Source organism: Andrena cerasifolii, chromosome 4 (genome assembly GCF_050908995.1).
Source record: "Andrena cerasifolii isolate SP2316 chromosome 4, iyAndCera1_principal, whole genome shotgun sequence".
In the NCBI taxonomy this organism is placed as follows: domain Eukaryota; kingdom Metazoa; phylum Arthropoda; class Insecta; order Hymenoptera; family Andrenidae; genus Andrena; species Andrena cerasifolii.
In genome coordinates this window covers 5,657,601-6,592,964 of record NC_135121.1, presented here as the reverse complement: position 1 = coordinate 6,592,964, position 935,364 = coordinate 5,657,601, and the positions used below count along the sequence as shown (strand labels likewise).

General features: G+C 36.6%; 29 protein-coding genes, 10 long non-coding RNA genes and 2 other non-coding genes across 67 annotated transcripts in view; 20 read left to right on the top strand and 21 right to left on the bottom strand.

Annotated features, from left to right (window-relative positions):
• Positions 1–136,485: 136,485 nt before the first annotated feature.
• On the top strand, positions 136,486–178,724 carry LOC143367722 (uncharacterized). The gene is made up of 7 exons (XM_076809839.1): positions 136,486–136,713; positions 168,691–168,830; positions 170,092–170,299; positions 171,848–172,175; positions 173,619–173,913; positions 174,740–175,280; positions 178,507–178,724. Exons 2-7 carry the CDS (start codon positions 168,717–168,719, stop codon positions 178,626–178,628), a joined length of 1,608 nt encoding a protein of 535 aa, XP_076665954.1. The 5' UTR covers positions 136,486–136,713; positions 168,691–168,716; the 3' UTR covers positions 178,629–178,724.
• Positions 178,725–200,246: 21,522 nt separating this feature from the next.
• LOC143367724 (venom acid phosphatase Acph-1-like) lies at positions 200,247–241,783 on the top strand. Of its 2 annotated transcripts, XM_076809842.1 has the most exons (9): positions 200,247–200,415; positions 201,804–201,906; positions 204,121–204,268; positions 207,246–207,370; positions 236,337–236,441; positions 237,686–237,948; positions 238,430–238,592; positions 239,381–239,710; positions 240,893–241,783. In XM_076809842.1, the coding sequence occupies exons 1-9, from the start codon at positions 200,321–200,323 to the stop codon at positions 241,079–241,081; spliced, it is 1,521 nt and encodes a 506-aa protein (XP_076665957.1). In that variant the 5' UTR covers positions 200,247–200,320; the 3' UTR covers positions 241,082–241,783. The 2 variants fall into 2 exon arrangements, with proteins under 2 accessions (XP_076665957.1, XP_076665959.1); XM_076809844.1 differs by lacking the exon at positions 236,337–236,441 and having other exon boundaries at positions 200,248–200,415.
• Positions 220,540–223,941, bottom strand: LOC143367952 (uncharacterized). The gene is made up of 2 exons (XM_076810227.1): positions 223,741–223,941; positions 220,540–220,806 (listed from the first exon to the last, which is right to left on the bottom strand). Exons 1-2 carry the CDS (start codon positions 223,834–223,836, stop codon positions 220,540–220,542), a joined length of 363 nt encoding a protein of 120 aa, XP_076666342.1. The 5' UTR covers positions 223,837–223,941.
• Positions 241,784–242,851: 1,068 nt separating the features above from the next.
• LOC143367733 (L-allo-threonine aldolase) lies at positions 242,852–249,524 on the bottom strand. The gene is made up of 5 exons (XM_076809864.1): positions 249,030–249,524; positions 248,838–248,955; positions 248,264–248,347; positions 243,689–244,093; positions 242,852–243,504 (listed from the first exon to the last, which is right to left on the bottom strand). Exons 1-5 carry the CDS (start codon positions 249,078–249,080, stop codon positions 243,035–243,037), a joined length of 1,128 nt encoding a protein of 375 aa, XP_076665979.1. The 5' UTR covers positions 249,081–249,524; the 3' UTR covers positions 242,852–243,034.
• A 2,597-nt stretch (positions 249,525–252,121) lies between these two features.
• On the top strand, positions 252,122–299,211 carry Zip (myosin heavy chain 10). Of its 2 annotated transcripts, XM_076809796.1 has the most exons (14): positions 252,122–252,778; positions 274,946–275,102; positions 276,324–276,442; positions 283,429–283,452; positions 285,773–285,865; positions 286,043–286,205; positions 288,357–289,046; positions 290,207–290,853; positions 291,312–292,292; positions 292,409–293,272; positions 294,026–294,295; positions 295,231–296,651; positions 298,272–298,378; positions 298,438–299,211. In XM_076809796.1, exons 1-14 carry the CDS (start codon positions 252,422–252,424, stop codon positions 298,446–298,448), a joined length of 5,904 nt encoding a protein of 1,967 aa, XP_076665911.1. In that variant the 5' UTR covers positions 252,122–252,421; the 3' UTR covers positions 298,449–299,211. The 2 variants fall into 2 exon arrangements, with proteins under 2 accessions (XP_076665911.1, XP_076665910.1); XM_076809795.1 differs by having other exon boundaries at positions 298,272–299,211.
• Positions 299,212–302,473: 3,262 nt separating this feature from the next.
• LOC143367728 (uncharacterized) lies at positions 302,474–307,113 on the bottom strand. 2 transcript variants are annotated; one of them, XM_076809857.1, is made up of 5 exons: positions 305,604–305,754; positions 304,704–304,897; positions 304,537–304,635; positions 303,336–303,624; positions 302,474–302,870 (listed from the first exon to the last, which is right to left on the bottom strand). In XM_076809857.1, the coding sequence occupies exons 2-5, from the start codon at positions 304,803–304,805 to the stop codon at positions 302,680–302,682; spliced, it is 681 nt and encodes a 226-aa protein (XP_076665972.1). In that variant the 5' UTR covers positions 304,806–304,897; positions 305,604–305,754; the 3' UTR covers positions 302,474–302,679. The 2 variants fall into 2 exon arrangements, with proteins under 2 accessions (XP_076665972.1, XP_076665971.1); XM_076809856.1 differs by lacking the exons at positions 302,474–302,870; positions 303,336–303,624; positions 304,537–304,635 and having other exon boundaries at positions 304,757–304,897; positions 305,604–307,113.
• An 865-nt stretch (positions 307,114–307,978) lies between these two features.
• LOC143367755 (uncharacterized) lies at positions 307,979–315,152 on the top strand. 2 transcript variants are annotated; one of them, XR_013085086.1, is made up of 4 exons: positions 307,979–308,264; positions 308,795–308,945; positions 312,423–312,556; positions 313,275–315,152. XR_013085086.1 is itself a non-coding variant. In XM_076809910.1 (2 exons), the coding sequence occupies exons 1-2, from the start codon at positions 312,222–312,224 to the stop codon at positions 313,369–313,371; spliced, it is 432 nt and encodes a 143-aa protein (XP_076666025.1). In that variant the 3' UTR covers positions 313,372–315,152. The 2 variants fall into 2 exon arrangements, 1 of the variants encoding a protein (XP_076666025.1); XM_076809910.1 differs by lacking the exons at positions 307,979–308,264; positions 308,795–308,945 and having other exon boundaries at positions 312,222–312,556.
• On the bottom strand, positions 308,243–310,266 carry LOC143367756 (uncharacterized). 2 transcript variants are annotated; one of them, XM_076809912.1, is made up of 5 exons: positions 310,128–310,266; positions 309,208–310,047; positions 308,999–309,146; positions 308,789–308,920; positions 308,243–308,685 (listed from the first exon to the last, which is right to left on the bottom strand). In XM_076809912.1, the coding sequence occupies exons 2-5, from the start codon at positions 309,222–309,224 to the stop codon at positions 308,671–308,673; spliced, it is 312 nt and encodes a 103-aa protein (XP_076666027.1). In that variant the 5' UTR covers positions 309,225–310,047; positions 310,128–310,266; the 3' UTR covers positions 308,243–308,670. The 2 variants fall into 2 exon arrangements, with proteins under 2 accessions (XP_076666027.1, XP_076666026.1); XM_076809911.1 differs by having other exon boundaries at positions 308,999–309,497; positions 309,611–310,047.
• Positions 310,300–312,153, top strand: LOC143367729 (uncharacterized). The gene has a single exon (XM_076809858.1). The coding sequence runs from the start codon at positions 310,300–310,302 to the stop codon at positions 311,656–311,658; it is 1,359 nt and encodes a 452-aa protein (XP_076665973.1). The 3' UTR covers positions 311,659–312,153.
• A 5,972-nt stretch (positions 315,153–321,124) lies between the features above and the next one.
• Positions 321,125–324,777, top strand: LOC143367687 (uncharacterized). Its single transcript, XR_013085078.1, has 3 exons — positions 321,125–322,538; positions 322,884–323,221; positions 324,201–324,777. It is a non-coding gene; the product is annotated as an uncharacterized LOC143367687 (long non-coding RNA).
• Positions 324,778–325,834: 1,057 nt separating this feature from the next.
• Positions 325,835–329,223, top strand: Phf5a (PHD finger protein 5a). Its single transcript, XM_076809757.1, has 3 exons — positions 325,835–326,027; positions 327,097–327,287; positions 328,850–329,223. The coding sequence occupies exons 1-3, from the start codon at positions 325,976–325,978 to the stop codon at positions 328,937–328,939; spliced, it is 333 nt and encodes a 110-aa protein (XP_076665872.1). The 5' UTR covers positions 325,835–325,975; the 3' UTR covers positions 328,940–329,223.
• Positions 329,224–329,560: 337 nt separating this feature from the next.
• On the bottom strand, positions 329,561–383,207 carry LOC143367760 (dynein beta chain, ciliary-like). Its single transcript, XM_076809914.1, has 53 exons — positions 383,108–383,207; positions 382,950–383,025; positions 382,239–382,391; positions 381,722–381,817; positions 381,055–381,401; positions 378,597–378,753; positions 378,045–378,277; positions 377,413–377,702; positions 375,182–375,330; positions 373,246–373,491; positions 371,831–372,055; positions 369,897–370,098; positions 369,454–369,620; positions 367,683–368,095; positions 366,062–366,332; positions 365,469–365,731; positions 364,646–364,956; positions 363,583–363,698; positions 363,025–363,236; positions 362,194–362,397; positions 360,917–360,988; positions 359,746–359,961; positions 359,381–359,618; positions 357,957–358,149; positions 357,242–357,419; positions 357,023–357,151; positions 356,090–356,309; positions 355,133–355,294; positions 353,697–353,843; positions 352,231–352,392; positions 350,983–351,219; positions 349,920–350,141; positions 349,291–349,542; positions 348,059–348,185; positions 347,679–347,812; positions 347,034–347,271; positions 345,402–345,589; positions 343,899–344,068; positions 343,524–343,744; positions 342,255–342,531; positions 340,974–341,249; positions 340,253–340,658; positions 338,998–339,314; positions 337,497–337,629; positions 335,709–335,990; positions 335,364–335,570; positions 334,944–335,145; positions 332,977–333,108; positions 332,617–332,792; positions 331,934–332,044; positions 331,560–331,733; positions 330,550–330,698; positions 329,561–329,980 (listed from the first exon to the last, which is right to left on the bottom strand). Exons 3-53 carry the CDS (start codon positions 382,305–382,307, stop codon positions 329,686–329,688), a joined length of 10,614 nt encoding a protein of 3,537 aa, XP_076666029.1. The 5' UTR covers positions 382,308–382,391; positions 382,950–383,025; positions 383,108–383,207; the 3' UTR covers positions 329,561–329,685.
• A 9,191-nt stretch (positions 383,208–392,398) lies between these two features.
• LOC143367769 (uncharacterized) lies at positions 392,399–623,647 on the top strand. The gene is made up of 2 exons (XR_013085097.1): positions 392,399–392,502; positions 623,601–623,647. It is a non-coding gene; the product is annotated as an uncharacterized LOC143367769 (long non-coding RNA).
• LOC143367951 (dynein axonemal heavy chain 17-like) lies at positions 394,482–395,566 on the bottom strand. Its single transcript, XM_076810226.1, has 2 exons — positions 395,435–395,566; positions 394,482–394,890 (listed from the first exon to the last, which is right to left on the bottom strand). The coding sequence occupies exons 1-2, from the start codon at positions 395,564–395,566 to the stop codon at positions 394,630–394,632; spliced, it is 393 nt and encodes a 130-aa protein (XP_076666341.1). The 3' UTR covers positions 394,482–394,629.
• LOC143368348 (uncharacterized) lies at positions 396,164–397,608 on the bottom strand. The gene is made up of 3 exons (XR_013085220.1): positions 397,334–397,608; positions 397,110–397,256; positions 396,164–396,589 (listed from the first exon to the last, which is right to left on the bottom strand). It is a non-coding gene; the product is annotated as an uncharacterized LOC143368348 (long non-coding RNA).
• LOC143368641 (U5 spliceosomal RNA) lies at positions 399,714–399,834 on the bottom strand. The gene has a single exon (XR_013085273.1). It is a non-coding gene; the product is annotated as a U5 spliceosomal RNA (small nuclear RNA).
• LOC143367751 (uncharacterized) lies at positions 400,613–415,855 on the top strand. Of its 2 annotated transcripts, none has more exons than XM_076809905.1 (5): positions 400,613–401,749; positions 402,243–402,311; positions 404,571–404,936; positions 413,074–413,547; positions 415,156–415,855. In XM_076809905.1, the coding sequence occupies exons 3-5, from the start codon at positions 404,922–404,924 to the stop codon at positions 415,252–415,254; spliced, it is 588 nt and encodes a 195-aa protein (XP_076666020.1). In that variant the 5' UTR covers positions 400,613–401,749; positions 402,243–402,311; positions 404,571–404,921; the 3' UTR covers positions 415,255–415,855. The 2 variants fall into 2 exon arrangements, with proteins under 2 accessions (XP_076666020.1, XP_076666021.1); XM_076809906.1 differs by having other exon boundaries at positions 400,613–401,791.
• Positions 410,719–413,161, bottom strand: LOC143367767 (uncharacterized). The gene is made up of 3 exons (XR_013085095.1): positions 412,993–413,161; positions 412,460–412,587; positions 410,719–412,205 (listed from the first exon to the last, which is right to left on the bottom strand). It is a non-coding gene; the product is annotated as an uncharacterized LOC143367767 (long non-coding RNA).
• On the bottom strand, positions 416,104–429,175 carry Nes (lysophosphatidylcholine acyltransferase 3 protein nessy). 2 transcript variants are annotated; one of them, XM_076809840.1, is made up of 9 exons: positions 429,084–429,175; positions 427,081–427,247; positions 425,801–425,908; positions 424,070–424,192; positions 421,624–421,739; positions 420,950–421,108; positions 420,035–420,277; positions 418,792–419,100; positions 416,104–417,845 (listed from the first exon to the last, which is right to left on the bottom strand). In XM_076809840.1, the coding sequence occupies exons 1-9, from the start codon at positions 429,158–429,160 to the stop codon at positions 417,570–417,572; spliced, it is 1,578 nt and encodes a 525-aa protein (XP_076665955.1). In that variant the 5' UTR covers positions 429,161–429,175; the 3' UTR covers positions 416,104–417,569. The 2 variants fall into 2 exon arrangements, with proteins under 2 accessions (XP_076665955.1, XP_076665956.1); XM_076809841.1 differs by having other exon boundaries at positions 429,054–429,112.
• Positions 430,850–453,017, bottom strand: LOC143367721 (uncharacterized). Its single transcript, XM_076809838.1, has 2 exons — positions 452,675–453,017; positions 430,850–435,322 (listed from the first exon to the last, which is right to left on the bottom strand). Exon 2 carries the CDS (start codon positions 435,278–435,280, stop codon positions 433,559–433,561), a length of 1,722 nt encoding a protein of 573 aa, XP_076665953.1. The 5' UTR covers positions 435,281–435,322; positions 452,675–453,017; the 3' UTR covers positions 430,850–433,558.
• On the top strand, positions 456,639–494,954 carry LOC143367759 (uncharacterized). Its single transcript, XR_013085089.1, has 5 exons — positions 456,639–457,261; positions 457,517–457,613; positions 457,738–457,850; positions 458,573–458,661; positions 494,727–494,954. It is a non-coding gene; the product is annotated as an uncharacterized LOC143367759 (long non-coding RNA).
• On the bottom strand, positions 469,985–492,275 carry LOC143367732 (G-protein coupled receptor dmsr-1). 2 transcript variants are annotated; one of them, XM_076809863.1, is made up of 5 exons: positions 490,866–492,275; positions 489,120–489,366; positions 482,890–483,282; positions 470,888–471,087; positions 469,985–470,616 (listed from the first exon to the last, which is right to left on the bottom strand). In XM_076809863.1, the coding sequence occupies exons 1-5, from the start codon at positions 491,187–491,189 to the stop codon at positions 470,593–470,595; spliced, it is 1,188 nt and encodes a 395-aa protein (XP_076665978.1). In that variant the 5' UTR covers positions 491,190–492,275; the 3' UTR covers positions 469,985–470,592. The 2 variants fall into 2 exon arrangements, 1 of the variants encoding a protein (XP_076665978.1); XR_013085083.1 differs by having other exon boundaries at positions 469,986–470,616; positions 470,742–471,087; positions 490,866–492,274.
• LOC143367807 (uncharacterized) lies at positions 546,613–551,841 on the bottom strand. The gene is made up of 2 exons (XR_013085106.1): positions 547,505–551,841; positions 546,613–547,258 (listed from the first exon to the last, which is right to left on the bottom strand). It is a non-coding gene; the product is annotated as an uncharacterized LOC143367807 (long non-coding RNA).
• LOC143367726 (uncharacterized) lies at positions 567,322–625,527 on the bottom strand. Of its 5 annotated transcripts, XM_076809849.1 has the most exons (10): positions 625,365–625,527; positions 618,744–619,291; positions 616,539–616,733; positions 613,682–613,936; positions 612,828–612,963; positions 612,520–612,627; positions 592,518–592,696; positions 589,265–589,484; positions 578,414–578,528; positions 567,322–569,383 (listed from the first exon to the last, which is right to left on the bottom strand). In XM_076809849.1, exons 2-10 carry the CDS (start codon positions 618,930–618,932, stop codon positions 569,332–569,334), a joined length of 1,449 nt encoding a protein of 482 aa, XP_076665964.1. In that variant the 5' UTR covers positions 618,933–619,291; positions 625,365–625,527; the 3' UTR covers positions 567,322–569,331. The 5 variants fall into 5 exon arrangements, with proteins under 5 accessions (XP_076665964.1, XP_076665966.1, XP_076665965.1 ...); XM_076809851.1 differs by lacking the exon at positions 625,365–625,527 and having other exon boundaries at positions 567,322–569,448; positions 618,744–619,329; XM_076809850.1 differs by lacking the exon at positions 625,365–625,527 and having other exon boundaries at positions 612,520–612,615; positions 618,744–619,329.
• On the bottom strand, positions 617,328–617,603 carry LOC143367770 (uncharacterized). The gene is made up of 2 exons (XR_013085098.1): positions 617,484–617,603; positions 617,328–617,413 (listed from the first exon to the last, which is right to left on the bottom strand). It is a non-coding gene; the product is annotated as an uncharacterized LOC143367770 (long non-coding RNA).
• Positions 625,528–626,973: 1,446 nt separating the features above from the next.
• Positions 626,974–724,826, top strand: Milt (trafficking kinesin-binding protein milt). 5 transcript variants are annotated; one of them, XM_076809806.1, is made up of 13 exons: positions 626,974–627,313; positions 635,627–635,846; positions 646,774–646,878; positions 650,762–650,866; positions 710,777–710,853; positions 711,976–712,351; positions 718,144–718,379; positions 719,605–719,795; positions 719,917–720,156; positions 720,809–721,146; positions 722,463–722,810; positions 723,224–723,426; positions 724,108–724,826. In XM_076809806.1, exons 1-13 carry the CDS (start codon positions 627,128–627,130, stop codon positions 724,588–724,590), a joined length of 3,108 nt encoding a protein of 1,035 aa, XP_076665921.1. In that variant the 5' UTR covers positions 626,974–627,127; the 3' UTR covers positions 724,591–724,826. The 5 variants fall into 5 exon arrangements, with proteins under 5 accessions (XP_076665921.1, XP_076665922.1, XP_076665920.1 ...); XM_076809807.1 differs by lacking the exons at positions 626,974–627,313; positions 635,627–635,846 and adding an exon at positions 641,418–641,439; XM_076809805.1 differs by lacking the exons at positions 626,974–627,313; positions 635,627–635,846; positions 646,774–646,878; positions 650,762–650,866 and adding exons at positions 656,822–657,056; positions 665,231–666,288.
• Positions 639,810–736,368, top strand: LOC143367742 (alpha-ketoglutarate-dependent dioxygenase alkB homolog 4). Its single transcript, XM_076809885.1, has 6 exons — positions 639,810–639,820; positions 731,142–731,304; positions 733,012–733,137; positions 734,165–734,257; positions 734,449–734,879; positions 736,137–736,368. Exons 2-6 carry the CDS (start codon positions 731,203–731,205, stop codon positions 736,285–736,287), a joined length of 903 nt encoding a protein of 300 aa, XP_076666000.1. The 5' UTR covers positions 639,810–639,820; positions 731,142–731,202; the 3' UTR covers positions 736,288–736,368.
• Positions 736,333–770,524, bottom strand: LOC143367761 (uncharacterized). The gene is made up of 8 exons (XM_076809915.1): positions 770,276–770,524; positions 764,734–764,922; positions 758,568–758,738; positions 756,370–756,597; positions 740,305–740,493; positions 739,871–740,041; positions 738,594–738,836; positions 736,333–737,575 (listed from the first exon to the last, which is right to left on the bottom strand). The coding sequence occupies exons 1-8, from the start codon at positions 770,351–770,353 to the stop codon at positions 737,393–737,395; spliced, it is 1,452 nt and encodes a 483-aa protein (XP_076666030.1). The 5' UTR covers positions 770,354–770,524; the 3' UTR covers positions 736,333–737,392.
• Positions 746,695–763,291, top strand: LOC143367763 (uncharacterized). The gene is made up of 3 exons (XR_013085091.1): positions 746,695–747,956; positions 748,064–749,283; positions 762,675–763,291. It is a non-coding gene; the product is annotated as an uncharacterized LOC143367763 (long non-coding RNA).
• LOC143367771 (uncharacterized) lies at positions 752,661–755,518 on the top strand. The gene is made up of 2 exons (XR_013085099.1): positions 752,661–753,338; positions 753,629–755,518. It is a non-coding gene; the product is annotated as an uncharacterized LOC143367771 (long non-coding RNA).
• On the top strand, positions 768,921–769,002 carry Trnas-uga (transfer RNA serine (anticodon UGA)). Its single transcript has one exon. It is a non-coding gene; the product is annotated as a tRNA-Ser (tRNA).
• An 8,984-nt stretch (positions 770,525–779,508) lies between the features above and the next one.
• On the top strand, positions 779,509–792,135 carry LOC143367745 (CD63 antigen). Of its 2 annotated transcripts, none has more exons than XM_076809893.1 (6): positions 779,509–779,770; positions 781,123–781,311; positions 781,532–781,702; positions 784,023–784,244; positions 784,858–784,919; positions 788,277–792,135. In XM_076809893.1, the coding sequence occupies exons 1-6, from the start codon at positions 779,708–779,710 to the stop codon at positions 788,293–788,295; spliced, it is 726 nt and encodes a 241-aa protein (XP_076666008.1). In that variant the 5' UTR covers positions 779,509–779,707; the 3' UTR covers positions 788,296–792,135. The 2 variants fall into 2 exon arrangements, 1 of the variants encoding a protein (XP_076666008.1); XR_013085085.1 differs by lacking the exon at positions 788,277–792,135 and adding an exon at positions 785,886–787,975 and having other exon boundaries at positions 779,513–779,770; positions 784,858–785,162.
• An 803-nt stretch (positions 792,136–792,938) lies between these two features.
• On the bottom strand, positions 792,939–804,360 carry Ubc2 (ubiquitin conjugating enzyme 2). Of its 2 annotated transcripts, XM_076809908.1 has the most exons (7): positions 804,086–804,359; positions 802,876–802,996; positions 802,635–802,769; positions 802,514–802,564; positions 798,608–798,740; positions 796,866–797,013; positions 792,939–796,045 (listed from the first exon to the last, which is right to left on the bottom strand). In XM_076809908.1, the coding sequence occupies exons 3-7, from the start codon at positions 802,763–802,765 to the stop codon at positions 795,948–795,950; spliced, it is 561 nt and encodes a 186-aa protein (XP_076666023.1). In that variant the 5' UTR covers positions 802,766–802,769; positions 802,876–802,996; positions 804,086–804,359; the 3' UTR covers positions 792,939–795,947. The 2 variants fall into 2 exon arrangements, with proteins under 2 accessions (XP_076666023.1, XP_076666024.1); XM_076809909.1 differs by lacking the exon at positions 802,876–802,996 and having other exon boundaries at positions 804,086–804,360.
• A 17,512-nt stretch (positions 804,361–821,872) lies between these two features.
• On the top strand, positions 821,873–824,637 carry Pgrp-s3 (peptidoglycan recognition protein S3). Of its 2 annotated transcripts, XM_076809936.1 has the most exons (5): positions 821,873–822,083; positions 822,913–822,951; positions 823,117–823,324; positions 823,617–823,735; positions 824,225–824,637. In XM_076809936.1, exons 1-5 carry the CDS (start codon positions 822,029–822,031, stop codon positions 824,407–824,409), a joined length of 606 nt encoding a protein of 201 aa, XP_076666051.1. In that variant the 5' UTR covers positions 821,873–822,028; the 3' UTR covers positions 824,410–824,637. The 2 variants fall into 2 exon arrangements, with proteins under 2 accessions (XP_076666051.1, XP_076666052.1); XM_076809937.1 differs by lacking the exon at positions 822,913–822,951.
• Positions 824,638–829,563: 4,926 nt separating this feature from the next.
• Positions 829,564–831,690, top strand: LOC143367758 (uncharacterized). Its single transcript, XR_013085088.1, has 3 exons — positions 829,564–829,670; positions 830,031–830,155; positions 830,682–831,690. It is a non-coding gene; the product is annotated as an uncharacterized LOC143367758 (long non-coding RNA).
• Positions 831,691–835,260: 3,570 nt separating this feature from the next.
• On the bottom strand, positions 835,261–843,186 carry Rcd5 (microspherule protein Rcd5). Its single transcript, XM_076809855.1, has 6 exons — positions 842,841–843,186; positions 838,073–838,445; positions 837,750–837,950; positions 836,004–836,423; positions 835,591–835,806; positions 835,261–835,498 (listed from the first exon to the last, which is right to left on the bottom strand). The coding sequence occupies exons 1-6, from the start codon at positions 842,954–842,956 to the stop codon at positions 835,409–835,411; spliced, it is 1,416 nt and encodes a 471-aa protein (XP_076665970.1). The 5' UTR covers positions 842,957–843,186; the 3' UTR covers positions 835,261–835,408.
• A 1,271-nt stretch (positions 843,187–844,457) lies between these two features.
• On the top strand, positions 844,458–846,182 carry LOC143367606 (uncharacterized). Its single transcript, XM_076809586.1, has 3 exons — positions 844,458–844,712; positions 845,143–845,320; positions 845,411–846,182. Exons 1-3 carry the CDS (start codon positions 844,560–844,562, stop codon positions 845,776–845,778), a joined length of 699 nt encoding a protein of 232 aa, XP_076665701.1. The 5' UTR covers positions 844,458–844,559; the 3' UTR covers positions 845,779–846,182.
• A 1,100-nt stretch (positions 846,183–847,282) lies between these two features.
• Positions 847,283–847,972, bottom strand: LOC143367985 (uncharacterized). The gene is made up of 2 exons (XM_076810277.1): positions 847,737–847,972; positions 847,283–847,652 (listed from the first exon to the last, which is right to left on the bottom strand). Exons 1-2 carry the CDS (start codon positions 847,894–847,896, stop codon positions 847,390–847,392), a joined length of 423 nt encoding a protein of 140 aa, XP_076666392.1. The 5' UTR covers positions 847,897–847,972; the 3' UTR covers positions 847,283–847,389.
• Positions 847,973–848,654: 682 nt separating this feature from the next.
• On the top strand, positions 848,655–869,080 carry Med14 (mediator complex subunit 14). Of its 4 annotated transcripts, XR_013085081.1 has the most exons (20): positions 848,655–848,793; positions 849,099–849,280; positions 851,474–851,606; positions 851,724–851,897; positions 851,980–852,285; positions 852,383–853,041; positions 854,786–855,153; positions 855,253–855,675; positions 855,747–855,890; positions 855,973–856,116; positions 856,193–856,365; positions 857,336–857,530; positions 858,101–858,364; positions 858,470–858,716; positions 859,695–860,062; positions 861,099–861,257; positions 861,336–861,605; positions 864,160–864,423; positions 864,763–864,879; positions 865,805–865,938. XR_013085081.1 is itself a non-coding variant. In XM_076809798.1 (19 exons), the coding sequence occupies exons 2-19, from the start codon at positions 849,132–849,134 to the stop codon at positions 865,829–865,831; spliced, it is 4,467 nt and encodes a 1,488-aa protein (XP_076665913.1). In that variant the 5' UTR covers positions 848,655–848,793; positions 849,099–849,131; the 3' UTR covers positions 865,832–869,080. The 4 variants fall into 4 exon arrangements, 3 of the variants coding, with proteins under 3 accessions (XP_076665913.1, XP_076665912.1, XP_076665915.1); XM_076809798.1 differs by lacking the exon at positions 864,763–864,879 and having other exon boundaries at positions 865,805–869,080; XM_076809797.1 differs by lacking the exon at positions 864,763–864,879 and having other exon boundaries at positions 865,801–869,080.
• On the bottom strand, positions 868,933–924,861 carry Tsp66e (Tetraspanin 66E). Of its 3 annotated transcripts, XM_076809891.1 has the most exons (10): positions 924,622–924,861; positions 890,496–890,587; positions 884,694–884,792; positions 876,908–877,036; positions 876,758–876,832; positions 876,553–876,660; positions 874,818–874,982; positions 870,356–870,497; positions 870,099–870,175; positions 868,933–869,537 (listed from the first exon to the last, which is right to left on the bottom strand). In XM_076809891.1, the coding sequence occupies exons 2-9, from the start codon at positions 890,553–890,555 to the stop codon at positions 870,141–870,143; spliced, it is 813 nt and encodes a 270-aa protein (XP_076666006.1). In that variant the 5' UTR covers positions 890,556–890,587; positions 924,622–924,861; the 3' UTR covers positions 868,933–869,537; positions 870,099–870,140. The 3 variants fall into 3 exon arrangements, with proteins under 3 accessions (XP_076666006.1, XP_076666005.1, XP_076666007.1); XM_076809890.1 differs by having other exon boundaries at positions 868,933–870,175; XM_076809892.1 differs by lacking the exon at positions 870,099–870,175.
• A 2,846-nt stretch (positions 924,862–927,707) lies between these two features.
• Positions 927,708–935,364, bottom strand: part of LOC143367710 (zinc finger protein 800) — an 11,150-nt gene continuing 3,493 nt past the window's right edge. For all 3 annotated transcript variants that reach the window (XM_076809822.1, XM_076809820.1, XM_076809821.1), the window contains exons 3-8: positions 933,577–933,858; positions 933,336–933,498; positions 933,092–933,232; positions 932,743–932,894; positions 929,778–930,318; positions 927,708–928,872 (exon numbers count right to left, since the gene is read on the bottom strand). In XM_076809822.1, the coding sequence (XP_076665937.1) occupies positions 927,773–928,872; positions 929,778–930,318; positions 932,743–932,894; positions 933,092–933,232; positions 933,336–933,498; positions 933,577–933,858 (2,379 nt within the window). In that variant the 3' untranslated portion in view covers positions 927,708–927,772. The remainder of the gene's footprint in view (positions 928,873–929,777; positions 930,319–932,742; positions 932,895–933,091; positions 933,233–933,335; positions 933,499–933,576; positions 933,859–935,364) is intronic.

The following is a 935,364-nucleotide window of genomic DNA, read 5'->3' as shown; positions in this document are numbered from 1 at the left end:
TTAAATTTTCGCCTATAAAGTATCACTCCACCCTACTGCTGATGTTTATACACGTAAAATATGCAAAAAGCATATGCAAATAAATATGCACGTAAAATATGCCACGTATATTTTTATCAAATATGTTAAGGGTAGTATTTCCAAATGTCGCTTAAGGGTGTTACGCCACCCTGAGACGCTGGAAATTTGACGATTTTTTTTGCAGCTACTATGAGGTTGAAAATTATTTATTTACTTCTCGTGTGTAGAGCATGTATTATACTAATAGTACTAATGATATCAACATTAGCACTTATCACTAATGTCACATAACAGCTCAATAATTCATCTATGATCGCAACCAAATACAGTGACATAGATATAAAAGAAATATGTAACATATGTGCATATACCTTTTAATAAATCATATACAATATGCAAAATAATTTTTGCATATCAGTATATGCATCTGCATAAACATCCACCGTCTAATTATAAGTATCATGTGCATTTTCGAGTTTAACAGTTTTTCCTTCAAATAGATAACTATTTAATTACAATTCTGTTGTTATAAAGCAGGGTTGACTAACTGGTGGCTCGCGAGCCACCGGGGGCACCCCCGCCTTGCTGCCACGCAGAACGGCCCCCTCCATACCTCCCAGACTCTGACGATCGCAGTCAAAAGAGAAGGAAAGAAGGAGAAATCCACTGCGATCGTCAGAGTTTGGTCGGTATGGAGGGGGGCCGTTCAGCGTGGCAGCAAGGCGGGGGTGCCCCCGGCGGCTCGCGAGTTAGTCAACCCTGTTATAAAGCTTCTGCTATATTTTACATGAAATTTGATTTCAAAGGATGATGAACATCTAATTCGCGCGACGTCAAATTAACAACCCCCGTTTTCCTTGCTGCTTTATAATTTTATTTATATGACGTGCAGAGAAGAGCATCCATGTACAGGGTTTCTATTCAGAAAGTTGTGCAGATGAATCCCAGGTGATGATAAAACTGAAGAAAAGTGTGATGGGCAAGGCAATGTATCTTTAAGTTTTGTAAACTTAAAGTTGCAATCAATTCTATTTAAGCATATGAAAACTTAATTGTTGCGGCAATTTGCGTGTGTATGTGCATTGTACAGTGTATATGCGAAACTCCTACTCTTGTGCGCACTTGTTATCCCTTCGCTGACAAATTAATGGCGGGTGAAGTACTAGAGTGGAGAGGAAATGGAATTATCAAACTTCCCGCAGTTCCCTTTCTCTGCATTTATAATAATGTATTACCGGAGATATGAATAAGTTTACTTCTGCGATGCGAACAATATTAATTCATATCACTGGGGAATTATAAATAATGGTATGGACTACTACTATAGCTGGCATGTGCCACAGAGTTGTTTAAACTACAAATCGATTTGGAGCTCGATTGATTTTCCGTGTACAGACTTCACATTTATGTTTACTTGAGGTGAGGCGAGTTAAGTTTGTTATTCTGTTTTGTTCAGTGAGGTTCGTTTACAATTTAGGTACATAGATAACTGCCTGTCTGGGTCATCTATTTTTCCTTGGAAATACATTTGGCTATATTCCAATCGAAGACGCGCAAAAATACTTACCGACGAAAATTTTGGAGAAATGGAATCGAGAGTGGATGCAAAGCAAGCAAATTGAACTCCACGAAATAAGAGAAAATATCTTCACTACAATCTAGGGTTTGTCAGTTTTAAAAAGCGGGTTTAAAAACCGTTTTTTTTTCATAAATTTGTAAAATTCGAAAACTGGTTTTTAATTTTGAAAAAGGGGTTTATATACTAGACTTAATGTGTAAAAATGAATTAATTATTTGATTAAAAACGTTAACATTTTGACTTGAAATCGCCTCGGACACAAGCATATTGTAGTAGGTAACAGTTTATTGTAAAACTAATCTTCATGAGTTCATATTTTCAGAAGAAGAATACTAACTGAAATAAAGATGTGTAATTTATATTTTGTACGGATTTTAGTTATTTTAGTTTTTTTCCCATTTGGTTTTGAATGCTGTGTATTTTATTGTGTTATTTTTTGTAGAGCCACAAATATTAAATGAACTAAAAAATTGTACGGATTTTAGTTATTTTAATTTTTTTATTTAATTGGTTTTGTATACGTAGAGTATATTTTATTTTGTTATATTTTTGTAATTCCATAAGTATCAAACAAACTAAAATTTATATATATATATATATATATATATATATATATATATATATTCATATAATCTGAATGCATATAAAATGTATTTCTACCAATACTTATTAATTATTACTTACATTTAGCAATAACAATTTTAAGGATCTAAGAAATTTGATTAAAAAAGAATAAATAATCTGTCTATCCTTGAGACTTTATGCTACAGAAGTTAACGATAATATAATGCAGAAACAAATCCTAAGTTGAAAGATTTTACTTTATTTGTTTAAATTAATAATGCATGCCGGAATATCAATCAAATCGATCCAGAGGAAGTTTTCATATGAGCACCACTATATGCAAGCAGGAATGAATATTCATTGGAATAAAGGAAACTTATCGCCGCGTGGAATTTGGAAATTATTGATTTAGCTTTGCTTATTCATTATTTGTGACGTATGTAAAATTAATGATAAATGTAGTATACAATTTTGCAACATCAATAGAATTTTTACAATTCACATTTCTTTTAAACATCTTCTGCTACAAATTATTAAATAACTTTATTGCACCATTACAATTAAATTTTAAAATTCAAATTAAAATTACAAAAGCGAGTAGGCGAGGTTCAGCATTAACTGTTGCTCTACAACCAAACCTAAACAAATGTAAAATTAGAGGAAAATCTTCTATCACTTTTGCTTGAGCGTTCGTTTTTATGAAATACACTGTATAGAATAAATAAAACCTCTTTTATAATCAATGTAAATTTTATAATAAAAAAATGAACCAATTGATGAAATTGCCCAACAAAATTTGACAAAAGCGTAAGATTTATAAAAAAAAGTGCATACATGTATATATCTAATCATGTATTAACAACCAACTACCAATGTTTATTTTAGAAATTTCAATGCAAAGTGGAAAAAGAATGCAAGTGAAATGCTTTTTCAATTTTCTATATGTACTTTCTACTGTTCTGTGTCTATTGTATATTCACCTCACTTATTCAAATATATTTCAATGCAGCTTTCTTCATTATCATGTTCGAAATATAATTTTCATTCTTCTATCTTTTACAATGTACTATATATTACGTGTTTTATACAAGATTTCTGCATTTTCATATTTTCTTTGATTCTAATGGAACGCATTAATTTCAGCTGTTGCTTTATATTTTATTTCTTTGAATTTTCTATTTCATAAAAAAACGTATTGTAGTTAAATAGTATTCTAAAAATGAATTGATCTGATGCTGAAGGAGGTGAGAAATATTAAACTGCAAATTTGCAAATTTTATAAATGAACGATTCTTAACGTGATACATTTTTCAGAGATATAACTCCATATATTAATCCTCCATTCACAATTTTCAAAATTTTGCTTCTTTTTGGCTATTTGAATCAATATCGAGACAAATAAAATTTCACATTAATTGCAAAAGTATCGTATTTGTGTATTACATTTTACAAATAAAAATAGAGAGGCAAGTAATGTATCGATTTTAAGTGTGAACATATATATCAATACTGCTGCAGTATTCATTACAGTTACATTAAATAGAAGGGAGAAAGAAGAAGAAACAAAATTTTTTCAAGAAGAAACAGAAATCTTAAAAACTCACCTAATTTTATTACATTTTTAAAATCCTTCAAATAATCGAAACTCAAATAAACAAAAGGAGTTAATTTTGGGAGGTGCCGAGTTGATCGAATAAAAATATTTTTAATGCAAATTCAATAAAATTCGTTAGGTGATTATCCAAAGTGATTTAAACACTAAAATCCAGTTTTCCTTTCTTTTTACAAAGCCTCTTTCTCTGAGTGCGCCACTGTTATTACTTATTTCTGTAATAACAAAAAAAATCTGGTGTACAAACATTGTAGGTGTCACCTTGTAAAATTTAAGAGCAGCGTTAATAACGAGAAACTTCAAAGTAGCAATGTTTTCCTTTCAGCAGGAAAAATTAAAGCAGGAAACGTTTTTTCCGGGATACGAGTAGAACGTCAACAGAAGCTTTCCGCGAACCACGGGCCAAGAAACACAGATTAACTGTACAATTCCATGACACTTTGATCGATTCCGCAAACCGAGGGTATCGCTCACGACCCTTTTTCGATTCTTCTTAGCCTCAGGTGCTGCGTCATTCCAGCACGATCCTGGGGTGGGCGCAAATCGGTTTGGTCTAGTCCAGAGCATCCGAAAAGTATTAAAGCCACGTTCTCGGACAGTTGCCTCTGTTTTGTACACGGTCCAAGCGAACTCATTTTTTTGTTGTTTATTATTCGTTTAAGGTGGCATCAACTTCGTAGGTTATTAGCGATCATATTTGGATTACATGATATTCATTCACATTTCTATTATATATCACTAGCTTTACTATTCGGCTTCGCCCGAAATTTAGATTCTGATCTTACAAATTTTTTTTTTGTAAAAATAGCTGGGGCACAATTTGTGATCCCAGAGTTTACCGTTCGAAAGTTTTTAATCGACAGGCAAACACACAAACACTTTCTGGTTTATATATGCCCCTCACGGTCAGTTTTTCGTTTCAGGGGTGGGTCGTTGAGGGGTTAATCAGACCTGCCTTACGATTCTACTTGCACTATATTGTTAACAATAAATATAACAGATTATTAATATCACAGTTATGTTGCTGTCTGCTGCTTCGTATGTGAATATGAAATAATAATAATACAGTAATTATAATTTTTCTATGTGACTAATATACAGTAAAATTTTTTAAATGTATAAAAACTGAGATTATATACATGTAAATTTAAAATCTTAATTTTTAAAAAAAAATTATTGCAGATGATAAAGACTTGTCAATAACTTATCAGCAGTGCTTTTCGCCCTGTTCGCGTTGACGATTGAAAATTTCACACCGTTTTATATAATAAAAGGTGACTTGACCCGAAATTAACAAGCGTCGCTGACACGTATCTACTTGATTAAGAGGCGCGGCTATTCAAATGTCACAGAGTGCGCGGACCACTGTGCCCAAGTTTCTATAATCTGCTTTTATCGTAAATTGTGTCGTCCTCCCTGACACAGAACAATTAAAAGAAGATCTGTTTTATAAGGTGACAATATCATCAATAGCAATATCAAATAATAATGATTTTTTACAAATTTGATAGCCTATTCTAGTGCGCCTTCTGGCTAAATTATTAGTCCTAAGATAATGACGCATAAGACCTTTGTATTGCTTTCACCAAGATTTGTACTGTAAAAGAAGAATAAATTCAATCCAACGACTTCAAAATTTTATTGTTTAATGCCATTTTGTATAAAAATGATTTTTAAAAATCGCTTGTCCCAGTTTCTGCTCATATCCCCATTTCTGCTCATTTCGTATTTTTCTTATTATTATATGCGTTACGTTTGTACTATAGTTGCGAGAAAATAATTCTAAATTATTTAAACACTTACGCGAATGTTGCACGAGCTTGGGGCAATACATACATCTCTATTTTTCATGAGCAGAAATACGGACATTTAGAGCATTATATATTTAATTACAAATTACTAATAGTTAAACATCTTGAAATATCTTTCTTAAATAGTTTTTCAATTGGTTGATTTATTATTAAATAATTAATCAATTACTCTGCAAGTTTTCATCGCAAACATATTTTTTACACCTTCTTTATGACGAGTTACCTCTTAAATCAGCAGAAATTGGGACATTCACCTTACTTTGTCAGCACCCAGTAAATGCTTTCTGCAGTTTGGACACATTCTATGATTTAAAATCAATTTTGAAACTTATGATTATACAGTTTCTTCTGCATGGATTTTATTCCTGACTACGAGTCTACTCATTCGTGATATTGTCGAGTGGATGTGGATAGTTACCTACGAGTTATTCTACTTGCGACCTACGTCTGGTCATATATTGGTCTATTTCACTTGCAGTGCGTACCAACGAGTAGATCGATTAAAAGCCGCGGCCAAGGAGTGATTCTTTACTTTCGAACTTAATCGTATCCCTGTTTTGTATTCTTTGTTTAATCTCCCATTTAATAATTCAAGGTTTATATTGGAAAAGTACATACAGAGAACGGGCGTTTTCCAATCAAGGAATTCTAATTTAAAAAGAACTTGAGGGAACATATTAAACTGCGCGAAAAATAGTTCTTCATCAAGCGCACATTGCCCCCCAGGAAATTAAGCACTCTGTGGTGTTTGTACACTTACAAATAGTTAAATCTATAATAAAGGTATCGTAATTAATTTTTTGTAATAAATTTTCACCTGCCTTCTATACTTGGCGAGTTAATCACTAGTTTAAAAAAAATTCATGCAAGTAATGCAATATAAATTTTCTTTTCATTCTTGCAGATTCAGTTAAACGTCAAAATTCAATAAAATGTCTCCTCGTTTATTTCAATACCTACATAAATTCAGTTCCCTTCTGATTCGTGCACGTGAATAAAAGTAGACAATTTTTAATCCAGTTATTACTGTCTTGGAAACAAGGAATAATTTATCGAAACATGTTGAAGGAACTGGGCATACTTATTACAAATTCGAAAGCATATCAATTTTAAAGATAATGTTAAGGGGTCATGCACAGTCAGGAGGCCGAAAAAAGGGTGGTCTTTGGACATTTTTTACTCGAAAGCTATAACAGATTTCTCAAAAAATCTTGTTTCCTTATAAGGATTGCATCTAGTACCGTGCATCGTAAATTTTTTATTTAAAAATATTTATAAATAACTAAGTTATCGTCCATCACTCGAAGGTTCTCTAAAAAAAAGGCTTCTGCGGTGACCACTGCTGCTCGAAAGTCGATCATCTAAAATAAAAAATTCAAAAGAATTTACTTATTATATTATATTATCTAGTATTTGAACGAAGGATTTTTTTATCCCATGCTTAGTTTTCTTTTAATTGACAAAAATCAGACACGATTTATATAAAATTTTAAACTTTTACTTTAAACATCAGCCATTTTTTCCCAAATCAATATTTCGAAAAATCCTTCGTTCAAATACTAGATAATATAATATAATAAGTAAATTCTTTTGAATTTTTTATTTTAGATGCTTGACTTTCGAGCAGCAGTGGTCACCGCAGAAGCCCTTTTTTTTAGAGAACCTTCGAGTCATGGACAATAACTTAGTAATTGATAAATATTTTTAAATGAAAAAATTACGATGCACGGTACTAGATGCAATCCTTAAAAGGAAAAAAGATTTTTTGATAAATGTGTTATAGCTTTTTAGTAAAAAATTTCCAAAGACCACCCTTTTTTCGGCCTCCTGACTGATCATGACCCCTTAAAAATACTTCGAATTGGCCGCTATAACTTTGTGAATACATTCTTGGATAGTTTATCTATCGATTTAGGCAATAAAAAAATCGATTTTTTGGACCTTATAAAGCAGGACACTCCCTTAAATTCCCTGGGCATGAAAACACGAAATTTTTTACTCAAAAGCTATAACACATTTCTCAAAAAATCTTTTTTTCTTCTGAGTAAAAAATTTCTAAAGACCACCCTTTTTCGGCCTCCTGACTGAGCATGACCCCTTAATATTTCCGGAGAAGCAAAACTTCGGGAAATAGATTGTATCCAAGCTGATCTTTCGATTCGTCGAAAATGAAATATTTACTTGAGTAGGTAAGAAGAGGTAAAAGTGTTTGGACCCAACGTCCGACATGATGAATAATGGAAAGTCAAACGAAAAAGGTCTGTGTTATTTAAAAGGGATCGACGCGTTAAACTTCAATTTGCAGAGAAACACGGGGCGGAACTTGACTGGGCAGAAATACAGCGATGTAAAGTTGTACTTCTCGACGAAGGCAAATTTAATCTGTGTGGATTAGATGGTGAAAGGTACGTGAGAAACCGTGTGCGTGAATATCATCAGAAGTGTATTAAACTGACTATCGAAAGTGGAGGTGGATAAGTTCTCCTTTGAGAATGTACGTGCCTTGGCGTCATTTATCATACTGAAGAAGCTATGGGTCGTTCCACGCACTGAAGCGTCATGGAAGAGGTTGTTCTCTCATCTACTTGTTTCGTCTTTGGACATATCAGACATATCAGCGACTCAAAACAGACACCACGTATTGTAATCAAAATTTTACGTGAAATAAAAAGCAGTATTATGAGATCACCTACCCAGTCTCTTATAGAATAAAATTAAATATGCCGCAGGATATTAAGGGGACTTTCCGATATAAAAGTCGACTTTTTTATTTCATTTTTCGAATGTTTAACCTTTTAGGAATAAGTGTTTAAAAGGATTTGTTGAAATTCGTAAAATTCCCGAAGTTATAGGTATTTGAGTAGCGGCAAATGCATGGGCAACAACCTGCCACTCGGCGCTCACGTAAAACTTTAAACGCGTTTTTCTCGAAACAGAGTTCTCAAAACGGTGGGACCTGTATATCCAGAAGTTATTATCCGATTCGACTGAACCTTTTTTTAGTTTGAAGAATATACTTCTGGCTCTGGCGAAAACCAGTAAAAATTAAAAAAATGAAAATTTATAATTTTTAAAGACGTTGACAGGACGAATAATATAGAGAAGAAGTGATTACAAATTTCAAGTGCCGTTATTTTCTAAAAAAATTTAATTTTTGTAATTTTTTCTGGTTTCCCCCCTAGCCAGAAGTATATTCTTTAAAATAAAAAAGTTTCAGTCGAATCGGATAATAACTTTTGGAGATACAGGTCCCACCGATTTGGATGAATTTTTTGACGCCTTGACTTTAACGACTCCTCAGTGCCGTCTGAAATGATTAATTATAAATAAAAAAATTTATTTCTATAATTTAAAACATACTTAATACAATGCAAAAAATCCCATTAAATTATATATAATAGTTTTCCTTTAATTAATTCCTAAAGATCACTTATTTTTTGGGGCTCTAGACTGAAGGGGGGGGGGGGGCACAGAAAATTCTAAAGTCGAAAATAAGAGCGACCCTAATTTACATTTAGACGTATTTGTTTAATGGTAAGTAAAACATTTCCAACCCCATGATATAGGTACCATACTCTTTCAAACAAAAAGCCTTGATAAATTAAATTATTGCTTAGAAATCTGTACACGATCACAAATCCCGAAAATAGAAGTTGCGTATTGCATAAATTCGTATAAAATTCTCTATTATTTATAACCCTGCTGGTTTTCAACGTTAAAATATAGGCAGCTGTTGATACACTGCATAATTGAAAATTTCAAACGTTTACACAACACTCTCTTAGCTATAATAATACTAATCAAGTAGAGGGGAAGGGTGCGCATAAATTCTCATTATTCATCATTCGTGTGAAACGTAAACAAACCGAAGAGGATGAAAATTAATCTTCGCATGGTACGACCTTTACTAAACATGCACTGATCCATCATCTTTTCAGGAATATCTTTAGTTTCCACTGCGATGCTATAAGAACTCCTGCCGACTTTTATGCACCATGATTCATTAGTACTTCTGATCCTTTAGTACTCATCGTATGCATTTGATAGTAATTGGCTTCTGCTTCGTTAATTCAATATTTTCCCTGTCCTGAAATATCATTAAATAAAAATTCCTTTCTTTTGAAGGTTCATAAAAATTCGTATATAGCAATTTCGTGAAATTCATAAAATTATAAGGCCGAATGAAACGGTGCATGTGTAAACTCGGAGTTACAGTGACTCGCATTAATATTCGGACACTTTTTAAAATCGCATAACTTTTTTAGAATTGGTCCAAACAACTTGAGTTTTTTTGAGAAGCTAGAAGGATTAGTTTGCTAAATGACGTATTTGGTCGTTTTGAAAAAAAAAACGTATTTGGTCGGAATAGCGAAAAGAATAGTAAAGGTCGATTTTTAAACTTTTTTTTGTGAGCTTGTAATGAAAAATAAAAAAAATCTGTTTGTAGAGGTTTCTCTCCGAGCTACAAACGCTTAAAGATCGCAGAATAAGGTGGAGAATCGCGAAAATTCCCGAAATCAGCGATTGGTCAGTCGTTTGGACCAATTCTAAAAATGTTATGCGATTTTAAAAAGTGTCCGAATATTAATGCGAGTCACTGTATGTATTATCTATTGTTAAATAGAACGATGTCTTGAAGAGAAGGAATATTAGGGTGAATCTGGCATTGTGTACGAAAGGGTACCTACAAAGTGGCCGAGAATTGTGCAGACTTTAAAGATTTGTAAAGATTCAATTCTGCTTCACGATAACGGAAGATTACACGCGACAGTACAGATCGCTGAAAAACTGCAGCAATTGGGTTACCCAGTTTCCCCTCGTTCACTTTGCTCCCCGCACGCCCCCTCCACAGATTACCATCTGTTTAACAGTCCGGAAAAGTCTTTCAGTGAAAAGTGACTGGTTAACCAAGACAGCGCTGAGAACGCACATAAAGAATCTACTAAGTCTGGACAACATTGTTTAAATCTGGGCTTAAGGAATATATTATCGATTTCCAGAAACACATAGGTACCGTGTTAATTCGAAAGGGTGTATCTAGTCAAACGGTGGTACTGAGATAAATGAGTTTTAGCATTTTGTGTTATGCCATCTGTATTTTATATAAATTGGTATGAATAAAAAGCTATATATAATTTGTGTGACATAAACGTAGAAAAAAAAAACACTGAAACTTTAACTGTAGTTACGCCCTTTTTTTACTAATATTTTGCCGTTACTGCTGTTTCATTTAACAAGCGGCTATCGATTTCACATACGTTCAAAATATAAACTGTTATATCTTCAGTTTCGATTCAGATTCGGCTTTCTTATTTAAGGGGTCATTTCGGTTAGGTGGGTTGAAAAAATTGATTTCGTACTGTTAAATGTTCATGGAATAATGCCAATTATATTAGCTTCTGCAGACTCCCCTATATTACACCCTCAAATTATATTAATTGAAAACTTTATGCATATATTTGTACATATTTAAGCAACATTTGAAAAAAATGTCATTAAAAAATAACAGTACCTAAAACTTTAAACGCGTCTTTCTCAAAACGATGTTTCCCGGATTAGTTTCCACGATATCTCAAAAATGAATCACTCGATTTACTCAAAACTTGGCATATATCTTCAGTAGATGTCTCATTCTCGTTGGTACTAAAACCAAGTCGGTTTTCGCAAAATTAGACTTTTGCGACTTAAAAAAGCAGCGAATATCTTGTAGAAATCGATGTCTGTTTTAGACGCTGCCATTTTTTTTAAATTTTTTATATTTTTCATTTAATCTAGTTCAGGCGATAGCCACACTCATGCAGACAACAGAAATCTTTACATTTTCTATTTCAGACAACTACAACGTCTGATTTTATGCTAGCAATGCGCGTACGATTTTTGTAAGGCCCTCTATTTGAAGCGCTATAACTCCGGAAATAACCACTATTTTTGCATACAATTTTTTTTTCATATTCTCTAAAGATTGACAAATGAAGCCACAAATTTGGAAGTAAATACATTTAATGGATTTGCTTTAAAAAATTCCCAAAGTTCGCATCATTTTTCGTCCGTCAAGGTGGGGAGAGAACTTAACCTCAAAATGCAGAAGTGCTACAAACCTCACGCTCCATCTACATATCTAAATAAATCCACATCATCCTAGTAACAAAAAATACGCAGAGAAAAACCTATTCTTCCAACTCAAACAGACCTAGGGTAAATGTCCCAATTACTGCCAGCGTCCCTATTACTGCCACTTAATTTATTTTACTTAAAAAAAATGCAACGTATAAAGAATGGTGTAAAAAAGAATTTATCATAAAATTGGGACTGTTCTTCTTCTTATTATAGTACATTCTTTATACCTTACGCTTTTTTTTTAAGTGAAATAAATAAAGTGGCAATAATAGGGACACTGCCAGTAAACGGGACATCTACCCTACTTTGCAAATAATTTTCCATTGGACCCTTAAACAAAAAAAATTGATTTCCACTCGTTCGAAAGAATTCATTTCCAAGAGTCACGGCTGCTATCACGAGGCCGTTCTTTTCGCCATCGACAAGGCAAGCTCGAAATAATCAGGACCCAGCTGCCGCGGCTGATGGAGGTCGGTCCGGCTCCAGTGGCGACGAAACGGCAGAAGAAAATACCGCGGGGAGAAGTTTGCGCAAGCGGCGCGGTCTAAATGAATCAAGGCTCGGCTAACGAACATTTTGTTTTTGCCGTTTGTTCAAGCGATATTTAACCCGCGCCCCGTGCGCTCGCATATCTTGCCCCGAGCGCGCCGAGGTGCATCAAGGTTATTTGGAGAACTCCGGAGGAGAATTCGCGGGCGGGAACAGAAATGCCGAGCATTAATTCGAGCCACGGACGAATACGGCGAAAGGCAAATGAAACGTCGGGCAGAAAAATGTCCCTCGCGGTGGATTCTCAGGTGCGCAGGATAAGGGAAATAATTAAGAATGTCACCAATGACTTCCCATTCGGCGGCGGGGGCGGGAGCGTCCCTGCCCGTTCTTCGAGTAACCGAGCGCAAGGAAACGTGTATACAGGGTGTAACTGAAGTACGCGGTTGGTTTTTAGGAGAGCATTCTACACTAGGGTGGAATTAGGTACTAGGGGTAGAATTTTTTTCTGTAATTCATAACTTCTAATAGTTGGCAAAAGTTGCCTTTTTTTAGTGGAATTTAAGCTATCAAAATGTAAACGTGACGAACAAATTGTTTGAGAAAATTGAAGCATTTTATCATACGGTAATATTTTCTTCTAAAAGAAACTTACTCCTTAGACTTCTCGGCTTGTAGCTGACGGATTTTCAACAACTGAAGGAAGCAGCTGCGATGGAGTTAGGATGCATTGTATATACAAGTGGAGAAGCGAATGTTTGTTGGACGCACGAGAGATACAAAAATTAGCAAATGCAAAATTTTTAAAATAAATTTAAAATGACAAAAAATTAAAACATTATTAAAAAAAAACTAAACTAATTAAAAATTAAAACAAAGCCCCTGCGGAACCTCAGAATTTGGTTTGACAGAAACTAGAGTTTGCAGGTTTAATCTGAAAGAGTAAAGGTAAGTTTATTTTATTATGCACCTATTAGAAAACAGTTGCCTAATTTTGATATTTTTGTTCCACCCTATTCTACGCACCTGAAGCATCGTAAAGGCGCATAACGCTGCTTGGCATTGACAGTGACGTCACTGAGAGAATGGCAATTTTGATTCCTTTTGGATAAATAGACAGTAGACTACACAGGTTCAGTATTTCTAACAGATGAGTCGTTATCAAGTTGACCACGTCTCTTGAATAAGACTGACTAATTTTCAGCTGTTTCCAGGGTTGCCACCTTATCACCATATAAATCCCGGAGCGCAACACATTCCAACCCTGAGATCCGAATATAAACCCGGAGATGGAAAAAGCAAAAAAGATTTGTTCTCGAATATCCGGAAAACAAATGTGCAAATCTTTTAAACTCGAACAATTCAGAATTTAGAAGTATCTGTTTTTTTTAATTAATAACTATTATTGTATATAAAATTGCAGGCATTGTATAATATCACAATTTCTTATTATCTCTTTTTTTCTACAACCCGGAGATTTTTCCAGTAAAACCGGAGCCCGGAGATCAGCTTCAAAACCCGGAGTCTCCGGGCGAAAACCGGAGAGGTGGCAACCCTGGTTGTTTCATGCAGTTGTAAGTGAGAGGTTATGTTCTCTGGAATAGTGGCACAAGTATTCATTGTTTGTCGCATGCATTCATTGTCTTCGATAATATTGTAATTTATGAGGCTTTCTATTAACTTTTTAACAATAAAAAAATTTGTTGCAAAAATTGTGTTTTATTTTATTTCTACGCGAGGCCTATCTTAGATCCAGTCTTAGGGTTCTTAGGACTTATGCTGATTAAGCAATTTTTTACTCCTCTTCGTGAGATGCAGTCGCGCATCCAGAGGGGGAGGGGGTGGAGCAAGGGGTCCTGGCACCCTCCAAAGAGAAGGGGAAAAACGCGATTAATGTAACCACGACTGAAGTAATTTAAGAGCTTTGTGAAAAGAAAAGAGAAGCGAATTTTATTCTTTATATAACTTTTATAATCACCTAATGAGTTTTATTAAATTTGAATTAAAAATATTTTTATCCGTTCAACTCGGCTCCCCCGAAGTTAAATCCTCAGTGCGGCACTGGTGAGATGTATAAGCCACCAAAGTCTTGGACTCCTCTTTTTAACACCCTGTGTATCGCAAACACGTTGCCTTGGTTATTTGCGAATGCATGGCGGAAACGAGGACGCTCCCGCGAATTACACTATGGCCCGAAAGTCCAGAGTCACTGACCTTTCCTCCCCCCCGTAATCCACGGCGACAACATTAGAGCGTGGATCACTTAGTTTTCGTTTATCGGAGTGTTTCACTGAGTAGGTAAATGAGTATGTATTGTTACAAGGCGACAGTGGTTAATGTATGTCTGGAAAGTTGTGACAAATTAAATTTTAAGGGTAGTTTCTTGAAAATTAGGGACCTTTAGGGTTGAAAATAAAAAACACACATTTCTTCGCCTTCATAAATAAAAAGTGTTCTTGAAGAATTTAAACTTTCAAAATTTGAAAAATAAAAATGTTGTTTTTTAGTTTTTCGCACTTTTTTCGAAAACTGTCTGTCGCACGACAAAAAGTAGCAAAACATAAAAGATGCTCCGTGTCTGGATCTACAACTTTTGTTTGACATATTTTTTTATGTAATCAATAACTTGGAGGATATTATATAAGATCGACTTTGTGAGCTGTTAAATAATTATTTAAATGTTCAAGGACCCAAGAGCACCTTTTCCCTTTATCCGATCGTGCTCAAACTTTACACAGATTTTTTTGTATTATTTGGAACTATTCGGGGGTGGAGGAGTGCCGCGAAGAAAATCTTGAAAAAAAAATTTCACCAAGTGTAAATAAGAGCCACCCTAAGTAGTCACTAAATATGTAATAATGAGAATAAAATTTTCCTGTCAATAATCATTCAACGATATATTTTCCCTCGTACTGTAACAATCCTTTCACAATCTGTCACTATATGATAAGGGATGCTCGACAACTCGAAAATTAAAAAATAAATCGAAACTTTGCAGAAATGTAATTCAAGTAATGCTCATAACCTAACCATTTTTTGTTTCGACAACGAAACAGTCCTAGGAGTAAAATTATCCCCTCCAAGAAATTCTGAACCACCACGTTATCGTGAATATCTTCGAAACCAAAAATATATGAAAAAAAGTAACAAAGAACAGGCATTATTAAATCAACGTTACTGTATTATATTTTATTGTTACGTTGTATTTTTAGTGTTCAATAAAAGATACCACAGAATAAAAAAAAAAGCGAACAAGGTTTCGACCCCCCTCCCCATCAGCAACAAAACAACACATCAAAGGGAACGAACTGATGACAAGTAAAAGGGAATTACGAGGTGAAACACGGAATGGAGCGAAATTGGTGAGCATTGGGCGAAAAATTGGCACGATAAATGGAAAGGAAGAGAATCAGGAATCCGCTACGTTCACAAACTAAACTTATTAATTTTGCGCTCCATCCCCGTCCCCCGGCCGCCCCTTCTCAGGAATAGCTGAGGATACGGATCGAATTAGATGTACAAAACGTACTTGGATTTCTTTACGAAAATGAAGAATGTTACATAAAAGATCGGTGGAATTGAAATCTCATTGTCCCTGACTGCCAGGCGATTAAGATTGACAATCGGTCCCCCCCTATTTCGCTTCCCCTGGACTTTTCTGCCGGTCGGGACGACAAATCGAAAAATCGTTTCAATGTCTCCACAGAATCGCAGAAACGTTCGCAGCAGCAATAGCTTCCTAATTGCGCGATAAAGTTTTGCAACGCGGGAGACGAACTTTTCCGCGTTTCCCTTCAGCTCTGCAGTAGAGAAAGTTAAAATTTCCTCAATTAAGGAAAATCTTGCGGGTTTTTCTCGAATCACAGCATGTGTGTTCGTTGTTTACTTTGTCGCGTGCTCTAACTGCAATTTCATTCCGATTTTGGAAATTTCCTTTTGCGTTAGTTAATTACTTCAAATGGCGAACGCCTTAATTACGGATATCCGTCGCAAGTTTTGTCAACCTCAACGAGCAATTTCGTGTTCGTTACAGGACTTTATTAATATTGGTGGTTCCATATGGTTCGCCAGAAATGTTTTAATATAAATTAAAGGCAACGAGGAAGGTGAACCTTTGTAATTCTATTAATAAACATGTTTATTTGTTTATTTGTATTTTTTTGTATTTGTACTTTGTTTTTCCTGTGTTATTTACACAGGATAGTGTTTCAAGCATTTTGCTTATATTTTGCCAACGAACATTATTGTTTTAGTCATTTAATTTTTCCCTCCTCTCTCCTTTGGGTCCCAGCAGCAGCAGCGCACCGGGAGAAAGAAGGTTTTGGTGTTGCGGTCACCCATCTTTCCCCAGTACACTGCCCCGCGACGCTTTACTTCGGTGATCTAACGAGAACCGGTGTATTCGTCACGGCTACGGCCGCTGGTTTTATGTGTTTATTAAGTATATGATTGTTGTTACAGCTTAAGGATAAGACAGCTGCCGTGTGTACATTAGCAAACCAACTCATGCTTCTAACTAAATAAACATGTGGTATGTTTAAACATAATGTTAAACTACGCGTTACGTCTTCAAACAATAACCACTGTACTGAAAATTGGTGTAATGTCAAAATTCATCGATAGTCGAGCAAACTCGCTAAACACACACAGATTATTGGTTCGCGCTGTCACATTATTGGCTTTGGAAGCAATCTTCGTTTACACACCAATGGAATAAACACCAGGTTCAATCACGTTATCAGATTATTCCAAGCAATGGAAGTCTAAGAATTGATAAACATTTGCAAGTGTAAGTGCAGCACTCATTTCGTTCTTGTCATTATAATGTGTCAAAGGGCTATTACCCGTAATAAATAAATAAATAAATAAGTAAATCTTGAACATTTCTTAATATCAGGGTTAATTTAAAACTAACCATGTTTCCCTGTTGCCTCGAAATCCCTTATGGAGCATGCTTTCCATCATATTTTCTGAACTACGAAAAATCTGAAAAGTGATTCGAATAAATTTTATGAAGCTTCATTGAACTGTAAAAAATTGTGTGCCATTTGAATTTTAAAAAACGAGGGGTCATGTCAACCTGGGACATGTTCCCGTGAATCACTACTTAAATATTATAGTGGAATTTTGCCGCTATTTAACCGACAGCCGAAAAATGTATCTGAGTACAGTTATTAATTCTATAATCGATAATGTATTAAAAGCTATTGGAATTGTACAAATTTCCCCGCACCGTTTATTTTCGTTATCAATTTTTACATAGTTAAATACCTTCGTTTCGTTCCACCGGATGCGAAATATCTGTGCACAATGTCACTTTTCCTATTTAAATGCCTGCGTAGTTAAAAGTTCATTCAACTTGTCCTGCATAATACCCTGCCGTCATATAATTATCTACTATCCGCAATCAGAGCATTCGATTTCGTAAATTACATTTATCGAGCCCGCTCCATTCAACTTGAAACGTTATACGGATCTTGCTATTTACACCGAAATCACGGCATGCACCACAAGGAGGCTAATTAACGCTCAATATCCCTAGCAATTACAGTCACTCGAAAATTTAAGAACTAATACAACCACCCGTTTCAGTACACAAAAAAAATTGGATTTCAGCAATGCAATCGTATAATTTACAGAAGATTAAACACTTAGGAACCCCGAAACACCCTCCACCAAAAGAACTTGGTTAAACTCCCAGCAGTAGAATTACAAACAAATCAGGTCTGGCATTAATTTAAATTATTCCATCCCATTCACGGGGTTATCAAGAAACTGGGTTCAAGTATTTGAAGCCGGCAATTCAGATCCTCTGAATCTTGCTTCCCTCTGGAAGTATTTACTGACATCACTTTCATAGGAACAACGTCGCTGATCGAACTGACAATATCCTGCACCCATTTCTCGCAAAGCGAAGGAAAAACGAGCAGGCGATTCCAGCTCGGTGACAGAGCGGTCTAGAAGGAGAGAAAGTGTTTGAGGGAAAGGCGAGGGAGAATTAATTTAATTCAGCCTATGAAACGTAGAAGCAGCGGGGATCATCAACAGGTTCTACGAGTCAGCCGGAAGTCATTGGCAGTTCTCCAAAGGAGAGTTCACGAGAGACGCCGGTCCACAGGTGCTCGGAGCGAGTATAGTGGCTCGGGAAAGAGCGCTACATATACGTCTCCGCTGAATGAATTGGCAAAGGGTGCCACGGAACAAAAGAAGTCTACGGCATTCGTACATATAAAGTCCTTGCGTTCACTTAGAAGACCTCTGCAGCCACCATTTAAAGGAACTTCCTTCCTCTCTCGCCCACCTCACCACCCCCACTTAGATTTTCCGCATTTTTCCGCGAATAATTAGTCCTAAAAACGCGGCGACGCGTAGATATTTCATTTGGGCGCGACCAGTTCGCTTTGAACGTTGCAAAGGGAATGTGTGCTTTGATATCACGAACGAAATGATGCTTGCTTTTGTGTTTGCTTTAAAATATCGTTTGAGTTCCCCAAGCGCTTAACGTTTATTTAAGCTCACTTCTTTCGCGGATCGATACCGGAACAATCTTCTGTGGATTTCAAAAGGATACGTATGAGTTTTATGGCGACACAGATTCATTTGATATTACGTTTGAGATGAAGCTTTTAAGGGAACAGTGGTGAAAGAAGAAACGAAGCTACCGATGAAAGAAGCACCGCGTTAACTGATAGAAAAATGCAGCAGGATGAAGACTTATGACGTGCGAAGTTTGGATTTTCATTTGACAGGACTTTCGCGCGGCGTTCTTTGTCGCAAAGGGACTTTGAAGCGTGTTGTGATCGATATTAGCGAGACGGACAAGCCATTCTTATTAAGTTCGTGTAACTGGGAGGATCTTCAACAGGTCCCCGACTTTATTACACAGCGATGTGGTACGTAAAACCATAACGCTTAGGGATCCTCAACAAAAAGTCCTTTCCTTGATAGTCCTTGAAGCCAGCCTTCAACGGAAGTTTAATGACTCCTAAGTTCGGCGTAGCCCGCGTACGTGAATGACGGACACTAAAACACCTTCGGCTAATTAATGGCTTTAACACTCGAATTAACTGTTGCCATCGGGTGGTCCCTTCGCCGCGTAACTGATAGCTTTTCCTCTGAAAGGATTCACAGCATCACTAGTCACTAAATCCTTTCACGGCTACCGGACCTCGAATTGATCGTCATCAAAAGAGATCATTGAGTTCACTGGTGCCGTCGACGTTTCAGGAAGAAAGCTACCTTGCCCTGGGAAACTGGCAGAACTGACTGACGACTGGGACATTAATAAATCCCTGAAAATACTGATTGATCACGTGAAGAACACTGCGAAGAGAGCATCCCAGGTGGCGAGAAGCAAACTCGGCAGGAGCGGCGGAGCACCGTTTTCCTTTGGTCACTGATTAAAACGCACTGTCTCATACACGTTCTGTCGCACGCCGAGAGCTAGCCGAAGCCCCGGAAACTGACGTCGGCGGATCGGAAGGAATTGCGGTCACCCCCTGGCTCGCAGAGATCATCAACAGGTCTCCGAAGACTTTCCGTGGTAATCGTGATACAGTGTTCATTTCTGGCCCGAGTGAAGCCTCGGCGGGTGGCACGGCGGGATGACGTTGCCGGGTACCAGAAGGAAAGACCGCGGTTTCGGTAGGCAAGGTCCAGGTGCGACGATGGGATCACTTACCGGATTAAAAGCTGCTCGGCAAGACGTTCGGCAAATCGGTCGATGGGATGAGCCCGCGTTCGAGACACGAGAAAAACGACGGCAACTGGGAGAGCCTTGATCGTAGCCTTAAAAGCATAGCACTGTTAGCGGGGGCCCACTTCGTGTGCACGGCCGAGGGGGCAGATTGCCACGCGCGCGGTTTCACTCGTGGGGGTGTCGCGGTGCGACTGTAGCACAATCGCTACCCTCTCACGCTCTCACGGTCTCCATCCCTCCGCTCTTTACCCTTCCGCCACTTTACCACCCTCTCTATCCTACTCTCTCTCTCTCTCTCTCTGTCTCTCTCTCTTCCCCTATCCCTGCCGCCGTCTCTGTTCCTTTCGCCGTTTGTTCTCTCTTCGTTCAACGAGAGCAACCCCGTCTCCGCCCCGCCGCCGCCGTCAGCGTCTCGCTCGGTTCCTCTGTTTCTCTCTGTCTTCCCTCTTTCGCGAGCACCCCCTCGGCCACCCTCCCCACGCACCTCGCCCTCGCCGCTGCTCAGTACACCCCCGTGGAGCTGTCTCTATCTGGCGCCTTCACCCCCCCCCCTCCCTCGGCCCCTTCTAGCTCTGTTTCCTTCTGTAACCGTGCAGTATCCCCACTACCGAAAGCAGCAAGCCACTCCTGCAGCAGCGGCGTGCCTTTCCGAAAAGCCCCACTCACGGCTCTTACGTGATAGCCGAGGTGGCTGGCTGACGGGATGGCTGACTGACTGACTCGCTCGGATCGCTCTGCACCCTCCCGAAAGCCGCGCAGGATCGTCTAATCGGCCCGCGCACGTCTTCGCGCTATCAAATTCAATGCGCACCGCGATCTGCCTCGTGGACGAGTGCCCGCGAGTTAGATCCGCGTTAGCCGATACCTGCCTCCTTGCGAGGAGCGCTGCGCTCGGGTCTCCCTTGCGCGAAGGCTGTCGTGCGGGAGCTTCCTTCCCTTTGCGCTGTTGCTTTCACCTGATCTGTCGCCAGGCGGCGATGACGCAGTGTAGCTGTACTAGAGCAACAATTATACTGCGCTTCGTAACTGTAGAGTCGTTCTAAAATTGGGGGCGTCCAGTGGGAAATAGGCACATACCACCGTTTTATGATTTTGTAGGAAAGTAAATTGAAGGGGAAATTAGTTTTAGAAGGAATTATAATTATTTTGAACGGTATATGACTGCTATTATCAATTTTAGCTGGAGAATTAATTTTATTAAGTCACGTGTCCCAAGGAGCCGAGTGGCGTGGGCCATTTTTCCACTAGGTGTTTGTTTTTTCTTAGAATGAAGACAATTTAAGGAGTCTCCCTACCTTGACGGACGAAAAATGATGCGAACTTTGGGAATTTTTTAAAACGAAACCATTAAATATATTTACTTACAGCTTTGTGGCTTTATTTGTTAATCTTTAGAGAATATGGGGGAAAAATTTTATGCAAAAATAGGGGTTATACCCGGAGGTATAGTGCTCCAAATAGAGCACCTTATTAAAATTATATTCGCATGGTTAACATGAAATCAGCCGCTGTAGTTGTCTGAAATGGAAAATTTAAAAATTTGTGAATTCTTAAAACAGACATCGATTTCTACAAAAAAATCGCTGTTTTTTTAAATCGCAAGTCTAATTTTGCAAAAACTGACTTAGTTTTAGTAACAACGAGAATGGGGCATCTACTGAAAATATATACCAAGTCTGGTAATCGTTTTGACAAAAACGCTTTTAAAGTTTTGGGTACTTTTTTTTAATCATTTTTTTTTAAATGTTGCTTAAATATGTACAAATATAGGCGTAAAGTTTTCAATTAATATAATAATTCGAGGGTTTCTCTTAAATCGAATCCCAAATATCGCGCTCCGTTTCAGGCCAAGTAGGGAGACCCCTTAATATGATTCTGCTCGATGAAACGTGCATGCTATTATATTGGGAGTTGGTGGGGTTATACTACATTGCAGGAACGAATTAATGGTACAGAGAAACGAAAATTTATACATATACGGCGTGTGCCCGTTTTCCACTGAGCCCCTCAATTTCCGACTCTTGTACATGGCTCTTAAGATGAAGTCGAACCAAGTACTTATACCATGTGTAACCTTATATCGAGAAACAATGTTTTACTAAAAAAAGCTTGCATTATGTTTCCTGGCATATGAAAACCAAAGAAGGAAACTGATTCGCTGCTGTATTTCATCAGTTTCGTTTGGGTCAAGGTACGATAATTACAACAGAATTTCTTATTACACTGGATGAATAGCGGAGAGAATATCGGCATATTAGTAATTAGAAGTTTACTTATATTTATAAGGGAAAACGCAGAAATGAAGTTGAGGTTCCAGCAAGACAATGCTGCCATTCATACTAAATTCGAATGAATCATTGATACATGAAATTCAATTATTTTCAAAAGGAATCGAGGAATCGATGGAAAGAATGATCAAAACTCTGATCGTGAAAATGATAAAAATTAAAATCAATTTAATGTGAGATAAATAGAATTTTTATTGAATCATTATATGGGAAAATATAATATATAATATATACTCTTTACTCTAAGTACCTATGTATTTATTTATTTATTTATTTATTTATTTCAACGGGTAAAGACCCTTTAGTTTACAATTAACAAATAAACAATGTAAAAGAAGAGAAAACAAAAGAAAAGCCAGTACATACATAAACAAACCATGATACAATAAAATAATGGAACTAATGAACTAATACAATTAACGTTAGAATTTAAATATAAAATCTTAGTATTATAAAAAGTATTATAAAATCTTTTTAAATGGTTCTAGTGTATACCTATGCATATCCATGAAACTCATACACACAACTTCGTGTTTTATATACAGTCGTAGTTTATTTAATTAGGTCATCTGAATTCCATTTTCATTTTTAGAGACTGAAAAATAAAAGATTATAATGATATAATTCTTTAAAATACAAAACTTACTAATGGAGTTATCGATTCTTAGAATAATCAATAAAATAATATATTCTTAGAATAATCGATAAAATAACCGATTCTTCGAAAAAAAATATCGAGTAGAATCGCTCAATCCTAGTCCGTGCAACTGTAGCATGGCTTCGAGATCAAGAAATTGATGTTTTAAAGTGGCCAGCATGTGCTCCCCACCAAAATCCGATGGAAAACACGTGGTGCATCGTCGCCCGCAAAGTTTCTGTTGGACGAAAACAATATCAGAACGTAACCGAACTAGAGACTGCAATTACAACAGCGTGAAACGAGGTACAAGAATCTACACGAGAAAATCTGGTTGGAAGTATGCAAAATGGAATATTCGAACTTGTTCAGAATGGGGGAGGAGTCTTTTGAGTTTAGTTCCTTTGTTAATACAATGTCTTATAATACTGGTTTCGTATTTACGAAATACGGTAAAAACAGAGTTTTTTTTATTTGTCCTTACATACAAATATGCATATTATTCGTTTTGGTCCTGGAACAGAATTTTTCTGTGTGGCATTTCGTGTTGTAATTTTGCTTTCATTCGAATTTATTTCTAACATATCCTAAGACTTAATTTCAAGATGCTTTTACAGTTACATGACACACAAACCTCAACGCAATGTGTTCAATAAATAGTGGCACCAGTTTCATTTCTTATCTCATTATTTTATTTAATTTCCTTTTTTTTCACGCAAAGTTTCATTTAAAAAAAAAAACGACTTTCAAGTTTCATCGATTTTGTTAGCAATGGCATATCTCGTTCCTGTATATCATGTTTTAACTTCTCACGTGAGTGTGGCTTTTCGGTATGTAAGCACATTAAGTAAAACAGTCTCTGTTAATGACCAATCAAGGGTGTATTTTCCCTCATTTTGTGCAATCCTGTCTTATCTTTCTGCTATTTTTTCGTCTCCCTTTCTACAGAATTCCTTCCATTTTGCTTGATAAAATTGTTCCATTTTTTTATTTCACTAACATCAGCATGGTAGATTTATTTTTGAAACATTGACACTATAGCTAACAATCCTTTTTCTCGACTTTCGTTCGAAGAATCTCAAAAATCGCCATCGACGAGGAAAGCAGCTGCTTGGAACTGTGTTCGCATATTGGCCTGCAACAATTCATTCACTACAAATATATACCATGTTGACAAACGTCAGGTGTCAGCCATAGAGGAATAAATGCAACAGCACGTGCATTCGAATCTTAATATATAAAGCAGAAAGTGTTGTGTGCTTGTCTGTCGCCTAAAAACTTTCGAACGACAAACTCTGGGGTCACGGAATGTGCCCCAGCTCATTATGCCTAGTTAATCCAGATGAATGTGATCATTTTTACAAAAAAAATAAAAAAAAAATTTTTTTATAATATCAGAATCTAAATTGTGGGCGAAGCCGAGTAGTAAAGCTAGTTGATATATAAAATTACTGTGCCATTTTCCCCATATCCCTAACCAATATTCAGCATTTATAAGTATTGTACAAATTGTGAAACAATTTTGCTGTTCGACCGAGTATTTGAAACAACCACTTCCCATTATTGTGTGGGAATGCATGAAGGGTATATATATATATACCTATGTATATGTATCTATCGATTATACTGATGTACCTATAATTTTACAATTTCTCCGTTTTATTGGATGTCACTCTGCAATAGCCGTCCTGACTCATATCCTGAATGATTATTTTATCAATAGGCTTCCATCCGAAGGAAATGGGAACGAAACATTTCAACTGACAATGAGTAAGCTATAATCACGATTACATTTTTGAATTTTTGCCCATATTTACCCACAGCCTTGCCATCATTTCTGGGGCGCATAATTATTGTTTTCTGATTACTTAAAATATAGGGAATCATGTTGTGGAAGAATCTTTCTATTCCGATCGCTTCCAAGAATTACTATTTTCTAGCATTATCCTAAGGGACTCAAAGTTTGACATCTTATTTATAAATCTTCACAACTAGATATACTACTCTACCAATTTTAAAATTAATCGCTGTAGATGATCCTTCGATTTCAGAACTTTCACAAAGGAACAACTAAATTACACACACGATTATAAAGAAACATGATTGACTATAGATTTTACGAAGTTTTACCCAAGAATTAATAGATATGTTATACAATCAGTAAGATACTGTATTAATTATACAGTAATTAAGTTAAATAATTCACCTAAGAAGAACCAAAAATCTCGAACTAGTATTTTTATAAAATTTCTTATCTCCATCGAGCATCACTGTGCATCGTTTGTTAGGAGTCAAGGGGAAGGTTTGAAACAAAAGGAATCCGTGGTGTCTGTGATTCCCAGTTACACAATAGGTACACCTTTACACTTCTATTTCGTTTGTTCTGCCAAACCTCAAATATGTAGTCATTGCTATCCCCCACAAATACAGGGTATGGAACTTTTTCCTGTCTAGTCTTGCGCATATGAAGCCATCATTACTGCTCAGCACACCTATACCCCAATTTTTTAAACTATTAAAGAGTCGCTGGATAAAAGGGCGAATCGAAAATGAATGTGACACACAATGAATGAGATTGTTTTGACTTTGACAGTCATTTCAAAGCAGATTAGAAATTTTAAGAGCCATATCTACAGAAAAACTTCGTACGTACTTTGCATAACTTTAAGATGGATTTAAACAATTTATTTGATATAAGAGTGGTAAAGTTTTACCCTTTTTTATATTGTTTCATAAAAATGAACTAAAAATACAGTATTTCCTTAGAAAGAATTTTAAAATGATCATGAGAAGGCTGCGAAAGCCTAAAAAGTTTTTTAATACCACCAGGTGCTGTCTAGTTTATACACACCCTGTATAGAAACAGCCGAGTATTGTTGAAAATACCATACATTACCTTTTTTATTGGTCTCTGTTCGTTATGGAACAAACAAGCTGTTCTGTAGTTGAACTACATATTTCTCCAATAAATGGTGTAAAACGTTTTAGTCTTCTGTGTATTGCGGTTGACTAGGTGGACCGTGAAATGCTGTGTCGCGCCGTAATTACTTTTCTATTATTCAACTTCCCTTTAAAGAAGGGAATGTTTTCCCTCCTATTTTTACGACTCCCTTCTGATCTGCATCGATTTTCATCTTCATTCTTCCCACTCAGCACTTGAACCCATTAACTGATAGGGTTTATTATAATCGTCCTGTACTATTGGCATTCCTTTTAATTAGAAAGTGTAAACAAGCTGTTTGCTTGAAACAGTGCTTCAAAATATTATTCATTCGAAGTATTTGTTACTATAAATCGCGATATCAGGTTCAAAGAGATAATCAATGAGATGGTCAATTAATATCCAAAATACAAGAATTTCTGATTTCAACTTAACTCTTGATAATTTATTTCGAACTCTTTTAAACAATGTTGCACGTATAACAAAACTTGAGTGCTTCCGTTAAATGAAGACACATTTTTACATAAATACATAGGTATAACAAAACTGTACAACATATAGAAAAATTAAGTAGAATAATTTCGTATGCATTGAAAATTTTCTTTTCAACAACAAAATGATGCAACTTTTTAAAAAGGTTTAAAGAAAGTGGAGGCTCCTATGATCTACTTACAATTAGTAATAAAACTATTCTGGCCCGGCCCCGATGCAAGAAATATTTTGGGGCCCCAAACTATTTCTGAAAAGCATAAAATATTTTCATAAAAAAAGGATAATAATGCAATTAATAAAGAAAATAAAAAACTAAATGAACTAAGTAAAAAGTAGAATGTTAAAATATTAACATATTTAAATATATGATTTTTTATTGTCATATCTGTATAACATTAGATTATTAGATGTTCTAATTTCTGTGTTGACCAGTGGTGTGGCCGTAGTATTGCAAGTTCCGTGTTTAGATCGTGAAATTCAAGTCGGTTCATATAATGAAATTAATTTTAATCAAATAAAAATTTCTCCCTCCCATTTTTGTATTTTTTTATTTTTCCTTTTTCTGGGGCCCCTGTACAGACTGGGTCCCGGGCCTTGCGCCCGCTGCCCCCCTGTGGCCGGCCCTGAAAATAATTAATGTGCATACTCTATTAGATTTTCAAGAAAGTAGTAGCAAAGAATTCATAGGATTCTCCTGATGAAAATAAGTCCAAATTCGACCTCATTCAGGTTATTTTTAATCTCACATAATGCATAATTTAGTTTACGGAATTCTGACGTTATTTGAATATTACATATAGCTAACAGTCGCCTGGATGAGGTCGCGTTGGGTTGCATTTTCTTTGGAACAATCTCGCCCATCCATTAGTAATACCCCCTCAAAGATTTAATAGAGAATATAGAATTTTCTTTAGTAGAGTCGACATGTATACAAACGCGGGGAGAGCAGGACAAAACTTTCTCGGCAGAAGCGATCCCTTGAAAATCTCTGATCCACTTCAAGAGACATTTTTCAAAACCTTACATCACTCAAAGTGTTAATGTTAGTAATGTTACAAATTATGATCTTCTACATCGTTGGCAATTGATTTGTTGCCTGAGAAACGTTTCAACCCCCAAAGACAGCAATCGTATTTCAGAAATAAAATCACTATAATTATCAAGTGTCAATTATTCAATTATACAGTGAAAGATAGTGGAAATAAAAGAACTATTGGTCAACTTAGAAACCGTGAAAATGAACCAACGCGGTCGAATCTGCTGCGTGCGTGGGTCTGCATCTACGCGTGCCGTGTAGGCACGCGCCCGGGGTCCCTGCTCAGCGCTCAGCTGTTCCGGCTTTAAACTGCGCGTCCCGGAACTTGGACCGTTAATATTCAAGTGTTAATATCTCGAGAACGAAGCCTCGGATCCCAAAACGCTAAAGGACTTTTCGATGCTTTATTGCTTCAGGATATTGCAGGTCTAGGATTATCCCTCAAATTTTGGACACCCTGTATACAAGTCCCACGATATAAATTTGCTTCTTGCCGCCCGTTATAACACTGCATGTGGACCATCCCCACCACTTTTTGCTTATCCTATACCCAAATATTTTCAGTTTTTAAGCGACCAAATTATTCCACAAATTGCTGTAATAAGCACGCATATAAGATACATTTACTAACTCCTTGCCTGTATTTTATGGGAAATATTGAGAACTGAATATCAAATTATATTAAAAACGTCATAACTTTAAAGAAATAAATCGTAAGTTTGTATATTTGTGAGTTTTGCAATACTTACTACATTCTAGAATAATTGATAAATAATTAATGCAAGATACTAGTCACATTAATAACTAACAATTAACCGTAGCTTTTATTTATAGTTTTATAGCATCTTTGGCATCAAGCTTGAGTAAAGTGAAGTAATAACGCGAACCATCACAAAAGCAGATCCATTGTTTAAATTAATTTATACGAGGAATACCTGCGATGAAAACGAAAGAAGCCTTGGGAGCAGGTTTGATTGCTTTCGAATCTGTGTATTTTAAAAAATTCTGCACAGTTTAGTGCGAACAGGTGACTATGTATTTACAAATGGATGGAAAAAAGCCGTTTAATCAATATACCGGAGGCCACAACTGAAAAGTCGGACAAATAAATTTCATCGCCACACGGGCGCTTTGAAGGTGTGATATTTAAAATCAAAATGCGTTTGCTTTTCCAAACAGCTGCGCCGGAAGCAGAGATACAACAAGAAAAATTGTATCTGTAACGTTATAAAAATGAAAAACGAGTGCAGATAAAAGTATAAATACCTATTTGCTGTAGACTGAAAAAAAGTACAACAATAATGGATCAGTGGAAGACAAATGGATCGCGGGAATCAAATTTAACATCGTTATAGAGTGTCATTGCGACAGCGAAAACATTAATATTTTTTATAAAACACTTACTGCCGTTAAAAAATGTTGGCTTCTCGGTAATTTAAACTTTACGGAAATACTAATGTGCAAGTCGGATGTGCGAAGCAATCAATGAGTGAAATATCATTGTAATCTAATTTCTGTTTAATTAGCGGATGCATTAATTTCGATCCAAACATGGTAGAAAGGGAAGGTATTATGGGGTGAGAGCAAATTATGGTTAACATTATTCCAAATTAGCGGTGTGCTGAATTAATCAAAATCGTTCTAAAAATTACTATATTTCTGAACTGGAAATTTGACTTTTTACTATGTGATGAATTAGTTATTAATACAAAGAAAACATCATTTCTTTTTCTGGCCGTTGACCGGGCGCTTCTTATACCAAAGTGATTTTTGAATGGATATTCTTGAAAGCTAAAGTGTTTAACATATTTTCATAATACATATAGAGTCCCATTAAATTTCCTCGACAGATTTTGTTAATGCTTCATAAGGAAATAGCTTATATTTATATCTCCCCAGATTGGATTAATTCGTCTGTATAATATATATTTTGCAAACTCCTCGCGTTAAGACAGATTCGTTAAAAATCACAGAAGACAATCAAACCAGATAAATTTTTCATAAGTCTGTGCATTGCATTTTTCGAAACAAACCTTACAAATGATTATAATTTTTTTTTAAAAAATTAGTGAAATCATGAGGCAATGTTTTGGAACATTACCTAATTCTACAACACACAGTTAAACAATTGCAATAATGGGGAATTTTAATAGAAGAATGTTATAAATATTTTTGAAAACGCTGCTTAGATTATTATAGAACACAGTGGACACTCCAGGATTTCTTGTTTGTTAAAAGATTGTTGCTGTATGGTGAAATATATGCAGAAATTAATGCCCAACACTCTGACTGGCGTCGACGTGTTTTAACGCCGAGGGATTTCCCTTCTGTACATGGTTTTGGTGTTTTCACGTCAACATGTTCTAAAAGCACCGAGTTAAGCAAAACTTTCCCGACGGAAACGGTCGCTGGGAAAGGTCTAACCGACTTGAAGGAGCGTTTCTCTCAAGCTTGCGCCACTGAAAGCGTTAACTAAATCGAAGAAATTAACGAACAGGAAACAATACCACGCGATACAACGGAAACTGTTGCTATGTTGCACAGAGTACTCGGATTTGGAGAATGCTATGATAAGGGCGTAATAGAGTTCCTACAAGCCAGACAAAACAGAAGCTCAATTTCAACTGACAACAATATTATCATCTATATCATTATATAAAAATATAAAAAAGTTCCTGCCATGTACCTATGCATGTTTGAAAGCGCAAAGCTTTAAAACTACTGAACCGATTTCGATGAACCATATACCAGAAGAATCTTTGTTTTAATGGGACTGTTATAGGCTGTATAATAAACGCAAGGACCCAAAATTACAATATTTTAAATATTTAAATTTAATGTTTTAAATTCTCCAGCTGAAATAGTAGGAAAATCCAATAAAAGTTCCCAGAGAAGATGCATCTTCTCAATCTGAAGCACTTATGCATAGCATTAGAAAAGGGATTTAGGTTGAGGCACAAACAGAATGTAATTTCAAACGAAGCACATTGAGAGACATGTGCAATTTAGTAGCTGAAAATATATGTGAATAACAAGTTGTTAAGACAAGGGTACATTCACATTACTTTTTATTTTTAACATCGTAACTTGTATTATGTTTTCTAAGCTCTTGTCTGGCGGATGCAGGGTCAATTTGGACCCATCCTAAATATCAAACCACGTGTGTTACTTGTTATTAGTATTAGGTACTTCGTGCAAAATATGAGAAGCTCAGATGCCAAGAAGATGGAAACCTAAAAAAGCTTGGCTTGAGGTGTGTATCAATGAAAATTTGATATTACAAGTACTAATGGATATGCATAATTACCATACATGGAAAAAATCATAGTACACTTTTGATTCGACCACTTGATTTTCAGAACGATTTTTCTGAAAGGGGGAGCTTTTCACAGCAAACAGTTATTCTATTATTTCATGTGTGTATATCATCTATATTGGTGTTTTTTCTATAGGTAAATGTAGACACACCTTTTTGCACTGTAGACGCGTGCCGCAGCACGTATCTTTTCGTTTGATCGCTCGATAACGCTACCATACTACGCGCGTTACACGTGACTAATTTGGGGCGAATATCATCAGTATCACGGTATCATTACTCATGCACGAAAGCAACTTGTAATTTGAGATAAACGTAGCACGTTATGAGGAGTTGCTTCGACTTTACAGAAGCCTGATCAATATGTGCAGTGTAAGGTGAGTTCTTGTAATAAGGCCCACCGGAGGTTCTATAATTTTTTTAAAAAAAACTTGTGCATATTTTTGAAAACTTTTTTTTTATAGAAATCTATGGACATTAAACTGTACACTGTAATATTTGTAACGATATATGAACGCAACAAATACGGAAATTAATAGGATTTTGAAAACCTTGTAAACGGGCCCTATTTCCTGTATTGCAGGTAATAAGGCCCAACTATTTAATATGTACAATTCAAACAAAGGCATCATCGACCTCAAGTGTGAGCCCAAAGCATTCCTCGTGTATCCAAGTGAGACTATGCCATAACAGTGATTGTTATAATAAATAATACTTCTTAAATATACGACAATTTTTGAAAATTATGTGTAGTGAAATATTCTTCTGTTTTATACGATTTTTTAAAGAATGTCATAAAGCCTGCGACACGTTGTAGAGTATATATTCAAGTACCATTAAATTCTATTAGGGTAGGTGTACCATTTGTGGCCATTGCACTGTTTTTGGCCATGTGCATAATTATCTTATTTTTAAACTGCTTGCAGATCATTATTGTGTGGAGAAAATTTCACATAAAAAATATTTTGTTTAGTATCCGCCAGAAATATAAGGTTGCATTTATTGCTTACACGAAAAATATTATATTTTTTTAAGAAGTGGCCAGAACTGGTACAATACCTAAAAATAGCCACAAATGGTGCATCTACCCTATTATCTCCAATAGAACCATTATATTTATTTATTGAAATGATGATGCAAATGGAAAGCTCACAGTGCTATATTTAATGTGCGTCCCCATTATTTTCAGTAGACGAGCAGAATACATGGTTCTATGTTTAAAAAAAAAATTACGGCGCAAAATAGTGAGAAAGAAAATTTGTGAATATAAATAGATTCATTTGCAACTCAAACGGTGTAGTAAACTATTTATTGCCGTGAATTTCTCGCGCGATATTTGCATACGATGCAGTACTCACAAGTTACATTGCTATATACATCATAGTTGGGTTTCATTTAAATAATTCTGAATAAGTAGTTACCCACGACAAGATAATGCTTATTTATTAGTTATCCTTAATGAATTGGTTTGCATGAAATTCTCTTGCGTGAAAGAATCACATACGACACATGTAAAATCCGCATGTAAGTATGTTCAACAATTAATTTTGAAAATTTCATAACGCGTGGCAACATTTTGTTAAACCTCAAATACCACACTATATTCTCCTAACGCCTCCACCACACTGGGTCCGCGCGACCCAGATTTTTCTTTCCTCTATATATCAGGCTTTGCTGCACGAATTTAAACAATTTTTTTTTTAATCAATTCGTCAGGCAATAAGGAAGTGGAATATATCGGTAGTTTAGTGAAAAATCTTTGAATGCTCAAGATATTTTGGAAAAAAGACATTCGTGTTCTGAAACTTCGGTTTTTTCTTCTTTTAATCGCAGCTTTTTCTAAAAAAAAGTACGGGGATTTTATTATACATCAATCGAAAGGTTTGGAGTCATACTTCAAGGAAATATATATGTCATTGTAATTGGCTCCAAAAAATATAATTATTTCAAGAGGTGAAGTCGAGTGATTTTTTACTTCTTCGGAACGAACGTTCTCTGTGAAATTATACAATGAAATGGTTGGAATAATAATTTATTTTATAAAAACAGTATAAATCACTATGAAATCATTCGTTTGCACGAAGAGCAGTCGCAACAAATATTTTCGCCACATATTCCCTACACATCGGCCGATCGCATTTTAAACCCTTTCTATCGATTGAAAAGTATGTGTTCTACTTTAAACAGCGTAGAAATATTGCCGGAACACCAAATCACTGCACAAACAATAATGTTCTGTAGCAACTGTTACCTCCACTTTTCGGAAAACACTGGCGTGGACACCACACTGGGTCTGAGTGACCCATAAACTACCCTTTCCACGATGTCACTCGGCTTCTTCAGGTAAATTAGGGGTCTCATGGTGGGGAATGCGTAGTAGGGGTCCCAGAGTTTTTTCCCCCACCACAACCGCTCCCCACCATTTACCGTTTAGTAGTGGCCCCGAATCTTCCAAACGGGCTGGGACTCGGGGACCCAGTGTGGTGTTTCAGGGTTAATATAGACTTCTGTTCTATTCAGAAGATATGATTTCGGCGCACTGGTTCGGTCTCTTAAATAATTAAATAAAAGCTATTTTGCAATTTTGAGAATTTTTACCAAATTCCAAGGAAAGTTAGATAAAAGGAAAAAAATACTGCGTATGCTTTTATACAAAAAAAATGTTTCTTTTCTTACTTCTATTCTATCCTTTGAAAATCTTGATGCAGCTTTTAAAAATCAAAATACGCAAACTGAAAGAGCGAAACCAAATAGGATTTATAATAGTTCTTGCATAACTAATACTGAAAATTTGAAATCAATGAAGGAATATTAAAACAGTCATCTCTTTAAATTCTGATAATACGTAAACACCATTTACATTGTCGAGCAGTTGCAGATTGTATTTAGAACTCGAATACGAAAAAATAGAAAAAAACAGTTTTTAAGGACATGATAATTGTCATTATAAACACAGCTGATTCAGACACGAAGAGTAATTTAGTCGAACAGTGAGTAATTCAGTACTTTTTCGTATGTGAACACTAAAATTTAATAATTTAGTAAAACAATGGTGAATTACTAAGTTACTCGCTACTCGACTAAATTACTCGACGAGTCTGTTCCAGCCTTTAGTCTTCTATCACTAAAGCTTTGACTGATAAGTTGTATAAAAGCTATTTTCACGGCATGTTGTTCATCATGAAATAACATTTCAGATAAATAAATAAGATAATATTTTCATCCTGTAACTACAAATGCTACTATTTACTAATAATAATAATAATAATAATATACTATAATATATTAATATATAATATAAGAATGTTATTACTATTAATAATATCATATTATTATTACAATAAAAAAATGAGATTTTCTGGTTAATAATGTACGAAGTAACATATTCTTAAGGAGGTTCGATACCTCACTTGCGGGGCAGGCGGCGAGAGGGGTAAGCCTAGGCTTATACATGGGAGCTCTGCAGTGATACCAATCTTAGATAAAAAAAAATGATGTTGACAAAAATGTTGTTTACATGTCTATTCCTAATAAAATTATTACAACATATTTTGTTTTGGAATTCAATTAAACAAAAAGTATGTTCAATGCAGTTAGAAATATAATACTTTCATTAAAAGTAGCGTAAAATATGCGAGCGAAATGCGGCAACGTCGCTTTGCGTCCATCTTTTTTTCTCTTTCCACTTTACACTTGTGGCGTCGCAACAAATTACTAAATACATGTTTACAGCTTGGTAGTGTTTTTACAAATTTTTACTGTATCCTTTGTACAAGTATCCACTGTATAGATGACTACCTGGCGCACACCGTTGCCACGTTTCAAACAGTTCCTTCAGGCAGTTCCAAAAATACGAGCACATTGCTGTCTATTTATTCAATTATCTAATAAACCGTACGGTAAATGTCCAATTTTTTTTTTAGAATTTCATAGGAATACTTAAGCTTTTCATTGCAACATTTTTAGGACTTTCTCACTATTTTTAAGGACTCTGTGTAACATTTTATAGAAATTTTATCGCTTCTCCCATGACAGCCTGTGTATAAGAGCGCAACTTTGATTTCAATTTTTTCATAAACCGTGCTGTCAATCGACTTGAAATTTTAACACAATGCGGACTACACTTTGGGCATTAGATCAAAACACTTCTCAAAGGTTTCCCATTATTTTTGCTCCGGTATCGAACCTCCTTAATCGGTTTCGTTCCTATGTACAGCATTCGATCATGACAATGTCTCTCGTCAGAGGAACTTAAGAATCTTTTGTTTCGGCGTACTACACGCAGGGTTGTAAGAGGGGTTAAATGTGATGCTCCTCCGCTCTCCCCCGGCGCCGCTTTTCATTTATCTTTCTCTTGCTTTTGCTCCTCCTGTTCCCCTCTTTGCGATGTCACTGCAACATTCTTTTTCAAGGGACGTCGGTTCGATATTAGGAAATACCTTCTGCCAATTCCCCGTTACATAAGGTGAGCGTGTTCCTACAAAAACCATGGGGTTTCCTGGCACACTCCCCCGAATTGGTTTTAGATTAAGAATTTTTATACGGCCAGGTAAGGAGGGTTGGGAGCAACGATGGCATTCGAAGCTCTCCGATTATTTGCTTACTCGTGACATCTATGATAGGCATTATTTTCCGAGCAAAATGAATCTGCGCGTGAGTTTGCATTTACTAAATAGTGAAACAAGATAATTTATTTATTTATTACAACCCTTTGGTACATCGTAATAACATGAAAATATATGAATAGAGAACGGGCACGTAAGAAGAAATTAAAATTAAAATTAAAATACCAAAGGAAACAACCGAAAGAGAGAAAATAAGATTAACAGATATTACAGCATCGATATTGCAAATTAATCGTCCACTATGCACAAAACTGTGCCTCTAAATGTAGATAAGAAAATAGCGAAGGTAATATAATAATAGTATAACAATATTCCTAATATTAAAGATGTGGAAACAAAGATTAAAAGATTTAACAGCTTCTCATTTGCAAGCGTTATTGTCAACCGCGGCACTGCTCTCGAAAATTGATTTGGTGACAGAGAAAGAGTCGCAATCCCATCAACTAGTTATCCCCAGTCCCGATCAAATTATTCAAGGAACTTGCTCTGCGATCTGGGATTTCAGTAATGCGGGAATTAAAATGCAAGATGCTAACGAATGACACGAGCTCTGGTGCGTCCTCCACAGAAGTGAGTTCTTCGAGCATCATGCAGAGGTTTTTGAAAAGGCATCCCCTCTTACTTTGGCGCCTAAAGCAGGGACAGTGCAGGAACATCTTAGAAAACATATCTGTTCTTCCAACATGGGTGACAAAACGAAAATGAGAACAGTAGGTGCAAAAGATAATGCTCGATGGTAATAATTATATTTCCCACACTTTAAGAAACTCTTCTTTAAAATATCGCTTGGAACCACTTCCATAGACTTGTTCAATGAAAAGAAAAAAAAATTACATTAATAGGGAATTGAGAATTATCAGAGAAAAGACTCACAGTTGACGGCCACACGTAGCCCGTAAAGAAATGCAGAAATAAATTCCTAAATATCCTGCAGTTTGCAGGAATCAAAATGTTCTGACCTCGCTTAGCCGAAAAAAAATTATCCGAAGGAATTTGGTTGCAAATTTGTACACGAGCTCGGAGCACTTTTTGAGCTCCGGAGAAAGGTGCATCCGAAGGGGAGGAACGAAAGCAGCGCGGAAGGGGTTCGGAATGCTACACGGGTACATGGCTCCGTATAAAATAAAGGATGGCGTCGGTTCGCCTCGGGTAAGCCCCTGCTCGTCTATCGGCCGGCAATATCAGCGAGAATTGAAATAGTCGTGATATTTCTTTGAAAGGCGGGAGCGAAACAGCCGTGGCCGAGGCGGCGCGGCGCGCGAGTCGGCGGAATAAGAAATAATAAAAAGGGAGAAATAGATTTTTGCGGGATACAGGCGATGCCGCAGGAAAAATGGAAGCGTTAGCTCGGTCGTCCTTTACAATCAGATTTCTTAGCGGGCCGCTCCATCAGTGGGCCGATACTCCAACTCTTTTGTCGCTATCGGCCGGTGCCACGCTATTGGACGACAATGACGAGGGGGAAACAAAGGAAACGAAAGCGCAGATGAAGGAAGGGACGAATACACGATCGAATTGCCGTACTCTCGAAGATATTAAACGTGACCGAGGCTATTATTTCCAGGTGACCGCTACGTACACTAGAGGGCGTCTACTCTTGCTTTCCAACGCGAAATAATTATTAAACGACTCTAGAATAGTCTAATCGATTACGGTCATTTTAAGTGGTAGGACATTAGAAAGACAAAATGACAAGAAACACAGATTTATATTATTGTTTATTTACAGAAGAAAACCAATTTCTCTGTTGATGTGTTAAAATTTTAATTTTGTTATAAGCGGATATATTATACATTTTATAATAAGTATTTTATAGTATAACCCAAAAAGAGCATATCGGGTGTAAGCAGTGTTATTTTTGATTATTCGCTATTTTTTTTATAAATTTGACTAATGTTGCTGCAACAAAGTGCTTTATATTTTATATGAAACGGAGGCTCCTTCCTTTTCAAATTCTTGCACGCATACCATTGAGAGAATAAGTCCAAATGGTTCACACTATGAACTGTCCCTACAAGGAGATTATTGACTCAAATAATCGCAGAGATATACAAATTAATTTTACGTCACTAATTTCTCGATGATCTGTCTTGTACATATATTATAGGAGAATCAATACTTGCAAACAACTGCATTTTGTTCTACACTTTGACCAACTTGGGTTCTCCGGTAGTGAAAGATGTGAAAAGAATTTCAAGAAAAACTTCGATTTCGTAACTTACACTGTTAAAGACTGATGGCAACTGATGAGTACACGTAGCTAATGTTGCGTGTGTACGATAATATACACGGAGCCCCAAAAATCAGGGACTTCACGGAACATTCAATATCCTCATGCAAAAATACATCGAAAAGTCCTTTAGCGTTTTGGGATCCGAGGCTTCGTTCTCGAGATATTAACACTTGAATATTAACGGTCCATGTTCCGGAGCGCGCAGTTTAAAGCCGAAACAGCTGAGCGCGGAGCAGGGACCCCGGGCACGCACACGCGGGAGGCACGCGCGCAGTAGAGCCAACCGCGCTGGTTCGAACCGTGAAAATGGGTTGGCGCGGACGGCTCTACTATGTGTGTGAACCTGTATCTACGCATGCCTTCTGCGCCCGCGTGCGAGCGACCGCTACCGCGCCCTCAGCTGACCCAGCTTTAAACTGCGCGGCCCGGAACTAATTCAACTCTTAATATCTCGGGAATGAAGCCTCGGATCCTAAAACGGTAAAGGAGTTTTCGATGCCTTTTTGCATGCCCCAAGAAGTCGCTGAAATTTGGGACACCCTGTATGTACTTGTATTCCAGGTTTTTCTCGATAGCCATATTTTTAAATGGTTTATGGTTTCCAGTACCCTAAAGTCTTTATAACCCTAATAAATACCCCAAAGTAATATACGAAGACATTTCCTTTTAGGACTCCTTTCGCATCAGAGGCGTAATCTAAAATTCTAAAGTGTCGAAACCACTATGAAACGGATCGAAAAACTCTTAGTAAATCTGATTGGAACTACATTGGCGTCTGTATATGCAACTGTAAATCCAAGTTAACCAAATAAGTAGCCCACAAATTATTGCAAGGCATAATGTAATGCTGATGGAGTCTGTGAAAAATATTTAAGGAATTATCTAACGAGTGATTTAATCACTCGGTGGATTATCTAATATTATAACACCTCTGTTTAACCATTTTACGGAAGTTCCACACGTATGCATGGCTATGAAATTTGTAAATGCTTAATGTCGATTTTTTTTGTGATAAATTATCAGTGTACATAGGAATGTAAGTTGCTCGAATGTGAATTTGACTAATAGATGATTTTTTAAAGAAAAATGAAGCTGACAGTCGACTGACAGAATGTTGAAGTTATTATAACTTAATATTATGAATCAAATAGTAGGTACATGCTTAAGCTGATATTATAAGTCGATATATCTACTTAGGTATTAACTCATGAATACTTAATAAGTCTCTTTCCGTCCTGGTTGCTGTCCCCCTAAAAATAGTGCTCCAAATTTGACGCAGAGACTCGAAACATTTCTTTTAATATCATCATCTTTAGAAGCTGCAGTTTAATTTCTGTAAAACATCTTTTTATGTACTAGTATCTATTTACGTAGCTTAAATTATATATTTTGTGTTTTTGTGTATTAAAAAATTCTAAAAGTATGATAAATTAAAATTTTCCATATTTTTGACATAAGCCACTTTCGTAAGTACTTACAAGGCCATATTACATTAATCAGCAGCAAATCTCGGCAATTTGATTGAGAGCAGGGTTACCCTTCAATAGGGGCTCATCATTGAATTACATGCCCTGTCTAAGGGTATGCATTACCTTCTATTAATTAATTCGATATACATTTTTTTTCTCTTAAACCGTCGTGTGCTATTTACGATATTCAATAGCAATTCTTAAGATTCATTTTCCTGGTCTCTGACGTATTCGTTAATTTCTTCTTTAAACCAGTATGCCAGGAATTGGTCTGAGCGCTTTATTTTGGAAATATACTGTATTATTTTAACGCTGGATTTACTCGTGCAGTCCCAAAGCTGGATTCCATACCTGTATGTTAACTCCGAGAGTAATATTGCCACTTTCTTGTCTTCACATGTATTTCTCATTTATGTGTGAAGTCTGATAACAAGTGCACGATGCTTGGAGGAATAAATTAAAACTCCCCAGGTACCATATAAATTTAACGCTGAAAAATATAATTATTCTTACACAAAATCCCTTGTATTTCTGATGCGTTAAGAAAAATGCAAAATTTTATTTAATATTTCTGATATGTGCATACTATACCTGGCAATGAGTGTGAAAAAATGGAGTTGGAATCGACGTGGTTACTGAAAAATATGATTACGAAATGTAGTATTAAATTACAACAAAATAAACACGAAACTGAGGAAGACACGTAACTTAACCAAATTTATTTCACTCTGTATTCATGAAGAAGAATTTAATATTTTCTTGCAGTGGATTCTGCGGATGTAAATTTTTTTTCCTAAATTATCAAAGACCTTAATTGGCTCCAATTATTTTGAATGATACGTTTGTTTAAAATTTAGGTATCAGAACTGATTAGTGATAGCCAAACCGGGAAAGTGGTAAAATACCAAGTGGATATTGCCTGTAGTTGTATATACTCGCGTTAGTCGTTCACTTGGAGTGCAATGGATCGATTAATCCTACAGAACTGTGAAGCAGTACCTCAAAGTTCAAATTTACAATAATCAAGTCCACTCAAATCGGTTCATAAGTTGACACTGAATGGTTGAAGTGAACCTCGGACAGCTCATGAATGCAAAACTATTATTGGATCGAAATGATTACTATATTATGCAAGTCGCTTTTTCGTTATTTGTCTGGTGGCAGCAAAAACTATTTTTGTGAAGTTTGATTGGAGACATGTTTAGACGCCAGGGAAAGAAAAACAGAATGCAATAAAAATCTTGACCCGATTTGCATTTGTCGATCATCTCTGAATCGCCAAGAGTTTTTCCAGATTAAATAGCCTCCCAATTCAGTGAAAAAATGTATAACATATATGTTAAATTCAGAATAACTCATTATAATTGACATTAGTATAAACCTTCATTAATATACATTTATAGTTAGTATATCATCTACCGCAGGAATAGTTAAACAAATTTTGCCAGAAGAATAAATCTAGAAAAGCCCGAGTTTCACAGAAAATTAGTTGAATCTATGCATAATAGATTAAAGCACATAATAAAATCGCAGGGACATTAGAGGAGTATTAACTTATCGTAATTGCATTTGTACAAATTAAATATTGAATTCGGGGGAATATTTTTTTACACAATCTTTGCTACTTCCACTGATAATAATACTCTTTTAAATAAACTGTGCAGAATCTTTCAATTGAATACACTCAAAGGAAAAGTATATTAATCAACGTTTATATTAATGTGAATTAGAATTGCGAATTCTTACTTTGAAGTAGAGCTATTCTTTTGGCCCGGGTACCTGGGACCTGATAAGACCCACGGGTAGACAAAATTACCCGGGTATCCGGGTACCCGATGGGACCCACGGGTGGACAAAATTACCCGGGTATTCGGGTACCCGATGAGACCCACGGGTAGACAAAAATTACCCGACTACCCGGGTAGACAAAAATTACCCGACTACTCGGGTAGAGTAGCACAATGAGTGTGCTCGAGGTCGAGGGAGCTCTCCGCCTTAATTGTCTTCCTATAATGCCCGGCCAACACTCGGAACTGCATGCGGATTTTGTCACCAAAACTTTTCCTGACCTGGCCATTCGTTACGCACGTACCACACATTTCAAGCGGATCAAGACACTGAAATTGCTCTACGTCGCACTTGTTCGACCACAGGTAGAGTATGCATCGGTAATCTGGAGCCCGAGGCATATGGCATATAGGAGCTTACTCGAAAGGGTCCAGCATAAGTTCTGTAGGCTAGCTACGAGAGCAACTGGTAGTCCTATGCGGTCCTTCGATCATGACTACGGTCCGGCCTTACGGAAGCTAGGGCTCTCCACCCTTAGTGACCGACGAGTCTGTTCTGACCTCTTGTTTCTTTACAAATTAATTCGCGGTCAGACGAACTGTCAGGAGTTATTGTCGCTGATATGTTTTTATGTCCCACAACGGTTACTGCGTCAGGGGCCACTTTTCGAAACGAGGGTTCCGGACTACAGTCATTGCACTGTTGATCCTTTAAACCGTGCTATGTATGAGGTTAACCGTTACATAGCCGATTTTGACTTGTTCTCGATCGCGTTCGACTCGTTCCGAAGACAATTGTTTAATCGATTCCTTGTTTAATTTAGTGTTTTTTTTTATGTCCGTTGATGCTGCGAATTCTTATCGTTCTTTGCTGACCGTTTTGTTTTGTTTGTTCTGTTTGATATGGTTTCTGTTCTTTTTTGTATTTTTATTATTTTAGGTACTGCACTTATCTTATATATTTTTTTTCTGTATCCTAAAGGGTTTTCCCGTAGATAATAATAATAATAATAATAATAACACGGGTAATTTTTGTCTACCCGGGTATAGTGCCTCTACGAGCTATAGTGACTTAGGTGTGAGGTCACTCAGTGGGGTCTTAATCGATACCCTGCTGGGTACGGGCCGCCAAACGTGCCCCCTACTCCCTCTTGCAGGACTGTGTTTAGGGAAGACCAGGACAAAACCGGGGTCCTAATGGGTAAAATCTCCAAAATTACCTGAAGCATGCAGTGATTTTAATTTAAAATAAGTTGTTAATATAAAATAATTTATATTACAACTGTTCTAATGTTGTACATATACATTACTACAATGGATTTGTATTTAATATGTGCTGACAATGAGACAATTTTTAATAGCCAGTAGCAAAGCTTAATTGATGTCTTTTAATAATGACAATCAATTTCTTCTTTATTTTATTAAAATCGAAATTGTAACACTTAATCTTTAGGGCCCCGGTTTTGTCCTGGTCTTCCCTGAACACAGTCCTGCAAGAGGTCACGTTTAGCGGCCCATACCCAGCAGGATATCGGTTAAGACCCCGCGGAGTGGCCTCACACCTAAGTCACTATAGCTCGTAGAGGCACTATACCCGGGTAGCCGGGTAATTTTTGTCTACCCGGGTATCTGACGGGTAATTTTTGTCTACCCGGGTATTTCAGCGGGTACCCGGGTACCCGGCGGGTCGGGTAGTAACAGCTCTACTTTGAAGTCCATTTAATACGTAAAACATTTTACATTCGGGGTGGACTGATACTTTTGCGAGTAACTCTATATCTCCATATTTAAGAAATCAATTTACTGGTTTAAAATAACACATCCTACGCAGTTTATAATTCATCAGTTTATAAAACATTGAACATATAAAGGAAAATGACCGTCATTTACGATATACTTGCTGCCCGCTGAAAAATAAATTTCCAAATTGAAACTCCAATGGCGTAACGAAAGCGCGAGCTTCCGGGATAAATAAATTGACATCAGAAAAAAAATTTTAAACCGCAAGATCTTCAAGTAATTGCTTTTACGTTGGGAACCGTTCGTTCGCTAATATTCGAGATAATATTGCACGCTCGAGTACCAAGGAAGTGGCTAATTAACCTGCAATACTTATTCGAAAATCTTTATGAGCCCCTGCAATATAAGGGCGTATCCAGGCAACTAAATGAAAATCCATCGTTTGAGGGTCCTCTAAATGTGCAGCGATAACCAAGTCTCCTCAAGTTCCACCTTAAGTCCTCTAATTATGTGACGTTCGTAAAACAGATACGAAGCGGAACGAAGCTGCTGCGTTGTCTCTGGTGCGGATTTAACTCTGTTTTGTCATTAGTATTACTGAACAGCTTCAAAATAAATATACGAAGTTGACCACTGTTACGTATAGAGTAGTCTAAGGGTTCGATAGGCTGCAGTATATTTAATTCTCAGGATCTTCAGGAAATATTTGCAATCAATCGATCAAAATAGAAATTTTTTCAAATGCTTTATTCCATCAAGAATGCTCTAGTGCTTTGGCAAGTAAAGGATAGCTGGAATATAGAAGCTAGAATTTTTTAATGAACACCCAATTCTGTGGTACGAGTAATTAGAGGAAGACTGAACTGATGTGTCTTTAAAATGAAGCTGTCTGTTTATTTTAGTGTGAGTTGTCTCGCGAAACAGGCGGATTGGTTAATTTTAAACGTTTTCCGTTTAGAAAATACTGTGTTCCGTGTGGTTTGTTGATGAGTCATATTTGGTTTAAAACAGAAAAGTTCTTGTCTAACAGATCACCCTCAAAATTGGAGGGTGATTAAAGTGGTCATTTTGTGTATCACTGGGAAAAGAAAAATTCTTTTAGAACCCTAAGAGTACGTCTTAAGGAATCAGGAATGTATAATCATTTATACAATATGTGATTAGAATGTTTTAAAAAAACGTGTGCAAATTTGAAAAAATAATACTGATTGAACATTACTGTCTTCGGATAATGATCTCGTTTGAAGACAATTATTAGGGTTTATGCAAAAACCGACTTTTGAAATAACCGGTTTTCAAATTCCACTATTCCCAAAAAACTGATTTTCGAATTTTCACAAAAAAATATCATTAAAATAGAAAATAAATATCAATACATATTTAAACAAATTTCAGTTTGTTTAACACTTATGGAATTATAAAAAAACATAACAAAAATAAGTATACTCTATCTATACAAAATCAAATAAATAAAAAAATTAAAATACACATCTTCTTCAGATTATTCTACTATGAATTCCCAGCAGCGATATGAATGTCCTTTGCACGTACATTGATAAAATCCCGTTGCCTGCGAGCTGAACGCATAATTCTGTTGCAATCAAACACTGTCGATTCGAAGATTAATGTTTTAACATAATCAAGCGCTAGTTTTCTCTAAGAAACGCGCAAACAGGTATTCATCACTGCTAGAACGGTTAGTTGCTAAAGCACAACGAGACTTAGCGAACTGACACAGTTGCAAAGAGACATCAATATTCGGCAAGTTTAATACCACTGTCAGAACATTGCCTGACCCCCGAGGGTATCCCGCGGTCTGACACAGGAACTCCTCTCACGGATTCCAACTTTCGGCCCAGATGACGAACATATGTACGTAAAAGCTGGTATGTCAGGTACTCGATAACTGTGCAAGGTGACTGCGAATAATGCGATACACGAAATTACAAGCGGGCCTGGCGAGGATGTTTAATTCCTCAAAAAATCAATAGGGCGCAGTGACATGGTATTCCCAGTAAAGAACGTAACGCGAAGCCTACGTCGGCCACTAAAGCTGTGTAATAAATAAAGTTATACAAAGCAAAGGTTATACGCAAATATTATTTAAAAATGCGATTCGCAATTTACAACATTGCGAAGTAACTGATTTCTTAATTTAGCATTTTATATTACATCATTTAGCGATGAAAGGGTTTAATGTTGTCTAAATTTATACCGAATGAATGATATTCCTCTCAAAATGTTTTACACGTTCAAAGATGGCACTTTGAAATTATTTCAGATGATGGTAAGTGAGTAATAATTATGAAAAGTTTTATGTAATTTTGTTATTAAATTTCGTCGTATAAAGGGAACCTTTTTCTGAAATGAATGGGATACAATTAATTATTAAATGGAATTACTATTATTTTATGCATGTTTTTAAAGTTTGTAGAAATCTGAATAGCGTCTCTCCAACACAAGTTTTAAGAGAATACGTTGATCCTGACTGTTGTTATAGGACATGACTGTGATCCTGTAAACCAGGAGTGTCGAACTTCCCCACTCCGAGAGCCGCACGAGTCGGGCCCCCGGTCAGCCGGTTCCCCCACTTATTTTTCTCCGGGCGTTGCGCGGGACCCGGCAGGGAGGGAGTGCGGCACCCGGAGGAGAAATTCATCAGACTAAAGTAGGTGTGGAGGGGGCCGTTCTCCTACGGAGCAGGCGAAGAGGAGAAGGAGCCACCGCGGCTCGCGAGCCGCTAGTTCGACACCCCTGCTGTAAACACGTGTACCGTAAGTCTGATTTAAAAATTATACATTTTTTTTAAAATTTTATTTTGTGTACAAATTAAAAACCTGTATTTACAAGAATGCAGGCGAATATGCTATATTATCTATTGCTTCTGCTGGGTAGGCTTAAGCCCGTACTCAGGGATTGTAACCCGCTCGGAGCCGGTTACTAGTAACATAAGACAGTCTAGTCCAGACAGCCACTTAAGGGGACCTTCCAGTCTAGAGCCCCCCAAAATAGGTGATCTTTAGGAATTAATTAAAGGAAAACTACTATATATAATTTAATGGGACCTTTTGCATTGTATTAAGGATGTCTTATATTATAGAAATATATTTATTGGTTTATTATTAATCATTGCAGACGGCACTGGGGAGTCGTTAAAGTCAAGGCGTCAAAAAATTGATCCAAATCGGTGGGACCTGTATCTCCAAAAGTTATTATCCGATTCGACTGAAACTTTTCTTATTTTGAAGAATATACTTCTGGTTAGGGGGGAAACCAGAAGAAATTACAAATATGACATTTTTTTAGGAAACAACGACACTTGGAGTTTGAAATCACTTTTTCCCTATATTTTTCATTCTTTCAACGCCTTATAAAATTATAAATTTTCAATTTTTTATTTTTTTCTGGTTTCCCACCTGGCCAGAAGCATATTCTTCAAAATAAAAAAAGTTTCAATCGATTCGGATAATAACTTTTGGACAAAAACCGAAAACCTGAAAAAACCGTTTATAATCGCTGATTTCGGGAATTTTCGCGATTCTCGACCTTATTCAGCGATCTTTAAACGTTTGTAGCTCGGAGCAACGTTAACCGATTTTGATGAAATTTTAGGCACGTATACAACTTACTGCAAACTACAAATGGTTTTTTTAAATTTTCATTACAAGCTCACAAAAAAAAGTTTAAAAATCGACCTTTACTATTCTTTTCGCTAATCCAACCAAATACATTTTTTTTTCAAAACGACGAAACGCGTCAGTTAGCAAACTAATCCTTCTAGCTTCTAAAAAAAACTCAAGTTGTTTGGACCAATTCTAAAAAAGTTATGCGATTTTAAAAAGTGTCCGAATATTAATAGTCACTGTAGTTGGTTGGTCACGAGGGTGCAGTTATGGCACGGAGATTTCTATGCAGAATTTGAGCTATTATCTCGCAGGAAGAAACACAGATGGTGGAATGGAAGAATGTGAACGAAAGTTTGTGAATTCCAGGGAGCCGTACAAGGTAGTAAAGAACAGGCACAGTTACAACATGCTTTCGCTTGCTCTGTTTACAGTGTTGCTTTGTTTACGTACACCCTTCAAGATTTTAAACCTCGACGGGATTACGATGCAGGTGTGCCCGCCACCTGGGGAAAATAATAATAATGATAAAGATGTAGTATCGTATTTTGCATTAAATAGTTTAGAATATGGATCTAGGGAGAAGGATTTCAAACTACCCTAGAAGTATGTTTTATAAAAAATGAATACAGTTTCGATCTTTCTGTACCATTCATCTCTTTCTAGCACATAGGTATGCCATTTTTTTTAATAAGGAATTTACGAAGGCTTTTATAAAGTGTTGGTAATAAAATCAATTAAAAGTAAACATAGGTAACTTAAGTGCCTACACTGTGTAAAATTTTTTTTGGTACATCTATTTTTCATTTCGTTTCTACTTTGCTTCGTATACTATATAGACAATTTCATACTCGAAGGCAATTGTAATTTTATTTTAAATATTAAAAAGTATCAATTACATCAAGATCCACCATTAAAAAGTGTCAATAGTAAAAAACAAAGGAAATTGTTCCTAAAAAATCAAGATTGAACGTCTGATTTTACATCCTGTATAAAATAAACATACATACCATTTTAATCCTGCCATATCAACACTGAGTGGCGCAAGATTTGGAGAAATACAGTTTCAAGTCAGTCAGGCCTTTCTGAGGGAACGCTTCTGAAAACTTTTGTTCGGTTTGCAAAACGTTTTGAATATAATGTCGACGTTAATGAAAATATAGATTTCTGTTTTCTATTAGATATTCATGCGGGAACTATCCATGGATGGTCGAGATTTTCCCAGTGAATATGGTTCCAAATGCTGACCTGATTCGGGTCTTTTTTAACTGAGGCAGTGAGAGCAGCAACGGACTTCCCACATTTTCTTTCGAAATTGAGTTAGTAGTAATAATGTATTCCAATAGGCTCTACTAATCATATAAAATAGGAAAACAAAATTTTGTCAATGTGGGTTATTCAGTTGTTGCTCTCACTGTCTCAATTATTATATATATTTCAAATCCCTTCCGAATTCCGCAGAACCATTGTACCCAGACCTATATTATGTATAATGAAAAGTAGTTCGAATGTTGTCGAGTTTGGATTCATTTTCATCAGACGAATCTTGCCAATTTATTAGTGATACCTACTTTTGTAGAGATCTAAGAGAAAATGTTTATACCAGGTAACCAGAAAGGGACATTTTTTTTAATTGAAGACTATAAAATTTATAAAGCATACTACGGCGGATGGAAAACCCTCTAGGTTATAAACGTAGTTCGTTTCCTTTATGTCAAGGAATGCGTAGAATTTGATGGAATAATCGGAGGAAGTGAAGCTTAAATATTGAAATCAAGGATCAAGTACCTACTCAGAACGTGAAGAAAATGGGCAAGCATATATGACACCCGAGAAAAATGGGAGTTTCAACCTGAGGTAGGTTGATTTTAAAATTTTACTTACTTTTAATCGGTTTCCTTAATCAAGGTAACGACTAGCTTCGAAGGCATTCATTTTAATGGAGATTATATTTTTGCATAAACTTTATTAGTCATTTGCATGTGACGAGAATACTCTTCTCTGCTTTCATATTATAGGAAAAATTGTGTGTATCACTTGTAAATATTATACATTGATTCAGAATTGTACAGTAGAGCGGATCGATACTATATAGGCGAAAATTTAAATTTGAAACAATTTGGAAAAATATTCCTTTTTCCCCTAAAAATGAGTATACGATTATATGATTAAATGACCTATTTTCAGGAGAAAAAGGAACCTGCAGACATGAATATTTTTCCAAAATTTTTTTACAGTTGTGTTTGGTTAATCAAAAGACAACTATCCCGCATCCACGCCAACTGAAAATTCAAATTTAAATTTTCCGCTCCGCCCTATCGTACAGTTTTACCTTACCATTAATTAATACGCACAAAATTTCATATAGGACTCGTTTCATTTCATTTCACTTGATGTCAGGGATTTTGAAAAAATTGAAATGTGATATATTCCACGTGAAGTTATCAGGAGTTATTATTCTGCTGGTTCGGAATTTATTTAAAAAGTACAGGCCATACAAGTTAAAAATTTTCATTTATTTTAGTAATCAAAAATTAAAACCGACTCCAAAAATAAAAGTAAAAAATAATATAATCCATTATTTAATCTACAACTCGCATATTTTTTAAGTTGGCGTCTCATCATTTACACTGTGTAAATCTGGCACCGACTTAAAAAAATATGGGAGTTGTAGGTTAAATAAGGGTTTAAATTATTTTTTACTTTTATTTTTGAAGTCGGTTTTAATTTTTTTTTAATTTCTAATTTTTTGTCTTTTTAGTTTTATATACATATATTGACACAACATGTTTAGGAGATATGCGTGTACGTATATAACATAATAATATTTAGATGACAATAGTCTTTCTTATTAACCAGAACTGGCAAAATATTGGGCCAATATTGATGGAGTGTAGAACGGGACCACCCTCTTTCGAATAAAAGAAAAGATCATCAAAATGGGTCCATATGCTGAGGAGTTATGCGGGGACAAACAAAAAAAAAATTAAAAATAAAAAATAAAAAAAATACATACGGGTCGAATCTATAACCTCCTCCTTTTTGAAGTCGGTTAGAAAGCTCTATGAATAAAGTGTATTACGTAAGATAATTGAAAGTTGTTAATTCAGCAATTTATATAAAAATTCCTATTTTCTACGTCACCTTATTACCAATCTTTTAATGGCAATTGACAGTTACGAAACTTTAACCGTAATACACTATTTATTTCCTTGTATTTATTTTCATTTCTTTTTATATACAATTTGTTAACCAACCGTATTGAGAAAATAAGTCAGAGAATTCTGTGATAGGTATTTGTTGTACATTCTGTTCGATTTACAGTCATTATTTTAAACCACCTTCCTTTATTAATATATCATTGGAATAATATTTTTTCATTAATAAAGTGCACGGACAAAGTGGTTTTTAGTTTTCGTTTAAACTGCATTGGCAACGAAAATTCACCAGGGACAACAGCGGAATCTGCGTTTTGCGAAAATATTGTTTTCCCAAAAGTGTGGAAGCAATGTTATTCGTTCAGAACGTGGCCAGCCATACGTGCTGTTTTGTTGATGGAGGAAATGAAAATATGAATATGTGTATTTATCAAACGTATAGGTACAGCATTCAAATTAGAATGGACAACAGTATAAAGTAGTTTTAATATCGTCTCTGTTACTTAAAATAGAAACGAAGTTACTTTGCACATATACTTTTTCCTGCTATTACCGTGAAATATTTTTGACGGAATGAACGTAAAATCCTTTTACCAAATTCCTCTTCGAAACATGTTTACAGTAGAATGTTGATTACATGACGGCTATTATCGGAAAGATGATTCATGTATGTATTTAATAATGGTTCTTATTTTTAACCGACTTCAAGAAGGAGGAGGTTATAGATTCGACCCGTATGTATTTTTTATATTTTTTTTTATATTTTTTTTATGTTTGTTCCCGCGTAACTTATCAGCATACGGACCGATTTTGATGATTTTTTTTTTAATTCGAAAGAGGGCGATGCCTCGGTGGTCCCGTTCCACACTGCATCAATATTGGCCCAATACTTTACTAGTACTGGTTAATTCCGTAAAAATTCGAGATTTTAATAAAAAAAATTAAGAAGTCACCGGATTTTTTTATGAAAATCTCGACTTTTTACGGACCCTATAAGAGGTTTGCCCCGAAATGGTACGTTTTTTTCATATGTAATTTTTTCAAGTCGATCTGAACCTCAATTCGTTCGCCATCATAAAAAAAATGAAGAGAAAAAAAAATATATTCGAGAAAAACGCGTTTAAAGTTTCTGGGCAAAGGTGGCGCTGTAGGTTGCCGCTTGACGTTTTTAGCATTCCCCCATTTTTCTCCTTTCCCCGGTTCCACCTTTGTCGATTTTTCAAGGTCAGGCCAGCTTCTGGTAGCATCTGCAGTTTACATTTTTGCGCCCTTCGTGCCAATATACTTTCGATCTATATAAAAAAAATCTGCGCCATTCCATCATCGATTGAACGGTGCTCCTTGTAAGTCGAATCGAAGAAGTATAGTGTAGTATCGAGTCCCATCGTAGACGGTGATTAAGTTCCCCTCTATCGTAAAAAGTGCAGCCGTATTTTCCACGTGTAAATAACGTGGACGGTGTCTTTCGTTAAGGGTGTGGGGAGGGGCGGTAGGGGAGGAGAGAGGGGAGGAGGGGGTGCTTTCCCTATCAATTACAGGAACGTACCGACAGGAAGCGCAACGCGTCGCCGATCTCCCCGGTGACTCGTCACCGTTACGAAAATAGAAATAGAAGGGCAAGCGAGTAGCTGGTTCTGAAATAAAAAGCGCAAGGCTTTCAATCAATAGGAGTTTATCGGACAGCGTTTGCTTCAAAGAGTCCCATTGGCCAGGAAGGACGGGCGGGGGTGGGAGGGGGTGGCCGGATAGCGGGCGAAGATACAGTAGAGGGAAGGAAGATGCATGCACGCGTATGTACATATGTATTGACTTGTTTACGGTACGCTGAGCGAATATGCAACCGAGTGGAGGACTGCAGTCGGTATCAGAGAAGCTACTGCTGAAACGAAAAGAAGCACATAGTTGAAGCGCGCTATGCGCCGTACGCGAGCCGTCGCCGCTCGATTTCCACCGTCCCTTTCACCGGATATCTCGGACTCAGACGTCGAAGACAAAATTCCCGATGCTACGCTTCACACTTTCGAACCCACCTGCGATATACACCCTCCGCCTCTCTACAGAACTCATGGGCGCGGAAATTCCTTCGAGTTATTGCTCACGGGGTAGTTGCTCCTGGACGGTCAGCGCGCCGCGCGTATCGTCGCGCCCCCTTCTGATGATCGAGGCCCTTGCAGCAGCTACGGCGCAGCTCCGGATGTATTAACTTGTGGGAAGCTAAGAGAAACAGTGTTACGAAAATTATTTTGGACGTCTGTTAAAAGTATTTTATCTACTTACAAGGAATAGGCAGTCGAAAGGTTGATTTTTTTTTATTGCATTTTCCGAAAGTAGTATCTTTTCTGAATAAAATGCCGGTTGGTTTATAGTAAAATTCGCAAGATTGTTGATTTGGCAGTTAAAAAGGTCAAGCGGCAACCTACAGCGCCACCTATGCCCAGAAACTTTAAAGTACGTACGTGTGCGAAGTTTCAAGCCGATCGGATATGTTGAAGTGGGTCAAATTAACTTACAAGGTTTCACCCTGCAAACTAACGAACACATAACTGAAACTAAGTAAAATCTTGTGAAAAATGAACCTAAAGAACTTGATTTATAATTCACACGATACTATTCGAATAGTCGAATAGTATTCGAGTACTGAAATATTCGAATGGTGTTCGAATACTGAAATATTCGAATGGTGTTCGAATACTGAAATATTCGAATAGCGTTCGAATACTGAAATATTCGAATAGCGTTCGAATACTGAAATATTCGAATAGTATTCGAATACTGAAATATTCGAATAGTATTCGACTACTGAAATATTCGTATAGTGTTCGAATACTGAAATATTCGAATAGTATTCGACTACTCAAATATTCGAATAGTGTTCGAATACTGAAATATTCGAATACTGAAATATTCGAATAGTGTTCGAATACTGAAATATTCGAATAGTATTCGACTACTCAAATATTCGAATAGTGTTCGAATACTGAAATATTCGAATAGTATTCGACTACTCAAATATTCGAAGTTTATTCGTAGCAATCGAATACTTGTAAAATATTCAAATATTAAATTATTCGAATAGTCCCACCCCTAATACGTACCCAATTCTTTATCGAAAACACAATCAGTCGTATGTTTACTGAACACATGAATTTAAAGAAATTTTTATAACAAGCCTTGCTTCGATTTTAATTTAAATCGACGAAGACTATTTAGCCTTAAACCGAGTGAACTTTTCGGATTATATCCTCCTTCGAAAAGGAATAGCTTGATAAGTAAAACATTAATACAGTAGTTGCATAAAGAAGCAAGTGGCACAAGAAGGTTGCATTACAAATACTTTTCTCCACTGATTCTATTCTTCAGGGCCCGTAATTAAAGGACTTCGACACTAAAGGAAAATGTCTCCCTGAGAAAATCAAGTTTCGTATTTTCAGTAAGTAGAGCTTCAATATTTTTGTATTCTATTCTGAAAGTCTTTACTAAACAAACTAAACCTACACTGAAAGAACGTACGACGCCAGAGAAAGCAATTTTTGTCTTACATTTTTATAAGATGACAACGAATTACCATAATTCTTAATCACGTATGTGTTTTCCCTAAATTTGTACAGATTTTTTTTTCACTTTATAACAATATATATTTAATGTTTTATTCTCGCATACTCAAAAGCAAAGGTTCCTTCTACAGCTGTAAATTTTCGAATACGAATACTTTCTCCGAATAATTCGAATAATTTCGAATACGAATACTTTCTCCGAATAATTCGAATAATTTCGAATACGAATACTTTCTTCGAATAATTCGAATAATTTCGAATACGAATACTTTCTCCGAATAATTCGACTATTCGAATACTGTGGAAATTAGAATTCTGTGGTATACATCCCTAGTTTCCCCCCTTTCACTCTTGTAAATGAGTTTTTCTGATCAAGAACGCCACGAACAAGTTTGTTCCGTCAGCTTATATAAATTATTCAGAGATCTTCGCGTAGCGTTCCATTGCTAATGAACCAAGGTGCAGCTATTAATGCTTTAACGGTTCCGCTTTGAAACATTTGTATTACATTACTATTTAATTTCCTGGCACATCACCGCAATTGAATTCTGTCCATGAAAATAGGAATGAGCGTTACTTTGTATAATAATACACACGCTTTTATGCAGGGATCGTCAGGATTCATATCCGAGTTCCTAATTTCTGTTTTTATAAAAATCCTCATCCCTTTGTTAGAAGATGTTGCGAAGAATAATTCTGACGCTTGATTTTCCAATCTTTTCATGGATATGATATATCGCAGGCTGTTGAAGAGGTGGTATTCCGTTGGCAGAATATCAGGAGAGTAGGCTGGATGAACAATCCTTTTCGAACAGAGTCCCCCCTCCGGTTTCTACAATGCATGCTTTGCTATATGTGGTCACGCGTTGTCCTTAGGGGAGAGAACTCCCCTGTTGAGTAAAGCTGGCCGTTTTGTTTCCAATGCTGATTTCGATCGGTCCAGTTGTTCACAATGGGCTTCTGCAGTTATCACGAGGTTGTGTTCCAGTAGGTCAAAGTGTATAACTCTTTACATCTCCTAGCAAGTGCTCAGTAAGTTCTTCTATGGCTGATAACTTTATTCTGCTTCACACGTGAAAGCTTCTCCTGGATTTGGCTGATCTCGCACGTTCAATGATACAGCATAGCAGTACCATTTTTTTATCATCTGTGGAAAGCCTAGAAACTCCCTCGGGACTTGGGCAAAACAGTAGGAAAGATACACTAATTGTTCGGTGAAGATATATCTTTAGAAAATTCGCGTGGTACACATCTAATTTCCCAGTTCACTATTTTCCAAGGTTCTTTAATTTCTGGACAGTGGATGTGTTCACAGTTGGCTGTGTAGGATCCAGTTTGGCCTCCAGCTTCTATGTTAAGGAGGAACTTTCAGTACACGGTCAATTATTATCCAAACGTTGTACCACTTGAATGCTCTATTATCCGAACAATATGTTTCTTGAAAAGTTGTTGGGAAAAGAGGGTAGAGGAAGTTATGTTGCACACGATACCCAGATTTGTAAGGGCTTAAGACGTAGAGGGGCTTCAACCTAACCAAAACAGAAGCTCAGCTTTAACTGGCAAGGGTGTTGTCAACAATATCTTAAATTCTCCTGGCGAAATATGAGAAGGACCCAATGACAGTGACAGTGAACATGTTTCTTCTCAAGCATTTACAGCATTAGAAAAATAATTTTGGTGGTTCGAAGCACAAACAGAATTTAATCCAACGCAGCTTAACATGTCAAGAAATTTGTGCAATTTAGCAGCAGAGAAGAGCTGGGTACTACAAATTCTATGAGCTTAGTACTTACAGTTACATTGCTTTCCATTGCTGGCCTTGTTTCTTGTATTATTCTTCCTCAAACACAGAAATATAATCATGAGGGAAGCAAACGCTTCCACTATTCCACTATTCGAAAAATCCTTTATGCAAACGTTCCCCTATTAATTCGGATAGTAGAGGTTCTACTGTATATTTTGTGATCGTTGCGATTTAAAAATCGTATTTTCTTAAAGCAGGGATGATAACCATAAATGACTTAAACGATTTAATTCGGGTGGATGAAGCGTGGGGGCAACTGATAGGTTGGAGAACGAGAATAAATAACGAAATAAATATTTCGATTCGTGGGATTAAGTACTAAGGAATGATAAAATAATTTAAATGTCCTTTTTCGAATAATTCCTGAAATATAATACAGTAACGCGTCGATTATCAAAACACCGATCAACGGTGCATTCAATTATAGGGACACCGATTAACCGAATGTTCGGCCATCCGAATTCCGAGCAGCGTTTTCTGAGGAACGAAATTAAATGCATACGGTATTTTCATTTCGCTGAATTTGTCGCTTTATTCAAATCGCCATTATTCATTATTATTCTTTATTACCACGTGCCTTTAGCTTACCAATTAGCACTCACGGTACGAAGCTTCGTTAACGAAACGCGTAGGTTTTACATTAAAATGTTAGTAAAATGAAACCGAGCAGTATTATCCCCACTCTTATACAACAACAGGCGCACAGGGAAAGATGAAAAAGAAGGGGATTCTAGATAAAGTTTCAGTAATACTCCCTCTACACATTTTGAAGCACTCGCTCCTCTGGAAACAGTTTTAAAATCGTATGAAGCCTAAACAGAAAATTCGACCACCGAAATTTTGTCGTTTTGTCATTGTTAACAAATTCGGGGAGTAAGGCTGGAAATATTCGTTTAAAGCTCTCTATTTTTGTGGGGTGTCGAAATGCAGCAAAATGAAAAGTCTTTTTTTTACAGAAAAACGTAGATATTCGATTATCCGAAAACTCTTCCACGATTGATTGGGATAATTTTCTACTGTGCCTCATTTTCTTTAGCAGTACGTGGATTAATAAATTCCACGTAATTCTTTGTGTGATTTTAAACAACACTGATATAACAGAAATTTATATAAATATGTACGTAAAAGATACTTGTAAATCTGTAACGAAGAATTACATATAAGGTACGATATGTGCCTTGAAATTGTGGGAAGGGAGAAGTCCCTTCTTGCAAAGCAACTGGGATGTTTTTTATGAGATTGAGGCTAAGTTCGCCCGGCAAAGGAAGAGAGTTGCGGAAACGTAGTCGTTCGGGAAAATAAACTTTAAGATAATAAATTTGCAGTACCTAATCTGTTGTAAGAAAAGCCAGTTATAGTGCAGGTGGTGTTGTCGGTGGCCTTTTGCTTTCTTAATCGAATTAAATCATAAATTTGATAATCTAGCACCACTAGAAACTTCTCCAACTCGTCTGGAAATAAGAAGGGGCAAAAAATGTCTTTACACAATTTGAACGTCACTGAACTTCAATGCGGTCTTGTACAGTTATCCGGAACATAAAATAAACTTTCTTATAATAACTATGGATCGCTAATTATTTAATTTGTGTTTTAATAAATCATTTGATATCCCTTTTAAATTTAATACTATACTTGTGTACTTCTAATTATACATCTGTAATTTTTTAATTTATATTTCCTATTAATATCTAATCATAAAGTTATCAAAGATTAAAGAGTAATTCAGCATAAAAATTACAGCATATTTAATTGTTTCAAATATAACAGTTTATCTATTATATATTATATAAAAAAATTAGATAATAATTTATTTAGCAATTATTAATATTTAAAAATCTCACTTTCGAATCTCGAAACATTAAAATCCAATTAGAGTCACTGGAAAGTTTCACCTGTACAAAACCACTTGTCACATTATTTCCTCATTGGAGAATATATTGTGGTGTCTTAAAATTTTAGTATGATTATATATTATACTATAAACTAAATAAATCTAGAAAACAAGTTTCATATAACTATGGCCGAACAATGATTAAACGCTTCAAATTTGGCACAAAAAATTTATTTACGAAAAAAAGATTATCTATCCATAAACTTATATGAAATGACTGAAATTTTAATATAGTTCGTAAGATTTTTAATCAACGCGCGTGTGTAACTACTGGTGCTCACTTATTGAGAATTAAATTCGCTGAGTGATCTGAAAAAAAAATTAATTTCACTCGCGTATCTCTGACTAAATATTTTCAGGATTTCCACGAAGTTGATTAATGGCATCCGCTGTTGTTTCTTCACTGCTGCCAGCACTGTCTCTATAGTCTACATATTACTCATTCGGCATAATGAAGTTTCATGAAGAAATAATGCAACAGAAACGAGTAAGCTGAAATTAGACACACAACGTTTCGCGAGTTTAAGAAATGATTAATTCACATTCAAGAAAGGTAATTTGAATTTCCCAGACAATGCTGGGAGCGCTAGTGAGTGATCTCACAGCCTTCTGTTAAAATCTGCGCCATTATGATGTCCAAATTAGGACCAAGTTCGATTTTCATCTCATTGAGTGATTAACGACTAAGAATCATTACATCCGCACTAAACGAGAATCCTATTTCCAGGAGATTCAGTTCCCATCATCGAATATCCAGCCCCATAGTACAGTGCGCTTAATCGATATGCGCCAACTCTCAATTCACCTTAACAGTTCCCACTGCTACCCATAGTGCACTACGAAACTGTCAAAGAAATATGTTGCATCGTTAAGATAAAATATTTCCCGCTCAGATCCCAACACTAGAGCATTGAATTTTAAAGTGGCACTTTGGAACACAAGAGAGGGGCCAAGTTGAAATCATAACACTGAAGGATTAGCTATAAAACGCCATAGAAAGTTTAAATAAAATACAAATAGTTTATGGAGAAAAATTTATTATTTGGGATATGGTCACACATTAGGTGACACGTAAAGTGGTGCGAAGGTATTTCCTTCCGAAACCAATTACTTCTCGATGAAATAAGAAAAAATTTTCAAAACAGAAGCATCTAAGACTTTCTAGTCTATTTTTCTAAATAGACGATGATATATTGCAGTAAAAATTTAGTTGTAGAACTATTTTGGTATGGAACTGGGATTGCATAAAATTGTTGGAGGGCGAGGGTGAAAATAAGCAGGGGGAGGGAAGGGGTGGAGCTAAGGAATGAAGGAGAACAGATAAGGGGAGAATAGAATAAGCGAAAAAGGCTGGACTTAACAGGAACTTGAGATAAGAGAGAAGAAAAGAGGAGCTTAGAGTTAGTTTTTGAAGTACGTCAGAATAGGAAATTATAATAGCTGATGTAAGTTTACCAGGTAACAAAAGTTTATATATTTTGTGTAGGTAATCTGTAAAAGTAGCATAAAAAGGTATTTATACAGGGAGTTTCAAGGAGTGGAGGCATAAAATAATAAGAGAAGTTCTTATAAACATTTGTCCTATTTTACCTTGGTTCCGAATTGCAAGAAGTTTTGTGTTCCAATAATTCTTGCTACAAACTGAGCTGGCGTGACATAAAAATATTATTTTATGATCTGACATGATACATAGAAGTTGCACTTGCTCAGTTTGCAACGAAAATTATTTAAATACGTACACAACTATCTGTAATTAAAAAACGAGGTTAAATAAACATATATTTATATTTTCTTCAGTACTCTATGCCACAGTTTGCAATCTGAAATTATGCCCTCCTGCTTGAAACACCCTGTACATATAAGCTACTTATTCAGCTGAAAATGCTTTCATCATTCCGGCATACAAATACAAAATCCTGGGATTACGTATGAATACGTTCATACGAATTCTTTGAAATAACCTTGCAAACTCTGTTTTTACAATGTCGTTAATTCCTCCAATGCTATTGCATAACCTCTCATGCCAGATTTGAATGTTTCCCTGCAAATTGCAGAGAGGCGATCCGGTAAGCCCAAAACTGCAGCGCGAATTTTATTGAACGGAACAGTAGAAACAGCCAGAAGATTACTTCTTAGTTGGTTGGTAGTCGCTGGAACTTCCAAAAAGTGGTTAACTAAGTTCTCCAGAAATGAATTCCGCACGGTTATATGTATATAGTAGGGGAGGCCGGGGCAAAGTGGGGCGGAAAAAGTTTCAAGTCGAATAAAATTTTTCCCTTTCAATAAAAATGTTTGGAAACAGATTTATAATATAATTAAAACATTGCTATTGATAAATGACGAATAGCAATACTTAAAATAAACTTAAAGTATATTAAAATTCAACTTGAAAAGAAAATGGTAAAATGACTACTATCTGGGGTAAAGTGAGGTGCAACAAAATAAGAACTTTAATTAAGGATATAGGTAAATATTAACCCCTTGCGCTGGAATGACGTGTGTAGCACGGCAGCTTCTGGTTTTTTTTTGCACCGTGGTTGTCGAAGACTGGGGCAGATTTTTCATTTTTTTGAGGTTAGTTTCTGTTCCACCACGCCGCGTGGTTTTCTAGCCAGCTGATAGGTTAATATATTACGCACCTCACTTGCGCATCTTTTATTTGCAGCTCAGTTTACCCCGGTCACTATACCCCGAATATGTACTCAGTGGAAAATTAATTAATTAATAATGTTAGGATTAATGTTTTCTCAAACGCGAGTACACGTATGCTTATAAGCTTGTTATAAACACGCAGAAAAAAATTGGAGTTAAAATAACACATTTAAGACTCATTTATCCAAGAAGCTAAATTGAAAAGAAAACCAATTGGAAGTCTCTAAAAATTAATTTTTAATTTTTTGAACGAATATCCATTTTTCGATATCTGAGGGTGCATAATTATCATTGTGGTATTACACGCATTTATTACGTCGCCAAAATTTGTAAATATATTTTATTGTTAAAGAATAAATTGAGAAAGCTCATTTTACCCCGAGGTTCACTTTGCCCCGGTCTCCCCTACGTAGGTCTGTGCGCATACTAGTGGGCATTGATACTCCGAGGAGCAGAAACGCGAAGAAAGTGGCAAGTTATGGAAACTAATCCCTCCCAAAGCAACGCAGCATTTCATTGGGTTGTAAAAAAAAAAAGTTTGAAAAGAGATTGGACATTCCTGCGCGATTGATTGTACGCGCATACCGAAACACGTCACGCACGCACACAGAAGGGCAGAAACGCAGAAAGTGATTTCTCAGAAGGTTTCAGTCAAATTCAGTCGGTAATGAGAATCGCGCCTAGGATTCGTAACCGTGGCGTTTAACAATGAAAAGTAATCAACAGCCCGAATGGAACGAAGTCTGTCCGTTTCGTGGCGCATTGAAACCTCATCCGTTGGGTTCCCGACGAAGAAAAAGAAAGCGTAATTTCGGCTGCGTCGATGCGAAAGAAAGGATGAATTTTCAAGAATGTATTCGGAAGTTCTTCTCGCAGCGGCCCCTCCGCAGAAATGAGGGATACAGAAATTTCCCTGGAGGTGTCTCGTGACATAGAATCCACGAAATGCCAGTAGAATTGTTTCGTCGATTGATCGTATACGCTCCAACGATATTCGCGCCTCTTATTCGGCGCTATAAATTAATATGGGCTGATCGAGTGAAAAAAAAAATTTGTTCGGAATGGCTTCGTTACCGAGACAAGCGATTTCGACAATGCGTTCAGTACCTGCGTGCACTGGACTCGAAATTGGTGCCACCTTCAAAATCGATTTTATGAAGAACAAAACCTTGTTCGCAAAAAAAAACTGTTACGGTACAATTTCAACTTATGTTTGCGTAAGCATTCGGGCCACCCGCAATTGAATTATATGTATTTCTTACTTAGTTTACAAAATTAATTTTTTCATAAACGAAACTTCGTATGAAGACATTTTAGTAGAGTGCAAGGAATTACATCCTGAACCACCCTGTATGTAGCGCAATACTGTCTTTCTAATTTATTCTGTCAAGTGTTATCATACATTGTCTGTTCCATTAAGAAAAAGACAGTCAATCTGAAATTTCTTGTATCCTTCTGCATATAATGAAACTATTGCAGGGAACACTGTACCTATGTTTAACCCTCGTCAAACGGCATAGGTACAATTGTAACTTTTACGTTTTTAAATTGCGATAACATTTTTTCGAGAAGCTGGAGAGGGCTGAAGTTTCGTGACATCTCTAAATTTTTGGTCTAGATTATATAGACCAAATTTCAGAGAAATATCTCAACCACCTTCCGAGATAGGGGGTCGAGTCGAGGGTTGCATCCATAACAGCGGCATAGGCACAGTGGCGCCCCCATATATTTTGTATGAATATAATGTTATTTTATTATAAAAAAGTAAAAAAATAGATAATTTACATTATAAAAGAAAATTTGGGATTTTTTTTATCAATTTTCATTGAGTCTAAATGTTGTCAATTTATCGTACAAATTATACCGACAGTGAGAATATGCATATAAAATATGTAAAATTGTGCCGTCTGACGAGGGTTAATGTTTCCCTACTGTTCAGTACAATCTGTATTGGCCTATTTCCCACCCATAAGAAATTACGACACAGTAATTGTAAATAATAAGAAAAATTCCGAACGAAATCCTGAGTAATAAAGAGGATTAATAATAAGAGAAAAATCGAAGTTTAATAAGATATGAATTTCCCCTACCCCCGCAACGAAAGAATTTCGGTCGTTCGACGCTTTTCAAAAGAGCTAGAAAATTGGGCGAATTGTTCCAGACAGCGCGGAATCTCAATCTTAACCTTTCTGCTCACGAAGTTGGATTTCCGCTCGTCTTCCGCTCTGACCTCTTCTTCTGAGAAACAAGACGTTGAAAGTGATTTTCGTTTTCGCTCGGGGATTATTGTACGTGCTCTGTCCACTGTGAAGGCTACTTTCTTGGCAATCTAAGTTGTGGAGTGTAAATTGTGAATCACTTAAGTCGAGAAAAAGTAAACACTGAAAATGTTTGCTTTTAAATGTTTACTTTTACTCTATGTAGTTTGATATATTTCAATAGTCTGTGAAAGATTTCACTTCTCAAAGTTCGGTTAGAGCTGATGGGAGAAAATACAGCAGAACCTCTATCCGAAATAACAGGGAGAGACTTGTTCAGATATGGGAATTTTTTGGCTGCTGGAACCCTCACTTTCCTCATGTTGATTATCTTATATTCCAAAACGGAAGTCTTTTTGCTGATAGAATAAATCATAAATGTTTCGAAGTCAGAGGAAACACCTTAAATGTCATTTTCATTGTCCCCGTTTGGTGCATCGGCACAAGAATTTAAAATATTTTAAACAATAGCTGAAGCATCACTATCACGTCATACCAGTTTGAAAGGAAATATATTGTTGAGATAATAAGTGTTCAGATACTAGAAGGTCTACGATACAAGGGGTCCCCAAATAATGGGACAACCCGAAACATGCAAATTCTTTGCGCAAAAATACATCGAAAAGTTCTTTACAGTTTTGAGATCCGAGGCTTCGTTCTCGAGATATTAACAGTTGAATATTAGCGGTGGAATTTCCGGGCCGCGCAGTTTAAAGCCGAGACGCACGCACAGTAGGCACGCAGACCCAAACACACTACTGATCCGCTTGCGCATGTTCAAACCGTGAAAATGGGTTAGCGCGGTCGGGTCTCTCGCGCTGCGTGCTAGCGGTCGGTGCTCCGCGCTCAGCTGTTTCGGCTTTAAACCGCGCGGCCCGGAATTTCAACCGCAAATATTCAACTGTTAATATCTCGAGAACGAAGCCTCGGATTCCAAAACGGTAAAGGACTTTTCGATGTCTTTTTGCACCAAGATAATGCTTGTTCCGGACTGTCCCGCAATTTTGGGACACCCTGTATACGAATCAAATAGACTTACATGAATCCTAGGTATGTATTAAGAAAGAGTTATAAGTTTTTATTTTTGAGTGTAGAGTGTGTTGTAAGAGAAATATTGTTTTCTAATATAAAATGAATATTTCCAGTATATTTGGAAAAAAATATTTGCTTCTTAATGTAGAATAAATACTGTATGTATATTTCAATATTAGAAAGCTATTGAACCTCTTTTTAATATTGGATGTATGTGTATTCAATATTTTGTGCTACTAGGGTATATTGTCTCGTGTCTGAAAAATATCCAGCCAGTTTCTATCCCATTTGTCGAGACAACAAAAGTATTCTAGGTGAACAGAGTTATTGTTCCACTATTATTCAATTTACAGAGGAGAATTGTTTCTCCGCGGCACTGATTGGTATCAGATGTAACTACACCCTAGTAAATTACTAAAGTAAGCCATGAAGTGGCGACAACCCATGAATAGAAACGAGAGAAACAGAGCGGGGAAAACTCGGGGCATTACGTTGGCCAAAGTTGTGGAGGATGAAACGTAGATATAAAGAACGTACGAAGGCGAAGCGAGGCAAAAAGGAAGAAAACGATAGCATGACGCGAAGGGACAGCGAGAGCGGCAACGGAGGATTATATTGGGTGGAGGAATTCGTAGTGCAATCGAAAATGGGGTAACACTTCGTTTAAAAATAAAACAAAAATTTTGAATAAATTTTTTTGGTACCAGATCTTGTTTTCGAAAAATTGATTTCGAATATTCGTGTCACACATTTGCAATTATATACATGCCTAAATTATTTGTACATAACCCATTATTTCTATTTGTACGTTAGTATTAAATTTGTAAACACGATAATGGTAAAGTTCGAATACCACTGTAATTTTTGCAATTTGCTTTTTATCATCCTAAAAATTGCTAAAATTACTATCGCCATTGCTGTTGGCAGTTTCTCTCAGCGAATTAAAGAGACATGGATAAAAAATAATGTATTTCCATTTCCCCGATTTTGCAAAATTATTACATTTTTTTGTTGCGTAGTTGTAAATATTGCCAGAATTTACAATCACAATTTTTATCGTGCTAATTGCAAGGAATAAGCAAGCTATAAAGACTTGCTTTATCATTCGAACGCCACAGTCAATTTTATCATCGAATTTTCGAAATCGTTAAGTTCAAAAACGAGACCTCGCCGTCAAATAAGTATTTTACATTTTCGTCCTATTTTTCTACGAAGAATAACTCCCTTATTAAGATTACAACGAATTGCAGCCCACTTTGTACAATCCCCGTTCGGTAACCGATTCAGGAAATTAAAGAATCACAACGAAATTGCGCTGATTTCGATACCGGCGACTGGGCAGCTCGAGAAAATACTCTGCCCTACGTGAAATCGAGTGAAACCTCCATTACGGAGACAGTGACGGGGGGATATATCTCTGTGGTGCGCAACTACGAGATTCCTGGCCGCTGTTTGTAGTTTCGTTGTCAAAGGGACGAAACGTAGAACGTGGCTCTGGATAACGTTTGCACAAACAGCTGCGAGCTAACAGCTTATATTGGTCTCTTTCTCGTTGACTATCGTCCTCTGCCACTCCGTCACGCTATTCATCCGCCTCCCTCTCATAGATTTTCATTCGATCCCCCACTCTTCCTTCTCCTGCCCCCCCCCCCCCCTTTAACGCATGCTGTTTTGGCGGTCCTTTGAGTCTTTTCGAGATTCCTTTACCTCGCCCTTGTCTCGTTCCCCTGACCGATCAGACTTCCCCCTTTTCGATTTCCCGCGCTATACTCCATCTCTCTTACAATGGCCCCCCCGACTGCCCAAATCTCTTTCCAACGTTACACTTACATACGCATGTGCGAGTGACACTCCCGGGGTGGTCGCAGCTACGATTAAGCGGACCAGAAAATTACTGGACCGGGCTAAAACCTTCGTTCCGTACGCCAATCTATACACGCGCGTCACTTTTGTAACGAATTGTCCCATTTAGGGGTGAAATTGCTTAACCGTTTTTTGGAATTTCCACCGAGAGTTCGGTGAACTCACTCTTCTACGTATCTCCCGTCATGGACGGAAGAAGGTAGAGCAGGTAGGTACCTGCGTAATTGCCGCCGTGGTTGTAGGTGCATCATTTTAACAACCCCTTAACTATTTCAGGGTCTACGTAATATGGTTCTGATTGGTTTCATTGTTCGAACACAGTGCAAATTAAAATGTTCATTTCATATGGAATTTTTTTAATTGTGACCATGTGATATAAAGTTTCCTAAAAGGATGCCTATGTGATAAGGATCGAAACAAAATTCGCTCTTATTTTTTTCGATTGTTCCTTCGAATAAAAAAAAATTAAAAAAAAAAATAAAATCGACTTCTAAAAAATAAAAATGCACTAAAAAGTAAGAAATAATTTAATCCCTCATTTAACCTACGACTCTCATATTTTTTAATTCGCGCCAGATTTACACAGTGCAAATGATGAGACGCCAACTTAAAAAATGTGAGAGTCGTAGGTTAAATAAGGGATTAAATTATTTTTTACTTTTTAGTGCATTTTTATTTTTTTGAAGTCAGTTTTAATTTTTCTTTTTGTCTTTTTAGTTTTATATATATTGACACAGCATGCTTCGGAGAGATTCTTTTCTTCTCCTTTTTTCCAGAACCATACGCATCCACTCCGCTCCTTCTGCATCTCCCTTTAGTATTCCTCTGATCGTTGCATTTTCTCTTTTCAACTCCTTACAGTCTTGTAACATGTGACCCAGCGTCTCTCTAGCCCCATTACATAGTCTGCATACTGTCTCTTTTTCTTCCTTCCAGTACTGGCTTCCCCGCTCCTCGTTCCCACATCTGAACCTTGCGACCATGCTTTGGTCTCTGCCTCTGTACTTTCCGTCTAGGTAATTTGCTCTTTGGTTATCTCTGATTTCTGTGTAATGTGCGTTGTATCTGCCTCCTAGTATTCTGTCGTATTGCCATTGCACCTGCTCTGCCCTGTCTCTGTGCGCTAGTTCCTCCGCAAACTCTCTTCCTCTCCTTCTTTCTATTTCCATTTCTTGCACATCCATCATTTCTTGTCTGTAGTATGCGTCTCTCATTTCCTCCCATTTCGACTTTCTCTCTGCTTGCTTCTCGTCTATTTCCCTCCAGCACTGTAGTACTATTTTATTCTTATTCATCCGTTTCGCCTTCTCCTCATATTTTATTGCTCTTTTCCCCGATTCTATCCTTACTTTGTCCGTTTTTGTTTCCTCCAAAATTAGATGCGCTGGTGTATTGAAGTCCAAACCTAACGTCCACCTTATGTATTGCTCCTGTATTTTCTCTATCTTTTCTACTTCCATCCATCCCCAAATTTCTGACGCCTCTGAACGAGTATATGCCTGAAACTGGAACATCGTGGCGGCGTAGTTACTAGTTATTATAAACACAGGAATATAATTATTCAAGACCCACTACATGTTAAGACTTTTTGTAAAAATATATACATCAAACATAATTATGACATTTTACGAGCAATTTAATAACAACAAGGGAGCATTGGGAAACTCTCGAAACATATTCTAATAGGCAGATGCGAGAAGGAAATGAATTTTCTGCTTGTTTAGCAAATGTTTATTAAACCAAATTTAAGTTGCTTATTATATTATAATAGTGCAATATCTGGTACACAAGTTTGGCAAGTACTACATCTATTTACGGTAATCGTAGAATGGCACTAGAACGTATCTGAACTTAGAATAATGAATGGTAAGAATTGGAAGTGCACTATGTATAGTACTAGAATCACTCTGGCTTGACCTTCAAGTAGTAATGAACTGGAAATGGGGAAATGAAATGGGCTTTAAGGGCTTTGAAAGTAGGAAGGGGGATGATAGATTAGGGCAAGGTTTAGGAAGTTTTGGCAGGGGTGTGCAGTGACTAGGATCACTCAGAAAGTGGACAGTTTCATTTCACGAAGACACGGATTGAGATTTCTTAGTGCACAAGTAAAAAAATAGATAGGAGTGCACAACGAAGTGTCGAAGTTAGGAAGGCATCAGTCATCCGTGCTAAAAAATGTTAATTAGAGAAATTGCAAAATATTAAAAATTACCATGGTTTGGGAATGCATTGCAAATTCAAAAGAATGATCATGTAATGATTAATCAAAATCCAAGTTCAAAACTTACACTTTCATGTGCATACGAGTAATTCCAAATCGATCATTTTTTTACGTGGTGCTGGGGATTTTCACGAAATTGAAATATGACGTGGTCCACGTGAAATTTGAATGGGTTTAAGTTTCAAATTTGTTCAATAAATACAGGCATCGAAGTTTGTAATTCCCGCCTGCATTCACGAAAGCAAAAAAAGCAAACAAATTTTATTCTTTCTACTGTACGAAGTTCGTTCTTCTGCTATTTTAATCGGGAAGGATTGGCTCTTCTTAATAAACTTTTACCATTAGACGAAAACGTCGTTTTTGCCACATGGAAAGTAGAACGATTTTATAACCTCAATAATCCGACAATGAGACGTCGACTTTAATATATAGGTAAGTAATTTCAATTTTTGGTTTCGTTTTCCAGCACGTATCCTGTAAATTTCAGTCAGTTGAATGCGCAGATACACATACATATGCACGAAAAATACAAATAAATGCGCGTTCAGTGATGTTCGCATATGTATATGTATATGTACGTCCTACCATTGTTACTAAGCGTTCTCCTGCATGTTCGAGGTATTAATGCATATTGTCACAGGCTTTAGCAATGTTTCGCGTACCACAGCTAAATACTCCCTTTACTTTTATCATTCCAAACACACTTATTATGCAAACAGATAAAACGTATACTCAGCCATAGCAGAAACAAATTTTTGCTTTGCATAAGTTTACATGAGAAGGATACCATGGGTAGTATATTTTCGATTTTCCATATATGTATACAGATACACAGCGGTTTGGATATGCTTTTTTATCTATGGGGAAGGAACATACGTTTGTTAAACTTCTACGATTTATTCAACCACCAGTTTCCAGATTTGCGATCGCATATGAAAATGATAAGTTTCTGACTTTCGTGGGAGCAATATTTTTGACTCTGCAACAATCTACGAAATGTATAGAAATAATCTACTCATCCTAATTTACGCGTGGCTCCTCATCTTAGGAAATACATATTTTTCATTTTGATAAATTTCCCCCCACTCACAATTAATGCATCAAAAGTAACGATAAACACTAACCTCTGTGTCGCCCTTCCCAAAGTCATGCCAAGCGCACCGTATATGGCCTCCTGAGCGTGTTAAGGCGGCCGAACGTGATCCACATGTGGAGCACGGACAGCGAAGCAGTAAATTAAAAATAATGTCTGGTAAGTTAATGTGTTTCAAGTGTATTCAGTAACGTCCATTACAGCAGTGGTAACGCAGTGTTGGCCGAGATTAAGGCCCGTTAATGCGGGTCCGCACATATTAGTTCTGTGACGGTCAGCGCCATCTGTGTCTCTTTGTTTCAGTTGACTCGGCGGCAGAGTTGCCACACGTAGGGAATTAATGGCGGCGTAGGGAAGACGTGACGTATTACGTACTATTGCGAGATGAGAAGAAACAAGACTACCACCAAGCTGAAATATCACAGGGGCAAGGGGAATCGCCCGCTAGCATCAACGTATCCCCTCCAACATAGTTCGTCCCGTGACGAAGAACGCGAACGAAACCAATCGCAACAATCTGCGGATATGAACAGCCGCTAAGAACCGAAAAGTAGGACTTCTTGGAGGGGATAAGGTAGAGCGAGCGGACGATTCCCCTTGCCCCTGCGACATTTCAGCTTGTGGGTAGTATTGTTTCTTCTCATCTCGCAATAGTAGTAGTAGAAGAACACCTACAGCAATTGCAATTTTGAAACACAAGATCTTAATCATACACTTTGGCAGTGTCCAGTATGGAAGCAAATTTAAAGACGTATTCACGTGTAAAATGAAGAAAGCGCAGCCTATTTCCACCACTAAATATCAGATCCTTGCCTTACAACCCGAATATTGTAGCGTATTCTCTTGTACATAAATTTCTCAGAAAATGCTACCTAAAAATATAGAGTTTCATGTATCTTACTATAGTGTACTATAACTGGATAATTGTAAAACACTATGTAAACCGCATGCACAGCTCTATAACTCTCTTCAGAGAGGTCAATTTGAGCTTAACTAATAAAAACAAATAAAAACCTTTAGCAAAAACGGTATATTTGTGTCGGTGACGCGATGAGGTGCCACAATTCGTCGCATGGCGTGCACAAGTCGTGTTACTGTATATAGGTTATGTGACATCACGTCTTCGCTACGCGTAGGGAATTAGCTGGCAACTCTGACTCAGAGGGTCTGATTGACAATCAGACAGAGAGACCATTGACACGGATGACACTGAAGTCTGAACTGTCACGGGATGTTACGAGTGGATCCGCTTTTACGTTCACAGGTACGCGGCTTAAGGAGGGGGAGAACGTTATTTCGATCGCAGTTGATCAACAACAGAGGAACGCAAGGTGAGACTTCGTCAGGGTTGTCGGGCGTCGAACGAATTAGATCGGGCCGAGATTGAATTACCTGCGCGTGTTTGCCCTCCATTGTATGCTCTATGCCCATAATCAATATGCCGACATTGAACTTTCAATTAGTGTCACTTAACTCTGTAAACACAGCCGCTCCTGTTCCGGCGTGTCCTGTCGCCGAGCGCTTTCTTCACTTTTCTCGCATCACGTCATCCGCGAATAGCCTCTTTCTCTGTTTAACTTTCGTTATCGAACACGCAAACAACCCTGAAACAGGAAACTGTGCCGTTGCTCCTTCCGCGAGCACGTCGTCGCGGCCGTCCTCACAAAATTGTTCGACAAAGCACGTCGAATCGTTTACGTGTTTCGCATAGTTACTCCGCTGAGTGGCAATTTATCGATCCGGTGATCAAGTCAAAAGTTGATGTTTTAATCAAACTTTTTCCCAGTCGCACCTACGAAACGTGTAGACTGCTCCCAGATTTGAGTAAATCTTCGGTGGGAGTGTAGAAGGACCTCGTTCCCTGTACCTTATTCGCGAACCCTTTATAGAAATATCTGATGATGTATTTCGTAAAATAAATAAATTTTAATACTGAAGTAATTTAATACTGAAAGAATTTTAATACGTGAAGTACCATAAGATTTTACGAGAAGAAAGTCTGCAAATTCAATGAAAAGTTAGTTTTTATTGGCTTGATTAGTTTATATCTGTTTATACGTGGACGCTGTGCGATCCATATTAAACTGCCAACTTCTTTCTTCATTTTCAAACATCTAAGAACTGTTTTATGCCCTTTGTAATGTTTTGAAATTTTTACAAAACTCCTTCGTTGTAATTGCACCTCGCGTTGTCTGTTTATGCCACGTTTGCCATTTTCTTTGAGGACTTGGAACACGAGGAGCCGTGATATTTCAAAAGAGAATTTTAGATACATTGTAATTTGTACTAACAAGCCAAGAATGGATAGTTATTACGACCCCCGGAGTCATATTACATTAACCTAGGTATAATGAGCCACGATGAGTGTAACGTATCTTTTTCAAAATAACCGATGCATCAAATTATTATAAAAATCTTGGTAAACAGAATGCTGTGTTTATACTGATATACTAAGAACTAGAATTTATTAATAATTATAATTAACAGCGGAACAATATATACAGAAACTTACAGAACAATTACAGTTTTGCCTCGTTATAAGTTCGAGCTTCAGAGGACACGCCGAACCTCTAACGAAACGGTATGTTATGCGACTGACCTTATTTTTTCCGTCTTGTTTCAGGAAAGGCGGATACTGAATATATTTTGACCGAAATTTATGGCTTCTCGCTGTCGCGTGCTCTCTTGGTGATTCTCGGTCTCTGAAACTAGTCACAGCGAGTAAAAAAAAAGTAGTGGGGATAGAAATGTACTTCTAACGAAACAGAGAACCGGGACTTATAACGGGACAGCGCTGTAGATCGAATTCTTGACATATTGAAGGTCTTGCACACCATGCTAGGGGCAGACTGACCCAATTATTTCGACCAACTATACAACATTTCATTTTCATGTTCTTTATAAATGGAATTCGTTAGGCAAAAAATACAGGAATTGGTCGATTAGACTTTCATTTATATTAAATATTGCTTAAAAATTATGTTGGACGAATTCCATTTATATTAAGTATTGCTTGAAAATTATATTATGCAGCATAAATATCTTCATACAATAAAACTGTGTTGAAAATTGTATTGTCGAACATGAGCCATAAATATGCGATATTTATTTATACGGATTTCTTAGATAATTTATATATTTTTGGACGATATTACTCTTAGGATATGTAAATTCCAATTTCACCTTGTATCTTTTTACTGACAGATATAAACAGTCGTCATTAATGAATAAAAATCGGGTAGGTTGTGTCGGGGACACAAATTGCAGTTTTTTACGTGAATACTCGGATATTGAAGAAGTAAGTTTGATGTTAATATTCAAGGATAATTTAGATCTACTTCCGAATGGCCCCAGTGGCCGATCGACACGAGGTTTGAGGAGAGGGGTGGGGAGTGTTGAGGAGGGGGTGTAGACCCTAAATCTAAAATGGTAGTTTCGGGTATTTATTAGTTTCCGAAATATTAATAAAAAATTATTGTTAATTTTTTACAAACTATTTTTTTGCTTCGTGTCGACTCTTTCCACTCCTCCCGCTCGTTCTCGGGTTCTCTCACTCGCGACCGAAGATTCCAAGAAATGGTGGGGACAGTCACCGGGCACACATCGCATACTTAGACAAAACGGGTTTATAACGAGTGTCTACTGTATTTGTTTGTCACCACAGAAGCAAAACCAGGATTTAGGTTCAAAGTTCATTACACTCCTGCGGTGTATTATCAGCTATTTTAAATTTTAGACAGGATTTTAATAGTAACCTACTGTACCTAATTAATTTTAACTAATTATTTTTCGAATTATTCCAAATCAATTTTGTATCTGAAAGTAACTCTTTACATAAGCGATGACCATCTTATTCTAACTAAACCTAATATTATTGTTCACTCAAAAGTGCAGCCCTGGCATCTGTCTAAATAAAAAAAACTTTGCACAGTTACAATTCAATACTCAGCCCGATCATGCGTTGCTATTTCAAGGGTAAGAGAGCAAATTGCATTTCAATTATTCAAGAGCTGCTTAGCAAGTTGCACTTTAACTAACAATAAGTCGTTCACATTCTGAATATCAACAAAACCTTTATAAAAATCGACGTGGGTACATCTATTTTGAACTGTAAATTGCTCTTGTGGATACACGATTGTTATTACAGCAAGCTTATTAATATTCATTCGGAACAGTGACAATATTAAGCTGCTGTGCGATGGGGAGAAACGGGAAATTCTTTCTAAGATGTAAATCATACAGGAGGTATACGACGTTGGCGTAAAGGAGAATAGATGGAATGCGAACTGTATGGTGAATGCGTAATGCATTTTAATGGAATGAAGCTTCAGTATTCGCGCACCTGGAAATTGCAAGGCGAGGTCGTGAGAAGGTGGAACATACTAACATACTTTACATTTACGATACGTATACTTATTTTAATCTTAATACCAAACAGACAAAAACTACGTTTCATTCTACATTAAAATTACGAAATGCTAATACGTACTACTAGATTATGAAATACAACAGTGCATTAAAAATGAGAAATATAATAAGCGAGACAGTGAAGTTGATTTAATCTTTAGTTCGAGGCTAAACTGTCAGAGGGCGTGGAATGCCTTAAAATTGTAAGGCCGTTTCCACGAAACACTGTAGAAATGTTTGTGGCGAGCTGAATCACGCAAAGTCGAGTCGAGGTCGGGTCGAGAAACAAAGACGCGACGTTTCTGTTTACTTCCCGGAGAGGCCTCCCTCCCCTCCGAGCGAAGGACATTCGTCACTCGGCGTTCGACGCTGACAAACGAACTCTCGCGAATGGACGTACGAGGCGTCACGGTGAATCGGCCACGTGCGCCGTCGCAAAGTATCGCGAGCTATCTTTCTACCTTCTTGTACATTCCTTATCTGCACAGTTTATTAAATGCTATTTGTTACCTAATAGTGATAAGTTCAGTGTTCAACAATTTGTTCTACAAACGCCAATCGTTCACGAAGAAAAAGGCCAACCGTGTGAAGTGAACTGATCGAAGACACAATCGAACCTCGTAATCGAGGATCCACTCGCCTGCAATTTAGTAAACAGCAATCGAGACTGTTTACGTGTATCTTGACTTCTGCCCCCTGTCTTGCACGCGGATCACGCTCGCACTGGTTTAAACTTGGACAAACGGCCGTCGTAGCAACTAATTCCGAAATATCCCCGAAACTAGTTATCGGGATCAGATCGGATGATAAATGGACGTTCGTATAAATTGCTACGAGCAAATCCGTGGTGCCGAATGTGCAAGTCATAGCCATGCACAAGCTGCACGCCGATCGTAAATAAAAAATAAAAAAAAAAGAGGGCGATGAGAATTCCTGCACGCTCTTCATCGTTCATCCTTCACGTGTTTCGTGGAAAGGTCTGTCAACGGATTAGGCATGATGATTGACACTGAGCGGCTCAGATTTATTTCTACCACAATATATTGTATGGTAGAAATTTGCTCGTGTTCTCTAATGAATAGAGCCGTCTGCATACCGCGCACCGAACGACCCTGAAAAGAAAGTTTCACCGAAACAGGTGCATAATACATATTATTATGTTGTTTAAACTTTTCAGCGCTCTGGGCGCATATACCGCGTGTCCCAAAACTATTCGAACTTTGTTTATAGTAAAAATACTAGAAACGGCATTAGTGGCGCTAACTGTACAAACAAGGTATCATTTTTTCCGCTGAAGCCTCTTTTATGACTAGGCTATTTTTATAACGCCATAATTACCAGTACCTTTTAGACACGCGTCAGGAAATCAAAATGGAACAAACGGCTAATGAATTTTGGGTGAAACTCATTCACAGAGACGATTCGTTGCAAAAAGGTTTTGGGCAACAAACATTATCGCGTACAACAACATACGAGTGGTATAGTCCTGTTAGATACCTAGCTTCGCGACTTTCTCTTTTAAGCACATCTGGTCATTGTCACTCTCTTAAGACCCTTAGTCCGTTTCGAGCGTCCGTAACTTAACGGTAAACAGGCGGAATAGGCCGTAGGCCCCAAGGCCCTTCTTTTTCAAACCGTTACAACCGAACTTTCTCCAGACTACCACTTCTACCCTTACCAGTTCCATTTCCCACACCCTCGCAATAGAACAACCAATAGGATTCTCCAACTTGTCGACGTTCATCCCTGAGTACGTCTCTAGGTTTAGAAAGCTTTGACTCTTGGTACTGTGAAGTCATACTCCAACATACTGTATAATAAAGACGTGTTTCGTTTTATGCAAGTATTCGAATTTGTTCTACCCCGGGTTCATGACAGTCCCTTACCGAGATATAACGACTTCGTAAAAGCAGCAGGGGTCAGATCTAGCTTTTGAGTTTTTCCGTGACAAGTGAAACGCTCAGGGACGTTTCCAATGTACTTTTGGGTATTACATAGTTGTTTGAGGTCCTAGAGATACCAAAGCAGATAAATGCAATTTCTTATATTTTCAAATAGTTTCTTAACATTGGAAGATCTACGATAGTGCATTTTTTTTTCATTTTTTATACCGTTACTTGCATTATTCGTTCTGAACTATATAAGATAACAGCGCCAAGTTAAATTCACTAACACTGTGTACGTATTAGAACAGCGCACAGTGTGGAGATTTCGCGATTTTATGGCCAAAACCGACGAAGTAAGTTTTTGAATTTGACAAAAGAAACGCAAATGTTCATGGAAGGATTAATTTATGCATCAAATGCTGTCAAATTTAATCTTAAATGTTTTAAACCTTTCCGGTCATACTTCTGTAAAGTTACGCGGTGTCACACTGGGCCCAATGGTCCCGGCCGATTTTTAAACAGTTACCGTGCGAACTATATCAGCCCAATGGAGTCCCAATAATTATAATACACACTTTGAACATTGTAGAATATGGAATAGTCGCGTTTTAGTAAGAAATGAAATGACAACATATATACAAAAAATCGGAAAGGTGTAAAATCCTGAAAAACGTTTTTTTTACTAAACCTTCTTTATTTTACAACTAATTTTCATACAGATTGTGGCTGATACTAATAAGATATAGTCCTTTCAGATATATACTGTTTAATATATACTGTTGAATAAAAAAGTTAGGCATTTTATTATAAGATTTTAAGATAACTTCGTATCGCGGAACAACGCTGTATTAAATCACAAAATCTGGTCAACTATTTTAGCGTGTAAAATATTGCATTCAAGCGGAAGTGTCAATATGTTTTTAGCAGATTCTTCGAAAAGTGAATTTCCCTCCTAGCAGATTCAAAATGGTATCAGCTAAATGTGAACAAATTTTGAATACGACTATGTACTTGCAAGTGTTCATCGAGGTGCGAGTAATGTAACGCTATCCATCAAATTGTTTCTTTATATGCCTTTGTCTAGTATGAATGCTTAGGCTGTTGAAGCGAAAAACTACAAGGAAACTTAGGGACCTAACAGAGACAAGTAAAAATTACATACATACATTCTATTAATTTGAACGTATGGTGGCAGTAATTGCAGGCAATCTGAAGTCGATTCAAAGTGTAGGGAAGGAAAGTGCTTAACAATGAAGGGAACATAAAACTCGTGCAAGAACTCGTGAACAAACGTTCAGCTAACGCTGTGCAAATTCTAAGCGTAAAGCTCCGTTTTTATTACCAAGGGCAGGAAGCGCGACAAAGTTTCACTGTTTTTCCGATAGTTAAAATTTCCAGAAATTGTGGAAGTTGAATTTCCAGCAAGTCGAAGCTATGGCCCAGTGCTCATTAAAACCTGATACTTCGCTAAGTCAATAAAAGTAAGGCCGGTGGCCAGCATAAATATCCGATTAAATAATTTGCAGTTTAATACCCGGAGCATAGTTCTCGTTCCCTTATGATTTAACCCACAGAGGTTTATCATGTCTCCAGTTATTTAATACGGCCCTATTTACAATGCCAGTTTCAATGAAACTTGTGCAGCGCTCTTAAGTACTCAAATTAATAGTCGCATGCGTCCCAGACCATACTTTCTGGTATTCCCTAGAGGAGCTTTCAGTATGTTTATTTCACTAAAGGGACGCCATTTAAAAGAAAAGAAAAACATTATCTTGCAAATAAGTGTTTAAAACATTTTGCATTTGATAGATGTATGAACAAAACAAATTAAAATGAGGTAGATCATTTCACGCTGTATTTAAAATAAAAGTGCCTAGATTAAAAAGTATCGTTAATAAAGCTCGCTGTGAATCGTTAATAAATATGTGCGGAACACTTTAATTTGACAGGAAAGTGGAGATTTGATTTCAGCTATATAGAATGTTTTATAAATTATAAGTTACAAATATTTGTTTACGATGTATTATTATTATGTAAAACATAAATTATAATTATTCAACTTACATTAAGTAGATTGTTATTATGTTTACAATATTATGTCAATATTACATAATGTAACGATCGCAGAAATAAAACACAAGTTATCACATTGGTAAATTGTCATATGTATATGTTTGATTTTATTTCACTCGTGTTCAAATACCAAACTACAGAATATTATAATACTAATACGTACTACTCGAAAATACGTTACACTTCCCGGAAGAATTTTTTAATATTTTTGTGACTTGAAAACTTAGCTTTTTCCTAATATAAAAATACTAAAAATACCTTACGATTGTATGACACGTTAAAATTTATAAAACCTAGTACAATTCGTATCGAGTTGAGTCCTCACAAAAATGACAGTAACGATCAAAATTAATGTACCCTTTTAAGGTTGTACTTCCGAATGGCCCCAGTGGCCGATTGACACGAGGTTTGAGGGGAGTAATGGGGAGGGCGGGGGTGTGGACTCTAAATCTAAAATTGTTGCTTCGGGAATTTATTAGTTTCCGAGATATTAATAAAAAACTTTTAGTATTTCTGTTTATTCCTTTTACCCCGTTTACTACTGGCTCATTAAAAAGTGAAGGAGAACTTGAGGAGCTTTCATCGTCTGTTTTGTGCTTCAGTTGTATTTAAATCATTACCTGCAAGGATTCGGCGTAAGTTGTAATCGATGTTGTTTATAAAAATCGTTACAAAAATATTTATTTATTTATTCGACATTAACGGTCGAAACCATTTCATATTACAACATATTCAACACAATGGTGTAAAGTAGAGACAACAGTGATACAGCACATTAAGATAGCAAGTTAAAAACAGAAGAAAAAAACGGGAAAAAGGAGCGAAATGAGAATAACTAGGTACGGTGCAAGAGTTCCCGGTATGCACTAGCCCTAAACCCGCAAGTGGATCCCGAGAAAAAGTCCAGGCTTCTACAGAATGAGTTGCCTAGGACGCAGATCCTGTGGAGCGGGTCACTCGCGCGAAATCTCGAGGTGTACTGATGCGGGTTAAAGAAAAGTGGACACCTGGTGGGGTAGCCTGGCGCATTAAATTGAATTAGACTAGTAATGGGCGGGTTCTCCACTTTACCATTAATTATCTTAAATCAAAATTAAAATATACTATATTGTTAATATAATAATTAGACCATCACATGTCATGCCCATGGACCCAAAGCTTTTAATAACATCTTGTGCTGTGAGTCCCAAATCTGAAGGAAAATACCATTTTCCTAATCAAAAGTGTGTAAAGCAGAAGTTTGCAAACGTTTAAGTGGAGCATTACACTTTAGCAATACAATACTAAATACACAACGTTCAGTGACTACACAAGATGAAATTTACATTCTCTACAAATGGTGATAACTAACCTTTGTGATAAGAATTTCTGCAAATTACCTAATTAGACCCAACCGGCGCCCCAAGAGAAGCGGGAATTAGAACGTAAGAGGTTAATCGCGATCTCATGAAGGAATAGTGAAACTAGAATTAAAAGTCCAATAAACTCGCAAACCTCGAAAAAGCGCTCGAGCAAGGACTTTAGGCAGTTCAAAGAGTGCTAAATTGTTTCACCTGGTTATAATTAGAGGGAGCACTTTGGTCACCGTTTTCTGGTGATTCACGATTAAGCTTCTCAATCTATGAAGATGACAAAAAAGGGGAAACGAATACGTTGTGGAGCGAGGAGGAAAAGGTTTGATGAGTTGGCGAGTGAAACGTGAAAAGTGACGAACGGTAGATAAGGTTGTTCAAGTATTCACCAAGTTGAGGCAGTTGCCAAAGCCGTATAGGGCATTTATCGAGAGACGTCTTAACCACGGAGTGGATGGTTTACATAGTTAAGTTGCCAGAGGCGGCAGGGGACTCAAGTGGCACGTCTTCATTAACCGCGACCAACGACGAGTCGTTAACTTTGACGAGTTTCTTTGACCCGTTCACGCGAGAATGAATACAATAGCGTATTGTCGCGACGTTTCAGCTCCTTTGGGGGTGAATTCTAAAAAGCCTCTCGCAGAATAATATGATTATTTGCAAGCGCGAAAAGAACTAAGGATATCGTCTCCGAAGGGAGGCAGGGACAAAGAGAAGTCATCGCGTCTAATGGAACTTCACCATCAGCTAAAGCTACGTTTCATTAATACCAATGATAATAAGTGGGTTATAATGATAAGTAAAGATTAAAGTATTATTTAGATATAAGATAAGAAAGATTGTGAACAATAAAATTGCTAAAGTAAGACATTAGGGTGACCATTATTTTCAACCTGTCATTTCTTTTGCTCTCACCCCCTAATATGGTTCCATTTCATAAAGAAATAGTCCTTGAAAAAGACTATTGCAATCGGACAACAGAAAAGGGTGCCGACCTAAACTTTAGAATTCATTAATGCTTTGAATTTGAAGAATTTTTCAAAAATGGTAAGCCCTATCGAAATTTCGTTCAAATAATATTAAAAGAGCATTCAATTTTCTACAATTACTATATATATAATTTTTTTCATAGTACGTCACGCCGTACAGGTGGGACTGGCGAAGTGCGGACCTCTCTATATTCAAACGCTATTATCTAAAAAATGGTTGGAAGCAGAGGAAAATTATATACATAGTAATTGTAGAAAATTGAATGCTCTTGTAATATAATAATATTACGTATAAATCACATACCTACCAATTGCGTTGCCGAACAGCAAAATTGAAGACTTTGCAGTAAGCAGGGGGCAGCTTAACTTTTGGAAAAGTACTAAAAACAGTGTTAAGAAACTATTTATCGTGAAATATGTTTACTGAATCGTGAAACAGTCTCAGTGTTCACCCGCTTAATCCTCGCCATCAGCATCAGAATCTACCGAATGATTTTCACCTTCGGTTAACTCACACTTGATTTATTCTTACATGCAATGCTACCCATAGCTCGATTCCAGCAAATTACGGAGCTGTCTCCTTTTCGCAGTGACGTCTTCAGTTGTCGCAATTACCAGAATATCGTAATCGAGACAATAGGCCCCAAGTTTCCATCCTAAATTCCATAAGCCTCAGCACCGTGTGACATTATTAAGCTTGCGCGAGACACAGTTGGAAAGTGACAATAATTCAGATAACCCGTAATAACGATCCTCGAACTATGACGGGCGAGCGATTCAGCGTTGGTCCCTAGTCCGTGGCAAGATCGACGATCAACGGAAGGATTAAACACGAAACCGCAAGAGTGGAATTAACTTGGAATCGAAGAAGGCCCCGGCGATAATGATAGAGCATAATGAAAGAGGATAATATACGTTAACGATCGGCCAGTGATTAACCGCATACGCTCGGTCGATAATCTCCGCAGTTCACCCCGGCGTATATGCGTGGAACCGTCAAGATCCACCGTCAGAAGTGCCAACCGCAGTGGTCCCTGTCGCCTTGGTAATTAGTGGAATAGCATTCGAGTGCAAGTTACGACTCGTGGAGGGTGTTGTGGACTAACCGTGCGGCGGGGGCTAATCGATATCCGATCACTCGAGCAATACGTCAAGTACATCCCACGCGCGCACCTCCACGCTACGTAACCGCGATCGCTTCCATACGGCCTGTCCGCAATTTCATTTGATACGCTTGCATTTTTCATTGGAAATCTCATTTCACGAAGGAGAACGAAGCTTTTTTTTTAACACAAACGACAGGACTTAGTTCATCTATGGGGCCTAACTACCCCCAAGTTACGGGGCATGTTTCACGTAAAAATTCAGGAATTGGACTTAGAGAAATGTTATATATATTATATAAAAATTATGAAATTTTGAAAAATTGTTCACGCAAGTGTGCAGAGAATAAGTTGAATGAAAGATTTTTATAATAGTTCGTAATGACGTAACTGTATTTATATAAATCCTGTAATAAGTTTTTGATCTTGTGATAATCTAGAATTTTACATTTTTTTTTTTTAAAAGTGGCACTAATAAGTGAGAGTATGAATTGTAACTAAATCAATAGTTTCTATATTTTTGCGAAAAAAATCATGGCTCAATTTCGAAGTCTCTAGAATGTATTCCAATAGATTTTTTATTGAAATTTTATCACAGTTCTTGTAAAAAAATTCTAGATTACCAGATGTGGAGAAAAAGCGATGGAAGTCTTCAAAAAATTGTAACTTTTACAAATTTCAATATTATAAGCTAAAAATCTACACAGTTGTTGTTCGGATATAATACTTTGAGAGAAAAAATAGTGTGTAAGTCGGCTTTGGAAAAAACTATTTATTTTGCATATAGAAGGTACAGAGCGTCAATATCAGCTTATGGGTGGCTCACACCCAGAGTGTCAACGAAGGGTTAAGAATATCCGTTACTATTTGCGCACATATTGCTTTGTGGAACAAATTTCGTGTTTGGAGGGACATGGAGGTTCAAAAATTATTTTTAAACCTCCTTAACTATTTTAACAATAAACCTCAATAACTATTTTATAAATTTATCTTCTTGAGCTGTCGTACACAACGTTCACCCAGAAGAAACCATTGCTCCCTCCTTACTGTTATTTTCATAGACAATGTGCAGGATCTCAAAAAAATATACATATACACGTATATATATATTAATGAGATTTTTTTTTATTTTTATTATTTATTTGTTTAAGGACGCATCAGCATCATAGCTTATTAGCGACCGCATTTGCGTTACATGAGGTGAATTATATATGCCGATGATTATGCAAATGGCGCAAGTCAGAAAACCAACAAAATTGAGATTTTTTTATTTTATGTTATATTGATTTATATTTGAATATTATGAAATAATTACTGTAAAATAGCCACCAAGTAAGCAGTGGCATGATAAGTGGTGACATTTGTTCTGTGTAAGTAATTTGTGAGATAGGAAATAATCACATATTTTTGCATTATATATTAACTTTAGATGTGGAGCAAGACGAGAAAAAAGAAATAAAACGCGAAATATACTTAACTGTGCTGAAATAGTGGACTGAATAGTGCCAGTTAGTGGCAAAGTATTTGAAAATAAAAATTACTTTTGTTCGAAAAGAACGTGTCAATTTATTAAGTTTTGAAAATCGAAAAACTACGTTTGAGCACTTCTGGAATTTGGGAGAGATTCAAAGGATTAAAAAGCACATTTTCGTACAAGTTACTCATAATATTATACAATGATAGATAAGTTCGACATTAGAAGAGCATATATGTTGTGGAACATTTTGTTCAGTAATGGAAAAATATTTTTCAATGCGTCCAAACGCAACAGTCTAAATATCTCGAAACAAAAAATACGTGACTTACACGTTTCATTGTCAGCCTTTGAAATTTTGTTCACCGAACACGGTCAGCACCTGGAAATTTGACTACCAAACAGTACTCACGCAACAACTCACTAGTACACGCTCAGTTACACACAAGTCAACCGTAAAAAAACACCCCTACCGCGATCGTTTTTAGTCACTCGACGATAAAGTTCATTTTGTATAGTATTTACGGTTACCATTGTACTCTTCTAGTCTACTATTATACGTGGAAAAAAGATTGGGAGTATCTGCGTTGAACTTAACGCGAACTCAACAATTGTAAATAACTTCGTTCGTTGTGTATTTTAACGCAGTTCTATTTAAAATTCTGTAGAGTACTATAATATTGTAAATTGTATGCAAATGTATAGAATGAAAAATATTTTAATTCAATTCTGCAGACAAAATGATTATTGTAATGAGACATTCCACGCGAAATCGGACACTTTTTGGAGTATCATTTCGGATGTGGCTGAAATTCGAATATGTTGTAGTCTTTAGGGATATATAAACATATCTCGAAGGATTTTTGACAATTTTGAAAAATGTCGATTTTACAGATGTTTGAAGGTAAGTGCTAACTTTTTTTCAATAAATTATAATTGTGAAAGTAGTAAAGGGATGGAGATGAGTTTTACGGCGATTTGTAGAAAAGACATTGAAGTTTTAAGAAAAAATTATTTCAGTTTTAGAAACAAATTTTTTTAACCATTTTTGTGGAATTATTTTAAACAAATGCAGTTTTTTAACAACGAGCGCGATTTTAAAAATCTGAAAAAAAAAACAAAATATAGTTCTATCCTTCCCCTTCATGGTGTAATTGTCAAAAATATGGGCATTTTAAAATTGGCCTTGCAAAAATTGTCGAAATTTGACGCCGCGTTGCCACATCCGAAATGTTGTTCCAAAAAGTGTCCGATTTCTCGTGGAATGTCCCAATACGCTTTTAAAGGTTGGGACAAGTAGAACTTTGCATAGAGATACAAAATATCTCACCTGTAACAGATCACCTAATTAATTCTTTAGCTTCGACAACATGCAAAATGTTTCATGCATAATTTGAATGGTTTCGAAATACGAATATGTTGTACGAAAAATTGTCTGCCCAGCGTCGTTTTTATACATACATCCAGCCACTAATAAATAATATGACCCTTGGCACTAGAACCGCCACCGCACTGTTTTTAGTTTTTGTGTCTTCGTAATTTTCTTATTTTTGCAACTACTTAAACATATGTGCGTCTGTGACTTTTCTTTAAAGTGGTTAATCTTTCGTACTGTAAAAAAAATGTCTACTGCAATGAATGTGCTGTATAGCTATGTTAATATGCTACAATGCTGCTTTATATTAATAAATTTAAGCAAATATATTCTTGCATTACTTGTACGTGAAATTATTGAAATAAATAGTAGAAATTGATATTATGTATTTTGCAATTAGTGCTGGTCAAAATGAACGGTGGTGGTGGTACTTTTGCTGTACAAAAGCAAAGAAAATTACTTCACTATCTTCCAGCTTCAGTGTTTAGGTATGCATTATAATTTAGAAACTATCCCATACCCCTGAATTTCCATTCATTGTTATACTGTTGCACGCATTCATATATAGGTGCGCAAACAAAAGCAAATAGCGCGCGAGTGGAAAATGCGATGCGAGCTCAGAGAGGGAGGAGATGCAGTAATTAAGTTTACCATTAATCGTCGGGGGTCAGCTGGTCTCACACGAGCCGCAGGCACGTCCACCTTGACGAGGTGTTTGGTCCAACCCTCCAGACACCGAAATCAAGGCCTATGGCCCGATTGTCGAATCCTCTGCGCTGCTAATTGCTCCGGCTGGATTAATCGCTCGAACCTTATAATACGCGCGAATGAAGATTAGGACAGAAGTGACGGATGTACGTTTGGCAGAAGTTATGACGCGCGTACGTGTATTAGCACGGGGTGCTGAAAATGAGAAACGGTTCAGAAGCTGGCATGTCAGTTAATCAGAGGGCAAGAACGTGATAAGAGATGTTACGACGCAACAAAGTTATGATAAGGCTCCTCGTGGACACCTTTCTAGATTTTCTGCTGGCAAGGCAAGTGCAACGGTGTATTGTTAAAAAACGTGACTACGAGTTTATGGTTTTTGAGCGAAAGGGCTTATAAAGTTCTATCAAATCATGAACGCTACCGTAAAGCTTTTGTTACCCAGTTGGAAAAGTATTGATTAACTGCCCTCCATCTTTGACCTTCACAAACTAGAGCCATTGGTGCTACAGATATATCGAATATAAAGCTGAGTGATTGTCGCCCCAAAGGGTGCAGCCGGATAAGCATAGTGAAAAGTGCCCCCAAACTAAATTGAACTTTGTTTGCGGCAATCGATAGGTTCCTCTAAGAAAACTATTTCTGCCAAGTTTCAACCCGATACCCCTACTACTAGGGTAGTTACAGGGTGAAACGTTATTTACAGTTCAAGCTCCATTACTTTTGTTCTATTGAATAGAAATTTATATAAAAAATCAGAGGCCTTCTGCCCATTCATACACGTGTCTGTGAATTTTTTCAGAATTTTCAGTGGCAAAACCGAATTTTAAAAAATTCGAAAATATTAAAAATGATGATTTCAAAGTAAAATTGTCAAATTACAACTTTTATATTTTTACAGTTTTGGCGGCTTTGTGTGGTCATTGATGTCTAATTTTTTCAGATTATTCGAAAGGGTGTAACGCAGGCGTAAAAATCAAAAACTGATATTTAGTACCTTCCCGTACGCAAAGTTGTGGCATACTCGTACGACGAATATATTTTTTTCATTAAACGGGTGTTATATGTAATTCTAAATAAAAAATTGGTTACTATATATATCCTTTAATTTTGAATTTTCCTCTTGCAACAAATTTGATTTACGATACATCCAATTATCTTTACTAATAAATCAACTCTCCGGTGTATTTTGACTTTTAATTTTATAAATTTTGTTGATTAAATATTCATGTGTGCAAATTTATGAATTGGAGCCTTCACTGTAACTGCACAGGTAACGATGCCAACTAAAGCAAAGATGAGTCAGCACGTAATTATTATTTTTAGTATCTTTAAATAACATCAGAATACAGTTTTGAAGGACCGTCTTCCACTGAAATTTTCAATGGACAATCAACGCGTGTCCCAATTGGCAATAATTAAAGAAGCCTGAAGTAGATTTTGCTGATTTTCATAGTGTGTTGTGACACGAGACTGCTAAGCTAAACCACGACAAAATCAATTGACCGTTGTGTCAAACTGTTTCTCCATTCGAGAGAACATATTAATGTTTCAGAGCTGCTATTTCATTTTTATCTAAAACCTTGCTTGCCTAACAAATAAGGAAGCACAACTAGGGGAAATGTGTCTAAAACGAACCCCCTTAAAACGTAATTCATATAAAAAATACAAACGCACATTATTTAAATAAAAGTTAATGTAATGCAAGTTAATTTATCTAGCTTATTATCGGTTTAGATCAAATTTAGCTACCTGATCAATTACATTTTTTACTCGCATTTTTGCGAACGCATACTAAATGATCATTTTGTACACCTACATGTATAAAATGATCCCTACGAGGGATGCTTAGGAAAATAAACCCTAGGATCATTTTATATCTACTGATAACGAATAAGACGAACATTAAAAAACATTGATTTGTTTAAATAAAAACAGAAATTGAACTGAGTCACAAAATATGCGACCATAATAAATTAAAACAATTTTTAAAAATAATCAAATCTTAGATACTTTTGGTATATAATCAATGAGTAGAAGTACTTAAAATCAAGTAAGAAACAAAAGAAAATGAGATCAGCTTCACAGACCCAAATTTTTTCGCGTACCTCCTGGGGCTCCTGGGATCACGTTACCCTACTAGAGAGGGATCATATGACCCCAAACCGCCCAAACATCCAACTCACATTCAGTGGTCGAATATAACGTTAAATTATTACATTCGGTAACGAAACATATATATTAAATTATTGTTGAATTGTTAATAAAACCGGGGAAAAAACAGCTGTCACACTAACAAGGGAACACCCGAAACCCGGAAATTTAAAAAATTCTGAAACTTCGTGAACATGTAGGGAATTATCTCCCGATTATCACGCAATTTTTGTTTGCTGCCCAAATTCATTTTAAAGGGGTGTATTTGACCCCTGAAAATCCGGTTATTTTCCGAATTTGTGCTATAACTCGCGAACTGTAAAATAATTTTTTTGTCAAATAATAGATCTAATTAAAAGAAGTAACTTCTGTCTTGAAACTTTTTTTCTATCTCTTACACTTCGGGAGTTGTAACACAAAATCGGAAAACAGCCGAATTTTCAGGGGTTAATTTCACCCCTTCTAGTGAATTTGGGCAGCAAACAAAAATTGCGTTGTAATCAGGAGTAAATCCCCTAAATTTTCACAAAGTTTCAGAATTTTTTGAATTTTCGGCTTCGGAATCTTGTAAGCCGTTCATGAAAAAGTTATACAACATTGAAAAAGAACATACCTTAGATAAAAGGCAGTAATTCTGATTTTTTTTTGTTTACAACACACACAGCACTGGTATTTACATGGCACTTCGTGCGACACTTAACGTCATAGGGGCTGAACTTCTGACCATCGATATTAAGAAATAGCACCACTAATAGCCGCAGAACAGCCAGGGATCATTTCACCCTGAGGGGTGGATGCCATGAGGAATATTAACGTCAGAAAATCATACCTATGTTTCAATTAACATTACAAAACACAATTATTGTCTCCTTAGTCTTTTTACAAGCACTGTTAAATTTTCACTACCGTATCTTATCACAGAAATAACTTAAGCAGCATCAGGAGAAGAGGAGGCCAACTAAAAAACACGTTGCTCGCGAGTAGACACTTCTCCACAACTTGTTCAGACTGTGAAAGAAGATTTTCGAATCATCATGCGTAGAAGATTCTCGTGCCTTGGTTATCAATCTCATGGGGACTGCCCTTAGACGTTCCTGCAGTTTTCCTGGAAGGAGGTTAATTCCTCCTTAAGAAATAAGTTAGCCGGTGGGATGCGAGGAAAGTGCTTATATCATTCCCCATCGGTCGAGAAGTGAACTGAAGCGGGAGGTTTGGGAAGTTAAAAATTGTCTTCCTCCCTGTGAACGAAGTCAAGGTGGGAGCTGAAGTTTCGGGTGTGGGTCGGTGTGTTAAAGGCGCCCTGTAAATTGGATCTATCAGCGCGTTCGGATGGTGCTATATCATGCTGGAAGCAGCTGCCAGAGAGAAGGAGCACCACCATCTTTCAACGTCAGCACAGCCTAGTCTCAACCATTCTGTTGCCCTTCTCTTCAGCTCCATGTAACTAAGGCCTGCACGCGGAACAACATACTGAAACATTGAAAACCAGGCTTAGCTGACCCTCCAGTACCGCTACTGGGGATAACCAATACATGCTTTTTATGATCCGCCAAGCCATTTACTAGCGTCCACTCATTAGATACAGCATGCCCAAATCTGATTAATCGATCCCGGTGACCATTAAACCGAGAAGGTTTTCTCAGGGAATTCGTGAACAATTTTAGATCCTTTTAACGGGCACCCCACCCTGAGACCACTAACAAAAGACAAAGCAAGGGATTTTTTTGTTCGTGTGAATACAAACATAGGGCTTGGATTTTTTAAACAGTTTTAAAGCAATCTTTATTTTGCTAGAATTTTTTTTTTTTTTTTGAAAAATTGTACTAGATGGCGGTGAACAAAATGGCTTCCCGGAGCACTGCAAAACACTGGCCCACACCCCCGGGAATGGCTGGATCATCTGAGATGGAAATACAAAAAAGTATATAAACTGGAATATATTATCATCCAGGTAGCGTAGGATTTTCTTTATATTTCAATTATGCGATTTCAGTGCAAATTTTTATTTAAAAAATTAAAGTCAATTCTTCAAGCTGCTATAATTCCCAGAATAATTCGAATTCGGTGAAAATCCTACGCTATACGGAAGATAACTCGCAAGGTAGTTCGCTTTTATTATCTAAAGTGTATCATTTGAATCACTATGATATTGATTTACTGTTACATTTCCTTCGTAAGCACATCTCTTGAACATAAGAATATTTAATATAAGAAATTATGAGCAAGTAGAAATAACCCACACATTCAAATTATGTTGACTCTTCGATGAAATAAAGCAGAGGTTATCGCATGAAAAAAGTTAATTACGCAAAGAGAATTGTGTGTAACAAGAAAGGTAGGGCAGATCATCAAACATAAATCTAAATATTTATGAAAACATAAAAATATAGATACCACTCTGAAAACGTTGCCAATTCTTCTGCACAACTCTTCCACCATTCGTATGATCAAAATTCCCAAGCTACAATAGTCAGAAAGTTTCCAAACTGACTGTCTCCGGTACATCTGCAAACTATTGTTCGAGCTCGGTACACCGTACAGAGTCTCCTCAAGAAGCATGTGATCCCATTCATCAGAGGCAACAGTTCCTCTGAAATCCGGAACTCTGATGTGGTCGGGGTACGTAACAGTATCAGAGTGGCCTACGTAGAACGAAACCTACAGCGAAGCTCCAGATAGCAACACGCAGTTCGCGCAAGAGCGGAGAGCAATGGACTAATCCGCAAAAGAAACGCACCAGGAGACAGGGAGTAGACTAAAAACAAGAGAAAAAGTAACATAGTGGCAAGGATGTTAAGTCTGCAAGGCGATTACTGACCTACGAATGTGCAGCGATTGCTAAACACCCTTGGAAAGATCTCACCAAGACGGATCAATCATTTTCAACTTCAGAATCAAATGGGATCACCTCGAAAAATGGCCTCAAGGTCTGAGATTTTTGCCTTTCGAACAAAAGGAACCGATAATGAAATCCCATCTGGCCCGGGAGACCTCGGGTAAGCGATACTCCAGCATAGGCCAAGGCCGGATAAAGGGGGGGTGCAGCCGGGGGTCTATGGGGCCCCATTCTATGCCATCCATTTATATGGAAAAATAATTGAATGAAATTTAGTTTACTCCTTCCCTTTTGAAACAATTAGAAATCGCACTAAATGTTTATTTTAAAATATTTCTTCGATGTTTGTCTTTTAATATTATTTATTTGTAAATCATTATTTTTCATCATTTACGTATTTTATTGTGTTTTATTACAAAAAATTGTTACATTTCCACCGCTTTTCAACCAATAGGGCCCTGAAAGGTTTGATGGCCCCGGGCCCCGAAAATCTTAATTCGGCCCTGGCACAGGCTTGACCAGCTCGTGGCTCTAGGAGGCGCTTTTTGGGGAGGTCGGAGTTGCACAGCTATCGGGAGCCACAGACCACGCCTCCGTGAGCCGCGGTCCGTAGTGGGGCAATGCGAATATTTAGACTTTTCTTTTTTTTGTGTTTAAGCTCATAGAATAACGATTAAAACTAGAGAAAAACGTTCTCTCCACTGTTATTTATCACTTTACAAATTGCGTTTGAAAAAGGCCTTTTTTAGGGTTATCGAGGGTAACTTACCCCCTTAAATAGAAGGGTCGAATGGAAAATCAGGGAAATATCTTGGATTCATTTCACGAATATTTTGAAGAAATTTTAATCGAAACTTCAAATATTCGTAAAATTGATTGAAACTTTCCCGCGATTACGCAAAAATACTGCTAATTTCGCAATTTATGAATTATTTCTGTACCACATGCTCTGTAATTTCTTAGCATTCATTTTATTTGTTTATAAACAAAAAGTATTTGGAGATCTCGTTACTTACACCAATGCATATAATTTTGTAAAGAACAAAATGATTTAAATAAAAATTTATGCAAAGTGAGAAACACAGAACCTACACACGGAAAAATTAAAATTCAAATAAATAAGTAAATGTAACTAAAAAAGTTGAATATGAAACAAACTATTTTAGTGGCAAACACTGGAGCCCAAAGAGTGCCAGTTATCTAAACCTATGAGTACGAGCCTACACGCACAGTACTACAATTTCCCCACCCGGAAAGGTTCACCTGCGATTTGGGAGCCGCAAGGAGCAGCGCTCCAGCTCTCAAATCGACCAGTTGGCCGGGCCTGCTCTAACAGCAGCGCCAACTGTGCCTCATGGCCAGTGGCGCATTTAAGGAAAAAGTCCCAGGTGGCAAACGTTCTGGGACAGCCCGTATACATAAAAGATGTACAAATAAAACGTGCGTGTGGTATGACATTATGAGAATCCCAAAATATATAGTGTTTGGCTAAAATCATGTTTTTTGGAGGGGCGGGGGCCTGAGGGGCCTTATGAGCAGGTTTCCAGGCGACAACTGCTCATCGATTGCCTGTTGAGTCGGGCACTGCTCATGGTCTTCATTCCAGGGCCGCATTGAGCCTGAAATTCGCGAAAGGTGAGCAAACTTGCGTGGGTCGTCGAAGGAGGAAAGACGGCATCAGCGCGAGAACGAGAAAGCAGAAGGCGGGATATTCGAAGGAGCGATCGATGGAAGTGCTTCTGCATGGAAAAGGTCAGAGGAGAGAGGAAGTTAAAGTTTGCGCCCGTTGGTTAAGGGAGGTAAGCGACCACGAGGCAGGCCAGTAAGACCTGCTCTTGGGCCTGCTAATCCTACATTGGCAAGACAATTAACCCCGTGCAGGGCTAGAGATCCTGTTTGGCTGTCTCTGCTCGGCTAGCCCGACCCTACCAGCGTCTCGTCCCTCTCCGTATGCCAACGTGACCGTGTAATATTGCGAGACATCGGCCTGCGCAAAGGGCTGGCCAGCCAGCGGCTGTTTCACCGCACGGATCACAATATCCTTCTCAGCCGCTCCAGAAATATCCGGCCGACGCCACTTTGCCTTCTGCTAGCGACCGGAAAGATAATCAAACTTCTTACCAGCGATTCGCGGTCATTTGTGGTCGTGTATGCATACGTGCCTGTAATTCTCTGTGGAGGTAAACCGATCTCAGGGGCTGCCACTTTTCCTGGCTTCCGAGGATTCCGCCCTGATTTTCCTCTTTCTATCGTTCCATCTACGCCCCCTCCGCCACCCCCCCTGTCCCGCGCCCCTTTCCTTCATCTCCTTACCTATTTTCTTCCAGCTGTATCTTCAGCTCCTCCGGATTCCGACTTAGTTATCTGTAACTAAGCTAATCTCGGCAAAGGAGTCGGACCATCCCGCAACCAGAGCCACTTGAACACGAGTCCGACCGATCTACCAAAGCTTCCAGACCTCTTCTAATCCACTGCCACCCGGTTATATTACACTCGGATACTTACTGCGACTCCCTCCTCGGGTGTAACTTCCATTTCGGTCGGTTGAAAGATCAGAAAGGGCAAAGTCCACCATCCTCCCGGTCGAGTTAATGGAAGGCCACCTTTATTGCCCGATTTTCTCGTTCTGATTTGTCTGCGACAACACACTGGTCGGCTGATTTCCCTTGAACAACGGCGGTAGGATGAACGATGGTGTTTGGCGGTAGCCTGGTAGACGTTCTGACGCTGTCGCGAATACTTTTCTATAATATTATGGAGGCGTAGTAAATTTAGTTTTGTTTTATTTATTATTTAGTCTTTATTACGGCAATTTGGTACGTGGGATGGTGAAGGCGAGGCCCAGCTGTAGCTGCTGTTATGCCTAAGCTCGGTGTAAAGTGCCAGAGCGTGACATTAGGAAAGGAAAGGTAAGAGGAAAGCAAGCTAAGACTAAACTCAAGCTAAACTAAGCTAAAATAGACTAACAAGGAGAGTATTTTAGGTGTCCGCCTCCGATCATTTTGATTTTTGGATATGTTATAGAGGACCGAAAAATAAGAAATACGTGTTTTTTTATTTTTTCCCGTTTTCATATTTGGGGGGTGAAAACTGCGTTCATAGTTAGGGTTGAAAAATCATTTCTGTGGATTTTTGAAAATCTGGTGAGTCAGTCATATTTCGCATTCAAAGACACAAAATTCGTCCATTGACACTATTCCCCTATGTCTAATAGTTCTCGAGATATCCCACAAAAATGATTTTTCAACCCTAACTTTGAACGCAGTTTTCACCCCCCAAATATGAAAACGGGATAAAAATACGTATTTCTTATTTTTCGGTCCTCTATAACATATCTAAAAATCAAAATGATCGGAGGCGGACACCTAAAATACTCTCCTTGTAAGAGGAGCGATAAATGGAGAGTATTCGGGTTTTCAAGACCACTGATCGCTTTTAATTGAAAATTTTATAATACGTGTTTACGAGTCTCTCATTTTCATTCATTTAGTTTCATTTAGTTCATGAAGCACGGTTTGTCCGACCATCCTGTCGCGAAAAATTCAACATTGTTTTCTTATAAATTGCATTTGGAATCGGTATAGAAGCAGCATTCTCAGGATGTGTTTAAGATGGAAGAAAGAAATACTGGAAAAAATTCTTTACATCTACATTTTGTTAGCTAGCATTGCTACCATGCGCATAAAACTGTTTATGAAGTACTTTTTGAAGCATTGTGAAGTACTTTTCTGCTTTTACGATGTAAAAATTGGAAAAAAGGAAGGGGGTCAAGTTTATAAAGAAAATCCGTAGGAAAGAGTTAGGTGTAAAACGTGTATTTACATATTTATGCGTACAACAGCTGAACTACATATTATACTAGCAATAAGATAATGCCCCCCCCCCCCACATAATGTAAGCAGTGTATAATAGAAAATTCACACGAAGAAAAATGGATTTGTAATAAATGGAAGCTCTTGTTTAAACAGTGTGCTATGAGAAACATGTTTCAGAAATTCATCGCGCTCAAACTTCTCTCTGCAGGAACATGAAAACCTAATTCCAAGAATAAGGTCTGGGTTATGTAAAGGTTCAAAAAATGAGCTCAAGTCTTTTTAGTTGTGTGATATTCACTGGAAAATATGGATGGAAAAAAAAATATCTTAAATTTGCTTCTGAGAATTATCCTTTTAAAAGTAACAAACACATGTGCACATTTTTCATTTTAATTTCATTAAATTTTATTTCTCAATGGCTCCCCGTCGTATTTACATATGCATATTAACTTTGCAATGCAGATTAAAGTTCATCTTTGATTATTACTGCTTATATTCAAAATAATTACAATTTCTTGTATAAACTGTAGGTCAGCATTTCTCAGCTTCAAAATGAGTATACATTTACATAAGATACTGCCTGAAAGCAGAGATGAAATATCGAAATAAAAATAGTAACATGAAAACTATTTTGCTGGATTTTTTAAAACTGACATTTAGTAACTTGAAAACTGTTTCAGCTAGCAGGCTATTAATTCGAATGAATTAATTAGTCGTGATTACTGAAAAATACTGCAAGTTTGAAAAAACTCGGCGTCTATGGTGTGAAATGTGGTATTTCATTAGAATGACTCGAAGACAAATTTCAAGTTAGGCATGTCAACATTTAAATGGGTGGCTTATTTCAACCCCAGATTAATTTCGACGAATTGTATCCACCTCCCTCTTGCGAAATATGCTGCAGTCTTGTCTTTGTCTTTTCTAAACTTCGTGACCAAACGTTATCTTTTCGAACTATAATCCCTATTTGTATATCGGGAGATGTGTTCCAAGTGAGATCCTTGTGGAGAAAGTTATTTGATACGCTTGATACCACATCGATCATATGTTCTTCCATAACAGGTATTTGAAAAACCCCAACTCGACAATCATTAACAGTAGTACCTGAAGACGATTTGTTTCCTGCGAAAATTTTACGAATTTTTACAAATGATTTTTGATTAAAGAATATCAGTATGAAAATGTATGTTATAAAAGGTGTTTGTTAAGTTTTATAGACTATATCTGTTGTTTCAATTGAAAGGGGGTGCTAGTGACTCTTGAGATGTTTAGAAATCGTTGAAGGGTCGTCAGAAACCTATAACACGACTTTTGTCACGTAGATTTAGAGATCTGAAAAGATCGGGGGTTGAGGACTGTTCTTCTCAGCTGGAAAAGAAACAGTATGTTTATATTTATATTTATATTTATAGAATATTTAAAGAGTTAATATATATAATATATATATTTATATATATTTTAACTCTTTCGAGGTCTATGACACTAAATTAACATACTGTTTCTTTTCCAGCTGAGAAGAACAGTCCTCAATCCCCGATTTTTTCAGATCCCTAAATCTGTGTAACAAAAGTCGTGTTATAGTTTTCTGACGACCCTTCGACGTATATATATGACACTAAATTGACATACTGTTTCTTTTCCAGCTGAAAAGAACAGTCTTCGACCCCCGATCTTTTCAGATATATATACAAAAATATATATCGAACATACATGTATAAAGTACAGGTATGCCAAATTCATCCTTAAAATTATGTCCACATGTTTTGATACACCTTGCACATTGTAAAATCATTTCAACCCTTAACTGTGCCGGCGATTATGAAAGTGGTGTAAGTAGTGTTGTAAAAAGAAATATTCAAACATTTCTTCGAACAAAAGCAATTGTTATTTCCAAATACATTGCCACTAATAACTTCACCAATTTTGTCAATGTATTCTTTACCACAATTTTTCTCATTTCTTTTTCTTTTAATTGCCCCACATCTATGATACAATAATAAGTAATTATTTTCTTTCTTACAAATCACTTACACCACTATCGAAATGAACGTGAAACTATTACGGTTCGTTATGAAAGCGACACTAGCATGTCGTTGCTAACAAAGTTTCCACCTCGCCAGTTAAGGGTTTACAATGAACTAAATACTGAGCTTAGTGTTCTCTGAATAATTTTCAATTAAATACCTACAAACCTAGAATCTTTGTCTTTTAAATTCCCCATATTCTCCACTTATCCATAGTAAATACTAAATAAAAAATTTCTTAACTTTACATCAGACATCTTCACCTCTAAAGATTAACATTTCACCTTTCTGGGGCCAGAAAAGGAAGGGCAGTAACGTCGATTCTAAGAACAGAGGAATTTTATAAACGTTGCCCATAGTGTCGTAGTTCCCTTCGGCAGCATTAGTGCGAGGACACTTGCTGGAATGGACGTGAAAGATGACATCTCGGAATAAATGCAAATCGAAGGAAGAATGGGTTACCTGAAGGTAAATCAGAGAAAGCGCCGTGTTCGGGAAGGGACACACGCGGGTAGAAAAGAAAGGGGGAGGGAAGACAAGAGTACTTCGATTGAATCGTCGTGGATTGAAAGAACTTGATTGGCGATACGGATCGCTACCTTGCAAAATAGAATCTCCGTGAAATCACAGATTCTCTTGCATGCAGGCTGCGTTCTTGTACTGATTGTGAGTTCGCTTTCGGCCGGCTTCTGCACAGAACGGCAGATTTTAGATCCTGTATCTCCGCCACCTCTACACCACTATCCTATTTCTACCTCCTTTCGCAAAGTACGTGTCGAATAATCATCGAAATAATCGTTCGACACGCGTACGGCAAGTGGATTACCTAATAATGTTGATGGTATCACAGCCACGTCGGATGCTGCGCATTTGGTGCTGCTGCCAGCTGCCCGCGTATCATAGATGATACTAATAGTTCCGAACGGAATGACCCACCAAAATAGGTTATTTCAATTAAATTATATTAATGCATAAAGCTGCGCGGTTTATGCAGGTTGATTTCAAATTGGTGGTGGAGAGTCTAAATTTCCACACCACTAGTCGCCGACATAGGAGAACCAAATAAATTTAACTCTTTGCGGTCTCTAATTGTTTTCAAAGTGTATTTAAACAGCTACGAATTAAATTCAGAGGAATTGATTGCTTTCCTTTTAATCAGAACATTAGAAAATTCAGCAAATATGAAGGAATAAGAAAATATGATATAACACTAACGCGATTTTAATTTCGAATTTAATTTTTGAGAATAATAAATGCCACTTTTTCACTACATTGTGTGTTCCCAGACATATAATCACTAACCGTGTAAACAACAACAGTACATAGATACACTTGAGCTACAAATCTATCCACTTTTCAAAGGGGAATCTTATTCTTTGGGCTAAAAGCATAGCAAAATTAGGGATTTTTTTTTTAAGAAACCTGCGTTTCGATTCGTCTGAAATTTGGACCATGGTTTGATGCATCTTTAAAGAAGCTGTGGGTTTTTTTGTATTAATTTTTAACCATAAATATAGTAGTTATGCATGATCGAACGTGACGCCGCACGAAATTCGTCGTCCGTTGGTGGGCATGATATTTATCTACCAGGTAATCTGAAACAGAAAAATGAAACGGCGTTTTATTTTATACATATGTAGCTTGAAACTGGTGAGCCAGAAAAAAAATAAAAAAATTTATTGAGCAGCGTGGAGAGTTTTCAAACTGAAAGGTGTGAACCTTTACTTTTTGATATCCAATTGTGCGCCAGTTTTCTTACGTAACAAAAGAAGTACAGAACTTAGCGGTATTCTGGTTCATCAAATTCAAGCTGCATATGTACAAAGTAAAACACTGTTTCATTTTTCTGTTTCAGATTACCTGGAAAGTAAATATTATGCACACCAGCGGACGACGAGTTCTTCGCGGAGTGACGCATAACTCCTACATTTATTATTAAAAATGAATAAAAAAAAAAATGTAACTTCTTCAAGGATGCATAAAAACATGGTCCAAATTTCAGACGAACCGAAATGCTAGGTACTTAAAAAAAATTCCTAAATTTCGCTATGCTTTTAGCCCATAAAATAGCATTCCCCCCTTAAGCATCCTCCAAAAATCTTCAATTTTTTTCTGAAGTCCCTGTATACATATTTCACTGAATGAAGATACATTTTGCATAAATGAAGTAATAAAAACACGTTTAATTTTTCCAACCAATATCTGATTCAGTAATCAATATTCATCTGGATCACTTTAGTCAGACAAAAATTTTCAATAACTCAGGTCCATTCAGGGATCGATGAAGAACGGACGGATAATAATGCAGAGGCTACAGAAGTAGCATATTACTCTTATCCATAATAGTTCGGAATTGGTAATACCGTTCAGCAGTTTAAGAATCATTACTAGAGCGCACTTGTCTCTTCAGCATGCATTCCCATGATGGATCTCGCGAGAGAAACGCCGTACCACGTGACTGCATCGATCCCACGTGACATCCCCTTTCCTTGCCTTGCCGTGGGAAAGTCATTACACTCGATTCCAGGCAGATTAAGCGCGGAATCTCTTTCGAATATGACGACTATCTCCAGATGCAGACACTCGTCGTGACCCAATTACTATCGGATCACTTTTTAACGCTATGCATGTCCGGGAAACTTTCGTTGCCGGGAACAATGCCTCTAAATGCAGGTCCATACATTTCGAAGCATTATGTGGCAGAGCAGAGAGCAAGATTTCCTTGGGATTTAAATCCGAAAAGAATCCAGATGGCTCATACCTCTGTACCAGGGATGAAAATTAAAATACAGAGGTCCAGAACCTTTAAGTAGTTATTCTACTTTGATCGGCCGAAAGATTAAGCTATTTTTAAAGATTTTTTTTTAATAAATGCAACATATGATGAAATGCATCTTTTTGGTATTTATTAAGTTACTTTTATGTTATACAAAATAACTTTAAACAGATCTTTTTTAATTTGTTTTAAATTTGTAGTCATTTGTTTTTAGTTTCTTAGGAACCGCATGTCGATAACCATTTCGCGCGACTTTCCCTTCAACAATACGATCATTCAACCTACGCATACCGCGTAATTTGTAAAAAATAGTTATACGTTTTTACGCTCAATTTTGCGTCAGCAAAATACCTGTATTTTTACGTTTTCAGTTATATATACACAAATACTGTTTTTTTTTTAAACAAAATTCATTCGATCGTTCACTAAACCATAGAAATAAATATATATTGCGTTTTTTACACTCAGATATGTACGTTTTTATTCATTCTCCCGCTATTTTTCACTACCAACATAGGTGTACGCTCAATTTTGAGAGTAACTGTACTTATGAACCGCTGTGTATGTATCCTTTTCGTTTTTTGACATTATGTTAAATGTGCAGCTGAACTGAAGGTGGTAGCAGAGTTCAGCGCCTTACAACGGAATTAAGCTAGACGAAATTAAAAGCTGAGGTGAAGTTATATTTGTCTTCTGGATCTTATAAAATTATCTTCGCATTTTTGATATTAATGAGACGTTTGCCTTCTATTTCAGGGCTGGGTTTCGTACATTTTGGTTATGTGCGTCATTATGGGATCGGAACAACGTGTATCGTCGCTGATTGGTTGCCGCGATTTGGGGCAAAAGCGGAAGTAGACAGAGAAAGGAACTGTAGAAAAATAAAGAGACAGAAATACTGATAAAAAGAGACAGAGACAGAGACAGAGACAGAGACAAAGACAAAGACAAAGACAGAGACAGAGACAGAGACAGAGACAGAGACAGAGACAGAGACAGAGACAGAGACAGAGACAGAGACAGAGACAGAGACAGAGACAGAGACAGAGACAGAGACAGAGACAGAGACAGAGACAGAGACAGAGACAGAGACAGAGACAGAGACAGAGACAGAGACAGAGAGAGAGAGAGAGAGAGAGGGGGAGACAGAGAGAGAGAGAGAGAGAGAGGGGGAGACAGAGAGAGAGAGACAGAGATAGAGACAGAGACAGAGACAGAGACAGAGACAGAGACAGAGACAGAGACAGAGAGAGAGACAGAGAGAGAGACAGAGAGAGAGACAGAGACAGAGACAGAGACAGAGACAGAGACAGAGACAGAGACAGAGACAGAGACAGAGAGAGAGAGAGAGAGAGAGAGAAATACTGATAGAAAGAGATAGATAAACGTTTAGGTTATGTTTTTTCCGGTTTTGCCCCAAAATGGCTGCGGTTATACCGATCACTCCCTAGAGGATCACTGGTTAAATGTATCGTGAATGGTGCCTAAAAGCTCGTGTCATTTATAAAATATAGCACTACAGACGTCGGATAGATATTAAATGTATGCATCGCTTAGAGGTCGTTAATACTTTACCGGTACTGGGGGTAACAGAACATTGTAAATTGAATTGCAACTTATTTGAAGCTGAGACCGCAAATTTAGTCGCAAACCGTGAACCTCAAGTATCATAAGCTACGATATATTACATAACTTCTAACAATATAAGTACGGTATGCAGTTCATGAAGTTATACTTGTTATTAATTTACAAAGTCAACTATGCAAACTTTGAATTAGATAGACTCGTGTAGAGGTGCTGCACGGTTTATACGAGGTCTAACTAAATTAGCAGTTACAACTGACTGAAATTCGTGTTACGCGTTAATTTCGTTCGGTAAAAATAGCTTTGTATTTTACAGCAATTAATTCTGCACGTGTTACAAAAATAGAATTTTTGTAAGTCGTGTGCATAAGTGATGGTATAATCTTTTAAGGTAACATTTTATCAGCCGACAACAAAAAGTTATTTTTCTTTCAATTCGTAGACGTTGATTCGAATTTGCTAACTTCGGGTTACGTCAAGCATTAAGTCAAATTGAATAGAATGAAACTAAAACTGAATGATCTATAGTACTGTGTTAAAGATAGGAGAAATAGGAGACATCGAACATTTGTAACACTGAAGACATATTCGATTTAGTCGAATACATTTTTCAGAGTAAAGTAACAACAAGTATGTTATTACAAAAATTATTACTTGTTCGTACTTTGTATTGAAATTGTATTAGATTCAGATTAAGAATTCTCTTTGATTTTTATAAGGACAATTACTGTATATATAATTTTTTTCGTGCTTCCAACCAGTTATTAGATAATAGCGTTTGAACACAGAGAGGTCGGCGCTTCGCGCGTCCCACCCGTACCCGCGTGGCGCCGACCTCTCTATATTCAAACGCTATTATCTAAAAACTGGTTGGAAGCCTGAAAAAATTGTATCTACAATAATTGTAGAAAATTGAATGCTCTTTCAATATTATTTGAACAAAATTTCGATAGGGCTTACCATTTTTTAGATATTCTGCAAATTCAACACATTGATGAATTCTAAACTTGACCTGGTCGTCGGCACCCTTTCCTGCTGTCCGATTGCAACAATCTTTTCTCAGGGAATATTTTTCTATGAAATGGAACCATATTAGGGGGTGAGAGTAAAAGAATTCGCAGATTGAAAATAAGGGCCACCTTAATAAGCACACCAACATTAACGCGGTCCGCGTGATTACTGGGCCTCTGTTTCTGCACGCATACACGTACACCTCAAACGGGGCTGTAATTCTTTCGACGCCGGCACTCATGGAGGTCGCAGTTGTACTGTAAATCTCGAAGTTTGTCGCCGGTGCTAATTCGAAGTTTGGCGCAGTTGCTGCAGAGCTCCTCTATAGCCCCGCGAACGTATACAGACGCCCGGCCTCTCTTACACGCGGCCACGCAACACACAGAAACGGAACTACGAGCCGTGCATCGCACGTACAAACCCTGTGTTATCCATGGAAGCCCGCTGGAAGTAAAGAGAGCCCTAGGAGGGGGGTCAGGGTTTCGTGTCTTTGAGCGGAGTTCGGCGGAGATCGGTGTACGCGTTTCCCTTCGGCTGCGAATAATTGCCCGGAATGATGGCGACGAAGGGGTGGTAGTGATATTGAGAGGGTGGGTCCAACGACAAACACGGCTAAACTCCACGGTGACGTTGGATTTTGTGACCTGGGGGCAACGATAAAGCACCCTCCTTATTATTTATTTATTTATTGCTTTAAACCAGATGTGGTTTATTTAGCGAATACACAGTATAGGTACGTGTAATTTGTACAGCATACAATTTACAAATCAGAAGCTAACAGTTTACAATTGTAGCATTTACAGCAGCGATTCCCAAACTGTAGGTCGTAAAGTATTTTCTGCGGAGTCGCCACAGTTAATTTTAGTTGTCGATTTTTAGCACTTATTTATTTTAATTATTAAGTTAGAATTATATTCTGAAATACCAATTTTTAATGTTTTTTTTTACCTTATTAAATTTATCTTATTTTATACAGGGGTAGGGGTTGCAGGTTATTTGAGTTATTATTCGAAGGGGCTCGCAAGTCAAAAAAATTTGAGAAACACTAATTTACAGTATTTACTATATTTGTATCTTACTCGGTAGTAGTTATTCAGATTCATGCATCACATTTCTTAAGAATATTAATGTAGATAAATTAAAGCCTTCGGTATCAGGTTCATGTACATAGAGAAGAACTAACACAAAGTGCTTGAGAAGCAGTTTTAACAAAATTATTAGAGCTGTTTGAGTACTCGGAAAAAACGAGACGAGTCTGACTCGGCTGGAAGAACCGAACCGAGCCGAGTACTCGAATAAAGCGAGCGGCTCGAAAGAACCGAGTAGCTCGAAGAAAAGGGAGAGATCTCGAATTTTTTCGAGCAGCTTCAATAGAACCGAGAACTTGAATAGAACCGAGAACTCGAATTTTTTCGAGCAGGCCGAAAGTACCGAACAGTCCGGTGTGTCGAGTATTATTATTATGATTTCGACTTTATTACTCGTTAAAACAGAATATATAGTACATAAGGAGAAAGTAAGATACGAGTAAAGGCGAGGTCGCAGTAATAATGTGAGTAATTAAAATGTAAACTGCAAATGAAAGTATTCTCTAACTATTGAAAATAAATAAAGTCGAAATAATAATAATAATAATTACAAACCATTATCCAGTATATAAACATATTCTAAAATATTCGAAACATTTAAGCTTCAAACTACTCGACACACCGCACTGTTCGGTACTTTCGGCCCGCTCGAAAAAATTCGAGTTCTCAGTTGTATTCAGGCCGCTCGAAAAGTCGAGTTCTCGATTCTATTCGAGCCACTCGAAAAGTCGAGTTCTCGGTTCTATTCGAGCCGCTCGAAAAGTCGAGTTATTGGTTCTATTCGAGCCGCTCGAAAAGTCGAGTTCTCGGTTCTATTCAAAGCTACTCGGTACTATTCGAGCCGCTCGCTTCTTTCGAGTACTCGGCTCGGCTCGGAAACCGAGTCTCGGTTCGGTCCGAATTTCAAGCTACTCGAATATTCGAGTACTCGAACAGCCCTTAAAATTATACGTCCTTCCTCATACTCTGGGCATTGCCAGATGACAAGGTTTATTTAAGTCTTGAGATTTTGCTCCGCAGTGACAAGCATTACTCGGAATGAAATTAACTCTGGCTAGGGAACCCTCCTTATTATTTCATCGACCAAGGTGACGATCGTTATTTTCTATCACCCACTTCTCGATCGTCCTACGAATGAGGCATCTGCAATGGAATTTGACTGCCTGATAATTACGAACAGCGTTTAATGTTCGGTAGATAATTACGATATTCAAGAAAGAAATTCTGTTATTTCAGAGTTTTTATGAAATTAATTGTTGATTTAGCTGCGTTCAATGTTTCTGTACGGTAGTGTTTTTTCACAAAGATTATGGCTCTGGGATTATAGCAATCTAGTATAAATCAAATTTTGGTAAAAACGGGATAAGTGTGTTAACATCTTCTACATTGGTGGCCTTTGCTTATGGGTCCAGTAGTATCAATCAATATTAATTCTTCGCCCCCTTTTTAACCAGAGATCGTAATAATAAAAAATACAGTATAATGCCGGGAAAAACGGGATGAACACGACGAAGAAAATAATATCTCCCCCCAAGCTAAACAGTTTCTTCTTTGTTCTATTTTGTGAATCGAAGTTACCTAAATATAAAAATTTTTTGTCCGATTTTTAATTTTTTTCGAGTTTGAAGTATATTGTGCAAGTCCAATGGGACGAGACATAGGTATGTTGCCAACTTTCACGTCCAAAATTTAACACCTGATCATACATAGCACTTTAAATATCCCAAGTGTCTTCCTGCAAAACAAAGGATTCTGACTTATTACTCGTTTGCCCGCCCACCAGAGATACAGCCCTGTGATATTAGGAATTGTAACCGGCAGTTTCAGAACCATGGAGAACCGTTTAGTTCAGGGTCCCTCAGGGTGTTTTCAGGCAAGACGCTTCTGAGGCTCACGACTGCTACTTGGGTATTTCGGATATATTTATTTGGCAGGGTCAGTGTTAAATAAAACAGATAGAAATTATGCGAATATATCTGAAATACTACCAGCTGTGAGCCACAAAATTGGCTCGTATAACGAGACCCGCAGTCTCGAATAATTTTATTTTACATCAAAGGAACTACCGCTCTATTAATTGAAAGACCAACCATTACTTTAGCTCGTATTATTTTAGGTACTTATATAAACGCGAAATATTATATCGCAATCTCATGATTCAGAGTGAATATACATACGTGACTCGATGTGTGCATGATTTATTTGGGTAATATGATTCCGGCGATAACGTGCAGCTGTAATTCCAATTTCAAGCATATAAGTGTCTGAAACGGGGTACTTAAAAGTATATAGACGTAGAACATATACTCTTACAATACATAGTCTTCGCGTGTAATTTAGAGCAAATTGACGGTAGGGGGATGTTTAAAAGCAGAAACACGATAATCCAAAGATTTATTTTATTCAAGGTCATCTATATTTCTTCTTAAAGTGGAAAAGCGTATTCCTCTAATATTAAGGTGATGGAAAAATTAAATACATAGCTAATAATAAAAATGTGTTTCTTAAGGGGTTAGCCGCAGTCAGGAGGTAGAAAAAAGAAGGATTCTTTGGAAATTTATTTCAGAAAGTGTACATGCATATTTTCATGCAAAAGTTATTTTGTTTCGACTTTTCTATTTTTTTTTGCTACACCGACCAAGTGCATTTTTTTCAAAACGACGAATCACGTCACTTAGCAAACTAATCCTTCTAGCTTCTCAAAAAAACTCAAGTCGTTTGAATTAATTTTAAAAAAGTTATGCGATTTTAAAGGGTGGCCGAAAACTTTTGCACGCCACTGTGGGTTGCCACCCCCCAAAATTAGCGGCCATAGGCTGCGGCCTACTTAGCCTATATACAAATTCGCCCCCGTGTATCATATGATTTATGATACCTATGCGAATAACGGGCGTCTAATTATAAGACAACGTAAAACACTTTTTACATCCCTGAATTGTATTCTAATTAAAATCACTTGTTTGTCACCTAGCGCAAATGTGTCGATGAACCACCTTATATGTTTGAGTAAAAAGCACAAGATTTTCCTTCCTTCTAAACCACCCATTTACACCAGGCGCTAAAAATACGGAGCAACAAACAGCAAACAGAGCGATTATTATAAAACACCAACGCTTGCTACTTGATTTCGAATAGAAACTCGGATTGACCTTGAGCTGCTCGGCGGGACAGCGATACGTCATTCGAAGCTGCCCGAAACAAGGGCGCGAAATACATACAGCGCGGGCAGCGAGGTGCGGCGGAAAGTTGGGGAGGAAAGCAACAACAGTAACGGAAAACGAAAGCCCGAAAAAGAGGAGGAACTTTCTTGCAAGACACTCTGTAGATGGCCGGGGTTAACAGCGGGACGGGAAGGGGGCGAGGGGGATAATTGAATACAACTTGATCGAGCCGCGCGTTTCCACCCCATTAAATCGGGCTTAAGTTCGTAAGAGAGAGAAAAGGAGTTAGGGGCGGGAATTGAGTGGGAAGCAAGAGGTCAGAGAAGGACGAGAGGGGAGCGAGCGCGAGCGATTGAATGGGGAAGCGAAGAAGATGGGGGGAAGAAAGGCGAGAAGGAAAGAGAGAGAGAGAGGGAGCAGGGGGTGGCTTTCAGTTGCTCGACGGGAAGGCGAGAGAATGTTTACTACTACCCCAGATGGGGGCCAATCAGTATAGCCCCTTACACCCTTCCACGAAGCCTCTTAACCCTTGCTCCCCCCGTCCCACCCGCCCTACACCCCCGTCGCTGCAGCCTTCCAGGGCGCTGTGCAGTCGTACAATAGAAACGCGCCGGCAATAGTTAAGCCGATGTCGTTATACAGGCGGATTATTCCTCAGCCCAGTAGAGCCCCGTTAGGGCGATAATCAAATTAACTCGCTTCGAATTTTAAAGACTCCGTCGCCGCCTCCTTGCCGGTAGACCCTCTGCCAATTTGGCGCAGCTGGCCCCCCCTCTCGCCCCGCCGGATTACTCGGTCACCCAGTCACTGATAACGTCTTCGTCTCTCAGTCCTGCTGACAACGTCCCATAAATTCAGACAAGCTAAAGCCTGGAAAGACATCGATCATTTCCAGAAAGATGGAACAGGGAACGCGTACTCGTATTGACGTGTCATCTAGATGGTACATTCAGGTTTATCAGCCGCCTTTCGCGTGGCTCTGTTTTACTTTGCCTGCGAACGCTCAAACTACAAGGAGCGGTGAGTTAGGCTGTGTCGATGGGGGCGATAGAATTGTATCGAAGGGAGAAAATGCTATCTAGAATTGATTTCTTTGGTTAGTTTGTTAATGTGCCTGATTTGCAATCTTTTCCTGGCATGCATGGTACATGACACGAGATTTTTTGGCGCGTAAAAGGTTGGGTGTGAGTGACTTATTTAGCTTGCAAGGGAACACCGCGAACTTTGTGGGTTTTTAGAGGGACTCAAAGGAACAACGGTGTGTTTCATTTGGCAACTATCGCACTTTAAGGGGGTGAAAACTAACCTCAAAGTCAAATTGGTACTTCCACTTTTTCCTGTATAACTCTCAAAGTACAACAGACAGAAAAAAATGTTTCAAACAAAAGTTTAATGGTGCAATAAGCGCTACAAACTTCCGTTAACAAAATTTTGAAAAGAGTTTTTTTGTCAGTTATACATTTTTTTTAAAATTCTTTTCAAAATTTTGTTAACGGAAGTTTGTAGAGCTTGTTGCACCATTAAACTTTTGTTTGAAACATTTTTTTCTGTCTGTTGTACTTTAAGAGTTATATGCGAAAAAGTGGAAGTGCCCATTTGACTTTGAGGTTAGTTTTCACCACCTTAAAGGGCGATACACAAAGTTGCGATCCAATCGGTGAGTCCGGGTTCGCGGTGTTCCCTTGTTAGACGACGAAACCGATGATTCATCTTTGGAAACTAGTGAAATAGTAATTATTACGAATTATTACGAGTAATTGTTATTAAAAGTAATTTTTACGAATGTTAGAATTATAGGATAGAAGTATTTATAGGATGAATTGTATTCAAGAAGAAGAATTTTTCAGAACAGTATGGAGGGTGTTGAAATTATACAAGTTCTGTTATATTAATTTCACCTAGGATAAAACTTTTTATTCAGCTTAATCAGTTCAATCTGCTGTGGAAGTCTTGAAATCTATTTATGATATCCCAGATTTTTTAAAAGTATCTATAAAATGTATATAGAAGTTTATCTGAAAAATTTTGATACACATTTCTTCATTTATCTGGTTAGAATGGTCACAGCCTCTGAAACTGATTAGGGGAGACCAGGGATAGTTGATACAGTAGAATTATCTCGACACCGTATATGTGTAGCTCCATTTGAGCGAGATATGTGAAGTTTCTTGTTCAATTCTTTACTACGATCCAACGTATGTCTGTATACCTTGATGTTAACAATCGTTTTTAACTGTTTTCGTTTATACAGAGAAAAAGTAAATAGTTTTGATACATCCAAATTGATCATTCAAATAACAATTTTTTTTATTCATTTTCTACGTATTTTCTCAAGCTTTCGCTTACTATATATTAAAGAGGAAGGACCAAACTATATTTTGGCGTGTTTGTTTTTAAGTAATTAATTCAAATAAAAAATGAAAAAAATTGAAATCAGAATAACGTATCAACTAGCCTCGCAGTGGGGTAAATTGATACATTTTTCCTTCGTCCAAATAACATTTTTTCATTCATTTTATATGTATTTTCTCAAGTTTTCGCTTACTATATATTAAAGAGGAAGGACCAAAGTATATTTAGGCATATTTATTGTTAAGTAATTATTTCAAATAAAAATGAAAAAATTGAAAACAGAATAACGTATCAACTAGCCTCGCAGTGGGGTAAATTGATACATTTTTCCTTCGTCCAAATAACATTTTTTCATTCATTTTGTACGTATTTTCTCAAGTTTTCGCTTACTATATATGAAAGAGGAAGGACCAAAGTATATTTAGGCATATTTATTGTTAAGTAATTATTTCAAATAAAAATGAAAAAAAAATGAAAGCTGAATAATGTATCAATTTACTTAAGAGTTGACACAAGACTAAGCAATTAATAAATCGAAGAGAGAAGTACAGGGGAATAAGGATTATTCACGCGTACTGGATGAAAGCACTACGAGCCTTTCCACACGAGACACTTCTGCAAGAGAAAAGATATGAGGTAAAGGAGAAAAAAGAGAGAAAAGGGAAAAGATAGGAAAAGGGAGAGAACATGTGTGAATATATCTAACATACCATTCGCCACCCACAAAAGTGTCCCGCGTGAAGAAGCCCTATCTCTCTTTTTACTCCTGTAAGCCCTCGTGTAACAAAGCACGGTTTACTGTTTACAGAACCTCAATTTCATGGAGGCGAAGAAACTTTCTGGAGCACCCTTACTAGAGAGAAAAATACATGGTATTCGGTAACCAGAAGTTACACGAAACTTATCCTCATAAAGAATAAAAAATTATTAACTTATTGTCTTTGTTACTATTGGCATGTAAAAGGATCGATATTAAATGCAAATTATATTTATACTTAAATTATAATCTTATTGTTAGCATGTTAATTAATGTAAAATTTGATGATAAAATTCATCTGAGTATACGTTACCACGTAGTAACGACATCTATTGAAAAAATATAGTCCTCTGAATATTCAGGGAAATATAGCGAAAGGATATTTAGAGCGTATTAATTTCTTCTGACAATCAGTAAGTATATCGTATTAAAAGTTCTTAGCTGGTTACGACACGCAAAGTTATTTAGAACCGGGGAAGGGAAAAAGTGCCAAATATACGTGAAATATGGTAAACCATATTTTCAAAGGGAGAATGCTTTATTATCTTCTTCACTTTAAACTTTTTACTTTATCACTCATATTTTCATTACGTGAGCGGGGCAAACACTTAACTCTTTAAGCTTTCAGACCGAACAACTAAATGAACTGTTTCGCAACCCAATTTCATCGCAATTTTTCACCTTCCCTGTATTTTCTGCAGCTAATAAGAATCATAATTATTTTACTGCAATTATAGTATAATTATATAAATATAACGTATAATTAATTATATACACTATAATTTGTACAATATTAGTTCTACAGGGTGTCCCACTAAGGAGTGGACAGCGCGATATCTCTTAAAGTATTGTCGATAAAAATATAAAAAAAATAGGGAATTGCATGGTTCGAGGGGGCCCATTTATTAGCGCGAACGAATTTTGTTTCCGATTATTATTTTAAAAGATACGATGGTCAAGTTCGGTTTTTCAAATGGAACTATTTTTTTTGAAGACCTGAGTTGATAGTGCGTTCCAAGACAAATTCAATAAGCTTTAATGTATACACTTTATTTCCACTGGTTTTTAAGATATTGCGCTTGCAAATTTACTGATTTTCACTGCAAGAAACCCCTCTGAAATGGCAAAAACCGGGGGCGGTCTTACTGACGCCACGGGTGGCACTGCCTGTTGAAATGGATACTTACCTGCCAAAGGTCTACGCCAGAAATGGCAGGCCCAAAGGCTGGACAATTCTTTTCCGTCAGAAATGCTACTTAGGTAGGTACATCTGCGGTATCGAGAAGCGCATCGTTACTTTTATTTCGCACTTGCTTCTACGCTCGGATGGCCGGTTCTTTTGGGAGGGATGCAAGTTGGATTGGTTAGGAGGAGTGAAAGTTGCTAGACTAAATTTCAACCATAGGGAGCAGATTGTATCAGAACCAATCCAACTTGCATCCCTCCCAAAAGAACCGGCCATCCGAGCGTAGAAGCAAGTGCGAAATAAAAGTAACGATGCGCTTCTCGATACCGCAGATGTACCTACCTAAGTAGCATTTCTGACGGAAAAGAATTGTCCAGCTTTTGGGCCTGCGAACCCTGTCGTAGACCTTTGGCAGGTAGGTATCAGTTTCAACAGGCAATGCCACCCGTAGCGCCAGTAAGACCGACCCCGGTCCTTCCTATTCCAGAGGGTTTTCTTCCAGTGAAAATCAGTAATTTTGCAAGCGCAATATCTTAAAAACCAGTGGAAATAAAGTGTATACATTAAAGCTTATTGAATTTGTCTTGGAACGCACTATCAACTCAGGTCTTCAAAAAAAATAGTTCCATTTGAAAAACCGAACTTTACTATCGTATCTTTTAAAATAATAATCGGAAACAAAATTCGTTCGCGCTAATAAATGGGCCCCCTCGAACCATGCAATTCCCTATTTTTTTTATATTTTTATCGACAATACTTTAAGAGATATCGCGCTGTCCACTCCTTAGTGGGACACCCTGTAGAAGAACCTACGGTTTTGTTTTCCATTTCTAATGGCTAAGATAATAGATTTACGTTTATGGTTAAACTAACGAGAAGCCTTCAGAAATAAGTGGTTGGTTAATAATAAAAGTAAAATCACAATCGAGGTTCTACTGTAATTTAAGTAGGTTACCATCAGCAGCCCAAAATCAGGCCCTTCTTCAAACGCATATTCTGAAATAATAAATGAATATAGAGATATTTTTTTTTTTAATTCTTAAGCGTCATTTCGTTGAGATTAATGTGCAAAAAGAAATTTTTAAATATATTTATAGGGGAAAAAGTTATAAATATAAATGTGAGAGCGTGTACGCCGGGGCTCTCCAGCGTAGGGGCCCCTCACGCGCCTGCTTCCCCTTCCAATCTTCCTCTGACGCAGCGAGTCTTCCGTTGTCAAGGAGACTAGCCGGGCTAGCGTCTTCGCGGTTAGCGTCGCGCGGTATCCCTGACAACGCGGACGGGAGTGGGAGAACCCTAAGCTCCCGCGGGAGCGACCTTGGAGAGCCCTGGTGTACGCGATGCACCGTTTGATAGTGAACACGATTCCGGACAGGTGAATCACCTGAAACACAAAGTAAAGGCAGTTTTATAATCTGTAAGACAGTCTCCATCTTGTGCAGGAAGCAAAATTTTGATAAACAAATTAGTACGATTTTTATGTTGATGTTTCTGATTTTATCCTTTTTTGTAGGAAAAATATTTTTTATTTTTTTTTAAAGAATTTATATTGAAAATTTGCTCCCAATACATGGAGGGGGATAGTTTCCTGCAGCTCCCTGTAAATTTTCATTCAAATCGTTGGAGCGGTTTTTGAGATTTTATGTCCACATTTTTGGAAAACGTAGTTTTTAAGGGGGGATTGCCTTTTGTTGGGCCGCAAAATGTTAAGATTCTTCATGAATTTTTTGTACAAAAACGGTTCGACAAATTAATTTGAGGTTTGGCAGGCTGATTTATTGTATCTTGAACTATTGTTCTGAATTTTGGTGTGGCAGTGAAAGAAATCATGGCAGATACAGAGTTGAAAAATAATCGGGTGGCCCTGGCGTTGACGAAAAGTACTGTAAGTGTTATCCGACAACACAAAAAGGAAAAGACATTCTTAAACTAGATGAATGTGACTATGGGTGCTGGTAGAATTATTGCCGCATCGATTACTGTTCCTTTTTTATTTAAAGTAGTATTCCCGATTTTCGGGCAAAACTTTTTTTTTATTTTTCTTAATGCATCTACTACGATCCATAGCCACAATCATATAGTTTAAGAAACTCTTTTCCTTTTCGTGTTTTCGGATAACCCTTACAGTAGGTACTTTTCGTCAACGCCAGGGCCACCCGATTATTTTCCAATTCTGTATCTGCCATGCTTTTTTTATCTGTCACACAAAAATTCAGAACAATAGTTCAAGATACAAGAAAACAACCTGCCAAACGTCAAATTAATTTGTCGAACCGTTTTTGTACCAAAAATTCACAAAGAATTACCTATTTTCCGGCCGAACAAAGCGCAATCCCCCCATAAAGTTGGACTTCGTTATCCGATCTCGTGTGCAGGCTCGTACATTTTTTACTCTAATTCCTTCAATTTTTGGAATTTCGGAGTCCGGCTGCGCTTAAAATACGTAGAAAAGATGTAGCTAGCAGAATGTACAAACATCCTACAAACCAATTTTGAAAATTTTGAGGGTAACCTACCTCTTTAACTAGGATCAACCTAATGTCTATCAGGGACATTTCCTGAATTGAGTACTGTACACATACATAATTGGATAGTTTTTATAATTACACATTATGAGCAGATATCATACTAGTAACAGTTGACCTCATCGAAGGTATCCAACCTTTTCTCTAACAGTTTTTTTATTTAGAGAACCGTTGAAATGTGTCTACGCTCGAAGAAAAGTGTTCTACGCACAGGGCTGACGGCACAAGGCTGCTCGGTGTCGGCCATAAAAGGCAAATTAAACTTGGAATAACGATCACAACTTAAGCGATGGAGAAAGCCAGTTAAATAGGCTGGAAAGGGAAACAGAGCCGAGGTTAGGAACTTCGCAGGTTTGGGTTATCGGCAAGGATTATCTAACAATGAATTCACTTTACCATGCATCTTCATTAGGTATACAGGGTGTGGCGTTGCGAGTGCTACTGCAACCAAAGTTGGGCATTAACTAAATAAAAAAACAATTTAAATAACGTATCAAATAAAAGTTACTTTAACTTAAATTATTTGACGAATAAACTTAATTTTTTACTCGCATATAAATTTTAAGAACACAAAATAAAAATTTTGCCTTTGAAAATGAAATTTTTGCCTGCAAAGTTTTGTTTCGGGACCATTCCCTGCCAAACTCCATCAGTTTTGTACCTCGATTCGAGGGATTTCGATGATATTAAAATATATTGCAGTCCATATGAAATTAGAGGAAGTTTAAGTCATCGTTTTTCTAGTCTCGAAATTGTTTAAAAATATTTTTATTATTTCCGTGTTGTAAAAACGGTAGCATCGCGTGGGATGTTGAAGTGACAGCGGAATAATCGCTGTGTAATTACAACTAAGTCACCATTTTTAAGAAATGTTTCTACCGCAAATGCACGGTGTACACCAGTGTTTCTCAAAGTGGACGGACCGGGTCCCCTGGGGGTGGTTAAATAATCTAGGGGGGCATTAGGCATTAAGAGGGCGGTGGCGTCAGACAAAGGGGTGTGGAAATGGGGACGATTAGGGTCTTAATAACACGAAGTTGCACATGATTACCCAATAAAGTTCATTAAGTGTGGAAAATTGTAAATACACACGCAAATTCTCTTATATCAATAAAATATTTTTTATATCAATTATTCGACGGACTGCAGCCTCAGAATGCTCGGGGTAGTCGCAACTGTCGTAACGCACAATGTGGCGCTGCGGCGACGCGATCCTAAACGTTAGTTAGGAGATGCCTGCGTGGAAAGATTAAAATGGGACATCGTGTATACGATAGGGGGCGGTTGGAATAATTTTACAGATCTAAGGGGGCAGTGCCCACACTGTATTACCTTGAAATAGCCCAGAACGAGGAAATTTTAAATCAAACGATGGAAGCTTCGAGGTGCAAATTTAGCAAATGATGGCAAAGAAGGAAAGAAAGGTGATAAAATATCCAAATCTATTCTTCCCTGTTATATTTGCGACCGAAATTGAAATTTGTTTGTCCAAGGTGATGTGAAGGTTACCATGGCATACGTGGGTGAATTTGGCTTCTTGTTAGCTACAAGAATCCTATATAATAATTATTTTGCAATTACTGTTCTCTTTTCAATGTTAAGGGGTTAAACCTAGTCAGATGGCCGAAAAGAGGCGAATGTTTGTGAATTTTTTTTGAAAAAATGAAAGCATATATTTATACAGAACTTTTTGTGCTTAAAAGAGCAATATTTAAAGAACATTTGGTAATTTTTTCGTACAAAAATATTTACGTTTATAATAAAGTAACAACCCGCATACAAGAAGCCTTTTTATAAAATTGGTTTTGCGGTGAGCACTGCCATTCCGAAACAGATTACCTAAAATAAAAAGACCAAAAATATTTCGTTAGTATATTAATGTGTCCTTCGATTAACGAAGGGAATTTCCGAAATATTAATTTAAAACAAAATGACGGCTATTTAAAGTTGAAATCCTGATTTTTTCGTGCAAAAATCACGCGAAAAAATCAGGACTTGGGGTTGAGGTATCTGTTCATTTTTTAGCAAAAGTTTCCTAGGCACCCAAAGATGCCGTAAAAATTCCAAAACCTGCAAATTGGAAAATGGATAGTGCCTTTGGCCTAAATCAGGTACTATGGACCCTATCTTGTGGACCTTAAGGGTTTTAAGCACTGCTGAATACTAATAAGTTTTGGTAAACCTCTTTTTCTTTCTTCGCAAATAACATGGCATGACACCAGACGAGACAGGTACCTACTGCAGGTACTAGAAAAGTACCTGAAAGTTGGAAAATCGGTGTTTCCTTTCTAAGGAGCTTGAAATGCCACCGGGCACGTATGTGACTTAGGCTCCCCGAAGTACCTTTCAGGTGACCAATTAAACAGGTACCCGTCTGGCACCCAAAAGTTGTAAAATTTCGTATATCGCAGAGGAAATTGTTTCTAGAGGAGTTTTCTACAAAAATTGTGCTCACCTTAAGGCTTAAGGCTTATGCGTCTTATTATACAGAGTTACATTTAAAAACCGGTTTTCGAATTTTACAAATTTATAAAATAAAATATTGAATTTTTATTATTAATATCCAAAAGTGGTAACTTTTGTTGCCTTTAAAAGTGTGTTGTCTTGTTTAATGTTATTTGGGTTTTTGTTTGTTAGTTAAATAAATTCAACTACACCAGGGTTTTATACAGCTTTTAATTCTCTTTCAGAATATGTGTATTAGGCACCTAGTGCAGTTTTGAGTTGATATTGAAAAGTAATAGATTTATTTTCCTTTTATTTTCCTATTTTATTAGGCCGATTTTCCAACTTAGGGTGATTCGAAAAAGTGGTAACTTTTTTGTCCGCTACTGTAGTTCCGAAATGTAACTTCATTGCCAGAACATATCGTGTGGTTACTTTCGAATCCCCAGGATCCATCATTCCCATTTTTGCAATTAAAACACACTTCGCAGTGTGAGCGCAAGATAGGGGTGACTCCATGCGAGTACACATTGCGAAGTGGATTCATTTGGATAAAGCAGAATATTCATTACACCGTATCTGCGTCGCATAATTTTACTTTCATTTAAAGGACGATTCGTTACTGTCAATAAGCGTGATGAGAAGTGAATTTCTATAATAAATGGATTTTATGCGTGGATTTAATTTGTAAACGTGTTCGGAGACTTATCACGTAATTAACGCTTAATGCAATATTTGCCGTGTCCATAATAACATCAATCGAGGACTTCTTTAATCTAGGCCATTGCTGGGATGGATGTTGAAAAGGGCAAATAACTTGATTATGTTGCAAATAAATATTCGGTATGCAAAGAAACGCAACTGAATGAAAATTTATTTATTTTAGTAATTGTAGTAATGAAACTAGTGTAAGATATGCAACTATATAAAATATTTGAATACGATCGTGCTCCTCAGGTGAAATTAATTACACAGTTCGACAAAAATTAACTTTTTTCAGACTTGCAACACACAATAGTCGTTTCTTATAGGTTTTCGAGTGCTGAAAGGGAATCCGCAAACCGTTTGTCGCCACCGCCCTCAGTTTTTGAGAAATTCGAATTTGAAACAAAAATGCAAATTTTCAACTTTGAACATCCTTTGTGTCAAAACAGTAATAGTTATTAGATTGCTTGTTGCGTCAAATTATCCTATGAACCCTCCCGAATACAACGATATAAGTCATTATTGCATTATGAACATTTAAATATGTTTAAACATCGATCCAAGGGAAAAGGATACCCGAAATACACCCATGTACACCGACTGAGTAAGGAAAAGAGCTGTGGGAAACAGATAATGGCTTATACTTGCTTGGTTAGCATGTTGCGTTGCAAAACGTCTTAAAAGAGCGAACGAACGAATCTGAAAGATTTTACTGGTATGTTTGTTTTATTTTTTTAACAATAATCTGGTGAACTAAAAGTTAATTAGCTGTGAGCACTATATTGTTGACATTGTAAGCTCGTTTCCGCATAATTGTTTGCAATGAACAGCATCGCGTAGTACTGACTTTCACCGCTCTAAGCGCCCATTAGCAAGTGGTCTAAATACAGGCTACCAAGCTGAAGAAGACTTCAACAACGTTGAAACTCATCAGACTCTGCACCCAGGTGATGAGGATGCGAGTTGCATGTTTTGGAGAAGACTTTTCTCTAAAGACACAGAGGGAGAACGTTTGGTGAAGTGTTTTCAGTGTTATATGTGGGCACACCATGCCTGTGCAGGTGTTGAAAAGGACATGTACATCTGTGACTACTGTAAATAGACCATCAGCATCTAAGTTTATTTTTATTAGCATTTTGGACATGTTTTAAAAAAAATCAGTCTGAAAATATGCAGTTTCCACTGTTCTTTTAGATTATTTTATTAGTAGCCCATATTTAGACCCCACTTTCAAATTTGTACTGTTATTTTAAATACAGAATTTGTAACAAACATTAGTTTTTTTCACCTTATTTCAACTCAGTATCAAAAAGTAAACCTATTGAACATATAGATTCAAGTCTCGGGTTATAAAAATCTTCAACTGGTGTGGCAAAAATCCTGAAATAAAAGTGGTAGCCCATATTTAGACCACTTACTCTGCAAGTCTAGATGGCTGACGAACTGTGTTAGTGCTGAGGAATGCCCAACTCGAAGCCAGCTGTATTGAATTTATTACAAATATTTGGTTTATTTACAGCGCCGTAACTGTTTTTATTTAAGAAGTTGCCTGCATATTTTCAGATGCGTGGGTTGTAATTTCATAAAGCTGATGCTTCAGGAAAATGTACGGATGATGTTAAAATATTGTTACTTAATGGGGGCTAAAACACGAATCCCTGCATCCTCTGTGAATTCGCTTTACAAATTTATTATTACGAGGCAGCAAATTCTAAAAAATGCATTGTTGTAATTAATGAACGAACGAACCACGGATTCATAAACTATACGATACGCTGCCGCTCTTCCAACACGGATTCCAATACACAGGGTGGGGCAGAATTCGTGGCACAAACGAAACAGATGATTCTGCATCCAGAAGCGAGTAAAAAATATAGTGTAAACTTATTTTACACGTGGTTTCGGTTTTGAAATAAAATTTCGAAGATTCATCGACACGTGTTTCGGATCAATGGAATTTTACTACATATTATTCGTACTTCTGTTTGTATATTTATATTTGCAAACATTGTTGATGATATGATTCAAAGGAAACGCATTATTGGATTTGTACAGACATTAATTTCTTTACAATGTTGAAAAGTGTTAAAAATATTGCCGCTTTTATGTTTAGCGAATTTTTTAATTTTTCAGATTATTCTTTAATTTTCAGCTCGTCTTTGTGGAGTTTATCTTTGGCATTTGTAATAATAATATTTAAAATCTGCGATACCTGACGATGTTAGAATTTAGAAGCCAAGCTATTATACCTCTGCGATCACTCCAGCCACAATTTTTAATATAATAAAAACTAATAATCTGTGAAAGTTTGTTGCATTATTTAAACCAAACCACCGCCAATGTTGACGAATACTAGCACACAAGTGAAAGTAGCGAGTAATAGACAGACAAAGAAACAAAATTGTTTCGCAGTCGTACTTGATGAATCTTTAAAAAATTGATCGTTTCAAAAACGAAGCTTCGGACCAAGAAATTTTATTCCACATCTTTATCTTATTTCTGCACGTACAATCAATCCTTTGTCAATTATACCACGAATTACGCCCTATTCTTTATATAAAGTCCAGGCAACGAAGAAATGCCTTCAGTTTACTAAAACATTTAAATATGTATTAACAAATAACACGCATTCGTGAAAGAGGCTCATATGTATCTTCATATCGTTCTAGAGTCTAGAGTAAGCAGAATAAAATTTGGTGACTTCTTATAAGCTCCAAATCTTGTAAAAGAAATGCTGTTTCAAGTGATAGATTCAAGAATTAGGGTTAGCAGTGCGATTTTAGATCCTTGAAGCTCGCCCTTCACACACTGCTATTGTAGGGGAAGTTAGGACAAAACCGAGACCTGCTATTATTTTTAAAACGGCCTTAAATTTTCCCGCGTCGTTGCAGGGACATATTGTCACGATGCGCATTGTTTCATCAACAATTATATTGTCTTATATCGTCTTGTGTGTTTTTGAAAACTCTGATCTAATTTTCGATAGTTAAGAAACTAAGTACTTTTTTGTGCGAATTATGTTAATCGTTGCATATTGAAGTGTGAATAACTAAGACAGTCTGTTTGCACTTTGTAATATTTACAAAATTGTATGCTGGGGTAAAACCGTACGGCATGCCTGCCCCTTACGGTGCAAATACCTCCTGAAGTTCTGGGAGCCGGGCAACAGCCGGGCGCGTAACTGTTCCAATGCTACCCGCTGCGAGAGCTGTGAGAGAACTGCATGTGTGTGCGTCCATGCACGAGCCTGCGCGGAGGGCCGCACACTCATGCAGTTCTCCCGCAGCCCATGCTGTGGTTAGCAACGTAACAGTCCCGCGCTCGGCTGTTGCCTTGGTCCCAGAACTTCAGGAGGTATTTGCACTGTATAGTGCCTATCCGAGTTATAGCACAGACGAGGTATAGAATAGACCTATCAAGCGATGTATTTTTCTGTCGCCGGTTTAGGGGGTCCTAGGACCCCCTTGCCATTTTAGTGTCGCATGCAACGTTACCGGTGAAGTCTCAAAACAGATTGTAACGCTACGCGTGGTAGGAACTAGAATTAAGCACGAGTAAAACTAGTTTATGTTTTGAGAGCCAATGCCCGCGATTTACAAATGTTTCTGTTAGAGTAACAATTTAAAAATCGTCTTATGAACATATTTCGTTGAACGGAAAAGAACGGAGGAAGAAAATAAAACGATATCACATTCGTCTTTTAACCTTGCTGTCCTATTCCGGTTTATTTAACGCAAAACAAATTTATTTAACATACAAATTTATATAAACAACAACATTATTTGTGGAAGACATGCTTTCATGATGTAACGTGGAATACCTCGCAAAGGAATTGTAACTTTGTATATTTCAATAAAATGCTGAAGCAGAGAGGACTTTAAAAATTGTGAAAAACTCAACAGTTCCAGTATCTCGCTGAAATATTCCAACTTGCACTTATTCTTCCATCTTAACACTGTATTCGTATTCTGGGGTTCGGTAGGAGCAATCGAACAACATTTTAAGTTACATATTTTATTCTTACATTCTACCATAGTATTGCAAGTTAAAGAAATTCTTATATACGACTAGAATATTTGACAATCGCAGCCATCGGCTCGGTTCTCACCGATTACCAGGTCTCACCGCGAGGAGGTTGCTGCGCTTGGAGACCCGTAGAGAGATAGATGGAATCAAAGTTCCATCGATCTCCCTGTACATGAAGCCTACTAAACCAAAGAGATGGATGGAAACAAAGTTCCATCGATCCCTTCGGTTTAGATATAGAATCTAGGGAACTGCCAAGCAATCACTCGATTAAAAGAAATTCAGGAAAGAAGGAAAGGCGAAGGGTAAGCGTGAAACAAGTATTGGAAGGCGCAGTTCCTACCACCCTGCTGTCCAAGTCGAAAGGGAAAAGCGCTCGGCGCCTCCCAGACGATTCCTGTTGCTCCGATGCGACTCGTCAGGAGCAAACACTTGACCTGACTCAAGCCGTCTAACACGGAGATTGGGTAATCGAACCGGGTGACTTACGCAGGCAGTGTACCAAAAGATGCACCCCCTACGCCCGAAACTTTTCCCTTTGGACAAGAACACCAAGGGATGAAACTGATCCACCCATACCGATTCCATGCTCAGTCACTTGCTTCCGCAAACGGAAGCAGCGGTAACCTCCTCATCACAGATGAGGAGCCAATAAACGAACAACAAAGTTAATGATTTAGTGACTGCTTGGCAATTTTACATGGTACCTTAAATACTTCATACTATAATAAATTAGCCTAGGCTTCCTTAGATGTCTTCTTTCACTGTCACTTTGCACGATCACTTTTCACTATCACTTTTCACTAGTTTCTTTTTAAATATATCGTGTTATTAACTCCATTCCCCGAGTAACGGTGAACCTGAAAAGCTGAAACAATCAACTACTATATGTTAGTAACGGTGTGGTCGGCCTGGAAAGAAATTAAGGAAAAGCTTATTGAGTTGGAGACGATCGAGATAATTTCGACCAACAGCAGAGCACGCACGAGCATGCAAAACCACCGCAGAGATAAGTACTTGAAGGAAAGAGCAGAGAATGTAGACCCATCGATGAGATGCATGACAGAGTGACAGATGTCACAAAAAACCATCGAAGACATAGACGAGATGAAATGAATCAGGGAAAACCATCGAAGACATCGACGAGATGATATGAATCAGGGAAAACCATCGAAGACATCGACGAGATGAAATGAATCAGAGAAAACCATCGAAGAAATTCACGAAAATGAAATAAATCATTTAAACCCATCGAAGAAATGCATGAAATAAAATAAATCATGCAAACCCATCGAAGAAATACACAAAATAGAACGACTCGCGCAAAATTCTCGAAAGTATGCATGGAAATAGGACCGATGATGGAAAACGACCGAAGAAATCAGATTTGACATTCGCAAAACAATAAAATTTTAAATGACTTACCGAACCCCAAAATTTCATCAGCACCAAGCGAATAAACGAACCCAGGCCAGAGGGGCGAGAGGCTGGCGAAAGAACCAGGGTTGAAATCCTGACCAGGTCCCCAGCAAGTTCGGCAGCTCCGGGGGGAGGGGGAGGAAGAACCAGGTCCCCAGGAAGTCCAGTGGGTCCAGGTGGCTCGGCAGCTCCAGGGGGGAGGGGGAGGAAGAACCAGGTCCCCAGGAAGTCCAGTAGATCCAGGTGGCTCGGCAGGTCCAGGGTTCCCGGAGGTCCTTCAAGTCCGGAGGACCGACGACGACTGAGTACATGAAGATCTGTGAGCTCCTTATGTAGACTTCGAGGAATGATGTCCCCCGATCAAAACAAGGTCGACGGTTAGTTACAATTGCGAAATCCAGCGAATTCTTCGGCAAAAATGGATTTTCGGCTAAAATATCCATTCCAGTGGCTATTGCTGTGACAAATAATGTTAACAACATTTACACTAACCGCCCAGTATAAATTATTATTAACTATAATCGATAGAACTTGAGATATCAAGCAATTTGTAACATTTGGCCTAGGATTTGCAAATGATTTTCTGCGCCGACTGAATTCTCTTTTATTCTCAATGTTTAATCTTTCGATACATTAATGTTAATGCTTATACATATCACGTAGTATTATTTATAATGTATAAATACGTTTTAGTTGAACTTAGTGTAAGTGAATAGTTGCAGGAATATTTGGAGAAATATGAGTGAGATACTTGTTTCTCCCCCTTAGTTACTAACATCGGCGAAGTATAGGAATGTACGTCCCTCCGTTAGTGCATCAGGAATGTACGTCCCTCCGTTTCTTATATTTCCCCCAATTCGGATGAAAGCCGAGTTGCTGGACGGTGCACCATCCCGAAACAGTTGCGGCCTGCGATCCAAGCGAATGGATTCAAAGTCACTTATTCGTAGAGTGGTTGCACCATTTTATTGAGTCGGTTAAACCCACAAAAAATGCCCGGTTCTACTTCTCCTCGATGGCCACACAACGCACGCCAAGGATTTGCCTCTAATTGAAAAGGCAAGAAATAATGGTGTAATTACTCTTAGTTTTCCACCATATTGCGCGCTTAGATTGCAACCTCTTGACGTAAGTTTGGTGGGTCCTTTGAATACGTATCACAGCCAAGAGGTAATGACGTGGCTCCGTAATAATCCTGGGCGTAAAGTTAGTTCCAAGTATCTAAATTGTTTGGAGCTGCATACTGCAAAGCAGCAACTGCACAAAATGCTCTGGCAGGTTTAAAAAGAAACAGGAATTTGTCCAACTAATCCTAAGATCTTTGCGGATATGGATTTTGCTGCTGCTACTACCACCGACAGAGATCTGGTAGAAGAAGGAGGTGGTTCTTACAACAATAGCATACCATCAACGGTTGAACAGACAACTGTAAAAGAAAGATCTGTAATAGCAACAATAGTTGTTATACCAACAAAACCGTCTTCTTCAGCGCTCATCGTATCACCTACGGATATTTTTCCAGTCCCACATATGACTCGTAACATTCAAACGAATTAGTATTACCTCAATTCCTTATAAACAGGATCTTGAGGAGCGCAAAGGAAATAACAAAGAACCGATGAAGAGGGAGTTATCAAAATTAAAACTAAATTTTGGTAAAGGACCACATCTAAAAAAAAGACAACCACACAATTAAACAGAAGACTGAAGGATAATGATAGCAGTAGTGATGAAAACAATGATAACAGGAGCAACGAAGACATTTGCAATTATTGTAAAGAATCCTATGGTTCATCCAAATTGAATGGAGGTTGGGTGCAGTGCACAGCTTGTTGTAAGTGGGCTCAGGAAGGCTGCAGTGGTTGGGGGACTGAAGAATTGGACGAATTCCGCTGTTATAGGCTCTAGGGCCAGTTTCTATACTCGTTTCATCCTAAGAAAAATCCTATGCCCCGACCGTTTTGTGGCCGTTCTGCGCAGCCCCCACTACCGCCTACGGGCCCGACGCAGGCTATTGCTCGCAGCACTTTACCTGCCGACTTCCCTGCCCCTCCGAGGGCGTGACATGACCGATGTCAATGTCAACACTGCAGGTTGCGGAACGGCTGACAGAAAGGTAACAGGTGGTAGGACGGAGAAAAACGTAGGCGGTTAAGTGGGGAGTCGGACCAACCAGCGCCTCCTCAGAACATCCCTGCGCGAACGGGATTTTTCTTAGGATGAAACGAGTATAGTATGGTACCCGGTTTTACTCAGGCTATGTGGTAAAACCGTAAAAACGGACCATTTTTTAAATCGTAATTATTTTGTATTTATTATTGTATTAAAAGAATGGATATATACTATTATTTAATAAAGAGTTTATTCCAATGACTTCTAATTTCAATTTCTGTTTTACATTAATAATGTCAAAGTTCTGAGCTTTTATCCTCAACGTCCCGGGTTTGCCCCTACTTCCCTTATATAAAATTTACTTTTAACATTTTTTGTATTTTCCTCCTTTTCATTATAAGTTTATCGAAGTCCTCAACTATTTTCCATTCTTCATACTAACAACCGTTTGAACCTTTTGCTCTTAATTTTTCCAATCATTAAATTAAAATTAGTTAACGAGAACTGTTTTCTTCGCTTATAATTTTGAATCTCAACAGTCGAGTCTATTTAATTAAATATAAATTAATTGATTTACTACGCGGCAACGGATATGGAAAATTTATATTTAAATGAAATTTCGAATAAAGCCGGGAATCCACCGGGAAGCTAAGCTAAGCTATGTGATGCTACGCTATGCTACATTTAAAAAAAAATAGCTTCAATACATTCTTATGGAACCGTTTCCACCAAAAGCTACGTTACCTAAAACATAGCATCGTATAGCATAGCTTAGCTTAGCTTCCCGGTGGATTCCCGGCTTTACGAATAAAAGTTAAGCAAATGATTCATCATGTGTCGAGTAAAGTTCAGTCGGGTTAACGAACGGAAGACGAATGATTTATTTTAACTTTTATTCGTTATTCGAAATTTTATTTAAATAACAATTTTGCCCATCTTTCCTACGCAGTATATTTGGACGAGCTATCAGTATCAAAGAATCTTTTATAAATCAACTACGAAAACATTATCTGCTATATAATAATGCAAGCATTCGGTACCCAATAAGTATTCCCATGAAAACGGCAACGATCGTTTTGATCTCTTGATTTCTACGTTCAGACATTCCGTTCAGTCCTGCCCATCTAATTGCATGCCATTATAAAAATATTAGATCGCGAGGGTGGAATTGCTCGGGGAAGCTTCTAACGTGCATCGTCGATTCTTCATCACCCTGAAGATTTTCAAACTCGTCGGCCATCGAGCTAAGCTCGGCCGGAACTGGGAATGTGCTCTTCCTGCGTACCCCGACTAGTGTGCAAGTACTCCATGCCAAGAGTATTTGAAATACTCCGCGGTCCATGATGAAGTATGCCACGGTATCAGAGGTTTGTGGGCTATAACAAAGCAGGCCCTCCGGGCACCGAGTGTACATACAGTCCTGGCATTTACCGCCAAACGACGAGAGAGGACTCCTGAAAACTTCCGCATAAACGGCTATTTGCGTTCGAGGAATTGGGACACGAGCACCATGAAATTTTATTTCTCCTCAGACGAGGTGGTAATTCTCTATCTACGGAATGTTATTTGTACAGAGGGATCACGATTTTATTTACACGCGCGAAACAGTTTACCGAATCTGACGGTAAGTATGCACCTCTCCCCTCGCTATGTAAAATGTCAATAGATTGCGATGTGACTTTAATTTCGAAAAAGATTGCGATAAGAGATGGTAATTGACATACCTAAATAGGTACTGGTTCCAATCTGTTCGAAGCCACGTTGACATTGTACATTAACACTGAACTTATCAAATTTTGAACTCAAGTTTTTTTTTATTCGAGCTCAAACAAACTTGCAATAGAAAGTTGCAGGGTAAAGTAGCCGAATATGAGACCCAATTCTTAAAAGCATCATAACTCTTGACTGAGAACACTTTTACTAAAATTCGCTACGCGTTTTAAGAGTAGAATATGTATTCTTTAGCAACCTACTGGGAAGTACTAGTCATTCAAATAGGCAGATGAAAAAAATGGGTTGCTAAGATGAGACCCAGTTTGTTTTTTCCTGAAACTTACTTTTTCTTCCTTATTTTATAAATTCCTTTTCTCTACGCTCCCACTCTCTCTCGGGCTAGGCCCCGTCGTCGCGCAGTGGGGATTCGGTGCCCGTGAGGTACGTGACACGCAGCGAATCATCCCCACCACTTTCTCGTTTCTTTCTTGCTCTCGTTCCACCTCGCTCTCGCCTTCGCAGAACAAGAGCGAGTCAGAAGTGGTGGGGATAGCGCCAAGCTCTTAACGTGTAGACCAAACCGAGTTCTTAGCGTAGAAATACTCACATCAGAATAGGTGTGCGTTAGCTCCGAAAAAATGCAGGAGCTTTATTGGTTATAACATTGATTCTTTCTCGATAGTTTCATCTCGTTTTGGTTTACGCATAGCTTCGTAACGCACGCACCTACTACGCTATGAATGAACAACAGCCACACGGCTTCGTTCAGGCGGAGTCGAGCACCGTTCCCGTTACCCCACCACACCTTTCGGGGGCCCAGCAAGTTCAACTGCCAATCCACGATCGTCAGGTGGTGGTGGCTGATTTCTCCTCGCGCGCTGCTCGCGAAACCGAACTCACCGGCTAATATATCTGAACACGACCTTAGGCTGTGGCGGACAAGAGCAGTTCCCCCAGCTCTCTCGGCCAGCAGAACATATTGAATCGAAATTGGGTGAAATGCAACGAGTCATTGAGACGTCGACAGCTAACTTTCTTTTTGAAAAGTATTGTAATTTTTAGATATCTTACCGCTACAAAAAAAAACAGCAGCATTTTGTCGCATTTATATATATATATATATAATATGGATTAGGGATTACAATACCGACGTGACTTTTCACGTTTTTCGTGAACTGCCGTTCGTAAAGTGTGCAACTCATCGTTTCTAAATTAGCCTGTTATAAAAGGAAAAACATTTAACTTATTGCTGAAATTCCCAGTATGGTATATGTTTATTATATAAAATTAATACCCCTATGTACTCCTTTCTTTAAAAAAATATTGTCAAATAATAATTCTATACGTGGTGTATGTCAATATTTTTTAAACCTGTATCAGTGGCTCTGTAAATATATTGAGGAAGTTAAAAAACGTTCAGGGAAGAGCAAAACAAATTTCTGTACGCATACAGTTTCTCGCTACACATCATACATCTGAGCAAAGCTGGTTGCTAGCTTAATGGGCCTCAGACTCCTCACTCACGAACACTCCCCACCACGGCACTGTTGCTCATGAAGGCGTGGTTTAGCGCTTACGACGCTCTTTCCCCACCGCTCTCGAAAATGTTTGCCCGGTGGGCATTCAGCCGTTCAGGACTGATCTAGTGGTAGACGCAGTTTACATTTATTTAATTTCTTAATTAATCCAATTGTTTGAATATCGAGCAGGGGTACTACCAAACTATATGTTTTAAATTCTGCTTTTTTACTATTACAATTGCGTTAATTTGAAAGGACATATCTGCAACTTTCGCTTAAATTGAATTATTGCTGCCGGGTAGCACAAAAATGGTTTATCTATATGCATATTAAATAAGAAAGCTGCGTCTGCATTAAAACTGAAGATATAACAGTTTATATTTCGGACTTATGTGAAGTCGATGCCTGATTTTTGGCGTATGTACCAAATTCTCGTTTGGAGTTTATGAAATATTTTACGGCTTTTTGTCCAAATTTAATATTTAAATACATATGATGATATGACACGAAATACTAAAAGTCATTTATCTCAGAACGGCAGTATACGTGCGCATTGCAATGACGAGACGAGATTATAGTGATCTAATCTTTCAATTCAAGTTCAATCGATATCAATTATTTTTTATGTGGTCACGAATATACAGCAAAACCTCGATTTTATCAGAACACTGATTAATCGGATATTCGATTAAATCAACATTGAACAACAACAATCAGTATTTCACGGCAGCAGTATATTTCGTTTTCTCATATTTTTAACCGAGTTCAAAAAGGAGGAGGTTATAGATTCGACCTGTATGTATTTTTTTTTTAATGTTTGTCCCTGCATAATGGAAAACAAATATTTTTTACTTATTAGTGCAGTTTTATTTTCTTGAAGTCGGTTTCAATTTTGTTCAAATTATTTTATAGCTTCTTACCGTCAAGGACCCAGTTCCTGACCACTTAAGAGTGCCGTTATAAATAGCAATATATAAATCATTTAAATCGCAAATGTGTTACTAAATATGGAACAGTTTAGACCGAACCTCCACATGGGTACAATTGTTCAAGATAGAATTATTTCCATAGTCCAGTAAATCTCTTATTCTTATGACATTCCCTTAAACAAACTCTAGGAAGCGTAGCTTCTGAAAGTTGGAGCGTTGCATTTTCCACCGAAAGTTACACGGGAACGTTGCGATAAAAATGAAATTTCCACGTGGCTCGTTAAAAATAGTGAGACAAGAATGGTAATAGTTGGAAACTTGACAACTTCCTTGACTTTTCTATTACACGGCACGCTTTAAAATTGTGAAACTAAGTAGGAAACCGGGTTTCCGTTGAGACGCAGCCCTGCATTTCCAATACGTGCTACTCCGAGAACTTCGCGGCTTTATGTATGAACCTTACCTCCTCTTCTTTGTTTCATGCACATGCCGGAAATTCTTATGACCGCAGACGGTTCATGTTATCCTACTATATTTCCCCCATAACGCATAGTTATGGAAAGTTACATAAATGGCGGAAATGCCGCAAATCTTTGGATAACGAAAGGGCCGAAGACTCGAGGAAATTATGTGAGAAGGGAAACACTTCTGTTCCATAATAACGTAGCAGTGTACTCTTTGTTTTTAGCTATTTTTCTTTAGTTATTTTTTTAAGGGGATCTTCCAGTTTAGAGCCACAAAAAATAGGTGATCTTTAGGAATTAATTAAAGGAAAACTACTATATATAATTTAATGGGATTTTTTGCATTGTATTAAGGATGTCTTAAGTTATAGAAATATATTTTTTGTTTTATAATTAATCATTGCAGACGGCACTGAGGAGTTGTTAAACTCAAGGCGTCAAAAAATTGATCCAAATCGGTGGAACCTGTATCTCCAAAAGTTATTATCCGATTTGGCTGAAACTTGTCTTATTTCGAAGAATATACTTCTGGCTAGGTGGGAAACCAGAAAAAAATACAATTTTTTTTTAGAAAATAACGACACTTGAAGTTTGTAATCACTTTTTCCCTATAGTTTTCATCCTTTCAACGCCTTAGAAAATTATAAATTTTCAATTTTTTTAATTTTTACTGGTTTCCCACCTAGCCAGAAGTATATTCTTCAAACTAAAAAAAGTTTTAGTCGAATCGGATAATAACTTTTGGAGATACAGGTCCCACCGTTTTGAGAACACTGTTTCGAGAAAAACGTGTTTAAAGTTTTAGGTGAGTGTCGAGTGGCCGAGTGTTACCCATGCATTTGCCGCTACTCAAATGCCTATAACTTCGGGAATTTTACGAATTTCAACAAATTCTTTTAAACACGTATTCCTAAAAGGTTGAACATTCCAGAAATGAATTTAAAAAAAATCAACTTTTAGACTGGAAGGTCTCCTTAAGTTTATAAAAATATTTATATACAGGTACTTTGTTCTATTGAAAGATCTTCTCTTCTATAACTATGTACTTAGGTATGCAGGGGAGAGGTGCTATAAAAGGAGCAGGTTTTAAATGGGACAAATCGTATTGCCAAAATTCTAAACAAGTTATTTTCCTGTTTATGGCAACCCTAGTGCCTAGTAGGGTGGCCCTTATTTATACGTGCCGAATTTTTTTTTTATGTATTTTTTGGCTCTCACCCCCTAGAACGGTGCCATTTGATAAAAAGATAGTTCCTGAAAAAGTTTATTACAATCGGATAACAGGAAAGGTTGCCGACCAGGGCTTAACGTTTAGAATTCATCAATAGTTAGGATTTAAAGAATTTCTCAAAAATGGTAAGCCCTATCGAAATTTTGTTCAAATAATATTAAAAGAGCATTCAATTTTCTACAATTACTGTATATATAATTCTTTCGTGCATCCAATCACTTCGTAGATAATAACGTTCGAATATAGTGAGGTTCGCGCTACGCGCGTATCAACAAACGGTGGTCGCGTCTCGAAGCTGTTTCCCCTTCTCCCTCTACCCATAGGCCAGGGCTCTCCAAGGTCGCTCCCGCGGGAGCTTGGGGTTCTCCCACTCTCGTCCGCGTTGTCAGGGATACCGCGCGACGCTAACCGCGAGGACGCTAGCCCGGCTAGCCCGTCATGGCAGCCTTCGTAGCGTCGCGCGGTCTCCTTGACAACGGAGGGCACACTGCGCCAGAAGAAAACTGGAAGGGGAAGCAGGCGCGTGAGGGGTCCCTACGCTAGAAAGCCCTGCCATAGGCACACTGAGCGACCATGTCTCTATACAGGAATGCTAGCGAAATGCGTACGACCCCACAGCCATTTTGACCTTATTATCTTATCTTAGACATAGTTCCGGTGTTTTAACATGATCAAGCGAATAATTATTTTTTTTTTTCGAACCCATTTGTCGTTTTTTATAAAAGAATTATTCTGAATTAATAGTTATCAAAATGATACTTCTTTCAGTCAGAGTTTTCGTGACATCACGTTTTACTTCTACACTTGACGCCAGTGTTGTGACCCAACCGACACTCAAGCGTAACGACACCGCGTGCATTCCGATTGCACAATCGAACGGCCGAAATCCGGCACAACCGCGTAAGGCAGGGCTGGGCAACCCGCGGCCCGTTCCCCGACTTGCCCACTCTGCTGGGCCGTAGGAGAACGACCCCCACCATACTCTTTTAACTCCTACAGTGTACACCGTACCTATATATGACCGCACTCGTAGGAGTAAAAGAATGGGACATGGAGTGGCGGCTAATCTGCTGATAGTGGGAGAACCGTCAGCATATGGTGAAACACCCAAAAGCGGGCCAAAGATGGAGACGCCGATGGTCCTCGCTTCACCCCAATTAAAGTATAAGAACCATGTACTATTGCGAGATAAGAAGAAGACCGACTACCCACAAGCTGAATTGTCACAGAGGCAAGGGGAATCGCCCGTTCGCTCCCCCCAATCACCTCCAAGGAGTCCTACCTTTCGGTTCTTAGCGGTTGTCCCTATCCGCGGATTGTCGTGATTTGTTCCGTTCGCGTTCCGCGTTACGCGGCGGACTTTGTTGCAAGGAATTGGGTGGAGCGAGCGGGCGATTCCCCTTGCCCCTGTGTCATTTCAGCTTGCGGGTAGTCGGTCTTCTTCTCATCTCGCAATAGTACGAACAACGACAACTCAGACTCTATACGAGACTCACGCGTGATTGTCACAGTGTCCGTGTAACCCAGATCGGGACAGAATAAACCTTGTTTAACCCTACGGTGAGTCCTAACTCTTTAACCGGCCGAGAATCCTACTACCCTCGGCTCCCAACCAAGTATACCCGTCCCGGCACCTTCACCCGAGTATTCGGAGCCCGTCGGACGACAACAGCGAAGGACGACAAAGGAACACCGCGAGATTCCCAGGGAGAATCTCGATCCAGGCACCTTCCACAACGAACCTTTTCCCAGAAATTTATAATGTCACTCCCCTGCCCTACCCCCCTCAAGTACATGAAAAATTCGAGGACCAAAAAGAGTATTATCTGTACTTCTACGTTAGATTTAACTGTTTGTAAGAGAAAAAAGTGATGAAATCCCCCCTGTAAACATAACTCATGCATGAAAGAAGTTAATTCCCTTTAATTCTCGAAAAAAATTAAAAGAAGTTCAGATGCAAAGATTGTGAAATCAACTTTGCTAATTCCAATTGTATACAAATCAATTCAGTGCGCAGATTGATTTTCAGCCTCGGTTTTAAGTAATTAGCCGGCCGTTGTATAAGAAAAAAATCCGCATCTCTCTTAATCCACTACTGACTATGATTCGTTTAAATTAGTCTCTACCAAGTTTTTATTATCTTCGATCGTAAAATGATCTTCATACGGCCCGCTAATTACTTAAAGCCGAAGCTGAAAATCTCAGCACTGAATTGATTTGTATACAATTTTTAAATACATACAGTTTTTTTTAAATACCTATAATGATATTGTCAGAAATAGACACTAAACAGAAGTGTCCCTTTTATAGCACCACTCCCCTATCTTCGCTGCAGACTTTATTGCGCGACACAGAGGTGACGTTGCAACGCGTCACATAGTCCGGCCTCCCCACCTTTGTAAAAACTTTATCAAACGGATCACCATACAACGCTGTGACGGATATTCTTACGTGCTGCGTCGCTTTTATACTGACTCTCGCTCAGTACGGACGGGCCATCGAGTGGGGCACAGCATTTCGGACGTTTTGGAATCCACCTGTGGGACAGTGTTCATATTTGACAATTATACTTAATATCTAGTAGTAAGTACGGACGTAGAGACATCCGCATCCAACGAAGGAAAGACACACACACTGAACATTCAACTTTTTTGCAAATAACAACTTTTGTCTTATTCATTACACAGACAGGTAAAACTATAATTATTATCGACTTTGTACGATTATCTTACCACCTTATATTTTATTTTCTATCTCATTTACATAATGGTCTTTTATTTCATGAATTATCTAATAAGTTTTACTATTTACTATAACCGATTAACTGAATTATCCTTAATTCTGTCAGGTGATAAGACTGATCATGGCTGTTGATGATGAACCTTTGTAATTTATAATATTAAAAATTATCTGAAGTCATTCCCTATGCAAATTATCTTTGAAAAAAGACGAGAGATCCCCATGAAAAACATAAAAAAAAATAAAAAAATATGTTGTCAAGGTCATCATTCTGAACGATGCCCTTTAAACTTTTTGGCGGTCGACTTTAGTTTACGAGATATTCGCAGAAAACTGTAGTTAACACTAAAACTACCGAATTTAACATACTCAAATCGGTTCGCTACCATGCTTTACGCTCGCCCCGCCCTAATCTAGCCCCAAACAATACTAATAGCGTCGGCTGTGAAACAGTCGACGGCGACTAGAAGATGGTTGTGTTAGTAACGTCTGTAAAGGCAGATTTCTATGTACAATTATGCGAGGTTTTTTGCGAATATCTGGTAAATCAAAGCCGAACGCCAAAAAGTTTAGAGGTAAATGTTGTTCGGAGTGATAACCTTGACAAGATACGTGAAGCTGAAAGTCAACGGAGAATCCTCCCCTAATGTAAACATTTACCAGAAAATGATATTACAATATAAAAAAAGTTGCGAAATCAAAATGAGCTGCAAGTACTATTGCAAGATGAGAAGAAGACCGACTAGCCGCAAGCTGAAATGTAACGGGGGCAAGGGGAATCGCCCGCTCGCTCCACCCAATTCCTAGCACCACAGTCCGCCGCCTAAAGGTCGATTTACACTACACAGCACGGACCGACACGCACCGGCAACAGCGCGGTCCGTCACCGGCACGTAATGCTATGCATGCGTCTACACTGTTCCAACAACAGTCCGGCAGTTCACGTTTAGTAGTCGAAATGAGCGGATCAGATAGTCACGAGGAATTGATTCTTCTAGCCTTACTTTTAGGCGAATAGGATGCCGCAGCTAAAAGAGCAAAAAGCGAGATAGAATTTGGGTACATCCAATATTAAAAAAGAGAAAAGTCGAAGGGGAGTATTGGACGTTATTCACAGAGTTACTATAATACGACGATAAGTTTTACAAATACTTTAGAATGCCGCAATGCAAATTTTTTGATTTGCTAGAACCGATTGAATAACTTAACTAGCTCTATCAATTTTTCGGAATTCATCCTCTGCTGCATGCGGTCTCTGCCGTTTACTGATTCACAAAACGTTCTTCGCGACCATGCCGACCGGCGTCGGTTCGTGCCATAGACGGAACGTTGCAGGTCGGTACCGGATAGTGTAAACAGTCCCATTTAAAACGCATGTTACAATAGTTTGTCGCGCCGGTGACGGACCGCGCTGTTGCCGGTACGTGTCGGTCCGTGCTGTATAGTGTAAATCGACCTTCACGCAGAACGCGAACGAAACAAATGGACAGACATAGTTGTGTCATCTGAAGCGCAGTTGGAAAGCACCGAATCTTACATTCCCTTACACAGTGTCGCCTTCGCACGCTGTTGGAAAGCACCTTTATGTAAGTACTGGCAGCTCATTTTGATTTCACATATTTCTTTATATTGTAATTATTATTTTCTTCTGTTTTTTTTTGTGATATTACTTTCTCCTAATTTTTTGTGATTCAAATTCTTATTTCTTATATTTATATTATTTTTTTCTATGTTTCTCTGGCTTATTCGATAATACTCTCTTTCGTCCTGGACTTTTTCATGCACTTGGCGTAATTTTTTACTTTTTTGAAGTTTTTTATGGGTGAGTTTTACTATTTACTATAACCGATTAAGTGAAAGCAATCCCTGCAGACTCCTTCAACTCTGAACCCGGCGATCCAGAGGAGGACACTCATGGTCAGTTGGGTAAACCTCATTTTGTTACTGTATATGCACTGGAACCTGGTAGCGATCCTACACGATGAGACTTTGACGCATGCCTCGAGACGAGGTCTCATGTCACGTGCTGGTGGCAGGGTGGAGAGTAGGAGAGAGGGACACCTGCCTCGCTCGAGACATGCCTCGAGGTAAGTCTCGTCGTATAGGGCAGGCTTAAGGCGCGCGGATTGTTTTCGTCAGATGTGAGCCAAAAGTAAACTGATTTGAATTCGCTCGATCATCGACCGACGCGATGTACTCGGCTGTAATCAGCCGATCAGATCGGTTGCGCTCATACATAACCAGCCACGTACTTGACCCTCACTGTCTGAATCGTCCGCTGATCGATGTCGATATCACTGTTACTAACTGTAGACCGATCAAATCGGTCGACGTCTGACAAAATCAATGCGACGACCGATGTCGGTGCGACTGTGACAGATCCTGATTTAGCTCTTCCCCCGCTGTGGGAAAAAAGATATAATAAATAATTATGGTAATTATTTAGAAGTTTTCCGTCCTCGCCGATTTCAATGATTTTTGGATATGTTGTCGGAGACACGATTCTGAACAACTTTTTCCTATACGTGTTACCGCCGCTCGACCTTCGTTTCCGAGATATTCGCGAAAAACTGCTGCTACTACACAATGGGCCTGATGAATAAAAACTAAGCAATTCCTTATTAGCAAAATCAATTGCTTAAACAAAAAAGGAATTGCTTATTTTCATATGAATAAAAATCATAAGGAATTACTGGCTTTGCTAGACCGTATAAGTAAATGGTAGCTGTGACTGCCAGTAACGTTCTCACTTTCCCTCTGGCTTCCCCTGCTCACTCGCGTTCAGTGCTCCTGACCGCTCTCGCCTTTGCAGAACAGGGTTGAGCAGGGTTGCCATGAAACATTTTGATGGATAAGACGTCCAGGGCCTCATCACGCACACATTACCACCACTGCTGTAGGTGATTTAAAAACAATTTACAAACTTGATACTAAATTCAAACATGTATTACCTACGTTTTTACCGCCTTCTCAAAAAGTTTTATCTTTTTTATTGATTTTAATTTTCTCATTCTACCACTTTTTCTGCCCCCAAAATTGCTGCTCTGGGTGGTTGCCCTGCTTGCGCCCCCTAGGTATCGGACCCTACACTGTGATCGCAGCGTAACATCCCTAATCAGTATGTCTAAACCAGAATGTTCCGTTTGATAACTGTTTTTTAAGAAACCCGAATATACAAAACTCCGTTTTTTATTTTTTCATTACGCCCATTAGCAATTAATAGGCTGTGGTTATTCATTTTGCGTTATCCAAAAAATGATTGTTCAGTTCATGGCAAACTCTCCTAATCTAATATTAGAAATTGGCTGCCACCTATGTATTAGTTCGTATCATACATAGGTAGACTCGATTATGGACTTCCCAATCGACGAGAGAAAACACGAAAAATAACACAGTAAATGGAGCAATAAAAAAAATCAAAATGTTTGAAAAACCCTCACCGAAACATGAGCCAATTGGTAACCTACAGTTTTAATAAATATTAGGTACAAATATTGCGTATTTTTTTATCGACCGACATTTTTTTTCGAAGGGGGAAAACTGTCCTCAAACGCGGAATGGGGAACATATTTGATTGAATTGGTCGGAAATTACTGCAAACAGGAAGAAATGTTGCGTGCTAAAAATGCTTGATGATGAATAACATGACTTCACCAAAAATATTATCAAGTCTAACTAAACTAATAATTGCGTTTTAAAGTCTCCAGCCTAGATCCACAACTATCGTGAACAATTTTGTGTTAGGCAGATACGAAAGAGGAAATCAAGAGCAGAGTACAGAAGCAGGTTCTTTAACGCAAATCACACATATACCTGTGTGTAAAGAATTTCCCAACGAGGATTGGATTCATTGCCAGATTGCGTTCATTCCGCTTTCCAGTTCGAATAGCTGTGTCTATTCTATAAAGCCAGCACAACGCCCAAGCAATCCCTTTAACATCACAGAAGCGTTTGAGCGCATTTTTAACTCCCGCAGTTGCGCTGCAATTGCTGGTTAACCCAAATGGAACCGAGGTTTGAGGTAATAAAACCTGCCAGCGCGGTAGCAGCCGCTATTTTTCCGTTGATTCAGAACACTGGTTTCTTGCGTGAAGGGCAATATTCAAAATTGCCGAGCTGTCTGTGAAATTGTATTTTAAAACCGCAATACGGAGAGTGTATTTCAGTTATTCGTTCCTCTGGCACTTCTCTTCCCATATTGGTAGCGTGAAGGTAGCTAAGGACTAACAGTGATTGAAAGAGAGGTACATGCGTATATGCGTTGTCAAGAGACACAGTAGTGTCTCGCGCCAAGTGCATACGCAGCGCGAGACGACCATGCCTATATTACGCTGAGTAATTTTTGGAGAAACCCTTCGATTATCGAATCTCAATAATGGTTGATCCGATTAAGTTTTGAACGGTCTTAATGGATGGCTTGGGTTTGATTTACATAACAAAAGTGTCTTCGTTTGGTTCCTTCCTGCCTTATGAGCTGAGATATTTCGATGTAAAGTTGAGATATTTCGATGTAAATTTGGCGAATTTTATGTTAAAATATTTTCTCCATCGTCAAGTGTGGGCAAGAAGGGAAGGTGAAAGGGTGAGGGAATGTCTCTCAGGCACGGCGTTCGTTCGATGAAGGTTTCGCGTAACAAATTGTTGTCACGTGACAGCCAGACAGAGAGCACATCTGTCAAGGTAAACATAACCTAGCTAGTGTCAAGCAATCATAACCTGCCAAGTGTCAAATAAGGTAAGTTGTCAAAATTTTTGACATGTCACGAGTCTTTACACCACATGGGACACTGAATTATTGTTTCAATTGCATTGTTTGAATGTTGAGACCTCTGGTGGCGATGTCGAGCACTAACTAACAGTCGCGATCCCATTAAGAAAAAGGCGGATTATTGCCATCAAAGCTGCGTAGGTAATAAAATCGGCCACTACGATGCACACTCATTTTGTTCTGCACCGATTGCAAACTATGGGTTGATTGGGGCGAATTTTGAAGCTTCCCTTGACAGCATTTTCTCTTCTTAAAAGTCTATTTCCCTTAATAGGCTTTCACAATTCATATTAGTTGTATGTGAGTTCAAGTCGTATACAGTTCTTCTTCTTCTGTCGTACCCGCTGCATCTTCTTCACAGTCATCCATCCCAGCACCCGTTGGATCGGCTTCAATTGGATCGTGCAATTAAATCAGGTTTATTACCCGGACTAGGCAATCTCAATGAAACACGCTTCTGCTTCAACTGAACAAGCTTGAAGCTCTGTGGACTCTTCATCACTTCTCTTTTCTTTTTTTTATTTATAAAAAAAAAACACTTAACAGCCTTCGACATACAATACAACTTTTCGCACTTAATGAGGTATACGGAAGTCCTCCAAACCGCAAATACTTAAATGACAAAATTATTCTGCCGCGTAACTGAATACAGCAGAAATTCCGTATCCCGGATTCCAGACTCCACTTCTGAATTTGTTCCTAAGCAATAATCATGCACCGGTTTCGACGTTCAGGCGGTGATTGCCGCGGAAGCGCGAAGAACAAAGGAAATCGGCACACGTCGAACGCCGCGGCGCAGCGCATTTTCGTAAGTAGTTGCCGGCGTTTCGGAATATATCGGGCGGCGACGAGACTTTACACATCATATATGTCACTTGATGCGTATTTTGATGTGTATCGAAAAAAAAACAGATTTCGCGAGTCACCCAGTGTGTTCTTTTAGGAGACACCATCTTTTCATACAATTAGTTTAATATGGTATACAGACGTACGTACAGTGGGCCGCGAAAGTATTCCGTAAAACTCAAAAGGTGAATATTATAATACTATATTATACAAAAATACTTCATAAAATAATAATTCAAAGTGTGAAACGGAGGGAATTGTAAGTACTAATTCTCAGTAGTTTGGCAAGTTGTCGAATGAAATTGAATAAAATTCGTTCAATGAAGTGTATCTCTAATGTTGAAGGCAGTCAATTTAGTGATACATAACTTTTTACACAATTGCCTTTACTTCAATATTTATTGCCAGTCATCGTGGCAAAGGTACGACTTAATTCCATGTTTATTATCTAGACGTATCTTAATTTATGTATATTTTGTTACATATGTATTTTACGACCTGTTCCACGAGTAGATAGGTATTTCATTACGTGTACCTATGAATAAATAGTAAACCGAACGAGCGTAATATATGAAAAGTAAGTAAAAAATTTACTGTTACGGTTCTCTAACACAGAGGTGCCGGAGAACTCTGCGATTCTAGGCGCCAGCTGAAGGCATCTTGTACCTATGTGGACCTTTAGAGCAGGGTTGCCAGGGTATTCGGTAGGCATACAGATAACATGACGTCACATAGAGGTCAGACACATGGTCTGTACACCGCCATTTAATCTGTACATATAGCAACCCTGTTTTGGAGCCGAATGTGAACTGTTACCTTGCTAACCACAGCATGGGTGACGGGAACTGCAGTAGTTTGCCTGGTACGAGCCAGTATGCACACACAATACCACATTTTTCCACACCCATATTGAAATTAGGGAGGTGCATCTGCTCTAACCCAGAGGTGCACAAAAATCTGAATTGAGAGCCGGGGGATTCTGCGATTCTGGGCGCGCGTCAGACCCGAGCGTGGGGCTGGAAACGTGAACTCCCACAGCGCGTGGCTCGGCGCGTTTCGCGGCCGTGGGGATTCACCTTAAGAGTTCCGCGCTCGGTTCTGACCTCTGTTCTGACCCGGGTTCAGGGTTGCCAGAAGAGGGCAAACATAGCCGCGGCGAGAGCTTTGTGACGTAGTAGGGAGTAGTAGAAGGGGAACAACTATTCGAAGTGTTGCAACTCAGTGACGTAGAGGGGGGACGCTCGCATGGTGTGACAAGTCGTATAAGCGTACATAGGTCTATGTGACGTCACCTGGTCCCGCCGAGAGGGAATTCTTCCGGCAACCCTGCCCGGATCCAAGAACCTAAGGAGGCCTACGGCTACCCGATTGAGCAACTGTGATTTAGTGCATGTTGGAAGCTTGCTGCGCACGTGCACAAAGTCTCCGTTTGAAAAGTGTCAGTGTCTGCCGCGAAGTTGACAAGAAGAACCGTGTGTGAATTGTACGCGGTGGAAGAAGAATTTGGGAAAACAAGTAACGGGACTCAAAATTGTAGAATCTCAAAGAATTTTTGGTAATTAGAAATTCTAATACAATCACACTATTTACACATTACGTGAAATTGCACGTGTTAGTTAATTTCTTTATTACTCAAGTTTAATTCAAGGAATATTACAGTCAGTACTTATACCTCAACAATTAGCAATACATTCCACAGTGTAGGAAATTGTTAATAGACAAATGATTAAGACGGGAATTCACCGGGAAGCTAAGCTAAGCTAAGCTATGCGATGCTACGTTTTAACGTAGCTTTTGGTGGAAACGGTTCCATAAGAATGTATTGAAGCTAATTTTTTTGAAACGCAGCATGGCATAGCATAGCATAGATCAGCATCGCAAAGCATAGCTTAGCTTCCCGGTGGATTCCCGGCTCGAGAGTCTCGTCGTACGAGACAATTCTGTAGTTTACAAATTTTGAATATACTCATATGTTAGAGATTGGAGGCAGTGCTGATTTAAAAAGGAGAATACAAAAGTAAGAATATATTGAAATACTAGTCGGGAATCATAGAAGTGGTTCGCGTGAAAATACCCTTACAAAACTATAGGCTCATTCTATACCTAATCCATCACTTTTTGTGCTTCATGTCAGTTATGGAAATAAAAATTCTCTTATAGAACCAGTTTCTTTGAAATTGGGCGAAGACTGCGAACTTGGGTTAGCCTGTATTTGTAAATTTGTAACCATCAAACTGATGACTTAATCCCCCCAATTGCATGTGAACTGTATCATATTTCTATATCATCAACCGATGTCAAGTGCCAAAAGTGTTAGATTTGGCAGGAAATGCCTAATCTATAACTCTTACTTTAATATTTACAGAATGTGTTCCAGTTGTAAATGTCCACATTCAATTTTACCCCACACTATACAAGTTGACATGCCAAATGTGCCAGCTAAATTACTTGTAAACTTTGTTATATGAAATAATGGTTGAAACAAAAATTGTATGGTATCAAGGGGAGCACACAGTGTAATAATTAATTGTTCGCTATTTTGCTCTTTGTAGAGATAAAAAGATCACCTCGACTTTTTTAATTGTAATGGGTACAATTTGACCCTGCAACTGGAAAGAGTGTTGAACGCTGGGTAATAATGTATAGAGTGTACGGGTCCAGAAACTAATAATTACTGAGGTATTCTTTAAATGAGAAGTTACGTGTCACTGTCAACGCCAGCTTTTAATGTTTGACTGCTGTGAACATATGCGAGTTGACGTATGTACTACGTGTCATTTATTTCGCTTGGACAGCTTAGCTGTCTTAGCTATCTTTCAAGAGCAAACAATTTTAGTAGCGTTGAGCTGTAAAATATTCGTAAACATTTAACACCGTTCCAAAAGCATTAAGGCTCCCCCAATCCAACGCGAATTTCGCCGCGCGGAGCGGATCCGCCGCGGATCAGATAAAGGCTCCCCCAAACCAACGCGAATTTCGCCGCGCGGAGCGGATCAGATAACACTGCCAATAAGCCACCACGTATAAAAAAACTGCTGCCTTATCTGATCCGCGGCGCGGAGCGGATATTCGCGTTGGTTTGGGGGAGCCTTTATGCGTGTAAAATGTGGTGCTATCTTTATACAAAAAAACCTTTGTTGAAGCTCTCCATGGCCAATAGACTGCAGGGTTAGAAAATAGAGTAATTATTTAGAAGTTTTCCATCCTCACCGATTTCAATGATTTTTGGATATGTTATCAAGATGAAGATTCTGAACAACTTTTTCCTATACATGTTACCGCCGCTCGATCTTCGTTTCCGAGATATTTGCGAAAAACTTCTTTTGACTTATTCCGACGCAACGCATTCCACTTTCCAACTTGTCCCGGGTATTAGTATTGGGCTAGATTAGTGCGGGGGGCGCGTAAAGCATGATAGCGAACTGATGTGAGTTTAGAGACTTGAACCAGAAACTTGCGGATGCCCGTCAACACCCCGACTCATATCGGCTCGCTACCATGCTTTACGCGCCCGCGAGCGGGACAAGTTGGAAAGTGAAATGCGTTGCGTCGGAATAAGTCAAAAGAAGTTTTGCGCAAATATCTCGGAAACGAAGGTCCGCGTCGTCATTTGTTTTGTCCCATGCTGGCGCATGCGCTGCCACGGACGCGTACTGTAGGTAGGTATATGTATGGCAGAATACATTGTGTAGTAGCAGTAGTTTTTCTCGAATATCTCGGAAACGAAGGTCGAGCGGCGGTAACAAGTAGAGGACAAAGTTGTTCAGAATCGTGTCGCCGACATCATATCCAAAAATCATTGAAATCGGTGAGGATGGAAAACTTCTAAATAATTATCGAAAATAGAATAGGGACCTATTTCGCCCTTAAGGAATGAAAGAAATGTACTTTTCATTCTACAAATCCCGCATGTGCAGCACATGTTTTACATACTTTGCGTATGTATGTATGTTCTGTATGCGCTTTATATAATTTTCATATATTTTACATATTTAAGTTAATTGCGGTATGTGTGAGCATATTTTATACTTCATAGGTACCTACACACCTCAGCGACGGATATTGACTTTCTTTCTTTCTATCCACCGTATCGAGAGTAATCCTACAAGTAATTCCGTGCGAGTTACTTCTCTGAAATCTTGACAGTCTTTTGCGGGGAAACGATACGTTCCGCGACACGCGGCTCCTTTTCAACTGTTCCCCTCTTACCGAGTAAAATACGTCGAAATTGAAAGAGTGATTCTGAAATTCTGAATAGCCAGATAAGGACGCCGGCTGCGACAGGGTTTTCAAGCAAGTCAGTATCTTCCAACCACTGACACTATTCATCCAGGGCTGAGGGACCTTTCTCTTCTAGTATCGGCCATTCCGCCAACTCGGTCACTTTTGTACTTCGATGTCACGGATTTGGAAGATATTGAAATATTTTCTACACCACGTGAAATTAGGGGGGGTTTAAGTCATCATTTTTTTAGTTTCGAAATTTTTTAAAAAATACAAGAGTTTACAGTTTTATCCGAATTCTACGGAAACTGCCTTCACAGATGAATTTTTATCTCCGCAACTGTTAAATGTACGAATTTCATTCTACATTTGCTTTAATCAACCTCCTCCTTGATGTTTTGAAGTGAAACTTCCTTACGCACGGTACAGTGAATTGGATTCGTGCAGCTCGTGGAGAATCAAAGGTTTCAAAAGGAATCGAGACTTCTTTGATACTTACATATGCGAATGTATCGATAACTGTTTGATTAAAGCCCTCAAGCCTCAAGCCTGTTTAATCAGCCCCCCAAATTATCGCTTTTTTTCTTTCTTTTTTTAATATAACTCTGTGCCAGTGCCAAATAGAACAAAACTTTAATTACCTGCAAGATTTGCTCAGTTTTATATACTCTATCACAGTAGCAAAAGAAAATTAAAGTTCTACTAAAAGAGCGAAAACGAAAGACTCGTTAGGAAGCATGCAGTGATATCATTTTTAATTACTACATGAGGTAAGTGTCGCTGAAAATGGTGGTTGGGTTCTTTAAATAACGCGACACACATGTTTACCATAGAAATATAATGAATATAATTAAAGAAAAATATTAATAAATTCAATGCACGCTTTCAGTACTCTGTCTCTCATACTCTATATATCTCTCGACAAACTACGACGCGCTTTCGACCACGGGTAAGTCCCCAATACCCTTTTTCACCAGTCATACCAACCCTAGTACTAAACCTAAGTATCACTAATATGGGCAACTCTATACTATAATAAAAATAACCCCACAGTAATTTCGAACTATCGAGCAGAAAAAACAAGTAGCAATTCGAGTGGTGTAAGCGATACCTTAAGGCGGGGTCCCATTGGTGCAATAGGGTGCAGTAGTATTTCTTAGCTCTCACCCCCTAGAACGGTTCCATTCGATAGAAAATAGTCCCTGAAAAAGATTATTTCAATCGGACAACAGGAAAGGGTGCCGACCGCGTGTAGACAATACCTCACCCCGCGCCGTACCCACAGGTGGGACCCGCATAGTGCGGACCTCTCTATATTCAAACGTTATTATCTAAAAAATGGTTGAAAGCACGAAAAACTTATATATACAGTAATTGTAGAAAATTCAACGCTCTTCTAATATTATTTGAACGAAATTTCAACAGGGCTTACCCTTTTTCTTCAAATTCAAACCATTGATGAATTCTAAACTTTAATGCCTGGTGGGCACCCTTTCTTGTTGTCCGATTGCAACAATCGTTTTCAGGGACTATTTTTGTTATGAATTGGAACCCTATTAGGGGGTGAGAGCAAAAGGAATCGTAGGTTGAAATTAAGGGCCACCCTATTGGTGCAACCGCGCACCGCGGACGGCCTTTTCTTGCACTGAAAAAGGTCGATTTTATGAGGCCGCCAAACGTCTTTTTCACTCCTCCTTTCTTGACCGGATTAAGCTACGACCTCATTCCATGTCAAGTGATGTGTAAAGTGATACCCTGCAGGGTGCAAGCCACCCAAACGTGTTCGTTGTCACTCAATACAGCCCTGCACTTGCTTAGTCACATTCCCGTACAGCAGAAGGCTTCGAGGTACCTATATACTAATGTCCAAAAAGCATGTTGAATGCATACATCCCTGTGCGCTTGGCTTGTTACCGAGGTACTCGGTAGCGCTACCAACTCCACCTCCTGCTGCTTTTACAACATCACTATACCCCAGCAAGGGACTATACGAACGATAAGATCCAGCCGTGCGATGTTTACTAAGGTCCCATCACCACCCTGCACTGGGGGCGCAGAAACACATTTGCCTCCTTGACCTGTAGGGGTATTGCTTACCCAACACCACTCGAGTTTTCCACAAGGGTCTACCTCAGGACACTCCAAGCAGATACGAATTCGCTACGGACTTTCTCTTTCGTTCGAAAGAAATCACGAGATTCAGGGTAACCCGGACCTTCTGATTTTGAAGTGAAAAAGTGGTATCGCTCGATTTGACCTGGCGCGAACTTTCCAACAGAGTATGGAAACTGCAGCGCGTTCTCACGTCATAAGTCTCTGTACAGACTTAGCATTGCCCTTTTTAATCAAATCGTTAGCAATTATCTACACATGTGAAGCGTTTATTAATGAGAATATTTTTTATTCCATGTATCCTAAAGATTTTTATGAAATACAATATAGTACACCCCAAATTTGGGGAGGTTAACATATCACTTTGGTGGTTTCCCATTTGTTTAAAAAAATACTGATCCATCAAAGTTTGCAATGCATGCCCAATTTTGGGAAAATAGACTCCATAAATGAATTTTTATCTCCGGAACTGTCAAGTTCGCTGACATTGAGTTCGTCGAATTGATCTTTTCGAATCAAGTTCTGTTCGGAGCTCGGAAAGCCACTTTTACAACGTAAAATTATATTCAATAGCAGGGTGTATTGCAATGGTAGTGCTCGTTGCTCCGATTCTTTCTTATATTTCGTTAGCAAGCTTTTGTCAATGTCTGGACCCCCAGAATGGCATGTCAGAGTAGTATGCCATCGTCTATGATGTTGTCTATCAATTCTTTCCTCGGCATAGGCGCACGGTTGCTAGGATTATCTTTTCATCGCAGTACCTACTCGTTAAAAGCTTTTCCCCGTTTCCACACGCGCTCCTCAAATTGTGTTTACTTCTCATTGCTTTATCGGGACGAGGATAAACATGGTTTGCATTTCAGTGAGGAATTCAATGCAAGGCATTCGTGCACGTCCTTTTTACGAAACGGCCAAAGATTTTCTCTGGGACTACGATTCTTATGTTAGTCTTCGTTTAGGTTACATGCGTATTATTCGAAACAGAAAATGTTACTTTTCTAGCCTTTCAAAGGAAGCTACTGTCCAACAGTCAAGCGCAACAATCGAGTTGTCTCAAAATTCGGCATAGCAATTGGTTTAGAAAAATCTTAATTCTGCTCATATTTATGATTGCTATTATGAAATTGTACCTCTGGCCTTCCAAATTTATTTTAAGGCGCAGAATGATTAAAAACAGCGTTCCAAAAATTCTCGATTACCAAAATTGTTGAAGCGAAACTTCCTCACGCTAGGGCTGGGACTATTTGTCGAATTTTTCGGTATTCGATTATTCGAATACTTCAGTTGTTCAATTATTTGGCGAATATAATTCGAATATCCAAGTATTTGAATATTTAAATATTCGAATACTGACGTATTCGAATAGTATGGTGTGAATTATAAATCAAGTTCTTTAGGTTCATTTGTCAGGGTGAAATCTTGTAAGCTAACTTTGACCCACTACACACCATACTATTCGAATACATCAGTATTCGAATAATAACATTCGAATACATCAGTATTCGAATAATAACATTCGAATACATAAGTATTCGAATAATAACATTCGAATACATCAGTATTCGAATAATAACATTCGAATACTCAAATATTAGAATAATAACATGCGAATACTTAAATATTCGAAGTTTATTCGTAGCATTCGAATACTTGTAAAATATTCGAATATTAAATTATTCGAATAGTCCCAGCCCTAATCTAGATCATATAATTCGAATATCCACGTATCCAAATACTATTCGAATATTTAAGCATTCGTATACTATTCGAATACATCAGTATTCGAATAATAACATTCGAATACATCAGTATTCGAATAATAACATTCGAATACATAAGTATTCGAATAATAACTTTCGAATACATCAGTATTCGAATAATAACATTCGAATACTCAAATATTCGAATAATAACTTTCGAATACATCAGTATTCGAATAATAACATTCGAATACTCAAATATTCGAATAATAACATGCGAATACTTAAATATTCGAAGTTTCTTCGTAGCATTCGAATACTTGTAAAATACTCGAATATTAAATTATTCGAATAGTCTGAGCCCTACCTCACGCTCGGTATAGTGAATTGGATTATTTTGGATTCATGCAGCTGAACATGTAATGAAACGCTCCACTACCCACTCCTTTGTTTTAAATCCAATAACATCAGTCGGTTGGCAGTACCTATTGCACGACGAACGGCAAGCAACTTTAAATAACATCAATAACATCAAAACCATCGTAGCTAAACGAAATCACTTTCCTTTAATATCAGTCTGCCCGATCACCATTCATAAATCTCAAGGAGGCACATTTGATGAAATCGTTTATGAATATGATCGAAGACACTCACCACAAAAGTTGTCACGTTATCACGCCTGACAAGCTTAAACGGTTTGTAGGGTTACTGCAACTGATAATAAAAATCGTTGCCAGATTAAAAAGGCACTTTCCGGACACTAACTTCCGGAGAAATTTGTACTGCTCAGTGCGTCCTAGATAATGGCAAGATGATTGTTATGATTGCTATATGTGTATATAGCAATATCTCCTAAACAAGCTATGTCTAAAATGATGCAGTTCGTTTATCAGTCATTAATCTTGTACTGTAATGATGTCACCGATAATGAATTTGTTGATAAAGATCTCTCTGAATTGCCTATCATTTTGAGTGGCGATTTTAATATAGATTTTGCTTCAAAGGGGATATAACTTTTGATTGATTTTTTAGTACGTAAATTTAATTTGGAAACGATTAGGTAATAGATAAGCCAATTGTCTCTTTTCTAGAATACGGATCTAGGGAAACTTCGTAATAATAAATCAATATATTCAATAAATTATATACCTAGGCTTATTGACAATTACCATACATACCGTGCCTATTTCTTACCCAGTGTGTATGTAGATTTTGCGTAAGTGGGTTTCAGTTCTGTAATGCATAGTATAATACACAGTGTTTTTTTTTAAATTTTCTTAGACTTGAGTACAATATTAAAAAAGCGCATGAAAGTCATTTGAATTAAGAATATAGGATGTTTACTTTGACAGCCCACACGATTATTTTGCCATTTGCGATAAGGTGACTGTATTAAGTGGGCAACTAAAAGTGATAACAATCAATTCAATAACACTTTTTGTTCATAACAAACTCAAGGTCCCATTGGGTTTTTCAAATGGGACCATATAATTTATTTTATAATACTGTACATTGTTTGAGAAATGCAACGAGTTTCGTAATGTACCACTTTTATTCATAATAATATTGAAACTGCAATAGTGAAGCTGGCAATAATTAACGTGACTGTAAAAAATTGAAGACGCAAGAATACTTACCGAATTCAGATATTCGACCAAATAATGGCAGCTCATTAATATTATTAATAATCACACTAGGAAGTATAAACTAATTAGTCATCCAGTAGCATATCGTAATGTTATTGCAAATTAATCAACAAAAAAGTGAACGCATAAAGTGTCTACGTGTTACGCAATAAAAATACCATAGATACTTCTTACATTTAGAAAGATGTTCACTCAAAATAAAAATACTTTCACAGACTTGACAGAAAGAAATGATACAAGAGATGACAAGAAAAATTTCCAGAAAGTGTACAGAAAATGTTTCTTATTTCATCAGGGAACGTTTGAGCACCTTTTATGATGTACGTAATTGAAGAATTTGAAATATTTTACAAAGCATTCATGTTTCGAACACCCCCCAACACTCTCACGTGCGAGATGTTTAGAAGAACCAATTTATGCGGGAAAACCGCATGGTATGAATTTAAAAACGGACGCCTTTGCATTTTCCCAGCCATGCGCTGAAGAAAAAAGTGAGGTCATGAATGTGTACTGCATTTTTTTTTATCGTCAACCGTATAAGAAGTGTTACTCGTGCGGATTGCGTCACTAGCTTTATATATTTTAATAAAATTAATTTTTTTTCCACCACCAGGACGTAAAGGCAGCTACGTTTTTCTCAGTAAATGTATTTTTTGCTCACAGAAATAAGTGAAGATATTGCATACGCCGTTATTTTTAATACAAAGACTAGTCCACTGGTAGTAATAAAAATATAACAAATTCCTTCAGTTAAATATACAAATTTACTGATCCATATTAATTAGAGAAGAACGAGTGACGATTTAAAAATATGAAAACGTAGCACAAAACCAATTGGTAAGTGCTTACTCGTCAGAAGAAATTGTTTAGTGTTTATACTATTTATCGACGCTGTTACGTAAGTTACTTTCTCCTGAATAAAAACGCGTGGTAACTGAAATAGTTGAGGCAAGAAATATTGAAGATATCTGTCTCGACCGACTTTAATGGCCTCCGTATCGGGTTCATTGGAACAGCAAATCCTGCAAATGTTTGGCGGAAAAGAAGCTCGCGAAGGAACAGGTGGAATTCGTTCAACTTAAAGAGTGGAAACTGACGTCAATGAGGGAAAGGACCAATTCTGCGGAATGTCGCGACGATTATCATAAAAGAGACCATTACGGTACTCGGTTGTTAAAATTCTACTCAACCATGTCGGCGTCTGCGATACGCCTCTGTAACCGATTTTCCATTCGGATGAACATAGAGGATTTCTCGCATTATTTTGCCGCGCGACAACCGCTAAAACGTATAACCCCGGTAACGTTAGCATTCTGCGGGACGCGAAGAAATTGTTCAATTTTCAAAGGAATCTCCCGGGTCGGATAAAACTCGCGTCGACTGCCCCAATTTGCCTAACGACCGAAGCTACAAAGGAGAGACGCGAGTAATCAAATTATGATGTTCCTCGAGGAATTCTGGAATTGTATATTTTAAAAATTCACGCGGCTTCTCGGCGTTTATTTAACGCTCCTCCATCGGAATTTGCATACACCTTTGCTTGGCACTGATAGTGGCATACCTCAAATAATGCAGGTGCATTTTGATTATTTTTTGCACAAATAAGATCCATGGGTATTAGGGCGGAGCGATACTGTATAGGGTAAATGTCCCAATTACTGCCACTTCATTTGTTTTACTTAATAACCACGCAATGTATAGTGAATAGTTTAAAAAATAATTTATCGTAAAATTGAGACAGTTCTTCTTATTATTATAGTACATTCTTTATATTTCTATTCGTTATACATTACGTTTTTTTTTAAGTGAAATAAATAAAGTGGCAGTAATAGGGAGAGTGACAGTAAGTGGGACATGTATCCTAGGCGAAAATTTAAATTTGAATTTTCAGTTGGCCTGGGGCGGGATAGTTGTCTTTTGATTATCCAAACACAACTGTCAAAAATTTTGGAAAATATTCATGTTTTCTCTGAAAGATGCAAAAATTCACGATGTGAATCTTATTTTTTGTAAAAATTCACAATGCGAATCTTATTTTTCGTAAAAATTCACAATGTGAATCTTATTTTTCGTAAAAATTCACAATGTGAATCTTATTTCTTGTAAAAAGTCACAATTTGAATCTTATTTTTTTTTTAAATTCACAATGTGAATCTTATTTCTTGTAAAAAGTCACAATGTGACTCTTATTTTTTGTAAAAATTCGCAATGTGAATCTTATTTGTCGTAAAAATTCACAATGTGAATCTTAGTTTTTGTAAAAATTCACAATGTGAATCTTATTTTTCGTAAAAATTCACAATGCGAATCTTATTTTTCGTAAAAATTCACAATGTGAATCTTATTTCTTGTAAAAATTCACAATGTGAATCTTATTTCTTGTAAAAAGTCACAATTTGAATCTTATTTTTTTTTTAAATTCACAATGTGAATCTTATTTCTTGTAAAAAGTCACAATGTGACTCTTATTTTTTGTAAAAATTCACAATGTGAATCTTATTTTTCGTAAAAATTCACAATGTGAATCTTAGTTTTTGTAAAAATTCACAATGTGAATCTTATTTTTCGTAAAAATTCACAATGTGAATCTTAGTTTTCGTAAAAATCTCCACTTTCGTAAAAATCCACTATCAATGCCGAGCAGCGACACGTACTTTCATATGGTGTGGTGAACTTGCCAAGTTCTTAAATGAGATCATAGAATGAAGCAGATAACGCGAGTAAACAAAATAGCATAGTTAAAATGGTAATTTATTTAATATGGTACCGTTTTTGCTGGTTGAAACATATTAAACACCAAAGTCGCAAGGTTAAATAGCCGGGAAATTTTTTATACGTTGCTAGAAAATGACACGCAACATTAATATTTATTACGCGTCAAAGAAACACTATTTGGTGCAAAGAATATTCAATACAGTAACTGTTATAGTCTGATTTTCGAGAGTTGACACCTGAAGCGGGTCCCTCGTGGTTTAAGGGGGAACCAATGGTACGCTACGGATTGCGTGCGGCGTTGCCACGTTTTGCGGCAGATCGGCTGTCTTTCTCTATCTTCAAGCGTAACTGCGTTTCTCCCACCTTGGCGGGAACTACCCTTCCGTTCCCTTTAGTTTTAGCTTTTAAAATTCGTCGACTTTCAGTAGTATTACTTGAAGAATATGCCTTCATATGACAATACATGTTGTGCTACTTTGTGCGTAAAAAATTAAATTCCTATAGTTGTATGTGGCACTTATTTGAGCAGTACACAATGATTATCGAGTCAGGCATAATAACACCGATGCTGAGCCTCGCCCTTTCTGTACTTTGCGTTTTCTAACTCCACGACGCTGTATTGATTATTTTATAAAGAATAAAGACGATTTATTATTATTATTAAATAGTAAGTGAACTATGTGAAGCCCTATGATTAATCGACGGTTGCAGAAATCTTTATACCTGCAACAATGTCGACCTGTCGCTATCTGAGGGGTTCTCTTCATTTTATTTAATATAAGAACGTAATGTACACTGGTAATGGTTGTTTATTATTTGGGTTTAACCTTTGTACTAGAGCTGCTGCTTTTTGACCCGTCGGGTACCCGGCTACCCGGAACAACTTCAAGCCATTGAATGTGGTACTGTTCGATCATTTTTGGCTAACATCAAACAATACCACAGACAATAAAACATTCAATTGCTTGAAGTTGTTTCGGGTAGCCGGGTACCCCACGGGTAAAAAATTAACAGCTCCACTTTGTACACTATTTAAATAACTGTTAACATTCCAGTATTTATAATACATTTATTTTTATCGCATGAACTTCGCCTAACTTTGTCACCTGAAATATATCTGCTGTATTGAAAATTTTACAAAAATGTTACCTACAAAAGTTACATAGTTTTGTGGGGACCGGGGTACAGTAACAATAGTTCTATTCTGTTGGGAGGAGTTAATAAATTCGCTTTTTGAAAGTTTCGTAAAACATCTTTAATGATCTTCTTGTTGCAGGTCGTTGAATTCATATTAAAATTGGCCTCCGTATCTCATTAATCCCTCCCAACAGAATAAAACTATTGCTACTATGCGCCAGCTCCCACAAAACTGTGTAACTTTCGTAGGAATCATTTTAATGGAGTATTCAATATAGCAGAAATATTTCAGGTGATAAAGTTAGGTGAAAGTTGCCCGCCAATCATTCTCTGTGACGCGTACCCTTCGCATTCTCCAATAAGATGCGGCACAGGTATCTGTCACCATGGAAACGTTGGTTGGGCCCACTCGAAAAGGATAGCGATAGATGCCCGACAAAGCAAACCACAGGTGAGCTCTGGTAATGACCAGCAAGGACTCACGACCAAGCAGTCGAAAGCTATTGGTCAAGACGCAGGGAGCAGGGTGAACACCGCTGCAGTAGAGACCCTTAACGGGCCTGGATAAGCGGCAACATCGCAAATAATCCAGCTCCGCCCGAGGTCTGAGCTCTCGAAAATCAAACTATAATTGTGTTGGAAAAATACAGCAAGGAATGATTAACCATACTCAATTACCCCGCGTCACATCGGGTATAGTAGCATTAAGCCACCAGACAGACTTGATTGCACTGACCACCGAATCCGTCCGCCAGATCTCCGGACTGGAATTCCCTTATCTGCGAAGATCCAGCGGTGCTGTTCGAAAAAAGAAACCGGCTCAACATCACAGTGTAACACGCTGCCGTTTCCCCGGGGCTGCTAGCGTTATTTATTGTTCGGCTCGATGAATGTCATTTAAAATTTCGATATAAATTAATTTAAGGGGTTAAAGGAGTTTCCAGAGTAGCGCAGTGGGACGGGGTGTAATGGCTCGGAAAATGAAGTTCTTGTAGCCCGGCTAAGAGAGAATCTCACCCCCTCTATTTCACTCTTCCGCTCTTACCATCAGCCTGTTTCGCCGCTACGGCCAGCCAACCCTCCGGGCAAACCGTTCGTTCCCTCTTCTCTTCGGGGCTCCCTTCTTCGGCCCAGTTCGGCTTCCTCTTCTATCGCCACTCTAGCGACCCCCCCGTCCTATTCCCCTCCTTGCCATTCGACTCGCTGCGTTCTTTCCTCATTTCTCTTCGCTTCTCCACCCCAAACCCACCCACCCCCGCCCACCCCGTCGCCCCCCTTGCCGGCTACCAAGGAGACTCAACACTTCCTGCTGAAATATCCCTTCGCCTTTGCCTCCCCCCCCCCCCACACTCAGCCCTCCCCCTCTCCAACCCCCACGCTCATCCAGCCACTACGCTTTACTATTATCTTAAGTAAACAGGCTACCTGCGCGCCCGGAAATTCCAGATAAAGTCACATGTTATCAAAATCCCGAGACTGGCTCGGAGCGGGCCGTTGCGTTTGCATCGCGGAGACAACGCCACCCCACCCCCCATCCCCCGGCCGTTCAGGAGGGGTGCCTCGTTAATTCCGTTACGTCGCGGCCTTGCGTTAATGCGAACCGGAAGACAGCACAATCGGGCTCGATTAAGAGAAACGTCCTGAAATCGGCGGCGATTTTTCATTCGGTGGAACGCATTGTTCGCGGAGATAACGCCAGTAAGTATAACGGCGTAGTTTTTTAAACGCGGATTGAAGGGGATAATAAGGGCAATTTCGCGCGGGATTGTCCCGTGTATGAACCACTCTTCGCAGCGTCAAATTCCCTGCAACGCGGCGCATTTGTACCGGGTAGTCGAGTCGTTTTGGGCGAAAGACAGGCGTGCTTCTTATCGCCGGACTCGGCTGTATGCGGAGCTAATTAGTCACGCGATAAGGAAGATTAATAGATTTTAATCAATTTATAGGCACTGACGTAATGTGTGAAGTCAACAGTGGAATTAGTGGGTTACCTATGTCATATCGTCGTAATTCAAATTTGATAAGAAGATCTCCGCGATATCAGATTTCGGAGTTGCGTCATTTTTCAAGAAAATAAACGCTCTAGTGGACGTACAATAAGTAACATAAAAATACTCACATTTTTCTAAAAATACGTGTGTGCTGACAGTTGAAGTAAATTAATTTCGAATAATATTTATTGATTTTACTGGCACAATAGAATTTAGTTTGTTATAATAACGATGTTGATTGCGTTTCAGAAATTAGAATGCAAAATTCAAGCAAAACGTACTTTTTGTATTTCGATACTTTTATCGAGGTCAGCTTAATTATTTAGGATTATACTGCTCCTTAGTGAGGAATTAATTTATATGTAATAGACTGGATAATGCAACAAACTGAAACTGTTGTCAACCTGCTGTTAAATGAGGCAGTGAGATCAACAGCGGACTAACTCACATTTTTTTCGAAATTCAATTAGTAATAATAATGTATTCCAATAAGCTCTACTAATCATTAGAAATAGGGAAAAAAAATTTCAATCTGGGTTAGTCCGTTGTTGCCCTCACTGCCTCAAATGTACTGTTGGGTGCAAAAAGGGCCTCAAGACACTCAGGCCCTTTTTGTATAAAACGCATAATTAGTATTAAAATTGACAGAGCTATGCTAAATTTTGTGAATCGATGTTGACCAACTGACCCAAACTCAACAAACATATATCAACCTGAACGTGACACGATCTATGACTATTTTTATGAATATATTTTTTCCAATATTCTATATTTTTTCAAATATGCAAATATTAAATAATAATAAAAGAAACTGTTAAAAAACAACATTTTTTCTATATTTCTCCATTTTATGCAAGATGGGCCTGACAGGGTTGAAATATAATTGAAATTAATTTCACTGATTAATTTATTACATAATTCTAGTTTTTACAGCAACTTATAATGTTTACAGATACTTTTCTCGAAACTGACTTTTGGGACTGAGGCCCTTCTTTTTTACTTATCAGGAATAACGGTAGAATTATTTTTCATAGTTCAGAGATATTAACAAATGCTATTTATAAATGCAGAAATTTCAAAAGTTCAATTTTGTAATTCGATATAAGATTTTGTTAATTTTGTTTACTCATAGAATAGAACTTTACGGTTTCAGTTTGTCGGCATTCTTGTACCAGGATTATGCTTTAAACGAGACAGGGTATATTTATTATCTCGGTTAACAGATAGGAAGCTGATGTCATCAGTGTAATTTAAAAATGTTTAACTGACTATTTATTATTCAGCTATTTGACTAGTGTTTTAACGAAGAGCCATACAGAATACGAATGGAAAACCGTTTCGTTAAAACGCAAAGAATTCGATTTATATTTGCACTATCTTTGTCATCTCTTTTATTTGTAGATAAACCTGTCGAAACAAATAAAATGACTGTTCCGACCAATCACGTGTTGCACCCTTCCTTGTTTAGGTACGAATAACCGAAAAGTTTTATGCATTACATTTTTATATCCTTGTTTATTACACGGATACATCACAGATGCTTTAATTCCTCATTTTTCAAGCTGAACCTAGCGATTTAATGGGCGTGCTAATTTACAAGGGAACGACTCGCGGTGTATCCGCAATGTGCCATAATAGTTGGGGTACAAAATTTGCCAACAACGTGCCGCGTAAATCCGTTCCCTCTTGGCTCTCGTGGATTCGTCAAGTGCAAGCTAAATACCACTATTTCTGGGAATGAAATTTCGCGTCAGAGAATGCCAGATATCATTACGTATTCTAATTCCCTCGCAACCCTCTTGAAAGCTCTCTTTGAGGGAAGACGTGACCCTTGATTAATTTCGTTAGCACGCAAAGGGGAAGACGCGAAATCACTTGAGGGAAAACAGTTGAGGGAACACACGTACGAAAGGCGAGTCGTTAGCTTTTATCAGTGCGACTTTGAGGGAGCATCAAGCACGGAGAACATTATATAATCGGGAATTACAAATCTTGCGGGATAATTCAAATTCCATTAGAGAGAATCGCGGGTAATTTGTGCATATTGACAGTGTAAGGGTATCGTGTGACATAAAAGCAGGCAACTCGTGCAAGAATAAATCGAAAGCGCGGTGTAATAATTGTTTTATGTTATTTTTCTTTTCATAAATATGGTTGTGCTCGCTTAACTGTCGCAGGCAGAGAGCCGCGACAATTAAACGGCGACATACTGTGGCGAGCATATAAATAGGGAAATATTTATTTCTGAATTCCACTAATTATATTGCCATCAATTGCGTTTTTATTTATTTATTTAATATACCATTTGAAATGACACTTATCATGAGTAATTAACGTTTGTTAACCTTTATTTTCAATAGCTATATGTATGTACAGTAATCGTTCGTTGTAAGTCCGTTTGTTCCACCCGTTGAGAGTCCGGCGACTATCCCCACCATTTCTTTGAAGCCTGCGGACGAGAGTGGGAGAACCGGACAACGAGCGAGAGGACACGAAAGCGTCGGCACGAAGTTGCCGTCGGCTACGAAAGAGACAAAGTATCATGCTTTCTCTCTTTCGTACCGTTCCATGCGTGTTGAATGATTTTGTGTAACTTTGTTTACATGACAGGTATTGATAGAAATATTAAATTAATTCACAATCCCACGGGCCGTTGGAATTCTGATTCCGTAATTGCTGAATTTCTCGTGGCATTTCTGGCGTAATGCGCTTCCTACGACCCACCACTAAACACACTTTCTTAACACTGTTATAACAAAGCTTGCAGTAAAATACGCGAGTACAGATTAACTGCGAAAACCTTCGAGAAATATCGATATCTGCAGCACCAAACATTACGAACAACTGACCATAAAAATAGATCCACATTTAAAATTTAAATACCCGGGGGGGGGGGGAGCATCTGACGCGCAATATTAGCTGGGTAATAGTTGAATTCACAATACTAAATCCACGAACTTGCTTACACGGTCTACCAACAGAGTGTTAAAACAAAAATCATTTCCTGAAAATATGAGGTGTCCAGAATACGTATGGGAAGTTTTCCTGACAAATTCGTAAAATTGATGAAGTTAGGTGTAAGGCTTTGAATGATATGGTGTACGATCAAAAAATCGATTCGCTTGAGATGCAGGGGTAGGCAAGCAAATAATTCATCTTTTTGAGGTGAATATATATGGTGGTAACCCTTTTATAAACACTTGAGGATCCGTGACATAAGCGTCTACAGCAGGAGGGGGGGGGGGAGGGGGAGGAGGGTCAGTTGCCCCTCCGACTTGAGAAAAATACTTATTTTCATAAACTAATTTTTATTAAGTGTATACTAATATTTTTATATTTCAATTTTTAGTTTTAATTAGATTGGCTTTAAGAAAATCAGTTCAAACAAGCAACCAATCGTCGCCTGTCTACTTGACCCTTCCTCAAAGTTGCCGCTGCGGGTTCGATGACACAAATAATGACGCACTGCTATAGTTTCATAAGAATTTATTATGGATTATATTTAAGATATTAGTGATACAAAATGATGACGTAACCTCCTTTCTGATACAATGGCTTACATCTTACCGCCTCGTGCTTCCCCATTAGGGATGGAGTGCAAAATCACTAACAGTTCGCGAGTTATAACACAAAATCGGAAAATAGCTGAAACTTAGGGGGTCAATTTTACCCCCTTAAAACTGCGTTGTAATCAGGAGGAAATCCCCTACATATTCACACAGTTTCAGATTTTTTTGAATTTCCGAGTTCGGGATCTTTCCTTATCAGCGGCAATTAAGCGGGCAATAATTAGAAGGGCACTGTTGTACTGCAATGAATTTTTAAATTCGTTAAATACGGTTGCTCTCGTATTTAAAAAGGGTTTGGTTAATGATGCGTGACAAATTATACTATAATTAGTGTTCAGGAGACTGTATAAAAAAAGCTGAAAGGATAAGCTTTAATAGGGTGCACCAAAGTCTTATTTCTTCCTCTAGCTTTTATCTATCTCGATCTAGCTTCTAACTTCGTTGCAGCACACACTGTAACGACTCACTACTTCATATTTTCCGAAGCTATGGATCTTCCCTGATACACAATATTTTTTACTGTTCTCAAATGAAAAAGCCAGGCCGTATTAGGTCCGGCAAACGAAGTGGCCACGAAGTTATAGCAGGTCCAAATTCAATTTGACGCTAAAGGCCACTTCCCCGACTGTGAATTATAGCAGACACGATTCTCATCTTTACTCCACCCCGCCTTATCGCCCAGTTTCGAAGATAGAACATGCATGCGTAGAAAGCTTTGTCGTACAGTTCTGTTTATTGTATTTGTTCGATGTAGCTTCTGTTACGCTTTAAACACTTCATTGCCTATATAAAATCATTCACTCAAAGTTTTCCCTATTTTTCTGCTGAGAAATTAGCTAGTTTCTGTCAGCAAGACGTTCCTTTTTTAATTAGTTAGTGATATGTGGAAATAATCTGACGTCGCCAATAGTAAAGTTTGAAATATTTTTGAACGATATGTTTCTCGTAATTAAACATTTCTCAGGTGAAAATCTTTGACAAATAAAAATTTGCGTTCCTCTTTTGGAATAGATACGTGAGTCGATACTGTGCTCAAATATCGATGTCGGTTAAGACTAGGGCTGTAAGTATTTGAATATTCGAAAACTCCGAATTATTTGAAGTTTCGAATATTCAAATACTCCGAATTATTTGAATATTCGAATATTCAAATACTCCGAATTATTTGAATATTCGAATATTCAAATACTCCGAATTATTTGAATATTCAAATATTCGGAGACTCGAATACTCCGAATTATTTGAATATTCGAATATTCGGAGATTCAAATACTCCAGATTATTTGAATATTCAAATATTCGGAGACTCGAATACTCCGAATTATTTGAATATTCGAATATTCGGAGACTCGAATACTCGAATACTCCGATTTACTTGATTATTCGAATATTCGGAGATTCGAATACTCCAGATTATTTGAAAATTCGAATATTCGGAGACTCGAATACTCGAATACTCCGAATTATTTGAATATTCGAATATTCGGAGACTCGAATACTCCAAATTATTTGAAAATTCGAATATTCGGAGAGTCGAATACTCGAATACTCCGAATTATTTGAATATTCGGAGAGTCGAATACTCGAATACTCCGAATTATTTGAATATTCGGAGAGTCGAATACTCGAATACTCCGAATTATTTGAATATTCGAATATTCGGAGACTTGAATACTCCGAATTATTTGAATATTCGAATATTCAGAGACTTAAATACTCGAATACTTAGAGTTAATTAAAACCGATTTATCCATGAAAAGAAGCGAAAACTTTTTGCACGCGATCTATTGGAATTTTCGAACCCACTCTAACAGGTTGAGAAAGTAGGTACTTTTTGTTGCTTGAATTAATTCACTCGAGCGGTGCGATACTGCCCCAGATTTTGAAAACCTGGTACCGAGTAAAAATCCCGAAATGAATTTTTAAAAATGAAATTGAATTTGTCTGCTATAATGCAGACGCAGCCCATTTTCCTTGGTGGTAATATCTCGATGGATAACTAGATGAATTGTGAAAATTACTGAGAAAAACGTGAAAATTGCTGTTCATACAATAATTATCACTTTTAAGATTCACAATAAATAACAACTGTACCACTTTTCTTTTTTCTTGACATCATTCTACAAAAATAACTGATCTAATAGAACTAGGCTTGGTTGTCGAAAATTCAATTCAAAGGTGGAACTATCCTTCCAATTAGTCAGGTGCCTCATTCGAAAAGAAAGTTATTCTGCAATTAACTGATAAATTCTTAAAGCTATAAAATGAATTTTCTTAAAAAGGAAGCTTCTCATAAACAAATTTAATTCCATATTCCCTACTCACTTTATCATGTAGAGTCACTACCCTTCCGATTGTACCGCCCGTCACGAAACACCCTGCACAACGTAATGCAATTATACAACCCAGTCGAATAAATTATACCCGCGGTGCAATAAGTAAAATATCGTTGGAAGAGTTCCCTTTTACAAGAACCTTCCTCTTCAGCTTCTGTTTTTCCCTGTTTCTTCCGCGGAGGGAGGGTTAATCCCCTAATATCCTGGGTCTGTCCGACATTACACGTGAACACTTTTTTAGAACAGCGTCGCCCTTAGCGGCAGTGGGAGCCTTACGCTTCAGCAAGTCGTGAGTATTCCCAGGGTGTCTAGGCACGCCGTAGGAAACCAAGAATCGTCGGTATGTGGCCCGTGTGTCCCAGTATGGCTGCTACAATCAGAGTGGCACGCGCCCTCATACTCCTGCCCATCTACCCCTAGCACCGAATCTACGTTGGAACTAACCCCGAACACCGACCCCCAGCCAGGCACTTCAGTGATTTCCGAGAACGCATTTCCGCCTCTTCCACTGGCCCCTGTTACTGCGCGTGAATATCTGAAACAATACCATACAGCTAGGGGGGGGAGGCTACCTACGTAAGTGACCAACTCGATGGGGTGCACTCCCTTATTCTCATATTGCCATTTAAGTGCTGACACAGGCGTGCATAGGTACGCCTGGACACAGTAAGAGAAATGAGTTTCTGGGGTCTTTCCTTTTTTATTCTCTTTTCGTTCCATGCCCTTGCAATATGTTCTCAAAATATTAGGGTACAATCTAGATACCTAATCCAGGAAGTTATGGAGTTTAACCTTCATTGGTCCTTCAGTTTCAAATTGACGGAATGGTAAAAAAATGAATATAATGAAAAGGTAAATAGTTGACCATGCACATTCTTTTATTCAAAATAAAAAAATGAAATTTCTGTGTATTCAGGGATACAATTGTTCACATCGTTCACAAATTATTATTTAGCGTTGCGCAGTGCATACTGCGTTCTTAGCTTTATCGCATCGTGCACGGTGTAGGTGCATTTGCGTTTGTGTCAAATTGACACAAGGGACGGATGAGGGTTAAAGGGAACCAACTTCTGAGTGAGTGTAATAGTAAATAGTGTTGACAGAATTTCGAGTTAAATTATGTTCTCTAGATAGACCCTTCTCTCCTTTGCTGATGCGTTAGGTTGTAACGTATGAGATACCCACAAGGGACATGGCTTCAGTGTCACCACGCCGAATTTCATGAAATTTATGGAGGAAGTAGGACGTAGTTGCCGAAGAAATATTTGACACGTATTTTTTTATCGGCAATTATCCGTACCTAACGGTTGAGATCAGCCCTCAAATTTGGGGGTATGAAACACGAGTGTTACAATATCTCAGAAACTGTGCGGGGTGGGAAAGAAGATTTCAAATTTTAAACTACTAAATGCGACTTAAAAAAGTGTTGTTTATGATGTGTTTGTATATATATATATATCATTTTTTATGAGACAGACTTCATATTCATTATAGAAAAATCCTATCTGTAAAAGCTGAAGTGGCGGGAATACAGGGAAAGCATAGAATTATTTTACATATATATATGTAAAATAATTCTATATGTAAAATTATATATATATATATATATATATATATGTAAAATAATTCTATGCTTTCCCTGTATTCCCGCCACTTCAGCTTTTACAGATAGGATTTTTCTATAATGAATATGAAGTCTGTCTCATAAAAAATGAGCTCCACATAAATTTTATTTCACTTTATTTTATTTTATTGTTTTACATTTTATTTTATGTTATTTTATGTTTTTGTTATATTTACTTTACCTTTGTACTAATTTGCTCTATACTTTGTATCTAAAGGGTTCTCCCGTTAATTTAATAATAATAATAATAATAATAATAATAATAATAATACGTGTAGAAAAATGCTTTTAGTTATAATTTAAATTTAATGGAAGTTCTCAGGTCAAAATTATATTTCTTATCCACCCCCAAGTTGATGACCGGTTGGGTCTTGGGAGACCCTGTATAATCGATTTGTTTGAAGAATATATTCCACTGACAATGAGTCTGCATTTATATGCCGTTTTCTCAAAACCACGGTTTTCATCTGGATGGATATTATATTTCGAGAAATATGTGACGGATGTATCCGAAATTTTCCGAGAATATTCTGTGAAACTATTCGGATTTAACTACTATCGAATTTTTTTATCAGCACCTCGACCTTTTTCGGTATCGGTAACCGCCCGGAAATATGTAAAAATCGATATTTACGAATTCAACGATTTTATTTTAATTACGAAATGTACACTTTCTCGCGCGTAGCTAACTAAATAACTGCACCGTTATGTTGTACTTTAAAAATTCGTTTGGACTTCTTTGTTCCCACCGCAGTATATAAATAAAATAAACTTGTCCGGCAGTAATGTCTATATCTGTGAGCTTCTTTAAATTTTTGGATAAAATTTTATTCGAAAATACCCCGATACGTGTAGATACGTTTGAACGAGCACAAGTTTAATCAATAACAGTTCAGAGTAAACAGCTAAAAAAAATAAATATCGAATATTGAATTTGAGCATTTAATTCGTATGATTAATTTCTTTTTTATTTTATTAAAATCGAAATTGTAACACTTAATCTTTAGGGCCCCGATTTTGTCCTGGTCTTCCCTAAACACAGTCCTGCAAGAGGTCACGTATAGAGGCCCATACCCAGCAGGATACCGGTTAAGACCCCGCGGAGTGGCCTCACACCTAAGTCACTATAGCTCGTAGAGGCACTATACTATCCCCTGCCCCGGTTTATCGAGAATTCCCCGGTCCCAAATCTTTCTCGATGATCCGGGGAAGACTGTACATATATCCAGTTCTCTCTTGTTATACACACAGTATTACTTTTCCTTTTGTGTCCACGCATTTTTATGCGCAATAAAGTTTGCTAAAGATTTCTTTATCAACCGTAAGTGTCCACTTCGTTGCAGTCCTTCCAGGAGCAAACTGGATTGAATCTGGTTGCTCAGAAAATATAAATCCCAACACTTCTCGCCACCCTTTTTTTCCCCAATTTATATTTACCTTTTAACCAATCACATCAAATAAATATGAGTTCCACTTAATCACGCCTACGCCAATTCCATCTTATCAACAGGGCCGTTCGTGACGGGGGTGCAGCAGGTGCCCCCGCACCTGGGCGGCCGAACTTAAGGGCGGCCGCAGGCCCTTTATTATATATAAAGTTGTGTTACTAATAACAATAATAACCGAAACTCTTTTGCACGGTAACTGTTTAAAATTATGTATATATAGATACAAAAGTAAACACTGCATATCAAATTCTAAATTAGAAAATATTAAGTTAATAAGGGCGGCAATATTGTTTTTGCACCTGGGCGGCCAGAACCCAGGAACGGCCCTGGTTATCAACATTTATTATCGGATTTTCATATACGAATACTATTCTCCGATAAGCCAGCTTATACAGAAATTGTATCGATGTCTTATGACACATATTATTGTTATATATCACTATATTCTATTACGATATTGTTATAGATGTTACACATTTCGATTGTTTGTAATTGTTGCGAAATTCACGTAACATTAAGCAGTTGCCGGCAATGAAGTTCTCAAATGATCAAGTTTGAATTTGCCCATTCACTCTGGTAATACATACATATACGGTTTCGCGCCGAACAATTTAAACGCTGACCTGACCACAGCGTTTGCGGTACGCGTTCCCTATACATCCTGCACAGATTTCCAATCCAATCTCATATCTACGTCAAGACAGAACCCGAACAGCGATTTCTCAACATTCCGACTTCCAAGAACGGATTCCTACTTCGTTTCGCTATCTCGCTGTCCTGTAGGAATATTTGAAGGATTTCCGATAGGATTTGAAAGAGGAATACAGCAACGCTGTACACGCTGTAAAGAAATATTAATACATTCGATAAATGTGGAACGAACAATACACGGTTGATATTAACATTGAAGTAATGATACTGACAATAAAAAAAAATCTCCCCACACCTTCTCGCGCACAGTGCTACATAATTATGAATAATAAGTAAATAAATAAATGGCTTTAGATTATTTTGGTTGCAAATGCGTGGCATTGCTTAGATCACGTGCAGTTAAATAATGCTTATTATTTAACGAAGTAGCTCTGTACACTGCACACTGTACATACACCGACGTAATAAAATTAGTGTAAGAAAATGTTTTCCCTCTGATATGCAACAAAATATGCGCTATATTATGGTTCACAAAAGGAAGACGAATTGTACAAAAAGGACGCGGAGGGCTTCTGACGCAGCGACCAGTATGTCCTAAAGACCGTACAAGAGCGGCCGCGTCCTGGCGGCCAAGGCATAGCGTCCTTCCCGCGCTACTTTCTTTGGGCCTGTTTGGGCCTCCGGGCGGCAGGCCGCGGTTCCGAGGCGCCATCTATCGGATTTTCTTACATTAGGTGATGGCTCCGTACAAAACAATTCGTTTTTCGAATGGAAAATTTTTAAACGTTTCAAATTAAAATACTACTACTACTAGAGTTAAAAGTGGTCGTTACTTTCATTGGGGTAATGTTGATGGTACTTATGACTTTCAACAGTCCCACCAAGTAATAAATGCGGATTTAGAAATAAGAAAAATAAGTGGTCTAATTAAATGATGTGACTTCGTGGTCACACCTTCTTATAGCATTCATACTGCTTAGTGGGCAACATTGTATGGTCCCGCATTTGACGACTGTAGCTGAAGAATGACTCTGTACATTAAGGGGAGGTTCCGGTCTAGAGCCCCCCAAAATAGGTGATCTTTAGGAATTAATTAAAGGAAAACTAATACATATAATTTAATGGGACTTTTTGCATTATATTCAGGATGTCTTAAGTTATAGATATATATTTTTTGTTTTATAATTAACCATTACAGACGGCACTGGGGAGTCGTTAAAGTCAAGGCGTCAAAAAATTGATCAAAATTGGTGGGACCTGTATCTTCAAAAGTTATTATCCGATTCGACTGAAACTTTTTTTATTTTGAAGAATATATTTCTGGCTAGGGGGGGGGGGACCATAAAAAATAGAAAATTATTTTTTTTAGAAAACAACGACACTTGAAGTTTGAAATCACTTTTCCCTATAGTTTTCATCCTTTCAACGCCTTAGAAAATTATAAATTTTCAATTTTTTTATTTTTTTTTTATTTCCCACCTAGCCAGAAGTATATTCTTCAAAATAAAAAAGTCGAATCGGATAATAACTTTTGGAGATACAGCCCCCACCGTTTATTTTACGAATTTCAACAAATCCTTTTAAACACGCATTCCTAAAAGGTTGAACATTCGAAAAAAAAAATAAAAAAATCGACTTTTAGACCGGAACTTCCCCTTGAAGAGGCATCCAGACGCTGATACATGTTGCAGTGAAACATGGCTGGTGAGCAAGATGCCAGTTTCATGAAACCTGCATCATGAAGCATGTATCAATAATTCACTGCAACATGTATCGGCATCTGGAGGCCCCTTTAGAGACGTCTTCATAAAAAAATTAAATTAATCTTTTTAATCCAACATTTTAGGCATATGGAAATATTACCAACACATATTTTCATTGCTGATTTTTACCCAATGCCATAAAACACTCGACCGTATAAAGCGGGACGCTTACAGAACGAACAACTCAAGCATTTTCTTACATGTCGCTAGTACAAGATTTACATTCTTAAAAAAAACGGATTTAATTGAATTACTTTTTAAGTTGTACTATAATGAAAAATTTTAAATCGATTTTCATGAAATGGCATTTTGGGGTAGGTGCCATTTTCCCATCAAATGCCTCAATTACAATCCCTCGAACTACTAGGATCAGTCAATCACGATTAAAGCATTGAAGAAGAAACTTAAACCGTCCATCTATGACAAATCGGGAGTAGTCGAAAGCTCGAATAAAAAAAAAACGAAAAACCATTAATCGTGATCCTTAATCGTCTTTGTAATTAAGTTGCTTGCTAGTTCGCCTGTCGCGGCGAATTGCTGCGCGTCAAAATAAAATGGTGTCGTTCTATTTCGACGGCGTGAAAACGAAAATATTTTCCCGCTCTCTCGTTCGTGTTCCCTGTGGCCCGGGAACTCGATACCGAAGGAAAACAATTTGTCAACGAGACGTTTCCGCCGTGATATCGAGCTTTCCTTCCGACTTTTCCAACTTCTCGCCACTGCCCCGAGCACGCGATAATTTAATATTATGAGTGCCACAACCTCGTGTTTTATTCCTGGCTAAACGGGTCTCGATCACGTGATAAACACTCTCGCCACTGCTCTGGGACCGATATTTACAGCGACTGACCCGCTTAATGATACTGGCTTATAAATTATCGCTGCAACCACGTTCCTGACCCTGCCAGCCATCTTTCCTCGCTAACCCCTTTCATTTCCGGCTTTCTTTTTCAACAATTTGTCGACGTGCTTCTGAGCGAGGCATTGTTCACACTGAAATTATGTAACTTTCAATTAACCCTCTAGTGCATAGATTTTTAACTCAGTTGGAAAAGTTAGACTAGTCTAATTTGGGGGTGGAAAACCCGAAACCGATGTCTGTTTTCAATTTGGAGGACGTCTGGGCTACGCAGGGCAGCTTTCTGGGTCACCGCCTTAAGGCGGGATCATGTAGCGAGAACAAAAAATGTAGTGATATTTTTTATAAAATAAATACTTCATTTTTAATGAAAAACTATGAAAAACGTTTTAAAAAAATATAAATTTGTGATATAATAGAGAATTATTCATTATTGTGCATTGTGAAATTTAACAAAGCACACAAGAAGCGAGAGAAGCGCTTGGCCCGGTTGCCACCTGGCGGTGGCGTCGCGTACTATTCATCGCGAGCTGGACGAGTCATGACTTCTTTATGTGCGTACCATTTTTTATACAGATTAATTATATTTTACGTCATAAAATATAGCCTATATCTCTCCCTGTTGTTCAAGGATACTGTAGTTAAAATTTCGTAAAGATTTGTTCAATACTTTGCGAGATTTTTGTGAGCATACAAACAAATGCTGTAACTTTATTATAATAGTATGATATGATATAATGTATGCATATAGGTACCAAATTTCATAAACAAAGAGCTAAAAAGGTGCACAAGTAAAATTTTCACGGTGATAAACTAACACCCTAGCTAACTTAGGATGATCTACTAACATGACACCGCCTTAAGGCGGCTGCCGGCCAAGCCTCACTAGGTGTAAATTATTTTTTGTTTTTAAATTTATCCCATTCAATAGATCACTGCACAAATTACTTACCAATAAATTTATTTTAGCTGCACGATGTCCGGAAGTATTTTATTTGATTTTTTTAGTTTCACAAATAATTCTCGCAGCGTGCTTAGCTCAAAAATACACTCCAAAGTAGATTTCTGTCAAATCGAAACGTTAGATTGACGTTTCTTAGGCCAATATGTGCGGCGTGGCAATACTTTTAAGGCTGGCAAATGAAAATTCTGAAAAAAAATTATAGGGGCCCAACTCCTAAATTAAACAGGTGCCCGCCTTAAGGCAGGCGTATGCACTAGAGGGTTAATAGTAACGTCTACGAACACTTCATATAGTTTTTTTTACCTTTTTTTTGTCACAAAAAGAGTGTGTTTACTATACTGAAGTGTCTCCTATTTATTAATAGGTATTTTAAGACTACAAAAAAAATTTCATACTTTTTTAATGCTGGCTTTCGCCAAAATAGGTGGCTTTAGTATCCTGTTATAGATTTTGGAGGAACCATGTATCTGGGGCAGGGGAATCAGGGAGGTTTGTAATCAGTATTACTGTGGCTATGGTTCGAACTACATTCACACATTTTCGTTATTTTTTCCTCATCTTTTGCGTCGCAAAATGATTAAAAAATTTTAGCTAACTTCGATATGTCAACTGTGGCCGTCCGCCATTTTGTTAATTCTTCACCAATTCAATCAAATCTAGTTGGGGATATAGCGACAATCATGCTGATTCCAAACCTTTTTGGCTTTTTGTTTTAAATACATAGTTCCTCCAAAATCGACCGCACAATCGGGGCCTCTTTTTTACAGGGCATATTACACCCACCTATTTTGGCGAAAACAAGCATTAAAAATGTGAAAAAAAAATTTGTTGTATTCTCAAAATACGCATTAATAAATAGAAAAAACTTAAATTCAGTAAACTCATTATAACAAAAAAAAAGTTCCAAACAAAAGTAATTTTTTAGGTTGTTACAGTGGAAACATCCCTGAAGACGAAAGTTTCGAATAAAATTATTTTCATTACTGTGACAGAGCAACCTCTGACTGTAATCTTTAATTGCTAATCTAGACACTTTGCTAATCTATTTAATTACGTGCACATATACTTCGCATAATTTGTACAAACCCTAAATATATTCTTCACATAATTGAACTGTATTTTTAATTATTACGATGATGTTGTTGTGCCGCCGTTGTGGCGAGATATGCTATTTAATAAAGTACAGAGAAATTGAAGTAAATGCACATAATATACATAAACATTTGCGTTAATATTATCTCATTATTACGATATTAAATGTATGCCGTTTATCCTTTGGAAGGTTTTGCAAATAATACCCCCAATGTAACAATTAAATCCATTGCACTGACAACAGTTGTGACTATTACAATTAAATATTGTCATAGGATTAAATAAACAGTGACGATTGATTTCAGACAGTTAAAACAACTAATCGTGCCGCAGTACCAGTTACATTATTACAATAATTATCAGTTTCCACTCGGATCAACTTTCCCGTTGGGAACACTGTTTACAGGGCAACGGTCATTGATGCTTCTTTCAAATGTCGATTAAAAGTTCTATCAGAGTAGTGAGTTTGATTGGATGAAGGACGAATTACATTCACACAGGTGAACCTATCAGGATCTTCGGCGAACAATCTATTTCAGCAAATACCACTGGCAGAATCCAAAGTCCACATATCGTTCCACGGTTGAATACACACCGCGTCCTATCGTACTATCGTGCCATCAGCGGTAGAAGTTCAAGCTAATACCACTGCCGAACCAATCAACCACGCTGGCAAATCTCTCTGTCTTCGTTGACGGAGGCGTTTGTGATCATTCAGACTGCCTATAAAGATATACAGAGATGGCTATGCCACGATGATTTTTACCATACAGAGTGGACCAATAAGAATTACCGCCTCGAGTACCAATCTCCGAAATCATGGCGGTAAAACAAAAATCACAAAAATTGTACGACCATATGATAGGGTTTGTCGGTTTTTAAAGCCCGGGTTTTAAAAACCGATTTTTATTTGTAAATTTGTAAAATTCTAAAACCGGTTTTTAAATTTTAAAAACCGGGTTTATATACTAGAATTAATATGCAGAGATGAATTAATTGTTTAATTAAAAACGTTAACATTTGGACTTGAAATCGCATCGGGCACAAGCATATTGTAGTAGGTGACAGTTTACTGTAAAACTAATCTTCATGAGTTCATATTTTCTGAAGAAAAATGGATACTAAATGGAATAAAAATTTATAATTTGGTATCACTGTAAAAGATTTATATTTTTTGCAGATTTTAGTTTTTTTTTATTTGGTTTTGTATGCGGTCTATTTTATTGTTATATTTCTGTAGATCCATAAATATTAATGAACTCAAAAATTGTACGGATTTTTACGGATTTTAGTTTATTTAATTTTTTTTTATTTATTTGGTTTTGTATAGATAGAGTACCTATATTTTATTTTTGAAATTCCATAAATATTAAGGAAACTGAAAATTTAAAAAATGAGTACAAATATTTATTTACTAGTTTTTGTATAAAGCCTATCATGACCGCTCTCATGCCAAATAACTTTTATTGGAAAATCTTTTCTCTTACTTCCTTGGTTCCGGAAATATTCGAGGTGATAATTCTTATTGATCCACCCTGTACACTATGCGTTTGAAATGAACACCGAAGGATCGATTTTTGGACGCTAGAATTTTTTCCGTAAATATACAGGGTATTCAGCAAAGCATAATACAACTGAACAATCCTTATGAAAACGCAAATAATATTGTATGAATTTAAAAAAAAAAATTATTAAAATGTACTAAAAAGGAAAAAAATAATTTTTTTACCGGCCTAAATGACTGCCTTAGAAGCAAAAACAATTCTGGATCTCTTATTTTTAAAAAAAATTCTGTTAGAACTAATATATTCTTCGTTTAACAAAATATCTGTTTCTGTGGAATTTTTATTGAAATGTCACCCTTAGTAACTTCTTGAGCAAAGTGTTCTCATGGAAGACATATTTTAGAACCTATATAATAAAAGTTCCATGGAAACAGTTATATTAGAACATTTATTAAAAAAGTTTCCATAAGATAAAGAAAAGTACTAAACTATTAGCTACTACTATTATTTAACAATATAACATCGTATTCTTCGTGTCCTAAATTCAAAGTCTGTTGAGATCTAACCAGATCAAAAGTCAAGACAAAACCCTGCCGTTCAGCAATTAGTTTTTGCATAACTTTTAATAATCAATATTTACACTCCTCGTTTTTATTTTTAGTTAAATGAAGGAATTCTTTTAAGGCAATCATTTATGCAAGTATCAGAATTATGTTTTACGTTTTTAGTGCATTTTAATAAAAGCTTATTTTAAAAAAAAACTTACTATAAATTATTTTATCCTTTTTAGTGAAAATACTGTATTGTCCTCGAAACTACGTATATGTGCAAAGTTTCAATCCGATTGGACGTGTGGAAGTGGCTCAAAATTAGCTTACTAAATTTCACCCTATCAAACTAACTAACGAACTCACAAGTGAAGCTAAATAAAAGCTTGTAACATGGGTATAGACGTAGACTGTACATCTAAGTAACAAGGAACATCACCCAACTGTTGTACGCCAACTTATTACACGCGTATTTTTTTTGTAGCAGCGAAAATTCACTAAGGTTGGGGGCGGGAAAAATATTCGGTCGAATAAATCGAAAATGACTAAGGGTCAAAGAAAATGATAAGCAAGACAGTTGCTTGGTCTTTGCGAAGAATAAAGCAGTAACTAAGAAAGTATTTTTTTTTCATAAATTTTTGTATATTATATAGAATCTTTATCCTAGAAATACGCCAAGATTGAAAAAGGCCGATTGTTTTAATTATAATGGCGCTATCTATGATTTTCTAGAAGTTTTGCTTATGTCATGTCATTCTTCATGAAAAACCAAGAAACTTTCTTGCGTATCATTTTTCCCTAACCCTAGTAGTTTTCGAGTTATTCGATTAAATAATTTTGCAACCCTAACTTCGAAGGATGATACCCCTAAACACAAATTTTCGTCACTAGAAAAAATGTCGTCTGCAATATTTTTTAGTGTTCTAACATTTTACCAAGTATCGCCAAAATCGGCGCGTAACAGTTGGGCAATGCTCCTTGTAAGTTGATGTTGACTGTAGGTTCTGAGAGAAATGATATCGAACACGAAACTAAGATACTATGGGTCAGTTTAGTAGAGTTCATAATAGGTAACCTAGATAAACCTTTACTTTACGAAACTACAATGCTACGATACAGTATAGTTCGTAATAGTATTACATGTTTCAAAAGTTATTATTTGCTAAATCTGTGGACAGTGTCGTCCATGTTATAAGCGAACGGATAGAAATAGATTCGCTGACGCTACATTAGACGCATTGTGCTATTTAAAAATAAACTTTAAAACCAAAAAGTAATGATTTGTACAAATTTTTTATTAAATAATTAAATTTACCAATTATATTTAATACCTATTTTTTTCATTTACATAAGTTTTGTATAAATTAGACAGGAATAATCATTTAGTTAAAGCTCTCTTGTGTTTTTGATAAATATTATCAACATTATTCCAAAAATATAATTTTAGCAATATTTTTCTCAATTTCTCGAGAATTCTCAAGAAATATGATCTAATTTCTGATTTCTCGAGAAACAAAAAATATGGAGAAAACAGGAACACTATCTGTGAGTCTTTATGTGGCGAGTTAAACTGCAAATCTAACTGGCATACATATTTTTATTACTACCAAATACAACAGTGTTTTTAATGCAACGTGTATTGTTTCAGGCGAAGGCTTCTGCGGTTAAACAAAAATGAATGTAAAGGATAATATTGTTTATGGGCCGCCGGGAGAAGCTCTACCAAATATTTCGATAGGGCAATATTGTATCAACGGGCTTCGTGAACATCCATATCACGTTGTTCAAGTGAGTCCAGAATTTTGTTTCAAATTGTCTGTCCTAAATATCAACAGCACTTATTCAAACAATTCTACTGCATTTTACTTGACATTAAACACTTATTATTAGCAATTATCATACAGTTTTAGTTCAAGGTAACGTCCTATTTAATTATTTAGTCCAATTAATGAGGATTACAATATTGTTAATTGTTACGTTTATAGTTGAAATGCTGAAGAACTGTTAATAAAAGTCAGTACTGTTCTTTTAATCTGACCGAAAAACATGTATAAGTTTGCAACGAAAGGTTCGTATCTTCTAATTTATTGTTCCTCTCAAATTTTACTATGCCAAAAAGAATTCGTAGTTGAGCAGTAATGGATTATTTTCTGTTACTACTAAACAACACCGAACGAATGCAATGTAATAATAAAATCTATTATTAATTCAATTTTTGAATACTTTACTTCAAGCTCCGATTTATCGAGAACTTCTATTTCCTAAAATCTTTGTACCGATTAGGTGAAATTGCAGTTGCATAATTTTACCATTGAAATTTTTCATAATAACTGATACGTAATTCGGATGTTTTTAAATAAAAAGTAAATACCTGCTGGTACTTCGTGCTGGTACCAACCAAACTACCGTAATATGGGGGAACACTGGCATTGCGGGGTAAAGTTGGCAGGCGCCAAAATATGTTCCTGGGAATGGGAATCGTACAAAGGACCTGACTGGATGCAGTGCGCAACGTGTCGTTATTGAGTCTGCGGAACTTGCAATAGTGGAGATAAAGTTTGTTATGAAATAAATGAAAGTAAATGAAAAAATTAATGAATTAAAAATAAAGACACGAACTTATGTGCCAATGTAACTCCAGGTTAGTACAATTTTGGCTGTTAATGCATCCTATACGTTAATTCCCTAATATTTATTTCACTAGATTATTTATTAGGTATTTCGGCAGTTATTGCTCTTTAAATAATATTTATTGTAACGTGGAGTTACATTGTCACATAAATTTGTGTTTTTTTATTACATCAAAATGGAGAAGGACAGAAATTTTATGCACTTTTATACTCGTAGTAAAATAATAGGATATTTAGAAGAAATATAAATATCTCGAGTTTTGTGTTACCTGCACGGCGAGATGTTATGGCAACCTGACAGTGTTCCCCATATTACGGTATGCGAGTTGGGAAGAATGGAAGAACGAGAAAACTATTTTCCTAAAATCTGTAGGTTTTAAAGCGTCCCCGATTTTAATGTTACAATACCGATGTTGTAGATAGATCTCGAGAGCGGTAAAGCGTACACCAGCAAAGAAATACTTGATAACAGCGTAAAACTGGCTAGTATTTTACAAAGTTTCGGAGTGAAAACGGGCGATAGAGTTTCTGTTGCAACCGAGAATCATCCAAATTACTACGTATCGATATGTGGGATCTTTTGTGCCGGAGCTGTATTTTCGCCATTGAATCCATCATACACGGAAAGTGAGTCAAAGGTCACTAAAATAATTATTTATTTATTTACTTACCATAATTCACAGTGGGCCATTTTTATCGCCGGTAACGGTATCGGATGGTAGCTGAAGCGTAATCATGAATTATGCGCAATTTAGTGATAGGGGATTACTCTGTAAGCTACCTGTTTAAAGGTCGGTTTATACAGCCACCGAGCCGGGCCGAGCCGAGCCTCTACGCTAAGCTTATGGGCAGCGAGTAGCCGCCGAGCTCAGTGGAAACTCGGCGGCTCCCCGTTGCCCGTCCGGCCCGTGCGTCGTCTCAACGAGCAGCCACCGAGCCCGGGCCCAACGGGCAACGAGGAGCCGCCGAGTTTCCACCGAGCTCGGCGGCACCTCGCTGTCCATAAGCTTAGCATAGAGGCTCGGCACGGCACGGACGGCCCGGCTCGGTGGATGCACAATAAGCCGACCTTAAAACTGGCAACCGATCCAGAGAAGAGTTGATGTCAGCACAGTGTAAACACGCCTGAGAATAACTCTAGCAAGTTCTGATTACTTGCTACAGTTGGTCTCAGCAAGTGAATTCTGTGATAGTGTAGACACCCGATTCACGCGCCGTCTGATTCCACCGTAAAGCATGGTAGCGAACCGATGTAAGTCGGGGTGTTGACCGAAGTTCCCGCACACCCAACAGGTGCTCTCGCAGGCAGCCTCTTCCTAGCAAAAATATTGTGTTTTAGAACCAGAGTTCCCACACACCCAACAGGTGCTCTCGTAAGATTGCTCATAGCTCGCCGACTCGCCGGACCTGGGCGAGCTGAGCAAGCTCGCCGATCCAGGCGCAGTCTGATCGGTCATGGATCGCCGAGTGGTGCTCGCCAAGCCCGATCGTCGAACCTCGGCGAACCGAGCAAGCTCGCCCATACACGCGCTGTGTGATCGGTTATTTCGTGCAGATATTTTTTTCTTTAACGAAGACAGATTTTTATGCAAATAGAACAAGATGGCAAACAATTCTTTGAGCAGGGCAAAAATTTGGGTAACAAAAGTTATGTACGGTACAGAAGCTATTGTTTTTCTAACAAATGCAGACATCTTTATTTTCTTAAATGGAAACTTTTCTTTTATTTTTTGATCGAAAGACAGCTGCATCCGAAATTATTTACGAGGTTATCTCAGAAGATGCTTATTGAAATATGTATAAAACCGAGTAAAAAATAATTTGTTTAGTAACCCAGTAAAGAAATAATTCACGTAGGAAGATCATTTGCTAGTTCAAATGAAATAACTTACGAGTGTTTAAAAATAACTTTCAGTTAAATAGGACAATATATTATTTGAATAATTATTTTTAACGTATTTTATTCAAATACTGCCCAAAGTTCCTGTGCACTAATTAAGAATGTGATCACTTAATTGTTCTAAGCAATATAAGAATCCATTCTCCAAGCACATTAAAATAAGAAGTTTCTTTGTTAACATTTTTTTTTGTCCCGTTCGTGCACCAGTATTAGCAATTCCGTTATGTAATATTAAACCATAACGATTAATATTTGAAATAACATGTTTGTCGTAGGGGAATACAGGCATATGTTGGAAATTTTTAAACCACGGCTCATGTTTGTATCTCATCGTACCGAGATCATGATGTCAGAAATCGCACCAACTTTGAGTTGGACGATGAAATTAATCGAGTTTGAGGATACGGCCCTCACAGACAATGTTCCAACGTTAAAGGAACTCCTGGAGAAAGATACGACTACCGCGGATACGTTTGTAGCACCATCAGTCGCCGATATCAGTAAAGAACTAATAGCCATTATGTGTTCCAGTGGAACAACAGGTGTTCCAAAAGGTGTAGCATTATCTCATCGAAGCCTACTATATATGATACTGAATTCAAGGTAAATAAAACGAAGGGAATATGTCAGGATTGAGCAGAAATACCTGACAGTTTTCAAGATGAAATAGGAAGGCATCACTTTGTACTAATGAGCCTATGATGGTATACTATAATAAGCTGTAAAGAAAGGAGATTTATCTTGATTAGAAAATTAGTAGGCGTTACAACTTTATGCCTACTTAAAAATTATATCTTTCAAATGATCTGGGGGATACTTTCAATCTCTTGCGTTATGCAGAACTTTATGTTATACAGAGCCTTCTTCTCGAAACTCTGACACCCACATAAGAATAGTGTTGCGAGATGATGCATCGCGTCGATTGAACTGCCTACGAATTTCTCGCTGAGAAGCCGTTGCAGGCTTTGCTACAATAAGTCGCAAACTAAACACCAAGATGAAGACTATCATATGGCACCATGCGGGGCACTGTGCGAACCTGCAGCGCCAGAAATCCCCCTTTGAAAATAGTCAGGTGTTTCTGCTCATTCCTGTATATACAATTACCTACGAATTGGTCAGAATACACTTTATTGATAAATTAAAATTAATACAGCAAAAGCACGAATCCTGGTCACACAGTTTGTTATTAATTAACGTATGAACGTATATTGTTAATTAACAATGCCGATACAAGGTAAAATTAAAAAATACAATTTCTGTTGCTATTGAATTTAAGGTTTGTCGGTTTTTAAAAACCAGGTTTAAAAGTCGTATTTTTTTATAAATTTGTTTTCAGATACTAGAATTACTATGTAAAAATGAATGAATTATTTAATTAAAATCGTTAATATTCTGACTTTGAATCGCCTCGGTCACAAGCATATTATAGTAAAAGTTTACTGTAAAACTAATCTTCACGAGTTCATATTTCTAGAAGAAAAACACTAAATAAAGTATAGGTTTATAATTTTGTACGGATTTTAGTTTTTTTTTAATTGGATTTATATGGAGTGTATTTTATTTTGTTATATTTTTGCAGTTCCATAAATATTAAATAGACTGAAAAATGTAAAAATATTATTTTACTGTTTTAATTATTTTTATTTTGTAAAAATTCGAAAACCGTTTTTTTCAGAAGTCGGTTTTTGTATAAACCCTTTTGAATTAAAAACCTTTTGCAGTTAAAGCGTGATGATATTACAGTAAATCCCCGTTGTGAGCCCGACGAACGGGGCTGGCGATGGGCTCACGGTGGGTTACGGACATGATTCTCTCTTCCGTACCCGAAGGCAACTTCGTGCCTGACTCTTTCTCTCACTCTCGACCGCAGGCTTCCAAGAAATGGTGGGGATAGTCGTCGGGCTGTCAACGGGAGGTAAAAACGGACTCATAACGGGGATTTACTGTACTATCGTTTCTCAAAATTATTCCAAACTACGTAGCTTCAATTAATGTTCATTGTGCTGAGGATTCTCTTAATATTTCTCTCGCTATTAATTACAGAAAATATGACTACTTCGACATTCGACGGGATGATCGATTGCTACTCTTCTTGCCACTGTTTCATAGCTATGCATTCTGCATGCTGATGTCTGCCTTAAGTGCCAATTCAACCATATACGTTATGAGAACGTTTAAATTGGATACCCTTATGAAAGTAATTGACAACTGCAAAATAACACATGCACCGATGGTACCACCAGTTCTGTTAGCCCTGGCGAAAAGTCCGAATCTGTCTAACTATGACTTCAGCAGCGTGAGAGAATTAATATGCGGCGCGGCGCCACTTCCGAGAGACGTAAGTTTTCCGTCAAAGTTTGTTAAAATTTAAAACCCACCAAGTTGTCGCACGAACTGGGAGTGTGAAACTATGATGGCAAAGTGCAGAAGCAAATCTCTTTCTTTCATCTTTTTTTGCTGTGCCGATTCGTTCACGAAAATCTCCGAACTTTGCAGATAATATAAAAACGGTATGTACATAAATTGTCGCAGAAAAGTAGGAAAAATCCGGACACCAAAATTCTTCACGCAAAGGGGAATAGAGGAACTCGTCGTTCCATCAGGTCAGCCCATAAGTAATGTCGGTAACGCGTGAACAAATATTTCATGTTCAGATACTTATCCGGTAAAATCCAAAATTCGATCACTCTGAATATTCGAATACTCCTGATTATTCGAAGATCCGAAGAAATTATTCTTATTCGAAATTATTCGAATTATTCGAATATTCGAATAATTACAGCTCTGCTTCAAACACTCACTGTAGACTATAGAGAGAGAACCTTTTCAAATGCATAATTTTGTTATGCTTTGTTTAAAGTAAGATTAGAAACGACGTTACTTACGGGATGACCTGATAGAGAAATAAGGATCATAATAAGGAAAACAAATACGCTTTTGATTCGTAAACGGCAATGTGTAAATTACGACGACACTTGTAATGTTAAAGTTTGTAATGGAAACTATTATTTCATACGTGTTTCAAAGTGTGCGCAATAAAGCGCTTTTAAGCTCACGGAATGTTTGTAATAACCTGATGGTACAGATAAGCAGAACATTGGGTCCCATAGATAAATTGATCTCTTTGATGACATGTTTCCTTCAGTTCTGTTAATGTTTTGCAGGTGGGAGAAGAGGTGAAGAAGCGTACAAAAGTGAAATATATCCGAAACGGTTATGGTATGACGGAACTGGCAGTAACGGCAACTGTGAGTGACAGAGTACTGGACGACGACAACATAGGCGTTTTACTGCCCGACCTCATTGGCAAAGTCGTGGACCCGTCTACGGGCGTGGTGCTCGGTCCGGGGCAAGTCGGTGAAATCTGCTTCAAAGGCAAACAAATCATGATGGGCTATTACGGCAACCCGGAGGCCACTGCGGAAATAATCGACCAGGAAAACTGGTTGCACACCGGTGATCTGGGATGCTACAATAAGACCGGGATATTTTACATAACAGGGCGACTTAAAGAGCTAATTAAATACAAAGGCTTCCAAGTCTCGCCATCCGAGATCGAGATGATAATACAGTCGCATCCGGGTGTCAAAGATGCAGCAGTTATAGGCAAGCCTCACGAGATAAACGGGGAGGTGCCAGTAGCTTTTGTGGTGAAACAGCCGGGTAGCACTGTGACCGTGACAGATATTTTGGATTTCACTAAGAGTAAGCTTCTTTCCTTTATATCCATGATCAAAGTGGCAGCTGATTAGATGCACGTATATGTTACTGTAAAAGTTCGAAGACCGGTGAATTCTAGCATTTACTGTTGTGGGGCGGTGAAAGTCCTTATGAGAAAATCTTATATTATTTTGGGCCAAGTTATGCAGAAACCTACTGTAGGAATAGGTTTCGAAATTCCTGTATGTTCGGGAGCCACGAAAAAAGAGGGCCTCAGGCGATGGGACTCGAACCGTTGTCGCCAAAGCCGACCCTCCGAGATCTCTTATGCCGGGCTCCTGATCCCACACTACCAACCCTCAAAATGACAAAAAATTAGTTAAACACAGTACAGAATCCATAAGGGCAATGTTAAGTCGCAGAGGGGCTTAGTGATACGATTTTTAACTTCGAAATCAGATGGGATCACCTCGAAAAATGGCCTCGAAGTTCGAGATTTTGCGGTTTTCAACAAAAGAAGCTGGTAGTAAAATCCCATTCGGCCCGACGGACCTCAGGTAGGCACCTGAGGAAAAACCGAGGGATGTAAGCGATACTCTAGCAGGCTGGGCGGCAACTGTGCCTCATGAGCTTAATTTCAGGGCCGTGTTGGGCCTGCGTTTGCCCTATGGGCCCCTTTCCTATGATGCCCAGTACGAAATCGCCAATGGATTAGTGGCCCATAGGGTAAACGCAGGCCCAACACGGACCTGAAATTAGGGTCATGCGGCATATTTGCCGTCCAGCCTGCTAGAGTATCGCTTACATCGCTCGGTTTTTCCTCAGGTGCCTACCCGAGGTCCCTCGGGCCGGATGGGATTTTACTACCGGTTTCTTTTCTTCAAAACCGCAAAATCTCGAACTTTGAGGCCATTTCTCGACGTGATCCCATCCGATTTCGAAGTTAAAAATCGTATCAATTGATTCGTCTTGGCCAGATCTTCCCAACGGTGTATAGCATACGCTGTAGGCTCGTACGTCACTAATCCTCTCTGCGACTTAACATTGTCCTTTGTGATCTTTATTTTGCAAAAAATTACCAACCCATAGCACAACCCTTATATTATACAATTGTTAAAACTTAAAATTTAAAATAATATTGATTATACTAGTCACTATTAAATAACCCATTAAAAAACACTGTAAATCAATAACAAGAAATGAAGTATACCCAGTAGAAATAAAGCTACTTTTCTTTCACAATTAAAATCTTCCAACCAGATTTACTCAATTTCAGATCATGGAGGGTTGGTAACTCTCTACATCACTTGGCCCGTTTGAACTTGCCGCGTTTACCAACAGGGCTGATCGGTATATTCTGCTATTTACCAGGATCTATTGGCGAAAGCCCGAGGTTTGAATGCTTTGTGGGATATTTCTGATCTTTACGGTAAATTCTAAGATGCGTCTTTGAACTTTTACAATAACATATTGTACACTGTTTATTGGGATCAGCTGAACTAAAACTTTGAAAACCTTGATAATTTGTTTATATTTTCTTGAAGTTATAAACATTATTAATATTACGTGGATTAAAGTGCAGGTGAGAATCGTAAGGTCTGTTGTAAAGTTTGATCCAGCCGTTACTTAAATAATACTATTTATTTACAAAAACTTAATTGGTAAAGAATTAATTCACACGCTTAGAATCATTAATTTTTCAATTCCATGGAGTCTTCTGTATTGCGCAGAAAAAAGGAATACAAATAACAGTTTATTTAGTTTCTTCAATTTTATTGGCGGTAATATAAAACTAAAAAAAAACACGTATTACAAAAAGACATACATATTATTAATGCAAAACACATGGAGGGAAGTTAAAAATGCACAAATACGTATTTACCTGTTGCTCTGTGGATAAAATTTATTGGATGCACTTTTCCAATATTTCCTGTTTTTAGTACACTACGGGTCACGTGAAATTTAAGTTATTAGTTCCAAGTCCAACATACAGAGAAAATATAACATTTCTGGAAAATACTAGGATATTTATTCTTCTGGTGATCGCTACTGCTAGACTGTAGATCCTATCCAGACGACCCTTAACAGTTTCATTGACCGTATCTACAGACTTCTCATAGAATAACTGTATTTTTTGGATTCTTTAATACCGTGAGTGGCGTCGGCGTATTTCGACGCCGAAGGATTTCCATATCGTGCACGATTTTCGCGTCTTTTAACGTCGATATTTTCTGGAAAGCATCGAAAGTATTGCTCTAGAACCCCGAATGTTTGCTTCTAAAACAAACCAGGCTTGGAGTTCACTTTGCACTTCACCACCACAGCGATCCTTCATTCGCGCATCAGCCGAGTCTTCGATGAGTCATCCAGCAATGAAAATTCTCTGTGATGTAAATCTTCGTGAAAGTAGATTGGCGAGATTCTTCTAATGAAAATAAGTCTAAACTCGACTTTATTCGGGCTATTTTTAATCATAAATACTGTACAATTATGTAATCTACGAAATTCAGAAGTGATTCGAATTAAATTGTAATAAAAGCAGCCCGAATAAAGTTGTATTTGAACCCAAGGGTCGTCCTTAAATTACGTAAAGCTTTGAGGGGGTATTGCGAATTTCTTACGTTTTCTTACAAGCGAGAGAGGGAGTCCAGTAGCGTCTGACATAATATTTTTTTAACCTAATTTTCAATATGAGTAGCCTAAAAAAATGTATTTCTACGCACACGCGAAACCAAGTGAAACAGAGTGAAGGGCCGGTTGAGTCGGTGAAACTCAAGTTCGATTCGGGGACTCCCAGACAATACTCTCGACAGTGGCGGATTTAACAGGGCGGCCGATTAGTAGTTGCCACCTGGGCCTCTGCTCAGAAAGCCCCCCAGGCCCCCACTCTTAAAAAAATTATGATTTTATCCAAACTATGATCCAAACTATGAAAATATGATCGTGGAAACACGCCCAAGCCATGTACACGATGGAAGTCCCTCGGCGTTAAAACACGCCGACGCCATTCGAAGTGTTAATTTAAAAATAACAGAGATTATAAATGATCTTGCTACTTAAAATTATATTTCGGAATATCAACCACAGTAAAATAGTAAAACAGTAAAACATTCATTAATTTTCGGATGTAAACCACGTTTATAAGTATTTATAACGGTACTATAGAATCGTCCTATGTAAGAAAAGTTGCCATAAGACATGCATTGTAAATACATATAATAATGATGTATTCCTTATGAAAATTAATACTGTTTGTATATAAAACTTACAGAAAGCTTGTCACCGCAAAAGTGGCTGAGAGGAGGTGTGCATTTTGTTGACAGTATACCTAAAACTCCATCGGGGAAAATTCTACGGATGAAACTACAATTGTCTACAATGTCCAAACACTAAAGTAGTAATTTATTTCTAATTAATTTAATTGTTATACCTGCAGGATCTTTGTTCATGTATTATAGTATGTGTTAACAATAAACAGCGTTTTAAAAACTTGTCGTTCCTTTTCCATTGTTACTGTATAAATTCACAGGGTGTCCCATTTGAAGTGAACCACGCAATTATCTCCTAAACTATACGTTACTGAAAACATGTTTCAAGTAAAACTTATTTTCTTTCGGCGAGGGGGACATCTCGTGATGTAACGTACCTTCAACATTTCAAGGTGACCTTTGTTTTTTTAAATGGGTATGCTATTATTCAGAGGGACGTGTAGCCCGTTCCGTGGCGAATTCATTGACCCATAATATGTTGGTGTTTCAAGGTCATTTATTGCCGTTCAAATCTCACGTGGTTCACTTCAAATGGAACACCCTGTATATAACTTGCAAATTGAGTTTAAACGAATTTTTCACTGTTAATTACAAATATTAAAAAAAAACCTATTTATACCTAAGTCATATCGTAAAACACATTCAACAGTGTAAACGGAAATAGAGTTCCTTCGTTTTTATTACATAACACAGAGTATATTGACTAACTGTTTCGTTACCACCTATTTCAATTTCAACAGTATAATTCCAATAGTTGCACTATATTGTCATATAGGGATGAACTGATCCAAGTAAATACGAGTAAATACTCGATACTTTCGTTTCGATACCGAGTAATTTTAGCATCGATACCTACGGCTGCGATATGTACTTGGTATCGGAAAAAGGTACTCGTATCAGAACATATATTTTTTTTATAAATTTATATGTTAAATAAATGTTTGTTAATAAAATACTATTTTTCCTTTCATTTGTGACCGTCTCCGGTGCCGACACAGTCGGTATGTCCGGGTTCGGCGAATGATGAGGCGTGCATTTAAACAAATAACAGTTGTTTATTGGTCTGTCTTTAGTACAGGTGCGAGGTATGTGTCCGGTCGCGCGCGGTGAGTCTCGTGCGGTAACTCCGGTACGGTTAGTCGCGACGGAGCGTTTTACACGGCAGCGGCGAGCTTGGGAAGTGGGATGCGGAGTTTGTTGCACGTTCTACCCTGGAGGGCATATAAGGCGCGTTCGCGCGGGAGTCGCATAATAGGGGTTCAGAGTGCAATGGGGTACTGGCCTAATCGGCGCGGAGACATCTCTCTGACATAGGTAGGGCGCAAGATTTTTCTCGGCCTACTTCGAATAGAAGGTGGTAATGGCACGGTATGGCGATGGCCGAAAACTCGCACACCTCGGGAATTCCAAAAATCGTGCGCTGGATTTACTGCTTGAAGCGGTATAGCCATCATGCACCAGTGCTCCTGATTTCGCTCGCCGGGGCTTTATGACGTGAGGCCGTACAACTTCGCATGCGAGAGCAGTCGCAGGGCCGCGGCCGCCTGGCGGTCGCGGCACGAACTAGCTCTGTTGTCTCGGCGCTGTACGCTCGCGCGACGCGTGACGTGACTTCGTCACACACTTTTCTGCATTCTTTTGGTGTGATAAACATCTGTATATATCATTTTATCAATTATGTATTTATCTTATTATATGTTCCACTTCTCTTGTTTCCATGCCGCGAAACGACTGTATATTTCTTTTTCTCTTCCGTTATATAGATTAATTATTATAGACTGCTTCGTACTTACTTACTTATATACTTCGTTGTAACTAAAGGCTACTCCTCGTTAAATAATAGTAAAATAAAATACGTCTTCGTTAATAAAATATATTAATAAACAAAAATCTGTACTAATTTTCGTTCGATATAAGTAGGATACTTTTCATTCGATACTGAATAGATATCGATACTTTCTTTCGATACAAGTTATGAGTAAAAGTTTCGATACCTTGACGGTATCGGTTCATCCCTATTGATATACAATAATGAAGGGATATTGTACGGGTAAATCAATGCTATGCTTGGTGGTAAATAATATAATTGTTTAGTGAAAGCTCGTTGTGGTCCGTCGCTTGCTCTCGCGAGATTAACTGCCTGGGCCACGCTTAGCTTCTCCACGTCGGGCTCGAAAGGCTCGTCGCTAGGGCGAGGAAAGGTCGCGCTCCGCGACCGTTTGTTTTGACGCGCTACGTTTCCCAGAACTTGCTGCGACGCGTTCCGCTCGCCACAAATACAGGCTCCCCCAAACCAACGCGAATAAGGTGAATGCCCCAATTTCTGCTCATGTCCCCATTTCTGATCATTTCGTATTTTTCTTATTATTATATGCGTTACGTTTGTAATATAGTTGCAACAAAATAATTCTAAATTATTTAAACATTTACGCGAGTGTTGCACGAGCTTGTAGAGCATTATATATTTAATTAAAAATTACTAATAGTTAAACATCTTGAAATATCTGTTTTAAATAGTTTTTGAATTGGTTGATTTATTATTAAAGAATTAATCAAAATTAATTACTCTGCAAATTTTGATCACAAAAAATTTTTTACACCTTCTTTATGACGAGTTACCTCTTAAATGAGCAGAAATTGGGACATTCATCTTATCTGATCCTCGGCGCGGAGCGAATATTCGCGTTGGTTTGGGGGCCCCTTTAAAACGCTTCTGACGCGAGGGACTTAGACTACTGTCGGCGCGCGTCAACCAGGCAAGGCACGGCTAGGGCAATGCCGTTGCTATCTACATAGAAAAAGTTTGCCTTTTTGCGCTTCACATCCAGTGAGAACTTCTTAAACCTCAATACGCAAAGGTAGGTAAACGTTTTGGGCCAGTAGATCCTTTTCATACATAACCAAAAACACATTAATATTTGATAAAGAAAATACCACTCTACACATCACGTTGCCAACTGTTGCACATTGAGATCTACACGAAAATATATACAAATTTCTGCCAAAAACTTGTATAATAACCATATATAAACAGCAATCGCTTTCATCATAAATTTCAAATAAAATCTTCTAAGGGGTAGTTTAGATTCTGGTAACAGAGTTATAAATATGCTCAGAGAGGCTTATCATTCCTCGTCGAACTCGACGATCTAGAATAGCTAAAGAGAATTAAACGATTAACGTGACGTGGGAATTGTCATCAATAAGTAGACCGATAATTGCTCGTTCTCTTAGCGGAACAGTCAGAACGATCGTGTTATCTTCGTTAACGAGAAAGTGGGATAGGAATTTCTAGCAGTTTTACCGGATCAACGGAGCTAGAGGTAGGTATCCAGTATCGGAAAAATTTAAATTCACGCCACCGATTCTACTGTGAGACCAACCACCTACATGTGTTACGTGTATGACTGTACAGGGTGACCCATGAATCTTTGCTGACCCACTTAAACGGCTTGACACTCCTACGAACTTGTGATATTTGAAATAAAATTTTCAATTTATCATTCGAATTAATCTAGCAATAATTGTGACATTTTATATAGTTACTACTTAAAACTAATATTTTCCCAAGTACTTGACAAAATTAAAGAAAAATTTAAGAATCACTACACATTTAGCTTTTATTATTGCTTATGAGCTACTTTTAATTTTATTATATATTGGCACTAAGGAAAGTAGTATATTTCTTTGTGTCAGAACTATGTATCCAATTTTAAGTACAAGATAATACGAAAACCTATTATTTTGCAGATAGATTTGGAATGCAATAACAAGAAGGCAAACGAAAGTGTATATCTTTTTCAGAAATAAAGAAAATTTAAATATTTTTGGGAAATGTGGATAAACCATAATTGCATTCAGTTACCTCTTACACATACATTTGTTATGTCTAAACGACAATTGAGTTATCTTCGAAAGCATCGTGATGAAGGACATGCAAAAATGACCAAAGACTAAAATAATATACTTATAAACAAAATTAAAAGTGTAGTAACAAATACGAATTGAATTCTGTGTACACACATTTCTTGATATTCGCATAAATACTGCAAATATCCCCGCTATTTTGAATAAACGTTTAGAAAATTCTACAAATAATTATACACTTATATAAAAAAGGCATTTGCGCCTAATTTTTAAAGAATACATTCACGACAAAAATATGATAAGATTTGTACAAAGAATCAAATTGTGTAAAAAATGAAAGATGATTGTCCACGAGACTTCCTGAAAACACATTTCAAAGAAATTGCCTCTTTGAAAAAAGTAGGATTTGAATCAATATGAAGAAAAAAAATGATAAATGCATATATTTTAGAAAATCATCTTTTTCGAAGTTTCGCGTAATTTTTCCTTTTTTGGCAAGCAAATCGAGTTCGGTGACAGTTGATTCGCGATACACCTTGTACATGAAACAGTTCTGTGAACGTATACACATCTATCATCGGTTATATACGTATGTATGTATGTACGTGTCTATCGCTAGTGTTCCTGTTAATTTCATTACAACGATCACCCTGACAAATCTAATTGACGTGCATCAATTATTTGCTGGACGAAGGCCGCTTAACTCCCTTTCCAGTTCCCAGCCAACATGGTTCCCGGATAATTTCATTTTTCACAATACCTTCTACCGATGAAATTTCACTGACCATCATGGAGTTATGTCGGCCTTCCTTTCTAATTCCCAGAAGGATCAATTGATCACATGGAACTACGATATAAGTACGTTACGTAATTTAGCATGTCAACGAATTTCAGAAATCAAGTATTTGAGCAATCAAGAGTTTCATTACGAGTATAGTTTCGTCGGATTTCTGGCGCCGTTACTGAAAAAAAACTTCATTTCTGAAGATTCTTTGGAAGGGGTGTGAAACAGTTGAAAGCTACGGCAGAAGGAGCGAAAAGGAAGGGTTGCGGTTTCGTCCTGGAGCTGCTGGTGGACTCGTCGGTAAAGCTTAAGCCTCGTTCACATTAGTCAAGTTGTATTTCAAGAATTGTCTTCTTATATAGCCTTCTGTAAGCGATTTTTGTAAACTGTACCAGAGACAAAATAAACCTAACCTAACCTACCGTCAAGGACCCAGTTCCTGATCAGAACCCAATTCCTGATCAGTTAGGAAAATAAATAAAATAATAAGCTTATTAAGATACAAATTTATTCTAACAAATTACTAAATAATTATGAAGTATTTTGAAATTTATACGCAAAATTTGATAGCTCATAGTAAAACGTGTGAAGGTGATCAGAAACTGCTCCCTTTGCATTTTTCACTTTCAAAGTTAAATTATAAAATAATTATTATTATGTGTGCACGTTTTTAATACCAAATTAAAGATAAAACATAGATTTACTGATATAACAAAAAATCTTTTAAATTTGGTTAAGTTTTCCCTTTACACGGTTAAAAACCCGCTGTAGTTAATCTTAAAGTGATCAGGAACTGGGTCCTTGACGGTATTTCAAGGCAATTAAAAGTTGAAAGAATTTCTACTTCGGTTGAAACTTGAAAGAAACCTGAAAGGATATTTCAATTCAAGTAAATAACAGGTTCACATTGGTAAAGTAGTTTTAAGTTACTTGAATTCAAGAAGCGAGTCAAGTAACTCGATTAATGTGAACAGGGCCTTACCTAGCTGACCCTGCCTTCGACGCGGAGATGTTAGGACGTAGGACGAAACAGATACATATAGGAATCGGTAGTTGAGGGAGCACTTGCGAGAGAGCGGGATCTGTCGGAATGCCCTCTTGCGGCGAAGTCGGAGGTATCGCTACAATTTGACTAGAGCACACGCGTCAGATTATTTTAAACATATTGATGTCAAAGACTTACGTATCTTCTACGTTTCGTAATCTTCTGTATAATCTTAAATCCTAATTTCGTATTATGGTGGAAGCAATAGAGGTTTGGTAATTTCTTACTACAATATACAGTACTGTCTCCATAAGTGATACATTTTGTGATTCCATGAGTGGTAATCCGCCATCCCCACTACTTATTTTGTAGTTGTCGCGGCACCGTAATTTATAGCTTGTTGCTGTCGCGCGCCCTCTCTGACGTTATCAGTCCCCATCACACGCCGCGGCAAAGAATAAAGGCAGGCCGAATGAATTACCCGATTCGAAAGTTGAAACTGACCCGCCCGCGCAACCGCCACGAGCCAATTTCACTTTTGGAGACAGTACGTAACTGAGTTAGTAGAGGGATACCATAAAACTACGCATATGTAAATGGGATTAGAATTGTTATTAAAATTAGTACTGTGTTCTATGTTTTATGAGGATATTAATAGTTCCATTAACAATACTCGTGCTTTGAAGAATATTGGTCTGAATAAATAAATATAAAGTAGAACTTTACACTTTCAAAGCAAAACAAAAAATTTTGGTAAGGTACTCTCCTGAAAGATTGACAAATTTAAGACAGTTCCTTCAAGATTAAATAGAGTAACTGTGGTTTCTCTAAAATAATCGCGCTTTCTGGGAGAAAGGTTTCCTAAGATGAATTATTTAAACACGTGCAATGAAAAACTCTTTATAACCAGTAAAGTTTAAAATACTTTATACATGTGTACACATTAACTATTTGAACACATGTATGCAAGAACATAAATAATTCAGAGCCAATTGTTTGACTTAATACAGGAATAATTCACTGATTTTTATTTGAATATAATTCATTTGCTCCCACAACTATAAATACATGAAAGTCAATTGTTTATACGTATACGTATATTAATTTATACATGGAACAGAATATATTGGCTGCTCACCACTTTTTTGATAGGAGGTAACACCAGAAACGATCTTCACTTTACGTCGCATTAGTTTGTCTCCTTATTCGAGAAACATGGAACGAGAAACAGAATCGAATCAGTAAGACGAGAAATGGAGTGGGAGATAACCTTAAGCAGCTAATATCTCTTGTATCGAGTACAGTATATTGCCAGGCATAAGTGTGGGTGCTTTAATTTATAACAGGAGTCAGAGCTAGACAAAATTTGTTCTAAATCAAAATAATGACAAGGTAGAAAATCTTAGTCTTCAACAGTGACATGGTCGATCAAAACAAGGAAAGAGCAAAACAATTTATAATAAATTCGCGACTCTGACGTCGAAGATACATTTCCCCCGTTATATGAACATGCCTCGAATCACGAGCCATTCAAGTGTCCCATTTGAAAAGTCCCCAACGAGCAACGACACGTTATGCGCCGCTATACATAACCTTAAATCATGCTCCTTGTCAATGTGAAGCTCGCATTGTTTACAGGCTGTCGTCGCAGAAAGAAACAACCAAGAAGGGGGTGCAGGAAAGCTGGGGACGAGCGAGGGGAAAGGCTGGCGGGTGAAAGAGGTGGGGGGAGAATTCTCTAAAATAGTTTCATCGGGAGGAATTGAAATGGATAGTGGCGATCGATTCGTTCGGTGAATCCGCGCGGGTACCAAAACTCGGTGGGTCGTAGAGCGTGCGGGACAGATGGCGTAGCTAGCACCGGAAGAGCACGAAACGGGCAGAAACGATGCAGTTGGCCGCAATGGCGATAGAATAGTGAGCCACCAGCATAACGCGCATAATAACGTGCGCTCGAGGCCTTCGCAAAATGAGATACGACGGTAGGCAACGACGCGGAGGAAGGTGGCGGCGCAAGCCCGCGAAGAGAAGGGAGACAGAGCCGGCCAGATAGACAGGAACAGATAGACACGGGATACGGAGGGAGGGGTTGCCTATCACTCGGGGAGATCCAATACAATGCGAACTATTGTACCCACGTTCGCCATCCACTCCAATTCCTAGGGTGGAGATATGCAGCCTAGCTCGATCCTGCACTTGCCGCGCACCCTGCATACATGTGTTGGAACGTTGCACACGTAGCCACGGGCGTGTCTCTACGTCGCCAGCCTCGTAAGGAAGGGAACAAGTTCAAAGACAAGCGGAGGAGGAGACCGTTTGACACTGTGCGTTGACAAATGAGTTATTTCGGGATTCGATCTCTTCGCGCGCAAGCAACGAGCATGCAATGATGAGATTATACATGGGTTGCTGGGAGATACCTACTTGTCACACAATTATTATTAATATATTTTTTCAAACTCTTTTCTGCTACATTCTGTATAAGTGCTTTATGCATCAGAAAGGATATGAAGCGGGTGATTCTTAACTATTAGGTTTAAGGTTATATTATGAACTTGCCTTGATGCAGGCTACGAAATGTAAATGATAGAAACAACCATTCAAATTTTAATGTAAGTGTATATTATTTTGTATCCTCGAATCCGAAAAAGATATTCAGGTGTTATCGACTTACTCACTCACCCCACAGTTGGACATCTTGATATATAAAGCAGAAAGTGTTTGTGTGTTTGTCTGCCGCCTAAAAACTTTTTAACAGTAAACACTGGGGTCACGAAATATGGTCTAGCTAATTATTCCTAGCTGATCCAGATGAATGGGATTATTTTCACAAAATAAATAAATAAATAAATTTTTTTTTTTATTAAATCAGAATTTAAATTGCGGGCGAAGCCGAGTAGTAAAGCTAATGTAAATATAAGCGTATGTACAGTAGATCCGCCATTATCCGAATTAATAGGAGAACATAGCGGTTCGGATAAGGGAATGTTTCAATGGTGGAATATATATAGACTTCTTCTGATGTTCATTATTGTATAGTATAAGAAAAATTACACAAATGTGAAGGACTGGAATGCAAAATAGTGTAAAAGTACTAACAACTGGATCACACAAGATTTTTCATATTTGACTTTTCTAATATTAGGAATACTTAAAAATTTCTAAATAATTCTGATTACACAAGACTTTTCATATTTGACTTTGTTAATATCAGGAGTACTTAAAAATTTCTAAATAATTCTGGCACTTTTGCTGGTTTACTAAATTGTTAATAGTCGACTGTGCCTACAACCTATTGAAATAATTATTGTTCGGCAGACACAAATAAAAAATTCAAAATAAATATTCAGAAAAGATTGAGATAAACAGACCAACCTAACAGCATCTCCCATCGATTTCCAGATTGCAATTGTGGAGAATAATTTAAGTATGTAATCCTCTTATAATCGAAAATATGATTCCAAATTACGCACGACAAATGTTAATTATTGTTAATGATAACGACACTGTACAAAGTTAATCTTTTAGTCTCTTACGTAAACTTGTTTTAATGAACGCACCCCATTAAAAATATTAGCGTATCCGTCGTTTTATGTAAAAGCTGGTTTGTATAAAATGTTTTTAAGATATATGTACATAAAAATTTCAGAATTATAGGGAAGAAATAATGCCGAAATTCAATATTTTTCGATATTATCCAATATTTATTCTGCAGTGGTTATTCAAAATCAGCATCCATTTGTTTCTCTCAAAATTAATCCACGCGTATCAAATAGCGAGCGGAACGAATAATAATTATAAAAATAATTTTAATAGCACACGTACCTAATACATCTTCCATTTTCTTATCGTATTTCTATATTATATTTTACTGTATCCGATATGTTCCATCAACTCTAAGTATTACAAAAAGTTGAACTTCGTCTGGGGTGAAACAAAGATTCATGTTCGTCTTAAGGGGAAAATGGAGGCGTATCATAATTTTAAGTAGAATTATCACTATATATATACAAAGTTTTATGTTTCTTGTTAATTTCGAGGCTTTATAGTCGACTTGTAACCTCTTACTTGTAAACAAACAAAAGTTACATGGTATCAAGGTGAGCACACAGTGTAATAATTAAATAAGTTTTTTCTATTTTGCTTTTTTATCGAGATGTGAAGGTCAGCTTGACTTTTTTAATTGCAATGGATAAAATTTAGCCCTGCAAGTGGAAAGAGTGTTGAACGCTGAGTAAAAATCTATTACGGTATATGGGTCCAGAAATTAATAATTACTGACATATTCGTTAAATGATTTTTAACGCAGGTAATGTTCAAACGTTTGTCCATTACAATCAATATAAGTACGTAGTCGATTATTAAGTGCAAATGAGTAATTATTACATAAAAGTTAACAAGTAATTTATGTGGCATACTTAGGTGAATCCCCTTGCATATGTATGTACATATAATACATATTGGTTACAGGCATGTCTGACCATAGATAATCCATTTCCACTTAACCTCTTCCATTTGTTTCAATTTCACGCTATAGTCATTCAGATCAACTCCCGTTTCCTATGGTTTGCAAAATCACTGTAAATATTTATTATTTGGTGAATTATTTTCAGTAATACTTGCTCAGATTAACAGAGATTGGTAGGATTTTCACAACTACACCTATACAAATTTACTAACAATTCTATTTAAGATTCTCAAAGTACATCATCAATTACACTGTTAAGAATATTAAAAACTTTTCTCGTCGATCAAAACGAATAAAATGCCCTTCATATGGTGAAACTTAATGAAAACGAATCATTTTATGGGCAAATATAGTTTCGTGAAAACTCCTTCAAACGAAGATAGTATGACACCCTTTGTATGTAAATACAGTAAATCCTCGTTATATCCCCGATTTCACCATGCCCGGTGACTACCCCCACCATTTCTTGGAATCCTTCGGTCGACAGTGAGAGAACCCGAGAACGAACGAGAGCGAACGAAAGAGTCGACGACAACTTCGTGTCAACTGTTTCGCTCCCTTTCGCTAGCTCTTGGGTTTTCTTACTCGTGGCATTGGCCGCACGAAATAGTGTCCGCAACGCGTCGTACGCCCGCCGCCAGCGCCGTTCGTCGGGTTTAATACGAATGTTTAAGGAAGAATCATTCTGGTACGTACTAATTTTACTAAAAAGGAATTATCCTGATTAACATTTTTACTTGGTAATGTACTGTTAGTTCTAAGTTCGAAGACTTCAGAATTAAGCACGGTAAGATAATTGTGAAAATTCTCGTAATCATGCAGGAAATAAGAGAAAACTGCAAACTGAAAATACGAGGTGATTCAGCACGAACGGTACAACCACTCACGTGGTGAATGTTTGTGCATAAATAAATCGAAAATGTGGAATAAATTTGTTGGCATAAGCCCTCATTTTGGAAGAAACTTAAGTTTGAAATTTCATGGAGTCTACGTATACTAAGTACAGGTACTTGATTAAAAATTCAACTTCAAAATCGATTATGTTTCAAATCAGATTTTTGTGGCGCGAAACTGAAACGATATTAAGCCGAGTATGACTCGGAACAACCAAACCGTACCTAAATGGACCATCCCGAGTCAGACTCGGGGTAGCGTTTTCCTTCATAATTTAAGGGGAGGTTCCGGTCTAAAAATCGAGTTCTTTTATTTCATTTTTCGAATGTTCAACCTTCTAGGAATACGTGTTTAGAAGGATTTTTTTGAAATTCGTAAAATTCCCGCAGTTATATGCATTTGAGAAGCGGAAAATGCATGGGTAACACCCGGCCACTCGGCACTCACGTAAAACTTTAAACGCATTTTTCCAGCAACAGTGTTCTTAAAATCGGTGGAACCTGGACCTCGGAAAGTTATTATCCGATTGGACTAAAACTTTTTTATTTTGAAGAATATACTTCTGGCTCGTGGAGAAGCCAGTCATATTTAAAAAATTGAAATTTTTCAATTTTTAAAGGCGTTGAAAGGACGAAAAATATGGGGAAAAAGTGCATTTAAAAAATAGCATTTTTTGTATTTTTTACTGCTTAGTCCACGAGCGGGTTTAATGCTCTTTAATAATCTGGCATTGTTTTTTTATTTTAGACCAATAGTTTAGGTGCTACAGGTTCCACCGATTTGGATGAATTTTTTGACGCCTCGACTTTAACGATTCTCCAGTGCCGTCTGCAATGATTAATTATAAAACAAAAAATATATTTCTATACTTTAAGACATCCTTAATACAATGCAAAAAGTTGCATTAAATTATATATAGTAGTTTTCGTTTAATTAATTTCTAAAAATCACCTATTTTTATGGACTCTAGACATAGTATTAACATGAGCGAAAGTGGAAATTAAAGCTAAATAATTATACACTTCAGTAACATAAACCACACTAATGGAAAGTTTTCTTTTGCAAAGTTACGTTCTTCTAAATCTTGTAAAAGAAAGAGATGATTTGAAACCTACAAATAATGCAAAAAACAGTCACTAGTTACGTCTAACAGATTAAAAGTAAAAATGACATTTCAGGAGTTCTTGTGGGTGCTGATGTGAAAATTGCGGCTGTTGTAGCAAAATTCTAAATGGCGTAAATCTCGAAAATGTTGGGTTTACAGGAATGAAACTCAGTTTCTATTTTTGCAACAATGACTACAAAATTTAAAATCACCATTATATACCTGCAAATAAATGTTGTAAGATTTGCATAATAGATGGCGCGTGTAATGCGGAAATCAGTTACGAGGTGCGCCCATCTAGAGGCTTCGACATAAGCGGGGCGAGAGAGAGCGTCTCGACTCGCGGCGTTGATTCGTGCATTCGGCATTAGTCATGCGAGCATTCGTCTTTCGACTTTCGTCTTTCGAGCGTTGAGCGAGGAACCACGTGCGAGAATTATTACCAATTGTGAGATGTAGTGAGAGTGACTTTATTTCGTCTAAAGCGAATGGTTATCGAGATTCCGTTAATCTTCCGCATAATCCTTTTCTGTCTTTTGCGAATCGAGGCATCATAAATTACGACGTACGGGTCAATTTATGTACACGGAGCACGTGCTCAAGCGTATTCCAATCGCCGATTATTTGAAGGCGTACAGGTTATCCGCAATTTGTGTTCAATATTCTGCTATGTGTCTCGCGACGACACAATCTTTAATAAAAACCTTGAAGTGCTCAACCTAAACATCCTGACAAAATACTTTAATACCTTACAATGTTTTCCTCCGCGGAAAAAAATTAGTCCGGTTAATAACTATTTGCCTTAATAACTTCCACATTCATAAGAATCATAAGAGTACCTATGTACAGTCACAGAAACGATGGTGCCATGATTTCCACCATTTTGTAAAATTGCACTGAACATTTAAGCCTGCGAATCTACTTTTTCATTCATTTACGTTAAATCTGTCGCAAGCATCCTCCGCGAAAACCCCAAGAAAAAGTCATAAGAGGTACGTTGGCTCTAGTTTTTATTTAGACAAACCGATTTGATTTCGCATCGGTAGATCGCCGTTAGCGATGGCTCCCCTGCTGTCTGCTTATTATGATAAACGATTTGCGTGACGCGTATATCTGTCGGTGATTGCTTGGGCAAGCTTGAACAGCGAGAGAAACAGAAGGGACGGGGCAGAGACTGAGGAATAATGGCTGTAAGGGAAAGGGACAGCGTTAGGCGGGCGAACCTGGAAGGACGCTTCAGGGAAGTAGAGGGAAAGACACATAATAAACGACGAAGATAGGGGCAGGAGGCGAGAAATAGGGGAAATAGGAAGATAAATCTAGAAATCAAAAGAGCTGGAGACTGTAAAGTTAGAGCGGGGGGCAAGGTCTCGATTAGGGATCTAGCAAATGGGATGGGGGATTGAAGAGGTATACGCGACGCAAAGACGGGGAACGAACTAGAGAGGGGCATGAACGCTAAAGCGAGACAGAGAGGCGGCGGTGAAGGAGGAGAAAAGGGGAGGGGTAGTGGGAAGGGAGCGGGCGTTTACGTGCGGCAGACATCCGATGATGCATAGTTGCTGTTGACATGCTGGAACGTCAGGCTCACATGACCTCTCGAGCACAGCCATTATCCGCAAAGCGACCCCCGAATTGGGACAATAACCGCTTCGTGGAGTCGTGTAATAATTATTGGCCGGTTTTCGGGCCCAGCCGTCGTCTGCCCCTCCTGGTTATATAATCGCGAGCATTTTGCCGCGTTAACCCCCTAATAATAGATAGCGGGACGGCGCGCACAGTCGAGCCCTCGCGCTGCACCGGAACGGAAAGAGTTAGCGCGCACGCAAAGTAGCCACCGATCAATGGGACGAGTGGAGGTCGGCTACTTCAGCCCCGTGTTTTATGCGGATCGCAGTGTTTTGACAACGTCCACGCGCCACTATGCTGCAATGGAATGAAGTGAAGCGCCCCGAGGATTGCGCGATCTTGAAACATTTACAGTGAAATTCGAATGTGTCGCTGCTTGGCATTGATAGCGGCATAACTCAAAAGATGTACATTTCACGGGAACAGTGGTATCAAATTTGCTTTTCAGTGATAATTGAATACTGGTCGTATACTTTGCTTAAATTCAGTGGGCTTTCGCATCTGTCCAGATTAAGAATCGCGGATGGGATATTCACTAAGGAATTCGACAGAATATCGAATCAACCCTGTATTTTACATCTTCTTTTAATGTTTTTTTCAGTTTTGTCGTTGTTCGAGAAAATGTAATTCTAGCTTCTTAAGTTATAACCCATGTTGCAATGAAATAAAGCATACCATTTATTTGCAACAAAATATTGTATTGTAAAAAGATAATAGAAAATCTCATAAATGACATTATTGAGGACAATGAATGTATAAAACAAAAAATGAATACTTTTCGCTACTATTCAAGAAAACAGTATAACCTTCACTTGCAGCTGCATGGAACAACTGAAAATGAGTTGTGAGAACATTTTCTAGCCGAACTTTGGGCTAGTGCAGGGGTCGGCAACTATGACTCTGTAGGTATTTAAATATGGCCCTTTTGATACTTGGAGAAATGAAAAAATTTGCAAAGTTTCCGCCAGCTAATATGAATTAATATGCTGTAAATTCATTATCACAATGACTTTGGCGTACCGCATACTTGCTGTCTTCATCTCCACCAAAGAGATGATATATATTTTTGTGTTATTCAATTTCTATGGGTCTATTAAAAGTAAAGAATGTGTATTTTACGACTTTTTGACCCGTCTTAAGTCCCCAGTTGCCGAACCCTGGACAAGTGGAACTTATTTCGTCGGCAATAGTTGTAATAAGTAAAACAACTGCGTTAAGAAGTGCTGCGAAATATTGCTTCAGTAATCCTAAGCTAGATAATAAATTGTTAATTATTCATAACTCATTCCAAGTGTGATAAGTCTACTATTAGGAACCTTATGTGCCTAATGAGTGAATATTATTTGATTTTAACCCTTTGCGCTCCAATTTATTCGATCGTCGGTTGACCAGAGTACTTAACGCTTCGCTTATTAAAATACAGAACTGTGGAGTACGGAATAAAATAGCAGAGTAATTTCAAAACCTTCGTTTAATCATAGGAATTACAAATTCTACCATTGTTATAGAGTTTAACGAAATGAGGATATAACATTGATTTAAACATTAGTGTTTATTGGGGGAGACATTTTTGGGAGAGCAAAGAGCTATTTGAAATTTCCCGGCCCGGGTTGAAGAATTTGGGGCCTTTTTCTTATAACTTTTGAACTATAAAAGATATCGGAATGGAATTTACGCTGAAAAATGAGGAAAAATTATTCCCTCTTAACGATGGATAATTTAAAATATTTTACGTTTACTTAATTTTTCTTTTATCATTTTTCGGCGTAAAATTGCATTCCAATATCTTTTATAGTTCAAAAGTTATACGAAAAAGGCCCCAAATTCTTCAACCCGGGCTGGGAAATTTCAAGTAGCTCTTTGCGACGTTAATTTGAAAGAGACCACCCTAAAATTTTCGAAGCTCGGTCATCACTGGTGTCCAGCGGTCGCTGGCAGCCCTCCGAACGCAGGGCCAGTGAATGGTTGTAGTGGAACGCGTCCGCGAGGCGGTGTTGCCATTTTCGTCCGTTGGCGCGCGCGTGGGTTGCAGTTTTAATGGATGACCCTGTACACCTACATATATCCAATAACACTTAATCATTCACTTGTCTTTTACGCTACTTTGTGTTTTCCGAAATACCCTACAACATTGTGTATCAATTAGTCTGATATAACAAAACATAATACCCTCACCTATAAAGATAATAAAACATTTAAAGATATAATTGAAAATATTAAATATTAATAATTCAATGATATTAAAAACTTATGTGTATATGGGTGATGTAAGTCATGTTACAGTTCTGTAATTAATTCCCCTTATATTTTGAAAATTGCTGATAACTAAAGAACAAGCGATTATCAACTGCATATATGTATGTAATTTTTTTCATTATTTTGACACGTAGAATTGATCCTGAAAAGAATTCCCAGATTTTGTTAACACACTGTACATTAATCCTGCACTTCTGTAATCTTCTGCTGTTGATATGCGATTATACAGATAGACGTAAATCTTCACCAGAAGCAATCCTTCTTACTCAAACAAGATCATTATTCACAATGCTTCATTATTAGTCACGGAGACGTTATCAGCTTGCCAACGACTCGGGGCAAACAATACCCCCCTCATCAACTATTCTTCGCTAAGCACGAACACTTTCGTTATTTCACAAGCTTATAGAACTCCGAAAACTTATTAAATTCGAAATTACCCACCTGCTCGCGTATATACTTCAAATAGTACTTGATATACCAGGAAATACGCTTGTGAAATTATAATGAAAACTAGAAAATTTGTCATAAAATAAGATTGCAGAATTATTTAGTAAGCTATAATTAAAATGAGAAAGTAAAATCGCTTTTTTGTTTAATTATTTCAACGAAAACTCGAAATTTCTGGAGAGTACGTGGAACAGAATCAAGATCGCGCAAGACACCAGCAGACACGTTCCCATTTATTATTTATTTATTTAATGCTGACATATGTACATGTGTATAATGGAGTATATATGAGTCAAAATGTATTATTAATAAAGAAGTGATATAAACTAAACGAAAATTAAAAAAATTTTAATAATAGGATAATGATCCCCAAGTTTCAGAAATTTACTAATAAGATTTGAAGAAATATTAACGATATATACACTAAGTAGTTGTGAAGTATATTTTGTAAATATAAACTGTCTCTAAAATTGAAAATATAATCTGCTTATAAATATGACGACGTTTTCGAGATTTGCAAATTGTCATATTTTTTAATAGGAATATATATTTTCTTACATAACAATATAATTATTCAAGATCATTTTGCAAGGTTGAAGCATGTGCAAAACTGATATACAGGTTGATTCAACAATGCATGTCAATATTTCAGGAGATAAATCACAGTTCAAACATTTTCTTTAATCATCCATAACTCGAAAACTACGATATACATTATAAGGGTTAAGAGAATTTTCACTGACTTGTATTTATTTATAAAAATTGTAAAGAATTCCAAATTTGACCTGTACAAAGAAGTATCTATGAATACGCAACGCCTGAGAAATGTACACACTATGAGAATTTATCTCGTCTCCATTATTATCAGCACAGAAAATTATAAATTTTATTTCCCATATTCCAGAACAAAATTGTAAAACTTAATAGGTAGATACTATCGCGGATACCATACTCAAAACTGACATAGACAGCATCAAGTTAGTGACGATAACAATACTGTCAACATCTATAAATACAAATAGCAATTTAACATGTAAGTTACAAAATTTCATTACAGATACTCCACTTCCAAGGCGAAACGAATTTTTGCAAATTCACTAATTATTCTGTAAATCATGATATAATACAGTAGACACTGGTTATTCTAATTCCCCTCTCCATTCATCCACTCCCCCACCCACTTTACATTATACAAGGTGTTAAAAAAGAACATTCTAAGACTGTAAAGCTGGGATTTCCAATGCGCGGCTTGCCGCGGCGGCCGGCGGCGGAGCCACTAGTACACGCGAGAAACAGATGCATACTTCTCCCTTGCACTAGTGGGACCGCCAGCCGCCGCGCATTGGAAATCCCAGCTTAAGATCTTATGTTTCTCACTGACAAGGGGAGGACACCATGCAGTAGACACCGATTTTGATGAGCCTTGGCACGATGGATCTATGTCGAACATAAGTAAATATGGCGTTTCAGCCAATAGGCCTTAATAATAGAGATATTTACATGTAAATTATTAAAAATTTCATAGTGGCCGTGGAGTTTTAATCAGCAAAAATCCCACAGTACCCTGGCGCCCCCGGGGGATTCCCCTCTGAAGGAGTCGGGGTGCCTTTTGAAGATGTCTCCACGTTAAAAAAAATTTATAAATTTTTGGGGAAACCTTCAAAAGGCATTTAACCAATCTTCAGCAAACACTCTACAATTTGGTGAAGTCGTTGATATTCTCCATTTAAATTCTCTACTGCATGATTACATAGCGTGTAATAATTTTAAAAAGGAGACACTTCCCAGTGTGTGAATTACAAAATTTAGTCAACGTAGTGACGTTCACTAAGAATGCACCGAATCTCTCCATATTTGAACTCGTTTTCATTGGGAAATCCTAAGAAATCCGTTAGTAATACTTTCATGAACATTTATCAAAACCATGAACATTTTATTCTTCTCTACTGGGTATTTTACCTGACCCAACGGTTTTATTGCTCTCGGCAGTCAACGGGCGGTCTACCCGGGACCGAAGGCCCTCGCTCGCACGGAGGAAGCAAAACTGTGGGGTGGGTAGGCCCTTCCCGATGATCCGGAGAAAAAAGCATGTCAATAATCTGGGGACCACTGTATATAGCTGGGTCCAAGTCATACCGAACGCACGTACACTACTGCCGTTCGCCTCACCGATTCTAACCTTAGCAAACGGGACAGGCGGGTTGCTCGCAGCTAGGCGCTAAAAACCGCTCCCTGTGCACCCCTGGTGTAATGGTTTGAAGGCTGATCACGGGACAATAGCAATTCGAATGTATTCTATAAGTTTGGCGAAATCGATACCAGCCAAACCTCGAGCTAAAGTACATCATTCTCGACAAGCGTACAAATCGCGCGATACGGCCGTTTTCCAATCAGTAAGCTCCCGCATTGACGGTCTAATTAAACCTCCTCCCCCTCCCCCGTATATCGAAATTCCCGGCGTTCCACGTGTAATCGGTTTAATCATTCACGTGCCGCCCTACACGCTGCTTAATTCTAAGCGAATCCTTGAAGTTGTGTGTACGCGTTCTGCGCGTCCCTTGAATATAAATCTCTTACGGTTATTTATGTATTTCATGAATAATGCATTTCTTTCAGGACGGACTAATGAACCGAGGCGATCTGCGAGTCCGCGCTGCGGGATTTAAACAGTTCTGACGTTAAATAATTGAAACAAAAAGATGTATTAAATGGCCGACGCGCAATCCCTGTTGCCAGATAATTACCGCGCGTTTCCAAGTTGGTAAATTCTCAGGTTCCACTTGTTACGTTTCGCTCGAGACACTTCGAAGCTTGCATTCTTTAGGCACGTTTGGTAGGGTAGATGCTGTTGAGCTGTTCGGTTTTATTAAATTTTGATATTGTAACAATCAGTAGGCGAGACCGGGGCTGGTTATCCCAAGAAAGAAGTCACTTCTACTATGACATGCGTTTATGTCCGACCCCGCGATCGTAGGGGAGAGCGGGGACCAACGTAACGGCGTCATGAAAGTAACACACCTTCTCCCGCCTTCCACAAAAGTTCCCAAAACGTTTGCCTTACATAGTTACGCGTGTTTAGTGTTTCTTTGTTTTCTCTGTTTCGCCAAAAAATGCATTACCAGTACCTGCTACAAAATAAAGTGTCAGGTGGTTTGTTTTAGGCAATGTAACATTGGTAAAGTTGATTTGGGTGTGGAAAGAGAGTATCTTAAGAATTTTTCCAGCTGCAGTGTATATAAAGAGCTCATTAATTTCATACGAAGATTCGACGATAAAAATTTTCAGACAGTTAAATTTTTAGCTCTCCTTTTTATGGTGGAAACAACACGAATTTTAAATATATTATTAAAATATGACCAGAAGGGAAAACAAGAGTACGATCAAGAGATATTATCTTTGTTAATAAAGATATTTAAAAATTTAAATATATTATTGTTATCTGTATAACTTCCAAACAGCATTTTAGTCTCATAAGCACATTATTTTTAGGTACCTCTTCGATTAGCTGGTCCAGATTAAGCTCACTTTAAAATTCAATACCTGAATAATTAATTTTCATTTGAGTATATAGATGTATCTTCATACTAAACATTTTAACTTGTGCCTACTACAAATTAATACAAGAAAAATTACAAAAATTAAAAAACCCGACTGCTTAAAAAAACATTTAAAAAAATTAATTTTTAATTTAATTTTCTTATTAATTTAATTTTTTTAATGTTATTTTTATTAATTTAATTCTTTAATGTTTTTTAAGCAGTCGGGTTTTTTAATTTTTTTAATTTATATTTATTTTTTTAATGGTTTTTTATTTTTTTTATATCCTATAACATTCGGAACGTCAAGACAATTCTAAAGACACCTCATTTGTCCTAATCGGTGTATCCGTACAGACTCTAGAGCGTAACATCGACATACATACATAGCCTGATAAACACAATACCCTCCTTTGCGTGCCGCAGTCGGGTAAAAAGGATGTGAAAGCAGTTCACTGCAATGGTTACTTGAAATATTTTACGTTCATTATTGATAATTACACTTGAACTGATTTCAATCGGTGTATTATATCACGATCTTTTTGACATACCTAATCTGGCAGGGTTTTATCTTAAGCACACTCGTGAAAGCAGTTTTTCTTAATCGGTGCCATAATCGCGCTGCGGAGTCAGGAGTGCGTATTAGGTACATATATTTGGGCATGAGACTGATTTATTCTACGAAGTTTGATCTGAAATATTTCGCTCTCTCTCCAAAAGATATTATTTTATACTCAGAAGTTTATATTTAAATATTTAGATTTCTATTTTTATCGTAAATTTAGTTTTGTTCAAAAACGTGCATTGTAAGAGTTCCAAACCGTGAACCTGAATTCACGAATTTAAATATTTTAAGAATATTTGTTAAAACTTTCATGAAAACTAATTTATTTAAAAGCAGAGGAAGATCTTTATTAAATTTGTAATTTAGTTCCAGTAAGTTTTGACTGCGACAGCAGCGCCCACGACGCTAGCGACATCTTTCGTGTCCGATATTAATCTTTATCGATCTGTATGCTTTTATTTTTCTTCCGCTGTAATCAACTGAGATAAACATTTTTATATGAATATATCATTGTTACAACATTTACATTTGCATAAAGACGAACATCACTGTACTAATTAGAAATTAAAATTGAAAAAAAACATAAAAGTTTCATACGTATGTTTTAGTTATAACATAAGCATAGTATTCTTTTCTAAATCATTATAAAAACAACAATTATGTAGAATACTATATCCTCTATACGCAGCACTGTTCATAATATTGATTTGCAAGAGTTTGTTACCAAGTTAAAAAGACTCCTCGTATGTTTCATGAAAATTTAAAGATAATTTTTATTTATAAAATTAAAGCCTTTAATATATTTAACTGAAGTTCCATACACATACACACGCATGAAATCTCATATTGAAAAATCGAAAAGATTTCTTCCTAAACCCAGGGAAGGATTCTTATAAACCAAAGTAAATAAAAATATATCTTCGTTTCAACCTAGCTTTAATTTTATTCTAATTCTATTTTCCATGTTATCCAAAGCTTATTTTAGTTTCAGCTGTCCGTTATCAAGGTTCGTCTTATCGTCGTAAAAGCCAGACTGTTCGAAAACCTTTGTTACTAGTACACATGCATTTTATTGTATTGCAGCATATGACACGAGTGACGTTTATCAGTAATTGGAATTTAATTGTAAATAGTGCACGTAGCATTTCTCGAGAAGCCCTTTCAAACAGATAACACGTTATCAGAACATCGATACCTGAGCATTATGCGCACCAACGTCGGTAGTGCGCTGTTTCGTTCATTCAAAGTCATCCGCATGTGCACAATTGTGCATCATTATGGGGAATTTATTTTCGGGTGACCATGTTATCGACGAGCAGGCCGTTGCTACTTATACGGAATTAACCTACTTGAGAAAAAGTGAAATACGCCAGTGAGTAATAAAAGTTTTCATGAGATGTAAGATTTTACACAAGTTTTTAACCCTTCGTTGACACTCTGGGTGTGAGCCACCCATAAGCTGATTTTGACGCTCTGTACCTTCTATTTGCAAAATAAATACCTTTCCTCCAAAGCTGAGTCACAGACTATTTTTTCTCTGAAAATATGATGCCCCAGCAACAACTCTGTAGATTTTTAGCTTCTAATATTGAAATTTGTAAAAGTTACAATTTTTTGAAGATTTTCTTCGTTTTTTCTCGACATGTGGTAATCTAGAATTTTTTTACAAAAACTGTGATTAAATTTTAATAGAAAAAACTATTGGCATATATTCTAGAGACCTTAAAACTGATCCATGATTTTTTTTATGACGATTGGATTTTTTATATGATAATGGCAGTTGTTCAAAAATTGCTCTGGGTGTGGGCCACCCAGGTATGTCAAAGTTGATAGAAAAAGGAGGTGTGTCAACGAAGGGTTAAAATGATTGCATAGTATTTATTGTTAGTGGTCTGGTAAATAAAAATATAAAAAGGAGAAACTATTAAAATGTAGTATTATACGCGAGTACTAGAGTAATATTAGTGATTGCTAAATAATCTACAGTTTTCTCGAACCTAGAATTTTTGCAGTTATAATTTCGAAAATTCCCTGCTTCTGGTACATTTCATCTTCTTTAAAAAAAATAGAGAACAATACTACAAAAATAGAGTTTTCAAATTGTTTTACTATTTGTCTTTATAGATTAACCCTCGATTGTCACACTGGGTGAAATTGACCCTGCAATTTTTTAAGCAAAAAACTTTTTGTCGGAACTCTGATTGCTTCAAATTTTTTTTTAAGCATGATGACACTTTAAATGTCAACTTTCAACGATGGGTATATATTCTACAATGTTGAAACTTTATCTCAGAATTTTCGAGACTTAATTTAACAAATAGTTTTTAAATAACAACTGATTGAAAACTGGCAGGGTCAAATTCACCCAGTGTGACAACGACGTTCGAAAAAGTAGGTTAATAGCGATTAAAATATAAGTTGATGCTGCTGTTTTATGTTACAGAATTTATTACGAATAATAAGCGATTAAATGAACCAAATCAATTTTTTGAAAATTTCCAAGAATTCTGTTGCTGAGGATATTTACAGTTAAAAGTCAATTTTTTAATTATATTTCAAAGTTCCGTTAATGAAGTTACTTTACTAGTTCGTTGTACAATACTCATTACAATCATCATAAAAATAAGTAAACAGTTTATAATCTCCATTAGACGCTTAAATATTCACGCCGTAAAATTAGGCGTAGGTAATGGAAACGAAAGTATACAATACCGTTTAACTAATTACCATTTGTTTATAACTCTAAATACATTTTTTTAGCATTGCCACGCTCCTTGACGAAGTAGATCCAGGGAAACTTCGTGGGGATCTACAGCATCGTTTCACTCTAGAACAAATCGACAAAATATTCCCAGAAATTCACGTAAGTTAATTATTCTTTTGTAAGAGAATTCTGGATCAACGATGGCAAATAAACAGTATGTTGCAAACAAATTAAGAAACTCAGCACAACTGAAAATCAGCGAAACTGAGCGCATAACAACTTTTCATGTGCTATTTATAAAAAAATATGTCAGCCAACAAAGAACGTAACTTTTATAATTCTCTAATGAGAATTAGATTAACACAGTTGAAGTGGTTGGTAAAAACAATTTACGCCTTTCTAAAATCATTTAAAGAATTTTCTTTGGCAAAATTCATGTTTACGTGATATTCATTGAAAAAAGTTATAATAAGTTTTACAAACATCCTAAGATAAGCAGTGTCCTAAGAACTATAATAACAAATAGTAATCTGAATAGGTAGTAATCTAAGAATGTTTACGTATAATGTTTATATAGAAATATTCAAACATACACATTTTTGTAATTGTCACGAATAACCCTCGCACACCGAATGCGGGGTCATTTTGACCCGGCCCGTAGCCCGCCTGCTGCAACAGCCGACGATCGTCTTTTCGCTTAAAATAAACAATGAATCAACATTGTCGCGCAGTGGATACACAACGAACATAGCGTCTCAGTATTCAGTGTAGCATTAGCAAAGAAAGTGTGCCTAAAATGCAGTACATAATGAGTCATACATTTATGGAAGTTATAGAAAATACAAACGAGCATAACAATGAAGTAGTATCATCAGATGATGAAAGTAGTACTTAGTTGCACTAGTGATGTTCATCCAGAACTTCAGAGTTCGGAAGAAAAAATTTAAAATGATACATGATATACATATGCAGATACATGTGTATATGCATATTATACAGGGTGTCCGCGGTAAGACTGAACAGCTGGATATCTCCTAATGTATTGGAGATAAAAAAATTAAAAAAATATGGCTTTACATGGTTCGAGGGGGCGAATTTATTAGCGAAGACGAATTTTTTTTTCGATTATTATTTTAAAAGATACGACGGTCAAGTTCGGTTTTTTAAATGGGGCTATTTTTTTTGAAGAGGAGAGTTGATAGCGCGTTCCAAGACGAATTCGATAAGTGTTAATGTGTACATTTGATTTCCACTGGTTTTTGAGATATTGCGCTTGCAAATTTACTGATTTTCACTGGAAGAAAGCCCGCTGCAATAGCAAGGACCGGGGAGGAGGTATTGCTGTGAAGAGGGTCTCTTCAAGGGAGCAACCGTTTGGGAGGGATGCAAATCCGATTGGTCCTAGAACAATCTGCTCCCTACAGTTTAGAAATTTGGTCTAGCAACTTTCACACCTCCTAACCTAACCAATCGAACTTGCATCCCTCCCAAAAGAACCGGTCATAGAAATAAAAGACTATTGACGTTGAAAATTGAGTCTGAATGAGGAAATTGAGTAAATATTACGACGTTTTGAAACATTAACATTAGTAAGTAGCATTTCCGACGGAAAATAATTGTCCAGCCTTTGGGCCTGCCATTTCTAACCCGGACCTTTGGCATGTAGGTATCCATTTCAACAGGCAGTGCCACCGGTGGCGCCAGCAAGACCGTCCCCGGTCCTTGCTACTTCAGCGGGTTTGCTTCCAGTGAAAATCAGTAAATTTGCAAGCGCAATATCTCAAAAACCAGTGGAAATCAAGTGCATACATTAATGCTTATTGAATTCGTCTTGGAACGCACTATCAACTCACCCCTTCAAAAAAAATAGTTCCATTTAAAAAACCGAACTTGACCATCGTATCTTTTAAAATAATAATCGAGAAAAAAAATCGTCTTCGCTAATAAATTGCCCCTCTCGAACCATGTAAAGCCATATTTTTTTTATTTTTTTATCTCCAATACATTAGGAGATATCCAGCTGTTCAGTCTTCCTGCGGACACCCTTTATACAGTTTTTTCTAGTTTTGTTGAATAAGATATTAAAAAATAATACTGTAACGGTAAAAAATAATGACAACAAAATTTATTACAAAACCTCCCTTTAAAACGTACAAATATGTCTGAAGTTTCAGTATGAGTCAAAGTCACCCCGCGCTCTGCTGAAGCATCCGGTGTCCGAGGGATAAGATATATCTATGCAAATATTGCGAATATGACATACTTTATTTCAAATTTATTAGTATCTCACCGCATTCAGTTATTATATTGTGTTTTAATAATATGTATTACTTCTCAACTGTATCGAAATAATATGCTACTAAATCATTTTAGTGTAGCCCATTTCGCGATTCTATATATCGAGTATTCTCCTCAAAAAAAGATGGACATTTAAGCCTCGAGGACGTCTTGGACTTGTGCTCGGCTTTCTCCGAAAATAGTTTTGAAAATGCTCGAGCTGCCTGGGCATTTTACATTTTCGGTAAGAAATTAGCTATAATTTAAAACTGAGATTTAAACTTTTTCAACAAACAAATTATACACTGAATTTTGCTCACTTCAAATTCGAGATTTTCCAGTTTTTACGCGCGCGTAAATTTACCTTGGAAACCGCGTAAATTTACCTTGGAAATTTACCGCGGTACCAATTTCAATTTACGTACAATTGTATACGCATTTCCTATTTTTTTCAACTTGAGAATAGTTTCATATTGTTACGGTGGCATTCGCTGGAGCAGAGCTGAAGAAGATTTAAATCGATGAGAAGTTGAACATAAATAATAAAGACATGTAGTATTTATTAAAACCCATTTTGCATCTTATTGTGAATGAATACTGAAATTTAAAGAATCCAACATTATTTTGCTCCTGCGATTGTTCCTGTATTCTCTGACTACTTTATCCACTTATAATTTTTAATATAGAAATCAATCAAATCAGTCGCGTTCCTAATATAATACAATTAAACAGCCCGAATATATTTACATTCATATCTTATTAGTCACGATCGCTTATCAAGCTTAGCCTTAAATATAAAATTAACATGACATCTTATAACATATTTCTAAAATAAGCGACCCCTATATATTTATTACAAACCCCTATAAAACACGGAACTGCAAAAATATTTGCACATAAAAAAATTAATCTGACAGACGGAACAATAGGAGAAACACATCGAACAACAATTTAAAAAAAAAAGTTACAATTCACATTTATCTGCACAGTAGCACTCAATTTTAAAACACACTTCTTCCAAACGAATTACAGCAGAAATGATGAAAAACGTGCAACGATGAATTTATAATGACAGAAAACCCTTCTCGTGAAATTATCCCTAATTATAAATTAATACCCTTCTACTTACACGCGATTAATTCGTTTACAATGTCTACGTCCCTCACAATGCTGCGAAACAACACAAGAAAATTGTCTCAGACCGCAACGGATTAACAAGAGTTTAAACAAAGGGTAAACAAGAACAGTTACAACCTTTTCTGGCCGCGGAAGCCTATCCGATATTACTGACACACGGGGACCTCGCTCGATTTCGTTAATCGGGATCGTTTAATTTCACGGTACACACGATGTCACATCAATGCCTGCGGAAGCAGAGAAACAGCAGGGATGAGGGAGGGCGGTACACGTGCCTGGGGAAGAGGGATATGAGCGTTGGATAGAGGGAACAGAGGCAGGGGGTTGCGCAACCATTTAGAGACGAGGGAAGATAGAAAATAAAGACGAAAGACCAGAGAAACAATAGAGACTGCATAGAGTGGGAGCGTAGAAACTGTAAGAGATAAGGTAGAGGAGAAACAGCAAACGTTGAATATAGGGAGATATCGAGAATGTTTTGTACCTATGTGTATTTATGAAGAAAACATGAAACAATAAGGTTTCGCTACGATTCTGGTACTTCCTAGAGTTACAAACTCAGTCGTTCAGGATGTTTTATTAACCCCGTTGTAAAGAGTTCCGCGAGATTATATCAGTGTTATCTACATAATTCTGTGATTGAGCTTCGCGCTATGAAGAAGCCATTTTACATAGAAGAGAAGACTTTATGCTCCTCTTAAAGAGTCCTCCCTTTAACTGGCGAAACTGTAAAGTAACTGACAAAGAAACGTTCGCAACCAGAAAACGAAATGTAGAGCATATTGGAGTATGCATGGCGCAAATTCCTTCTGCGGATATTCATTTTGAAGGGGTGAAATCAGCCCTTAAGGGGTTACGTACCCTTGACAGGTTGGAAAATAGGGTTATATTTAGGATTTTTTTAAATCGGCGCCGATTTTGAAAAATGGCAATTACTCAATTTTTTTTTAATAAAAAAACATATAAAGCGCCAATTGCAAAATTATTTCGACAAGTAGTAGATTACAGTCTTAAGAATATTCGTGGGAAATTTTATTCAAATCAGTCCGCTAATCTCTGAGATATTTTCGGTACCGCAAATGATGTAACTATGAAGAGGTCTTGGGAGAAGGGACTATCGCACCATTTCTTAAGGGGGTACTCTAGTAGGGTGTGTCAATTTTTTTAATGCTTCAATTTTAAAAACGACTAGTGGAAAACAGTAAAATTCCAGGTTTAGAATTAAGCACTACCTTTAAATTTTGTGTAATACATTATTTACCTAGTTGGAATTTTACTTGAAATTATAGAAAAATACGAAAATTATTAAAAAAAATAATAATTATTAAGCTTATGAACCGCAAAAGAAGCAACCACGATTTCGTTTGTTTGGTGGACTTTGTTAAATAGCATTAAATTTACTACATAGATGACACATGGCTAGATCTGTTGCTAAAGTTACATATCTATATCTTTATATCGATCCGAGATAGAACAGAACTTTCAATGTAAAATTCGTTAATTTTTCAATGCCCTATCACACTACCAAAAGAAAAATAAAGTTACATCTAAAAAAAACGAACAAAAGTCCAAAAATATTGCTATGACAATTAACAATAATTCTTCAATGAAAATTCAACCGATCATTTCTTAAATGTAACTTAACCACAAATAATAATAATAATAATATAATCTTCCCAGCAAATGGGAAGTAAATATATTTTTCTAGATTCCTAGTAAATTCGATACCTAATAAGAAATAGAAGTACATATAAGAAGAAACCCAATTCACTTGAAGTTGTTAAAAAACGAGCAGAGGGCGCAGATGTCCTGCGCCCGGGGTCCCCCTAAAATGTCTGGGCGGGTGTTCAGGTTTAAAAGAGTAGAACAAAAGAAAGTACGGGTGGAAAGAAAATTTGGTTGATCTAATCAGCACGGGGCGGTGTAATGATCGCGTGGTTCAGATAAATTCAGCGCGCTTCCGTTTCAGAAGCGTCTCCGGCGCGTGCACATGCGGCAGCTTGCTGGACTGGCCGCGTGATGCGTAGAATAGGGTCCAGATAATCCTCTACAAACAACGACACCGTTAATACCTTCATTTCCAGATTTCGACGGCGACAATCAAATATCGCTCAACGATTTGATCGAGGCCGTGCAGATGCTGACACGGAACGAGCAGACCGAGTGTGGCAGCATTGGCAGGGCAGAGGCGGAACACGTCGCCCGAATGGTAAGGTTCGATAATATTCACTGCCACAAGTTGCTGGCCAAGAATAACGGGCACGACATAGGAAGCGCTCCAGGCGTGATTGACTATAATAGAAACGCTAGGATCTATTACGTATTTGGAATAATCAGATGTAAACTGGGGTACTCACTTAACCGTTCCAGTGGGTAACGCACTGAGCGCTGATTGTCTGCGATGATGACATACAATATGTATATTGGGATGCCCCGTAAGTCTTTGCTTTCTTGTCGATTTCTGTTCAGACGTTTATTGCGAGCAACTGGACGTATTACAGTAAAGCTTCATTTATTGTAGGGTTTCCCAGCCTCTTTTGAGCCGCGATCCTCTTTTATAATATTCAAATAACCTGCGACCCTCCCCCCTACATATAGGGCAGGCCTGCCCTTTGGGGTGCAAATTCACCTCCTCAAGTTATGGGACCCAGGCAACAGCCGAGCGCGGAACTGTTACGTTGCTAACCACAGCTAGGACTGAGGAAGAACTGCAAGACTGTGCGCTTTATAGCTGGGCCTCACGCGTATGGGCGCGCACACACACACTCTTGCAGTTCTCCCAAAATCCACGCAACGGGGAAGCTGGGTTTACACCTGACGAGTGACTCGGCCGAATCACTTGGTCTGCTACTCAGCCGAGTGAAAATCTTCCCCGCTGGATCACTCGGCCGAGTACTAGAATATGCGATCAGACTGGGCGGGTGCTCGGCCTAGTGGGCTCACTCGGCCGAGCACTCGTCAGGTGTGAACTAAGCGTTAACAAGGTAACAGTTCAGTTCTATTTGCACCCTAAAGGGCAGGCCTGATGTAGGGTAAGGTAAGTTTAATTAGTTAAAGAAAACAGGTTAAAAATAGGTATTTCAGAATAAAATTCTAATTTAATAGAGGAAGTGCAGTATATTTGGAATACCAGTTTGTTTAAGATGAATAAAAAATTACTCAAGGGCGTAACTAATGTTATGACAATCAATATTTTTGAAATGTTCGAGGGGGTGACAAAAGCACATTTAATCCCAGAACCAAATAAAAACACAGTTTTGGTAATATAGGGTTGGTTCAGAGCGTTTTGAACTTTAAAATTGTTCCCCTATGAAAAACGGACAATGTAACTTATGTTTTTTCCCTGCGGTCTTCATTTGTATAATTCTTCAGATAAAATGTTAAAGATAAAATTTCAGACTTGGATAACTTCTTGGACTTTAGAAGATAACCTTCCACCGACAATGCTAGCAATACTCGTGGTATTATACATATTTTCAGCTCATAGTGGCACGTTTACTTCCTATAATCTTTAAAAACTCACTCAAATAATGATTGAGGTTACTTTTCATAGGAACGCATGATATATACTTACTATCCCCTGTTCTCTAAATGGGCAAGACTAAATTACAAAATTTATGATCCAGAAATTCCATCTGTACCCGCAATTTAACCATCCCAGGACTAAAGCTACAGTAAAAGTCGACACGTGGCTATTAGGGGCGACGGTTACTCTCTTCGTATACCGAAAGCATCACGCACTCGCAAAAAGATAAAAAAATTCAGATATCATTTTTTATATTTTAGTACGCCCACGCAAACCAGTTTCTTTTCCAAGCGTTCCACTTTTTTCCACCTGAGTGCATATACATATATCTATTATCGATTAATTTTTATCCCTTTGTGCATTTTAGTTGATCCGTTTGTTAAAGCACGAAAATGTCTGTTACTAAGATTCTGTTGAATTTATCCATACTACAAGATTGTAAGAACTTTTTAACTATTTCTAAACACTGCACGTATTCATTAGCGAAGTCGCTCATTTAGTTTCTACTCAATACTATATAATACAAACTATCTTATCTAAAATCTAAAACATCAACATTCGTAGAAATGTGAAAATCAAACGATAACGATACATTATTTTAAAATCAACTGGCGCCTTCATTAATTATTATTATTATTATTAAATTAACGGGAGAACCCTTTAGATACAAAGTATAGAGCAAATTAGTACAAAGATAAAGTAAATATAACAAAAACATAAAATAACATAAAATAAAATGTAAAACAATAAAATAAAAATAAAAATAAATATAAAATAAATAATTAATTATTAAGCAATGCTTACTTATGCATAATAAAGCGAATATAGGCTACAATCAAACCTGGACACCCCGCCACCTCCCCCTGATTTCATCCCCTTGACACTTTGTGATAATTTAGGTTTGGCGCATTACTATGTAGGTACACAATCGGCATTCTCAGCATTTCTTTAGCGCTTCTTTTTGTCACAGCTTCAATTTTCGATTTAAAAATTTGAAATGATTCCCTAATGTGTGCCCCGGTAACAGAAATGCCTCTGATCTTATTCAAAAAATTTCATGCACTAGTATAGGAGAATTTCGGCAAAAATCTGATTGTCTATTTTTGCCCTTTACTACCCCCCGAATCGAGATATAAAGTTGGAACTTGCCACAAATGATTCTTTTTTTATGAGCTTTCGAATGACTCAGCGCGAGTCGAAGTCTGTTCAGGAGCACAGTTGACCATCTCAACCGGCTATACCCAGATCGGTCAGAGGGTGCAGGAGTTAATAGGGAACGCAAACAGACTTCTGTTTTATATACCTACCTAATATAGAAGATAGATTTTATTTTGTGTAATTACAACGTGCTATATCGATCTGGGTAGCTCTGTCTGCACCTACTATTGCATATGTAGTCACAGTTTTATAGAAGCAAGGGACGCAAAAAATTTAATTGAAAGAACGCGTTGCACGAGCGAACTGTATTTATACGCTAGAAAATGCTGAGTCCTACTGCTCTGTTAGACTGCCTATTTAGCGTCTGTGACAGAACCAATCGCCTTGGACTTTTAGCTAAATGAGGGCTTAAGGCTCCAGAAATTGATTTATTAGCAAGGAACTTTTATACTTTTAGAGTTTTATTTCTTCAGCGTCAATACTGGCTGAGGCGCCATAAAATTATGGCACACGCAATCGATGACCCTAACGCAAGAATTACAAATGTTTAAGTTCCATCTTTCCGTATAATATATTATCTATGTACTTGTAATTTATATTTGGCAGTGCTAAAAGCTATCCAAAAGGGCCAACAGCTTGATCAAAGATTTTTTAATTATTTTGTAACATTCGTTTGAAAATTCCTATTAAACGATTTTGAGATTTGCTCTGTGTTAATCTCTATCTCTACCTTCATGTTTAAGTAAAAAGTAGACCACTTCAATTTTGCAAACAATATTAGCTGTATAATAACAATAATAATACAATATTAATTGTATAATAAACACTGTCTTTAGTACAGGTGCGAATGTGTCCGGTCGCGGTGAGTCTCGTGCGGTAACTCCGGAACGGTTAGTCGCGACGGAGCGTTTTTTCGCGGCAGCGGCGAGCTTGGGAAGTGGGATGCGGAGTTTGTTGCACCTTTCTACCCTGGAGGGCATATAAGGCGCGTCCGCGCGGGAGTCGTATAATAGAGGTTCAGAGTGCAATGGGGTACTGGCCTAATCGGCGCGGAGACACCTCTCTGACGTAGGTAGGGCGCAAGATTGTTCTCGGCCTATTTCGAATAGAAGCTGGTAATGACACAGTATGGCGATGGCCGAAACTGGCACACCTCGTGAGTTCCAAAAATCGAGCGCTGGATTTACTGCTTGAAGCGGTATAGCTATCATGCACCAGTGGTCCTGAGTTCGCTCGCCGGGGCTTTATGACGTGAAGCCGTACAACTTCGCATGCGAGAGCAGTCGCGGGGCCGCGGCCGCCTGGCGGTCGCGGCACGAACTAGATCTGTTGTCTCGGCGCTGTACGCTCGCGCGGCGCGTGACGTGACTTCGTCACACACTTTTCTGCATTCTTTTGATGTGATAAACATCTGTATATATCATTTTATCAATTATGTATTTATCTTATTATATGTTCCACTTCTCTTGTTTCCATGCCGCGAAACGACTGTATATTTTGTTTTCTCTTCCGTTATATAGATTAATTATTATAGACTGCTTCGTACTTACTTACTTATATACTTCGTTGTAACTAAAGGCTACTCCTCGTTAAATAATAGTAAAATAAAATACGTCTTCGTTAATAAAATATATTAATAAACAAAAATCTGTACTAATTTTCGTTCGATATAAGTAGGTATCGATACTTTTGATTCGATACTGAATAGATATCGATACTTTCTTTCGATACAAGTTATGAGTACAGTATTGTCTCGTTAGCGACTCGCTGGTCGGGACCGGCGTTGAGTCGGTATCGTGAACAGAACCCTAATTCCGAGTGTTCGTTTCTCGCTTCTTTCTGGCCGGAGGGGGGAGCGAGATGGAACATCAACGCGTCGTCGGTCTCGTACCGTCCTCGCTCGCTTTCAGTGCCTCTCGCTCGCTCTCGTTCCATCTCGCTCTAGCTTTCGCCGGGCAAGAGTGAGACAAAAGTGGTGGGGATAGCGAAGAGTCGGTATCGTGTACACAAAATCGAGTCGCTAACGAGACAATACTGTAAAAGTTTCGATACCCTGACGGTATCGGTTCATCCCTAGGTTCATCCCTACACATAAAACTGCAACAGCAATTTATAACCGTACGATCATTCTAACATATATGTCCGCGGTAATCCACTTCTCTAGCGAGAAAGCGCGCGTAAAGCTTTGCCATCTGGTGGTGAGATCACGGTACTGCTGCGGGCGAGGTATCGCGCGGGCCGAATATGCGCATGCGCGCGCGAAGTAGACTGTCGTACACACGGGTCACATGGCCTACAAAACAGCCGTACAAATGAAATGTTTACACATAAATTACATGTTAATAACACGTTTCTGAGACATGTTACATAGCCTATGTCCATCCAAGAGTATGCAGAAATAACGTGTTACAATTTGAAGAAGATCAGTTCAATAGGTCTTGAGTTTTGCGCGAACATAAAAATCGGCTCTCTATATAATAGTATAGATACCTATCTTTAAAATAAGTAGTCACATCGTAAGTACAATTCCTTCTCACTTTCTATAGGTTAACAATAACTAATAATAGTAAAAAAAATGGTTAATTTTTCATACGTAGGTACATGTAACGTTGTTTAAAAGATTTAGAAGCATTATTTCTAGCTCCCAATATGTTCGTTTTGTTACGTTTTACCACTTTTTAACAGCTTTCTAATGAAATATATTTTTCATCATATTTCTATAATTATTAATTACGCAAATTGTAAAAAAATGTTTCAAATAAAAAATGCTTGCTTTTACTAGAAGTCTTATTCAATACAGCGTTGCATTAACAAAAGCAAGAGTTTAAATTCGTCTTCTCTATGACAGTTATTTAACAATGGTACATACATGCTATACATACTACATAAAATGATCACACGTATAATGAATACGAGAAAAGAATGTTATCGTTGTCCGTAGGTGTAGTAGCTTTCGAGAGTACGGTTTATAACTTTTGCAACTTGCTGCGTTCTTATCCAGTTACTTTATTATTTTCATGTATCCCTTTCACCAATACTTATTGAATCCCATTTGCTTCATCCTACTTTACCATTAGGATCCTCCTATCTCGTTCAGAACGTTGTTAAGTCTTTTACTGCTTTCAAAAGCTTAATACTCCTGAATCTTTCTTAACTTTCATATCCTTCAAGACCATCAAGGTTCTTAAGGCTTTATTGATTTTCAAAACGTTTCAAACTATAAAGCTCCTGAGTGTGCAACGAAAATATTCAATTCTATTCAATATTTAAATCGCACGTACCTGCGGGTAGTTATAAATTTCTTCGATAGGACGAAGACAATTTATGTAAAGGAAAAACACAAACAGAATGGTGTTAAAGAAATCATACACAGGAAATGTCCGCGAGGATCTTCAAGGAACGGACCTATTATTCTGAATTCTTCAAAAGTTTATTTTAAGAGTTAAGAGTTAGTGTGTATAGCGTTTAAAAAACTATTTTCTGACCCAACCTTACACTCCAATCTGACCTCTGTTTATTCAAGTTAGCTTCAGCACAATTCGTGGAATCAAAAATATAGGAAAGAACAGGGCCGTTCCTGGCGGGGGTGCAGAAGGTGCCCCTGGGCGGCCAAACTTAAGGGCGGCCGCAGGCCGTTTATTATGTGCAAAGTTTTGACTAATAAGAATAATAATCGAAACTTTTTTGCACGATAACTGTTTAAAATTATGTATATATAGATATAAAAGTAAACACTGCATATCAAATTCTTAATTAAAAAATATTAAATTAATATGGGCTGCAATATTGTTTTTGCACCTGGGCGGCCAAAACCCAGGAACGGATCTGGGAAAGAAAATTACATTATTGAAGAGATATCAAAGTCTATATTGCAACATAAGAAACAAATGATATTTTACATATGTACTAACAATGTCTAAAGTCCAACATATAGGCTGTCCCAAAATAATGGGACAATCCGGAACATGTAAATTGTCCATGCAAAAAAAATCGAAAAGTCCTTGTCAGTTTTAGGATCCGAGGCTCCGTTCTTAAGATATGAACAGTTGAATATTAGCGGTGGACCTTCCCAGCCGCGCAGTTTAAAGCCGAAACAACTGACGGCGGAGCAGTAACCCCTGGCACGCACGCGCAGAACGCGCGCGTAGATACAGACCCACACACACAATAGAACCGACCGTGCTGGTTTAAACCATGAAAATGGGTTGGCGCGGTCGATTCTACTGTGTGCGTGGGTCTATTTCTACGCGCGCCTCCTGCGTGTGCGTGCAAGCGGTTACTGCTCTGCGCTCAGCTGTTTCGGCTTTAAACTGCGCGGTCCGGAAGTTCCACCGTTAATATTCAACTGTTAATATCTCGAAAACGAAGCCTCGGATTCCAAAACGGTAAAGGACTTTTTGATGTCGTTTTGCATCAGCATATTGCACGTTTAGGGAGGCCCCTGAATTTCGAGACACCCTGTAGAATACATATGGAAGTTCGAAATTCGAACAAAGCAAAGGTACAGTTTTTATTCAAAGTGTAAGAATATTTGAAGCTTCAGGGTTCGAAGTATTCTGATTTTCATAACACTGTTTATTCTTGAAACAAATAATAACATCTCAAGTTTTAAATAGTATGTATACGATATAAACATTTCTAATTTCGGACAGCCTATCTACAATTCTCGAATCAAAGTTATCATGGATTTGTAATACGTCAATTATTGTTAATAGTCATTAAAGAATGTACCTTTATGTGAATCATACGTCAAATTGCTCTTAAGATTACTAATTAAATGCTGTCGTTGATACTTTTAAAATATTCCAAGGATTTAAAACAAGGCGAAGGTGAGTGCAGCAGGCAACGTTAATGTGACAATTTATGATCGACACTGAAAACCGATCGCGCATGATATTAATCGCGCAATTAAAATAAATGCCGTTTATTTCAGTTGTTACAGCTATCCAATACGTATAGGTAGTGCGTACTGCAATTTCAATCATGAGCTCAAAATTTATTTCATTCCGGCATGTTTACAGGAACCGTAATAATACCGAACAATCGAACTTAATCACGCGAATAATTAACATTTATACATCACTGCCAATATTGTAGCGCGTCAGTACGTGAAAATATTAATAGACATACTTAATTACACAGTCATATTCAAATGCCGATAGTGTCATGATATGGCATATTTTAGATCCTTTACGACTCTCCATTCGCCCGAATGACTATAATTATCATTAAAATACAGAAATTTAGTTTGAAATACAGTTCGAAAATTAATGTAACCTTTAAATAGATTAAAGAGTTAATTGTCCATACGGTGTTCTTTTGAAATGATAAAATGAGCCCATATAATCTTTTCTACCTTGCTGTGAAACCGCAGCACAATCATTTGTACAATCATTACAATTTGTTGCCTACCTGGTCTACATTTCGACAAAACTTTCGAGCCATAATATTTATATCACATAACTGTTTACTACTCATTTCTATCACTTGCTTATTAATCGTCATTTTATTTTTATTTTATTATTCCACAATTTATTTAAACGAAACTGTTCACTATTTGCACTAGAATATGTATGAGCAAATATTACTCACAAATTATAAAATTATTTTTGACATTCGTATAATTATAATACAAACATTCACGTGAAAAAATTTATTCTACATTTTCGATTTATTTTTGCACAAGAAATTGCGGTTGCTTGATTGTACTGCCTGTTTTTGACCCACCCTGTATATAGACACATTCTTTTAACGTCACGAATACATGATGAGTCAATTAAACAATTTTTACAAAGAGATATGTTACAACCTGTTGTGAATTATATATACTTAATTATAACATTACTGCCATCGCTGTTGGGAAGCGCAAAAAGGAGAAGTAATACCATATAAAACGTTAAAAAAAAATGCTATGACGCTTCAAAGTTATATAGTACACCTCTGTAAAGAAAACTACTGCGTTCCTGAAGTATGTATTACAAGTAGCTGCAATAAAATGTACAAAATTATCAAGTTTTCCACTTTACGATGCTTCTTCTCGCTACGTCTTACTGAAAAGCAGTTTTAACAAGATCATTGCATGTGTTGAAAGCAAATACGTGGTACAAATATAATAATTGATCGAATCTTCCAGAAATGGTATTCTAAAATGAAAGATTTCACTAAAATTACTCTAGACTCTCGCTTGAGATAATTCTTTTCACGTTTATCTTATACATAATATGACGAAAACCATCGATCATTTGAAACTGCAGGTTAATACTATTTTTCGTAGTTTCCTTATTTTCAGTCTGGCGAAATTGTGTATTGGTAAATTTTAATAAAAAAGAAAGCAGGGAGAATTTAGTAGACTTCCTCTCAATCAACGCCACGAACGTTTAAAATCAATCTTTATCAATCTGACAGATTGATAGAGGCCTGTGGAGGTTCTAAGAGACACTAAGGCTGGTTTTTAAATTAAAAACATATAAATGTACATATGCGCATGAAAATTGAACAAACTTTAATGAACAAATGCATATTTTACGAAATATTTTGGAAAGATTTAATTAGAATTTGTAGTGAAAATTTAATAATTATCAAAGAGCAGTTACAAGCAAAGAACATTTATAGATCTATGTTTACACGATGTTTGTTTATCAGTATGATTGCTAATTACAACTAGTAAATGACAACCTCCTTACGTAAATACTTTGCCTAGAAAAACATTCTCAAGTGGAGGTCCTGGTTTTTGGTGAATTTTTTTCAAGAAATGAAAAGAAATATTAATATGCGGGTTTCGCATCGCATTTATTAACATTTACAATTTCGAATTCTATTTCTGTTTATGAAAAATAGCAATATCCACCGTCTAGGCGAATTCTAATCGGCCCGGATGTATGTTGCACCTTAAATTGGCGGGAAAAATATCTTTTAAAAAAGCAGATCGATCAGCTCGAGCTTTTTATTTTTAAAAAGTAGATAGTTATAGTGGGAGGATGAACCTAGCCGGTTCCAGTGCTCTTTTTCACTGCGTGGTGCCAGAAAATATTAATTTTTGAAATGTTAAGAGTTTTAAGGGTGGGGAGGATACTATTTTATGAGCTACAAACACAGCAAAACGAAGGGAATTTCGTTTTAAGAACCGAGCATTTCGATTCATCTGAAATTTAGAGCATGTTTTTATGCGTCCTTGAAGAAGTTGCAGATTTTTTTTTATTCATTTTTAATAATAAATATAGGAGTTCTTCCAGGTAATCTGAAATAGAAAAATGAAACAGCGTTTTACTTTGTGCATACGTAGCTTGAAGTTGATGAACGAGAATACTGCTAAGTTCTGTACTTCTTTTGTTACGTAAGAATATTGGCGCAAAATTGGATAGCAGAAATTAAAGGTTCAGACCTCTCAGTTTGAAAACTCTCCACACTGCTCAATAATTTTTTTTGTTTTTTGCTGGTTCATTAATTTCAAGCTACATATGTATAAAATAATACGCCGTTTTATTTTGCTGTTTCAGATTACCTGGTAGTTAAATATTGCGCTGTGTGATGGTCTATCATGCATAACTACAATATTTACGGTTAAAAATTAATAAAAAAAAACCAACAGCTTCTTTAAAGGTGCATCAAAACATGGTCCAAATTTCAGACGAATCAAAACGCTAGTTTCTTAAAAAAAAATTCCAAATTTTGCTATATTTTTAGCCTAAAGAAAAGGATTCCCCCCTTAAGGATCCAATACACGTTTAAATCTGCATATCGATACATGTTGCAAGTATCAGTATCGCGATACAAATCTCAATGTGTATTTAACTGTCTCGGTATCGATGTATCAGTATCAGCTGGTACCTATGTATCAATGTCTGAAACGTCAATACCCCAACCGTGCGGCTCATACCAATATCTGCATGTTTCAGCGTAGGTATATGTTGTCTCTTATATCGCGCTACCAAGATTTACTTTCTTTTCACAGACAAACACTTTTAGATGTTTTAGACAAAAACAACTGAGAAATAAGTTTAACACTTATGAATGTTACCAGGAAAGTCCATGTAACCGCGTTTTGAACAGAACTGTTGATACTTGACACAAACCTCAGATTTATGTGTCGATACGGATCTCATAATAGATCGAAAGATTTGCTCGCTTGTGAAATAGCACCGCGGCGGGAATAAGTGGCCGAGGGCTCTCGAGTTTACAGATTGCAGATTACAGATTATGATTCAGTCACGCTGATATTTCGGGCGAAGCCGAGGCGGGAAGGCAGTTACAATATAAAGAAACGTGTGAAATCAAAATAAGCTGCAAGTACATAAAGGTGCTTTCCAGCAGCGTGCAAAGGCGCACTGTGTAACACAATGTAAGATTCGGTCAAATACTTCACGGATACGTGACAGCGGCCGTCAAAATGTTAACTTGTGATACGTGGGATAAATCAACTTATCAGATCGTAATACAAAACTAAAAATGTATTAACGTGTTATAATTTATCTATACTATTATATAAAGAGAGAGCCGATGTTTATGTTCGCGCAAAACTCAAGACCTATTGAACCGATCTTCCTCAAATTTTAACACGTTATTTCTGCATACTCTAGGATGGACATAGGCTGTGTAGCATGTCTCAGAAACGCGTTATTAACATGTAATTTATGCGTAAACATTTCATGTGTACGGCTGTTTTGCAGGCCACATGACCCGTGTATATGACAGTCTACTTCGCGCGCCCATGCACATATTCGGCCCGCGCGATACCTCGCCCGCAGTAGTACCGTGATGTCACCACCAGATGGCAACGCTTTTCGCGCGCTTTCTCGCTAGAGAAGTGGATTACCGCGGACATATATGTTAGAATGATCGTACGGTTACAAATTGCTGTTGCAGTTTTATGTGTATCCCGTGTGGATGTTACTATGCCCCGGGTGCGATCAAATTTTTCAAGAATATCCATTCCTGCTCGGCGTATGCAATACTAGCTTTTGCTACTCAGCTTCACCCGAAATTTAGATTCTAATTTTATACAAAAAATTGTTTTTTATTTATTTATCTTTTTTGTGAAGTACGCCACGTTTATCTGGATTAGGTGGGTATAATGAGCTGGGACAAATTTCGTGACCCCCTGAGGTTTACCGTTCGAATGTTTTTAGGCGACAAACAAACAGCACACTAACACTTTTCTGCTTTATATATTAAGATATACACTGGTAAATCCTGGACTTATAAGAGTGTGAATGTTATCGGAAGGTTTGCATTGAATCATGATCCAGGAATTAACTAGGTATGTTAACTTAGGAGAAGTTCAAATAGGAGCGATGGATAATATTTGCCATCATTGCTCCGGTAGGTGATGCGCAACAACAATTCATCCTAAAGTCAGAAAATCATTATACCAAGAATGTTATCTTCTCCGAAATATTACAAAGAAATCAAGCTTTTTTCCATATTATATAATTTCCTTAAAAGATATTAATAAACATGAATTAGTCACGCTAATATCTCGGTCGAAGCCGAGATGGGGGACGCTAGTAATACATATTTCCGTATCAAAAGCACCACCTATTTTGGTTTAGCTTTGTATAATAATATACTGGTGCATAGATTTAATATCATTAATTTATCGACTTTTATGACATTTTCCTATCCATTTGTACGTTGTAATTAATATTTCCTACTCTACTTTTTAACCATAGGTACTCCAGGAAATGGTGTTCAGTCGAACGGGAGAGATTTCGTCCGAGGAATTCATACGTTTCGTGTCAAGGATTTCAGAATTTTCACAGACGTTTCGTCTTAGATTCTAATTATGCTGATGATCGTATCAATGGAACGGCAATGAGTGCTTTAACTTTTATTAATATAACGTTACCTTGTATCTTGTTGCCTTATATCATATGCACGCGCATAATGGGGAAGATGACGCAGCTCGACGCAGAGGGCGCCACTAGCGCATGAACTGCGGTTTTGCATGAGTGCGCATGTGTGAATGGTTTGCGCGGGAATTTTTCATTTGTGGAATGTATGAAGTGGGTAGTTACATATTGTTTTACACGTGTGCTGGTGGCGTCACGTGTGGGAAAAAATTGCAGTTATTCTTACTCAATGAAATACATTATGTATTAAATTATTTATATTTTATTTTACGTTTAGAGGACAGCTGCGTAATAAGTCTTTGTAAGCTCATAATAATCCTGAGAATTAGTTTTATGTAAAAAGAAAAATACGTAATATTACATTTTTGTAAATATAGCCTTAAGTTATTATTTAAAAAGCCGTAATAATTTCCAAGAATTTCTGAAATATTTTGTATATTTTAAGTACAAGCATTTTCAAACAAACACCATTAGTCACTACTTGTTGATGCACATACTTGTATACAAAAACACTGTAAAAATGTATGACATAGTAAACAAATAAAATAATAAAAAATGATATGCGAGAATACCGTTGTTTTAATGCATGGTAAAACCACGTAAAACCAATTTCGCCAAATCTATATTTCACATAGGTATGTGTATAAATTTGCCATTTACAAATAGTAAAAATGTGCGTCGCATATATTTACAGAAGGATCACACAGATTCTTTCACAAACATAAATATTTTCTACACAGACTTACAGAGGAACACTTGAAGAAGCGTTCAATTCTTTGGAAGCCCGCCTCGAATAACATTTCCTTCCGTAATTTTAAATTCGTAATGCAGTTTTCACAGTTGTGGTTACCGTTTGTAAGCGACACAACCCGATTGATTATAAATCCCAAACAGAGACAGCTGAGGTATGTAAGGCGTTTGCTTTTGCCTTTCATACGTAAGAGGTAAAACCGCTGGTATTTTGTATTCTACGAAATTCTGCGGATATTTAGTGAAATATGAAGCAGTCATCCCTGGTGCACATTGGTACTTGTACTCATCAGGTTTGAAGAACGCCAGGGGATGAAGAGTGCCGGTACGATCCTTATACTGAATGCGCTGAACTTGCGCTGCCTATAACAGAACTCGTTTGTATCGTAACGAACCTAGAATCAGTGGCGGACTGGCCAGGGTGTCAGCTTGCTCGATGGCAAGTGATGAAGCGAGCCCCCTTAAACATCAGACAATATGTTAAAAATGTTACTGACCTTTTAGTAGCTTGAAAATATAATACAAGTTGCAATATTATTACTGTAGGTATGCAACTAAAATCCTATTACTATTTTAATAAAAAAAAAATGTAATAAAATCATTTTCCGAGAATACATTTATTACACAAAAGTTTAATTGTACTTTTTTGCCATTTGTGTAATTTTATAAATTTTATTTAATCTTAATAAAAATTAAATGGTAGCTTTATAGATGTCGGTGGGCCCCCTTCGTCCCCTGGCAATAAATATTCTTAGACCCAGTCCGCTACTGCCTAGAATTGAATTATTTCACGCAGCCAACAACTTCAATTAATTTATATAATCATAGCACTCGAACAAAATTGCTTGCACTCGATCTATTCAAATGGAAGGACAATGTTAAAACTGTAGAGCGATCTGCGACTGGAGACCGTTGGAAAGGACTCGTCCAGACGAATCGACCGATACCAGTTTTAAATAATTTTACTTAGATTCGATCCTCTGTATGTGTGTTGTCTGTTTGGGGTATGTTTGGTTCAAGTCTGGCAACTCAATTATCACCCACTTCCACCAATCCAATTGTTTTGAAACTTTGCACTTTTTAAAAACAGTAAAAATACACTTTTTTAAAAACAGTAAAAATAAAGAAATATGAAAAGAAATGTATAAAATATCTACAAACACTAAAAACTAGAAAATATATAAAAAAAAATATACAAAAGAATAAAAAATCCACAAACGCTAAAAACTATAAAATAAAAATATATATAAAAAAAATTTGTTAAACAATTTGACTAAAAATGCACTAAAAACTAAAAAATAATTATTTTCTTGTACTACAATTTCGATGGTGTTTTCTCACTTTAAATAAAATCGTGGTGCTGCATTAAATTGATTCATATTCTGTTATGAAATATCCCACGCCACGATTTTATTTAAAGTGAAAAAACACCATCGATATTGTAGTACAAGAAAATAATTCTTTTTTTTTTAGTTTTTAGTGTATTTTTATGAAAATCATTTACTTAATTTTTTTTATATATATTTTTTAACTTCGACATCAGATAACATCAAAAAAGGTCATCTTGAAAAATGACCTTGAACATCGAGATTTCGAGTTTTAGGGCAGAAGAAACAGGTAGCAAGATTGTGTATGATTGGAGGAGCCTCGGCTAGGTACTTGGAGGAAATCCGAGTGGTTAAGCGATGTTCTACAGGTTAAGAAGTCAAATGCCTCTTTCGTCCCCACTTTTAGGGTGGTTTTGGCCTGTGACCTTTACTTGCCCTAGCACGCTCGTGCCCTTTTACCGAGGTCCAGAAACACGATTTTTACTAAGGTCCCAACATCACCCTGCAATGAGAGCTGAGAGACAGAATTGGCTTATTGACCTTTGGGGGTATCGCTTACACCACTTGGGCTTGCCACAAGTGTCTGCTCGAGGACCTTCCAACCTGATGCGAATTTGCTACTGATTTCTTATGTTCGGAAAGCGAAAATCACGACCTTTCAAGCACTTCTTTACCGTGCTCTCAGCTGATGTTCAAGCTGAAAATGCAGCGTTGGATTGGGGTTGATGAGACCTTTCCAACGGTGTATAAAAATCGTGACATATTCCCCAGTCAAATGCCACTCTACAGTTTTCATATTATATTTTCTTCTCAATTATTTGTAATTAATATTGACTTACACTTATTGTTGGATTACTATAATTAGTAAAAGGCAAAAATGATTCAACATTGAGAGAAACCTGAATATAGTAAAAGATAATGATACGTGTGTGATAAAACAGTCCGTTGTTAGAGAAGAGCTCACTTCTGCTCGGTATACTGTCATAGAAAGACATTCTTTCCTAGCCGTTGAATAAAATTAAAATATATAACTAAAAGGCTCATTTATTTAATAACCAATTTCCAATACTTATTACAATATTATACTCCTACTTCAAACTCGTTCTCTACCTCACCCTCCCCTCATTTTCTTTCTAATTGTCCATTTTCCCCCTATTAATTATATAATATATTATCACCAAGCTAATTGCATTTCGTGTTGGTGTTTTTCGAAGAATTCGACAAAATCCAGTTTGTTAATTAGATTTAGCGTAAACAGATCAATAAAATAGTCAACATTTTCAGATTGTCCGAATAGATCGAATGATTTCTAATTTCTTCGAGAAATATTAGTGAAAAAATTGCTTACATTTCTATCAGTCCTCGTAACATTGCAATAACGATGTATATTTAATACAGACTTTGGAATTTCTGTTAAGTTCTGGTATATAGCTGCTGGGTATTTCATAATAGGCGATAGAAACGGAAAGCGATTCTATATGAAAAAGTAAATAGGAAACGCAGAATACACACAGCTTTTCAATACGAAACTTGGTTTCCTATCAAATCAATATTGAAAATCCGTCGAATATGTGTGCACATGACTGTGAAATAGATTCTATCTTTAAAATCGATTTTTATGAAAACACAAATTCGCTCGCAAAAATGTTATTCCACACTTTCGATCTATTCTTCCCCATGGTTTTAGTGAATCCGCAGTTGTACCATATTCTCTGCTACATTTTGCCAACTCTTGTTAGTCAAAATTACTCATCCCCAGCGAATTATAAAAATCGATTTTTTTCGGAAACGAAGACTCGTTTAAAAAACCTTCCGCGTATATATTTCCTATTTATTTTTATACGAAGGCTCCCTATTTTTTCGGTTGTACCACCTTTTACGGAGCACCCTGTATAATTAAAATAAACACAGCTTATCGTGAAGCGTTTATTTGAGAGCTGAATCGTAGAGAAAGTAAAATCCTTATTACTTTAAATAGATCGTCGACTTCCTTCATGCGCTGAATATCAATTGTTGAAATGTCATTCGAGGGCACAGTCAGGTTATGATTAAGGCTACGAAGCATTTTAGTTGCGACGACATCAGGCCTTGGAGCATACGGTATACTCCTCCTCCCCCATTTGTAAGGCGGGATCTTCAAAGGTGTACAGCAGGAAAAGGAAACAATTAAACATTTCATATTTTAGTACGCCAGTAGGGTAGGTGGGGGTATTACTGCGGACTTTTAAGGTAGGTTAACTTTAAAACCCTCGATATGGCGTTCGAAAGAATGAAAGTTCCTCCTTCTTTTTTTAAAAGAAAGGTGGAACCTTAATAATTCCATAAAAAAATATGAGGGCAGGGTGATAAGCACAGTTAATTAAAAACACAGAGGTTTGTCGATCAATGTCATTGCAGGAGTTACTGCGGACATGCATGCATTACCGACGTCAGGCGAAACATAACGTTAGTACAAATATCACGTCAGTGAATACGGTCGGAAGAAAGGTTAGATGGCGCTGTCGTCGGTCCGCAATAATGCATGCACATGGTGTAAAGTACTGCACCTAATACTGCGTTGAGAAATAAAAATTAAAACTAAAATGCAGGTGACTGATTTACTGTTTTTCTGAAAAATAACTCTTACTCTATCGAGTAATAAAGCTGTGAAGCAAAATAATGGTAATGATATGGGGTTTGAGTTAAAGGGTGGTTATACCTTAACAACGTTTTAAACATTAGTGCTGTGCCCTGCAGGGATATAGTGACTAAGGGACCCACCTCAAGTGTCGTGTAAAACGATATGCCTGATAGTCCAATCAATGGGCCAATTGAAATTTGACGTCAAAATTCGTAGGGTTGTATAGTCGACAGGTATAAAATTCGATCTATTCGTACCTACAGCAATTAAACTTTAAACGCGTTTTTTCTCAAAACAGGTTTTCTCGAAACTGCGAAAGTCCTAACAAAAAAAAAATAATCGACCGATTTCAAAAATTCCTGCGGGATTTTGTTCATTACTAAATTCTCCGTGGAATCGCCTATGATGGTAAGTATGTGACGAATTTTTTTCTTTTTTATAAACATTTTCGTGTGTAAAATTACCCATTTTTCGATGTTTGTGGTTCAAACGTCTGCCAACACATGGGATTACAATATTTTGCTATACGCGTAGCTGATTCCACGAACAATCTTATAAACTTTAAGAATTTTCGTGGTTTTTTGATTTCAGATAATTCTACGAGGCGTTAATACTTTCGCAGATGAGGAACTTTTTTTTCATTACTCGGACAATTAGGACCACCAACAGACAGGAGCATTAGATAAAATTCCCAAATATTATTTTTTATTATCTTTGAAGATGTAAGAATACAGCCCAAAAAGTTTTTCGACTCTACGACGTTTACATTTTTTTAAATAAAATCCTAAAGATGACCTACTTCTGGAGTAATTTCATGAGAGAGTACCCCTAAAATAATTACAATTCCGTGCCGCATTTCCTATGAAAACAATTTTTCTTTCAACTTGCTTTTCTCTAGAATCATAAAGCGGTGGCATGTGCCTGTTTTCCACTGGGCCCCTCAATTTGCGGTTAGGTGTGCGTTACTCGGTCAGCAAACATTCTTTTAATATTTAAATTTTATTACACGATAACTTTTCACGAAACCCTGGGGTTCCATTTGGGAAATGCTGCACGAGAGCCTTAAAGTACCTATTATATAATGTCTGTAAACTGTGCTGAATACATGCCGGGCTTCTAGACTCGAGGGGAAACACAAGGACGCTACCGAATTTGCCCCCTACTGCTATTACGATATCACTATATCTGTGCAACGCACTATACTGTAGTAGCTGAGGTTTTAAATCAAGGAAACAATGGCAGAATGGACATGTTGTCAGACTTTCTAATCTATGAAGCGGAACACAAACTTACTGAGAATTTCGATAATGTTTCGTCTCTGTAATTTTGGAAATAGGTACTGCTCCCGCCCTCGTGCAAGGCACGATCCAACTTCGTCTGAGGCGGAGGACCCATGTAGGATAGCATCAATGTGGTTGGACAAGCAGCAGCCTGCGTTCCCGACGGATTCCCGTTACCAACACCCATTTTTCAACTTCTTACTTTTCACTTACGCCAGGGGAAATTTTTATTTCGCATGCTAGGGCATGTTTTTTTAATTTAATAGGTTATCAACCGTATTGCATTTTCCACAAATAGACAAATGAATGTGGGCTTTACTTCTTTTGTATCCTCGAATAAGCGCAGGCCATGGGTTGATTGAAATCCAGTAAAGAGAAGAAGTTTAATGGCGAAATATGTAACTAATAAAATTTACAAATTCTTCTTTCCGCGAAACGTTACCTGATATTGAATATAACTCACTTAAACGCAAAGAGTACAATTTATTGAGAAGATATTTAAAATATACTTTATTACATTTACATATTATAATTAAACTTTAATTTCTTGTACTTGCTTAGTACTGAATTTGTAGAGATTACTATATAAGTATACCTTTTTGTAAGCAAACTTAAGAGTTAAACATAGTTACTTCAATTTTAGTCAATATCTAGTAATATAGCGAATATTTGTATTTGTATTTTTTTTCCTGTGTTTTTTTTAACACAGGATGGCGCGGCGTTTCAAGCATTTTGCTTATATTGCCCAACGAACATTATAGTCATTCCATTATTCCTCTCCTCCTCTCTCCTTCGGGTCGCTGCAGCAGCGCCGCACCGGGAGAAAAGGTAAGTGTGGGGGTCGTCACCCATCTTTCCCCAGTACACCGCCCCGTGATGCTTAACTTCGGTGATCTAACGAGAATCGGTGTATTCATCACGGCTACGGCCGCTGGTATATAGCGAATATATATATAAACTATTTTACTATGTCATTAGATAAACTTAGAAATAAGACCTTTTGTATTTTTACTTCAATTTTTCAAATATATATATATATATATATATATATATACATATATATATATTAGAATACTCGTAATAAGATGTTAGGTTTGCGATACAGTCATTTTAACATCCAGATTTAATATTATCGCTTGTAATCGAATACAATAAGGCAATTCATCTAAGCCGTCATTTTTGGTTTTAATTTTCATGTTTGTCGAATTCGTCAACTTTATGAGTTTATGACTTGCGAGCGTGTTGCGGGAAGCCGGCTCATTTCTTGCCCGTGTCACTAGAAGATTTTGTCCTGTATCCGTGGTGAATCGCGCAGCCGTTTTTGTCTTTTCAACTGATTGCGAGTACACTCATCTCCCGATTTATACGGTACACTTTATACGCGGCAAATAAGCCCTTCGTTTACGCAATGTGTATTGTACTCTTTATACGCGGTCTGTTTTACGCGACCTCATTTTACGCATTCAGAAAATATATCTTTCTATCCGAAAATCATCCCAAAAGAGACACTCCGATAATTAAACGTAAGATAATTAAGTGGAAACGTCAAATATTTCTAGTGATGATTAAATTTAAATTTCTTTTTCTGAACTTTCATTATTATTGCTTTCGCACAAATCTGTGAAATAAATAATTTTACAACTTACACGGGCATTTCTCTTACGTATTTTTTAAAAAAAATTTATACTATTTAATACTGTTTAAAAATTTTATACTCTCCAAACTAATTGTAAGACAGGATACAAAGGTAATTAATCAGTGTGCTCCACACCTGCAGCATACCCATCTTTAAGGGCTCGTAGAATTTGTTTACAAAGCTGAGAGATCAGTTACAGCATGTAACTGGACATGTTTACTAGGGTGTCCCTTTTTTATACGTGTCGAAATTTCTATTTTGTATTTCTTTGCTCTCAACCCCTAGAACGATGCCATTAGATAAAAAAATTATCCCTGAAAAAGTTTATTGCAATCGGATAACAGGAAAGGGTGCCGACCAGGCCATAACCCTTTCGTTACGGCAGTCCGCTCCGCTGCAGTGACACCACTGACCGGGGCACCGCGCCGCAAAGTGTGCACGTCGGTAATCTTCGGTGCTCGCAGGTCGTCGCATATAGTCGGCACCCGCAAGGAAAGGGTTAAGGTACGTGTCCACTTGAGAGTAAAACTCGCGCGAGAAGCTCTCGAGAGTATTTCTCGCAAGTGGACATACGTCCGAGAGTGACTGTCGGAGAGCGACGTTCAACTCTTAGACAACGGACGCATTGCAACTTGCTCTCGGGTGGATGCATAATAATATTACTATCCGACAGTTGCTTCCGAAATACGAACCAGGTTCGTATTCTGCGGGTGCTGTCGCGAGAGAAGGTCTTCTGGGTTATGTAGTAGGCTCGCGTCGCGGCAGACACGGTGTTGCCAGATAAGTGTTGCGAGGCACGGCGTTGCCAGAGAAGTGTTGCTAGGCGGTTAGCCGGGAGAATTGCGCGGCCGAGGCAGTCTGCGTCGAGTCAAGCGGCGAGACACATTTTATGTACGCCATTTATCGCAACCAACTCAAAATATATAACTATTTCATTTCATCCACCCAGCAATTTCTCTTTCTACGTTGCTTCTTTCTCTTTTTTAAAATATTATAAGCAATAATCAAAGCACTAAGTTTTTGCACATCCATAATCACGGCCTCACTTCGTTCGTAGCTTGAAAGGAACTGAGAGAAACTGCAGAGCGTAGGCGCAGACCAATTTCTAGTGGACACGGTTCTAAGAGTTCTATCCGATAGTAAGCTCTCGGCGAGTTTTCTATCGCCTACCTGAGAGTAAAAATTTTCGGAATTGCTCTCAAGTGGACACACAATTTGAGAGTAACTATTGAGAGTAACTTGCGCGAGTTCTCTCAAGAGGACACGTACCTTTAAAGTTTAGAATTCGTCAATAGTATGGATTTAAAGAATTTCTAAAAAAATGGTACGCCCTATCGAAATTTTGTTTAAATAATATTAAAAAAGCATTCAATTTTCTACAATTACTGTGTATATAATTTTATCGTGCTTCCAACCATTTTTTAGATAATAGCGTTTGAATGTAGAGAGGTCCGCACTTGATTTGTTGCACCGAATTAAACAATTTTTTTTTTAATCAGTTCGTCAAACAATAAGGAAATGGAGTATATCGATAGTTTGGTCAAAAATCTTTTGATGCTCAGCGAACACTTGCTGTACTATAATATACAACTTTTTTCACATCTTATATTTTCCAAGATATCAAGTGTTTTTTAAACAGCGCTGCATGTTTGTTTAGTGCTGTATCTTGCTTTAATCTTGCTTTATAACAAAGCAAGGCCCGACCCAGACGAATCGATTTATCGTCAGATATCAAAATCTAACGACATATCTGACGTGTCTGTAGAAGTCGTCAATGCTTTTTCTGGTTGCATGATCGATCAGAGATCTAAAGGAATTCTGAGCAGATATCACTGAAAATCGAACAATGGCGATCAACGGAGATTGTAACGGATAATGGAGATCGTCCGATTTCTTTATTCTTCCTCGAACGCTGATTAGAAAAGACGCGATAACACAGGATAGTCTAGTATACATAATATACTATACAGTATTTCCTCGTTAACGGCTCGCTGGTCGGGACCGGCGTTGAGCCCTTATCGTGAACAGAGCCATAATTCCGAGTGTTCGTTACTCGCTTCTTTCTGGCCGAAGGGGGGAGCGAGATGGAACACTGCGTGCGCGGCGAGCGTGCGCGATGGTCGCAAGCGCTTACCGTGAGCACGAAAACCGCTTCGCAAAATCTTGACGCACGCCCGATTCACGATAAGCGCTTGCGACCGTCGCGCACGCAAAGGACAGAGTGTCAGGCGTCCGAAAGACGGAGCGAGACAAAACATCAACGCGTCGTCTGTCTCGTACCGTCTTCGCTCGCTTTCAGTGCCTCTCGCTCGCTCTCGTTCCATCTCGCTCTCGCCTTCGCCGGACGGATTGAGGCAGAAGTGGTGGGGATAGCGAAAACTCCGTATCGTGTACACCAAACCGAGCCCATAACGAAGAATTACTGTATCTAAGTATCTAATATACGGGGTGTCCCGTAATATGTGGGATCCACTTTGCGGATAGACTCTGCATACTTTATGCACACACATGTTTAGCGTTCTGTCAATTGGTATCTGATTACCTACATCAAATGCATGTTGGTCAACTTTGAATTAGAAGAGCTCGCCATTATCTCTGCTCTAAACACAGCGTAGTGCAGAATTCGTGACACGTAGCGCTCTTATCGAAAGAACGAGCTGAAATGGCTCATAGAGCGTTATGATAGCGTTTACGATTTACAACATAGCCAAATAGTCGTGTGCAAAACATGAAACATTATTTGCAAAAAATGAAGCGGAAACAGTAATACCAACCAGCTTCGCTTATCGGAAAAATTACTACAACGCAAAACTCGTACTAGGTGTGTAAACAAAGTCAAACAGTGCATAATGTTTATATGCACTTTTTTTATTGTTTTCAAGTGAAGAATGTATCCGTAAAACTGTACTTCGGTGCACGCGTACTCGGCTAAAATTCAAAGTCAATTTTCTCAAAAACGAAGCGCGATATTACAAAATATTATTCTATATTTTCGTCTTATTTTGGCCTGTACAATCAACCCGTGGCAGATTTACCATCTGCGGTGACACGGACTGTATACTTATTAGCACTTCGAGTGGCTTCGGCATGTGTTCACGCTTTGGGATTTGCATCTTAGGCACGATTTAATATAAAAAATTGCCACTTCTATATTCTCTACTAGCAAAATACCGTTTATTATATTATAAATAATATAATGTACAGAATGCAGCAGTAGAATACTACCACAAAAAAAATGTTTTATATAAATACTTAATAAAAAGGTGTGATTATTTTCTTTTTTTCGCGACAAAAAAAATATTTTTTTTTTTACATTCCGTGATGCTGTAAGGTAGAATCTTTCTACGAGTACACGACCGTACTTGCGGCCGAAATTAGTTCCGGCCGGAATTTTTTAAATTCTGGACCGCTTATGGCTTATGCTATTAAAGGAACACAGATCGTGAATGCAATATGTAATACAGCCATTGAGTATTTCTAGTCTTCTGAAGAAGTGGAAATATAATTTTTAAATATCACTTCATTTATGTTTAATTACAATGTTTTGTCTTTTTTATTTTGTAATATTATGTATATAGTGCAATATTATTTTATGCTATTTACACATTAAAAGCTTTTATGTTGCTCTGCAGTATTTGGAAATTTTGTTACTTTCCCTTTTTTAATAATTATAATATAAATAAAATATTAACTCGATTTGGGCTACCGTCCGTTTCTGATAATGAGTAACAGCGAACATTGGGTGCACAGCGGGTAAGAACGCGTATAGCGTACCGCGGGTATTAGTGGGTATAGCGTAGCGCGGGTATAGCGCGGGTATAGCGCGGATACGGGCGGGTCGGATAAAAGTTGCGTCACCTTCGGGCGGGTATGGGCGGGTAGAAATCGACGCTGACCCGCTAACCCGCCGGCGGGTCCGGGCGGGTCGGGTGAATCGAAAGACGGACGGGTAACGGGCGGGTAGACCCGCGATATGTCCGCCCGTTGCAGACCTGTTTCATACTAGCACAATACAGTACTGGAGTGCGCGTATTTCTATTTTAGTCTTCCCATTAATCACTTTTATCATTTTCCATAGCCTTGAACCAAAAATAGATTTATTGTACACACTTTTACATTTAAAACTGTTATAAAACTTCGATACTATGCGTTCATACAATTGGAAATACGAAGCTTCCCGTCCAATATCAAATTAACACTAAGTGGATCTACCAAGGGGGTCAAAAGGACTTGTTTTGTCATTTCTAATAATCATTACTCATTTTCAGTATATCTTATTTTTTCAAATTGTTTGGGACTTTTAATGAAATCTATAAATGATTAATTCTGTAAAATAGTTTTCTTCTGTGCTTGTTATTCCAAAAAATTGATATGTACCTTGGTACATATACCGAGATGGGTCATTTTGACCTATCACTGAACGCAGGTAAACTCTTGTTCAAATACTATTTTAGAAAACTAAATACACTTCAGTACATATACGCTGTACAAAAAATGCCAAACAATACTTGTGTGTTATGTTTGCTCAATTCTTGCATTTATTTTTTTTTCATTTTTCATGTATTTCGATTGGTCATAAAAGAGGATCGGAAAAATTAAAAATCGGACTTCTATTTTTTTATCGTGATGTACCAAAAAAATTATGAAGTATGAAATTACTGAAAAAATAATAATTTATACGAAAAATGTGACACTGACTGCGATGAAAGTGATTCATTAGACCGTGGAAAAGAATTTCCACAATCCGACAACGGAAGCAAAAATGAGTCAACAGATATTGACAGTGAAGATAAAGCTTTCGTCATTTACATAAAAAAAAAAACAAGGAAAAGAGTGCAAGTTAAATAGAGCAGAAAAATCTATAAAAAATGCATGTCTTTCCTTAAATGACTTGTTCTTTTCAAAACACAAGTCATTTCGATCCTTCGGGTAGAAGTAGGTATGAGTACTTCAGTCGTCGGGTGGTAATAAGGAGTTGCTCCGGTTTGTAAAGTTCACTCGTCGATCGATGTTTAAGTTACAAGTGTTTGTTGTTGATACGTAAAGTACATGTATACATAATACCTACTACATATACTTATAGTGTCACATTTTATCAGTGTCTCTAATGCAATTGTACGTTCAACTTCTTCTTCAGACACGAGAATTAATTACATTTTTGTTTGGGGACGATAACGGTATATTTAATTAGTGAAATACATATATTCAGTTTGGAAAAGGGAAATGACCGCTTCCATCAACGAGTCACTTGCAATACATATACAAAACGAAAGTTCGGGTTGATGCGCACCGAAATTCCGCGTGCCACTGGCTCCAGTTCCTCTAGTAACTACTAACCTCGAGCCTGACCCTTGGTGTTTACGTTTCGCCCGATCGACGTACCACGAGTCTCGCTCGTGTTTTCCGTCTTTGGCCCAATCGAGAGACCACGAGTCTGACTCGATGTTGTAGGCCAAGGGGTTAACAACATGAATAGTGCTCGACAAGACAAATCTAACACTGAAAGAATGACTCGGCTACCTCAATCCGTTCCGGACTTATATGAAGAAGAAGTTTCGCTGCTGCGTAGAGTTTTCAATTTCTTCGTGTAACTCCCGAACGCATTGAGGTAGCGGAGTCATTCTTTCAGTACTAGATTTGTCTTGTCGAGCACTATTCGTGTTGTTAATTTCATCAGTATCCTTTTCACTGAACTCGAGATTTCTAACTATTTTGGCTTGTAACCTGCGAAGAAAATGTTTATTTGTTAGAATTTCACCATGTGTGTTTATTATTTATGATCGTTGGCTATTGTATTAGTTAGTCCGTTTGTTTGCGCACAAATTGACACCAGAATCGCTCCGATCAGATGAGCCGTACGCTCGCTACAGCGTTCAAAATCAGAGTTTCAGGGCTCGGCTCCTCCCGCAGTCTGATGACGCCAGTGCGATAAGATTATGTGTGAAGTATGAAGCCTAAGGACCTGCTTATGCAATCGTACGTTTATGTTAAACGTACTGCTTATTCTTGAACAGTAATTGCCGGGACCCGAGAGCAAAATTTCGTGACGTTCACTTTCTGAAACTGACGGGCTGACGAGGGAAGATCCCGAACCCGGAAATTCAAATAATTCTGAAACTTTGTGAATATGTAGGGGATTCCCTCCTGATTACAACGCAATTTTTCTTTGCTGCCCAAATTCACTGGAAGGGGGTGAAATTAACCCCGGAAAATTCGGCTATTTTCCGATTTTGTGTTATAACTCGCAAACTGTAAGAGTTAGAAAAAAAGTTCCAAGACAAAAGATACTTCTTTTAATTAGATCTATCATTTGGCAAAAAAAAATTATTTTATTATTCACGAGTTATAACACAAAATCGTAAAATAACCGGATTTTCAGGGGTCAATTACAACCCCCTTAGAGTGAATTTGGGCAGCAAACAAAAATTTCGTTATAATCAGGAAGAAATTCCCTACATATTCACAAAGTTTCAGAATTTTCTGAATTTCCGGGTTCGGGATGATCCCTTCTGAGTCGTAAGACGTTGTCACGTCAGAAATGCTGTATTTGAAAGTTGAAATACCTATATCCTTGACCTGTATCTCTTACGTGTACCCCGTACCTGTATCCCTTAGGCCCGGTGCACACGAGCGACTTGCGCCATTTTGCAGCCGCGTCATTATGTGTTCTAACATACATGTCATAGAGAGATATATAAAATATATGTATATTTTGCGGCAGTATTGTCGTATTAACGCGACTGCAAAATGACGCTTCGTGTCAGTGGCGGATTCAGGAGCCTTTCTTGGAGGGGCGAAATATGTATAAGTACATAAGTACATTTTTTAATCTTCCTTTACAAGATTTAAAAGTTCCTTGTAATTTATATTTTAATATCTCTATCTGATACTATAACCTAAATAATTACATTCACATTAATTATTTATACAGAATAGTACACAGTGTCGTAATATTTTTCTTTTATAACTCTTGGGGAGGGGGGGCGATCGCCCCTATCGCCCCCCTCTGGATCCGCACTTGCTTCGTGTGCACGGGGCCTTAGCTTTACGAATTTATTGCTCCGCCTTAATAGACACTTGCCTCGAAGTGAACCACAATTTTCGAACATTACAGCTGTTTCTGATAAACATTTACGATAAAGTTATCGATCGAGGGATTAATCACGAAAAACCCGGATTATGCAAATTTAAGATATTACCAGTGAAATGCACGTGCTACCTAAATACGGTGCGCAAACATAATACGTAGTGTGCGAAATATAATTTCACATTTATTATACATGCCAGCAATTAGTAAAATGGTGCAAGTTAACAATTCGAAGGAATTGAATTCGTCGCTTTTCTGTTCTTGTAATATACAGAAATGCAAAGGTGAAAAAAATCTCGAAACGAAAAATATGGTATGACTTGCAACATTTTTACAATCCTGTATTAATACGTAAGGTTTAATCGTAAGTAGCCTACCCGACGTAGGTATCGTCCTTCAGCCAAATAAAAAGTGCTTGTCAGTACAGTATAAATACAAATTGCGCGAACAATTAAATTTCACATACTAACAAAGAACCATAAAGGACTCATTGGTATCTCACAACGTTGATAACGAATACATTAATTCCGAGGCTTACGATTATTTAGATACGTGAGCAGAATTTTGAAATCGAAATTCCGTTTATTCAAACAGATATGCTGTTAGCGGTTTATCAAAATTTATCTCCACAACCTTCGTCGCTCCTACTTTTCTGGATTAATTTTAACAAATTACTGTAATATGTTATAAGTACTCCCACTCGTGGCAATCACGCAGATTCTATCTTGCAAGGCAGCAATCCATGTTCCCCAATTTGGCCACTTTTTTTTTTAAATCTCATCATGTCAGTAGTTGGTAGTGTACCTTGCTCGGAGTCGCATATGTCTCGCGCAGAACTGTATTTTAAAATATCTCTGTTCCTGGTGTCATGTCTGCACGTAACAACAGCAGAATACAAGGTGGAGTTAGTTCAACTGGTGAGCAGCTTAATAATTGGTTAATTTAAATTTTTTGAAGTTTTTATTTGTGGCCAGTTTGTATTCGACAAACACGAACGGTGTCCAGAGGCACCCGGCTTGTATATATGTAAACAAATCGATGGCTCAGTGTAAAAATATTGTATGTCCACTTTTTGTGAAATATGAACTTTTATATGCGACAAATAGTTCTTGACTGTTTCATTATGCTGTATAAAAGCCGCATTTATATCTACTTCATAAATTTGTCAAAATTAATATAGTACCATTGCACATTGTTTTTCTCGAAAACGCTAAAAGTGGACATTTTTTCATGCTTCTGAATCGAATCTTTATTATTAATGTTCTGTCTTTAACGAAGTATTACATTAAGGGAGTAATACCTATATTAGAACATGATTTTGATTGAAACCACTGCTCAGTACAATATACAAGGTGCCCAGTAATTGTAATATATCTGGGAATGGGCTAATTTTTCAGGCAAAAACGAATGCAAAATATAGAATAAAATTATTTTGTACGAAAATTATTTTGTTACAGAGAAAATCAATTATAAAATCCTGTAAGGTGTGCACTCGATTTTTTTATCAGAATCAGGACCTACTCGATTGTACTACGATTACTGGGACACCCTGTATATGGGTTGAGACTAATTAAATAGTACACTTTAAACCGTTCCTTTGTATCCCCTCGTAACAAGATATAATTATAACTTAATCATAAACATTCTGTTAATGAAAATCAAACTTCGCTCTATTTTATTCTGTTTAATGATATCTTCTTCTACTTATGCTCTGCTAAACCAAAATTCAATTAGAGGGCAGGATATCCCAGAAAAGAAATTGTTTAATGTTCTTCACCAATGAAGTCACACGTATAAAATCTCTTTCATTTATTTTATTCTATAAATCTACAAATTTCCTAGTTGTGTCACAACTAGTGAATTTGTTGCTGTTGTTTAGTATAAACGTCTGTGAAATATATGGTAAATATATTTTTCAGTAATTTTCTTCGTGTATTCGTAGGTGTTCAGGCATGGCGACCGTACCCCAGAAAAATCAGAAATATACCCCAAATTATCCTACAACGCCACCCTTTACGAGTACATTGGTTACGGTCAATTGACTGAAGTAAGTACATACTTTGTATTTAACACAGAAATCAATGTCAAGTTTTCGCCAAAACTGTTTTTTTCCAAAACATACCCAAACAAATATTTCATTCGTTTAATTTAATTTAAAGATATGTCTTTATGAAATACGAAGAACGTGAGTCTTTTCTCTTACAATAAACATAGCTTTTTGAACCAGTACTTTAATTAACTGGCTGTTTTTGATCAGTTTTAATGGCTACATTAGGAATTTATAAAAATTCAGGATTTTTGAGTTCTTCGTTTCGTCATTAAAAATTTATAAAAAACTTTAGTAGTATTGCATGCCAATTTGAAAACAATTTATGCACTGAACATAAGCATATGCGTGTATAGTTTGAACCTACAATAACTATTTGAACCTACAATAAATTGTCATTAATCGCGTTTAATCAATTTGCTCCAAGTTAAAAGTAAAATAATAATGTATATTGCCCATCTTACTTCACTGTTACGTCCGAAACTGAGAAGGTGATTTTTTGTTGGGTTGGTGTAATTTTGATTCCGGAACGTAAAGAGGGATTATTATTTATTATTTCTTTTTTCTTGCCCCGTGGCCTCCGGAGGCGTAACCGTAAATTTATCTCCCTCGGGCCGGTCACGCTTTTTGGAGTACTGTGCGGGCAGGTGGATTGGATTGGCTTTAAAAATATCGAGGAAGGAAAAAAAGATATCGGATATGTGTGGTGGGGTTTGGGACCGTCAACAGCCAGAAAAACTTCATCTATCTCTCAGTGTAGAGCTATAGCTGACGGCCCCTGCCCTAGACAGACGGGGACTAACACGAAATTAACTTGGAACTTGTATATATATGAACGAGAGTGGACGATAGTACTTGCGAGAAGAGTAGACCTCTAGCGGCGCCGGCGGAGACTAACCGGCGTGACCCATGTCGGGGGGGGGGGGGGCCGGGACGTCACACTCACAAAGATACCATTACTATATTTCGGAAACAAAGCGCTCCCAAGCGTCTAATTGCATAAACCTTCCTTTTTATTTTTGGTGGCCGTTTACGCCCCCAAATATTGTATGTTAAAACTTGAAACGTCCTCGAAATCAGTGTCTCTTTGTTATTCTACTACAAAAATGAACCCATTTTTACGATTTTAGTTATGATGAGGAACTAGTCTAAAAAAAAAGTAGAAATTTAAAAGGAAGTTTTTTTTAAATATTCTCGTTACGAGAATTAAAAATCAAAACATGATAAATCTTTCGTTTCTTCAGGTGGGACAGAAGAGGGAGTATCGTATCGGAACATTATTACAAAAATTGTATGGTAAATTTATGGGTGATACCTACCTCCATGATGATCTTCGTGCTACCAGTACAGACGTTGATCGAACAAAAGTGTCTCTGGAACTAGTTTTAACGGCGCTGTATCAGGAAAAAAGGAGCGAACAGTGTAAACACCCCAAATATCTGACGATACCAATGTTGTACAAACCAACCATTGTGGACGACGTACTGATGCCATTTCTTTGCCCCTTGTCAGTATATTAAATGTACATATACTATCGCGGAACGACATTCCTTTATTTTGTTAACGCTGAATAGCGAATAGTTTTGAGAAACGACCCTTCAAGTTTGTCAGGCTTTTCCGGGCAATCGCTTCTGACGAGAATGTGTTGCTTAACTCTACCTACCTGGAATCCACAGTCAATTTTCTCGAAAACGAAACAAGTTGCGACAAAATTTTATTTTCAAATTCTTTACTTACTATTTCGTGTAGAATTAGTACATACCCTTCTGCTTGTAACAAGCAAAATTTGCAAAATATTAGACACAGATAGGGGACGCGTACTTCTGAACTGCGGTTATTTAAGTTTTACGCGCTCGTTGCGGAGGACGCATATACTATCATGGAAATGAATCCTTTAATGCTTTACCTACCCTCTAATACTACTTTGAAAACTAAAATTGGCAACTAGAGTTATAGATACGATAAAAAATATGATGATATTTTCGCAGGTACATAGAGGAATTGGAGAGAGTACTGAACTTGACTATAGTTCGTAAGAAAATATCGCAGTACAATGATCTTTACCAGGTTGTAAGTGAGAACACAGGTTTTAATGCGACATCGTACCCACTTACATCGGTTTCCAAGGTGTACCAATTAGTGATGTCAGAGGTACTACAATCAGTCGTGTTTTGTTGTTTTTTTTTTTTGTTGTAAGCTAAAATAAGTGATAGGGGAGCAAAGGGAATTATATTATCTATGATCAAACGCATTGTGTGTGCTAATATTATAGAAGTTATATATATATTTTTTACAGTTTTTCATGCGCATATCTTCTTCGAAAGTGTTTCGAATAAAAAACACTCATAATATGGCTAACAAAAGCTTTAGGAGCATGCATAGATTTACTACCAATTGCATTTAAGAATCTCAAGTTCTACTTCCTTTTGCCCTTTTAAAAGGAATATCAAAGCATCTGTCCTGTGCAGCACAACAAGCTTTCTCATATCATGGAGTTAATCGAATTATACAGGTATCATTAATGCATACTCAGTGTGTTAATGGATTAACATTCGCTAAGCTAACGTGATTCATCCTGCATGTATGAAGTAAAACCATAACGATTTAACATTTTCAGTGGCGCAATATTTAGCGAAATACAATTAAATTAGATCAATAGGATGAAAATTTAAAAAAAAAATGGCTCATATAATTATTTATCGAACCTATTTTTTTACAGTTTCAAAATATTCTAAGAATGTAGTGTTCCACTTACGAAGTATACACCGCTCTTGGTGGCATTTTAAATAAAAGAAAGAAACATTTCTCTTTAATTATATTAGATACGTTTCGTCTTATCACTTATCATTTAGCGTGTAATGTTACAGAGAAAGTTAGATTTTAAGGGATTCATGTTAACTACTTCTCCATAATCCGTTTGCACCCTATTAATGTTACAGAGAAGCATGAAAATTGCCACACCAAAATGGATCACACACCGTATATTCAAACAAATAGAAGAAGTCGTTATGCTAGGTAACGAAATTGGAGCCTACACAACGAAACTAAAGCGGCTGTTTGGCGGTACGCTTATAAAGCAATTCATACAAAACATGAATCTTACTGAAGAAAGTACAGAAAAACCAAAGATGTACTTGTACAGTGCACACGACATAAACATTGGGGCTTTCTCCAAAGCACATGGTTTTAAGAAACCAGAGATACCACTTTATGGATCTACAATCATAGTTGAAAAATTACGAGACCATGCTGGCAGTGTATTCGTTCGAGTAAGTTGTTATTAACTGAATTGTCAAATATTAATACGTCAATCTGTCACCTCAAAGTTCAATAATACTGACAAAAAGACGTCGAAAAGTCCTTTACCGTTTTCAGATCCGATGCTTCGTTCTCCGAATATTAGCAGTTGAATATTACTGGTCGAACTTCCGGGCCGCGCAGTTTAAAGCAGAGACAGCTGACCCCTATTACGCTCACGCAGGAGGCACGCGTGGATACAGACCCACACACACAGTAGAGCCGACCGACGCTGGTTCAAACCATGAAAATGAACCAGCTCTGTCGGCTGGATCTATACGCACCCCCTGTGTATGCGTGCGAGCGTACGTTACCGCGCGCTCAGCTGCCTCGGCTTTAAACTGCGCAGCCCGGAAGTTTGACCGCTAATATTCAACTGTTAATATCTCGAGAACAAAGCCTTGGATCCCAAAACGGTAAAGGACTTTTCAATATCTTTCTGCATCAGGATGTTGCATGTTCCGCGAAATCCCTGAATTTCGGGACACCCTGTATATTGATCTTCTGAGAGCCCCTTAAAAGATAAGCTGCTAATCATGCGTCTTTATTTCTTGACAGCGACTGTCTGTGGCTTTCCGAACCAACATTTTAAACAATAATAACTAAAAAACAAAGCCTGCACCGCAATTTCGTTACTCTTGATTTTCATATTATTTGGTCACATAGAATCACCCTTAGAAGTTCACTTTCTACCAACTGTTACCGAACACTCTGTATTCGTCGCCATAAATCTTTATTACATGCTCTTTACTCTTAAATACATATCTTGCAAACTAGTGCGAAATCATAAATATCGAAAAACTGTTTAATTCAAAGTTTTATAGTTTTTAATATCCCACTATATGGTGATGAAGCATTTTTTAAAAAACTAATTGTTTTTAAAAATGCTACATTACCACCCTTCTTTCGAAAAATTTTTATCACCATATTATAGGACATCAAAAACCATAAAACTTTGAATTAAATTTTTTCTCGATATCGTTTACGGTTTACAAGAGAATGATTACGTTATTAGCATCATTTGAACTACATTTCTGCAGTTACAAATTTTTTTTTAATTTTCGAGTTCTCGAACATCTTTTCTAAGTCATAGCGCTACGCAAAAAAGAAAATCCTACATGTATGACATCTAATATAATTAAATTCGTGAATAGATGATGCTCTGGACTGGGGTTACGGAAGAGTTGATCACTTACACTATTCCTGGATGTGGCAAAATTTGTCCGATTAATAAGTATCTGAACTTCGTGCGGGATATTATCCCTACGGATGAAGAATCAAACTGTTTATGGAATGTGGTAACGAAGGATGAATTACGTCAATATTATGAGTACTTTGACTAACGTCAATAAACGAATTGAATTTCATAGTGCAGTGTCAAGGAACCTCCTAAAAGGCACTAAATATATATAATTTAATAAACACAAATTGGACAATGTAAAAAAATATCACCCTACATATTTGACAATCATCATCTACTGTAAATAATGAAGTAATATCATCAACACTATTGAATATGAAACAATTGCAAACAAGGCATTTCGATCATTTCGTCAGTAGTGTAGACTGCGCCACTATTTGATCATACCAAGATGGCTGAAAGTTACTTATTGTTAGAAGTTAATTCACCTTGTGCCTTGCGACTCAACTCCCCACAACTATGTACCATCCTTTAGGTTCATGTATCGAGCAGTGTGTAACAAACTCAAGTTAACCGCTACTTGTCTTTTTTTCCCCTCTTCATTTCCTCCCCTCTTACATACTTTATTATAATCACTCTTGCTATACGTATCATAATTATTATTATTATTATTATTATTGTATTAATATTAAGTTGGCGCACTGCGCAAGCGCGCGCATATGCGAACACCGTGCGATCTACCGATGAGCGCAAGAATCAAGTGTTTCACGTGCGCATGCTCAATCTTCGGTCGATCGGACGAACAATCCGAGTGTAGAACGCGTGCGCAAGCGTAAAGAGTATGAACGATCAAAAGTGAACGAAACGCGAGAGTCCTCTGATTGATGCGGGTTAAGGTATAACTTCTGATTAGTGCGTGCTAAGGTGCGATTTCTGATTGGCGCGCGATGCGACTGTAAATAAGTATAAATACAGTCACACCGACCGATAGCAGTTTCACAGCTAACAGGTTTTTGAAAGTGTTATCCTGTATTATTAAGCAATTGCTTTAACACTATCTGTACTTCGGTGCACTACCCCCAGGGTATCGCAAAAGCCACACAAAGTAATTAAGTTAAAAAAAAAAATAGCATTTTAGTAGAGTTCCATTCTGCATTGAACTCTCGGTGCGAACGAACGTCTGTTCTTGCCGCTCCTCACGCTACGATCTTTGTTGTCCAATTGCACCACGCCACGCCGCGCTGCTTGCCGATGTAGTTAACCTCCAAATCCTGCCTCTGATCTCCGATCTCTAATCTCTGATCCCTACCTATCCTTGCGCGGCCACTGGGGGTTCTTCGTGGGATCTTCGCGGGATCCATGCTTCGAGCCACCTGAGTCTAACCTTCAAATGCACGTGGAGAAAGCTAAGTTGTCCTTCGAAAATAACTTCAAAATCCGGCGACAGTCGCATAGGCGTGTAGTCTTCAAGGATTCGCCCGTTTCTGGGCTGGTTCCGGCCATCTGATCAGCAGGTGAGCTGAAGGAGTTTGCCTTCGCACACGAGCACTCCTTGCTTCTTACTTCTCATAGCGATCACCGCTGTTTCCGAAAATGGAAGCAAGTGACTCAGCATGGAATCAGTATGGGTGGACCAGTTTCGTCCCCTGGTACTGTTGTCCAAAGGTATACTGCCTGCGTATGTGACCTGGGCCGGTTACCTAATTTCCAGCTGTGTGAGCTGTTTCCGGCTTCGCGTTGTTAGTTAAGAATTAGAGGTTTGACTTCCAGGGCGTGCTATTTAAAGAACTAAAGAACGCAGCTGCATATAAGGCACACACACGTAGATGCACATAAACACACTCTGCACTCTTGATTACACTGCACCATTTTTGCAGTGGCTCCAGTAAATCTTCAGATACCAGAGTTACGCACTCGTTCTATTTACATGATTTTGAATGGATTAATTAAATGATCATTTAAAACTTTCAACTGTATCAGAACAAACTTTTTATTGTATGTAAGTTTACATTAAATGAGACACTATTACTGGCATCATACTAAACTTATAATGTGTACACTCAGTAGGTAGTATATGAACATTTTTCTTCGCTTTTACTTTAATAGAATCTAACTCAAGCTGTGATTTTGAAGAATCGTAAAGGGACGATAGGAATCACAAGCTGGGATTTAATTTATTAATAACATGTCTAATCTTTCGAACAGTCAACAGTAATTGGCTATCAGTAATTTCATGATAGAATACAAACCTGACAAATGAATCGTTCAGGGCTAAACACTTCACAATAACTTGGTTTTCCTCATCATCATTGATTTCTCTTAAGAGACGAGCAAACTTTGGTGCGGAAAGAACGTTGGTATCTACCTTTACAAAAACCATGTTCGTTTGCACAGTACTTAAATCGACCGACAATACGGGAGATTGAATTTCTTCTATTGCAGAAGCTAAGAGAGAAGCCCTTTTATGATCGTTATGTAAAATCGGAATGATATCTTCCAGAGCTACAAGTCCTGCTGCAGCTAGAATCCCGATTTGTCTCATACCACCGCCCAATACTTTCCTTACTCTTCGTGCATTAATAATGAACTGCTTACTTCCACAGAGAAGAGAACCTACAGGAGCACCTGAATTAAAAAATAATTTTCTCTTAAGAAAAAGCAATTAATACAAATGTAAGTAATATTAAAAACTAAAGGGCCATGCTAATTGTGTAATTTGGTTAAATAAATGTCACATCGTTAAAAATTCAAGAAATATTTAACGAGTTACTCTACAAAAGAAAAATAAAATTTCTCAGGAAAACAGTACCTAAACCTTTGCTGAGGCAAAAAGTCACAGAGTCAAAGCCCGAAACAATTTCTTTCGCGGATCTTCCAGATCCTACGGATGCATTCCACAATCTGGCTCCATCCATGTGCAATTTCAAGTTATGTTCCTTGCAAAAGGTTACTAATTCGTCGATCCAGTCTTGTGGAACAATTTTTCCATCTATTGTATTCTCCACAAGTACCAGTTTTGAGATCGGTTCGTGATCTCTGTCCTTACGAAGTTTAGATTGAAGTTCCGAAATGTCGAACGTACCATCAGGATTATTTCTTAATGGTTGAAGGTTTACTCCTGCGATCTGGGAAGCACCACACTGTTCGTGTTGCAAGCAATGAGCAGAATCGCCGCAATACGCCTCACTGCCTCGTACGTCGCAATGATTCATTACTATAATTTTATCAAATTGTTTTCTTCAAACAAATTAATTCGAAGTTTTCTTTATTCTTAATAAGTACGTGAAAAGTTAAATGAAAACATAAATGAATTTTACTTATTGTCACTCGCAACGACAAACACTTATAAAAAGTGGGTCTGAAACCCTGAAGTATCTCTCTCACAATTCTGGGATATGCATGATTAAATTCACATGCTCTCTTTATGTACTGCAAGTATCCCTTTTGAACCTCGATGACGTACACTCTGATACAAGCGGCACTACGCATGCATTACCTCAATGTTATCGATGTTTTTTACGTTATATGACCTACTTTTGGGTGGTTATAGATATAATTTTGTATTATAACACTATATTACAGAAAAAATAAGAAATATGATATGAAAAACATCGACCATTGAAAAAGAAGAAGAAAGATGGAAAAGATGTTCCACCAATTATACACGGTGTGTCCCAAAAGTTTCCGAATCAAAATACATTCCTTCTGAAGAAATACACTGTTTACAACGAGTGTACAAGCTCTGGAAGCATCTTTGATACTCCTCCTACGAGATGGTGAAAATAGCGGCGGTCGAAGCCTTTTGAACGTCTTAAATCGTATCGAATTTCTTTGCTTTCAACTTTAATATTCGCGCTAGGGAGCAGGCTAAAGTAATGTGGTGAGAATTTAGAAGTTGCTGTGCTTGAATGGATTTGTATGGAAGTATGGATACTTAGTATGCATGATGGATCCGAAGTGCGCAGTCGGAAAATGGAACCCAACTTTGTGATCTCTGTACACAGAAGAAGAGAATAAAAACGAATTCTGTTTGCTGTTTCACTAATTCTCGGACATGTAATTTTATTTGAATTAAAATAAGCGTTTTGCCAGTAAATCGGACTTTCTGACACCACCAGGTGTCTCGAAACAAGGTTCCTCGTTAACTTTTTCGCAGGTTTTACCTAGGGCTCTTTTTTAGGTAGGGTGTTATTGCGTTGTGCCTTTCGATTCTGGCTTTATGGGTTCTGTGGCACTGCTGAAGCACGTGGTTGATCGTATCCACGGCATTACATACAGCTCTGCAAACGCAGTTGTATTCCCAACCGCGCGTCGAAGCTTCATAGCATTGATACAATCTCTTCCATTTTAGAAGCGGTTCTCTTCGATAACCCACTTATGTTGTTGCGGGACCTTCCTCGATTCTCTTAAGCCTCTACCGTCAAAAGACGTATGTAAGAGGCCTGTCTATCTTTTATCGACTTTGCCCAAAGAGTTGATGTCAAATCGGTACTCTGCCAGGCGTCTTATTGCACGTTGTATTTCTGGAGAGTTACGGGTCGGTTGGCTGGCCTTCCCGCACCAATTTTTGTAGTCTCTTTCCCTTGTGAAGCGGCATGAGCCACCTCATCGACGGTATCGACAGACCTCTGTCCTTGACGTTAATCACATCACGCAGGCGGCTAAGCCACTTCCTCACCGCTACACGCGTCACTGTATCGACCTTGTTAGTGCCACCCAGGGTAAGTAGATGCTACAACCCTAGTAGCACCATTACCCTTAGAGCAAAGAGCCGCTGCTAAGGTTTTAATATCACGTTGGTCAATTTCTCCAACGCTTCCTTCAGCTGGACATCTGGTTGCGCAATAGTTCGCCTCTCTAGTGTAAATAGGACGCCTAGATATTTCCATTCGTCCTTTCTCTTCAGTGCTGGTAGTTACCGCCCAAGGCTTTTGCCGTCCATCACCAACTTCTTCACATGCGGCACGTTGCGTATGGCAACGATGAAAGATCCACACTTCGACAGGAAATCTGACATGGTATTAATGGTGAGCGCATTAGGTGTTGTCGCCACAAAGATCAAGTCATATGCGAACGCTAGTGCGTTGTAGTGACCCTCTCCAATACACACCCCGACCTCGTGTGGTATAAGTCGCAGGAGTCTGTGTATCACCATGTTGAATATTATAGCCGACAGGGGATTACCCTGCTTGACTCCATACGTAAGTAGTATCTCATCTGATTCCCAGTCGCCACACGTTAGGATGGTCAAACTTCTCTGGTGCGTGTCCATTATATAGCTTACCATTGGACACGGAAGACCCATAATGTGTAGTGTGTCTCTGATGATGTTATGCGAGACAGAGTCAAACGCTTTGGTTTAAAGTACTGCCGGTGATACTCGAGGATCATGTCTAGACTGAAGATGTTCTCGGCACACCCATCTTTGAGCAGATTGAGGAATCTGATCCAGGCCGACCTTATGAATAAGGCACCTAGACAGTATTTTGTGGAAGGTCATAGTTATAAAAGATTGGACCAAAATGGGCCTATACTCTGTCTTGAGTCCAGCCTCATTTTTAGGAATTAGTTTAATCCTTACATTGAGGTGGTGCTTTGGCAACTTCCCACACAGAATAAATAGATTGAATATTCTGATTAGAATTTGCAGTGGACATATTGCTTTTTTACAGATGGCGCTTCTATATAATACCGTGTAGTGATCTTCCAGGCAAAACTGGAAATAAACATAACCTAAACGTTTATCTATCTCTTTCTATCAGTATTTCTCTCTATCTCTTTCTATCAGTATTTCTCTCTATCTCTTTCTATCAGTATTTCTCTCTCTCTCTTTTTCTGTCAGTATTTCTGTCTCTTTCTTCTTTACAGTTTCTTTCTCTGTCTACTTCCGCTTTTGCCCCAAATCGCGGCAACCAGCGACGATACACGTTGTTACGATCACTGCCTAGACTGCCTAGAGGATCACTAATACCGTGTGGCAGTAGGGTGTGTCAATTTTTCAATGTTTCAATTTTAAAAACGACTAGTGGAAAGACGGTACAATTCCAGGTTTAAAATTAACCCAGACCTTTAAATTTTGTGCAATACATTATTTACCTAGTGGGAATTTCACTTGAAATTATAGAAAAATACGAAAATTACTAAAATTATTAAAAAAAAATTTAATTATTGAGCTTATGAACCGCAAAAGGAACAAACAAGATATCGCTTGTTTGGTGGACTTTGTTAAATAGCGTTAAATTTACTACATAGATGACATATGGCTCGATGAGTTGCTAAAGTTACATATATTTCCATTTTGTAATAAATACACATTTCCATACATTTTCACGTGAATGTAATAAATATTAATTCCCATATATTTTTATTTTAATTTTCATGCTTTTATGTAAGCAAGACACACTTTAAGCAGTATATTAATATTTAGTTTGTAGTTAAATCTTACGTAATTTTCACTTTTTTCAACTGTGATTTGAAGTAGCTAAACTTCATTCAAATCAATTTCTGAAGATAACTTCAGATTCAAGATTAAAAACAGCATTACTTTGTCACTAGTCATTTTTAAATTTTCAAAAGTTTAAAATTTGCCCATAAAATTAACACACTCTAGTGTGGCAGTCTGACTACCACCACGCCTCTACAGGTCAGAGGACCAATCACCCTAGGGACTTCAGCGTCACCAACCACGAGAAAGGAGAGAAAAGACGCGACAGCTGTAACAGACTGACACGATCCTTTCTTCTTCCCTGTAACAACCGTAATAACCTAGCACGTGCAGATATACCTTTTTTAGTCTTCTTATATCAGACTTGTATGTACCTGAAGTACATATTTGTTACCTAAAGTATTTATCTGCATTTCATATTTCATTGGTGGGATTTAAAGAACCCACAACCGTTTGTACACACAAAGTTCGGATACTTTTGGGACACACTATGTGTATGCTCTTTCAATCTGAATAATCCTACATTAAGTCTATTTGCTCTATTCCTAAACATAACAAAGCTATTTTAGATGGTAAAGATAAACCTACTACCCTGTATAGAATGTCTGTAAAATATAGATACTAATAATATTTGTTATTATCATTTTACAATATATTGATTAATCCTACAGATGAAATAAATTCTGATTATGTTTATGAAACATGTGTGTTTGTAATTTCATTTTTATTGAAATTATAAATATAAGAAGCAACAAATTGTGCACACTGATTTACTCTAAACACTTTTAAAATAATTTTACATTTCTTCAAACAATATTAGTAAACATAAAGCAAAACTCCATGCAGTCAGTTTAAACTACAAAAAGACTTTATAAAACATATATGCTTTATGTAACATTAATTGCAGTACTTGCTTAATTTCTAATAAATTATACTTACTAGCGATCAAATTTCCCATAGTCCCAGATGATACAAATATTGCAGCCTCCATTCCAACAATTTCAGCTGCCCTTTCTTCTAATTCTACAAATTAACAATTTCTATAGAAATTGTACATACCATATTCATGTATATATACATATTACGCAAGAATTGGAATATGATAAATGTAGTAGTTCAAAAATATTTAAACATGATAGCAACAAGTTGGAGCGCATAAAATGTTTTCATTAAATCACCAAAAGCATAAATTAATTAACAAAATTTCGGTTTGATCACAATCAGGAGCCCAACTATTATTGCTTCTATTTATATTCTTCTTGGCTTCATTAATTTTTTTATAAGAATCCCCAGCTCTCACTACTAACAACCCCGGTGTCCTATGGACCGCCAGTTAGTCAACCATACACTAAAATATAATTTCAGTTCAAACAAATTCAAATATTAGAAAAAGTTTTAAGGACGAATGTAATATCATTGCCAATTTATATGTTATAAAATTCAGTTTAAATATTAATTACAACCAATCGTGCATTCGCATTAATTACATTATGGAACAATTATATTTTCATACTTTTCACTGTTGGATCTTCCGCATAAACATCATCACCTACTTCAGCACTAAACATTGCTTCCTTCATCCCATTAGTTGGTTTTGTTAAAGTGTCACTTCGAAGATCCACAATTACTGCCTATAAAAAATTTCTCTATATGTATTTGGAGTTTGTTAAATGATCATAGAATAACATTGTATACCTGTATTTACATTTTTGTTGTTAATGGTCAAGTTTCCGGAACTGCACTCTTCGTAATACATGTTTCAGTCACAAAATTAGTTAACTTTTACAAATAGTTATTATCTGACACACAATTTATTAAAATAATGATAATTAAATGTAGGTATCAATATAAAAAAAAACTTTATAACAAAGATTATAAGATAGAGAAGAGACACATCAACGTTAGCTCTTATTGTCAACTATAGAACTATATACGAACTGAAAGATGAATGTTTAACCTTGATTGCTCAATTATGCTTGAATACGTCACTCAAGATAAGCTAGGCTGATTGTAAGCATGAGCGTATCAGAAATGTGCTAAGGAGATGGTATCTTTCCCACACATTTCTAGTAGTGCCATTAGAATCAGATTAGCCAGTATCAGGCGCTATACAGGGTGTAAAATTTAATATTACAAACTGTATATGAAACCTGAGCAGAATATGAAGGTTGTGCTTTTGAAGACAGTATGGAAGACAGTTGATTGCGTTTTAAATAGGATCAATTGTAGACAATGACAAATATAAACAAATGTTGGAATACTAACTGCTAATAGTCAGCCACCTTTTGGAAAATAATTTTAAACATTTACAAAAATCAAGATGTTCTCTTATTCAGTAAGTTAGAAAAATCAAATTTATTTCCCTTTTGCATCTTTCACAGTAGGGAATATTAAAAACATTCCTGAAAAGAAATTTTGAAATTCAAACGTGTATTGTGGATATGCTTAGACACTTCAATAAACCAATGCCAATTTCCAACACGTAACTCCAAAATGTAATTTTTAGCATTTATGAAGACATTGCTTTCGATGATTTATTGAAATGATGCTTTAGGGGACATCCTCAGAGCAACAACAGAAATTACAGTACAAGTAATTTCTGCAGTAGCAGTTTTTGCAGTGTGAAAATGATGCAAATTATAATTTTTTTGGTTGCATGAATGCTCAACATTGGACACAATTTTGTCTTTTTTTGTCTCCGTGACTGAGACAGGTGGGTTTTGGAATAGTAATGCTCTTGGATAAGGGGATGCGATGAGGTTTTAAAGGTTTCGGAATGTAAGAGAGGGGATGATGGGATAGGGCAGAAATGCAGGATTTTGGATAGGTGACGCATTAGATAAGACAACGATGAATAGCAGGGATGACTCAATATTTACATTTACGCAGCATTTGGGTAGTTGGTCTGATTCATGCTTGCAGAGATAGTCAGAGGAAAACTATAAGTAAAGGGTCAGTACATTACACGGGTATCAAAACTTAGAAGCAAGGGAAAGAGGTAAAAACAGAAACAAAACTTGAGGAACATGTGACAGACGAGTTCTCTGCAGAAGCATTTGTTACATTTCCTCGAAATTATTCTCAATTTATTAAACAAATATGCTCCAAACTTTGAACAAGATTTTCTATTAAAAGTGGTTTTCAAACAACAATTAAGATATTCACTAGACAATAGTTTATGACACACTTTCTTCTAAGTCTAGTATTGGAATTAAATAGAAGTATGAAATACTTTGTTAATTAACAAAAATTGTACCAATTTCTTATACTACAATTCAGTTTCCCATGTTCCAAAGGACATCGTTTTGAAAATTTTCAATTTACAATGTATATTCTAACATTATATCGCATTATACTTTTATTATGTGAGAAATTATTCAAAATATTTTTACATGAATTACAGGTGAGATTTTCATTCCACTATTGCCTATTTATACTATACATACCGTCACGCGGGGTGTATCGCACCCCAAGAGCATTTCTCGAGTTCAAATGTCGCGCCTTTACGACTTCCAAAGGGGATTTATCGCGAAAAAAAGAAGAAAAAAATATCGCTTTTTTCCGCCACTGTCGAAAAACGCTCTTCTTGAATTGCAAATTTTAACATTTCAAAATTTACATTTCTAGGAAAAGACTATTATATACTATTCCATATAAGAGTAGACTTACGCCCCCACCGATTAAAAACCGATCTGCGCAGCTTCCACTACTGCCTGCGCGCGTTTTCTCTGCCGGTTTCCTACCAATCAACAGCCTCCTCGGAGTCATCGTTGCGCGGAAGGAGTCTACTCTTATGTGGAATTGAGTATAGATCATGATTGTATGAATATTATTGCGAATGTACAATTATCACTCAAAGGTTAAAAGATTAAAAAATACGAAAATGATAACTCAAAAATGACGCTGAGGTGCAGTGAACCCCATGTGACCAATTTGTGATTATAAGAAATGTGACCACGGAGAGATACTAATCAAGATCTATTTTCCATCGCCGGGAAATAGATTGTTGACGCTGGTTGGCCGTGGGGCCACCAGGGGGGCCAAGCTTCCCTCTTACGAAAGTTGAAGCAGAGTTTGTAGCGCCTCCTACCAATGAGGTACGTACTAAACTGTGAATGTGTGAATTGGTGTGAATCGGGACGTATGTGTATGTGTATACGTGTAATGCACCGTTTACTTTAAAACCCGTCCACGGATCGTCGCGCCAGCGACACGTATGCAGCAGATAGAAGGATAAACATTGAAATTGAATATTTCTTCTTTTCTTAGGAAAAGAAAATATATTCAATTTCTTTGTATATCCTTCTATCTGCTGCATACGCGTCACTGACGCGACAATCCATGGTCAGACGGCCTTAGAAAGGATAAACCAGGGAAAGTGAGGACACTTCCTCGTGTCTGCGCCAAACATTTCTAAATGACGACGGTCGTCATGGTAACATTTCACCAACGTCGAAAGGTTGTGTGTCGTGCTCACTGATACACGTAGGTATGTGTGTGTGATGTACCTAGCGCCTCCTACCAATGCGGTGCTAACTAAACGGGAAAACTTCAGCCAAACAAAGACGGCTTGGTTCCCCTGTTCAAACCATAGTATAGATAACATGTAGCGAGACTACATTACTTACAAATCAAGAGTGTCACACGCTCCGCATAACGTGCAACATCTCTTCTATTAACTGATTGGTCAGCAAGTACAGGTCCTGACCAATAAAATCTGTTTGAGAACACGTCATATAGCGACATGAGCGCTGCTATGCAGCATACCTTCGAATTACGTCCCCACCATTATTCTTGGCATAAGGAAGAAAGAAGATGGCCGCGAGGAGCGAGAAAGAAAACAATCTCGAAGAGCGTTAAAGGTGGTAGAAGAACACGGTGCCTCGAAGGAGAACGAACCACGAATCGTCTATATCTCTCCAACCTCAAGTTATTTCAACCACCACCGTACAACGAACACTCGAAAACGACGGGAAAACGGGTGTGGAATAGTTACATGTGTGTCCTCGTTACGAAGAGGTCAGTCTCGCGAGGATCGCCCTTGGAATCGCTCGTCCCTGAAACCGGCTCGAGGAGCTAGTGATCTCGAAAACAGAAATGGCGGACGTCGACTCGAGGGTGGATCATTCAGACCCCGAATTGCGGTTCCTTTCCGTTGACAGGAACAATTTCAATGACCCTGCAACTCAGGCGGAATGGACGCAGAAAAAGCTGGTTTGGGTGCCGCACGAAACCCAGGGTTTCGTTGCAGCCGGGGTGAAGGGTGAACGGGGTGACGAGGTCGAGGTAGAGATCGCCGAAACTGGAAAACGGGTCCTTGTGGCGAAAGATGATATTCAGAAGATGAATCCACCGAAATTCGACAAAGTCGAGGACATGGCTGAGTTAACGTGCCTAAACGAAGCTTCCGTGCTGCATAACCTCAAAGACAGATACTACTCCGGCCTCATTTACGTGAGTTTGACAGATTTTATCATTTTCCTCTAACGGGACTGTCGAAAGAATTTTCACGATATCTTGCCCACCGAAATTATCATCCCTTTAATTTCGGCAGTAAGGAAACGAACGACTCTTCACGGGGCCGTAAAGCTGACTGAAACGTTATTTTATTCTTTCTCTTTTTTTTACTAATTAATCCTCTCTCTTTCTTCCAAAATGGAAATAATCGACGTTAACTGCAATATGTTCAGTGACAGAATTATTTGTTAAATTGATCTCCTTAGGGTGAATAATAAAATGTTATCAATTTAACCCTTTGTGGTCACAGGGTGTATTGTACCCCAAGAATAATTTTCGAGTTAAAATTTCGTGTATTTACGACTTCCAAAGGGGATTTATTGCAAGAAAAAATATAAAAAAAATAATAATTAAAAAATCACTTTTTTCCCACAACCGTGGAAAATCGCTCATTTTCAACTACAAATTTTATCATATTAAAATTTACATTTCTAGAAAAAGACTATTAGACCATCACTGTATAAGTATTACTAACGTACAATTATCACTGAAAAGTTAAGATTCAAAATTACGAAAATGGTAACTCAAAAAATGATGCTGGGGTACAGTGAACCCTGTGTGACCTACTTGTGATTATAAGAAGGTGTGACCACGAAGGGTTAATGTTCATTTTGTTTCCGAATAAAGCAATAATGACATCCTTCAATAGCGTGCGTACGCTTGGAATTAAACTTCATTGTTTCTAGAGTCAAGCATGCAAGAAACACAATATCATGATCATGTGAATGTCTAAAAGAGTTTGTTCTATACTTATGTAATTCACGAGTGAACTTTAGTATTATTCTTAACTTTATGTTTATTCCATTTAAAGATAAAGTATGAGGATAAAGACGGTTATTATCGATTCAAGTTTAAGATAATATTGCACATGGTAGCAACTATTCTCATCTTCGTTAATCTTTCTATAAGAGTCACACTGAGTAATTTGTTTGTTAGCTTTGTAACAATGAAACAGGAAAAGAAATTAATGATAGTAGATAATAAATGGCTATCGTTATCTCATGTGCATAGAAATGTTGATAGGTATTTTTAAAAAAATATACATGTCCCATCTGTATTACAGACACTAAAACGAAGGAAAGAAAGATTAAGGGGACCTCCTGGTCTAGAGCCCCAAAAATAGGTGATCTTTAGGAATTAATTAAAGGAAAACTAGTATATATAATTTAATGGAACTTTTTGCATTGTATTAAGGATGTCTTAAGTTATGGAAATATATTTTTTGTTTTATAATTAATCATTGCAGACGGCACTGGGGAGTCCTTAAAGTCAAGGGGTTAAAAAATTCATCCAAATCGGTGGCACCTAAGTAGTATCCCTGAAGACCTGTTATCTCCAAAAGTTATCATCTGATTCGACTGAAACTTTTTTATTTTGAAGAATATACTTCTGGCTAGGGGAGAAACCACAAAAAATTACAAAAATTACATTTTTTTTTTAGAAAATAACAACACTTGAAGTTTGAAATCACTTTTTCCGTATATTTTTCATCCTTTTAATGCCTTTGAAAATTATAAATTTTCAATTTTTTTAAATTTTTACTGGTTTCTCCACTAACCAGAAGTATATTCTTCAAAACAAAAAAAGTTTCACTCGAATCGGATAATAACTTTTGGAAATACAGGTCCCACCGTTTTGAGAACACTGTTTCAAGAAAAGCGCGTTTAACTCTTACATGGAAAGCTCCCGAACCCGGAAATTCAAAAAATTCTGAGACTTTGTGAATATGTAGGGGATTCTCGCCTGATTACAACGCAATTTATGTTTGCTGCTCAAATTCACTCTGAGAGGGTGTAATTGACCTCTGAAAATTCGGTTATTTTTCCAATTTTGTGTGATAACTCGGGAACTGTAAAACAATTTTTTTTACCAAATGATAGATCTAATTAAAATAAGTAACTTTTGTCTTGAAACTTTTTTTCCCATCTCTTACAGATTGCGAGTTACAAAATAAAATCGGAAAATAGCCGAATTTTCAGGGGTTAATTTCAACCCCTTCGAGTGAATTTGGGCAGCAAACAAAAATTGCCTTGTAATCACGAGGAAATCCCCTACATATTCACTGAGTTTCAAATTTTTTTGAATTTTCGGGTTCGGGATCTCCCCTTGTTAGTATCATAGCATAACACCCGGTGTTATACGAATTGAAAAAAATTGTGCGCGCCACTTGGGAGCTTTTTCACGAACTTTAAAGCGTTACTTTACTATTACCATATGTAACAAGTGTTACACTAGTGTCACATACATTATTATGTCCGACATCAAATTTATTCAAAAAGGAAAATCGAAATAATTGAGAGGAAAAAAATAGCATTTTACCTGCTACTTTCAGTGGCCCTGGCCACTGAATCGTAATCAACAATACGATACAGTGTATCACAGTAGAATTTCTACGAATATATTTCTGACCTAAGGACAATTGTTACATATGGTAATAGTAAAGTAACGCTTTAAAGTTCATGAAAAAGCTCCCAAATGGCGCGCACAATTCTTTCAATTCGTGTAACACCGGTGTTACGCTATCATACTAAGGGTTAAAGTTTTACGTGGGCGCCGAGTGGCCGGTTGTGACCCATGCATTTGCCGCTACTCAAATGCCTGTAACTTCGGCAATTTTACGAATTTCAACAAATCCTTTAAAACACGCATTCCTAAAAGGTTGAACATTCGAAAAATGAAATAAAAAAAGAAATCGACTTTTATACCGGATGGTACCCTTAACTGTAATAATTCCAGTTCAGTAATTGATTTTAAAGTGCGTATTACTTTAGTACTCTGATAACGTGAATGCTTTTACTTGAAAGCCTACGTTGTGACATTCAGTAAAACTGAAATATGTGAACGTACATTTTGTTTTGTCATGATGCATATGATTAGATATATTTTAAAATAACTATGCTTGTATATGTGCTCCTGTTCTGTTGCTGTAGAAATATTAACATTGATCTTGGTCACTCTGCATTTGTGTAAAAGAATTATATGCGCAGCTGACTGTCTGCTATGGAATAGCCAATTGTAAATCGTATTAATATCAATCGTGTTTCAGGAACTTGATATCTCGAATGATTAAAAAACAATTCATGCACTGATATCGTGTTGAAGCTTTCACCAAGCAGAGATTGTAAAATTAAGCGTGCGCTTCGTGGAAATTACGTTGTTCCATGCTTTAAGTAATAATTTTAAACAGCACTAATCCTGCATATAAAATCAATCTACATTTTTGAAAACTATGAAGAAGGTATAAATTTAAATTATTTTAGTTGCCAGAATAGCAGCTTTCATAACAATCAAGTAACAGATCTTTCTTTCTACACAATTGGGGCTGTTGAAAAAAACTCAGCCAGGCAAGATATTCGTTTAACCCTTTGTAGTCGCACGGGGTGTATCGCACCCCAAGAGCAATTTTCGAGTTGAAATGTCACACCTCTACGTCTTCCAAAGGGGATTTATCTAAAAAAAAAAATTCAAAAATCGTTTTTTTTCCCACAACCGTGAAAAATTTTCAACTACAAATTTGATCCTATCAAAATTTACATTTCTAGAATAAGACTATTAGACCATCACTGTATAAGTATTACGAATGTACAATTATCACTGAAAAGTTAAAAGATAAAAAAATACGAAAATGGCAACTCAAAAAATGACGCTGGGGTACAGTGAAACCCCTGTGACTAATTTGTGATTTCAAGAAGGTGTGACCACGAAGGGTTAAACATCCAGATGGTGAAAGAAAGGATTAATCACTACCTACTCTGAACTTTTAAGATTGCATTCAAGAAACAGTAGCTAGTTTTTCTATGATATTGCGAGTAAAACGCGCAGCAAGAATCAAAGGCGTTTGTAAACATAGCACTGACCTAAGCCAAGCCTCCGTCTGAATCTGATTATCTCACGGTATTATGATCAATCTTTTTCCCTCTGCATCAGCTGAGAATGATCTATTTCTGGCGTTTCCCTTGTTAGAGAACAGCATTATTATATCTTTCCAACCTCGTATCGACTGACCGTGATGTATTGCTCGCTACTATTTTCGTCCCTCGAAATTTTGTAACCAACATAAAAGAATTTAAACAATTTGTCACTACTGCTGTGTTGGTCTTTTTATCATTCGCTTCTGCAACGCGCCTAATTTGGTAAATAAGCCATTCAACGGCGTTGAACTTTTCCGACCGAGTATTCCGAAATCGCTCGGGGAGCAAGTCCTACAACGGTCCTTCGTAGAAGGAACTCGACTAATTATTTAGAAGCTAAAAATGATTTTCAGACTTCTTCGATACAGAGATAGCTTCTTATCGTTTGACTGCCCTTCCTATTATCAATCATTCGAGCCGTATAATATACTATATATATATATATGCAATAAATTTCCTTAGAATAAGTTATAAAAAAAATCATATATATATATTTTTTATAACTTATTCTAAGGAAATTTATTGCATATATATATTTATTAAATATATATATAGGGATTTTTAAATATATAATTTTATATATTACCATTTTTATATATTATATATATTTATTTAAAAATAAAAATATATTTTTATATATTGTATATTATTAAATATATATATACATATATGTATATATATATTTAATATTATATAATATATAAAAATATACCACTCGTCGCGGTAATAAATTTCCTTAGAATAATTTATAAAAAAAACTCAAACGCATTTATAAAGTCGATGAGTGATTTGGGCAATAATTTTCTCACTGCTAGTAGCGACACCTTTGCCACGAATTGTTACCATTTGTTGAATATTATAAGGAAAAAACATAACACTACTACTATAATTCAATGCATGCTTTCGGTGCTATACTATAACGTTATAATCCTGCAGAGTTATAAAATGAAAAATTTAAGGAACTTAGGAGATAATTAATTAACATATAAAATTACTTTAACCCGGCGGGAGGCGCACCCCACATTGCAACACAGTTTGTCGCTACCGGGTGAAAAATACCGAAAATTGAAACGTAAAAAACCACGGTTTCAGAATATTTATTTTAACTTTGTAATTTTTAAAAGTTGTGAAAGTACAGTGTTTTAAGAATCAAACAAAATTTATGAAACATCTTAAAATCTTTGTTAAAGTTCTTTAAAAAATTGTAACAAAAACCCAGTCTTCATATTTTCGCAACTAATAATAATTAATATTAATAATAACTAGCGTCTTTGTGGTAAATTCTACCCAGTAGCGCCTCCTGCCGAGTTAATAAATTTGTTACGAAAGTACCACGTTAAGGAACGAACTGAAAAGTACACTTGAATCGGTAACAACTAAAAACGCCAAAGAAGACCCGAGTATTCAATGTCAATGGGTAGGTCTACTGCGGTTCCAGTTCTTGGCTCTTATCAAAGACTGATAACGGTCGTACCTCGTTTCTACGTAGCATTGACTCATCGTAACTTTTAACGCTCCTTCCGAAGAGTGCATTGCAGATCGACGATTTTACCGTGCCTACGAGATAAAGGCTACAACAATCGATATTCGATAAACCTTCAATGGAATAACCTCTTATCTGTATAATGTTCGCAGTGCCGTGTTTTATAACGTGAAGCTTCACGATGCCCCGCTATTGACGTTAGTCACTTAAGAATTTCAGAAACATTCATAACGAAACGGTGAATCAGGCAAAGCGAAGACGTTTCTTCGATTAGCACTTCTATTTTTATAAAAGCTTTGATAGAGGGATTTCAAAAGGTGTTTTTTTTTTGTAGATAGCACAGAAGTAAAGCGATCTAAAAACCATGGATACTTTTCATTGTGTTTTTTTTTTTCTGTTTTTTTTTTGTAATAATTCGTCGAATCCCTCGGTGGAACCTTGAGACGAGATCGCGCAGGCCTCTGTCATTTGGTATTAATTACAAGAATCGCAGTTTTTATTGGGCCTTACGATATAGAAATATCTGCTTACGTATGGCAAGCATTCTAGGACACGAGAGAGTGACGTCATGCATGTGCCTCGTACGTGCTGATTTTTCTTCTTTCGATCCGCGATATATCGCATTCCTCGCGACCACCCGAAAATCTTGCGAATCTTTAAAATCACGAGCGATCCAAAGGATTTATAGATTTCCCAAAGAGACGACTAGATTTAAGGGGTTGTGCTTAGTCAGGCGGCCGAAAAGAGGCGAGTATTTGTGAATTTTTTTTGAAGAAGCGGAAGCGTATATTTTTGCAAGACTTTTTGCGCTTAAAGGAGCAACATTTAAAGAACATTTGGTAATTTTTTCGAGGAAAAATATTTACGTTTATAATACAGTAACAACCGACATACAAGAAGTATTTTTAAAAATTTGAGGCCAAATTATTTGAACATTAAAAACATTCGGAGCCAGATTATCTAAAATCAAAAAACAAAAAAGTTTTCGCTAGTATATTAATGTATCCTCGGGTTGGCGGAGAGAATTTTCCGAAGTATTAATTTAAAACAAAATGGGGGCTATTTAAAGTTCAAGTCTTGATTTTTAAATCAATTTTTTTTTGCGCAAAAATCAGGACTTCAACTGTAAATAACCATTTTGTTTTAAATTAATATTTAGGTAATTCCCTCCGTGAATCAGAGGATACATTAATATAGGTAGGCACTAACGAAATCTTTTTCGCTTCTTGCTCGTCGTGCTCACCCCAAAAAAAAACGTTTTAAAAAGGCTTCTTGAATGTCGGTTGTAATTTTATTACAAACTTAAATATTTTTCTTCAAAAAAATTACCATGTCTTCTTTAAATGTTGCTCTTTTAAGTGCAAAAAATTCTGTAAAAATATACGCTCCCGCTTGTTCAAAAAAAATTCACAAATATTCGCCTCTTTTCGGCCGCTACTCACAAAAGTATCCATCCACCCTATACGTATAACATATTTAATTTAGATTCAGAATTACCCATTATAAATTACATTAGCGTAAACTTTGATTAATATATTTTTAGTTAGTACCATCTATCAAAGAAATGCCCAAAGAAATTTTCCTAGAAGAATGGAACAAGAGAAGCCCGAATTTCACAGAAAATTAATTCAATCAATTGAAAGCTTATAAAATCGCAGGAATATCAAAGTAATATTAACTTAGTGTAATTAGGTTTGTATAAATTGAATTTGGCCGAATATTTTCTTTGCTCGACCTTTGCTACTTCCGCGGATAATAATATTTTTTTTAAACATTCTATACAATTTTTTAATCGAATGCACTCAAAACAAAAGTATATTAATGTGAATTAGAATTGCGAATTCTTACTTTGAAAACGAACATAGTCGATATCAGTGTTTTCGTCTGAAATTAAAGTAATTGCAACATTCGTTTCCCCTAGCGTTTGCAGTTTCTGCTACGTTTCTTAAATTCCCATCGCTCGTCTCTGCTTCTAGTCATGAAATTTGTCCAGCTGCATTGTTTACGCCATTGTTTATTAATCGCATTACTCGTCGAGCCGATTGAAACGGAACGGAAGGCCAGCGAGGCGTCGACGTTAGCAGATTAATTGGGAGTTACCTAATTGATCCGATGCAGAAGAAATGCCGCGAGAAACTTTCGCGTTCCGATCTGCGAAATTTAGGAGAGGAGAGAAGAGAATGGGAACGATCAAGGAGGAGTCCTTATAAGGACGAGTGTCCTTAACCCGCTTCCTCGCGGCACCATAAGCGCTGCCCCGATGTAATACACCGTTGACAAGTAAAAGAGGAAAAGAGAAAGAGGCGGGTTTCGTCGGAGACTTCTCGTGCCTTTTATAGTCAACTCGCAGTTTCGGTCTTCTTAGGAAAGAAACCGAACTCTGACGAAACCGCACAGATTCCGGGATAGATTGACTGGACACGTCACTCCGCCACGCACGCCCTTATACACCGCATGCTCCACCCCCCCCCCCCACCCCCCACCCCCGCGCCCCTTCTCCGTCCGAATATTAGTCGAAAAATCACGCGCCAGTGCTTGCCTTCGTATACAAGGTGTTGAAGAAAAAGGGGTTCAGGGCTTGGGATATTCGGTGCTCGTTAAACTGTGTCAAGAACGGGCCAGTCGACGTGCGTGTCAATAAATAAACCATATCAGTGTCAGAAGCGTTTTTTTTTTCATTATTGATGACGCTATTTATATGTTTGCTTGTTTAATGGTGAGAATAATATTAGAATACATTACTCGAAGAAATAAACAATAAGCAGTTCTAGCTGCAACTAATAGGTACTTTTTAACGAGCACGCGATTTGGGTCGTGATGTTAAGTACAATTTGTATGTAACAATGTTAGAATATGATTGATGCAATTATTAGTGTATACACTTTTCAAGTTCTGGGCTGATTTTTTTAACATTCTGAATATTAAATTCAAGCAGTCTGAGGATACTGTGGACTAATGTGGATCGATTCATTCCCATAAGTAAAAATTTTCTTTGAACGAACATGACTGCCATTTTTATTCCTCGATAACCTGTACAGTAGGGTGCAACGAAATATAGGGGCAAAATATTTTTTTTTATTATTTATGACTTCTAATAGTGGGCAAAAGTTGCCTTTTATAAAGCTATTTAAGTTTGGAAGTTTGATCTTGATCGACAAATTTTTTTAGGTGCCGCAAGCCATGCAAAAATTCATGTTTAATGATTGTGTGACTTTTTAATGGCTTGCGGCACCTCAAAAAATTTTATCAAGATCAAACTTTCACAGCTTAAGTCTATACCATTTTATAAAATTGAAGTTGCTTACTTTGAAATGTGGTTTCTCAGTAAATATGAACTGTAGCCATAAGTGTGTTGCATTGCTTTGTTCGTCTTGACGAGATGAAGGTTCTAACGTTTTTATTTTTTTTTTTAACTAATGATTTTTAAGTAACAGTATTTCGCGACGCGACCGCCAGGCGGCGACCGGGCGAGCGTTTCTCGCTTGCGAAATAGCACCGCGGCGGGAATAAGTGGCCGAGGGCTCGATCCGTAAAGGCACCCACTAAAGAAGGGTTTTTGGAAATTCCATCCCGAAGGGGGTGAAAAGGGGTAAAACGTATTTTGTCAGACCCCCTATTCCCTAATATCTCTTACAAGGGAATACCGCGAACCCGGACTCACCGATTGGAACGCAACTTTTTGGATTTTTTGGAGTGATTCAAAACAAAAACAACGGTGTCTTTCATTTGGACTCTATCGCCCTTTAAGGGGGTGAAAACTAACCTCAAAGTCAAATTGGCACTCCACTTTTTCGCGAATAACTCTCAAAGTATAACAGATAGAAAAAAATGTTTCAAACAAAAGTTTAATGGTTCAATAAACGCTACAAAGTTCCGTTAACAAAATTTTGAAAACATTTTTTTTCGTCAGTTATATATATTTTTTTAACTGTTTTCAAAATTTTTGTTAACGCAATTTTGTAGCGCTTAATACACCATTAAACTTTTGTTTGAAATATTTTTTTCTGTCTGTTGTACTTTGAGAGTTATACGCGAAAAAATGGAAGTGCCAATTTGACTTTGAGGTTAGTTTTCACCCCACTTAAAGGGCGATAGGGTAGATGTACCGTTTGTGGCCATTGCATTCTTTTGAGCCATGTGCTTAATTATCTCATTTTTAAATTGCTTGCGGATCATTATTATGTGGAGAATTTCGCATCATAAATATTTTGTTTAGTATACCACCAGAAATATAAGGTTACATTTATTGCTTACACGGAAAAATATTATAATTTTTAAGAAGTGGCCAAAACTGGTACGATATCTTAAAGTAGCCACAAATGATGCATCCACCCTAGGGCCCAAATGAAGCACACCGTTGTTTTTGTTTTGAGTCACTCTAAAAACCCACAAAGTTGCGTTCCAATCGATGAGTCCGGTTAAATATCAAATTGGGGTTCTTACTCACAAAGATTACCCACATAAAATCTCCAAAAAACCAATTTCAGAATTTTGCCTTAATCAACCCCCACAAGGGGGGGGGGGGTGAAATGGGGTGGAATGTGTTTTCATGGAGTCCTCAATATCTCTTAGACCCGAAGCGAAACGCGGGGTTAATTTGCTAGTATCTTTATAAAAGGCAACTTTTGCCCACTATTAGAAGTCGTGAATAATAAAAATATATTTTGCCCCTATATTTCGTTCCACCCTACTGTACAGTTGTATGTACAGTGACTTCGATCGCTCGTGCAACTGACAGAAGCAAATTACACCGATCCGTATCCCGGAGTTTGATATTAATTCTTAAGAGCAGAATGCTTGGAAGACGAGTCATTTTAAGTCAGGCTTCTCGTGACGTCTGGAAGTTTTGTAAGCTAGAAAGTAAGCGGCATGTGGCTTTCCTGGTAAATGTGACGCATAATCATGGAAACATAATAAAACGCGGATACTCTCTCGACTTCTCTTCCTGGAGCATTCCATGTGCGTGCATAATAGCATGTATCGTGATCCGATGCGTGCGTCTAAAAGCCATGATAAATTGTGCAGAAAACGGTGCAGCGTAATATGGTACAATTACTGTAAGGATCTCCGTACGCGCAACCGACTTTAACGGTCAATAACTTGAAACGTCGACGACCAGCTATTACAAAAGGCAAACAATTATCTTACTCCTTTTTGATTTGTTTTATTTATGTGCTCCCGAATACAAAGCTCCAGTCGCTCAAATTAAGAATCAGCAAGTAATCTTAAGGGGGTCAGTCCACTGTGAAGTCGCGAAAAATTGTCAATTATTAGGATTTATTTTTTAGCAAACGGAATGTGCAACTTAAATAATGTTTTGTCCACTTATTAATACACTTATTGACAGTATAACAAAAATCTATTTTAAATTTTTAACAGTTTTTTTTAATTATATATCGCACTGATGTGAGCGCCTTGAGAAAGCGATGCAGTGCTGGTGCGGGTGATTCCGGGAGAACGACGAATTTGAAATAAAAAATTCAAAGTGTGTTGTAATCATTATGAGTGTGGTTATCGCCGGAACCAGGATTATTTTTACTGATAAAGAATTAACAAAATGGCGGAGGTTTGAAGTTTAAGCGTCGAAATACGGTGATTCTTTCAATCATTTTGCCTTGTAAAAATTATGAAATGGTTAATCCAAAAATGTTTCCGTAGTCCCGGTCATAGCCACTGATGTTCTGAATAACGTGTAAAAATTTCAGACTGATCGGTCTAATAGTTTTTTTGCAATCACCCGCAACAGTTGACAAAATGTTGTTTTGAGGTAATTGCGTTTTAAGTTTTAAAAGAAATTAAAAAAATTCTTTTAAAATTTTTCTAGTATAATATAAGAGTAGCTTAATAACTACCAAAAAGATTTATTGCATTATGTGCTGTATCTACGGAGAAAAAAATCTTTAAAAAAATTTCAAACCGTCACAGTGGACTGACCCCTTAACTCACGTGTCGATTACACATAAATTATACTATATATAAAAATATACCGCGTCTAGAAACATTCTGTCTTTATCATTACATAACATAACGTGAAAGTGTGGAGTTTTATGGAACAATAACAAAAGCACAACGGTTGCAAATATGTAACAGCAGTCGGTCTATTTAAGCAACAATTCGAATTGCAATTTGCAGATGGAATATAATTACACATATAACTTAACACTTTGTACGACTTCAAGTACTCTGTACTTTCTGTTCTTCGAAACTTATTCTTGATTGATCTTATTTCGTTTAAAATGCCCCCGTTAATTTTAAGAAGCTAATTGTGCTACGATATCTCTTTATCACTTTCATCGTTCTACCGTCGAGATTCTATTTGATTGTAACGAATAACCTCCGTTCCTGATTTTAAGTGTGACTCATTGTAGATACAAACGACGCGAATGTTTGTTCTACTTCGCATCGCGTGAATTTTAAGCGAGAAAAATTTCCAAAAAAAATTCGACGCAAATTACGCTGATGAAAAATCACGCGCAACGTAATGCAAAACGCTATCGTGGAATAGACATCACTGATTAATTAGTACTAAATAATAATATTCATCTTTAATAATTTAAGCGAAGCTGCTCGTGAAATTTAAATAAAAAATATACACGAACGCTGAAAAACAAAAATTTTTCTACTTCGTTAATTTTCATTTTTAATATTTGCAGCATTTCTTTCGTTGAAATTCTCACGTGCAAATACAAAGGGGCAGTCAAACTTTAAACTAAATAGTTGACGCGGTATTCAGGGGGGATTGGTAAATTGGCATTAAAAGTGACGTTACTTTCTTTTCAATTTTCCTTAAGAGGGAGTTAGAGCCGGTGGCTGTTAGTCAGCTATAACCAGGAATGTTAGGCAGGTCGACGACACGACACTCTCTGAGACCGGTTTTGGAGACCTTCGAGGAGAGAGTTCTGTTTAAAAAAAAAGAAGAAAGGGAACAAAACAGCGGTGGATCCCTACTTTGCATTGAGACTTTGTCCGACCTCGGTTAGGTTTATCTAGTTAAAAAGAGGAAAAAAAAGTCTCGACACAGTACTCTTTCTTCGTATCAGAAGTCAGGAACGGTGTAATGTGTGAACTTCAGCATTCACCGAGTGACTGGAAGGAATTCAGTTACCAAACAAAAAATTGTACTATTTGGAGCAACGCGTTTACTTAAAATAAAAAACGAATTTATTAAGGGGATTAGGCAGTCGAAAAATCGATTTTTTATTGCATCTTCCGGAAGGCCTATCTTTTCCGAATAAATTGCCGCTTGGTTTGTAGTAAAATTCGCAAAATTGTAGATTCGGCAGATAAAAACGTCGCCTTTGCCCAGAAACTTTAAACGCGTTTTTCTCGAATCTTTTTTTCTCTTGGTTTCGTTCCTGATTGCGAGCGAATGGACGTTCAGATCGACTTGAAAAAATTACAGGGTGTGTAAAACATGTGCCATTCCACGTGCAACCTCTGATATAGTCCATAGAAATTCGAGATTTTGATAAAAAAATTAAAGTCACCGGTTTTAGTAGCGCGCGAACAAGAACGAATTTTTCTCGAAAAAATCGCCGTTTTTCAGTCACCAATCGCATTGTTTTGATTTAATTTTTGCTTTTATAGGTCCCACTGGAAACTTTTAAGACCGATATTAAGACGAAACTACAGAAAAACGTTAAAATGTTTACCAGTCTGCAGCGCCATTTTTAAAGCACATATATATTTCATACCAATTATTTTTCAATCTGTATGGTAGTAATAAACATTGGGTAAAAGGATACATCTGGTAATGGATGGATTTGCTTTCATTTTTACAAATAAATAAATGACAGAGTCTCTTTCTCACGAAAAACGAATATCTAGTCCCCTTAAGAATTCCCTGGAAAAATACAACTGGTTCTGTATTACTGAAAGGTGGGAAACATTTCGGTGGCAATCATGTTTAATAAAAATCACAAGGCGCTAGTGGAAAATATTTTCAAATATTAGTAGCGACTTATCAGAAAAGTTATTGCAAAATGCGTGTTATTAATTAGCTGCTAAAATTCATAGCGACGTATTCAAGACTCTTGGAAACAATTAGCAGTGAAAAGGCAGTGCCTGGCTTTTCAGAATACATATGTATATCAGTACACAGCAGTTTTAGGTGTTTGCAGCTGTTTCGTTATACAAATTGGCATCTAAAGTCAGAAGAAGACGAGTTTAAAAACGGAGACTTTTTAAATTTGTATTTTAGTGTTAAAAAAAGATGAATATGAATATCATTAATATGTGGATATTGTTTTATACAGAATGCGCAATAATATCAGGTACAGTGCAAAATTTTGTATGCAAAAATCAATCGAAATTCGAGGCTTCGTTTACGAGAAAATTTATTTTGAATATACACGTGACATGCCACAGTTTCAATTAAAATTCTGCTTGATAAATTTCCTTGAAGAGGTGTATAATATTTTTTTTATGGTTTTTAAAGTAACGAAGAACGAACAAAATATTCAATCGTCGTCGATAATGTCGTACATATTAAGTAGAAACGAAACTTACGAAATTGAGACTTCTTATTACGCGTGTAGTCAATCACAAGAATATCTACGTCTGTTTTTTTTTTTTTTTTAAATTATCGCTTTATTTTTGGACTTCGAATCGACCTCGTTTCGTACGTATGATGTATTGCGGGATTTGTGGGGCATCCCGTTTATTAATAAACGATTGTCACATTATTGAAATTTATGAACGAATTTCGTAAAAATTAGAAGCATCGTTAGCGCGGTGTAAAATAATTCTCAAACTCTATCGCCGTTTTTAAATATTTCTCTCATAATATTTTTGAAACGTGAAAATTAAGTCCCATGTTATTCGAAGTTATATTTTAAAATAAAATACCGCACCCGAAAGGAACTTGTTTATGGTTATATAAAACAGGATAAATGAATTAATAAAATGCAAACGTGCTCATCCATTAAATCTGCATAATTGGTTGATATATAAAATAATAACGAGAAGAGAAAAATTGCAACACTCGAATACCAATGACATTTATTTATATCTACAATCTCGAATAAATTTTTGTATTTTTCTGGTAAGAAAGTTAAATATTCTAATTTATCACGTACCTTGTATTATTACAAAAAAAATCGTAATTATTTCGCAGAATAAAATGCAACTTTTTATAACCGCTTAAAAATAGAATACACTATAATTAGAATTTCTGTCTAAAATTAGATATTAACAAAAGGTTAAGAAATTTGTAAAGTCGACACTAGAGCAACCGCTATGAATATTTTCTTCTTATTTAATGTAGAATATAATAGAAGCGTAGAAAGTGAAACTATTATTATAAAATTAATTAGAAATTCAGTTTACCAACTTAGACAACCGAAAATTGTACATCGAACTTTGGGTGCTTGGGGTCACGAGCGACCCCAGGGTACCAGTTAAGGGTTAAGAATGCAGAATGACAATTACGTTCGAGATAAAATTGTTTAAATTCAACGAAGACACACAACGGTTCGAATTGCGATTTGTTTTGATGAAACACCGTGGAGTCTGCCTCCAGATTAGAATATTAATTAATATGCGTATTTATAATCCACGCAAAAATTGTTTTAATGGTCAGAGTAAGAAAGTCCGTAGCTTAGGCTGCATTTCCGTGGAAATCAGTGATCCCGTGATCCGTTGTTATCAGCCAGCAATTTGAGGACGTCGCGATACACGTATTATATCGTTCCTGTAGAAGGACCACGTTGTACGACAATAAGATGCTTTGTGCCGATTGTAATTGAGTCATCGTTTCACTATTTCAGTGAACACGCTGCCAACCTACCGCTATCCCCTTATCAGCGGCTGAAACGGGGCAGAGTTATTTAACCTCTTATCGAGCAACTACCGGTACCATTGTTATCGTACAATGAATTCTTGCAACAATTTTGTTCGCAGTAAAAGCAGCTGCTTCTAAACAACTTTTCCTCTGTCCTACGTATCGGACACTTTTAGCATTGTTCTCTTCACGTTTGCGTCGCAGTAGAATGAACAGAGCGATGAAGTTCTAAAACACGAAGACTCGTAAGCTAGACGAACTTATTAAGAAAAATTTCTTCCCAATGTTGACCGCATTTGGGGTGATAGTACTTCTAAAAAAAAATGGAATTCTTTAATATTAGGTTGGCAAGGATTAAATTTGTAGTTAAGAATATTGCTAACTTTAACAGCTTATTATTTGACATTAATATTAATAATATTAATATCAAATTAATTTTACTCAACTTAATATTTTACCGTTCTGCTTTTTGGTTAGAAAGTTACATATCTCGCCTGTTTAAAGAAATCATTGTAAGCACTATAAAATATTAAAAACTTTTTTTTTAAATTAATTTTGTTGAAAATGGAACGGTCGGAAATTCGCACTGTTATGGAGTTCTTACGTGGAGCTAAGGCATCGCAGACCGCGTGAAACATTAATAGTGTATTTGGCTCTCGTGTTACTGCACAGCAGACAGTGTCAAATTGGTTCGCCAAAGGGTTTATCAGGGTAAGCATGGGCAAACGGCCCTCATGCCGATTCTTGGAGTTGTTATTTTTTAAACAATGCTCCATGCCTGAAACACCATTATGTAAAGTTTTAGATCGCTACCCCCCTGTTTAAGGATAATACGGGGGTAAACGCCCTTAGCGTTATTATTTTTTTTCTCGGTTGCTACTTAAGATATTTAAATGAAAAAAAAAACGAGAAATAGCTACATACTAACTGCATCTCATATATTTTTCTGAAATTTATAAATCAATTATTAAGGGTAGAAAAAAATAATTAATTTTTTGGGGGTGGTTTATGGAAACAACCCTTTGAGTGACCACCTCCAAAAAAATTAAGAATAATGCTCTATTATCGAGTTATTATATATAAAAATCTGAAGATAGTCGAGATGGTGGAACATAGTTAAATAATTTAATGAAGATCAATATATTATAAATAGGTGGGGTTTTGTGACGAGAAAGAGTATTTGTCGCGAGCCTGAGGATATTCGATCAGCTACAGGTACATTATGTGGGTAATACCTGAGCAAAAGGATTTTTTCCAATTCGTATTATTTTCAGAGCTACAGGGTGTCACTGACAAGGGATGATCCCGAACCGGAAAATTCCAAAAATTCTGAAACTATGTCAATATGTAGGGGATTTCCTCGTGATTACAAGGCAATTTTTGTTTGCTACTCAAATTCACCCGAAGGGGGTGAAATTCACCCCTGATAATTCGGCTATTTTCCGATTTTGTGTTATAACTCGCGAACTGTAAGAGATAGAAAAAAGGTTTCAAGACAAAAGTTACTTCTTTTAATTAGATCTATCATTTGGTAAAAAAATTATTTTACAGTTCCCGAGTTATCACACAAAATTGGAAAAATAACCGAATTTTCAGAGGTCAATTACACCCTCTTAGAGTGAATTTGGGCAGCAAACATAAATTGCGTCGTAATCAGGAGGAATTTTCCTAGTTCGGGATGTTCTCTTATGAGCGGGACGAGCGACGCATAACAGTTTTATTCCTGCAAGTGTATTTCGGCAAATTTCGGCGGATTGTTCTTTCTGGGGGTGGCGGTGGTGGTGAGGGGAGGGTGCCTTTCTGTTTTTTTTTTAAACACAAAAATCAACCATTTGGTTACAAAGAGACCGTTACTCTCCTAGGTCACCTTTCTGTCTGAATTATCCGCAAAACTTTAAACGCGTTTTTCTCGAAAGCATGTTTTTCGAAACGGTGACCATGATATTTCAAGATCGGCTGGACCAACTCTGTCCAAGTTTTGCATATATTATCAGCACACGTGTGGCTATCGTCCATACCAGAATTATGATAAAATATTTTGTTTCCAAACTTTCACAGACCTTTAAAGTTGAAAAGCTGTGCGAAAATCGAAACTGAATTTTCAAACCGCCGCCATTTGCTTAATTTTCAATATTTTTCTATCATTCTGGTAGGAACGATAGCCACAGGCATACAGTTAAAGAACCTCTTTTCATTTTTCGTTATAGATCACTAGAACGAGCCCAATCATGGTCACCGTGGCACCATGTTTTTTCCCCCCACCATTACTTTAAAGCAGTCAACTGCGTTTGATTTTAATTTTTTTCTATTGACAAAATTTGTAAAAATACCTGAAACATCAATAAACATATAGCAATAAACTAGATAATAATAAAATCGACGGGTTCTTTGTGAAAAAAATTCCGAAACAACGCGACGAAAACGCCCTTAATTAAAATCTAAAACACGCAAAGAAAAAATTGTAGGAATTCCCCTTGGTGATTTCCTCCTCGACATTCTCTCGCGGTTACACACGGGCATGAACTTGTGTAAAGTGTAAACCGATCCGCTTGCTCATCTTTCCGTAATGGTGACGCATGCCGTCGTCTTTTCGTTCCGTTTAACTCGTAAGTTATTCATCCAGGCGAGAAAAAAACCTTTGGATAAAACCCGGCGCGCCTTGCGGAATATGATTCGCCACGGGCAAATGTCCCGCCAGGGTGGGTACGGTTTTCGCGGGGAATAGGGAAATATTGTGCTCGGAGCGAGGGGACCGCGTTACGCGAGGCGTGGATCTGAGAGAAAAAGAAAAAATAAAACCAATGCCCCCGCTGCTCTCGCATTCATTCGTTTACGCTACGAAGCGTGGTCGTTTATCAATTTATGGAGTTATTGATGGTTAAAGTGCAGCGCGTGCGTAGCAAATCACTTGAAATGCGTGCGCCTAGCAGCTCGAGCAATAAGTGCTTCGCGCGCAATTTGTGCGCGCTGTAATTGGAGAAGGACGAAGTGAAGTAAAAGTCAACCGACGAGCAGCCACGAAACGAATGAAAATACGAAATTCCAAGCTTCCGCGAGAATTGGGTGGACAGCGCAGCGTCTCGTATGATTGTTGTGCTCGGGTAATTGATGTTATCAGCGTCTGTTAATTAACTTTTTATGTATCAGTGGTCAATCGATAATCGAATGCAAACAGACCTCAATAGGATAGTATTCTTGTTAAACCAGTTGCGGCTAGTTGTCTCTCTCCGTTCCCTGCTCAACGTTACTTTATTTAGGCGTTTTATCCTTGAATGCTGTTTTGTTTGGCCTGGCGCAGATATCGTTCGTCTCGTTTAATTGATTCGATAAGGTATAGGAAAATTGTATTTTTTTTTTTAGTGGATCTTATTTATCCCATGTGGAGCAACAACATTTAATATAATACTTTTGTCGTTGTTTGATAGATTATCACATTATTGACCCAGTGGATTGATTCTCTTGCGTTCGATTAAGGGGACCTAGCGGTCTAGAGCCCCCAAAATAGGTGATCTTTAGGAATTAATTAAAGGAAAACTAGTATATATAATTTAAGGGGACTTTTTGCATTGTATTAAGGATGTCTTAAGTTATGGAAATATATTTTTTGTTTTGTAATTAATCATTGCAGACGGCACTGGGGAGTCGTTAAAGTCGAGGGGTTAAAAAATTCATCCAAATCGGTGGCACCTAAGTAGTATCCCTGAAGACCTGTTATCTCCGAAAGTTATCATCTGATTCGACTGAAACTTTTTTATTTTGAAGAATATACTTCTGGCTAGGGAGGATACCAGAAAAAATGCAAAAAATTGAAAATTTATAATTTTCAAAGGCGTTGAAAGGATGAAAACTATAGGGAAAAAGTGATTTCAAAATTCAAGCGTCGTTATTTTCTAAAAAAAAAATATTATTTCTGTAATTTCTTCTGGTTTCCCCCTAGCCAGAAGTATATTCTTCAAAATAAAAAAAGTTTTAGTCGAATCGGATAATAACTTTTGGAAATACAGGTCCCACCGTTTTCAGAACACTGTTTCGAGAAAAACGCGTTTAAAGTTTTACGTGAGTGCCGAGTGGCCGGGTTTTACCCATGCATTTGTCGCTACTCAAATGCCTATAACTTCGGGAATTTACAAATTTCAAAAAATCCTTTTAATCACGTATTCCTAAAAGGTTGAACATTCGAAAAAATGAAATAAAAAGAAATCGACTTTTACACCGAAAAGTCCCCTTAACCAATTTATCCTTGGTTACAAATCTGTGGACAGCTTTTTTCTTAGCGGGAGTATTTTCTTTCTAAATTCCTTTAAAAACAGAATGAGACTTTTAAGAGAGTATTAAGATTCTGTATAAAAAATGATAACGAAACGTCTTTTTACATTTCTTTATATTTTCTATCATTGGGAAATTAATTGCCGTCTGGTTTAATATCATTTTGTTTGTCATTTATTTTAAAGTAGAACCAATATATTTTTCCAATAACTATGAGAATTTTATTTGAATAAAATAATGAAAGTGAATGTACAATTGTGTCCAAGTATTAAAAAGAATTTTTCATTTTATTTTATCTAGAAAGGACACTGAAATATTTGATTTATCTTGCAGTTTAGAAAACACTTCAAAGTCTTTACTTTTGATCGTTAACACTGTCACAATTTTAATTGATATATACTTGGCTCGTTAACCATTGATCCGTTATCTAGCCAGCTATAACGATTGAAATATTTGCTTAGTGTTATTTGTCGTTATGGAGGTCAGTTATTAAATTGCAATATCGTCTGAGAATTTACCAAGAAACTGAATAAACTTTATATTTCATGCGGAGCATTGCAAATAAAGTGTGGAGAGCTGTTATCCCATAATTTGATTAATTAAGAAATTCCTTTTAATGGTTTCCCTCTTTGATAAAGAAAATTGTTATAGAAGATATATGGTAACAGATTTCGCAACTACTATTTACGAAACTTGTTTAACCGTCGATGCAAGTTCTTGTGTTTCGATTTAAAATCACAGTTAACAAAAAATTCTGCAACTGGAATGTACTCAATATTTAGATATGAAATTATAATAATTGAAGACATATGTATCACGTGTCAAGCTCTGATTATGTTAAATTCTAATATTTGTTCTATTTTCACTAGTAAAAGTATACAAAAAAACGCGTGACTTTACATAACAGACGCAAAACGTGTTAATATCCAGTTAATTAATACGTACTTCATTCATCAATAGATGTTAACTTTACAAAATCAGTTATTTTCAATTATCTTTCATATTATGAGTGAAACAAGTGGTAATAACCACTTTATTGTGTTAAGTGCGTAATTATTTTTCAAAGGAATAACAGTATCCAGTACACTTGCTACTAGAAGTAGCGAAATTTGGAATTATTCGCCTGTTAACTGGTCCATTCTCATTTTCAAAAATGATATTCTAAAATTTAAAGTTGGGATCATAAATGGTCCTTTGATTAGATCTTTACTAACAAATCAGTAGCAACTATCTTCAAAGTATAGCAGATCCATAAAAAACTTCAGAAAAGTAAAAAAATTACACCAAGTACATGAAATCAAATAAATCACAAAAAATAGAAGATAATAATAATTATAAAATAAAAAAAGATGTAAAATCAAAATGAGCTGCACGTACATAAAGGTAATGATAAATACAATTAAATATTTTAATACGAATAAACATTTGAGTATTCGAATGTTATTATTCGAATATATAAGTATTTGAATACTATTCTGGTGTATTCGAATTATAACATTCGAATACTCAAATATTCGAATAGTATTCGGACACTTAAATATTCGAATAGTATTCGAATACTTAAATATTCGAATAGTGTTTAGATACTTGGATATTCGAATTATATGATCTAGATTAGGGCTGGGACTATTCGAATAATTTAATATTCGAATATTTTACAAGTATTCGAATGCTACAAATAAACTTCGAATATTTGAGTATTCGAATGCTACGAATAAACTTCGAATATTGGAGTATTCGAATGCTACGAATAAACTTCGAATATTTCAGTTGAATTCGAATGTTATTATTCGAATATTGATGTATTCGAATAGTATGGTGTGAAGTGGGTCAAAATTAGCTTACAGGATTTCACCCTGACAAATGAACCTAAAGAACCTGATTTATAATTCACACCATACTATTCGAATACTTACATATTCGAATAGTATTCGAATTATATTCGCCAAACAATTGAGCAACTGAAGTATTCGAATACCGAAAATTTCGACAAATAGTCCCAGCCCTACTACGAACTATATGTTACTATATCGCAGTATTGTTATTTTCTGATACAAATGCATATTTAACCCGGCGGGAGGCGCACCCCATATTGTAATACAGGTTGTCGCTACCGGGTGAAAAATACCCCAAATTGAAACGTAAAAAAAGCACGGTTTCAGAATATATATTTTTTTTAACTTTGTAATTTTTATATTAAAGTACAGTGTTTTAAGAATCAAACAAAATTGATGAAATATCTTAAAATCTTTATTAAAGTTCTTTAATAAATTGTAACAAAAACTCAAACAGTGTTACTACAATCAACAACAAATAAAAAATAAATAAAAATACTTAAATTACTTATATTTTTTTATACGCAGATCTACGTACCTACAGAATCGGCTAATGCCAAACATTCGACTCGATTTTCTCGCACCAACAATTATAAATATATTATTACACGCGACCTTTACTAACTATATGTAAACAAAAATTAAACCAAATCAATGACTCGAGCTTTCTGCACTACCCCTGTTTGATTAAACACGATTGATAAATTTCTCGTCCGCCAAGATCGTTAAGGATGCTGCGAGGGGAGGGGAGTCAGAGCAAAGAACTTGCAATCATCGACTTTTATGTTCGATTTGATATGTCCAGCGGGTGCGCTTATGTGATTGCAGACGTACTCAGGGCTGTTCTGCGTGGTGGTAAATCCATACAAGAGGCTGTCAATTTACACGGAAAAGATAATGGAGAGGTATAAGGGTATCAAGAGACACGAGGTTCCACCCCATGTTTTTGCCATCACGGACACTGCATATCGTTCCATGCTTCAAGGTAATTGGCCCGTCTGTTTGTTCATTCATTTACTCCTTTATGCAGTCATGGTGATATTCGACTCGTTTGGCGTTTCAATTAATTCGTCCATTCGTTCGTTTAGCCCCCATTCCATCTATTGATTCATCCAATTTCGTTTGTCATTCGTATAGACTTACCTATCAACTTATCATGTTTATTTAGTTGCGTTCAACAAAGTAAATTTTGACTCGTGGGCGGCTGATTTTGTGGTTTTATAAGGGCAAAGTATTTTCTCAAGTTTTAACTAAAAAATTTGCAATTGTCTTCGAAGTATACAGTATACGTAGTAATTAGGTCATCCACGGAGGTTAATAATCAATTGTTCCACGCACGGACCGATTTGCAGCTAAAATGTTTTATCACGCGACATCAAATGTATCTGGATGACCGCGAAAGTCTGACGTGCAGCATTAGGGTTTCTAGGTTTTTAAAAATCGGGTTTAAAAACCAGTTTTTATTTATGAATTTGTAAAATTGGAAAACCGGGTTTTGAATTTAAAAAAAAAAAACGGTTTTATATATTAGAATTAATATGCAGAAATGAATTAATTATTTAATTAGAAACGTTAACATTTTTACTTGAAACTCGCCTCGGACACAAGCATATTGTAGTATGTAACAGTCTACTCATTACTGTAAAACTGTATTCGTGAGTTCATATTTTCTGAAGAAAAATACTAAATGGAATAAAGATTTATAATTTGCTACCACTGTAAAAAATTTATAGTTTGTTCGAATTTTATTTTTTTTTTTCATTTGGTTTTGTACGCAGTCTATTTTATTCTGTTATATTTTTGTAGATCCCTAAATATTAAATGAACTCATAAATTGCACGGATTTTAGTTAATTTAATTTTTACTTATTTATTTGGTTTTGTATAGATACAGTATATTTTATTCTGTTATATTTTTTGTAATTCCATAAATATTAAGGAAACTGAACATTTTTAAAATAAGTACAAATATTTATTTACTATTTTAATTATATATTTTTTTTGACAATTCGAAAACCGTTTTTTTTTTTCAAAATTCGTTTTTTGTACAAACCCTATGCGGCATATTAAATTGCCAGAAAATGAAGCACACGCAGGGTTTAATGTATTTAATTGTTCATACAATTAATAATACCACCTATAAGTAGTTTATATAATTTTTCTCTTTTTTTAACCTCGACATATTTCTCGTAATATTCTGTTTATAGACCGCGAGGACCAGTCGATTTTATGCACCGGTGAATCTGGCGCAGGTAAAACTGAAAACACGAAGAAAGTGATCCAATATTTGGCGTACGTCGCCGCTTCGAAACCAAAATCTAACGCGGTAAGTTAATAACTGAATGCCTCTATTTCCCTCTCTTTTTTCTTTTTCATTTTTTTTTTTAGAAGATATAAATTTCATTGCAAGTTTGGGGTTTATCGTGGTGAGAGTCTCTTTTTTTCATAGAGTTGAATTTATCATTGTGATGGAAAAATAAGAATACCATTTGTACAATAAGACGAGGACTGTTCTAGCTTTACTGAATTGTATATACTTTCTCTCATAGTGGAAGACACGTTTGCACATTTTTAAAAATATTTCTCTTTGCACTGGTCCTCTTTCCTATGTATGCAAAATAGTCTGAATCCACGCGTTTGCCAATCAATCGATAGATGAACATATTCACGTAAAGATAGAATTTCCTTCCCTGAGATGTCTCTTCCATAAGTTAGAATTTAAAAGAATATTTGTTTTCTCTGCTATATCTACGTTCGTCGTAAACAAAACGAAGAATTGATTTGAGAAACATTTATGCAATAATCCATCGCATAAATATTGAAAAGAAAGACACTCGAAGGTATTTGTAATAATTAAACTTATTAATAAAAGAAAGAGATGTTATATATTTTCCTAAAACTATGCTGTTAAAAATATATATATATTTCTGTGCAGGACCAGCAAATTAATTAATCAAATAATAACCATTTTCGTTCTAGTATTTAATTATTGAGTTATTGAAGTTATATTTTTTGTGCTGGAAATTAAAAATGCAAGCTAAAGATCATTTCTACGTTCTTTTTCAGTTGCTTATTATTAAACCAAAATCTTAGCTATTACACACAGAAATTATTCTAAATAAATATTTTCTATTTTATATCTTCTCTGTTTTACAAAACATGTTTTTCGAAACGTTGAACCAATAAAAATACAATCTCCATCGCCATATGATGATTTCGCAAAGAAACTATTTATTTTAACAATTACTTCACCACCTCATCAAAAGTTAAAACACATAATTAATTATTATGTTGCAAAATCCTCAAGAACTCTTGTAAAAATCCAGTAACGTAGCTTTTCGAATTGTTAAATGAAACATATAGGGTGTCCAGTAATTGATTTCAGTTTGATCTTCAGATTGATTTTCACAAAAATTTGTCGCAACAAGAGGCTTCGTTTTCGAGACAAATAATTTCCTGAATATTTATCGAGTAGGTACACGCGTACTTCACTTCGATATCTGCCAGTATTAAGACTTGTTTTGGTTTAGCACTGCTGGCTTACTTCCAGGCATTATCATTTAATCGGTATGATAGAATTATCAGTATGTTAGAGGATATCATGTAATAGATGACATACTGATATAATTCTCACATTAGAATCTCACGTTTCTTGCAGTTTTTAAGCTAAAATATTAAGCTTAACAAAAATATCTGATTCCTTAAGTAATTTTTAAATTAAAATTTGTGATCATTGAACACATAAATATGAGCACACACGAGTAATTTATAGAGAAGAAATATTCAAAGTCATACTCCTCGATAACGGGACCTTCTATAAAAAAGATTTTTTTTCTACATTTGCCATTTGTTTTTTTCATATAGAATTATCAGTTTCTCGATTTTATCGACAGTTACATGACGCTGGACACAGACTGCACTGGTAAAAACTTTGGTTCGTCCAACTTAAACATTATTTAATATAAGGACATTGACTATCACTAAATAACAAACTTGTTTTCTGAATTTATTTTTTATACTGTATAATATATTCCAAATTATGTAGCAGTCCAGTAACGAAGCAAAAATTTACCCTAATGTTGCTCGAATTACGAGCGAAGTAGTTACTCTGACCAATCATTATAAAAATTGAAATTAAAACAGAAGTTTGATTATAAAGTAGATCATAATGATCTTTGTAAATTTGATCCAGTGCATGAATGTTTCTGTACATACTCTTCCTTTTCTTTTTTCCGTGCATGATGCTTCATCGATTTCGTAAAATTATAGGTAAATTTAAGTAGATCAAAGTAAACAGAAATACGTGATGCGAAAGGAAAATATTAGGCGTGAAGCATATTAAATAAGAAGCAAATGACACGAAATCAAATTTGCGAATGTGATAGAATTTTAAGAAATTGTTCGAAAGGCTGCGTCTTACTATTAAACGAACCAAGTTACATTCACACTTTACGATGGTAATTTTTATTCCAATTAACCTTGAGGGATCGAATACCTAAATATCTTTATTCTGTATAGATAGATGAAAACACTCTTTAAGACAGTGTTAAATTGTTCGAACAAAAAAACAAAATGATAAAAAGGAAAATCGTTTTTTAATTACATTTTTTGCAAGATATGAAGGTCATCGAAGTTTCTCTTACAGAGAAACATATATTTTTTTCCTATACTCTTATAGGGAATAATAAGACAAAGAATAAATACTTTATTCGCAGCCATTGTAATTTGAAAGTCACCAAACTTTATTTTGTAATTAGATTTTCATTTGAAGGTAAATTAAATTCATCTGTTAATTTCTAAACAACTCGCATTGTTTATCAACATCCTACTGTGTACCTATATACATATATTTCTAAAAATAAAATGGATTATGGAGGGTTAAAATAAAATAACTTGAATCATTTAAACTGAAACTGAATTTTGATAACATCCCTAGTAGCACAAAATATTGAATACACATACATCCAATATTAAAAAGAGGTTCAATCTCTTTTTGATAATTAAATATACACACAATATTTATTCTAGATTAAGAAGCAAATATTTTTTCCAAATGTACTGGAAATATACATTTTATATTAGAAAACAATATTTTTGTCCAAATATAAATAAAATATTGATTTAATATTAGAAACAATATATTTTTCCCGAATGTTTGGGAAATATTCATTTTATATTATAAAAAATATATTTTTTCAAATATAAACTAAATATTTACTTTAAATTTGTTAAATATTAATTTTACATTTTCCGAATATTTCTTTTATATTCCACGAATATTTAGTTGACATTTTCAAAACATTTATTTCATATTTTCAGTATTTGCATATAATATTGGGAATCAACATTTTTGTCATATTAAAAAGTGTGGTCAAAAAAATATTTCTTTAATATTTGGAAAAAATATTTAACCAATATTTTGTGCTACTAAGGATATATTTCCTGTCGGTCGTTAACATCAGAATTTGCCACAATAATCATGATAATCTTCAGAGTTTTGTGCAAGAGGTTGCACCTATACTATCGTTAAACGATAACGAATGACGGGCTTCCGTCCTCTATTTCCGCGTTTAGATAAAATTGGCGGGGAACAATGGAGATAAATATACAAACGTTCTGAAAGAGAAAACGAAGACATTACCCTCATTAGCAAGACGGAATGATGTGAATAGCTTCGACAGTCTTAAGATTTTATCTCAACTCAGGTAGTCGAACAAATCCTAAGTAGTAACCAAAATTCAACAACTCTCACCATAATGAAAGTACAAACAAAACCATTACCATAATTATCTCGTCAAACTATACAATTTTTACAGAGTTTCAAAAGATATTCCAACGAACCAATTCAATTTATTTGATTCATAAAGGCTTGCAGCTCCAGAGGAAAAAGTTAGCATTGCATTGCAAGAGTTATTTCGCGTGAATGAAATATGCAACGCTGGTTACGTATTGAGTTACTCGTTAAGGGGTCTAGGCAGTCAGATCGCTCGAAAATCAAGTATTTTTTGCGAATTAATTACAACGAGATGAATACAAATTGTGACTAGTACTTTTGGGTAATGTTTGTTAATACTATAAACAGTAAAAAAAAAATTATTTGAATAATAAATACGTATGTATGGCAGCGCTACAGTTGCCTGATATATAGCTGTTTTTTCTGGAGCCACTGTAATTTTGCAGTGATTCTGGCCGTAAGAAATTGAATTGTGAAATTTCCTCTGAAATTGATACTTTGCCATGGCCCCCATTCTGCCCTGAACCTATTAAAAAAGAAAAAGAAATCAAAATTATAAGAAATTTTTAAAAAATGTGATTTTTCGCCAGGGAAGAAGAGCCATTTTATTTATTATTTTTTTTTTTATTAAAATAGGAGTTTTCACAGACTTATGCTTAGGTCCAGGTTGTAACTAGACATGTTTCACAGATGTGAATTTTTTTTTTAATAGATTTGTACGTCCGTTTTTTTTGCAATCACTGCAAATCGAAGAAGGAATATGATTCCAAGACAAAAGCGTTTAAAGTTTCGGAAGAGGAATTAGTATACTTCAAATTTTAACATAAACCACACGGCATTTTACTTGAGAAGGGTGTTAGGGTAAACCAACCAGTGAATGACCGAATTGTTGGATCTATGGACCTTTGAAATTAATACTTGAATATATTTACGTATAACAACAAAACAGCTGTTGAAATTGCATTTAAATTTATTTTTCTTGAAATTTCTATAAAAATGAATACTTCCCTAGTAGCACAAAATATTGGTTAAATATCTTTTCCAAATATTATAAAAATATTTCTTTGGCCACACTTTTTAATATGACAAAAATATTGATTACAAATATTATATACACATACTGAAAATGTGAAATAAATGTTTTGAAAATATGAACTAAATATTCGTGGAATATAAAAGAAATATTCAGAAAGTGTAAAGCAAATATTCTGAAAATGTGAAAATAATATTCAGAGTTCCGATATAAATATTCTGGAAATGTAAAATATATATTTAAAAAATGTAAAGTAAATATTCAGAAAATGTGAAATAAGTATTCATGAAATATTAAATTAATATTTAAAAAATGTAAAGTAAATATTTACTTTATATTTGAAAAAAATTATTTTTTTTTTATAATTTTGTTTCTACCATTAAATAAATATTTACTTTATATTTGAAATATATGTATTTTTCATAATATAAAATGAATATTTCCCGAATATTCGGGAAAAAATATTTTGTTTCTAATATTAAATAAATATTTTACTCATATTTGGACAAAAATATTTTGTTTCTAATATTAAATTAATATTTTATTTATATTTGGACAAAAATATTGTTTTCTAATATAAAATGAATATTTCCAGTACATTTGGAAAAAAATATTTGCTTCTTAATCTAGAATAAATATTGTATGTATATTTAAATATTAGAAACCTATTGAACCTCGTTTCAATATTGGATATATGTGTATTCAATATTTTGTGCTACTAGAGTCATTCTTATCATAATTAAAAAAAAAAACAATTATAAAATGCAAAACGTGTAGAAGCCCAGTAAATGACCGCATACTTTTAATAAGAACTGTACTTATTAATGTTTGCTAAATACACGTAACTAAAAACATAGGATATTAAAAGTGCAACTAGACTCCATTTATAAACATATAATAATATTTAAATTTATAATTGACATTTCTTTGCCTAATGGTCATTCACTGGCATGCGTTCAATTACTAGTTGCTTCACCTACTTTCGAAAAATGCAACAAACAAAAAATCGAGTTTCTGACTGCCTATTTAGTCGCCTTGAGGAGATTAACGCGTTAATTTCTTGTCAACTCCGACGACTGTTTTATTAACTAGGTAGCTTGCGAGCGTACGTGATTATGACAAAATGAACGCGCAACAAGTGCGTGAATCGTTGGTGAAATCGATCGGCACTGGAACACTGTGCTCCGGTCGCGATAGATCACGATAGGCCATCGTAGATCGCTGGCTCTCGAAGGATCTTTCCTTTTTCAGTGAAACGATCCACTTATCGGCCTAACTGGGCTTTGAGTCACTCTCGTCGGACTGTTCTGACTCACCGTTTGCTTCGAAACTTGTGCTCTTATACAGGAAAATATTAACGACGCTCCCTTTTCGCGTCCATTTCATAATTCGATATTAACGACTGCGCGTGGATCGTTTACGAGGCGAGATTCTTTGGAATGAAAGCCGCGGCAGCCTTTGCGACACCCGAACTGCAAGAAACTTGAAATCCACCAATGCAATTACACGCTCACTGAAATTAATTCGCTTTATCAATCCTCCTACCAGAACTAGGGTGTGTCAATTTTTTCAATGTTTCAATTTTAAAAACAAACAGTGGAAAGACAGTACAATTCCTGGTTTAAAATTAAGCACTGCCTTTAAATATTGTGTAATACGTTATTTACCTAGTTGCAATTTCACTTGAAATTATAGAAAAATACGAAAATTACTAAAATTACTAAAATTATTAAAAAAACAAATTTAATTATTAAGCTTATGAACAGCAAAAGAAGCAAACAAGATATCGCTTCTTTGGTGGACTTTGTTAAATAGCATTGAATTTACTAGATAGATGACATATAGCTAGATCTGTTGCTAAAGATCTGTTACATATATTCCCATTTTGTAATAAATACACATTTCCATACATTCTCACGTGAATGTAATAAACACTACTTCCCACATATTTTTATTCTTATTTTCATGCTTTTATGCAAGCAAGACTCTAAGCAGTATTAATATATTGTTTCTAGTTAAATCTTACTTAATCTTCACTTTCTTCAACCGTGATTTGAAGTAGCTAAACCTCGCTCAAAAAATCAATTTCTGAAGATAGTTTCAGATTCAAGATTAAAAACACCATTACTTTGTGACTTTAAAATTTTCAAAAATTGTGCCCATAAAATCGACACGCCCTACCACCAGAGTGCGATGTTTCAGAATTAATTTTCCATTTAATATCAAACTGTATTCATCGTCTCTGATGTAATGAACCACTAATTCGTTACGATAGGAGACAGAATTAATTTACGCACCCTGGAAATTTTACTCGACGTTTCCATCGCGCCATTTGTTGATTGTTAATTCTGCATGGAAACGTTGAATTAAAACTCGACAGACTTTGTCGACCGATGTGAAAGGAAAGAGAAAAGGTCTCACCGAAAACGAACGTGGGAGACAAGCTCGATTGAAAATTGGACTCGTCGACACCGAGGCTCGTGAATTTAATTTTGCAAATTCTTTTATTCCCGGTGCTGACTTTCGGCGGCCACGACACACCTAGACACCGAGTCCGGCGTTAATCATAGTAAGTCAATAATAAAATGATCAACACACTCCACTCGCGCGATGTACACGCTGCTATCTGCCTCTCCTTTGTGTATCTCTTTTCCGTCTCGTCTTGTTTATTTTATATAAATTTTCTGTCGCCCTTTCCCCCCCTCTTTCTCTCCACCGCTTGGCCCACTAACCGCCTCCACTTTCGGGCTTTGGAAATCTTTTTCGATAGCCTCGTTAACTTTTCTCGAGCATTGCGTGCACTTTACGTAATTGCGTCTCGTTAATTGTGCACAGCCCTCTCATTAACCATATTTAGCTCCCTCATTTCTCGCTGAAAGGAAAAACAATGGAGGAAGAATTTGTCACGTCTCTCCCATCCCGAGCCATGTTTATTTCACAGGTGGGGGACTGTTTGTCGAATTCTTCACTATCCGAATAACCGCGGCCTGAGGATTCAAATTAGCATAAAATTCGAATTATGGCTGCAAAGTGAATGTCCCAATTTCTGCTCGTGTCCCCATTTCTGGTCATTTCGAATTTTTCTTATTATCATAAGCGTTACGTTTGTACCATAGTTGCAAGGAAATAATTCTAAATTATTTAAACAATAGTTACTAATAGTTAAACATCTTGAAACACGTTTCTTAAATAGTTGTTGAGTTGCTTGATTTATTATTAAAGAATTAATCAATTACTCTGCAAGTTTTCATCGCAAACATATTTTTTACACCTTCTTTATAACGAGTTACATCTTAAATCAGCAGAAATTGGGACATTCACCTTAGCCCAGTGTTTTAATACTCCAATTACTGAATTTGATTCGGAGATTCAAGTCATTCAGTGTTACATTCGAGCTATTTACATTCGGTTAGTTTTCTATTCCGAAGGAAACATTCCGCGAGGGAAATTTTATTTTTAATCAAGCAGGAATAAATTTATAGAACTCCAGAAAAATGTAGTTGAATCGGAAATTGTTTGGACAAAAGTTACTCAGTTTTCGACGCAGAATTGCGCGAAGAAAAATTGGAGTATTTGGAGATTCGAATGTAGTATCTGAGACTGCAATATTCCAGGAATATTTGTAACATTCGAGTACTCAATGGATATTCGAATGTTGAATTATTCAAATAGTCCCGAGCCTGGTTCATTTCCCACACTAACTGTCCAGCGTTAATTAGGGGAAAAAAGTTTTTAACATTATAGTTGACTGCTTGTTGATTCGATAAACAAATTATCCCGGTTATTCTAACAAATCCCCCATGTTTCCCCCGCTGCTCGTTGGATAGCAGGGTTCCGGAACTGTTTCGGATAAATTTGCGGTAATTAACGTGAGAGTCGACCAATTAAATTACTCATTAATGTGTTCTATGTCTCGTGTTTGTGTATGCTTAACATATGCGTGTGTGTGCGTGGGCGTAACATGCTTCTTACGTATTTTCTCCATTTTGGCGCTTCTTTTACTTAACGTTCTGTGCAAGGCCGAGGTTCGTTTGAAATATAATCAGGTTTGCTCGGCGTGTCTCTGTGTTAACGATGATAACAGTTGAAGATGGTTTCCTGCTCATCTTAAAATCAATGTATTATTTATAGCTTGTTTAACAGAATTGCAATTCACCACATTGGATGGCATTCCCAAGTTTAAGCTTAAAACGCAATCGCCTTCCTTTCGCTTATTGTGTTTCACGTTAACTTATATATATAAGCGCTGTTACATTTCAATGGTTTCGCTGATGTTATATATAATTCGTAAGAAATAACACAGTTGTCCTTAATCTTGTTAACGTAACTAAATTTTGCAAGAATTATTGTTTATAATTATTAGAATAAATGGACACGAATAGTACCTAGTTATAATTGTAAAGTAAAAATGAACGATACTGTAATTGATAACTTTCGTTACATCACAGGGTACAGTAATTACGTTTTCAAAAAGATGATTAACTTTCGGTCTTGTTTCCATTATTAATTTCTTATTCATCGCGAAGAAAATTATTCCAAAAATTACAAAGTTACTGAATTGGAAAGATTATAAGCAATTTGATATGATGAAAGTATTTTTTATCGCAATAAAAGATTATCTCTATTTTCACGTACTCCATAAATTCTCTCAGCCTTGTTCGTGTAAATTACAGCAATTTAGAGCACGATTCTTTATCGATTATATTTATAAAAGTATCGTTTAAAGGTGTCGTGAGTTTTCAAGTAATTGAAACATATTTTCAAATATTTTTTCTCAAGTATACATAATTAGAGGCTCAGGAGGTACTTTGATAGAGATGGCTGCCATAAATTTTGTGTTTTCAAATAAGTTCTAATCCTCCACTTAACATACTGATTCTTGATGATAGGGTGAATTGGAACAACAACTCCTGCAGGCGAATCCGATCCTAGAAGCCTTCGGGAACGCCAAGACAGTGAAAAACGACAACTCTTCTCGATTTGTAAGTTTAAACATTTAATTCAAAGTCCCTTTGCAACAATCTTTCTTATAATATATCAAAACACATAGAAAAATGTATACCTGCCAGACTAACCCACGCTTTACTGTTATAACATACAATAAATTAAAAAAAAAAACAATCATTTCTTTCATTAATAGCCAAATATTTTTTAAACAGGGTAAATTCATCCGGATAAACTTCGACGCTTCCGGGTACATTGCCGGTGCGAACATAGAAACTTATCTGCTAGAAAAGTCGAGGGCAATTCGACAAGCAAAAGATGAAAGAACCTTCCACATATTTTATCAACTGCTCGCCGGTGCTTCGCCAGAGCAGAAAAGTAAGTACATGTGAATTGAGTATGAATGAACTTTGAGAAAAAGAGAAGAATAAATTCTTTTCATATTTGTAAAACAACTAGGGTAAAGGTACCAGTAGTTGACCATGTATCATTAGTTGACAACTTTTCAGAGAAACGTGAAAAATAAGGTTTTTGCATTTCTAGAAACCTTATTTTTCACGTTTTTCTGAGAAAGTTATCAACTAATGATACATGGTCAACTCAACTGGTACCTTTACCCTACTTTTATTAATGCGTGGCTCAATTCATTTACCAACCAATGTTTTCTCAGTTCTCAATTTGAATAATGGAATTACATTAAATGGGGCTTGTTTTATTCATAGTCTAAGCCTAGCCTACACTTATTCCAAGCGAAGCGTGCTTCTGTTCCATCTTTTTAATTACCGGGTAACTCCAAATGGTCTTTGAGCACGTGAAAGATACCACGGTACATATTTCATTCACGCTGTCATTTCTTGTTACATGAATTTGATTTGAAAGTATATCGCTAGAAAGAGTTTTCTTTATACAATAGTATAACACCACTAGAATTAATATTCCAGTAGCGATTTTGGGTTCAGTCTGTTGAAGTCGTGATGCGTGTTTACAGAGAGATTAGTCGAAGGAGCTTTCAATAGACCTATCGCGTTGTGTGAAATATTATTGAGTTAGGCCAAGCCCAAATCTGATTAGAACGCGTACATAATTGTTACTATTCGAGGGGGGGAGTGAATCGATATTCCCAATTCAAGACACTCAGCGTTTCCACCCGTTACGTGTTGTACTTGTCAGGTGACATTCTCATCCATACTCGAATCACCGTTCCTCGATTAGCCCTGTCCTTTCGGGATAGAAACGATTTTAAACTACCTCCTTCATAGATGACTCAGCCGTGCTACCTGACTTGAAGGTAAATGGAGACGTGGAATGTTAGGCAGCGTATCATTTCAAGCACCGATTCTTGAGTGCCCACTGCACCAATTTTTCTATACGAAATGGGCACCAAAAATTGATTATTAGTCTCGCCAATCAAATTTCAATTAAGCTTAGATATAAAAAGCTAGACAGCTGTGTGATTTTCTGAAACTAGTTAAGAAAGAGGATAGAAGAAGTTTAAACAAGAATTAGATCCTACCTTTTATAGAAATTAAGGCACAATGGAGAGTTAGTTGTTCAAGCTAGAGAATTCATGTAAATTAGTCAGAAATAGTAATAGTAGGGTAGACCGGGGGCGGTAGTAACAGTTTCACTTTGGAATAGGATTACTCGAAAACTATTGCAGTTACAACAGTTTTTTTTTTACGAAAATGTTGCTAACTTGTCTGACTTTATTTGAGCCACAACAGTTTCGCTGTATGTCAAGTGATATTCCGGTTATTAATATAAAATGAGAAGCGGAGAAAGTGTTACAATCGTCCCTGACCCCGGGTCGCTTGTAACACTGCATGGAGTCGATAGTAGCACAGATTTAACTTTACAAAATTAAAATATTCATTGATTTTAATTATAATAATAAATTAAAAAATGTAAAATTTATAACCAATTATGTGGTGTTGCCATTGTAACAGAAATAGAAAACGTTTTGGCTGGTGCAATCCTTCATGTGATCAACCCTTACACTCAGTACATTGCACCCATTTTTTATTTCGTTTGCTTGTGCTGTGCTATAGGATTCCATGCAAACAAGACCATATTATTAATCTGCCTATGTTACAATCGCCCCCCGACCAGGTTTTTAAACTTAAATTATAAATTTTTAGTAACGAGACACTTGAAAGTGATAAGTAACGATCAGTATTACTTTAAAAATGGCCAGATTAAATATTAAAAAATAGAGAAAACACGTACTTGCAAAGGGAGTATTTATATTACAATTTTAAATCAGTAAGGGAAAGTTACTTTAGGGTATAGAAAAGTTATTTTCTTCACTATGCATGTCTATTGTGTATCTATACTGATAGGATATTCGAAATGTCATTCTTCATGATATATCCAAAATTTGTGTTAATATCTATCAAATGTTTTGAGGTATTTAACGTGTTACAATCGCCCCCGGTCTACCCTATTATTCCAAGCTTTCTAACACTGTCTACATTTTGTTTTTAACCATGCGAAGGAATATAGGAATTGAGCATTTTTTTAAATTTTCAGAGGAATTCATCCTGGAGGACCCGAAACACTATCCATTCCTCTCAAACGGCGCATTACCAGTTCCGGGAGTGGACGATTCTGCCGAGTTCTTCTCAACCGTAACGTCCATGCACATCATGGGCATGACGAACGAAGACTTCTCTTCGATCTTCCGTATAGTCTCCGCGGTAATGCTTTTCGGCTCGATGCAGTTCCGGCAAGAAAGGAATTCCGATCAAGCTACGCTGCCGGATAACACGGTCGCCCAAAAGATTTCACATCTGCTGGGCTTAAGCGTCACGGAAATGACAAAGGCATTTTTGAAGCCGAGAATCAAAGTGGGCAGAGATTTCGTAACGAAAGCACAGACAAAGGAGCAAGTTGAGTTTGCGGTAGAAGCAATATCGAAGGCCTGTTACGAGAGAATGTTCAGATGGCTTGTGAACCGAATCAACAGGTCGTTGGATCGGACAAAAAGGCAGGGAGCAAGTTTCATCGGTATTCTGGATATGGCTGGCTTCGAGATATTCGAGCTGAACAGTTTCGAACAGCTTTGCATCAATTACACGAACGAGAAGCTACAACAGTTATTCAACCATACCATGTTTATTCTGGAGCAAGAAGAATATCAAAGAGAGGGGATTGAGTGGAAATTCATCGATTTTGGGTTAGACTTGCAGCCAACCATTGATTTGATTGACAAACCTATGGGTACGTTAAAAATCTTAGTTTAATTGATCTACTAGTAATACACAACCAAATACTATTAACGTAGAGAAAGATTCTCTCGAAACATATTGATAGTATCTTTTATTCACATTGTCACGCAATGGAATTTTATCGTCTTTTCCGATTTTCGCTGATTTCGTTTTAAAACTCTTACAGATGTTACTTGATCTGAAACTGAGTTGTTTATCTTTGTTCGTAAAATGTATTGTGCTAATTTAAAGTAGCTTACATCAGTTCGATTCTTCGAATGTGTATATTTTAATTTAAGAGGGGTTTGCGCCTTGTTGGGCCGAAAAATATGTAATTCTTTGTGAATTTTTTCTACAAAAACGGTTCTACAAATTAATTTGAGGTTTGGCAGGCTGTTTTATTGTATCTTGAACTATTGTTCTGAATTTTTGTGTGACAGTGAAAAGGAAAACATGGCAGATACAAAGAGAGCGTTGAAAAATAATCGGGTGGTGCTGGCGTTGACGAAAAGTACTGTAAGGTTTATCCGAAAGACAGAAAAGAAAAGAGATTCTTAATCTATATGAATGTGGCTATCGGTGGTAGTAGATTTATTAATAAATATAAAAAAATGTTAAAATGGTAGCCTTTTGAAGAAGGCGAAGCGTCCTGATTTGAGTCTGAAACAGGTTTTGCCGCAAAATCGGGAAAGTTTCTTTAAATAAAAAAGGAACGGTAACAGATACGGCAATAAATCTACTACCACCGATAGCTACATTCATATAGATTAAGAATCTCTTTTCTTTTTTGTGTTTCGGAGAAACCTTACAGTACTTTTCGTCAACGCCAGGACCACCCGTTTATTTTTCAACGCTCTCTTTGTATCTGCCATGTTTTCTTTTTCACTGTCACACAAAAATTCAGAACAATAGTTCAAGATTCAATAAAACAGCCTGCCAAACCTCAAATTAATTTGTCGAACCGTTTTTGTAGAAAAAATTCACAAAGAATTACCTTTTTTTCGGCCCAACAAGGCGCAAACCCCCTTAAGGAAGCGTACTGTATTCTTTTTTTGTCACGTATAATGTCCTTTTGAAACAATTTTTACAATGTACAATTAATTCTTTGGGTAATAACTTGACGTAATTATTTTAGAAAATACTAAAGAGAAACATATCTTACTTTCGAAACAGGTATCATGGCACTGCTAGACGAAGAATGTTGGTTCCCCAAAGCTACGGATAAAACGTTTGTTGAAAAGCTAGTAGGTGCTCACAGCGTTCACCCGAAGTTTATGAAAACAGACTTCAGAGGTGTCGCGGATTTCGCTATCATACATTACGCCGGGAAAGTTGATTACTCGGCCGCTAAATGGCTAATGAAGAATATGGATCCTCTGAACGAGAATGTTGTCAGTCTTCTACAAAACTCGCAGGATCCATTCGTCTGTCACATTTGGAAGGATGCAGAAATCGTGGGGATGGCCCAGCAAGCGTTAACCGACACACAGTTTGGCGCAAGGACAAGGAAGGGGATGTTCAGAACAGTTTCTCAATTGTACAAGGAACAGTTGGCGAAGCTAATGGTCACCCTTAGAAATACCAATCCTAATTTTGTGAGATGTATCATACCGAATCACGAGAAGAGGGCTGGAAAGATCGATGCACCGTTGGTACTCGATCAACTGAGGTGCAACGGAGTTCTGGAAGGCATTAGGATTTGCCGTCAAGGATTTCCGAATAGGATACCATTCCAGGAGTTCAGACAAAGATACGAACTTTTAACACCGAATGCTATTCCAAAAGGATTCATGGATGGAAAGAAGGCGTGCGAAAAGATGGTAAGTATATTCTTTCGTCGAAGTATTTCATTCTAATAAATTTTATTAATGCTAGCCAGGGCCGGCTTTGGAGCGGGGGGGGGGGGGCAGGTAGGGCAATCGCCCGGGGCGCTAAATCTGTAGGGGCGCCGCTGTATACGTTTATTTATTTATATACGTTCTGCTAATTGATTTTCGTGCCCTTGAAGGGGCGCCATGATAATCTTGCCCGGGGTGCCAAGTATGCTAAAGCCGCCCCTGATGCCAGCGATGAGAATTGTGGCAGAATTGATGTTTATGTATCAATCGGTGATCTAATTAAGAACAGTCTCACAAAAGAATTTGTATTCAAAGATTAACTCGGTGATTTCAGATTTTTAAGGAATGTTATTATAAATCAGAATTCAACTGTGCCATTGATTCTGAATCTCTTCCAAACTTGAAGATTTATTAAAAGCGTCTAAACATCTGCATTTCAGATTCAAGCCCTTGAACTCGATCCTAATCTCTATCGTGTCGGTCAGTCAAAAATCTTCTTCCGTGCTGGAGTTTTGGCTCATCTTGAAGAAGAACGTGATTACAAGATCACTGATATAATTGTCAATTTCCAAGCGTTCTGCCGCGGCTTCCTTGCCCGCAGGAACTATCAGAAACGTCTGCAACAGTTGAACGCCATCAGAATTATTCAAAGAAATTGCGCAGCATATTTAAAGCTTCGGAATTGGCAGTGGTGGCGTTTGTATACTAAAGTAAAGCCACTTCTCGAGGTAACTAAACAGGAAGAGAAATTGACTCAGAAGGAAGATGAATTAAAGCAAGTGCGCGACAAGTTAGAGCTGCAGTTGCATTCTGCGCAAGAGTACGAACGAAAGTATCAGCAAGCCATGGAGGAGAAAACTATGCTGGCGGAGCAATTGCAGGCTGAAGTTGAGTTATGCGCGGAAGCAGAAGAGATGCGAGCAAGACTGGCTGCAAGGAAGCAAGAACTAGAAGAGATACTTCATGATCTGGAGGCGAGAATCGAGGAGGAAGAAGAGAGAAGTGCCGCGTTGACACAAGAAAAGAAGAAATTGCAATTAAACATAAGCGACCTCGAGGAACAACTGGAAGAGGAGGAGGCTGCCAGGCAAAAGTTGCAATTAGAAAAAGTACAGTGCGACGCGAAAATAAAGAAACTTGAGGAAGACCTTGCGCTTTCTGACGATACAAATCAAAAGTTATTGAAGGAGAAGAAAATTCTTGAAGAAAGGGCAAATGATTTATCGCAGACACTTGCCGAGGAGGAAGAAAAGGCGAAGCATTTATCAAAATTGAAAGCTAAACACGAAGCGACAATTGCAGATCTCGAAGAAAGATTATTGAAAGATCATCAACAAAGACAAGAAGTAGATAGATCAAAGAGAAAGATAGAAACTGAGGTGTCAGATTTGAAAGAGCAACTTACGGAAAGAAAGACGCAGGTAACGTAACTTTAAAAAGTAATATAACTTTCTTTCCGTTGACGGTTTTAATGAGTTTAACAGGAATAAAGGAATCAATAGCGTACAAAATAGTAATTTTAATAAATCTCTTCCAGGTAGAGGAACTTCAGCTGCAACTCGGAAAACGCGAAGAGGAATTGAATCAAGTGATGGCAAAGATGGACGAAGAAGGGGCTGCAAAGGCTCAAGCTCAAAAGGCTCTTCGTGAATTAGAGTCTCAGTTAGCTGAGCTTCAGGAAGATCTGGAAGCTGAAAAAGCTGCCAGAAGCAAGGCAGAGAAATTAAAACGGGATCTAAATGAGGAATTAGAAGCATTGAAGAACGAGCTATTAGATTCTTTAGATACGACGGCTGCGCAACAGGAATTGAGAAGTAAACGAGAACAGGAATTGGCAACATTAAAGAAGAACCTGGAAGAAGAGACATCGATGCATGAAGCAACGTTGGCGGATATGCGTCATAAGCATACACAAGAGTTGACAGCTTTGAACGAACAGATGGATGCGTTGAAAAAGACTAAAGCTGTTCTGGAAAAGGCAAAGGCAACGTTAGAGGCCGAAAACGCTGATTTAGCAACGGAGCTCAGATCCGTTAGCGCCAGCAGGCAAGAGTCGGACAGAAGGAGAAAGCAGGCGGAACAACAGCTTGCTGAGGTGAATGCAAAACTCGCTGAAGTCGAAAGGAACAGGCAAGAATTAGTAGAAAGGGTGACGAAATTGCAACAAGAATCTGAAAGCATCATGCAGCAATTAGAAGCTGCAGAGTTGAAGGCTTCAGCGGCCTTAAAGGCTTCAGCAACATGCGAGTCTCAATTTACAGAACTCCAACAGCAACTTGAAGAGGAAACTAGACAAAAATTAGCTCTAAGCTCGAAATTAAGAGCACTAGAGAGTGAAAAGGAAAGTCTACATGACCAATTAGAAGAGGAGGAGGAAGCAAAGAGAGCCTTAGATAAACAGGTAAAATTACTAGTGAAAGGTAAAATAAATTATTCCGTCTATTTTTAGTTAATAATACAATCAGTGCGTTCTGACACACTCTGTGTCCTGCATACATACTCTAGGGTGGATCTTATTTACTCTTGGTAAATTTTTTTTTCAAGATTTTCTTCGGGGCACGCTCCAGAATAGTTGGAAATAATTAACAAAAAATGCGTGTAAAGTTTGAGCTCGATCGGATAACGGGAAAGGGTGCCCCTGGGCCCTTAAACATTTAAATCATTATTTAACAGCTCGCGAAGTCGATTTTATATAATATCCTCCAAGTTATTGATTAAATAAAAAAATATGTCAAACAAAAGTTGTAGATTCGGACAAGAAGCATCTTTTATGTTGTATTACTTTTTCTCGTGCGACAAACGGTTTTCGAAAAAAGTCCGAGAAACTAAAAAAAAAACTTTTTTCCTCAAATTTTGAAAGTTTAAATCCTTCCAGAACACTTTTAAATAATGTCTTAAATGTTTAAGGGCCCAGGAGCACTCTTTCCTGTTATCCGATCGAGCTCAAACTTTACACGGATTTTTTTTTAATTATTTGAAACTATTCTGGAGAGTGCCCCGAAGAAAATTCAGGAGTCGAAAATAAGAACCACCCTAATACATACATTTCGATACGCATAACACCGGAATATTTATTACAGGACTTAAGCAGTCCCATAATATTTATGCAAAATCATATGAAAATAACTATTTTAACTGTTTGGCCTTTCTGTAGGTTCTTGGCTTAAATGTACAATTAGCTGAAGCGAAGAAAAGAGCTGAAGAAGAATCTGAAGCTGCTGCAGCTTTAGAAGAAGCTAGAAAGAGGTGTATGAAGGATATTGAAGCCCTTCAAAGACAGGTTGAAGAACTGCAAGCTGCCAATGATAAACTAGATAAATCGAAGAAGAAAATTCAAGCGGAATTGGAGGATAGTATTATTGAGCTCGAAGCGCAAAGAGCTAAGGTGCTGGAGTTGGAGAAGAAACAGAAGAATTTCGACAAGGTAATTATATTTGTATGTCCTAATCTAATTGATTTCACATGTTTGGTGGTAAAATTACAATATCCAAATTGTAATGTGAAATTGCAAATAACTTCTTTTGAATGTTTTTACTTTTTATTTGAAATTTTAGATTTTCTCTCTTCCACAATATTGTATTCTAAATGTTTATTGAACTTTGTGTTCATATTTCTTAACTTCAATTTTACAGTTGTTCAAACTTACATATATAGACGATTTTTAAATATTTTTACTGTTTAAATGACATGAACCACTTATTTTTATTAATACTATGGACTTTATTCAATTATAATCGAATAATTACTATTATTTCGAAACTATAATAATTTGAGATTAATAGAATTGTTACCCTTTTTTTATTATTAACAATAGTTTGAGGAACTTTCTGTGAGTTTTTAATATTATTATCATTATTCATTATTTTGAAAGTTCATGTAGATAATTTGGTGGTTACTAACGACGATAACAGATGTTGTTTAGTTAATATTCAACACTTTACAGACCATTTCTGCACCAATGTAAATTCAAATTCTGGAGTACATCCCTGCTTTAGTCTGTTAACCTTCAGAGGGCCGGGATTTTTTCATTGAAATTGTAAATTTTATTTACTTAAAATTTATTCATATGTACCACCAACATGTTCGGCAAAGTATCCAAATATTTACGTGGCCACTATAGCGGCCAGCCCAGCCCTCTAAAGGTTAACTATATTTTTATTATATTGAAATCATTCATGTATAATTACACGCCCATTATAAATCACATTAAAATCACAAGTATAGTTCTTAGCGCGTACTTCACACGCCGATTACGGTCCGTAAGGTGTTCATTCTCAATAAAGATTCCTCTCCATTTCATAACTATTCTTTTGAAATTCTTTATCCGTAATATTTATCATTATTATCATCCATTGAAAGGTGCTGGCCGAAGAAAAAGCGGTCTCCGAACAATATGCAGAACAACGGGATGCTGCCGAACGCGAGGCTCGCGAAAAGGAAACTCGTGTCCTATCCTTGACCCGTGAGCTTGACGAGATGAACGAGAAGGTGGAAGAACTCGAACGAGTCCGTCGTGGTCTCCAATCGGAGCTCGACGAACTTGTAAATAACCAAGGAACAGCGGACAAGAATGTCCACGAACTCGAGAAAGCAAAGCGTGCCCTCGAATCTCAATTGGCAGAACAACGCTCTCAAGTGGAGGAGCTTGAAGATGAATTACAGTTCACAGAAGACGCGAAGTTGCGTCTGGAAGTGAACATGCAAGCTCTAAGGGCTCAGTTCGAGCGAGATTTGCAAGCGAAAGAAGAGCAGGCTGAGGAAAAACGAAGAGGGTTAGTGAAACAGTTACGCGACCTCGAAGCGGAACTAGAGGATGAGAGGAAGCAAAGGGCTGCCGCTATTGCGCAACGTAAGAAAATGGAGGCAGATTATAAAGATATTGAACAGCAGCTGGAGATGCACAATAAAGTAAAAGAGGATGCGTTGAAACAACTGAAGAAACTTCAGACACAAATAAAGGATTGCACCAGAGAAACCGAGGAAGCCAGAGCTGCCAGGGACGAGCTTGCTGCCAGTGCTAAAGAGACTGAAAGGAAAGTAAAGAGTTTAGAGGCAGATTTGATGCAGTTGACGGAAGACTTTGCTAGCAGCGAGCGAGCTAGAAGAGCTGCGGAGAATGAAAGAGACGAGCTACAAGAGGAGCTGAACAACAATGCTAACAAGGGCACGCTGATGCTGGATGAAAAACGAAGACTGGAAGCTAGAATTGCAACATTGGAAGAAGAACTGGAGGAAGAGCAGTCCAACGCTGAATTACTAATGGACAGAGCTAGAAAGGCCCAGATAACTATTGAACAACTAACAAACGATCTAACCACTGAAAGATCGACCACGCAGAAGTTGGAATCGCACAAACTGCTATTGGAAAGGCAAAATAAGGAATTGAAAGCGAAATTAACGGAATTGGAGACTGCTCAAAGGGCAAAGACCAAAGCTACCATCCAACAATTAGAATCGAAGATTAATAACCTTGACGAACAATTGGAAACTGAAGCAAAGGAAAGATTTGCTCAGCAAAAGATAAACAGAAAGTTAGAGAAGAAATTAAAGGAATTGAGCCTACAGTTGGAAGATGAGAGAAGAAACTCGGACCAATATAAAGAGCAAGCAGAGAAAGTAAATGCGAGAATGAAGGCTTTGAAGAGACAGCTTGACGAAGCAGAAGAAGAAATTAGCAGGCATAAAGCGATGAAGAGGAAAGCACAGAGGGAAATAGACGATATGCTAGAATCTCAGGAAGAGTTGACCAGAGAAGTGGCAAACCTTAAAAACAAATTGAGGTGAGTCAGTTTTATTTGATATATACCTACCTGCTTTACGAGGTGAAAATTCATTTACTGCTACGTTTCAATCCAAAGAAAGTGCACAATTACAGTGGCGTGCAAAAGTATTCGGCCACCCTTTAAAATCGCATAACTTTTTTTAAAATTAATCCAAACGACTTGAATTTTTTTTTAGAAGATAAGAAGGATTAGTTTTCTAAGTGGCGTGATTTGTTGTTTTGAAAAAAATGCACTTGGTCGGAATAGCAAAAAAAAAATAATAGAAAAGGTCGTTTTTTAAACTTTTTTTATGAGCCTGTAACGAAAATTAAAAAAAAAACGTAGATTTAAGTAAGTTATGTACGTGCCTAAAATTTTATCAAAATCGGTTAACGTTGCTCCGAGTTAGAAACGCTTAAATATCGCAGAATAAGGTCGAAAATCGCGAAATTCCCGAAATTATAGGAATAATTTTATTTTCAATTCTTTGTAGCCATTTTTATTATCGAAAATTCATTTGAGAGTAAGAAATTACTGTACTGTATTAAAATATCTAGGCGTCGAGGAAAAAAGAACAGTTCATACCCTACATGAAACGCATGGTACAAATGAAAATTCTTCAGATTTCAAGAATACCCTGAGTTTTGGTTAGTTTACGAATTAAATTATTATTACTCTCCTAAATTACGCTATTCACAATTTATATCATAGTTAAAGGGTTCTTGTCGTTTCCTATTCGCAGTTACGACTTCCTACATTATCAATATTCATTATCATTCCAAATTTGGAAAAATCTAATTAATAACTATACCTTTTAGTACAAAAAGTGGAATGATTTCCACCTCTACGTTTTAAAAAAAGAATCTTAATTTTTTCTATTTTTCTGGGACCCTAGGTAGATGTAACCCGTTATTTACAGTCGACATTTCCTTCTTATTTTTTAACTTCTAAAGTATGCGTTGTATGAAATTTTTTGTATACAACTCAGAATTCAATAGTATTTGATATTTTGGCATAAAAAATATAGCATTCCATTTAAAATAACAAAGTTGGTGTGCAAGTTGCATGGACCGCTCTGTATAATTTCTCTTCCGTAGTATCTATTCAGACCTAACTCAAACCTTAAACCCGAACTGTTGCTCAAACTCTTTCCTACACTTATCATTTAAACGATTCAAAACATTCGCCGATACTCCAATGTTTATTATAAAGTTAGTGCGTTAGTACTTTTGTAGTTTCGTATAGTTTACGCGTACTTTCTGTCATTTTTCACCTTTAAATAGAAATTTTCAATTGCAAATGGTTGAGAAGGTATATTAAAAAGTCATTCTTGATGGAAACTACTTATACACCCTGTCATTTAAGAAGGAACCTGCCGACCGACGAGTTTAAACCGGTTCTGCGCAGGTTGACGCTCATTGGTGCCGGGAGAAGCCACTATTGGCTGTACCCCCACCAACGCTTTTTCGGAGCCAATGAGCTCATTCTGCATGCGCGAAACGGGTTCCTTCTTAAATGACTTCTGGTGTAGTAGTGTCGATTTCAAGAGTTTCAAAATCGTTTTGTTTCTTATGAAATCCCCTCGCGTTCTTCCGAGGTACCATATAATGTAAGTAAAACTGATGAACTTCTTCGCAGACGAGGTGGGCCTCCAATCAGTCTTAGTTCGACGCGTCTGAAACGCGGCGCCGTTCAAACTGGTGGTTCTGGCGACGATTCGACGACGCAGGACGAAAGCATCGATGGTGAGGAAACTGTCAACTGAACGAAAGAATACACCACTTATTGAACCCTCACAACGCAGGAAACCCATAAAAAATACCCAGGTCCAAGAGGTGCGCGCAAGATCTGCTACGAAAAGAATAGAGTTCCAAACAGAGGACTCGTGACCCCCGAGTTCGGGAGTTGATTCCTATGCACCCAACGATGCCATTAGATGAGGGCGGCTTTCTTCTGTACATAAAGAGACCCGGCAGGGCCATACCGAGTAGTATTTTACCCCCCTTCTTCCGGAATTCCGCAAAAAATTACGAACCTTCTCTGGAAAACATTTTCCTTGCCCGTTTCTCAACAAGCTTATCAATGACTCGCGTCGTCGATGATTTACAGTGAAAGATGTTCACAGGTAAATTCGCACCGGATTCCTTTCCAACGAATTCAGCGCGCAAGGTACTCGTAGACTAGGATTTGTACGTTAATATGCCATTATGCATTAGCAGTGCTGGAATGCCATACTTTGTACAAGCTTTATCTTAAACACTTTCTGAATGACAAATATTCCCTTTCGAATACCTTCGTCATTTTTTGCGGAAAATGCTACTACTTCGTCGGGTAAGATTAAGACTAGAAATATATTATTGGGGCTGCATAATCGATAACGAAGTAACACCGCATTTAGGCAGCATTAATATCTATTATAGTTATATTATTATTAATTAATTATTATTATCTCAGTTTTTATTTTTATCGCGAAAAAAAAATTGTAATATGTTATTTGTAATTATTTTTAATAATCGAGCCAATCATGGACGATTTGGGCATCGTTCCGAGAGGTTAGCGACCATAAAATTTCCAAAAAGCGGGGTATACTGTTTGTCAAATCAAGGTGTTAAAAAAAAAAAAATAATAGTTTTTACACAAGACTGACAATATAGAAATATGTGGTAAAGGTTCGCAAAATTTTGAGGTGAAGAATTCGATAGTGTGAAGTATTTCAGAGATGCATTTAGAAAACTAGAACACTTTGAAACAATCAAAAGTTATTCCACGAAAAGTATGAACTCTCTTACATGTAAGTATACTTTGTATGCGAAAGAGGTTTTGATTTAGAAACCGTATTTTGAAAAAAAAAGTATTATTATTTTTAAGAGATATACTCTTTACGTTTCATTCGAGTTTATCAGTTTTGTTCTTCTTGATTTCTGCTTTAAATAACATTCTTTTTTTTTTGTTTTCGATTGAATTGACTTGCCTGTCGGAACGAACCGGAGATCGGTGATCGAGATTTATCAATTGGTACTTAGGGCCGATCGTAGATCGAAAGCTTTTTGGTTTCGTGCCATTCGGTTTCAAATGCATTGAGAAATTAGTGAAAGGTTCTTGAAACGGTTATTCCTAGCATGCATGAGCTTATAAGTGTATGGCAGTAACAAGATCAATTTTCCTAACATAGTTTATACGTTGACGGGCTATTACGCTTTTGAGAAACGTCTCCATAATTCCATCACTTGTGTTTTAATCGAGGAAGTAACGTTCTAACGGATTTCTCGATGCGTTTGAGGTTGAATCCTTCGAACACCGTAAAATGAAATTGAGGAAGAAAACGGGAGTACGGAACAGCAATGTTTTTATACATGCATTTTTTTACAGCTTGTGCATTTCTCATGCATTCAAAGATGACGCATTTTTAACCTCTTTTTGCCAGAACATAACAAATGGAAATACTAAACTTTAAAGTAAGAGAACCGATTTATAGGGGAAAGAAAAGGTATTATTTTTCGTAGGTGAAATAAATAAGTGGCAAATGTGAGCGTTATTCATTGAAGGAAACCTGCAATTAAATCAAAACGTACAAAATAAATGATGAGATGCACTTTTGCAGTTATCGTCTTGAAATTTTAATCATTGTTTAGTCGAGTAGCTATTGTAAAGAGTGTTCCCAACTTGGAACTCGAGACAAAAAGAGGTTAACGGCCGATTATACACATTACGCGTATACATGTATGTACACATATACAGAGTGTCCTATAAAGTATGGCGCATCCGGAAAGCAACGTTTACGCTGTAAGTAGCGTTCTTAATGATTTCGTCTGGTCAGTCTTTTTGTTTTTAATTAGCAAGCATCGAGATTAAATGAAGTCGCGGAATATCTTGTAGGCATCTTTTCCGCTGAATGTGCCTAAATATATAACACGTGCAACCCAACTCGATGTTTAGAAACTTCAAAAGTTTACAGTAAACGATTACGCGGGAACATTAAGGATTCGTATTTTATTCTGCAAAAATATTGTTTGCTGGATGCAACACGCCTTATCGGAGACTCTATATACATCAGGGTTATAATATTTTTTGATACGGTTAAGCAATTGTATATGAACGAAACCGGCCTGTTTTTTACACTAAACAGCTTTCTAGTGATTTTTTAGGCGGGCTTTTCAAATTTGCAACTGAACTGCCACTTAATGCATCGTGGACCATTATTTTTTCTCCACGTAACACGGTTATAATTAAATCTGAAAATCTTTTGAATAAATTTAATAAACGTTATATACATTTTCGACAGATTTACTTAATAAGAAATAAATTATAATTTCACAAATAAAGAGAGATACTGTAATGAATTGTGTCTGTCGAGAGGGAAACGTAAATGCCGACGATGCGTTCGTACGGTGAAATTTATACTACCAGGAGCTTTTACTCGGACCCCTTTTGGGTTAAAGAACATATAGAGAAGATACAAACCTCAGGATCTCTTATATGGAAAACTTGAAACACCACCGATATGTCGACAACCTTTTTCATAGGTGGTATTTCTTTTCCTTTAGAAATTTGGATGATTGTAAAAAAATATATTTCATTAACTGTGCTAAATCGTGCTATAATAATAATCATTACTTTTATTACAAACTAATGTGCTAAACAAAATTTTGGAGAGCGTAAATACCATGCTAAAGTGAGCAAGCCTCGTGTATATTTATAGCTGGGATCTCTTTCACGTTCCCTCCAATTTGTTCTCTTGGAAATAATTATCTATTGAAAATAATTTATATCGATAGCAATAAAGTATTTTCGCATACTTCTAGAATGCTCCAATTGTATTTCTACGTTACGTTTCCTAATTAATTTAAAGCATTTAGGGAAATTAATCTAAGCTTCGATTTCATTTTAATCACACCAGATTTTAGTTCGAAATTTCCAGAAAAATTAAAGTAGCATGTACTTCTTTACGTGGAATATTGTCGCGATATTGTATTCGTAACAAAAGAAGCTTAAAACACTCAGTTATATAGTGACATCTATCAAAATTGATCATTACGATGAGAATGACTCTGACTCGGAATGAAATATTTTTTATGATCCATCTAAAATATCTCTAAACGAAAACGAAATCCAGATCACCTTATGTTAGCCGCAAATCATTGCGAATTTGTGTAAATAAGCGCAGAAGATATTGCCCCTCAGCTTTGGTGCGTTTTGTTTAAGAAATTTATTTCGGATGCTGATGCGATCATCGCTTTTCTTAGGAATACGAATTCCAACGGAGTTGGAACAGATAACCATGAGAAAAAAGTAAACTGGGCAGATGGAAAAAAAGAGCGATATAAAGGTGAATAAAATTCGACCAGCGGGAATAATAAACTTTTTGATACATTTTATATAAATATAGATCAAACATTAATGACAATGAAGTATGTTAAGAAAGCATAGTAAATGCTGAGAACTGAACGATAGAGGAATCGTTACTCGGTCAGTGATTTTCAATCGATTATTTATTTACTACTCGATGGATTATTATTGTAGTACCGCTCGTCGCAATAATTTTAACATTATACAAGCTACTAGACCTTTTTTCGTAGAATCTTTTTCCCTTACATCCTTTATACGGAAAGAAACGCAATATACAAAAATTTGTCAATATCGGAACAGATTATTTATTATTCTGTCGCTATATGTAAGTACAACAGACGTATAAATGTTATAATGTGATTTAATGAAAAAAAAAAGAAAAAGATAGAGATTTATAGCTGGCGTTTGGCTGTTGATACATTCAACTTTTGTATATTTTCAAGTATTTGTATATTATTTGCCGTGCTATTGATCTCGTCGCCGACTTAACCATATACATACTAAAACTATTTACCTCTGACTTTATTTAATAAAAGCAATGATACAATAAAAATTTGTTATATTCATGTAAATAATTCACACAATGGAAATAATTTTCACGATACGAAAAGTTCAAATAATTTTGCCTTTAATATAAGAAAGAGGCAAATGATTGAACACCACTGAGCCAATGACATTAGTATATTTTTTTTGTTATCATTTACGATGTATTTTCCTTGATTTCTTTCAGTTGTCGCACCAATCCTGGACTCGCAAGATCCAAAGGAGTCTTTTCCTCTTTGTTCTTCATTAATACATTAGCGCCATTCGTAACCAACTGCTTGGCTTCGTCTACACGATTTTCTTCGCACGCCAAATGGAGAGCAGTATTGCCTTCAGTATCTTTGCTGTCTGAAATTTTGTAGATCAAAATATCGGAATCACGAACGTAATATTGGCGAAGGCAAATCTTTGTTTTAAAAATTCTGCAGTTAGGTATAAATATATTATAAAAATAAGTAATACAACAAAAGAAATCGATAAGCTAACATATTTCAAATTGCACATATCTAACTTTGTTGATTTTAATGATTCTTATTGTTAATGTATGAACTTGTCGAATTGTTAGCTCCAAAAATTATAGCTTTCATACTTTACATTTTAATTCAAGTACGTAGAAATAATATTTCTTTTAAATTTTTTTTGCCAAGAACACGAATATAATGGATTCTTTAAAATTAACAAACCGAAATAATATTAATCTAAATGCATTTTTTTTATACGAAAAAATTTATCAAAGAATTTATTATGGATGCGTAGTTGTATTTCGAACATTTTTTCGGGAAATGAAAAAATTGAATTTCGTGTAATATCTACCTATATTCAACTTCTTCCCACACCCCACGAGAAGTTTCACAACAGCAATATTGCCTTTCGACGCGGCTCTATGCAGTGGCGTCGCGCCGCGTTTATCAGTTATATTGACATCTGCATCTTTTTCTAGCAAAGCAGTGCAAATAGATTTCCAATTCTTCGATGCCGCATATTGCAACGCCGAATGACCTTCTTGTGTTGTAGCATTAACGTTTGCACCCTCCGTCAATAGAGTATTAACAACTTTTTCCCGGCCGGCTGACGCTGCCAAAATTAACGGCGTCATGTCTGTCTGAACATTCAAATTGATGTATTTCGTTAATCTTCAATCATAAAAAAGCATATTGGGTATAACAATAGTAATTAGATGAAAGGATTTTATGTAGGATCAGCTATGGTACAGGGTGAAAAAGGAAAAGCAGATTTCACCCCATCAGAGTGAATTTCCACAAGAAAAAGAAAATTGCTCCTTGCGCAGTCTAATATGCTCTACATTCACACAGTTTCGTTAAAATTAGAATTTTCGGATTGGGAACGTTTCCTTGTTAGTCAACATAGGAATCTTCAGGGAAGTTAAGAAGAGAACTTACAAGGAAAGGTTCCGAACCCGAAAATTCAAAAAATTCTGAAACTTTGTGAATGAGTAGGGGATTTCCTCCTGATTACAATGAAATTTTGGTTTGCTGCCCAAACTCACTCGAACGGGGTGAAATTAACCCCTGAAAATTCGGCTATTTCCTGATTTTGTCTTATAACTCGCGAACTGTAAGAGATAGAATAAAAGTTTCAAGTCAAAAGTTACTTCTTTTAATCAGATCTACCATTTGGTGAAAAAATTATTTTACAGTTCACGAGTTATAACAGAAAATCGGAAAATAACCGGATTTTCAGGGGTCAATTACACCCCTTTTAGAGTGCATTTAGACAGCAAATAAAAATTGCGTTGTAATCGGGAGGAAATTCCCTACATATTCACAAAGTTTCAGAATTTTTTGAATTTCCGGGTTCGGGATGTTCCCTTGTTAGATCTTTAGTTTCATGCATTGCTTTCAAATAATATACCCATCGTATATGTGCATGTTGGCGACACTGGCAAAGAACTGACAATCACGGAAACATGCTACGTAATTTATTATGCAACTATGTCGCGGTCAATTGCGGGTGGATTGTTTTGTTGTCGCGAAAATAAACACGATATACTTACATCGTCAGTAGGGTCTACAGGTGCATCGAGAGATAATAAAAATCGAACCAACTCATCATGGCCTCCCAGTGCTGCCCAATGAATTAACATTCGTCCATTCTGAAGAAAGAAATTTCTTAAGGTGACAATATAACCTCAAAAAGTATTTCGGACAAATAAGTACCCACGTTGTCTTTGGATGTTTTTAAGCTTTCATCTTCACTCAGAAGACGCTTAATATCTGAGGTTTTACCGTGATAAGCCATATCGTGAATCGATTGGTCGGACATTTTTGTAGTTTCTTGAAGTATTTACAAATTACAATATCGTAAGTCGGCAACGATAGTGACGGTTTCAATGTTTGATTATTTACAAGCGCCATCTATAACAGAAAACTAGAAAGGTTAGGATTTAAAACAAAAATATAACAAATAAACAATTGATAGGGCACATAACGCGTTTTATTGCCTTTGTACGGAAAATAAATACTAATTTCATGTTATTATGTATATATGTAGAGTCGATGTCCCTATTACTGTTTTTATATAAATAAGCTGTACGAGAGAATTCGTAGAAATGAATAAAGAAATTTTTTTAATTAAGTTAAACTATTAATGTATGTGTTACAAACGAGAAAATTGCATTTTTAAACAATTAAGGAGGGATAACAGGGTAATTACCCGAAAATGATAGGTCTCTTTGGAAATTTATAAAGAATAATTTATAAATTTATATTTCAATGCCATTGAGCGACCTTTAATCCTTAATATATTTTACAAAAATTTTAGACGAAATTTTTTAAACTATTTGGAAACTTCAGAGAGGGTCAGAAGAAAATTTTAAAAACTTTGATTTTTTTACCATACATATAAGGACCACCCTACTACACATAAGAGGAAAAGAAATAATTTTCAACCTCATAGTATCAGTAAAAAAAATCGTCTAGTTTAGTCCTGTTTCAAGCACCTCAGGGTGGCGCAACCCCTTAAAAATAGTTCGACTGGGGTAATATTTTGCCTCTTTGTATCAGGATAAACTACCCATAATTATAATCTTCAAAAGCAAGTATAATTTTCATGCTTTCTTACCCTATAAATCATCTGAGGAGGCGCTATCGTCTGAATCGTCTGAATCATCTGAATCGTCAGACTCGCTGCTTTCTAATGCCAGCGTTAAGTTTTCCATGAAATCTTCTAATAAGCCATCCTTTTTCCAATATTCTTCTTCAATTTTCTCGACGTGTACGCAGAAATTTTCCCACCCAACTGGTGTAACTTCTTGTATAGCTTGTTGAATAAATATTTCTAAATCGTTGCTTGAAAGAGTGAAAGTATTATTTTTCTCTCGAATCTTTCGTTTCACTTCTACCCAGGCCAATTCAATTGGATTTAATTCGCACATGTACGGTGGCAGTCTCAGTACATCGTGTCCGTGCACTTTGATTATTTCGTCTACTTTATATATTTTCCCAGATCTTTTATGCTGTTGTACAAGTTTCGATAATTCATGCTTCCTCATAGTTTCTGCATATGGAATGTTATTTTCTGTTAACCATTCTATCATCTCCTTCCTCATACTATATTTTGACGGCGGCTTATTTAATTGCACACCATGATAAGGGGTGTTCTCCATTACTATTACTGAACTCGGCGGAATATTTGGCAATAATTTTTCTGTTATCCATTTCTCAAAATTAAGAGCATTCATTTGCCCGTGGTAGTCTCCACTTGTTGTCTGCGTTTTGAATATAAGAACCGCGCCATTTATGAATCCGTTTCTCCCACCGGCGTGAACAATTACTAGCCGGTGGGAAGAACTTTTATTTTGTAACATTTCTAATAAGTCTTCGTTCTGCCAGCCTTTGCTGAAACACAAGCTACCATCGGCCCACATTTCACCTATGTAAATAATGTTCTTCTTTTGTGCTCTGTAATATTGCACAGCTTTTAAGTATTTCGATCTCAAACGAACAATATTCGGTTTTTCGATTAGAATTTTCTTAACACTGTTACTTTTCATATATGTGAATCCCATACTTTTCAACAGCCTGTAGAGAGTGTGTCTTGTCCATGGGAAATCTATTCTCTCTCGTATCGCATCTAACAATTTCGCAGCCGGCGGTACAATTTTGTTTTCTATATAGAATTCATAAATGATGTTCCTTATAATTGTTCTATTCTCCTCGGAACAATGGAATTTCTTCCCGATGCGTCGCGGACGTTTCTTCCCTGGCGAAGATAACTGCTTTTCTCCAGATTCTGTGGTTTCTTTCCGAATTCTGCTGATCGTCCTCACTGATACGCCAGCGTAATCGGCCGCGCGGATATTCGCTTGCTGTAGTAAGTGAAGCAGCTGACCGTTCTTAGCTTCTTCGTCACATTTTTTAATAATTCTGCTCACCATATTTCGTGCCTCGCTATGAATCGTTTTTCCTTGTTTGCGTGAATCCATAATGTTTGTAGGTAATGTACTTAATTTAAGAAAATTATCACTAAACTTTAACGCAATGCTTAGCGTTATATACCTACTTACGTAGGAACACGATGAACAAAAGTACACGTGACCTTAGACACTAGTCGCACCATGGACCTAAAGGACGGTGCATAGTTGCGGGGGGGTTGAAGATCTTCGCGGGGAGGGAAGGAATAATTTCAGCCATCTTGTACCGGTTAGTGATCCTCTAGGTAGTAATCGGAAAATGTGTCCACCAATTTGTCCTATAGCGGAAGTCACAAATCGGCGGGCACATTTTAAAAGAATACTGCCTTCCCTAGGTCAAAGATCACACGCCTCAGTATTGAATGAAGTTTGCTGCTGATCCCACTTTTCGCTCAATGTTGTGGAATCCAATTGGTGGATCTTATTTACTCGCTCTCTCTCTATTTCCGGTTTCGGAGACACATTTTCCGATCACTACCTAGGACAGTGTTCTCAGGCCGGTATTCATAGTCGCTACTTATTCTTAAGCAAATGCTTAAGCATTCGGCATCCTTTACTAGGTAATAGGTTAGTAGAGGATGCCGAATGCTTAAGCATTTGCTTAAGAATAAGTAGCGACTGAGAATACCGCCCCTAGAGGATCACTAGTGTCGGTGTTGCGATCCTCGCCCTAGCGGCGTTTAGCGCAAGTTCTTAAAGCGCGAAGTTCGAACTTTAAAGAGTTAAGGATGAAGTTTATTACATTTGAAATTTGTCTTCACCTCCTTCCTTATCGCTCGAAAACAATGTACTAATTTTAAAAAAAAAAAAAGGAACGAACGTACGAAGAAGCCTGTTTCTTCGCTTCGCAATTCATCACCGACGTTGTAAAAGCACGGACGTGTTATAATAAAGCCCAACCTTTGATCAATCTTTAAATATCTTTGTTCGTTTCTTAATAGTTCTGGTTAATATTCAATAATTAAATTTAGTTTAGTTCAATAATCTTTATTTCGTTCAAAGTTATTAGTTACAAATTGTCTTATTCAACCAGCTTCACACGTTTCGCGAGCAGAACCCTTTTGGGCTCCACGGACACCGGACCACATTGAAATTCCCTCAAATCCCCACGTCACATGGCCGCCCCTACCCGTGACGTCACACGGACCTGGCTACGCACCAAAACATCTGTACCTACAGGTGTATCCCCACCCTTTCTACTGCGCGTAGAGAATTTGTAAGCAGCAGTTTTGGAGCAGCTCCTGAGGTTCTGCTCGCAGGTTATGTGAGCCGCAGTTTATTAAATGAGTTTTCTATTTATATTTCTAAAGGTATGTATTTTGCCTTTAATATTTACAATTACAACGTGCACATATATTAACATTTAATATTTACAATTAGAAATGGTGATTCTAAATGCAAACATAAGACAATTTTCTCGAGTACGAAGGGCGATATCAGAAACTTTTATTCTATATTTTCGACTTATGTTTTTACGTAGAATCACCATATCCCCGCTTGTGTTGACTCTGTAAAGAAGTAAAATATTAGTATAAAATTGAAATGATACTGGGAAAGTACCGATCAATGAGTATTTTATTAAACGGGCGCTGAAAAGTGCCGATTGTTGTTCCTTGTGAACTTTGAGAGGTAGTTCCCATTGTATTCAATTAAAATAGGCACTGAAAAGTACCGTTTGGTCTCTTCGCCACTGTAAAAGGAGACACGTCTCTACTTTTAATGAGCATATTTCTGAAAAATAAAATATATACCGCAGTTAAGAGTCGTTTTCACGTGACAGTAAATCGTGACTTTTACGGTCGTGACACTAAATGTCGTAATTTTTAAAACGAACCTTCAGAGGTCGTTGTCCTGTTCGGCCGAACCACGTGAAGGATGTTGTCACGTCGTCAATGAGAGCCTCCTTCATACAAAAATCGACCGCAGCCTTCAGGTTGAACCCACCAACGTATTTGAAGTATTGAACCTAAACAAAGTAAATAAATATTGATGTAAGTATGTATTATATAAAAGTAAATAAAAGCATAATTTCGTTTTCACTTACAACTTCGGAATACAATTCGTCATCGACGATCTCGAAACACTTCACCTCCTCTGGTGACGATAGAGGAATGATGGTTGGTTTGCGTGGTAGACCGTTGGGGGTGGGTTGGACACGTTGCAGAACACTCTCCAACAGAGTATTCATTCTTCTGCAAGCAGAACGGATGGAGACGTAACGTATTAATAAACACGATAACATGCGATACTTACGTCAGCTCCACCTCCATGGATCCAATACGATTATGCAGGCTTCTGCGAACTATGCCGCCAAAACGTTACCTCGTGGAACCCTTTGTTCGACGTGGTACCATTTGTGCTTGCAATCGAACGCTCGGATTGGCTGCGCCGCCTTGCGGACATTCGTGATTGGTCGAGGCTCTACTTGCCACTTCGCGTTTGTTTCAAATTCTCGTTCATTCCGAGGTGACAGCCATCAACAGCGGTACGGAGGAATTTTCAGAGAGAGCTTTACGAAAATCTTCCAAAGACATGCACAGAACCTAAGTAATTATGGAATTTAATAAATTCAAATTATCTTCATCGCGGAAATCGGGACACGCACTATCAGGGAGGCAAAGAAGCAGGGTTATGCGCGAAGTGCGAAGCAACTTACGCTTGCGATACCGTGCTGCACTTAACACCGTCAGTGGATTCGCGGATAATACTTTTAACGTGCAAGATGCTGCTAGCACACCTGCAGGTTGTAGTTCGTCCATTCCTGTTAATTTAATCCTCGATAGATTCAGTGCTAGGCGCGATATAAATGTAGAAGACGCCGGTCCTTCTACTTCCACCTCACGTGTTTCTAACATCCATGATACACTTTCATTGCCCTGTGTTACTTCCTCCGAGGCATCTTTTCGTCAACGGTTAGCGTCTTGTTTCGTAGACAACAATTTGACACACGTTCACGGAAATAATATATTATCTCTCCTTCGAACACATTCCTGTTTCTCCAAGTTGCCTCAGGATGTTAGAACACTTGTATCTACGCCACGTAATCCTGCTGCCACATTCGTCGTGCCACCAGGAGAATACATTCATTTTGATCTAGAAGCAGAAATTATTAGAAGTCTCCCTAACACTTTGTCGGTATCATTTGTTAGACAGTTAGAATTAGATTTTCATACCGATGGATATAGTTTGGACAAATCAAGTTCCATTCATATCTGGCCCGTTCAATGTAGGATTTCAAATATTCCTCAGATAAAGCCGATAGTGGTAGGCATCTATAAAGGTCCCCAAAAACCACACGACCCCAATATTTTCTTTGAGAAATTTATTGCAGACGTCAGGGCGATCATGTCCAACGGAGGCATAAATTTTCATTCCATTAAGTTGCCCGTACGACTGAGATGTTTCATAGCCGATGCCCCAGCTCGAGCATTTGTATTAAATCATCGTGGGCATATGTCTTTCCATCCCTGTTCCAAATGTACGGTTTCTGGTACCCTGAACGGTAGGCATTACGCTTTCAATGGGATACATCATTCTCCTCGAACCGATGAGGATTACATTAGGCAGTTAGAAACATCACAAGAAACATCACAGAAACATCAGAAGCTAGGTACAAGCCCATTGTCATTGCTACAGATAGGAATGGTTTCGCAAGTTCCATTCGAGTACATGCATCTTGTATGTTTGGGCGTAGTAAAAAAACTGTTGTCTGCGTGGGTACATGGAGAATATTCCCCTTTCTCAAAATTGCGCCGCCGACACATTTCTATACTGTCTACGAGACTGAAGAGTCTTAACAGATATTGCCCCTCAGACTTTGCCAGACGTCCCAGAGCTATTGAACTATGCTCTAAATATAAAGCGACCGAATTTCGTCAGTTCCTTCTGTATACAGGGCCAGTTATACTGAATGGTGTACTGGAGGAAACCGTATACAAGCATTTCTTATTCTTACATGCAGCCATACGGGTTTTAGTTTCAGAATCTCCATCCAGCCTACACTTGAGATTCGCAGAGTCAGCTCTGGAGAAATTTGTTCTTCGTAACGAAGAACTTTATGGCCCAACTTTTAATAGTTATAACGTCCATGGTCTTCTTCACCTAACCAACGATGTCAGATGTCTTGGTAATTTAGATTCATGTTCTGCTTTTCCATATGAAAACAACATGTCCATTTTTAAAAAGTATCTGCGAAAGCCAAGTCTTCCTCTCCAACAATTTTCCAATAGGATGAGGGAGATACAATTTCATGGCACAAACATTCATTATAATGTTGATTTTTCTATTCACGTATCTAGACCACTTAGTAACGACCCCAATTGTTCTCAGTACCACAAGATAGAGTACAATAACATATCTCTGGGCATCAATGTACGCGATAATTGTTGCATCTCAGTCGACGGCTCGATCTGCTTAATTTTCAATATTAGCATGAACTCCGATAACTCCTATCATTTAGGTGTTAAAAAATTTCTAGAGGTCGATGATTTTTATGATGTCGGCATAAAGTCTTCCGTTCTTGGTGTATATAAATGCGCCAGATTGAGCCCTGAAATTCTAAACATCTCCCCCAATCAGGTTCGCGCTAAATGTTATAGAATTCCTTTTTACGGTAGTACGCCCATTGGCAATAACGGCGACCCCATCCCCTTAGGAACCCGTAGTTATGTCGTTGCCGTTATTACACACAGCGAGAAGTCGTAGTATTCAAATTCTTCAATATTTATTTTCGTTAGAAGTATCTCGCGGTCAGTCCCTCTCCCTTGTGTAAGCCTATCGCGTCAGGCAGTCACCATGGCGGTTTTAGTGGGTGCAAGCCCCACATAATCTCACCCCTCCCACGGGGGTGAGATATTCGTTAGGGATTTCCACCATGTTAAACAAAAATAAAAGAATCGTTTTCCCTATTTAGTTTCGTCTCCTGTTTTTGGTAAGTTACGACTATTTTCTGATGAGTGACGTGCTATAATATTTACATTTTCTTCATTTGTACTGCTTTTCACAAGTAAAACCATATTACACGTATCCTTGTTAATCTCTGGTGATGAGTTATTTTATCGTTTGGTTCGAATGTTTCTGCAAGGGTCATTTTCACGTTTTCTACTGTTGTAGCCTTTGTCGAGTTACACACCACTTATTGAGTAGCACGTTATATAGGTTCGTCTTGAATAGGTGGTGCATAAAATATTGCATGTAAAATGTAAGAAACAGCTAACACGCCTTTGTTAAGTATTGTAACATGTACTTTTTTTTACTTGCAAACCGACATGAGCCAACGAGAGAAACGTGTGGTCACGAAACCCACACGTTATCAAACTACTTCGGAGGAGGAAACGGAAAGGACGTCGACCGCGCCGAGACCACCGATCGATCAGGACATCCATGATTTGAGGATGGTCCTGCAGGAACAAAGTTCAACATCGTCACACGGTGTTCCTAGTGTTAACCCCAATATTTCTGTGTTTCAGAATACTTATGCGGTCAGTGTTCCTGTCCTCGAAGGATTCGCAGATCCAGGGACATCGTCGTCTGCACGCGCCACTGTGATCCACAGTGAGCCGTTGCAGCAGAATACAGCGCCGACCCAACCTCCTGATAATGGGTAAATTTACATGTTTCTTTTTTTAAAATGTAAATTTACATGTTTCTTTTTTCTGAAGAAGAATAGTCCTTTTTGCTGGAGTAATGAAGTTCAGCAGCTTTTGAAAAGCTGAGGGATTTGTTTGGAGCCATTGTTGCAGTTCCCAAATTTCTCACAACCATTTCTGGTTACCATCGATGCCTCCGGTTACGCTGTAGGAGCCGTTTTAAGTCAGGGACCTATTAGAAAAGACCTCCCAATAGCTTATGCTTTTCGGACTTTAAAGAATGCTGAGACCAACTATTCCACAATAGAAAAGGAACTATTAGCTGTTTTGTTTGCTGTGCAATATTTTCGACCTTACTTGTATGGACAGCAGTTCGCCTTAGTTGCAGACCATCGTCCTTTAGTTTGGCTAAATAACGCAAAGGATCCCACTTCTAAAATTATGAGATGGAGAATTAAACCAAACGAGTACGATTACAATATTGTGTACAAGCCTGGTAGAGTAAACTCCAATGCAGATGCACTATCATGCAATTCAATTATACCCAGTCATGCTCCCGATTCCCAAACGAACGTTTCATGGACAGATAAAATTCCTAATTCTTATTCGAGGCATCTGGAAAAGGTACTCGCCTGCGTAAACGAGTCATCCATTGCAGATTCCAAAGTGAACAAGAAGGATGACAGATTTCATCAGTACAATAACGAAGTAATGGTGGTTTCTGTTTTCCAGACGCGTGGGAAGGCAGAGGTTAGGCAGAATGAGGTCACAGGCGTATTGGGAAATGCCCGCGGGAGGGCCCATTTATGGACCTGGAATAGCTGACTAGTGATAATTTTCAAATATTTAAATTTTATCAGTGAAAAAACTTTGCATCACCCTGCCTAGTTCCTTTGCAATAATGACAATAAATGTTTAATACCAGTGAGTTCCTCACTAGAGAAGATAAGCGGCCGCGATATATAGGAGCCCGAAGCAGGTCAGAACCGACAGCTCGCTGAGACGATTATGTCTATTGGCCGAAACCTCCGGTACGACACTCTCTTTTTATACGACACTCCTGTCTTATAAGCGACTTCCTCCGAGGGAACCGCACCATTAGAGATACGCTTGTCCGTTAGTGAGTATCCACCAAGGCTGCATCAGTAAAGGGCAACCTCCGTCTGGGCCATCCGGCTTATTCCGGTGCTCTCCATTTCTGCCAATTACCCGCCGAACCATTCGATATACCGACCAGTTCGGACCGCCGGACCATCGAACCGCACCGTGAGCCAGTTAGGAATAATAACATAGCGTTAAGATAGGATAAGCCGGTGTACACAGTAGAAATAATAAACCAGTAAATTCACGCATATCGCCTCGTTCACTCGCTGAACTCCGGGCGATCGACTGAGTCGGCAATCACCCTATTTCCGCTCCAACAGACCGCCCGAAATGCGGTCACAAAGCTTTTTATGACTGGGAACATCCTTACAAAGATTACTGTTACGGCGCAACAGTATATATTTATGAAGTTGAGGAATGTAGTTATTCGTGATTAAGAAATTAAAATTTCCATTACAATTCATTGCATTAGTAATTTTTAGCTAATTTGTTTATGTTTACCAAATCCATGCATTTCATGAAATTCTAATCGATTTTGGACATATGACGTCTTCGGTGTCAGTCGTTTGTGGATCGTAAGAGGCCCCGTGTAGCCGGCTCAGGTCGGTAGGTCAGAGCCGTCCGTTGTATGAACAACACTTGTAGTTGACTGGGTAATAAACGATGGTTTGTTCAATACGTACAATAATTCCCGGCCAGGTCTTGCTGGCTTACAGTTTCTCTCGACCTCAATACCATCGCTTATACTAGATTTAGAACTACTTTTTTCACGACGACTTCTACTTAAGCCTACGATGTAACCGCGGCACGAGGATCGCGGACAAAACGGGTATCGACCTCCCGTCCTCTGGAGCCCGTGGATGGGTAACTGTCACAAAGTGTGTAAAGCAACAAAACTCGGTGATGCGGAAGGATCATGAAAAAGGTCCGACCTGTATCGCTTAAGGCCGTCTGTCCGGCTTTGGCCGTCGCGGGGCCATGTGGCCGCTGCGCGCACGAATGATAGAGGGCGAGTGTCGCAGTCCTGCCGCGTCAACGACATACATCCGCCTATTTCTTCGGGGGACGCGATCTTTCACTCGCTCTGTCTCTCGGGTTTTATATATAGATGCTTACTGACTAATATATACAGTACTTATATCCTAGGATGAACTGTGGTTGACTTGCGACTATTTTCGATGTGCATAAATACTACCCATAACCCCGGTAATTTATAAACTAGACTTTACGTACCATAGCTTAAACTCAAATAGCTTCAAAGCCCGGCTCATGGTCGTGGCTCGTGATCCCGCGTTGGGGTGGAACCGTATGCGGAGCTGTTGCTTCCTCAGCAATTTCACTTCTCGGCCCCCACCCGGAGCCTGGATGCTGTACCTCCACGCTGTTCGGAGGGTGGGGAACTCCAGTCGGACCCGCCAATGTTGGTGTGACTGATGTTGGTGGCGCAGACTAGCTGCGACTGTTGCGGCCATGCCGTCTGTGGCTGCGATTGCTATGGTGTTGGCTACGGCTTGCGGTGGCCATGTTGTCGGTAGAGCTGCAGCAGTGGTTGTGGCTATGGTTGCTGTGGCCACGTTATCGGCGGCGGCGGTGGTAATGGCTGAGACTGTTGGGGCCAACAACGCGGTTTGCTGGTTGGTGGGTGGCTGTGGATGCAACGGCCACGTTGTCGGTGGCTGGGTCGGCTGCAGCTGTACTTGTAACACAGGTTGGGTTACTTCCCGGACCACGGAAGGGCATCTATGAAGTCGGCTGTGACCACATCCCAGAGGTTGGTCCCTAGTGTTGTGTACATTTCTTCGGCGGGTGCATGTTGGAGGACGTTGTACGCTTCCTGTATCATGCGGCGCCAGAAGTAGCGCTGTGACAGGCACGTCGCTATCTTGCTTATTCCGAGGTGCCCCATTGTGGGTGTATCGAGGATTTCTTGCAGTATGACTGCGCGCAGTGGCTGGGACACGCACTACTTCCAGTTGAGTTCCGGTCGCAGGCCAGTGATGTCCTGGATCCCGTAGTCATAGAAGCACCTCCTTGAGGTTGGCCAAATGCACCCTGAATGGTCTCCCTATTACAATAATATGATCCAGGTAGGAAAACGCTCAAATCTCTAAGCGCAGGCCGATGACGTGATCCGAGAGGCGTTGGAAGGTAGCTGGTGCGGAGTGCAGTTACTCTAACTGCCGCTTTCATCGTATGTGGCTGTGGCGGCGCTGATGGATGGCTACCTCAAAATCGTACTGCCGTCACCGCAGCAAATTTTTTTTAAAGACCTGGAGGAACGCGCCCCACATCTTCAGGTTTTCCGTCTGCTTGCTACAGGTACCACTCCAGGATCTAGCGGCAGATTTGGACCGGGGTTATTTCGTAGCTTTCCTGCAGGTCCTCCAAGCGGTGGAGGAACTCCTCCGCTCCTCGCCAGCATACTCGCTTCTGTCACACTATGGGTCGATGATGCGGTGGGGTCGCTGTTATTCCCATGTCCTCCTTGGTCAGGACTGAGGCCGTGGCTGTATTCTCGTTGGACATGGCTGTTATAGCCGGTCCCGCAAAGTGTCGAGAGTCCCCGTGCTTTTGGGCTACCTTCTCGAGGAATGGTTTTCTAAGTTTATACACCCAAGCAACTCGAGTGTCCATTCAATCGTCCTCCCTTAACCCTTCGTGGTCATACCTTCTTATAATCACAAATTGGTGGGATTCACTGCACCACCCCAACGTTATTTTGCAGTTACCAGTTTCGTATTATGGAAACTTTTAACTTTTGAGTGATGACTGTTCATTCATAATACTTATACAATCATGCTCTAATGGTCTTTTTTTAGAAATATAAATTTTTTTAGTTGAAAAAATAGTTGTGGGGAAAAAACGAGTTTTAAAAATTTGCAGAAATATTAGCAAAGATATCCCCTGCTGTGTGACCACGAAGGGTTACGAAGTCCTTGTTGGGGCACCAATTTCTGACCGTCTTCAGTGGGGGGTCGCTTGTGAGACGTGAACAAGACTCGCAATTGACTGGGTAATAAACTATGGTTTGTTTAATATGTACAATAATTCCCGGCCAGGTCTTGCTGGCTTACAGTTTCTCTCGGCCTTAATACTATCACTTATACTGCTGGACACTATTTTCTGCCGATCGGTCACACGAAAAGTTAAACGAAATTCACGTAAAGTAAATAGTGTATCATCTAATACCTAGATGACATTGTTTTAAATTATCAATTATTAGAAGAAGATGACGTCTTGTTTCAATTTTATGAATTAGTAAACAAGTGACTATTCAAAGCGACAAACTTTATCGTCAAAAAATTTCTATATACCATCATTCCATATAAGAGTATACCTACGCCCCCACCGATTTGAAGTCGATCTGCGGGAGTCCCACTACTGCCTGCGCACGCGATTGGTTGTATCGCTTTCTCTGTCAGTTTCCTACCAATCAACAGCGTGCTCAGAATCATTGTTGTGCGGAACAAGTCTACTCCTAAGTGAAATTCAGTATAAAGGTACATGTCAATTTCCTGCATTCAAATTGTTTTCTCCTTCTTATTTACTTACATGATTTTTAAGAAAATGATATATGCCTTTTCTTGGGCATTTATATTTCAATTAATGTATACGAAATCATATATTCGACAAAAATAGTGTCGAGCAGTATATACTAGTCTTAGAACTACGCTTATCACAACGACTTATACTTACGGCTTATGCTAGACTTAAGCCGCGACGCGAGGATTGCGGTTACGGAGTGCGTCGCGTATGACGAACGGCAGCGAGTAATTAGGAGAGGAAAAGACCGGTTAGCCGTTCGATGCCCAGGCGGAGTATCCTACCAATGGACGCAGATCAGAAAGCCTTTCGTCCTTTCCCTGGCCTCGACAGTGGACAGAGCCCCATTTACCACAAGGTGCAGAAAGGTGATATATTGTAAAAAAATTCATATACGTGAACGTATCATCAACGAGGCAAAAAACTATTGGGGTAATAGCTACTAACCGTAGAAATAGACTTGTTCTTTTGGGGCCTCATACTGATGTTGCACCTAGGACCTCCAACAGTATAAACGCGGCCTTGATAGTGGGTATCGACGTCTCGTCCAGAGGATGATCAACTCCCGTCCTCCAGGAGACGTGGATAGGGAAGTTTCAAAAAGTGCGCAAAAAACAACTCGGTGATGCGAGAGTATCGTCTTTAGAAGAGTTCCAACCAATAGCTTGTATTGCTGGAGGCCATCTCCCTCGTTTGGGCCGTCGCGGGGCCTTATAAACGGTGCAGCGCTAACTTTGCCCGCGCGAATTCCTGCGGGGCGTAGCTGTGGCCGTATTGCCACGCGCGTGAGTAGTGGGGCCAAGATCGCGGTCCTGCTGCGTCAACGCGTTACAGTAGGCCTGCCCAACTTCGGCTCTCCAACAAGAAATCGGTACATTATTGCCACCGTGCAATTACATAGTACCTCAGGCCTTTCCAATTTCCACCAATTAGGTTAGGTATACCTAACCCAATTATAATATAGACTGCGGAAGTTTATGTAAATGCATGTTTTTACAGGAATGACTTAAAGAAGCGGGACTTTGACAGAACTATGATTCATCATTAAGATGTTAAAAATATATTTTTGATTTTACACAATTTGCATATTCTGGATATACGTTGCACATTCTGCATATTTTTCATATTTTTTGCATGTACGGAATTTGTTTACAAATTAGCTTGCTGAACCTCGCCTTTAAGATTTAATAGTTTTATATGTTAAACAGTTTAATAGTGCAATAGTTACATATATATTTAAAAGATTAATAATTTAATAGTAGGTGCCAGCTTGATACGTATACCACATAATTATTTCTTAAAATAGTTTGTATAATGCACATATCATGTGAATGTGTAGATAAATATATTGATGAAACAAAATTATATGAATTTTCTCATCCCTTCGGAAGTTCTTATATTTACTGTATTGATTCTGCATATACATCGCATACATTTTGTTGATTTATTGACATTCGATTTGTTGGGGCTAAACAAGTAAAGAACACATCCAACAAAAAGTGAACTACAAACGTAAACAAAATAATATAAATAAACAAAAACTTTAATATTTGTAATGTACATAAAATGAAATAGCTTTATAGTTAATAAAATCACACTGGAATTTGATTTTTTTTAATTAATTACAATCTACGACTTTTCAGCTTTCGAATATGTTATTTAATATCTTTTAAAATCATTGAAATTTGTTAATATGCTTGAAACAAAGAAGTAAATGTCTATATATATTAACTCAAATAGCAACTAATTTTGTACAAACTTAGAGATATGGACACTTCAACATTTTTTGCTTATGTTAATTGCATTGACGCAACATTATATTCATACACATACAAATTTAGATAGTAATTATATATATTATATTATTCATTTTTGCTTGTAACGTTTCATAAATGGGGACATTGTCTCATAATAGGGCCTTTTACCTTAGAGATCAACTCGTTACCCTAATATTAGTTACCACCAATGAATAATATTTTCACATAAGTAAACAATGCTCAATATTTTCAGTAAACTCAGGTTACAATGACAGCGAATTCGGTATCTTTGCACTGACTCTGTGCTGGTGCCAGAAATTATCATACATGACTTTCATTGCTTGATTCTTATACAGCCATCTTCGTGTCTATAAGAAACAACCAAAGTCATGTAGGATAATTTCTGGCACCAGCACAGTCAGTACAAGGATACCGAATTCGCTATAAGAAAAATTAAGTTTATATAATCATCATAAAAATATCTTTGTTTTACTGACACCAGGGACTTCAAACCAGTATAATTTTCATACCGGTATTACGTCAACAAAGCTATACAAAAACCGATATTGTACCAAAACAGATAAGTACAGAAATCATTATAAAACCGAAATAGGTGAATACCAAAATCATTAAAGTATAGAAACCAAAATAAATACCTGTATTTTCCCAGTTCTTCTTTCGTTGACATGGTAGATTAAAGTAATATTTTTATAACCCTTATTAATTTGAGCTGTAAAACTGACGAAGTAATATCTGGTTCATAAAAATACCAATACAGTAATATACATTTACCAATAATTTTTTTTAATTCCGTAACCCATTATTTAAAGCTTTTAAGATATTTTTAGTTATATTTTCACGATATTTCTAAGATATTTTTGTTCATATATATTCATCAAAACAATTTTGATAGAAATTTGAAAAAAGTGTAGGATATATGAAAATGAGAATACGTTTCCCTTCCGAATTCCGACAGTCACATTATCAGTTTCTTCTTCACTTACGAACATATTATACATGTTATTTTATAATTAGCTTCAGTATTACAGCAACATCAATATCACGTACAATCGGTTTCGTTATGCCGGTTTTGATCCTTGTTTAATAATATTTTGAAAACTGTAATACAATCCGAGAACCGAAAAAATTACCGGTATTTGCGTTTTTAGTTTCTATAAAGGTTTTGAAGATGGAACCGAAAAATACCGTTATGATACCGGTATTTTCAGTTTCGGTAGAAGTGCCTGACTGAGACGTACAAAATTAGTAGCTCTATATACGTTTTGTTCTCTGGCTCTGACAATATGAATCGTAGCGCTCTAAAGAGCATAAGCCACGTTACGCACTTGCGACAAGTTGCCGGCAACCAGGTGGCCGACGACCATGAGGTACACGGGGATATATAACAAAGGTTTCTGGTCTTTTGCGACCAAGTTGCCGGTAACTTGTTGCAAGTGCGTAACGGGGCTAAGCCGGTAAGATTCATTAAAAAGAACATGAAACATATGATTTATTCTTCTATTATATCTGTGTAAAATTTAAGTTAGATTAACGAATAGAGAAATTAAAAGTTACCTTTAGACACGTGAACTTGGTCGAAATTTACTCAATTATAGCATAGTTTTGCAGTATTGTCTTCACGCATCGAGTGCAGAGATTGTAGCCCCATACTCATGAAAACGTTTCTGATGCGCTGATATGTTTGTTGTGAAATGAAAATGTATGCCACCACGAGGCCACACCAGTGTCGAGCAGAAACAAGGAACGGCGGAAATCCCGTACGCCCGTACCTCAATTAACGGTGGGGGAACGCTACGCATGCGCGCGATGGCGCCGCGACGTCAACCAATCAACGCCAAGGTGGGAAACGGAACGGCGCCACCGTCAAGCCAAGTCGCGTGAGGCTGCAGCCAACCAGCGTCGACAACATATTTCCCGGCGACGCTGATTAGTCTTGGCGTCAGTTCGTCTCCAATGATCTCTAATCCGGGAAATAGATTGACGACGCTGGTTGGCCGTGGTTGGCTTCGCGTTGAGGCCACTTGGCTGGCTTGGCGCTGACGTCAGTTCACGCAACAATACCATCACTCCTGTAGGTGTTTCCCCTTCCGTCACAGCAGATTATTCTTGTGCAGGGAAAAAGATCTGCACCGGGGCTGACTGAGAAGATGGCGGAGATGGAAAATGGTGAAAATTCTCGATCGGAATTAAATAGTGGATTTATCAAATAATAGAGAGAGCGAGGGATTGGAGGAACGGTGAGGATGGAAAGAGAGGGAGAGTAGAATCGGAAAAAAGAATTAATACATAGGAGAATAAAGAAACAAAAAATAACTGGGGGAAAAGCGAAGATAACCTCTTCGGAGGGGCTTAGGTAAAGAATGGAGGAGGGAATATGCCCGCGGAGCGGGAGACAAAATACGAGATCTAAAAATCAGGACTCAGGAAGAGGATAAAGAGAGATTTAGAAGAGATAAGAGTCAGAGAGAAGAAAAAACAAGAATGGGAAAAGAAGATGTGACTTTATTACCAGGACACGTAAGCACGTAGAGCGCGTTGTGCTTCTCAAAGGTTTTTCCATGCCAGTTTTTCGAACGTGCTCATACAATATTAGTAGGATACCTGAACTCAGAAGACGTACGAGAACCTGGGATAGCATTCAGTAATTTTCAAAACTACAGTGAGGCCAAGCGAGGATAATAAATAGCTTAACTTTTGGACATCGAACTTGTTAGCAGAACAGTCAACCTCTGGCCATTTATTAAAAATCAAACATAGAATTTATCCAAAAGAGTTTCACTTTATTTCCATTCCATCGTTAAAATTCCCGCGCAACTCGTGAGCTGAGTGCTTCAGCGCTCCACGGGCACGGACCCGCCGTCTATTTAGAAATCTCCACGGAACCGCGCAACAGTAGAGAGAACAAGTGGCGACACCGGAAGAAACGGAAGGAACGGCAATCAAAGTGAATGCGCAGTAGAGATACGAAACCATAAAGAAAGCGACAAAGTGAATACGAAAATAAGCCAAGAAGTAAATAAAAGTACAAAGAGAAAATTGGAAATTAGTAAAGAAGAAAATAGGGAAAAAAGGTAGAGAAGAAAGGGAGCAGGAAGAAAGTCTAAGAAGGGAGAAGAAGGAGATCTGGAGGGTACGGTAAGGGAAAAAGTGAAGACGTGGGGACCTAAAGGGAAAAATAATAAAGTAGAGGTAGAGGACATACATAAATGGGAATCCAACAGGGAAGAATATTTAATTACGATAGTGCTAGATAAAAAAAAGTCATCATCAACGAAAAAAGGTAACTTAATTAAAATCTATAATATTCTGGTGAATACAGAAGTGAGGTTTGAAGGTCTGAAGATGGTGGGATATAGTAGAGCGGAAGTAGAGTATAAGAACAGCCAAGATGCCAACAGGGTTTTAACAGAATTCAGATTCAAACCAGCAGGATATACAACATATATCCTTCTGAGATGGAAGATGAGGAAAGGCGTGATCCACTTTCCATTGAACCACTGGAAAAACAGTTAACACCGGATGAAGGAGAGTTTACTTTCGAGAGGTTAAAGAAAAGAAAAATGAAGGAAAGGTAAGGCTATTCTGATAAAGGTGAGGGAAGATTCCTTACCAACCAGAATATTGATAGGTTATGGTCATGTCTGGTTGAGAGTTGAACAGTTTGAGGCAGTGAGGCAGTGCTTCAGATGCTTGTGCTTTAGACATATGCAAGCAACTTGTGGGGCTATTAAATTTAGAGAAAGCAATAATAGAGGCAACAAAATATGGCGATATTAATATTGACACATTATTTGAAATAATGGGATTAATTGATGATGAAAAAATCCTGTAATTCTAATCGGCTGTGAAGAACATAATTACGAATTTACGAAAAATAACATCCGTCTTTATTTAGTAACATGTATGTTCTTTCTAGTCAAGCAAGCAAACAAAAATGATGACAGTGAATGAGAAAAAACAAAAGAAAAAGTTCAAAATTAGTTGCACTAAATGAGCTACATACTACAAATGTGAATCCTCAAGTTTAAGAAACAAATGCAGTTGAAGCTGTAATACAAATGAAACCAAAGAGAAAAAGGCTAACGACTAAAAACTCTAAAAAGACTAAAAATAAGTTTTTATATTTTGTTATAGTTATTAAAAATGTTCATTTTACAAAATAAAAAATATATAATTTTACCATCTTTTAATTTTATCGTCTTCATTTCAATTTCTGCCTTTATATAATAATACAATAATTCATATAGGGGAAAGGTGGGATAGATGATCAGTGGGGATACATGATCACATCAGCTCTTTAATTAATATATTGGCAATTTGTGCCTGCTGTCACACTATTGTGGTAATGTTTGCATTATCGCAACACTTAACGTTGCAATTTTCTTTTGGGAGCATAGAATAATGTTGTTAGAAGCTTCGTTCTTATTTGCAGCCAAAAAGTAAATATTTCGGTCTGCTTGTTTTTCCTCCTTTTCGAGTAAATGTGGCATTTTCAACGATTTGAAATATATTAAGTAAAAGCAGCAATTTCTGGTCTATTAATGCTATTTATTGATTGATCTAAATATTTAAGGTAAGTTTAATTTCTCATCTTTTTCAAATTGCCTGCATTGAGGGATACTTGATCAGTGTGTGAGGTGGGATACTTGAACAGCTGAAAATGATCCAAAAAGAACCATAGAACGGCTAATGAAATAGAAAAATACGGCAAAGAAAATGAGAAGCAAAATCTTTTCTTCATCATCATCTTAATCAGATGATATTTAAGTGAAATGTCTTAAGAATGCATTTATGCAGTTTTATGTCATAGAGTTTAATTCTTCGGTGTTATTTGTTCAGTAATTCTTTCAAGTTTGTTATAGTTTACTTTCTTTTTATGATATTCCATTTATTTCATGTTATTGACGAAGATAATAAATATTTTTTAGAAATTTAATGTGTTATTTACTCTTAAAGTTCACAGATCAAGTCTCCCTAACCTTTTGATCAAGTCTCCCCTTCAGTGGGGGATACTTGTGCATAACATCACTGCCAGAAAATGTTGAGTTCAATCATTAAAATTAGTTTTCAGCTCTCAAATTTGTACAAGTATATTGAGAATACTCTAAGAATCAAAACTTACATAATTAAATATAAACAAGGCAAACCATTATCATTATTTTAATAAAAAAGCAAAACTGTGATCAACTATTCCACCTTTCCCCAACTGCATCCAAATAAAGGGCGTACGTAGACTTTTTTCCAGGAGGGGGCAACTTTGGGGTGATGGTGATGAAAAATATATTAATGAAAATACGAATAGCCCGCTTGCTTTTTTGAACTCAATTTAATTAAAAATTAAAATCAGAAATTTAAAAATATTCACTTTTTTATATGAATTATTGAAATATCTATTACATATTACAAATTTAAACTGTTCTCGCTTAATAAATATCTCATGATTTTTAGAATCCATCAACAATTTTTAAAAATTCATTTAATTCCTCGATATTAACGATTACAAGAAATTTTGAAAGAGAATGAATTTTATCATCTATATAAATATTAACCTGTCCATTTTGCAAAAAAGCAATTCTTTTTCTTACGCTACAATCACTTTCTACTTTTTGGAAACCAAAAAACATTTCATTTCCTTTTGCATAACTCCAATCGGCAGAAGGAAGTGTACACGACTCTAAATTATCTTGCAAGTATTTAAAATTATTGCGTCCCATAATTTTTAGTTAAACAGATCTTTTGGGGGGTTTCTTATATCTTTTGTAATTCTTTGTATCGCATAAATAAATATCATATATTATTATACCTTTCAATATTGTTACTTCCTTTTTTCTGCAACAATGTATATATTCATTTCAATTTTAATTTTGTTGAATATTGATTATATACCTCTGTAGATATGTTTTCAAAAATATTCTTGTCCAGTGTTCTTCTCTCTGTAATATATTTAATTATAGTAACTTTAATTAATGTAAACATAGTTGTTACTATACAATTTATTTCTTATAAATTTAATTTATATACATATATACGTTTTCTTTTACTTATATAATGAGTATTTTACTCACACTGTAGGTTATGAATATTTTTCTTTTAAAAAATTATTACATTATTTTCCTTTCAATTTTTCATATTCACACGTCCTACTATAAACACGTAATAGTATTTATAACACCATCCGTACATTATTTTATGTTTTTCGGATATGTGTTTTTTGGCGGTATAAGTTGTTGCGCCAAACGCGGATTGGCTTGGCAGTGCCCTCACCATTTTCATGAAATACTGTAGAATGTTAGCGATGAAAAAAAGCCAACCCTAGTAAGCTCGAATACAATCCAATCTCGATCGGACACAATCGTTTGAGCCGAGTGTACATTACATGTTTAACTTATAATTAATATAATAATAAAACAAAACAATCACATTCTCCTTTAGGATATCGTATTTTTCTTTTATCCTCGACTCGCACTTACATACTAATTATTACTTTGCTTATAATTTATTCTCACTACTTCATTCTTATACTATACTTAGGTTTACTAATTTATTTCCTAGTGTCCCATCCCTTGAAACCACTGTTACTCTATTCTTACTCTATTCTTACTCTCGTTTTTTAACTCTTTTTGTCATTTGCTTAAGAATAAGTAGCGACTGAGAATACTGCCCTAAGCATATATATATTATTCTAAGCAAACGCCTAAGATCATCTTAAGCAACGTCTATGAATTCCTGATGTCTTAAGTGAAATAGGATCGTCTTCTAGATGACCTTAAGCATTTGCTTAAGAAACGTTTGTAAATACCGCCCTAAAATGGAACGGTTGTCAGTGCACTTCATGCGCAGTATGCGTGAATCGGAACGCACTCAGTGCCAGTCATATAGTTAATGAACTCAGAACGGAAATAAACTCGGCGTATTTTCAAATGTGTTGACTCGTAATGTGCATCATCTAAAACTTTGTACAGTTATTCATGATTTGCATTATTCAAAGTGTTTTAATAATTTTGTGAGATGGCGAAGCATCATCCGGATTTGATTTTCTGTAGAAAACAACCTGGAGTTGGTAAGGACTATATGTGCATTTGGTTATGTTCGAAAATATGAGGTTAGAGTTATTCACAAGTTTGTTGATATTTGAATATTATTTTATTATTCATGAAATTTCCGTTTAATGTGTAAGCCATCGTATAATTATAATTTTTTGTATATTACTGCGTTGTTTTTTTATTAATTTTGTGAAACTACCCATCTTGTTTTCTATATTATCTGTATACTAAATCAATTTAATTGCATGAATATCGTTCGTTAAAACACAAAACAAGAAAGCCAATATAACGAACATCAAATATTTTATTGCAAACCTACATAAAGTGAAAGTTTGGAAACAGAGTTTTGAAGATTGTAGTAAAGTACAAACTACATAAGACTGTACATAGAAATTATCAGGGGTTGAAATGGTTCCGAAAATAACTGTTTCGAACTATTATATACCGGTTCTGAGCAAAACAGTTCTGAAGAACAGATATTCTGAATAACTGTTACAATGAATTAAAATTTCTGACTATATTGATTTCGGTTATAATTCTGCAGATATTCCGCTTCTGTAAAACCGAAACCAATGTAAACCAGAAGCTTTTGCACTTGTAATGTTGTATTCCGTAATTATAATATTTCCATTTATTTTATATAATAATATAAAAATACAATTTACGGAAACTTAGACGAAATACAGCTTAATAGATTTTAGAGCTAGACTATGATGTCGAGAATGTTCGGAACAAGAGTAAAGAGTAAGTTGAAAGAGGTACAAGGATGAGTAATAAGGGACGGATGAAATCACAGGAAAAGGAATTTAGGATATTTGCTATTGCTATCTGTAGAGAGATTTACTATCTGTAAACGAATGACTAAAACTATAGAAAAATAAATTAAGTGGCGTTAGTATACAACAGTAACTGTTTCAAGATTATTTTGGTTCTTATAATTGTTTCAAGAACCGATACTGATATCATAACCGCTTTCAACCCTTGAAGATTATATATGAATGTTAATACCGAACATAATTTATTGTGGATGTTACCGAATACGTAATTTCATGTTTCGTTGGAATAAAGGAAAATTTAAAATTTCAGCCATTGGAAGATTATGTGAGAAGTGTGATGGTAAATGTGTGATTTGCGATTCCTATGTAAGACCATGTACTCTCGTCAGAATCTGTGATGAATGCAATTATGGATCTTATCAGGGTCGATGCGTTATCTGTGGTGGACCAGGTGTTTCTGATGCATACTATTGCAAAGAATGTACAATTCAAGAAAAAGATGTGAGTCTTGGTTTAAAAAAAATAGAAATATTCTTTTGGTAATTTATAACATTGTTTATGAATATATTGTATGTACAAGATATTTATGCGAATGCTGCCGTGAAATTTGAAAAGATTGTTTTGCACGTGCAAAGAATTGTTTAGATAAATATTTGCACATTGGAAAATAAGCATTTTATTCGGAACAATTTTTTGATCACGCGTAAGTATTGGCTTAAATGTTATTAAATTACATATTCACCAAAGAATGGGCATCTTTAACATGCTCAACTGATAATTTGCATTTTAATTCATTTGAAAAACCATTTTTGTTTTACAACTTAATCTTACATTTTTGTTCAATTATTTACTTCATTCGCACAAGAAAATTGTGGTGCTGTTTGAGTTGACTTACCTATACGATAAATCGTATCCTGCTACGGGCAGTTCTTTTAATCCTTCGTTGACACTCTGGGTGTGAGCCACCCATAAGCTGATTTGGTAATTATTTAGAAGTTTTCCATCCTCACCGATCTCAATGATTTTTGGATATGTTATCAAGATGAAGATTCTGAACAACCTTTTTCCTATACATATTACCGCCGCACGAACTTCGTTTTCGAGATATTTACGAAAAACTTCTGTTGATTTATTCCGACGCCACGCATTTCACTTTCCAACTTGTCCCGGGTATATTAGCATTGGTTGGAGCTACATTAGTGCGGGGGGCGCGTAAAGCATGATAGCGAACTGATGTGAGTTTAGAGATTTGAACCAGAAACTTGCGGATGCCCGTCAACACCCCGACTCATATCGGTTCGCTACCATGCTTTACACGAATGATAAACTTCTATACAGGGTGATTCTCATACCAAGGACAAGTTACTAGTTACTTTGTAACTATATAGAAAGAGAACACGCGACTTGACCTTAATTTCCTATGGATTTATTCTTGCAGAAGATACATTGGTACTTTATAATATAAATGGTATTTTTTTAATGCATTTGCGTTTCGTTCACGTTCCATTAGATTGATTTTTCTCATTATTTGGTGTTTGAAAGTTCCGCAAAATAATTACTTCACAAACATTTTTGTCTTTGCTATTCGAAAATATGGAGTAATTATCTACTAACAATTCCGAGAAAAAATTGACTTGGGAGCCCTACCATCAATCGTTTTAATCAGGAGTACTCATCTTCCACTCACCTGCTTGCCTGATGCCTTAGGTGCTTATTGTCAAAGTTGTAGTAATAGGATTAAGTATGTCGCAATAGATCCATTAATCTTGCACCACAAAAATCCACAATAATAATTCAGTAAACTCGATTAAACAAATTTTTGAAACTTCTCGAAAATATTGCAAATCACATGCGGGAACATTTAAAAAGAGTTAATTTGTCAACAACAGTTTGTTCCGATGAACATATTTTGTGGATTTATTGTCATTAACAGCACGAAAAGGATAAATATAGATTTACTAATGTTTTGCGTGCCACAACAAATTTGTTCCCCTAACTTTTATTTCAGCGACGTTACAGTTATAATAAGAAACAAAAATAATATTTTTGTAAATTGTTTGCAGAGAGACGGTTGTCCGAAAATTGTAAACCTCGGAAGCTCGAAAACGGATCTATTTTATGAAAGGAAGAAATACGGGTTTAAGAGAAGATAAGATTCGGTAGTAACAAATTTTAATTTGTATAATAAAATTTCTTTTAAGTTTAAATTAAATAATTTTCTCCGTGGTCACAAACAGTTTTCTATCGCTACATGTTGTTTAGCATTCCCATAGAAGTGACTGCTGAAACTTTTCCGTCGTGCAGTGTGTACACACCGATTTATATTTCTTTGTTATAAAGAAATTCACAATAAATTTAACAGACTTCTGAATTATGTATGGATTATATTCCCTTTTTGATAAATAAAATGAATTATCTATACTATTATACAAAGAAAGAGCCGATTTTTATGTTCGCGCAAAACTCATGACCTACTGAATCGATCATTCTCAAATTTTAACACGTTATTCCTGGATACTCTAGGTCGAACATAGGCTATGTATCATGTCTAAAAAACGCGTTATTAACATGGAACGAAGAAGCGTCTGGTATATGCTGCGCTGGAGGGAAAGTTAATCTCCCAAAGTAGAGAACGTTATCTTTTCCGAAATATTATGAAGAAATTAACCTTTTTTCAAAATACTTAATTTCCTTAAAAAATATTAATTCTAATAAACGTGAAGCAGTCACGCTAATATCGCGGGCGAAGCCGACACGGGGGACGCTAGTACAATATACGTCTATAGGCCCATACGAAACACCTACAACCAGATTAAGTTAATTTTAAATATTTATTTCAATGAAACATTTATGTTGATGCCTTGAACAGCATTCAGCACAGAATATGTATGTAACATTATTAGATTTGCAACAAAATGGCCACTCCAGCAAGGACCCATTTGCTGGCCTTCTCTTTCGTTTTCAAATTGAACGTCCATACATAAGTGGGGCCTCGTGTTCGTGTCTTATATACAGGACATTCGTACACATTTTTAAGGTCCTGCTTATCCTGTGTAATAGCTCGAATGTACATTACTGGCATTAGCGGATATAATTCTTTGAAACGCGAGTCCATGATGCATCCTGCTTGCATGTCCCATCGGGCCCCTTCCATGTACAACCCGTTTATGTATGCACCTTCTCTTGGCGGTGATCTGTAACAATTTCATTAAAAGAACTATTATTTACAATTTGGTTAAATATGAGGTTTATTGAAATGAACCATGCTGTGTACAGCTTTGGCATGCTTTCATGTTGATATTTTTTGGAAAATATCGAAGGTATTGGGCGTTTTCAGAATTGCTGGCGGTTGAAATTTCGGACGACTGGATCATCGGAAATAAAAACTCCCATTTTAATAATTTTGGTTCAAAATTGTTCTTTCTTGGAATATTGGTGAAATGTATTTACTGTCGGGGCTATCCAACAGTAAATACCAACCACATCGTCTTGTGAATATATGTATGCATTGTCCTTTGCCTCGCAGAGTTGCTTATCATGAACATCAAATTTTAAATTTATTTACGCGTTACACGGAACTGATTTACGGCGTTATACAAAGGTCTACTCTATTTTGAAGTTTGGCAGATAATTATTGGTTGTTAGTGCATTACAAGATGAAAGCGCAAATTGATAAATTTATGCAGAGTATTGGAGATGAATAGTTACAGAGATATTAAAAAGTATGGGTAAAATGAGAAAGTAGATTTTTCTTAATAATTACGATATTTCTTCTTTGTATTTTCTTATGACTTCGCAATTTAAGCACATCTTGTCCAGGGGCCATTCATTTTTCCGTGCGGTTTGTTGCATAATTGCAGTCAGAAACGATTGAGGATTGAAAAAACCGCCTAACCACACTGACGAAGGTAACTGCAAATTATAATTTTCTCTTACAAGGGAAGGAAGATCCGGAACCCGGAAACTCAAAAAATTCTGAAACTTTGTGAATATGTAGGGAATTTCCTCCTGATTACAACGCAAATTTTATTTGCTGCCCAAATTCACTCTAAGTGGGTGAAATTAACCCCTGAAAAATCGGCTATTTTCCGATTTGCTGTTATAACTCGGGAACTGTAAGAGATGGAAAAAAAGTTTCAAGACAAAAGTTACTTCTTTTAGTTAGATCTAACATTTGGTAAAAAAATTATTTTACAGCACGAAATCGGGAAATAACCAGATTTTCAGGGGTCAATTACACCCCCTTAGAGTGAATTTGGGCAGCAAACCAAAATTGCATTGTAATCAGGAGAAAATTCTCTACACACTCACAAAGTTTCAGAATTTTTTGAATTTTCGGGTTCGGGATCTTCCCTTGTTAGTTGCTGTAATTAAATTGAATACAAAATTAATGTGAGAATAAAGCAGATGATGACGCATTTGAAATTATCATCTAAATTTTTCACCCTAAAATTATTTAAATTCTCGTTTCAATATCTCAAGTTGAACAAATAAATACTGTACATTTTTATTAGTATACTTATTGAGTATACTATAAATCAGGCCTGGCTAACCCAAATAGTTTCACGGGCCACTTTGATGACGCGTAACGTCGCACACGCAAATTTTCATTTATTTAATATTTTTTGTATACATACAACGAAAAACAAAAGTTTCAATAGAAATATAAAATCGCCCGGCGGGCCCCGTGTTGGCCAGGCCTGCTATAAATAGTACACTACAAATACTTATAGTCATTTGTGTTACAAGAATTGCTTTTGAACAGAAGTTTACACTAAAATCCGCTGTCCAACTGGCCAATTCATTTATCCTGTTCAACATATCGGAAAACCAGCTGTTTAATCCTAAATTTGAAGGGTAAGCTCTTCGTGTCCAAGATGGTGGAACAGCATCTATCAATATGTAATTTTGCAAATCTTCCATTTCAGCGTTAATCGTTAGTTCCCCCTGTCGTGAAATGATATTAGCCACTTCAGGTTATTTTAATCATACTGTAATTGTTTAGTTTAAATTTAGATTTCTATGCACATTACTGCACGACAACTTTTGCATTACAATAGTCTATTTTTCATTCGACTTTTCTTTAATTAATACTTAATAGTATGTATTTTCTTTTATCATGTAACAGTGCCAAGATTTTTCATTACCTTCAAACCCAAATCCAATTCTTGAAGGGATCTTTTAAGTTCGTTGCACAGAAGATTCATTCGTTCGCATTCCTGCAGTGCCACCGTAACGTAAGGCGTGCGTTCCTCAATCTAAGATTTTTTATCAGAAATTTAAAATATGTCGTCTGAAGTGTTCGATTATGTACATCGATATTTCTTAAATAAATTAAGAGTCGTAAGCATTGGTAAATTGAAAATACAATACTAAACCCCTAGTTCTTTTGTTTCGATGACTATTTAATTACAGAAATTTAAGTCTAGCAAAATGATTGGAACTGCAATGAATCGTTCTGTTTAAGCTATTCTGAATTAGGAAACTGGAGAATGTTCGTCCCTCAGTCCTTACGCGATTTTGTAAAATTAATAATAATTAATAATTTTCATTTGTAATCTCCCCTTATTTTAAATCTTGTTTCGGCTTTATCTGCGAGGTATTTCGCGTTTATGTAACTCATTGCGAAATGTACCTCGTACTTTGTCGAATGATAATAATTTTCGATTTTCGTGGGGAAAGACTGTTTCTGTTTCAGTTCATTTCGCTCGATAAATTCGACATTGAGCTCGGACAAGAAGTGTACGTTTCTTAAATTGCAGAAGAAAAATCACCGGAATATTTGTAACGTTAAACGTTTGTAAGGGTAAGATAAGAAGAACTTTGTGACCTTGGAATAAAGTTCTTGCATACTAAATTCTTCTGGCAATTTGTCCATGAAATCTTCTATAAGTCCTTTTATTTTGTCTTCCCTCGACATATCTCCAGCTGCTGCATCGCTCGCAGTTGTTGCTAGCATCCCCAGTAACGTTTTAAACAAACTTTCCGCAGTTTGTGTTAGAAATCCTAAACGAAAAATGATTTACGGACTTTTAATGTGTCGACCTATTTTCAGCTTTTACGAATAGCGAATTCTTTGGATTATTGAACCGAACTATTTATAATACGTTCAATTTTAGAAAATATTGGAAATTCCAGTGGTGTGTATATAGTTCTTTCTAACTTTTCACTAAAAATGTTTTTTAGTTACCAATTTCGGCGTTCGGATGAAGTCCATAAAGAACAGGGCTCTCACCGGGCAAGTAATCATCAACATATTGATGATACGCGGCATAATCGCTGTTAGGCGGTACCAAAAAATCAGGAGCCAGATATGATTCACCTGAATATGAAAAAAGCATATCGATGGTGTCTAGGAATATCCATAAATAATGTTGCTTTCTGAATAGGCATTACAAGAAATTCTGATTATAAGATAAGATCGCCAGATTCTGTTCGTTGTATGATCATCTCTATCCCCACCAACTGGGGATCCGCCTCGGAACTAGTCAGGCGTGAAACTCGGCATCAGTCGGTACAAGGCAACTGCTCGACGGTATCGCATAAATAAACACGCATTGTCGTGTGAAAGAGCTCTAAATGGGGTGCCAATCGCTTGCCCCCTGTTCACGATGTACATATGATGTAAGCCTCTGCCCGGTCCCGAGTGGTGATTTTACAACGAGAGATTACTGCAATTTCATTTTATTAATATCTGCTATTATTGACTACGTCTTGTATTATCCATTTGCCTCTATCGCAAGCACAGTGTTGCACTAAATGTTTCGCGAGATTAACAGCCCCCGCGAAGTTTGCGGGAAATAAGGAATTAAGGGCTTATAGAAGTACATGTGCTAAAATTGGACAACGTTAATATTCATTTAAGAAGTTAATGAAAAGTGACGGCTGTACTTCCGAATGGCCCCAGTGGCCGATGGACACGAGGTTTGAGGGAAGGGGTGGGGAGGGTGTATGGACCCTAAATCTAAAATTGTTGCTTCGGGAATTTATTAGTTTCCAAGATATTAATAAAAAACTTTTAGTATTTCTGTCCACTTATTCCGACATAACGCATTCCACTTTCCACCTTGTCCCGGGTATTAGTATTAGCTGGGGTTACATTAGCACCGGGGGGTGCGCGCCCGCTTGCGCCCGCAAGCGGGCGCGTAAAGCATGGTAGCGAACCGATGTGAGTTTGGAGATTTGAACCAGCAACTTGCGAATGTCACCCATTCTACTATATAGGGTGTTATTCTACTGATAGTCAATATTCCAAAGGGTGATTCTACAGGCCAAAATAAGACGAAAATATAGAATACAATTTTTTAATATCGCGCTTCGTTTTCGAGAAAATTGACCTTGTTAAATACGCGTGCCTTTCCGGCGCCTGAGGAGCACGTGGAGGTAAGGGAAACGCGTCCAGCAGTTCGTAAAACAGTTTGGGGGGGGCGGGAGGGGTGCCTGCACCTACGTTAAAAATTTTTTTTAAAAAAAAGTAACAATAATTTTTTATTAATATTTTGGAAACTAATAAATACCCGAAGCTGCAATTTTAGATTTAGCACACCCCCTCCCCACTCCTCCCTCCAAACCTCATCTCGATTGGCCACTGGGGCCATTCGGAAGAATATCCAAAGTGACTTTTAATCCTCTAAACTCCAACTCGGAGATAATAGTTTATTCAGCTCGAGGCAGAGGACCGAGATAATGGAGTTACATTAGATCTGAATAGAGGAATTGGAAATTTAATTATGTATAAACTTTAAAGCACTATGGCCAACTGCTCAGAATACTTTATATGAGATAATGAAAGCGAATAGAAAATAGAAATTGGGGTAAACAACATATTTCGTTTCAGAGCCAGTTATTTTTTACAAAAAGAGAAAATGATACAATTAGGTAATATTATTCAGAAAATCAGAACTTTCTTGTTGTTCGATTCGAAAAGTGCTACCACGTTTTGAAGAGAACGAAGTTACCCTTGAAAATTTCTGGTAGTTGGAGGGATGAAAGCGAATAGAATAGAATATATAAACTTTTATGAAAAATTTTCCTTGTACCTATATTAGTTTAAATTGAAAGGTGAATCATTAATTAAATTGTGCCACGTGACTACGTAAATGCATAACAATATACACTGATATAAAGATTAATGTTTTCTTTGTAAAAATTTGTTACCTTCAACCAATTCAGGTTTCAAATATTCTATTAAATATGTTCTACATAGTCTTCTGTCCCAATCATCCGTTATATGGCCTCCGTACATTATTTCCCCAAATAAATATCGCAGATCTTCCCAAGGTACTTTGACACTGTTTTCCAAATAATTAAAGAGCACAGATACGCTGATTGTTAGGTCGCCAAAATTAAATGGATACGACTGTCAGGAAGAAAGAATTATTATTTCAGACGAAAAAGTACATATACATATGTCACATGCATAAATCTTTACTTTTACAATATCAGTAAAAATTATAATATAATTGTTATGCAAAAAATATCTCGAAATTTTTTTAAAGTAAAACTAAGTATGTAGTTGTGGTAGATAAATTAGGTGATGCATCCTCTATAAATAAATGTGTAGCAATGAATATTTACCCCGTTCCACCCCTGTGCTCCGAATTTCCGGCGTTCTGCAACGACTGCGTGATAATAACAGAGTGCAAACAATATGGCTTTGAATTCAGTTTCCTTGCTGCAGGATTCCAGAGTTTCTTGGATAAAATTGTCTAAAGCTTTATGAATATTCGCTTGAACCCCCGACGGTGGTTCATTTGTGATCTTTATGGCTGATTCTAATATACCCTGCATATAATTTACTCAATTTAATTAAATTTATTCAGTTTAATTAAATTTATTCAATTAATTAAAACTTTGCGATTGTAGACTGGGGTGTGTTTAAATGGATTTTTTTTAAATTTAAATATCTTCTATGTTAACTACCTGCGGTATGACAGATGCGTGGGGATCGGCACTGGGTTCAGCACTAACGAACAACCGATAATCGTTGTGTGGATTTTCAGAAAGTTGTTCCATTTTCTTTTCTAGCGTTGGCAACCATCTCGTGACCAAATGGATATTTTGCAAAATCACCCAGTGTCCTTCGTTCGCTGAAATTTCCATCGCTTGCTCCGCTATAATTTCCTGACCCTGACCCAGTGAAACGTTATGGAAATTTCTTGCTTCGGAAGTGAAGCCTAATTGCTTACCAAGCTTCTCCACATCCTGAATGTTCGTTGCTTCTATTATTACTATTATCAACTACGATTTTACTGAATTTTCATTATTATTTGTACAATTGATTATATACTGATCATGATGATTTAAGTGATTTAATTATTAATGTAAAATACTTGGAACCCACATTTTTTCAAGTACCAGGTACCAGTAGAGTAGTTTTCAAAAATATCTAATAAAAATAATAGTTGGGTAATAAATTACACGCATGCAATTGATGGCTACTACATACATATATGATTGTAACAAAGCGCGCTGTTACTGTAAACGTAGGTAATTACGGTGTTTTTCTTAGGTACGGGAGAACATCGATGCTCTAGGAAAAGTAAAAACTTTGTACCCCATTTTTCACGAAATTTTTAGGGGTCTGTATAATGGCTGCATCATGCACAGTGTATAGTTAATTTTCTACCAACACTTACAATTATATAGTTCACGTCGCGTCACCTCGACTTGGCCTAATAAATAACTCTAGCTTTAATCCATACTAACAAGGGGAGGACAGGGTGTGGTAGACATCGATTTTGATGCGCCTTGGTACGATGGATCTATGTCGATAATAAGTAAAGAGGTGTCCGAGCCTTTAAGCCAATAGGCCTTAATAATAAAGATATTTACATGTAAATTATTAAATATTTCATGGTGGTCGTGGGGATTTAGTAGGTAAAACTCGCACACTACCTTGCTGCCCTGGGAGGATTCCCCTTCGGATGAGTCAAATTATTTTTTATAAATTTTTTTCTTAACTTGGGGAAATCTTCAAAAGGCACCCTGACGCCTCCAGAGAGGAATCCTCCGAGGGCAGCAGGGTAGTGTGGGAGTTTTACCTACTAAAACTCCACGGCCACCATGAAATATTTAATAATTTACATGTAAATATCTTTATTATTAAGGCGTATCGGCGTAAACGCTCGGACACCTATTTACTTATTTTCGACATAGATTCATCATACCAAGGTTCATCAAAATCGATGTCTACCACACCGTGTCCTCCTCTTGTAAGTAAATAAAAAAAACTTTCACCAAAATGTATTATACAGGGTGTCTCGCCTAAAAAAGGCCACCTAAATATCTCCTTCATTTGCACTGATACAAAAAATACTTCGTATGCCATTTGAATGGTATTAAAGGATGAATACGCTGCAAAGAATATTTTTGTTCCAAGGTCATCCATGTTTTTTTGCACATGAGTACATATCTTTTTCTTTTGCATATTGTAGCTGACATTAAACTGCGTTCAGAGATGTAAAATAATATGATCTTGAAATGACCTTTGCCACCCAAAAGTAAAGTTTGTATTGTTAACAGGCGTCGAATGAAACTTGCATGCGGTCATAAAGTAGCATTCGCATTCGGATGAGCCCCGATATACCGAAAAGGTCAACAAACACGGAAGCGATTGACAAATTAATTGTGATTTAAACGTTTGAAGGAGTTCAAAGATTTTTACATACACACATACTTAAAGAGTCCTTCTTTCGAAGAGCATATTACCTTCAAGGGATCAACACCCGGCGATAGGATAAAGAATACAGGTGTAATAGAGCTGGTTTCCTCGAAGGACTTATGAAAAGGTGGAGACCTGGATTCTACATATTTCGAGCCCAGTTTTTCCTCTACGAAACTCCTAGATGGACCAATAGAATATTGTTCGTTAAAAAATGACAGTATGAAGGAAACGGTTCAATTGTGTATTCGTAAAAAGTTACTTCGCCATAATTATTATTATTATTACTATTATTATTATTATTATTATTATTATTATTATTATTATTATTTATTTCAACGGGTAAAGACTCTTTAGTTTACAATTAACAAATAAACAATGTAAAAGAAAAGAAAACAGAAGAAAAGCCAGTACATACATAAACAAACCATGATACAATAAAATAATGGAACTAATGAACTAATACAATTAACGTTAGAATTTAATTTAACGGGCGTGTACAAAGACGTTCCTGCGAGCCAAATCCCGCAAACGATGTTTAAAGGTGGCCAATGTACCGTTAAAAAAATCAACATGCCCGCTGTAATGATTCGCTAATTTACATATTCTATTAATGGAGTTATTCATCCCAAACGACGTGCCGTGTCCTTATAAGTAAAAAAGAGAAGTCGATCTCCGACGTGAGAAGACCGCTGACTTCCAGAATAGAACTATATTCATGACATAGTCGGGACATCGGAGTACCGAGCTTAAAAGCCAGCAGTCGTTAGAATTTATGCTAAACGTGTTCCAATAATGTAATATACTTTTCCTCACAGGGATTCCACGCAGGAGACGCGTACAGTAAATGGGGAACGACTAATGCGTTGTACAGAGTGATTAAGGCACCGGGATTAACGAAATCTACCGATGCACGCATAATGAAGCCAAGCATTCTAGCCGCTTGATTTCTAATATTATAGTAGTGCTGAGAAAACGATAACGAAGAATTGAAGGTAACTCCGAGGTCGCGAATACTATCAATAGACTATAATACAAATCGCCGTTCCAGTGCAATAATAATGTAACTGCAAATTTGCAAATTTTTAGATAAATGGGTTGCTAGTCTCAGATCTAGTCTTTCCACTGTCTTCGCCTTCTGAAAAATCACATTTTTGCAGTTGCGCCATTATTGCACTAAAGTGGTAATATAGCGAAATAAGTTTGAAGTCATAAAAAAACACGAAAATGTAGTAAGTGAAACGCTATCTCTATTGTTAAGTATCTCCTAAACAATTAAGTGTCTATACGAAAAACGAAGCACAAGTGAAATATTTTTTGCTCCTCCATCGGTTTACAAAGTTAAATTCAAATCGGTACGTAACATTTCGTGTGGTCCGCTCTCAGCTTTACAGAGTTCTTTGATCGTTTCTCAATATTTTATTGAACATTTTAATATACCAATGTAGAACAGACGTTAGCAATTGCTCCGATATTAAACGATTGAATGTTTTGTGGATTTACCATTTGATCAGAAGCACGAAAGAAATTAATTTGAAGCTTACAAACCTAAGCGCGTTTGTCATTCGATCGAGCCTCAGACACCTCATGATGCACAGCCGTTGTAAAGCAGTTTTATTCTTCCAGTCCTGAGGGAAACTTTCTCGTTCCGGCGTTTCCGACTCTACGAATGTTTTCCATCGTTTCGCGGCACCCTCGATATCCTTCTCCAAATTACGGAAATCATCCATTCGACACAAATGCATAATTCCACCCCAACCAACGTTCGTTAGAAAGTCCACGGGGCTGGTTACGTCAGGCATGTACGGGAATCGTAGCAGAAAATCGAGTTCCGCTTGTGTGATTTCTTTCGCCTCCATGAAAATCTGAAAGAGATCAAAATATCTAATGTAATCCTGGATAAAATAAAATGTCAATTAAGATTATTATTTTAATATATATATATAAATATATTCTGTATTCTATATTTAGAGTATTATACACTGTTTTCACTTGTTCCATTTAATGAAAACATTTTTTAGCGAATTGTAATTGTTTTCCGTTTAAATTGGTATATAATGATTTAGAAAACCTTAATGCTTTTTAATAATTTTACATAAAAAATGTTGCGTGAGTGTAGAGACAATTTTCAGTGCGTAACAAAATATGGGCAATTTAAATGTTGAAATTTTCATATTGTGATAAACCATCGAGAATTATAGTCGAATTATTTAAAGAAGGCGCCCGCAATAGCCAATAAGATTCGACAGTCTGTCAAATCTCTGTGGGAAGGACGTTGGGTTCGTCCTCTGGAAGATGATAGCAATATACACCCGACAAAGGCAACGATTACTCTAGGCCCACAGCTAGGGCCGTCGAAAACCATTGACCAATGGCCCGGTCCCAAGGCGCCTTCGGACGGAGCGTGGTCCGAGGGACCCGCCTCAGGTCTCAACTCTCAAAAATCAGACTATAGTAACTTCGACTATAGACGTGTGTTAATATAACGTTTCTAATTTAACATTATTTTTAGAATCTCTACGAAAGTATCATATTTATATTTCCTTTTAAAATAGACTGTAGTCTATATAATCAGTCAACTACTCATTCATTATTCAAGCAATTTTTAGCAAGTAAATATTAGACTGAACTAGATGAAGCATAGGCATTGGTCATAGTGAAAATTCTAATTATTTTATAGAAATAGTACTTAACAAATTTTGTAACCATTGCGAAATGCTGCATTTTTATATGGTTTACAGGTGAACACTGCAATAATTATTAGTATAAATTTGAGTGATTTTAATGAGCTCGGGGTATTTACTTGAATGGTCATTTGGCAAAGGAAAGTCAGCTTGTCGGTTTCAAATAATCCTCTGCTGGTGTAAATGAAAACCAAATACGTGATACTGTCGATTAGAAGAGCAACACGTTTATTCAAGGCGTCCGATTCTTCAGCAAATTTGATTGCATTTTGGAAAACGACGCTGAATGCTTTTAAAGAGAATTGGTAAAGCATGTTTATTTTGCAGAGGTCGTTCAGAACGAAGTACAATAGACTGGCTCTGCCCGCGACAGGGCGATAGATTTCTCGAGCTTCGTCTATCTTTATGGACGTCACTCTAGCTTCTACCACCTTTATTTCTATTTCTGCAGCAGTCTTCTTAGTAGTCTCCAGATTTATTACTAGATCGACGTCGCTTAAAATATCTGGCCCAGCCGTTGATAATCTTTAAAAGAAAAACGTATTTTATTGAGTGTTGGATTCATGTAACTTTCATTTCACTTATTTTTCTAAAAAAAAATACAATAATATAATAGTGTACCTATTATTAATTGGGATAAGTAGAAACTGGGATTTATAATTGTTATCGATTATCTTAGAAAATGTTATATCATCTAAATATGCAGTAGAGTAGAGCAATGAAATATTCAATAAGGACCATTGCGAGTATATATTCCCCCTGTGTTATAATATTACTCATATCTAATTCTGACAAAACTAATTTTTCAAACAAAATACAGCGATTTAGAAAGTTACGTACCTGTGTAAAAGATCGTCCTCTAATGCTTTCAAAGTAATTTTAAAAGTGTTTTGCTGAGTTGTCAGCTCAGCCTTTTTGGACTCTAAGTCCGGCCGTTCTGCTTTCACGACATCTCCAAGCAGTTGTTCTTCCAAACCATCTTTCGTCACAGTAAAATTGATAAGAGTCGTCTGGGCTTGTATTTCAGGCTTGTAATGAGGATTAGCTAGTTTCGTCTGCAGGATCAGACGGAAACGTGGATCGTAATCTACTTCCTTGTCCCAAATTTTGATTGCCCTTCAATGAAAATATCAAATTTAGAGAAGTTTCTATATTTAAGAGAGGATTCTCGTGTAACAGCCCCCGAAATTTATGTTTTTTTTTATAAAAAACTATTGTTAATATTGCATTAAGCTTTTTTGGGATATAAGGAGGCAACTTTAAACTTGCAAAAAATATTTTTTTTTGTGTCGAGCCTTCTTATTATTTATCAATTATTCTGGAATTGTTTTCACCTCTTTGACGATGTTGGCGTCAGGTGTAGCACTTGCCACAGTCATCTGATTGCAAAAAGAAGAAAATTTTCTTAAAGTTAAATAATTTACGCTAGTACTGGGTCTAAAATTTTAATTTTAGTTTTTATTTGTAATACTTTTTTCGTCGGTATAAAGAATAATATGAAAAAATTGTCTAAGGAAAGAACTTACTTTTTCTTTCAAACGCTATAACCCTTTCAATTTTTCATTCTTTTTTTCATTAAGGTGGACCAATCCCAGCGTAAGCTATCTAACTTTAAGAAACTTCTATTTTTTGCAATCAGATGACTGTGATAGGTGCTATACATCCCGCCAACAGGAGTTAAATCGTCGAAGAGGTGGACAAGATTCCACAATAATTAATAAATAATAGAAAGAATCGACATAAAAAAATATTTTCTGCAAGATTAAAGATGCCTCCTTAAGTCCTAAAAGAGTTTAATCCAATATGACTAAATGTTTTTTCAGCAAAAAAATCTTAAATATCAGTTACTTTCGGGACTGTTAGACGAGAATCCACCCTTAAGTAATTAGATGTTTGCTGTGCCACGCGAGGTTGTCTCGGTGTAAGCTAATTTTAAAATTGTTGCTTGAGAAACTATCTATAACAAATTTACTTATTTCGCTCAAAGTGTTACTAAATTAGTCATTTAAATTTAATTGATTATCGCTAAATATTCATGTTATTTTATTTTCCCGAATACTATATAACAAATTACACTGTTTCATGAAATTGACACCCTGCATAATAGTAAAGGAAGTATACCTTCCTTTCCTTATCAAATCCCTCTTAATTACAGGATCTAATACGGGATCGATCGATTCCATGATGTTTTCAATCAAAACAATTCCACCATTCGCAATTGAGACTTCAATTAGTGACAAATAATTCGGCTGAGTAAGCCTGAGCACTTGTAACTCTTCTCCATATCGATTTTTTATCCATTTTAATCCTTGCAACTGTGGATCTATCATTAGGGGCCACCTCGTTGAATTCATCAGGATTGTTGCATTTTCGGCAGACATAGTATCGGTTGGTAAACCTTGAAAAATATATTTGGTATATTCATAACCCAGCTTATAAAGTAAAAGTTTGAGATTCTTTAAATAGAGTATTTCTAATTTTGTTCCGACAAGGCCAATGTGCTCTACTAATCATATAGATTATAGATAATAATTCTGTTTCGAGTTGTGAATTTTTATCTTTATTTTAGGATGTTAGAGGAAATAAGAGAACAACAATCAAATAAACTACTTTGAATAAAAACGTTGAATAAACGTAGAAAACTTTGAATAAATCTTCAACCCTTTCGGTAGTGATAATTTGAACGTTTAGCGTAGGCCACGTGTGGGACTACTTTGAACACATCTCAGTTAATTATACTCACAAGGGAACATCCCGAACCCGGAAATTTAAAAAATTCTGAAACTTTGCGAATATGTAGGGAAGTTTCTCCCGATTATCACGCAATTTCTGTTTGCTGCCCAAATTCACTCTAAAAGGGTGCAATTGACCCCTGAAAATCCGGTTATTTCCCGAACTCCCGAACTGTAAAATAATTTTCTTACCAAATGATAGATCTAATTAAAAGAAGTATCTTTTGTCTTGGAACTTTTTTTCTATCTCTTATAGTTCGGGAGTTATAACACAAAATCGGAAAATAGCCGAATTTTCGGCTGATGAGCAGTTGCCGCTTGAGCCCCTGCCGAGAAGGCCCCACAGGGCCCCATCTCCAAAAAAAATTATGATTAGATACAGGTATCCAAACACTACATTTTTTTCGTAGTACTGCACTTGGCCCATTTTCAGTAAACTACCTCTTCATTTTTCCGGAAAATGGGCCCCTCAGAGCTTTTGTCACCTGGGCCTTTTTTCTTAAATCCGCCACTGTCCCCGACAATTGCGATTGGGCATAAATAAAAATACGTATCTGCTACATTTGAATGTTTAACAACATATCCCAAGGACAAAAAAAAATCCTTTGTTACTTTGGTATGAAGAATGTACAATTCAAAAACGTTAACACATTTTTACCTTCATTGTTCCATTGGGCAATCACTGCATCGTCAGATAGCAAGCCTAGAATGTCCAAATCAGCCGTCCTTGGTATTTTTACTTCCAACTTTTCCAAAAACGGCAACCAGTTTTCATTTATTAAATCGGACCTATACTTTCGAGTAAAGCATCCCATGTAGGAAAGAAACGCGGTCACAAGCAGGACATCGCCTGGTATTGTGATTGCTGAAGTTTTCAACCTAAGTGCGATAAAAAATCAATTTTTTTATATTGAATTTTCGAAAAAATTGATTCCATTTAAGAACAACAGTTTTTTAATGTCTATTTGGTAATAAATAATGCGAATAATTCAGCATATAAGAATTATAGGGAAAATGAATAATTATAGCTAACGTTGCTACAGTTTCGGTCCATCGAATCTTCTCGGACGCTAAACCATTCACCAGTCTATTTGCAAGGTCGATCGTTAACGCTGTGGCGTCAGCTTCGTCCTGACACTTTTGTTTCTCCGCCAAGGCTGCATTCATTCTGTCCCCCAGAACGTCGAGCACTTTCTGCAATTCCTACAAGTCGATTAAAACGAATTAGAATCATTCTACCTATTTCTGCACAAATAATGATACAGTGCAATCTCGATAATGCTAATACCATTTAACCGGATGTTCGATTATCCTAATAACATCATATCAGGTGGGAGTATAGTATAGTTTTTATGAATTCTAATTAATATTGTCTTGAAAGTAGAAATAAAGCTTTAAATAATAAATACTTGTACACTGCGTTCCACATTAGAGCATACTCGTTTCACGCAGGGATACACTGCCGATTGGTAGTAAACCGGCAGGGAAAGTGCTACGACCAATCGCGAAAGTGCTACGACCAATCGCGCGTGCCAGATCCGTGGGAGCTGCGCAGATTGGTCGCAAATCGGAAGAGGCGTTGGTACACTCTTATATGGAACGCAGTGTAATTTGAAACAGTAAATGAATAATGAATAATAATTTGAGTGCAAAATGATGGAGTCAACATTTAGAAGATATGAAAATGACGACGATAAAGAAGATTTTAGATTATACTTCCAAAAATAATATTCTCACACGTTCTAAAGTGTAAACAATGTATGTGTTATGTATTCACATATTATGTATGTTTATGTCAATTTTTTTTCGTAAATGCTAATAAATGTAATATTATCTAGGAGGTGATCATTTACTGTTTTCAAATCTGATAATTTGAAAACATTTATTATTCGAAAATTAAGACTTTTCGGATAATTGAGACTCTACTGCCCTTAGTCTCTACAAACATAAAGTTTTTATTATCAACAATGAAGTGTAGAATCTCTGTATCATAATGAAGGGAATTATAATAAATTTTATAACAAAATCTGCCACGTACGTACAATAAAAATAAAAAATACATTTTTGACATAACATTTTCGACTACATACAGCGTGTTTGGCAACAGATAGCAGAAAATAAAATGGCAGATGATTCTACGTGATAAAATAAGACGAAAATCAAGAGTAAAGAAATTGCCGTGGAGGCTTGGTTTGTTTAAATATTAACGTTTAAAAATTCGGGTCAGAAACGCCTGAAATACGGCAATTCAGTGATCAGCAGCTTGCGTTGCATACAGTCACCGTAAAAAAAGAAACATACATTTATCACTACTTCTTCCAGGTAATTTGCTATAAATTTCAAGGTAATTTGCAAGAAATTTCTATCACGAATTTTTAAATTAATAAACTAATAATAACTAAAAGACGAAGCCTTTACCGCAAATTCGTTACTCTTGACTTTCGTTTTATTACTCATTTCATTTTCTACTATTTGTTACCGAACACCCTGTATGCGTACATCGCGATGCAAATGATAAATGTTGATAAAAATTTACCGCTAATCGTGCTTGTAAGGCATGCAAGTGGTCCATAGCAGCTTTCAGCTCCGCATTAGCTTGTGCAAGTGCAGCTCTTAACGGCTTCACAGTTTCATTAATGTAATGGAAAACCATTATATTTCTCACCCAACTGCAGAGACCTGCGGCCGCCTGAGATTTTGAGTAAATAATCTCTGGCTCGAACTCTAGAAATTGTTTAACAGAATAATTTTTAAAAAAAAAAACATGATAATTTTCATACATTCGCTTTTTACTTTGTGCATATATTATTTCCAGCCTTACTGAAATTATTTTAGGAAACTGTTTTATTTGCGCTTTCGAAATTAAGGGGTGATTTCTGTAATAAAGCCGCAAAATTCGGCAACATTCAGGGTTTTTTTCTCAGTGAATACAATGAATAACAATGTCAAACTTTTTTTCATTTATTAATCTACTTATTATGTATACGGAACAATTTTTTAAATACACTTTTAATTGCGTTTTTTCAATGTTATCTGGAGTATATATATATACAGATATTAATTCTTCTAAGAGTAGAGAATGCACAGAAATAATTTTGCATTTTGAAATAAATAAAAAAGTACACTAGAACGAAAATGCAACAGTAAAAAATAAAAGTAAAAGTTGGAAAATAAAAAGTCTTCATTTCTTAAAATTAACATTAAGATGTGGAGAATGTAACGTCATATACGAAACCGACTTCAGGGATGGATTCAGTACGTAAAAGCAATAATATAAAATAAAGGTCGCGACGGCTACATCGAGGAAAGTAAAATTTGATTGTATGCTAACTGATGTTTCTATCGTGAAGGGCCTCATATACGTTGAAATCTTTATCAATACATGTATAGGTCGTATTTTTTCCGACTTTTAAAATCGTGACCTTGAACCGAAATTTACAAAACAAGATTTTGTTGACAATTTTCACTGCTATAAAAATGGATGTATCTGGTTTAAAATAAATCGGGAATTAACTAAATCCGACAAATTCACAAGTACAACCTATTTTCACGAAAATAGGCAAACATCGGAAAATTCAAGGCCCTGTATTTTCTAAATAAATTCAAAATGATGACTTAACCCTCCCCCCTAATTTCACAAGGACTACGACATATTCTAGTTTGAATATTCATACGACATATTCTGATTTGGCGTGGAATGACCAGTGGCGGATTTAAGAAAAATGGCCCAGGTGGCAAACTTTCTGAAGGGCCCATTTTTCAGGAAAATGAAGAGGTAGTTTACTAAAAAGGGGCAAATCTATAGACAAGTACAGAAAAAATATAGCGCTTAGATAAAATCATAACTTTTTTTTTGAAGATAGGGCCCTGGGGGGCTTTCTGAGCAGGGGCCCATTTTTCGGGAAAGTAAAGAGGTAGGTTAGTAAACACGGCCTCAGGGTAATAGTAGAGAGAAACATATAGTTAGACTAAACTCATATTTTTTTTAAGAATAGGGCCCTGGGGTGGGGCCTTCTGGGCAGGGGCCCAGGCGGCAACTGCTCATCGGCCGCCCTGTTAAATCCGCCACTAGGAAAGACTCCGGTGACTTATGCACGGTAGTACCTGTATGCACAAAATGAATAACTCTTGTGATGAACAAGTATATAAGTTACTAATTCGTGTCTACCTGACTCCTGCAGATAAGGTTGAATAGCTCTGACCACTTCAGGTTGAATATTTTCTTTATCGTAATTTCGAAGCGCGGCAAGGAACCCGTCGACGTGTCCCATCATTACCTTACACGCTTTCCAACTCCTGTCCTTTGGAATTTTCCCTTTGGGAGAAAATAGAACCAAAACTGCTGCGCATACCATCGCTACTTGGTCCGGAGGCGTCCCAAAGGATTTCAGTTCGGTCAGGTTGCTCTATAAATTGGATGGTTTGAATTTTTAGTTAAATTCACAAGTGAGTAAATTTTTGTCACGAGCAAAACAATTAATAATTTTGCTGTTGCAAATACTGCACTGTATACAAAACACACAGCTACATATGCTATGGCTCATAATTATTTACCTGTTGTACACACATAGTTCATCATTATGACAAAAACAACGCAAAGCGTGCCTGGTCAGTTATTTAATAATAACTTAAAATTTTTATAACTACAAGTATAATTTTTTCAAAATTGATGTTCATCATTTTTCTGGCGTTTTCTTCTTTTGAACTGTTGAACTTTTTTTAAATAGTTAAGAATGATGAAAGAACTCGAAGATGACGTAAGATGACATTTTTTATGTATGTACGTGCACTATGATTTAAAAAAATGTGTTACCTTGTTTAATGTGTCAAGAGCAGCTTCAGCTTGCCGAACAGCGGGTTCTGCTTTTACCAAGTCCTCATCGCAACGTTTTTGCCGTTCTGCCACTGTTTCCTTTATTTCCGCTACTTTTGTTTCCTCCTCGGACACTAAATATTAATACTCATATATAAATATTATACAGCGTTTGTAGTGGAAAAAATGATTAATAGAACATTTGCTGAATAACATGATTACAAATAAAACTTTTCTGTGGTGCAAATGTGATGGTCACGATACTAGACATTTCATAAGATACTTTCTAATATTGAAAGCTTCAATAAATGGGTATAATTATAACTGATGAATTTCGCTTCGTGATTTGTATACAAATAAGTTAATATCTGGGACTATACCCATGGCCTTCTCAGTTTCGGCTTTAGCGTTCTCAGCTCGAACCTCAGTAAGGATTTTATCTGCAATTTCGTTCTTCTTTTTCAACTCGATTTCTTGGGCTGCTAATACAACTCTTAAATCGCTTACCTATCATTTCAAGTTGAAAAGCTCTGTTAATCTACTAAAATAATTATTCAACAAAGTATGGATATTTATAAATACTAATCTTTCAATGGCAAGAGTCCCAAATAAGAAGCAACAAATGTTAAATAATTTTTCATTATTATCCAAATAATATTCAAGTCAGTAATCATTGAAATAAAAAAGTGCGTGAAAAAATTCCCGTGTCGCGGTAAACAATGAAAAGGTCTGTGTTCATTGTTTTGGTCAACCCTACTGTAAGTATAATTTCATCGAACAATAATGGAGTTCATAATGCGCGTGCCCAAACAGAACACGAAGAGGTAATTGGGGAACATTACCGCCACCACTCTACAATGGGCACTCTGTGGGAACAACGATTACTACATTCGAGGTTTACAAGACGATCTAGTTTCGAGGCATCAGCACTGGCAATTAGGGTTTTGTCGGTTTTTGAAAACCGGATTTGAAAACCGGTTTTTATTTATGAATTTGTAAAATTCGTAAACCGGTTTTTAAATTAATACTAGAATTAATATGTAGAAATTAATTAATTATTTAATTTAAAACATTAACATTTTGACTTGAAATTGCCTCGGACACAAGCATATTGTAGTAGGTAACAGTTTGCTGTAAAGCTAATCTTCATGAGTTCATATTTTTTTAAGAAAAATACTAAATGAAATAAAGATTTATAATTTATTTTTTGTATTTTAGTTATTTTAGTTTTTTTTTCATTCGGTTTTGTATGCAGTCTATTTTATTTTTTAGTTATTTTAGTTTTTTTTATTTATTTGGTTTTGTATAGATAGAGTATATTTTATTTTGTTATATTTTTGTAATTCCATAAAAAAACTATTAAAGAAACTGAAATTTTTAAAAATAAGTATATATATTTATTTACTATTTTAATTATATTTATTTTGTGAACATTCAAAAACCGGCGTAACTGTTTTTTTTTAGGGGAATAGTGGAAATCGAAAACCGATTTTTTCAAAAGTCAAAGGCCTCAAAGGCCTTCACCAACTTTGCTGTGTTTTCCAACAGCTCCTCCTACAAACTCCACTATTGCTCGTTGCATTTGTATAAACATTATCAGTGAAATAATTACTTGAGCAGCGCAGGATTCTAGTTTCTCCAAACCATTTTTCAATCTCTCTTGCATAGCCTTTACATCGTAGGTTCTCTCCACGAGTAACTTCGAATATAAATAAATCTGTTCTAAGAACGACTTCGGAGTGGTGTAATTGTATCTTCTCTCGTTTTGGAAATAAAGGGCCGAAATATCGTTGACACTTGTGTGTGCGAATGACATAAACAAAGAGGCCGACGCCTTGTACGGTTGTGGAAGGTCCTCTAACTCCTGCAATCAATAAAGGGTAAATTAAAATTATATTCACAACGAATAACGTGTTTAAATAACTGGACTTATTGATCATTAACGAAGTACATAGAATTAATTTATTAGTCAATTAGATGTACGTATTAGATGGCCACTTGCTTTCCAAAAGAAAGTGTTAGTACACTCCATTCCATATAAGAGCAGACCCACTACCGATTTACGACCGATCTGCGCAGCTACCACGGATCTGACACACGCGATTGGTGGTAGCACTGTTGCGATTGGTCGTAGCACTTTCCCCGCCGGTTTCCCACCAATCAACAGTACATCCCTGCGCGGAACGAGTCCACTCTAAAGTGGAATGCAGTGCAGAAGCTTTCTTATAAACATATTCTTACTCCTAAAAATCTAGTGGAAACCGATCTCAAAGCTTCTTGCGGCCAAGTTTGAAACCAATTGATGGAAGTGTTGTTTACGATAGCTGGGAACTGTCTGGCTCTGTTCCGCAGTGTCGGACCAACGGGAGAAAAGCAGAGGACGCATTTCAATCGATTTCGAACTCGATCGATGAAAAACTTCCAACAATTTTCGTTGGTGTCCATCATACCTGTTTGTTTCACCTGAAAATCATTGGCGCGTAAAGAGGACGCTAATAAGAAATACAGAAATAAAGTGTCAATTAGATTCAAACATTTGATTAATTATTTCAATTTGAAGTTCATTAAAAATATATTTTTTTAATAGTTTCGTTTAATTTCTAGCAGATTAATTGTTTATTTAATCTTTATACTTAAATGAACGTTGTACAATCAGTTTTACTATTCGTGGCGTGCAACAACTTGTACCCAAGATATGTATTAGGGAGGAGCGATACTATATAGGCGAAAATTTAAATTTCAATTTTCAGTTGGCCTGGGTGCGGGGTAGTATCATATAATATGATCATTTTTAGGAGAAAAAGGAACCTGAAGACATGAATATTTTTCCAAATTTTTTTTACAGTTGTGTTTGATTAATCAAAAGACAACTGAATATTTTTCCAAAATTTGTTTACAGTTGTGTCGGGTTAATCAAAACACAACTAATCCCGCACCCAGGCCAACTGAAAATTCAAATTTAAATTTTCCGCCATCCATTTTAAAAAAATGAATGAGAAATATTTGTATTAATGGCAATGCTTTTTCATTAGTAAAATTGTTACATATAGTATGCAATTTGTATTGTATGTCACATATTCATTTATTTACAAGGGAATTGGAGAAAAATTGCAGGTTTGTAGAGAACTTCATTAGAAGTATCCAGCAATTTTTTTTATGCTACTTTTTGATTTTTCAGGGTGAAAGCATCCCTTAAAGGTTAATGTGTGCTGGAGATGGAGAGAATTGAATAAATTAAAATAATTTACAAAAATATAAATTAATGCTGTTATTGGAATACCTAATATAAATAATCTAACATTACCTCGTTCCTGACGGAATTCACGATATTATCGATTTCCTCGTCGGCGAATAATTCCGAAATTTCACCAAAGGCAAGCATATCGTTTATGAGAACTAAAAATCCTTCATCAGCAACGTGGGAATCGGTCATCACGAATGTAATCCCTATTGATTTAAGGCCAGCCTTTAAATATAAACCTGCCAGATCGGTTCGTAAGTCAGTCACCGAATATCCCGTTTTCAATTGTAATTGGAAAATCTTTAAACAGAAATAAAGAGACACATTAAATAACTCTAAAAATTATGGAAACTCAGGAACCTAAATCATTGAGAATTTCGGATTTTTTTTAGAATGTCCACTTATACGTTCCATGTCCATCGTAGCGTCAATGTTTGAGCTGTGAAAGTTTGCCAGTTAATTTTGGTCTTATAAAACAGTTACGTCGTTCCAAATATCGCAGTCATTATTTATGCTGAATACACAAGTTTATGGTAAATTCGTTTTACATTCCTTAAATGTTTGAAATACTTCTTCCGAATTTCACTTTGCGAGCATCAGGCAGTAAAAGAATTTCGAATTAGCTCATACGGTGTTATTAAATTTTACTTAAAAATTAATAACACTGAACACGGCGAGAATGTTTAAATAAAATTATTGAAATTTAAAAAGGATTAATTTCGAATAAAGAATATATTAATTCAAAGATTTTGGCTTTAAAATCTCGCCGTTTTCAGTGTTATTAAATTTTATTTAAAAGTTTATTTAATTTTTTTTAAATGTATATAAAATTTTTTAAAAATTATATAAAAATTTAAAAAATTTATATAAAAATTAAAAAAAATTATATAAAAATGTGAAAAATTTATTTAACAATTTTAAAAATTTTAAAAAATTTATATAAATTTAAAAAATTTATATAAAATTTTAAAAATTTATATAAAATTTAAAAAATTTATATAAAATTTAAAAAATTTATATAAAATTTTAAAAATTTATTTAAAATTTAAAAAAATTGTTTAAAAATTAATAACACTGAAAACGGCGAGAATTTTTAAATAAAATTTAATAACACTGAAAACGGCGAGATTTTAATGCCAACATCTTCGAATTAATATATTCTTTATTCGAAATTAATACTTTTTAAATTTCACTTCGCCAATAATAATATCAATGATACTGCTATTTCGTTTTGGTGCGATGTAACATAACTTTATATCGATTAGAGAAGTATACGATCGAGGGTCTCGGAAAGAGTCTCTGCAAAAGTACCTCTAAACCGGAAATGAAGCCAGCAAGGAACGAAAGAGATTGCTTTCCAGTTCCACCAACGCCCACCAGTAGCGCGTTTCCTCTTGGTGATTCCAAAATACGATTTATTTGGCACACGTGGTGCATTGCGTCGTCGAATAAAACCAAATTCATCGCTCCTACCTAGTTAAGATCATAAAGCACTGAAACTTGAGTAGAAAACGCTGAAATTATAGAACAATGTAATTATAAAGAAAATAAAGGATAAGGGGTACAGAGCTCGCCCCATATAGAACACCAGCGGCGCTAGTGTAGCGCTCACGCAAGATGCGATGGAGACTGTATAACTTTCTCCAAATAAGGAATATGGAGTTTACGTGTTGCGAAAAATATTCACGACTTTGGAGGCATTAAACGAATATTTTATATTGTTGGCCAGCGGTTTAAATTGCCGTGGAGCATATTTTAACGAAACACATCAAACCTAAATAGTAGTAACCTCCAGTAAATTAAGGGCTGTAAGGACCGAGCTTGAACTCTGTGAGGTTCAAACTTTGAAAACCTTTTTCAATAAAGTTGAAATATAAATTAATTTTTCCAGGTTTGTGGGGTTATACATAGTCAGGCGGCCGAAAAGAGGTGAATGTTTCTGATTTTTTTTTTTAAAGCGGAGGCATATATTTTTATAGAACTTTTTGCATTTAAAAGAGCAACATTTAAAGAACATTTGGTAATTTTTTCGTAGAAAAATATTTTCGTTTATAATAAAATAACAACCGACATTCTAGAAGCCATTTTAAAAATTTGGTTTTTCGGTGAGCACTGCCATTCGGAACCGGTTTATCTAAAATCAGAAAACAAAACAGATTTCGTTAGTATATTAATGTATCCTCTGATTACCGGAGGGAATTTCCGAAATATTAATTTAAAACAAAATGGCGGCTATTCAAAGTTGAAGTCCTAATTTCTTTCGCGTGATTTTTGCACGAAAAAGTCAAAATTTCAACTTTAACTAGCCGCCATTTTGTTTTAAATTAATATTTCGTAAAATTCTCTCCGTCAACCTGAGGATACATTAATATACTAACGAAATCTTTTTTGTTTCTTGATTTTAGATAATCTGGTTCCGAATGGCAGTGGTCACCGCAAAAGCAAATTTTTAAAAATGCTTCTTGGATGTCGGCTGTTACTTTATTATAAACTTAAATATTTTTCTACGAAAAAATTACCAAATGTTCTTTAAATGTTGCTCTTTTAAGCGCAAAAAGTTTTGTAAAAATATACGCTTCCGCTTCTTCAAAAAAAATTCACAAATATTCGCCTCTTTTCGGCCGCCTGACTAGGTATAACCCCTTAAAGAATTTACTGTTCAACACTGAACTCTAATTTGTCATGTGTGTTTGTATTTCACCTATTCCATTCATTTTAATGTTTTTCTAGCTGTTAAATCCTGAGGATCGATAATGCATACTTAAAGATTTCATTACCAATTCATTATAATTCAGCAAAGCTTCCTCCAACAATTTTGTCAATTGCGGCCAATCTTGTATTGGCATGTATTTCGGTTCACCAATGCCGTCCGCGAAATGACAGTATATCATTGGCTCAGAATATATAATATTCTCGTCCATTTCCTACGATGAACATATGTATACATATACATATACAGTATTACATATATAGCATTCAGTATACAGTCAAACCTCCTATAACGTAAGGCTGTCCGAGTACTCGAATATTCGAGTAGCTTGAAGTTCGGACCGAGCCGAGACTCGGTTTCCGAGTCGAGCCGAGTACCCGTAAAAACCGAGTAGCTCGAAAGTACCGATAGGGTCGATAAAACCGAGTAGCTCGAATTTTTTCGAGCGACTCAAATTTTTTCGAGCGACTTAAATTTTTTCGAGCGGCTCGAAAGAACCAACAGACAGGAATTTTTTTTCGAGCGGCTCGAATATACTTGGAGCAGATCGAAATTTTCGTGTAGACCAACTGTGTCGAGTAGCTTGAAGCTTGAACATTTCGGGCACTACGAATGTTTCGAATATTTTAGGTTACGAAGAAAAAAAGAAGAAGAAAAGAAAGATAACATAAAGAGATACCTATGTACGAATACGTTCATAAATACACAAAAAAAGAAGAAAAAAAGATAATTTGAATTTAGTATTTTCAAAAGTTATAGAATATTTCCATTCACAGCTTACATTTTAATTATTCACATTACTTATTGAGAACCATTATTTACATTCCCGTGGATAAACTTAACCTAAAATATTCTAAACATTCGTATTGCCCGAAATATTCAAGCTTGAAGCTTCAAGCTACTCGACACAATCGGTCTGCTCGAAAATTTCGAACTGCTCCATGTATATTGTCGGATTTAAGTCATTGTATTCTCTATTTTGTATTTCTATGGTTTTCCTGTTTATAAATAAATGATGAATGATGAATGATGAATGATGAATGATGAATGATGAATGATGAATGATGAATGATAAATAATGGTAAATGGTAAATAATAAATAAATAATAATAAATAATAAATATTCGAGCCCCTCCAAAAAATTCAAGCTTCTCGATTCTTTCGGGCCGCTCGGTTTTTACGAGTACTCGGCTCGGCTCGGCTCGGCTCGCTTTTTCCGAGTACTCGAACAGCCTTACTATAACGCGATTAATTCGAACAGCCTTACTATAATGCGATTAATTCGTACCGCGTTATGTGGAAACCGCGTTGTAAGAAATTCAGAATTACATTGTTACAAATCATATTAATTCGAACCGTGTTATATCGAACCCGCGTGATTAGAGTACCGCGTAATAGGTAGGAGGTCTGTCGCAATTTTTGCTCCGCGTTATGAGAATACCGCGTTATAGGAGGGTTTACTATATTCAGAAATGGGTGATATTTAAATTACGCGAGACTTACAGCTATATTTTTACGAAGTGACTCCCTTAACAATTGCTGAAGTAGTTTTTTATCTTCAGAATCTACTAATTTGTCAGAATATACTCTGGTTGCTTCGTGAACATACAATTTTATTAAATGATTAGCTGTTGGCACAGTCTCGCCATTGGCAAAAAGTATACCCTAGAAAGAACAATAGAGAATAACAGTAAGCACACTAATACTAATACAAACACTACACAATTTATAAATTAGAAACATATTATTTTCTACTTTTTCTTGTATTTATAGTTAATAAAAACATGAATAAAAAGCATTCAGATCATTCAGACTAAAAGATTGTTGCACTCTCTTATGCAAATGAAATATGCAAATATAGTAGATCCTCGATTATCAAAATTGAGCTAATCGGTTTTTTCGAATAATTAAAGGAGCCCATATCTGTCGTGTTAATTCGAAAGGGCGTATCTGGTCGAAGGGTGGTTTTGAGATAAATGAAGATATGTATACTGTGCCATCGGTATGCTATATAAATCGGATTGGGTTAAATATTAAATCTGGATAAAAAGGTATCTAAATATTTGTGACAAACCCGTAAAATATTTCATGAACTCCAAAGGAAACTTTGATGGATACGCCCAAAATCAGGCACCAATTTCAAATACGTCCGAAATATAAACTGTTATATCTTCAGTTTTAATACAGATATGTCAACTTTTTTGTTACGTGTTCGATTAACCCTTTCGAATATTTGTTACGACTATTTTATGCTTACTCCTATTGTTAGAACGATGCCTGTAAGGGCAATTATTTTACCAAAGACTGCTTTTTGAATAATCAATTATTCGAAAAAACGTCATTCTGGTAATTGAATGTTTAATTAAACATGTGTAAGTTTTGAGAATTGAAGGTATAGAGAATGCAAATACTGTTATGGATGAACTTAAGCCTGTTAGTCAATTTTTGAGTAATTCTTACCTGAAAAATATTTGAAAGGTCACGCAAATTGAATAGATAATGAAATTTCAGTGCAGTTGGAAGGAAAGTGGTTGAAACTTTTCCGTGACAATATAATACCGCTGCCAATAAAGGCTCCGTAATTTTCAATAACAAAGTGTTAAATTTATGGATAGGACTCGTCAGATGCTGTTCTAGCATTTGACTGTAGATCATTATTAAATTCGTCTCAGATGGAAAGCTGTAATACAAGATTAAATTTTTAACTTGTACAACTGAAAAAAAAACATGCATGTATATTCAAAGCTCAAACATAAACATATACATTTCCAACTACTTTAACGTGTCCAGAATTATTATTTATAAACAGCGAATAGTTAAATTAAATTTTTTTCTTTATTTATTAGCTTATCCATAAACAATATCTAATGAAAATAATCTAACTCTCTTTCTAAAAATTTTTTGCAAATATTTATCTATTCCATCACAGTATAGTGCAGTGTTTCCCAACCTTTTTTGAGTCGCAATCCGGTAAGGTAAAGTAAATTTAATAAGGTAAAGAGACCACATTAAAAATAGTTATTTCAGAATATAATTCTAACTCTATAATTAAAATAAATAAGTGTTAAAAAGCGCCAACTAATAAGAACCGAGACGACTTCCCAGAACACTTTGCGACCCACAAGTTGGGAATCACTGGTGTGGTGAGAAACATTGACTAAATTACTGATGTATTTTTCCTGTTTTTTTTTTCTAAAAAAAAAAACTGATTAGTGAGCATATAAGTGATCAACAATTCTAAAAACGGTATTGAGTGAGTGCTGATACAAATTACGTTTACAAGATTAATTTCTCTTGTTATAGAAAATTCTTTTTATAGAATCTAAAGTACTGTTAAAGAAATTTAAATAATTATAGCCCCTCGTTTTAGTTTCTGCATGGTATATAACTTACTTAACAGCAAAAACAGCAAAATGCCTCTGCAAGCGGGGATTAATAACGAAGCTTCCTGCTGTAGGATTCATGCACGACACATATTGCGTGTTGTGAATTTCTTTTAAACTCAGTTTCGTTCTATCGTACCTAAGATCATTGAAATAGCTGAATTATTATTGCATTGCCAACGAAAGATGAGACAGAAATCGAAGCACAATCTTTGAACGAATCATGTACCAATGATTATAATCGATGTGTTGCCTGATAAGTGTATGCGGCTGCACAGTGCCGTAAGTATCGACCTCAGGCATATTCATGTCGTCGATGAAGTATATTAACTTTTTCATTCCTGGTGGGCCATAATTTCTGCCAGTCTTTTTCTCCAAGTGTTTCTCCATAGTCCTTTGCAACATTTCTTAAATAAGTTATACCCAATTATTCTCTTATTTTGTGTAACAATTAAGAACAATAAAATAGCAAACGAATACATAAGGGTTGGGGTTCGTTTTTTATTCATAAAAAAACTTCATATATAAATAAAAGCACATTTATTTTTTATGTGCTTATAAAATTAAGCGGAGATTAAGTGGACGTTGTTGAGAAAATGGAAAGCATAGGTAGGTATTTGACATTACACTGCGTTCCATATAAGAGCGGACCTGCGCCCCTACCGATTTGCGACCGATCTGCGCAGCTTCCACGGATCTGACACACGCGATTGGTCGTAGCAGTTTCGCGATTGGTCGTAGCACTTTCCCTGCCGGTTTCCTACCAATCGACAGTACATCCCTGCGCGGAACGAGTCCGCTCTAAAGTGGAACGCAGTGCAGTGTCGATATGAGCTGCGAAAGTATAAAAATAATCGAAATTGAATCAGTTATTTCAACACGTTGTTTATAAGAAACATTAAGATTTTTTTAAAACAATGTTAATGAATATCAGTGTTAATTACCAGAAGTAGTATAATAATTAAGGGGGACGTTGGCAATGTTGTAATCGTCCGAAAGTAATGCTAATTTCTCAGCAATGATTACGCTCTTCCCTGAACCTGCAGCGCCTATTAACATCATCGGCACTTTTTTCTTGATGAAAACATCCAGGAAGAAATGCAAACATGCCGTTTCACCGGTAGACACTAGAGTCGACTATGAAATGGAATTGTTTTAAAGGATTAAGGAGTTAGTTGGAAAATTCATTAGATAATATAAAGACTGAAGGATGAAAGGTGTCGAGGTATTGATGAGCTCATTACGTGACACACCCATCTTACAAAGGTACACCCACTTACATATATACGAATATTAATACTAAATGAGGTGGAAGTTAATACTCGCTAAATATGCGAGTGATGTAATAGGGTGGCCCTTACTTTTAACCTGCAAATTCATTTGCTCCCACACCCTAATATGCTTCTATTTCATAAAAAATAGTCCCTGAGACAGATTATTGCAATCAGACCACAGTAAAGGGTGCCGACCAGGCCTTGAAGTTTAGAATTCATCAATAGTTTAGTGAAAATTAACCCATCCCTTTCCTTAAATTCTACATTTGCTATTTTTATTGCCCGTTCTATTGCAATTGCCTCTGCTGTGAAAATAGCCGCCCTGTTACTAACGCTCAGGTCTCTTTCCTGCCAGGTATTATCGTTACTATTCTTTATTACTATGCCTATGCCAGCGAAGTCCAGGTGGGCGGTCCGAGGACGCTAGTAATGTAAAATTGTACATAACTTTAAAAGGTTTTAAAAAAAATCGGTACGTACTTCGATGGAGGATGTAGTTTAGCAGCTACTGTAAAAATTTCAAGCGAATGGAATCAAATTTGTTCAAATGATGCTGCTGGCTAATTTAAAAAATGTGGTTTAAAAAAAATGCGTTTAAAATGCCACTTTGAAAAAAAGAGAAGAAAAAAATAGCTTGAAACTACTTGAGATGTGTATAATAGAGGCGTTTAAACAGATTTTCCACTTATTTCTTTGATTACCCACAAACAATTGTTAAAGGTACAGTACGTTTTTGTTACCCCTTAATGTTTAGAATTTGAAGAATTTCTCAAAACTGGTAAGCCCTATTGAAATTTTGTTCAAACAATATTAAAAGAGCATTGAGTTTTCTACAATTACTGTATACATAAGTTTTTCGTGCTTCCAACCATTCTTTAGATAATAGCGTTTGAATATAGAGAGGCCCCGCACTTCGCACGTCCCACCTGCACAGCGTGACGTATTGTCTATAGTTGCCTATAATCACTGTTGTACATATTAAATGTGTCGTTTAATTTTAATGTAATGAAAATATGAAATGTAAAGAAATAAATTAGATTCTTTCAATTTGCCCCGAAATTATTAGATGCGAGGGAAAAATTGTTTAAACTAACTTGCAGAGGTAAATCAGGATCCAATTCGAAGAGTGTCACTTTCTCTGTCCATGGGACCAACTTTTTCGTTTCATTTTCAATAAAAAAGTTGAACACACTTTCGCCGGGAGGAAATTTGATTGTTTTGAATTCATGTTGCCACCATTTATTGAACTCGTTTCTCCAATCAATCAGCTGGTCTTGGAAAGTCGCTGATCCAAACGCCCAAATGCAAGCAAAACCAAAATACAGTTCGTGCCTTTTTTTTTAGGTGGAGAAGGTACAATTAATGAAACAAACCACGAATTAGATTGCGGTAGAATTTTAAGTATGTATTGCAATTCTTATTTGAATATTGGGTCGTTGGAACTTATTTTCATTTATACCATTCTTTCGGACAGTCAGGAGGTACATTTTCCGGGGTCAAGAAGTAGTCCAACAAGTTGCAAAGCATTTCCAGATGACAGATTTCTGGCAACGGAGTAATTTTTTTAAACTTGTGTTTCATCACTTCTAAGATGGGTGGAACATATTTGTCGAACAAAATAGTTAAATTCGCCCTTTCAGGCGGGTCTCGTGTTTCTATCCAGCTAATTGCGAATCTAGATTAGTTATGGAAATAATTCTTCTAATTTATTATGCGACAGGAACGCTACTTACATTTAATTTAAAACAAAAATATAAATCGTTAAACGTGTTGGAGATCCGACACGTTTTCATTGATTTCGTAATTGGGTAGGTTGGTACACGAATTCATTAACTATCCATAAAGAAAATACTGTTATATTTTCGATCCAATATAAGTGACAGATATTTCAAGTTAATTAATTATTTGAAAGTAAATCTGGATTATGATTATTATTTCCTCTGATTAAACGCGTTCCGGTTATCAAAGCAGGTGTAATATTTTTATATATATATAAATTTATTTTATGAAATGGTAAAAAATCTTATTCTAATATATGCATCCCTTATATTAAGGGGTTACTACTGTAAAACAGTCGAGAAATCGTAATTTTTTCCGGTTAAATATTAGTTTGAAATCTCTAGAACAACTTTTTCCCATACATATAACACATTTGAAACTGAAACATTGAAACACATTTTTTTCCCTTAAATCTCTCGCGGAGAGCCGCTAAAAAATCTGGCACCAACCATCTATCGACGAGAGAGAAAATAGGAAACACAATGAAGCGTCAATAACTTAGTTTTAATAAACAACGAGTATAAGTATAAGTGACCTTGACAACATTTTTCGAATTTTATTGACCAGTATTAAGTTTCAGTTGGATTAGTAAGCAGAAACATTTCCGTCGTTACATTAAAAAACGTAACTCGTAACCAGCTTGACTAAAGTTTTGCGAACATCTCAGAAACTAAGCCGCGGTTACATGTGGATATAGGAAAAAGTTACTCAGAATAATAACCCTGACAACATATTTCAAGGTCATTGAAATCGGCGAGGAAAGCGGACTTCTAAATAATTACGGCAACTTTTAGCTACAGCAATAATTGCACATTTATATTTATCGAAATAGTAAATAAACATTTACTCACGGATACCATCCAATATCCCCTGGATTTATATACAGAATTCCAGCTCTGGAAACGGTAGCTGGTGTCGCTGTCCTGAAATTTAATTTTGTGTGTAGTTATGAGTTTAATGACGAAACAATACGAATATACCGAAATATGTACTTATGATTAATACATATAAAATATCAAGTCGATGGGCCTGGGTTGGATATTTGTTCCCGCGGAATATTATATTGTTGGCTAATAAGCACAATTGAAGGGTAAGGGGGAAAAACGAGGAATGTCAATTTTTTGTGATTTTGCGATTTATAGCATACTAGCTTTACTACTCGGCTTCGCCCGAAATTTAGATTCTGATTTTTACAAAAAAAAATATTTTTTAATTTTGTTTTTGTAAAAATAGTCACATTCAACCGGATTAGCTAAGTATAATGAGCTGGGACACATTTCGTGACCCCAGAGTTTACCCTTCGAAATTTTTTAGGCAACAGAGAGACGTCCGCAGTTGCCCCCCACCCCTGGCTTTTGAGAAAAAATCGCTCATTTTTCAAAACTGATCTTTATTAAGTTTATACTAAAAAAGGGAATTTTTTAAATATCGGTTTTAAATCTTTAATTAAATTGGCACTATAAATTGGGTTTAAAAAAGCAAGAGGGGTATATTTTGCTTTACCATCATCTCAAAGTTGCCCCCCACCCCCGCGAAACAAGTCTTCGGACGCCCCTGTAGAGAAACACGCAAACACTTTCTGCTTCATATATTAAGATTTTGTTGGTGGCAACTGAGACTACAGAACTGTCGAATCAGAAAGAATTATAAATTCAAATCCTTCCGTAAAATAACCTAAAGCTTTAATGTACTGGTTAAAAACAGGTAATGCCCACTCTGCACTGGAATAAAACACGGAATGTCCCCACTAAGCATAAGCTTCTGTCGAAATACGAATATTGCGTGATATTGCACATTTGTGGCATCCCCCCCCCCTCCCCTCCCCCTTACCATTCATTTGTAAACGTACATTAAAATAAAAAATCCGATTTCCACTCCTTTCTAGGAAACTTGATACATTTTATTTCAGGCGTGTCTTACAAAGAAGAGTCCCGAATTGGAAAATTCAGAAAATTATGAAACTTCCGGAATACGTGGAGGGTATTTTCGTAAATAATAATTTGCCCTACCAGAGTTCATTTTAGGGGGTGAAATCAACCGTAGGAAATTCAACTGCTTTTCCTTTTCTTTCGTATTTGCGTTTAATGTACACATTGTTTATTCATTCGTGCAAACAAAGTATCATTACCTAAGGTTGGATATCTCGAAGAGGAGTCTCATTTGTTGCGTCAATGCGATTCGTTCGTTACTAGCCAACGTTAGCACCTTATTATCGTCCATAACAGTGTTCAACGATTCGATCCACATTGGATCGATATCACCGTCGAAGACGATCCATTTGGGGTCGTTTCCTGACATGTTTGCTTGGTCTCTCATTATCATCGAGAACAATCTGATTAAACATTAATTATTTCACTTCCTTGGGCAATTTCTTTGAACTTATGGAAAGATAGTAGAAGCGTAGAAAAGTTTCTCGCAATTGATAGGAATATGTAGGTATCAACTTTGTATCAATGTCTATCCAGGGTCAATACTCTAGGGGGTGATTATACAGGCAAAAATAAGTCGAAAATCAGGAGTGACGAAATTGCGGTAAAGGCTTCGTTTTCGAGAAAATTGACTTTGAATTCACCTAAATACGCGTCCATCGCTGGCGCTTGAGGGGCACGCAGAGGTGAACGGGACGCGTCAGCTGCCCGTAGGACGTCCACCTCCGCGTGCCCCTCAAGCGCCTGCGATGGACGCGTATTTAGGTGAATTCAAAGTCAATTTTCTCGAAAACGAAGCCTTTACCGCAATTTCGTCACTCCTGATTTTCGTCTTATTTTTGTCTGTATAATCACCCCCTAGAGTTTTGGCCGCAGGTAGAGGAACACCCTCTATATGTATGGGAAGCTAAAAGAGAAAGTGCACTTTTTAAGCGCTGAATTCATCCCTAATGTGGACCCCATATACATATGTGTTACAGGACAGCCTCTATATCGGAAATTGTCTTAAAGTATAACGAGAAGATTCAAACCCGTCTTTCCACTCTCGAGTTGCAGGATTAATGACTCCAAATAGTTCATCATTCGTCACAGCTTTCGGGTTCAAGTCGTTATAATGGGGTTTTAGCTTCTGCTTGGAGTACGTTCGATTGAGTGTCTTCCAAACCTGAGACTTCCCTGTTCCAGCAAAACCGACGATAAAAACCGAATGGCGAACATGAAGCAATTCTTCTAGTTGCACAACCTGAACAGTTTAATTTAATTTTTGAACGATTTGTAATGCAAACAAATTATTTGAAATTTTGCATACCTAATAAGGTGGCAAATTAGTTATTAAGTTACTCGTCTGCAGGAAATAAAGTACAGTTGATAATGCAAAAGATTGCATTATTTTCTCTAACGATGAGTTCACTTAGCATGAGGGAAATATTTGATAACCTTACAAGGGGATATTGTAAGCCAAGGGGTTAAATATCATTATAATGCGATTTGGCATGAAACAGAATTTTCGTTGAAATCTGCGACCCCGCATTGTGGCCTCGAGTGGTCAATCGAATGCTTGCTCGATAAATAAATTCCTTCACCCTTACTTTTAATATGAAACCATCCTCAGGTTGTAACGTTAAGTCAACAGCAGCCTCTTTGACTATTAATTCAAACTCCAGATCCCTTTTTCGCGGCACATCCAAAGCAGGAAATAGATCACCTAGGGAGATTCATAAACACGAATTAGTGTCACTATATAGCTACAGTACAAAATTAAATTGTATAATTTTCATTTATATTTCTGTTAAACACAGGGTGTTCAACTACAGGTGGGCATCCTTTTAGTAGCTGATTCTACGGGCCAAATAAGACTAAAATCAAGAATGCCGAAATTGCGTTTGTGGCTTCGTTTCCAAGATGTACGAGGATGCTCGGAGTGCTTTGTCGTTCGAATGTCAAGAAAACGGCGCTCGATAGTGAAAGTTCATCAATATCCGATGGAACAACGTGAGAACCGCTGAAAAACGCGAGTCTAGAAACCGTGAAACCGCGGCTTAAAAGCGAGTAATAATACAAAGTCGAACAAATTTCAGGGGTCAATAATTGCACCCCCTTGGAGTGAATTTGGGCAGCAAATAAAATTGCGTTGTATTCAGGAGAACGTCCCCAACATATTCACAAAGTTTCATGATTTTTGGAATTTCCGGGTTCGGGATCTTCCCTTGTCAAAAGTATGAGGGTTGAAACTTGGTAACTCGTTATGCATGAAAATGGTTACTCCTACGAAAAAACTCATAAAACCTTTTTTGTAGAGAATTTCCTAAGCTATGAATTTCATAATAACTACTATTGTCGTAAAATTGTTGGATAACGAGATATTCGCGATAAACAGTTGTTTTTTCAACCCTCTGTAACATTTTTAGCGGATGTTGGATCGATGGGGACTTTTGACATATTGTTTAAAGCGACGAAATAAAGGCCCATGCCAAAATGTAGCTTGCTGGGAATGATTCCATAGATTGGCCATATTTCCATCTAATTTTACTGGACTTGTAAATTCGCATTAATACAGGGTAATTTGAAAGATACTTTATAACGCAATTGCAACATGAGAAATTTAGACATTTTTACTTAAATTCGGCAAAAATACATGTACGTTAAACTTACCAATGAGCCCCATAAAGACAGGCACATCATCCGTCACAATTTTCGGGATATTGAAGTCCCTGAGAGCTCTCATTAATACCTGATCCTCGGGCCTCTGAGGATCATCCCTCTTTAATTGGCCAGCAACAACCAAAACCGATTTAATCGCTCTCAAACCCCAGTCGTAGTGATCTTGTTTCGATAAAAGCTCTCGACACAGCTGATAAAGTGTTATGAACTTTCTAGCCAATAATCTAGCCTCTTGAAAACCTTCTGCGACCAGCATTATTTCGCAGATCAAGTCGAAATCTGGCACCACCATCGCGCAAGGCCTTCAATGTTAATTAAATTCTACATAATTACTGCACAACAAAATAAGAGGAAATAACGACGTACACATGATGAAGTTTAAAAGAGGACATCATTCGAACATCGTGCACGAAAAGAGAATGAATGCTAATGATCCGACACTACTGTTCAGATCTAGCAATGTTAATCAAGTCTAGGAATATGAAGTATGACTTGTTTGCATTAAAAAAAAATTGAAAAAATATGTTTATATTCTCAAAGCACGTATTAATAAATAGAAAAAGCTTCAATTTAGTAAACACATTTTTTTGTGACAAAACAAAGTTCCAAACAGCGGTACATTATCAGGGCGTCACAGTGGAAAGGCCACTTAAATGCTAAGCAACAGCATCACTTCTCGGTCGATAATAATTGGAATCCTCACTTTAGTGATTTGCAATCCATTTAAATGGGTTCTGAGCATTCAATAATTTTACGTCAGTAATTACTGTCTTACTCTAAGAATAAGTAAATGTTTATATACGTTTTTATTTACCGAAACAAAGTTTTCAAATTTTCCGGTAATTCCGTTCTGCCGGCGTATCCAGGGTTCATAGTGATGAATATCCCAACAGTGGGCACAAGATTGATTTCTTCTCCGAAGAACTGAAACGTCGATTTACGACTCTTTATCCCATCTAAAACTGACTTCACTTGCACAGCAACGACAGACAGCACTTCCACGGAAATGCGGTTAAATTCATCGAAGCAACCCCACGCTCCCACTTGGGCAAGCCCTTTGTAAATATTCCCACAAGACTGGAAAATAAAGTAAAATACAACACAATTTAATTTTGAACTTATAAATCAAATGTTTTAATAACATTCGAAACTATAAATTTTCTGTGTTTTCAAATTAAAATTACCTTTTGAACTTCTAATTTTAAAAGGATGATTTTTTTTTATTGTTTTTTATTAATTTCTTTGGTTCACCGATTTTTTCTATTATTTTGGTTTTAATTAATATATTCTTTGCAAAGAGCAGAAGTGTAGGTACGTGAAGATCCATATTCTACTTCCACTTCTGCTCTCCAACATCATACTGTCAGATTCGATTTCTCTGAATCTGTGAGAAACTCCTAATTATACCTTATAGTCCATTTGCTCTGAACAATTGAACACGTAAACCATTTGACCCAATGCTCTTCCCAGGTCTTTTGTCGTTTCCGTTTTGCCCGTTCCAGCTGGTCCAGCGGGTGCTCCTCCCATAATAAGATGCAAGGATTGCGTTAGCGTGATATAACATCTGTCAGTTAACGGTGTTATCACCAGCCGCGGAACATTTCCCAAATATTCATAATCGTATTTGAAGTACGCGTCGCAAATATCGGCGAAGCAGTCGCGACTCTTATCGTCCCATCTATAAATTATTTTACCAACGAATTTAGCGATGATAGCTTTGACATTCATATACTCTTACTTTGTCCATGCTCATGCTTCTAAATGCATGTACAGTGGTGCCCGGTTAAATTTGAACGAACCATCCCTACCACTTCTTTTAGCGCGATCGTATTCACCTTCAACCTTCATCACTTCAAGCCCCAGTGAAAAAAAAACAAACGGGCAAGGAATGTGAAGAGATATATAAAAATTGAACTTTCCATCAATATCATCCTATCTTTATGAAAATGGTACGAAGAGATTGGTAAGGTTCTCCCGATGAAAATGAGTACAAACACGACATAAATCGGAATATTTTTAAGATTATTGATACTTAATGTGAATGTACTCTATCGCCGTACACAATCATAAAAATATTCCGATTTATGTCATGTTTGGACTCATTTTCATCGGGAGAACCTCACCAATCAATTCGTACTATTTTCATAAAGGTAGGATGAGAATGATGGAAAATGAAATTTTTGTCATTGCCTGATTAGACATTGTAACGCGCGCGAGACTCATAGTATGTATGTACAGTTGATGGAGGAAATACATACATACTTAGGTATCTGTTTACTTCATTCATTGTCAATCTGTTATGAGCCGATTTCTGGAATCAAAACGCTACCCTGCTCGCGAGGATTTGAATACGCGGACCCGACTGATCCAAATTTAACCGGGCACTACTGTATAACACTCGAAGCTGAAATTTTGTAATAAACGTGATTTAAATAAACTATTATGGAGGCAGATGAAAATGTATGTATATCACAATCAAAATACACGTAATACCGAATAAATAAGTAAATTCGAAATAACAGCACAATATGAAACAGTCAGTAGGTTCTAAACACTGACGTTTATTTCGAAAGTAATCACTTGAATTTAATAAAATTCACTCCAGCACATGTTTCATGTCATCAAAATATCTATAAATCAATCACTCCATTCTACAAGGTGGTCCACAAATTTATGATGTAAGCTTTGCAAGCGTATAGTCTTCGCCAAAAGAAGTAAGAAAGGTGTTCTATAAGACGCAACAGTTTTGAAGCTGTGAATAATTAATTCAACGATATTACATTCTCAACATCGCTTCACATTTCAGAGGAGTTCAGAGAAAACGTTCTAGATTGTTACGAATCATAACTTATGATACACGTTAAATAGTACGCATTCAAGTAGGATGAGAACTTGTCGGACACCTATTGTGACGAGTAAAAACATTGTCATTTTATAAGTCAGAACCAGTTAGCTTCTGAGCGTTCAAATACGTTTCTATTTATTTTTATGAACACAAGCTAGACGCAGGGTTTATCCACGCTCTTACCTATGTCTGAGCTGCGACTGCCATTGAAAGCTGGCAGAGTTCTCTGCCTTCATTGCTATCATTTTCGCAACAACATCCCTGGCGTGCACGTCGATCGTACATATGGTCATGATCTTCATCCTTTCACTGCCACTCAACTCCCCGCATAAAATTAAGATCAGAGCGGTAAGCTGATTGATTTGTTTCCTCTGGTAATCTTTAAACGCGTTCTCGAACCCCTCCTCGAGCCTCATGAAGGCCATGTTCACTTCAGTGGTCCACCAAATTTGGCTCCCACAGAGGGCTGGTTGGGCTTGGTGATCGAAGATCCACTGTTCTCTTGGCTTCTCATCGTAAGTAGCTACTGCTTGGGATATATGAAAACGCACTGTTCTTTTCATTGCATCCGTCACATTATTCAACCAAACTTCTACCTGTTGGAATAAGTAACGTTTCAAAGGAACATTCTTTCAGATCCTGCACGGGGTGATTCATAAATGCACATCAGTACTTCGGAGAGTGGTTCTACATGGTAAAATAAGTAAAAAATATTGTGCGAACACGTCGCACATACAATACTTTCTGAGTTATGAAGGAATAAGAAATATTCGACATGTTGAATTTTGGATTCTTGGATATATACATTAAAAATGTATTCTGCACGCTACATAAATTAATGGCGTTAATCAACTGCGATACAACTGACAAGGAATATCATCTAAACATCTGCGCTCTCACCGGTTTAAAAAAAAGATTTTTAACATAACAAATTTGTTTTCATATCTTGAAATGTTAAATATAAAGCCATAAAAAGGTTCACAATGATTTGCTTCATAATTTCTCCAGAAAAAATTCCTCAAAATTGGCATGTTTTAGCGTTGCGTATAGTCCCCCCTTAAGTGCATCATGAACGAAGTGATGAATGAAATGCAAGAGCTACTAGATTCTATAAACTCTAATAAAAATAACGTGGGTAACATGTGAATGCAGGCACAGTTACTCGGCCAATCTTAAAAGATAATAAAACTTCGTAGAAGGCTAATGGCTAAGAGCATATGAGGCAGTGAGAGCAACAACGGACTAACCCACATTGAAAAAAATTTTTTCCCCCTATTTTATATGATTAGTAGAGCCTATTGGAATACATTATTACTAGTAACTCAATTTCGAAAAAAATGTGGGTTAATTCGTTGTTGCTCTCACTGACTCATATGTAAATTAAGGTTCCTGTTTTTATTAAATATTAACGCCATTCTAACATCTGTTCTCCTCTGTTGACCATGTAAGTTAACTGATGACAAATGATAACGAACTGTATAAACACTTGAACCCAACCCATTACTTTATAAAAAACCTATCGAAAATGTTTACCTCTAATAAAATCATTGATAAACATTGATATTTCACTACCTTGCCTTAATTTTCTATTTTACTTAATCGTTTTTTTTTTGGTTGTCCACACATTTTCTTTTCATAAAATATACAGTTTTATATTACACCGTCCACTATACTGTGAGAAGTAAAATAAGAATATATAGTTTCACATACATTTGCTTCAATGAATAATGTGCAGTTATAAATAAAATATCAGGCCACATATGTCCCGTACCGAAGAATTAAGTAAAGCAACAAAAAAATAGTTTAAGAATTGATTAAAAACATGAAAAATGTTGTTGAAGTTACATCTATCCTAATAATACATTAAACCATAGACATTAATATTTAATATTCTTTCTTTGTAGCTACGACAGTTATATTAGAAAATGCATTTATATATATTAAATGCAAATACCTGGCCACTGCAATCGCATGTCCCGTGTAGAGACATTTCTTCGCCATCTTTAGCAACCATAACAATCGCGAACTTCGTTGCTTTCTCACCATTCATTTTCCATTGTAATTTCGCAATAGAATCGTACAGTTTCCCCAAGTGTCTGCACACCATTTCAGGATTATTTCCTGTATGAAAACGTTCACCGATTAATTGCGAATATTTCCTTTGTGTTCAACAAAAATTGTAAAACGAATTCTTTCAAATAAAGATAAAATTTACAATCATCTTTCTTTCTTGTAGGCAGCAAACTACCGCATGGAAAATTTCATTTCGATAAAGAAATTATCGAAATACATACAAACAATATGAATATTGAAAAGTAAAAGTCGTTAAAAGAATTTTTTTAGATAAATTATTAAAAATGGATGAAAAATGTTGAGTCGAAATTAATGCTTTCTAACCATTGCTCAATATGTCTAGAAGATCAGCTGCGGAAATGAAATAGAATCTCGGATATATTAATCTTTTCGTTTCTAAATAATCTGCCAAAGCTTTCTCGCAAATATTCAATTGTTCTTGCAACTCTTCTAATTTTTCTAACAGTTTTGGACGATTGGTGGCTTTCACAATATTTAGGTTGCTGAGCATGTCCCTCAATAAATCCTTAAAAGACATGTTAATTGTTTACGTAATATTTTCGGGGACTTACTTTTAAAAAATTATAATTGAAATGAAAAAGAACTTTTCAAAGAGAAGTTTCACTTGAAACGTGACAAGATTAGAAAACTGTAAACATTTCTAAAAAGTACGGTCGGGCTTTAAATTCGGTTGGCATAAACTATTTCAAGAGAACTTATTTTCTTTGTAACATTGACAAGTACTAAATTCTACAAATTTCAACACTTTTCTAAAGGTACGTATACATGACGACACTTTTGTGTCTAGATCAGGTGCCTTTTGTGTCTAGCTAGAGCTAATTGCAGTGTCTTCAGTCTAGTTCTAGCTGCAACTCCCGCGACGATATGTCAAATTCAGTGTCGCGGACTGCTCTAGGCAGTTTCCAATCTCCTGAAAATTTTTTTGAGTGTCGCAGACTGCTCTAGGCAGTTTTCAATCTTCCGGAATTTTTTTTGTCAAGTGTATACAGGGTGATTCTCTCGGTGCGCCTATCAAAGAGATGCCGCCTGGTACCCCGTGGCGAGGTCAACCCCCCGCGGGGCCTCACCAAATTTTATGGTTTTCGACCCTCGAAGGGGTTGGAGTGCCTATTAAGAAGTGAGAAATCTTCCGGATTTCTCATCAGATCTTTACGAAAACCACGCCAATCGATTCCTTATGTTTCGCCGATGAAACTGACACCAAGAACGACGCAATTCGGACGATAATGAAGGAAATCACATGAAAAAATGATTTGCATAATTTCAAGCTAACTTCGTTGAAAATAGTCCGATTTACATGACATTTGGTATGGTTTTCATCGGAAAAAGAAAAGGAATCCATCGGTGTCACTTCCATATCGGTACGATGGAGAATAAAGAATTATTTTATTTTGAAGAAGGTATGAATCCTCGGCCGACCGCAGCAAACTGAGGTCGGCGCCCCGCAGTGCAGGGTGAAAATGTGAAATATTCATTTCAGCGTATTAAGAAATTCTTTATTCTTTATTGTATCGATATGGAAGTGACACCGATGGATTCCTTTTCTTTTTCCGATGAAAACCATACCAAATGTCAGGTAAATCGGACTATTTTCAACGAAGTTAGCTTGAAATTATGCAAATCATTTTTTCATGTGATTTCCTTCAGTATCGTCCGAATTGCGTCGTTCTTGGTGTCAGTTTCATCGGCGAAACATAAGGAATTGATTGGCGTGGTTTTCGTAAAGATCTGATGAGAAATCCGGAAGATTTCTCACTTCTTAATAGGCACTCCAACCCCTTCGGGGGTCGAAAGCCATGAAATTTGGTGAAGCCCCGCGGGGGGTTGACCTCGCCACGGGGTACCAGGCGGCATCTCTTTGACAGGCGCACCGAGAGAATCACCCTGTACTTGATCTAGCCACAAAAGTGTCGTCGTGTAGACGTACCTTTAGACCTCGGAGTGAAATTGAAAACTTTGACACATAACACTTTGTTCAACAAAATTGGTGGAATTGTTATAGAAAAAGATGAAAACACAGCAGAGTCATACAATTTGGTCAGATTATATTTCTTTTGCGCTTAACAATAAGGAAAACTAAAACATTTATAAGCAAATTTCTAAATTGAAACTTTAAATTATTAAATTATGTATCTTTTTTCTACTATTCTCTTCCATTGCCAAGTCTAAGATAAATATGATCTGATTAAATTTCGTGACGCAAGGCTGTGTAATTCGAAGCAGTTGGAAAAAAGTACTTTAAAGTCTCTGTGAATTTTTTCAAATCGTCTTGACTCCTCCGGAAGTTGGCTTCTAATATCCTCGGAGCCAATGAAAATACTCTCGAGATGCATCCACGCTCGTTGAACTTCGAACCAGGCGGAAATCACAGAGTCCGCGTTACTTAACTTTGTTTGCCAATCATGAATTTCGTCGAAAAAGTATCCCACGAATTTTGAACCTAACATGTTCTGCAGTTGCACCTATTGCAAATCGATTATAATGCGTGTATAACGAGTAACACCTATTGTTAGTACATACATAAAAGGTTCGTAGGTATAAAATGGGAATTTTGATAAAGTAGGTAGAAAGAAGTACGATGGAACCACAGACGAGGTAGGTATAGGATAGACCTATCACCTTATGGATGTTCGTGACGCCACCCAAACTGTGTTACCGACCCATAATTTGAGGTCTGAATGTAGTGGCATCTGCTCATGAACAGCGGCCAACTCCGCAACTACTCCGAAATGTGTTGAAATGCTGAAAGGTGTGTGCGTGCTTGTTTGACGTAAGGGTAGGCTTTTGCTACGCTATGCTTTGGCTCGGTTTGTCAACGACTCACGCGGATTTCTCTCCGAAAATACATTTCGGGGATCAAGACACTGTGGCGCTCAAAAATGGTATTTCATTGTTTAATAGTACTTTGCGTGTAGTGGAACCCTTTCACGTATCGTACGCCGAAAAGTATTAAATATTCACGCTGTTACTGACATTCCCGCAATTTTCTAAAGCACTGTTTAATCATTCTACTGAAGTAATAATAATTGGAAGCTATTTGCCCCGAGTATTAGCTTACCGCTAACACTGAAATTTACAGTAAAATCAAATTCTTAAAAGCCTCGCCGAAAGTTGCACGATGCATGAGTGTCGTGGTGTGCATGGATGCAACTGCAAGTCGAGTTACTTTTGAAACCCGCAATGTGAAATAAAATTTTGTCTAAACCTGAGAAATTCATCGGTTCAGTGAAGTGTGTGTAGTCAGAGTGCATATTATCTCGTGATTTCTTAATTCGCGCATCAATTTCTTGGATTACTGGAGCATGTGGGAGGCCTTTTAACAGGATACCACTGTTTTTCAGAAACTGAAGGACGTTTAAAAACAGGAAGTGCTTTTGTAATCGTGTGCAATGCGATTGTAGAGCCAGTGCCTGCGCCTGCCAAAAAGTGTTTCATAGAGTACCGTGGCTCTATCCTATACTTAGTCGATGTTAGTAACTAAGGGGGAGAAACAAGTATGTCACTCAAATTTCTCCAAATATTCCTGCAACTATTCATTTACACCAAGCTCAACTAAAATGTATTTATACATTATAAATAATACTATATGATATGTATAAGCATTAACATTAATGTATCGAACAATTAAACATTGAGAATAAAAGAGAATTACCTGATTGTCTTCGAGAGTTTCAATAGTTTCTTCATCTATTTTAAGAACATATAATTTCGTACGTTCGTGAAGCTCTTTGCCAAATTCAAGACTACTCCAGGTGTCCTGAAGCTCCTTCAACACTTTTTCCATTGCCATCTCTTTCACAGATTTAGCGACGATATTTTTTACCTCCTCCTCAAATTTGTGCAATTTCAGTTTCAACAAATCTTCCAACGTGGTGTTATCGGTCATACTAAACGCTACCTGTTATAAAATACAATTTAAATTTCAGTCATGTCACGATATCAAGAATATATCATAACTCTATATTTTATAACTTCATGAATAATTTGTGCGTGGCACATTTTTAAATTCTGCTTTATTTGCATATCCTTCACACAAATTGTAAGTGTGTTAGGCAGAAGTTTCTATCTCGCTTATATAATTAGCTGAAGCATACCTTGTACTTTGAAACTTAAAGAAATATTATAAAAAATTAAGGGGGTAGGGTTACCCTTGATAGCCCTAAAAGAGGCCTTTCTTCAAACGCAAATTGTAAAGTGATAAATAACAGTAGAGAGAACGTTTTGATCTAGTTTTAATTGTTATTCTATGAGCTTTAACACTAAAAAGGAAAAGTCTAAATATCTCTATGTACATGAAAGTTGTGTGTAAAAACGTAAAGGCGTGTTCGCGGTGCACCGTTTGATGGTTATCATAAAATCTCGAAAACCGCTACAACGTTTTGGATGAAAATTTAATGAGAGATGCAGAAAACTATTCCCTACGATGTGTCGGGAGCAGATTTTCGAGATAAATTCTTTAAAAAAAGATAAACATATTTTTCATACTAGAAATCGATAAAATCGTATTTTTCAACATAAAAATTGTATTATTTTTGTTTTCGAAAATCTGCTCCCGACACATCGTCGGGAATGGTTTTCTGCATCTCTCATTAAATTTTCATCCGAATCGTTTGAGCGGTTTTCGAGATTTTATGTTCGCCATCAAACGATGCACCGGGTACACGCCGTTACGTTTTTACTCACAACTTTTATGTATACAGAGATATTTAGACTTTTCCTCTTTGGCGTTAAAGCTCATAGAATAAGGATTAAAACTAGGCAAAAACATTCTCTCTACTGTTATTTATTACTTTACAATTTGCCTTTGAAAAAAGGCCTTTTTTAGGGCTATCGAGGGTAAACTACCCCTTAATAAAAGTCATTGCGTTTTGTAGAGACTATCATAGGGCTAATATCGAACAGACATTCCTTAAACACTGTGAAATCTTCCCCTTTTTGTCATACATGGTGACAGAATGTTGGACAATATTTAAGAGAACTATAAATAATTAAGTTGAATGTCAAACCATTCATCAAATGAGGGAATATTACTTTCAATGACATTTTCGATGACAACCATCGCCGAAAACAAATAAATTTCCATTGAAAAAACAGTAAATGACGTCTCACACAATATTCATATACATATTTATAATAGCTATACAATATTTAATTGTCCAATCTAGTAGAACAAAAGGACCCACGATTTGTTACAAATCATGGTCGCATCCACTACGGTAATTATTTTTTATTCCACTGCTTGCTTATAATTTTAATACTTTCCATCAAATTTATGCATGCTAATTAGCCTTTTTCTGCTCGCGCCAGATATGAAAAGTTACCAGGACGTTGAGTAGTAAAGATTGCACAGCTTTCACCGAGCTGTGAGGCTTGTAATTAGAATGAAGTCCTGACCGAGAGCTGTCCCATTAAATGAAGATCTAGTACAGTTTTAAAATTGACGAGGTCTGTGTTAATGAAATTCGGCTGAGTGGGATAATTAACGCGCAGCAATTAACGCGAAGTTCACTTGTTTAGGGAACAACGGGTACGCATTTAATCATTTTTCATGGTAGAGCGAAGCCAGGGCTAATTGCGCAATTAATTACCCGCGTTTCAGCCATCAATTCTCTCCAATGCCGGTCCCTAATTGCTGGATTCTGCAATTCTGAGACCGCTCTCAACGACGCCATCATGTTTCTCACTTCCGCCTCAATGTTGTTATACAATTCCCAAGAGCGCACGTCTCTGTCCAGTTCTACAAAGGAAAACGTTCGTGGAACTTAGCCAAGCGAATTCCGCGAAGACGTTGTTTGCGTTGCATTAATATGGACTTTGTGATTGGATCAGTTTATCTTTCAGCCAAACGCTTTGCTTATGCCAACTCCATCTCCGATGTAACATCAGGATTTCAGATGGGGTGCTAAATTACGCGATTACGTGAAAGAAGCTATAATTTTGTTTTCAGCAGGATTTGATAGATTAGCTAATAAAGTTATGAGCTAGAAAGTTGGTACTTTTAAATTATGTATAGGTATTGCAGTATCATTTTGTTTGAAACTCAAGAAATTCTGGGGCAAATGACTACTTTAAGTCCATCTAGTGTTACCTTTTTTCGTTTATTTTTTTATTCTACTGTTACCTATTTTTTTCAATATTTTTTTTTTAAATGACAGAAGTTGTCATTTATAGTGAAATATTAATATTTTGGAAATGTAATGTTGCATACAGATTTACTAGGAAATATTAAGTTTTCATCCCTTTACGTAAGTACTTGAGGGGGTCCCCCACCCAGAAGCCACTAAAAAGTTTGGGATTTTTTTGTTCGTATAAATAAAAATATTGGGCTTGGATTTTTTACATAGTGTTAAAGCAATGTTTATTTTGATAGAAAATTTTTTTTTTGTGCAAAATTGTACAAAATGGCGGCAAACAAAATGGCTTCCCAGAGCACTGCAAAAAAAACTGGCCCACACTCCCGGGAATGACTGGATCATGTGAGAAGGAAATGCAACAAAGATATATAAACAGGAACATATTCGCTACAACCTAGCGTAGGATTTTATTGATATTTCAATTATTCGATTTTTTACAAGCATTTTAGTGGAAACTTTTATGTAAAAAATTAAAGCCAATTCTTTAAACTGCTACAATTTCCAAAATAATTCGAATTTTGAGAAAATTCTACACTAGGTTGTAGAGAATGTATTCCTGCTTATATATATTTGTTGTATTTCCTTCTCAGATGATCCAGTCATTCCCGGGAGTGTGGGCCAGTTTTTTTGCAGTGCTCCGGGAAGCCATTTTGTTCGCCGCCATTTTGTACAATTTTCCATAAAAAAAATTTTTTTCTATCAAAATAAAGATTACTTTAACACTATGTAAAAAATCCAAACCCAATATTTTTATTTATACGAACAAAAAAATCCCAAACTTTTTAGTGGCTTCTGGGTGGGGTGGAGTCCCCCCTTAAGGGGAAGTTCCGGTTAAAAATCGAATTTTTATTTCATTTTCATGTTCAACCTTTTAAGAATACGTGTTTAAAAGGATTTTTTGAAATTCGTAAAATCCCCGCAGTTATAGCCATTTGAGTCGCGGCAAATACATGGGTAACCCCCGGCCACTCAGCGGTCACGTAAAACTTTAAACACGTTTTTCTCGAAACAGTGTTCTTAAAACAAAAAATGTATTTCTGTAGCTTAAGACATCCTTAATACAATGCAAAAAGTCTCATTAAGTTATGTGTAGTAGTTTTCCTTTAATTAATTCCTAAAGATCACCTATTTTCATGAGCTCTAGACCGGAACATCCCCTTAATTAAAACGAAGGGAAGAAACGGGATTGGAAGTCCACAGAATGTTATAGAAGAAATTGTACTGTGCACCTATTTCTCAAAGTTTCGTTAAAACGTGAAGTAGTTTTAATAGAGATTTTCATAAGTTACTGTCTCTCTTCGAAATAAATTTTCACCTTCAAAAACACAAGCAACTATGAATCGTCAAAACATTATTTGTAACGAACCCTTATTAATTGTATAGCAACTTAAAAAATAGTTGTTGAACAACTTTTGGAATTTTTGGTTTCATCCATTCCTCCCAAAAATTCAGATAATAAAAATGCTATCAATTTTACTTACAGAATTACTTAACCATATACATATGTACTCTCAAAGTTTGTGTCACAGAAAGTTGGTACTGCGAGGCAAACATTTTAAAACCAGATAACATTGTTCCAGAGGCAACTTATTTCGAAAAAGGAGACGCAACAGAATTTGTTAAAAATTTACGTTAATACGTGAAATCAGAAACTTAATTTACCAAATGAAACGAAGATATCTTACGTCTCAGTTCTCTGACGATTTTTTTGCATTCTTGATCCATCCATTCGACATCGAGCTTTTTCCAAGTGGTCTTCTTCCACTCGTTCAAATTGGTAGTGATCACGTTCACGTAATCCCATACAGTTTTCAAAAGCTGCATCTCTTTTCTTGCTTGCTTGTTCACCTTAAACTGGGGCATTTCGTGCTCAAAGATTACAGTCTGGTCATGTAGAGCTTTCTCTTCAATTTGGAACTCCAAAACTTGCTCGTGTATTTTATTTAACTTTTCATAATGATCTTCGCAATCGGAACTGGAAATAATTTACATAATCGCCTTCAATCGAAGCAGGAAATTCTTCAAAATTCTAATATGAAAATGAGAGGTTCTATTCGAATTTTCTTCGAAGAGGAAACTCTGCAATGAGTCTTTCCTTATTACGAAATTTAAAATTCGTGAAAAGGATTGCATACTCCCAAAAAGTCAAAAAAAAAATTTAGAATGATTATTACTGTTTAATGAACTTTATCCACATTTTTTTTTAATGTAACACTCATAAGTTTACTGTTGAAAAATAATTGTTAAACAAGATACGACATCAAGTGGTATGAAAGAAATTGAAATTAAAATTCTATCATGAGTGTAATATTGTTACTTGAAAATGTCTTGTGCGTGAAATTCATCCAAGAATCGTTGCTGTTTGAAATCATAGTAACTCAGTCGCTTCTTCAGAAGTTCGATTTGACGAGTCATTAGAGGCTGAACGACTTGCTTCACTTGAGCACCTAATTTTTTCAATGCTTCCCACCGAAGGGGTAACTCTGTTAGCCAATTGAAAATCTTCTCATCCACAATTACTTGATACTGTTGCAAAAGTTCAATCGTTTTCTGCAACACGATTCGACAAATAAAACATAATAAATTATACAATGTTGAACTGTTTAGCTGCTAATTTTATGAAATGATTCTCACTTCTTCATTTAAAAATATACAAGGGAAAACAATTATAAGTGTTAAAAATATATAAGTGTTATTCGAAACACTTCTACTTGCTTTTCCAAATCCCTTTTTCCAAATAAAATCACACAATTCTCATCCACTCTTCTACTTTTCTAGTCTTTTTCATTGATCATTTATTTCATTAATATAACCACTATTATAAATCAGTGTTCTATTAGTCTAACTTTGTACTTATTAATTATTGTACCTTGATGGGGTCGAACATGTCTTCAATTTCAAAGTGCCGATCTCTGATTTCTTTCAAATAATAGATCGTCACTAAAAGAGCATCGTAGTCGTCTTCAAGAACAGGTTGTGAAAAATTTTCCATTGCTGCTGTAAGGAATTCAGACAAAGTCTCCAGTCTAAAACAAATTGAAGTTAATTATTTCATAGAACATCAAGTTGATTCAACCAACAAATTCGACTTGTTGGAAATAAATAATTTTGGTGCAAGGACACATTTGGTTTCTGTCAGATGCAACTGTATTCGAGGGTAGTTTAAAAACCTTCCACATTGTTTGCAAAATAGGTGATGGTAGTCTTGTAGTTTGATGAAACAGTGACTCGCAGTCGAATAGCTGGTTTACGATTGGATTGTGCAATTATTTAAAGGAATGGTGCCAACAGTGATCGTTTCGATAGCGATTTCAGAGAAATCGCCTCTATTTGCGGTTGAAGTTCAAAATGTGACTTGCATTCAGAAAGCACTTAAATTATTTCGTTCCACTCATTGGTGTGCGCTCTGAATAAAATATCTCAAGCTATCACTTTCAATCTAAATTTCAAATGGAAGAAATATTTAAGAAAAACTATTAAGGCAACAGCTTGTGAATATTATGTAGTACATTAATATTAGCAAGTGGAACGTTAATACATATAAGAAAGTGAAATAAACGACTTTACATGCCAGGGGAATATAATGGGAGTGAAATTATTTTTTTTTCATTTTAAATTAGACATCTTATTCCTTTCAAGAGAAATTTAAATATTTCTTCCAAATGGTTTTTGCATAATTAGCTCTAAACTCCTTGTGGAATTTAAATAGGTACGTTCTAGGGAAGGTTGCTCTGCTTTGAATATAAATTTGTATCGGAATAGATAATTTTCATTTTTAAACGTTTCAAAAGGTGGGACTGAAAATATTCAATCTTTAAATGCATGTATATGTATAAGTTTTAGACAATGGGGAAATTATTTGGAACACTCTGTACACTTGGGAATTCGTTTGAATTGTAATATAAATTAGCTTAAATAATATAATTTTAATTTCGACCGTAAAAATTGTTTTAATTAGAGGTGATGATTTCGGCGCACTGGTTCGGTCTATTGAATAATTAAATAAAAGCTAATTATTCAATATTTTTCATAGAAAATATTCCATTCCTCAATATGCAATGACTTGAATTACTGAGCAAGATAATTTATTTAATTAGAAGAGATGATTTCGGCGCACTGGTTCGGTTTATTGAATAATTAAATAAAAGCTATTTTGCAATTTTGAGAATTTTTATAAATTTTCAAGGTTTCGGTTAATAAAAGCTATTTTGCAATTTTGAAATTTTTTATAAATTTCTAACGTTTCGGTTAATAAAAACTACTTTGCAATTTTGAGAATTTTTATCAATTTCCAAGGTTTCGGTTAATAAAAGCTTCTAATTAGATAAATTATCTTACTCAGTAATTCAAGTCATTGCATATTGAACAATGGAATCTTTTCTATGAAAAATATTTAATAATTAGCTTCAAGTATGTAGAAATACTTAATACCCACTCATGCACTTCTTCTTAAGGGGGTGGCCTACCTAGAACGGTCAAAACAATATGCTTCTTTGGGAATTTTTTCTAGACAAACCGATAAACTTTCATTATTAAAAATTAGTCTATTGGAAAGAGTACATCTTACGGATATTTCAGTATCTTTTTTGGTAAAAAGTATTGAAAGGTTTGTGAGTTATAGTCGATGCCCGAGATGTCCTTTTGTTAAGCACTTTGCGGTGACAACTGTAGCTCGGTGCAGGATCATCCAAAATTGAAAATTCGATTTTTTGTTTTGATAATATATGAAATTATCTAGGCGCTATCGGGCCCAGTTTTGGAAAAGTTATTTTGAGACAAAATGGCAGCTACGCAAAGTTGAAGCATCGATATTTGACAAAAAATCGCTCGCTTTTCGACTGCACCAAAAAAATTTAGGCAAAAAAAGGAAAAGCTCCCGTTAGCACTTAGATTTTTAACCCTAAAATAAGCCTGCAAAGACTCGAGTAAATCGGTTCATTATTTTTAGTTATGTGTGTCACTGTCCTTGAAATCATGATTTTGAGGAAAACGCGATTAAAGTTTTGAGGGTGAGTGCTACATCGAGGAACACTTCCCTACTTACACCCGCATAACTTTGTCAATTTTGGTTGGATTAACTTGCCACTTTCAGGGAATATTTTCAAGATGCTGTACTACTTCAAGAAAATATAAAAATCGAAAAATCGATTTTTCGAAAATTTCTAAGTAGGCCTCCCCCTTAATAAAACTTTGCCCAATACTAATATAACAGGGGAAGTTGCGACAATTCTTTAAGAAGTGTTAAAAATTTAATTCTTCTATTCCGATGTGAGTTTGCAGTTAAAACTAACAATAACTTAGAAACAAAGACTATATAATTGAATTACTGGTTAGTGATGTCATTAACCAAATGCTCCTTCAACACGTTCGCCCATTTGCAAATTATGTTCAAAAGGGTTTGCTTGAAGGGTGTCACGTCGAGCCTCATCCAGCGGCAAAAGACGTGTTCGTTTGGTATGTCGTCGCATTTTTCATAGAGATCCATGAAATAATCAAGCTCCTCTTTGAAGTCAGCTAAGTCTGGCTTCTTTGGTTTAAAATTCTCCGGAATATAATCCGGATTTTCTTCGAGAATCTCTCTTTCTTCCGGCTTTATGTACTGAGAAAATTGAAGAAAGTACTTCAGATATGCCTGCTTATCGTCCACCCACAACCATGAAAAGTTTTCGTAAATCTGAAAATAATTTTCAGTTTAAGTTAAATTTTGAGTTTAATTTAATTAACCATTAACATATCGCTTTCCCTAAAGAACCCAGGATAACTTTTAAAACTCCGAATTCAAATTACTTATTAAATTATGACAACAGGGAGACAAATACAAACTCCCCGCTTGTATGCGCGCTTATCACAACCGACCGTTCGCATACAACCGGGGAAGAGGCAGTGGCGGATTTAGGGAAACAGGCCCAGGTGGCAAACTATTCTAAGGGGGCCATTTTTAGGGAAACTGAACTTCTTAATCTTTTTCAACAAAAATTGCAACTGTTTACTCACCTGAGAATGCTCTTTAATTTCTGCCAAGGCATGTTTTACTCTGTTGCATGTTTCTTCTACCATAAACAGGATACCCGCCTCTTCGGCCACGTCATCCTTTAAAAACGAAGAATAAATAACAGTATTTTCATTGTTTAAATAAAAAATATTCTAATTAATATTTTTGGGACATGTTACAAGTGTATCGTGTTAGGGTTACATTTTGAATTAATCATTTTCAAAGTAGCTGAGGGAGGTGGGATGAATAATTATCAATTATCTGAAAGAAAAATGGCTTCCTATGTTTATTCGGATTCGGTCATGTCGAATATTCATTTTATATATGAATGTGTAAAAGACACCCCTAGATTGGCAACCCTATCTTACCACGAAGATTTAAAAACTTTTTCACTAAAGGATCGAATATTTAAAGAATGATTAGGCCGCTGACCTACGTGTATTAAAACATCTTCCGTTCTTTTTATAAATTTTGCTATTAAATTAAATTTCTTTAATGTAATGTTTCATATAAACATACCACATAATGTTCTTTTTCTTCAATGATCTGTTGATTCACGCGCGGAATATAGGTGCTCATCTTTATCATCTCTAGCAATAAAGCTTCGAAGAAACTGTAGAATCCTTCAGGATCATTTATGTCCACTGATGGCCGAAACTTGATACTAGGATTCTTTCAGTATGTAAAAGAATCAAACAAGTACTTTCAGAATTATGACAGGAAACATGACAAGAATGATAAATTCTTTAACACGTTAATTGCTAGAAGTATTTTGTTATTCTTTCCATAGCGTAATTTATAAGGCAGATATGATACAGAATATAGCCAGGGGCGAATTTGGGTATAGGCTAATTGTAAGTAGGCTGCAGTCTAGAGCGATAAATTTTGGGGAGTGACCATTTTTAGGGGAGTGGCATATTTTGAAGACTTAAATTATGGGGAGCGCCAAATTTTGGCGAGCGACAAATTTTGGAGAGCATTAAATTTTGGGGAAGCGACAAATTTTGGAGGGAGACAAATTTTGGGGAGTATCAAATTTTGGCGATCGGTAAATTATAGGGAGCGACAAATTTTGGGGATCGGTAAATTATTGGGAGCGACAAATTTTGGTGTGCGTTAACAGTCACAGTGAAGATATAAATAAATATCTCTAGAAACTTTGTGAATGTTAGGAGTCCTATATTTTAGATTTCTGAGAAGTTCAAATATATATACATGTACGTCATTTACCTCCAAACAGAGTTGTATGTCAAATAAGGGTTGCACGTCGCCTTCAGGGTCGGTTTCATCCAATATGTAGCAAATACTGCGAAAATAATGGAAAATATATGTTCGTCAAAATTCAGTTCTCGTATTAACTAAAATTCATGACAAATTAATTATTTCACCTCGTGGAGACTGCTTGAATGAGACCTGTAGAAATTAAGTCATCAACGTAGGCAAGATAAGGCTGCCATTTTTCACGTCGTATTGCCAACGTTTCTTCATCTACATCTTCTTCTTCTTCCACCATTTCTTCTTCTTCCTCTGGCGACTCCATTTCTTCAGTCTCATCGTCCAATCTAATCACCCATTAATACAATAGAATTAAGGAGTAAAACTTGTAATCAATTGTTTACTTAAAAAAAAACATTAGACATACGTCAAGTATAACGTTTTCTATTTTTCTAATTTTTAGTAACTTTTAAAGCAATTCTAATATTAAGTGCCACGAAGGAAATAATCTTTTGTTATCTTGTATTTGATTTGCTATTGTTTCAATTTTTTTTACTTTGCAAATTTTAAAAATGCTTCTGACTATGATATCTACTGAATAGTGATAATTACTTACGATTAACTGTCTTAGTTTAAGTAATTTTAATCGATTTTCTAGTAACAGTTATAATAATTGTACAACAGCTTCAAGAGATTTCCTTCTACTTCACCTCGAAGATTCATCCTCCACGTCTTCAGGCGACACCCCTTCTGCCTCCTCCTCGAATTTTTCTTCCGTTTCATCTGTATCGTGAAACAACAGATTCAAAGACTGTAGCAAAATAATTTCTTGAACATTAGCTCATATCAACCAAAAACTCGCCATCCAGCAATTCTGCCTCGTCTTTCTCGTAAGCATTATCCGGGAGCAAGTCAAAGAATAATTTATAATTTTCTCGCAAAATCCGTTCGAGTTCCGTGGCGGTTTCTTCAATTTCCGCAAACCTTTCTTTAAATCTCTCCTCTTTCTCCACGATCGCCAATAAATTTTCATCTCTCGCCTCTTTGCGATAAAGTACTGGCAGCATCGCCCAAGAATACATTCTGTCCATTATATTTTTGATATTGTCTTGCGCTCGAAACACTCTCGAGTGCAATTTCCCAGTAACCTTCAGCAGGTTAGCAATGTACTCTGCAACCTCTGAAAACAAATTTTAGTGTTTAAGCGAAAAAATAAAATAATTATTTAATTCGTACTCCATTGGCTACAGACTTTGGAAACTTACAACAGTACAGAAATTTGTGTAAACTTTTGTGCATTGGATTCGATAAAAATTAGAAAATTTAAAAATAGGAGGGGTAGAAATGCAGCCCCCAATTACTCGTTACAGTGAACAATTAATTTATAATGTAGCACAAAAGGAGATTGTGAAAGGAAAGCTTGAATGTTGTTGAAAGCTGAAATGATATTTTATATTACATATAACAAATAGGTTTATCGTTTTAGGTATGCCACAGTTAGGTTGAGAATAATCTAAAGAGTATTTACATTGTTATGTTTAAGAACGTGTTGCAATTTTGTCGCGGTGTAAAAATAATATCGCAATTAATTAAAAATAAAGAAACATATTATTTGTCATTATATCTGGTACGATTAATTAACATTAGACATTAGACGGGTACAAGAACCATCGGCGAATCTAATTTACAAGAGTTTGAAATACCTACATACATTTTAATCGTTTCTAACTTCATTAAAATATCAGCTACTCAAAATCAACAAAAGTGATTGTTAAAATTACTAAATGATCTCCTAATGACCTAGGCCACATAATTAATTACTGTAAATCAATCATTCTTTACCTGGGGAATTCCAATTATACGTTTCTTGCCCGTAATCAATTAATTTATCAATATCTTCAACCTCATCTTCTATTATTTTAAATTCGACAGGAGAACATTGGTTTCGTATTCTGTTGTACCTGAAACACATTTTTTTTTTATATGACGAATATTATTGAAATAATTAATTTCAGATGTTAACACTTTGACTGGCGGCGGCGTGTTTTAACGCCTTGGAATTCACATCATGTGCATGGCTTTGGATACTTTCAGGGGAGCATCGAAAGTGGTATCATTGAGCACCGAATGTTTACTTTGAAAATAAATCGAGCTGGGTCTTCGTTTTGCACAATGCTTTCATGGCAGAAGTAATCGCTTCCAAAGATCTGATTAACTTAAAAAGGGGCACTTTGAAAAAACATACGCCACTCAAAGTGTTAACAATAATACTTGCCTTCGCTTTACATTTGCATAGATATACCGAGCAGTAGCAAGGTCTTCAAATACGCATGCCCAAACAAAAGGGAGCTCACCCCAAACGAAAGAATCTTTTTTAAAATGCCTCTTTAATGGTTCATGTGTAGCGTCATCTATATTGCATATTTTTGGCAGAACAAACATGTTTTTCTAAAGCTTATAATGTTAATAAGCATTGTGTCAAAGAACAAGTCTCAGCTTCAATTTATTTCTTTGTAATTAATTGAATAAGAAATGCTTCATTTTCGAAAAAAAGACTGCCTAGTACTCTTAACAACCAATCCAGTTTTAATGGATTTGTATTAGGTGTCTGATAATCATAATCCTTCTACGGATTTCTTTGCTTCCCATTTCTATTTTTAACTCTTTCAAACACATCACTATTGCTTGGTATATCTATATTTTATTTTATTGTTACAATACTAATAATCATAATTATCTATATTTTATGATATCCGTATATATATACAGTGTGGCTCAAAATTCAGAGTTCCCGAAATATGTTATATCCTCGTGCAAAAAGAAATCGAAAAGTCTTCTACCGTTTTGGGATTCGGGGCTTCGTTTTCGAAATATTAACAGTTGAATGTTAGGGACCAAAGTTCCGGGCCGCGCAATTTAAAGGCGAGTCAGCTGAGCGCGCGGTAGCGTGCGCTGGTACGCACACGCAGGAGGCACGCGTAGATACAGCCACGCACACACGCACAGAAGAGCCGACCCCGCTGTGTCATGGTTTTACGCGTGCCTCCTGCGTGCACGTGTGAGGGGTCACTGCTCCGCGCTCAGCTGTTGCGGCTTTAAACTGCGCGACCCGGAAGTTCCACTGCTAATGTTCAACTGTTAATATCTCGAGAACGAAGCCTTCGATCTCAAAACGGTAAAGGACTTTTCGATTTCTGTTTGCACGAGGATATAACATATTCCGGGAAATCCCTGAATTTTGCGACTCCCTGTATGTCCAATAGAGAGAAAGATCTTTTTATTATCCATGGAGTATGATACTAAATGTATGAAACAAACAGGTGGAAATAATTTAACGTAATTTAAACCTTTCTTTAATCATTCGATCTTACGCCATTCTTATTCTCAAATTTTCGGATGGTAACTCTTAAATGTTTATTAATGGACTATAGTACAATAAATGGTAAATTTTTACATTTAAATCTAGTTTTTTTGTTGATTCAGAAAATAAATGTTTCGTATCAATAATGTCAATAATGTTTCATGTTAATAATGTTAATATCAATAATTTAATAACGGGATGTCAGTTTGTATGCTCATAAATTTCAATAAATTTGGTTAGGAAACGAAACGAACATGTTGCTCACCACTTTACAATTAAATTCAGATTATAGGTGCTTCTGAAAAAGAACTGTGATCTGTTATAAAATTCTATAGCTTCCTCAGACAGATCGGTCCTCTTCATGATTATCATGTAGCGAATTTCTCTTAACAAAGTTTTCAATTCAGGGTCAAAGTTTGTTTCCAGCAGCCTGTCCTCACTAACTTGTAGCAACGTTTTTGACAAATTAGTTTCGCGGATTTCTGGCACCGTTTCTGCCCAAGCGGTGAAGATTTCCTGCTCCTTCTCATCAATAAGCATCTTGAAGAAACAAAATCTATTTATGCATTTGTCACCTTCAATAATCTACGATGAATATTCGTAAAAAAGTGTTGTGGAAAATTCAATATTTTAAAATACTTTCTACTCTTACGTCCCAATTTTGTTTCTTTTAGATAAGTCACAAATTGTTACAGAATTAATAGGAATATTTTTAAAATGGGTGTATGAGCGGGGAAGAATATTTAAAGGGGTGTTTCCATTCAACCGGTCCAAAAAAAAACAATTTCTTCTTTATTACATTATCTTAAAGCTCATACTTTTAAGAATATTTTCATGAAAAACTAGCCTGGAATCTCAACATACTTGAGCTAGAGAACAAAGCGCCCGCCATGCAAATAGCTAATTGTGAGCCCGAACTTTAACCGTGTGATTCTTGAAACTACATTTTCATAAGCGGTTCATATGCCTAAAAATCGTATTTTTTTCCTACAAAATGGCGGTGGTAGAACCGTGATACGCAAGGTCTTGAGGAGCGACGTTTTCCACGGTGTCCAATCTCACGGCTATACCGTTTGACTTAGAACAAAAAACCAAAAAGTTTTATTTTCTACATACCTAAAACTAGAGAAGTTCATATGGGTTTTGCGATATCTTCAACATATTCTTTGCAATTGTCACTTTTATAAAAAAAAAATGCACTTTTTCTCCGCATGTCCACCGTTTCGAGACAAATGAATGTTTATGGATTTCCATATGTACTTCTCTAGTTTTAGGCAAATAGAAAATAAAACATTTTGGTTTTTTGTTCCAATTTCAACACCGTAGATAAAGTCGCTCCTCAAGGCCTTGCGTACCACGGCTCTACCGCCGCCATTTTGTAGGAGAAAAAATACGATTTTTCCCGGCGAGAGTTGTACAATAACAGGCTTCATATTGAATGTTCTGTTTATTTCATTATCTTCCTAAAAAAATGCCGAAAATGACTGCAAATTTGCTCCGTCCAAGGTGGCCTAACCCCTTAAGGCAGGCGCGGCCAACTCGTGGCTCCCGGAGTCCCTCTTCTGGGAGCTCAGCAAGGTTGCCGGAAAATGGCCGCATATGATGTAGTAGGGAGCAGAGAGGGGGGACAGCTATTGGAAGTACGAACACAGTGACGAAAGTAAGGAGTAGTTGAGGGGGAATCATCGCATGTATACAACTATATGTACTAACACGACTTGTGCACACCAAGCAAGGATACATTCCATCCTTTACTACTCCCTACTAGGTCATACCTATGAGTCGGATTTCTGGCAACCCTGGAGCGCAGAGTCGCATAGCTATCGGGAGCCAGAAACTACGCCTCCAAGAGCCGCGATCCGCGGTGCGGCAATCCGCGAGTATAGAGACCTCTAGTCCTTTACAGATAGCAAGCAAAAGGCTGCAAAATGACATACAGAGGGCGAGAAAATTTTGCTCCCTGGGGCCCTCAAGAGTGCCAGTTATTTAAGCCCCTGAGTACGAGACTCCATGCTTATTATATCCTACAGTTTTCCCCACCCGGTGTATACCCACGGTATCATCGGCTCCCGCGCGGCTCCGGGAGCCACAAGGAGCGCGCCGGCGCGGCTCCCAAGTCGACCAGTTGACCACGCCTGCTTTAAGAGGTAGTTTCACCCTGAAGAACCAAAAAGTAGAAGAAAAAAATTGTCTGATACTTCTCTTGAGGTCTCTTACACACTTGCAGAGTTTAAAAAAAAAAAATTTTCGGATTACTGAAGTTCGCTTGCCAGACGATACTTTAGACGCTTTGCAGTAAATATCGATGTGAAAACACGCCAACGCAATGCAGGGTATGGAATTCCCTCGATGTGCAAACGCCGGCCGACGCCAATCAAATTGTTAATATGTTATTATAGATTATTAATTCATTTGCCGTTTCACTGATAATTACCTGGAGTGTCTCGTATTTGCTTTTAAGGTCACTTTCTATTTTGGCCGTAAGTAAAGGATGATCGACGAATTTTGCGCATTTAACTGGAAAATAAGTTCTTTGTCGTAGTTTCATTAGCAAACATAAGGCTGCAGCTACTGGTGGTAAGTATACATTCACCATGGAACGCGATCGTTCCCGTTCCGATTTAAAACTTTCGTCGAACATCACCTATGAAATGAAATATATTTGCCATTAGACAAATTGCATTTTTTATTTATTTTGACAGATTATCCTTAATAAAATAATGTAACGAAAGCTGCTACCTTCTTTCATTCAAACTATACCCAAACGATTTTACCATCGCGTAATTTTATTACGAAAAAGTGTGAAATTTCAGATTACTACAGTTAATATTTATAATTTGTTTCTTATTTTCCTGTTACAGTGTAAACATTGAAATAATAACATTTCGTTGTTATGTATTACAAGTAAAAATATATGAATTTTATAGGTGAATATAAGCTTCTGATATGTTTTCAATTTTTGTTGCTTTGAAGAAGAAATGAAACATCTGATGTTGCTAAATAATAAGAAAATTGTACATTTGTAATTTATTTATAAAATGTTTTATTTTCTATTCTTGTTAGAGACTCGACGTAGCAGCTTTAAATCTTACAAATTCGACATAACTTGAAACAGAGAGAATCTTTTGCTTGCACATGGAGTTGCACTGTACATTGCATTTGGATTTACCTTTACGTCAGCGAAGTGTTTATCAATTCTTTGAACTAAATGTTCAAAATTATGCCACAATTGAGCCATGATTAAAGGCCTATTGCCGATTGAACCAATTAGCCAAATAAATTTAAACAGCGATTCGATGCTGTGACACTCTGCGAATACTTGGTCAAAAATGCTTGCCAATCGTCGATCCAATTGTTCCACCTTTGTTTAATGAATGGTTTAGTTAATTAAAAGCAGTACTATAGTAGGTACATAGAGTTAAGGATCAAGGAGGCTTTGAATACTGTTTAACGTGTACGAAAATTAATTGATAAATCAAAAAAAAATTCTTTTGCATATAAATTACGTTTTATTATGTACTTACATGTTTATCGCTTGTATTTTTGTTTAATAAAATTAATTACTTTTTCGAATAATGCCTGTAAATCTTCGGTAAACTGTGTTTCTTCGGGCAGCAAAACATCGTAGGGCACTTCGGAGAAGTGATTATATATTTGCACGAACTCTTCGAAAATCTCATTCGTCATTAAAAGCATCGATTTTGCTTTCAAACCAGTCATTTCTATTCTTTCAAGTTTCATGTAATCTTCTACTACATCATACAACGACTGCAACCAAAGGAACGATAATTATGAGCCTACACTGCCAAAACAAAGTAACTTAAACGTTTTGTTAACAGATTCAATTTATATCTATTGGAGCGTGTAAAACACTGTCGAGTGTTACATGCATCCTCCATTAAATAGGTGAAAGCAAGCATTAATAAAAAAAATTTAAAAAAAAATTAAAACCGACTTCAAAAAATATAAAAGCGCTAAAAAGTAAAAAATAATTTTTTTCCTTATTTAATCTACGACTCTCAATATTTTTTATTTTTTTTTAAGTCGGTTTTATATTTTTTTTAATTATTTAAGTTATATAACTACATTTGTTTAAATAATATAATATATATATGTATATATATTATAATATAAATATAAATATAACATGATATACAATATTATATTATAATATAATAAATATAATATAATATTATAACGTAGAGGGGACACAATTCCCAGCGATCGTTTTCGCTCCTTTCTTGTCGATGGCGAGAGCAAATCAGAGGGACTGAAACCGAGCAAGAAACGGTACGAGACAGACGACGCGTTGATATTTTGTCTCGCTCTGTTTTTCGATCGCCTGATACTCCATCCCTTGCCTGTCCGCGCATACAATGTACAGTAGATCCTCGTTATGAGCCCGACGAACAGCGCTGGCTTAAATTAAAAAAGGATAGAGCCATCTGCACTTTTTTTACCAAACCTGGATCTCTTTAAGTCTCTTCTGAAACAGGTCGATCCTTTCGAAAACTAACTTCTCGTGAAATGTCCAAGGCACAGGCTCAGTCGGGGACTTGAAGTAGCCATCGATTCTGTCCTTGAACAATCGAAATGTCTCTTGATAATACTCAAGAAGGGGCGAAACTTCTGTTATCTTCTGTCGGGGCTCCTCGATGTCCCCTTCGAATATACTGGACGGATTTATGTACTTCGTTGCCTGCAAAAAATATTGTAAATCCCATCGTTTCACGGACCAATAAATACATCAGGTCTATCCATCTATCTATCAGAGAATTCAAACTGTATTATTTTGCTAAGGAAATAGTGACTCAGCGTGCGCCACGTGCGGGACTCCTCTAGTCGTATCTCTTAACCATGGTCGCTGAACGCCCATGGGCGTTCTCCGCACACACACACTGTATGCACCGAAGGAACACATACGCGCTCTTATAACTTACGCTTGTTAAATGGTTAACATTAGGACGCCGTGACGCTAACGATTTGTAAGCTATTATTCCGTAGATTAATTTATTTACTGTGCGCCGAAATCATATGTTTTAAAATTTTTTAAAAAAATTTACGGTCGAAATTCCAACTTCATTAATTAATTTATTATGTATAGCGTTAACGAATTCATTAGTTTGGAAAAACTTGAACATAATATGTGCTTGCTCAAATTACGTGTCTTATCTTGTACCGTGATGGTGTAATACCTGAGCAATGATCAAGTTTGAAATTTCACGTAGCAGGGCTATGATTCTTTCCATAGAGTAATATTTCGAGTTTGCCCACATTAGGCAGACGCAGTGCATTAAACTTCTCAGCTTCGAGGCAATGTCCTTGAATTCTGAATTTTCGATTTCTGCGAAATAAGATTCTAGGGGCTTTAAATAAAGACCGATGTCCCTTGTCTCCAGTAAAGCTGAAATCGAAATAAGAATGATTTGAAAATTAGCGTGAAAAATTCAAGCAGTTCATGTCTTTCTTCCTTTTTAATTAGAAGCTTTAGTTAAAAGAAAAGGAATCGATTCCAGCAGTGCAAGACTTATATTTCTTGTTTCATTTGAAAGAAAGAGATTTAATAAATAAATGTGTGTGTAAATAATTATAACGTAAAAATAGGAGACCTATGGAAACTTTAACCCGTGAAAACTTGCAGAGTAAAGAGGAAAGATATCAAGTACATGTAAATAATAAAAGATACTGCCTTAATCTAAGACTCGATCTAACTTTCTCGAAATTGCTACATACTTGCAGCTACATTCCTGACTAAATTCTTGAAGTATGCTGAATAGGGACTGTGCAGTTCTTCTAGTAACTTGTCCATGTGTATTACTCGCTGATCTTTCAGTTGAAGATAAAGTGATTCCATATTTTTCAGCCGCAAGTGCCAATACTCTAACTCTATAAAGGCAGATGCATTAAAAGGATAATAATAATGGTAAGCAATTCGATAAAGTAACAACGTCGAAGTACAGTCTTCCCCGGATTATCGAGAAAGATTTGGGACCGGGGAATTCTCGTTAAACCGGGGCAGGCGGAGTAGTTAGCACCTAACAAACTGACCCTTGTTAGGGCCCTGGCCCCAACCGTCTAACAAGGAGACTGATCGACGTACAGTGGCTCACAGCCATAATCGTACACTCTTTAAAATCGCATAACATTTTTAAAATTGGTCCGAACGACTTGAGTTTTTTTGAGAAGCTAGAAGGATTAGTTTGCTAAGTGACACGTTTCATGGTTTTGAAAAAAATGCAATTGGCCGGAGTGGCAAAAAAAATAATAGTAAAGGTCGTTTTTTCAACTTTTTTTTGTGAGCTTGTAATGAAAATTAAAAAAAATCGTTTGTAGATTGCAGTAAGTTGTAAACGTGCCTAAAATTTCATCAAAATCGGTTAACGTTACTCCGAGCTAAAAACGTTTAAAGATCGCAGAATAAAGCCGAGAATCGCTGATTTCGGGAATTTTCGCGATTCTTTTGTCTCATGCTGGCGCATATGTACTCTGCCGCGGACGCGTACTGTAGGCGCGTATACGGCCAGAGTTGGGCAAAATGTAATCTAATTACAACTTACAAATTAGGATTAAAATGTAATTGTGTAGTTGAGTACACATTATTTTCTGTAATCGTTAATTTATGTAGTTGACCATTTGATTTCGTCAACTACCTAAACGAACGATTACAGAAAATAATGTGTAATCAACTACACAATTACATTTTAATCGCAATTTGTAAGGTGTAATTAGATTACATTTCGCCCAACTCTGTATACGGCAGATTACATTGTAGTATAGTAGCGGCAGTTTTTCGCGAATATCTCGGAAACGAAGGTCGAGCGGCGGTAACATGTGTAGGGAAAATATGTTCAGAATCATGTTCCCGACAACATATTCCAAGGTCGTGAAAATCGGTGAGGAAACACCTGTTCTGCGTAATTACCATTATAATTAATGATTGTTAAGAAAGAAACATTGTCAAATTGAAAGAGCGTTTAGTTTTTAGAAGCAAGTCGAAAATCCAAACGGAACGAAGTCACTGAAATTACCAGACGTAGATATCTGTGCCCCGTCCTTCGAAAATGGAGAAAACACCACGTTAAGGATCTCGTTAATTTGGGTCGCCCATTTTATTACAATTTCCTCGATGTTGTTTTTCAGTTCAATCTTTTTGGAAGGTTCTGTGTGGGAATCAAATTGTTCGTGAAGAAGTTCCTCGATGCCCATCGGCATTGGTAGCAATGTTTGTCCCGTTATTTTTCCCTTCACCTGATCAATTTTTTGTACACGTTATTTCCTCTTTATGGATTAGCATTCGAATTGAATTTGAAAAGTACACGATCGATCCAAATCTATTTAATCACAACGATGGAATTTCAAAATGTTTTTTTTTTCTAGTAAGAATATTTATAAATAATGCTTTACAAAAATAGCCTTTTGTTAAATAAATAATAAATATTAAAGGTAGCTGTTAAATAAAGAATTTTGTTGAATCGATATTCTTTTCTGGATTAACTTTAATTCGTATTCTTTTACCTGCCATATTAGGCTTCGAAGTTCGTAAACTTGTTTCTTCACATCTTTACGAACGATTTCCGGCCAACCAATGTGATTTTTGGGATTAGACAAAATAGGTACGTATGCCTGAAAGAATGGTAAACACCATAGGATAATAAATATTTTTCAACTCACTTTGACTTAATGTGTAAATGATTTTCAAAATTAATGTGAAAAGAATCTAAACACTGGAAACAATTGCCTACAGAAACATACTTTTTCTCTCTTAATTTTTTAAATTTCGAAATGTATAGTCGATAGTGTAATAATGGTAACTTTAACATCAAATGTGATTGTTCCCAGTCAAAGTATGCTCAAAATATATAAATTATATAAAATAATAAATATATTAATAAATATATTAATTATATATAATAATAAATATATTAATTAAATATAATAATAAATATATTAATAAATATAATAATAAATATATTAATAAATATAATAATAAATATATTAATAAATATATATTTATTATTTTATATATATATATATATAAAATATAAAATATAAAATATATATATATATATTATTTTATATAATTTATATATTTTGAGCATGCTTTGACTAGGAACAATCACATTTGATGTTAAAGTTACCATTATTACACTATCGACTATACATATATAAACTAAAAAAATAATAAATATAAACAAAATATATAAACATAACTTGACAGTAAATCTTGTAAATGAAAAAAAAAACCTAAAATGCAAGATAAATGTTTTCTTGAGTTTCCGAATTGAGAATTCGCTCTAAATCCCATTGTATTTTAGGACACCCTGTGCATTCCTTTTAACCGGTCTGCGAAGCTTCAGAACTAACGTCTTCGACAAGAACGGCTAATTCCTCGATCGGGTTCGGTGCCATGTCCCCCGGTATCAGCAAGTCCTTGTAATTGCCCTCGGTGATTAGTTCGGGGCTCCTCTTCAAGAAGTACGTCAGCTTTCGCTTGGATTGCGTTATCCCGAGGTAGGGTACCAAGAGGCCGGCAGCTGTCAGTTGCAACACAAGGATCATCTCCGACGCCGTGCCGAAGAACTTTGTAATTACCTCCTAAACGTGAAAGTCGAGCACCGTGATCGTTATTGAATTTAACGAAAACTTCATTTCTAATTATCTGCTCGTCTGACTACTTTTGGGCAAATGTTTAAAGAACCTCTGGCAAACATTGTAGTTTTTGCGAGTAGGTACTTATTTTCACGGGCATTTGTTAACAATCATGACATATCTTACAATTGTTTTACCCGTGTTGAATTCTAATTCCTACCGCGCGGAGCGGTACAATCTGTTTCGAGACTTCACCGGTAACGATGCATGTGACGCTAAAATGGTAATGGAGTCTAAAATTTATAGACATTCGGGCTTTTACAGTAACATGACACGAACGAGACTGGGACTTAGGACATGCGAGAAAGAGTTTGAAAGATTAGACCCCTGGTGGCGCTGACAAGTACTATTACTAGGGACGGTCGCGCGAGGAAAATGACGTCACAGGAAATTAGACTTTGCTTGGCAAGGTTTTTGAATTTACAACTTTATTTTAGCTTACAAGATCCGTCTAAAGTACTCTACTTAGTTACCTTAAACATTAACGTACCTTGAAGTCAGCGTTTGACATCATTTTCGTCCATCTGTCAGGCTTTATCTTTCTTGACCAACTAAGATAATTATACACGTATTCGAATCGTGCATCTTCCTCCTTTTTATCATCCTCCCTCTTATCACCCATTTTTATTTTGTATTACTATCCGTTTATTATTTGAAACTTCATGTATCAACTTTAAATTAATCTACATCATTAATCGATCATTATTAATATACTTTTCGGTACGTTAACAAAAACAGATGACGATATGTAACAGAGAAATGTAGATAGGTTCAGATTTCTCACTACTGTCGCCCGAGTTCACAATGTAAATCGTGTTTCTCTGGTTTCAGCACTATTAATATTGAAAATAAAACTAATTAATCAAATTAAAAATAATGATTTCGTAATTTCGTTGTTGTTAAATACCGGTCTTAATTACTGAATAAAATTTATTCGGTCATCACGATCTCAGTGGTTTCCTGACCTTCCGTGTCTGTAAATTCAATTTCCAACTGAAAAGCTTTTCCAATTTTTATGTTTATGCCTGATTTTATACTTCGATACAGTACCGCAATGTAGCTGCAACGTTGCTCTAACGTTCCTGCAACGAACTGTGCTGTATGGGTAATTTCATGATCGCATTTTCGTTTAAATCTTAACAAATGACTTTATAGATTTCTGACTTCCAAATTCAATGAAAGTATTTATAATTTCATTTACTAAAAAATCGGTTAACAGTTTCATTGAATAATATTGTAAGGTTATTGAACATTGACGAATAAAGTTATTTGTATATTACTTAGGTACAGCGATAAATAAAATATTTTTAATCATACACTTAAATTGTTTCACTAAATACATTTACGTGTTTCTTATTTTAGTGAAAAAATGAAAGCAATTTGATTATAAGGAAGATGGAGTTGGTGATGCGGATATTTGCCTTACGTATTTTACATAAGTTATTTATTTCTAGCATTTTTATTATGCTACACTAGCATAACATTACATAATTGGAATCCCCTTTCGTTCAGCAATAAGGAAACATGGCTCAGGTTAAACAAGCTGAACCCCTTGTGGATCAATGATTACACAACCGATTGCGTTGGGAACTTTTGATAGATAGGCAGACACAGCTCTTTAGAATCTGCTATCCATGTTAAATACCTGCAGTCAAATAGTGTTTACACCTCTGTGTATTTACCTTGCAATGTCGATTTCAGATGTGTTAAGAGAATAGTGAATCATAAATTTATTCTGGTAGCACCCTAGTTTCGCAATATGTCTTACAGATTCAAATAAACAAATACTGCACAGGAAAGCGATATATCAATCTAATCAAAATACTTTTTGCATTCAAGAAAATTTAGTCTCCCTTAAACAAACAATAATGTAATGTAATTAATAACCAAAATGATGATAGCTTTTAGTTGTACTTACAAAGAAAATGAAACTGTAAATGAAAAATTTAAAATATCAGCTAGGTTGAGAATTGTGATACGCTGGATTTTTTATATTTTCTATTATTTTTAAATTACGAGGGAAAAATATATTACACTGTTTTAATGGATCTTTTTGAGTGAAGGTAAGTGATTTTATCTGTAGAAAGTATCTTTGTATTTTAAACATGATGAGAATTTAACACCAGCTGTTAAATTCTTGATTAATAAACTCCTTAAGTCCTTACCTACAATTGAACAAGTACCTGCTCTTCATCCAGCGAGCAAGTCATTATGTAAAAATGCTCCAATTAAGTGACACTCCATTAAGGAGCAGATAAACAGGTTGTCTCCCCACCTCCATCCCAGAGGACGCCTCGACAACGACTCCATTCCTTTCACATAAGGAAGATTACATGGTAAACCCTGACATACAGAAACGCGATTTTATCCCAATAATTACGAATCTCACAGAAAAATACTCGCAGTGCTTTACGTGGAACGACCTGTATGTATTTGCGTGAATAAATCACGATCGCATGCTAACAAGTTGAATAATCGAAAATTACGTAATCATCGCTCTCCAACGCACTGTGAATGGCGCTAAAATGCTTGGCATAGTCAGCATACCCTACCGGTACTTTCCCCTCTGTCGCGAAGCTGTTCAACTACATAGCTAAGCGTTTGCAGTTGCGCATCCAGAAGGGGGGCGCTCTTACTCTTTTTGTAAGAAGAAGAGAAAATTGGATTTTATTGTTTAAATAGATTTTTATAATCACCTAATGAATTTTACCGAATTGGCATTAAAAATATTTTTAGCCGTTCAACTCGGCTCCCCCCCAAGATTAAGTTCAGAGTGCGCCACTGAGCGTTTGTTTGTGTTGCGCAGTGATGACGATCACTTTCTTGCAAGCACAGTAAGTCGATGCAATAAAATACGCAGTAAAGGAACTGGTATTAAATAACAGAACTGATGCAACAATTAGGTTACTTGTCTTTTACATACACACAATATCCAGATACTGGTTTTTGGGGCTCACCCTATATAGAGTTCTAAACTATTTGTTATTGAAACAAATGTTTCAAGTGAACTCACTTTCTTTCGAGGGGAGCATCTTGTGATGGTCACAAATCTTATCTATGGGTGAACGTGCCTTCGACTTTTGTTTTTTTAAATGGAAGTACATATGAGCCATTTATTTTAAAAGTGGCCTAAGTCCATGTGTCAATTGTTTTTAGTTGATTGTAGTAATGTGTACAACTTGAAGTTAGTATTACAAATTTATATATAAAATTTTTTTAAACATAAATGGATGTCACTTTCAAAATAAACAGCTCATATATGTTTTTATTCAGATGGTCGTGTAGCCCGTTCCGTGACGAATTCGTCGACCTGAATATGCTGGCTTACAAGGTCATTCAAGGTCATCCATTGCCGTTCAAAACTTGCCTTCGTTGAACGCTCAGAAATTGTTCCTTATCTTCGGTATTCGAAATAACGATAGGAAGAGGAAGCAGGATCCCTAGTAGCATTTCTGGTTGGCCCACAGTATCCCCAAGTTGGAAATTAGTTGGCCATCAAAATGCCAACAATAAATGCTGCCAGGGATACCATTCCCACCAAGATCTCCGGATTTGACACCTGTAGACTTTTTCTTCTGGGGTTTCGTAAAAGATCAAATTTATCGGGAAGAACCCACTACCTCTGATAATGTGAAAAATCGTATCAGGGATGCCTGCCAACAGTGGCGGATTTAAGGGAAAAGGCCCACAAAATATCAAAATATTTTTCATCGCTTATTTCGATGGTTGTAAGATTTAGTAAAAGCCCCCAACCAACCTAACTTTTGTCATGTTACAATGGTGGCGAAAAAAAATAAAATTCGTTTACTGATATCTCTATATTTAATATATAATTATTTCTAAAGAACACTACTGTACACACAAACATACTCCTCAGCTTGGCGCTGAAGCGAAACAGCTGCAGAATAAGATGAACCTGAAGAATTTAGCACAACCGCCACTTTCCAATAAGCTGCTACCCACAACCTGCGATCCTGAATGGCATTGAACGGGTTACAATGATCTTCGTGCAGGAGTTCAATAACCATTGTACCTTAGCGACATTTCTGTAACGCGAATAAACGTTTCAACAATTAAATGCAACGTTATGCATATGTAGATTCTTCCCTGGTCTCGACTATGAATGCTTCTGGTTATACGGCCGTCAGATATGAGCAAAAGTTTTTTTAAATAAAAATTTCGAATAACGAATAATAGTTAAAAAAATATTCGTCATGTGTCGAATAAAGTTACACCGGGTTAACTTGGTGGTGCGAACACGCGCTAGAAAATTATCCGACGTCGATATACAGTTAAAGTTAAAGTTAAAACATTTATTCAGCGCTGAAGTTGAAACACTCGAAGAATAAAAAAATTAACTTTACTCGATCCATAATTTAAATATTTTTTTTTGTAATGCCGAATTCTGACGTCGGATAATTGCAAGTCATCGAATCAGGGTCCGGAACTGTAACCTACTTTTTCCTACTGGTGGCTGCTCTAGCAAAGTTTTAAAGACCTCCTACTATTTGGTGTGTCGCTTTTTGGATGATCATTAGGATTTAATATAGAAAAGGTTACAATACTAAAACTAAGAGGAGCTTGAACTTTCTCACATATTTGTTCATGTTCCAAACTTAAAACAAAAATTTTTCCGGTTATGAAATGTGTGTGTGTCTTCATTGGTTTGGTCTCCAAGAAAATCTTATTTTATATAAGCGTGTGACTGTCATCCAAAGCGTCAAAATTGCTTATAAGCGCACCTAGAAATTCTGCTTGAAATATTTAACGACCCAACTTTTGTTGGGTACAGAAAAAATTGTCTTATAGACTCATCAATTGCTCCCCTCCACGGAAATCTTTAGTAAAAGGCGAAAGATTTATGCGTGAGTTGAAGGGAAACCAGAGTACCCATTACACCGTTACACTGGTAGTTATTATACCTGGGGCTCGCTTTTAACAGCGAGAAACTTCTCCCTCTAGTGAGAGCCTGGCGCATTAACAGACTACCCGAAGTAGTTTCATGGGCCTAGACAAATCGATTTTTTTCTGCATTTTCTTATAGTTGTTGATCCACAAAATGTATTTCCACAGTACTGCAGCGAAATTCGTAAAATTGCGAGAATTATAAAGGTCGCGTCTCCAATACGGCACTATTATCTGTAAAAACTAAAGGCGTTTTTCTCAAAAGGATATTTCTTAAATCGGGCGCAATGATTTATCAGGATCTACGGGACGAATGCGGTAGCGGTTTCACGTACGTGTTCAGCATGACTGGCTATGATCGGTGCCTGCAGCTTTGTTTTTGTTAAAAATTAAAAATGGTTTCAGGCCAAATGAGTCAAAATTTTTCTGTAAAAACCACTCTCTTTTCTTTAAATTTTTAAAAACACTTTGCCACACTGGAACATAAAGTGTTACTATAGCATAGAATTACAGACGAACTGTTAATAAACTTAAATACTTTATATTTTCACAAGAGCTGATTCTAGTAAAAGTAGTCCTACTATATATTCCACTTCAACATATTCTAAAAGAAAATAATGGCTTAACGGATATTGAAATTTGAAAATACATAACACAGAACGAAAACAAAATTAAAAAAGAAAATTTTATTTATAGCTACTATTATTGACTGTTCATTTTATAAATCATTCATTGCTTGACTGCATCATTTGAAGTAATACACTGAATTGAATTTACAATTGAATTGACCATAAACTAAATATGTAATTTTTTAGGGCGTTATACTGGAAGGACCCCTTAACCGAGTCAACCGATGAACGTCAGCTGGAAATCGACTGGATATTTTGGGCCGCCCGAATGGGCGCACATACCGCGATAAAAACACGGTGCACTGACCAGCAGATGGCAGGTACATGGCGAAAGATATACGGGTGGACGGATTAGTTCGGGGCGAGGGCTCATCAGTCCGACACTGTCGGGAAATGCGAGCGGCGAGTACGAGACGGTACTCTCTTCGGCAGTGGAAAGCGGCCGGTGTTCCGGGTTAATATTCGTAGCGAAGAGGATTGTTTTGCAACGCTAACTCTCCGGGCAGCTTACGTGCCCATGCCCGTCTCGTAATTAGTTTGACTTTCACCGTGAGGGCCACCTTACCGGGGCACACTTTCGCTCGTCTTCATTTTGCCCGTCTCTCGGCTGCCCGCCTCTGGAATTACGTTACGGAGAAAATGCCTGAATGCGCCCGAAAGAATCCAGGCCGATATCAAGGACGTCCTCTCGTAACCTCACCAGATTCGGGGCCGTTGTTTCGGACGGCACGGATCACGGGGAGCACGTGACTCGTGATGTCACGCCTGACGAAATCATAGCGAAGATCCCTGACCGACCGACGCGCTTCCGCGCGCCACGCTTGCCCAATGGGCTTTGACGTAATCAAGGATTTCGTGTAATATCGGGACGATTCGTTGCCATACGAAATGCGTACGGTTTCTTCTGGACGTAATGCTGCCTCGATAGAGCCTCCCCCGGCTTCGCCTCTGCACCAACTTTCCTATTGCATTTAAATCCCGAAATTATGTCCGACAGTTTTACGCTTCCAAGCTTTCGTGTCCATCGGACGTTCCGCTCCGATCACGCCACTTGGAACCCGATGATTTGTGCTCGGAACGATTTTAATCGGAATTTTAATTTAAGTGTCGACACTGAAATTCCGCGCCACGGCGTGTCGCGTCGAATGCGGAGAGACGCCTGTTACACCAACACCGCATTTATCACTGACGTTTAAGAGAGATGCTAATTTACGTCTATTACAGAACGAGCGACTTGGAATCAATGATGCACACCTTAAATCGTTATTACGGTATAATTTATATCAACGACTCAGTCCGCGACAAATATCAAGGTTTTACCACATTTTTTTCTTCAAATTAACATATATATGCAAGTGAGCAATATTCATTTCATAGTATATATTCAAGATAAAATATATATATATATATATATATATATATATATATATATATATATATATAAATTCATTACATAAAAATACAGTATGTGTATGTGTGTGTATATATATATATATATACACACACAAACATATATACACATACTGTATTTATATATATATATATATTTATATATATATATATTTATATATATATATATTTATATATATATATATATATATTTCGCCCCCTCCAAAAAAGACTCCTTCTATATATATATGTAAAAGTACATAAGTACATTTTTTAATCTTCTTTTACAAGAGTTAAAATTTCCTTGTAGTTTATATTTTAATGTCTTTATCTGATACTATAACCTAAATAATTACATTCACATTAATTATTTAGATCGCCCCTATCGCCCCCCTCTGGATCCGCCCTTGGTATATAAAGCCGATACACAATACCTACCTTAATGTAAGTAGTTTAAATATAAATTTAAACTTGTTCCTTTAATTATTATTATTAATTTCCATTTTAAGTTCTTATCGTGCTAGATTATGCCAACAGTGGAAAAAAATTATAACACTGGTACAGAAAGGTTAAGGGAATATACCTACACACGTACAAAAAATCCTATCCCAAACTGAAAGTAGTCAACCGAATTTCATTGATTGTTTTTAATTGCTATAATTAAAAAAGCCTCTTTCTTTGCAGCACTTCAATAAATATCCAGCAATTAGAATAAAGACTTATTCTAATTAATAAGAAAATTAGACAGCTTCGTGCAAAAGAAGACACAGTTTTGTTAAGATAACGTCAGAAACGATTATTTTTAAAGAAAATTTAAACGACCCACGTCTGCTCAAACTCACGTACAGTGGCTCTCAGCCATAATCGTACACTCTTTAAAATCTCATAACATTTTTAAAATTGGTCCAAACGACTTGAGTTTTTTTGAGCAGCTAGAAGGATTAGTTTACTAGGTGACATGTTTCATCCTTTTGAAAAAAATACAATTGGTCGGAGTAGCAAAAAAAAAATAGTAAAGGTCGCTTTTCAACTTTTTTTCGTGAGCCTGTAACAAAATTTCAAAAAACCCGTTTGTAGGTTTAAGTAAGTTGTATACGCGTCTAAAATTTCATGAAAATCGGTTAACGTTGCTCTGAGCTATAAACGCTGAAAGATCGCAGAATAAGGTCGAGAATCGCGGAAATTTCCAAAATCAGCGATTTTAGGCACGTATATAACTTAAATCTACAAACAGGTTTTTTGAATTTTCGTTACAGCCTCATAAAAAAAAGTTTAAAAAACTTTTCTATTTTTTTTTGCTATTCCGACCAAGTGCTTTTGTTTTCAAAACGACGAATCTCGTGACTTAGCAAACTAATCCTTCTGGCTTCTAAAAAAGACTCAAGTCGTTTGGATTAATTTTAAAAAAGTTATGCGATTTTAAATGTTGTAAACTTTCTTTCGTCTGCCACTGTATAAATATAAAAGTAAACACTGCATATGAAATTCTTAATTAAAAAATATTAAATTAATAAGGGCGGCAATATTGTTTTTGCACCTGGGCGGCCAAAACCCAGGAACGGCCCTGTATCCTTACTAATATATAAAAGTGAAACGTTGTCTGTTTGTTTGTCCTTCTTTCACGCCTAAACGGTTGGACGAATTTCAATGAAATTTTGAATATCCATTAAATACGTCCTAGATTAGATTATAGACTATTTATAAATATGCTATCTAAAATAATAAATAATAATAATAATACCCGGGTGAAACCGGATAACGGGTCAGCTAGTATTCTATAAGCTCGGTTCTTACAATTGTTTGAGTTACAATTCTTTTCTATTTTTTCTTGCTATTCCGACCAAGTACTTTTGTTTTCAAAACGACGAATCACGTCACTTATCAAACTCACCCTTCTGGCTTCTAAAAAAGACTCAAGTCGTTTGGATTAATTTTAAAAAAGTTATGCGATTTTAAAGAGTGCACGATTATGGCTGTGAGCCACTGTATGTGTAAAATCTGATATACTACGAACTTTTCTATAGTGTTCAAATTAATTACAATAAAAAATTACGTGCACAAAGAATTCACGAAATCCCACAAGTTTACACACAGCTATTTTAAACAAATAAACAAAAAGAATTAATTCACACTTGTTAAATAAAATTCGTACACTTTGCAGAAAGTTCCCAGGTCGATAAAATTGAAATACATCATCGATCGGATAATTGTTAAAAACTTAGGCACACAAGGAATTAATAAAACCTCCCTTCCTAATGTATCTATACATATTAATCTACTATAAACAGCTGAATAAAGGAGAATTCATATAGTACATGCTCGTTAACCCTTAACTGGTATACTGTTTTTGGCAAACGTGACTGGTATACTGGGGTCGTGGCAGACCCCAAATAAAAAAGGACACAGAAATTTGTAAAGTCGACACTAGAGCAACCACTATGAATATTTTCATCTTAGGTAATGTATAAAATAATAGAAGCGTAGAAAGTTAAACTATTATTATAAAATTAATTAGAAATTCAGTTTACCAACTTAGACAACCGAAAATTGTACATCGAACTTTGGGTGCTTGGGGTCACGAGCGACCCCAGGATACCAGTTAAGGGTTAAGTAAAATCCGCGAACATTTCACGGAGAAAATGTGAATGGACCAACCGAATAATCGGAATACACTAAACGATAAATCAACACCCTTTGTTCTAGGCTCCAAGCATGGTCGCTTGAATGGCGCAAGGCTTCCCGGGCTCACCGCGTGAATTTCGCCTCCAGGATCCGTTCTGCGCGAAGTGGAAAAAAGCTGGGGGCGCCGCTGATCGTAATAAGATCAGGGTTACGTAGTCCCGCGAACAACGATCGACCGATCGATGACTGAACAGGCGAAGAAAGAGGATCGAGGATGTTCCTTTTCCCCTCTTCCAGCCCGTATAAAAGTCCGAAAGTGACGACCCGGCCGGCACAACTGTGAAAGATCGCCCAGTGAAAGACGTTCTCTGTGCGACGTCCACCTTTCGGCTACGTTACCCTCCCAGTCGCCGCGAAATTCAACGAAAGAGCATGTTGGTCCACCTGGTGAGTGTTCTTCGACACCCCTCATTGTGACTACGATCGCAAACTCGGTGCCCTCTATTCCGAGTCCATGTGACTCTGAGCACCCTTTGCTCGGGGCCATTTAGCGGGCAGAAGTGCGCACTTGTTTATCTTCTGGACTTCTTCATGTAGCACTTGACTGTCTTTGCATACTCTATTAGTCTGCAGGGAATCCTGATTGAAAATTTCCTTCCTCAAAAAAGGACCGTGGTTTTCGGTTGAAGACTTGCTCGGGGTGGGTCCGAGAAATGGTCCAATAAGAATGAAAACGCAGGGACGTTCGCCGACTATATTGGATACAGTGAAAGTACAGGTCGAAATTCGTGCAGTTTTACCTCTTTTTATCGCTTGTTTTGCAACGTGCGGTCAAACCAGTATTTTTCGGGGCACCTTACCATTTTTTGCCACCGATTCCTCCGGAACCTGTACAGTGAGGATGGCAGGCTTTCGTGGCTTCAAATTCTCCGTGTGCCTTGTTAAGGTGGCCCTTCGTTATACGTCTCGAAATTTTTTTGTACCTTTCGCTCTCACCCTCTAGAATGGTTCCATTTTTCAAAGAAAATAATCCCTGAGAAAGTTTATTGCAGGAGGATGACAGGAAAAGTGCCGACCAGGCCTTGAAGTTTTGAATTCATCACTAATTTGGATTTAAAGAATTTCTCAAAAATGGTAACCCCTATCGAAATTTAGGTCAAATAATAGTAAAAGAGCATTCAATTTTCTACAATTACGGTATATGTAAAGTTTCGTGCTTCCAACCATTCTTTAGATAATAGCGCTTGAATATAGAGAGGTCTGTATAAAAAGTGGTTCGAAGTATGAACAAATTATGTATATACAGTAAGTGTAGAAAATTTAATGCTCTTTTAATATTATTTGGACCAAATTTCGATAGGTCTTACCATTTTTGAGAAATTCTTTAAATCCACAGCATTGAATTTTAAACAAGGATTATTTTTTTTATGAAATGGAGCCACACTAGGGGGTGAGAGCAAAAAATCGGATGTTGGAAAATTAGGGCCACCCTACGAGTGCCTCACGTGCGCTGTATCTACCCTTATTTACCTTTTGCAAGTTTTTGATTTAAAAGATTCGCGATTTCAATTTAGTATTCCGATGTCGCAATTTCTGTTACTAGAACTCAACTCGCGCAAATCAAAAGTACTTGGAATTTAATATCCAGTAACCTTAGGATAATAAAACGCCAAGCATGAGGCTTTTCAAAAATAATTCAATCAAGATCAGGATCGTGATTTTTTTAACTTGACTGAAATGTTTACTGTCATCGTAATTCCTGATCTTGATTGAATTATTTTTTATAAAATACTTCAATATAGCTTGTGTTACAGTATACGGATAGATGAAAATATCTGCCAAGTTTCAATCGTTTTCACTACACCGTTTTGAAGAAATAAATTATAACTTGAGAAATACTGTTGAACATATTACGTCGGAAAAGACTAAAACCTCGTTAACACTAATATCAGCGTGCGAGAATGTCTCGGCAGTCGAAAATGTTCCTTCGTGGGTGTCGACGCGTCACCGTCTTATGATTTCTCTTGATCCTCGTGGAAAGATGAGCGAAACCTTGTTCAATTTGCGTGGTATCGTCGTAGTTTTAACTCTTCTTATTTTCACTATACTTTCAAATTCGTACAGCAATCGTATTCCGATAGAATTTATCGCGATTAAATACAGAATGCCCCGTAATTCCAGTCAATCCATAAAAACCATGTCTCTTCGTCACAAAACAGATCGAAATATATTTATCGGGGTAGTACGATGTACTTCCAAGCGCTAGTAACTTTGTTAATTAACATACCATTGAAAGTAGTATAGTAAAGAGAGTTCTAACCCAAATTTGAGTTTTGTGTTCAATACACGTTCAGAGTGCTACGATAGACGTTCAATACACGTTCAAAGTGGTACGATAGACGTTCGATACACGTTCAAAGTGGTACGATAGACGTTCAATACACGTTCAGAGTGATACGATAGACGTTCGACACACGTTCAAAGTGGTATGATATACGTTCAATACAGTTCAAAGTGGTACGCTAGACGTTCAATACACGTTCAAAGTGGTATGATATACGTTCAATACAGTTCAAAGCGGTACGATAGACGTTCAATACACGTTCAAAGTGGTATGATATACGTTCAATACAGTTCAAAGCGGTACGATAGACGTTCAATACACGTTCAAAGTGGTACGATAGAAGTTCAATACAGTTCAGAGTGATACGATAGACGTTCAATACATGTTCAGTGTGGTATGATAGACGTTCAATACATGTTCAGAGTGGTACGATAGACGTTCAATACATGTTCAGAGTGGTACTGGCGCCATAGGTGTATTGAACGTCTATCGTACCACTCTGAACGTGTATTGAATGCAAAACTGAATCAAAACTAATCAGCTTTACGAGGGTATTGGTTTCTTTGCCGGTACTCCTTCTAGCTTCAGGACTAGTGCTCGGAGAGTTCTTATTGCGGAAGGCATTTCTTGAATTCGTAGTTTATTCCCCATCTACCTACCTGGAAATCTATGTTCATGACTAGTGCTTCTTTTCTCAATTTTTGTTTTATTATTCTGTAACTTACTGTAATTATCTTTTACTATAAGCATTCTTGTTCTTAATGGGCTTGTCCTGTGAATAAATTAAATTAAAATTAAATTAAAACTCAGATTTGCGTTAGAACTCTCTTTACTATACTACTATTGAAAATTTCTGTTTGCTTCAAGAGTAGAAAATAGAATTGTGTAAACATTAAGGCTGTCCGAGTACTCGAATATTCGAGTAGCTTGAACCGAACGGTTCGGACCGAGCTGAGCCGAGTACCCGTAAATACTTGGAGCAAATCGAAATTTTCGAGCAGACCGACTGTGTCGAGTAGCTTGAAGCCAATCTAGCGCTCGCCAGAAGAACTATTCTACCTGTCTATTATATGGCGATCTGGTATGGGGTATTCAGTGTATTGTTCACTATTTTTTTCGACATAAAATAAATGTCCTCTAGGGTAAAGGACCCAATTACTGCCATCTACTCAATTACTGTCACTCTAAGCTGTTTTACTTAAAATAACGATTAAATTTGTGAAATGACACACAAAAAATTAGCATACAATTAAAACTGTTATTTATACGATACAGAAAAAAGCCCTTAATTTTTTCTTCGTTAATTTCAATAAAATGATAAAAAATTTGAAGCGGATATTAAGAGGGTGAAAACGATGACTTCCTTACTAGCGAACGAGAAAACAAGGCGTTAAAGAAAATGCTGTAATTGTAATATTTAAGCTATTAATTAAGTCTTTTTACTTATTAATTCGGTGACAGTGATTGGCACAAGCGTTTCAAGCATTTTTGTATTACTGTCGTAGCAGTAGTTGAGATTAGCTGGCAGTAATTGAGGTGTCAGTAATTCAGTCAAATACATTTTAAGGGTGTCAGTAATAGATCCCGAAATATATTTTAGAAATTGATGAATTTACATTTAAAAATTGAAGTTTTAAGATCCACCAAATGTTTTTCATCGTGAAAACGTATTAAACAATAATAAATAACAAGAACAACATGTACTTGTAGTCTATAACAGGGCTGCACAGGGAGCCGTTTTTAGCGCCTAAGGTGCCGTGAGGCGAACTACAGTAGTGTACGTGTATTTGGTATGACTTGAACCCAGCTATATATACTTACGCTACGAGGCTACACTACTGCAGTTCTCCTCACCGATTCTAACCTTAGCAATGGGACAGGCGGGTTGCTCGCAGCTAGGCGCTAAAACGGCTCCCTGTCCACCCCTGGTCTATAAGTACAAATAACTATAAGATAATGTCAGAGTCAACGCTTAAGTAATTAGTGTCAGTAAGTGGTAGTGTAATTGGGTCAGTAATTGGGTCCTTTACCCTATAAAGATATAATACACACAGACATATACTGTGTGAATACGTCCTTCGGTGGTGAAACTAATATCCGGATAACGAGTTGATCTGTAATCAGTATATTAACATTTTATTATTTAATAGCGTCACACTCAGCGCTGGTGATAGAATTTTCTAAATGCCAGTCGCAGAAAGATGGAAAATCGAAAATCGTGCAAAACTCCTTGCCGTTTTTGTTAATAAAAGAAAAAATATTCCATATCTTTAGTTGATCTAGGGAACATTTATTTTATGTCGAAAAAACACTGAACGATACACTGGACACCCCACAACGACATACCAAAAGACTGTTCCAATTGAACTCATACTTTTCTACAGAAAAATTCCTAAAATACACTATTTTTCAGACCTGCGAATGAGAACGAAAAGTAGAGGAAGCTACAGGCTTTACATATATACAAATACGAAGCCAAGATTCAATTTTTTTCTTCAAATGATCATGGGATGAAAACAGCACAAACTTCTTGGAGAAAATGCAATTTGCATAATAAGTAACCAGTTAATCGATTCGTGCAGTTAACAGAACGGCGCTAGGGGGGGGGGGGGGAGAATTGGTTGATTTATGCGGAGCACGCCTGAAATAAAGCGGTCCAGATAATTTCGCCGTTCGAAAGTAACCGAATTGTTTTCCCGAAGAAAGTTAATCGGATATTCCGCGTGCACGCGACCGGGTAGTCACGTAGTATGTACCAGAACCGCAACGACGGAACGCTGGCGATCGTTTCGCAATCGATTTTCTACCACGTTTAAATTGTAACGCTTACGCAACAATTCCCCCATGCTTCTACCCCCGTTAGACGAAACGAAATTTAACGCAGCCGCGCGAACCGCTGCCGACAACCGATCTTGATGAATCTTTAAGTGGTTGCACACCTTTGAGGAAATCTCGCTGTTCAACGTGGCTGGTGCTCAACGACCGTTTCATTATCCTTCCCGAGCAGTCGATTACTCTCGTTATTACTTCCTGCAAAAACGCATCCAAACCGGCGCTTTAACCGCAGGAGCTTGCCCTCGCCTAATCGTACCCATTCGCACTCCCGGATTCCGGCTGCGAAATATAGGCTGAGAAGTTAAGGATCCATTCTACTTTTCTGGTCGAACGAGAGGCCTATTTTCATGATTTTTTTTCTTTTTAACTATTGTACGGATTTTTATGTTTTTTTTTCTTAAATGTTTATTATTCCTTGCTGTATAGAATTGTATTTTTCATACTTCCTGATATAATTACGAATGTGTGGATTTAAGTCGCAATGTTTGCGCTTCAAGAATAGGATATAATTATTGATTAATTAACAGTGGTTACAGAATAGTGGCCTTGTAAAGAAGAAGTTCTGAATTTTTTGCCAATTTTTAGATGCATTTTGTGGATGGAACAAAAACTATTTTTGATACCTGGATGGTTTACCTTTAAAAAATCCTTCAATTTGTAGGAAGGTCATTTTTTGGAGAGCGGCAAATTTTGGGGAGTAACAAATTTTAGGAAGCATCAAATTTCGGGGAGCGATTAATATTGGGGGGTGACAAATTTTGGGAAGCGTCATATTTTGGAGAGCAGCAAATTTTTGGGAGCAGCAAATTTTTTTTGGGGGGGGGGGGGGGGCGATAAATTTTGGGAAGAGAAAAATGTTGAGGAGCGGAATATTTTAGGATACAATAAATTTTTGGGTAGCGACAAACTTTGGGGAGTAGTAAATTTTGGAGGGTGACAAATTTGGAGCAAAAAAAATGAAACTTTAAAAACAATTCACTTTCTTTTCATGTAGCGAAGAAGCAATGCCTCAGATGTGAGTTACTCTACTGAATTAATTTTGAAATTGTCTCGATAATTGTAAATTAAAATATTTGATGATATTTCGCGGAAAGGGCGGCAGACGCTTGTTAGCCTGGGGGAGCCAAATCTAAAAACCTCCCCTGCTTACAGGTCATGTATTAAAAGTCGAGAGTAACATTTTGCCTTAACTCTTATCTCTGATTTTTGTGTACAAATTAATATCGAAAAAAGTAATATTCTTAACCTTTTTTAACCTACCCTTAATAATCCTCCAATTAAATACCTACGTTAGTTTAGATATATATCACAATTTACAAAAGCAGTTGATTGAATTGAATTATTTAAAACATTTCTTTGTTTACAAATCCTGATAAAGTATACAATCCTCTTGCAAGAACATGTATTTTCCCTTTCATTTTACTCAAGTATTGGAATAACGAATAGTAGTATAAATTAAGTATAATGAAAGAAATAGCAAGTTAATTAAGAGGTGTTATTTAAAATGCGTGCTCTAATGTATTTCCACGGCATTCGCACTCATTGACATCCCCGTTGGAGCGCGGCATAAATATTCATTTTAATTCATAAAAAGATTCCATTGAAAATTTGAATTTCATGAGAGCTCTTCTTAATTAAGAACGTTATCCAATCAATGCCGTAATTAACCGGTAAGCAGATAATAAGGCAACGTTACAAATTACGCGGTCTAGACAAGAAAATACAGAGCGAAGAAACTCGAAAGGGGAAAGCCAGGTCCCGAAAGTAAAAGTAAAAGCAGTCAGCTATTTTTTCACATCTATCCGCTGGAAATAATTACTGCGACGCCTAATTGCTCTGCCTTTGTCCGCAGTCATTCCGTTTTCTCTCCTTTTCTTTGAAGTAGTAGGAGCATCTTCGAAAAGAGAAGTTATAAATTCTGCCTTTCAACAGCTGAAACGTCTTGAGTAGTGCTTGACCGTGAATCGCAGAATTATTCGGTCTTCGTGCTGAATTTATTTCCATTCATTAGATTCCAACGTGCACGATAATCCGTGAATAATTGCGTTTTAGTATTCGGAAGACATAAATCAAATTCTCGCGCGACTATTATTGTACAATAAACTGAAACGCCTCTGCGATAAATAATATCCGATATTTGTCACCCGGTGCTCAACCACTATTGAAATTAATGCAGAATCCGAATCAGAAGATTAATTTCAAAAGAAATTCACTTGCTTCTGGATCATAACTGTCCAAGTAATAGCTCTGTCTGACTAATTTTTACGACCAATCGAGCATGCAAATCAGTTGCTTTACAGAAACCGCAAATCGCTTCCACCTTCGTCCGAGTTCGTCTACCGAACTACGGTATCGAATACTCGCAAGGGACACTGCCAAGGTGTCCGGCGCCGATTTGTCTCTCCTTGAAAAATGTTGCCGAGCACCAACATCCAAGAGACGCGTATTTTTTTATTTTTCTCCAAACTCAATTTTAGGGGATGAAATGGCTCCTCGAAGTTCGAAAATCGGCATTCCCCGAATAAAGCATCCTGCCACTGTAAACATGAAATGTCCATCAATTACTTGTATTTTAGACGAAATACATACTATTATCAAGTGACCTGTGTGTTAACAAGGGACTAGAGAAAGCTGAGAGCGTAAAGGAAGTGGACGCGGTACATTTTCACATTTTTTTCCTGAATAAAAAGAAGCGGATAAGTAATACATGGTGTGATCTAATTATAGCTGTTCTTTACGCAATTTTCATTTGCCAAAGTGTTAATTATATAAGTTTTATATAACAACATACCGCAACCTGCAAGAGGACATAATGTCTTTAATAATTGTCCACCTTCTTTACGCTTTCAGGCTTCTCTAGCTTCCCACTTTTCCGGTTGCAATTCTGCAAATGTTGAGGGGTCTCTCTGGTCTCACGCTCTGAAAAGCAAGCAAATTTGGGGGAATTTTTAAAAAGAAAAGTGTCGAGTATTATAATTCCAAAATTTGTACGTTTATTAATTGGCGTTCAAAGAATGTGCTCGTTCTCTTTTATGCAGTAATAATAAGTTCGTTCAAAGTTACAGTGGTAGTACTAAGTGGTGTTTGAAGAAAAAGTTTATTACTACTGGCGAACATGACTCTGGCTGTCGTAGGCATGTGAAACAAAAGGCGGAAGATTTTTCTGAATCTAAATGAGTGTGGTTATCGTATGAGCTAGAATGAAATCATTGTTTGAAAAATTCGAATTTTGCAACACAGAAAACTAACAAATTCTTTTCTGAAAAATGAAAACTTTCACCTGAAATACGCGGCGGTTCGGATCCCTGTATTCTGCTACTTTACCTTAATATCTATCCCATCACTAGCGATCCCTTCGTTACGTCCTCGAGCAATCTAACTAGAGATTAACTGATTCATTTCCAGACCACGCTACTGCTAGTAGCTTGCGCGACAGTCTACTCGAAGCCAGCTCCGGAAGCACCCTTGAGCTCGTACTACCCCCCATCCAGTAGTAGCAGTGGTATCTCAAGCGCATCTGGCAGTTACGGTCCACCTTCGTATCCGGACCGCTATGGACCGCCCCAGCAGGAGTCGGTTGTCCACAAACACGTCTACGTTCACGTACCACCTCCGGAGGCGCCGGAATACAAGTCACCCAAATACATACCTCCTGTGGCGCCACCGCAGAAACATTACAAGATCGTGTTCATAAAAGCACCAACGCCACCTACACCGACGGCCCCAGTTCTGCCGCCATTGCCTCCGCAAGACGAGGAGAAGACGCTGATCTACGTGCTCGTGAAGAAACCGGAAGAAGCGCCGGAGGTGGTGCTGCCGACGCAGGCCCCGACGCAACCTAGCAAACCAGAAGTCTACTTCATTCGATACAAGACACAGGTAAGAGATACTCGAACACAAGATCTTTTGAAATACGTGACACAGTGCGAACTAAGGGTTTCCAAAGGGTTCTACTAAGGGTAGAAATGTTTCAGACGCATTTAAATTTTAAAAATCTAAAAATAATTCACTATTTCCAGTTTTTTTTTATTTTTTGGAAAATTTTTTTTTAGGTTTTCGGACTTTTTTCGAAAACCATTTATCGTACGGGAAAAAGTAATAGCATATAAAAGGTGCTCCTTGTCTGTATCTACAACTTTTGTTTGACATATTTTTTATGTAAATCAATAACTTAGAGGATAGTTAAATAAAATCGACTGTATATGCGTTTTTAATTAGTTAAATATTCAGGGGCTCCCTTTCCCCTTATCCAAGTAGGGGCTCAAAGTGTACACAGATTTTTTTATTCATTCGAACTATTCTAGGAGGTGTCGCGAAAAAATTCGAACGTCGAAAATAAGATTTCGACGAAGCATTTCACCCAAATTGTCGAATTGCATAGATACATGTACACTCATAATCCCAGATAGCACACGACGTCTTAAAGACGTCCATTTTACGTCTGTTTTTGGCCTGAACGTCTGACGACCTTATTAAGACGTCTTTAAGAAGTCGGTGTCGAGACGTTTCTAAGATGTCTGTCTTAGGCGTCTTTAAGTCGTCTTCGAGACGTTTGTGGCAAGACGTCTTTTAAACGACTGTGTTGAGACGTGTTTAAGACGTCTGTGTGGAGAGGTCTGTTAGAGGACTGTGTTAAGACGCCTTTAAGATGTCTGTCCTGAGATGTTTCTGAGACGTCTGTCCGAGTAAGTGTTTAGGACGTCTCTAAGACGTCCATGCCAAGACGTTTTTTAAACGACTGTGTTTAGATGTCTTAAAGACGCATATATACATAAACAAGTCATGACTAGGCCGGCTCGCGATGAATAGTACGCTACCGCCAGGTGGCGACCGGGCCCAGCGCTTCTCGCAGGTGGGATACAGCAGTCATGCCTATAAGAGAACCGAGCAGGTCATATACCGTTATTCTCGAGTACCGGCGTTTTTTGACGAAGGAAATTTATATTTTCGACTTGAACTTGAATATGCCAAGAAATGTCTCGATCATTCGTTATTGCGAGACGTTCTTCTTTTTTTATGAAGAAACGAAAATATTGATCAGCATAAAAATAGACTTTCTCAAATGAGAACAAGAACAGCTACTCGACGGGCTTCTTTTGTCAAAATACTTAAATTCATTAAAATATATTAATTCTACTAAACACAAATCAAGTTTTTTTATCTTTAAAAAGCTGCAGTAGGTCCAATAAAGACATCTTTGAGGCGTCGTGAAAGTCTGAAATGGACGTCTTTAAGACGTCTTCACGACCACTTAAAGATGTCTATAAGACGTCTTATACACGTCTACAAGCCTTTCAAAAGACGTCTTAAAGCCGCGTTTCCTGACAAACGACGTAAAAAAACGTCTATAGACGTCTTTAAGACGTCTTGAAAGTCTGAAACAGACGTCTTTAGGACGTCTTTTAGATGTCTGTGTGCTATCTGGGAATGTAACGGTTAAAGGGAAGAAAGTATCTAATCTTGCCTATCGCTTTATTTGTTTTACAGAAAGAAGTACAGAGTGCAGAATACGGACCTCCGCCACAATCACCACCTCCGGATAGCTATGGTCCTCCGCTATCAAATTCTGGGGTCCTTATTAAATAATTTCGTTGCGCGTAAAAATGTTTCCTGGGAACGCAATACTCGGAACAACTGGATCTCTAGGGATTTTGCTCGGGATAGTTGCTCATCGTTCGTGAAATTTCCAAAACACCTATCTACGTTGCACGTGATGTAGATTACTGCTATCGATCTATGTAGATTCCGCGACTAGCATAAGACACTATATTTAGCCTTCTAATTCCTCCTAGATTTCTGACTGAAAATTCATTTCCATATTAATCACCCACACTTGCAAGGTGAAGTTAAAATTACACATTGGATCACAAAATTCACTTTACACTACTTGCATCATTACTTCTCCTAATGCTCTTATTGGACGTGTAAAACACTATAAATGAATTCAAACTTCTTTTTAATATTTTAATGTTTGTGATCAAATAGGATCATATACAAATAATCACCAGGAACTGTAGCAAAGTGATGTTTCCCGTATCCTAATCGACGCAAGTGAATATAATTGTAACAAATGTGTGTATATTTTAATAAAAGTATTTGTACTTTTGTAAAATTTTCTTGTTTCCTGTATTCTGCAGCACGTAACAATCGCATCTGGTTGGGCAGATCTCACAATCAGATAGACGCTTGAAGGGGACCTTCCTTAATAAATATACCAATGCCTAACAGCAATGGTACCCGATCTTCCTAAGCGTCTGTCTTCTAAACGGATTAAACTCCATAGAAGTGACACCAGAAAGGGTCAAAGTGTCAACACACAAACTCCGAACAAAACAGTTGTGTATTCCTCATAATTTGCACTCATAATTAAGTTTACATAAATCACTGAAGAGAAAGGTTTTGAATGATGTCATCATATTTGAAATAAGAAAACAATCCAATTTCATATTAGCTGTATTATAAACGATTTTACAAGAATAGATACGTTTGAAGGATGCAGTATGCAAAAATAGGGATACATCTTAAATATATGATCAATCTTGATCGAACAATTTGTACGATGGTGTTATTACAAACATACGCAAATTTTATTATTACTTAATAGAAATGAAAGACTTATTTCGCAAATTTAAGTACAATTTTTCAGTTCTCACGATCATGCTGATTATAACTAGTTTGCACAGCCGCTATCGCACCTTTTCGAGCTTCTGCCCAGTTTTCAATTTTCTACACTTTCTACCTCTTGAACTATAACTACAGATAAGACATATTACACTTTTCTCATAGAAAAATATATTCCTCCAGAGCTTTTTCCGAATGGAAAATATCTGGGAATTCTGTTGGTTGTCCTGGAAGCATTATAACAGTTAGGTTTCTTTCTTAACTGTATTAAGTAACATCTTCCTTAAATTTAAACAATAAAGGTATCGTTGAACATATCATAAAGGATTAAACGTTTTTGTTGATACCATGAACACTTAGGATAAAATTTGTTTCACTAATCGATCAACTACGAGGAAAACATATCAGTTTCCATTTCCGTGTGTAAGAGCTGACAACGATGGGATTCCACGAATCCCATCAGCAACGCGGCAACGTCGCGAGGCGTACGCCGCGACAACCCTGAAGACCGCCTGGTAACGGAATTCCGGGAGAGACGGCACGACTCGTCACTCGTCGCCTGGCTGCTGTGGTGTGACCAGCAGAACGGTTTATTCTTTTCAAATATACGTATATACATATATATATTTGAAAAGAAAGAACCGTTACATCCATGCCAAAAGTGTAGTCATGTAGTGACCAGTAGAAACAACATTCTACACGTGCAAGTCGTAATAGATGCCCTCTTTGTTTAACAATTTTAAATTTGTACAATATTAAATCACTAATATACTCTAAAAATGAAACATTGTGGTAATTAAATAATTAGGGCCTCTTCGAGCAATGCCATTTCACTATTCTGAAATGAATATTTCCACAAATAATATTTACTCCGCTCCAATGCGGCGCTTATACCTTCGAATATGTGTCATGTAAAAAATGATTGTGCTATAAACGATACCCAAAAACAGGTAATCCGAAGAGTATTTACTCTTCTTCGAAAACCAGTTAAAGAATAAACCAGAAGAATTGAGCAAAAAGTTTCTTCTAACTGTACAAAGATAACAAGCGTTTGTCACTCTCAGCCACCTTAAAATATAATTCTTTTTCTCAAACACACGCAGTTTATAAGAACATCTGCCCAATTTATTCGCGGTTCTGGTATTTGAAAAGTTAAACCAATACCGTTTTTGAATCTTGCATCCCCCCCAAGGATCCTCCCAAATTCATCCCCTAAAACGATTAAAGATAGAAATGTTACATATCATCGCTTAAAAAAATATTAACACCGACAAGTTCGTTTATCTATTTAAATTTCGTGGCCGCCTTTCATTAAGATGCCTCTTGATTAGTATAGAAGCAAGAGGGTAAGATAAATAAATCACGTGGCCACAATAGTAAACGGATGAATAAACGTGATGGTAACGGGGATACGATAACAAAATAAAAGGGACGAGGCAATACCCCATGAAAACAAATGTGTAGACTTTCGCAATGATCCTGGAGAGTATCTGAAGTTCGAAACGAGCTTGTATTAAGTTCCGCAATTTTTTGTGTCGCTCAAGCATTTCAATTATCTGAAAAAGGAGAATAAGTCGATTTCTTTGACATCGTTGCTAATTGCTTTGGCGAAATAGACTATGCATTTGCAGAACAAAGAAACTCATTATTAATATGATTTAGGGAGTAACAGTTGATGTGTCCACTGATTTAAATAATTATTCGATTAGTTGATTACTTATTCAAAATGAATGCGCACAAAGCCGCGTATTCACCTGTGCTTTCGCCCCGAATGTGCACTTGGCGCGCACCGATTTTTTGCTCGTTCGGGCCGATCCGCTTGCTGACGGTCCATCAAAACGTGCATTAGGGTCCGAACAATACCATGAAATGGACGCCGCAAATTTCACTCAACCCCGAACGCGCGCTCAGCTTCGGGGCGAATGCATAGGTGAATACGCGGCTTAATATGTTTGGTAAAGAGCTGACAAGGGAAGATCCCGAATCCGAAAATTCAAAAAATTCTGAAACTTTGTGAATATGTAGGGGATTTCCTCCTGATTAAAACACAATTTTTGTTTGCTGCCCAAATTCACCCGAAGAGAGTGAAATTTACCCCTAAAAAATCGGCTATTTTTCGATTTTGTGTTATAACTCGCGAACTGTAAGAGGTAGAAAAAAAGTTTCAAGACAAAAGTTACTTTCTTTAATTAGATCTGTCATTGGTAAAAAAATTATTTTACAGTTCACGAGTTATAACACAAAATCAGAAAATATCCGGATTTTCAGGGGTCAATTACACCCCCCTGAAAGTGAATTTGGGCAGCAAACAAAAATTGTGCTGTAATCGGGAGTTTCAAAAAAAGTTTCAGAATTTTTTGAATTTAAGGGTTCGGGATCTTCCCTTGTGAGCTAATAGTCAGTCTATTGGTTCCATTACTTACCTCATTAAATTTTCGATTAGTTTATTCGTTAATATTTTGACACAATGTGAGATGAATGTACAAATAAAGTAAAACTTACATCTTTCTCAGCGTACATGATGATAAACTCGAGGAAGAAGCATACGTAATATCCCGAATGGAATCCATGCCACACTGCTAGGAAAAGCAATGTCCCGAACTGGCTATAGATTTTTGATCCCAAAAATCTTAATCTTTTGTAAATGTTTTCAGCACACCACTGATTGGTATTTATGTTAAATGACAGAATGTAATCATTAAATTGACTCGCCGCTTCAAATGTTAACAGCTGTACGTTCTCACAACCATCCCAAAGGGACCGACCTTTCTCATCTTTACCAGTGTAACTCAAACCGAAACTCGTGCAGACCTAAAATAAAATCGCCTGCTATGTTATCAAATAAAGAATCCAGACATCAATTACAAATACAGAACAATATTAGAGTCGAGTAAAATTTTAAAACTTAATTACCTAATTAAATCGAAAAAATATGTACAGCATTATTTATTTAACATTGCGATCTTAAACAACTCGTAAAATACAGTAAGAAACAAAATTCTGTTTCTGGTATACCGTATTGGCGCGACGCAAGTTTTATTTTGTTTAAATAAAACAAAATAAATTGTTTGTTTGCGTTATTTAAAACGTGGACCTGAAGGACAGTGCATAAGCTAGGCTTATGGACGCGGGGGTTGGAGTGAATGACCTCTTCCAGCTGCTTTTTTTTTGGGGGGGGGGCGACTACTGGTGGCGCCATCTGTGCCATACCGTGGAAATTTTTTCTGGCAAAACATTTTAAATTTGATTATTCGTGCGTTGAATGCCGTGGAAGTCACTGGTGACAGGCAGTGTTCTTCAAAATGCAGAACATTTCGGGGTCGATTACCACCCAAATACTAATAATTTATTTACTTTTCAATACTAATTTTTAACCTTCAAAAACAATACTTTTACTATTTTACTAGAAAAGTTAATATTACTTACGTAATTTCGAAAGTATCCCAAATAATAAGACAATTATATAAATACACTATATACACGCATGCGAGTTACTTTGCATTGCTTTTACACTATTTCGCACCGTTTTCAACCGTTTTGCACAATGGCGTCACAAGGATATACCAATAAAGGACCCTATTTCTAAAACTTATACTCGGCTGTAGAGGGCACCACCAATCGTCCCTCGCATCACAGCTCCTTCCGTCTTTCGCTGTAACCCCCCGGAACTAGGCAATGTCCTTCAGTTCCATGATTTAAAACCATCAAATCAAGTGAACCACATTGTAGAATATTCTCTTCTTACCCCTTCAGTCAGAAGCCAGCAACAAATGTATTTGTAAAGATTTACATGACCCCAGAAGCCAATCACAACAAGACGCATTAAGAGAGTCTGTTTCTGGAAATCTAAACTGAACAGATATTGGTCTGTGAAGTAGTGAGTTCCTAGTTTAAAGAATAGCATATATAGAAATCCAAGACACATTCGAGAGATACCAGGAACGAGGCAATCTGGCAATTCAACGTTGCCCGCACCTCTCTCAGACTTCTGAAAATGTGAAAGAAAGATTAATCATATTTCTCGTCGGATTACATTTCAACCGCACAGAGCATCGTTGATGCGGTACTGCAGAGATGGGCAACATTTTTATTTAACTAAAAGTTTCGAATAACGAATAAGAGTTAAAAAAAAAAATATTTGTCATGTGTCGAATAATCTAAAGTTAAAGTAATTTTATATAAATAATTTTTTATTTAATTAATGACCAATAGGGCGAAGCGATACTATATAGGCGAAATTTAAATTTGAATTTTCAGTTGGCCTGGGTGCGGGATAGTTGTCCTTTGATTAACCAAACACAACTGTAACAATTTTTTGGAAAAATATTCATGTGTTCCTTTTTCTCCTAAAAATGATTATAGGTAGGATTATATGATTATATGATCATTTTTAGGAGAAAAAGGAACCTGAGACATGAATATTTTTCCAAAAATTTTTTACAGTTGTGTTTGCTTAATCAAAAGACAACTATCCCGCACCCAGGCCAACTGAAAGTTCAAATTTAAACTTTCCGCTCCGCCCTAACGTCCAACTCCGTGCAGTAGTAGTCACTTTTACCAATATTCAATCAACTCCAGACTAAAAGTTACGTCTCGTATTTGTAGATTTACTTTTTACCATTTTCTTAAATCACTCTATTAATACGTTAATACAACTTACGTCATTCATAAGCTGTCCATTTATGTAGTCTAAGTACCTTTTCATACTAAACTGTGGGCCAACAAGAAATGATCCTGGAAAATACATAAATGCCGCAATCTCCAAAAATGTTGGTTTCTGTTTCAAGGCCAGTTGCTTCTGCGTTGCGGACAATTGTGCCTGGAACAACAGTGTCGCTACTCAATTCCCTCCCTTTTCTATTCATCTTTTTTAGGTATTAGTGGTACCTCGGTTTATATTCTATTTCATAAGTATTATACAGGCTGTCTCTAGAAAAATGGCACACCAAATAATTGGCAAACAATATGAAATACCAGAAAATGCAAGAAGACTTTTCTTCATCACTTTTTATGTGAAATCTGATAGTAAAAAAAATCCCCTTCTAACTCCATGAAGGTCATCTGAGGGTCACTTTACATTTTTAAATAAAGTGTTAGTCCTCTTTTAGTGCAATGAGAATATTAAAAATGAAATAATGAAATAAATCGAGTACATCCATTTGCGCCAACTCGTTCCAAGCCACATAAATAATGATGAACGGAACTCTTCTCAGATTTTCTTGTATCCCCTACCGTTTAGAGATACCCTGTATATTTCGCTTTGCGGCCTTTTGCTCGTGTATGTGTTGAATTAGTAGTTACTTTCATATATAATACTCCTTTTACTTCACATACTTCACTCTTCTTGCCATCCAATACATTGAACGCGAGGCCAATTAATCGCATAGTTAGCACACATTGCGGCATAGTCCATTTTATATCGTAATCCGTCGTACCTGTCGTGTAATATCCTGCCAGCAATAAAAACAAGCATTAGTACGCAATTAAATATATCTTTGTCGTTATTCACTTCTATTACACTTTACATAAAATCTGCACACGCATCACAGAATTGTAGGGCTCCCGCTCGCTCTATCTGTATTACCACACATAAACGTTGTAATAGCATCGTTTCTGCGTAATGATTGGGTATATACTCAATATAAGTGAACCGCAAACACGCTCCAGCGCTTAAGGGGACTAGGCAGTCAGAAACAGAATTTTTTGTTATATTTTTCGAAAGTACCACCCTTCCCGAGTAAAATACCGTTTGGTTTATGTTCAAATTCGCAAAATTACGGATTTTACAGCCGAAAAGGTCCAGCGCGGCATAAACCGTTTCTGCGGTGACTAATTCCTCTTTCGAAACTTTAAACGCGTTTATCTCGGAATCATATTTCCTCTTAGTTTTGCAGTGGTTGCGAAAAAAGGGAGGTACAAGTCGATTTAAAAAAAAAATCAGCATATGTGAAACTAGAGCTGGGACTATTTGAATAATTTAATATTCGAATATTTTACAAGTATTCGAATGCTACGAACAAACTTCGAATATTTGAGTATTCGAATAGTATGGCCTGAAGTGGGTCAAAATTAGCTTACAAGATTTCACCCTGATAAATGAACCTAAAGAACTTGATTTATAAGTCACACCACTATTCGAATACATCAGTATTCGAATACTTAAATATTCGAATAGTATTCGAATAAATGCTTAAATATTCGAATAGTATTCGAATAAATACTTAAATATTCGAATAGTATTCGAATACTTGGATATTTGAATACTTAAATATTCGATTACTTGGATATTCGAATACTTAAATATTCGATTACTTGGATATTCGAATACATCAATTTTCGAATACCTAAATATTCGAATAGTATTCGAATAAATACTTAAATATTGGAATAGTATTCGAATACTTGGATATTCGAATACTTAAATATTCGATTACTTGGATACTCGAATACTTAAATATTCGATTACTTGGATACTCGAATACTTAAATATTCGAATAGTATTCGAATACTTAAATATTCGAATAGTATTCGAATACTTGGATATTCGAATTATATTCGCCAAATAATTGAGCAACTGAAGTATTCGAATATTCGAATACCGAAAAATTCGACAAATAGTCCCAGTCCTATGTGAAGCATGTCTATTTACGACCTGTACCTATGCGTAAGTCTGTGAAAACTTCTGTTTTGACAAAAAAAAATAATAAAGTGGCTCTTTTCCCTGGCGAAAATCGCGTTTCTTTAAAAATTTTCCGTTTTACAGCCGCCATTTTTATAATTTTGATTTTTTTCTTTTTCAATAGGTTCAGGGCAGAATGGGGGTCAGGCCAAAGTATCAATTTCTAAAGGTATTTCACAATTCAATTTCTTACGGCCAGTATCACTGCAAAATTACAGCGGCTCCAGAAAAAAACGCCTACATATCAGACGACTGTAGCGCTGTCATACTTATGTATATATTATTCAAATAATTTTTTTACTGTTTATAGTATTAGTTCTTAGGCCCACCGTTTAGCCGTTTAAAATCGAGAGACTTTCGGATATCTATGCATAACTTCCGAAAAACAATAGTTTTTTAACTGAAACTTTTTTTATAAGTAGTTCATAATACTATGTAAAGATAGTTTAAAAAAACGGGAATTCTTCATCAAGCCGTTGACTTGTAAAAAAATCCACAAAATGTACACATTTTCCGAGGGTTCAAACGGGTATATACCCCCTTAAGCGAAAACTAAAGAGATGGCAGCTTTAATATCATCCACAATGTACAGTATACACTCATCCCTCGATTTACGCACACTTTTTATATGTGGTTCTTTTTTTTTACGCGATAAATAATCCCTCCGTTTACGCGGCACTTTGCGTAAACGATCCCAGTTTTACGCGATCTCATTTCACGCGGTCGGAAAATAAGTATAGCTTCCTATCCGAACCCTCAATGTCGCAGGGCGAAATCAAATTTTGAAAAGGAATAATCCAAAAAGAGACCCTTTGATAATGAAACTGAAGTAGAAGTGCCAAATATTTCCAGTGATGAGGATGATAACTTCGAACCAATTAAAAAGAAAATGTTGACTCCTTCGGAGTACAGTACATGCAGCAATGATAAATAAATTTATTTTTCTGAACTTTCATTATTAATTGTTCTTCGCAAATATGTGAACAACGAATGTGCCTCCTTTTGTAAAATAAAATCGTAAAAAAAAATTACGTGAAACGAGTTCACCGCGTAAATCGGGCGACGAGTGTGTTACAATCTGCGTTACAAATTTGCTCATACCGTACAGAAGATAGGACATAGTGAAGATAAAAGTGGCAGCAACCGACAAAGCTGTACCGCCAAGAAGCCTCAAGATCAAATACGTGATACATAGTGTTGCTGTTGAGTGTAGCGTATTGAGTCCTGTAAATATTATTAATATTATTTACGTGATTAGATTAACAAATTCTAATTGTAAATTAATCAAGATTTTTTTATAAAAAAATAATTCCCGAAACGATGTATTAATTTCTTTATTTCGATTGAAATCGCGAATCAAATAAAAGAATTAATTTACTCGATAGATCCATCGTACTATGTGATCCCGTGTACAAATATTAAGTCGGAAGTCGTAACATATCAAATGGATAATACCATTTGCAAAAAATATTGTAGATTTTACAAAATCTGAAAACGCATTTACTGCTACCTCTAATTGTAAGTTTGCAAATGTTTTATCCCTTAAGAAGTTTTCCAATTGTCGAATCAATTGGAATGTAATGGACGGCGTAAAACTTCGTATTTTTCATGTATTATCCATACATCTTTTTTAATATTATTCGCGGAACATGTATTTACCATTATCGAATTTATTTTCAATTTCTGAAAGAATACTTCCAATTGCTCAAAGTAGGATAAAAAAATAAAGGAAACAAATAAAGAATTGAATAATTCAAATAATAAAATTTAGAAACCCAATGACGGGTATTACGTTCCTTAACTGCCGCAGAATGGCCAAGTTTGCCGTCATACAGAAGAATGACCTTTTCATTGCACCGTTGTGAAGACAATACTGAAGAACTTTCATTACTATTTCAAGCAAAAGATACGCGAAAAAAGAGCATAGATCGACATTCAATTTTATGTAAACTGCAGGCAAACAATATAGTTCTTGATATGATCTGGATTAGGGCTGGGACTATTCGAATAATTTAATATTCGAATACTCAAATATTCGAATAGTATTCGGATTCTTTAATATTCGAATAGTATTCGGATACTTAAATATTCGAATAGTATTCGAATAAATACTTAAATATTCGAATAGTATTCGAATAAATACTTAAATATTCGAATAGTATTCGAATAAATACTTAAATATTCGAATAGTATTCGAATAAATACTTAAATATTCGAATAGTATTCGAATAAATACTTAAATATTCGAATAGTATTCGAATAAATACTTAAATATTCGAATAGTATTCGAATAAATACTTAAATATTCGAATAGTATTCGAATAAATACTTAAATATTCGAATAGTATTCGAATAAATACTTAAATATTCGAATAGTATTCGAATAAATACTTAAATATTCGAATAGTATTCGAATACTTGGATATTCGAATACTTAAATATTCGAATAGTATTCGAATACTTGGATATTCGAATAGTATTCGAATACTTGGATATTCGAATAGTATTCGAATACTTGGATATTCGAATACTTAAATATTCGATTACTTGGATACTCGAATTATATTCGCCAAATAATTGAGCAACTGAAGTATTCGCATATTCGAGTACCAAAAAAATTCGACAAATAGTCCCAGCCCTAATCTAGATAAAGAATCTAAAGCGTTGAAGTGGACATTTCATATGTTACGACCTAATATTATTCTTTCTAAATATGTCGGTACATTATTTTCTATGAAATAGCGCGCTGTTGCTTTAACAATGCCGTAAATGAAATACGAAACTTACGAAAGCTATTCGGAAAGTAACCAATTCTGAACACGAAATAATTACCGTAATTCCAATAGCAGATTAAAAGGCCGCAGGTTGTGAAAAATAAATGCTGACGAACTGGACTTTTTCCATATAGTGTATATCTGTGAAGAAGGGCGATGGGTAATCCTGAAAGTTCAATTATATTTATGTTAGCTATATATTTCATCAAAGCGTGTTACATACATGTAAATAGCAGTGAAAAACGTTTCACGCGGAGATAGTCTCTTATCAGAGACTTCGTTTCATATTTATGCACTTTGTACGATAAGCATTCAGGTTACTTAACTTCTTTACTATCTCTTTACTTTGGCATTGATGCTTTTTGTGCCTTGAAATGCTTTATCACAACAACGAATAATGGAACTTCAAAAACATTAAGAATAAAATTTATGACGATTAATATTTACAGACGAAATTTGCAAACGAATACAAATAGGTTTGCATGTGTATGTAACGTAAGTTGGTGATACACAAACGCAAACGTCATCTAAAAAAACAAATAAAGCCTGGGTCATAGGTGGATAAGAATTGAAGACCTAATCGTCATCATTATTAAAATGCTTATCATCTCCACCACGCTCCCAACAAAGCGAAAGCCAGAACAAAGACAATTCTGTTACTGATATCATTATTATTTCTTACAATCGTGAATGTTATAACTAACCCACAAAAAAGTTGTAATATAATCATCACAGGGTGAGGGAAAGAATGAAAATGAGAGAGAAAATAAATAAATGTGCAATATTTGTATTCGTATAATAATTTGTGTTATTTATCATCTATGTTATTTATATCTTTAGTTAGTTATTTTGGAAAATGTTACGCTTATTCGTACAGCTCTACAACGAACCAACGTTTATAAATATTTATTCAACATTTCCGTTTCGGTAATTACTACAATTTGTTCAACGATTTAAATGGCATGCCAATATGCATTCCCATTACCATTGCCAACATTATTATTCTACGATTTACAAGGAGGGATTAAAGTTTCCTGTACGCATGTGCAATGGTTAACCTTTCCCCAAACATTTCAAAGCCATAACTACAAGTTCTGTTCACGGCTTTGAAATTTTTGAATTAGGCGAACCTTAAGAGCGGAAGATACGAGAACAATAGGTATGTAGGTAACGAATGCGTCGAAAAGAACACTGATTATGCAATCGATGATTAAGCAAAGCAAATGGATCGAGGTTATAGGTTAATGTATACAGAACATTAATTCTTTTAATACAATGCAAGTTGTGGGAATGATGAGGCGAAGAAATGAACGATGCCTTTTAAAATATTTTAATTACCAAGTAAAATGGATATAATAAGTCGAAGTGCATCCTCGCGAGTGTTTACTAGTTCCGACAAATTCGATAATATGTTGAACATTGTTGATCCTTTTTGAATTTCGTCCCCTATTCTGATAATTTCGCTCGTTGAATCAACCTTATAACGTTGCCATTGAATTTCCTTTCTGTGGAATAAGTTTTATGACAGATATTTGAGTATGTTTGGCGTCATACCGTCGTCCGTCATCGCCGAGGTTATCGGAGATGCTACTGAAGGAGCCATGAGAAACGAAATGAGAATTTTGCGTAACGATGTGGAATGGTGGAATGTGTTCCGAAACGCACTCAAATTAAAGTCGATAGAAACAAGAACACACGTATCTTAAAACAATTGTAAGGGAATAATCGTACTTTGTCATAATATATATTCACCCTTAAGGCTGATTCAGACACGTTCCAGTAATTTAGTCGAGTGGCGAGTAATTTAGTAATTTATAATTATTTTTCTCAACTACTGGACTACTTTTACTAATTGCAGAGACAATTACTATTTAGATAGGACTATGGTTCGTTGGGCAATATAAGTGAATAAGCTTGAAACGCCATCCTGTTTGAATACAAGAGAAAACACTAAATAAAAAAAATAATAATAATTATTTAGCTTGCTGCTTTTAAATTCGGAAGATTCGAAGCGATCGAAATTTCAGTGCGTTTAAGAACACTTGAACCAATTCAAACGTGCAAAGATATGCCACGGACACTGCGAGCGTAATTTCTATTTACTTGAACATCAGGGCCGGCCTACACTATAAATGAGCCCCGGTGCAACAGATATTTTGGAGCCCCAAACAATCTCGCAACGGTAAAAAAGGATAATGATAACACTATTAAAGAAAATAAAATAAAAAATGGAATAAACAAATAAATTTAAAATATTTAAATATATAACTTTCGACTGGGCATGTCATTAATAATATTAAAATATTATATTATTAAATTAGAAATTATATTCTAATATCTTTTTTGACAATCCTCGGCTACCAGTTTTACAACCACAACTGTGGTGTGCTCGTAGTATTGCCAGTTCTGTGTTTAGAGCGTGAAATTCAAGTTGGTTTAAAAAATTAAATTAATTTTAATGAAATAAGTTTTCGTTCTCATTTTTTTTTATTTTCCCTTTTCTTCATTTGTCCTTTTTTAGGGGCCCCTATACTGCCCAGGTGCCACACACCCGCTGCACCTCTCTGTGGCCGGCCCTGTAGAAAGTAAATTATAATACAAACGGAAATACAATTTCATAGCTTTCTACTCCTACTTTTTAGAACGAAATATAACGAAAGTTGCTACAGATTGAGGTCATTGTCGTCTTTTCGGTTTTTCTGCGTGAAATCGCTGCTTCGCATTGACAGTGACTTACCTCAAAGAATTAAAATTATACAGGAAAAGCAGTTTAAAATTCGCAATTGTTTAATATTTGAATATTGATCATATAGTTTGTTTAAATTGACTCTACTTTTGCATCTACCCAGATTAAGGATCATAGATAGCATATTCGCCAAGGAATTGAACACTACAACAAATGAACCCTAGCCAACCCTATAGTTTGCACCCTCTTTTGAGTAGTGCCGTTGTTCGAAAAAATGTATTGTGCTCGGATAGAAAGAAGTCGGTCGAGAAACTTTGGGGTCCAAATAGTATATCCCTATTGGCTGGCGCGACAACGTCGACGAATACAAAGTAAGCAAACGGGACACGGGCGGCAGGAGCCAATGCGAGCGAAGGACCCCTCTTGCCTCTGTGACATTTCAACCGACTTCTTTCCATCCAGGCACAGTAATTCTAACTTTTCACGTGTTAACCCATGTTGAAATAATATATATAAAACACAATTTATTTGCAACAGAATATAGAATTTGCAATGAAAATAATAGAACATTTCACAAGTTACAATATTATTGTAAACAATGAATGTATGCAAATAAAATTAATACTTATGCCACTATTCGAGAAAACAGCATAGCCTTCCACTTACAGCTGCAGGAAACAACTGCAAATGAGTTAGTGTTGAAACTATCTGGCCAACTTGATAGCGACACATCTGCTCCCTAGTGTGAGACTAATGAAGCTAGAAATGTGCAGTTGTACATACATGGTAAAAACAATTTGAAAATATTAAAACGGACTTAAAAAAAAATAAAAATGCCCTGAAAAGTAGAAAATAAGTTTTTTCTTATTTAATTTATTACTCTCACTTTTTTATGTGCGCAGAGTTTAATGTGTGAGAGTCATAGATGAAATGAAAAAAATTATTTTTTACTTTTCAGCTCATTTTTATTTTTTTGAAGTCGGTTTTAATTTTTTTTTACATTCTTCAATGTGGGCAGGCCTACAAAAGGAGCTGCTTGTAGAACAAAGAACTGTTTGAAGATTCCAATAATAATAATGAAACAGATTTCTTATTTTTGGTGCAACTTAAACACTACTTAGCCGATTTTAAGCATTCTTTCTCCATGACATAAGTTGATTGAAGCTAAACTAAATGCAATAAATTTCACGAAAATCGGTCCACTACAAACAGAATACATTAAGTCGGTTAAAAACACTACCTATGGAGTTTATTTGTGCCAAAAAAGAATATCAAATTTGACATTTCTTGAGTTATGCCTTCATTAATGCCAAGCAGCGATATTGAATTGGTATTGTTTTTACGTCAATTAATGTTTTTAGATACTTCAAAATTCATGTTTTAAAATGTTCAAGTCTACACGATGCCCACTTTATTACTCCGCACCCGACATTTATTACTCCGATCCCAAAAAAATTGATAGTTTTGACTATTTTTCACAATATTGAGGAAACGGTGCGTTTGCGACATATGGTCCCCCTTTAGACTTTTTCTCCTTTCAGTGAGCAGAATATGTTGTTGTATAAAAAATTAACATCAATTTTCAATGTTATAAACAATATTACTGCATTTTTTTTACAAATCTGCACTGATCCAAAGGTGCAGATTCACCCCTGAAAGGAGTAACCAGCACTTTTTTAACACCCTGTGCATATGATTTCATAAGAACTTAGCGTTAAACGGGTTTGGAGTAGGGCTGGGACTATTTGTCGATTTTTTCAGTATTCGAATATTCGAATATATCAGTTGCTCAATTATTTGACGAATATAATTCGAATATAATTCGAATATCCAAGTATTCGAATATCCACGTATTCGAATATCCAAGTATTCGAATATCCAAGTATTCGAATATCCAAGTATTCGAATATCCAAGTATTCGAATATCCAAGTATTCGAATATCCAAGTATTCGAATATCCAAGTATTCGAATATCCAAGTATTCGAATATCCAAGTATTCGAATATCCAAGTATTCGAATATCCAAGTATTCGAATATCCAAGTATTCGAATATCCAAGTATTCAAATACTATTCGAATATCCAAGTATTCAAATACTATTCGAATATTTATGTATTCGAATAGTATGGTGTGAATTATAAATCAAGTTCTTTATGTTAATTTGTCAGGGTGAAATCTTGTAAGCTATTTTTGACCGATTTCACACCATACTATTCGAATGTATCAGTATTCGAATAATAACATTCGAATGATATTCGAATAACATTCGAATACATCAGTATCATAATATTTGAATACATCAGTATCATAATATTCGAAGTTTATTCGTAGCACTCGAATACTTGTAAAATATTCGAATATTAAATTATTCGAGTAGTCCCAGCCCTACACTTTAGAGTGGGAATAAAACTTAATCCACGGTTCCTGGTAATAAATAATTATTTAATAACTTAACTCTTGTCACACTATACATCGTTATAATCATCGCAATACAAAACATAAAATCGTAGGATTCACTGAGCGGCAGTTTTGAACGACAAACATACGCCTTTGATTCGACTTCTAGACCTGGGTAAATAAAAATCAACTAACCCTTCGCGATGTAACATAAAAGTTTATAACATCTATTCGTCAATCGTCAAATATTAATAATTGATACTTGATAAATACTACAGGTTCCCACACACCATTGCAGACAACAGAGTCCACGCGGCGTCGTATTAATGTTTGAGGTCGCCTGTGTAAGATAACGCTTGAGCGATAATAAACCATTTTAAGGCCCGATCATTTTTTTTTCTTTAGACGATGTCGTTAAATTTGTCCATTCGTATTTTATGGTTATACATTTCGTGTTACGAGCTATAGCTTTATCAAGTATTCAGTTGCGATACAGCCTACAATCCTCGTGTCTCTTATTGGTATGCGGACGACTCAAGAATTAAAAGTTTCCTACGAATCAATTTTAAATTACGTATGTAATTGCAAATGAACTTGTCATTGTCTTTCAAAATTTTACTAGGTGCGAAACTAAGTATGAACGATAATTACTACAAAAGGTAATCCTCTCGTGTTAAGTATTCTCGTCTAGAAGTCGTCTACGAAGGGTAGGTACAGCGACAGTTTAAAAAGGTCATCTCTAATATAGAGACAATGAACAATCCTACATTAATTTATACGGGGTGTCTCCGTCAGAAAGCAATTAATTAATCCTACAGGAAAATGCAGCATCGCGATACAGGAAAAATTTCAAATGATGCAATCCCGTTGAATAATTTTCTATCTAGAGGCACAGTCCTTGAAACACCCTGTATATAATATTTCCTATTAGAAAAATCGAGTTTGCTTTGAAAAGGCCGCCGGTACTTGCTTAGAAAAATATATCAATCGTGGTTTTGCGCAATGATCGACATCTCGATCGCATTTCTTACTTCTATGTATACGCATACAAACGTCCCCTTTACACGCAGCACACATTTGAAGAAACTCACTGATAAACACAACAATTAAATTAATTTAGCGTTTAATTCTTCTGCAAGGTTTAACTCTTCATTTCGAACGTCGTCAGTTTATTTCATATGACATTATGTACACCAAAATCTTCATCAATACGATACAATCGTGAAACCTTTGTTTCCGTATCTAATCAAGTATTACTAAATATTAATAAGTTTACATTACTTTACATAATTTCTAATATACATTTAGCATTTCTTCCGTATTAAATGTTTCCAACGAATCGGACTTTCAGTTATTAGATACAGAAAACGCTTTGTAAATCGCAAATTATCTAAGTGTATCGTCAGGAATTATACAAACTTTCACTCAGAAGTTTTTCACCCTCGAGCGGTTATTACGTAAGTTATACGCGTTTATTTTTAAAAGGCTATTTGCTTCACAACGCTCATCTCACTTTTATTGGGAAACGAAGAGTTAAAACGACGCTTTAAATTCTAATACTGCCTCATTCCTTCATTGAAGCCGATTTAATATCATTCTTACTGTTACTAAACAGTTTCAGTTTGGAGCAATGATTCGCAACTTTGAGCGTAACGTTGCTAATCATTGCTCGAAAAAAATATCAGAAACGACCGAGTTCTATGAAAAGATATTCATTTTTACTAATCAATTCGGCGTTATTTGAGACATTCGTAATGCACCCTTAAGCCGGGAAGCCACCGGGAAGCTAAGCTATGCTTTGCGATGCTATGCTATGCCATGACGTGTTTTAAAAAAATTAGCTTCAATACATTCTTATGGAACCGTTTCCACCAAAAGCTTCGCTTAGCTTAGCTTCCCGGCTTTAATGTTTTTAAATTCTTACGTTACGAATATCGCGTTGAACGTATCTGTTTCATTTGTTCTCTAAATATTTCTAAAATTGGAAATTTCGATTTTAAGTTTACGGTAAAAATATTTATACAACCGAAGAGACTAAAACGATTAAGATCGAGGAATATTTTAAACATAATGAAAATTTTGAACCGGGCATTTCCGATGATCGTTAGTAAAAATCGTCTAAGAGATTAATTGGTCCGAGCAGGATATGTAAATGGTACCCTGGCTCTTCAACAAAAATTTCAAGTGACAAAGAAACTCGGTCGAATAGTCAATCTTTTAATATTATGCTTTGCTGACTACGAAAAGATTACGCGCTTCCGGCCATCTTTTGAAATCGCCGCTTCTGCCGACAATCGAATGTTGGATACCTTTTTAACGAAATATCGCGAACCGTTCTCAATTGTTCACGAAACCTACGAAAGTGTAGCTTCAGAAAAATTCGCTAGCTACATTTGTGTATTTCACAGTAACTGCGAATACAGATTCTGATACAGGTTATTCTGGAACGTATAAAAATAAAGATATTCTTGGACATTTCTGATTTCTAGAGTCAAAACAGCAGAGCCAACGCAACCCCGTTACATTACAATATAGTTTGGAAATTTCTACTAATTAAAAACAAAACTATAATAGTAGTTGTACTTTTGGGTACCTAAACTATTGAGTGTTTATGAATCATGTCCCTACACGTAAATTATAAATAAATTCATTCGTTGATGAAATTTTAAAGCTTTCTAAAAGCCGACAGGAAGGACCCCAGAAATCAGAAGCGCGACGTTAAATATCATTTCTTTAAAGAGCGTATGGGTATTCCGCAAGGTATTTTTTAATTAACGGTGGCAAGTGTTCAGTGGGTAGTTTGCGCCTGTTTACAACGAGCCGGGCCAAATGACTAAGAGATCTAACTTCCTTAACTAACGGTTTCGTCAAATAAATTTCGCTATAAAGTTGCCCGCTATAATCCACCCAAACCTCCTTCCTATGCTCGTCAACGCTTTTCGAATATTCTACGTAGTACTCTAGCATCTTAATCGGGCAATCAAATAGTGGAATCGCAAACGCAAGTCTGGGCTCAGCATCGAATCGAAACTGCCCTACGAAATAGTGAACTCTGACAGAGGTAGGTCCCCTGGCAGTTTGCACGGACACAGCGAAGGTGTATCTGCTATCTGAGCTGTCCCTCATCAACCACCGTCCAACCGCGGCGTTTTTCAATAAATTTTCACTTTGCTGCCAGCTAAGCCCTTCGTGGTACCAACCACAAGTCTGCAGAAGCCTTTTAACTTCGCAGAGCCTGGCTGCATCCCTATCTATCATGTAGTTGTCGAAACTCCAGGGGCAAGGCATTAGCCACGAGACTGGCGTAGTTGGGGTCCTGTCTCTTCTCTCATCGAAGTTCTCTTCATTGTTCTGGGCCTCATTTTCCTGCACCAGACCGCCGCCGTTAAAATTGTTTCTAGTTCTAGAAGTTGTGCCCGCTGAGGAGTTCGGGGGGTTTGTAGTCGCAGTTATATTCACTGTACACTGCCCTAAGCTCGCAGGAAGTTGTACAGTCGCGTTTACTTGAATCTGAACTCCTGGATTGGGATCTAAAATCGTGGAATTACGATTCTCAGAAACTGGGGGGCTATTCGACTTGACTTGGTATAGGTTCTGGACATGGCCGCAAGAGCAACTGAAGTCTCTTCCTTGCTTCGATTCTTGCTCGAGCTTCTGGGAACTTTTGTCTGGTTGGAATTGCACCACTGGCACGCTATTCACCTGGAAACTTGAGAGAACTGACTTCTCCTCGCAGTTACCCCCTGTAACGTTCTCCACTGAAGTCTTCCCATCTGCCTTCTGCAGTAAAATATTTCTACGAGTCCCTGGTAGTTCTTGGCACCCACTTGGAGGTAGCGAGAACATTCTTCCTGTGTGATCCACGGGCTCTTGTCGATTCTTCGATTCTGAAACCAGGATCGAAGCTTCTTGGCTCTCAGTAGATAATGGCTTTTGCATAAAGCACCCTCCGCCAGAGAGTTTTGGACGGACTTCCATGTGCGGTGTCTGCATGAGGACCCCGGAATCTGCACTTTGAATTAAACAGCCTCCGGATTGTATGCTTGGTGTTGTTATTGTTACGCTTCCTCCAGTTAAATCGCAGCGCGTTGTAATTTGACAGCCGGAACTTTGATTCTTCTCGATTCCCTCGTTGATTATCGGAAATCCAAGTATTTGTGCATCTTTCTCAGATCTTTGTAGGAAGCTTTCCTTTCGCTTATCAATTCTTGGCTTCTCCAAATCAAGGGCCGTCGGTGGATAGTTGAAAGAATTGATAATAGGTTGGCTATGAATAATAGTTGGAGCATTTATAAAACAGCCACCACCACTAGTATATCCTTTAGGAACCAGAAGGCCACCGTAGTAACAGTTTTTCGGATGAAGTAATGTGTTATCCTTTTCCATGTTCTGGGACTCGCAACAACCTGGAGCTGGAAACCGGTGGCGACAGTTCGGACACATCACTGTCAACATTTTGTGTGGTTATTTTATTTCCAGCATAACAACAGTCTGGATCTGCAACAAGAAAGCATACACGGTTAATTAATATACAAGTTCTTGAAAAATAAAAAATAACGTATTCAGTTATGCATAAGATTGCTTTTATAAAATACTAGCGTCCCCGCCTCGGCTTCGCCCGAAATATTAGCGTGACTGATTCATAATCTGTAAACTCAAGAGAGCCCTCGACAGCAAGCGAGAAAGCAACGCTCGCCCGGTCGCCACCTGGCGGTCGCCTCGCGAACTACTATTATTTAAAAATCATTATTTTTAAAAGATAAAAACGTTAGAACCTTCCTCTCGCCAAGACGAACAAAGTGATGTAACACACTTGTGGGTACAGTTCATATTTACTGAGAGACCGCAGTTCAAAGTATGCAACTTCAATTTTATAGAATAGCATAGATTTCACTGGGGTTCGAATTCTAATATTTAAGAAATATGTCTTTGGTATATCCATACATTTATTGCTAACAATTTCGACTATTTGTATTTTTTTATATCTTCAGAATAGACATCAAATCTTAATATTCCTTTTTACAAAAAAAAAAAAAATAACAGACTTTTACGACGTTTATTGGTGTTGTTCTTAGAATTAACATGAAGCAAGAACTATTGAATATTATATAGTACATATTCTTTCACTTTATTAGCATACAAAAAACTATTCTCATAACAAATACATCATGATACCAAAACAGCCTCTGTTTGGAAATGGATATTACTAGCTTTACTACTCGGCGTCGCCCGGAATTTAGATTCTGATTTTATAAACAATTTTTTTTTATTTTTGTATGAAAATAGTCGCATTCATCTGGATTAGTCAAACGTGATTCGTGACATTATATTTACAAAACAGAATCAGCGCTTCAAGTTTCGATAGTTTTGAATTTTTAAAGTTTCGAAGTCTTGCAAAAAGTTTCGGATTCGAGTTCCTAGAATTTAAAAATTAGGCCCGTACCCATTCCTACTTATAACCAATAAGCTTTCCTAAATTCCTTTCAACACGAATGCACAGAAATCAAGAAAACATAGTTGTTGTGCAAGTATTTCAATTTAAGAAATAAGCGCGGTAAGAACATTAACTCTGTCGACTTGTAAAATAACTCATTACTAGATTCGACAATTATAATTAAATAAATGAAAATAATAGTAACAGCAACGATAAATTACATTTATTAAAATATCCATTAATCAATTTTCTAGAACCAAAAAAAAAACAAAAAAATAAGATTTAAACAAATCCCTTTCACTTCTGGAATATATCTTTTCTGAAGATAATTAATCTGTTTATGTAATCTCCTGAATTGATATACGTAAAATTATAATTTAACAGACTAAAATGCTGAAAATGAATTATTAAGCGATAATCCTATTGGAGGAAGAAAACCAAATTTAACTTGCAATAAAAGTTTACAATGCGTGGCAGTAAAAACTAGAATAGATGTGCTAATCAAGCAACTAAAACATATTGAATGATTAGTGGGTAGACTTGCCTGATGTAGTATATTCTAATGAAATGCACCAACATATGTCTCATACTAATTTATTACTGCACATGTCAGGTAGACATAGCTAATAGACATGATTAACGATACAATTAGTAATACACCGAGGTAAACTTAATATTAATTGAATAATATTTCAGAGAAAAATTATAATAAATTATATTGGATTATTATACATTTCCTTTTTTTCAGTGGCAGATTTAGGGAGGGGGGCATGCCCCTCCTTCAAGAGAAAAATACTTATTTTAATTTGCAAAATACTTATTTTAACTTAGCAATATAAGGGAAAATATGAAAATTGATACTAAAAAAGACTTTTTCATTTAGCAGAAAAATATCGGAAAGGTCCCTGGTTTATTTCTTAGACCTACGCCCCCCCTCCCACCCTCAAGAAAATCTTGATTCGCCTCTGCGCCCCCCCCCCACCCCTCCCGAAAATCCCAAATACGCCCCTGCTTTTTTATGAAATTGACTTCGACATACTCCTTATTCCAGTCACGTATCATGCGAGATTATTTATAAATGACTGGTATAATTTACGTAATTGACCGCATTACGCAAGCCATTTTCCATGAAAAACCGTTTCAACTAAAAATACGATCACGAGTGCGTAATATTGTATTCGTTGCAATTGTAATTCGGCCAGCAATTTTTCCTCAAATTCGAAAACTTTTTGGAACTATTTCCCGTTGATTTATTCGACTGTCAATGTTTCCATTTCCACAATCCAAGATCAACAGTATAATAAGTAGAATAAAATTCACAAACAATTTCAAAATCTAATTACTCAAAGATTTTACTAAAAAGTAAAAAATAATATTTCCCATTATTTAATCTACAACTCTCATATTTTTAATTCCACGCCAGATTTACACAGTGCAAATGATGAAGCGCCGACTTAAAAAATATGAGAATCGTAGATTAAATAAGGGAAAAAAAAAATTTTTTTACTTTTTAGTGCATGTTTATTATTTTGAAGTCGGTTTTAATTTTTTTTAATTTTTTTTATTTTTAATTTTTTAGTTTTATATATATTAGCACCACATGCTGAGAAGATATGCGCGTATGTATGTAAAATAATAATAATTAGGTGGCAATAGTCTTTATTATTAACCAGAACTGGCAAAATATTGGGCCAATACTGATGCAGTGTAGGACCACCGGGGCACCACCCTCTTTCGAATAAAAAAAAGATCATCAAAATCGGCCCATATGCTCAGTAGTTACGGGGGGACAAACATAAAAAAAAAATACATACGGGTCGAATCTATAACCTCCTCCATTTTGAAATCGGTTAAAAAGCCACTACATATTTTTCTCAATTTATTCTCTCCTCGGTATTACGTTGCGCTCGAATTTAAAAAGTAATTATGGGCTTTATTCATCTCCGGCTTCTTATTCCAAGAATAAAGTATGTCGCGCAACGATCCCTGTTATGACAAGAGGCTCGTCACAGGCGTAGAAAACAACGAACAATTGTGCGTCGCATTGTAAGTAAAAGACTTCCAGTGAAAATTAATTATATCCATTCTCCTTAAAACACTTCCCATTCGTACAGCAATTTACAGAAGTCATTCCAGTAAAAGGTAATTGCCTGCTGGTTGCACAACATACGGCCGACAATTTTTTATTAATCGCACCAACGTATTTCTATCCTGTGCGTAAAAAATCCAAGAAACATCTGCAATCGTGTTCTCGCTAAACTGTAATCGCCGTCCCACTCAACCGTCGTTAACGGATTAACGCGTTCGTAAAATCGATACCACGAAACTGCGGTATAAAAAAATAAAAAATAAAAAATTAAAACCGACTTCAAAATAATAAAAATGCACTAAAAAGAAAAAAAAAATTTTCCCTTATTTGATCTACGACTCATATTTTTTAAGTCTACGCCATATTTACACAGTGCGAATGATGAGGCGCCAAAAAATATGAGAGTCTTAGATTAAATAATGGAAAAAATTTTAACCTTTTTTAAAAAATTTTATTTTTAACTTCTTAGTTCTATATATATTGACACAACATATTGAGAAGATATGCGCGTACGTACACAAAATAATAATTAGGTGACAATAGTCTATATTATTAACCAGAACTGGCAAAATATTGAGCCAATACTGCTGCAGTGTAGGACCACCCTCTTTCGAATAAAAAAAAGATCATCAAAATCGGCCCATATGCTGAGGAGTTACGCGGGGACAAACATAAAAAAACAAAATACATACGGGTCGAATCTATAACCTCCTTTTTGAAGTCGGTGAAAATTGCAACGAGTACGCTCGCGACGGGGCAAAGGGAAGGACAAAAATTCGTCTAACGAAGGATGGAATCGATTTCTCATGAATAATATCTCAGGATCGGCGAGTCACTCACTCGTTGACATAAGAGTCCGTTAACCTTGCCAGTGTCTCGTCGGGTTATTTAAATAATCGACCAAACGCTCGCCAGCCGTGGTACGCGCAACTTCCACGTCCGACTTCGCGCGATTCATAGTTTATGGCCAGGTGTCGCATTCTCCCGTGATCTGGACGGAAATAGAGACGCATCTCTTTCGACACATTGCGCGCACGGGCACACTCCGCAGCTGCCTGCCTTCTTTTCTCATTGTGTGTTTTAATGGGCCACGTGGCATCGGGATGCTCGAGTGTTAGTAAAGCGGCACGGAGCCGCTTTTCCACGAACGTTTCGCAACGCTAGAAGGCCAAGCCCCCATTTAGAAGTTGTTCTTGGCCTCTCCAACTCCCCACCGCCGCGCCGCGCGCTTAGCCCCTCCGCTCGACTGTCAGCCGCTGCTTCCCCACCACATCCCCCGTCCATTCCCCGCGCCAACCACTACTGGTCTTTCCCTCTATCAATCGGGCCATGTTCCTCGGAGCTTTTTCCAAATATTTGTCCACTTCGTTGCGAGATATGGCTGCTCGTGTAAGTACGCGATTTAAAACGAGCACGGGATGGATAACGAAAATACACATTCCGTTACTTACCGACTATCAAACAGCGAAAGATTCAGTCCATCGACGAAGCAGCGAAATAATCCGAACCAACGAAATTTCATCGACACGTTCGGACGCGAAAGTTCTGTATGCATATATATGTCTCTTCACTCGCAACCTGTTATTTGTTTTGACGGGCGCGCTACGGGCAAGAGGAACGATTTATCGGTAATTCGATAATGCCGGGGGAACGGAAACAATGCAATTTAATATAGCGCTATTGCCGGGCAACAATAGGCATCTTTATTCATGAAGCAAGAATTCTCTGCAATGCAAATACTTCATTGTAATATTGTAACGCTTTAAAATGTAAATTACGCCAGCGACTTCCGTTCTTCTGACACTGACAAGAATTTCTGACACACTATTTTTCACAGGGAATTATAAATTCTGACCCGTACTTCCGTCTTCTTATATCGTTATTCTGGTACGGCTTAATTCTCCAACGGCTCGACAAAAACGAATGCAAATAATACAGCGTCGATGAAGCTTCTTGTAGAATGCTGCCCCGCGCGAGCATTGAAGAAGGAGAACGAATGTTTTTCTTGTAACGCAATATTCCAGTGAATGCAACACTTTCGCCAGAATTATCCTGTCACGATTCGCAGTCGGCAGTTCCGCGATAAATATTCATCGTTTCGAATAAAAGGAGCGAGTCTGCTGGTACCGATTTCGAGAAACGATTTCGCGTCGCGTCATCGACGAATCGGTATTACATTCGGAACGCACACGAACGCCCCCCCCCCCCCTCTTCCCGGCCCGAAAAATCGCCGACATGCTTTTATTTTTAATTCTACTTAGCGATGTAAAATATACTGTATCAGGATCTCAGACGACAGCCATCGCGATAACATTTCCCAGGAATATTTAATCCTCCCGAACGCAGAATCGATGGAACTCAATCCGTAAAACTTAATTGATTTGATAAGGTGGAAAAAATAAGATATGAAAAAAAAAGGTAGAACTACAAGTATATATGTAAAAAGAATTCCACTGAACTTTTATATCAGTCGAAGACATGAATAACTATAAAGTATCTTGTAATTTTATTTTTTTTTTGCGGTAGTAAAAGTAACTTGAAAATAGAAATGTTTGATTTTTTCTCGGCAGAATTATGTTTAAGAAATACAGGTTCATTTTAAAGTGACTTAAGTCACATTGAAATATTAAAATTTGCAATCCTGTGAAAAAGAAATTATCTTTATATCAGATCATTTAGGTACCTGCTTTCCTGGCGAGTATTTAGACTACAGTTTTAAGAACCTTAAAATACTAGGGCTGAAATTATATAAAGATAACCTCCAAACGTCTAAATAACCTCAGACTTATAAAGGGCAAAGATGTCCGCTTTCCGAGAAACACGTTGGATTTGGCTCTGTTTCGACGAAACTGGGCATCGTGACGTAAACGAATAAGGTTAATGCGTCAATAATAGGACTATTGCTGCACTACGCGTCTCGACACAAATGAAGATCTTTATGGGTACAACGTTAATACAGAAGTGGAAAAATGTGGATAGTAATTGGTTTCGTCGTTGAACAATTAGAAGAATATACTTTTTATTTAGCACCTCTTGTATAATTCGTACGTTTTCCATAATTTTGCTTCAAAACATACGCAACAGTACATTTCACAGCCCATATACAGGGTCAGCATTTTATCTTGCAACCCGCGCTCGCGCGAACACGTAAAATGGCAACAGCGCCTCACGGACGCACTCCACTACTACAACCATGCACCGTCCGGCGTTCGGAGAACTGCCAGCGACCGCTGGACAGCAGTGATGCCCGGGCTTCGAAAATTTTAAGATAGCCTTTTTCAAATTAAAGAATTTGGGGCCTTTTTCGTATAACTTTTGAACTATAAAAGATATCGGGATGCAATTTGCGCCGAAAAAATGGGGGGAAATTACTCCCTCTTAATGATGGATAATTTAACATATTTTACGTTTACTTAATTTTTCTGTTATCAATTTTTTAACCATAATTATTGTGAAAAGCTTTTGCAAACTGTTTATTTGATACTGTATTTAATGCTCTTTTTAAAATTAATGGTGTTGATAAACAATAAGCTAGTTGTTTCAGTATCATTACTTTCATAAATAGAGAAATTAAATTTTTATTGAATTATGTGCTAGTTTTTCAGACCTCGGAGTCTATTGTTCTGGTTTTCTTTTTTATAAATTTATTCTTAACGCAGTGCGTGCATAGATCGGACGTAAGGGGTAACTAATGGGCCGCGTCTTTGATTGTAGCGATGTTTGAATTTTTTCTAGAATTTTTGTGTATGAATGTTTTAACATTTTAGATGCGCCATTATTGTGTTTTTTACACGCAGGTGCCAAAAAATCTCTCGCTGCAGCGGTATAGCGCCGCGGTCAACCCTGTCGTAGCTAAAATTTTTTAAATTGAAACTGGTACGAGACCAGTCGACATTGTTTTTTTTTTAAACCTCATTACAGTAATCTGGAAGAGACCATCCTAAAATTCTCGAAGCTCGGGCATCACCGCTGTCCAGAGGTCGCTAGCAGCGCTCCGAACGCCGGGCCGGTGCGTGGTTGCAGTCGAATGCGTCCGTGAGGCGCTGTTGCCATTCTACCTGTTCGCGCGAGCGCGGGTTGCAAGATAAAATGCTGACCCCGTATGTGCATTTATCTCATTCGTTTCGTAGAATCGGCGCTGTTTGTTAAGTTGCCGGACATCTTCTCCCTGATAAATTTCATTAATGCAAAATTCATTTTAAGAACGATATCACTGGCAAGAACGATAACGTACACAAGTATTGCACACATTTTAATTACTCGATAGTGCCTGCGTAAGGCACTGATACAATTAGATACAGCGAACTGCCCGCAGCATTAAGATAGTACCGAAATAAAACATATCAGAGGTTCATTCTTAAATTACTTCATTAAAGCGAAGAAAATGCGCAGGACAATATGATGAATGAAATAGAATTGCAATTAGCACAGTAAATACTATTGAACGTAACGGCGAAGTTTAAAAAATAATGTAATAGCAGACTGTACGAAATCCAGAAGAGGAGGAAACCAAAACAAAGAAAATGAATTTTACATGGAAACGTGGGAACGATGGCGGCTATGTATTAATCTGGTTTAGCGAAGTATTGACAAAGAAATATGACGATGATTTCTCAGGAAATCTATAATTAGACTACCCCTTATGAACTGCCGCGTAAAAGAAAGAACTTTTTATCTGGATTACTGCTACGATCTAGAAATTCACAATATTTGTGTGGAAAGTGGGAAACTGAGTGCTAATCAACTACAAACGCCTAATTTATTTACTAGCTTCGAGGAATTAAAATAAATTATCCAACTATTTTTCACTCTTTGAAGCGGTGAGACAAATGTCACAAAGAGAGAGTAGTGTTGTTACGTAGCACGCGTAATTGCATACAGGATAAAAGGTGCCAAAAAAATTGCAGTGTTTACCCAAACAAATACATACGTCTACCAGGAGCAACTGACGAATTGCTCAGGGCCGCAAAAACGTGTTTTCATATTCGCGACTAAGTTATGCGACGTATGTATAGTAGGGTGGCTCTTATTTTCGACTTTTGAATTTTCTTCGGGGCACCGTCCAGAATAGTTCCAAATAATTAAAAAAAAAATCCGTGTAAAGTGGGCCCTTAAACATTTAAATCATTATTTAACAGCTCGCGAAGTCGATTTTATTAAATATCCTCCAAGTTATTGATTAAATAAAAAAATATGTCAAACAAAAGTTGTAGATCCGGACATGGAGCATCTTCTATGTTCTATTACTTTTTCTTGTGCGACAAACGGTTTTCGAAAAAAGTCCGAAAAACTAAAAAAAAAAATTTCCTTCAAATTTTGAAAGTTTAAATGCTTCTAGAACACTTTTTATTTATGAAGGCGCACAAAAAATGCAAAATTAACAGAATAGTGATTAAATCTGTGCAGAATATCCATCAGTGATGATCAAGTGGCCCAATATCTTTGTTCACTGAAATTCACTCTGAAATTTTTCCAGTTGGTATGAAAAAATCCAGAGACGGTTGGAATGCTGTTAATTGTTCTACGCTAGTAGCGATGGGTATCGAAGAAAATGAAAAATGAAATGAAAGGTTATTAATTTTGAGAGGTGGGATTGTTGAAAACTCAAACGACAAGGCAAACTACTAGAACAAACTGAAGTATGCTAGCATCACATTCTGCAACGTCAAACGCACTTGTTCCCTGTTTATAAAGTAACTTTGAAGAACGAGCGATAGCTACTGCAGGGAAACCACATAGTATGATGCAAGTTACATTTTAATTCTAACACCCGAATGATAAAAATTTCATCATTTCATCATAGCACACTTCAAGAATACTTTGTGCATATTACACGTGTTTCTTACATCTTATATGTGACATATTTAATTTCCATATTTTGATATATTTTAGTTTTCCCAATATCTGCAATCTAATTATTCTAACAAGTCTAAGCAAAACTCGTTCAATTTGGAGAAATAACATTTTTAAAGGTCATCAATAATTTCAATATTGGCGTATAATATTGCACTTGGAAGTATTTAAAAGGAATTAAAAACTCGGCCAGAATTGTCCCTAGTAGCACACAATATTGAATACATCTACATCCAATATTCAAAAGAGGTTCAATCTCTTTTTGATATTTAAATATACATACAATATTTATTCTAGATTAAGAAGCAAATATTTTTCTTCCAAATATACTAGAAATATTCATTTTATATTATGAAAAAAATATTTTTCAAATATAAAGTAAATATTTATTTAATGGTAGAAACAAAATATTTTTTCTGAATGTTCGGGAAATATTCATTTTATATTAGGAAAAAATATTTTTTTCAAATATAAAGTAAATATTTATTTAATAGTAGAAAAAAATTCCGAATGTTCGGGAAATATTCATTTTATATTAGGAAAAAATATTTTTTTCAAATATAAATAAGATATTTATTTAATATTAGAAACAAAATATTTTTTTCAAATATAAAGTAAATATTTATTTAATGGTAGAAAAAAAATTCCGAATGTTCGGGAAATATTCATTTTATATTAGGAAAAAATATTTTTTTCAAATATAAATAAGATATTTATTTAATATTAGAAACAAAATATTTTTTTCAAATATAAAGTAAATATTTATTTAATGGTAGAAAAAAAATTCCGAATGTTCGGGAAATATTCATTTTATATTAGGAAAAAATATTTTTTTCAAATATAAATAAAATATTTATTTAATATTAGAAACAAAATATTTTTTTCAAATATAAAGTAAATATTTATTTAATGGTAGAAAAAAAATCCGAATGTTCGGGAAATATTCATATTATATTATGAAAAAATATATTTTTCAAATATAAATAAAATATTTATTTAATATTAGAAACAAAATATTTTTCTTCTGAATGTTCAGGAAATATTCATTTTATATTATGAAAAAAATATTTTTTCAAATATAAAGTAAATATTTATTTAATAGTAGAAATAAATCATTATACGTATAATACTTAAACGGTGTGTCCTGCGACACCATGCAAGGCTAAAAACAGTTATCTGTCTTATCGCGGTCAGCCACTAAATTCGTAGAAATCAAATGTTTTCCGCAGTTATAAACCATACCACGAGTATCGTCAAATATTATTTCACGGAAGCGTGCGGGACATATTTCGATTCATGACGCCAACCGACTTTGTTATCGAGCCTTCTTTGAAATACTTAATGGTCGTTAATCGATGACTGGTACGCGTTATCGAAATTCAACAGTGCGTGTACAGTTGCTTTCAATAATGTACTGACATCAAGGGGCTACTTCGTATGTTTCATAAAACATAATGTAGTATAAACCCTACATACAATACGGTTTAAATAAATAATATACAATTATTTCTCGAACTAATAAATACACCAAAAGGTCACATACATAAAATTTGTTTTAATTTCGAGAGACAAACACAATATGGCCCATGAATTTTCTGTAACATTTCTCTCTTCAATTTCAATTTAATCTTCTTTTTACGCAGTAATACACATTTATTATTTCCGTTTTAAATTAAATTGAACGTTCTCTATTTCATTAAATACGTCTCCAAACTCACCTGGAATGTAATAAAACAAATTCCAGGAGAGAAAATATAAAAATGACAATTAAGCTCCTTTTAACAATTTAGAAAAAAAATATTATAACGCATTAAATTATTTTACTATACCAAATTAAACTTTCTTCCAAATGAAGCAACCTATATTAAAAAGAGCTTCAAATTACGATATAATTTGCAGGCTACAAAATTACCAGAACATTTTATAACAATTAGAATTTCTCCATTTTTTGTAATTCGAAATACATTTCTACACTCTATTTGAGGCAGTGAGAGTAACAACAGACTAACCCGCATTGAAAACATTTTTTTTCCTTATTTTATATTCAGTAGAGCCTATTTGAATACATTATTACTACTAATTAAATTTTAAAAAAAATGTGGATTAGTCCGTTATTGCTCTCACTGCCTCATTTGTCTTTGTTACACATTTTTCTTTGCATAAAAAGTATGTCTCCGTTAGCTTGAGGCGGATTTGAATATACTGATATGGAATATGCAATATTCCAATTAGAAGACAGTTGTGCATGCCTTTAATTACTGGCACGGCTTTGTACACGTTTACTAACGACGCAGAAGGTGCAAGAAACGAGCTAAAAAATAATCACGAAACCTAATTTAACAAAATAAAAAAACGTATATTTCAGTGGTGCGTCTTTTGATATGTTCATTAATTTTTCATCCTTTTATGTACCAGAGCCTGCGTCTTTATTATTTCTCGGCCATCTGTTCTGTTCTGTCGGTGGAATGCTAGGGGGAGTAGGAACGGCAGAAGGAGAGGAGGAAGGGAGAAAAATCTTGAGACGAGGAGGACTTCGCGGAATTGGACGTGGTAGTTTTATTTGAGGAAACAGAACGAGACCCTGGCGAAGGACCACGAAATTAGAAGAAATCCCGGGGTACGCACGTTTCTTTCCTTGTAATTCAATGGATTCGCGAAGAAGTCATTACACGCGCGTGCATTCGAACGAGAAGTGAGCACACACTCGAAACTTGTGTACCAGGATGCGGAAGATTTATGAATTCCGAAGAATACTAAGAAACCGAGCAAGATTATTTGCAAAATGTGCGGACGGAGTAATTAATCGGCAGGTATTTAAAAGAAACGGCAAGTGAATTGGCAAGAATTTGTATCGCCAGCAAATAAATTAATACTTGAACGTCGTCCCAGTTTATCACCCAATTATTAAATACCGAAGTCATCAGAACACGTCTCGATAGAAATACAACTACCGCTCAGAAGCAGTCGAACGCCTCTTACATGTGCGTGCGGTAAAAAAGAAGATAAAACATCTTCCTCGTCGTAATCGCTTCATTACATTTCGCTATCTTGAAACTGATTTTGCAATTGCAAGTCCAACCACTTTGTGGCAATTTTAATTTATTTGCAATCATTATGATCGACATATTAAGGGGATTTTTTTTTTATTTTGTTCTTTGAATGTTCAACCTTTCAGGAATAGCTGTTTAAAAGGATTTGTTGAAATTCGTAAAATTTCTGAAGTTACAGGCATTTTGGTAACACCCAGCTCACGTAAAACTTTAAACGCGTTTTTCTCGAAACAGTGTGCTCAGAACGGTGGGACCTGTATCTCCAAAAGTTATTATCCGATTCGACTGAAACTTTTTTTAGTTTGAAGAATATACTTCTGGCTAGGGGTTGTACCAGAAAAATATACGAAAAATTGAAAATTTATAATTTTCAAAGGCGTTGGAAGGATGAAAAGTATTGGGAAAAAGTGATTTCAAAATTCAAGTGTCGTTATCTTCTAAAAAAAATGTAATTTTTGTAATTTTTTTTGGTTCACCCCCTAGCCAGAAGTATATTCTTCAAAAGAAAAAAAGTTTCAGTCGAATCGGATGATAACTTTTGGAGATACAGCGCCCACCGATTTGGATCAATTTTTTAACGCCTTGACTTTAACGACTCCCCAGTGCCGTCTGCAATGATTAATTATAAAACAAAAAATATATTTCTATAATTTAAGACATCCTTAATACAATGCAAAAAATCGCATTAAATTATATATAGTAGTTTTCCTGTAATTAATTCCTAAAGATCACCTATTTTTTGGGGCTCTAGACTGGAAGATCCCCTTAACGCAAAGTTACAACAAATCCTCTTTTTCCACCATTTCTTAGGTAATAACTGAATGACTTACACTCGAAATATAACAGCATAAACGGTAACAATAGTATTATCAATGGATTAAAATGGAAAGATTACAGATATGATAGGAGAGAAACGACTGTGCTACATTTTATTCTATTTTCTCTTTTATCAAGCGTGATGATAAAATCTTCTGAATGATAGTTACTATACGTATTACCTCCGACAATTGCCAGAAGAATAAATTCTTTAGGTAACAAGGGAATAAGGAAACAGGTTAATGCTAATAAACGATTATTCTGTGGGAATATTTATACCGATAACGGTGGGTCGCTGTTCAAGGAGGAGTGCATAAATTCGGCGAAGAAAAAGCAACGAACGAGTTTTACGATGCACGGCCCCCGATGTTACAAGGTGGTTCGAAAGCATCATAAATCGAGGGAAGGGTTGGGGGCCTACCCTGGCTTCGAGGGGTCTGGCTAGAAATTCGTCTTCTTGGAAAACGACGAACTGGGCTGATGACCTGTACGCCAGCGAAATACAGTTCGCCGTAGCGAATGCTAATTTTACTGGTCAACTTCATCGATGTCTCTCCTCTACGGTGCTGCTCAAGCTACAGTTCTGTCCAACAACGATGGTCGCAGAGAATTAAACGACATAACTAGTTTTTCGCGTAAATTAAAATTTTTATTTGTTGACTGGGTATTAGGGTAAAGTGATCAGACGTCCCGCATTTAAGCCCTTTGTTCCTCATTGAAAAGTGCCCCGCAAAGTGTCCCGGATTCAGAGATGGGAAGAATTTTTATTTAAATAAAATTTTGAATAACGACTAAAAGTTAAAAAAAATATTATCATCCGTTAACTCTAGTTAACTTTATTCCACACATGACGAATAATTTTTTTTCACTTTTATTCGTTGTTTGAAATTTTATTTAAATAAAAATTCTGCCCATCTTTGCCCGGATTGGACTTTTACATTTTCGCAGTGGCATAAAGTCCCGCAAAGTGTCCCGGATTCAGAGATGGGCAGAATTTTTATTTAAATAAAATTTTGAATAACGACTAAAAGTTAAAAAAAAAAATTCTCATGCGTTAACTCTAGTTAACTTTATTCCACACATGACGAATAATTTTTTTTCACTTTTATTCGTTGTTCGAAATTTTATTTAAATAAAAATTCTGCCCATCTCTGCCCGGATTGGACATGTAACCTTTTACATTCTCGCAGTGGCATAAAGTTACTGTTTCCTTTACTTTTTTTTGTTGTGAAAAAAAAATTTTTAATTTCGTTTCAATGTGTCACTTTATAATCACAAGTATGTATTTTTAAATATATTGTAAATGCTTTAATAAACTACGGAAAAGATCTCCTCACGGATCTGTGAACCCCCTTTTCTTTTGCTTGGCCCGCATTGTAACAGAAAATATCTGGTCACTTTATATTAGAGACACACACTAAATTTGAGATACGATTTTTTATTTCTGAGGTGCGTCGAAAAAATTAATTTAAAGTGATTTTACAGAGAAATATATTATATTAGAAAAAGTGTCCACTCGCTGGAAACAAAATATTGAATGCAACAATTTCTTAAAATGCGAAGCTTATTAAATTCGAGGAAATATGTAACAAGTAGAATTTTTCAGAACCGTTTAATCGTTTATTAATCACAATTCTTATTATCAGTGTCATTATCTGTTGAAGAAGTGGAAGTGAACATAGTTGCGCATCGAAACCGATAATTCTCCATTAATCTCTGATTTCTACTTATTAACAATTACTAAGAGTAAACGGTAGTAATAATTTTACAAGAAATTTTAATGGAAATTTTTCTTGGCAGTTGAGGAAAAATAACTGTGCATTTAGAAATGTATGGAAAGAGGCGTGGATTGGATTTTCAGATGAAATTGGACGCAGCTGTACCGCGACTGATGTGGATAAATGGGGTTTACGTGAACCGCGGCTAATTGAACAGTCACCACTCTTGAATGGCGCTGTAGCTGGCCTCGTTATCGGCAAGATTTCCAGCGAGTATAAATGAGAAGAGGTTCCCCGAATGAGTGGTAACACGGATTTTATCTCTTACAGATAAGCGTAAATTTTATTTTACAAGGCTTCGGGGAAACAAACCTGCTTCCGTGAACGATCCTCTTTTGTTATTACGAGTATTTAGAACGCTAGCACCCCCGGGCTCTGATGAAATGTCAACAGTTTATTCCTCCTATCTTTTTTTATGGCGTAGCAAATTTAGATTGCTGTGTGAATATAATATAAATCGTTCCAAATCGTTTGTTTGTCAGAACGGGTAGAAGAAAAAATGCTTATTAAATCTTTAAGGGTCCTTTTGACTTAAACCAGTGACTTATCGAGGATTTCACCAATTTAAATTATAATTGATAATAAGTACATTAACAGAACAGGACAAAGAATTTTGAGACAAATAATGCATATATATATATATATAAATTGGACGTTCTTGTAAATTTTTGCAAGTTACATTATTTGTCCCAAAATTCTTTGTCCTGTTCTGTTAATGTACTTATTATTAATTATAATTTAAATTATATATATATATATATATATATATATATATATATATTTGCAAGTTGCATATATATACAAAATTTAATTTGTTATACAGTACTACATTTTTTATATTTAGCAAGCCTCGTCATGGGCGTCCGCAGGGGGGGCAAAGGATCAGTCCCCCCCCCAGCTTTTAAGAAAAAATCGCTTATTTCCCAAAACTGAACTTAATTTAGTTTATACTAAGAAAGGGAATATTTTTAAATTTCGGTTTTAAATTTTTAATTAAATTGGCACTATTAAAATAGGTTAAAAAAGCAAGAGGGGTATATTTAATTCTTTACCATCATGCCAAAGTTACCCCCCTCTGAAAAAAAGTCTGTGGACGCCCCTGAGCCTCGTTAAAGACAGCAAAAAGTATAGGGCAAAACATGAAAAAAAAAACAAGATTTACTTTAGATTTGTCCGCCAGGATCGCTTTTATCCGAATTACTTCCTCCTCTCTGCAGTTCTCAGAGCAATGAACTATTTAGGTCATTTTCTCAGTAGGAAAAATTGTTCGAGCCTAATGGATAATTGCACACTCTTTGCCACTCATTTGCTGGGTTGCTGTTGTTAAGGTGGCTACAGAAAGTGTTGCGATGCCATAAATGACTCCAACGGACGGTTGGTTCTCAGTTTAAATCATTTTAACTTCAAGCGAAGTGTTATTGAGAATTTACAAGGGGTAACAGTTTATGATGTGCAAACATAAAGTTTCCTACTAATTTTATTATTCCCGATTATTTATTACCAACGCTTTCTGGTATAAGTTTCTTTGGGAACCAAAGAAACTGCGGATAAGTAAAAATGAGGAAATAATTATATGTTATTGATGCACATGAATATTGCCTTTTTACTGAAATTCCAGAAACTCATTTCCATGCGTTACACGTGACAGAAAAAAATGCACTGCATCCATGTCCGCAGAAAATTATGCTTTTTTTCAGAATCTAAAATTATTAATATTTATGTTTTACGAAGTAGCTCGTCGTTAATTATAAATGACGTAATAATGAATTTTACCACGACTATCCACACAAATTGAAAATAAAATATATGCAACTCGTGCATACAAGTTGTAACAACAATTTGCTTCAGATTTTTAAATAATTTAAATGTACGGTTTACGTCATCATTCAGGTATTAAAGTTCTAATATTAAAACAATGACGTATTAATTAAAACTGTGAATAATTAAAATGATCTACAATTGATAATTCTAATATCAAATTTTGTAAATTTGGCTGAACATATTAGAAAAATGAAATAACACAGGCTCAAGACGCCAAATAGAATGATGATTACAGTTAAATGCTTAAACCCAATCAGGATGAAATCACGTCGCAATTCAAGTAATTGAATAATAGCTCATTAGTTATTACAAACTGCAAATCGCCTCAATTAAAAATTCTGTCGGATAAAAGTAGCAAGTGCTTCGCAGCTGATTATTACTTGCAATGTTTACATTAAATTCTACATTCTTTGCGAACAGTTCCACCGTAATATTTCACAGAAATTTATAGCTCACACCTTTTTTTGAAAAAAGAAAAAAAAAAATATTACGAGGCATTAACTGCCGCGAGAGTAGAACGCCGCAGTGTTTCGACAAATTGTAGGCTTCTTTTATTTTCGTGAGCGTATTTCTTTCGATGGCTTAGTTAGAAATGCTCGTTCTAGGAAGCAGGTCAGAAGAAACAAAAAAAAAAAAAAAGAACGAGACAAAGTGACTCACGCCTGCCTTCGTGCGTATGCGAAATGTCGAAGGCTTTCGAACGTTAAAGATACGATCAACTTGGAATGGCAATACATTTTCTCGTTAAAGCTATTGATTTCGTATAATGCGAACACGAAGTTTACAACGCGTTCCGAGAACGATGACCTCTAAAACAATCACTGAATCGTAAAGTGCGGATAATCGCGGGAGCGCATTAAAATTCATAGGCCGGCCGTCGAAACGAATGCAAATTTATAGGGTACAATGGTCGAGGCGGAAAAATTTGCCACGCAATACCAAATTCTCGTGAAGCTAGTAAAAAAAAAGTGACTCGAGGAATTGTTGAGAGAAAAAAAACTCCCTTACCGGGTTATATTTTTGTGAATCGGCGAGGACAGCCGGGAAGAAGAGATCCCCCCGCGAAACTTTCTCCGAAAAGACACTTCCACTTTCACCTCGTGTCTCCAAAATAGCTCGAACCACTGCCAAATATAATTCTCGCTCGGCGCACAATAGAAATTCCCGATTGTCCGGGTCTTTTTAGATTTCTTGGGCGCGACGAGAGGAGAAGTCTCGCGTAACAAATTGGTCCAATTTCCACGCAACTGCACAAAATTTATTTATCAACGTTTATCAAGGGAGATGAAACGAACAGACAAAAATATAAAACACTCCCCTCGAGGCGAGAGCTGGGACAGTACTGGCGCTGCTACCATTGAATGAATCTATAATTGCTTTTGTAGGGGACGAAGTGGGGGCGAGCACGTGATCCCACTGCGGGTGGTGAGGGAAATCGTGGAAGACTCGTCGAGGGAGCATTAAGAACTCTATTCTAGCGATGGGTAGAATCTGCAAATGAACAAATTCACGTACAGTGAATAGAGAAAGTATTTGGACGGATTTTAAAATCGCATAACTTTCTTAGAATTCGTCCAAACGACGTGAGTTTTTTTTAGATGCTAGAAGGATTAGTCTGCTAAGAGACGTGTTTCGTCGTTTTGAAAAAAATGCATTTGGTCAGAATTGCAAAAAAAATATTAAAGATCGTTTTTTAATTTTTTTTTCTAAGAAAGTTTAAATTCCCGAAATCAACGATTTTCAACCTTATTCTGAGATCTTTAAGCGTTTCTAGCTCAGAGCAACGTTAACCGATTTTTATGAATTTTTGGGCATGTATGTAATTTACTTAAAAAAAAGTTTAAGAAACGACCTTTACTATTTTTTTTGCTATTCTGACCAAATGCATTTTTTTCAAAACGTCGAACGCGTCACTTAGCAAACTAATCCTTCTGCTCTGAGCTATAACCGTTTAAAGATCGCAGAATAAGGTCGAAAATCACGAAATTTCCGAAATTCGTGAAATTCCCGAAATCAGCGATTTTCGACCTTATTCTGCGATCTTTAAGCGTTTCTAGCTCAGAGCAACGTTAACCGATTTTGATGAATTTTTAGGCATGTATGTAACTTACTTAAAAAAAAAATGTTTTAAAAAACGACCTTTACTATTTTTTTTTGCTATTCTGACCGAATGCATTTTTTTCAAAACGACGAAACACGTCACTTAGCAAACTAATCCTTCTAGCTTCTAAAAAAAAACATATCGTTTGGACCAATTCTAAGAAAGTTATGCGATTTTAAAAAGCGTCCAAATACTTTTTTTATTCACTGCACGTATCTAGTCGGTTATATCACAGCAACATTGAAACAAAAAAAGGGAGAAATAATTATAAACAATTACGTAAGCAGAAATCACATTTCACTTAAACGTCACAGATATTTTTGCACGTACAAATTAGGTGTTAATAAAAAAAATGTTCAGGGACATGTCACGTTAATTAAAAATCAATGCATATGTTACGCTGAATACTAGAACGTAATCGATATATAGGGTGTTCCACTTAACTTCATCATCTGAAATATTTCTGCTATATTTGAAAAGTCACAAAAATGTTTCCTACAAAAGTTGCATAGTTTTGTATGTGGGGGTCAAATTGTTTTTTTTTTTAAATGGAATCTGAGTTTCATTTCATTAACTCCACCCAACAGAATAAAACTGTCGTTACTATACGCTGACCCGCACAAAAGTGTGCAACTTTTGTAGGAAAAATTTAATGAAATTTTAAATAAAAAAAAAAATTTCAGGTGATACAGTTAGGTGGAACACCCTGTACACACTCACGACTAAGTTTGTACTCTTGCATACTGTCCCCGTTTAAAACAAGTACATGAATAGATAGAATTAAAGAACTAAAAATTTCACTGACAGATAGCAGTTTAACTATTCTGATTGAATACGTCACGATATGACGCGTCATATCATTTGACGCAAGGCGCAACCTCAAAGATAAGATGCAAGATTTCTGATCCCGTGTCAGCTAATTGTAAGTCTGGATTAGATCCTGGTAACTACATTTCAAGTAAATGGAAGCGTCCACTTTTTCATAAAATTCCGTGTAATCGTTATGAAATTTATAAACTGTTATGAAACTACGTATCTATTAATATGATTTTACTAAAGCGTGCCAATAAATGTATACGTTCCCCGGTATGTACGTGCATTCATTTATTTCAATTTACGCTTTTTTTTTCGCGAGACATATACGAGAACACTATTGTATTCATTACAAATCCATGCATTATTCATTAATGTACTTATTTATACTGTATTTGAAATATGCATACGGCGAGGCGGCGAAAATTGACACTTCACGGTTGAATTTCTGCGAACTAATTCTATATACATAGCTGCATAAATGCAAGTGTTAAATGACTTCATAAAAAAAAAGTATGTAAACGGTGTAAAATTTGTTAGAGAATATAAGTCAATATTTAAGAGAAAAAGTGAAAGTAGTACAAGACAAAATTTAATATGTAGGGGAGACCGGGGTAAAGTGAGCTTTTTTATTTTATTTTTTAAAAATAGAATATATTTACAAATTTTGGCGACGTAATAAATGTATGTAATATAACAATGATAATTATGCACAGATATCGAAAAATGTAAATTCATTTAAAACCTTAAAAATTATTTTTTAGAGACTTTCGACTGTTTTTTTTTCAATTTAGCTTTTTGGATAAATGAGTCATAAATGTGTTATTTTAACTAAAAAATTTTTATACGTGTTTAAAACAACCTTATAAACATACATGTACACGCGCTTAAGAGGACATTAATCCCAACATTATTAAATAATTAATTTTCTACTTAGTACAAATTCGGGGTAAAGTGGCCGGGGTAAACTGAGCTGCAAAGAACAGATGCGCAAGTGGGGTGCGCAATATTCTAACCCGTCAGCTGGCTTGAAAACCACGCGGCGTGATGGAACAGAAACTAACCTCAAAAAAAAAAAAAATGAAAAATCTGCCACAGTTTTTGACAATCACGGTGCAAAAAAAACAGAAGCTGACGTGCTACACACGTCAATTCAGCGCAAGGGGTTAATAATCTTATACTATAAAGCAGAATGTGACTATTTTCTCAAAAAACTAAAAAAAAAAATTTATTTTATAAAATCAGAATCTAAATTTCGAGCAAAGCCGAGTAATAAAGCTAGTTACCTATATCCTTAATTAAAGTTCTTATTCTATTTCAGCTCACTTTACTTGGGGTAAAGTGGTCGTTTTAACTTTTTCTTTTCAAGTTGAATTTTAATAGACTTTAAGTTTATTTTAAGTATTGCTATTCGTCATTTATCAATAGTAATATTTAAATTATATTATAAATCTATTTCCACACATTTTTATTGAAAGAGAAAAATTTTATTTGCCTTCAAACTTTTTTCGTCTGACATCACCCCGGTCTCCCCTACAGGATGTAAAAACGGTTGTGGTCACGAATTGCATTTATAATATTCCATTAATCTGGATAGGTGGAGATTTGTTACATAAATCCGCAGCAAAATTCACCTTGGCCCCATAATAATTGAAGATTAAATTTTCATATTTACAGCTATTCTCAAGAAAAAGATGCGCATATTAAAAGCACTGATGTGCCACAGCTGAACCATTTTGGATTAAATGTCATTAACCTTTCAGCCAATTAAGTCGCGTATGTATATTACGTCTGGGGGCGAAGAGCTTCCCCCACCATGTGTCTCATTACGGCGTGTAGTGGGGAATGAAAAGGGTTGTGGGGATTAGAATTCACCAAAACTATAACAGTCTTTTCTGAGAAAATGCTTCATTATTTGTGACATACGTTTTCCTCAAATTATTATATCCTCTACTCGAGAGGACCCAGAAGAAATAAACCAAAATTTTTATCACGAATCTCTGCAGTTCCGGATGCGAAAATTTATTTATGCAAGCTCCGCGCGTTATTTTCACGACAGCCGGTATACTGAAACTTTACACGCGTAACGCGCAATAAATTGTAATCGAATACAGTCGCCGCAGTGATATTCACACCTGTTAGAAAGTAACTGCGACCGTGTAGGGCAGTTGTGCAATGAAAATCATTCAAATGAATTACAAGAAGAATATATATTGGCGCGCATGAATCATTGAACACGTATGGGCGGAACGAAACGTCCACGATTAACGTTTATAGCCATCGCTGACGCGTGTGCTCTGTCGCGCATACCTCGCGGAAAAATGGATTCCTTTTAACTGGTTTACGTGCGATCTCGTCCCGCGCTATCGCGTCATCGTTCCCGCATACGAGCTCGTATTTCCGTGGGCCACTCGTCGAACGTCACGAATTCCGACGATTTGACGCCGTACACTTACGATCTTGGCTGCCAATCGATCGTCGCTTCTCCTGCCAGACCGACTCCCTCCCCTCCCCGACACTCTGGATGCCCGCCCCACTACGCTGGCGAAACGTTTCACGAACTGTTTATTCGGGAAGCGGTTCGTTTCATTGTACCAACAAAAGCAATTCGGAAACCGACGATTTATCCCGAAAATTCCAACATAATCGAAACGTTTTCTTTCAGCAACGTGGAGAGAAGAGTTTAACACCTATTCCTACCACGACCGGGCAAATGACCGTTTTTAAAATTTCCATTAGAATTTCCTATGTACAACGAATCACATGTACAATTGAATCGCCTTTAAACTTCACGATTTTTCCTCAAATATACGTGTGTAACGTGATATACTTCTGAATAAAAGAAACGATATTTTTTTTTTCATTCTGTATTAAAAAATATATGTTGTGCTAAAGACCGGTAGCAATAGGTATACGTGAAGTGTCGGTAGGAATAGTGTTAAAGGAAGAAGATAGGAGTAGCTGAAAATTTAACAATACACAAGATACCGTAGAGACAGTTTTTGAAATAAATAGAAGCTCTCAACGAACTATGTACATATTCATACAAAACAGTTGCATGCTCTTTTCTTCCTCGATAATTGCAATTCTACGGAATCATCGATATTAATCCAATTTTTTTTTCCGTCGTTTTCTAAGTTCGATTTTTTATTGACAGATCCGAGGATACTCGGAAACATCCAGAGAGAGAAAGGACGGCGATAGCCGTATCTGACGATTAATGGAGAGCTCTGGCAGTGGCGGAGACGAAAAAAGGGAGGAGAGAAAGAGGTAGACGGGAGTCAGAGAGACGGGAAGGGGAGGGAGAAGGAGGGACAAAGGAGGGAGAGAGAGAGTCGCGTACCTAAGACACGTTATTCTCGTTCATTTCCAAGAATAAATCGGTAAGAATCCAGCTGGTCGTACAATACGAGTTTCTCTTAACAAAATACGCTACTCCCTCCTGTCCCTCCGCTCTTCGAGCATGCCACGAAACTCCCCCAATCCACTAAATCCAATATGCTTTGCTTTCATTTGCTTTTTAGACTATTTTCGCTGGAAATACTGAATCTTATCCGAAGACTTTATCTAAACTTTACGAATTTTCTGATATTTATCGCGAAGATCTTTTTCAGTATTCTCTGCACGGGTACACATTCGCAAATATAAAACTCGTGAACACTCGGTTCAGATAATATTTGACCGACAAAATTGTATCAGAAGAGCCACAATTTCGTTGATATGCCCTTACAGAGGATTTTTATTCTTCTTCCCGACTTTAATCAATTCATTTTTTTTTAATTTATGTGAAATGTAAATGTACAATTTATGCAAGTAATGCTCGAAGAAATATTTTTCATTTATAAGAACAATAACTATATTTATTATGGAAGTTTACTGTAATGATTTGAATAGTGAAAATTCTTCCTTTTATTTGGAAATGGAATTCTTCTATATTCGGTGGTACGGTTAACGGAGAAATGTATGACAGATGGCCGAATTTTGGCCGATAGGTCCTGTGAATCTGTTGGAAACCATCGAACATCGGGAAAACGGTCCCTACTGATGATCGACGGGGGTGCGATGGAGGAACACCTGGCTAGTGAGTCACGACTTTGAAATATGTATCCTAGCAGACTGTGTGACGTTTCTTTTACGTAGGCATTCGTGTCCCCTGGTGAAGGAACACTTTTTGAACGCATTGCAGTATTATTAATCATTTAACGTTTAATGCCTAGTTCTAGGTAACAAAAACATTCAGACTCGTCAAGAATGACGACACTGAAATATTTTCAAGCGTTCAGGGCAATTTCAATTTGCAAGCCTTGCAGCTGTACCTTAGGAACATTTTCGCGCGACTGTTTATTAACTCCTGTTAAACAGGAGTAAATGTTGATAGCAAAAATAATTTTTAGGATTCAGTAGATTATTGTATACTTTCTCCCTTTATTTGTTGGATTATGTACACAGCTGACAACAATATGAAGTTGTCTCTCAAATTTTTTTTAATGCTTACTTTTATAGTAAATATATTGAACACCTGCAGAAAATAAAGTTTCACAAATATGGGCGTAAAATTTGATACTAATCTAATTTCTTTCGGTGATAATATCTGGTATAAGAAGAATAGTTTTCTTTAATCAAACACATTTTGCTCAAATATATGAATAGTTTTGTTTAAATAAAATAGGAAAAATTCATTGCACTTGAAAGTGCACTAGGGTAGATGTTCCAGTTACTGGCAGTGTCCCTATTACTACCATTTTATTTATTTTGCATAATAAAAACGTGACGTATAAAGAAGAGTTAATAAATAATAATAAGAACAGTCCCAATTTAATAATAATTTTTTTTAACAGTATTCTTAAACGTCACGTTTTTATCAAGTACAATAAATAAAGTGGTAGTAATAGGGACAGTGGAAGTAATTGGGACATCTACTTTATATTCGTGAGCGCAAAGTATTTTTCGGAAAATGTTCAACGCGTGTTCAACTTTTCAGAAAACCAGAATCCGAAAATATCTGCAACTTGTGCAATATTGTAGTTAATTTACATACCATCGCTTATTTCATTGAAAATGTTAATTACAATGAAAATCGTAGAGACCTACTTAAAGTTAAGAAGTAGCTACGTACTTCGTTCGTCCATGCAGATTATTTTAATTAGTAGATAAAAATTCAAAGCATAAATCCACCTTTTTTTTAAAGATTCTTAAATATATTTTAGGGGTGGAGGAGCCTTCTGGTTCGATCTACAGTTCCAAAGTTAATGATATATTACATCATTCGTTTGAATGACGTAATACTATTACCCTAAAGAATTTAAAAGACTTTTGTCAAGACCACACTAAATAGAACAGTTTCGTCGTAAGTCCTACTATATCCCCGTTTCTACAGAATGCACTTAAATACAATTACAGCCATTAACGTTCGAACGTCACCGTACTTCTACATTCTCTGCATCGTTAATTCCTATGTAATTATTTAATTGTAAGTTATATTCTTGCTGGTGAAACCACGTGCAACTTTCCTTTAATTGCAGCACTTTGTTTGAAAACACGGTAAATTATCGTCCCCGTCCTTAGTCACGTAAGAAAAAAGTAAATACATTCAAACATTTCTAAAGTACAAAAATATAAATATATATATTACGGTGCCACTTATTAACTTAGAAAAAAATTCAAATTTTCCGTCGGTCCCCCTCTAATTTTGTTTCATTTGATCGAATATAGTGATGTGTAAAGATTATTCGGATAACATTAAACCGTGGCGATTTGAACTTTAACTTTAAAAAAATTACAAAGAAATCTTACGAGCAACGAAAATTAGGGATTGCAATAGTTACCCCCACTATTCCATTTTACTTTTATTGTTTCGTAGAATTGTCGTTACCTGTAACGGTTATGTAAATCGCCGCGTATCAAATCAGTTATAAACGCAGCATAATAAAACAGTAAAACTGTATACTTGACTTTGATTTGTTACGAAATTGTGATTGGTTTGTTCTTTTATTAAATTTTGTTTGTGTATCAAATCATTATGTACGCATTGTTTTGTTTCTTATTAAGTCACAAGACAAATTCTTCGATAAAAATTTGAAAAGATAATTTTTTGTTAATTTCCACGTGTTGTCGCCACGGGAATTATCCCGATGAAAAAAGTTTAATAATTTCATATGAGAATGTATATTTTTGTTTATAACATCTTATGCAACTTTACTCGAAACCTAATATGTGTTATTTTCAAAACAGATTTAAAATAAAGATATATATGTATATACATTAGGGTGCTAGTTATTTTCCGACTTTTGATTTTTAAAGGAAACCTCCCCTAGTTTTGTTCCTTTTGATTTAATAATAATTAATAATATTATTGATTTAATAATAATTGATAATTAATATTATTGATTTAATAATAATTGATAATTAATATTATTGATTTAATAATAATTGATAATTAATATTATTGATTTAATAATAATTAATAATTAATATTACTGATTTAATAATAATTAATAATTAATATTACTGATTTAATAATAATTAATAATTAATATTATTATTAAATCAAAACGAACAAAACTAGGGGAGGTTTCCTTTAAAAATCAAAAGTCGGAAAATAACTAGCACCCTAATATATATACATATATATCTTTATTTTAAATCTTAAATATTAATTATTATTAAATCAAAAGGAACAAAACTAGGGGAGGTTACCTTTAAAAATCAAAAGTCGGAAAATAACTAGCACCCTAATATATATACATATATATCTTTATTTTAAATCTTAAATATTAATTATTATTAAATCAAAAAGAACAAAACTAGGGGAGGTTACCTTTAAAAATCAAAAGTCGGAAAATAACTAGCACCCTAATATATCTACATATATATCTTTATTTTAAATCTGTTTTGAAAATAACACATATTAGGTTTTGAGGAAAGTTGCATAAGATGTTATAAACAAAAATATATATTCTCATATAAAATTATTAAACTACGGTTCCGATAATATGGCAATATGTAGAGGACCGAAAATTGGGGTCGTGATGTACGAATACTAATGGGCGTAACTATAATAAAATAACGTGACTCGAGCAGTCTGCAGGCGTACGAAACGTGTCTTCATGGATCGTACTATTTCCAGAAAGCTTTTATGCTTTCCGAACAATGGGCGGCGGCCGATTCCGTTATTAGGGACACAATGAGGCCCATTGTGCATTTATGGGGCCCTGGTGGGGGAGATTTCGTGGTAACACGCCCGGCTTTTGCAGAAATCGTTCTTTTCGAGGCTACACGGCCCCAGCAGCAACTTCCTCGAATAAGTCGGCACGAAATTTAGATTCGAGGATCCTTCGAGGAATAATTTTTTACATGAACGTTTATTTTAGTCGGTGTCGTAAACCTTTCTTCAAATATAATTTGTATTAACTAATATTCTCCTCCTGAACGCATTAACGCTAACAACGCTTGTGTTCCTCGGCGCCAATTAGCTGGAACTTCTTAAAGAAACCTGCTGTTTCTACGAATATCGGGGCAAGGAGTAAAAGGAACGATCCCAGCAACGTTATGGACAGATAACAGTTCTCACTGAATGAGCTACTGCAACAATCCAGTACTCATAATTGCTATCCGAATGCATCCTTTATACATAATGCATAGCATGATTAACGACAGAATAGAGCACTTATACCTGCAGTGGTATAGTCCAATAGCGACACTTGCAAAATAGTGCAATTACTGCGATAACGATAAGAGGCATTTCGAATATCATTTCTGGCGATAAATTATGACCTTCATCTAATTAGTCTTGATTTTCGCTAACGACCAGAAGATATATAATGCGTTCGAAAAATACAGGAACACTCGAAAAGAATTTAGCAGCACGAATGTTTACAACTTAGAAACGAAATTGTACGTAGGGAAAAGGACCCAATTACTGACACCTAACCAATTACTGTCACCTTAAGCTATTTTACTTAAAATAGCGAATAAATAAACGTTGTAAAACCATATACAAAAAGAATTATGTAATTCAACCTATAATCTATACTATAGATTATATACTATAGTTTATTTATTCGTTATTTTAAGTAAAATAGCTTAAGGTGACAGTAATTGGGTCCTTTACCCTATCTTTGACCTACACACTACTCGAATACAGGGTCAGTTGTATCCTGCAACCCGCGCTCGCGCGAACTTGTAAAATGGCAACAGCGCCTCACGGACGCATTCCACTACAACCATGCACCGGCCCAGCGGAGAGCTGCCAGCGACCGCTGGACAACAGTGTTGCCCGAGCTCCGAGAATTTTAGGATGGTCTCTTCCAGATTACCGTAATGAGGTTTGAGCAAACAATGTCCACTGGTCTCGTACCCGTCTGAATTTAAAAAATTTTAGCTACGACAGGGTTGACCGCGGCGCTCCACCCTTGTACGGAGAGATTTTTCGCCACCTGCGTGTAAAAGCCACAACAATGGCGCATCGTTCCAAAAAATGACAACGGAAGCCAGCAATTGGCGTGGCGTTCAGTAGCTGAAACATTCAGACACAAAAATTCTAGAAAAAAAATTCAAACACCGCTACAATCAAAGACACGTCCCATTAGCTACCCCTTACGTCTGATCTAGGTATGCACTGCATTAAGGATAAAATCATAAAAAAGAAAACCAGAACAATAGATCCTGAGATTAGCAGAACTAACACATAATTGAATAAAAATTTAATTTCTCAATTTTTTAAAGTAATGATACAGAAACAACTAGCCTATTGTTTATCAACACCACGAATTTCAGAAACAGCATTAAACACAGTATCGAATAAACAGTTTGCGAAAACCTTTTTACAACAATGTATGGTTAAAAAATTGCTAGAAAAAAATTAAGCAAATGTAAAATATGTTAAATTATCCATCATTAAGGGGACATAATTGTTTCTCATTTCTCGGCGCAAATTGCATTCCAATATCTTTTATGGTTCAAAAGTTATACGAAAAAGGCCCCAAATTCTTCAACCCGGGCCGGGAAATTCCAAATAGCTCTTTGCGACGTTAATTTGAAAAAGACCATCCTAAAATTCTCGAAGCTCGGGCATCACCGCTGTCCAGGGGTCGCTGGCAGCTCTCCGAACGCCGGGACGATGCATGGTTGTAGTGGAATGCGCCCGCGAGGCGCTGTTGCCATTCTACCTGTGCGCGCGAGCGCGGGTTGCAGGATAAAATGCTGACCCTGTATATACTCGGTTCAGACCAAAACAAATAAGTCTCTACTACTCGACTCGAATATCCAGTGTCTCAAATATTTCGATCGTCTCGAGAACTCCTAAATCTACCTTCGGTATATCATTCCCGTGTAACTCGCCGAAGAAGTTCGCGATAATTGTTTTCCACGGAGCGCAAACGATTTTATAATGTCACACTACAGCCGCGCAGGTAAATTAGAAAGCCTCCCGAAGCGTAGGAATTATAGGCTGGAAGCATAAAGGTTACTAGAAACGAGCGGGTCGTTCATCGGTGGATCGAGGACTATTTCAGAGAGGATTCCAGGAACGTTTCGAACGGAGAAATCGAGAGACACGCTATGCTCCCATTTCAGCTGGTTGTCGCATACATGGGCCTCATAGAGCCTGTTATCGTATCTGTTACCTTGTGGTAGAGCCAGGCATCTTATCAAAAACAAACAAACTCCTTTATGACGATTATACCCAGTTCTCCCGAATCGACCTTTCCTCGAACTGGTCGTCCAAGGGCGCGCCTTCCGATTAAAGCCGACGGCGATTGTCCGAAATACTTCCAGACGCTTGTATCGCTCTGCATATTGTTCTTCACTACTTGCCTTCGTGCGGCATGTTAGATATCAATGTACGCAGTGTAGACGCTAGCAATTTACGCGCGTGAATGAAACTCTCGGAGGATCATGGAATTCGTGAACAATTATTGTTTATTTTTATGCACTCTTGTCAAGAGGAAGAAAATACAACGATTAAAGGACAGTTTTCTCACGAAAAGTAGTTCAAATTTGTAGTTAAAGTTGTACATGTCCCCACTCCCGCGCATCGTACTGAGGAACAGTGAAGGAGGAGGAACAGCCCGCCCCTCAGAAGCGATCTACGCGATTTAATTGGCCCAAACTGTAACGGCGTTTTACGAGAAACGGTTACTTAGGAATACTTAGTTCTTTTTTATCCCTAGATCGCCTGATTAAGAGGAGTAACTGGAAATAACAAAATGAACTTTGTGTCTCAAGATTTTGGCAGCTGATTTTTTTAATGATTCTTCACTACTTCAGCTGCGTAGATTTATGACGCTTGTTTTTTTCACTGCCCGTATGTACGCTCGCTTGCTGTTTACATTATTGAAGGTAATAGGCAGTTGCTTCGGTGAAAGTTTAGTTTGCAGAGGGAATTTCATTTTGATTTTAACACAGCGCTGTGGATAATTGTAACAGCGGGTGCTAAGGGTTCGATTTAGCATAAAAAATTTATGAAACCCAGGCACCTTGACACCACTGAATTTTTCTAGTTTTCGATTGCAGCACGGTAATAACGCAGTATCATTGAAACTGTGCCAATTACTGTGAGTGGGAAGAGTGTAGTTGGATTTCTAGTCACGAGAAATAAAGTATACCTAAGCGTTTTTTTTTTTTAAAGAGAATTGATATAATTTTAAATGTACAAGAATTATTCAATGCGAAGTGGGATGATAATATCAAAGAGGAGATAATGCAACGCGCGCAAAATTATGAATTGGTTTGGAAAAATACATTGCACAATTACACGGTACTTTACTCAATAAATATATTCATATTTATGGTAGTTATACATATAGGTAGAAGTGAAAGTTACCATTATAAGAATTTATAAATGAGGTCTGGTTGTTTTTTTTTCGTAGTTACTGGATTTTCAGTGTAGCAAAAAAATCTGTTTGCATGACGCCAGACTTTATACTTAATTTATAATTCATTTAAATATCATGTTACATTATTTGCTGTAAATTATATAATTGTACGCAGCTTTCTTTTAATTGAAATAATTTATATTAAAATACGTTCCAGGGAAAGTTGGAAATATTTTCATATTATAGAAAAATGTGTAAAAGAATTGTCTTTCAAACGGTTTTTATTATAGTTTGGAACGATGCAATAAATATCACTTGTGCAAAATATACGAACATTTTAGTTGTGAGAAAAGTATTTCTACCTTTCTGTAAAACGTCTTTAAAATAAACTCTGCGTATTGAAAGAACATTTTTTATCATAATATATAAAGCAGAAAGTGTTTGTGTCGGTCTGTCGCCTAAAAACTTTCGAACGGTAAACTCCGGGGTCACGAAATGTGTTCCAGCTTATTATGCCTAACTAATCCAGACGAATGTGACGACTATTTTCACAAAAAAGTAAATAATTTTTTTTTTATAAAATCTGAATCTAAATTTCGGGCGAAACCGAGTAGTAAAACTATTAGTTTTATAAACTGGAGTAAATAATGTAACATAAGGTAACAGAATTAATATATGTGATTTTCATCTGTCGTTCTAAAGAACAATGCGAGTTGCAAATTTTTACCAGTGCCTACTAATAAATACCAAGATATTTTATATCGAAAGCGGTAGCGATACTGTGGTCAATGTCAACGCTGCATTATCTGCATTAGCCACAACGCCTACCGCGCTTAAAGCCACGTTCCCACATGTGTAGGACACATTTGAGGCAAGCGTTTTTTGGGCAATATAAGAAATATCTTGAAACGCCATCTTTGGGAATATATGGGAGATACATGTGAACCAAAGTAAAGAAAAAAAAAATAAACCTAACCTAACATTTGAGGCAAATGAAAGAAGGATTGCCTTTTACAAACAAGGGACACTGAAGACTTTATTCTGGTCTGGATTAAAGGGGGGGGGGCTGCGGCCCGGGCCCCACTTTCCGTAGGGGGGCGGGGCGGGGGCCGTTCTAAGCGATTAGCTCACTCTGTCTTCATTGGAAATGTTGTATCAAATAAATTGTCTGACTTCCACAACTTCCAATTATATGTTTTTATTTTAAATTTTCATTGTTTATACCACCTTTATGATATCTATTTAAATTTTTATATTTCTTGAGAATTATATAGTATTTTTAAACATATACAAGGTATCCCATTTGAAATTCCGCACGCAATTACATATCTCCTATAATATTCGTTATTGAAAAAAATGCTTCTAGTATAACTTACATTTTAACTAAAAGTTAATTGCACAATATCTTTGTTTACCCCCCCCCCCCCCGCTGTTCAACCACGGGGGGCCCTAGAAGGTTCGATAGCCCCGGGCCCCAAAAGTCTTAACCCGGGCCTGACTTTATTGCATATGCAGGGATGAAATTTAATGAATAACAGGTGTGAGTAACATTAATTGTTGTATCATATAAAAATTTGATTTAATCCTAATACCATTTACTACATTTAATTTAATCCGAATAATACTGTAAGATGAATTTAATGAAAATTCATAACACTAGTTGAAAACATGCATTACCGTAATTACAAAAAATCTTGAACTTATTAGCAGAAAAACAGGATATATTTAATTCACTGTTAAGTTTTTTTCTGAAAAAGCAAGCCACTTGCGTAATCATTATGTACCTACCATGTAAGTACGTGTTATTTAAGAAAGAATTTAGCGTGTGCATTTAAAATGAACACACTTGTGTACTATATAACGGAGCACGGTATTAATAAGCGGGAGAGTAAAATTTAGGTTGTCAAACACAGCATCTGCAAATTTGCACTCGGATCTTTAAAACGAGAACGTGATAAATCAGAAGCAAAATAACTCCGCGGAATGTCTTTTCTTAGAAAGTCTCCCGCATTTTAAAATACTCGCTATTCCGGATGAAATACGTCACAGATAAACTCTGCGCTCTCTCGATATCTGCGACGAATTCTCGAAAGAATAAAAACAGACGTAATGCCTATCGACATTCCGTGGCAAAACATAGAGGCGGATTCAGGAGCCTTTCTTGAAGGGGGTGAAATATGTAAAAATAGATAAGCACGTTTTTGAACCGTCTTTTATAAGATTTAAAATTTGTTTGCAATTTATATTTTAATATCTCTATCTGATACTATAGTCTAACTAATTAAATTCACATTAATTATTTATAGAGGATAATCAAGCACTGAAAATAAGTTTTTTTTCTCTTTTTCGCTTATTTCGGTATATGCTCCCCTTAAATGTTTAAAAAATAGTCCTCGAAAATAAAAATTCCATTTTTTTTGTTCGCCTTCATAAATGAGAAGTGTTCTAGAAGCATTTAAAACTTTCAAAATTTGAGGGAAAAATAGTTTTTTTTTAGTTTCTCGGACTTTTTTCGAAAACCGTTTGTCGCACGAGAAAAAGTGATAAAACATAAAAGATGCTCCTTGTCCGGATCTACAACTTTTGTTTGACATATTTTTTTATTTAATCAATAACTTGGAGGATATTATATAAAATCGACTTCGCGAGCTGTTAAATAATGATTTAAATGTTTAAGGGCCCACTTTACACGTTTTTTTTTTAATTATTTGGAACTATTCTGGAGGGTGCCCCAAAGAAAATTCAAAAGTCGAAAATAAGAGCCACCGTAATACACACAGAGGCGTATCTAGGGTGGGGCAAGTAGGGCCCATGCCCTGGGCGCCAATGCGGGGGGGGGGGGGGGAGGTGGTCGGTAAAGCCGAAAGAAATAGTGTTTCTTGAATAAATTTATTTAAATGGTTAATGGTAGTAGTTTAGCTTGTTATTTGTGTGCTTCACATGCCTCTTTAGGGAAGCTTCGAAAAAAACTTGTTGCACATTTCGGCTTCATTTGCCTCCAACTTTCGTCTCTTCCGCCATTCAGCTTCACTTTGTTTAAAAAGATTATCTAAATTCTAAATAAAATGTTTTGTGTGATGAACACTTTTAACGACGAAGTAGAACAGAAAAGGTGGAATTGGAATGATATGCATGGGGGGAAGGGGGGAGGGTGCAAATTCTACGCTTGCCCTAGGCACTGTTTACACTAAATGCGCCACTGAATACGAAATGTCATATTTTTAAATTTTATTACTCTTGGGGGAGGGGGGGCGATCGCCCCTATCGCCCCCCTCTGGATCCGCCCCTGGCGAAACAGTTCCCGTACACCAGCCACGAAATATATCTTGCTGGAAATTTGGAAAAATATCAACCGCGGTTATATGCAAAAATTCCTAAAATTATCTGATCAAATGCGAACTCGTATGATCCACCAAAAATGAAAAGGGCGGTTTAACATATTTCAAAAACTATTATCATCGCGAATATTTGGTTTAGAAATATACGCGAAACAATAGAATCGAAGGTATCAATAGGTGATAAAAGGGAAACTTGACAAACACGAATGCCAATATAACGAATTTTCATTGTATCAAAATATGCAAGTCGAACGCGAAAATAAAGATCACTATCTGCTAGTCATATTAATGTTTTATCGTATTTAGATAATATTTTTAATGTCGTGAATTATTAGGTAAAATACAAAATAAGATCGTTTATACACACTCGTTTCAGAAAAATCACGTGTAATTACGTGTGAATGCGTTATACATACTGCAATCGAATGATAACATGCTCGCGTGAGCACGTAACCTATACGCTACGCGAAATTAATTACACTATCATTATGAGATGAAAAACGAATAAGCTGTTTTTTCCTCAGCTTTTAAAATACTTGATATACATGTTTTTGTCGATTCAAATTAATTACAGGAACACGTTCAATTAGTAGATAATTTTACGTTTACCTCACGCCGCGGCAACGAATAGTAAAAAATTGTTTTAAATGATACAAGATGTCACGCTGCTAGCAAGAATGACAAAGCTTCCCCGCAACTCGTTTTCCAATTAGCCCCGATATATTTATCGAAAAATCAATTGAAAAAAGAAGCATAACGCCATTTTCCGACGGATCCATTTTTACTGGAAGTTCAGTTTACCCCAGCAAATATTCTGTTAAGTAAGGTACACGTCCCAAACAAGAACAAAGCAAACGTAGCAGGAAATAGGAAATTTAAATACAAAAATAAACATTTAAAAGGATAAAGGTGAACGCACCTTCTTATGCCCGTTCTCGTAGCGTCTCCTCAGTGCACACACAGTTACAGCCACATAATGCAGGCTTAAAGCTCGAACAACTTCACGAATTTTTTCTATGAATCTTTAAGGTTATCACGAATTAATCTCACTTGCAATTACATTTGTAATGGAACTTATGCAGAAATCCGGATCTCAGGCGTACGTGTATCTTACAAGCTAGCGTCTCGAACAAGCTTGCTCCGCCATTGGCGTTGTTAGTTCACAGAATTAACGCTAGGAGGTGCTTGAGCTAGAATAAACGGAGCTGTACTTATTTCGAATTTTTAAAACTCGATGGAAACCGCACACAGCAGGAGGAACGGACAGAAAAAATAACGACACTTTATAACTGGGATCACATTAAGAATATATAATTTATAGCACTACGGCGTTTGTTACTACAAGTTACAGACGTTTATCGATAGATACGTTCCCATAAAAATATCAATATTTACAATTTGTACAGCACTTAAAACTAAGACTTCGTCACTACTTATAGTATTAATATCAGTAACGAACATCAGTAACTACAGTAACGTGTATGCGATAACAAAGTTTTTCAATTAAACTTCTCCTAGAAACAGATGCATACCTAAATCTGTTTCACATACATTCATTTCTTTATTCTTGCTCCACTCCATTCTTACCGGTCGTTCGGAAAGCGATTAAATCCTGTGTACACAAATTTTGATGCATTTAGGAATATGTACTTGGTAACGGTTTTCTTCTTTTTTATTTATCTTGAATTGAACATCACTGCACGATGTAAGACAACATTTCTGGTCAGTGTCATTTGGCAGTGGCTTTTTGATAATGGAACTCCTGGATTTATTAAGATTTCCGTTGATTATTATCGAGTAGTTTCCGAGAGATCTGCAACGCCATCTACTGGTGTAACACATACAATTCTACGGAGGATGTTATACGCGTTTCACAGGATAACACTGGAATCACAAGTTAAATTCGTTTTAAGATTTATTGACGAGGAAGTATTGTAAAAGAATATATTTAATTATTAGCTTAATCTATAAATTATTTAACTTATTTTGTACAAATAAGATTTACTCACGGTTTTATCTTACTTGGCTGTACGGGAAACCCTTGGTTAATTAATAACGGTAATATTATTTGGGTTAGAGATCAGAATCATTAGGTTGATTTGGTGGACGAAAAGATCGCGAGAATGGGAGTCCACCATTTTCTTTCTAACTACACCTGCGTTACTTGCGTCACCGTGTGATTTGTGCCCATATTTCCGTTGTTTTCCATAAGTATCTGTTTTCCAATGGTCTTGGGGATTGTCCAGCTTTTGCAGAAAAGCTCGTTAAACGTTTTTCTGAATTGCCTGCTCATTGTGCAGTATAGAATGAAATTTATGGCGGAATTCACAAGGGTCAACATATCGATAACGTCACCTGAAAAGTAATAAACGGTTATCAGTTTTTAATTAGATTCGTGAGTGATGAAGCACCAATAAATCAATCTTTTCTCGGATATCGGAATTCTTTTCCCAAAGAATTTCATTTATTTTAAATACGTAAATTTACATTACAATTGTGATATACCCTAAACGAATTTCATTTCATTAACATTCTTTGTATAATTAAAACGTTAAATAATTGTTGACATCAATGTTATATAAAATGTTCTAATTTTAAATATTTTGATATTCGTAAATAAATTAAAGTAATCTATATATACATTTTTCTGAAATATTTCGTAATATATATATATAATATTTTGATATTCGTAAATAAAATAAAGTAATCTATATATACATTTTTCTGAAATATTTCGTAATATATATATATATATATATATATATATATATATATATATATATATATATAGTCAGTCAGGACTTCTTATTTTATATATATCAACGCCTAGCTCGAACCGTTTAACTTAGGAACGTGAAATTTGGAAGGTGCATTGTTTTCGTGACGTAGATGCCCACTAAGGAAGGACTTTTAGAAATTCCGTCCCCAGGGGGGTGAAAAGGGGTAAAATGTATTTTCTCGGATTCCTTACTATCTTTTAGGCCCGATTAGATATAAACTTGGTTCTTACTCACAAAGATTGCCCACACAAACGCCTAAAAAACAATTTCAGGATTTTGCGCTAATCAACCCGTAAGGGGATCAAAAGGGATAAACTGCTTTTTCACAGACTTCTCAATATCTCTTCGACCCGATTAGATATCAACTTGGTTTCTACTTACAAAGCTTACCTACACAAATCCATAAAACCCAATTCCTGGATTTCACCCTAATCAACCCCTAAGGGAATAGAAAGGGGTAAAATGTGTTTTCATGGACTTCTCAATATCTCTTAGGCCCGATTAGATATCAACTTGGTTTTTACATACAAAGGTTTCCCACAGAAATCCCTAAAAATCAATTTCAGGATTTGCGCTAATCAACCCCTAAGGGGGTGGAAAGGGGTAAACTGTGTTTTCATGGAGTCCTTAATATCTCTAAGGCCCGAAGCGAAGCGTGGAGTATTTTGCTAGTACGTAATATGAATCTTGTTACCAGTCAAAATATAAATCTATGACTATTAAAATGCTATCAAATACCATACTGTACTACACAGTACGTTTCACAACACGTACACATAAATTGGGAGATGACTTTGCTGCAAGAAGTTAATTTAATAAATTGCAAACCGGGGTCCTATTTCTTTGTGTTTGATCTTGTCCCTGAGTTACGAACATTTCTTCTGTTTCTATAATTCTCGTTTCAAACTGTGCTAGCGTAACTAATTCGACAGCTAACTAATTAACCACTAATGGACTGGACTTGTATTGAAACGCAAGGTGGTATATACCTCCTTTGAACACTTCCTTTGAGAATAGATTTCTATGAGAACGCTACCTACGCTAGTGTCCTTTATAACCAGAATTGCTGAAGCAGAAAACCGCCTGTAATACGAGAACACAGCCAGATAGAACAAACATTTGAATAAATTTTTTTCATTATTCCTGTCCATTTAAATCGTTGCCAAAGTTATGCCGTATGTTAGGAAACACCCTTTATAATTGTTAGGAAAAGTAAATATAAGTGCATCGAGAAATGCTATCATATTCTTGAAGGCTAAATAATTAGTGTACCTTGAAAATGGTTACTGCTAAGCACATTTCTGTATTGCCTTTGCTTTCAATTTTCCTCCTGACTGCAATGGGCTTTTAGCTGTGATACAATAGTCTATACAGCTTTTGTATTAAAGTGTCGATAACTCTACTCTATAAAAGCGGAAAATCAATTGTCGCGAAAAATTTCGTCCCCATACAGAGCGTACGTTATTTTCCTCTTTTTCGATTGAGTTTCGGGCCCACGAGGTAACTGAAGCGACAGAAATGCAAGCTATAGTTACAATCGTATAATTTATTGAGGAATATTGCAGTCTTTCTTTCCAATTTGACATGTAATCGATTTTAATTGAACGTGAATGGGATCGTTGAGAAACGCAAACTGAAGTACAAAGAACCGTACGAGTAAATTAGTCTATTTAATATTTATTCATTCATCAAATCGTACATACCAACACGATATCTTTTATACAGTAACTGAAAATTCAGAAATTGTTTTCAGTGTTCCAACCTTTGTTTACTGTCCAGCAAGCAGATTTTTAATTAAATTCGCAGAAGTATTGTGACAATTTTTTCGATTAGAAATGGCCGATAAATAGGAGCAAAAGTCATGGCGCAAAATTGATGTATGTACAGGGGTGGATTTGGGCAGAGGCTAATTGTAAGTAGGCTGCTGTCTAGGGCGTCAAATTTGGGAGAGCGGTTAATTTTGGGGAGTGATAAATTTTGGGAAACGGCAAATTTTGGGCAGTGGCGAATTTGGGGGGGGGGGGCGACAAATTTTGGAGAGCATCAGATTTTGAGAAGCGCCGAGGGGCGCCACAGTTTGAGAGACGGCAAACTTGGGGGAGCGACAAATTTTGGGGAGTGGCGAATTTTGGAAAGCGGCGAGGGACGTCAAATTTTGAGGAGCGACAAATTTTGGAGAGCATCAGATGTTGACAAGCGGCGAGGGGCGCCACAGTTTGAGAGGCGGCAAACTTGGGGGAGTGAAAAATTTTGTGGAGTGGCGAACTTTGGAGAGCGACAAATTTTGGGGAGCATCAAATTTTGGAAAGCGGCGAGAGACGTCAAATTTTGAGGAGCGACAAATTTTGGGGAGCATCCAATTTTCAGAAGCGGCGAGAGGCGCCACATTTTGAGGAGCGACAAACTTGGGGGAGCACAAATTTTGGGGAGCATCAAATTTAGGGGACCGGCAAATTTTTGGGATCATCAAATTTTGGAGAGCGACAAATTTTGAGAGGCGACAATTTTTGGGGAACAATAAACGTTGGGGAGCGAAAATTTTGGGAAGCGGCAAATTTTGGGCAGTGGCGAATTTTGGGGAGTGGCGAATCTGGGGGAGCGACAAATTTTGGAGAGCATCCAACTTTGAGCGAAATAAATTGGAAAAGGTTTAAACACGGAGGCTTGATACAGCTTTAACAAAAATTCACCTTTTTTCATGTAGCGAATTAGTAATGACTCAGATGTGAGTTACCATATTGAATTAATTTTGAAATTGTCTCGACTGTGTCAAATTAAAATATTTGATGATATTTCACGGAAAGGGCGGCAGACGCTTGTTAGCATAGTCTCGCCAAATCTTCAAATCCACCCCTGGGTATGTACATACATATAATGGACGCATGAAGAAAACTAATATATAGGTAATACAATAAAAATAAATTTTAATATGGACCATATATAATTATCTAGAAATATTAAGAAATAATTAGATTAGAACAAATATTTACATTTACATGAAACGCAAGTCAATTATTTCGATATGTAATCCGCTTATTTATGAATGAAATTAATTTTCGCAAATAACGATGGATATAGATAATGCGACATGATTTCCCAGATGTTGTTAAAGCAACATAAACCGAAATATGTGTCCGAAATTGGACTGTCCAAGACCGACAGAATATTTTGAGTAAAATGTGATCGTAATTAGTGAAGTTTAGAATCTTTTTGGACTCATTAAAAATTGTCACTGTATTAAATAGCCCCTAAGATTAATTGTTAATGTTAATCTTAATCGACCCAATTGTATGCTGACTGCTAATAAAAATAATCTAGTGGATTTCAATATTAAAATCTACCTTATGTTCAAAATTTTCATTCCGTTGGTATCTCTTTACAGATGGTATGGTTGTTTCCGTACACCATGTTTATATTTATGTTTACACTTTGAGTGCCAAAGCAAGGTTTGCCGAAGTACCGTTTCGAGTCTATTAAGTATGCCTTTTCGAGTGGTTGCTCCTGCCAGGAAATATTTGTCTAGCTCACCCCGCGCTTTGAACATGAAAATTAAGCTTCTACATTTCCTATTAGATCTTCGCGGGAGTAGGTACTACCGTTAAGCAACTGAGCTTTCTCTAATAAAAATGTGTCCAAACAGGATATTATTCGAACTAATTTTAATATAAGGGAGAATAGGGGAATTGTGAAGGCGGAGTAAACCCGAACACCGCGATATTTGCTGTTTTCGCTTGTCCTGTCCTCCTGTGATATTATTACATGATGTAATTAGCTATGTTTACCTAGTACCAAGGAAACTGCCACAACGGAAAGCTGTGCGCAACATCGAAGATAAGGGTCTTCAAATGTTTTCGTAGCCTTTCCTATAATTTGACGCTCGAGTATTTTGAGTCTATAGTGCATTAAAACTATACTACCCAACAAAGTATAATTTTTTCGTAGTTCAGTTACTTAATTCTAAATAAAATCGCGGCATCACTTTGTATATATACATGTTCGTATTTGTTATATTTGAAATTTCTTAACTTCTGTCCATTTAGGGTAATTACGAACAGCGTGTACAGGGTCAGCATTTTATCTTGCAACCCGCGCTCGCGCGAACAGTGTAATGTGGCAACAGCGCCTCACGGACGCATTCCACTACAACCACGCACCGGCCCGGCGTTCGGAGCGCTGCTAGCGACCGCTGGACAGCGGTGATGCCCGAGCTTCGAGAATTTTAGGATCGTCTCTTCCAGATTATTGTAATGAGGTTTAAAAAAAAACAATGTCGACTGGTCTCGTACCAGTTTGAATTTAAAAAATTTTAGCTACCACAGGGTTGACCGCGGCGCTATACACCTGCAGCGAGAGATTTTTTGGCACCTGCGTGTAAAAGCCACAATAATGGCGCATCTAAAATGTTAAAACTGTTACGTGCGTAACGAATGGCCAGATCAGGGAAAGTTTTAGTAAGCAAACCCAGATGTAGTTCCGAATGTTGGCCGTGCATTTTGGCAAACAACTAAGGCGGAGACCTCCCTTGAGCTCGACGCGCTCATCTGGCGAGGGACTAGGCAGTAACCCTTGGGCACAAGAGCAGTCCTCGAAATCGTGAAGCCCAAGGATTTTCAAGGTCTACGCTGTAATGTCTTTCCGCCGATGCCAATGTCTGGACTTCGTCAGCAATGCACTTTGGATCGTGTGTATATTTGGGCTTTCCCTCCATCTTGGCCATTCGAGGGTAGAGGGTGAAAACCTCTCTACCCAGCATTTTAAAAGGAAGAGTTTTTCGGCGCGGAGCGTCAGTTGATAGTCTGGTCTCAAACAAGAAAGTTCACACGTATAATCTAATTATTCGTGCTACCGAAGTCCCTATCCCAGTGGTAAATGACTTAATTGTCTTGACACAAAAAGAGCGACACCATTTTATTAATAAATAATTTTATAAACAGAATCTAACTGTTGTAATTCGTAACAAAACATTCATACACAAAAATTCTAGAAAAAATTCAAACATCGCTGCAATCAAAGACGCGTCCCATTAGCTACCCCTTACGTCCGATCTATGCATGCACTGCGTTAAGAATAAATTTATAAAAAAGAAAACCGGAACATTAGACTCCGAGGTCTGAAAAACTAGCAAATAATTCGATAAAAATTTAATTTCTCAATTTATGAAAGTAATGATACAGAAACAACTAGCCTATTGTTTATCAACACCATGCATTTTAAAAAGAGCATTAAATACAGTATCAAATAAACAGTTTCCAAAAGCTTTTCACAATAATTATGGTTAAAAAATTGATAAAAGAAAAATTAAGTAAACGTAAAATATGTTAAATTATCCATCATTAAGAGGCAGTAATTTTTCCCCAATTTTCGGCGCAAATTGCATTCCGATATCTTTTATAATTCAAAAGTTATACGAAAAAGGCCCCAAATTCTTCAACCCGGGCCGGAAAATTCCCAATAGCTCTTTGCGACGTTAATTTGAAAAAGCCAAGGCATCACTGCTGTCCAGCGGTCGGTGGCAGCTCGCCGAACGCCGGGCCGGTGCATAGTTGTAGTGGAATGCGTCCGTGAGGCGCTGTTGCCATTTCACGTGTTCGCGCGAGCGCGGGTTGCAAGATAAAGTGCTGACCCTCTATGAGGTTATTACGGAGGATGGCCTTTACCCTCTTCTCTTAACATTTCGAAGTTTTTAATGTGTCCAGTACCTCGGAATTATATTAGGAAGAATATACGTACATATTCGTTGAAAGATCTTGAGGTACCCGTGAAAGAGGTTAGAGATAAAAGACTTTCAATTCGTCAGGCAGCAAATAAATATTCAATGCCACGAGCAACCAAACTTCGATCGAACAAGAAGAAAGACTGTGCCAGACCCACAGCGTGGAAGAAAACCAGTGTTTAGTAAAGATCAAGAGATCTTTAAGCAACCGTTCGCATTTACCCCACTAGCTACGGGTAATTGCGAACAGAAAGAGTTTTGTTTTCCTTTCAAAAATTGATTCGTTTATTAAAGTACATATAATTCTGTGTGTTGCCTTTGTAGATAATTAACCAACGTTCATTTATTTATAAAGTAAATCTGATTAGAGTCAATACAGTTGTTTCAATTTAACTTTTCCCTCAAGTGTTCGTAATTCCCCTATCCTCCCCTACATTAACAACTAGTTTGTTCGTTATGTGTGATTAAGAATAGCCTCAGTGACGTCGACTTTAGACTCATTTTCATCAGGAAAAGCTCGCCAAACCAGCAGTGACACCCTCGCGGAAATCTAATGGAGAATATGGAAATTTAAATTTTCATTAGTAGACGACTTCGCCCCACCCTCGGTTACCGGGTGAGTGTATGACAGGGTCGCTGAAGCATACGAGGGACAAAGAGCGACATACGAGCTCCCGTTGTTTTCAAAGCAAAAATTCGGGGACTCTCGGACAGTATCAATGCTTTGTAGAATATATCGGTGTAAAAACACGCGGAAGCCAAGCGACGGTTGGAAAATTCTCTTGAAAGCACGTTGTTGTCACTCAGTGTCATTTTGACACAAGTCTGAACGTTCGCCTTGCGAAGTCCCCTGTATCGTAAGCCAAAAGTCAACTCGGCCTGCCTGAAAGGATTAATATTACGCATTCATAACGGCGAGGAAACAAAGGGCGTCGCGCTCCTAAGTATGACATTGCTTGCGATGCAACATGTCTCTATTCTTATGTAAATTGCAACAATTGCGCGGCATTGTTTACTTCGAATCGTTCAGTGCACAACGTTCGCCGTTCCGGCGATTTTATTTAAGGAGTTATTTCCACAGCATAAGATGTCCTTAAATTGTGGTGCAACCAGGAAAAAATCTGTTTTAATAATCTGTTTTAATAGTCTTAATTTAAAATTTGTTTATGCAAAACTTAGCCACCGCGAAACTTAGCTTGGAAAGTTGATCGATCAAATAGGGTGAAGGACCCAATTACTGACACCTAACCAATTACTGTCACCTTAAGCTATTTTACTTAAAATAACGAATAAATAAACGTTGTAAAGTCATACGCAAAAAGAATTCTGTAACTCAACCTATAATCTATACTATAGATTATATAATATAGTTTATTTATTCGTTATTTTAAGTAAAATAGCTTAAGGAGGTTCGATACCTCACTTGCGGGGCAGGCAGCGACAGGGGTAAGCCTGTGCTTATACGTGGGAGCTCTGCAGTGATACCAATCTTAGATAAAAAAAAATTATGTAGACACAAATGTTGTTTACATGTCTATTCCTAATACAATTATTACTACATATTTTGTTTTCGAATTCAATTAAACAAAAAGTATGTTTAATGCAGTTAGAAATATAATATTTTCATTAAAAGTAGCGTAAAATATGCGAGCGAAATGCGGCAACGTCGCTTTGCGTCCATCTTTTTTTCTCCTTCCACTTTACACTTGTGGCGTCCCTTTGCGCGTTCGTACTGGTTCGCAACAAATTACTAAGTACATGTTTACAGCTTGGTAGTGTTTTTACAAATTTTTACTGTATCCTTTGTACAAGTATACACTGTATAGATGACTACCTGGCGTACAGCGTTGCCACGTTTCAAACAGTTCCTTCAGGCAGTTCCAAAAATACGAGCACATTGCTGTCTATTTATTCAATTATCTAATAAACCGTACGGTAAATGTCCAATTTTTTTTTTTTTAGAATTTCATAGGAATACTTAAGCTTTTCATTGCAACATTTTTTAGGACTTTCTCACTATTTTTAAGGACTCTGTGTAACATTTTATAGAAATTTTATCGCTTCTCCCATAACAGCCTGTGTATAAGAGCGCAACTTTGATTTCAATTTTTTCATAAACCGTGCAGTCAATCGACTTGAAATTTTAACACAATGCGGCCTACACTTTGGACATTAGATCAAAAAAAATTTCAAAGATTTCTCATTATTTTTGCTCCGGTATCGAACCTCCTTAAGGCGACAGTAATTGGTTAGGTGTCAGTAATTGGGCCCTTTACCCTATGGACCCCCATTAACATTCGAACATCGTAATAAGTTCACCTCTACAATCTACAACTATTCCGTTGTATGTAATTGAACTAATAAAAACAACAGTGTAAATCTTTTGTACTACATTCAATTTCTTTCAAGTGTAGTATGCTGTTTTATAACAGATCTCATTGTCAAACGAAATCAAATGTAATTTTATATTACCAAACTGTTTGGATAGTTCGTAAAAATTAATGGCTTCTACACTTTTTTTACATTAAAGGCAGTTTTATACCTTTTGTACTAAGCGAGCGTTTCAAAGGCGCAGGTGCAAAGAGAGGGAGAAAAAAGGAGTGAAAGAGGGAGAAAGGGGATAGAGAGGGGGAGAGTGGTGACCAGCGAGACGGCAGAGTGGGGTGGATAAGTACAGCCAGATGAGACAGACGGCTCGCGATAATAAAAGCGGTAAATCCTTAATCGCAGTTATACTATTGCTAAGCCCTCTGGTCTTCCTTCGATTGCTACACTTAGTAGGGGAGAGGTGCTATAAAAGGGACAGGCTTTAAATGGGATAAATCAAACTGCCAAAATTCTACACGCATTAGATACACATACAAGTTTTTTTTTCGTATTTGAGGCAACACTATTTAGTGCCTGTTCATTTTACGTAAACTTCACGGCTATCTCACTCGCAACAGGTCAGTAATCCGCGGCTGATGCTTTTTTGATATAAAAGGAAAAGTTTCTTTAGTTTTCTGAGCGGTTTGTGAGATAAAGTTATGCATATGCTAACAAGGAGGGTATCCCATATGATTTGGAGGACCGAAAAATAAGAAACAGGTGTTTTTTTATTTTGGCCTGTTTGCGTGTTTAGGGGGTGGAACTACCCCTCAAAGTTAAATGAGTTTCAGGTGTTCGTCTCTGATTGCTTTGGTTTTTGAATATGTTTCAGAGGACAGACAAATAAGAAAGAGGTGTTTTTTTATTTTGGCCCGTTTGCATGTTTGGGGGGTGGAACCACCCCTCAAAGTTATAAGATTTTTAGTTGTTTGTCTCCGATTGCGTTGGCCAAAAACCAAAGCAATCGGAGGATGGCACCACGTATTCTCATGTAATTTGAGGGGTGGTTTCACCCCCTAAACATGCAAACAGACCAAAATAAAAAGACACGTGTTTCTTATATTTCGGTCCTCTAAAACATATCCAAAAATCAAAGCATTCGGAGACTGACTCCTGAAAATCTTATAACTTTGGGGGTGGTTTCACCCCCTAAATATGAAAACGGGCCGCTGTAAAAAAACAAGTATATCTTACTTTTCGGTTCTCTAAGGGGCGGTCCTTAAATTACGTAAGGGTAATTTTGGCGAATTCTTACCCCCTCCCTCCCCCAGTATAAGAATTCGTAAGATTTGATATTCCAACCCCCTGCTTACGTAATATTTTTTACATTTAACTTTTTCAGTTATGAAAATCCTTTTAAAGGTTTATATAATTCGTTTAATTCGGTTTCGGGAAATTTAAACTAAAACTACTTTTCTGGAACATCAATGATAGAATTTGTATTTATTGAAAATTACGTTAAAAAATATTACGTAAGATGCTACCTGACTCCCCTCTCCCTTGTAAGGAAACGTCAGAAACGTCAGAAATTCAATGTATATGTTACTGTAAAAGCTCGGATATCTTAAGATTTACCAACAAACGTTGGTAAAAGCTCGAAATAATGTTTCCCAGTGGAGAGTGTGGCACACCGTTGGAAAGCTTATGAGTAGGGAAGTCCAATAAGGGTGGTCACGGCTACCGTAATCGTCCCATTTAGAAATTATAGATTAAAAAATGTAGACCCGGCATTGACACGATCAGAGTTTTTTGTTATTAAATATTTAAGAAACAACGAACGATGGTTAACACCTTTCGAGAGTTACCTAGGATGATTACCTTGACTACACCAACATCAACTGATAAGAGCCCGAAGAAAAATGTTTTCCTTGAAATTCTAAATTTCACCATAAACTATTTGTACCTAAATCTTAGGTTTTAATTTCCCAGTCGGAACATTATTTTGGAGTTTTACCAACTTTGATTGATGAACCTTAGGTTTTACATTCGGGCTTTTACGGTAACATCTATACTATTATATAAAATTGAAGTTGCATACTTTGAAATGCGGTTTCTCAGTAAATATAAACTCTACGCACAATTGTGTTACCTCACTTTGTTCGTCTTGGCGAGAGGAAGGTTCTAACGTTTTTGTTTTTTTAAAATACTGATTTTTAAATAACAGTAGTTCGGGACGCGACCGCCAGGTGGCGACCGGGCGAGCGTTTCTCGCTTGCGAAATAGCACCGCGGCGGGAATAAGTGGCCGAGGGCTCTCGAGTTTACATATTGCAGATTGCAGTTCATGAATTAGTCGCGCTAATATTTTGGGCGAAGCCGAGAAGCGGGATGCTAGTATACATATAAATACCTCTATTTACATGGCATTATCAAATCACTTTGGATAGTTTTCTGACAGTACCATCATTTTTGTATGAAATTAACTCCACTTGTACTACGATTAATATAAAAAAGTCTTTTTATTAAATTGTTTAATATCCAGTCCCTTTTATTTACACTAAACAGTAGACACATCTTGTTTATATTAGGGATGCATATACAGGGTGTCCTAAAACTCACTGCATTTTGGTGAAATGGAAATATATAACTTAATATCGTAAGGGAACACAGTGCATAGTTGTTCTGGAATTTAAAAAAATAGTCTATGGGGTTAATTAGTTCTGGAAGCTGCAGAAGCTTTAACAATTTCTCTCGACATCACTGTATCCTTTTGAACACCACTTGAACCAACAATCTCCTCGATACTGCAGTCATTCAGCAAATTCCAATTATTCGCGAGCACCTCTACATTTAACCTCACGTGATTTCATCATCAATCGGATTTTGTGAAATCAGAGTCGTACGGCAGTAGTATTTAGAATGCATCAGATTCTTGAAATCGCATTAGGGAGGCACTTCAGAAAATAATTCCTGAAATTCCTGCTTTGCTTCACGATTCAGTTGAATAGCAACATTAGCAATTGGAAAGGCATAGTAGATACTGCGAATTCAAAGTTTCGAAGCATATGTAAATGCCTCCCGATATAATACTCGTGTTTTGCATAGCCACACTAATAAAACAGTATTTAAAGTTACCCTGTTTCCCCAAAACACGTGGCGACTTCTGTACGCCCACTCCATATCGAACAGTGCATAAAGAAATATAAACAAAAATTTGATTCGTCCAATGTCAATTTCCCAATTCGAAACTGTCTTGAATTACTACCAGCTGGGCATCTATCGCTTTTAGTCTATAGAATGGCCGGCAAGAAATTGATTGATTGAATATTCGAAAGCTCGCAGGTTTTGTCATACTGACCTAACATCACGTAACAAGTCTGGAAGAACCCTTGTCCCAGGAGGACGCTGAGAAGTCCTAGGACTCCTTGCGGCAATTCGGTCAGTAGAAAAAGCAGCAAGACCGCCAGCAACATCATTGTGGTTCGATCGGTTTGCCTCTCCTTGTCCGCCCTTCTAGAGCCCTTCTTCCTCTCGACATTCTCCTCGCGGGCATTCGTCAACTTCTGTCGTCGCCGTTTTGCCTCTAACAGGACTTGAAGCAACTTTAAGCTGACGATCGTCAAGACCACGCAGGGGAGAAGCTTTATGACGACACTGTAGATCCAGAAATTTAGCTCGTTCAGAATGCTGTGATTCTCCGTCAACCGGACGAAGTAGAGGGTCGTGTTTACCGTCTTTCCGAACGACGAATCTAAGAACAGGCGATTTTCACCGACCGATTAAACTGGGGCCACAGAACACATTTAATTAGAACGAACGACCTCATTAGGGGTCGTCCTTAAATTACGTAAGGCTTTTTCAGGGGAGAGGGGGCTCTCGAATTTCTTACGCTATCTTACAAAGGGAGTCAGGTAGTGTCTTACGTAATATTTTTTAACCTAATTTTCCATATGCTTAGTGTAATAAACGATGCTTCATCGCGCACACGAAACTAAGTTAAATGAATTTTAATATATACACCTTTAGAAGGATTTTAATAACTGAAAAAATATTATGTAAGAAAGGGAGGGAGGGGGTTGAAATATAAAATCTTACAAATTCTTATACTGAGGTAGGCAAGGCGTAAGCAATCGCCAAATTACCTTCACGCAATTTAAGAACGGCCTCTTACTGAATCTGTAACAGTGTGGTCGATTTGAAATTAATATACGGGGTGGCTCGTTATTGGTGGTTAGCATAAAATGAGATGATACAAATGTGGCTTCGTTTTTGGCAACAATTTAATTGGATGTTCGTTAAGTACGTATGCATCTGACAATTTAATTGTAAGAGTTGGAAAAACGCAAAAGCAAGTATAGTAGTATAGTGCGTCTGCGCGCTATAGTGACTTAGGTGTGAGGTCACTCAGCGGGGTCTTAACCGAAACCCAGTTGGGTACGGGCCGCTAAACATGCCCCCCCCTACTACCTCTTGCAGGACTGTGTTTAGGGAAGACCAGGACAAAACCGGGGCCCTATTGTGCTCCCGGGGCTATTGTCATCACATATTAAATACAAATACAGTAGTAAAGCTAGTTGACGTCTTTTAATAATGATAAACCGTATCTGCAATTTCTTTTTTATTTTATTAAAATCGAAGTTGTAACACTTAATCTTTAAGGCCCCGTGTTTGCCCTGGTCTTCCCTAAATACAGTCCTGCAAGAGGTAGTAGGGGGGCATGTTTAGCGGCCCCGGTTAGGACCCCGCTCAGTGACCTCACACCTAAGTCACTATAGCTCGTAGAGGCACTATGCAGGGTGAGCGTTTTATCTCGCAACCCGCGCGCGCGCGAACAGGTAAAATGGCAACAGCGCCTCACGGACGCATTCCACTACAATCATGCACCAGCCCGGCGTTCGGAGAGCTGCTAGCGACCGCTGGACAGCGGTGATGCCCGAGCTTCGAGAATTTTAGGATGGTCTCTTCCAAATTAACATCGCAAAGAGCTATTGGGAATTTCCCGGCCCAGGTAATCGAGCCGCGCGCTCCGCTTTTATGATCGGTTTACCCCTCGCACCCCAGATTATTGTAACGAGGTTTGAAAATAATTTCGACTGATCTCGTACCCGTCTCAATTTAAAAAATTTTAGCTACGACAGGGTTGACCGCGGCGCTATACCCCTGCACGGAGTATACTGATCTGCTGATTGGTTGCCGCGATTTGGAGCAAAAGCGGAAGTAAACAGAGAAAGAAACTGTAAAAAGGAAGGTGACAGAAATACTGATAGAAAGAGACAGAAATACTAACAGAAAAAGAGAGAGAAATACTGATAGAAAGAGGATAGATAAACGTTTAGGTTATGTTATTTCCGGTTTCGCTCCAAAATGGCGGCGGTTATACCGATCACTCCCTAGAAGATCACTAGTGCGGAGAGATTTGTTGCCACCTGCGTGTAAAAGCCACAACAATGGCGCATCGTTCCAAAAAATGACATTATCGGAAGCCGGTATTGGCGTGGCGTTGAGTAGCTTAAATATTCAGACATAAAAATTTTACAAAAAAAATTAAAACACCGCTACAATCAAAGACACGTCCCATTAGCTACCCCTTACTTCTGATCTAGGTATGCACTGTATTAAGGATAAAATCATAAAAAAGAAAACCAGAACAATAGATACTGAGGTCTGCGGAACTAACACATAATTGAATAAAAATTTAATTTCTCAATTTCTGAAAGTGTTGATACAGAAACAACTAGCCTATTTTTTATCAACACCGCGAATTTTAAAAACAGTATTAAATACAGTATCACATAAACAGTTTGCAAAAGCTTCTTACAACAGTTATGGTTAAAAAATTGATAGAAAAAATTAGGTAAATGTAAAATATGTTAAATTATCCATCATTAAGGGGGAGTAATTTTTTCTCTTCTTGCGGCGCAAATTGCATTCCAATATCTTTTATGGTTCAAAAGTTATACGAAAAAGGCCCCAAATTTTTCAACCCGGGCCGGGAAATTCCTAATAGCTCTTTGCGACGTTAATTTGAAAGAGATCATCCCAAAATTCTCGAAGCTCGGGCATCTCTGCTGTCCAGGGGTCGCTGGCACCTCTCCGAACGCCGGGTCGGTGCGCGGTTGTAGTGGAATGCGTCCGTGAGGCGCTGTTGCCATTTTACGTGTTCGCGCGAGCGCGGGTTGCAAGATAAAACGCTGACCCTGTATGTCGATCAGTCTCCTTGTCATCAGGTGCTAACTACTTCTCCTGCCCCGGTTTGTCGAGAATCCCAAATCTTTCTCGATAATCCGGGGAAGACTGTATAGGATTCTCCTGCAAAGATAAGCCGAAATTGTGGGGTGACATTTTTTCCTAGATCTGATCCTGATGTAATTTCAAGCACGTCTACTCGACAGATTTTCAAACTCAATTTTCTCGAAATTAAAGCCCCGCCCGAAAAAAGATACTCTGCAATTTCGACTCGTATTTGCATCAGGATTTATCTCATTCCCAGCCGTACCATGCTTATTGCCGCAATCTGTCAATTCTCGTGGCTAGGTGCACGTATGAATAATTAATAATGGATACTCATTTTTCATAGTAGTTTTTTCTGGAAACGTAACTCTAAAGCAAAAAAGGTTACTTTACATATTTCATTTGTTCTTTCAAGTTGAACCATCTCATTAATAACGAATCACCCGGTATATTATAGATATATTAAAGGTCCTATTATTTTTTTAGTAAGGGCCAATTCTAAGTGCATCGCGAACGTTTGCAAAGAAATTGCACTGAAAATGCATAACAGTTCGGCAAAGCTGGAACTAACAAAAATTATTTAATTGGCACAGTTAACTGTAATAGAATGCCAATTATTGAAACACCGTTTAACCGAATGTGTGATCATCCACAAGATGAGAAATTAATTTTCAATACGCCGAATTCAAATTAATTATATTATTATTGTTTCATATAAACTGGAAGCAGCTGACTGCATAATGTCGAGAAGTTAATATATTATTTTTTTATTATTCTAGTTACTTAATTAATTCTCCTGCTTTTCTCGTTATTCATTTATTCATTGAAGAAACAAGCAGAAGGAAGTAAATGATCACCTTGATGTTTACAATTAGATATTTCTCTGAGTTTAATTATAAAAACGAGAACAAAATACATTCTATTCATTATTTTTATTATTATTCTATTTATATTTTCCTAAAATCCTCTTCCTATGAATTAGCATTCTTATTGTTAGTTATACAGGGGAATTTAACTTTTCTCATTATTTATCGATAGATTTGTATTTTATCTCAAGGTTAGTAAACTAAATTTTCCAATTAAATTGATAAATAAAATTTTCCAATTGCTTGATTGCCGTTTTCTGTAATTAGTTCGGAGAATTGGAGTTCCAGAAGTTTTCTTCCTATGAATTAGCATTCTTATTGTTACTTATACAGGAGAATTTAACTTTTCTCAATATTTATCGATAGATTTGTATTTTATCTCGAGGTTAGTAAACTAAATTTTCAAATTAAATTAAAAAATAAATTTTCCAATTGCTTGATTGCCGTTTTCTGTAATTAGTTCGGAGAATCGGAGTTCCAGAAATTTTCTTCCTACGAATTAGCATTCTTATTATTAGTTATACAGGAGAATTGAACTTTCCTCAATATTTATCGATAGATTTGTATTTTGTCTCAAGGTTAGTAAACTAAATTTTCCAATTAAATTGATAAATCAATTTTCCAATTGCCTGATTGCCGTTTTCTGTAATTAGTTCGGAGAATCGGAGTTCCAGAAGTTTTCGCCGCGCGGATCGGGGAACTCGTACCTAAGTTGCGAGTCGTAACTGTATAGCAGATGAATCAATTAATACTACGCGTAATATTTCCACGCACAAAGTTTGCAGGATCTCAAAGTTCTCTCGGCATTAAAAGATGTTAGAACTAAGAGATGAAAAGATAATCACAGAGATCTTACTGTATCACGAGTTCCAGAAGTTTGTTAATTAAAACTTTTAAAACGTTTCCAACGCTAGAAAATTTCAGCCGTCGCGATAGAAGCGTACGAATATTTTAAATTATTTCCAATTATCATAATGCAACTTCGAAACATCCCGCGCATTAATAATCTCACTGATATGCGGAGAGGCGAGCTGCGTCAGCAATTAGTAAAACAGTTCTGACAACTACCGCAATTAAATGTTTATAAAACAAAATTGTTCCGTTAGCCGGCTGATACTAACAATTAAAAATTTGCAATTCGTATTGCCGTTCGGAATTTTTGCATCGCTAAGGGGCCTCTGCGTCGCGCGAAACTATTCCGATCGCCATAAACTGTTTCTTATTAGTTTCATTATTAAACAGACCGCCCCACAGTGGTCTGGAATTAAGAATTTGGTGGCATTTGTCTATAGCTTTTAACCTATATAAATTATCGAAACGAAATTTGCGCCAAAAAATAGGAAAAAATCGTCCCGTTCTAATGATGCGTAACTTAATAATTTTTACATTTATTTATTTATTCTTTTTTCAATTTTTTTAAGTTTAATTGTTATAAAAAAATTTAATAGCTGTTTAATTGGTACTTTATTTAATACTGTTTTCAGTGGTTTAAGTCGCATGTTGAGAAAACTTTTCGTTTCCAAGTTATAAGGAAAGTCAAATAGTGGAGGAAAGTAGTGAAAATTGCTTGTTTTTAAATTAAAGAGCAGTGCGATGAAATGGCATGTTTTATTAGTAATTAATGTAAATAATCCGTTAAAAACATAATGCAGAATGCAGTATGGTAAATTTTCGAGATTTTTTACTTTAAGGGAGGATATCATTAAAGTCCCAAAAAGGCCCAGATTCTACCAAATTGAAATACTTTCAGCATATCTTCCTCATTTCCAACTTCGTCCAACTTTTCAAATGATTACAGTTTAAAGCCGTGCAGAAATTATAGAACACGGATTACCTCCAATTGGACAACTCTCTGAAGAGGCACAGGAAACACGTCACAAAGATTTTTAAAAAATGTAGAAATAGGAATACGAGAAAAATGTCAAGAAAATCAACGAATGAAGATATACGTCACAAACTTCTGTCAACATCCGAACCATATATATCAGCAATCCGAATAAAATCATTTAATAAAAAGAAAAAAAAATCTAGATCCTAAAACTGACGAATTAATATGTAAATAACAGGAAAGATAAATGGTATTCGACAAATGCATGAATTGTCACTAAATTTTTCGACCTGGACCTCTTTGTTCTCCCAACTACTTTCCTTATATCTTGGAAACGAAAAGTTTTCTCAACATGCGACTTAAACCACTGAAAAGAGTATTAAAAAAAATACTAATTAAACAGCTATTAAATTTTTTTATAACAATTAACTTAAAAAAATTGAAAAAAGAATAAATAAATAAATGTAAAAATTATTAACTTATACATCATTAGATTTTTTCCTATTTTTTGGCGCAAACTTCGTATCGATAATTTACATAGGTTAAAAGCTATACACAAATGCCACGAAATTCTTGATTCCAGACCACTGTGCGCCCGCAGCGTTGTAACATATAACAGTAACGATACGAAGAGGTCTGCAACGCGAATAAACGATTACTTACCGATGGACCTTTCGTTTCGATCGTGCACGCTCATCCCATTGGAATCCAGCAACTCTACTTCTTCTTTCACTTCCGTGGTGATGTACAATGGTACGCAGAGCACGGGACAGGCAACGTACGCAATAACAATCGCAAAAATAGTCCTTCTGTAACTGCACCACTCTCTGTTTTTCTGCGGCCTCGCCACAGCCACGTACCTCCACACGGCAAGTATCAAAGTCAAGCAAATGGAAATAGTGTGGCAAACCTGTGTGACAAACGACGGGAATCCCATGAATCTCGTTTTGCACATCTCTGCTGCTACCTCCTCTTCGGCTAGCCGGGAAATCTCTGCCGAAGCTTGCTTGTTTGTATCTTCGTTTGCTTTTTTATTCTCTTCACTGCGAAACATCGTGAGATGTTCGACAGTGAGTTAACAGCGCTGGCGAACGAGCGCACGCCGCGCGCGCTCCTCTTTTTCTTTTCCTTTTTTATTTCACCCAAATTGCTCTGTAACCGCGCAGAGCTTTACGAGCCTCGTACAAATTTAGCTACTTTTGTCGGAGCAAATTGGCCCGGGTGTTTTTGCTCGCGCGAAAAGAAAACAGAATTACAGGGGAATCGGGGTGGGCTGAAATCCATTTCTTACGTTAGTTGAACGCCATTTAGCCTTTAATTAAAGAAGAAGAGTGATCCAGTATGTTGGATTGATTGCTTTCCAAACATCTGGGTCAATCCTCGTCAAACAAAAGAAGGAAACGAGGGCCCGCGAAGAATGCAATGACACGTAAATACCAAACCCATTTCGTAGGTCAAGAACACAGCCGTTCTTCTTCTTTTTTTTAATTTATCATATCCTTGGGTATTTGAAAAAAAAATTATATAGATGTATAGCTGAATCGTAGAATGATATTACTTAATTTTTTCAACAGTTTCTTCTTTTAATTCGGTCGTTAGATTGCACTGAAAAAACATCTCCACCGTTCCTAACTTTGAGCTGTTTAGCTAGGGGGGTCACATTTTTTTTTTAAGAAACTAGCGTTTCGAATAATCTGAAATTTGGACCATGTTCTTATACGTCTTTGAGGAAGTTGTAGTTTTTTTTATATTAAATTCTAACCGTAAATATAGGAGTTATGCATGATGGACCATCGCGCCGCTGTTGTCCGCTGGTGTGCACGATATTTCTGTAACCACTGAACCGATCACCTTCAAATTTTGCCTGTCCTTCCAACAAACATTACTTTATCCTTTGACGAACCAGGGTACCGATAAGTTATATACTTCCTTGATTACATAAGAAAATTCGCGCGAAATTGTATAGCAAAAGTTACAGTTTCACACCTTTCAATTCGAAAACGTTCCACACTCCTAAAAAAATTGCTGTATTTTCTTCTGGCTAACCAAATTGTAGCTGCATATGTGTACAGTGAAACGCCGTTTGATTTTTCTGTTTTCGATTACCAGGAAGATAAATATCATGCGCACCAGCGGGCGACGAATTTTGCGCGGCGCGTTGGTCGATCACGTATAACTCCTATATTTGTGGTTCAAAATTCATTAAAAAAAAACTATTACCTCCTCAAAGATGCATCAAAGTATGGTCCAAATTTCAGACGAATCAAAGCGCTGGTTTCTTAAAAAAAAAATCCCCAATTTCGCTACGCTTTTAGCCCAAGGAGTAGGATGCACCCCTTAATAGAATCCTCAAAGCGGGGCGGAATAAATCGCCGTTGACTCTCGAGATAAGTGAAGGACACACGTTACCTGTGCGAAGATCGAATGGGAGAGGACGAATATTGCCCATCCGTAAGTGAAGGTGTCTCTCCTGGATCGGCTGTACAGGTACATGTGAAACGAATAAGGAATGTAATCGATCATCACGAGTAAATCTGCGACGGCCAACCCCGTTAAAATTATATTCGTCGGTGATCGCATCTCCCGCCGGGTCAGCACAAGGATGTTCAAAATGTTCGCGATCGAGCCGAAGATGCAAACGAACAGGGAGATCCAGCCGTGCAGTTTCAAGAAATGCGAGTGGAAAGTCGATAGATCGCAGACAGAGTTGTTCGATGAAACGTTAGACTCCATGGCTGCGTTTCGAATCTGCTTCTTCCTTTTGCTTTCCCTCCTCTTGATATTATTCGATCTCCCGACTAAAATTTGTTTATCAAATATTTCAGCGCGAATCCATGACTTCCAAGCGAACGTTTCCCGTGGTTAAATGAAGGAACCCAAAATCTGCACCCTCTAAACAGATTTTTCGAAATCTTTCCAATTTTCTTGGCGGAGCGAAATGTTTCCTCAGTAAACAAGCCTTGCTCGCTGGCCCCGAGCCGCTGCTTCTTGACGTTGTCTTGACGTTTTAAATAAAACTCTGCTGGAAATTATTAAACAATGCTCGTTCGATCAGGAAGATCGTCTTCTTCGACTACTCCCTCAGTCCGGGAAAATTCATCGCACGTTCGTCTTGAATTTTGCTGGAGGAAATTCTTCTTACTCTGTTGTCGATTCCTCGAAAGCACGTCGTTCTAAATGAGTTACTTCAGCCCATAGAACCTCGTAAGGAGTAGGTAATTCCTTATTCCAGGCGATGTGTTGCGGAGCAGGGCAAAGATGAGATTCTGAAGGTTCGTCGATCTCATCGGGAATGATTCTTTTCAATTTACTCGAGGCGTCCGAAGAACGCCACCTATTCGCGCGATATCAATTTGTTTTACAAGGAGTCCTTAACGTCTTATTTATGTTAATAATTTTTTCCTTTATCAATACAAATTACCGTTACGAATTTTAATTGAACGACAGCTTGATTTCTTTTGTTATGTAAAATAGTTATCCTGTGGTTCACATGTATTACTGCATCGTTGGTAAGAGTTAGGCAGTTTTTAATTAGTCCTTTGTTTCTAATAGCAAATTCGAAGTAATGGGTGCCGGGAATCGAATGGCGGACACTGTAATTAATTTAATTTGGTTTATATAGTTGATTATTACTTCGCAATCGATTAGATGTTTAAAGGTGCTCGAACTCGGCGATAGCCACACTACGAAACGCAACAAGCGTACAGGAGGATGAAGAGACGGCGCCTAGCGCCACAAGAACGACGTCCGAGTGCTGCGACATCCGCCGAGCTTATGCCGCCGCGACGCGACGCGACGCTATCCGTGTGCAGCCGCCCCGAAATTTAACGCAGACGCAGATCATTCCGCTCCACCCCCACACCCTTACGCTTACTCACTGTTTCTCTCTGATCTCCCGTTTATCGTTTTATTCATCTATATAATAATTTATTCATTGATGTTCCATTTGAGTTTAGTGTTCCTACTAACTCGGTACTCATTTCACTGCTTATACAGGCCGCTTCAAAACTGCAGGCAGAAGCTTCGGTGATTAGCAGAACTCGCGGGGGAATATTGAATGTGGCCTAGTCAACCTGGAATCACAAAGTGATCATTTTTTTAAGAACATGGGTTTTGGAGAATGATTGATATTTTGACAATTTTAGCGCGTCGACAGATGATGATCGCGGAATGAATATGTCGCGCCGGCGAGGACCCAGTTCGTGATCAGTTTAGGAAAATAAACTAAATTGTAAGCTTATTATGATGCAGATTTATTCTAACAAATTACTAAATAATTATGAAGTATTTTGAAATTTATGCGCAAAATTTGATAGCTTATGGTAAAACGTGCGAAGGTGATCGGAAACTGCTCCCTTTGCATTTTTCACTTTCAAAGTTACATTATAAAATAATTATTATTATGTGTGCACTTTAAAAAAAAAAATTAAAGATAAAACATAGATTCACTGAAATAAAAAAAAATTTAAATTTGGTTGTTTTCCCTTTACACGTTTAAAAACCCGCGGTAGTTACGTGATCAGGAACTGGGTCCTTGACGGTATATTGTTTAGAGATTCGAATCATGTACAATGGAATTTTTTTAAATTAATATAAATCTGTACTAGGGCCGTTGCGAATATTCGAGTATTCTAAGTATTCGAATAAATAGGAGTATTCGAATTTGAGGTTCAAATATTCGAATACCAGAGAATTCGAATTTGAGGTTCAAATATTCGAATACCAGAGAATTCGAATTTGAGGTTCAAATATTCGAATACCAGAGAATTCGAATTTGAGATTTGAAAATTTGAATAACAGAGAATTCGAAAGTTTGAGTGTCAAACAATTCGAATTTAAGATTCGAATATTCGAATAATTAGGAGTATTCCAATATTGGGGGTGATCAGATTTCTGATTGAATTATTTGTTTTTAAAACGGTGAATTTGAAATTTTAATGATCTTCGTTAAATTTATAAATTTTTAAACGAAAACAACCATCAGTTATTATTATTAGTATTATTATTCTAATTATTTTACAATAGTTATTCGAACCAATTATTGAAACATTTAAATATTCGAATATTCGAATATTCGAAGACATTATTCGAATATTCGAAGACATTATTCGAATATTCGAAGACATTATTCGAATATTCGAATATTCGAAGACATTATTCGTATTCGAATTATTCGACCTTATTCGAATCTCCGAATATTCGAAGACATTATTCGTATTCGAATTATTCGACATTATTTGAATCTCCGAATATTCGAAGACATTATTCGTATGCGAATTATTCGACATTATTCGTATTCGAATTATTCGACATTATTCCTATTCGAATTATTCGACATTATTCGAATCCCCGAATATTCAAAGACATTATTCGTATTCGAATGATTCGAATATCCGAATATTCAAAGACATTATTCGTTTTCGAATTATTCGAATATCCGAATATTCGAAGACATTATTCGTATTCGAAGAATACTCAATGACATTATTGGTATTTGAATTATTCGATTACCACAAACTGTGGGAACATTGGCATGTGTTTGGAACAGTTTGCTATATAATATAAAAATTGACATCTCTACAATTGCTTTCAGAATCCTATCATAACATTGCATCTTTTGTGAATGTACTACCAGTGTGAAAATACGTAAAATTCTTTTCCTTTTCCTTTTTAATAGATATTAAGTATATGCCAATTTTACCCCACCCTGCCAATGTTCCCCCAGTTTACGGTACTAGAATATTTTCAGGTCTAATCTGTACTTATTGTTGCTCTTACCTGCAGACTCTTCCTGGGTTTTTCCTTTTTTTTTGCATTAGCATAAAAGCGCTTCTTGTGCTTATTCGAATGCAAACACGAGGAATATTCAGATTATACAGGGTGTCCCATTTATAATGGCCATGTAAATTATTTTCGCTGCTATTGAAAATAAGAAAAAATTATTATAAGAGTGATATCGGTAGCTCGATGGAACCGAATATCTCAACACTTGTAGAATGGAAATACAAAAGGGGCTAATAAGAAGGGTGTCATAAGCCATAAGCGTCGGATTCCCAATTTGGTTCAAATTTTAGCGTACGACACATATAATTTAATAATCTGTTTAACGCGCAAGGCGGACTACTTAGAAACTTCTGACAAAATCGAGTTCAGTGCTTCGATTTTTCCAGATCTTGATAATTCTAGGTTCCGGAGATTATCTTTTATTCGGAGTGGTAGGCAAATGTCACACCACCGATTTCACGCTTCACTGAATTTTATGTGTTTCAGCGCTCGAGGATAGGGGGCCGGGAATACAACGTAGCAGTGGCCATTAAGAAGTGAAAAATGTCAAGTTCCGCATTTCTCATCGGATTTTCACGGACACCAATCGGTTCCTTGTGCTTTCCTGATGGACATCATACCAAACCCGACATAATTTGGGCTATAATTAACAAAATTACATACAGCCGACTTCGTTAAAAATATTTTGATAGTACCCTAACCTATAAACCTATGAAAAAAAATTCAGAGTTTTTGAAATGGCCGAGGAGACCTAATCCCTAAAAGTCTGCAGTTTTTATTTTATTGCAAGTAGAATAAGTTTAAAATTGTATAATACTTTCTTAGCTCTCAATTTGTTTATAGTTTATAGAATTTGTTGCCTTGAAAACAGCCAGCATAAAAAGCAAAATTTTTCAGCAATGAGACTACAAACTTTCTCCTCATTTTTTATACAGTATTATAGTTATTAATTAACTAATGGTAAGAAAGCGAAGAAAATTCACGAAGAACCTTATTGAACCCGAAAGTGTGGAAGAATTTCCATAGCAAGAGGATAGTCTTAATCAACAAAATGGTAAATTAAGGAATAGCTGTGTATATTATAATACCTGAATTGTAATAACTCTACCAATTAGCGTATGCAGCACACAGGTGCATAAAATAAAAAGCAATTAGGTATTATGAGAATAAAAATGAATACTCATAAATTTTCAAATTAAACATTTTTCGTTATATTTCTTCTTGTCTTAAACCCCACACCAATATCAACTGTAATTTAATTTAGGTAGGTTAATCAAGAGTACCTTTTAGCAAAGTAATCATAACAAGGGTTACCCCTTGCCGTGATAGGGGCTCTCTATTAAACTGCATTCCTTCGGCCAGAGAAATTCTTATGCATTATTTAAAACTCCATACTTTAAAGTGTTTTCTTGTTCCAAGCCTTTCTCAATTTCTTCTTGAATGCCCTAAATGCTAAAGCTCTGGAGGATGAAATTGTAAAGGTGAATTCCCCACAGCGCGTGACACGATTGTGTCACGGTATGCAGCTTCGTCCATAATGTATTGTATTTTTTTGTTTTTCCTGTTAAACGGGATGGGGCGTTTCAAAGCCTATCCGCTTTATATTGCCCAACGAACTTATTTTAGTCCTTTTATCTTCTTTTTCCTCCTCTCACTTCCTTCGGGTCCCAGCAGCAGCGCCGCACCGGGAGAAAAGGTAACTAATGGTGGTGGTCACCCATCTTTGCACAGTACTCGCCCCGTGATACTTAACTTCGGTGATCTAACGAAAACCGGTGTCTCCATCACGGCTACGGCTGCTGACGTCCATAATGTATTGCTTTATTTTAGAAATCGTTCGAATACCTTAAGGCTGCCGCCTCATTTTTGTTATGGTCCGAATCGATCGAAGCGCCCCCAGTAAACAAACTGACCCTAATGAAACTACTGCGGTCGATAAAAAGAACTTGTACAGAGATGATATCTCCAGGTACTCTGGGTAGACGAATTTTTTACGCATAGTTGCCACATGTTCTGTTCTCTCTTTCTCTGCCGCGCTGCTGCCACAGAGTTCTATCTTGGATTTATTCGAGCATCCCCAAAAATGGCCCATAAAGGTGCAGTGTATTCTGCACATACAATTTCGATTATTTCCTTATCGATCAGTGAATTTGTCTGCGCGTAATATTTAGTAATCTTTCGTGGCTTTTCACATATATTTGTGATTCATGTTTCAAGTTTAAATGTATACCAAGAGATTTAGAGCGCCCTTATCGAGTGGTGTATTATCTTGATTCAATCTTATGGGATAATATTCTTCTTTCTGGTGTAGGTGTTAAAGTGAGATGTTATTATTTCATTGAAACTGATTTTTACTGTATATATAAAATAAAAAAGAAGTATTTGTTTCCTCTCTCAATTTTATACAAGGACTAGCATTCCCCGCTTCGACCAAAATATTAGCGTGACTGATGCATAATCTGTAGTCTGCAATCTGTAAACTCGAGAGCCCTCGGCCACTTATTCCCGCCGCGGTGCTACTTCGCAAGCGAGAAGCGCTCGCCCGGTCGCCACCTGGCGGTCGCGTCCCGAACTACTATTATTTAAAAATCAGTATTTTAAAAAAATAAAAACGTTAGAACCTTCCTCTCGCCAAGACGAACAAAGTGATGTAACACACTTGTGCGTACAGTTCTTATTTACAGAGAAATCGCATTTCAAAGTATGCCTTCTAACAACCAGTGCAATTTTTTTACATCAACAAACATTCCAGCGAAATTTTACAAATGTTTGCAAAACGTTAAATAAAACCCAGTAATTTCGTAAATAGTTCTCAAATTCAACCCAACCTTTGCGTGGATGTACTTTTTGAAAGAAATAAAAAAAGTGGGTGAACGTTGGTTTTAAATCAGCTGTCTTCGAGTTTCGCAGTGGCGATCTGAAGAAAATTTAAAGGGCGAATAGCAGAAGAAAATGCAACGATTTGACTGGATAAAAATGCACCCTAGCTTTACTATGTTGGGTCAGGGGACTTTCCAGAGTAAATCAGTCATACTATATAACGTGACAGGTTCCACCCCCACAGTGCAACAAAATGCTTTTATCCGTCATAGGGTGTGCTCGTCCATTTAAATGCATAACTCGATACGTATCCGCAGCGAGACCCGCAGAGGCTCAGAAGTAGTATCGGATTTTTCCTTCATTTCCTAACAGGAATCCTGTATTCACAGTCTCCATTCGCCTAATGCATGAACTAACATCGACTATGCTGTATCTAATAGATAGGTATGGCACAAAGAATACCCCTGGAAGTATAATAGTACACAAATCCCAAAGTACAACTGATTACAAAAATAAAATTTTGGTGTAGTCTCGGTTGGACCGAAAACTGTGAGCTGGCTGATAATTGTGCAGATTTTTGTGATCCTTTGGGGGTAGAAATGCAGGTAGAAGTTTGGGGTGGAACTTTAAAAGTTTGCTCAGTGATACAAGGAATTCAAAGAGCAGGAGTAGGATGGTGCGCTGTTCAGACGACACAGAGCGTTAGTGCCGTGAAGCGTTTAAGTTTCAACGATGCAGAATTCGGTGAGTCTAGGGGAAGTTTCGTGAAACGTCTGTTTCATAGGGATAAGGTAATTCGGGGGAACATGCCTAAGGTTTCTTATTATAAAACATGTAATGTATACATCTCTATCAAATCGACAAACTTTATTTGTTATCTAAATCATACCTACTATAAAACGAACACTACTACATTAACAAAAACTAAATGTTAACCGATAAAAACAACAATTTTTCTCATACGCAATTTGGCATCTTACCCCATTTTTTGGTGCTAATACAGCAGATCGAAGATGATCGTCTGTCTATTGTCCTTTGTTCGATTTTCTCTACGTTCGCATTGTTTACTATAAATAAGAAAAATACCTTCTTTCCAGCTAACAACCCGCCACTGTTGATAACAATTTTTTTTTTATTCCAACGCAAAATGTCAACCGACAGTTAAAATTTTTCTGGACGCTGCAGCATACTTAAGGGGGTAGCTAACCCCCAAATTTTTTGAAAATTCGATTTTGGGATTTTTGCACATTTCGTTAGCTACACCCTTTCTACGTATTTTAAGCGCAACCGGGCCCCGAAATTCCAGAAATTGAAGGAAGTACAGCCAACAATGTACGAGCCTCCATATGAGATCGCATAACGACAAAACTGCCTGTCCAACTTTAAACGCGATTCTCCAGAAGCTACGTTTTCCAAAATGGTGAACACAAAATCTTGAAAACTGCTTCAAAGAAAACTATTCCACACAATGTGTCGGGAGCACATTTTCAATATAATTCTTTAAAAAAAGATAAACAATATTTTTGCCACAAAAAAAGATAAAATCATATATATCAACATAAAAATTGTATTAATTTGTTTATCAGAATTTTGCTTTCGACACAAGATGGCGACTGTCTTACAGATTATAAAAATGCCTTTACTTTGTGTTTTAGGTAATTCACCTGTCCGGAATCGTGTTCACCATCAGACGGTGCATCGCGCACCCGCTCTCACATTTATATTTATAACTTTTTCCCCTGTAAATATATTTAAAATTTTCTTTTTGTGCTTTAAACTCAACGAAATGACGATTAAAAATTAAAACAAAAATTAACTCTATATTCATTTATTACTTCAGAATATGGGTTTGCAGAAGGGCCTGATTTGGGGCAGTTGAGGGTTACCTACCCCCTTAACCTTCTTTAAAACATTTATTATGTTCTGTGTGAAAACATGCCAAGTGATCTCCTTTAGCAACAGACACAACAAAAGCACTCGGAGATACGATTTTGCTAACATCTACTGGATAAACTCCGAGTTTTGGTTCCCTGGAATCTTTCCCCTAATTACCTTAAATACTTACAAGGGGAGGTTTTCAGGTGTTCGTCTCCGATTGTTTTGGTTCTCGGATATGTTTTAGAGGACCGAAAAGTACCAAATATGTTTTTTTTATTTTGGCTCCTTTACATATTTAGGAGCTTAAACCACCCCTCAAAATTCCTATTGTTAGTTTAAAGAATATTATAAGATTGTGTACATCTAGTTTTATTCAACACAATGTTATAACATTCTTTAAACAAACAATAGGGACTTTCGTGCCTCTTCTTATGAATTTGGAGGGGTGCTTCCACCCCCCAAATACGCAAACGAGCCAAAATAAAAAAAAACAGGTATTCGTTATTTTTCGGCTCTCTAAAATATATCCGAAAACCAAAGCAATCGGAGGCGGACACCTAAAAAGCTCTCCCTGTTAGTCTAGAAGGGTGGGTACACTACAGAGGCAGTAATCTAACGGATTTAAATTCGGCGAGCGAGTTTACGCGACGGGTACGTCGCGTTCAATACATTTCTCGCGAACTCTATACGTGTATTCTCAAACTGCTTCAAATTCTGACGAAACACCAACATTTACAAATCAGATTTGTCGTACACGTTAAAGATGCGCGCGCCCTAAAAATTCTTGTGATGCACGCGCCAGGAAATGAAGGTACGCTCCAGCGGCCGATTTGATTGGCAGAAAATGCCACCCCATCAGACAGACTCTCGGGGATTTTGTCCAAACACTGGCAGGGAAGGCTGCTGACGATGCAGGCGTGACATGAGAATCGTTTTCTCCTCAAACGTGAACGCCATAAAATTTGTACACATCGTCGCGTGCGAATGTCACCTTATCAATAAATAGGGCACGGCGCACGAGTTACAGATTTCAGAATCTAAATTCAGAAACTGATATGGACAGTGAAATAATCGATTATTAGCATAGACACCAACTCAGACGATTCTAAATTTGTACGTAATTGGAGTGATTATTTATTTCGCTGAGTGTTAGACTCATCCGAAGCTGATAGCACCATGAGTTTATGAGCAGCTCGTAAGTACATACGAGCATATAGTGAATTTTAAAAGGAGAGGCGACATAACGGTGTATGCGCGCACTTTCAACTTTATGAAGTAATTTTATCGAGAATATGAACGTGAGGTGAATTTTAAATTCTATTGCACATCGCTCGATATAACTTTGGAGTAATACTTCGTACGTTTATATCTGCTTAAGGGAACTAGGCAGCCGAAAAATTGGTTTTTTATTGCGTCCTCCGAAAGTACTATCTTTTCCGGATAAAATGCCGTTTGGTTTATATTAAAATTCGAAAAATTGTTGATTCGGCAGCTGAAAAGGTCAAGCGGTAACTTATAGCGTAGCCTTTGCGCAGAAACTTTCAACGAGTTTTTTTTCGATTTTTCTCTCTCTTGGTTCTGCCGCGTTTGCGGTTGAACGGAGGCTCAGATCGACTTGAAAAAATTACAGGATGTATAAAACATGTGCCATTTCCAGCGCAACCTATTGGATGGTCCGTAAAAATTTGAGATTTACATGAAAAAATTAAAAGTTCGCGAATTTTTAGGTTATGTTTGTGCACTACTAACAATTCGCGAACTTTTAATTTTTTGATGAAAATGTCAAATTTTTACGGATCATATCATAGGTTCAGCTGGAAATGGCGCATGTTTTATACATCCTGTAAATTTTTCAAGTCGATCTGAACCTCCGTTTATTCGCAAATACGGCAAAACCAAGAGAGAAAAAAATCGAAAAAACGCGTTTAAAGTTTCTGCGCAAAGATGGCGCTATAAGTTATCGCTTGACCTTTTCAGCTGCCGAATCAACAATTTTTCGAATTTTAATAAAAACCAAACCCTTCACGGAAAACACTATACCTCCGTAAATTTTGCGGAGTTCTTCATAAAATTTGGAGAGAGCATTTTCGAAACGTACGTCATTCAGAAAATGTGAAAAACAACAAGGGAAGATCCCGAACCCGAAAATTCAAAAAATTATGAAACTTTGTGAATATGTAGGGGATTTCCTCCTGATTAAAACGCAATTTTTGTTTGCTGCCCAAATTCACTCGAAGGGGGTGAAATTAACGCATTTTTGCTCACATATGTTGCCTTTTTCAGGTTAAAACAAGTTACATTTTTATGGAGATGTTTTATATCGCAACAGTAAAGCATAAAATAACGATAAACAAAAAATAAACTGCCCTCGAATAGAAATAGAGGTTAGAGCATATATTGAATAGTGAGGTTATGTAACTAAAATTTTGGTGAGTAGAAATGCGGACATGACGGTGATTCACTTGACCCTAAACCTAATCACCAGTTTTCTACTTAAAAAAAAATTAAAAATAGTAAAAAAATCTACATCCACAGCACAATGCGGTATCTGTTTAGGTTATTAAATAAGAATTTTTACTGAAAAAAAACTATTCTCCGCCCAATTATCGAATACCAATAGTGACGCTGTTCCTTAGCACAACCAGCTAGAACACGGTCGAAAAATCATGAGTCTCTCATTTTAAAAGTTTTTCGTTGCTTATGCTGCACTTTGATTAGCCCCAAGCTCGTGCAACACCCGCGCAAATGTTTAAATAGTTTAGAATTATTTTGCTGCAACTATAGTACAAACGTAACGCTTATAATAATAAGAAAAATACGAAATGAGTAGAAATGGGGACATGAGTAGAATTTGGTGCATTCACCTTATGTGTTTACATTCCCTATAGAAAGGAACAAAACGCGTATGTTAGGCAGAGAGTTAATTACAGTTATCGCGCGCCTCGCCAACCTCGCGCCGGTACATAGCAGAGATGAAATGTTCATCTCGGGAACGTATTTGTCTTACTTAGGTGTGTATCGCTGAAACACAGCTGCCCCGCAAACTGCGCATCGATTTAATCCGTTTACCGCGACGTCTCAGTAGGGTAAAGTAGCCGAATATGAGACCCATTTCTTAAAAACATCATAACTCTTGGCTGAGAACACTTTTATTAAAATTCGATACACGTTTTAAAAGTAGAATATGTGTTCTTTAGCAACCTACTGGACAGTACTGTTACAAAAATTCGGTTTCTTCATAATAAAATAAAAACGAAAGTCATTCAAATGCGCAGATAAAAAATGTGGGTGCCTAATATGAGGCCCAGTTTGTTTTCTCCTGAAACTTATTTTTTCTTTCTTTTTTTATAAAGTTGGCATGTGAAATCTATTTTTTAACTACCGCAGTCTTCGTGGGCCCAACACCGAAGTCTTCATGGGCCCAACACCGAAGTCTTCATGGGCCCAACACCGAAGTCTTCATGGGCCCAACACCGAAGTCTTCATGGGCCCAACACCGAAGTCTTCATGGGTCCAACACCGAAGTCTTCATGGGCCCAACACCGAAGTCTTCATGGGCCCAACACCGAAGTCTTCATGGGCCCACCCCGCCCAGCGTAACACTTTATACGTACACTTAACCCATTGTTCACCTAGCGCATCTGAAGAATAAAGACCTGTGCAAAACAAGCATTCTGTATCAAAAATTTTTTTCTTAATCACTTTCATCATTCAGAAGGATTTCTTCTTCACTCTCATCAGTAGAACTTTCACGGGTCCCATATTCGGAAACAATAACATCCCTGATAGCCAGATCGGGACAGCAGAATCTGACATCAGAACCGTAGTCGCCTGTGTCCGCAGATAGCTGCGTTCTGAGGCAGAGCCTGATGTCAGTGCCTGATGTCAGATCGGCAGCAGACCCGCAGCAGATTCTGCCGTCTGCTACGGTTCTGACGTCAGACTCTGCGCTCTCATGCCAGAGCCAGAGCCTGCTACCAATCTGATGTCAGACTGGAGACAGATGGTTATCAGGGATGATAACTACTAAGCAGCTTCGAAGTTAAGTCTTCATCATTTAATGATACCTATGCAACTAGTAAGTCTGAAACTCCATTGCAAGCACTGTACAACAGTATTTGTGAAAATCATTATACACTTACCACTTTAGAGGTATTTGTAAGTTAATCGAACCACTTCGAAAACTTTCTGCAACGTATTTCAGAAATATGTGCTTGTTGAAGATGATCAATTGATTACAATGCCACTTTGCGGACAAAACAACTAATACACGGTTAGTTAGTAAAGAAATAGCATCGTTATGACATTCAAGAGTTCTGTAGCGGAGATAAGTTGGAGTCTTATATTAGGAGGGACTCACCATATTCGGCTACTTTGCCCTATTAATCTGCATTAAGAACCATATTTTGTATATTAGTTCCATGGTTACCGTATTGACAAACATACACGAGTTTCACGATCACAGTGGTTTTGAATGTGTGTTCTATCTAACAAGGGGAGGACATGAGCCTTGGCACGATGGATCTATGTCGAAAATAAGTAAATATGGGCCTTAATAATAGAGATATTTACATGGAACTTATTAAAAATTTCATAATAGCCGTGGGGTTTTAATGGGTAAATATCCCACACTACTCTGGCGCCCCCGGGGGATTCCTCTCTGAAGGAGTCGGGATGCCTTTTGGAGATTTCCCCAAGTAAAAAAGAAAAATTATAAATAAAATAATTTATAAAAAAAATTTATAAAGTTATTTTTTAACATGCACATCTTCAAGAGGCACCCCGATGCCTCGAGAAGGGAATCTCCCGCGGGCGCCAGTGTAGTGTGGAATTTTTACCCACTAAAACCCCACAGCCACTATGAAATTTTTAATAATTTACATGTAAATATCTCTATTATTAAGGCCCATTGGCTGAAACGCTCGGACACCTATTTACTTATTTTCGACATGGATCCATCGTGACAAGGCTCATAAAAATCGGTGTCTACCACATGGTGTCCTCCACTTGTAAGCAAAATTATGTTTGTCATTATTTTTTCCTGTACGTATATATACTATACAAGTATTTATTTATTTATTATTTTGAATGTTATTTCTACTTAATCATGATTATTGTTTTCATTGTTTTTGCGTGTAAGAAAAAATACAGCTGTTCTCGATAAAAGTTAATTCCCCAAGTGGGTCACAAAGTGTTTTTTTTTAAACATTATTAAGTTAGAAGTACCTATATTCTGAAATTCCCATTTTTAATGTGTTTTCTTTACCTTGTTAAATTTACGTTTTCTTATATGGGGAGGGTTGCAAGTTAGTTGAATATTATAAAATGTGATCGCGACTCAAAAAAGGTTGGGAAACCCTGTTCTATGTACTAGGGTTTGTCGGTTTCTAAAAACCGTGTTTAAAAGCCGGTTTTTTTTTACAAATTTGTAAAATTCGAAAACCGGTTTTAGATTTAAAACTACCGGTTTTTAAATTAAAAAAAAAACGGTTTTTAAATTTTTAAAAACCCGATTTTATGTACTTGCATTAATATGTAAAAATGAATTAATTATTTAATTAAGAACGTTAACATTTTGACTTGAAATCGCCTCGGATACAAGCATATTGTAGTAGGCAACAGTTTACTGTAAAACTAATCTTCATGAGTTCATATTTTCGGAAGAAAAATATTAAATGAAGTAAAGATTTATAATTTATATTTTGTACGGATTTTAGTCATTTTAGTATTTTTTATTTATTTGGTTTTGTATAGATAGAGTATATTTTATTTTGATATATTTTTCTAATTCCATAAATATTAAAAAAAAATTGAACATTTTTAAAATAAGTACAAATATTTATTTTCTATTTTAATTATATTTTTTGTGAAAATTCGAAAACCGGTTTAACTGGTTTTTGAGGGATAGTGGAATTCGAAAACCGGTTTTTGTATAAACTCTAATCCGTACTGTATTTAACAATTTTTTTGCTATTTTGAGCTAAGCTACCAATAAAAACTTAGTAGAATAATTTTTTTTGTTACTCTCGCATAACTTCATTTTATTCGAAGATCATAACTTAAGTCCAATTACGGCCGATTTCTTCACCGTCAATAATCTTCCAGTTAGAGTTACGTTCCACGTAACTGCCACATGATATCATCCAACTGGTCGACGAGTGCCACATGATAGCATCCAATTGGTCGTTTACTAACCGGGACTTTAATCGGAGGCGACGAAATCGGGCATTAATAGAGCTTAAAATTATTACTAACATGGTTTATACACTGTGCAACATAAACTATCAAATTCCCAGAATACCGAGCTCGCATAATTCTTTCGAAATTTTCTGAACCCGCGAATACACGTACTTTCTTTTATTATTTAAAGCATCCTTTACGAGAAATATATACTGCTTGGCGTTTTATCGTTCTCGTTAATAAGACTTAAGTATAAAGAAGTTTTTACCATTTACCTTTTTAAAAAAATTTACGCTTGGGTTACAGAGTGGGGGTGCGACAACCGTTCCGCTTTAAGGCGCGTTTCGACGTGACACTGAAGTCATGACATTCGCTGTCGTGACACTGTATTACAGCGCGAATCAAATGCCACAACATCGTGACACCTAGAAACCGCGACGGTGTTGTAACATTTGATTCACGCTGTAATCACGGCCGGCTCTAATACAGGCCACCACCTTGCCAAAATGGCAACGCTGTCATCAGTCCTATTTGAGTTTTTCTGAATCTTTTCGCGCTGTGTGTCACTGCCAGTCACTGCCGTCGTGGTTATGTATTACTAATATGTTATTTTAATTTAATATTGATTTAGTGAATTTACAGAAGTGTAATTTGTGTGTAGACAAAAAGTGTTGTAAATAATATATTACTGAGGTGTAAGAATTGCAAAAATAAAACAATACAGTCTGTAATAAAGATCATAACCTCAATTTCTGTTGACTTTGTTTTGTATTTGTACCAATAAATATGTTTTTGATGCTGTGTTACAGTTGCCAGAGAAGTGTTGCATTCCAAACTGCAATAGTAATTATGCAAGTTGTTTTGTAAAATATACCCCTGTTTTTCGGTTTCCTCGTGATTAAAAATTTAAAGAAAAAGTGGATCCAAAGTATACCACGGAAAGATTGGAAACGCACTAAATGGTCCGTTTGTGCAAAACATTTTGCAAAAGATATGATTTTATCTGAAGAAATGGTAAAAGATATTAATGGTTCTATGAAAAAAGTATTTAAAAAGAAGTTTAAAGCAGATGCTGTGCCTCATATATTTCCTGGGTTTACACCGTATTTATATAGAGTATACTGAAGTGGAAGGATGCAGGAATCCTGAATTTCACGAAGCAAAGGTTTTAGATTTACAAGGACCACGAATGAACGATTAATTGCAAAATAATTTAATAACTGATTTCATAGAATTATGAAACTGTTATATTTTAACCTACTAAATACAGTGCATAATTACAAAATATGTCTACTCAATGAATGTTGAATAGGTAAATATCGATATGTTTATAAAACTGGTTCGGTTCACCCAATAACATATGCAGTATGTCTCATGCACTAGTTTGATTGGACCACGGCACGGCCACGGCTGTCTGGTACCGGTCTGAACATAGTCATCGGACTGACGGCTGCTCGAAATGCGGTGTTGCAACATCGTAGGTGGTGGCCTGTATTACAGTATTGTCTCGTTAGCGACTCGCTGGTCGGGACCGGCGTTGAGTCGGTATCGTGAACAGAACCCTAATTCCGAGTGTTCGTTTCTCGCTTCTTTCTGGCCGGAGGGGGGAGCGAGATGGAACACTGCGTGCGCGGCGAGCGTGCGCGATGGTCGCAAGCGCAAAGGACAGAATGTCAGGCGTCCGAAAGACGGAGCGAGACAAAACATCAACGCGTCGTCGGTCTCGTACCGTCCTCGCTCGCTTTCAGTGCCTCTTGCTCGCTTTCGTTTCATCTCGCTCCAGCTTTCGCCGGGCAAGAGTGAGACAAAAGTGGTGGGGATAGCGAAGAGTCGCTATCGTGTACACAAAATCGAGTCGCTAACGAGGAAATACTGTATAGAGGTGTGCGGGTACCCGACTTTTCGGGCTCGGGTCGGTTCGGGTAAAGTCGGGCGAGCTCGGGCGGGGGCCCGGGACCATGGACATAGAAATATAGGGACGGAGGAATCGTGCGACTTTAGGAGAGGGGAGTCCATGTACACCAGGCGTCAAAACCGGTTTCCCTTCGGAAAGTTGGCACCATTGCATGTCACTAGAACCGCTGAGTTATGCCTAGTGACATGCAACGTTGCCAAATTTCCGAAGGGAAGCCGTTTTGACGCCCAGTGTACTTGGTTCTCATTTATGCGCGTAGAATGTAAATCACTTGTTTATATATTTGCCTCTACTTTAACGAGTCTATTAATTGAGCCATCTGTTTGTTTCTTCTTTGTTCGCAGCTTCTCTTTGTCTACTTTATCTAGTTATTTATTTGTGTGCACGCGCTGTGCCATCTACAGGGTGTCCAGAGGGCTCGAAAACATTTTTTTTTTAAATTGAGGTTGTACGTTGGAGAAGTGTTGAAAGACTTTACCAGCAAAAAACCTTTCGGTCGCAAGTCACAATGAATTATTCTCTTTTTAGTAGTAATTAAGATTTTCGTTGAAATATTCTACAATTTTTGCGGAGGTGCGTCCTCTTATAAATCATCATTATACGCGGTTTAAGCGAAAGTATTCGCATTGTAATTGCATATAAATAATAATACATATCTTAATATATAAAGCAGAAAGTTTATATCTTTGTGAGTTTGTCTGTCGCCTAAAAACTTCCAACGGTAAACTCTTGCATCACGAAATGTGCCTCAGCTCATTATGCCTGGCTAATCCAGACGAATATGACTTTTTTCACCCCCAAAAAAAGTACAAAATTTTTTTTTTTAAATGAAAATCTAAATTCCGGGCGAAGCCGAGCAGTAAAGCTAGTACAATATAAGACGAACAATAAAATACAAATAAACTTAAATTCCATGTAAAGGTAAGCAAGTATGTTTTATTTGTAAGGTAACTTTTTTTATTTTACTTTTAATTCGAATTATTTTTAATATGTATAGTTATGATAAAACAATGGTTTGCATGCATTATACACCTTGTTTTTGTCCTTATATAAAAACATGCACACTTAGAAAACATTTCAGCCAGTAGTACCTGTAAGTAATTGCACCTAAATGCAATGAAAACTTATTTAGCTAACCTAATAAAAAGACATAAAGGATCAGGGGTGATTGCGGAATAAATAATCCACCCAGCAATCAACTGCAGCGCACTCCTACCATTATCCTTGATAAAAGGTCCGTTGTGAAATTATGGCCCGTCTCTGATTAATTTCTTCGTCCTGTACTTATTTTGAAGAAGAAGAGTTAGGTTGGATTTCTCAGGGCGAGGGTTAGAGTAGTGGGTCGTATATCCTGGATAGCGCACATAAAAACGTTTCTCGTGCGAACTTTCAAAGCAAATTTTCATCAGAGACAGCGTATCTTGGGACACGAGTCCGTAAAACTTTTGTAACTTCGTTCGTGATCTTGACGTGTAAAATAGGTTTTGGCGATATGACGATGCTTACTAAAACTTCTCACGGAACACCTGTGATCGGGTTAGCTCAAACTCATTCCCATGGAGAACTACCTAACAGCTGGCATCGTGTTTTCTAGTTTTCTACATCATATTTTGTTAATTAATTGTCTAACTGTGTCTAATTTTACTATACGCAGGTAGGTAGTACTTTATTTTCTTTCACAGAAAAAGGTACGCAATCGATGTAAAATGATCCCAAATTATTTTCTGTATGCAGGGGCGGATTTGAGGATTTAGCGCCCCTAGGGAAACAGGCGTCTACCGTCCTTTCCGTGAAATATCACCAAATATTTTAATTTAAGGTAGTCGTGACAATTTCAAAATTAATTGAATATGGCGACTCACATCTGAGTCATTGGTAATTCGTTACGTGAAAAAAGAAGTTAATTGTTTTTAAAGTTCTCTAGCCTCTTTGTTTAAAACTTTACTCAATTCCTTTCGCTCAAAATTTCCAGCTCCCCAAAATTTTCTGCTCTCCAAAAATTTCCGTCTTCCAAAATTTGTCGCCCCAAAATTTGCCGCTCCCCAAAATTGTATGGCCCCAAAATTTGCCGCTTTCCAAAAATGTATGGTCCCCAAAATATTCCGCTTCCCAAAATTTTCCGCTCCCTAAAAATTTCCGCCTCCCAAAATTTGTCGCTCCCTAAAATTTGCCGTTCCGCAAAATTGTATGGTCCCCAAAATTTGCTGCTCCCAAAAAAATGAATGGCTCCCAAAATTTTTCCCTCTCCAAAATTTCCAGCTCCCCAAAATGTTCTGCTCTCCAAAAATTACCGTCTTCCAAAATTTGTCGCCCCAAAATTTGCCGCTCCCCAAAATTGTATGGCCCCAAAATTTGCCGCTTTCAAAAAATGTATGGTCCCCATAATTTTCCGCTCCCTAAAAATTTCCGCCTCCCAAAATTTGTCGCTCCCTAAAATTTGCCGCTCCCCAAAATTGTATGGCCCAAAAATTTGGTGCTTCCAAAAAAGGTATGTCCCTCAAAATTTTCCGCTCTCCAAAATTTCTAGCTCCCTAACATTTTCTGCTCCCCAAAAATTTTCGTCTTCCAAAATTTGTCGCTCCCTAAAATTTGCCGCTCCCCAAAATTTGATGTTCTCGGAAAGTTGTCACCCCACTTAGCCTATACCCAAATCCGCCTTTGTGTGTATGATAAAATATCAAGTTCAAGTGATGATTAAGGTAAGTGATATAGAAAGCAATTTTTTCACTTCTTGAATTTGACTTTAAATTGGTACATAATTTTAAAGCGCCGTTGAAAGTTTGTAAAAGTACTGCTTTAAATTCAGTTCGTGATATATTTTTTTACGCAACCAAACTCAATAAATATGCTTCCTCAAACGGCAACTTGGTTTTCAGACTTCTTTGTGATATTATACAGTTTCCCAGCCATTTCGGTCGCGACTGTCGTACATGGGATACCTGGTACTCACCTTTGTCATCTTCCTTTGATTTTCTGTTTATTCACGTCTTTACATACAATCGAATTTTGCGTCATAGAATAAATCCTCTCCTTCCACATTCTTATTCCTCACTCGCTTCGTTCCCCCTGGTCGATCGAAAGCAATTTATTTTCCTCCTTTTCATTCTGCTCGTGTTACTCCGACGGCATCGCATTTTGCAGGCAACATCAAAAACTCTTACAGTGTAACTCTTCCCGTCGGTGTAGTATTTCCTATCTGTGACTTCTACTATTTTACTACAAAAATACCCTTCCAATCGCTAAAGTGGGGGCCATATCTAAACGATGGGAAGTAAAATTCACGACGCAATTCAATATGTAAAGCAGAGACGGGAAATTTTTTTCTTGAAATAAAAACTTCGAATAACAAATAAAAATTAAGAAAATGATTCGTCATGTATCGAATACAGTTGACCCGAATACAAAAATTAGCTTCAATCGTCGAATAAATTCTCGTCGATTAAAAAAATTAATTTTATTCGTCGAAGAATCTAAAGTTAAAAAGCAACTTTTATTCGATCCGCTATTTAAATAATTTTTTATTTAGGTAGTGCCCAACTCTGATGTAAAGTAGGTACATTTTCGTTAGAATCCAATAGAACATACACATAATATTAAAAGTTGAGACTATTCGAATAATTCAACACCTATATTCGAATAATTCGTAAGTACTCAAATATTACGAATATTCTGCGAGTATTACAGTATTCAAATATGTATGTACAGTAACCTGTCGCTATAGTCTCGCCTTAACCCCTCCGTTAAGCCCCGTCGCTATCACCACCACTTTTTGGAATTATTCGGCGGAGAGTGAGTGAATCCGAGAGCGAGCGAGACGGGAGGAAAGAGTCGATGCGACGTTACCGTCTGCTACGAAAGAGAGAGTATAATCGCAGATGGGAAAATATAGGATCACTGTAAGAAGATATAGAATACAACTTTTTAATTTCGCGCTACGTATTCGAGAAAATTGATTTTGAATTTTAGCCGAGTTCGCGTACACCGAAGTACAGTTATCGGCAACTGAGAGGCACGCGATGGTAAGGGGACCGCGTCAGGCTGTCCGCACTGCGTAGAGCGTAGGCTATAAAACTGTACTTCGAATTTAAAATTAATTTGGTCGTAATCGAAGCGCGATATTAAAAAATTGTATTCTATATTTTCGTCTTATTGTGGCCTCTAGAGTCACCCCCTAATAGGTTTACCACCTGTAGCAAAACACCCTGTTGTACATTCCTTTATGAATTAAAACTAGCGGTGTGCGGGTACCCGAATTTACGGGACCCGAGTTGCGATCGGGAACCGATTTTCTTGGTTAAAGTTTTTATATCTGATCACGCTGCATGATCTTTATTTAAATGTTTTCGAGGCTCGGATACCTGCACACTCCTAATTGAAACTAAGGAATTGGGCTCAAGAAAAGATCGAAGAAAGAACGTCAAATTTTTTATACAGCTTTCAATGCCAACCAGGTGATTTCAAAGGTCTTTGCGTATTTCGTAGGACGCAGTTGTGACGTTCTACGCGTTCGTTTTCCGCTTCAGTGGTTCCAACGTTTGCCTTCTTTTTTAACCCCCCACGCAAGGATGGGTGTTATTGAACATCACTTCGGTATCATATCAATATTCAATCAACAAAGGGAATTTAGAGCGCCTAGCCGCACATTTTAGTCTGAATAATGTATGCTTAATGAATATGACAAAGCCGCAAATGTTACACAGGTTACTGTGAATATTAGTAATCTGCATTTCGATGTTAGTGCACACATATTGTATGTCCACTTTTAGCGTGTTTGAGAAAAACAGGTTGAAACATTTAATGGTACTTTATAATTAAATAAATACTTTTTGCATTATTGTATTATCATATATATATATGTAATATAGGTATCACTGAAAATATGTAATTAGTAGTATAAGTTAGAATCTGCAAAGTTATAATAATAATTCGATAATAATACTTCGAAGATGGACATGCTATATGTAAGCAAGTACAAAGGAGGACATACTATACTGAATGATATTGTATAAAAATTAATGAAAGGAATACTAACTGGAAATAATCTCACTTAAACCAATATTATATTTATTTTGAAAGTAACAGAAATAAAAAAGTAATTATTCGTTTTCATTTTCGCAGTTGTCATTTTCGTAGTTTTCATTTTTTTCAATGTCCATGGGAATCGGAATTACATCACGTTGTGATTTTGCTGATGGTATTATATATTGATAAATGCCTTGTAGTATTCAGGAATAATTCCGTTGTTTAAAATATACCGAAAATCTATTTTCTACGCGATAGATATAGGAAGTTATTTTCAAATTTTTTATTTATCGTCACATTTTTCCAAAATTATTTTCTTCCAGGTTTTGAAGATTGTGCAATAATAAATTGCTGCAAGTCTTCATCCAAAATGTTGTATTTATATTGGACAATTAATGGTTTACATTTTTCAAACCGCGTCCACTTGATTTTTAGTTATTCGACTTTTTTCTTTAGTTTGATTTATTGTAGTACACAGCATAATTCGTTGCGCCATATCATGGAAATCAAGAAAGTCACTATGCACAAGTATTGTTCGTCCTCTGCCATGGACATACAACATTCGTGCACCAATAGATTCAGGGACATACAATAAACAAACATATTATTTTTGACAACACTGTTACGTCCGAAACCGAGATGGTGATTGGTGATTGTTGACTCTGGAACGTAAAGCGGGAGAGAGAGATGATGATCTTTTGCCTCGTCGCCTCCGGCTTAACCCCGTAATCTCCCTCGGGGGCCGGTCACGCTTTTTGGAGTACTGTGCGGAGCAGGTGGATTGGCATTAAAGATCGAGGAGGGAAAAGAAGATTTTTTGTGGCGTGTTTTTGTTTTTCGTCTTGGGACCGTCAAAAAATCCAGGACTCTCTCAATATCTCAGTAGAGCTATAGCTAACGGCCCCTGCCCTAGACACACGGGGACTAACAGTAAATAAACTTGGAGCTTGTATATATACGAACGAGAGTGGACGATAGTACTTGCGAGAAGAGTAGACCTCTAGCGGCGCCGGCGGAGACTAACCGGCGCGACCCATGTGGTGCGGCCGGGCCGTCACAGACACATTTATAAAAAAGATACAAATGTGATTTTTAAACAGCATAAAGAAACAGTCTGGAACTATTTGTTGCATATAAAAACTCAAATTTCATAAAAAGTGGACATACAATATGTGTGCACTAAACCATCGATTTATTTGATTCATTCATACTTATTTAATATACAGTACGTGTGGTCTGTTCGTATACACGCTATTATTTTTCTAACTATTAAAAAAGCGAAAAAATGTTTCATACGAAAGTTGTTTGATTTGGTGGGGGAAACTTAATAGAATATTAGGATTTGCGTTTAAGTTGTTATTTACAGAAATTTCAATATTAATCTAATTTTTTTAAATGCAACTACATATTTTTATTATTGCGACTTTATTATGTATTTCAAGGCGCGTTCAACGATGCGTATGCACCGTATGTTTGAAAAATAATTTACCGGATACCTTTATGACTATTCGTGGTAGGTCGGTAGTCATGCGTTCTGAGTAAAAGACACTAATCGGACTCGAAATTTGCCACGAATATTTATACAGATATCCGGTAAATTATTATTAAAACATTCGCTTCAAACACATCGATAAACGCATCTCGAAATGCATAATAATGTGGCAATAATAAAAATGTAGATGTAGTTCCATTTAAAAAAATTACATTGCTATTGAAATCCTTTCTTTTGAAATTCTTTTTCAATTAATTACAAAAAATAAATTGAAGCTGAGACTTGTTCTGTGACACAATGTTTATTAACATTATAAGATTTAAAAAAACACGTATCTTACGCCAAAAATATGCATTATGGATATCGCTGCAGATAGAAAAAAGTTTCTTTTGTTTTTAATTTTTTTTAACGGGGCTCAGACTAGTTAGTCACACGATGGAAAAATGTCATTGAAAAAGAGGAAAGTCACATTAGTGATTAAATTTAGTTTCTTGTATATTTTCCTTCGCAACAAAGTTCAAACAAAACTGCACAAAGGCTTTTGAAATAACCTGACGTTTTCCTGGCTAATAGCCACGTCACATTTGACTTTTTATTTCCACGTTCATTCTCAGTTTATAAATAACATTCAATCTATCTTACCATTTTACATTCTTGCGTCGTCTACATTGTTTTATATAATATATTTTTCAATGATTAATTTACCACTATCATAAAATATAGTTACTTTATTATTATCATTATTATCATTCACCCACAAATCTTTCCTTTGCTGACCACTATATTTGAAGGGTAAGTGGAAAACTGGGAATATCCATTTTTCGAGATTCTGCGATTTATAGCAGGGTTCGAAAGAGTTCTGGAATTTTTCTATAGGTTCCATTTGAAACCTGGACTGTGGAATTTTTTTTTAAAAATGTTCTCACATTATAAGCTTCCATAAGAACTGATCAAGTAAAAGTTCTTGAAAATAAAAGTTCTAGTTGGAATGGCATTTATAAAAGATTAAAATAAAAATTTCTCTATAACAGGAATAGATAATTTGTTCATCAGTATTAAAAAAGTTCTCAATCCTTGTAACAAGTACTGAATAGTACTACTACAATAATAAATAATTATTACAGTTAAATTGATGTTCTGAATGTGTTATTTATTTGTAATATTTACCTACGTAGATATTTTCTAAGAGGATATTATAATTTTTTTGTGTATTTTGGTTCACGTAAGTTATAAAAAAAAATGTTATTTAGGTATTATTCCTGACAAATTCTCTTTTCTGTTCAATACTTCTTATGAAACTATTAATTACTTATGTTATGATTTTCATACCTTTTATTAAATAAACACGAAGAATATGATATTATATTGTTAAATAAAGCTAGTACTAAAAATAGTTTAGTACTTTTCTTTATCTTATGAAACTTTTTTTAATAAATGTTCTATTAGAACTGTTTCCATGGAACTTTTATTATACCTATAGGTTCTAAAATATCTGTTCCATGAGAACACTTTCTAAAGAAGTTCCTAAGGGTAACATTTCTTTAAATAAAAATTCCACAGGAACAGGTGCTTTCTTAAACAGAGCATACAAGTTCTACCAGAATTTTTTTAAAAATAAGAATTCCAGAACTTGTTCGATCCCTGATTTATGCCAATATTTTGTTGGTGGCAACTGGGACTATCGAACTATCGACTCACAAAGGGTTGTAAAGTTCAAATACCCCCGTAGGAAATGTCCACTCTGCACTGGAAAAGAATACGAAATGTCCCCACTTTTTGCCTAAGCATAAGCTCCTGCCATTATGGTAAAACAAGAAATTATTTAAGAAGAAAATTGTATAATAAAATTAGATTCATTGAATCTTATTTCTTTACTGGTGGACTAAAGTATTAAAATTTATTTAAAGTATTTAAATTAAATTAAATTATTAAAATTTACATTCCCTGTTTCCCCCCTACCCTTCATTTGTTAGTAGGCACTTACTGCTTTTGTTCTTCGAATTACTCATGTGGAATTTAAACAAATTCAATATAATATATAAAAAAAACAAGATAGAGATTTTGACGCAATATAGCCTCCCCCTCTCCGTTCCTCTTTCAAAATCAGATTAAATTCAATTTATTCCGTTAACGATTCTCAAACAGTACGAATGGAATTGTGTATAACGTATATGCATAATCGGCGCACATACAGTGCTAGACAAAAGTATTGGGTCAACGTTTAAAACAGAATATTTTTTTAATAATTGGTCCAAACGACTTGAGTTTTTTTAGAAACTAGAAGGATTAGTTTACTAGGTGACGTGTTTCGTCGTTTTGAAAAAAATGCTGAAAATGTCATCAAAATCGGTTAACGTAGCTATGAGCTACTTCCAATTAAAAGTGGAAATCGCAGTTTTCAGCCTTCGATAAAATTTTCAGCATGTATGCAACTTATTTAAATCTACCAAACGGGATTTTTAAATTTTCATTACATATTCAGATAAAAAAGTTGAAAAAGCGAGCTTCACTAATTTCTTCGCTACTCCGACCAATTGCAATTTTTAGTAAACTAATTCTTCTAGATTTTAAAAAAAAGTCGTTTCGACCAATTTCAAAAAAGTTTTTTATTTCTTTCCGGGCCTGTACCTGCGTAATACAAATTTTTAATGACTGAAAAAAAGTTTACCCTTCGAAATTCACGCACAGCGAAGCACCTGTCGATTGAAGTACGATAATTTGTTGAAAAATAAAGTTACGGAAATTTGAACCCAGTCCTGCGTGAAATGACGCATGCATGTCGCAGTGAAATTTCCAATAATTGTTCCAAAACATGAGAATTTTGAATTTACGAATCGGTAGAAAATGAACAGGGTACTTACAAACTTGTTACTTCTCCTGGCCTTGCAAGCACCCTTAAGGTGTTATACCTAGTCAGGAGGCTGAAAACAGGCGAATGTTCGTGAATTTTTTTTGAAAAAACGGAAGCATATATTTTTACAGAACTTTTTGCACTTAAAAGAGCAACATTTAAAGAAGATTTGGTAATTTTTTTGTAGAAAAATATTTGCGTTTATAATAAAAATGCGACATCCAAGAAGCCTTTTTAAAAACTGTGCTGTTCCTCCCTTACAGTAGTCATTTCTTCACAGATGATGAAGCGAGCAATGGCAATGTCGGATCAAAGTGTAACCGTCGAAAGTATTTGCTGATGGAGTACAATGACTTGTTTCCTCTCGGGAGAAATGTATCGAATTACAGCATAAAAGTGTCAAACGTTCTGTAGGCAACGAATCTTGAATTTTATTCCTTTACTGGTGCTTTAAAGTACATTTTTCGTTCCTATGACACTTGATCGTTTGCCTTCCTCTTCAGTCTACCCTCGTACTTGCTATATATTATACTTGGTTCCATTACTAGCGATTTCGTTTAACTGAACTGTCCGCCATCGGGGGTGGGGCAATTTTTGTCGCGTATTCCGTCTTCGTTAGTGACGACTCATAGGATCTGACGAATATTTACAATGTACATATTATACCTGCACATTCCATCCACTCGTTATGTCAAATATGTTACGCGTAAATTTAGCCACACAAAACGTAGCATAGCTGAATTTATATTAGGTATATATTTTTTACACACAAGTGCTATAATTTTCTGATTAAATTCTACAGTTTTACTTTGTGTGTTAAGATGAAAGTTTGAGAGAGTCCATTGTCTAGACTCTAGATAAACAAATTTTACCGTGGGTCAGACTCTCGCGTTAAAATAATTGTGATATAAGAATGATTCATAAAAGTTCCCTGCTGTTATTTTAATATTAGTCATTTTAATATTTCTTTATTTAGCATCATCATATCATTTACCCAGAAAATATTAATTTCTGAAAATATTAAGCTCTTGTTTCTGACAACGAGAGGCAAAACTGACAAGGTAAACAAAACAAGAACAATGGTGTCTTTCATTTGGGCCCTATCGCGCTTTAAGCGGGTGAAAACTAACCTCAAAGTCGAATTGGCACTTCCACTTTTTCGCGTATAACTCTGAAAGTACAACAGACAGAAAAAAATGTTTCAAACAAAAGTTCAATGGCGCAATAAGCGCTACAAACTTCCATTAACAAAATTTTGAAAAGAGTTTTTTTCGTCAGTGATGTATTTTTTTTTAACTCTTTTCAAAATTTTGTTAATGGAAGTTTGTAGCACTTGTTGCGCCATTAAACTTTTGTTTGAAACATTTTTTTCTATTTGTTATACTTTGAGAGTTACACGCGAAAAAGTGGAAGTGCCAATTCGACTTTGAGGTTAGTTTTCACCTCCTTAAAGCGCCATAGGGCCCAAATGAAAGACACCGTTGTTCTTGTTTTGAATCACTCTAAAAACCCACAAAGTTGCGGTGTTCCCTTGTGAGTAGATAGATTTCTCGACCTGGTATATTGTTATAATTTTTGTGAATACGTAATATACAAGCAAGCATCAATTTGATGAAGTGTATTTATAATACATATACGTCCTCTTGAAATTCAAAACCAAAGAACGCAACGGTTACGTGGCAAAATTTATTTACACAAGTCAGGAATATTAAGTTAAGAAATTATATTCAGACATTATAATTGTTTTCGCAGTTGTATGGATATCAGAGCTTGATTGAAATACTACCACTGAGGAATTCTATGATTTCATCGAGTTGAATTAACAGAGTGTAATCGACGTTACAATTACCAGGAAAATAAAATAATAACAAACACGAGCGGAGGGACGCTATTATTGCCACGGAATGTAATTAGTTGCGAGGATCATTTAAAGGGGAGGGTGGCCCTTGAGGTTGGCAAAAAATAAGTTTCGACGGTTTAATTTATGATCTTTACGGAAACGATTGGTTCTCCCGGCTCGTCCTCTCAGGGCTGTCGACCCCTCCTGCGAATTAAAATGTCCGAACGGCGACAGGACCTTCGATTTATTTGACGTAAAAGTGGAAAATCGATATCTGCAAAATTACTTCCATATATTTCCCTTGCCCTCTTGGGCTGGTTATTTTTTTTTTTTTTATTTCTATACGTACTCCCTTCTCGCTTTACACCGTGCGCGGGGAATTCCTCCACCGAGCTACGTTCTTTTTTCTCTCCCATTTTTAACTGTTTCCTATGTTTGCCGCAAGTGCAACGATATTTCATTTAATTTCACTATCCTCACCCCCCCCCCCCCCCTCCTCCACCTTCAATTCCATTATATTTCCTCCATTCTGCTACGTTCGCACGTTCCGGTCCTTCCTTTTCCTTTCCTTCCAGTTTCATATTTGTACGCTATCCAATTCAACTTTTACGTTTATCGCTTCCCCTATAAGAGCATTGCTCGTTTCCCTGATAGCCTTGTCATTAACTCTTTTAATCTGTCAGATTTGCATACCGTGCAATAACCATCTTCTGCGCCGTGTCCTCTCGCAGTTGTTCGGTTAATATGCTTTTTTATTTGAATCTCCACGGCTTCGAGGCGAATATTAACATTTCCTCCCTTTTCCCCGTTTCGCCTTGGGGGCGCGTTAGCCGATCCGGCTCCGCTTTCGCGGGAGGTGTAGGTATACGTAATTACTGATTTTCAGTTGTTTCTGTTAGTCACGTCGTATCGTGCATTTTTGCCCTCTCGCCTCGTCGCACAGTGTGATAAGTACATAAGGGAAAAAATCAATTTCCCATTGAGTTATACAGTTATTTACATGTAATTGATAATGTTAATCATATTTGTACACGAAAAAATAATTTCTAACGTAAAATAATTATTCTCATTAAAATATATAATTTTTATTAGCTAATCGTATCGTGCATAATTTTGTGAAACAAATAATATATATTTTTTTAAATACATTTAAACACAAATTAATAGCAAACATATGACACAATTGTAAGAAATAAAATTAATTTTTTAAATAATTCGTATTGATAATAAATTTTAAATTATTCATTCTTATTATACATCTTCATCGCTGTCAGTTGAGTCTGGCGGAATTCAAAGCTAAGTGTCTTTTAAAAATAAATATTCTAGCACAGATTTGTCTAATTTTTAGATTTATTATCTGTATTTCTTCTTATGTGGGAGCACTCGGGAGCAGATAAAATTCACACCAAATTAAAGGGCATAAAAATAACTAATTCTAGTCAAAAAATGAAAGAACTGATACGTTTAATTTTTTTTCATTCTCTCTAGAATTTAGAAGATGTGACAATAAAAAGTAATAATTTGAGCCATCCAAATCTTTAAATGCAAGAATTTTTAATTAACAAAACGAAAGAGGGATATATTTCGCTTATTTTCAAAAAAGAAAGAAAGAAATGGACTTATAAATACAACAAAAATGCAGTGGGGTAAATATATTTCCTACGTATAATTTTTAAAGTCTGTGGCAATTTGTTTATTCGACTTTGAATGTAAATTTTTTCACTGACTTTTAATCCTTTTCATTCATGTTACTAAAGTATGACATGTTCTTCTTTCTTTATGTCGGAGGGCTGTTTTACTACTGTTACGTCTAAAACCGAGATGGTGATTTTGGTGATTGATTTTGGAACGTAAAGAGGGAAAGTGATGATGGTGGGGGGTGGATATATATATATATATCTTGCCCCGTCTCGTCGCCTGGTAATATCATCATCCCTCGAGGGGCCACCACAGTTGTTCACGCTTTTTGGAGTACTGTGCGGGACAGGTGGATTGGCATTAAAGATCGAAGAGATAAAGCAGAGAGGAGGAGGAGGAGGAGGAAATGTGGGGATTGGATTGTGCGTGTGTTTCGTCGTCTTGGGACCGTCGTCAGCCAGACTCATCATCAGTAGAGGGCTGTAGCTGACATCCCCCTTTTTTTTAAAACAGATGTTCGAGAAATTATGTTACCAGCAGTTACTGTGATATTTAAAATCAATTCATGCAATTCCACCTTTACAGTCCGGATTCAGACGTGGCTATAGAACGACCACTGCCCTCCTCTATATTACGAGTACTATTCTGCGGGCTATTGATTGGCGGAGGGTAGCTTTAATTACGTCCCTTGATTTTTCTAAAGCGTTTGATACCAGCGACCACGACTTGTTGGTTGCTAAGTTGAAATCGCCAGGTTTCTCCCCAATGGCTCTATCATGGTTTCGGTCATACCTTAAGGGACGTACACAGCAAGTTATGCTAAACTGTGATGAGCCGAAATTTTCCTCTTCGCGTTTTGTTAAGTGTATCGGTGGGCTCAAGCCACCAGTATTTTTTAAAATAAAATTAATTCCGAAGATAGATCCTAATTTTACTGGACTATGTGTACTTTTGTGTATCGCTGCTTGGCATTGATACTTGTCACTTCATACGAATTTTTTTTCAAAATACTAAACTTGAAAAATGAATATTTCAGCTGGGTATAAATACTAAATAACAAATTATTTAAAGAACGGGTCAAATAAAAGTTACTGTAACTTTAGCTTATTTGACGAATACTTTTTCTAACTGTTATTCGTTATTCGAAATTTTATTTAATTACAAATTTTACCCATCTCCGTTTCCAGCCCACTGTGTACCCATTTTTTGTTTGTGCAATGATCGTCTTCAATAATTCTCTCGTATTGTGAGACTTTATATGATCTTTTCCTCAATACAATATTTTGCTGCAAATAAATTGTATATTTTATTTTATTTTAATATGCGTTACAACTTGAAAAGTTAGAATTACGTTTCCTCGAACAACGGCACAACTCAAAAGAGGGTGTAAAATAGATTTAATTTGATATTCTGTTGCGTTTCTTGGTGAATATGCTCCATCTGTGATAGCAGTCCTTAATCCAGATAGATGTTAAATTCGAGTCAATTTAAACAAGTTATACGATCAGTATTCAGCTATTAGTCAAAATCAAATTTTAAACTGCGTTTCCTGTAAAACTTGCATTTTTTATTTATTGCACTATTTGTGTTTATACTATCACGTTGCTATTACTGATTTTCTCTGCGAATCCACCGACTGCGTGTGGCACAAACAGAGGTGCAATTCTTTCCTGTCAAGCTGTAGTATTTTTGTTCCTGTTCACCTTTGAAACTTTCTTTCGACGACCAATGTATAACGTCACGTCGCAAATGCACTTTGTCAGGAGACTTCACCACATTGAATTCCGCAAACCAATGTACCGTTCCTCAAGGACTGCCACTATGGTGTACCTTTATCTCTTTCTAGTTCACCGAGTGACATAGTTCCCACAATTTTTTCACCTGCCTGGTTTATTAAGAGCTAAACTTCTTGTGTTGCAACTTGCGTCTGGTGCGCCACCTACATTGTATGTGTACATTTTATACAGGGTGCCCAGCATTGATGGTACAACCGAGGAGGGGGTGATTCTACGTGAAAAAAATGAATTCGAAAATATAGAAAAAATTTTCATTCGAGGCGTTGCTTTCGAGAAACCGACTTTGAATATTCTTCGAGTACCTACGTGCGCACTTAACGTGTAGTTTACAAATAGCATTAACTAGCTTAAAGTAGGTTACCCAGGTAAAACTTCGATTATTCCTGTTCCTGTTTACTCCACTCACCCTGCTGCTTGATTTAGTTGTACTTCCGAAAGGCACCGGTGGCCGGTGGATATGAAACTTGGTGCGTATTACGAGGGTTGTGGACAGACCCCCAAATATCAAATTTTAGCTCCGGGTATTTATTAGTTTCTGAGATATTAATAATGAAAATATTAATGATAAAAAAAACTTTCGGTACTTCTGTTGACTTATCCCAACACAACGCATTTCACTTTGCAACGTGTCCCGGATATTAGTTGGTTAGAGCTGGGTTAGTGCGGGGGGTGCGCGCCCACTACTGGTAGTAAACCGATGTGAGTTTGGAAATTTGAACCAGCAACTTGTAAATGCGACCCATTCTATTATACAGCATGGTATTCTACTGACAGTCAATATTCTAGGGGGTGGTTCTATAAGTCAAAATAAGACGAAATTATAGAATACAATTTTTTAATATCGCGCTTCGTTTTCGAAAAAATTGACTTTGAACTTCAGCAAAATAGTGCCTTTCGGGCGCCTGAGGGGCACGCGGAGGTAAGTGAAACGTATCAAGCTGTCCGTAAAACAGTTTGGGGGAACAGGAGAATCCCTGGATAAAGGGGCTCGCACTTACCTCCAAAAATCTTTCAAAAAAAAAATTAACAATAATTTTGTATTAATATTTTGGAAACTACTTAATAAATACCCGAAGCTACAATTTTAGATTTAAGGTCCACACCCCCTCCCCATCCGTCCGCTTAAACTTCATCTCGATCGACCACTGGTGCCTTTCGGAATAAAATCCGTTGATTCTAATGGTGGAACTTCGCATAGATAACTAAAATAAATCCTCATTTTTCGATTTTTTTTAAAGATCTTATTTATTGTACCTTGTTGAAACTTTCAGGATGACTAAATACTTATTTAAAAAAGTAGGATGTGACGTCCCGGCCGCACCACATGGGTCACGCCCGTTAGTCTCCGCCGGCGCCGCTAGAGGGCTACTCTTCTCGCAAGTACTATCGCCCATTCTCGTCCATATATACACAAGTTCCAAGTATATTTTCTCGTAGTCCCCGTGTGTCTAGAGCAGGGTTCGTCAACTATAGCCCTACTGAGATAGTCTGGCTGACTTTCCCAAGACGATACACGGCACATACATCTTCTTTTTTCCTCCTCGAACTTAATGCCAGTCAACCTGCCCCGCGCAGTACTCCAAAAAGCGTGACCGGCCCGAGGGATTACGGTTACGCCGGAGGCGACGGGGCAAGATCCCTCTTTACGTTCCGGAATCAATTAATCACCAATCACCACCTCGATTTCGGAACTAACTAGGAAAAAAAAATTCCATAATAAAAATAGTAAATATTTGTTGATTCATGGAAGTAATTCCCAGCGGCCACGGCCGCGGTGTCAAAGGTAGGTAGGTAGGTATATAATAGAGTGGCATGCAGCGCGTACAGCGTACCAATCCCATCCATTGTAGGTCGCCTAAATCAAAAGCACAGAATTTTGTTTTTTAAATCAGAATACGCCTATGAACCTACTTTAATAATAAAAAGTGCTTTATTAAAAAATGATAGGACTTAAAACTAAAAGATTGCGATTCTTACGAAAACCTTCGGTCTTCACTGTGCAATAGATATTATATAATTTAATAATATAGTTAAACTTATAGGGTCATCTAGAGGAGAATTTATTTTCCTGCATCTGTGCACTGGGAAAAGTCGGTGGGTCAAATATTTTTCAGTTATTCAATTCTTACTGCAGGGAACAGCTTCCACGAATCGACATATATAGGTACGTATATTGATATTTTTTTATAAAACGCATAAAAAAGAGACAAGTTCAGGAATTTTTTCCGAAAATCCAGCGCAACGAATCATTCTCAAAATTTCGGGATACGTTTGTGTAAATGCGGCTAATAAACAAAATTCGTTATGCCACAAAATAGCCGCTGGTTATGGAGTAATTAGCAGACTCCACCGTGGTCTCATCGCCAGACTTGCAAATCGGTGTAGGTTCTGGCGTCCGTTGCACTCAACTACAACGAAAACCAAGTAGTTTCTTGTTGCATATGAAATCACGCTGCTGATGTACCTACGGGAGACAAAAGAAGTGCAAAATTGAGTAAATGAGCTTCTAACACGTTGACTGCCGCGCGCGTTTACAGTGAAATCTCCTTCAGGCCACGAGTACTTCTGTACGAAGCGTATTCTGCTGGGTATTCCCAGCGATATTTAAAAATGCGAATCGCTGATTGTCGCAAGAACAACCTCCCGCCCCGATTGTTTCCATGGTATCATTCTCGGTCATTTATTTTCGTTACTTCGCATTTGTTTCTCATCTCGCCACTGTACAGGATCAGTTTGACTGTTTGCCGAGTAACGAGCGGTATAACTTAAAATCTCTACCCTGTCTCTATCTCTATTATAAATTTAAGTTATATTAATAAATCTAGTTTATATTAATTAATATTCAATAGTTCTGTTACTTCCTCTGCGAAATATCTTTTCAAACACATACGAATGTTCTGCGCAAGTAGTCAAATAAGCGTCACCCCAATACGTTAAAAGGTGGTGCGCAGGAAATCGCGTATTTCAGAACATTTTCTCGTTCAGTTCATGGAAGAATCTTCAAGGAAGTGGGGAAACGATTTTTTTTCGTAGGTTCATCGACAAGCGGATGCAATGATCTATATGTGTGCACAAGCGCGACTGAATTGGTTGCATGGTTTCTGAACTAACGTGTACACCGTATTTTGTAAATGTGCAAAAAATATTTCCGAGAAAAACGTGTCCAAAGTTTTCGCTTTTGCCGCGAGCACGTACAGCTTGCGCGCACAAAAAACACGGACCTCCAGAGTTTGAATTTCGGCCGGACGCTTTATGAATGTGCTTTCCACGTGACATACTATCGAGTAAACCCTCCTACCCTCAAAACGTCAATTTTTTGGGCTGCAATCGGATATCTAGATTTTCATGGGTGGAGGCGTAAGGGAAATGTGAAAGTCAACTTCGTTTTTTTTTTTAGTAGAATATATTTTTCATTTATGCAATTTCTGACAAACAACTTTAATATGCGCGCAACAATCAACGGTTGAAATTTAAAAACAAAAATGTTATAAAAAGTCGTGATTTCGACAAAAATAGCTGTAATATTTTTCATTCTTTTTTACCCATTTCGCCCGTTACGCATACGCGTGACCGCCATGTTACGCGGTTGGTATCATTAACCCTCCGTGGTCACAGTTTCTTATCATCACACACAGGTCACATGAGGTTCACTGTACCCCAGCGTCATTTTTGAGTTACGTTTTTCGTATTTTTTAATCCCTTAACTTTTGAGAGCTAATTGTACCTACATTCGCAATACTCATACAACCATGCTCTAATATTGTTATGATAACATTTGTAGTTCAAGAAGATCGATTTTCCACGGTTGTGGGACAAAACGATATTTCTATATTTTTTAAAAAAAATTTTCCCGATATTTCTGTATTTTTTTTTAATAAATCCCCTTTGGAAGTCATAAGTTCATGATATTTGAACCCGGAAATTGCTCTTGGGGTGCGGTACACCCCGTGTGACCACGAAGGGTTGACTATATCGATTTAAGGGGGAGCCTGGAGTAGCGAGGCGAAGAAATCTTTTTTTTTTTGCATAAATCAATAGTTGAGCATGACGTTAATATGTTCACAAAGCCGCAAAATGAAATTCGAAAAATTAGAGCGGATATAGCCGGTTTTGCTACGAAGCACCAGGTTACCAGCAAACTTTAAATGCGTTTTTCTCGAAACGACAGTTTTACAATTGGCGGGCAATGTAACTCCAAAAATATTCATCCAATCGACTTGACCTTGTGCACGGATATTTGTGAACATTTTCTTCACAGAGCTTAGCTATTGGTATAATGATATTGTTTAAATAAATAACTTTTTTTACACATTTAAGGCAAAATTTCGTTGGAAAAACTGAACGTTTTTTCAAGAGGTCGCCATTTGTTCAATTTTGCATCTTTTAAGTTATGAATTTATACGATTTGTGCGTGCACTCATAAACTAGACAAAAATTGTTCGATTTTTGGTTTCAGATGAATACAGTAGACGCTACGTTGTCCGCAGTGGAACAATTGCGTCGCCAACGGACTGGACATAAGCCCGTATAACTCTGTTATTTGCCGCTCTTTTTTAATACATTTTTTTTTCTTATCTACCTTTATCTAATAATACAATATCCTGAAAGTTTCAAAAAGATCGATTAAAGAATTTCTTTAAAAAAAAATCGCGAAAAATGCCTCGATTTTCAGCTAGCTCCGCCAGACTCCCCCCTTAAGGGGACTAGGCAGTCGAAAACTCGATTTTTTTATTGCATTTTCCGAAAGTGCTATCTTTTCTCAATAAAATGCCGCTTGATTTATAGTAAAATTCGCAAAATTGTAGATTTGACAGCTAAAAACGTCAGGCGGCAACATATAGCGTCGCTTTAGCCCAGAAACTTTAAACGCGTTTTTCTCGAATATTTTTTTCTCTTTATTTTTTTCGTGATTGCGAACGAATTGAGGTTCAGATCGACTTGGAAAAAATTACAGGATGTGTAGAACATGTGCCATTTCGGCGCGAACCTCTGATATGGTCTGTAAAAATTCGAGACTTTCATAAAAAAAATTAAGAAGTCACCGGATTTTGGTAGCACACAAACAATGATGGTACGCTACCAGAATCCGGTGACTTCTTAATTTTTTTAAGAAAATCTCGAATTTTTACAGACCATATCAGAGGTTTGCGCCGAAATGGCACATGTTCTACACATCCTGTAATTTTTTCCAAGTCGATTTGAACCTCAATTCGCTCGCAATCAGGAACAAAACCAAGAGAAAAAAATATTCGAGAAAAACGCATTTAAGTTTCTGGGCAAAAGCGACGCTATATGTTGCCGCTTGACGTTTTTAGCTGACAAATCTACAATTTTGCGAATTTTACTATAAACCAAGCGGCATTTTATTGAGAAAAGATAGTACTTTCGGAAAATGCAATAAAAAATCGATTTTTCGACTGCCTAGTCCCCTAATGATGCAAGCAGAGAATTCATATTATATAGTAAAACTGAATCACTTGAGTTAATGCAAAAGTCATAATATCGATAGCATCTACCTGTAAACACGAACACGAACAAAGATGATCCAAAGTCAAGGCTCTAGAGCAAACTCCGTTAAACTGAGACGCAGGCAACTGTTTAAAACAGAAAGTTTCGTATAAAAATAAATGTAAAAAAAGTTTTATTCTATATTTTCAACTTACTTTCGCGTGCAGAATCAACTTCTTAATTGTACCACCAGTAATGACACACCCTGTAATTGAGGGACGCGGAGTAGTAGGTCAGTGATATAAATGTGCAAGATTTGTAAGAGGATAATAATTATTGTGCCTCGCATGTTTGCTCTTTTGATCATTGTCACTACTAAATTATACTTTAGACACTGTCCACGTGATTCTAAAGATGAAATCCCACGGCGCCAGGCCCAGCGAGTTTCGCGTCGTGGGATTTCACCTTAAGGGGTAACACCGCTGTAACGGCACAAAATGTGTCGTTTTTCTTTTCTTGAACTACGTTTTTCAAATTGGCCAGCGGCACCAATTGAACAAGTTTTATTCGAGTCACTTGAAATTGTTACAGTAGCTCCTAAACTACATTCTCCATCAAGTGCGTACCGATATTGTAGAATATTGGATTTCTTAGAATTGGTAAGCATTTGAACATAAAGTTCACTCACTAGATCATTCATCCACGTCCAGCACCATTTTAAAAAATTGTACATAACTTTAAAAGTTCTTAATAAATCGTAACGTTGGTACGTACTTCGATGGAGAATGTAGTTTAGAAACTACTGTAAAAATTTCAGGTGAATCGAATAAAATTTGTTCAAATGGTGGTTCCGAGAAAAATGCGTTTTGAAAAAAGAAAAGAAAAAAAAATAGGTTGAAAGTACTTAAGATGTGGATGATAAAGGCGTTTAAACAGATTTTCCCCTTATTTCTTTGTTTACCCACAAACAATTGTCAAAGGTACGATACGTTTTTGCGCCGCTATACAAGCTCAGCATTTTATCTTGCAACCCGCGCTCGCGCGAACAGGTGACGTGGCAACAGCGCATCACGGACGCATTCCACTGCAACCATGCACCGGCCCCGCGTTCGGCGAGCTGCCAGCGACCGCTGGATAGCAGTGGTGCTCGAGTTTCGAAAATTTTAGGATGGTCTTTTTCAAATTAACGTCGCAAAGAGCTATTGGAAATTTCACGGCTCGGGTTGAAGAATTTGGGGCCTTTTTCGTTTAATTAAATTTATTTTTACTTTGTGTGTATTATCCTCGGAAAACGGGAGTGTTCTAGGCGAACTTTCGCGAAATGTTGTAGAAATGTTGGGGAAGAAAAAGGCCATCACCGAAGTGCATACGTGTTATTATACGCGGCCACGATAAAAATTTTAAATAAGTCTGTGAGCAGGTATACCGATTAATAGTAAAGTATTTAATACGCGCGTTCCAGCGAAAAATGGAAAAGAATTATGTGGGGATAGGCGACAAGTTTCGAGGTTTGACACCGATCTAGTATCGAAGCATTATTGTTGAGTGAATGGCAACTATATAAATACTTCCCACGGACTCTTTTATCTCCCATCTCCTTTGTAACTACTCCTTCAAATAAGCCGCTATACAGGGTCAGCATTTTATCTTGCAACCCGCGCTCGCGCGAACACGTAGAATGGCAACTGCGCCTCACGGACGCAAAAAGATATCGGAATGCAACTTGAGCCGAAAATTGGGGGAAAATTACTTCCTCTTAAGGATGGATAATTTAACATATTTTACGTTTACTTAATTTTTCTTTTGTCAATTTTTTAACCATAATTGTTGTGAAAAGCTTTTGCAAACTGTTTATTTGACACTGTATTTAATGCTCTTTTCAAAATTCGTGGTGTTGATAAACAATAGGCTAGTTGTTTCTGTATCATTACTTTCATAAATTGAGAAATTAAATTTTTATTGAATTATGCGTTAATTTTTTAGACCGCAGAGTCACGCAAAAATCACGCGAGGAAAATCAGGATTTCAACTTTAAATATCCGCCACTTTGTTTAAAATTAATATTTCGGAAAATCCTCTCCGCCAACCTGAGGATACATTAATATACTAACGAAATGTTTTTTATTTTTTGATTTTAGATAATCTGGTTCCGAATGGCAGTGCTCACCACAAAAGCAAATTTTTAAAGATGCTTCTTGGATGTCGGTTGTTATTTTATTATAAACGTGAATATTTTTCTACGAAAAAATTACCAAATGTTCTTTAAATGTTGCTCTTTTAATCGGAAAAAGTTGTGTATAAATATACGCTTCCACTCCTTCAAAAAAAAATCACAAATATTCGCCTCTTTTCGGCCGCCTGACTAGGTATAACCCCTTAACACCGACTACCCCTCTCATCTTTCATTCCTACCTACCCTCCAGTTTTTGTGCATTCAGAATTTCGAGACAGGAATTAATTAATATCCGCCTGGATTTAACATCAGCCTCGAGCAGCCAGTGTTATTTCGGCAGACAAAGCCAAAATAATTGTCTCAATTAGTGAATACTTCACGCGATTCATTGCTGCCTCATGGGGGCGACCGTTTCAGTGCACTGTGATAGTAAACTCAAATTTGTTGGCATTAACGTTGTCCATGGTGCGGTAAAAAATCTGGAAATCTGTGACTAAATAAACTGAACAAATTATTATCTAAATTTACGCGTTCTAGTGTATATTTAATTTTGCAAGGATGAAGGGAAATTACTTTACAAGGATGAAGTGACAATTTGTTGAGACCGTAGTGGAAGCTTTTTCTTTATATGACTTTACATGAAATAAAAACGGGTTTTCTGTTATCGTTGATCGTGCGTGTATTTTATGTGACTGTATTATAATTAATCTAGTAAAGTCGTACGAATAAAATGAATGTCCAACTGCGGTGCGTGATACGTATCGAGAGAAATGAAAGTATGTGTTAGAGATATCCATAACCTACTAAACCACGCACTGTTCGCGATACCATGTATACTTCAAACTATACACAGGGTGTCCAGCAAGCTGGTGGTATAATTCGTAAGGGTGCGATTGTAAATGAATATAAAAATCGAAAATACAGAAAACAATTTGTATGATTTGAAACTTCGTTTTCAAGGAAACTAACTTTAAATATTTGTTAATTACACATACAGCTGACTAAGAATCGGCAGAATGCAACAGTGAAAAATAATTGCAAATTGTTGATTAGTTTGATTTTGAGAAAATTGTTTTCGAGAAAATCGATTCTAATTCTTTTGCTAATAAGTACCTGAACATTCACTTCTAGTGAATGTAATTTCCCGATTTGGAATACGTGCTTTGAAAGTAATCATAGTAGCTAAGAAATCCTGAAAATTATATCTGCAACGGACTTATTTTACTCGTGTTATTAAGGCGTAAGTGAAAAACAGCAAAATCCTCTTAGTTAAGAAAAATTGGCTAAAGCCTGGCATCTGTATGTTTTCTGGGGTGCTGAATCCAAAATATGATGTTATTTTTTGTGTAAAAAAATTTCCTAAGGTAGTTACTCTTAATAAAAAATCGGTTTTTGGAGATAACTCAAAAAGGAAAGGCGGGAGAATTTTTTAAATAGACGACTTCAAAGTTAACTTGGGGAAACACGACGAAATCCCTTACAATTTTATTCGAACAGGGTGGAGCTGTCAATGTGAAGATCCTCGAGCAATGCATGACTCATACATACATACTCATCTCGCAGTAGTGTTATTTGCGCCTCCATGTTAACTTCGAAGTCGTCTATTTAATAAAAAAAATAAAAAAAAAATTTTTAAAATATTAAAATGCACTAAAAAGTAAAAAATAATTTTCTCTCTTATTTAATCTACGACCCTCATATTTTTTAAGTCGCCGCCAGATTTACACAGTGACTTAAAAAATTATATAAAATCGACTTCGCGAGCTGTTAAATAATTATTTAAATGTTTAAGAGCCCAGGGGCACCCTTTCTCGTTTTCCGATCGAGCTCAAACTTTACACGGATTTTTTCAAAATTATTTGCAACTATTCTGGAGGGTGCCCCGAAGAAAATCTTGAAAAAAAATTTACCAAGAGTTAATAAGAGCCACCCTAATATTTATTCTTTTACATATTCGCGCGTAGCAAGCGAAATCTTTCAGAGCAGATTTTCTCAAAAACGAAGTCTCGTAGAAAAGATGTTATTCAATATAATATTCTACTTCTGTCTTCATACAGAATCATCCCCTTTCGTATTTTACGACCAGTTCGGTGACACCCTGCATATCTCTGCGTTTCTGAATTTCACGTCGCGACTCGAAAACTGTAATTACTTGTGTCTTGAGAATGAAGCTTCAGGTTGCAATATATGGCAAGGACTTTTTGACTTTTTTTTTACACGAGGAATGAGCTTCGCTGCGTTCTAAAAACTGGGAGATCAGATCTGTTATCTAATATTTTTAATCACTTTTCAGAAAACAGCTTCTGATACTTTACGCGACGCACCCTGTATGTGGAATGCAAAGTATTTGCATCGTATTTCAAAATAAATTACATATAAATACTCGCCGGTTCGTGCAATTAATTAAATGTAAAACGCGTGAAATATCTGGTTTCCTTCTGCGCGCAACAAATTATAGAATTACAGTTACTAAATCGGACTTTGGACGAAAATATCCGAGCATCGACGAATCGAGTAGGGATTTTAATGGCAACTAAGGTTTCCGTGGATTATTTCATTTCCAAATGTTACGAGGACTTTTAATCCAGTTTCTACTATTCCAACAGCTATCATAACATTGTTTTTTTTTTCGTTTTCAGCATTTTAAATTCTAATGTCACATTTTGGAAGAAATTACTTCAGCCTTAAGGATGAATTTCAGTGACAATCTCACCCAATAGCTAATCAATTTCCAAGATATTAATGAAGCTTTTTCCTGTGATGAGAACTAGTCAGAAATGGCAATGGTTTATTTTTATCGCACACTCAGTTGAATTCGCTCTTACTGTTTATTTTATTTTCTCATTTCATTGAATATTTGGTCTTTTATGATAATTATATTTCTTTGAATATTTGGTGTTTTATGATAATTATATTTCTTTGAATATTTGGTGTTTTATGATAATTATATTTCTTTGAATATTTGGTGTTTTATGATAATTTATTTTCTTTCATTTAAAAAAAAAACTATCGACTGAATTGTTCGGTATTTTTGTGACAATTTTGCTCAGTGTTCGATCATTCTGCCCACAAGATTTCAAACACTTGGGCCTATTATTTCGCTTTTAATATTGCAGCTATATTTCTCGATATTGCATTTCCCCACAAGTTAAACAATTTAAAAAACTACCGAATCAATTTTTCTGAAATTTTGCAGGGGGCTTTACTGTTGCACAAAGATTCGTTCCTCCAATTTTCAAAGATTTTCGCATATTTTCAATGTTACCGAAATTCATTCTTAAAAATCCGCAAGTATTGCGTAGCCGTTTTCGAATCCTATTGCAGACAAAATTGAAGCAAATGAACTGGCACGAATCGCAATTTCCGTGAAACAACAATGCCTCCTTTTAATGATTAAAATATAATTTCGATTCAACCATGGCCTAGTGGCTGCTTTATTCCATTGTTATCTTGATATTTTCTGCAGACTTTTCTTGTCAGAAAGCAATCTACGTATTTGAATTCTGCGGACATTAACAAAGATTCGCATCGCTATTATTTTTTCACTAGTCGCTGCCATTTCACTCAGATCTCCGTCGTGTAATTTAATTTATCGCGTGTGAATGCGCAAGATGGATAATTGCCTTCGCGAGCAGCTGTGTAATTAAGAAAATGCTTCAAGCTGCAGCAGATCAATAAAATATCGTACACACTCGGCTTATCTAAGAAGGGATAAAGGGCATGCACGTTATCAATCAAACGTCTCGGTACACCACTTCGTATATAGTTTACGGATTAACGTGAGATTCGATCGTTCTGTAATTTTTAAGTATATGTACAAAGGAAGATAACAGAGGAGGGCTTGGAAATTATATTTCTCCTGAAATTTAATACATTTTGAATTGTTTTTCTTAAAAAATAAGTTACACTGTGGATATTAATTAAAATCGTACGATTAATTGCAGAACAGATTTTAGTTATGAAATGTTTTAATTAACCATTTAAGATAAAACGAGGGCAGAAGAGGGCAACATGTGAATCCTTGTGCGAACATAAATAAAAAATGTAGAATGAAACCTTTTTTATTCGAGGTTTCGTTTTATTACCTGAATGTTTAAACAGGAACGTCTACTTTAGAACTTTTATTTAACAAACTATAAATTTTTATATTGCAATTTATCTTCTTAGAAAAGTATCCACCCACCTCATAACATATTTTACATACTTTAAATCCACAATTACCCATTATAATTACATGTAATTACATACAAACCTTGATTAATATATTTTTACTTATAATTAGTTCCATTTACCAAACGTTCAAAGAAATTTCCCTAGAGTTTCACAGAAAATTAGTTGCATAAAATTTAGTATAATAAAATCGCAGGAATATTAGCAGAATATTAACTTATTTTAATTAGGTGTGTATAAATTAAATATTGAACGTGGTTAACGGATAACAATATTTTTTAGGTAAACTGCCTACAGCTTTCCAATTGAGTGCATCCAAAACAAAAGTACCTATATTAACCAAAGTATGTTAATATTAATGTGAATTAGAATTGCTAATTCGTACTTTGAAGTCGATTTAATATGCAAAATATGTTACATACAGGGTGGGCGGATATTTATGTGAGTAGCTGCACGTCTTCGGTAGTGTTTCTCGTTGGACGTGATGCATCCGTACAATTTACCAAACATAAACAAAAGCGGAGAATTTTTTTTTAAACCGTATAACAGCAGGATTGGTTAGCTCCATCGATACAAGTTAAAATGTTTCAGCTTCGATAAAACAGCGGTCTTCGAAATCGTAAATATCGATGTTTCCATATACACTATCCTTGTTGGGTTTCCGATCGAAGAACGAAAATGAAGGGGCTGATAAAAAAAAACTGGAATGTAGTTAACCCTGTGCAGAATATTCCCAGAATATTTCAATTAATCTGTCAAAATCTGGATGAGCGTCGCACAGTGGGAAGTTTGCACTAAAGCCTGGCCAAAGGACCAGATGCAAAGATTTTAATTTGCCAAATCTAATTAGTGCCATTCGTTTACGACCTACCTGTGCGTAATTTCCTGTTAATTTACAAAATTTAATCCGCAGTCCTTTTGACTCTCCGAAAGCTTCTATATATGAGTCCTGAAATTAATTTACATTTTTTGCCTATTGTTAAGCAAAAAGTTGAGAATAAAGCGAGACAAACCAGCGTTTTTGTTTTAAATTGAAGCTCAAGGTGTGCATAATAAGGCGTCGTTGCAGTATTTTCCCACTTTTTGCAATTTTGGCAAATATCATCATAATTGACGAGCAGTTCAGTCCTTGCATAGCCGCGAGTGTTTCATGCGGAGGAAAACATTTGAGGCGTTTGATGGGGAAAGTCCTATGTGCCCTTTGTCCTTAAATCGTTTAAATCGACTCACAAGGGAAGATCTCGATGCAGAAAATTCAAAAAATTCTGAAACTTCGTGAATATGTAGGGAATTCCCCCCTGATTACAACGCAATTTTTGTTTGCTCCCAAAATTCACTCTAAGGGGGTGTAATTGAACCTCCGAAAATCCGGTTATTTTCTGATTTTCTGTTATAACTCGTGAAATGTAAAATAATTTTTTAGCAAATGCTAGATCTAATTAAAAGAAGTAACTTTTGTCTTGAAACTTTTTTTCTATCTCTTACATTTGGCGAGTTATAACACAAAATTGGAAAATAGCCGAATCTTCGGGGGTTAATTTCACCCCCTTCGAGTGGATTTGGGCAGCAAAGAAAAATTGCGTTGTAATCAGGAAGAAATTGTGTCCAGATTGGAAAAACTTATAAATAAAGACACATTATATCATTTTCAAATCATGACTTCTGCTTTCAGAACGTTTGAAGGACACGGTACTACATCCTTAAAAAAATTGGATTTAATTGAAATTACTTTTTATTAAGTTATACTATAACGAAAACTTTTAAATCGATTTTTTTTAAATATGGCAGTTTGGTGAATGGCATTTCCATCAAATGCCTCATTTACTTCCAGTTTATATAATCATTTTTAAGGATGCTGATTTCAAATTTGTGTTGATTGTTGCAAAAACAGAAACTGAGTTTCACGCAAGTAAATCCAATATTTCGAAATTTAAAACATTATCTTTACTTTTACTCTACGTAACTACTTAGTGACTGTTTTTTTTTTGCGTTCTTTATAGTTTTCAAAACGTCACTTCTTTTTTCACAATATTTAGACGAACGCAAAAAAGAATTTTTCCTTGGCATACTAAATTTTACTGAAAAGTACACTTAGCTTTAATTTCCACTGTGGCTCATGTTAATACGATGACTGGTTCTTAAGTTAAGCAGGGAAACGCTTACCTCGAGTCAGTCTCGGGTTAATCCGGAAGCCGGTTAAGAATTCTACTTCTAAATAGGACAACAAATTAAATAATTAATGTTAAAAAATTACATTTTTATCTCCTTAGAGTCATACTACAATAAAAACCTTCAACAATTTACCTTGCAATTCAAAATATTACTTTTGACGTTTTTGAGGAAAATTCGCCACTGCGCGTTGTTTTGGAAAAAATTGTGTGCACAAATTCAATAGAAGATACTTCTAAAACAAGGCACATAATAATCTGTTTTGCCTTAGATTCCTGAGATCAGTGGTTCTTAATCAAGCGCGGGTATACAGAGACTGTAATAGAATTTGAAATCTTGTCGGGACCATTGGCTATAATGGCTATTGACCTGTGGGGTATTGTAAGCTCGTGCACTTGGTAATTGGTTTGCTCCAAACTCTGTAACTTCGTTGATTATGTAGATTTCAGCGTGATATTTTGGAAACGCGTCTAAAACTTTCCTGCTTTAAGGAAATGCAAAAAGCAAGGATCGATATCTTCAAGATGTTCAACTGTATACGGGGTGGTCCACGCAACTGTGCCAAGTCATATCTGTCTCCTAGTTACGATTTAAATAGAATGTTGGAACAACAAGTTAAGTAGCAGCTGTCTGCAAATTTACCGTCCACATTTTCTCTGCAGATGGACGGCATGGGTTCTTATTCGCACAGTCTTGTCTTTTTTCTTCAGGTTGAAGTGGTACGTGCTTTGGAGCTCTTCTCAATATCGGTCCTGCTTTGGAAGAGGTCTCTGCTTACTTGCGGAGCCTTAATATTTTGGTGGGCCTTATTATCTGCTTTATCACTTCCTCATTGCCGAGGTTATATGTTAAACGTGCACTTTACAAAATCATCAATTTTTTGGAAATATGTTGCCAACATATATATTTATACATTAGGGCGGAGCGATACTATAGGCGAAAATTTAAATTTGAATTTTCATTTGGCCTGGGTGCGGGATAGTCGTCTTTTCATTAACCAAACACAACTGTAAAAAAATTTTGGAAAAATATTCATGTCTGCAGGTTCCTCTTTCTCCTAAAAATGATCATATAATCATGTAAACATATAATCATATAATCATATAATCATATAATCATATAATCATATAATCATATAATCATATAATCATATAATCATATAATCATATAATCATATAATCATATAATCATATAATCATATAATCATATAATCATATAATCATATAATCATATAATCATATAATCATATAATCATATAATCATATAATCATATAATCATATAATCATATAATCATATAATCATATAATCATATAATCATATAATCATATAATCATATAATCATATAATCATTTTTAGAAGAAAAAGGAACCTGCAGACATGAATATTTTCTCAAAATTTGTTTACATTTGTGTTTGGTTAATCAAAAGACAACTATCCCGCACCCAGGCCAACTGAAAATTCAAATGTAAATTATCCTCTCCGCCCTAGTATCTATGTATTGACTGCTCAGTCCACTAGCCGAAACAGGGGTTTCAAATGTCATACCACTTGATCCCCCCATAGGTCCTTGCTTCAATCATCCAACAAAGGGAGTGAGCGAAACAAACCGAGAGTCAGTGAAATTGCGTAACAGCGAGAGACCCTTTATCAACGCTCAGCAGCCGAGAGCGTTCAGCCACGCGCGGCGTTTAAAATTTTCAAATTTTTCATTACACATTCGTGAGAATATTATCGCTGGATTGCTGACATTTTGTCGATAAAAACGTTTCCAAACACGAAGCAATTCGGACTATTTTTTTTTTAAACAATTTTATTTAGCTTTACTCTGCCCGTTTGTTTGATTCAAATCTTGTAACTCAATTTTAACCCGCTTCCACAAATTCAATAGACTTGAAACTTTGCAGGCATACGTAGTTGCGATGACAATACAAAATATTAAAAACAAAAAATACCCCCGAGCTAGGGTGTCCCTCATAATGATTTCTTTCTTTAAATTTAAGAATTCGGTTCGAGGCACCCCAGATTTATTTTACCCTTTGGTGTGGTAAATATGTGTGCAAAATTTCGGCTCAATCAAACCACTCTGAACCCTGCCTCAGGAGGCTCAAAGTTTCGGACGAAACTGCGCTCTTGCAAACAGCTGTTTTTTTAATATGCAACCCTGTATGTAAGTAGACGTGTGATGGGTCTAGAGTGGGGTCTATAGATTATCGATATCTCATCGATAACTTATTAATTCTTAACGCTATATCGATAATATCGTTAAGATATTGTTAAGTGGGGGAAGAACGAAGGTGGCACAAATTTCCATTTTTACAGTTTTCGGACTATGACGTTAAATATTTATGCATTTCTGTACCTCTGCTCCACGTGAACGATTATTTTCTAAAAGTGGACAAAAAAAAATAAAAAAAAGTTTAGAGTATAGGTATCGTAACTTTAAGCTTTTTGAGCCAGGGTTCAGAATAATCCGACTGTGCCGAAATTTGGCATACTTACTTAGGCACACCAAAAGGAATAAAATTAGCGGGCGTCCCAACATTTTATCGCACCTTCAATTCTAAGGGACACCCCACCCCGAGCGGGTGAAAAAATTGCATCCCCTACGTCCCCTACCATTTTAACCCTCAACCAAAAATCCAAACGATTTGAAATCAGCCTCGCGTTCTTCCCAAAAACGGCGAAAAGTCGATTCGATGCGAAAATTATTATTTTCTTATCTATACTTATATAGGGTAGACCGGGGCGAATCGGATCACTTTGTGTTTGGCGGTAAAAAAATAATAGACAAACATTAAAAAAACTAATTTTTTATTATATATTCGTGACCAGTATACGTTTGGCTTTAAGATTAATAATAGAAAATAAAAACAAACTTAAAAATGTTTCTTCTGCAAACAAAAAACTTTAAAAAATTTTAAAAATTGTTCCGTATACACTACAAGTAGCTTAATAAATGAAAAAAAAAGTTTGACATTGTTATTCATTGTATTCACTGAGAAAAAAAAGCCTGAATGTTGCCGAATTTTGCGGCGTGATTACCAGAATAACCCCTTAAGGACAGTGAAGTCAAGTGACACTACTTAGCACACAGATGGGAAGGATTTTGCCATTTTTTGCCGCCTCTATCAGCACAATTCTCGTGGCATCACTCTTCTCAGATAATCTTCTGAAAGTGGACGAATTAACTTTTCACCAGAGTAAATACAATGCCATCTTCTTAAGACCGTTAATTTATTTATTTTTGTTGTCATTTCTTTAGATTTAATTTTTATCAGATATTCCTTTATTTATTTGGGGACACCATGATCCCTGATTGGTCTTTTTTATGTACGTTCGAACCATCTGTATATAAACAATTATCATATTTATAAAAATACTCAAATGAAAATTAAAAGTGATTCTATTCGCCCCAAATAACGTGATCCGATTAGCACCATATATAACTATTTCAATGGGCGTAGATTACACAAACATATTATGATATAATAGTCTAAAATACCTGAAATACTAAACTCGGACACCGCGCAAACTAATACGAATAAACACATTTAAATTTCCAAACTTACATTTTTTTTTAATACGAAATTGGAGATTACGTAAGTTAGATTCGGACCAAAATTGTAACGTTCGCACGCGTCCATGTGACTGGAAACGTATGCCAGCTCTAAACAATGCCTTAAAACAGCTGTCCAGCGTAGGGGCCCCTCACGCGCCTGCTTCCCCTTCCAACCTTTGTCAAGAAAACCTCGCGACGCTAAAAAGGAGACCGTGACAGTTGCGTAGAAAGGAAGGTCAGACGCCACGCACGACGTCGACATACAGCATGGACCAACACGTACCGGCAACGGCGCAGTCTTTCACCGGCACGACAAAATATTGTAACATACGTTCTAAATGGGCCTGTTTACACCAGGGTTGACTAACTGGTGGCTCGCGGGCCACCGGGGGCACCTCCGCTTTACTACTACGCTGAACGGCCCCCTCCATACCTCCCAGACTCTGACGATCGCAGTCGAAATGAGAAGGAAATAAGGAGAAATCCGCTGCGATCGTCAGAGTCTGGTAAGTATGGAGGGGGCCGTTCAGCGTAGCAGCAAAGAGGAGGGCTCCCCGGTGGCTCGCGAGCCACCAGTTAATCAAACCTGGTTTACACCAGGAGCGCTGTGATGCCAGATCGGGAACGGGTTCCCTCGAGAATTTCCCCCACCTCGCGCATACTACGCCGGAACAGCGTGTCCGTGAGCTCGGCGCTTCGGAGTCCAACTCACGGACACGGAGCTCCGGCGTAGTGTGCGCGAGGTGGGGGAAAATGTCGAGGGAACCCGTCCCCGATCTGGCATCACGGCAGGAGTGTCGAACTTCCCCACTCCGAGAGCCGCGCGAGTCGGGCCCCGGGCCAGCCGGTTCCCCCACTTATTTTTCTCTATGCGTTGCACGAGTCGGGCCCCGGGTCAGCCGGTTCCCCCACTTATTTTTCTCTATGAGTTGCACGAATCGGGCCCCGGGTCAGCCGGTTCCCCCACTTATTTTTCTCTATGCATTGCACGAGTCGGGCCCCGGGTCAGCCGGTTCCCCCACTTATTTTTCTCTATGCGTTGCACGAGTCGGGCCCCGGGTCAGCCGGTTCCCCCACTTATTTTTCTCTAGGCGTTGCACGAGTCAGGCCCCGGGTCAGCCGGTTCCCCCACTTATTTTTCTCCAGGCGTTGCACGAGACCCGGCAGGGAGGGAGTGCGGCACCCGGAGGAGAAATTCATCAGAGTGAAGTAGGTGTGGAGGGGGCCGTTCTCCTACGGCTCTACGGAGCAGGCGAAGAGGAGAAGGAGCCACTGCGGCTCGCGAGCCGCTAGTTCGACACCCTTGGTTTAAGGTCGGTTTATACAGCCACCGAGCCGGGCCATCCGTGCCGTGCCGAGCCTCTATGATAGCGATCGGACACGCCGTACAATCAAGTCGGTTTTCCGACTCATACCGGCTTCGCGAGAAAAGGTGTTATTCTCTATCTTTCTGGGAATACTGCCAAGGGAAACGGCGTGCGTAGATGGAAGGCACGCGACTTGGAAAAACCCTGCCCTCGCCCTGCCGGTCTTCGGACAAATTGGATCTACCCCTGGGGGGAAGCGGCTCGTTCAGTCGGAGCGCTGTCCAGTGGGGACCACGAGGAGGTAGAGCCGCCAGCGGATGCTCGATCCCAGCAGAATGGCTTACAGCCGTTTACCTGCACCACCACAGCTCGCATTACTGCTCACTGCCTGCAGAGGCGGTCGCAGGTTATATTACCCTTCTTTTTGTTCGGTCCACGTACGCGGATTCTTGTAGTCCTTTCCCTTCGTGGTTGGTCCTGGTTTTGGCTCCGTTGTCCATGTCCATGTCGTTGTCACGTCTGTCAGCGTGGTCGTCTTGTCTTTGTTTTTGTCGGTGCCTCGGTGGTCCTCTTCTTCTTTCTTCTCATCCTGCAACTGTACATGTAAAGTTCCTTCCCTGTTAATACATGTGCCTTTTGTTCTCCTGGTTCCTCTTCTTTATCCCGGTCGCCCTTGGTGTCCTTGCTGCTGTGGGTGATCTTCGTCCTCTAAGCTTATGGACAGCGAGGAGCCGCCGAGCACGGTGGAAACTCGGGGGCTCCTTGTTACCCGTTGGGCCCGGGCTCGGTGGCCGCTCGTTGAGACGATGCACGGGCCGGATGGGCAACGAGGAGCCGCCAAGTTTCCACCGAGCTCGGCGGCTACTCGCTATCCATAAGGTTAGCATAGACGTTCGGTATGGCACGGACGGCCCGGCTCGGTGGCTGTATAAAGGTCTGCGCACACATATCCGTTCCGTGTCAGTTCCGTATCCGTCGTGTCAGTGGTAAGAAGAAGAGGGGTGTCGAGTGTCTCTTCTTCTTCTTCTTACCACTGACGAGACAGAGGGGTGTCGAGTGTCTCGTCAGTGGTAAGAAGAAGAAGAAGAGACACTCGACACCCCTCTTCTTCTTACCACTGACACGACGGATATGGAACTGACACGCAACAGATATGTGTGCGCAGGCCTTAAACCGACCTTTACACTATCCGGCACCGACCTGCAACGTTCCGTCTACGGCACGAACCGACGCCGGTCGACATGGTCGCGAAGAACGTTTTGCCGGTTCGTGACGGTCCGTGTCGAGACGCGTCGTCGCTGGTCTGCCAGTGTGAATCAGTAAACGGCAGAGACCGCATGCAGCAGATGATGAGTAAATAAATGCCTCAAAACCAATTTCAGGATTTTGCTCTAATCAACCCCTAAGGGAGTGAAAGGGGGTGAAATGTGCTTCCACGGAGATCTTAAAATCTCTTCAACCCAATTAGATATCAACTTGGTTTTTACTTCAAAAGGTGACCCACATAAATGCCTAAAAACGAATTTCAGGATTTTGCCCTAATCAACCCCTAAGGGAGTGAAAAGGGATAAAATGTGCTTCCACGGAGTTCTTAAAATCTCTTCGAGCCAATTAGATATCAACTTGGTTTTTACTTCAAAAGGTTACCCACATAAATGCCTAAAAACCAATTTCAGGATTTTGCCCTAATCAACCCCTAAGGGAATGAAAAGGGGTGAAATGTGCTTCCACGGATTTCTTAAAATCTCTTGAACCCAATTAGATATCAACTTGGTTTTCACTTCAAAAGGTTACCCACATAAATGCCTAAAAACGAATTTCAAGATTTTGCCCTAATCAACCCCTAAGGGAGTGAAAAGGGATGAAATGTGCTTCCACGGATTTCTTAAAATCTCTTCAACCCAATTAGATATCAACTTGGTTTTTACTTCAAAAGATTACCCACATAAATGCCCAAAAATGAATTTCAGGATTTTGCCCTAATCAACCCCTAAGGGAGTGAAAAGGGATAAAATGTGCTTCCACGGAGTTTTTAAAATCTCTTCAACCCGATTAGATATCAACTTCGTTTTTACTTCAAAAGGTTACCCACATAAATGCCTAAAAACGAATTTCAGGATTTTGCCCTAATCAACCCCTAGGGGGTGGTGAAAAGGAGTGAAATATGGTTTCACGGAGTTCTTAATATCTCTTAGGCTCGCATCGAAGCGCGGTGGTAGTTTGTTAGTACTACAATAAAATTACGATGGTGAAATGTCACTTTAAACTTTAAAGGCCGTCGCGCATTTTAGGGAAGCTTTGAGAACCGAAGAAATTAATAATACTTAATTAATTGTCGCGAACGGCTAAAATGCGCGACGGCCTTAAGGCTGACAGGGTATAAATCAATTCAATACAAAATCAAGCGTCGAAATGAGCGATAAAGAGCGACGAAATATTTACTTTTAAATTCACTTACATTTACTTTTTAATTATGAAAATACGATTGGACTTGAAAAACGAATAATTACATTTGTTTTAACACACTCGTCAATGTTGCACACGTATCATTAGCACACACGTATCCCATTTGATGCTTTCGACGATGCGTGCAAGCATTCGTGTGCTTGACTTGACGTTGCACGAGGCGGTTCGCTGTTCGTTGACCCATTACGATCGACCCTTTACGACCGCTTCAAGGGTGTGCTGCAACGCGCGTGGCACATGTTTAAACGTGCCTCTACATTCCAAACAATTTCTACTAAAAAAAAAAAATAAGAAAAAACAAGAATTCCATATCACTCTTATTTTTAGAGACATTGGCCAGTGTTATTAATTTTACGTTTTATAAAGAAGAATGTGTAATTAGATGCGTGGAATGCGTTATAATTAAAACGTTTCATGAAGATAAAAAGTGATGAGCGAGTAGTAGAGGGAAATATTAAACGAGTAATTAAAAATAAATATGGACCCCAATTAAATTACGTTTCGTACTAAAATTCATGTAAAATATATTGCTTTCAAGAAACTTTCACGTGCCGACAGTAATAATAACGAATTCCTCCTATTGTTACGAGTTACCGTGGGGTGTGATTCTCCGGGAAAATTCCATCGTATAAGGTGAATGTCCCAATTTCTGCTCATTTCGTATTTTTCTTATTATTGTAAGCGTTACGTTTGAATTATAGTACTATAGTTGCAACAAAATAATTCATGATTTTTTGACCGTGTTCTAGCTGATTGTGCTAAGGAACAGCGTCGCTATTGGTATTCGATAATTGGGCAGAAAATAGCGTTTTCAGTAAAAATTCTTATTTAATAACAAAAACAGATACTATATTGTGCTCTGGATGTAGATTTTTTTACTATTTTTAATTTTTTTTTTAAGTAGAAAACTGGTGATTAGGTTTAGGGTCAAGTGAATCACCGCCATGTCCGCATTTCTACTCACCAAAATTTTAGTAACATAACCTCACTATTCAATACATGCTGTAACCTCTATTTCTATTCGAAGGCATTTTATTTTTTGTTTATCATTGTTTTATGCTTTACTGTTGTGTTATAAAACATCTCCATATAAGATGTAACTTATTCTAACCTGAAAAGGGAACGTATTATGTAAGCAGAAATTGGTACAAATGGTGAGTAGAAATGCGAACATCGCTATTTTTTATGAGCAGAAATGGGGACATTTAGAGCATTATATTTAATTACAAATTACTAATAGTTAATCGTCTTGAAATATGTTTCTTAAATAGTTTCCGGCTGGTTCATTTATTATTAAAGAATTAATTAATTATTCTGCAAATTTTGATCACAAACAAATTTTTTACACCTTCTTTATGACGAGTAACGGGCATTTTTGTAATATTCTATTGAAATAATAATTCAAGTCAAAATGTAGATTATTATAGGTTTCATGAATTACATTAAATTCAATTTTTGGATAAACTATTTTAATATAGTTTTGAAATTGGATTTAAAAGTAAATTTATTAAATTAATTTTATTGAAGATAATTTTATTTAGTGTACAAATTGCCCGTTACTCTTAAGGGTCCACTGTGAAGTCGTGAAAAATTGTCATTTTTTGGGATTTATTTTTTAGTAAACGGAATGTCAAACGTAAATAATTTTTTGTCTACATATTAATACACTTATTGACAGTATAAAAAAATCTATTTTAATTTTTTAACAGTTTTTTTTTAAAATATATATTGCACTGAAGTAAACGCCTTGAGAAAGCGATGGAATGCTGGTGCAGTTGATTCCGGGAGAACGACGCATTTGAAACAGAAAATTCAAAGTGTGTTGTAATCATTATGAGTGTGGTTATCGCCGGAACCAGGATTATTTTTACTGATAAAAAATTAACAAAATGGCGGAGGTTTGAAATTTAAGTGTCGAAATACGGTGAATTTTTCAATCACTTCGCCTTGTAAAAAGTAGGAAGTGGTTAATTAAAAAAGGTTTCCGTGGTCCCGGCTATAGCCACTGATGTGCTGAATAACGAGTAAAAATTGCAGACTGATTGGTCAAATAGTTCTTTTGCAATCACCTGTACCAGTTGAAAAAATGTCGTTTTGAGATAATTGCGTTTAAAGTTTTAAAACAAATTAAAAAAAATTCTTTTAAATTTTTTTGTATAATATAAGAGTAGCTTAATGAATACCAAAAATAATTATTGCATTATATGTTGTATCTACGGAGAAAAAAATCTTTAAAAGAGCTTAATTTTTCAAACCGTCACAGTGGACTTGAACCCTTAAAAGCGCAGAAATTGGGACATTCACCTACCGTGGGTTATCCTCTGCGAAGTCGTCCGCCAGGCTACGGTAGTTTGGATGATGGTGCCAGGAACGGGATAGGTAAGTGGGAACAGAACGTAGTTGGATCCTTGGCTGGTTAAAGAGTTGGAACTCACCGTAGATTTAAATGAAAATTTTATTTAAGCTTAAACCGATTCTGGCTTGATCGCTAATCGGCTCAAATACGAGAGAAAGCTCGCCGTATCGGTTTTTATATGGTGTTAGGATCGATGTAGAAGCCTCCTAGTCGCTGTCTTCGGTCCTCGATTCCGCATTGCACGCGGATTCCTTTGCCGCATGATTGGGAGTCGAACTTACAAGGGAAGATCCCCAACCCGGGAAATTAAAAAAATTATGAAACTTTGGGGATATGTAAAGATATGGGGGTGAAGACACGCATTTCTTATTTTTAGGTCCTCTAAAACATATCCAAAAATCAAAGCAATCGGAGATGAACACCTGAAAATTTTATAATTTGGGGGGTTGGTTTCACCCTCTAAATCTGAAAACGGGCCGCTATAAAAAATACGTGTATCTTATTTTTCGATCCTCTAAAACATATAAAAAATTCAAAGCAATCGGAGGCGGGCACCAACTATTCTTATGATCTTTAGGGGTGGTTTCACCCCTTAAACATTCAAGCAGGCCAAAATAAAAAGACACGTATTTCTTATTTTTCGATCCACCAAAACGTATCCAAAAACCAAAGCAATCGGAGATGGACACCTGGAAGTCTTATAACTTAGAGGGATGGTTTCACCCCCTAAATATGAAAACAGGCCGCTTTAAAGAAACACGTATATCTTATTTTTCAGTCCTCTAAAACATATAAAAAATTCAAAACAATCGGAGGCGGGCACGAACTATTCTTATGATCTTTGGGGGGGTGGTTTCACCCTTTAAACATTCAAGCAGGCCAAAATAAAAAGACACGTATTTCTTATTTTTCGATTCACCAAAACATATCCAAAAACCAAAGCAAACGGAGATGAACACCTGAAAATCTTATAACTTTGGGGGGTGGTTTCACCCCTTAAACATTCAAGCAGGCCGCTATAAAAAAACACGTATATCTTATTTTTCGGTCCTCTAAAACATATAAAAGATTCAAAGCAATCGGAGGCGGACACCTGGGAACCTCTCCTTGTCAGTACAATAAAAGAAACACTATACACATGTGACTGCGTAAAGTAAACGTTTCGGAAATGTTTATGGGAAGGTGGGAGAAGGCGAGTTACTTTCATGACGCCGTTACGTTTGTCCCCGCTCCCCCCTGCTCCGAGGTATGAAATAATATACAGGAGAACTCTCATATGGTGTAAACAACGTACATATATGTATTTTATTTCAACATTGAACATTCACTAATGTGTATACAATATAATATATTTGTATGTATAATATATAATGATAGTAATAATAATGGTATTATTATTATTATTATTTATGTATACAAGAACATCGTTTACGTTGCTGTTATTAATGTATACACGCACATGTATGCATTTAATTAATCGATCAGTATAATAGAGTTACTCTAATGTTTAATTAATCGTTCGTATTGTATACCTTCCTATCGTTCCCTAATTGTGTGCCGATTAATACAGCCCTTAATTAATTACCTTAATCACCTCGCGCCTGCATCGTGGATAAAATCTCGCCCCGCTTAATTCTATACGTACACGCGCACAGCTAATTGTTATTTTTCTTTTCGTTTTCTCGTGTTTTTCTTCCTCCGTCCCCGTGTGCACGCGCGCCTCTGTATAGGTATTCCCTGTATCTTATTTCCATGATCATCTAAAAAAATTACCTACCCCTATGTGGTTTGTTAGCTTTACTACTTAATTGGTAATCTTCGTCTTCCGTCGACGTTAACGGTTTCCCCATCTCGTATCACAATCACGTGGTATTATCGCGTCGAACGATTACATCTCGAGCTTCGCAAATTGTTGTTCTTCTTTGTTTTTAACGTACCTCCCCCCCCCTCCCCACCCTTAGATCATATATACTACTGGAAGTCCCCTTATGTCTCCTGTCCTCGAAACTGTCGCCAACATCGCGCGAGGGAAAAAAACATGCGCCAGGTGGCGCGAGTGAGAGGCGTACACCGGCGCATGCGCATTGCGAGCGAATGGGAGTCCCTCGTTCCACCTCTCTCGCGCGATGTTGGCGACAGTTTCGGGCTCTCAGTGAGACCTCCATGTCTATATGCTCTAAGACACCCCCGGGTCTGTCGTCGGGATGGAAACGGAAGGCGGCCAATGTCGCGCTGATATCAAATGTTATAAGGCCGTGAAGTTGCATTACCGCTTGGCGCGCAACTCTCCTAAAATTGCCCCTCGGAGGACTCGATCCGGAAAGTGGAATTTACGACGCACGGCGCTTAATCGTTTAGGAAACAGAGAGGGTGAACGTGAACGGTAGTCTCCCTTACCTAAAAACCGTAGAAGAACTACAATTTTAGAAAAACGAACGAGAGAAGGAAATTCACGAAGCGAATCGCAGAAATCGATGCTCGTATGCGAATCGCGGCTAGTGAATTTGAATTTAAAAAAAAAAACATATCGTTTTGTTAATTCAAGGGTGCGTAAATAATTTTCCTTTCAAATTAAGCTGCAAGTCGGTTGACGTTCATTGGTTCGCTTCGTTCATTTCGGTTTTAGTTTTTCACAGCTCGATCGATTAACTATACTTAATTATCATTAACAATATTGAGTAGTGATCGTTTAAGAATCATCTTTATTGCTGCTGTTTCGTGCATTGACTCGGGATGCTGTGAGAAATGGCGCTGAATAAGGTAACGGTACAAAGTTTTTCTATTGATAACAGGAATAATGTTGAACAATATTAAGTACGATAGTATGAAATAGGGGACACATTTTTGAACCTAAGGGGTGCATGTTAATGGCTTGAAAATACACCGCAATGATAATTATGTGCACCCTAAATTCTCGGGTAATATGTTTTCAGACAGATAACAAAACGACGAAACACGCGAAACAAAACGTAAACATTCATATAGTATAATTAGAAGTGATGATAAAGAGTTGGATAATACTTACTAAAAATGAAGAAAAATTGTATGTGGCTGGAGAAAGTATTTGACTGTCACACCTGATACTGTTCGAAAAGACTCATACTTGTAGTAGCAGCAAACCAATTTTTTAAAATCCACACGTGACAGAAATGGGCCAAAATTGTATTTAAATAAAAATTACGTATAGCGAATAAAAGTTAAAAAAAATTATTCGTCATGTGTTGAATAAAGTTACACCGGGTTAAACTTGTTTGGCGAATAAAGTTAATTTTTTTATTCGACGAGAATTTATTCGTCGAATAAAGTTAATTTTTTTATTCGACGAGAATTTATTCGGCAAATAAATTTAATTTTTTTATTTGTCGATCGTTTCAACTTCAGCGTCGAATAAATCTTTCAACTTTAACTTTATCTGTAACTTCAACTTTATCTTTAATTTTATTCGACGTCGAATAATTTGAAAAGTTAAAAGATTAACTTTATTCGTCGAATAAATAATTTAAAGTTAAAGTAACTTTTATTCGACCCGTTATTTAAATAATATTTTATTTAGTTAATGCCCAACTCTTACACACGGAGAGAAAATAAAGATATTATTTCAAAATCATACTCGTGATTTGAAATCTACTTGTTATTAGAGAATTACAATCATCAACACATATTTAAAATTTATCCAATTTTAATAAATGATCCAATCCGGTACTATGCGATCATATATAATATTACATTGTGTAATTGAAACAGTGTGTATAACTACAATAAAAATTTCACTGGCAATAAAAGTCATAATAAAAATTGAAAGTATCTTCGAAGCCTGCAAGGAATCAGGTACTCAATGCGAACATAGGTTTCCGCTGACTCAATCCTGAGCTTGTAACATTTGTTGAATGAGTGGCGCGTAAAAATGATTTAAATCAATCACACATTTAGACGTAAATAAACTATACCAGTATTTGTGGTCCTCAGAACTGATTAAAAATAAATAAAACAGATTTAATAAACAGGAATTTCAGATATTAATAACCTAAGAAATAATCAGCTTAACTTAGAATTTATAAACATTTGTGGCACATTGAAAATTCGGATGGTTATTAGGAAGTAAAAATAATGGAAAGCCTCATTCACACAACGTACCCAATCTTATGTACAAGTAAATCACTATTTAAAGTTCCTTTTACAAAAAAAAACGTATTTTGCGGTTCACAGGGTGTCCCATCATTAAAACCAGATTTATTTACAAACTGCCAACCGAATGTACCTGAAATAATAAACTTCCAAGTACAAAGGACAATTTATGTACTATGTAAATATTATTTTTTTACACCCTACGCGCGAGGTATGGCTATTTAAAAAACAGATTGCACTTTCTGTAACCGTCGCTGGTGCCATAGCTAACAAAACGGTGGAAATTGTAGCTTTGGTCGTAAAATATGAAACGCCTGTTTTCTTTGGTTAAAATAAATATGCTTTTACTTTTCGACACACTTTTGTAAAAACAAATATCGTTGTTGCGGATTTTATACAACCAGAGAACGGGTTTTCTACTTGTTCTGTATTTGAAAATGTTTTGTCATTTAAATAGCTATCCGGATGTACAAAAAATTTGATAACCAGTTGGGGAGAGATGGGGTGAATATGGTGGATGGCGTAAAACTTCGTATTTTAATTCGCGCAACTGTTTTAACGACACTCGCGAAACATGTGAGAGCCAGCGCGTTATCATGAAGGCAGTGTTGCCACCTCTGCGGATTTTTCCGTAGATCTAGGGAATTTTTTGTATTGCCTAGGGATTTACGGATTCCAAACCGAAATCTACGTGTTCCTAGTATTTTTTTTTTGGTCCCCTTTTTTCCTTTTTTTGTTCGTAATATGACCAACGAATGAATCAATTTATTGTAGTGAACATTTGTCACTACTACTAGTCTCCCGGTTCCGATCCAGTTTGCGGCACCGACACGTGGCACGTGTATTCATGTATGTACAGCCATTATTAAAATTGTTGTATTTTGGTTTTCCTGTGTGTTTTTCTAACACAGGATGACGTTTCAATAGTCGTCCTCAATTTTTCCTGTTTTCCCTCCTCTCTCCTTCGGGGTCCCAGCAGCAGCGACGCACCGGGGAGACAGGTTGGTCGTCGGTCACCCATCTTTCCCCAGTACGCCGCCCGTGATGTTTAACGTCGCTGATCATACGGGAACCGGTGTTTCATCACGGCCATGGACGCTGGTCATTATTAAAATAGAACGAGGAATTCAGCACTCTGCTTAAGAATTTTTAAACGGCATTTTAAAAACAAATCTGATGCAGATGACGAAATAAGTGATGAATAAGTTATGTACATGCATATTATATATATTTATTAACCCGGCGGGAGGCGCACCCCATATTGCAACACAGGTTGTCGTTACCGGGTGAAAAATACCCAAAATTGAAACGTAAAAAATCACGGTTTCAGAATATTTTTTTTTAACTTTGTAATTTTTATGTTAAAGTACAGTGTTTTAAGAATCGAACAAAATTTATGAAATATCTTAAAATCTTTATTAAAGTTCTTTAAAAAATTGTAACAAAAACTCAGTCTTCATATTTTCGCAACTAGCGCCTCTGTGGTAAATTTTACCCAGTAGCGCCTCTCGCAGAGTTAAAAACAGTTTTTTAAAAACTTATAAATAAATCAATAATTTTAATACCTCATTATAAGGATTATATCAATAAAATATACCTAATACCAATATGTTTGTTTCACAGATATAAACTGTACTGCTAACTTTAAGGCATTATTATTGCAAAATGAACACTTTGATCTCTACCACCCTCAAAATTTGACTCCTCATTGTACTGTTTACGCCCTGTATATATACACCTAACTTGACATAATTTTATACATCTGTAAGAACTGTAATGAACAGTTTTTTGCCTTGTGATTTACATTCATAAAAACATCCGCAGATCTACAGATCTTCCACGAGAGCATCTACGGAATTCTACAGAATTTTCAGTTCTTCCCTACGGGCATTCAAAAATCTAGGGTGGCAACACTGCGTGAAGGGAACATTGAGGCCTCGCTTGTTTACCATTATCGCATGTTGTTTATTCAATTTTTGATGGAATACTTCCAATTGTTGTCAGTACGATAAAATAAAATAATAAAAAAAAAACAGATAAAGAATAAAATAATTTAAATAACAAAATTTGGAAAACCAAGGACGAATATTTATATGGCACGTTCATTAGCACTACCCTCCCCAAAAGCTGTGCATATGAATATTACGCACGGTTTCGGCCGCAGAATGACCCAGTTAAACTCATAAAGGAAAATCACTTGCATCTCCTGGCTATTTATTGTGCCGTTGCAAAGAGAATTCTGAAGAATTTTCAACACTATTTCAGACAAAAATCGACAAACCATTTTATTAAAAGCATATTCCGGAAAAACGATATATTTTTTTATCTAGATTCTAGATAAATAATCTGAAGCGGTCAAACGGACATTTCATATGTTACGACTTAATAGATTAAAGGGGCAACATACACCTGGGACTAGAAAAACCAGGGTGAGCTTTGACAATTTTTTTTTCATTAAAAATATTTTCTAACTTAAGGTAGTTCCTAACCAACTATGTTAGTAAAATTAGAGTTGGGTAATAAACGATAAATATAAAGTAGTATGATACTATAGAAATAATATTAATTTTTAACATCATGTATATATATTTTAAAAAGTTCAATGTTAATATAAATAATTGTAACACGGAAATAGAATATTAAATTGGTTAGCGTAGTGAATTGGGGCAGCAGATCTGGCAACGTCGCATACATTCGGAGCGTCTTTTATAACCTAAATGTCAGAAAAAAATGTTCATATGAATTTGAATCGTCGTTCGCTATTTAAATGTCTGAACATGTCGATTGTGCGACGTTGCCACGTTGACTGCTCTACGTATATATAGTTTCTAAAATATTTGCACGCAAACCTATTTTTAATGGGCATTTACGAAGAAACCATGCGGTCAGTTTCGCAGAAATTAATTAATTCATTTCGTGACATTTCGGTGAACTTTTGTGCCAATTTTGGTACACTTCTTGAATATAGTTTTCCTGTTTCAGAAGAAAAACTGAAACTATAACCTCCTTTTTCCAACATCATATGCCACTGTGTTAAAATGCGTCAACTTTAATTAACAAATTCTCGATAACTATGTGGTAAATCGATTTTAAACTTTGTACAAGGGTTTCTTGTATTCGAAATTAGTTTTAGACGAAATTTAAAAGAATTCTTGAACTTAGTAAAATATTCAGGAACTACCTTAAGAATCCTTTTATGCGTCTTAAAATACATACTCTAATTTTAATGTAACGACTGTGTAAAGTTTAGTCGAAAACTATGGAGATTGAATATATTATAGCACTTTATTTTAGGCAATTTTTTCAGAACAGCTTCCGCGGTAACCAAAAAATCTCCAACAATTAATATTTGGAAGAAAAAAAATTATCTTAAACTGCATGACAGAATCTAGTTTTTGTTGTAGCCGATTTTAAAGATACCAATTTTTTGGCGATATTGCAGTAATAAATCATCCTTTTTAACCCTCGTTTGTCACACTGGGTAAAACTAACCCTGTAATTTTTTTAAGCAGAAAACACAGACACTTTAAATGTCAACTTTCTACGATGTGCATATTTTCTACAATGTTAAAACTTTATCTCAGAATTTTTTAGACTTAATTTAAGGAATAGTTTTTATATAACAACCGGTTGAAAATTGGCAGGGTTAATTTCAAAAAATGAACTACGGCGTTTAAAAAAAAAATCCTATGACAAACACTAAAGAATTCTATCAAAAATCTCTGTTCCAAATTCCAACTGAATCGCTCCACTCGTTCCCGAGAAATTTTGGTTATCGTTTGTTAAAATATCATTTTGAGAAAATCCAAATTACATAATAAAATCTTAGAAAATTCTCGCATTAAAGTACGTTTAAATTAAACAATAACAAGAGAAAAAAAAATTTAATTCACCCTTGAAATCTTCCAACCCCCAACTATGAAGGGTAATTTCACCCCCAAATTTCTACCGTTAAAACAAAATATATGTCCAATATTTTAATGTACTCTACCTGCATGCCGAGTCTCACCAAATTCGGCGTGTAACAGTTGGGTGATGTTCCTTGTACGTTTTTTGAAAGATCGTGGAAGGAAAGGCCGCACTTGTGGAGGAATGGCGGTTGGTTTCTCCACGTAATGTCTGCGCCAAGTAATTTTTAGAGAATAACTGCGTTCCAATACTAGAGCACCCATTATATTCCCTGGATCTGACCGGAAGTGCATTATGGGGGATCCATTTTCACAGCGTGGAAGTGTTAAAAATGAAAACGGAAAACCTTTTAAAAACCCTGTTAGCCGACGAGCTCCAGCACTGCTTTGAACAGTGGAAAATTCGTATGCAGCGGTGTGTAAATAGGGAGGGGAATACATCGAAGGGGATTAAATCGTAAGACTTTTAAACAAGTCGAATATACACCGGCCGTCCGATTTTTAAATAGCCACGCCTCTTATTAACGTGCATCGATCACGTAAGAATATGGATTTCGTAAATTTGGCTTAACTGCTGGTCACATAAAAAAATTAAAAAAAAAATTAAAACCGACTTCAAAAAAATAAAAAAGTACTAAAAAGTAAAAAATGTTTTTTCCCCATATTCAATCTACGACTCTGATATTTTTTAAGTCGGCGCCAGATTTTCACAGCGCAATTGATGAAGCGCGGACTTAAAAAAATATGAGTCGTAGGTTAAATAAGGGAAAAAATATTTTTGACTTTTTAGTGCATTTTTATTTTTTTTGAGGTCGGTTTTCATTTTTATTTTTTTTTTATTTATGACTCTTTAGTTTTATATATATTAACACAACATGCTGAGGGGATATGCGCGTACGTACAAAAAAAAATAATAATTATGTAACAAGAGTCTCTTTATTATTAACCAGAACTGGCAAAATATTTGGCCAATACTGATGCAGTGTAGGATGGGACCACCGGGGCATCGCCCTTTTTCGAATAAAAAAAAGATTATCAAAATCGGTCCATATGTTAAGGAGTTATACGGGGGTTACATAACCTCAATTTTGAAGTCGGTTAATAAAAACAAACTTACACGTCAGACTATATTTCGAACACAGCTCTAAGAGTGTGTATTTAGGTAAGAAAGAAGAACGACTTTAGAAGCGCCGAGAAAACAAAGAAACGAATAAATAAAATTCTAAATCGATTTCGAAGAATTTAGAAAACGTCGACATGTTTTCTGAACGTTCTTTGATAAATAGCAATGGCAAATGTGGCCACGTTGGTAACTCGCGAGAAATGTAGAATTTTGCAGCGATACCAATCTGCGCGTTTTAAACAATTCTAAATAAAACAGTTATTTATTAGTAATAAATAGATATTATTTTATAGACTATGGCTATACGGTGACAGAAATACATTGTCCATACAGGTCGACCTATTTCTTTCAACCAACAATAATTATAAAAAAGAAATCTGTAACTTTTAGAGCATAATGCGGTATATTGGGGGATAATGGGGATTTAATGGGGAAATTGTTTAGCGGTTTCTGTAAATAATTACAAAGTAAACAGTAGAATTGGGGGAAATCAGTTTTTGAGTTCATCACTTACTAATTCTGATATTATCCACTGACGCCATTTAGTAATATACTAAAATGCATATAAAAATATATAAACGATAATAAGAATAATACAATTATTAATAGGATTTGTACAATTAATAATACGATATGTGGACACATGCTAATGTACTACATAATTCTTAATTCATGCTTTTATATAAAAAGTTATTGTTGATTGAAGTCGAGGTCTAAGAAGGGGAGGACACCATGAGGTAGACACCGATTTTGATGAGCCTTGGCACGATGAATCTATGTTGAAAATAAGTATATAGTAATAATATAGGTATTTAAATGTAAATTATTAAAAATTTCATAGTGGACGTGGAGTTTTAATGGGTAAAAATCCCACACTACCCTGGCGTCCCCGGGGGATTCCCCTCTGAAGGAGTTGAGGTGCCTTTTGAAGATTTCCTCAAGTTAAAAAAAATAATTTATAAATTTAAAAAATTTATTAAAAAATTTGTAAATTTTTTTTAACCTGGAGACATCTTCAAAAGGCACCTCGGCGCCTCCAGAAGGGAATCTCCCGCGGACGCCAGGGTAGTGTGGGATTTCTACCCACTAAAACCCCCCGGCCACTATGAAATTTTTAATAATTTCCATGTAAATATCTCTATTATTAAGGCCCATTGGCAGAAACGCTCGGACACCTATTTACTTATTTTCGACACAGATTCATCGTGCCAAGGCTCATAAAAATCGGTGTCTACCTCTTGGTGTCCTCCCCTTGTAAGTGTATGTATACTTTTATCTATCATCGTATAATGCCCATAGTGGTTACATTGCATCCTTAATTTTAACAAAGTGTAGTGACTTTGCAAACACTGGGAAAAGGGAGAAATACAAGTCGTCCAGACGTCACGAGCATTGCACTGAAATATTTGAGGCTTTCAAGAGTGGGGCTCTTACCTCTCCAATTGTATGAGAGTTTCGGATATAAACCGCGTCCTTTCAGCAATATACTTGGACGTTACATCAAGGCCCATTGCGTCATTAAATTTCTGACGCCCTTATGTGGGAATAGTTGGTGGAATGGTGGATATAGCGATGACGTAAAAACAGCAAAGGGTGAGAGCAATAGCACAGTGAAGTGTTAGAAGGTTGTATCGGATGTACAATATTAATCAAAAGTATATGAAATTTGAAATACTTGAATATCTACATCTTACACATAGTCAATCTAGATGTAAGGAACTCGAATGACAGTTGGAGTATTTTTCACTTTACTTTACTTTGCAAGCAGGGTTACCACCACCCCGGTTTTAGCCCGGAGACTCCGTGTTTTGAAGCAAATCTCCAGGCTCCAGTTTTACTGGAAATATCTCCCGGTCGTAGAAAAAAAATGCGATAATAAGAAACTGTGGTATTATACAATGGTATCAATTTTATATACAATAAAATTTATTAATTAAAAAAACATACTTTTAAATTCTGAATTGTTTCAGCTTAAAAGAGTTGTACCTGTGTTTTTCGGATATTCGAAAACAAAACTGTTTTTTATTTTTGCTTTTTCATCTCCGGGTTGGAATGTGTTGCACTCCAGGATTTACATGGCAACCCTGGTTGCTAGACAAAATGCTGACCCTGTATCTATTCCACCAACTGCAGATAAATAGGAATACATTTTTCGAAAAACCCAATTTACGTCCGAAAATCTCGAACAATAGTAGCTTTGAGTTCATTGGTTGAACTATAAGTTTCTGAATAGTAAGCCTTTGAATATTGTGCTGTTTAAAAAAGAAATGAAATTAGTTACACATTTTTTAAATAGAGATTCACTAAACAGAAATATGTTTTAGCTTTGCGTGAGTGAATGACGTCTACTAACTTGATTCTACGTGAAACAGTAGACTGGACTTAACATTCGTGCGTTTGAAGGCAGACTACGCAGAAATGGATGACTTCAACTTTTATTAACGCCATAAATAATACGAACTATAAAACAATTCGAGTATTTAAACGAAGAGAAATATTTTTCGTAACTCTGTATATGAAGTTCGGGATGCAAAAAGGGATAAACAGGGGTAAATAAATAAAACAGACATTTAAACAAAATAATCCGTGAATTTATTAAAAATAACACAGGAAAGAATAAAAGAAATGACAAACAACAAATCAGGACAATGAAGCCGCACTAACCGGTTAGGACGATCATCTAATTAATTAATTAGTGAACCAACTAATCGTAACTTAACTAATAGCTTATCACAACCGTTGGCCCTTCTCTCGATACTTTTACCTTTTTCAACTCTCGAAAGAAGACCATCGGTAATGTTGACCATCACTTTGAGTTTATCGTTTCCTCACATGGGTCCATTGGAAAAATGACACTTTCTTTCTTCGAATTTTCCATTTTAACAATATTTTCAAAGGACTTCTCCTCGTAGCAGAACAATTCTCTTTCTTTCAATCAATCTCTCATCGATTCAACGGTAAAGAAAAGACATTCAAGGCAACATTCATTGTCGCAATTGCAAAATATTAATTAAAATCTTAAGTAAAATGTTTGTTTACTTTGTCGTAACGGTTAGAGATATTTTACAGTCACAAAATTTAAAAAAAAATTCGTAATGCTTTTCTAAATGCTCTTTCAGGCGAGTCTTTTACAGATCCTTTTTTTTTGTCCGTAGCTTACCCTTTAACAGCGTTTCAATCTTGCCTATTGGAAGAGAATACCCACTTGCCAATATCTGATCCACTAGGATCGAACAAAATTACTTACATAAAACTCAAATTCAACTGAGCCCCTATTTTATAGTCCAGCCACGTGCTGCAGCTTCTTTCGAATATTTGGGTGGGTACCTCTGAATTCTTATCAATTTCATCAATTCAATTTGGTCTCTGGTAAATTTCTAATCAATTCAGTCATGTTTCAAACCACCTCGAATTTAATTCAAACCTTCTAAAAGCCTGGCCAGGTCTTGCAATTTTTTCACCATTCAATTTTCTTATGCACAAATAGATTTCTCAATACAATACTGGTAAACAATTATACAGCTACCGAGGGTTGAAGAGACTTGTTTTCTATCAGATTGGTCCAAAATTTCTTAAAACCTTCAAAAACTGTTCATCCAATTTCTTTAATTCAAATCGACCCAAAGTGTTTTGAAGAACGTGTCGCCAATCGAATAAACAATGAGGCACACTAACCAGATTTTTATATCTTATTAAATTCCAAAATAAAAATATATACACAACAGAAGTCAAATATTTAAGTCGAAATTAAAAGTAAATATACTTTGTGTATATTAATTGAAACCAAAATAGAGGTAAATTATTCTTAATAATTTCAATGATCAAAAATCCAATTAAACAGAAATAAAATATAGAACTTCTAATTCTAACCAAAATGTTTAATCATTTATATTTCTAATTTATATAGTTAAAAAACACATTATATTTTCAGTATAAAATTAATTAAAATTTTTTCAGCAGGTACTAGTTGAATTTGAGCTTACAGTAGTCGTTCAAAGCCACGTTGTTTGAATATCCCACCACTGGTAACATCTCCCCTGAAAGTGCACTAATAAAAAACCATTAAACATCAACAATTTATGCAACTTCTACCGTTGATTCGTTACAATTTTTCCGTTTATAATTGCCAAACTGGGCTACACGACACTGAATCAGAATCAACGCCAAAGTGCCACTGGTTAATAAAACAGAAATTTAAAACGATGTCAACTTCTCTGCCAATTTCCCCATGTGACAAAAATTCGTTCGACTCTTTCTTTCTGCTTCGTGGAATCCACTACCTTCGTGAGATTTTATTTAAATAAACTGAGTGGTCTGAATGGTTCTGTTTATTTTCAAACGTTATTCCCAGGCAATTGTATTCAACAAAATTTCAACTTCTCACTTGGGAATAGCTGTTGCGTAATGTTTCTTAGCGTGCAACGAAAAACCTCGAAAGAGTCGAATCGCGTGTTTCCCAACCCGCGAAAATGGTAGAAAAGAGGGTACGTTTCTACGCGTTGCCAAACAAGATGAGACGGTAATCGGGTGATAAATTAAAATTCTCGCGTTCAATCAGGGAATTAATCTCGTTGCAAGGTTGAGAAGCACAGGTTTACATAATCAACAGACATGGACCTACATGCGAATGAACACCCATTTCCAGAATGTCTACGTATTGTTTACTTAATTAAACTATCTTTAATTATATAGGCGAACCGTGGTTCTTCGATTTATTTGTTTAATAACAACTGAATTGCGTTTCACTTTTGAAGGGGTGATTTTTTTAAAAAAAAAATTTAAGGGCGCTGCAATGAGTAATTACTTTGCGATATTTAAATAATTATCCACTGCTAGGCACCTCGTTCGATCAGCAGGATCTACCAATCAATTGTTCCTTCGCAATTTCTTACTAAATTTGAAGTTCTTCCTTTTTCCTCTTTAGTGACTTATTTTACTTTAATCACATGTTTAGACTATTAATTACAAATTAAGTGTTTACCGGAACGATATTATATCATTAATAAAGAAATAAATTAACGAATAAAGAATCCTTTGTTTAAATATATCCTTCGTATAAATAAACGGTGTTGCGGTAAATAAATATTTATTATTTATATCTGCTTTATCACACGGTAACTATGTAGAAATCTTTCTTTGGGGAAATAAATCATTCAGCATTGAATAACAGAAACGTTCGACACATATTATTAGGCAACGTTGAAATCGTCGTTAAATAATTATAGGCGTTTCGAAGTTCACTCGATGTTTAAAGTATTAATAATTATATCACCATCGGAGCAATTTATTTACTTAACAAATTTATTAACCTTTATTGCCACGGCGTACTCGATTTATCGTACCTTCAGGTGTTTGGACAGTCCCCGATTTAAAGGGACGAGAAAGCGTTTTTAACGAAAGATGAGTTGAATGGCGCGGAAGAGAAAGCGCCGAAATTTAACCGAAGCGTTTCGCAGAAATTATTCCTTCCGCTTTCGAAAGTTCAGCTGTTAAAAGTAAGCTCTCCTCGAGCGATCGTCCGGATTCACAAAAGTTTCAGCCTGCGAACTCCTGCAGCGATTTATTTCATTAATCAGCGCCACTTTCCACTCTAATCAGGGGTATAAGTTGATCGAAAAAAAAGGCAGGATCAACGACGAATTCCCTCGCCCGTTTCCTGATCCGTTCGGCCACTTTCCATCCACGATTTCCCTCGGTAACAATTCGAGTCTAAATGTATACAAATTTTCTTCCCGCTATCGTGCATTTATTCGTGAGAAACCGTCGATGGAAATACAATATTCGAACGACTGTACAGTTTTGCAAGCAAGCTCCCCTTCGCAGGAAGGAGTACTGTTGATTTCTGGACGCTTAAAAATAATCTAGAAATTTAACCAATCACGCGCTAATAAAAATTTGTGCCTTCAACTTTCAATTTCGACGAAACAAAATCTGCTTCGCGTATTCCAAGGGTGCAAAGTTTCAGAGAACTCCGAGGCTTCTTTCATCTTTGAAAAAAAAAATAATCTGCGTTACTCTACGAATTATTCTTCGATCTTTCGATTCGTCGTTGATCACCTCTCTTAATTGATTTCAATCCATACAACTAATTAGATACATCTACTTAGGCTTAGATAATTCTATGTAAGGCATGGAGTATGTCACCTCGTTATCTGGTATCTAGATTACTCGTATATGCTTATAAATTTCCTTCTGCTACTTTCACGCACGCAGTCACGCCCCTTTCCCGCTTATTCCCGCCGGCTGCGCGATCGATTTCTCGCGGGAATCCTTGTTTAACAAGAGGCCTCCCCCTGGATCGCGAAGCCGTGCCGCTCTTTCCTCGCGGCGGGTTACTTTAAAAATCGATTTGTAAATTTCTACCTATTTGAACATTTTCATTTACTTTCAATTACATTCAATCACGTCTCAACTCACGCTCGACTGTTTCACCCGACAGAGTGACTTAAGGGGTTGCTGCACCGCGAGCGGTCGAGAAATCAAGCTATTTTTGAAGATTTTTTTTCTCAGTAAATACAACGTATAATGAAATGAATCTTTTTTATGTTTATTAAGCTACTCTTATATTGTACCAAAATAATTAAGGAGAATATTTTAAATTTGTTTTATTTGATTTTTGCAATAAGTCAATTTGGCACATAAACAACAGTAGTATGTTCGTGGTGCAGGTGATTTTCTGGCTTAGGGTTATTTGAAACAATAAATTCGAAAGGGTTCTTAATCTGTACGAGTGTCGCTATCGCCCCTAGCTTAGTTAACAATTTTTGTTGAGGAATAACAAAACGGCGCCGGGTTGGAAGAAAACATCCCCAAAATCGACTTTCCTCGAATGTTCCCCGAGAAAACTCTCGGTTGTTTCTCGACAAAAATTGTTAATTCAGCTACGGGCGATAGCGAGACTCGTACGGATTGACTCGGCGGCAGGCGCTACTGGGTAAAATTTACCACAGAGGCGCTAGTTGCGAAAATCTGAAGACTGTTTGAATTTTTGTCAGAATTTTTTAAAGAACTTTAATAAAGATTTTAAGATATTTCATAAATTTTATTTGGTTCTTAAAACACTGTACTATAACATAAAAATCACAAAGTTAAAAAAAAAATATTCTGAAACTGTGATTTTTTACGTTTCAATTTTGGGTATTTTTCACCCGGTAGCGACAACCTGTGTTAGAACATGGGGTGCGCCTCCCGCGGGGTTAAGAATCGTTTCGAATTTTTTGTTTGAGATAAGCCTGAGCCGGGAAATCACCTGCACCACGAACGTACCGCTTTTGTTTAGGTGCCAAACTGACGCTTTAAAAAAAAAATTAAAACAATTTGCAAAAATTCTTTTTAATTTTTTTTGTATAATATAAGAGTAGCTTAATAAATACCAAAAAGATTTATTTCATTATATGTTGTATTCACCGAGAAAAAAAATCTTGAAAAAATAGCCTGACCCCTAAACCGTTCACAGTGGAATACCCCCTTAAGTTCCGCGTCGCCCGCTCGAGTCCTCAGTTTCTCCCCTTAACCCCTCAACGACCACCTCAGTATCTCATACAGACCCTAAGTTCTCCACTGGTCGCCGCCTGCGCATCTCGTACGGACCTCAAAGCCGCATTTCCTATAGTTGCTCCATCCTAAGAAAAACCCGGTTCGCGCAGCGATGACTCTGAGGAGGCGCTGATTGGTCCGACCCCCACTTAGCCGCCTACGTTTTTCTCCGTCTTACCACCTGTTACCTCCCTGTCAGCCGTTGCGCAACCTGCAGTGTTGACATTGACATCGATCACACCCGCCCTTGGAGAAGCAGGGAACCCGGCAAGTAAAGCGCTACGAACAATCGCCTGCGTCGGGCCGTAAGCAGTAGTGGGGGTCTGCGCAGATCGCTCACAGAACGGTATGGACGTTAGGGTTCTTCTTAGGATGGATTCGGTATATACCGCCCAGGAAGACAGTGGAGGTTTTCGTTCTGAAGGCCCGGGCCTCACGGTCAGTTTTCCGGCTCAGGGGCCGGTCGCTGAGGGGTTAATTCTAGGGGGAAAGCTTCAAAGATCCGCGCGCGTATGAACATAGTGTATCAGCCCCGTGACGGTTCAGTGGCAGCGGTGTCAATGGTCCGTTTGCTTCGGCGTCAGCGAGTGACGCGGGCAAGCGTGAACCGCCCCATTACAGAGCAGGGAAACGGTATCTTTCACCGGTGACGCTGACGGCCCGGAACCGTCACGGGACTGACAAGCGCGCGTAGATCTTTGCTCCCCGTGGCTAGTCGGAGATGAGCGCGCATCTCTCTTCAGAGCGGGCGTCCTCGGTAGTCGTTCGAGCCGCTCGCGCGGTCGTCTCGCGGCCCTCGATGAGAATCACAAGGGAAGGAAACATCCGACGACACAATTAACACGCATCCGCGACTCCTATTCTTTTCACCCCCACATTTTTTTTTTCCTTTTTTTACCTAGAGTAAAAGTCTCCCGAATTCTCTGTCCTAAGTAAATTAGCTCGTTGATCAATGACTAATTCGTCGGTTACTTGACGATCAACAATCAACGATAATCGATGTTCACCGGAGCCGTCCATGAATTATCCGTTAATCGTTGATTGCCAAACGTAACCGCCCATCACAAAAGTCTCCGTCTTTCGTTACCACTAATCAGTATCGTTATTAATTAATATTATTATTGTTATTTACATGTTATTTAGTCTTATAAAAAATAACTGGTGAGAATTCTAGTAACGAATTCTAAATCGTGAAAAATCATCGCTTCTACGGATAATGCTTCGCCTCCGCGACGAGGTCCGCGATTAATTTCGAAGGGAATTCCGCCCGGATGCTGCGAACGATTTTTGGAGAAATTTTAACGCGCCGCGCAACCACCGAACAGTCAGAAATGGGAGTGCGATTTTATACGCGAATAAGCCGGCTCTTTGTACTGACAAGTAGAGTTACTCGCGAGCTCTCGAAGAACATTCGCGAAACCGATCGCTGGAAGCAACTTTGCGACCCGCTTCGCAAGAAGTGTAGAAAGTATAATTCACACGCGACCTGATAATCAGCTGTTCCTCGTTATTCCAGTTCCGAGGGAAGAGACATAATGTTACCGCAGTAAAAAAAAAAAATTAATAACGTTCAGGGAACGTTAATAAATGTTAGGGAAAAAACGATCGAATGTTAAGTGCTCCCCCGGTAGATTTTAATCGCTATCTAGTAATTTAGAAAATTTATTGCTACGTTCGTTCTCTTACGTGTAAAATTTCTGTCCAAATCCCTTAACGTCGGTATTGCTTTCGTCTTGCAACAAGATCGGCCGATTTCTCTTGGCTCCGTGTAAAATAATCGATCGTCGATTAGAAAGCAATCAAAAGGTTTCGTGGTAATTCGTATCTACATTCAAACGCCCCACGCCGATGAAAATATATAACATTTAAACAAATCACGAAGTTTCATCTACGCACAATCGATAAAATACTAAGACTATCAACAAAAAAAAAAAACAACTACGTATCACCATTAAAATATTCATCGTTCTCGATGGCAAAAAAAATTAATAAACTTGTTAAACCATGTATTGCATGTAGTACCGTTTCTAAAAGTAGTGCCAGTCTCGATAAACCGAGTTTCGTTTAATCCGAAGCCTGCATAAATCGATGTCTACTTAATTCGAAGTTGTATTCTGAAGAAATAAGCGTCGTTCTGCTGGAACAAATTATGTATAAATCAGAAAACCTATTTCGTAGATAGATTTTTCATTTTGGCAAGCGTTTCCTCTCGCGTGGAGTTCTCCGCAGGCATCAAGTGTGTGTGTGTCTTTGTTTGTTTCGTTTAATCCGATTTCCCCACAATTCGAATCGGTTTCGGTTATGATTTTCTCGGATTATCGAGACTCCATTGTACAGTGCTAGCATTTGCAGGAAATACTTTTAAAATACCTCGGTTTTAGAAAAGATTTACTGAGATCGATCCATGTTTTAAACGAATCCCTCAAGCCACGTTCTCATGCATTCAACGCGCGACATCGAACACATTTGATAGAGCCTTTAAACTATTTGAGTAATTCAGATATCGGCTATGTATTTAAATTTTACAGAATGGCAATAGTATCTGTTTAAATCAGGGCTGGGCAACCCGCGGCCCATGGGCCGCATGCGGCCCGTTCCCCGAATTGCCTACTCTGCTGGGCCGCAGGAGAACGATCCCCACCATACTCTTTTAACTCCTACAGTGTACGCCGTATATATGACCGCACGCGTAGGAGTAAAAGGAAGGGGCATGGAGTGGCGGCTAATCTGCTGATGGTGGGGGGAACCGGCTGACTGGTAGTGGGGACTGTGCGGCCCACGGCGGCGAACAAGTTGCTCAGTCCTGGCTTAAATCGCACGCTCGGCTGAATGGCGCCTAAAGATCGGTTTATACAGCCACCCAATGATGCCAGAATCGTGGGACGCGGGACCAAATGCTTACCCCCACTATGCCCTACCGTCGTCCCCCACTTTCTTCCCATCGCACTGCACACAAGCATATCCCTACCCCTGTACGTGTGCGTTGCCTGTTGGGCTGTCGAGTACACGGACAGGGGTAGGGATACGCTTGCGTGCAGTGCGATGGGAAGAAAGTGGGGGACGACGGTAGGGCATAGTGGGGGTAAGCATTCGGTCCCGCGAGTTCGGGCCGTGACGGGCCGAGCCTCTATGGCAGGGATGTCGAACGTCCCCACTTCGAGAGCCGCACGAGTCGGGCCCCCGGTCAGCCGATTCCTCCACTTCTTTTTCTCCAGGCGTTGCACGTGACCCGGCAGGGAGGAGTGCGGCATCCGGAGGAGAAATTCATCAAAGTGAAGTAGATGTGGAGGGGGGCCGTTCTCCTACGGCTCTGCGGAGCAGGCGAAGAGGAGAAGGAGCCGCCGAGCTCGGTGGAAACTCAGCGGCTCCTCGGTCCCCGCCGGCCCCGGGCTCGGTGGCGCCTCGTTGAGACGATGGGCCGGACGGGCCGAGTCCGTACCATGTCGAAGTGCAACGTTGCTGGATTTTATGATCCCAACACGTAGGGTAAATTCGGGAGACGCGGTCGACCTAATACAAAATGGCTATTGAAACTAATATAGATATTACTTATTTTATCAAGACAAACCTATAAGTTCAGAATTTTATGCTGATTCAGAAAAACTGGTAGATATTTGCTTTAAGACAATATTTACTGTAAATCGAGTTGAAAACTGAAGTCATGACATCTGACTCGCTGATTGAGTCTCCAGTTGATCCCGCGAGATCGGTGTTGCTGATAGGGAAAGCTGACAAGGGAAACGGCCCATTACCCGTGCAAACGCTCGATAGGACGTGTGTTGGACCCTACCGCGAATTAGACGAACGGCACGTCCTCCATGACAAGCGACCCCGCGGGTCAGATTCCTTCGTTGGCATGTGACCACTAGGTGGTCTTTTAGGCCCGGGGCCTAAAAAAGCCAACGCAACGTCAGACCGCGGGGAAATCGCCCCATCGGGTTAAAGAGGTGCCCTCGGGTAAAGCTAGTCCGTCAGGACCTGTCCCTCCCTTTGGGGTCTCTGCCGATTGTCACGCCACCCCGATAGGCTCTTAATCAATCAATCAATCATAACATCTGACCACCTCTCCCGAGGTGCCGAGGCGGATGCGCCACAACAGGTTGCATCTCGGGCCCGGAGCTCGACTCGTTCCGGCCCGTCACGGCACGGACTCGGTGGCTGTATAAACCGCCCTTAAAATGGTGGAATTTAAACGAGGATAAGTTACGTAGGGAAACTAGCTAAATGCCTTTTAAGTATTCCATCTACCCTTATTAAAAAAAAAAATTCCTACGCCTGCGAACGTAATTAATGTTTCAGGAAGCTATTTATCATTGAAAAATGTCCGCGACAGATTTCCTCTCGCATCAAAATTGTAATAGTGCTTTGCAAACTTCTTAAAGTATATTAAGAGTTACATGAAGTCTCCAGACCCGTTGATACTACTCTACAGAATAGTGCATAAAAATATATTGTGTGCAAAGGACGCGTAGTAAATAAATTATTTACGGGTTTAATTACACGACGGTATTTTTTCCGTAAAATGTTTTCGTTCGTGGAATTTCCCCCACCAGCAGGTCAACATTTTTCTTCGCCCTGCCTATAGAAGTGATTACTTCTCAAAGGCAGCGCCTCTGGATTGGATGCACGAGAATGCGATTTGGAGCGATAGGTAATTAAGAATTACTGAAACCGAATGCTAAAATTTTTCAGCACGTTAATAATAACATCCTAGAACTTAAATTTATTCCTATCGATATTTTAGCATTTTTATCTATTGCACTTGGTTTGACGTAAACAATTATTCGCTCGCAATAAAACCGTCGTAATTAATGTCAAGTATTAAGGTAGGATGGCTTTATGCTGTGGTGAAAATTAAACGAAAGGATCGATCTCAGTAAAAGAGTGACAAGGTAAATAACACGACGAACCCTAATTCGATTTTCTCATCGAACACGAAAAGAACATTTAAGTCGCGAAAGAGCGGACGAAAACAGAAAAGTGAAACGGACGAAAATTGAATAATCGATTATTTCCCCGTCGAAATACCATGTTTTGTTTATTTAAACCCTTCATAGGCCTTGTAAAAATTATTTAGCTATTTATGTATATATATATATATTTATCTATATTATATATATTATCACCAAATCAACAAATAAATATCCTAAATATATTAAATATCGTATAATATATGCTCTCCCAACAAATAATATATATAAGTTCTATTCTCGTTAATAATAATTCAATATAATTATACGTATGCATACGTATCTGTGCGTGTGTACACGCCTACACACACATATGCATATATAAATTCATTTATTTATATATATTTATATATATATATATATTTATATTTTTCTTCATTTCTTTAATTCTTCGGTTCATTTCTCTATTTATTTGTTTAAACCTTAGGCGTTTACCTATACGAAATAAACTACCCTTGTACCCGGTAGCTTTGCGTTTATTCTTCTTCTCGCGTTAATCGCTTTGCAGAGACGTAAAACTGTTATAACAAAAGATCGAAACGAAAATAACAATCGACTCTCCGATATTACCGTTCAACGAGTAACGAAGAAACGGAAACCCAACGGGAACTTCGATCACCGTCCTCGTTGCGCTTCCGCCGAAAATTAGCAATTGACAAATTTTTCTTTCCCAAATCGAAAGTCTCTAACGACAAGGAGGCTAATTTCGTTCGAACCGATCGAGCGACTAACAAATGTCCACGTCGAACTCTCCCGGCTCAGTAAAAACTGTTTCCTTCTAAAGCGTATCAAGATCCCTCCGAATCGCGGCGTTCGGTTAAAACACCAAAGAATTAAAACTGGAAAAATTCAATCGCCACGCCGCCGGCGCTTTCACAGCAGAATGTAAATAAAGCATGAATCTGTAAACGTTTAACGAACCGAATCGGTCCGTTTCAAACGTATTAAATAATTTCCATTTCATCCCCGTCTTCCTACCACCCTCGGGCCGATTAATGTTCGCCCACGTCGATCCCGTATTCAAGCTACGTTTCCTCAATGTTTCGTTAAAAAAAAAAGAAAAGAAAAAATAGATTGTATTAGTTTTCCCTAGGAATAAAGTTAATTAAGAATTAATGAGGCATAACTTCAATCCGTTTCATTGTTACTCTAATATACTCGTTTAATGCCTTCCTAAAGGGGTCGCTACTGCTACGTCTGCTTACACGTTATTATTAACAAAATTTCGCCCCGCCAGCAACGAGCCACCACGGTCCGTCGCCAACGAAATTTCCTCCCTCTCCTTCTTTGCCTAATCCTTCCAGAAATTCTGCGGACACTCGAGATCAGATGCTTTTGATCTCCGTCGGGGATGGTTTCTCAGGTAACGTTCATTTATCTCTTGCTTATTGCTGCTGTTCGCGCTTAAATTAGACGCATTTATTAATCACCGCTTTAATTTCGCGACGCTGGTCGTTACGTTGTTTATTTATGCATTGCCCGTTTCGCCGCGTTTATTGTAGCCTGTATTTAGCATAACCGGATCGAATTGTTTAATCGCCAATTTTAAAGCCTCGCCACGCTCGGACAGCGAGATCCCTTTAAGGGTCGTTTGACTCTGTCCGCTTCGATGCGCGCTTTTCCAAACGACTTCTACCGCGGCCGATCGGTGCGAATTGTCCGCGACTACTTCGCAGGCCCACTGAAATCTCCGAAAACAAGAGACTGGTCCACCATGTAACTATTGCTACCCAAAAATACCTCTGAGACAATGGGAGTCCGTGGAACGTGTTCCTAAGGAAGAGTTCCACGGTTCGGAACCGCCCCTAAAGTTTAGTGTCTAAACCCCCGCACTTTAAGCCTACAAAATAACTTGGGACCTTCGACAGAAAGTATTTCCATTTCCCCCTATCGTGTCGGAGGCATTTCGATGGAACTAGTTATCGTACCAGCCGGCATAACGCGAGCCGGAGCGAAGGCTCCCAGGCTCGGAGTAATTAACGAATTAATCCTACAACGGACTTCAGTTCTGCAACCTGGGCCGGGCGTCGTTCCGACAAACGGGGAATCAATCCTCGCAGCAACGAAACCCGCCCGGCGATTCGGTGTGATTTTTGAAGCCACCAGACAGCAACCCCGTCGTCTAGTAAGATCCTCGGGGCTGCCGGGTATATAAAGCATGGCTGGATTAAGCCGCGGGCCAACTTAATCGAAGAAAGCAATTTGAACGTGTCGGATGCCAAGAGCCGTAACAGCCGAGAAAGGGTGAAGCTGGAGGGTTAGTTGCAAGAAGCCCTTAGAGTCAAATGAACGCCCCGAAGTTCCTCGATCATGGTGGTTGCACGTTCAACGCAGCCCTACACCACCTCTCACTTATCCTCCGGATTTGCTCTCGGCGATCTTTCTGTTTCCTGTCTCTCGCTGCGAACAGACATCAACCCTTCCAGACTTCCTCCTTTTTTCGCTTTCTTTACAGCGTGTTTTTGCTGTAACGTAACGATTATTTACTCGTGGTAAATACACTCATCGATATCCTGACACTCGAGCTTCTCACCGGCCAGGTTCTTGCAGTCAAAACTGTCAGGCGCTCAGTTTCCATTTAGATTTCGAAGGAAGCTGCCACCGGTGCCCGGTTGAATTTTAACGGAACATCCCCACAACCAGAGCTGGGCATTAACTGAATAAACAATTGTTTATATGATGAACCGAATAAAAGTTATTTCAAATTTAGAGTAATCGACGAATGAAGTTAATTTTTTTAGTCGTAGGGCGTTTCAATTTCAGGGTTGAATCAATTTTTCAATTTTAACTTTAATGGTTACTGTAGCTTTAACTTTATTCGACACATGACAAATATTTTTTTTTCTTTTATTCGTTAGAGCAAGTTTTTATTTAAATAAAATTATTGCCCATCTCTGTTTGCACCCTCATTCTTCGTCACCCCGAGCTCAGCGAAACGAAACTGATGAACAAGGAAAGCGAAGGGATGCGTGTATAAAAATTTCACTTTCCATCATTCTTATCCTTTCTTTATGAAAATTTTAGGAATTGATTGTTAAGGTTCTCCCGGTGAAAATGAATCCAAACAGGACATACATCGGACTATTTTTTAGAGTATTGATAGTTAAATTGAAATGTACCTCCTAAAAATGTCCTAAAATAAAAATAGGTATTAAATACGTAAATATCAATTCGTATTATTTTCATATATTCTCTCTGTCATTTAAGAAAGAACCTGCCGACCGACGAGTTTAGACCGGTTCTGCGCAGGTTGACGCTCACTGGTGCTGGGAGAAGCCAGTATTGGGAGTAGGGCTGCTCGAGTACTCGAATATTCGAGTAGCTTGAAATTCGGACCGAGCCGAGACTCGGTTTACGAATCGAGCCGAGTACTCGAATATTCGAGTAGCTTGAAATTCGGACCGAGCCGAGACTCGGTTTACGAATCGAGCCGAGTACTCGAATATTCGAGTAGCTTGAAATTCGGACCGAGCCGAGACTCGGTTTACGAATCGAGCCGAGTACTCGAATATTCGAGTAGCTTGAAATTCGGACCGAGCCGAGACTCGGTTTACGAATCGAGCCGAGTACTCGAATATTCGAGTAGCTTGAAATTCGGACCGAGCCGAGACTCGGTTTACGAATCGAGCCGAGACTCGGTTTACGAATCGAGCCGAGTACTCGAAAAAATCGAGCGGCTCGAATAGAACCGAGAACCCGAATTTTTTCGAGCGGCTCGAAGAGAACCGAGCAGTCCGAGTATGTCAAGTAGTTTGAAGCTTGAATGTTTCGAATATTTTAGAATACATATGTTTATCTACTGGATAATGGTTCGTAATAATATGAGTAATTAAAATGTAAATTGCAAATGAAAATATTCTCTAACTATTGAAAATAATTTTTCGCGTATGTATGATTTAATAATATTTCTTAAGAAATATATAGTTCATGGTTACCCAGTAGAGAAACATTCAAGCTTCAAACTATTCGACATACCCCGACTGCTCGGTTCTTTCGGCCCGCTCGAAAAAATTCGAGTTCTCAGTTCTATTCGAGTTCTCGATTCTTTCGAGCCGCTCGCTTTTTTCGAGTACTCGGCTCAGTTCGGTTCTTCGAGCCGAGTCAGACTCGAACAGCTCTAATTGGGAGTAGAACAATAGTATGCGACACTAGCGGTCGGTACGCGAACTAATAGCAATGGCCGACGCAAGTATACAATTTATAGCGGTCTACCAATTTTCACAGTATCGACGAACTGTCTACAGAAATAAATGTTGTGTAACAAATTGTAACGCTACAATGAACAATGATCTCAGTTTAAGTTTTCATAAAAGTACCAAAAAGTGGAGCAACTAAAATTGTTCACATTCCATACTTTTACATATTCCAAAATTGTGTCTAAATATATTGTCAACATTTTTACTGTAAGAAATAACTTTGAAATAAATTTGTATACTACTGGATCCATATAAAAATATACACTGCGTTCCATATAAGAGCGTACCAACTCCCCTACCGATTTGCGACTGATCTGCGCAGCTCCCACGGATCTGACACACGCGATTGGTCGTAGCACTTTCGCGATTGGTCGTAGCACTTTCCCTGCCGGTTTACTACCAATCAACAGTTTATCCATGCGCGAAACGAGTACGCTCTAATGTGGAACGCAGTGTAGTAAAAGATATACTTGCGTCGTCCATATTTGTTATGTTACACTAGCGCCACCGTTCCCGCGGTGGTAGATTCCTTTACCAATTGGCTGTACCCCCACCAACGCTTTTTCGGAGCCAATGAGCTCATTGCACATGCGCGAAACGGGTTCCTTCTTAAATGACACGGAGAATAGATAGGATGAAAATTATGGTAAATTCAATTTTTGTCACGGATGTCGCTGATTGTTGACTGTTCTTTCAACCGGGCACTACTTTACTTGCAATTATGGGTACGTCTCCCAAGCAAAAGGCTCTAACAGTTTTCACTGCAATTACGTCAAACTACACTCCGCGTCAAAATTAAGGGAATACTATAACTTCCCAAAATTTTTGGTCATTTTCAAATTGCTGTATCTCCGCGAAAAATGGTCGCAAAAAATATTTAAAAAACGCAAATTAAAGCTTGAAGTTTCTAGTTTTCGAATCAAGAACTCAATTTTTGTTTTCATCCATAATGATACTGTTTTATCAAGATGAAGCGCAGGCAACGAAGTTTCAGAGTTTTTGCCTACTTTGAACGTATGCATAGGACAAACAAATTTTTTTCTGGTAAATCCAATGAAGAGCTCCTATAGAGCAAACATTTCTGTTTAATTTCGTTTTTTTTTTACTTTGTTGTATGATTTTTATTCACCGAGTTATTCGCGGTCAAAGCAAAAAAGGTACTTCTCACTTTCGGATCAAAATCGGATATCAGCTCTTGGCCACCCTGCAGTGAGCCCAGATCTGAATTCCATTGATCATGCTTGGGACATTCTTGGGCGGCGTTTGCGACAACAGCACCTACCCGAACCTGGCGAATTTGGGACAGTTAGCACAGGCCCTCCGCCACATTTGGCACAGAATTCGCCGACGGAAAATTCGGAAGTGCATTAACATGCGCAACCAAGTGAGGGAAGTTGTGGTGCAGAAAGGTGGCAACACCCATTATTAGACCACACACAAATACACACACACAATGCGCGCGCGCGGCCTCATACACACATGCATCGAAGAGTGAGTTTGGAGACAGAAAATACTGCGGGAGTGACGAACCAGAGGGTCTCATCTCTCCATGCTGACGCACACACAATGAAGTGTGAGTCCGATCGCGCATGCGCCAACTCGTGGCGCGCTTTGGGTGGTGCTAATGACTTATTGAAGTACAGTTTTCGCCATTGCGAAGAGTTTGGATAGAAATGTTTTTCTTAAATTTCTTAAATCTTTGACCATCGAGGACATACGGAAAAGAAAATCTGATCGGTCCGGCCTTTTGCACAGTGTTTAAGGGGTAGTTTTACATCACAAAAACGTGGACACTTGAATGATTCCATGATTTTCCTTCAAGTGACATCATGTTTTGGAAAAAATGGTAAGTCTGCAATTTTTGGGATCATTTTAAAATGGATTTAATAAGATTTTTGAAAAATCTCAGTGAAGTGGCAGCTAAAAGTTCTCAAAGAAAACTTTCTTAGCTTTCCAAAACACTCATGAAAATTTATCTACGATCATGAGTTCGCAAGTTACAGGTGTTCAAAGTGAAAACTAGCTTTCTTGCTTTGATCTTGCATAACTCGGTCAATAAAAATCATACGACAAAGCCAAAAGCACGAAATTAAACGGAAATGTTTGCTCTATAGGAGCTCTTCATTGCATTTACCAGAAAAAAATTTGCTTGTCCCGTGCATACGTTCAAAGTAGGCAAAAATTTCTGAAACTTCGTTTCCTGCGCTTCATCTTGATAAAACAGTATCATAATGGATGAAAACAAAAATCGAGTTCTTGATTCGAAAACTAGAAACTTCAAGCTTTAATTTGCGTTTTTTAAATATTTTTTGCGACTATTTTTCGCAGAGATACAGGTATTTGAAAATGACAAAATTTTGGGGGAAATTATAGTGTTCCTTTAATTTTGACGCGGAGTGCATTTGCCGCGATAACCGTGGAGCTTAAAATGTTTTTGCAAATTTTTGCTGATATTTAAAAAAGAGTGGAAAAATAGGTGTGGAGTAAAGGCTAAAAAAATTTATCAAAGGAAATTCCGATGATAGACCTTTTGTAGTTGGAAAATGCTGTAAATAGGTAATGAAAATAAAATTACAGTTTCAGGCAAAGAAGAAAACCCTGCGATACTCGACTATCAACTATTAATAGGGTAAAGGCAAGTATTTTTGTGGAATTATTTAGAGGAAGCGAGAAAAGTAAGGAACTACGTAATTAATTGAATGTCTGCTTGAAATAAGAATTTGAATTTTTTTCTTTTGTAGCGATCCTATATATGTAGTGTACACATATCATTATTACCCAATATTTCTCAGCTTGGAGTTTGTAAGAAGAATTTTATGTATATTATAAATCGATCCAATTGATTATCCAATTAAGTATTATTTAATTTCCATCACACCACACATGAGGTGGAAAAAAGAGTATTTGTCACGATTAAAAATCAAGATAAACTATTGCAATCAACTATGAATTAAATCTACTATTGTCACAAACGAACTGATTAAAAAAATTAACGAAGTTTTGAACAATTAGATTATGTAAGTTATTCCTGGCAGCGAAGAATTTTTCCTATAGTATGAAGTACCTAAAAGAATTCTCGCTGTCACTTGCGATAAGTAAACCCGAATATAAGTACTTACTAAAAGTGTTATAAATGAAACCTCGTCTGTTTAAAACGAGTAAGAGACTGCAGTAGTGAAAAATTCCAAACCATTCATTTTCGTTGGAAAATTATGGTTACCTCGAGTTTTTCCTGATGACATTAAATATGACAGGAATTTTCTTAGTGCTTTCGAAATCTTCAGTATGCAACAATTTCTATCATTAATGTAGCCCCAGAAATCTATCCATTCGTATTGGTTTCCTTCACATTCCTGTTCACAAGGATATTTACAAGTCGTTATGTAACAAAGAGAATTTTGGATATTAAATATTTTAGAGAAAAAATTATTATAGCCTGTGGAAAAATAAATCCAAACAGTCTGATAATTTATAAAAATAGATTGTTTTACAATTTATTTTCATTCTAATTCCTTGATGGCTTAGAACAATTATTCTACTTTGTAACTCCTTGTTATATTTATTAATTTAGAAACATGGTCAGACGGCTGTACTCGAGGTAAATTTAAACAGCAACTTTAAAAAACAAATTGGAACTGTCATATTAGCTGAAATAAATTATTCACCTTTTTCCATTTCGTTTCTCCCTCGTCACATTAATTTGCATGGAAAATACTAGGCAATAATCACATGTGTATTATGATTGAATAATAACTTGGGGTTCTTTTTCAGAAATTCGTAAATAGTTTTAAAGTCGATACAAAGATCGGTTAGCGACTGCATACACCGTAATTGTCTCTGAGACTTCTCCAGTAGTAGTTTCAAACCGAAAATCGATTACGGGGAACAAAGAGAGGGACCTGGTACTTTGTCCACCTGAAACAGTGTTCTAAATTCTTGCCTTTACCCATTAAGAGGACTTCTTGGTCCCTCGATAGTCCAATTTAACATTCAAAGCAGCCGTACAGGGTTAAACAAAAGCAGAGTTTCATGCAAAACGCGAAGGGGCTGTCGTTTAAAGAAGCAGGCAAAATCTCCATCCGCGGCAGCGTCAAACGCGGCAAATAATATAGAAATCGCTTTCAAATGCAAACTCACGCCGCGACTCGACTCGTTATTAGCTCCCCGTTGCGAGGAATCAGTGCGCATTTAATTAGTATGGCAATTACTTGGGGAGCACCGGGGGTGAATTAAAATCCCCTTTTCCAGGGTCGCCGCTGCCGCGTGTGCAGAAGTTTTGAAAAAAAAAAAAAATTTCAGTGGTGAAACGTAAAAAGCGAAGTTACGCGAAACTCGTTAACATGATGTACAGGGAAAAGACTTGTAGCATCAACCCTGGGAGGACTTCTCGAGTTCCGACCGAACACAGGCACTTTTACATTAGCTACTTGTTACCATTTTTTAAATTACCATTTTGCCAGCATAGAAATTATTGCGTTGAAAATAAGAACATAGGGAATTCGAGTATTATCGTGTACCACCTAACGAATCGAAGACTTTGCTGGAAAGGCAGCCTGAGTTATAGGTAGCGTTGGAAGTAAATTTTTTTTTTGAATAGATTGGTACAAGAAAGAGGCAGATTTGATAACCCAGTCTCAAGTGTTGGTACCTGCACCCTATATGGATTTGGTGAAAGAAAGGAGCATATTTCATAATAATATTTCTAAAATTCTGTAGATTGATGTTTCCTGAGATTTTCGTCTACTAATTTTTAAGCTCGGTGGTACTGGACAGTCGTTTTTGTCGAAAATGAAGTATTTCTTTTACAATTAATTAGAAAGAAATAAATTAATTCTGAGACTTATTCTTTGACATCGCAATAGTGGCGGATTTAACAAAAAAGGCCCAGGTGGCAAACGTGGAGGGGCCCATTTTTTTCGGAAAAAAGATGAAGTAGTTTACTAAAAGGGGGTACGTACATGTACAGAAAAGTATAGAAAAAAGCGCTTGGATAAAATCATAATTTATTTTTGAAGACAGGGCCCTATGGGGGGCCCTCTGAGCAGAGGCTCATTTTTCGGTAAACTACAGCGGTAGTTTACTGAAAGCGGGCTGAGTGTAATAATGCAGAGAAAAAATATAGTTTGGATAAAATTTTAATATATTTTTGTAGACAGGGCCCTATGGGGCGCCCTCTGGCCAGATGCCCCTTTTTTGGTAAACTACAGCGGTAATTTACTGAAAGCGGGCTCAGTGTAATAATAGAGAAAAAAAATATAGTTTGAATAAAATCTTAATTTATTTTTTTAAGACAAGGCCCTATGGGGGGCCCTCTGAGCAGAGGCCCATTATTCGGTAAACTACAGCGGTAATTTACTGAAAGCGGGCTCAGTGTAATAATACAGAAAAAAATATAGTTTGGGTAAAATCATAATTTATTTTTTAAGACAAGGCCCTATGGGGGGCCCTCTGAGCAGAGGCCCATAATTCGGTAAACTACAGCGGTAGTTTACTGAAAGCGGGCTCAGTGTAATAAAACAGAAAAATATAGTTTGGATAAAATATTTTTTTTTAAGACTGGGGCCTTGGTGGGACCTTTCGAGCAGGGGCCCAGGTGGCAACTGCTCACAGGCCGCCCTGTTAAATTCGTCACTGCATCGTAAGGTTCAAAAAACATGTTTGTTTAGTAAAAAATATGCATTATATATGAAACTACTGATGCGTCATCTAAAATGCATATTTTTGCCGAGACAAGCATGCTTTTTTAAAGCTTTTGATGTTAATAAACATTGTGTCAAAGAACAAGTCTCAGCCGCAATTTATTTCTTTGTAATTAATTGAAAAATAAATTCTTCATTTGCGACAAAAACGACTGCCTAGTATCCTGAATATAATTATTTCACCCGAGGCAAGTGGATTTTATACAATTTGGTGGAAAAAAGGGGGCAGCTCCAAATTTTGAAAATTCACCCAGCCATAGAGAAAACATATTAGTACTTAGTAATAGTGCAAAATGTTTTGTTAATATGTAGATTTTAAGTGAGCAAAATACTTTGAACATACGTCCAGAAATATTCTGTTAACAATGTTTTTATTAGTTTTTCAGAAGTTACGACACTTGGAGCTGCTGCCTTGCTGCAAAGTCTTCAATTTGCACTAGTAGGTGATAAATGCACACAGAATGCAATATAACAATACTGTGGAATACCGTAACACAAAATAAATCTCCAAATTAATTTCACTGCTGCTGGAACAACTTTTGAAAAAAAAAACGTTTAGTTACATTTATGTAGCGTTGATTAAATAATTTCTCTTGTGGCATCTTTAAACTAGAACTATTAAGACTGTGCAAATCCTCAAGATTGTTAAAACGGATACAGTTACCGAATCACCTTTAACGATCTTAAGTGTACCTTTAGTCGAACTACAAACAGAGATGGGCAAAATTTTAATTTAAATAAAATTTCGAATAACGAATGGAAGTTAAAAAAGTTATAAAATTAACACGGTAATAAATTCTCGTCGAGTAAAAAAATTAACTTCATTCGTCGAATAATCTAAATTTAACGTAACTTTTATTCGATCCGCAATTTAAATAATTTTTATTAAAGCCCAACTCTGATTACAAACTACAATTGGGCCGGTTGGCTCCTCAGTGGTGTAAATTATTTAAGACCTCACAAGAAACGTATGATTTATCTGATACTCATTAGCTTTTGAAATAAATGTATTTGCTGCAAAATTAATAAAAGCGAATGCAAAGCCTCTCATTTTCGAAAGTTAGTAAAGTGAACTTACACCAATTGAGAACCAAGCAGTCCAATTCCTATTTCCACGTTAATTTTTGCACATCAATTTTAGCAAGTCAGCCACATAATGATAAATGAATCATTTACACAAAAGTGTCCCTTTGCAGCTAATGAGTTTCATTGAGTGTTCACAGTTTGTACTTCCACTCAGCAGAAGCAAGAAATTACCAATATTTTCCACAAGCTTCGTACTACAAATTCGCTCAACTCGAGCCTGATAGAGTTTAAAATCAAAAGGGATCACACTAACGGTCCCCGGAAATGAAACTCGACAGAAGTCATCCTAGGATTAATCCACGAATAATAGATCAGGGTTGGGTGCATTGCTGTTGGAGAAGCGCGATAGATTTTGTTAACGGTGATACTAAAAGTCTGAATCTACGGCTCCATTTACGAGGGAAACATAAAATCGGGGATGGATAAATCGGAAATTGAATTCGACTCACCAAATGTATCTAATAGATTTCATCTTGAGTGCCGTGGAGTTCTCTTTGCACTTGTAAGCCAACACTTGCTTCACGCTGCTCACGTCGACAGTGGGAAACCTCGATGTCACGTAGGCTTTAAAATTTCAATGAAAAATGTATTTGGAAGGTGACGCGGGGAAAATTCGTGCACGCCGATAGTTTTCACGTTCCATGCGTCCAATAAGTACGCATGGCAGGGCACAATTTCCAGCAATAATACTTGATTAATTTGTCTACTGCTTTCCTTTCGTACCTTTCGCACAAAGGAATTCCAATTTGCTGGGAACTTAAGGTCCTATTGACACACGGTTCTCATTATTCAATTAAACTGGCAGTCTCGTAACAGTTACGTGTTTTCGTGTGAGAGAAAATTTAACAAGGCCAGGCAGGCTATTTGCATTTTTCATTCTTTCTGCGGGATTTGCAAATTCACAACTCTTTAAGTACACGACAGTCCTTACTCCGCGCTGAATACCTGCATGGAACTAGGGTTCATACAAAAACCGACTTCTGAAAAAACCGGTTTTCGAATTCCACTATTCCACAAAAACCGGTTAAACCGGTTTTCGAATTAAACTATTCCCCCAAAACCGGTTAAACCGGTTTTCGAATTTTCACAAAAAATATAATTAAAATAGAAAATAAATATTTCTACTTATTTTAAAAATGTTCAGCTTTTTTTTAATATTTATGGAATTATAAAAATATATCAAAATAAAATATACTCTAACTATACAAAACCAAATAAATAAATAAATAACTGAAATAACTTAAATCCGTACAAAATATAAATTATAAATCTTTATTTCATTTTGTATTCTTCTTCCGAAAATATGAACTCATGAAGATCAGTTTTACTGTAAACTGTTGCCTACTATAATATGCTTGTGTCCGAGGCGATTTTAAGTCAAATTGTTAACATTCTTAATTAAATAATTAATTCAAGTATATAAAACCAGTTTTTAAAATTTAAAAATCCGGTTTTCGAATTTTACAAATTTATACAATAAAACCGGTTTTTAGACACGGTTTTTACAAACCGACAAACCCCACATGGAACCAACAACGCATGAGGAGAACAGAAAATATAATGTGTGCTTGAATTTTGTAAAATATTTAGTGGTAACTGTTGCAATAATGTAATTCTGTTAGTGGTGTTGTTTCCATGCAAAGCTTATCTCATCAAGCGACGATTAAGTTTTAGAATTAGATCTAACTTGTTCGAATATATCGTACATTTCTGAAGGAAATACTATGCCAGTTGCTTGTTACATAAAATATGGCTCCCAGAGCAGTTTTGCATTGAATTAAAAAATCTTCCCTTTCTAAGTAGGTACTTATTTGTAGTGATGGGATGAAGTATATTGGACGTAGAATTATAAATCAAGTTCTTTAGTTTCATTTGTCAGGATGAAATCTTGTAAGCTAATTTTGACCCACTTCACACCACACTATTCGAATACATCAGTATTCGAGTAATAACATTCGAATTCATCAGTATTCGAATAACATTCGAATTCATCAGTATTCGAATAATAACATTCGAATTCATCAGTATTCGAATAATAACATTCGAATACATCAGTATTCGAATAATAACATTCGAATACTCAAATATTCGAAGTTTATTCGTAGCATTCGAATACTTGTAAAATATTCGAATATTAAATTATTAGAATAGTCCCAGCCCTATTCGAAACCAACTTGTATAACCCAGGTACTTCCGAAGTACATAGAATGAAACGTCAACTCTTATGAGTAGTATTCGAAACCCATGAAGTGAAACTTTTGTATTGGACATGACTCAGATTCGTAAGTACATATTAAACTTGATCCCATCCCTACTTATTTGTACGTACATGTATCGAATATTTAAGACACTGGAAAACAAATCAAACAGGCTTCTTTTCCTATTTAGATGTGTAATTAACTATCAACTAAACCAGCCATTCTCCATTTTCGTTAATATAAGCATATTACAACAGTTCTCTTGATCACTTATATTTTTCTAGGTTTCAATAGTTGCCAGTAGTTTTTTAAGTGAACATTTAAAGCATTTAACATTCATATTGTGCCAATATATTGTATGACTGGAAATAAGAAAAAAATGTCATAGAAATGCAGGTCTAAAAAAGCTTTCTCGAAATGGTGTAACGAAAATATGATTTGCGAAAGAAACAACAATGGGTTTTCATTGGCTTTTTACAAATAAAGAATTTTTAAAGAAAAATGGGAATGTCAATACGCAATACGAATTGATTGAAGATTGAACGCCATATTCGCTTAAGCGAAGCACAATCGACAAGGAATTCCTACGATAATAAATTCAGTTTTCTAACGGGGTCAGTATTGCATTGACAATGACGATCGACATTTTGAAATGGAATAAGTGTACTTATACATGGAGACTAGGGCGGAGCGGTACTATATAGGCGAAAATTTAAATTTGAATTTTCATTTGGCCTGGGTGCGGGATAGTTGTCTTTTGATTAACCAAACACAACTGTAAAAAATATTGGAAAAATATTCATGTCTGCAGGTTCCTTTTTCTTCTAAAAATGATTATATGATTTTATGATTATTTAGGAGAAAAAGGAACCTGCAGACATGAATATTTTCCAATTTTTTTTTACAGTTGTGTTTGGTTAATCAAAAGACAACTATCCCGCACCCAGGCCAACTGAAAATTCAATTTTAAATTTTCCGCTCCGCCCTAATGGAGACTAGGGCTGGGACTATTCGAATAATTTAATATGCGAATATTTTACAAGTATTCGAATGCTACGAATAAACTTCGAAAATTTAAGTATTCGAATGTTATTATTCGAATACTATTCAACTACTGATGTATTCGAATACTGATGTATTCGAACAGTATGGTGTGAAGTGGGTTAAAATTAGCTTACAAGATTTCACCCTGACAAATGAACCTAATGAACGATTTATGATTTACATTTTACACCATACTGTTCGAATACATCAGTACTCGAATACTTAAATATTCGAATACATCAGTACTCGAATACTTACATATTCGAATACATCAGTACTCGAATACTTAAATATTCAAATACATCAGTACTCGAATACTTAAATATTCGAATAGTATTCGAATACTCGAATATTCGAATAGTATTCGAATACTCGGATATTCAAATGGTATTCGAATACTCGGATATTCGAATAGTATTCGAATACTTGGGTATTCGAATTGTATTCGCCAAATAATTGAGCAACTGATGTATTCGAATATTGGAATACCGAAAAATTCGACAAATAGTCCCAGCCCTAATGGAAACCCTTGTTTCGATCTACTCTTATACATTTCTAATGTACAATTTTTAGACCTACAGTTAGTGACAAAAGCACCTGTCCACCCTGTTTGTAACATATTGCATTCGACTCAAAAATTGTAGTTTATTTAAAAAAAATATTGCTATCCGTGGAAGTAGCAAAGTTCGTGGAAACAAAATGTTTGCCCACATTCGTTATTTAATTTATACAAACATAGTTAGAATATTCTTCTAATATTCCTGCGATTTTATTATGAGCTTTAATCCATTATGCATAGATTCGACTAATTTTCTGTGAAAGTTGGGGCTATCTTGTTGCAATCTTCTAGGAAAATTGCTTTGAGCATTTCTTTGGTAGATGGTACTAACTAAAATTATATTAATCAACATTTATACTTATAAAAATTATAATGCGCAATTGTGTATTTAATATTACTTAATTAAGTAAAATATGTTATACGAAGGGAGTGGGGGATACTTTTGTGAGTAACTGTATGTTTATATATTTTCTTATCCTTAAAAGGATACAATTAAACTGACATAGTACGGTTGTTAAAGCTTGATAGACTGCATTTGAAATTTCCACTTAACGAAGTAACGGTAGTCGAGAAATCTCGAAAGGTAAAAATTATAAAATAAACATCACAGTACATCATCTTAATATGCATATAAAGCAGAAAGTGTTTGTGTGTTTGTCTGTCGCCTAAAAACTTTCGAACGGTAAACTGCGGGGTCACGAAATATGTCCCAGCTAAACCAGAGGACTGTGACTATTTTCAACAACAAAAAATAATATATAAATAAACGAAATTTTTTTTTATAAAATCAGAATCGAAATTTCGGACGAAGCCGAGTAGTAAAGCACCTGAACCACCGTTTGTAAAATGAATGTACAGGGTGATCCAAAAAGAAATAAAAATACATTGCTGATCGATTCTAGAATTCTGAAAATCGTATCCTCACTTAACCCTTCGTGGACACACCTCTTTTTTCGATCAACTTTGACATGCTTGGGTGACTCACACCCAAAACAATTTTTGAACGACTGCCATTCTTATCTGAAGAATCCAATCGTTATGAAAAAAATCATGGGTCAATTTTACGGTCAGTAGATTGTATTCCAATTGTATTTTGATTGGAATTTTATCACAGTTTTTGTAAAAAAAATCTAGATTACCACGTGTCGAAAAAACGAAAAAAATCTTTAAAAAATTGTAACTTTTACAAATTTCAATATTAGAAGCTAAAAATCTATAGAGTTGTTGTCGAGATATAATACTTTGAGAGAAAAAATAGTTTATACGTCGGCTTTCGAAAAAAACTATTTATTTTGCATATCGAAGGTACAGAGCGTCAAAATCAGCTTATGGGTGGCTCACACCCAGAGTGTCAACGAAGGGTTAATACTTTCTTTATGCCTAATAGTTAGCCCAGCATTACTCTGTCAGGGGTGGCAATAACGCCAGGAGGTCGTACCACAGAAGAATATCAAAATACCAGATTCTGGCTAACAACAATAAATTACATACGTAGCTATTAGATCTATTCATGATGCATAAAAACAGGGTTACGTGTTCTTTTCCTCCAAGAAATGAGTATCGACCCTCTGTCGGCAGTGCCTGGGTCTTTTAGGATGTGGTTGTCGAGTGTGATAGTAAACAGTAATAAAAAAAATCTCAGAAATTGAAAAAATGATTTGCTCCAGCACGAGAGTTAATTAATTTTAATAATACATATATATATATATTTTAAATAATGTTACTAACAGGGAATACTTTCCACTCCATGTAACTTATGATTATTGCGACATTTGTAAGTTGATAATACGAACTTCTATTAATATCATTATTGGAAGCCACACCTTTTCTAAAAATAGGTGAAATATTACTTAAACTCCAGGTTTCCTCCTCTGAAGTTACTTTAAAAAAGTGTGACAGGCATTCAAGTAGAAGAGAATTTTTAATTTTCTAAATAAGAAAAGTCGATAGATATATATACATATAGTAGATGAAATCACAAGTGTTGAACTAAGTGGTCATACTTTTAGATACACTTTACCACAAGTTATACACATTTAATTCGATTATTAATAATTAAATGGTTATTTGATATCTGCTGTCCACTATTTACGAATCTAAGAGTTCATACCTCGGTACTCGTTTCAAAATCACTTCTACAATCCTCTGTGATAGTACTCCTTTCTCGACCCGGATCACCCTGTATATAGAGTTATTGAATGAGACCCAGTTACGTGCTTCGCCATGTAATATCACCTGGATGTAGGCGAAGCACTCAATATTTTCTCCACTTCTTTGTGTCGCGAGCCAAATCTCGAGGATATTTATACAAATTGGACAGCAAATTGTCATAAATCTACACTTTGAAAAGAATGAAGATTGTATACCACAAAGCATTTTATAGTATTTCTAATAGACGTAGTATAACATTCTCATAGTATTTTTATGTGTCTTTGTTTATAATATTTATAGCAGCTCCGATATACCTTAAGAACAACAGAATATTATTCTCAGAATGCCCTATTCATTTCGATAATATCTCGTTTTATAGGGTGATACAGGTTGAGTTTAAGTATTTTTTTGATGACAGAAAAGATACTACGAACAAATGAACAGAGTTTCCTTGCGGACTACTTAAATGAAAATTTAATAAATCTGATAATGATATTACTAGCGACAAAGTTTTATAAAAAGTGTGGAAATAACAAAATACCTCTGTTAATGAACGTTAGAGTATTTTTACAAATCTTTGAAGAAAATGGTCATTGTCTTAAACATTTTGACACCTAACAAGTTATTTTTACCCGACTGCGGCACGCAAAGGAGGGTATTGTGTTTATCAGGCTATGTATGTATGTCCATGTTACGCTCTAGAGTCTGTACGGATACACCGATTTGGACAAATGAGATGTCTTTAGAATTGTCTTGACGTTGCGAATGTTATAGGATATAAAAAAAATAAAAAAAACATTAAAAAAAAAAATTTTTTAAAATTAAAAAACCCGACTGCTTAAAAAAACATTTAAAAAATTAAATTGATAAAAAAATTAAGTTAAAAATTAATTTTTTTAATGTTTTTTTAAGCAGTCGGGTTTTTTAATTTTTTTAATTTTTCTTGTTATCTCTTTCTGTAATGGTCAAGCCATTCGATGCGACTGTTTATTTAATTCCATATCCCAAATATTCCAATTAAGTATACTGATTCATAAGATACACGTTTCAATAATATTACCATCACGTCGTAGTAGAAACACGTTTCAGGTGATTAAAAACGAATACAAACTATTCTTGAAAAATTTGAGGAAATGCTTCCGAAATAAATTTAAGATAGTTTGGAGACAAGCTCTTCCATTTATGTATAATATTAGAGCTTATACAAGAACCGAATTTTGAAGAAAACTATTTTCAAACTTCAATGTTACAAATAAGCCAGTTTTAGATTTTTTACAAAAAATATAGATAATTAAAAAAGTAACAAAATATTTATACGTGTTTAAAAAACATCAGTTTTTTTAATATTTCTGCAATTATAAATACATATATAGCAAAATAAAAAAATACTCTATGAATACAAAACTAGATTAAATAAAAACTAAAACAACTGAAATCCGTACAAAATATAAATTAAAGATAAATCCTTATTGCATTTAGTGTTTTTCTTTCTATATGCTTTCAGTGTTTCTGTTTTACAAATTTAAAAACCGGCCCTCGAATTTTGTCACACCCTAATAATACAAGTCTTAGTCTCGAAGTTCTTACTCAACCAAAACTAGAATTAATACCCTACCACGTTTGCTACTACAATTCCTTTTTGAACGCAGTGAGCTAATCCCCTTTCGAAACGACTAAAAAATAATTCGCTCGATTTTTCCACTAATACCCCACTTCTTAGCAGAAAAATACATTCTACTTTGCACTTGGCAAGAACCGTTTAAAGCCCCTCTACAAGCGAGCCATTTATGAAAATTCAAAGAAAAATACATAGAAGGAAAAGTTGCGGTGCAGTTCGTAGACGTTGAACGCGTTTAACACATCCCACACAATTCTGTTTGTTTCCCTCGGATATATGCACGGGAAGAGGATTCAATGACCGGAAAGAACTAGATTCCGCGGGGAGAAAAGAAAGCGATTTTTAAAAAACTGAAATTCCGATTCCTCGACGACCTATTTTCGTTTCGAGTAAATGTTTAGACACCGCCGAGAGTAGTCGCCGCTTTATTCTCGGACATCCTGTGTTTGCCGTGCTCCTTGATAGGCACGCGCACTTTGCGTTCCTTTCTAACGTTTCGTTTAATTTTACTGGATCGATTGTTCCGAGAAATTCGCTGGATATTCGCAGTAATTCTTTTTGTTATTCGCGCCGCACAGGCGCGCGAATAATTTATTTAAAAGCCTCATTTAGAATACTACGAAACTGATAAATTACGTCACGGATATTTCTGAACACGCGAGTTTCTCAGATCATCGCGTCTTAACGTTCGTCGACGAATTTTTTTTTTGGCAAAAACAAGCACTAAATTCGGAAGAAATTTCGCTACTCGGAAAACCGCTGGGTTTTATATAGGTGAGTTTAATTCGGATTATGGAAGTTGCAGGGCGAGTGATAAAAAAGGGGGATGGATTTCAAGAATTAAAATGAAGATTTAAATTCGTATTATTGAATATCCATTTGGAATAACTCGCCTTGAGAATGCGCAACTCTCGAAGGATTCACCCTCAGAATCCCAATACTTGTATGCATAATAAAATTTGATAGGCGCGCTATGTCCCATAGCTGAGGGATCGATGCACAGGGTGGCTCTAAAACTCAAATTTTCGTGCCAAATAATTCTCAAGCTAGAGATGTTATATCTTCTTCCTTAAAATATTTTTTTATATACCTGTAATTTATATTTTATACGCCGTGGACCGTAAATCGTGGTAAAAGTGAGACGGGGGATGTTTTCAAAAAATGTAGAAATGATATCCTACGAGATGTTAGATAGTTTTAAAAATTAAAAAATATTTTACTAAAAATGCACTAAAAATTAAAATATAATTTTTTTATGTACCACAATTTCGATGGTGACATGTGACGTTAAGAAAATCATACAAACTGTGATTATCCCTTTCCTTTACAATTGATTTGAACAGTTCTACAGGATAATCGCAGAGTTTTTATGATTTTATTTAAAGTCATGTATCACCATCGAAATTGTAGCACGAGAAAATTATTTTTTAGAGCATTTTTAGTAAAATCGTTTAACATAAATTGTTTTTATCTAGTTTTTTATTTTCTTGTTTTTAGTGTTTGTGAATTTTTTATTTCACGAGCTTTAAAATATCGATAACCCGATAGTAGTAGACGGAGGATGCGTAGAATAAAAATAGAGGTTATTTTAAGGATGTTACTTTGAAATAAATTTCATTATTCAATATTCTAATTTACCCCTAAATTCAAAAGCAACTAAATCAATTGAAAATGCCTTTGCCAGATTACGTAACTGTTTTATGACTGAAGCCAAAAGTTAACTTCACGTTGCAGTATCCTTTGCTTTAATCCACTTAGAGTGATATTTTTTATAAATATGGCGGATTTCGACGTTTTTAATTTATATATCATCCCTTGTTTTTTGTTGAAAACGTCAATTACAAAGGTGACAATAAAGGAATATCGAGAAATCTGTTTTAACGCGACTAACAACATATTTAAAAAATTTAAAAAAAAACACATACATACTTCTGATTTATAGAAAAAAAAATTGAAACAACAAACCTCCATTTTTTCAAATTTGTAAATGTGCAGTTCTGGGATAAAATTCTATTAAATCTATGAAGTTAAAGAGACGTAACTGTTGGAAGCCAGCTTTTAAATAAACATAGGTATGAACATATTTACTTGCACACCCTTACACCTGGAGTTACGTTCTAAATCGAACAAGTTCTACCTGCCTGAGTGATTCCAGCGGTTTAGAAATATTTTTTAGCCCCTCCGAATGCCGCGAGATAAACATTAAGCTTGCTAAAAATTAGAGACCATGGTATGGTACGTGTAGTAAAAAGACACGTGTATTACATATATCCGTACCTCGATCCGTGTAGCTTTTAGTACACAGGTACCCGTGCACTATTTCACGTGTATTTAAATACACGTGTATCAACGTATTTGTGTATTTTCATCAGAATTGGTCATTAACTGCGGGAGAATGGGCAATGGCGGTCACTTAAGGGGAGGTTCTGGTCTAAATGTCGATTTTTCTTTTATTTCATTTTTCGAATGTTCAACCTTTTAGGAAAACGGGTTTGAAAGGATTTGTTGAAATTCGTAAAATTCCCGAAGTTATAGGCATTTGAGTCGCGGCAAATACATGGGTCACAACCGGCTACTCGGCGCTCACGTAAAACTTCAAATGCGTTTTTCTCGAAACAGTGTTCTCAAAACGGTGGGACCTGTATCTTCAAAAGTTATTATCCGATTCGACTGAAACTTGTTTTATTTTGAAGATTATTCTTTTGGCTAGGGGGGGAACTAAAAAAATTACAAAAAGTTGAAAATTTATAATTTTTAAAGGCGTTGAAAGGACGAAAAATACAGGGAAAAGTGATTTCAAACGTGAAGTGTCGTTATTTTTAAAAAAAAATGTAATTTTTGTAATTTTTTTAGTCCCCCCCCCCTAGAAAAAAGAATAATCTTCAAAATAAAAAAGGTTTCAGTCGAATCGGATAATAACTTTTAGAGATACAGGTCCCACCGATTTGGATCAATTTTTTGACGCCTTAACTTTAACGACTCCCCAGGGCTGTTTGCACTGATTAATTATAAAACAAAAAATATATTTCTATAACATAAGACATCCTTAATACAATGCAACAAGTCCCATTAAATTATATATAGTAGTTTTCCTTTAATTAATTCCTAAATATCACCTATTTTTTGGGGCTCTAGACCAGAACCTCCCCTTAAGCAATAAGTGTAATAAAACCGAGTGATGTTTCTCAATTTCAAGGATTATCGTTGCGTCTAAAAAGAAGCTCGCTTATCACCAGTAATGCCTTAATTTTTTGTATCAAAATAGGTAATCGATTAAACAAATCTTGTTAATTTTATAATTGTGTTATTAGTTACACTCTGAAAATTTGTAAAACCATACTTTCCGCATATTATTCTAGTAAATATATTTAAATACATTAATTCTTTTATGAATTTCGCGATCCCCCAGAGTTCTGGGATATCTATAGATATTAAAAATCAGACGAATCAAAGTACGGATACGTTAATATACGTGTATTTATAAATACACGAGTATCTAAATTCACGTGTATTTAAATACACGTGAAATTGGGATCTCTACTAAAAATCGAGGATCAAACCTTCGTTTGTAATAAATTATGCGCGATGGCAATCGCTCCTCAAATATAAGTGGAATTTTGTTGTCAAGCTACTTGGACGTTTCGCGCGTGTTCGAGCAGCCGTAGCGCGGGAACGACTCCTCAAAGCAAAAAAACCCTGCTAGGCAGAAATATTTAAAAAAAATACTCACATATGATGGCCTGCACTTTGGCCTTATCTAGCGCAGGTTTCACTGGTCTTTCAGTGGCAGTTCCAGCTCGGCTCCATCGTTGCCCCGTAACCGAGCAGGTGGCCAACTCGGTCGGGCTGAACAAAATTGCAGCCAAACCACGAGTCAATTTTCTGTAATCACTCCATTTCACAGCCCTTAGTTGTTCCTCGCAAACCGCTATTCCCTCTCCCAGGTGCACCTACCAAGGAAAGCACGCGTTTAAGGCTCTGGGATGCTCGCGTTCCAGGCTCCTAGTCTACCAATGAGAACAGTATTGAACGCTGCTTCGCGGAATTTAACACGTAGCTGCAAAATTCGCGTTGAATTTCGATTTAATGTTCACGTATTTCGCAATCTACCTGCTCAACAAGGTATGCATTGTTGACGGGGCAGACGTAGCAAAGGATAGTACTTGGGGCACACTCGAGTAGTGTATAAAGTATACTACAGCGATAGCCTTGAAGACACAAGGCACCGAATGTGTTTTTCGTTATTTACTACACCCCACAGAGTTAGAAGGTCTAACCCAGCTTGGTGTGCTCAAGGCTTTCACATGGTAATTCCCAAAAGGCTAATGAATGCGCCACTGGATTGTTGACGCCTACAGGTACAGCACTCAACAGGACTAACCATCAGCAAGCCAATATGTAAGAGGAAATGTGTACTGACAAGGGAAGATCCTGAACTCGAAAATTCAAAAAATTATGAAACTTTGTGAATATGTAGGGCATTTCCTCCTCATTGCAACGCAATTTTTGTTCGCTGCCCAAATTCGCCAGAAGGGGTGAAATTAACCCAGTAAAATTAGGCTGTTTTCGGATTTTGTGTTATAATTCGCGAACTGTAAGAGGTAGAAAAAAAGTTTCAAGACAAAATTTACTTGTTTTAATTAGATCTAGCATTTGGCGAATAAATTGTTTTACAGTTCACGAGTGGTAACCTCAAAATTGGAAAATAACCGGATTTTCGGGGGTAAATTACACCCCCTTTAGAGTGAATTTGGGCGGCAAAGAAAAATTGCGTCATAAACGGGAGAAAATTCTCTACATGTTCACAAAGTTTCAGAATTTTTTACAGTTCCGAGTTCGAGATGTTCCATTGTGAGAATAGCTGATTTAAAAGAAAACAAAACGTGCGCGGGAAAATGGGAAGTAAACTTAATAAAACACAATAAATTTTATGAATATCAAAGTAAAAACAATTGGTGTCACTTTCGTGGAGATACGATAAGAAATGCGAAGCTTGGCAGGTCTGTTTTTAAAAGATAGTGCTATCCTTGCCTTTTAGGGGATGATTAAAATATCGAAAAAATTAAGGACTTTTTGGCATAAATAGTTTAGTACTTTTTATCGGGAATGATGAGCTGCGTGGATTGATGCATTAAAAAATATATGGTCGCATTTAAAAAATAAAGTTGACCTTCATATGTCCTCTACGCGTCCATTTACAGAAGAACTACTGATGCCAAATCATGCATCCCTCGAAACTATTTAACTTTTGTTTGAAACATTTCCCGGTAGCATCGATAGTTTCGGAGATTCTCGCGAGGACCGATTTAAATGGATCACCCTGTATATTCAAAGCGAGGCGAGCAGGGCAAAACTTCCCCGGCAGAAGTGACCGCACAGTGGAGCCTGACTGAATCGAGGTGGTAATTCGCTAAATCTTGCGACGCTGAAAGTTTTAAAATGAAAAGTTTCTACAAACAATCGTGGCAGAAAGTTGAACCAAACGTACGATGATTACTTGAAATACTAAGGTGAATGCAAAAATTAAGTAAATCGCCAAGCAGCTGAACGAAAATGCGAGGGGGTCAGGCTGAAGTGTGGATGTAACTTAAAATGAGGAAAGACGAGAAACAAAAGTAGAATAGAGGAGCAAAACTTCTGACATCATACTGAAAGATAAAGAAGTCATCAGCTAACTCAAGAACTCTACAGAGACGGATGGTACGGAAATGAGAGCGAGTCAAAGGCGGTGGGCATCAGCGAAAATAAAGAAAATAGGGACAGCGTTGGAATTAAGGTCTCGTAGAACTGTATGAAATAAAATAAGCTCAAGAAACGTGAGGCACAAAGAAGACTGGCGGGAGTGAAGTAAGTTACCGCATTAACACCCTGCGATCGACGTATTGATTACAGCTGATCAAAGACTACTTTATTAATACATCCAGTTTCTATTGTAATAACACACTTGTCTTTACAGATCCCTTATGGGGATATAATTCTAATATATAATTTGCAGTTTTTACCCACTTCTTAATTAAATGTACAATTTTCTACAGCGCATAATTGCACGAGTTATTATCTCAATTCACTTAAATCTCCTTCCGACTTAAGTAATTACTCGGCTAAACGTCTTCAATGAACTACTACTGGAACATTGTAATGTAACAATGAACTACTGCTCAACATTGCAATGTCAGAAATAAAGTAGTATAATCGTAACTGGTTTGGAACAAATAATAAAAACATGTTTCGCCACTGAAGTATTCAGATAACTGTTTTAGTAAATAATTGATATGGTCGTAAAGCCACGTGAACGCAGTAAAAACTCGCGGAACTAGCAAATACGAAATTCAGAGGGCGAAATGCAATGCGTTAGTAAAAGAAAATTGCTGTGTTGTAAATTCACCGTTGAGTGCCTGCATTTAGTAGTTGTTAAATATGTGCGCTTATGTTATCGACGTAAAATCTTTTCCTATGCAGGGTGTCCCAAAATTCGAGGACTTCCCGGAACATGCGCTATCCTGATGCAAAAGGAAATCGAAAAGTCCTTTACCGTTTTGGAATCCGAGGCTTCGTTCTCGAGATATTAACAGTCAAACTTCCGGGCCGCGCAGTTTAAAGCCGAGTCAGCTGAGCGCGGAGCAGTGACCCCTATCACGCACGCGCAGGAGGCACGCGTAGATACAGACCCACGCGCACAGTAGAGTCGACCGCGCTGGTTCAAACCGTGAACATCTGCGCGCGCCTCCTGCGTGTGCCTGCGAGCGATCAGCTGACTCGGCTTTAAACCGCGCGGCTCGGAAGTTGCACCACTAATATTCAACTGTTAATATCTCGCGAACGAAGCCGCGGATCCGAAAACGGTAAAGGACTTTTCGATGTCTTTTTGCATCAGGATGCATGTCCCGGATTGTCACCCAATTCTGGGACACCCTGTATGTTCAAACTCGCATTGAAGATATGGTATGAGAAACGGTCGGATATAAGAGGGATGAAAAACTTACCACGCCATCGGAAGAGGATTCCTCGAATCCACGGAAAGCAGGCATCGCAGCGGGAGGTGTGGTCCTCATATCCAAGGGTAGCCATTCACTCCTCGAGGGCGAGTTACCCTGCACAGATGGGGATCCGTGCTTTCCACCCCTCGTTCCAAGTCGCGGCCTGCCGCGACGTACCCTTCGACCTAAATAAGTATTTCCATACTACATACGTTGCTACAGATTTATGGATTCAATTTTCATGAACGTTTTAACATATTACTTATAGATACAAAGTGATTCATAAATGCCTGCCAATACAAACTCAACGTTTTGAATAGAAAATATTACACGAAACGTAGATCGTACATGTCACAGTTCTCGAGTAATAAACGACTGAAGGAAATGATCGAGGTGATAGTCGAATTTTTATTTTTGATGGCATTTTAAATCTATTATATACGCTACTCAAATTAATGACTCATAGAATCATTAATAATGAAGATAATGAAATGAGAAAAAATACAAAACGGATTAGTAATTATTTCATTTCATGTCATTTTCAGTGTTTCATTTAATCCTTTAGAATTCAGAAACTGTGGTATGATTTATGTTTATGTAGTATTATTTATTTATTTTAGTGTGTAGATTCATCTCCTGAAGGTTAATATGAGTTTATGAATCGCCCTGTACATATCTAGACGTCGATCCCTTCCTTGCATGTACAATAAAAGCTGACCAATTTTCTGATCCGACCATTCTTATTTCAATAAAAATTCAGTAGTTTACTTAACCCTACGACTATACCGCTAGAGTCACTTTTATACGAGATATTTTTCACCCTTCGTAATTTATTAGGGCGATAAACTATTGACCCCTATGGCGTAGCAGGAACTACTTGGTACTCTGATACTCATTTCCTACACTGCTGATATTCAAATAGCTTAAACAAATATTGTAACACCTCTGGTGTCTGGAATGTACAATTCTCATTTGAACATTTATAAATATATAAATTCAAAACATTTCCCCTATTATTGCACACGTACTGACTAAAAATGACATATTATAAAATATAGATATAAAATTCGATATTAATATGGTCTGATGAAGTTCTTCTGAGAAATTAGTAGATTAATAATCAGTCAAAATAAAGTAATAATAACATGCTTTTTTACTGAAACAAATTTTCTCAATACATAATGCACATAGTCCTTCCGCATTGAAAGTTCGATAACTCGTTTCCTACCATAATCGATATAAATAATATCATATAATCAAGTGTACAAATAATTATACTTTTTACAGAATTATCAATATTTGTATCTTGGTAAGTTGCTTGTATATTATCCTTTTATTTACTGAATATGTTAATTACGAATGAAATAATAAATGCACAACAGCTCGATATTGTAGTGATTACACATAATCATACAAAAATGTTTACGTAATTTTTTTTACTTAAAATATTCATTTTATTCATTGCACTCAGCAGAAGAAATATAGAATATAGAACTCAAGGTTTTTTTATATTGATCAATGGATTGTAAATTCTGACGCGTTATAGATTCTTAAGTCATAAATAATTTTAATATACACCTAATCTTGTAGACCCAATAATATAAAATTCTGCAGTTAAAGAATACGCAAATTATATTATTATAATCAAATTTAAGATAAATCATATCTAAAATATGAAATGCTAAATATTTGTGGCAATAATTCAATAAATAGAAATGTAACTATTAAGCATATTTTATGCAATATTTCACTGAATAATCGACGTGATATATTCCTCTACTTGTACGGCGTTAAGAAAAATTACAGAAACCAACAATTTTCGGCTTTTAAGGGGAGGTTCGGGTCTAAAGCTCATAAAAATACATGATCTTTAGGAATTAATTAATGGAAAACTACTGTGTATAATTTAATGGGACTTTTTGCATTGTATTAAGGATGTCTTAAATTATAGAAATATATTTTTTTGTTTTGTAATTAATCATTGCAGACGACACTGGGGAGTCGTTAAATTCAAGGCGTCAAGAAATTCATCCAAATCGGTGGGACCTGTATCTTCAAAAGTTATTATCCGATTCGACTGAAACTTTTTTATTTTGAAGAACATACTTCTGGCTAGGGGGTGAACCAGAAAAAAATTACAAAAATTACTTTTTTTTAGAAAATAACGACACTTGAATTTTGAAATCACTTTTTCCATATATTTTTTGCCCTTTCAACGCCTTTAAAAATGATAAATTTTCTAGTTTTGTAAATTTTACTGGTTCTCGCCCTAGCCAGAAGTATATTCTTCAAAATAAAAAAAGTTTCATTCGAAACGGATAGTAACTTTAGGAGATACAGGTCCCACCGTTTTTGAGAACACTAAATGCCTATAAATTCGTGAATTTTATGAATTTCACCAAATCCTTTTAAACACGTATTCCTAAAAGGTTGAACATTCGAAAAATGAAATAAAAAAAAAAAAATTTTTAGACCAGAAGCTCCCCTTAAGTGGCACGTAACAATCGGCTTCTCAATGCTAATCACTTTCTAAGTACCATAAGTAAATCTATTTCAATTTTTCGCGGAGCATTTTATTGACTTGAAATAAAAACACAAATACGTTTACCTCAAACACACAAAAATTGTAGGAAGATTTTAATTGCAAAAAGGAGAATGATTCAAACGTTTGATTAAAGCGAAGTTCCTGCTTGTTGATTAAAGAGTGAATAGAAAGTGATAGAGAGGACAAGAGTGGAAAAAGCTTGCTCTGTGATTGCGATTTTAAAAATACTGCCTGCAGCTTGCAATCGCAAATTCTGTGGGGTTTCGCGTTGAATCGAATAATCGATTATGTCCTGCAAATTACAGATCTCTTGTCAATGCTGAATCTATCTCCTGCCATGCATCGTGAATATCAGTTTTCACTTTATTCGAAACGAAAATGATAAAAGTAAGTTTTAGCTGATATTATTCTACGCAAATTTACTGGTATTACATTTTTTAATAAAATAGATATTTCCTCGCACACTTGCTGAAAAATCTGTTGGCCATAAAGAGATATGAAACTTTAATATAAATTTAAACTTAGAATTTTAGGACGCAAAAATAGTAGATTGTACATTAATAAAAAATTAGTGGACTTTGCTCAGTCCTCAGTTGATATAAAACACTATAATATACATGGAATATGGTATTTTTTAATCTACACTCTGATACTATAGTTCTGCTCTAAACAATGCAAGAATTAAAATTACTAAACATTCTACAAAAAAACGAAATAATTTTCGCCTTGTGGTAAAATTTGTTTCAGCACAATCTACTTACAACTAAAATATTTTGAGTAATTATTTCTTTGCATAGGTAAATGTTAATTTCGTCGCTTATACGAGATTTCTATTTTAAGACGAGATCTGAAAATAAAAGAATTTAGTTAACCAAAAAATCGTTAATAATAACCTTTTGCTAATTTAATGCTATTTGAAAATGTTTGTACAAAAATAAGAAGTCTGGTTTCTATTACAAGAAAAAAATATGTAGAATTCTGAAATGAGAAAATTTCGTCAAACAAGCGTTCATTAATTTTCAACTTCATTTGCCTAAATTTATTTATTTTAAGCAATGGGAATATTTTTATGATCCCCAAAGTGAAAATATAATTTTGTGGACACTTCGAGAGAATCCTAATCGATAGTCGAACTTCTGTTAGAAATATAACTGATCAACTAATCCACAAATTTCACATAAACTTAAGGATGTACAGGACCTATCTTCAAAATGGTACTATGTTGATGCAAATTTGTGAGATGGTTCTTTTTTATCTTCCTGATGTGCTCAAAAAATTTTAAACAAATTCACTAAACGGTTGCTGATTTATAACGATTTTAATTTTCACTGATTTTACACGTGCTCTTATGGAAAGCGACGATCTTGACAGATAAAACCGCTGAAAAAATGTTGAAGAAATAGGGTAAAGCAACCAGTAATTGGCCGCATAGCAGTGAATGACCATTAGGCAAAGAAATGTCTATTATTAATTTACACATTATTATATGTTTATAAATGTAGGGTAGTTGCACTTTTAATATCCTATAATTCTAGTTACGCGCATTAAGCAAACATTAATAAGTACAATTCTTATTAAAAGTATGCGGGCATTTACTGGGCTTCTACAGGTTTTGCATTTTATAATTTTTTTTTTTAATTACGATAAGAATAAGTAATTATTTTTATAGAAATTTCAAATTTAAAAAAATCGATTTTTAGACCGGAACCTCCGGTTAAAATCGATTGTTTTATTTCATTTTTCGAATATTCAACCTTTTAGGAATACGTGTTTAAAGGAATTTGTTGAAATTCGTAAAATTCCCGTAGTTATAGGCATTTACGCGTTTTTCTCGAAACAGAGTTCTCCAAACGGTGGGACCTGTATTTCCAAAAGTTGTTATCCGATTCGACTGAAACTTTTTTTATTTTGAAGAACATACTTCTGGCAAGGGCGGAAACCAGTAAAATATTTAAAAAATAGAGAATTTATAATTTTTAAAGGCGTTGAAAGGGCGAAAAATATAGGGAAAAAGTGATTTCAAATTTCAAGTGTCGTTATTTTCTAAAAAGAATGTCATTTTTGTAATTTTTTCTGGTTCACCCCCTAGCCAGAAGTATGTTCTTCAAAATAAAAAAGTTTCAGTTGAATCGGATAATAACTTTTGGAGATACAGGTCCCACCGTTTTGAATCAATTTCTTGACGCCTTGACTTTAACGACTCCCCAGTGCCGTCTGCAATGATTAATTATAAAACAAAAAATATATTTCTATAACTTAAGACATCCTTAATCCAATGCAAAAAGTCCCATTAATTTATACATAGTAGTTTTCCATTAATTAATTCCTAAAGATCACCTATTTTGGGGGGGCTCTAGACCGGAAGGTCCCCTTAATCTCAAAGGTCCATAGACTCAACAATTCGGTCATTCACTGGTTGGTTTACCCTACCAAAGTTTTCAATTTTTTTGTGCATATAGTACATGGATAGATTAAAATATCTGCCGAGTTTCAATTGTTTTCGCTACACCGTTTTAAAGAAATAAATTATAACTTGAGAAAATTGTGAATTCAGGGCATTTTCACTGCCAAAAGTTCAACTAATAATTTTTGAAAAAGCATTTGTAAAGTGAAAAATCCCTCTCTACAAGTAAAAATAAGACTCCACCTATCGTTCGAGTTCCTTACATCTAGATTTACTAAGAGACGTAGATATTCAAGTGTTTCAAATTTCAAACACTTTTGATTAATATTGTACGTCCGATACATCCTTAAATGTAATCCATGAGAAATTATGCAATTAGCGAAGTTAGAGTCAGAGCATGCCCACTTGCTCACCACAGAAATTCGTATCTAATTTCATCCCCGAACAAACTTCTTTTCGACGAATGAATAAAAGTCGATTGCACCATAAAATAAGTATATCGAGGCTGACGTACAAATTTGAATATCTTTATTCACTGATATCTTCGCGTTGACAATTAAAAGGTCGCATACAATTAACGCCAACCAGAACATTGATACAGATACCACAGTCTGAAAACCATGGAAAAACTGTTGTAAAGAACCTTCGCGCGTTTCCCCCGTGTACTCGTATCAATGTTCTAATCTCGACAGTTATCTATATTAAATACCTATTGTTCATTCCCTGAACCAAGCTTTTCCTCGCCAAGAAAAGTGTTTATCCAACTCTTGTTTACGTGTATATTTCGAAGGGGAGCCTGAACCGGTAGAAAATCGAAACGGAGGTAGTAGAAACACAGGCTACATCGGACTTACACGTGGGAATTAACTGACAAATTCACTAGCAGGTGCTAAGTACACGTTTCAATTAAATAAAATAAAATCAATGGCAAGTGTTTGATCTTTAAAGTATCTTCTGGACATTCGAAAATTAAAATTGAAACTTTTCTGCGTTCAGATTTTGATACAGATAAAATTTATTTCAAACGGATTGCACACTGTTGGTTAACTTTGGTGCTGGACCCTCTGCAGACTATAATGATCTAGTATCGAAGCAATAACATCTTATTCCTTCCTTTCAAACGCTTGGACTTATAAGAGTCGCGAGTTTGTGAAGGATCATGACACATATTACGGAGTGCAACAGAAGCACCTAATGTTTAAAAAATAAATTTTATCGGAAAAAATTAATATTTATTGTTTCGTTTGTAATAATTTCGTCGGTAGAGAGTCGAACGGATAGCACTTTAATTATTCGCAAAGCAAAACCAACTGGTCCAAACAGTCAGCCAATTGATTTTGTTCAGACTATAGCGACAATAACCGCAATATTATAAAATAAAAGAATGCTTTGAGAATTCTTATCGAGGCCGATGTAAAATGTATTTCCAAAACATATTCTGTTACGGGCTTCACTGTATAAATATGAGTATCCTCGATCTCATTTAAGAAGGAACCTGCCGGCCGACGAGTTTAGAACCGGTTCTGCGCAGCTGGACGCTCATTGGTGCCGGGAGGAGCCACTATTGGCTGCTCCCCCACCAACGCTCTTTCGGAGCCAATCAGCTCATTTTCTACATGCGCGAAACGGGTTCCTTTTTAAATGAATGGGAGAATCAAGTGAATTAGGGAAATTCATTTAGCTCGAGGGAGTTGCTAGGAATTCATCGAAATGGTAGCTACTTGCTGTCTGCTTTTTTTTCTTATAAAAGAAAAAAAGGTGAATTCTCAGAATTTCGCAGTAATTGCACCGCCAATTAAAGAGTTTCGATTTTCTCTTAATATCTAGACTCGTTCGATACTTGCAACAACCTGTACGGGCATCACGAACAAGAGATTTAAAAAATGTCACAAATCGCATAACAAAACGCGGTCTCTATTTTTTTTTTAATTTCTGCTTTAAACAATAGCTCGCAGAATTCGAATAAAATAGGAACCTAAAGTAACGTAAAATAGGTGTTCGAATCCTCACTAGCGCGAGAGATAATTCGGCTAAACGATCGTTTAAGTATCACGGCGATACTTTCCCTTAATTAGCGAGTCGACCGAGCGATTAATCGGTGGCTCTGCGAATTAATGACGGTGAAACAAAAAAAAAAGGAACAACTCTACTGAAATACTTCTCAATCATTTGCAGTCTTAAAGTTTAAAATTTCACACGTACGGTTGAAAGTTCACATGCCTTTATTTCAACAATAAATAATTAACGCCTGCGAAACAAGGAAATGAGTTACGTAGTAATTTGGCGATTTTTAATACACTTCTTTCCTGCGTGATTTGTAATTGCGATGCAATCATTGTTCAATTATTTATTGTTTACAATTCTGTAATGCTTGAAAACTGCTTGTTCATCGGCGCTTCGTCGAAACTCTTTGGACTGTTTGAATGTTGTCCGTTTCAATTTCTCGGTGCAAGTTGTACAGAAAATTATACAAAAAAACTATGATTACAACTATTCGAGCCGATGTAAGAAAACGTTTTACAAGCTACTGAAAAAAAAGGTGTACAATGTTGTCCTCCCTGTTTTTATTGCAAAGTTCGGTCTGCACAGATAATTGCACATTTCAGTGGTTTAACCACGCAACAATTAATTAAAGCTCCACAATTACAAGAAATTTATCCAAACTCCACTTTCCAGTTGTAATGAAAGTAATGACCAATGGGTTTCTTTCTCATATAAAAATATACTCACCCGTTTCTTTTACAACATATCATATGCAAATGAACAGCCAGGCATTCGCCAAAGCTTCAATGGAAATATAAATAAAAGCAATTTATATATTGCTGTCAAATCTATCTACAATAACGATAACTGAATGTGTGATAAACCAATTGATCACTAATAAAAAAAAAACACTGTAACAAAATGCAATGCTCATTTAAGTAAGGGAAAATCGCAATTATCTGCCCAGAAATTCGCCTAATTGTAAGTACAAAATCTTATTTCCCTTTCTTACTTTTGACATCAACATTCTTTCGCATAACAAAAGGATAGAAGAAAGCGGTTATTCAGTCGTTTGTATGAATAATTATGAATTATTATTTTGTATATATATGCTATGTCGCACGGGACAGTTTATAATAATATGTCCTAATAAATAAATTCACCTCGTTTAGGAGGTGAGAAAAATTTCTACGCCAGAAGCGAGAAAATTCGAAGGAAATACACTTGCAGTGCTTTCCTCCAATGCAGATGCAATGTTTCGTTCTCAATGAGAAAATACCTCGAAAATTTTCAATTCCAATACCCTCCCCTCTTTTCCTGCCAACGTTATTCGTTCATCGTAGAAATTTTACAAACAATTTTAATAAAACTTCGAACGCCTAATTTATGGACACTTCTTATTTCGCATAACTACTGGAAAACCGACTTCCTAGATTTTTCGCAAAATTCTTTCAAGGGTCCTGGCAAATTGGTTGCTCTTCGTACAATTCATTCCAATCCCTCGCAAACCGAAATTCTGTGCAATTTTTCGCAAGGATACTGCGAACTTTTAATTATTATTTATTTCGCAAGAAATCTAGGAGTCTGTTTCATCTTCGAATTCTCAGTAAAAATTCTACGATCTAAATTTTACTTTTTTGTAAAAATTTTTCGAATCTAATATTTGTAATCTATTGCAAAAATCTTGAAGTATGATATTTGCGATAACTCTCCTGAAAAATCTGCCAGAGGCTTGAGATTTAATGCTAAACGCTCTTCTTCGAACATTTTGTTTGCAAGAGAAAATCGGAATCCTAATCTTCTTCAGATTTTCTGCAAAATTATTAAAAAAACGATATCTTGAATGTTACACTGCTCTCATTTTACTAAAATTTTTAATACATTCAAATGTATATTTTCGCAAAAAATTTTGACGTTATTAACAACTTGTTTAAATTAAAAAATTATTACTGTTACAAAAGTTGAACTTCCAAATTTTCATTTCTCTCTTAACACATTCTCAAGATCAAGGTTTTTTTATTGCTTGGAAATATAATCTCTGATTTTTGCAAGGACACGAAAGATCAGAATGTTCGGTTCTTCAATTTCCCTCTAATTTCTTTCCCCTTTGCAAACAATTCTGAAGAACAGTAGTCCCGATTTGTCGAGAACATCTCTGGCTTCAATGTTCGCGTGACTATTCTAAACAAAGTTTTGAGGAGATCTATCCGCCTTTTTATAAGGATAGTAAAGTACAGTTATCTCGTAGCCTTGCAACAACAAAAATTTAAAGCAGAATGTTCTCTATCATTTTCCCTTGTGTCATATAGTGTACATTTTAAATCGTTTAATTTGCCAACGAGAGCTCTGAAATGTTTTGAATCCTTTGCGAAGACTGCTGAAGTATAACGGTGTATCCATTTTTTTTTTTGCAAAAATCCAAACATCCAATATTTTTTTTTTTGTTTATATAAAAGATTCGACAATCAATCTTCCATCGCGTTCCTCGCGCATGTGCTGAAATCTGAATCTTCCCGTTACATTAACTTGAATTTCACACCGTATCCGTTTTTGCAAAAAAAAAAAGAAGGATTTCCCAACATAGATGCGTAAAAAGTGTTGCATTTTATCACTTTGGATTCTCGTTCGGTGAACGTTTTTCTCACTGAAATTTGCAACCGGGGGTCTTATATAATGCGGAAAGCAATAATTTACAGCTCGACGACACTATTGCCCAGATATAATTTACGATATCTTTAGATAAATATTAATAGATAGTTAGATCTTATCTAGTAGTGCTTACTTCGTAGTAAAATGGTTTTTATATTGATTCCTTAAACGATCCGTGAACCGAACATTCGTTTAAATAAATAAGACCAAGGTACGCCAAGCAGTGGACACATTAGTAACATTTGCCTGTTTACCCCGAAGTTATTTAGAAGATTTATGGAAATTTCTATTTCGAAATCAACAGGGAACTAACGACTGCTGTTAACAGCAATATTCAGCTAGATATTTAATAGAAATTTAGTTAATGTATTGGTCTCGCAATTCAAGCAGTTATTTAATGCGCAAAGCGATGAGACAATTGCTAGAATCACTGAAAAAAAGCATTATAATTGCGGACTCGATGAATGAATGAAAGCGAAATTCTTGAATGGGGAAGAATTCTATTATAGTTCTTCGTCGCTTATCAATTTAACACTGATTGCGAATAATTGGAACGATTCATCAGCTCCTCAAGAATATGGCGATGCAAACATAGGACGTCGACTACACTGAAGTACATTTGACGAATATTTTAAATATTCCAACCCTTCGTGGTCACACGGGGTGTATTGTACCCCAAGAATAATTTTCGAGCTAAAATGTCGGGGCTTTACGACTTTCAAAGGGGATTTGTCACAAGAAAAAAATATAAAAAAAAATTTAAAAATCGTTTTTTCCCACAAACGTGGAAAATCGCTTGTTTTCAACTACAAATTTTGTCATATCAAAATTTACATTTCTAGAAAAAGACTATTAAACCAGTGGCGGATACAGGGGGGGGGGCTGAAGGGAGAAATACTAATTTTAATTTGCAAAATACTTATTTTAACTTAGCAATATGATGGAAAATATGATAGATTGATACTCCAAAAAAAAAAACAGTTTTTCATTTAGCAGGAAAATATCAGAAAGATCCTTGGTTCATTTGTCAGACCTACCCCCCCCCCAAGGGAGAAATACTTATTTTAACTTGCAAAATAATTATTTTAACTTAGCAATATGAGGGAAAATATGATAGATTGATACTCCAAAAAAAAAAACACTTTTTCATTTAGCAGGAAAATATCATAAAGGTCCCTGGTTCATTTGTCAGACCTACCCCCCTCCCCTCCCCAAGGGAGAAATACTTATTTTAACTTGCAAAATAATTATTTTAACTTAGCAATATGAGGGAAAATATGATAGATTGATACTCCAAAAAAAAAAACACTTTTTCATTTAGCAGGAAAATATCATAAAGGTCCCTGGTTCATTTGTCAGACCTACCCCCCTCCCCTCCCCAAGGGAGAAATACTTATTTTAACTTGCAAAATAATTATTTTAACTTAGCAATATGAGGGAAAATATGATAGATTGATACCCAAAAAAAAAAAAACACTTTTTCATTTAGCAGGAAAATATCAGAAAGATCCCTGGTTCATTTGTCAGACCTACCCCCCCCCCCCCCCCCCAAGGGAGAAATACTTATTTTAACTTGCAACATAATTATTTTAACTTAGCAATATGAGGGAAAATATGATAAATTGATACCAAAAAAACACTTTTTCATTTAGCAGGAAAATATCAAAAAGGTCCCTAGTAATCTTGGATTCGGCTCTGCCCCCCCCCCTACCCGAAAATCCCAAATCCTTCCCCGCATTAAACCATGATTGTATAAGTATTACGAACGTACAATTATCACAGAAAAAGTTAAAAGATTGAAAAATACGAAAATGGTAACTGAAAGAAATCACGCTGGGGTAAAGTGAACCCCGTGTGACCAGCTTGTGATTATAAGAAGGTGTGACCACGAAGGGTTAAATCCAGTGGTTACAACCGAAATCATTTCATAATTCAATCTAAAGCAATTTAGACGAAAACATCACACCGAAAATATATCGCGGTAAAATTACAACCATTGCCATTCAATTATTGATTCATCAATTAAAGCGACCGTGGCGCGCTGATATCTTTAAGCATATCAATACTAAGAAACCAACGGATAACGATAGATTTACACTTCAACGGTTCGGCAATTGTCTCAGCTGTAAAGTCGCCATACAAATTGTATAAAGTTAATAGCGCGAGCTTGACGTGCGACCAGAAATGAAAGAGAAACAAAATGCACCACGTTTTTGATGAAATATTTTACAGAAAAAATACTGAACGTGCCCGTCGAAAGTCTATCTACAATAAATACTTGTTAATCGTTTGATTCGTGACGACTGCTTTAAGCAAACTACTATTCATATGCGAGGTGCGAATAAAGAAGAAGAGAAAGAAAAATTGGAAAATTTCACGAAACAATGCGTTAACAAATCTCGCGTACAACTTGCAAACTAAGAGAAGTACGTGATTACAAAAGATTGCATATACCCTAGGACTTTTTTAATACTGATGAACTAACTACTTTTACGCTTGAGAGATTTCACTATCGATTACTGCGCCTTTACAGTTATAAAAATCGCTATTAAAAAATATAGTGAAATACTGGTCGTTTGAGTACGCTATCGAGTAGAAAATCCCTTATATTAGACATAAGAATCATAGACATAGACGTGACAATGGAGAGAGAGAGAGAGAGAGAGAGAGAGAGAGAGAGAGAACTAAGAAACGTGAGGTTAATTTGTGATACAATTAGCGAATGCTTCGGTCGCAAATTCAGTGAAGTAGATTTCAGCAATACACTTTTCGTATTATATGCAAAATTCGTTTTCACCTTGGGCAAACTCGTCCTTTTAATTACTACCGCTTAATCCGAAAGGTATTTAACTAGATTCTTGTTATAGAAGGTGTCAGAAAACGAAATTGAAGCACACAGTTGAATATTAACTTTTTCCTTTTTCTTCCCCCTGTCGAAGCAAGGAAGAACTTCTCGGTAGCAAGATCAATCTGCACTTTTTGCTCAATGTAATAATCTCTTTCACGTAGAAAAGAAATTTAATAAGTCACCCGAAGATGATTATTATTGCTTCTTGGCGTTGAAAGAATTTGTCGTGCACTAATATTCAGAGATTATTAAATGCAACCTGCTTATATCTGTATTGTTGCTTTCCATTCCGTTTTTCGACACCCCGCAGACATTCATTACACTTATAAAACTGTTTTGAGAAACTTCGATTTGACTAGATTTCATTCTTATCAGTAATTATAAAATCTAGTTTCCACTTCCTTCGGAAATGGAAGAACTAAAATGTTCCGAACGAGAAACCAATCTCCGCTTTCGATTAACCCTAATTCTAACCCTACAGTTAATTACTAGCTCTTGAGTACACGCATCGCTGTTTTTTTACAATATATACAACAAATAAACAAATGCACTTCCTTCGAAAAAGAAAGAAAGTAGGAGAAACAAGGGGAACCCTATAATTTAGAGGGTAGTCGAGAGTCGGTTTAAATGCCTCGAGGGTAGCTCGAGTCGTTTCGAATAAATAGTACAAATAAATAATAGCTAAAACGATTCCATCGATTAATAAACGGGAATGTTAATATCCGCGGCTACTCGTCGAATCTTTTTTCTTCGTATTCTTTTGTTCTTCTCTGACTGATAAAAAAATAGAGAGAGAGAGAGAAAAAAATCAGTTGAATCGAAAATTAGAAAGTTTATGGCTTTCGAAATCGAAATCCTTCCAATTTTCGATATTTTAAAAGTACCCTAACTCGACACTTTCTTTCTTTCTTTCCCGATACAATTTTTTAACGCCTCCAAGTCCGCAAGTTGCCCGACTTGTACACTTGAAATCCGGAACTCTTTGATTTCCAAATTTCACTCTCAAAAAAGAAAAAACGCCTTTAATTTCTAATTAAAGCTTCCCAATTTTGGAAATCCGCAATCACTTCTTAAACTCGAAGAAGCGTTATAACTTTCCAATTTTCAAATCGCCCACCGCTTGAAGAACAGTGTTCTCGAAGGGGAGAAAAGGAAAGACGAAAGACGGAAGTTGATAAACTGCCGCGAGAAGGTGCTTTCCCCTGGCTCAGACGTTTCCTAGACATTGAATTTTCGAACTTCTACTCTTTGCTGTTAATCAGTTGATTATTCGGCGGTTTCGGGTGGAAAAATGGAAAAACTGCATTTCTCGGTTGGAATGTATCAATGAATTAATCAATCAACTAATCGGCTGATCGGTATTATCACTTTTAATGCCCAGCGAAAGATTGCGTGTTAGAAAAATGATTTCCCTGTTACTCTGTCTGTTTCTGTTTCGTTTTCATCTGTTTTAAGTCCCTGTTCATGCGTTTCATTGCTTTGTCCATTCTATTTCTCTATCTTTGCTGCTCGCTGCTTGATTCTGTTTGTGTGTGATATATGTATATGTATAGGAATCTCGATCTGCGGGTCCAATCCATCGATTGCGTGGGAATTAAATAATGTGTTATAAAAAAAAATCACACCAAAATTAATCAATAGAGTCGATAAAATTAAAAATTCCATAGCATACTGTGAAGCTTAAATTAAAATATTTTAAATAGTAGTTTGTTGAAAAATTAGTAACAAATTAATTATTTTAAAAAAAAAATATTACTACAATAATATCACTGTTCATTTAATTTTCTATTCGCGAAATTTATGGAATTTAAATTCTCTTATGAGTTTTTATAGTGAAATATACAAATTTTTTAAGAGAATTAAGTCAGAATATAAAAAATTTAAAAATATTCATGGGACGCGAATATCGACCTTATTTTAAACAAAGGAAAATGTGAACAAGTGACGAGTTGCAAAAAAGTAGAGCGCGTAACGATCGAAGAAGGATCCGCAGATCGAGGTTTGCAACAGGCTGCCTGTACAACAATCTTAATAACATGATATGCAACATTTATATTCTAATCTTAGAGTCAGTAAAAACTATGCGCTGGGCACGAAGCTCTCTCTGTTTCACGCGTTGCGAAAAGTAACCGAAAGATCGCCGGGAAAAGTGCGTAACAACGGGAAAGAAAAGACCCGCCCACGTACAAGACGAAAAAATTGGAACTATCTCTCTTTTTTTCCGATCTCTTTCGTGGTTAATGCGTCTAGCGTTTCTGTCTTTCATTTCTTTTTCTTTTTTTTTCTTCCTTTAATCTGATCAGTCGCAGTCGTTGCGACTCCGGCACTATTGTAAAACGGTATGTAAATATACTTATTATAATAATATATAGCTGCATCTGTGATTTGATTGTAAATCGTGAGGTAAGGAGCCTGTGTGAACGGCGCGATCAACTCGAGAAACATTTCTAATTGCCCCGAATATCGAGAGTCTATGTAAAAATTTTCAATAATTTTAGAATCATTCGGACGATGATTTGCCATACGAATAATAATAATACTACGAGTAACAATAATTAATAATTAACGAACGAAGGCGGCAGGTGTTTCGAATATGACGATCAACAATTAAATAAACGAACGAATAAACAGCACAATTAACCGATCGCGGCAATTCAATTAACCGAGGCGTAACGAGCGAGACGAAATTGTGAACGATCACTTGGACAGTAACTGAAAGCATTATTGAGAGCAGTGCCGCTGATGAATAATTATTAAATTATCGAAAATCATAGACTCTGATGTACAGTAGGTATATCGCGAAAAATTTGTCGAGCACATCGCGCTCACGGAACTATTGTCATCTGTAAAATATAATATAAAAGATCCTGAGTTGTACTGTGTGGTACTATGGCTATGGAGTTCGGCGATGTCGGAGATGGCTTTATCCTTTCCCTTCGTCCATTTAAATAAACGTGTATATACAAATTACTTCAAGTATTCCGTAACGAATCAATACCACGCGATAACTGACGCCGAGCGTCGGATAGTCGCTGGCGTTCCATAAAACTTTTAAGATACTGATGAACAGAGTTTAATCGGCGTATAAAAATTTATGCGGTGTTAACCAGTACCTTAAAACATTAATAATCAGTGTACACAGAAAGTACCTGCGGAAACCATAACGCACTTTTGGGCATGGAAATCCGCCGATTTGTTTTTTGAAAATAAACCTACGAAATAAGATAATAATAATACTGTTTACAGCGAACATTTACCAACTAAAGCCTTAGAAAGTACTCGGAAATCAACATCGCGTTACAAACTTTACTTTTTGCCGTTGTTGAAGTAGAAACTTAGCAGTGAGAGGAATAGAAAGCAGATTTAATACTGTACAATTAACGGTGAACTGTGAAAAGCTTGTGTAAGCAAATAATTCTAATTGAAGTCTGGTTTAATGAGAGAATGAACGTATGAATTTAGCTCTGGAATATCACATTAGAGCGTGTAAAAGAGTTCGCAAGAAAAGCCACCTCGGACACAGGCCTCTTATAATATATTAAATTTAATCTGCTGCATCACGGTGGTTTCCCATCGATAACTGTCAATAATAAATCCTCTGTAAATCTGCTTGAGCTGTAAAATCGGTAGGCTGTCTATCGCACCGTTAAACTGCTACGCGGTGAAAAATATATTATAATATGTTCGTACGCCATCCTGGGAGTTTCTGTGCGTGTCACCCAGTCGTGTGACGCAATCAATAAAGTAAATATAATCCTCTGTAAGAATATAATATCGTTGTAAATATCTGTAGTTTGTATAACACTGTATAGCATCAAATAAAACAACAAGTTATCCTGGCTCGCGGAATAATCAGTACGAGGTGGGATGGCTGCTCCACTTGTGGCAATTGTTTGCGGTTTCTTTCATGGTTTCTTTAAGGAATATTCTCTCGCTTTTCCTTACGACGAATAGGCACGGGACCCTTTACGAGCTTGTCCTTCAAAGACTTCTATTTCATCAGTTACTGTAAGATGCTGCGAAGAGATTGTTCTACCGAGCGCAGTGCTGCGTGGATCTTCTAATGAAATATCAACGTCGCTTCATCCGATGGTCTTTAGAGTACATTTCCTGCCTGCGTTTCAGTCTGCGCTACGGATGAAATATTAAAATCAGTTCTCTATGAACGTTAAGAACGCGACAGCATTTTGTAACTAAAGATGGAGTCGAAAACACAATTTTCTTTGGAAAACTCAAGGGCATAGAAGCAGAATTGCCACGTAGCCGTGGCTACGTAGTAAAGATGCTCTAAGAATAAATAACACTGTGCTGAAAAGTATTGAAAAAGTAGGCAAGATCGGGTGTAAAATTAAACCTTTCTCTGCACTCTAAAGACTCGATTGTAAGTTAATTGCTTGTGACTATATAACATAAAAGCAAGTTCCACGCCACACATCATTATCTTCTGTAAACAAAAGAGTCGTACAAACAGAGAAGTATGCGTGCAAGTAATTAGCATTATCCTAAGCGTTGTCGCGTAAAGAATTTTCTAAAGCTCTGGATATTTTCCATCGCAGCACAAACTCCCAATCTCTTAGCCGCACCTCGGCCTTCGTTTTGAAAGACCACAGACAAAAACTCCGCGCGGAGTTTGTAACCGCCAGAGACTGTGCTGGCATTATTAATCCTACTCAACCAAAGAACTATCACAAATGGGCCGAAAGAACTAAGGCGCATTAGTGGTATGCTGCATCAAACGGCATCATGCTGCTCTGAAAGTGCTTCGACTCGGCACTGGTCTGGTTGACCTCGTAAGCACCGTCTTGGAATGCTCTTGACTTGTTCTCCAGAGTCACCGCAGCCGCGCCCTCCTCCGTAGGAACTCTAGGCGCGGGGAACGGCTTGACAGCGTCTGTTTGCTGGGCCTGGATCTGTAGATGAGTTTGCGCTCCGGTCTGCTGCTGTGCTTTCGGCTGCTGTTGTTGGTAGATTTCTTCCTGACGGTGTCTGTCCGCGACGCTGAGCTCGTGGAAGCTGACCAGGTGGCGCTTCAGATATAGCTTGGTCTTGAATGGCTTGTTACAGAGAGGGCATGTGACACTCTGAGGGTTGTGGATCAGGCGCATGTGCTGACGCAGGTTCGACAAGTTACTGTACATGCGGTTGCAGACAGGACAGGGGCGTGGGTCCAGCGAGTGCAGTTTGCGTAGGTCAGCTGCAACACACACACAACTTGCTCTAACCCGGTAGAGGCAGCACGGAGAAGGGAGTTAACTTTTTCTTTACTTTGTTTTATTGACTGTATATGTGGGTGGGGTCTCCGATTTGCCAGCCACCACCGGACAGCAACAACCAGCTGAGAAACCCTAGCTGCACGATTGTCGTACGCTCTATCTAGTTTAGCAATGGGATCACTCTTGAAATATTAAACAGCCAACTTAATTTTCTACGTGACTCGACCCGCGCAATCTTTTTTCACTTATTCTTATAAGATACTCATTGTGATTCATTAATGCCAATACATTATACTGTATAAAAATCGTTTGTTTTATAGAAATTTCTTTCAGAAAAGTATATTACAACATGTTGCGTCACGTTGGATCTAAAATTTTACTTAATATTAGTTCAGTCTGATATGTTGTAGTTCAAGACACTTCATACTTTTAGTCTGAAGATACTAAACACTGAATTTCCAATAAAAATATTTCAGTCATCATTATTATATGATTGCTTCTGTTTTTTTTTTTTTTTAAATCATTTTCTATGCAATAAATTATTTTCCAAGTAAACGTGGAAGATAAAAACGTTTGCAAAAATTCAAGAATAATATTGGCGAATCCCATTGCTACCTATTATGCGGAGCACGATATCGCGCGTTACCAACGCACACACATCGGAGACAAATGGTAAGCGTGTTGTTATTGGGTACGTGAGGCGTGAGAGTTCGCGCTGCATCTTCCGAGATTACTCTATGATCGTTTCTCGACAATAACACCCTTTGCATTTATAAATTTTCGCTTGACACTTACAAGTTTATTTTGTTTGAAATTTTTTACAATAATCACTTTTGCTATTGTTGAGATAACAATAAAAAATTATTACAATTAGGCAGTTTCATTTTAATGTAACTATTTCCTTCTGTTTATTCAGCAGTTCGTTAATGAAAATCATAGTTCAGCTTTCTTTACTAAAAGTAGTACAATAATACTCGAAAATTTATATATCACTTAAATTAATTATAAGTGCACAATTGAAAGTAGGATGTAATCAAAATGTTATACTCCGAGTAAGTATTTAGAAAGTAACATTTTTACGTAACGAGGACTCAAACCAAAGTATCGCGTTGAAGGCAGTTCATTTTTCTGAATTTAATTACTATTAAATATTTGATGTATAATATTTTATAATTCAGTACATGATTAGTGAAGCCAAGGATATTAATTTTTTTTAAATACAACACCATAATTAAACACTGACCGTAACCAAAAAGCTTACAATGAAATTTAGCATCAAGCAATTGCATTGCTATGTATGCCAAAGTAGGGTGTTCTGCCGTGAAATATACATGGATACATAGAAAAAACGACGCCAATTAGACGAAATACGATATTTTTGAAACGTTGAGAATGAAATTGAACGAAACAATTTTATGTGTGTGTGTTAAAAATGAGAGAATTGATCGAAAGTTTGAACAGCGAAATCATGGAAATTAATATGAATAACGATAGTTTTACGTGACATCGGACAAATTTGAATTCGTACAAATTAAAAATCAGAATCTCGCTTTCCAATTGGCGTGGTTTCTGAAGGACAAAAAACGGAAAACATGGAAGCAACGGGCAGGCAATTTTACCAGACGGAGGGATTTATTTCTCTATAATTCAAAGATCGTGTAGAACGTTTCCTTCATTTTCTCAAAATATTATCCTGTGTGAAGTGTTCAATAACCAGCTTTAAATTTTCCTTCAACCCACAGAATCTTTTAATCCGGATAAATTAAGCGCATAAACAATATTTACTTTAAGAGCAAATCCCAAAGAAATCCGAATTATGCAAAACATCTTCGCAATTACTAGTTCATGCAAGTATTTTGTTAACTCAACTAACTGTTACTAAAAGATTTATTGTAACTTTTCAACATCGCCTCCAACTCTGGCAAAGAAAATGGACAGGTAGAACCCGAGTATGTACACGCAGCTGACTTTTTCACACAAACAGCCGCAAACTGCACTCCGCCTGGATGAAATCATCAAAAGATCGCCTCCGAGTGTCAAATGTCTCTCTCTTTTCTTTTCTCCACTCTCGTTCTCTCTCTCTCTCTCTTTCTCTCTCTCTCTTTCTCTCTCCCTCTCTCTCTCTCTCCCTCTCTCTCTTTCTCTCTCTCTCTCTCTCGCTCTCTTTCACACTTTCTCTCTCCTACCGCCTAGCAAGAGCTACCGAGCTACACGAGCTTACCATTTCAAACCGAGGCTCCCCTTCTCCTTCCGTGTTTATACTCGCATCCAAAAAATTCTCTTCGACATGATCGGCTAGGTTGTTGCTGTTTGTAATGGTGCTCGCAACTACCAAAGAATTAGGGTTGGGATGGGTGGCCACTTACCTTGCTGCTCTTGATTTAGCTCCGTACTGCTGGCATGAGACGGTCCCGGCATCCCACCCTCCAATGGTCCACCACCGCCGCCGCCACCTCCTCCCCCTGCTCCTCCGCCTAGAAGAATAATTGACAATTAAAACTTTATTTTCTGACGTTTAATACGAAGTTCAATATCAAGTTTACACCAGTAAGCATTTCATTCAACCGACTTAATGCTATAAAGAATTATTCGGAACTACAGAAACCATCTGCTTCAAACTATGAAATGCCCGAGAGTTACTTTTAGCATGCTACGGAGAGCTGTTTCTGTTTACCTTGGTAAGAAGGTGGATAAGATGGTAAAACTTCCATGCCACCGTCAAGGCTAAGAAAACCACTTGGCAGTGTGTTGACCTCCTGCTTCGGAGAACAATCGTCGTCGCTTCCATACTCTGGTAATTCTATTTTTGGCTGAAGCATAAAAATCACAATAACTCTATTTCTCTTCCTTAAATATCACTTGCATACAAGTTAGAAAAAATTAGCATATTATTCCGAAAGGGACCGGTGGCCGAGCGAGATGAGGTCTGGGGGAGGGGTGGGGAGGGGGTGTGGACCCTAAATCTAAAATTGTAGCTTCGGGTATTTATTAGTTTCCGAAATATTAATAAAAAACATTATTAATTTTTTGGGGGAATTTTTTTAACATTAGTGCAGGCCCCCCTACCCGGGAACCCTCTCACCCCCCATTTTTTAATTTTGAAATTTTGTAGCCACAGTCTCATTTTTAGCATCGCCAAACTCCGCACTAATCTAGTCCCAACCAATACTAATACCCGGGACAATTTGGAAAGTGGAATGCGTTGTGTCGGTATAAGTCAACAGAAATATTGTTAAGAGGGTGGGACCGTGGTAAAGAGATTTAAAAAAATCGGTAAGGTCTACCCTTTTATGCACAATTACCCCTGTATCTTTTGAACGCATTAATTTCCGAAGCTGAAATTTTATATTTGGGGTCTTTCCAGGCCCCTCCTAATACCCACCAAGTTTCATCTCGATCGGCCACCGGTCCCTTTCGCAAGTACAGCCAAAAATTACTAAAAAGTTCTTAATGATTCTTTCTGTAACTCATCGAAAGCTCTACTGTATGTGGAATAATACGCGCAAACCCATAAAGGGTGAAACTCACCTCAACAATATCGAGATCTTTGTAGCAGTCAAGTTGAACCTGTGGCTCGATTAATGGCCGTGTGCGAGGCGTCCCAGTTGCACAGGCCGCAGCAGCTGGTACTGGACTAGATATCTGAGGCGAATCACTTCGTTTGCACAGCCTTTTCAAAGGTGGAGGACTCGAGGGTGGTGGAGTTTTGCTATGGTCCTCCTCCAAACTTGGCGAGATCAGCCCACGGCCGTTTGATGCATGTATGTTGTTTGTTTTCAAATGCTATAACCGGGCAATTAAAATGATATTAACAAGTTATCTATATACACTTCTGTAATGCACATTCAATTAGATTACTACAAATACACTAATCCACGCTCAGTCATGACCATTTGTATCTTATATTTACAAGACACAACACTTATTTAAGAGAAACTTTTAGAACAGACGAAGTACCTACTATGAAAGTAGTAAAAAATTTGACCACAAATATATTTATTTAAAATAGGAATCGCAGCGCAAAATCAGATGGAACTTCTAGCAAATATTAACGAACAATAACATAATGAACAGACTGAATCTTCTTTACATATTACGTTACGTTAATGCGCCTTGGGCCTGCCCATTAGGGTGCAAATACCTCCTCAAGTTCTGGGACCCGGGCAACAGCTGAGGGCTGAACTGTTACCTTGTTAACCGCTGCGTAGGTTCTGGGAGTACTGCAAGTGTGTGTGCGCCCATACGCGTGAGGCCCAGCTCTTCATTGGTTCTATTCATCTAAGTGATCTGTGCGCCAAATTTTAGACAAATTTAATAATATTTGGGGGTTGCACAGTTTTATCACTAGAGTAAGCCTGTGGCGGTAGTAACACTTTGACTTGGGAGTACGATTACGCAGGAACTATTACATTTACGATAAAAACTCTTATACGCAAATGTTACTTACTTATCTGACATTATTAAGTCACAACAGTTTCACTGGATGTCAAGTAATATCCAAGTTATTGATAAAAAATGAGAAGCGGAGTGTTATAGCCCTAACGTTGCAGTGTAAAGTGTTACAACCGTCTCTTACCCCGGGTCGGTTGTAACACTGCATGGATTCTATGCAAACAAGACAATATTATTCGCCTTCTTTGATACTATACGGTTGCAATCGCCCCCGACCATGCTTTTGATCTTCAATTGTAAATTGTGACTAACAAGACACTTCAAAGTGCTAAGTAATGATCAGTATCACTTTAAAAGAGGTCAAATTACAGATTTGAAAAAAAACACGTACTTGCAAAGGGAGTGTTTACATTACAATTATAAGTCAGTATAAAAAAGTTACTTTAGAGTATCGAAAAGTTATTTTCTTTACTATCCATGTCTATTGCGAATCTATACTGCTAGGACATGGACGTGTGTATTCCAAATGTCATTGTTTATCATATGTATATCTAAATTGGTGTCAACCCTTTCGTTACGGCATACATTTCCGCGAAAGTGCTTTTTCTAATTTTTTTTTTTAAACTACCAGAGATAGAGGTGCTGACTAAAGTCGACAGGTCATCAGATGAATGCCGGATATATCCGGTGCACGTAGCGAAAGGGTTAATATCCATTATATGTTTTGAGATATTAACGTGTTACATTCGCCCCCCTGTTACTACCGTCCCCGGTCTACCCTACATATTTTCGCTTTTTCAGGTTTTAAAAATGTGGTTAAAATAATAAGGTACAGAATTTCTATAGGTGTGAACAATAATAATAATAATAAAATGTAAAGTTATCTAACAAAGGTAGGACACCAGGTGGTAGACACCGATTTTTTGATGAGCCTTGGAACGATGGATCTGTGTCGAAAATAAGTAACTAGGTGTCCGAGCGTTTCAGCCAATAGGCCTTAATAATAGAGATATTTACAAGTAAATTATTAAAAATTTCATAGTGGCTGTGGGGTTTTAGTGGGTAATAATCCCATACTACCCTGGCGCCCGCGGGAGATTCCCTTCTGGAGGCGTCGGGATGCCTTTTGAAGATGTCTCCACGTTAAAAAAAAAACTTTATACATTTTTTTCTATAAATTATTTTTTTTAACTTGAGGAAATCTTCAAAACGCACCCCAACTCCTTCAGAGGGGAATCCCCCGGGGGCGCCAGGGTAGTGTGCGATTTTTACCCATTAAAACCCCACAGCCACTATGAAATTTTTAATAATTTACATGTAAATACCTCTATTATTACTATATACTTATTTTCGACATAGATCCATCGTGCCAAGGCTCATCAAAATCGTTGTCGACCACATGGTGTCCTCCCCTTGTAAGTCTAAGTCATCTTTGAAGTTTAGTTTCTTTTTTAACCTTTAGAGGGCCGGGATTCTTTCACTGAAACTGTAAATTTTATTTACTTAAAATTTATGCATATATACCACCAAAATGGCCGGCAAAGTATCCAAATTTTTACGTGGCCTCTATAGTGGCCAGCCCGGCCCTCTAAAGGTTAAGAACTTGAGAATAAATTCCATAGCCTACTACATATTATTCACTGTGCAAAGTGTGCAACCCCTAAATATTACTCAATCTTCCTAAAATTTCACACATATTCTTTTTATATTAATAGGAATCAGGGCACGAGCAGAGTAAAAAAAATGTAATATTTTAATTTTAACCCTATAACATGAAACACCCTAACGGATGCACGCACAGTCTTGCAGTTCTCCCGCAGCCCATGCTGTGGTTAGCAACGTAACAGTTCCGCGCTTGGCTGTTGCCCGGGTCCCACAACTCGAGGAGGTGTTTGCACCCTAAAGGGCAGGCCTGCGTTAATGCTCAACATATGCCTTCAGTTTCAGAAGCCTAAATTACATAAATTACTAATAACATGCTTGAAGCACAAACCTTTTCGTTGTTGTGCTGATTATTTTGAGAGTCGGTGAGGCCACGGATTTGCAGAGACTCAGCAGTTCGTAAAAATGTAGGCAATTCTGCTTGAGATATGTTAACCTCTCCGGCGTACATGAACTCCAAAAGTGACTGTAGATGTTCGAACTCCACATCACGCATAAATATTATCGGATGCTTGCACGGATTTGTCTATAAGCATACATTTATGTAATTTTTATTACATAATTCCATTTCTCTATTAGTAGACACAAAGGGCGGACTATTCCTTTACGTTTTTTATGCCATCTTTTGGCTGTTACGTAATTATTAGAGGTCTGTACAATTCTGTACCAAAGTGATAAAACTAACACTATCGCCTGGCATTAGTGTTAATTTCATGGGATTGAATAATTATAATACAACGAGGAATTTTTATTAAGGGGGTCTTCTAGCGTAACGAAGCATTTTCTTTGCGTTTTTTCGGAATTTTTTATGAGGAGCTTGTAAAAGTTATTACTACCCGGTTTATTTCTACATACTTATCTATATTTCGTTTACGTTTTCAATTTTTTTTAGCACGAAAAGATTAAAATTGACTCAAGTGGACCACTTTGTAGTTGCTTCTGAAAAAGAGCGGTGCGCATACGGTGTCCACTATTGGACGGTTTCTGATCATCTGAAACAAGAAATTCGAAAGGATTCCTTATTTGTGTGTCCTTGGCTATGGCCGGTACCAGAATGAAAGAAAGATATTGAAAATTTAAAAAGTGACGGCACTTTGAAGACTGAGTTTCGATTTTCAAAAAAAATTAAATAATTCTCAATATCTTTCTTTCATTCTGGTACCGGCTATAGCCAAGGACATACAAATAAGGAATCCTTTTGGATTTCTTGTTTCAGATGATCAGAAACCGTCCAATAGTGGATACCGTGTGGCCACCGCTTTTTTTCAGAAGCAACTACAAAGTGGTCTACTTGAGTTAATTTTCATCTTTTCGTGCTAAAAAAAATTGAACACGTAATCGAAGTATAGATAAGTATGTAGAAATAAACCGGGTAGCAATAACTTTTAGAGGATCCTCAAAAAAAATTCCGAAAAAACGCAAAGAAAATGCTTCGTTACGCCAGAAGACCCCCTTTACATAAAATGCATAGAAATAAACAAAACGTTATTATTTACATGAACGAACAAAGAAAAACTCTTATACTCTGCGCATCTCACACTTTATTAGATAAGCAAACACATAAGGAGTACAACACAAAAAATGAAAAGTACAGTTCAGAAACATACATCGCCATACGCTTATTACATAAAATTGTTAGATAATGAGGGTACACTCATCTACGCATACTTGCAACAATAAAAACATTCGTAACATAATAGCTTCGATTTTTCTACTTTTGCATTATCTTCGTTTAATGAATTAAAATGGAATATTACATATTTATTTCCAGCTCTGCTAGTTACATAGACTAATTCTATCCCAAACTTGAATGTTGTCGAGTTTCCTAAGCTTCTTTCTGAATTTAGATATCTGAAGCCTAAGGCAGTAAGCTTAATCCCAGGATTAAAATCTAAAATAATCTTCGGAAAAGCACGAAAATTAAAATAACAATTATAAACATTTATCGTTGCCCTCTACTTAAATACGAATATTTTAACAAAAAAAGTTACTGCATGATTTCGGAAAAACTACATATACACAGTCCACCAGCGAGAAGTGAACATTAATAAAAACGAATTACAATACTATCCGGATGCCAATTTTACGAGCTTGTTCCATATCAACATGGTCCGAGGCAAATAAATCTGTTAGAGGTATTTCATGGTTAAAGTGTTTAATCGTGCGATTTCGCGTAAATACAGGCACGCAGAGTCGTCTACATTAAAGCCAGCCGAAATCATCGATAACTATCGATAGACAAGCAAATGATGTGCAAAAGCAAATATTACTATGCAAAACATGAGACTGCACAGGAAGATCGCAACATACCACGTATGTATATAGAATCACGTATGGATGCACGCGCGCTCGCACACGCGCGCGCGCACACATTCATATGAGAATTTTGGGCATGTTAAAATTCGTTCGCAACGGGATCAAAACATGATTCTCAAAGAAGGTAAGAATACACGGCCAGAGTGGCGGGGAGGGGGGGAGGGGTGGCATCAAGCAACTGGCACTGAAGGGAGAAGTAAGGCGGGGAAGGTTTTCTAACCTTGAACAACTCCTTGAAGTAAGGGCTGCACGCGGAGAGGACAACCTTGTGCGCCTGGAGACGCCTGCCGTCGCAGGCGAAGGTGACATCGACGAAGTCCTCGTCATCCCTGAGGGCCTCGAATTGGCTGGTGATATTAGCTTGAAAGTTGTTCCAACGCAAGCAAAACTGCTGCTGGCTATCCGTCATTCTCCTCGCTCGACTCCCTTCGACCTCCTCTCTCTCCCTCTCTCTGAAACCAAGAGCCCCCCCACCGCCCACCCTCTGTCCGTCTCTCTCTCACTTTCGCCTTCTTCTATCGTTATCCTTCCCCTTCTGTTTCTCTCTTACTGACGGCAGCGCTGCTCTTTTCCTCGTCGCGCACTCTGCTTCTCCACCGTCTCTTTCTCTGTCTTTTCTCTCTTGCAGGAGACACTTTAAGAATTTTCGAAAAATATTGGTTGTGGAAGATTCATCGAGACGAAGAGGGTGAGGGTGGCTTCGTAGGTTAGGGTAGCCTGTTTTAATGCACCCTCGTGCCAGTGGTTTCAGATGAGGCTCCCATTACTCTGGAAAAAAAATGGCAGGTGCAAAAAGTGCAATCGATGACTGAAGAGGAGGTGTGTGCGTGGGGAGAATCGATAGACGGCCTACCAACGTCTCGGCAAGAAATGAAACAAGTGTTTAGTGTTTAGTACTTTTTGCCGATCTCGTAACTGCATTATATTAGGTTACCTCGATTGGATAAACGTAAGCAGCATTATCATTCTTGTAACTGCATTAAGTATGGCATGGTAAAAAATACCTACGGCCTCTTACCCCCAAAAAATGTGTAATCCTATTAAGTTACTAGGGCTTCTACCTAGAGATTTTGTGTTTCTTTTCGATGATCATTTTCTTTTTATTGAACATGATATTCGAAACATCGACGAAGTTAATAAAAAGATCATGCGTTTTTTAATCCTCTTGTACTATTACATAATAGCTGTTTACAGTAATATTGCTTTTAAGTGATAAAACAATAAAGAAACGGGCAATAAATGATAGAATTTTCATGTAAAATCACTTTAAATCATTATCTAGTACTTTTTACGCTAAAAGCAAACATTTCTAATATTGAGAAATGTTTATTGTAGAATTTTCGTACTTTTTCAGTGAAGCTTAATTCTCGTCGGACTACTGATACATTATCGTAACTTTATTTAAATAAATGTATACATTTTATTACACAGATTTTAGTGAAATGAAAAAAAAGTTTGTAAAATAAAATGTTCCTAACTATGAGTAAAAGTTAGAACCATTAGAACAGTCATGTCATGACAAAAGTAATATTAAGAAAAAAAGGGTTCATAAATAAATGTGCTGTTGGAGTACATTATGAATGATTCATTAAAATTTGATGATATCATTTAAGTGCTTCAAGTGGAAAGCACATACATTGTTAATACATTGTTATACACTTCTTTAATTTCTTGTTTTTTTTTTGTTTTTCATAAAAAAATCTGTTATGATTTTATGTAATACTTCGTGTGCAAATAATTACTACCTATAAAAACATGTGATTTAAATTTAAATTATTTTTAATTTAAATTAAAACAGTATTGTCCAATGAACTGTCGTTCGAATTCGAATTTTAATAACTTAGAAATACTGTCACACTTTACATTTGATTATTTTATTAGTTTTACAAATATATTACGATTTAAAAGTTTACTATTTAATATTAGTAGTTTAGAAAATAATTTTTATAAACTTATAGAATATTTTATCTAATTATATGGAAAATATTAAATTGCACTATTCTAATAATACCATCAGGTAAATAAATAAGCATATTTTTTATAATTATTACGTTCTTTCTCAAACAGTAATTGTAATTTCACATTTTCGTTTAAATAAGTGGAACTAAATTCAAATTCATTTATAAGCAAAAATACGTATAATCAACAAACGAAAGATGAATTCCTCATTTTCTATTTATTTATTGAATTAGTTTCGTGACGCACAAAGGAGTAAAAGTAAAAGTCCATACCTATCCAGTAAAAAGTAAAATAAATAACTGTATGAAATGAACTGTTGTGTCACGAATAATGAAAGAAAAAGGAAATTATATTGTTTAAAAGATCTGAATACCAAAGGAGATAGGTTGTAATTATCCCCTCTTGTGTGATCTCTCAGTAAAAAGAAACATCAAGCATGTATCGTAACCAGTAGTAAGAAGCAAATGAGTAGAAAATCATTCCGTGATCACAGGCACGCTCTCCACTTCCGGTCGTAAGTTTCAAGCAAACCTTACTGGAAAATTTTCATCACCCGGTATATGATCGTCTCCGTAGCTTCGGACAGCTTCGGGCCGTCATGGACGCCCGAATTTTCTTCGCAAAATAGTCCTTTACGATCATTCCCCGTTTATTCTGCCGTGACAAATGTGAGCAATATTCCACGAAAACGTACGAAAATTTCGGGGAACTGACAGTTATGTGACACAAGCAGAAAATGTCGAAAAGACAGGTGAGTCAGAACCATTCTGTTTGCAACTCTAGTTCCTTGTCCCCCCTAGCGTGTTTTTCTTTCTCTTTTCAAAGATTTTCTCAATGAAAATTCGCGAAAGGCAAGCGGGGAGCGTTGCGAAACAAAAATCAATCGAAAGATTATGATCGTTGTTTTTAACCTCGTTTCGAAAGGTTACTGCGGACGACTCAATCGATACATTGTCCTCGAATTTCGTTTTCTTGAGTAATAACGGATGTCATTAGTGTTCCTCTTAATTATCACATCTCGCTACCGTTTCTTTCACATTCCGATACAAGCCAAAGGCGTTTTAATTCTCACATTTAACTAGTATATGTGATAGATCGAAAGATAATTGTAACCTTCATTGGGTTAACCTTTCTTTCCAATGCATACCGCGTTAGATTCCCTTCGATTTAAATCCAGCTCAACTTTAACTTTGCATTATCATTATTTTACTTTCGTTAGACGTCAGCAAATCGATTTTGCACAAAACACGTTTTTAGTTCCCCAATTTGCTGTCTTCCATTCGAGCTTTGAAGGAGAGGACACCATGTGGTAGACACCGATTTTGATGAGCCTTGGCACGATGGATCTATGTCGCAAATAAGTAAATAGATGTCCGAACGTTTCTGCTAAGGGACCGTAATAATAGAGGTATTTACTTCGAAATTATTAAAAATTTCATAGTGGCCATGGGATTTTAATGGGTAGAAATCCCCCACTACCCTGGCGCCCTCCGGGGGATTCCCCTCTGAAGTAGTCGAGGTGCCTTTTGAAGATTTCCCCAACTAAAAAAAAAATTATAAAAAAATAATTAATAAAAAAAAATTTATACATTTTTTTTTAACTTGGAGACATCTTCAAAAGGTACCTCGGCGCCTCCAGAAGGGAATTCCCCACAGGCGCTAGGGTAGTGTGGGATTTTTACCCACTAAAACCCTAATGGTTACTATGAAATTTTTAATAATTTCCATGTAAATATCTCTGTTATTTAGGCCCATTGGCTGAAACGCTCGGACACCCATTTACTTATTTTCGACATAGATCCATCGTGCCAAGGGTCATCAAAATCGGTGTCTACCACATGATGTCTTCCCCTTGTTAGTTTGTATTGCTTGCTCAGCTTTCAAAGTGTGGCTGTTCAAAGATTAATAAAAAATAATTAAAATAGTAGTAGAATAATCTTCCTTGTAGTATTATGCAATTTAAGGTGCAAAGCATTAAACGTTACATTAACTTAGATAGTATGTAACTAAACCAAGCGATACAAGCTAGTTGAATCTTAAATCTTTACCTAAATTCTAACAATAAATTTGTAGCGAATAATTTTATGACCAAAAACAGTTACAAGCATCAGACGTTCTTCGATTGTAAATGAATGTAAAAGTACGTAGAAGTTTTAAAAGCAACAGTAAAAATTTAATATTTTCATTTTTATCAGCATAATTCTGTTCTTCGTAAGATTCCTGCTGTTGCTTTTTAGCATGAATCTCATTTGAAATTAGCTAGGGTAGATGTCATTTACTGTCGGTGTCCCTATTACTGCCATTTTATTTATTTAACTTAAAAAAAACGTAACGTATAAAGAACGCGTTATAATAATAAGAAGAACAGTCCCAATTTTATGATAAATTATTTTTTACACTCTTCTTTATACGTTGCGTGTTTATCAAGTAAAATAAATGAAGTGGCTGTAATAGGGACGCTGGCAGTAATTGGGACATTTACCCTACAGTCGAACTTGTTAATTTAATTCTTAACTTCTTAGATTAAAATGCTATGTTTTATAAACTTTGTCATTTAGTGGAGACCTATCTGCGTCTGAAGATAATGTTTCTGATAATGAGATAGGGATCTATCAGATGTTTTCATTGCATTTCGTATTTAAGCACTCTATGTGCACCTTATACGTGGTTAATATAATTATCTAATAATTTATTCCTCTTTGTTTTTCGAAACACTTGTAAAATTTCTTGTTTAAAATAATTATACGAGTTTCCTTATGTTTGCAGAATTTCTACAGTGTCTTCTCTTGGTGATCGTTGTGGTTTCCCTAGTGGAAACCAAAAACTGTGTACTACGTCACGGTGAGTTTATAATTGATCCTTAACTTACCATCCAACGTTAATCTGTTTAATAAATTTAATTCTGCACATTTCATGTTTCTAATGCATTAACATTTCAAGTGGCTTCTTTCTTTAGTCTCCAGATTATTTCGTTTTCGATACTACTGTGCGTTACGGTGTGTTAAACTACAGTCGCATCGGAAAGTAAGTTGACTGTCTTTAAAACCGCATAACTTTTTTAAAATTGGTCCAAACGACTTGAGTTTTCTTTCAGAAGCTAGAGGAATTAGTTTTCTAGGTGACGTGTTTCGTCGTTTTGAAAAAAATTGCAACTGGTCGGAATAGTGATGAAAATAGTGAAGGTCGTTTTTTCGAAAATTTTTTTCTGAGCCTGTAATGAAAATTCAAAAAACCCGTTTGTAGTTTGAAGTAAGTTGTATGCATGCTGAAAGTTTCATCTAAATCGGTTAACGTTGCTCTGAGCTTAAGGGGACCTTCCAGCCTAGAACCCCCCAAAATAGGTGATCTTTAGGAATTAATTAAAGGAAAACTACTATATATAATTTAATGGGACTTTTTGCATTGTATTAAGGATGTCTTAAATTATAGAAATATATTTTTTGTTTTATAATTAATCATTGCAGACGGCACTGGGGAGTCGTTAAAGTCAAGGCGTAAAAAAATTGATCCAAATCGGTGGGACCTGTATCTTCAAAAGTTATTATCCAATTCGACTGAAAGTTTTTTATTTTGAAGAACATACTTCTGGCTAGGGGGTGAACCAGAACAAATTACAAAAATTACATTTTTTTTAGAAAATAACGACACTTGAATTTTGAAATCACTTTTTCCCTATATTTTCATCCTTTCAACGCCTTTAAAAATTATAAATTTTTTAGTTTTTAAAAAGTTTACTGGTTTCCGCCCTAGCCAGAAGTATGTTCTTCAAAATAAAAAAAGTTTCAGTCGAATCGGATAATAACTTTTGGAAATACAGGTCCCACCATTTTGAGAACACTGTTTCGAGAAAAACGCGTTTAAAGTTTTACGTGGGCGCCGAGTGGCTGGTTGTTGTCCATGAATTTGCCGCTACTCAAATGCCTATAACTTCGGGAATTTCAACAAATCCTTTTAAACACGCATTCCTAAAAGTTTGAACATTCGAAAAATGAAATAAAAAAAAATCGACTTTTAGACCGTAAGGTCCCCTTATGATCTTTAAACGTGTGTAGCTCAGAGCAACGTTAACGGATTTAGATGAAACTTTCAGCATGTATACAACTTACTTCAATCTACAAACGGGTTTTTTGAATTTTCATTACAGGCTCAGAAAAAAATTTTCGAAAAAACGACCTTCACTATTTTCATCGCTATTCCGACCAGTTGCAATTTTTTCCAAAACAACAAAACACGTCACCTAGAAAACTAATTCCTCTAGCTTCTAAAAAAAACCTCAAGTCATTCGGACCAATTTTAAAAAAGTTATGCGATTTTAAAGAGTGTCAACTTATTTTCCGATGCGACTGTGTGTCATCTAATAATTGGTTGCAGGGTAAATGCATGTAATAATTGCATAATTCGTTTGTACTGTTTACAGAGGCGTATCTAGGGTGGGGCAAGTGGGGCTCGTACCCTCGGCGCCAATGCCGGGGGGCGCAAAAAAAAACTGAAAGAAATAGTGTTTCTTGAATAAATTTATTTGGATGTTTAATGTTAGTAGTTTACGTTTGTTAATTGTGTGCTTCGCATGGCTCTTTAGAGAACCTTTGAAAAAAAACTTGCTGCACTCTTCGGCTTCATTTGCCTCCAACTTTCCTCTTTTTCTCCCTTCAGCTCCACTTTCTTTAAAAGAATTATCTAAATTCTATATAAAGTGTTTTGTGTGATGAACACTTTTAACGACGAAGTAGAACAGAAAAAATGGAATTGGAATGATATGCATGAGGGTGGGGGGAGGTGCAAATTTTACACTTGCCCTAGGCACTGTTTACACTAAATAAGCCACTGACTGTTTAACAAATAATAGAATCTTGGTAGTAATTGTAAAATATAAATTTCATACCTTTTGGTAAGTGAAAGAACTCCTGTTGTATTAATCCTGCGGCACATTGTAACATATGAACGAAGTGAAGGTAGCATTGACTACGGTAAGATCAATTAGACTGTCGTACCATATCGGGCAACTGTTAATTTAATCTTGATATAGATACTTGTCTCGCAATTACAATAGTACAGTCTCTGAAAAAGAGGAAGAATTAAAGGTATCAGTTGTGTGCTTCTTGAGATTGCTTTTTAATATCCTTTGTTACCCTTTACATAATATATTTGCAAATATATGTTACAATTCATTCTATTGTCCTTAAGAAACTGTTTTATAGAATATTTTGTAAATTAATCTTTTTCCATGAATGCTGGTATAATTAATTGATTAATAATTTTTTGAATCAGGTCTTAAATTCATTTTCTATTCTATTGTCCTTGTGAAAGAGTTTTATAGAATATTTTGTAAATTAACATTTTTCGTGAATGCTGGTATAATTAATTAATCATTTTTTAAATCACATTTCAATTTTTTTTTAATTCCCACCTTGCCATTTCAAATTACTTTGCAATATTTTTCATCGTTTTTCTCTTTATTAAAGCACATTTATTCGTTGACACTCTGGGTGTGAGCCACCCATAAGCTGACTTTGACGATCCGTACCTTCTATGTGCAAAATAAATGTCTTTTTTCCAAAGCTGACTTACAGACTATTTTTTGTCTGAAAATATTGTATCTGAACAACAACTCTGTAGATTTTTAGCTTCTGCTATTGAAATTTGTAAAAGTTACAATTTTTTCAAGACTTCCTTCGCTTTTTCTCCACATCTGGTAATCTAGAATTTTTTTACAAAAACTGTGATAAAATTTCAATGAAAATACAATTGGAATACATTCCAGAGACCTTGAAATTGACCCATGATTTGTTTCATAACGATTGTCCCACAAATATATTTATCATTTATAGACATCGTTTGACACATTTATTTAAAGAGACTCAACATCAGAATTCCACATTCAAATTATTATAATAATTCTAAGCATTCTTATATTATATTTTCACAAGTTAAAACTCAAACACATTTATTCCTGATAATTAATAAAAAAAAAAATGTGTAGAAATTGTAAATATTTTTGAACACGATTGTACGCAATTCCTATCAGCTTATAATAATTGATAACGCCGAGGAGAAAAGATAGGCTCGCTCGTAGGGATCGATAAGTTATTCAGAAGTTAACCAGTTGTTCGTTCAAAGGTTTCGGAATATCTGCGTTCGTTTTTCATTGCGATAAAAATGAATGATTGGAAGCAGTAAAAGGATACATACATGTGAATTAAAGTGACATTCAAGTGAAAGTTAAAAACTTCTAGCCAGGCTGTAATTGACTAATTTTTAACTCGTTTCGAGTATCGAAGGAAAATTTATATAAGCAATTAAAAAACTTAATTTCCAAATAATACTTTATTAACTTGCACGCTAATTAATCGCATCAAGCATCGCAAGCAGTCCCAGCATTTGATTAGAAAAAAAGAGTAGTGACGTTCTAGTTAAAAAATACTCGCACCCTTGAAATAAGACGTCGTTTCTTTTTTTAAAGCGTCTTCTAAAATTCGCACCCTTTTCACGCCGCTATTAAAAATTAAAATCCCCATTCATCCGGCGGATAAAGGCGAAACCATACCGACGAATCGGCGACGGGAACTTGCTTTTATGTCGGTAGACAGACACTTTTATAGTGGAAAATATTCTTGGAGGTGATAGTTCGCGGTCGTTTTGAATTCAATGTTACTGAGGGGGATCGCATTCGCGGAGGCAAGGCGGAGTTCCACCAGGCGCATTCTGAAGCCTCAGAATTCTGGTTGCGAGAAAGATAACGCCGAGTTGACTTACGATGGTGTCTTTCAGCGCAATTTGGCGTCGAAGGCGACTACGTTTCCGCAGTCATCTGGCGAAACTTCCCTTAACTTTGTAAGTCCTCCCAGTTAAGGGTCGTTCTTAAATTACGTAAGGATTTTTTTTGGGGTGGGGGGTGGTACATTTCTTAAGTTTTCTTACAAGGGAGTGGGGGGAGAGTCAGGTAGCGTCTTATGTAATATTTTTTAACCTAATTTTCAATAATTAAAAATTCCATTATATTAAGGTTCGAGTAGGGTGTGTCAATTTTTTCAGTGTTTCAATTTTAAAAGCGACTAGTGGAAACACGGTGCAATTACAGGTTTAAAATTAACCACTGCCTTTAAATTTTGTGTAATGCGTTGTTTAACTAGTTGGAATTTCATTTGAAGTTGTAGAAAAATAAGAAAATTACTGAAATTATTTTAAAAAATTTATTCATTGAGCTTATGAATCGCAATAGAAGCAAACAGGGTGTCGCTTCTTTGGTGGACTTTGTTGAATAGCATTAAATTTATTAGGTAGATGATATGTAGCTAGATCTGTTGGTAAAGTTGCATATATTTTTATTTTGTAATAAATACTAATTTCCACATATTTTTATTTTCATTTTCATGCTTTTATGTAAGCAAGTCTTAGTTCAACCCTCGACAGACGGCACAATTTTACAACGTTAACAGGCGGCAGAGGCACAATTGCACCCTCACATATTTTACATAAATATTCGATAAATTGATAACACTTAGACTCAATGAAAATCAATAAAAAAAATTAACAAATTTTCTTTTATAATGTAAATTATCTGTTTTTTATTTTTTTATAATAAAATAACATTATCATTAAAAAAAATTGCATTCTTTTTTTTCTTGCATTATCTTCATACAAAATATATGGGGGCGCCATTGTTATGGATGCAACCCTCGACTCGACCCCCTATCTCGAAAGGGGGTTGAGATATTTCTCTGAAATTTGGTCTATATAATCTAGATAAAAAATTTAGAGATGTCACGAAACTTCAGCCCTCCCCGACTTCTCGAAAAAATGTTATCGCAATTTAAAAACGCAAAAGTTACAATTGTACCTGTGCCGTCTGACGAGGGTCTTACTTAATTTTCACATTTTTCAACTGTGATTTGAAGTAGCTAAACCTTACTCAAATCAATTTCTGAAGATAATTTCAGATCCAGGAATAAAAACAGCATTACTTTGTCACTGGTCATTTTAAAATTACAACATTTTTAAATTTACCCATAAAATTGACACACCCTAATGTTCGAGCAAAGTAGTTTTAGTTTAAATTTCCCGAAACCGAGGGAAATTAAATGAATGATATAAACATTTAAAAGAATTTTAATAACCGAAAAGATTCAATGTAAAAAATATTATGTAAAAAGGGGGTTGCAATATCAAATCTTACGAATTCTTATACTGGGGGAGGGAGGGGGTAAGAAATCGCCAAAATTACCCTTACATAGTTTACTAAAAGGGCGCATTACTGACACATTTTTTAATTTAAATATCTCATTCTTACAATTTTTAATAGATAAATAATCGGAAATGTATAAAATTTAGCCCTAATTTTGTGTTTCTAAACATCTGCTTATATTATTCAGGGGTGAGATTGAATTTAGAATTATAAAGTTAATTATAAAATATTATAAAGCTTCGCTTATTTTCAAGTCCTGTTTCTACCCTTTCGCCACCATTTCACGAAGATTTATCCTTGAGAAAATTATTCTATCGGTACGTCCGTATACGTCACGGATGATTCAATATATGTACTGACGCAGTAACGTCGCTGTATTACAAAAATTCAAGCGGATATTTGTTCATCCCATCCTTATCGCAGTACGATAACGGGCAGACGATAAAGACTTTAGGAAAATTTTGAGTCAGCGTTTTGCACGTGAATAAATTATTTTTTCAAAATTGCGATCAACGCAACGATTTCCTTACAACGAAATGACAAATAGGGTAAAGCAACCAGTAATTGACCGCATACCAGTGAATGACCATTACGAAGAGAAATGTCAATTGTAAATTTAAACATTATTATATGTTTATAAACGGAGTGTAGTTGCACTTTTAATATCCTATATTTTTTGTTACGCGTATTAAGCAAACATTAATAAGTACAATTCTTATTAAAAGTATGCGAGCATTTACTGGGCTTCTACACATTTTGCATTTTATAATTCTTTTTTTTTAAATTACGATAAGAATAAGTAATTATTTTTATAGAAATTTCAAGAAAAATAAATTTAAATTCAATTTCAACAGTTGTTTTGTTGTTATACATAAATATATTCAAGTATTAATCTCAAAGGTTTATAGATTCAACAATTCGGTCATTCACTGGTTGGTTTACAATAGTAATTGTTAAACAGAGTTGAAACACGATCTCGATGCTAACATAATGTGAAAAGGTTAATTAACAGGATTAATAGTATTTCTTATTTAACGTGTTGTAGGTGAAAAATCCCAACTATAATTTGTTACCACCAGTTAGAGTTGTGCAGAATTAGAATTGAATTACTCCACGAATTATAATTACAAAATAATTCAATTACATCGTATTCAATTACATTGTAGTTTGTAATTCAGATCTCGCATTCAATTAAAATACATCGCAATTCGTAATTGCAATGTATTTGCAATTGTGATTGCATAGTACAATGTAATTGAATTATAATTACGAATTAAGAGGTAACGGAATTGAGAGGTAATAAGAGGTGGGAAAGAAATATGTAGGTAAAGGTTTCGAGCAGAAAAAAATTATTATGAGTGCTGAATATGGTATTATTCATAAATTTATAACATATGAAGAGAAATAAACACCTTTGTTACATTTTTTCCACTTCTTTTCTCACTTCAGAGTGTTGAGCTGTAATTTAATTACATTGTATTTCAATTACACGCACAATTACAGTAATTAGGAATTTAATTAATTGAACGGTTTGAATTATTATGTAATTGAGTTACAACGTAATTGAATTACTATGTAATTGAAATACAATGTAATTAAATTGCGTATTTAAATTACATTGTAATTCAATTAGCACAACTGTGGGTAAAGGTTTCGAACAGAAAAAAATTATTATGAGTGCTGAATATGGTATTATTCATAAATGTATAATATATAAAGAGAAATAAACTCCGTTGTTACATTTTTCCCACTTTTTTCTCACTTCAGAGTTTTGAGCTATAATTTAATTACATTGTAATTAATTACACGCACAATTACAGTAATTAGGAATTGAATTAATTTAACAGTTTGAATTATGTAATTGAGTTACAACGCAATTGAATTACTATGTAATTGAAATACAATGTAATTAAATTACGTAATTCAATTAGCACAACTGTGGGTAAAGGTTTCGAACAGAAAAATATTATTATGTGTGTTGAATATTATTATTCATAAATTTATAATATATAAAGAGAAATAAACACTTCTTCAGAGTGTTGAGCTGTAATTTAATTACATTGTATTTCAATTACATTGTAATTCAATTACATTGTAATTAATTACACGCACAATTACAGTAATTAGGAATTTAATTAATTGAACAGTTCGAATTATGTAATTGAGTTACAGCGCAATTGAATTACTATGTCATTGAAATACAATGTAATTAAATTGCGTAATTAAATTACATTGTAATTCAATTAGCACAAGTGTGCCACCAGCGGGCAACTGTCGTCTGAATTATAGTCACAGTTCACTAATATCACAAATTCATTAAAACGAAATTATTTCTACGTTACCACGAGTACGTTAAAATAACAATAAAGTGTAATAAAATATTCTACAAGTACAAATATTCTAGAAGAAAACACTCGAAGGGCTAATATGAATATTTAAATGCACCCCAGAACGTTACATGCAATATTTATTTGGTCAAAGTGTTTGGATCTAATTCAAAACAATTCATCGTGGCTGAGATCTTTAATTATATCTTTTGTCACTGTCCCTAATGCTCAGTGCATTTCGAATCGTCCGCCACGCTCGAGCATCTTGTAGTTTCGTTCTTTGAAGAAGTCAAAGAACACGTGAACTTGGTAACTGAGTACGATTCGCCGAAAACGGCTGCATATGTACTTTTCTGTATTAATAGCCACCAGTTTGCTCTTTTGTACATTCCAGCAACGTTTCGTCCTTGCATGAAATTAACTCACAGCTGCTAGCATTACTTTCCGAGCAGAAACTGTCACGAAGCAGAACCTTAGTACCGTAGAAGCTTGCCTAGCATTATACGTATTTAAAGATCTTTATAAGCTCCTCCTTTCTAAAGGTATTTAACAATTCATTCGATCTATCTAGCGCATTTCATTCCACTTCGTGCGTGCTGATTTTCTAAGACGATTTTTCTTGTTGAACAAATACCTCGTTGCTCCATTGCGTCCCGCTATTATTTCGTTATCACATTTTTTAAGAATACCTCTTGCAAGCCTTCCACTTTTAAACGCCATTTTTATAAGATAATGATATTAATGACATACCTGGAATCAGATAAGTAGTTGCACTTTTGCAAAAACAACGGGATGAAATAAAGGGATTAAGATCGAGGGAAAATTAATCCACTTGGGTGATTTTAAGGGCTTTCTCGCTGAAAAAAATGTCTTCGAGTGAAACAGAATAGACAGTGACTAAAAAAAGTATTTGGACGCTTTTTAAAATCGCATAACTTTCTTAGAATTGGTCCAAACGACACGAGTTTATTTTTTTTAGAAGCTAGAAGGGTTAGTTTGCTAAGTGACGTGTTTCGTCGTTTTGAAAAAAAAATGCATCGGTTGGTTGTTAAGTCAAATTATTCTGTGAACCCTCGCGAACACAACGATATAAGTTATTATTGAATTATAAGCATTTAAATATGTTTAAACAGAGATCAAAGGGAAAAGGACACCCGAAATGCACCAATTTTTGCAGATATTTTTCAGTTTATTTCCAAAACTAAGGGTCTAGGAGAAAATCTGACTAGTCCACGAGATGCAGCAGACATTTTTCCATCGGAAAGCGTCAACAGAAGTGGTAAGTCACGTTTCGTTTTCAATACAGAAGCGAAATAGTTTGGCAGAACGTGCGGCGTCGACAGTGGTTGTCACTTAACGCGCGTGACAACCACTGTCGACGGCGCACGTTTTGCCAAACTATTTCGTTTCTGTATTGAAAACGAAACGTGACTTAGCACTTCTGTTAGTGGTTTCCGAAAGGAAATTTTCTGCCGCATCGCGTGGAGTAGTCAAATTTTCTCCAGGACCCTTAGTTTTTAAAATATTTAGCAACATATCTGCAAAAATTGGTGCATTTCGGGGGTACTTTTTCCTTTGATCGTTATTTAAACATATTTAACTGTTCATAATTCAATAATAAATTATATCGTTGTATTCGGGGGGTTCATAAAGATGTTCAAAGGTGAAAATTTGCATTTTTTTTTCAAAATCGAATTTCTCAAAAACTGAGGGTGGTGGCGAGAAATGGTTTTCGGATTCGTGTTCAGGGCGAAAGACTGTAGGTACAGGAATCACCCAGTGGATATTGCGGAACAAAAATCGTGGTGGACAGTGTTATCTAAGATATACTGCCGTTTCTCAGCTTGCAAACTCTAATAATACTAAGCTAGGCTGAAAAGAATACTTATATACTCTGTTAATTAAGTTAATTCAGTAGCTTTTATTATTTGAATTAAGCAGCAGGAAACATGTTGTTTTACAAATCTAGTCTGAAGTAAATTGTTAAATTATAAAATTAATTATAAAAAAAATATATTTCTAATAATAGTATTTTTGACAATCTTAGGCATTCGCATCTTCAAACACAATCTCAAGCTGACACGAAATAGTAAAAGTAAACACACCCATGGAATACCTAAGTGCTTCTCAAATTTCTATTATTTAAAATAAATTCATAGTTTCTTTAATTCCAAATGCTGTTATCGCAAACAATTTTAATTTCGTATTTTCATCTATCTTAATATACAAAGCAGAAAGCTTCTATATGTTTGTGTGTTTGTCTGTCGCCTAAAAACTTTCGAACGATAAACTCTGGGATCACGAATGGTGCCTCAGCTCATTATGCCTGACTAATCTAGATGAATGTGACCATTTGCACGAAAAAAACTAAAAAAAAAAAAAATATTTTTACATAAAATCAGAATCTAAATTTCGGGCGAAGCCGAGCAGTACAGCTAGTTTTAAATAAAACCTACTGCAGTTGATCCATAAAAGCAATATCCGATTTGTTAGCCTAGAGGGATTTGCAAATTAAAAATATAAAAGAGGCATTTATTCCAGGGATCGAAAAAGTTATCGAATCCTCATTTTTAAAAAAAATTCTGTTAGAACTTATACGTTTCGTTTAAGAAAATATCTTTTCCTGTATAATTTTTATTGAAAAAAATGTTTTAAAAAATGTGTTCTCATGGAACAGATATTTTAGAACCTATATAATAAAAGTTCCATGGAAACAAGTTACATTGGAAAATTTATTTAAAAAGTTTGCATAAGATAAAGAAAAGTACTAAACTATTTATTTAACAATGTAATATATTCTTCATATGTTTATTTAATAAAAGGTATGAAAATCATAACATAAGTATTATTTATCTTGCAAAAACTGTTTTAATAAACGTTCTAATATAACTTGTTCCCATGGAACTTTTATTATACAGAATCTAAATTATCTACGTAGGTATTACAAATGAATAACACATTCAGAATATCAATTTAACTGTAATAATTGAGCCGTTTATTTTGAAAGTGGCGTAAGTCCATTTATGTTCGAATCGAGATATCGAAGGGTTTGCGTTGGATTAAATTTAAGAATATGAGTAACAGATAACATAGTAGTATAATGTTTTTGGGTTTCCAAGGGTGTTACATTCATCATCCCAATTAGCATAATTGACATTATTTAAGAAATAATATGTGTTTGATGGCTACGAATGGACTTACGCCACTTTCAAAATCAATGAAATCACTTTTTTAATTCTTAAGAAAGCACAAGTCCGTAAGAAAAGTAGATTTCCCTTGAAATAAAAATAAATGTATACACTTTTATGTTAAAAAATCAAAAAAAAAATATTTAACTGTCATTCTTTGTTAAGTAATTTTTACATTAAAATTAATATTGCTTTATTAATTATTATTCAGTCTTCTCCAGTTTTTGTATGCGGGAGTGATTTAAAATAATTATGGTGTGCAGGTGGTGTATAATATAATAAATTCATTAAGTCCTTATATTTTAGATTGTGATTGGTTTTTTTTTATCCAAGTCGCGGATTCCAATACATTTTTCGTGCACTTTAGCTGTTTGCTGTGGTTTCAGCTGTGACTGCTTTATGTCCCGCAGACATTTACTTTGTAATATGCAATTGATTTGTTACAAACAAATTATTAACAAATTGCTGGAAATTACAAGAGCATATCCGGAGACATAAATTGTTCATAACAAATTCATTGCGCATTGATAATTAAACTGCTACCTTGACAATTAAACATAAAGCTATGATCTCAAAAAAATTTATTGCATAATATTTTCCATATCCATTTGAAACTCTCGCAATGGGACTTCCGCCTCTTTCAAAATAAACTTTCCCATCGCTTCATTAACCAGCAAATTTTCGTTTAAAAAAATTTGACTGATTTTAAATATATTAGTAACAATTTGCTTCAGAATAAAAAGATCCTGTAAAAATGTAACTATTGAAGATAGCTAACTGCATTTTTTTGGAAAATGGACTTACGCCACTTTCAAAATAAACGGCTCAATTATTTAATATTGCTGTAATTCTATCCATCGAATAGTATTCACTATTTCTTACAACGATTGCGAACTTTTTAATATTGGTGAACAAAATATCTGTTCCTGTTATAAAAAAATTTTATTTTTATATTTTATAAGTTCCATTCCAACTAGAACCTTTATTTAATCGCTTCCCCTGGGAACTTATAACGTGAGAATATTTTTAAAAAAACTTCCCCGGTCCATGTTTTAAATGAAACCCACTGAAAAATTTCCAGAACCATTTCGATCCCTGATTTATTCACTTTCTTCCTAATTCCTGTTACATAAATACAATTTTATAGGTGTAGTAAATTTTTTCGCGTTGAAATGAAATTCCTCTGATATTGAAATTAACGTTCTACTGTATCTCGCTTCTGCGTTTCATCGAAAGCCCTCATCAGCAATCATATCTCCTTCGTAATGATTATTTACAACTCGTGTAAGTCCTGCAAAGAGTTGCACTGGCACTGGGAGTACAACATAATGCCTGGTTTAAACATTAAACGTTATCGTGCAACTGTGCGAGTTAGAATTTTCAAAAGACACCGACGAAGGGAATAACGCTTATTTCGTTTGTTTTGCATGTTCGATTGTCTATGAAGGAAGGCGAAGCGATATCCTTCGTCGCCACAGCGTCCAAGCTGGCCGCCGTGGAGGATGCAGCTCCGAAGGGGCCCGAGGCTTCGATTCGATCGAAAGCCACCGCTCTTAAAGTGTCGCCTACAGCAAGGGCCACCCTTCAGGCCCTCAGATCACCCAGGAACAGAATACCAGGCCCCCTTGCTTCCCCGACAACCACCAGGGATGCCGAGACCATCACCGGTGAGTTACTCTAATTATTGTAATCCCGCTTTGTTTGCTTCCTAAATCACCTTATTATCCATTGAAAAACAGTAATCTTTGGTAATTTCAGTCGCTTTTATTTTTTATATAAACACAGCTCTGTTGACAGTGTTATACCATCAACGATAAGTTTAACCATCGTGTATTTATTCGCGGTATTAAATTCCACGTTGCTTCTTTTCCACAGAATATTCTTCATTCGTTGCTGAGTTGAATAAGAATATTTTTAATTCACTGGAATATTTTTAATGAGGCGAGTGTTGCTTTTTTGGAAACGTTTAATTCGCAAGCTTCTATAATTTTGTTTTTATATGTTTGGATCTGTATAAAATAAGGGGGGTGATGAAAGTGTTCCACAGAAATTTTTGGGTCAATTTTAGAAAGACTGAATTTGTTAGTTTTAAACAGTTACTAGCGCTGTAATTTTTTAATTAACTGGGAAAATTTTTTAAATGTCGCTATTCGACATATTCAACTTCCAAATGTACAATGTTAAATACACTTAATTCTGTTTACACGATTTTTATTTAACAGGGGGTAGAAAAAATTGAATTCTCTTTCTGCAGTATTTGTTTTGATTTAAGATGCTCCGATAAATTTGCCTTTTTAAAAATCGTCGCTTAATTTTAATTCTGAGACAGACTCGACTCTCAATTAATCCTAATTGGTTTATAGCAGAGTTGGGCAAAGTGTAATCTAATTACGAATTACGATTAAACTGTAATTGTGTGATTAATTACACATTGTTTTCTGTAATTGTTAATTTAGGTAGCTGACCATTTGCTTTTGTCAACTATCTAAACGAACGATTACTGAAAATAATGTGTGATCAACTACACAATTACAGTTTAATCGTAATTTATAATTTGCAATTAGATTACATTTTGCCCAAATCTGGTTTATAGTACTATTTTTATTATTTTTCATGGTCTGAATATAATGTTCTATTTTCCATAGGAGAAAAATGTAAATTATGATGCACTAACCTGTTGATTTATTAGTGCATTCAAAAGTTCACCTTAGAGGTATAGAATTTCCAAAGAGAGTAAGTTCAAACTTCAGAGTTTATTTAAACTTGAAAAAATATTTCTGGCGACTCACCCGTTTCTCAGTGTGCAAATAGATGAAGAATCACACGGAAGGATAAAACACCCCCTCTAATCGCACGAATTCATTAATCCTCCCTTAATCAAGTCGTTGACGATTTCATACTTCGCGAGTCACACTTCTAGCACTTGACGAGATCACTAAACGATTCTTGTTTACGAGACGATAATTTTCTATTGGATTGAGAATTTTTGACAACTGTGATGCCCAACGCTGAAGAGGTGCTCTAGTCTTACTGAAGCCAAGGGAGGAACTATCTTCTCCGTTCCCGAGGACGAGTATTTTATGGTGATCCGTGAACGTCCATGGCAAACGACATTCCCCACTGACAAATGATGATTACTTTCCTCGATCATTACCATCATCATCATTATCGTTAGGATGACCATCGTCGTCATCATCATCTTTATCATCATCATCATCATCGTTGTTGTAGTCCTCGTCATGATCAAGCCGAGGTGATCTAACAACCTTTTTCTCGTTAGGGGAAAGGTGAAAAAATTACGCTTCGATATTTCTTTTAGATAGATATCTCTTTACTGGGGCATAGTTTTATAAAAGCGTTCGGTGCTCGCCGGTTAAAGTGAAGCGAACTGTAATTTGAACATAATTGTAAAGTTCAGAATTATTCAGTCACAGTTATGCTCATTCTGATTAATGAAAATACATTTAATTAAGAAGGGACAGTAGTGTCGGAAAATATAAACCACTCTCTCCAAAATAGATTTTTCTTTCTGCGGCGCTTACAGTTAGGTGTAGGAAAGAACTGGTATTGTCATTGGATGGAGGAGACAAAAATAGTGGAGACAGCATAGTGTCAATAATTTTATTAATGACCTGTTTTCTCAATAAATCATGCTTCTACGAAAAGCTTCTGTTTTTTAGAGCTATTAAATTGCTATTAACCCTTCGTTGACACACCCCTTCTTTCGAACAACTTTGACATACCTGGGTGGCTCACATTCAGAGCAATTTTCAAACGACTGCCATTCCCATCTGAAGAATCCAATCGTTATGGAAAAAATCATGGGTCATTTTCAAAGTCTCTACAATTGTATTCCAATAGTTGTTTTATTGAAATTGTATCGCAGTTTTTGTGGAAAAAATTCTAGATTACCATATGTCGAGAAAAATCGAAGATTATCTTCAAAAAATTGCAACTTTTACAAATTTCAATATTAGAAGCTACAAATCTACAGAGTTGTTGTTGGGATATAATACTTTGAGAGAAAAAATAGTCTGTAAATCAATTTTGGAAAAAAAGATATTTATTTTGCATATAGAAGGTTACAAAATCAGCTTATGGGTGGCTCACACCCAGAGCAATTTTCAAACGACTGCCATTTCCATCTAAAGAATCCAATCGTTATGGAAAAAATCATGGGTCATTCTCAAAGTCTCTACAATGTACTCCAATAGTTGTTTCATTGAAATTTTATCGCAGTTTTTGTGGAAAAATTCTAGATTACCATATGTCTAGAAAAAACGAAGAAAATCTTCAAAAAATTGTAGCTTTTACAAATTTCAATATTAGAAGCTACAAATCTACAGAGTTGTCGTTCAGATATAATCTTTTGAGAAAAAAAATAGTCTGTAAGTCAACTTTGGAAAAAAGATATTTATTTTGCATGTAGAATGTACACAGCTTACAAAATCAGCTTATGGGTGGCTCACACCCAGAGCAATTTTCAAACGACTGCCATTCCCATCTAAAGAATCCAATCGTTATGGAAAAAATCATGGGTCATTTTCAAAGTCTCTACAATGTACACCAATAATTGTTTCATTGAAATTTTATCGCAGTTTTTGTGGAAAAATTCTAGATTACCATATGTCGAGAAAAAACGAAGAAAATCTTCAAAAAATTGTAACTTTTACAAATTTCAATATTACCATCTACAAATCTACAGAGTTGTTGTTCAGATATAATATTTTCAGAAAAAAAATAGTCTGTAAGTCAACTTTGAAAAAAAGATATTTATTTTGCATATAGAATGTACACAGCTTACAAAATCAACTTATGGGTGGCTCACACCCAGAGTGTCAACGAATAATTAATAAACCTAATGCACTTTTCTTAACAAAATCCGTGGAATACAATGCAATTTCTAAAATAGTCTTACTAGTCATACTAAAACCACGTTATCGTCCCTGAATCAGGTTTAAATACTTCTTTGAGGTGTAAAGTTTCTCTTCATTAACAGGAATTACAACTGCAATACCTCTTAGGATTGAACGCACTGTATTACTAAACAAAGTATTTTATTCTCGCAGGTGTTCCCGTTCGTTTGGAAATTTTTCGCCTAATTTATTCACAGATAAAATTTTGGTTTTCCTAACGTGCCGATCAGGAAGCTACTGTAACTACTCTACAGGATTCAGATCTGTTGATCTCGATAGCCACATCTGCTACCACAATGTGATTCTTCTCGAATTCAATCCTGCGACTAACAAATCAATTCCATGTCATATTTATACTCAAAACTACACCCTTCAAAGATTTACCCCTTATTTACAACCTGTCGCTTTCGTGGTTTCCAAAAACCAACGCACAGTTGGAACAACTCGAGAAAGCTTGACAGTGACCGCAGCTTTGCTGCAAAAGGCGCGACCGTCAAAGTGTTAATAATCCGGATTATCGAATGTTCGGTTAAACGATAACTGGCCAACCAAACATTTGGCTAGGTGTTATTCACATAATCGACGTTCTGCTAGGATTATCCCCTGCCGTACTAGCCGAGACAGTCTTTCAAGCATTAAAGGTACACACACTGTTTCGAATCAGCTGACGAGATAATTTTACGATTCTGACGGTGGCGCAGAAATAGCTAAACGCACTTTGTTGCGTGGCTCTTAAAATAACCGACCTATAAAGGGTCGGTCATTTCGTGCTCCCCTAACGCAGTGCCCATTTGTCCACTACCAAATCAATTCGCTATCATTTAAATCGCCTAGAAACTTCTCCCAACCCCCGACGTTTTCTCGTTAAAATTCAGACACCCTGAAAAATCAACAAACCTTTAAAAAAAAATTTACAATACAATCCCCCTTCGTTATAGTCTTGTCCCAAAATTTTACTATTTTTCTTCTCACAGATATTCAAAATTCCAACGCTTCGAGTATCACAAGTATAAATTTTCCCAAATCGAATTACAGGGGGTACAAAATCGAGGCTTATAAAAACTTTTTTGAAATATTGATTTCAGAGGAATTTCCACTTCTAAATGCTAAATAGCCTGCGACTTGCTTCGACGTTTTTCATGTTGTAATATTCGATTGAAAGAAATGAGAAGTGGTAAGAAATTTCTGTACTATTTTTCGAACTCAGCATCCAAAAATGTATGAAAGTTACACGAATTTTTTTTTTCTTTCATCGCAGGTGTCCGTGGTGTCGTTCGCATTCGAAAGCAGAGATTTAAGAGCATGCTTGTCAGTTTCTGGGTCATCAGTGCTCGAATGCGTCCAGGCGTTCGTTCGCACTTCGCGGCTCCCTTCGGTTTGGAGCGCAGGCTAAAATTCGAGCGCCCTTTAAATTGGGTTAACGTTGGAGAACCGAGCGAACGGGTAGCCGCAAGTGAAATTCGTAGAAATCGATCTTTTTGCGATCGATCTATTCAGGGTCCGGTAAAGAAACGAGATTGGCCGAAGCCCAATAGATCCGTTCTATTTTCTTCTGTCTCTCCGCGCGCTAAGTTCTGACTCGACCCGTGAATCTGCACGATCGGTTTCCTTGACTCTCCAAAATTTTGCGAGTTTTATTTCGTCCAGAAACGACTAATCAGTGGTGTACAAATCCGTCCTAAAGCTGACCCCAGTAGACGTCAACGTGCGATTACAAAAAGTGTTCCGTGAAGGTTTAACCAGTCAGTTCTTTCCAACGTGAACCAAAGATCGTGCGATCACCCCGTCGCTAAATACGACGCGAACTTTATCGCCTAAAATTCCTTAATATCTCGTTAATTATATGAAAAAAAAATTATGTTAGCGTCACACTTGTTGCTTCAATTCAATTCCCCTTTCTTCAAGGAAAAGGCAGAATTGTAGTGGGCGATTATAGAATCCTGCATTTTATTAACAATTAGATACGCCACCTTTAACGAGCAGTTTTGTATTTCATTTGCAAATTTTTATATGAAAGTAGGCGACCAGCAAGCGACAAATTGCCTTTTGTTCAGGTCGAACAGATTTTTTGGTATGCTTGGGAGTATGAAGAATTGCTATCGTTGGGATTAAATTGTAAACGTAATATATGCGCGTTAACGGGTGTATAAAATAATTGAATTCTCAAGTGGCTGTGTGCGAAGAGTTGTTTACAAAAGGCGGGGCAAAGATGAATAGAGACTATTAGCGAGGAAGAAAGGGATTATGCACCTCGGTAGTGGTGCAGCAAATCGGCCAGCTGGCCCTGCGAGGCTTAAAAAGATTCTTGAGAAAAGGGAGAGCATTCTTAGCAAGTGGAGAGATGGTACGATTTGTTTTGCAACATATTTATGTAAACGTATGTTCGTTGACTGTTTCATCTTGTAAGAATCGCGGTGTCCTTTCCACCAGTGTTTCCCAGACTTTTTTCGCCACTTCTATTGCGTTGCATTGTATTGTAATTAAATCACTATCTTGCAGCCTTGAACCCTGCAATTTATTGCATTATACAATGAATCGTAGCCTGAAGCTACTTTGCATAAAGCTTATTTTATTGAAGCCGGTAAAGCGAAAGTAGAATTGTACTTGGAGTAACCTTTCATGTAATAGCAACCACCTCGATGTTCTTTAATGCTGAGGGACATCGTCACATATGTTGCTATATTTAAAGTCGAAAGACTGATCTATAATTTATATTCGCAACCCGCGGTGGGTGCACAGTTTGGGAAATCCTGCTTTATCGAATGCAGTTTTATTACCGGCTGAGGTACTAGCTTCTTATTTGACGCGACACCCGCCGTGTGGCAGCACCTGTAACGCTGATCAATATATGTACAGGGTGGTCCATTTAGAGTGTCCTAATTTGTTTACCTGGAAAGCAGATGTAACGGCAAAACATTTTCCAAATTTTTTTAAGTTCAATGACACTCTTTATGTAACAGACGGTATTTTTCATCTTTTTAAATGGAATGCCATGTCATATTTTTTTAACCCTTCGTTGACACTCTGGGTGTGAGCCACCCATAAGCTAATTTTGAAGCTCTGTGCATTTTGATTACGCAGAATCTCCTGGATATTCGTGGAATATCTTTGTTTTTTTAATTACCGAAATAACCTACCTGCTATGTGCAAAATGAATTTTGCATTTGCTTTTTTTTCCAAAGCCGACGTACGAACTATTTTTTTTTTTCTGAAAATATTACATGTGAAAAACAACTCTGCAGATTTTCAGCGTCTAGTATTGAAATTTGTGAAATTTTTTGTATTTTCTCGACATATGGTAATGTAGATTTTTTTTACGTAAACTGTGATAAAATTTCAATTGGAAAACTATTGGAATACATTCTGGAGACCTTAAAATTGACCCATGATTTTTTTCATAACGATTGGATTCTTTAGATGAGAATGACAATCGTTCAAAAATTGCCTTGGGTGTGAGTAGGGAATTCAATCCCGGGATCCCGGCTGTCTTTTGTGTTCTAAAACTCCCGGGATTTGATATATCAAGTTAAAACTTATCCCGAGAATTTCGAGAATTTTTAAAAACGTAAATTACTTTATGAACAACTGAAAAATGTAAAAATGGAATCCAAAAAACAGCCCGGATCCCGGGATTGAATTCCCTAGGTGTGAGCCACCCAGTATGTCAAAGTTGATAAAAAAAAGCTGTGTCGACGAAGGGTTAATAATTCTTTTAAAAGCAGGGATGTAATATAATTCAAGAAATGCAACAAGAATAAAAACATGCATTTGTTCAACGTCGGTATAAAGAACCCCAATAACGTCACCCTATGTTACATTTTGGCAAATTTTAAGTATTTTATAAAATGATTTTTAATTTGTACTAAACTAGTGTTCACAGTGACCTGTGTTCTTTTTCATATTCACATTTTACCTTGAATTGCGCGAAATATAAGAATAATTTTGTTAAATATTAATAAATACTGTTCTGAAAATTAGTATTCACAAAAGTTTACATATGCTTTTCCATAAAAAAAGAGATGTAATTACCTCTTCCCCCCCCCCTCCTATTCATCTTATGTTTATCGTACATAGAATATCTCTGAATCCTAAACTACTAAACAGAAAATATTTGTTGAAGAATTATTTATATAAGCATGTGTAAAAATATTTTGATTTATTTATGTTTACATTTCGAGTGTCATCTGCTGCTAAAATCTATGTCGAAAATAAGTAAATAGGTGTCCGAGCGTTTCTGCCAATGGACCTTAATAATAGAGATATTTACATGGAAATTATTAAAAATTTCATAGTGGCTGTGGGGTTTTAGTGGGTAAAAATCTCACAACTACCCTGGCGCCCCCAGGGGATTCCCCTTTGGAGTCGTGGTGGCTTTTGAAGATTTCCCGAAGTTAAAAAAAAATTATAAAAAAAATAATTTATAAAGCTTTTTTTAACGTGGAGACATCTTCAAAAGGCACCCCGACGCCTCCAGATGGGAAACTCCCGCGGGCGCCAGGGTAGTGTGGGATTATTATCCACTAACACCCCACGGCCACTATGAAATTTTTAATAATTTCCATGTAAATATCTCTATTACTAAGGCCCATTGGCAGAAACGCTCGAACACCTATTTACTTATTTTCGATATAGATCCATTGTGCCAAGGCTCATAAAAATCGGTGTCTACCACATGGTGTCCTCCCCTTGTTAGAGAAAAAGTAAATAATTTTGATACATCCAAATTGATCGTCCAAATAACATTTTTTCATTTATTTTGTATGTATTTTCTCAAGTTTCCGCTTACTATGTATTAAAGAGGAAGGACCAAAGTATATTTTGGCATATTTGTTATTAAGTAATTAATTCAAATACAAAATGAAAAAAATTGAAAACAGAATAACGTATCAAAAAAGAATAACTAGCCCCGCAGTGGGGTAAATTGATACATGTTACCTTAGTCCAAATAACATTTTTTCATTCATTTACAACATATTAAAGAGGGAGGAGCAAAGTATATTTTAGCATATTTGTTATTAAGTAATTAATTCAAGTACAAAATGAAAAAAATTGAAAAGAGAATAACGTATCAACTATCCCCGGTCTCCCCTACGTACAAAACCTCCACGCGCCGGATAAAATAAAATACCCTAAATTATAGTCAATGTATCACGTTTCCACAAAATATTCATGAAAAAACATCAAGCAATACTTAGTGTACAAAAATTCATAAATAGTCGAAACAGAAATATTTACTTCCCGCCGACCTTTTTAGATTCTTCATTCTCACAATGACACCTTAAATAGCAAGCTGGTCATTCATCTGCTTCAATATCGCGAATCGCAGCATAATTTATAACACAAATTAAACAATTACAGGGAATTAGTCAACTAACCTCGTTAGTCAACTAGCCCCGGTCTCCCCTATTATCTGCCCAAGAAAATGTTGAATAACCGTATGCACCCCTCCATCGAAACCAAAACAGAAATTTCGAATTCTTCACCAATTTGATAACAACAAAAATCAATAAATTTCAATAAAATCCACTAAAACTTAACTCCTCCAATCTAGTAAAAGTTGACATTTGAATTGTGCGAAATAATTGAACAAAAAATTGTTCCTTTACATGATCGATTGAATCATAGTACACTTGTGTCGTTTATGTTTAAATTTCTGAGCTATTTTCGAAAACAAATTTTCTGAAAAATAAGTCACGATTGCCTCTTTAAATTACCGATTATATAATGCTTAGCAAAAATCGCTTGGCATTTGTATGATAAAAGGGAGTTAAATAAATTGCGCCCTCGATTAATTAGGTGTATCATTGTCGGCGGACATAGCTGCCGATCAGATTGAGCGTCGGAGCAAGTGGCTTCGTGTTTCCAGTTAATTTAGCTTGACAGCGTGCAGTAAAATCGATTACACCAGTGCCTCTCGCAAACACAGTTCACCCACCGGGAATGAAAGTCCCCCTAATGGGTCGTGAATTCTCTTATCAAATTTAAAAAAAAAAAAGATCGTGCTATAACGAAGGTGTTCACCTCTGATTGTCCATTGCCCGTTGGATCCCTGCTTTACTGACAATCCTCTACACCGTTATCCAAACGATCTGCTGCAGGAGGAAGAATTTGAGAAACACTCCCTAGTAGCACAAAATATTGGTTAAATATTTTTTCCAAATATTAAAATAATATTTTTTTAGCCACACTTTTTAATATGAAAAAAATGTTGATTCCAAATAATATATACGCATACTGAAAATGTGAAATAAATGTTTAGAAAATATGAACTAAATATTCGTGGAATATAAAAGAAATATTCAGAAAAATTAAAGCAAATATTCTGGAAATGTGAAAATAATATTCACAATTCCAAAATAAATATTCAGGAAATGTAAAATATGTATTTAAAAAATATAAAGTAAATATTCAGAATATATAAAAGAAATATTCAGAAAATATAAAGCAAATATTCTGGAAATGTGAAAATAATATTCACAATTCCAAAATAAATATTCAGGAAATCTAAAATATATATTTAAAAAATATAAAGTAAATATTCACAATTCCAAAATAAATATTCAGGAAATGTAAAATATATATTTAAAAAATATAAAGTAAATATTCAGAATATATGAAATAAATATTTCGGAAATGTAAAATATATATTTAAAAAATATAAAGTAAATATTCAGAATATATGAAATAAATATCTCGGAAATGTAAAATTAATATTTAAAAAATGAAAAATAAATATTCAGAATATATGAAATAAATATCTCGGAAATGTAAAATTAATATTTAAAAAATGAAAAATAAATATTCAGAAAATGTGAAATAAATGTTCATATTTGAAAAAAGAAATTTCATAATATAAAACGAATATTTCCCGAACATTCGGAAAAAATATTCTGTTTCTAATATTAAATAAATATTTTATTTATATTTGGACAAAAATATTTGTTTCTAATATAAAATGAATATTTCCAGTATATTTGGGGGAAAAAATATTTGCTTCTTAATTTGGAATAAATATTCTATGTATATTTAAATATTAAAAAGAAATTGAAACTCGTTTCAATATTAGATATATGTGTATTGAATATTTTGTGCTACTAGGGCTATTTCACACGTCACACATAATAGATCTAGCCCCTGCAAGCATGTGCATCACGGTTCGGTGACCGTAGTATGAGAAATCGAGTGCTCGTATAGAAAATAGTCACTTTCCAGCTGCATAATCGCGGCATTATCGAAGGGAAACGATGTTGAAGATTATTTTATAAACGGTGTCATAACAACATAACGATTCTCTGAAACGTAGATTTCCGGGTGAGCGTGTTATGTTAACGATTAGAAATATTTATTAACCCCGAGGAAAATTGTATTTATCCAGAAACCTGTGCCGATTCCGGTGAATGAAGCAAGTTACATTATGCAGAATGATGCATGATCTCTCATTATGCATTGTAATTTTTATGCGCCAGTGAAAGCTTAGCTTGGAGCAAGCGCGTTAAAAAATAGCATCGAGGGGGGAAATATTTAACGTTAAGGATGTACCGAGGGATTGTTTATTGCAACTGAACGTGGGGAAATATTCTTAATAGGATATTTGTAGAATAAAATATTCGCTGGACAAATTTGTAATTTCGATGAAGTGCTGAAATGAAAATGTATAAACGACACTAATTTATTGTAGAGGTCTGCAGCGGAGGTGAACTCCCGGAAGTCGAGATCATCAGTCTGTTAGAGGAACAAATACCTAGGTACCGTCTGCGAGCTGATACTCTCACCGAATTCCAAGGTAAATGCACGCTTAAAAAGTCACTGACCACGCTCATAATACATAGAATTTTTATTTTATGTTTAAGGGGAGACACCGCTGTAGTGGCCTGAAAGGTAAAGCTATCTTTGGAAATTTATTAAAAGCAAACCAGGTAATGAATCTTTCTGAAACTTTCAGGACTTTTTACTGGATATTTAAGTTACACGAATATATTTTTTTAAATTTATTTAAAGCAGGTTTAGAAGCTGTGCAGGACCAGTAAGTTTGCGCTGCAAAAAATCTGGTTGACTGTTTCCTGGCGAAACGGTGCTTCTAAAATCAACAACGCAAAATGTTTTAGAAACTATATGCGGGTGGCTAAGGCACGCCGGGAGATTTTTTTGATCGGTTGTTTACTTCTATTTTTTTTTTAACAAAAGAGGTTAATTTATTAAAATCAAATTTCATAACTTTTTTCAGAGGCTCGCCATTTTGTCTTTTTTCAAAATTTCTGAAATCGAAGCCGTCGTACCATAACCATGCGAATATAGTTTCTAAAACTTGTTGGTTTTTTGATTTCTGGAGGAACATTTCGTCGGGAAACTGTCAACCGTGTCAGCGAAATTTTTTTACAGCCTTAAGTTACTGATTTTGTACAGTTTATAAATCTGCTTTAAATAAATTTAAAAAATAATATTCGTGTAACTTAAATATCCAGTAAAAAGTGCTGAAAGTTTAAAAAAGATTCATCGCGTAGTTTGCTTTGAATAAATTTCCAAAGATACCTTTACTTTTGGGGCATTACCGTGGTGCCCCGCCTTAAACTACTGCCTGCCTCGTTTGCCTCTGTTACAATAACATTGGCGTTGCTTTTGGAGGTACCGAAAAATGACTGAGAAAGCTATTTGTTCTGATTAAGATCCATTACACCAGGTTGAAAGTTTCCAGAAATCGAGAAACAGGTTTCCCCATAAATCGCTAGATTGAAATCTTACAAACAGCGAACGATTAGTTCCACGTTGATGTCATCAATCCTAAGCGCGCGCCGAGTATTAACGCGCGACGACTGTATGTATCGTGGTTTGGCAGTGATCGCGGCGTAACTCAAAAGCTGCAAATTTTACAGGAAAAGCAGTTTAAAATTTGCATTTGGCTAATTAGTTGAATACTAATCATGCGGTTTGCCTGTTCTCTGGTGTGAAACTAATGATGTTAGAAATGTGCCGTTTTACATAATGAAAATACTGTGCCTATGGAGTCTATTAAAAAATCAAAATTCACATTGTTTAAGAAGCGATATTGTCCTGTGAAAATAGAAATGCTTCGGACGTGTGCAAAAATGTAGGAGTGCAAAACTTTGACAAGTGAAGAAATATATTAAAGGGGAACACCACTGTGATGGCCGGAAAAGTAAGCCATTTTTAAGAATTTTTTTCAGGAATAATTTACAGTTTTCATAGAAAATTTTTATTACCTACCTTTAGTACGCTGTCTTAAGAGATTATACAAAAATAAATAAATAGAAAAACATTCATAAATTTTAATATATTAATTAATCTTCTACACCCCCCACGCGAGCTGGCCGAAGGTGTAACTATGGAACTGCAGGTCCGAAATTAAATTTCATTTTTTTTTTACAAAGTATATGAGTGTAGTTTGCGTTGTACGTGCAGATTTCTTACAGAAATTATTTTTGTAGAAATGGTGCGCTTTAGAAGAAAAGTTTCGAAAATCCGCGAATAAGGTGGACAGTTTTTCGAACGTATTTCAAAAAATTTGTTTTCAATCAAAGAATCCGTATGTACAACGGAAACTACACTCGTATAGTTTATAACAAAAAAATTAAATTTGATTTCGGACCTGCTGTTCCATAGTTACAGCTTCCACTAGCTCGCATGTGGGGGGTTGTAGAAGATTAATTAATATATTAAAATTTATGGATATTTTTCTTTCTTTTTTTTGTATAGTCTCTTAAGACAGCGTACTAAAGGTAGGTAATACAGATTTTCTATGAAAACTGTAAATCATTCCTGAAAAAAATTCTTTTTCTAGAAAAATTTTATATATTAAGAATCGTTCTCGAAAATTCAATTTCGTATTTGTGGAGCACAGAACTCATCGAAAACATCAATCTATATGTACCTGCCATCTCGAAAAGAATTCAACTTTTTGTAGAGAATACAAATATTGATATACTCTAAGAACAGTGTACATTTATGTAATAAAAGGAAGTACTGCGTAAATGTAGTCCCACTTGCAATAACTTATCAAAGAGCCATAAATATTTTACGTCTCCAACCTGGTGTAACTTCGCAATCATAAATAATATGATAATTAACCTTTCTTCTCAAGGCTTCTTCTTTTCAGATTCCAAGGTTTAAAATTTATGCACTTCCGTGTTAAATGTTTATTTGAGAACTCCTCTAAATTGTCTTCATTAATTTCGATCCGCTCTCAGATACGGTGAGAGAATGATTTCTTTGCCTTTCCAATTATCTCTGGCGGTTGCAGTAGATGCACAGAAAACTTTTCCTTGACCACTTCTAATGATACGAGGGTAACATTGTACGTCGGATTTCTTCTGTGTCCCCGTATGAAGGAATCTGAAAACGCGGCGTGTGATCTGATCCACTTTTTTTTAAACAATCATTTTATATGGAGATGTATACACTTTGAATTTTTCTAATTTATCTCAAACTATCGTGGTTCTTTAATTAATCAGGATCATCTGAAAGTCAGTACGCCATTCACAGGAAGCTAATAATAACGGCGATGGTGTTCGACGTTTCAAGAAAGAAATTGAAGAAATAGACCTTGAGAACAATTATTCGTCGATCAGAATATTTATTCTCGCGAAACAAATAACTTATTTCTTGCATCTTTTTGTGTACATTTAAAGGCAATGGAAATTCTACGGATGTAATTAATGTGCGCGAAACATCTTATATAATTTTATGATAAAGAACGAGAGAATTAAATTTTCTTTATTTTTCGTGTAAAATAACATCAATACTTTGATTACGTAATGACTAAAAACAACACGTTGTTCACGAGGCATGCAAATCACAGAGGCTTACATAAACGTCGTTGATAAAAGTAGAATTGATTAATATGATATACAGTTACTCACAAAAGTATCCGCCCACCCCATCCATGTAACATATTTTACTTATTTAAATAATGTTGAATTCTGAATTACCCAATATAAGTACCATCTATCAAAGAAACCCTGAAATTTTTTTTTAAAAGAATAGAACAAGATAAGCCCAATTTTTGCTGAATATTAGTGGAATCTAGGGTAGATGTCCCATTTACTGTGAGTGTCCCTATTACTGCCACTTTATTTATTTCACTTTAAAAAAATACTATAATAATAAGAAGAACAGTCCCAATTTTAAGATAAATTCTTTTTTACACTATTCTTTATACGTTGCGTGTTTATTAAGTAAAATAAATGAAGTGGCAGTAATAGGGACACTGGGAGTAATTGGGACATTTACTCTATGCATAATAGATTAAATCTGATAATAAAATCACATATTATAATCACGTTTATATGAATTAAATATTCAATTTGGGTGAATACTTTGTTTGCTCAATCTTTGCTATTTCTACAGATAATACTTTTTTTAAATAAAGTGTACAATTTTTCAATTGAATGCACACAGACAAAAGTATATTAATTAAGGTTTATATTAACGTGAATTAAAATTACGAATTCTTACTTTGAAGTTGATTTAAGGCGTAAAATAAACTTTGTGAGTAACTGTATGATGCAGAATGAAAATCTTCTGAAACGAAATATAAATTATCCTCATCCTCTTGTTTATTACAGTTGTCCTCCGTGTATAATTATGCTACACTTCACTTTTTAGAGATACATACTAATAGTTGAGTAACATGTATTGTTTGTTGGATTTAGGATACGAGAACTCCGATTGGTTTATTCCGTCACCGGCACTAAAATCAGTTGACGTTGACTTGAAATTGTCACCGGACCAGATCCGGGAGACTCTTAACTACTTTAGTAAGTAACTGTCTGTATTTGTTTTTGTTATTGTTTGTTTCCTCTAATATCTATGCATATACATGAAATTACATTGGCTGTAAATAATCTATAGGTACAGACTTTATGGATTGATAAAACTCATTTGAATGGGTTAATAAAGTTTTTAATAGACGTGTGTTTGGAGACTACTGGTTTTGTAGATATGCAGTTTCCTCCCTTCTTGCTTTTAGATCAAACAATACTTTCGATTAGAGGGCAAAGTTTTTTGTGCTTTCTCAATAAAGTTCAGACGTGTACAAAAATGGGGTTTCTTTACCTGCCAGCAAGCATGTTTGATATATTTTTGAGCTGCTTAATATTACTGATTTAAGGGGTAATGAGAAGATGAGATTTTGAGAATTTTTTATGCGAGTATAGTGAATGGAATACAAAATTTGCTCGAAGGCCTTTATTGTACACACCTTGAAGTATGATCACAATTTTTAAAAAAAAAATTTAATACCAAATAACGGCGCCACAGCTCAATAAAATAAGCTTCTTCTGAAAAACAGTGGTCCGCGGCCGGAGAGATTTCTCCTTCAATTTTTGACCCAGAACAAAAAACCGAAAATTGTTGAGTTCTATATAAGATTCTCTCGGGAAGTACACGAGGAAATGAAAAAATTCTGATTTTTGTAAGAATGGTGCGTGATTGAACAAACACGGAACTGCCACAGCCTTGAAACTGTTGAACGTTTTGTTCAATCACGCACCATTCTTACAAAAAGCAGTATTTTTTAGTTTCCTCGTGTACTTCCCGAGATAGTCTTATATAGAACTTAAGCATTTTTGGTTTTTTGTTCTAGGTCAAGAATTGAAGGAGAAATCCTTCCGGCCGCGGAACACTGTTTTTCAGAAGGAGCTTCTTTTGTTGAGCTGTGACACCGCCATTTTGTATTGAAAAATTAATTAAAAAAATTATGATCATACTTCAAGATATGGCCAATAAAGGGCTGCAAACAGATTTTGTATTCCATTCACTATACTCGCTTAAAAAATTCTCAAAATCAGGCTGCCTCTCCGGGCTCCAGAGTGGCATTACCCCTCAATACATCAGATATAAGAGCAATAAACTTGCCAAATATTAGTGCCTAACTATACGTTTTATAAGATTTTATTTGCCCTTTCAACGGATTCTATCTATATGGAATTTGTACCTATATTTTATTTGCCAGCTGTATGTACATATGTGCCATTCGATTTAGGTAAGTATTGCTCATTTAATCCTGCTGTCGAATCCACGCAGATTACATGTTCTCTCTACAGTCTTTAATACCTTAATACTGTGCTCCAAATTCTGTGAACGTCAATGGTGAAAGAGGTTACCAATTTAGTGAGGAAGATTTTAAGTTGGGAACGTGATTGTGTTTATGTAAGGTTTTAACAATTTTAAAGTTACGTCGTTTGCATGTAACATTAACTCTTGGAATATTTTCAAACCTGATTTACTTCAGTGCTATTTTCCCAATTACCTCATATCCATAAAGATAAATGTATGACTAAGAAACTATTGTTTAGTATTAAGTTGCGAGCATTTCGTCTTAAAACCTCGGAGGGAAACTACAAATTTCGTTTATCTTGATCATAAATCATGTTTGCAGATCTTATAGCCAATCTATTTTCTTCAACTGACAAAGAGGTATTTGCGACGATAAATGTCTGCATTTATCGTTCACCTGTTATCGTAAATTCGCGATAATATTCCCCGAAGTAAGGCGTTCAATTGTTTCCCGGAATACTGTTTCATAAAGTTTTGTTCATTGTCGCAAAATTTTCACCTTGTATGTTGAATCTTTTGTATATATTATTTTTCTGACAATTACTAATATGCTTAAACCATTTAAAGAAGATTTAAAAATTAAATTCAAACGAAACTTCCTTTAAAAGCCTGTATATTTTTCTGTATTTCTAAATGTAACAAAGATATGCAGTTGCTTTTTCTCTTGTGACTAATTCGGTTTGTGTATGCATTTCTGTTAGTGAAAGTGACAAAAGGTATGTTTCTTGCACGGACCATATCTTGTCACTAGTTTTGAAATTCAGAATCTGCGTGTGGCTTAACTGAATTATATAGTTAATACGGTATACACATATTCACTAAAGGGGCCTCCAGACGCTGATGCATGTTGCAGTGAACCATTGATGCTCTCGCCCTCGCAGGACAGGAGTGAGCCAGATGTGGTGGGCATAGCCCCGAGCTCTTAACGCGTAGGCTTAATCGAGTTCTCAAGGGGCCTCCAGACGCTGATACATGCTTCACTGCAACATGTATAATCGTCTGGAGGTCCCTTGAGAATTCGATTAGGCCTACGCGTTAAGAGCTCGGGGCTATGGCCACCACTTCTGGCTCACTCCTGTCCTGCGATGGCGAGAGCATGTATCAATGGTTCACTGCAACATGTATCAGAGTCTGGAGGCCCCTTGAGAATTCGATTAGGCCTACGCGTTAAGAGCTCGGGGCTATGCCCACGACTTCTGGCTCACTCCTGTCCTGTGATGGCGAGAGTATGTATCAATGGTTCACTGCAACATATATCAGAGTCTGGAGGCCCCTTGGGACTTCCATTAGGCCTACGCGTTAAGAGCTCGGGGCTATGCCCACGACTTCTGGCTCACTCCTGTCCTGCGATGGCGAGAGCATGTCTCAATGGTTCACTGCAACATGTATCAGAGTCTGGAGGCCCCTTGAGAATTCGATTAGGCCTACGCGTTAAGAGCTCGGGGCTATGGCCACCACATCTGGTTCACTCCTGTCCTGCGATGGCGAGAGCATGTTTCAATGGTTCACTGCAACATGTATCAGAGTCTGGAGGCCCCTTGGGAATTCCATTAGGCCTACGCGTTAAGAGCTCGGGGCTATGCCCACCACATCTGGCTCACTCCTGTCCTGCGATGGCGAGAGCATGTATCAATGGTTCACTGCAACATGTATCAGAGTCTGGCGGCCCCTTGGGAATTCCATTAGGCCTACGCGTTAAGAGCTCGGGGCTATGCCCACGACTTCTGGCTCACTCCTGTCCTGCGAAGGCGAGAGCGAGTTTGAATAACGTGTTTATGAATATATCGACGATCCTCAGGCGCCGCTACGACGCCCATGGACGTAGCCAAGGTGGGGCAGGGGTGGCCCCCGCCCCTGGCAAAGGAAAAAAATAATAATTTACTCGTTCGTCCAAAATTAAATTAATTTAGTACAAAATAAAAATAAATTAAATTGTCAAGTAATTCCATAATACACGACCCCCATTATATTGTACCCTAGCTACGTATATAAATTCAAAATTCGGTTTCACTACTTATTACCCCTTCCTGAATAAAATCCTGGCTACGCCCCTGTCACCGCCGGTTCCGAGCCGCGAGCTCTTAGCGAATAATACATCCTGTAAATGAATATCTAAAACCAATGAAACTCCAAATTTTAGTCCCTTAATTAGCACAAAATTAACCCCTCGGTGACGACTTTCGTACGTAACAGACACGGTGATCTGATGTCAATGTTATCACCGTGAAGGTAGTGACTCCTCATAAAGAAATTGAGTAGAAAGAGCAAACTAATGTTTCTACAAATGAAGTATCATGTTTGAGAGAAACGACTTCGAAACTCCATCAGATCAACTTTGGAAGAAACTGCTTGGAATCAGGCGTTTTGTATGTTGCTGCATGCACAACTTTGCTTTGTGAAATAAATTACGACAGTCACTATACAATACAATTTTAATACGGAAAATGTACTGATTGGAAATAAAATTCAGGTTATTCATATTATTTGTAAATGCAAATTTTCGATCCCTAGCAAGATTTGCTACATTTAATTTTTCGCCCAGTACATACATACATCTCATGAATTTTCGGAGCAATTTTCTTTTCAAAAGTAGGTTTTCTTGAATGAACTTCATAGTTTTCCTGTTGGACCACCAACAACAGACTATATTCTAAAATTTAAGATACTGTTCTTTACATGGATAATTATAAGTATACAGACTAGAGTGTCCATTTATGGCACACATATAATAATTAAAAAAATACTTTTATTCATTCGGTACGTCTTGTTCTCGTTTCAATACATGAAGTAAAGCAAGTTTCTTAATTCATGATGGCACAGACTCAGAAACACAAGGCTGTCCATTTATTTTTGGACAATATTACTCAATTTATTGTACGAATTCATTTTGAATATAATGTTAACACAGAATAGAAAAAGAAATGTTTTATAGTTGTTCTCACAGTTATTAATGTTCTCATATTTACTTATATAAATACCACACACGTACAAAGTTTATACCACGTATTTGTGAACACCCTTTAGATGGGTGGTTTAAAACTGCACAACTCTAACAAAAGATCACGAGTGACTCATAAAATCAGACTTTGATGATATATGTTATGCCTGCTAAATGTTTTAATATTTTGGCCTCAAAAAGGGTTTTTGAGATGGATCACTCTAAATTGGATTAAATTCTTCAAATCGCATAAGTATCTCACTGACTATAAGAAACTAGCTTTACTACTCAGCTTCGCCCGAAATTTAGATTCTGATTTTATAAAAAAAAAAAATCATTTTTTTTTTATAAAAATAGTCGCATTCGCCTGGATTAGTAAGACATAATGACCTGAGGCTCATTTCGTGATCCCAGAATTTATCGTTCAAAAGTTTTTAGGCGACAGACAAACACAAACATATAAAAACCTTCTGCTTTATATATTAAGGTATTGAAAGAGTTTAAATAAATATTTTCTCTGCTTAACAAATATTATATAAATATTCAGCCATATTTTCGAAGAGTCCACCTAATTCTATCCCAATTTATTTAATTTTTCTAAATTACCTATCAACACAAGGGAATGTACAGGAAATTAATTCCTTTTAATTCAATAATGCCTATAGAACTCTATTATTATTTTCAAAAACAGAACATTTCTTTGAAATACAGTTTGCTTGTTATTACAATAGTTATCAAGTAGAAAAAATTTCTTATTAAACTATCGCAAATTTAGCACAGTATTTTATTCTGAAAAATACTTTTTATTTAGAAGAAAAAATTATTTTGCGTATATACCATATTATTTCCAAATAATAATATGATTTTCTTGTAATCAGACAAATATGTAGGTGTGCTAATTAAAAAAACCTGTAAAAGTCTTGATTCACACTCCTGTATTTACCTCTCCGAGAATACTTTTTGGAAATCCGAATTCTTCGTTCAGTGACGCTCTTATAATATTCAAAAAATTTTTAAACTTCAAACTTTTCGCGCGCTCCGTAACGCTATGCATCATTTAAAGTGAATTAGACATAGTACAAACACTAATTTCATTCGCTATATACTCTGCTCCACGAACTTTGCAGGAACTAACGATTTCCTTATACAAGCGAATTGGTCTATTTAGTAATTCGTACGTGAAAACATTTTCCAGGTATCCTCATTTTCCATGTATCCTGCTAAAGTGATTACAATCATAAACACGTTGAGAATCACTGACCTACCCGCGAGAAAATTTCTTTTTCAACATGTATAATTTTATTGACAAATTCGTGTGTACATTTCTCATATTTACACCTTGAAATAATTTCCATCCGCATTAACGGACGCTAATTACTATGAAATAATTTACGAGCCAATTCCAAGTAGTTTCTGTCGCACTCACATTTGTTTATGTTAATACCTTATCTCATTAACGGGCCACGGTAATTGATTTTCTTGAGAAAAGAAAAGGGGAGAGAAAAAAAAAACATTTTGCCGCAACAGTGTTTATGAACCATTTGCGGCAAGCACTCGTTCCTTATTTAAAGTAACATTTCACGCGTCATTGATAACAAGTCGCGTCTAATTAGGCGCGTTTTTGTTGACCGCCCAATCATAGCCGTTGCCCGGAAGAGCCTCTGACCAATCAGAGCGCTCGACCCGGCACTGCTTCTGGAGCTTCCATCGTGCAGTTCAGTCGCCGCTCGTCCTTCACGGTGGTAGGACGTTACGCGGCTATTTCTATCGTTACAGCATAAAGGAGCTCTTTAATCCTTTCGCATGGAGATCAACGAACTTTCTCGAAGTGTTGTGTTTATTAAAGGAAATCGTCGTTTTGTGAATTAACCACCGTGAAATGACAGATAAAAGTGAATCGATGGTTCCGTGCGCTTTCATTTCGGGCACGTTTCTGTTAATGACATCTATCGGTAATTTTGTATAAGCGTAATCCGTTTCACGATCACGCCGGAGCGTTTGCAGTATTCCAAATACGTCGATGTAATTCGAAGCGGGTCAGCGATATCTCTCTCGCGAATTAACAGCGTAACAGATATCCCAAAACGTTAGCCCGTCTGGTACGTGAATTAGGAACTGGAAGTTAAAACTTCCTTGACACTTCGTCGTAGATAATGTCACAGCGAATGTGCAACGCAGGGATTCCCATTGACGACTACGATTAATGCCTCCAAAACTGGAAGTGCCAGGGTCGTTCTGCTAAGTTTGTACTAAAGTCTTCGCGGCGCAAAATTATCTGTACAGGAATCCCGATTTAAAGCCTCTAGCTTGGTATTTCTTTCTTCGCCTCAAGAAGAAAGGCACAACATCCACCAAATCCGAAAACATCGAGTTATTTTGAAAACCTGACGTCTTTATGTAGGTTAGGTTAGGGTGACTTTCTAAATAACGTTTTTTTTTTTCGTTATTCAACTGAAGTGAATTGTATCTCTTTTACATCAATTAATTACCGCTGCTATATTAAAATATACTGCTTTCTAAATTACGTTGAACAGTGGTCGAAGGCATTTAAAATATTATACGTTTCGAAGGCACGCGTGCATAAGTTAGGTTAGGTTCGGGAGAATGCGACATTTCTCGAATCTTTTGAATAAAACGTTACGAATTCTATGCGCGCGATCGTGCCGAGGTTTTAGTGTTACCGCTGTTAGTAATAATTACAATAAACTGGCGATTATTTTGACAAACAATCGCGATTGTTTAAACTGTCGCGTAAAGTAGACACTTCAATTTCTTTTCATTCCGATTGTGTCGGATTACGATTGAAGTAGGTCGTTGGATTTTTCAAGCAAATTTTATTTAATTCTTTGAAAATTCTGGAGGTTTTCGCGAGTCTTATGTAAGTTTTTCGTCGCGTCTCTTGAGATAAACCTTCGTAAACAAGTGACTGATAAGAGGCTGGCGAATTGCAACCTTGTTCTGTTTTGGGCACGATACGAAATCGTGTCAGAGTTGTTTGATTGCAATCTAGAATCTCTCGATAGAATTTCTATGTATATAAAACTCAATGGAAAAATTGAACAGCTTCGATTTATTTATAAAGATATCTTACAAGGGAAGATCTCGAACCCGAAAGTTCAAAAAAATTTGAATCTTTGTGAATATGTAGGGGATTTCCTCCTGAGTACAACGCAATTTTTGTTTGCTGTCCAAATTCACTCGAAGGGGGTGAAATGAACCCCTGAATATTTTCCGATTATGCGTTATAATTCGCGAACTGTAAGAGATAGAAAAAAAGTTTCAAGACAAAAGTTACTTCTTTTAATTAGACCTATCATTTGGTAAAAAAATATTTTACAGTTCACGAGTTATGACACAAAATAGGAAAATAACCGGATATTCAAGGGTCAGTTACACCCCCTTAGAGTGAATTTGGACGGCAAACAAAAATTGCCTTGTAATCAGGAGGAAATTCCCTACATATTCACAAAGTTTTAGAATTTTTTCAATTTGTTAGACGTAATTAATAGTGTAATTTTTACGTTAGCGATTTTTAGTAAATTCGTTATTTTCCACTACCGTGGGCCGTTTTTTTTTTAAATTTCTATTTCTGAATTTATTTTATTTCGACTATAACGTTTTGCGTTTTTCGTCGTAATTGGGGAAATAAATTGCTGACTTCTCGGCGGGTGCATCGAGCGAATCTGTTCTTAATAAGTCCTTAATAATTATGCAATTTGTTTGGATGGTTCGCGACTATGGAGGTCGTTTTCGTGATTCAAGAGCATCAGTAGAAACACAAGACGCTCTAACTGGCGTTAATCGACGGATATTCCTGCGCTCCGATTATTTTATGCATTACCGTACGGTTTTTTTGTGAACACTCCTATGCAGTTTAACGACGAAGATCTCGCAATACAAAATAATATCCGCCTTGTTTCTAAATATCATTACGTTCTAATAATTTAAATTGAGAAGTCTAAAAATTATTGAGTTAATAAAAAAGTTATATTAACAAAACGACAATATAGTAAAGATTAGAGAAAAAAAATTAATTCCCTTACATGGCCTTATATAGTCTTATCAGACATCGGAGTAAAAGTTCGAGAAGCATTTAGAACTGAACGGCAGTCCCTTTTCTTTCCCAACCATTCAGAACCAAGGCAACATTCACATGGAACATTCTTCACATGCCTCTCGGCTCGATCCACCGCACAGTGTTTCGCGTATACTTACGGGCTTTCGGGACAAAACTCATAGCTTCTGAACTAATCAGTTCTCGACCTAAGTACCCTAATACTTTTTTAAAGAGAATATAAATATGTATCGATAGGTGTATAAAAAATATGTAGTTCCATTTAAAAAAATGAGGTGATCTTGATTTTTTATTGAATAAAAAGTTTGTTATTAATTTTTATTTTTGCAATTTTTTGTCAACTGAATACTGACTCACTTTTCTTGGAAATTTTTTTTCATCAGTTTCGCAGAGATATTTGAAAACCTTTGCGGTCGTTTTACATATATGGATTCGGGAGACAAATATAACTTCGTACACATTCAAAATTTTTCTTGTATTTGGTTTGTAATTTTCATTACGCAGTACGTAAAACATAGAAAATAATATAAAAATGAAAACATTAATAAAGAAATTAAATAACAATGTAAATAATAATAAAGTGGAAAAAATTGTTTGTTATATTAAATCGGAATTGGAGTCGGAACATGTGTCTGGGTTTGTATTTGACGCTTCGCAATAATTTGAATCATCTACTGTCGAGTATTTTATACGTTAAGCCCCGGGCGTAGCACGTGCCTGAGCGGTGAACGTCTTAATGATTTCGGCTATTTTCGGGCAGTTGAAATTGACGTTAATATAAAGTTTAATGTTCCCTCAATCTATACTATTATATAAAATGGAAGTCGCATACTTTGAAATGCGGTTTCTCAGTAACATCATTTTGTTCGTCTCCTCCTTCTAACGTTTTTATTTTTTTTAAACACTGATTTTTAAATGATAGTAGATCGGGACGCGACCGCCAGGTGGCGACCGGGCGAGCGCTTTTCTCGCTCGCAAAACAGCACCGCGGCGGGAATAAGTGGCCGAGGGCTGTCGAGTTTACACATTACAGATTAATGTTGGGTTTTTTGAAATTTTTCCCCAAACTTTAAAATTATGTGGACTTAAGTCCTCTTCTACCTCACGCAGATAATTCCCCCTGAGGTATTTTCTTTGTGCTCTTGGTGAGAGGCCCCACGCTCGCGGGTACAACATGAACTCATGAAACACACACAAAAAAAAGAGTTTACTACAATTGCAGATTATGAATCAGTCACGCTAATATTTTAGGCGAATCCGTGATGTTAGTTAATATACAAAAAATCACGGATGTACTTTTTGGTCCTTTTTTTTTAAACTCAAGTCAAAGATGATAAAAAATTAACATAAAAAATTGGAATATATTGTTGATATAGCAAAAAAAAAATTGGCAGCCGGGGAAGGTCATATATAATACTAAACATAACTTATAAAAATCAGATTAAATAAGATAAACATTCGGCAAATAGCACGTGTTTAAAGAAACGCACCGAAAATTCGAATAAATTTCAAGCATCATTTTGGACAAAACAGATCGGTAAATTCAGCAAAACATCATGGGTAACATTAAAACCTACGTTCCTTTATTAACATTTTAACATTCTTGACTTTTGAGCATTACGCGAAACACTGTGCACCGGCCGGAATGAGGCACACGCTGCTCAGGCTCTGCCTGCTCAGTGCTCCTAAGGTTTCCTCGAAGACTTACGTAATAATCGTTAGGTGATCAATTAAGCCACCCTCGTTAAAGAAAAACCGTGTAATTCTTTAGACGCGTTTCCTCTCAGGCGGTTCAGCGCTTTCTCATAGAAGGTAATCTAGGAATTAAAAGGTGCCCGGGAGAAAATGCCAGGTATAATGACTTATTGTTTTCGAAACTCCATTCGAACTCTTTCACAGCAATTTATTTGCCTCCCCCTCTTCTAAGGCGATTAATGCATATAATTAATTGGAAGGCATGAAAATGCAACGACATACACTCGATTTTCACTTGTTCAGAGAGAGAGGATTACAATGCTTCAGTTCGACGTTGAACGTACCTTTAGAAAGTTTGCATTTCGGAAACTGTCGGTCGGAATACTTGCGTTTCCGATACAAGAACACTTTCCTTATTCTTGCGTTCTTTGGTTAGTTTAATTCGGTTTTAATTACTAGGTAGCAGGCAAATAATTATTTCATGAATACGTAATTGGCAGGCCGAGATTCATTGTGGTGTAAGTCACTCGTATTTTCGCGTTTACTGTTATAAAAAAAAATTCTACGTATATATTGCTGGAACACATCTGAAGGCTTAAAATACTACCATCATCAATATGTATAAACGTAAAAATAAGTACACTGGGTGGCCAAATTGTTATAATGAAACAAAAAGGGTGGAGATTTTGTAAGTTTAAGCGATGTAAAAAATGGTCGCAAAAAATATTTAAAAAACGCATTTTAAAGCTTGAAGTTTCTAGTTTTTGAATCAAGGACTCAATTTTATTTTCATCCATTACGATACTGTTTTAAGAAGTTGAAACGCAGGAAACGAAGTTTCAGAATTTTTTGCCTAGTTTGAACGAATGCACGGGCCAAGAAAAATTTTTCTCGGTAAAACCAACAAAGAGCTCTTATAGAGCAGACATTTCTCTTTAATTTCGATTTTTTTGGTTTTGTTGTATGATTTTTATTGGCCGAGTTATTCGTGATCGAAGCAAAAATGGTACTTTTCACTTTGAACACCTATAACTTGCGAACTCATGATCGGTGACAAATTTTCGTGAGTGTTTCGGAGAGCTAAGAAAGTTTCTCTTCAGAACCTTTAGTTGCAAATTTAAGATTTTTTTTAATCGTATTAAATCCATTTTAAAATGACCCCAAAAATTGACGAAAATGTTTTGAATATTATAATCTGGCCACCCTCTGTACAAAACAATAGGAACTTTTGTGCCTCTTCTTATGAACATTGAACGGTGATTTTTACCCCCTTAGGGGCCGTCCTTAAATTACGTAAGGGAAATTTTTACGAATTCTTACCCCCTCCCTGCCCCAGTATAAGAATTTGTAAGATTTTATATTCCAACCCCTTCCTTACGTAATATATTTTACATTTTATTTTTTCAATTATTAAAATTCTTTTAAAGGTTTACATAATTCATTTAACTCGGTTCCGGGAAATTTAAACTGAAACTACTTTTCTGGAATATAAATGATAGAATTTGTATTTATTTAAAATTAGGTTAAACAATATTACGTAAGACGCTACCTGACTAAGAAAACCTACCCCTTGTACGAAAACGTAAGAAATTCGCACCCCCCCAAAAAAAAGCCTGACGTAATTTAAGGATGACCCCTAAACGTGCAAATGAGCAAAAATTAAAAGACATTTTTTATTTTTCGATTCTCCAAAACATAAAAAAAAACAAAGAAATTTGGAGGGGGATACCAAAAAATCTTATAACTTTAAGGGGTGGTTTAATCCCCTAAATATGAAAATGGGCCAATATAAAAAAACACGTATATCTTATTTTTCACAGTATCGTTCGAAACGCTCTGCTCTTGTTACTTAAGTCCTAAGAGAAATATTCTTATTTCTAAGTCAAGAATGTAGTTAGGGGTCGTCCTTAAATTACGTAAGGGTAATTTTGGCGATTTCTTACCCCCTCCCTGCCCCAGTATAAGAATTCGTAAGATTTTATATTCCAACCCCCTTCTTACGTAATATATTTTACACTTAATTTTTTTAGTTATTAAAATTCTTTTAAAGGTTCATATAATTCCTTTAACTCGGTTCCGGGAAATTTAAATCGAAACTACTTTTCTGGAACATTAATGATAGAATTTGTATTTATTAAAAATTAGGTTAAAAAATATTACGTAAGACGCTACCTGACTTCCCTCCTTCCTTTTAAAAAAACCTAAGAAATTCGCGACACCCCTCCAACTCCTCCCCCCAAAGCCTTACGTAATTTAAAGACGCCCCTTATAACTTAAGTTACTATAAAAGTAATCGGATGTAGCCTTCAAGATCTTAAAAACTGTTACTATTTCAAATCATCAAAATTTGGACTTACACCACTGCGACTCTCAGCCCCCAAATTTGGGTCTGTAAAAACCTTCGCACGAGATGAGTCAAGCCAAATATCAGCGCGTCATAAAATCTGATAGAAAGTATTAATATATGTGCATATGTTATTATTGCATTCACCGAGATGGAGCAAGATCAACAAAGAATTCCTAGATTAAAGATACAGAAGTATTCCGTTTGAAAGAATAGAGAATGTTGAATACCACCGCTCCATTCTTCTACTCTAAACCCTAAAGCCACGTTCCCACATGCATAACGCCCGTACTATAATAAGAAATATGCTTTATCTAAAATCTAAATGAACATGTGAGACGACGAATAACATATTTAATCACACATACGATCAACTGTAATTGATAGGGAAACCTGATCCCCTGATTGCTTCGAGTGGCTAAATTGTAAAGGCGGTACAGTTATTGAAAAGCAAGCACTTGACGACATATTTAAGAATAACAATAATGTTGACAACTTGGTATTTCTTCCGTGGCGCAATTGCGAGCCAGGCGTTTGTAGGCATCAGATACAGATAGGCAGAATTTTTATTTAAATAAAATTTCGAATAACCAATAAAAGTTGAAAATATTCGTCATTTGTCGAATTCATTTCTTTTTAAACTTCTATTCATTATTTGAAATTTTATTTAACCCTTCGTTAACACTCTGGGTGTGCGCCACCCATAAGCTGATTTTCACGCTCTGTACCTTCTATATGCAAAATAAATAGTTTTTTTCGAAAGCCGACGTACAAACTATTTTTTCTCTCAAAGTATTATATCCCAACAACAACTCTGTAGATTTTCAGCTTCTAATATTGAAATTAGTAAAAGTTACAATTTTTAAAAGATTTTCCTCCTTTCTTTCGATATATAGTAATCTAGATTTTTTTTACAAAAACTGCTATAAAATTTCAGTCAAAAAACTATTTTAATGCATTCTAGAGACCTTGAAGTTGATCCACGATTTTTTCCATAACAATTGGATTCTTTATATGAAAATAGCAGTCGTTCAAAAATTTCTCTGGGTGTGAGCCACCCAGGTATGTGAAAAAAATTGATCTAAAAATGAGGCGTGTCAACGAAGGGTTAATTCTAAGCAAAATTAAAAGGCATTGTGTACGTCCTCCAGGCTCGTCACTGCATGCGTTGGTAAAATAAATTCTAGCGAAGTTAATCCCCTCCTAACATTCAATTTCTTCGTCCAACACTTTTCTATCCGCAGTCGCAGAGGGCATTTAAATTACCAAGTTGCGCGGCTCACCTTCTGCAGTACAGATTGATTGCTCTATCCGGAGCCACCCTGCAGAACCACTTCGCCGAAGAGCTTTAGCCGGAAGAAGTATCAAGTTGAAGCTACCGCATCTCAGAATAATTAGCGCCTTTTCAATTTCACTGTCCTTCAGTTAGCAATTGTTTTTAGGCGAGATTTTATTATGTCACAGGCATGTTCCGCGCCAGCTATTGTCTTAACTCCCGCGCAGGAATTGCGGCTACATATTCGCAATATCGAAACGAAATAGGTACGTGATCCGATAGCACAGGCAAGCAGCTTATCGTCATTAACGATTCGTTACTTGCAAGTCCTTATCGATTCATTGATCGCGCGTATTTAATACTTTGATCGATTGTTTTGTTATCAGTGTTATTGCGCATTCTTTGCCGCAGAAATCCAAGCGACTCCTTCAAACGGCACGCCGCTACACTCGCAAGTGTTCGCGGGTATTTTTAACCACGATAAAGGCATATATAAACGGGCGTTCTTTTGTCAATCGTCGATAGAGAGATTGCGAAGTACATTTCCAACCGGGGCAGTTTTACAAGCATAAACTAAAACTAAAAAACCCCCCAAAGCTACCCGCGCGATTAATTCGCGGGGGGGATCGTTGACCCGTTTAATCGTCGTTTAGAGACACTCTGCACTTGATGGTAATTAGCAAAAAGGCAGGGAATAGTAAGAAACCAGCGTCGAAAGCGCGTGTCGATTTGAAAGAACCTTTGCAGCGTCTTTGCGGGCCTGAGCGTTGAGGATCTCGATCGCCTGAAGATCGAGAGATGGTTATGGTGACATGAGCAACGACCATGGTTCAAGAGAGTCCTCCCGGAAACTGAGCGCTAGGGCGGAGGAGGCTCCACAGACTGGGGCAGAATGGAGAGGGCGAGGGAGCCAGGATCGTTCCTCGAGAAGGCCTGAGGATCTTGGAAATGTCGCGCGGCAGAGCGTGGAAAGTTGCTCGAAACGGTTCGAGGGAGGAAGCGTCCTGGACTCGGCGAAACTTCTCCACGGAACGGCGGATAGTTCCCAGGGAGATTCATCTTGGAGAACAATCGAGCATTCTCAGGTTAATACCGTTTCGAGAACGAGCGAAAGTCTTTGGGGAAACACCGCCGCTGAGCCAGGAAGCTCTTTATGGAGGAAGAGCGAGAATTTCGCGGGACGTAGCTGTCCCGAAGCAGCCTCAGCGTCGGCTAAAGCCTCCCCGGCGCCGCTCTGGTTCGACCTCGGCGTGGGAACTCGCGATAGGCCATCGGAATATTCCGCGGACAAATACCTTTGGGGGCCGGAAGAGACCGCGAGCGGCGCTCGTGGAATGTGGTATGAAAGCGGCTTGGAACCGGCGAAGGAACGGCCAGCAGGGTCTAGAGGATTAGCGGCGCCCTGGCAGTCGAGAGCTTACGGGAACCTTCCGTTCAGATTGGAGGCCATCTCACCGCGGACCCCGCCGACGTTCAACAGCTTGGCTCTGGACGTCTCTTACGCCGGCCTGGACACTTCCGGCCTCCTGGACCGGGACCCGGCGAGGAAGCCGCGCGAGGAGCAGCCGCCGCAGTTCTGGGAAGATTTCAGCGTGGTGGAGTGTCTGGAGAGAAGGCTGGCGTCCAACGACGAGAGCACGCCGGAAGAGAGGGTCGAGACTCTGAAGGAAGTTCTGGCGGAAACCGATATCCACGAGGGGGACGGAGCCGTGTCGGACTTTCTGTTCCACGTCGCCAAGACGAAATACGGGAAGATTTATATCAGGGTTATTAGAACGATGCTCCTCAACCGAGGTAGGACATGTACGATCGGAGGTTACCGGTTGCTTTTGTTACTGCGTCTGCGAAACTGAGGGAATCCAGGGTTGTCTTGAAATAAGGTGACGGTCGGGACTGGAGTCTTTTCGGCTTGGCCTCCATTGCGCTTAGTCGCGTAGAATGAGGTAGAGACCCTGGTCTGATTCGTCGCGGCAAGAACAGAGATGCAGGGGACAGCGATCACCTTATTTCGAGGCAGGAATACTGTCCCCTTGAGACACTACTGTACTGTTTTAGTAAAAGAGAAGTTATTCGAGTAAGGGAATGAAGTTGTTGGTATTAATGGTCGGACATCAGAGTATCCCTGTGGTCTTTTATGTAGAATGTTATTGTTGGGTTGCACGGAAAGATTTTGTCGTTTACTGCAGGTACTGTTATGTAAGGTTTTATTGTACGTAGATAATTCTTTACGGGGGTGCACCGCTAACGCGCACTCACCGATTGGAGCGCAACTTTGTGGGTTTATAGAGTGACGCAGGATAAGAACAACGGTATGTTTCGTTCGGGCTCAATCGCCCTTTTAGGGGGTAGTGGGCTATTGGGTATGTAAAATCGTGTTTCTTTGACGGTAAATTACTTTGATACCAAACAATCGTTATAGTCGTGCTTTTGACAATCTATTGTGGGCAGGATTGCGAGTATTTGCGACAAAAAAAATCGTGGGGATGTATAAAATTGTCGAAGTTATTAATCGTTGAAGATAGTCCTGTACGGCGCGCCGCTGCAGGTGGTGTACGTCGATTCAGGTGAACCAATCGTCTGACAGCAAAATGCTTTGAGGTGATTATTCTATACATAAATATATACAGTGTGGGAAATTGCCGATGAATTTGAACAAAAATTGTGGAAGTTACACACTAATCAATTTTCTTTCCACATTTTTACGGGGAAGAATCGTCTTTAATCGGTTATAAAATGTTTTACACAATCCAATATCGACGCGGAATTTCTACGCGATAGAGAATGGAATTATACAACTCCATTTAAAATTTTAAGTGAAAATATTCGTTCGTTCAAGAGTTATGATGTACACCGTTTCTGAAAATGGTGTCTCGGGAAAACCGGCTTCACTGTGTTACGTTCGCTGTTATAACTTCGACAATTATTTGAATTTTTTCATGAACATTTGTTTAAAATGTTCGTAAAGGATTAGACTTTCAGAAGCAGTAAAATAAAAAATGATTTTGTTAAGCTGAAATAGTCCACTACTCCCTTAAGGGGTTGTTATACCTAGTCAGGCGGCCGAAAAGAGGCGAATATTTGTGAATTTTTTTTTGAAGAAGCGGAATCGTATATTTTTACAAAACGTTTTACGCTTAAAAGAGCAACATTTAAAGAACATTTGGTAATTTTTTCGTAGAAAAATATTTACGTTTATTATAAAGTAACAACCGACATCCAAGAAGCATTTTTAAAAATTTGGTTTTGCGGTGAGCACTGCCATTCGGGACCAGATTATCTAAAATCAAGAAACAAAAAAGACTTCGTTAGTATATTAATGTATCTTCGGGTTGGCGGAGAGAATTTTCCGAAATATTAATTTAAAACAAAATGGCGGCTATTTAAAGTCGAAATCCTGATTTTTGCACGAAAATATACATATATATATATATATATATATATATTTCGGGTTCCTAGTAGAGCTGAGACTATTTGTCGAATTTGTCGGTATTCGAATATTCAAATACTTCAGTTGCTCAATTATTTGGTGAATATAATTCGAATATCCAAGTATCCAAATATTATTCCAATACAATTCGAATATTTGTGTATCCGAATACTATTCGAATATTTGAGTATCCGAATACTAGTCGAATATTTGAGTTTTCGAATACTATTTGAGTATTCGAATATTTGAATATTCGAATACTATTCGCATATTTGAGTTTTCGAATACTATTCGAATATCTGAGTATCCGAATACTATTCGAATATTTGAGTCTTCGAATACTATTTGAGTATTCGAATATTTGAGTATTGGAATGTTTGAGTATTGGAATGTTTGAGTATTGGAATATTTGAGTATTGGAATATTTGAGTAATCAAATATTTAAGTATCCGAATACTATTCAAATATTTAAGTATTTGAATACTATTCGAATATTTGAGTATTCGAATATTTGAGTATTGGAATGTTTGAGTATTGGAATGTTTGAGTATTCAAATATTTAAGTATCCGAATATTATTCAAATATTTAAGTATCCGAATACTATTCGAATATCCAAGTATTCGTATACTATTCGAATATTTGAGTATTCGAATGTTACTATTCGAATACACCAGAATAGTATTCGAATACTCAAATATTCCAAGTTTATTCGTAGCATTCGAATACTTGTAAAATATTCGAATATTAAATTATTGTGTCTCAAACGTGTATTTTTGGAACACTCTATAAGACTAATGCAGTGATATCTAATTAAAGAAACACACAAAAACTTTCCGCTCAACCCAATAGATAACAAACTGTTTCTCGATTTTGTAGTGAATTTCAGCAGGACGAATGATTCTTGACCACATTTGTTAAAAAAATCGTAGTAAATATCAAGCATTTCTTCTCTAGACTCTATTTAATGACTAATTTTCTTTTTCTAAAGAATGTGTCGAAAACTTCGCGAATTGTTGTCACTTGTTGAAAACAAGTGCTTCAGTAGCCATGTAGTATTTATCATAAAAGATGTCTTTAGATAAGTGTCGCGCGATAATATTTCTAAACGATGTGAGATACGAGGGACCGAGAAAATCCTTTATTGTTCTTTGTGTAGAATCGACTAGTTTCAGGGAAATATATTACATTCCTCTGTTTCTCATGGTCCTTCAAGCTCACTTTGTGTTTGTTTTTTTTTTCAACTTAACAGTACATTTTTATTTCACAAAAGTCTATAAGCAGACGAGTCTAGCAGACTGAATAACGAAAATATAACTGCCCAATACTTTGACGAACGCATGTTTTCGAAGAAACATACACCCACTACCGATCTTTCGCAAATTTCCCAACTACTTCTTAGCCTTTGAAAACCACCAAAACAGAATATTGCAAATTCAATAAAAATCTTTGAATGGAATAGTTTCATCGGTGTTAAACACGAAATAAAGCTGAATTCTTAATTCTATTGTGAAATCACGCACACGCGGCAGCGACCATCAAATTGTTCAGCGCCTTTTATCCACATAACATCGATACGAAATTTATCGAAACAAATGAGTACTTGCGCGATCAATTTATCATTTTACAACAGATTAAATGCCCCTAGGTATCATAGGTGCAAATCTCCAATCTCGGATCACCTCAAGGCTGCTTTAAGTGTGTAATTTTAAATGGACCTTCTGCCACTCTTACGATAATGAAATAAAATAATAACATTTCATTTAAAAGACACAGTGACCTGGAAACGGTCTCAGAAAGTAAAGTACAAATGTTTCTCTAACGCTAGCAGATTCTACATAATTAATTCTGGAGAAGAATTATCACTGCTTATTAGTAAATTATTAGAACAGAAGATTTTTTTTTCATTTCATTATTTATCCCCTCTTAGCAGACCACACACAGCTTCCTTTTAATTGGAGCGCTTCGTTACGGAAATATTACAGAAAATGTTTGAAAAAGGTGGCTGTAAGGAGAAAAGCTATCCTACATAGAATCGAAACTGTTTTAATCTCCATTATTTTAAGAGACGTTAAACTTAAACGTTCCAATAAAGAAATTGTGTTACACAACTTTGCAACTTCGAATAAATAATACAGTGTGAGCGAATTGTTCCAACAGTTTGGTAATATATAAAGCAACAAATGTAAGAGCACCATGGTGTCTGGATATCAGTAGAAGTAACTGTAAATAGAAACTCAATTTATTAAACTGACACTCAGCTGATAAATTCATTAATTATACTTCATCGAATCACATGCATTTAAGCAAGGATTTCTGAGCTCTGTATTATTTATTTTAATTGCACGACTGGAAATGACAGAGTTAATAATTTTTTCATGGGGAATTTGTGAGCTTCGCTGCAAATTCTTTGATTTTTTTTTAAGGTAAACAGAGGTTTTGGGCGTGCGAAATAAATAATTGCAGTGACACTGACGTGACGGAAATATTTTTTAACAGATGCTCTAGGAAGTGGCGTAACGTTTGGATACTGAACACACTGGTGTAGGAAGCTTGATTTCGATCTCCCCCTTTTTCCTTTTTTAAATCGATGGTCGAGTTATACTTTCATTTACCTTCGTTTCGTCGCGAGTTTCGTTTCTCTGCTTGGAAATCGTTGACCGAGTATGCCCAGCGGAATAAATCCAATGCTTCGGGTGATCCCCGAGTTCCTTCTGGCCTTTCAAGCTTCTACTTAAGGGGAGGTTCTGGTCTAGAGCCCCAAAAAATAGGTGATATTTAGGAATTAATTAAAGGAAAACTACTATATATAATTTAATGGGACTTGTTGCATTGTATTAAGGATGTCTTATGTTATAGAAATATATTTTTTGTTTTATAATTAATCAGTGCAAACGGCCCTGGGGAGTCGTTAAAGTTAAGGCGTCAAAAAATTGATCCAAATCGGTGGGACCTGTATCTCTAAAAGTTATTATCCGATTCGACTGAAACCTTTTTTATTTTGAAGATTATTCTTTTTTCTAGGGGGTGAACTAAAAAAAAAATTACAAAAATTACATTTTTTTTAGAAAATAACGACACTTCACGTTTGAAATCACTTTTCCCTGTATTTTTCGTCCTTTCAACGCCTTTAAAAATTATAAATTTTCAACTTTTTGTAATTTTTTTTAGTTCCCCCCCTAGCCAAAAGAATAATCTTCAAAATAAAACAAGTTTCAGTCGAATCGGATAATAACTTTTGAAGATACAGGTCCCACCGTTTTGAGAACACTGTTTCGAGAAAAACGCATTTGAAGTTTTACGTGAGCGCCGAGTAGCCGGTTGTGACCCATGTATTTGCCGCGACTCAAATGCCTACAACTTGGGGAATTTTACGAATTTCAACAAATCCTTTTAAACCCGTATTCCTAAAAGATTGAACATTCGAAAAATGATATAAAAAAAATCGACATTTAGACCAGAACCTCCCCTTAAAGTTTTACGTGAGCGCCGAGTAGTCGGTTGTGACCCATGTATTTGCCGCGACTCAAATGCCTATAACTTCGGGAATTTTACGAATTTCAACAAATCCTTTCAAACCCGTTTTCCTAAAAGGTTGAACATTCGAAAAATGAAATAAAAGAAAAATCGACATTTAGACCAGAACCTCCCCTTAAGGATGAACTTCAATGACAATCTTAGCCAAAAGTTAATCCATTTGCAAGATATTAATAAGGCTTTTTTCTGTGATGAAAACCAGTCAGAAATTGCAATGGTGTATTTTTATCGCAAATTCAGTTGAATTCCATCTGAGTTTGTATCTTGTTTTGCTAATTTATTGAATATTTGATGATTTATCATTAACTCGTTTGATGGAATGTACCTAAAATGCAGCTGTTAGAAATGAAATAATCAAACTATAATTTCCCTTTTTACTTGTATGAAAAGCAGTGAAAAGTGTGCCAATGTGATGTGTTTGGTGAGTGTTGATCATATATATCTTAATTAAATTAATAAAACTCTAAGTTAAATAATTTCAAAACTACCGAGTCAAATTTTCTGAAATTTTGCAGAGGGTTTTACTATTGCAAAAAAGATTGATGCCTCCAATTTTCAAAGATTTTCGCTTACTTTAAACGTTACTGAAGTTCATCCTTAATTAGTTTTCGAGATACTGGTAAAAATAACACAAAGGTTTGCTGAAGCAGTCAACAAATAAACGAAGCTTTCCTAATTTTCTTTGCCAATTTTCGTTAAGAATACAATGGAAAAAAAACTGTGGCTATCCGATTGCACGCAGGCAATAAAACAATAGAAACATTACTAACAAACCTGGTTGCTGAATATGTAAAAACAGAAACAGTACTTTCTTTTTAAAAAAATTTAAACATTTTAATCTTCAAAGTAATCATTTTTTTATTACTGTTTAAAATCTGCCAGATCTTGTGTGAATTTTATTATCTCGAAAGCTGTTATCGTTACTTTATATCTATTGAAAGTCGTAAGAACATTGATAATACGTAGAATATTCGAAATTTCACTTTTAAGTTTTTTATTATCAGTTTTCATTGCGGCGTACTTCATAATTAAACACTTCATTTATTAAAGAGTCTAAGATGTTCTCGGGCAGATTTCTTCCATTTTAGACCGTTATAAATTCTAGTGCATAAATTCAGATAAAATAGAATGAAAAAAAAAATATAAAATGAAATCTCTTTACGAGTGAGCTTCTTTATCGCGTATAGATTCAATGCTCCCCGACTTCGCACGATCACTAACGGGAGCTGATACGAGGCGATCACTAATGAGATGAAATGAGTGCTGAGCTCGTGGTATAATGAGGCAATCCAGATACTTAATTAAAACGGGATTTTACTTTCGTGTATTCGAGAACTTCGACTCTTTCTGCAGTTCTACATTCGCAGTGTCTTTTGATTAATGAAGCGAATTTATCGACCTATGTCGTTCGATTAGTAACGTCCGTTTTATTAATTATTTGTCCCTAGAACTGCCTACTGCCCGTGCTATTACATAAACGGTGGACTTAAGTCACTCGTCTGTTAAGAATATTTTTCATACTTTTAATAGAATCGCAAGAAATTGCTGTTCGCACTTTGAACACTCTTGTATAAATTATAATTATCGTTGTAGACATATAGGGTATTTAAGACGTTTTTTTTATCTTCGTTGTGTGCTGATATTTAATTTTGAATCGAGTTTCTGGACGTTCTTGATTTATTACAGTAAGGTGCAAAAGCGAATGCGCTGTCTTTAAAACAGAATAACTTTTTTAAAATGGGTCCAACCGACTTGAGGTTTTTTGAGAAGGTAGAAGGATTAGTTTACTATGTGATGTGTTTTGTCGTTCTGAAAAAAATTGCGATTGGTCGGAATAGCAAAAAAAAAGAAAATAGTGAAGGTCGCTTTTTCAACTTTTTTATCTGAAGCTGTAATGAAAATTCAAAAAGTCCCCTTTGGGCATTGAAGAAATTTGTATTCGTGCCTAAAATTTCATCAAAATCGGTTAACGTTGCTCTGAGCTATAAACACTTAAAGATCATAAATAAAGTTGCAAATTGCTGATTTTGGGAATTTGTAGCTCAGAGCAACGTTAACCGATTTTGATGAAATTTTAGGCATGTAGACAACTTACTTCAATGGCCAAAGGGGGTTTTTTGAATTTTCATTACAAGTTGAGATAAAAAAGTTGAAAAAGCGAGCTTCGCTATTTTTTCTTTTTTTTTTTGCTATTCCGACCAATTGCAATTTTTTTCAAAACGACAAAACACGTGACGTAGTAAACTAATCCTTCTACCTTCTCAAAAAATCTCGAGTCGGTTGGACCTATTTTAAAAAAGATATTCTGTTTTAAAGAGAGTGTATTCACTTTTGCACCTTACTGTATATACTAAGTAGACTGCATTACAAGATACAAGTACTGGTAATTTTAGGATGTTCGCTCAAGAAGATGCACTTTTTATAGCAGACACTATTATTTAACCCTTCGTTGACACACCTCCATTTTCGATCAATTTATTTTCACATACCTGGGTGGCTCACACCCAGAGAAATTTTTGAATGACTGCCATTCTCATCTAAACAATCCAATCGTCATAAAAAAAATCATGGATCAGTTTTGAGGTCCCTAGAATATATTCCAATAGGTTTTTGATTGAAATTTAATCACAGTTTTTATAAAAAAAAATCTAGACTACCAGTTTGTCGAGAAAAAGTGAAGAAAATCTTCAAAAAATTGTAACTTTTACAAATTTCAATATTAGAAGCTACAAATCTACAGAGTTGTTGTTGGGATATAATACTTTGAGAGAGAAAATAGTCTGTAAGTCAATTTTGGAAAAAAGATATTTATTTTGCATATAGAAGGTTACAAAATCAGCTTATGGGTGGCTCACACCTACAGCAATTTTCAAACGACTGCCTTTCCCATCTAAAGAATCCAATCATTATGGAAAAAATCATGGGTCATTCTCAAAGTCTCTACAATGTATTCCAATAGTTGTTTTATTGAAATTTTATCGCAGTTTTTGTGGAAAAAATATAGATTACCATAAGTTGAGAAAAAACGAAAAAAATCTTCAAAAAATTGTAACTTTTACAAATTTCAATATTAGAAGCTACAAATCTACAGAGTTGTTGTTGAGATATAATACTTTGAGAGCAAAAATAGTCTGTAAGTCAATTTTGGAAAAAAGATATTTATTTTGCATATAGAAGGTTACAAAATCAACTTATGGGTGGCTCACACCCAGAGTGTCAACGAAAGGTTAATATAATAAGCTCAGTACTAATCTTCCAGTCAGTATGTTATGAAATGTATACAACTTTAATAAAATTCGTAATCAATAACAAACTTAATTATTTAATTATTAAAATAATCAATTACTAAATGCTTGTATTACGCATTAATATAGAATAAATACAGTTAATACACCAAAAACAAGGTGGTAACATAAAATAGTCACATTAATTGTGTTTAAAAAAATTAATATAATTACCAGAAAAGTTTGCGTATATTCAAGAATATTTAGTATGAAAATATAAAATTAAAAACTAGGAAATTTCTCACTTGGAACTATAATGCACTGAAGATATTCTAATAATGGTACGCAGAAATCATCTGAAACTACTGAAACAATAATAAATTAACAAATAAGTGATAAAGTTTGAAAATCATATCCTACTAAACTTTCAAAATTTTATCTACCACCTTTTTCAATAGTACTACAAATAAGAAATTAAATAAAGACAAAAGTAACTCCACTGTATGCCTGCAAAGTTATATTTTCACCTTACACGACTTCTGTGTACTTTGAACACAGTCCATTTTACGACATACGTCGTACGTGCTAAATTGCGAAAGGGTTAGATGGCCACGTGGTACTCAGGAGTTCCTGTTTTTTTTAATTGGGAAATAGGTGTAGTTTTACCAGATGGAACAGCTCTAGGGGATGTTTTAATCATGATCAAAAGCTGAGTGAAAGACAAAGGGAAGGGAAGTAGGGTGAAAGTTATTCTTAGAAAGGAAGATTTAACGAAGGCTTTTAATAGAGTCGTAGATTCGATAACGAAGAGAATAACTGACCGGAGACCTTACCGTAAAGGTTGGGTGCTACGATTCCTATATAAAGCTGAGGCGTTCAATTATATTCAATGCATTTAATATGGTTGGCTTCCGATTACATGCACTCTGTACTAAATAAATCAAGACGTTCCTCAAAACCACTGAGTTTATCCGTTTCTCAAGCATTTTAAAATTATAGGAGTACTCGTAGTACTAGGGGTGGGTGGGTTCTAGGGTTTATACGAAAACCGACTTTTGAAAAAACCGGTTTTCGAATTCCATTATTCCCGAAAAACCGGTTAAACCGGTTTTCCATCTTTTGCAAAAAAATATAATTAAAATAGTAAATAAATATTTGTACTTATTTTAAAAATCTTCAGTTTCCTTAATATTATGGAATTACAAAATATAACAAAATAAAATATACTCTATCTATACAACGCCAAAAAAAAAAATTAAAGTAACCAGAATCTGTAACAATACATACAATTTTTAAGTTCATTTAATATTTATGAATCTACAAAAAGTATTTACTTTATTCCATTTAGTATTTTTTTCTGAAAACATGAACTCATGAAGATTTGTTTTACAGTAAACTGTTACCTACTGCAATATGCTTGTGTTCAAGACGATTTCAAGTAAAAATATTAACGTTTTTAATTAAATGATTCAGTCATTTCTGCATATTAATTAGTATATAAAACCGGGTTTTTAAATTTAAAAACCGGTTTTCGAATTTTACAAATTTTAAATAAAAACCGGTTTTTAAAAACCGACAAACCCTAGGGGGTCGAACCTAATTTTTGAATTCATGAAACTCGAATCCGGAACTTAGTAAGACTTCGAAACTCGAAACTTGGAGTGCTGGATTCGGTTCTGTAAGTGGAATATCTTGCCAACAAAATTTTTGCATAAATCCCTATTGACCATGGTTAAACAAAATAAAAAGAAAAATATAACAAAATTTTATACTTTTTTTTATATGCCTTTCGAGAATTTCAAATCTCGGGGAAAAAATTTAAATTTCGAATTCTCAAAACTTTCTTGGGTTTCGAGGTTGCGACGCTTCGAGAAACTTTGGTCACTTCTGGTAAATCTTTCGACTTTTCATACTTGTAACTTCCAAAGTAATTAAAATTTTATAATAGGGGAAAACACTGAGACAGGTCACTTCAAAGATCTTGACAAATTTGATCGCACCCGGGGTATAATAACATCCACACGGGGTACACATAAAACTGCAACAGCAATTTGTAGCCATACGATCATTCTGACATATATGTCCGCGGTAATCCACTTCCCTAGCGAGAAAGCGCGCGAAAAGCTTTGCCATCTGGTGGTGACATCACGGTACTGCTGCGGGCCGAATATGCGCATGCGCGTGCGAAGTAGACTGTCGTATACACGGGTCACGTGGTCTGCAAAACAGCCGTACACATGAGATGTTTACACATAAATTACATATTAATAACGCGTTTCTGAGACACGTTACATAGCCTATGTCCATCCTAGAGTATGCAGGAATTACGTGTTAAAATTTGAAGAAGATCAGTTCAATAGGTCTCGAGTTTTGCGCGAACATAAAAATCGGCTCTCTCTTTATATAATAGTATAGATACGTAACATATACCTGAGTTGATTTAAACGATTTAAGGAAAAAGGGAAAAAGCCTATGTGCCCCTTTTCCATCAAATGCCTCAATTATAAGTGAAAACATGAAAAATAAAACGTAAAAACGCAAAAAATTAATGTAAATCCTGTCCCGAAAAATCCACCGAAAAATTAACCTTTCTCTTCGATGAGTCTTAGGTTCCGGAAGTAACTTAATAATATTTTCATGTGCCAGTGCATCAATGTCATCGTTTAGTGGTCAGAAAAACTAACTTTTTCCAGCAGTTCTCACTGAATTTTATTCTGACTCGTTTCCAGAACCTGCGCAACAAAATGTTGGCTTGTATTTTACTACAAAAACCCTACTTGCCAAAAATCAGGGTATCATTTGAAACAAAAAATTGAAATTTCTTATAAAAAATGATAGTATAAATTCGGGGTTTTCTTAATAAATAGAAACGAAATATTAATTCAGCCGTAGTATTCTGAAGTTTTGACAGAAAAAAAATCGGTACCACTATTCTTAACGTGCGTGTAATGTCAGAGGTGAATGGAATCACGAAGTTCAGCGGAAATTCTTTAACTTTATTTCAAGGCAACACGCCAAAGATTTCTGGCGGATTATTAATAGTTTCCACGTGGAGAGCGAGCGATAGCTTATTGTAAAGCCATCGAACGAATCGAAAGCAGACGGACCGGGATTATCGAAATCGTTGAACCTGGAAATCGGAGTGCACGTGTTATCGATAGACCTCGAATTACCGAAATCCCTTCCAATGACCTTCCTTTCCCCCAACAATACGTTCGTATCACACAACACCGTACATTAAGGGGCCGTCCTTAAATTACGTAAGGGTACTTTTGGCGATTTCTTACCCCCTCCCCCTCCAGTATAAAAATTCGTAAGATTCGATATTCCAACCCCCTCCTTACGTAATATTTTTTACATTTAACTTTTATTAAATTTCTTTTAAGGTTTATGTAATTCGTGTAATTCGGTTTTGGAAAATTTAAACTAAAACTTATTTTCTGGAACATTAATGATAGAATTTGTATTTATTGAAAATTAGGTTAAATAAATATGTAAAAAAAAATTATGTTAAACGATTTTATTAAAAATGTAGTAAAAACTAAATTAAAATGCATTAAAAAGTAAAAAATAAGTCTTTTCTTGTACTTCAATTTTGATGGTGTTAATATCACTTTAAATAAAATCGTGGGGTACGATATTTCATAACAGGATATGAATGACCTTAATACAGAATTTGTTAGAAAGTTTTCATTCGCATTAATGAAACAAAATATTTTAAATGCGGGATACAGATTGTAATGTGACATAAAATTGATAAACTGCAGTTGACGATGTTCCACTTGCCAACCGATTCTTCAACTTCTGGTTGCACGTGGTGCCCCACGATTTTATTTAAAGTGATATTAACACCATCAAAATTGAAGTACAAGAAACCATTTATTTTTTAGTGCATTTTAATTTAGTTTTTACTACATTTTTAATAAAAATCGTTTATCATAAAATTTTGTTCATATATATTTTTTTATTTTCTAGTTTTTAGTGTTTGTGGTTTTACATTTCACAGCTCAGACTTCTTTAAAAATATCTTTTATTGCTGTATTCAGTTTAACGGTTTGCTTAAACAATGTAGTGCTACAGTCACTAAAAAATAATTTTTTTCTTGTACTACAATTTCGGCGCGATTTTGAACTCCAGATAACATTGAAAAAAACACAATTAAAAGTGTATTTAAAAAATTGTTCCGTATACATTACAAGTAGCTTAATAATTAAAAAAAAAGTTTGACATTGTTATTCACTGTATTGACTGAGAAAAAAAAGCCTGAATGTTGCCGAAGTTTGCGGCGTGATTACCAGAATGACCCCTTAAGAGAACTTTTAATTACAAGTTTTTTCTTTAAATCTCCAAGAAACTTTATAACTTATCCTGCAAGGACATTCGGTAAATTGTTTTAGCAGTATTGTGCGCTTATATATAAATAGCTAACGCGACGTTGTTACATGTATCCTAATTATCAGAAGAAGTTATAGAAATACTATTATATAACAGAAAATATATGACACAACATGCTTGAGCGGTATACATGTACAAATTTATCGCACATGTATACATGAGTCGAAAAAACAGTCTGTCGTGTGGAGTTATATCCTTTCGTAAAGTTACGCCAATCACTTAAATTATTAGTTAATTTAGTACGTGAACTTTTCCTCTGGGAAACTTTTTTCTCCCCGAAAATTTATATGGATCGAAAGCACGTATCAAATAACATGCAAAAATAACAATTTTGAGGTTAGGAATGTATTCGTTGAAAAGTTATGAGGCGAAAAAGTTGCAAAATTTTTACATATTTTCTAACCTTTATTGTGACAATTACACTGGTTGTCGCGTATGATTCGTTGTTGGAGGTTGGAGGGGTAGGATGATATGCTTTCCTTATTTTTCAAAATGGTTACATTGAGGGATTTCTGCAGCATAAAATACGTAGGGTGTTTCGAAAATACTTTAAAATATTTTTTTTACATTTCCAACAAAATTGTCTTTTTATATTATATATTCAAATACTGCACTCCGTCCCCTCTGTAGAGTATTTCCGTTGACTTATTCCGAAACAACGCATTCCACTTTCTAATTTGTCCAGGGTATTAGTATTGGTTGGGGCTAGATTAGTGCGGGGGCGCGCAAAGCATGGTATCGAACCGATGTGAGTTTGGGCATAACCTAAAATAATTTTTTCCCCGGAAAAAGTAGGAAGAGGGTGCGTTATTAATATCTAAGAGTCTGTGATTATACTCACCAATGCGACCATGCTACGCCCATGGCCTACGTTGTATAGTATTGGTTAAGAAAAAGTATCCATTCAAATTGAAGCATAATAGTTGGTCACATTAGAGGTTAGAATATACGTGAAAAATTAGATCACCGAAGTTAAGCGTCACGGGGCGGTGTACTGGGGAAAGATGGGTGACCACCTTTCTCCCAGTGCGCTGCTGCTGCTGGGACCCGAAGGAGAGACGAAGAAAAAATGTAATGACTAAAAAATATGTTCGTTGGGCAATATAAGCAAAATGCTTGAAACGCGAGCCTGTGTAAATAACACAGGAAAAACAAAATAAAAATATACGTAAAAATTTCACAGTCCCTTTTACTTAACACTGTTCCTACCAACACTTAGGTATAGTCCTACCGCGAACGGTCAAATCAAATGACCGGTCTTTAGCACAACATATATTGTTTAATATAGAATGAAGATAATAGCCAATTTGACAGTATAAAAATATAGTTTCTTTAATTCAGAAGTATATCATGTACATACGTATATTTGAGGAAAATTCGTGAAGTTTAAATGCGATTCAATTACGTTATATATAGAAAATTCTAATCGAAATTTTAAAAACGGTCATTTGACCGGCGCGTGGTGGGAATAGTGTTAATAACTTTTTATTTTTGCATGTTATTAGATACGTGCTTTCGATCCATATAAATTTCTGGTGAAGAAAAGGTTTCCCAGAGGAAAAGTTTACCCAATTTAATTGATTACAGTGTGAATAGCTTTGCTTCTCTTTAGCAAGCCTTTACACCACAAGCTGGAGGCCACATATACTCGTGCAATAAATTTCTACAAGTCTACAGTTACGTGTGTAGCCGGCTTAACGTTTCGTCATAAATTCCGTTCAAATTTCCCTCCCGCGTGTCACTAGTGTGCGCGCGCATGCTGCGCGCGCAGCTTGCCTCTGACAGCTATGCGACATGGCGCCGTAGCAGTTTCGTCGCCTATTTCGTTCCACGCTTTTCACGTGCTTTCGAACGATAAAACGCAACTCCTTAGTGACTGAGGCGCGTCGTCTTTTAACCGGAACGTCCACTAGTGCCTGAACAAACAATTAATAGTTAAGCTGCAAGAAAATCAGTGAAATGTGCCCGGTGAATCCTCTGACGTCAGAGGCGGAGATCTAGTGTGTTGAATGGTAAGTATTTACTGTGAAATGAACGCAGTGCTTCCGACAAGTCGACTAATACACTCCGTTCCTACGAATTTCTATTCCGCCCTGTCACCGACGATAACATTACCCATCATTCTTTAGAATAAGTCGAGCTTTATCGAAAAATACACTTGGACGATGGTTGCTAATTTCCACCGAGATGGTCGAGATTGTAGAAACAATTTTTTCGGCAATGTTTACGTAAACAGAGGCACGTTGGAAACTTCACTAGAGCTTTTGCGAACGCCGGCTAGCTGTACTTCCGTGCAGAGATGAATCACGTTGCAACCTTTGTAACGGACGCCATTTTTAAAAGAAGCCACCTTCGGCCCTTTTACCTTGTTTTTATTTTTATTTTTCATATTTTTAGTTCGGAAGGGTACGCTGCTTGTGGGAAACGTGTTTTACATTGTACAGCGCCTAGGAGAGATGTGCGATGTGTATTCGTTTAAAGATTTCTATCGACCGAATGATAAATAAAAAGAATTTTTAACAGAAATTGAACCTTTAATAATCTCTCACAATACGAAATATTCCACACTCCCGTTTGCTAGCGAAATACACTCTGCCGCGTTTATTTAAAACGCGCAACTAAACAAACAAGATTTCCCGAAGTAAACAGTTTCGGATGATAGAATTATTCTATCAAGATCACTCATTCGCTTTTTATTTGACACAGTTTCCTTATCGTTATCGTGTTTTATATTTCTGCAACAATTACGATGTTACTGTTCGACCACAACGTTCGGTTTCGTGAATTCTTGTTTCGTAATGTACGCAATTTACGGACACGGTGAATGATATTTTGAAAAGTGCACGTTAGCAAAATAGTACGTAGAGAGAAGCCAGATAAATGTGAGAATTGTATTAGCTCGCTGTTTGGCATTGAAACATCACGCGAGACTCGCATCGTAGAGATTTCCGCGAACGAAGAGGAGTGAATTAACGTGGGGCACGTTCTTCTTGCGGTGTTTAAGATTTACGCTGAAGAAATCGTGACGGACGAGTGCGGAGATTATTTGGTCGTTGTCTCCGTATGTTGCGCAACACGCAGATTGATGCACTCCGCCACGTGGTAGTTTCCAGTTCGCGAAACCACAGTTGTTTCGTATCATTATTCGCCGGCATTCCGCGACCATTCCAATTTACAGAAATTGTTTCGCCCTGCACGTTACGTCACTTTTTCTTCACTTTTTTTTTATATGCATTACGCGGGGTTTTTTTACGAAACCAATCGTCGATTTCTTGGTACTTGAATTATTAGCATATTTTATACCCCAAGCTACGGTAGTCGACAGGCGAGGAAAATGATTTCCATATTGAAACTGAAGTCTGTTTAAATCTAAATGTATTAAACGTGTGTCATGTACTTGAGTTTTTAATCGAACAAAGTTCGTACATTTTACATTTGTCATCTTCGTGGCTAGGGTTTGTCGCTTTTTGAAAACCGTTTCTGGGATAAATTTCTAAAATTCGGAAAACGATTTTAGATACTAGAATTAATCTGTAAAAATTAATTCTTTATTTAATTAACACAGTTAATATTTTTACTTGAAATTGGCACAAGCATGTTGTTGCAAAATTTTAGGTACTGTAAAGCTAATCTTCGTGAGTTCATATTTGCTGGAGAAAAATACCAATTGAAACATATTAATTTCATATTATAATTCATATTTTGTTCGGATATTAGTATATTTTAGTTTCTATCTATTTGGTTTCGTATAGATGGAGTAGCTATATTTTATTTTGTTATATTTTTGTAATTGCCCAAATATTAAAAACTCAAGAATTTTGAAATCAGTATAAATATTTCTATATATATTCTAAAAATTCGAAATCTGGTGGAACTGGGTTTTTGGAACACTGGAATTCGATAATCGTTATTTTTTTTTTTAAATCTTCCTTTCTAAACTCGGTTATTTTGGATACTGAAATTGGGAAACCGTTTTTTCTCGAAAATCTTTTTTTTCTTCAAATTTTTGTTTTTTCAAAACTCGGTTATTTTGGAATACTGGAATTGGAAATCCTTTTTTTTTCAAAAAATTTTTATTTTCAAAATTTTATTTTTCTCAAAACTCGGTTATTTTGAAATACTGGAATTGGAAATCCTTTTTTTTTTCAAAAAATTTTTATTTTCAAAATTTTATTTTTCTCAAAACTCGGTTATTTTGGAATACTGGAATCGGAAATCGTTTTTTTTTTCTTCAAAATTTTATTTTTCTCAAAACTCGGTTATTTTGAAATACTGGAATTGGGAAACCGTTTTTTTTTTTTGGAATACTGGAATTCGAAAACCGGGTTTTTAAGAAGTTCAAATTTTGTATAAACCCTATTCGCGGCGTTTCATTAAAAATAATTTTTCACTTGATTTTTTAAATAATTCTCTCCAAACATGACGCGCCGCTCGAACCCCACTCGCGAGAGGGATTCAGATCGCGCCAGGTATCCGCAGCGTGGGGTCAGGGCTTAAAAGCGTCAGCGGTTCTGGTAAAGCGTAAAATCAGTAACAGGAGCGAGTAGCGATTGCTGGGTAGCCGCATCCTTTGTTCTTATAAATAAAAGATGAGTGCGGTGGACACTGTTTTATCAGTCCGGTTCATGCTCTTATGCAAGCTCGGGGCTCGTGGAAAAATCAATAATCACCTGCGACATTTCTCTGCCTTAGGCCAGCCACGTCAGAATCATTCCGAATCTTCATCTCGACTGTTCTACCGTGCACTAACGTTAATCCATCCGCCATACGGTCTCTGTTGACGATGAGATCAAAAGTGATACACATCCATTTCAAGGGAACGCCGCATAAGCAGGCAAAGATCGTTAAAGTATTAGGCTTGTATCCTGCCGCTTGCGTAGACACCCGATAGTTTACGAGATGTTGCACAACTAAGATCGTGTTCCGTAGAAGCTATTCCACGTCAAAGCGAACAGCTGAAAAACTGAGTATCACCGATTCTCTTAAAAATTACAGCATTTGTCGATAACCTTGCAAAAACAAAGTACACTGAATTCAACGGCCTATGTCAAATAGTTTTCGAAATATTTAATGTTAAAGTCTCGAGAATTCGAACAAGATCAGCTGACGCGTCATCACTTAAGGGGTGATGCTCAGTCAGGAGCCCGAAAAAAGGGTGGTCTTTGGGAATTTTTTACTCAAAAGCTACAGCACATTTCTCAGAAAATCTTTTTTCCTTTTAAGGATTGCATCTAGTACCGTGCGTCGTATTTTTTTTGTTTAAAAATATTTATAAATAACTGAGTTATTGTCTATCACTCGAAGGTTCTCTAAAAAAAGGGATTCTGCGGTGACCACTGCTGCTGGAAAGTCGATCATCGAAAATAAAAATTTCAAAAGAAGTTACTTATTATGTTATATTATCTAGTATTTGAACGAAGGATTTTTCGAAATTTTGATTTTGGGAAAACGTGGCTGATGTTTAAAGTAAAAGTTTCAATTTTTATCATAAATCGCGCCTGGTTTTCGTCAATTAAAGGAAAACTAAGCATCGGATAAAAAAATCCTTTGCTCAAATACTAGATAATATAATATAATAAGTAAATTCTTTTGAATTTTTTATTTTAGATGATGGTCACCGCAGAAGCCTTTTTTTAGAGACCCTTCGAGTGAGATGGACTATAACTTAGTTATTGATAAATATTTTTAAATAAAAAAATTACGACGCACGGTACTAGATGCAATCCTTAAAAGGAAAAAGGATTTTTTGAGAAATGTGTTATAGCTTTTGAGTAAAAAATTTCCAAAGACCACCCTTTTTTCGGGCTCCTGACTGAGTATGACCACTTAAACTATAATAACTCAGTCATTTTTAAAGATAATGCCACCGTCTTGGGTTCATTTTAAAGCTGAAGACATGCTTCCTCGAACTATATATAGAATATTTTGTTTATTGTTAATAAACTTAACAGTAATCGATGTCAAAGTTTTAAACCGCGATTTGACGTCGTTCCCATCCACGGTCCGGCTTGAAAAAAAAACATTCGATTCGTTAAGTCTTCAACTAATAAATACCTCCTCAAAAAAGTGGAGAGATTTTGGGAACAGTTAACAAAAAAATAAAACCTACGATATGGTCAGTCCGCACGCACGTGTTTTTAAAACAATAGCCTAGCGTGGGAAACTATTTATATACGATGGGTTAAAACAAATTTTTCCTTCAGTGTTTTCGGTATTCTCGAGAAAAATAGTAGGAACATCTGCTACCAACTATTGCTAATCTTTTATATGTTCAGCAGATATTCCTAATCGCGATTTGAAACTTCGACATGGATCACTGTTAAATTTATTAACAAAAAACAAAACACCCTATATACCGTTTGAGAAAGCATTCCTTCAGCTTTAAAATGAACCCAAGTTTTCTCAAGTTATGTTTTAATTTGCATAACGATCCGTTAATATTTACTCAAGTTATCGCAATTTATGTTTAAAGAAATAATGATTTTGGTCGAAGAAATTTTTTGTTTATAATTTTTATCTCGAATACTAATGATTGGATAAACAAGCTGTAAATAGAAAAAATGTTTGTCGTGACGAGCTTTACAACGCTATATTTTTTAAAATTCAGTTTAACAACATTTAATTTTCCAATCTGTCTTAGCGTTTGGACAATAATTTTTCCCATTTTCGAGCGCTAGTAATTGCATCCGACCCTTCAATTGCTCGTAGGCTGATGCTTTAATTGTACCTGCGGCTTCACAGTTCGCTTGCAGATGATAGTTCAGTGGCTATGCCCTTGTACAGCTCCTCCGTAATCGCGCGACCTGACTAGCAGGTGACCAAAAGTGGAAACGCCTTTTTCTGACGAAACCACCTTTGTTACCCACATTTCACTTTATTTTTTTAGCTTCCTTTCAGACTGTAGAGAAAGTCCTCAACACGTGTGTAAAGAATCATACATTCTTAGAATCTGGATGAAAATAAATATTACAATTTGCATTTTAAAAGGTACTTAAGGGGGGGGGGGGGTATGCATAGTCAGCTTTCGAAAAAGATCGCGATTTCCCGGAATTTTTTTTGGAATATCTACTGTATATTTTTTTTTACAATTATTCGCTTATTTTAACCCTTAACTGGTATACTGTTTTTGGTAAACGTGGCTGGTACACTGGGGTCGTGGCAGACCCCAAATAAGAAAGGACACAGAAATTTGTAAAGTCGACATTAGATGAACCTCTATGAATACCTATTTTGTTCGTGGGTAATGTATAAAATAATAGATACGTAGAAAGTTAAACTATTATGAACAAATTAATTAGAAATTCAGTTTACAAACTTAGACAACCAAATATTTTGCAGCGAACCTTGCGTGCTTGGGGTCATGACTGACCCCAGGATACTAGTTAAGGGTTAAAAGTACACGTATAGAGAAACTTTCAGTAATTTTACTATAGAAAAACATTAAAAAATAAACGAATAACAGCCATTCTCGCTGAAGCTGTTTCGATAAAGGCGCTAAGCGGTGAGCAAGTTTTCTCTGATCCGGGTCATCTAAAATTGAAAATTCAAAAACATTCTGTTACTATATGGTTAAATTCAGTAGATGAACGAAGGCTTTTTCGAGAAAGTTAATTTTTGACAAAATCGCGGCCGTTTAACGCAACACCACGCTTATTCGATGTCTGAATTGTTCGTTTTTCGTTAATTAAAAATAGAGTTTTTGTTAAAATAAAAAATCCTTCGATCATGTACTAGTCTTTGGTATATAAAAGAAGTCTGCAAACGTTTAGACCAATCGATACAGTGGTTTTCGAAATATCTTGCTCACCGATATCAAAACGGCTTCCGCGAGAATTGTTGTTATTCGTTAATTTTTTAATGATTTTCTATAAAAAAAAAATTACTGAGAGTTGCTGCATATATGTACTTTTAAAATAAGCGAAAAGTTGTAAAAAAATATACAGTAGATATTCCACAAAAAATTCCCGAATCTCGCGTTCTTTTTCGAAAGCTGACTAGGCATAACCCCTTAAGGGGTCTGGGTTAGGTTGGGTTTGACGTCACCACGCCACCCCACCAGCGCGGTAAACTAAACTACTAGGCCTGGGTTAGGTTGGGTTAGGGTCTGGCTTAGGCCGCCTGACTGTATAACCCCTTAAGGAGGGGGGACACCACGGTAACGGCCCGAATAGTAAAGGTATCTTTGGAAATTTATTAAAAGCAAACTACGCGATGAATCTTTTTTAAACTTTCAGGGCTTTTTATTGGATACTTAAGTTATACGAATATATTTTTTAAAATTTATTTAAAGCAGATTTATATGCTGTACAGGACTAGTAACTTAACGCTGCAAAAAATTTCCGCTGACATGTTTCACAGTTTTCCGACGAAACGGTTCTTTGGAAATCAAAAAACCAACAAGTTTTAGAAACTATATTCGCATGGCTATGGTACGACGGCTTCGGTTTTGGAAATTTTGAAAAATAACAAAATGGCGAGCCTCTGAAAAAAATTGTGAAATTTGGTTCTAGTAAATTAACCTCTTTCGTTAAAAAAGAAATAGAAGTAAACGACCAGTTAAAAAAATCTGTCGACGTGCCATAGCCACACGCATATAGTTTCTAAAACATTTTGGTTTGTCGCTGTTAGAAGCACCGTTTCGCTGACGAAGTTTTCTGAAAATCTGTCAACCAGATTTTTTGCAGCGCAAACTTGCTGGTCCTGTACAGCTTGTAAATCTGCTTCAAATAAATTAAAAAAAATATATTCGTATAACTTAAGTATCCACTAAAATCTCCTGAAAGTTTAAAAAAGATTCATTACGTAGTTCGCTTGTAATAAATTCCCAAAGATACCTTTACTTTTCGGGCCGTTACCGTGGTGTTATTCACGTGGCGTATAATTTTTTATCATTTTTTATTACCTTTGAATTGCACTGCACAGAAGCGACTTGCTCCAGGTTAGAGGAAATAAGAGGAGGCACAGTCACGCGATAGAAAGATTATTCCTTGCAGTCGTTGAGAAATTTTCCAAGTGATGGAAAATTCAATAGCCGTCTGGAAGCCGCAGACGCAGTTCCCGACTATTTTTAGCTAACAAGCGCGAATTTTTATGCAAATCGTATAGGTGAACCGCCTGCAAACCGGCACGCAGTTGTAGATAACAATGGACGTTATATCAGAAATTGATCCTGTTATTTGCTCGTGTTACAACACCGTCAAGAATGAATGATGAAAACGCGAGAACTTTCCCATAGATATTGCATGTTACACCTTCGGTTAATAACAGCTGCACATACTCGGAGCATCTTCTTACAATTGATTTTTGCAATTTTATTTTCATACCTTCGTCCATGCGAAATACAAGTCATATGATATTACATAACACTAAGGCTTATATTCGCTAATTTCAAGGCGACTAGATAATTATATATTTCTGCATTTCAATCGATAATTCCTTATCGCTTATCAAGCTTCCTTTTTACGTCTAACTTCAACGCGATTTTAACCTCAAGATGCTCGATATTAATGAACTTTTTTCGAAAAGAAAACTGAATCCGGTAGAGAAAATTAATGGTAACACACTTAGTACTAATGATCATATAGCATCGCTAATTTTCAAAGCAGCAGTTTACTCTCTTCTTGCTGGTAATTTTGTTCCTGTACTATTTTTTGGATTTAATATTCATTGACATTAATATTCATTGGAAATATTATTAATATTTTTTGGATTTAATATTCGTTGGAAATATTATTAATAGTTTTTGGATTTAATATTCATTGGAAATATTATTAATATTTTTTGGATTTAATGTTCATTGGAAATATTATTAATATTTTTTGGATTTAATGTTCATTGGAAATATTATTAATAGTTTTTGGATTTAATATTCATCGGAAATATTATTAATATTTTTTGGATTTAATTTTCATTGGAAATATTATTAATATTTTTTGGATTTAATATTTCATTGGAAATATTATTAATATTTATTGGATTTAATATTCATTGGAAATATTCTTAATATTTATTGGATTTAATATTCATTGGAAATATTCTTAATATTTTTTGGATTTAATGTTCATTGGAAATATTATTAATAGTTTTTGGATTTAATATTCATTGGAAATATTATTAATATTTTTTGGATTTAATATTCATTGGAAATATTATTAATATTTTTGGGATTTAATATTCATTGGAAATATTATTAATATTTTTTGGATTTAATGTTCATTGGAAATATTATTAATATTTTTTTTATTTAATATTCATTGGAAATATTATTAATAGTTTTTGGATTTAATATTCGTTGGAAATATTATTAATATTTTTTGGATATAATATTCATTGGAAATATTATTAATATTTTTTGGATTTAATATTCATTGGAAATATTGTTAATATTTTTTGGATTTAATATTCATTGGAAATATTATTAATATTTTTTGGATTTAATGTTCATTGGAAATATTATTAATATTTTTGGATTTAATATTAATATTTTTGGATTTAATATTCATTGAAAATATTATCAATATTTTTTGGATTTAATATTCATTGGAAATATTCATTGACAATGCTGCATATTTTCCCCTTAGGGGTCATCCTTAAATTATGTAAGGTTTTTTTGGCAGGGGGGTCGCGAATTTCTTACGTTTTCTTACGGGGGGGGGGGAGTCAGGTAGCGTCTTATGTAATATTTTTTTACCTAATTTTTAATAAATACAAATTCTATCATTAATGTTCCAGAAAAGTAGTTTTAGTTTAAATTTCCCGAAACCGAGTTAAATGAATTACAGTGGCGGACGAAAGAAAGTTTACACCTTTTGAAATCGCATAACTTTTTTAGAATTGGTCCAAACGACTTGAGTTTTTTTTTTGAGAAGCTGGATGGAAGAGTTTGCTAAGTGGCGCGTTTCGTCGATTTGAAAAAAAATTGCAATTGGTCGGAATACTAAAAAAAAAATAGTAAAGGTTGTTTTTCGACTTATTCTCCTGCAATGAAAATTAAATCGGTTAACGTTGCTCCGAGCTAAAAACGCTTAAAGATCGCAGAATAAGGTCGAGAATCGCTGATTTCAGGATTTTTGAATTTTCATTACAGGTTCAAGAAAAAAAATTTAGAACAACGACCTTCACTATTTTTTTTTCGCTATTCCGACCAATTACAATTTTTTTTCCAAACCGACGAAATGCGTAACTTAGCAAACTAATCCTAGCTTCTCAAAGAAACTAAATTTGATTGGGCCAATTTAAAAAAAGTTATGTAATTTTAAATATACCGTATATAAACCTTTAAAACAATTTCAATAACTGAAAAAATGGAGGGAGGGGTAAGAATTCGCCAAAAATACCCTTAAGTAATTTAAGGACGGCCCCTTACGCTTCGACGGATTCTGTACAAAGCATAATATTTTGCAGTCATTTTTCTCAGAATCAAACCGACAATTTACGAAGCTGAGAAAGAATTCGAAAAATATTCAAGTATTTTTCTCTGCGATGATGCACACTTGTACAGTCACTCACAAAAGTATCCGTCCACCCTACATGTAGCATATTTTACATATTAAATCGGTTTAAGAATTCGCAATTATAAATTAATTCACATCAATCTGAACCTTAATTAATATACTTTTGTTTTGGGTGTATTTTATTGAAAAATTGTACACACTCTATTTAAAAAAAGTATTATTATCCATAAAAGTAAAAAAGATCGTGCTAAAAAATATTCCCCACATTCAATATTTAATTTATGCAAATATATACATTATAATTTTCTGTGAAATTCAGGCTTATTTTGCTCCAGTCTTCTAAAATTTCTTTGAGTATTCCTTCAGTAGATGCTACTAACTAAAAATATATTAATCAACGTGCATACTATTGTAAATTATAACGAGTGCCTAATTCTGAATTTAACGTTACTTAAGTAAAATATCTCGATATTTCTCACAGAAACCTTAAAACATTCTGTACACATTTCTGTTCGTTCTGTACACTTTCAATGTATAACGAACAAGTGGACTTTAAGACTCAAGTTGGAGTCGTGTATTCATAAAGCCAATAGCTCTCAGCTATTTTTTTGCTCGAAAGTATTCTAAAGCCAATCCCAGCTCGCCAAACGTAATTATTATTTTTAAACAGCTCGTAAACTATTGGGCGTCTGCGCAGATGGTCGAACATTGCTGCGATGGTTTTTGGTTCTTTCGTAGTTACTCCTCACTCGTGTGCACTTTCAATCAATATCATCTCCTAAGTTTACATTGTTCATTGGCACGGCGTAATTTTTTCCACCGAAATGACTGTTGTCGAAGACCAAATTTTTTAACAGTCGCTATAGGCGAAATCGAAAGGAATGCAACCTTCGTCCAAGTGTATTTTGCAACGCAGTTCCAGGGCCTTCGAGAAGTATTACAATGCCATCTTGGAAAGTAGTGCTGTGATATAAAATTAATATTTAGCATTGGAATATAATTTTAGCGGGCAGGCTCTAATTTAGAATCTCGCGTATCTCGAAAAACATTAGGGAATAATAGTTTCTCAAACACCTTAAAATAGAATCTATAAACAGTTTAATCGTTTTTTAATATACGTTTTCGTACGATGTCGCGCAGGATTCGAACTTGAAATATCTTCGTTGTTTTCAGTAAAGCGAAAGCAACGTCTGAGAAAAGGAATGTTTTGTTTGGGAGGAACAAATAGTATGATAAAAATCATATAGAACTTCGAAAAGGAGATAAAGTGGTTTTAATGAACGTGGGTCTATAAATTAGTGGTCCTTAAAATATTCGGTCTTGTTATCTAAAAAGTGTCTCTAATGCAGGGATGTCGAACTAGCGGCTCCCGAGCCGCAGTGGCTCCTTCCCCTCTTCGCCTGCTCCGCAGAGCCGTAGGAGAACGGCCCCCTCCACACCTACTTCACTCCTCCCGGGGCCGCACTCCCTCCCTGCCGGGTCTCGCGCAACGCCTGGAGAAAAATAAGTGGTGGGGGAACCGGCTGGCCCGGTGCCCGACTCGTGCGACGCCTGGAGAAAAATAAGTGGGGGAACCGGCTGGCCCGGGGCCCGACTCGTGCTGCTCTCGGAGTGGGGGAGTTCCACACTCCTGCTCTAATGCTTCGTGATACTGTCGAATTGCTGGTAGAATAAAATGAATCTTGGACATTTTAAGTAATATAGAAATTAAGAAAAAATGTCACAGATATGGGAAACTGCTACTTGAAGCAAATCTCAAAATTACTAAAAGTGAGGAGAAAAATTTCTCAAAATATCGACTGTTCTACAACACAAGTAATCGTATACAGAATTTATTCTGAGTTTATAAAATGTCTCAAAGACGATTTGTTTGCAAACCTGTACTTATTCAAATTTTCTTTTATTCGCAGATTCTGTTAACCAGTTAACTTTATATTTATAATTCTGAGGCACCCTACATACACACTATAATTTAAGGGGACATTCTACTCTCTCCCCCGAAAAATCGGCCACTTTTCGGTGGTGGTTTTTATAATGAAATAAACACTTAACGTTTTCGAATTTTCTGGGGGTATGTTCTACCAGTCTTGAAATACAAGAAAAAAATCTTTGTGGTTTGTTTATTTCATTTGTTTAGTATTTACCCCTTAAACGAAATTAATTTCAATCTCCCGACTTCGAATTTCATAGATCCCAGGGGCCTCCATTTCTGTGTCAAAACTGACCTCATTCATCCCCCCTAGAAGGTGAAACTAGGTGCGGTATACCTGCATCTTGTAAATAGAACGGAGGTCTTTAACTCGTAGTTTTATCGGCGATAAATATGAAATAACAGGCATACATACGTGAGAGCAGCAGATGAAGCATTAACGTGGAAACAAGGGCATAATCAGGCGAGTTTAAAGAGGTCATGTGCCATATAGTGTCATTATAAAGTTGGGAAGAACAATACATCTTAATTGTGGAGCAAATCTACAGTGGCTCACAGCCATAATCGTACACTCTTTAAAATCGCATAACATTTTTAAAATTGGTCCAAACGACTTGAGTTTTTTTGAGAAGCTAGAAGGATTAGTTTGCTAAGTGACATGTTTCATGGTTTTGAAAAAAATGCAATTGGCCGGAGTGGCAAAAAAAAAATAGTAAAGGTATTTTCAACTTTTTTTGGGAGCCTGTAATGAAAATTCAAGAAACCCGTTTGTAGATTGAAGTGAGTTATATACGTGTCTGAAATTTCATGAAAATCGGTTAACGTTGCTCTGAGCTATACCGGATGTCATTTAAGAAGGAACCCGTTTCGCGCATGTAGAATGAGCTGATTGGCTCCGAAAAAGCGTTGGTGGGGGTACAGCCAATAGTGGCTTCTCCCGGCACCAATGAGCGTCAACCTGCGCAGAACCGGTCTAAACTCGTCGGTCGGCAGGTTCCTTCTTAAACGACATGGAGTATATAAACGCTTAAAGATCGCAGAATAAGGTCGAGAATCGCAGAAATCCCCAAAATCAGCAATTCTCGCTTTATTCTGCGATCTTTAAGCGTTCATAGCTCAGAGCAACGTTAACTGATTTTCATGAAATTTTAGGCACGTATATAACTTACTTAAATCTACAAACAGGTTTTTTGAATTTTCGTTACAGGCTCATTAAAAAAAAAGTTTAAAAACGACCTCCTATTTTTTTTTTTTGCTATTTCGACCAAGTGTATTTTTTTCAAAACGACGAATCACGTTACTTAGCAAACTAATCCTTCTACCTTCTAAAAAAAACTCAAGTCGTTTGGATTAATTTTAATAAAGTTATGCGATTTTAAAGATTGTACGATTATGGCTGTGAGCCACTGTACCAAACACTTGCACTCCTCGAATGCAACATTTCACATGTTTCATTTATAAATGTTTGAATAAAATTATGGACAGATGTAGTACGATGCAAACTTTATTATTTCATTGATCTCTTTTAAAAAGATTCATGTCCCACGTGAAGAGAATTTTCAGTGAGCTTCAGCTTTTAAAAACTGATGTTTTGAAGAAAAAAAGCTGGATATTTATCTTACTATTTGTTCTCCTAAATTAAATATCTCGGCGACGTATTTCTTTCAATCGCTGGAACAACGAAGTTATTTTAGATTTCAATTTCAGGTGACAGATTTTATGAGTTTTAATGATATATACAGGGTGTTTCGTTTTTGGTGGTACACTAAGTACATTTGATTCTCGGACACGAACCGCAGTAAAGAGGTCGGTCGGCCCCTCCTTCGCGCGCTGCGCAAGGAAGATATAGGGAGCGCCTAGGGTAGGGGGGAGGGGGGAGGGGGCGTGGTTTCATTGGATGAGTGCGGCTGGTGTCCGAGAATCAAATACACTCGGTGTACAAGCAGAAGAGTGGCGATTTTACATGAAAAAAAACAAGTAAAAGACTCGCTTGGTTTTCGAGAAGGCTAAAAAATTTATTAACATTTCGAGAAATGTGTCCTGGGGCAGCAAAAATTCTCCCTCGGTGCACGCGGTTCTACTTTACAAATTAATTTTTTTTTTACATTTTCTTAAAGAATATTGTTTCAAAAATGTGAGTGCAAAGTTACAGGTGTTTTTGAACTTTAAACGCGTTTTTCTCAAAACCATGTTTTCTAAATGGCTGCCATAATATCTCAAGATCTTCTTGACGAATTGCTTCCAAATTTTTTGTGCACCTTCGCTGCACGTGTCTTCATCGTTCGTACTAAAATTTATAAATAATAATGTTTTTTTCTCAGCTTTTTACTCCGCGAAAGGTACGGAAAACGTGGAAAAATCGATAGTCAAATTTCAAAAGGTCGCGCTTTTTTTAATGGTCGAGTTCTTGCTTTTATTTTGGTACCGGTTATAGCCAAGCTCGTCTTGATTAAGAATCACTTCAGTTTTTTTTTATTTGAAGTGAACAGAATAGCCGATATTACGCCCAACCATAGGAAGTCTCTTTTTTTTTAAAGAATGCGTTCGAACGCCTGCACTGCCACGAATTCGAATTGTTTCTCTCTACAAAAATTTGTAAACGTTACCGAAACATGGATAAAAATACGAACCAAAGTTTGACGAAAACAATTGTACAGACGCTCTATAAAAAAATACCAAAGATTGTGTAAAAAAGCGCGTCTGGAACTAGAGTACACCCTTTTAGGGGCCGCCCTTAAATTACGTAAGGGTAATTTTGGCGACTTCCTACCCCCTCCGTCCCCCAGTATAAGAATTCGTAAGATTTGATATTCCAACCCCCTTCTTACGTAATATTTTTTACATTTAATTTTTGCAGTTATTAAAATTCTATAAAAGGTTTATATAATTCATTTCACTCGGTTTCGGGAAATTTAAACTGAAACTACTTTTCTGGAACATTAATGATAGAATTTGTATTTATCGAAAATTGGATTAAAAAATATTACGTAAGACACTACCTGACTCCCCTCCCCCTCTGTAAAAAAATTTAAGAAATTCGCGACCCCCTCCCTCGCGCAAAAGCCTTACGTAATTTAAGGGCGTTAACCCCTCAATCCAACATCAGTTTTCTCGAAAACGAAGCGAGTTATACCCAAATTTTATCCGACATTTTTAACTTCCTTTTTCGTGCAGAACCACCACCCTTCCGCCTGTACCACCGAGTACAAAAAAGACACTGTGGAATGGTAAGCCGTTGGCGAATTTAAGGAGTCTCATAATCCTCGTCGCGTATGATAACACAGTCATTCTGTGGACTATATTTATTACAATTCAGTACGTAGTAGGGGCCAGTGTGTCTTTGATACGAACAGCCTCAAAGTTATCCTTACACTACGTGTATAGTGGCGCCTATTTAGTTGAACGAACCATCCACACCACGCGCTTTTGTGCGACTATTTTCGCATTCGTACACAGTGAAGCGCAATCTGCTACCCTTCCCTTCGTATTTTGTATTTTTATTATTAATTTTTAAAGCTTCAAACCACCTATGTGCATTAGGGTGGAACGAAATATAGGGGCAAAATATTTTTTTATTATTCATGACTTCTAATAGTGGGCAAATGTTGCCTTTTATGAAGTTATTTAAGCTGTGGAAGTTTGATCTTGATCGACAAATTTTTTGAGGTGCCACAAGCCATTCAAAAATTTATATTTATTGATTGTGTGACTTTTGAATGGCTTGCGGCAGCTCAAAAAATTTGTTGTTCAAGATCAAACTTTCACAGCTTAAATAACATTATAAAAGGCAACTTTTGCCCACTGTTAGAAGTCAGGAATAATAAAAAAATATTTTGCCCCTATATTTCGTTCCACCCTGATGCGTATCAGTGCCGCCTTAACCTAGATGCGAAAGAAACAGTCGCCTCAGGACCTCGGAGCTCAGAGGGACTCGGAAAAATTGGAAAATTAAAACAAGGGTTATAAAAGTTAGAAAAAAATGAAAATGGGCCCTCCAGCTGTGACGAAAAGAAAACAACGAATGCACCAGATTTTAAAATGATGCATTTTCGTGGAATGTCCCCGCGTTTAATCTCATTTATTTAATTTTTTAATACCTATTCACTTCGCGTGTTATATAATAATTTAGAGAGCCACATATGGAGTTCGCCTTAGGGCCCCGAAAACGATAAGACGGCACTGATGTACAGTAGCGTGCAAAAGTATGCGGCCACCCTTTAAAATCGCATAACTTTTTTAAAATTGATCCAAACGACTTGAGTTTTTCTGAGAATCTAGAAGGATTAGTTTGCTATGTAACGTGATTCGTCGTTTTGAAAAAATGCACTTGGTCGGAATAGCAAAAAAAAATAGTAAAAGTCGTTTTTTAAACTTTTTTTTGTATGAACCTGTAATGAAAATTAAAAAAAAAAACGTTTGTAGGTTTAAGTAAGTTGTATACGTGCCTAAAATTTCATCAAAATCGGTTAACGTTGCTCTGAGCTATAAACGCTTAAATATCGCAGAATAAAGTTGGAAATCGCTGATTTTCAACCTTATTCTGCGATATTTAAAAAAAAAATTAGTTAAAAAATCCCAAATTTTGCTATGTTTTTAGCCACAAAAATAAGACCCCCCCTTACGAAATTCCCAAAATCAGCGATTTTCAACTTTATCCTGCGATATTTAAAAAAAAATTAGTGTAAAAAATCCCAAATTTTGCTATGTTTTTAGCCACAAAAAAAAGATCCCCTCTTACATACCCATCGTACGAACTTCAGTCGTCGCGAAGAAGGGAAAATTAAGGTTGCTGTAGCTAAAAATAAATTTCACTTTGAAGGGAGCTGCGAAACATTAATTTCAAACAACTCTACATAATTGTTGCGAAAGAAATTCTGCTTCGGACCAATCATAAAAATTGGCGAACGTCCACAATGAATCATTGTACTTTCTGTAAGGGTAACTTTAAAGCGTGTATAAAGACATACCGATCTCCACTCATTGCCAGTGCTAATTTGCAGCAAATATAGTTAATCAGTATTACTTAATTTTTTACATAAATCAATGATGTTATTGTATGTTGTGCAGGATATATGTGGAACACTTTTTTGTAGGCGACGAAGGTAATGGGCTTCCCTTAACGAGGTACTGACTAATAAGTGTGAAATATTGCAAACCGCATAGGTACGCGAAAGCATTCGAACGGTGGTGTGCTTATAATTTTTATTGATACAATTTACACAACGTTTTTAGTAAATATCTGTATACGCTGCTGACCTACAGATTGCAGTCACTCTGTGTACTTAAGGGAAACGGGAATTTTCTCGGCGAACAAACGAATTTAACTAGCTTTTTCATATGAAAAGATATTACAATTTATTTGAGTCAAGAATATTGCAATCGTCGCTGAAAGTGCCAATTTCGAATTCAGAGTTCAATGAAAATCGTTAAGCAATCCCCCACTTTTGGCCAATAGTTATATAAAGTTTTGATAAAATATTTATTTACCGTGCAAATGTTATGAAAACTGTTCTTATAAAGATTGATTCCCACTAGCACTCAAGGTACCCTAAAGTGAAATGCACGCCAGGCCCATACGGTCAATTTTGGTTTTCGTATCTTGGAAGCAGTGACGTGTTTCACTGCTATTTTATTTACTTTATTCGTTCATACATACAGCCACCATTAAATTCAATAAGTTTTTCTCAGCGCGAAGCCAGTTTGTGGGTTCCAGATTTGTATCCATTTTGTATTCCGTTTTTATGTGAGTTATATTTTTAAACGTTTTTCGGTTAAATAATTTTGTATTAACAAATTATGGAAGTCCAACGGTAGGAGTTCTGAATAATAATGACACTTTGGAGAGGAGTGTTTCCTATTATCTGGCTGCCAGCTGACAAGCTCCCGCCAGACATGACGGTAGACAAGGTTGTATAACTCCGCTATTTTAAAACTTGGAGTAATAAATAATGTATGAAAATAAAGCTAAAATGTTGCCTAATATCTGCTTAAAAAATGGCGATCTTTCACTGAAAAATTACCTCAGAAAAAAAAGTATAAATTTACCCATTCTTTTAGGCCTAAACGGTGTACCCTTAAGGTGCGATTCCACGGCGCGTGGCTAGCTTAAGCTGGAGGCGCACGGTGGTTCGAATAGAGGAAAAAAATAATTTTTTGAATGTTAAGTACACAGAATTTTTTCAATACAATTCCATAGCAGGATAGTTGAAGGACCAGAACCAACAAGAATTTTCTGTAAATACCATTAATTTATAAGGAAATTACAACATGAAATTTGAGGAACAGAACACCTGCAATTTTGAGTTACAAATGCACTATCTTACAAGTAAAATTTAAAGTATCTGCAATTTAAAAAAAATAGCAATTTTGTAATTTGATTATGTTAATACTGAACAAATAAATTACACGAATTAAGTCAATGGCACCATCGTTGATTTCAGTAGGACACAAGTTGAACAAAGAGGTATCTTTAATAATAGAATCGAAGTTTAATTAGACGTAATTTTTTTGCGATAGTTAGCGTCAAGGTAAGGCTTAATACTAGTGGTGCATTATACCTTTGAGTACATAACCAAACAGGTTTCAGCTGCGTAAACCTGCGGCTTTAGTGCCGGGAGCATTTTTTCTATAACTTTTATCAGTATTTGGAGTATCTTGCTTTCGTTTTTCATAATATCGAAAAATGTTTTAGATAAAAGTTAAATTGTTCATAGGAGGCTATAATTTAATGTAATTAGTTTTTTTTTTATATGTGGCAGTATAGAGGACATATGTATGAAGGTCACCGATGTTTTGTTAAACGGAATCATATATTTTTTAATACATCACTGGATTCGGTTCATCATTTTCTATGGCAAAGTATTAACCTATTTATTTCGAAAAACTATTAGTTTAGGAGATATTTTAATTTAATCATTAATATTGACATACAAATATCTCCTAAACCTAAATTAATAGTTTTTCGACATTAGTAGGTTAATACTTTTTAATAGAGAATTACGAATAGAATCGATTAATGCCTTAAAAAATATGTGATTCTGTTAAAATAAACATTGTCGACTTTTATATGTCTTCTACATGTACACTAGGGTGGCTCTTATTTTCGACTTTTGAATTTTCTTCGGGACACCCCCCAGAATAGTTCCAAATAATTAAAAAAAAAGATAAATTTTGTTTCTTCTTATTTTCAGTGTTTGATATGTCATGATTGTTCCCTGAAAATTTGGGACCGAAATTCGCAAAAATATCGAAATATGAGAGTCTATATCTTCGGTATTTTGCGAACTTCGGAAATCTAATTGGCCGACTCTTTTTAACCAACTTCAAAAAGACAGAGGTTCTCAGTTCGATGTGTTTCTACGTATGTTAGTACCTATTACGTTTGCCCGCGAATTTCTCCGTAACTGCTGGACCGATTTCCGCGAATCTTATTGCATTTAGTTCATCTTCAACCAACTTAGGTCTTGCAGAAAGAATTATCAAAATCGGTTCAGTAGTTTTGAAGTTACACCAAAAATAAGAAATCTGTTTCATAAACAGACTTCGTTATTATTATTACGAGCAGCTCTTTTTGCAGGCCTACCCATGTTTGTTTAAATAAATCTACTCATATAACTTAAATACCTAAAAAGTAAAAAATTGTATAAAAATTAAAACCGTCTTCAAAAAAATAAAAACGTACGAAAAAGTAAAAAATAATTTTTTTCCTTATTTAATCTACGACTCTCAATATTTCTAAGTCAGCGCCAGATTTACACAGTGCAAATGACGAGGCGCTGACGTAAAAATATTGAGAGCGGTAGATTAAATGAGTAAAAAAATAATTTCTTACTTTTCCGTACATTTAAATTTTTTTGAAGGCGGTTTTAATTTTTCTAAAAAAATTTCTCCTACAAACTTAAAATAGAGACCACGCCGCCGTTCGAATGCTTTTGCATCCCTCTGTACGTGCACCGCATCATGCGATGCTGCAATTATAAAGCCGGGATCGGGAAGAAGGGGTAGTAACGAATTCCGATTTGAATCGCAGAGGCATGGTGGTAGGAATAGTAGAAAAAGAAGGTCCTGGAGAAAGGTAGGGGTAATTTGTAAATACAGCTAACGAATCAGCCGTTGCTCCCGATCCTCCCTGGGTTCCCGGCCGATCCTGGCGGAGGAAGAAAGAACCGTTTCGCAAGCCACGCTCCTGGAACCGGAAGAGTCTTCCGACCAGGAGCTACAGGATCCCCAGGAGGAGGATCCTTATGAGTACGATGAGGACATCAGACCCTCGAGCGAGGTTTCGCCGGAGAAGGAGGGTTGCTTGGAAGCGAATCCCGGCTCCTCCAGGATATCCGCGCCCTGCTGGGGATGCACCGGCTACACCGGTTTGCACACGCCAGTCTTTCTGCTGGCTACTTCTCCAACGGATCCGCCCTGCACCTGCGTATCCTGTCAGTAATATTCAAAACCCCCGAAGACCAACTGACATGGCTTAAGCTTCTTTTTATTCTTTCCGTTTGATTTCATTTTTTTTTCTTCTTTTCTTTATTGCTTCTTCCGTCGAAGCTTCGAATTAATAGCTGCGCAATAAGCTCTAAGCTACACATTTCGGGGGTTGCACAGTGGTCTAGATCGACTAAATAGTTCAATATATATATATATACAGGGTGTCCCACTAAGGAGTGGACAGCGCGATATCTCCTAAAGTATTGTCGATAAAAATATAAAAAAATAGGGAATTGCATGGTTCGAGGGGGCCCATTTATTAGCGCGAACGAAATTTGTTTCCGATTATTATTTTAAAAGATACGATGGTCAAGTTCGGTTTTTCAAATGGAACTATTTTTTTTTGAAGACCTGAGTTGATAGTGCGTTCCAAGACAAATTCAATAAGCTTTAATGTATACACTTTATTTCCACTGGTTTTTAAGATATTGCGCTTGCAAAATTACTGATTTTCACTGGAAGAAAACCCTCTGGAATAGGAAGGACCGGGGTCGGTCTTACTGGCGCTACGGGTGGCTTTGCCTGTTGAAACTGATACCTACCTGCCAAAGGTCTACGACAGGGTTCGCAGGCCCAAAAGCTGGACAATTCTTTTCCGTCAGAAATGCTACTTAGGTAGGTACATCTGCGGTATCGAGAAGCGCATCGTTACTTTTATTTCGCACTTGCTTCTACGCTCGGATGGCCGGTTCTTTTGGGAGGGATGCAAGTTGGATTGGTTAGGTTAGGAGGAGTGAAAGTTGCTAGACTAAATTTCAACCATAGGGAGCAGATTGTATCAGAACTAATCGGATTTGCATCCCTCCTAAAAGAACCGGCCATCCGAGCGTAGAAGCAAGTGCGAAATAAAAGTAACGATGCGCTTCTCGATACCGCGATGTACCTACCTAAGTAGCATTTCTGACGGAAAAGAATTGTCCAGCCTTTGGGCCTGCCATTTCTGGCGTAGACCTTTGGCAGGTAAGTATCCATTTCAACAGGCAGTGCCACCCGTGGCGCCAGTAAGACCGTCCCCGGTTTTTGCCATTCCAGAGGGTTTTCTTCCAGTGAAAATCAGTAAATTTGCAAGCGCAATATCTTAAAAACCAGTGGAAATAAAGTGTATACATTAAAGCTTATTGAATTTGTCTTGGAACGCACTATCAACTCAGGTCTTCAAAAAAAATAGTTCCATTTGAAAAACCGAACTTGACCATCGTATCTTTTAAAATAATAATCGGAAACAAAATTCGTTCGCGCTAATAAATGGGCCCCCTCGAACCATGCAATTCCCTATTTTTTTTATATTTTTATCGACAATACTTTAAGAGATATCGCGCTGTCCACTCCTTAGTGGGACACCCTGTATATATAGGTATAGGTATATAAATTATTTATTATAATAATGAATTATATTAGTTACATGATTCTAATTATTATTACAATAAAGAAAACTCCATTAATATATAAAAATAATGTTAAATAGATTTAATACAAATATATGGGTTTTCTTAGTGTTTTGATACAATATAAAATGCACTCTAATTATAAGCATGCATTAAAAATTAATAATAAAATTAAAAAATTTGAAAATCTGGAATCCGATTTCTGGAGGGTATTGAATTCCTAGACTTTCTAAAATTTAGTTTATTCTCTAAAGTGGGGGTGGTCAAATTTAGTAATTTAATTGATTTGCTTTAATTTTTTATATTTGAAGCTTTGGTTTAACCGAAGCAAATTGTTAGTAATATATTTAAAATCATTAGAATTTTGTAAAACGAAAATATGTTGGTTAATGAAGCGATGAAAGAGTTTATTTTGAAAGTGGCGTAAGTCCCATTCTGAGAGTTTCAAGTGGATATGGAAAATATTGCGCAATAAAATTTGTTGAGATTCACGGCTTTATGTTTAATTATCAAGGCAGCAGTTTAATTATTAATGTGCAATTCATTTGTTATAAACAATTTAATCTCAAATTTCACTTTCGATCCGCTGACGGACTCATACGGGTCTCCGGACATGCCCTTGTGATTTTCAGCAATTTGTTAATAATTTGTTTATAGCAAATTAATTGCATATTACGAAGTAAATGTCTGCGGGACATAAAGCAGTCGCAACTAAAACTACAGCAAACAGATAAAATGCACGAAAAATGTATTGGAATACGCGACTTGGACGAGAAAAAAAACGAGACCACTCACACACCTAAAATATAAGGACTTAATGGATTTATTATATTATAAAACAACTGCACACCATCATTATTTTAAATCACTCCTGCATACAAAAAACTGGAGAAGACTGAATAATAGTTAATAAAACATTATTAATTTTAATGTAAAAATTACTTAACAAAGAAAAAAAGTTAAATAAATTTTTTTTTATTTTTTAACATAAAAGTGTATACATTTATTTTTATTTCAATGGAAATTTACTTTTCCTATGGACTTGTGCTTTCTTAAAAATGGAAAACATCATTTCACTGATTTTGAAAGTGGCGTAAGTCCATTCATAGCCATCAAACACATATTATTTCTTAAATAATGTTAATTATGCTAATTGGGATGATGAATTTAACACCCTTGGAAAGCCAAAAACATTATACTGCTATGTTATCTGTTACCCATTTTTTTTAATTTAATCCAACGCAACCCTTCAATATCTCGATTCGAACATAAATGGACTTACGCCACTTTCAAAATAAACGGCTCATTTATATGAATTCGTTCAGTGCTTGCCTTGCGTGCGGGAAACGCCCAAGGGCGTTCAGCGAGTACAGTTAAGATACGCGACTAGTAGAGTCCCGCACGCAGCGTATGCTGAGCGTTCAGGATCCAAAAAGAGTTCATACATTGAATTAAGGAGTCTTTCCACTGTGACGCCCTGATAAAGTACCACTGTTCAGAACATTTTTCGTCGGAAAAATAATGTGTTTACTAAATTGAATTATTTTCTATTTATTAATATGTGTTTTGGGAATACAACAATTATTTCCCCTATTTTTTTAACGCTTGTCCCAAAATAAAGGGGTGTAATATTTGGTGGTTCGTAATCAGCATGCCTGTCGCTGTGGCCCGAACTAGAATCACACATTTTCGTTGTTTTTTTCTTATCTTTTAATTCGCAGAAGGATTAAAAAATTTAGCCAATTTCGATCGTTCAACTTTGGACGTCCGCCGTTTTGTTAATTCTTCATCAATCTAATTAATCTTAATCCCTGCCATAGCGACAGTTATACGGAATGGAAATCTGTTTCGTTTGTTTGTTTCGGACACACGGTTCCGCTAAAATCGACCGCCCAGTCGAGGCGTCTGTTATTTCACGGCGCATATTACACGCAATTATTTTGGCGCAGGCAAGCGTTAAAAAAATATGAAAAAAATACTTTTATCTTCTCAAAGCACGTGTTAATAAGTAGGAAAAACTTCAATTTGGTAAACACATTATTTTTCAGACAAAAAAAAAGTCCCAGACAGCGGTACTTTTTCAGGGCGTCACAGTGGAAAAACCCCTTAACTCTGCTATAGATTACAAATGGATCTTCACGTATAGCCAAAGTTTCAAGTTCTTAAGACACTACGGTAACGAGGTGAAAGAACGCAACAAATAAAATGCATCGATTTATATCTGCTCACCTTTTTATTCAAAAGCACGTGGTTATTTGCAGAATGTACTTTCAAAGTACTAACAGTGTAAGGCACAGAGCGTATTAATCTCATAGAAAATTCGAAGGAAATTAATTTTTTAACCCCACGCATGAAACTACCCCCTTAAAACAAAAAACTCAGGTACTTAACCCTGCCACTTGTCTCGCTGACCGTGCCACCAGGAACTTTATCACGCGAGCCACTTATAAGGCTCATCTCCAGTACCTCAGACGTATTAACACATCGTCTATCATTTTCCACTCGTTTCAACCCTTCGGCCCGAAACTTAAAACGCTTACCGTGCGCCACGTGCGGAAATCCCCCAGCCGTATCCATTATCCATACTCGTTCAACGCCCATCGGCGTTCCCCGCACCGGTGGTGAACAGCTGTGTTTATCGTATTTAAATGATTAAATACCGCTGTTCTTACCAAGTGCACTCCTTGGAAATGCCATTTCTGAGCCACAGAAATGTCTCCGGAGACATATCACCGGAGGGTTGAACATCGAGTGGAAAGTAATGATCGTTCGATTTATTTCAGTATTGAATTCTCTATTTTTTTTTTAACAGTGAATCGTTTCAAGGGAGAACTGAATGCAACGTGTTGGTTATTACGGTTCAGAGTGGACGTGCATTATCTCTTGGTCTCATCGTGGTAGCGCTCATGTCTGACTCATTTGCGTGCCATATCCACGTTTTACTTTTCCTGCTCGTTTCCCTGCCATTCGCTCTTGACCTTGTATGAATTTAACCACCCCCTCCCTGCGAAAGGGCAATGTCACTTCGCTGGAGATTGCAACAGTGGAGCTTTCGAAGTAACCCCTTCTATTTTAGATCTGCCTCGCGACTTCTGTCTCTGCGATTTAAGCGGTGGCAGAGAAAACAAGCGATAGCTGAAACCGTGTGCAGCACGTGCACGTAAACTTTAGTGTACGATGCTGCTTGTTTTATGTCATGCGTTATTTAAATTTATTTTTACTATTTTTTTCAGCTGCATTTGGTAATAAGAAATAGGGTAAATGTACCTATTACTGCCACATCATTTATTTTACTTAATAAACACGCAATGTATAATGAATAGTTTAAAAAATAATTTATTATAAAATTGGGACTGTTCTTCTTATTATTATAGTACATTCTATATATGTCTATTATTTATACATTACGTTTTTTTTAAATGAAATAAATAAAGTGGCAGTAATAGGGACAGTGACAGTAAATGGGACATCTACCCTACGTATATTTTTGGAAATTGTTAAATTTGTCGCCATGCTTTATTTATCATATAATATCTCATAAAAATACAGTCGAGCTAGGGGCATATAAATTGGAAATATTTTGGAAAAAATATTGCTGTAATTACTTATATTATTTTTGGCAACGTATTGTTGTTTAATATTTATAAATACTAATTTTGTAAGTCTGTGATTTTAATATGTTATCAGAGATAAATTTCAGTTACCATCTGGATGAAATATGTTTCGATTGATCGCGAGAACTCGAAGTTAAATTTTGTAATTTCCCTTGTAGATTTAGTTTCGTGTCGAAAATTCGGTGGCAAGAAAATTACACTGACAAGGAGAGTATTTTAGGTGCACCGCCTCCGATCATTTTGATTTTTGGATATGTTATAGAGGACCGAAAAATAAGAAATACGTGTTTTTTTATTTTTCCCCGTTTTCATATTTGGGCGGTGAAAACTGCGTTCAAAGTTAAGGGTTGAAAAATCGTTTTTGTGGAATATCTCGAGAACTATTAGAGATAGGGGAATAGTGTCAATGGACGAATTTTGCGTCTTCGAATGCGAAATATGACTGACTCGCCAGATTTTCAAAAATCCACGAAAATGATTTTTCAACCCTTAACTTTGAACGCAGTTTTCACGCCGCAAATATGAAAACGGGGGGAAATAAAAAAACACGTATTTCTTATTTTTCGGTCCTCTATAACATATCCAAAAATCAAAATGATCGGAGGTGGACACCTAAAATACTCTCCTTGTGAGTGAAATATGCTGTTACTATACAATTTTCTATTAATCCAAAGGGGACGAGTTTTTATTTCAGTTTGTTTTTATTTCGTAATTTTTTGTAATGCAAGCAACGCTAATCAACGCAAAATCAAATTGGCGCACGCTTTGCAATTGAAGCACTGTAAAGTAGACTATAAATTACAGCTTTCATTATCTCGTGTAAGTACCACAACATTAACGATTTTTGAGATTGCAAGAGCTTTCTTTATTTTGTATGTACTTATTATAAAATACATGTCGACGTCTTTGAATAGTTATGCAATACTTTTCATACCCTGTTAGTGATAGTTTAACAGAACGTCTCCTGGTTTTCCGTGAAAATGAAAAAAAAACAATCAACAGCGAATTACGGAAAACTTATATCGTTGTATTCAGGGGGGTTCATAGAATAATTTGACACAACGAACAATCGAATAACCATTACCGTTTCGACACAAGAGATGTTCAAACTTGAAAATTTGCAGTTTTTTTTTAAAATCGAATTTCTCAAAAACTGAGGGTGATGGCGACAAATGGGTTGCGGATTCGCTTTCAGGGCACGAAACCTATAAGAAAACGGCTATTGAATGTTACAAGTCCGAAATAAAGTCAAAATTTGTTGTACTGTGTAATCAAATATATAATATTCCATTTAAAAAACTAAGTCACCCTCGTTTCAAGGAAAATATTGCGAACACCAAAATTTGGGATACCGTATTATGTTGGATATAAAAAACAGTAAAAGTTTTCCTCCTTCAGTTTTTTTCAAAAACTTACCATTTTCGAGAATCCTGTATAAGAATGTCAGGTATAGCCGCTTGGCCGCTGCGAGTTTCGGCAATTTTTAAGGGGCCAATTTTAAAATGTCCATATTTTTGAAAATTTGTCCATCAAGAGGAAGGATAGAACTATATTCTCCATTTTTTTCAGATTTTTAAAATCGCGCCCGATATTAAAAACCTGCATTTGTTTAAAATAATTGCACAAGAAAGGTTAACAAAATTTTTTTTTCAAACTGCAATAAATTTTTCTTAAAACTTCAATGTCTTCTCTATAAGCACCGTAAAGCTCATCTCCATCGGTTTACTAATTCCATAGCTATAATGTATTGAAAAAAAGGTGGCACTTAACTTCGAACAGTTGTAAAATCGACATTTTTCCAAATTTTGAAAAATCCTTTGAGGTACGTTTAAATATCACTAAAGACGAATGCCCCATTACAATTCACTGTATAAACCACAGGGACCAGAATGCAATTCCTACAATTGTACACAATACAATAGCAAATAATATTTTCCTGTACTGTAAGTCTACATAAAAGCAAATTGTACTTAAATTTGTTTGTAAAATCATTAATTAAATCACGAAACAGTAAGTCTCGTTCATTTGAATAATTTCATATGGAGACCTGTTTTTCTCTTCTAATTTACAAAGAAAAATATATTTTTAGCAATTATGTCTTGCATTTATTTGAAATAAAATATTTTGTGAAGAGTGAAATTAGAAAGCTTTCGCGTGTAACGTTATCATTTCAAAGCATCTCGGTTACTCTTCTCGATACGATATATCAGCTTCTATGTGTCAAATAGCTAAAGAAAAAAAAAATAATTTCTGCGACAGGGGCAACGCAAATAAATAATTTGAAAAAATGAAGGACAGAAATGATGCGCAATTTTGAAATTTTCGAGAACACTTGTTGCTCTTCATTCGTATCTGCATTCCGTCGCATCGTTAGAAGCGAGAATCCTTAAAATCAACGAGCCAAATGGAACGTGCAGCGTGTAGTTGAATAACTGTAAAGGAAGAACCTGTTCGTTAAAGAGCGTTTCGATTATTCTCCATTCACTTGCATTTCCTAGTGCACATGCACATCGGGCATTTGCCTATGAGCTGTGGAGAGGAGAGGTGCCGGGATCAATGGAGTTACGCACTGTGATACCGTCACTTCACGACTTATGTTTATTCATCGCTAAATGAATCAGCATAAGCTGCACTGGCATGCCAATTAACTTGTGAGTTTGAATCGCGATTAAATCATTGATACGAACGTTCCATACTTTCCTCGTGAATAGGCAGTGCGGCGGGATGTGTTGAACAGTGCAATTGCGGGCTCGTATGCAATAAGGGGACTAGCGCTCGAAAATGGGAAAAATTATTGTCCAAACGTTAAGAAATATTGGAAAAATAAATGTCGTTAAACTGTATTTTAAAAAATATAGCGTTGTAAAGCTCGCCACGACACGCCATTTTTCTATTTACAGCTTGTTTATCCAATCATTAGTATTCGAGATAAAAATTATAAACAAAAAAATTTTCTTCGACCAAAATTATTATTTCTTTGAACATAAATTGCGATAACTTGAGTAAATATTAACGGATCGTTATGAGACTTAAAACATTACTTCGGAAAACTCTAGTGAAGCCGTAGAAGGTATGCGCAAAACCCTTGTGTTAACAAATGTAATAATATTTAATTTAAAAGTAATACTGGACATAACCCATGTTTCTCAACGTTCGTCGTTAAAAAGTATCGAGGGAATTTTGAGGTACATACAACTTGCAGTGACAAAGTTCTTTCTTAATGTACAAGGAAGTTTTTCACCAATTTTCACACTGATTGATAAATAATTATAGAAGATATGACGATATATATAAATCCCGCGCGGCACTGTTCTGTTTACAATATTCTGTTCTTTTATAAATTTTTCTTTTTCTCCTTTTTATAAAAGAACAGAATGTTGTAAACAAAACAGTGTGAATATTGTAAATATTGCGTGTAAATACTATAATAAAAATGTTACTAAATATTTCGAAAATAATATCGCAATATTTTTTTGTAATATATAATCATATAATAGTGAGAACGTCACGTCTTTGCAGTGTGACGCGATTGTACGCAGTTGCTGACTGTTTGTGCCGCGCGGGATTTATATATATCGTCATATCTTCTACAATTATTTATTAATCAGTGTGAAAATTGGTGAAAAACTTCCTTGTATATTAAGAAAAAACTTTGTCGCTGCAAGTTATATGTACCTCAAAATTCCCTCGATACTTTTTAACGGCGAACGTTGAAAAACATACATTATGTCCAGTATTACTTTTAAATTAAATATTATTACATTTTTTAACATAAGAGATTTGTGCATACCTTCTACGGCTTCGCTAGAGTTTTCTGAGTTCTATGTTTCTAGTCTCATAACGATCCGTTAATATTTACTCAAGTTATCGCAATTTACGTTTAAAGAAATAATGATTTTGGTCGAAGAAATTTTTTTTGTTTATAATTTTTATCTCGAATACTAATGATTGGATAAACAATCTGTAAATAGAAAAAATGTGTGTCGTGACGAGTTTTACAACACTATATTTTTTAAAATACAGTTTAACAACATTTAATTTTCCAATTTTTCTTAGCGTTTGGACAATACTTTTTCGCATTTTCGAGCGCTAGTCCGCTTACTGCATCCGAGCCCTCAATTGCCCGTACGAGAAATAAATTACAATGAAACATTTTCCCAGTCCGAAAATTCTGATTCCAATGAAACTGCATGTGAATGTAAAGCGTACTGGAGTATGCAGGGAGCAATTTTTTTATTCCGCGGAAATTCACTCCGAAGAGGGTGGAACTAGCCCTTAAAGCGTTTTTCAGTTTTTTAATATAACTTTGTAACTTTGCGAAATAGAACAAAAGTTTCAATACAAAAGTTGTTCAGTCTTTTATGCTCCATCGTACCAGCAAAAGAAAAATAAAGTTAGAGAAGCGAAGAGACGCGATAACTTTAAGGGCTAGTTTCCACCCCTTCGGAGTGAATTTCCAAGGGAAGAAAAATTGCTCCGTGCAAACTCTAATGTGCAACACATTCGCGCGAAGTTTCTTTAAAATAGAATTTTCCGGGTGGGCACGTTTCCTTGTTCCACGTGGCGTGTGGCAATTTAATTGATATGTAACGCATAATTAAGACTCCGTAGGTTTACGTGTTAATTTTATATTATTGCTGTTTAATTTACCGTTTGTGTTGTTTACTGTATTTGTCTGGTTTCATTGTCGAATTGTTGCTCCACTAACGCAGACCACTAGCTTGTCACTTGTTATATAATATTCGTTACATTCGTTTATTATTGAAATGGTATTCTTGTCATGGTGTGCTATAAAAGTTAGTATTATCCTCTTCTCTTTTGTTTCGTTGCAGTTCTATGTAGCAACCGGGTGAGCCAAATGACCAAGACCTATAATGACATAGAAGCAGTTACAAGGCTTCTGGAGGAGGTAATTGTCATCTCTAATAAACGATCGAGCATCAAAATATATTCCCTGCAAAATGCTGGGTGTGCGTAGACAAGTAACTCGTGAAATAGTTGTTAAATGGCAGAAAGTACCGAGGAATGTGAAAACGAAACGTTTCTTTATTTTTTTTTACGTATATTCTGCTGATGAAAACACTCCTTTTTTACTTTCCCAAAGTCAGGCCGAAGTCACTGTAAGTTTTTCGCAGGGAATTTTATTAATAAAAGCAGAGGTAGACAAAAAATCTTAGAGACTAAAATGTCTAATAACGAATAAAAGCAGAGGTAGACGAAAAATCTTAGAGACTAAAATGTCTAATAACGAATAAAAGCAGGAGTATTCTTTTCATTTGTTGAATAAAAGTAAGAGAAATTACCTTATAATTAACAAATTAATTTATAACGAGTACTGAGTAAATTATAAAATAGCTTTACTGTATTAGACAGATAATAATTAAAAATATTATTTCCATATACTCCACGTTTAGTTTCCACTAAGAATTATACATAATAGGTATGCACAATATACTGTATTATCTTCTGTTTGATTATTTATTTACGTAAGCTTTTCATTTAAGTAATATTCGTCGGAGTATAAAAATAGAAAAAGAAATGAATCTTTAAAAAGAACATAAATTAAAAACAAATTCTGCAGTCATCCATCTCTCATTATCAAACCGTCAATACCAGGCGGATAAAAGATAAGTGATTATGTGATTGATCAGTTCCAAAAATTTTATAAACACGTTTCAGAGCCAGGGGTGATACATTTGATCGTGAGATTATTTCAGAGTGATTTTAAACCAGCTCGTCGAATTCGCTTCTTTTATATTCTCGCATTACAAAGAGACTTGGACATGCTTTTGAAAAATTCCCAAGCAGTATTCACCCAGTTTAACTAGAGACTATTTTCTTTGAAAGAAACGTGTTACATCCCCTTGATTGTCCTGCCATTCGCCAACTGTGTCACGTGTTGCTCATCCATAGACAGTCTGCATAATTTCAAAGTCAAGATGCCACGCTGAATAATCAGCTGGGCAATCATAGATGCGATCGTTGTGATTGGATATTAAATGACCTAGACATTTCTTCCTCTCATTTGCAGAAAGAGAAGGATTTAGAGCTGACCGCGCGAATCGGCAAGGAGCTACTGTCGCACAACCAAAAGCTCGAGACCACCGTCACGAATTTAGAGTCAGAGCTAAAGGAAACCAACGAAAGTCTCACTCAACTGACCCACGAGCTCGTGAAGAAGACAGAGCTGATCCAGATTCTCACAAATGACGCTGAGGAGTCTAGATCCGAGGCCGGTACGCCCACCGGACTCCGCGGTATTAGCCTAGACATGATGCAAAAGAAGATCAGCACCCTCGAGGATGAAAATAAGCAGCTGAGAGTTGAATTCGCCAGGCTGATGAGCGACGCGGATACTTCGGAGGAGCAGGAGGCGAAGCTGGTCAAAGATATTGCTGCTCAACTCGGTCAGTGGGCTTGATCCTTAATCCTGTCTGCCTCTAGTTGTTTTGGCTGTTTCGTTCCAACCGAACTGCATGGATTTGGTTACTGGGCAGTGCCATGTACTATTACCCGGCCGAAAGAAGATCCCCAAGAGGCGGGCTCGGGCGATACAGTCCGCCGCTATGACGATTGGTCGAATCGCCTATTTTGGCACACTTTTAAAGACGCGACACACGTATTTTGGTTATTGGCTGAAGTAGGCACATACATTGTCGCACCGCGCGACGAAGAGAGCGCACAAAACACATCGAGATCGAGTGGAATAGAGCGATCTGACCGACGAACGCCAAAGCAATAGCGTAGGCATCTCAGACAGTTAACCATTAATATATAATAACATAAAAATTTCCTTATTTTTCAAACAATCTGTGCGAGATTGCGTTTGGGCTTATTTTAATCAGAAAAATCTAACCAAACTAATGATAATACTTTCCTGAATATATTGTGAAAAATAAGGAAATTTTTATGTTATTATATATTAATCGTTAACTATCTGAGATGCCTACGCAATTGCTTTGGCGCTCGTCGGGCAGATCGCTCTATTCCACTCGATCTCGATGTGTTTTGTTCGCTCTCTTCGTCGCGCGGTGCGACAATCATGTGCCTACTTCAGCCAATAACCAAAATACGTGTGCCGTGTCTTTAAAAGTGTGCCCAAATAGGTGATTCGACCAATCGTCATAGCGACGGACTGTATCGCCCGAGCCCGCCTCTTGGGGATCTTCTTTCGGCCGGGTAATAGTAGTTTGGGCTCATTTCGTTATTTCAGCGTAACAGCTAATTCCCACAACCTTCTTTTATGCGATCGCCTTCACCTTCATCCTTCGCCACCTCGAGCTCAGCGAATCATAATGCTTAGTTTACACCTGACGAGTGCTCGGCCGAGTGAGCCCACTGGGCCCAGACACTCGCCCAGTCTGAACGCATATTCTAGTATTCGACTGAGTAGTCCGGCGGGCAAATAGGTCCAAAGTTTCACTCGGCGGGGTGGCAGATTGAATGACTCGGCCGAGTCACTCGTCAGGTGTAAACCCAGCTTAACAGATTGATAAGAAAAGCGAAGAGATATATAAACACTTCACTCTCCCTGGTTTTCATCCTGGCTTTATGAAAATAGTGCGAATTTATTGTTATGCTGAGTCTACACCTGAAGAGTGTTCGGCCGAGTGAGCCCACTGAGCCGAGCACTCGCCCAGTCTGAACGCATAAAGTAGGTTTACACCTGGCGAGTGACTCGGCCGAGTGAAAATCTTCCCCGCTGGGGTACTCGACCGAGTACTAGAATATGCGTTCAGACTGGGAGAGTGTGCTCTGTCCAGTGGGGTCACTCGGCCGAGCATTCGTCAGGTGTAAACTTAAGCTGGGTTTACACTTGACGAGTGACTCGCTCGGTCTGCTACTCGGCTGAGTGAAAATTTTGACCGATTTGCACGCAGGACTACTCGGCCGAGTACTAGAATATGCGTTCAGACTGGGCGAGTGCTCGGCTCAGTGGGCTCACTTGGCCGAGCACTCGTCAGGTGTAAGCTAAGCAATAAGCTGGATTTACATCTGACGAGTGACTCGGCCGAGTGACAATCTTCCCCGCTGGGTTACTCGACCGAGTACTAGAATATGCGTTCAGACTGGGCGAGTGTGCTCTGTCCAGTGGGCTCACTCGGCCGAGCATTCGTCAGGTGTAAACTTAAGCTGGGTTTACACTTGACGAGTGACTCGCTCGGTCTGCTACTCGGCTGAGTGAAAATTTTGACCGATTTGCACGCAGGACTACTCGGCCGAGTACTAGAATATGCGTTCAGACTGGGCGAGTGCTCGGCTCAGTGGGCTCACTTGGCCGAGCACTCGTCAGGTGTAAGCTAAGCAATAAGCTGGATTTACATCTGACGAGTGACTCGGCCGAGTGACAATCTTCCCCGCTGGGTTACTCGACCGAGTACTAGAATATGCGTTCAGACTGGGCGAGTGTGCTCTGTCCAGTGGGCTCACTCGGCCGAGCATTCGTCAGGTGTAAACTTAAGCTGGGTTTACACTTGACGAGTGACTCGCTCGGTCTGCTACTCGGCTGAGTGAAAATTTTGACCGATTTGCACGCAGGACTACTCGGCCGAGTACTAGAATATGCGTTCAGACTGGGCGAGTGCTCGGCTCAGTGGGCTCACTTGGCCGAGCACTCGTCAGGTGTAAGCTAAGCAATAAGCTGGATTTACATCTGACGAGTGACTCGGCCGAGTGACAATCTTCCCCGCTGGGTTACTCGACCGAGTACTAGAATATGCGTTCAGACTGGGCGAGTGTGCTCTGTCCAGTGGGCTCACTCGGCCGAGCATTCGTCAGGTGTAAACTTAAGCTGGGTTTACACTTGACGAGTGACTCGCTCGGTCTGCTACTCGGCTGAGTGAAAATTTTGACCGATTTGCACGCAGGACTACTCGGCCGAGTACTAGAATATGCGTTCAGACTGGGCGAGTGCTCGGCTCAGTGGGCTCACTCGGCCGAGCACTCGTCAGGTGTAAGCTAAGCAATAAGCTGGATTTACATCTGACGAGTGACTCGGCCGAGTCATCGGTCTGCTACTCGGCCGAGTGAAAATCTTCCCCGCCGGATTACTAGAATATGCGTTCAGACTGGGCGAGTGTGCTCTGCCCAGTAAGTTCACTTGGCCGAGCACTCGTCAGGTGTAAACTCAGCATCACCGGGAGAACCTCGCCAATCAATTGGTACTATTTTCATAAAGATAGTGTTGGTTGAATGTATAAAAAACGAACATTTATTTCGTCGTCACTTACATATCTCGTGGACTACAAAGAACAGAACAGGAATCGCTTGAAGTCAGCATAGTGAACACAAAAACAAAAGACGGTACAGACGCCGCGTTCGTCCAGCGCATACTTTGGCGCGCTATATAAATTCGCCGGCGCACAGTGGGACGGATCGACGTTTAGTAGGCATTCAGTTCATTTCTTACATATTTCATCATTTAATGATTATAATCTAAGATTACAGGTAATATATTGTATAATAAATACAATAATCATTTTTTTTTGCTTCCTTTTTATTTGTTTCTGCAAAATTCGATTCCAATCACCCTCTGATTACATACATGATTCATTCTTATTTATCTAGCGTTTCATTCCTACTTTTACACGTTGCACACCTCTGCGTGCTTCACTTCCAACGTATATTACTCATTATTATTATACTTGAACATTACTCAATTAGTGTAATTTAAAGCTAAAAACATTCAATTTGCACAATTATTATTGCAAATAAAAAATTGGAGCAAAATAGTATATTTCTCCTGACTTGCACCTGCGTTTCTGCAAAAAAATATCAATTTTTCAAAGGGTCGGATGCGGTCGGATATGAATAATTGAATTTTGTGGAATTGAATTTATCCAGAATTATGAGGTATGCTTGAATTTACGGACAAATACGAACAATTCTTTTAATTTAGAAAAATACGAAAATAGTAACAAAAAATCTTAATTTGGCAATAGAATATAAGTGTTTATATTTTTCATTACAAGGAAAAGACTAACTAAAACTATTCCAATGTGTAAAAGCTGATCATTTTCTAAAAATGGAAATCTAAAATTTTTTTAGAATATTTAACTGAGGAAGCCTAGAACGCCCGAAATAATGATTTTAAAAACTACTGCGAATTATACGCAAAAAGAGCAGCCGAAAAATGACAAATCAAGATTTTCTAAATAATTTATTAATAAGCCTCGATCCATATATATGGATGTATATATATGGAAATCAACATGAAGGGACTCTTGAAGTCCCATTATTAAAAAGAGCGACGAGAAAAAAAAATGATTATTGTATTTATTATACAATATATTACCTGTAATCTTAGATTATAATCATTAAATGATGAAATATGTAAGAAATGAACTGAATGCCTACCTGAACGTCGATCCGTCCCACTGTGCGGCGTGGCAATCTCACGTCAGATAGGATGACAATTGTAGAGGATCATTTTTTGGCCTTGCACTCTCCTTGTTAATCTGTTATGAGGCGAATGCTTGGAATGAAAACGCTACCCTGCTCGCGAGAATTTGAATGCGCGACCCAGGCTGATCTGTCAGCAGACAGCTAACAAACTTTTCCTACGCGTTCACTGGGTCATTCTGAATAAAACATGTCATATACACTATGGGCCTGTTTCATTTTGTTAGTGAGATAAACAGTGTGCACGCCATTTGAAAAGCGGCGATAAGCGAGGCCCAATAATGAACGTACAACCTTTACGCAACATCTAGTATAGCCGTCTTGGCCCAAAAGGGCGCGCTCTTCCTCAGGCTTCGCCTATACGAGCATTTGGCTTGCAAGGTGGTATTAGCTGTACATAACTAGCAACCCCGCCAGGGCCGGGCCGGAAGAAGCAGAGAACCACCCTTTCCCTTATCCGATCGAGCTCAAACTTTACACGGATTTTCTTTTAATTATTTGAAATTATTCTGGAGGGTGCCCCGAAGAAAATCTGGAAAAAAAATTGTACCAAGAGTAAAGAATAGCCACCCTAGTACACACCCATGTTTTTATTATCATTTCTTCATTCTGATTTTCATGTGCTTCGCGTACATGAATAGTTAGGATATAACAAAACACGGCAGCGAGGCTTATCTCATTTCAACCCTTAACTGGCCAGGTGGAGAATTTGTTACCCAACTAGTAAAGTCGTGCTTGACACACCCCAATTTTATTCCCATGTACATGCACAGTAGAATGTTGGGGTTTGATCCGAATATGATTTATTTGTGAAGAATATAAAATTACAATTTGTTACTCTGCATCTTCGCGTGAGAAGACCTCGAAATGAACAAGCATCTGGAGCATAGCCATGGGGTCATAAGAGCCCACCTCGCCAGTTAACCCTCGCTTGTCACACTGGGTCAAAATTGACCCTGCAATTTTTTTAAGCAAAAAACTTTTTATCGAATCTCTTACTGTTTCAAATTATTTTTAAGCATGATGACAATTTAAATGCCAACTTTCTACGATGCGCTTATATTCTACAACGTTCAAACTTTATCTCAGAATTTTAGAGACTTAATCCTTAACTGGTATACAGTTTTTGGCAAACGTGACTGGTATACTGGGGTCGTGGCAGACCCCAAATAAAAAAGGACATAGAAATTTGTAAAGTCGATACTAGAGCAACCACTATGAATATTTTCTTCTTAGGTAATGTAGAAAATAATAGAAGCGTAGAAAGTTAAACTATCATTTTAAAATTAATTAGAAATTCAGTTTACCAACTTAGACAACCGAACTTGGGGTCACGAGCGACCCCAGGATACCAGTTAAGGGTTAATTTAAGAAATAGTTCTTAAACAACAACTGGTTGAAAATTAGCAGGGCCAAATTGACCCAGTGTGACAACGACGTTCAAAAAAAGTAGGTGTGCCAACCAAGAGTTAAGGGTTAATTCTTCTCAAATAATAAAACATCCATCAAAGCTACAAAAGAAGTTTTCAGAAAGTACATACAATCTTAATACTAGGAGAAATATGCAGAAATCTTGGGTCGAACTGACATAAAATTGCCTGGAACAAAATGCAACATCCAAATTAATAGAAGTAATAAATTTATTAAAAAAAAAACTGTACTATGTCCCTCTTTCTTTAGACACTCGAGCAAAGTCTAAACAAAAACTGGCGTTCCCTTCGGTGCAGCGATGAGTCGTTTTTAAATGTAACATACATTCTGGTTTGAAATTCAGCTGAAAGGTGAATGTTGTCCACAGCAAGTGCAAACATGGAAGTGGATGGAATCGCGGACGAGCTCGACAGGCAGAAGGAAGAGAATCGACTGCAGCACGAGCAAATCGTCAGTTTGACAGCAAAATTAGCCGAAACGGAATTAAGGCTGGCGCAGTTGATGGCCGAGCATGACGAAGTAGGAGCTACTCTGCTCATCACCAGGGATAACCAAAACACTCTCGCGAGTGAGCTGGCCGAATTCAAGGATCGATACGCAGAGGTGTGTCCTCGGGCTAAAATAAACTGCCCTCTTGCTCCGTTTCCTCTTTTCCACCTCGTATTTAACCCTTTTCACGGTATTAATAGGCGAGGCACAGTAGCCAGACGGTACAACCGAAGCTTTAATGGGGCTTTGCATATTAAGGATTAACTTGGGTGGGCGAGAACGTGCGCCGAGTACACGCATGCTAATTTACAGCGAGAGGAAACGTTCTCTCGCGATTGCTTTTTTCTAGAACCCCTGTATACTCCTTTAATTAAGGGGGGAGCCTGGTGTAACTAAATGAAAATCGAGGCATTTTTCGGGAATTTTTTTTAAAGAAAGTATTTGATAGATCTTTCTGAAACTTTCAGGATATTGTATCAACAGGTTAAGGTATATAACAAAAAAAAATTATTAAAAAAGAGCGGCAAATAACAAAGTTATGCCCAGTCCGTTGGCGACGCAGTTATTGCACTGCGGGCAACGTAGCGTCTTTTGGTTTCATCTGAAACCAAAAATCCAACAATTTTCTTTTAGTTTATGAGAGTACGCACAGAATGAAGAAATTTGAAACTTAAAAGATGCAAAATGAACAAATGGCGGCCTCTTGAATAAAAAGTTCACTGTTTCCAACGAAATTTTGCCTTAAATGTCTAAAAAAAAGTTATTTATTTAAACAATATCATTATACTAATAACTTAGCTCTATGAAGAAAATGTTCACAAATATCCGTGCACAAGGCCAAGTCGATTGGTTGAATATTTTTTGAGTTACATTGCCCGCAAAGTGTGAAACTGTCGTTTCGAGAAAAACACACTTCAAGTTTTGTGGTAGCCTGGCGCTCCGTAGCAAAACCGGCTATATCCGCTTTAATTTTTCGAATTTCGTTTTGCGGCTTTGGGAACATATTCTCGTGATGTTTAACTATTGATTTATGCAAAAAAAAATCGATTTCTTCGATCCGCTACACCAGGCTCCCCCCTTAAGGTCTCCTCTTTATGCTACGCAATAGTCGCAGTAGAACTTGGTCTGAAACCATCTTTTAATCAGTGCATACAGATAGTCACGTTTTATATTCGACAGTATCTGCTTCACACATTTGCAGAAATATTTTTTAAATTTTACCAAGCAAATTGAAGTCTCTCTATATTAACGTCACTCCTGTGGGGTTCACCAGGCATCCGCTGAAGGTTTAAGCAATTTTCAGGCAAGTAGTTTCAGTAACATTTCTTTCTGTTGCAAGGTGGTGAATTTATTAGCTGAAACTCAAGAACAGTTGCGAAAACAAAGGAAGAAAGGAATGCCAACGGTCAGAGGAGGATCTTTGTTCCCCTCGATGGGTGCCGCTCCTCAGCCAGATTCCATTGCTTCCGAATTAGAGTCCTCTCTTTATTCTGAACTCAGCTTGGATTCTGGTATCAGCGCTGATAGAATGTACGTCAGTTTATCATTCAGGAACCTTTAGATTTAACACTTATATTTCACCGGATAGGTGTTATTATTTATCTTAATAATTTATATAGAAATTTACTTTACTTGCTCGTTGTTGTCGCAGACCAACTTACAAGAAAGTCTTCGAAACGGTCAGAAGCGCCTCGAGGAGTTCGTATGCAGTTGACAATAACCAGTTCCCAAGGATAGGCTCAATGACTACATCGACTCTATCGAGTGGTTCTACTGGACCACGGATGAGCTGTGGACAAATTCGACCTATGGCATCGACATTTCCTAGTTTGGATTCCACTGGACACAGCGATTCAGAAGGCTCTCTTATTACTGACTTCGAAGATTACCCGTAAGTTTGTGCTCGTTGCTTCTGAATGGCGCGTGTGAGTTACGCGAAGGAAACAAATTCTGGTCTCTCACTTTCTGAATAACCAAAAGCTTCGAACAATGTTTTTTATATAACTACTCCTTAACTTTTTGCGAGCGAGACACTGGAGTACTTTGTTATTAGCCAAAGTAATATTCACTTTGAAGGGGGCTGCATTGTTTTTCACAATTTATTGAATATAAAGTTTTTATAAAACGTAGTGCTTCTCCATTTCATCTATCAGTTGTGCCAAATTGTTTGGCGTAGTTGTGGAAAAATAGTCTTCGCTACTACTGGACCTACATGGTTTTTGGAGGAACAGTACGTTGCGACTAGTAATTAGTTTTAATTTTTGAACTTTTATAGTAGCTGCATAGTTCTGTTTGCTGTTTGTACTTGTGCAACATTCGAAATGCTTAGAATCGTTTTAATTTTTTTGTCTGTCTGTGCTAATAGTTAAGTGTCTTCTGAGCTGCGTACAGTCATTTTATCTTCAGGGTACCTTAATTACTTTAACCATTCCGAATCTAGTAAGGCCAGATAATTTTGAAAGACTAGGTGCCAGCTCCTCGTTTACAACAGGTTAAATATTAAAGTCTGCAATAAGTAAATGAGAACTTGTGCGCATTTTTAGTGGTCCTCAACAAAGTGGAGTACCAGGAGCACCTGGGGCAGCAGACCTAGAAGCAGCTCTTCGTAGATTAACACCAGCGGAAGTCCTCGCGAGGCGTGCTTGTCTGAGCACTGGTGCAGGATATAGTTACGATTATGATGCTGGAGCTAATTCACCGTCGACTTTCGTGCCTCTTGGTTGTAGAACTCCGGACAGTATCATGTCCACGGGGAGTAGCGGGAATTTAAGTGGTTACGGTGGAAACGCTTGGAGAATCCCTGAGAAATTGCAAATAGTAAAACCTATCGAAGGCTCACAGACATTACATCACTGGACACAATTGGCTACACCAACTTTAGGTAATGCTTTGTAAACCTTTGGCCAAGGGTGGATTTGAAGATTTGGCTCCCCTAGGCTAATAAACGTCTGCCGCCCTTTTCGCGAAATATCATCAAATATTTTAATTTAAAAGAGTCGAGACAATTTCAAAATTAATTCAATATGGCAACTCACATATGAGTCATTGCTAATTTGCTACATGAAAAGAGTGAATTGTTTTTTAAGTTGTCTCAAGCCTCCGTGTTTGAACCTTTTCCAGTTTCTTTCGCTCAAAATTTGATGCTCCCCAAAATTTGTTGCCCCTCGCCGCTTCCCAAAATTTATCGCTCTCCAAAATTTGCCGCTTCCCCAAATTTGCCATCCCTTAAAATTTGTCGCTCACCGCTTCCCAAAATTTATCGCTTCCCAAAATTTACCGCTCCCCCAAATTTGATATTCCCCAAAATGTTTCGCTCCCCCAAATTTGCCGCCCCTCGCCGCTTCCCAAAATTTATCACTTTCCAAAATTTGCCGCTCTCCATAATTTTCCGCACCCCGAAATTTATCGCCCCCCAGAATTTGCCGCTCCCTAAAATTTATCGCTTCCGAAAAATTGCAACCCCTCAAAATTTGTCGCCCCTCGCCGCTCCCCAAAATTTGCCGCTCCCCCAAATTTACCATCCCTTAAAATTTGTCGCTCGCCACTTCCCAGAATTTGCCGCTTCCTCAAATTTGATCCTCCCGAAAATGTTCCGCTTCCCCAAATTTGTCGCCCCGCCGTATCCCAAAATTTGCCGCCCCTCCTCGCCGCTTCCTAAAATTTGCTGCCTTCCATAATTTGCTGCACCCCGAAATTTATCGCCTCTCAAAATTTGCCGCTCCCTAAAATTTATCGCTTCCAAAAAATTGCTGCCTCTCTAAATTTGTCGCCCCTCGCCGCTTCCCAAAATTTGATGCTCCCCAAAATTTGCCGCCCTAGGCTGCAGCCGTTAGCCTGAACCTAAATCCGCCCCTGCCTTTGGCGTTAAAATGAATTTCACAATACTGTACTCGAATCTCTTCTATTTCTCTTCTTTCTTTAGGTAAAATAAGTGAATATTTCTTAAAATTATACTCTCTAAAATAACAGTTAAATTTGTTATAAAGTAGAAGGAGCTTAGAATATGTTTAATTGAAATTCAAAAGTGGTATATTATATATTTCTAATGGACTTCGTAATGAATTTGGTCTTTACTATAAGTTTTAATTGTGGATATTACGGGCCAGTTTGTTTTCTAGTAATTTGATGTCTTCTAAGTGGCGCATCTACATAAAAATTAGGTAAACACTGAATTTAATTGTATACTTCATCCTACAGGCGGACTTTTGGAGGAAAGGCCAGGAGTGAAGACCAGAGGAGGCCGCGGCCTGGAAGATTTAGGCCTAGTCACTTATACTCTCAGCGACCTCGAGGAAGATGAAGAATATACCAATCCCGGAAAACTCTTTCAGGACACAGGCTCCATATATACTTTCACTAATAGTACTGTTCTTCATCCCGACGATCACACAAGTGTATCTCCAAGTATTGTGGGTAGTAGAGTTGCAACTGCACCTAGTAGTGCTTTAAATTCTGGAATGAGTACTCCGAGAACATTAAGTAGAAGGAATTCGACTTCAACATTTTCAACAACCCTCGGGCTTGCAAAGATGCTGAATGAGAGAGGTATTTATTAATAAAATAGAAAATGCTTTAATAGTTCTTACAAATTATTTAAAACTAGGCACAGTCTGCGGGGTCAGTAACATTTCAGGGTGATTAATTTCAGTCACTATCTTTCGAATGAGACTGAAACGAAATTAATCAATTTCGTGAAAAAAAAGCTAATTATGCATTATTTACAAAGATATTTAACGTTAAATTTTGTCAAAGTGTTCTTAACGGTCGAGAGGCAAAAACTCGAGCAATGACAATATTTGATACTGAAGTTCGATTTGGTTGTTTCTGGGACATGTTTTTCACATAATACAGTAAACTTATATAATAAATGGTGGAACTGCACACTGCATTGTATAATTACAGAAAAATATTTAGTAAATCGATCCATTAAAATAATGAAAATGTTGCATTGAAACTAGGTATAAAAGCCGTAACGCCTTCTTGTGTTGGAACTCCATGTGGGGAGAGGAATTTTACACCTACCGCGACACCTTGCAATAGTCCTGATGCTAGTCCGCCAGACAGTCGATCTAGTTCACCAACTCCCGAGAGTGGACTTTCTCTGGGATTATTATCCAGTGGAGCAGAATTGTTGAAGAGGACGTTTGGTGGAGAAACAGAGGCATGTAAAAGTATTCCTATATATAGTTCAATATTATAATTTTATTTTAATTAATAATGTAATAGCAAAATATTCTGCATAGTCGCGCGGTATAAAACGTTTGAAGCACGTGTAGCTACATTTCCATAAAAACATACTTAACTATAACTCGATCTTGTTAACGTACATGCAAATTATTTGTAAACTGGATTCGTATAATACTTATCACTTGCAAATGGCGATAGCAAAGGACTTTAAACAAGCAGAAAATACTTTTGTTTAATATTAACGACTTCATTATAGACTCACGCGCATATAACATTTATCATTTCCTCTCCTTAAGTACAAACTTATATCAATGCATGTACTATTGCCAGATGAGAAGAAGAACGACTACCCACAAGCTGAAATGTCACAGGGGGAAGGGGGGAATCGCCGGCTCGCTCCACCTAATTCCTTGCAAACGAAACAAATCACGACAGCCCGCGAATATGGACAGCCGCTAAGAACCTAAAAGGTAGGACTTCTTGGAGAGGATAAGGATGGAGCGAGCGGGCGATTCCCCTTGCCCCTGTGACATTTCAGTTTGCGGGTAGTCGTTCTTCTTCTCATCTGGCAAATAGTATCGTATGCAGAAATGATAAAGATAAATTGAAGATTCACTTTGATATAGTTGAAACATTAGATCGTGTTTGTTAACAGGTGAAAAGAAAGCGGACTACGCTCTCCAGGTCGGAGAAGAAAGCTCTCAGTGGTATCCGTTTGGTAGAAAAGCTCGAAAGAATTGGTATCGACACTATAATGGCTACGACGGTCGGCTCCTCTATCTCTCCGCTAGCGCTCCAAGGTTCTCTGTACACCAGACGCACCGATAGTCCCATGGCTCAGTTAACTTTCCTGAAGAGCTCCATCTCCTCGAGCGGAAGCCAGGAGAAACTATCGCCTTCTTCCTCGATAAGTGATTCCTCGTCAACAAAACGGAAGATCGGTGAAAAGAAGCAAGACGGATCTGCGTCGGGCAGGGAGCAAAATAGACAAAGAAGAACTGGTGCTAGAGCTACGAGGCCTGACCTGGGACAGGTTACGTCTGCGATCCCTGTCGCGGTTACAAAAGAATCGCCTGCGCAATCTGCTTTGGGAACTATTAGTTCGCTTCTGTTTGGGCGAAAGGGTGGATTACTTTGAGACTACTGTCGGTTTGCGTGCTAAGTAAATTATTAAGGGGAGTTCAGATGAAGTTTTAAGAGAATTGTCGGAGCGATGGTAAAATAGGCGATTCAACCTTCTCTGTTAGATTTACATTACAATATTCTCCAACATAAAATGGAAATTATTTTTTTTACAAATGATCTACTTTTTAATGCGTACCCAGTATGGGCGAAAATTTCAACTTTCGACTGTTAATGAGAAGAAAACATTGTTGTACAAAATGCTGAAATTTTACCGTATGAATCTATTACTTTTTTATATAATCTTATAAGCGTTGAATGATATATCGATTGACTGAGGAAACCAGTGGCGGATTTAACAGGGCGGCCGATGAGCACTTGCCACCTGGGCCCCTGCTCGGAAGGCCCACCACAGGGCCCCCCATGGATTTTATCCAAACTATATTTTTTTCTCTGTATTATTACGCTGAGCCCGTTTTCACTAAACTACCGCTTTAGTCTCTCGAAAAATGGGCCCCTGCTCAGAAGGCCCCCCCTAGGGCCCCGTCTTCAAAAATAAATTATGATTTTATCCAAGCACTTTTTCTATACTTTTCTGTAGATTCGCCCCGTTTTAGTAAACTACCTCTTGATATTTCCGAAAAAAATGGGCCCCTCAACGTTTGCCACCTGGGCCTTTTTTTCATAAATCCGCCACTGGAGGAAACATATTACTTAATTACATTACAGTATTTTATAACATTCTGAAGACGTTGATCGTATTTTTCCGTTGGAATGTTTGATTTAAATTGCAAGGATATAACACTTTGTATCCTACACGTCCGTCGTCGGTGTTCAATTACTTCATTTTACTCGTGTGACAAGTTCTGGCATCATCGAACCATTAATTAACAATATTCCCCAATATTACTTAATAATGGTTGAACATTCCCGCAGCGTTAGTAATTTCTTTCTTAATCCTCATGCCTTCGACATCGAATCGTATTTCTGTATAATAAATCGCTGGGAAATGCTTCAAGCATTGCATTTAATGGGATGTTGGTTTCGTAATAAGCGACGCCTCTTGCGCGTCTGTTACGGGAACAAAGGTTGTTGTTTCTTGGAGAAACAGTACAATAATAGTCCAGTATTGTGTTTAATTACATGATTTTATAGGCTGCGAACTTCCGAAATGATTATTTTGTCAACGCTCCGACGATCTGCAATTGTGAAAAACCAAGCTAACGACCCCTTCGTTATTTTTACTTTTAAAAAGCAGCTGCATCACGTGAATTATTTAGTTTTTTAAATGATTCGATGTAAATAAGTGGTTCGTATTTTTAAAAAAGCAATGAAATCCCGTAGACTTGCGTAGGTGAAAGACAAACACACAGTACGTGTAAATGATTATTTGTAGCACACGTCGATTAGTGATAATCGATCCGGATGCGTGCAAACAAGTAATTCGGAGTTATTAGTTTATACATATACGAAACAAGCGGGGGTTAGTGAAAATGTATTATATAAATTAATTTACATTGTATAGAGAATAACACGGTATATTAGTAGTTAATTCTTGAAAATGACTGAAGGTATCGCAGTCATGTAATTACGAAATGCTACAATTTATTCAACGCGATCTTTATTAATAGCGACGACATGTTTTCTTACCATAGAAAAGCAAATGAAATTCTTTTACCAGCGTGCTCAATTTAGCTACTGTATCGTTACTTTGTGTTCGTGGAAAGTTCGATTAATTTGTGGAAGCCCGAAGCATTAGTCATGGAAAGACGAAAGGAACTTCGTTAGTGGTAACTATTTGATACGTTTACTTATTGAATTTCACAAACGCTGAAGCATACAAAAATGACGAGGAAAGTTATAAAAAAAAAATAATAATGCAACGTTACTAATGCACGTAAAGGCAGATAAATTACTTCACACATAGTCCAACCATGGTAAGCATAAATTTATAAACAAAGTGATGTGAATTGCGAGAGGAAATAAGATCGAGCCAGTTACGAGAAATATTGGATAACAATATCGCAGTGAATTTTCTAAGTCGGAGCACAATGTTTAGGGACAGAATTTTTTAGGGTGCTTTAAGTTAAATTATGTTTCTTTAATTAATTTAAAGGATTCGTCATGAATTGATCAATTGGGTTCTAGATTAATTAATTAATGAAGTCACTATTGTTGGTCTCTCATAAGAGACCTCACAGTTAGTGCTGATAATCAATTAATTGTCGATTGATTATTGCTCGATCGTTTGGAATTAAATATCTTTAAATTACTTTATTAGTTATTTACTGAGTAAATAATCTCTTGAAAATAATTTAATAACGAACTGACAATTACCCGATGTGTAGCTGATTTCTAGTCTATTCGCTAATTAAAACCGGATTGTAAAATAGTTGATTATCATAAGTTTAAACACGAATGATGAAAATTTAATGTGTGCGTATGATTATCGATTCTTTTCGTTCTTGTTTTAAGTATACCTGAGATCGAACACGAAATTCTACCTTTATGTAATGTGAAATTAATTGGTCAGTAATGAATCGATCGATAATTGATCAATTATATTTGTAAATAGTTGCCGGGAGTTTTGCTTTTGTTTTGTCTCTTTTTTTTTAATCGATTGCGATTAAAAAAATTGATTGCATTGTATCGAGTGAGTTTTGGTGGTGAAATGCTATTTTTTTTTTTTGTGAATGGACCTCTCTTGTATCATAGAGGGAATTATCAGGCGCAGTCTTGTACATAGACGAGTACCGATTAATAAATGAAATTGAAAAACTTAGAAACTACTTTCATCTTTTCGCCAACTCTCAAATCGCGAATTTCGCCTAAGATTCGGCGGAATAATGGATGGCCAAAACCGGCAGAGAAATCACAATGAATTGAACAAGTATTCCCTTCATAATTAAAAAAATGTTCTCGTTAAAAATCGTACACAGAATAATTGAAACTTTATATGGTATGTGCATACTAATAGCGCAGACGAGGTACGCGGTAGACCTAATTATCCAATGTAAATTATTGTTACATGCCTCGAAGGCTCTAGAGTGCAACGTTATCAGTTCAAAATGGAATACGGTCACAACGCTACGAGAACAGCCTAGTTAACACAAAGTCACGAGATCTCTCGTTTTTCACAAATCAAATGCAAAACAGGGGTTGAAACGGTTCCGCGAATTACCGTTTCAAACTGCTATATATCCGTTCTGACTGAAACAGTGGCTGTACTACCGAATGGCCCCAGTGGCCGATCGACACGAGATTTGTGGGGAGGGGTGGGGAGGGTGTTTGGACCCTAAATCTAAAATTGTTGCTTCGGGAATTTATTAGTTTACGAGATATTAATAAAAAACTTTTAGTATTTCTGTTGACTTATTCCGACATTATGCATTCCACTTTCCAACTTGTTCTGGATATTAGTATTGGTTGGGGTTAGAGTAGTGCGGGGGCGCGTAAAGCGATGTAAGTTTGGAGATTTGAAAAGAAATGCGACATTGTTCGTAAGTATTTTGAAACGTGCGGTGGCAAAAAAAAATGCGATGTACAGTTGGATGTTGCTCTGCAACAATTTCGGTATGTATGTACGATTTACTTTGTTTAAATCTTTAGACACTCAAGGGGGCACGCCACATTAATAAGGGTTTAACTTAAACGTAACTTAAAAAAAAAGATTATTTCAAACTACTTTTGAGAATCAATTTATTTTTCACAGATTTATTATTTAATCATAATTTAAAAGGCGCTTACGCATGGTTGAGGCGAGCCCAGCCTATTGCGAGAGTTTACTGTATAACCGACATATAACCGTTACGGAACCGATATAATATAGAACCGTTTTCACTCGTAACTGTTTCAAGATTATTTCGGTTCTCGTAACTGTTTCGAGAACCGAAACCGATATCATAACTATTTTCAACCCCTGCGCAAAAGGCTGGTCACGAGGTTTCTCGTGTCCGTTTATCATTAAGAGAAACTAAAAGTACAATAAATATATTGAAATTCTCAGTATTTTTTCGATATACGCTGGATCGTTCCTTATCCTACAAGTTCGACGTTGTCTACACAATTTTTTGTCAAGGTTTCGGGCGGTCCAACTCCACTGTTATCTGGTCTAAGACGAAAGAGTGGGGGGAGAGCAGGAAAATTGAAATTTAGCGGGAGATTGTATTAGGCCGGCGCCATATTTGCGTATTCTGCGTGCAGATTGATTTGAAACAGAAGTTAAGTACCTGTTTCTGAAATCAGTAGGTCTTTGTCCGTGGTAGAGTGAGCAGTATAAAACATGCCTAATACATTAAATACAATTCAACTGGTCTGAATTTTGAACATCTCGGTATAATTTCATGCCATGCTTTGGTGCACTCGTCCTGATTACTATACTGCCTGTCTGTTAATTGCCACAGACATTCGTGGCGGCTCTGCACTAAAATTATAAATCTTTCCGTATCGAATATCTTGACACAGTTACGATGTAGGGAAACATTACTGTAAAGCGAATACTGTAGAGTACTGTAAAATACTAAATTAGAAAACTATTGGGATTGGCAAAGCCTAGCTCTACTTGAGCACTTAGTGATCCTCTAGGGAGTGAGCGGACAACGTGTGTGGTCGCTGATTGGTTGCCGCGATTTTGGAGTAAAAGCGGAAGTAGACAGAGAAAGAAACTGTAGAAAAGAAAGAGACAGAAATACTGACGGAAAGAGAGAGAGAGATACTGATAGAAAGAGATAGATATGTTTATTTCCGGTTTTGCTCCAAGGTGGTTGCGGTTATACCGATAACTCCCTAGAGGATCACTATGAGCACTGCGATCAGAGCGCCACCTCGACCGAGTTTCATTGCGATACATTCTGTAGAATGTTAGCGATGAAAAAAAGCCAACCGTGGTAAGCTGTCCCACAATTAAGGCTGGAACAGACACGTCGAGTAATTTAGTCGAATAGCGAGTAATTTAGTAATTTACCATTGTTTTACTAATCTACTTGACTAAATTTTAGTGTTCACACGCGAAAAAGTACTAAATGAAAATGTATCGCAATGAAACTCGGTCGAGGTGGCGCTCTGATCGTAGTGCTCTAGTGATCCTCTAGGGAGTGATCGGTGCAACCGCAGCCATCTTAGAGCAAAACCGGAAATAAACATATCTATCTCTTTCTACCAGTATTTATCTCTCTTCCCGTCAGTATTTCTGTCTCTTACTATCAGTATTTGTGTTTTTTTCTTTTTTACAGTTTCTTTCCTGTCTACTTCCGCTTTTGCTCCAAATCGCCGGCAACCAATCAGCGACGATACACGTTGTTCCAATCACTCCCTAGAGGATCACTAGTAGTGCTCAAGATAGCGTCGATTCGTTTCCCATCATCTGCCATCTTGGCGTTGATTGATTTGACGTCACGGCGCCATCACGCACATGTTCAGACGCTATCCTGACCACTACGAACAGGGCGCCACCTCGACCGAGTTTCATTTACGATATATTCTCATTGAAATACACCCAAGACGTAAAGCATATCCTATAATAGGGCGGTATTCTTAGTCGCTACTTATTTTTAAGCAAATGCTTAAAAATAAGTAGCAACTAAGAGTACCGCCCCGAGAGCACTAAACAGGTGAGTATGCGCATCCGCCATATTGGGTCCTCTAGGGGCGAATTCCACTTACGCTCAAATCGCCCGCAACGCCCGTGGTTCTCGTTTCGAAATTTATGAAAAATCTCTTGGAATATGGAAGAGAAAAAGGCATTATCGGAAACTACAGGTTTTTAAATATAAATGACAACTCGAAAACAGGAATATATAATTTATGATATTCATTTTATTACAAAAACGGAAAATTCGGCGTAAGTGGAATTCACCCTAGATAGAAAAGATTATAGTGTACCCGCCTTTTTGGGTATTGTCAGATTCACTTTATAAACAAAATATACGTTATTAGAGTATTTTATTACATTTATACTCAATCTTCTTGCTCCAGAGGACCCAATATGGCGGATGCGCATACTCACCTTTTTAGTGCTCTACTTGTATCAATATATTAGCATAATCACAGATGTAACAAGGTATGAGACATGAGAGTATGAGGGAAGAATGCTCAGAATGGGGAGATAGAAATGTTTTAGAAGGAACTAGAGTTCGTTGGGCTACATAAGTTTTCTTGAAATGCCGCTTTGGTATGACGAGTATAATTTTTTGTAACTGTCCAAGGGAAAAATGAAATGAACCTAACCTAACCTAACCTAGTGCTCTACCTATTGGCATTTTCTTATTTCCGCTACGCCATCTGGTGGGGACAATTAAAGCTGTCTAATCGGGTTAGTTGTCACCTATTATTGGCAGTATTGGGAATTTCGACTGTTTGATGATCGATTTTGTAAAATTTAACAGACTATTTAATGACAAAAACATTATTGCAATATTTCAATACTTGTGTGACACCCGTCCTGTAACGCGATTGACCCGATTACAGAGCTTACTTTAGTAGATGGCGCTCTCACAATATTTCCCAATACCCCATCTGTGGTGATACCTGACCATACGTGACTGTGTTCACTTTGTTGTCAGTTTTCAGCAGTTTTCAGTAATGCTTGTTTCAGGGACAATGAATTGTCACAGACTAATTTCTTTAAAAGATGGAAACAATTCGACCTTGTGGTTGCAAAGGCATAAGATCGTGTCTTATCTGTGAAAGTGAATATAATATAACGAAGCCGGACCTCAAAACTCAATTAGAGGTTAGAGATGATTTTAGATATTATATAGTTTTAATTAATCAATGGGTATATCGTTGATTCTTCTTTTCTGCTTAAAATTTTATTTCAGTTTCGCTTGGATTATTGTTCGCCGTCCAGAATTATATATATTCCTTTAACATACTTGAATTATATACGTTATTTATATGTCATTTCACATACTGAACGCCAGAGGTGGGTCTGTATCTCACCTATCGTAGAAAAGTGAATTCTCTGCGTGTAGAATAAGACAGTAAATAGCTTAACTTTATTACGTTCGTGTGTTTTACTATATAAAATCATATTGTTTGAAAAACAACGTTGCAGACTGTGGAACGCCGTAATCTGCATGGACATATCGTATTCATTAAATTTAGAATTGTAATAACATACTTATTGTTGAATGATGAATTTTTCCATCCATCTAAAAGTAGAACTGCATCTTTGGATTTCACACTGATTATTGACTGTTTGTAATCTTGAAACTTTACGTTAAGTAAATTGTTTGAAAATGTCTTTCGAATTGGAATTTTATGAGCTGGATTCAATTTACGAACAAAGTTCCTAAAATGGTCAGATTCAATAATAATAAATGGAATGTTACATCCAAAGGAATAATAATGTTGATATATGTAAAAGTTCGAGTATCCTTTGCGCACTAAACATATGAAATTTACTAAAAAATTTCAAATTTGAAATTTCTTTTAATTAAAAATTATAAATAATTATTTAGTTAATTAATTATTTATAATTTCGGTAATTATTCAGAAGTTTTCCATCCTCACCGATTTCAATGATTTTCGGATATGTTGTCGGGGACACGATTCTGAACAACTTTTTCCTATACATGCTACCGCTGCTCGACCTTCGTTTCCGAGATATTCGCGAAAAACTGCTACTAGATGAGACCGGGGCAGATTGTAACAAAAAAGTTTTCCCAGTTTTTTCCTGAAAGTGTTTTCCTCAATCACGAAATAATTTGCGTGATTTACTACTTACATATGTGGTGAATTAATTGCGTGAAAGTACGTGAGAAAATGTTGGACACTTAGTCATCTAGCTTCATCTTAAATAAATCTGAACGTTTGTTACAATGTGCTCCAGTCCCGGGGTAAATTGTAACACATCTATTTTACTTATTTAAATACAAATATGAACACAAATAAACATTTCTAAAGAATATAAATGAAAATACATATCATTATTAAACATTTGATATACATGAGTTAAACAATAATTGCTTATTCATCTGATTCTATCAAAATCTTCTTTTTCGCTTACTTTACTTTTGTCTTTATACTTTTTTTATACTTTTTGGATTCTCGATTGTTCTCTTGTGCCTCTAGAGTATCTTTTTCTGGTGTGTCAGCAAATAGCTTGCTTTATCACCATTTAGAGCGGAGTTCAAATCTCTAAACTCACATCAGTTCGCTATCATGCTTTACGCGTTCCCCGCACTAATCTAACCCCAACCAATACTAATACCCGGGACAAGGTGGAATGTGGAATGCGTTATGTCGGAATAAGTCAACAGAAATACTAAAAGTTTTTTATTAATATCTCGGAAACTAATAAATTCCCGAAGCAACAATTTTAGATTTAGGGTCCATACACCCTCCCCACCCCTTCCCTCAGACTTCGTGTCGATTGGCCACTGGGGCCATTCGGAACTACAGTCCTGTTTCGAATTATAAATATTTTATATTTCAGACATGGCCCACTTACGTCTACTGTCCACATTGTAATAAATCATGGCCTGGCTGGGATCTTTATCTTTACAAAAGCCACCCAGATCACCGTGGAACAGCTATAGAATTTCCTGGTGTTTATATACAGGTATTGCTTGTAACCGTAAATGTTTACTTTAAGCCGCGTATCCACTTGTGCATTCGACCCGAATGTGCATCGGGCGCGCACCGATTTTTTGCTCGTTCGGAGCTCAGCGCGCGTTCGAGCTTGAGTGAAATTTGCGGCGTCCACTTCATGGTATTGTTCGGACGCGATTGCACGCTTTAATGAACCGCCAGCAAGCGGATCAGCCCGAATGCGCGCCGTGCACCGATTGCACAGGTGAATACGCGGCTTTAGGGGAGGCATCTCCGATTTCAGTGACGTTGACATATGTTGTCAAGGTCATCATTTTGAACAACATTTCCCTCTAAACTTTTTGGCGCTCGGCTTTGGTTTACGAGATATTTGCAAAACACTTAACACTAGAACTACCGACGGTTTCACACCCGACGGTATTAAGCCGAGAATCCACCGGGAAGTTAAACTGCTTTTTAAAAAAATTAGCTTCAATACATTCTTATGAGACCGTTTCCACCAAAAGCTACATTAAAATATATCATCGCGTAGCGTAGCTTCGCTTAGCTTCCCGGCTTTAGTATTGGTTGGGGCTAGGTTAATGCGGGAAACCCCATCTTCCTAGCTTTTTATTTTCATATAGAAAAAAATTCATAAAGAATGCTTAATTTTCGGGCAAAGAAAGTACTATGCCTCCTTAACACTGGGCTGTGCGGCCTTATGATATAATATTTTTTCAATGATGAAAAATTAAGAATTGGTATTTATTAAAAACATTTCATTCATCTGCACTTATAAAATGAAAGAAAATTCAAATAATAAAAAAGCATTTGGAGCAGTAAAAATATTCCTTGCTCCGGGTAAAACCCCACTGCTACGCGCTCCAGGTTCAAGCTCTGCCCCAACGCTCTGCCTAAGACACAGTCATAGTCAAGGCCATGCGTGCTAATTTATTAGATGCTGGATTATCTGAATTCTACTGTTTTTAGCTTATGTTAATAGAATTCTATTTAACCTAATACCAACCTTGTTGCATCTCTGTTTTGCACACAAACAGCTAGAATTTCTGAATTCTAATGAAATCGCATCATTGATGAAAGCACTGGATGAGATACCCTGGGAAGCATCTCAAAGTGGAAGAAGGAAACAGGTATTGATACAAAAGAATTTAAATGTATTTAATATTGGAATAAGTAGCAATGTGTTTAAAAATACTAGTAATTAGTTATCGATTGAAGCATTAAGTTAAAGAAATAAAAATTCATCTTGTAACTCTAAAAATTGCTTTCCTGAAATACGAGGGGAGTTTAAATGAATGAGAAACCAATTTTAATAATTCAGAACTTTGGGCCAAAATGCAATTTCAAGAAGAGAAAACTTCGTTTGGGCTCTTTCGATGGTTTCCCAAGATCTACTCGATTTGTACAACAAAAGTTCTCTGAAGTACCTGTGCTCAAGGATTTTCAAACGGTGGAACAATGTACTTTAGAGTACAACCCATTGCGCGGAGCGTCAATAGACCCGCACATCGATGATTGTTGGATTTGGGGTGAAAGAATAGTTACTGTCAATGTCATGGGTGATTCAGTTTTAACAATGACACCTTATCATGGTCCAGATTCAAAATACAATTTGAAAAGTGTTGCACAATATCCGGGCGCATGCAAGACTTTACAATTTAATGGAAATAGTGGAAATGCAGGCGTTCAAGATGTAGCTGTAAGATTACCAATGCCAGAGGGATCTCTTATGGTGCTTTATGGTGACGCAAGGTAGAAGAGTTTTCATGCTTTATATATAGCAGATAATATATTATTATAATAATGTACATGCAATGATGTAAATACTTGTTTAAGGGGGTAGGTTACCCTCGATAGCCCTAAAAAAGGCCTTTTTTCAAACGCAAATTGTAAAGTGATAAATAAGAGTAGAGAGATCGTTTTTTATAGTTTTAATCGCTATTCTATGAGCTTTAACACCAAAAAAGAAAAGTCTAAATATCTCTATGTACATAAAAGTTGTGAGTAAAAACGTAAAGGCGTGTACGCGGTGCACCGTTTGATGGTGAACATAAAATCTCGAAAACCGCTCCAAGGATTTGGATGAAAATTTAATGAGAGATGCAGAAAACCATACCCTACGATGTGTCGGGAGCAGATTTTCGAGATAAATTCTTTAAAAAAAGATAAATATTTTTCATACAAGAAATCGATAAAATCGTATTTTTCAACATAAAAATATATATATTTTTTTTCGAAAATTTGCTCCCGATACATCGCAGGGAATGACTTTCTGCATCTCTCATTAAATTTTCATCTAAATCGTTGGAGCGGTTTTCGAGATTTTATGTTCACCATCAAATGGTGCACCGGGTACACGCCTTTTCGTTTTTACTCACAACTTTTATGTACATAGAGATATTTAGACTTTTCTTTTTTGGTGTTAAAGCTCATAGAATAACGATTAAAACTACAAAATACAATTTGCTTTTGAAAAAAGGTCTTGTTTAGGGCTATCGAGGGTAACCTACCCCCTTAAGACAGTTCTTTTTACGTGACTTGATAAAATAATTGCTTAACCCTCGATTGCCACACCTAATTTTTCGATCGTCGTTGTCACACTGGGTCAATTTGATCCTGTATTTGTTAAATTAAGTCTCAAAAATTCTGAGATAAAGTTTGAACATTGTCGAATATATGCCCATCGTTGAAAGTTGAGATTTAAAGTGTGATCATGCTTAAGAAAAAATTGAAGCAATATGGGTTCCGACAAAAAGTTTTTTGCTTAAAAAATGGCAGGGTCAATTTGACCCAGTGTGACAACCGAGGGTTAAACTAATACAACTTTATACGAATCATTTTACACTGCATGTAATAGGAGTGCAGATACTCGTTTAAATAAAATCTAAAACAGAAACATCTTGCATACTACATAAAATAATATATAATTAACAGATTGTGTTACATTATCACCTATAAATATTTACTGCATTGGTCTAACAAGTATTAAATTCTCTTCTTGTGTTTCAGGTACAAATGGGAACATTGTGTCCTGAGGGAAGATGTGAAATCCCGGCGAGTTTGCTTAGCTTATCGCGAATTAACACCTCCTTATATAAATAATTCATCGCAGAACGAAGAAATCGAAGACATTTTACAGAAAGCCTTAATCTTCCGATGAGCGTGCAGTATAAAATTGGGAAATAAACTTTTCCAATAAAATGTATAATTGTAAAATAGTAAAATACTTTTAATTTTACAATTTCTTATTTGATACAGAAATATATTCAACCTTTTTATACACATTATCTACAATTGCAGGTTTGTACAAACGTAATATATCTAGAATGGAAAAATGTGGTACTACGAATTTGAGATATGCAATAATCGCCCGTTATGAGTCCGTTTTTTTTCCGCCCGTTGAGAGTCCGGCGACTATCCCCACGATTTCTTGGAAGCCTGCGGACGAGAGTGAGAGAACCGGACAACGAGCGAGAGGACACAAAGTTGTCGTCGGGTAGGAAAGAGAGAAAGCATGATACTTTGTCTCGCTCCGTTTTTCAGCTGGAGGGGCCCGCACGCATAGACATATATAGACGGAGCAGAAGCTGAGACTATCGGCGAGGGAAACGGTAGGTTTGGAGGGGAAAAGACAGAAGTCAAATACAGGCTCGTCGGGTTAGCTTCGGAAGCATTCGGCATGCATATCCACTGCGTTACCCGATTTGCCTGTATCGCTCCCCTTACCGCGAATCTTACACCCCCCTCAGCTTACGCTTCGACTATATATGTCTATGTCCGCACGCGGGTCGAGCTGAAAGACGGAGCGAGACAAAGTATCGTGCTATCTCTCTTTCGTACCCGACGGCAACTTTAAGTCGACGCTTTCGTGTCCTCTCGCTCGTTGTCCGGTTCTCTCACTCGCGCCACTGGCTGCGCGGAACCATGTCCGCAAGTCACTATGAGTCCACCGCCAGCCCCGTTCGACGGACTCGGGCGATTACTGTAAAGTATTAACTGTTTCTGCAAAATTGCAAAGAAAAAATATAATTGCACACATGGAAGGAACAGATAGAAATAAATTTGAGACGGAAGAAATTGAAGGAGTAAAGCACGAAAATAACATTTTTCCATGAAATAGATGTATATACTATTTTTTAGAACACCAAAGTGCACAAAAGTTATAATACTTTTATTACGAAAATTTAGAAATATTGTTGTATAACAGCACATGACGAGTTATTAAGTAAATGAATAATTGATTAAACATTTATGGTAAAACAATACTAGGGGTTCTTCGAAGCTTCAGGGCTCATGTAGACAGGAAAAGTAATGAAAGGGTCTGTTTTCCCTAACGGTTGATATCCATTGACCAAGCTCTCTCTTAATTCCCATCGACGTCTCTCCCTTTCTGTTTTCTGTCTTCGAATCGCGTTGCCTAACATGCAGGCAAACATGATTCCCGTCAACTGAAAATGAAGAACGGGAATTCACTTTTCGGTTTCTAGTTCTGTGGTACACAAGAAGTATACTATCACACAAGGTGATTCGTAAATGCGTGTCAATACATCACGATCAATTTTCACACTAAAATAAGTATAAACCAGTATACACGTAAACGTAAATCATATAATATACCATAGTTTCTCACAAGGGAACATTTGTGAACCCACAAATTCTAAAAATTCTGAAATAACTCCTGATTATAACGCAATTTTTGTTTGCTATCCAAATTCACTCTAAGGGGGTGTAATTGATCCCCGAAAATCCGGTTATTTTCCGATTTTGTGTTATAACTCGCGAACTGTAAAATAATTTGTTTTGCCAAATGATAGATCTAATTAAAAGAAGTAACTTTTGTCTTGAAGCTTTTTTCCCATCTCTTACAGTTCGCGAGTTATAGCACAAAATCGGAAAACAGCTGATTTTTCAGGGGTTAATTTCACCCCCTTCGAGTGAATTTGGGCAGCAAACAAGAATTGCGTTGTAATCAGGAGGAAATCCCCTACACATTCACAAAGTTTCAGAATTTTTAGGGTTCGGGATCTTCCCATGTCAGTTATAGAAGATTAAAGGAATTGCTCGAAGTAACTGTCCTGTGTGCCAGTAATTTATGGGCGAATTCCACTTACGCCCAAATCGCCCGCAACGCCTGTGATTTCCATTACATATCGCGCTCGCGGTGGGCGATTTGGGCATAAGTGGAATTTGCCCTATATAGTCTATATAATAAATTATAAGTGCTCCTCAAAGAAAGCTATATATAATTATAAAATATTTTGAAAATTAAATTCACTTAAAAATTATGTTCGGTGAGATTAAAATGTATACATCCAATTTTGAAGTGGTCAAAGAAAATATCCACAGTTTATAACTATAAAAAAGATTGTAAGTTTTATTTTGGTGGATGTATTAATTTCTTTAAATAGGTTATATAATTTTCTGGAACTGCAGCGAGTTTAGAATAAATGTGATAAATATGGAAACCTGAATGAGTGCGATGGCCACAGCTCCAGTGCCAATGTAGAGTGCACTCCTGTGCACGATATCTGAAAGGCGGCTGATACATCCAGTTACATAAGGATAGCTCATGATTTCTTCGCTATCAGGAGAGCACGCAATACCTTCACTGATACTTGCCCCACGACAGCAGGATTTTGGGAATTCTATTCCAGTCTCTTGTATAATAGCTTGCCAATCTTGGTATCCGTTATATCCGCAACAATGAAGCTGCAGTTATATAAAATATTTCATTACATAGAATGTATCATGCAGTAAACATAAACAAGTATGTTTCCCAATGAATATTTTTGGATATTCTTCCAAATGGCCCCAGTGGCCGATCGAGATGAGGTTTTGAGGGAGGAGTGGGGAGGGGGTGTGGACCCTAAATCTAAAATTGTAGCTTCGGGTATTTATTAGTTTCCAAAATATTAATAAAAAATTATTGTTCATTTTTTTTCTAATTTTTTTTAACGTAGGTGCAGGCACCCCTACCCGGCGACCCTCCCGTCCCCCCAAACTGTTTTACGAACTGCTAGACGCGTTCCCCTTACCTCCGCGTGCTCCTCAGGCGCCGGAAAGGCAAGCGTATTTAGCTGAAATTCAAAGTCAATTTTCTCGAAAACGAAGCGCGATATTAAAAAATTGTATTGTATATTTTTGTCTTATTTTGGCTTGTAAAAAAACAAATATTCTATCAGTAGAATAACACCCTACATAGTAGGATGGGTCGCATTCGCAAGTTGCTGATTCAAATCTCCAAACTCACATCGGTTCGTTACCATGCTTTACGCGCCCGCAAGCGGCCGCGCACCCCCCTCACTAATTAAGTCCCAACCAATACTAATACCCGGGACAGGGTGAGAAGTTTTTTATTAATATCTCGGAAACTAATAAATTCCCGAAACAACAATTTTAGATTTAGGGTCCATACACCCTCCCCACCCCTTCCCTCAAACCTCGTGTCGATCGGCCACTGGGGCCATTCGGAAGTACAGCCATATTTTTAATAGCGTATTCGGACGGCCGTACTGGTGCGCACTGAGTGCGAATTTTAGCCAATCGAAAGCGAAAAAGTTCACACTCGATGTGGAAGAACTCAAAGAGGCTGCACATGATAAAAATCTTTATTCTTCATTTACTGTTAATGAATGAATATTTTAAAATCTTAATTTAATAGCCTCACTGAGTATTTTATAAAACTGTTTAATTTTTATCGAAGGGTAAATCATTTATATGCATTCTAAGAATTTGAATATTACCCGGGATTGAAGAAAGTCAACGGCATCTGTAGTTTCATTATCTTTTCCATAATCCAGCATAGTATGCTTAATGTTCGCAGCTGCGAAATCTTCTATTTCATTCTGAAGGCTGAAAGCTGTAATTGCAGCAGCTAACTCCAATACAAGGACTATCGAAAGGGATACTGCAAACTGTAAATATAATTATTTTTATTTGTTTTCTATGGAACTAGCTGAAGTACAGTTTATAATACTTTTTTCTTTTGAAATTCTAATAAATAGTGTCACAAGATACAGTCTTCAATTTTTGAGATGCAGAAACAACGTTAAAGTAAACAGCCCGAATAAGGAGCATAAGCACAAGGGTGCTCAAAATGTTTATTGAAATAAAATGTTAAACAATAATGACGTAATCAGTCAGATAAGGATCGTAAGATAAATCGCAAGGTGCTTACCACAAGAACCATACAGGTGCTTTCCCTTACAGCTCCACAACATCCTAGGAAAGCTATCATGAAGACCAGAATTCCAGCAACAATTAAAAGACTTGCTGGAGACACGTGGCTTAGGTAAGGAGAACGAATGAAGTCTTTATTCACTGCGAAAATAGTTGTCCCAACAGATATTATCATTATTCCCGTTATCTGCAATGTGAAGGAGTTAAGGGTGAAAATCCGAGATCCATAAATCAACTTGGAAATTCACGAGTTGTTACATTAATAAGTATCATGAAATTGATAAAAGTTATGGAAAGACAGAAACAAGTTGCAAAGAAAATATGATTTTTTTCATTTTTTTTTCTGCTTTTGCATTAAATTTTATTTTACGTAAGAGATTCACTGTGAAAGAAACATTTTTTATTTTGCAGTTTCGTGATAACAGATTCATAGAATTTAAGTGGATTATCAAATTTCCAAATAGATACTCTTATTAAATATTGTGCAACACAAAATTTAATTTGATTCATTATTATCTATTAACAGGAGTAACTAAAGATCTATATAGCTTCACTCAAATAAAGCGACTAAATTAATCTATTAGTATAAATATATTTTTTCATTCTCTATCTCTATAGTTAATTTTGTGTTTTTTGCACAGAATTTTTAGTACGTTTAAATCCCTACAATTAATTAATGGTACCTACAACAACTCAAGGCAAGTGACGTCCTCACATCTCAATTAAATACGATTTAAATTCAAATGCCACGTGAGTACAGACTGTCTAACAAGAGCGTGACCGGCATAATTTCAAAACTGTTTATTATATTAAAGTGTAAATGATGCATACATATTTTACCCACTTACAAGGGAACACCGCGAACCCGGACTCACCGATTGGAACGCAAGTTTGTGGGTTTTTAGAGTGATTCAAACAAAGAACAACGGTGTCTTTCATTTGGGCCCTGTCACCCTTTAAGGGGGTGAAAACTAACCTCAAAGTCAAATTGGCACTTCCACTTTTTCGCGTATGACTCTCAAAGTACAACCGACAGAAAAAAATGTTTCAAACAAACGTTTAATGGTGCAATAAGCGCTACAAACATCTGTTAACAAAATTTTGAAAAGAGTTTTTTTGTCAATTATATATATTTTTTTAACTCTGTTCAAAATTTTGTTAACAGAAGTTTGTAGCGCTTATTGCACCATTAAACTTTTGTTTTAAACATTTTTTTCTGTCTGTTGTACTTTGAGAGTTATACGCGAAAAAGTGGAAGTGCCAATTTGTCTTTGAGGTTAGTTTTCACCCCCTTAAAGGGCGATAGGGACCCACATGAAACCCACAAAGTTGCGTTCCAATCGGTGAGTCCGGGTTCGCGGTGTTCCCTTGTTTAGTGATCCTCTAGGGGGTGATCGGTATAACCGCAGCCATTTTGGAGCAAAACCGGAAATAACATAACCTAAACGTTTATCTATCTCTTTCTATTAGTATTTCTCTCTTCTTCTGTCTGTTTCTATCAGTATTTCTGTTTCTTTCTTTTTTTACAATTTTTTTCTCTGTCTACTTCCGCTTTTGCTGTCTACAGCGCTTTTATATTAATATGCTGTCCAATCAGGGATCGGCGGGCTTAAGCTACCGCTGATGCAGGGGGAAACACCTACAGGAGCGGTGGTAATGATGCGTGATTGACGCAGGCGCAGTTCTCAGTCAAGAGAGGTTTCTTAATTACACTCCGGTATTTTAAATTCTGAGGAAATAAACGACCCCGAATACTTTGCCAGGATATCCGTAAATCCTTTTTCTTTAATCTGGCCTGTCCTTGTTGTAAAGATAATCGAGTATTCGAGAAAAACATGTTCCCAATCTGTTTCTCCTCCTTATCTGTCGTCTTACGCTTCACACCACGTTCCGGCAAGTCATCAACGGTTTTTGTCTCCTCAAACCGCTTTAACCAATTGTTAACAAACGCCTTCGGTTTCTTTATGTACTTCGCAGCCGCTTCTCGTGACATTTTAGGTCCTTTCGGATGCGCACAGAGAAAGACGGCTTCGAATCGCTTAGCGTATGCGGCCCTCATAGTTACAACGTCGTTTCCTCACGAATCTTGGGAAGAAACTGCGACTTTCTCTATAACCTATTTACAACACGCCATTGGGGAAGAATCAAGGTAGGGGAGATCGGGAATAGTGTTCTGATTATTGCAACTGTTTGTTTAGTTTGTGCATATTTTTGGAATGTAGTGTATAAATAGGGAAACTAGGCACAAAGTAAATAAACAGTTGTAATAGTCATGACACTATGGGGGCAATTGTAAAAGTGTCCAATGTTACCCCGTGTCCAAATTATCCCCGGCCTCCCCTACCTGCACGTTCATGAATTTTCCCGGTAATTACATCCAGATCAAATTTATGGCAGTCATGCTCTTGTTACACAGACTGTATATAGTACGTAATTATTCGTTGTTGACAGTTTGAATAAAAAATCAATTAATGTAATGTTAGCTACTAAGAATTGATAAATATATTATAAACGCTCGTTTATTTAAATGATTTTATTTAATCGTACGATTAATTCCATAATTCCCTCTAAAAGAGGTTGTCGACCCCATGTTGTTTGAAAAGTGCTATATTTTTTCACCCAGTAGAGATATCTGCGTGGAAAAGACAGTAGAATTCTCTTATCGATATCAAAGAGATTACAGACTTATCTAAACTGATAAAACGAGCCAGTTACGTCTGTGAGGCACCGCGGTTTCTAACTTTAATGCGGATCACAGAAAATGGGAATTTTCTCACGCAGCAGGGAACAGTAAATACGTTCTGTTAATTCCAAATCGTCATTAGCAAGCGATGGGAAGGATTACGATCAATTGATAAATTCCTATCACTCCAGATGGAGTGCGTACACCCTGCTATAGAAATTATTTTACACCCGCCATCTATATACATATTATTACAAACGTCACCATCAATTTTTACGACACATAACGATCTATGTAGATTTTGGTCTCTGGTTCTCAATTCTAGCGGCGATTTCCGTACCCCTTATTTCTTAAATAACTTCTGAACCTCGTACCAAAGTTTTCTACGAAACATTCGTCAACAGCGTTACGAAATCTAAAAATAACATGTCGGGTAAACAAAGATGCGCAACATTCTGTAACTTGCTGTCGCTACTCCATCTGATTATACGAACGACAACCCATCAAGAATAGACATCGCTCTTCCACTGCTTCGCAATGAAACGTAGCATAATTTTCATGTGCAGAAGCGCCATAAATTACTATAATTCATTTTCCTCGACGCCTGCCATCTGCTGCGTTTAGACCAAACGAACGAACGCTCGTTTGCCCCCACTTCGAAAAAATTCGTGCTCGTTTAGTGTAAACGCCGAACGTTCTCTATACATTCTCAGCATTTGTTTATAAAATCAAACGAGCATTCCGAAACGTTCGGCGAATTATCTACCGCGCATATACGAATGCCCCTTCAGGCTTGAACTCTGTCGAAGTGGGGAGCGAGCCGAGCGAGCGAGAATTCGTTCGTTCGGTCTGACGCATCTGTTCCGCGAGGTGAGGTTAGGTTCCCTCGGATGTGTTCTCTATTTTCGTCGAGAACAGTGGGAACGAAAGCAGTAAATATGACAGCGGCAGGGATAGAAGGGGGTAAGAAAATGCAAGGTGTCGATGGCTCGCAGCGTTGCAAGCCTTGGCTCTTGCACGGTAATAATTCATCGGGGTTGACCTCGCGCAGCCGATATCGATCCATCCTGCTGGCTGTCCGAGCAATACCGTAGACCTGTGATCCACGTCGAGGGTTGACCTAACTTGTTGAATCTCAGGGCCGAGCATGGTTTATTCTCGTTACTGTTTCTCCTCTCGTACAGCAGGAAAAATCGACGTCGTCGCATTTAGTATCGTCATCGCCAGCCTCGACCGCGTTTGTCGTTCTCGTTTTCATCCCCCCGAAGGAACTTGATTAATATATGTATCTGGTGCCTGCGCGTCTAGCCGTTGTTCACCTTTAGACGGGCTACTTCGCCGACAAATACCGCTACTGGATTTCTCGAAATTTTGCGCGCTATCATCTACAGCTCGTTCCAAGCTAAACTGTATTCTTTGAAACTGACTTTCTTTTGTACAACGTTATCCTTTATTCGTTCACGTGGACGCCTCTGTGCGTGCTCGTTTGCGTATTTAAGTAATCGATTGGGTAATTAAAAGAATTGTTCCCACTCGGGCATTGAGGGCGCTATAGTATGAATTGCAGGACAGTCCGTGTGCACTTTAATATTTATTTTCAATATTTCTGGCTAAAGTATGTATACGCAATTATTTTTTAAATTATTAGAGATAACACTAGACTTGTATTCTCTGCAAAATTATTGCTTGCAAATATTTATTACAATCATATTTTTATACTGCGCGCTTCGGAAGAAATGTAACGAAATAAATAAGAAAATCAATCTTCATGAGTCATACATATTAGGGCGGAGCGATACCATAGGCGAAAATTTAAATTTGAATTTTCAGTTGGCCTGGGTGCAAGATAGTTGTCTTTTGAATAACCAAACACAACGGTAAAACAATTTTTGGAAAATATTCATGTCTGCAGGTTCCTTATTCTCCTAAAAATTATGATTATATGATTATTTAGGAGAAAAAGGAATCTGCAGACATGAATATTTCTCCAAATTTTTTGGACAACTATCCCGCACCCAGGTCATTTGAAAAATCAAATTTAAATTTTTGCCCATATAGTATGATTATATAATCATTTTTAGGAGAAAAAGAAACCTGCAGACATGAATATTTTTCCAAATTTTTTGGACAACTATCCCGCACCCAGGCCATTTGAAAAATCAAATTTAAATTTTTGCCCATATAGTATGATTATATAATCATTTTTAGGAGAAAAAGAAACCTGCAGACATGAATATTTTTCCAAATTTTTTGGACAACTATCCTGCACCCAGGCCAACTTAAAATTCAAAATTAAATTTTGGCCTATATAGTATGATTATATAATCATTTTTAGGAGAAAAAGAAACCTGCAGACATGAATATTTTTCCAAATTTTTTTACTGTTGTGTTTGGTTAATCAAAAGACAACTATCCCGCACCCAGGCCAACTGAAAATTCTTATTTATTTTTTCCGCTCCGCCCTAATACATATGTATAATGTACTTATAGATACAGTTTTAGAGGTTAAGTCAATCGTTTTAATTACCATAAGATTGAACCAGTGGTTAAACAGTAAGTCAGGAATTCAAAAGCAAATTTCGCTTAAGAGTTATTAAATGTATCTTGAAACGCAGAATAAAGCGACTGTGATAAGGTTATGTGCTCCCATTTAAGAAAAGGAAGGTGACATTGAAATCTTTGCAGGTATTAATGCCCCGGAAAACTCAAGTCTGCTATCGTATGTTTCCCACCAAGTGCATGAATTTTTACATAAATCATTTTCTTGTATTTTCAATAATTTATACACGAGAATCGCGGAAGCTTCGTTGCAAATACTGTATTGCAAAATTGCAATTAAAATATCTTTTAGACCGATCGTTTATCGACACAAGTATCTTAATAATTTTTTTTCAGAGAATAAAAAATAAATGGAGTGGCGTATAAAAATTATATAGTTCATTTATAAAAATACAGATGATTTTAAAATCTATAAAACGGCCCCACCTCCAAAGCAGACAAGTGCACCACGTGATACATTGTTCAAAACCATTTAAAGCCAAATAATTTTTTTTCTCACTGTCTACTGTTTTAAAGCTATAACCCAGCCCCGGCTCACAAGGGAGGGTTCCGAATCCGAAAATTCAGAAAAATCTGAAACATTGTGAGTATGTAGGGGATTTCCTCCCGATTACAACGCAATTTTCGTTTGCTGCCCAAATTCACTCTAAGGGGGTGAAATTAACTCCTGAAAATTCAGCTATTTTCCGATTTTATTTTGTAACTCGCAATCTGTAAGAGATAGAAAAAAAGTTTCAAGACAAAAGTTACTTCTTTTAATTAGATCTAGCAATTGGTAATTTACAGTTCGCGAGTTGTAACACAAAATCGGGAAATAGCCGAAATTTAAGGGGTTAATTTCACCCCTTAGAGTGAATTTGGCCAGCGAACAAAAATTGCGTCGTAATCAGGATTCACAAAGTCTCAGAATTGTTTAAATTTTCGGGTTCTGGATCTTTCCTTGTCAGCTACGTGGAACACCCTGTATAAACTTAAACCGAGCGTACGTATTTTTGATATATATTTCATCATACACAAATAAATATGAACATTTAGCACTAAATAAATAAATGCATATTTACTTGTTACTTATCATTATTATACTAGCGGCATAAAAATATCCGAACATTCAAATATCCAACTTTTGTAAATTAATATTTACAATTGCAGCTGTTTTCGTCTTTTAATAAAAATGTTCGCTTATCTATATCTTGTTGACAAGCTTATCTCTTCAAACTGTTCGTTTAATCAATTTTACAAGCCCCTTGCAACGTAAAGTGAACTCAGAGAGCTCAACGAAATCATTGTTCTCGAATAACAATTAATCACATGTATATTATCTCTTCGAGGCACCAGTCACCCGATGTCAGCGAAGATCCCATAAATATTCGAAGGCAGATCAGGTTCGAAGCCAGCAAATAAATGGAAGCAACTGAATGACCAGCCAAACAGATATACCGATCGTTACGCGCAAAGCCATTGGAACTTGAACCAACGAGCAAGGAACCAAGCGGATACGATAAGGCCCAATAGCCCGATCGGGGTTCCTAAGTGAGTCGCGATCGACGAAACCTGGCGAGCCACGAATAATTTAACAGCGCAAAAAGTGGCGGGCCATTCGATCGAACAGTCGTGGAAAGGTAAGTCGATGCGGATAGAAGCGCGATGAATAAATTAAAGGTGCGAATGATGGCAGGGTTTCTGCGGTGAGACGGAGGAACAGTAGCTGGCTTATTATGCGCGCAATCGGTGCGATCGAATGTTTGCCCGGTTGCCGGACAGCGTGGAAGGCGTATTTATAAAACCCGATGCAATCGTAATGGGTGAAAGTCAGGTGAGAAGAGAATGAAAAAGCGCGGCTACAGACCACGAAGAGGGCGTTAACTGCGCAGAGCAGGTATTTGATGCAACGTAGGCCGACATCCAGGTGTGTGGCAGCCATTTTGGTGCACGTTCTCCGGGGATCCTCTTGCACGCAAGTGCACTACAGGAACAACACTGCTCCTTCTCTCTCTCTCGAGCGGCGAGGTAGCACCGACTGAACGTGGAAAACACCTAAACTCGATTCGCTATATCGCATTATCTACTGATAAGGAGACGTACGCGTACCGGCGGCGCACGTAACACATTCGTTCGTGTGTGTTCACCAACATTTATTTTCCTTCCTTTTTTTTGTCCTCAGGTCTGCCCGTCTACCTGCTCGCAGCCACTGTGCTCACCTAGAAAACGTTACGTCGATTATTAAAGAAAAACAACACATTTGCATACGTTAACAGAAATTATGGGAGTATTCTACGCCAATGTGATTTGTGATTTAAGAATCTGCATCCAACTTACGACGCACTGGGAAGTCTGAGGATATTTTTCCTTTGGCGCTTTGCATTCCTTTCTGGCAATAGCCAAATTGAGATATTTACTGGTTACTGCAGGTACGGGGAAGTACTTGAATGGTTTTTTACTTCCCAGTTTTAATGATGGATTGGATAAAATCGATATCATACGTTTTCTTCTGAGCCTATTTTTTTCTGTAATTAAGGTCTTCAGGGAAGAAAGGAATTAAAAACGGGGATTATTTTGTATCGCGTATGAAACATGGATGGTTTTGAAGGAAAAGGAAATTTGTTTCGTTAAAACAGAGATATCATTTTTAATTACCTCGGTAAATGCAGTATGTAACTAAATAATTAGTTTGTTTTTCTCAACCTGAACTAATATTACTGGCATCTGCTGGTTGAAATTTTAAAAATCTTGAAATAAAGACGCTTTTATAAGTATTGTGTCTTAAACAATTATTTTATGACGGTTTTATGTTACCTGTATATTTTATGAGAAGCTAATATTTTGTAACAATTTTCTTTAAAAAAAAAACCGCTAATTTCGTTGTAGAAGAATATAATTTCGTTTTGAGATTCGTACTATGTTAAATAGAAGGCATTAAAAAAAGAATGCATTCGTATTTGGAAACAATTCCGGCGTGTAATGGGTGAAGGAAATAAAAACAACCATCAACTACCATATGAGCTTTGTACACTGTTATTTATTGCATAAGTTCGATAAAGGTCTTTTCACGCGAAATACTTCTGGCGCTCATAACTGGATATGTTCACTGATTGGTAGTAAGGAGTAGAGACAATGCTGCTTTAAGGAGAATAAAAAATACGTGAATACGCCCAAAATATAGTCAGAAGCTAGAAAAATGTCTTGTATGTAATTATTGTATGCTGGGGTCACAAATCCTTGGGACCAAGAAATTACCAGTGGTATCTAAATGGCAGTTATGAAACAAGAGGCAAAGATTATGCAATGATTCGGTAGACTGAAAATTTGTCCTCTGCGGGAAAGACGCAAATCGTAGAACAAAAATAATCCCAGCTTACAGTAGATAGATAGTTCAAAAGTTAGTGAATTTTAAATATTGATGACAATTTTATTGTCAATTATAGTATGCATAAAAAAAATTGTGTTTCCCTTAGATAAATATTTAAATAACTCGCGAGTTAATAGATTCTAAAGAATAACGAGTAAATAATTAAAACATAACCTTCGGGTTTATAAATATAATGGATATTATGTGTACAGTGGCGGATTTAACGGGGCTTATGAGCGGTTGCTGCCTGGGCCCCTGCCTAGAAGGCCCCACCAGGGCCCCATCCTTAAAAAAATTATGATTTTATCCAAACTATATTTTTTTCTGTATTATTAGGCTGAGCCCGTTTTCAGTAAACTACCGCTTTAGTTCTCGAAAAATGGGCCCCCGTTCAGAAGGCCCCGCGCTCAGAAAGCGCCCCTAGAGCCCTGTCTTCAAAAATAAATTATAATTTTATCCAAGCACTTTTTTTCTATACTTTTCTGTACATTTACCCCCTTTTAGTAAACTACCTCTTCATTTTCCCGAAAAAATGGGCCCCTCAACGTTTGCCACCTGGGCCTTTTTTCTTACATCCGCCACTGTATGTGTAAATAACGAATAACTTTTTATCTAGATAAAAACATATTCAACTAAATTTTCTTTCAATTTATGATTAGATTGTACATAATTACCAAACGAATATATAACCGTTAAAAAAAAGTATTTTGTTATTCAACCTTTATACAATCGGATAATTGCAACAGGTATCTTTATAATGTCTGATAGGAGCAATATGTAGTGCTGAACCAAGAAATAGTTTTTAGACTCTTCTAGAGCAATAAAATTCCATTGAAATAAACTTTGGCGCGAGTTAATCATTATTCGAATAAGCATTTAAAAAGAAGATTTATGTAAATAAATTTTCTCACATTCACGAACAAAGTGACTTATTCACGCGTAACGAATAATCCTCCGCTTACGTAAGAGTTTACACGAATAAATTGATACTTACACAAATTCAAACCATGACATTGAAACTTAGTAGATATTACAGGTGGTCATTAAGAATCAACGTTTCAAAGAGCGCGCTGCGAGCGGCGCGCAGCTCTTAAGCAATCACGATCTTCTAGGAAATGAAAAACAGGAATCACGTATTCAACTAAATTCTGATACTAATGAAAATAAAAATTGCTATATAGTAAAGAAGCATTGCTCCCAATAAAAATTATTTTATCATTATTCCCAATGAACTTCACACGACCCTATTCTAACGCAAATAAAACCAAAAATGTGGTTATGTATTAACGAATAAATAATATCTAGAATCAATTCGTAACCATTCTTACATGCGACGTATATATACCCAATAGCGAGAAGTAAACAAACAATTATGTAATCAATATGACCATTCCCACATATTCGCCTATTAAGATTACGATTGTAAAAAAGCATCGATATTATGCTCTAAAAGAAGACGCATGTAATACGTAGAATGGTACGTCAGAGTGGCAGCTTTAAGTTATAAAGGTATACAGTAGTGTCATACATGTGTCAACGGCTATTACCTAGTTTTTAACCGACTTCAAAAAAGGAGGAGGTTATGGATTCGACCCGTTTGTATTTTTTTTATGTTGGTCCCCGCATAACTCCTCAGCAAATGGACCGATTTTGATGATCTTTTTTTATTTGAAAGAGGGCGATGCTCCGGTGGTCCCATCCTACACTGAATCAATATTGGCCCAATATTTTGCCAGTTATGGATAATAATAAAGACTATTGTCACGTAATTATTATGATTTTATGTACGTACGTGCATATCTCCTCAGAATGTGGTGTCAATATATATAAAACAAAAAAGTTAAAAATAAAAAAAAAATTTAAAAATTAAAACCGACTTAATAAAAAGCGAAAATAATAAAAATTCACTAAAAAGTAAAAAATAATTTTTTCATATATTTAATCTACGATTCTCATATTTTTTAAGTTGACGCCAGATTTACACAGTGCAAATGATGAGGCGCCGACTTAAAAAATATGAGTCGTAGATTAAATAAGGGAAAAATTATTTTTTACTGTTTAGTGCATTTTTATTAATTTGAAGTCGGTTTTAATTTTTTTAAAAAAAATTTTTATTAGAAACAAAAGGGCCTAGTGATTCGTAATAAATCGTGAAACTGTTAATTGTTAATAATTTCTTCCTGAGGACGAAGTTTTCTTGATTCCTCTTTCGGAAATTGGTAAAAATCACATCGTTTGTGTAGTCACTAATCTGTTTACCACGAGGGGCCTCGAAATGGTCGGCACTGAGACACATCGACCGGTTGCTACGCCCATGCGTGAAACACAGAACATGACTCACGCGTATCGTCGTGTGGGTAATTCAGCACACGTTCATTATTCATACTTTCATACCCGAGAAAGTATTACGAGCCATGGTAAACTTTACTCCCAGCCAAGATTCCTTATTCGGCTAAAATAGCACCCCTTTGCTCGATATCACCACGAATTCGCTCCTTTCGACATTATTCAATTGTTTCACTGTATACAGTACTGTGTTCGAAGTGTACGGTTATTTACACAAGTAACTGAAGATTGCATTTCCAAACTATATCATAATTACATATTTTCGAAAAATTCGTGTTCGAGAAATGTATACACTTTTAATGTATCTTTTATGTTTGACACAGTTTTATTTTGAAGGCGTCTTATAATATCGTGAAATATTTAAGAATGTTGAAAATGTAGGTATTCTAGTAGTAGATTGATGTTGCTATGCTTGGAGGAAAACTAACGAGGCTAGGAAAAGTAAAAAATAATGTAAAATAGTACATGGAACTTAAAAAACAAGCGATTGTTTGTTCAAATTAAAATGAAGTGTCCATCTTCTACCCATATGCTTCTGAAATGTAGGAAGCAGGGGTCAAGTCTTTGTCCACGACTGTATGTATAGTGTCACTGGCTAACCCAATAAACGAGGCTGAAGTTGCTAATGGGGCACATCTTAAAATGTTGTAAGTCAATGAATGTACATATAATTCGAATGAAAGAGTACCCATTTTAAACGATTTATATTAGCTTCGATCCTCTGTATGTTTGGTGTTTGTTTGTTTGTTTGTTTGGTGTATGGTTCAAATCTGGCAACTCAATTTTCACCCACTTCCACCACTCCAGTTGTCTTGACATTTTGTAAGCATGCCTGGGTGTGATGAAAATACAATTTTTTATATAAAAAGTCAACAATGGAAAGAAAAAAAAATAAAAAGAATTATAATTTCATGCTGAACACGCTGGCGCAAAAAAACCCGATGGGTTTTTAAAAAATTACCCAGTCATCAATAAATATAACCCATAACCACAAATCCAAACGACTTGACATCAGCCTATAACCACAAATAAAACTTTTTACTGACACTAAAAAGTAAAAAATAAAAAATATATATAAAAAACTTTTTAAGTTAAACGATTTATAAAATGCACTAAAAACTAAAAAATAATTATTTTCTTTTACTACGATTTCGATGGTGTTTTCTCACTTTAAATAAAATCGTGGCGCTGTATTAAATTGATTCATATTCTGTTATGAAATATCCCGCGCCTCGATTTTATTTAAAGTGAGAAAACACCATCGAAATTGTAGTACAAGAAAAAATTATTTTTTCGTTTTCAGTGCATTTTATAAATCGTTTAACTTAAAAAGTGTTTTCTTTAACATTACATATATTTATTTTCGGTAAAAGTGAAAAGTGTGTTCAATATTCTGTCTTAAGCTAAACTTCTAAATTACTTTTTAAAAAATTATATCCTTATTTTCGAACATCTACAATTTATTGGTATACCGAGCAAGCGTGCATTTCTATGCGAAATTACGCAAATAAATTGTGCACATGTGTGGTTAAACTTCGAAGTGACAAAAGTGGAAGGAGTTAACAGCCTTGCCATATGACACATTGTCACGGCAAACGGATATACGCGTTAGACACCTTAACCTTAAAGTATCAGAACACTTACTGATAACGGTACAATGTACATGCGTGAACGTGCATTTCTCCGTGCTTCTCGTACGTGAGTGCATATGCCATATGCCGTTGACATCTGAATAACGCGCGTCGGAAGTCGGACTCTTGATTTGTCATTGCTCATAACTTGAGAACGAAGACTTGCGACTGCAGAAGGATAAAGTATTACTTCCCTAGTAGCATTTCTGGTTGGCCCACAGTATCCCCAAGTTGGGAATTAGTTGGCCATCAAAATGCCAACAATAAATGCTACTAGGGTTGAGTTTTGTTGATTTGAAGAATTTGCAATTTCAATTTTTCTCCTGTAATTCTGAGACCCCCTGTGGCATTAAGGTTAGGGAATACAATCGCGGCCATTATTTACTATCCAGGGGATTGTGGGATTTTTTTAAAGTCTATCTCAGGATTCCACGACTAATCCCAGGATTGGGTAACAGACAATTTCAGTAATTAAAGTGATTTATTATGTGCTAAAATTCGAAACCTTTATTTAAAGTAAACAAACTATCATACGTACATATCTACAATGCTTCGACTTTACGTGTTCAGACAAGTTGCGATTTGCAACTCGTGCGATTTCGAAATAGCGGAGTGAGAATATCATTGTAAAAATAAATACGGTTCAGCTAGTTGTATGCGACTTAACATTATTATTTAAATAAATCATTATTATTATTTTCATTATTATTATGGAATGACTATGTTTATTTATTCTGTCTATTTTTATATTTTTCAGGTGTTCATAAAATAATTCACACTTTTAAAAAGTCCCAAAATTCTCGGGATTAGTTATATCAAATCCCTAGGATTTTTGGAATCCAAAAAACAGCTGGGATCGCGGGATCCCGGGATTATATTCCCAAATCAGCATGGACCTTAATTACTCTGGACGAAAAATAACTTAGAGATTTTTGGCGGGGAGATCCCCTAGAATTGTGCCATTGGAAGAAGAAATAATGTGTGCAAAATTTGAAATCGATTGTAGAACGGGAAACCGTGCCGCATCGAATTTGAAAATATTTTGTTTTCGTAACTCGTTTTTCTCTATTTTAGTATATCGTTAATATGCATGTTTATGTATGGTTGAATTTCTAGGGGGTTTCCCGACAAAAATTGTAAGTCGAAAAATAAGGCCCACCCTACTGTGTATACGTAAAATGGGTTGTCATTTTCAACGAAATATGTACACGATTTTTAGAGATTAAACTAACTATTGGATTCGGCAAGATTGTGTTTACATATTTTATTAATTTTACGAAATGTTGAAAGACAGTTGAAGTAAATACTTTCCTACTTAACGGCGTTATACAAAAATGCCGTCAAAAAAATTACAGGATTTTGCTATTTTTGGAAATTCTACCTCCCTCCTCCAGTTTCTTGCAAATTAATTTTGCACCTAAGTGTGACGAAAATTAAGATTTTTCATACAGCAATGTCTACGATATGCATTTTTAAAGTTTACTAGTAGCTTCTTCATTTAGTGTCATTTTTAAGAACGGAACTTTTTTTTAAATATAATTACAAAAAGTGTTATTATGCTGATTAAGTGGAAAAGCATTTGCTCACGCTGTTCCTCAATATTTCTCATAGTTTAAGAGATATTTATGTAAATAAAAACCTGTGAAGCCAGCAAAAAACTTTCTAGTAACTTGATTTTGTAAGTTACCAGGCTCGTTCTTGTAAATCATCCACCGTTCTTTAACGGTCCCCGTGGCATGCAGAGTGTGTAGAAATTCAGGCCTAAATTAATAGAAATTCATGAAAAAAAATTATTTTATTGCTACATATTTCACTTAAAAGAAGGGTAAAAAGACTTCAAAAGAGACTTACTATAACAAACAAAACACATTCTCATGTAAAATCGTAGAATTAGTTCAACCTTGTGTGACCTTGAACATTACCACGCTCTTTATGGGGTTTTGAATTCGTCTTGACCGTCATTTTTATGAAATATACGGAAAGCAAAAAAAAATATATAGTTTCTCATTGAAAAAAATTAGAATTATTTTTATTGCATGAAATTTCCGAAAATTTGAAAACTATGAAAATTTTTATTTCCTTCCATGTATTATTATGCCGTTCGTTTAGAGAAAAGTGTACAATAACAATGCAAATACTCCATGTATGGAAAAGCTTACAACAATTGTTAAGGACGTAAATATTCCAAAGAAATTTTTGCCGCATTGTGCAATCGTTTATTAAAACACTTTATAAGGTGTGTGAATTTTTTATGAAATGTCACGAAATTGTTTCGTATTCTTTTATTTTATTAAAATCGTTGTGGATACAGTATGTTTTCTCTTCTTTTTTTCTAACAATTGTTACCGGAGTTTTATATTATTTTTACTACAAAAACACGTGTATATACATTACCATATATATTTTAATGTAATATGCTCTGAATTGAAGATTCCATGACAAGATGGCTTAAAGATATAAAATGTTTTCTTCATAATAATTTTTTTTCAATAAAGTACGGTATTTATATATTTAATCTTAATAATCTTTTGATTACATATTCTTTGTTGCACAAGTTTGTGAAATCCTTCAAAACTTATACACTCTCGTAGCTGTTTTTGATTGACCGTGCTAAATACACTGAAAACCAGATTCCCACCGCCTGAAAACATTCAAATAATGATAATAAAAAATGGTAAACTTCCTTGATGCCAAACAATTGTTACTTATTATTTACTGTGATATAAAAAAGTCAACTATTAATTACATACGCTAATAATAATATGGTGATTGGTATATGCTAATTTATTTAAAAAGGGCGTGATTCTTCATATAAAAGTAAATAAGGAATGCTGAATAAAATTCTTCTATAAGAGGTTTCCTTCTCGAAAATGTTAATTTTAAAAATTTGTCTGTTACACGGTCTATTCGACTACGAATCGATTCCATCTTCACAACAGCTTCTCTGAAAACAGATCCTCGTTCAAGAAACAGTTATTACTCTACCATTTCGACTTATTTTGCACAAAGATTTATTTCATCTACGAATTCTTAAGTGCAAGCATAGTAGACGTTTCCAAGTCAATTATCTTCAAAACGAAACCTGGTGTGATAAAATTTTACTGTACATTTTCTATTTACTTTTGTACGAGAAATCACCCCCTTTCGGATTGCATGATCAATACGATATCAATCTGAAAATTTTTATCAATGTTTACTGGGGGCCAGAGTTTGGCAAAGTGTAAACAAATTACAAAGTACGATTAAACTGTAATTGTGTAATTGATTACACATTATTTTCAGTAATCGTTCGTTTAGATAGTTGGCAAAACCAATTGGTCAACTACCTAAATTAACAATTACAGAAAATAATGTGTATTCAGTTACACAATTACAGTTTAATCGTAATTTGTAATTAGATTACATTTTGCCCAACTCTGCTGGGGGGAAGGCAAATCGTTTGCAATCCTCAAGATCGTTTATTATCAAATCTGCCAATCAATTAGACACGTTGATTACCTGAACGAAAGCAATGCCAATGCCGACACCGCCGAGCTGCAAAGCGTGGGATTTGATGTAAGAAAGGAACTTGTGGTAACAACCCTCGTCATGCAGAGTCGGCGAGGAGAGGGTACAATTGCTCGCTTCCAGAACTCCAACTTGTGGATCACAGCACGAGGGAGGAATTATGTCTGTCTTCAAACTGTTCATCCAGTCGGACGCGTTCATCGTTCCACAACAATCGAACTGAAACAATTTGCTTTTCGTTCCTGACACCCTGCTAATTGTAATTTCAAATAGGCAAAGCCGTTGATTTGTTAGTAAAATGTATCACGAGTCTTCGGCAACAGATAGTAGAAAATGAAATGTGTGACTCTGCGTGATAGAATAAGACAAAAATTAGGGATGACGCAGGGCCGTTCCTGGCGGGTGCGCAGACCGTTTATTATATGTAAAATTTTGACTAATAAGAATAATAATAATTAAAACCGATGATTATCAGTGACGAATTTAACAGGGCGGCCGATGAGCAGCTGCCACCTGGGCCCCTGCGCAGAAGGCCCCCCAAGGGCCCATTCTTTAAAAAAAAATATGATTTTATGCAAACTATATTTTTTCTGTACTATTACCTTGAGCCCGTTTTTAGTAAACTACCTTTTCATTTTCAAGGAAAAATGGGCCCCTTGGAACATTTGTCACGGGGCCTTTTTTTCTTAAATCCGCCACTGATGATTACTAATTATATCATTTCTTTCCTCATTTAAATTTTTGTTTTAAACTATCCAACGTTGGTTCTTGAGATAAAAATTCATAAGTAAAAATTCAAGGCCTTATATTTTTTAAACAAATTCAAAATCGGCAAAATGATGACTTAAACCCCCTCTAATTTCGCGAGGACTGCAAAATACTTAAATTAATAAGGGCGGCAATATTGTTTTTGCACATGGGCAGCCAACAGCGCAGGATCAGCCCTGAAAACGATACAACAGTGAATTTCATTTGTTAGTTGTTAATGTTTAAATGTTGGAGTCAGAAACTCCTGGAGCATGGTCAGGGGCGGCTTTAGCATACTTGGCACCCCGGGCGAGATTATAATGACGCCCCTCCAAGGGCGCAAATATCAATTAGCAGAACGGATATAAATGAATAAACGCACACAGTGGCGCCCCTACAGATTTAGCGCCCCGGGCAGTCGCCCTGCCTGCCCCCCCCCCCCTTAAAGCCGGCCCTGAGCATGGTAATTTGGCGATCAGCAGCTCGCGTTGCGTAGGTCGGCAGAGCTGTGTACAGAATATAAAAAAAAAATTACGTCATGGTGCACACAGGTGATTCTACACCCCTGGATCAGTGGCGATCTGTTAACAATGTGCCGCAAAATTGATCTTGACCTTGTGGCAGGACACAACCGACGCATATATTAGAAGTTGAGCCACAAATAATTTCCGCCGTAATTATGAACTATTTATTTCTTCGACGGAGCAGAAAATTCCAAAATGTACAGGGTGCAAAGAGAAGCAATGATTATGATTATCGCGGACGAATGTACGCTCCCTAAAAGATGTATTGCAAAATTCATCTTTACCTTGCCAACAGGATGAAAAGACTTACAGCACCTTATGTCGCCAAGCTAATCGTTTTCGCACGGACGATTGTTAAAGTTAATTAGCTAACACTAAATTATAATTTACTGCAAAGTATTTTACGTGCAAATAACTTTTTTAAAAAAAAAAGAACGAAAATGATTCGTGACTCAACTCAATGTACCTATTCCTAAATGTATACTTGTGTTCGGATTAAATTCGTAATTTTAATTTTTTAACTTAAATTAGTGTTCGGAATATTTGAATCGTTTAACCCGGGAGGAGGCGCACCCCATATTAACACAGGTTGTCGCTACCGGGTGAAAAATACCCCAAAATTGAAACGTAACGAACCACGGTTTCAGAATATATTTTTTTAACTTTGTAATTTTTATGTTGAAGTACAGTGTTTTAAGAATCAAACAAAATTTATGAAATATCTTAAAATCTTTATTAAAGTTCTTTAAGAAATTGTATCAAAAACTCAGTCTTTATATTTTCGCAACTAGCGCCCTCTGTGGTAAATTTTACCCAGCAGCGCCTCCTGCCGAGTTAAAAGGGAATGACTGATGCTACGATCACAGAGAAGGAATTATTTTATGTAACGAGCGAGAAATATAGGTAAGAAAAGCATACGTCGTGTTGGAGTTTGTCCCAGACAATCGCTATTTCCTTGTTGTCTCTGTACACCTTCATCGTTTCTACCATTTTGTCTTCGATGATCGTTGATGCCCTCGCTCGCAAAACGTATCCAGCGATACCACCAGACAGCTCCATGACGAAAACAATGACCAACAACGACGTGAACTATTAAAAAAAAATAGTAACAAATCATAATAATCAGAAAATATATGTAGACTTCGTTGTTTAACAAATAAATTTAAATACGAGGATTGTTTGATCTAACAAGGCGCGGTCGCGATCCGCATAAGCGGTCATTAAACGGGAGCAGGCTTGAATCATGGAGGCTAATGAGTACAAATTGATAAACGACTATAATTTAATTTTTTCAGATGAAAGTTTAGGATAAGGCGAACCAAAAGTACTTATGGAATAATGCTTCAGGATCAACAGATCTGTTAAAGAATTAAATTTTTGTCCTTACGAACTACTGCTATAGTCTGATTTTCGAGAGTTGCCAACTGAGGCGGGTCCCTCGGACGGGGCGTGGTTTAAGGAGGAACCAATGGTGGCAACGCCGCACGCAATCCGTGTAGCGTACCATTGGTCCCTCCTTAAACCACGCCCCGTCCGAGGGACCCGCCTCAGGTCTCAACTCTCGAAAATCAGACTATAGTAGCAGAGAGAAAATCAGGCTACATTTTCAATACCCGCGATCGTTAAGTAGTATCACGAACTCATAACTCTTCAATTCCCGGTTCGGTAACCCTCTCCAGCATTCTTTTTCACATCTGTAGGGCCGCGAAGTCCAATACTAACGCGGGCGCGCGCGTCAAGGTCAAAGCAGACCGAAAATGCGTAGCATGACATTATTTTGCCGGCGACTGAAATGAATGACGTCGATTAACAATCGACGCTCGACGTAGCCGTGCGTTCACACTTTTTCTAAAAAGTGGCCGGGCGACGCGCCGCTTGCCGCAAAGACCATTGCGAGTCGCAAGCGCGAACACCGGAATTTATACTTCTTTACTTACTACATTTAATAAATATACATATATACCTCAGTGTTAAATCAGTGATTATTATTCCTCCTACACATCATCTTTTTTTGTTTAAATTGCTCTTTATGCTGTACCTGTGATGCCAAATCGGAGACGGGTTCCCTCGAGAATTTCCCCCACCTCGCGCACACTACGCCGGAGCTGCGCGTCCGTGAACTCGGCGCTTCAGAGTCTGACTCACGGACGCGCAGCTCCGGCGTAGTGTGCGCAAGGTGGGGGAAATTCTCGAGGGAACCCGTCCCCGATCTGGCATCACAGTGCTGTACAGGGTTGACTAACTGGTGGCTCGCGAGCCACCGGGGGCACCTCTGCCTTGCTGCCACGCTGAACGGCCCCCCTCCATACCGACCAAACTCTGAAGATCGCAGTCGATTCCTCCTTCTTTCCTTCTCTTTTTGACTGCGATCGTCAGAGCCTGGGAGGTTTGGGGGAGGGGGGGCCTTTCAGCGTGGCAGCAAGGCCCCCGGTGGCTCGCGAGCCACCAGTTAGTCAACCCTGCTGTAGTATATAACTAATATAAAGGGTGTTTCACCTAACTTTATCGCATGAAATATTTCTGCTATATTTAAAATTTAGCTCGGTGACATGCGTCGATCTGACGCCCCAGGGCCTCACGATTTTATGACCTTCCAAAGGTGGGCTCTCACTAAGCCCCGCCCCGCCCCGCCTCACCTCGGCGCAACTTCTTTTCGCACTCACATCTGGGCTCGCATCGCCTCGGTTTTTCCGTACCTGAAGTTATACAAGCTTGCCTCGGTTCATGTGTTTGGTCAGTTGCTTAGTGAACATCTTCCTTCCTTTCTTAGCGGTCACCGAAACGGTGGCATTGCATCCAATCGCACTACGCCCCGCCTCTCTTCCTCAAAGTATTCTCGAGAAAGAATCCGCGGCTCGGAGTCGAGGCGAGGCGAGGCGCAGTGTGAGTCAAATTGTCAACATACATAAGAAAAGCATAGGAAGAATAATATGAGCCGAGGCCAGGGGCGTAGTGAGGGCCTACCTTAAGTACTCCACATTGTTGGATTTATCGCAACAAGCGTCATCATATTATGAATAAAATAGCTGTCCATTTAAACAAATTAAGTTGACCACGAGATCTCTCTCCCACTCCTCCACCTGCAGAGAAACTATCCGTACCGCGTAATGTCCCCCTCCATATCAAACAACTTTTGTAAGAACAATTTTTTAATATCTGCAGTCCCTTACGAGATATTCACACTGTATGTTAGATCGTAAAAAACTCAATCCACTCAATGTACACAGAATATGTTGCATATTGCGCATTTTTGAAAATGTCTATGAACAAACTGTCTACAAAATTCTACTGAAAATAGTATTCGTGATGTTTTCCGCGAGGAATTAGCTTGTGTTAGCTCATATCATTAACTCTTTGACTGACGAGGAGGCGACGGAAATTCCATCTCAAGCCTGGCAGGTTTTCCCACTCGTTCTTTACGTGCGAGGAAAGTATTATCAAGCTTATATCTGCACCTCGTAACATCCGTTGGCAAGCTTAAATTGCATGCACATATTAATTGGAATTTCTTTCGTTGTGTCTAAATATCCTAATCTTACTGTCATTCACTTTAATTACTATAGTAATTGTATTATAATTATAGTTATGAACTCTAATTACTAAACTATATGTATTTATTTATGATACAAATAAATGGTTATACGTTTATTCACAAAATTGAGCATAAACTTACGTAGAAAGCAAAAGTTACCGGAAAAATAAATATAAGCATAAATATTTGTGGGCAGAAATATTATTTTACGAAAGTCGTGTATTTCAATGATCAATTCATAAAAAAAGTAAAAATAACAGAATATGTTTGTGCACATACAAGCGAAAATGAAAAACACAGATATTTCAGTGACACAAAATTGAACGTATAGCAAATTCTTTAAATTATGCAGATTTTTAATAGTTAAATACTGGACGTGGCGCACTCAGAGGGGGGGGGGGGGAGGGACACTAGCACCCTCCAAAGAAAGGGCTTTGTAAGAAGAAAAGAAAACTAGATTTTATTTTATAAATAAATGTTTATGTCACCTAATGAATTTCATTGAATTTGCATTAAAAATATTTTTATCCGTTCAACTCGACACCCGCCAGATTAAATTCTGAGTGCGCAACTGAATGGCAGTATTATTGAAAGGGAAATCTCGCGAAGGGGAAGTGTATGCTCAATCTGGTGAGTAATGGTATATACATATATATGAGGGACGGACGGAGAAGTTGCAAGTGAAAAGTACTTTTTAAAGACACGTGGGGTAAATACTTAGAAAAGCATAAAGTTAATTACTTTTCTCTAGAATAATCTAAGGAGTGAGGATTATACCAATGTTTTGTCCAAATCAGATTATCTTCATCCTACAAATGGTGCCAATACATTTAAAGTGGACCTGACATAATCTAAGTATGTTGTTGCAATGAACTCAAATGGTCCGAGAAAACACAACTGCCTGTGTATGTATCTGCTTCCCTGGTGTCAACTCAGCATAACAACAACACGCTGCAGTCAGTCAAAGATTTAATTACGCTCCATTCAATGTAGACACACTCTTCCCAACTCGTGTGCGTGCTTGCCGAGAGCTATCGTTCGCATAAAACCAGAGACAGGAAAATATAGCCTAGCATCTCGTTATATCGCGTTTGGCAGGATATTCGTTCGAACCGCTCGACAAGGATAGCGAGCGAAATAGACCAGTAAGAAGAGACTGAAACTGCTGAGACCGTCACCCAACGGCCGGCAGCCGAGAGCGATAAGACGCCCGAGAGACATGACTCATCCACTGTAGAAAACAAGAATTCTCGTATTTTTCATTAGACCTTCATGATAGCATTGCGATGGATTGGGGAGATTCTCTCAATAAAAATGAGTCCAAATGCGACGTAATTCGGACTTTTGCACTACGTGCAAGTAAAATAGACTAAATTACGTCGGATTTGGCCTAATTCTCATCGCGAAAATGTCACTAATCCATTGGCAATACTCGGTGGAGGATTTAACAGGGCGGCCGATGAGCACTTGCCACCTGGGCCCCTTCTCGAAAGGCCCACCAGGGCCCCATCCTTAAAAAAAAATATGATTTTATCCAAACTATATTTTTTTCTGTATTATTAGACTGAGCCCGTTTTCAGTAAACTACCGCTTTAGTTTCTCGAAAAATGGGCCCCTGTTCAGAAGGCCCCCCGCTCAGAAAGCGCCCCTAGAGCCCTGTCTTAAAAAATAAATTATGATTTACAAGCACTTTTTTCTATACTTTTCTGTACATTTACCCCCATTTAGTAAACTACCTCTTCATTTTCCCGAAAAAATGGGCCCCTCAACGTTTGCCACCTGGGCCTTTTTTCCTAAATCCGCCACTGGCAATACTCTCGAGAATATCTATGAAAAATATATGTAAGCATGCTAACTTTCTGTAGTGGCTGTCTCATCACGAGACTCTCATCCGGCACGATGGTTTCATTAAGCGAACATTCCACCGAGTAAGGCGCCGCATGACGGGCCGACGTATTCGACGTTCTGTCAACAACAGCGCTGTAACGTACCGCAGACTGCCACTGAACGCAGTAGAATTCCGTACGGCACGAATCAGCCGCTCTTCTAAATCCATCTTATGCGTAGTTATGTGCCGTACGTCGACGCGTTCCAACTGCCGACTGTTTTACTTCGTCCGGCGCGATGCGGCAACGCGCCGCATCTGTTTTGCCGTAACGTATTTGCTGGAAGAAGGTGCATTAGAAACGATGCGAGTCGAATCTTCGCGGCGCCTGATCGCGGCCATACGCCGTCCGCCATGCGGCGCGGTGCTTCGTGGAATGCTCGCTTCTCTCGGCCGTTGCCGATCGAAGGATCGCTCGCGCGAGTAAACAAAACAGCAGTGGAGATGGTCGCGCGCATAGAACGGCCTCGCTCGGCCCATACATGCGAGCAGAGTTGGGCATTAGTCGAATAAAAATTTATTCGACTATATTTTTGTTCGAATGAACTCGAATAAAAATTTCGAATAAAGCGAAGTTATCGAGAATAACGAATACATTTTTATTCGACTAAACTTTTAGTCGTTATTCGTTATTCGAAGGACCGCCGTGGCGACTAAGCGCAGAGTTAGGAGCGATGGGGCCGCAGTGAATGGAGGGGGAAACACCTACAGGAGTGGTGGTAATGTGTGCATGAGCTGCGCCTGCGTCACTCACGCACACGTTACCACTGCTCCTGTAGGTGTTTCCCCCTCCATCACTGCGGCCCCATCGCTCCTAACTCTGACTAACAAGTGAAGATATCTCGAACCCGAAAAAATTCAAAAAATTTTGAAACTTTGTGAATATGTAGGGAATTTCCTCCTGATTGCAACGCAATTTTTGTTTGCTGCCCAAATTCACTTGAAGGGGGTGAAATTAACCTCTGAAAATTCGGTTATTTTTCGATTTTGTGTTATAACTCGCGAACTGTAAGAGATAGAAAAAAACTTTCAAGACAAAAGTTACATCTTTTAATTAGATCTATCATCTGGTAAAACAATTATTTTACAGTTCCCGAGTTATCGCACAAAATTGGAAAATAACCGAAGTTTCAGGGGTCAATTACACCCCATTAGAGTGAATTTGGGCAGCAAACAAAAATTGCGTCGCAATCAGGAGGAAATTACCTACATATTCACAGAGGTTCAGAATTTTTTGTATTTCTGGGTTCGAGATGTACCCTTGTAAGCAAAACGAATAAGCGGGGGTCAGAACCCGTGCCGCTCCGGCTCAGGTCCCGTGGCCCACAGCCTACGGCCGGGCCGATGGGCAGGGGGGGGGGGGGGTATCATGAGGCAAGGCCCTGCCGCAAGGGGAACATTTTTCGAGTGTACCTACTCGAGCCGGAGCGGCTTATTCGTGACGCTTAGTCTCCACGGCGATCCTTCGAATAACGAGGGACGAATAACGACTAAAAATTTATTCGTTATTCTCGAATAACTTCACTGTATTCGAAATTTTTATTCGAAGGTTAGTCGAAGAACAATTTAGTCGAATAATGCTCAACTCTGCATGCAAGGATGGCGTGAACGGGAAATTATTGCCGCGCTAGTGTAATAGGAAGTAATGTCAATGAATCAGAAATTACCATCACAATCATGCAGTAGCTTTCACGAACAGCGCCGCAGCATCCGAAGAAGGCGATGAAGAAGATAATTGCTCCGATTGCAACGAGGAGCGAGGGCACCGACAGGAACTTATTGTCCAAGAAGTGTTGGTAATTGTGGTAGACTCCATGGATCGCCAACCCGATGGATAGTAAAATTACGCCCGTTATCTGAAAGTAACAACATTCTCCTTACAAGTAAATATCGATGTTTTGGCGCGTTTTTAAAAGTTGACTTCTTTCCTGCAAGTTTTATATCATTCACTTCTTGGGGAGCTTCTGATAACTTATGTAAATTTGATACCAGGTTTTTATAGCGTCGTAAATTAATTACATGCTTCGAAAATAATACATAGGTATACACCTACGTGCAACTGAGCTACGATGGAAAAGCTTCTTTGGTTTTATTACTTTCGCCGAGGTGGCAATGGTCGTAAAGAACAATGTTATATGTCTGCAGAATGATTGGTGACATGGTGACTAACGAACGTGTTGTGAGTGATAACATTCTTAACTCGAAAATCAGTTGGGAACACTTTTCCAAATAGCCTCAAAGTTCGTAATTTACAGCAGGCGGGGAAAGGAACCGCTCTTTGTTCACAAAATCGCTTTACAGATTTAACATTATCTCTTCGTTGCATTAGTAATGAAATATGAAACCAACGATTTATTTTCTTGTTATTAAAAAGAAAAATGGAATAAAATATATAATAAAAAGTATCTGAATTTTAGAGTAAAGTATTTCATTAGTTTTATAAAATTTAGTGTTTTGTTATATGTTTATTATATAACATCAATGTTTTCAGGTATAGTAATATTAATATAATCTACAGTTAGGTATGCTATACCTACAGAACGAGTCAGGTAGTTATTTGTGGACCGATTTTTTAAACAGTTTTGTTTTAGCTGCACTCCTCTGTCTGTGTGTATGTTTGTTTGTTTGCATGTTTGGTTCAAATTTTGAAAATTAATTTTAACTCACTTCCACGAATCTAATAGACTTGGAACTTTATTGGATATTTTATGTAGTTATGATGACAATACAATTTAAAAAAAATTATTTTATACAGTCAATACAATTTAAAAAATTGCATCCCCTACAATAATCACGCATAACCACAAATCCAAAGGACTTGAAATCAGCCTATAACCACAAATAAAAACTTAGACACTATACTCCCTGTCATTTAAGAAGGAACCTGCCGACCGACGAGTTTAGACCGGTTCTGCGCAGGTTGACGCTCATTGGTGCCGGGAGAAGCCACTATTGGCTGCACCCCCACCAACGCTTTCTCGGAGCCAATGAGCTCATTCTACATGCGCGAAACGGGTTCCTTCTTAAATGAATTCTCGTGTAAAAAGTAAATATTAAAAACAATATATATATATATAAAAAATTAAGTTAAACTATTTTTATTAAATTATTTACACGAAAATCGTGGAGCAGGATATTTCGTAACAGGGTATAAATCAATTTCATACAGAATCAAGCATCGAAATAAGCGATGAAATATCCTGCCCCACGATTTCAAATTATTTTTTATTTTTTGGTGCATCTTTGATCAAATTAAATAAAATCGTTTAACTTGATTTTTTTTATTTCCTTGGATAATTCGGTCGAAGGAAGTGTAGTACAAGCTGATCATAGTATATCGTTGACATTGTTTTTCAAAGTAAAACATTTATCTCCCCCGTCATATCAGAAACGAAGGTATGTACATCATACAAGGGAAAGAAGTATTCAATAAGATTATTTTAATAGTGTGAATATTTTCCTACTTCCTCATGCGTACAGTCACTGCGCATCAGTCATTATTGATACGCGATACGCAACATTTCATGTAACGTGTGCAACCACTTTTTCCGCCAATGAAACCATAACTGACGTTGAAGTCAAAAGTCATAATCAGAAAAGATAAGCAATTAATATTTTTTGCACTGTCTTCCAAATAACATGGTTACTGCCGTAAAGAGTGGTAATACAAGGGAAGGGTTGAAATTCTTTTGACTTATCCTGATGTGGGATCCTAATGCTATCATGACATAGAGGTTATATGCTGAACAATATTATTCGAAATAAAAATGTTCCTTCGCGTCATATGTTTGAATAGTTACTGTTTGAATACAAACAGTCCGGGAGATTGTACGCCTAAAGCGACAGAAACAAGCTCGTAATCGTAGAAACAAAACTCGAGATGCAACTGAATGTGCTTGTTTACCTCTATAGGGGACACATAGCGATCTCACTGATGTTAAATATGTATTTTAATTATACCTGAATTTTTAGAACTCATTCCCACTCCAGCTGATTATTTTAGCCCCCAAAACAAGACAAGATACAAAAACAATAGAACAAAAATTGAAAAAATGTACGTTGATTTGTTAAAAAAATTCGATTCGTTCATAATTTAAAGAAAAAGGTGTATTTATTTGCTTTAGAATATTTTTCTTATTATACTTTTATTATATGTAATAAATAATTATTTTGGTTAACGAGTTATTATTCTATATATTAGTAGGTAATTGTTATTACTAAAATTGTAATATTTTAAGCTGGAAAAAAATAATCTTTTGCACTTAACCTTCAATCGGTCTCCGAGACCGACGCGCCCTCTGTTTACCAAATCGCGATATGCCCACTCTAGGGTTAACTGCAATGGCCAATTGTAGCAATTTTATATCTCGCGCAATTGTGAATAATTGCGGTCTACCTAAGTGCATTGCAGTTAACAGATCAGCATTTTGAATTCAACTTGCAAAATAGAAAATTTTTTAAATAGCCTTCCTCGAATAACTTCTACTAGGTATATCGTTGGTTCAGATGATGAAAAATATATTTGCATCCGTCTCTGTACTTGTTAAAATATGGGAGAAAAATAAATCATAGAATTTCGACTCAAAAATCAAAAACAGCCTTAAAAAATTGAAAAAGAATCACATTAAAAATATACATGCTATAATGAGCTTGTAGGCCTCTCTGAATTACCTTAACTGAGATAAAAGAAATCTAAAACGATTTTTTATCAACATTGGAGAGAATCAACTTGTGTGACTCATTCTATGCAAAATTGATTTTATAAGAAATAAAAAAACTGCTAAACGTTTTATGTACTTAATTTTTTTTATTAGTGATTTCAATTTGTTTAATGGTTTTAAAACTTTGGATTTGACCCTGTTAACTGGATAATTATTTAGACAAGAACGTCCTGTATGCATTTTGAAATTTATGTTTAAAAATGACAAAAACAGTAGCTTACTACAATAAATGCTACACAATATATATTGTGCTACATAATATATATTACAATAGTGTCCCAAATGTTTCCACAATTTAAAAATTTTCTTCTTTGGGAGGAATGTAATTATCAAATTTTCACTAAGCGTAAAACTCGTCTAAAGCGGCAACATTTTCAACTTCAGGTTAAGAATTTTACTTGATTAGGATAAATCAGTTCTACTTTCATGTTGCTTGTTGATTTATGATCAAGATGTATATTTAATACCTATTCATTGGTGTTCAGTTAACAGTTCATGAAATATAATATTACAGTTTATAAATAAACATTTCCACTCATCAGATTTTCTCCAAGCGTTTGCTTTACCCTCACAACTTATATTTATTGCTACTAATTCGAATAAATACCGGCGCTTTGTTTTAAAGCACTGTGCGAGCAAAATCGGCTAAACCTGTTTACATCTTAAATTGGATCAACATTGTATCGGGAAAATGAGATTAAAAGCTCTTGAATCCAATTACCAACTGGCGGGGGAAAATGAGGCTAAAACGAAATAATGTTCAAGAAAACCCGGTTAGTTTAGACAAATTAGTTTAATTATTAGGGACTGTTAGAATATTATGTAAATATACAGAAACACTGATTTTCGAATTGGTCGAAATATGCGTAGTTAAAAATGACGGGTTCCCCTATGAATCCCCCAATGAACACTTTTAAAGAATTTAAGTCCAATTCTTAAATATTTGTTAGAAGCTACGTTAAATCTCATTAATTTTCCTGATATGGAATATTATTCTGGTTTAGAACAAATCCAATACGTGCAAACGAATGGAAAAAGTTCAAATAATAAAGTAACATCGCGTACAAACGGTTATTTCAAATTTCGAATACATACGCAGTATATATTCCTTAAAATGAAACCTAATTTCAATTGCTGCGGTGTCCGAGCGGTTAAGGAGATGGACTTGAAATCCATTGGGTTCTACCCGCGCAGGTTCGAATCCTGTCCGCAGCGAAATGCTTTTTTTATATTAAAAGACAATGTTTAGCATTCGATAACACATATCTTTGGACCCCTTATATTAATACAAATTTTAACTGATTATGATATTCCGGTCAACCCCTTTGCCCCTGATATTAATAGTACTTTATCGTCACGACGAAAGTGTCGTTAATTCAACAAATACTCTACAGAAAACTGTAATTAAAATTGTCACATTTTCCATGATACACTTTTCCATTTAGAACAAAAAAAAATCAATAAAACTGTATTAAAAAAAAAAAATTCCATACAAAAAAGGGAATGTTTTATTTATCTTTTTGCGGCATGTCTCGTGGAATGTTTTATTTATCCGGCATGTGACCAACGAATGTTTCGTATCTCTTAATTAAAACGTAAGTGTGAAAGAAGTGAATGAAAGACAAAACAAAGATTATTTTAGAAATCTATGCTACTACGTGTACGTGTGTATTTATGCTTGTACTTCTAAAGTTGACGTAGAAGTCGAAAAGCATTGGATAACAAAAGGCGTAAGCAGAATCGTTCGTTAGTAATGCGTTAACGACATGCTTACTTCAAACATCTCCATTGTTTGACTTGCGAACAAGAAAACGTCGCAAGTGTGTACGCATGCATATAACCTATGTAGCTGCATCGATATATCCGATCCATGTATGACGCATAAACTGATCTACAGGGGAAAACGGATCAATTTACGCTGACAAACATCTGTCAATAGCTACTTAGCTATTTAGCTATGTACCAATCTAAATTTTATTTACAACAGTACTGTATTTCAATTGCTTCTGTATCATTCGTAAGATTCTACATCAATAATTGTGATGTTACTTAGGTTATATGGAGGTTAACACTGCATTAACATGATAGGAGATGGAAGAATTGATAAACTTATATTTGTATAGCGAAAATAAGACGAAACCTAATATTTATAATTGCAGTATATTATGAAAATTTTGAATGGCAGCTAAATATGTATCTGGTTCGAAGAAGTATCCGTATAAAATAAATAAAAAAAAGTAAGAAAAATACGACGCAGGAATTAAGGAAAAATCGATCGCTCTCCATATGGTGATCCGATAAGAAAACATTTAAAATAAGAAATTTACCCGAGGTAAAAGTTTTTCCCCCATCTCAATGTAAATACGACGTATAAATTTGCATGACGAAATAAGATTGTTGTAGAAATCTGTAGGTAAATAGCGTACTGGTGGCTTTAAAAGATCATTCGCGACGAGAAAATAATATTAAAAAAATGAAGATTACTTACAACGAAGAGCAGGTTGAACACGAACATCAGATATTTGACACATCGCGAGCCAAGAGGCAGTTTCATAGGGTTAACCATTCTGTCTCACTTGCAATCAAACACAATACGACTCGGTGATCAAGCAGAAACTAAAATTGATGGATGCGTTATATTTCTACTCGTTTTCGCAGCGTTCCAAAAAATTGCAGAGACCGGCCGAGAGCATTGCTACGACGATTCACTACTTTTAGACAGTTATCGCGTGGCTGCGTGTCCAGGCGCATGCGCAGCAGTAATACTCTCAGCCAAGGTTATAAAATTTCAAAGGTTACCAACCGAAAATTTCGTCCTTTTTTTTTCTTATTTCCAACTCTTCTATTCTGACAGTTATTATTTATCTCATTTTTGCATTTTATTACGGTCATAATTATAAGAATAATCATAAGGACGTAAAACTTTTTAAACCTAAGATCGAAGCTATTTACTTGTAAGATTTAAAAGTTGCATGCATTCCTTTGGCTACGCATTATTTGTCGCATTTAAATAAAATTTTACTGAAGTAAAATATGTTAAATAATTTTTTTTGCGATATTAGCACTGCATTTTAAATGTAATACGATTATATTATGTTCACAAAATTAGTTAATAACTGAGGGCAGGTGTAATACCGCAAATGAAGAAATTCCGCACCAATTATGTGAGAATAAGTGTGTGTACTCTGTTATAAAATGTACTGTCTATTTGTATGTTCATACTTGTATAGTTTAGTCGATAAATTAATGAAATTCAATATTTCATTCAACAACGAGAAATAAAGGTTATCCATTGCAGTATTGAACAGCTAATGCAAATTTAAATGCAAAATGATTTAATATTCAATATCTGTTTGTATAGTAGTAATTTACAGTAACAATTGCTATTATAGCTGAAAATTAATAATAACACAAGATGACAAATGTTAGTTCGCAGTATCTTCTTTGTACAAGCTGCACATGCGTAGCATAACCATCCAGAATATGGCGGAATATAGGTTATGTTCAAATCGACTTAAAACAAGTCAATTGTTTCTGAGAAACAGTACCCACCTACTTCATTATTCTTTTATTTATTCTTACAGTTGTGGACTCCCCAATTTTATTTCACGAAAAATAAAAATGCTACGAAGTACAAACCTGCAAAAAAGATGTCAAGATTATTGACAAAAATGTAACAATTAATTCATGATTTTTTCTGTATATCGCCGTTCCAGTGCAATAACGACGTATATATAACGTCTAATATATTTTTTCCTGAAAAATCACTTTTTTGTAGTTGCGTTATTCTCGGAATGGCATTTAATTTAGATTAATAATAATTTATTAAAAAATATTATTATATATTATTTAATTTATTAAAATATTATTATTTTACTTTCACGCTCTTACTTTCGTAGAAAGTGGGATTAAGAATGAATTTCAAAATTTGTAATTAATTTAGATTTATCTATATTTGAAATAATTGTACAATAACATTTGTGTACAATGTGTGATGGTTTTATCGATCACTAAATGCTGTCATTTGTAGACGGTAGACAGAAGCCAAAATAATTTAAAATCGACGACATTCGTACAGCGAGTAACGTATTCGATTGGAACAGGTGACGCTCGGTGCATCGCCCCTATTATAATGCAAAGAATCAATGTTAACAGATTGTAAGGACAAACCTAACCGTGAACACGGATCATCATATTGCAACTACAGTCTGCCAGTTTTCTACGTTTTATTTCAGAATTACAACATGATGATTTTTAAAATTGGGTGCGAATAAAACATTAAACTGGCATAATCATTTTTCATAGACGGTGAAGATAACGATATTAAAAGTAATAATAAGTTTAAAAATAATTGAGGAGTATTATATAACATAAAGAAATTTTAATACATTTGAAGTTACATAATCATGTACTTCGAAGTGTACTTTCATTTAACAACTGAATTATTTTTAAAATCGTGTCAATATATTCATCGCAGAAACATAGAAACGAAATAATTGAAAAGAAAAAGTCCCTTATAGATAATGAAATGTTTAAAATACAACTTTTCCCATAAAGTAATTATTCCATTGAATATCATTCTATTCTGTTTTCAGCTTCGCTGTTCAGTTTGCATCAGAGAAATGAAGAGTCTTGCACAAGATTAGAGATTTAAGGTTTGTGGATTGCTTGACAAAAACGGAGTGATCGATAGTAAAATTACACCGTTATTCGCCATGATGCAAGCGTAACGTGCAGAGCCGTCGAATGAGCGTGCCTTGTGCATACTCAGGGCCGTGTTATGAGTCTTTCTATTAGGGTGCGTCTCAGAGTGCTGACCCGGGCCCCGAGCCGAACACCATTTCAAACATAATAATCCTACATGTGAAACGCACATTTCTACCGATTTTCATCAGTTTAGACAGAGTCTCGTGGCTCGCGACAGCTAAAAATTAAAGTACAGAGAGTGTTTGGAGTAGTGCAGACCGATGGTTTGCCCGCCATGTGACCTCAGGACCCTTGCCAAAAGGAAAGGCAGGCTCGCCGCGATGCTTGGGCTGTTTCCAGCCGATATTGGTAAAGGCCCGTCGCCAAAGGAATGGCTCACCCATATACAGTATTGTCTCGTTAGCGACTCGCTGGTCGGGACCGGCGTTGAGTCGGTATCGTGAACAGAACCCTAATTCCGAGTGTTCGTTTCTCGCTTCTTTCTGGCCGGAGGGGGGAGCGAGATGGAACACTGCGTGCGCGGCGAGCGTGCGCGATGGTCGCAAGCGCAAAGGACAGAATGTCAGGCGTCCGAAAGACGGAGCGAGACAAAACATCAACGCGTCGTCGGTCTCGTACCGTCCTCGCTCGCTTTCAGTGCCTCTCGCTCGCTCTCGTTCCATCTCGCTCCAGCTTTCGCCGGGCAAGAGCGAGACAAAAGTGGTGGGGATAGCGAAGAGTCGGTATCGTGTACACAAAATCGAGTCGCTAACGAGGAAATACTGTAGCGTGAACAACTGTAGTGGTGTATCCCTATCCCTTACACCGGGGCTGGCGACGGCCTCCCCTCCTTTCCTGCTCCGTTGAGCCATAGGAGAACGGCCCCCCTCCATACCTACTTGGCTCTTAGTAGGAGCCTCCTACACTCTATACTGGCGGCTCGAGAGCCGCGCGGGCTCCCGATCCTACATACCAAGCTAATTTTGCTGGTAGTGGGGGAACCGGCTGACTGAGAGTGGGGCTCGTGCGGCTCCCGGCGGAGAAGTTCCCCAGCCCTGCCTAACACCACCATGGGTTGTTGTCGTCCTTGCCATTGGTGGTGTCAAGTATAGTTAGAGAACCCAGACAAGTTGGTCATACACGTAGAGCAGAGGTGCACAAAGAGCCGCTCGGAGCTGGAGACCTCTCTGCGACTCTGGGTTCCGGGTCAGAACCGAGCATGGAAGCTGAGCAACGTAATAGTTCCGTGGCCCCTAAGTTCGACTGCTAATATTCAACTGTTAATATCTCGAGAACGAAGACTCTGATCCCAAAAGGGTAAAGGACTTTTCGATGTCTTCTTACATCAGGATATTGCGTGTTCCGGGAAGTCCCTGAATTTTGAACACCCTGTAGATACGTTTGCCCTCGTAGCCCCTGTCCAGATTCAATGGCACAAGTCTGGATAGCTTGCACTTCCGCCTGAAAGATCCATGTGTGAGCCATGTATCAGCCCAAGGCGATGGATCTTTCCACCCTGGGCTTCTTCTCCCATATCCCGGCTCCGGTTCCGGTTTTGGTCTTGAAGCCATCCGTGTATCAAATGAGCCCCCCTCTCCGGAGAGAGTAGTTCTTCCGCGTTCTCTTCCCAGTCCTTCCTATTTGGGAAACGAACGTCGAAGTTATGTTGGACGCGGTAGGCTGCAGCACATTGGTCTCCCTCGCTGTTCAGAAACTCGTGAGAGTCCCTTACCTCCTGTAGGATCGCCGTGTGCCTATTTACCGCACTTTCCCACCTTCGCGTAAAGTATATTCTTAGGGCAGCCTTCCTGATTCCGCCCCCCATAACCACGTCCGAGGCGCCAGGTCCAGCAAGACCTCCATCCCAGGATTGGTATGGTAGAAAACGCACCAGTTATCTCTAGCAGGGCGAAATGATATGTGTACTCTCGTTATAGGCACGCGGCTCGAGGCTCGTCGAGCGCTTAACCAGTAGTCAAGACGATTCCCAGGCGAGTCCTCAGCGACATAATGTCGGCGGTCATTTGCCAGGACGTGCCCTGAGCCACGTGCTTATAACGAGAGGATGCTTTGCTCATTGTCCTCCTGTGGGTTGCCCTCGTCGTAGATTCATTTGACCACCCATGGTTTTAGTCCCCATGTACTGCTAAACATCCTCCTGCAGGTCCAGTAGGTGATGAGCCCCTTCTGAGTTTGCTTCACGATGTAGCTTTTTTACATGAGCCTCTCATGTAAGGTTAATCCCAAATATTTCACCTGCCCCGTCCTCTCCTCTTCCTTCTCCCGTCCACTCCCAAGTATTATATCTTTTAAATGAGTAGACAACCCATTTAAGCATGTCCTGACTTATCACGCTGGAGGCCATATCTCAGTCCCTTAGCCCCTCTCCCAGTTTTCAGCCCTTTCATTGGCTATCCCTGCTGTATGGCCACCGAGCTTGGGAAGTGATCTCAATCAGGTGCTCCCTCCAGGATATGTTAGAGGTCATCTATAAACCCTTCATCGGGGAGCCTGCGGCTGTTCAAGCTTTGAGGAGGCCCGGATACGAAGACCTAAAGGTAAGGCCTCGGCTTCTTGGCAGAAATCCCACCACGCCACCTTTTCGATGCTCTCTAATGAGATCCTCGTGTTAAGCCTCATGGCTCTGTTTAGCAGCCTTCGGGTTCTGGTTCTGTGTCTAATCAGCTCCTTGTCCCACCAGGATACCCCCTTCTGCTGTTCTTCCTTTGCTCGGCCGGACATGACACTTCATACGACTGGATGATCGCAGTCTGAGTTCTTCGGCAGGTTCCTCCATCCCCCCTCCCATGTTCTGGTGTCCACAACCTTCCCTGAGCCTTCCTTGTAGCTCCTCTCTATAGAGTCGCAGTTCGCGTCTTACACCAGTCTGAATTCGGTTAATCTGCGGTCTGAGAGAATCGCCTCCTTCGCCACTTGCCAAACCTATATTGCTTAGCTACCTTTCCGGAGCCATTATATTAATAGTTAATATCGATTAACTTGGATTCCTGCATTCTGGTGGTAACAAATTTGGGTTTGCAGCCACTGTTCAGAACCACTCATCCCCTTGTCACACGTCCAGAATTGCCGGACCGTTCTGGACAATCTGGATGAGAAGGGAGTTCTTCTTGCCCCGTCGCCTCCGACGTAGCCGTAATCCCTAAGGCTGGCCGGTTACGCCGCAATGGAGTAACTGCGCGGGACGGGTGGATTGGCGTTGAAGGATCAAGGAGTAAAAAAAGAGGTGCGTTTCGTCTTGGGACCGTCAGCCAGACTCATCATCAGTAGGGCTATAGCCCCTGCCCTAGACACACACAGGAACTAAGAGGAAATAACGTGGAACTTGTATACATACGAATGAGATTGGAAGTTAGGACTTGTGAGAAAGAGTTAGGAAGATTAGATCTCTGGTGACGCTGGCGGACACTATGTCGCGATCCCGTGGTGGGGCCGGGACGTCACACCCTCACTTATTAATATTAGTTCTGCCTCATACGATGTGATGCGCACTAGTGTCGCACCCCACCACCTGCAGCCCCCTGTTCTTGCATGCCTCTACTAATGCTCTGAGTTCCCTCGTTGCAGGAGGTCCTTCAGAGTCATATGGCAGATATTCTAAGCAGAGTACGACTGCCTCCGTGTTCTCGCCAATATTTAGCTTAACTAGGACCACTGTCAGGTCCTCAGTGCAGAATCCCCCCGTCTCAGTGCATTTAGTCTCCTACTTGCATAGGCGCGTGTCATTGGGCTGGGGTCTCCAGTCCCGCGTATTATCGCGCCCAGTTTCATGTTAAGTACTTCTACACGACCCCTGATTATCTAGGCTTCCTGTATGAATACCATGTCTGTCATTAGACAGTGCACCACTATGCGGCGGTAGAGCAGTTCCGTCGCCGCTTCGCAGTGCTGTAAGTTGATCTACGAGAGGCTCATGCATCCTGCAGCCCTCGTGTCTGCAGTGTCGCCCACCCTCACACACGCTCCGGGAAAGATAGTTTGTCCCTTTTTACGCGAATACGTCTTTAAATTTGCTTCCATACTGGGAGACATTCCAGAAAACCTGATGATAACACACTTTGGGGATACAGTTTCGCATTGCAGCGTCGAATCTATGGTCTACATCCAAAATCCATTTACACCATTCGATAGCCAAAGGATCAAAGAATTTGTTGCACTAAGTGAGGACCGTGGCGCATCGCATGCGGCGGAGGGAGGCGCGCCACCATTTTGGGTTCCTTTTGCCGCGTCTGGAAACTTCCACGCGGTATAACTTCTGACTCGGTGAAGCTACGACGCTCGTTTTAGTTTCAATCGACAGCTATCGTCGAGATCTATCGATTCCTTATATAAAACATTAGCGACGAATAGATATGGCCAGGTTGTACAGAGTTGAAGTTAAACATTAACAAAAGTCAACACAATGCCGGACTATACTCGACAAAAAGTCAAGTCGAAATATAGAAATCGTACACGGTTGGAAAGATCGTCTCATCAGTGATACCCATGAAACCCCATATGAGCGAGTTAAGCAGCGCCAGGAACGCAAGAATGTCGCGAGACCGCACGTTGTGCGACTTTATGCTCGGCGAGTTCAACCTCTCTTATACTGAAACTCCTCCAACGACTCTAGGCAGTACCTGTATTGATTAAACGTTCACCAGAAATCTCGATGTATCGCGTATGCCATTTGTAGCCTACTTTTCATATCACAGACCTATGATCAATAAAATTATAGCACAGTAATTATTTGTACGTTTGATTTTTTTCCTCATCCTGGCGACATTCTCTTGGTGGACAATGTAGACGTATTCACGTGACCCGTCCGTACCCCCGGCACAGACATACCCGAATTTTTTAAGGTTCAGTTCCTAATCCTCCTTTGCTTCACTCTGGTGTCTTCTTCTGCCACACCGACTGTCTTAAGTGCTGATCCCTCAGAGCCCCAATGATGATCCTTTTGGACTCCTCCCTGATCTCTGGGATCCCCCTGTGTTGGCATCCGTCGGGTGCGGAGGTGATGGTCCCTTTTCAAAGGGTCCTTCTCTTCTTTTGTCCCCTCCATGGCCTCAGTCTCTTTTTTTTTTTCTTTAGAATGGTCCATGTTTTTCCCAAGCGTAAGCAGGGGGTATTCGGTCCGCCCCCGCAAAGCTTACTGTGCGGGGATAAGGCTAGGTACAATGGGGAGTCGCCTGATACACCAAGGGCATCGTTCGTGGCACCGTAACCCCGGTGCCATTCATCCCTCGGCACGATTACTTCCACCTTGGATTGGTGATCCAGTCAGCGACGATTGGGGAGCCGCTTAATATTCGGACCGTCCTCATATCCACCACCTGCAGACGCGCTCGGTTGGTGCTCCACCAAACTGTTTGTAACAGTATCCTGAAAATTTTCAGTCTTAATAAGTAGAATTTAATCACAGAACTTTAACGTCCATAATTCATAGCTCAGTGTTCTGTTTGAACAAGAAATGGTAACTCAAGTCTTCTGTAATAAGAATAATTTCTAGGATCTACTAGATAATTACACATTCTTCCATTTGCTAGCTCATTGTTGTCTACATATCTCTGGACAGTCTCCTGGTGTTATTAGTGATACCAATATACAGTGCTTGATTAGAAATTTTCAAATGGTTAATTTTATAGATTCCCAGTTAATATTACTGTAAATATGTGTGCATTTAATTTTTTTAATTAATAACGTCAAAAACGAGAAGCTCTTCTGAGAGCTGAACACATTAATAATGAATTGAAATAAAGTAATATTATTTTTTCACAGTAAAATAAAATTTTTCTCAACTATACAAATGTTTTTTCAATATAAAAAAATGCGGCATATTCGTGTGTACAAGGAATTGCAAAGAATACATTTAGGGCAAACCTGATATTATCAACATGCATATTTTGTAAAGCAGCTTCTTAATTTATTTATACTTAATAGCCTCTTTATTTAACTATCTCTTGCTTCGTTAATGATGTTAATTACAAAGGAAGTAATAAAAAATCGGCAAAAGTTAGATCAGCACATTAATGAAAATAAAGAAAATAAATATTTTTTGCCCTTTACAAAGATTATTACAATTTCTAGGAGACAATTGAAACTTTTTAAAAATATAGAATATTTTCTACAGGCATAAATGACTCGAATGTATACATTAATTTCATAGCATGACAGGATTAAACAATTCCAGTTATCATTATTTTTGTTGAAGACTATGTTCATTATAAATTTAAGGGAAGACTATCTTCAATCCTTTGTAACTCAACGGATTATCAATTTCATTAAAGCATACATATATGTAATAAATATGCATATTTTCTATGTGGTTTATATTGGATTACAATATTACATAGATACGTGACAGACCTTGATCTGTTTATCATGGTCTAATATGTTGAAAACAAGCATATTCGCTTTAAATTCCACAAATTTTCAATTATATCAAAGAATAGAAGATCCCAGAAATAATTAATTTTTTTCAAAGTGTTAAAAAGAATCTAATTTCTTTAAACAAATTGTTCGCAGTATTGTGTAAGCAAAAGCAGCCAAAACTGAAATAAAAATTCGAATCGCTTTACGCGAGAATTTATTTAATATCATTAATTAAACTCTTACTCACAAAACCCTCGAATTAAGAAAAAAAATAATATCGTAATCTGTATTCACTTAACGAGATCATTTAACACAATCATATTAAATATTTACAACTACATGATTTGCTGTTAAAGTTATAACTTGATGTAGCTATTCGAATAATGAAAATACAAGATGGCGACATTTAAAACATTATCCGACATAGTAAGAATTAAAATTTAACCTACCGACCAAAATTAATAACAATTAAAATCTAACGTCTCACATAAACGTGTTACAGCAATAATAACGATATAAACAGATTGTGTAAATCTCAATGCTAGGTGTATTTAAAAATACATTTTGTTGTTTCGAAAATAACACAATTTAAAAACCCGTGGTTCTGCGATGAACACGGTCGGTTCTGAGTAAATTACGGGGAAGGTGCGCGCGCATCCAAGTTAGCCTGGGTGGACTGACGAAAATACGGCTATTCCCCAGCGAGCTGTCGAAGTGCGAGAAGCGTCTGTTGCGCATAATTTTAACGCCAATCGTAGATACGGTGTAAACAGCACTTGTCCCGCTTTCGCGTGTCGATACTCGTAATTTTTTTACCCGATTTCGTTCGTCTCGAGTACAGTGAAAACAGTGGGTGTTAAAAATGGTGTCCGGCGGAATGGCTTGCGTCAAATACCTGACGTTTCTATTCAACCTGATATTCGCAGTGAGTACTCCATGTTGTGTTCGTGTCTTATATATGTATGTGTACATTTTCTTGCGTCAATTTAGTTTCACTGGGAACCGACTTTTTTGTACTTCCCAACTGAATCCCTTCGACTATCACTTTAAAAAAGGCCGAGAATAAAGTTCAATATGTAAAAACAGAATGCAGTCAGTTTGACCAAAAATGCATTGAATTATTTGATTTTAACAAATGAAAATAATCAACATGTTACTCGAACTTTTCATTCGATTTTTTATACCCCTCGTATGGTTACAAATGTTTTTCAAAGTAACGTGTTTTCGAATGTTTTATACTATTATCCCCAATCGCGTTGTAGATACGCACGGGAGGTTCGTTAAACTTTAAAGTTACGAAATTCCTAAGGTTGCCAAATCTAACCATACTTATCGCCCGAAGATGCTAAAGTATTTTTCTGAATAGCGAGGAATCGTTCGATTGTTTCTGTTCTGCTTCGAACTGCAATGAAATGCTATTTCTTTATGCCAACTCGTTTTACCGCCCCACAGAACAGAATTACTTAGCAATCGCTACTTCCATGTATATACGGAGGTTACGTGAATTACTCTTATGTCGCGTGGGTGTTTATACTTTTGTGGATTATTCTGGTATATATATGCTCTTGTTCCATAACTACAGGAACTACGCGCGTATGTAGTATCTACACGGTCGAATTCTTCCTTTGTGAGCAAATATATAACGTTATGAATTATTTCATGCTTACGTGCGCCCGGGTAATTTGGGGAATTATGCGCGCGCTTTTTTGTTTTCGCGTCTTCGAATTATCCTATTTATCTTCTTGAATACGAAACGTCTTAACGAATCTATTTGATCTGGATAAGAGAATATTGCGAATAGAATAATAAAACGTATTAAAATGTAAAATCTTTATAAATTAAACAATTAAAGTTTATTGCTCCAGCAATGAATTATTCACGCCCAGATACACGTCCAGATTTTCACTAATACATTTTTGATAATTCGTCGATGTATAGATTATTTAATTCCAGAAAAATATGCAATTTTTTTTATAAAACGTGCATGCGCGCGAAAACGCGTATGTACGCGATGCGCGTTGGGTAAATAAATTTTAAATAGAGATGTAAGTTGATAAAAAACAATAGAACATTTTACTTGATTTCTATGTTTAGTAATTCGTTTTTACTGTGTCAGCAGAATTATTTTAATACGAGCAATTGTAAATAGTTAATTAATTTTATTATTATGTGGTAAATATTATTGCTACAGTGTAACAAACAATATTTTCGTTTAGAGTTTCATGAAAAAGCCTGTTTTTATTTTATAAAACAGCTAGCACATTTCTCTGATTCCAGATAACTGGGATCGTGTTTATTGCAGTTGGCAGTGTGATCCTCATGGTCTGCAGTGTTTACAATAATTTTATGGACAGTTGGTTCTTTGCAGGACCAGTGTTAATGATTGTGGTGGGCGCTATTGTATTCATTGTATCATTCTTTGGCTGTTGCGGAGCTATAAAGGAAAACCACTGCATGATAATAACGGTAGTGTTCAATTTCTACTTGTGCAACAATACCACATAAAATTCCTTGAATATTAAATTAAATGTTCGGCTAAAATTGAAGTTAAAATTAATATTAAACTAATTCCTGAATTTGTAACTTTGATTCTATAATATTTCGAACAAAAAGTACTTTCATTTCTCTAAAGCACAATTTAGAAAACAAATGAAACTCAGGTGTTCCTGTATTTTTCTGTATCTAGTTTTCCGTGTTACTACTTTTAATATTTGCCTTGGAGCTTGGAGCTGGTATTTCTGGCTACATGATGCGTGGCGAAGTTCACACAATGGTGGAAAATCGAATGAACAGTACCATGGAACAATATTCAGTCAATGATGAAATTCGTAGATCCTGGGATATTATGCAACATGATGTAAGTATACGTAATGATGCTGTCTTATTAAATTCATTTAAACTACAACAAGATATGATTTCATTGGTAATGATAAAAATACGAATTATAAAAAAGTTATTATAATGGAAATATGAAGTTCAGAAAAAGTAATGTATAAAATTTCACGGTATCTCCTTATGGGTAGCAAACAAACATATAGTATCAGAGTGTTATCTCATAACGAACCAAAAAGGTTTACCAAAGTGGCTTTAAAAAAAAATTGTAAATATTGGTTTATACCAGTGTCGTTTTAACATAGAGGCGAAAGAGGCTGCCTTAGAGCCCCGGAGCTCAGGGGCCTTAAAAAATCGGAAAATTAAAAAAAATAGGGTTGTAAAAGCTAGAAAAGAATTGAAAGTGGGCCCTCCAACTGTGACGGAAAGAAAAGAACGAATAGATACACCAAAATTTAGATTTTAAAATGGGGCCCTTTTCTCATGGAATGCACCCCATGTTTAATCTTATTATTATTTTTTTTTAATACTTACTTCGCGTGTTAGCGCGGTATTTTTGATTTTGATTCATTTAGAATAATTTAAGGGGTCCCATATGGAGCTCGCTTCAGGGCCCCAGAGCTCAGGGGGCCCTGAAAAATTGAAAAATTAAAAAAATAGGGTTGTCAAAGCTAGAAAAGAATTGAAAGTGGGCCCTCCAACTGTGACGGAAAGAAAAGAACGAATAGATACACCAAAATTTAAATTTTAAAATGGGGCCCTTTTCTCATGGAATGCACCCCATGTTTAATCTTATTATTATTTTTTTTTAATACTTACTTCGCGTGTTAGCGTGGTATTTTTGATTTTGATTCATTTAGAATAATTATTATGTGGGGGGCCCCATATGGAGCTCGCCTCAGGCCCCCTGAAAATGATAAGATGGCATTGGTTTGTACTCTATGTAATAGTGTTGAAAAAAAAATTTAAAACAAGGAGCTTCTAACAAATGGGAACATCATCACAGATTAAATGTCTATTAATGGTCAATGTTAATTAAACAAATTACAATAGTAACATGCAGGGTGTTTCACTGTGGGGTATAAACCTTTTAGGGGCTCATTCTACAGGTACAAATAAGGAAGGCGGCTGAAAGTATACTTCGGCGTGCACGCATTTTTTACTCAAATTCAAAGTCAATTTTCTCGAAAGCGCAATGTGAGCAAATTTTATTGTATATTCTGGTCTTATTTTAACCTGTAGAATCGCCCTGTAAAACGTTTACCACCTGCGGTGAAACACTCTGTATAAGAGCATCTCATCTTGAAGTTATAGTACAAATACAAGTACCCTCTCAAGTCTCAAAATATTACATTACTATCTTTACTACTCGGCTTCGCCCGAAATTTAGATTCTCATTTTATAAAAAAAAAATATTTTTTTTGTGCAAATAGTGACATTCCCATAGCATCGCATAGCTTCGCTTCTAGGTGGATTCCCGGCTGTATTACTAATTTGATAAAAACGTTTCGTATTTTTGTTATTTGGTGCTAAAAGAAATGATTTTTCACAAGGTTCTAGTTCATTCACAATTGTACGTTGTACCACATTTAATGCTACATGCTATCAATTTTTAGTCAACTGCTTCATTCATACATACCTGAGTAATTTTCAAAGTCATTTCTTTGAAAATGAAGCCTCCTACGAACAAATATACATATATTCAATGATTTCAACCTGTTTGAAGGTATGTAATCATCCCCTTTATGGTTGCACTACAAATTTGGATCTACTCTGTAGGAATATTAATTATTACGAAGTGTTATGCACTGTTCCCAATGAAACTTTGCTGATACATTCGCAGAGAATCGGAAAATATTTTCCACATACTCGGCTGTTTATGTAGATGCTAAATAATTTTATTAAGTGATTAGTTCTTCAAGCTTGTTTAAAGTAAAATTGTAGTTCGCTGGCTAAAGTCCAAGCATTGTAATCTGGTAATTCCGTGTTCAAGTCTCATATTACCATATCTTTTACGCTTCGCTTAAGTCACACTCCAAATAACATTTTGTACTTTATTTCTTTCGCATTTGAAGTGATTCTGTTCAGCATTTGGAAACGGTTAAAACTGAGTGAAACAATTTTTTGGTTTCCTATCTGCGTTTAAAATTGCAGTAAAATTTATGCATAATACTTTCTCTCGTCTGCATCATCAGTGACAAAGAGGTCAATATTGACTCACTGGTTTCAGAATGCATAAATATGTCCAGTCCACGGGTTGCAATTCAGTTATGAATCTTTACCGGCTTTGGACTAGAATTTTTCACTGATGGAAATTTAATGAAAAATAAATTGCCAAATTTCAGTTACAATGTTGCGGTATCTATGGCCCCAATGACTGGGCTCGCATTGGTTTCTCAGACGATACTGCGCCAAATTCCTGCTGTAAGGAAATACCAAAAGGAAGTAAATGTGATTCGAATTCAATTTACATACGTGAAGAAGGATGTCTGCACAATCTTCAGGCTGCTATTGAGCATAATGCATTGATTATGGGTGGCGTGGGCATTGGCATTGCTGTTATTCAGGTATTTACTGAAACATTTTTTTCAATCTCTCCAGGTTTTAGATATTAACCCTTTGTTGACACACCTCCTTTTTTGATCAACTTCGACATACGTGGGTGGCTCACACCCAGAACAATTTTTGAACGACTGCCATTCTCATCTATAGAATCCAATTATTATGAAAAAAATCATGGGTCAATTTCAAGATCTCTAGAATGTATTCCAATAGTTTTTTGATTGAAATTTTATCGCAATTTTTGTAAAAAAAAATCTAAATTACCACATATCATGAAAAGACGAAGAAATCTTTAAAAAATCATAACTTTTACAAATTTCAATATTAGATGCTAAAAATCTACAGAGTTGTTGTTTGGATATAATATGTCGAGAGAAAAAATAGTTTATAAATCGACTTTGGAAAAAAGTATTTATTTTGTATATAGAAGGTGCAGAGCGTCAGAATCAGCTTATGGGTGGCTCACACCCAGTGTGTCAACGAAGGGTTAAATAAACTTATTTCTGATGCCTTAATAAACATTTACTTCTTGAAAATAGTGAACGACTACAATTAATAAGAATATTATTGGCCGCCATTCATAAAGAATTTAAATGCAGTAGAATGTTTAAATTTCAGTTAGTTGGAGTGATCTTCGCATGCTGTCTGGCACGTTCAATTCGTCGCGAGTACGAGACTGTGTAAGCACACAGATACCTACAATTTTAATGCCTAAAAATTGCACTCAGGCTCCGATGTGCTCTTTCTTTCGCTCTCACACATTCACATGTGTCAACTTTTCCTACTTTTCTCTTTAAGTAACAGAATATTGCACAAATTGCACATTAAATATCTTTTTACGATGCTGCACAAAAATGGCAATATTAATCAACGTGTGTGCTCTTATACAAAATTATTGTTTGAAGCTGTCATTTGTGATAATAGTAAGGCTGTTCGAGTACTCGAATATTCGAGCAGTTTCAAGTTCGGACCGAGCCGAGACTCGGTTCCCGAACCGAGCCGAGTACCCGTAAAAACCGAGTAGCTCGAAAGAACCGATCGGCTCTCGATTTTTTTCGAGCTGCTCGAATATACTTGGAGCAGATCGAAATTTTCGAGCAGACCGACTGTTTCGAGTAGTTTGAAGCTTGAACATTTCAGGCAATACGAATGTTTCGAATATGTTAGGTTACGAAGAAAAAAGTAAGAAGAAAAGAAAGATAATATAAAGAAAAGTGTATGAATACGTTCATAAATACACCAAAAAAAAAAGAGAAAAAAAGAAAGATTTGAATTTAGTACTTATTTTCAAAAGTTACAGAATATTTTCATTTACAGCTTACATTTTAATTATTCACATTACTTATTGAGAACCATTATTTACATTCCCGTAGATAAACGTAACCTAAAATATTCGAAACATTCGTATTGCCCGAAACGTTCAAGCTTCAAGGTACTCGACACAGTCGGTCTGCTTCAAGTATATTCGAGCTGCTCAAAAAAATTCAAGCTTCTCGATTCTTTCGAGCCGCTCGGTTCTTTCGAGCTACTCGGTTTTATCGAGCCACTCGGTTTTTACGGGTACTCGGCTCGGCTCGGCTCGACTCGAAAAACCGAGCCTGGCTCGGCTCGCTTGTTCCGAGTACTCGAACAGCCTTAGATAATAGGATGTTTTATGTGTTATTGTGTACGTAATAAGTAGCCATTTTTATTTTTATTATTACTACTACGACTGCTACTATTACTACTTATAATAGTATTACCATTATTACGTCCAGTTTGTATATTATTTAAACGCTTTTCGCTCGAAGTTAAAAGTTTTCATGTAAAATGAAACAAGTATTTTTGTGCAGTACCATGTCTGCGTGACATGCTTCTTTAAGACTGAATCATTTTTATTCTATTTAACGGAGAAAAGTTTTTGTATTTTGTTACTAAACTGCACGCGTAGATTCAAGAACTATAAGCTGAAAGTAATATATTTATGTTAAGAATTCAATGTTGAATATATGAATATTAATTCTGTCTCTGTTACACACTAAGTTTCTTCATAGTTTTATTTCATGGAACGCGATCTTGGATGATAGTACACGTCAGTTTATTTTATTTCACCTCTACAACGAGCTACGAAATGTTACAGCTATTAAGCTTCCAATAACAAATATTTTTAGCTTCTTTTATTAAGTCCAAGCTCTTTTGCTGTTCTATTAAAAATGATCTACCACTATAACACTTCGAACCTTGTATGGTATTTTTTCAAACCCTTATTTTATAAATTGTATATGAAATTAAAAGATACCAAACAAAGGTAAATGTAAAAATAACAATTTTTAAGTAAAACAAAAATGTCATTTTCAAAAGGCATTATGGTTTAATCATCGAGTTCAGCAATATCACTTATTGCTTCTTGTATTATTTCGATTTATTTTCTAAAGTTCTGATGCTTACGCCACTATGTCTATCATTCAGTTAAAGCACTTTATTTAAAAGAAATATAGAAGTAATTGTCGTAGGAAAGATGATACCAGAAACTCTCTATTTATCTAAGGAATAAGAAGGCGGTCTATTGTTCATACAAAGTTTACATACCGTTACCATAATAAATTATTATTAAAATGAATAAATTTAACAGTATAATTATATGATTGCACGATTGTATGCTGGAGAAGTTTCAGGTCAGTTCTGTATCGAAATCGAAACAACGTGTCTTCTGCACTGAAGCAAATTCAATGTAGCTAATAAACAACCATGTTCGATTAACACCGACGCTGTTCGATTCTTTAAAAACTTGATTGTTATATCTACGCTTTCCATAATCTGGATATTAAAGTCGATGCTAAATATTAAAATGGTGAATGTTATTGGAAAACTTTAATTTCCTTAGAAATTTTTCATTTTAAACGAAAGAATAAAATGTGAAATATTAAAATCAATTAAAGAGATATATTTTGAAAGTACTTCCATACAAGAAAATACATTGGATTTTATTGAATTAATGCAGGAAAATATTTACTTTTGGATATTCTAACTCTGCTCCAGTGACATTAGAATTTTCAGGTGAAATTAATTGAAGCATCGAGAACATGAAGTGTTATACAATTTGTACAGCATGTCTTATCCAACTTTATCACTTGATTCTTATAATTAAAGAAAAAACTTATACAATGTGTGTAGATTTTTCGAAGATATCATGAAATGAAAATATTTTCATTTTGTGCATTATAAAAAGAATGTCATCTTCGTTTGTGCGTTTTTTTTTTCTCTCAAGAATAATATTTTTTTATCTGTGTCTTATATTGGTTTTTAAGGAATTCAATTACATAGATCGAATTCATAGATTTTCATTAAGGTAGGTTTTCATACACGCGACTGGGCGCAACGTCAAGAACTTCAAAGCCGATTTTCTCGAAAATTAAGCGCGATATCAAAAAAAGTTACTCTTTCTTTTCTACTTATAACAGGCAAATAAGTCGAGAAAAAGGAATAAAATTTTTTGGTATTTCGCTTCATTTTCGAGAAAATCGACTTTGAAATGCTTGACGATGCGTCCAGTCGCGTATAGGGAAACCTACCCTAATAAAAATCACGGGCGACTTGAATGTAAGTGGAATTTGCCCATAATTGCATCTAACTTTTAAATAAATGTTCAAAATGTTTATCGTTATGTTACAGATTTAACAATACGCAGAACAAATATTTTTAGAGGAAACATTTTATATGATTTTAAAAATAGGGGAAATATGTATTTAAGATAATAGAGTTATATAGAATATGCTGTACATAATACTTCTGTACGCCAGACGTTACAATCTTGTTAAAAGATCCAAATTTAAAACGTATTAATTAATCTTTAATATTATCAGGATAACGAGGATGTAATTAATTTGCCATTGTAATGTACAATTTGTAATGTAATATTAAAGATTTTATATATCACTGGAATTCCTAATTTTGGAAAGCGTAAACTGTGCACCTTCTCGCTTTGCCACGTGACACTGAATGTATTCTGTCAAAAGCTGTGTGTCGTCACAGGCGATTTAATTAATTTCTAATTCCAGCGAGACTGCAGCGCACTGATCTGACACCCATTAGGAGGCATTATAACTCTAAGTATTGTTCGTCGTGCATTCATTAAGAAAATAATTCTAGAGTCGTCGCAAGACCATTTACTTAGAACCTGGCCGCAGACTAAACAATATTCATCTGCAGTATAGCTTAACACTTAACCGGCCGCGCGTTCGAAACGAAAGCTTCTACCTGCCGCTGACTACTTTGACGAAGTGGGACTGATCACATTTATGTTTGTAGTTACTACAATTACAATTTTCAAACGAAATGGATGCCTTTCTGCTACATACGAATACGTACAATAATTCTGCACACACGAATCAAAATAATTGAACTACATAACTATAATTATATGCACAGCAGAGAGTAATTTAATAAAACGGAATTGCGGTTCCACAGCATCGACCAGAGCTATATTGTTTATATAAAATAATTTATAGTCATAATCTCATGAGAACGAGATAGTAACAGCGGACAGTTAAGTGTTAAGAAGAAAGTAGTCTATTGGAAAATATAATTCGATTTACTGCCATTATCTGCCAAATGGTTAAAACCAAACTTCTCTTTCTTAGACTGAGCTTTATATGGAATTAAAACTTGTGACGTTAGAATGTTTGAAAAGGGATTCGGGAGATCATTATGTATTCGGCTTCATGTTTGACACAGCCTCGCTTTGTCTTTATCGATTCTTTGATTTTTTTTAAAGGACAGTCATTTTTGTGAATTTTGACCTAAGTAGCATTTTAAATTCGGTTAACCCTCCGTGCACTAGGTGGGGTATGACAAACCCGAGAACATTGAAATATAGTGGAAAGTCTGTGAGAAGGAAACTGCGAGAGTTAGTTCTCAGAGTAGCTGGAGGTGGAGTAGTAGTGGCTCAATGCAGCTTTTGCCAGTGGAAAATGTTAAATATGTTTAAATAAGACCTGCTTATTTTGTGGGGTATGTGATACTCCACCTTGTACGGGGTGTTACATTTCTTCACGTGGTGCACGGAGGGTTAATCTACCCCGGTTGAGTGACATATCTTTTCAGAAGGTATAATGGAGCTGGATAAAGATTTGTCTTCAATATTCTGAGCTAATAAAAATTTTATTTTCAAACAATAAATTTGAAGGTGGACTATTCTGAATTTTCAATTCATTTTCAAGCACTACTGTATTATATTTTATTTCTGATACAGTAGTTTAACCTAAATATGGATAATGATAAAAATTGAAAACATTGTTACAACATATTATGGGCGCGTTCAATTTTCGCTCAAATTGCCCGCGCAGTCGCGATATGTAAAGGTGCGATTTCATGCTGATGCTCGACGCTCGTTTTGAGCATCAAAACCATTCACGTGACCGACGCTTAACCAACGAACGAAAGTGTCAGAGTGAACGAGTGTCAAACGGAAAAGCTAAACTGAGCCGAAAGTCACGTGGACCGATCACGTGACTAGTTTTGACGCTCAAAACGAGCGTCGAGCATCAGCATGAAATTGCACCTTAATGAAAATCAGGGGCGTTGCGAGCGATTTGGGCGTAAGTGGATTGCACCCTATATCTGTACTGGAAATAGGAAAATGGCTGATATTATAAATATTAAAAATGTTTGTGGTTTTAAAAAAAGGTTCTAAACAATAATGTAATAAGTACCAGTATAACAAAAGCAATGTATACACATAATGACATAATACAGTTGCTACTTAAAAGAAAGCGAATAACATAGTACACGTTCAATTAAGAGCTATGGTTATATCTTCATATTTGATTGCGATTTTTAAATATTATGAATGTTTTTATCCAGCTTCAATTATAACTGCAAAGATCATTCATTTATTGAAAACAAGGTATATATATTTACTAATTAATGATCTCTTGAAGAAGAATTTACAAATCGTCACATAGAGCAAAAAGTATACCGAAATATTTTCGAACCATTTTACAAATTGTAATTTTATTCATTACGATCATCCACATAATTGCAATTTGTATAATTACCGAATCGAGGATCAACGAAAGGGAAATTGCTCTTGCATTTCGCAAAGTTGTTTCAAACCCAGGTGAAATTATATAATAACAATAACAACGCCAAAAAAAAAATATACAAGAAAGTGTTCGAAATTGACTTTTCTAGGATCGGTGCATTGTATCGAGAATATTTAGTAAAACACTGCTATGTTGGGACCAAAATTGTTGTAATTTTTTCAAATAACGAATTTAGAAAAATCAACGAATAATCGGCTGGCATGAAAGATTGAAAATTTTGCGACGACAAATTTCCGTTATTGTTCACGCAAAAACAGCTTCCAAAAACATAAAATAAAATTGCGAATTCATGGCATTGCGTCGATTTAACGAATTTTATTGTAATTATCGCAATTGCAATTGCAATCCTCTTTTTAGTCTTCTTTTGGAATCTCGCATATTTTCAGGCCGTCGAAGAATTAAGGCATCAAAAGTATACTTAATTCTTTAATAAAATTGCGGGTAATTTGAATCGTTTATAAAAATAGTGATTAATCCTTCTACTGGCAGTAGTATTTATACAAATTAAACTTTCGACAAAATAAATACAGTAAATTTGATTTTTATATTAACTCGATAATTTTACTATTAATATCATACAAGATTTATGTATGATACTGCAACTTATTGGTCGTGATTCCTTTTCCTATTTAACATACATATTTTCAAATCTCCATAATTGATCAAAGATGAAACACTGTCTATTAAGTGGATTTCGTGAATACAATTGTTTAAAAATTGCTGGGTACAAGATTAATATAATCTACGTTTATAAATCACGCCAATTATAACCAGTGTAGGAGGACAATCATTATTTTTTCTCGAGCAAGAATAAGCGAGGTTTCAATGAGTTTAGAATAATAAAAAATCGCAAGAAAAACATATTAGTATGAATGTTTCTCGATATAGGTAATGTCGAAACATTGAAGTGTGCCTAATTTTTAGCGATGTGTCTAATTTATTAATTAACTCATTAGCATTGATCGATATAATTCATTGAAGTAATTAGTAGTCATTTTATTCCCGAAGTCAGGAACTTGAAAATACCCGCTCCTGCTATATATGTAGCTAACTCGATATGTAATAATCCCTTGTTGTTTATCATCATCTCTTTGGTTTGCCCATCTTTTAGGTATATGAGATTCCACTGAACAAGAACTTCGTCATATAATCCCAACATTTTTTATTGCCGTCCGTATCTTGTAAATTTCTTTATGATTTTCCCTCATAATTTCATCTCCCCTAGATTTTTATTAATTTTCAACTTGTTTATAAATTTTGTTTAATTCTTGTAGTCTCTTTACTGTCTCTTTCAACGTGTGGGAATATATTAACCTGTAGCCTTAAGTTGTATAAATTGTTCACGTATAGGACGTCCGTGTTAAATTAATTTCGATGTACATGCATTTAATTTTAAACTAAATATTAGACCTTACACATTGTTAAATCGTAAAACTTTTATATATTCAGTAACAAACATTCTCATTTAATGGATAGGCGATCTGATCGATATTAATTTGTATAATTACATAAAGAAATTGTAATTAGTGCTGAATGTAACAAAAAAAATATATATATATACTCGAATGTTACTTCTAATAATCGGCTGATAACAAAAAAGACTGATGATAACGTAAGAAAGACGAAAAACAGAATCAGTATTAAATGAGAAATGAAATAATTGTTTTTTGTGGCATTTAGTCTCTTACGATATTTTTCTACTTGTAATTTAATTAATTAATCAATATATTATTAACGTTCTTTAGGAGCTGACCACTATAGCACATCTTGTTCGTATAGCTTTTATCTATATTAATAAAGTACATTAAGTAAACACTGTGTTTATTCCCTCCATAATGGGGTATAACCATTATTTCCACCAATTCTGCGCGAACATTATATTAATTATCTACTACTTTATATAGTTGGTTAATTTTATAACATCGTGATATTCGTTATATAGGTTGTTTAAAAAAAAAAGTGTCTAAGAGTTTAGGAGCTTATAGTACTCACCGACGGCAGTGAGAACTTCTTAATCAATACATAGGTCCTAAAATTAATCCGGTCGATGTAAAAGACAGAAGTTTCTTTTCACATTTACAAGAAAAAGGTAAAATAAACGAAAATGAATGTCTGCCATATCCACGTTACAATAATAGGCGGACGTTGATAACGAAGCCGTAACACTAACCGTACTACGGACAATAATACTGAAGACTTGTGGTCGATTCGCTTATCAAGTAATCTTCGTTGATATTAATGATAATCTTGTGTTGTCACACAACGTCGAAGTAACGTACGCCCAAACAGAAAATACGGAAAAAGATTTTAGGACCTATGTTAAGAATTTTTTACTCCTCCCGACGAGTACTATAAGCCCCTAAAGTCTTAGACCCTTTTTTCGATACCTTGTACAAGTCTATCGGATGTTCTCAAAAGGTGGCCCAAAACTTTTCCAGGCTTGTATAGTAGTAGATATATCGTAGTACTTATTGAACTAAACATAAAAAATGCTTGAGCAACATCGGTTCACAATTTAAATCGGAGAAAACTGCAATTCCCTATTTCAATAACATGTATTCATTCGCGTCTCCCCCTTCTCTACCGATCGCTTGGAAGTAGAAAAAACAACAAGAATTCTATTACGATCAGCTTTTTCTTTTATTTTGTTCTATATCCACTTATAGGAATTAGCAGACTAACATTCATTAATCATATAGGATGCTCTCTTGTACCTCCTTATACAACTATTTGTTGATAAAATGAAATAAATTCGCAGGAAAGAATAAGAGAGGAATCCGTTTAAACGATGTTTTTCAACAACACCTGTTTGCAGTACTTTTAAATAATTTTCGGACATTTAAACGATAAGCGATTAATCCTCCAAATAGTTTCATTTCATGGAATTCTTTATCTCCTAAAGCCACGATCTTGTTCAACTCGAAAATTGTTCCAAAACTGAGTAGTTTCAACTTTTTCGATCGTTTAAACAATTTCCTTCAGTTTTTTTTATTATTTTTTTTTTTTTTAGATGAAACGCTTTTAGTTAAAAATGTTTTTCTTTTCTTTTTTTTTATACGTTTAATTACAAAAGAGCAGACTCTAAGTGCGATCTATATACAATTTCAGGGGTCCGAAAGGTTTGTAGATCGTTTTGTCAAGAACTTCATGGAATATGTATATTTACAAGAATCTCAACGATTGCAATTGAAATCTAATGAAAAACTGAACTCCTTTGCGCGAACGAACTGTACAACTAATCGTTAATTAAAATAGGCTCTCAGTGTTGGATTTTTGCGAATTTCTACTATTATTAATTCCGTTTGCGATATAAATGATACATTATCCAAGAAACATTTTTTTTCTGCAAATTTGTTTGCTAAAAGGAACGTTTGTCGAATATCTCGCAATCTCCTAAAATTATTTGAACAATTAATTAGCGCCGAATTACGTTAAGTTTTTGTCTCTCCAACTCATTCACGCTGAAAGAAAAATTACTTTAAAAACTTATTCGACATTTTCTTCGTAATCAGTTTGTTAACATAAGTTATAAAAACTCGACGAAAACCATGGTCTATAATTTATGATTAATATACAGAAAATTATGTTTATTTACAATTACAGTCATTTAAATTTTACGGGCCCGATTAACGCATAGCTTTTTAAAAAGAATTTCAAATGACGGGCGTTCCAGTTTTTTTATATTTTTTTTTTTAAATTGAGTGCTATACCTAAATAATTACAATGATCACTCATGTATTGTTTAATGCTAAACTCGCAATAAATCAATGAAATGTAAGCTATTAATATTATCGTTACCGACGCTATGATTCTTAAATAAATGAAACTACGGTGATGCCTTTATGGAACGGATTAAGTTCCACGGAAACGATTTTTGTGAGAAACTTAACGTTCTTTTGACAGAATGCAGGCGCGCTTCAACTGAGACTGGTTTCGACCAAATAAATACTATCCCGTAATCAATGTTTTCGATGTATTCTTAATGCAAGAGTTACGTAATATTGTAAAGAACTAAAAGTTTGACGGGGCCCCTTACGATAACTACCAGCCTAATTACAAGTCAGATTATTTGTATTGTTCATAATATTGCCTAGCCTATCAATATTATCCGGTACCGTCGATGAAGTACCCTTTTAAATACTATGTCTCATCGCGAAGTCTTAAAACGAGCTGATGAACAAAACAAACAGAGGACAAAATAAGAGAAAGAAGGGTTCCCACTTTCACCCCTTCACTCTCGAGGCAGTTTTGAGAAAATTGCAGGAATTAAAAATCCCTTATTAGAGCCACTAAAATAATTGACATATACGAACCTAGGCAGTCTAATTTACTTATCGAATCTGAAAAATAAACTACTATACTTTTTTGGAAGACGTTCTACAGAAATTTTTCTCTAAAGAACTTTCAGGCAGTATTGAATCCCTTTGTGATATTTTTCACATAAAAACGTAGCGTACAATTATAGTTTGTGATGAACAACGTTAACCCTCTTTGCGATCGCGTATTTTACTAATGAAAAGTCTCAGTACCAGTAACACATACGTACAACAGTTCGCCGGTTTGAAGTTGGCGTAAATTTTGGCCGTTGTAAAACTTTTAATGTATCGATATAAATTTTGATTTGTCACGAAGAACTCCACGTTTTAGGAGCCTCCTCGCTCAGCCACTCTTTCCGCGACGATTCGGGGAATATGCAGTTACAATGAGAACCTACAACGAAACGAAATCAGATTGCTTCGACGGATACTGCTGTGTCGACTATGTACAAATAAGAATAAATTCTGGAAGATGTAATGCTTGTCTCAAGAGCTGTAGGGTGAAAAAGAGAGTGTTGGTTGCACATACACGCACAGTCATTCATCTTAGGCACATTTACATACTCGATATAAAAGCACATCACAATGATCGAACCGACGATCTAGAAGAGTCTTTCACTTAAAGCGATCCTTCGATCGATATACATATACATACAATAAGTTTGTCGAAGGTGCGGAGAACCAAAATCGCGATTATTTGACAGATCATTTGTGTCAAACTATTGAATATAGCTCGTGCGAGATATAATTCAAACATAGGCGAGAATTAAACAAGTTATTCGGCTCCGTTCGTAGTACAATATCCTTGCGATTAATCGAACGTTCGTTCGGACCATCGAACACCGTTGTGCTCGACTTATTTAAACGTAACACCTTGACTGTTTCACCGCCGAACTCGATTGGCTAAACAGCGCCTAATAAATTATCGATCGAATGAAAATTTGTAAAGAGTTTTTCATTCGCTTTTCATGAATTTCAACATAAATATCTTGGCTCGTTTTCAGATACTGAATTCGAGAAAGCAGAAACTTTTTTTAAATTCATTCGATTCTTTACCATTATATTACGACGAATTTTATTTTTGAAAATCCGCAACACAGCTGAGAAAGTAACGTTTTAAATAAAAGCGCAGCTTAAGAGACTAAGAGAAATAACGTTCGATTAATCGAAAGAACTTGATCATCTACTAATTGATTCGTTAAATGATCGATTCGAATAATCCAAATTTTGGTATAGTTGAATGGGCTCCCTTAAGTGGCCGTTCTTCGTTTCGAAGGAATGAGAAGGGCAGCTGTTTTCGACAAGTCGTTCATGTGGCATAACGTTTAGTCCAAAGCCGTGCTATACGATCGTGTTCTTCTCTATTCTGTAGATACTGTGTTGCTATACTTCCCACTAGGGGATCCGCTGAAACACGTAATAATTAATTTTTTTAAGCTTCCTTTTCTATGCAATGTACTTATTTACATGTAGGGTAAAGGTACCAGTAGTTGGCAACTCTTCAGAAAAGCGTGAAAAATAAGGTTTTTAGAAGTGGCAAACTGTGGGTATTATAGTCTGATTTTCTAGAGTTGAGACCTGAGGCGGGTCCCTCGGAGCGTGGTTAAGGAGGGGAACCAATGGTACGCCACGGATTGCGTGCGGCGTTGCCACCATTGGTTCCTCCTTAAACCACGCCCCGTCCGAGGGACCCGCCTCGGGTCTCAATTCTCGAAAATCAGACTATAGGAGCCGCGGCGCGCTGCTAAGAGATAGTTACACTTCTAAAAACCTTATTTTTCACGTTTTTCTGAAAAGTTATAAACTACTGATACATGGTCAACTGCTGGTACCTTTGCCCTATAAAAGAACTAGCTTTACTACTCGGCTTCGCCCGAAATTTAGATTTTGATTTTATGAGAGAAAAAAATTTTTTTTAGACTTTTTTTTTAAAATAGTCACATTTATCTGGATTAGCCAGGCATAACTAGCTGAAGTACATTTCGTGACCCCAGAGTTTACCGTTGGAAAGTTTTTAGCCGACAGACAAACACACAAACATGCGATACAGTTTCTGCTTTATAGTATAAGATGTAAATTGTTTAATAAAAATTGCAAAATAAAAGTAACGACGATATAAATATATATTGGTATTTTGCTTGAAAGTACTAATGCTTTAATGTTCGTGTCTTTAAGTACCACTGTGGTAATGTTTAAATTTTAATTATAAGTGTAGATAATATTTTACCTGGATTGCAGTCTGTTAAAAGTGAACAAATGGATAGTAGAACCTTGGAAATGGTAAGTGCAGGTGACCAATTATCCTTTAATATATCCAGACAAATCACGCCTTGACTGTTTATATTACAATGATAGATGCGAGTTCGGAATGTGACCTAAAAATATGTCAACTATTATTTATGTATTAACAATAAGGCCCAGCGCTTTCTCTGTACCACGCGGATCACGAAGATCCACAATGATAATACGAGCCCCAAAAACGGCAAGTAACCGAAGAATAATTCCTGCAATTTTCACTTAAATTGCCACTGTTAGGAAAAAGTAGCACGAAATGAAGGAAAAAAAAATACGATGCTGCATCTTTGTATTAAATTTACAAAAAATAAAATAGTACAAAACATTGCGAACATTTATATGAACAATACTATGTCTTTGCTTTCTTAACCCTTCGTGGTCACACCTTTTTATAATCACAAGTTGGTCACACAGGGTTATTTTTGTATCTTTTAACTTTTCAGTGATAATTGCACGTTCGTAATACTTATACAATCATGGCCTAATAGTCTTTTTCTAGAAATGTAAATTTTGATATGATAAAATTTGTAATTGAAAATAAGCGGTTTTCCACGGTTGTGGAAAAAAGGTTTTTAAAAATTTTTTTTTTATTTTTTTTCTTGCGATAAATAAATCCCCTTTGGAAGTCGTAAAGACACGACATTTTACCTGGAAAATTATTCTTGGGGTACAATACACCCCGTGTGACCACGAAGGGTTAATGCTTCTGGAACATAAAATTTCGATTTTGTTCAATTTTAATCGAACTACTGAAGTTTACTTCCCAATGTTTTTACTACAAATTTTGTTCAATGTTAAGGTGTACAACCAGGGGCGTATTTGGGTGAAGGCTGAGGGGTCGTCCTTAAATTACGTAAGGCTTTTTTTGGGGGTCACGAATTTCTTACATTTTTTTACAGAGGGGGAGGGGAGTCAGGCATCGTCTTACGTAATATTTTCCAACCTAATTTTCAATAAATACAAATTCTATCATTAACGTTCCAGTAAAGTAGTTTTAGTTTTAATTTCACGAACCCGAGTTAAATGAGTTATATAAATAATTTTAACAGAATTTTAATAACTGAAGAAATTAAATGTAAAAAATATTACGTAAGGAGGGGGTTGGAATATCAAATCATACGAATGCTTATACTGGGGGAGGGAGGGAGTACGAAATCGCTAAATTTACCCTTACGTAATTTAAGGGCGGTTGCAGCCTAGGGCGGCAAATATTGAGCGAAAGAAATTGGAAAAGGTAAACACAGAAGCTCGAGGACAACTTTAAAAACAATTCACTTTTTTTTCATGTAGCGAATTAGCAATGACTCAGGCGTGAGTTGCCATATTGAATTAATTTTAAAATTGTTTCGACTGTTTTGAATTAAAATATTTGACGATATTTCGCGGAAAGGGCGACAGACGCTTGTTAGCCTAACACAGCGAACGAAAAACAGAGAATAACATAGAAAGTGATAATATTTTGTAACGATCACAGTGGAGAATTTGGCTTGCCAGTGGTGTGCTTTGATACAAGAATTTGTAACATGTTCTTCACTAATTGTTATAAAACAGGTGTTTAAATATATTGGCAATTGATTGTTATTATATATTTAAATACACAAGATTAGAAAAATAGTTCTTTGTAAAATAGCACTCTCTCAATAATTGTAATAAATAATTAAATTATCGGCGTACCTTTGGAGGTTTGAAAGGATATTCCGGGGAAAAATGTATGTCTAAGAAGAATACTCCTCCTTCATAAACTGAACCTGGAGGTCCGAGTATGGTTGACACCCATTCATATAAATTATCTCCCTTAGGTCCTGCACTATAAAACAATCAGTGGAATTATGAATTCCTTGGCAGTTCAAAAGCATGAAAGACATAAGAGTACAACGCGACATTCTATAATAAATTCATTATCTGACCCTTCGCTTTCAAATCTTCGCTATCCAACAAAGAAGTTAATTTTAAAAAATATTCTGTCACTTAGTCGAACGTGTTAGAAGTTCCGGGCAAATTTTCCAATGATTGCAATATCAAATCTGTTAGTTTACAAAATTCTTCAATTATTTTTACAAGGGGAGGACACCATGTGGTAGGCGCCAATTTTGATGAGCCTTCGCATGATGGATTTATGTAAAAAATAAACAAATAGTTGTCCGAGGCGTTTCTGCCAATGGGCCTTACTAATAGAGATATTTACATGGAAATTATTAAAAATTTCATAGTGGCCGTGGGGTGGGTTTTAGTGGGTAAAAATCCCACACTACCCTGGCGCTCCCCTCTGAAGGAGTCGGTGTGGCTTTTGAAGATTTCCCCAAGTTAACAAAAATATTTATAAAGTTTTTTTTTTAACGTGGAGACATCTTCAAAAGGCACCTCAACTCCTCCAGAAGGGAAACTCCCGCGGGCACCAGGGTAGTGTGGGATTTTTACCCACTAAACCCCTAATTTTTTACTAATTTCCATGTAAATATCTCTATTATTAAAGCCTATTAGCTGAAACGCTCGGACACCTATTTACTTATTTTCGACATAGATCCATCTTGCCAAGGCTCTTCAAAATCGGTGTCTACCACATGGTGTCCTCCCCTTGTTAGTTATTTCCGAGGATCTGCTTACACTTGGTAGAGAACTGTTATCAATGTAAAGAAAGCACGACTTTTATGTCCTTGTCCATGCGTGACACGTTATGCAATTAGGCGAGCAATTATATCTACATATTATTTTGCTAGAAAATAACGCCAATATTATAGCCATTTTAATGAATAACGCTGGTACTAATAAATTTACTTCCGACAAAACAAAACTTCCAAAGCACTAAAATATTAATTCCAGTTAGATTCTAAGTAAAATAACATTTGCAAAATAATAATTGTATCTGACAAGGAAAGATCCCGAACCCAGAAATCCAAAAAATTCCCAGACTTCGTGAATATGTAGGGGATTTCCTCCTGACTACAACGCAATTTTTGTTCGCTGCCCAAATTCACTCTAAGGGGCTGAAATTGACCCCTTAACCCTTTCGCTACTACGGGCGACTATAGTCGCTCGCGACAAAACTCTTTTATTTTCTCAATCTCTTCAACACTCAATGACGTTCCGCGATCCATAGTAATGCAATAGTAATAATAATACAAAATATAATGGTTATAAGACTTTCAGTTCGAACTGTAGACTTACTGCAGATAATTGTTAACTGACAAGGGAACATCCCGAACCCAGAAATTCGAAAAAATCTGAAACTTTGTGAATATATAGAGAATTTCCTCCTGATTACAACGCAATTTTTGTTTGCTTCCCAAATTCATTTTAAGGGGTTGAAATTGAACCCCTTAAATTCCGGCTATTTTCCGATTTTGTGTTATAACTTGTGAACTGTAAAATAATTTTTTTTCACCAAATGGTAGATCTAATTAAAAGAAGTAACTTTTGTCTTGAAACTATTTTTCTATCTCTTACGGTTCGCGAGTTATAACACAAAATCGGAAAATAGCCGAATTTTAAACGGTTAATTTCACCCCCTTCGAGTGAATTTGGGCAGCAAACAAAAATTGCGTTGCAATCAGGAGGAAATCCCCTACATATTCACAAAGTTTCAGAATTTTTTAATCTCCGGGTTCGGGAGCTTCCCTTGTGAGTGTCATTAAACAAGTGAAAATACGTTTATGCAGAATGTATAAATATCTTGTTTCAAAGAAAAGTCCCTTTTCTTCCAAAAGCATGTCAAGGTGGTGTTGGTCAGGCGTAAGCCCGAACGCCGAAGACTGTCCACGCGCAATGGGTTCACTTTTGGCGCGAGGTCCCATTCAGTAGAGGTGCACCGGCGGAGCGGACCGCCGTAGCGAAAGGGTTGAATTCCGGCTATTTTCCGATTTTGTGTTATAACTCGCGAACTATAAGAACTGTGAGTTACCAAATGGTATTTCTAATTAAAAGAAGTAACTTTTGTTTTGAAACATTTTTTCTGAGTTACGAAATAAAATCGGAAAATACCCGAAAGGGGTTAATTTCACCCCCTTCGAGTGGATTTAGGCAGCAAACAAAAATTGCGTTGTAATCAGGAGGAAACCCCCTACATATTCACAAACATTCAGATCTTTTCGAATTTCCAGGATCGGGACCTTCCCTTGCGAGACAGATTACTATAATTAAATGTGAAAATTGTTATTCGTTTCATAGAGATTGCTCGAGTAGTTCTTATTCGCACAAAAAATTTATATACCAACTTCATATTGTACCCTATATTTGAGGCAGTGAGAGCAACAACGGACTAACCCACATTTTTTTCGAAATTTAATTAGTAGTAATAATGTATTCCAATAGGCTCTGCTAATCATATAAATTAGGAAAAAAAAATTTTTTTCAATGTGGGTTAGTCCGTTGTTGCTCTCCAGGGCCGTTCCTGGCGGGGGTGCAGAAGGTGCCCCGCACCTGGGCGGCCGCAGGCCGTTTATTAGATGTAAAGTTTTGACTAATAAGAATAATAATCGAAACTCTTTTGCGTGATAACTGTTTAAAATTATGTACATACAGTGGCGGAAGAAAGAAAGATTACAACTTTTAAAATCGCATAACTTTTTTAGAATTAGTCCAAACGACATGAGTTTTTTTAAAAGCTAGAAGGACCTTTAAAGATCACAGAATAAGGTCGAAAATCGCTAATTTCGGGAATTTCCGCGATTCTCGACCTTATTCTGCGATCTTTAAACGTTTATGGCTCAGAGTAACGTTAACCGATTTTAATGAAATTTTAGGCATGTATACAACTTAGTTCAATCTACAAACGTTTTTTTTTTAATTTTCATTACAGGCTCAAAAAAAAGTTTAAAAAACAACCTTTACTATTTATCATGCTATTCCGACCAATTGCATTTTTTTTCAAAACGACGAAACACGTCTAAGTAGCAAACTAATCCTAGCTTCTGAAAAAAAAAACTCATGTCGTTTGGACCAATTCTGAAAAAGTTATGCGATTTTAAAAGTTGTAAACTTCCTTTCGTCCTTCACTGTATAGATATAAAAGTAAACACTGCATATCAAATTCTTAATTAAAAAATATTAAATTAATAAGGGCGACAATATTGTTTCTGCACCTGGGCGGCCAAAACGCAGGAACGGCCCTGTTGCTCTCGCTGCCTCATAACTATTAAAAATATACATAAATATAAATAAGAAAACATTTTTTAAGCTTCTTTTCACCTTGCAAATTCTCCCGAACTTAAAAAAGAATTTATACAGTAAAGAATTAGAGTAATGTCTTAACTCGGCGGGAGGCGCTACTGGGTAAAATTTACCACAGATACGCTAGTTGCGAAAATATGAAGACTGTTCGAGTTTTCGTTACAAATTTTTTAAAGTACTTTAATAACGATTTTAAGATATTTCATAAATTTTGTTTGATTCTTAAAACACTGTACTTTAACATAAAAATTACAAAGTTAAAAAAAAACATTCTGAAACTGTGGTTTTTTACGTTTCAATTTTGGGTATTTTTCACCCGGTAGCGACGACCTGCGTTACAATATGGGGTGCGCCTCCCGGCGGGTTAGCGATTATGAAACTTAACAACACAGCAATTAAGAAAAAGACGCAAACCTGCAATTTGGCGGTGGGTCTAATGTGATTTCTGCCAATTCTTTTTGTATCCTGCAACAAGAAGATTAGCGAATTAATCACCGCAACAGACTCTTTTCAATTTCAAACGATAGATCGCTACCTTTTGGCGGATGTTCCTAAAGCTTTAGACATCTTTGGATTTGGCTTTGCTTCTTTGCTTTCCGGCTTATTATCTGCCAGTGACGAACCACGCCCCCGGCCAGTTCCGCTCGAACCTGCGCCCGATGACATGGCTCTGGAATGATTTACATCGTGTTACTGAATCGGACAGTTACGCACTTCCGTTACTTTCGTTTGAACAAAAGAAGGAGTTCGTAAATAAATTATGCAATGGAACAAACCTCGTGTCCTAAACCGTGGACGTCGAGAACCGCTTAGGGCGAGGCGCAAAGACGAGAAATAGTCTTAGAAGGTAGCGGTCGCGTATCCGCAATAGAAACAATGAGCGAATAATTCTCTGTCCTAAAATTTATCCAAAAGCACAGGGAATAATTAAATTCTGCTCCGTAATGGAACGATACATGTTCAGTACCTTATAGCATAATGTTAGTTATTAAAACTAGAAATAGAAACGCCAGAAGGTTGTATTTGGATTAATTAAAAATTTAACAGTTTCAGTATCAAGCATCGATATATTTTTCTTTTATTCTCTACTACAAAATTACCATGAACCATACTGTAATGGTTTATTTTGTTGTTAAAATAATAGGTACTCTCAATTCTTATAACTGCTGGTAAACATTATTATTTATGCTTCCCACTTTGTTTCTATATGTATATTATTATTATTTAGTGGAACCCGATGTTGTTATGGTAACACCATATTAACAACTTAGTAATTGCTGTTAGGCTTATCATAGTTGCACTATGATGGATTATGATATTACTAACAATTTTTATTCAGACCTGATAGCAAAAATAGTAAAAATTTCTTGAGTACATTTAAAGTTACGAAAAAAATTAAAACCGTTAAATCACCGAATTGAGAATTCGAGTGAGGTTACATGTTATTATAAACTCTTCTAAAATATCAGACTACTGCTACTAATTCACAAAAATAATACTGTAGTTTGAGAATCAAAAGAATCTAACTCATACACGAAATTCCTTTGCATATCTCGGAATTAAATATCCTTCTGTAAAAGAACGATGGAAACAGCCAAGTAAATTCGATAAAAAAACATACTAAAGCCATTCATTTAATTGATATCATAAGCTTAAGACAATTTTAGATAAGCTAAATTGTAGATGAACTACGATTCAGATAATGCTATTAAAACATAAAGGCACACAATTAAAAGAAGTATCTAAGAAATGACTGCGAAATAACAGAATTTATAAAAATATATCGACCTTTACAAAGGAACAAGTAGAAAAGTATTTATTAATTCGTTAATCGGCTTGCATATTAGATTGGCGGAAGATATTACTCATAACGATTAAATGGATCTGATAATTGGCTGACAAAAGATCGAAGGTGATTAGCAACAATTTCTGTTTTAAAAAGGGAATCACAGAACCATTCACGATCGAGAGGAAGAGGTGTGTTACCTCGTTGATAGAAAGTGTAGCTTCCCGATCGTTTCAGGAGCAGCTTTTGGAGCGAGGATAGATCCTATGCAAATCTCGAGTAAACCGGCCAAATCCCCTGTTGAATGTACTAATAGAAGCGAGCGTGCTCCTCAGGTGCTGCTCTGCAGGCTGGCGGGCTTCATCGTCGCTCTCATGTCCCGAAGTCACGATCGCGGCGTCCCTTTTCCCTCGGCGAGCGCCGAAACGTGCGCATCTCTGCGTCGCCGGATGTTGACTCTATCGCCGCCGCGGCGGACATCGGTAGCCGACACTCCTAGATGGACGCACCGTCGGCACGATTATTTAGGAATATGCCCTGCCAATTCTTCTCGACAAATCCCCTGCTCTGCTTCTCGTTTCTCTTGTTGCGATCTTCGCTGATGCGAATGTGTATGTATTACATGAAGTTAGTAGTAGAGAAAACTACCACCGTGGGAATGGTGGCACTAGTGTGGCGTAACTAGAGCACTAGGTTAGGTTAGGTTTTTATTATCTCCCAGCTTACAGTTTCTTATAAGACTAGCAGATGGCGTTTCAGGGCACAGCCCTATACAGCCCAACGAACTTTGGTCATCACATTATCTGTACATTGCATGCTCCACTTATAAATAACAAGAAAATATATAGAATCACACATTCCTTCAAAATACAGTATTTCTCTTTTGAGTAAAAGTATGACTCTTGCTTACATTCCAATTATTGCTCTACGTATCATCTATCCTCACTACTTCGTCCTTACACTATACCTAGGTTTAATAAATTTGTTCCTAGTATACCACTCCCTGTAAATATTGTAATTCTATTCTTACTCTCATTCTTGTACTCAGTTTATCAGTCTTTTTCTTGTTTACACATACTTCTTATATACTCTATGGGCGGTATTCTCAGTCGCTACTTATTCTTAAGAAAATGCTTAAGCATTCGGCATCCTTTACTAGCTACTAGGTTAGTAGAGGATTTGCTTAAGATTAAGTAGCGACTGAGAATACCGCCCTATATACTACGCTAGATTTTATTCAAGTATCCTATTATCACTCTTCCTATTGCTGGTTCTTTTTCATTGCTTCTCTCTATGATGTCCTCTCCTTCCTTCACCCCCCTTCTTTCTAAATTAGCTTTAAGTAACTCCCTTTCATTCTAGTATGCGCATCCGCCATATTGGGTCCTCTGGAGAGAAATTATTGAGTACCCGCCTTTTTGTGTATTATCAAATTCGCTTTATAAACCAAATATAAACTTGAATGTAATAAAATACTGTAATAATGTGTCGTGCTGCCACGCATCATTATCAACAACGCATATTTTGTTTATAAAGCGAATTTGACAATACTCAAAAAGGCGGGTACTCAATAATCTTCTCTCTCCTGAGGACTCAATATGGCGGATGCGCATACTCTACTACCATTATAACTTTGAACTAAATTACTATTATTGCATACAAAGATTTAAACATATTTTTCAAATCTCAATTAACCCTCCTTATCCTGTGTCTGAGTTAATTTTGACCCACCGCTTGAGAGCGTTAACCGTTAACGCACACAGTAACGGAGCTGTGTACTCTGCATCCCTGACGTAGACTGTAGAGCGGCGCTGTCCAGCATAGGGGCCCCTCACGCGCCTACTTCCCCTTCCAACCTTTCTTTCGAGCAGCGTCCCTTCCATTGTCAAGGAGACCGCGCGACGCGACGAAGGCTACGATGAGGGACTAGCGTTTTCGCGGTTAGCGTCACGCGGTATCCCTGACAACGCGGACGAGAGTGTGCGCATATACGACCTTGGAGAACGCTCGTGTGTAGTGTACGTGCGTATTCGCAGGCGCGTAGCGTAAGTATATATGGCTGGGTTCCTTGCGGGGCCCCAGTGCAGAACAGGCCTCGTAATATAATTGAGGGGGATCATGAAATTTCTAGAACTTTGCTACTGCCGGTATTTGGTATGACTTGGCGGTTCCATTTTACTGATAATAAAACGTTTATTGTTAATAATACTTATCGTTTCACCGGCACATAAAATATGTGGAAAGTTAATAGGTACTATACAAATAAATAACTCGGACACAACGAAAACAAAATTTTAAGTAACGATATGTATCATTTATAAAAGCTAGAGAATCATATATGAATAAATATATATATACATATGTACAGTACGCATCTGGTATCACATGTATGTAATTTCATGTGTAGCAACCGCGCGTTAGCAACGGGGCGATGCCTAAACCGCCGCGAATCGGCAAGTGAAAAAAATGAAAGAAAAAAGAGCACAGGTCCCATTTCCGGATACGCGTTCGCGAAAGTTGATGTCGCCCGGCCTAGGAGCGCGACGAAAACAATGTCGAATCGGCGTTCGGTTGTGGCCCGCAACCAAACAGAAGAGGTGATGTCAGTCCCCCACCACGGGCACGTGGCCGAAAGATAAATAGCGAAGTTCACCTCGAAAAGGCAGAAAGCCGTTAACGCAGGGGGGCCAAGCTTCCCTCTTACGAAAGTTGAAGCAGAGTTTGTAGCGCCTCCTACCATTGAGGTGCGTACTAAACTGTGAATGTGTGAATTGGAGTGAATCGGGACGTATGTGTATGTGTATACGTGTAATGCACCGTTTACTTTAAAACCTGTCCACGGATCGTCGCGCCAGCGACACGTATGCAGCAGATAGAAGGATAAACATTGAAATTGAATATTTCTTCTTTTCTTAGGAAAAGAAAATATATTCAATTGCTTTGTATATCCTTCTATCTGCTGCATACGCGTCACTGACGCGACAATCCATGGTCAGACGGCCTTAGAAAGGGTAAACCAGGGAAAGTGAGGACACTTCCTCGTGTCTGCGCCAAACATTTCTAAATGACGACGGTCGTCATGGTAACATTTCACCAACGTCGAAAGGTTGTGTGTCGTGCTCACTGATACACGTAGGTATGTGTGTGTGATGTACCTAGCGCCTCCTACCAATACGGTGCTAACTAAACGGGAAAACTTCAGCCAAACAAAGACGGCTTGGTCCCCCTGGGTGGCACAGAACCTTCCTTAAAATGTAGGCCTATCTTACCTACGCTTTGTCTAAATCTATATCTTCTTTTTGGTAAAAGAAGAATTTGGTCCCCTGCTACGGAAAGACTGTAAGAATGACGCATAACACCTCTAGGGCCGGTATGAACGTGACGCGGTAGTCAGACTGTCCATTTTCCCAATTTTTGATAACCACAAACCGAACCAACAAATTTGCTCATGAAGAATCACCACTAACATATCGAATTGACAAGCTGTGTATTTAAAAGCAGTCTAGCACACCACTTTTACCTGTCACATCGCTTATCGTTTCGACGTTGTGAAAACGAGTATTAAGATTCGAATCGTTTATTTTATTATTACGTTTAAAGAAATAGGAAAGAAGATACAATAAACAAAAGTTCCTTAAAATAATGCAAGGAAATGTGAAAAGAATAAAATAATGTTGAGAAGGAAGTTGATGTATTCAACATCTTGTACTGATGTCGATAATTCCAATTATACTTGTTATAAAGTAATTATGTATAAGGATTGTGCAGGTGTGAAATAAAAAAATTTAATAAATTTAACCGAGAATACCTCGTCCGTGGTCGCATTCAACTTTATCGATACAGAATCGTTTACGGGAGCACAGACGAGGTATAGGATAGACCTATCAACCAATGCATTTTTCTGTCACCGGTTTGGGGGAGTCCTAGAACCACCTTACCATTTTTGTGTCGCATGCAACGTTACCGATGAAGCCTCGAAACAGATTGTAACGCTACGTGTGGTAGGAATTAGAATTCAAGAAGTCAGTCGAAACCCGCGATTTACAAATGATTCTGTTAGAGTAACAATTTAAAGATCGTTTTATAAACGTATTCCGTGCAACGACCGAGAAAGAAGGATCGCAACAAAACAAGAACACATACGCCTTTTAACCTTGCTATTCTATTCAGGTTTATTTAACGCCAAACAAATTTATTTAACATAAAAATTTATATAAACAACAACATTATTTGTGGAAGACATGTGTTCATGAGTTCAAAATCATCGAAGAAATCGACGAAATGAAATAAATCACGCAAAACCATCGAAGAAATGCATGAAATAGAATAAATCATGTAAAACCATCGAAGAAATACCTACCTGAAAGAGAATAAAATTCTGCTTAGATGTCTAGACCGAACCAAACTCACTGAATGTAAGTTTCGCTCGATCTGGACCCTTAAACTAGATCGTAGGCTTTAGCTTGATATCGTTTTGCAAGTCGCAATGCTTGAGAAACGTTACCAAGGAACCGGGCACACCAACGCGGAGGTACCTACGAAAGTGACCCATCCCGAAACAAACACCGATCCCATCCACCCTCCATTTCAATAAACTCATCGCGTCCGTCATTGCTTGCAATGAGGGAAACGATGATTTGACTCTACTATTAGTGACAACCGCGAACGCGAAAGCGAAATCGAAAGAGAGATAGACTGACGATTATCGTCGATCTCTCTGCACTTATACAAGGTACTCGTATTCTACATTCTACAGCATGCATGCAAGAACATCTTAGCTAGCTACCAAGCTAGCATAATTCTAGGCCCTCTCTAGGGCCCACGAGCTAGGCCCTCTCTAGGGCCCATGACTAGGACCCTCTCTAGGGCCTATGCCGAAGGCCCTCTCTAGGGCCCATGACTAGGACCCTCTCTAGGGCCCATGATTAGGACCCTCTCTAGGGCCCACGAGCTAGGCCCTCTCTAGGGCCCATGACTAGGACCCTCTCTAGGGCCTATGCCGAAGGCCCTCTCTAGGGCCCCTGTTCTGGGCCCTCTCTAGGGCCCACAAGCTAGGTCCTTTCTAGGACCTAAAATACCAAGCAGCTGAAAATTGAAGCTAATCGAAAATTTTACTTTACTTTCGCGATGAAAAAGCAATTAGAGCATCGGTGCTCTGGACAAATTTCCGATACGCAAAAGGTTGATTTTACTTTCGCGACGAAAAATCAACACGAGCTTCCGTGCTCTGTATAAATCATAGATCCGCAAAAATTTGACTGTAAATTCGCGGTAATAAAACTCTACACAAGAGCCGCGGCGCTCTTGAAAATATATGGACGCGAAAAAAGCGTGGACTCTACGATCGCATTACCGGCGACCATAAAAGATCTTGCTGGAATGCAAGATTGCTAGGAAGACTAGTTTCATTGAGACCCATTTAAAAAAATTTCGCGGTGACTCTACTTGACTCGATCGATCCGATTATTTTACGAATTATTATTAATCGATATAAAATTGTAAGAATCGCGAGCAACAATTGTATTGGTTTATCTATTATTTTTATTTTGAGACAGACACATGCATGTCACTATCTACGAGTACCTTGTATGGTCAGCTCTATCGATGCTGCTCTTTCGAACACACATGCATAACGTTTAGTGGCGCATCTTATATAATTGGCATTTTTTTCGGGAACATTTCTATGATATTTCGTGAATATGGTTTAGAAAAGGACCACGCCATAAGGCTACTGCCTAGACGCCCTAGACCATATTCGCGAAATATTGCATAAGAGTCCCCCAAACGAATACCAACCATGTGAAAAGGGCCTCTGCATGTCGTGCATTTGTGTTGGAACGGCCAGAATCGAAAGAGCTAAGTAGCTGTACTACATGCACCCCCATTCAAAGAATGATAAAATGACTCACCGTTCGCTGTCATCATCGGTACTGCATCTCTGCAAACTCGTAACCCTCTGACCAGCATCCCTGAGACCAGCTCCCCTCTGATCACCATCCGTCTGACCAGCATCCCTCTGACCAGCAGCTCCCAGACGAGCACCCCTCAACTCAGCCCCAGCTTAGCTCTCAACGTTGCAGCTGCAGTTGGACTCGTGCATGACTCTACTTTCGCGGTGAAAAAGTTATTAGAGCACCGGTGCTCTCGACTAGCTTTACTTGCGCAAAAACACTGACTCTACGATCGCATTACGGGCGATCACAAACACTATAACTCAAACCGACAATTTATATTTAAACAGCAACTTTTAGCGCTCCTGTTTATTAAACGCGCACATTTCATCTATTTCACATTTCATCTATTTCACATTCCTTAGTTTCTGAATGTGTTTTTGTTGGGTAAGGTCTTTTTGCATGCATTATGTACGAAGCTTATCCTACCAAATGCATTGCGTGCCTTAGGTATGATGCTTTTCCTTCCAAAATGCACGCACAAAGATTACGACCCACTTATACAAGGTACTCGTATTCTACATTCTACGGCATGCATGCAAGTACATCTTAGCTAGCTACCAAGCTAGCATAATTCTAGGCCCTCTCTAGGGCCCACGAGCTAGGCCCTCTCTAGGGCCCATGACTAGGACCCTCTCTAGGGCCTATGCCGAAGGCCCTCTCTAGGGCCCATGACTAGGACCCTCTCTAGGGCCCACGAGCTAGGCCCTCTCTAGGGCTCATGACTAGGACCCTCTCTAGGGCCTATGCCGAAGGCCCTCTCTAGGGCCCCTGTTCTGGGCCCTCTCTAGGGCCCACAAGCTAGGTCCTTTCTAGGACCTAGAATACCAAGCAGCTGAAAATTGAAGCTAATCGAAAATTTTACTTTACTTTCGCGATGAAAAAGCAATTAGAGCACCGGTGCTCTGGACAAATTTCCGATACGCAAAAGGTTGATTTTACTTTCGCGACGAAAAATCAACACGAGCTTCCGTGCTCTGTATAAATCATAGATCCGCAAAAATTTGACTGTAAATTCGCGGTAATAAAACTCTACACAAGAGCCGCGGCGCTCTTGAAAATATATGGACGCGAAAAAAGCGTGGACTCTACGATCGCATTACCGGCGACCATAAAAGATCTTGCTGGAATGCAAGATTGCTAGGAAGACTAGTTTCATTGAGACCCATTTCAAAAAATTTCGCGGTGACTCTACTTGACTCGATCGATCCGATTATTTTACGAATTATTATTAATCGATATAAAATTGTAAGAATCGCGAGCAACAATTGTATTGGTTTATCTATTATTTTTATTTTGAGACAGACACATGCATGTCACTATCTACGAGTACCTTGTATGGTCAGCTCTATCGATGCTGCTCTTTCGAACACACATGCATAACGTTTAGTGGCGCATCTTATATAATTGGCATTTTTTTCGGGAACATTTCTATGATATTTCGTGAATATGGTTTAGAAAAGGACCACGCCATAAGGCTACTGCCTAGACGCCCTAGACCATATTCGCGAAATATTGCATAAGAGTTCCCCAAACGAATACCGACCATGTGAAAAGGGCCTCTGCATGTCGTGCATTTGTGTTGGAACGGCCAGAATCGAAAGAGCTAAGTAGCTGTACTACATGCACCCCCATTCAAAGAATGATAAAATGACTCACCGTTCGCTGTCATCATCGGTACTGCATCTCTGCAAACTCGTAACCCTCTGACCAGCATCCCTGAGACCAGCTCCCCTCTGATCACCATCCGTCTGACCAGCATCCCTCTGACCAGCAGCTCCCAGACGAGCACCCCTCAACTCAGCCCCAGCTTAGCTCTCAACGTTGCAGCTGCAGTTGGACTCGTGCATGACTCTACTTTCGCGGTGAAAAAGTTATTAGAGCACCGGTGCTCTCGACTAGCTTTACTTGCGCAAAAACACTGACTCTACGATCGCATTACGGGCGATCACAAACACTATAACTCAAACCGACAATTTATATTTAAACAGCAACTTTTAGCGCTCCTGTTTATTAAACGCGCACATTTCATCTATTTCACATTTCATCTATTTCACATTCCTTAGTTTCTGAATGTGTTTTTGTTGGGTAAGGTCTTTTTGCATGCATTATGTAGGAAGCTTATCCTACCAAATGCATTGCGTGCCTTAGGTATGATGCTTTTCCTTCCAAAATGCACGCACAAAGATTACGACCCACTTATACAAGGTACTCGTATTCTACATTCTACGGCATGCATGCAAGTACATCTTAGCTAGCTACCAAGCTAGCATAATTCTAGGCCCTCTCTAGGGCCCACGAGCTAGGCCCTCTCTAGGGCCCATGACTAGGACCCTCTCTAGGGCCTATGCCGAAGGCCCTCTCTAGGGCCCATGACTAGGACCCTCTCTAGGGCCCATGATTAGGACCCTCTCTAGGGCCCACGAGCTAGGCCCTCTCTAGGGCCCATGACTAGGACCCTCTCTAGGGCCTATGCCGAAGGCCCTCTCTAGGGCCCCTGTTCTGGGCCCTCTCCAGGGCCCACAAGCTAGGTCCTTTCTAGGACCTAGAATACCAAGCAGCTGAAAATTGAAGCTAATCGAAAATTTTACTTTACTTTCGCGATGAAAAAGCAATTAGAGCACCGGTGCTCTGGACAAATTTCCGATACGCAAAAGGTTGACTTTACTTTCGCGACGAAAAATCAACACGAGCTCCCGTGCTCTGTATAAATCATAGATCCGCAAAAATTTGACTGTAAATTCGCGGTAATAGAACTCTACACAAGAGCCGCGGCGCTCTTGAAAATATATGGACGCGAAAAAAGCGTGGACTCTACGATCGCATTACCGGCGACCATAAAAGATCTTGCTAGAATGCAAGATTGTTAGGAAGACTAGTTTCATTGAGACCCATTTCAAAAAATTTCGCGGTGACTCTACTTGACTTGATCGATCCGATTATTTTACGAATTATTATTAATCGATATAAAATTGTAAGAATCGCGAGCAACAATTGTATTGGTTTATCTATTATTTTTATTTTGAGACAGACACATGCATGTCACTATCTACGAGTACCTTGTATGGTCAGCTCAATCGATGCTGCTCTTTCGAACACACATGCATAACGTTTAGTGGCGCATCTTATATAATTGGCATTAGTTTCGGGAACATTTCTACGATATTTCGTGAATATGGTTTAGAAAAGGACCACGCCATAAGGCTACTGCCTAGACGCCCTAGACCATATTCGCGAAATATTGCATAAGAGTTCCCCAAACGAATACCGACCATGTGAAAAGGGCCTCTGCATGTCGTGCATTTGTGTTGGAACGGCCAGAATCGAAAGAGCTAAGTAGCTGTACTACATGCACCCCCATTCAAAGAATTATAAAATGACTCACCGTTCGCTGTCATCATCGGTACTGCATCTCTGCAAACTCGTAACCCTCTGACCAGCATCCCTGAGACCAGCTCCCCTCTGATCATCACCCGTCTGACCAGCATCCCTCTGACCAGCAGCTCTCAGACGAGCACCCTTCAACTCAGCCCCAGCTTAGCTCTCAACGTTGCAGCTGCAGTTGGACTCGTGCATGACTCTACTTTCGCGGTGAAAAAGTTATTAGAGCACCGGTGCTCTCGACTAGCTTTACTTGCGCAAAAACACTGACTCTACGATCGCATTACGGGCGATCACAAACACTATAACTGAAACAGACAATTTGTATTTAAACAAGTTCGAAAAAATTTCCTTTAAATTGCAAGGTGTCACGCAATTCAGACTTTGAGAAAAATTTCCAGCAGCCACATTGGGCGCTCAATGAATTCTGATTCTGTCTGATAGAAAAAAGGAGTGGCCTCTTCGGGCGTTTAAGGTTTTTCAATCTTAATGTATGGAAGGAGTAGCCTTTTTGGGCGCCTAATGCTTTTTAATTCTAATGTACCATCATCAGGTCTCATCCTTTTTAATGTTAATTAAAAAATACAGCAGCCTGTTTAGGCGCATGATAATTCCGAATTGTAAAAGGAAATAGAAGCAGCCTCATCAGGCGCTAATGGCATGGAATGCCAGAAAAATTCCAATTCTACTCTAAAGTGTTAGTAAACCCTAACCCAGATCTAATTCTTCCCTGAAACTAGCAACGAATCTCTTAGTGAATTCTTTATCAAAGAATTCACCAGAGAAAACCTCGGCGAATCCCTCGGCGAATGTTTCGATGATGCGCTTAAAACTGGACTTGCCTGGCTAAATTTTCTAAGTTTCGCAGCACACATATACACTATACTTCGTTATACTAACCCTTTGGACTGTGATTGCGGTATAAGGTAAAAAACTACTAAAATTATTTCCAAAGACTTTACTTTAAAGTCCAAAGGGTTAGCATGCGCGCGTAAGAAAGATAGACGAGAGGTTCTCGTCGATCTTTCTACACATATGCCATTACAATTTCTTTCGCGTATTTTAGAGGCACACTTGCACTGGTTTCAAGTGACAAATAGACGCTAAGTATCTCATTGCAGAGATAGAAAAAGAATTGAAAAACGGACACGGATTCGCCGTCGCGAGAGATCTCGAGCTGCTCGATACACTCACGCATTGCAGTTGCACAGACAAAACGCTAATACGCGACCACCATTCATCCAGCCCCCCATTAACGGGAGTTCCCCACTAGGGGCCGCGCCTGAGGGGTCAGACTCACAGCAGCCCGCCTCACAATTAAATCACATGCAGCTGCAATACGCGCTCCCATCACAAAGCCGACAATTTGCACAGGCGAGTGTATCGTGCCCGAGCATCTTGTGCTAATTCAAGATCTCTCCCGAGAGCGAATTATATTACCGGAAAAAAAGAAAAGAGAATTGAAAGTAGGAAATAGAAAATACACTATGACAAGTCTGTAAAAGTATACTAAATGCGAAACGACACGGTGCACGGTGAAGCTAATTGTAAGCAAAAGCAAAGGTAAAAGGCGTCACTCTCAACAAGCAAGCGTACCTCTACCCTTAAATCTAGCCTATCGCACTCTTTACAATGAGCCCTAGTGGCATAATCTATTGCAAATATGCACTTGCGTAACTTTCGAGGGATATGCGAAAGCTAAGAATCTCCCGATTGAGATTGCAAAAGAGACTAAACGACTAAAGGACCGAAAGGCGCGGCGCGACGCGAACATTCACCCTCGATCCACCGAAATTTCGTTTCTACATGGCATGCTCCATATCACGACTTTACACAGCCATGGCGAGCGTGACCGAGAACGAGAACTGTCGCACATCTTCGTCTAACAATGGTCCTCTGTGTAAAGCCGTAATAAGTTGTACCCAGCACAGCCGGCCTATGAAGGGCGAGAACACCATGCGCGAAATAGAAATCAGTGATCGAAGGCGAATTGTATTTCTAGAAGGGTGTGTTTGGCACTCTTATATTTAAAAAGAACGAGGCGGAACAAAAGCTTATCGCTCGAAGTACGCAAGTGCATTTCTGAATAGATGTCCAGACCGAACCAAACTCACCGAATGTAAGTTTGGCTTGATCTGGACCCTTAAACTAGATCGTAGGCTTCAGCTTGACAACGTTTTGCAAGACGCAATGCATTGGAAAACGTTACCAAGTCCAGGCACACCAACGCGGAGGTACCTACGAAAGTGACCCATTTCTACGAAATATTTCTGGTCCATATTCGACCAATGCATTTTTGAAAATTTGGAAAAATTCTTACGACTAAAGTTCTTAAATTAAAACTTAATGGACTCTAGGACTATGGCTAGTTAAAACTAAGCACATGTGCAAGTTCTTCCGCGATGTATAAAATTTGTAGGTTTAGTGGCTTAAAGTTATTTTTATGCAAGGGAGAAAGAAATTTAAGTTCATATAGCAGCCACTTTGGCGGCAGTCATTTATTATTATACTGTTATTTTATAAAGGGACCATTTGAGGTCGAGATATCAGGTGGTAAGAGTGGCAATTTTTGATTTCTCGTAATATTACTACCAGTGTGTCTTAATATTTAGCACATGCAACGGGCAAGCAAAACTAGCGAGCATAATAACCAAGTAGTACCAAAAATTACTGTCATTGTTTATTAAGAGAATCTAATGACTCGAATGTAATTACTGTTAAGAGAGAAGATTTGAAAGAACTCGCACGAAAGAGTTCAACTTCAGAAATGTTACTCGTATTCGATACATTAAGCATCCGGAATGATTGTGAAATTAAAGAAAAGAAGTTTAGAATGTTTGAAACGCGATATTAAAACTCCTATCGCGAATTTAAAATTTATTCATTGTATTTTTCTACGTGTATTAAACATTTGGAAGTACACGCATTAAATTTTACTATTCGCGAGTACTAAGTACGTATTCGTGGTCACTATGCTCGCTACAGTAATCATTATGTTCGATAGCATACAGAAAAATTCAAAGAATGAAAAAGTATCACTCACCGTTCGTTGAAAATAGTCTCACTGACAAGCATCCCCTTTTAGCAGTAGCTATTCGATCTGCAGGCGAATGTCCAGCAGTTGCAGGGTCAGTACCCCATAGAATGTGTCACACTTCCAAATATGTCACATTACTTTCGCGATGAAAAAGCAATAGGAGCACTGGTGCTCTGAATTAATTCTAGATGCGTTAAAACACTGACTTTACGTTCGCGTTCACATTACTAATACGCAGGGCCACTGTGCACTATCGAATACTTTATCGCGAAATAAGCACTGATTCTACAATCGCATTGCACACGATTACAAAAGCAGTTCATGTTTTTAAACATATCTCAACAGTGGAAAGATGTGTTCGGACTCGAGTAAAGCGTTTCCAAAATAGTCCTCTAGGTACTGAGTGTAATGTAGTGGAATCTCGTTGAACGATCTCCCACATAGTCCAGTTATCGATGAAATTTATGCAGGAATGGAGAAATCACGAAATAATATGTACACGCACTCACTGATGCGATCACCGTCGCGAGTAAAGTCGAACTGACAGAGGTGACACCGCTTGGCAATGTTGTGACGTAGGGGTTGTTGGCGGTGTTATGGCGCTCGACCGACTCCCAGCTAACTGGAAATTCGTCAAGGCCAGAAATAATTTTATGTAGACACAGTAATTCCACGATGAAAAATCACTTAGAGCACCGGTGCTTTCACTTAAATAGTTCTGTATGCGCAAAACATTGACTCTGCACTCGCGTCCACACAGTGCTCTATGAAATACTTTATCGCGAAATATGTACTGACTCTAAAATCGCATTGCACGCGGTCACAAAAGCACATCACGTTTCTAAACATCTCTCAGCAGTGGGAAGTAGTGTTCGGGCTCGCGTAAAATGTTTCCATAAAGGCATCTTGGTATTGAGTGTAATGCAGCAGAATCTTGTTAAACGGCCTCATACATAGTCCAGTAATCGATGAAATTGATGCACGAATCGAGAAATCACGAAATAATATGCAGGTACATTCACTGATCCGATCGCTGCCGCGGTTGAAGTCGAACTGTCAGCTTACACCTTTCGTGAATGTTGTCACATTGGTAGAGGTTGCTGTCGACCTCAACTGTTTCCCATGGAAGTTGAAATTTCACAAAGGCCGGAAATAATTCTATATCGCAATGTCCATTGCGAAATATGTACTTTTCGCAGCTGCAGCCATGCACCCTGCTCTTTCTATGTATACATATATGTCTTTCAAAGTTGAGGAGATGTGATCGGACTCGAGTACAGTGTTTTCAAAAAAGTCTTCCAGATACTTATTTTTAGTGTATTGCAGTAGAATCTGGACGATCGACCTCCCACATATTCCAGTAATCGATGGAAATAATACATTAAGATAGGTATACCATGGCATTTTAAATGTTCATCCGTCCGATCCGTCCTCCGACTTTGGTGAACGTCGTTATTGAACTCCATTATTTCACATATCTTGAGAATTCCACATTACTTTATTTTATATATTTATACATGTGGAAGGAAGGGAAGGAATGATTTATTCAAACATTTCGAGTTACATTTATTTTTACATTATATCAAAGTATTACTATTTAAAGAAATTCTTGTATCTATCTACTTATTTAGGATATTTGACAATCGCAGCAATCGCATCGGCTCTGTTCTCACCAATTACCAGGTCTCGCTACGAGGAGGTCGCAGCGTTTCGAGGCCCGTAGAGAGACTGCCTATTTATGTTTTATTCAGAAAATCTAATGACTCGAATGTAATAACTATTAATAAGAGAAGATTCATAAAACTCATATGAAATATTTAAACTTGAGAAGCGTAACTTGCATGCAAAACATTAAGCATCTCGAATGATTGTGAAATTAAAGAAAAATTGTTTAGAATGTTTAAAACGCGATACTAAAACTTTTATCTAGAATTTAATACATATATATATATATATAATCGTTTTATTCGGTAGCATGTAGGAAGATTGAACGAGTTGAAAAGTTGCACTGCTATTTCTGCAGATCGCCCCCCCCCCCCAAGAGTAATAAAATAGAAAATATTATGACATTGTGTATAATTCTGTATAAATAATTAATGTGAATTTAATTATTTATACAGAATTATAATTAATGTGAATTTAATTATTTAGGTTACAGTATCAGATTGAGATATTAAAACATAAGTTACAAGCAAATTTTAAATCTTGTGAAAGAGGGTTAAAAAATGTACTTATGTACTTTTACATATTTCGCCCCCTCCAAGAAAGGCTCCTGAATCCGCCTCTCCAGGTGGCTCGGCTGCATCGGGGGGAGGGGGATGGACCCGAGTTGAAACCCTGACCAGGTCCTCAGCAAGTCCAGTAGGTCCAGGTAGCTCGGCAACTCCAGGGTCCCCGGAAGTCCTCCAGGCTCGGAGGATGGACGACGCCTGAGTACATGAAGCTCTGTGAGCTCCTTATCTAGACTTCGAGGAACGATGTCTCCCGATCAAAACAAGGTCGACGGTTAATTACAATTGCGAAATCCAACGAATTCTTCGGCAAAAATGGATTTTCTGCTAAAATATACGTTCCATTGGCTATTGCTATGACAAATAATGTTAACAACATTTACCCTAACCGCCCAGTAGAAATTATTATTAACTTTGATCGATAGAACTTGAGATATCAAGCAATTAGTAACATTTGATCTTGAATTTGCAAATGATTCTCTACGCCGAATGAATTCTCTTTTATTCTCAATGTTTAATTGTTCGATACATTAATGTTAATGCTTATACATATCATCTAGTATTATTTATAATGAATAAATACATTTTAGTGGAACTTGGTGTAAATGAATAGTTGCAGGAATATTTGGAGAAATATGAGTGACATACTTGTTTCTCCCCCTTAGTTACTAAGATCGACGAAGTATACGATAGAACCACGGTACTCTATGAAACACTTTTTGGCAGGCACAGGCACTGACTCTACAATCGCATTGCACACGATTACAGAAGCACTTCCTGTTTTTAAACGTCCTTCAGTTTCTGAAAAAGTCTTCTAGGTAACGGGTATATCTAAATGGAATCCTGTTAAAAGGCCTCCCACATGGTCCAGTAATCGATGAAATTTATGCGCGAATTGAGAAATCACGAGACAATATGAACTATGACGTGCACCCACTTCACTGAACCGATGAATTTCTCAGCGCTAGACAAAATTTTATTTCCCAATGCGGGTTTCAAAAGTAACTCGACTTGCAGTTGCATCCATGCACACCACGACACTCGTGCATCATGCAACCTTCTGCGAGTCTTTTAAGAATTAGATTTTACTGTAAATTTTAGTGTTGGCCATAAACTAATACTCGTAGCCAGTAATATCCAATTATTATTACTTCAAAAGTGCATTAGAATCTTGCGGGAATGTCAGTAACAGCGTGAATTTTTAATACTTTTCGGCGTACGATACGTGAAAAGGTTCTACTACACGCAAAGTACTAATAAACAATGTCATCTTGCAACTTATAGCTTGCATGGGCTTTGAAGAAATACCATTTTTGTGCTTCATAGTGTCTTGATCCCTGAAATGGATTTTCGGAGAAAAATCCGCGTGAGTCGTTGACAAACCGAGCCAAAGCATAGCGTAGCAAAAGCCTACCTGTGCCAAACTCTCTCTCTAAACGAGTCACACGTATGCAAGTACGCAAACACCTTTCAGCCTTTCAACACATGTCAGAGTAGTTGCTGAGTTGAACGCTGTTCATGAGCAGATGCCACTACATTCAGACCTCAAATTATGGGTCGGTAATACAGTTTGGGTGGCGACACGAACATCTATAAGGTGATAGGTCTATGCTGTACCTCGTCTGTGTTGAAACCAATTATGGCGAGGTAAGAGATACTTTTTACCGTGGGTCGGTGATAAGGATAAAGAATGCGATCGTATTTGGATCGATTTCGTTTATTTAGTAATTGAAAAGTAATTTAGTATGCAATTCTTCATTTGCAGTGTTTTCATTTTTCTTAGCAGGGGCAGTTATTTTTCATGTCTATTAACTTTACCGACCTGTATGAATCGGTGGAATATGGTTCTCAGAGTTACCGTTTTTAAACATACAGTGCGCAACACAAGTCACAGTTCTTTCACGAAGTTGTTACTTCAGAGGTGGCACCAGGGGGGCCAAGCTTCCCTCTTACGAAAGTTGAAGCAGAGTTTGTAGCGCCTCCTACCAATGAGGTGCGTACTAAACTGTGAATGTGTGAATTGGTGTGAATCGGGACGTATGTGTATGTGTATACGTGTAATGTACCGTTTACTTTAAAACCTGTCCACGGATCGTCGCGCCAGCGACACGTATGCAGCAGATAGAAGGATAAACATTGAAATTGAATATTTCTTCTTTTCTTAGGAAAAGAAAATATATTCAATTGCTTTGTATATCCTTCTATCTGCTGCATACGCGTCACTGACGCGACAATCCATGGTCAGACGGCCTTAGAAAGGGTAAACCAGGGAAAGTGAGGACACTTCCTCGTGGCTGCGCCAAACATTTCTAAATGACGACGGTCGTCATGGTAACATTTCACCAACGTCGAAAGGTTGTGTGTCGTGCTCACTGATACACGTAGGTATGTGTGTGTGATGTACCTAGCGCCTCCTACCAATGCGGTGCTAACTAAACGGGAAAACTTCAGCCAAACAAAGACGGCTTGGTCCCCCTGCGTTAACGCGCCGCTCGAGAGCACAACACGACTTTTGTACACTCAATGTCGAAATAAACGTAATCATTAAAAGGGATTTGGATATATAACCATCCTTCCGTCAATTCCTTTACATGCTTGTAAATACATATCGCTAAATGCAATGGTGAAGATCATTCCAGCTAACTTCGACATCGGAAATTTTTCCAACACTGTAAATGAAAATGTAACGTGTGCACGAGTCTATGGTCGGTCACGAATTGCACGAAATGCTGCGAGGACCGTTTTGTCCCATGTCACATAATTCCTACCAACTCGTCCGCAGCTCTTATCTAGTTTCACATATATACGATATAAACTAATATTTTAACATACGTAAGTAATACGTTACTTTATGTACAACAGTTATGTTAGTTTAAAAATATTTACAAAATCTATATATATATATAAATTTTGTAAATATTGTAAATATTAGTTTATATCGTCATCAATAATATTATGTGTAAAAAAAGTCATAGTAAATTATTTGTTTTGTTAGTATTACAGTAAGTTCGATGTTTAAGAAGTAACAAAAAATTATTCAAAAATATCGAGAAATCCCCCATACGCCCGACCACTGTGCGTCTGTGTGTTATCTGTGGGAGTAATTAATTTTGAGTGCTAAAGAAAAGTATTAAACTAAAGAGTTTAATTAACATAGGAGTAACACATACGAAAGATCGGTATATCGAACTGCAGAATGATTTTATTATAAAATTGTATAAAAAGTCTGCTTCCTAGTTATTTTACGAAAAAGAAATTTCCCCTAAACGTTTATTACGTTATTTCATTGCAGCATTGTTACATATGAAGTAATATATCGCCTTGCTTTCTCATTTGTATGTCAATAAAATACAAAAGAAAGAAAGAAATACGGGGGGTCAAGATACGCGATCTTTAATCGCTGAGTGAGTCTCCGTCAGTCTCCGACATCGAGTGTAGACTGTTCGATACTTCGCATCATTTTCAAAATAACATTTAAACGAGATGGTACAGTAATCTTCTACTTTTGTTATATAGTGGAACCTTCATCCCAATTTTGAAGACATGCGAGTGAAAATAATTACTATTTTTTTCTGCCTTGTTGGTGTCTGTATTGCACGTAAGTTATCTTTTAAATATTTCTGAATAATATTAAATAATTATTTGATAATAATTGTATAAACTGAATAATTTGCGACTCTCTCTCTTTTATTATGGCTATTACCCCATATATTATCCTTTTATAATCCTATATAGCTATTACTTATTTTAATGACACGAAAATTTTAACGTCCCATGGACATTTAATTTATATTTAAAAAAAGGGAATCCGATGAAAAGGAATTTATCCATTTTTAAAATTATTCGTCTTTCTCTGCACGAGATTTTATATTTTAATAATACAGAATTACTAAGCTTCAACGTCCGGGTGAATCTGATGATATAACAGCGTGACCTTCGATTGACCTTCGACGCGAAAAACGATATTTCAGAATATCTTAATTAAAATATTGTCTTTTAAGATGATAATAACGAATGTGAAAAACAATAACTTAGAATTACCAGTTGCCACACTATTTCATTACTCGTTATAAATTATTAAAAATCTGTACACGCTCCCGATCGGTAACAGTTCCGTGCAGTGGCGGATATAAGGAAAAAGGCCCAGGTGGCAAACATTCTGGGACACTGTTTGCACATAACAGAATTACAAATACATTTACGAGCGTGTGGTTTGAAAATTGTGGGGAACAAAAAAAAATATAGTATTTCGATGAAATCATAATTTTTTTTGTGGAAAATGGGGCCCTGGGGGCCTGAAGGTTACGCTACTGAATCGTTGATTTCGCTTTAACGATAATTATAACGCTGTAATAGTCAACAAAAATGTGCAGTTCCGTTTACAAATATATGGATAGTTTTAAAATTTGGAGAAGCATGACCTTCAGAAATCTCACTGTCAGTCATATTTTCTGGAAATGTTGAAGGTAATAAGAATAACAGGGCCAACCTGTAGATTAAGCGAAACATACTTTAGCCATATATGTACACACGTATCTCTTTCAAAGAAGTAGTTATAATTTTAATGTTAATTTGTTGAGATGTGTTAAATTTATAAAGTAAAAATTAAAACAATTTTTTACACTTTGCAGAAGATGAAAATTGTCCGACAATTGTCAAATGGAAACGTAATACACAAGAAACAGTTGATGTGAATTACCTGATATTACCCATTCCTTACGTTGTAATTCATCACACTGTTACCCCAGAATGTAGTGACAGGGCTCAGTGTGTTGCTAGAGTAGAAAATATTTACTCGTTTCATGTGAACGATCTTGGATGGAACGACATTGGATACTCTTAAGTATCTCATTTTTTGTATATGCCTCAAATATTTTTTACAATTCTTAATTTTACTAAAATTTTAGTTCCTCTACATTCAAAGTACATAGCTATTCATTTATTAAAATAAAACCTAATTATTTCTGTTGTTTTATCAATGCCGCAGTTTTCCATATTTCATTGTGGTGACTGCAAATTGTAAAAATCTAATGGCATTTCTTATTGTTTCCTTGATTTTCATTTTAATTATCACAATTGATTTCGTGTAATTTTTTAAATGAAAGTATTCTAGTTTTTATTCATTCAACAGATTTGTAATTGGTGGCGATGGGAGTGTATATGAAGGTTGTGGTTGGAGCCGGGAAGGAGCTCATACTTTTGGATATAATAAAAAATCCATTGGAATTGGCTTCATCGGAAACTATCAAGGTGTTTGAAAATATAATTGAAATTTCTTTTATTTTTCCATTATTTATTTTTTTAATAACTGTATAGCTTGGTTTGGCGGTGATGACGCCATGGTGGGAAACAAAACGGCGCCACCGTCGAGCCGAGCCAAGCCAAGGCAAGTGACGCCATACTTTCGATTCCCATCATGGTATCATCACCGCCAAACCAAGCTAGCCAAGGGAAATGAGGCCGCAGCCAACCAGCGTCAACACAGCTTCCCAGCTTGGCTAGCTTGGTTTGGCTCGACGGTGGCGCCGTTCGTTTCCCACCTTGGCGTTGATTGGTTATTCCCCCTCCGCGAAATAGTTTGATCATTCCTGTATTTTCCGCCGTTCATTGCTCGCGAGCCACCAGTTAGTCAACCCTGCTGTATATCATTTCCATTATTCTTTCGTTTTGTAATTCTGTCTTTATTTTCATCAAGTTCCATCATGTTACAATATTGTTAATAACTATTTCTAATTGCAGAAAAACCTGCACGCGATAAAATGTTAGAAGCAGCACACAAATTGATCCTTTGTGGTAAGTTGCAAGGAATACTTCGAGACAATGTGCGTGTGATCGGAGCTAGACAAGTTGGTAGCACTGCAAGTCCTGGATTTCGACTTTATGAACAAATTCAAAACTGGACTGAATGGGTTTCTAGTCCTTAGTTTAATTAAATCGTATGTGAGTTTGAATTGTGCATTGTTTCTTGTTAATAATGTTATGCTAATATTTTAGATTCAAATACTTTGAAAATCATATGTACAGGACATGATTTTTTTAAAAAGGTGAACTGAAAATTACAGAATGAATTAGATTAAATTCTACTTGAAATTGTAAATTGAGATGTATTAAGCATTATATGAAACAAGTGGATTATAAAATTTCTATGCAAATTTTTATTTATACAATTAATTTGAAATATTCTATTACTTTGCTTCATATATGTATTACGTTGTTGTGGAATTAAATATACTCATTTGAATCTTTTCTTTTCTTAATTTCTCTTTCAACTACTAATAATAAGTACTCAACAACGAATTCTGTCGCATGAAACTTTTGAAAAAGGTGTTCGTTTCAGTCACCTTTTTTAGCTCTTTCAATTCTGTATCTCTAAAAAAAAATTTAATTGCACCATGCACTGATAGAAATTTTTATTTTGAATTAATTATACATAAGATTCTATTTTTCTTGTCCGGCACATGAATCTGTATTTAACATGATTTCAATAAAAGTCAACGACATTTCTAACATTCCAAACAGTAAAAAAAATAGTTATTGTTAATTTTATTTATTTCATGAACTATGCGCAAACTTTCCGAGTCGAATAATGCTCTGTCGGTCGAGCCGAGTCGAATAATGCTCTGTCGGTCGAGCCGAGTCGAATAATGCTCTGTCGGTCGAGCCGAGTCGAATAATGCTCTGTCGGTCGAGCCGAGTCGAATAATGCTCCGTCGGTCGAGCCGAGTCGAGCGTTTGAATTTCCCAAGCTTTTTTTAATTTATCAAAATTTCCAATCAAAATGTCTTAGGGTGACTGTACCTAACATTGCCAGGCAAAAGTTAAATCGCTGTCAATTGAATAGTATTTGATATTTTTGCATGCAGTTCGTTTCAAAATAAAGAGAAATTATTTATCTTTCATGTAGCATAAGTTAGAATCGTTGAAACCTACAAATTTTTAATTAGAACTCAAAAAATGTAAGACATGCAAAAATCGGGTCCTGAAAAAGTGTACCTGATATCACTAACTCAAAAAATATTGATTAATTCATGTATATATGAGTTTTTAAAGTCATTTTCACAGGTGCTTTTATTATTTCTTGCTCTATAAATGTTTTTTTTTATCAATCTTTGATTAGGATTGGATTTAAAAAAATGTTTTTTTTACAAAAATATAGAAACAGGATTTTTATATTTTATTTCTTGTGTTCGGAAATTGGACAAATAATGGTTATTTCGGTTGCTCCGCACATTTAGTGACCTCACCTGTAACAAATATAACATCGAAACCATTGTTCTCCGGTAGGCGGTATTGAGAACACGTATACTGCTAAAAGAAAAACGCTATTTTCATTATAAAAAATATTTTAATCGATTACAGTCCTTAAGTACATCATTAATTAGGTTTTTCTAGTAGATATTCTTGCATTTACGGAATTATTAGACTTACCTTCTCCGAATGTGATGTAAAATTGTGGCAGTCCAATAAATTTTTGCACTATTAAGATTCACTAAAATACTTCACTCTCTGTAATTGTTGATCACATGATGCTGCAATTACAGTATGTTTCCTACATATGTTTAGGTACAAATTCAGTGCATAACCGATAAATTTTAGAGGTTACTTTACGAGATCTAGCAAGTGGCGATATTAGGTAGTCACCTTATATATATATATTGTATTTGTACTATTACTATTCTCCCAATGTGTTCCCGTGGCTATCTTTATTTCTTTGCTCTTTTACTGCTCTCTAATTTTTTCAGTTGTCAGCATTCTGACCTTCATCCTTTATTCCTCTGACTCCTCTTTTCATTCCTTTTATTTCCTTCCATGTTTTTAAACGCTTCACTTTTTCTTTAGTTTGCCTTTGGGCAAGAGATATTGTATCTTCCCATTATTTCAATTTCTTTCCTCTCTTTACTTCAGTTTCGTCTTTGTTAATTTTCTTCATTTTCCAATACATTCCATTCTAATGTTTTTCCAAATTAAAAGATCAATATTTTTAACACTCATGTTTTATCATCTTTCAATTACTATTGTATGACGCTGTTTATGTTACAATACTCTGATTTGTATCTTACTAAAAGTGTATAAAAATTAATAATCGTTTAAAAATTGAATCAGATTCAAAATTTGCAAGAAATACTTTAAGACGTAAAAAGTATAATTGAAGAAATCCTTTACATACATACTGGAGACTTGAACAATTTTAATAATTTTAATGTTTTTTGTTAAATATTGGAAAAATCTGCCTGAGCTAGAATTTCGACAATTCATTTTAATTGGAATATTCCCTCAGAATTTTTATGAACTTTTTATGGGATCTAATTGTAATAATATTTAATAATAGCACAGTGCACATCAACTTCATAACATCATACCAACTTCACACTAGCAATAAAATCCAATAAGGTAATTGTACAATGTAAATTGAGTAAAATAGTACATGAAAAAATTAGTCGGAAATGTATAACTAATTTCAATATATTTCTTATACATCTCTTCTCCTCTCCTTAAAACAATTTTAAATAAAAATTTGTGTACAAAAAAAATAGTATAAATAAATTTTTTTGCCCATCTCCGATTCTCAAGGAATACTTCACTAAAATCGCCACTCCTCGGCTTCCTTTCGTCATAGGTTAATACGCATTATGTGCTTTGTATTCCAACAGGCTGTATGTACCTACTAATCATATAAAATAGGAAATACTAATTTTGTCAACGTGGGTTAGTCCGTTTTTGTTCCCAGTGCCTTATTTTTTACTAAATAAATAAATGCTCGCACACGAATGTCAGCGTTCATAAACCAGTACTCAAATTTTGTGTACGTAATTTTTATTTAAAATAATTTATTGCCCGTCTCTGTTGAGAATGGTTTATGAGGTGATGGGAGCCGCATCGCAGTTTGTCCAGTGGATGTCGATATTAATTAGCCCGAACAAACAGACAGAGACACCTACCGGAGACTTTATTTTTTACTATGTATAGATATACGTAAGCAATAGGTAATGAAGTATATGTAAGAAATCACTGCGAAATAATTAATGGAGGCGCCAGTTAATTTTAAAATATTAATGCTGATGTTACAAATACATGTACGAAGCACGGGCAATGTCGGCTACTTTAAGCTAGTATATGTACTGAGGATCACTGAAAATACGCCCGGCTACATTTTGTAATGGCCCTCAATGGAGAAAAATGACCAGCCTTGGGACTCTTTATCACCCTTCATTTATAGCTCCTTTTGCGTACGTTTCATTTATACAGGGTGATTCTATATTAGGGCGGAGCGGAAAATTTAAATTTGAATTTTCAGTTGGCCTGGGTGCGAGATAGTTGTCTTTTCATTAACCGAACACAACTGTAAACAAATTTTGAAAAAATATTCATGTATGCAGGTTCCTTTTTCTCCTAAAAAATGATTATGTAATAAAAAAAAAATGGAAAAATATTCAAGAAACCTGCAAACATGAATATTTTTCCAATTTTTTTTTATAGTCGTGTTTGGTTAATCAGAAGATAAATATCCCGCACCCGGGCCACCTGGAAATTCAAATTTAAATTTTCGCCTATATAGTATGATTACATAATCATTTTTTAGGAGAAACAGGAACCTGCACACATGAATATTTTTCCCAAATTTTGTTTACAGTTGTGTTTGAATGAAATAAATAGCATAAATATTTCTTACAAGAGATTTCAATTAGTAAATAAAACCCTCATGCTATCGATTACTTGTACTATCGTTCTTTTATACCTTTGTTAATTCGGAATTTTTAATAAAATTGCAATCCATAAAATCATTTATAGCTCAGTTTTTTTTTCGACCAAAGTAACATTACTATCGTTTATTTAAAAGGAGTTATCATTTTGAATAATGAACTCCGCATTGCATTGGTTTACTCAATATACAGTTTCTTTATCTGAATGTTTTCATAGCATTTACGTAACTCCTTATGAGCCATTTCTCATGTAAATTCGAGATAATCGATTTATTTTATTTACACTACACAAATATTCTTAATCTCGGGCGCTATTTAAAATGCTCATTTATTGGGTTGTCCTTGCAGATCAAGGGTTGAAATCAAATAATCAAAATATCGCGGTATTAGCTTTATCAGACTAATAAAAATCCGGTTGTTTATTCATCTTTTTCATTTAACATATCGTTCTTAGAAGAAAACGATTAAAGAGAAAACACTCTTATAGACAAAAAAAAAATAACCATACGCTTTTTTCACTTGAAACTTAAAACTTAATTTTTATATATTACAAAGGGTTCATCCAAACGTTGATATTAAATCGAAATATATCCAGTCTTTTCTACTACCTTGTCAACTCTTTTCCGATTAAATTGAAATGCAAGCTATAAATTCCGAAAGTTATAAAATCCTTGCAAAATCGAATCAGCGATATCTTTTCTCTGGCAATGTTTATGCTGCCAAAAAAGAGTATAGATAGACATTTGCCCCTACCCTTAAACAAAATAAACGAGTTGTGCTTCAAGAGAACTGGAATGCAACCTGCCTACCTTGAAACTGGCGCGTAGTCGCTTAATATATTGACTCCTTCTTTGTTTAAAATTAAGTGAAAAAGTATTGTATTAAACAAAATGTCCCTCCCTCTCGCGTCAGATTTGCGATTTGCTATACTACTTAGTCTACCAACGCAGCGGTTCATTTTTTTCTCAGAATTAGTAGTACATTAATATTTATTAATTTCGCACGCGTACAAACTATATACATTTTTATATACAAAATGAATAATACATCCGTAGTCCACGTCCACCTCTATCACACGGGGATAGGCGGACGAATTTGTTATGCAAAATATAGAAATTAAGTTAACTGCATTAAACATTTATGTGCCAGGAAGATAACATACTGATTGTTAATTCTAAACATCAGGCGAAGTCAATACGTGTTTCTAGTATTAAAGGAAGTAACTTTTAATCACGTCATAAACTTTGCACTCCCAGCAACGGATCCGAATGCTTCGCAAACGTCTTACGCATAAACTGTCGAACGAAACAATAAAAATCTCCAAATGTGGTTCGTTTGCCGCTTTTTTCTTATTCCAATCTATTCTGAAGATGTTGCATAGTACCAGGGTTTCCCCGTGAGTCTTTGTGCTTCAAGACACGTATATAAACCCCGTCCTGGCCGATGCGATCTCAGTCCTCAGTATGCCGCGACCAGTGCATTTGGTGAGTAAACAATCATCCACTGTGTGTGTGCTTAAATAATTATTAGCGTGTCGGAAAATTTTGCGAGTAAGAGCCTCCTTTGAAGATCATCTTTGACCAAATATTGGTCATCCAGATAATTATATACCTTTTCTTTCCTCCTTTTACTTGAGAAACACTAAACGAATTTGAAGAAAACAGATACTGGATTACGCGTACAGATTAGCTTCATTTTTAATACCCAAGTGGAGCTCTAGGTAAACGTGCTTAGGAAAAACGATACGAAATGAACAAAACAAGAAAGTGGTATTGTTTTTTTTACCGATGTACTTCTTTTAATTCTTCGTCAGCATAAAAAATATAAAATTCTTTTTCGCTCAGGTACTTCTTCTCCTGATGGTGGTGTTGGTGGCCTCCCTGGAGGATTCCCCTGCAGTCAATCGTGCGGAGGCTGAACCATCCCCAAATAATGCTAACGACTTAGAGGCAGATGCGTCCGGCTGGGGGTAAATCGATTGAATTAGTTGATGAGAGTAAATTATGATAATATCACTATGCTATTCTAACGCAACAAAATATTTCAATATAGATTGTACATATTATTTACGGATATACTGTAATAAGAACAGAGCTACTGATTTTCTCAGTGACATACAGTTTTTTTTTATTTTTTTGTTATCGAATCCTGTGTGGAAAATTAGAGAAATATCTTCGTCTTATACAATCAGTAGTCAGAGTTTTGTTGCGAACAGCCTTTATGTTGTAAATTTCACTTGACAAGGAATTAAATGAAATCGTTTAAAAAGGAATCTATTCCTGCCTGGAAATAAATAGTCCACAGGATCATTCTTGAAAATAATTTTGATTATGCTATTGTTATTTTAAAAAGAAAAGAAAGCCTCGCATCTATAATGAACGTAAGAGATTGAAACTCTAAGTTAAAAGTACAGTGCAGCTGAAAGCAATTTTTTTTTCAATTCAATGCAAAATTTATTTATCCACGTGTTTAAGACAAATTGTTACTATTTCAAGATATTCCAGACCATGGCGTTATGGTGGATGGCAAGGCGGCTGGGGCGGATCGAGAGGCGGTTGGGGTTGGGGTTGGGGAGGAAGAGCATGGGGAGGAAGAGGCGGTTGGTGGTAATCACGGAAGAAAATTGCAAATTCGACGATAAAAATGTGAAACCTTTTCGAATACATTTGTAACGTCCTGAGTCTTAATGATTATGTACTTTATTACAAATAAATTTTCTTTACTTGCGAATGTAAGTGCCAATACTATTTCTAGCACGATAACATGGGATATTCCAACAAGAACCACGAATATGCTCATTATTTCGAAAGGTTAAAGGATGTTGCCATGAAAAAAGTTTCGTGATTCAGAGGTGCAAAAAGAAGTCCATTATTTTTCTCACGGTCAACCATTCTTTTCAATCTCAAGATCATCGACATTCCTTTGCGAATTGTATGTAAAACGTGAAACCGCAGGGGTAATAAAACTAAAAGTCGAAAAACTGTTTTACCCACTTCATCGAGATGAAGAAAGGGCGAAATGCGTCACGAAATTCTTAAAATTAAATTAAGCGTTCCACCTAAATTACTTGTAAACTGTTATGTGAAAAAAATGGTTCAAACAAAATTTGTATGGTATCAATGGGGGGGGGGGGGGGCACAATGTAATAATTAATCGTTTACTACGCACTTGTACATTAATAATCATTTAATGAATATCTTAGTAATTATTAGTTTTTGGACCTATATACTCTAATAGATTTTTACTCAGCGTTCAACTCTCTCTCCAATGGCAGGGTCAAATTTGACCCATTACGATTAAAAAAGTCAAGGTGACCTTCATATCTCGATAAAAAAGCAAAATAGCAAATCACAAATTATTACACTGTGTGCCCATCTTGATACCATACAACTTTCGTTTGAACCATTTTCTCATATAACGAAAAGTTTACAAGTGATTTAGGTGGCACGCTGCGGTGAATCACCCCGTGTTTTACATTTATACTATGTACATAATAAAGCTATAAGACATGCTACCTCGCAAATTTTTTAAGCTGATCTTTAAGTACATGCAGCCATAAAAGTGTATGCCCTGGAACCGGTTATGCATTTTAATTCTTCGACTTGCAGCGACGACTTTTGTCATCAGGCCTTTAGGTACATCGGTCCTATGGCATGGGCGCATTTTCACGCCGAGGCAGTAACGAAAATGCAGCATTACCCGGATAAATTGATAATTTCAGGTTTCGGAGAATACCTTTTATTCGGGGTGGTAGGCGAATTGCACACCTCCCATTTCACGTGTCACTGAGTTTTATGAGTTTCGACGCTCGAGCGTAGGGGAAGACAAGGATATGTAGCATTAGCCATTAAGAAGTGAAAAATGTCAACTTCCGTTCTTCTCAACGGATCTTCACGAAAGTGACACCGAACGATTCTTTATTATTTTATGTTGTCCCCATGAAAATGATACCAAATCCGACATAATTCTTATTATAATTGAGGGCTCGGATGGGGACTAAGTAGCGCTCGAGAATGGGAAAAATTATTGTCCAAACGCTAAGAAATATTGGAAAATTAAATGTTGTTAAACTGTATTTTAAAAAATATAGTGTTGTAAAGCTCGTCACGACACACATTTTTTCTATCTACAGTCTGTTTATCGAATCATTACTATTCGAGCTAAAAATTATAAACAAGAAATTTTTCATCGTCCAAAATCAGTGTTTCTTTAAACATAAATTGCGATAACTTGAGTAAATATTGAGGGATCGTTATGAGACTTACAACGTAACTTCAGAAAACTCTAGCGAAGCCGTAAAATGTATGCACAAAACCCTTATGTTAAAAAATGTAATAATATTTAATTAAAAAGACATACTGGACATAACCTATGTTTTTCAACGTTCGTCGTTAAAAAGTATTGAGGCAATTTTGAGGTACATGTAACTTGCAGCGACAAAGTTTTTCCTTAATATACAAGGAAGATTTTCACCAATTTTCACGCTGATTAATAAATAATTGTAGAAGATATGATGATATATATATAAATCTCGCGCGCCACCAACAGTCAGCAGCTGCGTACAATCGCGTTACACTGCAAAGACATGACGTTCTCACTATTATATGATTATATATTACAAAAAAATATTGCGATATTATTTTCGAAATATTTAGTAACATTTTTATTATAGTATTTACACGCAATATTTACAATATTTACACGTTGTAAGGTATCTACTCCATGTTTCGGTTCTGTTCTTTTATAAATTTTCCTTTTTCATTTTCTTTTTGCTTCTTTACACACTTTATTTTTGACTGATGTCGTGCTTAAAATTTTTTTTGCCGAAATCTTGTCCTCTGGAGGTACAATATTCTAGTAAATTTTCAAAGTCTTTACGTTTTTCAGCAGTCACTCCTACTCCGCCTGCCATTGACGCTTTTTGCAAATCTTCCACTCCAATAGATATTTTAATTTTTACAGTAGTTGGTTCCCCATTATAACTATAATAAACATCTACTTGCCCATTGGTAAAATAAATGATATGTACGATTTGACTTATTTTTATTTTCTGTAAATCTTTGTCCGGCATCAATAAACTGTCGTAATTTTTTACTTCAATTTTTGTGGCATCTACCATCTGGAAGGGGGGATTTCGCGCCGTTCTAATTAGTTCCACGTATTCTCCTTCGGTCTCGATTCTTTCCCGCATCTTTTTTTGCTTTCCATATAATCCAAAAGTCCTGTCATATTGGCAGTAGGAGTGATCTCTCACCGGAAAAAGATGCTGAATTTCTACTTGAAATTCAGTAGATATCATTGAAAAAAGTTGTAGCATCGTATAATTATTAACTCGGCGGGATGCGCTACTGGGTAAAATTTACCACAGAGGCGCTAGTTGCGAAAATATGAAGACTGTTTGAGTTTTTATTACAATTTTTTAAAGAACTTTAATAAAGATTTTAAGATACTTCATAAATTTTGTTTGATTCTTAAAACACTGTACTTTGACATAAAAATTACAAAGTTAAAAAAAATATTCTGAAACCGTGGTTTTTTACGTTTCAATTTTGGGTATTTTTCACCCGGTAGCGACGACCTGTGTTACAATATGGGGTGCGCCTCCCGCCGGGTTAATGAATTCACATATAAAATTAATTTACAGGATTTCAAGCCAACATCGTTAAAAATATGTAGTCGAATTTACATGGTATTTAGTGTATTTTGGTATTTATTAACCGACTTCAAAAAAGGAAGATTTATTTTATATATGTACAGTAGGGTGGCTCTTATTTTCGACTTTTGAATTTTCTTCGGGGCACCCTCCAGTCCAGAATACTTCCAAATAATTAAAAAAAAATCCGTGTAAAGTTTGAGCTCGATCGGATAACGGGAAAGGGTGCCCCTGGGCCCTTAAACATTTAAATCATTATATATTTGAATATTTAAGGTCCCAGAGGCACCCTTTCCCCTTATCCCATCGAGCTCAAACTTTACACGGATTTTTTTTTAATTATTTGGAACTATTCTGGAGGGTGCCCTGAAGAAAATTTAAAAGTCGAAAATAAGAGCCACCCTAATGTACAGTAGCGGACGAAAGAAACATTACAACTTTTAAAATCGCATAACTTTTTTAGAATTAGTCCAAACGACATGAGTTTTCTGTTAGGAGCTAGAAGGATTAGTTTGATAAGTGACGTGTTTCGTCGCTTTGAAAAAAATGCAATTGGTCGGAATAACAAAAAAAATCTTTTAAACTTTTTTTGTGAGTCTGTAATGAAAATTCAAAAAACCTGTTTATAGACTGAAGTAAGTTGTATACATGCCTAAAAACCCGAAATCAGCGATTTTCGACCTTCTTCTGCGATTTTTAAGTGTTTCTAGCTCAAAGCAATGTTAACCGATTTTAATGAAATTTTAGGCATGTATACTTACTTCAAACTTGAAACGGGTTTTTTGAATTTCCATTACAGGCTCACAAAAAAAATTTAAAAAACGATAGTTACTATTTTTTTTTACTATTCCAACAAATTGCATTTTTTTTCAAAACGACGAAACACGTCAGTTAACAAACTAATCTTAGCTTCTCAAAAAAAAACTCGTCGTTTGGACCAATTCTAAAAAAATTATGCGATTCTAAATGTTATAAAATTTCTTTCGTCCGCCACTGTATATGACATCAAAGCTCCTGCAAAGTATAGAAAATGATTTATAAAAAGTATATTTTGAGCATCTTGTAAGTGACTAATTATTTGAATCTTTCAATACTTGATCTGTAATACACTACTTCAATAATTAGTGGATTCTCGTGCATAATAAAGAATCGTTTCAAAATTAATTTGTTCTTGTAGATACTTACATATTAAATTGAAAATGAAGCCTCAAATTTATCTAAATTAAAACAGTTAATTTACTCGATTACAGAGTTGAAGATTGAGTTCGGATAATTTAATTTATTTTAGATTTCGTTAGCTTTATTTATATAGACAATTGGACTTTAATTCTTTATTTAGAAATACTGATGTATGAATGAAATGAAAATTTTAATTATTCGGACGAATATCATTATTAACAAGAAAATAAATAACTGCTATGTACAAAATTGAGCAAAATTTATTATTATCTTAATTAAACAATTGTACTGTACTTTATGTAAAGCTTCTGTGTAATGCAATAAATACGTACGAGATAACATTCTGCTCATAATAATGTTGAGTACTAATTAAGGAATGAAATAGTATGTTCACGGCTTCAAATTCAGTTTGACCGCTTCTTGACGTATGACAGAAATAAGTTCCTGATTTATTAGAAATATAAATCTGAGACCTGCGATCTGAAAAAAGAGAATTTTTAGAAAGCATTACGCGTCTTGTCCAAGTTGGGAATTAATTTTATATTCCATAACGAAAAATAAAATCTTGTTACCTCAATTACACTATTATTGTTAAGTTTCATTTTATTTCCAGCAAGAATAGGCCTACTGTCTACAAAAATTGGTCGTTTTCCTTCTGACGAGAGAAAAAAGTCTCCATTATTTCTTAAACGAATAGTGCCTTGCCTTCGTGAAACTTTCCATGCCGGTCCTTCCAATGTCAAGTCTACATCGACATTGTGGTCTTTTGTTGAACGGCCTACAGTAATCTAAGAATACAATGAAACACAGGAATAATGAAGAAAGCTTTGTGAGAAACACAAACTACAAATAATTCCATTCCACCGAATAAATTCTAAGAAATATTTAAGTTTCAATAATAAAATTATTTTAAAAATCAGCAAACCAGTGAATCGGTAAATAAATTTATTATAAATATTTTACTAACATCAGTGTACAAAATTACCTCTCGTGATCTCATTAAGTATCTAACAAGTCTTCCCCTAAGGATCGCCAAGGTTTGATTATCGAAATCTGGTGGATTTACACCTGTCACACTGTCAACCAGGACCTGCCATCTACCCAATTCATTTTCTAATACTTTTATCTCTCTTTTATTTCTCCTATCTGCCGCAACAAGTTCCGCATCCACTAACTCATCTTTCTGCTCAAGTAACTCCGTGTCATTAATCATTTCTTCGGCATCAGAAAAATTAAGAACATGTTCGCCTCTCGGTAAACTTTGCGCAGTTTGATCAGGAAGAAGGTGGTACTGCTTCATCAATTGCCAATGAGCTAATAAAGCCTTGGCAGTTCTGGCAGAATAAAATGTATGCGCGTTTGCTTCGACAAGTTCTTGAAACACTTCCAAGGTCGGTTGAGAAGTCTAAATGAAAGTAAAAGGCATTAATTTTTGTAGTATACATACGAATCATTAAGGGGGTATTTTACCCAAAAGTTCGATTTTTTTTTGATTTTCTAATAGTTTAGGGTTTCGAAAATATGTGCATAAAATATAAAGGTGAAACCCTTGTATCTAAAGAGGCTATGACTGCCAGCAGAGAACAGGTAGCTTTTTTAAGCTGAGGAAGGTTTCCTCTACGGTCCTGGTGTAGCAGATTAGGGATAAGTTACAGAAATTAGTCGTTATCTACTGTAACTTCAGTCGTATAGGTCCTAACTGCATGAAGAACTTTAAACGCGTTTTTCTCGAAACAATTTTTTTAAATTCAGCGCACATTTTTCTCAAAAACTACTGGACCGATTGAGCTAAAATTTTACACACATTCAAAGTGAATGTGTACCTATAGCCTGAACTAGAATTATATCAATAGTTTTAATACAACCTCCCCCACACCTTGTTTTAACTCAAGAAGAGTCGAAAAAATCAAATATAAATTTTTAAACAGCTGCGATTTCGGTAACAATGTCCGGACTTGGTTACATCTAGTTTGGGCGATAACTACACTCATATAGTTTTAAAAAATCTTTGCTACTTTCGCTTCAGATGACTAGGACGGCCACAATTCGTGCGCCCGATGGGGCCGGTTTTTCATGACATGACGAAAAAAAGGGGCTTCGGCGTGGGGTGAAATACCCAGAGCGCATTTTAAGGCTTTTTTAAATAATTTTTTTTTTAAAAAACATGTTTCGATAATACTAGTCTTATGTATCCATTAGAATAAGAACGATTGCTCAATCATAACTCAATAATGAGTTTTAGGTATGTTTTCACTGAAAAATTTCACGTGGGCAAAGACACCCCACCTGAGCGGGTAACATTGCCCACCATGTTTTTGGTATTTTTAAAGTGTACGTTTAAGTAAAGAATTTTTTTTAAAAGCCTATTTAATTAAATCTACACACCATCTACAGTATAATAGTATTTTTCAAAAAAAAATTTAATACACTAGGAGTGATAAAAAAGTTATTTCAAGTTCAAAAGTGGGCAAAGTACACCCCAGTTTACGGTATTTAAACAATTGTCCCGTATACATTATAAATAGATTAATAAATGAAAAAAAAGTTTGGCATTGTTATTCATTGTATTCACTAAAAAAAAGCCTGAATGTTGCCGAATTTTGCGGCGTGATTATCAGAATGACTCCTTAAAAATTAAAATCTAATATGTAACATAATCACTAGTAAAAATAGTTGAAAAGAAAAGAAAAACTGAAACCATTTTTATTAAAGTAAAACGAAATTTAATTACCGATTTTATAGTACCAAGAAGATCTTCTTCTGGTTTACTGTATAGAGTTCTGGCTTGTACACTAGCAATTAACTCTGGATGTAGATTACGCATAGCTTGTACCGCCACTCTCGAAACTGCGCTATCATATAGCAGAGCGTACCATCTTTGTTGTATTTCTTGCAACGTAAAACGGCAAGAAAATTTTGTACCTCTGTGAACCTGTTTCACACCAATAAATATTACCACTTAAGTTCTTTTAATTTAATGAAGCAGCGTCGTTAAATTAATATGAGAATTTGGATTAGCATTCTAAACATTTGTAAGAAAATTCAAACAAATACCATTCTTAAATCGTTTGTTTGTTGTACACCAGTGATCAGCGCCAGATCATCCATAGGCTTCCACCTTCCTAAATCTTTTGTGGCATTCACCGAATGCGAATGATTTTTATTCTTTTTGTTCTTTCTCCCAGGAGCACTTGACCCCCCTGGTCTGCTTGCTCGTCGATTACATCTATCCGACTGAGAGACATTTGCAGAAACTTGAATGGGACTTGGTACGTTCTGCTGTGGAATAGATTCCATTGGAGCGGTAGAAATCGAAACGGTTCTAGATCTGGACGCAGATTTTGTACTCGTAGCTGGTGGTTGTAAGTTGAATGTTGTCTCAACAAGCTCATCATCAAACTTTCTGCGTTTTATCGTCCGTGAAGAGCTGCAATTTCGACAATAACAACACATAATTCAAAAAAGTATTTCAATATAACACAATCAGCCAGATGATGCCTTAGACCAGGCCTGTCCAAGGATTTACTCGCAGGAGCAACCGCGAGTTGCTCTTCGCTCTTGAAGGCACCGAGCCAGGCCCCTGAAGAGCGAAAGGTCCCCATGATGGGGAACAACCGTCGCTCTTGCCTTCGCTCGCAAACCACCCGCTGTGTGCTCTCCAAGGGCACGAGCAAACATTGGACGGACCTGCCTTAGACAGTTATTATGCTTGTACAAAAACCTGACAAGATTCTGCAATCCCTTAAACTTAAGAAAATTGATTTATAAGAATTATAAGCTTCTAACAAGTTACAGTCAGAAACATTGCTGATACAAGTACCCACAATAAGAATCACACCGATGTATTCTTCGCTACCTGATCCTGGCGTCGTGGTACTTTGATAATAATTGATGGTTTAAATCAGAGTTGACTAACTGGTGGCTCGCGAGCCACCAGGGGCACCTCCGCCTTGCTGCCACGCTGATCGCAGTGGATTCCTCCTTCTTTCCTCCTCTTTTTGACTGCGATCGTCAGAGTCCGGTAGGTATGCCCCAGGTGGCTCGCGAGTCAACCCTGGTTTAAATGGACAAGTATGATTACAAAACTAAGAGAAATTAAATTTATCCTTAAAGCTAAAGCCTTGAAAAGAGTTTTGTTCCATAGTATCTATGTACTGTTGCACACGAAGTCATTCCTTCTCTGGTTGTACCATGACTTCAAATAAATAGAATGTACTGTCGTTTGCAGAGAAGAAGGCGCCCGGACGCTGAGCAGGGCAAGGGAGCTACTTCGCTCGCAAAGGCTCCCACCATCTGTGTCCCGTTCGCTTACTTTGCATTGGTCGACGTTGTCGTGTGGGCCAATGCGAGCAAAGTAGCCCCCTCGTCCTGCTCAGCGTCCGGGCGCCTTCTTGTCTGCAAAAGACAGTACACAGGGTGTTGAAAAAGTAAGGTCTAAGACTTTAGGTGCTCATAGTACTCGCAGAAAGGAGTCAGAAGTGCTGAATCATCACAGGTCCTAAAATCAATCCTTCCAGTGTAAAGTGTACTTTGCGAGTCCCTTCCTAGCACACTGAATGTAAACCGAAGAATTTTAAAAGACCAACTTGTAGGACCAGTCTTTCCATATCGAAAGAAATGATGCGTATGGCTTTACCACATTTTTCAATAAATGTCAGACAACACTTAAATCTAATCTGCGGTAAAAGGTGGAGAGGGCAAGGAGATCCAGTAGAATGGTCTCCTCGATCGTTTCACTTGAACCCGCTAGATTCCTTCTTGCAGGGATACTTAAAGAATTTAAGTACTCGTACGCAATAAATAATGTAGTGGCCTTACGATAACCAACAGGGCATATAAGTCAGACAATATAAAACAGAGCAGGAATACTTGAAAATGTACATCGATCTGTAACCCCCAGATGTGAATGTTCTACTCCAATGAAAGGAGGACGCATTGAACATCTCCTGGGAATGTGAAGACAGCCTTTTGCGTTTCAAACAGAAAGGATTGATTTCAGGATCTATGTTGATTAACACGTTGATCGCCCAGCGTGAATCAGTGGAGCTTCTCCAAGGGCCCAAATCCGAACTCGGAGTGTAAACAGCGCGATAAGCTGGAAGAGCCATACGATGAAATTTAAATGTAGCCAGAGCAATTTAATCGGATGAAGAAGAGCGTCACCCGTAAATGGGTGACAGGGCCCCTGCAGGAACATAGTCGTCACCAGGGCTTGAAAACTGTTATAATATCGATTTCGGTTCTCCAAACGGTTACGAAGAACCTTTATTCTGAATAACTGTTATGAAGAACCGAAATTCTCAACTATTATCTGCTTCAGTTACGTTTCCTATTTCCTTCCTCATATCGGTTCCATAACTGTTATTTTTTCGGTTCTACATCGGTTTCGAAACGGTTCTAGAATCAATTTTTGTATCGACTCTTCCCTAATTGATATCATTAACTATTGTAGCTGCAGATTAGGGGAGACCGGGCGCTAGTTGATACGTCCCTCAGTTTGCAATTTTTTTAATTTTTGTTTGCATTAATTACTTAATATCAAATATGCCAAAATATACTTTGGCCCTTCCTCTTTAATATATAGTAAGCGAAAACTTGAGAAAATACACACAAACTGAATGAAAAAATTTGGATATATCAAAACTATTTACTGTTTCTCCATATAAACGAAAACAGTTAAAAAACGATTGTTAACGTCAAGGTACACAGACGTACGCTGAATCGTAATAAAGAATTGAACAACAAACTTCACATATCCCGCTCAAATGGAGCTACATAGATACGGTGTCGAGATAATTCGTCTGTATCAACCTACCCCTGTATCAACTAGCCCTGGTCTCCACTACTGTATATGTGCATATTCTTTACAAAAGAAGAAACATTTATACATATCATATATAATAAAGCGCTGAAATAAATAAATCAGCTAGATATTTTTTACATTCAAACACACTATATCATTCAGAATGGAAAGTTAAAAGTTTCTCATGTTTCTATAAGGATTACGTAAAAAAGATTAACACCTACAGCGATCTACAACTATGATAATGAATGATATCAATTAGGGAAAAGTCGATATAAGAACCGATTCTGGAACCGGTTCGGAACCAATATAGAACCGAAAAAATAACGGTTGTGGAACTGATATGAAGAGGGAAATAGGAACCGCAACCGAAACAGATAATACCTAGTTGGAAATTTCGGTTCTTCATAACAGTTATTTGGAATAAAAGTTGTCCATAACCGTTTTAAGCGGAACCTTTATGTAACAGTTTTAAGCAGTTATTTTCGGGACCGTTCCAAGCTCTGGTCGTCAACCAGATATGGGTGACGTAGCGACCAACGTGTTCAGCATTTTGTATTCCTCTCAGTGAATACTATAAACGCCTAAAGCTTTAAATGGTTTCCTTTGAACACCCTGTATATATAGAAGAGGGAAACATCAAGAGATACATCTTTTGCTCGCCAAATATTAGTTATCAACAAAATAACATTCGCTTATACATAAATTCATTCGGAATGAAAATAACATACTAACTGTAAATAATATCGAGAATGGAGGAAACAAAATAGTCTTTTTTCAATTATTTATAATTTGTTTAGGTAATTATTTATAAGATTTCCATCCTCACCAATTTGAATGATTTTTGGATATGTTGTCGAGGACATGATTCTGAACAACTTTTTCCTATACATGTTACCGCCGCTCGACCTTTGTTTTCGAGATATTCGCGAAAAACTGCTGCTACTACTACACAATTAGGGAATTCAATCCCGGAATCGTAATCCTGGGATCCCGGCTGTTTTTTTGGATTCTAAAACACCCGGGATTTGATATATCAAGTTATAACTTATCCCGAGAATTTCGAGAATCTTTAAAAACGTAAATTACTTTATGAACAACTGAAAAATATAAAAATGGAATCCAAAGAACCTTCGTTTCCGAGATATTTGCGAAAAACTTCTTTTGACTTATTCCGACGCAACGCATTCCACTTTCCAACTTCTCCCGGGTATTAGTATTGGTTGGGGCTAGATTAGTGTGGGGGGCGGGTAAAGCATGATAGCGAACCGATATGAGTCGGGGTGCTAACGGGCATCCGCAAGTTTCTGGTTCAAATTTCTAAACTCACATCAGTTCGCTATCGTGCTTTACGCGCCCCCCGCACTAATCTAGCCCGAACCAATACTAATACCCAGGATAAGTTGGAAAGTGGAATGCATTGCATCAGAATAAATCAGCAGAAGTTTCTCGCAAATATCTCGGAAACGAAGGTCCTGCAGCGGTAATATGTATAGGAAAAAGTTGTTCAGAATCTTCATCTTGATAACATATCCAAAAATCATTGAAATCGGTGAGGATGGAAAACTTCTAAATAATTACCTTTGTTTATATTTACTTGTATAGGTTTTTTGATATTTTCTATAACAAAAAACACACGTAGTTTACCTAAAATGATTATTTATATTCAAAACAGTTTCTCAACTCAAAAATCAAGCTCATAGAATCGAACTCAAAGAATCTCCCTTTGACCTTAAATTTAAATTATTATAAATAAAGAATGTGTCCCAATTATGCATATTTCCTGTTAAATGTGTCGTACATCAATAATCATAGTATAAGTTATTTTTTCATTCTGTGAAACTCACGTTTGAAGAATGTTATTAAATGTACGGATTATTGATATTTTAATGCTCGTGAATTACTTCATTCTAGATTCTAGAACTTGAAAATCAGCTTTCTCTTTATAAATAAAAAGGTACACGAAGTGAAATGGCATTAATAATTAATTCATGAAAGTTAATAAACATTGATAAGCACCTTCTACGTTTGGTGGACAACGGATCCAAATTTGTGGATTCAATGGGTATGTTTAAAAATCCATCAGTACTGTGAGAAAATCCATGGTTTATATTCGAAGGAGACGGAATATCCATAATTTTAGAGGTTAACTTAATGTAAACAAAAAATTAAAACCGTGCATGAATGAATTGCGTCATTATACAATTAATAGTACAATGTTCACAATATCTCAATTAACATTATATTGTACGCCGAATTTCATTAATACTTAGTGTCCGTTTAAAGAAACAAAACTTTTTACACTTCCTGCATTCTAAGTATTTATGTTTCGACTGAAGCAATGAAAAGCAAGAAGCAGCAAGAAAGCAACTGTGGTAAATATCGATATTGGGCGAATTCCACTTACGCCCAAATCGCGTGTGAGTTTCGTTAGGGTAGGTTTCCCTATACGCGACTGGACGCATCGTCAAGAGTTTCAAAGTCGATTTTCTCGAAAATGAAGCACAATATCAAAAAATTGTATATATTTTTCTGGATTTATTTACTTGTTATAAGTCAAAAAGAAAGAGTAAGTTTTTTTAATATCGCGTTTCATTTTCGAGAAAATCGACTTTGAAATTCTTGACGTTGCGTCTAGTCGCGTACAGGAAAACCTAGCTTAACGAAAATCACTGGCGATTTGGGCGCAAATGGAATTCGCCCATTATAGAACTCATTCGATTATGGCCACGCGCCTTCGATTAGTGTTCGACTTCACATGATTGACTTTTTTTTCGGCGAACAATTCTACAGTATTTCGTGAGCATGGTTTAGGGCACTGTGATTCCCGTCTAGAACACTTTTATTTCGCGAGGAAATAGTATGGGCGAATTCCACTTACGCCCAAATCGTCCGCGCCCACGACCGTAGGAATTTTCGATTTATGTAATAAAATGAATATAATAAATTATGTGTTCCTGTTTTCGAGTGTTGCGAGTTGCGATCCTCGCCCTAGCGGCGTTTAGCGCAAGCTCTTTAAGCGCGAAATTCGAACTTTAAAAAGTTAAAGATGAAGTTTATTACATTAGAAATTTGTCTTCGCCTCCTTTCTTATCGCTCGGAAAACAAGGTATTGATTAAAAACAGAGGGACGAACGTACGAAGAAGCCTGTTTCTTCGCCTCGCAATTCATCACCGACGTTGTAAAAGCACAGACATGTTACAATAAAGTCCAACCTTTGATCAATCTTTAAATATCTTTGTTTCGTTTCTTAACAGTTTCGGTTGTTTTGTACATATTTTGCTTTTGTAATGAAAAGGTCATATTAAAATTACATAAAAACATTTGCTCTACAGCAACAAAATGTTTTGAACAGTTTAAAGTTCAAAGACATAACCTAACCGCGGGAACGCTATTCAAAAAAAGGGCACGGGAATAGGGATAATGCATTTTTCAGGGCACGGTAATTGGGACAGAAACATGTATTTTTATTTCAATTAAAAAAATATATGAAAAATTAACATTTTCAACCCGAAAAAATGCCTGAATAAAGAGAAAAGTTCAAAACACCAATATAAATTTTCACCAAGCAAAATTAAAGAGTAGTCAGTAATTAATTCCTTCGCGAGCAAGTCGGCATCAAAGAACCAAGACTGATCACCGTTAAGTTTTCAGTAGTTCAGCTCAACGGTTGAGTTCGCTGAACGCATGCAATATATCAAATCTTAACATCTTATATTTTTCTGATTAGCGTAAAAATGCCTGGCTGCTGCGCCGATTATTGCACTAACTCCGACAAAAAGGGTTATAAAATGTGCAGAATTCCTCAATGTAATAAGAGGAGAAAAGTTTGGATTGAAAATATCAATCGCGGGGATTGGATAGCTGGTCCTAGTGCAGCCTTATGTGAAGTAAGTAAAGTAATAATAACGTTTTATTACATTAAAGGATCCTTAGAAACTATTTCTACAATTAGTTTCTTAATTACAAATGTGAACCTATTTTTTAAAAATCATTCACTTTTTAGTTCATTTTTATAGTAACAAATGCATATAATAATTATTTGAAGTGATCATTATTAAGCATCTTAATGGCAGGGGTCTTAAAAAGAATTATGTTGAAAAGTGCCAAGCAGTGCGATTGCATTGGTGTTGAAGTTCAAAAATGGCATACAGATTGATCTTGCTATTTTTAGTTACTCCTGAGAAAATCACGATTTAGGGCTGTGGTACAATTGTTTGGGACACAAAACATGAATAGCGCGATTGCACTGGGCGGCATTGAAACAGTTATATGTTACACTTTTTGATTTTAGTAATAGATGAAATTAAAATTTTACAGACACATTTTTCTGAAGAAATGTGGGAAATAAATTGCAAAGGACAACGTCAGTTAAAAAGAACTGCAGCACCAACATTATTTAAGCAATCTGCAACACATTTACGTGTTTGTGATTCCCATTCTGTTCATGACAATATGCAGAATGAATTGAAACCTGTGCAGTTAAGTGCATCAAATGGTAATAATCCTGTTGAAAATACAGCTGAAGAAGTTAAATTTCAATTTTCGAATAATTAAAATTTCAAACCTTTTTTTTTATCTAATGCAGATGATACAAAAAAGGAATTGTACGAGGATATTGCTGAGAATTGTGGAGAAAGTGATGCTGAAAATCACACAGAAAATAGTGACATTACACAATTGGTCACAGAATTAAAGGAAGAACGTGAAGAGCAACAAACACCTCTTGAAAGCAGTATTCCCGGGCAAAAAATAATAGCAACGAATACAGACTCTTCAAGGGTTGCTGTGCTTAAAAATCGACTGGCAATTTTGGAAAGAATGTTTTCACGATCAGAACGATCTAGAATTGATTTAAAACGAAAACTCGATACGGCAAGAAAAACTATCCGCAGACTAGAAATGCGCGGATGTACAGTACCTAGAGGTACAGGAGCACGTTTCAAAATTACTTAATACTGATCAAATGTTGAACCACAGCCCTTTGAACTCGAAGAATGATATTATATGTATCCAATCAAAATCGTAAATGAATACGCAATAAACAATTTTGTCGATTGCACATAATTGTTTCGCATCTATAAGGAAAACAAAGATTGTGCATCATGTCATCGTAATATTGTGATCATAATGTGCTGGGTGGAAGAAAAGAGAATGTCTGAACCAGACATCTGAGAATGTTTTAAAACAGGCTTGAGAATAAAACCATTTTTATACTTTGTTACCATACTTAATATATATTTATTCATTTGAATATGGTGTTGTATTAGTTAAATCCTGAAATCATTATGTTGCCTGGTTCGATCGAAACGATGGAATCACAAAGTGTTAGAAATAGATACGCATCATTTTTAGCAATGAAAGATTAATAAAATCAATACATTTGTTGTATTTTCTGTCCTTATCTTTCTCCTTCGTTATAAACAAAATATCCTTTATCATTTCTGTTTTCGTGTACACATTGTGAATGAATTTCATTTAATTTACTGAGAACTATATGAATATAACCAATTTACATTTTATCTCGTTTAAAAATTCAGAATGTGATAAGAATGTTTTATTTATTATATAACAGACTCGTATGGATTACAATGCGAATTCTAAAAAATGAATGATGGAAGCAAAATAATTAATAAAAAAAAAAGAGAGAAATGTGGAAGTAACTCAATATTCAAATGCGTATAATTTACGCAGATAAGTACTTCCTAAGAATGTACATCTATACTATTATATAAAGAGAAGGTCGATTTTTATGTTCGCGCAAAACTCAAGACCTATAGAACCGATCTTCCTGAAATTTTAACTCGTTATTCCTAGATACTCTAGGACGGACATAGGCCATGTAGCATGTCTCAAAAATGCGTTATTAACATGGAACGAAGAAGCGCCTGGTATATTATAAATCTCCCAAAGGAGAGAATGTAGGAGATAATCTTTTCCGAAATATCATGAGGAAATTAACCCTTTTTTTCAAAATACTTAATTTCCTTAAAATATATTAATTCTAATACACATGAAGCAGTCACGCTAATATCTCGGACGAAGCCGACACGGGGGACGCTAGTACAAAAATAAACGTACATCTCTACTTTCAATAATTTTAAAGAATTCAATCTAAATATAACACTATATATTACTAATAGTTAAACATCTTGAAATATCTTTTTTAAATAGTTTTTGAATTGATTGATTTATTATTAAAGAATTAATCAATTACTCTGCAAATTTTGATCACAAACAAATTTTTTACACCTTTATGATGAGTTACTTTTAAATGAGCAGGAATTGGGACATTGACGTACATAAACACTGACACTGACGTACAAAAGTGCCAGAAAGTAATGTAGGAATATGCAGCGCCTTAGATTTGAGAAGTATACGTTCTCATTATTTATTATTACTTTTTCATAAATTCAAACACAAGGATACTAAAGGTTATAGTCACATATACTCCCACATCATAATTTGATACAAATATATTTAATACACAAACTTTTGTAAATTGCAGTTATATATTTAATGAAAAGTACTTAAACGTTAAAGACCATACATGTTTGTTGTTTTTCATCATGCTTTATGACATTTATACCCCATCTCGGATACAAACTTTATTACTATCCTTATTATTTTTTCTGTAAACTGTTTACGAGTTCTCATAGACTGAATGAACTCGCAAAGTGTATATATATGATTTTTTGTAAGATAATCAAGTATAAGTTGCACCAGTTTTTCTCTTTGTTCTGGAGTGGTCTCGTAACAAAGTATGTCTGGTACAGATTTCAAGGTTCCACGTGACATATACCCGGCTATACAACTGCTGATTATACCTCCTAAAAATAGAAACCTTTTCATTACGTATATTTTATAAAATAAATAAGCATTATATCGAAGTATTTAACATGGGCGATAATTACCAGCTACAAGTCCCTTAGATCCACCAAGGATACCAGAAATGGCTGTTGCTGCTCCAACTGCAGTTCCATATGAAACTGCAGAATGAACAGAGGCTTTCATCTGTTTAACAGGCTCGAGGTTTATAATTTCTTTAAACAATCTATTTTTTGATAAAGACATAGTTCTTAAATTGTAGATAGAAAAATATTTTATAGTTTTTATAAACAATTATCGATAAAAATATCTCAAAGCTCGGCGAACAGGTTCTGACTCGAACTGACTCGAACCAGGGGCTTGCATTGATATAGGGACTGGACACAGTGGTGCAGTGATGCCAACAATTGTAGAACGTGGAGACTGTTGCCAGGTTGTAGAAAACAAAAATCCCTTTCAAGTAAATTGTTAGTTTATGGACGGTATTCATAAACGTATCTTAAGATTAAAGGTGGTATTCTCAGTCGCTAAGGTGAATGTCCCAATTTCTGCTCATTTAAGAGGTAACTCATCATAAAGGTGTAAAAAATTTGTTTGTGATCAAAATTTGCAGAGTAATTGATTAATTCTTTAATAATAAATCAACCAATTCAAAAACTACTTAAGAAAGATATTTCAAGATGTTTAACTATTAGTAATTTGTAATTAAATGTATAATGCTCTAAATGTTCGTATTTCTGCACATGAAAAATAGCGATGTATGTATTGACCCAAGCTCGTGCAACATTCGCGTCAATGTTTTAATAATTTAAATATTTCAGTACGTTTATGAATATCGCCCCGAGTCCACTCTTAGGATGAAGTTTACATAAGCATTATTAGACATACGCGTATGCCAACTTTTTGTATTATTTTGGTGAGCAGAACTGATCCTGAAAAAATGTCTCACACATTTATAAACACCCTGTAATTTCATATGTGCATAAAATCTCCTGTAGAGTGCACGAACGGTGCTTAAAACCGAAGAATGGAAGTAGGTGTTCCATCTAGTTGTTCAGAGTTCGTGATCTGTTTGAAAAGATAGCTGCTTTCACTAACTGTCGTACCGTCGCAATATTCGATGTTGAAAAATAAATATTAAAGGTGAGGTTATTTTATTTGACATTACATTGTTTTCGCCACTATTATTCATTTCTGGGATATTTTCATTGTTGATAAATCTTATTAATATGCGAACGAGCAATCAATTTTTCCATTATTTTGTACGCTTTGCGTGTAATATATCGTAATAACTTTGTTCGAATTAATTAAGGCATAATAATGTGATGGCTATATAATGTCATAATGTACGTATGTTATATACAATGTGTAAATATATTTATAATGTGACTTAATATTTGACAGGATTCACACTTCGGTTATTATTCTAATTCTGTATAATTTATAAGTTTCAGACTCATTAGTTAAAATAAAGGCACAAAATGGCCCCGGTGCCTTTGGAGGGTCATCAGACCCCTGTTACAAACAATATCCCGCAAGAAGGAAATCGTGGTGGTTCTATTTCTCTCGGCATGCTCATTGATTTCATCATTCAACGCACTTACCACGAACTCACAGTTTTGGCCGAATTGTAAGGAAATTTACATTAATCACGTATCTCTACATTATTAAACCTCGGTAGACGAATGGTGGATATGGTCGCGTGAGACGAATGCAGGGTCAGTTTGACCCATAGCAAAATTTCTATAGTACACCTGTTTCACGAAAAAATTCAGTGTAAAATGAATTTTAAGTATTTCAAATTTCTCAGATTAACGAAAATTTATTAATAAAGAAATACATAAAAAAAAATTATATATGTACATTTAGTACATAAAATATTTTTTACAAATAATGTCGCTGCAATTTAGGCATCATCTACTATATTTGTGCCATTGCCAACACAAATATAACATCATGATAGACTTTGTTAGAGTTGGATCAAAATGATCCTGCATTCGTTGTACGAGGGTTAAGACTGAAATATATCCAAAGAAAATTTCAATAATCAATATTCTACGTCAGGGTTGACTCGCGAGCCACCGGGGGCACCTCCGCCTTGCTGCCACGCTGAACGGCCCCCCTCCATACCTCCCAGACTCTGACGATCGCAGTCAAAAAGAGAAGGAAAGAAGGAGAAATCAACTGCGATCGTCGGAGTTTGGTCGGTATGGAGGGGGACCGTTCAGCGTGGCAGCAAGGCGGTGGTGCCCCCGGTGGCTCGCGAGCCACCAGTTAGTCAACCCCGTTCTACGTTACATTAACAATTAATTAGATATTAAGCGAGTGTAAATGTTCTGTCCACTTGAATAACGTATCACTGCAAATTAGTATTAATATACAAGGTGTCTGGCGAGGTGTTCAGAAACTTCGCCCGCGTGTTCAGCAGGTTATTCTGACCAACAAATCTCATGTACTGTGCGTCGACGAGAAGATGTTCCTCAGAACGGCACAGGGGCAAGAGGGATTCTTCGCTCGCATTGGCTCGCATCTTCTATGTGTAGTAGGCACCGGCATTTAGGTGCCGTCCATTTATGAGGAGTTCGGAGGATAGGGACCGCGAAGAGTCGGCGTAGCTGTGGTGGCAAACGCGACTGATCAGCACACGGACGGCTGGGGTTGGTCGATTCCCGGCGCCGTGGCTCTCTTTTTCCGGCTCCTACCGTCGTTTGCAGAAAAGAAGGCGCCCGGACGCTAAGCGGGGCAAGGGGACTACTTTCCTCGCATTGGCCGACGCGACAACGTCGACCAATATAAAGTAGTCCCCTTGCCCTGCTCAGCGTCCGAGCGCCTTCTTTTTTGCAAACGACAGTATATATGTCCCGTTCGCTCTCATCGAATTCGTCGATGTTGTCGCGTCGGCCAATAAGCCTCTACGATTGTGTTAGAGAACGTGTGCCTATGAGGATATACCTCTCAGACCCCAGAGTTTCTCGCGACAACATCTTGTAGACGCACAGTACACTGTAGGTTCGCTCTGTTTCGTTACCGAACTAAAGGCAAAGCTTGGGCATGGCTTTGCTCCACATTTCAGACTTGATTTGATTGGCTGGGCAGCGTGCACGATGCCTCGTACTTTTTCAAATGCAGAATATGCCAATATGGTATTTTGATGTAGAGTTTCTGCAATGGGAATAGTAGAGCCACAGTAACAGGCAATGGTACCCGTTTCATACAGTTCCTTACCACTGTACTTATTTCTCACCACTCCGCAATTTCAACATTATCTGTAAATGTGATAAAAAATCAGAAATAGAATAAAGCAAATACGTCGGAATTAATGTTTCGCTGTAAGTTTGCTCAATATATTATTTTCTATACAATTGATTAACAAAACGAAGCAGACATACAGTATACGCAACATATTTTGTTCAGAACGACCTGCTAAATGTGTGGGCGAAGGAGGTTGAATTCCTCACCGTATTTAATTTTTCTCCAACTTTTGTGAAAATATTTCTGAACAATTGGGTAGTAAATAAAACAAATGTAAATATGTTGGTAAAGATCATCTTGTTCAGGCGCGTATCGATGCGATATTTGTTGGGTGTCGTATCAAGAATTATACTAACATTTTGAAGATCATCAAAAGGAAATGCAATCACTTCGCTGTTTTTGCTTTCTAACTTATTAGCGATGTAATTTTCGCTTCAAAAAATTGAGTGGACAGAACATTTGTACCAATATATAATGTGTGCGAATGAAAATTACTTTAATTCCACTATTAGTAATATAAATTCACCCTATACATATAAGACATGAAAAAAAAAATAACGTACACTTACAGATTACCTCGAAAAACTGACATGGAGCGTAAGATAGAAATTTACAATTTCTCAGCTAGAACTAGACAGTTGTATGTACGATTACTAGCGCTGGTTAAATGGGCCAACAGCGCTTCCAAAGTGGACAAATCTGCGGTACTTTGAAACTTAATATTCCTCTGTTTGTTGTGATATCAGTTCGATACTTTTGTGTAGTTAATTCGTATTAAATGCTGTATTATTAAGAAACTAAAAAGACGTTTCTTTTAACAGCATATAATGGCCTTCTTAGACAAGCAGTCGCTCCTTTTCGTCGACACAGCTGATATGCTCGCGAGGATGGCTAGAGAAACATTAGTACACGCCAGGTTACCGAATTTCCATATTCCTGCTGCGGTGGAAGTTTTGACAACTGGAACGTATAGTCGTTTACCAGCGTGTATAAGAGTAATTTTACTTTCAATACATATAGAGAAGAAACATATTTCTAAGTGTAATGTCGCTTATATAAATGTTTTTTTTTTAATAGGAAAGAATTGTTCCACCGGACCCGATTACGCCTGCAGAGAAAAGGAGTACGCTTCAAAGACTGAATCAAGTTATTCAGCATAGATTAGTAACTGGAAATCTGCTTCCGCAGATGCGTAACTTGAAGATAGAGGCAGGCAGAGTAACATTTCTCGTGGAACAAGAGTTCTCAGTATCGCTTACCGTGATAGGAGATGGTCCGACTGTGCCCTGGAGATTATTGGAATTAGAAATATTAGTTTCGGACAGAGAAACGGGAGATGGGAAAGCTTTGGTGCACCCACTGCAAACGCGTTACGTGCATCAAGTAGTATCTTTTTTTATGTATATATATGTATAAATTACCTCGATATTAAGTATATCCTCGATTATTTATTATTGAAATAAATAATTTTTCTTGCAAGGTGGTACAGTCTAGATTAGCGGAAAGTTCGAATCCACTGTCTGAAGTTTACCACATCTTGCATTATTTCTGCCAGTCTCTGCAACTGGAAGTACTTTACTCGCAGACGCTGCGATTAATACGAGACAGGCTGGACGATCACATTCACGTTGACGAATATACACCCGGAAAGTGTCTTTCTGTGTCGTACTGGAGAGAACTGACCAACAAAGATCCTCGGTCGGAATTGGGATACAAACTTACGGTACAGGTGGATCAACACGACCCGGCCAGGCCCCTCGCAATAGTGCATGTTCCATCTCTAGGTAGCAAGGAAAGCGAAATAGCGGACAGGGCGATCAGATCGGACCAGCTGTCGATGGAATGCTTGCTAGTGCATACGATTTATGTGCGCACAAGAAGCAGGCTATTGGATTTGAAACAAGAGTTGCAAACGATGTTAAAAGATGTCGAGTGTACCCTGGCTGGTTCACCCGCGATTCTGTCTGTTCCAATTTTACAACCTTGTTTGAGAGCAGAGCATCTTCTAGTTACTGTCGATACTCACACCGGAATGTTACAATGCCATGTACCCCAATACGAGGCGCCTTTGGTTCCTGAATTGACAGCTGCTCTAAACGGCGATCACTCTCGTCTACCAACCTTGATATCAGAACTCAGGTAACACTCTCTCTATGCTTTACATCAGGCTTGGGAATTAAGTGAACTTGGCGGCTGATTTTCAGAGGCAACGCCTCCTTTATCCTGCGGCGGCCTAGGTGCTTGAATAGTGATGGGATTTGAAACGCTTGGAATCTATGTATATATATATATATGACGAAAACTTCGAAGCGCTTCGAACATGATTCGAAGCTTAAAACTCTTGACAGTCTTGATCGTCTTGGGAGTCTTGACACTCTTGCTTCGAAGTCTTCTCCAGCGACGCCTGTCAAAGAGATGCCACCTGGTACCCCGTGGCGAGGACAACCCTCCGCAGTACCTCACCGAATTTTATGGCTTTTGACCCTCGAAGGGGTTTGAATACTATTAAAAAGTGAGAAATATCCAGGATTTCCGCATTTCTCATCAGATAGACCAGGAGTGTCGAACTTCCCCACTCCGAGAGCCGCACGAGACGGGCCCCCGGTCAGCCGGTTCAGCCACTTATTTTTCTACAGGAGTTGCACGAGACCCGGCAGGGAGAGAGTGCGGCACCCGGAGGAGAAATTCATCAGGAAGTGAAGTAGGTGTGGAGGGGGCCGTTCTCCTACGGCTCGGGAGCTGCTAGTTCGACATCCCTGCGATAGACCATAATGAAGGAAATTCCATGAAGAATCGAATTATATAAATTTGGTACGATTTTCATTGGAAAAACATAAGGAATCCATCGGTGACACTTCCATATCGATACAACAAAGAATACAGAATTATTTTTATTTCTGAAACAGGTATGAATCCTCTGCCGACCACAGCAATTCCAGGTTGGCGCCTTGCTGTCGAGGGTGAAAATGTGAAATATTCAGCGTATTGAGAAATTCTTTATTCTTTATCGTATCGATATGGAAGTGACGGCGATGGATTCCTTATGCTTTTCCAATGAAAATCATACAAAATTTCATGTAAATCGGACTATTTTTAACGAAGTCAGCTGCAAATGATATAATTCAATTTTTCATGGAATTTCCTTCGTTATGGTCTGAATTACGTCGTTCTTGGTGTTAGTTTCATCGGCGAAACGTAAGGAATCGGTTGGCGTCGTTTTCGCAAAGATCTGATGAGAAATTCGGAAATCCTAGACATTTCTCACTTTTTAATGGTATTCAAACCCCTTCGAGGGTCGAAAGCCATCAAATTTGGTGAGGCACTGGGGAGTGTTGTCCTCGTCACGGGGTACCAGGCGACATTCTGTATAGTGCCTCTACGAGCTATAGTGACTTAGGTGTGAGGCCACTCAGCGGGGTCTTAACCGAAACGTCCTGATTTGAGTCTGAAACAGGTTTTGCCGCAAAATCGGGAAAACTTCTTTAAATAAAAAAGGAACGGTAACAGATACGGCAATAAATCTACTACCACCGATAGCCACATTCATATAGATTAAGAATCTCTTTTCCTTTTTGTGTTTCGGATAAACCTTACAGTACTTTTCGTCACACAAACAGGAAAAGAGACCACCCGATTATTTTTTAACGCTCTTTTTGTATCTGCCATGTTTTTTTTTCACTGTCACACAAAAATTCAGAACAATAGTTCAAGATACAATAAAACAGCCTGCCAAACCTCAAATTAATTTGTCGAACCGTTTTTGTAGAAAAAATTCACAAAGAATTACCTATTTTTCGGCCCAACAAGGCGCAAACCCCCCTTAACTTCCAAGTCTCCTTTACATTTTCTCTTGTACTCTTCTTTACTTTATCGTACATTGCAGATTTTGGATAACACAAAGGAGATGCGAGAAAACATTGCAGCATCTTCCAGCTACTGCCCACGAACGTTTACCAATCCTTCATCACCCTGATCATCCGATGTCCAAGATCAGCAGGCATCGTATGTTTGTCCAACTTCATCGGCACCCTACAGTGATCTTGATAGTAGCGTTTAAGGAAAAGGAGTCCTCGCCGTGCGAGATTGAATGTTCGTTTTATCTCGCGGTGGTGAAGCACAGTTCCGTAGAGGAAGATCCCCACGACGACAGCATTGAAACGGAGATTCCAAAAATGTATTTAAAGGTTCAGAGTTTGATCGAGTTCGACACTTTCGTCATAACTCACGGGCCCTTTACCAGCGTGGACACTGGTCAGTCTCTTTTATTTATTATAACAGTGAGATACTGCGATATTAAAACTGCATGGCAAGCGACGGGTGAAATGAAATGTCTCTCTCGATGTGTCGCAGAATCTACCGAAGTAAGCGGTATTAAACGCAGAAGCACAGGGCCTAGTGGAAGAACCGATGCAAGTACTACATTACAGAATAGAAGATCCAAGCAGCCGGCATATTTTATCCCAGAGTTAGCGCACGTGGTCGCTCTTTGCGACGAGAGGATACCCTTCGTGACATTAGCGCAGGAATTAACCAGAAGAGATATAGCTCATCAGGGACTTCAAGTAGAAGCGAATGCCACTGCGTTGGTTTTGAAATTGGTTCAGCTACCTGCCCCTTCCAGTATAGTAAGTTCTAGCTGCGCGTGGAACGCACTTCTTAAAAGATTACTCAGTGTTTCGATCAGAGTCCAGGGTAAGGGTATGGCGAAGACTTGGATGGCTGAGTTTGTGTTTTATGGCAGCCCGCTGTCTAGCAGTCATCCGAAGGAGCTAGGTAATATATCACAAAGTAATTAGGAAAATAAAATTTATTTTCACGATTTATAAACAAATGATTTGTATCAGGACTTCGGAGACCAGTGTATTTTCAATATGAAATGGGAACAGCGGATACCGTCTCACGTACAGTGGATGCATTACTCAATGATTGGGCACAAATAGTACACCTTTATTCTATTGTACACGATTTGGCAGAATACTTTAAGATGGGTATGTCTCATGATTTTGCTGTAGAAAAATAACGAATAATGTATAAACTTATAATAATTGGTTATTTTTTTTAATATTTTAGAGAAGTATAATTTGCGCAATATGGTTAGTATAAAATCATACAACTATAGTAAATTAGTCCTAATTTATGGCCCCAATCGCGGAGCTACTGTGACTATACAATGGAATACGAACGACAAGGCATTTAAATTGATTTTCGGAAAAAGTGAGTATTTTTTCACGAGGCTGTTCTTAAGAAATTTCTTCCGCAGAGGTTTAAACATATTTCTGCGAATACACAGGTCCGACGAGTACTGTAACTAATGCTCATTCGATTATGAAAGAACAACTCGAGGCTCATTTGAATAGGTACAGAAATTTAGCGCAGCTTATACATATTCTTCACGAAACGCTTCAACCTCTTACATCGATCAGCAAGTTACCTACGATTCCGCAGCTTTGTGTTTATAATTCGGTATGGATTAAGATTTCTCCATTTTCTTAAAATTTAATCTAATAATTCCATAGATCTTCGTAACCGTTTGACAATTGCGCGTCGAAATGATTTGATAATCGCTCGCGAATTCTTCCCACCAATCCTTGAAACTGTCTCGAACGAGAAACTTTTCTGGCCACCTGTGCTCGGCGCTTGAACCTGTCGGACGATTAGACATTCACTCCTGTATCGATGAAAATTGAAATTCTTATAATTTTGATTTTATCTCGGTGAAATGGTGTTTTCCTGAGTTGACAAGGTCTTGATAAAAATCAGTCCAAATACGTCCTGGATTCGATAATTTTGAGTTATGTAGTTAGGAATGCTTTCGGGATTCAAGAGCGCAGCTCGGGGGGAGGGGGCAATAGGTCAGGGTTGCAATATAGGATAGCTGTGGGAAGTCTTACGAAACAGGCATGAAAGGGGGGAGTGCCACTCCGGGTTCAGGATGACGTGTAAAAGCGAGCTTACGGGGTAGATAGGAGATCTGGTAGAGCGGCGTCGAGACACGGTTCCATATACCGCGAATTCATTTAGTGACGGGCTGGTACCGTCAAGGTCGGAGAGGGTGGCTTGCGCAACGCATGACTCCGGCGCACCTACACGTGCGTCTTAGGTAGGGATCGCCCACCCTCGTCGATGGTCACCCCCGTGAGTAAAAATTATTGGATCAAACCTGTGTTTGGACCTATTTTGCCTAGTAATAATCGTTTTATTAAGATGAAATCTAAATTATATAAAATTTCATTTTTCGTACATAAGAGTGAAAAACTGCCCGTCGATTTTGAACGTATATAGCCAAGGAGTTCGCTAGTTTTCTCGCTCGTCTATCTCCCTCGTTCGTAGACATTAATGTCGACGGCAGCGCGTACCGAGCTCAAGCGATTCTTAGAAGAAATCTGACATCTGTATATTACTACTTGCATTTCATGATTATACTTTTACACAGAGACCTCAAGTACCAGTACAAACCTTTACGATTATGCCACAGTGCGTAACTCTAGTCAGAATTGCATATCAGGGTATGTACTGTTTGGAGCTTCGTTTACGCGGAGGTGGCTTAGTGAGTTTAAGAGACGGAGCATACAGTCGCTTTGATAGGAGCTATGTCGTGGACGAATTCACTCCAACGCAAGGTTTGAAGGTAACAGTTGTAGAACTTTCTCATTAAGGGGTTATACCTAGTCAGGAGGCCGAGAAATATTAATTTAAAACAAAATGGCGGCTATTTAAAGTTGAAGTCCTGATTTTTGCACGAAAAACGATCGTTTTTCGTTGATAAAGTCGAAACTATATATTGAAAAAAATCCTTCCGGCATTCAGTAGATTTTTATATAAAAAATAAGCCCACAAAGTTTCAGAAAGATTGTTGCAGTTGTTTTTTAGATATCTTGCTCACCGTTTTTAAAAAGGCTTCTTCGATGTCGGTTGTTACTTTATTATAAACATAAATATTTTTCTACACAAAAATTACCCAATGTTCTTTAAATGTTGCTCTTTTAAGTCCATCAAGTTCTGTAAAAATATATGCTTCCGCTTCTTCAGAAAAAATTCACAAACATTCGCCTCTTTTCGGCCTCCTGACTAGGTATAACCCCTTAATGTAAAACCAGGCGAAAGTAATTGTACATAATGCTTTCTGTAATGTATTATTATATTATATACGGTTTGCTATAGGTTTCTATTCGAATTATTTACTTTTATGATTCCGTAGGCTTTCCTATCGAAATATGTGGACGAGAGTGCAGTGTTCCGTAGAAGGTCTCAATCCGAGGACGATAATCCACCTTCTCCTGTAACAATGGACAGTGACGGTGGTAGCGGGAGCGGGAATGTAGGTTTCTTAAGTCATCATAGAAGTGGACCGCAATCACCTGCGCAGCAAAGAGATGGTTTAAGATTTCATCCGCCTCTTACTCCACCGTCTGGTAGCAATCCCCATACTCCAGCCAGTCCACACACTACAAATATATCGCAGGTAGCTTCTTTTTATTTTCTCTTTAAGCCAGCATACACGTTAAAACAGATTTGTACCACGTGTATATTTCTTTCCTTCTCACTATTTCCTTTCAACTTTCGCCAGACAAATCAACATCAAAGTTTCGGAAGCAGTCCGGCTACCTCCTTCAATCTAGCTTCACCGCCATCGCTTCCACCAAATACACCTAATATGCTGCCGCATCCTTCGCCAGGTTCGGGATTAGTTGCTAATAGTCCTCTGAATCCAATGCATGTCCCCAGTCCAGCTGGATTGATGCCTACATCTTCACCCGGGCCTTGTAGCAACGTTCAAGTCGGGCATTCCCCCGCAGGATCGTTCATGCAAACGGGTAAGTACCAAAAGCAATGCAATGGAATGATTTTTTATTTGTAATAATAAACTACGGGTATGCTGAAAGTGCGCATATATTTAAATGCATTATAGTACAGTAGAGCGTCAATCATTCGAACCAGTGCTGCGTCATCGCAACACTAATAATAATAATTACTAATAGTAATATACATTACATTTCAAATTACAGCAGTAGTACTCTTGTATTTAATAAGCAATTTTAAGTGTAATTCCTACAGTTATAAACTGGGTAAGTACATATTATCGTTTGCAGAAAAGAAGGCGCCCGGACGCTAACAAGGGAAAACAAGAACAACGGTGTGTTTCATTTGGGCCTTATCGCCCTTTAAGGGGGTGAAAACTAACCTCAAAGTCAAATTGGCACTTCCACTTTTTCGCGTATAACTCCCAAAGTACAACAGACAGAAAAAAATGTTTCAAACAAAATTTTAATGGTGCAATAAGCGCTACTAACCTGCGTTAACAAAATTTTGAAAAGAATTTTTTTCGTCAGTTATATATTTTTTTTTTAACTCTTTTAAAAAATTTGTTAACGGAAGTTTGTAGCGCTTATTGCACCATTAAACTTTTGTTTGAAACATTTTTTTCTGTCTGTTGTACTTTAGGAGTTATACGCGGAAAAGTGGAAGTGCCAATTTGACTTTGAGGTTAGTTTTCACCCCCTTAAAGGGCGATAGGGCCCAAATGAAACACACCGTTGTTCTTGTTTTGAGCCAATGCGAGCAAAGTAGCCCCCTTGTCCCGCTTAGCGTCCGGGCGCCTTCTTTTCTACAAACGACACTACATGCCTCATTCCCCGAACTGTTTGATTTTCCGAACCACCTCAGTCCCAATTAGTTTGGATAATTGACGCTCTACTGTATTCAACATATCGTTTGTATATTTTCATATGATTATAGATAAGTTGATTATTACGCACTGCATTCAGATTTTCATACGGAAATTATTTACACAGGGCACATAGATGGAAGTCCGTTTCCATCTTCGCAGAGTATGGCGTCCCCAGCGGCATCTAACTGGCCAGGATCACCCAGTGTACCCAGACCATCTCCAGCACGCCCTGCACAGAGTCCAGGTCATGCGCTGCATAGTCCTCAAGCTTCTGATCATAAAACTGGAACACATATATCAAGAGTACTTCCGCAACGTTCTTGGGCTGGCGCTGTGCCTACGCTTCTCACTCATGAAGCTCTGGAACTGCTCTGCTGTCCCTCGCCTCACCCTTGTGGACTTCCTGGGCCTGATCTGTCCCCGCTAGAAAGATTCCTAGGGTGCATTTATATGCGTAGACAATTCCAACGATTCATACAAACTGATGACTGTGTACGAACTCTCTTTTTCGTCCACTTACATGCGTCGTATTTTAGATTCACACTTTGAGCGGCTGTACATAATTGCGGCGTGTTTTCACGTTGATATTTTCTCGAAGGCATAGAAAGTATTGCCCGAGAGTCCCGGTATATTTGCTTTGAAAAGAAAACGAGCTGAGTTCGCCTTTGTATTTTATTACCTCGACAGCCGAGCCTGAGACGAGTCATCTAAGGAAAATTATAATTTCTATATTTCGTACTGGATCCTCCTCGCGAGAATATTACCAATCGATTCGCGAGGTTTTTCTAATAGGTCTAAACTCGACCTTACTCGGTATACACAATTTAGAAGTAATTCGAATTCCGTGTAATTAAAACTAGCCCGAATACAGTCAAATTTGCGCTCATTTTCATAAATGTATAGACTAGAGTGGCTCTTATTTTCGACATTTTAAGTTTCTTCGGGGCACTCTCCAGAATAGTTCCAAATAATTAAAAAAAAAATCCGTGTAAAGTTTGAGTTCGATCGGATAACAGGAAAGGGTGCCCCTGGGCCCTTAAACATTTAAATCATTATTTAACAGCTCCCGAAGTCGATTTTCTATAATATCCAAGTTATTGATTAAATAAAAAAATATGTCAAACAAAAGTTGTAGATCCGGATAAGGAGTACCTTTTATGTTGTATTACTTTTTTTCGTGCAACAAACGGTTTTCGAAAAAACTCCGAAAAACTAAAAACAGAACTTTACACGGATTTTTTTTTAATTATTTGGAACTATTCTGGAGGGTGCCCCGAAGAAAATCTCGAGAAAAAAAAATTACCAAGAGTAAATAAGAGCCACCCTAGTATAAACATTTAAATATTTATTATTGTCGACATGTGTGGAAAATGCGGGATGAGCTGTGGCGAACTCAGAAAGCCTCGACTGTTTTGAAACGATCTTCCTCTAAACTTTGCGCGCACAAAGTGTTAAAATACGAACTCTTTATCATACCTATAAAAAGATCTTTTCGTTTGTAATACTTTTAATGCAAAAATCTTTATAGCTAACGGCAATCAACAGTACAGAACCAGGAGTCGTCCATTTCAAAGTAGAAAGCCTGCAATGCCGAGTTGGTTTGAATCCACAACATTTGCAATCCCTTCATATAAAAGTACAACCTCTTCCGGAGCATAAGGATCAATGGACGCTCGAAGAGTTACAAGTAATTTCTATTTCACAATTTGTTCCTTAATTTCCTATACTTTCTCATGCCTTACCTCGCGTTTCTTTTTCTTCGTAGATCATAGAGAAATTCTTTGACACGAGAGCGGCAGCTCCACCGTATAAACCAAATACTCTTTCGGGCTTCGGCCGAATGTTGAACGTTCCGTTCAATGTTCTGAAGGATTTCGTGCAGATTATGAAATTGGAGCTAGTACCTGCATTAGCGCAGCAGCAGCAGCTTAAATGGAATGTCCAATGGTGTTTAAGGATTCCTCCATCTGGCACGCCGATTGTGCCCACTGGCATGGCTGCCGTACTTGTTTGCAGGAACAAAATTCTTTTCTTCGTAAGTGTACTTTATGTTCGCAAAGAAGAGACTTAAAGCGTTACCCCGGGTCTCCACCAAGCCGAACACGAACAAGGACATTGTTCGCGAACGTTTTTGTCTGTTTTCGTCGTGTCCACGCCGCCGCGAACACGAACAGAACTCCGCGTACGAACGTTCTCGAGGATTTCTGACGATACCTGGCGATCCGCATCCTTTTCCATTGTGGGACTGCTCGTAAATAGGCGACCCTCTACGACCACCCGCTGGCAGGTACACCACAGTAATAGTATGCGTGACAAGCTCGAATAAAATTTTTATATTTTTTGTTTTAACATAATGAGAATATTTCTAACGTGTGGATGAGATATCTATACTATTATATAAAGAGAGAGACGATTTTTATGTTCGCGCAAAACTCAAGACCTATTTAACTGATCTTCCTAAAATTTTAACACGTGATTCTTGGATACTCTAGGACGGACATAGGCTATGTAGCATGTCTAAAAAACGCGTCATTAACCTTTAGAGGGCCAGGATTTTTTATTGAAATTGTAAATTTTATTTACTTAAAATTTATGCATATATGTCACCAAAATGGACGGCAAAGTATCCAAATTTTTAGGTGGCCGCTATAGTGGCCAGCCCGACCCTCTAAAGGTTAACATGGAACGAAGAAGCGCCTGGTGTGTGTTGCGCTGGAGGGGAAATAAATGTCCCAAATTTTTCGAAATAATATGAAGAAAGTAAACTTTTTTCAAAATACTCAATTTCCTTAAAAGATATTAATTCTAATAAACATGAATCCGTGGTGCTAATATCTCGGGCGAAGCCGAGACGGGGGATGCTGGTTTCTAATAAAAATGAGACCAACCACGACGCAATTCGGACAAATTTCAGTTCCGCTGATAATATACAATGGTTTTATAGTATCAACATTTTTTTTATACTAGTCAATAACAGATTTTCTTGAAAAAGAAGATAAAATTTTTGTTAGGTGGTGATTCGTGTTTAAAGCTGTCATAACTTCAGTTTTCAACCCGATTTACAGTGAATATTGTCTTAAACAAAATATCGACCAGTTTTTCTGAATCAGCATCAAATTTTGAACATATAGGTTCGCTCTGATAACATAAATAATGTTTATATTAGTTTTAATAGCCATTTCATATTGGGTCGACCGCGTCTCCCGGATTTACCCTATCAGCGGAACTCAAATCATCAGTTTCATTTTTATTAGAAATATGTCTTCCATACGTTGGAAATATTCTCATTTTGTTAAAACGGAAAATATAAAAATTTTATTCGTGCTTGTCACGCATACTATTTCTGTGGAGTACCTGCCGGCGGATGGTCGTAGAGCAGGCCTTCCCAAGTAGGGGAAATGCACTCCTAAAACAGATGTTTCGGTTCTCCCTCCACCGGTGCGCCTTCAGCTAAGGTGGGACGACTCCTACAACCCTCTCTCCGAGGAGACAGTAACGTCGCTGGGAAGCATGTTGGGCGCTTTAGGGCGAAAGTACCAAATGTTTAAAATTTTTATAGGAAATTTCATAATGACTTAAAAATATTAGGAAAAATTAAAATATAAACTAGTTTAAAATTTCCTATTTAAACTAGTTTAAATTTTCCTATTTGAACTAGTTTAAATTTTCCTATTTGAATTAGTTTAAATTTTCCTATTTGAACTAGTTTAAATTTTCCTATTTGAACTAGTTTAAATTTTCCTATTTGAACTAGTTTAAATTTTCCTATTTGAACTAGTTTAAATTTTCCTATTTGAATTAGTTTAAATTTTCCTATTTGAACTAGTTTAAATTTTCCTATTTGAACTAGTTTAAATTTTCCTATTTGAACTAGTTTAAATTTTGCTATTTGAACTAGTTTAAATTTTCCTATTTGAACTAGTTTAAATTTTCCTATTTGAACTAGTTTAAATTTTCCTATTTAAACTAGTTAAAATTTTAATTTAACAATGTATGTAATACATTTATTGAAATTCTTTTTACGTAATTTTGAAATGCTAGTTTAAACTTTAATTTAACAATGTATGTAACACATTTTTTGTAATTCTTTTTACGTCATTTTGAAATGCTAGTTTAAATTTTAATTTTTCCTACTATTTTTAAGTCATTATGAAATTTCCTATAAAAATTTGACACATTTGGTACTTTCGCCCTAAAGCGCCCAACATGCTTCCCAGCGACGTTACTGTCTCCTCGGAGAGAGGGTTGGTAGGAGTCGTCCCACCTTAGCTGAAGGCGCACCGGTGGAGGGAGAACCGAAACATCTGTTTTAGGAGTGCATTTCCCCTACTTGGGAAGGCCTGTCGTAGAGGGTCGCCTGTTTACGAGCAGTCCCACAATGGAAAGAGGGATAGCAAGGCCCAAGTTTCATGGGTTTGAAAAGGGACAAGGAACGAGAAAACAGCCGATGTTTTGTCGCCTATTAGTAGGTTCATTTGTTAGCTAACATGTTCGCGGGAAAATGTTTTTGTTCACGTCCGCCTTGGTGGAGACCCGGGGTTACACCTTCGAGTATAATGTACTAACTATTTAAACCATCTACTTTTCAGCTACAAATAACAAGAATTGGGCTACCGTATCAGGGAGAGACACCCTCGCTTGTTTTGCCATTAGTTTACGATGTCAGTACCAATTTAACGCAGCTAGCAGAGAAAAGAGACCCCAGCCCAGCTTCTGCAATGGCTGCCGCATCTCTCCAGTTAAAGAGATTCGCAGAATACGGCGCAAATCAATCCGAATGTTCCCTATTTCCCGCTGTTAGGGACTTGTTAGCTAATTTAACTCTTCCATCGGAACCACCAGTTATGTCCCAGGTAATTGTACGTTCATATAAATGATACTATCCAAAATTAATTCGACAACGGGCACGCAAGAATCTTAAATTGAAAATAAATCTTTGGATAGGCATGGTTTTAGTCAAAATCTCCTAAAAAGTGCTTACAATTGAAAATAATCACCCTATTGTATATCGAGACTAAAGTTCGACAAAGTTACGTGGAAATATTATTAAGATATTCGGCAGAAAAATAATAACGCCATGTGTTGTTAGCCTAAGAGATTCTCCGTGTGTAATATATATATCTTACAATGCCGTGGTTACAGTCGAGAAATGATTGTATATAAATTTATAATAATTATAAGTTTGCATAAAGATTTAGATTAACATTCGTAAAATGTGATAAAACGTACGATAGCAGAAAACTGGTTTATGAGATGCTATTTATGAGATGCTAATTGTATAAATTGAAAAATAAGAATGTACAAGGTAGGTGTTCAAGATCTTTCATTATTTCTAACGAACAAACTTGATGTCTCTTAAGGGGTCATTCTGGTTAGCGCGCTGACGAATTCAGCGATTTTCAGAAATTTATTGCGAAGACAGGAATCATAGCAATGGAATTAAACTTTTTTCTATTGATTAAACTACATTTCTACAATAAATAAAAAATATAAAAGTAATAACATTATTGCTTTTAAAATGGTTTTGCAGGCAATTTTTGGTGGCATGTTTAAAAATTCATGCCTCGCTTGTGCAGGTGATTTCAGCAGTTCTACTTATCTGAATGCAAAAATACAAACAGATTCTTGATCAGTACGACTGCCGCTATGGTTCGAACTAGAATAAATGATTTATCCTGAAAATTAGCAAAATGGAGGCCAAAATGCAATAAAAATGTTTTTCGGCTTTTTTCTTTGCTATTTTCAATTTTAAAAGTAGGTTAGACTCAACAGAAATACTCGGTTGTAGTACCAGCCAGAGGCACAGGTGTGTAGAATAAGCAGTTGAATTTATAAAGCAATCGGTTCGATGGATTTTGAGATTTCACCTGCACCATGTGAAAAATTGACGTTTCGAGAAAAACGAGTTCAAAGTTATCATCTATAGATCCCCCAGCCTCTGCGCTCCCTACTAAATGCCTATGTAGAAGCTAAAATAATTGGAATTTTTCAATGAAAATTTAACAGTACATTCTTGGGGATATGTGCTTTTGAAAAATGTTTAAAAAAAATTTGATTTCTTTCAAACCGTCTAACCAGAATGACCCCTTAATAACTTATCGAATAAATCAAATAGTGCTAGCTAAGCTATGTTAGTAATGACACAATGATGATGATAATTTCGTTATTAATTGATTTCTCGAAGAGAATGGAACGAACGATTGTATTCATAAACTGGAATGTATGTATAGGTAGTCCCATCACCGGCTGGTGGACAGGTAACGCCAACGCAACAAATTCAGAGCCCCGCAATGCAATTACATTCCCCAATGACTGGAAATCAGGGCCCTCCGCAGACTCCGTACGGAATCCAAGGTATGCCACCCATGGGTATAATGGGTGGGCCACCTCAATAGGATATGCTTTACTCTCCTGGCCCCGTTTGTTTACCGAATCAGTCAGCCTGGATGAACTGAGTCGTGTCAGAATGCCCGCTCTATGAATACGTGTCTTGAATACGGCGGAGCATTTAGGGGGAAACACACAGGAGAGCTGCTTTGGCGAAGAGATTTATTTTGTAAAAAGCCACGTTATGAATTTTGCAAATTGTACAAAGGACGTTAGGCAAAATTTTGTTTACATAAATTTGTACGCCCGACGGAAGTAGTATTGTATAGGATCATTTAAGGACAGGCGGATTGAAAATTTCGCTCCAAGGACAAGTGTGATTTATTACATTAATATAATTCACTTTTACGCCATCCATCTGTCCTCGAATTATCCTGTATCTTTGCACAAATCTGCGTGCATCACATACTTACCAATGGACAGACCCGACCGTGAAAAGGGAGTTGTACTGTAAATCTTTTTCAAAGTACAAATTTTGCATTACATCGGTAATTAGGTTTTACAGGATTCGCCCATAACGGTAGATGCTTCTTCAACGAAATATCAAGTGATTGATAATTTTTTTTTATCGCTTTAATAACAAACTGATGTGTTTAGTTGTAACCTTTTAGTAATTGTCATTTAGCTGTTAAATGTAAGTTATAAAGAATTGTACCTACGATAAGTAAGAAATCCATTTTATTACGAACAGTGACTGTGATACTAGATCAAGCATATAGTAAATGAATGATTAGACTTAGAATAGTATTTTGGAACCATACATGGAAATTAGGAAGATGTATTTCTCAAATGTTTGAATCTGAATAATATGTTTATTAATTAAATGTTGCTTCTGTTATGAAAACATGCCTCAGACAGTAAACTCTGACTTCAATGTGGCGTTATGATTTAAAAAAACAACAAATATCACATCAAAATTGTTTATATTAAAATGATTTCTAATGACGACGGAAATCTTCAAATAAAATCTGTTTCTTCGATGTACTCAGTGCTCAATCTTATTAATAGGGTATTCGATATTCGAAGTCAACAGTTTTCATATGGGTTTATAAGATACTAGCTTTACTACTCAGCTTCGCTCAAAATTTAGATTCTGATTTTATACATTTTTTTTTTCTTGTGAAAATGATCACATTCATTCTGATTAGTCAGATAATGAGCCGTTTATTTTGAAAGTGACCTAAGTCCATTTGGCAACTATTTTTTGTTGATTGTAGTAACGTGTACAACTTGCAGTTAGTATTAAAAATTTATGTGTAAAAATTTTTTAAATATAAATGGACTTAGGTCGCTTTCAAAATAAACGACTCATAATGAGCTGAGGCAGTTTTCGTGATCCCAGAGTTTATCATTCAAAAGTTTTTAGGCGACAGACAAACGCACAAACGTATAGAAGCTTTCTGCTTTATATATTAAGATTTAACGCGTGTAACTAAATTACCCATTGCGGTAGTACTTGTTACTCTTCGAGGATTATAGATTTCAACATTATAAAAGTGCGTTTAATTTAACAGTTACTTTTTCATTATTTTCCAATGTTCATAAAATCAATCTTAAAAAACTGTTTTTAAGTTGTAAGAATAATAGATGGTATTCACTACTTGAACGAAGAATTTGCATACGTTTATGAATTAGACGCAGGGGCGAATTTGGGCGTAGGCTAAGTAGGCTGCAGCTTAGGGCGGCAAAGAGTGACCCAAAAATAGCCTCTTTTTGGTCCCACGATTTTGGAACTGAATTTTATGCGAAACGGCAACTTATGGCGAGACATCAATCGCACGAAATTTTCAAGTTGTGGTGACAATTAGTTTCTGAGATAATTATTTCTAGGGGTTTTGCACAGACATTTATATTTCTATTATATTTTATTTTATTTTTTTCGTGAATTTTGAAAATCTAAGTTCAAATTCGTTGTTGGCAGTCAGCAAAACTCACAATGGCCGATTCAATATGGTGAACGATATATTTAAAAAAAAAAAAACACTACACAGACATTTATATTTCTTGATTTTTATTTTTTTTTTCGTGAATTTTGAAAATTTAAGTTCAATTTCGTTGTTAGCAGTCAGCAAACCCCTGGAAATAATTGTCTAAATTATCGGTCTGACATAGAAGTTCGTACATCGAAGTGTATGGGTTAAGGTGTTAACAAATTTTCACTTCTTTGACCTTCCAAATCTCAGAAACTAATTGTCACCTCAACTCGAAAATTTGCTGTGATTGATGTCTCACCATAAGGTATTATTTGGCACAAAATTCAGGTGCAAAATCGTGGGACCAAAAAGAGGCTAAAAAGGGCCTCATTTTTGGGTCAGTCTTTTGGGGAGCGATAAAATTTAGGAGGCCACAAATTTTGAGCGAAAGAAATTGGAAAAGGTTTAAACACAGATGTGTGAGACAACTTTAAAAACAATTCACTTCTTTCCATGTAGCGAATTAGGAATAAAACTGATGTGAGTTGTCATATTGAATTAATTTTGAAATTGCCTATTTGATGATATGTCGCGGAAAGGGGGCGGTAGACGCGTCAGCCTAGGGGCGCCGAATCTTCAAATCCGCTCCTGATTAGACACTATTTTATGCAATACAAATATCTCAGGTGGATGCATTGTGTAACTATGGAGTGAAATTCCAATCATCGATACTACAGTGATCGAAGAACAATATTTCGAGTATATTTTATAATGGTGTAATCGGAATGATGCGTTGTTGCAGATCATTTAAATCGTTTCTTTTGATTCCATTAAGAGAACATTCATAGCATTGGCATTTCGTGAAAGTAATCTTAGAGGAAATAATTTTTATAAAAGAATTATAATTTCAAGTAAGAAAATATATTTCGATCGATCGTTTATAGGAAGGAATGGAGAGAGGGTTTAGAAAGAAATTCTTCATTTTAAAAAGAATACAAAATCTTTATCAAGATTATTGTACATTAGAAAACGATATGTAACAATATATAATATAATATAATATCATCATATAATATAATATATATTATGGAACACTACAAACTTTCATGTACAGTTTAGTCCTTTTACAAGGCGAGAAATTTTAATATAGATTATCTATACACACTAATGTAATATAGTAACTACATCTTAATAAAATAATATAATATTATTCTGTGTTAATTACTTTAAGTATGTACAAAATAGTTCGACGCAAGCATATGTAACTCTGTGTATTAAGTCTTAGTTTTAGACTTTGTTCATTTGGTTTTGTACTAGTTCACTTGTTCCCAGAGTTAAGCAAATTTCTTTTCCGCAAATTAATCATAGAGTATTCTGCTCGAATAAGTCAAGCCGACTTCCACTTTAATCTTACGGAAATATCCTAAATATTGTTTCTCTGAATATCCCCTTGTTCGAATGCTTATTAATTTTATTAAGGCCGATGCCTTTAAGAGGAATCGTAGAATAGTAAATTAGAGTACGAATGGTGGGTGTTGAACATATGCCCTGAGCTAGTTTCGAGAAAGCATAAGCCAATGATTCGCTTCTTTGAAGAAAGGTGCCAAGAAGGTGCGAGGAGCTCACTGTTAGTGTATCTGGTCAACAGCAGCACCAACAAGTTAAAACTGCAAACGAAAATGTTTTGTGTGCGCGATATGAACACGATGGCGTGGACTCTACCGATTCGTCACGAGTAGGTCCACAAACAAACAAAAAATGAATGATAACTTATGAAAATTATAAATCTCCCATATTTTCAAATACACGTACGCCATCTGTCGTCAAACTCTGCGTACTCAATTGTGTGTAAATACGTAACGCATGACCACATTGTCATTGTTACACAAAAAAAAAAGAAATACGATGTAACTGTGAAATTGAATAACAGCGAATCATTTAAATTCTAATCTCAACACTAGTTGCGTTCGTCATTTTATCAGACATTTAGTAATATCGATAATTCTACAAAACTCAAGAATTGTGCTACAGTCTTTTTAGTTGCTTTTCGAAAAGATCTTTGTAAATGACCAACCATGTGCAATTGGATTGTAATAGTAACATTACTCTTCGAATGATTTGATGTTGCCATTCAAATATAATTAAGGTGAAACGGTCATGCAGAGCCTACTGTAACTTAAAAGAAGAATTTAAAATTAGGACGCGCAACGCCTTCTCTAACCTCTTACTTGAAAAAACAAACACCAACATCTGCGCCGTTGTTAGAGTTTTCACCAGGCCTGTCTCGACGACACGTCGACGCAAGCTAAAAGAATGTTCTTATCAAACTCTCCAGAGAAACTTATCTGACTTCTCTAGGGTGAGATAAAGTTCTCTTCGTTCTTTGTCCTTCGTCTTTCGATGAGAGATTCGTGCTGTCTCGGATTATCCAATGAGATATTCTTTTTACCGGATTAGGAGGCATTAGTGAGAAGTGCAAGCCTACCGTGTTGTGGTCGCCAATAACAGCAGGCCAGGTGCAGAGCTAATATAATCACTAGGATTTCAATAAATGCTAATCCCGCCGCCACGCCGATTACGATTGCCGCGTTTTCCTCGATTGTCCTTATGATTGCCTCGTAACAACCCTGTAACGTGTTTGTGCTATCTCAAAATACTGTATTATATAAGTGAGGACCTTGCAGCAACGGGGGTGTAGCTCCGTCTTTACCAACTTCGAGTAAATTAGAAAAAAAAACTGTTTATAAAGTTATTGCTTTGACTTAACAGTAAAAAGAGAACACTCACGGAAAAATATATATTTTCACAGAATAAGCAATAAGTATTGAGTTGATAAGTTTTCATTTCTATTTTTGGCGATAACATATTTTATAATAAAAATATTATAAAAATATTAATATCAAAATATTGATATTAATATTTCAAAGTATTGATATTAATATTTCAAAATATTGATATTAATATTTCAAAGTATTGATATTAATATTTCAAAGTATTGATATTAATATTTCAAAGTATTGATATTAATATTTCAAAGTATTGATATTAATATTTCAAAATATTGATATTAATATTTCAAAATATTGATATTAATATTTCAAAATATTGATATTAATATTTCAAAATATTGATATTAATATTTCTTAATCTACATCGCGTGATGCAAATCCGATAAGGAACGAGCGATTATTAATATTAATATTTCTTAAATGGAAATATTAGTATTCACAATTCCATTTTTATTTATTAGCAATAAATCGCTCATTTCTTATCGAATTTGCGTGAAACTATGTAGATTAAGAAATATTAATATTTTTATATTAAGAAATATTAATATTTTTATATTAAGATATATTAATATTTTTATATTAAGAAATATTAATATTTTTATATTAAGAAATATTAATATTTTTATATTAAGAAATATTAATATTTTTATATTAAGAAATATTAATATCAATATACTAATATACGTATATTACACGTCGTAACTAAAAAAAAAAACGGTCAAAAATGGGACTGCAGCCCTCTTGCTGCAAGGTCCTCAATTGTAATAGTGCTTCGTATCGTCTGAATTATGATTTATAACACTTCGAGTAGCTTCGGCGTGTTTTCACGTCGATATAATTCTAGAAAGCATGGAAAGTATCGTCCGAGTGCCCCGAATCTTTGCTCGGGGCGAGTTAAGCGAAACTTTCACGGCGGAGGCGACCGCTCGGAAAGACCTAACCGCCTTGAAGAGGCACATCTCAAAACCTTACGTCGCTCAAAGTGTTAATATAATCAAAAGCTACAAGTGATGGGACCACGTATGCTCAGTATGTGTTCATGAGAATTTATCACTTCAATATCAAAAATTCACATTGTATGAATGGAGTATTATTCAAAGAAATAAATATTTTTTTCTATACACTGACCAAGTACTTGGTATCATTCAGGTGGATTCGCAACCTGTAATGAGTATGTGCACGATTAAAAAATGTACTTACGTAAGGGGAAGACACGAGTACTTATAGTAGTAGTTGAGTTACGTAAGCCATGCCATTAAATGGGTACAAGACTACAGAAATCTCCAAAAATCGATTTTTATACATTATTCACTTTGAAAGTACCATCCTTTGTGAACACTTACAACAAAGTTTCACGCGGAAATTCGACTAATTACGGAAATTGTAGCGCTGAACATAATTGAGTGCACCGTCCACTAACGGCCTCGCATTGGCGTAGGGGACTTAACTCTGAAACCGTTTATCTCGAACCTACATTTTCAAACACCGTGTACATCATAACTCTTGAACGAATGAATATTTTCACTTGAAATTTTAACTGGAGTTGTAGAATTCCTCTCTCTACAACGTGGAGCTTCCGCACCAACGTTGGACGTTTGTGAAACATTTTATAACTGATTAAAGACAATCTTTCCGCAAAAATGTGGGGAAAAAATTAACTCTTGTGCAACTTTCACAAGTTTTCTTTAAATTCGCCAGTCAAGTTCCACATTGTAGTTTTTAGTGTAGAAATTCCTCACTCCGGAGCATTTTGCTTTTAGATGATGGACTACACCTGCGCGCTACGAAGGACCATCTTCAGCGTTGAATAACTTGAATAATTTTCAACATTCTGCAAAATATATATTTTTTAAATAAAACGTGCACAACAAACTGTGAAAAGTACTGGTATGGTGATTATTTGGAATCTGAGCAATTATTCAAACCAAAAAGAAATCGTCGATTTTAGTCATTTCATAGCCTTGTATCCCCAACAGTTGCAGCTGCAGTTGTATTCGACTCACTACGACGCTACTGGTCTTCGGTTCGAACCCCCTTGCTTCTTTACTGTTGATTTTTCTCTCTTGTAGTAGTTCCACTACAGCGTAAATCAATTTTCATTTTGTTCTAATAATGGTGTTGATATTATATATTCATGACATGGCTCACGTAACTGGACTGCTACTATCGTGGAAAACTTTAAACCCAAATTTCTCGAATACCTAGGCCCCTTCTGACGAAACCCCTTAGAAGGTTTTGTAACACTAATAAGGGAAGATCCCGAAATCGAAAATTCAAAAAATTCTGAAACTTTGTGAATACGTAGGGGATTTCCTCCTGATTGCAAGGCAATTTTTGTTTGCTGTCAAAATTTACTCGAAAGGGGTGAAATTAGCCCTTGAAAATTCGGCTGTTTTCCGATTTTGTGTTATAACTCGCGAACTGTAAGAGATAGAAAAAAAGTTTCAAGACAAAAGTTACTTCTTTTAATTAGATCTAGCATTTGGTAGAAAATTATTTTACATTTCACGAGTTATAACACAAAATCGGAAAATAACTGGATTTTCAGGGGTGAATTGCACCCCCTTAGGGGCCGCCTTAAATTACGTAAGGGTAGTTTTAGCGATTTCGTGCTCCCTCCCTCTCCCAGTATAAGAATTGGTAAGATTTGATATTGCAACTCCTTCTTTATGTAATATTTTTTACATTTAATTTTTTCGGTTATTAAAATTCTGTTAAAAGTTTATATAATTCATTTAACTTTGTTTCGTGAAATCTAAACTAAAACTACTTTTTTGGAACATTAATGATAGAATTTGTAGTAAACAAAAATGGCGTTGTAATCAGGAGGGAATTCCCTACATATTCACAAAGTTTCAGAATTTTTTGAATTTCCGGGTTCGGGGTGTTCCCTTGTAAGTGTGCACTATGATTTTCTGCCCAGCGTAATCCCAAAAGCGGTTTCCACCCCCGTGCCTTCCCTTGTCCAGTGGCGGATTTAAGGATGTATCGGACGTACAATATTAGACAAAAGTGTATGAAATTTGAAATACTTGAATATCTACGTTTTACGCATGGTAAATTCAGATGTAAGGAACTCGAACAACAGTTGGAGTCTTATTTTTACTCGTAGAGAAGGATTTTTCACTTCACAAATGCTTCTTCAAGCATTATTTGTTGAACCTTTGGCAGTGAAAATGACCCGAATAAAATTCACAATTTTCTCAAGTTATAATTTTTTTCTTTAAAACGGTGTAGTGAAAACATTTGAAACTCAGCAGATATTTTAATCTATTCGTATATTATCTGTACAAAAAAATTGAAAACATTGGTACTATTTTTTCAACATTTTTTCAACTGTTTTATCTGTAATAAGAGTACGTGTAAAATCAGTGAAAATTAAAATCGTTATAACTCAGCAACCGTTTAGTGAATTTGTTTAAAAATTATGGAGCACATCAGGAAGATTAAGAAGAACAACCTCACAAAATTTGCATCAACATTGTATCATTTTGACGATAGGTCCGTCCGATACATCCTTAACGGACGGCCGATGAGCAGTTGCCACCTGGGCCCAGAAGTTCTGGGCCAGAACCCCACTCACAAGGCCCCATCTTTCAAATAAAATTATGAGTTTCTGACGAATTTTGGCACGTTTGGTCTTCCGCCGCGAAGACTGCTTCGCCACGAAGAATAGCACATTTGAGAATTTGCGGCGAAAACTAGCACATTATCCGCGGTTTGGCCACCAAGAATAGCACTGTTTTGGATCATATTGCAGACTGCAGAAACTATCATGTTTCACTGCGGGGTCAGTTTAAAAGAATTCAATTGTTGAAAATAGTGCTAAATAAATAATAATTCCATCCAATCTCCAAAAGACAACACATATGAAAATTTGAATCTACATAATTTAAGTACTGTATTTTAATGTTTAATAAATTACTGACCTAGTAACAAATCACTCAAACGTGTTAGTTTTCGCAGTGAAAAACTGCTGCTTTTCGTAAGAAAATTGAAACGTGCTACTTTTCGTAACGCACGTCGCTCTGTACTATTTTCATTTCCTGAAATACTTACACATGATTCCAACCTATTCCGTCCGGTTTTTTAATGCTACCTGTACCATCATACTTGGTGCCATCACTATTCACTATCCTATTCCGCGTAGTTCCTTACCTTCTTATAATAAGAATTACTGGAAGTAGGGCTGATAGGACAGGAAGGATCCTTTAAAGCATTGTTTTCCTTCATACAGCATGCTTCTGGAACAACGTTATTCGTAGACGTCCAATTCATGCTCTCTCGAAAGTCCAAGTAGTTCTCTACTCCACAGCAATGAAGCTAAAAGTATAGAATATAACGTTTCATATTAAACATTTAATAACCAACAGTACTATCCAAAGTTTGCCTATTTATTTAAATTTAGGAACTGATTATGACGCTGTAAAAGGCATTTAAGGAGGTACTACAGGACTATTGAAATCTCTAAAAATCGATTGTATTTTTATTATTAATTCTGAAAGTGTCATCCTTTGTGAACATTTGCGATAAAGTTTCGTGACGAAATTCGAACAATTACGGAAATTATAGCGCTGAATGTAACTTAACTTTGAAGCGGCTTATCTCGAAACTACATTTTTAAACACCGTACATCACGGTGTACATCATAACTTTTGAACGAATGAATATTTTCACTTGAAATTTTAACTGGAGGTGTAGAATTCCTTTCTCCAAAGCATGGAATTTTCGCATCAACGTTGGATGTTTGTAAAAAATTTTATAAACGTTTAAAGACGAGCTTCTTCCGTGAAACTGTGGGGAAACACTGATTCGTGTGTAACTTTCACAATTTTTGTTTAAATTCGCCAGTCAAATTCCATGTTTTAGATTTTGGTGCAGAAATTACTCACCTCGAAGCGTTTTGCTTTCAGATGATTGGTTCACCTGATATTACGTACACCGACTACAGCTGCGCACCGCGCAGGACCATTTTTAGCGCTTAATAATGTCAACAAATTTGAACATTCCGGCAATTTTTTTTTTGGTAATTACTCGGAAACGCGTCCACAATAAACTATGAAAATTACGGGTATAATGATTACTTGGTACCTAAGCAATCCGACACAAACGAAACCCAATAGTCCTGTACCCTCTTAAGGGGTCATGCCTAGTTGGCAGGCGGAAAAAACGTGATTTTCGGGAATTTTTTGTGAAAAATCTAACGTATATTTTTTACAACTATTTGCTTATTTCAAAAGTACACATATTCAGCAACTATCAGTAATTTTGTTACTGGAAAATATTAAAAAAATGAACAAATAACAGCCACTCTCTCAGAAGCTATTTTTTTTAGCGGTGAGCACGATTTCTCCGAGCCGGATCATCTGAAATCGAAAAGTGGAGAAGCTTCTGTTAGAATATGAATTTATCTGGTTCGTGAACGAAGGATTTTTGTTTTTGATGAAAGCTCTATTTTTAATTCACGAAAAACGAACAATCCAAGCATCGAAAAATCATTTTGCGTTAAACGGCCGCCACTTTGTCTAAAATCATTTTTTCAAAAAATCCTTCGTTCACGAACCAGATAGACTCGTATATTAACAGAATCTTCTTCGCTCTCTGATTTCAGATGATCCGGCTCGGATGAGTCGTGCTCACCGCGCAGCGCCATTATAAAAACAGCTTCCACGAGAGTGGCTGTTATTCCTTCAATATTTAATATTTTCCTATAACAAAATTACCGACGGTTGCTGAACATATGTACTTCTAAAATAGGGAAATAGTTGTAAGAAACATACGTCACATTTTTCAAAAAAAAAATCCCAAAATGACGTTCCTTTTTGTCTGCCAACCCCTTAATTGCCTCTCTGTATGCACTCTACTGATTCAAGTGTATAAAATTTCAAGGAACCTGTGTCATTATGCCATCCCATGCGACTGTAATCGTTTCTGCTTTATCAACGTTACTGGCATAATACTTAATTGTAGATTTGAGGAAGTCCTGCGTGCCCTTCTCTGCCTAGAAACATTGCAACAGATGATATTAGCTTTCTAAATCACTTCAAGTTTATATTTTTTTTGTAACTATGAAAAATGTGTAGAGGATGACGACTTACATCTCCTTTGAGCCCGAAAGCTAAACCCACTGCTACGCATTCAAGTACCAGTACCAGTAGAATAAGGATACCATACTGAAACAAAAAAATCTGTTGTAGTAGATGACAATGTTTCATTTTTTTTTCTCGAGATATCATAAGAATACTTACAACACAGAGAAGACAGCGAGACTCGAACATTGCCCCGCAGTAGCCTAGGAAGCTGACAAGGAAGGTCAGTGTCCCAGCCAGAATTAACATGTACGATATTATCCTGATAACTGCTGCATCCGTTTTGTTCTAAAACACAGTAACTCAATTTTATTTTTGCACTGTATAAATTACTCGAAATTTTAAGGGAAAGAAGGGAATTTTTTGTTGCAACAGAAGGCACGCAATTTGAACACTAATTAGGAATAAAAGTGAAGTAAAAATCAGAAGTTGCATTTGTCCTTCATATTATAAAAGAAAGAGAAACGCAGGCAATCCTGACTTTATCGAAACGGGAAATTTACTTTCGAAATTTTTAATGTGCCAATTTGTTGGTCGTTCGAGGCAGATCAAGTTTTGTTTGTAATTCTTTTGCGTTAGATTATCGTGAGTGCTTTGAACAGCATGCGAGCTGTTGTATGGTTTTGTTATTTGATTCCAATTGAATTCCAATAAGTGGTTACGAATCATTTCATCATTTTTGTTTATTTCTATATGAGAATTTGATTGGTTTTATTTGTGAGATAAATCGGGCAAAGTTATTCTTTATTTATGACGAAGACATACAAATTAATGTCTTCCATTGGAATTATTTCAAACAGCTTTTTCGGAGCATCGAGATTTATGTTATAAGGTGTACAATACTACTGAAAGATGGCCATATTTCAAATATTATTTTCAAGAATTTCTGCGCAAATAAGTGGATACAACAGTTTACAAATGAATACAGTTTCTTTACGTTCAAGCAATCAGCTAAGATAAATGATATTTGAGTATCCATTTAGGATTTCTCTTATAAACAATTGAAGAATCCTCGTAGAAAACACTGTAAGTGCCAAAAATCAAATTTTATACTATAGTATTACTATTGGCACGTAAAAGCGTTCTGATAATTTTTTTTTTATTTTGGCACTTGCAGTGTTTTCTACAAGGACACTTCAATGATTTAAAAATTCAAAAATTCAAGAATTTAAAAATTCAAGAATTCAAGCATTCAAAAATTCAAGCATTCAAAAACTCAAGAATTCAAAAATTCAAGCATTAAAAAACTTAAAAATTAAAAAATTCAAGAATTCAAAAATTCAAGAATTCAAAAATTCAAGAATTCAAGAGTTCAAAAACTCAAGCATTCAAAAACTCAAGCATCCAAAAACTCAAGCATTCAAAAACTCAAGAATTCAAAAACTCAAGAATTCAAAAACTCAAGCATTCAAAAACTCAAGCATTCAAAAACTCAAGAATTCAAAAACTCAAGAATTCAAAAATTCAAGAATTCAAAAACTCAAGCATCCAAGAACTCAAGCATTCAAAAACTCAAGCATTCAAAAACTCAAGAATTCAAAAACTCAAGCATTCAAAAACTAAAGAATTTAAAATTTTTAAAATTTAAAAATTCAGGAATTAAAAAATTAAAAAATTTAAATTGTAAAGAGATTAAAAATAGTACTCGATAAGGCTAAATCTCCTGCTCTTCTATACATGGTGTTACAAAAAATGATTCAGGATTATCTTTGATTGATCGTGGTTACCAAATTAAGTAAAACAGGTGCTTAGTAAATGTTGGAAACTTAACATTGTCGAAGTTGGAAGCAATATTCGATTTTATATAATAGATCAAGTAATTGCTTTCTTTTCTACTTTTACATATACACTATCTACACGAGTGGATACTTTACAATGTGCTTATCCTTGATATCGAACAAAGGTAATTTAAGTAGGTACACTCCGACCTTCGCACACGTTTCACACCTTTGTATTGCAGAAGTACGTTTTCTTTGAAAAAGTTGCTGGTCGTCTATTCTTAGCAAGGTAATCCATTTGCACTAGCTATGAAAATAATTGCTTGGTGTAATATTATATAAGTATAATACGATACTAATTACATAGAATTGATAATTGTATTTATTTAATTTGCAATATAATAACCTGACTGTTAAAGATGAAAGCAAGTCAGTCGGATTTCCAAATGGGAACATGGCTTCTGACTCTGGGAATCTTAAGGGTACATTCTCCTGAAATCCCTTCTAAAGTTTAAGATTTTTTTAAAGAAAACTTTAACATACAGGATAAAAAGTATTTTTGGTATGAATTTATACATAGCTGAAGATGCTAAAAAATGAGGGAAAAAAAGAAAAGAACTAATTGACGGATTTAAAGAATTCTTCAAAAAATACCAACTTTCATAAATTTTGGGCCACGCAATTTCATTTTATTTACCCCTCTTTTAGCCAAAAATTACCGATTTCGGAGCACTTTTATTAAAACATGTACCGATCATCGAATTTTCATTATTTTGCAGTAAGATGAGCCTATCTTGAAATATCATGTACACCGTGTGTTATCATCGCCAGAGTTACAGATTTATTCATGATTAAATCGGAGAAAAAACTATATAAATTTTTATATCGTCTTAAAATTTATATAAACCAATACCAAAAAGGCTTTTTACCCTATGTGTTACAATTTTCTTTAAAAAAAAATGCTACATTTTTTAAGGGATTACACGAGAACGTACCCTTAACTTATCAACCCTATGTTCACTAAGAACTTTTTATTCAGTTTAGTGAGCATCACCCTATCCTATTAGCCCAGAACCCTTCTTCTACCACTCTGCATACATTTACCCTAACATAAAATAGAGAAATGTGCATCAGTGTAAAAACGATTCCAAACACACTTCATTCCTACAATCTTTCAATTATTTCTGACTTGAAATTTTTAACTAAAGGGGTACTGCATCAAATAACCAACGCAAATTTATTGAAAGGTATACTAGCATACAGTGCCGTACAAAAGTATTGGGGCACCCTTCTAAACAGAATACCTTTTTTTAAAATTGGTCCAAACGACTTGTGTTTTTCTGAGAAGTTAACAGGATCAGCAGGGGTGGATTTCAGAAAAAAAGGCAAACGTTCTGAGGGGCCCATTTTTTCGGGAAAAATCAAGAAGTAGTTTACTAAAATCTGGCTAGGTATAGTAGTTTGAAAAAAATGTAGTGTTTGACTACCTGTACCTAGTCATAATTTTTTTGGGGGGATGGGGCCCTGTGGGCCTTATGCGGAGGGGCCCAAGTGGCAACTGCTCATTAGCCGCCCTGTTAAATCCGCCACTGAGGATTAGTTTACCCGTAATCAACCAAACGATTTTACATATTTCTTCAAACAGGATTTTGAAGTTTTTATTACAGGCTCAGGTAAAAAAGTTGAAAAAGCAAACATCACTATTTTCTTCGCTATTCCGACCAACTGCATTTTTTTTTCAAAACAACGAAACACCACCTAGCAAACTAATCCTTCTAGCTTCCCAAAAAAACTCAAGTCGTTTGAATCAATTTTAGAAAAAGTTATTCTGTTTTAAAGGGTGCCCGGATACCTTTGCCCGGCACTGTAAATGATTTCTATGTAATATCGTGCAGCATGCTTGCTGGTTTCTTTTGTCGAGAGTTCGCGACTGAAAGAAACCACGACGTAACTTTACACGTTACGTACGTACTTATGTGCGCGGTTCGTCGCAGTTGCAGCCGTGGAGAAACGAAAACGAAAACCCCGAGGATAAGAGCTTGCGAGTAGAAAGTGCCAGATTCTCTTTCTCAGCGGTTAAACTAATTGGCAACGCTTTCATGTCGCAATCAACGAGCCGTGAACTCGTTGGAAAATTTTCTTTCCCTACCAATAGAGGGTAATCGTTGATTGTCTTTTCGTGGCTTTTTGCTGTGAAACAGACCCCTTTAAGCAGTGGGGTTTTTTCTTTAAATTTGTTTAATTTTTTTTCCTCAGCAACCCAACGCTTCGAGTGGTCTGGGTTGGTGAGGAAAAAAAAATTAAACAAATTTAAAAAAAAAAACTCAACGCAGGCCAGTCGGTCATTTTTAATCATATACACAAATTCAAAATAGCTTCAGGACAGTGTCCTTGGATGTCATATGAATTAACAGAATGGAGTTCTCCCATAAAAGAATCACTTTTAAAGAGAACTAGCAAAATACCCCCGCGCGCTTCGCATTTTTTACCGCCCCCCTTGTGGGGGTTGATTAAGGCAAAATCCTGAAATTGTTTTTTGGGGATTTATGTGGGTAATATCTTTGTGAGTAAGAACCAATTTGATACTTAATCGGCCCTAAGATATATTAGGGAATAGGGAGTCCGAGAAAATACATTTTATCCCTTTTCACACCCTTCGGGATGGAATTTCCAAAAACCCTTCTTTAGTGGGTGCTTCTTGGATCGAGCCCTCGGCCACTTATTCCCGCCGCGGTGCTATTTCGCAAGCGAGAAACGCTCGCCCGGTCGCCGCCTGGCGGTCGCGTCGCGAAACAGTGACGCGAAGAATTGTTGAAACGTTTTGTTCAATCACGCACCATTCTTTCAAAAAACTGTATTTTTTAATTTCCTCGTGTACTTCCCGAGATAATCTTATATAGAACTAAAAAATATTTGGTTTTTTTGTTCTAGGTCAGAAATTGAAGGAGAAATCTTTCCGGCCGCGCAACACTGTTTTCGTAAGAAGCTTTTTTTATTCAGCTGTGGCGCGGCAATTTTGTGTAAAAAATTTTTTTTAAAAATTGTGATCATACTTCATAGTACGTACAATAAAGGCCTTCAAACAGATTTCGTATTCCAGTCACTATACTCGCTTAAAAAATTCTCAAAATCAGGCTGCTTTTCCGGGCTCTACAGTGGCATTACCCCTTAAAGACGTATCAATTGGGACGTTTTAACAACGTACCAAAATTACGTTTTTAAGAAGTCTTGAACGTCAGAGGCACGCATTTTTCCTTTTATTTTTAATTGACTATTATGAAGCTACTTAAAATGTTATATATACATGGACATTGGCCTGGAAGAAAGGTGTTACGACATTTCTGAATTAAAAAAATTAATGTACGAATTTTGCAAATATATATTGTCACGTAAAACATGGCCGAATTTTCATTTAAAAAAAGAAGGTCGCCTACAATTATATTTATATTTTACAAACATTAATTTACCGCAGGAAAATCCTTCAAAGAGTTCCTAAGCGTGAAAAATTGATTTTATTTATTTATTTAAAGTGGACACTGTTTAAATTTAATACACAATGAAAATATCGAGTTTATGCAGAAAAGTTAAAAAATAAATGTAGAAATCGAAGGATATAATTGTAAATAGATTTATCCCACCATTTGGGGCTCGAAATGCGAGCACTTTATACTTTATTAACCCTTCGTTGACACTCTGGGTGTGAGCCACCCATAAGCTGATTCTGACGCTCTGCACCTTCTATATGCAAAATAAATAGTTTTTCCCAAAGCGGACGTGCAAACAATTTTTTCCCTCAAAGTATTATATCCCAACAACAACTCTGTAGATTTTTAGCTTCTAATATTGAAATTTGTAAAAGTTACAATTTTTTTAATGATTTTCTTCGTTTTTTCGACATGTGGGTAATCTAGATTTTTTTACAAAAACTGCTATAAAATTTCAGTCAAAAAACTATTTTAATACATTCTAGAGACCTTGAAATTGATCCATGATTTTTTCTATAATAATTGGATTCTTTAGATGAGAATGGCAGTCGTTCAAAAAATTCTCTGGGTGTGAGCCACCCAGGTATGTGAAAAAAAATTGATCGAAAAATGAGATTGGTTAACGAAGGGTTAAACTGTTTTAGATTATTTTCATATATCATCAATCAATACCGTTCGTCGCAGTAGTTAATAGTTTAGAAAGTTATAGGTATCCATATATATATATAAATGAATGGCAGTCGTAACACCCTTCAGATGGAAATGTGAAAATGCTCAATTTAAAAACATTTATCCTACTGGAGGGTTTGACGATGGATAAAATAAAAACTACCACGAGCTAGCTTCTTTGTGGCTCTGCTTCACAGTTTCATTCATCGCAATCTATACCTTCGATAAGTTCTTCACCACTCTTCAATATAATTTAATACCTTCATTTGCAAGTCACTTGAATCTGAAATAACCTACTTTATCTAATAGACGATTTTCCCTTCTAATCATCGAGACTCTGAGGATTGTGTCACTCATCCTACATGCGAGACTAAGTCGTTAGAAAGTGGGAAATAAAATATAAAGGATAGAAAAGGTGAGATTCGTGAGCCACGTATTTTTTTTTCATCTTCCAATATCCATGTCTCTAGGGCCCGGGGCCCGATCTAACAAGGGGACCACCTTCAGGTTAGACAATTTCAGAAAATTTTGAGACTTAGTGTACTTGAAGGTCCTCACTCGGACATTAATTTCTCAAAGCAGTAAGGCGTGATTTTTAGCCAAATTCGAGAAAATGGACTTTGCAAAATTCTAGGGGATGATTTGAAAAAATCGACTTTGAAAAATTCTAGAGGATGATTATACAGGCAAAAATAAGACGAAAATCATAAGTGACGAAATTGTGGTAAAGGCTTCGTTTTCGAGAAAATTCACTTTGAATTTCACTTAATGCGCGCGCATCGTAGGCGCGGGCCTTTCAAGCGGGCCCCTAGCGCCAACGATGCACGCCCGTTTAGGTGAAATTCAAAGTCAATTTTTTCGAAAACGAAGCCTTTACCGAAATTTCGCCACTCTTGATTTTCGTCTTATTTTTGCCTGTTAAATCAGCCCCTAGAGTATTGGCCATAAGTGGAGGAACACCCTGTATATAAGGGGCCTCAGATTTTTTCAAAGTTGATTTTCTCGAATTTGGCTAAAAAGCGCGCCTTACTGCTTTGAGAAATTACTGTCCGAGTGAAGACCTTCATAGTACACTAAGTCTCAAAATTTTCTGAAATTGCAAAAACCTGAAGGCAAAACTAATTTTTGCCGCCCTTTATATTTAATTATAAATGATTATTTTAGAATATAATTTTTAACAGTGAGTGAAATTTTTTGTAGGCATTTGCTGAATAACAAGGCTCGCACCCCCTAAATCAGGCCCTGCTCTAGGGTGATATAAACCCTTAAAAACTGGGAATGAGATACCCTTTTCGAAAATTTATCCCAATACATAACTCGGGAAGTCTTGGGTTCAACAGAGAAATTGAACATTTTTTCTACGTGCATTGAGAAAAAAAAGCTGTATTAGGGTTGCAAGCCCCATCATATCACCCTAACGAGAGGGGGCAGAGATCTTAAATTTTTCTCTTCACTGTTTTTTTTAGGCAAAGCGCATTATTCAGTCTACATAAATACTAAAATTGGTGCTGAGGCCAGTTTCTCTATGATCACCCGGCTAAACCCTTTAAGGGGGTAAGTTACCCTCGATAGCCCAATAAAAAGGCCTTTTTTCCAGCGCAAATTGTAAAGTGATAAATAACAGTAGAGAGAAAGTTTTTTTCTAGTTTTAATCGTTATTCCATGAGCTTTAACACTAAAAAAGAAAAGTCTAAATATCTCTGTGTACACAAAAGTTGTGAGTAAAAACGTAAAGGCGTGTACTCGGTGCACCGTTTGATGGTGAACATAAAATCTCGAAAACCGCTCCAACGATTTGGATGAAAATTTAATGGGAGATGCAGAAAACCATTCCCTACGATGTGTCGGGAGCAGATTTTCGAAAAAAAAATAATACAATTTTTATGTTGAAAAATACGATTTTATCGATTTCTTGTATGAAAAATATTTTTTATCTTTTTTAAAAGAATTTATCTGGAAAATCTGCTGGCGTCATATCGTAGGGAATGTTTTTCTGCATCTCTCATTAAATTTTCATCCAAATCGTTAACGTAGGTGCAAATTCGTTTCGAGGACAGAGTTTTTAAAATTTACCAAAATATCCGACTGGTCGAGCTTGCCTATGAGATCAGCAAAGGAGGTGCTGTCGGCAAACAGCCAGATTCCAACGGCCAACGCAGCTCCCCCGGCTACCTGGAAACAAATTCAACTCCTCGGTCTTATTAATCGGTCCCTTAATTGTTTTTTTATGAAGTGTTTGCGTAAGCAAACTGTATATATAGTTTTATAAAAAGCGATACAGTAGAACCTTAACTACCTGAACTAATTGATTCTAATGCAAAGAACGCATTACGTAATAATTGCATTTAGAAGCCAGAAACTACATACAAATTTAATACTCTCTTTCAATCCACAATTTCAGTTTTACAATTCATCTAGTGTGCCGAATATCGTGCGCGTTTTAAGGGGTCAGTCCACTGTGAAGTCGTGAAAAATTGTAATTTTTTAGGATTTATTTTTTAGTAAACGGAATGTCCAACGTAAATAATGTTTTGTCTATTTATTAATACACTTAAGAAATAAAGAAATAAAGAAATAAAGAAATAAAGAAATAAAGAAATAAAGAAATAAAGAAATAAAGAAATAAAGAAATAAAGAAATAAAGAAATAAAGAAATAAAGAAATAAAGAAATAAAGAAATAAAGAAATAAAGAAATAAAGAAATAAAGAAATAAAGAAATAAAGAAATAAAGAAATAAAGAAATAAAGAAATAAAGAAATAAAGAAATAAAGAAATAAAGAAATAAAGAAATAAAGAAATAAAGAAATAAAGAAATAAAGAAATAAAGAAATAAAGAAATAAAGAAATAAAGAAATAAAGAAATAAAGAAATAAAGAAATAAAGAAATAAAGAAATAAAGAAATAAAGAAATAAAGAAATAAAGAAATAAAGAAATAAAGAAATAAAGAAATAAAGAAATAAAGAAATAAAGAAATAAAGAAATAAAGAAATAAAGAAATAAAGAAATAAAGAAATAAAGAAATAAAGAAATAAAGAAATAAAGAAATAAAGAAATAAAGAAATAAAGAAATAAAGAAATAAAGAAATAAAGAAATAAAGAAATAAAGAAATAAAGAAATAAAGAAATAAAGAAATAAAGAAATAAAGAAATAAAGAAATAAAGAAATAAAGAAATAAAGAAATAAAGAAATAAAGAAATAAAGAAATAAAGAAATAAAGAAATAAAGAAATAAAGAAATAAAGAAATAAAGAAATAAAGAAATAAAGAAATAAAGAAATAAAGAAATAAAGAAATAAAGAAATAAAGAAATAAAGAAATAAGAGTAGCTTAAAAAATACCAAAAATATTTATTGCATTATACGTCGTATCTACGGAGAAAAAATCTTTAAAATTAGCTTAATTTTTCAAACCGTCACAGTGGACTGACCCCTTCAAGCGAGAATTAAGAAAATTTTTTTGCGGGGCTCTTTCGTCATTTTCTACTCCAATGATTATTCCATATTTTATTTCTACCATCAAAGCAGCTCTATGCTTGGAATGTTGCACTGAAACGCGTTCGGATACTCCAACCATGAATTAAATAAATATTCGGTTATAGGGAATTCAGATAGGTATGGTTCTACTACAGTTAGCATCCTACGTATTAGTACCGAACACACGATTCTCTGCAATATCGCAATGCAAGCTATGTTAATTTACCATTAACCTTCAAATGGCACCTAATTTGGGGCCCTTCGAGTTTGATTAATTTTACTTAATGTTCGCCACGGTAAGGCATCTTCAGTGTAAATTATTTTGAACACTATGACATCTCTCGACGACGCACAGTGGTTCGAGCATACTACATGCTAGCTGGACAAAATTATTTCTTCGCGGTAGTGGGTTTACATGGGGTTGAAATTGTTAGAAACAAACCTGATTCGTACCACAGTTTATTATTTCACTAAAAATATCAATAAAATAAAAATATGACTAATTCAATAAAGGAAAAATAACAAAACGACAGTATTGTACTTTAACTATAATTATCCGTTGCAACATTATGTTTATTCCTGTAATTTCTGAGTTTTCTGTGGAGTTTTAAAAAAATTTCGAGCCACGGTTGACTCACCTAATAAAATGGCTATTAAAACAGTGTTTTACTATATGTTCCACGTCGTTCCACGCAGCAAGGGTTGAATGTACGGAAAGTATAGACTTTCTAGTTTTTTTTAATCACACGATCGATCTGCAAAAATTTGCAAAACTATATTTTGTGAATTTTTTTCGAGTGCGACGCTCGGCCGAAGAGATAGCACTGTTGTTATATTTCAGACTCTATAATGTAATTAACAAGAAATTAATAGTTATAAGGCACACTTATAGTTATAGTTAATCTATAATACGCATAGAGTCTGAAATATAACAACTGTGCCATCTCTCCTGCCGAGCGTCGTACTCGAAAATAATTCACAAAATATAGTTTTGCAAATACTGTTTTAATAGCCATTTTATGTTAGGCGAGTCAACTGTGGCTCGAAATTTTTTTAAAAATTCTATAGGAAACTCAGAAATTACAGGAATAATCATAATGTTATAACTGATAATTATAGTACAATATGTTAAATATATAGTTCAAGTACAATATGTACTGTCGTTTTGTCCTTTTTCCTTTATTGACTTAGTCACATTTTTATTTTATTGATATTTTTGGTGAAATAATAAACTGTGATACAATTTCAACCCCATATAAACCCAATACCGCGAAAAAATAATTTTGTCCAGCAAGCATGTAGAATTCTCGAACCACTGTGCGACGGCTGCAAAGTACTAGAATCAAAGCAATTTTATAATAATCCCTTTTAAACGGTTACAGTAATGGTTAGACGGAATTGATAGAATTCCTCGAACAGATATTCCTCGAATCCAGTAAAAGCCAACGCGTGTGCTATGATAAATTAGTTACTAATGAGAAATTAAATTCTTATATTTTGAGTTTCATTCCGGCGAGAATATTATATAATTTCGATAATTCTTCCATTATCCTTTTAGGTAAAAGAGAAAATTTAGGAGAAGCCAGAATGTGGGGCCATCCACGATTCACGTTCCGATCCGAAGAAGAATTGAATTGTAACAGGCTGGAGTAAGAAATGGAAATGTCGACTGGAGAAAGAACGACTTATCTGTGCCATTTGCAGATTAATGAAAAGAAAGTACTGAATAGAATTGAAGAGTCCTTGTAGAAAACCCTGTAAGTGCCAAAAATCAACTTTCTCCAGGAGGGAGAAAAGACTAGTCCAAATTCATGAAAAAAAATTGTATTTGCAGAGAACTTCTTCGAGAACCTCCTATAGTCTGATTAACGAAAGAAGGCATCTGGGCGGAGCCTATAGGCCGGCGCGCGTGGCTCGAGCGAGACCCAATGCCTGCTCCGCACTTCGTGCGACGTTGCCACGTTGTTTCTTCAAGCGCAACTGTGTCTCTCTCACTCGCTCGATAAAACAGATTCCTACATCTACAAGTCGCCCCACGCCAAATCGATCACATTTTTAGAGACTTTAATCAGAATTACAATATGTATTTTGTGAATCACGAGAAATTATGGAAAGGTTCGAGTCATCGTTTAACAGGCTTTGAGCTTGGTTACAAAATACAGAGTTAATGAAATTCTTCATCGGTTAATAGCATCTCATGCCGACGTTAATTTTCAAAGTTCCATTCTCGAAAGCAGAATATTTCGTACGTGAAATTTACAAAATAAAACTTTGGTTTTAATTTTCAAAATTACAAAATTATTTTTTCAATATAAAAAAGAGTATTAGAATAGCCCGGACTTTCTAGATTAAAATGAAAAAAGAATGAATTCAATAGGATAAAGAGTTTCCGAGATAAAAATTCACAAGTACAGCTCGGTTTCATGAAAATAGGCAAAAATTGAACAAATTCAAAACCAGCAAAGTGATGACTATATAATCCATTCCTATATAATATTTCAGTTTGAACAAATTCCCTGACATCCAGTGCAAAACGTGATCGATTTGCTGTGGAATGACGCTAAATAGAATAAGAATCTGTAGTGCGCGTGTCGCAATAAACAATAAGATTCGACACTCTGTCAAATCTCTATGGGAAGGACGTTGGTTCGCCCTATGAAAGAGGATAGCAATATGCACCTGACAAAGACAACGATTACTCTAGGCCCGCAGCTAAGTAGTCGAAAGTCATTGGCCAAGGCGTAGGGAGCCGCGTGGGGGAAGCATCAATCGCGAGCCTGGAGTAGCGGCAACGTCGCAAACTCTGGCCCCGGTCCCAAGGTGCCTTCTTTCGTTAATTCGACTATAATTAAACAGAAACCTAAATATGCCATTCATTTAAATTTGCAAGCACTGTAAGTGCCAATCCTGTTTGTCCCTAGCTAATTGGCCCTTACGGTACCATTTTTTTTAGCACTATTTGTAACTTATTTACAAAGGGAAATTGCACTAAAATTCTATACTATAGTATTGGCGCGTAGAAAATTTTTCAATAAAAAAGAAGAGAAATTTTAATTTCGCCACTTACTTTTATTGCTTTCTACAAGGACTCTTCAATTATGTTCCCTGACGAATAAGTAATTAATTATCTAAAGCATACGTTTATTTGTATAAGATTAGAATAACAAATGTTGCATTAACCCAACAACGTTAAAAATCGTTTCACTTATATGTTTCATATTCTAAGAGAAAAGAAATTCAAGAAAAAAAATAGTAAATGCATACAACTGAGAGATAGAAAATTAGTAACAGTTATAAATTAAAAAAGCGCATAGGCCCTAATTTCTAATTCAGAAGAACCTACAACTATGCAATCGGTGCTTCTTGGTTAATCGACAACGGTATAGAGCAACGTGATCCTCGCGTTATCGTTAATCGAATTATTCTGCTTTCTATGCTAATTGTTATTATACGATCTTCTTACGTTTCGCGATGTCGCACAGTGTTACGCGTATATGGACAAAAGTCAAGAATCCGAAGTGTTAAAATGTTAATAAAGGAACGTAGGTTTCAATGTTACCCATAACTTCTGCTGAATTGACTAATTTGTTGTCAATAGTGATATTAGAAAATCATTACAAATTTCACTGGCTGAATGTTTATGCTTTTCATTTGGTTTTTATAAGTTCTGTTTAATACTGTCATACCTTCAAAACTGTCGAGCCAGTTTTTTACAATACTAACAATTTGTACTAATTCTTTATGTTAAGTGTTTATCAACTTCGATGGGACTTTTAAAAAAAATACTAAAAAATAACTCCGTGATTTTTTGTATATCAATTTAGGGATCATTAAACTTTATATTAACGTCAATTTCCTCAATTTTCTCCTCTCGTGCGTCCCGCGAAGGTATAAGACACTTATGTTAATCTAAACATTCGCCTTTCCTCGTGGTGCATTTATAATGGATTTAGAAAATATATTTAAAAAAAAATTTCGAATAAGTGTTGATTTTTTAACCTTTGTCCCGAAAATCCATATGCTCTAAAGTCTAAACAATCGTTATTTTTCAAACAAAAGTTAGTCAGTAATCACGTGACAACAAACTGTAGCCGAAAAAATTGACAAAAACCTTTTTATTTAATAAAAAATTAAGGTCGCTTTAATTTTTTAAATGTAATTTTATTTTATTTTTTTCAACAATCCATGCAACTTTGTATCCTCTTTAAAAAAGTATTAGGGTACTTGGGTCGAAAACTGATTAATTCAGAAGTTATGAGTTTTGTCCCGGCCGCCCATATACTTCGACCCACTGTGTGTCGATTACAATTAAGTACCGCTGTTTTAAATAGAAAGAAGGATGCCAGCACCCGTGCACGGTGAAACGCATTGACGATTAACGTACGAAAGCGCATACTCACGAAGAAAACGAAATTGAAGAAACAGAGAAAATACTTGGCACACTGTGAAGCGCAGCCCATTTTGGCTCCGTCCGCTTGAGTAGTATCTGTAACTAAAGAAAACGAATGTTCTTTAAGCGTGGTTAAGTAACAGACAGTAGCGGGACGTGATTCACCTTAATAACAGTTTACAAGCGAGTGATCGCTCGTTCAATCGCTGAATCTGTTTATAATATGAGAAAACACATTAGACAAACTTTGACAATGATCTTCGAGCCTCTGTAACCGAAATATTCGATTACCTTTCATAGAAATTTTATTATAAAATAAGGAGTTTTGGCTCATGTGTTGTAATGGTATATTATGTACTATTTTGTTTTTGCCTAACCCAGAGCTAACCCAGAGCAAACCCAGAGCTAACCTAGAGCTAACCCAGAGCTAACCCAGGCCTTTTATAAACATTTTATTATAAAATAAGGAATTTTGGCTCCCGTGTTGTAAATGGTATATTATGTACTATTTTGTTCTTGCCTAACCCAGAGCTAACCCAGAGATAACCCAGAGCTAACCCAGAGCTAACCCAGAGCTAACTCAAAACTAACCCAGAGCTAACTCAGAACTAACCCAGAGTTAACCCAGAGTTAACTCAGAGCTAACCCAGAGCTAACTCAGAGCTAACCCAGAGCTAACCCAGACCTTTCATAAACATTTTATTATAAAATAAGGACATTTGGCTCCCGTGTTGTAATGGTATATTATGTACTATTTTGTTTTTGCCTAACCCAGAGCTAACCCAGAGTTAATCCAGAGCTAACTCAGAACTAACCCAGAGCTAACTCCGAACTAACCCAGAGCTAACTCAGGACTAACCCAGAGCTAACCCAGAGCTAACTCAGAATTAACCCAGAGTTAACCCAGAGCTAACTCAGAGCTAACCCAGAGCTAACCCAGACCTTTCATAAACATTTTATTATAAAATAAGGACATTTGGCTCCCGTGTTGTAATGGTATATTATGTACTATTTTGTTTTTGCCTAACCCAGAGCTAACCCAGAGTTAATCCAGAGCTAACTCAGAACTAACCCAGAGCTAACTCCGAACTAACCCAGAGCTAACTCAGGACTAACCCAGAGCTAACCCAGAGCTAACTCAGAATTAACCCAGAGTTAACCCAGAGCTAACTCAGAGCTAACCCAGAGCTAACCCAGAGCTAACCCAGACCTTTCATAAACATTTTATTATAAAATAAGGACTTTTGGCTCCCGTGTTATAATGGTTTATAATGTACTTTTTTTTTTGTACTAATAATACGTTATTTTAAAGTCGTATAACCTTATAGAGGACTTACGTAACGCGTAATAATTCACCAAAGAATGAAGCTTTTCGAAAAATCTGCTATTTTAGTCGCCACTTTTCGAGTATCGTTTACGATGGCCAAGAAAATTCTGTACTTAAAGGTACATTGGTTAGAGTACGCTCACGAAGTACGATAAAACACTATTAAACAGTCACTTGCGAGTGACGGTAAAATAAATTCAAGCGTTTATTTCAGAGGAGAGGCTGCTGGTAGTCTGGGAGGAAGGTCTCCGCGACGCTCCAGTTACTTAATTAAGACATATTTGTCGTCGGAATGACCGTAGGCGGGAAACAAAGAGGTTCGAAAATTGGGCGAATTAGGACGAATTCCTGTTCATCAAGAATACAAGCGTCTTTCACGTTTCTACTCGAGATGCGATTCAGCATTGATGACAAGACGCAATTATTATTGCGCATAATGTATCTTATGACGATACTCGTGTTGCAGCAGGTCTATACACAGCATCCACTATAAGAGAAAGACTTCTCAAGATCAACATGAGTTAACTTCCTCAAATTTTGATTAACCCTTCGTGGTCACATGCGATGTATCGCACCCCAGGATATGTTCTTGCCATTATTCCTGTAAATTTTTAGATCTTAATAATTGAATTTTAAAATTTGGTGAATTTATTTTAAAAAAAATAGCTTTCATCCAAAACTATATTTTGAAGTACAAATTTCTGTGTGTCAAAATTCGCGTTTCTAGAAAGAGACGATTAGAACATGATTGTATGAGTATTACGAATGCAGTAAAAGGCGGAGCAATACTATATACGCGAAAATTTAAATTTGAATTTTCAGTTGGCCTGGGTGTGGGATAGTTGTCTTTTGATTGACCAAACACAACTGTAAAAAAAATGAAAAAATATTCATGTCTGCAGGTCCCTTTTTCTTTTAAAAATGTAAAAATTCACAATGTGAATCTTATTCTTTTTACACTATATGGGACCGTTGGGTATAATCATTTAATGTACAATAAATTTTTCTGGGGCCCCTTCAACTTTTCTTCTTTTTTCAAATATTTATTTTCGGACGTATAACACACAGTTATTAAATTGAAAATTAAAATTAATATTTATAATTAATATTGTTTACCGAGGAGCTGCACTTTCCACATATTCGGTAACATGCATTGTTCTTCAGAATTTTATATTATATATCTCTCTGATCATTAAAAGCCACTCGAACAAATGATCTTTCAATTAGTTTAAGCAATAATTACACTAGTTTGCAAAATAAAAAAAAAATTGTTTACGCAGCAGATGCCACTATTTTGTTTTCTTATATAAAATGGCCCGCTGATTTCGAAAATACGGTCCAAAAAAATTTCTATCGATACGTTTTCGAGATATCGACTGGTGAACTTTTTACCTGGCTGACAAAAGGTGGTCCCACTTATTGCGAATATCTCGCGTTGCGAAGGTCCGATTTGGTCGAAAATTAGATCAAATTAAAGAGAATTGAATCGCCAACAAATGTGCCTGACGAAATTTTTAAATTTTTCGAATTTTTCTCCAAATAACATTTACCTCCTCCACTTTCCAAATACCAATTATAATAAATTTTCATTTTCAATCTTCTGATTATAATTAGCGCGTAATAATGCCGCAAATAAAATCATTTGTTACAGTCATGTAATTCGCGAAAATAGATCACTACGAATTCTTACCACTTACCATTTGAAAGGATACGCTATCAAGAAACTAAGCTTGTAAAATCCGGCGCAACTTTCTCTTTAATGTAATATCTTACTTCAAAACAAGTTTCAAATCAAATCGTAGATAAATGTCGCATTAGTGACAAGCATTTAAGAAAAGGAAACCAGACAGGAACGGTGCCCTGTGAAATATGAAAATTGTTCCCGGTATTGAGCGCGAAAAGAATTTTCATTTCGTAAAATGTTCGAATATTTATGTAATATATACGAGCGTATGTTTCGTTTCATTTATTAGCTTGTCGCGACGCAAAATGTTGCGATTAAGAGAAAGTTGCGTACGGTTCTGCAAACTGAGAGAAATAATTTATTTATAAATTTTAACGATCCGCGTTTAAACGCCATCTGCACGGCTACTGCGATGCCTATTTGTTAATGAAAACACCTGTAATGATAAATGGTAACGCTGCTCACTTGGAATTGCTTCAGAACAATTTTGCAACGCAGCGAATAGGAATGTAACTATAATGCAAATACCATGGTCGCATTCGCCGGCGAGGAAACTACCCAAACAGACCTTGAACACCTGAGACTTCTCGCGGCCTTGGATTGTATTTTACACGTTACAACAATTTTATTGACAATCCGGTTTCTTCTTCCGTTATCATAGGTACGTTCCCGGGTTCGCATAGTTGTAGGTTGTAGCACTATGATTTATACAAGGTGCTTCGTAATGCGCGATTCGAAAGAAGGAATAGTAATTTTGTATGGAAACAAAGAGGGAGAAGTAGGAAAAATATCTCGAAAACTAAAGCCGAGGAGATGATATACGTATACGAAAAAATTTCTCAGAATCAGGATTCGGACAAAATATTAAGAAATTGTTGAATATCGGTGAGGTGGATCCTTATCTGTACGATTTAGCATAGCTTCCTTTTCAAGAAAATTGATTAAGAATATAATTCTTAATACTTTTAAATAATATTAAATAATATTAGATAATATTAAATAATATTAAGTAATATTAAATAATATTAAGTAATATTAAATAATATTAAGAAATATTAAATAATATTAAGTAATATTAAATAATATTAGATAATTTTAAATAGTATTAGATAATTTTAAATAGTATTAGATAATTTTAAATAGTATTAAATAATATTAAATAACATTAAATAACAAATCTAATAATATTAAATAACATAATCTAATAATATTAAATAACACAAATCAAATAATATTAAATAACATAAATCTAATAATATTAAATAACATAATTCTAATAATATTAAATAACACAAATCTAATAATATTAAATAACACAAATCTAATAATATTAAATAATATACATCTAATAATATTAAATAACATAAATCTAATAATATTAAATAACATAAATCTAATAATATTAAATAACACAAATCTAATAGCATTAAATAACATACATCTAATAACATTAAGTAACATAAATCTAATAATATTAAATAACATAAATCTAATAATATTAAATAACACAAATCTAATAATATTAAATAACATAAATCTAATAATATTAAATAACACAAATCTAATAATATTAAATAACACAAATCTAATAATATTAAATAACATAAATCTAATAATATTAAATACCATAAATCTAATAATATTAAAAAAAAGAATCCCAAAACCGTGGCGATCCCACAGAAAACACTTCGCGACACACGAGTTGGGAATCACTGTCGTATAAAATGAATTCCGGCGTAGGAACAAGTAAAAATTCTAAAATAACTTTTCTTGGATTGGAGGTACGTTTTCGAGAAAATCGATGTTGTAAATTCGTCGAGTAGGCGTGTACTTGATTTAGCGATAATAATCGGTTTCATCTTTAAATCAATTTTTTTTTCGAAAACAAAGCTCCATTCGAAGAACAGTTATTCTATAATTTGGATTTCTTTCTTCTTCAGTTGTACCATATTTTTTAATAAATTCTGCTCACTTTTAGTCAGGTACATGCGTACTGAAGTTTTTAAAGCCAAATTCCTTGAAGGCTCCTTGTGAACAAATTGCATTTCACATTTTCTAGTTACTCCTTCACTTGGGATCACTACCCTTTCGGCTGTACCACCTATTACGAAACACCCGGTATATTACGCTTCAAACGCGTTACGTGGGATTCACGAGTAAAGCGACGTCATAATTAGTAGCGTTGCGAGCAGATTAACCAGCAATATTTCACTGTGTAAACTGCAATGCAGACTCTCAGAGATAGACAGGACTCGTATTTAAAATGTAATTAGGAATGGCAAAAAAAAAGATTGTGCGAAGACACACTGGATTGTTCACGAATAAATGGATTTAATCCCACCGAATTTATTTGGCAGATAATAGTTACGTTCCTTTAATTCGATAAATTTTTTAAATTCACTCTAGGACAAAATTGATTAAATTTCGAATAACACTGTCCAACAGCCATTTTGGTCTGTAAGCCTCAATAGCCGTTTCCTATAGATTTGTGTGCGCTGAAAACGAATCCGCAAACCGTTTGTCGCCATCACTCTCAGTTTTTGAGAAATTCGATTTTGAAAAAAAAATGCAAATTTTCAACTTTGAACATTTTTTGTGTCGAAACGGTAATAGTTATTCGGTTGCTTGTTGCGTCAAATTATTCTATGAACCCTCTCGAATACAACGATATAAGTTATTATTGCACTATGAACATTTAAATATGTATAAACATCGATCAAAGGGAAAAGGACACCCGAAATGCACCCATTTTTGAAGATATTTTTCAATTAATTTCCAAAACTAAGGGTCTAGGAGAAAATCTGACTATTCCACGCGATGCAGCGGACATTTTTCCTTCGGAAACCATCAACAGAAGTGGTGAGACGCATTTTGTTTTCAATACAGAAGCGAAATAGTTTGGTGAAACGTGCGCCGTTGACAGTGGTAGTCAACGGCGGCGCGCGATGCACTGCCGCTCACGCAATCGCTTAACGCGCGTGACTACCACTGTCGACGCCGCACGTTTTGCCAAACTATTTCGCTTCTGTATTGAAAACAAAACGTGTCTTACCACTTCTGTTGGTGGTTTCCGAAAGGAAATTTTCTGCTGCATCGCGTGGAGTAGTTAAAATTTCTCCTAGACCCTTAGTTTTGGAAATTAATTGAAAAATATCTTCAGAAATGAGTGCATTTCGGGAGTACTTTTCCCTTTGATCGTTGTTCATAGAATAACGTGAGAGACGATGCAACCGAATAATTATTATTGTTTGAACACAAAAGATATTCAAAGTTGAAAATTTGCATTTATTATTTTTTTTTTTTCAAAATGGAATTTCTCGAAAACTGAGGGTGATAGCGATAAACGGTTTGCGGATTTGTTTTCAGCGTACCAAACTCTATAAGAAACGGCTATTGAATGTTACAGAACAGAAAAAAGTTAAATTTTGTTGGCCAGTGTAAATTGTGCAAACTACCAATTTGGGTGTACGATATCGTAGAATGTTATCGATAGAGAAATCGTTTCCTTTCCCTTTCAGTATCGAAATATGTGTGTAGAAATAATACTTGTGCTGCACGTTTGGTAACAATGGGGGTATAACAAGAAATTAACAAGAAATTTAACGAACGTAATTAATTATATCCGAGGAACTGGTTGTTTAATGCTCGAAATATTTTCACAATGTGTCATCTGAACTTTTTGTTACATTCTTAATATAACTTGTTTATTATACGATTGTCAATTATTTTTTACTTCGACAACTATTAACTGATTATTAACTAAAGATTATTACTATTTAGAAGACATGGAATGGTTAAAATAATTGACTTGCTCTTACGACAATTTAAGTGAAATCAAGGCATACTAACGAAGATATAATGAAGACTTCGTTTGAATTATTTAAATAAAGCGGTCACTATAATTTATTATAAATAACTGAAAACGAAATTTATTCAGTCAATTACATTCGATAAGTATATATTTATAATTAATGGAATTATTTCAAGCCTTAGTTTTCTATACCTACACGCTTTAATACTAAAAGAGAAAGCCATTCTTTTATTAGTAACACTAGCATAAAGTTCCCGGCGTTGCTCGGGCTTTTTATATGTATCTACAACATCGGCATTTATATCTTAAAATTGGCGCCTTGATTAATTATTACACAGTGCTTACTTACATACCTATACTTCATTACCACTTACTTATATATTTTCTCTAAATAATATTAAGTATAAAATAAAGTCCCAGGCAGACGTATGTCTGTTTGTTCGGGCTAATCCCGAGAACCACTGTGCACTGGACGGACTGCGGTGCGGCCCCCATCAGCCCATAGAGCATTCTCGAGGAATGCTTCACTAAAATCGCCACTGCTCGGCTTCTTTTTGCCACAGGTTAATGCTCCATACACCTAAACCTTCCTCGAGAAATGCTCTACAAAGCAGTGAAAACCGCATCACAAACCGTTCAGTGGTTCTCGAAATTGGCCCTAACAAACAGACAGACGCCTACCGGGACTTTATTTTATACTATATACAGCAGTGGTTCCCAACCTGCGAGTCGCCACCCTCGAGGGGGTCGCCACGGTTATTTTTAGTTGGCGATTCAAAGCACTTATTGCTTTTAATATGGTCACGTTGGAATATTCTATTAATGACGTAACACTGATTTTTCATAAATGAAAAAAGAAAAGGCTAGTTAGCCAGATGCAAACACAAACATCACACTAAATAAGGTAATTAAATATATTAAATATCTAGTAGTATAGTAAAGAGAGTTTGAACCCAAATTTGAGTTTTGCGTTCTATACACGTTCAGAGTGGTACGATATACATTCGATACACGTTCAGAATGGTACGATAGACGTTCAGAGTGGTACGATAGACGTTCAGAGTGGTGCGACAGACGTTTAGAGTGGTGCGATAGACGTTCATAGTGATATGATTGACGTTCAGAGTGGTACGATAGACGTTCAGAGTGGAACGATAAACGTTCAGAGTGGAACGATAGACGTTCAGAGTGGTACTGTAGACGTTCAGAGTGGTACTGTAGACGTTCATAGTGGTACGATAGACGTTCAGAGTGGTACGATAGACGTTCAGAGTGGTACTGTAGACGTTCATAGTGGTACTGTAGACGTTCATAGTGGTACGATAGACGTTCATATTGATACGATTGACGTTCAGAGTGGTACGATAGACGTTCAGAGTGGAACGATAAACGTTCAGACTGGTACGATAGACGTTCAGAGTGGAACGATAAACGTTCAGAGTGGTACGATAGACGTTCAGAGTTGTACGATAGACGTTCAGACTGGTACGATAGACGTTCAGAGTGGAACGATAAACGTTCAGAGTGGTACGATAGACGTTCAGAGTGGTACGATAGACGTTCAATACACCTATAGCGTCAGTACCACTCTGGACGTGTATTGAACGTCTATCGTACCACTCTGAACGTATATTGAACGTCTATCGTACCACTCTGAACGCGTATTGAACGTCTATCGTACCACTCTTGACGTGTATTGAACGTCGATCGCACCACTCTGAACGTGTATTGAACATCTATCGTACCACTCTGAACGTGTATTGAACGTCTATCGCATCACTCTGAACGTGTATTGGACGTCTATCGTACCACTCTTAACGTGTATTGAACGTCTATCGTACAACTCTTAACGTGTCTTGAACGTCTATCGTACCACTCTGAAAGTGTATTGAACGCAAAACTCAAATTTGGGTTAGAACTCTCTTTACTATACTACTATATCATCAAGTATATTTAATTTGTGTATTAAGATAATCAGATATTATTGAGTTAGAATTATAGTCCGAAACCCCTATTTTTAATGCGTTCTCTTTACCTTATTAAATTTAATATTATAAAAAGAGGTGACATCTCAAAAAAGGTTGGGAAACTCTGATGTAGAGATTATGATATGCATCTAAAGTTGTTGCTTGCATGATATGCAAGTTACTTCAAGTTTCGAAAACATTCAAAGAAACGAGAGGGAGACATAATAATTTAAAAAGATCAAAATGAAAGTTACATTCAAAAGTGCAGATACAAGATTCCTTAACGGGTCATTCCGGTTTGCGCGCCGATAAATTAAGCGCTTCACGCAAATTTATTGCGAAGAAAAGAAACATGGTAATGGTAGAAAACATTCTTCTATTTATTACAGTAAGTAAAAAATACAAAGGTAATAAAATTGATGTTTTTAAAATGCTTTTAAAAGAAGTCTGCACGACATGTTTGAACAGTGATGCCTCGCAGGCGATTCCAGCTGTAGACTTATCCGAAACAAAAAATCCAAATGGATTCTTGATCAGTACGACTGTCGCTTTGGTCCGAACTAGAATTAATGATTTATGTTCAAAAGTAACAAGATGGTGGACAAAAATGCAAATAAATGTTCTCCACTTTTTTGCTATTTTGTCCTCCATATTGTTAATTTTAAGGATAAATCATTAATTCTAGTTCGTACTATAGCGACAGTCATCCCAATCAAGAATCCGTTTATTCCAGCGCTGTCCAACGTAGGGGCCCCTCACGCGCCTGCTTCCCCTTCCAATCTTTCTCTCGCGCAGCGTGCCTTCCGTTGTCAAGGAGACGCGCGGTATCCCTGACAACGCGGACGAGAGTGGGAGAACCCCAAGCTCCCGCGGGAGCGACCTTGGACAGCGCTGGTTTAGTTTGTTGATTCAGATAAGTCTGCCAGCTGAAATCACATGCCCCAGCATCAATTTTCAAACATATCATCAAGGCTGCTTTTAACAGCATTCCAAAAACATTAATTTTATTACTTTTAGACTTATCACTTACTGTAGAAATGTAGTTTAATAAATAGAATTCTTTTCTTTTCTTCGCAATAAATTTCCGAATATTGCTGAAGGGGTTACCTACCCCGTCAGGGGGTAGAAAAAGAATCGATTCTTTGGGAATTTATTTGAGAAAGTACATGCATATTTTTAAGCAATGGTTTTTGTATTCATACGAGGGACACTTTAACAGGTTATTATATTACGTTTCGGTATAAAAATATTTAGTTATTGCAAAATTACAACTGATTTGCCGGAAGCTGTTTTTAGACCGGTGACCACGATTTTTTCAAAACCGCTTCACCAATCTTTCTGAAACTTTTTAGGTTTCTTCTAGACATCCAAACCTAGTCTTTAATCGGAGCATTTGTTTTTCCAATGCACAGTTTTTATTTTATGGATGAAAAATGTTGGAGATAGAGCAACATACATTGCGGACGCACCAGGCAGTCGTGAAAACGCTGCCTTGATGCCCTGGGACTCCCTCCAGACGGCGACCTGTGGATCCCCTCTCTGTACTCGTCCCTACCTAGCGACACGCGCGGGTTGTACGTCGTAACGTTTTCCAAATTGTACTTTCTAACAGTTAATTATATCTTTCAAAACTAACCGCGCATTATCTTCCTTTCCGACCTGCAAACTCTAACAAAAAATAAGTGTTTTTTTTCTACGAAAGTCGATCATCTCACTTTAAACATCTGCAATTTTGCCCCACATTAATATTTTATAAAACGCAACGATTAAAGCCTAGATAAACTATTGTACTAACTAAATCACCTTCCTTTTTTATGTCAGACAACCCAGTTCCGAATAATGTTGGTCACCGCAAAACGTGTTTCCAAAAACCGCTTTCGGGAAATCAGTTGTAATTATGCAATAACTAAATAATTTTATACCAAAACATAATACAATAACCTGTTAAAATGTCCCTCCTCTGAATACAAAAACTATTACCCCAAACTATGCATGTACTTTCTGAAATAAATTCCCAAAGAATCGATTCTTTTTCTACCCCCTGAAAACCTTAAATAAAAAAACTGTTATTCTTTATCTGTTAAACAAATTCTCTTCGATGGACTCCCTTTACCCGTCACCCGTAAAATTAAATTAATTCAAATTATCTCAACTTTTCGAACAGGGGATGAAAGTAAGACACCTTCCTCTCGATTCTTTACACAAATAATTAATTTATCAAAATTCCAAGCAATGACTAAATCCGATGAAGACCCTCCCATTGTATTTTAACTACAACTTCCCACGATTCAAGTCTCGTTCGCAACGAAACAAAAAGGCAAACGCGCTTTATTCCCTGAAATATACGGGACGAAGCATAATTCGTGGTGCAATACAAAGGGAAATAATGCATTCTGAAAAATACGCCGAAAAGCTGGAATAACCTCTGTTTATAACGAAGCCTCGTTTCCAGGAGAAACAAGTCTGAACATTTGTGTTCAGCAGACTATGCCCTGCACATACCTGTGTCTTTTTACAAAGCATTTCTCCTGCCTCTGTGTTAGTAAAACTTGACGCTAACGTGATTGGATATATTGCAACAGAAATGGTCTATTTATGCATTTAAGAGCCTGATAAATTACGATTTCATTACTACACTGAATTATTAACAACGTCGTGTCCGTTCGGGCTATGATTTCAGCTTCGATCGGACGATGATTTCTGCCTGCAGTCGTAAACAATTTTTATTATTTCTCTCTATGCACTTTTTCCATGTTGGCTAATCTACTTTGCTTTTTGTGACGTTCCTTCGACAACGTCATTGTAAAAGTGCTCTTTCCAAAGCAGCTTTCCCACACATGCGACGCGAAACGTGGATTCTAAGTGTCTCAACTCGCTGCAGTCTCGGTATGCCTCTCACGAGGAGAGTATTTTAGGTGTCCGCCTCCGATCGTTTTGATTTTTGGATATGTTATAGAGGACCGAAAAATAAGAAATACGTGTTTTTTTATTTTTCCCTGTTCTCATATTTGGGCGGTGAAAACTGCGTTCAAAGTTAAGGGTTGAAAAATCATTTTTGTGGGATATCTCGAGAACTATTAGAGATAGGGGAATAGTGCCAATGGACGAATTTTGTGTCTTTGAATGCTAAATATGACTGACTTGCTAGATTTTCAAAAATCCACAAAAATGATTTTTCAACCCTAATTTTGGATGCTGTTTTCACGCCCCAAATATGAAAACAGGGGAAAATAAAAAAACACGTATTTCTTATTTTTCGGTCCTCTATAACATATCCAAAAATCAAAATGATCGGAGGCGGACACCTAAAATACTCTCCTTGTCAGACGCACTAAAGTTTCACATAATATTAAATACTGGTGTCATTAAACCTCGCAAAAGCGGAAGAGTTCGTGATTCGTAAATTCGAAAAAGAAAAAAAAATTATTGAGCAGCGTGGAGAGTTTTCGAACTGGAAGGTCTGAATCTTTATTTTTTGCTATGCAATTTTGCTTAAGTAACGAAAGGAGTACAGAATTTAGCGGTAAGTATTATGGTTCGTCAACTGCATATGTACAATGTAAAACGCTGTTTCATTTTTCCGTTTCAGACTGCCTAGAAGGAAAATATCACGCACACCAGCGGACGACGAGTTTCGCTCGCCGTGACGCATACCCCCTATATTTATTATTAAAAATGAATGAAAAAAAATCTGCAACTTCTTCGAGGATGCATGAAAACGTGGTCCAAATTTCAGGTGAATCGAAATGCTGGGTTCTTAAAAAAAAATTCCTAAATTTTGCTATGTTTTTAGGGTTATTTCAAACTTCAAATATCTTTTTTCTTAAAACATGTAATTTTGTATTTTTTCCTGGTTTCCATCCTAGCCAGAAGTATATTCTTCAACATAAAAAAGTTTCAGTCGAATCGGATAATAACTTTTTGAGATACAGATCCCACTGATTTGGATGAATTTTTTGACGCCTTGACTTTAACGACTCCCCAGTGCCGTCTGCAAAGATTAATTACAAAACAAAAAATATATTTCCATAACCTAAGACATCCTTAATACAATGCAAAAAGTCCCATTAAATTATATACAGTAGTTTTCCTTTAATTAATTCCTAAAGATCACCTATTTTTGGGGGCTCTAGACCCAACGGTCCCCTTAATTCGCATACGTGAAAACGTGGCTTTAATCAAGGCCATACCCCATGGACATTCGAATTCCATTCCCTCGAAATGGGAGCTTTACACTCGAGGGAATCCCATTCCGCGCATTCATTCTCAGTCAGAAGTAAATCGGACGCTTTTTCGCCCACGTGCCGGGTTCGATTGCAATCGGTGCTGCGTTTAAGAAAGCCGACTGGGTCGTATTAACGCCGATTTGTTCGGCATTTAAATCCGTTTGATTTTAGCGGTTCAACGAGTTTGACAACTTTCGACGATGACGCAATAACGTACCCTGCAAATGTATCGTATCCCCGTTGCATAATGCGGGGCCTGTGCAAGCTTAGAATGCACTCGTGCGAGAAGTCCTCAGCTTTATCCACCGTGTCTGTCTTCCTCTACAATTATTCATTCCACCGCTTATTTCGATTGCCTAGGATGGACGTACGTATTGCGTAAGGTTGCGGCCCACAACAGCGTTCAGTGGTAGCGACAGTGGTATTCATGTACGGTGCGGACACCCGAATTTACAATTATTCTACTATTTCTAGTATTTCTGAGTTAACTAGTCATTTTAAAAATCCTCTTCGTTCAGCAAGTAGTTTTCATCCCAGTGGCGCAACGGGGGACGGGGGAGGACAAGGGGCACAGTTGTGCTAATTGAATTACACTGTAATTCAATTACATTGTACTTCAATTACATAGTAATTCAATTACGTTGTAAGTTAATTACGCAATTCACGCTTTTCAATTAATTCAATTCCTAATTAATGTAATTGTGCGTGTAATTGAATTACAATAAAATTCAATTACAGTTCAACACTCTGAAGTGAGAAAAAAAGTGGAAACAATGTAACAAGGGAGTTTATTTCTCTTTGTATATTATAAATTTATGAGTAATACCACATTCAGCACTCATAATAATTTGTTTCTGTTCGAAACCTTTACCCGCAGTTGTGCTAATTGAATTACAATGTAATTTAAATACGCAATTTAATTACATTGTATTTCAATTACATAGTAATTCAATTACGTTGTACTTCAATTACATAGTAATTCAATTACGTTGTAAGTCAATTACACAATTCAAACTGTTCAATTAATTAAATTCCTAATTACTGTAACTGTGCGTGTAATTGAATTACAATGTAATTGAAATGCAATGTAATTAAATTACAGCTCAAAACACTGAAGAAGTGAGGAAAAAAGTGGAAAAAATGTAACAAAGGAGTTTATTTCTCTTCATATATTATAAAATTAAGAATAATACCATATTCAGCACTCATAATAATTTGTTTCTGTTCGAAACCATTACCCACAGTTGTGCTAATTGAATTACACTGTAATTTAATTACATAGTAATTCAATTACGTTGAAAGTCAATTACACAATTCAAACTTTTCAATTAATTCAATTCCTAACTACTGTAATTGTGCGTGTAATTGAATTACAATGTAATTGAAATGCAATGTAATTAAATTACAGCTCAACACTCTGAAGTGAGAAAAAAGTGGAAAAAATGAAACAAAGGAGTTTATATTTCTCTTTATATGTTATAAATTTATGAATAATACCATATTCAGCACTCATAATAATTTCTTTCTGCTCGAAACCTTTATCTACATATTTCTTTCCCACCTCTTATTACCTCTCAATTTGGTTACCTCTTAATTCGTAATTAAAATTCAATTACATTGTACTATGCAATTGCAGATACATTGCAATTACGAATTCCGAGGTATTTTAATTGAATGCGAGATCTGAATTGCGAATTACAATGTAATTGAATACAATCTAATTTAATTGTTTTGTAATTATAAGTCATGAAGTAATTCAATTTTAATTCTGCACAACTCTGGCAACGGGACATGGAATTTTTAAAAAAAAAAACATGTTTCGATAATACTAGTCTTATATATCCATTAGAATAAGAACGATTGTCCAATCATAACTCAATAATAAGTTTTAGGCATGTTTTCACTGAAAAATTTCACGTGGCCAAAGACACCCCCAACTGACAAGGGTACATCCCGAACCCTGAAATTTTAAAAATTCTGAAACTTTGCGAATATGTAGGGGATTTCCTCCTGATTACAACGCAATTTTTGTTTGCTGCCCAAATTCACTAGAAGAGGGTGAAATTAACCCCTAAAAATCCGGATATTTTCCGAATTTGTGCTACAACTCGCGAACTGTAAAATAATTTCCTTACCAAATGCTAGATCTAATTAAACGAAGTAACTTTTGTCTTGGAACTTTTTTTCTATCTCTTACAGTTCGGGAATTATAACAGAAAATCGGAAAATAGCCGAATTTTCGGGGGTTAATTTCACCCCCTTCTAGTGAATTTGGGCTACAAACAAAAATTGCGCTGTAATCAGCAGGAAATCCCCTACATTTTCACAAAGTTTCAGAATTTTTTGAATTTCCGGATTCGGGACCTTCCCTTGTGAGCGGGGTAACTTTGCCCACCACGTTTTTGTCATTTTAAAAGCGTGCGTTTAAGTAAAGAATTTTTCTTAAAAGCCTATTTAAATCTACACGCCATCCACAATATAATATTATTTTAAAAAAAAATAATTAATACACTAGGGGTGCTAAAAAAGTAATTTGAAGTTCAAAAGTGGGCAAAGTCACCCCAGTTTACGGTAAATATTATACCAACGACTTTGAAACATCTTCGAATGACATTTCGTATGTAATAAAAGCACTAACCTCACGTGCATTAAAAAAAAAAATTTAAAACTTGTAACCTCAAAGATTTATAAAAAAAATCCTTTTATAAACAAATGTGAAATTTATTTTCAAAAATTTCACTCCAGAGAGGAGTTATTAATTTTGTCCACCTCCCTATACCCGTCGAACACTGTGTACTGGTGCAATACGAGAATGATGCTTGAAGATTTTAGAATTAAGTCCCGCTATCGTCGAATGTCGAAGCTAAGAGGCAGTATGTATACGCACGACTGTAATGGATAGCAAAGAAACGCATACAGGCGTAAAGTAGCGTGTAATAGCCGTTCCCAGAAGCAGTATGAGACACAAACCGGTGAAAAAGACCTGCAGCCTTCTTGGAAGTGAGCAATTGGTAAGGTAAATTCTCGTCTGGAGGACAACGACACGTGCGAAATAAGGTCAGCAGACTTGAGACCGGGTCAGCGGGTCGCTTTTCTCTCCGTCTGATCCTCGTTACTCTATCCCCGTCCTTCTTGGACATTAATTGCAACATTCGATTGTCTCTGTGTTGTTGTTTTTTTTTTACACTTTAAAAATACAAGTCTATTATTATTTCACACACCTCGGCGGAGAAAGAAGGTGCGCGAAGCCTCGGGTCGTCGATTTGGCTCATTGTCAAGTTTTGCATGCAGCTAGGGTAAAGGACCCAATTACTGACACCTAACCAACTACTACCACCTTAAGCTGTTTTACTTAAAATAACGAATAAATAAACATTGCAAAGTCATGCATAAAAAGAATTATGTGATTCGACCTGTAATCTATATTATAGATTATATACTATAGTTTATTTATTCGTTAGTTTAAGTAAAATAGCTTAACCCTCGTCAGACGGCACAATTGCACTCTCACATATTTTATTTGAATAGTCTCACTGTCGGTATAATTTGTACGATAAATTGATAACATTTAGACTCAATGAAAGTCAATAAGAAAAATCTCAAATTTTGTTTTATGATGTAAATTATCTATTTTTTTTTTACTTTTTTTATAATAAAATAATATTATTATTAAACAAAAATCGCATTCTTTTTTTCTTGCATTATCTTCATACAAAATATATGGGGGCGCCATTGTGCCTATGCCATTGTTATGGATGCAACCCTCGACTCGACCCCCTATCTCGGAAGGGGGTTGAGATATTTCTCTGAAATTTGGTCTATATAATCTAGATAAAAAATTTAGAGATGTCGCGAAACTTCAGCCCTCCCCGGCTTCTCGAAAAGAAGCTATCGCAATTTTAAAACGCAAAAGTTACAATTGTACCTGTGCCGTCTGACGAGGGTTAAGGTGACAGTAGTTGGTTAGGTGTCAGTAATTGCGTCGTTTACCCTAGTGCAGGTAGTACGCGCAGATTGCTGAAATTTAAATATGCTGTAGTCTTTAGTGATATTTAAACGTACCTTAAATGATTTTGAAAATTTTTGAAAAATGTCGATTTTACAGCTGTTTGAAGTTAAGTGCTAACTTTTTTTCAATATATTATGGCTGTGGAAGTAGTAAACGGATGGAGATGAGCTTTGCGGTGCTTATAGAGAAGACATTGAAGTTTTAAGAAAAAATTATTTCGGTTTTAAAAAAAATTGAACCATTTTTGTGCAATTATTTTAAACAAATGCAGGTTTTTAATATCGGGCGAAATTTAAAAAATCTGAAAAAAAGAGAATATAGTCCTATCCTTCCCTTAGATGGGCAAATTTTAAAATTGGTTATTTTCGAAAATGGTAAGTATTTAAAAAAAAACTGAAGGAGGAAAACTTTTACTGTTTTTTATATCCAACATAATACGGTGTCTCAATTTTTGGTGTTCGCAATATTTTCCTTGAAACGAAGATGACTTTTAGTTTTTTTAAATGGAATGCTATATATTTGATTATCCAATATGAAAGCGACTGTAAAGACAAATTCAACGATATGGTATAGGGGAGACCGGGGCTAGTTGATACAGACGAATTATTTCGACACCGTATATGTGTAGCTCCATTTGAGCGAAATATGTGAAGTTTGTTCTTCAATTCTTTACTACGATTCAGCGTACGTCTGTGTACCTTGCGTTAACAATCGTTTTTTTAACTGTTTTCGTTTATATGGAGAAACAGTAAATAGTTTTGATATATCCAAATTTTTTCATTCATTTTGTATGTATTTTCTCAAGTTTTCGATTACTATATGTTTAAGAGGAAGGACCAAAGTATATTCTGGCATATTTGTTAGGAAGTAATTAATTCAAATAAAGAACGAAAAAAATTGAAAACAGAATAACGTATCAACTATCCCCGCAGTATTGATACATTTTGCCTTCGCCCAAATAACATTTTTTCATTCATTTTGTATGTATTTTCTCAAGTTTTCGATTACTATATATTAAAGAGGAAGGATCAAAGTATATTCCGGCATATTTGTTAGGAAGTAATTAATTCAAATAAAGAACGAAAAAAATTGAAAAGAGAATAATGTATCAACTAGCCCTGCAGTATTGATACATTTTCCCTTCGCCCAAATAAATTTTTTTCATTCATTTTGTATGTATTTTCTCCAGTTTTCGAATACTATATATTAAAGAGGAAGGACCAAAGTATATTCTGGCATATTTGTTAGGAAGTAATTAATTCAAATAAAGAACGAAAAAAATTGAAAAGAGAATAATGTATCAACTAGCCCTGCAGTATTGATACATTTTCCCTTCGCCCAAATAACATTTTTTCATTCATTTTGTATGTATTTTCTCAAGTTTTCGATTACTATATATTAAAGAGGAAGGACCAAAGTATATTCTGGCATATTTGTTAGGAAGTAATTAATTCAAATAAAGAACGAAAAAAATTGAAAAGAGAATAATGTATCAACTAGCCCTGCAGTATTGATACATTTTCCCTTCGCCCAAATAACATTTTTTCATTCATTTTGTATGTATTTTCTCAAGTTTTCGATTACTATATATTAAAGAGGAAGGACCAAAGTATATTCTGGCATATTTATTATTAGAGAACCTTCGAGTGATGGACGATAACTCAGTCACTGATAAATATTTTTAAATAAAAAAATTACGATGCACGGTACTAGATGCAATCCTTAAAAGGAAAAAAGATTTTTCGAGAAATGTGTTGTAGCTTTTGAGTAAAAAATTTCCAAAGACCACCCTTTTTCCAGCCTCCTGACTGAGCGTGCCCCTTAATGAGAGAACGCAAGTGACCATCGTAAACGCTTATTACAAGATACATTTAACGGTCAATGTTAACTAAACATTTTTCGCCAATTATTGCAAGCATTATATCCCAACAAGTAGATCACGTAACTTCCTTATTTTAAACCGCTAACAATTAGATAAAAAAATCATACGGTTCACAATCGTGCATTCAGATTAATTGAAGATGTGATATATGATTCATTATTTCAACACGAGCTTCCTTAGTTGAACTTTGCCCAAACCACGTTTCTGTGTCATCAGTTCGATAAATAATTCTTATTCCCGCCCTCCAAGTAACTAAATGCTGAGATATTTTTTCATATCGCCAACAACAGAAATATTTAAACTTAAGTTATATTTAAATTAGTACATACACTATTTAAAATTTTTTGGAAAATCTAGAAGATCCGCAAAATCTGGGTCACTGATTTCAAATTATTTTACACGCCCTTCTCTGTGTATTCTCGCGCATCTCCCACTTCCCACGGGAGTCGTACACTGGAGACTTTGCATAATTAATGGTGCTAATTATGGATTATGTTCGCGCGCTGCCCGCGCGCCAGTATGATCTCTTGGAGTGTGCGGCGTGTGCTATGAGTAATTTCGTGGTGGATTACATCACAGTGAGAAGACTCTTGTTCGGAACCTTGCTTCTCATTCGGATGCATCACTTTCGTGAGTAGATCGAGGCGCGAGTATTTCTACACTTTTAATGCCCATTGTTTCGATAGTGGTACACGCTACGTAAAATCTTAAAGAACTACGCGCCGAAGTTGTGACAAGTATTTGCCCCAGAATTTTACTTTTTTAATTTAGTATTTACTTTAGAATGTAAATTAACGACAGTCACTATTTACGCTGTGATTGTGTGTCTATTTTAAACAAGTAGATATTTAATATTCATCGTAGTTATTTAGTTACTTTTAAATACAGATTTAATTAGGCAAATGCTAAGTAATATTTCGAGTAATAATTGAATACCTAAATAAATAGCAGACAATAATAACACTAGTTTATAAAATAAGAAAAATTGTTTGCGCAGTAGATGCCACTATTTTTTTCTTGTGTAAAATGATAATTGTTGATTGCGAAAATGAGGTCTAAACAAAATTTTATGGATACGTTTTTCGTGATATCGACAGGTGAACTTTTTACCTGGCTGTTAAAAAGGTGGCCCCACTTAATTGCGAATATCTCGCGTTGCGAAGGTCCGATTTGGTCGAAAATTAGATCAAATTAAAGATAATTGAATCGCCAACAAATGTTCCTGATGAAATTTTCATATCGGTTCAGTAGTTCGGGTGAAATCGATGGAAATATGTGAAAAAGTCATTTTCTCGACTGAAATTGGGATCGACAATTCATTTAATCGTCTGGGAAAAATCGAAATCGCAAAAATGGGCCGAGTTTCTCATTTCTTAAGTTGAGTCTGCACTTTTACGAAGAAAACAAGCTGCTACTGAGGAAAATCTATGGATAAATAGAGAAGCTAGAGGCAATTGTGTGAAAACACTAAAATTTCATTTTTTCATGGTTTTGGTGTTATTTTTTTTTTTTCAAATTTTTGTGTTATTTAATTTTCAGGTAGGTATCAAATAGATCTTGATATTTACGTGTAGGTATCAACAGGTATCAAAAGGTATCGACACATTCGCATATTTAAGTATCAATGAAGCATCGATTCCTTTTGATACCTTTGACTTTGATATGTAACAATATCAGATTGAAATTTGTAGAACGGTATCGATACGGTATCAGTCCCATCACTAATTATGGTAATCAATCCATGCCTCAATACACCCACACGTTAAGAAAATCCACTTTGAAATCGGTTTGATTTGTACATCGGTTCTCTCTCGAAAAAGGGTAAATTTCCAGAATTGTTTTTTTATAATTTCAATTTATTTCTGCATATAAATTCATTTCATACGCAGTAGAGCGGAACGGAAAAATTAAATTTGAATTTTCAGTTGGCCTGGGTGCGGGATAGTTGTTTTTTGATTAACCAAACACAACTGTACAATTTTTTTGGAAAAATATTCATTTCTGCAGGTTCCTTCTTCTCTTAAAAATGTAAAAATTCACAATGTGAATCCTATTTCTTTATAGTTTTCAGAGATAAAGGTCTGGGTTAGGTTAACCAAACGCAACTGTAAAAAAAATTTGGAAAAATATTCATATGTCTGCAGGTTCCTTCTTCCCTGTAAAAATTCACAACGTGAATCTTATTTTTTACATTTTTAAGAGAATTGTGAAAATTTAAATTTCAACTTTCAGTTGGTCCGCGTGCGGAATAGTTGTCTTTTGATTAACCAAACACAACTGTAAAAAAAAATTTGGAAAAATATTCATATGTCTGCAGGTTCCTTTTTCCCTATAAAAATTCACAACGTGAATCTTATTTTTTACATTTTTAAGAGAATTGTGAAAATTTAAATTTGAACTTTCAGTTGGTCTGCGTGCGGAATAGTTGTCTTTTGATTAACCAAACACAACTGTAAAAAAAATTTGGAAAAATATTCATGTCTGCAAATTCCTTTTTTTTCTTAAAAATGTAAAAATTCACAATGTGAATCTTATTTTTTACATTTTTAAGAGAATTTTGAAAATTTAAATTTGATCTTTCAATTGGTCTGGGTGTGGGATAGTTGTCTCTTGATTAACCAAACACAACTGTAAAAAAAAATGGAAAAAATATTCATGTCTGCAGGTTCCTTTTTCTCTTAAAAATCTAAAAATTCACAACGTGAACCTTATTTTCTACAATTTTAAAAGAGAAAAGTAACCTGCAGAAATGAATATTTATCCAAAATTTGTTTACAATTACGTTCGGTCAATCAAAAGGCAACTATCCCCCACCCAGACCACCTGAAAAAAATAAAAAATTTCGCCCATATAGTATCTCTCCGCCCTAATACAGTCGTACCATATTTACTCCTAAATTCTATTCACTTTTAATCAGACGCGGGTGTCCCACTCGAGCCTTAAAAATTGATTTTCTCCACAAACACAGCCTCTTCCAAACAAATTCGTTTCCACATTTCTTCCTGATCTTCACACCCTTCCAGCTGCACCCAATTTCTACCACAAAACGCTGTTTATATTTAGATTACCACTATCCCCTTCGCCGTACGTGCCCTCTATTATAAATATCGTGCGCAAACTCTGATGCGACTGATTGTACGTTAAAGAAGCTTCCCCTCGGCGATTTTAACATCAGCTTGTTTCGCGCGTGACGGAGGAGACGCGTGTAAATAGCCTGGATCCAGGAATTCGACCGTCCAACCATGTAACTATGCGTTACTGATAGAAATGACTATTATGTCAGGAGCTAGGCCGCAAAGAGCTAAAGAGCTAAAACGGGCGGACGCTAGCAACGGGACCGCGATGTAACTCGGTCTAATAGCTTCCTGATTATTTCGTGAGCTGCTCAGCTGATTTCCTCTCCCTCCTGCTGTGATCGTTTGGCCCCTGGTTGTTATCGAGACGATGGATTATTTCTCACGGAGAAGCCGGCAGCGCTGTTGTCCGCCTCCACTCGCCTGCATAAAAGCCCACTAATTTGTAAGAATTACCATGCCATCGGTCTGATCTTCCAGCTAGAGGTGAGAATTGATCGCACTGTGCTTGCATATGCACGCTCCTTCTAAATTAACTGGACCATGGCTGTTATACAGGGTGACCCCAAAATAAGAGTCTCTGTGAGTTTTACAGCTAATATTCTGTACAGTGTTCCTTCTCGAGAATGCTTTCTCCAGAATTTCTCTAGAAATTTTATAATTCCTTATTTCTTATTTTTCGAGAAATACTATAATTTCTCGAGAGACTTAAGTCTAGGAAAAATATTATAAATCTCATTTATTTTCGTAAATGAATTTGCTAGTTAATCGCGAACGTATAAGCACGTCTAAATTTATAATACATCTTATTAATAACATTAGAAGCTATATGAATTCGAATAGAAAATCACAGTACAGAAGATTCGATATTATTAACTGCTGAAGGTGCTCTTAAATTCTTATTTAAAAATTTAGAAAAATTGTGTACTGAATTAAGGGGTTGTGCCTAGTCAGGCGGTCGAAAAGAGGCGAATATTTGTGAATTTTTTTTTGAAGAAGCGGAAGCGTATATTTTTGCAGAACTTTTTGCGCTTCAAAGAGCAACATTTAAAGAACGTTTGGTAATTTTTTCGTAGAAAAATATTTACGTTTATAAGAAAATAACACGCGACATCCAAGAAGCGTTTTTAAAAATTTGCTTTCGCGGTGAGCACTGCCATTCGGAACCAGATTATCTAAAATTAAAAAACAAAAAAGATTTCGTTAGTGTATTAATGTATCCTCAGGTTGACGGAGAGAATTTTCCGAAATATTAAGTTAAAACAACATGGCGGCTATTTAAAGTTGAAATCCTGATTTTTTCCTGCAAAAATTACGCGAATTTTTATTATAATAATAAATAGAATTATCTAACTAAAAGAGATAAATTTTATATTAAATAATTTATATACTAATATCATATTTAAGCATCTACTTAATATAAATTATTTATATTAAAAAGATAGGGGTTCAATAATGAACTTATTATAATATTTCTCACTATTCTTAACCCTTAACTGGTATACTGTTTTTGGCAAACGTGGCTGGTATACTGGGGTCGTGGCAGACCCCAAATAAAAAAGGACAGAGAAATTTGTAAAGTCGACACTAGAGCAACCACTATGAATATTTTCTTCTTAGGTAATGTAGAAAATAATAGAAGCGTAGAAAGTTAAACAATTATTATAAAATTGATTAGAAATTCAGTTTACCAACTTAGACAACCGAAAATTGTACATCGAACTTTGGGTGCTTGGGGTCACGAGCGACCCCAGGAGACCAGTTAAGGGTTAAGGACTCTGTGTAACATTTTATAGAAATTTTATCGCTTCCCCCATAACAGCCTCTGCATAGTAGCGCAACTTTCATTTCAATTTTTTCAAAAACCGTGCGGTCAAACGATTTGAAATTTTCACCCAATGCGGACTACACTTTGAACATCACATTGAAACACTTTTCAATTTTTTCTCATTATTATTTCTCCGGTATCGAACCTCCTTAAGGGGGGAGCCTGGTGTAGCGGATCGAAGAAATCGATTTTTATTTTTTTGCATAAATCAATAGTTGAACACCACGACAATATGTTCCCAAAGCAGCAAAACGAAATTCGAAAAATTAAAGCGAATATAGCCGATTTTGCTACGGAGCGCCAGGCTACCACAAAACTTGAAGTGTGTTTTTCTCGAAACGACAGTTTCACACTTTGCGGGCAATGTAACTAAAAAAATATTCAACCAATCGACTTGGCCTTGTGCACGGATATTTGTGAACATTTTCTTCGTAGTACTAAGTTATTAGTATAATGATATTGTTTAAATAAATAACTTTTTTTTAGACATTTAAGGCAAAATTTCGTTGGAAACAGTGAACTTTTTATTCAAGAGGCCGCCATTTGTTCATTTTGCATCTTTTAAGTTTCAAATTTCTTCATTCTGTGCGTGCACTCATAAAGTAAAAGAAAATTGTTGGATTTTTGGTTTCAGATGAAACCAAAAGACGCTACGTTGCCCGCAGTGCAATAATTGCGTCGCCAACGGACTGGGCATATCTTTGTTATTTGCCGCTCTTTTTAAATATTTTTTTTTGTTATATACCTTAACCTGTTAATACAATATCCTGAAAGTTTCAGAAAGATCTATCAAATACTTTCTTTAAAAAAAATTCCCGAAAAATGCCTCGATTTTCATTTAATTACACCAGGCTCCCCCCTTAAGGGGGTATACCCGTTTGAACCCTCGGAAAATGTATACATTTTGTGGATTTTTTTACAAGTCAACGGTTTGATGCAGATTTCCCGTTTTTTAACTATGTTTACATAGTATTATGAACTACTTATAAAAAAAGTTTCAGTTAAAAAACTATTGTTTTTCGGAAGTTACGGATACATGTCCGAAAGTCTCTCGATTTTAGACGGCTAAACGGTGGCCCTAAAAACTCGCGCTACGTTCAACCAATTTACTTCAAATTTTGCATGCAGAATCATAATAAGATTCCGCATCGTCCAACGAAGGCTTTTTTTATTTCGATTCCCCGTTTATTATTTATAAAGGGAAAAGGTGGATTTTTCTCTTAGAAAAATTTAACTTTACCTTTGATCTCTCACCATTTCTTTATTTTTCAAAATTTTCAAAATCGCCTTCGTTGGACGATGCGGAATCTTATTATGATTCTGCATGCAAAATTTGAAATAAATTGGTTGAACGTAGCGCGAGTTTTTAGGGCCACCGTTTAGCCGTCTAAAATCGAGAGACTTTCGGACATGTATCCGTAACTTCCGAAAAACAATAGTTTTTTAACTGAAACTTTTTTTATAAGTAGTTCATAATACTATGTAAACATAGTTAAAAAACGGGAAATCTGCATCAAACCGTTGACTTGTAAAAAAATCCACAAAATGTATACATTTTCCGAGGGTTCAAACGGGTATACCCCCTTAAGTAGTCGATACAGTTCGACTGGTCTCCCATTTTCCTGGTGCGTACTCAGGTAGCAGTGAACAGTGCGAATACTGTTTGTCCTCGAGCGGACAGAACCATCCCCTGTGAAATGTTTTCGTTCGAGCCGGCTCGGAACACGTAACGCAACGGGGGCATTGACGTCGTGCAAAGTGCATACCATGTGTCGTTATGGAAACGCGATTCACCACAGAACCAATTTTTCTTTATCAATCACTTGTCCTTCCTCCTCTTTGGCCCGCCGGTGCTCACCGCGACGCGTAAATAATTCAGATCCCCTATCTCACGAGGGATGTTCGGCAACTCGTGAATTCACGGAAAATTTGAAACTTAGCAGAAACGCAGTTCAAGCGATGCAAATACCGCAGCCGTTGCTTCTTCCGGCACTGAAATGGTCCTAAGGGCGAAGACACCCCCTCAACAAAATTCCGAGTTTTCCTGAAAGATATTGGAAAAAAGTTCAATTCAAAGTTTTACGGTTTTTCTTATTGTACAATAAGGTGTTAAGAATTTTCGAGAGAAAAAATAATTTTTCGAAACTTACCCCCACCACGTAACCCAGAGCTAAATTATTAGAGAATAATGGAGTTTCAATGAGAAAAATATATACTTAACGAATCGGTAGTTAGTACTGTTCAATTTGCAATTTACATTCTGAATTTTGTGTCAATTTTAAAAAGCCAACGACTTGGAACTCTAATTTACTAAACTCGATTAAGAATTTTAAGCGATTTAAAAATAATATAACGAATTTTAAGTTCGTGATTTAAAACTTCTAGATATGTCGAAAACTTTATTGGAATAAAAAAATTTCCTAATGACTGAAGGAAGGTCAAAACCATTAATTTTTGCATCCATGAATGGCAATGAACATTACTATTCGCTTTGGCGAGAATTAAAATCGTATCAATTGAGAAAATCACTCTAAACCGTTTTTCACAGGTACATAACAAAAATATTATTTACGATAACCATGTATTGTTTATGATAATTTATTGGCAAGTGATTTAGGTTTGAAAAAATTTAAAAATACATATTACAACTGTGAAGTGCTTATCCCAAAAGATTCAAAATTATTTAAAGGTTACAACGAAGATTGTAAGCCAGAAAACAATAATAAATGTTTGAAACATAATTTTCTAAACTCGCTCCTATAATTAAATATTAACATACAGTAATGCATTTATTAAATGAATAAATGAAATAAATGGCGACGAAAGATCCACCCCATATGTATAGCATATTTAACTTACTTAATTTACTATAATTTGCATTAGCGTAAACCTTGATTAACATATTTTTAGTTAGTTCAATGATAATCCTAGGAACAAGATAAACCAGAATTTCAGAGAAAATTAATTTTCATCTGTGCATAATAAATTAAAGCTTATAAAAAAATTCCAGGAATATCAGAGGAGTATTAACTTATTATAATTACGTTTGTGTAAATTAAATACTGCATTTGTGCGAATATTTTTTGCACGATCTTTGCTACTTCCACGAATATTTTTTTTAAATAAACCTGTGTATAACTTTTCAACTAAATCCACCCAAAACAAAAGTATATTGAACAAGGTTAGTATCAATGTGAATAAAATTATAATTACGAAATCTTACTTTGAAGTCTATTTAATATCTAAAATATGTTACACATAGGTGTATAAGTTGGGCGTGTACTTTTGTGAGTAGCTCTAAGTAAAAGTAACGGAACAGCAACAAGTGGTAAGTGATTGCATCGCATAGATGTTATCAAAAAATTTCTTTCTTAATCCTACCGCATTAATCGCCATGTAATAGAATTCGCGTTGAACAATGTATTCACGGGTTATGCATGTTTATCGCCGTTGCGTCACGAACAACCCTAAGTCCAACATGTCTTTTAGATACACATTCTTTTCCTCGTCAGTCTTTTGAACGCTATTAGATTGGTACGTATCTCCTTCGGCCAATGGAAACGCTGGTAATTGTATAAGGGGCGATAACTGGTTGAGAAACGTAAGCCAGTAGCGCAAGATAAAATGCGACTTCTACGCTGCACCAGATAAAACTATTACGTTAAAGCTTTGACAGAATTTTTAATTACATTCGTTTCAAATGAAAATTTGGTGTTTATTTACTTTAGCGATTGCTCGCCGATTTTGCTGAAATTTGGGTATGTTGTGAAGCTCTGCATTCCGCGCAACTTTTTCCTATACATGTTACCGCCGCTCGACCTTCGTTTCCGAGGTATTCGCGAAAAACTTCGGTTGAGTTATTCCGACGCAACGCATTCCAGTTTTCAACTTGCCTCGGGTATTAAGGCACGTGTCCACTTGAGAGAACACGCGCAAGTTACTCTCGATAGTTACTGTTGAATTGTGTGTCTACTTCAGAGCAATTTCGGAAATTTTTACTCTCGGGTAGGCGATAGAAAACTCGCCGAGAGCTTACTATCGGATAGAACAATCAGAAATTGTGTTCCACTAGAAATTGGTCTGCGCCTAGTCTATTGCAGTTTCTCTCAGTTTCTTTTAAGCTACGAACGAAGTGAGGCCGTGATTATGGATGGGCAAAAAATTAGTGCTTTGGTTATTGCTTATAATATTTTAAAAAATAGAAAGAAGCAACGTAGAAAGAGAAATTGCTGGGTGGATGAAATGAAGTAGTTATATATTTTGAGTTGGTTGCAGTAAATGGCGTGCATAAAATGTGTCTCGCCACTAGGCTCGACGCGGACTAGTGATGCGCGATATTTATCGATTACTAGTACATATCGATACTTGCATGTCGATATTTTGATATTTGTTATCGATATTTCAAACACTAATAATTGCAGGTATCGATAAGTTTGTTCAAAATATCGATAATAGTTATTGCACCTTCTTTCGTTCAAGCAAATTCAAGCTAATTTTCAAATTACTGCGTCTAAGTAGAATTCAGTAATTCCTTTTCATACTGTTATGTTGAATGGTGCCTATGATATTTCTTATTAAAATAAAAATTCTAGTTTCCTTACAAATATGATTCGGAAAGTAGATTACTTGTTTTCATTGTAATACTTTGAATCTTAATTTAAATAAAATAATCTCTTAATGGTACTATATAAAGGTTGTTATTTTTTAAATTCTTTTTAATCAAAAATAATATTCTCTTGAATATATGTAGAGCTTATTTTTTAAATGGTAAATTCATACGATCTTCGTATCGATATTAGCAATATCGATACTTTGTGAATAATATATTTTATGTATCGATATTGAACGAAAAAATATATATGGATAAGCATTATCGATAGTTGGGACTAATATCGCACATCACTAACGCAGGCTTTCTCGGCCGCGCAGTTCTTCCGGCTAACCGCCTAACAACACTTCTCTGGCAACGCCGTGCCTAACAACACTTCTCTGGCAACGCCGTGTCTAACAACACTTCTCTGGCAACGCCGTGCCTAACAGCACTTCTCTGGCAACGCCGTGCCTAACAACACTTCTCTGGCAACGCCGTGCCTCGCAACACTTCTCTGGCAACGCCGTGCCTAACAACACTTCTCTGGCAACACCGTGCCTCGCAACACTTCTCTGGCAACGCCGTGCCTCGCAACGCCTATGTGGCAACGCTGTGTCTGCCGCGACGTAAGCCTACTACATAACCAGGGTTGCCAGATTTTCGGCATTCAGCCGGGAGTCTCAGGTTTTGAACCATTGTCTCCGGCCTCAGGCAGGCACAATAAAAATCTCCAGCAGAATAGAGAATATTAACGAACTCGGTAGGCACGCGCTTGCACTGGAGTAACATGCCATCAAAAAATAAAAAACTTAAAATCTGTAACAAATTCTAATAAATATTCATAACATTGTTATTATTATTACTCCCTTATAAGAAGTTATTACAATGAATTTTAGATGTCTGTTTTCTTATTGGCACTTCTTTCTCTCATCCCCCCTCCCCTCCCCGCCCGTCTGCAATCCTCAATAAAATTGAAATTTCCGGCAAAAGATCAGGCCTGATCTGGCAACCCTGTACCATAACCCAGAAACCTACTCTCGCGACAGCACTCGCAGAATACGAACCTGGTTCGTATTTCGGAAGCAACTGTCGGATAGTAATATTATTATCTATCCACTCGAGAGCAAGTTGCAACGCGTCCGCTGTCTGAGAGTTAACCGTCGCTCTCCGACAGTCACTCTCGGACGTAGTGTCCACTTGCGAGAAATACTCTCGAGAGCTTCTCGCGCGAGTCTTACTCTCAAGTGGACACGTACCTTTAGTATTGGTTGGGACTAGATTGGCGCGGGGGGCGCGCGCCCGCTCGCGGGCGCGTAAAGCATGGTGCCGAACGGATGTGAGTTGGGGTGTTGACGAGAGCCTCCAGATATCCAATAGGTGTTCTCGAAAACACTCTCTTCCTAGCAAAAAAATTAAGTTTTAGAAGTTTTTCGGGGTTGACGGGCATCCGCAAGTTTCTGGTTGAAATATCAAAACTTACACCGTTTCGCCACCACGTTTTACGCGCCCGCGAGCGGGCGCCCCCCCCCCCGCCCGCTAGTCTAACCCCAACCTATACTACTATCCGGGACAAGTTGGAAAGTGGAATGCGTTGTGTCGGAATAAATCAACAGAAGTTTTTCGCAAATATCTCGGAAACTAAGGTCGAGCGGCGGTAACACGTATAGGAAAAAGTTGCGCTGATACATTGTAGGCCCGCCCGCGGGTCGAGCTCGAGCTGAGCGACGGAGCGAGACAAAGTATCAAAGTGTTGACATTTTCGTTTCCTCTCGCCCGTTCTCGGGTTTTCAATAATAATTGCAAATAATGTTGAACGTGAAGTGCACTTATGTTTATTTATACTAAACCTAACCCAAATTATAACACTAAAGCAAAAAATTAAAAAAAATATATTTTTGCGATTATCTCGGAAACTAAGACCGAGCGGCGGTAACATGTATAGGAAAAAGTTGCTCAGAATGTGAAGTTTTACAACATATCTAAATTTCATCAAAATCGGTGAGGAATCGCCAAAGTAAATAATTACCGGCAATTTATTTGATACAACATTTGCAATGAAGACAGAGTGAGCTAATCGCTTAGAACTGAAAGCTTAGAACGGGGCCCCCCCCGGAAAGTGGGGCCCGGAGTTACAGCCCCCCCCCAGCCCTCCTTTAATCCGGGCCTGACAGTATATAGTACACTAGACAAAAATATAGTACAATACTATACATTAAAGTACGGTTTGGCAAGTCTAAAGCTGGGTTTACATTAGTCCAGTAACTGGATCAAGCAAGTGATTCGAATGGAAATCGGTCGATCCTTACATTATTCCAGTCTTATGAGCCGTCTAGACGATTCCAACAGGGTTGCCAGGCGTACTGGATAAATGGCGGCGTGCTGGCCTATATGACGTCATACGGTGTAGGAGAAGGAAAATACTTGTATGTATTTGGTTGGTGACGCCGTGACGTCACGCCAACGTCCAGCCAATCCAAGCTAAGTGACGTCATATATGCCAGTACGTGTACTGGGTCGCCTGGCAACCCTGGATTCCAGTAACGCTGGAATGTTGTGTCCTCTATGGAGGGGGTAAACACTGGATCGAAAAGTAGACTTTCCATCAAGTCGAAACCTGCTAGAATGCCAGCACTGTACTGGAATGAACACACTGTTTACATTATTCCAGTTCCAATCCAGTGCTGGACTGGATCACTGGACTGAACTAATGTAAACCCAGCTTAACCATAGTACATATGTGTATTACAGTATGACAATTATATCACACGCTACATTGCTCGCACTGTTGCGTATAAGTGTACTGTAAAGCTACAGCGTATATTGTATGTGATACAACATATACATATACCTACTTAAATACACGATGCTGCCCTTACAAGCACACGAGGAACGAGGAGATAGGCACAGGTGCAGAAACAGAAAGAGAGAGAATTTCCAAGAAGGGAAAGTAGCGCTCCTCATTACGAGCAAAGGTATGTCCAAAGTGGGCAACTATCGTCAGATAAAAGTATCCAACAAGATGGTAACATTTCTGTGTGATACAGCAACTTGTATCTGATAACGCGTGACTAGGATTCTTCCGCGTTGAACCCAAATCCAGTTTAATGGTAAGAGATTATTTAACTGCCGCTATTGTTAGTACTGAGTTTATAAAAACAGCATAAAAAATAGAAAACATTATGGTGTCAACTTGATGCCAATGTCAAAGCTGTCCCACGATGGCAGTTTTCGAAATTTTATTAGGCCCAAATTCGCGCGTTACAACATCAAACGCTTTCTTAGGAATAGTGCCATTTGGGCGCTAATTGCAAGCCCGCGCGTGGTCTGATATATTAGCACTCTAATTAGCATCGGCGTATTCTCACGCCAAGGGATTTGCATCCTCCAAATCGCTATGTTCTCGCATCGGTATTTTTTTTGTAAGCATCGAAAATATTATACGAAAATACCCGAATGTTTACTTTCAAAACAAACCAACATTAGAATCCGCTTTGTACATAGAAACCTCAGCGACAGTGGCAGATTTAAGGAAAAAGGCCCAGGTGGCAAACGTTCCGAGGGGCCCATTTATTCAAGATAATAAAGAGGTAGTTTACTCAAAACGACTTAGCACAGAAAAAAAAATTCTAGGGCCATTTTTATTTTTTATGGGGCCCTATGGGGGCCTTTCGGATTGGGGCCCAGGCGGCAACTGCTCATCGGCCGCCCGTAAAATCCGCCCCTGCTCAACAACGTTGCGCTCGCTGCTAATGAGAAATTTTAAATTCCATAGCATCTTAGATCGTCCTTATGGTAGGTACTGTATTACCAACGGGTTGGCAAGATTCTCCTGATAAAAATGAGTCTAAACTCGACCTCACTGGAACTATTTCTAATCACACATACTCGTGGAGATTTAATAGAAAATTTAAATTTTCGTTAGCGTCCACGTCATATTCAAAGCGCGAGACGAGCTGGACAAAACTTTTTCGGCACATATGATCGCTGAGAAAAACCTGCTCAACTTGAAATTGTATTCCACCGAACCTTGCACCACTCAAAATGTTAATTTTTCCAATCAAAACAAAAAAGCGGGTAATCGGTACCCAGACTCTGCGATGTTTCCCATTTGAAAGGGGAAATCTGAATATAATCAACATCCTTTGACTTCGTGCCGCTGGACACTGGCGACGTTGCTGTGCCGCCGGCATTTGTATTCAGTTGCTACTTATTTATATAAAATTAACAAAATACACCAGCGCTTCGTTCCGAACCTAAGAAATATTAGGACTCCATGAAAACACATTTCACCCCTTTTCACTACCCTCTTAGGGGTTGATTAAGGAGAAATCATGAAATTTGTTTTTAGGCACTTGTGTGGGTAATCTTTGTGAGCAAGAACCAAGTTTATATCTAATCAGGCCTAAGAGATATTAGGGAGCCTGAGAAAATACATTTTACCCCTTTTCACCCCCTTCCGGATGGAATTTCCAAAAATCCTTCCTTAGTACGTGCCTACGCCATGAAAACAATGCACCTTCCAAAATTCACGTTCCTAGGTTAAATGGTTTGAGCTGGGCGTTGATGAGTCAGTCAGTCAGGACTTCTATATATATATATTTAACACGAATATAAAGCACTAAATTGTCATCTACTAAATTGTTACGAAATCCTTCGTCCCCAACAAGAAACTACAGCACCCTCCTTATTAAAAATACATACGCCATTTTTCACGAGCGCGAATAGTCGTACATCCGTACGTACAAAAGTTTATTAAGTGTCATGAATAATTTATCAGGCTCGAAAAATAAAGAAACCGCGGCGTAGCGTAATATACCTACAAATTACAGTAGTCACGAAAACTTTTTTTATATAACAAGGAAGACGTAAAACCATTTTTTTAAAAAAACAAATATTATCAAACGTGTATATAAAATTTGTATTGTTACATCGAGGTTAATGGTCAATACGAAAGCATATATAACATACTTTTCACTCTACGTTGGGATTAATACAATTTACTAAATTTCAACTTTTACGTCAGAAGTTGTACACTGATTAGTAACTTCCATGCTTCGTATTAGTAACTATTGAAACACTTAATAATTCATATTATTTTTACACGATGGGGGTAAAGCCTGGCCAAATTTATTGCCTAAGAGTAACCATGTGTTCCTTCTAAAGCACACGCTTCCATCGGAACAGCAGTTACATTCGTTTAAAATATGGAAGAGTACCTATTGCACGAGAGTGTCGGGATTGGTGGGTAAATAGATGAACATAAGTAGATAGTGGGGTAAATAGATAAATGATGGATAGTTGTAGGCATTGAAACAAGCTCCCTGCACCGCGGTATCAGATTCCTTTATCTTTCTCATCCAAACCTAGAGATTGTGTGCAATATTCTGTATAATCTTAAATACTGTAAAAGAATGCAACGAAAATGCAAACGAAGTGCAGCCGAAGGGCTCGCTGCTCTTCAGATAGACTCGACTCGTTATCTTAGAATTCTAGATGCTGTGCACATTACGGAGAAAAAAACGAACGGAACGCATAAAACGGAAGAATGAAATAAGGCACGGAATCGATTTGAAATAAAAAGAAACGAGAGTGGTGTGTGTCACAGCGTAATAATTTATCGCGCAAAATGAACTCGGACGAAAGGTTTCAATGTCGGTGGAGAGAAATGCAGGAGCGAGAGACAATCCTTAACGCAGGACAGGGAAGAGAAGAAGAAAAATAACTGAAGATGACTTACGTTCACGACACTGCGCCGAAGATTCCTCGGCGAAAGAAATTCTGGGAGGCTTGAAGACGAACAAGAATAACGCACTTCACAGAACGTCACCACGTATCACCATTATAGAGATTGAATAATTAAATCGCAATAATTTTGCCGGCGTCATTCGTACCAACGAATACTTTTAAGGTCCAAGTAAATAAGCGAACGTCGTTGCTCCACGCCGTTTGCCGCGGATCTACCACAGATACCTGTCGCGGTAGTTCTCCCACCAATGGCGGCAAGTTTGCTGCGATTGGAGCGCTGTTGACTAATCAGCAGTCAGCTTCTCAAACGTAGACCAATCATACTGTCGAACGTTTTCGCGCCCTTACATGAATCTAGGCATCGGCGCATACACGTACATGCGTTTATATTCCATTTTTGCTATATTATTATTTTATACATAATCACAAGTCATGCGAAATTTTCATTATAGGGAAAAGTAAATTTACGAAGGCTGTTGGTAATTTACATTTATATACAAAGAAAGCGACTGGGACACTTAAAAAAACACTGTTCTTATTTTATTCCAGTGATAATACAGAATAAGCTCGTTAGATTATTGCCTTTTTACAGCCGCCCATACCTTATTTTTATCTTTATCTTTATCTTCTCAAATAAATGCGAATTCACTTTTTCCTCGCGAATTGCACGATGAATTTATTTTCTCGCGTGTGGTACAATTATTTATTAACCATTTTCTACTACCATTACTGTTTATTAGTGCAGATTTACATCTCATGCATTACAAAATTTTCGAGTGTGCATGATTAATTATTACTTAGTCTTCATGATTTCAGCTTAAAATATAAAAAAAATATTTTTTCCATCTTTTTACAATAATAATTACAATGTTTGTAGAAGACCGCGAGAGTAGCATGCATGCAGTGGCAGGTTGAATTCGTTTTGATTTATCCATCAAATTGTATAAGGTTGAAAAATAAAAATGATGATTTTTGTACGATAAAGAAAGTGGAAGTTATTGTTAAATTAATTTAAAACCATGATTTGGTTGGTACATTTTATGTAACTTCCGGTGGTCTAAATTGATTCCATATATATAGGGCCAATTCCACTTATGCCCAAACCGCCCGTGGGCTAAGTTTCCCTAAAGGCAACGTTAAGAATTTCAAAGTCGATTTTGTCGAAAATGAAGCGCGATATGAAAAAAAGTTACTGCTTCTTTTCGACTTATAACAAGTAAATAAGTCGAGAAAAAGGTATAAAATTTTTCGATATAGCGCTTCATTTTCGAGAAAATCGACTTTGAAAATCCTGACGATGCGTCCAGTCGCGTATAAGGAAATCTATCCTAATGAAACTCTCGGGCGATTTGAGCGTGAATGGAACTCGCCCATAATACGAAATTCAATTCATCTACTTACACAAGTATATCTTCAGATAAAAAATAAAGATATTTTTTATATTTATTGCTTTACACATCAGCTTGGACAGCTTTGCTACCCATGTGTGTTAAGTAAACGCAGAATATTACATAAAAAATTCTTCAACACAGTAAAGATCGAAACAGTATTCCTATACTGTTTACAATAATTATCAGTAGATATTATACAAGCGAATTATAATCTAGGTTTACTGTAATTACATTTTGTTTGAATAAGTTTTTTTTATATAAATCTATATACATATAGAAAAAGAACTTTGCAGTGAAAAATTCTAAATTTTAAATTATTAATTTGTTACAAGGAACAACAATACGAAGAACCGAGTTATTCGAAACTGCAACGGAAATAAAAGAAATGACAATATTCAAAAATATCTTAAATCTCTTAAAGGGTCATTCTGGTAATCACGCCGCAAAATTCGGCAACATGCGGGCTTTTTTTCTCAGTGAATACGATGAATAACAATGTCAAACTTCTTTATTATTTATTAAGCTACTTTTAATGTATACGGAACAATTTTTTAAATACACCTTTAATTGTGTTTTTTCAATGTTATCTGGAGTTCAAAATCGCGCCTTTGAAAAGGTACTTCAAGTAAGAATGGAAAATTTTGTTAAATTTTGAGTTACGTGGCTAATTCTGGTACCTGCGATGGCAGTACCCATAATGATTAAGAATCAGCTTGGTTTTTTTGTTTCTGATGAGTCTGTGAGCTGAAATCACTCCCGCCAGGGAGGTATTTCTTTTCAAAGGCGCGATTTTGAACTCCAGATAACATTGAAAAAACACAATTAAAAGTGTATGTAAAAAATTGTTCCGTATACATTACAAGTAGCTTAATAAATGAAAAAAAGTTTGACATTGTTATTCGTTGTATTCACTGAGAAAAAAAAGCCTGAATGTTGCCGAATTTTGCGGCGTGATTACCAGAATGATCCCTTAATAAACAATTATATTACAACATGCGTGTAGTTGCAGCAAAGAATTCCAAGCCTATTAAAATGTCATCTTGCCAAAATTAATAAGACTAATTAAGGGGGCTGTCAGGCAGTCAGAAATTCGACTTTTTTGTTGCATTTTTTTAAACTACCCTTCCCGAGTAAAATGCCATTTGGACTAATTCCTCTTTCGAAACTTTAAACGCGTTTTTCTCGGAATCATATTTCCTCTTTTTTTGCAAAAAAAATTCACATACGTGAAACATGTCTAGTTACGACCTGAACCTAAGTATAAGTCTGTGAAATCTCCTATTTTGATAAAAAAAAATAAAATGGCTCTTCTTCCTGGCGAAAAATCACAGTTCTTTAAAATTTGACGTTTTACAACCGCTATACTTATAATTTTTATTTTTTCCCTTTTTTAATAGGTTCAGGGCAGAATTGGGGCCAGGGCAAAGTATCAATTTCAGAGAATATTTCACAATTCAGTTTCTTACGGCCAGAATCACTGCAAAATTACAGCGGCTCCAGCAAAAAAAACCTATATATCAGGCAACTGTAGCGCTGTCATACATATGTACATATTATTCAAATAATTTTTTTTACTGTTTATAGTGTTAACAAACATTACCCAAAAGTACTAGTCACAATTTGTATTCATCTCCTTGTAATTAATTCGCAAAAAATACTTGATTTTCGAGCGATCTGACTGCCTAGACCCCTTAAAGCAATAACATTCTCGTAAGACCTCGCTATCTTCAATTATGTTACACTTTCACCTAACTAGCTGTGGCACTTAGAGAAGGCAAGATTACTTTTTAAACCTTGTCTCTGAAGCTTGATTTCACACTTGTTCATGACATTCTTCTCGCAAAGAATCGTTACTCCATTATTTTGCAGAGACTTGAAACGTTTGGACAGTTGTTCTGTGTCCTCGTCTGAACTGTCCTCCGCCTGCGCCAGAGGCTTCTTGGCAAGTGATTTATTGAAAGATTTCCCCATTAAAGAATCCTTTCGAAGCGCGACTTCCTTTAAATCGTAAATAAAATCCTTGTTCAAAGGTTTTATCTTATTGCGAATAGGTCGCTGCGGTTTTGGATTGTTCTGTGCAGACACTACGTCACTCCCCTTCAAATCAGAGTTATTCGATCGTGTTTTACTGCTTTCCTTATTTTGTAATTCCGAATTAATATCATCAGAAACTTTTATTCCTTTTACTTCCGCTTGTTTCGCAAAATTTGCTTCGGACGATCCAAAGATAACTTCCATTACCATTTTCCTAAGCTCGGGATCCAGCCCCAGTGTACTTTGACCGTTAATATCGTTGCTGGCATTCTCCGGGGTTCCCCCATTTTCCGGACCTGGCTCTTCAAGCACCACTTTATCTGTATCTACTACTTCCGTCTGTTCTTTGTCTACTGGCTGCTCTTCCAGGTGGACTTCTGGTATTACACTCTCCGGAGAAACGCTGACTTCCACAATTTCTGGTGTCTGAAGCTCCTCTCCTAAATTAATTATGTCTAACACAATGTTCCGCTCGTATGTATACTGATCGCCTGGAATCAGGGTTGTCATGGCTTCTATTATGACACGATTGTTCTGAGCGTTGTGCTCTTTATTACAATGCGCCACGCAATCGCACTTAAGGAAACATTTGAAGTCGCAGAGTTTACATTGATAACGATTCCAACCGATGTGAATGGCAGCGTGTCTTCTTAGCTTAGTCACTGACGTGAACTTTCGTTTACATGGAAGGCACTTAAGTTTCTGAAAGTTCACGATTGAAGCCACTTTTTTCTCCATTATTAACACATAATCCATCTTCTCGGCTTCAGTCTGTACCTCAAGAGGCGCGCTCCATTCCGGAGGTGTTGCATTGTTTCCTAAAAAAAAAGTTTCACAGTAGATTAACTAATCTTAGTCTTATAGATACACTAGCTTTAATACTCGGTTTCGCCCGAAATGTAGATTCTGATTTTATAAAAAAAAATTAAATTTTTTTTTTAAATAGTCACATTCATCTGGATTAGTCAAGCATAATGAGCTGAGGCACATTTTGTGATCCCAGAGTTCATCGGTCGAAAGTTTTTAGGCGACAGACAAGCACACAAATATATTAGAAGCTTTCTGCTTTATATATTAAGATATAAGAAGTTCACCGTCGCCGGAAAACGAATCTTACGTAGAGTATGTGTGTAAATAATGATGTTAATCGGATGAACGGTGAGGCAGTCATCATGCCCACTGTCTTGGAAAATGATGTTTCGAGGAAAACCCACATTTTTTAAAATTTTCAAAAAATTTAAAAACCAAACGGATTAATAGTTTATCCTCGAATCACTCGCAAACATTGACTACGTTTTAGCGTTGAGAAACGTATATGACCCCTTAACGCAACAGAATAAGATCTTAAGTAACTCGAATTTTCTAAACGCATATCACTTAGATTATCTTTTTAGTAATTATATAGAAGACGGGACACCTCGCCCATTTTGATGACCTTGAAATATGTTGTATGCTTGTACGCACACCCCACACTAATCGAGCCCCGACCAATACTAATACCCGGGACAAGTTGAAAAATGAAATGCGTTGTGTCGGAATAAGTCAACAGAAGTTTTTCGCAAATATCTCGGAGACGAAGGTCGAGCGGCGGTAACATGATGCGAAAAAGTCGTTCACGATCATGCCCCCGATAATATATTTGAAGGTCGTCGAAATCGGTGAGGTGTACCCTCCTCTATATAATTGCCATCTCTTTTTATTACAATGAAAATATTATTCTCACCGGTATTGGTGATCAGTCTCTTCGCGCTATCCTTGTTTTTCCTTTTTTTACTGCCAACCTTAGGCTTTTCTTTGCTTATACTAGTGTACACAATTTCTAAAGGATCGGACGCGTCGCTCGGGGAAGAAGGCTTATCTTTTATTGCATCTTCCTTTACTCCATTTGCAATAACAGTCACATCCTCGTTTCTTTCACTCTGGCAGTTTGATCCTTCATTTCCTAACGAATCCCAGGCCGCTTTACTTAGACTACCAACAGTTTCTACGCGAATAGGTGTTTCGTTGCTATTAGTAATTTCTGTAGAAGCTGAGGAATTTGGCTGCCTCTTCTGATTCTCTGTGGGACTAACTGTGCCTTCGGGCAAACCACTGTATGGCGAGACTTGATTCGTCTTCTTGATTTTAGTTGTACTTTCATAGGCCGCGACGCGCCTATGGCAATACTGCGAATGAGAAGATAAAGCTGCCTTCCTGTCGAACCTTTTCCCACATCCTCCACATCTTTGCAGTTCTGCATCAGATTCAAGGTGATCCATCCATTCCTGATAAAACACTACGTATTATATTAACAATACTTTACTAGGAATCAAGGAGTAATGCCACTGTAGAGCCCGGAGGAGCAGCCTGATTTTGAGATTTATTCATGCGAGAATAGTGAATGGAATGCAAAATCTGTTTGAAGGCCTTTATTCTACATACCTTGCGGTATGATCACAATTTTTTAAAAAAATTTTAAATATAAAATAGCGGCGTCACAGCTCAACAAAAGAAGCTTCTTCTGAAAAACAGGGTCCCGCGACCGGAAAGATTTGTCCTTCAATTCTTGACCTAGAACCACAAACCAACAATTTTTTAATTCTATATAAGATTATCTCGGGGGGTACACGAGGGAATTAAAAATTACTGATTGTTGTAAGAGTGCTGCGTGATTGAACAAAACGTTTCAAAAATTTTCCACGACACTTTTTGTTCAATCGCGCAGCATTCTTACAAAAAACAGTATTTTTTCATTTCCTCGCACACTTCCTGAGATAATATTATATAGAACTCAAAAATATTTGGTTTTTTGTTCTGGGACAAAAATTGAAGGAGAAATCTTTCCGGCCGCGGAACACTGTTTTCAGGAGAAGCTTCTTTAGTTGAGCTGTGGCGCCGCCATTTTGTGTAAAAAAATTTAAAAAAAAATTGTGGTCATACTTCAAGGTATGTACAATAAAGGCCTTCAAACAGAATTTGTATTCTATTCACTATACTCGCATAAAAAATTCTCAAAATCAGGCTGCCTTTCCGGGCTCTACAGTGGCATTACCCCTTAAGGGGGGTCACTCAGGTGAAAATGAACTACCAGTTACATTGGACCTTCTTCTTCTTTTTCTTGCAATGCCTGCTCTCTTCGTGATTGTGCAGTTCGTATCATTTTTCTTGCAAGTTTGTACCTTGCTGAGGCTTTATCCTTATACCTGAGAACTCGTTTTTTGTGACGATGTTGAACGATTTTCAATGATTGTTCGCTCATTTGCATTTGGTTGTCCTTGAATGACTGTAATATAGTTTTAGTCCATCCTTCATTATATTCGGTGGCAGCTTCTGCGCCTGCAGCTTCAACAAGATATTTCGAAGGAAAAATATCCTTTGGGCACTTACATCGTATCATGCTATGCAACCTTTGTGCACAAGGGCACAAAGATGTTTGTCAAAAAAATCATACTGCTTCGTTCAATGCAATGGAAATGTTCGCAGCAGTGCAAATATGGCAAAGATCAGAAGAATATGGTGTCCGACTGAAAACCTTTGTTTCTGACGGTGATTGCAAAACCGCGCAGTATCTAAATAGTCCACAAATGTACGGGGAAGGCGTAGAAATCGAAAAAGAAGAGTGCGTGAATCACGTTGGCAAAAGATTATGGAGAGCTTTGACCGATTTGGTAAAACAGGAGCGCACAAAAGGCATTGCTTTAGGGGGTAAAGGTCAGGGTACCCTGAAAGAAGTTACAATCAGAAAATTGACAGATTATTATAAAAAAGCTATATTACGAAATAAAAACAATATTACAGCTATGAAAGCTGCCATATACGCGACGATATACCACGCAGTTTTGATGGATACGAAACCACAACATTATAAATGCCCATCGGATGAAGAATCATGGTGTTTCTACCAATCAGCAATTGCGAAAGGAAGAAAGCCTGGCTCTCATGATAAGAAAATGGGAACACCTATCAGAGAAAAATTTCTGGATAAAATATTACCAATTTATAATAGGCTAGGCGATGAAAAACTGCTCCATTGTTGTGCACAATCCCTTACGCAGAATTCCAATGAAGGTTTGCAATAGCATGATATGGCGTAAGTGCCCAAAGGATATTTTTCCTTCAAAATATCTTGTTGAAGCCGCAGTCGTAGAAGCTGCCACCGAATATAATGAAGGATGGACTAAAACAATATTACATTCATTCAAGGACAACCAAATGCAAATGAGCGAACAATCATTGAAAATTGTTCAACACCGTCACAAAAAACGAGTTCTCAGGTATAAAGATAAAGCCTCAGCATGGTACAAACTTGCAAGAAAAATGATACGAACTGCACAATCACGAAGAGAACAGGCATTGCAAGAAGAAGAAGAATGTCCAATGTACGGAGCAGGAGCGTTTTAGTTACTACACTAAAACAAAAAACTTTATAACTCGGACAAAAATGAAGTTTTCGAGCTGAAATTTTTTTTACAGCCTTTGTATACAATACTACATAGATAAGGGTATGGATTTTACAATCGAATAATTCTTTCGAAATTTTTTTTTTAATTTTGAAGAAAAAGAATTGTCACTGTATTAACTCTTACATAATTCATTTCAGCGTAAAAAATAATATGGAAATACATATTTTCAAATTTTTATCTGTAAAATAACTGGTAGTTCATTTTCACCTGAGTGACCCCCCTTGAAGGATTGTTAAAACACAATACCTGTGTTTCATTCACTCGCAGAGGGGTATTCAATAAGATCTTATTGGCATCTTCTTTTTGTAAATCTTCTGCAACAGTTGAATCCTTAATAAACGCTTTCTCCTGGATCTGTGATCTGAACTTCCGTACTTGGAAATTGGTCTTCCTGTGAACTGTATTTCACGACAATATCGTTTTAGAATTTTATCGAAAACATTCACTCGATTGCAGCTCAATTTCGTATCGCTGCAGTCCAAATTCGAATCTTATCTTTTCTTAGTAATTTACAATAATAATCAAATGTAACACCACTAATGTTCTTTTATAAGAATTATATGTACATGGTAACGCCGTGAAATTCTTTAAGTACCTTTAAAGAGATGTCGATAAACACTCCACGTATTTGCAAATGTGGTGGTACAACAAGGGCAAGGATAGCATAATCTATAAGATGTGTGGAGTGTCCTTGTATGAACTGCTAATGTTTTTTTCGTTGCGAATGATGCGTCACCTAACAATCAAAGAATATCGTAAATATAAAAATGCAATTATAATCTTCATAAATATATATATAAACATAAAGGCAGAAATAAGTAGGAACAATGATAACATACATATACAGCATTTAAGTTCATTTACAGGACCATTTGTAATTGCCTTGTTATTACAACCCTGAGTTGCATCGTTAGTATCTAATTCTTGACTAGGTTGTAAAACTTGCCCGTTTGGACCTAACACTGCAGTTTGCCCACTTATCATATCTTTTAGCTCTGTTACCTGAATTTCATTAAATATTTATTAATGCTATTATCTCATTGCTTATCATCGCGATCAATTAATGATTAGCAATTATACCTGTGTTTTCATTAGCTCTCTAGGGCTTTGAATCGAAACGATCGAATCCACGGTCTGATAAACCGCAGATGAATTTGATTGCACAGTTTCCAGGCATACCCGCTCTGTATTTGTATTCGTTTGTAAGCTTTCCGTTTGCTTCCTCTGTAACATATTAACAATTGCAGTGAGATCCTTCTTTGGTTCTTCTTTAGAAACTTGGCTTCTCAAGATCCTGTCGTTTCCACAAGTTTCTCCGTGCACCTTTTCTTGCTCCTGTACATTCGATTTACTTGCAAATGTCTGTAACAAATATATGTTTCTCTTAAAGTTTGTTGAATTATTAAGCGACAATGGAAGAAGTTAAACTGTAGCTAAGCTGACAGCAACATATATTTGACGTTCTTTATGTATTAAACTTAGAAGAAACTTATTCTCGCATGTATTTTTCTAAGAAGGAAAGATCCCGAACCCGGAAATTCAAAAAATTTTGAGACTTTGTGAATATGTAGGGGATCTCCTCCTGATTGCAACGCAATTTCTGTTTGCTGCCCAAATTCACTTGAAGGGGGTGAAATTGACCCCTTAAATTCCGGCTATTTTCCGATTTGGTGTTTTAACTCGTGAAACTGTAAGAACTATAAGTTACCAAATGTGTATTCCTAATTAAAAGTAGTAACTTTTATCTTGAAACTCTGTTTCTATCTCTTACAGATTGCGAGTTACAAAATAAAATCGGAAAATAGCCGAATTTTCAAGGGTTAATTTCACCCCTTAGAGTGAATTTGGGCAACAAAAAAAAGCGTTGTAATCAAGAGGAAATCTTCTACAAATTCACGAAATTTCAGATTTTTTTTTAAATTTTCGGGATTTTCCCTTGTAAGTATAGTTAATTATCATTTAAAATGAACAACTTTAAATGAATGATTCTTTTCATTTAAAAAAACTTAATAAAGCTTTGAAATGGAAAATAAAATATTGTTACAACTACGAACATTTACCAATAACGTTGAAATCTTTAGAATTTTTATAATAATAAATGAAATATCGTAAAATATGTGAGAATATTTCTTCTATTTTTAATCGTTCAGAAAGCATGTCCTGAAATAAGTTTGTACCCTCCACTTTCGGATTATTTAAAATTACGCAACGACTATACCTTACGGAGTTAACTATTTATTACTTGGAAGACTGTTAATGAAATTCTACATATAATTCCATTCGATTTCTTGGCAAACCGTAAAGTGGAAAACAAGAAATGTAAACAATCCGAAAGTTCATGAAACAGAATTATTCCTTTGCAATACATTCAAATCCCATATTAATTAACACATTCATGCCAACATATGCTATATGGTAGTCAGTGGCCAACAATGATGAAATAGATCTTTATCTTCGATATATATATATAGTCTATATCTTCGATATGTATATAGAGTCTATATCTTCGATATTTTTGCGAATTTCTGTCCCAAATTTTCAGGAAAAATTCATGACATATCAAACACTGAAAATAAGAGAAAAAAAATATCTTTTTCGCATATTTCGGTATATACCCCCCCCCCTTAATGTTTAAAAAATAGTCCTCGAAAATAAAAATTCCATTTTTTTGTATGCCTTCATAAACAAAAAGTGTTCTAGAAGCATTTAAACTTTCAAAATTTGAGGGAAAAAAAGCTTTTTTCTTTTTAGTTTTTCGGACTTTCTTCGAAAACCGTTTGTCGCACGAGAAAAAGTAATAGAACATAAAAGATGCTCCTTGTCCGGATCTACAACTTTTGTTTCACATATTTTTTTATTTAATTAATA

What these genes read in the sequence shown, in the direction of transcription:
- LOC143367722 (XM_076809839.1), top strand. Translation starts at nt 168,717, where the DNA reads ATGAATGTAAAGGATAATATTGTTTATGGGCCGCCGGGAGAAGCTCTA. An exon ending in GAATCCATCATACACGGAAA is followed by an intron (nt 170,300 to 171,847) that starts GTGAGTCAAAGG and finishes TGTTTGTCGTAG; the next exon opens with GGGAATACAGGCATATGTTG. An exon ending in TATATGATACTGAATTCAAG is followed by an intron (nt 172,176 to 173,618) that starts GTAAATAAAACG and finishes TATTAATTACAG; the next exon opens with AAAATATGACTACTTCGACA.
- LOC143367724 (XM_076809842.1), top strand. Translation starts at nt 200,321, where the DNA reads ATGGGGAATTTATTTTCGGGTGACCATGTTATCGACGAGCAGGCCGTT. An exon ending in AGAAAAAGTGAAATACGCCA is followed by an intron (nt 200,416 to 201,803) that starts GTGAGTAATAAA and finishes ACATTTTTTTAG; the next exon opens with CATTGCCACGCTCCTTGACG. An exon ending in ATGCCATTTCTTTGCCCCTT is followed by an intron (nt 237,949 to 238,429) that starts GTCAGTATATTA and finishes ATATTTTCGCAG; the next exon opens with GTACATAGAGGAATTGGAGA.
- LOC143367952 (XM_076810227.1), bottom strand. Translation starts at nt 223,836, where the DNA reads ATGCTTCGTAGCCTTAATCATAACCTGACTGTGCCCTCGAATGACATT. An exon ending in AAGTCGACGATCTATTTAAA is followed by an intron (nt 220,807 to 223,740) that starts GTAATAAGGATT and finishes GTTCTGTTATAG; the next exon opens with GCAGCGCAAGTTCAGCGCAT.
- LOC143367733 (XM_076809864.1), bottom strand. Translation starts at nt 249,080, where the DNA reads ATGTATTACGAAGAGTGCAGTTCCGGAAACTTGACCATTAACAACAAA. An exon ending in TATGGGAAATTTGATCGCTA is followed by an intron (nt 244,094 to 248,263) that starts GTAAGTATAATT and finishes ATAAAATTATAG; the next exon opens with TAATGAATCATTGCGACGTA. An exon ending in TTGCCTCAGCAAAGGTTTAG is followed by an intron (nt 243,505 to 243,688) that starts GTACTGTTTTCC and finishes TTTTTAATTCAG; the next exon opens with GTGCTCCTGTAGGTTCTCTT.
- Zip (XM_076809795.1), top strand. Translation starts at nt 252,422, where the DNA reads ATGGCGGACGTCGACTCGAGGGTGGATCATTCAGACCCCGAATTGCGG. An exon ending in ATATCGTTCCATGCTTCAAG is followed by an intron (nt 275,103 to 276,323) that starts GTAATTGGCCCG and finishes TTCTGTTTATAG; the next exon opens with ACCGCGAGGACCAGTCGATT. An exon ending in ACGACAACTCTTCTCGATTT is followed by an intron (nt 285,866 to 286,042) that starts GTAAGTTTAAAC and finishes TTTTTTAAACAG; the next exon opens with GGTAAATTCATCCGGATAAA.
- LOC143367728 (XM_076809856.1), bottom strand. Translation starts at nt 306,966, where the DNA reads ATGGATTCACGCAAACAAGGAAAAACGATTCATAGCGAGGCACGAAAT.
- LOC143367756 (XM_076809911.1), bottom strand. Translation starts at nt 309,196, where the DNA reads ATGTTATCGTGTTTATTAATACGTTACGTCTCCATCCGTTCTGCTTGC. An exon ending in ACGAATTGTATTCCGAAGTT is followed by an intron (nt 308,921 to 308,998) that starts GTAAGTGAAAAC and finishes TACTTTGTTTAG; the next exon opens with GTTCAATACTTCAAATACGT.
- LOC143367729 (XM_076809858.1), top strand. Translation starts at nt 310,300, where the DNA reads ATGTCCAACGGAGGCATAAATTTTCATTCCATTAAGTTGCCCGTACGA.
- LOC143367755 (XM_076809910.1), top strand. Translation starts at nt 312,222, where the DNA reads ATGAGCCAACGAGAGAAACGTGTGGTCACGAAACCCACACGTTATCAA. An exon ending in ACCCAACCTCCTGATAATGG is followed by an intron (nt 312,557 to 313,274) that starts GTAAATTTACAT and finishes TCTGTTTTCCAG; the next exon opens with ACGCGTGGGAAGGCAGAGGT.
- Phf5a (XM_076809757.1), top strand. Translation starts at nt 325,976, where the DNA reads ATGGCGAAGCATCATCCGGATTTGATTTTCTGTAGAAAACAACCTGGA. An exon ending in TAGAAAACAACCTGGAGTTG is followed by an intron (nt 326,028 to 327,096) that starts GTAAGGACTATA and finishes TTAAAATTTCAG; the next exon opens with CCATTGGAAGATTATGTGAG. An exon ending in GTACAATTCAAGAAAAAGAT is followed by an intron (nt 327,288 to 328,849) that starts GTGAGTCTTGGT and finishes AATTGTTTGCAG; the next exon opens with AGAGACGGTTGTCCGAAAAT.
- LOC143367760 (XM_076809914.1), bottom strand. Translation starts at nt 382,307, where the DNA reads ATGATAAAGATGAGCACCTATATTCCGCGCGTGAATCAACAGATCATT. An exon ending in AAACTCTCGAAGACAATCAG is followed by an intron (nt 372,056 to 373,245) that starts GTAATTCTCTTT and finishes GATTTGCAATAG; the next exon opens with GTGCAACTGCAGAACATGTT. An exon ending in GCTTCATTTCCGGTTTAGAG is followed by an intron (nt 351,220 to 352,230) that starts GTACTTTTGCAG and finishes TTCTGTTTAAAG; the next exon opens with ATTTTCCAATTACAATTGAA.
- LOC143367951 (XM_076810226.1), bottom strand. Translation starts at nt 395,566, where the DNA reads ATGGGTGATAAGAGGGAGGATGATAAAAAGGAGGAAGATGCACGATTC. An exon ending in TGTCAAACGCTGACTTCAAG is followed by an intron (nt 394,891 to 395,434) that starts GTACGTTAATGT and finishes TTTCACGTTTAG; the next exon opens with GAGGTAATTACAAAGTTCTT.
- LOC143367751 (XM_076809905.1), top strand. An exon ending in TCATTCGATACAAGACACAG is followed by an intron (nt 413,548 to 415,155) that starts GTAAGAGATACT and finishes TTTGTTTTACAG; the next exon opens with AAAGAAGTACAGAGTGCAGA.
- Nes (XM_076809840.1), bottom strand. Translation starts at nt 429,160, where the DNA reads ATGTGTCGCTATCAAGTTGGCCAGATAGTTTCAACACTAACTCATTTG. An exon ending in TATTATATCCATTTTACTTG is followed by an intron (nt 425,909 to 427,080) that starts GTAATTAAAATA and finishes TTGAACTTTCAG; the next exon opens with GATTACCCATCGCCCTTCTT. An exon ending in GCTGGCTTCTGACTGAAGGG is followed by an intron (nt 419,101 to 420,034) that starts GTAAGAAGAGAA and finishes ATTTTATTTTAG; the next exon opens with GTCTGCACGAGTTTCGGTTT.
- LOC143367721 (XM_076809838.1), bottom strand. Translation starts at nt 435,280, where the DNA reads ATGTTGACAGTGATGTGTCCGAACTGTCGCCACCGGTTTCCAGCTCCA.
- LOC143367732 (XM_076809863.1), bottom strand. Translation starts at nt 491,189, where the DNA reads ATGGAGTCTAACGTTTCATCGAACAACTCTGTCTGCGATCTATCGACT. An exon ending in TCGAAACGAAAGGTCCATCG is followed by an intron (nt 483,283 to 489,119) that starts GTAAGTAATCGT and finishes GCCTGTTCTTAG; the next exon opens with ATTCGTCGTTCGGAAAGACG. An exon ending in CGGTGACGCAAGTAACGCAG is followed by an intron (nt 470,617 to 470,887) that starts GTGTAGTTAGAA and finishes TTGTGATTCCAG; the next exon opens with TGTTATCCTGTGAAACGCGT.
- LOC143367726 (XM_076809849.1), bottom strand. Translation starts at nt 618,932, where the DNA reads ATGACGGATAGCCAGCAGCAGTTTTGCTTGCGTTGGAACAACTTTCAA. An exon ending in ACTTCAAGGAGTTGTTCAAG is followed by an intron (nt 616,734 to 618,743) that starts GTTAGAAAACCT and finishes GTATGCTTATAG; the next exon opens with ACAAATCCGTGCAAGCATCC. An exon ending in ATCAGCACAACAACGAAAAG is followed by an intron (nt 613,937 to 616,538) that starts GTTTGTGCTTCA and finishes GCCCGGTTATAG; the next exon opens with CATTTGAAAACAAACAACAT.
- Milt (XM_076809805.1), top strand. Translation starts at nt 665,307, where the DNA reads ATGAGCAACGACCATGGTTCAAGAGAGTCCTCCCGGAAACTGAGCGCT. An exon ending in TCAAGGATCGATACGCAGAG is followed by an intron (nt 718,380 to 719,604) that starts GTGTGTCCTCGG and finishes TTCTGTTGCAAG; the next exon opens with GTGGTGAATTTATTAGCTGA. An exon ending in ATTGGCTACACCAACTTTAG is followed by an intron (nt 721,147 to 722,462) that starts GTAATGCTTTGT and finishes TTCATCCTACAG; the next exon opens with GCGGACTTTTGGAGGAAAGG.
- LOC143367742 (XM_076809885.1), top strand. Translation starts at nt 731,203, where the DNA reads ATGGAAACAATTCGACCTTGTGGTTGCAAAGGCATAAGATCGTGTCTT. An exon ending in TTCCTGGTGTTTATATACAG is followed by an intron (nt 733,138 to 734,164) that starts GTATTGCTTGTA and finishes GCACACAAACAG; the next exon opens with CTAGAATTTCTGAATTCTAA. An exon ending in GTGCTTTATGGTGACGCAAG is followed by an intron (nt 734,880 to 736,136) that starts GTAGAAGAGTTT and finishes CTTGTGTTTCAG; the next exon opens with GTACAAATGGGAACATTGTG.
- LOC143367761 (XM_076809915.1), bottom strand. Translation starts at nt 770,353, where the DNA reads ATGGTTAACCCTATGAAACTGCCTCTTGGCTCGCGATGTGTCAAATAT. An exon ending in GCTACTGCATGATTGTGATG is followed by an intron (nt 758,739 to 764,733) that starts GTAATTTCTGAT and finishes TTTTTTTAATAG; the next exon opens with TTCACGTCGTTGTTGGTCAT. An exon ending in GCACCTGTATGGTTCTTGTG is followed by an intron (nt 740,042 to 740,304) that starts GTAAGCACCTTG and finishes TTATATTTACAG; the next exon opens with TTTGCAGTATCCCTTTCGAT.
- LOC143367745 (XM_076809893.1), top strand. Translation starts at nt 779,708, where the DNA reads ATGGTGTCCGGCGGAATGGCTTGCGTCAAATACCTGACGTTTCTATTC. An exon ending in GGGATATTATGCAACATGAT is followed by an intron (nt 781,703 to 784,022) that starts GTAAGTATACGT and finishes GCCAAATTTCAG; the next exon opens with TTACAATGTTGCGGTATCTA. An exon ending in TTGGCATTGCTGTTATTCAG is followed by an intron (nt 784,245 to 784,857) that starts GTATTTACTGAA and finishes TTTAAATTTCAG; the next exon opens with TTAGTTGGAGTGATCTTCGC.
- Ubc2 (XM_076809909.1), bottom strand. Translation starts at nt 802,765, where the DNA reads ATGTCATCGGGCGCAGGTTCGAGCGGAACTGGCCGGGGGCGTGGTTCG. An exon ending in TTAGGAACATCCGCCAAAAG is followed by an intron (nt 802,565 to 802,634) that starts GTAGCGATCTAT and finishes TTCTTGTTGCAG; the next exon opens with GATACAAAAAGAATTGGCAG. An exon ending in TTTAACAGACTGCAATCCAG is followed by an intron (nt 796,046 to 796,865) that starts GTAAAATATTAT and finishes TACGTGTTTCAG; the next exon opens with CGGATCCCCTAGTGGGAAGT.
- Pgrp-s3 (XM_076809936.1), top strand. Translation starts at nt 822,029, where the DNA reads ATGCGAGTGAAAATAATTACTATTTTTTTCTGCCTTGTTGGTGTCTGT. An exon ending in TGTTGGTGTCTGTATTGCAC is followed by an intron (nt 822,084 to 822,912) that starts GTAAGTTATCTT and finishes CATGACCTTCAG; the next exon opens with AAATCTCACTGTCAGTCATA. An exon ending in TGGAACGACATTGGATACTC is followed by an intron (nt 823,325 to 823,616) that starts TTAAGTATCTCA and finishes TTCATTCAACAG; the next exon opens with ATTTGTAATTGGTGGCGATG.
- Rcd5 (XM_076809855.1), bottom strand. Translation starts at nt 842,956, where the DNA reads ATGGATATTCCGTCTCCTTCGAATATAAACCATGGATTTTCTCACAGT. An exon ending in TTGTCCACCAAACGTAGAAG is followed by an intron (nt 838,446 to 842,840) that starts GTGCTTATCAAT and finishes TCGAAATTGCAG; the next exon opens with CTCTTCACGGACGATAAAAC. An exon ending in TTCTTGGTACTATAAAATCG is followed by an intron (nt 836,424 to 837,749) that starts GTAATTAAATTT and finishes ACTTTCATTTAG; the next exon opens with ACTTCTCAACCGACCTTGGA.
- LOC143367606 (XM_076809586.1), top strand. Translation starts at nt 844,560, where the DNA reads ATGCCTGGCTGCTGCGCCGATTATTGCACTAACTCCGACAAAAAGGGT. An exon ending in CTAGTGCAGCCTTATGTGAA is followed by an intron (nt 844,713 to 845,142) that starts GTAAGTAAAGTA and finishes AAAATTTTACAG; the next exon opens with ACACATTTTTCTGAAGAAAT. An exon ending in GCAGTTAAGTGCATCAAATG is followed by an intron (nt 845,321 to 845,410) that starts GTAATAATCCTG and finishes TATCTAATGCAG; the next exon opens with ATGATACAAAAAAGGAATTG.
- LOC143367985 (XM_076810277.1), bottom strand. Translation starts at nt 847,896, where the DNA reads ATGTCTTTATCAAAAAATAGATTGTTTAAAGAAATTATAAACCTCGAG. An exon ending in ATCTAAGGGACTTGTAGCTG is followed by an intron (nt 847,653 to 847,736) that starts GTAATTATCGCC and finishes TTCTATTTTTAG; the next exon opens with GAGGTATAATCAGCAGTTGT.
- Med14 (XM_076809797.1), top strand. Translation starts at nt 849,132, where the DNA reads ATGGCCCCGGTGCCTTTGGAGGGTCATCAGACCCCTGTTACAAACAAT. An exon ending in ACACTACAAATATATCGCAG is followed by an intron (nt 858,365 to 858,469) that starts GTAGCTTCTTTT and finishes AACTTTCGCCAG; the next exon opens with ACAAATCAACATCAAAGTTT. An exon ending in TCATACAAACTGATGACTGT is followed by an intron (nt 860,063 to 861,098) that starts GTACGAACTCTC and finishes AAATCTTTATAG; the next exon opens with CTAACGGCAATCAACAGTAC.
- Tsp66e (XM_076809890.1), bottom strand. Translation starts at nt 890,555, where the DNA reads ATGGGCTGCGCTTCACAGTGTGCCAAGTATTTTCTCTGTTTCTTCAAT. An exon ending in GGGATGGCATAATGACACAG is followed by an intron (nt 874,983 to 876,552) that starts GTTCCTTGAAAT and finishes CTATACTTTTAG; the next exon opens with CTTCATTGCTGTGGAGTAGA. An exon ending in TTATTGGCGACCACAACACG is followed by an intron (nt 870,176 to 870,355) that starts GTAGGCTTGCAC and finishes ACATTCTTTTAG; the next exon opens with CTTGCGTCGACGTGTCGTCG.